The 1153433-nt window shown below is 37.5% G+C and overlaps 8 protein-coding genes, 2 long non-coding RNA genes, 1 other non-coding gene and 6 pseudogenes across 21 annotated transcripts; 10 read left to right on the top strand and 7 right to left on the bottom strand.

Annotated features, from left to right (window-relative positions):
- Positions 1-176132: 176132 nt before the first annotated feature.
- Positions 176133-183476, bottom strand: LOC114199975 (uncharacterized). Its single transcript, XR_003607377.2, has 4 exons — positions 183356-183476; positions 179869-180126; positions 177202-177340; positions 176133-176703 (listed from the first exon to the last, which is right to left on the bottom strand). It is a non-coding gene; the product is annotated as an uncharacterized LOC114199975 (long non-coding RNA).
- A 94-nt stretch (positions 183477-183570) lies between these two features.
- Positions 183571-196290, top strand: ARRDC3 (arrestin domain containing 3). 3 transcript variants are annotated; one of them, XM_028091929.2, is made up of 8 exons: positions 183573-184088; positions 187991-188072; positions 189764-189911; positions 190874-190976; positions 191314-191570; positions 191885-192047; positions 192323-192477; positions 194484-196290. In XM_028091929.2, the coding sequence occupies exons 1-8, from the start codon at positions 183809-183811 to the stop codon at positions 194538-194540; spliced, it is 1245 nt and encodes a 414-aa protein (XP_027947730.1). In that variant the 5' UTR covers positions 183573-183808; the 3' UTR covers positions 194541-196290. The 3 variants fall into 3 exon arrangements, with proteins under 3 accessions (XP_087879513.1, XP_027947730.1, XP_087879514.1); XM_088023387.1 differs by lacking the exon at positions 194484-196290 and having other exon boundaries at positions 183571-184088; positions 192285-192445; XM_088023388.1 differs by lacking the exons at positions 183573-184088; positions 189764-189911 and having other exon boundaries at positions 187989-188072.
- On the bottom strand, positions 192172-213595 carry LOC114199969 (uncharacterized). The gene is made up of 3 exons (XR_003607376.2): positions 213443-213595; positions 198383-198560; positions 192172-192516 (listed from the first exon to the last, which is right to left on the bottom strand). It is a non-coding gene; the product is annotated as an uncharacterized LOC114199969 (long non-coding RNA).
- A 22796-nt stretch (positions 213596-236391) lies between these two features.
- On the top strand, positions 236392-342623 carry LOC148164369 (uncharacterized). Of its 6 annotated transcripts, none has more exons than XR_015768191.1 (15): positions 236396-236508; positions 236781-236863; positions 237293-237348; positions 237770-246030; positions 250008-250177; positions 251105-251254; positions 251865-251950; positions 255453-255547; positions 256057-256123; positions 257404-257548; positions 260076-260151; positions 263703-263820; positions 265748-265913; positions 266717-266809; positions 279430-279708. XR_015768191.1 is itself a non-coding variant. In XM_088023386.1 (4 exons), exons 1-4 carry the CDS (start codon positions 236445-236447, stop codon positions 256870-256872), a joined length of 273 nt encoding a protein of 90 aa, XP_087879512.1. In that variant the 5' UTR covers positions 236395-236444; the 3' UTR covers positions 256873-257203. The 6 variants fall into 6 exon arrangements, 1 of the variants encoding a protein (XP_087879512.1); XR_015768190.1 differs by having other exon boundaries at positions 236401-236508; positions 239459-246030; XR_015768192.1 differs by having other exon boundaries at positions 236392-236863; positions 237770-239814.
- On the bottom strand, positions 242417-242972 carry LOC114199968 (prefoldin subunit 6 pseudogene; annotated as a pseudogene).
- LOC114199983 (U6 spliceosomal RNA) lies at positions 284250-284352 on the top strand. Its single transcript, XR_003607379.1, has one exon. It is a non-coding gene; the product is annotated as a U6 spliceosomal RNA (small nuclear RNA).
- Positions 342624-363028: 20405 nt separating the features above from the next.
- On the bottom strand, positions 363029-865039 carry ADGRV1 (adhesion G protein-coupled receptor V1). Its single transcript, XM_028091942.2, has 90 exons — positions 864970-865039; positions 854135-854319; positions 852036-852185; positions 850814-850909; positions 848090-848194; positions 845874-845987; positions 843042-843607; positions 842424-842694; positions 841707-842036; positions 834755-834931; positions 832401-832624; positions 827954-828080; positions 827670-827855; positions 826728-826908; positions 825848-826011; positions 824652-824775; positions 822800-823066; positions 818292-818418; positions 816873-817090; positions 815497-816240; positions 812829-813202; positions 802889-803065; positions 798203-798383; positions 797100-797302; positions 795682-795811; positions 792288-792368; positions 790771-790910; positions 788451-789060; positions 783867-784082; positions 782181-782396; positions 781274-781518; positions 779846-780027; positions 778226-779037; positions 775348-775557; positions 769617-769747; positions 768513-768612; positions 767635-767814; positions 766696-766859; positions 761745-761838; positions 759776-759854; positions 759535-759673; positions 758755-758896; positions 756966-757228; positions 754693-754868; positions 753772-753896; positions 750720-750877; positions 750483-750629; positions 750040-750147; positions 746970-747234; positions 746097-746219; positions 740250-740472; positions 739722-739926; positions 726638-726784; positions 724098-724353; positions 722353-722555; positions 721018-721194; positions 720338-720520; positions 717867-718046; positions 711846-712010; positions 711148-711265; positions 709004-709127; positions 707868-708006; positions 707513-707698; positions 706926-707158; positions 704180-704328; positions 701853-702054; positions 701114-701333; positions 698684-698923; positions 697051-697200; positions 695523-695996; positions 692933-693076; positions 690346-690520; positions 689536-689671; positions 686620-687725; positions 684270-684387; positions 683184-683355; positions 675203-675445; positions 669818-670225; positions 665100-665284; positions 660134-660383; positions 659467-659606; positions 657773-657933; positions 647750-647850; positions 552022-552138; positions 535677-535855; positions 457140-457297; positions 430022-430143; positions 376650-376841; positions 374085-374262; positions 363029-363466 (listed from the first exon to the last, which is right to left on the bottom strand). Exons 1-90 carry the CDS (start codon positions 865037-865039, stop codon positions 363348-363350), a joined length of 18975 nt encoding a protein of 6324 aa, XP_027947743.2. The 3' UTR covers positions 363029-363347.
- On the bottom strand, positions 481472-482306 carry LOC114199978 (tubulin polyglutamylase complex subunit 2). Its single transcript, XM_028091943.2, has one exon. It carries the CDS (start codon positions 482213-482215, stop codon positions 481472-481474), a length of 744 nt encoding a protein of 247 aa, XP_027947744.1. The 5' UTR covers positions 482216-482306.
- LOC114199982 (U4 spliceosomal RNA) lies at positions 552351-552482 on the top strand (annotated as a pseudogene).
- On the top strand, positions 618217-619176 carry LOC114199980 (calponin-3 pseudogene; annotated as a pseudogene).
- On the top strand, positions 705515-705989 carry LOC114199979 (small ribosomal subunit protein uS17 pseudogene; annotated as a pseudogene).
- On the top strand, positions 798644-800090 carry LOC114199970 (small ribosomal subunit protein uS12 pseudogene; annotated as a pseudogene).
- A 58450-nt stretch (positions 865040-923489) lies between the features above and the next one.
- On the top strand, positions 923490-936526 carry LYSMD3 (LysM domain containing 3). Its single transcript, XM_028091938.2, has 3 exons — positions 923490-923621; positions 927379-927641; positions 932966-936526. Exons 2-3 carry the CDS (start codon positions 927387-927389, stop codon positions 933626-933628), a joined length of 918 nt encoding a protein of 305 aa, XP_027947739.1. The 5' UTR covers positions 923490-923621; positions 927379-927386; the 3' UTR covers positions 933629-936526.
- Positions 936527-937626: 1100 nt separating this feature from the next.
- Positions 937627-979959, bottom strand: POLR3G (RNA polymerase III subunit G). 3 transcript variants are annotated; one of them, XM_028091939.1, is made up of 8 exons: positions 979828-979959; positions 971599-971747; positions 968991-969120; positions 961637-961693; positions 958992-959042; positions 949357-949439; positions 945262-945405; positions 937627-939990 (listed from the first exon to the last, which is right to left on the bottom strand). In XM_028091939.1, the coding sequence occupies exons 2-8, from the start codon at positions 971713-971715 to the stop codon at positions 939904-939906; spliced, it is 669 nt and encodes a 222-aa protein (XP_027947740.1). In that variant the 5' UTR covers positions 971716-971747; positions 979828-979959; the 3' UTR covers positions 937627-939903. The 3 variants fall into 3 exon arrangements, with proteins under 3 accessions (XP_027947740.1, XP_027947742.1, XP_027947741.1); XM_028091941.1 differs by having other exon boundaries at positions 949357-949436; XM_028091940.1 differs by having other exon boundaries at positions 971599-971725.
- A 150-nt stretch (positions 979960-980109) lies between these two features.
- Positions 980110-990647, top strand: MBLAC2 (metallo-beta-lactamase domain containing 2). The gene is made up of 2 exons (XM_028091935.2): positions 980110-981014; positions 989764-990647. The coding sequence occupies exons 1-2, from the start codon at positions 980561-980563 to the stop codon at positions 990147-990149; spliced, it is 840 nt and encodes a 279-aa protein (XP_027947736.1). The 5' UTR covers positions 980110-980560; the 3' UTR covers positions 990150-990647.
- A 45535-nt stretch (positions 990648-1036182) lies between these two features.
- Positions 1036183-1036285, bottom strand: LOC114199984 (U6atac minor spliceosomal RNA; annotated as a pseudogene).
- Positions 1036286-1036701: 416 nt separating this feature from the next.
- On the top strand, positions 1036702-1054004 carry CETN3 (centrin 3). Of its 2 annotated transcripts, none has more exons than XM_028091937.2 (5): positions 1036702-1036834; positions 1038657-1038792; positions 1040392-1040506; positions 1046443-1046634; positions 1053763-1054004. In XM_028091937.2, the coding sequence occupies exons 1-5, from the start codon at positions 1036818-1036820 to the stop codon at positions 1053804-1053806; spliced, it is 504 nt and encodes a 167-aa protein (XP_027947738.1). In that variant the 5' UTR covers positions 1036702-1036817; the 3' UTR covers positions 1053807-1054004. The 2 variants fall into 2 exon arrangements, with proteins under 2 accessions (XP_027947738.1, XP_087879511.1); XM_088023385.1 differs by lacking the exon at positions 1053763-1054004 and adding an exon at positions 1048598-1051376.
- Positions 1054005-1153433: the final 99429 nt, after the last annotated feature.

Genomic DNA, 1153433 nt, shown 5'->3' with positions numbered 1-1153433 from the left:
TATAACTGGCAGTGATTTTTTTTTCCTTAGTGGTATAAAAAATGATACATCTTACGCTCAAAGGCACCCTACACTTGGTGACAGAAGGTTGCTGTCACTTCGAGAAAATTTAGCTGTTTTAATCATTCCTAAATCACAGTGTTGGACTCTCTTTTCCATTGATTAACATGTTTGACATCTGTAATTAATAAACCAAGCTCCTGGTCTACACAGTTATTCTAATCTCTCCTAAACTCTTTGTTATGCTCCTGCTGCAGTCACATTTCCCCCCATAATTGTGTGGCTCCCTCACCAATGTGATTGTTTCCTGATTACAGATAGAAACAACTACATATGATGTTTTATAAACAAACATATGCTTAAAAGAAAAACAAAACATCCATAATTTTCTACTTACTAAAATCCATAAAATTTAAGCATAACTTAGTTTGTTCATCCTTCTCATATTTTACCTGATTTTACATTAATTGCATAGCCATCTAACCTTTTATTCCTAAATATGAATGGATAATAATATACCATTTCAGAAAAACTGACAGCAAAAAAGAGAAAGATCAAGTTGAACAAATGAAAAAAAAAAAGAAAATGACCCATGGTTGAAGAGAGATAACTCTGGAAGAGAAGACACATAACAAAAATTATAATTGGTTTTATCAGAAGATTTGAGGTAGTTACTGTATCCACAAAGCAAGAATAAGCTGGTGTGGGCAAAAGGAGCAATCAAAGAGCAAGAATCCTTATAAACTAAAAGATAAAAATGAAGATAAAATGAATTAAAAAAGAAGAAAATACAATTGATGAAATGAGAAATTGAATAAAATGGTTAAGTAATAGGAAACCTTGAAAAGCAAATGAATGATCTGGAAGAAAAACTCAAAGAAAGTCTTTGAATATAGAAATAAAAAGCAAAAATAGAAAATATGAGAGAAAAGTTGAGATAGAATAAAAGCATAAAATCCAATCTCCATCATAAGAATCTGAGAGAGAAACCAAAAAATCATAGGATAAAGATATTCTCAAGAAGATATATTTGAGCTGAGGAAAGAAATGAATCTTTAGGCTGATAGACCCTGACAGGCTGAATTTAAAATTTATATATAAATAAAATATAAAAACTTCATTCAGGCATATGTCAGAGAAATTTCAGAACTTTAAGAAAAAAAACAAAGTTAAAGTTTTTCAAAGAAAAAAAAGTTACCTAAAGCAAAACCAATATTGGAGTTGCACTGTATTACTTTTTGGTTCTGAAAGCTAGGCTAGATGAAAAAAAAAAAAAAGCTCTAAGATTCTGAGGGGAAAACAATGGTTTGAACCTCAACTCCTTTACAAAACTAATCAAACAACTATGAAAATAGAGAGGAGACTTTTTCAGACTTGAAAGGAATCAAAAGATTAACTTCACATGCAGCCTCCTTAAAGAAACTGCTTAAAAGATTAGCAAATACCGTGAGATATACTGATCCACCATCCATTCTTTCTTTATTAACAGTTATCTATTTTGAGGGTGTCAATGCTGTAGCTAAAATTTAACACACTCATAGATAGAGGTCCAATGAAATGTTAACAGAGACATCAGGTGACACTCCTGAGAAAGTTCCTTAAAGATGGAGAGGCTTAGCTAGCTATAAAGAGCCTTTTTGCCCCTCCCTCCTGTGACTTTGCCTGATCTAAAATATGGACAGTATGGTGCTTCAGTAACATCTTAGGGAGGAGACCTTGACAGCAAAAACCATGCCTTATGGATGGTGGAATATAAAATTAGAATCTCTTTGTGTTCCTAATTATGATGGAGCTACCATATCAGAAATAATCTGCCTACATCTAATATTCATCTTTTAATTGTGAAATATATAGATAAGAAAATGTATGTAAAGTATATGCACAGTTTAATGAATAATAATGAAATGGAAATCCATGTGCCTACTCACCATCCAGTTTAAGAATTAGAAAGTTACCATTGGGAATATCTGTATGATGCTCTCTGATCACAACATATTTTTTCCTTCACAGAAATATTCATCATTCTGAATTTATGTCAATTATTTACTTTTCCCTATGTCTTTATCACTTATATGTATCCTTAAAATATATTATCTAGTCTTGTCTTTTTTCACATCATATAGTATACATTCTCTTATGACTTACTTTCAATTGATTGAAATATGCTTGAGACTCATTCATGTTGATACATGCAGGCTGCAGGTAATTTATTTTTCACTACTTTATAGAATTCCATTGTATAAATATATTCCATTTTACCCATTTTCCTATTGATATAGACTTGGGTTGTGTCCAGTTATTTTGTTATCATTGTTGTTGTTGCTGCCTGTTTTGCTATTATAAACGATAGTGCTTTGAATATTCTTGCACATTTATTCTGAAGCTGATTTGTAAGATCTCCTTAAATATACTTACAGGTGGAACTACTGAGTCATAGGAAATGCACATACTCCTATTAATAATGCTCTTTTCCAAACTGATTGTACTCATTTATACCCACATCAGCAATATATGAGAGTACTTAGTGCTCCACATCCTCTTCAAAACTTGTATTCTCCAATTTTAATTTCCTTGTCTAGTGATTATAAAGTCATACTTCATTCTAGTTTTACTTTACCTTTCCTTGATTTTTGTTAAATATTTCATATTTTCATGGTTTATTTCTCTTTTTGCTCCCTGTGCAAATACATACTCATGTGTTTTGTCCATTTTTAATTAGGTTATCTGTTTTTTATTCTCCTACATTCTGAAAACTACTTTTGTTAGCTACATAGGTTTCAAATACCTTCTCACAATTTGTAGCCTCTCTTTTGACTCTATAATGTCTTTTGATGATGAAGTAATCTTACTAATATAATTGAATATAGCAACTCCAAGAAGTCAAGTAATCTTAAAATTAAATTTTGTCTTGCAGGTAATTTTGGGGGGGTAATCATTAAAGTGTGAGAATGGAATGTATTTTTAGCTTAATAATTTTTAAATATTTAGAAATACTACACATGGTCCTCAGTTCAAACTCTCACCTTAGGCCCCGCACATGATAGGAGTGTTTGCCTTCTAAGATGGACCTTTGTGCTCTCCCACCCTGCCTTGAGATTCTACCTCTTTTCCTCCTCAACCAGTCTTAGTAGCTGACAAAGCCATCATGTGGCTGGAAAATCTTAAAAAGGAGAGTTTCATATAGAATAGCTCCAGTATGAACCTGAGATTGTCTACTTTTCCAGAGTTTGCATTTACCCTCTGTGAGGTGCTTTCCATGTCAAGATTTCCAACCACTGTACAAAAGTAGACACACAGCAGCCAAACCAATTCTCTTAAACATAAGAGATGATGGAAATCTCCTGCTGAAAACTTTCCAATGGCTTCCTGTCATACCATACAAATCAAAAGTTCTCTCCCTGGCCTCTAAACCCCACTTGGTTTATCCCCTGATCACATTTCTGGTATTTCACTTGAAATCCTACTATTCTCCCCTGTACTCATTCCACTCCCGGATGCTGGCCTTTGTGAAATCCCCCAAAAATACTGTTTCTGCTGAAGGAACTTTGACTTGACAGTTCCTCTGCCTGGAATGCTTTTCCTCCTGAAGGCTCAGTTACCAGTTTCATTTTGGTTTCTTTTCAAATTTATCTTTCTGATAAAGGCCTTCCCTGACACTCTAAAATACATCTTGCCGCATATTGTATTTTTATTGAATTTATTGGTATTTCACTTTTTCTTATATATTTCTTCTTGTTTAATGACAATATGCCCTATTAAAATGTAAGCTATATGAGCACAGGTACTTTGATTAGTTCATATTTGTATGTCCTACACCTAGAACATGCCTTTCTAAGGCTTCACGTAACAGGTGTTCTATAAATATTTGTTGAATGAACATTTTATCCACTCACTTCTTAGACACAGATGTGCCCTCAGAGAAGGAAGATCTGGGTAACCCTTTGTTATCTGCATCCATTACCATGGGCACATCTCCAGCTATGATTGTCAGGACCCAGGAACATTCTATTGAAAAATCCCAGTATAAGGCGGAGGGTCAAATACCTTGACATCATAAGGCCCTATTGTTAGAGAATAGAGAATCTCTCTTGATTTAATCAAATTCAACTTCAATAAAATAAAAGGAATTCACTTCTGGAGTTGGGATTGAGGGGGTAAAAAAAACACTTTAAAAAGTACCTCTTAGAATAAGATTAATTATGGCCATAGGGGCAGTTCAGAGGATGGTACCATTATGGACTATTTCAATTATTTCATCCATGTATATAAATCAACACTGAAATTTAAAAAATAAAGTTTACCATAAGGTAAAATGTTTTTAATAAACTCTGGGGAAAAATGCATATCAAACTTGCTAAAACCTACTCCTGTGCCCTGAGTTCCCTCTTATGTGTAAAAGTAGTATCTTGTATCTTTGCCAAAAGGGTTCTAACTTCCCAGAAATACCAGGGTTCATTTTTAGTTCACTAAATCTCCCAAGAAAGTTAAAGATTTCTTGTTATGTATCTTTCTTTCTTCTCACTGCAAAATCAAATGCTATATATTTATGTACCTGCCTCTACTTTCAGACTATGCCTTCATAGATTATCTAATCAGAAAGTGTAAATATATCTTCCATTGTTAGCTACAATGAGAAAAATTTGAACTAATAATATCTTCCAAGCATCTGACATCTGATACCATGGAACATAAGATTACAAGATTTACCATTAATGAAGGGCTGCTACAAATTCACACTAGGTAATTAACCCAAAAGAAAACAGAATGAATTAATAATGATTATGAAAATAAACATCTCTTCATGTGAGATTATTCATCCTAATATTTCTAATAAATTTAATTTTTTAAAAATACTTTATCCCATTTTTGCAAAAAAAGAAATATACGCATGTGTGTGTTTACATGCAAATGAAGAGAAAGGATAGAAACAATGCTCATAAAATTGTTGACAGTGTTCTCCCTCAGGAGGAAAATGGAGGTAAGGGGAATAATAAAAGGAATTTTCTACATCTTCCTGACTACAGTAGTATATAGAGTTTTTAACAATGAGACGTATTTATATTTTGTGGTGTGTGTGTGTATGAAACCAATGACTAGTATTTTTAGAGGGTCTTAGAATCATTAAAATTAAAATTTCAAAAAAAAGTAAAAAATTATTTCGAGGCATTGAGAGCTTGGTATTTAAACAAATACCATGGAAAATATATTCAATATTTTAAAATGAAACATTTTGGGGTACCTGGGTGGCTCAGTCAAGCATCTACCTTCGGCTCAGGTCATGATCCCAGTGTTCTGGGATCAAGTCCGCATCAGGCTCCGTGCTCAGCAGGAAGCCTGCTTCTCCCTCTCCCTCTACCTGCTGCTTGTGTTCCCTCTCTTGCTGTCTCTCTCTGTCAAATAAATAAATAAAATCTTTAAAAAAAATAAAAATAAAAAATGAAATATTTCTTAAAATGAATTAACAATGGCATTGAGGAGGGCACGTGATATGATGAGCACTGGATATTATACACAACTGATGAATCATTGAACACTACATCTGAAACTAATGATGTAATACATGTTGGCTAATTGAATTTAAATTTTAAAAAAATGAATTAACAATCTTCTAATTTTTGTCTTTATGCCTATATTTCTATATTGATATAGGCTATCCTTAAAGTGTGGTACACCCCTATTCCATTATAAAAACGAACATAGTAAAACAAATCTGACTTCTGTAATCTTATGGTATTACAATTCTTAATCTATACTCACTCAAGGAAGTGTGTGGGTGTAGGAAGAGGTAAATAAATGTATGTACTTTTCACCTATTTCTAACATATTCCTTTTTTAGGAAAAAGGGGTATTAATTATCTCTTTTACCTTTTTAAATGGTGGAGAACTTTAAGGAAAATGATAAAAGTGCGTGATTGGTTGCTTTCTTCCAAATCCATGACCTACTTCCTGAAACCCTGCTGATGGGCTCTCATGTGAAACATTTCCCATCAGCAGTTTAAATTACCTTTCAGAACCTCCAACATGTTTCAGAATCTTAGGATGAATAATTAATGCAACTGCACTCACAGACCTTTGTAATGAGCACATATTTTATAAGTAAATAACTAATGTCCGATACCAAATGAATACCAATGGAATAGAGATTTCTGAGAAGCAGGTTGGGTGTTTTGTGTGAAACCTAAAATTGACACTGATAGGCCAATATTCACAGACTTCCACTTCTATTAGTTGGTTTTTAGACCCATTTACTCAGTATGTCAGCTTAATTCTCATATTGGCAAATGAATGTTGTTTGTGGCTCATGAAAGAGAATGGAATTAGCTAGATCATTTAACCACAGGAAGCCACAAATAATGTTAACTGATCAGCTGGCCATAAATTTATTCTTTTTAACTGTTGAATTATGCATTCAATTCTCTGCACCTGAAAGCAGTTTTCTTCTCCTTTCCTGTATTTCTGTCACTCTTTTCTACTTTGTGAATCATCTCCACATTCATAGATTATATTATGTGAATCAAAATCTTGCATATATATATAATAGTTCAGCCTCATATGCCTGTATGACTTTGAAATATTTTTCCATTTAATATTTTCTTAAAAGCCAGACTTTATAAAATCTAATTTAAAAGCCCTGCATTGCATTAGAGCACAGAACTAAAAGGGTATTTGTGGAATTGATCATTTTCCTGATAAATAACAAAAAACTATACTTCCCGAATTACATCTATTTTTACAAGTTTAGTTTTCCTGAATCCATAACTTTTTTCAAGCAAAACTACTTCAAATGATTGTGAGGGGGTTAAATTTTTTTCTGGTCACTTAGGACAGTTATGTCTCATTTTCTGTTTGCTTTGAGAGAGTCTCAAGTGAAAAGAGGGAATTCTGACTTGTGTGATAATATTCTATAGTATTTTTATAGAAAATATTCATGAGGTATATTGGCCTAAGGTGAAGGAAGGCTATTGATTAATGTGGAAATTCTACCAGAAGGGCTAAAGTACCTAAAAGTAGCATGTTGGGGCCAGCCAGGTCTGAGCTCATCCCTACACAGTTACTGGGACAGCATGGAGAAATAACTTGACTTCTCTGTAAGGCTTTTTCATGTGTAATGGGAATAATTATTCTCACTCTTAACAGCTGTTCTCAAAACTAAACAATGCATTTCAAGTGCATGACAGTAAGGCTCAATAAACATCAGCTCCCTCTCCATGCCCTTGCCCTCTCCCTTGTCCAGTTACAACTATAACATCTAAAATTCCCAGGTACCATCTCTCAGAAAGGATTGGGATGAATTCTAGGGTACAAAATCTGATTATGAAGGCAACCATGTTCCGGTCACCATGTTTTCATATCTGTCTCCTCTGCTAAGCTGTGACTCCATGAGGACCATGACCAACTGTCTTCCCTCACTGCAACCTCAGAACCAAAGCACAGGTACTAGTGTTTAATGTGTACTCACTGAATGAATGAAGGCCCTAGTCTTTTTCTCCAACAACAACTGCCTTATACCTGAATCACAGATGGCCACTCCAGGCACATTTCATCATGGAAAACAATGAAAAATAAAATCTCCAAGACAATAAAAATCCCACATGAATTTTTACCAATACATAAAGTTGAACGTTTCCATATATTCCAGATAGAATGTGTTTGCAATGGCTTATTGCATTACAAAATATTGTTGGTCACTTCTCAGAAATATACTGATTCTACTTCAGTTATTCTATAGCTACTCATGTGTGTAGATTTTGCTGAAAAGATCAATTGGCAATGATCTTTCTGTAAGAAGAACAAAAACATCACTCCTTAATTTGCTGCCACAGCAGTAATCTGCAGAGCCAAAAGCTGCTTAAGACTTTACTTTAAACTCAAGTTTTACCTGAAACTTTACTTTAAAAAAGGGGATAAAACTTGCTTTCCATTCTGTGAGTTGTCTGTCACAGCCATAACCTAAATTAAACCAATTTTAATCCATTAAAAATAAATTATTTCAAAAATGATTAAGATTTTCTAAAAAAGAAAAAAAAGAAAAAACAGGAAACAAGTAAACAAATTTCACAGGGCCCACAGCAATGTGCATTTTATTTTTAATGCATTTTAAGCGAAAATTCTAAAACTGTGAAAGAAACCTTATACTGAGTTAGGTAAGGACCAAATGGCTTGGCAGACTTTGGATACACAGAAAGGAATGACATGGAAAGATGTTTGCTGGAATAGCAATGATGAAAACGCTTCAGTAAAGGCAATTCACAGCAGCGAGGCTCGCCAGAACTAGAAAGGATGTGAACACTCGTGATTGGTTTAATCTTAAATATTACTTAAAGTCTTTTATTTATTAGGTATTTACATTGTGTCAGATACTTTGTTAAGCACTTTACTTTTTTTCATTCTGTAATATATGAATAATTATGCTTATTCCGTAGGTCAAGAAATGGAGACCCTGTTAACAAGTAAAATACCTGGAACCTTAAATGCATCTCCTTCCAAAATTTCTGGCTCTTAATCATTATGCTATGCTGACTATACAATCCTATGGGTTGAACAACCCCAAAATGAAAAGCATTTCAATGGGAAAACAATTGCAAAAGTACAAGTTCAAAAACTTCTGCTTATAAATCAAGCAAATCTGTAATTTAAAAACTCAGCACAGGGAATCTGGCAATCTTAGCAAATCACCCTGACACCTACTTTCTATGGTCTTACCGGGGTAACTCAATAACCCCTGCAAGTATGCTGGTAGAGACTAAGAGAGGTCTCTAGGTCCCAAGTTCTACTGGATCTCCAAGGAGACTATGACCAGGGCTTCTTTCTCCTAGAGGCAGATGAAAGCCAAAGGGAAAAAAATCACAAAGATAAAGAACGGCTTCTCTTCAAGGCTCAAGACAGAAGCTGAAATTTATTTTGGCTTTCCAAAGGGTTACAGTTAGCAAATGTAAATAGAGTCTATTGATTATTGAGCAGTAAGAGAGTTTCTCCTGGGCACTTGCTACATGGAATCCTTGGGCCAGCAGCACAATCCCACTTACCCCAATTATCTGGAAGATATCTAGCTACATGAAGAAACTCAATGGCTAGCAGTCTCTGTAACAAGAAGACTGTTCTTGTGCCTTAAAAAATCTCAGAACAGAGGCGGAGCCTTGCTGGCACAGTCCGTTGAGCAACCGACTCTTCATTTCAGCTCAGGTCATGATCTCGGGGTTGTGGGATTGAGTCCTGTGCTGGGTTCCACACTCTGCAGCAAGTCTGCTTGAGATCCTCTCTCCCTCTCCCTCTGCCCCTCCTGCTTATTCTCTCTCTCTAAAATAAATAAATATATCTTTAAAAAATATCTTAGAGAATCTTCTTCCTAGTAAATCAGATGACTGAGCATTGGCCAATCCATTCATTAATAGCTCAGAAGAGTGGAAATTGCTCCTACAGAATGCTAAAAGATAAAGAGCCAACATCAAACTGGGAGAACTTAGGGAGCACATCCGAACTGTGAACAAATAAAATAGTATGTGCTTTCACCAATATTCAGGGAAATTAAAATTAAAACAAACATAAGATGCCAAATATTCCTAAAATCAGAAATCCCACTATGGGAACTATATTTGACAGTAATAAAAGCATTAGAAAAAAAATTAAATCACTTTCAGTTTCATTCACAGGAAGATGATTAAACATACTATAGTACGTTCATCCTATGCAATATACACCATCCAGTGAGAAGAATGTTTTTCAATAATCTGGAGGTCTATTTTAAAAAAGCAAATTCTAAAACATGTACAGTAATATTTTCTTATTCAAAAACCTGTTTCTGTGTATACATGTTTGATATCTTTATATGAACATGAAGAAAGGTAGAGAATGTCATGCCCTGTACTATAAAAGTGGTTGATTTCAGGAAAGTGAAAATTGTCATAAGAGAATCATTCACTTTTCCTTTCCACATCTTTATATTGTTACATCTGTACCACTAAGATACTGTTTTAGAAATTTTTTTAAAAACCAGAAGGAAAAAAGCATTACATAAAATTACTGTCAATATAGCAAAGATCTGACCTTATGTGAATTCAAATAATTGTTCAATGCTATATACCCAAAATGACTGAATTCATAAATACTGCATGCACCACTATATTTATTTCAGGATGATAAAAGATAATAATCATGCCCATAGAAACATAATTTCTAGCCACATACTTTATTAAATAAATGCCAGTGTTTAACTCTATTTTTTCATTGCCATTTTTAATCATCTCCACTTTAAAAAGAAAAAGTTCAATAGTTAAAAGCCAACTAAACAAACAGAAAATAAACCTATGTTAAAACCAGATGTTTGTCTCCTCTAAATTCTCTTACATTAAGTTTTTCCTATCTTTAGGGGAAATTGAATTAACTATGAAAATAAAGTATCCCCGCACTCCCTTTTTTACGAAAAGATTTTCTATTTTCTCCTGAACACTCTCTCTAAGAAAAAGCACAGGGCTTCAATTGTTGGAAAGAATTTTTGGATCAATGCTAAGCTTTTGGAGATAATACTGTTTTGAGTTCTTTTGAAAAAGCTGAAATAGGAGAGAAATCCTGGAGTATCAGACCAGACACCAGGGTGGACCCTGAAGTTGGAGAACAGTAAGCTCTCTGCATCATGCAACAATTGTGCTTTCATGTATGCAAGTTTCCTGGGTCAGGGGACCTCAGAATATGTGCAAACACATATAAGGGGATCATATCCAATCACCCCCAGTAAGTCTAGAAAAATAAGAAGAGAAACATTCAACATATCTAAGGCTTCACTCATTCTACCCTCCCACCAGCTTCAATTTACTTTAGCCTACTGACCCATTTTTCTTTATTTTAGTAAGTTATCTTTTTTTAAGATTTTATTTATTTATTTGACAGAGAGAGACACAGTGAGAGAGGGAACACAAGCAGACGGAGTAGGAGAGGGAGAAGCAGGTTTCCCATGGAGCAAGGAGCCAGATGCGGGGCTTGATCCCAAGACCCTGGGACCATGACCTGAGCCAAAGGCAGATGCTTAATGACGGAGCCACCCTGGTGCCCCTATTAAGTTATCTTAATTCCAGTACAGTTAATAGTGTTACATTAGTTTCAGGTGTACAATTTAGTGATTCAGCACTTCTATACATTATTCTATACTCATCATAATTGTACTCTTTAATCCCATCACCTATTTCACCCATTCCCCCACCCACCTTCCCTTTAGAAACCACCTGTTTGTTCTCTGTAGTTGAGTTGGTTTCTTCATTTGTCTCTCATTTTTTCCATTAGCTTCTTTGTTTTGTTTCTTAAATTCCACATATGGTAGGTCTTTCTCTGACTGACTTATTTCCCTTAGCATTATACTCTCTAGCTCTATCCAGGTCATTGCAAAAGGCAAGATTTCATTCTTTTTATGACTGAATAATATTCCATTGTGTGTTTGTGTGTGTGTGTATACACACATATATATATACATATATATGTGTGTGTGTGTATATATGTATATATATATATATATATATATATATATCACCTCTTTATCCATTCACCTATCCACAGACACTTAGGTTGCTTCCATAATTTGGCTATTGTAGATAATGTTGTAATAAACATAAGGGTGCATAAAGCCCTTCAAATTATTATTTCTATATTCTTTGAGTAAATACCCAGTAGTGCAATTACTGGATCATAGGGCAGTTCTATTTTTAATTTTTTAAGGGATCTCCATCTTGTTTTCAACAGTGGCTGCACAAGTTTGCATTCCCACCAACAGTGCCTGAGGGTTCCTTTTTCTCCACATCCTCACCAACATTTGTGTTTCCTGTGTCTTTTTTTTTTTTTAATTTTAGCCCTTCTGTCAGGTGTGAAGTGATATCTCATTGTAGTTTTGATTTGCATGTCCCTGATGATGAGTAATGTTGAGCATCTTTTCCTGTGTCTGTTGGCGAATTTGGATGTCTTCTTTGGAGAAGTGTCTGTTCATGTCTTCTGCCCATTTTTAATTGGATTATTTGGTTTTTCAGTGTCATGTTGTAGTGGTTCCTTACATATTTTGGATACCAATCCTTTATCAGATATATCATTTGCAAATATATTCTCCCATTCAGTAAGTTGTTTTTTAGTTTCATTGACCACTGACCCATTCTAAACAAAGTCTACCCCTTTCACTGTCAGGAAATTATTCCAAATTAGGCTTTAAAAAAATTATTTGTTCTCTGCAGAACAGATTTAAAAAAAAAAAGCTTCATTTTTCTCCACTCCTAATTACATCTCTCCACCTATCAACTTAATGTTTGGTTCTTGATTTTGTTTTTCTAATAACAACTCCTCCATTCCCAATTGCCTCAGCACCTGTTTTGACACACTTTAACACTGATTCAGAAGCTGCACTCTATGTTGAAATACCAAAGTACAATGCCTCAGTATATTGCAGATTTTCACACTATTTTACATCATAATATACATATAATTCTATAATATTTCCTCACTTATATATGGTCCATTAGGGTAATCCTTCTTAACAAGGTAAATATTATTTCTTTGATATTATAAGATCTTGGAGGGAAAAAATAGTATTTACAGCATAATTCCCCAAATCTACCTGTACATAAATAAATCTGATGAGGTGTACACACACACACACATATTACCTTTTCTTTAAGATTTTATTTTACTTATTTATTTGAAAGAGAGACATAGAGCATGGGAGTAGGGGCAGGGGAAGGGCAGTGGAAGAGAAGAGAGAAAACCCCAAGCAGACTCCTCACTGAGCACGGAGCCCAAGGCAGGCCCTATCCCATGACCTGAGCCAAAATTGAGAGTCAGACACTTAACCTAGTGAGCCACCCAGGCACCCCTACATTACATTTTTAAGAATAAAAATACTACCACTATGTTATAATTGTTGCTATTTCCATACTTTTGGTTTATTAAAACTTAATGATGCCAGAATATCTATACTCTTAAGAAAGCCCTGTACTAAGCAGCATGTTTAGCCAAAAGAGAGTAAATCAACTTCTTAATAATCATCTCAAGAAGGTACTATGCATGGTTAGGAGGTCCTTTTTAAAAAGAAATTTGGACAACAGCAAACAGTTTTAATCTATCATTACTGTATATAAGCAGTTACATATGGCCTTTTCTCTGCAATCAAACCAATTATGAGTTCAAATGTCTACTCTAGAGAACAGAGGAAATTGCTGGTAAACCTCTCTCACCATTAGCTGTGTGATTTCTGAAAGTTTCTCACTATGCTTTAAAGAGTACAGGACTCAATTTTCTCCTTCATAAAACAGAGCTAATAATAATACCTGGTCCAAAGAATTATTATAATAATTAAGATTTCAGCAATACCATTATCAGTGTCTGGCACCTAGTAAGTGTTCAATAAATGTTAGCTGTGTTATTATTTCAGTGCTCTTGTCTTAAGGATTTCCTAGTACATAAAATGGTAAGAGAATGGAGGAAATAGAGAAGAAAATTCCTTGTCAGGGAACATTTTATTTTATTTTATTATGTTGTTAGTCACCATTAAAAGTCACATCATTAGCTTTTGATGTAGTGATCCACGATTCATTGTTTTTGTATAACACCCAGTGCTCCATACAGTACATGCCCTCCTTAATACCCATCACCAGGCTAACCCATCCACCTACCCCCCTCCCCTCTAAAACCCTCAGTTTGTTTCTCAGAGTCCATAGTCACTCATGGTTCATCTCTCCCTCCGATTTCCTCCCCTTCATTTTTCCCTTCCTGCCCCTAATGCCCTCCATGCTATTCCTTATGTTCCAGAAATAAGTGAAACCATATGATAATTGACTTTCTCTGCTTATTTCACTTAGCATCATCTCCTCCAGTCCCATCCATGTTGATGTAAAAGTTGGGTATTTATCCTTTCTGATGGCTGAGTAATAGTCCATTGTATAAATGGGGCACATCTTCTTTATCCATTCATCTGTTGAAGGGCATCTCAGCTCTTTCCACAGTTTGGCTATTGCAGACATTGCTGCTATGAACACTGGGGTTCATATGGCTCTTCTTTTCACTACATCTGTGTCTTTGGGGTAAATACCCAGGAGTGTAATTGCTGGGTCATAGGATAGCTCTATATTTAATTTTTTGAGGCACCTCCACACTGTTTTCCAAAATGGCTGTACCAACTTGCATTCCCACCAACAGTGTAAGAGGGTTCCCCTTTCTCCGCAACCTCTCCAACATTTGCTGTTTCTTGCCTTGTCAATTTTTGCCATTCTAACTGGTGTAAGGTGGTATCTCAGTGTGGTTTTGATTTGAATTTCCCTGATGGCTAATGATGATGAACATTTTTTCATGTGTCTGTTAGCCATTTGTATATCTTCTTTGGAGAAGTGTCTGTTCATGTCTTCTGCCCATTCTTTGACTTGATTATTTGTTTTTTGGGTGTTGAGTCTGAGAAATTCTTTATAGATCTTGGATACCAGCCCTTTATCTGTAGTGTCATTTGCAAATATCTTCCCCCATCCTGTGGGTTGCCTCTTTGTTTTGTTGACTGTTTCCTTTGCTGTGCAGAAGCTCTTTATCTTGATGAAGTCGCAAAAGTTCATTTGTGCTTTTGTTTCACTAGACTTTGGAGATGTATCTTGAAAGAACTTGCTGTGGCCAATGTCAAAGAGGTTATCGCCTATGTTTTCCTCTAGGATTTTGATGGATTCCTGTCTCACATTGAGGTCTTTCATCCATTCTGAGTTCATCTTTATATATGGTGTTAGAGAATGGTCAAGTTTCATTCTTCTGCATGTGGCTGTCCAATTTTCCCAGCACTATTTATTGAAGAGACTTTTTTTCCATTGCATATTTTTTCCTGCTTTGTTGAAGATTATTTGACCATAGAGTTGAGGGCCCATATCTGGGCTCTCTATTCTGTTCCATTGGTCTATATGTCTGTTTTTGTGCCAATACCATGCTGTCTTGGTGATCACAGCTTTGTAATATAGCTTGAAATCAGGCAACGTGATGCCCTCAACTTTTTCTTTTTCAACATTTCCTTGGTGATTTGGGGTCTTTTCTTATTCCATACAAATTTTATGATCGTTTGTTCCAGCACTTTGAAAAGTGTCATTGGAATTTTGATCGGGATGGTGTTAAAGGTACAGATTGCTCTGGGTAGCATAGACATTTTAACAATGTTTATTCTTCTGATCCATGAGCATGGAATGCTTTTCCATCTTTTTGTGTCTTCTTCAATTTCTTTCATGAGTGGTCTATAATTCCTAGAGTATAGATCCTTTACCTCTTTGGTTAGGTTTATTCCGAGGTATCATATAGTTTTTGGTGCTATTGTAAATGGAATCGTTTCTCTAATTTCTCTTTCTACAGTTGTGTTGTTAGTGTATAAGAAAGCAACTGATTTCTGTGCATTGACTTTTTACCCTGACACGTTACTGAATTGTTATATGATTTCTGGTAATTTGGGGGTAGAGTCTTTTGGGTTTTCCACATAAAGTATCATATCATCTGTGAAGAGAGAGAGTTTGACTTCTTCTTTGCCAATTTGAATACCTTTTCTTTTTGTTGTCTGATTGCTGTTCCACGGACTTCTAGTACTATGTTGAACAATAGTGGTGAGAGTGGGCATCCTTGACATGTTCCTGATTTTAAGGGAAAGGCTCTCAGCTTTTCCCCATTGAGGATGATATTTGCTGCAGGTTTTTCATAGATGGATTTTATGAACTTGAGGAATGTTCCCTCTATCCCTATACTCTGAAGAGTTTGAATCAGGAAAGGATGCTGTATTTTGCCAAATGCTTTTTCTGCATCAATTGAGAGGTCCATATGTTTCCTCTCTCTCCTCTTATTAATGCATTCTATCACATTGATTGATTTGCGAATGTTGAACCACCCTTGCATTCCAGGGATAAATCCCACTTGGTCGTAGTGGATGATCCTTTTAATGTATTGTTGGATCCTATTAGCTAGGATTTTGTTGAGGATTTTGGAATCCATATTCATCAGGGATATCAGTCTGAAATTTTCCTTTTAATGGGGTCTTTGCCTGGTTTGGGGATTAAGGTAATGCTGGCCTCATAGAATGAGTCTGGAAGCTTTCCTTCTGTTTCTATTTTTTGAAACAGCTTCAGGAGGATAGGTATTATTTCTTCTTTGAATGTTTGGTAGAATTCCCCAGGGAATCCATCAGGCCCTGGACTCTTGTTTTTTGGGAGGTTTTTGATCACTGCTTCAATCTCGTTACTGGTTATTGGCCTATTCGGGTTGTCAATTTCTTCCTGTTTCAGTCTTGCCAGTTTATAGGTTTCCAGGAAGCCCTCCATTTCATCCAGATTGCTCAGTTTACTGGCATATAGTTGTTGATAATAATTTCTAATAATTGTTTCTATTTCCTTGGTGTTAGTCATGATCTCTCCTTTCATTCATAATTTTATTAATTTGGGTCCCTTCTCTTTTCTTTTAGATAAGTCTGGCCAGTGGTTTATCGATCTTATTAATTCTTTCAAAGAACCAGGTTCTAGTTTTGTTATACAGGGTCAGAAAGGAACATAGTGAAACTTGGTGTAAAAGAAAAATAGATAGTTGAATTTAACATATCAAATTTGCAGTCTTGAGAAAGAAAACATTATTGCCTTTTATTCCTATGCTGCTAAGAGAGCCATGTCAATTTACAAAATTAGTTATCTTTATAACTCTGGCCATAGACAGTTCCTGGTACATAGTCACCTAAAATTATTGATGCATGAACTGACAAATGTATATATGTATGAACATAGAGCTCTTAAAAGTTTTTAAATATCATGTAGATACAATGAGATTTGCATTTTAAAAGGATAACATGGTTGGCTTGTTGAAAATGGGCATTAACAAGAGGAAACTGGAATAAGAATAGCAAAATCATCATTAACTCCGGTGAGAAGTAATGAAGACCTAAATCAAGGCAATACCAGTGGGCACAGAAATAAAAGAATAATGTGAAGGAGGCCCAGAAAGTGGTAATCCTTTAATGTGGGTGATGAGAAAGAAGGAAGATCAACAATGATCTCCAAGTTTCTAGGCTATGGAATATGCGGAGATTCTAGTAATTAAAATAGCAAAGGAGAGACAGCACATTTGGAAGAGATAAATATAGGAAGCAGAAATTGAACTTGGACTTATTGAGGTGTTGGGAAATAAACTTTGACACCATAAGCAACTAAGTGAGGGATGAAGTTATGGAAGTGAATGGGATTATCCAAGAAGAACACAAAGATTATGAATAAAGGAAAGACCCAATAAGGTAAGACTAAGTTGATGATAAAGAAGGTGGTATCAGAAATGTACAAGTTCTACAAAAGAATGGACATGGAAAACCATACAAGCAAAGAATATTTTTTAAAAGGCAGGGTATGGGGTAGAGGGAGAAGGTCAACATTGTTAGATGCACAGATGTCAAAGAAAGGAGACAGAAAAATTGTCCATTGGCCAGAACAGTAAATGCATAGGTAGTCTGCACAGGGTTTGACACTTTCACATTCCTTCCAGCAATTTATAAGAATTCTGTCTTCCCCACAAACTTATCAACAGAATGATACTGTCAAGCTTTTGCATTTTTGCAATCTTATGTGTGAGGAAAATGGCATCTAATTATAGTTTTTATACTTAGTATGAATGAAGTTGAGTATTTTCATATATAAAGTCACTGCTATACTTTTTTATAAATTGTTCGGGTATTTTTGCCAATTTTTTCTATAAGACGTTTTAGTCCTTCATGACTTTTCAAATTCTTTAGGTTTTAGAAATATTAAAATTTTGACTTTGCTTAGTGTTATTTTTGACACAAAATTTTTAATTTTTTATCAAATTTATCCATTTTTTTTTAATTCTTCTGGATTTGGAATCATATTTAGAAATGCCTTCCCTGAACCCAGATTTTAGTAGGATTCACTGGTTTTCTTCTAGGTCTTATATGAGTTCATTCTTTTAGATTTACAATCCATTTTAAGTTTATTTTTGTTTACAGGTGCAATAATTGTCTTTTTCCAGATAACTATTCAGTTGTCTCAACAACATTTACTAAATAATCCATCCTTTCTCCAGTGATATGACTTTTTTTTTTATTTTTTTAGTAATCTTTACACCCAACATGGGCCTTGAACTCATGACCCCAAGATCGAGAGCTGCACTCTCTTCCAACTGAGCCAGCCAGGTGCCCCTCAAAAACTTTTTCATATACTAAAATTCCACATGTGCTTGGGACTATTTCTAGAATTTTTAATCCACCCACTGCTGTCATGCGCCAAACCTACCCTATTTTAATTAGATTTTATAGGGTGTTTTAAAATATGATAGCACCACCCTCTTCACAGCTTCTGTCTTGTCAGTGTTGTTCCAGCTATTTTTGCATGTTATTTTCTATATGAAATTTGCTATCAACAAGCACAAAAGGAAAATTGCTGGTATATTTATTAGGATCAAATTAAATCTATACATCAACTTAGGGAGCACTGACTTTTTTTTTATTTTTTTTATTGTTATGTTAATCACCATATATTACATCAGTAGTTTTTGGTGCAGTGCTCCATGATTCATTGTTTGTTCATAACACCCAGGGAGCACTGACATTTGATAAGGTTGAAACATCCTATCCAAGAGGGAGGGATGGCTTTCAATTTGATTCAGTCAGGAATGTTATGCTGTTCCCTTCATGTAGATCTGGCACAATGATTATTGGACTTAATCCTAAGTAGTTTCCTTTTTTTTGTTGACGGAGTTTCTTCTAAATGAAAATGTCTAATTTTTAAGTTTTTAGCAGAAATGGAGTTTCTGCCCAATGGAGTTCTCATTTTATCTTCTAGCAGATTATTATTTGTGTATGTTAGGGTCTCTCAACATTGGCACTGCACTAATGACATTTGAGATGTCTTTTTTTTTTTTTTTTTTTTTGGCTAGAGAGCCTATCTCATACATTTTAAGATATTTAGCAGATCTCTGATGTCTACCCACTAGCCACTAGATGCTGGTATCACTACCATCCCCAATCATGAAAACCCACAATGTCTCTAGACATTGTCATATGTCACATGGGGGAGGGGGACAGCTCAGTTAAGAAACACTGCTGTATATGAAGACTGTTAATTTTTGCATGCAAATCATGTATCTCACAATCTCACTGAATTATTGCACTATATGCCTGTGTCCTGAAATATTTTGGAAATAAGGCAAGAATAAGGCTGGAGTCCAAAATATCATCTTTACTATTAGTAAAATTATTATGAGACAATGTGGCTCCTATTTACAGACCTGTGGGGCTTTCTAATGTTAAACCTTCAAATTAGACATAGACTGCTTCCCATGTCCCACCATGTCACAGGTAGTGTGACATGGCTTGCCATGGCTTGCCACAGGCTTGCCCAGGTAAGAGAGATCCTCTCCCTGCCTGACAGAGAGAAAAGCAGGATCTGTGCTGCTTGCAGCCAGTTTCTTTCCAAAGATAAAGGGGAGAGGGAGATGTTGGGCATGAATACCCAGTTTTTCCTTTAAAACTCTTCTTACAGATTAAGGGGGAAGAGACGGGGGGGGGAAATCAAGAGTAGGGAATAAATGTGCTCTTGAACATAATGACATTGCTCAAAATCTTCCCCAGCAATGTCTAAGAATCACTGAAAGTATCTTGTAGGTTCAGGAACAAGTCAATTCATTTCTGAGCCACCATCTCTGAAACCCACGCTCTCCTTAAGAATGCTCCTCTGTAGCGGCGCCTGGGTGGCTCAGTCATTAAGTGTCTGCCTTTGGCTCAGGTCATGATCTCAGGGTCCTGGGATTGAGTCCCACATTGGGCTCCCTGCTTGGTGGGGAGTCTGCTTCTCCCTCCCCCACTCCCCCTGCTTGTGTTCCCTCTTTCACTGTCTCTCTGTCAAATAAATAAAAATCTTAAAAAAAAAAAAAAAAGAAAAGAAAAGAATGCTCCTCTGTGGAGAAGAGCGGTCACAGTCATGGCAGCCCAGACCCTGTACTAACTTGCAGTCTAGAGCTCAAAAGTGTGTGGCACCTTGTTTCCTGGGCTCCAAATCAGCCTAACTTTTTCCCAAAGTATCATCACATCTTCATAACATTGTTTCTCTTCCACTTCCCTCCTTGGGACTCAAACCAGTTCCATAGACCAGAGAAACAGGCTTCATTCCATCACCTCCATTGTCCTCATCAACTTGGTCTCTTCTTAACAAGAATGCATGAACAGTAACACTTCTTTGTTGTCCTTTAATTACAAATCCTACCTCCAAAAGCCGTATTAATTTTGCAAATAAATGACCCAAAGAATTATTATACCAATTCCACAGCCAGATTCTGAATCTTGTTTTTACTACTTATGAAACACAATTACTTTCAAAATTGTGCACTATTTAAAATCTGTCCCTAGTAATTCAACAGTAGTTATGAAGCATTTACTACATGCAGGCATTACGCCAGAGCACTGATGACAAGACTTCCACTGACTTGCATTCCAGAGTGAAAGCCACTCTCTTGTTTATGCCATAGCATACAGAAATGGTATGTTTTAGAATTCGTGTATCAAACCATGTGCTTACACACAATCCTAGAACGTGATATCGGTAGGTCAGGCCACTTGGCAATTCAGACTCCTTTTTATAGGTTCTACCTCTGGGAAATTTTGAACTTAAATATCTCACTTGCTCAGTTTCAAGCAGACCAAATCACAGAAATAACAAGCAGAATTCTGGATAGTGCCCTATCATCAACTGCCTGAAGAATTAAGCCAAGATGCCACTTTGAGTTCTGCCCGTGGATACCTTTAGGGATGATGACCTTCTCTTTCCAAATCCATCACTTTTAGAAATTATTAGCCAGAGAGCACTCACCAGAAGCTCTATTTGGTAACTTATAAATGATTTTAATACCATTTCCTTAAAACATATGCCATGTCCATGTTTGTTAAATAATGTGAAACACACAAATATTTGGCTAATAATGAAATATAAACATGAATTCACGCAAAAGGAGAAGAGAATCCACCTTACTGCCATTTTAGGCCCTGAGTTTCCTGGCAGTCGCGGAAATAAAAGGAAAGATGATGAATCACTTATCTCTTACTAACCTTGAGGAATTTTCCTGTAAATATTTATGTTAAGAACATTCAATTACATTAAGAATGTACTCAGTCAGAGCTCTGCGGCAGCATTGCGCCAGGGAGCAAGGAGCAGCGGCGGCCGTGGGGGGCGGCTGGAGAGGGGAAAAAAAACCAAAATGTGCTCAAGAAATAGTTCTTACAAAAGATGCAGAAATGTTCTTTATAATGCCATTGCTTTAAATGATAAAAGTTAAAGTCTTTATTATTGTGTGTGTTTGATGTAGTCTTATTTTTAATTAATAATAGTGATTAGAGAACCAGAGAAAACAACAATTTAAATAGTCCTGTCTTTTTGAAGTATCCATCATTTCCCCCAGGCTTTTGGCAGGAGTTTGACGGTGATCATTTCAAGGCAGGGCTTTCAGCTTAATGCCCAATGAACAGATGTTCTAATTTAAATTAAAAATTATTACTACGGGTGGAAGTGTATTGGTGTGTCTGGGTGTGTGAGAGATAGTGTGTGATGGAGACACATAAGACTAGATAGAGATACCGGATATAAAATAGTCCCCTCGGATGGGAGACAGAGACGGGGTACTCTTTCTGAAATTAATGAGCCTGACTTGTGCTCTCATCTGGGCAGACGGGTTAAAATTTCTGTGAAAGTGGGCCTAAAGGGTATCTGTAAAAAGAGTTAAGGACCTTGAGGTAAGGAGATTATCTTGTATTATCCAGGTGGATCCAAAGTATTCACAAGGGGTCCTTTAGAATCAAAGAAAGAGCTGTGACCACGGAATCAGAAGGCGAATGATAGAATCACTGGCTTTAAAGATGGAGGGAGAGGCCATGGCTGACAGCCTCAAGAAGCTGGAAAAGCCAAAGGATTCTCCCCTGGAACTTCCAAAAGGAATGTAATCCCACATAACTTAATTTTAGCCCCATGAAACCTATTTGGACTTCTGACTTCTAGATTACAAGATAATAAATTTGTCGGGCTTTTTAACCAAGTTTGTGATGATTTGTTTGCAAGAGCCGTAGGACACTAATCTAGAATTAAATGGAAAAATACATGTGAGATATTAGTACAATTGTGGACACATTGAAATACTCAGTAAATGTTGTTAGCATCATAATGGAGGACAATAATGTCTATTTTTGTTCTGATAGTAATTTCCAGAAATTTTGACTATTAGGTTGAATTGTGTGAAACTGCCAATATTTGGTCACTTCTGACCTATAAAAATGATTGTTTCATATGGTCTAACCTAACATTTTTAAGCCTACTACTGATTCATAGGAATAAAAAAAAAGCCTTAAAAAATACAATGCTTATCTCCTCATTAATTCCCTCTTCAATTACAGCAGCCTTGTGAGATTGTTATAAAGATTAAATGAAATAATGTATGTAAAGTAGTAACAAGAGTACTAACAGTAAACCTAAATACACAGTAGACATTATTATGCTTTTTAAGCTCAGTTCCAAGAGAGCAGGGACTTTCTTTTATTCACTGCCATAACTTGGGCTCACACAAGTGTATTTTTATATAAACTATCTATTAAAAAACTTTTTGCAGTTTCTTGTAGTACCTGTCCATTATGCCTTTTTTGGGATTAAAAACTTTTTTAATCCCAAAACTTTTTAATCCCTTTGTGGGATTAAAAACTATTGCTTGGGTCTCACATGGTCTAGTATTCTGTCTCTCTTGTGTATAACCATGTTTCTCCTCCTGCACCTTACACTTCATTTGTATTTTTTCATAGTGCCTAACCATAGCAGTTTAAGAAAAATTGTTTTCACTGTGTGACTGATACAAGTAACAATGTATTTAACAAAGTGGTCTTCTTTCTGCCTCCCTCCTAGATAAATAAAATAGAGTAACCCTTATCAGCTTCATTCCTGCCAAGCAGTGTGGAACTGAACCAGAAATTTAAAGGTACAAAAATATGGCAGGCATATTATTACCCACCAGTATACAAGTGCTCCCTCACACTTCCCTGCCTCCCTGTTATTACATAAAGTCACCTGACTTATGGTTATAGCCCATGGTCTATGGAAGGAAATGGTATAGGCACCTCCTGGACTAAAGCTTTCCCAAGTCCACATGGGACCCTTCAAACTCTTAACCTTTGTCAAAGAAGCCCCATGTTTCAGATAGTGCAACTACAAGAAGCAGAGCCTCCTTTAGCCTATGATCCTTTGTGACTGTTAGGAGCAAAGCCCCATACACCCACGTTAGACTAGTAGCATAAGCGAGAAATAAGTTTCGTGTGTGGTAACCCACTGAGATTTTAAAATTGTTTCTTACCATGGCTCAGCCACTCTTACCTGAATCTTTTTATATCTTTTTATATGTATATATTTAATAATGGCATGATCCTGATTATAATAAATTAGTAATTAGGCATCCTTAACCTTAGAAAAATAATTATTTTTTAAAATAACTTTAAAGAAAGAAATTTGGAAAGAAGATTGAGGACATACTGAAAGAGCAGGAAACAAAGCAGCATTGGATAGGATAAGTGAAATAACATCCAATCAAGATAAAGTCATACAAAAATAGAAATTTATGCCACTGGTTCATAATGCACATAGAAAAGCAATATTCTAGGTTTCATAATACCAGAGAACATACACCCTTGTTCCACATTAATGGCTACTGTGTATTATTATGTACTATTATAGTTTGTATTAGAATTCTAGACAGATGTTCACCAGCTGACAACATAACTTTTAAGAATGTCAAATAGAGAGAGACCATCAGATATTAGGCTGTGAAAATGACAGTCTTTATCAGCTGTTCTCAAACTTGAATGTGAGTAGGAATCACCTAGGGATTTGGTGAAAAAATACAGATTCCTGAACCCTGCCTCCAGCTATTTGTATACACTATGTTTAGAGAAATTCCACCCAAATGGCAATTTTAGCCAAAAATCCCAGGTGACTCTGATGTAAGCGGTCCATGTACCATAACTCTGAAAAGTATCCTTTACTAGGAGCCCATCAGTAACTGGCTCCAACAAATGTAAAACATATGCTCCACACATACTCCAATGTTTGCCCTTCCATTTAAATTTGTTTTATCAGAGTTAATTTTAATATTGGAGATTTTTCACTCTTTTTACATGTTAGTATGTTTTCTTACACTTAAATTAGCACCTACATAATTCTTCCAGTAACTTGAATATTTATTTGATTGAAACAAAAATATTTTTCTAACAAGTATATATTTCTATGAGGATGGGTTTTCATTTTTACTATTAGTGACAGCATATTTTAAAGAGTTTTATTATCGTTCAATGACAACAATCGATGAGGATTATTATAAGGATTAAATGAGATATCGTATTTAAAATAATTAGAAGTATGTTTAGAAAATCCCAAGCCTGAAGCCTGAATAATACTAGATATTATTATTCACTAGAATATAAGTCTCGTGAGAGTAGAAACTTCCTATGCTTTATCCATTTCTTTAACTTCTGCTCCAAGACATAGAGGATACTTGATAAGTATCTGTTGGGTGGATGGATGGAGGGACGGATGAACAGGACTATAAAATTGTTATTATTATCACCTACTTGGGTGGACACCATTCAAAAGTTCAAGCATTAAAACCTCACACCTGGTGATAGTTTTAGGTTGTTTCACCATCTGTCTTCCCTTCCTGGCCCTCCTCACCCTCATCCTCACATTTTCACCACCCCAGCCAAGACACATAGTACTTTTTGTCCACAGTTCTCACAGGATGGCTTTTCAGAGTTGCCCCCATCTAGACCTCCCTGAAATGGAAAGACTGTTGCTCGAACCCAAGACATCGCTCAGCATTGCAGGATCCACACACATGAGGTTAAGAACTAGGGGGGCCAATTCTGCAGCCTCAGGCATGCTGGGAATCCGTGAGGTTGTCCAGCCCCTGCTTGGAATTAAACAGTCTCTGGTAGTGGACACACAATTGTAAACTTGTAAGTTGGGACACACAGGATGCTCCTTTGACCATGATCGCACAGCAACCTGGCAGAATGATGGGCTGCCACAGCTAAACCCAACATCAGAGAGGGTCAACATTATCTCTGTGCTGGTGAGGGAATAACAAAGTTGTGCAGAAGAGAAAACATTAGCTTAAATCTCTTCCAATCTTCTATAGATGCCAGGCAGCTGGATTAAAAGAGATTTTGATTTTAAAAAATGTATAAGCCCTTCCAAAAAAACCATATCAAATGCTTACTATCAAACACTGCAACACATCATCTAAAGAAATTCTGACTTGCAGCACAAGTTACAACACATCTGCTAGTAATTATTACAATGCTTTTATTCCCTAATTTTGAATAATGGCTGTGTTCCTACCTTTTAAACCACACAGATATACATTGTACATGACATTAATGTTACATTTGTTTCTCATTATACGTGTTTCTCATTAACAACTAATTAGTCTTGATTTTTCCCCTTAAATTATGTAGTATTAAAAGAAATAGACCTTAAAAAATGTCAACAGCAGTCAGAGTTAAGTCAATATTAAAGAAACAAACAGTGCTGACCTATAGTTAACCTTGCAAGCAAGAGTAAAAATTGACCAAATTGCATGTTTAAATTAACCAAAAAAGAGTGTGAAAAAAAAGAAAAACATGTTTCACACTACATTTTCCTTTGTGGAGGAAAAAAAAGATTAAATCTGCTACATTTGGGATGAAGCTGGATTATATTAAATTTGAACCACCAAAATGTTTTTATCCCTCTTTCCTGACTTTAAGATCTGAACTGTTTCTTTAAGAAACAGTGTATGTTTCTTAAAAACAGTAAAAATAAATTGCTTTCAATAAATTATGCCACATTAAAAAAAATTTAATACATAGTATGTTATCTTTTTAATTCAAGTATAACTGTTTTATATTAGTTTCATGTGTATAATATAATGATTCCATAATTCTGTGCATTACTCTTTATGTTATGTCTTTAAAATGTTACTTTTTTAAAGATGTTATTTGAGAGAGAGAGCACGATATGGGAAGGGGCAGAGGGAAAGGGAGAAGCACACTCCCCCACTGAGCAGGGAGCCCAACATGGGGCTCCATTCCAGGATCCTGAGATCATGACCTGAGCCGAAGGCAGATGCTTAACCAACTGAGCCACCCAGGTGCCCCAGAAATGTTATTTTTAAACTCTAAAATATCGACTGCCAAACTAAAACATCCTAATCAAGTTACACAATTCTAAATAACATGTTGGTATGATAAAACTGGAGAAAATTTTTTTTCTATTTTTCTGTTACAAATTCTAAAATGTTATGTGTCACCTGTTAAAAATAAAAGTTGTAATATTCATCCCTTTAACCCCTACGTCTAACTACACTAAATTTAAAAATATCAGGCGAGCCCAATGATACCATGTCTAGCCCACTAATAATTTTAAATAAATTTTAAAATTGTCCTAATTTTTGACTAGAAGCAGAATAGTTCTAATTACTTACCCAGCCAACAACATGGCATCATGGGAAGCGATGTCTATAGTTATATGGCTTCCTGCAGTGTGAGAAGGTACAAGTTCCACACGTCCCAGATTTACCCTCCCCATCAAGGGTTTATAGTAAAATAGTCCTGACATTGACGTCTCAAAGACCCAACAGCTGAAACCACATTAACAAGGTATTAACGCTACAACATGCTCCATAAACTGTTACCAGCTGGAACAGGGGGTGAGCGAGGTGAGGTCTAGGAGACTAAAAAAGAAGAAAGAAGTCATTTCACAGGTGGAAGGGACAAGAAACACAATAAGAACTTAAAGAATATCGATTTAGTGGGGGGGGGGGAGTTGTATCATTGTTTTATTTGGAGAACAAAGTCTTATACAGAACGATGTTCAAGTAATATATTAGCTACTCAAACCACTTGGAGCTATTTTATATTTTCCCTTTCGATGAATCTCAATCAGGAGTTGGGAAAAGTTAAAGTTGTGCTCTTTGTTGTTGTTGTCTCAAACAATTTTTGAGACTTCTTTCTTTAACAATATCCTCCCAAATGTTTTATGAAAATAAAGAAAAAGGAGGAGGAGGAGAAGGTGGAGGAAGAGGAGAAAGAGGAGGAGGGACTCCAGCATTCAAAATTTGAAGCAACTGAATGAAACAGATAAAGTAGTCTTAATTCTAACTATGACCTACACCAGTGTTTCTCAAACCGTAATGCGCAGGAGAAACACCTGGAGGTCTTGCCGAACTGCAACTTCTGATTTAGTAGGTCTAGAATGGGGTCTGAGGGCCTCTCTATTTCTCAAAGGGACCCCAGTGACCCTGAGGCTGCTGTTCTGTGGGCCACACTTTGAGCAACAATGACCTAGATTTCCCTGCATGTTGGCAGGAGTCTCTACCAGATGGATTCATTCAAACAAAAACGGGAATTGGTTTGTTTTGCTCTAAGGCATCTAAAGAAGACTTAATAACTGACTTCACTTAGTGCCTTTTTAATTATTTCTCTTTAGTATACTTTTGGTCATATCCTTCATGATTCCTAGCTGCATTCCACAGAACCATGGAGTATTTGATTATTGCTTTCTTTATGTCCCGTATACTCTACATATTGGTTATTTGATTATTGATAAAACATTCAAAACCTATTGCCTACTGTAGAAGGAAGAAGGCAGTCTCAGGCTGAGTGACAGATAATCAGGTAGCAGGCTCACTAACAAGCCAGCACTGGCCACACCTGAGAAAAGCAGGATGCCAGGCCAGATGAGTTCTCCAGGACGGAGACAATGTATCCTTATTGGCAGCAATCAGATTTGGGGTGCTGATTCTTGTTCCTGCTAAATTACTCCACAGTAAAAATACTGACAGCAACCAAATGCCAACATTCATTTACTGTGTCCTTAATAAAGAGAAGTTGCATAATTCATATGTGTCATCTCATTAGAACTTTTGTATATAGAATATATGGAGGAAAGATTTTCAATGTAGCCTTTCTGCACAAAGTGAAGTTTTCAAAAAAGAGGAAAGGAATTAACCTATATCTAGAGCTCGGGTATATTGATTTCCTCCTCTATCTGCTTGCACAATAGAAAATGCTATTTAATAATAGACTTGAAAAACAACCTTGAGTGGCAGCTAGGTGGCTCCGTGGGTTAAGTGGCCAACTCTTGGTTTTGCCTCAGGTCGTGATCTCAGGGTCCTGGGATCCAGCCCCGTGTAGGGCTCCAAGCTCAGTGTGGAATCTGCCTCATATTCTCTCTCTCCCTCTCCCTCTGACCCTCCCCCTACTCTCTTGTTCTCTCTAAAAAATGAATAAAATAAATCTTTTTTTTTTATTTTATCTATTTATTTGTCAGAGAGAGAGAGCACACAAGCAGGGGGAGTGGCAGGTAGAGGCAGAGGGAGAGGCAGGCTTCCCGCTGAGCAGGGAGCTTGATGTGGGGCTCGATCCCAGGATGCTGGGATCACGACCTGAGCCGAAGGCAGATGCTTAACTGACTGAGCCATCCAGGCGTCAGAAGTCCTATTCTCATGTCTTTGTATAATCCCAAAGATTCAGAACTGTAAGGTAGAAACTCCCCTAAAAGCAGTAGGAAATAGCTGGATGAAACTAGTGGGTAGTAACAAGGAAAAATTGGGAAACTGTGGAAAAATTCCAATTCCACATGAATCTAAATATCCAGGCTTTTCACTGGGAATAAGTATCAATCCAACTAAGTGTTTGATCAGAAGTTATAAAAACTAGCAACTGGTCATCTCCATTAATTTGTCAGCCAGTTATTTTGGGGTCACATAATCACAAACATGACATGAAAGCTAAATGGAGGAAATAAACTTACTATTTTTATCAGTTCTTTATTGTCATCAAAGGTTAATGAAAGATGCTATGAAAGAAAACTGCTAAGAAAAGGATAAGACTACATGACAAACTAAATTTAGAAGAGTGAATAAGGAAAAGGAAGCGCTCACATTAGTGAGCATGGTGAGCCATGAACATAGACGGGAGGCCATTGTGATGGAATTGTTCAGCTAGATGGTCAGAGAGGTGAAGAGCAAAGAATTGCAGGCTAAGGAAGGAAGGAGAGAGCAGATTCATATGCCTAAGCAGGGATGAAACATCATAAAACCACTAACATGTAGGAAATGATGGCAGAAAATATTAACATTCTGAAATATTAAAAAGTGAAATCAGAAATCCAAAATATTGAATATTTTACCCTAAACAAAATCTATGTATTAATGCAAGGACTACAACAGGGGAGGGGAAAAAAGGAAGTTGTATTCCTTTTGAAAAATCATCATCACGTAATTTAGGCAAGGAAATTCTGTGAAATTTAACAAAGCAAAATACCTTTAAGTAAAATGGCATTCATAAAGGTAGCTCAGCTACCTTCTGTTAAATTCACTGAGACTGTAGAATCAAAAGAACATCTCACCAACACCTTATCACTGAAGATATACTGTTTTCATAAATGTGGATAGCAGTAGTCACAGGACACTGTCTAACGTCTGCTTTCTTTTTATTAAAACCACAATTTAAAATACCATCACAATGGACAACCCAAAGTCTAGGTCTAAAACTACAATCCTACTTTTGGGTGAATGAATACATTTTCAAACCAAAATTAATTTAAAATTTTAGCCCTAAGTAGGTACATACCAGGAGTTACTTTACTTTTCTGTGATATAATGTTCTCAAAAAGTAATGTGGTAGAATAAAATATATATTTAGGATAAATCGTTCACTTTTTTAACAGCCCCCCCTTTAAATGTATCCCTTCTTAATACATTTTAATCCACTTATTCACTGAAAAATAAATGGGTGGAGGGTGCAGCAGGGGAGCGCCAAGTCATTTAATTTTAGTCTTACAGTGACATCTAGTGGTCAACACTAGCTAATCTAGTCCAATTAAGTGTAAAAATAGAAATTGCTGTGTTGAAAATGAGAGGTTATTTCAATGAGTATTTCCCATTTCTGTGTAAAGGCACAAAGCCCTTACCTGACTCTGTTTCTACCACCCTGTGTGTTCTTTAAGAGACTTAATTTTGTACTGTGTTTAGCAGCTGATTACTGGCTCATCTCTCTTGCCTACATGAGACCAAAGAAATACAAGCTTAAGCCTCGTGTTTGCTCTATTCATGTCCTTTACCCATACCCTATGTTATGAATGTACAACGAGGGTGATTCAAAATAAATATTCATTGTGTGGGCAAATTTTTTAAAACACACATGCACCAAACCTGCCTAATGGCAGTCTCTTTTTGCTTTCTCCCTCCTCGTGAGCAACTGAGCAAACCTAAAGACAGATTCCTTAGCCTGTCTCGACCCAGCCTTCCTATCCTTGACTTCACCACATTGCAAAAGTTGAGAGCATGAAAATCGAAGTCAAGTAGCTCTGCATTTTATTCCTAGGTCTTAAATATTATCTGTGTGATCAGGAAATATTGCTTAACCTCTACAAATTTCAGCTTCTTCATTGAAGAAATGAGCTAGTCCCTACTGCACCGGGATTAAATTAAATGATATATGAAAAGCACCATAAAGTTTGGTTCATAGAAAGTGTTTAATATGTTTGGTAATTTGCTTTGCTAACTTTCTTCCACTAGATTCACAACCAGTCAAATGTCCTACCAGTCCCCAAACATTCTGTGTATATTCCAAGCTGTGTAACTTTACTCATGCTGTTCTCTTTGCCTGGAATCCTCTTTCAAGAGCTAACTCAAGTGTATCAACCCTCATGAAGACTCCCTCAGTACTGTCTCTTCTGCTCTAATTTCTCCTTTCCCTGGTTCAGAGCAGTGATTGAGTTCTTGACATGACTCACCTAGTTTCACAAATACCCCCTCCCCACTGGATTTTAAGATACTTTAGGAGAAGGCTCCATATCAGAGTAAAACACTGAACCATTTTGTATAATAGGCACTCAGTAGCCACTAGGCTTTTATAACCTTCACAATAGTTGGGAAGTGGATAACTTCAGATGTGTAGCGTTTCTGGAAGCAAGAGTATAAACGCCAACCTTTACTCCAGAGTCAACCCACAGACCCAATTTTATTTGATGAAAATAGGATTTTCAAATGTTGTAAGTAAGTGAAGAATAGGTGCTTTCAAGTCATTATTAGTGGAAACTTTTCTCCCTGACTCCTTCTTGTTTTCAGGCAGAGACCTCTGGTAGCCTGCCTCACCTCTTGCCCCATTTTCTTTCCACAAATCAGGGAGTAACTGACCTGCTTGGTGGGTGGTGTTAATTTATGAAGTTCTATAAAGAATGAAGACCAAGGATTTTTCTTTCCTGATGCCCTGAACCAATGCAAACCAGGGATCCAGGCAAATGGAAATCCTCTAACCACCACAACTTCCCACACTTGAAGTGTGCTATCCCAAAGGTTATAATCCAATGGGAGAGGGGCAGATGTGGAAAAGTATCAATAAATCATTTCTAAACCACTTTCCCCAAAAGCTTCATCAGGGGGAAAAAAAGCAATGTTTTTAAATCTGTATCTACTTAACCAATGTTGAGCTCTCAACTAAATTCAGAAAGAGGAAAAGAGTATCAAATTAGCCTTTTTAAACCCTAACAAGTTGCATCTAGGAATTTTACATCTTCTATTTCCTCCTTGCCCCAGAGATTTTGAACAAAGTACCAAAATTTTAAATGAAGACAGGATCTGACCCTGTACTCACATGACCCTGCCTTGCTCTCCTTATCCTAATCCCAGCCTTTCTGAATTAGAAGCCTTCTTCTCAGGGTGCTTCCTAATAATATGTAAGTGAAAGGCTCAAGAGGCATGGGCCAGAACTGCCCAATTATAGTGCCCCATCACTCTGGCAAGAGAAGGGTTTTTTATGCCAGCATTTAAGCACAGGATGTAAGGAAGACCAGAGTCCTTTTTTAGAGCTGGGCTGGCAGAGAGGGGTAGTTACTAAGCTGGGATTGTTAAATCTGGAAGGTAGGACTCGGGCAGCCAACAAGCATCTTCTCCATGATTTGGAAAGGTCCTGTGTGTAGAACAAAGCCTACCAGAGACAGCAGAGATAAAAGCTCGCTTGAAAAAGAGAGTTCAGAGATACTAAGCCCCCTTCCAGGATATGAGGTTCTAGTTCTTTTAGCAATTCCTTCTGGCATATGAGCTATTCCAGCTGTAAGAGCCACATCACATTTCCTTTCTGCTCAAGGTAATTTGAATTGAACTTTTTTCACATGTCCAAAAGAATCTTGATCAATTTTAGGATTTCATCATTAAAGGTTCTTTGAGGGGCGCCTGGGTGGCTCAGTAGGTTAAGTGTCTGCCTTCAGCTCAGGTCATGATCCCAGGGTCCTGCGAGGAGTCTGCTTCTCGCTCTTTTTCTCCTTCTCCTTCTCCCTCTGCCCCTTCCCCCACTCGTACTCTCTCTCTTTCAAAAAATAAATAAAATCTTTGGGGCGCCTGGGTGGCTCAGTCGTTAAGCGGCTGCCTTCAGCTCAGGTCATGATCCCAGGGTCCTGGGATCGAGCCCCGCACCGGGCTCCCTGCTCCGGGAAGCCTGCTTCTCCCTCTCCCACTCTCCCTGCTTGTGTTCCCTCTCTCGCTGTGTCTCTCTATGTCAAATAAATAAATAAAATCTTAAATAAATAAATAAATAAATAAATAAATAAATAAATAAATAAATAAAATCTTTAAAAAAATTAAGGTTCTTTAAGGTGTATTATCACCAAAAAAAAAAACCTTTTTCCTGAATTCTTTTAGCTGGTCTAATGCCTAGAACATTCAGTTCCAGGATGGAAGATGCTCCTACATAGAGAGCTAACTATCTTCCCATGACAAATGGGAAAATATTTAATAGCCTGATATATATGTGATCCAAGACACCTGAGGAAGTCCTATATACTGTCACAAGTTTCCATATAAAAAGAGCACCAAGTGAAGTTAGGAACAAGATGAAGTTTGTCATTAATGTCCTAAAACTTCTTTCCAAATTCCTCTATGTACTTTCAACCAAGCCCCACAGACACTGTGTCTCCAAACATTCCTTAATAAGCCTGGTTTTAGGAGAAGCTGTGGAATAATAAAATGACTACAAGGCATCTAGAATTCTTCCCCCAAAGTGTCCAGGAAGCTGAATAAAGCCAGTAGGGTAGAAATCCTACTTTGTGTGAACCCTATCAAGAAAATTTGTCTTCATAAAATGTCAGACACCTACTTTCTTCAGGGAAACTAGAACTCAGAGATAATGGGGTTATAAAGAAACTCTTCTCCAAGGGTTCTTGGCCATGACTGGGTTCTCTTAGTAGCTGATTCTGTAGACCTACACAGATAATGGGGCACTCAGCCTGGATGCATCACAGAAGATGAAGCCTCATTTTTTTTAATTACCATAAAGTAAGATTGCTTGTAATGACTTCTACTTTTTTAAAAAGTGAGAGAGAGAGAGAGAGAGAGCACAGTGGGGAGGGGCTAAGGAAGAGGGAGAAAGAAACCCAAGCAGACTCCCCACGGGGCTTGATCTTAAGAAAGTGAGATCAGACCTGAGCCAAAACCAAAAGTGGGAGGGACACTTAACTGACTGCACCACCCAGGCACCCCCCAACTTTGTACTATAAGAGTATCTCACACATGACTTGATCAAAATATGTTATTCTTTCTGTAAGTAATTTTGAAGTTTGGAGAATTTCATGTCACCTAAAAAGTGTTCTAATAATAAAAAGTGTTCTAATCTCTTTGGAAATATTCCACTCCTGATTAGCCTGAAAATTTGAGACTCAAATAGTTAATTAACATTTTAGTCATTCATTGAACCAATATTTAGTGAGCACTTACAATACACGAGGTTCCATGCTAGTTGCTGCATGAGATTAAAGGGACATAAAATATCTTCTCCATAACCATTTAGAAAATGTTGCTTATAATGATTCTGCCATCTTACATAGCTAGAAATCTGTAAATTTTTATTTAAAAATGCTTAAATTTTGTTTAAAGAGAGGATGTAGTTTTGCATTGCCACCCATAGATCTCAGCAGAACAGGGTCCAGAGGGTTTACTCTGTGCTCGTTGCTAGAGTAGGCCCTAGGGAACTTCATAAGACACAGGTCTCCCTTTGGTAGCTCCAAGTATGGCACAAATAAAGGTTTAAGGGCTTTTAAAGGCTGAAAACATGGGACTTAGTCTATAGAAACTGCAAGTGATGAAGGAGGACTGCTGTGTATAGGTTGTGCCCGGGTAAGGTGGTGCTGAAATCTGTCCTTTAATTTGTAACCAACCTGGTGTCCTGGCACCACTTTCTAATTGTCCAACCCAGTGGAGGATCCCTTTCGCAATTTGTCCGGGAAAAAAATAGGATATACTAGAGGACGCCCTAGAAAATGACAGACCTGACAACACAAGCAAAGTTGCAGATGGAAGTCATTTACTCATCAGCTGACCCTAGAATAGGTAGAGTCTGCTGGACTATCATAAATATCCCAGGCGCCTGGGTGGCTCAGTTGGTTAAGCGACTGCCTTCGGCTCAGGTCATGATCCTGGAGTCCCGGGATCAAGTCCCGTATCGGGTTCCCTACTCAGCAGGGAGTCTGCTTCTCCCTCCGACCCTCTTCCCTCTCGTGCTCTCTGTCTCTCATTCTCTCTCTCTCAAATAAATAAAATCTTTAAAAAAACAAAAACAAAGATCCTTTCAGAAAAGCCCTGGTGAAAAAGAATCCTATAGTTAAAAAGGCGAGGGGAAAAGAGGGAAATAACTTAGATAAGTATAATTAAGGTCATTAAAAACTTACATGTAGAAAATCCCAATTGTCATGACATTTTTAATAAAAAGAAATTAGAAAAACATATGTATTTTCTAACTTGTAAAAACTTCATAGGCATGTGCCAGTTTTTAAAGGTTTTTTCCTGTGTTTAAAATTATATATATACATATATATTATATATATAATTATGTATGATATATATATTAAATCTTACCATATATTAGCATATATATGTATATATCTCAAATCTTGACGTATATTAGCCAATTTCTATGGTTAAGAAAAATGGCAAACTTATAAATTGTTTTGTTTTTACTGTTTATAAAGGACTAGCATATATTGAATGAAGCACAAAATATATGCTGAACCTGAGTAGTAGAAATCTAAGGTATATGACCTGAACTTATAGAACTGTATGGATATTTTTCCACACATATAACCACTAATGTCTTCAATAAGGCTTATAGATTTAGTGAAAACACTGACACCATTATACTACATTATGCTTAGCCTCTTCTAACACATTTTGTGTGGGGGAGAGCTTAGTCTGTCAACTGTGTCACAGTAGTATAATGTCGACACATTCCTACCTATCCTGAAGTGATTACAGTAATGCATTGAGGGCTCTGAATTCATTCAGAACAGTTGCTTCCTCCGCCCTTCCCCAGCCCAGCCCTGGCTTGCTATACTATGATGAAAACAATATTCCTATACCCATCTCAGGCCCTTACTTCAGAGAAAGACACCATGGTAGAGGAGACTAAAAGACTGAAATCATTAAAGATGGGAGGGGGACCTCGGTGGCTCAGTCCGTTAGGTGTCTGACTCTTGGTTTCAGCTTAGGTCATAATCACGTGAGAATGAGCCCTGCATTGGGCTTACTGCTCAGCGGGGAATCTACTTGAAGAGTCTCTCCCTCTGCCCCTCCCCCCACTCACACTCTCTCTTTTTCTCTCTCTCTTAAATAAATAAATCTCTTTAAAAAAATCATTAAAAATGGGAGTGTACAATGATAGCAAAGTATCATTTCCTTTCACTTAGGAAAATGTTTATAAAACTAAACATGTACCTTTGCTATGACCAGCCATTCCACTCTAAAGTATATATGCAAAAGAAATGAAAACATATAGCCACACAAACACTTGTAGTGATTTAATTCATGATGGTCAAAAGCTAGAAACAGGTGTCCATCAACAAAGGACAAATTATAGTCATTACATTTGAGGTAGTACTCAACAATGAAAATACATGAGCTACTGATACAACAATATGGTATCATGCTCAAAAACATGCTTAGTGAAAATCTTACAAAGAGTGTAGATATGAATGATGCCATTTATAGGAAATTCTAGAAGAGTGCAGCTAATCCTGAAAAAAATCGGAACAGTGGGGGTGCAAGTAGGGATTGACTGGGAAGGGGTACAAAGGAAATTTCTGGGTGATGGGAGGTGTTCTGGGTTACACAGGACTATGCATTTGCCAAAATCATTAACTTGAAAACTTCAGAAAAGAATTTCACTGTCTATAATTTTACCTCAAAAAATCAAATACTAAATTCTAGTGTCCATTTTGTTAAAGTGCTTAGTAGGTGAGGGGTGCTGATTGGTATCTGTACCAGAAAATTTATTTTTAAATGCATCAAAAAATATAGGATGGAATGATGGATGGATACAGCCTCAATTTTTAAAAAGCAACAATTAATGGCTATCAAACAACCACAATGAAGTGACCAATCAAAGGAGCAATTTTTAGTTAGAATTTCAGTATTCACCAGTCCTATTTGCCCTTGTACTGCTGATTGTTAGAACTGTGGCAGGTCTCAAATCACAGCCCACCTCTTATGTGGATACCAACAACCACCCACAGAGCTTTATGCCACATGTAAATCAGTCCCCCAACACTCAAGAATCACCCCAGGTCAAGGAGGATGAAAACTTTCTAGAGGGGAGGGTTGTGGGGGGATGGGTTAGCCTGGTGATGTGTATTAAAGAGGGCACGCATTGAATGGAGCACTGGGTGTTATACGCAAACAATGAATCATGGAACACTACATCAAAAACTAATGATGTAATATATGGTGATTAACATAACATAATAAAATTTTTTTAAAAATTTACTCAGCTAATGCAGAATGAGAATTTATCAAACTAGAAAGAACCATTTTCAAATTCCAAACTTCTTTTAAGTTAGGATAAGATAGTCCCCTGAGTCCTTTAGAACTGATTCTTAAAACAAAGGTCTTGCTCGTCAAAAATTATGAAGATATTAAGATGATCTTATTTATCTCCTTGGGAGAGCTTAGGACTTCCCTCACAAATGCTAGCCATCCTGAGTACTGGGAGGACATTTTAAGATCTCCCTTAGCATATACATCTCAACATTTGAAATTTTTTTTGTACTCAGCACATGATCCTAGTTATAGGATCTTCATCTAACCTTTTTTTTTCTTTATTTCATTTCACACAAATAAGGACTGCAAACTTTTATGACTTTGCCTTCTTTAGGATTTATTTTATTCCAGAATTTAGAGAATGACTACTGTATCATAGAGAAGCCAAACAACCCCATCTGGTACAATGAGTAAAATAATTTTATGAATGATTAGAATTTGCCCTTGCACATGCCCTCTACCTGAAATATTTCCCACTTCTCCGAGGTAGAGCAGTACGGAAATTGCTGGGGTTTTCTCTTTCCAAAACCCAACTCCTTAATAATGTCTCATGAATCATCACAATTCTCAGCAGTCCTTCTGGAGGAAATAGAGACTACAAAATCTTCTTGTCAAAAGGAACCCAATCCTCCAATATAGACCACAATTCAGAATTTGTCCAAAACTAAGGATCTATTTTTATAACTCCTAAGATGAACCCAAGATGAAGATTAGAAATAGAATTATTTCTTTGCTATATGCTATTTTGAAGAATTATTTATTCTGGCTCTGAAGGACTTATCTCAAGGGCAAATAAAACTGAAAGTTAAAATAAAGTAGCACAGTGAAATACCACCTTACATCAGTCAGAATGGCTAAAATTAGCAACTTAGGAAACAACAGATTTTGGCAAGGATGGAGAGAAGGGGGAACCCTCTCATATTGTTGGTGGGAATGCAAGCTGGTGCAGCCACTCTGGAAAACAGTATAGAGGTTCTTCAAAAATTTGAAAATAGGGCTACCCTATGACCCAGCAATTGCACTACTAGGTATTTATCCAAAGGACATAAAAATAGTGATTTGAAGGGGCACATGCACCCCAATGTTCATAGCAGCAATGTCCACAATAGCCAAAATGTGGAAAGAGCCCAGAATTCCATCGACAGATGAATGGATAAAGAAGGTGAGACACACAAATGGTAAACAACTCAGAAGCACAGAGACTCACAAAAGGAAAGCAATTAGTAGACTCCGTCGGGTTGCCAAAACCACTACATGCAAAAGCCAACTGCCGAAAGAAGAGCAAAGTCACGTGAGAGCAGTAGCTGGAGCAGTAGCTATTATGGAAGCTGAAATAGAAAGTAGTGGAGCCATTAGGAAATTAAAACTTTACATACACACACACACACACACACACACACACAAACACACAATGGAATATTACTCAGCCATAAAAATAATGAAATCCTGCCATTTGCAGCGACATGGGTGGAACTAGAGGGAAATATGTGAAGCAAAATAAGTCAGAGAAAGACAAATACTGTATGATTCCACTTATTTGTGGAATTTAAGAAACAAAACAGATGAACATAAGGGAAGGGAAGGAAAAATAAAATAAAATAAAAATAGAGGGTGGTAAACCATAAGAGACTCTTGAGTATAGAGAACAAACTGAGGGTTCCTGGAGGGGAGGAGAGTGGGGGGATGGGGTAACTGTGTGATGATCATTAAGGAGGGCACTTGATGTAATGAGCACTGGGTGTTGCATGCAATTGATGAATCACTAAATTCTACCCCTGAAACTAAAAATACACTATATGTGTATAGTATTCAATTAGCTAAATTGAATGTAAATAAAAAATTTTAAGAACAGCAACAACAAAGTGGCAGATATACTTTTGATAGTTCTTACTGTTCTTTCAGAAGTGGCTAAAATTGAAGAAAGGTCCCTGAATTCAACTAGTTGTTCTCCTTCTATAAAACAGCCTGTTCAACAGATATGTAACATTTCCCAGAGACTTCTTTTAAGATTTGATTTATTCAAAATACACTTTAGCCTTTGATATTCAAGAAAATGACACTGATACTGAAAGCTCCACGTAAATTATCAGAGGGTCAGAGAACCTAGCTTCACACTAACCTTCCTTATCCTTGAATCAGAAAATGTTCCAAACACAAAACCTTTTTCACTTTTCATCCATGAATCTAAGAAAATGTGCAGGCTGAACTGTAAATTAGGTAGATGCTGTCAGTGCCCCATTGACCATGCAATTTTGAACCCCAAATGCTAGCCTTGTGCAATGAATTTTCCAGGGCCAATTTTGATGTTATGATATAAAACCTCTTTATCAGCTTACAAGGCTAATAACTCCTTTATTTGAGCACAAGTATGAGTGTTATGTGTGGTGTACAGAAGAGAAAGTGTTAACAAAATAGATTAGGGAGAGTCAAATAAAAGTCTTACTTTTTTTTTTTTTTACCATATCCTTTAACTGTTTAGAACGAACCAACTCTGCAAGCAAATCTAAACAATCAAGTGGCATAAGACTTAGCTGACTCACTATTCAAAAAGCATTTATTGAGGTCCTGCTTTGTACCAGGGCCAGAAGAAACAACTACCGAAGATACGTTTGTAGCCCTAAGAAGTAATGATCACAGATCAGCTGTTAGAGCACAGCAAGGGACTTTGATATTTACCCTCTCTTGCACTGAAATTCTTCATGGTAAAAGTAAACAGAAAAACATTTTGGTCAGACATCTCTAAATTCTCTTGTAGAGCTGAAATTGTGTGGCCTTATAAATTCATTATATTTTCTCAACTGTGTTAGAATTTTTTGAAGTTGGAGGAAGAGTGAGAAGCCCAGTTTAACATAGTTGAAGTTAGTTTGCTGTATGAATTGAAGAATAACAAAAAAATAATCTCAACACCTTTATGGTAGCAACCCAGCCCACTCTTAGTCTTCTGAAATGTCAAGTTTTAATTTCCTAATGGCTCCACTATTTTCTATTTCAGCTTCCATAATAGCTACTGCTCCAGCTACTGCTCTCACGTGACTTTGCTCTTCTTTCAACAGTTGGATTTTGCATGTAGTGGCTTTGGCAACCCTATGGAGTCTACTAATTGCTTTCCTTTTGTGAGTCTCTGTGCTTCTTAGTCGTTTACCATTTGTGTGTCTCACCTTTGAATGCTTTAAGGAGATCTAACCAGGTCCAGTCTCCTCTCTCTGTTGCAGAACATCCTGTTTCCTGAGGTTCTCACGCCATGACATGTCACCCACAGATCACTGGCCAGGGCAGTGCTGCCTTTCTCTGATGTAGGTGCTAATCCTCGGTCCAGTCACCTGCGCTCCCAAACAAGGTCTCCCCTATGGCCAGGGTAAGAAACCACTATGCCTGTGTCCTTCGGAAACAAAACATGGAGGTAGGTGGCATTAAAACAATTACCTAATATACCTGGACACCATAAGTTTTCTCAGACTATACCTAGACCATCAGCAACTTAAATCACATCTAGTACATCCATAAGGATAAAATTCAGAAAACTGGGGTGGGCCATCTCTATTGCAATGGCAAAATAAGGAAGTCTTTATCTCTAAGTTAGAATACTACCTCGAAAATGTTACGTGTAAAAGCAGAAGTTAAAAGAAAAATAAATTTTTAAGTCACATATTACCTTTTTAAATTATAAGCTCAAAGTTATTAAGATAATAAAAATATAGACAGAGTTTCTAATGATAAATCTAAATGTTAAAAAAAATCTAGCCACAAAGATCAGAAACATTTATCAGAGGGGCTTATGTTTCTGATAAATATTTAAGTGTGTAAGGCAGAACCACTGAGAACAATAAATACTTTATAGCTGGCACTTTGTCAAACCTATAAGTGGCTCTGCCTTAGAATTTTACATCATCGCTGAATTTACAGTCATTTGATAAGTGGAACAGGACAAGAATTACTTCTTTCTAAATCTAAACCAGGTAATAAATCTAACATCAGGATTCTTCTTATTGTCTGTTATCATCTGATGACAATGCCTTTTACCTTCATTGTCTTGGCAGAAATATGCTATGTAAAATTATAATGTCATATCACTCATAGTGATTTAACACTATCCAGCCCATACCATTTTAATCAATCAAAATTGTCACTTTTTAGTGTAATGATTTTGTGGTGAATTCCCTGTGTTTAATATGATATATGGTCCTATCACCCATTGATTTACTATTCTCTTCCAAAGTCTAACAGCTCAGGAAGCTGTTCTTGCTTTTGGACATCTTTGGAATTAGCAAACAAGAATAATTTGTGGTAAGAAAAATGCTAATTTCCAGGACACAATGAAAGCTGAAAAAAATATCTTAAGTGATGGTAGCTGCACCTACTTTTAAGTGCAAATAAAGGATGGTTGGGTGAATTAAAATCAAAGAAGACCTAGAGATTTCCCTTCTGTATCTACATATGATCAAGGCATCTGTAATACTACAACCACATACCTCAGTACTTGATTTTGCCTTTTTTTAATTTTTTATTGTTATGTTAATCACCATATATTACATCATTAGTTTTTGATGTAGTGTTCCATGATTCATTGTTTGTGCATAACACCCAGTGCTCCATGCAGAATGTGCCCTCTTTAATACCCATCACCAGGCTAACCCATCCCCCTACCCTCCTCCCCTCTAGAACCCTCAGTTTGTTTTTCAGAGTCCATCGTCTCTCATGGTTCATCTCCCCCTCTGACTTACTACCCTTCATTCTTCCCCTCCTGCTATCTTCTTCTTTTTCTTTTTTCTTAACATATGTTGCATTATTTATTTCAGAAGTACAGATCTGTGATTCAACAGTCTTGCACAATTCACAGCGCTCACCATAGCACATACCCTCCCCAATGTCTATCACCCAGCCACCCCATCCCTCCCACCCCCCACCACTCCAGAAACACTCAGTTTGTTTCCTGAGATTAAGGATTCCTCATATCAGTGAGGTCATATGATACATGTCTTTCTCTGATTGACTTATTTCACTCAGCATAACACCCTCCAGTTCCAACCACGTCATTGCAAATGGCAAGATCTCATTCCTTTTGATGGCTGCAGAATATTCCATTGTGTATATATACCACATCTTCTTTATCCATTCATCTGTCCATGGACATCTTGGCTCTTCCACAGTTTGGCTATTGTGGACATTGCTGCTATAAACATTGGGGTGCACGTACCCCTTCGGATCCCTACATTTGTGTCTTTGGGGTAAATACCCAGTAGTGCAATTGCTGGATCCTATGGTACCTCTATGTTCAACTGTTTGAGGAACCTCCATACTGTTTTCCAGACTGGTTGCACCAGCTTGCATTCCCACCAACAGTGTAGGAGGGTTCCCCTTTCTCCACATTCCCGCCAACATCTGTCGTTTCCTGACTTGTTAATTTTAGCCATTCTGACGGGTGTGAGGTGGTATCTCATTGAGGTTTTGATTTGGATTTCCCTGATGCCAAGCGATGTTGAGCACTTTTTCATGTGTCTGTTGGCCATTTGGATGTCTTCTTTGGAAAAATGTCTGTTCATGTCTTCTGCCCATTTCTTGATTGGATTATTTGTTCTTTGGGTGTTGAGTTTGATAAGTTCTTTATAGATTTTGGATACTAGCCCTTTATCTGATATGTCATTTGCAAATATTTTCTCCCATTCTGTCGGTTGTCTTTTGGTTTTGTGGACTGTTTCTTTTGCTGTGCAAAAGCTTTTTATCTTGATGAAGTCCCAATAGTTAATTTTTGCCCTGGCTTCCCTTGCCTTTGGCGATGTTTCTAGGAAGAAGTTGCTGTGGCTGAGGTCGAAAAGGTTGCTGCCTGTGTTCTCCTTTAGGATTTTGATGGACTCCTGTTTCACGTTTAGGTCTTTCAACCATTTGGAGTCTATTTTTGTGTGTGGTGTAAGGAAATGGTCCAGTTTCATTCTTCTGCATGTGGCTGTCCAATTTTCCCAAAACCATGTGTTGAAGAGACTGTCTTTTTGCCATTGGACATTCTTTCCTGCTTTGTCAAAGATGAGTTGACCATAGAGTTGAGGGTCCATTTCTGGGCTCTCGATTCTGTTCCATTGATCTATGTGTCTGTTTTTGTGCCAGTACCATACTGTCTTGATGATGACAGCTTTGTAATAGAGCTGGAAGTCCAGAATTGTGATGCCGCCAGCTTTGCTTTTCTTTTTCAAGATTCGTCTGGCTATTCGGGGTCTCTTCTGGTTCCATACAATTTTAGGATTATTTGTTCCATTTCTTTGAAAAAGGTGGATGGTATTTTGATGGGGATTGCATTGAATTTGTAGATTGCTCTAGGTAGCACTGACAACTTCACAATGTTTGTTCTTCCAATCCATGAGCACAGAAGGTTTTTCCATTTCTTTGTGTCTTCCTCAATTTCTTTCATGAGTATTTTATAGTTTTCTGAGTACAGATCCTTTGCCTCTTTAGTTAAATTTATTCCTAGGTATCTTATGGTTTTGGGTGCAATTGTAAATGGGATTGACTCCTTGATTTGTCTCTCTTCTGTCTTGGTGGTGGTGTATAGGAATGCCACTGATTTCTGTGCATTGATTTTATATCCTGCTACTTGACTGAATTCCTGTATGAGTTCTAGCAGTTTTGGGGTGGAGTCTTTTGGGTTTTCCACATAAAGTATCATATCATCTGCAAAGAGTGAGAGTTTGACTTCCTCTTTGCCGATTTGGATGCCTTTGATTTCTTTTTGTTGTCTGATTGCTGTGGCTAGCCTTCTAATACTATGTTGAATAGCAGTGGTGAGAGTGGACATCCCTGCTGTTCCTGATCTTAGGGGAAAAGCTCTCAGCTTTTTTTTCCCCATTGAGAATGATATTCGCTGTAGGTTTTTCATAGATGGCTTTTATGATATTGAGGTATGTACCCTCTATCCCTATACTCTGAAGAGTTTTGATCAAGAAAGGATGCTGTGCTTTGTCAAATGCTTTTTCTGCATCTATTGAGAGGATCCTATGATTCTTGTTCTTTCTTTTGTTAATGTATTGTATCATGTTGATTGATTTGCGGATGTTGAACCATCCTTGAGGCCAGGGATAAATCCCACTTGGTCGTGGTGAATAATCCTTTTAATGTACTGTTGGATCCTATTGGCTAGTATTTTGGTGAGAATTTTTGCATCCATGTTCATCAAGGATATTGGTCTGTAATTCTCCTTTTTGATGGGGTCTTTGTCTGGTTTTGGGATCAAGGTAATGCTGGCCTCATAAAATGAGTTTGGAAGTTTTCCTTCCATTTCTATTTTTTGGAACAGTTTCAGGAGAATAGTATTAATTCTTCTTTAAATGTCTGATAGAATTCCCCTGGGAAGCCATCTGTCCCTGGGCTTTTGTTTCTTGGGAGATTTTTGATGACTGCTTCAATTTCCTTAGTGGCTATAGGTCTGTTCAGGTTTTCTATTTCTTCCTGGTTCAATTTTGGTAGTTGATACATCTCTAGGAATGCACCCATTTCTTCCAGGTTATCTAATTTGCTGGCATAGAGTTGCTCATAATATGTTCTTATAATTGTTTGTATTTCTTTGGTGTTGGTTGTGATCTCTCCTCTTTCATTCATGATTTTGTTGATTTGGGTCATTTCTCTTTTCTTTTGGATAAGTCTGGCCAGGGGTTTATCAATCTTGTTAATTCTTTCAAAGAACCAGCTCCTAGTTTCGTTGATCTGTTCTACTGTTCTTTTGGTTTCCAGTTCATTGATTTCTGCTCTGATCTTTATTATTTTTCTTCTCCTGCTGGGTTTAGGCTTTATTTGCTGTTCTTTCTCCAGCTCCTTTAGGTGTACGGTTAGGTTGTGTATTTGAGACCTTTCTTGTTTCTTGAGAAAGGCTTGTATTGCTATATACTTTCCTCTCAGGACTGCCTTTGCTGTATCCCAAAGATTTTGAACAGTTGTGTTTTCATTTTCATTGGTTTCCATGAATTTTTTTAATTCTTCTTTAATTTCCTGGTTGACCCATTCATTCTTTAGTAGGATGCTCTTTAGCCTCCATGTATTTGAGTTCTTTCCGACTTTCCTCTTATGTTTGAGTTCTAGTTTCAAAGCAGTGTGGTCTGAAAATATGCAGGGAATGATCCCAATCTTTTGGTACCAGTTGAGACCTGATTTGTGACCTAGGATGTGATCTATTCTGGAGAATGTTCCATGGGCACTAGAGAAGAATGTGTATTCTGTTGCTTTGGGATGGAACGTTCTGAATATGTCTGTGAAGTCCATTTGGTCCAGTGTGTCATTTAAAGTCTTTATTTCCTTGTTGATCTTTTGCTTCGATGATCTGTCCATTTCAGTTAGGGGGGGTATTAAAGTCCCCCACTATTATTGTATTGTTGTCAATGTGTTTCTTCGCTTTTGTTACTAATTACCTTATATAATTGGCTGCTCCCACGTTAGGGGCATAGATATTTACAATTGTTAGATCTTCTTGGTGGATAGACCCTTTTAGTAGGATATAGTGTCCTTCCTCATCTCTTATTATAGTCTTTGGTTTAAAATCTAATTTGTCTGATATAAGGATTGCCACCCCAGCTTTCTTTTGGTGTCCATTAGCATGGTAAATGGTTTTCCACCCCCTCACTTCCCTCACTTTCAATGTGGGGGTGTCTTGGGTCTAAAATGAGTCTCTTGCAGACAGCATATTGATGCGTCTTGTTTTTTAATCCAATCTGATAGCCTGTGCCTTTTGATTGGGGCATTTAGCCCTTTTACATTCAGGGTAACTATTGAAAGGTATGAATTTAGTGCCATTGTATTGCCTGTAAGGTGACTGTTACTGTATATTGTCTGTGTTCCTTTCTGGTCTATGCTGCTTTTAGGCTCTCTCTTTGCTTAGAGGACCCCTTTCAATATTTCTTGGAGGGCTGGTTATGTGTTTGCAAATTCCTTTAGTTTTTGTTTGTCCTGGAAGCTTTTTATCTCTCCTTCAATTTTCAATGACAGCCTAGCTGGATATAGTATTCTTGGCTGCATATTTTTCTAGTTTAGTGCTCTGAAGATATCTTGCCAGTCCTTTCTGGCCTGCCAGGGCTCTGTGGATAGGTCTGTTGCCAAACTAATGTTTCTAACATTGTCGTTTACATATCTCTTCTCCCGAGCTGCTTTCAGGATTTTCTCTTTGTCTCTGAGACTCGTAAGTTTTACTATTAGATGTCGGGGTGTTGACCTATTATTATTGATTTTGAGAGGGGTTCTCTGTGCCTCCTGGATTTTGATGCCTGTTTCCTTCCCCACATTAGGGAAGTTCTCTGCTATAATTTGCTCCAGTATACCTTCTGCCCCTCTCTCTCTTTCTTCTTCTTCTGAGATCCCAATTATTCTAATGTTGTTTCATCTTATCATATCGCTTATCTCTCGAATTCTGCCCTCGTGATCCTGTACTTGTTTATCTCTTTTTCTCAGCCTATTTATTTTCCATCATTTGGTCTTCTATATCACTGATTCTCTCTTCTGCCTCCTTTATCCTAGCAGTTAGTGCCCCCATTTTTGATTGCACCTCATCAATAGCCTTTTTGATTTCGACTTGGTTAGATTTTAGTTCTTTTATTTCTCCAGAAAGGGTTTCTCTAATAACTTCCACGCTTTTTTCAAGCCCAGCTAGTATCTTTAAAGTCATGATTCTGAACTCTAGCTCCGACATCATACTAATGTCCATATTGAGTAGGTCTCTGGCTGACGGTACAACCTCTTGTTCTTTTTGCTGAGGTGATTTTTTTCGTGTTGTCAATTTGTCCAGAGGAGAATAGATGAATGAGAGAACAGAATGCTAACAGGTTAACAACGTTCCCAGCAAATATACTGTATATAAATCAGAAAAGACCTGAAACCAGGGGAAAAGAAAGGGAAGGAAAGAAAAAAGAAAAAGAAAAAAAAAGATAAAAACAAAAACAGAACAAAAGCAGAATATGATCAAATATGATCAGGCTAGTGCATAGATCAGTGCCACACACTAGATTTTGGGCGTATTTTGGTCTGTTAGAAAAAAGTGCCTCCTAAAATTTTAAAGGAAGAAAGACATATATGTACAAAATAAGGGTTGATACAATGAAGGGATGGAAGATGACTGTAAAGATGAAAATTATAAAAGATTTTATAAAAGAAATTGATAAGATAAGTTGTTGAAAAAAGAAAGAAGATTTAAAAAAAAAAAAAGAAAAAAGGGAGAGAATGTGATCAGGCAGGAGACTAGAACAAAGCCATACACTAGTGATTTAGGGTATATTTTGATCTGTTAGAAGAGACTGTATCTCAAAATGTTAAAGAGAGAACAACTTATATATATATGCCAAAAATAAGGGTAACTACTATGAAGGGATAAAATATGACTCTAAAAATGAAAAATAAAAAATGTTTTTTTTAAAAAAGGGATTGATAAGATGTTGGTTGAAAAAGGGAAAAAGAAAAATTTTTTAAAAAGTTAAAAAAATTAACTTTGATGAACTAATGAATCATGGTAAAAAAAAGCCATGAATTCTATGTGCAGTATTCCCCTAGCGCTGCAGTTCTCCCGTTCTCCTTGATCGGTAAACTTGGTCTTGGCTTGCTGGCTGTTCGTGCTGATCTTCTGGGGGAGGGGCCTGTTGCCGTGGTTTCCAAATGTCTTTGCCGGAGGCTGAATTGCCCCGCACTTGTCGGTCTGGGCTAAGCAAGCTGCTCAGGTTTGCTCTCAGGAGCTTTTGTTCCCTGCAAGCTCTCGGTACAGCTTTGGAGGACCAGGGCGAAAATGGTGGTCTCCCAATCTCCACCCGGAGGAGCTGAGAACTCGGGACCCCACTCCTCAGTGCGCCCCCAGAGAAAAGCAGTCACTCCCGTCTCCCCGGTCTCCGGCCGCACTCCGTGCTCACCCGGCCTGTGACCGAGCGTTTGTATCTCTGGCACCCGACCCCGTGTGGAGTCTCCAAACCCAGCAGATCCCTGCGGTGCGTTCCCGCGCCGCTCCTCCCGGGGGAGAAAGGGGAGTCTCCCCGGCTCTGCCGCTTGTTGGGTCCCTGCTGGAGAAGCAGTGGCCCAAATGGGCCACAGATCACAGTTTATGGCAACCCCGAGCTGAGAGCCCGCGCCTCGGCTCCGTCTCTGCAGCCGGCTTCCCCGCTCCAATACCTGGGAGCTCTGCCGCACTCAGGCACCCCCGGTCTTTCTGTGACCCCGAGGGTCCTGAGACCACACTGTCCCAGGAGGATTCCACCCCCGCTTAGCCACTGGAGTGACGTCCCTCAGCGGAGCCGGCTTCTAAGAGTTCCGATTTTGTGCTCCACGGCTCTATCACTTGCCAGAAGTGGCCGATGGAGGCCCCCTCCCTCGCCATCTATCCTCCCGAATATCGCCTCGGGTTCACTTCTCCGCACGTCCTACCTTCCAGTAAGTGGTCGCTTCTCTGTTCAGAGAGTTGTTGCTACTCTCCTCTTTCATCTCCTGTTGAGTTCATAGGTGTTCAGAATGGTTTGATCCCTATTCAGCTGAATTCCTGAGACCAGACAAAATCTAGGTCTCCTACTCCACTGCCATCTTGCCCAGATACTGATTTTTCCTTTATACTACCAAGAAAAAGGAACACACCAAGTATTCCCATTTATTAAATGCAGGCATACGTTGCACAAATTTCTTTGTTCTTCCAAAAAATTGCAAGATAGTTTAAAGTGATTTTATTAATATTTATAAATCTTTTCAACTACAGATAAGCTAATAAAAATCAACCCCAGTTCCTATTCCTCAACTATATTATGCATTTAGGATTGGCTACAATGCAGTAACAATCAACCACCAAACCTCAGTGGCCAAAACTATAATTTCTGGCTCATGCTATGTACCCCAAACAGATCCACAGACAGTCATTTAGGGACTCAGTGGCTCAGGGACCCATGCTACAGACTCCACATAGGTCACCAGAGAGTCACTGAGGGAGCCCAGTTTATGGAGGCTCTACCATCTTATGTCTGCACCATCTGGAGAATGTAGCCTTCTGAGACACCATAGAAGGGGAAGAGAGAGCTGCAGGTCCCAAGCCAGTGATTACATGACTAAATTACAAGTCTCTTGTGCTCATAGCCCATTGGCCAGAACTAGTTACATGGCTCTTCCCAACCGCAAGGTTGAGAGAAAACATAATCCTTTTGTGTGCCTGGAAGGAGAAAATAGGATAGGGATGAGCTTAAGAAATCGAAAACTTACATATTTTTAAAGAATGAAAAATTTCCAAGTTTATTATAGGCAACTCTCCTTGATTCTCCTTGTAGAATCTTGAATATCATGTACTTCCTCTGGAATTTATAATGTTATGCATTTACAGAGAAAGTTACCTGTATGACAATAAATAAATGAACAACTGATTCCACTATTTAAGCTGTCATATATATTTAAAAGAGAAAGCAAATATTCTGCCTATAGTTTAAGCTAATGAAAGTGCTTATCTTTAAATTGTATAAACCTTACTCCAATTGGCAAAGCAATTAAAATAATTTGAAATAAAATTTTTCAATCTGATGCCCAGTCATTCCAATTCTGGCTTGTTGAAGCATAAACACAGATTTTAAGCACAAAAATATTAATAAGAGATCTAAGATTCCAACATATTTAATTTAATAGCAGCAGAGTGAGTTGAGCTTTTTCAAACTTGTTAAAGCTCCCTACTGTTACTGCTTCCCCCAGCCAGGCCAGGTGCTGTTGCTGCAGGTCCCAGTGGGCAGAATCAAGAGCTCCTGGGTTGAGCTGGTTTTCTGAGGCCCACCCTATGCTGATGGGGAGAAGAATATGAGTTTATTCATTCATTCAACAAAAAAATTATTGAATACCTATGATGCACCAGGTATCTGACATACTCTGAGAATACAGCAATAATTGAAATAAACCATACCCCCCCCCAAAAAAAACAATTCTTCTTTCTTGGACTTCACATACTAGTGAGAGAGGAGGACAAACAAGATTAAGGGGAGCCATAGAATAAAAAAGCAAATAAATGAGGAGGAAAATTCCAAGTAATGATAAATGCTATAAAATAAAGTCAATGGAAAGGATAAAGACAGGAGGGGAATTTGAAGCTACTTTGGAGTGGATGGCCAGAAAAGATCTCGGAGGATCTGACATTTGAGCTGAGAGAAGGAGGGTATGAAGGAGCCAGGACAGAGAACTTTGGATTGGAAAAAACCTAAAGGCAAAGGTCCTAAGGCAAGAAAAAAGCTTGGCATAAGACAAGAAAACTATCAGGGCCACAGGGGTAGGAAATGAAGAAAATTGGTAGATGGATCAAATCAAGACAGAATCAGAGAAAAATAAGAAAACAATCCCCAGATTTTTCAAACCATTAATGTGGTGTATAACAGAAAATTTCATGTGATGATTAATAGTTGTTACTAAACAAGTTCAGTAGGACTGCTAGGACAACAGAGAACATAAAAACTCATCCTCCAACTCCAAAAAGCATTCTATAAGAGGTTTAGGTAGTTAAAATGACTGAGTGATCAGAATAAACTGAAGGGCTGTGAGGGGAGGAATAAGAGATTGAGTCTGTCTTGAGAAATCTACAAGACAATCTGCAAAAAGCAGAGGATATGTCACTTGAGAATGAATCAAGGACTTACAAAAAAATTTTAACTATGAATTAACATGAGACAAATTATATCTCAAGTACAAAGGAAAGAGAGAAACAAGTGAAATACTCAGGAAAAAGAGAGTGAATTTTAGAGTTTTCAAGTAGAGGCCAGATGTAAGATTTGCTTCTGGAATGCTAGAAAAGTATCAAGCAAGGCATTCCATGTGGAGGGAAAGAAGTGTGCTAAGTGTGCAAAAATGACTCGTGTTTTGCTACATAACAAACCGTCATAAAATCTAGTGGCTTAAGGCAATTTATTGTACTCCCTCACAGTTCTAAGGATTGACTGAGCTCTGCTGGGTGGTGCTTACTTGGGTTCTCCAATGCAGTTGGAGTAAGACAATGGCTAAGTTTCAGCTGAGCTGCTTATCCAAGATGGCAAGTGATGCTGGGTGTTGGAGGGAGCTCAGTTGGGAGTGTTCACCTGGAGTGCCTACGAGTGCCCTTTCCATGTTGCCTGGCTTCTCATAGCAGCAGCTCATTTCTAAGACAGGATGTCTCTTAAGGAAGCATTACAATAGAACAAAGCAGAAGCAGTAAAGCTTATCACCTAGCCTCAGAAGTCCCATATAATCATTTTCACTGCATTCTATTAGTCAAGCAAGTCACTAAGATCAGCCCAGATTCAAAGGGAAGGAAATTAAACTCTATCCTTTGACATGAGTAGGAGCATGTATACTTGTGTAAAGGGGAACAGAATTCAGAAGGGCCATTTTTTATTACCTATTACAGTCTACTCTTGGGCCACCAAAATTCATGCCTCTCCCACTCACTTTCTCAACACTCCCAACATTTTTGTCCCACTATATCATTGAGCTCAGCCTCCAAGATCTTATCATTTCAGTCAGGTCCAGGTGCAGATGTGCTGTGTTTCCTTGGGTTTAGTTGCTCAAGTATGGTTTCTACCAATCTGAAGACTGCTAACTAAAGAGACAAATTATCTACCAGATACACACCCCACACACTGATGAGAAAACTCCGAATAACTGAAATAGATACTGCCTTTCCCAAAAAAAAAAAAAAAATGGGAAGCACACAGCAGGTCCACAGCAGTTCCAAAATCCATTTGGGTGTGTGTTGCCAGTTTCTTGATAACGGCATAATCGTGCTTCCTGGGAATGACTCACTGGAACTTTGGCTGCTCCTTCTAAGATGTTGGTTCTCCTTCTGAGTCATCTTTTTCCCATGAGAAAGAACAGACATCCTTGTAATAAGTACTTTTGTTCAGCCTGCCTCCTCCAGGTTAAGGGAACAAAATCTTTTCATTTTATACTATCCTATCTTTTGCATACCAAGCTTACATAATTGCTTTAAAAGTTCTGTGTGCTTCCCGTGTGCCAAATCATAATCCACTCCATTCAACAAAAGTTATACCTCTATTTTTTTTCCAAAAAAATACTTGGCCTAAGCACCAAGGTTCCATGGGACAGTGACCTGAAGATAGGCTGAAGCCTTGGGCGCCTGGGTGGCTCAGTCGGTTAAGTGTCCAACTCTTGATTTCGGCTCAGGTCATGATCTCAGGGTTGTGAGATCAAGACCCACATCGGGCTCCACGCTGGGTGTGGAGCCTGATTAAGATTCTCTCTCTCTCTCTCTCTCTCTCCCCTTGCCCCTCTCCACCTCTAAAAAAATATATATATTTTGAAGCCTTGTGTCATTGAAAATATCTCTCCACCTCTAAAAAAATATATATTTTGAAGCCTTGTCTCATTGAAAATATCTAAGAGTCATACACTGAAGGTTGATCTTAAGTAAGATCATAGGGTAAGATCCTTCAGGGTCTTTATTTTCTAGCAGAGAAAGCATACCAGAATATTCTTAGAAGACCTGGTAAGCACACTGTTAAGTTTTCCTTCAGGTCACAACAAAGGGTCTCACAGGCATACTCTAGAAATCTGCATTTGTTACCATCATAGATTTGATCTTTGCTCAGATGTCACCACTGACTAAGAATCTTGTTGGGAGACACTGAAGGTGAGAAACTATTTTTTTTTTAATACAGAAAACCATGACTACTGTTTATTTCCCCTAATTTTCCTTAAAAACCATTTCTTAAGTCTCTACAGTCTATTCAAAACAATTTCTTTAGTTCTTATCTCTCTTCTCATTTTGTTTTATCACCAGCAAACACAAACACAAACACACACACACACACACACACACACACAAAAGCCTATTAGGCCATATCTAAATCTATTGAGCCAGATTCCTAAGTTCATTAGGTACATATATCAGAACATAATATCTGCTGCTTCATTTTTGCCCCCAAATCTCATTTACATTTCTCTTTTTGGCAACTTTAACCCAAAACCTCACAGGGAAAAGAACAGTGGGAAAGAAACCAAGCTTAGTTGACACAGTACAAAACCATAATAGTTACAGAAGTACAAACATTATTTTCCTCCTTTTGTTATAAGCTTGTCCCTCTTTTTCCACAAACACTGTGAATATTAAGACTTCATATTCCATAACCAATTCTGATTTTTTTAACATGTCAATAATTTTAAGGAAGAAAAATCTATGAACATTTGCTGCAATATGTAGTCACTTAGTATCTTCCTGTGCACCTGTAAGACCCTTCCATTTCCCTCTTCTTATTTCTCAGGTCTGACTGGTCTCCAGTCAGAAATCCTTCAGTAGTTTTTGATCTGCTTATGTAATTATAAATGTTCTTTGTAAATGAATTTTAATCAATATAGAAAAGCAAAATGAAGCAAAAATCATTAGAAATTCCACAACACTTCAACATCCACTATTAATACTTTAGTGCCCATTGCCCATAGTTCTTTTAATGCACACCCCCCCACACACACACACACTTTTACATCTTTCAGGGTAATTTTTATTGTGAACTTTTATTAACTCCTTCTTTCTTTACTTATGTGTTTTTCTTGCCTTCCCTCTACCTTTCTATAAATCATCATATCTCCATCAAGGTAATCAACATTAGAAACCTAGAATATAGTTTTCTGTGGCTTTCACTGTGTGTGTGTGGTGGGGGGGGGCGGTCTACCATGATTTATCTTTACTTCTTGAAAATCTCTCCAACTCAGTTCCTCAAAAAGTTAAAAATAGAACTACCCTATGATCTAGCAATCACACTACTAGGTATTTACCCAAAAAATACAAAAATACTAATTCAAAGGGATACATGCACCCCAATGTTTACAGCCACAATATCTACTATAGCCAAATTAAATAAATAACCCAAGTGTCTATAGACTGATGAATAAAGAAGATGTGATATATTTATACAATGGAATATTACTCAGCCATAAAAAAGAATGAAATCTTGCCATTTGCAATGACATGGATGGAGCTAGAAAGTATTATGCTAAGTGAAATAAGTCAGTCAGAGAAAGACAAATACCATAAGATTTCATTCATATGTGGAATTTAAGAAACAAAACAAAGGAGAAAAGGGGGGAAAAAAGAGAGGGAGGCAAACCAAGAAACAGACTCTTAACTATAGAGAACAAACTGAGGGTTACCAGAGGGGAAGTGCATGGGGGGGATGAGTGAAATAGGTGATGGGGACTAAGGAAGGCACTTGTTGTGATGAGCACAAGATGATGTATGGAAATGTTGAATCACTATATCGAAACTAATATTATACTGTATGTTAACTGGAATTTAAATAAAAACTTGAAAGAAAGAAGAAAAGGAAGGGAAAGAGAGAAAAGGAAGGAAGGGAAGAAGGAAGGAAGGAAAGGAAGGAAGGAAGGAAGGAAGGAAGGAAGGAAGGAAGGAAGGAAGGAAGGAAGGAAGGAAGGAAGGAAGAAAATAAGTAAGTCTCTCCAACTCAACGGGTAGAAGGTAGAGAGTTAACTTATTTCAATGAATTCATAATATATAAATCTTTATTCCTACTCAGTTTTGTATCTTGTATATGATAAAAGGAATAAAGAGCTCATTTTTACTTTCTTCCAAATGAATAGCCAATTGTATTCACACTGCTCATTACATAAAAAACTTGTTCCCATAAAATTTCCATATATTAAATCCCTTGTATACTAACTTGAACTTTCTATTTTATTTTTCCAGTATATATTTCTGATACTATACCAATACCAGATTGTTTGTTAATAATAGATTAATATTTTAATATCTATTAAGACCTATTTATTCCGACTGTTCATTTTTTCCTAACTTTTTTGGCTACCCTTGTTGATCATTCTTTTATATTCAAATAGTATCATTTTGTCCAAAGTGTTTTAAAAATATTGAGATTCTAGTTGGAGTTGTAGTAAATATATGTATGAATCTGGTATTATTGACATTTTATATTATTGAGTCTTCCCAGCGAAAAGCATGGTATCTTTCAGATTGGTTAATGAACTTCAGTAGATTTTATAGTTTTCTTCATATAGGTATAGTTTCCTTCTTCATAAGTTTATCTCTAACATTTCATAGTTTTCCTACTTAATGTGGTAGAGGAGAGCAAACAAGCTTAAGTCGTAAACTTCATTTTTTAACTCTTGGATAACCAGTATGAGCCATGACCAAGTTCTTAACCAGAATTATATTAAAGACCTGAGCTAGTGCCATCCTTGCATTAACAAAGACAAGATAATTGTCCCAGTTGTTGACCAGTTACAACACCAGGCCAGCAAAAATTATGAGTGAACCATAGCAAATCCATGGTCACTAATAGATACACACACACAAAAAGAGCACAGTATTTACCCCATTAATTTGATTGGAACATTTTACAAGGAGCCATTTTATTTTAAAAATACATATTACTTTCATGGTTAAATGGTTTAAAATAAAATGCTGATGGAGGCAAGGGCAGAAAAACCCAATCTGCAAATTTACAGATTTACATTTCACAAAAACTGTCTCTTCAGCAAACTGCCTCTGTCTTAATTAGAAATCAAAAGTAACATTAGTAATGAAAGAAAATGTTGGTTCTCTATCTTGGATATCAAGTTCATAATTTTTAAAAATCTCATTCTGAAAAGTCAAAAATGCAATCATTTTCATTTGGAAGACTCTATAATCAAGGACTAACACTAATCTTTTGAGAAACAGTACAAATAGGAAGAACAGTGTATGAATTTTACTGCCTTTTCTTTCTGGTAATTAGTCTGTAGCTACAACCATTGTGTCCTAACTTCAAGACACATACGAAAAACTGATCAATTGGTTAGCTGAATAGTTTCAATCAAGATGTTTTTGTGTACCCCTGAATACCAACTTATCTTTTGATATTTTATTATAGTATTCTAGGGTTGGGATGAACTTAAGTGTCCTGAATCCTAGATATTTAAGCTCCACTTGATTTTATTATATATCTTTCCAATAAAAACATGCCATCCAACCAAAGTTGTATTAAGGGGCAGATAGGCTGGACAGCCAGAATGCCAGGTTGTAATGGACACAAAAATTCTTTAAATAAATTGAAAACATGACACTAGTCAATAGAAGTTTTATATATGACTCCTTACATAACTAACTGTCAAATTATAAGTGAATCCTTCCATTTAGTTCCTGGTTTTAAACATATATTTTTTTTCTGGAATATATATATTCAAAATATTGTTTCTGTATACATCAATTCAGAAAAATATATACATTATTCATAATCCCTACTGCCTTTTATGGAGAATGGAGCCTTTCAATTGACAGAACTTTCAGTAGCTCTGTTAAAAAAAAAAAAAAAGCTCACTCATTATAATGACCTCTGACACACTTGAGGAAAATCTTACATGGCAGACAGAGGCCATGGTGAAATTCAAAATATTTACTAACCAGTATAGCAAAGATACCAGCTAACCAATGCATCTTTCTCAGAAAAAAAAAAAGTGTAAAGAGGACTAACACATCTATCTATGCCTTTCTCTCTCTAGACTAAACATTCTTATGACTTTCAGAACTGACTTCGTTATCATGGTTTCAAATCCTCTCCCAATGCTCATTATTCTCTCCCTCTCCCCAAAGACACAGCCCTGACTAGTGAAGACAATCATCCATATGTGCCCCCACCAACAGGAAATATAGTAGTACCACAACCTCTCCTTTCTTTATACCATGATTTTTAAATAGTTAAAAATTATACTTCTTTTGGCAGCCTCATCATCCTGTGCCTTATGAGTTATCTTTCTACAAATAATCTTTTAATATTCTTATTACATTCAAAGTTTGTGTCAAAATACTTAATTAGAAAAACAGACACCTATTTGATGACTCGAAGAGGGAACCTGCCAAAGTCATTTGTCCTCTATCCCAAAATACATGAATCAGAATACCCTTATATGTAATATATTTATTCTAACTGCTTAAATTAAAAATTGCTCAAAAGAAGTGTTTTTATACTTGCCAATTTAATTAACATTTCTGTGACTGTGAGAAGCATCTTTTATACCAATGTTTAATTCACAGATCAGTAAGCACTAATGATAAGTGTATTACCATATCAACTTCTAGCAGTTAGGTATGTCAGTGACAGGCATCATAAAATTAAATAGATAAGTAATACTCAAAGACTGCAATAAAAAAATATTGTGGTAATTACCAAAGTTGAAAGTGAAGAGTTTTAATCAAATCATTTTCTTAGGTGACCATATTTTCAGTAAAATATGACTTTGAGAAATCACAGAGATGGTTGCTGCTTTCAACACCAAATGCAAGTCTAATTAGTGCCTTTTTACTGCAATTAATAACTATTATATTCAGCATTCTTTAAATCAGCATAAATAAGTTCTCTCTGGCTTTTCTCTCTCCATCTCACTCTTTCCCCATTATGTTTCTCACTAAAGTTTGGTAACAGAGAAGAGTATTGATTTCACTTGAAAAAATAATTACCATTCCTACTGTCCCAGAGATTTCCTCATGACTAGGCAGAGTAGATATTTTGAAGAGACTTGCAATCTCTCGATAGCTTATGTTGTGGCTTTTAACAATTTCTGAAAGATGCCATCAGTTTTATATGATAGTATCTCCTAGTATAAGCTCATCAAAATCTTGCTTTCCATCAGTGCTCTGTTTATTTGAAAATATAAATTTCTTTTTGTCCTCCTATTGAAATTGGATTTTCAGAAACAGTTCTCTTTAAATAGTACTTCATAATTTTCTGTCTACATTTATATCCTCTGGTATTTGCGAAAGGTGGTAGTTATGTGCGTTAAATCAACATGTACTAATTCATTGACTTAACCAAGATGATAAAGAAGAACTTTACTCATGTCCTGATACCATAAAATAGTATAATAAAAAGTATAATAGTAAAATAAAATAGTAATGGACTGGAAATTAGAAGACTTGAACTGGAATCTTGATGCCCCCACTTATTTTACTAGCTGTGGGATCATGTACACATTACTTAAACTCTCTAAGCCTCCTTTTCATTATTTACAAAATGGTAGTGAGTGTTAGAAAAACTGGATGTAGCATGTGAGAGAAAACGGGAGGTCAAGGATGATTAAGCAAATTAAAGGATGATTTTGCTATTTACTGAGATAGGGAAGATGGTAGGAAAATAAGGGAAAAAATGGAGTTATTTTGATGTGTTCAATTTCAAATATCTATAATATATTCAAGCCAAGATAGCAAGTAGGCAGTTGAATATACAAGTCTAGAGTTCAAGGAAAATATCTGAATTGAAGATACAAACATTACTAAGATATTAATAATAATTACTTCCACCCAATATGCACCAAACAATGCAATGGATACTGGAGGTAAGTTATTTATTCCTCAAGACAAACTTTTGAGTTCATAATGAGTATTATTATCATTATTATTATTTTCTAACACTTAACACAGAGTCTGGTTATGTAAGCTACCAAAACTTTTGAGTGAATTTTCAGCTTAGAAACAAAGAAGTCAAGACTCAGAAAAGAAGCTTAAACACATCTAGTAAGTAGTAGAACCAGAATTCAAAATTAAATTTGTCTTGGAGTGCCTGGGTGGCTCTGTCCGTTGAGCGTCTGCCTTCAGCTCATGTCATGATCTGAAGGTCCTAGGATCAAGCCCCACATCAGGCTCCCTGCTCATCAGGGAGTCTGCTTCCCCCTCTCCCTCTGCCTCTCTCCTCAGCTTCTAACCTCTCTCTTGCTCTCAAATAAATAAATAAAATCTTTAAATAAATAAATAAATAAATTTGTCTTGAGTAGAGAATGGGATGGCCAGCTTGCAAGCAGGCACCTTCATTTCACCCACGATGAAAGAATGACTTAAAAATGGGTGATGTTGAGAAGGCAAGAAGATTTTTGTTCAGAAATGTGCCCAGTGCCATACCGTGGAAAAGGGAAATAAACACAAGACTGGGCCAATTCTCCATGGTTTATTTAGACAAAAGACAGGTCAGACCCCTGGATTTTCTTACACGGATGCCAACAAGAAAAAAGCATTACCTGGAGAGAGGAGACATGAATGGAGTATTTGGAGAATCCCAAGAAGTACATCCTTGGAACAAAAGTGATCTTTTGTTCACTTAAGGCAGGGGAGAGGGGAGACCTGAGAGCTTATCTCAAATAAGCTAGGACCATAGAGGAAGGGAGGGAAAAATAAAATAAGCTGAAATCAGAGAATGAGACAAACTATAAGAGACTCTTAACTACAGGAAATAAACTGAGAGTTGCTGGAGAGGAGGTGGGTGGGGGGATGGGGTAACTGAGTGGTGTAATGAGAATTGGGTGTTATATGCAACTAATGAATCACTAAACTCTATCTCTGAAACTAATAATATACTACATCTTAATTGAATTTAAATAAAATTGAATTTTTAAAAAAGAGCTACTAAGGAGCTAAGGTTGGCCACTGCCTTATTTATTACAAAACAAAAATATCTCATTACTTCTTTTGTGTGTACCATATTTAAATTGCTTTCATACACCAGAATTCAGACCATGAATGGCTGATAGACTATTTCTTTTGGACAGTCCTGATTTAAATAATATTGGCTTGTGGTGAAATGAATATGATCAGCTTTTGGAACTCTGAAAGTAATTCTGGATCAGCAAGTGCTGCCACTGTTTTCCCTTTCAAAAGACATGACTGGAATTGATTAGTAATGTTCAGCTTTTCACAGAAATGGCAAATGCCAGCTCTAAACCTGGAGGAGATTGGTTTTATATTTAAATTTATATATAACTTGTTATATCAATATATTTAAATACTGAGGAAATCCTTTCACTGTCCACAGAACTGCAAGACTCAGCTGTGTTTCAAGCCATGTTCGTTAGCCTGTTAAAGGCAAGGACTGATGATAAGCTGGCAATGTCCACTTTATCTTTTTGGTCTTAACTATGCGCATTTAATTAAAATGCCTTGCATCTAAAATATTGCCTTTTGGGTGCCTGGGTGGCTCAGTTGGTTAAGCGACTGCCTTTGGCTCAGGTCATGATCCTGGAGTCCCGGATCGAGTCCCACATCGGGCTCCCTGCTCAGCAGGGAGTCTGCTTCTCCCTCTGACCCTCTTCCCTCTCGTGCTATCTCTCATTCTCTCTCTCTCTCAAATAAATAAATAAAATCTTTAAAAAAATAAATAAAAATAAAATAAAATATTGCCTTTTGCTTAATGAAAGGCATTTTAGTTTGGTTTATGTATAATATTAAATAAAGAATATTTAACACTTCTCACATTTTATAGATGATCTATAAGGTCAGATGCTTTTAAAATTCAGTATGACAAGATATAGTAGCAAACTTAGTTTATGAATTCTTTACTAAGTCAGACTAAGTTATAATTCAGGATTGTCTTCTAAACAGCTATTCAAAAATACAACTGTAGAATTATCATATGTGTATGATTGGTAATGGTGCTTTTGCCAACTCATTAGAAGGATTAAAGTAGAAGAGATATATCATCAGCACAAATTTGTAAATTATGTGATAAGGTTTAAGATAATTAAAAACAAAATCACAGATCATTAAAAAAAATTTGATTTGAATTCCAAATGATTATTCTTACCTTTAGTGCAGAGGTCACATCAGCTACAAAGCAATTTCATGTTCATTAGTTTATTTAATCTACACAATAACCATCTCAGGTAGGAGCAGATGAGAGACTAACACTTAGAGAAGCTGAGTGGTTTGACATCATTATGCCATCTGTTCACTATGCCAGGACTCTCTATCATTCATAGCTAAAGATGATCACATGAGCTAACCATGCAAAACCTTCTCAAGTAAAGATACTTTCATACACTAACTATAGAAAACCTTCTACACTGGACCTTTTTGAAGACTGGTTTTGCAGCTTTCCTGGACTATTGTCAATCAGACTTCAGAACATTTTTATTATGCATAATGTAGCAAGATAATCTATTACAATTATCATTTGTGTTTTCTTCTTGCTTCTTTGAAGACCCAAAAGAATGAGAGAGATGTTGTTCTCTTCCACCTACTAGACAGCAAATGTACCTTGTACTCCTAGAGGTCTGGAGACTCTTGCCAAAGGGGAAGGTTAACAGGGCTCCATTTAGAAATGCTTCTGCTTACAGAGGCCATAGACTCTGGTGAGGGGCCTAGGGCTGACGGCCCTATCTGAGAGCAAGAGGATAACTTCTCTGAGCCTTGAGAAATAAAAGGTATTTGAGATGTATGAGGGGTAGAGACTGCTTTCTTGTACACAGTGCCCTGGATGAGGAGGAAGGTTTTGGAGTGGGCTTTGGGACGTAAGTTAGTGGCTCTTCACTCTGCCTAGAATGTTCTTCCCCCAAATATTCACATGGCTGGTTCCACATTTCATCCAAGACTCTAATCTCATGTCATGAGCTTCTGAAAGCCTTCCAATCACTCAAAAATATCTACTTCTTACACCCCACCATCACCTTCTCTCTTCTTACTTTGTCTTTTATTACTTTCCAATTCTGATCTCAACCTGAAATTGTATAACATATATATTGTACCTATCTATTTATATATTTATTTATGTAGAGGTTTAGCATTCTTCTCCTCCACCAAAATTTACTCCCTTTGAAGGCAGGGATTTGGGTTTTTTCAACATTACATAACTAATACACAGTAAGGAGACAATAAATATTTGTTATGTGATAAGTTTCCCATATTGCTTGAAAGGACATGAAACATACAAATGGAATTTAGGGACCCCCAAAATTTAACTTTTTGGAATTTTCAAATTTTTGTTAAATATTGTGTGTATGTGTATGTGTGTGTGTATATATAACACAATATAGTTATCTAGTGTTTTGCTGTAGGATGTTCAAGTTGTCCCCAATTTTTTTTTGTTATTACAGACAACAGGGCTATGAAATGCTTGTACATATCTCCCAACACACATGTTCAAGAGTTGCTCTAATCTATATGCCATAGAGATGAATTTGGGGGTCATAGGGAGTTTGTATATTGAACTTCATAAGACAACACCAAATTATTTTCCAAAGTGGGTGTATGCAGAGCTGGTACACACAGGTATAGATTTACCAGTTCAGCTGGTACACACAGGTATAGATTTACCAGTTCAGCTGGTACACACAGGTATAGATTTACCAGTTTTTAAAATATTGAAATAATTCCACATTTAAGATATAGTGCTCCCCTGAGTCCCTTGAGGATCCCCATATATTTTCTATGGCCCTAGGATGACTAAACCATCCTGGTTTGCCTGGAGTTAAGAGAGTTTCTGGGACAAAGGATATTCAGTTTTAAACCAAAAAAGTTCCCAGCAAATAGGGACAAGTTGGTCACTCTACCCCACAGCCTCCTAGCCATCAAAGACCTTCCCGCAATTCAGAGTAATATCAGACACTGATTAAATATGACTATTGTTCATTGTTGCACCTACTTATACTCCCAGTGACAGATTATGTGTTTCATTTATCCCTCTCTTCACTATCACTTGTTATAGTCCTAATATTTCATTTTTATTATCCAGGGGTATAAAATGTATTTTCATTATAATATTTTCATTTTTCTCATGTGATTTATCATGTTTTCATAGGATAATTGGCTATTTATGTGTCTTTATGAAAGTGTTTCACCATGCCAGAGAGGGGCAGATATGACCAGGCTAAGTAAAATGGTTCCAGGCTGTTCAAAAATTTCATTTTCCAATAGTCTTTTAAAAACCAAAGCTTTGGAAAAATTCTCTGTTCCAGCTTTACTTAGACTGAGTGGAGCTCTGCACCTCCAAATTGGCCATCAAAGTTTATACCATGAGCATCAATCACAATGGCAAAAAAAGTAAACATAACCAATAGCCCTTTCCTACTTTTTTCAGATTGTGTAGGCCACCTGAGCATCCTGTACCATGGCAAACAAGAAGACAGTGACAAATGAATTATGACTAATATTGCATATCTAGCCAAACTAAGGTGGATAATTAATACACGGATTTTATTTTACTGAGAAACATATAGCAATATGATACTGTTGCACTTTCATCTTGTGGCCCATTTATACTCCCTGTGCTAGACTCCTCTGACCACCAAACTGAACACAGTATAATTTGCTCTAAATGTGTAATCCATACAAATTATTATATGTCTAAAATCAGGGTGATAATTAGTACAGCCTTGAAATAAAAAGCAAATCTAAAGGTAGTCAGAAACTGAAAATGAAGTGCCATAGTTGGTCTTCTTGTCTTTTAAAGTGTTTTAATTATATTGGGGGAAAAGAAGTAGGCTCAATGAAGGTAACTGAGAAAGGCTTCATATATTAATTGCTGCAACCCATGTATGATCTCTAAAAACAGTGACATTTTCTGGTTCAAAAAGTTTTTGCCCAAGTTCCTTGGCTGAGAGGAATAAAGCATAATTTTAACCTTGCTAAATAATCTTTCTGTGGCTTTCATATTCAAATCATACATTCATGATCTTCTACAACATTAGTGTATGATAACAAGTTTTTTGCTTGCTTCCATGATGTTATGTGTGAAAGAGAAAGAATTTCTTTAGCAATGTGTATGGTGCATTATTCACAGTACCGTGGTATGCAGATAGTGAGGGTGACGGCAGCAGCAGAGCTGGAGTAAGAGAATAAGTGGCTCACAAAACTACTGAGAATAAGCTTACTCTTGAGGAACATAATTTAAGAGGTTTGGAAAAGAACCATCCAAACCCAAAATACCTCCGAACTCCTTGTTTCAATGCTCAGAATTCCATCATCTGACCCTCATTATTCGGCCTTGAAATTTCTCAACAAGAGCACCCTACGTATTTCTTTTTAAAGGCAACTATTTTCAGATTATGTGACTCAAAAATAACATAGTGGCTGAGAAGGAAATGGCAGCAAAAACTGCATCAACCAACACAGAAGTAAAGTTCTTATAATTCCTATAAATATTCCATATGCCCCTCCTCAACTGACTGAAGAAGCATGAAGGAAACAAAGGCAAGGCTTATCTTCTTTATAGCCCACCCTGATCAATACTACTGATGAGTCATTTCCCCCCCAGCCCCTTTGCCACTTGTCATAGCCAAGTGATGATCTATTCTTCACTCCTGCATCTTTAAAGATCCCCAGTGGAGCCCAACCAGCATCTGACCGTTCATTCACCAAGCCATGAGGATGAAATATCTGGCCTGTTTGTTCTAGTTGGTAGGAAATCTTACACAGTTTCATTTACTAAATACAACTAATGGGTTTTTTTAAACATATTATTATTATTAAAATATAAATAATCTATCCACAAAAATGAAATATAAAGAAATAGTTAAGAATTAGAAAACTACTTTTTTGTTAAAACCTGAATTACTATTCATGCTGAACATCTAAGGAATTTTAATGACTACTATGTAGATCATGTATTATTCTGTCATTTTCATATGCCATATCTTTTCATTTAAAGAGCTAAATCCAAAGTCACTTGGAACAATAAGAAAAATACAACAAATCTCTACCAACATGGAAACATGTAAACCTATTCCTGGAAATGAAACTCCTTTTCTCTTTAGATGGGCTGATATTTGGAGGTGGGGACTTTGGGAGGTAATTAAGTTTAGATGAGGTCATGAGGGTAGTGCTCTCATAATAGAATTAATGCTCATAGAAGAAGAAGAAGTCCCTCTGTGTGTCTTTCCATTTCCACCAAGGAAAGGCCACGTAAGGACATTATCAGAAGACAGTCATCTGTACACAGGAAAGAGGACTCTTACCAAACACCACACATCAGCTGGCACCTTGATCTTGGAATTCTCAGCCTCTAGAACTGTGAGAAATAATGCTTGTCTTTTCAGTCATCCAGTCTATGATATCCTGTTACAGCAGCCCAAGGTGCCTAAGACATCATGTTATACAAAGGCAGGAAAAATGTGCAGTTACTAATATATATGGTTATACACACAGAGACACCTACACACACATAGGAAAATAAACATCCCCACTATTTGAAAGGAAGAGATAAGTCAAGCATTTTATATTTTTTAAAATTGAAAGAATCAACAAAATCCCATACATAGGATGAACACTGGGGAAAAAAAATAAAGGATTTCACATAAATCTAATTAGTCATATCAGCAGAGGGAGGTACAGGTTGGTCTTAGTAAACACAGGGTGGTTTTTGAGTGCAAAGTAAATAAGTGCACTGAGGTACAGTACTAATCACATTTGTTCTAACATTGACCTTACAATAATTAAAAATTGATGCTTGCAACATAATACAGCTGTGCAATCATATTTAAACCTAATCATTTCATAGAGAGAGGAAAGTTGTACAAAAAGGTCAAAAACACTTTAATTTCATGACAGTAAATTTACTCTTTATTCCCAAAGTGATAATGTCTAATTTCTAAAAGAGCAAACCAATAATTACTTATTATAAAGCTATTTTAGTCAATACTTAATTTCTCTATATTGATTAGTGTTTAGACATTTAAAATGTACCCTACAGCAAGAATATGTGTTTACAGTACTATTCTCTCTACTGATGTTTGTAAGTATTACAGGTATCGATTTAAGACATCTCAAAAATGCCAAACTTAATAGAATCATATGAAACAGGGGTTGACTCTTTTAAAACTGGAATTTAGTTTTTAAATGTTTGAATAATAGTGTCCTTAAAGGTCTCTGTATCATGATCACTATTTCTGCCATTACATATTTTAATGATGAGTGCTCGATTAAACTGTGCATTATAAATTCCGCCCCTCTCCCAAAAGTAATAGAGAAAGAAAATATAAAAATGATCAACTCTAGCACTCACAACTGGAACAAAATGTTTTCTCTTTATTTTATGTACTTCTGATTATTATTCCCCCCTTAACTTGCATTCTGTGTAACTTAGAGCTCTTTGCAATAAAACAAAATGATGCTTCATCTGGATGTTACTGGGAGTACCAAGGCAATTTACAAACTTTATATCATTAAGTATGAGAACATCACTGTGAGGCAGGTATTAATATAACACTTCTCTCTTGAGGAGTTCAATGCACTTTACATAATTTTACTTTATTAACTCTTCCTTGAGCTGAGCAAAAAGGCTAAGTAAGATACCTCGCCAATGTACCTCATATCCAATGATTGCCTAAAAATAGAAAAGACCCTATCCAGCCACAAACTTTAAGTTCGTTTTTACTTCTAATCTGAAGTTATGACTAAAGACAAGGTCTCACTCCATATATTTGGCTTTTGTTAATACTGATTTTTTTAACAGGTTTCAATTTCATAAATGTGAAGTCAGAATTAAACACTAAAAGAGTATTAATCCTATTAATTCTTTTTTAGGTGTTTTATTCTTTTTTCTTTTTTAAATTTTATTTTATTATGTTATGTTAATCACCATACATTACATCATTAGTTTTTGATGTGGTGTTCCATGATTCATTGTTTGCATATAACACCCAGTGTTCCATTCAGTACGTGCCTTCTTTAATACCCATCACCAGGCTAACCCAACCCCCCACGCTCCTCCACTCTAGAACCCTCAGTTTGTTTCTCAGAGTCCATAGTCTCTCATGGGGTTTGTCTCCCCCTCCAATTTCCCCCTCTTCATTTTTCCTTTCCTACTATCTTCTTTTTTTTTTAACATATAATGTATTATTTGTTTCAGGGGTACAGGTCTGTGATTCAACAGTCTTACACAGTTCACAGCGCTCACATAAGCACATTAATTCTTAAGCAGTAATTGTTTCTGAAGATGGAAGAAATTCAAGGGTAACAATCAACTTTTCTCTCTATTAAAATATATTAGAAATTATGAAAGCAGAATACAATCCTGTGGACAGGAATCACAACGTCTTTAAGTAAATCTATGCCTTTCTTAGCAAAAGTGCGACAATGCACTAATGGATAGAGCCAGATGAGAGATACAAAGTGAAGGGCATAGAAACACGAATAACATGTAACAGTGCTTACCAAGTGTCAGCCACTACTTTAAGCAACCCACATGTATTAACTCATTGCATCCTCATAACAACTCCCTAACACAGGTAATATTTTCCCCACTTGATAGATAAGGAACTGAGGCTCAGAGAGCTGAGCCTGCCCCAGGTCACAAAGCTACTAAGTAGCAGAGCTGGGCTACAACCCAGAAAATATGATTCCAGAGCCCAGATTCTTAGCCAATTTTCTAGAAAGGAGGAAAGCTGTTCCCAGAGGCCTCAATCCATGATATACCCTATCCTAGAGTTCCAAGTCCATAAGCTCTCTCCATCCAATTGCAACATTTCCTGCCTGGCAGTCAACCTCGCAATCAACAGAGAACAACTGTTCAAGTTTGTGTATTGTGATTTCAACACATGACACCAGTATTTAGAAGAGGGTCACAAGGAGGCAGTATAGTATAATCAGGAGTACGCTACTTTAACAGGCTGCCATTAGGCAAGTTACTTCCATCCAAGCCTCATAAGATAGAGATAATGGAACTTACTTCCTGATGCTGTAGTCAGAATTAAACTGCTTAATATTGTTTAACACAGGGGCTCACGTGTAGTAAGCACTCAAGAAGTGGTTGCTATTAAGTTAATATAAAATTATGTGTGCCATTCTCAAAACTCTGAAATTCAGAATTAACAGTGAATTTAGCATATCACAATACTGGTGATAAACTAAATTTAAATGATTCTTTTACCAAATATATGTTCTAGGCATTATGCATGATTTTATTTAATCCTCAGAATAAACCTAGAATTGAAGTGTGGTTATGCCTACTTTTAGATAGGAAAATAAGCTTAGAGACTTTACTTGCCCACTATTTTGTCAATAGCAAAAGCATGTGATCAATTAACTAGATGTTTCACACAAAGCAGGATGAAAACCAGTAAGCAGGGAGATTATTTGAAAAATTCTTCTCTCTCAAAATATAATGAACCTGAAAAAGTTTCTGGACTAAAGTTCACCCTGTTTAGCTTTGCTATAATTAGAATAAAGCTGTACCCAGAGAGTAGTTAGAACAGAGATGCCAAAGAGGAAAAATATTGCCCCGAAATATATCCCCCATGCCCAGCACATACCAGGTGCTTCTGCTCCTTCCATCAGAGCCACAAAGGAAAAGAGCAGGAGCCAACATTAGGTAGGAACTTTCTGAGGGGACAGTGTTAGAGGGAGGCAGGCAAAAGCTCTGCACTCGGGGGCTGAAGCCCCAGCCAAAGGGAAGTAAGACTGCGATACTGTAAAGCAGATTTGCCTCAAATCAGCCTCACCTGCACCCAGACATCCTGTAGGGGTCTGTTTTTGGTCTATTCATAGAAATCTGCAGAAAAAGAGAAAATACATTACATTAGTCTTTCTCTGACCTCCCTGAACCTTGACCTACTCCTATTCCCTAAATTGGAAATGTCTTAGTTATGCAAAACAAAAATACCTCCTGCTGAATTGGGACACTATTTCCTCTTTCTCTCTTAATGCAAATAAAAAGGTTTTGTCACTTCCATAATGTCTACTGTATATAGAAAGAAAATTACCTATCATTCTCCTTTAAAGAATATGATACAGGACTGATTATAATATATACTTTATTTCTACAATGACTGAAAAAAAAGCTTTAAGTGAAAGAATGGAATTTCACCTTTCACTAGCTAACATACAAGCCAATACGGAGGATGAGGCAGATATAAAGTAATTATATATAAAAAGAATCACAAGCACAATGATACAGAGTTCTCTCACACAGGTGTGGAAAAAAAAGTGAAAAACGATCAACCCATATGTAAGCAAGAAATAGAATTGAAAATGTATCCATATTATCTCAAGAACTCTAAGAGCTTGTGTTCCATTATCCATTATCAGGCAGCATGCAACCTAACCATTTCTTCCATGTTTAGAATATATGACCTCTCTTGATAACTCATTCAAACTTTTAATAATCGTCATATGAAAGTAAACCTTTTCTTACCTAACTCCAATCATTCATATGACATGACTGAAACACCTAGCATGATGCTGATCACATACAAGGTACTCCATAAACCCTTGTTGATGGTATGGTGATTTCAGTGTATTTCCCTTTTCTCTGACCTCAGTGGAGACAGGAGAAAAGCTTAGACAGAAACATTGGCAAATGGTTAGATGTAAGAGGAAGTTGATGAGGGACAAATGCAGAGTAGAAGTGACAAAACAATGTGGAATGACTCACTGTGCTCTAGTACAGTATGATCTATTTTGGAAGACAGAGCCAGCTACCAACAAAATATGCACTGCAAAACAAAACTTGCTAAAGCATACACTCAGAAAATCAACTGCTTCACTGCTTTCCCACTCGATTCCATGGAAATAATTCCCAAATTATCAATCCCTTTCTAACCCTGACCTCTCCCAGAATTCCTGTTCCACTGGGGTGGTAAGATGGGATATTCTTTCTCCATGATTCACTCTGTCTTTCCTCCATGGCTTTGCTGCTAATATGGAAGGCGTCTTTGGTGAGACAGTGAAGAGAACCACTGTGGGTTGCCATAGTGACCCACTGACATTTTAGTAGGAGTAGTAATCAAAATTAACAAGGAAAAATGTTTACTTGTCTTACAGTTTCTTCAGTCTCTTGAATCTAACAACGTATAGAAAGGACCTGACAACACTTATGCTAGAAGTTAGAGAATCCTGAGGGAGGGGGTAGAGGGATCACTGGAAAAAGTAAAGTAGGCAATTGGTTAACAGTAGGACTCTGGTAATGGAGTGGACTTGGCTGCAATAAAAGATCCAACAAAGGGATTAAATTTGGATACCCTGGAAGCACCTCAAACTTAAAATTTCTAAAATTAAACTTCCCCAAGAACCAGTTTCTGCTGACTTCCTTGTTTGTTAAGGGTACACTTGTTCTCTCAGGCTCCAAACATGAGTCATCCTGTCTCATTCCTCACTCACCCCCACCATATCTAATTAAACACCAACTTGGGTATGTTTTTCTCCTCAGCACTTTTTTGCAACTTTCTGCTGCTTTCTTTTCCCATTGCTTCATCTCGTTGGTTTTGACCTCACACCTGGCTCCCTGACACTCTTGTTTTGGTGTCAGCTCAGATGTCCTCCATTCCTGTAAGTCTTACTTTGCCTCCTCAGATTCTCCCATCAGAAGTTTTTCCTGCTATTCTAGAGCCTTCAGTTGCCTTCATTTTACAGCAAAACATATTGCTTCTTATCATACTTATTATTTTTATTCAAGGATCTTACTTTCCCCACTGGGCTTTCTGCCCTTGCGAGAAAGAACCATGTCTTACTTATCTTCTTATATCTCTCAGCGCATGGCATGCTGCCCCTCACATACTGAGCGTTCAGGAGATATTTTATGTGAACAAATGCAGGAAAAAATGACTCTTCCAGATATTGTTTTCAAACAGTGCTTTTCAAGCTTTAGAGTGCTACAGAAATACCTGTGATGTTTATTCAGATATTCTGATTCAAATTCTCTGATCTGAGAACCAAGAATGTATATTTTAAGTGATTCTTTTTTTAAAGATTTTATTTATTTATTTGACAGAGAGAAAGACACAGCGAGAGAGGGAACACAACCAGGGGGAGTGGGAGAGGGAGAAGCAGGCCTCCTGCTGAGCAGGGAGCCTGATGTGGGGCTCGATCCCAGGACCCTGGGATCATGACCTGAGCTGAAGGCAGACGCCCAGTGACTGAGCCACCCAGGCGCCCCTATTTTAAGTTATTTTTAAACTAAAATTCCATTAGTTTCCATGGAAAAAAAGGTGCTACCTATGCAATTCATAGTCTGAGATGTTGAGATAGAGCCCACAATATTATTCTAAAAAAAAAAAGCTTTAAAAAACTGCACACCTCAAATTAGCAAAATACACAGATATCATTTAGAGTTAATTTATTTATTTTAAGGATCATTTACTAGGTCAAATAAATCAAGCAAGATAATATTTCAGTTGATAGTTTCTACTGAAAAAATTCCCATTCCAAGCAAAAAATTGTTCTCAAATAGTTCCTATAATGCACTATCGACAAGTGCACAAAAATAACAATCTCTTTCTTTATAGAAAGGGTTTTGGTTTGTGACAGAAATTTTGTTGTTTCCCCAAAATTAAAAAAAAAAGTGACTTTAAGATTGTACAATGGTAGAGGCGCCTGGGTGGCTCAGTCAGTTAAGCATCTGCCTTTGACTCAGGTTATGATCCCAGGGTCCTGGGATCGAGCCCCACGTTTGGGCTCCCTGTTCAGTGGGGAGCCTGTTTCTTCCTCTCATCCCTGTTCATCCTCTCTCTCTCACTATTTCTCTCTCTCTTTCTCAAATAAATAAATAATATCTTTAAAAAAAAGATTGTACAATGGTAAATGGTAGAAAGTAAAAAAAAATTTATTTTCCCTCTCTTTATAATAGAACAGAATTTCTACTTTGTCTATCCATAGTCTGGCCTCATCTTGCCTTTTTGCAACCATTTCCCATCTGTGTCAAGTTTGCTTGCACCTTGGAACCCCACCACAGAGTCTGTGTCCTTTAGCGTAGTTTGAGTTCTTAGAGAATTCACAGGTTCTTAGGGAAGACACTGTCCATGCAAGGAGAGAAAGTAAACATAGGGGAAAATGGAATTTTTCCTTAAGAAGTCCATGAATTCAGAGAAAACTATCTTTCCTATAGAATTTAGAGATGGACAATATAAATTATATCTAATTATAAATTCTAACAATTTACATTTTATTACAAAAATATTTTTACAACTAATATAAAAAAAGAATATTTTGTCTCTAAAGCATTAACTCTAGTCCTAAAAAGATTGCCAGGGGGTGCCTGCTTGTCAGTCGGGTGTCTGCCTTGGGCTCAGGTCATGATCTTGGGGTCCTGGGATCAAGCCCCATGGGGCCAGGCTCCCTGCTCAGCAGGGAGTTGGCTTCCCCCTCTCCCTCTGCCTATCCCTCCCCCAACCTCTCTGTCAAATAAATAAAATCTTTAAAATACACTTATAGAGAAGGAGAGAACCAAAATAAATAATCTTGCATATGAAAAAAATTGTGTATAAGATTTAGTTATGTTATTTTTAACAGCAAAGTAACTATAAACTAAGTGTCCAAAAGTAAGACTGATTAAACATACTATAATTTATTAATAAATTGACATAGCATATAATCACTAAAATGCTGTATAGATCTGTTCAATAAAATAATATTTAAAAATTTTAAGAACCTGATTACAAAGAACTATACAAAATATTATAACATTTTACAAGACACATCAAAGCATAGAAAATAAACACTAGAAAGACATTCACCGAAATGTCAGTCATGGTTGTTTCTGGCTTTGGGGGTTACTGTTTTTTTATTCTGTTCTTAACACTTTATTTATTTTATACATTATAATAAATGTAATATTTTTGTAACCAATACACAATGAAGGAAAAGTCTGGATTTTAGTGATACCTGGGTCACCTTGAGCAAATTGCTTAAGTTCACTCAACCAGTTAGTTACTTCATCTAAAAAAGTGGGCCAATAATTGTACCAACTTTACAGAGTTGGGCAATAATTAAAATAAATGTAATAATTAAAATAAATGATATAGGGGCACCTGGATGGCTCATTTGGTTAAGTGTTTGCCTGTGGCTCAGGTCATGATCCTGGGGTCCTGAGATCGAACCCGGTGTTGGACTCCCTCTCCCTTTGACCCTCCCCTGCTCATGCTCTCTTCCTCTCCCTCAAATAAATAAAATCTTTTAAAAATATATAAAATAAAATAAAGGATATAATACATGTAAAATACTTAGCACTGGTACATGAATAAATAGGAGTTTGAAAAGACCAGCTAAAGGGGTTGTATTGGAATTTCAAGTTTCCCCTCTTTTTTATTCTTAATCATTTTAACCATCAAGCCAGTCTACCCTTGAGTTCAAACTCTTCTAAATCAAATAAATGTTTCACTAACATGTGGGGGTTTGTTGATTCAAAGAACGTAACTATGGCTGTGACCCAAGTTGATATTTTCCACTAGCTGCACTGCACATTGGTGGTTTCAATAAATGGCCATAATAGCCAACAGGGGAAAGAAAAGAATTATCTTTTGAATCCATGCTCTTCAGGAATTCTATGAAGGAAACACATAATTGCTAGAATTTGGCTGGTGTATTGAACCTGGTGCATTAAGAAAAGTCATGGGACTTCTAATGGTAGAAAATGGTCCAGACCTCAGGTTTGTATGTCATCAAATAAAAATAAATCCTTTAAGCAAAGTACTCTAATGAAGCCATGTTTTACTTCCGGGTACACTTTAGTCATTTTAACTGGAAAAAATATATTGTTATTTGGTATAATTATTATACTTTCATTTTTCTTGGGTGTATGTATCACTGTTAATCACGTAATAATATGACTGAAAACATTCACAAGTTCAGGGATATACTCCTTCCTTCCTTCATTCATTCACCCAACAAATTTTTATTGGATACTTAGTATGTGCTATTCACAATGTAGACACTAAGGACACAAAGAAGTTCTCTTCTCATGGAGCAGAACATAGTGGGAAAAGATTAAGCAAATAATCCCATGAAAAATATGTAATAATAATGTAACTGATGCTACAAAGGAGGGGCAATACAGTACCAGGTGAAGAGTACAGGGTGTGGAATTGGAAGCATCAAGCTGTTAAGATTCTGAGAATTCTCTACCATGTAAAGAGGTTTCTCTTTCACCCCTCCCCTCCAACCCCACCTCTCACTCACTCTATGTGTGTGTGCATAGGCGTTGCGTCCTGAATGTCCATCTTGGACTATCTGCACCCATGCTTTAACTCTGTAAGGTGAAAGTGTTAGGGGTGCATATTAGTTTGCTAGGGCTGTCATAGCAAAATACCACAGACTGGGCACCTTAAACAACGCATTTTGTTTTCACAGTTCCAGAATGCTGAAAGTCTAAGATCAAGATCAAGGTGCCAGCAGGATTGGTTTCCTCTGAGGGTTCTCTCCTCGGCTTGCAGATGGCCAGTCTCTTGCTGCCTCTTCACATGGTTTTCCCTCTGTGCTTGCCATCCCTCATGTCACTGCCACCCTTTATGGGGACACTGGTCAGGTTAGATTAGGGCCCTACCCAAACAGCCTCCTTTTAACTTGATTGCCTCTTTAGAAACCTTGTTTCTAAATACCATTATATTCTGAGGTACTAGGAGTTGGGATGTCAAAATATGAATTTTGCAGGGACATGATTCAGCCCATAGCAGGGTATTAGGGGACAGAGGTGCCACATACAGTAATGCCAGTTACACAATGCACAACTCCAGGATGTGTCATCCACATCACAATTATCAACTTTTCTCAATTTTTAAGGAAAGTTTTCTTGCAGAAAGTTTTTAAATTAAAAACTTCCTGGAGAAAGATTTACCTTTTTCTGGCTTTCACAAAGGACCTCTTGGGCTAGCACTGTTGCTCTGTGGTAGGAAACCCTGCCCGGACCCCATTTGCTCCTCCCTCCACTCCTTCCTTGAAGAGTGATTTATTTTGGATGATTGATACAGAAGGAGCACCATGAAGGTCCTATGTCTACACTCCCATAATAAGGGCAATGTGGGATAGGATTAAAAAGGCAACTTCTAGAATAACATGACCTAGGCTTCAACTCCAGTCCTACCACCGTGTGACTAAGCCTTATTTAATGCATGTGTGCCTAAGAATCCTCATGCATAAAATAAAAGTGATATATGTACCTACTTTTTAGGGTTAGTGTAAGAATCCAATAAGATTACACCTACTTATAAAATGCTTTGTTTAAGTAAACATGCAATAAAAGCTGATGATGATCTGAATGTAGTTTCAAGAGGGCTGCAACTACACTCCAGTACATACCAAATACCTGACAGAACTGGCATGGAGAAGATATTCCAGACTCATTAAATGAATGAGCTTCCTAAAGGAATCAAGGTCAGACTGCAGAATTCCTATCTACAATGGAGAGTGGGGCTCTCCTCTCATGAGTCCATACATCCTCTAAACTGCCTAGTATGGGATCTTGTGTCCAAGAGGTTCCAAAATGTTTGCTAGGTTGTCACCAGGTTAAACAAACAGAAAATAGGGACACCTGGGTGGCTCAGTTGGTTAAGCGTCTGCCTTTGGCTCAGGTCATGATCCCACGGTCCTGGGATCGAGCCCCACATCAAGCCCCACATCGGGCTCCCTGCTCGGCAGGAAGTCTGTTTCTCCCTCTCCCACTCCCCCTGCTTGTGTTCCCTCTCACTGTGTCTTTCTGTCAAATAAATAAATAAAATCTTTTTTTAATTTTTTTTAAGATTTTATTTATTTATCAGAGAGAGAGAGAGAGAGCACAAGCAGGGGGAGTGGCAGAGGCAGAGGGAGAAGCAGACGCCCCACAGAGCAGAGAGCCCAATGCGGGGCTTGATCCCAGGATCCTGGGATCATGACCAGAGCCGAAGGCAGCCACTTAACCAACTGAGCCACACAGGCACCCCAATAAAATCTTTTTAAAAAATAAAAAAAGAAAATATATTAATATAATTTTTACCATTGGTCTTATTCTGGGTGATTTTCCCTTACAAGACAAAGAGCTCCTTGATTTATGAGAAGAGCTACGTGATTACAAATGGCTGTGTTGGAGTTCTGGTAGCACAACAGTGTGACTAGTTAATGCCCCTGAACTGGACCCTTCAAAACCGGCCTGAATGTAACTTTTATGTTATGTATATTTTACCACTACTTTTTTTTAACGTCCACTGTGATTGCATGATGAGAAAAAAGGGAAATTTTTCTACTGAAATATAAAGTTGTTTTGAGAACCAAGTAAGATACCACAGTGCCCAGCTCATGGCAGAAGCTTGATAAAAGTTAGTTCGCCTTAACTATAGGAAACAAACTGAGGGCTGCTGGAGGGGAGGGGGGCGGGGGGAGGGGGTAACTGGGGGATGGGCATTAAGGAGGGCACGTGATGTGATGAGCACTGGGTGTTATATGCAACTGATGAATTGTTGAACGCTACATCCGACACCACTGATGTACTCTATGTTGGCTAATTGACTTTAAATTTTTAAAAAAATTTTGTTCCCCTTTCCATTAGTTCTAGATCACAACTGCCCTCGATGGTGACAGTCACCCAGAATGCCCACTGTAGTTCCTATTGCCAGATAAAAAGTCTCTTCTGAGGGGAAAAAAAATCTCCAACCCTTGTAATGTTTCATGTCTTGATACTGTCGATGGTGGCAACTACCCCTCTGGAAGAAACCCTGCAGCTTGGTCTTTGTTACAGTCAACTTTAATACCATAAATTATAAAGTATCATAGGAAGTGCTTGACACTATTAAAAGAAGACATGCCATTTACTGTCCATTTTGGATAGGCATTTGTAACATTTGTTTCAAAGTAACAGATTTTTTTCAATTACAGTTCTAGTGAATTTATGTGCCTCTTTCTAAAGTAATTCTGTAGGAGTTGAGGGATTAAAAAGTAGAGTCATTAACTCTTTCTTCAGAGAAAAACCACAAGAACCTACAAAGAAGGAATGAAAGATATAAATAAGAATTTCCTATTTAATACACAGCCAACAGCTTATTTTAAAAGATATATTCCTATTCACCTACTAATCATTCTCCTTGAATTTGACTATTTTGTTAAAAAAAATCAACATATTCTTTCACAGACCTATACCTCTGAAACAAATAATACATTATATGTTTAAAAAAAAAAGAAGATAGCAGGAGGGGAAGAATGAAGGGGGGAAATCGGAGGGGGAGACAAACCATGAGAGACTATAGAAGTACTTTCTGGGCAGAAATGAGGGGGTCTAGAGGGGAGGGGGTTGGGGGGTGGGTTAGCCTGGTGAGGGTATTAAAGAGGGCACATACTGAATGGAGCACTGGGTGTTATATGCAAACAGTGAATCATGAATCACTACATCAAAAACTAATGATGTCATCTATGGTGATTAACATAACATAATAAAAAATAAAATTAAATAAATAAATAAATAAAAATGAAATGAAATAAAAAATTAAAAAAATTAAAAATCAACATATTCTTGATTGCCTGAGTTTAAATAAATCATGGCATGATCCTAAGAACTTGGCAAGAACATCAATGATTTTACATCTGGCATCACACACCAGCTGCATGTTGAGGGAATGAAAAGCTTTTCTATTTCTTTACCTTGCTTCATTAGTGAATATGTGGTGATGCATGCATTACCGCGTGTGTTGCAGGCTCAGCTCCCCATATGGAGAGGCATCCAGCAATGTCACAAAACTCATGCATCATTTGCTATGAATCTGAATTTTTGAAAATAATAAGATGATATTTTTACCGAAATCTTTTTATCTATGAATGGACATATGTTTTTTATTGATAAGGCTATATATTTAATGTATATTGATAGAACCTGTTGCAAAAATCTCTAATGGAGAAATAACTTTAGCTGTCACAGTTGAACATATGTACAGTATGGTACCCATCTTCAAATCATCATACCGTAAAAAACAATAATTTCCTTGCCAAATCTATGTCCAACACATTTTCTACTTAGTTCTTGACAACTATACTTCTTACTGGAAAAATATCTGCACTGTGAGCTTTGTGGTTATCTAATTAAAGAAATCTTTATCTGTCCTCATTCTCATCACAGTTACTTGCCTTATGTTTGCATATTATAAGTTTAACAAACACCTCTTCTTATTAGTTATCTATTGCTGGGCAACAAATTACCTCAAAATTTAATGGCTTAAAACAACAATTTATTGTCTTGAGCTTTCTTTGGGTCGGGAAGTTAAGAGTGGCTTGGCTGGGCACTTATGGCTCAGAATTTCTCATGAGGTTACCGTTTAGGTGCCAGAGCTGCATTTGTCTTAAGACTGTGGCTGAAGGATCCACCTCCAAGATGGCTCACTCAGGTGACTGGCAAGTTGTCGCTGACTCTTGTGGCAAGAGACTATCTGTGTCCCTTTAATGTAGAACTCTCTAGAAAGCTCCTTAAATGTCCTTATTACATGACATCTGAATTTGTCCAGAGTGACTGATCCAAGAGAACAAGGCAGAAGAGGCACCGTCCTTTACAACCATGCCATGAAAGTCATGTGCTGGCACTGCCACCACAGTCTATTATTGGTCACACTACCAACTGGCACAATATAGAAGGGGACTGCATAAGTTCCTAAAGATCACAGGTAAAAATCTTTGAGGGCCATCATGAAGGCTGGCTAAATAGTTTTTTTTTTTCAAATTTATAAGTTTTCACTGTACATACACTTCTATTTGGTTGAAATTTGATTTTGCACACATTCCACTTTTCTGTCTTGGCAGAACATTAAAACATCAGCATGGAAGTAAAAATAGAGGTTCTCAACAATAATAAGTTAATCAATCTAAAAATTATAAGCCCATCCATATTTAAATAAAGAAAAACTTTTCTGATCTAACAGCAAAGCTATTTGTAATCCACTGAAAGCACTTACCTAATAATAAAACAAAAATCACTTTAAATCATTGGTTAAAATTATATAGATCAGGAAACTAATTATTGGAAGAGATTTCGCTGTTTCATCTTATTCAATATTCTGAGGTAATACCAATCATTAATCTCAAACTACTTTTTTTAAATAAAATAAAACTTCTGCATATGTCTGATCTTCTGAAAGCCTTTAATTAATACCTTAAAAAAAGAAAATTATTTTTACGGGTTTTTAAAGCAATGAAAAGGAAATATTCATGCAGAACTTATCACTAAGTGATAAGTTTTTTGAATTTATTGATTCAACAAATATATCTGAGCACCTTGTGTTTTGAGATACTCTGGGGATATATCAAAATCTAAGCCAAGGCCATTGCCCTCAAGGAGTTACACCTTGTTAGGCTGACAAGACAGGTTAACACATACTTTAATGCTAAACATTGTACACTAAGTTTCATAAGAGAAAGAAAAAGCGCACTATGAGTTAGAAGAGGGAGAAATCAATTTTAATTGGCAAACCCAGCAAAGCATATGGAAAATAGTCATTTGAGGCAACTCTTGAAGAATGAGTAGTAGAGTGGTTACTACAATGAAAGGAGCAGCAAAATCAAACTGTAGGTGGAGGAAATCATGAAGTCACGAATATACACCACGCCTTCCCTATTGTAGGCACATTCTCCAAATATTCTCCTATTCCACATTCCCACATTCTCCATATTTCAAGGTGAGAGTCAAAGTAGATTCTGCTGCTCTGATGACTATGTCTTACTCCTCTTCCATCCTTCATCCAGTGCAACACTGTCATTACCTTCTACTGGCTTTTTGGATCACATTTTCGGAGTCTGGTTTTCCTGACATTCCATCCATACTGTAATTCACATGCTATACTTTCAGTAAGTTCTTTTTTTTTTTTTTTTGCTGTAATTAACCAGTGAGGGTTTCTATATAAGATTTAAAATTTTAACTATTCTGATACAGCAAACTGTGTCAGATTGCATTTTCCAAAATGACCACAAAAATAGCCTGAGCTGAGGTCTTAGCCCTAGCCACCTTCTGACTGCCACCACAAGACTGATCTCTAGTGAGAACTGCCTAGTTGAGCCCAGTCCGCCCCAGAACCATCAGAGGTAATAATGAATGGATTGGTGTTTTTTTAAGCCATAATGCCTTAGAGTGATTTGTTTCAGAACAGTAAATACTGAGGAGAGATTTTGATACCCAGAAGTGGGGCACTGCCATAACACAATCCTACCACATGTTGCATTACCTATAGGACCAGGTTGCAAGCAGAAAGTGGGATGACATTAAGGAGATTGTTAGTAGAAACCTAAAGAGCCTCCATGAAAGTATCATGAAAGTCTAGAGTGCTTCAAGGGGGCTGTCAGCGAGGGCTCAGGCAAAATAAGGAAAATATCATTGGAAGCAATAGGAAAGAGCTCCCTTGTTATGTAGAGGGGAAAGTATGGCAGCACTGTTGTCTGTGGTCATGTGGAAAATAGGAAATGTACATAATGAACTCCAAGATCTAGCTAATGGAGCTTTTCAGGCAGAACACTGAAATTGCCACCCGGCTTCTTCTCAATGCCTATGATAAAATGCAAAAGACAGAGATAAGCTATAGAATGAACTGTTAAACAGAGGAGCCAAGACTTGCTGGCTTGAAAATAAAACTATTTCATATTCTCAGCCTCTCTAAACGGCAAATGATTCTAAAATTAGAAGTACTTTCTGGGCAGAGATGAAATCCAGTACACTATTAGGAAAACAGGGTCAAAAAATGAAACTGAGGCCTTGGTGGTAAGTTCTTTATTTAGATTTTTAGAAAGATCTAAGATGGTACCTCGCAGAACATTCCAATCAGACCAAAACCTTTTCAAGGACTGTGGGAGTGTTCTCTGCACATCTTCTCAGTAAAATATTGGGCCTTTAAGAATCTTAAAGGATATTGTCCCACAGCAGTGTCATCCTGAGCCCAAGGTAAAGAAGTCCTTAGCTTGAAGAAATGGAATTGTAAAGTGATATATTTAAACACACACAAACACACGTTTTTAAGAGAATTATTCTGGTGGAACCACAGCCACACTGGACTAGCATCACATTAAATATTAAGTAAAAAGAGGACTTTGAACCTGTACTATTTAGCAGGCAAGAAGCAGGCTGAGAAGGCTATTGCATTGCAAACTCAGGATTTCTTACCGGGAAAAAGAAAAGGACCACTTTGAGGGCAGAACCAAAGGCCCAGAGGGTAGGACCAATAGCCATGACTAATACCTACCAGGCAAGTGGATAGAGCCCTAATCCAAGCTCTGTAAACAGGCTGGTAATCAGTGACTGCTTTACATCTCCTGTTTTATCCTCAAGAAACTCTCCCACAGTTGTATGTTGGGGTGTGGGAGGAAGATAGGTCTCTTTAGCTCATAGGAGTTCAAATTGAGAAGAATGGGACACAAGAAGGTGTACCCCAACAACCACATTTAAGAAGCCTCACTTGCCCCTGGGCCTGATTTTGATGACAAGATCCTGGACTTTGAGCAAATACCATAATGGAATGAGACTCAATGGAAGGGGAAGGGATAGACCCTCAGATACCATTCGTCTGAGAGAATATATGTCTCCTGCTCCTTGAATGTGGGCAGGCCTATGGTTGCGGCAGAAGTGATGTGACTTCAAAAGATAAGTTATAAGAGGTAATACATTTTCCACCGGAGCCCCTCGGGACACTTCCTTTTGGAACCAGTCACCATATCCCAAGAAAGAGGGAAGACCTCATTGAGAACCACGTGAAGGTGTTCTAGCCAACAGCCCCAGCTGAGGTCACAGCCGAGAGCCAGCATCAACCTCCAGACAGGTGAACGAGTGAGCCTGGGGATGATCCAGCCCCAGCCACTATCTGATTATACCACTGAATATTTATCCCAGGTACAAACTACCTAGCTGAATCCAAGTAACCGCAGAATCATAAGAAAAAAATATAAAATAAGTCCTGTTGCTGTAAGCCACTAAGTTTTAGGACAATTCATTATGTAGTAATAGATAATTAGAACAGTTATCTATTAAAGAAATTATTTACTTTAATCCTTAACAATGCCAAAAGGATTAGCACTATTATAAACTAGGTTTTCTTTCTACAAGTATTTTTTAATAATTTTTATTGTTATGTTAATCACCATACATTACATCATTAGTTTTTGATGTAGTGTTCCATGATTCATTGTTTGTGCATAACACCCAGTGCTCCACACAGAATGTGCCCTCTTTAATACCCATCACCAGGCTAACCCATCCACCCACCCCCCTCCCCTCTAGAACCCTCAGTTTGTTTTTCAGAGTCCATCATCTCTAATGGTTCGTCTCCCCCTCCGACTTACTCCCCTTCATTCTTCCCCTCCTGCTATCTTCTTCTTTTTTTCCTTAAATATATTGCATTATTTGTTTCAGAAGTACAGATCCGTGATTCATCAGTCTTGTACAATTCACAGCTCTCACCATAGCACATACACTCCCCAATGTCTATCACCCAGCCACCCAATCCTTCCCACCCCCCACCACTCCAGAAACACTCAGTTTGTTTCCTGAGATTAAGAATTCCTCATATCAGTGAGGTCATATGATACATGTCTTTCTCTGATTGACTTATTTCACTCAGCATAACACCCTCCAGTTCCATCCACGTCGTTGCAAATGGCAAGATCTCATTCCTTTTGATGGCTGCAGAATATTCCATTGTGTATATATACCACATCTTCTTTATCCATTCATCTGTCCATGGACATCTTGGCTCTTCCACAGTTTGGCTATTGTGGACATTGCTGCTATAAACATTGGGGTGCACGTACCCCTTCGGATCCCTACATTTGTGTCTTTGGGGTAAATACCCAGTAGTGCAATTGCTGGATCCTATGGTACCTCTATGTTCAACTGTTTGAGGAACCTCCATACTGTTTTCCAGACTGGTTGCACCAGCTTGCATTCCCACCAACAGTGTAGGAGGGTTCCCCTTTCTCCACATCCCTGCCAACATCTGTCGTTTCCTGACTTGTTAATTTTAGCCATTCTGACGGGTGTGAGGTGGTATCTCATTGAGGTTTTGATTTGGATTTCCCTGATGCCAAGCGATGTTGAGCACTTTTTCATGTGTCTGTTGGCCATTTGGATGTCTTCTTTGGAAAAATGTCTGTTCATGTCTTCTGCCCATTTCTTGATTGGATTATTTGTTCTTTGGGTGTTGAGTTTGATAAGTTCTTTATAGATTTTGGATACTAGCCCTTTATCTGATATGTCATTTGCAAATATTTTCTCCCATTCTGTCGGTTGTCTTTTGGTTTTGTGGACTGTTTCTTTTGCTGTGCAAAAGCTTTTTATCTTGATGAAGTCCCAATAGTTCATTTTTGCCCTGGCTTCCCTTGCCTTTGGCGATGTTTCTAGGAAGAAGTTGCTGTGGCTGAGGTCGAAGAGGTTGCTGCCTGTGTTCTCCTTTAGGATTTTGATGGACTCCTGTTTCACGTTTAGGTCTTTCAACCATTTGGAGTCTATTTTTGTGTGTGGTGTAAGGAAATGGTCCAGTTTCATTCTTCTGCATGTGGCTGTCCAATTTTCCCAAAACCATGTGTTGAAGAGACTGTCTTTTTGCCATTGGACATTTTTTCCTGCTTTGTCAAAGATGAGTTGACCATAGAGTTGAGGGTCCATTTCTGGGCTCTCGATTCTGTTCCATTGATCTATGTGTCTGTTTTTGTGCCAGTACCATACTGTCTTGATGATGACAGCTTTGTAATAGAGCTGGAAGTCCAGAATTGTGATGCCGCCAGCTTTGCTTTTCTTTTTCAAGATTCGTCTGGCTATTCGGGGTCTCTTCTGGTTCCATACAATTTTAGGATTATTTGTTCCATTTCTTTGAAAAAGGTGGATGGTATTTTGATGGGGATTGCATTGAATTTGTAGATTGCTCTAGGTAGCACTGACAACTTCACAATGTTTGTTCTTCCAATCCATGAGCACGGGAGGTTTTTCCATTTCTTTGTGTCTTCCTCAATTTCTTTCATGAGTATTTTATAGTTTTCTGAGTACAGATCCTTTGCCTCTTTAGTTAAATTTATTCCTAGGTATCTTATGGTTTTGGGTGCAATTGTAAATGGGATTGACTCCTTGATTTGTCTCTCTTCTGTCTTGGTGGTGGTGTATAGGAATGCCACTGATTTCTGTGCATTGATTTTATATCCTGCTACTTGACTGAATTCCTGTATGAGTTCTAGCAGTTTTGGGGTGGAGTCTTTTGGGTTTTCCACATAAAGTATCATATCATCTGCAAAGAGTGAGAGTTTGACTTCCTCTTTGCCGATTTGGATGCCTTTGATTTCTTTTTGTTGTCTGATTGCTGTGGCTAGCCTTCTAATACTATGTTGAATAGCAGTGGTGAGAGTGGACATCCCTGCCGTTCCTGATCTTAGGGGAAAAGCTCTCAGCTTTTTTTTCCCCATTGAGAATGATATTCGCTGTAGGTTTTTCATAGATGGCTTTTATGATATTGAGGTATGTACCCTCTATCCCTATACTCTGAAGAGTTTTGATCAAGAAAGGATGCTGTGCTTTGTCAAATGCTTTTTCTGCATCTATTGAGAGGATCCTATGATTCTTGTTCTTTCTTTTGTTAATGTATTGTATCATGTTGATTGATTTGCGGATGTTGAACCATCCTTGAGGCCAGGGATAAATCCCACTTGGTCGTGGTGAATAATCCTTTTAATGTACTGTTGGATCCTATTGGCTAGTATTTTGGTGAGAATTTTTGCATCCATGTTCATCAAGGATATTGGTCTGTAATTCTCCTTTTTGATGGGGTCTTTGTCTGGTTTTGGGATCAAGGTAATGCTGGCCTCATAAAATGAGTTTGGAAGTTTTCCTTCCATTTCTATTTTTTGGAACAGTTTCAGGAGAATAGTATTAATTCTTCTTTAAATGTCTGATAGAATTCCCCTGGGAAGCCATCTGTCCCTGGGCTTTTGTTTCTTGGGAGATTTTTGATGACTGCTTCAATTTCCTTAGTGGCTATAGGTCTGTTCAGGTTTTCTATTTCTTCCTGGTTCAATTTTGGTAGTTGATACATCTCTAGGAATGCACCCATTTCTTCCAGGTTATCTAATTTGCTGGCATAGAGTTGCTCATAATATGTTCTTATAATTGTTTGTATTTCTTTGGTGTTGGTTGTGATCTCTCCTCTTTCATTCATGATTTTGTTGATTTGGGTCATTTCTCTTTTCTTTTGGATAAGTCTGGCCAGGGGTTTATCAATCTTGTTAATTCTTTCAAAGAACCAGCTCCTAGTTTCGTTGATCTGTTCTACTGTTCTTTTGGTTTCCAGTTCATTGATTTCTGCTCTGATCTTTATTATTTCTCTTCTCCTGCTGGGTTTAGGCTTTATTTGCTGTTCTTTCTCCAGCTCCTTTAGGTGTACGGTTAGGTTGTGTATTTGAGACCTTTCTTGTTTCTTGAGAAAGGCTTGTATTGCTATATACTTTCCTCTCAGGACTGCCTTTGCTGTATCCCAAAGATTTTGAACAGTTGTGTTTTCATTTTCATTGGTTTCCATGAATTTTTTTAATTCTTCTTTAATTTCCTGGTTGACCCATTCATTCTTTAGTAGGATGCTCTTTAGCCTCCATGTATTTGAGTTCTTTCCGACTTTCCTCTTATGTTTGAGTTCTAGTTTCAAAGCAGTGTGGTCTGAAAATATGCAGGGAATGATCCCAATCTTTTGGTACCAGTTGAGACCTGATTTGTGACCTAGGATGTGATCTATTCTGGAGAATGTTCCATGGGCACTAGAGAAGAATGTGTATTCTGTTGCTTTGGGATGGAACGTTCTGAATATGTCTGTGAAGTCCATTTGGTCCAGTGTGTCATTTAAAGTCTTTATTTCCTTGTTGATCTTTTGCTTCGATGATCTGTCCATTTCAGTTAGGGGGGGTATTAAAGTCCCCCACTATTATTGTATTGTTGTCAATGTGTTTCTTCGCTTTTGTTACTAATTACCTTATATAATTGGCTGCTCCCACGTTAGGGGCATAGATATTTACAATTGTTAGATCTTCTTGGTGGATAGACCCTTTTAGTAGGATATAGTGTCCTTCCTCATCTCTTATTATAGTCTTTGGTTTAAAATCTAATTTGTCTGATATAAGGATTGCCACCCCAGCTTTCTTTTGGTGTCCATTAGCATGGTAAATGGTTTTCCACCCCCTCACTTCCCTCACTTTCAATGTGGGGGTGTCTTGGGTCTAAAATGAGTCTCTTGCAGACAGCATATTGATGCGTCTTGTTTTTTAATCCAATCTGATAGCCTGTGCCTTTTGATTGGGGCATTTAGCCCTTTTACATTCAGGGTAACTATTGAAAGGTATGAATTTAGTGCCATTGTATTGCCTGTAAGGTGACTGTTACTGTATATTGTCTGTGTTCCTTTCTGGTCTATGCTGCTTTTAGGCTCTCTCTTTGCTTAGAGGACCCCTTTCAATATTTCTTGGAGGGCTGGTTATGTGTTTGCAAATTCCTTTAGTTTTTGTTTGTCCTGGAAGCTTTTTATCTCTCCTTCAATTTTCAATGACAGCCTAGCTGGATATAGTATTCTTGGCTGCATATTTTTCTAGTTTAGTGCTCTGAAGATATCTTGCCAGTCCTTTCTGGCCTGCCAGGGCTCTGTGGATAGGTCTGTTGCCAAACTAATGTTTCTAACATTGTCGTTTACATATCTCTTCTCCCGAGCTGCTTTCAGGATTTTCTCTTTGTCTCTGAGACTCGTAAGTTTTACTATTAGATGTCGGGGTGTTGACCTATTATTATTGATTTTGAGAGGGGTTCTCTGTGCCTCCTGGATTTTGATGCCTGTTTCCTTCCCCACATTAGGGAAGTTCTCTGCTATAATTTGCTCCAGTATACCTTCTGCCCCTCTCTCTCTTTCTTCTTCTTCTGAGATCCCAATTATTCTAATGTTGTTTCATCTTATCATATCGCTTATCTCTCGAATTCTGCCCTCGTGATCCTGTAGTTGTTTATCTCTTTTTCTCAGCCTATTTATTTTCCATCATTTGGTCTTCTATATCACTGATTCTCTCTTCTGCCTCCTTTATCCTAGCAGTTAGTGCCCCCATTTTTGATTGCACCTCATCAATAGCCTTTTTGATTTCGACTTGGTTAGATTTTAGTTCTTTTATTTCTCCAGAAAGGGTTTCTCTAATAACTTCCACGCTTTTTTCAAGCCCAGCTAGTATCTTTAAAGTCATGATTCTGAACTCTAGCTCCGACATCATACTAATGTCCATATTGAGTAGGTCTCTGGCTGACGGTACAACCTCTTGTTCTTTTTGCTGAGGTGATTTTTTTCGTGTTGTCAATTTGTCCAGAGGAGAATAGATGAATGAGAGAACAGAATGCTAACAGGTTAACAACGTTCCCAGCAAATATACTGTATATAAATCAGAAAAGACCTGAAACCAGGGGAAAAGAAAGGGAAGGAAATAAAAAAGAAAAAGAAAAAAAAGATAAAAACAAAAACAGAACAAAAGCAGAATATGATCAAATATGATCAGGCTAGTGCATAGATCAGTGCCACACACTAGATTTTGGGCGTATTTTGGTCTGTTAGAAAAAAGTGCCTCCTAAAATTTTAAAGGAAGAAAGACATATATGTACAAAATAAGGGTTGATACAATGAAGGGATGGAAGATGACTGTAAAGATGAAAATTATAAAAGATTTTATAAAAGAAATTGATAAGATAAGTTGTTGAAAAAAGAAAGAAGATTTAAAAAAAAAAAAGAAAAAAGGGAGAGAATGTGATCAGGCAGGAGACTAGAACAAAGCCATACACTAGTGATTTAGGGTATATTTTGATCTGTTAGAAGAGACTGTATCTCAAAATGTTAAAGAGAGAACAACTTATATATATATGCCAAAAATAAGGGTAACTACTATGAAGGGATAAAATATGACTCTAAAAATGAAAAATAAAAAATGTTTTTTTTAAAAAAGGGATTGATAAGATGTTGGTTGAAAAAGGGAAAAAGAAAAATTTTTTAAAAAGTTAAAAAAATTAACTTTGATGAACTAATGAATCATGGTAAAAAAAAGCCATGAATTCTATGTGCAGTATTCCCCTAGCGCTGCAGTTCTCCCGTTCTCCTTGATCGGTAAACTTGGTCTTGGCTTGCTGGCTGTTCGTGCTGATCTTCTGGGGGAGGGGCCTGTTGCCGTGGTTTCCAAATGTCTTTGCCGGAGGCTGAATTGCCCCGCACTTGTCGGTCTGGGCTAAGCAAGCTGCTCAGGTTTGCTCTCAGGAGCTTTTGTTCCCTGCAAGCTCTCGGTACAGCTTTGGAGGACCAGGGCGAAAATGGTGGTCTCCCAATCTCCACCCGGAGGAGCTGAGAACTCGGGACCCCACTCCTCAGTGCGCCCCCAGAGAAAAGCAGTCACTCCCGTCTCCCCGGTCTCCGGCCGCACTCCGTGCTCACCTGGCCTGTGACCGAGCGTTTGTATCTCTGGCACCCGACCCCGTGTGGAGTCTCCAAACCCAGCAGATCCCTGCGGTGCGTTCCCGCGCCGCTCCTCCCGGGGGAGAAAGGGGAGTCTCCCCGGCTCTGCCACTTGTTGGGTCCCTGCTGGAGAAGCAGTGGCCCAAATGGGCCACAGATCACAGTTTATGGCAACCCCAAGCTGAGAGCCCGCGCCTCGGCTCCGTCTCTGCAGCCGGCTTCCCCGCTCCAATACCTGGGAGCTCTGCCGCACTCAGGCACCCCCGGTCTTTCTGTGACCCCGAGGGTCCTGAGACCACACTGTCCCAGGAGGATTCCACCCCCGCTTAGCCACTGGAGTGACGTCCCTCAGCGGAGCCGGCTTCTAAGAGTTCCGATTTTGTGCTCCACGGCTCTATCACTTGCCAGAAGTGGCCGATGGAGGCCCCCTCCCTCGCCATCTATCCTCCCGAATATCGCCTCGGGTTCACTTCTCCGCACGTCCTACCTTCCAGTAAGTGGTCGCTTCTCTGTTCAGAGAGTTGTTGCTACTCTCCTCTTTCATCTCCTGTTGAGTTCATAGGTGTTCAGAATGGTTTGATCCCTATTCAGCTGAATTCCTGAGACCAGACAAAATCTAGGTCTCCTACTCCACTGCCATCTTGCCCAGATACTGATTTTTCCTTTATACTACCAAGAAAAAGGAACACACCAAGTATTCCCATTTATTAAATGCAGGCATACGTTGCACAAATTTCTTTGTTCTTCCAAAAAATTGCAAGATAGTTTAAAGTGATTTTATTAATATTTATAAATCTTTTCAACTACAGATAAGCTAATAAAAATCAACCCCAGTTCCTATTCCTCAACTATATTATGCATTTAGGATTGGCTACAATGCAGTAACAATCAACCACCAAACCTCAGTGGCCAAAACTATAATTTCTGGCTCATGCTATGTACCCCAAACAGATCCACAGACAGTCATTTAGGGACTCAGTGGCTCAGGGACCCATGCTACAGACTCCACATAGGTCACCAGAGAGTCACTGAGGGAGCCCAGTTTATGGAGGCTCTACCATCTTATGTCTGCACCATCTGGAGAATGTAGCCTTCTGAGACACCATAGAAGGGGAAGAGAGAGCTGCAGGTCCCAAGCCAGTGATTACATGACTAAATTACAAGTCTCTTGTGCTCATAGCCCATTGGCCAGAACTAGTTACATGGCTCTTCCCAACCGCAAGGTTGAGAGAAAACATAATCCTTTTGTGTGCCTGGAAGGAGAAAATAGGATAGGGATGAGCTTAAGAAATCGAAAACTTACATATTTTTAAAGAATGAAAAATTTCCAAGTTTATTATAGGCAACTCTCCTTGATTCTCCTTGTAGAATCTTGAATATCATGTACTTCCTCTGGAATTTATAATGTTATGCATTTACAGAGAAAGTTACCTGTATGACAATAAATAAATGAACAACTGATTCCACTATTTAAGCTGTCATATATATTTAAAAGAGAAAGCAAATATTCTGCCTATAGTTTAAGCTAATGAAAGTGCTTATCTTTAAATTGTATAAACCTTACTCCAATTGGCAAAGCAATTAAAATAATTTGAAATAAAATTTTTCAATCTGATGCCCAGTCATTCCAATTCTGGCTTGTTGAAGCATAAACACAGATTTTAAGCACAAAAATATTAATAAGAGATCTAAGATTCCAACATATTTAATTTAATAGCAGCAGAGTGAGTTGAGCTTTTTCAAACTTGTTAAAGCTCCCTACTGTTACTGCTTCCCCCAGCCAGGCCAGGTGCTGTTGCTGCAGGTCCCAGTGGGCAGAATCAAGAGCTCCTGGGTTGAGCTGGTTTTCTGAGGCCCACCCTATGCTGATGGGGAGAAGAATATGAGTTTATTCATTCATTCAACAAAAAAATTATTGAATACCTATGATGCACCAGGTATCTGACATACTCTGAGAATACAGCAATAATTGAAATAAACCATACCCCCCCCAAAAAAAAACAATTCTTCTTTCTTGGACTTCACATACTAGTGAGAGAGGAGGACAAACAAGATTAAGGGGAGCCATAGAATAAAAAAGCAAATAAATGAGGAGGAAAATTCCAAGTAATGATAAATGCTATAAAATAAAGTCAATGGAAAGGATAAAGACAGGAGGGGAATTTGAAGCTACTTTGGAGTGGATGGCCAGAAAAGATCTCGGAGGATCTGACATTTGAGCTGAGAGAAGGAGGGTATGAAGGAGCCAGGACAGAGAACTTTGGATTGGAAAAAACCTAAAGGCAAAGGTCCTAAGGCAAGAAAAAAGCTTGGCATAAGACAAGAAAACTATCAGGGCCACAGGGGTAGGAAATGAAGAAAATTGGTAGATGGATCAAATCAAGACAGAATCAGAGAAAAATAAGAAAACAATCCCCAGATTTTTCAAACCATTAATGTGGTGTATAACAGAAAATTTCATGTGATGATTAATAGTTGTTACTAAACAAGTTCAGTAGGACTGCTAGGACAACAGAGAACATAAAAACTCATCCTCCAACTCCAAAAAGCATTCTATAAGAGGTTTAGGTAGTTAAAATGACTGAGTGATCAGAATAAACTGAAGGGCTGTGAGGGGAGGAATAAGAGATTGAGTCTGTCTTGAGAAATCTACAAGACAATCTGCAAAAAGCAGAGGATATGTCACTTGAGAATGAATCAAGGACTTACAAAAAAATTTTAACTATGAATTAACATGAGACAAATTATATCTCAAGTACAAAGGAAAGAGAGAAACAAGTGAAATACTCAGGAAAAAGAGAGTGAATTTTAGAGTTTTCAAGTAGAGGCCAGATGTAAGATTTGCTTCTGGAATGCTAGAAAAGTATCAAGCAAGGCATTCCATGTGGAGGGAAAGAAGTGTGCTAAGTGTGCAAAAATGACTCGTGTTTTGCTACATAACAAACCGTCATAAAATCTAGTGGCTTAAGGCAATTTATTGTACTCCCTCACAGTTCTAAGGATTGACTGAGCTCTGCTGGGTGGTGCTTACTTGGGTTCTCCAATGCAGTTGGAGTAAGACAATGGCTAAGTTTCAGCTGAGCTGCTTATCCAAGATGGCAAGTGATGCTGGGTGTTGGAGGGAGCTCAGTTGGGAGTGTTCACCTGGAGTGCCTACGAGTGCCCTTTCCATGTTGCCTGGCTTCTCATAGCAGCAGCTCATTTCTAAGACAGGATGTCTCTTAAGGAAGCATTACAATAGAACAAAGCAGAAGCAGTAAAGCTTATCACCTAGCCTCAGAAGTCCCATATAATCATTTTCACTGCATTCTATTAGTCAAGCAAGTCACTAAGATCAGCCCAGATTCAAAGGGAAGGAAATTAAACTCTATCCTTTGACATGAGTAGGAGCATGTATACTTGTGTAAAGGGGAACAGAATTCAGAAGGGCCATTTTTTATTACCTATTACAGTCTACTCTTGGGCCACCAAAATTCATGCCTCTCCCACTCACTTTCTCAACACTCCCAACATTTTTGTCCCACTATATCATTGAGCTCAGCCTCCAAGATCTTATCATTTCAGTCAGGTCCAGGTGCAGATGTGCTGTGTTTCCTTGGGTTTAGTTGCTCAAGTATGGTTTCTACCAATCTGAAGACTGCTAACTAAAGAGACAAATTATCTACCAGATACACACCCCACACACTGATGAGAAAACTCCGAATAACTGAAATAGATACTGCCTTTCCCAAAAAAAAAAAAAAAATGGGAAGCACACAGCAGGTCCACAGCAGTTCCAAAATCCATTTGGGTGTGTGTTGCCAGTTTCTTGATAACGGCATAATCGTGCTTCCTGGGAATGACTCACTGGAACTTTGGCTGCTCCTTCTAAGATGTTGGTTCTCCTTCTGAGTCATCTTTTTCCCATGAGAAAGAACAGACATCCTTGTAATAAGTACTTTTGTTCAGCCTGCCTCCTCCAGGTTAAGGGAACAAAATCTTTTCATTTTATACTATCCTATCTTTTGCATACCAAGCTTACATAATTGCTTTAAAAGTTCTGTGTGCTTCCCGTGTGCCAAATCATAATCCACTCCATTCAACAAAAGTTATACCTCTATTTTTTTTCCAAAAAAATACTTGGCCTAAGCACCAAGGTTCCATGGGACAGTGACCTGAAGATAGGCTGAAGCCTTGGGCGCCTGGGTGGCTCAGTCGGTTAAGTGTCCAACTCTTGATTTCGGCTCAGGTCATGATCTCAGGGTTGTGAGATCAAGACCCACATCGGGCTCCACGCTGGGTGTGGAGCCTGATTAAGATTCTCTCTCTCTCTCTCTCTCTCTCCCCTTGCCCCTCTCCACCTCTAAAAAAATATATATATTTTGAAGCCTTGTGTCATTGAAAATATCTCTCCATCTCTAAAAAAATATATATTTTGAAGCCTTGTCTCATTGAAAATATCTAAGAGTCATACACTGAAGGTTGATCTTAAGTAAGATCATAGGGTAAGATCCTTCAGGGTCTTTATTTTCTAGCAGAGAAAGCATACCAGAATATTCTTAGAAGACCTGGTAAGCACACTGTTAAGTTTTCCTTCAGGTCACAACAAAGGGTCTCACAGGCATACTCTAGAAATCTGCATTTGTTACCATCATAGATTTGATCTTTGCTCAGATGTCACCACTGACTAAGAATCTTGTTGGGAGACACTGAAGGTGAGAAACTATTTTTTTTTTAATACAGAAAACCATGACTACTGTTTATTTCCCCTAATTTTCCTTAAAAACCATTTCTTAAGTCTCTACAGTCTATTCAAAACAATTTCTTTAGTTCTTATCTCTCTTCTCATTTTGTTTTATCACCAGCAAACACAAACACAAACACACACACACACACACACACACACACACAAAAGCCTATTAGGCCATATCTAAATCTATTGAGCCAGATTCCTAAGTTCATTAGGTACATATATCAGAACATAATATCTGCTGCTTCATTTTTGCCCCCAAATCTCATTTACATTTCTCTTTTTGGCAACTTTAACCCAAAACCTCACAGGGAAAAGAACAGTGGGAAAGAAACCAAGCTTAGTTGACACAGTACAAAACCATAATAGTTACAGAAGTACAAACATTATTTTCCTCCTTTTGTTATAAGCTTGTCCCTCTTTTTCCACAAACACTGTGAATATTAAGACTTCATATTCCATAACCAATTCTGATTTTTTTAACATGTCAATAATTTTAAGGAAGAAAAATCTATGAACATTTGCTGCAATATGTAGTCACTTAGTATCTTCCTGTGCACCTGTAAGACCCTTCCATTTCCCTCTTCTTATTTCTCAGGTCTGACTGGTCTCCAGTCAGAAATCCTTCAGTAGTTTTTGATCTGCTTATGTAATTATAAATGTTCTTTGTAAATGAATTTTAATCAATATAGAAAAGCAAAATGAAGCAAAAATCATTAGAAATTCCACAACACTTCAACATCCACTATTAATACTTTAGTGCCCATTGCCCATAGTTCTTTTAATGCACACCCCCCCCCCACACACACACACTTTTACATCTTTCAGGGTAATTTTTATTGTGAACTTTTATTAACTCCTTCTTTCTTTACTTATGTGTTTTTCTTGCCTTCCCTCTACCTTTCTATAAATCATCATATCTCCATCAAGGTAATCAACATTAGAAACCTAGAATATAGTTTTCTGTGGCTTTCACTGTGTGTGTGTGGTGGGGGGGGGGCGGTCTACCATGATTTATCTTTACTTCTTGAAAATCTCTCCAACTCAGTTCCTCAAAAAGTTAAAAATAGAACTACCCTATGATCTAGCAATCACACTACTAGGTATTTACCCAAAAAATACAAAAATACTAATTCAAAGGGATACATGCACCCCAATGTTTACAGCCACAATATCTACTATAGCCAAATTAAATAAATAACCCAAGTGTCTATAGACTGATGAATAAAGAAGATGTGATATATTTATACAATGGAATATTACTCAGCCATAAAAAAGAATGAAATCTTGCCATTTGCAATGACATGGATGGAGCTAGAAAGTATTATGCTAAGTGAAATAAGTCAGTCAGAGAAAGACAAATACCATAAGATTTCATTCATATGTGGAATTTAAGAAACAAAACAAAGGAGAAAAGGGGGGAAAAAAGAGAGGGAGGCAAACCAAGAAACAGACTCTTAACTATAGAGAACAAACTGAGGGTTACCAGAGGGGAAGTGCATGGGGGGGATGAGTGAAATAGGTGATGGGGACTAAGGAAGGCACTTGTTGTGATGAGCACAAGATGATGTATGGAAATGTTGAATCACTATATCGAAACTAATATTATACTGTATGTTAACTGGAATTTAAATAAAAACTTGAAAGAAAGAAGAAAAGGAAGGGAAAGAGAGAAAAGGAAGGAAGGAAGGAAGGAAGGAAGGAAGGAAGGAAGGAAGGAAGGAAGGAAGGAAGGAAGGAAGGAAGGAAGGAAGGAAGGAAGGAAGAAAATAAGTAAGTCTCTCCAACTCAACGGGTAGAAGGTAGAGAGTTAACTTATTTCAATGAATTCATAATATATAAATCTTTATTCCTACTCAGTTTTGTATCTTGTATATGATAAAAGGAATAAAGAGCTCATTTTTACTTTCTTCCAAATGAATAGCCAATTGTATTCACACTGCTCATTACATAAAAAACTTGTTCCCATAAAATTTCCATATATTAAATCCCTTGTATACTAACTTGAACTTTCTATTTTATTTTTCCAGTATATATTTCTGATACTATACCAATACCAGATTGTTTGTTAATAATAGATTAATATTTTAATATCTATTAAGACCTATTTATTCCGACTGTTCATTTTTTCCTAACTTTTTTGGCTACCCTTGTTGATCATTCTTTTATATTCAAATAGTATCATTTTGTCCAAAGTGTTTTAAAAATATTGAGATTCTAGTTGGAGTTGTAGTAAATATATGTATGAATCTGGTATTATTGACATTTTATATTATTGAGTCTTCCCAGCGAAAAGCATGGTATCTTTCAGATTGGTTAATGAACTTCAGTAGATTTTATAGTTTTCTTCATATAGGTATAGTTTCCTTCTTCATAAGTTTATCTCTAACATTTCATAGTTTTCCTACTTAATGTGGTAGAGGAGAGCAAACAAGCTTAAGTCGTAAACTTCATTTTTTAACTCTTGGATAACCAGTATGAGCCATGACCAAGTTCTTAACCAGAATTATATTAAAGACCTGAGCTAGTGCCATCCTTGCATTAACAAAGACAAGATAATTGTCCCAGTTGTTGACCAGTTACAACACCAGGCCAGCAAAAATTATGAGTGAACCATAGCAAATCCATGGTCACTAATAGATACACACACACAAAAAGAGCACAGTATTTACCCCATTAATTTGATTGGAACATTTTACAAGGAGCCATTTTATTTTAAAAATACATATTACTTTCATGGTTAAATGGTTTAAAATAAAATGCTGATGGAGGCAAGGGCAGAAAAACCCAATCTGCAAATTTACAGATTTACATTTCACAAAAACTGTCTCTTCAGCAAACTGCCTCTGTCTTAATTAGAAATCAAAAGTAACATTAGTAATGAAAGAAAATGTTGGTTCTCTATCTTGGATATCAAGTTCATAATTTTTAAAAATCTCATTCTGAAAAGTCAAAAATGCAATCATTTTCATTTGGAAGACTCTATAATCAAGGACTAACACTAATCTTTTGAGAAACAGTACAAATAGGAAGAACAGTGTATGAATTTTACTGCCTTTTCTTTCTGGTAATTAGTCTGTAGCTACAACCATTGTGTCCTAACTTCAAGACACATACGAAAAACTGATCAATTGGTTAGCTGAATAGTTTCAATCAAGATGTTTTTGTGTACCCCTGAATACCAACTTATCTTTTGATATTTTATTATAGTATTCTAGGGTTGGGATGAACTTAAGTGTCCTGAATCCTAGATATTTAAGCTCCACTTGATTTTATTATATATCTTTCCAATAAAAACATGCCATCCAACCAAAGTTGTATTAAGGGGCAGATAGGCTGGACAGCCAGAATGCCAGGTTGTAATGGACACAAAAATTCTTTAAATAAATTGAAAACATGACACTAGTCAATAGAAGTTTTATATATGACTCCTTACATAACTAACTGTCAAATTATAAGTGAATCCTTCCATTTAGTTCCTGGTTTTAAACATATATTTTTTTTCTGGAATATATATATTCAAAATATTGTTTCTGTATACATCAATTCAGAAAAATATATACATTATTCATAATCCCTACTGCCTTTTATGGAGAATGGAGCCTTTCAATTGACAGAACTTTCAGTAGCTCTGTTAAAAAAAAAAAAAAGCTCACTCATTATAATGACCTCTGACACACTTGAGGAAAATCTTACATGGCAGACAGAGGCCATGGTGAAATTCAAAATATTTACTAACCAGTATAGCAAAGATACCAGCTAACCAATGCATCTTTCTCAGAAAAAAAAAAAGTGTAAAGAGGACTAACACATCTATCTATGCCTTTCTCTCTCTAGACTAAACATTCTTATGACTTTCAGAACTGACTTCGTTATCATGGTTTCAAATCCTCTCCCAATGCTCATTATTCTCTCCCTCTCCCCAAAGACACAGCCCTGACTAGTGAAGACAATCATCCATATGTGCCCCCACCAACAGGAAATACAGTAGTACCACAACCTCTCCTTTCTTTATACCATGATTTTTAAATAGTTAAAAATTATACTTCTTTTGGCAGCCTCATCATCCTGTGCCTTATGAGTTATCTTTCTACAAATAATCTTTTAATATTCTTATTACATTCAAAGTTTGTGTCAAAATACTTAATTAGAAAAACAGACACCTATTTGATGACTCGAAGAGGGAACCTGCCAAAGTCATTTGTCCTCTATCCCAAAATACATGAATCAGAATACCCTTATATGTAATATATTTATTCTAACTGCTTAAATTAAAAATTGCTCAAAAGAAGTGTTTTTATACTTGCCAATTTAATTAACATTTCTGTGACTGTGAGAAGCATCTTTTATACCAATGTTTAATTCACAGATCAGTAAGCACTAATGATAAGTGTATTACCATATCAACTTCTAGCAGTTAGGTATGTCAGTGACAGGCATCATAAAATTAAATAGATAAGTAATACTCAAAGACTGCAATAAAAAAATATTGTGGTAATTACCAAAGTTGAAAGTGAAGAGTTTTAATCAAATCATTTTCTTAGGTGACCATATTTTCAGTAAAATATGACTTTGAGAAATCACAGAGATGGTTGCTGCTTTCAACACCAAATGCAAGTCTAATTAGTGCCTTTTTACTGCAATTAATAACTATTATATTCAGCATTCTTTAAATCAGCATAAATAAGTTCTCTCTGGCTTTTCTCTCTCCATCTCACTCTTTCCCCATTATGTTTCTCACTAAAGTTTGGTAACAGAGAAGAGTATTGATTTCACTTGAAAAAATAATTACCATTCCTACTGTCCCAGAGATTTCCTCATGACTAGGCAGAGTAGATATTTTGAAGAGACTTGCAATCTCTCGATAGCTTATGTTGTGGCTTTTAACAATTTCTGAAAGATGCCATCAGTTTTATATGATAGTATCTCCTAGTATAAGCTCATCAAAATCTTGCTTTCCATCAGTGCTCTGTTTATTTGAAAATATAAATTTCTTTTTGTCCTCCTATTGAAATTGGATTTTCAGAAACAGTTCTCTTTAAATAGTACTTCATAATTTTCTGTCTACATTTATATCCTCTGGTATTTGCGAAAGGTGGTAGTTATGTGCGTTAAATCAACATGTACTAATTCATTGACTTAACCAAGATGATAAAGAAGAACTTTACTCATGTCCTGATACCATAAAATAGTATAATAAAAAGTATAATAGTAAAATAAAATAGTAATGGACTGGAAATTAGAAGACTTGAACTGGAATCTTGATGCCCCCACTTATTTTACTAGCTGTGGGATCATGTACACATTACTTAAACTCTCTAAGCCTCCTTTTCATTATTTACAAAATGGTAGTGAGTGTTAGAAAAACTGGATGTAGCATGTGAGAGAAAACGGGAGGTCAAGGATGATTAAGCAAATTAAAGGATGATTTTGCTATTTACTGAGATAGGGAAGATGGTAGGAAAATAAGGGAAAAAATGGAGTTATTTTGATGTGTTCAATTTCAAATATCTATAATATATTCAAGCCAAGATAGCAAGTAGGCAGTTGAATATACAAGTCTAGAGTTCAAGGAAAATATCTGAATTGAAGATACAAGCATTACTAAGATATTAATAATAATTACTTCCACCCAATATGCACCAAACAATGCAATGGATACTGGAGGTAAGTTATTTATTCCTCAAGACAAACTTTTGAGTTCATAATGAGTATTATTATCATTATTATTATTTTCTAACACTTAACACAGAGTCTGGTTATGTAAGCTACCAAAACTTTTGAGTGAATTTTCAGCTTAGAAACAAAGAAGTCAAGACTCAGAAAAGAAGCTTAAACACATCTAGTAAGTAGTAGAACCAGAATTCAAAATTAAATTTGTCTTGGAGTGCCTGGGTGGCTCTGTCCGTTGAGCGTCTGCCTTCAGCTCATGTCATGATCTGAAGGTCCTAGGATCAAGCCCCACATCAGGCTCCCTGCTCATCAGGGAGTCTGCTTCCCCCTCTCCCTCTGCCTCTCTCCTCAGCTTCTAACCTCTCTCTTGCTCTCAAATAAATAAATAAAATCTTTAAATAAATAAATAAATAAATTTGTCTTGAGTAGAGAATGGGATGGCCAGCTTGCAAGCAGGCACCTTCATTTCACCCACGATGAAAGAATGACTTAAAAATGGGTGATGTTGAGAAGGCAAGAAGATTTTTGTTCAGAAATGTGCCCAGTGCCATACCGTGGAAAAGGGAAATAAACACAAGACTGGGCCAATTCTCCATGGTTTATTTAGACAAAAGACAGGTCAGACCCCTGGATTTTCTTACACGGATGCCAACAAGAAAAAAGCATTACCTGGAGAGAGGAGACATGAATGGAGTATTTGGAGAATCCCAAGAAGTACATCCTTGGAACAAAAGTGATCTTTTGTTCACTTAAGGCAGGGGAGAGGGGAGACCTGAGAGCTTATCTCAAATAAGCTAGGACCATAGAGGAAGGGAGGGAAAAATAAAATAAGCTGAAATCAGAGAATGAGACAAACTATAAGAGACTCTTAACTACAGGAAATAAACTGAGAGTTGCTGGAGAGGAGGTGGGTGGGGGGATGGGGTAACTGAGTGGTGTAATGAGAATTGGGTGTTATATGCAACTAATGAATCACTAAACTCTATCTCTGAAACTAATAATATACTACATCTTAATTGAATTTAAATAAAATTGAATTTTTAAAAAAGAGCTACTAAGGAGCTAAGGTTGGCCACTGCCTTATTTATTACAAAACAAAAATATCTCATTACTTCTTTTGTGTGTACCATATTTAAATTGCTTTCATACACCAGAATTCAGACCATGAATGGCTGATAGACTATTTCTTTTGGACAGTCCTGATTTAAATAATATTGGCTTGTGGTGAAATGAATATGATCAGCTTTTGGAACTCTGAAAGTAATTCTGGATCAGCAAGTGCTGCCACTGTTTTCCCTTTCAAAAGACATGACTGGAATTGATTAGTAATGTTCAGCTTTTCACAGAAATGGCAAATGCCAGCTCTAAACCTGGAGGAGATTGGTTTTATATTTAAATTTATATATAACTTGTTATATCAATATATTTAAATACTGAGGAAATCCTTTCACTGTCCACAGAACTGCAAGACTCAGCTGTGTTTCAAGCCATGTTCGTTAGCCTGTTAAAGGCAAGGACTGATGATAAGCTGGCAATGTCCACTTTATCTTTTTGGTCTTAACTATGCGCATTTAATTAAAATGCCTTGCATCTAAAATATTGCCTTTTGGGTGCCTGGGTGGCTCAGTTGGTTAAGCGACTGCCTTTGGCTCAGGTCATGATCCTGGAGTCCCGGATCGAGTCCCACATCGGGCTCCCTGCTCAGCAGGGAGTCTGCTTCTCCCTCTGACCCTCTTCCCTCTCGTGCTATCTCTCATTCTCTCTCTCTCTCAGATAAATAAATAAAATCTTTAAAAAAATAAATAAAAATAAAATAAAATATTGCCTTTTGCTTAATGAAAGGCATTTTAGTTTGGTTTATGTATAATATTAAATAAAGAATATTTAACACTTCTCACATTTTATAGATGATCTATAAGGTCAGATGCTTTTAAAATTCAGTATGACAAGATATAGTAGCAAACTTAGTTTATGAATTCTTTACTAAGTCAGACTAAGTTATAATTCAGGATTGTCTTCTAAACAGCTATTCAAAAATACAACTGTAGAATTATCATATGTGTATGATTGGTAATGGTGCTTTTGCCAACTCATTAGAAGGATTAAAGTAGAAGAGATATATCATCAGCACAAATTTGTAAATTATGTGATAAGGTTTAAGATAATTAAAAACAAAATCACAGATCATTAAAAAAAATTTGATTTGAATTCCAAATGATTATTCTTACCTTTAGTGCAGAGGTCACATCAGCTACAAAGCAATTTCATGTTCATTAGTTTATTTAATCTACACAATAACCATCTCAGGTAGGAGCAGATGAGAGACTAACACTTAGAGAAGCTGAGTGGTTTGACATCATTATGCCATCTGTTCACTATGCCAGGACTCTCTATCATTCATAGCTAAAGATGATCACATGAGCTAACCATGCAAAACCTTCTCAAGTAAAGATACTTTCATACACTAACTATAGAAAACCTTCTACACTGGACCTTTTTGAAGACTGGTTTTGCAGCTTTCCTGGACTATTGTCAATCAGACTTCAGAACATTTTTATTATGCATAATGTAGCAAGATAATCTATTACAATTATCATTTGTGTTTTCTTCTTGCTTCTTTGAAGACCCAAAAGAATGAGAGAGATGTTGTTCTCTTCCACCTACTAGACAGCAAATGTACCTTGTACTCCTAGAGGTCTGGAGACTCTTGCCAAAGGGGAAGGTTAACAGGGCTCCATTTAGAAATGCTTCTGCTTACAGAGGCCATAGACTCTGGTGAGGGGCCTAGGGCTGACGGCCCTATCTGAGAGCAAGAGGATAACTTCTCTGAGCCTTGAGAAATAAAAGGTATTTGAGATGTATGAGGGGTAGAGACTGCTTTCTTGTACACAGTGCCCTGGATGAGGAGGAAGGTTTTGGAGTGGGCTTTGGGACGTAAGTTAGTGGCTCTTCACTCTGCCTAGAATGTTCTTCCCCCAAATATTCACATGGCTGGTTCCACATTTCATCCAAGACTCTAATCTCATGTCATGAGCTTCTGAAAGCCTTCCAATCACTCAAAAATATCTACTTCTTACACCCCACCATCACCTTCTCTCTTCTTACTTTGTCTTTTATTACTTTCCAATTCTGATCTCAACCTGAAATTGTATAACATATATATTGTACCTATCTATTTATATATTTATTTATGTAGAGGTTTAGCGTTCTTCTCCTCCACCAAAATTTACTCCCTTTGAAGGCAGGGATTTGGGTTTTTTCAACATTACATAACTAATACACAGTAAGGAGACAATAAATATTTGTTATGTGATAAGTTTCCCATATTGCTTGAAAGGACATGAAACATACAAATGGAATTTAGGGACCCCCAAAATTTAACTTTTTGGAATTTTCAAATTTTTGTTAAATATTGTGTGTATGTGTATGTGTGTGTGTATATATAACACAATATAGTTATCTAGTGTTTTGCTGTAGGATGTTCAAGTTGTCCCCAATTTTTTTTTGTTATTACAGACAACAGGGCTATGAAATGCTTGTACATATCTCCCAACACACATGTTCAAGAGTTGCTCTAATCTATATGCCATAGAGATGAATTTGGGGGTCATAGGGAGTTTGTATATTGAACTTCATAAGACAACACCAAATTATTTTCCAAAGTGGGTGTATGCAGAGCTGGTACACACAGGTATAGATTTACCAGTTCAGCTGGTACACACAGGTATAGATTTACCAGTTCAGCTGGTACACACAGGTATAGATTTACCAGTTTTTAAAATATTGAAATAATTCCACATTTAAGATATAGTGCTCCCCTGAGTCCCTTGAGGATCCCCATATATTTTCTATGGCCCTAGGATGACTAAACCATCCTGGTTTGCCCGGAGTTAAGAGAGTTTCTGGGACAAAGGATATTCAGTTTTAAACCAAAAAAGTTCCCAGCAAATAGGGACAAGTTGGTCACTCTACCCCACAGCCTCCTAGCCATCAAAGACCTTCCCGCAATTCAGAGTAATATCAGACACTGATTAAATATGACTATTGTTCATTGTTGCACCTACTTATACTCCCAGTGACAGATTATGTGTTTCATTTATCCCTCTCTTCACTATCACTTGTTATAGTCCTAATATTTCATTTTTATTATCCAGGGGTATAAAATGTATTTTCATTATAATATTTTCATTTTTCTCATGTGATTTATCATGTTTTCATAGGATAATTGGCTATTTATGTGTCTTTATGAAAGTGTTTCACCATGCCAGAGAGGGGCAGATATGACCAGGCTAAGTAAAATGGTTCCAGGCTGTTCAAAAATTTCATTTTCCAATAGTCTTTTAAAAACCAAAGCTTTGGAAAAATTCTCTGTTCCAGCTTTACTTAGACTGAGTGGAGCTCTGCACCTCCAAATTGGCCATCAAAGTTTATACCATGAGCATCAATCACAATGGCAAAAAAAGTAAACATAACCAATAGCCCTTTCCTACTTTTTTCAGATTGTGTAGGCCACCTGAGCATCCTGTACCATGGCAAACAAGAAGACAGTGACAAATGAATTATGACTAATATTGCATATCTAGCCAAACTAAGGTGGATAATTAATACACGGATTTTATTTTACTGAGAAACATATAGCAATATGATACTGTTGCACTTTCATCTTGTGGCCCATTTATACTCCCTGTGCTAGACTCCTCTGACCACCAAACTGAACACAGTATAATTTGCTCTAAATGTGTAATCCATACAAATTATTATATGTCTAAAATCAGGGTGATAATTAGTACAGCCTTGAAATAAAAAGCAAATCTAAAGGTAGTCAGAAACTGAAAATGAAGTGCCATAGTTGGTCTTCTTGTCTTTTAAAGTGTTTTAATTATATTGGGGGAAAAGAAGTAGGCTCAATGAAGGTAACTGAGAAAGGCTTCATATATTAATTGCTGCAACCCATGTATGATCTCTAAAAACAGTGACATTTTCTGGTTCAAAAAGTTTTTGCCCAAGTTCCTTGGCTGAGAGGAATAAAGCATAATTTTAACCTTGCTAAATAATCTTTCTGTGGCTTTCATATTCAAATCATACATTCATGATCTTCTACAACATTAGTGTATGATAACAAGTTTTTTGCTTGCTTCCATGATGTTATGTGTGAAAGAGAAAGAATTTCTTTAGCAATGTGTATGGTGCATTATTCACAGTACCGTGGTATGCAGATAGTGAGGGTGACGGCAGCAGCAGAGCTGGAGTAAGAGAATAAGTGGCTCACAAAACTACTGAGAATAAGCTTACTCTTGAGGAACATAATTTAAGAGGTTTGGAAAAGAACCATCCAAACCCAAAATACCTCCGAACTCCTTGTTTCAATGCTCAGAATTCCATCATCTGACCCTCATTATTCGGCCTTGAAATTTCTCAACAAGAGCACCCTACGTATTTCTTTTTAAAGGCAACTATTTTCAGATTATGTGACTCAAAAATAACATAGTGGCTGAGAAGGAAATGGCAGCAAAAACTGCATCAACCAACACAGAAGTAAAGTTCTTATAATTCCTATAAATATTCCATATGCCCCTCCTCAACTGACTGAAGAAGAATGAAGGAAACAAAGGCAAGGCTTATCTTCTTTATAGCCCACCCTGATCAATACTACTGATGAGTCATTTCCCCCCCAGCCCCTTTGCCACTTGTCATAGCCAAGTGATGATCTATTCTTCACTCCTGCATCTTTAAAGATCCCCAGTGGAGCCCAACCAGCATCTGACCGTTCATTCACCAAGCCATGAGGATGAAATATCTGGCCTGTTTGTTCTAGTTGGTAGGAAATCTTACACAGTTTCATTTACTAAATACAACTAATGGGTTTTTTTAAACATATTATTATTATTAAAATATAAATAATCTATCCACAAAAATGAAATATAAAGAAATAGTTAAGAATTAGAAAACTACTTTTTTGTTAAAACCTGAATTACTATTCATGCTGAACATCTAAGGAATTTTAATGACTACTATGTAGATCATGTATTATTCTGTCATTTTCATATGCCATATCTTTTCATTTAAAGAGCTAAATCCAAAGTCACTTGGAACAATAAGAAAAATACAACAAATCTCTACCAACATGGAAACATGTAAACCTATTCCTGGAAATGAAACTCCTTTTCTCTTTAGATGGGCTGATATTTGGAGGTGGGGACTTTGGGAGGTAATTAAGTTTAGATGAGGTCATGAGGGTAGTGCTCTCATAATAGAATTAATGCTCATAGAAGAAGAAGAAGTCCCTCTGTGTGTCTTTCCATTTCCACCAAGGAAAGGCCACGTAAGGACATTATCAGAAGACAGTCATCTGTACACAGGAAAGAGGACTCTTACCAAACACCACACATCAGCTGGCACCTTGATCTTGGAATTCTCAGCCTCTAGAACTGTGAGAAATAATGCTTGTCTTTTCAGTCATCCAGTCTATGATATCCTGTTACAGCAGCCCAAGGTGCCTAAGACATCATGTTATACAAAGGCAGGAAAAATGTGCAGTTACTAATATATATGGTTATACACACAGAGACACCTACACACACATAGGAAAATAAACATCCCCACTATTTGAAAGGAAGAGATAAGTCAAGCATTTTATATTTTTTAAAATTGAAAGAATCAACAAAATCCCATACATAGGATGAACACTGGGGAAAAAAAATAAAGGATTTCACATAAATCTAATTAGTCATATCAGCAGAGGGAGGTACAGGTTGGTCTTAGTAAACACAGGGTGGTTTTTGAGTGCAAAGTAAATAAGTGCACTGAGGTACAGTACTAATCACATTTGTTCTAACATTGACCTTACAATAATTAAAAATTGATGCTTGCAACATAATACAGCTGTGCAATCATATTTAAACCTAATCATTTCATAGAGAGAGGAAAGTTGTACAAAAAGGTCAAAAACACTTTAATTTCATGACAGTAAATTTACTCTTTATTCCCAAAGTGATAATGTCTAATTTCTAAAAGAGCAAACCAATAATTACTTATTATAAAGCTATTTTAGTCAATACTTAATTTCTCTATATTGATTAGTGTTTAGACATTTAAAATGTACCCTACAGCAAGAATATGTGTTTACAGTACTATTCTCTCTACTGATGTTTGTAAGTATTACAGGTATCGATTTAAGACATCTCAAAAATGCCAAACTTAATAGAATCATATGAAACAGGGGTTGACTCTTTTAAAACTGGAATTTAGTTTTTAAATGTTTGAATAATAGTGTCCTTAAAGGTCTCTGTATCATGATCACTATTTCTGCCATTACATATTTTAATGATGAGTGCTCGATTAAACTGTGCATTATAAATTCCGCCCCTCTCCCAAAAGTAATAGAGAAAGAAAATATAAAAATGATCAACTCTAGCACTCACAACTGGAACAAAATGTTTTCTCTTTATTTTATGTACTTCTGATTATTATTCCCCCCTTAACTTGCATTCTGTGTAACTTAGAGCTCTTTGCAATAAAACAAAATGATGCTTCATCTGGATGTTACTGGGAGTACCAAGGCAATTTACAAACTTTATATCATTAAGTATGAGAACATCACTGTGAGGCAGGTATTAATATAACACTTCTCTCTTGAGGAGTTCAATGCACTTTACATAATTTTACTTTATTAACTCTTCCTTGAGCTGAGCAAAAAGGCTAAGTAAGATACCTCGCCAATGTACCTCATATCCAATGATTGCCTAAAAATAGAAAAGACCCTATCCAGCCACAAACTTTAAGTTCGTTTTTACTTCTAATCTGAAGTTATGACTAAAGACAAGGTCTCACTCCATATATTTGGCTTTTGTTAATACTGATTTTTTTAACAGGTTTCAATTTCATAAATGTGAAGTCAGAATTAAACACTAAAAGAGTATTAATCCTATTAATTCTTTTTTAGGTGTTTTATTCTTTTTTCTTTTTTAAATTTTATTTTATTATGTTATGTTAATCACCATACATTACATCATTAGTTTTTGATGTGGTGTTCCATGATTCATTGTTTGCATATAACACCCAGTGTTCCATTCAGTACGTGCCTTCTTTAATACCCATCACCAGGCTAACCCAACCCCCCACGCTCCTCCACTCTAGAACCCTCAGTTTGTTTCTCAGAGTCCATAGTCTCTCATGGGGTTTGTCTCCCCCTCCAATTTCCCCCTCTTCATTTTTCCTTTCCTACTATCTTCTTTTTTTTTTAACATATAATGTATTATTTGTTTCAGGGGTACAGGTCTGTGATTCAACAGTCTTACACAGTTCACAGCGCTCACATAAGCACATTAATTCTTAAGCAGTAATTGTTTCTGAAGATGGAAGAAATTCAAGGGTAACAATCAACTTTTCTCTCTATTAAAATATATTAGAAATTATGAAAGCAGAATACAATCCTGTGGACAGGAATCACAACGTCTTTAAGTAAATCTATGCCTTTCTTAGCAAAAGTGCGACAATGCACTAATGGATAGAGCCAGATGAGAGATACAAAGTGAAGGGCATAGAAACACGAATAACATGTAACAGTGCTTACCAAGTGTCAGCCACTACTTTAAGCAACCCACATGTATTAACTCATTGCATCCTCATAACAACTCCCTAACACAGGTAATATTTTCCCCACTTGATAGATAAGGAACTGAGGCTCAGAGAGCTGAGCCTGCCCCAGGTCACAAAGCTACTAAGTAGCAGAGCTGGGCTACAACCCAGAAAATATGATTCCAGAGCCCAGATTCTTAGCCAATTTTCTAGAAAGGAGGAAAGCTGTTCCCAGAGGCCTCAATCCATGATATACCCTATCCTAGAGTTCCAAGTCCATAAGCTCTCTCCATCCAATTGCAACATTTCCTGCCTGGCAGTCAACCTCGCAATCAACAGAGAACAACTGTTCAAGTTTGTGTATTGTGATTTCAACACATGACACCAGTATTTAGAAGAGGGTCACAAGGAGCAGTATAGTATAATCAGGAGTACGCTACTTTAACAGGCTGCCATTAGGCAAGTTACTTCCATCCAAGCCTCATAAGATAGAGATAATGGAACTTACTTCCTGATGCTGTAGTCAGAATTAAACTGCTTAATATTGTTTAACACAGGGGCTCACGTGTAGTAAGCACTCAAGAAGTGGTTGCTATTAAGTTAATATAAAATTATGTGTGCCATTCTCAAAACTCTGAAATTCAGAATTAACAGTGAATTTAGCATATCACAATACTGGTGATAAACTAAATTTAAATGATTCTTTTACCAAATATATGTTCTAGGCATTATGCATGATTTTATTTAATCTTCAGAATAAACCTAGAATTGAAGTGTGGTTATGCCTACTTTTAGATAGGAAAATAAGCTTAGAGACTTTACTTGCCCACTATTTTGTCAATAGCAAAAGCATGTGATCAATTAACTAGATGTTTCACACAAAGCAGGATGAAAACCAGTAAGCAGGGAGATTATTTGAAAAATTCTTCTCTCTCAAAATATAATGAACCTGAAAAAGTTTCTGGACTAAAGTTCACCCTGTTTAGCTTTGCTATAATTAGAATAAAGCTGTACCCAGAGAGTAGTTAGAACAGAGATGCCAAAGAGGAAAAATATTGCCCCGAAATATATCCCCCATGCCCAGCACATACCAGGTGCTTCTGCTCCTTCCATCAGAGCCACAAAGGAAAAGAGCAGGAGCCAACATTAGGTAGGAACTTTCTGAGGGGACAGTGTTAGAGGGAGGCAGGCAAGAGCTCTGCACTCGGGGGCTGAAGCCCCAGCCAAAGGGAAGTAAGACTGCGATACTGTAAAGCAGATTTGCCTCAAATCAGCCTCACCTGCACCCAGACATCCTGTAGGGGTCTGTTTTTGGTCTATTCATAGAAATCTGCAGAAAAAGAGAAAATACATTACATTAGTCTTTCTCTGACCTCCCTGAACCTTGACCTACTCCTATTCCCTAAATTGGAAATGTCTTAGTTATGCAAAACAAAAATACCTCCTGCTGAATTGGGACACTATTTCCTCTTTCTCTCTTAATGCAAATAAAAAGGTTTTGTCACTTCCATAATGTCTACTGTATATAGAAAGAAAATTACCTATCATTCTCCTTTAAAGAATATGATACAGGACTGATTATAATATATACTTTATTTCTACAATGACTGAAAAAAAAGCTTTAAGTGAAAGAATGGAATTTCACCTTTCACTAGCTAACATACAAGCCAATACGGAGGATGAGGCAGATATAAAGTAATTATATATAAAAAGAATCACAAGCACAATGATACAGAGTTCTCTCACACAGGTGTGGAAAAAAAAGTGAAAAACGATCAACCCATATGTAAGCAAGAAATAGAATTGAAAATGTATCCATATTATCTCAAGAACTCTAAGAGCTTGTGTTCCATTATCCATTATCAGGCAGCATGCAACCTAACCATTTCTTCCATGTTTAGAATATATGACCTCTCTTGATAACTCATTCAAACTTTTAATAATCGTCATATGAAAGTAAACCTTTTCTTACCTAACTCCAATCATTCATATGACATGACTGAAACACCTAGCATGATGCTGATCACATACAAGGTACTCCATAAACCCTTGTTGATGGTATGGTGATTTCAGTGTATTTCCCTTTTCTCTGACCTCAGTGGAGACAGGAGAAAAGCTTAGACAGAAACATTGGCAAATGGTTAGATGTAAGAGGAAGTTGATGAGGGACAAATGCAGAGAAGTGACAAAACAATGTGGAATGACTCACTGTGCTCTAGTACAGTATGATCTATTTTGGAAGACAGAGCCAGCTACCAACAAAATATGCACTGCAAAACAAAACTTGCTAAAGCATACACTCAGAAAATCAACTGCTTCACTGCTTTCCCACTCGATTCCATGGAAATAATTCCCAAATTATCAATCCCTTTCTAACCCTGACCTCTCCCAGAATTCCTGTTCCACTGGGGTGGTAAGATGGGATATTCTTTCTCCATGATTCACTCTGTCTTTCCTCCATGGCTTTGCTGCTAATATGGAAGGTGTCTTTGGTGAGACAGTGAAGAGAACCACTGTGGGTTGCCATAGTGACCCACTGACATTTTAGTAGGAGTAGTAATCAAAATTAACAAGGAAAAATGTTTACTTGTCTTAGTTTCTTCAGTCTCTTGAATCTAACAACGTATAGAAAGGACCTGACAGCACTTATGCTAGAAGTTAGAGAATCCTGAGGGAGGGGGTAGAGGGATCACTGGAAAAAGTAAAGTAGGCAATTGGTTAACAGTAGGACTCTGGTAATGGAGTGGACTTGGCTGCAATAAAAGATCCAACAAAGGGATTAAATTTGGATACCCTGGAAGCACCTCAAACTTAAAATTTCTAAAATTAAACTTCCCCAAGAACCAGTTTCTGCTGACTTCCTTGTTTGTTAAGGGTACACTTGTTCTCTCAGGCTCCAAACATGAGTCATCCTGTCTCATTCCTCACTCACCCCCACCATATCTAATTAAACACCAACTTGGGTATGTTTTTCTCCTCAGCACTTTTTTGCAACTTTCTGCTGCTTTCTTTTCCCATTGCTTCATCTCGTTGGTTTTGACCTCACACCTGGCTCCCTGACACTCTTGTTTTGGTGTCAGCTCAGATGTCCTCCATTCCTGTAAGTCTTACTTTGCCTCCTCAGATTCTCCCATCAGAAGTTTTTCCTGCTATTCTAGAGCCTTCAGTTGCCTTCATTTTACAGCAAAACATATTGCTTCTTATCATACTTATTATTTTTATTCAAGGATCTTACTTTCCCCACTGGGCTTTCTGCCCTTGCGAGAAAGAACCATGTCTTACTTATCTTCTTATATCTCTCAGCGCATGGCATGCTGCCCCTCACATACTGAGCGTTCAGGAGATATTTTATGTGAACAAATGCAGGAAAAAATGACTCTTCCAGATATTGTTTTCAAACAGTGCTTTTCAAGCTTTAGAGTGCTACAGAAATACCTGTGATGTTTATTCAGATATTCTGATTCAAATTCTCTGATCTGAGAACCAAGAATGTATATTTTAAGTGATTCTTTTTTTAAAGATTTTATTTATTTATTTGACAGAGAGAAAGACACAGCGAGAGAGGGAACACAACCAGGGGGAGTGGGAGAGGGAGAAGCAGGCCTCCTGCTGAGCAGGGAGCCTGATGTGGGGCTCGATCCCAGGACCCTGGGATCATGACCTGAGCTGAAGGCAGACGCCCAGTGACTGAGCCACCCAGGCGCCCCTATTTTAAGTTATTTTTAAACTAAAATTCCATTAGTTTCCATGGAAAAAAAGGTGCTACCTATGCAATTCATAGTCTGAGATGTTGAGATAGAGCCCACAATATTATTCTAAAAAAAAAAAGCTTTAAAAAACTGCACACCTCAAATTAGCAAAATACACAGATATCATTTAGAGTTAATTTATTTATTTTAAGGATCATTTACTAGGTCAAATAAATCAAGCAAGATAATATTTCAGTTGATAGTTTCTACTGAAAAAATTCCCATTCCAAGCAAAAAATTGTTCTCAAATAGTTCCTATAATGCACTATCGACAAGTGCACAAAAATAACAATCTCTTTCTTTACAGAAAGGGTTTTGGTTTGTGACAGAAATTTTGTTGTTTCCCCAAAATTAAAAAAAAAAGTGACTTTAAGATTGTACAATGGTAGAGGCGCCTGGGTGGCTCAGTCAGTTAAGCATCTGCCTTTGACTCAGGTTATGATCCCAGGGTCCTGGGATCGAGCCCCACGTTTGGGCTCCCTGTTCAGTGGGGAGCCTGTTTCTTCCTCTCATCCCTGTTCATCCTCTCTCTCTCACTATTTCTCTCTCTCTTTCTCAAATAAATAAATAATATCTTTAAAAAAAAGATTGTACAATGGTAAATGGTAGAAAGTAAAAAAAAATTTATTTTCCCTCTCTTTATAATAGAACAGAATTTCTACTTTGTCTATCCATAGTCTGGCCTCATCTTGCCTTTTTGCAACCATTTCCCATCTGTGTCAAGTTTGCTTGCACCTTGGAACCCCACCACAGAGTCTGTGTCCTTTAGCGTAGTTTGAGTTCTTAGAGAATTCACAGGTTCTTAGGGAAGACACTGTCCATGCAAGGAGAGAAAGTAAACATAGGGGAAAATGGAATTTTTCCTTAAGAAGTCCATGAATTCAGAGAAAACTATCTTTCCTATAGAATTTAGAGATGGACAATATAAATTATATCTAATTATAAATTCTAACAATTTACATTTTATTACAAAAATATTTTTACAACTAATATAAAAAAAGAATATTTTGTCTCTAAAGCATTAACTCTAGTCCTAAAAAGATTGCCAGGGGGTGCCTGCTTGTCAGTCGGGTGTCTGCCTTGGGCTCAGGTCATGATCTTGGGGTCCTGGGATCAAGCCCCATGGGGCCAGGCTCCCTGCTCAGCAGGGAGTTGGCTTCCCCCTCTCCCTCTGCCTATCCCTCCCCCAACCTCTCTGTCAAATAAATAAAATCTTTAAAATACACTTATAGAGAAGGAGAGAACCAAAATAAATAATCTTGCATATGAAAAAAATTGTGTATAAGATTTAGTTATGTTATTTTTAACAGCAAAGTAACTATAAACTAAGTGTCCAAAAGTAAGACTGATTAAACATACTATAATTTATTAATAAATTGACATAGCATATAATCACTAAAATGCTGTATAGATCTGTTCAATAAAATAATATTTAAAAATTTTAAGAACCTGATTACAAAGAACTATACAAAATATTATAACATTTTACAAGACACATCAAAGCATAGAAAATAAACACTAGAAAGACATTCACCGAAATGTCAGTCATGGTTGTTTCTGGCTTTGGGGGTTACTGTTTTTTTATTCTGTTCTTAACACTTTATTTATTTTATACATTATAATAAATGTAATATTTTTGTAACCAATACACAATGAAGGAAAAGTCTGGATTTTAGTGATACCTGGGTCACCTTGAGCAAATTGCTTAAGTTCACTCAACCAGTTAGTTACTTCATCTAAAAAAGTGGGCCAATAATTGTACCAACTTTACAGAGTTGGGCAATAATTAAAATAAATGTAATAATTAAAATAAATGATATAGGGGCACCTGGATGGCTCATTTGGTTAAGTGTTTGCCTGTGGCTCAGGTCATGATCCTGGGGTCCTGAGATCGAACCCGGTGTTGGACTCCCTCTCCCTTTGACCCTCCCCTGCTCATGCTCTCTTCCTCTCCCTCAAATAAATAAAATCTTTTAAAAATATATAAAATAAAATAAAGGATATAATACATGTAAAATACTTAGCACTGGTACATGAATAAATAGGAGTTTGAAAAGACCAGCTAAAGGGGTTGTATTGGAATTTCAAGTTTCCCCTCTTTTTTATTCTTAATCATTTTAACCATCAAGCCAGTCTACCCTTGAGTTCAAACTCTTCTAAATCAAATAAATGTTTCACTAACATGTGGGGGTTTGTTGATTCAAAGAACGTAACTATGGCTGTGACCCAAGTTGATATTTTCCACTAGCTGCACTGCACATTGGTGGTTTCAATAAATGGCCATAATAGCCAACAGGGGAAAGAAAAGAATTATCTTTTGAATCCATGCTCTTCAGGAATTCTATGAAGGAAACACATAATTGCTAGAATTTGGCTGGTGTATTGAACCTGGTGCATTAAGAAAAGTCATGGGACTTCTAATGGTAGAAAATGGTCCAGACCTCAGGTTTGTATGTCATCAAATAAAAATAAATCCTTTAAGCAAAGTACTCTAATGAAGCCATGTTTTACTTCCGGGTACACTTTAGTCATTTTAACTGGAAAAAATATATTGTTATTTGGTATAATTATTATACTTTCATTTTTCTTGGGTGTATGTATCACTGTTAATCACGTAATAATATGACTGAAAACATTCACAAGTTCAGGGATATACTCCTTCCTTCCTTCATTCATTCACCCAACAAATTTTTATTGGATACTTAGTATGTGCTATTCACAATGTAGACACTAAGGACACAAAGAAGTTCTCTTCTCATGGAGCAGAACATAGTGGGAAAAGATTAAGCAAATAATCCCATGAAAAATATGTAATAATAATGTAACTGATGCTACAAAGGAGGGGCAATACAGTACCAGGTGAAGAGTACAGGGTGTGGAATTGGAAGCATCAAGCTGTTAAGATTCTGAGAATTCTCTACCATGTAAAGAGGTTTCTCTTTCACCCCTCCCCTCCAACCCCACCTCTCACTCACTCTATGTGTGTGTGCGTAGGCGTTGCGTCCTGAATGTCCATCTTGGACTATCTGCACCCATGCTTTAACTCTGTAAGGTGAAAGTGTTAGGGGTGCATATTAGTTTGCTAGGGCTGTCATAGCAAAATACCACAGACTGGGCACCTTAAACAACGCATTTTGTTTTCACAGTTCCAGAATGCTGAAAGTCTAAGATCAAGATCAAGGTGCCAGCAGGATTGGTTTCCTCTGAGGGTTCTCTCCTCGGCTTGCAGATGGCCAGTCTCTTGCTGCCTCTTCACATGGTTTTCCCTCTGTGCTTGCCATCCCTCATGTCACTGCCACCCTTTATGGGGACACTGGTCAGGTTAGATTAGGGCCCTACCCAAACAGCCTCCTTTTAACTTGATTGCCTCTTTAGAAACCTTGTTTCTAAATACCATTATATTCTGAGGTACTAGGAGTTGGGATGTCAAAATATGAATTTTGCAGGGACATGATTCAGCCCATAGCAGGGTATTAGGGGACAGAGGTGCCACATACAGTAATGCCAGTTACACAATGCACAACTCCAGGATGTGTCATCCACATCACAATTATCAACTTTTCTCAATTTTTAAGGAAAGTTTTCTTGCAGAAAGTTTTTAAATTAAAAACTTCCTGGAGAAAGATTTACCTTTTTCTGGCTTTCACAAAGGACCTCTTGGGCTAGCACTGTTGCTCTGTGGTAGGAAACCCTGCCCAGACCCCATTTGCTCCTCCCTCCACTCCTTCCTTGAAGAGTGATTTATTTTGGATGATTGATACAGAAGGAGCACCATGAAGGTCCTATGTCTACACTCCCATAATAAGGGCAATGTGGGATAGGATTAAAAAGGCAACTTCTAGAATAACATGACCTAGGCTTCAACTCCAGTCCTACCACCGTGTGACTAAGCCTTATTTAATGCATGTGTGCCTAAGAATCCTCATGCATAAAATAAAAGTGATATATGTACCTACTTTTTAGGGTTAGTGTAAGAATCCAATAAGATTACACCTACTTATAAAATGCTTTGTTTAAGTAAACATGCAATAAAAGCTGATGATGATCTGAATGTAGTTTCAAGAGGGCTGCAACTACACTCCAGTACATACCAAATACCTGACAGAACTGGCATGGAGAAGATATTCCAGACTCATTAAATGAATGAGCTTCCTAAAGGAATCAAGGTCAGACTGCAGAATTCCTATCTACAATGGAGAGTGGGGCTCTCCTCTCATGAGTCCATACATCCTCTAAACTGCCTAGTATGGGATCTTGTGTCCAAGAGATTCCAAAATGTTTGCTAGGTTGTCACCAGGTTAAACAAACAGAAAATAGGGACACCTGGGTGGCTCAGTTGGTTAAGCGTCTGCCTTTGGCTCAGGTCATGATCCCACGGTCCTGGGATCGAGCCCCACATCAAGCCCCACATCGGGCTCCCTGCTCGGCAGGAAGTCTGTTTCTCCCTCTCCCACTCCCCCTGCTTGTGTTCCCTCTCACTGTGTCTTTCTGTCAAATAAATAAATAAAATCTTTTTTTAATTTTTTTTAAGATTTTATTTATTTATCAGAGAGAGAGAGAGAGAGCACAAGCAGGGGGAGTGGCAGAGGCAGAGGGAGAAGCAGACGCCCCACAGAGCAGAGAGCCCAATGCGGGGCTTGATCCCAGGATCCTGGGATCATGACCAGAGCCGAAGGCAGCCACTTAACCAACTGAGCCACACAGGCACCCCAATAAAATCTTTTTAAAAAATAAAAAAAGAAAATATATTAATATAATTTTTACCATTGGTCTTATTCTGGGTGATTTTCCCTTACAAGACAAAGAGCTCCTTGATTTATGAGAAGAGCTACGTGATTACAAATGGCTGTGTTGGAGTTCTGGTAGCACAACAGTGTGACTAGTTAATGCCCCTGAACTGGACCCTTCAAAACCGGCCTGAATGTAACTTTTATGTTATGTATATTTTACCACTACTTTTTTTTAACGTCCACTGTGATTGCATGATGAGAAAAAAGGGAAATTTTTCTACTGAAATATAAAGTTGTTTTGAGAACCAAGTAAGATACCACAGTGCCCAGCTCATGGCAGAAGCTTGATAAAAGTTAGTTCGCCTTAACTATAGGAAACAAACTGAGGGCTGCTGGAGGGGAGGGGGGCGGGGGGAGGGGGTAACTGGGGGATGGGCATTAAGGAGGGCACGTGATGTGATGAGCACTGGGTGTTATATGCAACTGATGAATTGTTGAACGCTACATCCGACACCACTGATGTACTCTATGTTGGCTAATTGACTTTAAATTTTTAAAAAAATTTTGTTCCCCTTTCCATTAGTTCTAGATCACAACTGCCCTCGATGGTGACAGTCACCCAGAATGCCCACTGTAGTTCCTATTGCCAGATAAAAAGTCTCTTCTGAGGGGAAAAAAAATCTCCAACCCTTGTAATGTTTCATGTCTTGATACTGTAGATGGTGGCAACTACCCCTCTGGAAGAAACCCTGCAGCTTGGTCTTTGTTACAGTCAACTTTAATACCATAAATTATAAAGTATCATAGGAAGTGCTTGACACTATTAAAAGAAGACATGCCATTTACTGTCCATTTTGGATAGGCATTTGTAACATTTGTTTCAAAGTAACAGATTTTTTTCAATTACAGTTCTAGTGAATTTATGTGCCTCTTTCTAAAGTAATTCTGTAGGAGTTGAGGGATTAAAAAGTAGAGTCATTAACTCTTTCTTCAGAGAAAAACCACAAGAACCTACAAAGAAGGAATGAAAGATATAAATAAGAATTTCCTATTTAATACACAGCCAACAGCTTATTTTAAAAGATATATTCCTATTCACCTACTAATCATTCTCCTTGAATTTGACTATTTTGTTAAAAAAAATCAACATATTCTTTCACAGACCTATACCTCTGAAACAAATAATACATTATATGTTTAAAAAAAAAAGAAGATAGCAGGAGGGGAAGAATGAAGGGGGGAAATCGGAGGGGGAGACAAACCATGAGAGACTATAGAAGTACTTTCTGGGCAGAAATGAGGGGGTCTAGAGGGGAGGGGGTTGGGGGGTGGGTTAGCCTGGTGAGGGTATTAAAGAGGGCACATACTGAATGGAGCACTGGGTGTTATATGCAAACAGTGAATCATGAATCACTACATCAAAAACTAATGATGTCATCTATGGTGATTAACATAACATAATAAAAAATAAAATTAAATAAATAAATAAATAAAAATGAAATGAAATAAAAAATTAAAAAAATTAAAAATCAACATATTCTTGATTGCCTGAGTTTAAATAAATCATGGCATGATCCTAAGAACTTGGCAAGAACATCAATGATTTTACATCTGGCATCACACACCAGCTGCATGTTGAGGGAATGAAAAGCTTTTCTATTTCTTTACCTTGCTTCATTAGTGAATATGTGGTGATGCATGCATTACCGCGTGTGTTGCAGGCTCAGCTCCCCATATGGAGAGGCATCCAGCAATGTCACAAAACTCATGCATCATTTGCTATGAATCTGAATTTTTGAAAATAATAAGATGATATTTTTACCGAAATCTTTTTATCTATGAATGGACATATGTTTTTTATTGATAAGGCTATATATTTAATGTATATTGATAGAACCTGTTGCAAAAATCTCTAATGGAGAAATAACTTTAGCTGTCACAGTTGAACATATGTACAGTATGGTACCCATCTTCAAATCATCATACCGTAAAAAACAATAATTTCCTTGCCAAATCTATGTCCAACACATTTTCTACTTAGTTCTTGACAACTATACTTCTTACTGGAAAAATATCTGCACTGTGAGCTTTGTGGTTATCTAATTAAAGAAATCTTTATCTGTCCTCATTCTCATCACAGTTACTTGCCTTATGTTTGCATATTATAAGTTTAACAAACACCTCTTCTTATTAGTTATCTATTGCTGGGCAACAAATTACCTCAAAATTTAATGGCTTAAAACAACAATTTATTGTCTTGAGCTTTCTTTGGGTCGGGAAGTTAAGAGTGGCTTGGCTGGGCACTTATGGCTCAGAATTTCTCATGAGGTTACCGTTTAGGTGCCAGAGCTGCATTTGTCTTAAGACTGTGGCTGAAGGATCCACCTCCAAGATGGCTCACTCAGGTGACTGGCAAGTTGTCGCTGACTCTTGTGGCAAGAGACTATCTGTGTCCCTTTAATGTAGAACTCTCTAGAAAGCTCCTTAAATGTCCTTATTACATGACATCTGAATTTGTCCAGAGTGACTGATCCAAGAGAACAAGGCAGAAGAGGCACCGTCCTTTACAACCATGCCATGAAAGTCATGTGCTGGCACTGCCACCACAGTCTATTATTGGTCACACTACCAACTGGCACAATATAGAAGGGGACTGCATAAGTTCCTAAAGATCACAGGTAAAAATCTTTGAGGGCCATCATGAAGGCTGGCTAAATAGTTTTTTTTTTTCAAATTTATAAGTTTTCACTGTACATACACTTCTATTTGGTTGAAATTTGATTTTGCACACATTCCACTTTTCTGTCTTGGCAGAACATTAAAACATCAGCATGGAAGTAAAAATAGAGGTTCTCAACAATAATAAGTTAATCAATCTAAAAATTATAAGCCCATCCATATTTAAATAAAGAAAAACTTTTCTGATCTAACAGCAAAGCTATTTGTAATCCACTGAAAGCACTTACCTAATAATAAAACAAAAATCACTTTAAATCATTGGTTAAAATTATATAGATCAGGAAACTAATTATTGGAAGAGATTTCGCTGTTTCATCTTATTCAATATTCTGAGGTAATACCAATCATTAATCTCAAACTACTTTTTTTAAATAAAATAAAACTTCTGCATATGTCTGATCTTCTGAAAGCCTTTAATTAATACCTTAAAAAAAGAAAATTATTTTTACGGGTTTTTAAAGCAATGAAAAGGAAATATTCATGCAGAACTTATCACTAAGTGATAAGTTTTTTGAATTTATTGATTCAACAAATATATCTGAGCACCTTGTGTTTTGAGATACTCTGGGGATATATCAAAATCTAAGCCAAGGCCATTGCCCTCAAGGAGTTACACCTTGTTAGGCTGACAAGACAGGTTAACACATACTTTAATGCTAAACATTGTACACTAAGTTTCATAAGAGAAAGAAAAAGCGCACTATGAGTTAGAAGAGGGAGAAATCAATTTTAATTGGCAAACCCAGCAAAGCATATGGAAAATAGTCATTTGAGGCAACTCTTGAAGAATGAGTAGTAGAGTGGTTACTACAATGAAAGGAGCAGCAAAATCAAACTGTAGGTGGAGGAAATCATGAAGTCACGAATATACACCACGCCTTCCCTATTGTAGGCACATTCTCCAAATATTCTCCTATTCCACATTCCCACATTCTCCATATTTCAAGGTGAGAGTCAAAGTAGATTCTGCTGCTCTGATGACTATGTCTTACTCCTCTTCCATCCTTCATCCAGTGCAACACTGTCATTACCTTCTACTGGCTTTTTGGATCACATTTTCGGAGTCTGGTTTTCCTGACATTCCATCCATACTGTAATTCACATGCTATACTTTCAGTAAGTTCTTTTTTTTTTTTTTGCTGTAATTAACCAGTGAGGGTTTCTATATAAGATTTAAAATTTTAACTATTCTGATACAGCAAACTGTGTCAGATTGCATTTTCCAAAATGACCACAAAAATAGCCTGAGCTGAGGTCTTAGCCCTAGCCACCTTCTGACTGCCACCACAAGACTGATCTCTAGTGAGAACTGCCTAGTTGAGCCCAGTCCGCCCCAGAACCATCAGAGGTAATAATGAATGGATTGGTGTTTTTTTAAGCCATAATGCCTTAGAGTGATTTGTTTCAGAACAGTAAATACTGAGGAGAGATTTTGATACCCAGAAGTGGAGCACTGCCATAACACAATCCTACCACATGTTGCATTACCTATAGGACCAGGTTGCAAGCAGAAAGTGGGATGACATTAAGGAGATTGTTAGTAGAAACCTAAAGAGCCTCCATGAAAGTATCATGAAAGTCTAGAGTGCTTCAAGGGGGCTGTCAGCGAGGGCTCAGGCAAAATAAGGAAAATATCATTGGAAGCAATAGGAAAGAGCTCCCTTGTTATGTAGAGGGGAAAGTATGGCAGCACTGTTGTCTGTGGTCATGTGGAAAATAGGAAATGTACCTAATGAACTCCAAGATCTAGCTAATGGAGCTTTTCAGGCAGAACACTGAAATTGCCACCCGGCTTCTTCTCAATGCCTATGATAAAATGCAAAAGACAGAGATAAGCTATAGAATGAACTGTTAAACAGAGGAGCCAAGACTTGCTGGCTTGAAAATAAAACTATTTCATATTCTCAGCCTCTCTAAACGGCAAATGATTCTAAAATTAGAAGTACTTTCTGGGCAGAGATGAAATCCAGTACACTATTAGGAAAACAGGGTCAAAAAATGAAACTGAGGCCTTGGTGGTAAGTTCTTTATTTAGATTTTTAGAAAGATCTAAGATGGTACCTCGCAGAACATTCCAATCAGACCAAAACCTTTTCAAGGACTGTGGGAGTGTTCTCTGCACATCTTCTCAGTAAAATATTGGGCCTTTAAGAATCTTAAAGGATATTGTCCCACAGCAGTGTCATCCTGAGCCCAAGGTAAAGAAGTCCTTAGCTTGAAGAAATGGAATTGTAAAGTGATATATTTAAACACACACAAACACACGTTTTTAAGAGAATTATTCTGGTGGAACCACAGCCACACTGGACTAGCATCACACTAAATATTAAGTAAAAAGAGGACTTTGAACCTGTACTATTTAGCAGGCAAGAAGCAGGCTGAGAAGGCTATTGCATTGCAAACTCAGGATTTCTTACCGGGAAAAAGAAAAGGACCACTTTGAGGGCAGAACCAAAGGCCCAGAGGGTAGGACCAATAGCCATGACTAATACCTACCAGGCAAGTGGATAGAGCCCTAATCCAAGCTCTGTAAACAGGCTGGTAATCAGTGACTGCTTTACATCTCCTGTTTTATCCTCAAGAAACTCTCCCACAGTTGTATGTTGGGGTGTGGGAGGAAGATAGGTCTCTTTAGCTCATAGGAGTTCAAATTGAGAAGAATGGGACACAAGAAGGTGTACCCCAACAACCACATTTAAGAAGCCTCACTTGCCCCTGGGCCTGATTTTGATGACAAGATCCTGGACTTTGAGCAAATACCATAATGGAATGAGACTCAATGGAAGGGGAAGGGATAGACCCTCAGATACCATTCGTCTGAGAGAATATATGTCTCCTGCTCCTTGAATGTGGGCAGGCCTATGGTTGCGGCAGAAGTGATGTGACTTCAAAAGATAAGTTATAAGAGGTAATACATTTTCCACCGGAGCCCCTCGGGACACTTCCTTTTGGAACCAGTCACCATATCCCAAGAAAGAGGGAAGACCTCATTGAGAACCACGTGAAGGTGTTCTAGCCAACAGCCCCAGCTGAGGTCACAGCCGAGAGCCAGCATCAACCTCCAGACAGGTGAACGAGTGAGCCTGGGGATGATCCAGCCCCAGCCACTATCTGATTATACCACTGAATATTTATCCCAGGTACAAACTACCTAGCTGAATCCAAGTAACCGCAGAATCATAAGAAAAAAATATAAAATAAGTCCTGTTGCTGTAAGCCACTAAGTTTTAGGACAATTCATTATGTAGTAATAGATAATTAGAACAGTTATCTATTAAAGAAATTATTTACTTTAATCCTTAACAATGCCAAAAGGATTAGCACTATTATAAACTAGGTTTTCTTTCTACAAGTATTTTTTAATAATTTTTATTGTTATGTTAATCACCATACATTACATCATTAGTTTTTGATGTAGTGTTCCATGATTCATTGTTTGTGCATAACACCCAGTGCTCCACACAGAATGTGCCCTCTTTAATACCCATCACCAGGCTAACCCATCCACCCACCCCCCTCCCCTCTAGAACCCTCAGTTTGTTTTTCAGAGTCCATCATCTCTAATGGTTCGTCTCCCCCTCCGACTTACTCCCCTTCATTCTTCCCCTCCTGCTATCTTCTTCTTTTTTTCCTTAAATATATTGCATTATTTGTTTCAGAAGTACAGATCCGTGATTCATCAGTCTTGTACAATTCACAGCTCTCACCATAGCACATACACTCCCCAATGTCTATCACCCAGCCACCCAATCCTTCCCACCCCCCACCACTCCAGAAACACTCAGTTTGTTTCCTGAGATTAAGAATTCCTCATATCAGTGAGGTCATATGATACATGTCTTTCTTTGATTGACTTATTTCACTCAGCATAACACCCTCCAGTTCCATCCACGTCGTTGCAAATGGCAAGATCTCATTCCTTTTGATGGCTGCAGAATATTCCATTGTGTATATATACCACATCTTCTTTATCCATTCATCTGTCCATGGACATCTTGGCTCTTCCACAGTTTGGCTATTGTGGACATTGCTGCTATAAACATTGGGGTGCACGTACCCCTTCGGATCCCTACATTTGTGTCTTTGGGGTAAATACCCAGTAGTGCAATTGCTGGATCCTATGGTACCTCTATGTTCAACTGTTTGAGGAACCTCCATACTGTTTTCCAGAGTGGTTGCACCAGCTTGCATTCCCACCAACAGTGTAGGAGGGTTCCCCTTTCTCCACATCCCCGCCAACATCTGTCGTTTCCTGACTTGTTAATTTTAGCCATTCTGACGGGTGTGAGGTGGTATCTCATTGAGGTTTTGATTTGGATTTCCCTGATGCCAAGCGATGTTGAGCACTTTTTCATGTGTCTGTTGGCCATTTGGATGTCTTCTTTGGAAAAATGTCTGTTCATGTCTTCTGCCCATTTCTTGATTGGATTATTTGTTCTTTGGGTGTTGAGTTTGATAAGTTCTTTATAGATTTTGGATACTAGCCCTTTATCTGATATGTCATTTGCAAATATGTTCTCCCATTCTGTCGGTTGTCTTTTGGTTTTGTGGACTGTTTCTTTTGCTGTGCAAAAGCTTTTTATCTTGATGAAGTCCCAATAGTTCATTTTTGCCCTGGCTTCCCTTGCCTTTGGCGATGTTTCTAGGAAGAAGTTGCTGTGGCTGAGGTCGAAGAGGTTGCTGCCTGTGTTCTCCTTTAGGATTTTGATGGACTCCTGTTTCACGTTTAGGTCTTTCAACCATTTGGAGTCTATTTTTGTGTGTGGTGTAAGGAAATGGTCCAGTTTCATTCTTCTGCATGTGGCTGTCCAATTTTCCCAAAACCATGTGTTGAAGAGACTGTCTTTTTGCCATTGGACATTTTTTCCTGCTTTGTCAAAGATGAGTTGACCATAGAGTTGAGGGTCCATTTCTGGGCTCTCGATTCTGTTCCATTGATCTATGTGTCTGTTTTTGTGCCAGTACCATACTGTCTTGATGATGACAGCTTTGTAATAGAGCTGGAAGTCCAGAATTGTGATGCCGCCAGCTTTGCTTTTCTTTTTCAAGATTCGTCTGGCTATTCGGGGTCTCTTCTGGTTCCATACAATTTTAGGATTATTTGTTCCATTTCTTTGAAAAAGGTGGATGGTATTTTGATGGGGATTGCATTGAATTTGTAGATTGCTCTAGGTAGCACTGACAACTTCACAATGTTTGTTCTTCCAATCCATGAGCACGGGAGGTTTTTCCATTTCTTTGTGTCTTCCTCAATTTCTTTCATGAGTATTTTATAGTTTTCTGAGTACAGATCCTTTGCCTCTTTAGTTAAATTTATTCCTAGGTATCTTATGGTTTTGGGTGCAATTGTAAATGGGATTGACTCCTTGATTTGTCTCTCTTCTGTCTTGGTGGTGGTGTATAGGAATGCCACTGATTTCTGTGCATTGATTTTATATCCTGCTACTTGACTGAATTCCTGTATGAGTTCTAGCAGTTTTGGGGTGGAGTCTTTTGGGTTTTCCACATAAAGTATCATATCATCTGCAAAGAGTGAGAGTTTGACTTCCTCTTTGCCGATTTGGATGCCTTTGATTTCTTTTTGTTGTCTGATTGCTGTGGCTAGCCTTCTAATACTATGTTGAATAGCAGTGGTGAGAGTGGACATCCCTGCCGTTCCTGATCTTAGGGGAAAAGCTCTCAGCTTTTTTTTCCCCATTGAGAATGATATTCGCTGTAGGTTTTTCATAGATGGCTTTTATGATATTGAGGTATGTACCCTCTATCCCTATACTCTGAAGAGTTTTGATCAAGAAAGGATGCTGTGCTTTGTCAAATGCTTTTTCTGCATCTATTGAGAGGATCCTATGATTCTTGTTCTTTCTTTTGTTAATGTATTGTATCATGTTGATTGATTTGCGGATGTTGAACCATCCTTGAGGCCAGGGATAAATCCCACTTGGTCGTGGTGAATAATCCTTTTAATGTACTGTTGGATCCTATTGGCTAGTATTTTGGTGAGAATTTTTGCATCCATGTTCATCAAGGATATTGGTCTGTAATTCTCCTTTTTGATGGGGTCTTTGTCTGGTTTTGGGATCAAGGTAATGCTGGCCTCATAAAATGAGTTTGGAAGTTTTCCTTCCATTTCTATTTTTTGGAACAGTTTCAGGAGAATAGTATTAATTCTTCTTTAAATGTCTGATAGAATTCCCCTGGGAAGCCATCTGTCCCTGGGCTTTTGTTTCTTGGGAGATTTTTGATGACTGCTTCAATTTCCTTAGTGGCTATAGGTCTGTTCAGGTTTTCTATTTCTTCCTGGTTCAATTTTGGTAGTTGATACATCTCTAGGAATGCACCCATTTCTTCCAGGTTATCTAATTTGCTGGCATAGAGTTGCTCATAATATGTTCTTATAATTGTTTGTATTTCTTTGGTGTTGGTTGTGATCTCTCCTCTTTCATTCATGATTTTGTTGATTTGGGTCATTTCTCTTTTCTTTTGGATAAGTCTGGCCAGGGGTTTATCAATCTTGTTAATTCTTTCAAAGAACCAGCTCCTAGTTTCGTTGATCTGTTCTACTGTTCTTTTGGTTTCCAGTTCATTGATTTCTGCTCTGATCTTTATTATTTCTCTTCTCCTGCTGGGTTTAGGCTTTATTTGCTGTTCTTTCTCCAGCTCCTTTAGGTGTACGGTTAGGTTGTGTATTTGAGACCTTTCTTGTTTCTTGAGAAAGGCTTGTATTGCTATATACTTTCCTCTCAGGACTGCCTTTGCTGTATCCCAAAGATTTTGAACAGTTGTGTTTTCATTTTCATTGGTTTCCATGAATTTTTTTAATTCTTCTTTAATTTCCTGGTTGACCCACTCATTCTTTAGTAGGATGCTCTTTAGCCTCCATGTATTTGAGTTCTTTCCTCTTATATTTGAGTTCTAGTTTCAAAGCAGTGTGGTCTGAAAATATGCAGGGAATGATCCCAATCTTTTGGTACCAGTTGAGACCTGATTTGTGACCTAGGATGTGATCTATTCTGGAGAATGTTCCATGGGCACTAGAGAAGAATGTGTATTCTGTTGCTTTGGGATGGAACGTTCTGAATATGTCTGTGAAGTCCATTTGGTCCAGTGTGTCATTTAAAGTCTTTATTTCCTTGTTGATCTTTTGCTTCGATGATCTGTCCATTTCAGTTAGGGGGGTGTTAAAGTCCCCCACTATTATTGTATTGTTGTCAATGTGTTTCTTCGCTTTTGTTATTAATTGCCTCATATAATTGGCTGCTCCCACGTTAGGGGCATAGATATTTACAATTGTTAGATCTTCTTGGTGGATAGACCCTTTAAGTAGGATATAGTGTCCTTCCTCATCTCTTATTACAGTCTTTGTTTTAAAATCTAATTTGTCTGACATAAGGATTGCCAGCCCAGCTTTCTTTTGGTGTCCATTAGCATGGTAAATGGTTTTCCACCCCCTCACTTCCCTCACTTTCAATGTGGGGGTGTCTTGGGTCTAAAATGAGTCTCTTGCAGACAGCATATTGATGTGTCTTGTTTTTTAATCCAATCTGATAGCCTGTGTCTTTTGATTGGGGCATTTAGCCCTTTTACATTCAGGGTAACTATTGAAAGGTATGAATTTAGTGCCATTGTATTGCCTGTAAGGTGACTGTTACTGTATATTGTCTGTGTTCCTTTCTGGTCTATGCTGCTTTTAGGCTCTCTTTTTGCTTAGAGGACCTCTTTCAATAGTTCTTTGAGGGCTGGTTTTGTGTTTGCAAATTCCTTTAGTTTTTGTTTGTCCTGGAAGCTTTTTATCTCTCCTTCGATTTTCAAGGACAGCCTAGCTGGATATAGTATTCTTGGCTGCATATTTTTCTCGTTTAGTGCTCTGAAGATATCATGCCAGTCCTTTCTGGCCTGCCAGGTCTCTGTGGATAGGTCTGTTGCCAATCAAATGTTTCTACCATTGTAGGTTACATATCCATTCTCCCGAGCTGCTTTCAGGATTTTCTCTTTGTCTCTGAGACTCGTAAGTTTTACTATTAGATGTCGGGGTGTTGACCTATTATTATTGATTTTGAGAGGGGTTCTCTGTGCCTCCTGGATTTTGATGCCTGTTTCCTTCCCCACATTAGAGAAGTTCTCTGCTATTATTTGCTCCAATGTACCTGCTGCCCCTCTCTCTCTTTCTTCTTCTTCGGAGATCCCAATTATTCTAATGTTGTTTCATCTTATCATATCGCTTATCTCTCGAATTCTGCCCTCGTGATCCTGTAGTTGTTTATCTCTCTTTTTCTCAGCCTATTTATTTTCCATCATTTGGTCTTCTATATCGCTGATTCTTTCTTCTGCCTCATTTATCCTAGCAGCTAGTGCCCCCATTTTTTATTGCACCTCATTAATAGCCTTTTTGATTTCGACTTGGTTAGATTTTAGTTCTTTTATTTCTCCAGAAAGCGTTTCTCTAATAACTTCCACACTTTTTTCAAGCCCAGCTAGTATCTTTAAAGTCATGATTCTGAACTCTAGGTCTGACATCGTACTAATGTCCGTATTGAGTAGGTCCCTGGCAGACGGTACTACCTCTTGTTCTTTTTGCTGAGGTGATTTTTTTCGTCTTGTCATTTTGTCCAGAGGAGAACAGATGAATGAGAGAACAGAATGCTAACAGGTTAACAATGTCTCCAGCAAATATACTCTATACAAATCAGAAAAGACCTGAAACCAGGGGACAAGAAAGGGAAAGAAAGAAGAGAGGGAAAAAAAGGAAAAAGAAAAAGATAAAAACAAACAAAAACAGAACAAAACAAAAAAAAACAGAATATGATCAAATACGATCAGGCTAGTGCATAGATCAGTGCCACACACTAGCTTTTGGGCATATTTTGGTCTGTTAGAAGAAAGTGCCTGCTAAATTTTAAAGGAAGAAAGACTTATATATGTACAAAATAAGGGTTGATACAATGAAGGGATGGCAGATGACTGTAAAGATGAAAATTATAAAAGATTTTATAAAAGGAATTGATAAAATAAGAAGTTGTTTTTTAAAAAGAAAGAAGAAGATTTAAAAAGAAAAAGAAAAAAGAAAAAAAAAGGGAGAGAATGTGATCAGGCAGGAGAATAGAACAAAGCCATACACTAGTGATTTAGGGTATATTTTGATCTGTTAGAAGAAATTGTATCTCAAAATTTTAAAGAGAGAACAACTTATATATGTAAGCCAAAAATAAGGGTAACTACTATGAAGGGATAAAAATATGACTCTAAAAATGAAAAATAAAAAAAATTTTTTTTTGAAAAAGGGATTGATAAGATGTTGGTTGAAAAAGGGAAAAAGAAAAATTCAAAAAAAAAAACAGTTAAAAAATTAACTTTGAAAAACTAATTAATTATGGTAAAAAAGCCATGAATTCTATGTGCAGTATTCCCCTAGCGCTGGAGTTCTCCCGTTCTCCTTGATCGGTAAACTTGGTCTTGGCTTGCTGGCTGTTCGTGCTGATCTTCTGGGGTAGGGGCCTATTGCCGTGGTTCCCAAATGTCTTTGCTGGAGGCAGAATTGCCCCGCCCTTGTGAGTCCGGGCTAAGCCAGCTGCTCCAGTTTGCTCTCAGGAGCTTTTGTTCCCTGCAAGCTCTCGGTACAGCTTTGGAGGACCAGGGTGAAAATGGTGGCCTCCCAATCTCCGCCTGGAGGAGCCGAGAACTCGGGGCCCCGCTCCTCAGTGTACCCCCAGAGAAAAGCAGTCACTCCCGTCTCCCCAGTCTCCGGCCACACTCTGCGCTCACCGGCCTGTGATCAAGCGTTTCTATGTCTGGCACCCGACCATGTGTGGAGTCTCCAAACCCAGCAGATCCCTGCGGTGCGCTCCCGCGCCGCTCCTCCCGGGGGAGGAAGGGGAGTCTCCCCGGCTCTGCTGCTTGTTGGGTCCCTGCTGGAGGAGCAGTAGCCTGACTGGGCCGCGGACCACAGTTTATGGCCACCCCAAGCTGAGAGCCCGCGCCTCAGCTCCATCTCTGCAGCCGGCTTCCCCGCTCCAATACCTGAGAGCTCTGCCACACTCAGGCACCCCCGGTCTTTCTGTGACCCCGAGGGTCCTGGGACCACACTGTCCCGCGAGGTTTCCACCCCCGCTTAGCCACTGGAGCAACCTCCCTCAGCGGAGCCGACTTCTAAAAGTTCCAATTTTGTGCTCCGCGGCTCCACCACTTGCCAGAAGCAGCCGACGGAGTCCCCCTCCCCCGCCGTCTATCCTCCCGAATATCACCTCGGATTCACTTCTCCGCACGTCCTACCTTCCAGAAAGTGGTCGCTTTTCTGTTCAGAGTGTTGTTACTATTCTTATCTTCGATCTCCTGTTGAGTTCGTAGGTGTTCAGAATGGTTTGATCCCTATTCAGCTGAATTCCTGAGACCAGACGAAATCCAGGTCTCCTACTCCTCTGCCATCTTGCTCTGCCCCCCTACAAGTATTTTTTAAAGTAATGTTTTTTTCTTAAATAAAAGTTTCTTTTAAGGTGATGTCTTTCTTCTTTTATATAAAAGTATGTGAAGTCTCGGGGGCACTTGGGTGGCTGTCAGTTAAGCGTCCACCTCTGGTTCAGGTCATGATCCCGGGGTCCTGGGATCTAGTCCCACATCAGGCTCCCTGCCCAGCAAGGAGTCTACTTCTCTCTCTACCCCTCCCCCCTGCTCTCTCTCTCTCTCTCAAATAAATAAATAAAATCTTTTAAAAAAAGAACAGCCTCTTAAAAAAAAAAAAAGTATGTGAAGTCTCTCATAGTCATTGTATGTTACTCTTTGCAAACCCTATCCTCTAGTTCAGATTGGTCCACAAGTGGTACCCATTATTCAGGGAGTACCATTTGGCCCACCATAGTGAGACAATCTATCCATAGAATGAACTAGTAAGGTATAAGGTAAATTGCTGTAACAGAGACTCTCCAAAATATAGTTAGAGAAGCTAAGACGATTAGTCACTCTCATTTAACAGTCCAGAAGTGAGCATTTCAGGGCCAGCAAAGGGGCTCTGCTTACAAGTTTACCCAGGGAGGCGGTCTTTTCATGCTGTTCATCTTCCAGAGACCTCCTAGGGTTATTTATCTTCATCTGCAGGGTCAACACCACTCCCTAGCACCACATTTACATTGCCATTTGCAGTAAGGAGGAGACAGAGCAGAATGGATGACAAAAAACTTATTTATTAAAATAGATTCCAGAAATTCCACCCAGATTATTACTGCTGTCCTCCCATTGGCCAAAACTTAGAGCCACCCTTAGCTATAAGGAAGGCTAGGAAATATAAACTGTAGTTGAGCAGCTATCTACTTAGTTTTGGTACAAAGGTTCTATAAAACGCCCTATGATCCCTGCTTCGTGGTATTCACACCCTTGTATAATCCCTTCCCCTCGAGTGTGAATGGGACCTGTGACTTGCTTCTAACCAGTAGAATATGGTAAAGGTAATGGGATGGACATGATTACATTACTTAAGACTGTAGTGTCCATTTTGATAGGAGATGCTTTCCCTTGCTGCCTTCCAAGATGCAAGCTGCCATGTTGTAGGTCACATACAGAGAAGGCCACACAACAAGAAAGTGAGGGCAGTGCCTGGTCCAACAACCAGCATGGAAGTGAATGCTACCAAAGACCACAAAATCTAATAGGTCAGAAGATAGAGAGTGGTTCCACCCTTCAACAAGAGAGCAACAACAACACTGGTGCCAGAGGGCAAACTTAAGGCATTTAGTGAGAGAAAACAATGACAGGGAACCAACCACTCAGTCAGCCTGGTCAGCCCAAGTCATACAAGTCAAATTACAATTAGCAGGTGCACCTGCAATCAATATAAAAAAGTTATAGTATGAATCAGATGCTAAAGAATGCCACAGTAACTTACCGTAATGTGACTATTGCCCAGTAGGGACAGACAAATCCACAAATCTGACTCCCCAGAACAATGACTGGATGAACAATGTTAACATTTTTTTCCAGTGAATCTCTCCTATTTGTGGACTAAGCTGACCAACCCCTTTTGATTGACACATTCTTTTCTGTATGTTCTTGCAATCTGAATGTGCCAGGTAAGGCCACAATGCAATTATACAGATTGTATGGATTATACAGTGTAGAGTGACTACATATAACTTGACAACACTGACTTTCATGTGGATTTCATATATTTGTATATTTATTATGAAATTTATCTGACCAGATGGAAGTCATGTGTTTTGAGGAAAGGGTGCCTTTTGTAGTAATTCCATAGAACTCTACAGATGGTTTGAGCAGTTGACTGAGGAGAACGTTTTCTAAAATGCATTCAAAATTTACTAAATAGACATATTCTATCTGACAAAAAGAAAAGCAAAAAAAAAAGTGTACTTATGACATTAAGAGAGGGGAGTGAAGAAATGCCTTTTGGGAGGTGTCCCACTTGGATATTATCTTATTTTCTTTCAATCATTTACTTTCTCATCAGCCCTCAGCCTCAACTTAGGACCCCACTCTGGTCAAATCCCCTCCTGAAGATTTTCCACCTATCCCCAAATATGAGAAGTCCCATACCACTGTCTTTTTCCTGTGTCTTGTGAACTTTGATGCCTACAGTTTCAGCCTGATTTTAATGCTTTTTTCCTCTGCTCCAGCTTCTGCCTTCTCTGAAAAAGAAGAGTGGTGGACTTTGATCCCATGAGCACAAGGAAGAAAGTAGGTGCCACAATTCCATATCAATCTTTCTACAAATAATGGCTGCAATACATTTCCTCCTGAATTATCTAATGCAAACACACCACCTCCAACGCCAAGTGTATTAGTTCCCTAGGGTTTCCATGACAAATTACCACAAACTTGGATGGCTTAAAACAACAGAAATTTATTGTCTCACCTTTCTGGAGGCTAAAAGAAATTAAAATGTCAGCACAACCATGCTCCCTCTGAAAGTTCTAGGGGAGGATCCTTCCTTGCCTCTTCCTAGAGCTCACTCCAATTTCTGCCTCCATAATCACATGGCATTCTTTTGAGTCTGTGTTCTAGTTCTCTACTTGTCATAAGGACTTTGATCATTTGATTAGGGCCCACTCTGAGTAGTCTGCCCATAGGTGTTTATTTAGAGGATCAATAGTGCTATAGATTATAGAGTGCACAGCAACCAGCATATAGTAAGTACTCGATAGCTGAAGCAGTAATAGAGAGAAGGTTCATTTGAGGCCTCATCCAAATCTGAGATTCTGTAATTTTAGAAGGGGTCTATTTAGAAGGTAGTCATTTAGTAGTCCTAACATTTTAGGACCTTAGTATTTTTATTAATAATATTATTACTACTTGGGATGCCTGGCTGGCTCAGTCAGTTAAGTGGCTGCCTTCGGCTCAGGTCCTGATCCCAGAGTCCTGGGATCAAGTCCCACATCGGTAGAAAAAAAAAATCTTAAAAAAATAATAATAATACTATTACTACCAACAATAATAGCTGCCAACCAATTGAAAACTAGTATTTCTAAGGTTTTATACTAAGTGCCTTACTGTTGTCTCAAGTAAATACCTCCATGAGGTAACTATTATCATTCCCAATTTACAAGTGAGGAAACGGAAGGCTCAGCCAGGTTACTTGATATATGCAAGGTCATACAGCTAATAAAATACAAAACCAAGATTCAATCCAAATCTGTCTGGCTCTAAAGTCGTATTTACCACTCATTACATTATTTCAAAATAGATGATGACACTTCAGAGACATAATACCAGATGGATAATAATTTTCAAGTAAGGTAGAGACACAGATGTCCTCAAGGATAGATATTTACATTTTTCACTTAAATCAAGGAGATACTATTGCTCTTCCTTGATGAGGTCTCATGAAAGAAAGACACCACATGGTTAGATCAGAAGGGTATTTGACCTTTGCTGAGCTCCATCCATGGGAACAAAACCCAAGAAATAACTGCACTGAGGCTTCCAGCCACCACTTTAAAGAGAATTTGAAACTATGGACTAGAGATAACTGCTAGGAGAATTTGTAAACTTTGGAACTCTCTCCAGTATATTTATCTCATTAAACTCTTTTTTTTTTTTTTTTCCAAAATGATTACCTGAAACTCATAAAGAGAAAAGGACTTGGGTGCTTATCTTCAGGTATAATAAAGAAAAGAAAGCTACTTTTTTTTTTTTTAACCAACCACGCCACATGGAGAAAATAAACAGACCTTTCATGACACAGCAGTGGGAAGGTCTAAAAGACAGAAAAGCCCAAGTTAAGTGGCTAAGCTTTGTAGCAAAATAGAAATAATTTGGAAGACCTGGAGCTGGTTGGAGCCTGTTTCAGCAAACAGAACATTTCACTGTCTCCCCTGGGACACAAAGATGACTGATGAAGGGACAGGCATTCAGAGTTGCACGGTAGGAGTGGTTCTCAAAATGTGGCTCCCAGGCCAAAACTTTACCATCACCTGGGAACTCATGTGATACGCAAATGGTGCAGCCCCATTCCTGACCTACTGAATCAAAACCTCTGGGGATGAGGCCCAACCATCTGTATTTTAACAAGCCTCCAGATGATTCTATAGACGCTAAAGTTTGTAAGCCATTGCGCCAGGGAAGAAGATTTGGCTCATTATAGAATTCCACCTCAGGAGGTACTGTTCTCCTGATGCAAGGTAAAAACAAAAACAAGTTGATTAGAAAGTAGCTGTGCTGTGAAAGCTAGAGAAAATGATTCATTTCTTCAATATTCACCAATAGAAAGTATCACCAAAGAAGCAAGGCAAATAATCCATTGAATGATCATGAATCATCACTCTCCATAGCATCTATCCTCCATGAATATTGCTACACAATCCATGTTTGTTTGCTGACAATTTTACTTGCTAACCAAAACCAAGAAGTTACTATAAATGATATAAAAATAGGACTTAAAATTAGTGAAACTTACCATATCAGTTAGCAATGAATTTGGCTGAAAACAACATATGCCTAAGATAAACACATATTATTCATTCCAGTCAGGCACATTAAAGAGAAAAAAATGAAAATTAAAAAAAAATCCAGATTCTAGTTATCATTGGGAAAATCAGGCACTGATGTCCTAAAAGGAAAGGTTCATTATTCATATATACTCATGAACTTGTTTAAAATGTGACAAATCCTACTGCTCAATACACTGGGAAATGTTTGTACATTCTAATGGGTTGGAAAAATGAAGAAAAAACAGTACACAAGATCACACCCAAACCCATCTGAAACCATGACGTTTTGCTTCCCAGATTTCAATATATGAATTTTTAGATTTACATTTCTCATAACAAATAACCAATGTCCTTAGCATTATATCATATAGAACCCATTTTCAAACTTTTTCTTCAGAGATTGAGTACATCAAAAAAGGAAGAAATATTTTAAAATAAACCTTTTTATTGAAGAAAAAGAAATGCAAGGCCTCTTACCATGAAGATAAATCCCATGAGGCTGCATAAAGAAAGGTAGCTAAGCCATAGATAAAAGCAAACTCCCAGCTGCAAAACATTACACAAATGTCAATGATGCTGGACTGATGCCAAAACCCCTCAGTGAGAGGAACTGAGAACAGGAGTCACATAGGTTTCCGCAGTGAGGGAAGGGGAAGCCATCCAGGAATTCTATCTGCCGTAACTATAGAGGTGACAGCAGACAGTCCTTATCTTCAAGTGCTTAAAATTTTTCTTTACTCCAACAATGATAACCCAGAGAAGATACTGATGTTGATGGGGAAGGCGGGAGACAACACGAGAGCAGCAATTTTTTTCAGTTTAATTCATACAGTTCTCCTTCCAACTTTGCTGTATTCAGAGACACCTAATTAAATTACCATATGTTTTGAAAAGAACATTTTTTCACTGCATCTAAAACAAACATATGGCGAAATATTTTTTTCAGTGTTATCTTTTAAATAAAGTGAAGAAGAATTGACATAGTATATAATACTTCTAATATATAAGAAGTTTGAAGACCTTTGAGATCTAACATCAGAATAGATGGATTAATAATTTTCTTGACATATTTTTGCATGTTTGATTAATTAATTGGTGTCTTGAGACTATGTCATTTTATATCAAGATTTGAATGTACATGGGTTAATTTAGTAATGGATATCATTTTAATTGGATTCAAAATTGGGGTATATGTCTCTGAGGATCTTAACTGGTCAGGGTAGTCAAAAGTATTAATTAATGCACTTCAGAATATTAACTTATTTTCTGAATGCCTTATGGTCCTCCTGAGTTCATAAAGTTTTCCTCTCAATACAAACTCATGCCCATACATTTGGGTGTTATAAAAGATTAGTCAAATGTAAAATTACAAAAGAAAAGCAAAAAAAAAATTATCGTAGGCCTTCTGTTACTGATTTTTAAATTAGTTTACTAAAAATGCACTTGCAGTATCTAGAAAAAATTCCACTGTATGTTTCTTGGATGCCTACATCTACTTTCTATCAAATAGCAATGCATCAGCCAGTGTTATCAAATTAAGCTGTTGAAACAATGACTTGTGTCAATCTTTTTGGAAATATATGTGTCACAATAAAATGGCAAGTAATTTGGTGGTCAGAAAACATGAGATTAGTTGTGGCTCTTTCAATCACTATTTTTGCAACACTGACCGAGTTACCTTGTCTTTCTGTATCCAGTGCCCTTCTTTGTAAAATGCTGCTCACTCTCACACTGCCGTGGCTCATTAGAGTCTGGGTCTGTGAAGCCTGCAGAGAGAAGAGATTGGACCTATTTGCTAACGCTGTCATACTCACTGCCCACCAATCACTTACGGACACCAAATGCAAGGTGTTGCATGTCCCACCATTTGCAAATGTGAGATTTAGAGAAACTTAGTATTAAAATTCCACCCAAAATAGCAATTTTTTTAGATGAAGAAAGAAAAGCTTGAAAACAATATTTACAGTTCTGTTTCTGTCCCCAAATTCTTTGCATGTTCTTACATGATTATGGGAATAATATTTTAAAAGATCAAAAAGGATGCAAACCAAATTCTAACCATGCCTGCCATTCAAGGGGAGAATGGGATGGAAAAAGTTAGAGGGGGGAAAATGTGAAGAGAGATGTTGACTTTTTCCTCTGAATAGTTGTGTATATTGTTAAATTTTTACAATGGGCATATATTCATATATCATGTGCAAGTGTTTTACAAGATAAGGTTTACTAGTTTTTAATACACAGAACACTAACTTGCTGAATGTCAGAAATCTAAGAAACAACAACTCTCACACACAAAGGATTTCCTTAAGCAATTGTATGGTCTTATCTAAAACACAATCTCCCCAACCACACCCACACCCACCCCCAAAAAAACTTCAAGCACTATGATAATTTGTTTTTAAAAAGTCACTAAAATAAAGTAATAAAAGATATAACACAAAATAATTCCTATTTTAAGTTTTACTCTTGGTTTGCTTGACTTGCTGTCGCCTCTGGCTGGGCCTCTCCTGGAACTACAGTATCAAACAATAGCTATTTCGAGTGATAGATCAAGGATTATGAATTCTCTAAGAACAAAAGAGAGGCTATAATTTGCCAAAGCAAAAAATGATGTTTGTCTCCTGAAGTGAGGGCATATTAGCACCAAGTGCTACGGGGTATACCCCCTAGACATATAGCATGCAAAAATACATATGTATATTAATACAATTTGCACAAGATGATAACCTGACACCTTGGCATCAATACAAATGTTCTAAACTAGGTAAGAATATTTAGCTACCATTGATTGAAGTCTATGCTGGCCACTTAAATACATTGTCATTTACCTTAAAACTTAGTAGGTAGGTATTATGGCCTGAACTATAATCTCCCCAAATTTATATGTTGAAGTCCCAGCCCCCAGTACCTCAGAATGTGACTCTATTTGAATCTAGGGTCTAAAGTGGTAATTAAGGTAAAAGTGAGTGGGTGGTCCCTAATCCAATGTGACTAATGTCCTTATAAAGAGAGGAGATTTAGGACACAGACATGTAGAAGCAACAGCTTGTGAAGAGTTTGGAGGACAATCATCTATAAGCCAAGGAGAAAACCTTAACTTGGATTTCCAAACTCTAGAATTGTTAGGAAAATCAATTCCTGTTCTTTAAGCACCCAGTCTATGATAGTTTGTTATGGCAGCTTTAGCAAACTAATATAGTAGGTTAGTTAGTTTATCCTACTACCTGATTCTTTTGAGATTTATTCAAGTCCAGGTAGTGTGCCCCAAAGAACTTGTAATGGATATCTGTTTTGGTAACAGTACCCTATTCTTTCTAAGGGTTTCTATTCCATGGAGTTCTGATGGGTCTACAACAAAGGGTGAGCATATGATCAAGACTATGACATCCTAAGATTCCTTCCCACTGCAACTGGCCCAGGTGCAACTTCTGGCCCAAGTTTTCAATCAGCCTTTGTCTCTCAGGATCTAAAACTTGAGTAGAGTCACACAGGATAGAAGGAATTTTAGGCATAGTACCCTAAACAGACTCTCCGTAAGTTTTTACCATATAGATCCCTGGGGCCACCTTGGTTGTTGACCTTCCCAAGGCCTTACATTTTCAACCCTTTCTCTGGGGCTGAGTCAATTCATTTCTTTTGCCCTAAGCTCACTAGAGATAGTCTTTGTTCCTTGAAGCTAAAAACACCTTAGTGATACACATATTATTTTGTACAACTGAGTCTCTCACATGATAGTCTCTTAATAAATGAGTTAATTGTATAGTCCTGGGTCCCTTAAGGAAAAAGTGTTTGAAAATGTCTTGCAAAATAGAACTCTTCATCACACCTATCTATCCAATGTGGGTAGGTGGCAATGCCATTTCACGTATGAAAAGGGTCAAAAAACAGTAACATACAAACAGACCTTTGCAACATATCAAACAGAACTTACTAAAAAATTAAGGGCAAGAAGAAAGAGTACACAGAATTTTGCATTGAACTGCAGAAGTATAGAATTTGCTCAACAACCAGGTTGGAATTTGTACCTGCAGCACACTATGACACAGCTAACCAGGAGCTGGAGAGTGAATGAGTGCCAGAGTTTTGCAGTGGTAACTTTGCCCTACTGAACCCTCACCCACAAAAACCTGATGGTTTCCACAGAGAATCTACTTCATTACTAATGTGACTTAATATCATGATTTGGTAATACAATTTTAAAATCACTTTCAGTAGTTGTGTGTCCTGATATCCCTACACAAGTGATATGCAAAAAAAATTCTATTTGCCAAAATAGTGATTTACCGCAGTGGAAACTCCTTATTCTGCACTTTTTATATCATTTGCATTTTGTTGGCATAAAGTTGATAAAAAAATATATACTCTCCCAATCCCCTATCATTTATAATTTTAAAATTGCCTAGATCCAGATAATACAATTAAATCCCTGAATTAACATAACCCTTTTCTGCTTAAATTTTAAAACATCAATATAGCTTTCACTTACCTTTCCATCCTCCTTCAATATTAGAAATTAAATTTCATTAACTGGCTTTTTTTAAAATACCTGGGAGATTTTTACTTGAGGTCTCTGCTTTTCCTTACCCAAAGAACTACTGCAATAGTTTTCAAAAGCTTTATAAGCCACGATTTAAACTGATTTGATCATTCATGAAACTGGTATCATGCGCACTGCCAGCTCGCTACCTTAATTAGTAAGTATTAGGATGACCTTTTACATTCCAGTGAAGTAAATCACCTCCTGAGGTAGGTTAACGAATGGAATCAGCAGTAGTCTTATCATATCCTACATCTAAGGAATTTTGCAGGTGTCCCCACTAGTAGCCACAGAGCTAATGTTTATTTGCCCAACTACAAATCTACAAATCAAAATCTCTCCTTTCCTCTCCCTTCCTGCATCCTTCCCCCCTCTCTCCCTTCTCATAACCTCTCCCCTGCTTTAGTTTCTGAATGTTTCATTTCAATATTCTGGACCAGTCAATCCCAATTTAGCTTCCAAAGAGAGACAAACACAGGAAGAGAAGACAGTTATGACTTACGAGGTGCTAAAAGCTTCCACGGTGCTTTTTCCTTTATGTAACAGTTAACATCATCCCCAAATTCCCACACTAATAACCACAGGAGAAGTTCAAGGCCTGGTATCTCCAGATCAATGCTGTTAAAATATACACAACTGCAGTGCTAAGTTAGCACATGAATAGCCATTAACATGGTAGGGGGTCATGTGCTAGGGAAGAATACCCAAACAGTAAGTAGTAATAGACCCAGACATTTAAGCCCTGACATGATCCAGTCAGCAGAAGAACCACAGATTTAAAGACAGGAGTTGGGGTGCCACTGTGGCTCAGTTATTTAAGCGTCTGCCTTCGGATCCGGTCATGATCCCAGAGTCCTGGGGATGGAGCATGGGGACTCCCGATTCAGCAGGGAGTCTGCTTCTTCCTCTCCCTCAACCCCTCCCCCTCTTCTTGTGCTCTCTCTCCCCCCTCCCCTCGCTTCTCATGTACTCTCACTCTCTCTCTCTCAAATAAATAAAATCTTCAAAAAAAAAAAAAGGAATGAAGAAATAAAATGGTATGATCTGTAAGGAGATAAGGAAGTCAGCACACTATAGTAAACTGTCTCAATGAGATTGATAGGGGCAGATTCACATTTGTGTGGTCTATGGAGTTACAAATTTTTTAAAAATAGAACAAAAGTGAGTATTTAGAATGAGAGAAGGAATAACAATTTACTCAGTTTTAAAAGCTGACAAATATGACAGACTTTTAATACTGTTTTTCAACATTTTTAACCTGCATACTCATTGACCACTTCTTCAAATGACAACAGTTAGGTCATATTTTCTATCAGGAGAATAGAAAAGTAATTCAATCTTCTAGTATGGCTGGTAGATTTTTCTTTTTTTTTAATTAATTGATAGATTCTAAAAATTTCTTTTAATTTCACAATGCCTGCTTCTTTTCAAATTCAACAAAGCCTCTCATTAAGTCTTTTTCATATATGATTAGTTTCTGGTTCTATACATTTCAAACATTGTTTCTCACCACTGCCTACATACTTTCAGTGCCAAGAACACGTTCACATGTCAACATGCTCCCGGATCTTGCAGCTTCAGATACAGATGCCACTGTCAGAAGCAAGTTTCTACAAGGGGACAGTAGCTTTGTTTATGAACCCACACTTTCAACGTAGAAAACACATCAACAGACTTTCTTGTTACAAAATTTCTATGCAACCAAGTCATGAGATACGGAAGCATTTAGAGTATCAGGCAAATCTACATCCACTTTTAATTGTATGTTAAATGTAGTAAATCACATGAATTTGCCGATAATTTCCTCCTCACCAGAGCAGTTGCTTCTTGTGTGATCTGGCTTTCTTCCAGCCTTTTTAGATAGCAATGCTGACCAAATTATCCTGTTATTCAGAAAACTCAATGAAACATTAGATCATATTTATTTTCAATAATTAAATTCATACCCAGCTGCTGAACAAGAAAAGCATTCTTTCTAATGCAAACCAAAATCAGTTTTAAAAAGACATTGCTCACAAAGAGTGCATGTAATGAACCAGAATATCCTAAATTTACAGCTACACATAGCCATGTAGACAACTATAGATGCATTAATTTGCAGGCAGTAAGGGGAAGTCCTATTCACATTATTTCATTCTTATAAAATGCAATGTTCTACCATAAACTAAACAGTTTACTAAAGATTTGATAATCATTCCCAAAATGCCTAATATAAAAGCTAGAAACAGTATTTCCATAGATTTAATTGAAAGCATCTATTCACACTATTCTTTTTTTTTTAAAGATTTTATTTATTTAATTGACAGAGAGAGAGGGAACACAAGCAGGGGGAGTGGGAGAGGGAGAAGCAGGCTTCCCGCTGAGCAGGGACCCCGATGCGGGGCTCGATCCCAGGACCCTGGGATCATGACCTGAGCCGAAGGCAGTCGCTTAACCAGCTGAGCCACCCAGGCGCCCCTATTCACACTATTCTTAGGATGGCTGTGAAATTTCTGATTTGTGTCACAATGACTTTATAAAATTAAAAAGCTATACAGTTTTTTTACTCTGAATTTACTAATTTGCTAACACATGGAAATCTAACAAAACTTTCTTATCACTCATTTGGTCCTCTAGGAAATTCCCACAGAAAATAAGGTAAGAAGTCCAAGACAAAATAAATAGGTTTTAAAACTTGCTTTAATTATTAACAACAGTAAAATGTTATTTAAAGGCAGCTGTTGTCAATCATGGATGCATATTAGAATCATCTGGGGAGCTTTTAAAACTCCTACTGTCCAGATCACACCCCAGATAAATTAATTAGAAATTTCTGTATATAAGACGCAGGCAGCAGTAGTTTTAAAAGGGCCAAGTGATTCTGGTGTGTATTATAAGTTAAGAACAATTGCTTTATAGTATATTCATAATCAGCTGGCAGGCAAGAATAGACAAGAACACATTTAAGGATATTTGCTATGATTTATTTCAAGCTGTACAAAGTACCAAAGTCATTTGGTACCCAGGCTTTCCAGATGGCAAGTGATCCTCAAAGCAGGAATAAGAAGGGTAAAGATTACTTCAATGTGACTATAAGGCTTTTTGTTAAGACTTCAGAAAAATTACCCCTGTCCACTAGACAAGCAACCTTCCAGGACTAATATGTGCTTTGTCTCACACACCTTGAAAGACAGCCAGACAGATAGAGTGCACTGTCTTGCAGAGATTTGTGGGTGTGGCTTTTACCTAATGGAGTGAACCCCAAAAAGATTTACAGAAACGTTTAGGAAAATTGTACTAACAAAAGCCCCACTGGCTTAAACGAAAGGGGACAAAGCAGAAGAGGCCCTAGTGCCACCACTCTTCTACAGAGGGTAGGAAGATGGCTTAATCTGGCCACTGCCACTGGGGACATGGACGAGGAGGGATGACACAGAGGACAGAACCAGAGAGCTTGTGCCCAGATAGAGTTCAGAATTGCTATTGGTCAGAGGACTTGTCCGACTACCAGTCAGAGGACTCATTTCCTAGCTACCATGAAAAATTACCACAAATTTGGTGAATAAACACAAATTTATAATCTTACAGTTCTCTAGATCAGAAACCTAGTATGAGCTTTACCAAAAAAAACAAAAAACAAGGTTTTGGCCAGGCTTGAAGAGAGAAACTGCTTCCTGCTCATTCTGGTTATTGGCAGAATTCAGTACCCTAAGATTATAAGAACAAGTTCCCTATTTTCTTGCTGGTTGTAAATGGAAGGCAGTTTCCAACTTCTAAAGATCATCATATTCCTTGGCTCATGACCTCATAATCCATCTCCAAAGCCAGCAGCAGCCTCTGTCTGGCTTACTTTCTGCCTTCCTCTTCCACTTTTAAGGACTCAGGTGACTAGATTAGGCCCACCTGGACAATCCAGAACAATCTTCCCATCTCAAGGCCTTAACCTTAACACATCTGCAGAGTCCCTTTTGCCATGTAAAGTAACATGCTCACACATTCTGGTATTTAGGATGGGATCTTTGGGCATCCTTTTTTCTGCATACATTGATCACCAAGTGCTATAAGCCTTCTGTTCTGCTTTTTTTGTTTGTTGGTTGGTTGGTTGGTTGGTTGGTTGGTTTTGTTCTCCTGCTTTTTAATGGAAATGTCTACTTTGGTGATCCTATCTCTATCCTACCAGTGTACACGTTAAGGGTGAAGGCAGGGAGGGCTGACAGCAGCAAAGAGGGACAGATAACCACTCTTTTTAATGCACAAGTCTTCAGAGCAACTGGATCTGAACTCCAGGAGCGGTACCTAAGCAGCCACACATGAGGAACCTCAGCCACATCTGGATCTGATTCAGATGAAGAGCTCTTTGATTTTGAGCTGATGCTGTAGCAAAATGACATGGTGTAGGACCTTGGAACATTTTGCATGGGAGAGGTATATAAATAATGTGCAACCAGAAGGCAGTCTGTGGTAGACTGAAGACGACATGCTACCGCTCCATCGAGAGGAGGAGGCTGCATCCCCTCCCCTTGAATCTTGTGACGGCTTTGACCAACAGAGTATGACAGAAGTGATGCAGTATGACTTCCTCAGCCCATTATTGTGCCTGTCAATAAAAATTCTCAAAAAACATGTGTCGAGTGAGTGGATAAATAAAAAGCCTACCCTTTGTAGAAGTCAGGGAAGAAGATTCCCTTAAATACTAACAATTGTGTATAGTCACATAACCACCTATTGGAGACTTACTATGTGCCAGGCAGTATGCTATGTGCTTTAATCCATGTATTATAATTGTATTATCTGCACTTTATAGATGAGAGTGGAGAGATTAAGCAATATGAATATAATCATATGGTTAGGAAATGATGTCACAGATTTCACACCTGGGTCCCTCTAATGCCAGTAGCCTTCTTCCTTTCTTTCTTCCTTCTTTATTTTCTTTTTAAGTTTCTTTTAAGTTATTCACATAAATGGCAAAAACAATACCACAAACAGTGCAGAAGAGTGTATAGTTGAAAATATGTCTCCCTCTCACCACTGATCCTAGTCTCTGTTCCCCTCCACAAAGAAAAGCACCACTACTAGTTTCCTGTGTATCATCCTAAATATATCCTAGGCATTTTTTTTACACAAATAGTAGTATTTTAAACATAGTGATTCAACATTTTTTCATATAACCATGTCTCCAAAGTCCTTAAACTACATACTGCACACACACACACACACACACACACACACACACACACACACAAACACACATACAAAAACTGGGAAATCTCAAAGTAATTTGAGGCAGTCTATTTGTTTAAACTATAAAATAGTTATTTGACCCAAACAAATATTTTATTCCTCCAGTTTTTTTTTCAATTAAATCTCTTAAATATCTATTCCATACTTTATAATAGTTTAGGGGCATCAACTATTATGTTCATTAAGCAAATGAAAAAATGTGATGTAATTAAAATAGTAATATTAAAATTTTATTCAAGATATAGACACCTATAGAATCCTGAACAAAGGAAAAATGGAAGAGGTTTAGGTCTGACACTACTGATTTTTACTAACTACTAGGGAAATAATATGAGACATATACAAGGAAAACATACGGGCATTTTCCACAGAGTTATGAAATATTTATTCTTAAACATTCTGAACCTATAGCTAATTATCATATGGAAAAAAATTCTCTTGGCTACCTCTTATGCTATGTTTGTTTCCATCTATTATTGATGCAAAATAAAATTTGAGTGGAAGTTTTCTAAAGACATAGCAAAAAAGTTTTATTAGTAAAAAAAAGAAAATATAAATTTCACAAAGGAGGAAAGGAAAATTTTATAATATGAAAAATTAATTCAATACTTCAAGAATAACTCTCCTGGAATAGGCATTTATGTTAAAAAATATGAGAAAGTTATCAAACTGCATCTTTCAGGATAAATTTGGCCAATAAATGTCACACAGAATAAAACTATCAATTAATAAAACCGGTCTTTCCTTTAGTAGTAAGAAAAAAAAATGGCCCAAATGTTTGGTTATAAGTTTTTCATCACACCTGGGTAGCTTATACATCAAAGTGACACCCTACATAATATATATACACAAATAATTCACATTTGTCTCAGTATGGATATCCCCCAGAAGCATACTCTGCAACAAGGATTCTGGTACAAGTAGCTCATTTGAGAGGAGGTCCCAGGAAAAACTGGTGGGGTGGGAAGTCAGAGAGGGGTGTTTTGTCAAGACAGTTAGCACTATGGGCAACCAGACTTGATATCTCATTAAAAAAAAATCTGTTGGCCTTGAACATGCCTAATCTATGGGTATTTATCTACTATCACTGGTTGAGGGCTGTTGATTTGTGGACAACTTTGACCTGCTGAGAACACAGGCAAGGGTGCTCAGACACAGAGAAAGCCCTCAGACAGTGACAAGGCATTTGCAATACAGGGGTGGAACCTGAGGGAATATGGGCAGTCTTGGCTATATATTTTAAACCAGGGGTAGGCAAATGTTTTCTGTAAAGGGCCAGAAAGTAAATATTTCAGGCTTTGCAGGCCATTTGCAGCTGCTCGACTGTGCAGCTGTAGCACAAAAGCAACCATAGGTAACACACAAATGAAGGAGCCCGGCTGTGTCTCAATAAAACTTGATTTATAAGCACTGAAATATTAATTTCATATCATTTTCACATGTTACAAAATGTCATTTTTTAAATTTTTTTCAACCACTTAAAAATACAAAAACTATTCTTAGTTTGCAGCCATACAAAACAGGTGGTAGGCTATATTTGGCCCACTGGCCATAGTTTGCCAACTCCTGTTTCAGACTATAAAGATATTTACTAAACATTTATAAAATCCCAGGGGAGATAACATTCAATTTGCAAGAATATTATAAAATAATATTTAATAACCAACCTAATACAAAAACTGCCCTAATGTTTTGAAAATAGTTTATTTCCATTTTAGTTTACTGATCTATGCTGAAGTTACTAATGAGTTATTAAATAAAGTGAACATGTACGTGAAAATCCAAGTGACTTAAATTATCTTTGATTTATTAAAAAGCTGATAGTTTAATCTCATTCTTTTAAGTCAGAATAATCTTATATCTGATGACTGCAAATATATATATATATGAACTACTAGATCACAGAGTTTTTCATCAGTCTTAAGTGCACTGTGCTAATCTGCATATTTAAATTAACTGTGAAGTATACATAACATAATCCAAGTAAGCAAGTACAGAATGTCATTTTATAGAAGGAACTTGGGTGAACTGCTTGGAAGGCAAGGCTAGTCTTGGGCTATGTTTGTATGCAAAGCATGTCACTTTTCTTTAGGTCATAAATTTATTTGGGATTAATTTATAGGATAGAAGGAAGAAATAGTGTAGATTACAGAAGGGTATAAAATCTCCTCCTGAAAGGGGCCCTTTATGTCAACACTACAGCAGGCAAAAGAGTCAGAAAACCTAAGTGCAAACCTTCCACATAAGACATATGTCCTTGAGGAACCCATCTGACCTCTCTGATCATCACTTATTTTGAAAATAGTCATTAAACACCAACTACAATGCAAAAAGCACCTTGCTTGATGCTGGAGTTGGTCAGCAAAGGTATGATAAGGAATCAGACTGAGAGACATATCTGGGTTAAAGTTGGCTGGACTTCACTTATTAGATGTGGGATGAAACAGAGCAATAGTCTGTGAGATCTCAAATTGCTAGCAGATTTGGTGGACTAGGTGAATTGTGTTGACACTGATCTAGATATATTATACAGAAAGAAAAGAAATTTGTGGAGGAAAATCACAGTTTGGCTTTGAGAAAAGTGTTTCAGTTGTCTGCATTATGCCCAGAATACTCACAGTAATCGAAGCCTAAAATTAAAAGACATGTCTGAGCAAAAGGGTTAGATTTAGGAGTCTCTAATCCATGGAGAGCTGAAAGAGAAAATAGAAGAGGCTGAAGACAAAATTCTGATAGACACAAAAAAGTTCTTGTTGGTAAAATGGATATAATTATGGGTCTCAGAACAAGCATTCTGAAGGCACAGGTATACTTTAAGAGGTTCTGCTGAACATTATTTGTGGACTCAGCCAGTATCTATATCTTCTAGGTACCAAGCCCAGTGCCCAGTCATCGCAGATTTGCAGCAAAGAACCAGACAGACAAATTCTATGAGTCATGGAACTTAGTCTATGTGAAGACACATTTAACAAGTACACAAAGAAGTAAAATAAGTCCAGACTGTTCCAAGTAGTAGGAAGAAAATGAACAGAATACTCTGATACAGAGAAGAACAAGGAACCTACTTAGAATTTTTTTTTTAATTATGGTTTGTTAAGACCAAATTTCTCTGAGGAGGTTTCATTTAAGCTGAGACCTGAGAGAAACAATGGAGTAAGCATTCTAGAAAGATGGTATCAAGTACAAAATCCTTTTGTAAGAGAGAGTTTGATCTGTTCTCAAAACTGCCAGAATGCCTGCATGACTAGCAAATGGGAAGGAAGATAGATAGAGATGGAGACAGGGCATGGGTCTTATAAGGTCAGGTAAAGCATGAGGCTACGATTTGAGAGTTAAAAAATAAAACAAAGAAAGGAGTTAAGGATGACTCCCAGTTTTCTGATTTTATTAGCTATATGGATAGTTGTGTAATTTTCAGAGAAAATAAAGACCCAGAAAAAGACACATTTGGGGCTAAAATCTAGAATTTTATTTGTACATATTAGGTTGAAGTATGTACAGGCTGCCAAGTGGGAATGTCAAAAAGGCATGTGGGTATAAAAGTCTAGAGTTCAGAGGAGAGGTTTTGACTGAAGAAATACTTTGGAGCTATGTGTGATATTGTAAGGTATGAGAAGAGATGAGATTCTCTGAGAAGAGTGATACATCAATTAGTAAATGTTTGCTAAATGAGTGACTGAATAAACCATTTAAATATAAGTCTTTAAGACAGACAGATACAGATTTAAATCTTGACTGTGCCACTTGTGAGTTGTGTGACATTGGATAAAAAATTTAACCACGCTGAACACAATTTTCTCATCTGTAAAGATGGAAACAATAATAAAGGGCTCACTTGATAGTCTTTAGGACTAATGAAGTTACAGGTGTAACGTGCCTAACAATGCATGTCATATAGCAAATTCTGATAAATGTTAACTCTCCACCATCCCACTTCTCCAACACTCCATAGGTAGGTGAAATTTACTCTATCTTTACCAAAGCTTTTTATGTGCCAAGCAGCAAATTATCTCTTGTCCCTTCCCACCTTCTTCCTTTTTTCCTTCCTTCCTCCCTCTCTCTTTCTGTACCCTTTTTTCTCTTTTCTTTCTTTCTTTTAAAACCCACTGAGTGCTTACTGATATTTAGTGCTTCATTTGGTTACTGAAGAGACAGCAATGAACAAAAGTGTAGTAGGAAAGAACACAACTCTGTGTCTTTCATCATCCCCAAAATAGAATTAAATCAAATACCTAAAATTCTAACAATGATAAAAACCAGTCACTACAAAAGAAAAAGACTGGAAAAAACCTGTTAAAACAGTTTTCTGGGATAGCTGAATAAATGAGCAATTGCAATCATTCTATTAAAAAAAACTTGATTTTCTCACAAAACATTCATATTTGTGTCCTTAACCTCTTAGACTTAATTCTTTAACAGTAAAATTGAGTTCACACTACCTAATATGAAGGGTGGTTGTGGGGCTAAGGGAGACCATCTACTTAAAAGATCCTGCACAATACTGAGTACAAAGCAGACAATTAACAAAGTTATTTCTAGCTCCCTTCCCCTTCTTCTTGCATTTAAAAAATAATTTCTAATATTAAACACACATACATGCACACCCCTACCTCAATCTTTCCTAGAAATATGAAAAATTAAGTTAAATTTTAATGAACATAGACAAATCTGACTTTTTTGGAAATCATCTTTTATATTAAGAAAAAAGTGGCAGTTTTAACTGTTGTAAGGCTATCAAAAATAAATCAAGTATAAATATAAGACACTCAGGATTGAAACTCTGTCATATAACTATAGTTTATACTGTCCAGAAATATGTCTTTGTTCTTAAAAGTTATTGAAATTGGCATTTGAAATGTTTTTACTTATTAGAAGGTGTAAAGTAATTCACAGTACTTCTTGAAAAAAAAAGGTCACAAAACGGAATCTGAAAAGCTGGTATTTGGCCAGCAGATGGCACCAGGATCCCAAATATCTTTGTGCTAGGCAAACAAAAGAACATTCAAAACTTAATTTAGGCTGTAAGGTTAGTCAATTGCTTCTGTTGTGCTTTTCTGGTATATGCACAACCATCTTGAAGAATCACGGGAAATTATTTCCTATGGATCAAGACTCCTTTAGGGGATCCTATCAGATTCCTGCTTTAGCTGTTCAAATTTTAATCTGTACAGTTTTCAAGTACAGATCTTTACCACATAAACTCAGTGAAGAATTTATTCATTTAATGTTAGGCCATGAATGAAGAAAAAATAGTAAGTAAAATTACTTACAGATATCAAATTTTAGTTATTTTAAATCCAAAGTAACATGGTAGAAACTAATTCAAATCAGCTTTCTCAAGATCATTAAGATTTATAATAGGAGGTAGAATTTCAGATGTATTAATGAAACTTGGAAATTCCATTCTTGAGGACTACATAGCTGCTTCTCTTCAAAGGAGTTTAACCTTCCTACGTGTTTTAGTTTTCAACTTGCCAATTTCAATATTAGGTGTGTTTTTCAAATCTGTCCTACATGTTTCTGCATGTTGCTATGAGCCTTTGAGTCTTTATTGTTGGTCTCACTAAAAAGATTCAGGTTTGATTTTTAATTCCACTATAATTAACATACAGTGTTATATTCACTTCAGGTGTACAATATAGTAATTGAACAACTCTATATATTATTCATTGCTCACCAAGATAAGTGTACTCTTAATCCCCTTTACCTATTTCACCCATCTCCCCCCACCTCCCTTCTAGTAACCAACTGTTTGTTCTCTACAGTTGGGAATCTGTCTTTTTGGTCTGCCTTTTTTTTTTCTTTGTCCATTTGTTTTGTTTCTTAAATTCCACATATGAATGAAATCATACAGTATTTGTCTTTCTTACTTTGCTTAGCATTATACTCTCTAGTTCCATCTATGTTGTTGCAAATGGCAAGATTCCATTCTTTTTATGACTGCATAATACTCCATTGCTACACACACACACACACACACACACACACCACCTCTTCTTTATCCATTCATCTATCAATGGACAGTTGGCTGCTTCCATAATTTGGCTAATGTAAATAATGCTTCAATTAAGGGATGCATGTATCCCTTTGAATTAGTATTTTTGTATTCTTTGGGTAAATACCCAGTGGAGCAATTCCTGGATCATAGGGTAGCTCTATTTTTAATTTTTTGAGGAACCTCCATACTGTTTTCCACAGTAGCTGCACCAATTTGCATTCCCACCAACAGAGCACAAAAGTTCCTATTTCTCCACATCCTTGCCAACACTTGTTTCTTGTGTTTTTGATTTTATACATTCTGACACGTGTGAGGTGATATCTCATTGTAGCTTTGATTTGCATTTCCCTGATGATGAGTGATGTTGAGCATCTTTTCACGTGTCTGTTGGCCATCTGGATTTCTTCTTTGGAAAAATGTCTGTTCGTATTTTCTGCCCATTTTCTGATTGTATTTTTTTTGGGGGGGGTGTTGAGTTGTATAAGTTTCTTTATATATTTTGGATACTAACTCTTTATCAGATAGGTAATTTGCAAATATCTTCTCACATTCAGTAGGTTTTTTAGTCTTGTTGCTTGTTTACTTTGCTGTGCAGAAGGTTTTCATTTTGATGTAATCCCAACAGTTTATTTTTGCTTTTGTTTCCCTTGACTCAGGAGACATATCTAGAAAGATACTGTTATGGCTGATGTCAGAGAAATAACTGTCTGTGCTCTCCTCTAGGTTTTTAATGGTTTCGGATCTCACATTTAGATCTTTAATCCATTTTGAGTTCATTTTTGTGTATGGTGTAAGAAAGTGGTCCAAATTCATTCTTTTACATGTAGCTGTCCAGTTTTCCCAACACTATTTGTTGAAGAGACTGCCATTTTCCCATCACAGATTCTTGCCTCCTTTATCGAAGATTAACTGACTATATAATTGTGGGTTTGTTTCTGGGCTTTCTATTATGTTCCATTGATCTTTGTGTCTATTTTTGTGCCAGTATCATACTGCTTTGATTACTATATCTTGAAATCTGGGATTGTGATACCTCCAGTTTAGTTCTTCTTCTTTAATATTGCTTTGGCTACTCAGGGTCTTTCATGGTTCCACAGAAATTTTAGAATTGTTCTAGTTCTGTGAAAAATGCTATAGGGATTGGCCAAAACCAGTCACATGCATGTACCTAACACCAGGAGATCTGGAAAGCAGAAAGCTGGAAATGTATAGTGAAGAGTCACTATAATTCATAAATATTCAATCATTATATCCATATATATAACATATTCAGGATTACTATAAAATAAAACACTATATACGAATTTTATATCCTTACCACCAAATTCTCTATTAAGGAAACGCAAAAAGTTCTTTCTTTTACAGGCATTAAGATGAGCTAGAGAGAAAAAAAAACATATTTGAAAAACAAAATTCTTATGCAACTAATGCCGGAGGTTTTAACAAATATTCTCCTTAGTGCAAAGGAAGATGGGTAAGGAGGTACAGGTGTTAGATAAAGAAGACTGACTAAAAGAGAGGAGATTTTATCTTGGCATTACAGGAAATGTAGAATTTGTACTAAAGTAGCAGGAGGACATTACACACAACAGGAATGACTATGAGAAAAGACAGAGAAGTGGGGGAAAATATGATTGTTGAGTATGAATTATGTAAAACAACTGAAATCATTAAGTTTTCCTGACCTTCAAAAATGTTGAGAGAGAGAGAGAGAGAGAGAGAGAGAGTGTGTGTGTGTGTGTGTGTGTGTGTTTCTACAGTGGGGAGAAGTGGGAGGGGTAGGGAAGTAGGAAGAAGGCAGCCATAAAAGTTACCAACTTGAACTTTTCCCAAGAAAAATCTTTTTTAAAATTCTACCATCAACTATCATTATTTTATGAAGAAAAAAAATTATCACGAAAAATATGCTAATTGAATTTAAATTTAAAAAAAAACAGAAAAAGCAGGAAAAAATCTAAAAAGTTTACATTTGAATAATTTTAGCTGTATACAGTTCTAACCACATTACCCATATTTTTATCATTTTACTGTGGGCTGATGAAAACTCTGTCACAAACCAGATTCTGTGAATACTGGCCTAAAAAATGGAGAGTCCAAATTGAGATTAATGAGAAAGTCAGAAGACCTTCAAAATAAAACGGAGTAATTTCATCTGGTTGGCAAAACTAAAAGGCAGCCTATAGAAAGGGAGGAGATATTCACAGAAGGGTTAGTATCCAAAATTTATCAAACTCAATATCCAAAACAAATAATCCAGTTAAGAAATGGGCAGAAGATTACATCAAAAATTAATGATGTAATGTATGGTGATTAACATAACATAATAATAAAAAAAATCTGGAAAAAAAAAAGAAATGGGCAGAAGACATGAATAAACATTTTTCCAAAGAAGACATCCAAATGGCTAACAGGCTATAAAAAGATGCTCTACATCACTCATCATCAAGGAAAGACAAATCAAAACCACAATGAGATACTACCTCACACCTGTCCGAATGGATAAAATTAACAACACAGGAAACAACAGATGTTGGTGAGGGTGAGGAGAAAGGGGGCACTGCTACACTGTTGGTGGGAATGCAAACTGGTGCAGCCACTCTGGAAAACAGGAGGGAGGTTCCTCAGAAAGTTAAAAATAGAACTACCCTATGATCCAGCAATTGCACTACTATTTACCCCAAAAATACAAAAATACAGATTTGGGAGGGGGGTACATATACCCTGATGTGTATAGCAGCATTATCAACAATAGCCAAACTGTGGAAAGAGCCCACATGTCCATCAAATGATGAATGGATAAAGAAGATATGGAATATATATACAATGGAATATTACTCAGCCATAAAAAAGAATGAAATCTTGCCATTTGCAATGACATGGATGGAACTAGAGGGTATTATGCTAAGTGAAATAAGTCAGTCAGAGAAAGACAAATACCATATGATTTCACTCATATGTGGAATTCAAGAAACAAAACCGATGACATAAGGGAAGAAAAAAAAAGAGAGAGGGAAGCAAACTAAGAGACTCTTAATGATAGAGAACAAACTGAGGGTTGATGGAGGGAGGTGGGTAAAGGATGGGCTGAGTGGGTGGTGGGTATTAAGGGGGGACACTTATTATGACGGTCACGGGTGTTATATGTAAGTGATGAATCACTAAATTCTACTCCTGAAACCAAAATTACACTATATGTTAACTAACTAGAATTTAAATAAAATTTTTTAAAAAATTTCATCTGGTTGGCAAACAAAAACTACTATTTGTCTTTAAGTAGAGCACCAACTAAAATTGAGGGGTGGAGTTGGAAAGGGGAGCCTAGAAGACAGAACTTCCAAAATGATCTGCAGTATCCCATAAAGTTACAGGGACCTGGATTAGGATGCAAACAAGGGAAAAGAAGAGGCAATGTTGGGGCGCCTGGGTGGCTAGTCGTTAAGCATCTGCCTTCAGCTCAGGTCATGATCCCAGGATCCTGGGATCGAGCCCCACATCGGGCTCCCTGCTCAGCAGGAAGCTTGATTCTCCCTCTCCCACTCCCCCTACTTGTGTTCCCTCTCTCGCTGTCTCTCTTTCTCTGTCAAATAAATAAAATCTTAAAAAAAAAAAAAAGAAGAGGCAATGTAAATGAGAAACCAAGAAAAAAATCCTAAAAACAAGCTTATTTCCCCTAAACTGCCACACCCAGAGAAGTTTCATTTTGGGTTTTTTTTTTTAATGATTTGTGTAACAGAGTCAAATGTCTAATATGTCAAAATGTTCCATAGATCTTTAAAAAAAATGCTATATAAACAAAACAATAACCATGAGAAAGAAGAGTATTTCAACATCCTCCACTGGTGGCGCCTATCACTTAAACCTTCATCTAGCAAACAGTCCCAAGGGAATGCAGCCAACTAATCATGTTTATGTAATGCTCCTCTCACTTTGTTTTTACTTTCATTGTGAACAATTCAACCACACGGTTATATGAAATGATATTACTTAAACACTAAATGATTAGTTATTTGTACTTGTCTAACTCAGAAGAAAGAAAACATTAGATTAGACTACAAGTATTTATCAAAAGTTATTGAAACTGAAAGCACATTTTTGTCTTCAAGTAGTTTTAACCTAAGTCTAAATCACAGTGTTTTCCTTTGAAGTAAAATAATACTTCATTATTTTTTGGGCGGCGGGGGGGGCTTTTTTGTGTTAACTTTTTTTTTTAAGATTTATTTATTTGAGAGAGAGAGAGCAGGGGGAGGGGCAGAGGGAAAGGGAGAAAGAATCCTCAAGCTGACTCCCCACTGAGCCCAAGGCTTGATCCCAGGACCCTGAAATCACAACCTGAACCAAAATCAAGAGTCAGATGCCCAACCGACTGAGCCACCTAGGCTGCCCCTTGCATTAACTTTTAAAAACATATTTCTTTATACAGGGCATTCTTCTCCACTCAAATATATTAAAAGATGGCTTAATTTTGTTATTTTGTTTTTATTGGAGTATAGTTGACATACAATGTTACATTAGTTTTAGGTGTGCAACATAGTGGTTAGGCATTTCTATACATTATGCAATGCTTACCACAATAACAGATGGCTTAATTTTTTAAGATGAATAAAAATCCAACATCCAATCAAATTCATTATAAAACTTGGAAATTATATATATAATTTCCTATATATAAAATATATTACAGTATGAAATTTGGGGAAATGCCTACCGTCACATGTTTTTTAAAAATAACAATATTTGGGGCATCTGGGTGGTCAGTCAGTTGAGCATTAGACTCTTGATTTTGGCTCAGGTCATGGTCTCAGGGTCATGGGACTGAGCATTATGTGCGGCTCCACGCTCAGTGCAGAGTCAGCTTGTCCCTCTCCCTCCCCCCTCCCTTGTGCTCTCTCTCTCTCTAAAATAAATAAAACCTTGTAAAAAAATAAATAACAATAGTGTGGGGCACCTAACTGGCTCAGTCAGTGATGCATGCAACTTTTTTTTTTTTAAGATTTTATGTATTTATTTGACAGAGAGTGAGCATAAGTAGAGGGAGCAGCAGAGGGAGAAGGAGAAGCAGGCTCCCCGTTGAGGAGGGAGCCCGATGTAGGGCTCGAATCCAGGACCCTGAGGTCATGACCTGAGCCAAAGGCAGACAATCAACTGACTGAGCCACCCAGGCGCCGCTGGTACATGCAACTCTTGATCTTGGGGTTGTGGGTTCGAGCCCCAAACTGGATATAGAGATTACTTAAAAACTAAAATCTTAAAAAAAAAAAACAGTAAATTTTTTGTTTTAATTGTAGAATATTTCAGGCCTATTAAAACATACAGAAAGTAACAGCAGAAATATCTAAGTATCCCCCTCCATGAGCTTAAAACATAAGACAAAATTTGCTGTGTACCTCCACACGTGTTAATTCCATCCTTTTTCCCATCCCGGAAATAAACACTATCTCAATTTGATGTTTCTCATTATACTACACAGTTGCTTTATCTCTATTACATATGTAAGCATCTACAAGTACAATGTTCTTTAGTACATTTAAAAACTTTTGTTTTTAAAGATTTTATTTATTTTTTTATTTGACAGCGAGAGAGCACACAAGCAGGGGGAGTAGCAGAGGGAAAGGGAGAAGCAGGCTCCCTGAGGAGCCGACTGAGCCACCCAGGTGCCCCCATTTAAAAACTTTATACACATGGTATTTTTTTTTTAAAGATTTTATTTATTCATTTGCGAGAGAGACAGAGAGAGAACAAGCAGGGGGAGAGGCAGAGGGAGAGGGAGAAGTAGACTCCCTGCTAAGCAAGGAGCCCGATGCGGGACTCAATCCCAAGACCCTGGGATCATGACCTGAGCTGAAGGCAGACACCCAACCATCTGAGCCACCCAGGTGCCCCACATGGTATTCTATTGTACATATCCTTCATATCTTTCCCCATTTTGTTACTCAGATTCATGTTGGGATTCAGCCACAGGTTGAAACAAATAACTCTAGGTCATTCATATTCTCCACCGCATACTGTTTGTTTGTCCATTCTGTTGTTGGACAATTAGATATTTTTCCATATTTCTATTATGAACAATGCTGCCAACAGCCTTCTTTCCCCAATCCCCTCGCATACATATGACCTTCTCTAACCTCCACATCTTGATGTACACCCTCTGACCAGTAATAGTTCTTTTACCTTCTCCCCCTCACCAAAACTTTTTATGAAATTTTCTGATTTATGCCAATCTGATGGATGTGAAATGGTGTTGCACTGAGGTTTTATTTTCCTTTTTCCTAATTACAAATGAGATTAAGCATCTTTTTGTGTTACTGGACATCCAGTTTTTCTCATGTGTGAAATGCCTCATCGGAGCTTTGCCTGTTTCTCTACTAGGTTTGTTGATCTCTTTACTATCGATTGTGTAAGATTCTTTGTATATTTGGAATACCATTTGAAAGTCAGTAATAAGCATTACAAATATCTTTTCAATTTATAGCTCATATTTTTACTTTTTAATGTTTTTTTCTAATGCACATAAATATTAGGAATATCTACCATTCAGTTTCATCTTTTTTGCTTTATGGTTGTGTTTTTTATATCTTGTTTTGTTATATCTTTTGTTTGTTGTGTTTTTTATATCTTGCGTCTTGTTTAAAATAACAATCACTAGGGGCACCTGCGTGGCTCAGCCATTAAGCGTTTGCCTTCAGCTCTGGTCATGATCCCAGGGTCCTGGGATCGAGCCCCACATCGGGCTCCCTGCTTGGTGGGAAGCCTGCTTCTCCCTCTCCCATTCCCCTTGCTTGTGTTCCTTCTCTCACTGTCTCTCTTGTCAAATAAATAAATAAAAATCTTAAAAAAATAAATAAATGAAATAACAATCACTATTCTGATGGCATAAAGATATTTCTTTATGTTTTCTTTTAGAAATTTTAAAGACTTTAATGCATCTAAAATATATTTTCAAATATGATGTTAGTCACGAATCTAATTTTATTTTTCCACATGAGTAAAGAATTGCTTTGGCATTATTTATTGAATAGTGTATCCTTTTCTCCTTGATTTTTTAAATATCTCTGTCATATATTAAGTTTCTATATATGTAATGATCTGTTTCTGAGCTTTCTATTATTTTTAAGCAGCAGGGAACTTTCAAAGAGCAAAGCTTTATCTAATTCCTATCACCTACTATCTGAATTTTTTTCCATAGGTGAATACAAATTATAAGACACTTTACAACTACGTCTTCAAACAGGTTGAGAAATCAACTTTATAAAAGAAGTCTATATCTTCACAAACTTAGCAGCACAAATTTTAATATAAGACTGATTCTCTAAGAAATATTTCACATTGTTATAATCATTTCAAGTCAAAACAATCAAGATTTTCCCTTTCCCCTTTCACCTGGGTGGCAGTCAACACAATCAACCACTGTCAACAATGGTACAATTTGCTGAGAAAGAGAGAGAGAAGAAAGGAGGAAAGGAGAGAGAAAATGAGGGAGAGGTTGGGGAGGAAAAGCTCTCACACACACACACCACAGTTCAGTGCTCACCTTGTTTCTTCTTTCTCTGGTTCATCTGTTGTTTATTTAGACTCTTTCCCACATGTCTTCTCAAATACAATATCCCATTTGAGACTTAACTAGTGTGATGATAAAATGTGGTGCCTCTGTAGCCAGACCACTTTTGCTGAGTCCTGGCTCTGTCACTTTCTAGATATGAGACCTTGGGCTTATGATTTAACTTCTGTGTATCCCAGTTTCCTCACTGGTAAAATGTAGATAAAAATGATTCCTACCTTATAGGGTTGTTGTGAAGAATAAAGGCATATAATTAATATTTCTAAGTCACTTAAGAAGTATCATAAGTACCATTTTTCCTCCTTGTAGGATTTGTTCTTTCTGCCTAAACTCTTCCACAATTTTCTATTAATGATTAGAGTTCAGGGACTTTATCATGACATTCTAACATTCTAACTATGTTTTCTCTCATCTCCCAAACCTAGAACTTGGTGAGATCTCAGAATCTGCAAGCTAATTTCTTTCTTCAGTGAATAGAAAGTAACTTCCATATTTGTTTAATTACTGCCTGACTTCCTTTTCCTTCTTCTAGAACTACCATTACTCACATGTTAGATCTCTAGACATAGTTCCTAAGTATCTAACTTCTTCCCCCAGATTCCCATGTCTTTATATTTTCACTCTATCTTTAAAATATGTCTCGGTGCTGATTTCTAGTTGACTACTGCAGATTTCAACAGTGAGCATCCTCTTTCCAAATTCCCCTAACAAATTATTTATTTGAACTTTTTTTGGCCACAGAAAGCCTTTTTCATGGTGCGTTTTTATTTCCTTGGGTGCTCTTCTTATTTTTGAGTTCAGGATTTCCTTTTACTTCTCCTAAAAGCTCTATGGCACTGATTATTCTGCCTGATCGTTCCCTCTCTGGTTTCTGGCCCCCTTTACATAAGAGGTTATTTTTCTTTTGGCCTAAAGGGACTCAATTCTACTTGTTAGAGAACGCTGCATGGCAACATCCTGCAGGGTGAAAGGCTAGGTTCTCTCCTAGGCCGAGATGGCAGTGCCCTACTTGAGACACCTCAAGGAAGCTTCCCTGTTATTTGTCCCTGCCAAATCAGCTAGCCTCAAGGTCAGGGAACACCCAGTTAGCCCATAAAACTCCTTGACTTTTTGGAAGCCAAGGAAACTGAGTTTCTTCCTGCTGAACCTGTGATGACCCTGTCCCCATGGGTCCAAAATCTCCTCTGAATTCACTGCTTTCTGTTCTTACGCTGCCTGTTCTTCCACTGGGCCTCACTCCTTACCTGCACTCCTCTCTCTGAATCTGGTTGAGAAGCCCATAGACGGGAATTGAGAGTGGAAGTGAAAGAAAAGGTGTTCTGGTCACCATCTTCTTATGCAATTTATAAAAACTAAAAGGAAAAAGGCTAGAAAAAAACACAAATCACAAAAGTATGCAGGATACAGTTTTTATGGATTGGCATATTATTTCTATAATTTCCAAATATTGTAAAACAAATATTTGTCATTTAATAAGAAAGTCTTATTCATTTTAAAGCCAACTACTGGCCACTCTTATGCCATTTTAGAAGTCTAAGCTTATTATTGACCAAAATGTGTCACATGCTTTAAATGATAAATAAGTTACTATTATGATTTATTTTCACTTAGAGTATATTTCTTTTTTTTAATTTTTTGTTTATTTGTTTATTTTTATTATGTTCAGTTAGCCACTGTATAGTACCATCATTAATCTTTGATGTAGTGTTCAATGATTCATTAGTTGCATATAACACACAGTGCTTATCACAACATGCACCCTCTAATCCAAATTACTGAATTAAAGACTAGAATTACAATGAGATCCAACAAATATTTCACAATATGATCCCATAAATTATTACATATCATGACTGACTACATACAACTTTATACAGATGTCACTGTTCAGTCATATATATTAAAATTGCTAAGGATCATTGTTAGCAATAGCTTACTTTCTTTTCTTTTTTTAAATTTTTATTTAAATTCCAGTTAGGGGGCACCTGGCTGGCTCAGTCAGCAGAGTATGTGACTCTTGTTCTCAGGGTTGTAAGTTCAAGCCCCACACTGAGGTCACTAAAAAAATAAATAATAATAGTAATAATAAAATAATAACAAATTCTAGCTAGTTAACACAGTGTAATATTAGTTTCAGGAATACAATAGAGTGATTCAACACTTTCATATATCACCCAGTGCTCATCACAACAAGTGCCCTTCTTAATCCCCATCACCTATTTCAACCATCCCTCTACTCATCTCTCCTCTGGAAACCATCAGTTTGTTCTCTATAATTAAGAGTGTGCTTCTCGATTTGTCTCTCTTTTTACCTTTGCTCATTTGTTTCTTAAATTCCACATATGAGTGAGATCATGTGGTATTTTCTCTGACTGACTTATTTCACTTAGCATAATACCCTCTAGGTCCATCCATGTCATTGCAAATGGCAAGATCTCATGCTTTTTTGTGGCTGAATAATATTCCATAAAGTTGTGTGTGTGTGTGTGTGTGTGTGTGTGTGTGTGTGTGTGTGTGTATCTCACATCTTCTTTATCCATCTATTGATGGACACTTAGGCTGGTTCCATAATTTGGCTACTGTAAGCAATGGCTAACTTTCATAATTTGCCAATGAAAATTTTCTATTTCAATAGGTGAAATAATATATTGAAAAAAAAGTCCAACCAAAGAGATATTAACTTCCATATATCCTTAACTGTGAATTTGTTCTTTTCAATTAAAAACTCCAGATGCATGATTGAAAAATTTAAACAGTACAAAAAGACACACAGTGAAAATTAGACTCATGTCACACCCAGAAGCTCCCATCTCCCTCCCAAGTATTAACAGTTTGAGTGTCACTCCCAAAAAATGTATATACTGATATATGCACTTAAATATCCTTTTAAAAAAGGCAAATGTACAGTACACATGGTCCTGCACCTTATTTTTTTTCAAGCAACAATATATCTTGGAGATCATTCCATATTTTTGATTTTCCATACCATGTCTCATTTCTACATAATCATTAAATGGGTTTTGCATGTCGTTGATCACCCATAAAGATAACTGTTTTTTTAAATAACAAGAGTTAAGAGGCACCTGGGTGGCACAGTCAGTTAAGCATCCAACTCTTGGTTTCAGCCCAGGCCATGATCTCAGGGTTGTGAGATCAAGCCCCACACTGGGCATAGAGACTGCTTTAGATTTTCTCACCCTCTCCCTCTGCCTTTACCCCATTCCCTCTCTAAAAAAAATAATAAAAAATAAAAAAATAACAAGAGTTAATACTTGTATAACACTATCAAACACCTTCTATAAAATATGGATTATTATCTCCATTTATTAGGAACTGGGGTTCAAGTTTCACAGAGGGAAGAGTCAGGATTCAGAAAAGATTTTATATATTAAAATTTTCAATTTTATACTTCAAAATGCATTTTTTTAAAGATTTATTTATTTTAGAGAGAGTGCACACAAGCAGGGGGAGGGGCAGAGAGAGAGAGAGAGAGGGAGAGAAGCAGACTCCCGGCTGAGCATACAGCCCAACACATGGCTCCATCCCACCACCCTGAGATCATGACCTGAGCCAAAATCAAAAATCAGATGCTCAACCAACTGAGCTACCCAGGTGATAAATATATTTAATCATTATTATGCTCCTGTGCAGAAAAAAATACCACAAAATTGTTCTTTCTATTTCACCAACTACTACTATTTCTGGCATGATTTAGATTCCCAATGCAGAACTCTCTTCCAATTGCACATGTCCTATCTTGCCTGATCTGTAATCAGCAGGGCACCGGTACTGCCCAGCAGAGGGCTGGACTGTGGAAGCTAAGCCTCATAGTCTTCCATCTCCCACGCCATCTCCTCACATGAAATCTTCATTTCCTTTTCTCCAGCTCCAGAAACTCTTTTCCATCTCTTTCCTTTTAACATAAGGTTAAAACACGAAGGTCTTCTTACAGGATAGTGGGTACTAAATGAAGTTATTTGACTATAGGTCAAAGCAGATTTGAGTGGCCCGCATCTCTAGGTCCTGTTTTCATTGTGTTCTGCAGCTGCCTTGAGGAGGGAGCAGCAGAGCTAGTTCCAGTTGGGGGCCTGATAGTGGCTCTAGGGCCAGTGTAGCCTCAGGCAAAACGAAAGCCACCACTCCTTGATCCGCTTCCCAAAGCATATATCACTCATTGATCCCTGCACTTGATGCTGCTGAGACCTATTCAGGATTCACCATCTTTCTCAATACAGCGTTCTAGGCAGCAGAGTCTGACCATGGCAACAGTGGAAAGAGCTGGGCTTTGGAATTAATCACTGCTCAGTGTCTTACTAGCTAAGACAAGTTATTAATCCTTAAGTACTTCAGTTTCCTCATCTGTAAGATGGAACTAATATCCCCGAACTTGCAAGGATGAGGTCATAAAGATTAGAAATAGGTTAAAAAAAACTTAAGACAAAAATTTATCAGTTACTTATGAAGTTGTCGTTTCTGATGTCTTTGTTAGAAATGAAGCTGCAAAGACAGTATTTCACAGGCCTGCCTCTGAGAAGTGGCCCCAGCGTTAATTAGCAAGACGTCTATAGAGAATGGCAGCTCTCCTCTCCAGTTTGGATCCCTGACTCAGGCTCTCAGTCCCAGAAATTGGGTTGTTCCTTCCATGGAGAGACAGGACTCCCCAGATGCTGACCCTTGGAATGTATACACCAAATATTTCTTTCCATTCTATCCCCCATGTGTCCACTAAGGCTTCCCTGCTGCTCCAGCACCTTCAAGTGCAAATGCTGTCTCTGTACTTTATTCTCCTTGTAGCTTTTTCACTACTGAGATTTCATTCTAAGCATCTAAGCTAAATTGCTCATTATTTGACCCTGCCATTAAAAATACAACTTCCACGAGGGAAGGCAATTTGTCTCTTTTTTCTTACCACTAGATCCTAGATCCTTACCACTAGTGCCTAAAACAGTGGTTGGAACATACAGTGAAGTCAATAAATATGTGTGAAATGAATAAATTATTTAAATAATATTCACTCTGTACAGCTGAACATAAAACTCAGCTCTGATTCAAAAACTACTAAATAATTCACTCACAAAAAAATATTATTGGGCAATGGTGATTTTACTGAAGATTTTGTAAGGGAAATGAAGAAAGGATTTACATTGGCACTCTTCATTAAAATTGCTCAACCTGCCTCATAATAACAACAACAAAAATGCAAATTAAAACTTCACCAAGAAGCCTGACTTGTTAGAGCCTATGAAGAGTAAAGAGAACTTCTATAGGAAATGGAGGGAGGGAGGAGGGAAAAGGCAGGTATCTGGCACAAAGCCCAAGAAGACTGAGGAAAGTATTAATGTGGGAGAGGGGCAGTGAAGGGAGATGTGTTACATATAGGGGGAATCATTAAATAAGTAAATATTTAAGGATAATGTGAAATAAGTTTCTCACTGTCACAGAAGGGAATTAAAAAATATGGAAAGGGAGATAACTAAAATGAATCATGTGGTATTAGATAAGAATTGAAGTTAGAGTATCAACCCATAGTTTTTAATAGAGAGAAAGAGAAAAAGGAAGGAAGGGAGGGAGGGAGGGAGGGAGGGAGGAAGAAAAAAGCATTTGTTTATTAAGACAGTCCAGGAACAGAGACACCCCAATAGCAAGGAACATACCTAGCATCCATATCTTCGCTTCTAAATATCACACTCCACTAAAAGTTTCCTTGAAGAAATGGATGACTCCAGGTCTAGGACAAGCAAAGTACAACATAAGCCTGGAACATTTCTCTGGATCATAAAGCAAGGAAGTACTCACAGATGATAGAGATAAGTCAAAAGGACAGAGGAGCCAGCTTGAAGGAACGCCCTCTGATCACATCTAGGACAATTTGACCATGAAAATAAATAATGATAGTAACAGATTATGACCTATTAAATATAATAGAAACCATGAGTCCACAGTGATATTACTAAAGGAAACAAACTGATACACTGAAATCTTAACACTGAAGCTATATACATAATTTCAAAGTATTTTATAAAACACTTAATAATTACAAAAGGAAAAGACTACATTTACAGTGGACAATTTTGGCAGCCAACAATTTAATGAAATGATCAGAATAAACATCATCAGTAATACAACAAATCAAAATTGTGAGTCACCTGATAGGTTGCAACAAGAACACATTATTTCTGCCATATTCCTGCCAAATATGTATAATCTGAATTGAGTCCCAAAACAATGTCAGACAAACCCAAATTAAGAAACATTTTACATAATATCTGGCCTATAATCTTCAAAAGTATCCAGATTATAAAAGTAAAAGAAGGAGGAACCATTTCAAATCGATTTCAATCGCTAAAGAGGCCCAGCAGCTAAGCACAATACATGATTCTTGATATACTTGATATACTTTTGCTGTAAAGGACATACTAGGGATAATGGGCAAAACATGAATGGAATCTGAGAATTAGATGATATTAACATATCAAAATTAATGCTCTGATATCGATGGTTTTATATTGGTTATGCAGAAGAATGTCCTTGCTTGTAACATATACACCCTACAGTATTAGGGGTATACGGACATGATGTTGCCAACTTATTCTTAAGTAGTTCAGGGAAGAAAACATTCTCTATACTTGCAACTTTTCCCTACATTTGAGATAGTCTGTATATTTTTTAAAAATTGAATTTAAACAACAACAAAAACTAGAGACCAAGATGCCATTTGTCTCCTCTCAGGTTTGTGGAAATGTAAAAGTTTGACAAAACACTGTGTGGGCAAAGCTTTGAGAAAAGGGGTACTTCTCTCTGTTGGGAGTATAAAATAGTACAACTACTTAGGAGGGAAATGTAGTAATGTTTATCAAAATAACAACTGTATATATCTTGTCCAACAATACCACTACTGGGAATTTATTCTGTGAGTATGCATACACTAATGCAAAATAAGGTCTGTATGAGTTTACTTGTTGCAATATTATTGTAAATGCAAACAATCAGAAATAACCCAATGTCCATGGATAGGTTAAATTAATTATTGTCCTATACCTTAATTTTTTTTTCTCTGTACTACATATTTTGGATATCTTTCCTATGACTACATGGGGAGCTTTCTAAATCTTTTTCATTGTTCCACCGTATTCCATTTTATCTATGTACCATAATTAACTTAACATATTTATGGACATTGGGCCCCACAGAATAAGTTCTCAGTAATGATATTGTTGGATAAGATACATGCAGTTGTAAAAAAAAAAAAAAAAAAAAAAAGATACGTGCAGTTGTAATACTTTTTTTCTCTTTTTTTTAAAAAAAGATTTTATTTATTTATTTGAGAAAGAGCTAGCATGCAAATAGGTGCAAGGGGCAAAGTGGGGAGGGGCAGAGGGAGAGGGAGAAGTAGACTCCCCATTGATCAGGAAGCCGAGATGTGGGGCTCAATTTCAAGACCCTGAATCATGGCTTGAGCTAAAGGCAGACACTTAACCAACTGATCTGCCCAGGTGCCCCTCTTTTCTTCCTTTTTTTAAGTTTTATTTTAATTCCATTTTGTTAACATACAGTGTTGTATTAGTTTCAGGTGTACAATATAGTAATTAAATATTTCCATACATCACCATGTGCTTATCACAACAAGTGCATTTATTACTCTCTTATTTTTTTCCCTTTGCTCATTTGTTTCTCAAATTCCACGTATGAGTGAGATCATGTGGTATTTGTTTTTCTCTGATCTATTTCACTTAGCATTATACTCTCTAGCTCCATGTATATCATTGCAAATGGCAAGATTTAATTCTTTTTATGGCTGAATATATATATATTATATATATATAATATATACATATATATATCTTCTTTAATCATCAAATGATAGATACTTGGGCTGCTTCCATATCTTGGCTATTGTAAATAATGCTACTGCAAACATAGGGGTTCATGTACCCCTATGAATTAAGAGTTGTTGTATTCTTTGGGTAAATACCCAATAATGTAATCACTGGATCATAGGGCAGTTCTATTTTTAACTTTCTGAGGAATCTCCATACTGTTTTCCAGAGTGGCTGCACCAGTTTGCATTCCCACTAACAGTGTAAGATAGATCCTTTTTCTCCACATCCTTGCCAACACCTGTTGTTTCTTGTGTTGTTGATTTTAGCCATTCTGACAGGTGTGATGTGATACCTCACTGTAGTTTTGATTTGCATTTCCCTGATGGTAAGTGATGATGAAGCATCTTTTCATGTGTCTGCTGGCCATATGGATTTTTTTTTGGATATGCAACTGTAATTTTGATAAACGTTCCTACATTTCCCTCCTAAGGAGTTGTATCAATTTATACTCCAAACAGAAATAAATGAAAGTCCTTATTTTCTCAAAGCTTTACCAACATAGTGTATTGTCAAACTACCCCCAAGTAGTTTATCAAAGTATCTTTTCTACATATATACATTCTTTGCCCAAGAGGAACTCTGATGAATGGGATTACTTCCACCTCATGAGGTACTCATTTACTTATTAGTGGTGCCCCTCTGTTCACACACGTACCGTTTTCTACCCTTGTGACCTTCTCCTGCTCTTTATTTTGGTGGGTCCTGATATGCATGGGCCTCCATCCATCTTACCTAGTGCTGAACTAAGCAGCATCTATCTCTAAATAGGCAAAAGACTTTACCCAAATTTGGAGAAACATTTAAAACTAGTCAAAACTGAGGATTTTTGGCTCAAAGTCAAGATGAGAAAAATAAACAAACCCTGCCCAAATGGAATCTAGTTCTGATATATTTTCCTGCCTTTCTAATTAAAGCCAAATGTTCAAGTATTTCCTAAATTACCTCTGAAATCCACTGCATTATTTTGCCTTTTAAAAGCAGACAAACTTATATTTACATTGTTAATAGATTTATTTTAACACATGCTCATTTTTCAGTTTGTCATGGGGTATCATGAATCTCCACTGTGGCCAGCCTGATGAGCTCTATTCTTCGATGGACTGATTGATAAATCTGCTGCCTGGGCCACACATTTACCAAAGAATTATGGGAGCCACAAGTGGTCAGAATACCCTCTCACACAACTTTTTGCCATTATTTTGCTCCCTGACAATGATACAAGGGAGCCAGGGAAAAGGATCCAGGATATTCATCATCAGTTAACATCAAGAGTACAAAAAGTGCAATCTTCTGAATTGACCATATTTCAAAATAATACAATCCCAAACATTTCAGTAGTGTATTTCAGAATCCACTATAGGTATTATTCCATTTGATTTCTACAATTTGAGATGAATATAACTATTCCCATTCTTTAAGTCAGGAAATGAAAACTCAGAGATAATAACTGAATTTCCCCAGATCACACAGCTAGGAAGAAACAAGCCTATAAGGTACCTGAATGAGTCTAATCTTCAATGATCTCAGAGTAAATCTCCGTGATTATTAAGTTTAATAATTCTATCAGTAATGGATATTTCTAAATTCAAATGAGTTTAAAATTTTATGAGGCTATCTAATGCCTCGAGAACAGTGTCTACGAAGGTTGGGAATTCCAGAAAATAGGAGCTAAAAAGGTTAATTTATTCTGACAGAAGGATGATTAATACAAGGTAAGATTACCTATCTCTAATTAACCTAGTCCATTATTGAGTTCTTAACAAGAAGGATATGGATAGCAGAAATGTCACTCAGAAAGAATTCAGCTGAGAAAGTTTGAAGACAGTACCGCTCTGGGAATGATAATCATTATTATTTGTTTGCCATTGGGAATGCTTAAAATCATCTTCATATTTAAGCCAGAACCTAAAATACTTCTATATTCAAACCTCTGTTAAGGGGACTATGAGGCATAAGATTAACAAGTACATTTTAACATCTATTTAAATTTTTAAAAAATCTTTCAAAGGTTTTCTTAAAGGGAAATATGTTTATTGTTTTTAAATCAATGCCAATCCTGCTTATTATATTCAAAGCCTACTAATAAAAACAGTTAAACATTATTACTGAGTTATATTCTTGACTGACCAATGATTTAATAATAGGCCTAACGCCTCTCCCTCACTCTGACACCCATCTTATACCTGCCATATTCCAACAGGAAATCAGACAAAACAACTATAATATTATTCACTAATAGTACTTTTGATGACCTTGGAAAATCAGTGCTGCTCTAAACATACCTAACTTAAAATCTTTAGGCACTAAAAAAATTTCGTTTGCCAGATCCTGTGGGTTACTTTGTATTTTTTTTTCTTTTCATTATATAAGGCAAAGTCAAGTAAGAATGAATGGTATCATTTACTTTAGTTTTGTGCTCTAATAATAGAATGTTGAATGGGATTTCTCTTTTTGTCTTAGAATTGGTTATTCTGGGGGCACCTGGGTGGCTCAGTTGGTTAAGCGTCTGCCTTTGGCTCAGGTCATGATCCCGGAGTCCCGGGATCGAGTCCCGCATCAGGCTCCCCGCTCGGCAGGAAGTCTGCTTCTCCTTCTGACCCTCCCCCCTCTCATGCTCTATTTCATTCTCTCTCTCAAATAAATAAATTTAAAAAAAAAATCTTTATAAAAAAAGAATTGGTTATTCTGGCTGAAAAATGATGATAAAATAGTATAAGGATTCCATACTTTTAAAGGTCTCTCTAGCGCCTGGGTGGCTCAGTCGGTTAAGCATCTGCCTTAGGCTCAGGTCATGATCCCAGGGTGCTGGATCAGGCTTCCTGCTCAGTGGGGAGCCTGCTTCTCCCCCTCCCTCTGCCTGCCGTTCCCCCCTGTTTGTGCTTGCTCATGCTGTCAAATAAATAAATAAAATCTTAAAAAAAATAATAATAAATACAGGCCTCTCCAACCACTGGGGCCAAAAGCCTTCCTGGGGACTTATTCAGAGGCAAAGGAACCACCTGTCCTATTCCCAACCAACATGTCAGCCCTAAGTGGACAGAAAAGTACATCCCCTCAACCCACCTGAAGCCAAGTGAAGAGGGAGTTCCAGTGAAATACAGAATTGAGTACTGGCAAGGCAGAAAGATTGACAGCCTACTACTTAGCTAAATATTTATAGTCAGGGACCAAGAGACCAGTTTGAAGCTGCCTTCAAAGTGCAGGGAGCCCCATGAGGGAATCTGACAGAGAACCTGACCTATGTCTTTTCTGGAGATTTTGAAGAGAAGGACATGCTGGCTGAGCCCAGGAGAGAGGGACAAAATGAGACCATGTTATAGGGAATTTAAGAAAAACGTGGAGGAAACTTCCAACTTGTTCCCAGTTTCCTGATCTATCAGAAGGTGCAGCGGAGGACCTCCGTGTTTGACGCAATACAAAGGAATATAGAGGAGAGAAGGGAAAGTCCAAGCCCTAGGGTTACCTGAAAGCTTGCTTCCTATGGGAGGTGGAATGTGGACCAAAGGCAGGACTAAAGGAAGACATGGGTGCCTCCTCTGCCATATCCTCAGAGAGGTGCCATGTCCTCCACGGTGAAGCTACACAGTACTAAAAACTGCAGAAAGTTATGAGGAGACTACCACATCTCAGTGACCACCAGCAGCAACAGAGTCATGCACTTTCTTGTGGGCAACAGTACTTCCTCCTCTCCAATAAGCAACCCCTGCCATTTCTCATATTCTTCCTCCCCAACAAAGGAGTTACATGCTAGTAGAGGGAACTGAAAGGATTGCATTTCAATCAGATTTGAGACTGGATTTTTACAATGGAGTGAAATTAGTTTGGTTTTGCTTTGTTCATTTATTTATTTTTTAACAACTGAAAGTGATGAGAAAGACGTGGAATATGCCCAAGAAATTGTCTTGGGAGATTTCTACAAAGCACTACTGGGAATTGTGACTGGAGAAAAATAAAAACATTATTGGGTTAATATTTACCAAGTAGAGTCTACTCAATAAAACTGTTTACACTAAAATGCTGACTTTCTAAAGCAGGCTGGGAGGGGTTCGGGGGGGATAAAAGGGGCCACACATCGCCTCAAAAATAGTGGACAATGAAAAGAACAACAGTAACAAAAAAACAAGCCAATTCTTAAATGTAGGAATTAAAGGAAATTTTAAAAAACTAAAAAAAATTCATATTTGATTTTATTATATAAGTTGAAGACACATACTTACCTATGTCTTTGTTAAAAGGAGACATTTTTAGGGGTACCTGGGTGGCTCAGTCAGTTGAGCATCTGACTCTTGGTTTCAGCTTGGGTCGTGATCTCAGGGTCATGATCTTGGGATTGTGGGATCGAGCCCAAGGTGCAACTGTGCTTGGTGTGAAGTGTGCTTGAGATTCTTTCCCTGTTCCCTCTCCTTCTGCTCCTCCCTCCCACCCCCCACCCCCTGTAAATAAATACATAAATAAAATCCTTAAAAAAGAGAGCCATTTTTAGTAAGACAAATCTTGGATTTGTATTAAGAGCTTCAAGTATTCAATATACTGTTTTGAATTTTACCTTACAAGCAAAAGACCAAACTCTCTTTATTCACTTTCATATCCACAGTGTACATGACAGATCTGAACCATAGAAAATGTTCGTATCATGACTTTCACATCATTCTGATTAAGGATAGTTGGAAGAAAGACAGGCAAGGACAAGGGCCCAGCCCTAAGAGGAAGCCACCCTTAAGAGGATTTTAAACCCACCCTGGAAGGAGCCCTCTACCCTTTCCCACCTGATAGATGGATGACAAAAACCTGATTGGATGACAGGCTCCTGGAGAGTTAATCAGATTAAAACAGCCCACCAACCAGCCCATAAAAACCCCTAGACTTAGAAATTCCAGTGGCAACCCTCTCAGACCCCTCCCTCTTAAGGAGATTTTTGTGCTATCACTTTACTATCCTTCAAGAAAAGAAATATTGTAACAATTCTATCACCCACCCACTTCTCCCTTTTGCTGTCTTATTATCACATTCATTAAAGATATGGGGGAGGGGAATAGTTTTAATTATTTTTACAAGGTGCATGAATTATTTTTATAAAAAAAATAAAAGTAAAAAAATGATTAGCATTCTATTCACCTTTCTCTCCCTATGAAATTAAGCTTTATCCTACATAAATTTTATACCATACATGCAATCTACCAATGTTGAACATCTCCTGTTTTTGGCACCAAAAGCATCCATTCTCCTTCTCTTAACAGCACTTTTGTTTTCCTTTAGGCATTACTTCTATCCCATTTCATGCCTTCTTGGTAGAACCCTAATCTTCTGGCCAAGGAGGTGAACACAAGACTCAAGCCATTTAAACTAAGTTTTTTTCTTGGTTTCTGAATCCTGAGCAGTAACACAAGAACAGATAATAGTAGAGCTGGAGCTGATTCATTCCAGTACTGGTCACCTGAAGAGGTTTCCTAATACCTACAACATCAAAGCCACATGCTTCCTGCATTTCTAAGACATGATTGTTCAGCCTGACTTAATTCTGTGAGCTACTCAATATACTCATAACAAATCCTTCCCCTCCATACCCCTATACAAATACCCTTAAGTTAGAGTGGGTTTCTGATTGCTTGGGACCAAGTCACACAAGGACTTCGAGATAGGCCATTGAGCCACCTACTCTCTTTCTTCCAGACCCCTCCTCTCTTCCTTTCTTTTCTTAATAACTATTCATTTTGGGCGCCTGGGTGGCTCAGTCATTAAGCGTCTGCCTTCAGCTCAGGTCATGGTCCCAGGGTCCTGGGATCCAGCCCCACATCGGGCTCCCCGCTCAGCGGGAAGCCTGCTTCTCCCTCTCCCAGTCCCCCTGCTTGTGTTCCTGCTCTCACTATCTCTCTGTGTCAAACAAATAAAATCGTTAAAACAAAAATAGTAACTATTCATTTCAACATTTCAATATTCAACATTCATTTCCTTCGCATAAACCTCTCTCTACCCAGTATCTTCAGCTTACTTGTGCCATTTAACTGCCTGATAGAAACTGCCTTTTCCACTCCTAGCACTGGTGCTTGCTGGAGAAAACACCGCAACCATTCAGGTGAGAGTCTCAACTCATTTTCAGTTTCAATTCTCAGATCTTCCATAATACTCAGAAATTTGTGTTTGTTTTGTTTTTGCTCATTTCACTTTCTCATTCTCTACAGTGATTCAAAACCCTCTCTACTTTCCTCAAACCTCCAACTAAATCACTCCTCAGCAATCTCTGCACAGAGAAACTAAAAGCCATAAGATAGAGAGTCATTCCTCTTCCATCCAGGAAATTCTCAAACTAACCTGTATTGAAGCCATTCTTTCCTCCCATTCTATTGAAGTGGGAACTTGGTCTTTTCTCACACTTAAAATTAATCCTCTAACTTCCATATCTTTAAATTTGCCTTCAGATTGGCATCTGATCAAAAACATGTCTTTCCTGAATGAGTGACCTTTTAGCTACCACCCTTTTTTTTCATTCACAACTAAACTGAAATAATCGCATATCTGCCCTGTTTGTGGAAGGAGTTAGAAGTGGGGAGCCCACCTGATACTGCCTGGGTAGAAATGTCTCCACACAAAGGTCAGTACAGTGTAGAGTGGCCAAGCCAGAGTAGGGTGAGGATTTGTTCACACAGAAGAGCAGTCTCGTATGGATGAGAGCCTGCACAGGGCGATAGTGCACCTACAGAGGAGAGAGGATAGCAGTGGAAAGGAGAGGTTGATTACACACAGAAGGACTTGGAAAATAAGTAATCTATTAGGCCAATGGGAACCAGGTTTCTCAGCAGCAAGGAAGGGGGCTACTTATATGGAAAGGGAGAAAATTAGAATAAACCCTGAGGTGCCAGATTAAAACTAATGCTATCAGTATACATTCATGGTTTAATAGATGGATAGATGAAATGCAAATGTCTGGACATTCATATATACAGGCATATATATCTTAGCTCTCTCCACTGAAAAACTTCGAAGCACCACACTCCAAAAGCAAAAAACATACCTAGCGCCCAGACTTTGTCTTCTAAATGTTATTCTCCATTTAATGTTATTCAGGGCCAAAATGGCTAATTCCAGGGCTAGGGTAGAGAAAGTACAAGATGACCTTGTTCATATCTTATGCCAGAAAGAAAGAAGTAAAAAAGTAATGGGGGGCACCTGAGTGGCTAAGTGGGTTATGCATCTGCCTTCGGCTCGGGTCATGATCCCAGGGTCCTAGAATCGGGCCCCATATCGGGATCTCAGCGGGGAGCCTGCTTCTCCCTGCTCCCCCTGCTTGTGCTCTCTCTCTGTCAAATAAATAAATAAAATCTTTAAAAAAAAAAGTAATGGAGACATGTCAAGAGAAAACATAAACCATCTGCAAAGGTCTTCCCACTAGCTAAATTGGGAACAATCTGAATACCAAGATAAATGACAGTAAAGAATTAAGACCCATATTAATCATTATTACTATAAATAAATAAATAAATTGAAAGTTTAATGAGAAATGGGCTATTTGCAAAGTCTTAGAGAACTTCCCTACAAAATACTTACTAATTACCAACAGAGAACAAAAAAACTAAATAGTTGAGAATCCTAAGAGACACATCCTTAATCAAGTGAGCATTAGCAATGGGACAAATCAAAACTGTGTCCATCTGATAGGATTCAATGAGGAGAAAACAGCATCACTTTTGAGGTATTCTTCTCAAAATCTATTAATTCAGTCTTTTTCAAATGAACAAAAGAACACAGTGACCATTTTTGCAACTCTCTCAAGAATAGTACATAATTAAAACCATTCCAGGTGTATTGAAAGAAGTTAATTTTTTCATACAACAGATGCCCTAAGATGTTAAGAGTCTAACTCTGTAGTTGGAAAAGGCCCAGAGGTACATTCTAGAAAATAACTGGTCTGTAATCTTCAAAATGTTAAGGTCACTGAAGACTGGAAAAGATTTTATTGCTGCTCCCTACTGAAAGAGACTAAAGAGGTATTACAACTATATGCAACAAGTGACTCTTAACTATATCATTCTGTTTTAAAGGACAGGGTTGAGGTAAGTGGCAAACTTGATTGGGATTTGAGGATGAGATGGAAGTAATGTATAACATCAATGACTTGATTTTTATGGTTGTATTATAGTTAAGTAGGCAAAATGTCCCTATTGATAGGAAATACATAGTAAAGTATTTGGAAGTGGTGGAGCATCATACTGGCAAGTTACTTTCAAATGGTTTGGGGGAAAAAATGGTCTGTGTACTGTGCCTGCAAATTTTCTATACGTTTTTTATTGTTTCAAAATTTTAAAAATCAATAAAATTAAAAATGAACAAATATAAAACTGAACAAAAGTAAATTCATCATCATCCTCACTCCTCCCCCTATTCTTCATCTCAGTGAACGGCTCCACCATTTACTCAAGTTGTTAATCCAGAAATCCAGTGTCGTCCTTGACTTCCCTTCCCTCCACTACAATATACATCCAATTAATATGTCTCCCTCTGTACACATATCCAATTACACACCAAGTTCTAATGATTCTACATCCTAAATATCACTTGAACTTAAGGCATTTCCCTTTGGTCTAATACTAACCAATTCTGGCCACCATCATCACTATCCTGTGTTACTGAAACAGCCTCCTTAAATAATCTACAGGTTTCCTCCAACCATTTTCCACTATCAGTCTCAGTATTCCAAAACATAAATCTGTTCACGTTATTCCTTATAAAAATCCTTCAGTGTTCTTGAAGGCTTCTAGAATGAAGACCAAACTCCTTATACTGCCACACATTCTGGTTTGCCCAGGATGGTTGTTTATTTCTGTTGTACAAACATGGTTATTATTGGCCTCCCTTTCAGGCTCAGTAGTGCCCCAACTAGGACAATGAATCTTATGTTCTGTTTACTTCACTAGATTGATCCTGACTTCACTCTCATTTCTAGTCAATCTCAACTCTTCTGAGAAGGCTCTGCCTGAGCACTGGATCAGGATTCAATACCTTTGCTAGATGCTTCCTAATACTATGCTAGTCCTATTAGTAACATATATCTATTGCACACATGTCTTCATTGTAACTATTTGCTTATATTCCCCCTTAAACAGTAAACTCTGTAAAGGTAACTTTGCCACTTGGGGTGTGACCTTGAGAAAGCTATAAGACCTAAGCTTCAGTTTCCCCATCTTAAGAGAAGATAATTACTTTATTGTTATGATCAAATGATATAAAGCAGGTAAAGGCTTAGCCCACCATATTCATCATTTTCTGTTTTAAGAATTTTGTAAATAGTTGAAAGCATTTTTTTCCTCTAGAGCTCCTTAAAATTTTCTTTTTATAGCCAATCTTCTGATTTTTTTTATGTACCCTACTTATCAGAGATAAAGACTGTCTCTTCTTTTTTTTTTAATTTTTTTATTGTTATGTTAATCACCATATATTACATTAGTTTTTGATGTAGTGTTCCATGATTCATTGTTTGTGCATAACACCCAGTGCTCCATGCAGAATGTGCCCTCTTTAATACCCATCACCAGGCTAACCCATCCCCCTACCCTCCTCCCCTCTAGAACCCTCAGTTTGTTTTTCAGAGTCCATCGTCTCCCCTGGTTCGTCTCCCCCTCTGACTTACTCCCCTTCATCCTTCCCCTCCTGCTATCTTCTTCTTTTTCTTTTTTCTTAACATATGTTGCATTATTTGTTTCAGAAGTACAGATCTGTGATTCAACAGTCTTGCACAATTCACAGAGCTCACCATAGCACATACCCTCCCCAATGTCTATCACCCAGCCACCCCATCCCTCCCACCCCCCACCACTCCAGCAACCCTCAGTTTGTTTCCTGAGATTAAGAATTCCTCATATCAGTGAGAAGACTGTCTCTTCTTAACACAAATATAACAAGTCTCTTCACAATAGTTGTTTTTCATTTTATTTATTTGCTTTAAAAAAAAAAACATACGTTCTAACAGAAAGTTATCTTCTGAGAAATGAGATAATACCAGAAACTACTAGTACTGCTCAGGTATGGAATATTTCTTTCCTCTCTGTCCTAGTGAGTAAACACGTATCAGTCCCCACAGCAAATTCTACACATACACTGTATGATAATATAGTATATTTATAAGAAAATACGCTTTTAAAATACTATAAAACAATGAGGGCCAAATACATAAATTTGTGGAAAACAATGTTTCTATCATTTAAATAGTTGTTTATTAATAACTAAACATTGCTTGGGGGAAAAAACCCTATTGTAAAAAAGAAAAACAATTTAACTAATTAATGGGCCCCACAATGACAGATTGGACACTATATACAATACACTTAAAAATCCTTCAGTGTTCTTGAAGGCTTCTAGAATGAAGACCAAACTCCTTGTTTGGAGTTTGGTCTTTTGAGCCCCATAATTGTGAGGAAACATATGTGGGTATTTTCTAGCTCTCTTAAATTGTCTTTCTTTTCTAAATTTTAAACTAAAAATTCTGGCTGCCAGACGTAAAAATTTAGAATTACATGATTGTACATTTCTACTCACTGACCACACTCTTTCTCTAAATTTAACTATATTTTACCTTTGTTAATTGTACTATTTTATCATTGAGCTCCTTTATTTAGTAAAATATCTAAGATAATACATTAAATACATCCCTAGAAGGAAAATTAGTTTACCAGTTCAGAAGTTAAATTTATACAAACAAATTTAATCCACAGCAATTTAAGAAATAAAACAAACAAGCAAAGGAGAAAAAAGAGAGAGAGAGACAAACCAAGAAACAGACTCTGAACTATAGAGAACAAACTGAGGGTTACCAGAGGGAAGGTGGGGGGATGGGTGAGATAGGTGACGGGGACTAAGGAGTGCACTTCTCATGAGGAGCACCCAGTGATGTATGGAAGTGATGAATCGCTATACTGTACATCTGAAACAAATATAACCCTGTATGTTAACTAACTGGAATTTAAATAAAAACTTTAAAAAAATGTAATCCACAGCTTTCTGCTTTCTTGCAAGAATCCAGAACATTTTATCACATTTTCATTCATAAATCCACAAAATTTTGTTTCTCCACAGCAAATATTATAGTATTTTCCATCTAATTATTTGTTTTTAAAAACAAAAGTATATTTGAAAATATATCCAAATCATTTTTAAATAATATAGATTTTTAGTGACCAGGTTTTCACATACCCAACTGTCAAATTTACCAAATTTATGAATGAAAAAGTGTTTGTCTTCAGAAATACTTTTAGTGATTTTAATTTCTTTTTTTTTATTTTTTTTAAAGATTTTATTTATTTATTTGACAGAGAGAGACACAGCAAGAGAGGGAACACAAGCGGGGGAGTGGGAGAGGGAGAAGCAGCCTTCCCACCAAGCAGGGAGCCCGATGCAGGGCTCCATCCCAGGACCCTGGGATCATGACCTGAGCTGAAGGCAGACGCTTAATAACTCAGACACCCAGGCACCCCTAGTGACTTTAATTTCTAAGACAGACATCACCTACATACAATCTCCACATATATACAGCAAATAAAATATTACAAAATCAAGATCTTTGAAAGAAACCTCTCTATGACCTACTTGCAAATCTGTTCAGAATAATTTTATTAAATGTCAGCTGTGTTGGGGCGCCTGGGTGGCTCAGTTGGATCGAGCCCCGCATCCAGAAGGGAGCCTGCTTCTCCCTCTCCCTCTGCCACTCCCCCTGCTTGTGCTCTCTCTGTCAAATAAATAAATAAAATCTTAAAAATAAATAAATAAATGTCAGCTGTGAAACTATGTTAAAAATATAGAAAGCAATATTGCAAGTTTCATTTAACTTCCCCAAATTCTTACAGTCAGGTATTTTGCTCTCTGCTATGGCATACAATAGCGTTTTTCCTAAGCAATCAAAATTCGCTCATTAGTTGTAAATAATGTACCAAGTACAAAAATGCTGAAAGGTGATATATGTATTTTTAATACAATTATTACCTTAAAACCATAAAACTTTACTTTAGCAAATGCAGTAATCTCTATTTATTTCAACGGCGATTGGACAATACATCATGATGATGACATTGAGGCAATTAGCACACATTTATAAAATGATGGTTTGAACTTACAGTTTATTTTTAATTCATCAGTCTCATGTGCTTTCATGTGGGTATCTGGAAAAATTTCCCGTAAGATTCTACAATCTTATAATGGAAAATTGTTTAAAGATCACATTCCTTTATCAATTCATCACCTATCAATAAACATTTACTGAGTGTGTATTATGTGCCAGGCACTATGCTAAATATTAGAGATATAACAATTATTAACACTTGAGCCCTAGACAAGACATAAAGAGTACCCCTGAGAGGTTTGGAATATTATGGGAGAGACAGTAAAACAAACCAAATAACATATTGTTAAGAAATAGGGTTTTCAAAAGGTGCTGTGAACAAGGAAGAGAAGCATATAATCCAAACTAGGGGAGGGAAGCATGGTTACAGAAGCCTTCTTGGAGGCTTATTGATAAATAAGCCTACTGCCTTGCTTTCAGCATGGCCTACTGATTAAGAGCATAGGTTCAAATCCCAGTATCATCTGTTACTAGCTGTATGAGTTTGGGCAAGTTACTTCATCATTCCAAGCTTGTTTCCTTGTTTATAAGATGGATATGATAGTATTTACCTCACAGTGCTGTGAAGAGGACCAAATAAGATAATGAGTAGAAAGCACAATGGCTGCCATAAAATATGCTAGTATTCTGGTTGTTAGAAATATGACCTCTTTCTCTCTCTCTCTCTCTCTCACACACACACACACACACACACACACACACACACACACACACACACCCCACTTAGCATACAAGCTGGAGGTTTCTGGACTTCTTGGCCAATGTATGTATGTCCTATATACCTGTAAAAGAAAAACCTTCTTCATCCAACCAACCCTGCCCCCTCCATTTTCTGTTATCAGCCAGGCTTTCTGATCCCCTGAAAAGTGTCCTTGACTAGCTTTTCATTATCAGACATGCCTGTGCCATGTCCACTCTCTCAATGTGAGCCTGACCACTGGGAAATCTCTGGACTGTCTACCATAACTCTCCTGTCATCCTTCTCTGTCCCCATATCCATCAGGAGACAGAGCTCTTGCCCTTCACCCTCACCCCGCTCTCTGATGGGTCTTTCTTACCAATGTTTTGGTGATTTTTCCATAGTTCACTTAACCAGCTTTTTGTCCTCTAATGACTGGCCACCACTGTCTCCAACCCAGCAGCCAAAACTTCCTTTCATTTCATTTCCTTTGGAGTGAACATCATTGCAGAGACAGACTGAAAAAAACAATGTGATTAGAACACAAAATCATTGAGGTTCATGAAGATGAGAAAGGGTAGTACTAGAAACAAAGAGTACGGTCTTTTGTTCTTTCCTACATTATCCTCTTTAGGATCATGACTCTATTTTACAATCATTCTTTCCCTTCAGCAATCTCCCACTGGCCAATTGTCTATCAAGTGACTCTCTCTAAAAGGTTCTTCTCTCCTTCCTCTTCATTTGCAGAAAGACCTAAGAGAGGGGGCCAGGCTCAGTTCAATTTCTTCTTATACATTCACCTTTCTGAGGACTTCTACCAGGTTTCACCAAAACAGATCCAAATGAGAGCAAAAGATGAGAATAAATGTAAAATTAAAGTTAAAAGGATTCTCCCTATTCAAGGGGGGGCTCTCTGGTAGAAATAAGGTGTTCCTTTGTATAAGAGCATAAAAGTTTTGATTTGAATATTAAAATTGTTACATAAAATGCAATCTACTCTGGCTTCCAAATTTTGCCTCTAACCCATACCTTACAAAATTATTTTGGTTTTATCAAAGCATTACTCCTACTTTCTAAAGACCAAGGCAGACTATATTATTTCAATTTGTAAATTATTCATGATTTAATTCTGTTCCTCACTTCAGACACTTGGCTTTGTGCATCTTTATAACAGCATGTGTACCTCATGTCTACAAAACGCTTCATATGTTTCAAGTCCAAAATATTAAAGCAGTCATACTCTCCACAGCGAAATAATTTCAAATTCATACATGACTACAAAAATCAATTATCAATGGATTATATCAGTTACATATTAATTTGGGGCAGAAAATTTCAGTTGCCTCATGTTTCCACTGAAATGTATTGATTTAAGTAGTTTATGCATGAACTAAAAAGAAACGTTCATGTTGCAAAAACAAAAAATATAAAACCAATTGTGGATTAGCCACATGTGAATTTACTAAATCACAGATTAAATGTGTGATTTCAAAGTTTAGCTATCATCTAACCTGTTTCCTGACCCTGAAATAAAAGGTCATTTGAAACTCAGAATTCTGGAGGCAGTGAGTCTCCAGCAAAATTTTAAACTTAAATTGCCCCTCCTCCTTGCAGATTTTCCCAACAAACCCTTCCCTCATCATAGCTACTTCTTCTAAGCGGTAGCAAGTAAAATTCCTCAACAACAGGAAAAATAGTAACATGAAAACTGAGCTGCTTCAGATGAATGATAAGCAATAATTCTCTCTTACAGTTTTTAAGTTATGATAGCATGAGTATAATAATTAACAACAATAAATAAAACTAACTTTACAAAGCAGACCCTTGGAAAATGCTTCCATTAAACAGTACTGAAAAAATAGTGACAGTAAACAACAAGTTTTGGGGGTTTTTTTGTTTGTTTTTGAGAGAGAGAGAAGTGGGGCAGATGGGCAGAGAGAGCGAGACAGAGAATCTTAAACAGGCTCCACACCCAGCACGGAGCCAGATGCCGGGCTCAAACTCACAACCCTCAGATCATGACCTTAGCCAAAATCAAGAGTCAGACACTTGACCGACTGAGCCACCCAGGCACCCCAAGTTTTGGGTTTTAAAAATCACCAATAATAATCATCCTCTTCATCAACAGGAAAAATGTAGATGACTAGAAAAGCAACATTCTCTAAGATATCAAATATGAAATTCCAGTTAGCAAAATATGAATATGAGGTAAAAAAAAAAAAAACAGAACTGATTGCAATTATACTTTGCCACTAAAACTCAATATCCATCAGAAAATGTCTGTTATTACAATTAGAATTTTTTTTTTTACCCTCATTAAGTTGTGCTTGTTCAGAAGTCATAAATAGTTCAGAAAAGAAACTTAGCATTGGGGAGCCTGGGTGGCTCAGTCAGTTAAACATCTGCCTTCAGCTTAGGTCATGATCCCAAAATCCTGGGATCAAGCCCCACATCGGGCTCCCTGCTCAGTGGGGAGTCTGCTTCTCCCACTGTCCCTCCCTGCTGCTTGTGTGCTCTCTCACTCTCTAATAAATAAATAAAATCTTTAAAAAAAAGAAAAAAAAGGAACTTAGTATTTCCGATCCTTCCCATAGACCCAATGCCACTCAGTGCGGGATGAATAAACTTTATCAAGTTATCTAACTTAGCAGGATCTACGTGTTACAAATTCATTCAAGAAATTTTCCCTTGAAGCCACTAATCAAATCTGTTGTCAAAAATGTTCTAATGATATGAAGCGTTGTCTTTGCTTCACAGGCAATGCTTTTCTTTATTAGTTGTACACCAAATGGAAATGTAATAAAATGTTAACAGTGGTATCTCTGGGTGGATAGAATTATGGATGACTTCATTTTAATCAAGAAATCAAATATAAAAGATTAACCGGTGTTCACATAATGCATATCATGCTATACCTTAATGTGGGAGAACAGAAACAGAAATTTGGCATTGAATTTTATGATGAAATTCACATTTAAATATCCATTAAGTGTAAAAAATACAACAAACAGCATAAAATTATCAAATATAAAAAAACCTCACTCACTTTACTAGTAATATAGCAAATCTTGCTTCCAGTCTCCACACTGAAGTCATTGTTGCATTTTGAAGATATTAGAGTTAAGTCAGGAGTGCCTGAGTGGCTCAGTCAGTTAAGCGTCTATCTTCGGCTTGGGTCATGATCACCAAGTCCTGAGATCAGGCCCCACGTTGGGCTCCTCACTCAGTGGGGAGTCTGCTTCTCCCTCTCCCTCTCCCCCTGCTCGTGTTCTCTCTCTCTCTCAAATAAATTAAAAAAAAAAATCTGAAAGAAAAGAAAGCATTAAGTCAGTTACAAAATCTTGAAATACAAAATTAAGACCAAAAAAACCAAAAACAATGCCCCTAGTTCTACAGTATTTAAGCCTATCAAGTGTTAGCTGAAATTAAGATTAACCATGGATTTCATATTTTTTTTTAAAAGACTGCTGGTATGGTTTTTCTTACAACCATACACCAAAACTTTCAGTTGAGATGGCTTGCCTTTTTCTTCTCAATAATAATATTGAGCATTTTGATATGTGAAAAACTCCAGACTTGGCAGTAATTTTTACATACCACATCAATATTAAATATCTTGATAGTGATTATCATTTGTCAGTTTTAGACAGAGTTCTTGAGATTGAGTTTAATCCTTTGTACAATAAGGTGCAACAGCCATTGAATATAAAATCCAAGAAACAAATACCGTAAAGACAGATTTCTATTTGAGCTCTGACAAAGATATAAAAAGGGAAGGGGGTGCTAGTTACTCTGTCTACTTGGAATTTTATTCAGTTGTGCCAGCTGAGTGTAGTAGAGGGGTTAGGAAAAGGGAAAGGAGATAACAGCAGTGGGATGTTGTTCTGGGCACAAAAAGCAGCATGTAACTTCACATTGGCAACAGCGAGACAGGCTAACAAAGGGGACAGAAGATGTACTTGACAGGAGTATAGAGAGTTAGCAGATGAGTAGGAGGAGATGGCATATGAGACGTAGGCTAGGGTGCAGTAGGAAAGAGCCTCGGTGGTAAAGATGAATAGCTTAAACCTAATGCAAAATACAATAAGGGCCTAGTGAGACAAGTTCAGAAGACCAAGATAGCAGCTACAGTACATTTCAACTTATCTAAAAGACAGATTTTTAGACATGGAGTTTTGAAAAGGGGAGGTTAAAAAAGTCAGGTGAGAGAAAATATTTAGTCCAAAATTTAGTCCAAGTGGTTTTTTTGTTTGGTTGGTTTTTGTTTTTTCTTTTAGACAGGAAAGCATAGGGGCACCTGGCTGGCTCAGTCAGAAGGGCATGTGACTCTTGATCTCAGGATTGTGAATTTAAACCCCACGTTGGGTGTAGAGATTACTTAAATAAACTTAAAAAAAAATAAAACATAAACAGGAATTTAAAGGTGCCAGAGTTGTTTGTTCATTGTTTGTTGTTTCTGGTGTTTCCATAGTTGGAATAAATAGGAGGTAAACAAAATGAAGCAAGTAAACTCAAGTTTAGACACTTAAAAAATAGTTATGTGACTAAAACCAAAGTGAAGAAAGGTGATAATTAGGATAAGTGAGTATGATCTTAAGTAAAAATGACAGGGGATAAAAATTTCCTGGCAACTTGTCAGTTACCAAAGTGTTTAGGAAGACAGAGCAAAAAGAAAATAAAGAGAAATAGCAAAGTAAATAATAAAGGCAATAACTTATAATATCCTTAAAGCTTCAAAGAGAAGGAATAATGCACTATAAGCACAGGAATGAATTATTTAATATGGTAAAACAACTTTCCAAACTACAAGTAAATCTCTTAGGGTTCTTTCTGGTTAAATGCAATTCTAGTTTATTTAAACAGCTGATTCTTAATTTTTCACAAATGTTATGTTCCAACTAGAAAAATTTTACTAAAAATTCTCAAGAATTCAGCTATCGTTCACTAGGCCTTAAGAATTTAAAACAAATTTATTAATGAACACCTAATTGTCTACTGCACTTTTATATCCATTTCTTGTCCAATGTCATTTGAATACTTAATAAATAATCAACCTTAAGACTGAGACGAGGACATTTTAGCAAATTCACCATTTTACCACTAGGTGGCGAAAATACCCAAGCAGTATCTGTTACCAAAGCTAGTACAAGATCCCAAGCACTTGAACAACAAGAATTTCCACCAGGTGTCAACCAAGAGGAGGAAAAAAAAAACAAAAAAAAAAAGACTACTTTTCCCACTCAAATACATAAATTCAGTTTTAAACATAACCGTCTAAACTCTGTTAAATGGCCTGCCCATTAACTTTCCAAATAGTTCGAATATTTATATATAATGCTGAGTCCAAGATAATTGCCTTGTCAACTAAAATCCAACTAAATAAAATTATTTCTTCCCCCAAAAGCAAGAAAACAGTAAGACCAATGAGTACAGTCAAAAAATTGTCCAAAGTGTATTTGTTTATGAATATATAGTTCCAGATTCATATTTTTCCTTCTACATTTCCCTCTTAGAAACAGTTCTGTTGATTGCAAAAATCTAGATTTTTTTGCCATTTGTTACCAAAATGTTCACAATAAAGAGATAAATGTACTTGTCTTTAAGATGTATTATGAGAATTACTATGTTGAACAGTCTCAGGCTATTGGCCTTGTAAAAATATTAGAACTTTACAAAACATAGCTCTATTATATACATAGCTCTTATATTTAAAAAAAAATACCATCTTAGAGGCTTCACTAATTTCTAACAAAGATTTTTCTATTATGTTGTGAACATGATGTCAACTAAAACACTGTGTCATGCTGCTTCTTTTAAGGTGGTACTTTTTTAGGCCGAACTCCATTTTTAATCCTCTGGACACAGGAGTTGTAATCATGTCATACACTGCACATCTAGCTGTAGGTGGTGTCTTTAAAAAGTCTCTTTTCTTCCTTCTAGGAAGTGGTCAGGCCTTTTTCCCCCTGGTGTCATCATGCAAACAACTTGGTTGCTTTTCGTTGCTATTTAATTAAGAAATGGAAGAAAAAAACAATTGAAAAAGCAAACCCTACTGATTTAAAAAAAAAAAACCTATATAGTTGCTTCTCTTTTTTGCTCCTTATAGTATTCTCTCGTCAGCTTCCTTTGGCCTCGCCTGAGTTCATTTCCACACTGCCTACAACGCACTGGTCTTTTTAAAAAATCCAAGTCAAGAATGCTCTTGTCTATGAACATTATTTCTTGTCTGGTTTTTATTACATTTTCTTTTGAAATTCGGTAGATTATGCTCAGCAACCCGTCGCTTGCCCAACCGGTTTCTTTCTCCCCTTCCCCCATCTCTCTTCACACATCACTTATTCCACCTTCCCATCCAAGCAGTGGGCAAAACCCTGCAGTGCCGTTAACTAACGCACGCTTTGGCCGGTCACTCAGCAGTTTATCCTTACTTGGCTTTGCAAACACCTTCCCAACCCACTCTTTCATTATCTATTAGAGTGTGCTCGGTAAGGGGCACCAGATAGCACGTCGAGGGTTTACGGTAGCCTTCCTACCAATAGGAGCCCACAATGAAGAGAAGTCAGGTTCAGCCTCCCGACAGCCCCACTGTCTTCTTCCCTTAGCTGTACACCTACTGTACCCGCGAGCGAGCGAGGGAGCGAGCGGGGCGCGAGAGGGGACGCGCAGAGAGGGCGGACAGCAGCCGCGGCGTGCGCATGCGCACTGGGGTTGTTTTTCACAAAGCTGCTCTTAAAGTGAGCTGGCAGCCTCCAACCGCCCGTCTTTGTAAGGAGACCACTGAGACTAGCAGGGTTGTGGAGCAGCAGCCTCTCTGCTGCCCTGACTTTTTAAGAAATCTCAATGAACTATTTGTAAAGAATCACTGATCTTGCCTGCAAGCTTTTTGCACGGCAAAGACATCGATCAGTGTTAGGGGAAGATCACATTTTATATGTGATCTTGACTTTTTTGTCTTACATTATATTTTTATAGATTTTGTTATAAACATGGTGCTGGGAAAGGTGAAGAGTTTGACAATAAGCTTTGACTGTCTTAATGACAGCAATGTCCCTGTGTATTCTAGTGGGGATACAGTCTCAGGAAGGGTGAATTTAGAAGTTACTGGGGAAATCAGAGTAAAATCTCTTAAAATTCATGCAAGAGGACATGCGAAAGTACGCTGGACCGAATCAAGAAACGCCGGCTCCAATACTGCCTATACACAGAATTACACTGAAGAAGTAGAATATTTCAACCATAAAGACATCTTAATTGGACACGAAAGAGGTAAGTTTTTATATATTATTCAGAAGTCATTAGACCTGTTTTTTCTTTGGGAAAGTACATTTTCAATTTGTCTGAATTAATATAATTCTACTCCTGGCATAACACATAGCAGTTAGATAAAGATTAGCAAAGTTGGAAGATTTGGCTTCTCCTTGACATTCATCGTGTGTTAAGCCGTAATGCATGCAGGCATCTGCAAAGTGACTGCAAACTGCACTTATTCAACTACCTCTATACCCGGCTTGGTCTGTGCCATACGCACTTGCAATACCTTTGTACCTTACTTGGAAATTCTACTTAAATCCCATTCAGTGATTTTTACTAATAAGTTTTCAAATGAATTGCCAAAATCTGCAGTCCAGTATTCGATTTTTTTCCTTGCACTTTGCAACCCTAGATCTTAAAAACTAAGCTTCAGTGAAGAAATGGAGTAACATTTTTAAGTAGGTTAATAGGTGGTTTTCATTTTTAATATTGACACGCAAAATACCTTAAGGAATTCATCATTGTTCTTTGATAAAGGATTTCTGTGGCTTATTTTGACATATGGTATCGACACCCCACGTGTTTTTTCCCTATTCTCTCCAGATCCTTTATAAATTTACATCAAGCGTTCTCTCTCTTAAAGGACAGTATCTATCATTATGATAGGTTTCAAATCAGTTTTAGAAACCATTTCGGGTCAGTCATCTTCTTTTCCGAGTATGATGCCTAACTTTGGAACGTGCATTCAATGAAACCCGTGCCAGTCAAATGGAATTGAAAAGTATTCGGCACATTGGATTTGATTTTTTGGTTAGAAAAGGGAGATAAAGGGTTGTCAAGGGGAGAAGGGGTCCTGAGATTTCCAATCTATTGTTTAAATGGTTACATTGTGGAAATATAGGAGACTCTAAGCTTGTTTTTCCAAGTTTCCACCCTTTGTTAGAAGCGGTTCAATCCTGTTTCGGACCAGTTCTGGGGGGTGGTGAGGAGGGGCGCTTGTTCTGCTCTCAGCAGATTGGTTACACGCGTCAGGTGGTGGCGATGACTTAATTCCTAGCCCAAGAAGAATATAATGTTAAAACTGGTTATGTAATTTTATGCTTCTCCTTTTTAATGCAGTATTTAGTTCAAATGTTGACGATTTTTCAGTTAGTACAGCACATCTTTGTTCTTTTTTATATTAAAAAATACACATCCCTGATGAAGTGCTAATTGAACTAAGACAAGTGTCGAAATGAAGGATGCTTTGAGTTACGGCATGTAATTCCTTTTTTAAAAATATTAAGATGAAATCAGTTCTTTAGTTGGCTTTTCACAATTACACATAGGTAATCTGCATCCTGAAATTTTTAGTTAATCTTTCCAGGCAGTAACACTGATAAGAAATGCAAATGCTGAATGACAGCCTTGGTATTTGTTGAATGGCAAACACATAGGAGGTTTGTGTTTGAGCCTTTCTGGACATTGCAGGGTTTTTTTTATAAAACGGATAAGAAACAAAGGTTTTGAGGGAGTTCAGGCTTGCAGTGGGATAAAAGAATAACGACTTACGGTGACAAACACAATTTCATTAGTTGCTCCATGATTTCATGGTAAAGAAAAACTATGTACCCCGTACCCCCACGAGATGCCCCTCAACCCCTGCAAAGCGTGGACGAGCTCTTCGCTGGAATAGTTTCAATGACTTAAAAGTGGGACCTCTCAAACTAGCCTGGTAACTGAGACCCCGCCCCGGGCGCCCGGCGATAGGCGGAGCCGCGTTTGTTAGCCTGTTGCTAAGGCGATGCCAGGCTCTGATTGGATTGGGCGCGGGCGGGTGGGGAGAGTGGGCTCGCGCCGGTTGGGGCGAGGCTTGGAACCGGCGTGCGCCGGTAAAGGTCCCTCCAGAGCGGCTGCCCCCGCCCCTACTCGCGTCCCTCCCGGAGCTTCTGGGGGCGCCGTGGCTCGTGTCACAGAATGTTGTCGCCCCTCACCGCGGCCTGCTTTGGGGGCCCCGGAAAGAAGCGATCTCGGGTTTCAGTGGGGAGAAGCTCCTGCTGGCCTTACAGGTGCCGAACGGCCCCTGGGCGTAACTTTAGCTGACAAACCTGTCCAGAAGGAACTTGGGTAGGCAGGGTTAGCAGGACCCCCTTTTCCTGTTTTTCGGCTGGAAGATGTCAGGTGGTTTCTGTAAACGCTCATTTCCTCTTAGCTGAAACAAAGCGTGTTCCCCGACCTATGCAGTCACCAGACCGGCTACCTTGATTGACCTGAGGGGACAGACTACACGTAAAGGCTGTCCAGGAGGGGAAGGAAAAGTGATACATCGAAAGCTGGGTGGGGGCCTCGGGGAGTATCCTCTGACCCCCTCCGCATTGTTTCCCAGAGACCGTGCAGTCCTGCCCCCCCCCCCCCGCCCCAGTTTCCCTCACCGCCACTGTAAAGGTGTCGGGGTGGCCCGAGCCAGATCGAACCGGTCACCGGCTGGGGCGTGTATAGCGGAAGCGCCGCAGCGCCGTCGCCCCGCCCCCAGCCCAGCAGGCTAGGTTGCGCGAGCGCGAGCGCGAGCGCCGCGCGACGTATGCCGTATGTATAGCGGAGCGCGCGGGCGCCGGCGGCGCGCGGGCGGGCCGGCTGGGATCTGCTCGCGCCGGTTTAGGCCGGTCCTCTCCTGCTCCGGTCTAGTTCTTGATTGACAGCCCGGCACTTGTTTACCACGGCGCGGCCGCCGCCACTCGCCTCAATGAGACTGCTGAGCTGGCACAAAAAGGGAGCGAGAAGGGAAGAAAAGGAGAGGGAGGCAAACTTTGGGCGCCTTCGAGGGGAGCGAATTTAAATGGCCCCCAACTCACCAGTCAGTTTTCGGTGCTGAATTTCGTTCAGAGGTTTTGCACAAGGGAAGAGGAAAATAGTACTGAGATAGAAGAGAATCATTGTGATTTCTGAATAAAAGTACCCGCATATAGACGCTTTTTCTCCCTTTTCTCTTTTGATGTGAGGGAAGCATCGCGTTCTGTAGCTTCGGTACTTTAGTGAGGAAAAGTTAAATGATAATACCAATTTCATCTACTCTCATGGTTAATGTTGGCTTCTACGCTGAAAAACTACATCACTAAGACATTTACGTAATTATAGTATCTACTCAGAAGGCTAAAAAAGAATCCAGAATCCCCTCCCACATTTTCGTTAAATACATATTTTTGGAGAAATTTTAAAAAATATTTGGCCTAAAGAAAATTGGTTGTAAAATGAAAGCAGTTGGGAACAATTAGTGTTCATTTTTCAAGGATGTGGAACAGTGTTGTTTCCCCGTAAGCAGGCACCTTTTAAATCTAGAGATATATTTTTTTATATATGCAAATTTCTAGCTGTTGCTAGGACAGACTTAGTGTGATCATTTTAGGTTCAATAAAGAATTTTTATTTTTAGCTCTGAAACTGACATTAAAATCACTGTTCCTTTTTTCTTTTTAACTTCAACGTTTGACGAAGTTTTCTAATGGTTTTAGAATGGTAACATTCATGTCATCTGCGTCAAAACTGACAGACCTTAAAGGTTTGCACAATTTTTATTTTATATATAGTCTTAGGATAAATAAGTTAACCATTGGAGACAAAGATAACGCGTTAGTGAGAGGTTTGAGCTCTGACTCTTGTTGAACATATATTGTGTTAGATACAGATGCTTTACAGTTTGAGTCATTTACCATTAAAAAACTGACTTTAAGGGCATTGATTATCCCCATCTTACAGATGAGGCAACAGAAGAGTTGGGATTTGTAGTTCACCCAGAGGAAGTGACTAAAGTTAGAATTAAGATCTCTGAGACTCCAAAGCTTGTGGCCTTAATTATTATAGGAGTACCTTTAAGTATTGCCACCAGGAAGAGTGTGTAAAGGTTTAATATCAAGTCTTTTGTTTTCTTTTTCTGTTTGTTAGATGATGATAATTCAGAAGAAGGCTTCAACACTATTCATTCAGGAAGGCATGAATATGCATTCAGCTTCGAGCTTCCACAGACGTAAGTATTACGAGTAACAGGCATTTTTCATAAACCTCCATTCTTTTAAAGTTAAAATTATTCTAAATTTAAATATTTTTAGTTTAAAAAAAAACCCTTTTCATCACTGAATGTTGCTAGAGGAAAACAATACACTAACAAAAGAAGCTGCTTTTTAATGTAGCCTGGCAAAATTATAGAAAGCAAAGCTCAATTCTTAGTACTCTGTCTCCAAATTTATGAGGTCTTTAAAACTGAAGTAGTATTTCATGTATCTTGAGTGAATTGGAAGGTGCTAGTCTGAATGTAAGCACTTTCTATTTTATTGTCAGTTGAAATTAGCAGAAGCATAGAACTTATCAAGTCTCTTATTCAGTAATTTATAAAAATCCAGTGTTTTTTCTGTTAATGCTAACCAACAGCAGTAAGGTAAAAGGATAAACATAATTAGGAATATCCTAACTTTGATACAAATTCAGTAGCTTCTGTGAAAAGAGCTATTGAAAAAGTCACGAGTGATACTATGACCTGGACTTAAAAGGAAACACCCATCAGATAACTGAATATAAGGCATGGAATAGAGTATGGAAAAAGGAAAGTGGTTTATTCTTAATGTAAAAATAGATCATCAGAAGAGATTATCCCCCCCAAATTTTCTTAATAATCTTTGTTAATTCTAGTACTTGAGTTGTTATATGCGGATAGAACTCATAAATGGTATTTTTCAGAGTATTCTATTTACCATATTACTTAACATCTTTCTAAATGTAATGCCCTAATCTACTTTTAAGAGAAATACTGTCTGTGAATATAATGCTAATATTGGGTCTGAATAATTTATCTATAAACCAAAGTCATCTAAAGTAGACTCTGGAAGACTAACATAAATACTGCATTTTACTTTTCTGTGCTATACACGTTAATGTAGGAGTCCAAAATGCAAAAAAAAAAATCTGTAAAAACCACTACTTCTCATGTTAATCTAAGTTAGTAAATAACTGAACACTGGGCATTTTTCTAATGAAATTATGAAAAAGAGACTAAACTCACTGAAATAAAACCTTCCACAATTAATAAAATCTGGGAGAGTTGAAAACCAGTTCTGATTCTCTTGATACAGATTAATAGAAATGTTTCTTTCTCTTATTAAGCCTATAAAGTTAGAAAACATGGCCAAAAAGAGTTAGAACACGAGAAAACTAGGAAATGGAAAAGCAGCTTTTTAGATTTTCGGTAGACTTTATAAAAGGTGAAATTCTGAAATTAATAACAGCTGTTCTAGGCATTTTCTAGACCTTCTTAGTTACTATAAAAAGAGAGAAAATTCCTAGCCAGTGTGTAGAATTTCTCAGTAGAAATACTAAAACCACTCTTAACTTTGTTTTTAAATTTTCAATCTTTCAAGAATTGATTTCCAAACTTTTATAATTTTGCCACCAGCTTTAAAAGTAGCCTCTTCTTAGTTTAAAGGGATTGTATTCTTCTGGCTTTTTAAAGCAAAATTTCTTTAATACTTTAGTGTTAGCTATTGTTTTTTGGAAAACAGGTTTTTTTTTTCCCCAATGACTTATCCCTTTGGAAATTAAAAAAATTCTGTTTGATACCTCATTGATACATAAACAGTGCAAATAGTAACACTTCTATGGTGAGCTACTGTATAATTATTAAAAAGAGGTATAAAATTAATATATTGAACTTTATATTCTGCACAGACCACTTGCTACCTCATTCGAAGGCCGACATGGCAGTGTGCGCTATTGGGTGAAAGCCGAATTGCACAGGCCTTGGCTTCTACCAGTAAAATTAAAGAAGGAATTTACAGTCTTTGAGCATATAGATATCAACACTCCTTCATTACTGGTAAGAATTGACTGAATTCTTCATTCTTTGTTTTTGGCATATAAATACTAAAGAATAATCACCTAAAACTATGCAATCTGTATAATTTTAAAATAGTGATTTTAAATTCCATAAATACTAATTTATTTTTAAAAATACAGTCAAGAGCACACAAATTAATGAAGAATATGCTCATATTTTCTGACACTGTAATAACTTTAAGAAAATTTTAAAAGTAAAGACAGCATATGGTATGAGATAACTCTCACTCGGAAGTTAAAAGAATAACAAAAAAATAGATCTATTCCCTGGATAATTTTAGTAGAGGAGGAACGGCAGTATCAATTATTATAAGACAATATCACTTACTATGAAAATATCATAATCTAAAATTTGAACTGCATTGATATTCCAATACAGGGATAGTTGTCAAATGATGGGGAGATTGTCACTTTCACGAAAAAAAAGAATTATATTTTAAAAGAAATCCTTTTTAATTGCATTTTTTTCATGAGATTCAAATTTATCTTAAAAATGAGAGTTTTCCTTTTTTCACATAACTAATTTTTACATTCTCAAAGAAAAATGTTAACATTTGGGATTATAACCAAGTTGCTTTTCAAGCTGCCTTTTTTTTTTTTAAGGCAGTTGAAGTGGAATGTGGAAAGGGTTTTTTTGTTTGATAGGTTGTTTTTAATTACTGTATATGTAAATAATGTGAGCTAAAACTATGTTTATGGAATATGATGTTAAGCCCTGTACCCCTTTTTTTAATTGGATGGAGATTTATATAAAGACAAAAATAATTGTATAATTCAGAAGCCATTGGTTAGTTTTTTAAAAAAGTATATTTGAATACACTTGGAAAAAAGCTACACTGCTTGTAATTTTAATTCTCCAAGAATTTAGGGTTTTATTTTAAAACATTGTTACACTGTCCTAATTTGTGCGTTGACCTTTTTCTCTAAATTTATTTCTTACAGTCACCCCAAGCAGGCACAAAAGAAAAGACTCTCTGTTGCTGGTTCTGTACCTCAGGCCCAATATCCTTAAGTGCCAAAATTGAAAGGAAGGGCTATACCCCAGGTATGTATGAGATGGATTCCCAATGAAAACGATCTTTCTTCACTTAGCTTTTGTGTATAAATGTATAGTATTTTTACTAAATGCAAACATAATACAGTATTCTTTGGTAAAACAACCCAGTTTTCTTTCATAAATGGGAATGTAGTGTCCATTTTTAAATAGCTACTAGAAATGAGTAGTTCATTTTTATAATTCTAAGTTACTTGCCACTTTTGGGACTGTTTTTCATCCATGTAGTCCATTGAACTTTCAGACTTTGGCTTAACAATCTACATTTCTGGAGTTTTAGTTGTTTTTGTTTTTGTTTAACAGCAGATTCATATTTTTTTCCCTCTAGGTGAATCAATTCAGATATTTGCTGAGATTGAGAACTGCTCTTCCCGAATGGTAGTGCCAAAGGCAGCCATTTACCAAACACAGGCCTTCTATGCCAAAGGGAAAATGAAGGAAGTAAAACAGCTTGTGGCTAACTTGCGTGGGGAATCCTTATCATCTGGAAAGACAGATACATGGAATGGAAAGTTGCTGAAAATTCCACCAGTTTCTCCCTCTATCCTCGACTGTAGCATAATTCGTGTGGAATATTCACTAATGGTAGGTATAGATTTAAGGATTTGCTGTTTAGTATTAAAGTCATGAGGATATCATTTTTTCTTACTCTAGGATTTGGTTTTTATATTCTATATCTCATATATACAAGTATATGTAAATCTGTGAGTTACAATTACTAATTTTATGTCACATGTAAACGTGCCACACAGTATTATACGTAGTGGAGGAATTTTTCTTGTATATTCTATGTATATGTAAGTAAATGAAGGTCTGAGATAACATTAAAATTGGGTTATTAGTTTTTAAAAAAAATAATGCTTGTAATTCTAAGCCTACTGTTTCCTTTCAATGTTTAGGTATATGTGGATATTCCTGGAGCTATGGATTTATTTCTTAATTTGCCCCTTGTCATTGGTACCATTCCTCTACACCCATTTGGTAGCAGAACCTCAAGTGTAAGCAGTCAGTGTAGCATGAATATGAACTGGCTTGGTTTATCCCTACGTGAAAGACCTGAAGGTAATTTGATAATGCATGTTTAAGCCTAATCTGTTATTACTATTTTCAAGAACATAATTTTGCTAATAATATTTTATGACTAGGTAAACTCTTGTCTGTATCTGTAGGAAGTAGATGCGTCCCTAATGTTAGATTTAAAACCTATATCCCTCTAGTTTTAATCACAAAACAATTATTATTTTTATCTTGACATTCCTTTTTAATATCTACTATTCTGTGTATTTTGACATGCATAAGAACATGCTGTTCGAATTGCGTGTATCTTTTTCCTTCAGCACCACCCAGCTATGCAGAAGTGGTAACAGAGGAACAAAGGCGGAACAATCTTGCACCAGTGAGTGCTTGTGATGACTTTGAGAGAGCACTTCAAGGACCACTGTTTGCATATATCCAGGAGTTTCGGTTCTTGCCTCCACCTCTTTATTCAGAAGTAAGCACAGCTCCTCAAGTCTGAAATGGGCTGACTCTCCTGGAAAAGAGCATTACAGACTTTTTAAAAAATACATTTAGATTTTGATTAATATCATATTTAATAGAGAAACATAAATTAGAACAACAGGATTAAACATTAGATTAAATTTAATAAGTAGGATTCTTATATTATTGGGGAAATAGGGAATAATTTTAATGTATCAGTAGGAGTGGCATTTTGCAATCATGAACTAATTAAGTAGGTAGAATTTATCTTTTCCAATTTAATTCTTGCACATTTTTACATTCCCAGTCATAGGGGAAAATAACATATTTGCAAAAATGTTAGACAAATATTTCTACACTGTTTATTTTTATACATCTCATATTGATGACCACTAAGCATTTACATGAGTAAAACGTGGCTCTTAACTTGGGAGAAGCTCACAGACTGATGAGAACAAATTTAGAAGCAAAATATTCCATAACAGTGGGATAGGAATACACACAGTTCATTTGAAGAGCAGTTCATTAGGCCTTGGAAATCAGGAAGGCTTCCCTGGGAAGGTGATTGTTAAGTCGAATCTTGAGAATACATCTTAATATATATTGTGCCGGGCTTTAAAGTTGGCCTTGATACCAATATAATACCAAGTAATTTTGTAAATCACTAGAATCAACTTTATCCTTTTGGTTATCACAGTTTAGCTATTTAACAATGAAATATTACTCCCAAATAAAACCTGAGTGGGATTGCTGCACTCTGCAAGAAATTGCTGCTTTCCCCCCTTAATAATCTGACTAGAAGAGTCCATTTTCCTCCAGATGTGGTTAATAGAAGATCCACTTTATTCATTGATTATAGGATATTTAGAATTTGTTCTTGCAAATTATTCATTAGCCATATTTTTCTATCCCACAATTCCATTTCACACAATTTTCCCTTACATGCTAAAAATGTTCTCCCACTTACTATAGATTTCATTACTACATTTTTATGCCAATGTTGCTATCTTAAGTCCATAATTGCTGATTTGATCTGAGACTTTCTGGCTGTACAACAGGCATTTTAAAAGAATGGCAATCTCAGTATCCACTTTTAAGCAATTTGTGGCAAAATTCTACTACCTTTTAAAGTGAACTAAAAATAAGAGAATTAAAAACTTTTAAAATCCTAAATTGGTTCAGAATGTGATTCAGTTAATAGTTACATAGAAAGGGGGAAGTTCCAGATTGTATTAAAGTGTTTTTCTCTTGTCATTAAAAGTTACTTGCTTTTTTTCCTTCAAAACATGTTTTACCTAAAGTTTTGTGAGTCACTTTAGATTGTGCCACATTTAAATGCAAATAAAAAATGGGTCTTGTCCAAAAGATGTTTCAGTAAAAGAAATGTATTAAAGCCAACTAGTTGCCTTCCTGTGCCCATTCTCTCTCTACCTGAGAAGCAACTGAAATATAGTCATTTTGCTTAAATGTATGTGCATATGAAAGTCTCTCTAGTCATAGAGAAGGTGGGCAGACTCTAGAGCATTTTGGGTTCAGCATGGCTATTTCTTGATACAGTTTTCCTAGGCCCTCTCTGGTGTTTTACATCCACAGGTTATTACTTCAAATAAGCTCCAAGAACATTGTTTACACAACGGCATTCTTCCCAAAGCCTAGAAAAGAGATGAGTTGACTTTTGTAAAAGGATGAAAGGGATACTTTACAAAAGGAGATCATTACTATGAAAATGTTCTCCATTGTGTATTTGAATCTTAAGTACTACTAAATGCTGAGTAAAACACCATTCCCTGGTAAAATTTTACCATTAGCTTTTGGGAAGGAAAACTATTTGGGCATATATTAATCTAGTAATTAAATATCAGACACTTTATAGATAATACTAGTATCCTTTTCTCCCTTCCCCTACATGCTGTGTATGTTCTTTCTGATTCCTCAGTAATACTTACAATGTTAGTCATTGCTGCATTTTTACTAGACTTTATCAAGTCACTTTGTAATTTTTTTTCACTTTTTTTTTAGATTGATCCAAATCCTGATCAGTCAGCAGATGATAGACCATCCTGCCCCTCTCGTTGAAGGAACACTTGGTTAAATCAAGTTGATGTGGGTTCTGGACTGTATCTCTTCCCAGCTGAGGACAGAGAAGTATCTTGGAGACACGTTTTCAGAGGAAGTGGAATTGCTTTTGCCCAGAAAAATGGCAAACACATGAAACAGCCAGTGATCATGCTTTAGAAGCCTACAGCAACATTCTGGGACTGCTCCAACATGCTTGAAGATCTAAGCTTTTCTCCTTTAAAACAGGCACATACTAAGAGCAGTCTTCTTAGCCTATGGTCATACGTGTCAAGACACCACGTTGTAAAGAGGGATGATTTCCTTCTTTTGATTTGAAAATTTGCACATGCTCAATGCTTACATTGTGCAGTTCCGATGTCACTACAGCTTTTTTTTTTTTTCCATTTATGCCAGACTCTTGATACTCTTTAAAAACTTGTTTGTGGTCAGCACAACAAGGAACAAAAGAAAGCTTTGAAAAAACTTAAACATGAAAAAAACGCACTGACTTTTTTTTTTATTTAATATAGCCTGGACTTTACCTGCGTATGCACATGCTCAGAAATGTCCTACTAGGCTGACCATGTATCACCTCTTCAGCTTGGATCCTATTGTGGATTTATTTACAAACATCAAATGCCTTCAAGCCAATCCTTCTTGCTGTATGTTTTGCAGCCTACTGTAGTAGATACGCAACAGATATGTGGGAAAAGAGATAAGAGGAGGAAGCTAATAGACTTTGTCAAGATTGTATACCTTCTTGGTTTCTTTTAAGAATTTGTTGCCTTTCTACTATTACAGCAAAGCAGCATTTTGTTACTGACTGCCTAAAATCACTTAATCTCAGGTGAACGCATCACTTGCCAAACTGTTGGAATGCTATTTGTGTTTTGTTGCACTGTTATTTTGTTTGGTTGGTTGGTTGGCTTTTTGGAGAGGGAAATTTGGAAAAGGGACATACACAAAAGTGATACCCCACCCACATTCCCTTTTTATCATTACATAAAAGAAGAAACTAGCAGAGCTAAGAATGGAGTAAAGATAGGCAGTATGGCAGGCACCAGCAAAGAGGTAAGGGCTTGTTGCTCTTAAAAATTATTGTTATTTTTATTAAGAGTATGGAAATTTTCCAGTCACTGGAGAGGAGGAGAAAGTGCATTTATTTTTATAACAGAGTTACTTAATTACCTCCAAAACACATATGTTGGAAATCATTTTTGCTGGTGCAGAGTGTTTTAATGAGCAGGAATATATATATATTCAGGTTACGATTAGAGAGCTTAATTTATACATTTCCTATCCTGCTAAAGCTTCTCAGAGCTTGAAAACCCAAGTTTATTCTAAAAGTGTATAACTTCAAAATTATAAATACTAGAACGTGTGCTGGAATGAGAACTGTTTTCTATTTTTGTGGTTTTTCTAGTGAAAGTATTTTTTCCATTACCTAAAGAACATTTTGTTAAACATGAGAAACCACTCACTTTGAGTATATATAGATAAGAAGAGCAACCACATCAGTAAATTATAGTTTATATTAAAGATAATTTACAGTTGGCTCATAACAAATATACCAGCATTCATGATGACACTTAAAAACCATTTTCCAAGGTACCAAGTGTACTGATGGTCTTATTTTAGAAGGAATTCAGCTCTGATGTTTTTAATGAAAATCAGCATCTGTGATGTTGCAACATACGTGTGAAATGGGTGTTACATCTATCCTGCCATTTAACCCCACAGTTAATAAAGTGGCTGAAAATAACAGTAACTCTGGCTTGGTGCTTGACTTGGTTAAATACTGTCTTAAAGCTTCATACAAAACAAATAGGCTTTTCCATAAGTGGCCTTTAAGAAAACATGGAAGACAATTCATGTTTGAAAATGCTGACAGGGTGAAGAAAGCCCAGCGTAAAAATGAATCGCGTTTTAAGTGATTCAGTAAAGGGTTTGGGCTCCCGTAGCAAACTAATACTAGATAATAAGGAAATGGGGGTGAAATATTTTTTTATTGTTGTTAAATCATTTTGTGAATGTCCCCCTCAAAAGAAGCTAATGGAATATTTGGCATAAAGGGCATTTGGTGGTTTTATTTTTGTTTGGGGGGGGATTGTCTGAAAATCCCTTTTCTTTTCTCTCTTATGTCTAACTGACTAGGGAACAATTGTTGATATGCATAGCATTGGAATACTTATCACCATATACTCTTATAAATAACACATGAAGCAAGAATGACCAATATTCTGATAATTGGCACTGGGTCACAAAATGAAATGTGATTAAATTTTAAATATATAAAACTTTATCAAATAAAGTTTTATTTACCCCATTGAAGTATTTCTTTACTTTCTTGTTTAGAGGCATTACTTTACTCTTTTCTAAATATTGGTCAATTCCTGACATAAGATGTGAGGTTCACAGTTGTATTCCAGTATTCAAGATAGATTCCTGATTTTGCAATTAGGAAAAGTAAAATCCAAAACATTAGCAAAACAAAGTGCAATATTAAATGTTTGCTTTATAGATTATATTCTATGGCTGTTTGTAATTTCTCTTTTTTTCCTGTTTTATTTGGTGCTGAATATGTCCTTGTAGGCTCTGTTTTAAGAAAACAATATGTGGGAAATGATTTAATTTTTCCTATTGCTCTTCCTTGTGGAAAATAAAGTGTTTTGTTTTTTTCTTTTTTGTAAAATTGTTTGGAGAGTTATTTGAATCTTGATCATGTCAGTAACTCATCATACATGCAAACACTATTAGGACTACAATTAAACTCTATTTTAAGCCAGTCTGGATAAGAATTGCTTCAAGCCACCAAAGAGAACTACTGAAGCCTTAAAGGAATTTTTAATACTAATTTATCAGTGGCTTAATAATTCATCAAATTATGGATGCTTTTTTTGATAAAACCTATAAATTCATTATATAAATTCCAGTCCTATCTATGAACCAGGTAAAATAGTTTCACTTTCAGGTACAAATTCCCTCTTGCTGTGATACGTCCAAGTTTCTAGTACTTCAAGAGCACATAAATTTAAAAGGTATATTAACTAATCTTACAAAAATATTTTTTCTGAATTTTTAAACAACAGTGAGTACTTTTTCTCAATGTGTGGATTTGACAGTGATTTGTAACAAGTACTTTTGGATCACATTTAGAAAATAACTATTTCAGTGTTTATATATTTATAGATCAGCTATCAAGTTGTACATGTGCCTTACTATATGAATCTCCCATATTCTGAAATGTGTATACACATATAAAGTGTGTTACAAAGAAATGTTTAGACAATATAATCAATTCTATGGAAATAAGAGCTAGCAATCTACCCAATGTCTTTATACAATAAGGAATAAATGACTCGGGAAAGAATTAGAGCATGGGAAGCGGAGACATAGGTTTTGGGTTCTGTAACTTTAGATGTAGCCTTAAACAAGATGTGTCAATTTTGATGTCTTCATCTACAAAGTGGAAAAGTAGGTATCCAAAGTCCCCTTCATCAAGGCAGAAGATTGTAATACATCTTTAGGTAAATAATTCTCTAAGTCAATTATAACATTGGGAATGAACCACATTGCTTCTAAATTTGTATTAGAATACTTTTAGGTCAGTACATATTTCAAGTTATATACGACTCTATACTTACCAAAATCTTTATCACCAGTTAGGATTTAATGAATGGCCAAACTCAGTATATTTTTCAGGATTATAATGTAACAGAGGGAGAAACTCAAGACTAGCTTAAGTAAAAAACTGTATTAACCAGTAATTCCAAGGATGAATTATATTAAGTACATTCAGATCCAGAAATCCAAATAATGCTCTGAGGACACACTCTTGTCTCTCATCTCTGTTCACTTACCTTTTTTCATATTAGCCTTATTCTTTGATATTAGATGGGCCAGGAAAGATAACCCCAACTTTTACAGCTTCTGGAAGAAAAGCCATCTTGACTCCAAATCACTTGTTAGGGGAGATTCTGATTGGCCAATATCTAGGTCATGTCTCATGCCACATAGAATGGGTTTCCCAATAGAAATCTGTTTCCAGAAGAAGGGAGAAAAAAGGTTACTATATATTCTTGCTATTTCAAATGTTGTCCAAACCAGCAGCAATGGCATCAGTTAAGAAGTGCATTAGAAAAGCAGAATATCAAGGTCTATCCCAGAATACTGTTTACATGATTCCCAGGTAATGTATAAGTACAGTAAAATTTAAGAAGCTCTGTAGCACACCAAAGAAAATTAAGAGATGAAGACACAACAGGCAACTTTATTTTCATGAGTCCCAAACTAACTGAGCTGAGGATTTGGGGTACTTAATAAGTGAAAAATAATCATGCCATTTTATTTTTTTTAAGATTTTATTATTCATTTGAGAGAGAGCGTGTGTGCACGCGCAGGAGCAGGGGGGAGGGGCAGAGGGAGACGGAGAAGCAGGCCCTCCACTGGGAGCCCTACACAGGACCGGATCCCAAGACGCAGGGATCATGACCTGAGCCAAAGGCAGCCACTTAACCGACTAAGCTCCCCCAGGTGCCCCAATAATGCCACTTTAAATCCCAAAGCCTGTTTATGGCTTGATATTTTTGAGATACAACTTTGTAACTACTATAATAATAAATATTATACCTTCAGAATTCCTATAACAACAATCAGCATTTCTCAAAACATGCATGACTGAATGATGAAATATTTTGCCTTTTTATTTCTTGATTTCAAAATCAATAGGAGATGCATTTTTCAATTCATGTGAGAAAAATTTATTGATATAAGAAAATTAATTTGACTTTTGAGGAATATAGTCTGCAATTTTTTTTAGAAAAAATTTAGGAAAATGTGGGAAATACATGAATATGGAAATCTAATACATGAATATGTCAAGTTCAAGACAACCAGTAGTTTAAAAATCCAAATGCACAAGCCCAACTGGAAATAGAACCGGTATCACTGTCTTTGTTGAACAGCACGAAGTTAAACATATAAGTAAAAAAACATATTTTTTCAAACCAGCTATACAGACACCAACTTAGGTAAATGAAGTCACGATATTATAGAGCCAAAAAAAACAAAAAGTTGCTTTAGAATAGGTCTAGTATTTATATGTATATAAATGTTTATATGTGCATAAAAGAGTATATAGCCTAATGTGATTAAAGAAAACAAGTGTTTATGACATTAGGAATTTCTGATACATTATAGTTAATTCTAACTGGAAATGGATATTTGCTACTTCTAAATTGAAGACTTACATAAGTTCTCAACATCAATTTCCAATCTAAACAAAAGGATTACTACCTCTGGCCTGGTAGCTCTCTGGGAACATTAATAAAGTTAAAATAGTGAGTTAAAACATCTTTGTATAATTTAGAGATCTATTTACTAGTTACACAAAACAGTCTTACCAGTGAACAGAAGGATGTGAAAGATTATATAAACATATTGTCCTAACATAAGTCTGACAGTGTCGATACAATGGTTGAAAGCAAATTATTGCACTTTAGATGACATGAATTTTTGCCAAAAGGAGAAGCCATCTGATCCTTACTGAATATAGGAATTTTTACTTATTAGATAATTTTTCTCTAATGAATTAATAGTTTAAATAATGATAGAAATGCAAAAAAAAAAAAACTGCTAGAATAAGCAGCCAGTTTCTGCTTTGCTTTTTTTAAGGAAATCAACATTTCTACCTTCAAACGTAAGACACACTTTTATAATCTACACCTCTTGACAGATCTGAATCCCAAAATGTAGTACTCAAGATGTTTAGGACAACAGGAAAATAACAGGAAACTAAGATACAGCACACGCATCATGTAAACAAGGATGCTGGCAGCCTATAAAGGCATACCTGGAACCCAAACAACAAAATCACACACACATTCTCTTCCAAAACTGTTAATTCCCAAATTACAAAAGCAAAGGAGAAAATACCCTCTCCCCTTACTCTTCCTCCTTCTATTTGCAGAGTCAACTTTAGGAAACCCCTGTGAAGAAAGAGACATAGGAGTGCATGCTGTGTAAGGGAAGCAGTGGACAAATGCCTCAGGCTGGTGAGTTTTTTTGAGTGCCTTGAGCAGACTGATCAGGAAAAGCCCAATAAATTCCCTCATTACATTGTCCTTGGTATCAGTTTCCTACTGGCTGCCTCAACAAAATACTTCAAACCAGGAGACTTAAAACAACTGAGATTTATTCTCTCACAGTTCTGGGGGCTAGAAGTACAAAATCATGGCATGTTCCTTCTGAAGTCTGTAGAAGCTGACATTTCCTTGCCTCTTCTTGCTTCTGGTGGTGGCTGGCAAACTTCGGCAGTGCTTGACTTGTGCATCACTGGAATCTCTCCCTTGTTTATCTAATGGCCATCTTCTCCCAGTATTATCCGTCTCTTCCTATGGATTTTTCCTGAGTCTCTCCTCATCTTCTACAGACATAGTCATGCTGGATTAAGGGCCCACCCTACTCCAGGATGACTTTATATTAACTAATTACATCTGCAATGACCCTGTTCCAAATAAAGTCATATTCTGAGATACTGCGGATTAGAGTTTCAATCTATCTTTTTAGGAGACACAATTCAACCCATAACAACTTCTTTTCCTCCAAAAAACTAAACAGGGTAACAATGTAATGCCTATAAGAAAAAGCTATCTATTTAGAGGAAATACAGTTAGCTATTCCTCACTTTATAGAGCAGATTTAGTCCTGAACTGTAAAATCACTATAGATCAAAGGAAATATTCCCTTCCCACCACCCTTTTTTTTCCTGATGAGATACTGTGGGAGGTGAGCACTCATCTGGGAGGTAAGAAACCTAAGTTCTGGTCCACAGACACTAAGTGGCTGAATGAACTTGAACAAGTCATCTGACTTTTCTGATGTTCCATTTCCTGCTTCCTTTTTTTAAATTTAAATTCAATTAATTAACATATAATGTATTACTAGTTTCAGAGATAGAGGTCAGTGATTTATCAGTCTTATATAATACCCAGTGCTCATTACATCACGTGCCCTCCTTAATGTCCATCACCCAGTTACCCCATCCCCCCACCTCCCTCCCCTCCAGCAACCCTCAGTTTGTTTCCTGTGATTAAGAGTCTCTTATAGTTTTTCTCCCTGATCTCATCTCGTTTTATTTTTTCCTCTCCTCCCCTGTGATCCTCCATTTGATTTCTTAAATTCCACATATCAGTGAGATCATATGATAATTGTCTTTCTCTGATTGACCTATTTTTCTTAGCATAATACCCTCTAGTTCCATCCACATGATTGCAAATGACAAGATTTCATTTTTTGATGGCTGAGTAGTATTCCATTGTGTATATATATATATATATATATATATATATATATATATATATATATACCACATCTTCTTTATCCATTCATCTGTTGGTGGACATCTGTGCTCTTTCCATATTTTAGCTATTGTGGATGTTGCTGCTATGAACATTGAGTGCAAGTGCCCCTTCAAGTCACTATTTTTATATCCTTTGGATAAATACTTAGCAGTGCAATTGCTGGGTCATAGGGTAGCTCTATTTTTAATTTTTTGAGGAACCTCCGTACTGTTTTCCAGAGTGGCTGCACCAGCTTGCATTCCCACCAACAGTGTAAGAGTTCCCCTTTCTCTGAATCCTCATCAACATCTGTTTTCTCCTAAGTTGTTAATTTTAGCCATTTCTGACTGGTGTGAGGTGGTATCTCATTGTGGTTTTGATTTGCATTTTCCTGATGCCGAGTGATGTTGAGGACTTTTTCATGTGTCTGTTGGCCATTTGGATTCCTTCTTTGGAGAAATGTCTGTTCATGTCTTCTGTCCATTTCTTGACTGGATTATTTGGTTTTGGGGTGTTGAGTTTGATAAATTCTTATAGATTTTGGATACTAGCCCTTTATCTGATAACATTGGCCAATATCTTCTCCCATTCTGTCAGTTCTCTTTTGGTGTTGTTGACTGTTTTTTGTCTTGTTTTGTTTTTCTGTTGCAAAAGCCTTTTATCTTGATGAAGTCCCAATAGTTCATTTTTGCCTTTGTTTCCCTTGCCTTGGAGATGTGTCTAGAAATGAGTTGCTGTGGCCAAGGTCACAGAGGTTGCTGCCTATGTTCTCCTCTAGGATTTTGATGGATTCCTGTCTTACATTTAGGTCTTTCATCCATTCTGAGTCTATTTTTGTGTATGGTGTAAGGAAATGGTCCAGTTTCATTCCTCTGGATGTGGCTGTCCAATTTTCCCAACACCATTTTTTGAAGACACTGTCTTTTTTCCATTGGATATTCTTTCCTGCTTTGTCGAAGATTAGTTGACCATAGAGTTGTGGGTCCATTTCTGGATTCTCTGTTCCATTGATCTGTGTGTCTGTTTTTGTGCCAGTACCATACTATCTTGATGATTACAGCTTTGTAATCCAGCTTCAAGTCCAGAAATGTGATGCCACTGGTTTTGCCTTTCTTTTTCAACATTCCTCTGGCTATTCAGGGTCTTTTCTGGTTCCATACAAATATTAGGATTATTTGTTCCAGCTCTGTGAAAAAAGTGGATGGTATTTTGATAGGGATTGCACTGAATGTGTGGATTGCTCTAGGTAGCATAGACATTTTAACAATATTTGTTCTTCCAATCCATGAGCATGGAACGTTTTTCCATTTCTTTGTGTCTCCCTCAATTTCTTTCATGAGTGTTCTACAGTTTTCTGAGTACAGATCCTTTGCCTCTTTAGTTAGGTTTATTCCGAGGTATCTTATGGTTTTTGGTGCAATTGTAAATGGGATCGACTCCTTAATTTCTCTTTCGTCTGATTGTTAGTGTATAGAAATGCAACTGATTTCTGTGCGTTGATTTTATATCCTGCTATGTTGCTGAATTCCTATATGAGTTCTAGCAATTTTGGGGTGGAGTCTTTTGGGTTTTCCACATAAAGTATCATGTCATCTGTGAAGAGTGAGTTTGACCTCTTTGCTGATTCGGATGCCTTTTATTTCTTTTTGTTGTCTGATTGCTGAGGCTAGGACTTCTAGTACTATGTCGAACAACAGTGGTGATAGTGGACATCCCTGTCGTGTTCCTGACCTTAGAGGAAAAGCTCTCAGTTTTTCCCCATTGAGAATAATATTCACTGTGGGCTTTTCATAGATGGCTTTTATGATATTGAGGTATGTACCCTCTATCCCTACACTGTGAAGAATTTTAATCAAGAAAGGATGCTTACTTTGTCAAATGCTTTTTCAGCATCAATTGAGAGGATCATATTGTTCTTGTTCTTTCTTTTATTAATGTAGTGTATCACATTGATTGATTTGCAGATGTTGAACCACCCCTGCAGACCAGGAATAAGTTCCACTTGATCATAGTAAATGATCCTTTTAATGTACTGTTAGATCTTATTGACTAGTACCTTGGTAAGAATTTTTTTACATCCATGTTCATCAGGGATATCGGTCTGTAATTCTCCTTTTTGGTGGGGTCTTTGTCTGGTTTTGGGATCAAGGTAATGCTGGCCTCATAGAAAGAGTTTGGGAGTTTTCTTTCCATTTCTATTTTTTGAAACAGCTTCAGAAGAACAGATATTAATTCTTCTTTAAATGTTTGGTAGAATTCCCCTGGGAAGCCATCTGGCCCTGAGCCCTTGTTTGTTGGGAGATTTTTGATTACTGCTTCAATTTCCTTCCTGGTTATGAGTCTGTTCAGGTTTTCTATTTCTTCCTATTTCAGTTTTGGTAGTTTATACATCTCTAGGAATGTATCCATTTCTTCCAGATTGCCTAATTTACTGGTATATAGTTGCTCATAATATCTTCTTATAATTGTTTGTATTTCTTTGGTGTTGGTTGTGATCTCTTCTCTTTCATTCTAGTTTTTATTTATTTGGGTCCTTTCTCTTTTCTTTTTGTTAAGTCTGGCCAGGGGTTTATCAATCTTATTCTTTCAAAGAACCAGCTCCTAGTTTCGTCAATCTGTTCTACTGTTCTTTTGGTTTCTATTTCATTGATTTCTGCTCTGATCTTTATTATTTTTCCTCTCCTGCTGGGTTTAGGCTTTATTTGCTGTTCTTTCTCCAGGTCCTTTATGTGTAAGGTTAGGTCGTGTATTTGACACCCTTCTTGTTTATTGAGAAAGGCTCGAATTGCTATATGCTTTCCTCTTAGGCCTGCCTTTGCTGCATCCCAAAGGTTTTGAACAGTTTTCATTTTCATTTATTTCCATGAATTTTTTAAATTCTTCTTTAATTTCCTGGTTGACCCATTCATTCTTTAGTAGGATGCTCTTTAGTCTCAATGTATTTGAGTTCTTTCCAAATTTCCTCTTGTGATTGAGTTCCAGTTTCAAAGCATTGTGGTCTGAAAATATGCAGGGAATGATCCCAATCATTTGCTACCAGATGAGACCTGATTTGTGACCCAGTATGTGGTCTATTCTGGAGACTGTTCCATGTGCACGTGGAGAAGAATGTGTATTCTGTTGCTCATTTCCTGCTTCCTAATCTACGAGACCCTTGGGGCACCTGGCTGGTCAGTAGGTGGGGCATGTGACTCTTGACCTCGGGGTTGTGAGTTCAAGCCCCACATTGGGTGTAGTAATTACTTATAAAAAAGTAAAAACTTTAAAAAAAAAATGAAACTCCTCTTCCAGCAATACCTTTCTATTCAGAGTAGCAGATATAATTGAATTAAAATACCATAGCCTTGTTTCAGGCTCTGGACTTCAAGATTTTATATTGTTGTAAAATTTATAATTTCCCTATACTTAAACCAGTACTATAGCCTAAAACTTACACAATTGAATTTCACTCTAGAAAATAGTATATAGGTCCTATGTAGGCCACTACTTTATTTGAAAACAGTAAAAGCTCACCATGGTCTTCTATTTTTTTAAATTTTTTTCATCATGTTCTTTTAAAGCTAGCCATGATATCATCCAATAACCATGATGTTTTAGAAAGCACACTGTGTCAGGAATCAAGAATCCTTGATCCCAGTCTTCCTCTAGCTAGGTGGTCCCAGTGTAACTACTAGTGAACTCTCCAGACCTCAGTTTCTTCATTCTTAATCAAGAAAAATGAGACTTTCCCACAACTTCTGTAATTTCTTCCAGACAAATAGTCAACCACCCCACCTCTTATTCAACAGGGATGAAATTCAGGTGAGACCTTGCTTTCAGAATGCCACATAATCAAGCTATAGGAATACCTTGGAGATCCTACAAGTCCAGTTACAGACCATTTCAATAAGGTGAATATTGCAATAAAGCTAGTCAAATAAATGTTGTGGTATCCTAATGCATATAAAAGTTATGTTTACACTATACTGTAATCTATAAGTGTGCATTGTGTCTAAAAAAACAATGTGTATACCTTTTTTTTTTTAAGACTTAATTATTTTAGGGCGCCTGGGTGGCTCAGTTGGTTAAGCAACTGCCTTCGGCTCAGGTCATGATCCTGGAGTCCCAGGATCGAGTCCCGCATCAGGCTCCCTGCTCAGTGGGGAGTCTGCTTCTCGCTCTGACCCTCTCTCCTCTCATGCTCTCTCTCTCTCACTCTCTCTCTAATAAATAAATAAAATATTAAAAAAAAAAGACTTAATTATTTTAGAGAGAGAAAGCCTGAGCAGCAGGGCTGGAGGTGGGGGGCAGAGGGAGAGAGACAGAATCTTAAAAGGCTCCATGCCCAGCACAGAGACTGACAAGGGGGCTAGATCTCACAAACCTGAGATTATAAGTCAGACGTGCAATTGACTGGGCCACCCAGCCACCCCAACAACACGTATATCTTAATGAAACAATACTTTATTGCCAGAAAACGTTAACCATCATGTGAGCTTTCAGCAAGTTGTACTCTTTTGGCTGGTGGGGGGCTGATGGCTGCTGATCTGGGTGGTGGTTGCTGAGGATTGGGGTGGTTGTTGTAATTTCTTTTTTTTTCCTTTTAATGTAAACTCTCTGTCCAAAGTGGGGCTCAAACTCACAACCCCAAGATCAAGAGTCACATGCTCTACCAACTGAGCAGCCAGGCACCCTTGGTTGTGGCAATTTCTTAAAATAAGACAACAATGAAGTTTGCCACATCAATTGACTCTTCCTTTCACAAATGATTTCTCTGTAGCATGTGAGGCTGTCTGATAGCATTTTATCTATGGTAGAACTATCAAAATTGAAATCAATCCTCTCAAACCCTGCTGCTATCTTATAAACTAAGTCACATGATATTCTAAAACTCTTATTGTCATTTCAGCAGTCTTCACAGCATCTTCACCAGGAGCAGATTGTATCTCAAGAAACTACTTTCTTTGCTCATCCATAAGAAGCAACTCTTCATCTGTTCAAGTTCTATCATGAGGTTGCAGCAATTCAGTTACATCTTCAGGCTCCACTTCTAATTCTAGTTCTCTTGCTCTTTCCACCACATCTGCAGTTCCTTCCTCCACTGGAGTTTAAACCCCTCAGTGTCATCCATGAGGGATGGAGTAACTTCTTCCAAACTCCTATTCATGTTGATACTTTTACCTCTTTTCATGAATCACAGATGTTCTTAATGGCATCTAAAATGATGAATTCTTTCCAGAAGGTTTTCAACTGACTGCCCAGATCCATCAGAGGAATCACTATCTATGGCAGCTACAGTGTTACAAAATATATTTCTTCCTGGCTTTGTTATTCCATTTATAGAGCACAGGCAGAATAGATTTAGCATAACTGTTTGGGTCCCTGGGATTTTCAGGATGGTAAATGAGCATTGGTGTCAATTTAAAGTCACCAGCTGTATTAGCCCCTAATAAGAGAGTCAGCCTATGCTGTGAAGCTCTGAGGCTTGACTTCTCCTCTCCATCTATGAAAGTCCTAGAAGGCCTCTTCTTCCAGTATAAAACTGTTTCATCTACAATGAAAATCTGTTGTTTAGTGTAGCCACTTCCATTAAGTATCTTAGCTAAACCTTCTAGATAACATGCTGCCACTTCTCCATCACCACTTGCTGCTACACCTTGCACTTTTACTGTTATGGAGACGGCTTCTTTCCCTAAACCTCATGCACCAAACTCTGCTAGCTTCAAACTTTTCTTCTGTAGTTTCCTTACCTCTCTCAGACTTCATAGAATTAAAGGATTAGGTTTTGACTTAAGGGAATGTTGTGGCTAATTTGGTCTTATCTTTAACCACTAAAATTTTCTCCATATCAACAATAGGCTATTTTACTTTCTTATCATTCACATGTTCACTGGAATGGCACTTTTAATTTCCCTCCAGAACCTTTTCTTTGCATTCATAACTTGGACAACTGTTTAGCACAAGAGGCCAATCTTTTGGCCTATCTCAGCTTTTGAGGTGCCTTCCTCACTAAGCTTTATTTATTTCTAGCTTTTGATTTAAAGTGAGAGACATGTGACTCTTCCTTGAACACTAAGAGGGCATTGCAGAGTTATTAATTGGCCTCCTTTCAATACTGTTGTGTCTCAGGGAATAGGGAGGCCCAAGGAGAGAGGGAGGGAGATGGGGAATGGCCCATCAGTGAAGCAGTCGGAACACACACATTTATCACTTAAATTCATGGTCTTACAGGGGTGTGGTTCATGCTGTCTCAAAACAATTTTAACAGCAACATCAAAAATCACTGATCAGAGATCACCATAACAAATATAATAATGAAAAAGTTTGAAATATGGGGAGAATTACCAAAATGTGACACAGGGACACAAAGTGAGCAAATGCTGTTGGAAAAATGGCCCAGAAAGACTTGCTTGACACAAGATTGCCACCAGACTTCAATCTGTAAAAAAACCAAAGTATCCACAAAGTGCAAAAAAGCACAGTGCAATAAAATGAGGTGTGCCTAGATGCAATTTGGGATTGATTTGGTTATTTAGGTAAAAGTCTCTTTCTTGCTCAAGGTAATTAGAATCTTCCCAATTCTAGGGGCTCCTGGGTGGCTCAGTCGTTAAGCCTCTGCCTTAGGCTCAGGTCATGATCCCGGGGTCCTGGGATCGAGCCCCACATTGACCCCCACATCGGGCTCCCTGCTCAGCGGGAGGCCTGCTCCTCCCTCTCCCACCCCCACTGCTTGTGTTCCCTCTCTCGCTGTCAAATTGGGTAAATAAAATCTTAAAAAAAAAAAAGAATCTTCCCAATTCTAGCATGAAGATGTGTATTTTCACCTATAGCATTGAACAATTTTAATATATACTCCTAATGCTAAGATATAGATCTAAAACATTTCAGGATGTGACTAGTAAATAAGGAATATATTTGGTTTCTTAAAGTTAGGACAACAAACATTAATTCATAGAGTAGCTGAGCCTTGGTTGGTTGGAGTCAGAAGAGAATAAAACTTCTAAAAAGATCTGGCTCTTACTCAAGAGCAGCTGCGAAGTCACCTGCCTGCTTATTTATGGGAAAGATACCACTGACTCTGGCTTACATAAACGGAGGGAGGAAGATGATAGGCAAGTCAAAATGTTCCTTCGAAGGGAAGCTGAATATTTCTCTGTTCGCCTTAATGTTGTTTACTTTAAAGATAATCTCCAATTTAGTGTTAACACTAGATTCTCTCAAGAGTAAAAAGTGAACCCGGGATATTTCCATTTGGGACAACGCTACTAAGGTACACAATAGAAAAACCTGGAGAAAAACACAGTACAAAGTTCAGGCTACAATCCCCTCTTATTTCACAGTGAAATTTCTTTCCGAAATACCTTTGGCTCAGTTCTAACGGAATACAACATAATGGAGTTTTGTTACCTTAGGGTATTATCTCCACCATTCTATGCTTCTTTGACAGCTTTCTTGATTCAATAGAGGAGAAGAAAATTGCTCCAGTTTAAGGAAAGTCTATTAACTTGTTTAGTTCTCTAAGGTACGATTCTTCAGTACATTGAAGCACTAGCTAACAAAATAACATCATAGAAATCGAAAAGCTCTGACCAGGTAGAACCTGGAGTATATATTCCCTACCTTAGGGGAAAGATTGTATGTCTGTCTGCCTTAATCTTCTTCCTCATAAGCCCATGCAGGGTGATTTGTGAAGTGGAGAAATGGCACACGTGTATTTTGCTTTGGCCTGTCACACAAAATACCATCCTATGAAGCTCCTGCGATATGCCAGGTACTGTGCAAGGTCTCTTTATGTTCATCTACCTTGTTTATCCTTACAGCCACTTTCAAAGACAGATGTCACACTTACCTTTAGTTGGGGAAACTGTTTTCAAGAAGGGTGAGCAGCTGTCCCAAATGACACACATGTCAAATTAAAGCCTAATGATTTACATCCAAGACTGTCTGGATTTAAAGTCCTAGAATTTTATTATAACACTGCACATATTATTTATTAGCTCCTCATCTGAACCGAGGCTTTGTCTTCAGAAAGCCCCAAGGTAGCATAAAATTCATTCTTCCACACCAGGACTCCACAAGAACTAGACACTAGATTGGCAAATACTGCTAGAAGAGAAGATGTTCGAGGATCTAAAATATTGGGTTCAGTTTGGAGCAGCTCTGAGCTCCAAAGGGAGGAGTAGGAAATTCAAAGAAAGACCACTCCACATCGTCTGCACAAAGGTGAACCCGGTCATTAGCAGCAGCGGCTCGTATGGGGAGAAAGGCCCATGAGAGCAGAACTGCAAAGGGAAGGCAGAGGTAGGCCCAGGAGAAAGGACCTGCTAACAAGGGGGAAAACTAGGTCCCAGCACAGTGCTCTTCCAGGATCCCCGCCCACTGGGAGTGCCTCAGTGAATATACTTGGACTAGTATGACAGTCGGATGACGCCTCTGAACACCGAGCTAATTAACCCCTTCGTGGGTTGGGAGAAACATTTTAGCTCATCCATAAGTCATAAATAATGTAAGTCATAAATAATGATCACAACAATCAATTAAATGGAAGTGGGGAAGCTACCTGATCTTAAAACAGCTCTGGTGCACAGTAGGCATTTTGGATTTTCAACTTCTAACATTCATCTATTCAGTCATCAAACCGACAAACAAATGTTCCTTTTACATAACACTAAGTGCTGTGTATACCCTGAGAAAATCAGAAATAAATCCATTAAATTTTCAATAGTCGTACACCATTACACCATGTGCTATTGCTAGATCCTTCAGGGTCATGATGATTATTAGCTCTTTTCTTTCCATACATCTCTCTACATACTTGCTCAAATAGATCACTCATTTCCTTAGCTTCAACTAGCAACCCTATGATAATGATTCGAATATCTATCATCTCCAGTCCTACTTTTTCTCATCTCCTTGCCCTTATGCTCAATGACATCACAGATATTTTACTTAGTAAATTCTCCAGCTTTTAAAAGCTGTTATTTCTAAAAAGAACTCCTCATCTTTCCCCATGCACCTCACCCCACTCCCCATACCTTCCTTCCTTCTGGAATTTCTGATCTCTGTTGAAAGAACCACTCTCCTCACCCATTCACTCCTTGCCTCAGTTATGAAGTCCTCTCCATGCCAGTCAGTTAGAAAGTTTTCTCGCTCTGTTTTGTAAGACCTCTCTGGTACCTGACCCTTTCCCTCCATCCCCATTGCTACCCTCCTAGTCTGGATTTTTATCCTGTCACATAGTTCTTATTTTCTTTCACTGACTCCAAATACTAGCTTAGGCCTCAACTCCTCCATAAAGCTTTGAGCCATTCTACTCTTCATTGATCCCTGCCACTCTGGAGTTCCCTCAGCATTTCTTCTATCTCACAGCGTCTGTTCTAGTTTATGATTGCCTTCTCAGTGAGTATTTCATCCCATCCCACCACACTCCCAATGATCACAATGCCTGGTCCAGCCTGAGTACAGAACAGATGCTCAAAAAATACTTGGGCAATGGTTAACATTTGGGCACTGCTATATACTCAGGCTGTCCCCCCTCTAATTAATATGGTGAAGCCCTAATGCCCAATGCGACTTTCCAAAGACAGGATCTTTAGAAGTGAATTTAGGGTAAATGAAGTCAAAAGGGTAGTGCCCTAATCTGGTAGGATTAGGACCTTAGAAGAAGAGGATGAGAGAGTTCTCCCTCTGTCTCTCTCTTTCTCTCTCTCTCTGCCATGTGAGGACACAGCAAAAAGGTGGCCGTCTGCAAGCCACCAGAACCCAACCGCTGGCATGCTACTCTTGGGCTTGCCAGCCCCCAGAACTGTGAGAAAATAAGTATCTATTGTTCAAGCTTCCCCGTCTACAGCATTTTGCTGTGGCAGCCTGTCAGTATAACCAGTACTTATCCTTTTATGATCAATGTTTCATCCTCATGAAAGAAAAGAAGGGCTACCATACAAAGTATTTTTTTTCTATATGTGAGGTAGCAACTGAGAGGATGGTCATAATTAATGAAGCTTCTTCCTGGCTGTATAACTTCTAAAGAAGGTGTCTCTGTCCAGCTTTCTGGACACTGGACTAGTTTTCCCTACCCCACCCATTCAGCCATGCAGTATGGATGAGCTAATAAAGAGTAAGCCCTGGTTAGCTCTGACTGGTCATGTTGGCTACCCTGAATCATTCAAGGATGGGCAAATGGCCCAGTGCTGACGAGGGATGGATATAAGATTTTTGTGAGGATTTCTGGGAAATTTCCTTGTTCTTAGCAACAAGGTAGCTACTTATTTACTATATAGGATGCAAGTCTAAAAATGAAGCAGATACTGAGAGGGGCAGAGCTGACAGACTCAAAAGAGAAGTAGAACTGGAGCCTTGATCTGATTATGCTGCACTTTTTGACTCTGTGAGCCAGTAAATTTCCTTCGTTGCCAATTTGAATCTGGTCTTCAATTACACACAACCAGAAACATCTTTCTTATAGAAGGGAGCACTAAGCTAAACCCATTACAATGAGGAAATGATTATTCACAGGAGGGAATTCAGAACTTTTCATTCTGTGTGTCTCACTCTGACCCAATTCATACCCCAAATGCTTTCTAAGGACATTTGTAACTACTCTCCAATACTGCATCCCTGTCAAGGCTGGTCCATTCCACAGCCTGAGGCCCTCTGAGTATACTAAATTGATATTACATTAATTTGTCCTCTCAGAACAACAAACTAGTCTCTGATCAAATAAATAAAACGATGGGATGAACATCTGAAGAGGCAAGGCAATGGCACATATTTAGGAAGACCAAAACCCCATTAAGAAGAATTGAGGAATAATCATAAGACAATGGCAAAAAGTCTGGGTCCCACTTTCTTAGAAGCAGAATCGGAGTCAGCAGTATAAAAACCGAGGAAGACAATTAAGCAGCAGGAGATCCAGAGCCATATATTTTTGTCATGGTTGAGATGATAACACTTTTACTAAATTCTGTTGCTGGTGCAGAGCCTTTTTTTTTTTTTTTTTTAATCATTCTCAGTAGGAAAGTCCAAAGAAGATCTAATGACCACAGATTAAGATCCATGAAGAAAGATTTAAAATCAGGATAATATATCGCAGGGATCACAAAATTGAGTGCTCTCAGTGAGCAGGCAAGTACTGTGTATGAGCAGACTGTGCGGGGGAGAGGCGAGGACTGAGGTTCAGTGCTCTGCCCACAGGGCATGGACTGTACCCAGCTCCAGCTGATTGCTGCCCTATAGAAATGTTAGCCTCGTGTTGTCAGATTTTCCAGTTTTTTTCAAGAGAAACTGGAAATGTGTGCGTATAGAGTATGTGTGTGTAAAATCAGCTAATCAGAAAAAAAAAAAAAAAATCACCGTTCAGTCCCAAAAAAGGAAAAGAAGAAAAAGGAAAGACAGGGAGCCATTTCTCTGAGTTACTCTGTAGGGAAGTCAACTTAAAGGAACCTGGGGAGCAGATCATTTGAGCATCATTTTCCAACTACATTCACTTCTCCTCTTCCCCCACATTTTGAGAATACTCTGTGCAGGGCACGTGTAATTAGGCAGAACACAGCCAGCATTAGAGCAGGGCTTCTTTACCTTCAGCGAATATACAAGAAATACCTGGGTCTCTTGTTACAACACAGATTCCCAGGCAGCAGGTCCTAGGGTGGAGCCGGAGTGTACATTTCTAAGGGGCTCCCAGAGGTTGTGATGCTGCTTAGTCACTCTTCAAGTAGCAAGATTTTATAGTAGGTTTTTCTAGCTTTTTCTGACCACAACCTAAAATTAAAAATACATTTTACTTGGCAACCTGGAACAAATACACAAAATGAACATATAATTGAAATGGAGACAAAAGTTACTATAAGGGGTATGCTTGATATTTTTTATTTGATTCCATTGCTTTATCTTATCCTATTGTATTATATTTTATCTTTTTAAATGCTGGTTGTGACTCATTAAATAGACTTTATGACCCACTAATAGGCTATGACAGAAAGTTTGAAGTGTTTTTCAAACACTTCTATTCCATTTTTATTCAAACCCCTTCTATACATTTTTAAAAATGTATCTTTCCGTCTCTTCAAAGAACAAAACAAGAAGACAAAAATCTGTAAATGTTGCCTAAGGAACATAGGTCAGCACAGATGACGGTCATAGCTCACAGGGGTTGAACACTACTATTTACCAGGAGCGTGGTTAAGCCCATGTACTCTGGACCACAAAGCAGGATTCTAATCCCAGCATAGCCACCTACAAGCTGTGAAACCTTAGGCAAGTTACTTAACCACTCTGTGCCCAGTTTCTGCATATGTAAAAAGGAGGTAACAATTACACAAATGACTCATGAGGCTTTTGTGATGATTACTGTATATTTACAGCTGTCCATGGGTAGGACAATGTAGTGCACACAGCAAGTATCATAGAAGTATTTGCCATTGCGATATTATTACTAAGTACTTCACAGAAGTTCTATCACGTAGCTTTCCAATAATCCTAAGGAAGAGTATAACAGAACTGTTCAGTGGGTCAGCGTACAGCCATTCCCACGTACTTCTCTGTTGACAGAATTCCTCTTTATTCAGGGCATCCATCCCTCACAGGTGACTAAGGAGGGAATCCTAGTTGGTAAGTGATGACAGTAAACCCTCTCCACTTGCCAGTGATGGGTTAAGAAAGATCATGTGAATTAATTCTAGCCAATGAACGACAAGGCATCTGGGAAATATTTCCTCTCCCTTAAAGGAAAACAGAAGGAAAAAACATCCTATCTTCTTCCACTGAATGTTGTTATGTCTAGAAGTGATGCCAGAAACGGCAGCATGCATTCAGCAATGACAAGGGTGGCCAGCAGAGGACAAAGTGAAAGGAATGCTCATGTATACAAGTGAGCATGGTTACCACCCCCATTGTGGATGGGGAAGGTGAGGGATAAAACAGGGATAGGAAGTTCTCAAAAATCACACTCAGCAAGTCACCAATTCTTTACCCACTATGCTACAATAGCCCCATTTTAAAGAACATAATTATTTTTTTAAACGCCCTGATGACATGACTTGATAGATATCCAAAGTATTTCCAGAATCAGCCGTCCATCTCAAGACCTTTAAGGTTGGTTAACATGGTCATTTGCTGGGGTTAGGTAGGTTATGATCCTGGTAACATGTACAGCATTGATATATTTCTTTTATGCCATACTCTGCCACTTTGTACATGTTTATCACTTTGCAACTATTCTCTTCTCATTACATGTCTATAGATTAGTTTCTAAGTAGGCTGTCAATTCCAAAATTATTCTGATAAACAACCTTAAGCCAAGGTGTTATTGACTAATAATAGATTAACACACCCCTTCTTCTATACTGTCTATGTTTTTAACAAGCATCTTCCCTAAAAGAATTTAAATACTCTGGAATTTCAGAGACTCTGGCAGGGATGTAAGATATAGTAAGGAGGAAAGGTGACCACTTTGACCTCTAAAAATAACACCCCTTAAGGAGCTGCCTTGGCCTCTGAGTCTGATGGTGTTCTTCGAAAACCTAGCAGACATAATATTCTCCATGGCAACCTCTCTTATTATCCCAGTGGACACAGGAATACCGAAATTAACAAGTCTTACATAAGCATGATGTTTAAAATGTACTAAGTCATTTTACAAAGTCACAACAACCTCATCTGTTTTTGTGAATCAATACTTTGATTCTAAGAAACACACTTTTATTTCACATTTTAACATCTCTGAACTGGTTAGTATCTTGCTATCCTTGTTGGCCAGGCAGGAATCACAATGCACTTGCCATTGTTGATGTACAAACTTGTAGTTATTTCTGGTGGCAACATTGAAAACTCTAAACCCATGGCATTTCAGGACCAGTTGAGTTGCAGCTCTTGTCCAGAAGCCTTCTGATGACACCTTTTGATAAGATTAAAAAAAAAAAAAAAAGCCACAGCATCAAGACTTGTAAATAGTGTTAGAAGCTTGGGGTGGGGGGAAATGCATAATAATTATAGTAAAGCTGTCTATTTTGAAAATGCTGCATTAACATCCAATATCCAAACACATTGATAAATAGGATTCAAAAGTAAATCTGAAAAGCTGGACTCCAAGGAAAATTTCAGAATACCTTAACTGATTATTTGGTTTCTATTTTCCTTTTTCTATATACAAGAGTAAAATACTGGGGTGCCTGGGTGGTGCAGTCAAGCATCTGACTCTTGGTTTCAGCTCAGGTCATGATGTCAGGGTCATCAGATCAAGCCCCGTGTGGGGCTCCACGCTGAGCACAGAGTCTGCTTGAGTTTCTCTCTTCCTCTCCCTCTGCCCCTTCTAACCCCCTTTCTCTCTCTCTTTCTCTCTAAAATAAAAAGAAAATTTTAAAAAGAATAAAGTATGACAAAAATTTGTATCTAAGTCTAAAAGAACTTTTTCAAATATTAAAAGTAGATCTTGGGGTCATGAGTTTAAGTCCCATGTTGGGCATAGAGCTTACTTAATTAAAAAAAAAAGCTAACTTAAAAAAACCACAAATATCAAAAGTAAGCAATAATTCTAAGTGATAAAAAGAATTATGTCATACTTTAATTGGCATCATTTTTTCTTTTTTTTCTTTTTGAGGTAAGGGTCATGTTTCTTTTTTCCATGTAGATATCCACATATTCCAAGACCATTTATTTAAAAAAAGAAAAAGGCTATCCTATATTGAATTGCCTTCATGTCTTTGTAAACAAACAACCAAAAAAATCAATTGATGTTTTGAATGTGGGTCTATTTCTGGACCCTTAATCTTGTCCATTGATCTAGATGTCTACACCTGTTTTTTTTTTTAAGTTTTTACTTTAATCACCCAGTGCTTATCACAAGTGCACTCCTTAATCCCCATTGCCTATTTCACCCATCCCCTCACCATTTTTCTTTCTTAATGATACCTAAAATAATGGTGCATCTTCAAGTCAAAGACATCTTGAAGTGTATGAATATGATATTATTCACGGAAAAGCTAACAGGATCAGAAAGGCGAAATGACATATTATGCACACACGCACGTGGACACACACAATTTCCACAGGACTAGAAGACAGGTCTTTTCTACGCACTGCAATATTCTGCCTCTCTTTTGATGAGTATCTGGGCATGAACCAGTTTCCTAAGGCTCCCTCTAATCCAAAAATTCAATTTGGGGACAGTATTTGCCACCCATAGCCTGCTATGTATATTGTTTTTCTAAGACATAGGGTATATGAAATGGAAAATGACACGGCAGGGGTACTGTTTTCTCTTAAGATAAATCACTGTGAGGGAAGAACTTGATTGTCCAGATTGTAGGCCGGGACTACGATCTGTGAGACACAGATTGTCTATGTTAGAGAAAAAGCCACATTGTGCACACGTGCTCGGTCTACTGTGACACGTATGCTCCATCGGGGCCTCTCAGCCCTTGCAGAAAGTTGTGTGCTTTTGCTAGGCTGACGTGCAAAACACACAGTGCAAAACGTTCTGATGATCTGACGATTATGTTTCAGAGTTTAGCTTCAGTGATCAATTGTGTAAAAGAAAGATCAAAATCTTCCAAGATTTTAAAACGTGAAAGTGCCTAAAGGGAATTCTAGTGTGATCCCACAGTGTTTGTTAGCTCAGATTCTTATAAGCTCCTGCTGGACTTGCAAGTGAACATTTCTCTGAAAGAAAAAATATCCTGGGGGAAAAGCTGGAAACAATATTAAGGGCTCCTGGACTATGTGATGGTGCTGAAGTGCTTGGAGTTTAAGAAATGAGCCTAGCAAAGATTATATTTTGTAGTCTACATTCAGAATGCAATGCTTTAAATTAAAAACAATAAATCTTTCTACACTCCAGTTTTCTGCCAATAATGATTTGGAAACTGAAGCACAGATCACTCAGTTGAACAGATCTATGAAAGGGTAAAGACAAACAAAATCCAAGGGAATTTTTCGTGCCATGAAGACTTTGACAGCAGTCTGCCTAAAGGACAGTTTATGGTTATCCTGACTTAGGGAAGCGGGGAGGTCTTGAGGAAGTGGGGGCAGGGACAAGGGAAAGCCTTATGTACTACCAAAAGACTAACAGATCCACTCTCAATCAGACCGGTAACATTAAAACCCTTATTCTAATTTGACTTTACCTTCTTTAAAGCAAGTTATGAACTATTTAACAAACTTATTTAGGGCTAATTTTTGTCCACCTGTGAGCATCAACAGCTAGTTAAATTTAGGGATTTTTTTTTTTAAGATTTTATTTTTAAGTAATCTCTACACTTGATATGGGGCTCAAACCCACAACCCCAAGATCAAGAGTCACATGCTTCACTGACTGAGTCAGCCAGGCAACCCAAATTTAGAGATATTTAGATGGTACTTTACTCAACACAATTTTTTGTCTGTCCTCAATTATAAAGCATTTAGTGGAATTTCTAATAGCCTTAAACATGAATTATTTTTTGTGTGAATCTAAAATATCCAGGCTCTGTACCAAAACATCAACTCAAGTTCTTTCATTTGTTCTCTTCCTTCAAATCAAGTAATTTGGTAACTTCCTCAAAATAAATAAAATTTTAAAACAATAAAATAAAATAATTCAAGCCCTATGTTCAAGAAGAGGAAAAAAGAATCATCAGTCAAAATGCTTCTAAGTTATTGTCAGTATTTGCTTGCAATCTGCCTCCTTCCTCTTAAGGAAAGGTTGTGTAAATAATCAGGAGCATATCTCACTTGTTCTGGGAGATTGTGTCAGAGTTAAAAGAAGAAAACCTTGAGAAATGTCTTTTTAAAAAGTTTAGGCAAAAAAGATTTTCTGGGGGGCACCTGGCTGTACAGCATGCTATTCTGGACCTCAGAGTTGTGGGCTCAAGCCCCATGTTAGGTGTAGAGATGACTTAAAAAGAAGATCTTTTTAAGAAAAAGGGGGGGGGTTGTTGTATTTTTCTTTCCTATAGTGATAGAAGGTTTTTAGAAAACTTAGTTTAAAATAATGAAACATTTGGTAATAGACAAAACCCCTTTTCCAAATCAGTGTCTTTTTTTCCTCATTATCCACAAAACTTGAAATTTCAATGGTCCAAAAACATTCAGTTTTGTTGTGCTTTGCATCTCAATTATTTTCAGAGAAGCCAGTCTGGAAATTTTAAACATTCCTCAGATAATTTCAAACAAATGAATATCTATGTTTCATATAGACCAGTTTTCAACAGGGGTGATTTTGCATCTCGCCTACCTTTGCCAAACTCCAGGGGACATTTGGTAATGTCTGGACACAGTTTTGGTTGTCATAACCCAGGAAGAGGGGAAGGTGCTATGGGCATCTAGTGGGTAGAGGTCAGGGAGGCTGAGCCTCCTATAGGATTATAGCCATCCTATAATACACAGGACAGCCCCTCTAACAAAGAATGGTCCCATCCAAAATGTTCATAGCGCTGAGGCTGAGCAACCTGGAAATAGATATATCTTTGCTTCTCTTTATTTGAAGAATAGGATGTGCCACAGGTCCTGTGGGGTGAAATGTAGCACATAGAGAGAGAGAACAATTTGACACACACTCTTCCTGCCATGTGCACTGCTGGCCCCCTAGACTATTCCACCATAAATTCTTGCTTGGATTTCTCCAACAGCTTCCTTGCTGGCCTCCTGTTTCTACTTCTGCTCTATTCCCTTCCCTCCTGGAGCAGCCAGGGTGGCTTAAGTGACAGGTATTTTCCCTTGCTATAGACCACATTAAGGTCAATATTATCTGAGACCCTGCAGGTCCACCTTCTGCCTCGCTCTCCTGCCTAAGCCACACTGGTCTCTTAGTTGTTCATTTTGCTCCCATTATTCCTTCCTATCATTCAGATCTAATCTCAGTTCCAGGAAGCCTTCTTTATCCATCTGCACTAGATGAGCTCAATCTGCTAGAAACCCTCACAGCTCCCTATACTTTTCTCTTAATACTCTTCTTAATTTGCAGTATATGTTTGGGTAAATTTTTTTTAAATATCATCTATCTATGTCAGTTGACCCTAAGTTTGCGAGTGCAAAGTCACTACCTAATTTGCTTTTTGTTACCTCAACAAGGCCCAGCCCAGTACCTGATATAGAGCTCAATTAATGTTATTGAATGAATAAACCCCAGGTTTTGCCTTCTAGAATAGTTGGTGGACACAACTGATGGGGTTGGAATGAATGTCTCCTATGTTTACCAATATACCAATATAATGCTTGCTAAGGAAGGGGAAACACTGAAAGACATAGTTTACAAGGCAAAAGTTAAGCTCGAGTTTAAACTGCTTTGCAAGGCAAAAGAAGAATTCACAAGGCTTGGAGACACGGATGACTTAGGAGAGAAGAGAACTGTGGTGTCAAAAATATAACTAGAAGCAATATGCTCAGGAGACATAGAAACTCTCTATGATAGGAATTAACTGCTAGATTGTAGGAGAGTGACAGTAAGGATTTTGAAGTTGTTTCCTGTACTGTGCAGCTCTGTAACCCTTTACTGTTAATACAAATTCCAATTCTAATAGAGCCTTTGTGCACTTGACCTTGTATCAGTGATGCTTCGTGAAATGGGAGTAAACCAGGCTGCGTCCAATGCTGGGAATAGGATCGAAAAAAAGACATCAGAGAGGGGCAGAGCCTGAGATCTCAAGAGAGAATGGCAAATTGGTAAAGAATGAAGAGAAATGTAAGTAAGCCCCTCAAGGATGAAGATATTGAGATCGATGCTGAGTTTCCCCCATATTTATAAAAAGGGCTTCAGTTGATCTTCTGTCAATATGAAAGGTCTAGTTGCTCCTGAGCAGGCGACACCTGGACACTGTCATCTGGGTTACATAACAATGTGGAATGAAGAAAGACTGGGTTAAACTAGATGATATCTAAGGTCTCTTTTTTGAACATTTCCCCTCTTTATTCTAACATAATTAAAGGCTGAAGCATAAATCTGAGAATAATTGCTTTTAATGTTAATATGTGAATATGTGTGTGTTTCCTCTGGCATGTCCCAAGTATTATTTCTTTTGTCCCTCTAACACTCATCTGACAAACAGGCAAAAGAAAATCATACTTAACCTTTATTCTGAAGTTCCCAGAAAGGTTTACAACTTCCTAACTAAAAGTCACCATGACTCATTATGGCAAGAAATGGGAAAAAGAGTCAAAACTTCTTCACATCTAGCATTTAAATAATACTGTTAGCCAACACATACACGCCTGATTCTGTTTTTCAGTGCTTTCATATATGAATTCACTACATCATATCAACTCTACAAGGTATCCCCATTTCACAGAAAAAAAGAATTTTTTGACACAGAGAAGTTAAGTAACTTACTCAAAGTCACACAGCTACTAAGTGGAGAGTCAAGATTAGAACCTAGGCAGTCAACCTCTGGAGGCTACACACTTAACCAATGTGTACTATGCCTCAGTGTGATTAATTTCATACTGATTGGCTTTTTTTTTTTTTTAAAGATTTATTTATTTGTCAGAAAAAGAGAGAGAGAAAGAAATAGTGAACGCACACAAGCAGGGGGAGCAGCAGGAGAGGGAGAAACAGGGTCCCCGCTGAGCAGGGAGCCTGATGTGGGGCTCGATTCCAGGACCCTGAGATCATGACCTGAGCCAAAGGCAGACGCTTAACTGATTGAGCCACCCAGGTGTCCCCTGATTGGCTTTTGAAAGTGGCACAGTGCTAGGTGAAACACAGGATGACATCTCAGTTAATGCCACCTCTGTCCTTCATTTCCTCAATCCAGAGACACATCCTTGAATTCTTTCTTACATCCCACATCTAATTTATTAGGAAACTTCCATGGCTCTGCCTTCAGAATATATCCAGACTGCAACTGCTTCTCATGCTCTTCACTGCTACTGACTGCCATGGTCTACCTAAACTTCGGGACCTTCTCGCTATATTACTGTGCTGACCTCCCAAACATTTTCTCTGCTTCCAGCCTTGCCCTCTAGTAAGCTACTCTCAACACGACAGCTAGAATGATCTTTCAAAAACAAAAGTGAGATCGAATCAGTTCTCTGCTCAAGCCCAGTTAATGGTTCCCTATTTCATTCATAGTGAAAGCCAAAATTGTTACAGTGGTGTATAAGGCTCCTTACTCTCAGAACCTCCTCCATCATGGTGACTTCCTTCTCCCCAACCAGAGCCATCTGGCTGCACTTCATTGATCACTTGCTCTTCCTCTCCTTGAACATTCCATGTAGGCTCTCTGCCTTCAGGCTTCTGCCCTTGCCAGTCCCTCTGCCTGGAATTCTACATGGTCGTTTGCCCCATTTTCTGAAAGTCTTCATCCAAAGGACAGGCCTACTGTGAAACCCTATGTAAAATTATAAATAGCTACTGCCCTGGGCCTGAGGAATCCTATCTCTCACTCTGCATATTTTCCCATGTATGTTTTCCCATGGGACTTAACACTTTCTGATATAATACATAATGTACTCTTTATTTATTGTACTTGCTGTTTGTCTGTCTTCTCTACTGGAATGTAAGCTTATCGGCATTAAATGTACCTTAAGTGCCATACAGATTTGTCAATGAAACAAATTTGATGATGAATGAATGAAAAGGTGGTCATAGTTAGTAACCCCAAGGAATGAGTGCACCTACTTTTTCACCTCAGGAAGTTGTCCATGGAAGTATATGAAAAGTATTACGATTGGGCACATCTGTTTTTTGGCATGTAAATATAAGTGTTTAAAATTTTAGGAAGCTAAATTTGCCTTCCCATGAATCACCAGCATTAAAACATAAATTGGAGAGCAATGAATAATACCACTTTTATTGCGGAATTCTCATGCCAGCACAATACCCACACATCATCTCTCTTTTGGCCTTCGAGGCCCCCAAAAGGAACAGGAACAGTTATAGAAAAATTATATACAGGCAAATTTTGTTTTCAGAACACTTCATCCTCCCTGTCTGCTCAGCACATCCTTGAAAATTTTCTTCTCCCAGAGGATCACTCCACCGAAGCCTTGTATCCTTGGTATAATGCAGAGAAATGTATTCAGGTGAGTGGTAGGAAGAACTCTTCCACGGGGGCTGCGCACACCATCAGCACCTAAACTGTTGTCCAGGACACCTGCATCAGGATTCCTGGGACTCTAGCCATTCCTACTCAGTTAGAATCCCTGGGTGTTTGTATTTTAGTTTGTTTCTGGTATGTTTCTTAAATCGCTCTGATTTAAGAACCACTGTTTTAGTGTAGACTTTTCCTGATCTTTCTCCCAGGTTCAAATTTGCCCTTCCCAATTCTCACTTCCTTGTGCCTGATGCTCTGCCAAGGCTAATCTTCTGAGAGATGTTTAGGCAATAATTATGGATAGTATTTTAATGTGTTAACTCCCAAGATCCCCTGTCCATAATTGCATTCAAAACCTTTCCACAAATGTGAAAACTCGCTAACTTGGTAGCCAACTCGAGGGACTGTCTGTCCTCCAGGAGCCCAATAAGGGAGAGGATTTGGGAAAGATCTCTCCTACTCAAGGCAATTCTTGTTCTTTAATGTACTGCTCTGGGTGTGAGGCTGAGGGGAAGGATGCTTCTCTCTGTGAGAAATAGTTCTTCTTTCCAGTGTCTTCTCATTTAAGTCATGTATTTAGAAATAAAAAACATGTTCTTGTATATCCTGTTCATATTTTATTTTACCACCTTCCAGTTTGATTGACACAAAACCAGGAGAACCTTAGTTAGAGTGGCATAAATTAAATTTGACCTTGATCCTTAATATTTGCTGGGTTACATCATATACTGACATAGGTAGGTACTTCTGGTATTTATTAGAATAAAGTGATTCTGAGAATTCCAATAGTCTTGTTTATGTAGCATTCCACTAAATAGCAGGTGTTTTTAAAGCAAGTCTCCAATATAAATACAGTCGATTCTCATTATTCAGGGTAGCTTTGTTCTAGAAAGTTGCCATGAACACTGAATTAGTGAACAGTGAAGCATTGCTTCTAGGGAAAATACAAAGTTAGGTTCCTGCAAGCCTTTGGTCACAGTGTTTTTGTCAACTGATCAATATATTACTTTATTTACGTATTTTTCTGTTTAAAGACAACTTATTCAATAATGTCATGGCCGCCCACACTATAATTCATGCCACCTTGATATATAACACAGAAGATACATCACAGCCTTCCTGCACTTGGGACCAGAACTTGAGGACTATGCTTGGGGGCCGTTTTAAACAGTGAAATAAAAAAAAAAAGGCACAAAAATGAGAAAAACATGGCACTAAATAGACCACGAAAAGGGCATTTTACACTATGAGAACTAAAATAAGAAGGCATAGTGTCACCTTGTTTAACGGCAGTTAGAAATGTGCCCTTCAGATAACTCAATTTTTCACTGCTCTGGGCATTACCCATGTCTGCAAATGACTGTGGAAGTGCCACAGGTATTGATTTTAGGATCATAAATATATTGTAAGAGTAGGCAAATTCGTAAATGTGGAATCCATGAGTAGTAAGAACTGACTGTATTTCAAGAATAACACATTAATAATAATAATATAGCTACCACTCATTAAGGGCTTATGTTGTGCCAAAGACACTTATTAACTTACTCAATTCTTAAAACAACCCAAATTTACAGCTATAGAAATTGGAATTTAGTGAGATCATTAATTTTCTCAAGATCACCGCACTCTAAATATCAAAGCGGAATTCAAGAATTCAAGATTTAATTTAAAACCAGGCACCCCGCTGGCTTAGTAGGGAGAGCATGCAAACTCTTGATCTCAGAGTTGTGCATTTGAGCCCTGCACTGGATGTAGAGATTACTTAAAAAATAAATAAAAATTTTATTTTTTTTTAATTTTAAAAGATTTTATTTATTTATTTGTCAGAGAGAGAGAGAGAGAGCAAGCAGGGGGAGCAGCAAGCAGAGGAAGAAGCAGACTCCCCGCTGAGCAAGAAGCCCAATGCGGGACTTGATCCCAGGACCCTGGGCTCATGACCTGAGCCAAAGGCAGACAACTGAGCCACCCAGGCATCCCTAAATAAAAATTTTAAAGATAATAATAAAACAAAGAAATAAATATTTTTTTAAAAAAGATTTACTTTAAGACAACTTAAATATTCCAAGACATGAAATTATAAAAGAGAAAGAAAGAAAGAAAGAAAGAAAGAAAGAAAGAAAGAAAGAAAGAAAGAAAGAAAGAAAGAAAGAAAGAAAAGATTCCAAAACATACAAAGATTTGTTTGGTCTTTCTTTTCACATTAAAACCTTAATTCAAACATTATTAGTCTGAAGTTAATAGAAGGAATTTTTCTGATACCACTTTACATCAGTGGGAAAATCAAAGCACAAAGACACTGAATTACTAACCAGTTTCACAAATTCAATTTGAAAGAACAGGAATTTCAACATCCAGTGACATAGGCCATGCATAATGACTATCATCTCTGTATATACAAACAAATAGAACTTCTACTAATTAAGTGGCAGGGTACTTGGGTGGCTCAGTCAGTTGGGCACCTGACTCCTGATTTTGGCTCAGGTCATGATCTTGGGGTCCTGGAGTGGGCACCATACTCAGTGGGGAGTTTGCTTGAGGATTCCCTCTCCCTCTCCCTGTGCCCCTCTTGCTGCTCACATGTGCTCTCTCTCTCTTAAATAAATAAATATGATTTAAATTTGAATTTGCCAAACTATCCTAACATCTTATTAGAGTGGTAACACTTTTCTGAGGATATTTGAAGGATCATTATAATCATAGCAGAACATAAGCTTTATAATTTAGTACTTTTACTATATCAAAATATTAGATAACATATATTGTCAGTGAAATAGCAAATTAAAAGTTTCACTAATTCCTCTCTGTCACTCCCATAGCACTTTGCACCAACCTCCATTTTACCATATACTACGTGGAACCATAATTATATGCTCACATGTCCTATTGTCCCACCACAATAGGAGTGCCTCAATGGCTAGGACCCCATGGTACTCACTTTTGCATTGTCTAGTACAGTGCCTGACTCATAGGAGGTGCTCAGTGCAAGTTGAATGGATTTGTAAATGAATGGCTAGATAAATGGATTAATGACTGAATGAGGTTTGTCTACCATTTTATATATATATATATATATATATATATATATATATATATGAGGTCTTGAAGAGTGAGAGTGGGTTGAATGTTTCTTATTTGTACTCTGTTTGTATATTTAATACATATCTCTTGAGCACTGCTCTGAGCCAGCCACTGCACTAGGCAGACGAGGTAACACAGTGCAAAAAATTTTTAAAAAGTACCTGTCATGGGGCACCTGTGTGGCTCAGTAGTTAAGCATCTGCCTTCGGCTCAGGTCATGATCCCAGGGTCCTGGGATCGAGCCCCGCATCAGGCTCCCTGCTCTGCGGGAAGCCTGCTTCTCCCTCTCCCTCTCCCCCTGCTTGTGTTCCCTCTCTCGCTGTGTCTCTCTCTGTCAAATAAATAAATAAAATCTTTAAAAAAAGAAAAGTACCTATCATGTGAAAATTAGTATTTTAATATCTTCAGTGGAGGAGAGGACACTAAATAAACACATAAATGACTTCAAACACTAAATAGTGTAATGGAGGAAAAAAACCCAACAAGGTCATGTGGGCAGTGTGACTGGGCTGGGGTGAGGGGGCTCCCTGAGTGGGTGACATTCGAACCAAGACCTGAATCGTGATAGAGAATCTGTCTTGCAAAAATCAGAAGGCTCATCGCCTCAGGCCAGAACTAACAGATCTCACTTATGCTCACATTTCACGGCTAGTACTGGACACATGGCTTCAACTGACTACAAACGTGCTAGGTAGTAGTAGAGTCTCCTTTATGCCCAAGAACAAAGGGAAGTCAGATCACGGTGAATCAGCAATGTCTACCCAGTGGCTCAAAGCAAAGGGAATGGCTAAACAATGGCTTTACTGTCGGAAAAGACAATCAATATTGAGTATTTAGTATGGCTAAAGGAACATTGGTCTAAGCAGAGGGATCGGCAAGTGGTTGCACGTTAAAGGGACAGAAAAGGCTGGTGCATGGCTGGGATATGATGTCTGAAATGCAGTTCGGTAGGGCATGAGGAGCTACGGGGCAAAAAGCACAATGTGGGCCAAGCCAGGGAGTACGGATTTTACTCTAAATGCAGTGGGATGCTTTTATGAGGTTTTAAGAAGGGGAGACAGGTAATCTGATTAAAATTTTTAAAGTATCTCTTTGGCCATTGTGTGCAGAATAGATTTTTTTTTAAGATTTTATTTATTTATTTGAGAGAGAGAGAGAATGAGAGATAGAGAGCACGAGAGGGAAGAGGGTCAGAGGGAGAAGCAGACTCCCCGCCAAGCAGGGAGCCCGATGCGGGACTCGATCCTGGGACTCCAGAATCATGACCTGAGCCGAAGGCAGTCGCTTAACCAACTCAGCCACCCAGGCGCCCCTGCTTTAAGGGAGAGAAGCATAAAGGTGGGAAGACAGTCAGGGGGTTCTGCACAAGGCTAGATGACAGAGGCTGGTCACTAGGCCTAGGGGAGGGCATCAAAGAGGATGAAAGATAGTTAGCTAATGTGGAACAGATAGAACTTTGTGGTGAACTGGATATGAGCGGTGAGATTATAGATAGTGCTCATTCATAGATGGAGCTGGCCCCTTGCTTTTCTTCCCATTCTTATTTTCATTGATAAAGATGTCAGAATATATGCAATACTATGCTCTTCATGGCAAAAGTTTTATGAATTGTATGAAATAAAGTAGATGAGACATGATGAGGCAGTAGCAAACAATTTTAAGCTTGAAAGTGAAATAGTTTGCTAGTCCTGGCCAAGCCAACTGTTATCTTTAAAAAATACAGCATATTCTTGAGTTGGGGTTTAAAAATATACCTTATGATTCAGGGTACACAACTGCAGAGCATGAGTTGGTACTGAAAGTTTTCTAGAAATTAGTTTATGATCGCCTGATGTAGTCCAAGTATTAGAGTAGCAATTAAATTTTACAAATCTCTGCATTCATTGTCAATGCCAATTACATGCTACAAATGCAATTTCCTCGTTCACTACAATCACCGGTGGCTTTGTAATTACATTTTAAGAGCAACGTTCTTAACCTTATTTTTAGAAATGTTAACCACAGTCTTCTATCCTTTTACATTTTGTACAGAAACATCGAGGTTATTTTTACATAACATATTTTAAATGTTCAAAGCTTTTAGTGAATGGAGATGTTGGCAAAAATGAAATGTAAGCATTGGCATTTGAGATATAACGAGGTTTGCGTTTGTGTTACGTTCTAGGCAAGAATGAGGTGCAACAGAACTGGCTATTTGGCATATGAGCCACAAATACATGAGCCTAGACTGAAGTAGAGCTACTGAAATATCTATTTTGTTGTACAATGTGACTGGACATGTTTAATGCACAAAAGCAGCTGAGTCACGTCTTCCATGAGGTCGAGCACCAGGGCAAAGCAGCTGTATGGTGTGATCACAAGGCTCACAATAAGTGGCAGCTTGTGATATTTCATCTATTTTTCCATATTTTATTTTATTTTTTTAAAGATTTTATTTATTTATTCATGAGAGACAGAGAGAGAGAGAGAGGCAGAGGGAGAAGCAGCCCAAGGAGCAGGGAGCCCAATGCGGGATTCGATCCCAGGACCCTGGGATCACGACCTGAGCCGAAGGCAGACACTTAACCATCTGAGCCACCCAGGCGCCCTATTTTTCCATACTTTAAACAAGAATTCCTCCAGTTCTAGATCTTTCTGTATACATTTTCCTGATGCATATGATGCACAATTTGCAGAAACCACTCCAGGAACATAGAGATGGTCCCAGACTGATCCAGAGACCCACTAACCTGTCTTGCTCTTTGCTTGTGAGACCTGGCTGATTCTTCAAGTGAGCAGGAATCATTCCAGTAAAGGGACATGTTACTGCCCTAGCTGCCTCGCTGGTACTGGTAAGCCTAGGCTGCTTTCAGTAACACTGCCAGTGGGAGAAAAAAATTTTTTTGGCGGGGGGGGGCGGGGGATATAGTGAGGATCTAAAGGGATTTACCAAGATAAAAGATACAGTGGCTAGAGAAATGGAATGCCAACAATGAAGAGGAAAAGAAAATTAGGGAAAGGGGACATTCCAAGTTCGGAGGATTTTGTCTTGGTTCTTTTGAGAAATGATTTTGCAGCTTTGAGGGGGGCGGGATTTTATATCTTGCTCTTTTTTAGATTTGGAATATGTCTCTCTGTGAGGTAAGGACTTACTGTAAATGCATACATCGACTTCTCCTCTTTTTGCTAAGAAAATTGCCATTAAACATGCTGTTGCTGGTCCCTTATTTTGCGCCAAGTAAATGTTTAAATATTTTTTAAATAAACATGTTTCAGCTGACTGCTGGGTGAGATTCATTACAGCCAGGAGGAACTCAGTGGAACTGTTCAAGGAGATCTGGTTAATATCCCCATGATTTATGCCTGCGGTGGAAATTGCACTATTTACACGAAGGGCATGGTTTGGGGGGCAATAGCAAGGCCCGACTTAAGTGGGAATTTGCACAGTCAATGCCCACTAATGAAAATAGCTACAGTTCAGTGCCCTTTCCAATAGCATAATTAGGCCCTTTAAATGACATGTTATTTTCACATTTTTACTCTTAAACTGCAAACTTTTTCTTTCCATCCAATGTCTGCATTATTACTTTGTAAAAATAATTAAGCAACATAATACTAAGCTACTAGGTAACTTCTAAAATCGTATCTTGGTTTTTCTTTTGTAAGCTTTACCAATTGGGGAAAATCACATTTTCTTGATAGTTATATATATATATATATTTTTTTTTCAAATGGTCTGTGAGTTATCTGTATAGTGTCTGAGTAACATTGTAGAACCGCCATTTCTTGGTATTCTAAACACTTGAATGACTTCCATGTGGATAGAGGAGAAAGGACAGACCAAAAATTACACTGAAAATACAGCGGTTCGAAGGTCCTTGGGGGTGTCCTCATCTAAGTGATGAGTGATCCAGTGGGAAATCTCTGACACTGGGTTTGCTAGGTTTCTACTTGTTCTTTGTTCTTGCTCTCCAAGTTCAAAAGTTTTCTAATTTGTTTGGGAAGCAGAACATCCTGGAAATCAAGGTACTCTTCATGTCACATGATAAAACACAGATATATTTATTCCAGTCCAAAAAACTGATTTCGCACGAATAGACTTATGTATCTGTATCTAGATACAGATAACCAAATAGATATATGAATATTTATGTGTTGATTTTATGTATTTTTCAAGAATATTCAGTGTTGGTGTTGTAAGTCACACTCCCTGGATCTTTTATTTATAAATAAAACAAAGCTGCTTCCTGGTTTCCAGTTAGGGCTGTTTCCATCTCTTCCTGTTAGTATTTGTTTGCTACTTGTTTGCTCACTTCTGTCCTAGCAGATAAAATGCAAATGCTGATGTTTTAAGAGAAAGTCATGAGAGAAAAATCCAAAATTTCAAAGATTCCATCTACTTATTTGGGATTTTTCTGAGAGCTGAGAAAATTCCATTATTTGATTTTAGCAGTGAAGACACTGGTCCAGCTCAGAGTCCAGCAAAAATAGATCGGAGCATAGCTTGAGAACTGTTCTCCTAATTTGATGTTGAAAACCCACTACAATATCTAACTGCTGCTCAGAAGATGGAGGGTATTATCACAGGCCATGGTTAACTGGAAGGCAGCTTCCTTTTTCAAAAAATCTTTGTGAGCTCTAACTATGTACCAGGCACTGATTGAAGCCCTTTGCTCGTATTTTTAATCTTCAAAACTCTAAGAAGCAGATAATATCATTTATTCATTTATTAATACTTTTATACCAGGCACTATACTATGCCCTGGGGATAGAACATGAACAAAACAAAGTCCCTGCTCTTGTACCAAGGTACGATTCTTTTTTTTTTTTTTTTAAGATTTTATTTATTTATTCGTCAGAGAGAGAGAGCACAAGCTGGGGAGTGGCAGGCAGAGTGAGAAGCAGGCTCCCTGCTGACAGGGGTACAATTCTATGTTTAAATCTCTGCTCACACTTTTACAAGTTCTGTGACCTTGGGCAGATTATATAACTTCTGTGCCTCAGCCTCTTTATCTGTAAAGTGCAGATGATAACAGTTCCTACTTTAGGAGGTTGATATGAAGTGATACGATATGAAACTAATGACTTATTAGTTGTAAAGCTCTTACAACAGTGCCTGGCAGATAGTAAGCATGATGTCATGCATGTTCATTGTCAGGATCATTGTCGTTGCAAAGTGCTTCTTCTGTGTCAGTCACTTTTTAAAACATGCAACACATACATGTAATGGTAATAAATGATATGAAGAAAAACTAGGTAAGAGAAATAGAGAAAGACTAAAAACATTTTTTATGGGTGGATGGAAGAAGCCTCATGGTGACAGTGACATTTGAACAGATACCTGACAGAAGTGAGAGACTAGATCATGGGGACCATGGAGGGAAGGAGTGGTCTGGGTGCAGGGAACTGCATGCACAAAGGACAGAGGTGGGAGTGTGTATCATGCGTTCAAAGAACAGCAAGGAAGGAGCGCCTGGGTGGCTCAGTCGGTTAAGCATCTGCCTTCAGCTCAGGTCAAGATCTCAGGGTCCTGGGATCGAGCCCCGCATTGGGCTCCCTGCTCAGCAGGGAGTCTGCTTCCACCACCCCACCCCCCGCCCCACCTTATCCACCTTCCACCCTGCTCTTTCTCTCTCTCAAATAAATAAATAAGGAAAATCTTAAAAAAAAAAAAAAAAAAAACTAGCAAAGAAGCCAACAAAAGGGAGAAAAAAAGAGTGTGATGAGAGATGAGGACAGAAAGAGAAAGGATCATATTGTCACCAGCAAGACCCTCTACAGGCAGGTCTTACTATCAGTTTTATTTCTCAGAAACTAATGAATTTCTGGAACAGGAAAAGAAACAAACTCCACCTGGCCTAGACAAATTAGAGCTTGACCACCAGGGCGATGCTTGAGAAGCTGAGCCATAAAGTGCCGACAGTTGCCTCAACTTCATTATAATGTTAAGATCCCTGCCCTGGGAGAGGCGTGAGCTTGATTTACATAACATACAGTGTGTGCATAGCCAGGTTGTCTAGGTGCACCTGTGCAAACCTCTGCCCGCCTTTTACATGCAATGACAAAACTTTCCCTCTGAATATTTATCACAAACCCCAAATAAAAGGAACCCCTTTATCCCTGCTCAGGGAACCACGGCTTTGGAAATTACTCCCCATGATCTCCTTATTTGCTGTAAATAAAGTTGCCTTTGTGTAACAGCTCCATCTGGTGTAGTCCATATCTGCGGCTAAAAAGCAAGCTCACATTAGCTTCGTCCCAGTATCAGGAACAGCCCTGTATGAGACCTTTCTGTTTTAATCAGAACTTGACTCTGAATCAAGCTACAAGCCTCGGAACAGACCCCCCAATAACTTGTACCCATCTTCCTGACCAGGTTTTTAATAACGGTGAAATAAAGCAAGACATTTTTATCTGTTTTTCCCTTTCTCCCTCTCTCATGAATCCCGAGCAGTAGAAAAGTATCAGGAATAGAGCATTCCTCAAAACACATGTAATGAATGAATAAAGGAAGAAATTCTGTTCTAAAGTAAAGACAGAAGCCAACACACCAGCTTTATTATCTATTGAGGCAGTTGTTAGATGCTGCTCTGGGTTCTTCAGCCCAGTGGACTAGCTAATGTTGAACCCCAGGAGCAGGCAGACAGAAGCAGTGATCAGTGCATCTATTGGCAGGGCCAAGGCAGCCTGAGGAAGACGGACATGACGGCAGAACAGGAGAGAGCGCCTGCGTTCTGTCGGCTGTCACTCCCAGGGGGTGAAGGGACGCACCTGGTATTCTGTCCCACACTTATCAACCGGAGAAGTCAATCCGTCTTCCCAGGAGCAGAGTATCTAGAGACAGAGAGAAGCTCGGAATGTATTTAGGAATCACTCCCTCCATACGGAAACCAAGAGGAGAAAAAGTCTAGCCCACTAATGAATGAGACAGGCATACATTCCAGGATCTGGAGGGGGTAGGACATTCTCTGATTTACATTTTTAAAGGATTCCTTTGATTTGCCCCTCCAGATCCGCTCTTTACCCTCCTCTGGCTCAGTGCTCCGAGTGAACAGGACTGGACAGAAAGGAGGGCATCAAAGAGCTCACGTGGGGTGAGGTCTGGACATCCCCCTTTCTGGACTCTGGTAACTACTTCTCTACTCTGAGACAGCACATCATTTCTTTTTGATTTCCCTCAAGCCTGTCCTTACCTTTGCAACTTGCTCCTTTATTAAACTCTTCCAATTACCTACTTTGTGTACGCCCTCTGTTTCCTGCCTTGGTTCTGTTATAGAAATACTGTTGCCCTGGCCGTTCTGGGGGAAAGGTCTTATGGGGTACAGGGTTGGAGTGAGAGGAGGAGGAAAGTTTAAAAGCAGACCAGGAAGGAGTCGGCTCTTTTCACAGGTAGTTGGTGGTACTGTGCGCCCTGGTGCCGACAACAGAGGTAGTGAGAGGTGGCTGGAGTCAGGATTCAATGTGAAGGTAGAGCCAACAGGACTTGCTGATGCACTGGGTTTGGGCTCTAAGAGAAAAAAGTGTCAGAAAAGACTTCTTATTTTACAACTGCGGAGCAAAATGGTGCTGTTTAGAGGCCTGACAGAGAGAGAATTGGCTGCGATGTTTTCAGAGGTGGGAGGATATGCTCCAAGAATTTGCAAGACTGCATTAGCAAGTTTTTTCCTATTCGTATTTTCATCTCAAAACTGTGAATGCTAGAGCCTGTCCTGTGGCCTTCTGTGGCTTCTCCAATGATCTCTAGCCCATTGCAGATTTTTCCGCCATAGGGTATGAATTTTTACCCACTTTAATGAAAAAATCAAACCTGTATATGCGCCATGCAGCCTTTTTAAGAAAAAGAGGGAAAGGAAATATTTTAAACCAAATTGCCAGTGGTTGTTGCAATTGCAAAACTCTTGATAACTACTGGCCCACAGAATAAAACCCTAAGTTTCTGAGCACTGAATCTTCTCACTGGACCCACTGGTCATGCAAATTTCTGACTACTAGTGTCTTCTATGCTGAGCAAATATGTACAGTGTACTCAGCAATATCTTAATACATAGGTGCATGTGCATGCTTATGTGTGCGTGTGATGAAACCAAAACTGAAAGGATAGGAACCAAATTGCTAGAACTTGAGGTAACTTTTTATTTTCTCTTTGTACTTGTCCACATTCAGAGTTTTCTAAAATAATCAAGTATTAGTTTAAGAAACATTTTCTACTTTGATATTGAATCTTTAGACCGGGCATTACCTGACCATCTGTCTAAACAGTTAACTCCACCCTACTTTCACACACAAATGCGTTCACACACTGCTTTACTCTTCTTCACAGCATATATCCCAGTCTGAAATGATATTAATGATATTATCTGCTTGTTGTTCAATTCCATCAAAAAATTTAAGCTGAGAAGGTCTTCGCCTACCTCGTTTACTCTTTCAGTACCCAGATCAGTGCATGGCACTTAGGGCAATGATCAATAAATGTTTGTTAATTAACAGACAGACACACACACATATGTTTATTTTAAAGGTGTTTTGCAGCAGAGATTGTCATGGTGATTCTAAAAAAACAATCTGTACCACTTGTAGGAGTATAAATTGATACAAATTTTCTGAGGAAAATTTTACCACACATTAAAAAAAAAGAAACCTAAGAAAAATCATGACCTTGATTCAGAAACTCGACTTGTAGGGCTTAACAGGAGATTCAGACAAATATTTATTTACAAAAGTGTCTTTGGAGCATTTGCATAACAGTGAGAAAAATAAGGAAGCTTAAATATATCATGAAAAAACCATAAAATAATAAATCATTATAGCAATTAAACTGCTGTAGAAAGAGGTACATCAACTATTACTCAATTGTGAAAATAGGTAACAAAGTAACATATTCGAAATTCCTTAGAGGTGGAAAAGCTTGGGGAACTCTCAAGTATTAATTGTGGTTATTTCTGGGTTGGGAGACTGTAGATGTTGCAGAGTTTCTTCTGTGTGCTTATCTATACATTTTGAAACATCTATAATAAACTTATGAAATGTTTTATTTCATTTTTCAATAATGTTAAAAATCATAAGCAATCCAAAATGGATTTCCTAAGGACTCATAACTACAGCATAGCTCAAAGTGGAAAAAGTAAAATTTTTAAGTGAATTAGAATCACAGATATTTCTGAATATTTCCTCTCTTTGTTACCCATTTATCTCAAGTAGAACAACATTTCTCTGGGCTCAAAAGGGGACTTCAAGAGTTACCACCGTCTGCCAACAGAAATTATTATTGTGAATAATAATTAGGTTGACAATGAAAACGCTGGGGGGTAAATACAAAGCCACAATTCTCCATTATTCTTGAGTACAATCTACAGAGGATGGAAGCAAGTGGTGAGGTCCTCTTTCAAATTCAAATTGAATGAATAGTAGTAAGCACCACTACCTGTCCTGGGCCAACTGAACTAAGTTCTGAGGAAACAGAATGTGTGACCACGTCACTCACCAGGAACTGTATGTACTGATGCAGCTGAGAGAATTCTCACTGGACAAGCTGTCTGGAGTGCGGGCGTAAGGTGGCATTAAAGGTAAAGAGTGGCGGTGTGGACGGTGTGGGTTACTTCCTTCATCTGAGCAGTGGGTTGCAAAAATGGGATCTGAAGTTTGATATCGGTCCCGCAGACATGTAAACACTTAGAGTGCTTAAGAATAAAAGTTTAAAATCTTACTTTGTTCTTTTTAGGCAGAACACTTTGCAGCTGGTCCAATTCACAATTTCATTCACGGGCTCCTGCAATTTTTGATCCGTGTATCTGAGGTATCCGTGGATCCCTACTTGAAAGGTGATCAGCATTTGTCAAACAAAAAATCCAGAGAACACTGCTAGTTCATGAGCAATATACCGTTAAATTTTAATAATGGTAACTTCCCGAAATTCTCAGGAAATAGGCACTAGATAGGATTTCCTCCTAGGCCTCTTTCTTAAAGCTTTGTCCTGTTGCCGCATATCTGCCGGGGATGAAAACAAAGAAACAAAAAGTAGCAAAGAAACAAAAAGTAGCAAGCCCGTGTTAAGGGAAAACAAGAAACAAAGCACAGTTAGAGTCAATGGTGCCAGGAGAGCAGGTGTAGATCAGTTTCTGCAGGACTTCAGCTGCCAGAATATCAAAATTTGACTTTATCCTGATGACAATCAGAAGTCCTTGATGGAGAGATAGAATAAAAATTTAAAAGCAGCCTCTAAATTTCAGAAACACAATCCACTGATAAGAGTCCATTTTAAAGAGGAATCTCCAGGCTTGGGCATGAGATCATGCCTGTCAAACCATTTCTGTCTCCAGATTAGTGATGGGTGACTTGGCACCCTGGCTGATGAGCTGGCAAGACAGGAGCTATCGTGGGTCATATCAGAGACCGCCACAGACACCCAGGGCAATATGATTTGTCACTGAAAAGGAGGAGACAGCCTGAGAGCGCCCCATCCTCTGGCTGCTGAGTCATCTTACTCCGGTAGTTATTTAAACAGAAGCCTCCAGCACACACGCGATCAACACTCCACTCAGACAATGGCCAGACCTCCAGAAGTCATGTCTAGCTTGGACTGCCCACAAGTGCAATTTTCAAAAAACGGTTTCTGTCTTCTTTTCTCCATATTCTCACACTGGGGTTCTGACTTCTGGCTCTTTTCCTCAAAACTGGCCTATCCAGCCAGTCCTCCTATGAGACCTCAGCCCCAGAGGCCATCAACTCCTGTTGAAGTTCTCCCGTGGTCCTTCCGATTGGACTTTCTTGTATTTCTTTTACGTCAACAAACACTGGTTGAGCATCTGTTATGGGTTAGGGACTGTGCTACAGGTAAGGGTTGGTTCAAAAACAAATAAGACACATTGCTTGCCTTTTAGAAGCTCCCAGTCCAGGGGAAGAGACAGTCAGGAAACCAGGAAACCTGGCAACCACCATATACAAAGTGATGACTCTAAGGCAGGTGAGTACAAAATGATCTTTCGGACCTTAATTCTGGGGGTGGGGTGGTACCACCCCTCTTCTCTAAAAGCCATCACCCTCTCCGTATGGCTCTGCGGGAGGAATTGAAGGGATGTGGACGGATGGATGTTTTAGAAGGGCGTTTCAAATCCACCGTGTATTCGCATTTCCACCTGTCTACCAGCCTGTTTGACCCGGGCCCGGCAGCTGCTCTGTCTGGCTGTGAGTGCTGCCCACGGTTCTTTTTCCTGCCCATTCTCTAGGTGCTCTCTTCCATGTGTCAGATGAGGACTCCCTTCACATTTGGCTGTCATCTATCAGCCACAACTGTCCTGTCCAGAAGAGCTGGCTTTGGCTTTAAAGCCTGCTTCCTGGCTGGGCTACTCTACTGTTCCATTAAGGATACCATTTGATATGACATACGTTGCAGGTGCTGTTGATGAAAGTGCTGAAGGAGCTGGATGGGACTGACGTCTTTGGGGAAGGGTAAGATTCAGCGTGCGCATGCAGCTGTTCTGTCCAAACGCTCTTCTGACCTCCCAGTGGAAAGGTATTGTAAATAAAGAGAAAGGGCACTAGCTTATTTTAAACGCCAAATATGAGCTAGGAGCTGTTCTCGGCACTAGGTAAAAGCTTTATTTAGTTCTCACAGTAATATTGTTCTTATGCTAGAGTCCTATTTTATAGACGAAGGAAATTATGGCTCGGAGAGGTTAAGAGACTTACCTAAGGTCACAGAGCTGTGCAATTTTTTGTTGAGTTTGAATCTGAACATAGATCTATGTGATTTTGAATGCTGTATTCTTCAAACCACTGGAATAGTTCACAGAAGCAGCTGCAGAATACTAACATGGCAATAACGTTTCCTTTTTTTTTTTTAAGATTTTATTTTATTTATTTATTTTAGAGAGACAGAGAGCGTGTGGGTGCACACGAGCTGAGTAGAGGAAGCGGGAGAGAGAAAGAATCCCAAACAGACTCTGCGCAGAATGCAGAGTGCAGAGCCCAATGCAGGGCTTGATCTCACGAACCTGAGATCATAACCTGAGTCGGAACCAAGTGGGTTGCTTAACCAACGGCGCCACCCAGGAGCCCCCATGGCAGTAAGATTTTTGATTTCAGTCTGATTATCAGTCTTCCAAGAGTGATATAAATACAGGACATACAGCATGAGTTTCTGAATCTTTGTCTTGAGACACGCAGCCAATCAGAAGGAACTGGGGTAGAAGGAAGCAACAAAGATATAATAAAACCAAGTTTATCGTTTGAAAGTATGGATAAAAATGTTTACATTCCCAAAACTATAAATATTGAAAAATTAAAGACACACTGAGAAAATATTTCTGTTTTTATGACTTGTTGATATCCAGGGGGTTTTTCCTTAAGCCTCCAAACAATTTACAGCATTGCCAGCAGCATTCAGTACATTCAGAACAGGATCATTTCACCCACAGCTGAACGAGGGCCATGCTTGGGACAGCACCAGGGGGGCCTTTCAGCAGACAGGCCAGGGAGGAAGCCAGGGTCAGTGAGGGAAGAGCAGAGCAGAGCCATTTAAAGCAACACGGTTTATGTAAGTGTGATCTAATTGCTTCCACTGGAAATGGGTCAGATTCCAGTTGAGAGAACCAGGGGCCTTGATGACCCCGGTGAAATCAGATTGTGGCTTTTCTTTCAATCTCCTCGGAGAATATGGTCCTCTGGTGAAAGACTGATGCTTGAATTCATTTCCATCTGCTGTGTTTCCCAGTCTCTTCTTGCCTCCTCGTAGTTGATTTGCATTTTTTTTCTTTTCTGGTGAAACACGTTAAACTAAACAGGATATGTCATATGACAGACTGTGATAAATTTACTATTGGGAATAGGGAAAAAGTATGGGATAAAGAAATAGGTCTTTTTTGTCTCTCACGACCATGATTCAGTTCTGACTCAAAAGGAAGTGTGCCACCTACTGAATCACGGAAACCACTTCCTGTAGCTGTTTGGTTTATTCTGGAGGGGCATTAGGCCAAGTCCTGCCCTGCCCTGACCCCGACTGGCTCTTCAGAGCCAAAGCGTTCACAACTTGAGGTGGTTTGGCCTCGTACTCTGAGAACATTACATATTAAATTACAAGTGTTTCGTTTCCTAGCAAAGAGTCTTAAGCAACATGAAAACGAACATGTGTTATTTGCAAACGGAGTGTCTCATTACTCAACCTGAACTTCCGTACTTTTTCATAAGGTATATATCCCAGATAACCATTCTCAGGATCGGAATTCACGCTGCTTCTGTTTTTCCTGAGGGCAGTTTGGGCAGTCTGTAGGGTGGCATTAACCAGATGAGGTTTCAGGTGTACCCTTTCATTAGTGAAGCAATACTAGCCTTTTATTCATTCATGCAACGTATTTTTTGAGCACATGCTTACTGCCACGTCCTGTGCAAGGTGGGGCTAGAGGATACAGTGCCAAATGAGACATACAGCTCCTGACCTCATGATGCTTATGATCCACACTGAATGGAAATTAGGTTCTCCTCTCCAGAGGAGAAGATTGTGTTTGCACACAATTAAAAGGAATATCAACTAAAGGAAAACTTGTTTCCTCTTTGCCCACAGGATATTTCTGACACCAGATGCTTGGGTTTCTCCACACCAAGGAATTCTCCAATTCTCAGCAGCCACTATCCTGTAATTTAACTAAATTCTGACAGTAATTGGCCAGAATTAGCACATGCCCTCAGTTTAAGGGCTCAGTCCCACAAGATTGCACTTCAGACGTCGATCCTAAGACCCAGGTTGTCATCTGCACTTCTGATCAATGGGATATAAATTGAGCTTTTCCACCATCTCTTCTTTGGGTTTGATAATTAGCCAGAAGGGCTCAAAGAATTCAGAAAAATACTTCATTGACATTTACCGGTTTATTATAAAGGCTAGAACTCAGGAACAGCCAGAGGGAAGAGATACTTAAGGTAAGGTGTGGGTGGAGGGGGGTGTGCAGCTCCCATCCCCATCCCTGGATGTGCCACCCTCCCAGCACCTGGATGTGTTCACTGATGTGGAAGCTCTTAGAACTCCATAACTTAGAGGTTTTATGATGATTCGATTGACATGATTGATTAAATCCTTGGCCATTGGTGATTAAGTCATTCTCCAGCCCCTCTCCTCCCTGGAGGTCAAAGGGTGGGACTGAAATGACCTGATTGGGTCCTCTGGCAACCAGCCTTCGCCTTCCAAGAGTCATCTCATTACCATAAACCCAAGTATGGTTGAAAGGGGCTTGTTATGAATAACAAAAGATGCCCCTGACCCCGGTATTACTCAAGGAACTCCAAGGGTCTTCTGTGCCAGGAACCATGGAGGAAGACCAAAATATATATTTCTTATTATACCACAATCATGCAGCCCCAGCCTCTAGCATTGGGCCTTGCAGAAAGGAACCCCTCAATACTTGTTTGAGTAGCTACGTGAAAGAAAGAACAAAAGACAAAAAGACAAAGAAGAAAGGAAAGAAGGGAGGAGATAGGAAAGGGAGGGAGGAAAAGAAGTCACCTCACAATCATTTCTTACTGCATTTGCAAGGGAAGACGAAAATATCCAGCTATTTGTTTTCTTTCGTAGTGTCAATTCCAAATGGACTAAAGGTTTGTGGCCCTAGGTGCAGCTGGAGTCTCTAGTGCTTCAGGATACATATGAGCTCTTCATCAGGGAAGTTCAAGAAACAAGGAGGCCCATTCTGATGCCAGGTCAACATTAGAAGTCTTGAACACCCTCTCTGAGAGTAAAAGCCTCTTTATTGTCCACCACAGAATAGGCCAGAATCCTTAATGATAGATAATATTTTATTTCCCTGGTGGTCCCTGCCCAAAAGATATGTCAAAGAATGGCTACAAATCTGTGTAACCCTGAGCAAGTAATTTACCCACCTCATAGAACAGTAGTGAGAATTCAATCAGACAAGGGGGACCTGGGTCTTGATGACAGCTCAGGTGTTGATCTCAGGGTTGTGAGTTCTAGCCCCACGTTGGACTCCACGATGGACGTGGAGCCTACTTAAAAGAAAAAAAAAAAAACAAAACAGAATTCAGTGAGACAATGTCTAGAATGGTCCTTGGCACACAGGAGGCTCCTTGTAAATAGAAGCTTTCAGTGCTAACTTCTATTTTTTTTTTTAAAGATTTTATTTATTTATTTGAGAGAGAGAGAATGAGAGATAGAGAGCACGAGAGGGAAGAGGGTCAGAGGGAGAAGCAGACTCCCCGCTGAGCAGGGAGCCCGATGCGGGACTCGATCCCGGGACTCCAGGATCATGACCTGAGCCGAAGGCAGTTGCTTAACCAACTCAGCCACCCAGGCGCCCCCAGTGCTAACTTCTCTTAATCTCATTACCATTACTATTTAGACTACTGTTACTTAGGTTATATCCCGTAAGGCCAGCAGTGTTTCCAGGATCTGACCAGTGGCTTTATGTTTAATAATGGAATTCTACAGTTCGGTGTCACAGCCTCTCTAAACCCATGCTCTCCTTTTGACAATCTTAAACATTTTATATTGACCTCCAGTTGAAACTCCCTGTCAAGAAGAGATTGTCTAGGGGCGCCTGGGTGGCTCAGTTGTTAAGCGTCTGCCTTCGGCTCGGGTCATGATCCCAGGGTCCTGGGATCGAGCCCCGCATCGGGCTCCCTGCTCCGCAGGAAGCCTGCTTTTCCTTCTCCCACTCCCCCTGCTTGTGTTCCCTCTCTTGCTGTGTGTCTCTCTGTCAAATAAATAAATAAAATCTTAAAAAAAAGGAAGAGATTGTCTAGATTACTTACTTATGTCTAATTTATGAGAGCAATATTTTTCCCCAAATGTAAGGTTATATAATGTAGAATGCTTTAAAAAATCATATGTAACCCAAATATAACTAGTGTTATAAGATAAATAGAGGCATATTACAAATTCTAAGAGTTTATTTGAGCAACAATTGCACCAAATTGGGCAGCGCCAGACCAGAAGTGGTCAGGAGTGCTCCACCAACAGGAGCTAAGAGAAAGACTTCTAGAAACGAGGCGGAAGCAAAGCAAGAGAACTATTTGATTGTCAATAGCTTAAGTGCTTGCCTTGTTTGGGGAAAGCCTAACTGACTGTGACTGGTTGTCCTTTGTTTCAATTTTAACCTTGAGGAATTAGAGGCTTAGGTTTGGGTTTGCTTATGTAGGCTGCTAAGGCATTAGAACCACCTCAGTCTAATGGCCTCCATTCTTTAATTTGACCCTAGGTATTTTTGCCCCTGACCTAAGGCTATTCTCCAGACATTTGACTTACAAGAGGAAGAAGCAAAAAAAAAAAAAAAAAAAAAAAAAAGAGAAAAAGAGGAAGAGAAGTAGGAAGAGACACAAAGAAGGGAAAAATCCCCAACAGAAATACTGAAGAGAGATGGAGTTTTATTGAAGTTTCCTTAAGTACTGCTGAGGTGTTTGTACGGTACCCCACACCACAAAGATAAGCAATATGTCGTTCAAACCTTTTTTGAACGTGTTCAAAAGGTGTTTTCACATTTTATTAGCTACAGTATAGACCGTAGAGCTGCCTCATTCCCTCCCCTCCCCTTCCCCCCACCACGGGGTCAGGCCTTCCCAGAAGCCCCTGCCTTGGCTGCCTGCACCCGCTGGAACTCCTGCTGCAGCTGAGCCAGGGTCTCCCTCTGTTGCTCTGACTGCCGTTCGAGGTCCCGGAGCTGGGATTCATATCGCTTAATTTCAGCTGTGATATAGTCCAGCCTCTTCCCCACGGTGGCCCGAGCCTCTCCCAGCTCCTGTTTGACCAGCACAGGACCCAGAAGTTTAAAGACCACGTTGGACCCGTCTAGCAGGGCCAGCTCCTCCTTCACGATATTATTTTCTGTTAGTTGGGCCTCAAGCTTCTGCCGCCCTGACATGGATTTACTCAAGTCCTTCTGTAGCTGCTGATATTTCTCCACTTCTCCCTGTAGCTTCTTCTGGATTAGATCGGCCATGGCGGGGACGAAGGCCTGCGGGGAGCGGGAGAGGGGCGCTGGATGGTACCCGAACTCCCCTCTCTGGCCTGGCCTGCCGAAATGACAGCACTCTTGAGAGGCAGCCTCCCGGGGCGTTGCAGCCTCACCCCGTCCACCCAGTTTCCCTCATTGTTTCCCTTCATTTAGAAACCCAACATCTCCCTTCACAATAGCTTCTTCTTTACTCAGATGACACTTTTCTTCTCTGTTTCCTCCATATTATCCCAGAGTCTGCTCCCTGTTTGACCTCCTCTGAGCTTCCCTAGTTTCCTCCCCTATCATATCATTTGGCTCAACAAAGAATGGGAAGTTAGACCCTAACTGAAGTTTTCAAAATAAAGGCATTATAAAAAGCTCTTTAGCCAAGAATCATGATAACAATTACAGCAAACAAATAAATTAGCTCACAAGTCTCAAGCCCAACAATATTTTAAACCCTCATCTCTACATACAGTTTTGTTCCCATTTTTGGTCTGTTCATTGATACATCCCAAGTGGTTGTAACAGTACCTGGCAAAAATATTTATTGAATAAATAAATTAGCTTAAGAATTAACATTCCAAATAAAACAAAATGCCATTAGATTATCCTTTCTGCTTTTTCCTCTTAAATATTCTGTGTGAAACCAATAGTCACACATGCATCCATATGAAAGAATACAATTTTGTCATTAATTTTTTTATTATGTCACTTAAGGTCAAATGTCACAAAAAATTATATTGAACTCTTGACCAATCTATCTATTTTTTCCATTGGAATATTGGCCCAACTAAGAAATAACATCAAGGAAAAATTATTTGTTGGCAGAAAAATATCCTCTCTAAATTCTTGTGTGTTTTGTTTTGATTTTTCCTTAGTGACTAGAGGTCAGTTTCAATCCACTGAAGCACAGATTCCAAATTTTCAATCTGGTTTTCTTGAGTACTGACAGAGTGCCAAGAATGAGGCAATGACACAAAATCACTACCAAGACACACACACACACACACACACACACACACAGTCTAGGGCACGTTCTGGTGACTTGCAAGCTTCTTCCCCTCTAAAATGTATTCTCAAATTCTTATGAATTTTTTTTTAATCTAATACACTGGTCAGGGTATTCCAGATCCTAAAAGATATAACAGAATCATCTACTGACCAAAGATTATGTGTCCTCTACTTATCCTTCCTTGTTTCTTTTTTTATTTTTAAAGATTTTATTTATTTGAGAGAGAGAGAGGGAGAGTGAGAGAGAGATCACGAGCAGGGGAGAAGTGTAGAGGGAGAAGCAGACTCCCCACCCAGCAGGGAGCCCGACGCGGGACTCTATCCCAGGACCCTGGGATCATGACCCGAGCCGAAGGCAGCCGCTTAACCGGCTGAGCCACCCAGGCACCCACCTTGTTTCCTTTTAAAATTTGAATTTTAGGGGCGCCTGGGTGGATCAGTCGGTTGGGTGTCTGCCTTCAGCCCCCTGCATCGGGCTCCCTGCTCAGTGGGGAACATGCTTCTCCCTCTCCCTCTGCTGCTCTCTCTCTCTCAAATAAATGAATAAAATCTTTTTTAAAAATGTGAATTTTAATATGCTTAGGGATGGGTCAATGACTATAAATGTAATTACTGAAAAAGCAATAATTTTGTGTTAGCCTAGTAATAACGGAAACTACATGTTATTTGACAGCCTTAAAGGAATCACATGTTTGATGTAGTACAGGGACAGTGCCCTAAAAGGGTGGCATGCTGGACTGCCAAGAGAACAAACGTCCACTACAAGTAATATGAGCACCGGGTTTGGATGCAATCCATCTCTGTATGTGACTGGCTGCAGTTCACTCCATCTGAGCCCGTTTTTTTCAGCTATGACTAGAGATATCAACACCTATCTCCTTATTTCATGAATCTCTTTACTAAAATTAACCATAATCTGTTGTTCTGTGATTCTATAAGTCTCAGAATAATCTTTCCCTGTTATAGCTAACTTCTCAATCATGGTCAGAGATATTCACCTGGTTATTTTGGCTTCTCTAATCCTGCTGGAGAAAACACCTCCAAGGGAGCTTTTGGTCAGGAGCTGACAATGGCATTTAAGGTCACTTGTCTTTTGATAAAGAAGGAGAATTTGAAAGGAGACCAATAATATATATATACATATATATATATATATTTTTTTTTACTTAGATCTAGTAACTTCCCTGATAAGGATATGTAATTCATACTTGTTACATCCTAATTAATGCCAACCCCTTTTTATGCATTATGTCATTTAATTCTCACAGGAATCCTTTGAGATAGGTTATCAGCTAGGGTGTTTGACTGTAAGTTACAGGGGAAAAAAAATCTCTAACTGACTAAAACGATACAGGCACTTGTTGGCTCACCTAACTGGTAGTCTAGGGAGAGAGCAGCTTCAGGATTGGCTGATGAATCTAGGGGCCTCATACTGTCACCAGGTTTCTAGGTCCTATTGCTGTCCTTATATCCAGCACTGGTTTCCTCCTAACACCAGTTTTCCTTTGTAGCATGGCCATCAGTAGAAAACCTGCTTCTTTACAGAGATCTAGCAAAGGTGAGAGACTACTCCACCAACACTGAAAAAAGTGAAACAACTGCCTTCTCCTTAGGATCCACCTTTAGTCTGATGCTTGTCTCTTAAATAGTAGCTATTGGGGGTAGAGTTGGGGGGAGGAGAAATACTATGGTATGATTAACTCATCTCGTGATCCAGAGGATTATGATTATCTTGACTGATTTGGATGAATTATAATTTACTCCTGGTGCTGGGGCAATTCTCTGCACCACAATGACTACTACATAGTGAAAAAAGAATAGATCAAATTTGGGAGAGCCAACTGTAATGTGTACTACAGGTAAATATTGCTAATTCCCAATTTACAGATGAGAAAACTGACACACAGGGGAAAAGGTTAAGTTAATTTGCTCACGATGATAACTGAGCCTGGATGGTTTAGTTCCATTCTAATAGCAATTATCTCCTGCATGAATTTCTTTCTTTTTTTTTTTTTTAAGATTTTATTTTTAAGTAACCTCTACACCCAAGCTGGGGCTCAAATTCACAGCCCTGAGATCAAGAGTCATATGCTCCACCAACTGAGCCAGTCAGGTGCCCCTCCTGCATGCATTTCGTAAAGCTTATGATATATACAAGGAATTCCAAGATAAAGAGAAGGTGTGTAAAGGAAAGACCACAGTACTAGGCATCAAGGGATGAGGTTCCAGTCTTGTCGCTCCCACTTACTAGCTGTGTGACTTCTGTGAAAATGAGAATAATAAAACCTACTTACTGGAATAGTAGCAAATACTCAAACAGGAACCCTGCAGAAGAGTGGCATCATTTGGGAACTTGCTTGAAATGGAAATTCTTCACCTCACCCCAGACTCATTCAGAAGGGGGGGGGGGCAGCAATAAATTTAATAAGCATTCCAACTATTTCTGATGCTTGCTAAAATCTGAGAACCGCTGGCCTCACACATCGCCTGGTGCACAAACTTAGGTTTGTTCTTATGTTCTAAAGACAATGAGCATGTTGACTTCTATCTCCAAGAGCTCACAAGCTAGGGAAACAAAAAGTTCCATATTAAATTCTTTAATACAGGACCATACTGAGTGATAAATTATCAAATACAAGCTGAATGTGCTTTGAAAGCTTATTAAGGGGTTGAATTTATTTCTAACAAGGCGAATCTCAGAAGGCTTTATAGATAAAAATAGGGGTAAAATAGCTATAAACTGTAAAGTAACACAGATAATCAAACTTCCAGGGGTTACTGCAAAGTTGTACCTAGAAAGTTAACTTAATATATATCAGTACAGGGGCGCCTGGGTGGCTCAGTCGGTTAAGCATTGGACTCTTGACCTCAGCTCAGGTCTTGATCTCAGGATCATGAGTTCAAGTCCCAAGTTAAAAAATAATAATAATTATATACATTATGTATGTGTGTATATACAAATTAACAGATTAGATAACTCATATTATATGTGAATAAAAACCCATCGAAGTCAGAAGAGGAAAATTTTAGTCCTGATAATTACATTTACCAGCTGTCCCTCAATGTCCTATTTCATAAAAAAAGAGGTTGGTCTGGAACCCTGGTTCTTAATCAAGGGAAAATAAGGTAGGCCCAAGGCATGTGCAGACTTAAAGCTTCCACAGGGGAGTGTAGGCACAGCCTGGTTAAAAAGCACTGTACTAAATTATCTAATCTCTGGAGATTATCAAATGTAAAGTTAAAGCATTAAGGAAGTATGTAAACATTTAAAATCTGTAAGCCAACCTCTGCTTTTTCTTTCTTTTTTCTTTTTCTTTGCTTAACATCTCTGAAAGTGCTCCAATACCTGAACACCCAATTAATCAAAGGGAAACATCTGTAATATGTAGCAACTAAAATATCACCTTCACTGTGTGGATCACAAAGTCCTTGGCAATGACTTCCATACCAGACTAGTGAGTGTTGTTGTTCTCATTTTCCAGATGGATAAACAGAGGATAAAGGCCTTGTTCAGTGTCACACATTTCTGTCACCAACTGAGAGACAATGGATGTCAGTCTTCTCTTTCCTTCAACGATAAAAGCTTTCAAGCTCTTACAGTCAACAAGAACTTTTGGAAAGATTACACTGGCTGAAAGGCATATACATGGATGACATCGACAAATAGGAGGAAATTAACTTGAAGCTGAGTGTCTAACTTATTCACTGACTCTCAGTGGTAGAGACAAAAGAAAAGTAAAGTTTTAGCAAAGAAGGGTCTGAAAAGAAAATAAATATAGCTAATTATCGAGTACTGTTTTTATACAGTAAAATAAGTGAAAATTACTCTTCTTTAGGTGGTAATTCCTATCTCTTAACTTGAGTCATCCATTCATTCAATAAATACTTATTATTGCCTTTTATGTGCCAAGTCCTCATTTCTGTACTGGAAATGTAACAATGAGCAGAGCAGATAATAATAGTAATAACAATAGCTATTGTCGCAGGGACCAATAATATATTAATAAATAATAACTGTTGAATAAAATGTCAAAACCCAGTGTGCACTAGCATTCTCTTTGGGGCTGTACCCACTGACTATAACACAGCTAATCTACTTTGAAATTCTCCAGCTTTCAGGCTCTCTATCAAAAAAGCTATTGTTGAACCTGCTTGTGCACTCTCTGTCTCAAAATGAATAAATAAATAAATAAATAAATAAATAAACAACAAATTTGAACTCTCAAATTACTTGGCTTTAAAAAATGCCATCTTCATACTGTTTTAACACAAAACAAGTGTTCCTTTCAGTTTTGCTTGCAATGAAAACAAGCATATTTGAGATGAATTTTCAGTGGTCAATTCATTGCATATATGATCTGTAAGAGTAAATGCTTTGGGGGGGCTCTAAAAAACATCTCTTCGTCTTTTTAAATGTCAGTGTACTCACAGTGATGGTGCTCTCAGTTGTTAGGAAATTTTTTGAGACAAGTGGGAGGGGAGTGTGGAGGGGGGAAGGGGTAGAGTGATGCAATATTTCTGAGTGTCATGTGATTTCACAATTTGTTTTTCAATCTGTTTGGTTGGACTTCCAAAAAGAAACTCTCATATATCAACAAGCATATAAACTGAAGCTTCAAACACTAAAAACAAAACCACAGAGTTTCAAATATACAACATGTATATATTCCTATTATTTGATGGGATGTTCCTGAGAAATGTGAATTTTTCTCTGACAGATTTACTAACTTGCTTCATCTGAACACAAGAACCATAAACAATACCCAATGAGAAAACTTTCTGTGTTCTCCAAGGTCAAAGTTGGAAGAAGTGTAGGGAATTCAGTTTTCCTTACTCGACAGTATTCATCATTCTTGTACTCAGTATGCTCATGAAAAATGCAAGCCTCTTATAGTTAGCACAAAGACGCAGCAAACTTTCAGGGATAAAATATAAACTGATGAAACTGGGAGGATGTAAAAATATAGCTATTAACCTCTTACAGTCCCAGATTTAAAGTTGAAACTCTATGCCCTTCATTGTGAAGAAAAAGTCAGTCAATGTAACTGTAAACAAGAAAACCAATCCTTGTTTTCCTGTTCCACTACTTTGAGCACCTGTGAGAACTTTTGCTGTTACTTAGCCATTAACCTACGCAGGCCTTCCAAGTTTCTGTGTGTTGTGTTTTTCAGTGTTTTTCCACTTTCTGTTGAGCGTTTCTGGTACAGTATAGATTGCTCAGTGATAATAGGTACATGAGGAGGAAAAAACAAAATTCAAGTTCCAAAATGGGATTAAGAATAGCAGCAATAAAACATAATTGTCTGGAAAGGACAGTCTTGGAGGCAGGTGGGTCAAATAAAATACACACTTGGTTTGGATCTGGAAATGTTTCAAATTTGTCTCTATTAAGCATTTATTTGGCAAATAATAAGCCAGTTAACTTTTCCGTGATTCTTGATTTTTTAAAAAGGTTAAAAACAAATGAAGACATAAGTTTTTTGTTTACTTGTTTATTTATTTTTGTAATTTCTACACCCAACATGGGACTTATACCCATGAGCACGCTCATCCGACTGAGCCAGCCCGGTGCCCCGACATGAGTTTATTTTTTAAAGGAAATTTGACAATTAAATATAAAGTGGCATGACTAGATTATATGGCAGTAAAATGTAAATTGTTTTGTTGCCAGATCCAGAAGCCTGAGACAATCTTCACTGTCATAACTGTAGAGTGTCTCACTATGTATTCTTCCAATATTCTCAGATTTTTTTCTCACCTTTACTATACCACATTTTATTCATGGGTACCACAAACATGTTTATTTCATTCAAGTCCTAGTCAACTTTTCCATATAGATTAAGAATTATTCTCCCATAGAGCTGTGGCCTTCTCATAGCATCTTAAGTCCTATGCATTTAACACTCCTGTGTAGAAAAAGAACACACCACACTAGAATTCTGATGATGATATGATGAATCACATGTCAGCAGCAAGTTATTATATAAAGTTCGAAGCTTGTTAGAGCAGAAATGGTACTAAAAATAAAATCCCCCCACCCAAAAAACTCTTCTAAGTCCCAGGGCCATCATTTTTAAATAAATCTTGCATGTATTTCTTCCATATCTTGCCAGTGTAAGAGTATTAATATTTACAAAGTGTGCAATTCATTACCAGGTAGTAACTCAAGCAAAGGAAGAAATCTGGCTGGATCAGTGATTTGTCAGCAAGACCTGAATCACGGGAGGTTGGTCTCTGGTGTATCCTCCTGGTCCAAAAAGTAGGAGGTGGTGGTCCACCGAGCCAGGAATTGCCTGGCAGGAGCAACACCCTGGCTGTTGCGCAGGGTAGGTTGCATTTTTTGGCTTTTGCTCCTGAACCAAAAGTTCAAGTGTGAAAACCGGGACTGAAGCCTCTTCTCGGCTGGAACCAAGACACCCCCAGTTCAGCCAGAAGTTAGTTTGAGGGTGTAGTAGCCCAGCATTCCAGGAGTGGCACACGGCAGCAGGAGGGGTGCCAGGGCTAGGCCCCAGCTGCAGAGCAGGGCTGGCCGCACATCCTTCACTTCATGAACATCCTGGACGCCTGGGCAGAGACACTGTTGGGACAGAATCAATATGTGACTTCCGTGCCGAGTCTATTATCTCCACTGGGATAGGCATGGATTTGAGAAGAGTCAGACTGTGGCCTGCGGATTGCAGACCTCCTTCTCCACAGTGCAGTGGATCCTTTCTCCTTTATGCGTTGTTTCATCTTTCTTATGAGTAAAGAGCTCACGTTTCTCCCTTGCTCTGTTTGCATAACCAAACGCTTCTCCAGCAGTGGTTTCCAAAGCTGACTGCATCAGAAGGAAGAAGCACCTTCAGATGGGTGCTTCTGACAGAACCTGTCCCCTCAGAAGGCTAGCTTTGAGGTTTACCTCCATGCAAATCACATTTTTAAAATTACAATGTAGACGATACTTAAGGGGAAAAAACCCCAGGACAGGACAGAGTTGCATAAATTTAAGGTAGAAGTCCACCTCATCACCCTCTGCTAACCCCACTCTCTGAAGGTAATTTCTGTTCACAATCCGATGTGCTTTGGTGGTCCTTTCTCTAAACACACGCAAACATATATGCATGTACGTGTTTCCAAGAGTTTGTGCTTTTTGGGTTTTGTTTTGTTTTTACAAAAATGGTCTCTCGATATTCTCTTTATTCATTAAAAATGTGTGTGCACATGGCAGTCGGAGGGGCTGTAAATGAAACATGCCTTTCTCTTCTCCCTCCCAGCCTCACTCAATGAGCTGACTCTGTGTGATCTTATGACGGGAGAGAGCTTTCTGGTGTGGCATCCAGGACCTGGCCCATGCTGCAGAGGCGTTGGCCACTGACACACACAACATCTGGTTTTCAGATAGAAGTCATGCAGCCAAGACTCAGGTACTTGTGTTTCGGAGCCTAACACAGTCCAGGGTCAGACTGATTTTAACCAGCTAGGAGGAAATATGTGAATGAGTTTGTGATACGTGATTTAGCTGAAAATGTCAGTGATTTGAATGCAATGAAATTGGTATGAAACTTGCCAGTGGCTAAAATTTTGTGGTTTGCTTCTGCACTGCTTTTAGCACAAAAAACAATTATGATATATGTGCAAAATGGCAGCCTGACCAGTTGTGCATGCACGTGCACGCGCACGCGCGCACACACACACACACACACACACACACACACACAAGATATAGTGCTTTTCACACATCTTAATTGCTTCTCTGTTAAGGAAATTGTAACTGCAAATCCTCAAAGTGTAGTATCCCCTTACGTGATAGTTCCATTTCATTATCAGGTAATATATATAATGAATACTGTTGAGAAGTGACTAAGACACCTATTTATAGGGAAAGTTAAGGTTAAGACACCACTTTCATGGACGACAATTACAAAGACTTACAGTCATACTCCTATATCTCTGTACAGAAATGAGTTACTATTTTAAGATGATGACTGATGTTTTTCTTTCTTGCATTTCTCGTTTGCCCACATCAACCTGTAGGTTAGAGGAAGGGAATGCCTCTGAGTAGGAAGACTACAGAGTAAAGAAGTAAACTGAAGTACTCAATAACTTTTCAGAAGGCTAAGGTAGGTGGAATTGTCTTGAAAGCCAATACTACAAGAGAAGAAAGGCTGTTTTAAATTTCTTAAGACTTAGAGCCTGAAGGAACCAGAGGATCAGAAAGTTTCTATTTTAAGCCACAGAGTGGGTAAAATGACTAGTGTTTCTCCAGCCTGAAGAAGGGAGAGATTCAAAGGGAGACCTGGTCAGGGCATACGTGCTGTCCCTGAGTGAGAGTAAGAGAAACCTCATAAAACTTAGCAAGACTGGAGGTGGAGACTGTGAGGAGTTCTGCCTCTATTCTCAGGGGATAGCCTGACGAGACTCTAAGCCTGTCAGAGGTTGCATGCAGTACAGCAGACCAAGGAGGAGCTGGGTGCCTGGACCTGAGGGGAGCCTTCCCCCATGGAGGGAAGGAGGGTTCCCACTGTTCTGATCCCACAGTTCTCAAGAGGAGCAGTGGGGTAGCTGAGAATAGCCAGGGGGTGCAAAGGAGCCTGGGGTAGGATGAGGAGGATAAAGAGTGTTTGAGCATGACATCTACAGATTGTGAACTGCGGGCAGCAGCAGCAGCAGGGGCCAGCAGAGTGGGTTCTAGTTCGAGGCTAACAAGGATAGAGGCTGACAGAAGGCCAAGTGTACCATTCCCCCCGGATGTCAGGGTGAGACATAGGCCCCACTCTCCTCCTTTGGTCAGCTCATCGCTAAAAGAGAGGAGGAGGGGAGAAGACAGAGAAAGAGCAATCCTGTGTTAAGTGAGAATTACTAAAAAATAAAATGAGTTTTGAATTAGCAAAATGCAGTTTTCCATGGGCAGTGGAAACAGGGCTCTTGAGACGGGCTAAGATCAGAGATAGAGAAACAAAGCTACATATGTGCATATCTGAGTCCGTGTCTGTAATTTTCATGCCCACTTATCTATACACAAGGACATACAGGCACGACTAAACAAGTATTTGTGTCTTTTTTTATAATATCATAGACCCTGGAGGCAAACAGACCTGGGCTTGAATCTCGTATTATCCACTTAATAGCTGGATGACTTTGAACAAATTCCTTGATCCAAGATTTTGCTTCAGGAAACTAGGAATAATAGTGTCTTATAGGTTTGTTTTAAGGATTAAATGAGATACAAAGGTTACCCTAAGACCTGGCATATGGTAAGCCCTTAATAAATGCTATTTACCATGATCATAACAATAATTATTATGCATGTGCTCATTTTGACTATAAATCTGAGCTTTTGCTTGGCAAGATTTAATTACCTGTTGTATATACAAAGCATAGCACATCCAGCTACTGATACTATAAATGCTTAGAGGCTAAGGGGACATTCATGAACAGGTCTTTAATGGCAGTATTTAAGGTTAACCCCCTTTTATAGGTTTATTTCTGTTTATTTAATTTTGACTTTGTTCTCAGGGAAGGAGATATGTCTCTAGATTTGAGGAAATCTGAAGTAAAATTCTTTTTTTTTAAAGATTTTATTTATTTATTTGAGAGAGAGAGAACGAGAGACAGAGAACACAAGAGGGAAGAGGGTGAGAGGGAGAAGCAGACTCCCCGCTGAGCAGGGAGCCCGATGTGGGACTCGATCCCAGGACTCCAGGATCATGACCTGAGCCGAAGGCAGTTGCTTAACCAACTGAGCCACCCAGGCGCCCTGAAGTAAAATTCTTTTCAAGCAGAGATAGAAGTCTAAGGCCCCCCACCCCTCTCCCCCTTCACTCTGGTGGAAGTACGGTGGCCCAAAGGTTCAACATATGTGAGGTGGTAGCAGTATCTTCAGCACCATCTCTGGGGCTTCCTTCTGATCTGAGAGATTTCACTAGACAAAGCATCCAAGATGCCTCACCACACCTCTGGCCTAAGCATCCCTACACCTCTTATTCATGGGCGAGTGGGTAATCCTAATTCTACCCAGTAAAACTATCAAAGTGCAAAGCCCCGCAGAAAACCCTGTCCCCAGTAATAAAGCAACACACGTAATAAAGAGCACAGCCGTATAGGGGCTAGCAGCCTGTGCTGTGTTTGGCAGAAGAGGCATAATAAAGTCTTTGCTTGTTTTTTGGGTGGCCTCAAATAAAGCATCTAATCTCTTGACTCCGTTAACTTATCTTTAAGAGGGACATAATGATATTGTGCCAGTTCGCCTCAAAGGGGTATTATCTAAAGCTAAAGCCTGCACTGGTGCAGAACCAAGTACTATGCAAATGCTGTGATTATCAGGAAACAGCACTGCTTTTATTCATACGGTGAACCCGTTTGTTTACTGTCACCATGATCTGCATTAATACAAACAGTGGATAACAGCATTTTCACTGTGGGCCTCTAGATTTTAAGACAGACCTATCATCCATTCACTTTGGTTCCCGAGTCTTTGTCCTAGATCCTGAAACAAACCTTTTCCATTAGAGAGGAGGTTCTATCCTACCAAGTGTGTAGTTTAGAGGCACAGGCTTGGCCAGGTAAAAGCAGGCAAATACAAGTTGGCCAGACATCAGCTGAATTTTGGGGCCTCCCCCCACCCACAGATGTTTTACTTCATCTAATTTTATTGTGGAAGAGTCGTATGTATATCAACATTTGGCAAACACTTCATTAGCAGAACTGTGGTTTCTTCTTATTATTAATAAGAATAAATGTCCCTGGGCATATGCACACATTATCAAAGTATCCAGAAATTCCTGTATTCTTCGGAGCTCAACTAGAAATGTTGATGACTCATTCTCCAGTCACACTTAGAAAAACATGCGTTGTGTACGTGTGGAATAAACACATACAGAGTTGCAAATTGTCACTTTTAACTCTAAAGGCAACTCACTGACATCTGAAGAGACAGGAAAGATTGTTTTTTGCTTATTCCTCAAGTTTCCTCGGGTTCCATGGAATTGCCGAGGAGACTTCAAAGCAAGCCCTCATCTACTGGGACAAGGGCCAGCTTCTGGCTCTGGTCTGGCTGTGGAAAATCCCAGAGTAGATCTAGGAATATCCTGGTTTGGGAAGGGTGTTGAGATCATCACCATCGTCATCCTTCTGTGTAGATCCTGCCTTTCATTGTTGTTCTTCTCTCACTGAGGACTCTTGGGAAGGCCTTCATCATGTTAATGCTGGCCTCACCGACTTCAGACCTGGGAGATAAGAAGGCTGAGTGGGGTCCACGTGTGGCCTCAGAGCGCACCCAGCAATATCATTTCATGGGGAGTATACAAGGGACAGAGGATAGTCAAGGATAGTCAAAGTAAGCCCTAGAATTCCTCTCCTGACTTTGTGTCCTAAAGTACATTGCAAACTCCTTCAAGTGGGGGTCCATGGCTATTCCCTTATGTATTTTGTGGGCTATGCCTTTAGAGATTCTCCTTGCCTGAAGAAAAGCGGGTTGGCTCTGGGATGATTCAAATCACAATATGAATTCAGGCAGGGTGTCATGTTAATTTTTTGGAACTAGAAATGAAGTGAACTGTCATTTTTCCATGTTGTCAGTCTGATTAAGAAGGAATATACTTTATATTCTTTTACTTTTCTCAGTAAACTGCCTACAAAGACTGGTTCGTATAGTCTTAACAACTGCCACCTCTCATACCCAGGTGTATTTCCACGATTGTTACTGGAATCTTTATCAGGTACTTGCCCTCCCCCACTTTTTTTTTTTTTTTTTTTGCCATTTGATTGTGAAACTAATTGTGGTCTCCTAAACTGTAGGTTATTGGTCTGAAATATTGACAGAGTTCAGGACACTCTATCCCAAAATAGGACACTGAGGCATCTTGAATTTCAGAAACAGCACAGATAGGAAGGACTCTCTGACCTTCCCCTAAGGCAGGTCATAAAACCCTTATGTGAGGGATGACCTCCTCATCCCCAGAGGAAAGATGCATCCTTATCTCCAAGATGCTGAGAGGAATCCAAATGAACAGGTCTTGCTGTTTCCCCCAATTCACCACACAAAGCTCATACCCCCTTTTGTCCTTTCCCATTTTCCCATGACCTTCCACCCTTTGTCAAACCTAACCTAAAATCACCCAGGTCTAACATATTCAGGTCTTCACTTCCTTAGGAAGGCTCCCAAGTCACATGAAACTTACAATAAATAAATGAGTATGATTTTCTCTTCATCACTCTTTTGTTACAGGGACCCCAGTCAAGAATTTAGAAGTGTAGAAGAAAGAGCTATTTTTCCTCCTTACATCAACAAAGTGGTAAGCAGGTAATAAGCTGTCAAGAGTAGCCAAGAATGGGGTAATTTAGAGGAGTAAATGTAAGAGTAAAAATAGAGTAGATAGAGTAAAATAAAGGAGAACAGTAGTCACTCTGGGTTAAGTATTAATTGTCAAGGAGAAAAAGAGTTCGTAGCAGAGAGAGGAGCGGTCCTACTCTCAGAAGTAACCTCTCCCATCTCAGAAGTTTCTCAGCAGTTGCTATTATGCATCAGAATTGGCCCCATGGTGTTTTTTGTTTCTCCTGGGTACGCAAGACCAATATATGTGGAGGTTTTAGAGCACTGTAGCTAGAAAGTTTTTAGTAACCACTGAGTAATAAATAAGCTTTAATGAAGCCTTGTATGGGGCGCCTGGGTGGCTCAGTCGTTAAGCATCTGACTTCGGCTCACGTCATGATTCCAGGGTCCTGGGATTGAGCCCCACATCAGGCTCCCTGCTCAGCAGGAAGCCTGCCTCTCCCTCTCCCGCTCCCCCTGCTTGTGTTCCCTCTCTCGCTGTGTGTCTCTCTCTGTCAAAAACATAAGTAAAATCTTAAAAAAAAAAAAAAATGAAGCCTTGTATCATCACACTAAACACAATGGCAGAGGTTTTCATTTTCTTGTTAGGTTTAATCTTTCTGTATTCCACTTTTAAAGATGCCTTTTTTTTTTTTTTACAGGAAAATTTTTCAAGGTCTGTTACTCTGTGGACTATCATACATCTCTCTAAATCAGAGAACTATCTATTAGGAAATGTTCTCTCTCTCCCCACATTCATGGGTAATCTCGTGCTAATTGTTGGCATGGTAAAATAAGGAAGCCATCTGTGGTGTATATGTTGTTGCTGTTGTTGTTTTAGAGATAAGTTGACATATAGTGTTATATTAGTTTCAGGTGTACAGCATAATGATTCTATATTTGTTGGTACCTGCCTTTTCACTGACTTCTGCTTAGTACTGACGAAGCACTGGGGCGCCCGGGGGGGCTCAGTCGTTAAGCATCTGCCTTCGGCTCAGGTCATGATCCCGGGGTCCTGGGATCGAGCCCCGCATCGGGCTCCCCGCTTAGCGGGGAGCCCGCTTCTCCCTCTCCCACTCCCCTTGCTTGTGTTCCCTCTCTCACTGTGTCTCTCTCTGTCAAATAAATAAATAAAATCTTAAAAAAAAAAAAACTGATGAAGCACAGACGTACTTTTGCAAAACCTTTCTAAACAAGAAGATAAACTCATTTCCTTTATTCAGCAAACACAACTGACTATATTCATTACTGAATTCTTTCCAGTACAAGTATACTCGTTGAAATACGCTAGAACAACCCCATCCTGAATATTCTTTGACTAAAAAGGCACCTACAGCATATCATAAGGAAAAGAGCTGGTGTTGGAATCCAGACCTACCTCTACCAATTCCTAGACATCAAGTTCTGGGTAAAATACCTAACTTTTCTCACTCAAGGCCTCTGTACAAATGAAGGGTGTAGAAACATAGCAGAATAGCGATGTGATTAAGATCTCAGGCTTTGCAGTAGAACAGGCCTACATTCCAATCCAATTCTATTCTGCTGCTTGTTAGTTGAGTACCCTTGGGCAAGTTACTTAAACTTCTTATATCTTAGTTTCCTTATCTATGAAAAAAGGAATAACACTACCTCACCTCATGAAGTTGTTGTTACAAAAATTAAATAAAAGGATATCAACAGTGCTTACTTAGTTCAGTATCTGGTTCTTAACAATATTCAGTAACTCTGGTTTTAAAAAGAAATCCTACAAGAACTTTTGGGATCATGAGACATAAACCTCTTCATTTTCACATGAGAAATGGAGACCCAGACATTAAGGATCTTGTCCAAGATCACTGAACCCATATGTGTGTGATGCATATTCCCAGAGCTTTTATGAGTTCTGTGATCTGGTCAGAGTACTATCTCTTTGTGACCTAATCTCCTATTTACTATATATATGGACTATTAAACTAGGTGATCAAGTTACTATCCATGTAAAAACGCCAGTAATTACACTGCTGTTTGTCGAGGCCCTTCTATGTTCGGGGCATGCTGCCAGATAGTGTGAGTGTTACAATGGGCATATGAGAATCTGTCTCTGGCCTCAAAAGGGTTTACAGTTGAGCTGGAGAGACATTTATGAGACATGTAAACTATTGGGATAGCCACATGACATGGCCAAGGTTGAAGTGTTCTAAGAATCAGACATGGGCCATGAATGTATGTTGCAAGGTCCTATAGAAAGTGAGCTCCATTTGACCTGGCTGTCGGTGGTGGCTTCCCAGCGAAAATGGGACTTTTCCTGTGCATTAAGATTAAACTGGATTAGAATACACAGAGAGGAGAGGGAAGGACATTATACGTTCCTTGCAACAGCCTGTATAAAAGTACAGAGGTAGAAAAGAACACCATTAAGTGTGGGACATTCAGCGAAAAGCGCTCAATCATTTCTTATATTGACCTTAGTCCTCTCAGCATGTTCTATTTTCACAAGGGGCAGTGGGTGTTTTCACAAGTGTGTGTGTGTGTGTGTGTGTGTGTGTGTGTACATATGTTCACACATGAGTCTGAACTCCTGACTTTAAATACTGGCCAGGAAAGCACCGAGTGCTTATGACTCCCCAAAGTTCAAGACCCAGAAAAGTAGAGGTCATCTTTGAGCTCACTGGCTCTTGACTCTCACTCTAATCTAGCAGCTCATTCTGGCTCTTCTACCTCCAGCGTATTTCTCAGATTCCTCCCCTTCTCTTTCTTTCCACTGCTAGTTACCTGTCCCAACATCAGCCTACATCACCCATTGTTGTACCTACGCTACAGGCACCCCCATTCCAGTCCTGTCCCCTGCGAGGCACTCCCCACGCAGCAATCTTCTAGCAATGCTAATCTTATCATGGAACCCCTGCTGAAAACCTTTCAATGACTGCCAATTTTACTAAGCATATAATCCAAACTGTTTGTTACGGCTTTCAAGGCTCAGCAGGATGTGCCTTCCTTACCTGTCCGACCTCACATCATGTTACCCATCCCCTCCCTTGCTTGCTGTTCTTTGAACCAACCAAGGTGCTTCCCAACTTCAGCTCTCTGTGCTTGATGTGCCCTCTGCTTGAAACATTACTCCCCCCGCTTTGTGCAACCCGCTTACCTTTCAAACTTCAGCTTAAATGTTACCTACTCGAGAGAGGCTTTCTTTGATCTAACTATATAAACAAATTCCCTCTGCTATTCTCTAAGATTGCACCTTATGAATTTTCCTTTCTAGCACTTATCAATTTCTTTAGAATTGTTGATACTTAGTGAAATTTGTTCATTGCTTAACTCTTTAAACATTTGTTTTCCCTACCAGAACATAACCTTTATGATCAGGCCTTGTCTGCCTGGTTCATTTTTCAGTTTCCAGAATCTAGTACTGAAAATTTCAGAGATTAGTGAATGGATTTATAAAAGGAAATAAATGGAAAGCCATTATAGCAAATAAGTCTCATAGAAGGCAGCTGCTTTAGTGATGGCATTCACCCTTGATTTTGTAAAGAGGAGACTGCAGGTGTTTACAAAGCAGTTACTGTATTTGGGGGGTAATTCTAAAAGAAATACTTATTATTATTGCAAGAGACTGTTACCTCTTAAGAGTAGGGGACTCAGAGCTGCTTGGAGAGGCTGATGGGAGACTAGTCACTAACCTCCATTAGTAGCTAAGCTCGTTGGCTTTACATCTGGAAAGAAACAAATTTCTGTCTCCAAAAACTAACGCATTACTACATGGCAAGGGAATTGTTCTATAATTTAAAGGACAAATGTTATATTCTGTCTAGTGACTGCTATCCTCTTGTCAAGTTGCTCTCTCTGAGGACAGAAGAAAAGGGCTCTTGCCTGGCTACTTTACATCACTTACCACTTATCTGGCCAACTGATTATAGGCATTCCCTCGATTTCAACTTCCCTTATTTCTCTTCCAGCTTTCCTCTCATAATCAAAGGCCATTATATACTTGCCCAGAAGTTTTTACGGTCTTACCCAAGGATCTTGCCCAAGGTCAGTGAACCAATGTGTCTGTAATATTTATTCTCAAAGCTTTTATTAGTGCTGTGATCTGGACAAAATACTATATCCTTGTGACCTAATCAATCAATCAAGTTCAATAACAGTGACAACAGGATACAAGATTTCATTTACTGAGGGATTTTTTTCAAATGTGCCTGGCATTATGCTAAACCTTTTATAGGCATCATCTCTTCTAATCCTGCCTCCAAGCCCATGAAATAGTAATTATAATCTCCTTTTCACAGAGGAGGAAACTGAGGCCTAGTGAGGCTAAGAAACTAGCCCAAGTTCACACTGTTGTAAAGTAACTTGGGTTTCAAACTCAACTTTAAACCTGTTAAGTGCCAAAGCAGTATCAATATGGATCAGCTAATAAAGCGAATCAGAATCAAGCACATTTTTTTCAATATCAAATGATGCATACACTTAGTTAAGCTTTTAAATATTTTATACAGGAATAATTTGACATGTCCTTTTTTTAAAGGGTTGTACAGAAGTATGCACATTAAGTATGTTTCTGGTTATCAACCATTCGAGTATATTAGATTCCATTTCTGGTCCATATAAATTTTCCTTTTCTGGCCTCTCAGCATCTATTTTCATGTTTCCTTATTTTATTTGATTGGTAGCTTTTCCCTTCTTATAAAAAATTGGGCAGCCATGCTTCTCTGTAACCTTGGTGGGTCAGTGTAACCTCTAAGTACTTCACTCTCCTCCTCTGCAAGAAAAGCTGTCAAAATACAAGAACTCTCGAATGTCTTGCATCATCTCAAACACACACAGGGATGAAGAGGGCTAGAATTCTCCTGAAGAAGCAGAACAACTGGCAACAGTTGGCACGACAACTTCTAAAGACCCCATCTGACTCTGTCTTAAAAATCAGTCAGCCTCAAAATCAGAATTACCCCGCCCATACCAGGACTATCTCACTAGCTAGGCTTCATGACATAATACCTGCTATCACCTTTCAGCAAAGATGTGATCCTTACCATTCATATTTTGTAAGACCAACAAAGCATCCTTTGTACCTCAGGACAACTGGGTATTAGTTAAGGTACAAGGCCCACAAAGACATGGCTCCCCTGTTCTTTGGTAACCCACACCACATGATTATCAAACACGTTTCCAGTCTTTAGAATAATTATAGTTATTAGAAAAGTTATTAGAAAACTATTAGAAAATAATTAGAAAAGGTGATAGGACACAACAGCAAAAATCTGGAGGTTTGTTTTGTATTGTTACCAACAACAGGCAATCAGAACAGAGTTAATACGTCTCTCCCCCCCGTTACCCAGCATTCAAAGCTACAACTGGAGCCACATTATAATAACTTTAGACCCCAAAGCAGTGTGACGATTTGATGCATAATTTTCAACACATGTTTTATTAATCCACTCTTCCTGTGCTTCATTTAAAATACTGGAAACTATAAAAAGATCCGCGTGTCACTCCCCTGCCAGGAAAAAAAAAAAAAAAGAAAAAGAAAGAAAGAGAGAGAAAGAGAGAAAAGAAAAGCCTAACAAATACGAAAAAAAAAAAAAAAAAGCCAGAGCAACTGGAATCTCAGTTTTGAGGAAACACATGGGATTGAAGCATCCGCCGCAACCCTGTAACCGACTGCCACATGTGACCCTCCCCTCCCCCCTCCGCGGAATCCTGGATGTCACCAGGCTGGGCCGAGGACGCCGTGCTCGCAGGCAAGTGTGCGGCGGCGGGGGCCCTGCGGGGCGGGGGAGCGGACGCAGCTCTCGGCGCGGGGAGGGCCTTCCAGGAAGCCGCGAGCTCGGCTGAGGACGCGGCTGCGGGTCGGTGCCGGGGCCGCGCCGCCTGGGCCGGCACGTAGCGCCCAGCGTGACTCAGCGCTGACTCACCGCGCTCGCTGCCAGTGGATTTCCCCGTCAGCGGCTGCCGCTCGCGGGTCCTCGCCGCCGCCTGCTCCGCGAGCCCTTTCCTGCACGCCAGACCAGTACCGGCGCTTTCAGCAGAGCGGGGCCGACTTTACAGCCTTTGAATCCCGACCAAAGCGGGGAAGTGACTGGCTTTGTTTTCTTTGACTTGAAGAGCTCGATAGCCCACTAATCAAATTCTTTCATCAAAGGCTTGTTGGAACAAATCCCTAACATCGTCCTTCCACGGTGACTTGTAGGTGACCTCCGCTCAGAGTTTGCTTCTGTCGTCCTAGGCCTGCATCTTATTTTTATCCCGCATTTTCTTAGGTTATCTTTTCAATATGTTTGGTAACTAGTCTTGGCACAAACCCACAAGGGCAGTGACGCAAATCAGGTTGGAACTTGGCATGATGTGCGGGCTTGGGTGACTTACTGTAAAAACGCTTCATAAAGACGTTACTATCTGCCATCTCGGTTGCTGATTAGATGCCCTGCTCATTTTCAGTCTGTCACTACCCTCTGAAAGGTCCCGGGACAGATTGTTAAAATGCAGATTCTTGAGCAGTCATACTTACTTCTTCGTCTCCAGGATTCTACATGGAGAGCAATAGTACAGCAAGGTTTCTCCAACTGCAGCTCCCGGACCATTCACTGCATGGAGAGTGGCTGGGGGGATGTGGCCACAGTGCAGGTTCTTAGACCCCGCTCCAAACCAGAGACGCAGAATGTCTTGCGGTGGGACCTGGAAATCCATCTTTTTTTTTTTTTTTTTGGAAGATTTTATTTATTTGTCAGAGGGAGAGAGAGTGTGTGCGCACAAGCAGGGGTAGGGGCAGAGGGAAAGGGAGAAGCAGGCTCCCCACTGAGCAAGGAGCCTGATGTGGGACTCGATCCCAAGACCCTAGGATCATGACCTGAGCAGAAGGCTGTCGTTTAACCAACTGAACCACCCAGGCATCCCTGGAAATCCATCTTAATGAACAGCCCATCAGAGATGCCTATGTACACTAAAGTTGGAAAACTACTAGCCAGAGGATGACGGTGTGAGACATTATTCTGTGAAGACACTAGGAAACATTCTCACAATGGAGAACACTTTGTTCTAAAATTGATTTTGAAGTTCTGATACCAGGCAACCCGATTTCTAAAACTGGTTATATATACAATTTTGCTTAACTGTATATTAATATAGACACATTCTTTTTCTTTTTAATTAGACATTCTGCTATGAAGTAAAATGTAGTACCTATAGAGTAAATTTTACTTCAGACCGTTATTTCCTAAGCATGACTTTGCATCAGATTTAGCTACAGAGCTTTTTAACACTAATTCCTGGACCAGATCTCCCGCCTAAAGAAACATTATCTCTGAAGATGAAACCTAAGAACAGGCAATTCGAAAAGCTCTGAGAGTTAGTCTCTGGACCTTTGCAAATGATCACTCTTCCCAAGTACAAGAGAAACTTCACTAACTTCAAGGTAGTTGGCTTGTAGCGTTCTATTATGGTGCCCACTCATCTCTGCATGGTTTCCTTTTGAAATTACAATTGAAAAAATAAAGTGACCACATAAGATACCAACTTAGTATTATACTGATAAATGTATGTCTTTAGAAGGCAAATTTGAAATCCTTTTTTTTTTTTTTTTTTTTTAGGGGAGTTACTGGGAGAGGTTGGGAGATTGGAGAATAATCTTGGAGTCTATTTTGAAATTTTCTCTATTCTTCCCTGGGATATTTTATTTGTTTACTCATTTTCTTTTCATCTTGCTGGGTAAGTTTCCCCCACTTTATCCCTGTTAGCATTGTGGCAAAAAGCCTAGATCTGACACATATCTGACAAGAGAGCTCTCCTTGCTGGCTCTTCTCCAAGTGTGGTCTTTGGACCAGCAGCATGGACATCACCTGGAAATCTGTACGAAATGCAGACTCTCTGGCTCGACCAGAACTAGCATATGAGAATCAACGCTTTAGCAAGATTTCCAGGTGATTTGTGTGTATAATAAAATATTGGAAGTACTGGTTTGTAGTAATGGTGACAATCTAAGGCCGATGGAATAAAAAAAGAGGAAATACGAGGCGGGTGTGAATTAGTTTCCTGGGGCTGCCATAGCAGAGTACCACAAACTGGGTGACTTAAAACAATAGCAATTTATTCTTCCACAGTTCCGGAGACTAGTAGTCCAAAATCAAGGTATCAGCAGGGACTTGTTCTATCTATGGTATTGGAGAAGACAAAATTCTACCACAAAATTAGTTTGACCATAAAAGTAAGCCCTAAAATAAAGAAAAAAAATAATTATAGCTAAAACTATAACCACATTGAGAGGCAAACGGAAAATATCTTAGGATCAGGGCAAGAAAATGAAGGGAATCCTTATAACAGCCAGAAAAGACAAGAGCAGGACCAGAGAGGCAGCTCCAAGATAGTAATGTCTCTTTAAAAGCTCTTGACCGTTTGTAGTAGGCATCTGTTTCTGTTGGCCCAGCACTGGTTCTCCGTCTTTCCTCTAATTAAGAAAACTCTCATCATCCTAACATTTCAGTGCAGGACGTCAACCAGTTTCCCTACCCCCTTCCTCCCAAGGGTGAAACACATGACTCTTTAATTTCTGTCCTGCACATCTAAATCTGGGTGAGTCCCAAAAATGCAGTGAGTGGCAAAGCAGAGTCATTTCGGTTGTCATGCTGGAAGACACTAACCAGATGTGTCAGTCTGTCCACTGAGAACACCACAGTAACCCTAGCCACTGTCCTCCCCAAGTGCCAGTTGTTTAACTTCTTTTGTTCTAAGCTACACAAGTGTCTTTCCAAATGTTTTTCATTTGTTTTAAGTCTAACATGTTTAATGTTTATTTTTAACTTATTATTTTAGACTATTTATTATTTTATTATAATTTATCGTTAATTATTTTAATAGGGCCAGGAGTTTGCCCCAGTTGGTTTCTATTGCTTACAACAAATGAACCTAACTGTTAACGAAATTATTGGTGGGGAGAACACATATTGCCCACAGCCACCCCACTAAAACAACCTGACTGTAGTCTCCATCCATGACAAATAGGACTCTTGAAATATAAGAAAGATCTTCTCAGTTTTGTTTTTTTTTTTTTTTCAACTGATTTTACCAGCTATCATTACTGCCCTGTATTTCAAGCTGAGTCATTCTTCCCTTCTGAGCCACCCAAATTGCCAGGGGGCACAAAAGAGCGACTCACTCTTGTTACGCTGCTTGTAGACACCAATAATCTTCTTTATGTTGCCTCCAGTTTCTCATTGTGGTTTTCATGATATTTGCAATATTAAGGGGATTAAAGAAAAGTACTCCAAAGTTTCTAATTAGAACTATTTTCAAAGAGAATCCCTATTGTGCCAGACTAAATGTGATCTTTTCAAGCAAAGATTAGCCTAAAGACTTCATCCTGGCCAACACTAAAATGTGTGTCTTTTGAACTCTACTGATAAAATTTAATTTGATCAAGGTCTATCAGCTTCTCCAAATCCATACTCCTTATTCTCCTCAATCTCCCTTCACATTAATTTCCTTAATTTTATCTTCTGACATATAAGGAAGAGTAAACCCAAAACTGTAGCTGTTTTGAAATTATAGTGAATCATGAATGTCATAGTGAGGACTTACTTAATGTAATTCATAGTGAGGACTTTGTACTTACATGTAATTCTTTTTTTTTTTTTTTAAGATTTACTTATTTATTTGAGAGAGAAAGAGCGGACCTGCTCAAGCAGACTCCTGGCTGAATGCAGAACGAGAAGGGGGGCTCCATCCCATGACCATGAGATCATGACCTGAGCCGAAATCAAGAGTCAGACACTTAACTGACTGAGACACCCAGGCGCCCCTTAAATGTACTTGTTTAATGTTCTTTTTAAAGATTTATCTGAGAGAGAGAACTTTGCCCACTTGAGCACAGGGAGGGGATTGTGGGAAGGGGCAGAAGGAGAGGCAGATAAAAGTCTTACGTAGACTCCATGCTGAGCTCGAGCCTTACTCAGGACTCAATCTCATGAGCCTGAGATCAGAACCTGAGCCAAAACCAAGAGTCCAACGCTCCACCAACTGCACCACCCAGGTGCCCCTCTTTAATGTTTCTGATCAAGATAAAGAAGTGACATTTATCAATTGCATATTACATGCCTGGAACTATATTTATTATCCATTGATTTCCTGCTTATGATCGGTGAAGATTTAGCTCTCTTAAATCCACCTATGACTTCTAATATTTAAGCCTCAGAAGATTTTTTTAAGATCAGTGACAGTATGTATATCTACTTTGTTAAAAGGGGATATATGCTCCTTCCCATTCTCCTCACTTTCTTTCTCTTTGTAGCTGTTAAATTCTGTCATAGGAATGTTTCCCTTTTTACCTTACTGGGATTGGTAACATTTTTATATATATCTCAACTGTTCAGGGGTTTGTCTAAAGGTTTAACACTGAAATAAAAACAACAACAACAATGGTATTGCTAAGACTATGTGAATAGTCTTCATGGCAGCAAATGTAGTATAGTTGTGATTATATGTCTTTTTCTACACTCTGTTTTTCATAAAGTTTTTAATGGTCTTTCTCTTTTTTTTCCCCATTATCTCCCATAATTTCTTCCAACATTTTCAAACATACTACCTGGTCCATGGAAACTTCTTTTTCTAGATCCCCAGTCCCTGCTGCCTCCAGCCTCCGAACCGACCACACTGCAGGCCTGGAGCACAACTATCACAGAGACTGCTCACCTTGCACCCCCAGGTCAGAGACCGTTTTCCAAATCTCCTTGTTCCTAACATTCTCCCTCCACTCTCCAGTATCTTTTAAAGAGAGGGGACCTGGGAAATAAATGGACTAATTCTTACGTTCCTGAAAATGTTTTTATTCCGCTTTTACATTTAACTGATATTTAAGCTGGGTATAGAATTCTTGGTTGAAAATCACTTTCTTGCAAAGGTTTGACAGCGTTCCTCCATTGTCTTCTCCCGGTACTGCAGATGAAAAATCAGATAAAAGCCTGAGTCTTAATCCTTTATTTCCTTTTCATCCACCTTAAATTTCTTCTCTCTATTCTAAGCTTTCTGTACTTTCAGTGTTGTTTCTAGTTGTAGGCATTTTTTTCATTTGTTCTATCTATCACTTAGCAGAAACTTTCCATCTGAGAACTCAAGGCTTCCTTTAGCTCTCTAAATATTTCCTTTCTCCATTTTCTCTGACCTCTCCTTCTGGAAGTGCTATTAATTAGATCCTGGATTTCTAGGACAACTCTTTTTCTGATAGCTCTTCTTCTATCTTGTTTTCTTGATTCTTTGCACTATATTTTCAGCAATTTCCTTAATTTTATCTTCTTATCCTTCTATTTATATTTTCATATTGGGAAGTATGTATTCAGTTTCCCAGGATTCTTACTTAGTGTCTGATTATTCTTTTATTACAACATCTTATCTGCTTCAATTTCTCTGATAAACTTATTAGGACTTTTTGTTTGTTTAAGAATTCTTTGTTCCCTAAATTATTTGTATTTCCTTATGCCATGCTTATATGTATTTCCTGCTACATTTATTTTATTTTGCAGGCTTTCTTCAAATGTCTAGGGATCTTGGTTGTGTTTTTATATTTAGAAAGAGGCATCAGAAAGGCATCAGTTTAGGAGACATAAGCTTCTGAGTCCTTAAATTCCAGAATAATTTTGTGTTAGGGCATCAGTAACCCGCTGTGCTACTAGGTTGCCAATGTTTCCCCCAGGCAGTGTTTTCAGTGCCTCTGGATAAATATCTTGTTTGTGCTTTTGTTTTGGATTGGGATAAAAGCCTAATTGTCAGATGTTTTGAACTAGGGGGCCAGAAGGGGGGAAAGGGGAAACATGGCCCACTGTGGCTTGGTATTCTCTGGAGGACCTGGATGTCTTAGCTCCACTTCTCACATTACCCTTCCTTAATCTCTCAGTTTTGAGAACAGATGTTATCTAGGTACTGTAATTAGGCAGCTTTCTGCATTTTCCTAGGAAGCTGTCAAAAAATACAGATCCCTGGGGTACCTGGGGGACTCAGTCATTAAGCATCTGCCTTTGGCTCAGGTCACGATCCCACAGTCCTGGGATGGACCCCCGTGTTGGGCTCCCTGCTCAGCGGGGAGACTGCTTCCCCCTCTGCCTCTCACCCCGCTTGTGCTCTCTCTCTCAAATAAATAAAATCTTTAAAAAAAAATTATTTATAAAAAAAAAAGTACAGATCCCTGGATTCTACTTAGGGATTCTGATTCAGCACCTCTAGACTGGGCCTAGGTATCTATATTTCTTTTTCTAATACCTTCCTGGCTTATGTACACAACCAGTTTGGAGCACCACCAAGTTACTAGTGACTTGGGGAAGAGGTAACTTTATAAGACAAGCAGAGGTAGGAGCCTCATGACCTGGCAAATGCCTGTGCGTGGGGAGAAGGAAGAAGACGGAGTGAAAAACAACAACCAGGTTTTAACCCTGAGTGACTCCAAAAGTGATAGTGAAATTAGCGTAAATAGGAAAGTGAAAAGGAGTACTTCCTTCTTGATTTCTTCTTCCAGATACTGTACCAAATGCCACCCCTATGAATATTACCAAAGAGCTCCTTATGTAGAAAAATTACTAATAAGAATGTTAGATTACAATAAAATAATGAATAAAGAGATGTGTGAATATATTCTCAGGCTGGAGAACTAGTATATATGCACAAGCTAAACAATCCACTTTTGACCATTTATGAAGTTGTATTAGAAAAATACGCATAGAGCATTCCAAAACTGAACGTGAATAATCTACTAGTAGAGAATTCCTGGTTTTCTTTCAATCAAGTGTCTTAATTTCTCAAATGTAAAAGAGCAAAATTCAAATATACAATACCTCTTACGCTTAATATACCTGAACACAAAAGTGCAAAAAAACTCACAATATCTACAACTCTTCATAAGGCTTATATTCTTACTAAAATATTGCTGTTCACACAGTTCAATTTCTATTAACAGTACAGCCTGATGACTCATTTTGTACATTTATAGTCTAATGAGGATTTTTAGATCTGCAATACCTGTAATGACAAATAGCTCCTTCACATTAAAACACCTATTTTGGGGGGAAACAGTTCTATAACAATATTGAATTTTTTATTTTTTAAAATTAAGGTATAATTTGGGGTGCCTGGGTGGCTCAGTCATTAAGTGTCTGCCTTCTGCTCAGGTCATGACCCAGGGTCCTGGGATCAAGCCCTGCATTGGGCTCCCTGCTCAGCCAGAAGTCTGCTTCTCCCTCTCCCACTCCGCCTGCTTGTGTTCCCTCTCCTGCTGTGTCTCTCTCTCTGTCAAATAAATAAATCTTTAAAAATAAATAAATAAAATTAAGGTATAATTTATATGCGGTAATTTTTAGTCTTCTCAGTGCAAAATTCTGTAAATTTTGACAAACATATAGTCATATAACCACAAGCAAATAAAAGAAATTTCATCACTCCTCAAGTTCCCCACAAACTCATTTGAAGTCAGATCCTAATCTCCCCCAAATCTCTGGCAACGACTGATCTCTTTCCTCTCTATTTTTCCCCTCTCCAGATTGCCATATAAATCAGGGAGGACAGCATTTTGAATTTGGCTTCTTTCATTTAAATGGCTTAATGCATATAAGATTCATCCATTTTCTTGCATCTTATGAGTTTGTTCCTTTTCATTGCTCATAATATTCTATTATATGGATGTACCACAGTTAATTTATCCAAATATTGATATTTAACCATTTACCAATAACTTTATTTGAAGAAGATGGTTTCATGACTATTAAATTATTCTATTTATCAAAAAGGGAAAAATTATATAAATTCCCTTTTGCCTTGAATTCTTTAGTATTTGACTATATATTAGGTATAGTTAGTACAAAAACTATATTTTTTATATAACTGAAAAAAGTAGATATCTATTCTCTCTTTAATTGTGGGTATACATTTGAAGCAGACATTATAATTTGAAGGGTTTTCTTTATCTAGAATGGGAATAACAACATATACTATTATTTTTGCTGATAACACCAGATAATGTTTTGTTTAAACTTCTGAAGGTAAATGCTATATGAAGGCCTTAATCAACCCAGATCTCTGAAATGGCTCACTTCCCATTGCAACCCTGTTAATCTTTTAGCCCATGGAGGCAACAGGTGGGTTAGCAAATAGCTAACAGAAGGACAACTGTTGTCCTTCAGGATCAGTGCCAATGGAAAAAAGTGCCCTGAAATACAGATCTCAGGCCTGACATGATGAAAATCTAATGCCACAGCTGTTGTCTCTCACAAACTGTCACTCATCATGGTTTTTTTTTTTTAATGTTTTTTAATTGAAGTACAATTGACATATACACCATTGTATTAATTTCAGGGGCATAGCATAATGGTTCAATATTTGTATATATTATAAAATGATCACTACAATAGGTCTAGTTATCATCTGTCACCATAGTTACATGTTTTTTCTTATGATGAGAACCTTCTAGATTTATTCAGCAACTTTCAAGTATGCAATACATTACCGACTATAGTCACAATGCTGTACATTACATCCTCGTGACTTATTTATCAACTAGAAGTTGGTACCTCATGATCCCCTTACCCAATTCGCTCATACCCGTCCCAATCTATGAAGTTTGTTTTTTTTGCTTTATTATGTTCCACATATAAGTGAAATCATATGGTACTGGTCTTTCTCTGACTTATTTCACCTGACATGATACACTCAGGGTCCATCCATGTTGTCACAAATGGCAGAATTTCATTCTTCTTTACGACAGGGTAGTATTCCACTATATATATGTGCACCACATCTTTTTATCCATTCATCCATTGACAGACACTTGGGTTGTTTCTAAATATTGACTATTGCAAATAATGCTACAATGAACAAAGGGGTGCACATATTTTATTGAATTGGTGTTTTTGTTTTTATTTTTGGATAAATACCCAGAAGTGGAATTACTTGATCATATGGTAGTTCTATTTTTAGTATTTCAAGGAACCTCCATATTGTATTCTATAGCAGCTGCAACACTTTACATTTCCATCAAGAGTGCACAAGGGTTCTCTTTTCTCTACATCCTTGCCAACACTTGTTATTTCTTGTCTTTTTAATAATAGCCATTTTGACAGGTGTAATGTGTATCTCATTATGGTTCTGATTTGCATTTCTCTGATCAAGAGTGATGTTAAGCATCTTTTCATATGCTTGTCAGCCATCTTCTTCTTTGGAAAAATGTCTACTCAGATCCTCTACCCATTTTTTAATCAGTCTGTTTGTTTTTTGGTAAGGATATTAACCCTGTATCGGATATGTAATTTGCAAATATCTTCTCTCACTTAGTAGGTAGCCTTTTCATTTTGTTGATAGTTCCCTTTGCTGTGCAGAGGCTTTCTAGTTTGATGTAGTGCCATTTGTTTATTTTTGCTTTTGTTTCTTTTGCCTTTGGAGTCAGGTCCCAAAAATCATCACCAAGACCAATGTCAAGAACTTACCCCCTATATTTCTTCTAGGAGTCTCATGGTTTCAGGTCTCACATTTTAGTCTTTGATCTATTTTGAGTTAATTTTTGTGTATGGTGTTAGTGATATAGTTTTATTCTTTTGCATGTGGTTGTCCAGTTTTCCCAACACCATTTATTGAAGAAACTGCCCTTTCCCATGGAACATTCTTGCCTCCTTTGTTATAAATTAATTGACCACATATGCATGGGTTTATTTTGGGGCTCTTTATTCTGTTCCAATGATTCATGTGTCTGTTTTTATGCCAATACCATGCTGTTTTGATTACTACAGCTTTATAACATAATTTGAAATCAGGGTGCATGATGCCTCTTTGTTATTTTTGTCACAATTGCTTTGGCTATTTTCAATACTTTGTGTTTCCATACACATTTTAGAATTTAGGATTTTTTGTTCTAGTTCTGTGAAAAATGTTGGTATTTTGATAGGGATTTTGTTTAAACTGCAGATTGCTTTGAGTAATATGGGCATTTTAACAATATTAATTCTTCTAATCCATGAGCATGGAGTATGTTTCTGTTTATTTGTCTTTTTTAATTTCTTTCATCAATGTCTTAGTATTCAGTGTACAGGTCTTTCACCTCTTTGATTAAATTTATTCCTAGGTATTTTATTCTTTTTTAATGCAATTATAAATGGGATTATTTTCTTAGCTTCTCTTTTTTAAAAACTTCTTTATTTTTATTTAAATTCAATTAACATATGATGAATTATTGGTTTCAGAGGTAGAGGTCAGTGATCCATCAGTCCTTATATAACACCCAATGCTTATTACATCACACGCCCTCCTTAATGCCCATCACCCAGTTACCCCAACCCTCCACCCCTCTCCCCTCCAGCAACCCTCAGTTTGTTTCCTATGCTTAAGAGTCTCTTATGGGGGATGCCTGGGTGGCTCTGTCAGTTAAGCATCTGCCTTTGGCTCAGGTCATGATCCCAGGGTCCTGGTATCGAGTCCCGCATCAGGCTCCCTGCTCCACGGGAAGCCTGCTTCTCCCTCTCCCTCTGCCTGCTGCTCCCCCTGCTTGTGCTCTCTCTCTCTCCCTGACAAATAAAAATCTTAAAAAAAAAAAAAAAGTCTCTTATGGTTTGTCTCCCTCTCTGGTTTCATCGTTTTATTTTTTCCTCTCTTCCCCTATGATCCTCTGTTTTGTTTCTGAAATCCCACATATCAACAAGACTTAATTTCTCTGATAGTTTGTTAGTATATAAAAATGCAACAGGTTTTGTATATTGATTTTGTACCCTGAACTTAACTGAATTGATTTATTACTTTTAACCAGAGTTTTGGTGGAGTCTGTAAGGTTTTCAATAAAATCGTGTTGTTCATGAATAGTGACAGTTTTACTTTTTCCTTTCCAATTTGGATGTCTTTTATTTCTTTTCCTGCTTAACTGCTCTGGTTAGGACTTCCAGTACTATGTTGCGTATCCCTGTCTTGTTCTTTTTTTTTTTTTTTTTTAAAGATTTTATTTATTTATTCATGAGAGACAGAGGGGGAGAGAGAGAGAGAGAGAGAGAGAGAGAGAAGCAGAGGGAGAAGCAGGCTCCCGAGGAGCAGGGAGCCCGATGCGGGACTCGATCCCAGGACCCTGGGATCATGACCTGAGCCGAAGGCAGACGCTTAACCATCTGAGCCACCCAGGGGCCCCCCTGTCTTGTTCTGATCTTAAAAGCTTTTAGGGATGCCTTGGTGGCTCAGTTGGTTAAGCTTCTGACTCTTGACTTTGGCTCAGGTCGTGATCTTGGGGTCCTGGGATTGAGCCCCACATTGAGCTCCGCAGTGAGCGCAGAGTCTGCTTGTCCTCCCTCCCCCAACTTGTGCTCTAAAGTAAATAAATAAAATCTTAAAAGAAAAGCTTTTAGCTTTCCACTACTGAGCGTTAGCTGTGGTCTCCTCATATAGGGCCTCTACTGTGCTGAGGTATGCTCCATCTATACCTTTGTGAAGTTTTTTTTTTTTTTAATCTAAAAGTATGAATTTTGTCAACTACTTTTTCTGCATCTGAGATCATTTTTATTCCTTCACATTTTTAATGTGGTGTATCACAGTTACTGATGTGCAGATTGTGAACCATTCTAGCATCCCTGGAATAAATCACACTCAATCGTGGTGAATGATTCTTTCAATGTAATGTTGAATTCAGTTTGCTTGTATTTTGTTGAAGATTTTTTCATCTATGTTCATCAAGAACACTGGTCTGTAGTTTTCTTTTCTGTAGTGTCTTTGACGGGTTTTGGCATGAGCGTAATGCTGGCCTTGTAAAGTAGAAGAATTGGTATTAAAATTTTGGAATGTTTGGTGTCATGAGTGAAGCTGTCTCTTCCTGGACTTCAGTTTGTTGGGAGGTTTTTAATTACTGATTCAATCTTGTGGCTGTTTTGTAATTCTTCTTTGTTCCTTTCTTCCCTTATGCCTTGATGACTTTATGTAATATTATACTCGGATTCCTTTATCTTTTATGTGTCTACTGTAGGTTTTCTCTTTGTGGCATCATGAAGCTCACATATAACAGCCTATTTGTATAACCATCTATTTTAAGATGATACAAGTTAAGTCTGAACACATTTTAAAACTCTGCATTTTTACTGCCCCCACCCCCAATTTTGTGTTTGATGTCACATTTTACATCTTTTTATTCTGTATATCCCTTAAGTATTTATTGTAGTTATAGTTTTTACTATTTTAGCCTTCATACTAGCTTTTTAAATGATTAATCCACTATCTTTTCTATATATTTACATTTATCAGTGAGATTTTTACTTTCATATGTCTTCTTATTGCAAATTAGTGCCCTTTCCTTCCAGCTTAAACAATTCCCTTTAACATTTGTTGTAAGGCTGGCTTAGTGGTGACGAACTCCTTTAGCTTTTTCTTGTCTGGGAAACTCTATCTCTCCTTCAGTTCTGAATGATAACCTTGCTGGGTAAAGTATTCTTGGTTGGAATTTTTTCCTTTCAGCACCTAAATATATCATGCCACTCCCTTTGGACCTTAAAAAGTTTCTGCTAAGAAATTTGCTGACAGCCTTATGGGGAAGGAAGAGGTTCCCTTGTATATAACAAGTTGTTTTTCTCTTGCTGCTTTTAATCACTCATCATGTTTTAATTTCATAGTTTTGATTTAATCTTTTCTAAATACAGCACTGGATAAATACAGAACCAGATAACAAGAGTCCCCAGCAAAGGAGCCAGACTGGTATTAGCATCACCCCCTTTCACCACCTCCCCAGTCCTCTGAGTTTTATTTTTTGGGGATGATGGCATCTCTAGGACACTACTTTATGTTCATGAGGGCCAGAGCTTCTGCACTAGCTCATAAGCTTTACAGAAATCACAGAGTTTTGATTTCATGGTGACTTCTTAATCTTTCTTATCATACTAACCAGGATGCTTTTACCAGACATTTTGAGTTGTAACACATAGTGGAGTTGGGTCTAAAGAAAACCATCAGATTTTTCAATGGTGTGCCCTAAGATTTCACCCTTCTCTAAGATTTTTAATTTAAAAAAACTATTTTCAGGCATGGGTTACATTCTTTTTCTTAAGAAGCCACCTTTTAAAAAACTCTAGGGGTGCCTGGGTGGCTCAGTTGGTTGAGTGTCCTACTTTTGGTTTCAACTCAGGTAATGATCTCAGGATCATGGGATCGAACCCCACATCAGGCTCGGCACAGAGTCTGCTTGATATTCTCTCCCTCTCCCTCTGCCCCTTCCTTTGCTTGTGCTCTCTAAAATAAATAAATAAAATCTTTGAAAAATGCTATATTGAATTATAGCTTTATATATAATAAAATGTACCCATTCTAAGTGTACAATCTTAACAAATGTATATACTTAGTGAATATCCCAACACCTTCCCCCGAACCAAAGCCTCCCTAATGCCCTTTTTTAGTCAGTTCTCCCTCTACTCCCAAACTCAGGCAACTGTTCTTTCTATCATGATAGATTAGTTTTACTTTTCCAAGAATATTCTGTAAACAGTATATATTCTTTTGGGGTCTGGCTTTTTTATTTAGTGTAAACCTTTTGAGGTTCATCAATGTTGTTGTATGTATCTATAACTAGTTCTTTCTTTCCTCCTGAGTAGTATTCCATTTTATGGATATAACACCACTTGTTGATCCATTTGCCTATTGATGGACATTTGGATAGTATCCATACAGGGGCTGTTATGAGTAAAGCTGCCATGGATATTTCTGAATAAATTTCTGTGCAGTATTCATTTCTCCTAGGAAAATATCTAAAAGCAAATGCCTGGGTTGTATGATAAAGTATGTGTTTAGCTTTTAAGAAACTACAAGCTACTTTCCAGAATGGTTGTATCATTTTGAATTCCCACCAGTAATACAGCTGACCCTTGAACAATGTGGGCTTAAAGGCCCCAACCCTAAATGGAGTTGAAAATCTGAGTATAACTTTGACCCCCCCCCCCCGCCGAAAAACTTAACTACTAATAGCCTATGGTTGACCAGATTCCTTACCAATAACATAAAGAGTCAACTAATACATATTTTATATGGGTTACATACTATATTCTTTTAATAGAGAAAAGATTAAGAAAATCATAAGAGAAAATATATTTATAGTACTACATTATACTTACAAAAAAAAATCCATGTATGAGTGGACTCACATAGTTCAAACCCATGTTGTTCAATGGTCAACTGTATAATATATTCATTGAACATAAGTGCTATCGAGAAAAGTAATAAAAAAAAATAAAAAGGCAAGTAGGTTTTGCTATTTACAGAAGATGGTAAGAAAAGGTTTCCTAAAAAGAAGACATTTGAGCCAAAGCCTGAAGGAAGTAAAGGAGAATGACATGAAAATATCTGGGAGAACAACATTCAGAAGGCAAAAAGAACAGCACATGCAAAAGGGTATTCATTCCTTGGTGAGTTTGAGGAATTTCAAAGAGGCCAAGGGATCTGCAATAGAATGAGAGAGAGGGAAAACAGGAGAAGGGCTCGGAAAGGTAGGGAGTTCAGCTCACGTAGGGCCTTATAGGCCAATGAACTTTGGAAGGAATGAAATGGGAAGTCACTGGAGGATTTTGAGCATTAAAGGGACACAATTTATCTTATTATTTTAGAAGAATCACTTTCATGTGGGAAACAGACTATAGGAAGCAAGCATGAAAGTAGGCAGACCAGTTAGAACATTATTATAATTGCCCAGATAGAAGACTAGACCAGTATGGTGGCAGTGAAGCTGAGCTGGCAATGTGGCCAATGGACGAAAGAGTCCTGGTGAAAGAGGAGTCAAACCTAATTAGGTCAAGCTAATTACAAATCCATACTTCCTTTAAGCACAAGAAAAAGAAGAAAAAGGGAGAAAAAAAGAATACAGTTTGTGTGGTTAAAAACTGGCAAGAAACTAAGTTGAAACTCATGGTCACTGGCAAAGCCAAACTGTTTTAATCACCCAAAATAGCCTCAATCTAAATAGCTCAATGTGTCTGCCTGAAATAAATTTAATGTTATGGAAAAAAATGTAATATACCGATTATAATGCCAATTATGAACACTTCAGAATTTGGGGCATATAAAAATACTTCTCTCAAGGTTTGGAAAATAACAGTAAAGTAAAACAAGAACCACAGCAATCCTATGAAATGAGATGAACAACTATTAATCCTACTATTCCATAGTTTATAAATTTTAAGTCCAGATAAAGATATGGCCCCTTTGGGCCAAATCGAATGCACTGGGGACTAGGATCAGTCTGCTGATTCTACGTCTGGCCCAGATACACTCTTTGATCAATTGCTGATGCTTACTCAGGACTGTCAATCTTTTCTGCCTATTTTAATTGAAGATATCAAATACCAATACCTTTAATACTCAAGATATACATCCTAAAACACCTGTAGACGACTCTAAGATATCCTACAAGGCGTTAGCAGTTTTCATAGGCCCACCAAATGATAGCTCAACAAAGCAGAAAGAACTTAGAAGAACCACTTTCTAAGAAAACTTGATGATATTTATTGGCTACCCTAAATATTTTGAAATATCTCATGCTGCTTTAACTGTGTGGACTTCCTTTCCCTGTATTTTTCTTTTTTATTTTTTTTCCCAAAGATTTTATTTATCCATTTCATAGAGAGAGACAGTGAGAGAGGGAACACAAGCAGGGGGAGTGGCAGAGGGAGAAGCAGATTTCCCGCTGAGCTGGGAGCCCCACGCAGGGCTCGATCCCAGGACCCCAGGATCACAACCTGAGCCAAAGGCAGAGGCTTAACAACTGAGCCACCCAGGTGCCCCCCCCCCATGTATTTATCAATAGCAAAATCTGTTCAAATGTACGTGTGTGTTGCAGGTACGGGGTTGAAAGGGATGGTTTCCAAATTCACAAAGAAAGAATATCTGTAAACACATTTAAACAAAGCAGGTTTAGGAACTGTAATTTTTACTTCTCTGATGCTGACCATATGATAATTACATTTCCCCTAAAATAAAAAAATAAAAATAAAAGAGAGGGCTATAGAATTTAACTCTACCAAACATTTGGGTTCTGTGGATTCTTTTATTACACTGTAACTATTTCGCATATGTCTGGAGCAAGCACCAGTAATTAGGCCATAATGGTAACTTGTCACTCTTAAACACAACAGCTGTGTGTATTTGGAAAGATTAAAAACTAGATTGTTCAGTAATTCTGGGAGCCTTGTTTACCAAGCTAAGATGGCTAGCAAGACTCTTACTGTTTACTTGATATGATGTACTTGTTATTTTATTAAATATTTAAGACTGCATAGTTTAAAATTTTATATAGAAAGCTTTTTACCTAATTTTGAAGAGAATTAAAGGAGTATTTCTAAGGCTCTAATTTTAATTTAATTCTTTATAGTGCCCAATAACATGCCACATACAATTTGGTGCGTGATTTCTTTTTGTCATCAATCATGACCCATTACATCTATACACACACATATTTTAGTATTAAAATTTATTTTCTTGGTTATTCCCTGTAATTGTTCAGGAAGTAGTATTTCTGTTTTATAGACAAAGGTATAAATATTCAAGTATGCTACACAAGCTAAAAATCACATGAGAGTAGAATGAGTAGCAGAACATGATTAATTTTGTATTTACACATCAGTGAGCCTCAAACATCTTCGTTTCTGGGCTGTTTTTCTGGTGAGATGTTTGCTGTGTTTCCTGATGGAGAGACTCCAAATGCACATTTTATACTAATATAAGTTGAGAGCAGAATAAATTCTTAGTGAGAATGATCACCTCTTCCAAATAAAATCCAGGATTCAAAAACAAACATAACTGAGATTCATTTAATTCTGGAACATCAGGAGTAAACTGATAAAATAATAAACAAAATAAAGTTTGTTAGTGACTTTTCTGATTTTTCTGGTTCACTGTACATCATATTCATTTTGCTAAACAACTTTGGAAAACTTACTAACCAGCAGAAATGTAAAGTACAGATCGTACTCATTGAAGTAACATAAATTAACATTACCCAGATAGTAAATTTTAATAAAACCCATTTTAAATTGGAACAGATAAGCCCATTTGGAAGCTGCTGTCAATTACTCAACCAGCAAGGGCACTGAACATCTATTTTATGTTCATCAGTGGTCTAGGCTGATGAAGAGATATGAGAGAGAAAATGAAATGTTCTTTGCTTTCAAAGGATTTATAATCTAGTTCTTAGTGACAATTTTGTTTCGCGATGGTGGATAAAAGCTTTAGATGTTCCTTGATATCCTTCTTAAGAGAACCAAAATCTGTCAGAATCACATGACTTTTTGTGAAATACCATGTATACACTGAAAATATTTGCTGTAAACAGAATCCTTATTGTATTGTATTCAGCGAGTGAACATTCCATATACCTGTTTGAAACACCTCAGTGTGGAAGAAGCCTTGACCAACTATGTGAGAACTTCTTCATCCTCAGAAAAGAAAAATAATATTGGTTCTGCCTCCTGGTGCTGGCAAGGAACACAAGATAATGAATATGCAAGTGCACACCGAAGATTTCCAGGTCACTTCTGAACAGATTTCCAAACCATCAAAGAGCCAAGCATTTAAATGAAGCAATTAAGCTTTAGGAAAACAACATAAAAATAAAATTTGACTAAAAAAATAAAATTTGAGTAACTATTCAACCTTATTGGGCATTCTGCCCAATCATCTTCCTATTTTCTACCCAGTCTAAACTGCTTTCTCTTGATGTTTTGGTTTTATTTTTTTAAGATTTTATTTTTAAGTAATCTCTACACCCAATGAGCCAAAGGCAGATGCTTAACCGACTAAGGCACCCCAGACGTCCCTTAGCAGAGATAATTTCATAAATTCTATAAAACTGAATTTATATTGTTGTGATGTACTTGAAAGTTGCACTTTTGAATTAGTAATTATCAAGGTAAATAAACTAATATTTTTATCATTAAAAACAGGATACGATCTGTAAGGAAAATACAGTGTTTAGAGCTTGCTCGTTGTTTATATGCCATGAAAAGCAATTTACTAAACACAGAGAAAAAGATTTTGGTGAAAAGAGATATAAAAATAGAGTAGCCTACATTAGTGAAACAATCTTCTATTGAATTCAAAATATGGAGAAATTATGTGCAGAATAATCCAGTTTTAGGACCTAGAAAGTAGGAGAGCTTTTTCTGAATCAGTTTAAAAACTGCATAAACTGCTATTAAAGTTAATAACAGATGAGTAAAATAATGAGGGCCAAACAGGAGTTTCCGTGGTTTGCCTAAATCTGCTCAATCTTAACCATTTTAAAAGATCTCTATCTTGGGCGCCTGGGTGGCTCAGTTGGTTAAGCAACTGCCTTCGGCTCAGGTCATGATCCTGGAGTCCCAGGATCCAGTCCCGCATCAGGCTCCCTGCTCAGCACGGAGTCTGCTTCTCCCTCTGACCCTCTTCCCTCTCATGCTCTCTCTCTACCATTCTCTCTCTCTCTCTCTCAATAAATAAATAAAAATCTTAAAAAAACTATAAAAAATAAATAAAAGATCTCTATCTTCAGATATTTCATATAAACCTTACTATAGCTTTAGAGTACTTGCTGTAATAGCTAAAATAATGACAAATGAAGATTAGACTTCTAGGTAAAATTAGAGGTCAAGGGATGCCTGGGTGGCTCAGTGGGTTAAGTGTCTGCCTTTGGCTCAGGTCATGATCCCAGGGACCTGGGATCTAGTCCTGCATCCGGCTCCTTGCTCAGCAGGAAGCCTGCTTCTCCCTCTGCCCCTCCCCCAGCTTGTGCTCTCTCTCGCTCTCTCTCTCTCTCTCTCTCTAATAAATCTTCAAAAAAAATTTTTTTTAAAAAGGCCAAAATACTTGTACTCGTGTTTGCTTCCTTTCTATAATCTTATCAAAATGAGAGAAAAGTGATTTTAAAAGAATTCATAAGAACAAAGAGGGCAGAAGAGAAGACAATACAAGAAAATTTTAGAAAGTGAAAAGCAGACACAGGAGTATTAACTACCTATTAAAACTTTAGAAAGCAGCTGTGGGAAAAGTCAAGAAACTAATTTACATTTCAGATTTCCTAAAGCTTCCAAATTGCTGGCAATGGGTACTTTTGAACTGTGAGGCCATCAGCAGAAGAATGAGGGAAAAGTGTTTATAGAGTGACACCTCCCCACCCCAGAGCTCTTCCCCTACTCTGTATGATGGATCTGTTGTGCAGGTAGATAGATAATGGCAGGTTTATTCTAGAGAGGAGCTTCATAACCAAGGACACTAGGCAAAATCAAAACTTGGCATGCCATGCTAAAAACAGTGGAGTTCAGTGAACTTGAACATACGGAACTCTAAGAGCAGCTGTCTTGTCTTTCTGCACTTGGTTCCTATAATGCCTGCTTCTAGCCTCTACCTCCTAGGCCTAGGAATGCTGAAGTCCTCTCTGGGGAGTCTGATCCAAGAAAACCTAAAAATCCTGATATTAGGCTTCCTTTGATGAAACAGACCACCCAAATCACCAACCAAGGGCAAAGCCCTCAATCAACATACTACACCTACACCTAGATGTACCCAGAGCTTCCCATAGATGTCTAATCCCCCCACTCTTAGAAAACCAAGGTCATTGGGTATCTGAGGAGAGCCTCTGTGTGAAAGACAAAGATGGAAACAAGCAGATAGAAGCAACGCTGAAGAGATGAACATGGCGGGGGGAGAAAATGGAAACACTACCTTTGATATCCCAAAGAGACTACAGAGTATACTGTACCCATAGCATTAGAACAGCATGATTATCTATCATCTATCTAAAGAGAATAAAAAAAGAGCTCCTAAAAATTTAAAATATGAGAGTAGAAATTTTTTGAAAAAATAATAAAGGGCAGAAAAATAAATAGCTAAGTTAAGGGGTGCCTGGGTAGGTCAGGTGGTTAAGCGCCCGACTCTTGGTTTCAGCTGGAGCAGCATCAGACTCCATGCTAAGCATGGAGTCTGCTAAAGATTCTGTCTCCCACTCCCTTTGCCTCTGCCCTGCCCCCCTTCTGTGCGTGCATGCTCTCTCTCTAGAATAAATAAACCCATCTTTAAAAAAATAGTTAAGCTGAGGAAATCTGTCTGAAAGTAGAGCAAAAAGACAATGAGAGGATAACAAGACAGAAAAGATTTAAAAATCAGAGGACTAGAGGAACAGTCCAGGAGGCTCCACATCTGAGTAATTGTAGAAAGGGAGATAAGAGGAAATGGAAAGAAAAAAATAATCAAATAAGTAAATCAAGAACATTTGCATTAAAAGATATGCGTTTCAGGGCACCTGGGTGGCTCAGTCATTAAGCACCTGCCTTCAGCTCAGGTCATGATCTCAGGGTTCTGCGATCGAGCCCTGCATCGGGCTCCCTGCTCGGCGGGAAGCCTGCTTCTCCCTCTCCCACTCCCCCTGCTTGTGTTCCCTTTCTCACTGTGTCTCTCTCTCTCTCAAATAAATAAAATCTTAAAAAAAAAACAAAACAAGGTAAGAGTTTCTACATTAAAAGGGTCTGCCAAGTGCCCAGAGCAAAGCTTTCTAAATATTTCAGTGTTTTTTTTGGGGGGGGCTGGATGGAAGGATAATTTCGGGCCACATTTTTGGATAATATATTGCTGCTTTTTGAGTTTGCAGAATTAGGCATTATCTACTGACTTCCGAACATGGCAGATGTAGATTTAGTACTGCTTCACCATTACCCCTTCATATCTATCACTCTTCTCATCCTCACATCCACCTTGTATAATTATATTGCAATTTTGGTTAAATCAATATTCAATATTTACATTGTTATGACAATGTAAAAACTATTCACAGTTGAACCATGTAATATTTTATAATTTTTTCTCTTTCCTGCATAACCTTTTGTTTTCCTTAATCTTTCTTTACTTGCAAAATTGCGAAGTTCATGAAAGAGAGATTCAGTCATTAAGAAACAGTCCCCTCCTCTGATCTGCTGTCCTTGCTTCTGAGTTACCCTCATTCTCAGCCAAGCATCCGGAGCAAGCAGGCTCTAAGCAGCTCTACCTCAAACTAGCAATGTAGAAAAACCTCAGCAGATAAAGGGAATCTTTTTCGCAACGGCTGCAGTAAGAGAATCAATCTCTTACTCAAGAGGATGTGCTACCTTCTCTGTTCTCCTGAGTCATCACTTTAGCTAGGGGTGGAGTCAAGTTTTATCCGAGCCTCAAGGCTTGAGATTAAGGCAAAGAGTCTCAGCAAACAAAGAAAACAGGCTGAGAAAAATTTTAATGTATTTTACCTTTACATCTGTAACGAAAGCATAGTTCAAACTCAAGTCCTAGAATTTTACAGGCTAGAAAGAACAAGAATAAGTGATGCCTCTGGGTTGAGGAAACATTATATAAACCAACTTTTCAAAGTTTAAAACTGTCCAGGGGATAATAGCATTATGATTTTAGAGCTAGTTGAGGGATTTTATACTGATACTCAAAAAGCAGAAATGAATATATTAATCAAAATTAAGACAAAATGAATTTATGGCATCTTTTAATATCACAAACATGTTTTATTTTTGTTTTTAAGTAGGCTCCATGCCCAGTGTGGAGCCCAATGCAGGGCCTGAACCGACGACCCTGAGATCAAGAGTCGGATCTAAGCGACTCTGAGCCATCCAGGTGCCCCACAAACATGTTTTTATTCCGTTCAGCTGATCTTTTAAATGTTGCATTTAATATTATTTTTGATGAGTATTGTGACCTACACAACCTATTAAGTGAGGCAACCAGTGACTTTATGTATTAGTACTTAAGCTACTCTACCACTGTGTGAGACTTTAGCCAAACAATTTTGGTCAATCTCTCTCTCTCTTTTTTTCTTTTAGGGGCAGAGGGAAACAGAGAGAGAGAATCTTAAGCAGGCTACAGGCCCAGTGCAGAGCCTGACCTGGGCTCACTCTCACAACGCTGAGAGCATGACCTGAGCCAAAATCAAAGAGTTGGACGCTCAACCGACTGAGCCATCCAGGTGCCCCACAAACAATTTTGGTTTCTAAGGAGGCAAGGCCGTCTTCATTTTTCCTTTTTTTTGGGGGGGGGGGTAATATGTATCTTTTAGCAAATTAAAAGTCCTTAGCTGTACATCAAATTCTTTGCACTATAATAGGATCAAGAGTGTTAACTGAAAAAAAAAAAAAGTACCAGCAGAATTTCAAAAGTAATGAACAGGAGCTTGCTTCAGCAGCAGATACTAAAATTGGAACAATACAGAGAAGATTAGCATGGCCCCTGCACAAGGATGATACACAAATTCATGAAATGTTCTCCATATAAATAAAAATATATATAAATAAAATGAACAGATCCATAGTTCAGATATCCTCTTAGTAGTGCTTTCGACCAATCCTTAGTGTTGCCATATTTATATTTGTTTTATGATTCTCTCTGCAGTGTGGCTATATTTACATCTAAGCTTACAACTAAAAATGTTCATTATGCATTTATTTATCAGTGTTAAGAGGACTATGATGGCCACTTTTAGGTTATGACAATATGACCTTGCCATTTGCAAATAATGATAATGACAATAGTTAACAGTAATTCTCACAAAAGGTCTACGAGTTAGACACTATCATTATTCCCAGTGTACTGATGAGGACACTGAAAAAGAAGACAGAAACTTACTCAAGGCAATACTACTAGATGGTAAGAGGCCAGCTGGTCTGAATCCAAAGCCTACACAAGGTAGTAAACTCTAAGACAGCATCTATGGGGATGTGATAGCCCACCTACTTCTAATAATACCTGAAAAAGAAAGACACCACGATGCATTTGGTAGAGCATACGTAACAGGTCAAGAGGTCTATAACTTGACAAAAAAGGTCACGTCACGTTGTGCTGGTTTGTAAGTGGAAGAGACGACTCCTTGAGTCCATCTGCTTAGTACTGTGAGTATAAAAATGGTAAAATAAGTTGGTAGGGATAAGAGCCCCCCTGGGGAGAATACTTCTTACAAATCTGGAGGAAGAGAATGTTCTATTAGTGTGCTGTCACTCATTCTCTTCTGCCGTACTACGTTCCCTCCCAACCAACATTTACTCTTTAAAAAGTCTTCTTAAAATATTTTATCATAATATGCATGAAGTACACAAAAGGCACAGAGAATAACAGAACATGCATGTACCCATCGTTCAACTCCTAAGTTCTAACATTTTGCCCTACTGGCTACTTTTTTGGGTTGTTTAAATTCTGTGATAGGTTAGAGTTTAAATAGTATATAGAACATACCTGTATGGCTTAAAGAATAAAATGCATACTTAGATAATCTCCAGCAAACCTGAAAAATAAAGCATTACTCCTACCTTAACAGGCCCTCTGTGTCTGCCTCTCTAATGTCGATAGTTTGACTGAATACAGAGTTCTAAGTTGAAATAACTTTACCACAGAATTTTGAAGGCACTGTTCCATCCCTGTTTCGCGTCTAGGATTGCTGCTCAGACATCTGATGCCATTCTGCTTCTCTAGCCTTTGTGTGTTAACCTGCTTTTCAACCCTCTATGGAAGCTCTTTGCCCCTGGTGTTTTGAAATTTTACAATGATGCATCTTGTTGTGGGTTTATTTTTATCCGTGTGTTGAGCACTCTGTGAGCCTTTCCAATCTGGAAATTCCTGAACTTCTGCTCTATGAAATACTATTATATTACTTTTTTTGCTGTTCATCTACATTCCCTACTTGAATTTTGGATATGATGGGATGGTGTCTTAACTTTCTTTTATTTTCTATTTTTTTATCTCTTCGCCCTTTTGCTCTACTTTCTGGGAGATTTTCTTAACTCTGCCTTTAAGTCTCTCTAATATATGTCATGTTTATAATTTTCAGTGGCTCCTGTGAGATAATACATTGGTCTCTGCTTCTGGTTCCTGGCACAGAAGTGCTTAGGAAACTTAGAAGAGCACCAGGAGCATCTTTTGTTCTAATGAGGTGACTCTAGGGAGGTTGCTGGATGGGGGTTGGTAGCCAGAGAGACCAAGCCATTAGAAGCTTGGAATTTTCAGCCCCACCACTTTCCTAGAGACGGGAGGGAAGCTGGAAATGGAATTAATAATTGATCATGCCTACAAGAGGAAGCCTCCATAAAATCCCAATAATATGGGGGTTCAGAGCACTTCCCCGTTGGTGAATACATCCACACTAGGAGAGTGGCATACCCCAAAATTACACAGGGACAGAAGCTCTTGCCCTCAAAACCCTCCCAGAACTCCTCCTACGTATCTCTTCATCTATATCCTTTATCATATCCTTTAATAAACTGGTAAACGTAGTAAGTATTTCCCTGAGTTCCAGAAGCTGCTCTAGCAAATTAATCAAACTTGAGGGGAAATCATGGGAACCTCTGATTTGTAGCCAAATCTGACCAAAATTGTGGGTAACTTGGGGACGCCTATTTGTGATTAGCATCTGAAGTGGGGGTCAGTCTTGTGGGACTGAGACTGTATCCTGTTGGATCTGATACTATCTCCAGGTAGATAGTGTCAGAATGGAGTTAAATTGCAGAACACCCAACTGGTGTCATGGAGAATTGTTCGGTTTGGGGGAAATTCGGCACCCATCTAGTGACCAGAAGTCTCAGAAGTGACACAGAGAAGTGCTCTGTGTGAGTAGTATAGGAGAAGGCTCAGGAGGAGAAAACTGGTGGTTTTTCTTACACAGCTCCTTTTTCCTGTCCTTTTAATAAAGCATCTTATTTTTTTACAGCTGCACTATGTTCTTTATCACTCTGAATATATAAAATAACTTAAACACATATTTTTCTCTTCTTCGTGTGGTCTGTTTTCTTAAGAATGCTTTTTTCTGTTTCTTTGTTTAAGGTCTGTTTCTGATATTCCTCAATACCTCATAGTGATCCCTGGCTGCTAGCTCTCATTTAAGAGGTGTTAGCGGTGTTAAAAAAAAAACAAAAAACAAAAAACAAAAAACGTTTGGAGCTCCATGTCCATGCAGGGGGCTTACTGACCACAAGTTTACTTCAAGGTGTTTTGGTTAAACCATTTCACTGGGGGAACCGCTGGTATCTGTGCGTATGGATGCTTGTGAGAAACTGGAAAATCCCCCAGGACAGATTCTTCCTTTCTCCTTCCCTGCCAGTCAAACCTGATTGCTAATGTTTCAGAGCCAACAGGCTGGTAGAGGAATGGTGGTATCTGCATAGCTACTATGTAAACATTTCATTTAATTGGTTAGGTTTTCATTGCTCAGCTATGCCCAGAGACCTCTAGTCAAGAAACTCTGTGTTCTGTCCTCTGGAGGATACACCTCCAGTGCTCTGCTGAAGAAGAAAAACGGCAATCCCCTGGCTATATGAGTTACAAGGCTTTGGGTATCTTACTAATTCTTCAACATTGAGTCAATCCTCCTTTTTTAGGCCCAACTTTATTCCAACTTCCAAAATTATCAGATACTGCCAGTGCCGGGCTGTTTGTGGGTTCTGAGGTATATCCTGGGTTGCTTTTTCTACTTTCTCTACTGTCATTTTAAAGTAGGAAGCTTCCTGAGTTCTGCTAAGTCCATCTAGTTTCAGATTCCTAGTCAGACTTCTCATTCTTTTTGTTCTTGTTAAAAAAAAAAAACCTTTATTTTTGTTCTTGATGTTCTGCAGTTTAACTATGACAAGTTTAGGGATGGATTTCACTTATCTTGCTTGGAGATCCTTATGTACCTCAGTGTGAAGATTTGTATCTTTTACAGTACTAGCATACTTTCAGCTACACTTAAATATATTTATATCTTCTACTAGCAGTTTTAATGTACATATCACTGTGCAGAATTCTGGACAATTTTTTTAATCATCTAGCTTACTTATTCACTCTTCAGCTGTGTCTATAAACTGCTTTTAAATTGTATGTAGAGTTTCTTTCTTTTTTTTTTTTAAGGATTTATTTATTTGACAGAGAGAGAGATAGCGAGAGCAAGAACACAAGCAGGGGAGCAGGAGAGGGAGAGGCAGGCTTCCCGTGGAGCAGGGAGCCCGATGTGGGGCTTGATCCCAGGACCCTGGGATCATGACCTGAGCCGAAGGCAGACCCTTACCATCTGAGCCACCCAGGCGCCCCGTATGTAGAGTTTCTAATTTTAATTATTATATATCTATTTCTAGAATTTCTGTTTAGTTCTTTAAAAAGAATTTCTTTTAAACATATTAAACATGCTTGTTATCATATACTCCATAGCCTATAATTTCAACATCTATGACCTTTCATTTTTGTTGTGGTGATGATACTCCGTTTTCTTGTTTTTGTTTCTCCTACTTGTAGTGGCTTGTTTTGTACTATGTTCTGAGATTTTTCATTCTGTACTCCTGTTTCTTGGAAATGTATTTGTGAGAACTCTTTGAGACTTGGATTTAAAACATCTGCATTCTTCCATCCATTCTACCCAGGACACTGCCAATCCAGGACCACATTAATGTAAATTTTTACTTTGGGCATTTTGAGCCATATACAGAGTATCAATTCTGACCCTAAACTCGGGTTGACAGCTACCCTGAGATTAAATATCATCAGGACTTCCTACCCTCATCCAGAGTTAGTGCAAAGGGAGCCAAGTTTCTTGACTATTTCCTTTTTTCTTAAGTTATCCCACTGAAAGATTTTTGCTGTTGTTGAGGAAGGGTGTTAAGTAAGAATTTCTATACCAAATGGGTCCTCAAGTTTATCCGTTATCACTTATATTAAGCCATTAAATCTGAAGCTGTAGACCCTCTAGAATTAGATCATAGTCGGCCATGCACTTCCCCCCCCCCGAGTGGAGGAAATTAACCAACACCTTGTTCTGCAACATGGCCCTCTTCCATAGTTCACATTATCGTGAATCAGATCACATGAGTTGTAAGTAAACCAGGGACTCTCTCTAACCTTAACAAGCTTTATCTCAAAAAGACATATAAAACATCTAAACACCCACAAAAATACACAAAAAATTACATTTAAATTTAAATGTATGAATACTTATTAAGCATAAAGGAGAGAAAGATTGAGCTGACTGGTGGGAAAGGAATCCTATAGCATGAGGTGAACATACACAGGCAACTACGGCAGTGTACCCAGCCTGGCTGTCCTCATTTACCCCTCAGCTGCACGCTGACAAAACATTCACTTCCCGTTTGGCAGCTGGAACATTTTTAGCAGCCGTGGAGTCCAGACATGCACACATTTAGCTCCTCAATGCTGCTCCTGATTGACAGTCCCTAAAATGGAATCTCTGGAAATTTGGTCATTTAGAGTCTAAAGCAAAGTGTATTGTTCCCTTTTTCAGCCAATGTTATTCAGCTGCATTCCTCTACCATACAGCCTTAAAATTGCATGGTGCTAAGCATGGATTTTTCCACCTAGTGAGAAAATCCTGACTCTAATGTTAATCTCTTTCTCAATGACCCCAAGTGGTAGGGAACAGGATCACCATCTTTGGAGACATAGCACTGTAGTTAGCTGCTACAGAAAACCACCTTACAGAGAAGTTGAGCTTATTACAGAAAAAGAGGGGCATCAGTTTTTTGTTTTTCTTCCCTTTGCCTGCTGCAAGTTAGCAGAGAAACACAAATTTGTAGGTGTGGATCTCTTGGCCACTGTGCTTGACACATACCCCACAAAATCACCCAAACTCTCTTCCTGTTCTCCTTCCCTAGCACACTTTTCTACCTCCCATTCCAATTCTACTGTGTTTGTGTGTACAATTTGAAAAGGTATCATTTACATGAAAATGCAAAAGGCCATTGTAAGACATGGAGAAAAGGTAAGAGTTCTACTAGAAATCAAATACAATGTAAGAAGTGGGAACTTACAAAACATCAATATTTATGAAGATAAAAAGAGAACATTAATGGACATTTCATATTATATGCTAAATTTGGGGAAAGGCTCTAGAAAATAGGATATGAAATATATGCGGTTTTCCAGTTAGTGCTTACAAAATGCTTTGAATTTATAGTGTAAAAAAAAAAACTGCATTTCAGTTCTAACTAGTCACATGTTCCAAGGTTACTTTCTTTCCCTGTGTAAAATGGGGATAATTCTAATAATCCTAGAATCACTAAACATCTTTAAAATGAAAGGTATCATTATTACTATTAAGCTCAGATCCTTTGAGGTAAGACCAATAAGAGTTCTAAACTAGTGACTTTGATGAAAAATTCTGGGTAATTTGTGAGAAAATCATCTAAAAATTTTGGGGGTGATGGGCCAATATAATTAAATGAAGAACTTTTTTCTATTTTTCAGATAATTTTACAGGGGATGTATAGATGGAAATAACATATTAAAGCCTGCCTAAAAATGTGATGGAACACTACAGATATTGGGTTTTGGTCTACCTCTGATTCATAGTTCAAATAATTAATAGTTTAAATGAAAATATCTTGTATATTTCTGGTAAGGGTGATAATGGCTTAACAAATGTTTTCTGAATAGTTTCTTCATTGCCAGCTCAGCATATGCGACATGCTGCTATCAGCGATGCTTACTCAAAGCCCACACTCAAGCATTTCTTCTCTCTCACGCATGTACAGGGGCCACAAATTGAAGGTCATGCATACCTGTGCAATGACAAAAAATTGTGTGATTTCATGTGTAATTTACAAGCATGAAATGGAAATTTAATGTATTATGTAATATTTTGGAAGTTTAAAATGTTAGTATTTCTGTGAACACTTGTTACTGGTGATTTTGTATTTAATTTCAAAATAGCTCAGTTTGAGTTATCCTCAAGACAAACACACTTTGTCCTTCAACAATGAAAACAACTAATGTCATTATAATTAAATAATGCTATGTTTATAATACTTTTTATGTTAATCATGTGCTGGCCAGCTGATCGTCAACTGGCCAGTATATCTGTGCAGGGATGCCAAGAACAAAATTCATAAAGCCTTTACCTCTCAGTGAAAAATAATAGGGTTTTTGTTTGTTTGTTTGTTTTATCAATTAAGAATGGATGGGGGAGTAGAATTTAAACATCAGGACTCTTTAATTCAAATAAGTCTTTAGTTCTTTCCTTTGAGGTATAAAATTATCATTAATAACCATTACTGTTGATACTAAGGAAGACTACATCTTGGCAGTTGTCTTGTTTATAAACTAGATTCCAGATTCACATATCTTATGTCCAATATTCTCAACTATAACCCAAAAAGCTGCCTGAAACAGTTAAACAAAAGAGTTTTAATAGGTCAAATTCTATGTGCCTTCCAGTGGATACAGAGGTGTGTTTTGTCAGTGGATGCTAGAGAGCTGGCACAACCTGACTCATGAGAACCAACCATGAGCATGTCTTCGTAACTCCACTTTCAATGATGTCATATTGATAGTTCAAAATCAGCTATGGTAGGAGTACTTATACCACAGAAATGGGAATACACTGTAAATTGGGTCTTTTTACCCAGAAGAGCCAGTTATTAAACCTTTTCCAGAATATCACTATTCAGGGCCAAGGGCGGGGGGTGGAGGAAACACGGATGGTAGAAAGGCAATGGAATTTGGAAATGGAGTTCAGAGTTTGCTAGTCAAATTTAGAATTGGAAAATATTATTCAAAGTGTCATGTATTTGAAGAGTATTTTCATCTTTTGTGAGATCAATTAGTTCGGGAAATTTGGAAGCAGCCTACTAGGAATTTTAAGTTACAGAAGTTCTGAGGAATCTAGTGTATTTATAAAAGGGATATGTAATATAATCAAATGAGTATCTAATCAAGTACCCTGGTTCCAGTCGGCTCCAGGTTATCCTAATTTGAAACAAAAAGAGTCTTCCCTAGAACCTCAGCCAAACTTGACATGAAGGGTCAAAAGACCTTCAAATGTAGGATGTGAGTTGGAAAGTAAATGCATATACACAGGCAAGGACCCGGTTATTATATTCTCTACTTTGTAGAGCCAATTTAAGCCAGTTTCCACTACAGAGCAATGGAAACAAAGTTCTAAGATGTTATAATTTGACCCAGTTGAGTTCCACAGTGGAACTTTACAAAGAAAAACTCATTGTTATTATAGCTCATCTTCAATATGTAATTTGATTGATGATAGACAAAATATAGAACCGGTTATTTTGAATATTATATGAACCCATAGGGCATCCTACCTATTACAATTATTTACAAGAAATAAACAGATATATATTCAAATATGTGAAGCCACTATGATATCCAGATGATAAGGGGGCCTATTCTTACAACTACCATTTTGTTATTAATCAATATGCCATGTATCACCTTCCTTGGGTTATTTTTTCTCCATGTACTCTATGTCACATGATGTATTTCTCTCGCTGTTCTTATACATCTATATCCATCCACTGCACATCCCGCGATGTGCAGGCCTATGAGGGCAAGGGCCATCCTGTTTGTTCATGACTTTATCTCCACTGCTACGGCCTATCTCTGACCTGCACATGAAAGATTATGAATATTTGCTGAATAAATGAATGAACTGATTGGGAGAGAAGGTCCAATGATTGAAAGTTTTCAGGATTCACTTGAGATTTTACAGTAACCATTAAAATCGTTAACAGAGACAATGCACATACAAACCGGGCATTAAAAAAAAAGTGTACCTCATTTAATAAGCATTAAAAGTGTTTCAGATGTTATAACTTAATATAAATAATTAAGAAAATATCTTGCTAGCGGTTTAGCTAATAAGAAATGGTAACTTCCCTCAGAGTCAAATGAGGTTGCCATTAATGAACCTGATTTTAAGGAGTAAACTCAGTCATGCCTAAAAGTCCCAGAGAAGATAACTTTCAACAGTGCAATGAATTAAGATGGTTTTCCTTCCCTGTTCTGGAGATCCACATTTTTATTGAGAATTTCTTTTAAAATATTTAAAAGTGGTCACAGGGAATTTATATTCCCATATAGGTATACTTTTATGTTGAACAGCTTTTCATGTTTATTTATTTTTATGGTTACTATATTATAAAAGGAATGTAAGAAATCATTTTATTTTTTTAATTTATTTTAAAGATTTATTTATTTGAGAGAGCGGGAGAGTGCAAGCTGGGGGACAGGGAGAGGAAGAGAGAGAATCCCAAGCAGACTCCCTGCTGAGTGCAAAGCCCAACGTGGGGCTCAATCCCAGGACCCTAAGATCATGACCTGAACCCAAATCAAGAGTTTGACGCCCAATGACTGAGCCACCCAGGCGCCCCAAGAGATCATTTTAGATCCACTGTAGAAACAGCTTAAAGAGAAAATCGGTACCTATTTAGCAGATATGGGCTGGACAGTAGGAAGATAGCCAACTCAGATGAAGTAAATAATCCAGATTGACAGTATACAGTATTAAAAGTCATTAGAAAATAGTCTAGGTTTTTTCATTTGGCTTTGATTATATAAAGACAGTAGTAAATAAAGCTATACTTTTCTTTCTTATATGATATTTTAAAAATTTAGTTATCTTGGGGGAGTGGTAAATTGCTTTATTATTAACAAAAAGTCTCTATCTGATAGCCTGATAGTGAGTTCCTGCGAGGGCAATGGCTTTGTCATCCGTAACATCTAGCATGAATCTGAGATCATAATCAGTTCTCAATAAATATTTATGGAATGAACATTGCATAACTGATTTAATAATGAAACGTCTTTGCAACTAAGGCTATAAGCTTTGAATTCAGAGTAGACTAGATATTTTGGTCCCTAAAATTCATTTTCTTCATTGATCTCCCTTTATTCTTTGTTAGCTGTGAGAGAAATTCAGTATCTGGAGCTAACAAAGGAAATATAAATGTACAAAATAGTATTTTTAATACATGAGTCCATGTGACCTTTAAGAAGAGTCCAAACTCAATTGGCTGAAAAGTTTTCTGTGGGCAAAGCATTTTCCCAAGGTCAGAAGAGTTCAAAGAACATAGCAAACTTTAAGGAACATACCAGTGAATTTTGTGAAAGTTGTTTTTGTGTGTGTGCAAAGACACAAGGTTTGGCTGGTCATTCTGGTCTCCAGATGGTCACAGGATGCAGCCAGTAATGACCATGGAACATCCAGAAACAGATTGTTAGTTTAATCGAACAACATAGTCTCATCTGTCTGCTAGTTAGAATTGGTTAAAAATGTTGACTGTTCTCTATCATTCCTATTACCATCCCAGGCTAAGTGACTATTGTTTTTCAGCTGAATTACTGTAATGACTTTCTAACTAGCTGCCTCTTTAATAATCTTGCTTCCCTAAAATCTATTTTATACTACAGCCTTAGAGATGACTTTAAAACCTAATTTGGATCTTGCCACTTCCAGCCTTAGAGAAATTCTTGGCTTCCCATGGTAGTTAGGATACAATGCAAACATTTTTACCATAGCCCTCAAGGCCCTGCCCGATTAAGACTTCACCTTCTTCAGTTGTTTTTTATGCCACCATCCCTATCACTTAGTGCTCCGCTACAATGAGCCCTCGTGGTCCCTTAAAAGCCCCATGTTCCTTCTTATCTTGGGGCTTTCTTCCCCTGTGTTCTTCCCTCTCCCTGCAACATGCTTCTTCACAATTCAGTACTACACGTACTATCCTAGACATCTCTTTAAGTGTTAGGAGGCAGCCCTCAGTGGTCATGTTTTCTAGGCCAGGCTGGTAATGTCTCACAACAGAGGCAATTCTCAAATTTGAAGATGGGTAAGTATTCCCAGGCAGACAAGTACGACAAAAGTGTAATCTCAAAAGAGGAAAGACAATAGATAAAAAGAGGCAAGAAACCATTTGGCATAGAAACAGCAGTTGACATTTGTTAAAATAAGGAAAAAGAGACTGGGGATGAAGTTTTGAGAGAAGGGATCTCTGCTCAGGACATGTTGAGCTTGCTTGATCTGCGGCAGCAGGATGGAGAGCATGAAGAGGCAACTGGCTATGTGGTGAAGAATACGGGTACATATATAAGGGAATGGGCCTAGGTGTTCCAATAGGAAAATATTGGAGAGTAATAAAAAAAATAAATACCAGCATTTAAATAGTAGGCACCCGTAAAGAAGATAAAGAAAGAGTGGTCAGAGAAATTTTCTGGCAACAAGGGAGGTGACGGTGAAGACGGAAGTGTCCATGGCAGAAGCACAACAGATAATTTAAGTAAGGTGAGAACTAAAAAGACCAAGGGATTTGGAAATAGGAAAGTCTTTGATAAGTTTTACCAGAGAAGTGTGAGAAACTGAGCTAAAAGGAAACAAGAGAAAATGGGATATAAAGAAAAATAACCAGAGATTGAAGCCCATTCCTTCATGGAGCTCAGCTAGGAACAAGAGGGAGGGTAGAGAAACAGGGCAGCCAGCTGAGAAGGGAGTGTGGAGTTGAGGAAAAGTATTTTAACTGTATTTTTTATAGTAGTGAGATAAAATGTGTTTTATAGGGGGAAGAAAGGTTACACTGAAAGATAGTTTTCTTTCTTTTTTTTTTAAAGATTTTATTTATTTATTTGAGAGAGAGAATGAGATAAAGAGCATGAGAGGGGGGAGGGTCAGAGGGAGAAGCAGACTCCCTGCTGAGCAGGGAGCCCGATGTGGGACTCGATCCTGGGACTCCAGGATCATGACCTGAGCCGAAGGCAGTCGCTTAACCAACTGAGCCACCCAGGCACCCTGATAGTTTTCTAAGGAAACAATCGATGACACAAAATATTACTGGAGAGAATAGGGGACCTACTTTTGAACCAAAGAATATAACTTTCAGTGAAGGGGCAAACTCTTGAGATAAGAAAAATGAACCATGAGCTGGTTAAACACCTATTTACTGCAATTATCTGTGAGGTAGGAGACATGGTCACTGCTAAGAGGCCAGGGGATGTGAAAAGCAACAACTTAATCTCAGTCACTTTACTGATGTATCTGATGGTACGAAACCATAGTGGTTTTATATGTCAAGGGTTCCTAGTTAGGAGGACTTGCTCCACACATAAAATACTGTGACATTTCTGCAGTTAAGTGCACGTGGCCCGGTCTAGTCTCTCCTGGGCCAGAAATAGGGCTGCAAGACTAGAGGAGGAGGTTTGAAAATCAAGGATGTGAAAGGAGCTGGGACAGCAGGTGAAATCGTCTCTGACATGAGAGGCCCTCATAGTGATGGGTTCTTTTTTGATGTAGGCCTTGACACTGCCTTCTTTTTGCCAGTAGAGTGCATTTTAGGAATCACTAGAATTCTAGGCACTATCTGGTAATGCTTGACTGGACCTCACATTTGAACTTTTAAGCATTTTCAAGTAACTGTTTAATTTCGAAAAGAGAACTTTTAGGGGAGTGGTGATATACAGAATTTAATATCATTAAACAGCCATGCCATCCCTATAGTTCTCACTGGGAAATAACAGTTCCAAGTTTTAAAAAAATATATTTATCCAGTATATTTAGCATACATTTGATAGACACATCTGTTTTAAATCAATACATTATAGCTGTACATGATTCCCTACCCACGTATCTGTAAACCTACGCTTATCTCCTACTTTCAGTGGTATGCAAACTTTCTTCAATGTAATAAAATTTCTTAAACCTCACTTTTTGTTATTGTGCCTTTTTTTCCCCTTGCCTCTGCCTTTGCCTGTGTTATCTGGCTGAGTTAAGTGTTCTGGACACAAAGTCAGCACTGGATAAATACGTGCTGATTGACCCAAATCCCAAAGCAAGAGGCTTCAGTCATGGGGTCAAATCAGGAAAATGACATTGCCAATTTAAACCTGTCTTCCTGGTTGCTTGAAGCCACCCAACTCTTGGCTAAACTGTGTGTGTGAGCAAAAGGCCTCACAGCATTGCTCAGAGCAGCTACGCTATCGCTGGGAGGGGTGTAGAAGGAAGAATTTACTAAAGTACAGAAATCTCCAGCTGCGGTTTGCTTTGTCTCCAGCTGCTTATCTTAATTACACTGTCAACCTAAAGGCATTATAGATGCACACCATTTCTTTACTTTACAAATGCTGCATTACAGCAACAAAAATTCCTGGGACGCGGCCAAAGGGTTAAAGCTAACGACAGGATAAGTTGGTCAAGGCAACTATATTTAAACATCTATTTTTTTTTTTGTAGTCCATTAAGAAGAGTTTTTTAGGTGTTTCTATCATAAATAGTAAGCTGAGGGCTTTCCCTTTCTATGTATTTCTGGCAAAGTCATGCTATGTATTACTCAGCAGTGTTGTATTTTTAGCAAACCATTTGACTTTAAATGTTACTGATTTTTCCTAGACGGTTATTTCATTTAGTATATAGTTTTTAAAACTTTGCCTGTTGTTTCATGTGCAAACTTTTTTTTTTTCCCCCAAACTGTACTGGCCTTTTTAAAACAACGTTTGGGGGATGCCTGGTTAGTTCAGTTGGTTTAGCGTCTGCCTTTGGCTCAGGTCATGATCCCAGGGTCCTGGGATCAAGCCCCGCATCGGACTCCCTGCTCAGCGGGGAATCTGCTTCTCCCTCTGCCCCTTCCCCTGGCTCCTGCTCTCTCTCACCTACTCTCTCTCTGACATAAATAAAATCTTAAAAAAAAAAAGGAAGACTAGACTTTTCAATAAGAACGTGTCTAGAACACAATGGTAAACAAGACAAACTATATTCTTTTTATTTTATTTTATTTTATTTATTTGACAGAGAGAGACACAGTGAGAGAGGGAATGCAAGCAGGGGGAGTGGGAGAGGAAGAAGCAGGCTTCCCGCGGAGCAGGGAGCCCGATGCCGGGCTCGATCCTGACCCTGGGATCATGACCTGAGCTGAAGGCAGACAATTAACCAACTGAGCCACCCAGGTGCCCTGGGTGGGGGGGGGGGAGATATTTTAGAAAAACAAGTAAAATAATACGTAATTTTCGGTGGGGATAAGCATTATGAAGAAAGCTGTGTGAGGATAATGTGATGGAGCATGAGTGGGAGGTACCGAGAGGGTGCTAGAGATCAGAATGAAGCAAGGCACTGGGCCATGAGGCCTGGGGAAGCTGACTTGAGCAGAGGGAAAACAAGTGCACAGCCCTTGAAATGGGAAGGCACTGTGCACAGCAAGTTTACAGAACACCAAGAGAGCCAGGGTACCTGGTGCTAAGCGAGTGCGGGAGAAGCTGGTGGTAGGCAAGTTAGGACAAGTTTGGGCTTTTGAAGTAATAGTGCGAATTGCAATTTGTTCTACATGTCTAAGTGGGGAACTGTATTAGTCAGCTCAGGCTCCCCTAACAAAATACTACAGACCATGTGGCTTCAACAACAGAAATATAGTTTCTCACAGTTCTGAAGGCTGGCAGTTCCAAGTCAGGGTGCTGGCATGGCCATCTTCTGGGGAGGACCCTCTTCCAGGCTTGCAGACAGCTACCTTCTCACTACGTCGTCACAGAGCTTGCCATCAGTTTGTGCTTACAAACAGGGCAGAGCAAGAGAGCAGGCAAGTACCGGTACCTTTTTTTTTTTTCCCAGCTTTAAGAATATAATGGACATATGATACTGTGTGAGTTTAAGGTATACAACATGATTTGATATACTTACATACTGCAAAATTATTACCAAAATAGGGTTAATTACCACCTCCATTACTTCACATAATTACCACTTACATGTGTGTGGTGAGAACATTTAAGATCTACTCCTGTAGTAATTCTGAAATATGTAATAGTGTTGTTACCTATAGTCTCTGTGCTATACATTAGATCCCCAGAACTTATTCACCTTCTAACTAGTAGTTTGTACCCTTTGACTGACATCTTCCCATTCTTCACACACCCCAGCCCCTGGAAACTACCATTCTACTCTCTGGTTCTATGCATTCAGTTTTTTTAGATTCCACATAGAAATGAGATCACACAGTATTTGTCTTTCTCTGTCTAGTTTATCTCACTTAGCATAATGCCCTCAAGATCCATCCACGTTGTCGCAAACAGCAGGATTTCCTTCCTTCCTGTGGCTGAATAATATTCCGTAGTGCATATGTGTCTGTGTCTGTCCGCGTGTGTGCACAACCATACCACATCTTTGTCCAATCATCCACAGACGGACACTTAGGTTGTTCCTGTATCTTGGCTAATGTGAATAATGCTGCAGTGAACATGGGGTTGCAGACATCTCTTTGAGATCCTATTTTCATATCCTCTGGATATATACTCAGAAGTGGAATTATTGGATCACATGATAGTTCTATTTTTAATCTTTTGAGCAACCTCCATACTGTTTTCCAGTGGCTGTACCAATTTACATTCCCACCAACAGTGTAGAAGGGTTCCTTTTTCTCTACAACCTCACCAATCCTTGTTATTTCTTTTTAACAACAGCCATTCTAAAGGTGTGAGGCAATATCTCATTGTTTTTGATTTGCATTTCCCTGATGATCAGTGATGTTGGATACTTTTTCATATACCTCTTGGCCATTTGTATGTCTTCTTTAGAAAAACATCTATTCAGATCCTCTATTCATTTTTTATTTGGATTGTTTTGTTTTTGGTTTTTTGGTGTTTTTGCTGTTGCATTATATGAGTTCCTTATATTCTTTGGATATTAACCCCTTATCAAATTTATGATTTACAAGTATTTTCTCCCATTCTGTAGGTTGCCTTTTCACTTCATGATTTCTTTTGCTGTGCAGAAGCTTTTTAGTTTGATGTAGTCCCACTTGTTGATTTTTGCTTTTGTTGCTTGTGCTTTTGGTATCATACCCAAAAAATCATTGCCAAGACAATGTAAAGCAGCTTTTTCCCTGGGTGCCTGGCTGGCTCAGTTGGTTAAGCATCTGCCTTCACCTCAGGTCATGATTCCAGGGTCCTGGGATCAAGCCCCGCATCTGGCTCCCTGCTCAGCAGGGAGTCTTCTTCTCCCTCTCCCTCTGCCCCTCCCCCTGCTTGTGCTCTCTCAAATAAACAAATAAATAAGATCTTAAAAGAAAAAAAAAAGGGCGCCTGGGTGGCTCAGTTGGTTAAGCGACTGCCTTCGGCTCAGGTCATGATCCTGGAGTCCCGGGATCAAGTCCCGCATCGGGCTCCCTGCTCAGCAGGGAGTCTTCTTCTCCCTCTGACCCTCCCCCTCTCATGTGCTCTCTCTCTCTCTCATTCTCACTCTCTCAAAATAAATAATAAATAAATCTTAAAAAAAAAAAAAAGAAAAAAGATGCCTTTTCCATGTTTTTTTTTTTTTCTATGAGTTTTCAGTTTCAGGTCTTATAGTTAAGTCTTTAATGCATTTTAAGATAATTTTTGTGATTGATGTAACATGAGGTTTTATTTCATTCTTTCAAAGTGATTATCCAGTTTTCCAAACACCAGTTTATTGAAGAGACTATCTTCTCCCCATTAAGTATTCTTGGTTCCCTTGTCAAATATTTGTTGACTATATATGCAAGGGTTTATTTCTTGGTTCTTGATCCTGTTACATTGGTCTGTGTATCTGTTTTTATGACAGTACCATATTGTTTTGATTACTATAGCTTTCTAATATACTTTGGGATCAGAAAGTATGATGTCTCCAGCTTTGTTCTTTTGCAGGATTGCTTTGGCTATTTTGGGCCTTCTGTGGTTCCCTACGGATTTCAGAATTTTCTATTTGTGTGAAAAATGCCACTGGAATTTTGATAGGGATTGCATTAAATCTATAGGTGGCTTTAGGTAGTATGGACATTTTAACAATATTGTTTCACTTCATGAACACAGGATAGCTTTTCATTTGTGTCCTCTTCAATTTCTTCCATTAAAATCTTAAAGAGTTTTTAGTGTACAGATCTTTCACCCCCTAGGTTAAACATTTTCCTAATTATTTTATTATTTTTGATGCTATTTTAAATGGGATTGTTTTCTCTTTTAGGTATTTTGTTGTTAACGGTATCTTTTTTTATAAAAATACTAATCACATCAGATCATGGAGCTTCCCATCTTGAAGCTTCATTTAAACTTAATTACTCCTCAGAGGCCCATCTTCAGATATAGCCATATGGGATTTTAAAACTTCAACACAGAAATTTTGGGGTGGGGGGGCGGGGAGAACACAAACATTCAGTCCATAACAGGAATGGTATGGTCTGACTTAAATTTTTTAAACATCACTTTGGCAGCTGTGTGCTGAATAGACCACATGGGGGAAGAGTGAAAAACAGAGAAACTAGTTGTAAGTCTAAGGCAGTGGTCCGGATAAGAGATGATGAAGGCTCTGATGAGGTGGAAATTGGGGTGATATGTGGACTCAGATCAAATTTTGAGAGCAAGGCTGGAAGGAAGGACTTGCTAGATGTGGGTCTATAAATGATAAGAGAAAGTAAGGAAGCGAAAACCATGGTTTTGGGTCTGAGCAACAGGGAGCATGGTGGCATCATAAACTAACAAAGACGGGGAAGAAAGGTGGAAAATCGAGTTATATTTTGGACATGTTAAGAGTCAGATGCCTATCAGATAGCTATTTGGTGCTTTGGAGTAAGCAATTAGATGAATATTCAATTTGTGGAATGTTGATTCATAACCACCTTACATAAAAGCATCTATTTCATGGTTACTTATTACTTAGTTACAAGCACTTAAAATACTGCTAATTGAATTGGACAGTACATAGCATATAGGGTAAGTCATTGAATCATTGGGAGAGCTGAAGAACCAGAATTCAGCTCTGGGAAGGAAATCTTCCCAAAACACCCAAACCAGAACTGGCTCTGAGAAACAAAACAAAACAACAACACTAAATACATTTTAGGACGATATTGCCCCCCGCTAGTCTTGAACCAGCAACATTTCAATTTCCATACTGTCTGGAGACCAGTCAGCCTCCTGGTGGCCTATTGATTATATTGGACTCCTTCTATAATGGAGAGTACAATTATTTGGGGATAATATTATTAATTATTAATTATTCTGTATGTGTGTTTGCCCACCATGCTTCTGCCAAAATCACCATTCGTAGATCTACTAAATATATTCTCTATATGAAGTATGACATGATATAACTTTTTCTAAAGATTTATTTGTTTATTTATTTGAGGTCGAGAAAGAACATGCAGGATGGGGAAAGAGGCAGAGGGAGAGGGTCTCAAGCAGACTCTGTGCTGAGTGCAGAGACGGAAGTGAGGCTCAATCTCACGACCTTGAGATCATGACCTGAGCCAAACTAGGAGTCAGACACTTAACTGACTGCACCACCCAGGTGACCCAACACAATATACCTTCTGATCAAGAAACTTTTTTGTGGTGGAAGAAGAAAATGGATTAATGTTTGTGGAATCACTGGCTTTACCATACATTCCCATGATCCAGCAGCAGTTGACCTTACAAAATTTTGGAATGTCAGTTTGGAGACAACAGTCCGTGAAGTTGGGGTGCTAATCTAAGATATGGTGTGTGCTCTGAACCACCACAGTTCTGTCACCATTTATGGTACTGACAATTCCACAGCCAGAATGTGCGAGTCTGGTAAGCAAGGGGCAGAACTGGGAGTGATACTTCAAACAAATTCAACTGATGCCTCACTTACAATAATGTCGCATCCTATTCCAGTCCTTTCAGGCTTCACTGGTATGGGGGCTCTACTTGATCCACAGGGCATCAAAACTGGTTTAATTGAACTGAAAGTTGAGACTGCCACTTCTTCATTTCCAATTCTGAAGCCACAGATCAGCAGTCAAAAAGAGTTTATGGTATGACAGGAATGACTGATGCTAGCTATAACTGGAAAATACTGTTGCTATTACACAATGAGATTAAAAAAGTGTTAATGGAAGTCCAGTGGTCTTCTGAGGTACTCTAACTACTGCCATTTCCAGTGTTAAAAGTTAAAGGAAATCCACAACCACACAATACAGGAAATATGGGCAAGGGGTCAGCTTTCTCAGGGATGAAGGTATAGGTAAACCTCGGCTGAGGGCAAAAGAAAGGTGAAATTGATGGAGGAAGCAAGTCAACAACACAAACAGAACACAAAGATGAGCTGCAAAAGTATGAACTGTAGCACCTATCCATATTTTCTTTCACATGTGTATTTATATATTCTATCAAGTTTTCCTGTATTCTCCTCCATTACTCCAAGGATTTATGTAGGGTATTTTAGTGGTGGTTAACTTTTAAATATTAGTGCATAGTTCACAGAATATTGAGACAAGACCATGGAACAACTCCAGGAGAACTGGACATCTTCCAGAAAGCCTGGACTGCAATCTGGAAGACTTCGGCTCATTCCCTTTATATGCGGAAGAAAAGTTACTTTAGGTTAAGAGCAAGCATTGTTTTTCTGGAACTTTAAGTATGAAGAGAAGCTTGTAAGTTGATGTTGATCTGCCAAAGGCTTGGCTTATAGCGGACATCTGTGATTCATTCTGGCTACATAGCAACCAAGCCCCTTTCTATATTTGGGAAATTCTCCACTTAGAAGTCTTGATGTGGGGCGGAGAGCCTATTGTTACAGAGACTGAAAACACTAGGTACTTAGCAGCTTCCCTGGAAGGTAGAACAATTTCATCAGACTTACGTTCAGAGCTAGACTTTTGACCAAGGAGTTAGTGATGAAGAAACTAAGAAAAGGAGTCGTGTGTGTGTGTGTGTGTGTGTGTGTGTGTGTGTGTGTGTGTGTGTGAGTGAGAGAGTGAGTGAGAGAGAGAGAGAGAGAGAGAGAGAGAGAGACCAACTGTCCATGACAGTGACAGCAATTAGTTTCTTGTGAAAACCAAGGCTAAGACTTAGTCTGGAGCTTTTCCTTTGGATTCTTAGCCTGAAACTGGGCTCTCCAGCCCTCCCAGTGTGTCTGTAAATTATCCAATATCCTTTTAATAAACTCCCTTTCTCTTTAACTCTAGCTAGGGTTGTTAGAAAGTCAAGAATCCCACCTAATACAGCATCTTTTGAGCTAGTTCCTGATATTTTGCCAATGTTGTAAATCTTTTTTAAAAAATACTTTTCAAACAATCCCCTTTTAAAAAACTCTATTTTTAAAAGCCAGTCATGGACCTCTATTAACTACATAACTATTATGTATATATAAGATATATATTAACTACATGTAACTATTAAATTATTTTATTAAGCAAATATTAAGCAAAATGTAATTAAGTCTGTACAACTTTAACTCAGGTGAAGTTATACTATTCATTAATTTTAAAACACTGAAAATAATACATGCCTTCATCAATAGTTTGAGGAGCTCCAGGTTGAAGCTCACCAAGTTGAGATAAAGTCTACATTGTGGAACAATACCTCTGAATTCAATAAAAGGTACAGCAAAGAGAATATAGTCAATGGTATTGTAATAGTGTTGCATGGTGACAGATGGTAGCTACACTTGTGGTGAGCATAGGGTAAGGTATAGCCTTGTCAAATCACTATGTTGTACACCTGAAACTAATGTAACATTGTGTGTCAACTACACTTCAATTAAAAAAGCCTCATCAATTCATATGAAATAGGAAAAACAACTGTCTAAATCAATGTAAAATACAATTTTTAAAGCAATGAGGTTTTATAATTTCCAAGTATGTATAGTAAGTAACTGTATCTAAACAAAGCATTACTAGAAATGCTAGGAAACTACTAGAAATTACTAGAAATTTGCCAAGCTAGATTTATGGAGTACATGATCATGCACTCAAGTTTTATTGGAACAGACCTATATCATTCAGGATTCTTTCTGTTTCAAATAACAGAAACTCAATTCAACTGGCTTAAATTTTAAAAGAGAATGTGCTGGCACACAGAACTGAAAAACGCAGTTAGTCTGGCTTTAGCCATTACTAGATGTAGGGGCCCAAAAACCACCAGGACCTAATCTCCCTTTCCCCATTCTTGGCTCTATTTTCCCCTGCACTGGTTCCATTCTCAGGCAAGCCCTCCCCTACTGCTGGCAAGATGGCTGCCACAAGTTCTGGGCCATCCTTCAGCAATCCTGTCAAAAAAAGAATTGTTCCCAACAGTTTCTAAAAAACTATTAGGACTGGGGGCGCCTGAATGGTTCAGTCGGTTAAGTGTCTGACTCTTGATCTCAGCTCAGGTCTTGATCTCAGGGTCATGAGTTCAAGCCCCATGTTGGGCTCCATGCTGGGTGTGGAGCCTACTTTAAAAAACAAAACACAAACAAACAAACAAAAAACCCTATTGGGACTGATTAAGATTTGCCTAGCAGGACCCATGTGACATTTCTTGGCCAAAAACATGAAAGACACTGAATGTCTATATCAGAACTACATTCTCCTTGACAGAGCCTGAGGACGACATTAGCGATATCAAACTTCAAACCTCAGAGGTGGAAAAGAAGCAGTTCAACAAAGAACGTTGGCAGGCTGTTACCAAAATGAGGAATGGGAAGCTGGCCAGGGAGAAATAACAGCTACTTCACCAGAGGACCCTGCATTCAGGTCCTCTCCAACCCCACTGACCTACCCAACTTTGACTTGCACACTGCTCGTGTCAATATGTTTCCTTTCTCATCTGGCAATCTATTCTCTGCCAGTAAGCGTTCAAATTCTTCCTTGAATTAAAATTTGCTTCCTTGGATTTTAGAAAACATGAATCTGTCTATGCTCTGCTCTCTGGAGTATAGCATTTGCCCTCTCCTACTTAAAAATGATGCTCTTTCAAGTATTTGGGGTCCGATATCATGCAAATCATGCTTCCCATCCAGTATTCTGGTTTCCTCAGCCATCTGTCAAATGACACGTTTTCCACGACCTTCACTGTCTTGGACGCTTCCTTAAGACATTTTCTCACTCATCTTTGTTTTGCATTTTTGGTTTTTTTTTACTAGCGTATCATAAAAACATGCTTCTATAAAAGAATATTTGGGGGGAGTAAATAAACAAGGAAACACGATTATACCATGTAATATAGCCTATCATTTTGTTAACTGTGACCATCTTTAAAAAAAAAAATTATTTACTCATTTGAGAGAACGTGCGCACAAGTGGGGAGCCTGACACATGATTCAATCCCACGACCCTGAGATCACAAGCCAAGCTGAAACCAAGAGTTGGACACTTAAGCGACTGAGCCACCCAGGTGCCCCAATCCTTCTTTCTATAAGCAGTTAGAATCTATAAGATTGGTTAGAATACCAATCTTTGGATAGGGAGGTAACTGGATGCAATAAGCCACTTTATATTATGTCCTGAACCGAGTGACCACAGACTGCATTGCCCAGGATAGTCCCAAATTATATGCCTTTTGGGCTAGTGTAATTATTAATAATGTCCCTTTTCACTTTCAAAATCTCATTTGGTCACTCTAGTCTTGAACCACTACCTATGGTACGGGTGTGCTAAGCTGTGAACTACTTGAGAGACTATGTTTTATTTGACTTGGTATTCTGAGAACTTAACTCAGTTCCAGGTACATAGTGGATATTTAACACACACTTACTGAATAAGGGGATGAATAAATCCAATCATTTTGTTCTAAGCTTAAACACAAAACTTTGCATTTGTCATCAGAAAGTACACCTATAACTGGCAGATGCATGCTTTCAAACAAGTGATGTTTAAGTGCTTAAAATAGCTCTCTATGGGGCGCCTGGGTAGCTCAGTCTAAGCGTCAAACTCTTGACTTTGGCTCAGGTCATGATCTCAGGATCGAGAGAGCAAGCTACACGTCGGGATCTGCGCTGGGTGTCTAGCCTGCTTAAGATTCTCTCTCTCCCTCTCCCTCTGCCTCTCCCCACCCTCCTCGCCCTGTGTATTTTCCAAAATAGTCCTAATATTTCATAGATAACGCCACAGTGAAGAGCTAAATAAATGAAATGTAACTATAAAACTTTAACAGAGCATCCACATGGATACACAGTTTTATATGTGGTAAATATTAAATAAATATTGGTAGAATGAAGACTTAAAAATATTTCTCAATGTAGAGATTATGATGATAGCATCATACTGAATAAAGTAAATTCTACAGATTTGGTCTTAGGTATTAATGAGCTTAGCTTAATACAGACAATGCAAGTATATAATCAGCAAAATGTTGGTTAAATAAAATGCTTAGAGGAAGTAGCAATCTAAAATCACAGAACTGCCACTCAAAAGGATGACAGAGACTGCTTAGCTCAATCCACTCTTTTTTTTGCAAAGCAGAAAACCTGGATCAGGAGAGACTTTGTTCAAGGCTGCAGGGTTGGGTACTAGCAGAAAGAGCTATGAACACAGGTCTTAAAGCAGAAAGTGCAGTGACTTTTGTTTAATAGGATTTTCTATGTTTACGGAGTTAATCAGAAAAACACGTTAACATTCTTATTTTGCTTTTAGAGAAGAAAGGTTGATCAACTGATTGGTATCTCAATGACTTTATTTTCCTAAACAGCTATAGGAGGGCTCTAAATATAAAGGGATCTCATTCCAATCCTGAGGTTTCCCTTTAGTAGTTTAGAGGGAGCTCTATGTAGGGTGGCCAGATGATTTCTCACCCAACCTGAAACATTTTTGAGAAAGAGGGTTCTCTTAATAATTATGCTGGAGGGGCGCCTGGGTGGCTCAGTCGTTAAGCATCTACCTTCGGCTCAGGTCATGGTCCCAGGGTCCTGGGATCAGGCTCCCTGCTCAGTGGGAAGGCTGCTTCTCCCTCTCCCACTCCCCCTGCTTGTGTTCCCTCTCTCGCTGTGTCTCTCTCTGTCAAGTAAATAAATCAAATCTTAAAAAATAATAATAATAATTATGCTGGAACAATAGGAGGAAACCAGGATTGTTCTGGGCAAACCAGGATTTATTGTCACCCTAGACAACTGTGTACCTGTTTTGTAGTTTAATTGTGTTCTATTAGGAAACTGTGGACAAGCATCCTAATAATGGAAGTTGAGGGCAGGGGCTTTGTTGTATTTGCTGTATTCAGGATGTACCTTAAATAATAAATGAGTTACAGGATTTGGGTTTAGTCCAAACAAACTGCACATCTAGAATTAACACATACAAAAATTATACATAAGCTATATCATTCAGGGGCATCAGGGTTAGTAACTGTAACATGAATCAGGTCTCAAATAGGTTGGGAAAAGTACAAGTTGTTTTGAGACACCTCAAATCCTCCCCAATCCCATTACTAATCATGAAAGCAATGCAAATGTTTTTGTTTTCTTCTTGACTGGGGTCACATTCCATTGTGGGATGATGTAAGAGTTTTAACCAAGCATAGAATAGTAATGAGCAATTTGGGAGATCCAGTTCTAAAACCTTGCCTTTGGTCACACATAACTAGCACTTAGAATCTAAGAACACAGAACCATTTGATTTGCAAAGTTAATTGTACACCTGTTTACTTTTGGCATATTTTCTAAGAGGTTACACTGGAAAAGTAAAGAGTAGGTTATGGCCCACTTGTCCATGAAAAGGTCTACAGGCCAAGAGTCTTCTAGTATTTTTCCTATTACGCTGCAATATGGAAGCTTGGCCACCACAGCTGTCCCCTGCAAACAGCTGATGCCTCTTGACTTTTGCATGTAGCCAGTAGTTTTCAGCTCGGCAACACATTAGAATTACTTGGAAGGTTTTTTAGAAATCCGATGCATAGGCCATACCTCAGATCAATTTAATTATCACTGTCTGGTGGTGGAACCCAGGTGTCAGTATTTTTGACACTACAAAGATAATCCCGATGTGCAGGTAGCATTGAGAACCACTCGTATAGACTCCGCTCCATCCCCAGCTCTGTTATCATCTATGGGCTGACAAGAGGAATACTAGTCCAGTGCTCAGAGGAGTCAAAATCAAGTTACAAAGCTAGAATGACTTACTAGTTCCAGTAACTGACCTTCTAGACTTGTAGACCAAAGTTAAGAAAAAGAATTAGTTTTGGACTTAGGTAGGGTTTGTTTTAAGTAGACTCAATACCCAGTGTGGAGCCCCACACGGGGCTTGAACTCATGACCCCGAGATCAAGATCTGAGCTGAGATCAACAGTCTGCTGCTTAAGTGACTGAGCCACCCAGGCAGCCCAGGTAGGGTTTATTTTTAAACCCGGACTGGGGACTACAGTGGCTCTATGACCTTGGGCATTTTATTCTCACTATGCCTCATCTTGTTCACCGTAAAATGGACCAACAACACGTGTTGCTGAGCTGCTACTATTGCGTGCTTTGTTAATGAAACCGAACCTTCTCTCCCATGTACCCTAGCTTTGGAAGCTTCTATTTTTAGAAATATCTAAAGTCCTATCTTTGATAACCTTATATTCTAGAGCTTGGCCTCTGTGCTATATTCATGTGGATGCCTTCTCAATGACAATAATCTTGCCTCGACACCAGCCCAATGTAGGTGTTCTGCTACCCGCTGATAGACTGCCCCGATCTTATTTTTCTCTGCACATATACTGTGTGCTGCCCCTTGTAGATTTGTTTCTTGGCCTCTGCCACCTGACCGTTGGCACGCTCCAGAACTTCTTCCCGCACATCACTGATAGCTGTCGCCTCTAAGTACACGTATTGGGCACCAAGTTCCATCGACCTAACTTCCTCTTAGTACCTCTAAATGGGCTATCACCCCAAATTCCATCTCAAGCCTAAGGAATGTACTGGGTTTATTCATTAGACCAATATCTGTGAGGCATTTATCAAATCCAAGCACTTTGACTCTGCACCTGCAGGCTTTCTAAAGAATAATGGGGGAAGACTGACAACAAAAGGTCTAAGAAAAGGGACAATTCTAGGCCTTGACCATCCCTATATCCTCTTTTCTCATTAGAGCCAAACACTGTTAAATTTATTTTTGTCATAAAACAGGGTCACTGTTAAAATTTTTTGATTTGGGGGGAGGGGATGGTGAGGAAAATGGTTATTGGCTATATAAGTTATGTTGGACTCTCATGTTTTGCTCTACATATTGGATTTGGATTATTAATTTGTTTTCCTAATTTTTCAAAGTTCATTTCCTATGCCTTGGCATAGTGCAAGCACACACTCAGTTCTAGTTTAGGATCATCTCTGTGAATCTAAAGTGAACTCCACACTTAGAAACAATTAATTTAGTATGTTGTATGGATAAGGTATCCTCTGACTCTCTTAAAAACTAATCTGGCTTCATCTGTCAATTTCTATGAAGACCTTACGCGTATGTGAGCAAACAAGTCTCAAAGAGAGAAGAAATTTGGTGGCCTTTCTAGCAATCTACCTTATGGAGCCATCAGTGAGGATGTTATCTAAAACTGCCCTCATGACTGCTGATCGGTCCTGATTCCCCTCTGTGCCTTTCTAACCATCTTTATGTTTTCTGTGGCTTCCAGCAACTTCCTGTTACCTACAAGAGGAATGAAAGCGACCGATTCTACCAGAGGCAATTGAGAAGTTACATACGGCCCACAGGAGTAGCGATGATGAGGATGATGACTGTTGCTGTTTCAGCACTTTACAGAATCCAGAATTTGCTGCCCCCGACCAGTCTACTTATGACCAGCGAACCTTGAAGTTGTCTGATTTGCTCTGTGGTGATCAGGGCTACCCTAGAAAAATTATGAGAGAGAAAAAGGTTAGTTTTAATAAATCTGTCTCCACTATTACGTATCTAGTCTCCTTGTGCTGGTTTCCTAGGGTGCCCTCTGCTGGGCTCCAACCAGGCCTGCTGATTCTGGGCAAGAGCCCATGAAACCCATGCCTCAACTCTCATTAAAAACGTACCATTTTATGTCATTATGTCAATAGAATCCTAGTACTTGTTTTCCAAGCTGACAATTAATCCAGGTAAATTAACCTACGTCAATGAGTAAATGCATCTTCTTGTATAAATGGGGGGAAAATGCCCCTCCCAGATCACTTAAGTGTACATTTTCACAGTGACTTCACAGAGAGAACTGTTCTATTTAGTGTCTAATTCATGGGTGACAAATGGTGGGAATGGAGGCCGGGCATATGGGGAAGGCTATATTCTGAGAAATCAAAGGGGAAAGTATTTTCCAACAGTCAGAACCTTATGGCCTCCCTCAAATTAAACTGTGTGGGCAGCTGTCTCCTCTACCTATCTGTATGGTCAACCCCACAGAGGTAATTTTCATTCTGCCAGCAGGAAAAGAATGAACATTGTTTACTTTTAAGTTTTTATGAAGAATGCCTTGTGCTCTTTGGAGGGTATTATCTAAATCCTGGTAACAAGTATGTGGCATTGTTTAGTGGATTAGTCTGTTCATAAAGATGTGGACAGGGTATACATTCACTGGCATGACCTCTATTGCCCTATGTACTTTCTTGTCTACTGAAATCAGTTGGGCAATCCCTGTCTGTAAGCAAATTTCCCAAGAACTGGTTACAGCCAGTCTTCATAAGAGGAACCTATTATGAAACCAGCTCCAGAGGATATTTACTTTGTTCAAGTTCTACTGAAAGATACACTTACTTGAAAATGAAAATGCTTTCTTTTGCCTCCCACCTAGCCCCCTTGAAAACCAGAGACCCTTGGGGTTCAGTAAGAATTAGAGAGGGGAGAGATGACAGTTGGGACTGATCTGCATTTTTCTGTAAGCTTTCTCACTGTTTAAGCTGGTATTTTCATAGCTGTTGAATGTATGTGTTTCAAGATCGGCTAAATTAATAAAATACTATCAAGGTAAATATGTGCCCCCAATTTTTTGAAGGCTCACCTTTGTTCTTAAAATTTAACCTGATTTTTTTTTATCTTTCTCTGTAACATACCCATGTTTAAGACAAAAATAATATTTTAGTTTGTTTTCCAGTCAAGTTATTAAATCTTCAGTTAAATAAATGTTTCAGTAAGGAACATTATCTTATGGCTTCTGATCTAAAATGGTGTATCTCCAGGGATAAACATATTCAAATTTGAAAAACACAAGTTCACAGGAACAGGGAGGGAGAGGATCTAGTCTAAGAAGAATGTGTATTAATGATCAGTCAGTTGGTAAGAAGGATTAGCCCAGGTTTTGTCGTGGATGACTTTCACAGGGGAACAGTGGCATTCGATGAACAGATCTACTGCATAGTTGTAATGAGATAGGGATGTTAGGAGTATCTGGATAGCACTGGAGCTGAAGAGAAAATAAGCTCAAAATACAGAGTCATCAAGATGGATGTGGAAGAGGAAGAGATGTGATTGAGCTAATGCAGATTTCCTGGGTTCCTTAAAGACCTACTGTTAGGTGGATGCACTTAGTAAACAGTATGGCAAATAAAGAAGAAAATTCTGCATATTAATTTTCATATGACAGTATCTTCTTCCTTTCTGAAATTTTAAAGTGAATATCCTTTAAATGTTCAAAGTGGTATATATTTTTTATCACTAGTGTTTTACATTTATTATTTGTAGTATACTTATTCCAGAAGTTAATGTGTCTACGTATTATTTGAAATACATAGCATGTTTTACAAGAGAAAGCGTCTTATTAGCAGTGAGTTTTTCCTTCCCACTTCCAAAGTATATTTGACACACAGGTTATCTGGAATGGGAAAGGGATAAGGGGTATGAGCCTGACTATCTGCATTTTTTTTTTTTTTTTTGTTAACACATTTGACGCAAATGATCCAAACAATACTGTGAGAAATTCTATCACAAGAGGTTGAAGACTCTTGTGATTAGGCCAAGAGACTGAGGACACTGGCTGAAAGCTCAGGACCAGGTTGCAAGGGGGTATATACATATATTAAGCTGGCTGTCTAGCCCACAATTCTCCCTCTCTACCCTGGTAGCTCATCACACAGCCAACGAGAGTAGTTACTTCCGCAATTATGCCCAAACTGATGGAACCATGGAAGGACACTTGACCTAAGCTAGGCTAACCAGATATTTAACTTGGGAGTTTGCAACTGGGGACAGAGGGGATTATCTGAAATGAAGAGATTTTCAGGGGCTCCGGAGAACGAGTCATGTCAAGAAAATGTGCAAGCAGAGGGCCCGCATGCACAGAAAAAGAATGAAGAACCCAGAGAGAAGAGATAAGGAACTATGTACTGGGGTTAGGGAGGGAGAGCCAGGAAAAGTAAGAGGGAGAGAGAGGTAGCAAAACAAGACAACCAGGGGATAGAATTGTCCTTGGAGCCTGTCAATTTGCTACTGGAGATGCTGGTCCTTCCTGTGATCTCAAATATTTTTTGTGTTCTTCCAATAAATTCCTGTTTTTCACTGAAGCTAATTTGAATGTGGTTCTAAGTGAGAAGACAACCAAGATTTGGGGGAAAGGAAAGACATGATGAGATGTATCTTATCCTCTCTGCAGCCTCCTGCTTCTCATCTCCATCCATTCTCCCCTTCCTCTTTCTCCAACTCCTTGATCCTTTAGATGCTTTTCTTTTTTTAAATTTTAACATATTTTTGTCTTCCCTTCTAAAGAGGAAAAGGACTCCCCTTCCTTTTCCCACCTCTGTTCCTTTCCAAGTCTTGATGATTTCTGCCCCTAAGTAGAGATGCCCGGCAGCACGCTGAGGCAGAGCAAAGGGCATTCCTTGGGCGCAGACAGGAAAGTAATTACTGATACTAAATACAATACATAGAGTTTATTTATTTAAAGTGGCCCATTTGTTAAACACACTAAATTTTAAGCAGCAGCTTCAAGCTGGCGGGACAGTATTTACATGTAACATAAAAATGCTTATTACGCTCTTTGAAATTTAATCTTATGTAATATTTGACTTGATGAAACACTTCTGTGGTGCGATCAGCTTCAGTTGCACTGTAACTTGGCCTTGAAAAATTAGATGCTATTCACTGAACTGAGAAAGCACTGCAGATGGGGAATAAAGGTCTAGCTTTGTTATGAACTTAAAATAACCGACCATACATAAGAGTTACGACTTTCTATCATCAAAGTCCTCACTACACTATGAGGGCTGAGCGAAAAATGCTCCTACTTAGGTTGGGGTTATTTTTATGAAGCCGTGGGCTGAGTCCTTGTAAGCTCACCTGACCAAGGCAGACGCCGTATTTGCCTTAAAAGGAAGTTGGCAGGTTTCCCCTCCCTGCTACTGTATGAGAACAGGAGAGACGTAGCTTTATATGAACTGACAGAGAAAACAAGCTTTGATTCTACCTCTGCTCTGCTGCTCACTGGCTAGCTAGAGGAATCTGAGTAGTCACCCTTTTCTCACATTTAGAAAATGCGAAAGCCTTTCTTCAAACAAAGCCACAAAAAGGAGAAGACTTTTAAGTACACTTCTGGCCTAAGTGCTCTAAAAACAAAAACAGTAGTGGAGTGTAATAAATATCCTTTAGAATCCATAGCCCATTTCATAGGAAAATAAGAGAAATTTCCAGGATTCAGAAGGAAGCTGTGAGTCCATCACTGTTTTCTATGGCCCCTGCATGCCCCCCATCCACCATCGTTCACTATGGACCAGTGTAAAAGGGCTTGTCTCCCCAGCAACTTGCCCCTCCAAACCATTCTTCCAGATACAAACAGCTTGGGCAAAGATTTTAAAACACAAGCACAATCAATCAACTTCCACACTTAAATCCCTTCTATGATCAGCCATTCCTATTAGGATAAAAGCCCTTAATCTTATCATGGACCCTGCCTACCTCTCATAGCCTGTTTCCAACTTTACCAGTTTTACCTGGGTCTCTGAACAAAGAAATTCCTCTGCTGGACACATACCTCACTTTGCTCCCCACCCCAGACCCAACTTTCTCTTAGCTAATTCCAACTCATCCTTTAGAGCACTGCTCAATGGCACTTCATTGAAAGATGTTCCCTGATGCCCCCAAACCAAGACAGTCTCCCTTGATTGTACTCTTTTATCAGTTTTCTGTACTTCTTCCTAGCATTTGTCACAATTCCAACTACACAAGGACCTAGTTGTTTCATATAGGTCTCTCCTGCTACAATTTAAGCTCCATGAAGGGAGGGACTGTATCTACCTTGTTCTCTCTGATATAAATAACATTCTATAAATATCCTGCATTATAGTCAATATAACATAATATAGTCCCTGTACCAAGTATGCTACCTTCCATAGGTGATTGAAAATATATTGAGTGAATGATCTATGTGTACATGAGGCTAGAATTGATATTAATTTCTCTCCATCTCACCCTTTATATTCTGCCCACTACTTTATTATAAGGTAAGAATTTCTTTAAACATTTTAAGAGTAACACTAGCCTGTTACAAGCTTTTTTTTTTTTTGTCTTTCTTATGATACATATATAAAGAAGTTTTACACCATACTCCCTCACAAACTTTTATCCCTCTTCTGCAATCTGAAGTAAATATCCAGGGCAATATACTTCATATACTTCCAACTGTTGCAAAGGACCTATTATTTTAAACTCTTATTGTAAAATATTATGACTATCAGTTGAAATATATAAGTAAATTTAATTATTTAGGTTTTTCTCTGGCCAGTGGCTGTGGTTGATAAAAGTGACTTTACCTTATACCTGAAGTGTTTGGTTATAATTGAAATATTTAATTTTTGCATTATTAGCAAATCACATGTTTGTGAACGGCTCCCCAATCTAGCACAGCCTGATTTACTAAGGATTTTCCTTGCCTATAATCCTCTTATTTTATCAATTCAGATATAAGATTTGAGATCTTTAACAGAAGAAATTTCTTAATGTGTGTAAAGTTAGCTTAGGACAAAGTAAGTCATTCCCATGTTTAGCAATTCTAATTAATGCAAAATATATTATTCAACATATAAATAACCCATTTTCTCAACATAATAGTTTTATCTTTTCTTTATGAAAGTAGAATCAAGTCATCTGTGTTGTGTAAAGTATGTATGCTACACCATGTTCTTGAGGTTGTTCAAAAGTTTAGTATTCATGGGGATTATTTGTTTCATGATAAACCATTTGCCCACAAAGTAGCATTGGCAACTAGATGAATGCAGAATTTTTTAATGCACAAAAAATAATCTTAGGTGTATAAAACAGTCAACAAGGGCCAGGCCCTGGCTAAAAGCTTTTTTATCAATTATCTCATCTTACTCTCAAACTAACCATTTGCAACCCAATGGGTCATTTCATTTTATTATCCTCATTTCCGAAAGCTTAGAGAGATCAAGTAACTTTCCCGATATCACACATTCAGTATGTCAGGGTCACAAAACAAACTCAAGTTCATCTGATTCCGCAGCCCCACTTTTAACCACTCTGCTCTCCTGCTCAATATAAAATTCCTGCATCGCCTCATCTTCAGGTACACAGGATATATAACCATGATACTTTTAGATTTAGTTTTATGTTTGTTAGGATGACACTGCTTGGGTCAGGACTGGGAGGACCCAGGTGTCCTGATTCGCATCCCAATGTTGTTCCCAGTACCCTCCATACTATGTTACTTCCAATTACACAGCTTATTCACATACATTTTACTTGTAACATAAACTAAAGCGGGATTACTGGGCTCTACGTTTAAAGAAGGAAATACATACCAGAAATTTCAAAAAATAATTTCTGAGTTAAAGCTCAAGATCTTTCTCTTATATATTTAATTGTCGTTAACATGGGGCTGATTTTTTAAAGTGCTTCTTTCTAAAACCCTGACCATCACCTTAAAAAAAGACATTTTCTGGGACTAAAACTTCTCAGACTCTCAGACCAACCAAGATATCAAGCATTCTTTTCATTTTTTTTTTCTCTAACTCTAGCCTGAGAGAGAACTGCTAGCAAGAATCACATGGAAAGTCCACCCTAGTTCATTATGCCAAACTTCTCATCTTTTATTGCACACCGTAAAAGTAATCATTATATAGCATCATGAGGGTAAGTTCCTATTTCAGATTTTATTTTTCAACCTGAAAAGTTAACTTTTTTCTACAATTAAAACAAAATAAAGATAAATATCTCCCCACCTGGCATTTCCAAAGATCCAAAAACAAGGTGCTTCTTAAGATTTCCATATCATGGGGCACCTGGGTGGAACAGTCCGGTAAACATCCGACTCTTGGTTTTGCCTCAGGTCACGATTTCAGGGTTTGTGAAATTGAGCCCCACATTGGGCTCCAAGCCCTGCACTCAGCGCAGTCTCCTTAGGACCCTCTCTCCCTCTCCCTCTGGCCCCCCCAAATAAATATATAAATCTTTTTAAAAAATAGATTTACAGGGGCACCTGGGTGGCTCAGTCATTAAGCGTCTGCCTTCGGCTCAGGTCATGATCCCAGGGTCCTGGGATAGAGCCCCACATCGGGCTCCCTGCTCCGCGGGGAGCCTGCTTCTCCCTCTGCCACTCACCGCCCCCCCCACCCCGCCTGTGTTCCCTCTCTCGCTGTGTCTCTCGCTGTCAAATAAATAAATATTCTTTTAAAAAAAACAGATTTACATATCACAAGTAAGTGATGTTACTTTAGCAATATCATTTAGCAAATTTCATACAACCTACAAATTTTTAAAAAAATCACTATAGGCACGGTTTCTCGTTAGGAACCCTAGTTATACATACCCCCCCAAACCCTTTAGTAACCAACCAACAAAGCTTGGTGGTAGAATAAGCATAATATCTGAAGTACTTTTATTAGACTTTGGTAACTTATAAAAGTATTATGAATTTTTTTCTTAGGCTCTTTTATTTCATTAAGAACAATCCAGCACTTTTCCATTGTTCCACAGAGACCTCATTTCCAATTCCTTAAGAATCTCTTGTGGTCTTGTGAATCTCTCTAGATTCCCTAGGGGCTATTTTATGGATTATTGGAATAGTCTGCTCAAATGCTGAGAATTTTAAGATCTATTATCTTTCATTTACACATTCATTCAACAATGACGGGTCAGGACTATGATCAGCACTGGGGATAGATCAAAAGCAGTGTCCAGCTCTAGCAGAGACTAGATGATGGCTCACCAAGTCATTTGTTCTTCTTCCTAGGCACACAGCTTGAATACTTTTCCCAGCCTCTGTTTAGGAGTGGCCATGTGTCTGAACCCAATGGCTTATGGGCGTTAGTCTGGTGTGACAGTAGCAGGCCCGGCCCACAATACTTCCTTCCCCTTTTTCAAAGTAAATTATGTATTGAAACTGGCTGAGCCACCAGACAGAACTTGAGACCCCAACACATACTCAGGGCGGAGTCACCTGACAATTAGAAAGTCTCTTCTGGACTTCTGTGGGGCAAAAAATAAATCTCTACTGCATTTAGCTACTTAGATGTAGGAGTTTATCAACTACAATAGCTAGTAGTGCCCTAATTAATACACTGCCGTAAAAATCAAACAGAAACTATATTTACTATTTTTTTGTGGGGGTGGGTGGTGTGAGTGGAAGCAGACCCAGACAAGGAGTTCAGGGGAGGGGGAGGTGGGGGCTGGACGGCCTCAGAGTTCCTAGGCGTTCCCAGAGGTCTCGGAGAAACTTCAATGTCCCCCTGGAACAGCATGGCCCTGGCCTCCACCCAGCTGCCACCCAGTCTGTTCTCATCCCTTCCGGCTGCCCTGGCTCCCCCTGTCCCCCCAGACTGCTCTCTGCAACTACTCCTCTTCCAAAATGCCCACCTCTTCCGCAGCCACGACAGCACCTCCCGCCCTGGAGCTGCTGGGCCTGGCAAGAGGCATGGTGTGCCCCCCTCCCCACACCATCTTGGCAGGAACCAGTAAGGGACTGAGCTCCCCGTGCTGCCCAGAGCCTCCCAAGCGTGCCCCTTCCACCTGCCCTTCCCTCACCCACAGCGCCCCCTAACGCCCTGGGGGAGGTGACCAAGGAGAGTGGCCCCTCACCATTTCCCAGGAAGATAAGGGACAGAGGCGTCCTGTCAAGGAAGGGATTGCTAGAAAAAAGGCTCTGGAAGACACTGGAATTTATATCCCAGATCTGTCAAATCTCGAAAGGGTTACAAAACACACACCCCCAGTCCTCTCTTCATATTCCTGTCCCTCAGTATTACCCCTTCCTTTCCCCAACCCCAGTCCCAGAGTCCTCTCCTTTTGGGTACATTGTTGCCACCACTCATTTGGAATTTAGATTGGACCACCTCCCAGTGCTCTGATAGTGGTAAAATATGCTATCATCCAAACTCAGAGGATGGCTTGGCAGCCAGGCATAGAGGAGGTGACACATGAACTGAATTCTGAAGACTAAGTGTCAGGCAAACTAAGCAGGGAAAGAGTATTCAAGGCACAATTGCATGTACAGGGATGCCTGGGTGGCTCAGTCAAGTGTCTGCCTGCAGCTCAGGTCAGGATCCCTGGGATCGAGTCCTGCATCGGGCTTCTTGCTCAGCAGGGAGCCTGCTTCTCCCTCTGCCTGCCGCTCCCCCTGCTTGTGCTCTCTCTTTCGGTCTCTGACAAATAAATAAAATCTTAAAAAAAAAAAAAAAGAAAGAAGAAAGAATTGCATGTACAAAAGCCAACAAGCAGGAAAGAGTAACCTCAAAGGATTAGAAGAAGTTTGGGAAGGGCTCACTTTAAAGAGAATGTTGGAGACACGAGCCTACAGAGACAGAGCGGAGCGAATTAATGAGGAATAGACATCTGACAGGCAAAGAACAGGTGGGCAGAACGCATTCTGGGCAGGAAAATAGAATGTGCAAAGCACAGAGTTATTAAAGAGCATAGTGATCTCTGGAAGTTAAAACCAAATCAGCAGAAAAATAAGATAAGTGGGAAGATGAGAAAGGAGTAGAAGGTAAGATCCTTGTTTTCCTTAACCTTGGGTCTGAAGACAATATAGCACTAAGGAGTCTTAAGCAGGGAAGTAATGGAACATATTTTCACTTTACAAATATTCCTCTGGCCAGAAGACATGTGGGAAACAGATTAGGTTTTATGTAGTCTTTTTTATTTAATTTTTATTTTTAAATTTAAATTCAACTAATTAACATATAATGTATTATTGGGTTCAGAGGTAGAGGTCAGTGATTCATCAGTCTTATAGAATACCCAATGCTCAGGCGCCTGGGTGGCTCAGTTGGTTGGGCGACTGCCTTCGGCTCGGGTCATGATCCTGGAGTCTGGGGATCGAGTCCCACATTGGGCTCCCTGCTCAGCGGAGAGTCTGCTTCTCCCTCTGACCCTCTTCCCTCTCGTGCTCTCTATCTCTCATTCTCTCTCTCTCTCAAATAAATAAATAAAATCTTTAAAAAAAAGAATTAAGAAAAAAAGAATACCCAATGCTCATTACATCATGTGCCTTTCTTAATGTCCATCACCCAGTTACCCCCATCCCCTCACCCCCTTCCCTGTTTTATGTAGTCTTCTAATCCAACAGTATTAGGGGTTTTTTTTCCTACCAAAAATGTTACTGCAATGAGTTTTCCCATTGCATTCTACCTTAAAATTTGATGAGAGATAATAGTTTTAATGCTTATGGGTCATCATAAGGATGTACTGGATTAGGAAGGATTGGAAGCAGGGGGACACATTAGGAGGCTCTCAGTTGTCCAGGACACTGATGATGAGAGTCTGAGCTAGCATGGAGTCAGAGAAGAGAAAGAAGGGGCAAGAATTTGAGAAACAGATTAAATAACTTAAAGAGGGGCCTTAAGTAGAAGCAAAGAGATGACTTATCTTGGGTGAACAGGGAAATGATAACAGTAGTCACCCAAGAGGGGCAAGACATAGAAGAAAAATTGGGACAAAGGAAAAATTTGGTTTTGGGAATGCCGATCCTGAGGTGACCAAGGCACATCCAAGTGGAAATGGTGAGCCTTCATTTGGAAAGAAATACAGGCTCTGGCTGGCAAAGACCAGAAAAGTGGGAATAAATTGCCGGGCATCATCAGTATATAGAGGTCCCAGTAGAAGCTTGAATGAAAGCAACAGAGACTGGGGCACTGGGGTGGTGCAGTTGGTTAAGCGTCTGACTCTTGATTTTAGCTCCGGTCATGATCTCAGGGTCTCAGGGTCGTGGGATCCAGCCCCACACACCCAGCTCCAAGCTCAGCACAGAGTCTGCTTAGCCCTCTTCCTCTGATCCCCCATCCCCAGCTCATGAACGCTCTCTCTTCTCAAATATTTTTTTTAAGAAAAGGAAAGTAACAGACTGCAGGGTGAGCAGAGAGGAGGGCCAGGTATGGAAGCTTAGGGGCCATTTACATTTCAGCACCCAACCAACTGAATGGGGTGCCTGGGTGGCACAGTTGATTGACCATCCATCCAACTCTTGGTTTCAGTTCCGGTCATGATCTCAAGGTCTCGAGATCGAGCCCCACATCAGGCTCTGAGATCAGCACAGAGTCCGCTTGAGACTCTCTCTCTCTCTCTCTCCCCCCCCCCCCCTTCGGCCCTCTCCACCATGCTCTCACTCTCTAAAACAGAAACTCCTAAAACAAAAATAAAAGTTAAAAAAAAAAGACTGAAGGAGTAGGAGGAAAGCACTTCTGAGCAAGACCCCAAGTCCAGAACGGTACAATCAGCACACAACCAAACGTGTTAAATGCTACAGAAGTAAGGCCCAGAGGCTTCCATACTTGCTGATACACAAGTCTCTGGAGACCGCTTAAGGAAAAGTTTAGCGGAATGGAGGCAAGAATGAAAGCCAGATTATGGTGAAGAAGAGGAAAGCATAGATGCAAAACCATCAAATGTCACTTTCCTTTTTAGAATTTTTGCCAAATGGCTGGAGACTGAAAGAAATGTAGGATAGAGCAAAGATTCTCTTGGGGCGAAGATTTGAAAATGTCCATAAGGATTAGGGATGGTTCCAACAAAGGGAAAGTCACTGAAGATGAAAAAGTCTAGGGAGAATAATAGCTCTGCTGGTGGTGAGCATGGTGTGGTCCGGATACAGGTCAAATCACGATGTTGTATGCCTGAAACTCATGGAACACCACGTATCAACTATACTTCAAAAGAAACTCAATCCTGGGGTGGGAGGGAGCCCAGGGATGAGGGGCAAACTCTTATATGAGTGATGAGGTACATGGGAGGCCTCTTTTTCCATTGTTCAGAATCATTGCGGCAGCTTCTAGTACTTTGGCTCTGAAATGAAACCATTTCTAACTAAGGGTTCCACAAAGAAAGTCCCTTCTGCACTAACTTCTGTGATCTTCAGAACCAATAGGATCCCTAGTATAAAAAGAGGGGAAACACCAGAAAGAGAGATGTAAACACAACAGAGGTATTAAGCACTGATTTACTGGGTACATCTGACTCATCGGAAAACCAGCACAATTTTAGACCATCTGTGGATACATGTTATTTTGGTCCGACTTCCCAACCAGTTCTCTTAAGAACTTCGTTATAATTCATAATTTAAATGAAATATTTTGTATTTCAATGCCACTAACTTTGTGTCATTTCAGTCAATTAAAAAAAAAACTTCTATTTTCTCTACTTGTCTATGTTTAAAATAGGTTATCTGCTTTGCTCAAGTAGACACTTTATAGGATGGCATTCGTCTAGTTTTGAGCATTTCCTAGAACAAGAATGACAAGGGATCTAGAGTCAGAAAATACTAGTTGGAGTCCCTGCTTTATCTTACAGTAAATGTAAGAGGTTCACTATTTGCATCATAAGAATAATAAATGTCTTTATTGGACTATTTTAAGATACCTGTGGAAAAAGCTCTCTACAAATACAGACTTTCACGTTCTAAAGAAAAGTGATGTGATAATACCCTTAATGAACGAAGTAACCTCATTTCTAGAGATAATATATATTTCATTTAGTAAACCACAAAAATCAACCAGCTGAGTTAAGTGAGTTTCAAAAAAAACTTTGAAGTTCTTCAAGGGCATTACTGATTTCTGAGAACATATAAGAAAAGTATGATTTGGACAATTAGCCTCTATCCATCAGAGTGAAATACTGACAATAAGGACTTAAAGCATAAAGATTAAGAAATGGACACATTACTCCAAAGAAATTAAGCATCTTTGTGGCTTGGCATCTTATATATTTTTTTTGCATAAAGAAAAATTAAGCTTCCAGATTGCCTTTATTCCTTATTTTAGTGCCCATGTAAACCTGACACTTGACTCTATGATACCCACTGCCCTAGCGCTCATTTAAGCTTTGATCTTTAAACAGCATATATGCTTATAATCTCATTTATTATCTCATTATCTGTTTCTTCTTTCACTGTCTGGAATCTGCTTTTATTTTCTCATATAGCAAGGCAACATCTGTGTCCTAAGTAGTTTCATATGTATTATAGATCCCTAACAAACACTTTTTGATCAATTTTATTTGCTCTGTTAGAAATGTTCACATTTACGACTCAAATAATGATTCTGATTATTATTATATAAAACTAGAACAGTACATAGGGCATCTCTCCAGGTTTCTATCTTTAGGGACAATCTTTCCTTAAACTTACATGAGCTCATACTGACACACACTTCCAATATCAGGCTTTCCTACACTTATTCTAGGATGTATTTATTCTTTTTTTTCTTAAAGATTTTATTTATTTGACAGAGAGAGGCACAGCGAGAGAGGGAACACAAGCAGGGGGAGTGGGAGAGGGAGAAGCAGGCTTCCCGCTGAGCAGGGAGCCCGATGCGGGGCTTGATCCCAGGGCCCTGGGATCATGACCTGAGCTGAAGGCAGATGCTTGATGACTGAGCCACGCAGGCACCCCTCTTTTTTCTTTTTAAACATAGATCTTTACCTATTCTAAAAATTTGCTCAAGTTTCCCAGGAAGATATGTTATTTTTATTAAAGCAATAATTAGTGTACATCATCTTTTCTAATCCACATTATACACTATAGTCATATTCATCTTCTTTAATTGGCCTGTTACTTTTTCCAAAAGGGTTCCTCATAGAGTTATTTTTTTTTCCAATTCACTGTTAGTATTTTGCTCTTCTTGATTTGCCCTTATTACATGCTGTATGCTGTTTGTATGTTATTATCTTTGAGAAGTTGTGGCATAAAGTAAGGATTTTTAAAATTTGTTTTTAGTAATCTCCATACCCAATGTGGGGCTCAAACTTACAACCCTGAGGTCAAGAGTTGCATGCTCTTCCAACTAAACTATCCAGGTGCCCCTAAAATAAGGATTTTTGTTGAGAGGGTAGGCTCTTGATTTTTAAAAGAATTATAATCCATTTCTAAGGTTGATGATATATGGAGACAATGAGCCCTGTGTTTATCACCTTTGAGGTGTTAGCACCCTATATGAGCAGATCCCAAGACAAAAATTTTCTTTAGAATCTCTTAACCATTTACTGTTTTTGTTTTCTTTTTTATTCAAGGCTATGCCTTTGACTACACCTAAAGATTCTTCAGGTAAGTCCAGCCCACTCTTGTCTTCCTATGTTTTGAATTCTTTCTAAGAACCACTGTTATTTAACAGTTTCACCTACTAACCATTCACCCTTGACTCTCACAAATCCCCTTTAAATGTCACCTGTACTTTTTTGGCGTTCCCCATCATTTTCAGCCCACTGCTCTGTATGTATAGTCAATAAAAAATAATGCATTTAACTGCAAGCATTTAACTGAGTTTTCCTGCCCATTAGTCCTAGCCTGAACATTACTAGTACTTGAATATGCTCAGACTACTACTTGATCAGTTTGGCCCAACGCCAAGGTACAAAGTCTGAATACCAATTCGAGGCAGCAAGACAACAGCTTACAGCAGCCAGGATCACCAAATGCTGCTAAGTACGTCACACAAACTCCAAAAACCTTGGTGCTTTAATATAACAAAGATCCATATTTCTCCCTTACGTTCTGGTCTGATACAGACCTGGTAGTTTCTCCCATCTTGTCGTTATACAATTGTATATGCTTCCAACAAGGAAAGCAGAGGAGAGCTGGAGAGGTGGGGTTTCTTAAGGAGGCAGGCCTGGAAGTGACCAAATTCCTCTGTCCTCACCCTATGTGCAGAGCTAATCATATGGCCCAGATGTGTCACGGAGGCTGGGAAATGTGCAAAGTATACAGACATTTGTTAAGCACTATTGTCTCTGGTCATCTAGTCTAAACCTCACCTTTGGTTTTAAATATAATTGAGAAAAACTTTAGCGCCTTTCTCACTGTCATTCCTTTAAGGCTGAGCAGCCTTCAGAAAGTTCCCTTGCCATCTTAGTGGGTTCCTTGAGCAAACAGTGTGGGAAGTAACAAGAGATACAGTAATGTGGGGGTACAATCTTGACTTCATGACAGTGTGGATTGCACGCGGGGCCCTGCATTTTAGGGCTCCTTCGGGTTTTGTGGAGATTTCATGAGGAAAGCAAAGGTGGGAGCAGAATCCTGTATTTGGGGCTACTTGTCAGCTTCTCAGCTATCCCCAAACATGATCCCCAGGGTCAGGTGCCAAGAAATATATGCTGCAGGTTTGATAATTTCTCACTCTCTGGGTCAAAAAAGCTGCTTGGACTCAGCCCTGGGAAAGTAATGAGAAATTGGGTGTGATTCACTTAATATGGCAGAGGTAGGGCGCTTTTCTTCAGTGATCCAGGGTGAGAAATAAAACCAGACGGGTTCAAACATCCAACACAAAAATGAGGTTTTTTTTCAGGCCTCTGCATTCCTCGGAAGCAAAAACAGACACTGAACACACTGCTGTGAAACAGGTATCCTAAAATAGTCTGGAATAGTAACCTATCTGTGCCTCACTGTAGCCTCATTGCAGCCTATTCCCCAAAGTATGGATGCTCAGAAAACTAAACAGGACAAATCAGCCTACTTGCAATTTTACTTCATTGGGACACTTAAATAATTTAAAGTTAACTGATTTGATTTTCAGTTTGATTTAGACCCACTGTGTTACACAGTCCAGCACAGGGACAGGCAGCGGGCACCTGTCTGTGCGATCCATCCCTCTCCAGAAAGTAGTAATTGTCAAAGTGTTACCTTTCACTCACAGCAGGTATCTCTGAGGAGCGTCAGCACCAGAATTCTGTTTGACGGGTAGAAATATAGCCCTTTCATGTGCTCAATGCAGTGAGAAACAATTGCAAAATAACCCTGATGGTGGGTGAGCATTTTACAACACTGCGCTATGGCTGCAGTGGCATAGCATTGGCTATCACTCATCAATAGATTTTTCTGGCGTGGAGTGGTCCTTTTTAAGGTTTTATTTATTTGCCAGAGAGAGAGAGAAAGAGAGCACACACAGGGGGAGTGGCAGGCAGAGGGAGAGGCAGAGGGAGAAGCAGGCTCACCGCTAAGCAGGGAGCCCGATGCAGGGCTCGATCCCAGGACCCTGGGATCATGACCTGAGCCCAAAGCAGACGCTTAACCGGCCGAACCACTCAGGCTAGGAATGATTTAATAAATAGTGGCAGATGGAGTTGTGAGTGTCCTTGGAGAACCGACTAATCCTACAATCTGTGAACGTGCTCTATTTACATTGATGGCTTGGCCTTTGTCGGAGACAGAAAATGAATACGATAAGGAAACTGGCAGAAGGGTAACAAGCTGCCAGAATTTAGAAGCTGTTCTCCTATCTGCACCGTTCCAGAGTTGAGTCTTAGTCAAAGCCATAGTAATTCCTTGCTCTTGCCTGGCAAACTCACTACTTTTGTTCAGAACCCTGACCAGATTAGCTAGCTAAGCAAGGGATCGGCCCTACCAGCCTCCACAGATCATTTTTTGCTTTCTGACTCTATGAGCCTCCTCAGGTTGCCATAACAAATTACCACAGACTGGTCGGAGTAGAAAGCATGAATTTATTTTCTCGCAGTTCTAGAGGCTGGAAGTCTGAGATCAGATTGCCAGTATGATCAGGTTTTTGGTGAGGACCCTGTTCCCGGCTTGTAGATGGCTGTGTTCGGGCTGTGTCCTCACATAACAGAGAGAGACAAAGAGCAAACTCTCTGGTGTTCATTCTTGAAAGGGCACTAAATCCTAATTCTTTTAAGTGCCCCACCCTCACGATCTCATCTGAACCTAATTATTCCACAAACTCCCTTCTCCAAAGTGCATCACAATGGGGGCTAGGGCTTCACCATAGGAATTTTGGGTAGGACATAATTTAGCCCATAACACTAAAATATGAAGAAGATTCTAGTAGTTTCTTGATGGATCTCCCTGTTCCTCACCATATGATCTAGTCTCAACAGAAGTTTTTGAAAAAGAGAAATCAGATAATGTCCCTCCCTGTTCAAAATCCCCTAATGACCTCCCATCACACTTAAAAGAAACTATTCCATGGACTCTACTGCTCCATATGATTCAGACTCCTATTTCCTTCTTTGTTGACTTCACTCCTGCCATACCAAGTCTCTCAATATTCCTCAGGCATATCACACTCACTTCTCCTTCAGGGACTTTGCAGTTGCTGTCTCCTTGGTTGGGAGCACACTCTTCCAGATCTTTAAATGGCTTGTTCTCAGTCTTCATGTTCACCTCCTTAACTGTCACCTTATTGGGGCACTCCACTTCCTCCAATTCTCTCAAACTATATGTTCTGGTTAATGTAAGTACCGTATCTTCTTCAAAGGACTTCATATATGAAACTTCACCTTGTTTCTCTTTATAGTCTCAGTGACTAGAGCAGTGCCTGGCATATAGTAGGCAGTAAATTAAAATTTATCACAAAAAATAATCACGACACACAAGCCAACAACTTCCACATATATACTGTCATCCTAATCAGCGCCACATACCTAACTGCCTCCTTGGTGTCCCACCTTGACAATTTCAGAGACATCTCAGAAGTTTTCAAAACTGATTAATCTACCCACTGAAACCTATGTATTCTACCATGTTCCTCTTCACATAGTGATTCCTGCAAAAGCTAGGAGTCATCTTTAATGTTTCCCTCCTCTCCTCCTTATATCCAGCCAATAACCGATCCTATTATTTTATCTCTAAAACACATCACAACTCTTGTCGTCTTTGCTCCATCTCTACCACTGCCACTCTTGTTCAAAATGCTACCATCTCTCGCTGGGAGCACAGCAACTTCCAACGGGTCTTCCCACTTTCATTCTTGGCACCCCTCTTCCCTTATTTTCTAAGGAGCAGCTAGAGTGATGCTGGGTATTTATTTTAATAGCAATAGTTTGGGGCACCTGGGTGGCTCAGTCGAGCAACCAACTCTTGATTTTGGCTCAGGTCATGATCTCGGGGCTGTGGAATCCAGCCCCGCGTCAGATTCCGCACCAAACATGAAGCCTGCTTGGGATTCTCCCTCTCCCTCAGCCCCCCACCCCCACTCAAGACTCACTCTCTCTCTCCAAAAAAAACCCCAGTAAGAATAGTTAGTATTCTACTATGTGCTAGTCTGTTGGCATTTGAAGACAAAACCAAACATGAGTTTTGGCCCTCCTAAAGATTAAAAAATGCAAACCTGTTCACGTAACTACTCTATATAAAAAAAACTTAAAAATCTGTTCATTGACCTCAGAATAAAGGCCAGTGTCCTCACGTGGTCACGAGTACCTGTGTGACCTGGCCCTGTCTGCTCTGCCCTCGGCTTGTGCGGCGCTCAACTTCTCTCAGTTCTGGCTGCAGTGGTCTCACTGCCCTCTGAAGCTGTCCCCTGCTTTTCCCCTTCAGAATTTTCATACCTGATCTTCCCCACTCTTGTCCTGAGTAACCTCTGCTTCTTGCAGGCCTCAACTGAAATGTCTCCCCTCAATGATGCCTCCAGTGAAACACCGAATCAAAACAGAGTCCCTCCTGTGAAATTTTCTTCACAGCTCTTACACTTGGTTTTAACATAGTTGGTAATTACAGATTGATCTGTAACTGCCCAACAGCTGCTTCTGCCATTAGATTGGGAATTCCAGGAGTTCAGAAGTCATGGTCTGTTTTCTGAACTGCAACATCTTCAAAGGCTGAGCTTAAGGCCAGGTATGCAGTAAGGATTTACTATTTATTATTGTCGCCAAAAGAAGTGGGACACTCTCTCCCACCCCAAAAAGTACCCAATGACCTTTTATCTCTGGCCCCTTGAGTGGCCTAAAACAAAATGCACCAACAGGTTACTACACCGTACGACATGCCAAGTAACTGAGAAAAAGAAGTAGTGTCTTCACATGGCTTTCATCGAAATTGTTCAGTTTTCTGTTCAAGAACAAAAGTTTTCTATAAGTAGTACAAAAGAATCATGCAATCATGTTTCTTCTTGTAAGGAACTTACTTATATTTGGTAATTATTTGTCTCCAATTGTTTTTTTAAGGCATACCTTTAAATCTATTTTTTATGATCAACTGCCAATTTACGAATCAAAGTGTTGGGATTTCATTATCCAAGTGAAATTCTGCTACACAAAAAAGTGTGAAGACACGTGTTCTATCCAGTGATTCGGTTCTTCTTAGCTAAAATTACTTTGCCGTATTTAACATAGAGCTTGACATAGATTTTTTTTTTCTCAAGTTTTATTTAAGTAATCTCTACACCCAACATGAGGTTCTAACTCACAACCCCGAGATCAAGAGTCACATGCTCTTGTGAGTGACCGAGCAAGGGGCCTCATCCACGTAGATTTTTAAAGCCCCAAATATTATTTTGTTTTCACAATAACATTATTATTAACAACCACAAAAGGCCTCCTCTCTAAATCCAGGTGTTTTTAATGAAAATACAAAGAATGAAGTAGCCAATCATAATAGAAGATTATTTTGGGATCAGCCTGAAGCAATTGGTTATACTGATTAAATCAGGTTTGAGGGCCAAAACCAAGATATCTCCATCAAGGCTGGCAATCTAGACAGGGCCCATGGACTAAGAAAGACTTTACGTATTTAAATGGTTCAAAAGTAACCAATAGAAAATATTTCATGAAGTCTAAAAACTGAATTAAATACAAAGTTCACACAACCAGGCTTACTCCCTTACATCGTGTCTGTCTAGGTCTACTTTCACACCGGGATGGCAGAGTTTGGTAGTTGTAAAAGAGACTTCTCACTTTTTTTTTTTTACTGTAATCTCAGTAATCTATTTTACATTGAGAGCTGTATATCTACACAGATACAGAGCCAAAAAGTTTCACAAAACAATATTCACACAATGACAATGTGTTCTACTGTGTTCTATTCAATTCTATTTCATTTAAACCACACTTACAATGTTATTTCTGATTCTGACCCACCAATGATTGCTACTCACAGTTTGAAAAAATTAATTTGGATGGGTTTTCTCCTGGTTACATAATAAATCACTTAGGAAGCTCTTGAAAAAACACTAGGCTCCACGCCAGACCAGTCAAATCAACATCTCTGGGCACCTGGGTATTACTCTTCAAAAACAGCAAGCAAACAAATGGCCACTCCTGGTGATCTTATTGAAGAGCCTGGCCCAAGAACGAATCCTCTTGCTTTTTAGAGCAGGGGTCTTCACTTGGGAGTCTGTTAGAAATGTAGAATCTCAGGCCCCAACCCAGAACCACTGAATCAGATTCTGCTATTTAACAAAGACGACTGGGAAATTCACATGCCTGTTAAAGTATGAGAAGCACGGATCTAAACCAAGAAAACAGTTCGATTCAGCACCGCAGCATTGGGTTATGCTCTCTTCTTCGGGAAAGGAAAATTAACATATTTGCCCCCGGTTAGTATTGAATTTGGACCTGCAAGGGCAAAATGTGAAATGGCAAAAATAAAGCACATCCAAAGAGAAAAGCTATTTCCTGTGTGGGAGTTTCTACCTGTAGGAGGCATCCCACTCCAAAAAAGGGGAGTGGAGGTGGAATCCAAGACCACAGCATGAGTGACTTTGATGTGCCAAACCCAACTAGACATCTAAGCAGGGTCCCACCTGATTGCAACCCTGCCCTCCCCCTCTCCTGTGGCTGCAGTCAGACCCATGACACAGCTTTCTCTCACCCAACCTCTTGCACCTGGGCCAGAACCAGACCGGCTTCTAGGAACCGGAGTATAGGCTCTGCTACTGTCCATCTGATCAGAAACATCCGTGTTTCAGAAACCAAAGCTCTCTGGTGCATTTCATCCCAGTGAGATCAAAGGCAGAGTTTCTGAGTTTCCTCCGGCTGCTGAATCTGAGGCTTCCCAGGGACACAGTGAGTCACAGAGGAGCCACGGAGGGGTGAGGTCTCCAGCAACCTACACAAACTCCTTGGCAACTGGAACCTTGGACGGAAAGTTTTCCCTCTCTAATTTCCTCAGGCCTCTTCTACAGTTTAAACTATTTGTGTTCTCACAGCATTTCCAAATACTGGTTTTACCCTTCACTGACCTGAGCAACTCTATTTGGCACTATTAACTTTTTAAGTGCTGGTAAGATACCGCAACATTTAGTTTAGATTTTGCTCTGTTCTGGTTTTGGTGGAGAGGACGTAAAGCGGAGGTACTAGATTTAGAAGCATGTATCGATAAAAATTTAATCAAATAACACAAGGTCTAGACATGAGTTTCAGAAGCCATCTCTCTTTCTTCACAGCTCCCTTCCAAAACAAACAGTAAGAAAACAAACCAAAACAGACCTCATTTAAGTTGACCACATATTCACCTCTCTAGAGAAGCTTTCACAACTTCTCTTGGATGTTACTGCTCTCAGTCCCTTGTGAGAGAGAACTCTTCCTAGGGTACTGGTTCTCAAAGTGTGGTACCAGGAGAATCCACTTCACTTAATAGAAATGCATATTCTTGGGCCTCACCCCCAACCAAACCTAGTAAATCAAAAGCTCTGGGGCTGGGGCCTAGTCCTCCACGTGGTTCTGAGGCATGCTAAAATTTGAGGACCTCTGTTCGAGGTAATAACTAAATTCACAGCAGCTATAATTTAAACTGGTCTCAAAGACATACTGACCATGTTTCAGAAAACAGCTAGTTCTAACCCATATCTTTAAAAAAAGTTGAGTTTATGAAATAGGATTCTGAGCATAGATAAAGATCGACTTTTCATGGCCACCACAGCACTTTTCCAGTAAGTGCTTAAAAAGCTGTATAAACATTACCAAGCCTCGTTAGTCCTCAGTTACCTTATGGGTGGGTCATCTTTTGTTGACCGTGTACTCCAATGGACATGAATCTGTCAGAAGGAAGAGAACACATTGCTCTCGTTTTGCCATTCAGTTAGAACTTCCAGTCAATAAACTAGATAAATTAATGTCTACATGGAAAGAATTAAAATACCTCCAAACAAAGCAAAGTTGACTTACCACGATTCTCTTAGCAAGAACAAACCTCTGTTCCCACAACTAGGTGCTTTAAAAGTTAAAAGGTAAGTTAACATGCATACAAATATAAAGACACATGCAGTGTCTTAAGATGTTTGCCCAATGAACCATAAACTATGGTTTACCAGGGATTTATGAACAAAGTGCAAACTGAAAGTCACTGCCCAATCCTCTCGGATAGCTGTAGTGTCTAGAGGAGCTCAAGCCCAACATCTATAAAGGCTCGAAGTAGAAATATCTTGAAATCACACTCATGGATATTAAAAGATTGCTAAATAACAACAAAGGGTTAGAGGCAAATGATTTTTCATTTACAAAGTTAAAAAGGAAAAAGGGTAAATTTGGGGTAATATTTTAAAACAACCCACATGGTCTATTGGAAAGGCAGAAAAAGAAAATTCCAGGTAGAAAGAATTTCTTTCTGCTTGAAATTTACATATCATGCATTTATTCATTCATTAGTCTGTTACCTGGTCTTCCTTCTCTCCTCTTCACACTTTGAGCTCTCCTTGCCTAAGGGATCGAAAGTCATCCATTGGTGATGAGTATTCTGACTTATAATTACTGATCACCAAGAAAACACAGAAGTTTTGGTTAAGTACAAGCTGTGTGATTTTGAGCAAATTATTTAAGCTCTCAAGGGCGTGTTATTTCTGCAACAAAATTGTAATACTTTTTATACTGTTCTTGATAGGAGATATCCTATACATTCTACCAATACGATTCCCTCTTAATAAGGCGGAACATAGTGGAGAAACACAGCAGATATTAATTTGGGTATTTCATTTTGCTTTGTGAACTAAGTATCAACATGCCAAATTTATCTTAGATGTCCTTTCACCTCAAAATGTCCAAAGAGAATTTACTCCCCCAGGCAACAAAGTCTCTTTTTTAATCAGTGTTTACCAGCCATATTATTCCTATTAATCAAGCTAATCACATCTATTACCTTCTTTATAATCTGACAAATCCAAAGAACATCACAGAACTACCGTCTCTTCCTTTGTAACATCTCCCTAACCCTCCCTTTCCCCTTGCCTCATCCTCTTGCGTCTGGACTATTACTATAATAAGTTATGTAGTTTTCCGGCTTGCAGTGTCTTTTTCTAGTCAGTCTTAGGAACATAGTGGATGATTAGACAACCCTCAGTACTATACTGCATGGGTTTGATTCCTAGCTCCACCCTTTCATAGTTATATGGACTCAGGCAACTTATTTCAACACAAATAGCTCCCATTTTTTTCACCTGGAGAATGGAGATCATAAAATTATCTTACTTTTTTGAAAATTAAGTGATACAATCAATATAAAATACAGTACTCCGTTCGGAGTAAGCACTATATAAATGTTAGCTTATTCTTTTATTCATTGACCAATTACTCTTACTAAATCAGATTTGATCATGTCATTGCCCGCTCAGAAAAAATCCAGAATCACTTCCCAATGCCAGTAAATTAGATTCTAGGAGTGCCTGTCACAGTCAGTAGAACATGTCTTGGGATTTTAAGTTCAAGCCCCACGTTGGGTGTAGGGACTACTTAAAATTTTTAAAAAAAAGTTAGATACTAGAGCAGAATATTCATAAATGACTGATAATTTTCTTGGAGAACAAATATTCTACATATTCCTTAAAGTAATGCCCTTTCCTCAAGCAACCATGTCAACTAACACAGAAAGGAAAGCTAGTATTTGGATGCTAACATAGGGGATGATTTGCCTATTTCACTGGTAACACCTCATAATCCAATTTGGAGGACCCATGTGCAAGATAGCCTCTCCATTTCTGATAGGTGCTGTGTCATCTTTTCCCCTAATCCTCTATTGTTTCAACTTCTGAATGTCTCAGTTCTAAATACCCTAGTTTATTCCCCCATCACAACCTTATAGGTGGTTCGTTGTACTTCATGTAGTTCCAAAGAATCTGAGAACACTTAGAAAAATGTTTACAGGGGGGAGGGGAGTGTTTACAGTAGGAGAAAAAAATACATAATACCCTGTTAAATAAAATTTAAATTTTATTTTTTTTTAAGATTTTATTTATTTATTTGAGAGAGAGAGAATGAGAGATAGAGAGCACGAGAGGGAAGAGGGTCAGAGGGAGAAGCAGACTCCCTGCTGAGCAGGGAGCCCAACACGGGACTCGATCCCAGGACTCCAGGATCATCCAGGCGCCCTAAAATTTAAATTTTAAAATGCAGCCAAATGACCCTTCTTAAGACCTGGAGTATTCAAACCAATTTTCCCCATAAGTGTTTGAGTTAGGCCCAATAAAATGCATCTATCTACCTAACTACATTATATGTCTCTTTACTTCTACATCTATTTATCTGTAAATTAGGCAGGCAACTGACACATCGGGTGGAGGCTGGAGTTGTTTGTTCATGACATCTGATAATGAACAGTAAATTGATGATATGTTCAGGTACTCAAAGTTCTTCTAAAAGGCGAATCCATTGCACGACTAAAAATTGAAGAATTGGGGGAGAAAAGCTGACACTTTACCTGCAAAATAAACTTTGAGGTTATTCAAAATAAAACTAAATGTCTTAGAGTAAATGTTGAAATAGTGGGAAAGACTGCAGCTATTTTAAAACAATCTCCAGGGGGGAGGGGGAGTGGTTCAGAGAAATGTAGGGATGTGGAAAACCTACATCTCAGTTCTACAGAAATAAAATACAGGATGAGGCTCAAAACAGAATAGCCGAGACTTAGAATGCAGGATTATTTTTCCACAAAGTGGAACAAATTTACTCCTCAGTGTAAAAAAGAAAGTGAACAATATCCTTGCCACACTCTGATGTAATGAAAATATTATGAGGAACAGAGAAAAACTGTTTCAAATGTTCACTGTTTTGCACTGGGCAGCCCAAGTTTATTCTCTGTTGCCCTGGTGCGATTGTCAGTAGCGCCCCCTTTAGCTCTTAAAAGTGTCTTGGTTTAGGTAAGTTTTAGGTTCACCCTATATGTATAAAATTAGATGAACATTTTACATGTTGACTGATTAAAATGCTTATTTGCCTGATTTGCAAAAGTAGAGCTCTAACTCCAAATACCTGCTTCAGAAGGAAACAAACCAATGTAACTTTCTAAACAGGTGTTGCTTCTAGAATGTGAGGGCTTCCCAATTTCGTTTTACATATTATGGCAATAATTCTTGTGTGATTTGTAAATTCTAGTGTCTGGTAGGAATTACCATTTAGTTCTTTCTATTTGATAAGCCACCTGTACAAGGCCTCTGGGAAGGGCGTGGACTGCTGTGAACATGAAGCTAGACACAAGTCCCCCTGAGGTAGGGATTAAGGGGAGTGTATTAATCTCATACAAGGTCCCTTTACAAATCCTAGAAAGATCAATATATTCATAGGTCGCATGAGAAGTGTAAAGATTAAACCCTTAGGTTAATTTTTCTGATCCAATTCCCCAATTTTCCACAAAAATGTCTTTCTAAGTCCTTGTAACTTTAAGATCTTTCCCATTCATGACTTGTCTAGAAAAGCAGAAGATACTTCTAGGTTACAGGGAGAGGTCTTACAGGGAGAGCCAAAGGAGTCTAATATTTCACTGGAAAATTGCTGGTTTGCATATACTGAAGGAACCTACCCATGGCTTTTTAGACAGATGTCTCTAGAGATAGCTCTAGTTTGTGCCAAGTCCTTTCTGTTTCATGAAATCCCATTAGAAAACCATTAAAGTGGACAATAAAGATAGGATTTTTTTAAACCACGGTCTCAAGCTAATTTAGGGAAACACCATCCTCCCCTTCTCTCAAACTTCACACACCCTCTAATGAATAATGTGCTTGATTACAGGAGATGACATGTGAGAACATTCTCTGTAAAGAAGTTGTACAAATGGAAGGCATTATAATGGTTAAAATTTCACATGTCTAAATCCTCCAGATTTCTTAGGGTGCTTGGCCCCACAATTGTACAGTGCTGAGAGCTGAACTGAAACTAGATCAGTCGGGGTGCCGGGGCGGCTCAGTCGTTGGGCGTCTGCCTTCAGCTAGGGTCGTGATCCCAGGACCCTGGGATCGAGTCCCACATCCTCTCCCACTCCTCCTGCTTGCGTTCCCTCTCTCCATGTCTCTTTGTCAAATAAATAAAATCTTAAAAAAAAAAAAGAAACTAGATCAGTAGAGGTGATGTTTGCCATCCTGTTCTCCTTGTAAGTGGGTAGGAGGTGTGGCAAATGTTGCTGCAAGGCTAGCGTGTTTACTTCTCCCTCCTCAAACTTGTTTTGGCAGTCGGCTGAGCTAGCCAACTTCTTCTGAAGACGGTACGGTGGGGGAAGGGTTTGGTTAGGAGTAAATACTTGTCCTATTGACCTGGCTTTTTCCCCTCTTTGCACAGCTATTTCACATTGACTAGGGGGTGTACTTGTCTTTTCTTATGTGAGTGCAACATATACGCTTCAAAGTTTCTGAACTTCTGGCTTCTGAAGCCCAGAGAGGCAAATGAAAGGGAAATCAAAAAGAGAAAAACAAAGAGAAAAAGAGAGAGAGAAATGAAGGTGGAACAGAAAGAAAGCTAGAAAAGCAAAAGAATAGAGAAGAAGAGATTGAGGTGGAAATTTCTATTGGGTAAAGACCCTCTTTGTTCTGGGTTTCAGTTTCCTCTTCTGTAACAGGGATAATCAATACCTTTTAGGTAACTTGGGAGGATCCTGTCAGGTAAAGTATATCAAGGACATGAAGCAGTGCCTGGCATATTGCTGGCGACCAAGAATTATTATTGTGTTAGTATAACAAGAGATTGGTAGTGTAAGGAGTAATTTGTAAAAGTCACATTTGCATCAATGTATCTTTAGCCAAAGATGATTTTTTTTTTTTTTTTTTTTAGAAACGGTAATCCCTCCCCTTCCTGAAATGTATGGTAGATCTGATCCTTGCCTCTGGTCACCATTCTTGGTGCCCATGACCCAAGTATGCAGGGACTATGTACAGATCTGCTTCCTCTGTACCCTAATTATAAACCTATGATTCTTGTGTGTGTGGCCATAATTCTTTTAACACCCTTGGTTTACGTTTCAATAAAAATGACATGATTCATCAAATAACTCAGGGCCTTTTGCAATGGAAATAATTAGAAAGTAGTCAGAGATGCCTCATGGATTGCGCCTGAGCTCACTGAAGAGTCATGCCCTGAGTCCCAAGGGTTATTTGGTGCCAAGCCTGAACAGCGGCCACCTGGGTTCTGGAGTCAGCTGGTTTGACTTTGGATGGTGTAAGAGGCAACAGAAAAAGATAGATCATAAAAGGCCTTCAGAAATTCTTTTCAATTATAGGTGTGGTGTTTTCAACATTACCCTGTTTTCAGTGAGCTCAGCTCCACCCAGAGGAGAGAAGTCTATGTAGCCAGCCAAAGAGAAATGACTTTGTTAAAGCTCTGTATATAAAAATACAGAAGGAAGGTGGGGAAGGAAGCTGAGGCCTCTATCTTTACCCTCCGGTGTCATGTTATATGAAGCAGGAATCATCTAGTTACAAGCTCAGCCAGCAAACTCCAAGAAAGGTATCTACGGTATACCGGGTCCTGCGTTATGGCCGACCTCTGAGACATCTTCTGTGGTCTCTTGAATTCCTGCTCTTATCCCAGCTGAGAGAAATTCTATGCCTCATTTAGTTATAATCTTAGTCATAATCTAGCAACTGAAATAGATTCAAGCGGTATTCAGGGCATTCTGCTGAAGCAAAGAATTAGCAATTGAGAATATCATTTTCATATAGCCAAATATCTAAAAACACACTATGTGCAGGAGGTCGAGAAACACCTCATCTTTTTTGTACTGTCTTTTGGAAGTCCGTGGGTACTCTATAGGTCCATGCTTGCACAGGTCTTGCATGAGGGAACGGCTGTAATGCCACAAGACTATTCATACAGAGAGAATAAATCACAGAAACCTGGAACTGAAAACGACATCCACAATTATCTAGTTCAGTGGTTCTTGTTGCCAGCCGTACATTAGAATCACCTGAGGAATTATGCGCACTACCAATACCAAGCCCTACCCTCCAAGAAATTCTGGTTTAATTGTCCTGGGTTGAGATCTAGGCTTAAAAAATCTGGTTATCAAACAAAAGGATAAATGTATTAATAAATGCATAATTAATTAAAACCCTGTATTAATTAATGCATTAATAAGCAATAAACATAAACACTTTTCTAGAAAAGCTGGAAACAAAAGCAAATATTTGGAGGTAGGTTCTGGATTTGCTCCTTTTGGTGTTCCCAGCACACGGTTTCTGACGTGTTGTTGGGCGTTCTTCACACCACCAATTATCTGAGGACACCAGTCGGGTGTCTTACAAATCAACTCAGTTCTGACACTGTGCCCACAAGTAGGGCTGGATTCCACTGATCGAGGATTCAGTTTCACAGGCCCAGGTCCTTCTCCAACCCCACTTCCAACACCAGTAGCAAGCCCAGGTAGTTACCTGTACTTCTGACCGACCAGCTGTAAAGCAGAAGTTCCCACAACCCTCTTCTTCCTTGGGTTCAGTTCATTGGTCAGAGCGGCTCACAGAACTTAGAGAAAAGTTTTACTTACTGTAATAGGATACATCTCAGCAAATGCCATATAGAAGAGATACAGCATGGCAGGAGGAAAGGGAGGAGAGCTCCCATGCCCCCTCCAGGGGTGCAACTTTCCCCGACTCTCCACCTGTTCACCGACCCGAAAGCTCTCTGAACCGCGTCTTTTTCGGGATTTCTACAGGGACTTCTACATAGATGGGATGGACTAAATCACAGGCCTCTGGCCTCTCACTCAGTCCCCAGGCCCTCTCTCTTCCCGGGAGGTTCAGGGGAGGGACCGAAAATGCCGACCCTCGCGTCACGTGATTCCTTCTCCTCGCAACCAGCCCCCATTTTTAGGTGTGGTCAAAAAGTCACCTCATTACCATAACAAGAGACGCCTTTGTCGCTTTTATCACTCAGGAAATTCCACGGGTTTTAGGAGCTCTGTGCCAGAAACAGGAAGACCGAATGTATGTTTCTGATTAAAAATCACAACATCACACTTCTATACCTCACTTTGGTGAATCGTGCATGCAATAAAAAGAAGTAAAAATTAAGTACTGGCTCAAAGGTAAAATCTGAAGATACCATTAAAAAAAATTAATGGTGGTTTTAGAAATATATCCCCCGAGGGGCCTGGCTAGCTCAGTCAGCAGAGCATGCGACTCTAGATATCGGGGTTGTAAATTCATGGCCCATGTTGGGTGTAGAGATTACTTAAAAATAAAACCTTTAAAAAATAAATAAAAATTAAAATATGTTCCCCAATTTTTTTATATTCTTACCTTCAAGAAGTAGAGATTTCTGCCGCGGCAGGATCGCAGCCAATGAGGTTTATGCGAGACACAATTATTGCTAAATGAGGTAGAGCCTAATTTCCCTCCCCTTGAGTGTGGGCTGGATTTAGTGACTTGTTTCTAACCAATAAAACGAAGCAGAAGTTGTTGTGTGACTTCAGAGACTACGTCGTAAAAAGGCACTGTTGCCCTTTCTCTCTCATCACTTGCTCTAGGGAAAACAGCTGACGTACCAAGAGGACTCTGAGCGGCCCTGTGAGGCCCACATGGTGATGAACCACGGCCTCCTGCCACGAGCAATCTCCGCGAGCCATCTAGGAAGTGGATCCTCTAGCTCTGGTCAAGCAATCAGATGACTTCTCTTGAGGTTGCAGCCCCGGCTGACGGCTGGCGGCTTGACTGCAACCTCCTGAAATCGGAGGTAACCTGCCTCCTAAATTCCCGAACCTCAGAAACTGTGTGAGGTAATGTGTGTTGTTTCAAGACAGGAAGCTTTTGTACAATACAGCAATAGAGAACTAATACAGTAATACATGATCCTTGGCTACCACAAGTGTGCATCCAGCTGAAGAACTAGGTTACAGCTCTGAAAACAGAATTCACTATGAAAGGCCTTCGAGGTTCTACCATGTAAAGAGGATTGCTGTGTAGTGGAACTCCAAAGGAAGATAACCACATTATGGTCTTTGTGAATTGAATGCACTGAAGCTTAGCAATTCGGAGCCTGTGTGCCAGTATACGTTAGGTAGATAGGTATGGAGATAGGGAGATAGACTGACAGATGGGCAGAATATTATGCTTTGGGAATCCTCCTCAGAGCTGTGAGATGTCTGAGGAAGACAGTGATGGAACTAGTACATCAACCTTGACCTTTAAGTAGCCTATTGAGATTGCACCTAACATGCTACCAAAGCATACAGATTAATAAGAAAATTTCAAGTAAGATAGTTGACTAATCATTGCGCCCCCTTACTTTTCCGGGTGTTAATTCTAACTCTGTTCTTGCCATTGTTGATTGCTATATCTTGTATTTTTCTTAAACTGCCAGCATTGTGCCTTTAATCTCCATATCTATGAAATGACTCGGCTCCTGACAAAGTTGATTGGATTAGAGGTTGACAACCTGATTCAAACCGGAACCTGAGATACATTTGCAAGAATTAAGAACTGAGACTTGGTTGAGGTACTCACTTACATGGAGGATACGTTGGTATCCACTGTCACCCAGGAAGCGTGGAAACCTAGTCTGGAGAGAAAGAGAAACAGAAATAGAGAAGAGAGTTCTCTAGCATAACCTGTAATTTTATAATAATTATCAATTACCCCTTATCACTGAAACTGGTTACAACTGGAGCTTTCCTGCAACCAAAAGACTGCAGCTCTCACACTATTCATATTCTACAGTTTAGACTATTAACATTAAAAATAATTTGAACTTTGTCTATTGCATATTGTAATAAGGTCCCAAAGGCAAGGCATCTTCTTTCTTTTGCACTTTAAATGATTTTCTTTTTTCTAAATTGAAAAACTTCCCAGAGAAATGGTACAAGTAAAAGAATTTATAAACAACATCTGTCTAGCTCATGTTATTGGTTATTTGTGTAAAAATTTGACTTATTACTCACACAAGGTTTTTCTTTCCCTCCCCCCCCCCCACTTTGGAAAAGAATAATCTATGATTTCCTGTAAGTAGAAGAGCCAGGGATTTTTTTTTTAATTCTGATCTAAGTTGTTTCTTCACTTTTAATTATAACACCTACTATGGCCCCATTCAGCCAAGAAAAATCTGACCTGGTGTGAAGCTTTAGAATACTTTTGATTTAAAAAAAAAGTTTCAGGGGCGCCTGGGTGGCTCAGTCAGTTAAGCATCTGCCTTCGGCTCAGGTCATGATCCCAGCGTCCTGGGATCGAGCCCCGCATCGGACTCTCTGCTCCGCGGGGAGCCTGCTTCTCCGAACTCTGCCTGCCTGTCTGCCTACTTGTGATCTCTCCCTCTGTCAAATAAATAAATAAAATCTTTAAAAAAAAATAAGTTTCAATAGCAACAATAGGTCAATTTAAGTCAAAAGGACAATCATGCTCCCATAAATCACTGAAGAGATACAAAGAAAAAAAAAGTTTGCAAAACATAACATGCCCCTTAGAAAAAAAGTATCGGGGTGCCTGGGTGGCTCAGTCGTTAAGTGTCTGCCTTTGGCTCAGGTATGGTCCCAGGGTCCTGGAATCGAGCCCCGCATTGGGCGCCCTGCTCAGCAGGGAGTCTGCTTCTCCCTCTCCCACTCCCCCTGCTTGTGTTCCCTCTCTCGCTGTGTCTCTCTCCGTCAAATAAATAAAATCTTTAAATAAAAAATAAAAAAGTATCATTATTATCATAATTCAGTCAAATAGGAACATTTTTATTTTACTGTATATGATTAATGAGATGGATAACAAAGACTAAGAAATGCAGCAATACCTCCCTCTATTTCTTTTTCCAACAGTATTTGGATGATTTTTGAATTCCAGAAGAGCAGTGAGGTCTTTTCATCATGGGCTTTTTTTCTTGTTTCTGGGGAGGAAAAATATCTGGTTTAGTAGTGACGTCTAGTGTAAGAGATTGTTTTTCAGAATATTTCAACTCTTCTTTGGGGCATTGACCTCAGGTCTGAAAATTGCAAGATGTTTCCTCAGGCAGCTTGTTCTCTGGAGGACTCTTTCATAACTCTGGTATCTACCCCGAGGTTATCTGTTCTGGCACGGAAGATTTATCTTTTTATCTCAGGGAATTTTTAAGGATTGTAAACATGTATGAGAGTATCAAAATTTCTGTGTTAGTTTTCTGAAAAACTGTAAGTTCTTATTTCAGCTTCTATTTTTTCCAGAATTCTCATGATAGCCATTTTTACTGGTTCTTACACTTGGTACTGATGCTTCCTTATGGTAGCTGGTGTTGACTCTGTTCGCTTATTTCTCCCTCATTTTTTAGTCCTTATATATGTTGAAGGAACCAACAAAATCTGAAGCAAGAATATTAGCTCTGGAAGTGTTTGATTCCTACCTGGAACCTGAGGTAGAGTGTGGTAAGTGTTGGCATGAAGTAATGTACTGGGATTGTGGGAGGAATAGTTGTGGGTGAGTTAAAATGATAATGCTGGAAAGGTAAAACAGAAAGGGCAACAGGGTGGCTTGGATGGGAAGAGTGGTATGTGCATGACAACCTGCCCTAGGTAAGGTGTGACTGTGGAACCACTACTCTCCATGTGGTGGAGGCTATTGCCGTCCACCTGTATCTGCTCCTTCATGGTGCATAGCTCGACACATTGCCTAGGTAGGGCCCCCTGACTGAGTCCTGGCTAATGAACTTCTAGTTCTAATCACACTGTGTTCCATGATAGCGTCTGCTCTCTCTTTCCCAGGCCACCTGCTAAGAATGAAGGATTCTGAGGGTCTAAAAGATGATGCTACCACAAGACAGAAGGAGCTAGGACTCCTGAGTCATTGCTTGGAGGAGAGTTATATTGGACTTTGCATCACAAGAAATAAAACTATGTTAAGCCACTGAAAGTTGCTGTTTGTTTATTACAGTAGCTGGTACTAATTATCCTTGTATAAGATCTCTTTGGTTCTGAGGTTGGGTTTGATATTGTCACAGTAAGAGAATAAAGAAAAGAATAAATAGGCAGGAAAATATTACTCAGAGAAGGACGTTGGGTTGGGGAGCGGTGAAGGGCAGGAGAAAATGGATGACATTGGCCCTAAAGGGCCTCCTGAGATAGAAAACATTTCGTAGATGTACTGATCTAATTTTAGAACTGAGCAGATCACCTCTAAACGGGCTTCCATTTGTGTAAAAGTAAATGGACATATTCTGACAACTACGTTTTAAAGAATATATATATTATGTGACTGTAAATGAAGCACAATAAATTAAGTTTACTTGAAAATATTAAGTAGGAAAAATCAGAGATCAAATATCAAGTTCTTTAAATATAAAAAAAAAAAGATTTTCAAAATGAGGTAGGCTACATGTATTTCAAAATGCCAGGGGGAGAGATAGAGAGGCCGAAAGCCCTGAGCTTGCTGAGTGGAGGGTGCTGTGAGGAAGGGCATGAGTGGGGAGAATGTTTGGACTGTCTGCAATTAAATATGAAGCCTGCTGGGCCCAGGAGTCAGAGAAAGTGGCAAGAAAGAACGAGTTTTCGCTTTGCTTTTTAGTACTTAAATATAGTGGTTTAAAAGTCAGTTTCTATGCAACAAAAGAAATATTTAGTGATCAGATCTAGAACAGCTATTTGAAATTTCCAAACATCTGAAGGGTAAAAATTTAAAGCTAACATTTCCTTTGCAATATAGCATAGTTTGGGGGCTTTTTCTGAAACATGGAATAAATCCAAAAGTCTGAAATAACACCCCTAATAGTCATTCTTCAGTGAATAATTCATTTTGACCATCAAATATGTTATTATCTTTAAAAATATGCTAACATTGTGGTACCCATTGATTGGGATAAAAGCACTCCTTTGTTCCTTCTATAAACTGCCAGTGACAGACCTTTCCTAGGACTTAGGGCTTCCTTTCTTCCCCCTTCTTTTCCAAGCCCAAATTAGAGATTTCCTTAGGCTGGGAGGGAAGTCTAAGAGTTTATGGATAGAGATCCCACAGGCATTAGCACCCACAGCTCCAGTGGTCCAGAGGTTCACGGTGGCCACTGTGAGTCAAACACTGTTGTCACCTAATATCATCTGTGAGGCAGATTATAAAAGCACATCAAAGAGCATCGGGCACTTCCACCAGAAACAGAGTGCCTGAGGTTCTCAGACTGAGAATCTCACCAGCCAGGGGAAGGGGAAAGATAATCAGGCAGAGCACAAAGGATTTTTAGGGCAGTGAGAATACTCTGTATGATTTTATAATGATGGATTATGTCATTATAGATTTGTCCAAACCCATAGAATTTACAACACCGAGAGTGAACCCTAAGGTAACTTTGAATGTTGGGTTATTATGAGGTGTCAATGTAGGTTCATCAATTGTAAAAAATGTACCATTCTGGTGAGTGATGGTGATAATAGTGATGTTAATAATAATAATAAGGCTATGTGTGTGTGGAGGCAGAGGGTATGTGGGAAATCTCTACCTTGCTCTCAGTTTTGTTGTAAAACTAAAATTGCTTTAAAAAATATGTTGTAAAAAAATTCTCAACAGCTATAATTGTTTCACTAGAAGTTGACTGAACAACAACAACAAAAAATAGGTGTCTTAAACACCACCTGTGTTAAATGCAGGGCTTAAATAATTTCCACTGAAGTATTTTTTTCTGATTTCAAAGATTACACATGTTCTTTGTAGAAAACTTGAAAAATACAGAAAAGCCAAAGAAAAAATTGAGAACCTCTAAACACTATTAATGATTTGTTATGTACGTGTATGTGTGTGTGTGATGCATATTTGTGTGAAGATAAGTGTGTATAAATATATGTTTATATAATAAATATAATGGATATGCTATATATTTATACACACACAGTATACAAATATATGCTTTTTGAATTTATATTGCATATGTACATATATATAAATACGTAGCATTTTATTATACATACTTTTGTTAGCTATAAACTTTGGGTGTATTATAAAAGTTGTTTTGGGGCGCCTGGGTGGCTCAGTTGGTTAAGTGTCTGCCTTCAGCTCAGGTCATGGTCTCCGGGTCCTGGCATGGGCCTGTGTCAGGCTCCCTCCTTGGAGGGGGCCTGCCTCTCCCTTTGCCTCTCCCCTCCATGCTCTCTCTTTCTCTCTCTCAAATAAAGAAATAAAATCTTTTTTTAAAAAAGTCTCATTTATTCATTAATATTTTTTTAAGTAGGTCCCACACTCAGTGTGGGGCTTGAACTCACGACCCCGAGATCAAGAGTCACATGTTCTACTGACTGAGCCAGTCAGGCGCCCCTATTCATTAATATTTTTAACACACTCTAAAAATAGTCTCTCTCAAATGACTTCACAAGAACTTTCTTCCTACACTTATTTAATTCTTCAAAAAATGTGTACCATAGAAGAGCATGTATACTGTGTAAACCTCTACTGTTACCTTTTTTTTAAAGTAGGTCCCACACCCAACATGGGACTTGAACTCATGACCCCAGGATCAAGAGGCCCATGCTATACCAACTGAGCTAGGCAGGCACCCCATGTTTTTCTTAAAAACAAATATACTCTCATCTTTGAAATGAAGCTTTAGAGTTGTTAGGTGGATCTGTGAACTATAACTCAGCAGCATCATCCAAGGGAGGCTTATTAAGGCTTTTTTCATGTGTATTTTTGCAGGTCATGAGCACACATACTGTCACGTGGGTGTCATTGCAGAAGCTACATTTTTAAGTCTACCTATCTGGTAATGACTTTAAGAGTTTGGGCCATCATCTATAATTCCTTTACAGTCAGGAAGGCTCAGTTATTGCCTTAGGGGAATCAGTGGTCTCTGTTTTTCCCACAATGAAAATGATAAACCATTTTAATGGTTTCCTATTTCATTGGAAACCTTGGCACCCTCAAAATCTATTTATAAAGAAGGTTCTCATAAGTCACTTGTAAGTATGTGATGACATGCTGAGATTAATTTTTACTTTGCCTTGAAGCAGGCAGAGTGTGAGCAAGTCCCCTTTCTGCTCTGTTATGGTTTAGTCCTAAAACAGAAAGCAACTATTGTTTATTTCAAGAGCCATACAGAGCCTTGGGTTCTGCCAATTATTCCACATGACAACCGAAATCAAGCTGATGAAACGCATGAAATTTATTATATTTCCAAAGGGCACTTTCTACTCCAAAGGTCTAAGTCTTCAGCATCCAGGCTTAGGAGAAGGTGTAGATGCAAAAGAGAAGTACAAATCACTGAAGTTAAAAGGCTTGTCATCTTTACAGAGTTTCTAATTTGTGGCTGCAGAGTTATTTATTACAATCTAAATCCTGTGAAGAATGTTCTCCAAGAAGAACACAACTTTTCAAATAGTTTAAATTCTGTAAAGTGAAGGAATCTTATAATTCCAAATGGATAACCTTGTATTCTAGAGATAGTATTTGAGCAAAATACAAAATCCACTGAACTTTGCCTATAGATTTCTATTAATTAGATGAGATAGAAGCCTTTATAATCTCAAGTATAGTACCAATAAACCAAGAAAAGTACGTAGTGGCAGGTGTTAATAGAAAATATAAGCTACTCACCTTGTGGCAATGAAGCAGCATTTGAGTTTACTTAAATGGAAGCATAGGATGCTAAATCGAATGGAGTTTTAGAAAATGTTGGATTTTTGCAAAGGAAGTTTTCCAGAGTAATAATTCAGTGAATAACTCTGATTCTTAGTAAGATCTGCTTTAAGTAAAATAAGCCCTGACTCTAGATTTTATTTTTCAAATCTCTTAGTGAATCTTTTGTGTTCCAAATTTCTCAAGTACTTTAAAGTGCTTGTGTCCTTTACTCCTTGACTTAGATACTTGTATTACAAAAGAAATCCAATTCATCTGTTTTTTTTGGGGGGTGCAGAGGGAGAGGGAGAATATTAGGCTCCACCTCCAGCAGGGAGCCCAAGGGGGGCTCTATCTCACAATCTGGAGATCACTACCTGAGCCAAAATCGAGTCAGATGCTTAACAGACTGAGCCACCCAGGCGCCCCCAATTCATCTGTTTTTAAGGTGTATCAATTCCTACTTTATTTCAAAAAACTCCGTCTACTTGTGACCCTTCAAAAAATAATTACTCCACCTGACTGGAATTCTTTTTTTTTTTTTTTTTAAGAGAGAGAGAGCGAGCAGGGAGGGGTATGGGCAGAGGGAAAGGAAGAGAGAATTTTAAGCAGGCTCCACGTCTGACGTGGGGCTTGATCTCACAACCCTGAGGTCATGACCTGAGCAAAAATCAAGAATCACTTAATTGACTCAGCCACCCAGTCGCCCATAGAATTCATTCATTTTATTTGCTCTTAATATTAAGCCTATTATGAAAATCCTGTGTATGTTCTATACACTTTTCTTTAGTTGTAGAGTCCAGAATTGGTCATATTTATTTGTGTAAGTTCCTTTGTTTTATATCCGGGAAAGTAATTTCCTTTATAGGGTTTCCTAGCTATCAGCAGGCAGAGTCTGAATGTCAAAGGGAACTGATCACTGTGCAAATAAAATAAATTATCCTGGAATCTACCAGGGATAATTGTTTGAACTTGTTAAGTTGTTAACCCCTAACAACTACTTCAGGCTACTTACAGTTTTTAGGTTTTTTGTTTATTCCAAAGAGGGAGAGGAAGTAGGGGAGCGAGAGGGAGAGGGAGAGAGTGAAACATAAAATCCTTCTCAGTTGAGGAGAGAGGAAAAAGGTTCATTCCATCTTGCTTCCGGCCCTTATCTTATATCGAGATAATTCACCCACCTACAGAACAAACTTTTCCCTGCCTTTGCCACAGATACAAACTGCATTGAGAAACTTGAGTGACGAGTGCCCTTCTGCCTCCTCCATGTAGAAATGTATTTACGTTGTCCGTGAAAATCCTCGAAGGCAGAAAATACAACTGCTCCCTACTTCCTCTGAAGGCATAAACAGAGCTGGTATTTATTCAATGATTGTCTGAAAATCAAGTATTGAATATATAACCAAAGGAGACAGGTGGGAATCGTGTGAGGAAAAAATTATGTAGTATTTTCAGCTACAAAGTGGAAAGAATGTAAAAAACACCTCCGTAAGGTGAGAAGACTAGCCGGCTGTTTTGGTACTTCACTGAAGTTCCGACCAGGATCAGCACCCACAAGCAGGGCTTCCCCTGCTCCGGAATATCCCCAAGCGCTGGATGCACAGGGGCAGGGACAGCCTAGATGCGGGCCTGAAGGTGGCACAGAACAGATTCTCCTTCCCCGAGAGATCCTCCCACACCCCGTTCGCTGGGGACCGAGGACCTTAGTCTCCAGGAATAATTTAGTGTGACTGAATACTCTTAACAGCCCCTCCACTCCGGTGGCTATTCCAATCTCCGTGTCAACACTTCTGGGGTAAGGAGTAACTAAAACATTTTAGAGCTGCTATCAATCTTAAACAAACTCTGGTAATAAGATAAAAACACAAAAAGGAACACATTTTTCATCGCTCTGCTTGCCCCGGCTGGCTCTGTGTAGCCTCTAATCCATGCCTTTGCACGTCAGTCTACACATCCATCTCCAGCAGCTAAATCATTATCAGGTGATGACTTAGGCCCCGAGGAGAACTGACAAAACAGCCATCTTTATTTTTTCGATGGCGCTTTTTTCCTTTTGATGAGCAGACAGATGCACTTTTCTCTTATAAGCTAATCTTTTATAAGCATTCCTTATTTGTAATCAGATTTTCTCACAGAGTTAAAAAAAAGTGATCTGCTTTCTTTAAACATGATTTTCATGTGATTCTAAAAGAAATTCTTTCTTATATAAAATAAGTATGCCTTGTATGAGGAAAAGGGGGAAGGGTAAACAGGAAGACTAAGGGTAAAGATCCAAAACATTCTGTATTATGTGAGCAGCCTTACATAGTAAGACAAAAAGAGATTTTGTAGGATTAAGCAAATATGTTTTTTCTTTCTTTCAAAATAGTCTATACTATTCTAGTTTATAGCATTTTAAAATACCTGGACCAAACATAAATTCAAATAAAATCTGTTCATCTTTTTGTTCATTTTCCATTAGCAATTCTGTTGTGTATGCTATAGTGTGTACACTGGCAAATTGTGATTTGGAGCAATTTATCAATTTTTTTTTTTTGCTGACTTTAAAATGTTTATCCCTTAAAAAGTGTTACTTTCTCAGACGTATTTTTTTTGTCCTTTACCAGAAAAAAGTCTACTTTCCACAGTTAAGTCTTTATCTTGGAAATTGCTTGGAAAAGCAATGACTTTTGATTCATAGTCCTTTGGGCTGTCTTGAGAAATCACATTGTAGCTGGAAATGAAGTCTTGACTCTTATCAATAATTAGTTCCTAACAGCATGGAATAGAGGCGTTGCTCTGTTATGAAGATGATAGTGTGTTCTTTGGAATCTTGGACACTTACAATTAACCTGGTAGACATTGAATTCTTAGCTTCAGAGTACAATTAGTCTTATTCTCTTGGCTCACCAAGATTAGAAATTACATGTTATCGATGTTTGAGTGTTACAATGTAGACTGTTATTTCAAATGTATTTAGTACAGGCATAATGAATCAACCATGAGTGACATAATAATGCACTTCTTTGACTTCCTACTGTGGAACCAGATAAGTATGAGAGAGATTTCAGATTATAACCCTTTGGTTACAAAATATTCGTGCATATCTAATTCTCCACACAAAACCCTTATGACTAACAGGTCATGGATAATAATGAGATATGAAGAGTAAATATTGCCTCTTGTCTATTTACTTGGTTTGGCCTCCCCTCTGCCCCACCAAGGAATGAAAAAACTATCCTACTTTGAAACCTATTAAATAGGATACTGCCAAATGAAATTAGGTTTTCCAGAAGACTTCAGTGGTTTTCAAGACTCCTTGGATAACTAGGCAGCAGAATGAATTAGTTACAATTCAGCAAATTACAGCTTTGAAAATGAAAGCTGTTTGGTAACAGGAAGATGATACGGCATCTAATTTGTTCAATAATTGCTATCCATTTGGATTTTTTTAAAAGATTTTATATTTGACACACAGAGAGCGAGCACAAGTAGACAGAGTGTCAGGCAGAGAGAGGGAGAGGGAGAAGCAGACTCTCCGCAGAGCAGGGAGCCCAATGCAGGGCTCGATCCTAGGACCCTGGGATCGTGACCTGAGCCAAAGGCAGTTGCTTAACCAACTAAGCCACCCATGCGCCCCTCCATTTGGATTTTTAAAGACAAAACATCTGTAACTAAATATGCAAAAGATCAAGAAAAATTATGCTCTCATTTAGTTATTGGGATAAAAGTGATTTTTTTTTTTTTTTTAGTTCAACGTGTATTTATTGGGCATCAATTTTGTTCCAGGCATTGGGCTAGGTGCTTAAGACACCAAAATAAATAAGGTGGAGGTCTCACTCTGCATGAGCTTATAATTTACTGTGGGTTTCTCAATTAGGGTTCTGTGGATGTCATTAGGGATTCTGTGAGGGGTTATTGAGAGTTCCAGAAGGGATTAAAAATCTTTTAAAAAATTGTTTGAACTTCCTTCTCTATGCAATGCCAGCACAGTGATTAAGCAGCCCTGTTAGCAAATTAAAAAAACAACAACAAAAAAAACACACCTTTTATTTTATTGTGGTAAGAACACCCAGATCTACCCTCTCAACTAAATTTTAGGTGTACTGTAAAGTATGGTTGACTATAGGTACAATATTTTACAGTTCTCTAGAGCTTATTCACCTTGTTTAATTAAAATTTATGCCAATTGGTTAGTAACTCCCCATTTTGCCCTTCCCTCAGCCCCAGGAAACCACCATTCTATTCTTTGATTCTATGAATTTGACTATTTTAGATGGCTTATATAAGTTGAATCATGTAGTATTTGTCTTTCTGGCACTGGCTTATTTCACTTATCAAAAGAATGAAAAGGCAACCTACAGAATGGAAGAAAATATTTACAAACCATATATTTGAGAAGAGGTCAATCTCCAAAATATAACGAACTCCTACAACTCAATAGCAAAAAAACCCTAATGATGCAATTAACAAACGGGCAGGAATAGGCATTTCTCCAAAGAAGACATACAAATGGCCAACAGGCATATGAAAATATGCTCAACGTCACTAGTCCCCAGAAAAACTGCCAATCAAAATCACAAGATACCACCTCACACCTGTCGGGATGGCTATTATAAAACAACAACAACAATAACAAAAGACCAGTGTTGGTGAGGATGTGAAGAAATTGGAAACTCTGCACACTGTTGGTGTGAATAGAAAACAGCATAGCCACAGTGGCAAACAGTATGGAGATTCCTCAAAAAAATTAAAAATAGAACTCTCATATGATCCAGCAATCTCTCTTCTTGGTGTTTCTCCAAAAGAACTGAGGTCAGTATCTTGAAGACATTCCATGTTCATTGCAGTATTATTCACAATAGCCAAGATATGGAAACAATCCAAATGTCCATCTATAGATGAACGGCTGAAGAACATGTGGTATATACATACAATGGAATACTATCCAGACTTTTAAAAAAGAAGGAAATTCTGCAATATGTGACCATACGGATGAACCTGGAGGATAAAGATCATCTTTTAAAAGAAGGAACAAACCATTACATAATACCTGTGCATTATTTGATGGAATATTCCAGAAAGGAACCACAGTGCTCGTGATAGCTCTTGAGCACTTTTCTAATCTGTTTTCGTGTTCTCATCTACTCTTTCCTGTATTTTTTTTTTTTTTTTTTTTTTACTACTTCCAGGGCACCTGGGTGGCTCAGTTGGTTAAGGGTCTCTTGATTTCGGCTCAGGTCATGATCTCAGGGTGGTGAGATCAAGTCCTGGCATCAGGCTCCATGCTGAGTGTGGAGTCTGCTTAAGATTCTCTTGCTCACTCTCTCTGCCCCTCTCCCCACCCCACCCTGCTTGCACACTCTCTCTCTAAAATAATAAATAAATAAAAAAATAAATGATTACTACATCCCCCCTGTAATGTGGCAAAAATCTCCAAAATGATTTTGATGGATGTACAGAGTAAGGATATATGCTATGGGGCAGGATGATGGACAGTTTCATGCACTTCATTAATCAGCTTTTTAAAATCTTTTAAAATCATGCCTTGTAAACTGTAATGGAAATTGTTATCATGACTTCCTTGCTTTTCTTGCTCTGATTTCCCAGAATTCTTTCTTTCAATCTCTTTCTCTCTCACATATGCACATATACATATATATATATATTCACCTTTAAAATAACTATAATCATACTCATAATCAAATCCAAAATAAGTGATGTTGAAATGATTTGCCTTGTCTCTTCATTAATGTTATGAAACAAATGTGGTTTGCTCATTCCTATATTTTTTAAAAAGTCAAATTTGTGATTTTGCTCATACATTTCTAAAGGCAAAAAGTATGGTTTTACCCTGCTTAAGTTAGAATCTTTTAATTTTAATTTTATTTAGTTATTAGAGAGAGAGAATGAGAGAGAATGCATGAGCAGGGAGAGGGAGAAGCAGAATCCCCGCTAAGTAGGAGCCCAGTGCCAGGCTCGGTCCCAGGACCGTGGGATCATGATCTGAGCTGAAGGCAGCTGCTTAGCTGACTGAGCCACCCAGGCAATCCTCCTTAAACTCTTTTATCTTCATTATAGTAAATTCCTAATTAAGGGGGTTGCCATACTTTTCAAAGTGATTTGAATAGTTACAGATGGAAGTAAAAATGAATGTTTATTTTTTCTCCTCAGGAATATTGTGCATATATTCATTATATGTGCCAGCTAGCATGTGTTATAATTTAATAAAGCATCTGGAGTTTCCTAGATTTTTGTAAAGATAAGTTAGTTTTTTACTATAGTGTTGAAATTATTTTTATGAGATAAAAATGTGGGTAGCTGAGAGGCACCTGGCTGGCTCAGTTGGAAGCGCATGTAACCCTTGATCTCGGGGTCATGAGTTTGAACCTCAGGTTGGTTGTAGAGATAACATAGAAATAAATAAACCTAAAAAATTTTTGGGTAAGTGAGATGTATTGGATAAGAATAACATCAGTGTACCAACTACATCTTATCAGTAAGAATATCACTCATCTGTCATACTTATTTTATTAGTCAAGAAGACTAGAAGAGATTGAAGAGAATAGCAGAGTTCCTAGATTTAGTCATTTGGTTCATTTTTTTTTAAAGATTTTATTTATTTATTTGAGAGAGAGAGAATGAGAGATAGAGAACACGAGAGGGAAGAGGGTCAGAGGGAGAAGCAGACTCCCCGCCGAGCAGGGAGCCCGATGCGGGACTCGATCCCGGGACTCCAGAATCATGACCTGAGCCGAAGGCAGTCGCTTAACCAACTGAGCCACCCAGGTGTCCTGGTTCATTCTTTATATTCCACGTATCGACAATGTGGTTCTTTCACTTACATCCTGCCAGAGAAGCACTGGGGAGACTACATCCATGCCATCAACGATTAAAAGGCCGTATGAAACATATGAATGCCCTAATGTTTTCTCTGTTCCTGCCAAGATCAGGCTGTCTAGAGGAAATCCACGCTGGCGTCCAGCTGCTCTGAGAAGGCCCACACCACTTACCTGATGGAGACCTACCCTCAAACAGATCTATCCAGAGGCCTTAAGGCTAAACTCAAGGAGCATCTTAAGTGCTGGTAAACCCAAGGTGAAACTGCTGGGGAACTATGTTCTTAAATAGCATTTTCTTTTTCCAGTCTTACTCCAGTTATGTGTTTCAACTTCTCTGATCAGATTTGGGAGACATGGCAAAATTGATTAAACCCTAAGACACCATGGGGCCACTTGGCTGGCTCAGTCAGTGGAGCATGTGACTCTTGATCTTGGGGTAGTGAATCTGAGCCCCATGTTGGGTGTAGAGATTATGTAAAAAAAATAAAATCTTAAAAAAAAAACAAAAACCCTGACACCTCAAGAAATTGAACACCAACTCAAAGCTAAAGTTCCAGAATGAGGGTTCCTGGGTGGCTCAGGTGGTTAAGCGTCTGCCTTCAGCTCAGGTCATGATCCCAGCGTCCTGGGATCGAGCCCCGTGTCAGGCTCCCTGCTCAGCGGGGAGCCTGCTTCTCCCTCTCCCTCTGCTGCTCCCCTTGCGTGTGCTCTCTCGCTCTCTCTCTCTCTCTGTCAAATAAATAATATATTAAAAAAAGAAAAGGAAAAAACCTAAAACAAAAAATAAAAATTAGTTTAAAAGTCACAAAAATGCAGAAGCAGAGATATTTCCCAAGGAAATGTTAGCTGTCTATTGAAAGGACAGAAAATATTATGGAGATGAGAAATACGGAGTTTCTGTCTGGGGTGGTGAAAAATGTTTTAAAAATAAAGGGGATGGTTGCATAGCATTGTAAATGTAATTAAGGCCACTGAATATAAAAATCACATTTAAAAATGGTTAAAATGGCAAATTTTGTGTTACATGTATTTTATAATTAAAAAACCCCAATAATCTAATACACCAAATACTACTGAATGGCACACTTTAAGTGGGTGAGTTCTATGGAATGTGAATCATATCTTGATAAAGCTCCTTTAAAAATGTCATGAAGAGAAAGAGGATCAAACGCCCTGAAAAAAAAAGACCACAATATGTAATAGTCCCAGCCTTTTAGTTTTCATTTTTAGGAATTTGATTTGATTTGCTTCTTCCTACATAGTACTATACTTCCCTGGCAAGTGTCCCATTTTAATCTACATTGGGAGGAAACAGGATGACAAAATATTGCTGCTGTTGGAATATGAAGCTTATTTATTTTAGCACTGTGGCTTCTGGAAATCTTGTTTTTTTCCTTCCAATATTTAAAAAGGTCACGCTGAACACTAGCAGGTGGTCCTTTTGATTCCTTTATCAAGATGGCATTTTGGACAGCAATAGAAATCCAGTCATCTGATGAAAAAAGGTATTCCTGATTTGTCATGTTTTGGGTCAGATTTTCCCTAAATTCTGAAAACATGTAAAATTGAAAGTAGATATTGGCAATTGCCTTTGTTAGAGAATTCCTCATTGGTGAAGTCATAGTCTTTTTAGGAACTTTAAAAATGGTGGTCATAAGGGGGCGGAGCAAGATGGCGGAGGAGTAGGAGACCTGGATTTCTTCTGGTCTCAGGAATTCAGCGGGATAGGGATCAAACCATTCTGAACACCTACGAACTCAACAGGAGATCGAAGAAAATAGCAACAACTATCTGAACAGAAAAGCCACCACTTTCTGGAAGGTAGGACGTGGGGAGAAGTGAATCCGAGGCGATATTCAGGAGGATAAACGGCGGGGGAGGGGGCCTCCGTCGGCCGCTTTTGGCAAGTGCTAGAGCCGCAGAGCACAAAATCGGAACTTTTAGAAGTCGGCTCCGCTGAGGGACGTTGCTCCAGTGGCTAAGCAAGAGGTGGAACCCTCACGGGATAGTGTGGTCTCAGGACCCTCGGGGTCACAGAAAGACTGGGGGTGCCTGAGTGCAGCAGAGCTCCCAGGTAGCAGAGCGGGGAAGCCAGCTGCTGAGATGGAGCCAAGGCACGGGCTCTCAGCTCGGGGTGGCCATAAACTGTGATCCACGGCCCAGTCGGGCCACTGCTCCTGCAGCAGGGACCCAACAAGCGGCAGAGCCGGGGAGACTCCCCTTCCTCCCCCGGGAGGAGCAGCACGGGAGCGCACCGGAGGGATCTGCTGGGTTTGGAGACTCCACACGGGGTCGGGTGCCAGAGATAGAAGCGCTCGGTCACAGGCCGGGTGAGCACGGAGTGCGGCCGGAGACTGGGGACACGGGAGTGACTGCTTTTCTCTGGGGGCGCACTGAGGAGTGGGGCCCCGAGGCCTCGGCTCCTCCGGGCGGAGATTGGGAGGCCGCCATTTTCACTGTCGTCCTCCAAAGCTGTACCGAGAGCTTGCAGGGAACAAAAGCTCCTGAGAGCAAATCCGAGCAGATTACTTAGCCCGGACCCGGCAAAGGCAGGGCAATTCCGCCTCCGGCAAAGACATTTGGGAACCACGGCAATGGGCCCCTCCCCCAGAAGATCAGCATGAACAGCCAGCAAGCCAAGACCAAGTTTACTGATCAAGGAGAATGGGAGAACTCCAGTGCTAGGGGAATACTGCACATAGAATTCATGGCTTTTTTACCATGATTCATTAGTCTTTCAAAGTTAATTTTTTTAACTGTTTTTTTTTCGAATTTTTCTTTTTCCCTTTTTCAACCAACATCTTATCAATCCCCTTTTTTAAAAAACATTTTTGTTTTTCATTTTTAGAGTCATATTCTATCCCTTCATAGTAGTTACCCTTATTTTTGGCACATATATATATATATATAAGTTGTTCTCTTTTTAAAATTTTGAGATAGTTTCTTCTAACAGATCAAAATATACCCTAAATCTCTAGTGTATGGCTTTGTTCTAGTCTGCTGCCTGATCACATTCTCTCCCCTTTTTTTTCTTTCTTTCTTTCCTTTTTTTAATCCTCTTCTTTCTTTTTTCAAACATCTTATCAATTCCTTTTTTAAAATTTTTTATCATTTTCATCTTTACAGTCATGTTCCATCCCTTCATTGTATCAACCCTTATTTTGTACATATATAAGTCTTTCTTTCTTTAAAATTTTAGGAGACACTTTCTTCTAACAGACCAAAATACACCCAAAATCTAGTGTGTGGCACTGATCTATGCACCAGCCTGATCATATTTGGTCATATTCTGTTTTTTTTGTTTGGTTCTGTTTTGTTTGTTTTTAACTTTTTCTTTTTTTTTTTTTTTTTCTCTTTCTTTCCCTTTCTTTTCCCCTGGTTTCAGGTCCTTTCTGATTTGATATAGTATATGGAGTATATTTTCTGGGGATGTCGTTAACCTTTTAGCATTTTGTTCTCTCATTCATCTATTCTCCTCTGGACAAAATGACAAGACGAAAAAAATCACCTCAACAAAAAGAACAAGAGGTAGTACCGTCTGCCAGGGACCTACTCAATACGGACATTAGTGCGATGTCGGACATAGAGTTCAGAATCATGACTTTAAAGATACTAGCTGGGCTTGAAAAAAGCATGGAAGTTATTAGAGAAATGCTTTCTCGAGAAATAAAAGAACTAAAATCTAACCAAGTCGAAATCGAAAGGCTATTAAGGAGGTGCAATAAAAAATGGAGGCACTAACTCCTAGGATAAATGAGGCAGAAGAGAGAATCAGCGATATAGAAGACCCAATGATGGAAAATAAAGAAACTGAGAAAAAGAGAGATAAACAACTACTGGATCACGAGGGCAGAATTCGAGAGATAAGCAATACCATAAGATGAAACAACATTAGAATAATTGGGATCCCAGAAGAAGAAAGAGACAGAGGGGCAGAAGGTATATTGGAGCAAATTATAGCAGAGAACTTCCCTAATGTGGGGAAGGAAACAGGCATCAAAATCCAGGAGGCACAGAGAACCCCTCTCAAAATCAATAAAAATAGGTCAACACCCCGACATCTAATAGTAAAACTTACGAGTCTCAGAGACAAAGAGAAAATCCTGAAAGCAGCTCGGGAGAAGAGAGATGTAACCTATAATGGTAGAAACATTAGATTGGCAACAGACCTATCCACAGAGATCTGGCAGGCCAGAAAGGACTGGCATGATATCTTCAGAGCACTAAACGAGAAAAATATGCAGCCAAGAATACTATATGCAGCTAAGCTGTCATTGAAAATAGAAAGAGAGATCAAAATCTTCCAGGACAAACAAAAACTAAAGGAATTTGCAAACACGAGACCAGCCCTACAAGAAATATTGAAAGGGGTCCTCTAAGCAAAGAGAGAGCTTAAAGCAGCATAGACCAGAAAGGAATACAGACAATATACAGTAACAGTTACCTTACAGGCAATACAATGGCACTAAATTCATATCTTTCAATAGTTACCCTGAATGTAAATGGGCTAAATGCCTCAATCAAAAGACGCAGGCTATCAGACTGGATTAAAAAACAAGACCCATCGATATGCTGTCTGCAAGAGACTCATTTTAGACCCAAAGACACCCCCACATTGAAAGTGAAGGGGTGGAAAACCATTTACCATGCTAATGGACACCAAAAGAAAGCTGGGGTGGCAATCCTCATATCAGACAAATTAGATTTTAAAACAAAGACTGTAATAAGAGATGAGGAAGGACACTATATCCTACTTAAAGGGTCTATCCAACAAGAAGATCTAACAATTGTAAATATCTATGCCCCTAACATGGGAGGAGCCAATTATATAAGGCAATTAATAACAAAAGCAAAGAAACACATTGAAAACAATACAATAATAGTGGAGGACTTTAACACCCCCCAGACTGAAATGGACAGATCTACTAAGCAAAAGATCAACAAGGAACTAAAGACTTTAAGTGACACACTGGACCAAATGGACTTCACAGACATATTCAGAACATTCCATCCCAAAGCAACGGAATACACATTCTTCTCTAGTGCCCATGGAACATTCTCCAGAATTGATCACATCCTAGGTCACAAATCAGGTCTCAACCAGTACCAAAAGATTGGGATTATTCCCTGCATATTTTCAGACCACAGTGCTTTGAAACTAGAACTTAATCACAAGAGGAAAGTCAGAAAGAACTCAAATACATGGAGGCTAAAGAGCATCCTACTAAAGAATGAATGGGTCAACCAGGAAATTAAAGAAGAATTAAAAAAATTCATGGAAACCAATGAAAATGAAAACACAACTGTTCAAAATCTTTGGGATGCAGCAAAGGCAGTCCTGAAAGTATCTAGCAATACAAGCCTTTCTCAAGAAACAAGAAAGGTCTCAAATATACAACCTAACCCTACACCTAAAGGAGCTAGAGAAAAAACAGCAAATAAAGCCTAAACCCAGCAGGAGAAGAGAAATAATAAAGATCAGAGCAGAAATCAATGAAATAGAAAAAAAAAGAACAGTAGAACAGATCAACGAAACTAGGAGCTGGTTCTTTGAAAGAATTAACAAGATGGATAAACCCATGGCCAGATTTATCAAAAAGAAAAGAGAAATGACCCAAATCAACAAAATCATGAATGAAAGAGGAGAGATCACAACCAACACCAAAGAAATACAAACAATTATAAGAACATATTATGAGCAACTCTATGCCAGCAAATTAGATAACCTGGAAGAAATGGATGCATTCCTAGCGATGTATCAACTACCAAAACTGAACCAGGAAGAAATGGAAAACCTGAATAGACCTATAACCACTAAGGAAATTGAAGCAGTCATCAAAAATCTCCCAACAAACAAAAGCCCAGGGCCAGATGGCTTCCCAAGGGAATTCTACCAAACATTTAAAGAAGAATTAATACCTATTCTCCTGAAACTGTTCCAAAAAATAGAAATGGAAGGAAAACTTCCAAACTCATTTTATGAGGCCACCATTACCTTGATCCCCAAACCAGACAAAACCCCATCAAAAAGAGAATTACAGACCAATATCCTTGATGAACATGGATGCAAAAATTCTCACCAAAATACTAGCCAATAGGATCCAACAGTACATTAAAAGGATTATTCACCACGACCAAGTGGGATTTATCCCTGGGCTGCAAGTTTGGTTCAACATCTGCAAATCAATCAATGTGATACAATACATTAACAAAAGAAAGAACAAGAATCATAGGATCCTCTCAATAGATGCAGAAAAAGCATTTGACAAAGTACAGCATCCTTTCTTGAGCAAAACTCTTCAGAGTATAGGGATAGAGGGTACATACCTCAATATCATAAAAGCCATTTATGAAAAACCTATAGCGAATATCATTCTCAATGGGGAAAAACTGAGAGTTTTCCCCCTAAGGTCAGGAACGCAGCAGGGATGTCCACTATCACCACCACTATTCAACATAGTATTAGAAGTCCTAGCCACAGCAATCAGACAACAAAAAGAAATCAAAGGCATCCAAATCAGCAAGGAGGAAGTCAAACTCTCACTCTTTGCAGATGATATGATACTTTATATGGAAAACCCAAAAGATTCCACCCCCAAACTGCTAGAACTCATACAGGAATTCAGTAAAGTGGCAGGATATAAAATCAATGCACAGAAATCAGTGGCATTCCTATACACCAACAACAAGACAGAAGAGAAACAAATTAAGGAGTCGATCCCATTTACAATTGTACCCAAAACCATAAGATACCTAGGAATAAATTTAACCAAAGAGGCAAAGGATCTGTACTCAGAAAACTATAAAATACTCATGAAAGAAATTGAGGAAGACACAAAGAAATGGAAAAACGTTCCATGCTCATGGATTGGAAGAACAAACATTGTGAAGATGTCAATGCTACCTAGAGCAATCTACACATTCATGCAATCCCCATCAAAATACCACACACTTTTTTCAAAGAAATGAAACAAATAATCCTAAAATTTTTATGGAACCAGAAAAGACCCCAAATAGCCAGAGGAATGTTGAAAAAGAAAAGCAAAGCTGGGGGCATCACAATTCCGGACTTATGGCTCTATTACAAAGCTGTCATCATCAAGACAGTATAGTACTGGCACAAAAACAGACACATAGATCAGTGGAACAGAATAGAGAGCCCAGAAATGGACCCTCAACTCTATGGTCAACTAATCTTTGACAAAGCAGGAAAGAATGTACAATGTAAAAAAGACAGTCTCCTCAACAAATGGTGTTGGGAAAATTGGACAGCCACATGCAGAAAAATGAAACTGTATCATTTCCTTACACCACACACAAAAATAGACTCCAAATGGTTGAAAGACCTAAGTGTGAGACAGGAGTCCATCAAAATCCTAAAGGAGAACACAGGCAGCAACCTCTCCAACCTCAGCCGCAGCAATTTCTTCCTAGAAACATCGCCAAAGGCAAGGGAAGCAAGGGCAAAAATGAACTATTGGGATTTCATCAAGATAACCTTTTGCACAGCAAAAGAAACTCCACAAAACCAAAAGACAACCGATAGAATGGGAGAAAATATTTGCAAATGACATATCAGATAAAGGGCTAGTATCCAAAATCTATAAAGAACTTATCAAACTCAACACCCAAAGAACAAATAATCCAATCAAGAAATGGGCAGAAGATATGAACAGACATTTTTCCAAAGAAGACATCCAAATGGCAACAGACACATGAAAAAGTGCTCAACATCGCTCGGCATCAGGGAAATCCAAATCAAAACCTCAATGAGATACTACCTCACACCCGTCAGAATGGCTAAAATTAACAAGTCAGGAAATGACAAATGTTGGCGGGGATGTGGAGAGAGGGGAACCCTCCTACACTGTTGGTGGGAATGCAAGCTGGTGCAGCCACTCTGGAAAACAGTATGGAAATTCCTCAAAAAGTTGAAAATAGAGCTACCATATGATCCAGCAATTGCACCACTGGGTATTTACCACAAAGATACAAATGTAGGGATCCGAAGGGGTACGTGCAACCCAATGTTTATAGCAGCAATATCCACAATAGCCAAACTGTGGAAAGAGCGAAGATGTCCATCGACAGATGAATGGATAATGAAGATGTGGTATATATAAACAATGGAATATTATGCAGCCGTCAAAAGGAATGAGATCTTGCCATTTGCGACGACGTGGATGGAACTGGAGGGTGTTATGCTGAGTGAAATAAGTTAATCAGAGAAAGACATGTATAATATGACCTCACTGCTATGAGGAATTCTTAATCTCAGGAAACAAACTGAGGGTTGCTGGAGCGGCGCGGGGTGGGAGGGAGGGGCTGGCTGGGTGATAGATTTGGGGAGGGTATGTGCTATGGTGCACTCTGTGAATTGTGCAATACTGTTGAATCACAGATCTGTACCTCTGAAACAAATAATACAATATGTTAAGAAAAAAAAAGAAGATTGCAGGAGGGGAAGAATGAGGGGGGGGAATGAGAGGGGGAGACGAACCATGAGAGATGATGGACTCTGAAAAACAAACTGAAGGTTCTTGAGGGGAGGGGGTTGGGGGGATGGGTTAGCCTGGTGATGGGTATTAAAGAGGGCACGTTCTGCATGGAGCACTGGGTATTATGCACAAACAATGAATCATGGAACACTACATCAAAAACTAATGATGTATGTTGATTAACATAAAAATAAAAAATTTAAAGATAAAAAAATGGTGGTCATAAGACTGAATTTACCTTAGGTGACAAATAAGAATCTAGTTATGTGGGGAAAAGATGACTCATGGATTCTACACAATGACATCTCACATTTCTATGATCATTACCTAAGTCCCCAATTCATTAAAATCTATTTAACAATTTTAATATGTTTACCGATTTTAAAATTTTCCTTGTAAATGTTATATATTATAACCAATTTCCTCAGTTCCTTCTACCTATCATGAAACAGACTGCATACAGAGCAATGCTGTCGGGTGAGACAACTAACTTATTTGTCACTTAAGGTAAATGCAATCTTTTTGCCACCATTTCTAAAGTTCATAAAAAGGATTAAAACTCCACCAAGGATGGAGCTTTGTTTGTCACGCTGTTTGATTTTGCTGTGCAGCTTTTGTTTTCTACCTACAATGACAATCCACCCATGAACACTCAATATAAGAGAGAGGAGACAGGAGTCGGGGAGGACTAACAGGAAGAGAAGAGTCATTTAATAATTTATCGAGATAAATAATGCTGCTCAGGTTTTGTAAAGAATAAAGCCAGGCTTAACAGTGAGTACAGGGCACTTGAATGTTTTAATTATGGCTCTAAAGGAAACTATTAACAGAAAAAAATTTTGCCTTAGATAATTATTTTTTATTTAATTTTTTTCTTGAGATGTTACTTTCTCGAAAATACTGAGGAATTCAAAAACAGAAGGTCACAAAGTGTTCCCTAAGACAAAAGTGTTCTGTTCCTAATGATTCTTCTGGAACCATAGTCAATAAAATCATCCCGAACACAACAGTGTTCGTTCTGGAATAGACTTCGAATGCCCCTCTCCTCAGCTGTGCTCAAGTGCTTGATGTAGTGGTTATTTTTAACTTGGAACAGAACATTTATTTTGGAAAATGTTCAGATCCCTAATTTCATAATGAGCAGAAATACATACTTCAGATGAAAGACTATGGAACTGCAGTATCCCCATCAACACATAGGTGCAGAATCTTCAACAGACAATAAATTGTATAGTTTTTAGGAATGAAAGTCCTCTAGAAGCTTGTGAGGTCTTAAATCTGGATGAACTGTATCCATACTGGAAGAAACAGGGCGCTTGATCTCATTGAGATAATAGTGTGTTTCTTTGCTCATACACAACATTTCCTTGTAAATAATAAGCTTGCGTGATGTCAAATGGATTCTATTGTTTTTATTGATTATTACTTTTATTAAACAATGTTAGCCATGTCAGATGATTAAAAAACAACTACTATTCTTGGAATATGTGCATCCTATATAACTGATATAAACAGATCCAGTCTTTCATTACCGCAGTGAATTTTCAGGTTGCAGAAAGATAAGTAGTTCAAATTCCAAACACAACAATCACTTCTGGGTTAATCATCCAGCACAAATCATAGGTTCCTATTATATAGCTGTGTGTATAAAACTTACAGAGTTTAGCACAAAGCCAATACAAACAGTAAAGTATCATTCTAATTGTTACTGAAGTGCTACAGGTGGGTGTCGGCGATGGGTATCCTCCTGAGTTCTACGATCTGGGAGTCAGTTAAGGTGCCTCCCTCCTGGCTGCCTTGACCAGATTCATTATCACTGACACTGAGACCAGCACCTGTAATAGAAAAAGAATAAACACAAAACTCCCAACCATTAGTGCAGTGAATTAAGGGTCAAGTTACATCAAGCTGACACGTGTTTATTTCTATTATATTGGTGAATAGTGAGCTATACATTTTGAAAAAATATCATCATTATTTTTTTTAAGTGGGCTCCACACCCAAAGAGGGGCTTGAACTCACCATCCTGAGATCAATAGTTGCATGCTCTACGGACTGAGCCAGGCGGGTGCCCCTTGACTAAATATTATTAATACCTAACAATTATAAGCCTGTGTTTAAATTCCCTTTGGTAGTTTCTGAAGTGAAAAGTAATTTCTAAAGACACAAGTTTGGGTTCTCAACCTTTTCTGTTTCTACCTGGTTGACATGTGTAACGTACTCCCAAGAACAGCATTTCTCAATTGGGAGCTTATTAAAGTAAAAAAGATCAGGCAGGTTATGAGAATATTTCAGCAGGAGGGTAGCGTTTGCTGTTAGAAACCTGAGTCTCCAACCCCACGTGTACTGAACCTAGTAGGTCCTTCAGCTAAGACTCCCTGTGGGCAGCGATCTGAGAAGAAAGAGATGCACTGACAACACATGCTGTCGTATCAGTGCCCAGAAGACCCCGGCTCGAACGACTCCGATCTGATCCCGAGATAAAAATAATGGTGTAACACAGTACCACAACAGATCCATACACAAATCCCACAAGCCTGGCTGTTAATTACAGACAGCGCCCAGAATCTCTGTTTTGAGGAAGCTCCACTATTCACTACTCTTTTTACAGCTCAGAATAATTCAGAGAATTTAACACTGTAACAGAGTAATACCTCATTTTCTTCTCTAATGCGCAGAGGACCACAGACTCTCATGTTCTCTCTCTCTCTCTCTCTCTCTCTCTCTCACACACACACACACACACACACACACACACACACACACAAACGGGGATGTGGTCACAGGGTGTGCTGCTGGGTTGAATCACCAGAGATTACCCTCCCACTCCTCCCCCTCTATGGGGCACTAGACTCTGCAAACAAGAAGGCAAATGAAAAACCAGTTGCTGGGTGGCTGAGATTTCCCTTTCTGTTTGAGAAAGGCAGGGCTGCAGAGTCGGTAGCTGTGGAAAGATGGCAAATTAGACTCTTCTTAACCTATTTGGGGATGGCAGCAGGAGCCCACTACTGCCTTCTTCCAGCCAAGCCCTCCCTCTTCTGGGTCCCTCTTTCCCAACCTCTCTGTGAAAGGCTGCTGTTGAAACCCCATCTCCACCCTTTGCTTCTGAGACACTGCACTTGCCCATCTCATCCTCTGATCTGCTGGCTTTTTCCAGAGAACTCTCGTGCTTCCTCCTGAATCTCTTCCTCCCAGGTCACCACTGGAGGCCTTGTCTTCAGCCCTGCTTCCAGGCCCACACCATCCGCCTGACCCCCGCTTGCTCTCTGGCATGATGTCTCGCTATTTCCACCTTTGCCTGATATGCTCATCTTACCCCCCGCCTCCTTAATCTGGTCACCCCCATTCTTCCTGTCAATATCACCTCAGCTGTTACCTCTGCTACCCAAAGAAACATGACGATTCTCTTTGGAAACATCTGACTCCCTCATTGCATTATGTCCCTCATATCTTTACATCATCTAGCTCATAGGACAGTGCTCAGCACACTGTGGGTGTTCAGTAAATGTTTGCTGAGTGTATTAATAAACTATGCTCTGCATTCTAGCTCTTACCAAAGTCTCCTCCAAGCCTTACTGCCTGTTCTGTTCCTCGGATCCATTCTGCATTCCACGTCCTCTTCCTGCTCAAGAACAAACAGGTCCCCTATGGCCAACTGCATCAGGTCTGAAACCCTCTGCACTGGCTTTCAGCACACTTCCTAATCTGGTTCTGCCTCACCAAATAGACAGACTTCAACCCGGGCCTGTTGGAGAGCTTCCTCCAAGTGGTCAGCTCTCTTGTCTGGTCCTGCATGTGCCACATTAATTCCAGCCTGAGTGTCTTCCTGCCCATCCCTTGAGGCCCATTTTCACACCCTTCCATAGATCGTTCTTGCACCTTCCTTCAAAACAGGTAGGTGGGGGACACAGTATGTGAAAAGAAAAAGTCCTAGTTTATACCTGAAAAACATGTGAATCACATCCCCTTTATTCTCTTTTTTTTAAAAGATTTTATTTAATTGACAGAGAGAGACAGAGACAGAGAGAGAGACAGAGAGAGGGAACACAAGCAGGGGGAGTGGGAGAGGGAGAAGCAGGCTTCCCGCCGAGCAGGGAGCCCGATGCGGGGCTCGATCCCAGGACCCTGGGATCATGACCTGAGCCGAAGGCAGTCGCTTAACCAACTGAGCCACCCAGGCGCCCCCCCCGCCTTTATTCTCTTAAACTGCCCTGGTTTGGATGATAAATTATATGGTATCTCCCCAGATAATGTATACGTGTCACGGAGCAAAATGTGTGACAAACACCCATGGGCTCTTTCCTTAGGTTAAGAACTAGAATATTGCCAATGACAATATTTTTAAAAATTTAGTTAGTTGCCAAAATTAAGACATTTAATATAAAAAAAATCAGATTTTTGGTTTCTCTTGAAAAAGCAGAGGGCAACACTAGGCCTGCATTTTCTGGATTGCAAAAAAAAAAAAAAAGCCAAAAACATGGAACTGGCACTACCCTCTGTTTGCTCCTGTTTTCATCCAGCCCTCTTGAGTCACTCATGGTATTTGCTTGGCCCCTGAAGGTAACTATGTCTCAGAAGGACAAAAGGCCCATGCTTCTCTGTCCCAGGAACAGGGGAACTGTCCCACTTGGAAGAACCTCAGTGGATTGGAAAGACACTGGCCACTCTCTAAGGAGAAGGTAACTGGGGCCCTGAGGCCAGCAGCAGCTTAATCCAGCTGAGGAGGAACAAAAGGGCTACATAACAAAGTTGCCCAATATGGAATCAACTACAGAGAAGCAGGGAGGACAGCACCATTACCATCAGGGCAGAGTGGGCTTAATGAGTGAACGAGCATCATCAGCTCCCACTGACTTCGTGTCTGCCTGCTCCAAATCTCATTAGGAAGACAGACGGATTTGCCCGCCATCTTGACAAAGCATGCGGGAAAGAAGTTCTGTGCTGGAAGCCTGCTGAGCAGACAGCGAGGGACAGACTGAACTGGGCTGGAAGGTTTAACATGGGGTGCAGCTTTACAAGTAAGGGGTGTCACCAGCTTGTTTAGTAGCCTAGAGCCCTGTGAAATGTCAGGAAGTGCTAGATACAGCCTCCCCTGGAATTACCACATCTACACGACCCAGCTCCTCTTCCTTCTGTTTCTGCCCAGCTGAAATAAATGCATATTACTCAAATGTTAATCCCTCACTGAGACTCAGAAAAGGCCCATATTAAACATGGTAGTAACACGACAGACTGGGAGCATAGCCCCAGGTTTCTTGCTCTTGGTTTTTTTTGTTTGTTTGTTTTGGTGTTTTGGGGGGGGGGTTATTGTTGTATTTTAAAGATTTTATTTATTTATTTGAGAGAGAGAGCAAGAACGTGTGCGAGAGAGCACAAGCGGTGGAGAGGGAGAAGTAGGCTGCCTGTCGAGTAGGGAGCCTGACGCAGGGCTCGATAACAGGACCCTGAGATCATGACCCGAGCCCAAGGCAGACACTTAACTGACTGAGCCACCCAGGCACCCCTCTCGTCTCTCTGTAATGCATAAATGGTCTGGGAGGGTGTTCTGCAGTAAGTATCCTGATTTTTTTTAAAGGTATTTTTTCTGCTTAAATTTTAAGCCAAAAATTCAAGAAAAATCCAGTAACTGTAGTAATAGTTACTTTTCCCTATAACAGACAGAAAGGTAACAGCAAAGGAACCAGAAGTGATATTTTACATTCGTCTAGTGCCTCTCCTTTCTTCAACATTTTAACACGCTTTAGTTAGGAAAGGGATGATTATTAGTCTTGTTTTACAGATGCAGGGATTGCCTGGGAATCAGACGTGTTCACTGAGTTGCTAGGTCTCACAGCACGGAAGTCACAGAATGCAGATATCCAATGGTCTTCTGACCCCAAATGTAAGGTGTTTTCTTCTACACCATACTGCCTCTTGTGGCAGTTCTAATTGTGTTACTTCCTTGTGCCCTAGTCTTTGAGTATTCAACTTTGTCTGTAGAATACATTGCAAACCTTCTTGGCTCATATTCCAGCCCCTACACCCCACCCCCATTTCTACTTCACTTACTAGTCATGGTGCAATGAACACCAGGTGTTTCAGAATACATTACGAACATTTAAAATAGTTTTTAAGTTGGGTGCCTGGGTGGCTCAGTTGGTTAAGAGTCTGCCTTTGGCTCAGGTCATGATCTCCGCGTCCTGGGATCAAGTCCTGCATTGGGCTCCCTGCTCAGTGGGGAGTCTGCTTCTCCCTTTACCCTTCCCTGCCCCGCCCCGCCCCCGGCTTGTGATCTCTCTCTCTCAAATAAATAAATAGAATCTTTAAAAAAAATAGTTTTTAAGCATAACAATAAGCTGAACCCAACAAATAATATATACAATGAGCTACTGAACTTCAACTCTGCCAGATACTGATAGTTTCTTTACATTAACAATCTCTAAACTCCATGAAAATGTTCAATCTTTTTTAAAGATTTTATTTATTTATTTGAGAGAGTGAGTGAGAGAAAGAGAGAGAACACAAGCTGGGGGTGAGGCAGAGGGAGAAGCAGATTATGGATTATGACCCAAGCTGAAGGCAGACACTTAGCTGACTGAGGCACCCAGGCACTCCTAATTATAATAACTCTTATTTGCTAAATGAGGAAACTGAAACCTTGAGTCCCTTGCTGAAAATCACACAGATAGTAGACTGCAGACCTAGGATGTCAACACAGGGCTCTCTGATCCCACGGCCCATTCCTATTATTTTTTCCAATGTGATAGTGATACAAAGATCATTCTCCTTCAATCTTTTTCGGAAGGAAAAAAAAAGCTTTCCAAATTTTGCTCTTCCACTTTGATGCCCATTTAATTTTGTTTAGCATACTGGTCTCTAGAAGTTTTTGAAGTTAAATAAGTCATTGTGGTTTTATGTGATCTATCTGAAAGAGAAATTTATTAATGGGTTCTTAGAGGAGTTTGAGTATTTGGGCCTTGATTCCGAATGTTTTCATTTCTATTCAAGGACTTGTCATTTATTTTCTTCTGACTGAAAAAGAAATCATTTGAAGTTTCTGATAAAGAAATGTTTGCATTGGCATTTGTGTCCTTGGCCTGAGGTAAAACCAGGAAGCTAAGGGATGACAGGGAATCAGATTAGTCTTTCTGGGAGAAGGCTTCTGTGAAGAAAATCCTGTTTCTAAGCCCAATATGCTCCAACCTTGACATATTCTAGAATCTTGTCAGCTTTTGATCAATGTAAAAATCTAGCCACTCAGCTGGCCATCCCACCTCATAATCTAATACTACACAATGCTCCAGGTCAGTGCCTCTGAACTCTTTTATAAAGCATCTGAAGCAATGGGATTCCTTTAACTTCTGGTACATGAAGGTTTTCAAAGGGTCCAGGGTGGTATGAGAACAACTTTAAGAAAATGTATTCCTAGATCTTTAACTTCTATGTGTGTTTTTTAAAAAAAAATTTATTTATTTAAGTCATCTCTACACCCGGGCGCCTGGGTGGCTCAGTTGGTTAAGCGACTGCCTTTGGCTCAGGTCATGATCCTGGAGTCCCGGGATTGAGTCCCGCATCGGGCTCCCTGCTCAGCAGGGAGTCTGCTTCTCCCTCTGACCCTCTTCCCTCTCGTGCTCTCTGTCTCTCATTCTCTCTCTCTCAAATAAATAAATAAACTCTTTAAAAAAAAAAAAAGTCATCTCTACACCCAGCATGGGGGTTGAACTCATGACCTCAAGATCAAGAGTCACATGCTCCTCTGGCTGAGCCAGACAAGCGCTCGCATGTGTACTCTTCTGGTGAGTTTTTGATAATTACTTAGCAAAACATTTAATGTTTTATTATTTTTTTTAAAGATTTATTTATTTTAGAGAGAGAGCATGCAAGAACACTCAGGGTTGGGTGGGGTAGGAGAGACAGAAGGAAAGGGAGAGAGAGAGAGAGAGAGAAAATCTCAAGCAGACTCCCCACTGAGTGTGGAGCCCCGTATAGGGCTTGATCTCATGACCTGAGCAGAAATCAAGAGTCGGATGCTCAACTGACTGAGCCACCCAGGAGCTCCTCAAAACATTTAATATTTTAAAAATTAATGTTGATTTATTCAATTGTAGACTAATAATTATAATGATAATTATAAAAAAAGAAAATTTCAACACTTTATATATAGCCTTATGGTCACAGGGAAACTTTAAGTTTCAATTTATATACATGTTTGTTGGAGAGAAGTTGTTTGGAGTGAGTGAAGACTGAATGAATTTCAAGCATAAAATATATTACATTAGGATAAAATTCTGTGGTGGAGTGGAATGGAAATATAAGTTCAAGGAGAAAAGACAATGATGTAAAATTTCCAGTTGTAAGAGAAAAGTCTGCTCCATATGTATTTTAAAAGTGAAATGAATATGGGGCGCCTGGGTGGCTCAGTTGGTTGGGCGTCTGACTCTTGATTTCGGCTCAGGTCATCATCTCAAGGTTGTGGGATCTAGCCCCGAGTCAGGCTCCGTGCTGAGCTCAGAGTCTGCTAGAAATTCTCTCTCTTTCTCTCCCTCTCCCTCTGCTGCTTCCCCTGCTCTCTCTCTCAAATAAATAAATAAAATCTAAAAAAAAGAGATGAATAATAATGGATATCAAATTGCTATGATATTTAGACTCCTTTGAATTAGTTTAAAAGAATAATGTAAAATTTTCATTTTTAAACACTAAAATTTATAATACAGTAGAAGTTACATTATTTGATACTATTTCAACTTATGATGAAAATCTTTAGATGTTTATTAAATATATGCAAAAGGTTACACAGCTTTCCAAAGTTGTCTAAGGGTTTAAATGAAAAGACTTAGAAGACCCACTGTTCCCAGTACCAGACTTGAAGTGGCCAATGGTTAAAATGGACCTGTGATATATCAAGGTTTGCAAACCCGAATGTCACGGAGACCAGGTCAGCTAGCATAGACCAGCGACACAGGTCTGGGGAGCACTGGACAAATCAAAGAGCTCGTGCTCTGTCCAGAGGGGTAGACATTACTCAACTCCAATCAAGGAGATTTTAAGATTGTGCTAGATTTTTTTTTTTTAAGAAATTCTGGGTTTTGGGTGCCTGGGTGGCTCAGTCATTAAGCCTCTGCCTTCGGCTCAGGTCATGATCCCAGAGTCCTAGCATCAAGCCCCACATCAGGCTCCCTGCTTGGCGGAAAGCCTGCTTCTCCCTCTCCTGCTCCCCCTGCTTGCGTTCTTGCTCTCGCTATCTCTTTCTCTGTCAAACAAATAAATAAAGTCTTAAAAAAAAAAAAAAAGAAATTCTGGGTTTTTATGGGATAGCTCTAAAATTTTTTTAAGTTTTTTTTGTTTTGTTTTGTCTTGTTTTTAAGTAATCTGTACACCCAATGTAGGGCTGTAACTCACAAGCCTGAGATCAAGTGTCACATGCTCTACTACTGAGACTGTGAGTGCCCTGGGATATCTCTGAAATTTGGGCTTAAAAAACATTAAAATGCTATGAGAATCAAACATAATCCTCTGTTGGGCCAAATCTGGGCCTATGTGTCAACTGTAAATTCAGCTGTAGATGGAATGGCATGTGAACTGCTCCTTTGATTTGACCATATTCTATGATGAAGTGTCTTGGGGGTGGTGCTTGATTATTATAGTACCTTTTCTAAAAATAGAGGGAACCAATGTTAGAGACTGTTATTTCGGTCTTTTTAAGTATTTATTTCCTAACGAGTTTAGTGAGCTCCAAGGAATGCTAAACTCCTCTATAAGTAAGCAAGTCATTCCATACATTCCTGAACCAAATGCATTTAATACTTGTTACATATATAGGACCCACATCTAATTTAATTATGCTGCAAGAATTCATTTTATGTTTCCAGTGTCCCAACATCAACAACTGGCCACTTTGTAGTGCTGGGGACATAATCTTCCCTGAGAATCACTAGTAATCTGAAAGCCCCGTTTTAGTCCTAACACTAGTGAGCATTTTAGGAAATTGTTCATTTCCTCCTTCATGAAACCTCCTCTCTCTTTATTCTTTCTCACCATGCTGCAGTTTCCTCCATGGGACCCTCTTCTATTCACTCTTTAAATATATTTATTTATTTATTTATTTATTTATTTATTTATTTATTTTCCAGGGGTGGGGGGAGAGAGAGCAAGCATGGAGAGTGGGGTAGAGGAAGGGCCAGAGGGAGAGGGAAAGGGAGCATCTCAAGCAGACTCTGCGCTGAGTGTGGAGCCCAACACTGGGCTCAATCGCAAAACCCTGAGATCATGACCTGAGCCGAAATCAAGAGTTGGACGCTTAGCCAACTGAGCCACCCAGGCGCCCCTATTCACTCTTTAAAGGAGATATTATCCAGGATGCTCTTCTTGTTGCCCTTCCTCCATCTCCCCTCCCTTCCTCACCTCTTTTCTTCTTTTTCTCTTTTCTTCTTTTCTCTCTCCTTCACTCTCCCAAGATCAAACTCATCCATCCCCACAGCTTTGAATAGAGTCTCTGCCTTGATGCATGTCAAACCAATACCTCCAACCCTGAACCCTTAGCTAAGATCCTTCAACCCTGAATATTTAAGAGCCCCCAGGCCTAACAACCAATACTTCCAAATCTGAACTCATCAGTTTCCCCCTGAAACACAGGAATGAACAAATGCTCTTGATACAATTCCTCAGCCACCGAAGTGAGAAGCAGGAGCCTTTGCTGACTGTCCTCTTAGTGCTCCTTCAGCTTTCCTCTTGTGTTCATCTCTCTTTCTTATTTCTGCTCCCCGAATCTGAGGCCCGAACCTCATTCTCTTGGACAATTGTAATAATCTCCCAGCCTTTCTGGTTTTGCTTCTAAATTTATTCTTCATGCTTTTGTAAGAGTTATTTTGTCTCAAAAACCAGTGGGAACATGCCATTCCTCTCCTCAAATCCTCCATGGCTCACTAGGTTCTATAAAAATCCCACTCCTTAGCATGGCTTCTGAATAGCATTTTAATGTTATGTAAAATACCAGCAAGTGTTCTGTTCCCACAAAATGAATCTATTACTAAATGTGTTCCGGAAACACCAGGTTAAATTAAGTGAAGTGGGTTTCTTTACTCTAGGACTTTTTAGAGCTGCTAAATGCTAATGTGAATTGTGAATCTTTGCAGTTTCCCAAATATACTCAGTCAGAAGATCCTCCCATTGAGGATGACTATAAATATCACAAGGAGGTTGTTCACTGAAACCCAGTTGGGGAACTACAGTAAATTATTAACAATGCAGGTAAATTACCTTGCAGGCCTTTCTCCAGCTGCCTGGCTCACACTCCCCATCTACCCAGCCACACTGCAGTGCGGCTTCTCTCCAAGTACCTATAAGCCATGCACCTGTAAGCCCAGGACTTCGGCTGATTCTACTCCCTCAGTCTGTAATGCCTTTCCTCCACTCTTTAACTATTTAAAACCACATATTTTTCAAGAATCAACTGAGAGGGTTCAAAAAAATTTCCTTGATCTCTTCAATAACTCTTTTCATTACTTACTTACTCTTTCTTATGTCATGTTTGTGTGAATGTCTATTCCTCCAAGTAAACTCTAAGTTTCATTATTCATTCATTCATTCATTCAATTTTCCAACAATATCTACAAGTTTTACCAAGTGCCAACCACTATTCTTAATATAGGTATATACAGTAAAATGCATTTTGAATAATTATCTTAATAGGTTCATCTGAGTATGGACATATCTTCTTGCTTGCTTGTACATCGAGGAACGAAAAGTTTACTAAAAGTTTTACAACAGTGGCAGTTTGAGATTTTTCTGAGGAAAAAAATAAAAGAAAAAAAAACTGCAGGGGCGCCTGGCTGGCTCAGTTAGTAGAGCATGTGACTTTTGATCTCAGTGTTGTAAGTTCGAGCCCACATTGGAGCGTAGAGTTTACTTAATTAAAAAAAAAAATTAAGAGGAAAGAAAAGAAAAAACCTCTGCATACTTGATTTGAAAACAACCATCCATTGGGGTCACAGGTTGAGTGGGGTTGAACATGTAGGAGAAGCCAGTAAAATACGATATATGATGGTGCTTGGAAAACGGTAGAACTACATGTGGCCCATTATTTTGCCTTTGATATTTTTTGCTTCAGTGCCAGGTCTCTTTGGCAGGTCAGAGACGAAACTCTCTGAGAGATCCCTACTAGATCGTCTTACAATACTGAACTCGTCTCGATGGTATCTTGATGTTATATCAAGATCCCAGGACAGAGATATTTACATTTAGTTAGAGTAGGCCTTTCTCTTAAGAGCAAATTGTAAATTATTTTTAGGTTGTGTTATATTTGGTGCCAAGAACAAAATATCCTAAAGTTTGGCTGGGATTAGGAATGGGTCATGAGAATCAGGATGTGCTAAGGAGGACTGACTGTACTTCTTTTGCAACTTCATGGGAAGAAGATATAAGTTGCTGCATAGCAAGAGTGCCTAGTTCTAATGTGGTTTGTGGGTTCACACATACCAGTTTTTAATGCAAATATCAAGTCATCAAACTCCTGGGACTCTTCGTCGGCTATTAGTGACCCCTGGCCATATCCTCCGGAGGAAGGGAACGTGGCGCCATTCTGAGGACTTGGCTTCAAGTCAGGGCTGGCCTGACTGGCTTGTTGGAAGGATGCTCTCTCCCAGTCAGCTGGCACCTTTTTGGGGTAGGGTGGGGAGCAATGGAAACAATAATATCAATACATACATCTTTACTCTGATATCTACTTTATCACCACATTCTCATTACACAGAACACGTGAAGGTACTGTTGAACTGTTTAGAATTAAGACCTTTAATTTTACCCTTGGTCCTCAGAGACAACTCAGTCTGGTGATTCTAAACAATTTCTCTATTAGAATTACTCGTAGACTTCGATACTATCATGTGTGGGGAAGGAAAATTATTTTTTTTAACCCAAACAATGCTTTTTTTTTTTTTTTTGTAGGTTGTATGTAAAGAAATTTGTTAAGAATTTAAGAACCAGAGGGGAGGAAGGTGGGGTGGTGGATAAAATAGGGTAGGGGAAGTAAAACTTCCAGTTATAAAATAAAGATTCACATAATCATTGGATTAAATGATTTAAAAGATGGTTCTAACCTGAAATAATTAAATATATTCATGTCCTTCTTGGTCACTGATAACCAGTCCCTTAGTCCTTCCTTTCCTCATGCCTTCCCTTCTCTGCAGGGTTTCCTAGAATGTCTCTGATAGTCCCTCATCAACAGACAGCTGGATCAAGGCCAATTCCAAGCCTCTGAGGAATGCAGAGCACACTTAAGGGTACGCCATTGTGCAACACCCCACATGAACATTCAAGGAGTGGCTCAGGCCCAGCTGCTCCCTCCCAACACAAGGTTTTCTGGGAGACTGCAGGGATGCCTTGTACTGAGAAAAGTGACCTGAGGACTGTGGAGATCATTTGAGGGAAGATTAAACCTTAAAATATTTCATTAAGAAGTTGAATATCTCGAATTATGGCAGCTACCGATATCACAGGTAGCTATTGAGCACCTGAATGTGGCCAGGGTGAGTGATGAACTGAATTTTAAATGTTATTTAATTTTACTTAGTTTGAATGCAAATAACCACACATGGCTAATGCCTATCATATAGCTCAGATCTAGACAAATGCTAGATTGGGTAAACAATCAAAAAGACAGAAAAATTTTTTTAAGATTCACTCCTGAATTGCTAGTTCTAAAACTAACCATTTCTATCGGTATCAATGATGATGTGAAAGTAATTCTGTTTTAAGAACTTTGGGGATACAGAAATGGTATTAGATTTCTAAACATTTAGGGATACTAAAATTCTTAAAATTCTTAAATGTTGTACTTGACTTGTGATCACCTACTTAACCTTAATTTTAACCTGACATGAATAAAATTCCTTTCTACATTAACATGGGGGACAAAAAAAATCACTGAGCAGATAAGATTATCTCTCTACCTACCTATTTACCTATTTAACTATCTATAAACCATTACCTTTTTAGACAGATGCACTTTGATTTCCTGACATTTTTCAAGATGCAAACACAAATGCTGTTCCCCTTGGCTCTTTATTTTTTTTATTTCTTATTTTTTTTGGAGGGTGGGGGAAGGGGCAGAGGGAGAGAAAGAATCTTAAGCAGGCTCCATGCTCAGCAGGGAGCCCTATGCAGGGCCAGATCTCACAACCCTGAGATCATGACCTGAGTGGAAATCAAGAGTCAGAAGCTTAACCCACTGAGCCACCCTGGCACTCCTCCCCTTGGCTCTTTAATACAGAGAGGGCAATAGGAGCTATGTAAGGAATGGTAAGCAAGCACACCTCAGGCAGTACAGAACTGGTCAGGGACCTGCATACCATCTCTTCCTGGACAAATGTTTTCAGGTAGTTTTAAAAAATCTAAGCCGTGGTCCCAATACTATGGGTAGCATTACCGACAGGTTGGTGGCACTGTGATTTAGACACAGGAAAGCGAAACGACGGGGAATGGGAGGTGGATCTCACAGAGGACATCCTAGATAGATTTTCTAGTAGTGCTGCTGAAGCCCTCTTCCAAGCTTCTGTCCTAAAATATTTTCGGGTATTTAAATTAAAAAGAGTTTTAGCGTATTTTCTTTTCACTGAGTGTTTGTTGGGATTGAAGTAATGAATTGGGATGGGTGAAGAAAGAGAGCTGAGGAAGTATTTTTAGGAAGAGCACAGTATTAAAAAAAACCATTTCTGAAGCAGATTCAGTCACTGCCACGTTAAATTCGGATGATTCTGAAGAAAGCGGTGACAAATTATGCACTGACTTCCCAGTACAAACTTCTGGTTAGTACAGCTCACAGCACAGGGAAGAAAAGGAATTAGATAACAGGCAGGATACCACAGTAAGCCAATCAAATACCACAGATCAGAGGCTGTTGGTAGGAAAGGGATTTAAAAGTCACATGGTACCTTTTAACTTTCACTTTTTCTTGAGGGGGGTGGGGAAGGAGGGAGAGGGCAGGGGAGGGGGGGGAAGAGCTTGAGCAAGTGCAAGAGCAAGGGCAAGGGCAAGGGCAGGCACCTCCTCCATAGCACTGATAAGATTCTGCGTGGACTTGCTGATTTCCCCTCCAGCAGAAGGCATGCCACTCCCTGGTGTGAAGAAGGCTGTGCTGGGTCCTGGGTGTCCATTCATTTCCACTGTGTAGCTGGCCTTCATAGGGCAACACGTCTGGTTGTGTAGAACGAAATAAACCACAAAAACATAAAGTCCCTGCAAAAGAAAATAACACTAGCTTGTTAAAGGAAGTCTGGCTACCGCAGCTGAAAAATAAACGTGGTTGTAAGCACAGCCGATTTTCTACAAGCTGTCTCTAAATTCTACCTGAAGCAGGGAAATACAGAACACGTTACAAGTCTAGCAAGAGGCCACCGTTAATTTCTGAATGTCACAAAAAAAGTTATTCAACGTTATTTGGGAAAACTGCCCTCTCACTAAAAAATCATTTTTTTCTTGATTAAAACCCAAGTGACTCTGAAATCTAGCCCCACTAATCCATGAAACAGAACTTCAGAGGTATATCTGATTAGCCGTGTACTTTTTAGAAAGCAAACGTCTTGCCTTCCAAAAAACTACTCTTTTCCCATTGATCTCACTTACTCTCATTTTGTAGCAAAATGGTTAAGTGAGGTACTAAATGCTCCACCCACCTTGTGGACTCCCAGAAGGGCAGCCCTAATTGAGCCTTCCGATTTTGTTTATCTGGCTCACTATTTCATTTGAAAACACAATCACTGGGTAGGGACTCGGGGGAATTCTGTGGATTGCTTAATATTTAGCGTGCCTTGCTTCTCAGTGAATGTTACAGGAGACAACAAAGCTGTCTTGTAAGTTCTTAAAAGATCTGCTGGCCCTTTAAATTCTTTCGCAACCCAGTCCAACTCTTGACAATTGCTCTGCTTCGGTCACAGAAAGCAACTCGAATTTTGTATTTGTGTTCCAGACATTGCCTACACTGGCTGTCCTTCATGATTTCTACAAGGGTTCTACTGTATACTTCTAATGGTGCTTCTATAATGCTTGGTAATTTTGACCTTTATACTCAGCCAATAAAATATGTTAAATTGTGGCTTTTGTGTCTATTAATCCTGGTGTTTAAGTTTTGGAAGCAAGTAAGAATCTCCTTAGTTATTAAAATTCTTAAACGAATCCACAAAAATGAAAGCAAGACATTCAGCTTATTAAAGAAGAAAAGGAGTTAATGTTAACATTTTTCATAAGACACAAATAACTATCTTCATTTGGTGACGTTTGCATTCTCCCACGGTTCGTGACATTTCTAGGAGTATGGAAGCAATAAAGCAAATAATATGCTCGTGGACTTGAAACTTTTATCTGCTGGTATAAATAGCAAAAAACCTACTAGAAAATATTCAAGGCATAAGAATTACAACAGATTTTTAATGTAAAATGAAATTTAAGAACAGTCTGCAAGATGGGCATGCTAGTATGTGAGCTCCGTTGCCATTTCTAGAATACTGCCATAAATTAGGTCTTTCTTCCCTTTCTGTTAGAATGAGCCCTTCCAGAGTTGGCATCCAATCTATATAACTAACAAATATGTTTTAAAATCAGTGGTTTTTCTGCTAAAAATATTGCTAAATATAATTACTCTAACCACAATATAAAACAATAGAAACATTTGTTTCCTTTTGAATTAGGGTGTTTTGTTTTTTACTCAACATTAATATTTTAAATTATGTAGGGTAAGTGAATTAGTTTCACATGCAAAGGATGATGTGAACATTAGCAGAAACAAATCTTCCTGAAAACACACATACACATCCAAAATTTTTATTGTACAAGTAATTTTTCACATGCGTATGACCTAATTACATTGGCCACAGCAATAGACAAAACAGGAAAAAAATTAAACTGTCAGCCTTAAAACTGTGAGAATGTCACGGATTTATTTCAGGATTTCTCTAAGTGTTACAAAGTGATAGGGTAAAAGCTAGATCAGGAAACAAAACCGTGCCTTAAAATTCATCTCTAAGGACCCATTTGTTAAAACAGCACATTCTCTCTTGTTTGTTTTTATATCTAGCCTTTTGTGCTGCAGGAAAGGAACTGCCTGCTGAAAATAACTTGCATGTGAAAACTACTTGTGGGTTTTTTTTTCTTAAAAGGATATTTACATATACAGTAGATACTTGGAATCTTTCAGATGTACCCCAGGAAACATAAACACTGTTAAAATGGAAAGAAAAGAATGTTTAAATGCAGATAATGTGACATTTGCTTGAGTCCAGCCCAGGCTGGGCAAATATAGAAAAGGGACCCTCATTATCCAAAGTACTGAGCTGTGGAGATTTCTGATCTCAGAGTAAAAACAAGTTCCTTTTCCAAACACTGCATGTTAAATATCAGGCTCTCCCTTGTATGCTGGTCTGTGAAATAATTTAAGAGAGAATCTGGAATCTCAAGTGTTCAATCCAATATGCTGACCACCCACTCTGTGCATGGCCAGGCACCGAAATGCAAAGAGAAAACATCTGATTCCTACTCTCAAGCTGCTCACAAAGACAACAATCTCTTATAAAATAATGGGTTAACTCTTTTAGAGGCAGGACCTATAAAATCCACCTGTTGTTCCTATTCTTTACTTAGGGAAGGCTGACTGAAGGAAATTCTTTCTGTGCACTGCTGTTTTGATTATTTTGTTGGATCTTCTACTACAAAGATGAAAAATGCTTTCAAAGTCTTTAGTTAGATTATAACTGGATGAACCATACCCACCATGGCCAATTTTTAATTTTTTGATTCAGGAATTTAAACTTATTGGCAAACATCAGTGAGATACAAATGAGATCATAATGTCTAAAGGAGTTAATAGATGCCCTTAACATCATCAAAGAGCAAAATAAGTATAGGAGATTTTGGCTGCTTATCTAATTTTTTTTTTTTTTAAGATTTATTTCTTTACTACAGAGAGAGTGCGCGTGCACGCATGTGAGCTGGAGGAGGAGCAAAGGGGAAGAATCTCAAGCAGACTCCTTGGGGAGCTCCAGTGGAGGCGGGGCTTGATCTCAGGACCCTGAGGTTCTGACCTGAGCGGAAATCACTGGTCCGTCTCTTGACAGACTGAGCCACCCAGGCACTCCTCAATAATTTCTATCAGTTTCATGTGGGGTGGGAAAGAATCAACACTGCCATTAGACAGATTTGACAGAGGAGAACTAGGTAAAACCGGAAGTTGATTAAGCAGCCTGCCCCTGAAGGAAGTGAAGTCTTGGGGCTTCACACTGATTTGGAAAACTCATCTATGCTCTGAGAGTGTCTCCCTCTGAGGACCATGATACAGCCCTCAAACAGGAGCAGTTAGCCTTTGCAGGACTTGTAAAAAAGATCTCAGAAGAGGGCAGAATCCAGGTATTCAAACTATAACTGCACACAAGCTGTTATAGTAAGCAATCCTCTTTGCTCTGCTTCTCCCATCCCATAATTCTTTCAGGTTACAAAAAAAGTGGTTAACATATTAAATGCATTCAATGAACCCATTTAACAGCTGCCGAGGCCCATTCCTTTAATTTTAAATTTGTCTCTAATTAAAGTGAAACATCTTTCCCACGTTCTGAACGCTATCCTGCACTCACAGCGAATTGAAGCTCGTGTGACAGACTTCACACTGCATCCCCCACCAGTGAGCATTAGCAGACCCACCCAACAAGAGCTCTCAGCAATCCTGAGCTAAATGTGTTGAGCAATCTGACATACTGACTCTGCATGACTTCTGTATCTAATATTTATTTCAGTTTCGGCAAAGAGTTTTGGCCAATCATACATGATAAAAGTATTCAGGTGATAATGCCTAGCCTGCCATTAAAACACAAGGAATTAAATCAGTCTAGATACTGTGATGTAAAGTGTATAGTGGGGCCAGCACTTAAACATTTGAGGGATAAAAAGCTAGAGTCCTATAGGCAATGAGGAATTGGTCTTACAGACCCCTACACATCTCACTGTATGGCACAAAAGTTGAACCACTGTGCTGTCAGTAGCTGGAAGTAACTATGGATGAGGTATATCATGATTCAGAGAACTTGAAAATAAAAGAGATTTTGCTAATATAAAATTCCAGTGAATTAAGATGAAAAAGACAGAGATTAAAGAAATTAAAGAAGCTGACAGGTAAAAAAAACTCAAGAATTGTTCATTGCTATCTTTGAAATAAGGAATCCAATGAATGTAACTGAAGATGAATAAAAAACCATATTGTTAATAATAAGAACAGTTTCCTGAAAAATAAAAAAAACACAACTGAATCTGCAGCTTGAAAGTATAATACCATGTACCAGGGAAATTCTGGTATAGATTCCTTAATACCAAATTGTAGCCTTACTAAGTTTTAAACTTTAGGATATTCAAGTAGAAAAAAAAGCCAATCTCTCAATAAGTGGTAAATTTTAGTCTAGCTTCAGACTTCTTTACATTGACTACTAGTGTTAAAAGACAATGGAATAATATCTATTAAGTTCTGAGGGAAAAAATGGTCCAAGAATATTATACCCAGCCAATATAGCATTTGACATCACCAAACATAAAAAAAAAAATTCAGGCAATGCAGCATCCATGTATCTTCTTGGGTGGGGGAAACCCAAGCTATATGACAATAAAATATGACCAATAAAGAGATGAATTGCCCATACCGAGGAAAAAACAGAATTCAATACAAAGGTGGCAAAAGAATCATGTAAAAAAACCTGTATCTATACATTTAGATATAAAACCATTATTGAAAAAAATTATGAGAATTACAGAGGGTCAAATGAAAGTTAAATCTAGACAACTTAAAAAGCATAATATTAACTAAAAAAATTCCTAAGTTTGAGAGAGAGGAGATGGGAGATCTGAGTGTTGATGGTTCTATCATTTTTTATAGCAGATAGTCAATCAATACTATAAAATTGAAATACTTAGGTAATAAAAAACAGTGATTCTAATCCTTTAGTGTGTTCATATTTTCTTTTCTTTTTTTTTTAACTATGCTCTATGCCCAACGTGGGGCTTGAACTCACAAACCCTAGATTAAGAGTCACATGCTCTTCCAACTGAGCCAGTCAGGTGCCCCCAGAATATCTTTTGTGGTGTAGAATAATTTTTTGCAATTTAACAATTATTCCTCTTCCATTTTAATTTTTCTTGTGACAAATTCAAGTAAATTGAAATTAGGTTTTGTACATTATAGCAACTCTAATATGGTCACATATTTAAAATGTATTTATAACTAGATATCCAATATTTAGTTTGCCTAGAAAGGTGTCTAGAATGATGTTCACTTGATGTTACTTTTATTTTTAAACAGCCAATGGTATTTAAAGAGACTTAATTATATAGCTATGTATATAATAGGAATGATTTTTAAAATGATCCTTTGTATTTAATGCCTTATTTGCTCTTTCTGGTGTTCTTGATTCCTTTCTATGGAAGTGGATTTTTCTTATATCACTTCCTTTTCCCTTCAGCCTGCAGAACTTCTTTTTAGCATTTCTTGTAGTTCAGTTTTGTTAGTATTGGGATTTCATCAAGATAAAAAGCTTTTGCACAGCAAAAGAAACAGTCCACAAAACCAAAAGACAACCAACAGAATGGGAGAAAATATTTGCAAATGACATATCAGATAAAGGGCTAGTATCCAAAATCTATAAAGAACTTATCAAACTCAACACCCAAAGAACAAATAAGCCAATCAAGAAATGGGCAGAAGACATGAACAGACATTTCTCCAAAGAAGACATCCAAATGGCCAACAGGCACATGAGAAAGTGCTCAACATCGCTCGGCATCAGGGAAATCCAAATCAAAACCTCAATGAGATACCACCTCACACCCGTCAGAATGGCTAAAATTAACAAGTCAGGGAATGACAGATGTTGGCGGGGATGTGGAGAAAGGGGAACCCTCCTACACTGTTGGTGGGAATGCAAGCTGGTGCAACCCCTCTGGAAAACAGTATGGAGGTTCCTCAAACAGTTGAAATTAGAGCTACCGTTCGATCCAGCAATTGCACTACTGGGTATTTACCACAAAGATACAAATGTAGGGACCCGAAGGGGTACGTGTACCCCAATGTTTATAGCAGCAATGTCCACAATAGCCAAACTGTGGAAAGAGCCAAGATGCCCATCGACAGATGAATGGATAAAGAAGATGTGGTATATATACACAATGGAATATTATGCAGCCATCAAAAGGAATGAGATCTTGCCATTTGCAATGACGTGGATGGAACTGGAGGGTGTCATGCTGAGTGAAATAAGTCAATCAGAGAAAGACATGTATCACATGACCTCACTGATATGAGGAATTCTTAATCTCAGGAAACAAACTGAGTGTTACTGGAGTGGTTGGGGGTGGGAGGGATGGGGTGGTTGGGTGATAGACATTGAGGAGGGTATGTGCTACGGTGAGCGCTGTGAATTGTGCAAGACTGTTGAATCATAGATCTGTACTTCTGAAACAAATAATGCAACATATTTTAAGAAAAAAGAAAAAGAAGAAGATAACAGGAGAGGAAGAAAAGGGGAGTATGTCAGAGGGGGAGACGAACCATGAGAGATGATGGACTCTGAAAAACAAACTGAGGGTTCTAGGGGGGAGGGGGGTGGGGGATGGGTGAGCCTGGTGATGGGTATTGAGGAGGGCACGTTCTGCATGGAGCACTGGGTGTTATGAACAAACAATGAATCATGGAACACTGCATCAAAAACTAATGATGTAATATACGGTGATTAACATAACAATAAAAAAATAAAAAAAAAAGAAATAAATTCTTTCAAGTTTTCATCTGCCTGAAAATGTCTTTATTCAGTCTTCATTTTAGAAAGATATTTTCACCAGATACAGAATTCTAGGTTAGCAGGTTTTCTGTTTGTTTGTTGTTTGTCTGGGGACTTTAAAGATATTACATTTTTTTTCTTTTTTTTTTTTAAGATTTTATTTTTAAGTAATCTCTACACACACACAGCTTGAACTCACAACACAGAGATCAAGAGTCAATGCTCTTCTGACTGAGCCTGCCAGGAGCCCCAAGATATCATTATATTGTCTTCTGGTTTCCAAACTTTCTAATGAGAATAGTGTTTTTATCTTATTTTCTTGTATGCAGTGTTCCATTCACTTCCTCAAGGTGCCCCCATGATTTCCTATTTAGATTTTCAAGAGTCTGACTATGATATACGTAGGTATAATTTTCTTTGATGAGGGTTCTCTAAGCTTTTTGGATCTGTGGTTTTTGCTATCGAATTTGGAAAATTCCTGCCCATCATTGTTTCCATTACAGTCACCTAATGTTAATTAGGATTATTTATGGGTGAAGTTTGAAGTGATTTTAAAAGTTTTTAACCTTGGAGCGCCTGGGTGGCACAGTCAATAGAACATATGACTCTTGAAATTGGGGTCATGAATTTGAGCCCCATGTTTGGTGTTGAGATTACTTCAAAAAAAAGTTTTTAGTCTTTATATTTTTATTCTTTTTTCAATTCTTTGTAATAAATATTTTTTTTAAAGATTTTATTTATTTATTTGAGAGAGAGAGAGAATGAGAGATAGAAAACACCAGAGGGAAGAGGGTCAGAGGGAGAAGCAGACTCCCTGCTGAGCAGGAAGCCCGATGTGGGACTCGATCCTGGGACTCCAGGATCATGACCTGAGCCGAAGGCAGTCGCTTAACCAACTGAGCCACCCAGGCGCCCCTTTGTAATAAATATTTATCCTTTTTTCCAAGTAGTGATTTTTTTTTAAACTACAAGCAAATTTGTCAGTATATTAAATAATGATCAATTCTATATAATGGGAAGATGGGACATGTGGACCATTTGTTTTTCTTTTCCATATTTTTAAAACTTTGAAACAAAAAGATATTAAAATAATAGGGATAATATTTTTGGAGCCATAGGGAAAATGTGCAATTTCAAAATCTCCAGATAAATGTTAATTCTGTTCTAAAAAACAGTTAAGAAATAGTGGAATCATGCAAACAGCCCAAACAAAACCACCTTTTAGAGAGTCTAAGAAAGTGCACAGAACAATGCAGGATAAGGAAAACAGAGAAATGAAGTCTTCAATTAAAATTCATTTCTTTTTTTTTTAAGATTTTATTTATTTATTTGAGAGAGAGAGAATGAGAGATAGAGAGCACGAGAGGGAAGAGGGTCAGAGGGAGAAGCAGACTCCCCGCCGAGCAGGGAGCCCGATGTGGGACTCGATCCCGCGACTCCAGGATCATGACCTGAGCCGAAGGCAGTCACCCAACCAACTGAGCCACCAGGCGCCATTTCTTTTCCAACTCGAAAAAAAAAAAAAAAAAAATCACAAATTTGGGATGAAAAAAAGAGTATCTTCCATTAAGCTGTACCATCCTAGAAAGCAAGAGGCTATGTCCAGTTCACCGTTGTATTTTAAAATTTGTAGCATGGCCCTGGCACACAAAAGGAGCTTAAGAAATATTTGTGAAATAAGAGGTTGTGGTTTTTAAATTTCAGCAGTGGGAGAGTAGGATGGGGGTTGGAGACAGAAGTGGGCCTGAGGCATGTGTTACTTCTAGCCCTCTGTTTCTCTCACCATAGTTAGGTGGTCCCGTAGTTGCTCAATAAAAGTTTGTTTTGGTTTGGTCTTTCCATGTCACATGTTTCACTGCCAAGCCTGTCTCATGGGAGAACCAAGCATCTGCTCCGAGCTGGTCTCTGCTTTTCCGGGGTGGCGCGCCGCTGGTGGTAGGCTTGTGTGGCACTGAGCCCGCTCCCCCCCCGCAACGTGACCTCCTGGCTGTCTCCGGCTTCTCTGCGGGACTTGGTTTGTGTGTTGCTGCTGCTTCTTGTGGCTGCTTCTCAGGAGTTTCACAGCTTCCTGCTTTTACTTGATCCTTGGCGGACAACCCTGAGAAGTCTCCGTGATCTTCTGTTTCTGGCTTTGCATGCTCTTGGGCTGCTGACCTACTGCGGTTTTGTATCACTAGTGACTTAGCCGCAAAGACAATGGATTTCATGCCAATGACAAAACTGAAAAGAGAAATCCAGTATTTGTGCGTTTGTATATTTTTTCAGGTGTGACATAGGTAGGAATTTCATCGTTTCTTTGCTTCTTATTTAACTCTTCTTAGCTTTCAGTTTCAGTCACTTTTGTTGATGTTCTTACTTATAATAAGAATCTACAATCCCGGGGCACCTGGGTGGCTCAGTTGGTTAAGCGTCTGCCTTCGGCTCAGGTCATGTTCCCAGGGTCCAGGGATCGAGCCCTGCATCGGGCTCCCTGCTCCCGGGAAGCCTGCTTCTCCCTCTGACCCTCCCCCCACACCATGTACTCTCTCTCTCTCTCATTCTCGCTCTCTCAAATAAATAATAAATAAGCCTTAAAAAAAAAAAAGAATCCACAATCTAATGTATGTATTAAATATACCACAGAGGAAATGAGAGAGTTTATCTTGATGGCTGTTGGTTAGTCAGCATAACTGAAATACTTAGAAATCTATGCGAACAATTATTACCTGAATGTTTTTACAGATTATTTGGATAGGATAGGCAATTACCCAGTGTTCACCATGGGTATGTCAGGTTCTTCTAAAATTTCTTACTGTTTTAAGGGACACTATTCAGAACTACTAGTCAATAAAGTTTCAGTTGGCTTAGTGTGCTGAGTTCACACATGTCTAGGACTAAAATAACGGTTAGCAGGCCTTTACTTTCAAGGTTTGGGCCTAGAAGGATGTTTGTTCTAAATTTTGTAATCAGTAGGAATGATAATTTTATGTTTTTATCACATATATCTAGAGTATAGAGAAGATTTTTTTTTTCATACGAAGTTTCTATCTGCAATTTAAGGACATATTTCCCTGCATGTCACTTATGGACACAAGAAACATTTGGTCAGTCTTCTTTATGCTAAATATTCATGAAACAAAAGACACTTATTAGGTCATGCATCAGCAATCTCATCTCCAGATATGATCCCTGTTCCTTCAGCCTTTTCTCTTGAACATTATGTAGAGGTCTACAGAAGAAGGTTCATCTCTGACACTCTCATTTTTCATCATGCTTCTATTAAGTTTCAAAGCATGGAACACTAATCAGTTATGATATTACTTATCAGGAGCCAGACTATTTCTGCCAAGACAGAAGGAACTGAAAATTACATTGTGTGTGTGTTTTTTTTAATGTTATAAGAACATAAATCCCTGATCCCACCAACCCCCTGCTTTGAGAGTCCCTACATTAGAAAAATTTCAGAAGTATAAATTGAATTGGGTGGTAGGATTGAGGGACAGAGAAGACGGGAGGTGGTCATAATAGTAGTGAGATGGAACTAAATAAATAGAAGAAGTTGGAATCCGAGAATAATTTTTTCTGGTTTTAATAAGCAGTGAAGAGAATCGAGTTGGAATAAGCTTCGAATGTGAAACATATTTTTTAATTAAAATTATAAAAGTACCAAACTGTATCATGATTATTTATTTAAATCTTGTTATATCTCTAAGTATTTCTTAAAAATATAATTTGAAACCATTTTTGGTTTATTCTGGGAAACCTCTGCCACAGGCACTGGACATACCCAAAGTTTGTACACTGAAGTAATATTCATAATAGTAGTAACAACAACAGTAACAAACAGGTTAAATTGTCTTCATGTTCTCTGGTTGGTTTTCCATGCAGAAAAGATTATTCAAAAGTTTGCTTTTAGTTTTGTCTAACAGTAAAAAGTTTACAAGGTGTCCAGCAGACTATGGCCATGAGTCAAACTGGCCCACTGCTGATGTGGATACTTATATCAAATCACCACGATATACATTTGAAATATCTTATAATTTTATCTGTCAATTATACCTCAATAAAGCTGGAAAAAAAACCCATAACAACCAAAAGAACCAGCTACTGCTGCACATAACAACAAAAAGAACCAGCTACTGCTGCACATAACAACAAAAAGAACCAGCTACTGATACACATAACAACATCAGTGAATCCCAAAATCAATACGCTGGATAAAAAACACCAGACACAAAGAGTACTTACTGTATGAATCTATTGACACAAAATTCTAGAACATACAAATTCATATATACAGAGACAGAAAACGGACCAGTGGTTGCCTGGTTCTGGGAGCGGAGGGAGAGAAGTTCTACAGGGGAGCCTGGGAATTTTGGGGGTGATGGAAATTATTGTGGTTTCATGGCTGTGTAACCATCTTGTTTTTTTTTTTTAAAGATTTTATTTATTTATTTGAGAGAGACAGAGAGAAAGTATAAGCGGAGAGAGGGAGAAGCAGACTCCCTACGGAGCAGGGAGCCCGACGTGGGGCTCCATCCCAGGACCCTGAGATCGTGACCTGAGCCCAAGGCAGACACTTAACTGACTGAGCCACCCGGGTGCCCCAACCATCTTGTTTTTTAAAAGCTTGAGGACAAACTAGAGTTTTGAATTTGTTGTTTTAACACATTGGACAGTAATCTTTTAAACCAGGGGTGAGCAAAATTTTTGGAAAGGGTCACATAGTAAACATTTTAGACTTAGCAGAACATAATGGTCTTTGTTGAACTATCCTGAAATTTTAATTTCATACAATTTTCACATGTCACAAAATATTACTCTCCTTTCTATTTCCCCCCAATATTTATAAATGCAAAAACCATTCTTAACTCTACTAGTACTTTTAAACACTGTTCCTGTCAACATTCTTTAAAATGCCTTTTTGAAAACCATGCCTTAAAACTTTAGCATTCAGAGATCTGTTAACCACTCCATGGATGAAGCTCAATTGTTTGGACAACGGTAAGCGACCAAAGAACAGTGCTGATGCCGATGAAAAGGGGAAAACTAGATGACCAAGTGCCAATAAAAACAGGAGAAAGAATCACTTCTCTGTGGAAACCAAATTAAAGATCATACATGCAGAAGTGAAAACATGGCAGATTATTTTAAGTACTAGCCTGGAGACCAGGAGAGAAGGGAAGGTTAGAGGCTAAGTGTGGAAATGGCTGTGCAGTGGTAAAAACAGAAGCCACATTATATACGATTATTTTAAGGAAGACACGACGAAGAGAAACAGGCTGAGTTCTCTGGATTAAATACAGCTGGAGGACATGAACAGGAAGAGGAACCCTTGGAGTAAACACGGAACAAGTGACCAGTCGGGCAGGTCAGAGAGGGGGTTCAGCCACAACTAACTATACCAGGGGAAGCCCAAAGAAGATTCCGTTCCAGAAGAATGAGGTAGTCCACATTGTCAAAAACACCATGACAAAACAAGAGTAGAGAGAATAGACTGAAATATATAATATACAGTGCTGTCCAGAAAAAGGTGCCCTGAGGTGAGGGAATCACTTGATTCAAAGGAGATCGGCTAGTTCCATAACTATGTGTTAACACCGGATGGGAGTGTTTTCTTCCTTCCACTGCACCTACTTCACTCATTAGTATTCTTATTCAGAGCAAAAGACTAAATAGCACAGAGTTCAATTCCTTTAAATTGCAAACTGAATCAGGTGTTCCATGTGAAGATACTAAACAGATGTTGAATCCTTCATATTTTCTACAGTGATGGATTCATGTGGGTGTGCCTTCCTGTCAACATCCTCCCCAACACCAAGGTCCCTTCTGGAGATGCCCACTTTTTGTGTTCCTGACTTATTCTTGTCCCACAAGTTGCTGAAAGCAGACAGTTAGCCAGGCACATAACTGCTGGGCTTCTAAATCTTTTATATTGCCTTTTTTTTTTCCTCTACAAAAACCTTTTTTCCATTTGGTCCACAGCTTGGGCAAGGGTTCCAAGGTGGTTAAAAAGCTGCCTGGTGGCTGCAGGGAGAGGCTCAGGCAGAAGCCCTGGCATCAGGGGGTGGCGAGTGGGTCCCTCAAAGGCTGCTGGGCTCTGGAGGCTCCTGTTATATTGCTTTTAAGGGGGGGGGAAACACCCTAGTAAACTTTTAAGAAATTCTTCATCACAACGTGGTTAATCAAACATCAAAGATAATCTAAATGGCCTTGTTTTAGAAACATTCTCAGGTGAGTAAATTTCAAAATAATGACATAGTTTGTGTCGACTTTTATAGAAATGTGGAACTCAATATCCTATGTTTTGGCTTTACTGAAACACGCAGGTATAAATCATGTCCTGAGGAGGCAGGAATAGGTTTCTCATTATAATTGGCAAAATTGGCAAATTCTGCAATATCTCATCAGCAGATAAAAATTCTTTGAGATGTCACACTTCTAGAAATCTTTGCATTCATATATTTAAGATAATATAGCATCTCAACAGAAATCAGTAATAATTCCAGATATTAAGAACCAGAATATATATTGTCAATTTTTCTTTTACTATTTTCAAATACTCTCTTCTGCTGATTAATGAGCTACTTAGTAGGGACAAATCATTTAATATCTTTTTGTTAGTAATTTTATTTTTTTTAAAGTAGGCTCCATGCCCAGCATGGACCCCAGTGCGGGGCTTGAATTCACAACCCTGAGATCAAGACCTAAGGGGAGAGGGGCACCTGGGTGGCTCAGTCGTTAAGCGTCTGCCTTTGGCTCAGGTCATGATCCCAGTATGCGGGATCGAGCCCCACATTGGGCTCCCTGCTCCGCAGGAAGCCTGCTTTTCCTTCTCCCACTCCCCCTGCTTGTGTTCCTTCTCTCGCTGCGTCTCTCTCTGTCAAATAAATAAATAAAATCTTAAAAAAAAAAAAGACCTGAGAGGAGATCAAAAGTCAAAAGCTTAACCGACTGAGCCACCCAGGTGCCCCTCTGTTGTAATTTTTCTAATCAGAGAAACAAGGACACTAAAATCTCTCTGGGAATGCTCCATGAAATACTTGATTTACTAACAAAACTCTAAAAAAAAAACCTAAGGATATTTTAATTTTAAAAGGCAAAAATATAAAGCAGTCCTAGTTCATTAATATTTATTGCAGAGGAGAAAAAAAAGAAAGAAAAAAACACAGAAGCCAAAAAAACCTCCAAAATTTACACCAAATCTTAGAATCACACCAAATCTCAGAAATAACCACTTTATCTTGGATACGAACTTTCTTAAAACTACAGTTTCTAGAGAGGGTTTATTTTCTCCAACCCGTTAATTATGTAAGGACACATTTTCATATGTAAGCACTTTTTTGGAAAAAGAGCTGAAGACTGGATTTATAGCTGGGCAACTGCTAGGGTAACCTCAGATCCTGGTTTGCTGGGACAATCCTGGTTTGCTTGGGATTTCTTGGTTTAGCCTGTTGTCTCAGCATTTTTATTAACATCAGCATTTTAGCAACAATATTAACATTTTTATTAACATTAACATAATAATAAAAGTAATGTTAATAAAGTTGACATCACTCGTGTCAATGACTGTGCATTACAAGGCAGTTTAGTAAGGTTCGCTAGGGCTCAGCATTGTGAAGGCTATCCTGTGTGACACAGCAGAGCTATTGGGTATACCCTGACAAAAACTCAGATTCCAATCAGCCTTCTTGATATGAGGATGGTCTGCGATTTAAATTCTCTCTTGAACATCTTTGGTTCATTCACTGAGTTAATACAGAAGAGCTGAGTGTCCACTTAGTAGTGTCCTGTAGGTTCCCGTGTAGGCAGTGAACACAAGGGCTCAGTTCTCTCTCCATGAGTACTTCACTTCCACTCATGCAGTTCAATGCTTGGAGCTCCCCGAATTTCAGATCACTGACTCAAGGGGAAATGAGTCAAGGGGAAGATGGGTCCAGTGACTGGCCTTATTGAAAGCTGGGAATGCTCTTCCAAATATTTTATCTTTCTTCAACACAATAATGTTGTATAGCATGCTTTTTTGACTATCCAATGCATGGGGAATTCTGTGATTCATATAAATAATGTAAAAGATGTAGTACCTGCTTCAAAAAACTTACACTAGAGTTAAAAATATGAGGTGTGTAAATAAAATTAAGTCCTGTAGCCTAAAATGCCTGCCACCGTGTAGGTCCACACTCTCCAACTTGTTTCTCAACAGAATTTTTCAACTTTGCAGTACTGCAGTGTGGATGTGTAACTCTCTTGTGAGGAAACTTTAAGGGAAAAAAAGATTTTGTTTCATGTATTTATCCCATAGCCAATTCTTCAGAACACAAATTTTATACATATTATACTAGTAATGAAAGATAAATTTTCTAGTAGTGCTTCTTTTAATTACCATGATCTCAAGTCAATAAATTATTTTCCTATGTGCTATGGTGAGCGCTGTGAATTGTGTAAGACTGTTGAATCACAGATCTGTACTTCTGAAACAAATAACGCAACATATTTTAAGAAAAAAGAAAAAGAAGAAGATAGAGGAGAGGAAGAATGAAGGGGAGTAAGTCAGAGGGGGAGACGAACCAGGAGAGATGATGGACTCTGAAAAACAAACTGAGGTTTCTGGAGGGGAGGAGAGTGGGGGGATGGGTTAGCCTGGTGATGGGTATTGAGGAGGGCACATTCTGCATGGAGCACTGGGTGTTATGAGCAAACAATGAATCATGGAACACTACACCAAAACAAATTATGTAATATATGGTGATTAACATAACAATAAAAAAATTGAAAAAAAAAAGAATATTTTAAATAGAATATTTCTTTTCCTTAGACCAAAACAAACACAAAAATTAGCAAACAGGTATTATATTGTTTTATATTTGGGGTCCCAAGGACATTATTCATTATCTTCTACTCTTTGAGGAAGTAGAGTGTTTAATTCTTGTGATTAATAATTTAACAAAAAAAATCTAACCAAGGATTTTGGTATATTCCTAAATTTAATTTTCTTTACTGCTTATGAGCCATCTCTTTTAGGGATTTAGGAGGACCTGGATGGCTCAGTTGATTAAGCCTCCAACTCTTGATTTCAGGTTGTAATCTCAGGGTTATGAGATGAGGTTCCATGCTCAGTGGGGAGTCTGCTTGAGATTCTCTCTCTCCCTCTCTCTACCCCTCCCCCCTCTCACGTGCCCACATGACCATGAGCACTCTCTCTCTCAAATAAATAAATAAATAAATATCTTAAAAAAAAAGAATGGGATTTAAAGTCAGATATCTAGGGACTGAATCTCTAATAAGTAGTATTAATATAGTAAGTATAATTATATAATAATTAGTATAATAAGTAGTTGTGCTCCTTGCTAAATACTGTTATATTGAGCTATACTTTATTTATATAAACCTTAGTTTTTCATCTGTAAAATGGGAATATCAACATCAGTTACCTAAATGATTATGAAGCTCAAATAAAATAATATAAAAAATATATTTTTAAGCTGTAAATCTGCTTTTTAAAGATAAGGTGATACTATTTTTATTGCCAAAAGGATTTTCCCAAAGTTAGTCTCATCCTTAACCTGGTTGATTTATTTCTTTGTATAGTACATTCCTACGTTTGAGGTGGCTCACCACAAGGTTGTGTTCAGAGAAATAATGTAACATTGTAAGGCCAGGCAGGATCTTCGTGGTTGAATATTTTACATGGGTAAGAACCACTTCTTCTTTTTTTTTTTTTTTCCAAAGATTTTGTTTATTTATTTGGCAGAGAGATACAGAGAGAGAACAAGTAGGCAGAGAGGCAGGCAGAGGGCAAGGGAGAAGCAGGCTCCCTGCCGAGTAGGGAGCCCGATGCGGGGCTCGATCCCAGGACCCTGGAATTATGACCTGAGCCGAAGGCAGCCGTTTAACCAACTGAGCCACCCAGGTGCCCTGGGTAAGAACCACTTCTTTCCCAGAACTGGTAAAGAATACAAACCAAGGTGCTATTCTGCCTTAAGTGTGATTATAAATACAATTCTTGACTATCTTTCTTAAGGCATGGGTATCAGTTTCTTCACTGTAATAACTTATTCCTTTATTGAGTCATTTCACCAAGTGGGGAGGGAGGGAGGTGCTAATACTTCAGTGGTTCCCAAGACCTTCAGAGTAGAGCATACAATTTCGTAACTTGGCTAATAAAGTCTTATGTGTTTTGAGCCTTGCCTGTCACCACTCCCTGCCTGAGACTCCACACTCCAGGCATACTGAACCACCAGGCACTTTCAGTTCCTCCAAATGTGCTATGCTTTCTCTCAGGTTTGCCTTGTTTTTCCCTCTGTCACTCTTCCTTCCCTAGCCTGGCTAGCTCTCCTCATGAGTTAAGTACCGGCTTCCTCCAGGACACGGAGATTCTTCTTTGGTCATCCCACCAGCCCATTGGGTAACCCAACACTATCCTTGCACCCTGTGCAACTGCTTTACAGCACCCTGTTATGCTCTATCCTGCTGGTTTTCTAGCTGGTTTCCTACGTCACACTGCAGCCTGCAAACTTCTGAAAGCAAGACAATGGGATTTTTCACTGCTGTGAGCCCAGTACAGCACCCTACAAAGAGCAAGTTCTTTATAAATATTTATTGAGCAGATGAGTGAATATATGAAGTCCAAAAAACCCTGGGGCCTAGAAAAATAAGGACAAGAAAAATCAGGATACCTTTATGAACAGCTTCTACACCAAAGGGCTTACTCTTACCTAAGAAATGAGTGAAATTGTACTATCTATGTCATTTCCTCAACACATCTTCCCAGAGATTCTGGAAGACTTAAATTGGGGTGCTCTCTTTGGCAGCTGCTCCATGACTCATCCTGCATAAATAAATGTATGAGGGTATGTAATCACAAATTTTTTATACGCTAAGTTGGAACAACCACCACCTATAGTGGGAGGGGATGAAAGGCATGTTATGGGAAAGACAATAAAAGCTGAACTCTGTGTGTGTGTTTAAAGCTTTTGGGAGTATATGTAAAAGCATGACACATTTTACTATTGTATTGGTTTAAAAATAGTTTTAATTTAAGTATATTAGTCAATAGCTATATCTAAAAGGAAAATTTGCTAAAATTAAGGAACTAAACCCCAAACCCTAAATTTTGGTTTCCTTTATGTAGTTTTGCACATAGTGGTTTGTACTTTCCCTTTAAATTTTACCACCCTTATAAGAGAATACATATTTTACAACATTATTCTAACCAAGGCTGTAATTTTTGTAACAAATAAAAATGTAGGATTTATAAGACAAAGAAACAAAATCACATATTCTCTGCAAAAATAATCTTAAAAATATAAGGAAACATTCTAGATTTGTACAAGGAAATGTTTGTACAGTTAATAAAAACAACCTAGTAATATTAATTTACATGTTATTGGTGAAAAACAGTGAATCTGTGTATTCTACCACATGGCAAAAGGATGATTGTGATCCTTTATATGATTTGTCAATAATTACAAAGTCTAAACCCAGAAACAGCAGGTCATTCCTTTAAGATATGTTGTGTAGGGTACAACAGTTTAAGTATGCTTGCCTACTTTTTTCCCTGAAGAATTATGGACACTTATCTCTATAGTTCATATATTGTTTCCTCTTTCCTACATATTTTATGTCTATGTGTGAAATTAATAGGCTTGAGATATTGGTAGTTGGATCTTCTTCATTTTATTAAATCTTTAATATACAAAGTTGAAGTCAGTGGCATGGTGAGCATTTACCTTTCTTTTTTAATAGTTGCTACATTTTAGGAAAGGGGTACCCTCTCTGTCCTACAAACAGAGGGACTGCCTGTGATATTGTGAATTATAATAAGAAATATAGATTTGGTTTTCCCTGGGTTTGACACAAAACTCCTAAAACCCTTGGAATTTCGTTTATTGAGGAGAGCAATAAAGGTGTCTTTTGTTATGTTAATGAGGCAACTCGGGCAAAGTACCTAAGGATGGGGACCAGTTGCCAGTGGATCCAACCAGGTGATTTTACATGGTTGAACTTGCAGTTTCAGAACTTGCAGTCTAATCCCTGACCTCTGGGGACATGTGAGGGGCCAGAAGTTGAGGTGATCTCCAGTAGCCAATGATTTAATCAATCACGCATATGTAATGAAGCCTTCATAAAAACTCAAAAGGATGGGGTTTAGAGAGGCTCTAAGTTGCTGAACACATGGAGATTTGGGCAGAGTGGAGCGCCTGGAGAGAGCATAGAAGCTCTGTGCCGTCTCCCCTGCCTGGCCCAGGGTAGCTCTTCTGTCTGGCTGTTCCTGAGTTATATCCTTTCATAATACACCAGTCATCTAGTAAGTAAAATGTTTCTCTGAGTTCTGTGAGCTGCTCTAGCAAATTAACTGAATCCAAGGAAGGGGTCTTGGGAACTTCTGGTTTATAGCCAGTCTGTCACAAGTACAGGTAACCACCTGGGCTTACGACTGATACCTGCACTGGGGTTTGGGGAGGGGGACGACAGTCTTGTAGGACTGAACCTTTAACTTGTGGAATCTGATGTTATCTAGAGCAGATAGTGCTAGAATTGAGTTCACTGGCAGGGCCCCCAGCTGGTGTCCTGAGAATTGCTTGTTGGTGGTATGAAGAACCCCCCCCCCCACACACACACATTTGGAATCTGGCCTCAGAATACCATTTACTGCTGAATTGACAATAAGTACGTATCTTTAATAAGTTGTATGATGGGGTTAACCTCTGTACAAAAAGCTGGTAAAATAAGTACTATATTAAAAACATACTAATTTTGGGGTACATGGCTGGCTTCGTTGGTAGAGCATGCAACTCTTGATCTTGGGATCATAAATTCATCCCCTCTTGGGCATAGGGCTTGCTTAAAAAAATAATAAACATACTCATTTATTGTAGTAGCAAATCAGACAAAGTTAGTGGGATTCACAGAAATAGAAGATGCAAAAATCAGCACACAAAAAAGGAAAGGTAATTTCTTTTCTTTCTTTCTTTTTTTTTAAGATTTATTTATTTGTCAGAGAGAGAGAGCACGAACAGGGGGGAGTGGCAGGCAGAGGGAGAAGCAGGCTCCCTGCTGAGCAAGGAGCCTGATGCGGAGCTTGATTCCAGGACCCTGAGGTCATGACCTGAGCCAAAGGCAGATGCTTAACCAACTGAGACACCCAGGCACCCCAGAAAAGTAATTTCTATCTCACTGCACTTCTCTACATGCCAGGCACATATTAGGGGCTTTGAAAACATGGTGGTTCAAACCTTTCAATAATCCCATGAAGTATGTATTATCATCCTTTATCCTATGTGCCTTTCTTCAGAGAGGTTCAGTAACTTCCTCAAGTACATGGTTCTCCTTAGCAGGCTTAGAAATGTGGGTGTGAAGGGGCTGGCAGTGCCGGGCTTTGTGCTTCCCTTACAGTGGAGCAGGGAAGTAGTTCAGTGCAATGGCAAAGTCCAGGTGGGACCAGGGGGTGTTAGTGAAGATGGAGAGCACCAAAAGCTGTGAAGGGTGGGTCATCAACACATACTGTTATTACGAAGATGGCACGGGACACATGGGATGACACCTTCTCTCTCCTCCTCCCCACCCTGTACTCCAATCCACCCCAAGTCTAGGCAGTTTTACCTCCAAAATATCTCTTGAACCTTGGACTTCTCTCCAAATCCACTGCTAAAATACTAGTCAGTCACCATGACCTCACACCTTCACCAAGGCAAGAATCTCTGTATCAATTCGCTTCTACTCTCTTGCCCTCCCCTCCTGCAATAATTCTCTGTAACAATAATTCTCTGTAACAGGGGCGCCTGGGTGGCTTAGTCAGTTAAGCATCTGCCTTAGGCTCAGGTCATGATCCCGGGGTCCTGGGACTGAGCCCCACATGGGGCTCCCTGCTCAGGGGGGAGTCCGCTTCTCCCTCTCTCTTTCCCTCTGCCGCTCCCCCTGCTTGTGCGCACTCTCTCTTTCTCTGCCAAATAATAGATAAATAAAATCTTTAAAAAAAATTAATTCTCTGTAACAGAAGATGCCACTTCCCTGCTTATAACCCTTTAATGCTTGCTCCTCTCCTAAGGTAAAGGCCCCAATCCTAAAATGTCTCATAAGCCTCTACAAGACCTGGATTCTACCTACTTTTCCAAGCTCTTCGCTGCCACCCCACCTGCATTTTCCACATCCAGCTACACTAGTCTAATTTCAAGTCCTCCACCACAAGGGCTTTGCGTATTCATTTTCCCAGTTATTCCAGGACTGTGTATTATACAGGTAGGATGGCCAGGCGCAGTCCTAAGGGCCGCTCCCTCACACGCGGCTCTCGCTGGCTGGAGAACGCATAACTTCCTTTGGGACTGGCACCACTTAGCCTTCTGAACTCACTTCATCAGGAATTCCCCAAATTAGATGACTTTCTCCTATTTATGCTTTCATTGCACCCTATACTGTTCTCTTGTAGAACTTATCATAGTTTTTAGCAATGTTTGTGTGATTATTTTATTAAAATTTGCCTCCCACAGTAGAAGCAGCTTCTGTGATTTTGTGAGCTCTGTTTGGGACCATTCCTGTTTTGTTCTCATTTTACTCTCCGAACCTGATGTGGTGACTGACTTAATAAATACTTTTGAATGAATAAGTGATGAGAGAGGCTATGTGTTGAAATCTTTGCAGAAATAACCTAAAATAGGATTTGTAAATATATTACTGATGAAAGTAATAACAAAACTCAAATTTATTGGAAAATCCAAAGGCACTTCTAATTAAAGACACCTTGATTTACAATGTAAATAGTTAAAATAAACCTAACAATTTGTTGTATAAAGACAACACATTCAGGAAACTAATGACAAATGATCATTTAGGTAGTGAGTGAGAGTCAAAAATCTGTCAGAGATTCTTCATTATGAACCAGTGACCCTGATGCTTTATTTCTTGGTGTCCTTTTCCATTTTTATTTTATTTTTATTATTATTATTTTTTAGAATTAAAAAAATTCATTTATTTGAGAGAGTGAGAGAAAGAGAACGAGAGAGAAAGTATGAATGGAGAGAGGGGGTGGGAGAAGAAGACTCCCCACTAAGCAGGGAGCCTAATGCAGGCTCGATCCCAGGACACCCAGATCATGACCTGAGTGGAAGGCAGATGCTTAAGTGACTGAGCCACCCAAGCACCTCTCCTCTTCCATTTATAAATTTAGAAAGTTACAAGTGTCCTCCAACTAAAGCACAGATAAAGGTGCTTTATCACATAAGCTTCATAAAAATTTTCCTTTTAAGCATTTTTTCCTGTTTAATTTTATAGTCACTTAAGAATTTGGGCCATTTTTTTAAGATTTTATTTTTTGGGGGCGCCTGGGTGACTCAGTTAGTTAAATGTCGCATTCTTGATCTCAGCTCAGGTCTTGATCTCAGGGTTGTGAAGTCAAGCCTTGTGTTGAGCTCCATGGAGTCTACTTAAAAAATTTTTTTTTCATTTTATTTATTTATTTTAAAGATTTTTAAATTTATTTTGGAGAGAGAGAGAGAACAAGCAGGAGGAGCAGAGGGAGAGGGAGAGAGAATCTCAAGCAGACTCCACGCAGAGCATGGAGGCTGATGCTGGGCTTGATCTCACAACCCTGAGATCACAATCTGAGCCACTACCAAGTCAGAGGCTTAACTGACTGTCACCCAGCATCCCAAGACTTTATTTTTTTAAGTAATTTCTACACCCAATGTGGGGCTTGAACTTATAACCCCGAGACCAGAAGTTGGCATGTTCTACCAACTGAACAAGTCAGGCGCCCCTGGATCATTTTTAGTTTCAACTTCTGACTACCCATCCCACTCCAAAATCAGGGAGGCAGCGGGGGTTGTGAGAAGTACACAGATCTCTATCTGGGAATCTTGGGTTCTAGTCTCAGCTCTGTCATTAAATAGCTGTGAAAACCCAGGGTCCCAATTTCTTATCTGCAAAATCAAGGCTGCAGATTGGATTATATGAGTCTTTCTAGAATTAAAGTTTAATTTTTTAAATTGTTGCAGAACACAACATAGTTGCAAATATTTTGTCTCCTCTTGGGGCTTATCACAAAGAAGGTTAAAGTTATTAATTTACTGGGTTGCCTGGGTGGCTCAGTCGCCTAAGCATCTGCCTTTGGCTCAGGTCATGATCTCAGGGTCCTGGGATGGAACCCTGCGTCGGGCTCCTGCTCCGCGGGGAGTCTGCTTCTCCCTCTGCCTCTGCCCCTCCCTGCTGCTCATGCTCATGTTCTGTCTCTCTCAAATAAATAAATAAAAATCTTTAAAAAAATATATGAATTTACTGTCTATAGACAACTGGTCCATTTCCCCAGCCACACACAAATCTCATTGTAAATTAATACATCATGAATACTTGAGTAGTGAGTCAGCTTTTGGAACCTTGTCAAATTCAAGTTTTTGAGCCTGCAAAGTCAAGGATCAAACTTGATCTGTGGCGTCCCCAAAGATAAAGACAGACTCTAAAATATACTTGAGAGAAAACAAACAATACCACATCCCCTACAACATTAAAATACTGGTGTATCCAATCATAAGAAGTGATTATAGAATTCATAGGAAGGGGAAAATTCTACCTTCTTTCTACCAAAGTGCTTTCTAAGTTAGCCTGGATCATGGGCTACATGACTGAGAATGGTAGTAAGGAAATTTAAAAAATAGATCTTTAATAGTGATTTTTGCTCTTCTTGCTACACAGATCACAATTATATGTGGTAGGGAAGAAAGAGTGCCTCTAGTAAATGTCAACCATCTTTGTTTATAAAGAAAGGAAATGAGTTTCGGAGCTAGTTCTAGCCCATAAATACAATAGCAAAACATTCTACATATATCTGTCTAAATAATTTTGATCTTAAAACACCCACAACAGTCTGCATCAATTTCTTAGTTCAGAGAAAATTAAATATTTGAAACCCAGGCTTTTCCCATTTTAAGCTGATTACTGCTTTTTCTCATCTATACTATAGCTTTTGGTTTTAATTACAGAAGTCTTGTTTTATTTTTTCCAACATGAAAGAATCTTTGTCTCACTGTTTTTATAATAATCCTCTAGGAACTTAAGGGAACATTTATTTCCCAGTGAATCCTGTCCTTTCAGATTTGCCTAGGACTGAACAATGATGATGATTCAAATGCTAAGTACTGGCAACCAGAGATAGACCATTCTGGAAGTAGTGTGGTCATTATCAGTTTACTGCAAATACGGCAGATTGGGCCTTCATGTCTTTACTATTTTTGCCCCAGTATGTGTGCATGTGGAGGGGGACAGTGGTGGTCAAGAGTCATTTAAATTTAAGATACACCAATATAAGTAAACATATTGGAGAAGCACAATAAACCTTTCATTAATCTTGGCATTCATTCAACTATTTATTCATTCATGGGTTCATTCATTCATTCAACCTTCCTGAGCATAAGAATGCTGTGATAAGGAAAAAAAATAATTTTGCAGGAGATCCAAGGGAATACACAGAAAAGTGGTTGGGACTAAGCAGAGAAGACCCCTTGCAAGATTTGACTTCTAAGTGAGTTTTACAAAGACATATAGGAGACCAGCTAGCAGGGAAGAAGCAGCAGGAAAGGGTAGCATGTAGAAGAAAGCTTTCAAGAAGACCAGACATGTCCCTGCTCGAGTAACCAGAGGAGAAGAGCAGGGAAGCTTCTGATATCAGCCTGAATAAAATCTTCATGTAGCATGTTATTTTCAGCGTACAACTAAAGGGAATCACAGATGTTTACTTAAATGGGCCATATGGTTCCCAATGAGTACATCACAAACCCAAAATGAATCCTGTTGATTGTTCAAAATTATAATACTGAGAAGTGTGATAAGATTTTATACTATATTGTAGAATGTTGCTTTAGGGGGCATGAAGAACTCTGAAGAACTGTAAAGCTGGTATACTTCTAGTGAGTTCTAACATCAGAGTGACTTTATTTTATTTAAGATTTTATTTGCGAGAGAGAGAGAAAGAGAGAGAACATGTACAAGCAGAGGGAGGGGTGGAGGGGCAGAGGGAGAGGGAGAAGCAGATTCCCCGCTGAGCAGGGAGCCGGATGCAGGGCTTGATTTCAGGACCCAGGGATCATGACCGGAGCCAAAGGCATACGCTTAAATAACTGAGCCACCCAGGTGCCCCAGAGTGACTTCATTTAAAAAAGGGTTAACAAAGTTGTTGAGGTTGTGAATCAATAGCATGTCAGTCTGTTGATTTCAAAGGCAACCCAGATTTGTATTATGAAAACAGAAAAGACTTAAAATGGTTCAGGCTAAGTACTGGTGTCACCTCTGAAGTTCGCTTCCTAATTTCTTACCCAGGATTATAGCTGTCAATAAGATCTTGCTTTTGCTTTGTCTACTGTGTGATTACATGGACTATTTATCCAGCTGAAGAGATATTTTTCTATGACATTAACTTTTTTTTTTTTTAAGATTTTATTTATGAGAGAGAGGGAGAGAGAGTGCATGCAGGGGGAGAGGGGGAGAGAAAGGGAGAGAGAGAATCCCAAGCCAAATCTGTGCTGAGTGCAGAGCCCTACTCGGGGCTTGAACCCATGACCCATGAGATCACGACCTGAGCCAAAACCAACAGTCTGATGCTCGACCGATGGAGCCACCCAGGTGCCCCGACATGAACTCTTTAGTAGTTCCTTTAGTAATAACTCAAATCTCTAATAAGATTACTATTAGTTGGGGCACCTGGGTGGCTCAGTCGGTTAAGTGACCAACTCTGCTTGGGACTCTTTCTCCCTTTCCCTCTGCCCCTCCCCTCCTGCTCTCCATCTCTCTCTAGAATAAATAAATAAATCTTTTATCTTATTTATATATTTTTAAAAGATTTTATTTATTTGCCAGAGAGAGAGAGAGAGAGAGAGAGCGCACAAGCAGGGAGAGCGGCAGGCAGAGGGAGATGGAGAGGCAGGCTCCCTGCTGAGCAAGGAGCCCTATGCGGGACTTGATCCCAGGACTCTGGGATCATGATCTGAGCCGAAGACAGACGCCCAACCAACCTACCACCCAGGTGTCCTTAACTAAATCTTTTAAAAAAAAGATTACTGTTAGTTAACAAGCATAAATTCTCAAATGCTTTATAGGATGTCTGCAGAGTAAATTCAAGGGTTAATAACAGATAGCCCCAACTGGTGATAGGCTTCTCTACTAGTAATGGCTAATTCATCTCTGACCTGAGGGAGTTGATACAAAGAGTCAAACCACAGCACCTACGGGAAAGCACAAAGGTGTTCTTTGTGCAGGTTATGGGAAAGTCCACTGAGGTGATCTTACGTACTACCTGGTTGCTGTAATTCTGGAAACAAGTGTCTATGATCTACAAGACGGATACCTCCTGTTCTGCAAGGGTGGATGCAGGCTGTCAGATGTTAGAAAATCAAGAACTTTTTGAGTATGTTGCTTGTTGGCATTCAAACGCCAGGCATTTCTCCTGTTGCTTCCACACACCCTCCCTACAGAAGTGGCCCATAAATGACAAAGCCAACTCACAGAACAGATCCTGTCTCTAGTTCAATGTTGCAAACATAGATTAAGTCATATCTTGGAATTCTTCCATCGAGAAAACTTACAAGAAGCAAAGCAACTTTTCAAAGCATAACAAAATAAACATTTACTCCATGACTTACTGAACTTGGCACATGGAAAATATGCACTTCCAGTAAAGTTAGTGAGTTAATGAAGACACCAACTTCACCTTCCTGGTTGCCCAAGGCCACCAGACTGCTCTGGGAGGCTAACCTTGCTTGTATTCCTAAACGCACCACTAAATCTATTATTAGAGGCAAAGTGTATAACCTTTAGCGCTTCAGCAGGACAATGCTGCTGGCTATCACATTTCTTAGGATAAATATTTGATAATTAAATATGCCCTTTTAATATAAACACTGTTTTGATAGTACACACTGGAAAACTATGAAGCATGTAAATAATTTGAAAATGTCAGTTTGGGATGAGGTGTGAAAATTTGTGAGTCATTTCAAGAGATTTCCCTAAATTGAGGAGATTTGTGGGAGGGGACTGTGGGCATTGGAAATTTCAAATAAGAGATTTAATTCAACAGGAATTTACTGAGGACCTGGTGCCAGCCCTGTAATTAAACTTTCCCAGCAGTACTAAAAGAGCAGGAGCTTGGGTCTTCAGGGAAATGGTTGGGGAACAGCCCCAGGTGGCGTAGGATGTGCCAAATAAGTGAAAATACAGAATACAATGTGGGGGCTGGCCTCAGAAGGGATTCTGCTAAACTAGGGAGGCACAGAAGGTTTTCAGGAAGTGGAACATTTAAAGCTGGATCCTTAAGAGAGGTAAGATCTGGGAAAATTTTAAAGAGGAGAACAGAATTACACATGAACATAAAAGCACGGTCTAAGGCAAGAAGATGGGAATGCAATAAGATCCCTCTGTATCGTGTCTGACCATAATCACAGCATTTGTTCATTCCAGCCAATATGCCCTCGCAATAGTACTTTCCATGCTCTGCTGATCTGGTTACCACAAAAGGCTCTAGCACAAAAAGCATTTATTCAAAATAAATATGGAGACTTATTTAAGGCCATGCAGCTTTTCTCTACCTCTCTCTCTCTCTCTTTCTCTCTTTTTAAAGTCGTAAACCTACCCTTTACTGAGTATTTCCTTATATGCCAAGCAATGGAGCTAAGCACTTTATCTGTGTTATTTCATTTAATGGGACTTGGGCATGGCACTTTACCTAGAATTCGAACTTAAGCCTGTCTGATTCCAGGCCCTTCACTCTGTGCTGTCATTTACCAAGACTCATGTTGCCTGGACTCTCTTTGGGGTTTTCAAAGCATTCTTATGGGTCCAGTGATTCACCCTGATGATTCTGAGATGTGATGTTTCAGAGGACAGCTTTCACTGTATCTTCTAACTGCATTCCCGATCTGTTCAGAGAAGCATCATTTGGGCAAATTATATTACATGGCCTACTCAGAGTGAACAATTTAAAGACCAGTGTTTACATATCATGTCAGCAGCACGTAGTTGAAAGGATTATCTCGACAAGTTGAGGGAGCATCAGTGGTTGTAATGTTCCTCTACTTTCATAAATTTAGGGGAAGTAAGACCTGAGGGCTGAGAACACCTGACAGGCGAGGTAGAGCAAAAAGTAGCATGTGACCTTCCCTCTGGCCACTCTGTTGCTTTTATTCTAGATAGTTCTGTTGCCTGGGACCAAGCCTGGCCTCTCTGAGGTTGGCACTGGCCCCTGACAAAGCTGCTGAGATCGCAAGTGTCAGAGGGGCTGCCTCTAGCTCTCCCTCTTTCTCTGTCTCTTCCAAACGTAGACTATACAGTTCTAGAGACTTTTAAACCTCAGTTTTAGTATTAAAAAATTAATATTGATCTTTAGAAATTAATTATAAAAACACACAAACTCAAACATAAGACAGCATTATGGAAAACCTTAGAGTCACACATTTTCAGGTGATTTTCTGAACTAAGTCAATCTGAAGTTTTCTTCCTGACTCTAAAATGAAAACACTGAGGTCTATTATGAACAGATTTTTTTAAAGAAAAGTACATTTTACCATGATTGCTTTGTCCCACTTGTCATCTTTTCAACCCTTCATTATGTTAACTTCAGGGGTTGGCACTAGGACTCAAGTTTTCCCCACAGCCATGTTAAAGTCACCACTGCAACTCTTCAATCTCCAGATAAAGTATTTTTTGTCCTAGTTTTGCTCCCATTACACCTGCTTTGGTATGTGATGTTAAGCAAGTAAGTTTTAACTTCCGTTTGATGCAGCAATACTAGATGAGCCTAAAGTGAAAATGGAACCTTACATAATGAACCTAATACTAACCACATTTAACTGTGAGAGAAAAACAAGACAAACATTTTTAAAAATTAATTCTGAGGTGCTTTTGGGTCTATGAGTTCAAAATATACTGGAAACTAAATGCAATAGGAAATTTTAGGATAAAAGCCAAAAACCCTAGTCTAATAGACATTCACTTTGTGAAACTAATAATGTAATGGAACTCACTGATGGCTACTCAGAAATAATAACAAACAAAAAAGTCTATTCAGGAAAAAAATTTAAAATAAATATGTGAATCAGAGAAGCAACCGAAAATGGACTCTTGGATCTTCCCTTGTTGCCTTCTTCTTCTTTTTTTTTTAGAGAGAGAGAGAGAGAGAGAGAGTGTGGGGGTACAGAGAGAGAATCTCAAGCAGACTCCATGCTCAGCGTGGAGCCTAATGCAGGGCTGGATCTCACGACCCTGAGATCATGACCCGAGCCGAAATTGCGAGTCAGACGCTTAACTGATGGAGCCCTCCAGGTGCCCCGATATCGGCATTTTTAAAAGGGACTTCCATTCAGTAGGTGGCCTCTTCATTTTGTGGTTTCCTTTGGTTGTGTCAATATAACATTGTATGTCAACTATACTTCAATATTAAAAATTTTAAATTCAAAAAAAAGGGGGGCTCCCAGTCTCTCTCTTGTTTCTCCTACTCCTGGAGAGAAAGTAGATGTGGTAAAACCCATTTGCCTTAGTAATCCACTTTCTCAGGGTCATGAGATCCAGCCCTGAGTTGGGCTCCACGCTGAGTGTGGAGCCTGCTTTAGAGTCTCTCTCTGCCCCTCCCACACCCCATTCACTCTCACTCTCTCTGCTTCTCCACCCGCTCGAGTGCTCTCTCGCTCTCAAAATAAATAAATATTTTTTTAAAAAGCCAGTATCGTGGCAAGAGGCACACCTGAAACTAGCACTGTGGGACTGTCGACAGGGGGTTAATGGACGGTAAGCCACGCTCAGCAAAAGAGCACAGATTAGAGGGTAGTGGGCAGGGGGCAAGAGAAGGAAAAAGACTTGGGAAGCTGAGTGGGGAGCTACAAAAAGACCCATTTTTATGTTAACTACATGGAATTTTTTTTAAAAAGATGAACATTTGCATATTTTGAATATGTCACTAGTATGTGTTCTGTCAGTGACAGCAAACATTTCCTGACCTGCATTTTGCCAGACTACTCTCAGCCTTTGCAACAGGATTTGAAGACGCAGTCCAAGGGGCCGGGGTGGTTCAGTCGGTTAAGCGTCTGCCTTCGGCTCAGGTCATGATCCCAGGGTGCTGGGATCGAGCCCCATGTCAGGCTCCCTGCTCTGCGGGGAGCCTGCTTCTCCTCTCTCTCTGCCCCTCCTTGTGTGCTCTTTCTCTCTCAGATAAATAAAATCTTAAAAAAAAAAAAGACACAATTCAATACAAGTCTATGGTTTTGCACTGTTAAATAGTGCTGTTTCATTATTTTTACTTTTTTTTCCCCCAAAAAGGGATATGAGGTAGTAGTGCCTCATGACCAGATCAAATGGTGGTAATACATAACAGTGGTTATTTGGAAATAACCTAGAACAAAGAGTGCTTTCTCCTTTTCTAGCCATGCATGTGTGTGTGTGTGTGTGTGTGTGTGTGTGTGTGTGTGTGGTTGTTCATCATTGCTTTTAAAAAGGAGACAATTTCTCTGAGAAGCAAGTCCCTGCTTACCATTAGTAAATGTCACTCTAAAACGTATTTACCAAAAGAATTTTATTTCCCCAGCTATATTCTGTTCAAGAACATCAAAGGGCAGAAAGCATAAGGAAAAAATTATGACACCCCATCCATGCAACGGAAGATATATTCCACATATATGTATATACAGACTAATTATAAATAACTTCTGCCATCTAACTCGTTTTCTCCTTTTTGTTTTTCACTGAAAGGCCCAGAAAGAAGAGGAAAGTAACACAAAGTCATTAACTTTATTGCAATCTAGTCTTTCTTGTTTCAGAGTCACCACAACATTTTTAGATTTAATTTTACTGGTAAATAAAACACTTCTAAAGTTCAATAACAAGTTAATGGTCCAAGTTTGGTTTCTCCCCCCCTTTCTCTTTAAGCCATATTGACCTTTATAGAAGCAAAAGAACAACATTTGACATTTTACGGAAAATAAAGAAACATAATTTAGCAATTTTTAACCAATCGCCTCACGTTACAGCTTTAGAGTTGCTCAACTCTTTCCAGACACAAATGTCTCACAAGTATGCTTCATATTCTTTTAAAATCACAAGTAAATAAACAAAATTTTAATTAGATGAGCCTGTATCGCATATTTGGCTGACGTCATCCTCTCCTCTCTGGGAAAAAAAAATCCATTGAAACAAAAGAAAGAAACACAAGATGCAGATGACACTGGGCATGAAAAGCCTTGCTTTTTTCTCAGATCCCGTGCTGCATTTCTGACCCGCAGCTCGAGAAAGCCCAAACTGCAGGTCCTGACTTGGTGAGACAGATTTCTGGCCCAATCTCACACCATGAGGAAGAAACACACCCATGAGCTTGGGGGCTGACATTTCTTTTGACCTGCCCTATGTTTTCATCTGCCTACGTGGCCTATTCCTCCACTTGGAATAAAAATAGTCTGTTGCCTCCATCTCAGCCATTGGCACCACTTCTATTTTGGGCAAAGATTTCCAATAGCTGGGTAGATGGCTGGGCATGTTCAAGGAGCAAGTCAGGAAGGAGCGCTGAGCATTCCCATGGTCTAGTTCTTCAGCTCTTCTACTTCTGCTTTTGATGGCTTGTTCTTACTTACAGTTGAGGAATAGGAACACATTGCCCCATACCCCCCCTTTCCATGCTTCCTTTGTCTCGTCTGTCTCCCATAGCATCTCATTCCCTTCAGCACAGACATACCGCAGCTTGCCAAGCACAGCAGAGGAGTCTCTGGCCCATCTGACGCCCACCATGTCCCTTTTCCCCACCTATCAAGAGTAACTGGATTTGTGTCTGCTCTGGGGCTACAGAGCTGAGCCAGGGGGACTATGGTGCTTTGCACTCATCCAGAACAGGCTCAGAATGGCCAGCATCTCCCTCTCCTCCTCTCGGAGCAGCCATGGACTGGAGGTCACTTGAGGGGATGGATCACCCTGAGGCCACCCTGGAAGCTGGGGTCTGTTCCAGATTATGTTCAGAAAAGAGGTCCAATAATTCTTAAAACAACTCTGATTTTTAAAAAATGTTCGGTAGAAAGAATTCATAAAAGACATGGCCGGAAACGTTTCTCTTCTCTGATCGCCATGGACGATGAGGGAGGGCTCTAGCTCATGATGAAACCTTCAGGGTGTGCCTACTAGGTAAGCCAGAGGTCCAACGCCGGCAGCCCCAGCGCTGCTGCTGACAGGTTTTGACTGGCCCGCGCAGTATTTAGAGGTTGTCTTTAAATTGTTGCCAACATTAACAAATTAGGAGCTTTCACATAAAAATCTGGTTTCTGGCTTCTCCAGAAAATCAGAAGATCTGGCTGACATTGGATCTGCTTCCTGTCTAGCAAATGCTTAAATGAAGCCAGGTAGCTGCTGCCTCTTTAGGCAAGGCATTCTGGCTCTTGACCACGGGGGCCAGCCTGGTCTGCGTTCAGCCCCCTGGCAACATGGAAGTGGACACCTTCTGGTGTAAGCATTCTAAGGACCTAAGTGAGAACCTGGTATAAGTAGGATGTTCTTTGCATAGATATTTGGCAGGATCGGCTTATGCTCTTCTCTCACCGTTTTCCAACCCCTTTCTACTTGCCTCTGAGCTGCCCCTGTGCTGCAGAGACACGGGTGGGCCAAGCAAAGGCAAAATGCCACCACTCTCTGATGTCCTTGTGTCTGGGACTTCAGTTGCTGCTTTGGCTGGAAAAGACTTGTTAGTGAGGAAGATCTATAACTCACATCATTGAGCCAACTCTATGTCCATAAAAAGATATAGTTATGCCAAGGGAGAGAGTTTCTAAGGGCCAGAGGAGGAGTGTGCACGATTTTATTTTATTTCTTAACACGGGCCCAAAATTGGGCTGCAGAGTTGATAAACAGAAGGCATGATGTCTGAAGTCAAGATAACGAGAGCTCTAAAACATTTCTTTGTTTCAGCCTGAAACTACGGAGCTTATGATTCGACTGCACATTCAGGACGGTTGCCAGCTCTCTGCTAGCTGTTGGTGACCGGCAGCAGGAAAAGCGCTGCAGGGCTAGGTGCGAAGTTGGTAACGGAGACAAAAGACAACGAAGGGGCGGTTTTCAAAGTGCTCCAGGGCCTCCAGCTTCGAGGCACCTGTGGACTGCACAGCGGTGGTGCGGCTCTGAAAACACAGGCAATCCACTCTTGGCTGGCTTCAGGAATCCAGCTGCCCATCTGGGATTCCTCCCAGCACCTGCCATTATTCACTGCTACTGGGAATGTGCACTGGCTTTCTGAAACAGCACAGGTCTGGACGTTGCATTATTTCTTTTCACCCTTTCTGAATTGGGAAATTCACCATGACTCCTAACACAGAAAAAGCCACCGCCAAACAGTATTAGGTGGGTTTTTTGGTTTTGTTTGTTGTTTTCAGTGCAGAGCTGGGTCCTGGTGTGGGGAAGGCTTGCTCTCTCAGGGGATAAACCATAGCTAGTCAGTTTTAGGATTACTGACAAAGCCCGGAATCTCTGAAAATGATCAAGAAGAACAATGAGGAGAACAACAGGAGACAATAGGAAACAGATGTTGAACAGGAAAGAAGGACGATAAGCCATTACAGCTGATGAAAGAGAGATGGTGATGGAAAGGGAAAGAAGGGAACTGCCAGGGATTTCGGAGGGGTCCAAACAGTGCTGGGTTCAGGGCTCCCTCCGAGGTACCTCCTCCAGTCCCTTAGGATTAGATAAGCTTCTTCTGCTTCAGTGTGCAGCGTCCTAAACCCCAGAGTGCCTGGAATTCAACTCAGTAGGCCGTCCACGCGGAAAGAGAGGCTACTACGTGGTGTGCGTGGGAGGGTCATGTCGGGGCCCCTGGTCTCAAGAAGACTACACTCTGGATTACAATTTTATTCAGTACATTTATGGTCAATTCCTTTCAGGCTGCTCGGGGCTCAGTGTCAGCCAGTGACAGTGGGCGGGGCAGGAGCACCCATGATTAGGTTCTTGTTCCAGCAAAAGAAACTCCCTGGTGGCTGTCTTTGAACTTGTCTTTATGGATGGAACACAAGAGGCCAGGAGTCAAATTTGTGATGGTTATGGTATCTACAACAGGATGATTTTTTGAAGAAGTTTTTTAAAAAGTTCTTTAAATTGTTTTAATAGATCCCATAATAATGTGGTACAAAGGCTTTGCTCCTGTCACCTCTCCCCAACCCCACCCTTACCCCAGGGCCTTCTCAGTTCTGTTTCCTTTTATTCTCCCACATAAACTTCATTCTAGCTAGACAAAGGTAACCATGCTCTCTCCCATCTTGTTCCTCTGCCCATCCTTTTATCTGAAGAATCTGAAAAGATTTCCCTGGCCTCCAAACTCATCCAAATTTGGTATATTCTGCAGCCCAGCTCTAGGACCACATCTTTCACAAGGCCATCTCTGGCTTTTCTAGACCTTTCTATGCACTTCTTCAATCATTATTATTATTGCAAGAATTATTGCAAATAATACTAGACAACAACCACCACCATCACAGTAAGAGCAGCTAATATTTTCTGAGCATTTTTTCAGCTCCACACACTTGGCCATGCTTCACGTATATTATGTTATTCATTTTACTCAATCCTCCCAGGAGTGCTAAAGTAGGTATTACTTTTATCCACATTTTTCAGAAAGAGAGAACCTGAGGCTTGAGAGAAATTAAGTAAGTTTCCCAATGATATCCGGTAAGTGATAGGGAATTCTTGTTAGTATTGTCAATTTATTTATTTATTTTTAAATATTTTATTTATTTGTTTGAGAGAGAGAGAGACAGAGAGAGAGGGGGAGAGAGAAGGGGGGAGGGGCAGAGGGAGAAGAAGAGGAAGACTCCCCACCAAGCTGGGAGCCAGACACGGGACTAAATCCCAGGACTCTGGGATCATGATCTGAGCCGAAGGCAGTTAACTGACTGAGCCACCCAGGCGCCCCAGTATCATCAATATGGCATGTAATTATGAAGTAATCATTTATGTCCTTTGCTATTTATTGCACAGTTATTCAAATATTTTAAATGTACTGATTAGGAAAGGGGTTTTAGTAAAAAGCAAAATTAGAGTTTCAATTATAAAAAAAAGAATGTGTTCTTCAGTTAATCCTGTGATTGCTCTTTCAGGGTCTGACAAACTCCTGAGATATCTGAGATGGAACAGAGAGAAGCTTGGCATGCACCTATCAATAAAGAAAGAAGAGTGATGTCCCAGAAGACCACTGGGGTATTACCTGGGACCAGTGGTTGTTTGTTGGAAATCCAGGTTTAGTTCCCTTAAGGGCCTGTTACTCTAGAGCTGGTCTCACTCTCTCAGGCCACCCTTTTCAATTCGAAACAGAAGTACAGCAGAATAGGACACGTGTACTGGTAAAAGCTATAAAAAGAATGAATGGCAAAATCCATGTCTCTTAAACCTTTCTGGTTTCTCTACATAGAGCATTATTCAGTTTTATAAAGCTTTGTAATAGAATCATAAATTTCCAGAGTTAGGCAAGACGCTGTCTGACTCCATTCATTTATAGATGAAGAAATTCCATCCTCCTGATTTGGTCAAAGTCACACAATTATTTAGTGACATTTTTGTGCTTCCTAATTCCTAGTTCAAAGCTTTGTTTATGGGTCATCATGACCCAAATATACAACTCATTTCACAGGCAAATCCATACATGTCTGTTTATATCTGGGCTATAGAGTCATAAACTTCTAGTTTATTTCTTTTTTGTGATGGTGATCTTCAAAGACAGTCTTATCCCAAATGAAAAGAAAAAGGAAAAATAGAAAAATTCGTCACTCAGCCAGTCAACTGCTCAACCCTAGATTCCTTCTCCGATAAGACGAAGTAGTTGATTCAAGGTCACTAAGTCAGCGAGAATGTGATAGTATGATAAAAATACTTTCAGTGCCCATGAATTACCCAAGTTGTAGGGAAAGGGGCAAAAAAGGCATCATGGAAGACAGTGATCCAGAGGAGCAGGAAACAAAGAAGGTTAGGCAGGGGCTGGTGAGTGTTATGAATGGAAGAAGGGAATTATAAGCAGTATACCTGGGTACCAGTAGAGAGAAATACAGGATCTCTCAGAATTCTGGATGTCGAGAATGAGAGACCCTTTCCCTAGGTCTTCAGAAGAAGTTATATGTAAAAGAAAGAACAGAATTGGAATGAGTCCTATGGATGGGAGGGGTAGTAGTAGCAGCCAGGGTGGATTCTTGGAAAATTCAGAGGGATGAGCGTAGTAGTAAGTATAGAGTGACAGTACTAGCCTCTTTCTCTGAGGTCCACAAAGGGAGATAGGAGATAAGAGTGTTAGTGAGCATTAAGATCAGGGATATATACATGATTTTGCTAATTTACACTGATTAATGAACCCATTTTGTGATTCATATAGAGCCAGATTTCAACTAGATTTTATACTTGGTTTCTATTCACTTTTGCATTAAAACGTGTGTTCTGTGTTGGAGGAGAAGAGCACAGATGAAATTAAGTATCAAAGACTAGAGAAATGTGGTTTTGTTTGGTAGAGATGACCTTTCTGTTTCTCTGACTCTACTTTTCCTAATAAAATATTTGATTTACATGGTTTAGAGGCATTAAAAAAAAAACCATGTGGACTCTGTCCAAAGAATAAAGTACTAAATTACAGTGTACTCAGAGAAACCCACCAGTTGCAAAACACTGTGGCTTTTATCATTTATATATAAGTAACAACATATTGAAGCACTGGAAAAAAAGATAAAATGAGGATTTTACAAGCACATCTTGTAAAACACATAAAAATTTGGTGATAAATACAGCAAGTCCAGAAAATTTGCAGCAAGGAGGCATCCATTCTTCAAGATATCTCTTGTACTTGCAGATCACATCTACATTATGCTCTTCTAACATTTTTCTGATTATTTATTTAATAATTTATTTTTGAAGTGGAGCTCATGGAGCTCATGGAGCTCATGGGTAAAGAACAGAATGGAGAAGGGGTTCTAGTAGATAATCCACAGTCAACTATTACAGTCAACAGGAACTTGTCAATATTCATTTACTTGTAGCATATTACTGAAGACTGCATACATATAAAATCATATTGGCACTTATGAGAGACATCCAAATTGGCACTTAAGAGAGACACCCAAACGCTTTATCTTAGGCCAGTATGTTTTTGGAAATAAAACATAATTCTCAAAAGTATCTCATAGGAATACAATATGATACTGAAAACTTCCATAGGGATGACTACTTAAATTTGTTTCAAGCATAAACATTTCTAAAAGATGCTGAGAAATGTAAGCATATTATTGTTAAGATTACAAAAATTATTATGAATTAACTTATTACTAATGCAGTACTGTTACAATAGAATAACAAAGAAGCAGATTACTCATGGGCTCTGCAATGCCAGACCAAATTTTCATACTTGGGATGAGCACTGAAAAGAGAGGTATCCCTGTACAACCCCCCTTTTATTTTTACAGCGATTCTTCATGAAAGTGGATAACTTAAAAACACATCATCTGTAATTCAGTAACATTTACAACTCTTATAAAATTTATTTAGTTAGATTATAGCCCCTCCAACTCATTGTAATAGCTTGGGTTACCCCCTGAACTGTTCTTCTCCTAGGCTTTGAAGGGGAAAAGTATTTGAGGGCTTTTTTAAAAAAAATTTTTATTGTTATGTTAATCACCATACATTACATCATTAGTTTTGGATGTAGTGCTCCAGCTGAGGGCTTTTTGATGAAAAATCATAGGTATATTTACTCAATAATCTACCTATGAATATTCATTCAAAAAAGAAAAAAATTCCTTTGAAAAACTTCCTTTTAGCAAATGACCAGGTCACTAATGCAGCTGTAGTAATCAGATGATGCGGTTCCAAGTAAGCTTTTTTCCTGCACTATACCACTGGAGATTCTCTAACTCTTGCTAGTGCTATAGATGGAGGTGGATAATCAAGGATAAAATAACAAATCTTCATTACAAAATGCTGCAACCACATCAACCAACAAGAGGTGGCAAATATACTCGAAAAGGACAGAAAGCAGAGAAGCAAAAGGGAAAATAATGACTTCTCAAGCACCGATGTCTTTACTTCATTTTAGGAGACCCGGGCACATTTGGGACAATTCCTGGATTGCACATAGCCAATGAATCCAAAGTTCCTGTTCTCTCTCTCTCTTTTTTTTTTTTTGCAATTCCATTATTTCCGATGGCCTATCTAGCCCCAGTTAGTGCTAAGTTTATTATGTTTTTGTCTTCACACAGGAACAATCAATTAAGTGGAGAAAAATAAAGCTAGAGACTCCAAGTGTTTTCCTAGAAAAATGTCAGGTGTACTGTGCGCTTGCTGCCGCATTTGCACTCAGCTGATATTCCCTGAAAGGTAATGTATGTTACAGACTTCAGCGAACGGTGCAGTTCACAGGTGAGAGTATTACCAGAGGCTTGGGAGACTCACTCTATCTGGCCTATTCAGCTCAATGCATATGGCTTCTGGGCCTCCTGGAACAGGAATCCTCCTGGATGCTTAGAGGCTGCACCATGCAATCCAGTGCTTAATTTCTGCCAGCCCTGTCTTAGTCTCTAAGTGTGTCTCCTACATAAGTTTTCTTCTGTCCAAAGAGGTCTCTACAATATTTAAAAAGACAGACTAGGCAACTGATCTAGGTGGAAGGCAGGTCAGTTACAGCAGGAGTTGAAAGCGTGGGCTGTGGAGGAGATAGTGAGTGGCAGGAAGAGAAGGCAAGGAGGCTGGATATAAGGGAGACAGACACAACACAAACTCTACACTTTTTTTTTTTTTTTTTTAGAGCTTTTCCTGCCTTTGGGGGTAGGAGTCATGTTTTTTATTTCCATTTCTGTTGTCTCCGTGCTTACAAATGTCCTCAGGAAGTAACAGGAACCTAACTGGCTAACTTGACTTGATGCTTAAAGTCACTTCTATTAACACTGGCCTAATTAGAGCACTAGGGAAATGAAGGATATAAGAACCTTGCGGGGGGAATAGTCACTGTGGAATCCTTGGTCTCATCTGGACCCTGCTGTGTGATGCTGCTGCCCTCCAGCTCCCTCAATAAAGACCTTCAATTAAGCCGAAGAGAGACTGTTCTCTGGGAGAACGCAACTTTATAATGGCCCTCTATGCTAAAGTAGATGAACATTTACTGAAATGCCTTAATTTTTATAAGTGAAAGAAAACCAAACAAGAATTCCTGTTAATTATGTTTATTTATGCATTTTAATTCATTTTGCTTTATGATGCATTTTAATTTTGCAAAATTTTTAATTCAATAAGCATTTGTTGAATAGGTACTTATATAAAACAGCCTTCTGCTAAGGTACTCTGGGATAAGTAAACAATAAGAGGGTCTATGGTCTTCCAGCATTGCAAAGCCCAGTGGGGGAACTGATCATAGTACACAGAATCCCAGCTCATGAATTACTGGGTGTGTGATCTTGCCTAAGTCACTTAATTTCTCTAAGCCTCCATTTCTCCATATGAAAAATGGTAAGAATAATAGTCCCTACTTTGCAGGATTGTTGTAAAAATTCAATGATATAAGTACAACTCCACATAATAAGCACTTAATAAATACCAGTTGTTATTGTTGGGATTTTTATTAAAATATATATTGAGCATAAAGGCATGGGGATGTGTGGTTTAACATATACATATATGAATATATTTTAGATAGGTAAATGCTTTTCAATGAATGAAGACAAGATTTCCAGTGTTATGCTACTGGTTCAAACAATAAGGTAAAAAATATATGTAATCTACCATATCACCACTTGATGATAAGAGTTCCCAAGACTGGCAAAGAGCCTGAAGTATTGCCCCCAAATGTTCCAAAATGTTATAGAAAAAAGGACAAAACATAACGAATAGATTTTATGTGTACATCATACTTATATAATATCTCTACACTACGGGCTTGCAGCCAAATAAAGATCATTGAGATGGTAGCTCAGTGAGTGTGGCCTGTGACACTGTCAGGGTTCTAAACTGACTAAATGATCAGCAGTTAGAGCAACACTGCTAAACTGATTTCAGACACATGTTATGAAGATCTGGAGCTCAGGGTTTCTGTTTGTGGGAAAATAATCTTCAACTAAATGCATATGCAATTATGGTGTCACATTAGGGACAGGAGAAAAGCAGCTAACGTCACTAAACACCTATTACATGCTAGAAACTTAAAATATATTTTGGTTGATTTCCACAGATGCCGTAGTATAAAGTACTATATAAAGTAAGCCATAGTACCCCCTTTTCAGAGAAATTAAAGAACTTGCCTAAAATCTCAAAACTAAGAATTTGTATTCCAAAGTATTTTAAACTATTTTATGTAATTTCTGAAGCTGAAGAAAATGCTATTTAAAACATGTGCAGAGGAAAACAGTGACAGAGAACTGATTTATTCGGAAGGATAAAGAGAGAACTTCCCGGATCCATCTATTTAAAAACATCTTTTTTTTTTTTTTTTAAAGATTTTATTTATTTATTTGACAGAGAGAGACACAGCGAGAGAAGAAACACAAGCAGGGGGAGTGGGAGAGGGAGAAGCAGGCTTCCCGCCGAGCAGGGAGGACGATGCGGGGCTCGATCCCAGGACCCTGAAATCATGACCTGAGCCGAAGACAGACGCTTAACGACTGAGCCACCCCGGAACCCTAAAAACATCTTTTTAAAAATTTCTATTTATATTTGAATTCATGCCATTTAAAACTTTTTTCATTATGATTTTAGTCGGCCTTTTTTAAATCCACATTTTGAGAAGGTAGACCTATTTCCTAGAGCAGTAACCTTTTGGAACATGCAAACTTTAGTTGCTCTTTGGTGTGGATTATCTGTTTTCCTCATTGGTTTATTTCAGTTTTGTGAAATAGGTATGAAGATCTTACTTGTGTGTGTGTGTGTGTGTGTGTGTGTGTGTGAGAGAGAGAGAGAGAGAGAGAGAGAGAGAGAGAGAGATACAAGACATAAAGTGCACCTCATCAGTTGACCTTAAGAAGTTCCAGGCACAGGGGTACCTGGCTGGCTCACTTGATGGGCATGTAACTCTTGATCTCAGGGTCCTGAAATCTAGCCCCACGTTGGATATAGAAATTACTAAAAAAAACAAAAAAACAAAAAGTTCCAGGCACAGACTTCCTCATCAATGTTCCCAGGAGCACGAGCACGGTGCATATGTCTTAAGTTATCTACTCCATATCTGATGACTTGCAGTAACTCTAAATATCTTCATTTATCAACATGCATTCAGATTGTGATAAACATTTATTAGATATTTGTTGAAACAAATTTATTGAGACTTTTGCTCCTGGCTCTGATGGAATTTATATCAGATTAACCCTCACTGAGTGCAATTCTGCAAGCAGGAGACACACACAGACAATAAGAAAATGACACAAGCAGTAACAAAATAGCAGATGAAAGCCATCCAAACAGCCAGTACTTGAGGGGCCAAGATCCTGTACGTAAGCAAAACCCATCAAGCAGGGAGCACTATATTCACTACCTTTTTTTTTTTTCCTCTCTAAGGAATTTTCCAATTCAAAGTGAAGTGCCTTGAGGCAGAACAGAAAGTTGCAGCCTGGGAGTTGCAGCAATCTGACTAGGCTGGGGACACAAAAAAATAGGATTCAAATCGTCTAAGGCAACCAGGACTTGAGGGGCCAAGATTCTGAAGCAAAAGGGAACTATAAAGGTAACTGCCACTTCCAAAGCTGCCTATGTATGGGTTGAAAGGCTAAGAAGCTACTGGAATACAGCTGCTCCTGAGTCTAAAAAGCTAAGCAGAGAATGCAGCAGTCTTATAGCAGTGGATAATGAAGAAACAGAGTCCAAAGACTACCCCAGAGGAGGACTTCCAGTTAACACAGGAGATTTTCAGTCGGGTGACTTGGATCCCCTAAGTAAACTTTTGCTTTGCCTCAAGAGAGGGGGCAAACCATAAATAGACTGACCATCACAGAGCCTGAAAGCCAGGTTCTACTGTATCCAGGGGAGTTTCCCCTGGAAAAGCTTTTGTTTGGCCCACCCGTTTGTTTTTTTCATTTACATGCTTTTAGGAGGGTCTGTACTTCCCAGTTCTGTCGTCCCCACCAAACCCTACAGTCTCACGGGAAGCTTACATCACCCACAAAGGTACCTGCTTGAACCTGAAGGCATTTGGTACACACTTAAAAGCAGATGAGTGACTACAGTGGATCCACTGTTGTAACCTAAACGTTGTGATGGTAGACACGGGGGAGCTATGGCACCTGCAGGAAGGGAATACCTAGGTGTGAGTGGATGAGATCTTTCACGGGACGATCAGTGGCTTAAGAGAGGATTTAAAGGCTCAGTTTACAGATCTCCTCTCTTTGGCCTCTCATTTGTCTTTATATAATTCCTGAGATAACCATTTCTTTTTTGTCCATTTATTCTTTTACAGTATTTTGTATTTATAAAACATTATGTAGTTTACAAATTATATACATATTTCTTTCTTTTTTTGAGAGAGAGAGAGAGCATGAAAGCAGGGAGGGGTAGAGCAAGAGAGAGAGAGAAAGAGAGAGACTCTCAAGCTGCCTCCACGCTGGGTGGATCTCAGGGCCTGGATATCAGCACCCTGAGATCTTGACTTGAGCCGAAGCCAAGAGTTGGAGACTTAACTGACTGAGCCACCTGGGTGCTCCACAGATTATATTTTCATACATACATTTTTACATAATCCTTAGGACAAAATTTAGGGCATTTTTGGATTTTACCTTTATTTGGAAAGTAGGTAACTAAAACTCAGAGGTGTCAAGTCATTTGGTAGAACAGAGGTTTCGTGACACTTAATTGCATGCTCATGCCACTGCATCCAGAAGCTCAACATTGAATTTTACCATAAAATATACATATAAAATGTATTTACAAAAAAATGTATTGTTCCCACCCCAATATTTCAGTAATATAAGAGATAAGAATAAAATTTTAGACCCTGGAAAAATTATGAATTAACACTAAGGCAAAGAATCCAGGGTGCCTGGGTGGCTCAGTTGGTTAAGTGACTACCTTTGGCTCAGGTCATGATCCCAGGGTCCTGGGGTTGAGCCTCGCATAGAGCCCGCATGGGGCTCCCTGCTCAGCGGGGAGCGTGCTTCTCCCTCGCTCTCTGCCTGCAGCTCCCCTTGCTTGCGCTCTCTCTCTCTGTCAAATAAAGTCTTAAAAAATGGCCCCAAATGTTAACTGTTTGCTTTGTTTTCCCAAAACTCTTTTAACAAAAGGAGGTATATGGCTTGTTTACTCTAATTCTTGTGTGATTGCTATTTCAAGGACCGGAGAGTGCTAGATCTTTTCCCAGATAAGGTAAGGTCCCAGAGAGTCCAGGAAGGCATGCTACATGGTTGAAATGCAACAACAACAACAACAACAAAAAAATGGGGGCACAGAGAAAACTCTGAAATAGAAGCATTAGGGCAGGAGAAATGGAGGCACCTATTGCTTGGCAAGGATAAAGCCAGGTGTCAAAAGGTAGGCTATACAATCCCTTCCTAACAAAAACTGTATTCATGGAAGACAACCCCTGGCTGATCAGACCCCGACACTTTTATTTACAGAATCTAGTACAAACAAAGGTAAAAATCCTGCAGTCTGTCCAAAGAGTCCTGCCTGGCCAATCAATGGGGTAATGAGGAGGCAATGTTAGACACGGTCACTCATTGTCAAATAGAGTCAAGAAGTTTACTACAGGAAAACACAGAGATGTTTCATAAGCCCAGATGTTACTGAACATTAGACAGTGGCATGACCTAATCAAGACAATTTAAATACACCTCCTTGTCTTAGCTTCTGTATATTTATTTGTAAAGTTATAGAAATGTTCTGGGATGTTTTGAAGAGCACACCAGGCATTCATTAGTCTCTGCAGTTCACACTACGAAATGAGTGTAGCCATTTTTTTTTTTCCCCTCACTGAACTTGACATGGCTCTGGGACAAATCAATGAGAGTTCCAACCTCCCCTGGCTTCATCATGTTTATTCCAGGGTTTTCTGGGAAGATTGCTTTTCCACTCTTCATGAATAGTTCATGTGCTTGTCTCCAATGGAAACAAAGTGACATTTCTTATTACTGTTGGCTGTTGGAAAGCAATTGCAAAGGGAGTGCCTTGAAACAATTAGTCCTCTGTAACTGATTATTTAACAATGTGTATTTCCCAAGAGCTGTTTATCCTCAAAAGGAAGCAGCCAAGACTAAATATGTACTGTATCTAAGCAGACACCTGCACTGAACCCCTCTGTATGCTAAATAGGAATTCTCACAGAACATTAAAGGAGGATTATTAATTTTCTATTCCAATTGCAATGAACTTTGTATGTTTTTGTGAGCAAAGAAACATGTCCCATCTCTTATGGTAACTCAAGAACTATTTTCATTTGGGAAAATTTCTGCATTAAAGAAGGCTGTAGTTTCAGGACGCCTGGGTGGCTCAGTTGGTTAAGTGTCTGACTTTGGCTCAGGTCATGATCTTAGGGTTTTGGGATTGAGCCCGCATGGAGCTCAGCATTGGGCTCTACACTCAGCATGGAGTCTGTTTATCCCTCTCATTCTCTGTCTGCCCCTCCCTCCACTTGTATTCTCTCTCTCAGATAAATAAATCAAATCTTTTAAAAAAGGCTTTAGTTTTAAAACTGAAATTCAACATATAAAACAAGAGATAAATGGAAAGCAAGGAAGGAAGAAAGGAAAGAAGAAGGAAAGAGGGAGGGAAAGAAAGAGGGGGAAGAAAAGAAACACTTTTTCTGCATTAAAAGATGTGTTATGTGTTCAAAGCACTCTAGTGGCCACCAAAAAACAATAAAAGTGTAGAAGAAACTGTTTCCACCTTTGAGTTACTTACTTCCCAGCCACTTAGTTGTTTGAAGACATGGGGTAGGAATAAAAATGATTTTAACCAGCTGATCTTAAATTTGAACACAGGCTATATATTTTTAGCTACAGATTCCATGTTGTGACTCCCTTCTCTGAAATAGCAAGTGGTTCAAAAACTGCCAGGAAACATCTCAGGAACATCTCGAGACCAGATGCTTGTATAAACGAACATGTAAAAGCCAGTTACAGAGAGACAGTCAAACAGGACTCCGAACAATGTGGTCTCATAACTCACATACTGAGAAGTGTCATATCTCAATACTATGTAAAGTTCTGCTCCCTTGCCAGCTTATGCATTCCAAGAATGCATTTCAGTTTTTGGAAAGGTTCTTCTATGTCTATGAATCTTCTCCAAAAACTTGTTTTCCAGCATCTTTAAGAAGCTCATTCCTGATATTGCTGGCTACCCTTTATTATCCTATATGGGATTCCCTACACATGTGAAAAAATTGTTAGTCAGTGAGAAAGCCCTAGAAGAAAATCTGCAATAAATGCTGTATTTAAGTCTGAATCTGACTCGTTCAGGTTAAAAATGGAAAATACTTTAGAACGTAATTAAGCTATGCGTGATACGCAAGATGTTTAATGAGTGTGGCACAGACACTGACCAATTAGAATGGCTGCAGGTCTAGAGCTGGAGTTAGGTTCCTGGAGGCTCCCTGTCTGGCCAAGCATTAGTCTTTCAGCTGCTGGAAGTCTGGGGATGCGCCTAGCTTAAGTGGCTAGAAGCTGGACACATGCACAGAGTTAAAACACTAGCTGTTTCAATACTTTCACAACTGATAGGGTTGGAGCAGTGCCTATCAGCTGATAATCAAGCCTGGTGATTACTCCCATTATCGTTACACAGTTAGGATATATCTTGGACTGAACAGTCTAAGAAAGCTGTGAGGTATAAACATTAGCACAAATCTTAGAAATAACAAACTCGGGGCGCCTAGGTGGCTCAATTGTTAAGCATCTGCCTTCGGCTCAGGTCATGATCCCCGGATCCTGGGATCGAGCCCCACGTCGAGCTCCCTGCTTGGCAGGAAGCGTGCTTCTCCCTCTCCCACTCCCCCTGCTTGTGTTCCCTCTCTTGCTGTGTCTCTCTCTGACAAATAAATAAATAAAAATCTTTAAAAAAAAAAAGAAACTCAATTCACTTTTTTAAAAATAAAGGATATTGGATTAATGGATCAGGGAATTAGAAAAATATTAAACATATTAAGTGTGGTTCCTTATGAATTTCTTGTAGAATATACAGAGATATTTGGTTAGATAATAGATACCAAGGATATTGATAATAAACTGAGGCTACACAGATGAAGTATCCCAGTGTTTTGACAACAGCTGTCTTTGGCCTTGCCCAAACTTACATGAATGAACAAGAAAATTTAGAAAATATATATAGTGGATGTCTGTTACATTAGCCTACCTACCACTGTTGCACCCCTTTTATGGATAAAAGCATCCTTTCCTCCCCTGGGAATTCCACTCTATGTGGTTTTTGTGAGCTCAGATCAATTCAACTCTTTCTACCAATGGAGTCTGCTCATGACCCAGGCCTGGCCAGAGTAACTGTCACCATGTGACCAGTTTCTGCATTGTCTGTGATACAACATTAGGGTAATTTAAGTACTACGTAGGATTTTCCTGTTGGGGAATAAGCTCCTTCAGTGCTAGGGCTAGAAGGCTGGTAGGAGGTGAGTCTTGCTCTGGTGGTGGCCACCATGGTCAGTAAGATTATTAAAGTGATAAAAATAATAGCAGACATATTTAGAAAGATAATTTTTCTAATCTCACTTTGTATTTGTATCCATCAAGCATTATAAAGTACTACATATACATTTTCTTAAATGCTCAAATGTTTTAGATGCTTGGTAGCTCAAATTTGAAACTTCAGAGAGTGATAAGAAATTCCTGAAAATATTTCAAGTGATTAGGATTCTCTTTTTTAAAGTAAAAATAAATTACTGGGACTAAATATAAAGAAAGAGCTTTTGCATAGCGAAGGAAACCATCAACAAAACAAAACAAAACAAAACAAAATCTACTGAATGGGAGAAGATATTTGCAAATGATATATCAAATAAGAGGTTAATACTCAAAATATATAAAGAACTTACACAACTCAACACCCCCCCTCCCAAAAACCACAATCTGATTAAAAAATGGGCAGAGCAAGATGTCCTTCAACAGATGAATGGATAAAGATGTGGTTCATATATACAATGGAATATCACTCAGCCATCAGAAAGGATGAACACCTGCCATTTGCATCGACATGGATGGAACTGGAGGGGATTATGCTAAGTGAAATAAATCAAGCAGAGAAAGACAACTATCATACGGTTTCACTCATATATGGAATGTAAGGAATAGTGAAGAGGACTATAGGTGAAGGGAGGGAAAACTGAATGGGAAGAAATCAGAGAGGGAGACAAACCATGAGAGACTCTGGACTCTGGGAAACAGAGGGTTACAGAAGGGAGGGGGGAGGATAGGGTAACCAGGTGATGGGTATTAAGGAGAGCACGTGATGTGATGAGCACTGGGTGTTATGCACAACTAATGAATCATTGAACACTATATCAAAAACTAATGATGTACTATATGTTGGCTAATTGAACTTAATTTAAAAAAATGGGCAGAGGACTTGGATAGATATTTTTTCAAAGAAGACATACAGATGACCAATAAACATATGAGAAGATATGTAACATCACTAATCATCAGGAAAATATAAATCAAAACCATGGTAAGATATCACCTTCTACCCATCAGAATGCCTGCAATCAAAAAGGCAAGAAATAACAACTGTTGGAAAAGATGTGTAGAAAAAGGAACCATCATATGCTGTTGGTGGGATGTAAACTGGTAAAGACACTGTGGCAAACACTAAGGAGGTTCCTCAAAAAATTAAAAATAGAAATAACAGGGGCGCCTGGGTGGCTCAGTCATTAAGCATCTGCCTTCACTCAGGTCATGATCCCAGGGTCCTGGGATCGAGCCCCGTATCGGGCTCCCTGCTCGGCGGGAGGCCTGCTTCTCCCTCTCCCACTCCCCCTGCTTGTGTTCCTGCTCTCGCTGTGTCTCTCTCTCTGTCAAATAAATAAAATATTTAAAAAAAATAGAAATAACATATGACCCAATAAATCCACTTTGGGTATTTACCCAAAGAAAACAAAAACACTAATTTGAAAGATATATGCACCCCTATGTTTATCGCAGCATTACTTACAATAGCCAAGACATGGAAGACCCACGTGCCCACTGATGGACAAATGGATAATGAAGGTGTAGTATCTATATACAGTGAAATATTTTGCAGCCTTAAAAAAGGATGAGATTATGCCATGTGTGACAACATGGATGGACCTAGACAGTATTATGCAAAGTGAAATAAGGCAGATTATGAAAGACAAATGCCATATGATTTCACTTAAATGTGGAATCTAAAAAAACAAATGAATAAACAAAAAGCAGAATCAGACATATGAATAGAGAGAACAAGTGATGGTTGCCAGAGGGGAGGGAGCAGGAGGATGGACAAAATGGGTTAAAGGAAGTGGGAGATACAGGCTTGCAGTTATAGAATGAAGAAGGCACAGCACAGAGAACACAGTCAATGATACTGTAACAGCATTGTATGGTGATAAGAGCTGCACTTGTGAGCACAGCATAATGTATAGAGATGGTGAATCACTATGGTGGACACCTGAAACTAATGTAACGTTGTGTGTCAACTATACTCAAGTAAAAAAAAAAAAAGAAAAACCATTTAAAAAAGATTCCCTTTTTGCGGTACCTGGCTGGCTTAATTACTAAAATATATGACTCTTGAACTCAGGTCATGAGTTTGAGCCTCACATTGTGGGTAGAGTTTACTTGAAAAAAAAAAAAAAGGATTCCTTTAACAAACTGAGGGTTCTAGAGGGAAGGGGGTGGGGGGATGGGTTAGCCTGGTGATGGGTATTAAAGAGGGCACGTTCTGCATGGAGCGCTGGGTGTTATTCGCAAACAATGAATCATGGAACACTACATCAAAAACTAATGATGTAATGTATGGGGGTTAACATAATAAAAAATTGCATTAAAATATTTAAAAATTCAGAATATTATAAAAAGATACCTTTTATCTATTAGTCTTTGAGCATCTATCACATATTAATAATCTGGGTGAACAAAAGAGGCAGTAATCTCCTTTGGGTAAAATACAGTAGCCAAGCATAAGATGTATACTTTTGGGGTTGCAGATATTGATAAAAGCCAGTTAAAAAAATACAAAGGCCAGTAAAAAAAAAAAAAAAAAGATAATAACCATTAAGGCTTCATGGAACATACTTGGAAGATCTTACTACTATATAGTCATATTCCATGAAAATGTCCAAGTTGAAGACATGAGGCAGTTTATAAACCAAATGAACCCCAATAAATGCTAGTGAAATCATATTTTTAAGTGTTTCCTAACAGGCGTTCTTTTTAAGAATGATTCACGGAGCACTGGTACCAGGAATGTACTAATGTGCCAGAGTGATACAGAAATTCATCGCTTCAGTAGTGCCACATAGATAGAATGAAGCTCATTATATATGGGCTTGAAATGTTTTTAGTTTTTGTACTTAGCTTTAAGTTCCTCTAAGAAACAGACCAGAACGATTTCTTTTATATCTCCCCACGAAATATTGTTTAATGCCCAACAGTTTCTCTCTTTTTTTAAGATTTTATTTGTCAGAGAGAGAAAGAGAGAGAGCACAAGCAGGGGGAGTGGCAGGCAGAGGGAGAAGCAGGATCCCGCTGAGCAGGGAGTCTAATGCAGGGCTCGATCCCAGGACCCTGGAATCATGACCTGAGCTAAAGGCAGACGCTTAACCGACTGAGTCACCTAGGTGTACCGCAACAGTTCTCTTTTACTAATAAATCTCCATAAGAGCTCAACAGACTTTTTTTGTGTGTACGTGGTTGGATAGGTTACACTGGCTACCATTTTAACCTTAAGGTTTACATTTCTTTAATTGCTGCTGAGAGGTTCAGTCACTGATTTCAGGTGTCTAATCTCCACTGAATCCCACGGATTTCTCTTTAAGCAGTCCGTTTCTTGACCATCTTCCAACCTACCATAGTTTGCTATTTACTTTCTGCCTAGAAATTGCTGCATACCTTTTACTGTTTTTAGCTCAAGCTTTCAAACCATGTTTCTCAGCAAATGTCTTTGCTTCCTGAATTTCAGAGAAAAGAGAGGGCATTAAATACAAATTCCAACTTTCCATACTTCCAGCTTTAAAATGGTTTTTCCATGTTTACCTTTTCTTCCCTCCTTCCCTAGCCTCAGAGAGAGAAACATCTCTCCTCACCTTCTATCACTTCTGTTCTTCCTGCCCTGTCTGTGATCTGGCCACAGCAGAGTCTTTCCTCCTTCTTTGTTGGTTCTTTTCACAAGTAAAGACAACAAAACAAAACAAAATCTCCTTCGAACCAACCAAACGTCCTTCCTAAGCTATTCCTTTCTCTCTATTCTCCATTAAATTCTTGCATAAAAATAACTATTCCTTACACGTGTGAAGTACTGTACAATTGCTTTATATTTGTTATGCCACTTAATTAAATCACACCATAATCCTAAGTGGCATTTATTCCCATTTTGCAGATGAAGTAGAAAGTAGAAAAAAATTTGTATTCATGACTCAGCTGAAGTCAACCAGATAAGATGGGTTGGTGGAGTTAGGATTATGCTCTACTACACCAGCAATTCTCAAACTGTGGTCCCTAGACTGGCTGAATCAGCATCATCTGGGCACTTGTTAGAAAAGCAAACTCTCAGGTCTGCACAGATCTACTGTATCAGAAAGTCTGTGTTTCCGTCCACGTGATTCTGATGCAAACCACAGACGGGGAGCACTGTACTAAACCACACTGCCCTCAGCTCTCATGCTATTTATCTTTGCTACCCTTGACAGAGTTAGTATTGTTTCTTTTTGAAACTTTCTTTTCTACCAGCAACTCCAAACTGTTCTAAACTGGTTCCCTTTCATTAATAACCTCTTTCACTTGCCCTCTCCCAATACCTAGTTACTAAAATACTGGTAGCCTCTTCTTTTCAAGATTTTATTTATTTATTTGACAGAGAGAGAGACAGCGAGAGAGGGAACACAAGCAGAGGGAGAGGGATAGGGAGAAGCAGCCTTCCCGCGGGGCAGGGCGCCCGATGTGGGGCTCGATCCCAGGATCCTGGAATCATGACCTGAGCCAAAGGCAGATGCTTAACCAACTGAGCCGCCCAGGTGCCCCTAAAATATTGGTAGCTTTACTAATGTCTCCCACATCTTACCAACTCACTGACCTTACTGCATTATTTCCTAGAGCCCTGTGCTGAATGTGATCTTCATGTTGACTAAAGGTGTGGGTGCCCAGCCATTTGCCTGAGCCAGGCATTTGTTTGTTGTTTCTTTTCTTTTCTTTCTTTCTTTCTGATTTTATTTATTTATTTATTTATTTATTTATTTATTTGAGAAAGAGAGAGGGAGGGGGAGGGAGAATGCGTGAGCAGAGGTGGAACGGGGGGGAAGGGGGGTAATTTCAAGCGGACTCTGGGCTCAGCATAGAGCCCAATCCCATGACTCTGAGATCCTGACCTGAGCCAAAATCAAAAGCCGGACGCTTAACCGACTGAGCCACCCAGGCACCCCGAGCCAGGCATTTCTAAATGATGTTGTTCTTTCATACTCCCATTCCTACATTTTATTGGCTAACCAAATTTCATTCATAGTTACCTTTACAATTCTCAAACCTGTTACCTACTCTCTATTCCCAGGTATGCTGCCAGAGCATTATAGGCTGGAATGTGATAGTAGCCCACCTAACTGGAGCTGTTCCACATTTCAGTACCCTCCTGTTTCCAGTTATCCTTCTAAAAAGTAGTACAAGCATGTCATTCCTAATCAAAATCAAAAAAATTTAAAAACTCACAAAATATAAAAAACAAATCAGAACAAAACAAACAAAAACTCCAACTTTGATGGCTTCCCACTGCTTAAAAGCTGAAGTTTAACATCCCATCCCAAGCATGGTAGCATGGCATGGAGGCCAACCTAGCCCTGTCTGCCTCTGCTCCCAGCGTTACCTTCCTAACTGCAAAGCTTTTCTTCTTCCCACCCCCACCCCGGCTCTTTGCTAAATCTCGGCAAGATGGACCATTTTCCTTTGCACTGCCCTGGCTAACACTATTTCTCTGCCTGAAATACCCATCTCTAACCTTACGCTCTTCACTTAGTTAATCAACATTAAAGGTGTCACAAACTCACAGGCAGGTGAAATGAATGAAGTCTATCACGTGTAATAAGGTCACATGCCCCATCTAAAGGGGGCAGCATCTACTTAGGACTGGAGAATTGCTGCCAAGCAGGTACTGCCATTAAAGAAAAGCCAGAAGTTCAAGTTTTTATGTGCAATTTCTCAATTTTAAACTTTTGCAGCAAATTAAACCATTTGTCTACTGTTGTATATCCACCAAATAAAATACATCTGCAGGCTGTCAGTGTGGACCTTGGTGCTAGTTCCACTAGGTCCTGGGGATTCAAAGGTGACCAGACAGGGCCTCTGACCTGAATGGCTCACTTCTGGGGCTCATCTCAAATGCCAGCACAGGCAGGAGTAAACAGGCCCTTCACTCAGCTCTTACAACATTTTGTTTGCACGGCACCTGCCACAGTGTACTCTCACCAGTGATTGTTTACTCTCTTGAATCATCACATTCTCCAGGAGCAGGCCTGTCACCTTCATTCTGGTACTGGTAACACTAACACAATGTGCTGGCAGTAGGCACTTGATTCTCACTATGGCTGTAAAGAGATGTCTAAGTATCTACTTGTATCAACTTGATGCCAAACTTTCAAGTTACTTTGTATTTTTGCTCTTCCTAAATCCATATTATGATTTGATTAGGCACCCTGCTGGAAGATAAGGTGTCACTAAATAAATCATCTCCTTAAAATTAAACCGAAATATGCTTTGAGTCTTGTTTTAGTTGTATGCTATCATCCTAATAGGTTTTTCTACACATGTTCCTTGCACGATGGTGGTCAAAATAAGGACTGTTTAGAGATATCTTTGGTAAATTCAAGAAATTATTTTGGTCCAGGACAGACCTTTTCACTTTAGAAAATAAGGCAAATGAGTTCATTTGTTCCATTTTTTAATTTCAGGGTGCAACTTTTTCCATTTTAACAAAAGCACTAAAAAAGTCAGCTTTAATTTTTGCTACAGTTATATAATTTCTAGTTATGCTATCCAAGCACGCTCACAAAACTAATTTAAGCTGGGTATTGCCAGACTTAGAGGACGTCAATCATTTTTTAGTGAACCAAAACACTCTCATTTTCTAAGCACCAGACTTAAGAGTGGACTGCTTGAACACTGGTATCTATTTCATTCCTCAGTTGATCTAACATCTAGATACAGCCATTGTCCAAATATATGCATATGTTCATGGCTACCATCTGCAAAATTTATAAACATCAATCCTGCTGAAAAAGAAATATGTTTTTGTAGTTACTTAGATTTCTCTAAATAAAGGAGGGTAAATATTTTATGTCTTCCCTATCTGTATAATCAGCAAGTTAGAAGCCCAACCATATTTCATTTATTAAAGATTTAGCCCCCCATCATTTTATTCTACAACTCTGTATGATGTCGTGTTTAAGAATTCATCTGAGTTGACACTTGATTCCTTGACGTTGAGACTCCATGCCCTGTGTTCACTAGGACACGTGTGCCATCAATAACGAAATAGTAAACTTACCTGCAGACTGTTGAAAATGACAAAGAGGACCAACATCCAGAAGTGTCTGTAAGCCACGTGCAGGCCTCCCCAAAGCCATGTCACAGAAATCAGGCCAAAGAGATATAAAACCAGTGGAATTTCTAGAAATAAAAAAAAAATTTTTTTGAGCTTTGGTATACTGCATAGTCACACATACACACAGACGCATATTAGCTCTCTTCTTGTGATACTCTGTATGCCGAAGTACCCATTTTGGAAGAACAATCTTGGAAATCCCATTCTTATGCCAGAGAAGAGAAGGCACATTGCTGAGTCTACATTCTTTCTGTTTTGCTTGTAGGCAAGGGGGTGGGGAAGAATAACTGTTCCTCTCCTAGACTACCACCTGCTGGACTGTTTGGGAAGTGCCATGAACTACAGAGATGCAATCACATTTCAACCCCAGGTATATAATCCCCTTGAAGAGCTCGCCACCAAAAAACGGCAGGCAGTGGTGTGCTCCCGAAATTAGTGTAGTCTAACCTGACATTTTATTTATTTATTTTAAAGATTTTATTTATTTACTTGACGGAGAGAGAGAGCGCGTGCGGGAGCTCAAGTAGGCAGAGTGGCAGGCAGAAAGAGGGAGAAGCAGGCTCCCTGCTCAGCAGGGAGCCCGATGCGGCCCTCGATCCCAGGACCCAGGGATCATGACCAGAGCTGAAAGCAGACGCTTAACGACTGAGCCACCCAGGTGCCCCTAACCCGACATTTTAAAACAGAAATGCTACCAATACTAGTTTGTGTATCATAGAAAAGGATATACTCATCTCCTTTTTTCTAACAGAAAAGACACCAAACTTTATAGCTAACATGAGAACAAAGATGAAGTGATGGGTTTGCTATTGTCAACACTAAGTTTACTCTATCCTTGTTTCTCATGTAATTTATTTCAGTAGTTTTTGGGACAGATTTCTTCAGGGCCCAGGACTTCATTACCCTTTTCATTTGTCTTTGATATGTGCATTATAGAATAATAACCTTAAAAAGGGGATTTTAACATTGAAATGACAAGCTACATAAGATTTGGAAAGTGAATCAGATCATAGTAGCTGCAAATAAGCACATTTCAAGCTGCTGAAAGACATCAGGATGGACCACACCACTGACAACTCTTAGGACAGACCTCAAGGTCCATATATACCCACCATTATCACTTACTGCCTGGAATCTACATGCACTCTGGAAATCGGAAGAATTAAATAATCCAACTTTAGCAATTTAAAAATTTTATTTTGAAACATTCTTGAACTTACAGAAGAGCTACCAGTACAGTCTGACAACAAAGGTTTTTTTTCTTACTGAACCACTTAAAAGTTGCCAACTGAATCCTGTATCACCCTCTGAATGCTATGTTTTTAAATATATTTTTAAAGTAACATTTTTAAGTTTATTATTTTTTTCTTAATCTCTACACCCAATATGGGGCTTGAACCCAGATCAAGAGTCACATGCTTTTCTGACTGAGTCAGCCAGGTGCCCCCATACTTTACTTTTCTTTTTTGTTTGTTTTTTCCTATCCAAATACTTAAAAAAAAAAGATTTATTTATTTATTTGAGAGAGGAAGGGAGGGGCAAAGGGAGAGGGAGAGAAACTCAAGCGGACTCTGCACTGAGCCTGGAGCCCAACGTGGGGCTCAATCTCATGACCCTGAGATTGTGACTGATGTCAAAACCAAGAGTCAGGTGCTTAACTTACTGAGCCACCCAAGCGCCCCTCCTCTCTGAATACACTAATGTATATTTTCTATAAAGATATTCTCCTACATAAACACCATGGGACCATCAAATCAGGAAATTAATGCTGATCTATTACTGCCATCCTCAGATCCCATTCAAGATTTGTCCATTGTTCCCATTATCCCCTTTGTAGCAGAAAGGTGCGGTTGACATGCTTCTGCAATCTCCTTTAATCCCCAACACTAAATCTGTGTGGACTTGGCTTTTAAGACTGACACTTTTGAAGATTACCAGCCAGTTTTTCCTGTAGAGTGTCCTTAAATTTGAGTTCATCTGATGTTTTCCTGTGATTCAGATTATAAAGTCTGGCAGAAATCACAGAAGGGAGGCTGGGCTCTTTTTATAGCATTCTGTTGGGTAGCACAAAAATTCAATTTGTCCCATTACTTAGGCTGCTCATTCAGGTCACTTGATTAAAGTTAGTGGCTGCATACGTTCTCCACTGTGAAGTTTGTTTTCCTTTGTGATTACTAAATATTTGTGTGGGATTACCTTGAAACTGGATAAACACCCTTTCCCTTATCAAGTGTTTGATTTACTCATTTATTTTTAAAATATGGACTCATAGATTCTCAATTTATTTAATGGGTTATTGTCCATTATTTTCGTGTTGATGCCCCAAATTATCCTAAATTTTGCAAGATGGCTTCTGTGCCTTTTGTTATGTCCTCATCATTCTGTAAGCACTTTCTTGGTTTTTGGCCCAACAAGATGTTTCAAACTCATCTTGTACTTTCCCTGATCCAGTTCTGGTTTGGGGGGGGAAGAATGGCACTTAGAAACAAAAATTGGGTACTAGGTATGCTCACGATTATTGGGGTGTTTCTACCCCTAAGCCCTCTCAGTAGACAGAGCTAGAGAATATATGGAGGTACACATATGAACACACACACACATTTACATCTGGATCACTGGATCTATCTCTATATAATGAACATCATTAGGTCACACCAATACTTCTAATTTTAATCCAACACCACAGGGTTAATTCTAATTTTCTTCCTTTTAATTTTTGTAAATCTCTTCTCTGTTGTTAAGAAATCTATTTCTCATTGTTCTTAATATATTTACCTATTTGATCAACTGCCCTATTTGATTGTAACCAGTCTCCCGATGCTGTCATCCCTTCCCCTGCACACGTGGGTTCTGACACCTCATGTGGGGCTGTACCCCACCCCTCACACAGATGCCCCTCCTCACAATGAACAGGGCTCCCACACTCCATACTTTAACATCTTTCTCTGTATGGTAACTGTGAGGACGGTGTTAGGATGAGATTCTTGGGCAAGGGAAGAGAAAGGAAAAACACTAGAAGAGAAAGGAAAAACACTAGAAGAGAAAGGAAGGAAAGGGAATGGGGGAGGGGAGAAGGAATAGGGAACCTGAGCAGTCCTTTTTTTGAGGAGAAAGGCACTATGCTGGTATCTTCCCAAATAGACCCTTCATAAGAAATATAAAATTGTCTGAGTTATTATTATAACTTCACAGAGAAAATAAGAATAATGTAAAACATAGTTTGGGGTGCGTGGGTGGCTCAGTCGGTTAAGTGTCTCAGGTCATGATCCTGGGATTGAGCCCTGCATCTGGCTCCCTGCTCCATGGGGAACCTGCTTCTCCCTCTCCCTCTGCCTGCCACTCCCCCTGCCTGTGCTTGCTCTCCCTCTCTGTCAAATAAATAAATAAAATCTTAAAAAAAAAAGACACAGTTTATACAGATGAATAATTCCTTTGTCATTAATGCCATATAGCAGGCCAGGAGAAAATGTATTAAGATTTATTTAAATTTTATAAGAATTTATTTTTGTTTAATGAAATCATACAATTTGATAAAGGGCCAGGGGCTCATTTTGACTTATGACAAGATACCCTAATATTTAGGAAACTTCCTATGCTATGCTCATTAAATTTTTTAAGATTAGATATCAAGTCTGGCAATTGCATTCTTTGTTCCCACTGTGTAAGTACAAAATTCTATTTATGGCTCTGTGCAGAGTACAAAAGGACATGCATATTTTGCATGAACAACTAGGAACCCAATTTTCAAAATTTGGCCTGCATGTTCCTCTAAAGTGCCTAGAGCCAAACAAGAGCTGTGTGCTGACAAAGCTCAGTGGGAGAGCCAAGAGAGCATACTGGGATTGACTAGAAACACCCATGGCCTAGGTCTCTCTGGAACTCCGCAGAAAAGTGTGGTAGCTTGGCACCCCAGACCAGAAACTCTGCAAGGAAGAAAGCCAGTCATAAATAACTCAGTGTATTGAATAATAGACCCAGGATGGTTTTCCAGCAGTACAACAATGAGCAAACGATTTCAGATGGAAGAAACATATCCAGAGGCACATCCAGATTTTGTGGGCCTGAAGTTATAAAACGTGCAGAGGCTTCTTTAAAAAATAAGAACTGCCAAAGCAAAAATAGGTATCAAATCCTGGAAGGGACCTATGCAAGGGAGGGGTCCTAAAACTTAAACTTCATCAGCTTTATGGTTAATCCATCTCTAAGCAGGTACCTTCATCCTCTTTGGGGCGTAGAGTAACTGACCGCAGAAGGGCTGTTGGGAGTGGGTGGTAGTGATGAAGGGGGAGGGGCGTGTTGTTGTTTAATAGCTGCTGTGAATTCCATTTGGCAAACTGAACATTAATGCTGCACTTAATGAAAATTATATCAGTTTCTTATTTCACAAGCTGATATTTCACATTTGGTGAACCACTAGTAACTTTTTTGTTGTCTGTGTAAGTCAATGCTTATGGAAGCAGGCATTTATAACTGGCAACATTAGAAACTTATATTTAGGGGTGAATTAGGAAACAGCATTTCAGTGGTTCTAGGTACTTTCACCATAAACATCTTTGCTGCAAGCATTTTTGGGGCAAACATTTTAGACACATAACTGACTGGCCATAAAGCAATTTTGCCATACAAAAATAAAAGAGATACCTGGTTGACGGTTTGGTTCATTTCTCCATTCACACAGTACTCCCATTTTATACAAATCTTAGCCCTCAGAATGGTCTATACACTGGCACAGAGTTTTGAACCCACATTTCCCACAGAACTTTGGAACATCTGTCAACGAACATGTGACAATATGCCAAGAACAACCAACAGTGTAGGTTTTCATAATGCACTTCAAAGCTCAGTTACAAATATGTATGCATCCCAGTATTTAGAAACCGATAACTCTGTTAATGAAGGAAGAAATTTTAGTGAAACAAGAAGTGTGATGCTGAACAAGGAGATGAATCAACAAACAAACCAACAAAAGCCTAATACTATGAATTAAAGACTTGGAAGACAAATGCTTAGGTGCAATTCACAAAATAAAACCAGTTATCTGTGCAGTGAATCTACACACATTTAAATGTATTCAGGGGCGCCTGGCTGGCTCAGTCAGTATAGCATGTACCTCCTGATGTAGGGGTCGTAAGTTCAAGCCCCACGTTGGGCATGGAGCCTACTTTAAAATAAATAAGTAAATAAATAAATAAAATGTATCCAAATATTGTATATTTTACAATAAAGTCTTTTTAATTTTGTCACTCATTGTTCATATTTCAGTATGTTCTTTTTAATGAATTCCCTCTTTTATTTTTCGTGACTTTATCTCTTATGACCAAATTGCCTTTTGGCCTATTAGTCATGCGGTGAAAATGTTTGCAGTGAAAATGCTTGCTATTGTATACACCTATGATGGAATATTACTCAGCCTCAAAAAGGAATGAAATGCTGACATGTACTGCAACATGGATGAATGCTGAAAACATTATGTTAGATAAAATGAGCCAGACACAAAAGGACAAGTATTGTATGATTCCACTTTTATGAGGTGCCTCGAGTAGGTAAATTCATCTAGACAGAAAGTAGAAGAGAGGTCAGCAGGGGCTAGGAGAAATGGGGACTTGGAAGTTCTGTTTATTAGGCACAGAATTTACTTCTGGCAATGGACAGTGGTGATGGTTGCACAACGTTGTGAGTGTAATTTTTGCCACTGGATTGTAAACTTGAAAATGGTTAAAATGGTAAATTTTGTGTTACGTATATTTTACTACAAATTTTTTTTTAAAGGCCATGCTAAAAAAGGCGGGCTTATGTTAAGATGAAGTTCTATGACAGTGAGAAAAAAAAATCAAATCCTCAAAGTACTTAATTTAAATACTTAAATTAGCAATGAGTCATTTATGTGAAAAACAAAGTAGTCTGAAAAGGGTTTAGTAAAAGAAATTACTTGTGGAAAGGAAAAAAAAATCAGAAAGTGGATGTGTCATTTAGTACTACTATCATTAAGAAAGTCTACTTATGGGCTTTTGTAGATTCCATTGAGGATACATAAAATCTCTTTATGTTTTAATGGAAAATATTATTTCAATGAATTTAATTGCCATTTTTGAAGAAAGTGTGGTGCTATATTATTTCTTCTCTTCGTAATTGCAGCCCTGGCTTTATTGCTAGGCACCAGTGACAACAATCATGGCTTTATTATGGAAATCACACCTCATTTACATGAGGCTGAAATTTATTCTGTGTTTACAATCTTCTAAAGTACTTGTTTTAATTTTACCTCACTGACCTTCTGATTCTAACAATTTGGATGTGCTACTAAAACAAACTCATCAATGTAAAACAAGGAACACAGCTGTGAAATAATGTGTAGATTTAAGATATTTATGGGGCTATTTCCAACAACAGGCATGCATTATTTTTAGATGAGAAAAAAAAGTAATTGAGAAAAAGGTATCAAAAGGCCTTATTTCTAAATTATGGGCCTTTATCCTGAAATTAACAGATACTTGGAGGCAAAGAGGTTTCACGGATCTGACCCACTTCCTGGTGAGAACCTATTAACCGTGTTCTTAAGCTTCCTTAACAAGGGTTAACACTAACTCCATGATGCATAGTCACCCACTACTGTTCTTAGCGAATACACCTAAAGTCACAGAAGAACACAACAGGGACACAGATTTCACAGAACTGCCAAATCAGCATTAGGATACTATGGTGAAGAGATAACGAATCTACAAACATTTACAAATGTATCTGGAGGTAGGAGCCACAGGACTCAGAATAGTTTCCCTGTTCTCCAGATGGGCTTTAAGAGCTCCCTTCTGCTCTCCACTATGTCCAGGTTCTTCACCTTATTTCGCCATCCTTACTAAATTTATCATCTCCATAGTCACTTTCTTTCAATGAGCAGTTTAGGGACAATAATTTCCAAAGGTGCACCTCCATCTCTCCTGAGCTCTAGAACTCCAGGCCTGGAGAACCCCAAAGCATCCCAAAGCTCAGTTCATCCAAAGCTGAATTTACTATCCTTCCTCTTAAACTTTCACTTCCGAGTCCTACTAGTACCACCATTCCCATAGATTGACTCCATGCCTGCTTGCTGCACCACATGGGGAGAGAAACCATACACAGAAAGCAGTTGGCACAGAGCCTGGCACAAAGCACGTGCTCAATAAGCTTTACCACTATCATCTTCATTCTCATCACCATCATAACTTTAGTCAAGTTCAGGAAATAGTGCATGGCTATACAGAGTGCCTTCTTGCATATTTGGAGAGCCCAACAATCACGCAATAAAAAAACACGTTGAACGTTTTTTGTACCTGAACTTCCCAAACCCATTTAGCTATAGGACCCTTCTGTTTACCTGACGGAGTCTGAACATCACTCTTGGAGGAGAGTTGCTTTCAGACTGCAGACTGTAAATTCCACCACATCCAAACCATCACTGAAATCTTCCTGACCAGCATATTTAAACTGGACCTCTCAAGTGTCTTCTATCCACCCCCCTCCTCCCCCACCTCCCTTCCTCCCCTACTTTTCTATTCTATTCTAACCCATCCCATCCCACTTAAAAAAAATGCTGGCAATGAGTCTCCCCAATGGGTTGTGACTCACAACTGTAAACTTCTACTCTGAAAGGTAATTTAAGTAGCCCAAAGGACTTCTGAGACATAAAGTGGGTACAGTAAACATCACCAATAGTGGAGGCCTACTGCTACCACCTTCTGGCATGGATTTACCCTGACCCTTACTGAGATAAGAAGGAAGCAAGTCTAATTTGGAAGGATCTGCACAGGTGAAAACTCAGATCTGCAGGCAAGAGAAGAGAGCCACTCAATATTGGCCTAGAGTATATTTTCCAAGGGTAAAGAAGAGGAATGTGAGCAAATTTTCAGAGGAGTGTCAAGGTCTGCTGAGAACCTAAACAGCGGCACTCTGTCAACAGCTGACTTAGGGCTTTCCTGGATGCTAAAGGACAGTCCAGTGTCAGGCCTGCTTTGAGTGTGATTTATTGGGGATGAAAAAAAAATAGTACAAGCCTAGAGTTATGGTCTCGCCTTGCAAAAGCTATATATAATTTTCAATTTGCAGACTATAATTTTGAATCTAAGGAGAATAATCAAGTTAGATGAGACATACCCACATGGACCTTGCACAAACTGTTATTAGAGTAATTCCATTTGAACCATGTACTTCAAAGTTGCTAGATAATATCCTACTGAGGGGAGTCAAATAGGTCTGTGATACTTAAGGAAAAGGTTAAACGGCCTGTTTTCTTCTTGTGAGGAAAATGTCTTGGAACTATGGGAAGAATTATCATTTGGGTTCACAGCCAACATGGTAATTTTTAACACACTTCATAAATATTTCACAAAATGACATTATGACAAAAGTTTTTAGGAGATCTTAAACAAGCATGAGGCCAGCCAGCTAACAACTGAGGACTGGCTTAACCTAGTTTTCTAACTACATTACCAGTTACTCAGCTGTTAAAGAGTTCAAAACACTCATCTTCAGGCATGCTCAGGCACCTAACAGCAATTTCCAACACACTTAGCTTTTATAATACTATGAAAATATACAATGCGTCTTTCAACCTACCTACGTCTATATTTTGAATCTTACTATATCGCCTCATAATTTTTGGAAATTAGGTTACAATGTATTTGGCCATGAATAGCCAGTTATGTTTTATAGATGGTTTGATAGGACATCACATGGCAGTCATTAAGATTTAACAGGCTCAAATTCAACACTGAAGTCTTGAGTCAATTCTGACACAACGTCTCATAAAAATTAATACTAAAGATGTGTTCAAGAAAATATTTTTACAGTGTGTTAAATATGTCAGTTCTAGAACTGTTTTCTGGTAGACCCTCAATCTGGATAAATGCCAGCTGACCTCACACTTATTTCCTTTAATTTGGTTCTCTGGCTATCATATTGCAAAACTGGAACACAAATTTAAAATTTTATTTTATTTTTATTTCTTTTGGCATGTCGCTATTCCAAAAAGTCTACTTGAGTTAAATCCTTTGGATCTTCTCTGTCAACGTGATTAATTGCCTCCTTTCTCCCTATAGCTATAAGATTATCAGGGCATTGTCTGGTCTTAGAAATAATGTAATATATTTCACAAAAGCTTTGGGGATATTATTTACTCTGTTGTTAAAGAGCTATAACTGTAAACCGAGAAAACTAATACCAAACCCACATAAAGAGCTGTTTTCAGGAATACACAATAATAACAGACCATAAAGTGGTATGATATCTGTGTTGTATAGAGGCTTATCATTGTTCACTTAAGCAATGGCACAGTACCCACAGGTGTGGCTGGGAGTTTTATCCATATGGAAGTAAACTAATATCTTATTGCTCATTCTTACTAAATAGCCTTGGACCAAGCCCTTACAGAGAAAAAAAGAGGAACTATTGTGTTAAGAAAGAAAGGCAATTCCCAGATTAAATGCCATGTGTATCAGGCTGTCCAAAAGAAGGAGGCTGTCCAAAAAAAAAGTAACATCTATACTGACAATATTTATATATTAGTGATCAAAGTAATTTGAGCAAAGTGATTTGAACCCAATGATATACCATTAAAATCTCTGTATATTTGTCTGTCAATGTCACATGTAGACCTTAAAATCTGTGAGATCTTAATTCCAGCTTTTTTTCTCTTTTTCTCTTTCATCTGGAATTCAAATTGTTAATGGTTAGATTGGTTCACAGGTGTCTGATATTAGTAGTTAGATACTACCACTTAATTTCGTCCCAGGCTTAAAACTATATGTTTCCACTTCTTTTTCGAAGAGTGAGATCATTGGATAAAGAAGATGTGGGGTGTGTATATATACTCGCACACATACATACACACAATGGAATATTACACAGCCATAAAAGGGTGAGATCTTGCCATTTGCAACAACACAGATGGACCTAGAGGGTAGTATGTTAAGTGAAATAAGTCAGGCTGAGAAAGACATATGATTTAATTTATATGTGGAATCTAAAAACAAATACAATGAGTAAGCATACAAACAAAAGCCGAATCAGACCTATAGATACTGAGAACTGATGGTTGCCAGAGGGGACAGGGGTGGGAGGATGGGCAGAATGGGTGAAGGGAAGTGGGAGGTACAGGCTTTCAGTTATGGGATGAGTAAACCATGGGAATCAAAGGGACAGTGTAGAGAATATAGTCAACGATACTGTAATAGCGTTGAATGGCAGCTGTGCTTGTGGTGAGCACAGCAGAATGTATAGAGATGCCGAATCACTATGTTGTGCACCTGCAACTAATGTAACTTTGTGTGTCAACTATACTCAAATAAAAAATTTTAAAAAATTAAATTTATCTTCCTCAGGGGAAAAAGAAGAGTGAGAGCATTGGAATTTTATTTAACTTTAGGTACCACAGTTTTGGCATTAAGAGATCAGACTAATGAGCAGCCATACCGTTTTTTTAGGTCACTGTGCTTCCCAAGCCCCCAGAAGGAGCCATTTTTACTATTTGATTCCATCTTTCTAAAAAAATTTGTTTGATTCCATCTTTAATAGGCTAGACAGATCCTTCTACATTTTTTATTTGTTTCTATCCTTTTTTTTTTTAAACCAGGTGGAGTTTATCCTGTGAAGCACATTTGTAAAAAACAATTTTTTTCCTGGTTGGTAAAGCAGCTTTTTTTTTTTTTTAAGATTTTATTTATTTATTTGACAGAGAGATACAGTGAGAGAGGGAACACAAGCAGGGGGAGTGGGAGAGGGAGAAGCAGGCTTCCCGCTGAGCCGGGAGCCCGATGGGGGGCTAATCCCAGGACCCTGGGACTATGACCTGAGCCAAAGGCAGACGCTTAACGACGGAGCCACCCAGGCGCCCCAAAGCAGCTTTAATATAACCACAGATTGAATGTTTATTTGCAAATACTTTGACATTAGGGAGGAAACTGATGAAGAGAGAAACCACCACACTTCTTAAAAATTGTATAATTAAATGAGTGTAAGGATCAAAATTGTTCATTTCTATTACTTGTTGATTTATAACCACATTGACTTACACTAATTTTATAGAACTGTACAATAGGGCTCTTCAACACCCTTGGTCTTTCCCAAAATCCAATTTCGACTTCTTTCTGGAGGTTGATGCATCCTAGTTATAAATCACATCATTTGCTTTCCTGAAGGTTATAATTTGCTTCTGTCAAACTCAATTAAAAGCAAAAGATCTGTTTTGAATATGGGCCTTTGGCAAATCACTTTTTTTTTTTTTTTAAAGCATGCCCTGAGGTTGACTGAGTGGGATTTATTCATACAAACAAGGCAGACTTGCAGCTCCGAGCATGGACTCTGGAGTCAGACTACTTGAAGGCCACTTCCTAGCTGTGTGACCTTGGTAAGTTACATCACTGCTCTGAGACACAAGTTCCTCATCTGTAAAATGACAGTCATATTAGCACCTCCCAAATGAGGTTCTGTGTATCCGGTGAGGATTTAATGGTTGAAATGCAGAACACTTAGAATAGTTTTATGTGATTTTGGCTATTGCTTGTTATTCAAGAATTATGTTTTAGCAAGCATCAAAAATGTACGAGATAAAATGTGACAGGTAGGAGGACGAATTACATCTGGATATTCTTTCAAATACTATAGACACACACACACACCCTATAATAAAAGGGAGAAAGAGAGACAAAGTTAAGTAAAAACTCAGGGAAAGGAGCAGTTACCCCTTTGATAGCATCACCGAAGCCTTTGAGAGGGAGAAGGAATTTCAGCTGGGACTTGAAGCTGAGCTCTATTTGAGCATGTAAATATTGAGATTAAGGTAGTGGGTGTAGCCAAAGGGGAGGTAAAAAAAGGCAAATGCATAAATTAGTGTAAATGAATCTTTTTGATTGGAATTAAAGGTCCATGAAGGTGCTTAATGAAAAGAATGTTTGTAGCACTAGGTCATAATGGCATCGTGTGGGTTAGATTCAGCAAAACAGTTGTGTTATAGGAAATGAAAGCCATTTAAAATTTCTGAGAAAGAGGTGTGGCCTTATCAACACCAAGCTTCATCTCCTAGGAAAGTAAACAGATTGGCGGAGAGGCTACCACCAAGGGCACGGGTTTGGCCACTACCGCTATGGTCAGGGTGGGAGATAAGGAGGGCCTGAGGCAAGGGAAGGGCAGATAAGAGCACCCCCAAGGGCAGAATGGGACACACACAAAATACTACAGACATAGAATATACAGTCATACCCCTCAATCAAAAAACAATGAGAAACCTCAAAATTATACAGATATTAGGACTTGATCACTGAAGACTCTAAGTCTGCAGGGAGACTCATTAAACCATGATTTTTTTTTTTAAAGATTCATTTATTTGAGAGAGAGAGAGAGAGGGGGGAGGGGAGGGAAGGGCAGAGGGAGGGAATTTCCAGCAGACTCCCCGCTGGGCATGGAACCCGATGTGGGGTTCAATTCCATGACCTGGAGATCATGACTTGAGCCAAAATCAGGGGTCGGACGCTCAACTGACTGAGCCACCCCGGCGCCCCTCATTAAGCCATAATTTTTGTCTGATTTTTTTTTTTTTTAAGTTGGCCTATCGCCAGTGAGGGGCTCGAACTCACAATCCCAAGCTCAAGAGGCACAAGCTCTACCGACTGAGCCAGCCAGGCGCCTCTCTGAGAGCCTGATTTTGGATGATCAGTCAGATTTGACAACTACTGACAAAAGTCTATGACTGTGGAGTTAAAGAAATTACACCAGCTTCAGTTTAGGAAAATCAGAAGAGAATTAAAAGGAAGAAGAAAAGGAAGGAGGAGAAAGAATAACAGAGAGATCAGAGGCGTTGGGGCAGGCAGAGGAGCAAAGCTGATGAAAATGTTTGTACCTCTTGAGGACAAGATATCATTTTCAGAGAGAGGACAGGCAGGGAAGAAATCGGAAAGAGAAGTTGGGCTCAAGCTGATAGATTTGAAAATTACCACTATCATCATGAAAAAGGCAAGGGCAATCCCTGGAAAACACATATACTCCAGAGTTCTGAGTCACAAGAAGAATGAAGCATGGCCCGGGATTTACCAGGAAAAAAGAAAAACGAGAGTATCCTAAAAACCAAGGGAGATGGCACTATTTAGTGAAGGGTAGTCATCAGTACTATCTATGCAGAAGAGTGTAAGGGTAAGGACATTAGAAGAGAGGTCAGTAGACTTGGTGTCCAAGGTTAAAGGTGATGAATGAAAGAGAATAAGCAAGAGACTATTGAGGCTTAGCAGTGAACAGAAGGTGAAATGGACAGGCAGTACTCTTCAAGAAGTTGGTCAGTGGGGTGCCTGGATGGCTCAGTCAGGTAGGTGTCTGACTCTCAATTTTGTCTCAGGTCATGATCTCAGGGTCGTGAGATCGAGTTGTGCGTCTGCTCCACACTGGGTGTCAAGGAGCCTGCTCGAGATTCTCTGCCCCTTCCCGCCTCTAAAAAAAAAAAAAAAAAAGTTGGTTGGTAAAGGAGAGAGGCAGGGAAGTAACTTGATAAGGCATTATGAGTAAGCTCTTTTAAGACAGTGAAAAGTAATGCTTGTTTTTAGATGAAGAGGAAAGACCCAGAGGAGAGAGAGAGAGAGAGAGTTAAGACATAAGGCCAATTGTGGAAAATTTAATGAAGCAAGTTCCAAGAAAAGGGAAAACAGATGAAGATGCAATTGGGATGGTTGCCTTTGGTGAAAGTGAGTTATTCACTGTCTTATCTAAAGTAGGAAAGTAGGGGCTCTTGGGTGGCTCAGTCGGTTGAATGTCTGCTTTTGGCTCGGGGCGTGGTCCTGGGGTCCTGGGATTGAGCCCCGCATCAGGCTCCCTGTTCAGCGGGGAACCTGCTTCTCCCTCTCCCTCTGCTGCTCTGCCTGCTTGTGCTCTGTCGAATAAATAAATAAAATCTTAAAAAAAAAATGGCAGGAAAGTGGCAAAGAAGGGAGACAACAAAGATAAATGATCAGGTGAAAAATAAGGACAGGTAAGTGAGACAATATCGTGTTGTTTTCATACTTTGAAGAGAGAGTGAGACTAGAAGGTAATAAGTGCAAAATTTAAGGGCAGTGAAATCTGTTTCAAAGATTACCTAAGAATCACTGAAAGATAATCCAAAGGATTTTTGAGAAGCAGATGTGGCTCAGTTAAGGTTACTTAGAATAAACTAGTATCCATTACAGTATAGCACTAATTTGTTAATAAAAGGAAGAGAATTGTGTGGAACACTCTAAACTGGTGATTGGCAAAGTCGCTTAAGGAGGGAGCCAAGTTGGTGAAGAAATCAAAAGAGCTAGTGAAAATATTCTTGGACTGTCCCATCACAGGGTCAAGGGAAAGGAGGTCAGAGTGAGAATAAAGAACAAGGAGTGAGGAACTGGGAGAGAGGGACAGAGATTGTGTTCAGAAAGAGATGTGGAGAGGGAAACTGATCTAGGAAGGGCGGCTAGCCTGAGAAATGGGAACCACAGGAACGTGAATAGGGAAAGGGTGGTGTAAGCAAGAAGCACAGATTTAAAAATAGGAAAAATCGTTACCCAGGGACATAGTAACCTTACGGAAGGGAGCACAAATATTTTTGAAATCCTAAAAGGAGTGGCCTCTTGGAACTGGTTGTAAGGAAAGTGATCTTTTAATGAGGCAGGCCATTTCACTTATGATAAGGTAACTGGAAGAAGACTTTTGTGAAAGGATCAGACCAAGTTGGTTACTGCCTTCTGGTCCAGTGAAACTCAAATTTCACTTTTGATATGGTGATGGTATACTTTTCTTCAGAAAGGAAACAACTTATAAAGATGTCATTTTCAACTTCCTGAGTTTTATAATATGTAAACTATTAAGTATGGCATTATGATCCAGACATTGTGCCAATTATACATTTTTAAAGAAATTTATGATCATTTCCTAATTCCCCAGATTACCCATCACCACTTCCTATTTCCTTAATTCTAGCAACCCTATTTTCCTTTATTTCTGCATCTTCTCTTTAATATTGTAGCAGTTGATTAATGTGTGATCAAGGAATTACTTTGTAACTATATATATTTTAAAGAACTGTGTAGGTACTGAATCATAAATTGGAACACTCTCTAAATAATGAGAATGGCAACAAATCATACATGGAAAAGTTGCAAATCAAGAATGGAATTTATACCAAAGAATTTGGGATTTGGTTGACTAGAGAGACTCATGGTGTATTACAAGATCACCACAATGACACTAAATGGGGTGGCTTATAGAGCATAAGGTTTTCGATGCCATAAATATTCCAAGATAAAACAGCCTTGAGAAACTGATTTTTATACTCTCTAGTAGAGTTTGGCAAAGGTGTGGATACAAATTTGAGAGAGACACATTAAAAAAAATCAGAAATTTTATTTTCATCAGCCAACAGTTGACTTCAGTCATCCATTTAAAAAAGAAATGAGGGCTCCTGGGTGGCTCAGTTGTTAAGCGTCTGCCTTCAGCTCAGGTCATGATCCCAGGGTAGTGGGATCGAGCCCTGCATCGGGCTCCCTGCTCGGTGGGGAGCCTGCTTCTCCCTCTCCCACTCCCCCTGCTTGTGTTCCCTCTCTCGCTGTGTCTCTCTCTGTCAAATAAATAAATAAAATCTTAAAATAAAATAAAATAAAAAATAAAAAATAAATGAATGTGCTCTTAGATCAAAGCAATAAACATGAATAACTGTTTTATGTAGCTTTCAAAGGGGAAGGAAGAAATGCCTCATTGGTAATTTTTCCAGGATAAATAAAGAAGGATGAGGGGCAGGAAGAGTGTCCTTTAAAAGAATGGAGAATGCCAGGAAAATTAAAATTTAAACTTTTTATTACTTTGCAGAAAACTGCCAAGGAAATATATGGGAAATTCAGCCTATGTACAAAAATTATAAACAATTGGGACAGTTTCATTGATTCTCTGGGTCAGACTGAGGCATGGCAATGGTACATACACGTCAGATGCATGTACACAAAGAGTGCACAACACACCTAAGCAACAATGCCACTGTGATGCTTTTAGACACTGACCATATGTATACCACACTGAGCGTATCTTCCACTGACACCCAACTGACACCTATTCATGATGTGTATCAAGATGGAAATTAATTTTCATTCCTTTCCCTCTCCTCCCTGACTGCCGTAATTGATGAACTCAGCAAGTGAGCGTGAACTCAGTTGTGTTGTTTAAGTCCAGATTTACAGAAATCACAGCACTTTTAGGCAACAACACAAGTACATTATGGCTGCAATACATAGAGAGTTTCTGTGGGTAAGTAGTGGCATTTTCCTTTCATCCTACAGTCTAGAGATTGCTATTGAATGATTTTAATGATGTGATCAGTTTCACTTTTTAGGTGGTTCAGTGTGGAATGGAGACAGACAAGTATTCAGAATATCAGTCTCAAGACAGTTGCAATTGTCTAGGTCTAAGATGATGGGGGATATGACCAGGCACTATGGACTGAATTGTGTCCCTCCAAAAGTCGTATGTTGAAGCCCTAGCCCTCAATGTAATAGTATTTGGAGATAGGGACTTAAAGGGTAATTAAGTCATGAGGGTGGAACCCTTGTGATGGGATTAGTGCGCTTATAAAAGAGACAGGAGAGAACTCTTTCCCTGTGAGGACACAGCAAGAACATGGCCATAGCAAACTAGGAAGAGTGCTTTTTGTCAGGAGCTGAACTGGCCAGCACCCAGACTGTGGGACTTTTCAGACTCTCGAACTATGAGGAATAAATTTCCATTGTTTAAGCCATCCAATCTATGGTATTTTTTTAAGGCAGCCCAAGCTGACTAATGTATCAGGCATAATCACAAAATAAAAAAAAAAAAAAGGAAGGCATATTTGAGAGATACTTAGGAAACATACAGGACAAAGGAGTTACATATCTGACTATATTCCATAACAATTACATATTGAAAGAGTTGTTATGCTAATAAAAATACCAACACACTGAGTGCTCAGTATGTTTCAGAGAGTGTACTAAAGACTTTATATGAATTAACACTGAATCCTTCTAAAAGTTCTATAAAGTTTATTATTATGTCTGCACTACATGAGAATAGTGAAGACAACTAGGTATATTTTAGTACCAGACAGAGGGGGCAGTTTTTCTTGGAAGTTGGAAATTGAAGGAATAATTTACCAGACCAGATCACTTCAAATTCTGGGAAATGGAGTCTAATAATGACTTTTTTTTTTCAAGATTTTATTTATGTATTTGGCAGAGACACAGTGAGAGAGGGAACACAAGCAGGGGGGAGTGGGAGAGGGAGAAGCAGGCTCCCCACTGAGCAGGGAGCCCGACGTGGGGCTCAATCCCAGGACCCTGAGATAGGACCCGAGCTGAAGGCAGACGCTTAACAACTGAGCCACCCAGGTGCCCCTCTAATAATTACTTTTATGGAATTTGTGTTTTCTAGGTTTGATTCAATGTTTACATGTTACTTTTCTCAATGAATTTTTTTTAAAGATTTTATTTATTTGATAGAGCACAAGCAGAGGGAGAGGGAGAAGCAGGCTCCCCACTGAGCAGGGAGCCCGATGAGAGACTCTATCCCAGAACCCTGAGATCATGACCTGAGCCAAAGGCAGCTGCTTAACTGACTGAGCCACACAGGCATCCTGATTTTTTTTTTTTTTAAGATTTTATTTATTGATTTGAGAGAGAGAACACGAAAGAGAGTGAGCGAGTAAGCACAAGCGGGGGCGGGGGTGGTGAGAGCAGAAGGGGGAGAAGCAGGCTCCCCGCTGAGCAGGGAGCACCATGCGGAGCTCGATCCCAGGACCTCAGGATCATGACCTGAGCCAAAAGCAGACCCGTAACTAACTGAGCCACCCAGGTGCCCCTCAGTGAAACTTTTTTTAGAAGTAATCTCTACACCCAATTTGTGGCTCAAACCCACGACCCCAAGATCAAGGGTCACATGCTCTACCAACTGAGCCAGCCAGGCACCCCTCAATGAAACTTTTGATAACAAAATGGGAAAGGAGGGACACCTGGGTGGCTCAGTTGGTTAAGCGTCGGCCTTTGGCAGAGTCCTGGGATTGAGTCCCACATGGGGTTCCTTGCTCAGCAGGGAGGCTTCTCCCTCTGCCTGCCGCCCTCCCCATGATTGTTCCCTCTCTCGGACAAATAAATAAGATCTTAAAAAAAAAAAAACAAAACAGCAAAGTGGGAAGGGGTGAAGTCCTGGTGTTAGCAGTAATGGCAGCTCTGGAGAGCTTGAGACTCACCTGTGGCTCTAATCCCAGCTGCTCAATTTAATAGCCTCTCACTTCCTTGATTCTGTTGTCTGATTACCAGAATAATGATACCTGCTTCAGAGGATTCTTGTAAAAACTGAGATAATGTATACAAAACGCCTAGCACAGTGGCTAGCGTATGGTGAGCCTTAACTGTCAGTGGTGCTGAGGATCATGACTATGACCACCAGCACATAGTTCACACCTGCCACTTACATGCCCTTTACTCTTTCCTGCAACCGTATGTTATCCATACTCATTGCTGTCTGCCCACCTACAAAGCAAATGTAAATTGAATTTAACAGTTTCATACTGAAATAGCCTCAATAGAGAACTACCCTTGTCCTCATCAGTATCCAACGAGACTAGGTAAAAGACGGGTCAGTGAGGTAAAGATATTCAGCAAACTTGAATTCTAGAAAGACTCCACTTTGCTACAAATGATCAGTCCCTTTTCTTCTTTGGTTATATGTATAAATCAGGAGTTGAAACAGAAATTTAAGCTTTCTCTCAATTCTATTATTTTTTTCTTTTTATTTGGATGTCCTAGGCTTTAGGAAACTGACTCCTGATGTTATTGTTCTAAGTTTTTAAATGCTGCAGAAAGCAAACATTCAGGGACTACACATCATCTTTCAGGTTCAAAGATTTCTAATTCGAATCTTTGAAGACTGAGGTCCTAGATAAAAATCTAAGCCGAGGATGAGCATCTATAAAGTTTCTTTAAATGTTCTGGATTTTCCCTACCACCACTGGCAAAATGTGGGAAGACTGAACTGTGTTCACAAAGCTTTTTCAAGCTCAAGTGGAAGAGATTGTTCATTGTCTAGGGAGAAGCTCTGGGGTTTTCCTTAGGTCCCTAGGCATTGTTTTTTTATTTTCTTTTCAGCAATGGAACTGGGAGTAGACTGCAAACAAGCAGCTTACTGCCAAGGACATGTGAAACCTGTTATATTGGTCATTCTGGATCCTATTCAAGCACATACTGTCACTAGGTAAGATCACTTTTACTCTGCTTTAGTGGCAATGTCTACTTTGCTTTAGGAAACAAAAATCCTAAATGTTTTCCCCATTTTTATTTATAAACCATGTCTGTTTCTGCAGGCAATAAAATTTGAAGTGACAATGACATACTTAGAATTCTGATGTGAGAATAATAAGGATTCTAGAACCAGAGTGTTTCAGCTATTGATTGCTACATAATAAACCACTACAAAACCTAGTGGCTTAAGATAATTTATGACTTCTCGCAGTCCTACAGTGTGGGCTGGGCAGTTTTTTTGCTCTGTGTGGTGTCTCCTCAGGCTGTAACCTACAAAAAGGCTTCTTCACTCACATGTCTGGAATCAGAGCTGGGATGCCTGAAACAACTTGCCAAGCATGTCTATTCACATGGCCACTCCGCACGACTAGCTTGGGGTTCCTAACACCATGGTGGTCTCAGAGTAATTGGACTTCTGGTGGCTGACTTCCAAGAGAAAGGAAGCTGAAAGTGCTAGTCCTCTTAAAGGCTAGGCCCATTATGGGACAGCCTCACTCCGATCACATTATACGCGTCTGAGCAAGTCCAAAGCCAGCCCAGATTTCAAGGGAGGGGAAAAAAGACTCCACCACTTTCTATGAGAAGAAGCACACATGCAAAGGGAGGGGCCATTTCTGGAGAACACAGCACAGAGTGTACTGCATTTGCTAGGAGCTCGCTCTTTTTCCTCTCTTTTTCCTTTGGATTTCACCAAGTTTCTTGAAACTCTTTTTGAAATTTTCCAAAATGTCCAGAGAGTAAAAAGTCACTCAACTTTAGGGTGTAAGGGATGATACATTATATATTCATTATAACAAGTTTTCAATGATTTTCATAATTTTGATGCAATCTTTATTTATTTTACTATTGTTGTTCACTCTAAATATGAGGAAATGGAGCCTCAGAAAAAAATGGAAGCATTCATCCTCAAATATGCTCCCAAGTAGAGAAGTGGTCATTATAGTACCAGAGATTCCACACACCTCAGATTAATGCTATCCATATAAGTAGCTGGATCAAGCCACCATCACCTTTTTATATAACATATTGAAACATATGTGTGGGATTTTATAAGAAAGGGATTTATAATCAGCTACTTCCTCTTTTTATTCAAATTAATTTTCCTTCCCTGATCCATGAATCATTCCTCACATAGGAATTGGATGATGATTCAGAAAGAACCAGTAAATTCTAATGAGCCTAAAAGGAGAGACAAGCTTATCATTGCCAGAGATCAAAACCAACCCCCCAAATTATAGGCTTTGTTTAAAATGCTGTTTCAGACATTGAAATCTAGTTCAGAGAACATACCTTTTTCCTGACTCATCCTCACGGCACACTCACCCCACTGAAGGGAGGAGGCGGCCAGTGAGTATCATTAGGAGCCACTGACCTTCGAAAATGTGGTTCACAGCAGTCTGGCAGCTAAAGGGCCACGGAATGCCAAGCTGTAGTCACTGTCCCAGACCACAGTCAGAACAGGAAGGGATTGACAGTGGCCATCTTTGGGAGACCACAGCATAAGAGTGTATTTTATTTACTGTCAGCTCCTTCCTTGTCTCCCTCTTTCCCTTAGATTTCATTGAGTTGATCTGAACTCCGAAACTAAAGGCTGTAGGACCAAAAAAGTCACTCAAAATAGAGGGTTAAGGGACTGGTACTTAGAAGTCATCACCAAACACAGCAGTGTTGATATAAAATTGCTCCTGTTGTCAGGCACATCTAATCTGTATAAGAGTGATTTGTCTAGAGAACAGTTCTAGAGAAATATGGAAGATTTCGGGCCTAACAAAATGATTGATGCAAGCTCTTTCGTTATTCAAAGAGGTCTGATCCTGGAGTTGACTAATCACATCTGTTTACCAAACCTAAAACTGAAAGGTAAATAAATAATCATAATCATCCCAGTTACCTAAACACAAAACCCAGCTTGGCTATAAGGAAACTACGAATTGACCTTTCCTTCTTTTTTTAAAAAGATTTTTATTTATTTATTTGACAGAGAGAGACACAGCAAGAGAGGGAACACAAGCAGGGGGAGTGGGAGAGGGAGAAGCAGGCTTCCTGCTGAGCAGAGAGCCCAATGCGGGGCTAGATCCCAGGACCCTGGGATCATGATCTGAGCCGAAGGCAGACACTTAACAACTGAGCCACCCAGGCGCCCCTGACCTTTCCTTCTCAGAATGCACCTGACTCATTGTGAAAAGTGATTTATAAACAAACAAAAAATGGTTGGCTATGTATGACCCCAAATACTCAAAATTTAAGCATCGTTTGTAAAACTAGGAAGCTGTGCTTTTATAAGAAAAGGAAACTTACTTTCAGCTCTTGATTTATTACTTGAGAATCTATATCTCATGATACTATCTATCTTAAGATGCTCTTCCAGTTAAAAAAAATGCAGGGCAAAATACAACTAAATTATAAACCATCTAAGTTGCCTTAGGAAAAAAAGGCTGCTTTTGTATATGCTTGGAACTGCAGAACCAAGTGGGAGAAACTAATTAGAACCACCTTCTTTCTCGGGTATTAAATGTACATGGGGTGGGAAAAAGACAGATTTCTCAGAGGAAAGCAGAAAAGAGCCTGGGCACCAGTCTGCATGTTGCCTTTGAAGCTGAGTTTTGCAGAGAGCTTGGTGGCATGCACTTACATCATGGCATCTGAACTCCGGAGTGAGGCTGGTGCCACTTCCAACAATATAGAATATTAGAAGCAAAGAAAAGGTGCTCATTCTCCAGTTTTTCCAAAAATACAGACATAGGAACTTTCAAAATGTACTTTATATTTTGCTAATACACTGGACTTTTCAGCATTCTCTTACCCCCTTTTTATAATGTAGATATTTATTTTATTGTAATTGTGTTAATTTTTTTTCAATTCTGAGAAATTCTCAACCATTACCTTTTCAAATCTTCTTTTTCTCCATTCCTTATATTTTTTTCTTTTGGCCATCTGTTCTCATACCTCCTAGCTTAGTTTTCATATTTTCTCTTTTTTGTATGTTATCTTGGTGAATTCCTTAGTACTAGCATCAGATTCTAATTCATTCCTCGTCTCTGCTTCTCACCTGGGGTTTATCTCAAATATTAAGATATTTCAAAATTTCAAAGAGTATATTTGTCAGTGCCAAGATTTCTGAAATTATTTCATTTTCATATTTGCCTGTTTTTATATTGTTTATATCTATTTTTGTTTTTTATGTTTCAATGTTTTTAGTGGATAAATATTTCTTTCTATCGGGGTCAGTTGTTAAACTTTTTCTGTAAATGGCCAGATATTAAATACGTTCAGTGGTGTAGGCCACATGGTCCTAGTTGCAACAACATAGACTTAACTCTGCATTGTAAGAGCAGCCATAGAATATATGTAAGCAAATGGGTGTGGCTCAGTTCCAAGAAAAATTTACTTACAAAAACAGGTCACTGCAACCACTTTGGAAAACAGTGTGGTAGTGCCTCAAAATATTAAACACAGAGCTGCCATATGACCCAGCAATTCCACTTCTAGGTATATACCCAAGAGTAATGAAAACCTATGTTAATACAAAAACTTGTATACGAATGTCCATAGCAGTGTTCTTCACAATACCCAAAAGGTGAAAGGACCCAAATGTCCATCAACTGATGAATAGAAAGCAAAATGTAGTGTGTGTATACAGTGGAATATTATTTGTCAGTTAAAACAACAACAACGAAGTGCTGATACCTGCTATAATACACACAAACTTTGAAAATATTATGCTAAGTGAAGGAAGCCAGACACAAAAGACCACATATTCTATGATCCAATTATAGGAAATGTCCAGAATAGACATATCTATAGAGATAGAAATTTAATTGTTACCTAGGGCCTAGGGAAGTGTAGGATGGGGAGTGCCTGCTAATAGGGGTGGGGTTTCTTTTTGAGGTGATGAAAATGTTCTCAATTAGCTTATGGTGACAGTCACGCGATTATATAAATATACTAAAGACCACTGACTGCACAATTTAAGCAGATGACCTTTGCATGTAAATTACATCTCAAGGAAGCTATTAACGAAGAGATGAAATGGGCAAACAGGTAAGGGGCCAGGAGGGCCACAGTCTGAGGATTCCTGCTCCATATTTTCAAGGATCCTAACATACTTATCAAAGTTATTCATAGTTTGTTCTCTTTTTAAAATTTTTTCTGGCTTAAATTCATCTTTTTGATTGTTGATTTTAAGGGCTATCTGTTGGTTTTCCTCCAACGTTTGAAACTTCTAAACAGCAGCTAATCTTGAGTAGAAAGCATTTGTCTCGCCGCTTGTTCTCTTTGTCTGCCTACCCTTTTCTGTCTAATGGTATTATGGGCACCTCCACTCAGCTCTCCTGTTCCAAAGGAACTAGTTCAATGTCTTGGGCTTCCTGTCCCCATGGTGACATGTAGATATGATAGCTATTCAGTCTGCAAACTCTAGAGAACTGGGCCCAGGTATTTGATGGGATGCTTTGTCTGCCTTCTCCTTGGACTTGAGAAGTCCTATAGGCCAAAGCACAGGCTACTGTAGCAGGGCTTTTTCAGGCTCCCTTCATGCAGATGCTATTGCCCCAGTCCATCTGCCTTGGGTCAATCTTTTAGGTCCTAATTCACCCCCATAGCAGTTGAGCCACTCCTGCATCCACTGGCTTATGGATGCAGAAAACATTGGGTCCATGGTTTTGGTCCAGTTTACTACTTTGTGTTCCTGCTCTATTTCTGAGCCACAGAAATGTTCACTTTAAAAAACATTTTCTCTTGTTATATCCTGCCTTTAACTCCTATGTAAGGGCTCCTATGGAGCAGGGCAGAGGGCAATCCACGAATTTACAGTGCCATTGTGACTGGACACTTTTCAATGCAATGGAATTTTAGCAAAAATTTTCAAAAAGCATATCAAATGCTCCTTGGTAGACATTTTTTTTCTTCTTCTAGAAATCTTGAATTTGAAATAAGTGGAGCATATTCAAATGGAAGTGTGTTATAGTGGTTGCAAATAAAATATAAAAGATTAGGCCAGCAGTCAGAGCTGAACACATATTTTTGGGAATCACAGAAGTCAAGAAAACAATTATAGCCCCAATGATAACAATGTTCAAAAGGATACCTACAAACAGATCAATGAGATAAATCCTCTAATTTTTACTTTTGATGATATAACAGATTATTCTTCTTTTTAATGCTATATTTAGCTTAAGGATCCGAACCTATAAGACTTTATGGTGCATTTATGATTATTATATTAACTATTAACAATAGTCAATTAATATTAACAAATATTAACTATGCTCCTGCTATCCACTGAGCACTCTTGAAGGCCATGTGATACAGAGATGAATCATAAATGGTCCTTGCCCTCCAAGAATTGCTAATTTATTAAGGAGATTAACCACATATACGGAAAGAAGTCACCGTTTCATTCTAAGATAAGTGCTATAATGGTTGTAATGACAAAGTGCCTCAAAGGCATAGATGAGGAAATGAGCAATTCTTACCTGGTGTAGTTCTGTGAAGAGGCAATTGCAATTCAGAGAAGAGGTAGCATGTTGGGAACTTCCAGAATTTCTATAAAAGACTGAGTAGTACCTTGTTGGAAAGGGGAATTAACTTCTGCTTATCCAGCAAGCCATTTTTACTTAGATTATGGGTTTATTTTGGACAGCTGTGGAGAGTGAATGAAGATTATGGAAAGGTAATAAACCCCATTCCACCTCTCTCTCATCCACATTACTTAACTAAACACATGGGTTTTATCAACTAGTGATGAAGAGTTCACAGTAGAGGTCTCCTTAGACGAGCAAAGATGACGGGATCAGGTAATTTTAGGAAAGAGTAAATCAATACGTGGCATGGTCAGAACGCAGGATAAATAGTAACTGACTTGGGGATGAAAAGATGGCTTGGGGGTGGGCGGACTGTAGGGACTCCTGTGTTGTAGGCCAAAGAAACTGGATTTTTCTCAGGCAACGAGAGAGAACCTGAATGGCTATAATGCTGGAGTGAGGGAATCCACTTTACATTGGTGAAATGTAGACATCTGAGAAAATGAGATGGAGAAGAAAAAGACCAGAACTAGTGACCACTCAGGAAAATACTGTAAGAGTCCAAGTGTGAAATAATGACTATTAGACCAAATTGTCATGGCAATAGGGGAATTAGAAATATAATAATTTTTTTATTTGAAAAGCTACAATAGAACAATGCTCCTATTAATATTTCATGGCAAGAGGTTTCCCTCATTGAGAAACAACTGCTGAAGCTTTTAGCATTATGTTTAATGCTTGAGGGCTATGTTTTTCAGATAATTGGAGTATTATTATCTACTATATCTATGATGGAGTATATCCAAAAGGTGATTTAGCCATGAGGAAGAATTAACTCATTAGGTTAGGCCCTTATGTTATCACTTCTGAAAACATGCAAACACTGGCACTTTTATATCATACAGAAAACAGAGGAAATCTTATCATTTGGGGAAAGACACAAACCTTCTGTTTAAAAAAGAATATGTATTTTAGTAAAATGAATCCCAAGTTGAATAAAAGCACAGCTTTTATAAATTCTATGTCCCATAAAAAAGTAGGATTTCTACAGTGAACATTGCTTCTTTTATTGAAGAATCTAAGATTAATTGTAGCCTTAAATAATATTTCTGCCCACACAATGACTGCATGCTTAAATGGGAAAGAAGAGAGCAGAGCTGGCTAGACACAGCTATCCTAACAGACTAATAGCAAAAAGTCCCTTCTCTTTACATCAGGACGAAAATCTTTTCAAAGATTTTCAAAGAAAATCTGTTCCCTGATCCACTTCAGGAAATAGAAGGCTCTTCATACATTAGAGGGTCTACTTTTCTTACCCTGTGATAGTATCTACTGAGCTGCTAATAATGTATTAGACACTATTCAAGGGACTTCATATATGGTATCTTGCTTAAACTTTGAAAAGCTCTTAAAATGTGAAAATTCCTCTCACACATTTGGCTTTAGAAAAGAGACTTCTTCATTGGCCCAAGAAGGATCCCCCAACCCCAGCTCACAAGATTCTAATGTCCCCATCACTCACACCATTTTAGAGGGAATTTTCTCTATGTAGGTGTGTGGTTATTGTTCCTAGTTAAGAAAATTCCTAAGAGACTCTAATCTAACAACAACAACAAAAAAGAATCAGCTCATAAAAACCTGTGTTAAGTATGATTCAAAGGGAAAAAATGAGCTGCAGTGAAAGCCAATTTGAGCTGGAAAGACTTGCACTCTTAAGTAACCAGACATGTGTAGCCAGTTATGAAGCTGTCCGATCACATATGTTTTTAAACATCTGTCAGCACAATCAGAACTCCACATGCAAACCATGGCACTCATGAGCGTTAGGGAAGGATCTCTGTGATGAAGTCTCCGAAGCTGAGAGAAACGAATAGATTTCACAGGCTGAACACAGGTTGTTATTGCTTCACTTGAAGAAAGCCTGGGGAAGCAGCTCCCAAGGTTGTGAGGCATTTGCTTGAACATTAATATCTTAAGGACAAAATCGGAACTGGCAATAAAACCTATCGAGCCCTGAAGAAAGAGACGTGTCACGAAGTGCCAAGAAGCAGGAGAAACTAGGGAGCCATAGCTTAACTTAGGGCTTCAGAGTTTCAGAGCTGGAAGCTGAGTCTAACTTCTCTCCTTCCTTTCCTTCCCCTCCTCCCTCCCTCCTTTTCTTCCTTCCTTCTTTCTTTTTGTAAAAATTATTCAGTGACATTTTACCACCATTAAAAAGTTCCCATCTCCAAAGTACAAATAGGGTTCCTTCCAAACCTGCAGCATTTGTTCTTCCTCTGAAGACATCGTCATATGCTTTCCACTGTGGCTTCACCTGGTAGGCATGGATGAACACCACAAACACCACCACAAGGCACATTAAAGGAACAAGGGCTGCTGTGAACAGAGCCGCATAGATGTTTGGGATGAAACATCTGGAAGAGAGAAGAGGTGATGAGATAACTCAGACAACTTCGATATAAACGTTTCTATATTTGGAATGTGTGACGTCATCACTTTATACTAGCGCTTTGTATTGAAATGTTGGCAAAAGCAAATTTTTGGTTTGCCAGATTGAAGCTTTGTTTGAGTAGAGGCTACACAATTAAATCTAACCCACTGCTTCACAAAGTCGGTTCCAATGGAACATGCACATCCTGAGGTGCTCAGAAAACTTTAACAGAGGTTATGGCAAAATAAATTTGAGAAGTGCATGTTCATTTTTCTAGCTCCATCTTGTTGGCCTACTAGACCAAGGTCCCAATGAGCACTGCATAAAAGGTGGCATTGTTTAAAGGCAAATTTGAGGATTCCTAGGGCTCATTCTGTCATTTCCACAAACTTGTTTTTTGAGTGAAAGGCAGTTTCGTCATTTCTAAGTTATACATCTTCTTTTTAATTTTTTCATTAAGATTTTATTTATTTGAGAGATAGAGAGAAGGAACAGGAGAAGGGGCAGAGGGAGAGGGAGAAGCAGACTCCCCACTGAGCAGGGAGCCCAACTCGGGGCCCGATCCCAGGACTCCGGGATCATGACCCAAGCTGAAGGCAGACGCCCAACCGACCGAGCCACCCAGGTGCCCCTAAGTTATACATTTTCCCAAGACCCATTAATTCTCTTGAAAATGATAACTTTCCCTTTGGAAGTTCTATTACACAACTGTATCTATGATTACTGGAGTTTATTTAGATCAGTGAGGTCCAAGGTAAACTCACATTATTTATTTTGGTAACACTGAAATTCAATGGAAAATGGTTTCAGCGATGTAACTGGAAATTTTTACTCATTGGCCATAAAATCCTCTTGTTCTTTACATAAGAAATGTAAAAAAATGTCAAAATGGAGGACTGTTAAATAGGCTCTCACTATCTAAAACTGTGCTTTTGAAGTATCATAAAGAACACACCTCCTACAACTTATGACACTATAATACTTTTAATTACAAGAAATCTTCGTAGGGAGTGACTTCTTTCAAATATATTTTTCTGACTTTTCCATTTTTAATATCTATAAACCTAGATTACAATATAGCCAAAAATAATGGATTTCTGAAGAAAACTCAAGGAAAAAGTATAAACTATTTAGAAGGAAACCTCAAAATCCAAAATATAGGTAATCAGGAGAAACAGCCATTCCAGCAACTGGGAAAAACAGTGCCTCGATTTCATATTTAAAAAGAGATACATTATTAAAGACCTTACTCAGGTATTACTTCTAATTAACATGACCTAGTAAATGTATTCCTCAAGTAAACAAGACACATTTCAAGAGATATTTCAATACACATTCTGCATCTGCAAAGAGATGTCAGAATGATGAATATCCTGGCTTTTAGAATTTAATTTGGACAGCACAAAGCCTGAATCATTCCCTGTACGCTCATCTGTATGCCAGGAGACCTGTATCTTCCAGGTAAAAGGCATATGATTAAATAAAACAGGGAAACATTAATGGCTTTGATCTTGAATATATTTCTGCACTAAAAATAGTAGTCACGTTGGCTACTCATTTTCTGCACACCAGCTTTAAACAATTGTTTACATCTGAATTATGGATTCACTGCCCGAGACTGGACAAAAGTTGCTTAGACCAAGACGGACACTGACAAAGGAACCCACATGCAGGCTTCGGTGCTTAATTTTTACCTGAAAGTGTCATCACAATTCAACTTCAGTCTGTAAAATGGGGTTACTGAATCTGTTGTGACCTGCTCGGGGAGTAGTAAACATTTCGCACCGAGTGCTGTGACACAGGTTTGACCCGTCAATATCTACATTTTCCAGGGGCTGACCACATTTGGGTCTCATGTCTCTATTTGAAGTGCTTTCCTAAAAACTTTCCTTTAGAAGATAATCTTCGAAAGCAGAACCCCAACCAATGGCACACTATCCTGGTTAAAAAAAATAAAAGAGGCAAAGTGAACCCCCAGGACGTGAAAAGTGACCAGTGGCTCTTGGGAAGAGAAGGGAATCCTCTAAATGCTACAGCTCTTAAAAAATCTCCTTTGCAATTCTCCCTGCTTGTACGATGACTTGGTCATGCTGGCCCATTCTTTCAGAGAAGGGTAAGGAAAATTATCCAATTCGGAGGTGACCCACTTTCTCCTGTTTCTTCAGAGCTGCACAAGTCATGGCCTCTCACAAGTACTGGGCTGCTGAGAGTGCCCAAAGTTTGTCCTCCACATGGTCAACCTGGGGCCAGATCACTGATGAGGAGGGGTTTGGCTCCACAGCCTGCCTGGTCCTGGTAGCAGTACCTCCTGCCTTCTTGGCCACTTCAGCACTGCTGTCCCGTGCGGCACTGCCCGCGCCCACTTCTGTGTAGCTGAGACTCCACGCCAGTCTTCCTCCAACAAAAAGCAATCTGCCTTACGTATATAGGTACTACCTCTCTTAGGGACTACGGAGCCAGACAACTCTTCTACACCACTATCAAATGAGGCAGTTGCAAATGAGACAGGGCTAAAAGGGTAACCCACCAGAGCAGATAGCAGTCAGGGCCCCACACTCCCATGACCCCATCCATGGAAAGCAGGTGGAGAGGCTATGTCATTCCACATCCTCAAATTCTATTTCCTATAGGAACACCTTCTTCTAAATTCTCCTCATTTAACTTTTCCTTTAAAGCTAATAGGTATTGAATTTTCTGGTCAGTATTTTCTGAATGGTATTTCTACTGGTACAGAATAAAACTTCTGACATAGGTTTAAAAGTGCCCAAGATAAATGAAGTATATTCTATCCTTAAAAGAAAAAAAACAAAGAACAACAATGACGACGACAACAACAAAAGAAAACAAGCCGCACCAACCAGAATTTCTTTCAGTCCAATCGAATAAGATATATAGTACATCCAGGTAGTCTGAGGATTAGATCATATGAATGTGATGTGTGGAGTTAGGAAATTGTGAATATCACGTTAGAAATGGTTTCTGAAAAAAAGGTTGGGAACAAATTCTCACAAAAACTGAATGTAATGTAAGAATTGAGGAGACTGAATGCTCTGCACACACAAGAGCTGTGGCAGGTTTTGCTTCAAGAACAGATCTGGCAGTCACCAGGGAAATGAGACAAAGGCCACGTGGATTTGCTTTCTTAAAAAACGGTGAGGAAAATGTGTTCCTTGTAATTACCAGCTCACCCAGCTTCAAAGTATTCTGGTGACCCTTCTCTCTTTTGGTGTTGAGTACTCTTCTGGATTCTTGCAATCCCATGACTAACTTTTGCTGTTCCCTTTTAAACTTTCATGGGTAAATTTCCTTTCTTATTATAACCCACGGACAATCTAATTTATTTCAAAATCTTGTCAGGACTTCATCCTTTTCTCTGTTTTCGGCTAGATGATACAAGAAGATGCTGTTTCATTATTTTCCGTGTTCCCCCTTCAGTCTACTCTTAGAGCATTCACAATGCTTTATGTCACTTTCTAATTTAGTAAGATTATTACCTCCCCTAGGTAGCACTTTATACTTACTGAAGTGTTTTCACTTGCATTACCTAAACTTGGTGTTAAAAAAAAAAAAATTATGTGGGTGGCATTTCAGTTTCTTTTTCCCTGTATGAAGTCAGCATAAGAAGGAACTCAGGAGCAAAGGTATCCAAGAGAGACATAAGATCCACTTACAACTGCTGAAAATACTGGGAGGGATGCTGGGAACTCCTTGTATGTGAGACTGTGATCTGAGTCCATCTAAATTATATTTTAAAGAACAAGTTGACCCTGGTAAACTGGAGGACTTGAAGAAATCCAGGGTCACATCCGGATTACATAGCTTTCGAAAAAAGAACTAGCTAATGAAAAAATAATACAGATGACCCTTGAGCAATGCAGAGGTTAAAGGCGCTCACCCCCTGTTCTAGTAAAAAATCCACATCTGGGGACGCCTGGCTGGCTCAATCAGTAGTGCCCGTGGCTCTTGATGTCAAGGTCGTGAGTTTAAGCCCCATTTTAGGTGCGGAGCCTACTTGATTAAAAATTGTTTAAAAAAAAAATCCACGTATAACTTCTGGTTCCTCCAAAATTTAACTACTGATAGCCTATTGGAAGCCTTACTGATAAACATAAATGGTTGATTAATGTATTTTGTATGTGATATGTATTCTACACTCTACAGTTAGAATAAAGTAAGCTAAAGAAAAGAAAACGTTACTAAGAAAATCATAAGGAAGAGAAAATACATTTACCGTATGTACTGTTATTTATTAAAAAAAAAAGGCCATATATAAGGGGACCCACACATTTCAAACCGTGTGGTTCAAGGGTCAACCGTAAACGTTTGTTTCCAAGGTCTTCTTGGTAAGTACTTCTCCTCAATAAGACAAAATTAACAGTTATGACTTCCAGGCTCATGTGCCAACCTCCCACAAGGTAAGTCTCCTTAAGATTTCTTGAATGAGGGGCGGCTGGGTGGCTCAGTCGTTAAGCGTCTGCCTTCGGCTCAGGTCATCATCCCAGGGTCCTGGGATCGAGCCCCGCATTGGGCTCCCTGCTCCACAGGAGGCCTGCTTCTCCCTCCCCCACTCCCCCTGCTTGTGTTCCTTCTCTCACTGTGTCTCTCTCTGTCAAATAAATAAATAAAATCTTAAAAAAAAAAAGATTTCTTGAATGATGGCACCTACATCAACAGCTACATTTGTTGCTTCAACCAACTTTTTCTTTCTAGAAACTCCTGGTGATATGCTACTTTATCTGGGGATAAAGGAGAGGGTCTGTCAGTTTTATTCTAGAAATTTATTTAATGTACGATAAAGCAAAAATTGTTCATTTATTGCAAATTGGTTTCTACTTTGTGTGGAAAGTACAGGGGCGCCTAGGTGGCGCAGTCAGTTAAGCGTCCAACTCTTGGCATCCGCTCAGGTCATGATCTTAGGGTCGTGAGATAGAGTCCAGTGTCGATGTCAGGCTCCAAGCTTGGCATGGAGTCTGCTTGAGATTCTTTCTCTCCCTCTCCCTCTTCCCCAACCCCGTTCATTCTCTCTCTCTCTCTCAAATAAATAAATAAATCTTAAAAAAAGTACAATATATCTGTTTATTGGCCCTAGTTGAAGAATACAGATGTTATTCATTATGTAGATGTTTATCATTTATAAGTAAAATCTAAGCCAATACTTGTGATTTCAATATTCCTTTCTGTGCATGTCCAATTTACTTTCTCTCCAAAGATGATATTATTATTTAGCACATATTTCTTATTCACCTGTGAATGTGTGTGTGTGTGTGTGTGTGTGTGTGTGTGTGTATGAATGTATTTGTGTATATGTATTTCCTGTCTCATCCAACATGGTTAGAGGGGTTTAGAGAAACACTTCAAGCACATTAATTTTTCCTACTGAATATATTTATGATGACATCAGAGAGATGAACTCACAACCCTGAGATCAATACCTGAGCTGAGATCAAGAGTCCAATGCTTAACCGACTGAGCCACCCAGACGCCCCTTGACTGAATTCTTAAATTGCATGTTCCTTGAAGTTTAAACTTTAAACAAAAATAATATTAAGATTAAATTGCAGATAAGCCCTACAAAATAATGTATGGACTTAGAGAGAAAGGGGGAGGAACAAAGTGTTTTCCTAGAGTGAATTAGGTGGATGATGAAAACTATCTTAAATATTACTGCTACTATTCCTAATTCTACCACCACTACTCATAGTACCGGCAGTGATCATTTATATGTGCCAGGCATTTATTATATGCATTATCACACATAAACATCCCAACAATGTCACCAGCCTCATTGTATATATGGAAAAATGACATCTAAATAACAGAAGGTCAAACTGCTAGCAGCATAAACAGGCTCATTTTTCCTCACTGCTACCCCTAGAATTCTAAAATTATTTCCACAATTCCAGTAAAGACATATTAGAGTTAGTGGTAAACATGCCAGTGTCCTACTTGAGGACAGGAACTGTAATATTTTCTTTATATTCCTCCTTAAGAAATGTTTATTGCATAATTAGACCCTTAAGAAATGTTTATTGATGTAACTGATTTTTAGCACTTTTAAAAAATCACTCAAAAAAAAAAAAGTAGGCACAGAAAATCCTGCATTTCATGTGCACCTAGTTCAATAATAACCCAAGTAACGTATGAATATCTATCACATACTAGGTACAGTGTTGGATGTGGAAGAGCATATAAAGATGCCTGGGGATGGTGCTTCCCATCCAGAAGATTACATTTGTAAGTGCACAGCACTTCGGAATCTAGTCTTCTACTCAAAGTATTGTTCTTTTCTCAGCATCAGCTGCAGCACGAACCAGGAGCTTGTTAAAAATGCAGAATCTCACACCCCCATGACAGAGCTCCTGAAACTGCATTTTAACAAGATCCCCAGGTGTTTCATGTGCACATTGAAAGTTTGAGAAACACTCCTCTAGTGCATTTGTGGGACATAAAGTAGCTTAATGTAATTAACAAATTAATCTTTACAACTCTTTGGCATTGAAGCAAAGGGGACTGTGGAATCCCCAGGAGAATCAGACCCAGAGAGTTCATAGCACATGGTGCTCACAGTAGCCTGAAGAACCAGACAGAAAGAAAAGTGGCAGGAAGCTAAAGAAAGAAAGAAAGAAAGAAAGAAAGAAAGAAAGAAAGAAAGAAAGAAAGAAAGAAAGAAAGAAAGAAAGAAAGAAAGAAAGAAAGAAAAAAGAAAGAAAGAAAGAACCTGGGATTAGCAACCTAAACTTTCTGATCATAGGGCAGGAGAGAGCTAGCAAATCATATGAGAATGGACACAACAGGTCTGCAGGCAGGTAGAGTGAAAGGAGAAGGGCAGTGCTGGGGCTGTGGTGGGTGTGGATGGGAGGTAAATATTCAGTCCTGCTGCATCTGAAAAACCCATGAAGGAAGAAGTTTCTGTGAGTGTGAGTGCAACAGATATGCTCCTCGACCGCCCACGCTACTCAAGTTTTCCGGAAAAGGTGATCCCATGTGCCATGTACCTCTATCCCCACACCCTGGCCGCAGATGACTACCTTTGAGATAGATACCTGACCCAAAGACAGCCATTCTTCTGGCTTGCCCCTGACGAATAACTTGGTGCTTCTGCTGTAAAAGTGGAGCTGAGCCAATCAACTTTCTGCTCTGAAGAATCAGAAGTGGATAGTTGCCAGTTACTGGTGGGCACTAGAGCCGACATACATTCAAGGCAAACATCCATACTGTAGTAAATACATAATGAATATACAGAAGAAATAGGTAGACAAAGGGAGGAGAGAAGGAAGGGTTGGAGGAGCAGTCAGATACTCTCAACCTGAAGCAAGAGACTCTGTGGTCCCTGAAAGATGAAGAGCATGGTCTTGGTTTTCAAGGTATTCTAGTTCCAGATTTCTCTGAGGTCCAACTATACCTCATTATCGGCTTTTGAAATTCTATGAGAATGCCTGAGACTGTCTATAACTCCACTCTCTTTACTTTAAGTAGCTTTAGTGGGTTTTTACATGCCACTGTAATGGCCACAATTAAAACACACCTAGTGAGTGAGGGATAGAGAAAGAGGGGGTGAGTGCACACTATTGTTTAAAGCAATGTGGCTTTTTTTTTTTTTAAAGGCTTTATTTATTTATTTGACAGAGAGAGAGAGAGACTGAGAGACACAAGCAGGGCTCCGGAGCAGTAGACAGAGGGAGAGGGAGAAGCAGGCTCCCTGCTGAGCAGACAGACCGATGTGGGGCTTGATCTGGGACCTGAGCCGAAGGCTGATGCTTAAGTGACTGAGCCACCAGGCGCCCCAAAGCATGGTTGCTCCTGTAGATATAGGTAGGAGATCACTGCCATGTCTACCAGTTTTAGAGCTTATGCTACACCATGCTTAGAGTTGCTTTCTAACTTGATATATTGACTACCTCCTTTGAAGAAGCCAAAGGACCAAAGAATAAGAATCAGTCTCACCTTTCCCTACTTAAAACGTATCTCTCTGCTTATATTACCTGGAAAGATTGAGCAAAGAACAACATGGACATCTCAGAGCAATACTGTTTCGTATACTTCAAAAAGAGCAGATATTTAAACTCATCAAGTATTAAACTAAAATTTCCAGTCAGATATATACACCCAAAAATAGCCTTTTATTATATACAATTAGCTCTTGCTGAATGAGACAGTTGCCCACATCCCTAGCTCATTAAAACGGTAAAATATATTTACACATAAATTCCACAGATGAATAGTGGACTCCAAGTTATCAACAAAGGTTAGAGATGACTGGTGAAAAACATTCTGAAAAATCATGATTCTGCAAATGACCCTGTCTTTTTTCTTTTTCCAAGAAACTCAAGTCCGAGCAGTCTGTTCCCTGAACAACTTGGTGATACTGTTTGAAATCTGCCTACTGGCCAGTGCTTCCTAACTTTGCTCCAGGTATTTTCCAGTGAATCAAGCCCTTTCAGAATTTAATCAGAATGGGGTCAGGCTGACTTGTTATTGTTTGCATGTACTAATGCTCTGTTCTCATAAAATTGTTTGGTACTGGAAAATGTCATTGTCCTAGTGCATTCGAAGGTGTCCTGCCCTTACCTATTACTCACCAAGCCTCTGAATGGATGGCTAAAAAGGTTTTTTTTCTGACTAATCACATCCTTCTAATCACATCTGACTATCACAAGATAGTAAAATTGTAAGTTTTTCTACATTTATTAAAAAATAGATCTATAGAGGTGAACATGGGGATACAAGATTAATGTCCAAAAATTTTTTGTGTTTTTGTGCCCCCCAACCTCCATTTTACTTCATGCTTGCTCCGTGGACAGAGAGCCTTAGAGTATAAGCTTTAGCAGGAAAGCAGTTTCAGGTGAAGCTGGTCCCTCATCACAGGCAGGAAGCAGTACTTTCCATCTTAGGTTAATATTGCAAATGCAGTTTTTAGTTTTCTGCACTTTAAATCTGAGATTTCAATAAACTCAACACAGTAATAGCTTAGAAGAGATTAGGGGGTCGTGTGTCATGTTATCATAAGTATTACTTTCTTTTCCTGATGAAGACTTTGTTGGCCTTCATGTGCTCCTTCCCCAAATACTCTTACAAAACACCTGTATATGTTTCATTAGAGCCCATGAAAAATATGAGAAAGGTAGAAATGTAGGCCTATGTTGGCAAGAGTGTAGCTACTCTAGCAACTCTAGCGATGATACATATATTTTAAGGGTTAACAAATTCTGACAACAATGGTGATGGTTTCTCCAAAAGGCAAAAATCACTTGGTAGAAGGCTAGCCCAACTTTTATTTTATTTTTTAAAAAGATTTTATTTATTTATTTTAGAGAAGGAGAGAGAGTGGGGTGCCTGGGTGGCTCAGTCATTAAGTGTCTGCCTTTGGCTCGCGTCATGGTCCCAGGGTCCTGGGATCGAGCCAGCGGGGAGTCTGCTTCTCCCTCTCCCTCTCCCGCTCCCCCTGCTGTGTTCCTGCTCTTGCTATCTTGTTTGCATAACTAATAATAAATAAATAAATTATATAAATAAATAACAAATAAATAAAATCTTTAAAAAAAAAAGAAAGGAGAGAGAGTGTGTGTGGGTCTGAGAGTATGAGTGTGGTGTTGGGGGGGGAGGCGCACAGAAGAAGAGAGAGAAGCAGACTCCCCGCTGAGTGCAGACCCTGATTTCATGACCCGAGCGCAAATCAGGAGTTGGATGCCCAACCGACTGAGCCACCCAGGTGCCCCAATAATCCGACTTTTAGTCAATCACATTTTACTGATCCGGAGCCACATTTCATTGTCCCGGAAATGAGGTCCGCAGATTCCTCCAACTTTATGTGAAAGTTGCAAATTCTCCAAGAGAAAACTTCTAGAGCATTCCCTGCAGACATGAGTGCTAAATCCTACCTATACCTTGTATTAATTATAGTCACATCAACATTTACAGCACACTGCAATAAGAGATGTTCCTAAATGCAGACATCAAATCATTAAGACACTGTTAAGTGAATTCAGTCATACTGTTGAAAATATACTATACACTTCCTTGTGCTATCAGTAAAATTTTAATCTTAAAATCCTGAAAATAGCAGGGGTAACTTTTAACTATTGAGAAAACAGGGAAACGTGACTAGTTGAGGTGATATGCCAAGCATTTTAAGGTCATTATCTCAGGTTGTACATAACATAGTTATGTCTTATCTCCAACACTCAGCTCTCTTGCTGACCCCATTTCAATTCTGATATCCTGAATTTTTTACTGAACAAATATTTATGGATGTCGATCTTCAAAGTAATGGGTTATCACATCAAAGATGTGTTTTAGAAATCTAACCCATAATATGTTCATACCAGGTGGTTGCTAGAGCTAATCTATGACATTAGTATTTGTTGAGTGTTTTTGTATGTCCTGCAATGTGACAGTTATAGCTGGAAATATAAGAAGTATAAAAGGCATAACTCATTTCCCAAAGGATCTTGGAGCAAGAAAAAGAAAATGTAACAATAAGAAATTATTATAAAATCCCATAATGCACTACCAACATGTGAGGGATACCTAATAAATGTTTAAAAGGGTAAGAAATACGGGCCACAATACCTGGGGAAAATGAGATAGAGTTCAGGGACTAATTTCAGAAGAGGAAAGTAAAACTGGACGTAAAGGATATGGAGGCCAAAATTCCATGTACTCTATATGGGAAATCCCCGGTTTTGACAGGGAAATGACACATTTCACTTTCCTTGAATCTTTGATATCTGAAGGATTAGATTACACAGCTGTAAAAGAACATTGAAAAGTCCCAAGTTGGAAAGTTCTGAACTTGACACCAGATGGATATAAAGTGATCTCCTTTATGAATTATGTAAAGAAGTTTTTTCTCAAAAGACAATAAATGATGTTGCTATTGAAGGTCTAAGTGTGGGAGGAAGAAGAGAGTAGGTAGAAACCTCTTATTGGATTACGGTAATACTGCCTACAAAAAAAAGAGTGTACTTTTGGGGGGGCTCTGGAAAGCCCAAAAAGAAGGCTCTGGAATTAGACTATGTGAGTCAATCCTAGGTACACCTTTTATTGACTGTGACTTGGGTCAATATTGAGCTGTTTCTTACTTCAGTTTCCTAACAAGTAAAATGGAGAGAACTACAGCAACTTCTTCATAGGAAGAACTCACTCAATGAGTTACTACGTGTAAATACCTTGGATCAAACCCTGGCATGCTGTAAGGTGCACAATAAAATATATTTCTCATTATTATTATTATTATCATCATTTATTACTAAGCCCCAAATCCTTAGATGTATATACACACACACAAGACTTAACCTGCACTTGAAGAAAAAGAAGATTTCAAATAGTAGAGAGGTAAGTGTAACATCTATCACCTTTATGTGTTGGGGAAAAGTGCTGAACACTACGAGTTCAATGTTAGGAACATCTTTTACTGGGATAGTCAGGGAAGACTTCATGAAAGAGGTGGGATTTGATCAGTTATTTCCCTTTCTAATTCCTTACCAATCAGCAGATATTTGGTGATTCAGTTATGCAAACAAGAAGAGCTGCCTGTGTCCACCATGGCCTCCACCATGTCCTCCTCTGCAAGAGGAGAAGGAGGAAAACTTTCCCTTTGCAGCTTTCCCCCATGACTCATGTGTGTTCCTGCAAGACCAGTTGTTGAAACTTGGTTCTAACTTGAAAAGTCAAGGTAATGAGGGGTCATTCAAAAAGAGGCAGGTAATAGAGAGGGCCATCCCACATAATGTGACGGCACCACCACAGGCTGACAAGTGGGCCTGGCCCAGAAGTGCCTGCAGAAGCAGAGAGAGCTGATGATTCAGGGATTGGAACTCCTGCCTTCTTCCCTGCTGTATTCTTGTCGCTCCAAGCCTTCAAGGAGAAGGCAAAGGATGTGGGAAGGGAAAAGCCAATTAGCTGATGGTTTTCTAGAGGAGAGAGAATTTCTAGCCTCTTGGAAGCCTGCACTCTGGATAAGGTGGCTGCTGGAGGATTCTCAATGTTAACTGTTAGAAAGCATGAATTGTGAATGTCCCCATCAACCTGGATGGCTCACCAGATGGATAAAACTACCCTTCCTCCTTTCATTTAAGAAAGTGTGTCTTCACAGAATCCTAGAACTAGAAGGGATAGTAAAGGCCACCTGTACTCCCTCCAGCTTTATGGGTGAAGAAACCAAGGTGCAAGAACTTCTGAGGCTTGCCCAGCACTTGACTGAACTCCTAAGTCAGTGCCTTATTATTATTTTTTAAGATTTATTTATTTGAGAGAGAGTGTGTGCGTGTGAGAGAGTGTGAGCACTGTGAGAGGGGCAGAGGGAGAGAATCTCAAGCATACCCCCCAGTGAGCACGGGCCTACATGCCTGCACCCGATTTCACGACCAGTGAGTTCATGACCTGAGCTGAAACCAAGAGTCAGATATTTAACCAACTGAGTCACCCAGGAACCCACTAAGTCAGTGCTTTAAGTGAGGCATAAGTGGGACTCTAGAGAAAAACAGCCTAAAATGTTTGCAAGGGTCACATTCTGCTAAAAATCTAAAAATCCCTTTCTTAGGAAGTGTCTTCAGTGTTTTATTTTACTTTGCATATGAAGTCCCAGGAGCTAGGGGATTACTGAATAAATCATAGAATAAAATGATAAGCATGCATATTTCTGAATATAAACTCAATAGTCATGAGCCAGGTAACTTGGACAATACTTACTGCTCCCATGAAAGTTTTTTTTTTTCTTCCATGAAAGTTTTTAATGACACCACATATTAAAATTTTTGCAAAATATAAAAATTCATACAAAAGAATAAATCCCACTTAGTTGGAGATATAACAAAGATATGAGGGAAGGGCAATGAATCCAAAATCGTAATCTGTCATTCATAAGCCCCTCTCCCACTGAGGTCCTTCCATCCCCTATAAAACAAACAAAAAACAAAAAACAAAACAAAACAAAACGAAACAAACAAAACAAAACAAAAACCTGGCTTCAGTTGAACTAGTATTTTATCATAAGGAATTTATTTTTGACAACAGGATGTTCCTGTTATTTTCATGTCTTGCAATTTCAACAACAGGCTTTCAGGGCAGTGAAATGAAATGGGAACAGCAGAGTGATATTAATTTCTGAGCATAATCATGAATGTGTGAGAAAAATCCAAATAGCCTAAAACCTGCCTTAAAAAATATAAGACTATCTCCTTCATGAGCTTTCTGAATTTCTTTTAACTAAAAAAAAGTCATGATCTAAAATGCATTAAAGATTTCTGGCTGAGGTTCTTAACTTTTTAATGGTAGCAAAACTTCTTAATTGTAGAGCTGGGCCATAAAAACTTCCTTTTGATGGTTTGTTTATTTTTTTCCTCTCTTTAAATAAAAGTTCCATGTGCCATGAAATGGAAACAATTTTTTTAAAGATTTTATTTATTTATTTAACAGAGAGCACAAGCAGGGGGAGTGCAGGCAGAGGGAGAGGGAGAAGCAGGCTCCCCGCTGAGCAGGGAGTCCAATGCGGGCTCGATCCCAGGATTCTGGGATCATGACCTGAGCTGAAGGCAGACACTTAAATGACTGAGTCACCCAGGCATCCCTGGAAATAATTTTTAAAATACGCTTATAACTCAAGAGTGTGATATATATACCATCTGGGGTGGTATCATGTACTTTTAAATGATAAAATCTTATCGAATATCAAGTCTGTTCTTCATAACTCATTTGGTAGCCTATTACTCAGGTGTGTGGAAGGGAGTTAGGAGATATCACCTCTTCTAAATCACTCACCTGAAGATTCTGCTGCCTGCTATCACCAAAAACAGAGACTAACCTAACTGGGGTTGATTATGAGTGAAAATGTATCAAAACCTACTACTATCTGGGACATTCTAAATTGGAACAGGAAGAATAGGGTAATTTCACAAAACAGAGTGAGAGAGCCAAGTGCTTATCCATGTGGACTCTGAACAGATAGGTCTGGCTTTGAACCTTGGCACTGCTATTTAATAGCTGTGTGACTATGGGTGAGTGAAATTATCTCTGAGCCTCAGAATCTTCACTTGCAAAATATGAATAAAATCTATTTTTTAAATAAATGTGCTGTGAGAATTAATGAGATTAATTTGATTAAGGTGCTTAAGCACAGGACCTAGCAGGTGGTAAGAACTCAATAAAGGCTGGCCCTTATTATTTACTTTAGCATAAAGATTGACAACATTGTCCATTATAAGACATAGTAACCATGTCAGGCCAAAGAATGGCCTCATTCTTTGCTGGAACAGTTATGCTGACTCATGTATAGAAATTATAAGTGGCATTTAACTGTATTTATATAATCCATTTCATACGATACCCAAATATTTGGTTAATGCCACTGATTTTTTTGCAAAAGCAAGTTTATCCAAAAAATCATCAACACCTCTAACATAGCGTCTGACACCATTTCTCAGAAGAGCAGGTACTTCCTTTTTTTTTTTTAAGATTTTATTTATTTATTTGACAGAAAGAGAGGTAGTGAGAGCAGGAACACAAGCAGGGGGAGTGGGAGAGGGAGAAGCAGGCTTCCCGTGGAGCAGGGAGCCCGATGCGGGGCTCGATCCCAAGACCCTGGGATCATGACCTGAGCTGAAGGCAGACGCTTAACGACTGAGCCACCCAGATGCCCTAGGAGGTACTTCCTTGAACACCCGCAGCAATGACTAAAACGTGAGAGCTCTGGGTCGATGTTCAGTCATTCAAAAGCAAGAAGGACGTACAATCTTTAAAATATATGTTTAAATCTCCATTTGGTTCTGCCAAGATAACCCAAAATTGTGCATGCAAAATCCTAGGTTTAAAATCACAGAAAGGTGAGGTGGGATTAAATCTTTATGTTGGGATGGAGATTACTGAACTACTCAGGGAATCTCTACAGTTGCTGTTTTGAAGGGCAAGGGAGCACACACCATCACAGTGGCCTCCCCTACTTAGACTAAGCTGTTATTTTCACAGCGATGTTACTATACTTGGAAGATATTTTCTTTGTCAGTTGAGGCAGCTTTGTTAAAGGTTCCTTTCATGTAATTTCAATATCTGAGTAACAGCAAAGATCATCCTCATGATGTTTCTTCCCCCTACATTCCCTCTCAGCAAAGATGTACCAGACCTTTCTTATGCTTCTTTATTATTTCTATAAAATACTCAAGTTTAGCTAATGTTCCTAAAAGGGTTTTATTTTTTAAAGATTTATTTATTGGGGCGCCTGGGTGGCTCAGTTGGTTAAGTGTCTGCCTTTGGCTCAGGTCATGATCCTGGAGTCCCAGAATCAAGCCCCACATTGGGCTCTGCCCCTCACCCTGCTCGTGCTCTCTCAAATAAATAAATAAAATCTTTTAATTACTTATTTTAGAGAGAGAGAGAGAGGGAGAGAGCGCACACTCGAGGGGAGGGGCAGAGAGAGAGAATCTTCAGGCAGACTCCCTGCTGAGCGCGGAGCCTGCCGCAAGGCTCCATCTCACAACCCTGAGATCATGACCCGAGCCAAAACCAAGAGTTGGACACTTAACTGACTGAGCCACCCAGGTGCCCCAATAAAAGGGTTTTAAGTAGCTTATACAATATACTCTATATAAGCTAAAACAAAAATGAGAGAAATGAGGCAAATAAAAAATAAACTAAGATTAAATCAGGAATGGGATATCAAAGTGCCATTTACTATAAATGGGCTCTACATTTATTTCAGTGTGCTCTCTAGTAGGTGTTTCAGAGGCGCATGTACATGCATGCACACACGTGCACACACACCATAGTTCAAGAGAACACAACTGTTTCCAATATGGAGGAACATGGTTATTATGTCTTATAATGGACAATGTTGTCCATCTTAATCATGGAAAATCCAGTATTGACTTTTACATGACTGCTATTCATTCATTCATTCATTCATTCATTCATTCTTTAAGCAACAGTTATATGCATTACTATTTGCTAAGCTCTCTGCATATAGTGATGACTAATACATGCCTCCTGACCTGGAGAAGATCAGAATCTAGCATGGAGGAGAGGTTCATGCCAAATCTTAATGCAGTGTGTTAAGTATGATAGCACAGCCACCTGGAGCATGGCAGGAGCTCAAAGGAAGGAGTGAGTTACTGTGTACAGGGGAGCTGGATGGTGAAATCATATTTGCCAAGAAAGAAACGAGAATTGAGAAGGACATTTGTTACTTAAATGACCTGAGAAAAAAATCATTTAGACAGTCTTGGGAAAGCCATGCTCTCTTTTTCAGACAATGGCAAAGAAAAGGCAATGCTCAAAGATTTCTCAGCTTTACTTCCTGTTGGTTCAGGAATCATCTGGGCTCTTAAAAAAGGGAAGCATGGCTTGAGATTTTCAGGAAGATAACATAATTATGATTAATCTTTGTTCCTCTGGGGCTATAAAACTTTCAAGGCTAAGGATTTGTGTACATGCCCTGATTTTGGGGGGCAGGGACCTGAATTAAGAACCGCATAAAATTAAAACACAGGCTTGACTGGTCCAAAGATACACGGACTACGTATCTTACTAATTTTAGAAAAAAAGGCCTGTAGTGAGAGGGAGACACATCACTTCACAAACCCTCTAATACAGTCTGTGTAAAAGGATAATTATGGAGGAAAGCTCAAGAGAGCTGCCATGTAGGAATTTCAAAAGTGCCTCAAACAATCCAGAAATCACAGCTGCATCAGGAAGGAAGCGGTTAATGAACCAAATGCTCTCTTCTCAGGACCCTCCAACCCAGGGAAAATGTCAAGGTATGACCAGGATGATCAAAGCTGAGTGGAGGGGCTTGGGAAGCGGAGTAGAGGTAGAATTCAGTGCCCCTCGCAAATTTCCACTCTCCTTTAGTGGCCTGAAGCTAATCAAAACTTAACAGCTGAAGAGGGTATTCATACTGGATAAGAGCAAACTGATGAACACTGAAGCAGCAATATTTCTGAAGAGAAAAGAGGGCTCTTGATATTGATACTGCTTTTCTTTCTTTCTCTTAAATGTAAATTTGTCCTTTACTGATAAATAAAAATTTTCCTAAACTGTAACTGGAATCTGACACAGACATCTTTAACTAGACATAAGTTATTTAAAACGCCAAGTCTAAAGCTAGACTCTCCTGAGAGCCCACTAGCAGGACGGCTGTCAGCACGGAGATACCTTGCAAAGAAACACAGCAGAGCTGAGCTTCTCCTGTATTTCAAAGCTATCAAGAAAACGAGTACAAAACACTACAATCTATCACATAAATGCCACACTATGCAATTTTGTAAAGTTAGATCCTCAGAGGCATCTTTTTCAGGAGAAAATTTCAAGAAAATAGAGAGCCTATCAGGCTATCCCACATGCTAAAATCAGATGTCTTATTCTTTGTAATTCCCTTTCTTTAATCCTCATTAAAAACTCACTGCAAGGACCCTGATGTTAACATTTGCCTTTGCTTCAAGTTCCAAGTGGAACACTATCTCTGGTCTTTCTTGAGATTTATTTAAAAAAAGAAAAGGAATGCCAGAAAGTTCATTTTATAGTTTAAGTGTAGTTATTATTACCAAATAAATAGCACCAAGATACTGATCAAATAAAGTCACTGGCAATTCTCAGTCAATGGTTAGGCAAAATGATTAGGATATTCTTCCATCTTTTATATGAAAGGTTTTATAAGCCAAACATAAGGCCAACTGCCAATGAAATCATGATGAAGTTACTCATCGTCAAAAAAAAAACCGCTCATTATGAAAACAAGGATGCTGAATATAATTTACAAAAGTCAAATATATTTAAAACACGCATTTAATCAGTATCTCCCAGGTCACGAATTGAAGTTCATACATTTAAAAGTCAGGTTTGGCATTTCTGGGTGCCATATGGGCCCCTTTAGGGTTTTTGAATTCCATATCCCATACTAGTGTTATGCTAGGTACTTTTACGCACAATCTTTAGTTTAATTCTCATGACAGATCCATAAGACAAGCACTGTTATCTCCATTCTTTCATTTATTGAATGTTTACTGAGTGAGCCCTTATTAGATCTGTGACTGTTCTAGGCTCCAGGGTTAGAGCAAGGACTAATCACCACAACAAAAAGTCCTTGCCCTCCTGGAGATTACACTCTAGAGGATATTGCTGCTTCTCCTTTTTTTTTTTTTTTTAAGATTTTATTTATTTATTTGGACAGATTGAGAGAGAGAGAGAATCTCAGGCAGGCTTCATGTTTAATGTGGAACCAGACATGGCGCGATCTCACAACCCTGAGATTGCGACCTGAACTGAAACCAAGAGTCAGACAGACATGCTTAACCAACTGAGCCACCCAGGTGCCCTGATACTGCTTCTTCTTAATTCTTTTAAATCCAACGTTGTCCTGAGTTAAGTTATCAGAAAGAAATTTAAAAGTAAAAACCTTCCCTTAGACCACAGCTGGAATCTGACATAGATACCTGAGAGACAGAAAAATATGAAAAAAAACACACAATAAATACACTACATCTGATGGTGATAAAGCCATGACAGAAGATGAAATAGGATAAGGTCACTACAAAGTGACCTTCATTGGGGTGCCTGGGTGGCTCAGTAGATTGAGCCACCTGCCTTCAGCTCAGGTCATGATCCCAGGGTCCTGGGATTGAGTCTTGCATTGGGGTCCTTGCTCATTGGGGAGCCTGCTTCTCCCTCTGCCTCTCCCCCTGCTCGTGTGCTCTCTCTCATTCTTTCTCTCAAATAAACAAAATCTTTTAAAAAAGTGACTTTTATTGCTAATTGCTAATAATATTGCTAATATTATGTGAGAGGGTCAGAGAGAGAGTCTCCCAATAAGAAGCAAAACTGAGATATGAGAGTTTTCTATGACCAAATCAGTGAACTAGATCACAGATGTCTCCATCCAAAGAAAAGGAATAGATAGTAATATTCCAGGGGTATTATCAGCATGCTATTGTCCCCAACAAATTAATGCTAGTCTTGAAATGGTAGGATATCAGTGACTGTTTCACTTCATTGGGAAAAAGTCCTATCACCTTATTACTAAAACATAAAAATCCTCATTGTCACCATATGTACCCAAATAAGTAAGTTTATTTTTCTAATTCTTTATTAGCAGGATCTGGAGGAGGACATTGAGAATTTTATTTTTGATCAAAAGACTCCTAGCTAAATATGAGTAGAAATATACTGTGTTTTTTTTAAGAGTTAAATACTGTACTTGCTAACTTACTAAAACCCTTGCCTCGTGTTCATTGAAAAACTTGAATGCACAGGTATAGGGATCCAGTTGGAGAGGGTGATAATTACATTTATAAGGTATTAATAAACTAGTAAAATATGTTTCAGCCATTGGATGATCCTGGATTCAAACGGTTTGCTCTGGCCTTTCAGCCATGTTAATTTGCTCATACTTATCTTTGCTCAGGCCAGCCTGAAATTCACCCTTGGAATGTTCTCCCCTCCTTCCAAACTACCTAGTAAAATGCTTTTCATCCTTTAATGCCTGGCTCAAACATCACCCTCTCCTCAAGTTTTCTTTGATCATATCTACTCACAATGATCTTTCCTTCACTTGAATTTCCATATTACTAATGATTTACTGATCTGTACCGATCTCTTATTGTTTTTGTATCTTATTGTTCCAAATAGACGATAAGCTTTTCAAAAAACAGAGCTATGGTTTGCTTTCTGTATCCCACTCAATGCTGAACATAATGGCACATGATAAAGGTTCGAGAAACAAAAATATTCATTCTTCTATGTTTATGGCCCTGCCAGTCTGTACTTAAATAAGATTTCAAAAAGCAAAGTCAATTTATTTTTTATTTGAAAATACTGAAATAACAATATCAAAGCAAGCGCAATTCTGGTGTGGGTTAGGAGGTCTTTGATTTTTCTGACATCTCCATTTTTACTTAACCTGCTTAGATTAAAGAGCCTTTGGCTATTTTACCCCAAGATGCGTTCCAAAGCAAAGCAGCCTTAACAACAATTCTTTGTTGACTAGTTCAAAATTGAAAATGAGAAAGTACTTTCAATAGTAACACTGAAAAAAAATGTATACTAAGTGATTATTACTTTAAAAACTCTTTCTTTACCAGGGATAGAAAGCATTGCTATCTTTGTGTGTGAGGAGATGTGTTAAATCTTTAAGTTTGTACCATTTTCTTTTTGTTTCAAATGTATGTTAAACTTCATATATCATGAAAACAAAACTGGCTTTGAGAAGTCAAACTGAAAGATCAGGCTTATGCTGTAAATTATTACAGGCACTCTTCAGTGTTGGGTTTGAGCACACATAATTGTTATTTACTAAGTCCTAGGCACTCTTCTGGGGTAGCTAGAATGAGTGGAATAACTCATTTAACCCTCACAATAATTTTAAGAGGGAATTACTAGTATTATGATCCCCATTTTACAAATAGGGGAATCGAAGCACAAAGAGGTTATATAAGTTGTTCAAGGCTGAACTCAAGGAGGAAGCAGAACAACCAGATTTTGAACCCAAGCAATCAGTCTGGCTCCAGATTCCCTTCTCTAACCACCATACCACACTGTGTCTCTAAACAAGGAAGGTCTTAGGACTGGGCACTGAGCAGTGTCTCTTTACAAAACATGTAGCAAAATGGCTCAGTCGGTAGAGCATGTGACTTGATCTCAGGGTCACAAGTTCAAGCCCCATGTTGAATGTGGAGCCTACTTAAAAAAAAAAAAAAAAGCTAGAAAAAAACCACAAAACTTGTGGCAAAAACTTCTAGAGCTCCAAAGAGTACCTCCATCAAGACATCTTTAAAAAAAAGATTTATCAGTTTGAACCTATATATATATTATGTATATTGTATGTATATGTGAATGTATATGTATACTATATATTATGTATATAGTATATATAATATATATAAAATGTATAAATGATGATATATACTATATATATATATAAATAATATAATACTAATAGGACTATATCTGGCATAGACATTCCTCTGGAAGGAAAATAAACACAGATGGATTTGTGTCCAGGCTTTAGACAGCTCTACTGTATTATAGCCAAGAACATACCATAGGTTTCGTTCTTTGATTACATCTGAAATAATGAAGTAGAGATGGAATTTTGGTGCTTCCTCTCAAAAAAAATTACATGTGCTTTTCCCACATGCTGAACAGGAGACTGCCAATACACACCGGACTGCGGATAAAGCAACCACACAACGCTCTGGCTCTTGCTGAGCACACATTAATAAAAAATGCTTGGCGTTACTACTGGCTCAAACTATAGCTTGTTCTCTTGGGAAGGAAAAAAAAGCCAGAAATCAGGTTTTGAGGATTTCAATAAAGAGTTGGAGCAAACAGTGAACCCTTTCAGTACTTGAAATCACATGTGACACCATCATGGAGACTGCTTCCTAGGGTACCTCCCATTTATGGGTTTACAAGCACATGTTTGTTAAAGCCCTGACATACATAACTTTAGAACTGCATAAAGGCAACAGGACAGAGATTGTCTGCTAATGTGTAGAATGTTATTTTTTAAAGACTGCCGTATTTTCTAATACTGAAATTTTATACAGATTAAATTATCCTGATTTAGTAAAGATGGCTCTCTGTGATGTGATTGGCTAAAAACCAAAATGTATGATGCTGCAGCACTGAAACATTTATTTTAATATTCAAGGAGGAAGCCATGTCTTGTGAGGTCCAAATGGACAGCTCTGGCCCAAATGTGAATGAAATAAAACAGTTTACTTTGTGGCTGTAAGAAATGTGCCTCTGTGTGTGTGTGTGTGTGTGTGTGTGTGTGTGTGTGTGTACAACTGTCCTGTGATACTTATTATAATTCATTATCATTTATGGTGACTCCCAACAGTATGACTACTGGATTTTTTAACTATTGAAAAAAAACCTAGCAAAGCTCAACTTCTTCATAATGCATTAATTACTCAACTGATTCCAGAGAAGTTTAGGCAGAACTTGGAGAGCATCTCTGAACTGAGTGAACATGTCTTCCTGGACCAGTGGTGTATGGACTAGAGTAATTAGATCTTAGGTAAATCAGTAGAACCAAACAACGAGCCTCAAGCTTCAAACCTCTGTGAAGCAGTTAAATAACTTCCTGATTTCTTCATCCTGAAAACTATTTCTCGATGGAAAGCTAATTTTAATTATACCACCTAAGTTCTCCTCAAATCAAGATGCTCCCTAGGGTGTTCCTTATATATAAGGAAAGGGAAAACAAACATAATAAGCATGTGTTTAGCTGCACGTCTTAAACGTGTTTTCAGAGCATCAATGAAAAAACTGCAAGTCAGTGAAGTCTCCTGATAATATTAAGGTATTAAGAGATTATACTAACCAACTAAAATTAAAATTTCTATTAAGTTATGCCTCTGAAAACTTTCCTCTGACTTCAGGAAATTTCTGCATTTTAAGTGATTCGAGTACAGGTTCTGCCCTAAAGAGGTTATTTGAGATTGGGCAAGTCACTCAACTTAGCGGGGCCTTAATCTCATCATCACTTAAATAATGAGATTTCAAAGGAAGGAGAGGTGCAGTAGAAGATAGGCCTTCAGTTTCTTTACTAAACCTAAATTCTATCACTCAAATCCATTTTGACATGGATTCAATATTGAATCTATTCATCAAGGTGCAATGACCATGTGTTTTTTATTCAGTATAACCCATGATGTTAATAAACTCCATCCTTCATAATTAGTGCCAAAATACACTCTTAGTTGATGATAATATATGGAGACAATGGACCAGGTGATCCAAAATTGAAGATAATTGTAAATTATATCAGTATGACATTGTCATTAATCTTTTACTTGGATTAATAGCAAATCTCACTTCTATTCACCAAAAACACAGTAGCTAGACACTTGGCAGTCAGGAGTCTGCTATGCGTGATGACAACACCAGCATAACTATAATATTTGTTTGGGAGAATCACAAAACAGATTCCATATGCAGATAATTAAGAATTGAGTGTATATACAAATCAGCATCAACACACATTGACTCAGCAAACACTTTAGAGTCTATTATGCTCTTGCTCCTAAGATGCAAATTTGCATAACATGTGATTCCTGCCCTCATGCAGCCAATACTCCTTGAACTCTTGCTCTGACTCTGAGCAGCACGGGGCCTCCACCAATCTAACAGGCGAGAAGGGACCCTATTTTAAAAGATTCCAGAGAAGACTCCTAATTCATACGAACACTTAATGACTTCCAGTTAAAAATGTCCCTATTTCTCTAATCTAAATGTTTTACGCTTCTGCTGAAACTTCTTTTATTCTGTTTTATCGTGAGTACAGATGCAGAGAGAAAAATGGCCATTTTTAAATGAATTGGAACATATATACAAAAGTATTACATTTTTCTCTTACTATGACAATAATTTCACATCTTTTATCCTCCTTGAAAGGCCTTAGTTTGCATAGACAAAGCACTACATACCGACTTACTGGGTTTTTTTTTTTTTTTTGGAAACAACAAACTTTATAGGAAACTGAAAAGGACCAGTGAGAATTAATGAAAAATAAAAAGAACATACACAATTGTACCTTCAAGAATTTCCATGGAACATTATGACCCATCAAATTAAGGTATCCACATTCTCTAACAAAAATGAACTGATCTGAGTAAGGACAGCATGAAAATATTCTAATGCAGTGCTGCCCAACAGAACTTTCTGTGATGATGGAAATGTTCCATTATCTCTGTTGTTGAATACAGAAGCTACTAGCCACATGAATACTCACAATGTGGCTAATGCAACTGACAAACTGAGTTTTTTTATTTATACAGCCACCTTTGGCTAGTGATTACCAACTGAACAGCACAGTTCTAATGCCTCATGGGTCAAAATCAGTGGTTTCTTCAGGGGATTTCTCTAATCCCTGCTGAGGGGTGTAGATGGTTGGGGGTGGAAAGAGAGGAAAGCTCTTAGCAGCTCTATTTAACTACTTAAACAAGTTCTGAAACTCTCCACAGCTTTCAGAGGCAAGGGCTGAGGAAAGGACTCTGGGGGAGACCTGAGTATGCCCTTGAACTCCTGGCTAATGCCAACGGAAGTAAAAGGCATAGGACTTGGCTCACGCAGATGGGAAAAGGCCTATGGTGCCACTCACAGAATCTGAGGCTTGGGCCATCTGTGCATGGAAATCGTTGCTGTAGGGCTGGCAGGGAAGTTGGGGTGCTCATTTCCGGACAGGGTTTCCAGGGCTAGAAGAGGATTTAGAGGTGGAGGGAGGACCCGGGGGCCCTTTCTGGCCACCTGCAGGCTGGACTGGCCCTTTCTTTTTGGGAATTAAGGTCTTGTTCTTGCTCTTGAACACTTTGCTGGGATCCAGCTTGTTCACGAAGCAGTTGGTCTCTTCTGCAAGTAGGTCTGTGTTGTAGGTGATGGGTTTATACATGTTGAACCACTGCTTGGCCTGTGGGCTAATGCCATAGCTGGTGAAGGCGTACTGCCACTGTGGCAGGCCCAGGTGCGTGATGAGCAGGCGATAGTAAGCAGTGAAGGAATCGGTGAGAAAATGCCAGTATAACGCTCTGTCCAGGAACCAGATCTCAGCGTCTTGCGCTAATGCTGGTTTCCCTCTTTTGTAGACAAGGCAAACCTTCCCATTCCCATTGCAAGGATCCAGCTCAAATATCACACTGCGAGAATCAAAGTGAGGCTTCTCTGGCTGGTTCTCACTGGCTTCAAGTGCATCATCCTCCAGGTCTGCCAGAGTTGGTGCATTTGGGAGTGAATACATGGAAGACTGGTTGAGTTGAGTCAGTTTTGCGATGCTGTTAATTGCCATGCTGCCCAATGGAATGGTGTGCTCATCCAGCTTCACACTCCATGTCATGTGGAAGCCATTGGTCATCAGGTAAAAATTCTTCACATCCTCAGGTAGCACACAGTTATTTTTTTGTTCCCATGAAGAAATCATATGACGTTCAGCAGGTGGTTTCTCTATGATAGTCACCTCAGTCACACCTGGGGAAGATTCTAGGATGCGGGTGATCCCCAGAGTCGGCTTCTTCAGGTGCGGCTTGCTTCAGCCCGGGGGCGGCGTCTCCTCCTTGGCTCGCGTCCCCGCTCCGCGGGCGGCGGGGGCAGCGGCGGGGGCAGCAGCGGGGACGGACTACTTACTGGTTTTTAAATATCCTTTTCTACCTAGTACTCATCTTTGTAGAACGCTTCTGAATCCTTTTCAATTTGTCTTCAGTCTTTTTTTATTTTTTTTCCTAGTTGAAGAGCCCCAGCTTAGAGACAAGCATCTGATTTAAGGGTGGTAAAATAGTAAAACTGAATCATTCCCCTACTCTGTACATAGTTTTTAATGTATCTTTCTGTTTCTTGCTTTCAAAACTTGGGCACCTACTGATTCACAAGCAACACACTATACAGTCTTTTCATCTTCTATTGTATTACCGCACCATTGCCTCTTCTTTATTCACCTCTATGTACCTTGTTTTCATCTTTCAGGGCGATTCTGTATCTGCCCTTATTGAAATCATTCTGTGATGATTCAGCACTTTCCCAGTTTCCCTAACTGAAATGGGTATCTGTTGTTTGTTAGTTTCTGTGCCCTGGCATCATCCTTTCCCCATGTTGTGGGATCATATCCCCTTCTTCTTACAGATAACAGATGACATACAGTTCTGGTTAAACTAGCCAAAGCAAACAGGTGACCCTCGTTGGGTAGTCATTGCTTCATCCTCAGGCCATACTGATTGGTTAAGAGATGGGAAATGACGCCAACAGTGTCTTCCCAGTTTTCATGGTGGAAAAGCATATAGCTTTTCCAGAAGGATCACGTAGGCCAAGAGCGGCCAGTGGCCTCTTTTCCTGCCTCATAGAGAAAAACTGTCAATAATGAACGTAACAAAGGAACCCACAGGTGAGTCATGGAGTGAGACAATGCTAATGACATCTTCTGTATGCAGAGCGGCCTGAATCCTACCCTGCTCTGAAGGTTTTTACATACATGAGCTATGCGTTTTCCTAAAATAGTTTGAGTTAGATTTTTGTCAAATGCATTTTTAAATACTCCAAGAAGATGCATTTAGGACTTCCTAAATCCCCCCAAATAACTTGCACATTGTGAACATCAGGCTTAATACATACCTGATATGGTTACATATCTCCTATATATTCAGAATGTCCATGGGCAGTAAGACTATATGAGAAAATGAACACATTGGGAATTCAGGGAGAGTTAATGATGGCATTATACACTAACTTGAATTGTGCTATCTGGAAGGGATCATACTGGCAGGAAAATTTGAGGTGTAAGTTGTTCTTTTTTTTAAAGATTTTATTTATTTATTTGACAGAGAGAGACCCAGCAAGAGAGGGAACACAGGCAGGGGGAGTGGGAGAGGGAGAAGCAGGCTTCCCACCAACAGGGAGCCTGATGCCATGCAGGGCTCGATCCCAGCACCCTGGGATCATGACCTGAGCTGAAGGCAGACGACTGAGCCACCCAGACGCCCCCCCCTTTTTTAACCAACTGATAACCCAGGCACCCCCCCTCTTTTTTTAACTAACTGATAACATAAGGGTATTCTTTCTTCAATGAATTCAAGCAAAACAGAGTTCTATAATGAGGTTAGGAGTTATATGTGACATCTCAATCCCCTACAGCTAGTCTTTCATCTGTACCAGAGTTCATTCTTAGAGCTTTGGAGAGAATCAGGTTCCTACGTGTATACATCTAAAATGCTCGCTGTCACTGAAATAGAAGTGAATTTATGCAATTAATCCCCAAGAGGCTAGTTAATTCTCTCTAGGCACTCTGCCTGTGCAGTTGCCCATGCCAGAAATCTGAGAATTGTCCATGACTCTTTCTCCCTCTAAATCAAATCAATCACCCAGGACTGACAACAATATTTTATAAGTATTTTTCAATCCATTCATTTCTTTTCATCTACAATGCCACTATCTATACACAGGTCACTAGCACCTCTTGTCTGGCTTATGTAAACAAGCTTTCAACTCCACCGTCTGTATTCATTGATTTCCCTACAACCTGTTCCTCATCAACAATATGGTGGTGGTAGGAGAGGCTTTTACAATGCAAATATAATAAGGGTGTGTTCTCTCTCTTAACCTTGCAGTGACTGCATTGTTATCTGTCCAAAATCCAATCTGGCCTCTGCTTATTTTATTCTGATCTAATAATCCTGGCCTTTGAGTAGTTCCTCCAGTAATCCAGGCTTCCTCCAGTAGGATATTCCTTCTACTCTTAACCCGAGGATTGCTACTACTCTGATGGCCTTGTTTTCAAATGTTATTTCTCAGGGACACTCCTTTGACATCATCAACTAGATCAAGTCCCCCCAATGTACAATTTCATAAATCCATTTTTAATTTCCTCTGGCGGAACTTCTCTAAATGGCAAAAACTTTTTTAAAAAAATTCAATTAGCCAACATATAGTATGTCATTAGTTTTTGATGTAAATGGCAAAAACTTTTAAGGCTTATTTGTTTAAAGCCTGTAAGCTTCCCAAAAGCAATCACTACGTATACCTTGTCCCTTTCATATTCCTATTACTGTGAAGAGATCATTGATTATCTATCCATTTATCTAACTTTACTCCCCCTCCCCCAACTAAAATATGACAATATCTTTTCCCTGACCCATGGTAGGACACATGTTGGGACACACTTCTGTTTCTGCATGACTTACAAGCAGAAGCCCTGACAGCCTTTTTTCTGGACTATCTTTTCAAGAATGTAGGGATAGCCTTGGAAAATAGAGTAGTACTTTCCTCTGGAGCAGAGAGCAGACTTATTTGCTGTCTAGTATAATAAAGATGTGTCCTTCCAGGGTAAAGATCAGACAGATTTGCCTGCAGCCCATGGTCAAAACTGGGGGTTTCCTAGGCTTGAGAATCCTCAGGTGTGATGCAAGTCCACTACGTGTACAGCATCCACCTGGGCTGCCTTACACTGCCCCCTGCGTCTTGCGGGGGTAACGGGACCTGACGTGAACATGAGCAGTCTGCTTGCTGTGTCATGAATTGCTTTATCTCTGACCCAGAATTCTCATTTCTGACAGTATTCATGCACTGTGGAAGGCTAATTTGTTAGATAGCAAGGAGGGTAAAATTTCAGATATATCAGAGTTCCTAAGTCCAAGTGGGTCATCTATATCTTGTAATTCTTAACATTAAAAACAGTTAAAAAAAAACCCTTTTTTTGCATCTGATTTCCTACCAGAGACTTTTTACAAAAGATTTATTTATTTACCTGAGAGAGAGAGAGAGAGAAAGAAAGAACAAGCGGGGGGGGGGGGATGGGCAGAGGGAGAGCGAGAAGCAGGCTCCCCACTGAGCAGAGAGCCCCACATGGGGCTCGATCCCAGGACCCCGAGATCATGACCTGAGCCTAACCTACTGGGCCACGCAGGCACCCCCCTACCAGAGACTCTTAAGCCATGAATTCTTAACCTGGGGTATCAGCATGGGCTTCATGGGAACTATGAGTCCAATATATAAGCACTATTGTTTTAACAGAGTTTTTGAAACAAAAAAATTGCTTTTATCAGATTTTCTAAGGAGCCAGAAAAAAATATTAAAAAAAAAATGTAAGGGTGAATGCCTTACCTCCTTATGAATATTTTAGATTTATTTGGCATATATTAGAATTAAGTTGAAAGATAGTAATTTCTTGAGTATATTTTAAATGTCAGATATCTGTGACACTTAATCTAAAATCTCTAATCTGTCAGCCTCCTTCTTTATGTCATACTTTTGTTCTTAAGTCCTTGAGATAATATATGTGGTGTGAGTACGTAAATCTTAACTAGCCAGGTGCAGGCATTGTACTAAGAGCTTTGCATGTATTAACTCAATTATTATTTGTAACATCTATATGAAGTAGGCATTATTATTAATATTATTATTAAATGTTACAGAGGAGAAAATTGAAGAGCGGAAAGGTTAAGTCACTTGTTCAAGGTCACACAGATAGTAAGTGATGCAAGAAGATGAGAAACTAGACAGGTAGGTGTACGAATTTATCTATGATCTTGACGCCTAAGCTGTACTGGCTTTTCACTTTGATTAAAAATCCAAGATCTTTTGGTTTTCCTTTTGTGTTATATATTGGCCTACATGTACTCCTTGATTTGAGCTCACTAAATTGGGCTAGTTAATAACATAAATACAAAATAGTAATAGTTTACCAACCACATTCTTGAAAATTATGTTCTTAAAATTTTTTGTATTTAAAAAAATCAGAATTAGTAAAAACATTTCAGAAAATTGGGGTTAAGCAAAAGTTGTAAAATGGATCTGAAACATGTTGGGGAAGAAAAATATATTACTTCAAAATCTAATAAACAGAATTCTTCTTAGGGATACAATATTGTTAGCAAAACTCCTTAAAAAGCCATTGGGAGATAAATGCATGGGCCTCAAGAGAAAGGAAAGGTGAGATCAAGGAAAAGTTGACTTGCTCTTCAAAAAAAAGTGAGAAAATATGGTTCCTTTCCAGGGGCAGCCCAAGAGGGAGGCAGTGAGAGTTGAGGACATAAGAGGGGGTAGAGGACAGAGAACACAGGACAGACTGCATGATGGAAGGGCAGGGCTGGAATAAGAAATAGTCACTGAGGAAGTCTCTAAGTTGCAGATGACAGGAGAATCTTTTAAAAATAAGGATGCCAAGCAAAATGCTTACTATTCTGTTTTGTCTTCTCTTTACCCTCACTTGCACTTGTAGAATTTGGCAAGACACAAAAAAGCAAAAAGATTCTGTTTCACGTCTGTGTTGATTACAGGCAGAGAAGAAAACTGTAGAAAAAGCTAGTTGAAGAAATCCAAAACACAAGTGTTCATGGAGAAATGGGTGAAGACACTATACTCCTCACCTTTCCCGTGATAGGGAATCAGGTCAGGCTCTCAAAACCATTATATGGAAGGGTGACCCGCAAAGACAGAGTACTTGATAAACAAAAGTTCTAGAAGGATCCTTTTTCTAAAACCAAACTGATTAATTGATGTTACTAATCTACCATGTCATGTCACCCTTCTTGAATCTCTTTTCAAATGTTTAGAAACCCTTGTTACAACGCTGTCACGACTGAGGCAGATTCTTCCGTAAGTTTTCTGTTATTCAGATTTTAACCCGCTCAAAAAGTTTACAGACCAGATCTCACCGGATTGAAATATAATGTGTTTTGTATTTAGACTGACTCTGACTGTTTTTCACAAGCCTCAGAAAAATGTTTGGGTAACCTCCTGGCCTATCTTGGACTTGGTCTTCTAGCTTCTTTTGGAAGATTTAGAGAAAGCAATTACTGTTTGTATGTTCACAGGCATACTAAACCAAATGTTAAAAATAGCTTAAGAATTTCTTAATTTTGGTATTCATATATAAAATAAAGTTATCACAAAACTGCAGTTGGTTAAGAATTTCTACACACTAAACTTTATGACTCTTATATAAAGGAATTGAAATATTTGGTGATCCCAAACAAGAAAAACAGGAATTTTAAATAATCACTGTCTTTGAATAAGGCAGCATCAGAAATATAAAACAATATTACTAAGATTTTGAATATTAGTTTAAAGTAAAAATGTAGAAGGCGTGCCTGGGTGGCTCCATCAGTTAAGCATCTGCTTTTGGCTCAGGTCATGATCTCAGAGTCCTTGGGATGGAGCCCCATGTTGGGCTCTCTGCTCCACAGGGAGCCTACTCTTCCCTCTCCCTCTGCCCCTCCCCACTGCTGCTCATGCACTCTTTCTCTCTCAAATAAATAAAATCTTAAAAAAAATAAAGTAAAAATGTGGAAAATAGACTTCAAGTCAATATGGTTGACCGTACTGACATGTAAGAACATCCGTCCGCTCCAAACAAATAAATTGCTTAAAAAATAAATAAGAGGGGCACCTGGCTGGCTCAGTTGGCAGAGCATGTGACTTTTGATCTCACTGGACACAGAACTCACTTAAAACAAACAAAAACCCCCCACAAGAATAATAAAAATTTAAATATATAGTCTAATTCAACAAATAAAACCATAAATCCTCATGTGTCTAAAATAAAGTCACACATTTGTCAATGTGGGGTACAGTCCTATGGCTTGCAGAGCAAATCAGAACCAGGGAAGCCTAGGTTTAATGCCTGTGTGGAGGTGGCAGGACCCTGAAAGAGTTAATGCAGAATTCTAGAGGCCATGAATGGCTGGTAAGATCATGAAAGAGGAACCAGAAAAGCCTTTGCTGACTGTCATGAGGAGGTGGAAAATAGTTGTTAGCCAAAGACTTGAACTCCAATTCTTGGCCCCATGTAGATGTTGCATTCAAATTTACATGGTTCATATAGATAAGGAACATCGAGCTGAGAAATTAAGATAAAACCAGTCTGGAACCTGTGAATTGTGCATGATCCCATTAAAGGGCACATATATTCCTATATAAAATTACCCTTGTCTAGATGGACTTCCTTTGTTTTCCTTTTTAATATTTTATTTATTTATTTTGACAGAGAGAGAGAGCACAAGCAGGGGGAAGCAGGAGAGGGAGAAGCAGGCTCCCTGCTGAGCAGGGTGCCCAGTATGGGGCCCCATGCCAGGACCCTGGGATCATGACCTGAGCCAAAGGCAGACACTTAACTGATTGAGCCACCCAGGCACCCCTAGCTGGACTTTCAACAACAACAACAAAAATTATAAATCTCACAAGGAAAAAATGTTCTTGTATCATTCCAGAAAATTAACTTTAAAATTTCTGCTAAGTATATATATTTTAGTTTAAAAACCATATAAGCTTGAGGATACAAAATCAATATACAGAAATGTATTGCATTTCTATGCACTAATGATGAAGTAGCAGAAAGAGAAATTAAAGAAACAGTCCTAGGAGCACCTGGGTGGCTCAGTTGGTTAAACATTCTCTCTCTCTCTCTCAAAACAAACAAACAATCTTGTTTAGAGTTGCACCAAAAATAATAAAATACCTAGGAATAAACTTAATAAAAGAAGTGAAAGACCTGTCCTCTGAAAACTATAAAATACTGATGACAGAAATTGAAGATGACACAAACAAATGGAGATATTCCATGCTCATGGATTGGGAGAACAAATATTGTTAAAATGTCCATACTACTCAAAGCTATCTACAGACTTAATACAGTCCCTATTAAAATACCAACACAATTTTTTACAAAACTAGAACAAATAATCCTAAAATTTGTATGGAACCACAAAAGACCCCCAATAGCTAAAGCAATCTTGAAGATTTCTTCAAAGCTCAAAGCAATTCCAGATTTCAAGATAAACTACAGAGCTGTAGTAATCAAAACAATATGTACTGGCACAAAAACAGACAAGGGAATAGAATACAGAGCCCAGAAATAAACCCATAATTACATGGTCAATTAATCTACAACAAAGGAGACAAGAATATACAATGGGAAAAAGACAGTCTCTTTAATAAATGGTGTTGGGAAAACTGGACAAGCTACATGCAAAAGAATGAACCTGAACTACTTTTTTATATCACACACAAAAATAAACTAAAAAAGGATTAAAGACCTAAGTATGATACCTGAAACCATAAAATACCTAGAAGAAAACATAGGCAATAATCTCTTTGACATCAGCCTAGAAACACTTTTCTAGTTATGTCTCCTTTGGCAAGGGAAACAAAAGCAAAATTAAACTAGTGGGACTACACCAAAATAAAAAGCTTTGCATAGCAAAAGAAACTATTAACAAAACAAAAAGATAACCCACCAGATAAGAGAAGATATTTGCAAATCATGCATCCAATAAGGAGTTAATATCCAAAATACATGAAGAATTTATACAACTCAATAACAAAACCCCCAAACAATCCAATTAGAAAAAGGGCAGAAGACATGAATAGACATTTTTCCTAAAGACAACATACATATGGACAACAGATATGAAAAGGTGCTCAATAACTCTAATTAGCAGGGCAATGCAAATCAAAACCACAGTGAAATATCACCTTACACCTGTTGGAATGGTGGGAATGCAAGCTGGTGGAGCCACTATGGAAAACAGTATGGAGGTTCCTCAAAAAAAATTAAAAATAGAATTAGCATATGATCCAGTAATTCCACTACTGGGTATTTGCCCAAAGAAGATGAAAACACTGATTCAAAAAGATATATGCACCTGATGTTTATTGCAGCATTATTTACAATAGCCAAGTTACATAAGCAACCCAAGTGTCCATCCGCAGATGAACTGGTAAAGAAAGGGTGTGTGTGTGTGTGTGTGTGTTGTGTCACGTACAGTGGAATATTAGCCATAAAAAGGAATGAAATATTGCCATTTACAACAACATGGAAGGATCTAGATGGTATGATGCTAAGTGAAATAAGTCAGTCCAAGAAAAACAAATACATATGATTTCACTCATGTGGAATTTAAAAAACAAAACAAGCAAGGGGTGCCTGGGTGGCTCAGTCAGTTAAGTGTCTGACTCTTGATTTCAGCTCAGGTCATGATCTCAGTCAGGGTCATGAGATCAAGCCCTGTGGCAGCCTCCATACTCAGTGGAGAATCTGCTTAAGATTCTCTTGGTTTCCCTCTCCCTCTGCCCCCCCCCAAGTAAACAAATATTAAACAAAATAAAACAAGTGAAAACTAAGAAAAAAAGGGATATCCAAAAAAAACAGATTTTTAAATACAGAGAACAAACTAGTGGTTGCCAGAGGGGTGGTGGATGGGGACATGAGTGAAATAGGTGACAGGGATTAAGAGTATACTTATCATGATGAGCACCAAGTAATGTATAGAATTGTTGAATCATATTGTACACCTGAAACTAACCTAACACTGCATGTTACTTATACTTGAATAATAATAAAAAAAAACTACACAAACTTCTAAACAAAAAGTGGGTTGTTTAAACAAACCAAAGAAAGGACAGCAGAGGTGCCTGGGTGGCTCAGTTGGTTAAGCATCTGCCTTTGGCTCAGGTCATGATCCCGGGGTCCTGGGATCGAGCCCTGCATTGGGCTCCCTGCTCAGCAAGAAGCCTGCTTCTCCCTCTGCCTCTCCCCCTGCTTGTACTCTGTCTCTCACTGTCTCTCCTGCTCTCTGTCAAATAAATAAATAAATTCTTAAAAGAAAAAAAAAGGACAGCAAAAGAAAGCTACCAAAAAACTTGATTTATAGAAAATATATAATGAGTTAGTAGAAATAACTCAAAGCTTACCAACAATTGCAATAAATAAAAATGTATTAACCCCACTAGCTAATAGGGCTGTAGATCTGATTTACACAAATCCAGATATATGCCATAGGAGACTTACCTAAAAATAATGACCCAGAGAGTTTAAAGTAAAGGGTTAGGAAATGCCACAGCAAAACAGAAGACTGGGATAGCAGTACTAATACAAAACCAAGTATAAGGCAAGGCTTATAAGCATTCACAGAGACAAAAATATATATTACTTAGTGATAAAAGAACAGTTTTATCTGGAAGATATAATATTATATTATATACTATTATATCTGGAAGATATAATAATGTGGAACCTACATGTACCTAATAAGATAGTCTCAAAATACATTAATGCAAACCCCGATATAAGATAAAATCAACATGTTCACAATCATATTGTAAGATCTCATTTCTTTCAGAAACTGATAGATCAAGTTGACAAAAACAAAAAATGAGAAAAACAACAAAAGAATAAACCATATAATTAAGAGGTCTGGCCAAATTCTCATTTAATTATAATTAATTGAACAAAATAGATAAGAAAAGATGGTTAATCATTCAACTAAATAAACTAATGTAACACTGTGTGTCAATTATGCTTCAGTTAAAAAAAAAAGGAAGTAGAAGGAAGACAATAATAAAGAGAAAAGCCAACACGGGTGAAACAGAAACAAGCACAACCAGCCCAGATAGATGATGCCAGCATCACCGCTGCCTCTCCAGTGCTACATACGACCTTGGGCCACGTGACCAGTATCTCTTGCTACCATTCCTGAAGTAGCCTCCTAACTTCTCTACCCTGCTTCCATTTACATTTCAAACTGTAACTTGGATCATATCTTTCCTCCCACAGCCCTCCCAGTGTAAGCAAGCCCAGAGGGATTACACTTACCTATTTCCCTATATTCTCCTTTCCTCTGACTCTCACTCACTCTACTTGGGCCATACTGGCCCCCTTGCAATCCTCAGGCATCTCAGGCATGCTTCTGCTTTAGGACCTTTGCACTGGCTACTTCCTCTGCCAGAAATATTCCTTCCCAGATACCCACGTGGCTAACTTCCTTGCCTCCTTTAAATCTTTGCTCAAATATCGCCTTCTCAATGACACCTCTCCTGTCCTTAAAAACCTCCTTTAAAATTGCAGCTCACATGTCCTCTCAGCACTTCTGACCCTGCTCACTTTGTCCCATTTTTCCCATAGCATTTCTTGTCTTAGAGTATCCCATATAATTAATTATATTGGATGTTTTGTTTCTGTTTTTGTCTCTGCCTCACAAACTCCACAAGAGCAGGGATCTAGGATCTATTTATTTTTCACTGTTTTCTCCCCCCACCTCCATCACTTAGAGCAGCGTATGACATACAGCAGTTACTCAATGAAGTTTATTGATCACATGAATGAAGTAATAGTTTAAAAAGCTACTTCTTTGAAAAGATACTGTCATTGGCATAATTGATCATTAAAAAGAAATGAGGCACAAAAACAATGTTAAGGATAAAAAGAGGGATATAACTTTAGATATAAGAAAATAATATGAAACATTTTATATGTAATATGTTTAAATTTATATATAGATTTATATAAAAATCTTGAAATTTAGATGAAATCAATGATTTTCTAGAAAAATAATTCAAAAGTGACTCAACATAAATAGAAAACATGAATAGGCCAAAAACTATTAAAGAAATTAGAGTCAAAACTCACCCCATATCTTTAGGTCAATAAGGGTTTACAGGTGAGTGTTAACCTTTACAAAAAAGATAACTCCATCTTATACAAATTGTATCATAAAATAGAAAGTTCCCAACCTCATTTGTGATGATATCATTATTTGGATACCAAAAGACCAGAAATGTCTGAAAAGAATCATTATAAACCAATCTTGCTTATGCATATGCATGGAAAGAAAATGAAATTAAATATTAGTAATTTGAATTCAAGAGTGGACTAAAACAAAGTATGGTTTATCCAAGTATTTCAAAGATGGCTTTACATAAGGATATCTATCAATAGAATCTCATCATTAATAGCTTAAAGGAGAAATATAGCAATTAAACGAGTATGGTCTTAGCATAGGGATTAGCAAATGGAAAAGAAGAAAAAGCCTACCCACGTGTGAATGGGAATTTTAGTATATGACACATAGATAGGGGAAGAATAAATTACTCAACAGATGGTATTGAAACAATTGGTTATCACTAAAAAAAAAAAAAAAGATCTCTTCTTGACACTGAACTCACAAAAATACATTTCAGATGAACAAAATCTAAACAGAAAAAGTAAAACTTCAAATATTTTAGAAGACCAGGTAAGAGATTATGATTTGGGGACAGATTTTTTTTCCTCAGGCAAGGTACAAAAATGTCAGTGTGAGAGGAAAATATTGGTTAATATAACTACAGCAACTTGAATACTTCATTTGATATACAGAATTCAAAAGACAAGACAGACTAGAAGCTTATATCTGCAACACATTTAACTAACAAATTGTCACTATCATGAAAAAAGTTATGTAAAACTCCTAAAATCAATAAGAAAAAGACAATCTATTAGAACAATGGGCAATAATCTGCAAGGACAAGACACCAAGTGTTGGTGGCCACTGGGATATGCTCCTACACAGTCTGGTGGAGTATAAATTGTTGCAACCACTTTCAAGAGCAGTTTGTCAATATCTGCTGTTTAAGATGTACCTACATGAAGTCCAGCAATTTCACTTCCAGTTATATGTTCGAGAGAAATTTCTGTTCACATGCACATGCAAATACCTTCACTGAACTACTGTTTATAACAAGAAGAATTAGGGAAAATCTACATGTCTGTCTATTGATAGCTAATAAATTAGAGAAATAAATTATATTACATTCATACCTGTGCATACAGAAAAACAGTTTAAATAGGTGAGTTAAAGGTATGTGTATCAAGTTGGGATAACCTCTAAAACATGTTGATTAAACAAATTGCAGAAGGAAAGGTACATTTACAGAAATTAATACTCTATGTAGTCTATGAAGGGTATAAAAACATGGGTGGAAAGGATATGCACTAACCTTCATCATATGAAAGAGTAGAAAGGGCAGTTGCACTGTGCCTATGGTATATTTCTTTTAAAATAAGGAAAAAATATCTAATGTTTTCACTTGTTGGACTTTGGCTCAGTCATGTGTGGTGACATGGTTTAAGTCTGGAACAGGTTGTGCTTAAAGAAGCTGGTCCTTGATGACAGAGAGGTCTTAACACTGGGGCAAGGCAAGACATCACCAGATGATTAGGATCCATCTCATGTGTTAGGTAAGTCTGGGCATGTATACAGAGGCCGTATTATTAGGAGGATAAGCTTAGGGTCAGGATGTGGACTGGGTCAGACGAACAAAGTGAAAAATTAAAGCATACCAAAACCAACTTTCAGGATATCGAAGTCAACTTAAAATCTTTGGGAAATATAGCCACAAGTCAATAAGCAATCAATCAAGAAGGGATGGTGAAGCAGATCTCAGTAAATACATATTCTTGCACAACCAGGGCTGTATGCAGGCCAGGCTTGGCTCTGCTTAGAACTCTAGGTTCTACGGGGTAGATCCTTTATCTAAGTATCTGTAGATAACTAGCTACGTGGTAGAGGAGGAACAGTGGGGTTCATAGTTTCAAGGACTGGGGTAGGAATTCTTTCCCACACCAAAATGCAGACAGCCTCAAAACAGATTCAGACGCACGGATGTATAATTCTGTTCTTTACTCATAAATCTTTCTACTTCTTTTCACAAGAAACAAAAGCAGAGAAAAGTTGAAATGCAGCCATTTGCTGGCTTAGAGAATTCAAAACAAAACAAACTAAAACAGAACAAAACACTGGACCTGAGTAGCAAGTGGGTCTCTCATGTCTTCCAGCACACAGACTGTTATTTAAGAAATTCTGATTGGTGGGGAGCCTGGGTTGCTCAGTCGGTTAAGCGTCTGACTCTTGGTTTCAGCTCCGGTTATGATCTTGGTTGGGGTCATGAGACCGAGCCCCAGGTCGGGATCTGGGATCTGCGCTAGGCATGGAGCCTGTTTAAGATTCTCTCTCCCTCTCCCTCTGCCCCTCCCCACCCCTCTAAAAAAAAAAAAAAAAACCAAAAACAAAACCCTGCTTTAGAAAACAAATTCCATTAATGACAAAAGAAACTCTGCTGCCCTGGTAGAAACCAGCAGGCTCTTTGAAAAGCTCATTGTAAGATTCAGTATTTACCATAGCAACAATATTGTCAATAAATTAGACTTACTATTGTATAATAGAGGAAAAAGCAGTGTTCCTTGTTTATCTTTGGCTGCTGTTTACTTTTAGCTCTGCTGTGGGAAAGAGAACCCAAACAATGCTAAGCTTTTCCTTAATGAGATCCTGATTAAAGGTCTGCACCAATGCATAAAGCACAGTATACTAGAACAGGAGAGCAAAATTAAAATCTTTGTGCCCCCTCTCCTGCAAGTCACTCCATCTGTCCTCAGCACACAGAGCAGAGCCTTCTCACTTCAACGACCTCCCTCTTTCCACCGAGTGCCAATAACTTTCCTGACCCCCTTTCTCATGGTGGTTCCATATCTTTCCGTATTCTGTGCTGGCCTTGCCTTGCTCCCGAACAAGCAAATACACCCACCGTATCTCAACTTCCCAGAATTACAAATTAACAGAATCACCAAAGGAGGCACTGTAAAGAATGTGAGATTTAATCTATGTTTTAAAACCTAGGTTCTAAGATGAGGCTCAAGAACTTCACTTAATTTATGCCCGCACATTTCTCGAGAGAGTGAGCTCTGAGCTTTTATTAGATTATCAAAGAGGTTAGCAACCATTACTTAGTCCATTAATTATTTTATGGATTGGAAAATGAAGAACTGAGAGATTGTTCCTTTCCTCTAGTTAGCTCATTAATGGCAGAGAGAGGAATGGTTTCTAGTCCATGGACTTTTGGTTCTACCCTTAGACTAGAAGAGCTGAGGTTAACTTGTCTTTATGAAAACATTTATAGATAGATTAGGCATTTTAACTGAGGCCTTCAGTGTTCCCACGTCCGGCCCCCGCCCCCCCCATCCCCACCTACCAGGTGTGTCTGGCATGCTCCAAAAATCCACTCCCAGCACAGATGGCTGTGCTGCCTCTGAGGTCAGGAATGTTCACGTTCAAAGTGCTATTAAACCTCCCTAAGAGCTTCATTCCCTCTATTAACTGAAATCCAAGGAGGCACCAATCCAAAGTGTATACTTTATACTAAGAGTGTATACTTATTTCCTTCTACTTCTCAATATCAAGCACAGAGGTTTAATCTTGAATTTTTCCATTTTCCAGGACTTGTGTTGGATTACAGGAAAAGGGAGTTATACCAAGAGAGAAAGCAAAATTATTTAATAATTAAATTACAGAATTTAAAAATAGTAGTTTGGTTAATATTTACAAAGCACCCAAGTAGTCAAATGATCTCTGAATGCTTTATATTTTTAAAGGGCACTGTTTTATGCTCTGCTCCAATAAATTACAATTCATTTCATTTGCTGGTATCATACCTACTCTGCTGTAAAGCATTTGCAAACATTTGATCTTGTTTGTAAGGCACGGAAGTTTCCTGAAGGTTAAGCCGAACTGGCCGTCTGCTCGCTGTGTGACTCATACAAGTTTTATGTAGGTACTCTGTGCCTGCCTCTGCTTTGTCATTTCTGAAATGGGGATGATAACAGTACTGTGTACTTCAGAGCAGCACTCTGTAGTAGGCACGTGATAATTCTTATTATTAGATGGCATTTCTTTAGTTACTATCTCATTAGTACACCGTGCCCAATTCTTCAAGTTCGTCACCTCTGCCTTGTTGAGAATTGAGTTGCTTTTGTGCTGAAGCTAGCCTGCCAAGCTTTTTTATGTCCTATGCCTTATTTTTTAACAGTACATCCAGAGTTCCTGTACCAATCGCAGTGGAACACCACCACTAAACCAGTTTTGTTTCAAGTCCCTGCCTGGGCGATCAGTGGAGATTACTGGAATATTTGCAATGACCCATCATGGAAATGAGAATTTGGGATTTATGTGCTTGCTGACTGGTGGGGGCTCTGGTTTGCAGGCTGCCAATCTGAATGTGTAGCTGAAAGGTGGGGGAAAGAGTGCACGACTGGCTTTCTTCTGCCCATGGCAGTCTGTTAGACATTAGCTAAAACAAACCATCTTACTTGAGAGCCCACCTTTCCTTGATGTCTCTTTTTTTTTTTAAAGATTTTATTTATTTATTCATGAGAGAGGGAGGCAGAGGTAGAGAGAGAAGCAGGCTCCCCGCGGAGCAGGGAGCCCGATGTGGGACTTGATTCCAGGACCCTGGGATCATGGCCTGAGCTGAAGGCAGACACTTAACTGATGGAGCCACCCAGGTGCGCTCCTTGATGTCTCTTGCAACAGAAGAAAGATTGTACATGTTCAAAAGTAATCATATCCGCTGTTCCAAATATATGTCCACAAAGGTTATACACTAAATCAATTATACTACATTTTAAATTCTAACTCAATCCCAAGTTCTTTTAAAGGTATTTATGTACCCCTTTTGATAACTGGTATTAAAATGCTTAATTATTGACTAGGGTAAGACATGGCCTCAAAATCATCCTTGTGCCCCCAGGCAACTCTGTTTTTGTAATATGCTGGCTCCTGATTTTGTCCCTGACTGTGATTTTTAAGCAAGTTAGTTAAAGTCTGCATGGGGGAGGAGGTGAGGAACTGTGCACAGGAGAAGAAGCAAATGGAAAAACAGGACAGCAAGGGAATGCTAGAGAGAAGAGAGGGAGAATGACGCAGAATAAAAGGGATACTATAATTGAATGCGTAGCAGGTCTTCTACTCTGACGGATCAGGAATGGTCTCAAGTTTGCCAGGGCTGGTCAGAAGCGCTTGCTAGAGGCAATCACCTTTCCTAGTCTCATAAGAGCTCAAAAAGCTGCAGTTTATAGTTCAGAAGCAGCAATGGAAACTTTAAAGCCATTTATCTTGGCACAATTCCCAGGGAAGTCGTGAAGACCCACCGGCTATGCACACCATTCTGTGCAATTGACGCTTTTCATTTGGGAGAATTTTGTTGCCAAGGCTACTGCATCAAGTTTTTGAAATTTTAGTGGATGTAAATTGTCTCATCTGTCACTTAGCCTGGCAAGAAATTTAAAGGGCATGGTTTCTGTTGAAAAGACTCAACCTCTTTAGCCCGTTATGCAATAAGTAGCAATCTAAACACCACAGAAATGCTCATGCTGTAGTTTGTGTCTTTGAGAAGAAACTGACTTTTTTTTTTTAACCAACAAGGAAAAGTTTTAGTGGAACCTAGTTCCTCTCATCATGAAATACACACACATTCAGAGGCATTTTCTAGGGATTAAGAATTTTATTTTCTTTTTGTCATTTTGCATAGTTGTTCAGGTTTTTGTAAAAATTTGTGTGTAACTGAGCACTGCTTTTTGTTAAATCTCAGGAGGGAAACAAATCAATGCCTATTTATAAAGGAGGTAAGCAAAATAATGTTCTCAAACTCTAAGTGTTGGCATAGTAAGGACAGTAGTTAATAGGGCATTAGCTTAAGGTTTAATAATCTCACTAAAATAATTCAGGGAATACAGAGATTGCTTCCCTTTCTAAAATAGGATATTATTAACATGAACTTCCTTTCTTCAACTAGACTGAAAATGCTCAAACCTTCAGTTTCATTGCCATTTCTCTGTCTCAAAATCATCACACACTAGACAAGGCTAATAGTACAATGGAAGAAATGGCTAAGATCACCAAGAGACTAAACAGCTAAGAGAAAGCGATACTACAGGCTTAAGTGTCTAGAGAAGAGGAATTCTCTGGCTGCACATTAGAATCAGCTGGGGAGATTTTAGAACCTACTTGTGCCTGGGCCCTCGGTCCTAGGTGCGGAAACTAGTTTAGGATTGGGCCTACGCATCGGTACTGCAGTCCACCCTTATCCCCGTGGCCCAAGACCCCAGTGGGTGCCTGAAACCATGGACAGTAGCGAACCCTATGTAGACTCTGTTTGCTCCTACACATACATATCTAGGACAAAGCTAATTTACAAATTTGGGACAGTGAAAGATTAACAACAATAACTAAGAACAAAATAGAACAATTATAACAATATACTGTAATAAAAGTTATGTGAATGTGATCGCTCTCTTTCTCAAAATCTCCTATTGTACTCGACTCATCCTTCTCGTGGTGATGTGAGATGATGAAATGCCTACATCTGACATGGAGTGAGGTCAGTGATGGAGGTATTGTGATCTAGGGTTAGGCTACTACTGATCTGATGATATGTCAGAGGGAGGATACTGTGCTTCTGGACCAGGGTGGACCATGGTGGACTGAAACCATAGAAAAGGAAACTGTGCGGTGAGGGGTGGGGGGGTGAGGGGGGTGGGAACTGTACTAGTTTTAAAAAGGTTTCCATTGGTATATGTGCTTGCCTGAGGGGCCAGCAGGGTGAAGTTACCCTCTGCAGAATTATGATTGAATGCCTCTAATTCCGAATCCTTCCTAGGCAGCAGGATAGCAAAGCCCTTGGTTGGCCTCATATAGCAGGTCCCCCACCAGCCTCACTATTGAACAAGGGTCCAGTGTGGAGACCTCTCATCTCAGGAAACAGGACACAGCTGGAAAGGGGGCTGCCACCTTGCCCACAATACAAAGCACATTTGTGGAGAACCTGGTGCTAAATCTTTTGATGACCTGCTTCTGGGTCGGGAATTTGTACCTAAAAGAATAGTTCCCTCACTGCAATCTACTGAAAGTCAGTGTTCAAAAAACAAACAAACAAACAAAAAGTCAGTGCTCAACATATAGAGTTAAACAAAATAAACAAAAAATAAAGTGAATAATAGAAAAATAAAAATAAAAAGCTTTCCAGGAGATTCTAATGTGTAGTCAAGGCTGAGAGCTACTGGCCTATAACATCAAGGTATAAGCTTTAATTTGCAAAGTTCTATTATGGGTAGTTACTAGCTTCTGTATATTATTACATTTAGGTTCCAAAAATAAACAAAAATAATTTTTTAAAGCATTTTAGAAATACTCTTTTTTTTTAAAATCCCATTTTCATCAGTATAAAAAACTTACATTTTGAAAAAAGATGTAGCTCTTAAAATTAGTCTCGCTCAGGGCTGCAGGGGGAATCATTGCTAGGACTCTGGGTCTCCTGCCCACCAAGCCACTCTTGGAGCTTGGGGGGTGGCTCGGGATCTTTTTGGGATTAAGAGGTAGAAATCATGGGTAGGAATATGATTTGTATTTCTAAATCCAATGCCAGAAAGCATTTCCAAGTATCATTCACTTACTATTCTGGCAACTAAACCTGAACCAGTCCAGAAAAATGAACCCTAACTCAGAAAGATAAGGAGAAGAAACATATTTAAACACTGGCTTATTAACTGCAAAACTGTAACAGGTAAGTCAGCTTATAAATAAGGGTTTCTGTTTAAGCATCAGTCCAATCCCCCTCTAAAATCCCTAGGTCTTAAGTTTATCTGCAGGATGTTCAATAGGGAAAAAGAAATCATTTCTATTTTAATTCACACAAAAAGGAAATAAGACCTGAGACAACAGGGAGTTTAAAAATTACAGAAATATCCATAGGATCCTAAATTTCCTTTCAAAAGTCCTAGGATTCCACACCTAAATTTAGTAATTTTTAGCTCTTTTGTCTCCTTTAAATGTAACACCTTAGAATAACAACACAGAAAGCTGCCTGCTCAACCTATAGCTTGTAAACCTGTGGGAACAAGTTCAGTCTTCACATTAAGGGAAACTGAATTACTATATTCACCTACCCCCAAAATTCTCCCTACAAGTAATCAAGCTTATCTGTGATCCCATTCTAGTTACTCAGAAGTGGGGTGGGGTTCCATAAACCCACACAGTGGAAACACTTGAAGGATTTATGAGCCTATAAATGGATGTTAGCCATTTCAAGAAAACACAGGCCAAGCCAAACTCTTAGCTATCTGTATTTAGCCATGATTATAGGGGTTACACAAATAAAAACCCAAATGTATCCAGGACTTAGAAAATTGTTAGAGGCTTTCCTTTCCCTAAATGTGAAAGTACAGGGGTACTCTCTATTGAGCCTATCCTGAATCAAATCTTTCAGTCAAAATTTCTTTCTGTCCTATTTTCAATGGAAAGAGAGAAAAAGAGAGAGAGAGAAGAAAGTTCTTAGGAGCCATTGAAATTTTTTGTAGCTCAACTATTCCACTCTCCCAGATGGTAATTTTAGTAGTTCTTTCCACCTGGGCTCCCTGGACATTATATAAGCAGCTGAAAGTACCTAAGCCTAAGTCTAGTTTTATAGAAATATTATGCTTAACTTGGCTGTAAGTTCTACTCATAAAGATCTGTTATTGGAGAGTCTAGACTGCATGATATATACAACAGATAGCATCTGCCTTGGTTGAATCAGGCAGATAAGGCTAGAAGAAAGATGATTATACCATTTTAACTAGTTCAAAATGGAATTGTTCTGAGGGTTGTGATTACTGTATGAACCATGCCATTTTTTTTTTTTTTTGGCCAATTTCAAAATATTTTGAATTGCAAGCTGTATCAAATGCTTGCATGATTTTAGAATACTTATCACAATATTCCTACCTTCAGTTGCCATCTTTGCTGACTGAGGAGTACACTAATCATGGTGCTGACCTGCCCCACTCTCATGAGTAGGCAATCATTTGAAAAATAACCTTCACTGGCTTTTCCCTGGATATACGGTGTCTTTGATCACATGAAGCATCTAGATTTGAATTCCCAGTGTTTGAGCTGCCCCAGGTGCAGACGATAACATGCCTTCTACCAAACACTACCCTTCTTTTAAATGTAAATTCAGAAGTGCCTTGGGCTTTTCCAAAATGCCAGGACAAGGGTGACCATGAATCTGTGCCACACAGATGTAATGATCTGGGGGTGCAACCGCACTATATTTACTTGCTGCCATCCTTCGAGGAGAGCCATGTGATTTAATGCTTTCCCCTGTTTTGCATTTCCTTTGTAAAAATTCATATGAAAGCTGATGAGATAGGACTATTTCATATATGAAATGTGGAGGATAAGCAGTCTCTGACCTGGTTATCTTGTGAGCTTAATTAGGTCTCTCTTTCACGGGCACAGAAATTGTTAATCTTAGCTTTGATTTCCCCACCTAATATAAATAAAGCTGAGTTCATTAAACCATCTGATCTGCTTCTAAACACTCCAATTGGATTTTATGTACTTAACTTTGTAAATACAACATGGTGAGGAAACTGAGAGCAAAATAATACCACCAAGAGAAAGACAGAAGACTTCAGTTAGAATTCAAGTCATATCTTATGTACTGATGAATGAAACTGACAAACTTATGCCATTTTGCATGATAGCCCTTCAAAAATATCAGTTGTGACAGTTGTAATTGACATTCTTAAAACAAGACAAAAATTACATTAGATAAAATATTTTCCTTTTGCAATTCAAAGTCCCAACAACAATTAAAGGACTTCAAATAATTGCCTTTAGGGATCCAAACCATTGATTCCTGTCTCTTTCTGTAGGGAAACATTTGCTTTAAATTTACATTACAACTTTGAAAATATACAAAAAGCACTTAAATGATAAAGCAAATTCTCGTTTACATGCTAGGAAACTGAAGATAAATAAGCTTGAAAAAATTCAAAGTTAAGTATTATGTATTTCAAATTAAGTGACATTTAGTGAAAAGATTTCTTTCATTTGAATTGTGATGCAGGTAGTACAAGAACTAACTGGTCCCCAAAGTCAGTGGGTCTTAAATAATATCTCAGAGATTTAGATGTCTGGGCAATAGGACTCAGTAGGTTTAAGTGTCCTTTAAAATATCTCCTACTGGTTCATTCTTCTTCCCTGGTATCTTCTCAGTGTCTCAATTCCTGTCAAGCCCCTATGCCTTCCAACTGAAATGCCTGCACATTCCTCAGCCCTTCAGCCTTCCTGAGTGACATGCACAGTGGCAATCGGTCTTTCACACATGCCTAGCTCTGTCTCGCAGTCTGCAAATGCCAGAATGGGTTCCAGGCAATGGCATGATGGAAAGAACACAGACTCAGTCCAGAGTCAAAGCCCTGACTCTCATTTTCTAATTATGTAACTTGGCAGAGGTCATTAACGGTCTTTAAGCTCTAGCCTTTACCTGAAAACTTGGGATACTGATACCTCATCTATTTGAGAATCAAGTGGGATAACGTATACGAAAGTAGTTACCAAAATGGAAAGTCACATACAAATGGAAGGTATCGAGCAAGTTCTTTTCTCTGTGGCCAGCTGATTAGGTCATGCAGGCCAGTAAATATGTCAGTACTAAGAAAGTCACATAGTTGAGAGGGTTGAGAATGGAACTGGACACATGTTGGATTCCTAGTCCCAATCCTTGGGATCGAGGCCAGCTTACAAAAGCGCACACCCATGGCAGCCTGACAAGAATGATTACTGGAACCTGCCAAGGAATAACATAAACCAGCTAACATTACACAGATAGTAGCATCATATGCAATCCAGGGGGAAGAAATCAGCCATCCTGCCGTAACTGTAAGCCATAAAATAATTATAGTTAGAAACTAGCATATTTTCTCTCAGTTTTTCTTAAACATGACCTATTTTGATCACCATGGCTTAGTTAGCTGGGCCCAATTATTGAAGAGAATTTTAAAGTTCCACCTGCTCAAATGGTAAATTCTGACAGAGAAGAATTAGATTTCTTTCCATACGTATTTAAATAGGCAAATCGGAAGAGTTAAAATGCCAAGAACTAAAAACATTTACCTTTTAAAGGCCATGTGCTCGGATGACAGCATTTTCACTCAACAACCATTTTATTTGGGTGACATCTACCACTGAGAATCCCAGGAGTTTTACAATTAAAAAAATAAAGAAGTTTCCTAATCATCAGATTCCTATGCAGAAAGTGGGAACCTAATGGCATACTTTAATCTCCCTCCAGAGAAAGAGAAATAACCCAACTAGATTAATGGCACACCAATGCTCAAGCCTCCATATCTATTACCATTAGCCACGGGTACAAAAGAGCCATCTTAAAGTTGGTTTCATTTTGCACTAAAGTGTGACATATTTATCAAAGAGTTTAAGGCAAGAAGAGATGATTAAAAGTGTTCTAGCTAAGAATGTTCATCTATTCTTGACCAGATCAAAGTCGACAGCAATCATAAGGGTGGATGTCAAAATATCTCTACTACTTCCATTTCCTAATCCTAGGGCTGCATTCATGTCGATTTTTACATACTACTTACTTATTATGATGAACCTATGTTAATAAAATAGATGCTAGTTGCCTGTCGAGCTTCTATTCCTTCTTCATCTGGAAGCAGCACTTCAGAATTTCTTTTGAGATCCACGTGATCTGGCCATAGCTGACCTCGCTCTTCACTGCTCTAAGGATGGGCCCATGATCTGGGCAATCAATGCTATCTGCTCCATCCATGCTAATAAGCTCAGGGCTGTCCCATTGACTCCCTGAAGCCAATGAGACTCTCATTTAGGATTTTTTGGGGTACTCTTGAAAAGAGAAAATTGTTTTCATCTGGATTGCTAGGCTGAAAGGATGACAGCCTGAAGCCATGAGCCATCATGTTGCCACCCTGTAGGAAGCACCTTGCAGTGGTGCAATGATTAAAAGACAATTGCTGTGACACCGGCTCCATCCCTAGATAGTGAAAGTCAGTGTGCTGTGATATCTTGAACCCCTGGATCCAGCAGTGCCTTAAGCCACTCATTCACTGACAATTACATTACATTATCTTTAAGGCTCATGCCATGCCAGTTTGCATTGGGGTTCTGCCATTTGTATCGGCATGAATTCTGAGTAATATAATTTTGCTTCATAAAATGTGGGGATTTTTACTGAATTGGTATCAGTGTGCTTTAGGACACAGTTTTTGAAAGGAATCTCAATGTGACTATTTCATAAAAGGATTTAAAACTCACTTCTTAATTTATTTGTGTGAATGTACAGTACATCTTTTCTTTTAGATGATTTAAAGCAAATATAAGAGTGCTTGCTACTTTTTAGAAGGGCAATTCACACCTACAAACCCAAAGCAAATATTAGTTGAGGTCAAGATATTGAGTAACATAAATCTCAGCTTTTCTTTCAACACCTCTCTTGTAGAGACTCTGCGAAAAACTTCATCCTGCTATGCTGCTATGTAAATCTCCCATATCCAGTTTACTGATGGCACCTCCCATGGAATCTCTGTCCAGGTCCCGGGACAGCAAAGGGAACTGTTCGAGAAACTGCGCTGGCTACCCCAGCTGTCTGGAGCTCCAATTAGCAAGTATTTAAGGACAGGAAGACCTGGCAGAGTATGAAATTGCATCCCAGGAAGCCCACCTGGGACTTCCTACAGGACATCAGGCTCTTAAAACAGACAAGGTCAGAAGGCAAAGGAGACAGTCCTGCAGAAAAGGCTTTCCTTTCCCTTCAGGACCAGGTTCTTTACTGGGTTTCCATATGTTGCTTTCTTTTTCTTAGTAAATATGGAAAACCCAGGACGTATCTGGTAAAAACTGGGTAGAGCTGACTACGAATATTTGAATAGAATAAATTTGTTTTACACTGTCGCTCAGTGTATGATATATATTTCATACTTCTGAACATGTAATCGTTATAGTTTTATTTCTATTAACAATTTAGTTATATTGACTGATAGGAAGAGATTCTTTTCCTTCTAAGTTCATAGCTTTCACACTTCAATTTGCATTAGAATTCTCCAAGGACTTGTTCAGAGTGCTGACCTTCATGCCTCACCCCAGACCCTGGAGGAGTCAGAATCTCCGTAAGCAGAGCCTAGGAATCAGAATTTTCAGGTGAAGCAAATCGTCTGAGACTGAGAGACATTTTCCTTGGGGTAAAGTAACATCCAAGGGCAAACATTGATTTGTACCTTGTAAATCTAATTGCCAGCAATTCACATCACTGCTGCCATGTCCACAACTTGATGCTTTTATCATAAAATCCTACTTATCAAGAGCCACTGAGTTAAAAGGAATATGTAATATTGCTCTGACTGGTTATTTTTTTTTTTTCTGACTGGTTATTTTGTCTGCGATCACCCCCTGTATCTTTGCCACAGGAGGATAAAGTGTTCCTGACTCATTGCTAAAGTGGCAGCACAATATAAACAGCTTCAGTTTTCCTACAGGTGACAAAGCAAAGCTCACAGATCCGCATGGATCCACCAATACATTTTAACTTAAAGAGTTAATATAGTTTTCGTGCTCATTTTCTACTCTAATTTTTACCACAGAATTACGGGAAGAACGTGATGTAATACACTTTCTTCACACTAGAACACATTTTGCCAATTGTGGTCTAAATTTAGTTCACATGGTTTGGTAGCTGGTCAACATCGCATGAGAGAACATCTCTTATGAAAAACATATATAGACAAAATTAAAAGTTTGGCAACAGTATGTAGAAAGAGGCTCCTCCTGAGTCTCTTTTTGAAAGTCAAGCTTATCATAAGTCATGCTGGAAATACGTATTAATTCTTACAGACTGCTGGGTAGCACTGAATGTAATGGGAAAACGGTTTCATAAATGGTTCTCCCATTGGAACTCCTCAAACTATATCCTAGACACTCCTAGGTTTTACAATCATATGACAGTCTCAGGGGTGCCTGGCTGGCTCAGTCAGTAGGGCATGTGACTCTTGATGTCAGGGTCATGAGTTCAAGCCCCACATAGAGTTTACTTAAAAAAAAATCTCTTCTTTAAAAAATAAAAAAAGATAAAAACATATGACAGTCTTGATTAACATCGAAGTCCTCTTCTCTGCTCCTCCCTGTTTATCCTTCCCTTTCCAACTCTGTACCTTCTCTCTCTTTTACTATCACTGGGAATAATGTCACAGGCTATTTTTATTACTATACTTCCAATAACTCCTAAAGTGGTTTGGCACATAAAAGATGTTTAATGAATACTTATTGAATGAATGAACAAACGAATGAATAAATGAATCAAACAGCTTTCTCTGCTTTTGTCACATTATCTTTCATCCCACTGAGCTTTACTCAGTCTATCCACTCAAGCTGGAGTGGGTGAGAGTAATCGCTCATTCTCACCATTGGCCACAGGATATCTAAAGTTCATCCACCTGGCCCTTTGGCATGCTTACGGGATTGATGTCTGCTTCCTCAACTGATGATTCTGGAGAACAGAGAATGGTTTTTATAAAATATTGGTCAGCATCTCCCCTCCCCACAAAGTCCTGAAGTTTTCTCTTCTTTAATCAATAATAAGCTTAAAGAGGGGCACTTGGGTGGCTCAGTCAGTTAAGCGTCTTACTTTTGATTTTGGCTCAGGTAATGATCTCAGGGTCCTGGGATGGAGCTCCCTGTCAGGCTCTCCGCTCAGTGGGGAGTCTGCTTGTCTCCCTCTCTCTCTGCCCCTCCCTCTGCTCAAGCTTTTTCTAATAAATAAATCTTAAAAAAATAATAATAATAGGCAGGGCACCTGGCTGGCTCAGTTGGTTAAGCATCTGCCTCTGGCTCAGATCATGATCCCAGGATCCTGGGATCAAGCCCTGTGTCAGCCTCCCTGCTTCTCCCTCTCCCTCTGCCCACACGCTCCCTGCCCCCCACCCGATCCCCTTGCCCCACCCAGCTTGTGCTCTCTCTCTCTCACTCTGCTCTCTCTCTCAAACAAATAAATAACATCTTAGAAATAATAATAATGGGCTTAAAGAAATTCAGATAGAAAAAGAGGCCAAGAAAGAGGCCTGGGTCACAAGTCTGGATCCATGTATGGGGGAATTTGTCTCTGCATTTTTGTGTATATGTGTGTGTGAGAAGTGTGCAGGGGTGGTTCCTAGACTGGAACAAAGTGTGCAGGTGGTGGCTGTAAGAGGGAGTACCCTCCAGGGTCTGGTAATTTCTTTTTTCTTTTTTTTTTTTTTTAAGATTTTATCTTTAAATAATCTTTACACCCAACATGGGGCTCAAATTTAACAACCCTGAGATCGAGTCGTATGCTCTACCAACTAAGCCGGCCAGGCACCCCCAGGATCTGTAATTTCTGAAGAACTTCCCACCATTCAGTGTCTAGAACCAAACAGACGAGTCTCTGTTGAATGAATAAAAGATCTTCTGTTGTTGTTGTAAAGGCAAAGTATGGGTCGAATCAGTCAATTAAAGGGTGGACTAGAAATTACAAAGAGATGTATATTTGAGCCATCTCAATTTTATTTTTATTTTATTTTTTTAAGATTTTATTTGACAGAGAGAGACAGCGACAGAGGGAACGAACACAAACACAGAGGGAATGAACACAAGCAGGAGTGGGAGAGGGAGAAGCAGGCTTCCCGCAAAGCAGGGAGCCCGATGCAGGGCTCGATCCCAGGACCCTGGGATCATGACCTGAGCTGAAGGCACACGCCCAACGACTGAGCCACCCAGGCGCCCCTTGAGCCATCTCAATTTTAAACATTTATGAATCCACTTTATCACTGATCCTGTCTCAGGCGGGAAAGAACTGCTTCTTGTTTTCCATTATTCCTACAGCATCTGCTCAAGACTTGACACACAGTAGGTGAGTAAAGTAATAGGGAGAGTAAGCTACATAAATGATACAAGGAATTCTGTAGGTGCCATCAGAGTGTTTAAATAAATAGAAAGCTATTCATAGAAAAGTGAGCCTGCCTATAATGAAAATGAAGCAAGGCTTCTAGAAGGTCATGGAATTAAACTCCAAGGTGTATGTAAAATTTTAACTGACAGAGAGGTAGGAAAGGAAGACTGAGGGCAATTTATTAAAACAAATGGCATAAGCAAATGGTTAGAGAAAGGAAGGAATAAGTTGTTGCAAGGGGAATAATAGCGAGCATTCCAACCAGACTGGAACAAATGAAATGTCTCACAGTTACAGACCAAGCTGAAAAGGTGTCCAGGGACAATGAAAGTTAGGCTAAGGGAAATCAGATTTTATTTAGGAATAAGTAGGAAACTGGTCACCAGGAGAATAGCAACAGAGGAAGGCAGACCAACCTGGCCCCAATTAGAGAAAAGCTGGGGAGCCAGCAAGGTATTGCACTTGCTTTTATTTCAGTATTTTAGGTCGTAGATTGAAGTGCCGGTAGTGGGAATGGAAAGAAAAGGTTAAATGTGAGATGTGCTTGAAAGAAAGAACCAAAAAGAAGGGGGCATTTTATTACATGTGAAGAGTGGAGGGTGGGGAATAGAGTCAAGGTAAGTTCAGATAGCTGGGAAAACTCAGAATTGAAGGAGATTATGGCTCATTTCCCAGGGAGGAAAGTGTTTTCATTTGAATGGATAGATCAGTTCACTGCTACTACTATCAACAGAATGAGACTTGAAGCTAATAAAGTAGCTTTATTAAGTGCGAAACCATGTCTATAGCAGCACTTTTTTATTCCTTGCCTTACCAAGTTTTGATAGGAAAAGCCTTTGTGGAAGGAAAACATAAGCCATGTCGTCGAGACAAACTGATAATAATGAGTGCAGTGAGAAATTTAACATTCATCATCCTCTAGTTAGATGGGGAATGCTGGATACATACACAAGTCACTAATATACTAATACATGTAACGAGTTCACAAAAGTAAAAATTCTAACCATAACAGTGTTTTAAAGGAATGAGGAAAAATGTGGAGTGAACTCTCCTAGGATCTGGGCAGCTGTGTTTTTTTGCCACTCATTCCAGTGCTCATGACTAACCAAGGAAACTATGGAAGAAAGGGAAGTGGATACAGAACCACGAAGAGAAGTCTAATCCAAGAAATCAGAAAAGAACCAGAAATGACATGTTGTTTATTACAAAAATGTTCAAGTTTTTCTTCCTTTGAAAATGAAATAAATGGTAACAAAATTTAGAGAAGACTTCAACAGACATGTATCAAGGAGTTAGATATTTGCCAAGTTTTCCCATCTATAAAGCTTTCAGGTGCCACATGTTTTTGGCCTTAAACATTTTTATTATTAAAGTAGTGAAGCAAGTTTGTGATAAACACAATCAGAAGAATCCAAAGCAGAAAGTAAAGGGCTTCTGATACCCCCTCCCCATTCCATTCCCTAGAGAAACACATTGTTAGTGGTTTGATGTATATTATTATGTATTTGTTCTATGTACATTAACATTGGTAATATGAATTGAATTTAATAAAATATGTTGCTATCTCTAAGAAATCATTGATTTATCAAATATGGAGTAATTTGGGTACTATGCTGAAAATCCAAAGTCAAATAATGCCTGGATTTTCTTTTCAGGGAATTTAGTCTAGTGGGAAAGAGAGAGAAGTATGTCAACTGTTACAATACAGAACTTAGTACTATGAGAATCATTACTTTGTCTAATACTTATTAAATATTTCAGAAGTTTCAGAAAATACTCAGAAATTAAGATTAATATATTTCAGTTGAATAAAAGGTGATTTTTAGGATACAAATATAGACTGATTGATAGAAGATTTTTACGTTTCTAATGCAAGTAGTACAACAGTTAGCCAGGAATTTTCAGATGTCAGACAAAGTCTCTTTATATTAATGGAGTGACCATCACTTAAAGTGTTCATTTTCCAGTGGTTTTAATATCTGAAAATATCTTTGACCAAAACTCTATTTTGTTTTTGACCCATCAAAAATCTATGAGCAGGGGTGCCTGGCTGGATCAGTCGGTAGAGCATGTGACTCTTGATCTCGGGGTCATGAGTTCGAGCCCCACATTGGGCTTAGAGCTCACTAAAACAAAACTATCTGAACAAATGTGAATGCTGATTTTTCTATTTCCAAATACTTTGTGACTCAGAGAAAAACTAAACTTGACTTACAATCTTTAACTATGTCCGGCCAGGGCAAACAAGAGTCAATGAAAAGTACATCAAAGGTCATCTGATCTCTGAGAACAAGGCTGGTGTTTTAACACAGTCTTTGTGTTCACTCAAGAATTTCCCCTTCTTTTAGAAGATGGACAGATGTGTGCTCATATTTAGGTGGTTCTTTTGATCTGCCCTAGGAACTGTGTATGAAATTACTGCTTCTCAGAAATGCCAAGTGAGATCATTTTTCAATACACATCCACATTCATTTTCTTCCTCTACTAACGTCTATTTCTTAACCCAGCTATTTTCCAGTAACTCACATGTAAAGACTATTTTGTTTGTGACCCACCACAGACACATTTTTATGAATGAGATGTCAAGATGATGACAGTATTACTAGGGTGACCCTGATCAAGTCAATCCCTTCATTTCTGTAATGCCTTAATGGAACTCAAAATATGAAGCAACTTGCAGTGTTTTAGAAACACATGGAATATATAATTATATATCATTTAGTGCCATAGGCACTATCACACAACTTAATACACTTGGTATATAACTTTCTTTCATGACATGACTGACTTGCCTCTCTTCTGCCAAAACAGAAAAAGAAAACTTACGTGGGATTCTTTTATTAAAATCATATTTAAAAGCTACAAATTTACCAAAAAAAGTTTTAATTATTTCCCAATTTTGGACTCTAATTAGCCGTCACAGATAGGTATTTATTGTATGACTAAACAAATATCAGAGGGCTGAACATTTGGAATAAAAAATAAAATTCATTCTGAAATCTACCAGGAATATCTTATTTCACATCAAGGAAAGTTGGCAGTAAGTCATTCTTGGGACATGCCAGAACTATCTGATTCACCTTGTCTCACTGCAGTTCTCTCCAACAGGACCAGCAGGTACAATCCAAGGACCTGTGGCCTGATGGCAACAATGTGCTAGCAAAAACCTTATGAGAGGAAGTACTACTGACAGTTCTGGGTACCATATTTGCTCCCTTCATCATTTCCTTGATGAAGGATCATTTTGCAGAGATTCTAAGAGCAGAAGGTATTCTGCTTCCTTTCACCTCATATCTGTCTGAGAGAAAAAGTTACACTTGGAGGGAACTTAGGAAAAATGGTCAATAGTCTTTGTGGTACCCTGTGATTTGCCCCTATGGGCAACATATTTTGAAGATTCTTTTTTTTTTAATAATTTTTATTGTTATGTTAATCACCATACATTACATCATTAGTTTTTGATGTAGTGTTCCATGATTGTTTGTGCATAACACCCAGTGCTCCACGCAGATGTGCTCTCTTTAATACCCATCACCAGGTTAACCCATCCCCCCACCCCCCTCCCCTCTGAAATCTTAGTTTGTTTTTCAGAGTCCATCGTCTCTCATGGTTCATCTTATTTTGAAGATTCTTATGAAATGAAGTCACCCACAAACTCAATAGATTATCTGAAGATAACATCAGTATCAACTGAGGGAAGTATTTGTGTTCCTACTCTACTACCAAGACAAATTATTTTTTCTAGAATCCTTTGAAAATGATTGTTAGGATTTGTTAATCTTTACTTCTAAGGAGGCACAAACTGTGCTGTGCTGAGCCTGCCTTGTATAAGAGCTCATGAGAATTAACTGTTAAATTTTTAAGAATTTTATGAACCAGTTGTTAAATACAGCCATTATTAGTATATGTGCTGCTGAAGCGAGCACTAAATACAGCCATTATTAAAAATGAAACACTTGTAATTAAGTTAATTCCATTAAAAGCAAAGTTAATACTTAAAACTCACCACTTCCTTATTACTTGAAATTACCCATCCATCTATTGTACCTATGTGGTGGAAATGTCCTATAATGGTGTGCTATGATGCATCTCCTTCCACCTCTATCTTGGCGATGTCCCACTTGTAGCTGGAAACCAGCCATGGCAACTAACCCAAAGCTACAAATCAGTTGTCCCCTGCCCACATAGGCCACTTGTTAAACATTTACCAGAAGAAGACTGGTGCGGTAGGTTCCAGGATTACAAAGAAGAATAAGACTTTGCCTTCATATGAATTATGACCTAATTGGGAGGTAGGTAAATACTTAACTGTAAGACATCTTATCATTGATAACAGGGGTTCAAGGTATTACAGTAAAACAAAGATGTAATTTTGTTTAAGGTGTTCTGAGAAGGTCTCATAAAATAAATCACCTTTGATTAGACCTTAAAAGTTGAGTAAAAATTCATTTAGCAGAGAAGATGGCAAATTGTCTTCCAAAAAAGAAGAGTGAAGTATGAAAGGCCTTGGCATGTTCAAGAAAGGGCTAATAATTGAATATGTCTAGAGCAGTGTTCCTTAGACTTTCCCACTTAGAACTATTAATGGCAAAGAATGAACGGATAATTCTGGTGATCTTAAGTTGTAGCTTGAAAAGGGCCCACTGGTAAGAGGAATTTCTTTAGTTTTAATCTACTTCACTTAAAAATTTGTGGAGATTTTCCATTGTCCCTCCTACCTATTTTCACTTGGATAGGGTTCCGTCCTCCTCACCTTCTTTTTCTCATCTTAAACTTTCCACTGAGGGGAGGGGGTGGAAAGATCTTTGAGCACATTGAAATATTTAAAGATATGAGGGGAAATCAGTATTATCAAGGAAAATGTTAGTATTTCTCACGTATGCTCTGATCTGAGGATGTCAGGACCCACCAATAAGCTCCCAGCATGGAGAGGAATGAGCAGAGATGCAGGAGAAGGAGGCAGAAGGCCCAAGGGGATAGCAAAGAAAACAGAGAAATTAAGGCAAGAAACTTCTTGGAATGACTCTAAGCACTGAAAGCCACACCATGGGCATAACTTTTCTACTATTCCGTAGGCTCCAAATATATTTAATGATCAGGTATCAGTAGAATATGCTTGGTCTTTCTTATATTGAACTCGAGAAGGATATATCATGAAGCTAATGAGGCTTATGTTTCAGGGCTACTCATTGGCACAGGCCATTCTGAGGCCCAGGGAGAGACCTTAGCATTATATTCTCCTGGTCACGAGTTTCTGCAAAGTTTACAAAACTGAGATATTTGAACTGCAATTAGTTAAGACCACTGTCTTTTCAATCCCACCTTCCATCTCTCATCACTGCCTCTTGTGTTGGGTGGTACTGGAATGACTGCTAATTTGGGATGTGGCTAAGGGGAAGAACAGAGGGGGACAAATTTTGCTGAAGTGTTTGGAATAGAATATATCCCAAGAGTCACATCCATTTATCACAAAGTTATTGGTAGCCAGCACCCATTGTACCACCTCCCTCGGTATCAGTGAAAAGGACATGTAGGGTCAGAGGTTACATAGAAACGTGAAAATACCTGGCTGAGTCTATTAGCCACAGAAGAACATGGAGGACAAATAAGGTTTAGAATGCATATACTCAGAAACTGGTCTGTGGAAAATGTTTCCAATTATTATTAGACCCCTATTTTCCTTCTGTCAGAAATATATGCAATGCATAAAATTATAAATGCTCCATATCTTTATTTATTTTTTACTAAGACTATATTTTTAGGGAAGTTTTATGTTTGCAGCAAAATTGAGGGGATGGTATAGAGATCTCCCATATACTCCCTGACCCCATACATGCATAGCCTCCTGCATTTTCAACACGTCCCCATCAGAAAGGTACACTTGTTATAATTGATAAACCTACACGGACACATCATAATCATCCAAAGTCTATAGTTTACATTACAGTTCACTCTTGGTGTTGTGCATTCTATACATACATCTCATATACATACACATACATCTGATTTCACTGTCTTAAAAATCCTCTGTGCTCCACCTATTCATCCCTCCCTTCCCCCAATCTCTGGTAACCAGCTATATTTTACTCTGCCTGTAGTTTGCCTAGAACCTAGATCTACCCCTATAAGGTCCTGTTCATGTATTCCCACTCATATTCCAAAGGACATAATATTATGGGTCTAGTACAAAAATAATATTTTAATATATTTACCAGCTAAACTACCTTTATTTAAATAAAGTTAAACTTTAGGAAGATAAGCCATGTCTATCCTGAGGCTTTATGACTCTGGGGTACTGTTATAAGTACCTTAGTTTGAAACTTGGTACTTACTTATTCTGTAAGTACCTTAGATCCAGGGCTGAGCATGCATGAGCTTCTGTGAAGGGCTGGAAAAATACAGGCTGGGGCCAGAGCAGCAAGGGCATTGCCTGCTGTGTATAGAAGTTTAGATTTTTTTTTTTTTCCCCAGAGAATTCCTGAAGGGTTTTAAGAAGATCTTGTTTTAGAATGAACTTCGGTGATGGTATAGGAGAAGGATTAAAATGAGGAGTAAATAATATGATTACTGACTTTGAGACTATTGCAATAGACTTGGTTCAAGATCACAAGGACTTGAATTAGGCCTATGAAATAGAAAAGGACAGGAGGGAACAGGTTTTAAGTGTTATCAAAAGGATCAATAGCCCTGTGACTAATAGCATGTGGAAAGTGAAAATGCCAAAAATGACTCCAAAATTAATAGTTTGAGTACCTAGCTGATGATACAGTTGGAGAATGCAGCATAAGCAGATTTTTCACAACATAAATAGTAACAGCAAACAAATTATAATTGTTGGCTTAAATTTTTTTGATACATTTTAAAAATATATTTCAAAATACTGTTAAATTTTTTCTTGTGTGAATATCTTGGGATGTCTTTTTCCCTTAGGAGAAGCCAATTTTTGGGTTATCAGTTAAACTCTAGGTGATATTATATAGCAACAACTAGAATCTTAGAGCAAATTGGTCAACCAAATTTATTTACTGAATATTTATTGAGCACTTACACTAAAACATAGATAAGCTATAAAGTTTAAAATGAATTCTAAAAAGTTATACAAAATGCACTTCTTTAGTAGTGTAGGACTGAATGTAGTATGCTATTTTTAAAAGCAATTTAAAAAAATCAATATTTCAGATTTATAAAAGAGAATCAAATTATAAAACATTGAGGGGAAAGGAAATTTAGAGGTCATTTAATTAGGTCATTTAATTAACTTCTAATCAATGTTGATTCTCCCGGTTGACTCTTCTGGTCTCTGTTTTTGCTCTCAGTTCTTCACACATTTGAAGAAAGCTGCGTTCTGTTCTGTGTTCTAGAGACAAGGCCCTACTTCTACCCATGAACCTATGGATAGGTTCCATGAACCATCTATGTGATGTCATGTGACATCCTCCTAACCATCATGGTCATTCTCCTCCTGACATGCCATTGTTTCCCAGCAATTTCTCTTTACCTTTAGAATTCAAAATGAATTAGTAAATCAATCAATACTCTTTAAGTATACTTATTTAAACAAGCATAAAACAACTGAACTATATCCAGTCTACAGTTTACCATTGTGTCATTAAGAAAACTATGGAAAAATATGCCACAGATTACAATGCCTATAGCATTCTCCTGATTATATTGGTATGCCCCTTATAAAGGAAATTGGTCCAACACTACATGTTATCTTTTATTTTTAATTTTTAAAGATTTTATCTATTTGAGAGAGAGAGAGCATGAGCAGGGGAGAAGGGCAGAGAGAGAGAAGCAGACTCCCCACTGAGCAGGGAGCCCAATATGGCGCTCCATCCCAGGACCCTGAGATCACAACCCCAGCTGAAGGCAGATGTCCAACCGACTGAGCCACCCAGGTATCCCTGCATGTTTTAATGTATCTTCAAGAGAACATTTATCTTTTAATTTATCACCACTTTTTTTCCCTAAGTGTTCTTAAGGAATCAATTTAATAAGATATTGGGAGTTTTTTTCAGGACCAGGCAGATTGAGAATCCAAATTATGAAACTGGAGACAATATTTGCTTATTTTCCATTTGTTTTCTATTACCAAACTGTCCTTCATTCCACATTCCTCAATGTTTGTTCATCAAATTCTCTCATATTTGAATACTATCATTCACGCAGGAAGACAAATGTAAAGTGATTTAGAACACCTAGGTACTTTCATAATTAGCTCACTTCTCTGAGAGTTCAAGTCTTTTACTGGTAGCCCTTTTCTTCCCCCTCTTGAGATTCTTTCTACCTGACAGAGATAATGAAAGCAAAATGTAATTTAATCATTTTTTTCTTTTCCTAATATTAAATGCCTCCCTATAGAAGTTCTCTCCACTGTTGAGTGTATTTTTAATCTGAACAAAAACTTTCAATGACCTCTCTTTTCCTCCCAGTTGTTGTTTTATCATTTTTAACAAGTCTCACTTCATTTAACTTTCCCTTTTCCTACATTAGCCATTCTTTTTCTCTATGATACATTCATACGTTCTTTCATTATACCTCCCTTGTTCATCTGAGCCCCCCACCAAAACGAGAATACACACACCCATATTTATTCTGATGATTGACTTCCCATTTTTCCCCTCTTTAAAATTATTTTCAATCATTCCATTTCAAGTTCATTCCTTAAAACTTTCATTCTTCTGCTACTTCCAGAGTCTCTGGTCACAAAAAGTTCTCCAATTTTATCTGTTTCAAAACTGATTTTCCTAAATTTTAGTGCCCACACATATCTAATTATGTTCAGGATTTCCCTCCCTGTTTATCAAGCGCTCCATTTGGCAAGGGTTGTTTTCTGCTGGATCTTATCATTTCTATTCCTAGAATTAAAAAGAATTATGTAAAGCTGTTTGCCTTACTGCTTCCTCTACCTTCTGAAGAACTGTCAGATATTCAAATAAAATCTATCACTTACTCTGTTTCCAGCAGAATAGGATTCCCGGTATGTGTGTGTGGGAGTAGCCCTGGATCTACAGAGAAATCAGACACAGTGGGTTGACCTCTGGCTGTGCTACCTATAATTGTTCTGGATTTGCCCCTCTTTGCACCTGAACCTTCCAGTGAAGAAATGTTACCTAGTGGTTTACATGGGATTCATTCAGCTATAAAGGGCTAGGAGCTTTATCAACTAGGAAGCTGGGCAGCTCGCAGGAATTTCTTGGTGAGACAGCCAGAGTTCCTTTCCTTCTGCCAGCACGGCCCCCTCCAACTGATACTAATGATCTTTATCCGTTATTTCCAAGGCTGCAGTTCACCAAATCCACAGGAGCAGTAGGAGTAAAGGGGACTGTGTGAGGCCAGGGCACTCTAGGAGGTATGGTTCTTGGGAAAGACCCATTACAGAGGCAAAGAGACAGGAAAAACCTGGCAGCAATGTCTTTCGGGGGCTCACATTTTTTATGTATTAAGAAGTGTCAGACAACTAGGTTATGTGGGTAGATGAAAACAGCCCTTCCATCCTATAGACCTACAGCAGATGCATGTTATTAATTATTGTTAACTGCCCTATGTACATAGACCAATGTACATTACTATGTACATGAACCTTAAATCAACCTTGATATTTAAAGAAATTCCAACTAAGAACAAAGGTGAGCCAAACCAAAAATCAAGTATCGCGTATCGAACAACACAAGGCTCCATGGAGATCTCATTCTAGAATGAGTAAATGATTTAAAAAAATAATCAACACGGGATACATGAAAAGAAAAGTTGAAACCCCCAAATTTCAGAAAAAAAATGATTTGAAAATGATTACGGGGACCAGAAAAAAATTTAGAAAATGGCTTAGGATTCTAAATATAATACAAAAAGACAAAGTCTAAGGAAAGAAGTAAATTAAGGTAAGGCCCAGATGAAAGTAATCGGAGGGAGGTATCAAGGGGGCAAAAGGGACAGGGAAGTACGCAGTAACAATAAAAAGCAATCAATCGGATGCAATGATGAACAGCCTGACAATGCAGAAACTCAACTGACTGGCTTGGGCAGACAAACCCAAGCAGCTGTGGCAGGACACATGGGAAAAAGCCAAAGACTTGAAAAATGATCCAAAAAAGAAAGAAAAAAGGTGTGATTATTATAATAATAGAAGATAAAGTATAGTGGTAAGTGCTCAAAATACTTTCGTAGCTCTGATTTTAGAACAATGGGAAAATAGCAAATAAAATGTCTAAGACTAGAAAACTCAATTGGGCAGAATACAACATGTTGTGGACTTAAGGGGCCAGCAAGTACCAGACAAATTTAAAGAAAATATAGCTACATCTATATGTTCCAACCAACCTTTTACATTATAGAAATAAAATTTTAAAGATCTATAAGCATCCAAGAAGGTGAAGAATAAATTTACCTAAATGGAAAAATAATTTCAAGCTACTCTCTGAATACAAACTGCCAGACCATAATAATATAATATTCCCTGAACTCTGATGTGAAAAATAACATCAAGCACAAATAATAAGTTATTTAAGGGCATAAGGAATAAAATAAATACTTCTTACAACTGAATTAGCACAATGTAGGAAATGTTTGAGAGACAAAAACACAAAGAGGAAAGAAATTAGGGAGAATATAATGTACATGCGAAAGATACAAAGATTCAGTAAGTTAATTGGTGTTCAGGAAACAAAGAACTGCCCCAAATGGAAAGGAATAAAGAGGCCTTTAAAGATGTAAATTAAAGAAAAATTTTCTGAAACTAAGGCCAAAAAAAAATCTTTGTATTGAAAGAACACAAGACTTTTCTAAGTATACAAATAATATATAAGAAAAATGTAGGAAAAGATGGATAGATTTTACTACAATTAAAAAATGTAAATCACAAATTGTGGCAAATATTTAATCAACTACTACAAAGGAAGATATCTTTAATAGAAACAAAGTTCTCATAAATCAATAATAAAAACAGAAAAACAAAGAATACAGACTACTTATTTATTAAAAAGATTCTACTTCTTTATTTGAAAGAGAGAGAGCGAGCACAAGCAGGGGGAAGGGAGAGGGAGAGGGAGAAGCAGACTCCCTGATGAGCAAGGAGCTCAACCCGGGGCTCAATCCCAGGACCCTGAGATCATGACTTGAGACGAAGGCAGATGCTTAACTGACTGAGCCACCCAGGTGTCCTAGAATACAAACAATTTAAAAGAGAGGTACAAACAGCCAATAAACATACAAAACTGTATTCCAACTCCCTGGTTTCATTAAAGAAATAGCAACAAAAATAATATTTCATTGCATATGTTGGCTATACGTCAACTTGGCTGGGCCATGGGATACCCAGATATTCAGTCAAACATTATTCTGGATGTGTCTGTGAAGGTGCTTTTGAATGAAGCTAACACATCAGTAGATAACCTGAGTAGAGCAGACTGCTCTCCTTAATGTGGGTGGGCCTCATCCAATCAGTTGAAGGCCTGAATAGAACCAAAAGACCTGATGCTCCCCTGAATAAAAGGAAATTCTTCCTACCTGATGGTCTTTGAACTGGACACTGGCTTTATTCCTGCCTGAGACACCAACTGAAACAGTGGCTGTTCCTGGGTATCAAGCCTGCTGGCCTTTGACTGGAACTACACTTACCTGTTCTCTTATCCAGTCTGCTGACTTTCCTTGTAGACTGTGGTAATTGCTGGCCTCCACTGTCTCATAAACCAACTCCTTATCATAAATTTCTATCTATCTATTTGTCTATCTATCCATCTATCTCTCATCTATCTATACCTATTGGTTCTATTTCTCTGAAAAACCCTAATATATCATGTTTACCTATCAAAATCATAAAGCTCACAATCAAGACTATCACTGGTGTTGGGAGACTGGTACTCTCAAGAAATATCATTAAGACTGTATTTTCAACCTTTCCGGATGATGGTTTTGTAATTTCAATGTTTCTAAAAACTTCTTTAGTAATTTCATTTCAAGGAATCTGTGATGTAGAAATGTGATATAACACATTTGATGCAGATTTTTAAATATTAAAAATGGTGACAGGGAAGAACTTAAATGTTCAATGCTGGGGAACGGTAAACACATTATGATAAATTTTATCATGAGAAAGATACTGTGATGCCAGTAAAAAAATGGTGAGGTACACTTAATGCTATGGGAAATTCTAATGATATAACTAAGTGAAATGGGGAGATAAAACTGTGTAATCCTAATTTTGTATTATAAAAGCAAGAAATATATAAATCAGGACATTAAACAGAAACTATCAACAATTAGAAGAGCTAATATTGGAAAGATGGACATATATCTGATTTTTATTTTTTGTTAAAACTTATATTTCTAAGTTTTCCATATTTCTAAAACATTGATTAATTTTATAATAAGAAAAGAAAATTACATTAAGAAAAAGAAATAGCAGGCAGAATATCCTTCCTCTGAGAAGTTATGAAGTAAAAAATACAACCCAAAAATCAACTGTCAGAAAATACTTTTAAGCCAGGCACAGCTTTCTTAAGTTGTACTAAGGATCTGTTTGACACACTGTTTATGTTTGTGGGCATTTCCTTTTTCATTAGAATTATCTTCAACAGAACTTCCTCTATAAATAACTAATTTGTTTCCTGAACTAATACAAACTTGACCGTTTGTGGTTGTATAAGCTTTTTCAGTTTTTCAAACGAGAATTTTTGGAGATATTGCAAAATACCCTATATAAAGAACATCTGAAAATGAAGCTGACCAACTTTTGCATTTGATCCCTAAAATTTTTAAAGTAAATAAGCAAGATAAAATGCAATTTCACAAGCATCTCTATCAGTATTATTCCACCTCCTACAGTTTTACAATTACTTCTTTACTAATGCTTTATTTGGCTTGATATTTCAAATATATATACATATATATATATTAATGTATAGGTGAACCTATACATTAAAAATACCAGTGCTAAGTTCTTAACATTCTGCATTAAAAAGTAATCATTAGTCTTCCTGATTCTGCCTCTAGTTAATAAATTAAGATGAATACAGACTGAGGTTCTCATGGCAACACATTTTTACCATTTTGACCCTGTGTAAATCACTTTAAATGTTCTCAACACGTTAACTGTACTATTATTATACTTGGAAAATTTAATTAGCACACAAAATACTTAAAATAATTCCCTGAAATGATCTGATATCACACAAACCCATCTCATACATTAAAATGTAAAATTTCCTTGAAAATGGATAGGAGAATGATGTGTTAATAGAGAAATAAAAATTCAAGGGAGACAAAAGTAATAGCCCTAATATAGCCAACCTCACCTTTAAAAAAAGAAAAAGAGAAACAAACACTCTTCAAATTATTAGAAAACATGAACAAACAATCAGAAAAATTAATGCAGAGAGATGAACAAGCAACTGACAAAAGAAAAATGCTAAATAAAGCTATGCGAAGATAATATAAATGAGACCATGTACTTAGTATAATGTCTAGTACAGAATAAATGAAGCTATTAAAACATACTAATTATTACAGAAATGAAAATTAAAAAAATATTTTTTATAAAATCTCACATTGGCAAACACTGAAAAAAAACTTATGATGCCTGGAATTGGCAAGAATGTGGGGGAACAGGTTATTACACTTTGGTAATATATTGTAAAGTAAAAAATTATAAATGTATCCTTTAAATGAGCCATTCCTTTGCTCAAAATTCATCCTATGGAAAATATTAACACAAATAAAACAAACATACCTTTACAGGGATATTCATTACAAGATTGTTATTAAAAAAAACAAAAAAACTAGACATAGCCCAGAAGTCTGCCAATAGAGGGTTGGTGAAATAAACATAATAGAACATTACAGGACAGAATGTGATTATATAGATTAATATAGAAAACTGTCTCATAAATAAAAAGTAAATTGCAAAATAGTACATATAGTATTCTGCTTTTGTTGTGAATGTGTGTGCATATGTGTATGAGTGTATGCATATGCAGGGAAAAAAGGCAAAAAAAAATATACCAAATTATCTCTGGGCTGAAGTTATAGGTGAACCTATACATTAAAATACCATTGTTATTATAGTAAGTATTAAGACTTGGAAAGATCTATTACTGATACAAATGAAGTCATCATAAAAAAATATTTATATGACACAGCTCTCTGAGAATAATTTTAGAATAAACCTGGTTGTTTCTGGATATAGAAGCTTATCTTTTAACAAAAATGAGACTAAAGTTCTACCATTTTTCACAACTTGTAGCCTCAACAAAAATGACTCCTTGGAACTAAATGGACACTTAATCATTTACTTCAGATTATATTCACATTTAGATAAACTATAAAAATACCTGCCATGGAATGAATGTTCTGTCTGCCATAAAATTCACATCTAAAACCCTAACTCTCAATGTGATGTATTTGGAGGTGGAGCCTTTGAGAAGGAATTATTGTAGATTAGGTCAGGAGGGCGGGGCCTCATGATACGATCAATGCTCTGATAAAAATAGGAAACATAGGATCCCTCTTTCTGTGCATGCCCCCAGGAAGGCCATGAAAGGACATGATCAGTGAGAGGGCTCTCACTAAGAACCTGACCATGCTGGCTCTCAGATCTGGACCCCCAGCTTCCAGAACTATGAAAAATAAATGTTTGTTGTTAAAGTCACCCAGTGTATGGTATTCCGTTACATCAGTCAAAACTAAATGAGAGAGTATCATAAAAGATGGAAAGCTTTAGAGGTATTTTTTTCCCCTCATTTATCACAAAAACAAAAAACTTCAAAGTTAGGCTGATAAAAGCTTCTGAGTTTCAAAAATATTAAAAAGTGTACTGTTTGCAATCTTAATGTAAAAAAAAAAGGATAGAAATTATTTAAATAGGGCGCCTGGGTGTCTCAGTTGGTTAAGCGACTGCCTTTGGCTCAGGTCATGATCCCAGAGTCCTGGGATCGAGTCCCACATCAGGCTCCCAGCTCAGTGGGGAGCCTGCTTCTCCCTCTAACTCTCTCCCCTCTCATGCTGTTTCTCTCTCGCTCACTCTCTAATAAATAAATAAAATCTTTAAAAAAAAAGAAATAATTTAAATAATAAAAATCAGAATACCTGGAGGTAATAAAATGATAAGCAATTCTTTAAGAATTTATAGGGTCAATAATATTTAGGCAGGCTTATCTGATAGGTTACATGTAATTACTTACTTTGTATGAGCCACACATTCCCAGAGTGGTAAATGAGGCTTTCATGAACTGACCCTTCCGGTGTGCCAGGCACTGCCCACGCACATTGCTGTTTTACACATGCATCATCTCAGTCCACACCACAGTTCTAGGACACAGGTTTTATTATTCCTACTCCACAGATGGGGAACTTTAAACTCTCAGAGGGTAACTTGTGCAGGGTCACAGAAAAAGAATATGGCAAAGCCAATATTTGACTCCTTGTCTGTCTACTTCCAAAGCTTCTGTTCTTTCCACTGCACTCTAATAGAAGAAAATCTTACGGCCACATCTCCAGACATATTGAGTATAGAGAGTTTGTTAAACTATACCTTTTTTAGGTCCCTGCATTTTAGTACCTGGCTGTTCTAGAGTCAAGCATATCTACTTAATAGCTGAATGCTTGTGTACTAGAATCAAGACTCAAAAGCTGATTCTTAGTAAGAGCAGCAAGCGTCAAGGCAGTTTAACACGTTCTAGTTTCATATCCTGGTCTCTAGTTTCTTGTAGCCTTGAAAAATAACAGCTCACATGCCCAGCACAATCTGGTAGCCACTAGGGAAGAAACTTGAGTGGGAAGAAGAAGGCAGCTGTAGTTCTCTCAAAGCTTCATTTCTAATGAAAGCCCCAACTTGTAAGGACCTCGGTATTTGACCTGTCTCAGAGTCCAGTCAGTGCAGAAATTCTGCTCCTTGGTTAGGTGGTAAGAATTAGGGGGTGAAGGGAGGGGATTGTTTATTAAAAACAATGTAAGGTGAGTGATTTAACTTCAAGGCTGCTTGAGTTAATGGATAACAACAACTGGGGCAAGCAGACAAACCAAAAAACTTTTAAGAAAAGCTGGGGTGGTGCGCAGTCAGTTGGGTGCTTGACTCTTGGTTTTGGCTCAGGTCATGATCTCAGTATCATGGGATCGAGCCCTGTGTTGGGCTCCATGCTCAGTCTGGTGTCTGCTTGGGACTCTTTCTCTCTCCAATAAATAAATAAACAAACAAATCTTTAGGGGGGAAAAAAAGAAATAAGAAAGAGAACCTGGGGTATGAGATGCCCACAGCGGTTTTGAGAAGCTCTAATATGCTCCTGAGAATTTAGAAATCCACATGCATACCTAGATCTGTGCTTATGCTCAGGAAAGACCTGAGAAGGCCCTAGGCTATCTTATCACTGGTTGACCTTGAATGTTTACACAAGCGGAAGTGAAGGCTAAGTTGTCAACTGCCTGGTGGAGTGCTGAAGTCATGTTCTAACATGCACACAGAGCCCCTTGGCAAAGAGTGGGAGATTTCTTGGTTGTGGGCATTTAAGGAAATATCTGTCAATCATTAACTAACCACTAAGTTAACAGAACATAGATCAGTGGTCACATATCACAAAGAATATTTATAGAATTTAGTTTTACACATTTATAGAATCAGTTCATAAAACTCAATAAATGAACTACTACTACTGTAATGAGCAAAACAACAAACCCTGAAGAAAAGGAAGAATATAATTTTTAGATTTTCCACATTATAATATTTAGAATTTCCAGTTTTATATAAAAATTACAAGACATGCAAAGAAACAAGAAAGTATGGCCCATACACAGGAAAACAAAAGCAAGCAATAGTTATTATCACTAAGGAAAACCAGATGTTAAACTTCCTGGATAAAGACTTTAAATCAGCTATTTAAGATATGTTCAAAATAATAAAGGAAACCATGTCTAAAATGTATAAGAATGATGTTTCACCAAGGAGAATGCCAAAAAAGAGAAAGAAATTGCTAAAAAAAAAAAACCGACAGAAATTCTAGAGTTAAAAAGTATAATAACTGATATATAAAAATTTCACTACAAGGACTCAACAGCAGTTTTGAGCAGGTAGAAGAAAGAATCAGTAAATAGGAAGATAGGTCAGTTGAGATTATCACGTTTGAGAAACAGAAAGAAAAACAATGAAGAAAAATCAACAGAATCTCAGAGCCCTTGGGACACCGGCAAGCTTATCAACAAATGCATATTAAGGGTCCCCAAAAAGGAGAGAAAGAGGCAGAAAGAATATCTGGAGAAATAATGAATGGCCAAAAACTTCTCAAATCTGATGAAAAACACTAATCTACACATCCAAGAACCTCAACCTCTAATTAGGATAAGCCAGAGAGAACCGTAACTAGTCATGTCATAATTAAACTGCTTAAAGACAAAGACAAAGAGAGAATTTTGAAAGCAGCAAGTTAAATCATATGACCCAACAATTCCACTCTTAGGTATATATCCGAGAGAACTGAAAACATGTTGACACACAAAAAAAAACTTTTACTTTTATGTTGTGTGACATGTTTGCAAAAAATGCCTAACTTCTAATCATGGGAAAAGATTAAATAAAACCAAATTTGGAGACATTCATAAAATAACTGACCAGTATTCATGAAAAGTAAAAAACAAGGGAAGACATAGGAACTACCAGATTGGAGGAGACAATGAGGCACAATGACATGTGGAATCCTGCATTAGATTTTGGAACAGAAAAAGGACACTGCAGAGAAAACTGAAATCTGAGCAAGGTCTGTCATTTAGTTAATGCTTCTTTATCACAGTTACTCTCCTGGTTTTGATCATTGCATTATGGCTATGTAAATATGTATGTGTGTACCCAGGGTGAAGGGTATATGTGAATGCTGATGATTTCTGCAACTTTTCTGTGTTTAAAATTTAAAAAATAAAATGTAAGAAGAAAAAAAGATTGATATCAATAGAACAAGTTGAGGAGAACTACTAAGACAAAAGATGCAAAAATATGCCATATGAGGACATATTTGAACAACTCAGAAATGTTTACCTTGGGGGAAAAAAAAAGAACTGTGACAAACTGGAGGCTTATCAAGTTGAAAATAGGAGGTTACTTTTTGTTTCTTGTTTGTTTTTTGGTATGAACTCAGCAACTAAACATGGAGCCAGAATCTACAAGATCTCTACTGTATGTGAAAAAGCCCTGGGAGGAAATAAATTATTTCCCACAGATGAGTTCAACCGTAAAGTAAATGAACATTTGTCTGCAATGATGTAAAGATTACTCCAGGAGTGCATGGGGACTGGCTTCAATGCTTTATAAAGTTCTCCTTTTGTCCAGGTTCTGCCTTGCCTGAAAAGAGAAGGATCTAGGGACTGGAAGCCATGAGGGATGTAACTCAATGCACCAGATAGAATTTTTCTCAGAGAGATAAAGCAGTAGTCACAAAAGCTAAGATTGTTACTAGGAGAGATAAAGCTAACACAAGATAAGAGAATGAGATAAGATAACTGAAATGAGTTGTTAATCAGTACCCACTAAAAAGTCAAATAAACTGAATATTTGGAATAAGAAGTTCAAGATACTTTTTTTTTTATTTGACAGAGAGAGCACAAGTAGGCAGAGTGGCAGGCAGAGGGAGAGGGAAGAAGTAGGCTTCTCACTGAGCAGAGAGCCCGATGTGGGGCTCAATCCCAGGACCCTGGGATCATGACCCAAGCCAAAGGCAGACGCTTAACGACGGGAGCCACCCAGACACCCCAGAAGTTCAAGATACTTTGAACAGCATTTGAATCATGATGTTTTTGAGGACTTTATTAAGGCAAGCTAGATATTTTCCAGCCCTTCCCCTTCGATACTGTTATTCTAAGACCCTGAAGGAAAGCATACTTACAATACCTCTTTATTTTGGAGCTCTGAATGAATGGAAAATGCTAGTCTAAAGCTACTATCTCTATGTTCATATATATATATATACACATACTGTGTGTGTGTGTACAACTATGTACAATAATACACCCCACACCTGCGCAAATCTATGAATAGATCTTGACAATACTCCTCCTCCATAGATTTATGGCAATTTTCTCTAATCCTCAGATAGTATGTAAACAGTCTCCCTATATTTATTAACATTTTTTCATGATTCTCCTTTTAAGTAATTTAATAAAAATAAAGACTCTCACATGCTATACTTTCCATAGAGTGCTATCACTTCTACTTAGTTCTAATTTAGAAAACACAGATTTTTCCTCTATATTAACAACATTTCTCCTAATACAGCTAGCAAAATTAGATTGTTTTCAGAGGATTGAGTAATTTATAAAATGGGTAATTGAGTTGAGGATCAGGATAATCAGAAAAGGTTATAATTAAGATTTGTTAAAACTATCAAGAGTAAAACATGATGCTAAAATACTAAAACTGAAATACTACAATATTTAAAAACTGTAATCACTACTGAAATTAAGTTATTGATTTTTTTCATTATGAGTTAACAAATTCTTAGCTTAAAAAGAAGAGAATTCACTTAGGTCTTTGCCCATAATAGTTTTTCTATAAGTATAAGCTGATTTTTTTAAGTTTGTCTTCATATTAATTAGCAAGAAAGAGAAAAAATCAAGTATTTTATTTTATTTATTTATTTTTTATTAACTTATAATGTACTATTGGTTTCAGAGGAATGGGTCTGTTATTCATCAGTACAGGTCTGTGATTCATCATCCAGTGCTCATTACATCACATGCCCTCCATAATGTTCATCACCCAGTTACTCACCCCTCCACCCCCCTCCCCTCCAGCAACCAAAAGCAAGTATTTTAGAAGTACAAACCAACCTATCATCATTATTATGTCAGTTTTACTGTTACTGACATTTATTAATGTATCAGGGTTTTGCAGCTGAAAGGAGGGAATATTGAGAGAAGTAAAATCTTCACTGTCCTCTCCTGTGTATGTCATGACTCTGACACTCATTCTCAATCACTCTATCCTTCCATAGCCACAGAGTTATGGGCCCAAATTAATGGCTTTTCATCTCTTTAGGGACAATTCTTGGGGCTACATTCCTTTTGCTTCCACCCTAGCTCTTGACTCAGTTCTATATTCTCTTCCCTCGGCACTTTGCATGACCAGACTAGGGATTTCTCTTTAGCTTGTTTCTTTTTCCTAAAGTAGCCAAGAAGCGAATCCAAGAAAAATAGATGATTAATTCCAAAGAGACTCTATAAACTACTCAGTAGAAACTAACCCTGGGTATTCTCAATAGAATTATTTCTGGAAACCAATGGAAATCAATCAAGGCCAGATTTCCTTTACTTTGACTTTATTTTAGTTAAGCACTGTTCAATTAAGATAAAAAGAAAGTTGGAAGAATTTCTAGAATTAATTTCAGAAAGTGATCAAAATTTCATTAAGAACACATTAAAGGTATAAGAAGACTTCTTTTGTTAACTCTGAGTATAGTATGATTCCTCATACAATCATAAGATCATCTGGCTCAGTGAGAAGCAGTAACAAGTCTACACTGGATTTTCTACTTTACAGACAAAAGCAAATTTTAAATTTTATAATTTCTGTAGGACTTTTCTCCAGATCATGTCGTGGGACTTAAATCTAGATTAAAAAATCCATTAGTTAAGGCAAATTAGAATTTGATCTTTCATGTATATATAAGAAAAAAAATGTTTTCTTATGAGGTATGACAGTCCTCATGCAGTATCTAGAGTGTTGAGATATTCAGTATTATTTGGTGACTTCCAAGTATTTTAGATACACTTTGATAATCATATTATCATGTAAAATTATAATATAAATATGTTACTGCATAGAGAAAGCATGAAAGTTATTTCTAATCCCTCACTTTTATATACTTCCTTGGGTTGTTAAGGCTTTCCTTTTTCCAGTTCAGATATTTACATTAAAGAGTACATTAAGCTCTGCACCCTTCGAAAATTTAGTAACTTTTACCGTATGTTACCAGTTACTAATCACTGATCTCCAGTCTGAATTTCAATCAATATAGCTGACATAATCATCAAATATTCATAATATTTGTGAATATTTCAAATATTCACAATATAGTATGATTGGTACAATTACAGGATTTCTGAAAGGTTCTGAGTCTAATGAGGCTATATATGAGGTAGTATTTAATCTGAAACTAGATACTCCACAGAGTTGATATTTAAGCTGATGTTTAGAGGAAGAAAATAGGTATTTTCTAGGCAGACAAAAGGAAAGAAAACCATTTGAGACATAAAAGATATATTCAAAGGTATAGGCACGAGAAACCATGGGAAATATCAAATGATTCAGTTACAAAGGGTAACTGGGGAGGATGGTGTGAGAGATGTTCAACAGGTTAGTGTCAACTATGGATGACCTAACAATCCAGGATCTTGAAGGTAATGAAAAGCAACTGTTGGATTTTAAGCATCAGAGTGATATGATCATTTCCATGTTTCAGAATTTAGTAGATGGATTGAAAAAGAAAGAAATTAGAGATAAGAACACAAGTCAGGAAGCAACCCAACAGACCAGATAAAGATGACAAAAATGAACTGAAGAGACAATGATGAAATGAGAGATGAAGATGAAAACAAGAAAGTGAATTAGGAAGACATTTAGGAGTTAGGTGATTAATAGCATGTGAAGTATAAGAAAAAAGAAGTAGAAAAACAAGTTCACAGTGTGGGTACCTGGGTGGATGGTGTATCTTTCCTAGGAAATGTAGGTCAAAGCACACATTTAGAAGATCAATTTTAAAGAGGTTAAATATAAGATAGCTGTGTGTCATTCTGGTAAAGATGTTTATTGGAATTCTGCATATATAAGTCCCTAAACAAACTCAACTTTTCCAAAACACATTACAATAAAAGTATGAAAATTCAAAGACAAAGAGAATCTTAAAAGCAGAGACAGGAAATAAGCTTGTAACTTACAAGGGAAGCCCCCTAATGCTATCAGTGGATTTCTCAGCTTAAACCTTGCAGGCCAGGAAAGAGTGGGATGATATATTCAACATGCTGAAAGGAAAAAAAATGTGTGGATCAAGAATACCCTATCAGGCAAAATTATTCTTCAGAAATGAAGGAGAAATAAAGATTTCCCCACAAAAATAAAAGCCGAAGGACTTCATCACCACTAGACCTGCCTTATGAAAAAAGGTGAGAGGAGTTCTTCAGGCTGAAATGAAAGGATGCTAATTGGTTACCTGAAAATATATGAAAATATACAGTATACTGGTAAAGGTAACTATATGGTCAAATTCAGAATTCTCAATACTGTATTATCATGGTATATTTATCATATAACTCTAGCATAAAGGCTGAAGAAAAAAAGGACTGAAAATAACTACAACCTCACGAATTTTTAAATGAATACTCAATGTAAAAAGAGGCAAGTTGCAAAAGGAGGGGTAAAATGATAGGGTAGACTTTGTGCATGTGATTAAAGTTGAGTTTTAGTTAGCATAAAATAGTTACATCTAGATTTTTTTTTTTTTTAAAGATTTTATTTATTTATTCGACAGAGAGAGATACAGCGAGAGAGGGAACACAAGCAGGGGGAGTGGGAGAGGGAGAAGCAGGCTTCCCGCCGAGCAGGGAACCCGATGTGGGTCTTGATCCCAGGACCCTGGGATCAGGGCCTGAGCCAAAGGCAGACACTTAACGACTGAGCCACCCGGGCACCCTAGATGTTGTTTTATGTAAGCCTCATGGTAACCACAAAACAAAAACCTACAGTAGACACACAAAAGATAAAAAGAAGGGAGTCAAAATATACCGCTAAGGAAAACCATCAATTAATAAAAGAAGACAGCAAGGAAAGTAGAAAGGAATATGAAAACTACAAAAGTCAGAAGACAATAAGATGGAATTAGTAAGTTTTTACATATCAATATATACTCTAAATATAAATGAACTCTGTTCTCCAATTAAAAGGCAGAGTGGCTGAATGGATTAAAAAAAAAAGATCTAATTACATGCGGCCTATAAGAGAGTCACTTCAGCTTCAGGGACATACATGGGCTCAAAGTAAAAAAGTGAAAAAGATATTCCATTAAGTGGAAACCAGAAGTTAGTGGGGGGATGGTTATACTTATATCAGACAAAATAAACTTCAACTCAAAAGGTGTAACAAGTGATAAAGAAAGCCACGATATAATAATGATAAAGGGTCCATTCTCAAGTGGGTATATAACAATCATAAATACATCTGTACCCAGTGTCAGAGCACTCAAATATATTAAGGGAATACTAACAGATTGAAGGGAGAAATAAACAGTAAAATAATAGTAGGGAACTTCAATATTCCATTTTTAACAATGGATTTATCATCCAGTAAGAAAATTGATATGAAAATGTTGGACTTGAACTATAGTTAGATTAAATGGACCTACAGATATATACAGAACATTCAATCCAATAGTAGCAGGGTATACATTCTTCTAATGTGCACACAGAACATTCTCCAGAACAGATCATGTATTAGGCTACAAGGCAAGTCTTAACAAATTTAAGAAGATTGAAATCATACCAAATATCTTTCCCAACCACAATGGTATGAAACTAGAAATCAGTAACAGGAAGAAAACTAAAAAGTTCACAAACATGTGGAAATTAAGCAATATACTCCTGAATAACTAATGGGTAAAAGAAGAAATCAAAAGGGAAATAAAAAAGTATCCTGAAACAAACAAAAATGGAGACACAAATACCAAAACATGGGATGCAGAAAAAACAGTTCTAAGATGACATTTATAGCGATAAATGCTTACATTAGAAAAAAAGAAAGATGTCAAATTAACAACTTAACAACTTAACAAATTAACAACGCCTCAAGGAACTAGAAAAAAAGAACAAACTCAGCCCACAGTTAGCAGAAGAAAGGAAATAATAAAGATCACAGAATGTTGGTGGGAACGCAAACTGGCACAGCCACTAGAGAAAACAGTATGGAGGTTCCTAAAAACTTAAAAATAGAACTATCAGATGATCCAGAGATCTTACCTCTTCCTATATATCAAAAGGAAATGAAATCAGGATCTTTTATTTTTTAAGATTTACTTAATTATTTGAGAGAGAGAGAGAGAGAGTGAGAGAGTGCACACTCACGCAAGCACACAAGAGCCCTGCTCCGAGGAGTCGGACGCTTAAAGGACTGAGCCACCCAGGCACCACGAGCATGCAACTCTTAATCCTGGGGTCATGAGTTCAAGCCCCATGTTGGGCACAGAGCTTACTTAAAAAAAAAATACTAAGGAAGAAATAACACCAAACTTGAAAACCTTTCCAGCTAATAGGAGAAGAGAGATCACTTCCTACCTGTTGTCATGAAATTATCATAATCTTGATTCCAAAATTTCACAAAAACATTTTTAAAAAAGCAATTTCTACATATCGATGCATTAGAGATCTATTTAGAGATAATTCTTAACTCAAAAGAAATTGTTTATTACTATGAAGTAACCACTGCACAACAAACGAGCTGCTTTTTCACACCATCACAAATCCTATCATTACTCTGAGAGAAAAGGTATGTTTTTAAATGATCTAGGTATACAAGATTTTACATAAATAATATAGTAATTTGCATCCTTATATTGAGATTAAAGTGATAGTAAAAATACAGATTTAAAAATCTTTTTAAAAACTATAATAAATTTACATAGAGATGATTTAGGAATTCTATGTGAATGGAGGACACAAGTAACCTGTAATACTTACAAAACTCAGTCACTTTTGGTCTAATCCCTCTCATATTAAAACCAGGTAGAGGTTAATGTATTTTGCATTTCACTTATTATAATTGAGCTGATAATAAAGAAAACTTTTTCCAAAAGCCTCAGAAGGCAAATATTTTAATAGTCAGTCAATTTGGACATTCTTGTATAATAATTTCCCTCCTTAAAAATCCCTTTACAAGCACCAAAAGAGTTCCTTTTGTTTTTTTAAGATTTTATTTATTTATTTGAGAGAGAGAATGAGAGAGAGAGAGCAAAGGTGGGGGGAGCGGGAGAAGGAAAAGGAGAAGCAGAGCCCCCGCCTAGCAGCCCGATGCAGGGCTCAATCCCAGGACTCCAGGTTCAGGACCCGAGCCGAAGGCAGTTGCCCAACCAACGGAGCCACCCAGGCGCCCAAAAGAGTTCCTTTTAATTAATATCACTTTCATCAGGTCCCATTTATCAAGGCTGGGTGGGTACACATGCTAAAACTGCTGCCAGATAAGTCTTGTCTTGCCAGGAAGCTCTTGAAAGGGATGGGCAGCTGGCCACCAGGGTTTGTCTCATGGTTATTTGGTATGTGACAAAGAATGATGTCAAACTTTCTGAAATTAATCCTGGGCTGCCCAAGATTTAAGTAACAAAATGTCATAATTTTTAAAATAATTTAATAAACAATAATTCCCTTCTAGAAGATTAGGCTTTTAGAATTTTATATGCACAAAATACATTACAATGCTATAATCAGTATGAGGGAATCTTAATGAATCTCAATAAAAATTTACTATATATGGCATCTCAGTGGGTGTGTGCATATTACATAGCTAGTTTCCTTGGTTGAACGTAGTGTGGGATATGTGTGTGTGATTGCCCATTTGTGGAAATACATTTGCATACATCAATAACATTTATTAAGTAATAATGGACAATTATAACTGATCAGAAGCAATAATGAAATTGAAATGACTTCTGCTTATATAGAACTTTTACTTTCAAAGATTTTTCACATCAATTAACTAATTTTTATCTTCACAATAACCTGTGAGATAATTAGGTGATATTGTCATCATAAGATTGTGAATAGGTTATTCTTTCTTATTTAGAAATGTTGCTTTCCCCCTCTAATCCTCATTACACCAAGGGAGATGATTAAACTTTATTATTATAAAGGTTTTTTTCTTCCTCTGCATGTGGAATCAATAAAAGGGGTTGAGTAGTCCTCAAAGCTGTAAGATACCAGATTCAGGATTAAGACATGTATATATGTGTGTGTATAAAGATTTGTTACATTTTAAGACTATTAGTGTACTTCAGTAAGAACATATAAGAAGGTCTTAGTTGACCCTGTCTCCTTCCTCCTTCCTGTGTCCTTTTGCAGACACTCTCCATTCCCTCTGGTACAGTCTTTTGGTATTTAAGGATGTTATGGATGACAGGGACTGCCATCCTCTCCTCCCACCCTCCCCCAAAATATCAGACTCCTTAGATAATATGCCACACTCCATATTTTTCACTGATTCTGTTCTTTATCAAAACTTTTATAGTTCCCTGATTTTACTAGGTATTTTTGTCTTAATCTAATAAACTTAATAATGTTAAGGTACAAATTACTGTGAATTATCTAATACATCAACTCACCTGAGAAAATTGTATCCAACAGAGGAACTAGAAAGGCAACGGTTTCTTACTCAAAGGGATAATTAGAGGAAGTAGAGATTCAGTCAGTCTGGTGGGAAAGCAGAGGTCGGCCTAGTGTTTCTTGTTCGGTCATACTGCTTAGTCAACTGCTTCACCATCTACTAACAAAGCTATCTGGGTACACGAAGGCTAAGGAGGCAATGAGTTCTGCCTGGATGTACTTACAGGTCACCGTGGATGAGTCCATAGATCTGTGGCATGCTCTGATGATAGATTCCTCTCAAAATAACTATGAGGAGAATTACCACAAAGGCCGGAATTCCCCAACTCAGAAGGAAAAACAGCAGATATCTCCTCTCTGTGTGTTCATCGTTCATCACCAGTACATACCAGAAATTCACAGACTAAGGAAGGAAACAGAACATAAAATGAACAAGTTCTGGTCTAATGGCACAGGACACAAACTCATCTGGCTTGGGCATATAGCGTTACAGACCAACAAAGGGCTAGCATTTACTTAATAATTGTTTTTGGTTTTTGTTTGTTTTTTAGTTCACATATTCATTCTTTCATACACCCAAGAAATTCAGGATGCCTCAAAAAACTTGAAACACTGAAAAATATTTATTGTGCTTTTTATTTTCCTTAGTTTCCTTTGGTTTATTTTCAGCCATAGTCATCTGTGATTGTTCTGTGCATGTTGAAGAAACATACACTGATATTCAAACCTACTTCCCATGTGAACAGCTTCAGGATGATAATGAAGTGAACAGCCCTTTGTTCCAGACTTTTTGACAACTATTTTTTTTTGAAAGATTTTATTTATTTATTTGACAGAGAGAGACACAGCGAGAGAGGAAACACAAGCAGGGGGAATGGGAGAGGGAGAAGCAGGCTTCCTGCTGAGCAGGGAGCCCGATGTGGGGCTCGATCCCAGGACCCCATGACCTGAACCGAAGGCAGATGCTTAACGACTGAACCACCCAGGCGCCCTTGACAACTTTTTAAAAGGTTTTTATTTGTATTTTTTAGAGAGCGAGAGAGAGCACATCAGGGGGAAGGGGCAGAGGGAAAGGGAGAAAGAGAATCTCAAGCCGACTCCCGAGTGAGCACGGAGCTCGACGCGGGTTTCAATCTCATTCTGAGATCATGACTTGAGCTGAAATCAAGAGTCGTTCGCTTAACTGACTGAGCCAGCCGGGCTCCCATGACAATTTTTCTTTTCTTTTTTTTTTTTAAAGATTTTTTTTTTCATTTTTATTATTCATGAGAGACAGACAGAGAGAGGCAGAGGGAGAAGCAGGTTCCCAAGGAGCAGGGAGTCCGATGTGGGACTCGATCCCAGGACCCTGGGATCATGACCTGAGCCGAAGGCAGACACCTAACCATCTGAGCCACCGAGGCGCCCGACAATTTTTCTTAAGGCCTTATCATATGACAGGGGTAGACACTTTTTCAGGCAATGGGTATATAATTGTGAAGATATCCCCATGCCAGTTCCCAGCAGGAGACATATATGAGTAAACAGATAATGACTTCACAGAGAAAAAAAAATACTGTGAAGGGGTAGGCTTTGTACCTGTGCTCTTTTTTTCATTCATTTACCTGACAATTATTTATTGAGTGCTTACTAAATTTCAGGGACCAGTCCAAGCATGGGGGATATAGAAGTGAAAGAGATAGGGGAGGTATTTGCTTTCCTTTAGTTTCCAAACAAGTGGGAAAGAAATCATTAAGGAAAATATTTATTTTATATTTATAGCATATTTAATATCCATTATTTATTGTTAAAATAAAAAATATAAAAAGGAGGGGCGCCTGGGTGGCTCAGTCGGTTAAGCGTCTGCCTTCGGCTCAGGTCACGATCCCACGGTCTTGGGATCCAGCCCCGCATCGGGCTCCCCACTCGGAGGGGAGTCTGCTTTCCCCTCTCCCTTCGCCCACCACTCTGCCTACTTGTGCCCTCTCTCTCTTTCTCAAATAAATAAATAAAATCTTTAAAAATATATAAAAAGGATAGTATATAGAGGGGGATGAGAGGACACATTAGATAAACAGAATTAGAAAACAAAATGTTCTTATTGGCCCCAAATCCTGCACTTAACTCCTACACTAAGCCAAATCTAGAACTTATATATATTGCCTTCTTGTGTTCTTTTTCCATCAGAGCCCTTACATTTAATTATCATTTGGTACAGAAACAACACTGAATGTCATATGTATTTCACACAAAGATACTTCTTCACTAGATAAAACCCCCCTTCTCAGTTTCTTATGGTGGAAAAAGTGTGAGTATAGATAAATTACATATATACACATACATACATATATATGTATTCATATATACATCAGAGGGATAATCAGTAGCAAGCAACAATCCCATAGCTTCAGTTTCCTCATGTATACAATGAGGTTACTATAAAGATTAAATGAGATATCATGTATAAAGTGCTGAGCACTTCTTAGAACTTCACCATTGGGAAAGGTTGCCACCTCCCTTAAATCTCCTATTGGGAAGTCAGACAGTGTGAAAGACAAAAGATAAATAGTTTAAGACCAAAAGTAAGCTGTGATACAATGGAAGCTCTTTCTATGTGATAAATAAACATGCCTTATGTTCATGGGAAGGCTTTCAGGTGCTGTTTATGGAGGCTTCTAAGTTAAGACTCTATCTGAACCAAATCAGCCTTGAGGGATCAGTATTGATTGGGCTAAACCAGGAAAAAATAAAAATGTTTGGTTACTTGGAGATTTTTGTCTCTGAATTTTATTTCCTGTCAGCGCTCCATATCTTTATGTACATCTGCATATATCTGTAATTATGAAGCATGTTTTGAGTTGTTGCTTATGTAAATTTGTTCTAACTTCTTTTTCAAATCATTAAATCCAACAGGGTTTTCCCCCTTCTTTCCATAATTAGTACAGGGACATGCACCCAAGTAAGTGGGACTGTATCAAGTATCTGACACTGAGGTGATCAAACTGCCTGTTAGAGAATGAAAATTCAGGCAAAGGAAAGATGATGAGCCCATCTCCAAAATAAAAATGCTAATTATTTATTTTAAATAGATGTTTGTGTGTATCCACATAAGATGGTAACTCAGGAGTGTTGTTGGTGGAAGAATCAGAAAGGAGAGCATGGTAAATGACTTCTAAGTTGATTCATCGTGATAGAGATTGGGATACTTCCAAAATGTCTGCTTTTACGAAAATGGACATTAGTTCCATCAGTTAGAATCACCCAACCTTTCAGCAATTGTCTAACCTTTACCAGAGACTCAGATAATACTGAGACAAGTGTAACTGTTAGATTTGTACACGCATAGCTTCTGCTCCAAAGAGCTCAAGGCGCAGTGTTGCTGAACAATTAGGCAAAACAAGTTCCTATAGTCACAAGCTTTTGTTAACTTAAAAAAAAAAAAATCCCTTTTCTTCCCAAAAGAATCCAACCACTGAGGTGTACCCTAAGGACAATATTTCCCATTGTATAGGGTTTTTTTTCTTTTTTTTTTCCTTTCTGCTATAGAATTACTATGTAATTAAATGATGTTTAATTATTTTAGAAATATCATATGGCCCAAACTAAGATTTGTTTTGACTAGCTAACTTCAAGTTTTACTTGAATTTTAAGATATTTTAATATAGTGTGGTAGGTACTTTTTGGGATATGCCTAGGTCACGAGTTCACCTGCTTAGAACCCTATCTCATCCCACCCCAACATATGCAGAGTGGGTTCATGACCCTGCTCCTCCATCCATAGCTGATTTGATCTGGGGGAGAAGACGGTCCCAGGCTGGGCTAATCATGAATCACTGAATTCCTTGAAATTCAGTGACAGTCTAAGCTGGTCAGCTGGAGAAAGAGGACATACGCACTTTAGTGGTGGGGACAGGCAAAAGCACAGTGGAGAGAAGTGTGTTTTTATAGAAGAATAGATAAAAGTTCTGAGGGTTCTTGGGTTCAGTAAGTTATCCTATATGCTTATTATTCCTTTTATGATTTAAATGTTTGCTTAAATTAGCTCAATTTAGTTTTTCTTTGTTGTTAAAAGAAAAAAAGAAATTGAGGTATATATTGCTATTCAAAAGTCGTGGAATTAAAACCCCCAGTTACTACCATTCTCTAAACAGAGAAAACAGTGGAGCATTGACTACATTCTTTTCCTTGTAATCATGGTTCCTCTTTTGTAATTTAAGAGTATTTAAAGACCATTATGTTTGCGTAATAATTTTATGTTGATAGACACATAGCATATGTGATCTGTGTGCCTTGGTGTCTGGGTGATTATTCAGTGTTGAAACTAATGAAATTTTGAAAACTCAATACAAGTTAAAGGGTGTCACTCTCACCCAAACATGATTCAAGTGGACTGGGCATGGCTTACTATTCACTGCCCATAAGATGGTTTTCCTGCTAAACACTAGTTTAGTGTTTAGCAGGAAACACAGTTCACCAACTGTGAACTGAAAATGTTAATAGTTAGGTCTCTATTTACATTTCTATCTCTAAGCTTTAAAAATTTTGTTAGAACCATCTTATGGGCCATCTCAAGACATCATCACTATGTAGTCATGTTACATTTTTAGCCAGAATATTATCCCCGGGTTGCGTGGGTGGCTCAGTCAGTTAAGCATCTGACTCTTGATTTTAGCTCAGGTTGTGGCCTCAGGCTTGTGGGATCCAGCCCTATGGCTGGGCTCTGTGTTGGGCATGGAGTCTGCTTACGGTTCTCTCTGCCCCTCCCCACTCTACCCCTCTCTCCCTCTCTAAAAACAAACAAACAAAAAAACCCAAAAGCCCCCAACCCCCCCAAAAAAGTTATCCCCCAGTTTAACCAACTACATTAATCCAACCTGACTATACTTCATACACACAGCATATATATTCCTAGCATTAACGTAATGAAGGCTGAAGGCAAGCCCTAAAAGATTCAAAATATTTTCAGCTTTAGTAACCAAATTAGACACTTCAAAAGAGACAACTATTCAGTTTTGCAGTGTTTAAAATTTGATGATGTTACCACAGTCACATCTTTAATGTCACTTCTAAACACTGGTCCATTTGAATTATCACCTACTTATTTCTGTCAATGCTCACCAGTGAAGGACGATGTATTTTATTTGCACACTTATCACAATTACCAGCATTTCAAGATTCCGTAAGTGAAAAGAGGCAAGGATCTGTACTCAGAAAACTACAGAACACTCATGAAAGAAATTGAGGAAGACACAAAGAAATGGAAAAATGTTCCATGCTCATGGATTGGAAGAACAAATGTTGTTAAAATATCTATGCCACCTAGAGCAATCTATACATTCAATGCAATCCCTATGAAAATACCATCAACTTTTTTCACAGAGCTGGAACAAATAATCCTCAAATTTGTACAGAACCAGAAAAAACCCCAAATAGCCAAAGGAATATTGAAAAAGAAAACCAAAGTTGTCGGCATCACCATGCCAGACTTCAAGCTATATTACAAAGCTGTCACCATCAAGACAGTATGGTACTGGCACAAAAACAGACACATGGATCAAGGAAACAGAACAGAGAACCCAGAAATGGACCCTCAACTCTATGGTCAACTAATCTTCAACAAAATAGGAAAGAATATCCAATGGGAAAAAGATAGTCTCTTCAACAAAAGGTGTTGGGAAGATTGGATAGCTACATGCAGAAGAATGAAACTGGACCATTTCCTTACACCATACACAAAAACAGACTCAAAATGGATGAAAGACCTAAATGTGAGACAGGAATCCATCAAAATCCTAGAGGAGAATACAAGCAGCAACCTGTTTGATTTTAGCCGCAGCAACTTCTTGGTAGACACATCTTCAAAGGCAAGAGAAACAAGGGCAAAATGAACTATTGGGACTTCACCAAGATAAAAAGCTTTTGCACAGCAAAGAAAACCATCAACAAAACCAAATGACAAACTGACATTTGCAAATGTCTTATCAGATAAAGGGCTAGTATCCAAAAATCTTACAAAGATTCAACTCCCAAAGAACAAAAACTCCCAAAAAACTCAACACCCAAAGAACAAATAATCCAATCAAGAAATGGGCAGAAGACATGAACAGACATTTCTCCAAAGAAGACATATAAATGGCCAAAAGACACATGAAAAAGTGCTCAACATCACTCGGCATCAGGGAAATCCAAATCAAAACCACAATGAGATACCACCTCACACCAGTCAGAATGGCTAGAATTAACAAGTCAGGAAATGACAGATCTTGTGAGGATGTGGAGAAAGGAGAACCCTCTTACACTGTTGGTGGGAATGCAAGCTGGTGCAGCCACTCTGGAAAACAGTATGGAGGTTCCTCAAAAAGTTGAAAATAGAGTTACTCTATGACACAGCAATTGCACTACTGGGTATTTACCCCAAAAATACAAATGCAGTGATCAGAAGGGGCACCTGCACCCCAATGTTTATAGCAGCAATGTCCACAATAGCCAAACTATGGAAAGAGCCCAGATGTTCATCGACAGATGAATAGATAAAGATGTGATACAGGGGCGCCTGGGTGGCTCAGTTGGTTAAGCATCTGCCTTTGGCTCTGGTCATGATCCCAGAGTCTTGGGTTTGAGCCCCACATCTGATTCCCTGTTCAGGAGGGAGTCTGCTTCTCCCTCTCCCTCTGCCCCTCCCCACCCCACTGCTCATGCTCTGTCTCTCACTCTCGCTCTCAAATAAATAAAACTTAAAAAAAAAAAGATGTGATGTGTATATATATACATATGGAATATTGCTCAGGTATCAAAAAAGGAAATCTTGCTATTTTTGCAATGACATGGATGGAACTAGAGGGTATTATGCTAAGTGAAATAAGTCAATCAGCAAAAGACAATTATATGATCTCACTCATGTGGAATTTAAGAAACAAAACAGAGGATCATAGGGGAAGAGAGGAAAAAATAAAACAAGACAAAATCAGAGAGGGAGACAAACCATAAGAGACTCTGAATCATAGGAAACAAACTGAGAGCTGCTGGAGGGGAAGAGGGTGGGGGATGGGGAAACTAGGTGATGGACATTAAGGAGGGCACATGATGCAATGAGCACCGCATATTAAATAAGACTGGTGAAGCACTGACCTCTACCTCTGAAACTAATAATACACTATATGTTAATTAATTGATTTTAAATTAAAAAAATGAAAAAAAGATTACTTAGGTAACTGTAACTTGCGAGAATAACTAAAAGCCCCCCATAACTAAAAGCCTATTTCAACAAATTTATTTATTTATTTATTTTTTACAGATTTATTTATTTATTTGAGAGAGAAAGAGAGAGAAAGTGAGCCTGTGCATGAGTAGGGGGTGAGGCAGAGGGAGAGAGAGAATCAAGCAGACTCCATGCTCAGCATGGAGCCCAACGTGGGACTTGATCCCAGGACCCAGAGATCACGACATGAGCCAAAACCAAGAGTTGGATGCTTAATCAATGGAGCCACTCCAGAGCCCCCCATTTTAACAAATTTAAAGAAAACTACTTAATGATATTTGTAAAAATTTCCTGTCATAAATACAATCTATAGAAATACAGGAAAGGAGAACTTGGAGAGGTACACACACACTCAAAAGAAACTTTCAGGCAAATAATGAATACTATAAATGATTTAAAAAAACTTGAAAAGACATGGTTATTAGTGACTTGATATAGGTTTTGACATGGTTCTAAATGGATAAGCTGTATGTTTTTGGCCAATATTATTTGGTTCCTCTGGGTTTCAATTTCTTCCTCTAGTAAAGGGGCAGGTTAAACTATAAGTTATTTATTTTTAAAGATTTTATTAATTTATTTGACAGAGAGAGAGACAGCAAGAGAGGGAACACAAGCAGGGGCAAAGGGGGAGGGAGAAGCAGGCTTCCTGCTGAGCAGGGAGCCCGATGCGGGGCTCGATCCCAGGACTCTGGGATCATGACCTGAGCCGAAGGCAGCCGCTTAACGACTGAGCCACCCAGGCGCTCCTAAACTATAAGTTATTAACAATTTCCTGACTTATAGTTTGTGACTGAATCATTATATACAATTTATTTGAGGAATTATACAATTCCTCAAATAAAAACACTAATGATATGGATGCACAGACTATGAATTTTAGAAGTAATACCGACCTGACAGATCATCTGACCACATAAGCCCTCTCATTTAGAGATGAGGAAACAGATACAATCAGAGACAAGCAAAGTTTTTTCATATTTTGCTTGGCTATAGAACTCAGAACACAAGTCCAAAGCTCCTGTGAAGACTGATTAAGATTTATTTCCATAGAGACTCACACAAATATTGAGAATATTATTCACATGAGTTATTTCTTCCTGCTCTCATTTCCCCCCCAACACACACTTTATATGTCAGTGGAGATGCATTTTTTTTTTTATAAAAGTATGGAGATCACCATTTCTCTTTTCCTCTCCATTTTTTTGCTAGCACTAAATGAGAATTTATAAAGGTTTATCAGAATATAAATCACTCAAACATGACTGTGGCCTGTGGTAGATTAATTTTTGTAAACCTCGTATTACCCAGTAAAATGTTTTGCATATCATATTTATTAAGAAATAACAAACAAATGAAGATTTATACAATTTGAGTTAATAATTTTTGTTGAATGTAACAACAATTTCATAATTTGGTTTAGTTACTCAGTTTACTCAGTTATATACTATCTTGCCAGAAAAGATTTTTGGGAGACTCAGCCATTTTGATTGAACTCCTAGTGAAGAAGGTCAAAGTTAATTGGTGCAAATTTAATTTATTTTTATTTTTTAAAAGATTTTATTTATTTATTTGCCAGAGATAGAGTGAGAGCGAGAGCAAGAGAGAGAGAGAGCGTGCACAAGCAGTGGGAGCGGCAGGTAGAGGGAGAAGCAGGCTCCCTGCTGAGCAAGGAGCCCAATGCTGGACTGGATACCAGGACCCTGGGATCATGACCTGAGATGAAGGCAGATGCTTACCTGACTGAGCCACCCAGGTGTCCCATTTGGTGCAAATTTTAAAATGTTAAATGGAATAGTTTATGAGAGGAAGAATGGAACCAATATTTACTAATTTGGTAGTAAATGTAGACCCCATATTAAACTCTATCTCATTTAATCAAGACAACTGTTTTCTTAACTTTCATCATAGTTTTTTTTTTCCTTACACACAAGAGGAAGCTGAGGATGGAAGTATATTTCCCAAAACTAGTAACTGAAGCTGTTAGAATTTAAACCGATTCTGATTAAGATGAAATCCAACCAAAATGCCCATATACGAGCTAGGTCAAATATAGATAGTAATAAACTAAAAGAATGTGTGTTTGTATACATGTTTACTTACATTCTTTTTTTTAAAATTTTATTTATTTCAGAGAGAGTGTGCACGAGCACGAGTGGGGGGAGGGGCAGAGGGAGAAGCAGACTCCCCACTGAGCCGGATCCCAGGAGGGACCCTGGGATCCTGACCTGAGCTGAAGGCAAATGCTTAACCAACTGAGTCACCCAGATGCCCCTGCTTACATTCTTACATAGACATGTCTATTTATTTTTACAAAACATTTTCAGTGACTACTGCTACTATTTTCCAATGTCCACATGGGAAAAAATGAAGACTTACCTTGTTAATTAATTATCATAGGTCATAATTATGCTTTCATATGCTCCATAAACACAAATTCATTAGTTTACTCATATCATAATATAATGTATATTAGTATATTTAGAAAATATAAGGATGAAATGCTTTTTTTTTAAGTTAAAAACAAGCTGCTTGGACCCCATAATTTTTATGCTGTATGGGTAAGATTGGTATCTAGCCTGTTATTTAATATTTGGTTATTAATCGTGTCACCCAAAACCTTGGATTGATTTATAGTATTAAGTTAGTCAGAGATCATGGATGCTATTAATCCTGTCATTATCATACATTCTTAGTCATTTATTTCAGAGAAGAGAATAAGAAATGTTACCATGTCCTTGCTCTAGTTATGCTCTCTGTCTTAGCAATTTTTGCATGAAATAAATTGCAAGGCCTTTTGAGGATTGGAGAATTCTGTATTTCCTGGATATGTCATTTTTTTCTTGGTAATTACCAGTCTGTTGTCCTTAATACCTTTGATGTCTCGCCCTGCACTCCCCCCAACCCCAGCTGCCCAATTGAATCAGTGACAAGAAAAACATGGCTAGTTTTAGCATTTCCCTTCTTGTTGCTATGCCTGGCACTAAGGAGCCTTTCTGCCATGGAATCAAATGTATATTTGCCTCTTCATAACCTGATCTCAGAGAAAAATTAAGGCACAAGATATAAATGGTCAAGTATAATTGTAGAATGATTTCTAACTTTATTCCACCATTTAAAAAATATGTTCGTCAAGTAAGCTATAGTTTCAAAATAAAACATTATACTGTTTCCCTAAGCATGAAATCAACAAACTGCTGGAGCAATCTAAGGTTTGGGTATTGTTCGTAATTGAAGCAGACTGCTATACGATTTAGTGACAGGAAATGATTATAAAACTGGGCCAAATGAATATACAGAAAAATTAAGTTTCTAATTACCTATATAATATACTGATACCTCAAATAATTTACTTGTGATTTATCCCTTCATAGGTTAACTCATGGTCTCGCAGTCCATCTCATAGTGTATTTCATGTAAATGTTAATAGTAAAGGCATAAATTCTAGGAATTTATTCTAAGACTACTCCATAAGTAAATAAATATTCAGAATGCAAGGATGTTCAAGGAAACATTGTTTATAATAGCAAAAATAACTGGAAGTAACTAGCATTTCATTAATAAGAGAATAGAAAAATAAACTATTGAATAACCATATTATGGAATGGAAAAAAGTATATCTGTACTTGGTAAATGTATATATATACAAAAACTTATATGCACTATATATAAATAAATATGTATATATATACACACACACTATACACACACACAAGAACATATACATATGTGCTTTTTATATATTTATAAACATTTGTATATTTGTGGAATATTTCTGGAAAGATACACTGAAAACCATTAACAGTGTTTACCTTTGGGAGTAGGGTTGAGGGTAAAGCAGAGAGTGGAGAGTGTGTGAAATAGGGAGAAACAGATGTATTTTTCATTTTATATTACTCTTCAGTGTTTGATTATGTTTTGTACCATTAGCACATGCTATTTCTAAGATGAAAGCAAAGCAAAACAGAAAAAGGAAATGAAAATAGAACAATAAAAACTAGGAAAATAGAGTAAACATATTATAAGAGTTTCAATTCGCACTGTCAATCTTTCTCAAAGTAGAAGAGACCTGCTGTTTTAAGGAAGTGGGAAATTATTTCAGTAATTTCACAGAATGATTTTACATGATGAACAAACAGAAGGATAAGTCAAGTTCCATGGCCTCAAAGGGAATTTGTGAGCTGTTTGCTTAAAAAAAATAAGCAAAATAATTTGTTACTATATTCCCATCATTGGTGGTGTAACTTCCCTGTCAGAAAAAAGGGGAGGCCTCAGGGTGCCTGGGTGGCTCAGTCATTAAGCCTCTGCCTTCGGCTCAGGTGGTGGTCCTGGGGTCCTGGGATCGAGCCCCGCATTGAGCTCCCTGCTCAGTGAGGAGTCTGCTTCTCCCTCTCACACTCACCTTGCTTGTGTTCCCTTTCTGTCAAATAAAAAAAATAAAATCTTTTAAAAAATAAAAGAAAAAGGGGGAGGCCAAAAGAAACAGAGTGAAGGCCACCAGCTATAGATCTTGCGATGAGCCACGCATGGACTTTAGTAAGAGGTTAGAGGTTATTTAAATAGCTTGCTGAAGCTTTATAGCTAGTTGGTATCTGCCTCACTCTAAGTCTCTCCCACTATGATCAAGTAAATTCTCTTTTGGAAAAAAAAGAGTTTTGGAAAAGCAGAGTTTTCAACATGTTTCAAAATCTATGAAATATTGGCCACACTGTTTAGCCAGTAACATTGGGTAAATCTGTATGGAGTGCACGGTCTGTGCCAGGTACAATTCCAAGCTCTTTTCATGTCCAAATTCATTTTGTCTCTCCACAGTCCTCAAAGACAGGTACTGTTATTAAAAATCTGATTATTCAGATAAAAATCTAGGCTCAGAAAACTTAACAACCAGTTTACCAATAGAATCTTTCTTTAGCTACTCTAAAGTATAATCCAATTTTACTCTAATGTATTAAAAGTATATGACAGAGAAGTAAAAGTTCAAGATAAAGTCATTGAAATGAATTTTTTTCTAAGATTGAAGATATGATGCAGATCAAATTAACAGGAATTCTGATAGGCTAAACCCAATGATTAAAAAGTTAATGGTTAACTTTTTGTCATAAGCTATGCACACACATACATTTATCAAATTCTCTCCTATACTGTTAAAAATATGAAGTAGAGGGGCACCTGAGTGGCTCAGTCGGTTGAGCATCTGCCTTTGGCTCAGGTCATGATCCCAGGGTCCTGGGATTGAGCCCCACATCGGGGGGGGGGGGTCCCTGCGCAGCGGGGAGTCCGCTTCTTCTTCTCCTCTGCCCCTCCCTCCCAGCCAATGATCTCTCTCACCTCTGTCAAATAAATAAAATCTTTAAAAAAATATGAAGTAGGATTACTAAAATGTTAATTTTTTTTCAAAAATTTTTAACCCTAATTGACTAGCAGGATTAGATTAACAGGAGACTGATCTTTTACACAAGTTTTAAAAATGGATTCTAGTTTTTTTAAAAAAAGATTTAGTAGATAGTATTTTACAAATAGGAAAACACAGGTTGGTAAAGGGACAACCTCTTCCCACAAAATAACTCATTAGAAGTAACCTATCTAGAATCAAAAGTTATTGAATTTTTCCCTTGTGGTCACACCACAAACCATGAAAAATGTGTGGTGTACCATCTGAAATACATTAAACTTCACTGGTACTTTAAATAGTTTTCCTAACCATCAGCCATAAAGAAATCTAATTAGCTTACTAAATGTTCATCAGCCACAATTTTATTTACTTAAGACTGGAAAAAGGATATAGAAAACACCAGTATCTATTAAGTTGGGTGAAATCTTATATGCGATCCCATCTAATGCTCCCCCAAAGCAGGAAAACATTTTGAAAGTTGGGTCATTTCCCCGTTTGAACACACTTCACCGACTGGATGCTTTCTGCTTGAAGGAACAGCCTCTTCAAATTTGACAGTTTTACTGGCTATCAAAGTTCTTAACTGAATCAAAATTTGCTTCTCTAATTTTTGACCCATTTGTTCCATCCTTCCAAATGGACCTGCAGTCCATTCTTTCTCTCCTGTAGCAACCCTTCCAGTGTTTATAGATAGCCATCACATCACTCTCAATTCTTTGCAGGTTAGCTATCTCCAGCTGACTCAAAGTTTCTTACAAGACTATTTCCAACTTCTCATTGGCTGGTTAATGCTCTTGGTGAAACATGATTCATGAACGTGGTTACAGGGTCCCAAGCTTGTCTTGAACATTTGTAGATTACAATGTAACCACAATGCCCTCACCTGCCTCTATGCTGTTACTAATGTAACCTAGGTCTCTGTTGTTTTTTTAGTGTTTTAAGCAATCTGGTCACACATCTGATTGCTACTAAGTTTGTGTTAAATTAAATATTTCAAGTTCTTTACCTTAACCCCCATCCAATTATGTCTCTCTCACTCTAGTTTTCAATCTGTCACAGCACTTTCTCTATATTGATTCTAACCCAGGCAGCTTGCTGTTTTAGCTGTCTTTTCAGCTCCGTATCATCTGCATACCTGATAAGACAGTTTCCTGTGTCTTCATCCAAGTCATTCATCAAAAACTGAGTAGGTCAGGGACATGGACAAAGACCTTCTGCACAACACTGGGGACCTCAGTCCAAGCAGACAAATAACAACATACACATGATGCACATAGAAAGTTCAGCTTTGATAAACTCCTAAAAAAATTTTGCAATCAGAGAATCTAGCAAGTATTATTTTAATTTCAGCAAATATTAAGTTTTATGTTATATGCTTTAGATTTAGCTTTACTTTTTTATTTTGGGGGGATTTTGAGAACACCATAAACTTTCCATAATTAGAGCTGCTTAAGACCTATGGAATAATAATTCTATAAGGAAGGAATTATTACCTTCACATGCAGATTTAGAAACAAAACTTGGGAAGAGTCAATAACTTGATTAAGGTTACAAAAATAGTGGCAAAACCAGAATTCAAACCCAGATTCAGGGCTCTAATTATTGCAACTAGTTCTATTAACTAAATAATTCAGTTCAGTTCTTCCTACAGCTATAGTATTGTACCTGGGAAAATATCCCTTCCATGAGTCTGTATGGTATTCTTACATGCTTTCATTCCTGCAGTACAGTGGAAACCCCACATCCTTTTATTCAACAAGAAAAAAGAATATGCAAATGACTGAATGCATCTGTTTACATAAAATAGTTCACAAGCATATTAAAAAATACATATGAAACTATTTCTATCATACGAAAGATATAACAATACTATTATGCAGAAAGCATTACCAAAGGCAACATTTCATTTATTTTTTTTTAAAGATTTTATTTATTTATTTGAGAGAGAGAGAATGAGAGATAGAGAGCACGAGAGGGAAGAGGGTCAGAGGGAGAAGCAGACTCCCTGCTGAGCAGGGAGCCTGATGTGGGACTCGATCCCGCGACTCCAGGATCATGACCTGAGCTGAAGGCAGTCGCCTAACCAACTGAGCCACCCAGGCACCCGGCAACATTTCATTTAGTTGAGCCATTTAATTGATGACATTAATACTACTGGATTGGATCCAACTTTCATATCTGCCTCTTTATCAAGTAAATCAGCATAAGATAATAAAGGGAATTTGGGATTTTAGTCAGAAAAGGAAGAGTTCAAGTCTCTCCCCAACATTTACTAGTTCCTCAGAAGAGTATACTAGGACTCTTTGGGTCTCACCCCCATACTTTCTCCCAAAGTGATCTCTTCCAAAGCAAAGGATTCATTTTCCAACTGTAAGTCAACAATTTTCTAAAGTATTTATATAGCATGGGTCTCTGTTCTGAGATTTAGTCCTGTGTCTCCTCCTCTCAAAGTCCCCATTGGAGGTCTCACACTGGAGGAACTTCACGCTCCATATATCCTAAAATTCGCATCAGCCTTCCTGCAATTTCCAGGGGTAAGTTCAAGGTACCACCATCCATCCAGCCACTCACACCAGAAACTTGGGAAACATCTTTGGTTCCACCTTCTGCATTCTTCTTAACCAATCTCTACATTCTATTGTTAAAAGAAAAGAAAGAAAAGAAAAGAAAAGAAAAGAAAAGAAAAGAAAAGAAAAGAAAAGAAAAGAAAAGAAAAGAAAGGAAAGGAAAGGAAAGGAAAGGAAAGGAAAGGAAAGGAAAGGAAAGGAAAGGAAAGGAAAGGAAAGGAAAGGAAAAAGGAAAGGAAAGGAAAGGAAAGGAAAAGAAAAGAAAAGAAAAGAAAAGAAAAGAAAGAAAGAAAGAAAGAAAGAAAGAAAGAAAGAAAGAAAGAAAGAAAGAAAGAAAGAAAGAAAGAAAGAAGGAAGGAAGGAAGGAAGGAAGGAAGGAAGGAAGGAAGGAAGGAAGAGGAAAAGGAAGAGGAAAAGGAAAAGAAAAGAAAGAAAAAGAAATCTCAGAAGCTGTCCTATTCCCCTGGCTGCTTCTGCCACTCCCAGGTTCACACTGCCTTGTTCTCTCACCTGGATACAGCTAACGGTACTTGATTAGCGCCCATGTCAACTCTTCTGTCACCAATTCACTACAAACAGGGAGATATTTCTAAAATACAAATGTTACCATGTCACTTGTTTATTTTTTATTTTTTATTTATTTTTTATTTTTTTAAAGATTTTATTTATTTATTTGACAGAGAGAGACACAGCGAGAGAGGGAACACAAGCAGGGGGAGTGGGAGAGGGAGAAGCTTTCCGTGGAGCAGGGAGCCCGATACGGAGCTCGATCCCAGGACCCTGGGATCATGACCTGAGCCGAAGGCAGATGCTTAACGACTGAGCCACTCAGGCGCCCCCCATGTCACTTGTTTAATTCTATGATCTCCCCTAGAAAAAAGTTCAAATTTCTTACTGTGCTTTATAGGTCCCACATCACAAGCTTCATCTCCTCCCACTCCCTAATTTCTACCACTATTATGTTTCTTCTCATTTCCCCAAATTCACTATACTTTCTAATGTTATACTGCTTATAAAGTTTTCTTTCTGGGGCGCCTGGGTGGCTCAGTTGGTTGGGTGTCTGCCTTCGGCTTGGGTCACAGTCCCAGTGCCCTGGGATCCAGCCCCGCATCAGGCTCCCTGCTCAGCGGGAAGCCCGCTTCTGCCTCTCCCTCTGCCTGTCGCTCTGCCTACTTGTGCTCTCTTTCTCTCTGTCAAATAAATAAATAAAATCTTTTTTTAAAAAAAGTTTTCTTTCCATTGATCTCCCGGGAATGTGGTAATGGATATATGGAATTATTTCCATTTCAGTATAAAGAATAGCAGATAGGAAGAACAACTCCATGCAGATTCATTGGAAGGTATAAGGGAGTGGGAGGAGGAAATGAGGTACCAACCTGGATGAGCATCCAGCTGAACTGGCAAAGATACAGATAATGTGTGATGATAGCCACAGCCGAACAGCTCTCATCTGTGAGTTGGGGACTTGCATATGCAGACACCAGAAACACAATCTGTAAGAAACAATACCTGTATTTTTAAATCATGCTAAAATTAATCAAGAATATTAAGAAAACAAACTGTTTTCTCATCAGAATCTAGGATTCAATGACTCAAAGAGACAATAAGTTGATTTGTTGCTCAAACTGAGATGACAGTCATTCTAAAAATGCCAAAACAGATTTTTATGTTTATTCCATTTATTTATTTGAATATAGTGACACACAGCTTTGCGCAGTGGCAGTATCATAGCCAATGAGGTTTATCCAAGGCATGATTATCGCTAATTGAATATAGTTGACACAATGTTACATTAGTTTCAGGTGTACAACTTAGTGATTTGACAAGTTTATGCATTATGCTGTGCTCACCACAAGTGTCGCTCCCATCTGTCCCGTTACATCACTACTACAATAGCATCAACTATTTTCCTTATGCTGTGTCTTTTCTGGATTTTTACATTTCTAAGATACAATGAATTATATGAAATTATGCTACATATTGCTCTGGCGTGTCAAGAAAGAAGTTATTTTCAAAGTAAACCCTGTTCTTATCGTGAATGGACAAGAATCCCATGAAATACATTTATTTTGACTAAGTAGTAAAAAGAAAATAGACATTCATTTAAGTCAAAGCTAGTAAGAGGGAAAAGAAAGAAAAGCAAAAACTGATTTTACCATCATCTGCATCTTTTTGTTGTGAAGTAACATACGTAACAAAAGACTTCAATTTAAAATTTCAAATCTTAGGATAACCTTACTCCTTGGATTTTTTTCTTTTTTCAACTGTCCCCAAGACTTTGGGTCAAGAGAACGCTTCACAATGAGGCCTTTCTTGACCACACTGTTTAAAATTATACCTTCCTTTCTTCTCTCCTTCCCACACACATGATACCCCTACCCTTATCTCTTTATTTTTAATTTTTTTAACACTTATCACCTTCTAACATGCTCTGTAATTTGTTTATTTACTATGTTTCTTGGTTATTGTTCATGTCATCTACTAGAATGTCATCCTTATGAAGGTAGGATCATTGAATGCTTTAGTCACTGATGTATCCCAATCACACAGCCCAGTGTCTGGCACATAGTAGATATTCAATAAATACTTGTTGAATAAATAAATGAAGTGAAACACTCTTGTGGGTTCTATTTTGTATTTTCTACAATATATGATTACTGTGTTAAATTTTGTAATGACAAGTACGGATGGCAAAGGGAAAATTTGGAGCAATGATAGTATGCCATAACTTCTCAAGGAATAACCTCCCTTTTTAGGACAGTGACCAAGTCTTTTGATTTTATATTTTAATAAGCTACCACTCTGTCTGGAATATACAAATGTTCAATAAATGATTGTTTAAAGAAAGAATGATTGATTCTAAAAAGACGGGTGTTACAAGGAGAAAACTAACTGACTTATGCCTCAAAACCCAACTTCTAAGAAGGAAATATAAATACCTTTAAGTCTGTTTGAATTTTTAAGAAGAGTAATGTGCTCAAAAACATATTAAAACAATGGGACCAAGTACTGTTTTTATTTTCAAATGAAATATATGACTCCCAATCCTTTTGTTCTAAAGGTTGTGTCCATTAAATCTCCTTAAAAATTTCTACCCAGTGGTGGTCCTAGGGTAGCATCACTTGGGTGAATTTGTCAGGATCTGGAGTGAGGCCTTACATGCTCTCAATATCTCCACTTTGCAAGGCAAGACTCACTGTAACCAGCCTAGTCAATTAAAGAAGAACTGAAATGCTAATTAATAAATTTACAATAATATGTAAATCTCATGCCATGCTGAAGTGACTCTTCCCTCTTGGAAATTATTGAGTACTTCCTGTACCAAGTATAGAAGAAGAAAAAAACATTTTTCTTTTCTTTTCTTTTTTTTTTTTTAAGCTATAGACACAACTCTGTCAGAAAAGAAGGAAGGAAGGAAGGAAGGAAGGAAGGAAGGAAGGAAGGAAGGAAAGAAGGGAGGGAGGGAGGGAGGGAGGGAGGAAGGGAGGGAGGGAGGGAGGGAGGGAGGGAGGAAGGGAGGAAGGGAGGAAGGGAGGAAGGGAGGAAGGGAGGAAGGGAGAATTTTAACCTTTTATATTCTTTCTTTTTACAAAGTGGCATCTATTTCCATAAAGATTTTATAAGCATACCTAAAATAAATTTGAGCCTCTCTAATTCATATTTTATAATATGGATTTTGTTGAAGTTTATTTGATAGTTTTGTTCTAATCAACCTGAACAGTTTGCTATGTGAAACAATGGTGTAATCCAAATTGTAATTGAATATGCTTAGTTTTAAGCATTCTATGAGACTATTTATAAATGGTATGCTAATTTGAATAATTCTTTTTCTCTTAAAAATTTCTTTTCTTTGAAACAAATTAGTACAGGTTATTGTTTAAACTGCATTTACTTTCAGAATACAGTTTTTTTTTAAGATTTATTTATTTGATGAGAGAGAGAGAGAGAGCAAGGACAAGCAGGGGGAGTGGCAGGCAGAGGCAGAGGGAGAAGCAGGCTTCCCACTGAGCAGGGAGCCCGATGTGGGACTCCATCCCAGGACCCCGGGATCATGACCTGAGCCAAAGGCAGTCACCTAACCAACTGAGCCACCCAGGCGCCCCACAGAATACAGCTTTAACACCCAAAATTCTCTTCTTAAGATATGACTTCTTCATATTTTATTATGTTTTAATCTTTTCTAAGTCATAAAAATAGCAGTTACAAATCTACTTTTGTAAATTATGAACATTCTTCCAGAATGATCTTTAAATTACGAGAAATACTTCCATCTGTATGGGAGGAGATTAGTCAGCAAGAGAAGGCTGACCTGTCACAATGCACATTGCTACAACAGGGATGGGCTAAGAATACTTCGGAGAACCAGCTATTACATGTAACCAGGCCTATCTAAAATTAAATTAAATTGAGTTAAAATACAAATTAAATGGTAAAGTAAAATAAAATGCCACCTCCTAGCATATTTAGCACACATATTTTTAAGGCACATAACGTAAGAAGAAATGAACTTTTACCATTGTTCTTTGACTCAAACACACAGAGATGACCAGGAAAAAGATTATTTTCACAGTCAGTTCTCTGGATGCATCAAACACCAAAACAGAAAAAAAATTTTTTTATCAAAGGTTCTCAGTCACTCATGTATTGCTTCATTCAGTACGTAGGTGAGTACCTACTATTTCCAAAGCCTTATGCTATCTATGTGAGATGGACAATGTGGTGGCAGCAGCAAGGTGCTACATGTCTTCCCTTGTTTTCTTGTGTAACCCACATATTAATGATATGAAGTCATTACTATTTTTATACCAACTTAATAAATGATGAAAGAGGATCTAATATGGGAATTAACTTTTTAGAAGTCATTAAACATATTCTAAAGTTAAAGTGGGATTAAAATCCTGGTGTTCTGCTTTATATAGTGTCCTTTGCAAACACCATGTTGCAACCTACAGAGCTAAATCAAGCACAAATCCCGCCTCAAAGTGCTGAAATTCTAGTTCACTCTTTCTCAATTTTTTGTTTTTAAAGATTTTATTTATTTATTTATTTATTTGAGAGAGAGAGAGCGCGTGCATATGTGGAGGGAGGGGCAGAGAGAGAGAGACAGAGAGAGAGAGAGAAAATATCTCAAGCAGCCTCCACGCTGAGCGCAGAGCCTGACACAGGGCTCCATTTCACGACCCTGAGATCATGACCTGAGCTGAAATCAAGAGTTGGACACTTAACAGACTGAGCCCCTCAGGTGCCCCTCTCAATCCTTTTTAACCAATGGTGCATAACCCACCAAAGACTCATAATGACAACAGAATACAATGCCAATAGCAAATATACTACTACTCTTAATTCTATATTTATATAACATATATATATATCTTAACTAAAGAGAAAAGAAAAATACATTTCTGCAGACAGAGTATCTGATATATTCTGTTAGTAACATAAAATTCTTTGCTTCTTGCGGTTGATGAGAGCTCTTCTGTACCCATGCATTGTTTTCACATTAAATATGGAGCATGTCTCTCTTTGCTTGGGCTAAATAACAACCAGTAATAAAAGTTGGTTTTCCTGTAAACACCAATTCTCAGTACTCCTTATATACCCCTACCCCTGTTTACTATGGATATTTTCACTCTGCTCTATGAAATGCCCTTCTCTCTACTCCCCATCTCATCCAAAATCTACTCAGTTTTTCCAAGACCAGTTCAAATTTCACCTGCCTACTGAGATCATGATAAGCTCCTAGAATTTTCTATTTTTTAATGTGGGAAAGCACTTGTTACTGAGCATTTACAACGAGCCAAATGTCATCCTTTCTAATAGGAGAGTGCCTAAGGGTAAAGCCACACACAAGATGCAATAAAATATGACAGGTGTTATCATAGGGTATGGAGTAAAATACCAGGGAAACACAGTCAAGATTGATTAGTTCCACCTGTGGGAGTCAAAGAACTATTTATTTTTTTTTAAACTTTATTTATTTATTTATTCATGAGAGACAGAGAGAGAGAGAGAGAGAGGCAGAGGGAGAAGCAGGCTCCCAAGGAGCAGGGAGCCCGATGCGGGACTCGATCCCAGGACCCTGGGATCATGACCTGAGCCGAAGGCAGATGCTTAACCATCTGAGCCACCCAGGCGCCCCAAAGAACTATTTAAAGAGGAAACAGAATTGTCTTGGTTTGGCATCTAAGTCCCATCTGCTCCACCTACTCTTCCTAAGCTTATCCTCCTCAAGACCTTTCCGAACATTCTACTTTAACTGTATTGATAGCTCTTCTTAAAACATGTTCCATCATCTCTCAACTCTTTGCCTTTGTTCTTCCTCTTCCTCCTAACTAGAATTTCTATTTCCCATCTTCCTCTGCCGAAATCATTCTATTTTTCAAGGTATCGTGGAAATGTCAACTCTATCATGAATATACGGCTTTCTTTCAACCATAAACAAACTTTTCCTCCTCTGAACTTCTAAAATAGGATTCTATTAATATAAGTGTTGGTTTTCCTATAAACCTCAATTCTCCCAATTCTTAGATAAAAATCAGCCTTAATCTCTCAGAAAACCATCAACTCCTGAAAGGCAACAATTTGATTTTATTCTCTATTATAATTATTTTGAAGTACATTTTTTAAAAAAGAAACATAGCAAGTATTCATTATCCGGTACAGATCCTATCATGGGTTTGAGCATATTGTTTGTTAACAGCTTTATTAAAATATGATTGACAACAAATGGTACATGTTTAAAGTGTGTATAATTTAACAAGTTTTAACATATATCCACCTGTGAAACCATCTTCACAATCAAGATAATTAACATATACATTCTTCCCAAAAGTTTCCTCATGACCTTCATAATACCTCCCTAGTAGTATTTTAATTATGTATTCTTTCACCTATTGATAGATATTTGGGTTGTTTCCAGTTTTGATTTTTACAAATAAAGCAGCTATGAATGTATGAGTCTTTGTATGGACATATGCTTTCTATTTATCTTGAATAAATATCTAAGAGGGGAATAGCTGGATCATATGACAACTGTGCATTTAATATTCTTAAAATTTGAGATATTATTTTCCGAAGTGCTTATAACATTTCCCACTCTCACCAGCAATGTATTAGTGTCCAGCTGCTCCATAGTCTCACCAAAACTTGATTAGTCAAAAAAAATTTTTTAGCCTTTCTTATCTAATAGGTACGTGTAGTTCCTCATTGTGGTTTAAATTTGCATTTTCCTAATCAGTAATGACGATAATTTTTTCATGTGCCTAACTGCAATTCATACCTCTCCTTTGAAGAAATGCCTGTTAAGCTTTTTTGCCTACTTTTAAACTTGGATTGTTTTCTAACTATTGAGTTTTATGAGTTCTTTTATATTCATGATACAAGTCTTTCATCAGATATTTGATTTGCAAATATTTCCTTCTACTGTGGCTTGTTTTTCCAAAATTCTCTTAACAGTGTCATTGGAAGAACAAAGTTTTTAACATTGGTGAAGCCCGATTATGGATTGAATCATACTTTTTTTGACCTTTTATAGATTATACTTCTGATGTTATATCTAAGAAAACTTTGCCTAATGCAAATTCATGTAGGTCTTCCCATATATTTTTCTAGAAGTTTTATAGTTCTAGGTTTTAAAATTAGGTCTTTGATCAATTTTGAATTATTTTGAATATAAGGCACAGTACGGTCTAAAGCTTTTTGTTTTGCATGTGGATATCCAATTTTCCAGTATAATTTTTTTTGAAAGACTATCCTTTCTTTACTGAATTACCTTTGCATTTTTGCCCATATATGTGGGAGTCTGCTTCAGGACTCTCCAATCTGTCCCACCAATTTGTCTCTGTTTACACCAATACCACATCAACTTGATGACTGTCACTATAATTCTTGAAAACAGGTAGTGTTAGGTTCTAATTTGTTCTTCTTTGTCAAAGTAATTCTGCTTATTCCAAGTCATCTGCATTTCCATATGAATTTTAGAACCAGAGAGTAGATTTTTACAAAAAGTAAAGCCCGCTGAGGTTTCGATTTGAAGTGTGTTAAATCTGAGGAGAACTGACATTATTAACAGTATTGGCTCTTCTGTCTCGTGAACACAGGGGACCTTTCCCCATATTTAGGTCTTCTCTAATTTCTCTCAGGAGTGTTTTGTAATTGTCCATGTACAGGTCCTTCACACAATTTTTAAAAGATTTATTATCTCTAAGTATTTTATATTTTGCCATTATCATAACTGATAGTTCATTAAATTTCAATTTCTGATATTCACTGCTAGCATAAAGAAATACAACTGACTTTTGTATATTGATCTTCCATCCTGCAAACTTACAGAACATATTTACCAGTTTGAATAGCTCTTTTGTAGAAAATATTGTATTTTCTACATGAAGGATTATGTCATCTCTGCATAAATGGAATTTTACTTATGTTCTAATCGGAATGGTTTTAATTTCTTTTCCTTACCCAACGGTACTTATTGGCAATAGATATAAAGTATGCACACACACATACAATATTGAAAAGAGGTGGCAAAAATGAACACCCTTCTTTTGTTTCTGATGTTAGGGTAAAAACACTGGGTTTTTCACCATTATTTCTATATGCTGAATTGTGTCCCCCCAAATTCATACATTGAAGTCCTAACCTCCAGTTACTCAGAATATAACTGTATATGAAAATAAGGTCATTAAAGAGGTAATTAAATTAAAATGGTGGGCCTTTATACAATATGACTAGTTTCCTTATAATAAAAGGAAATTTTGGATACACACAAGCACATGTACAGAGGAAAAACCATGTGTATACAAAGGGAGAAGACAGACATCTATACAGAAAGGAGAGAGGACTCAATATGAAATCCACCCTGTCACCACCTAGATCTCAGACTTCTAGCTTTTAGAACTGTGAGAAAATAAATGTCTTATTTAAGCCATCCAGTCTTAAATAAGACTGCTATTTTGGTATTTTAATATGGCCACCCTAGCAATTTAATACATGTATGAGGCTAGTTACATAATTATTTTTTGTAGATGCCATTATCAAGTTGAGAAAACTCCCCTCTATTCCTCCTTTGTTGGGAGTTCTTACCAGGAATGTATATTGAATTTTGGCAAACGCTATTTCTCTACTGAGGTTACAAAAAAATGTTATTCCAGTTTTGCTTGCTAATATGATGCATTATTTTGATTGATACTTAAATATTAAACCAATTTTACATTACTGGGATACTTATCACTTTGTTGTGATGTATTGTTCTTTTGATTTGCTAAGACTATATTAAGAATGTATGCATCGATGCTCATGAGGAACAGTAGTTGGTAGTTTTCTTGTAATGTCTTTGTCTCATTTTGGTATCAGGGTAATGCTGGTTTCAGTGAGTTGGGAAATATTTCCACCTTTTCAGTTTTCTGGAAGAATGTGTACAGAATTCACATTCTTAAGTGTTTGATAAAATTCATCAATAAAACCCATATTAGGACTACAGTTTTCTTAGTGGCACAATTTTTAAACATAAATTCAATTTCTTTAATACATAACAGAACTATTCAGATAACCTAATTCTCCCTGAATGAGTTTTGGTAATATGTGTCTTTTTAAGGAATTTGTCTATTTAACCAAAATTGGGAAATCTGTTGGTATAAAGTTATATATAATATTCCCTTATTATTCTTTTAAGATCTTTAGAATCTGTAGTGATGCCATTTCTCTCTTCCTTCATATTGGTAATTCAGATCTCTTCTCCTTTTTTTTCTTGATCATCTGGCTCAAGGTTGATCATGTTATTATCTTAAAGAACTGACTCTTGGTTTCACTGATTTTCTCGTTTTACTGTTTCCTATTTCAGTGATTTCTGTTCTGTTCTTTATTATTTATTTCTTCTACTTATTTTTAATTAAAAAAATTGTTTTTCTTTCTTTGTGGTCATGCTTTTGAAAGCTTACTTCTTTTTCTAATATAAGCATTTAGTTCTATAAACTTTCTCCTAATATTGCTTTAGCGGGATCCCTCAAATGTTGATATATTGTTTCATTTTCATTCAGTTCAAAATACCTTGAAATTTCCTGAGGCGTGTGAGTGGCTCAGTTGTTAAGCGTCTGCCTTCGGCTCAGGTCATGATCCCAGGGTCCTGGGATCGATCCCCACATTGGGCTCCCTGCTCAGCGGGAGGCCTGCTTCTCCCTCTCCCACTCCCCCTGCTTGTGTTCCTTCTCTCGCTTTGTCTCTCTCTGTCAAATAAATAAATAAAATCTTTAAAAAAAAAAGAAATTTCCCTACTAATTTCTTTTCTGACCTATGGATTATTTATAAGTGTGCCAATTAGTTACCAAATATTTGAGGATATTCCAGTGATCCTTCTGTTGATTTCTAATCTAATTCCATTGTGGTTAGAGGACATACTCTTTCTCTTTATGACTTTAATCATTTTGAATTTATCAGTCTATGTTCTGTGTGTACTTGATAAAAATGTGTATTCTACTATTGTTGGTTTGAGTGCTTTATAAATCTCAGTAGGTCAGGGAAGCGCATGGGTGGCTCAGTCATTAAGCGTCTGCCTTCAGCTCAGGTCATGATCCCAGGGTCCTGGGATCGAGCCCCACATCGGGCTCCCTGCTCCGCGGGGAGTCTGCTTCTCCCTCACCCACTCCCCCTGCTTGTGTTCCTGCTGTCGCTATCTCTCTCTGTGTCAAATAAATAAATAAAATCTTAAAAAAAAAAAAAATCTCAGTAGGTCAGGTTGGATGATAATTATTTTAAAATATTCTATATTCTAAAAAAAAACACCCCCCAAATGTATGTTGTTGTAACTTTTCTGTTCTTTTTAAAAATTTCCATCAATTATTGAAAGAGAGGTCCTTAAATTCCCAACTATAATTGTGGATTTGTCAAGTTTTCCTTGTAGTTCAATAAATTTTTGCATTTTATATATATGTATATATATTATAAAAAAGTATTTTATAAAAAAGTATATTTTAAAGTAGGCATGGAGCCCCAATGCAGGGCTTGAACTCACAGCCCTGAGATCAAGACCTGAGCTTAGATCAAGGATCAGATGCTTCACCGACTGAGCCACCCAGGTGGCCCTGCATGGCATATTTGGAAGCTTGGTTATTAAGTACCTGAATATTTAGGTTAATTATATCCTCTCAGTAAACTGACCCCTTTATCGTTATGGAATGATCTTCTTTTTTTCTGGTATTACCTTGCTCTAAAATCTACTTTGATGTTAATATAGTCAATCCAATTTTTTCCCATCTTTTTACTTTCAACCTATAGCTGTCTTTATACTTGAAGTGTGTTTCTTGTAGGCAGTGTATAAATTGCGTCTTGCTTTTTTATTTAATTTGAAAATCTCCTTCTAAATGGTATAGACTATATGCATTTAATCTGATTTTGTGTGAAGTTTAAGTCCAGCATCTTGCTGTTTAATTTTTATTTGTTACATCTGTGAGGATTATCTGGTGATAATTTCTTTCAGCTACTGTACATTTGAAGACATCCTATTCAACCTTTATTCCTTTCTTTTTAGAGACTTATTTATTTATTCTAGAGTAAGGGAAGGGCAGACGGACAGGAAGAGCGAGAATCTCAAGCAGACTCTCCGCTGAGCACAGAGTCTGACTCAGGACTCCATCTCAAGACCTTGAGATCATGACCTGAGCCGAAACCAACAGTAGGACACTCAACCGACTGAGCCACCCAGGTGCCCCAACCTTTATTTTGAAAAATACTTTGGTTGACAGGTTTTTCTCTCCTTCAGTACTTAAACATGTTGCTCTACTACCTCCTCATTTATTTTATTTCCAACAAGAAATTTGCTGTAATGCTTATGTTTCTTCCTTTGTACAGAACTCTTTAATTTCTGTTGCTTAAAAGACTTTTCTTTTTATGTTTCTTTTGCTCAACTGGATTATGATATGCTTTTGTATAGTTTCTTCATGTTCCTTCTGTTTGGGGTTTATTAAGCTTCTTGAATATGTGTTTATAGTTTTTAAGAAATTTAGAAATTTTTAATTATTACTTTTCACAATGCTTTTTCCCAACCACTAAGTGCTCTTTCACCTCTCTTTCTGGCACCCCAAGTATACATATGAGATGCTTAATTTCCCCCCCACAGCTCACTGGTGCCCTGTTGACTTATTCTGACTCCCTTATCTCTTTTTTTCATTTTAGAATAATTGATACTGCTGTTTTCAGATTTACTTATTTTTTTCTTCCGCTATTTCTAATCTGCTACTAATCCCAACCAGGGTACTTTTCATCTCACGCATTGCAGTTTTCATTTCTAAAAGTTTCATTTAGTTCAATTTTAATATCTCCCATTTCTCTGCTTAACCTTTTGAATGCACAGAGTCAGCCATAATAAATGTATTGGTGTCCTAGTCTGTCAATTCTAACATCTGCAAAACTTCTGTATTAGTTGATTTATTGACTTAATCTCTTAATTATGTGTCATATTTTCTTGCCTTTTATCATGTATTATAGTTTTTTTTATTGAGTATCAAACATTGCAATTTCACCTCTTTGGGTATGGGATATTTGTATTCCTATTTTTTGGAACTTTGGATGCACGAGGAAGCAGTTTGGTCTTTTCAGTTCTTGCTGTTAAGGTATTTTGGGCAGGGCCTGGTGCTCAGGCCAATCATTCCACAAGGCTAAGGCAAGACCCTTCAGTGTACTCTACCCAAGCGTTTGTGGATCTTGAGGTTTTTTAGTTTAATAGTGGGAAAAGACACTATTCATGGCTCTGTGTAAGTACCTCCCATTATTCACTTTTGCCTTTTGGGAGACTCTTTCTCTAGCCTTGGACAGTTTCTTCACATACATGGGCTAGTCAGCACTCAGCTGAACACTAAGAACTCTGCAAATCTCCAGGGTTCTTTCCCTTCCAACACTTTGACCTGCAAACTTCAGGTCAAACTTCACCTTGGTTTTCTCAGACTCTCATCTTGTCTCCTTAGTCCTGTGACTCTGCAGACTCCACTTGGGTTCCTCCTCTTTGTGGCAAAGCCTAGAAAATTTTATAAGGCAGTATTCCAGGGCAACTATTAATCTCACCCTGTTTGTTTCTTACACTTCCGGGACCCTTATCCTTCACTGCCTGAGGTTTAGCCTATTGAAATTGTTTCGTACATTGTTCCATTTTTTCATCTGTTTCAGATCTGAGGGTAAATCTGGTCCTTATTATTTCATCTTGGCATGAAACAAAATCTTGCCGGTATTAATACCTTTTAGATCCTGCTATTAATTTCCTTTTCTCCTGAAATTAAAATATTTACTATTATTTTGGTGCTCTGTCTTGAGCTTAAACTAAGTAGCACTTGAATCTAAATTATCCACTCTATTTTGTGAATATTTATAGCTCACATTTTCTAATCCACTTAGCATCTCCTGATCAAAAATGTTTTTACTCTCTTCTTCCCAAGTTAATTGATGAGTAAGCTATTTTAAAAAATCATTTCAATGACAAAAGATATTTTAAGTTAAAAAAATCACAAAATGCTGAGCTCTAAATTATTTCTGCTACTTGTAAGTCATTTCTGTCTGCAAAATCCCTTTCATTAGAAAATTGTATGTAACATTAATACGATGCTGAAGACAAAGAGAACTTTGCATGCTGCTGATGCATTGGCAAAGTGTGTAACATTAATCTGATGCTAAAGACAAAGAGACCTATGCATGCTGCTGATGCATTGGCTGTTGCCAATGTGGCAATGCCAATGATAATGGAATTCACAAAGTATAATAACATTTTCATGACTAATGCATTCTGTGGTGGCAGCTTCTCCTTGTTTAACTTTTAATCAACATTATCTGTGTAACTTTTAAAATTATTTGAAGAAATATTTAAAATTATTTGAAAAACTTTAACAAAGTATTAAACATAAAACATCAATAGAACTTAGTGATAATAGTTAATTCCTTATGCAATAAGGTAGACACCAGAAACGGAAAAGTAACACTAAGGAAAGGTTATCAATTTTTTTTTAATTGGTATGCTCAATAGAGACTGTCTGTGGCATGTCCCTATAAACAAAGCACTTGGAATAATGCCATATTTAATTTCTTTTTTCATTACCTTGCGATCACATAGTATGTTTATTATTACCCACACCCCCCCACCCCACCCTGGGCTGACATCTTTTTCATTGATATTTCTACTTCAACCTTTAAGGGAATGTTTAAATATCAGAAATATTCTGTCAATACCAAATCTGAATTTTCACTGTTATTAAAAGTATTATACTTAACATTATAACTATTTTCACTGATTTCACACAGCTATTCCTTTTTTTCCACATTGACTAGAACACTTTAAATATTTTTGGATGCCCTTCCTATGGTCTTTGTGTCGCAGAACATAAAATCTATTATGCTCACATTCACAGCTGTCTTCCTTTCTTTTTCCTTCCTTCCTTCCTCCCTCCCTCTCTTCTCATACAAATCCCAACTCTCTATATTTTATACTTACTTTGTTATATAAATGTATGGAATCAAAGACCCTTGAATACTAAATTAAATATGCCTCTGAATGTCTTGGGTGTGTCAGGGAGATGTTTTATGCAATGCAATAGTTTCTGGCAACTCCTGAATGTCAGAAACCGGTCTGAACAGGTTTTTATAATTATTACTTTTTTTATAGTTGCCATAGTGAAAATACAGTACCAAAATCAATCAACATTTACAGTTTTCTAATGGCACATTTTGTATATGCCCTGTCTTTAGTATATCCTTGTGCCTGCTGCTGGAAATAACATAGGACTGGCAGACCATGAAGCATATTGTTTTCTTATCACATCTAATAATCAAAATATACAAACACATACCTTCAAGTAAATCAGTATCTATTACTCAGAGTCTGAGTAGATGGAGATTGGGAGTGTACACTTAGACTGTATATGCACATAGATTAAGTTATTTGTTTTACTATAAGACTTATGTCAGTCAATCAAATGTTGGCAATTATCACTAAAAAAACCCAAGCCTTATACACATCACAATTTTTGTCATAGCTCATTTTTGGTAAAGTAGACTGCTTAGGATATCTGTCCTCACAGATAAAGACACTTTAAAAGGCTGTTCTGCAAGAAACAATGGTAGAATTTGCCAAAAACAAACAAAACAAGACAAACAAAAAAAAACCAACTCAGCCCCCATTTCAGAATTTTTTAGAGGTATTTTATTGTGCTTTTATTTCTTCTCTTTTCTTCAAAAAGTAATTTTCCTTCTGAGAAGGAGAACTTTATGAGTGATGCATTACCACAAAGACTAGTCTTTTTCATGTGGTATAGAGCCAAAAAAAGCACTAACTTATTTATATCAGTAATAATAACAATAATAATAATAATTACCATTTAATGAATGGTTATTATGTGCCAGGTACTATAGTAAATGCCTTACAAGACATTATTTCATCTTATCCCTAAATAACCCATGCAATTTAGAGATCACTGCCTCCTTTTTATAGAGGAGGAAACTGAAGCTTAATAAAAGTAAAAAAAAAAAAAAAAGGCTTAGAAAAGAAGTCCTGTATTTTCCATAGGGTTTTTACACAACACGTGGATATCTAATATATTCCATTATCATTAAAAATCAACTTTGGCTTAACATTTAGTTACCTCAATATTTGTTTAAATATAAGACATACTTTTAATTACTATTGATAATTATTTGATCAGTGCATTGACATAGCTAAAATTAAATAAGCATAGCAGAAACTTGATTCACAATTAGACAAACCAAACACATTTCTGGAGGCCTTTAAACTTTTTTTCTCTAGGTTTTATTTATTTATTTGTGTGAGAAAGAGAGAGAGAGAGAGAGAGAGAGAACACAAGCAGGGAGAGAGAGCATAAGCGACAGGCAGAGGGAGAAGCAGGTTCCCCACTGAGCAGGGAGCCCAATGCGGGGCTGGATCCCAGGACTCTAGGACCATGACCTGAGCTGAAGGTAGATGCTTAACCAACTGAGCCACGCAGGTGCCCCTAAATTTTTGTTTTAATTCTAGTATAATTAACATACAGTGTTATATTAGTTTCAGGTATACAATATAATGATTCAACAATTTTATACAATACCTGGTGCTCATCACAGTAACTGTACTCTTTATCCTCATCAACTATTTCACCCATTTCCCCATCCATCTCCCCTCTAGCAACCAGCAGTTGTCTTGGTTTGTCTTTTTTTTCCGTTGTTTGTTTATTTTGTTTCTTAAATTCCACATATGAGTGAAATCATACAGTATTTGTCTTTCTCTGATTCACTTAGATCCATCCATCTTGTTGCAAAGGGCAGGGCTCATGTCTTGTTTACTGAGGTATGCCTAACAGTACATTGGCTAAGATCTAGTGAGAGTCTAATAAATATTTGTTAAATATTAATTATTGAACTTAAAGAAATACCATTAAATTAATAATTTATTACTTATGAATAATAAATTTATAAATATTATTACTTAGCTTAAATAAATATTTTGAATTTATTACTTGCAGGATACCGACTCATTTGGAAATGTTCACAGATCTGGGATTTAGAAACTAAATTTGAATTGGAGAACTTTTCATTTTATTGCTTGCACCATTAAAAGTTACTTTTTTTTATAGTTATGTGTCAGATACAACCGTGGTTTCTAATAAAACAAATTACATTAACTTAAGCAAAATGCTCCTTCTTATGAGTAAATAGTGGCAAAAATAATATTTGTTACTAGGCTCTATTTGAGATAAGTAATGATCAGATGATATTAAATTTAAAACTGAGGTATAACCATCCCCTCCAAGACTCTACATGGAAATTTGCTCCTCTCCACCAAAAGTACTTCCAGTGTTCTCTGTTCAGTAACCTATCCAGTTACTCAAGTCCTTAACTTCTTTTTTTTTCATCCTGTGCAATTAGTTCTCAAATTCTATCAGCTATGCTTTTAAACACCTCTTGAATATGTCAATCCTTCCTCCCTTTCTACGATTCTCTCTCACCTGGACTACTACTTCTCCACAGAGAACAGTATGGTGTGATTACCTTAATACGTGGCAATACACATTTCCCACTGAAGTGACTACCACACTTCAACGAAAATATTCTCCAACATTCACGTACAAACATTCAATTGTTAAGATGCTGATAGCAATCATGGATCAACCATTGTACAAAGTTTGTATTTAACAATGTTTTATTCTGGAAATGGTTAATCAAACATGAATAAAAGAATCTCTTCTTAGTCCAGGAAAGTCCATCAGAGCACCATGTACTCTACGAAGTAACTTCCAAATAGTCAATGGAACAGAATCCATTTTAAAATCAGAGGGTAGGGCTGGGTGAAAGCTAATGTACCTTACTATACTGCTCTAAAATACAATGACTTTTCAGCTTCCTTCTGACTTATCATGCAAAATCATCTCAGAATACTTGGGTGGGACTCTAAACCAAGTCCAACCATTATGTGCAAGGGTACCCTATCATGCAGAGAGCCTCCAGAGTTTCCCAGTGACAGCGAAAGCCATGTCCCCTATCTTTTCTTCCCCTGTGCTCATGATCAAAGTCCTCTTTTATTGGTTGGGAAGATGGGAAATAAAAGGGCATGACTGACACCTGGCTCCTCTCCTGCCATTTTCCCAGTTATTGGGGGTTCAATTTTCCTCTCTTCCTACTACAGTGATAGTTTAGAATACTAAAAAAGAAAAGAAAAAAGATAGATTTGTCTTTGGAACAGGAGAAAATTCAGTTCATTGGCCAGGAAGTGCCTTGTACTATTTTGCTTTTTATCTTCAGCATATACACAGGGCCTGGACTAAATGTATCTATTGAATTGAACTGAAGTCATCTGATTTATTTTTATTTTTTAAGGTTTTATTTATTTATCTGACAGAGAGAGAGAGAGAGAGAGAACACTAGCGGGGCGAGAGAGGGACAGGGAAAGGGAGAAGCAGGCTCCCCACTGAGCAGGGAGCCCAACTTGGAGCTCGATCCCAGTACCCTGGGATCATGAAGTCATTTGATTTTTAAAAAAAAGTTTTAACTTAAGTATAGTTGACATATGATTTTGACACCAAAACTATGACTATTTTGGTGATATTTCTAGCAAAATAAAAAATACTTACGAACAGCTTTTTTATTCACTAATAGCAACAGCCTAAAAAATATAGTCAGTTATTTACCATTTTTATCACAAAGTTATGTTCCTTTTTAATTGTAAGTGCTCAGGAATTTTACAACTGCGTTTTTTTAGAACGGCATTTTTTAAAAATAAACATTTTAAAAGTTAATGCAAACAAAATCATGTTTTAATTTTTTTAAAAAGCCCATTTTTTTCAGTAGTAGAATTAAATGGATTTTTTTCCTGATGGAATTTGAAGTTCCCAAACAGTATGTTTCAGCAACACTAAAGTGTTAAGTGTTAAGACTGATGACTAATTTCCAATTGTCCAGTTAAATAATTCAAACTGATAAATTAACTTCCATGAGAAACAATTATCCACATCTTTTTAAATTAAAAATAAATGAATTATATTATATTCCTATGAAATAAAATTGTTTGAAGTTTAAAAAGGTCTTTTGCAGCATCAATCACTCTGAAGGTAAAAGTGAACACTGCTTGAAGTACATTTAGATTTCGGGTCAGATTTCGGGTCTAGTTTTCATAATATCCAGTGTATTTATGATATAACCCAGAATTAATGTTCCGTACACTTAAGACACAGAGTATCAAATTTGGTTGTCCCTTTTATAATTCTCTAATATCAGGCAAACAACTTGTTATTTCAGGGTCATGTGTTTATTTTTTTCCTTCCCCTTCAAGTAGAACCCTAAATAAAAGACATACTGCAATCATAATTTTTAAAGAATCTCGTGTAAGCAAATGCCTACTGCACTGATGTGCGGACCAAACTGGTGTCACTCAGCATCTAGAGAAAGGCCAGAATCACATATTATTTGCACTGTGAAATACCTCAAGGACCAGCAGTTCCAACCTCATCTTTTTACCAATGGAGAAAATTTGCCCCCAGGGAAAAAGGTTATTTAATTCACTGAATAAATATTTATGATTTGCTTTTATTTTTTTTTAAGTTTTTATTTTATTTTATTTTTTTTGAGAGAGAGTGAGAGAGAGCCCAAGAGGGGGCAGGGTCAGGGGGAGAAGCAGACTCCCCGCCGAGCAGGGAGCCCGATGCGGGACTTGATCCCGGGACTCCAGGATCATGACCTGAGCCGAAGGCAGTCGCTTAACCAACTGAGCCACCCAGGCGCCCTATGATTTGCTTTTAGATATCAATAATGACCCAGGCACAAACAGTAGGTAGAAACAAATAAAACAGACTTGAAGCCTGCCCTTATGGCACTTCCATGTCAGGAAGATAAACCAACAAATGAACATATAACTACAAATATGGTCAGTACAATGGAGGAGAGAGTCAAACAGGGGTCTTGTAATGGTTTGAATAGTGTCACCCCAAAATTCATGTCCACCTGGAACCTCGGAAGTTGACCTATTTGGAAACAGGGTCTTTGTAGGTGTCATCGGTTTAGATGAGGTCACACCAGCTTAGGGTGGGCCCTGAATCCCATGACTGGTGTTCTTGTAAGAATTCCACAAAGACACAAACACACACACAAGGCCAGAGGCCATGGTGATGACAGAGGCAGAGACTGGAGTAATGCAGCTGCCATCCAAGGAATACCATGGACTGCTGACACCCACCAAAAACTATGAAGGAGCAAGGAAGGACTCTCCTCTAGAGCCTGTAGAGGGAGCATGGCTCCACTGACATCTTGATTTCAGACATCTAGCTTCTAGAACCATGAGAGAATAGATTTCTGTTGTTTTAAGTGTGGTACTTTGTTACACCAGGCCTAGGCTTCATTTAGAGGGGAAGATCATAGGAAGCCTCTCTGAAAAAGTGACATTTTAGCTGTCATCTTAAGGACAAGGAAGTGACAGTCAGTAAATGGGAGAAAAAAAGTTTTGCAGGCCAAAGGAATATAGCATGTGCCATGGCCCCAGAATGGGAAAGAGTTTACCAGGTTCAAGAAGCTGTATGATTTGTCCAACGTCCTAAGGCTGGGGAGTAGCAGAATGGTTCCAGATCTTCTAACTTGAAAACAAGGGATTAAACCACATCTAGATCTCAGGAGATCCTCACAACAACCAACCAACCAACCAACCAACCAACCAACCAACCAACCAACTCACCCCCCACCCATCTCTCACTGTTCTTGGCGATTAAAAGTGAAGCATGGCTACAGGCAGGCCGTGCAGATACTGCTGACAAAGGACATTTTTATGAGTGGCAGGAGAAGGCCAGTTCTGAAGAGCTACTCTACAATTTTCCCTCCTACCCCAAGCACCCTAAAGAAGCATGTGAGGACCAGCTTAGTCAGTCTCCATGCCTTGGGGACTATTTATAGTTCCTAGTTGGAGAAGGTGCAAAAAAGGCTTCCTTGATGTTGTAGCTATTGCCAATTCAAAATCACCTATGGGCAACAAGTGTGACAACCTTCCTAAAATATTCATCATATCTGCGGCCTGACAAACAGGCTGCAAGGCTCACTATTTTCCTACACAAATGTGGCTACTGTGTGCAGCCTCCAGATAGGTTTTGTTACATCTGATTACTTAAAAATCCAGATATGTCACACAATACTTCATGTATTTGATTTTTCTTAAAAAGATGTCCTTGTGATAGGGAATGACTAGTCAGAGTTGGATAGTGGCTTCTACTTAGAAAGGACACAGATTTAAGTTACCTGGCAGTCCCCTGAACCTCACTTAAATAGCTTGTCTGGCCTCTTGGGGCATTTGGGTTTGTGAGCCTTGATCTATAAGGAATAGCTTTACAATCTCTAACCCGACCCCACTTTATCTGTACACTTAAACCTTTCACTAGTCTCAAACTCAGAACCTACCATTACCTCTGAAAAACTCCTCAATCTTCTGTAAATATCTCACGTTCATTTCCCCTCACATCTCTCTTACTCAGTTCTACCAGTCCTACAGAGAACAACCCAAGTTACGGCCCTTTCTCCAAATACACCTGGCTCTCTATTTTTCCAGAACTAACTCCTTATTGTGTTTGCTACTCAGACTTTTCTTAATTGAATGCTGCCTCACCTTGTTACAGTTAATTGTCGAGTACATATGTTTAGCCAAAGATTATAGTACTGTCAGGAACTTCTTTGCTATCATCTTACCACTTAGAGCTACAATACACAAGGTTGGCTTTCGTAATGTGTTTCATAACATAATAAGTGAATGCGATCAATGAGTCATCACCAAAGAAAGGGTGGCTAGTTCATAATTCTAATTATTTTCTTTGGGATTAGCTTAGCTAGCCTTTTTGCTACACCCTGTTATTCTGAGAGTTCCTTACTCAATATGTACCAAAGAGGAAGATAATAAAGAAAGGTATGCTTTTCTTGTAAATTGCTCTTATATAAGGCTTTGTGAAAAGAAAGATTGAAATCAATGGCTAAAATAAGATTATTAGATTACCCAGGCTTTCTGTGATCACAATCACCATGGAAAATTTAAAATCAACCACATCATCATATTTTGACTTCCAAAATCATTAAATATTTATGAGTTAAAACCTAGATGGTTTCTATAAATGAAATGTCAAAATACAATATTAAGTTAGCTATGGGTTTTATTTCATATGCATTTCAATTTAGACTGTCTCTATTCTGCATAAGAGTCTGCTCTGAAGTTGAATCTTTAAATTCCTTAGGATACCTGTATGGCTGTAGGAGACTCTGGGTTAGACAGTTCTCCCAGTTCTGTCTCCAACCCCTGTATTTTCAGTTGGGGGACAGGGTTGGCAGTGACTCTTACAGTGGAAACCATCTAGCAAGTTTTAAATGATTTTGGATTGCTGCCCAGTAGTAGTAAAACCCAAAATTAATGAGACAGAACTGATTTGAGAATCATGAGTTTGAAACATACCAGAAGCCCCACATCCACCCTCCTGCCCATTCAATTTAACTCATCCCTCAACCTCATTCTTATTTTTTTAATCGCTATTTGCATTATAAATTTTCAAAAGGCTGATCATTTAATATTAACAAATTTCATTTCCTTTTACCTAAGAAAATCTTTAGTGACTTTAATCCTCACAAGGGTTATAAGTGATTTCCACTGATTTAGAGCAAACATACGTCCCTAATGCATATTGTACAATATTGTAATTAGACATCATTTTGAGGTATAGTTTTATTTGCTTTTCATGGTGATATCTGCTTACAATATTTAAAAGAAGTTCTTTTATTTGGCATGAATTTATTAGGAATTTTCTAGAAACAGGTTTTGTTTATACTTTGTTTTTATTTTTTTCTTAAGAAATGTTCAAAACGAAGAATGCTATTTTACCAGGATTCACATTCTTCTCTGAAAAGGAGGGGGGTGGGAAAAAGCCAAATCCCAGGAGAAAACAATGAGAAAGCTCTGTTGTAGTACAAACAGCTATTTCTGTGTTTCCTTCACAGAAGAATAAGAAGTTTGTGAGAACATTATGCCCATAACCACGCATTCAAATGAGAGTCTCTAAACAGCCTTACAGTGAACCTCTGAAATGAGGAGTTGGCTGAACATAATTCCCCTTCCCGGTGCTCCTCTCTGCCGGTCCCACCTCTCCTCTCCGGTCCTTTCTAACTAGCGCCAGTTCAAACTGGCTGGCTCCAGTGTTTACAGCATCCTTCCTCTCTTTCTCTAGGCTTTTGTTCCAGTTACAACAGAGCATGGCTTTTTGCTTCCACGTAGCTTGTCCAATTAACCCACAGACTGAAAAACATCACGGCGTATCATTCAATAACCTATTAATGATGTAATTGTCTGAAAAGATCCTATTAACCTGAAGCAAATATAATTGCATGTGTACTATTTATCATCATTTGTATTTGTATTTCGCTTACTCTCCTGGTTCTGTTAGTTCAATAGCTTTTATCCATTGGTTCATCATAAGTCATTCTGTACAATTGTTCTGTTTGCTCTTTATGAAGTCCTACAGAAATATTTAAATAAAGAATTTGAAAAGAATCCAAGGAAAGTTCATTCAAATATCCTAACTTTTTCTATTTTCCCACTGGACAGACAGGAAGAGTAAACAGAAAGTCCTGAGTCACCCACCAAAGGGAAAACCGGAAAATCTCTGATGCGGTGGCATTATTTTAAGCAATGCACTGCTTTTAGAATCAATTATTTTAAGTACTGAATATATCCCTTCTGTAACAGTACCTTTCAGAAGGAAAACTATTCCAAAGCAACTTTTGTTTTCAGAATAAGGATATGTCATTACCAAAATTCAAAGGAAATAAAAGTAACTGAAAGCATAGAAATATTATATATTCTGATGAAATAAAAATGAACATTACTTAGTTACACCAAACAGCTACCACACCCCATATTATGTAGTTTCCCTGCTTGGGTTGAAGACTAATATAGCAACCTGTTCTGAGTGGAGTGTTGGCCTCAGGATTCCATATTTCCAGGCCTGTGCATGACCAGGTGTGTGTGCATGCATGCATGTACGTGTGCTGTGGGGGGAGTAAGAATAACAGAGAAAAGATGAGGCCAAGCGGGTAGGGTCAGTGACGCTTTGACTCTTTCACTCAAGGCTTTAGAGCCCCCTTAGATGCTAACATACGCTTGACAAATCTAATGTGACCCACCAAACTAGACCAGCCAAGAGAACTGAAGTTGGCCTAACAGCAGGCATCACACACTGAACTTTTGTCTGCACATGTGTTTTCTTTGGCCAGTTCAGTGCTTTTGATAATTTGAATGAGAAAGCCCCTAGGCAGGTCATGTACCCCTTATGTCCCATCTGTCACCATTCCACATTGCTTTATACTTGTTTTCATTCATACATTTCGGTGTGACTGGCCCGTGAGGACCTTTGAGTTTGTGATGTAACCTCTGAAGCTGAGTACTAAAACTTGACATCTCCACTGGCCATCTTCTAAAGCCTGCCTCCAAGCTCTCGACGCAGGCTGCCCTCTCTGTCTTAGGAATTCTGACTCGGAAGCACATTCACTGTGGCAACAGACTTGGCAGAGTATACACATCCCAGTCTGTCTGTCCCCAGAGTATATGTTTACAATTAAACAGAGCATTGTACTAAAGTTCAGCCAACTCACCTGAGTATCATCCCTTTGCCACTAATGGACAAACTTGGAATAAGAAGGAATATCATCAAAATCATGCATGACTCGTAAATTCAGAGTAAATGCCAAATACACTGTGCCTTTTGAGAAAACTAAAAAACGACACAGATGATGTATCTTCCTTTTGTGATATATCACATACAGATACACACACACACACACACACACTGAGTGTGTTCCTAAAGCAACTCATATTTTGGAGAAGACAGAATCAAATTTACACCCAAGTCCTTAAAAGACAGTCAGTGGAGAGTGGAAGATTTTGATCCTATTCACATTGCCTCTGTGAAATAAATGCAGATCTTTTGCTTTTCTGCTAGTCTGCAGTAACTGCTACGAGCTAGTTACAGGAACAGTTCTTAAGGAGAAAAGAAGTCAATAATGCCATTTTGAAGGCCTAAAGTAAATAAAAATACTAAGCTGTATGTTTGGGAAACACGTTATTTCTGATCTGTATGAAGGGGTGAAGTTAGGTAAGAATGACAGGATCTCTTGTCTGCATGCGGAACTCTAAAACAGCATCAGTGTTGAAGGGTAAAATAAATATGTTCAATCTCTCTTAAGCTCTCTGAGAAAATATGATTTTCTGCTTTTCATGAGGCCACACAGAAATGGTCTAACTTACTGGGCTTTTGTAAGGATCACATGAGATTCCAACGAGAAAGTGCTTTAAAAACCTGGAAATCACTATTCGAATGTTAGATATGATATTTTAAAACCAAGTGAAAAGAAATGCTATTCTGCAGAGCACAGGATCTAAATTTCTAAGGAGAAGTTGCTTATCAATTCTAAGTATTATTACCAGGTGAAATAGATTTTCTTTTCTCTAAGTTATTGTCGTTTTCCTCCACATGTACTTTCATAGTACTTTATATCCTTTAGATATAAAGGATATATATATATTTCCTTTAGAGCATTTTATTCACAATAACATTAATCCACAATATCTCCACAAGGCAGGAAGAAATTCAAATTGCATGGAAAGTAAGCAGTGAGCCTAGAATGGAATTCACATTTGCTGACCTTCTATTTAGTGTTCCATTCATTAGGCCCAGGTATGTGAATAATGTACTCAAACTAACCTAATCATCATTGCTCAAAAATTCATTAATCACAGCAGCAAATCAGAACAAAATAAGTCAATGAAAACTAATACCCTAAAACTGCTTTTAAGTCTCATTCTTCACACAGCTAGTAATTAATGAAACTCTGATCCACATCTTGTACCTCATTAAAAATGGGCCTGTTCTTTGACTACTGTGTTTTAAAACATAATTCCAAGGCTTACCCTGACAATATGTTTCTTTTATTATCTTAGTTTAACTTTGTTTTCCAAGCTGGAAGATTAGAATTTGATTTTCTAGAAATGGCACATTTGATTTACAGACAAATAAAATAAATTATCAATCTTCTAGATTAATTTTAAATCCATAAGCTATGTCATTAGAGTTACTGATAGTCCTCTACTAGTATAGATTTACTCACAAAAAATATAGAGGCACACACACACAGATTTGGGGAGTGTTTCTTGTATCAGTGTCCCAGGTATGTGCCACGAAGAATAAAGGTGAGTTCCTCTAGATACAGTTACTGAGTAGAAAGATATATTATGAATCTAAGAATCATCAACTATACTTCTACCAGAGGCACATAACCAATCAGAATTGTAACTTTACCCAGTGTTTAGTGATTAGTAAAAGCCCTGCTTGATCATAGCTATTATTAACAATAAACTAGAATGTAGGCTCGAGGAAGGTAGAAGTGTTAGATGACTTCTCTGCTGTTGTATACCCACAGAAGAGTGCCTGGCATATAATAGATGCTCAATAAAATATTTGTTGAGTGAAAGGGACTGGAGAATTAAGCAGAGGCTCTGCATGGTGGAACAGAGTCTTATGATTCAGAGTAGATTGCAGAAAGCCCTAACAGAAGCATTCAGTAGGGAAGCTTCTCACAAAATGATATCTCTTTTGATATTCAAACATTATCAGCCTCACTGTTATCCTTTGTTTCCAAAAAGCATATTCTTCAATACTTATGGTAGTGTGTTAAATCAGGCAACAAAATGCAAGTCAAAACCAAGCAATTCAAAACTGAGGAAATATAGATAAGAGTAGCTTCAAGTTAATAAAAATGGATTTTTCAGAGCAATAAGTACTACACCTGGAATAAAAACCAGTAAATGCTTTTGTCCTAATTGACATTAAACATTACTGAATGACAACTCCAATAAAATTATTTTTTATTTCTCCCTCTTTCTCAAACAGGCTGTTTGGGACTTCCAGTTCAAGACATACAATGGCTTCATAAAAGGAAAGTCCATTCTAAACACAGACTGATGATGGAGTTAAAACAAACAAAGTGGAAGGAGTAAAATTTACAGTACAGACAGGGTAAAATACTATCAAATATTTTTGTGAATCAGAAATGGAAGTGACTTTGTTGGGCTATGAGTTTGGAAGTATGCTGAGACATCAGATATTTTGGCTCCTGCAGGGTAAAAAAAAAAAAAAGTTTCAGAGGAAATGGGAAACTGCAGGTGGCATGTCATGTTTTGGTACTTTCTTACCTAAACTTCCTGAAGAAAGACCAGAACTATTTCTGCCAGTTGTTGCCCACATTAGTGTCTTATGGAGCTGTAGGACTGGGTAAAACACCAATATAGTCTCCTGATGAGAAAATGAGCTATGTCATCATTTGGCTCCAAGACTAGATTAACCATATATCCAGTATTATTTCATTACTGTAAGTCTGAATTCCAGAATGGGGGCTCTAAGTTTTAGGTGGAAGCTACTGCAATACTAGTAGACATGAAGACATGATGAAGAAAAGAAAGAAGAGGAGAAGGGAGAAAACAAAACAAAACAAAAAGTCTGCCACTCAAAAGTGAGTCTGCCAAGCAATATTTCAGAACATAAGAATAAATCAAATGCAAATGAAAGATAATCAATAAAATCAACAATTTGTACATAAATGCACTCCAGATGAAATTAATTTCATAAAACAATCTGACAAAGACCTTAAAAGAGTATGTTAACAATGACCAGAAATTAATGAAGACAAAGATATCAGTAAAAATAGCAAGAGGCTATAAAATATACAAAGTCAGAAATGAGATAAGAATAGGTAAATTCTTATACAATCCTTGAAATTAAAAAAATAGTTATTGAAATTAAATAGATGCAATAAATGTGATAACTTTAGACTGGGAACAAGAATGAATTAATGAAAATGTAGTGAATACTGAAGAACTCATCCAGAATACAGCACAGAAAGACATGGCTAAACATTATGAAAGAATATTTAAGGTATAGGAAGGTATCCTAACATATCCTCCAGAAAAAGAGAACAGAGGAAATTGTAAAGAAATATATGAGGCAATTGATGAAAAATTTTTCAGAATTGGGGCATCTGGGTGGCTCAGTCGGTTAGGTGTCTGACTTTGGCTCAGGTCATGATTTCAGGGTCCTGGGATGGAGCCCCACATTGGGCTCTGGGCTCAGCAGGGCGTCTGCTTCCCCCTCTCTATGTCCCCTGCCCCACTCCCCTGCTCCTGCTCTCTCTATCTCTTTCTCTCAAATAAATAAAATCTTTAAAAATTTTTTTCAGAATTATGGAAAAACATGTTATTAGTTGAATTGTACCCCAAGTACTCTATAAATAAATATAAATCTAGACCTAAGTATACTGTAATAAAACTGCAGAGCTTCAGAAACTACCGGAGGAGGGGGGGAATACAAATTATCTACATTAGAATGACAGATAGGCTGACAATAAACTTCTCACTGGCTACAACAGATGACAAGAAAGAATGAGGTGATATTTTCAAGATGACAAAGAAATACAGCTCTTAACCTAGAGTTGTATACCTGACTAAACTATTATTCAAGACTGAACGCAAAATAAAGATATTTAGATATGAAAAGACTAAGATACTTGGCACCAGTATACTTGCCAAAAGACTCATTAAAGAAAATTAAACTCACCAGGAAGGTGTAATATACAAGAAACAACAGTACACACAGCAAGTAACATATGCATCAAAACTTTTATGTTTACGAAAAGAATGATAAATGATAATTTTTGTTGAAAAATCTGCAAACAAAAATTGACAAGATTCTTCTTACAGTTAGAAAGACGACAAAAAAAACTATAAGCATTGCTACATTTTTACAATTAAATATGTAAAATTATAAGTAACCAATACAATCCACAATTTCCAAATTACCAGAAATATAAAAGGCTAAAGAAAACATTATTGATTAAACAGAAAATAGGGAAGGAGAAAACTGAAAGAGAAAAAAAGATGATAAGCAGAAAACAAGAAATAATGTAGAATTCCATCCAATATATCAGTAATCACAATAAACAGACATGGATTAAACTCATTTATTAAGAAAGACAGACTACCTGATTTAATAAAAAAAAATCAAGCTATTAACTGCTTACAAGAAATTATATCTAAAATAAAAACACAGAAGAGGCTGAAAATAAAGTATGAAAAAGATATACCATATAAATATACTAAAAACAGCAAGAGGATATCTTAGCACTAAAAAAATCAGACAAAATATGATTTAAAAGAAAAACACATTAAAGGATATAAAAGGATACCTATAATAGCAAATGAAGCTGTCAAAAATATATGAAAAGTATAATGTAATCGTAAAACATATCTGGCAAAATCTGACAGAATTAAAAGGGGTTAATGAGGGGCGCCTGGGTGGCTCAGTAGTTACGTGTCTGCCTTTGGCTCAGGTCATGATCCCCGAGTCCTGGGATCGAGCCTCACATCAGGCTCCCTGCTCCATGGGAAGCCTGCTTCTCCCTCTCCCACTCCCCCTGCTTGTGTTCCCTCTCTCACTGTGTCTGTCAAATAAATAAATAAAAACTTTAAAAAAATAAAGAAAAAATAAAAGGGGATAATGAGAAATACCCAATGAAAATAAAAGATTTAAGGGGAGCCTGGCTGGCTCAGTCAGGAGGGCATGAGACTTCTGACCTCAGGGTCTTGAGTTTGAGCCCCACATTGGGCGTAGAAATTACTTAAATAAATACAGTTTAAAAAAAAGATTTAAAACACTTCTATCAGATACTGATAAATCACACAGATAAAAAATAGTAAGGATAAAAAAAAGTTTAAACAAACAAAAATTCTAACAAGGTAAGAGGAAATATTTACAGAAATTGACTAGGTAATAGATTCCTCCTAAAATTTCAACATTTTAAAAATGGTGTCATATATAGTACATTTTGACCCAATATTATTAAATTAGAAATCAGCAATAAAAAACTAGTAAAAAAAATAAAACCATATTAAAAAATTTTTAAATGTGCTCCCAGATTAATTCAATAAATTAAAATGGAGATCACAAAATGTTTAGAAATGACAACAAAAGTACCAAACTTTATTGGAAAGCTGCTACAATGATACTTAAGGGTAATTTATAGATTTAATTTTATCTACTTACAAAACAAAACTAAAAAGTCACTAATTCAAAAGCTAAATAACGAAAAAAGTAAATTAGATAGAAGAAAATAAATAATAAAGAAGAGGTAAACTGCTGGAAAAAATAGAGACAGTAAGCAAAACCATAAGCTTGTTCTTTGCAAATGTCAATAAAATAGATAAACCTTGAGAAATCAAGAAAAGAGGCACAAATAAACAACACTGGGTATGGAAAAAGGAAGATTTTTACAGGTACATCTGATGTCACTTTAAAACATCACGGAGATACAAAATATTCATATTAATAAATTTGAAAGTTATAGAAGTAGGTATAGGTTTACATACAGATAGAATGAGCGTGTGCATGTGAGAAAGAACACTGAGACTAACGCTAGAAATAAACAGAAATTTTAAAAAATTAATAATCCAGTAATAATTAACTAAATTTGATCCATAATCTAAAATATCTAAGCCTAGAAGAACTCAAAAAGGTTGTTTGGGAGAACACTGCAGAACAGGGTCATTGTCTTTTTCCACTACTTAGAGTGATGATTCACAAAATCTAGGGTATAAAAGAAACATCCTGGAAATTATTACAAATGCCAACTATCAACCTTCATCATAGGAGATTCTAATGCAAAATTTTAGAATAACTTATTTTTTTAAGATTTTATTTACTTGTTTATTTGACAGAGAGCTAGAGAGAGCCAGAGAGCACAAGCAGAGGGAATGGCAGAAGGAGAGAGAGAAGCAGGCTCCCCACAGAGCCCCCCCCGATGCGGGACTTGATCCCACCTGGGATCATGACTTGACTTAACCATCTGAGCCACCCAGGCGCCCCTAGAATAACTTATTTTTAACAGGCATTCCAGATAACTCTGATAGAGTTGGTTCTCAAGCCACATTCTCAGAAATACTGCTTCAAGACACAAGACATTTGAATATCTACGTATAAAAGCTCAATACATCTTCCTAACTGTGGTGAACACATACCTTATGTGTGTGTATGAGGGTAAAGGTACAGATTCTGTGGTACCCACAGAGTTAACAGCTAAAACCAACAACAAAAGAATTACTAGAAAATCACATGCCTTTTTTCCAGACTTTTTTTTCCTGTTGAACATATAGACTATGAATTTCCATAAGTTTCAAGAGCATAATCAATTTCTTGTCTCTCTATTAGAGAGCAAAACTTGCCCAAACATGTTAGAGCTATTCTGTTCACTCCACTGCTACCAGTCAGAGCCCAAGGAGTACACACATTGGAGTGAGTACTGTAGGGAGACACAAAGCCCCAGAATCCTGAGTAAAACTACTCACTCTCAGGGAGCAGAAGTGAAGACCTTAGTCCTTCCTCTGGAGCAGCGGACTGGCCGACATCCCGGGGATGCCAGTCTGAGTGGAACTGCCAATGAATGATCACAGAGGACTAGATTGAGGATGCCCTTGCCTTCTTCCCTCAGATGGCTTATTATTATAAAAGTCTTCAAGAACCTAAGTACAGCCACAGGAAAAGGCCAAGGGAGCCCAGAATTGCAGATTAAGTTTCCACCACCCAGCAGAATGAGGCCCAGTTCAGCTAGGATCAAATGGAGTTATGTTCCTCAGGTATCTGGGCGGGTGGACTGAGATTAATACCCTTGACATCCCAGGCAGGAAACCTAAAGAAAGCAAAAGAGAATTGGAGAGCAAGGCATTTACAGGAAATGGTGAGCAGTCTGATGCTGCATACGTAGGTGGATGAAGCTCAATACCGAAGGCTTTCAAACACTAAATCCAGATGTTCTGACTTTAAGCTAAAGTTACAGGGAACCATCACAGTTTTGTGAATTGGGGGTGGGGTATATAGTCAAAGAAACATATTTGTGTTGAGAAAAACAATGTGAAAAATGTATTTGACAGAGAAGACAAAAGACTGGGAGAACACTAAGTAGACTGACTCTTGAAATAATCAAAGGTACGATTTTGATTGTGTGTGTTTGTGTGTGCATAAAACCCTAAGGATGTTCTTCTGAATGAATCAGCTCTCCACAACGTCTTGGCTAAATGGACCCCGGAGGTTCTATCATTTAATCCTCCAAACAAGTTGATACACAGGTTTCATTATCCCCACATTAACATGAGGAAACACCCTCAACAAAGTTAAGGAACTTCCTGAAGTTCATGCAGACCCATCATCTCTCGCTTAGACAACTGCAAAATGACTTAAGTATTCCTACTTTCATCCCAGCCGCATGTATAGTCTAGATTCGCCTCAGAACTTAGTGACCGTCTGAAAAGTTAGTCAGGTGAGTCTACCCTTCTGCATAAAACCCGCCAGTGGCTTCCCATGCCCTTTGGAAGAAGACTCTACTAGGCCCTCTCACATCTCCCTGACTTCTTCTGGGACCACTCCCCCCTACATTCCATGCTTTTATTAACTGTTCCTCATATAAACCTCAGCACAGCCTTGCTTTTTGCTTTTCCTTTCATCTGGAATGCTTTTCCCCAGTTACATGCATGGCTTCCATCCTCATTTCCATCAGATCTCTGCTCAAATGATACCTTCTCAGAAAGCCCCCCTTCCTTGACCTCTCGATATAAAGTAGTTCTGCTTCTACTACTCTCAGTCCTTTTGCAGCTGCTTTATCCTTTTTCATTGTACTTCATCCCAACCTGGTATGCACCCTTGCCCCCTGCCACCACTACCAACTATAAACACCACAAGTAAAGGAATTTTGTATGTTTGCGGCTCTAAACAAAGTTAGGAACAGGACCTGACAGAGTATGCACTCAGTAAATGAATCAGTCAATGGAGCCAGGTCTCTAATCTTGATATAACAAATTTGAAAAATCATGCTTTTTAAGTACACCAACTGATTTAATAGGAAGTACATTTTAAATGTTCACTTATAATCTCTGGTAACAGAAATTTTAAACTACCTAAATATTTAATAGCTGTATTAGTTACTACCTCTGAAATGCAAGGTGTGATTATTTCTGACATGACTAAAAACTCCCGTTTAATTTTATGTAATCATTATTCCAACTGTGTACATCAGTTGTATAACCAGCAATGACGAGACCGACTTTCATGTGTCACTATGAAAATGTTCTCTATAGTCTGGTCATTCTCATCTGTATGTATGTATATGTATATACACCACACACCAATCTTACAGTCTGATTATTTTTTCTGAATCTGAAAGTTCTTCCCAACACAAATCACTATTTACTTTTTGTACCATTGCATTCTATTGTGACTTAATATCCTTAACAGCTCATAACTAAGATACACTTAGGGATCTCTATGTTTCTACCTAAGAGAAAAAAATATTGATGAGAGAATCACTACTTTAAAGGTATCATTAAAAGTTTTAAGAAATATTTGATATCTTAGAGATTGTGTTTCTCTAACAAATTAAATAGCTCTCTCCACAAAACAGGACCTAGAAAAATAGGTACTAATCAAAACATTTGGAAGTGCTTTTTTTCTTTATTTTTTAACAACCAAGAAAGCCCATCTCCACTAGCAAAAAGAGACTGAGTGCAAAAAGCTTTGGCTTAGAAACATAACCAGAAAAGATGAATAAATAACCAGAGCTTATTGGAGAAACTTCTTCTGGGCGCTCTGAAAACGAGTTTGGAAAGAGTGCCTCCTAGTGGGTCGACATACTCATTGTAGGAGTGATGAGACGGAAAAGTACCTTTTACGTAAAAATGAAATGGGATTATTTGGGAAATCATACCCCTAACGACAAAAAATTCACAGCCTTGCAAACTCATTTCCTAGCAAGTCACCACTTCCTTGAATTCTCTCACCTGCTAAAATGATTACATACAGATTTGTTCACGAGGAAAATAAACTAAACTGGCCAGCAAAGCTTGAGAAATCCTTTCTAGCAAGTGGAAAATTTGTAATAATTTACATGGGGAAGGAAAAGAAAACAAAGTGAGTAAAGTAGAAACAAGCCAAAGTTCATGGTTCTCCTTGCTGTTCCAACTTTGTCCCTCTATTCCTATGGATCATTTATTTTATGACCACTAAATATTCAATTACATTTTAAGATACCAGGTGTCCACACTTGGATCAAAAATAAATTGCCAATGATTTTCTCTGAGTCAATATATGATAGAGAATTTTCAATGAAAGCATATGCTTGTCCCAAAATTGTTATTTCATATCTGTCCATTAACTAGGAAACATACCTAATTGTGAACTATCAAAGAAAGTTGGAATGGACAATTATTAATATATTTCCCTTAAGAAATTGTGTTGTTAATGTAATTGCATGTTTGTTGAATCATATTCTAATTTCTATACTTGAATTTAATCATTTATATAAAGTTTAGCACAAAAGCATTCATAACAGCAAAAAGTTATTTTTTCTTATATTTTGGGATTTTTAAAAGATTTACTAATTAGAATTGTATTACTCTTAGGAAAGCAGGCATTTTTGGTCTAGTGAAATTTATCCGTTGGGGCAGCAATACAAAACCTGAACCAAGAATTTGTTTTATGGAAGCTACTTAAGTGAGCTGGATGCATTCTTGAATGAAGAACTAATTGATCCCTTTCATATCGTTCTCTACTCTCAATCTTCACTATCTTTTCATCAGAGGTAAAATTACAAGCTTCTCTGACACCTGACCTTGGATGATTAGCTCTTGCTTACCAGTCCAGCCTCAGCTTGCACTTCTGCCCTATTTTGCTTTACACTCCAGTCACCCTAAACTGCTGTTTGATCCTTTCTCCATCAACACATGACACTCTGGCAGCATTACCTGTTTTTACCAGTGCCACTCGTTCTACCTGGACACATTCCAGGAAGCATCCCTCCCACTCCCCCTCCTTTGCTTCATCTATCAAAAGTCTACTAATCTTTCAGTACTCACCTTGGATGTCATCTACCAAGTCATCTTGCGATGAGCAAAGTGGCCCCTTCTTGGAACTCTCATGGTGCACATTCATAAGTCTCATCTTAGCACTGACACCCTGTACTAAAATGATCTGTTTCTCCTTCTCGAGGTGCCTGGGTGGCTCAGTCAGTTAAGCGTCTCACTTTGGCTCAGGTCATGATCCCAGGGTCCTGGGATGGAGCTCCGTGTCAGGCTCCCTCCTCAGTGGAAGGCCTGCTGGTCCCTCCCCTCCCAGCTTGTGCTCTCTCTCTCTCAAATAAATAAAATCCTTAAAAAAAGTTTCTCCTTTGCAAAGTCAGGCACTGTTCATCCCTAGTCCCTACCACCATGCACCACCCATAGTGGACACTCTGCAAGTGTTCACTGAGTTGAATAGTCTACATTATATAGGTTCTTACATTGTGAGAGAGAGATTTTCTTTGACACCCGGGTAAAATTAGTAGACTTGAAATCCCAGTATTTCCTCATTTTCATTAAATGGAGTAATTTATAAAACTGGAAGAACAAGTTGATTAGGGCAGTAAAAAACTTTTCATGTAAGCAAAGAAGAATTATAGTTTCCACTCAGAAATGCGGATTCATGTAAATCTAGAAATAATCCTCTAATATTTAAAAAGTAAGAGTTCGGCTAACACCAACTTTTGGCCACTTTTTATTTGGTTAAAAAAAACATAAACACTCACACAACAAAACGATACTATAACATTTACACAAACTCATATACATTAAATACTGGGTTATAACAATGTATGCACAAAACCACCAGAACAATGAAAGGATATTACCACTTGGTCATTATAAATTTGGAAGATTGTGTAGAAAGTTTCCTCGACAATGAAGTCCACAATAAAAACAATTTTTTATAAAGTTGGCCTTCTCATTCACTGTATCTGTTTGTTTTTTATTCATAGTTTGCCAAAGGACTTATCACCTGCCTCTAGCAACATATTCATTGTGTTAGACCAACACTGAGAGTAAATATTGGCATCAATGTTTCTAATGAGAAAGTTGTTCATCTGACCCCGCAGCTCAGGAAGCTATTGCATCAAGAATCACACCATGATCTCTCCTTAAAATAGTACTGATAAGAAACGTGTTTCTTTGCCAAAGAGTTTTAAACAAACCATATTAAAGAGAAAAGAAAAACAAACAACAAAAAGCATATGCATATATATATAGACTCATATATATATATATATTTAGAGTCATATATGACTTTAAATCCTGTGCACCAGCAGTATCAGATCGCATGCGAGCTAGTTACAAATGCACACGCTGGTTCAGTAGATCAGGCTGGGCCAGATACTCTGCATTTCTAACAAGTTTCCAAATGATATCAGTGCTATTGGTCTGAAGATCTTATTCGGAGTAGTGAAGGTTTAAATACTTGGCAACACAGGTAAAGGAGCAATGAACTCCGCTTCAGGGGAAGGTTATCTCTAGGAAAGCCACTGGTAGGTGATGACAATTGTACAGAATAAAGGGACAAAGAGCTCTAGTCACAGGAAATTTCAAAAATAAAGATAATACAGCTATGAAAATACATAACATGATTAAGTCAAAGTAAGCCAGCACAAGCATTAAAAGTATGGAATATGTGGAAAGTGTATCAAGAGACAAGGTCAGAGAGATAACCTGAGGCCAGGTTGTGACTGTTGTATATATCTGTCAAGCATCATGGAGTTCATTCCATATGTGCTGAAGAGACCCTGTAGGGATACTGGACTTTAAACAGATTGTTTTAATTGAATATATTTGATATATATTCTCTCTCTATATATATGTATTTTGATATATAACACAGTATAAATTTAAGGTGTATAGCATAATAATATGATACATTTATATATTATATGATTGCTATTGTAGAGATTTTTAGCACTTTTACCATATTATATAATTATCCTTTCTTTTTAGTAATAGGGATAAGTTTTAGCCTCTTAGAAATTTTGGTGATTGTAGTATACTGTTGTCTACACTCATTATATTATGCATTAGCTCTTTTTATTTTCCTGAAGAAAAACAACAGAATGCCAATATTTTAGAAAAAGAATTTTGACGTTAGCATGGGGGATGGATTGGAAGAAATAAACACGACCAGGCAAAAGTTACTTGAAATAGTTTAAGCAAGAAATGTTGAAGCTTTGGACTATAGCAGTGGCATTTAAATGAGGTGAGAAAGGAAAGCCTCTGAAAGACATGCTATGAATCTATGTGTGGCACAGATATGAGACCGCCCACCGCAATCCATTCTCCCATGTTTTCATGGTATATAGTTGTGGCCAGGGGGTGGCTGCCCACTTAAGAGAACAAGAGAACCCTTGTAGCCAGCAGAATGTGAATGAAAGTGATGTGAACTTAGGCCTTGCTTAAGAGTCAATTGTTGACCCTAGTCTTCCTCTATCCCCTCTCCTACTAGCTAGAACAATAACCCTGGAGGTCATATGTTAATGACAGAAGACCAGCTGTAGTCAGTCTCTGAAGGGTTACGTGGATGTGAGCTGCCCATTGACTTGGGCACCCATCTCAGACCATTGTATAAGGAAAAAACAACATAAAGCAATGCTCACTGGCTTAAGTCTTAGTTATTATGTATATGTATTATTATTCTGTGTCTTGTTCTAGCAGCTTAGTGTTTGCTTTCTACCTCTAGAGGATTTAGCGAAGAATAAAGAATACTAGGGGTTTCAGAATATCTAAATGTAACAGTACACATTGCAGAGCTGATAGTGTGACCTTATTCAAATTAAAGAAAAGCAGAAGGAATTGCAGGTCTAGGGAAAAAATGAACTCACTTTTTGAAGATGAAAGTGAGGGTACTTGCAGGATATCCTGTTGCAGATATCCAGCAGGTTTTCAGAAAAACAGGCTTAGATCTCAGGAGAATACAAGAGCTTTGAAGAAGCCAAGTAAGGCAGGGAATGCAAAGGTAAACGCTGGGCGGTTAGAAGAGAAGGCTGTCGGTTACAGGACCCTGGGAACAAAACCGATCAAGGAGTAGGGACCAACCAAAGCAGATGAGGAGGGCAAATCTGGGTGAGAGCAAATAGAAAGTAGTGTCACAGATTTTTTTTTTTTTTAAGGACAAATCGCAAAAAACAATGTCAAGTGAAAAATAAAAAAACAAGTGCTAAAGAGAAACACACACACTATATTATTTATTTAAAGGTTAAAAGCATACCAAAATATGACACGACATATTGTCTAGGAGTACACACATCTATAGTAAAAGTATAAAAAACACAGGAGAATGTTCTATATCAAATTATGGATAATGGTTATACTTCTGTTTGGGCAGGGAGGAAATTACAAGCAGGGAGGAACACACAGGGAGGTTGAATCATTGATAATGTTTTATTTATTACACTGGGAGGAAGCATATGAGTGCTCACATTTTTAATAGTTTATATATGTTTCATAATAAAATTCTGAAACTAATTAAAATGTTAAAAAGAGGTGCACAAAGTAGGATGTGGTAAATAATATCAAAAGAAGATGAGAAATGAAAAACAACAATTACATTTGGTAATGATGTTTACTACAAGAGGGATTTTTCTAAGTACAGAGAAACTTGGGTTTGATTTCTAAAACTTAAAGAAATAAATTCCATGTTTACATTTTAAATATTAACTACACCATTTCTGTTGAGTTATTCACTTTATAAGAAACTTATAACTGCTTCTACATGTTTTATAATGAGAAAAAATAGTTTTCTGCAATAGAGGAAAAGATACTAATGAGATTATAACTTCTCCAATTCATCTAACAAAACATAAATTTCTTTTTTTTAAAAAAGATTTTATTTATTTGACGGAGAGAGACACAGCGAGAGAGGGAACACAAGCAGGGAGAGTGGGAGAGGGAGAAGCAGGCTTCCCACTGAGCAGGGAGGCCCGATGTGGGGCTCGATCCCAGGACCCTGAGATCGTGACCTGAGCCGAAGGCAGACACTTAACGACTGAGCCACCCAGGTGCCCCAAAACATAAGTTTCTTGATTAGCTTAGCTCATTATAGAAATAAACTATAAAATGTTCATCAATCCTCATTAACATATTAAAAATAAGTCATATCTGGTAAAATTATGTAAATTCTAGGGAGCAGTTGAATTTAGAATGATAGAAAGTAAAAACTGACTCTGAAAGGAAAAAGGATTTTTTAAGATTTATTTATTCATTTTAGGGAGAGAGGGAGAGAAGCAGATTCTCGGCTGAGTATGGATCGCAACCTGGGGCTCAATCTCGGCTCAATCTCACCACCCCGAGATCATGACCTGAGCTGAAATCAAGAGTCTGAGGTTTACCCAACTAAGCCACCCAGGGGCCCTAAAAAGTATCTTTCTTTTTTTTTTTTTTTTCGATTTTATTTATTTATTTGAGAGAGAGAGTGGGAGAGAGAGAGAGAGCACAAGCAGGGGGACGGGGAGAAGCAAGCTCCCCACCGAGCAGGGAGCCCGTTGTGAGACTCAATTCCAGGACCCCAGGATCATGACTTGAGCCGAAGGCAGATGCTTAACCAACTGAGCCACCCAGGTGCCCCTAAAAAGGATCTTTTTATTCAAGAAGCCAATAAACTATTTTCAAAAGATACAAAAAAATATTCTTTCAAAATATTTTTTTCTATTTGTTCTAGCAAGTTAGAGTCTCTATTTCCTTTAAGGTAACTACACTCAAACCTTAAACTAAACCTCGCCTGAATCACATAAATACATTAAATATTTGCAGTACATTATGGCAAGGAAGAAGATTACTTTGAGGAAGAACTTTCATTTTTCAAACTCCAGTTGTTTTCCTCATTTAATCTTCGTAACAATACTGCAAACTTGTTACTGTTGTATACATTTTAAGGACCAAAAATTCCAGGCACAGAGACATTAAGTAACTTAGCTGCCCAAAGTTACAAAAATAGTAAGCAGTGGGGCTGGATTTCAAACTCAGATACAGTTGCATTCAAAACAGACAGGCTTTCCACTAATCTTTATACCTACCTCTCAAATAAATTTAGTGACTCATGGACATGTAAGATGCAAAAGATAAAATCATTAAAGTAGCCCGAAGATTAAAACCTAGTGATACGGATGTCAATAAAAGAGAACCTGCCTCTGGGAAAGAGAGGTTTAGATTATTCTCTCTGGGCCTTCGTTCAGTCTAGTAGATGTCTCCTGTCATAAAACCACTACAGGCATCCTGAAAGTCAAAAAAGCCTTCGGGAAGATCGTAAGAGGCAGAGTTGATTCAAAACTCTGGGACTATGTCCTACAAAAATTAGCACCTTCCACAACCATGGGACTGGGCTGATCCAGCACCCAAACCACAGCATCTATGAGAGCCAAATAGCCTCAGAAAGTCCACTTAGATGTTTGATTGCAAAGGCTGGAAGGACAGACACTGGGATTTGCTCTACCTCAGTCAAGTTTCAGCTTCTGCTCTCCCTGGTCGTACAACCTTGAATTGAGTATTTTCCCCTCCCAGTTCAGCATCCTCGTCTGAAAAATGGAGCAGGAAAACACATCTCTCTAAAAGCTATGATAAAGATTGAATAAAAAAAGAAAAAGTACTACTCAGCATAGTAGCTTCTTTACAAATGCTCCTTTTACAAAATGATGATGATGATAAAAGGAAAGAGGGTGAGGAAGATGAGGAGGAGCCCAACTCAAAAGTTCAGAGATATTCTCTGAATACCTGCATTTCTAGGTAATTGTTAGCCAATAGCCTACCTTCTGCTTGAAAGCAAGCTTCTTATAGCCAAGGGGGTAATAAACAACATAAGATGAGACTCTCTGGCTGATTTATTCTTCTAATGAAAAAAGTTTGTTCTCTTTTTTTTAAGATTTTTATTTATTTATTTAACAGAGATAGAGAGAGAGCACAAGTAGGCAGAGCGGCAGACAGAGGGAGAGGGAGAAGCAGGCTCTCCGCCGAGCAGGGAGCCCGATCTGGGGCTCGGCCATGACCTGAGCCAAAGGCAGCTGCCCAACCAACTGAGCCACCCAGGTGCCCCAAGAAGTTTGTTCTCTTAATTACAGAGATTATCAGGTTTGAAATCTATTTCCTCAGCAGTGTGTCAGATTTGGTGCACGGTATAAACCTTAACTATGTGAAACAGGTTACACCTGTTCATTCTGTTTTGATTCACCACAGTCTTGTTTACTTATTTTGAATTTTCCGACTACTAACACATGGTTGGCCTAAGTCGTGGTAGTTAATTTTTATTCATTCTTGGTTATTGTAGGTAATTGGCATTTTATAAATTTTTTGTCGATGATGATTTAGAAAGTCACTTTTAAATGTGAGTAACCTACTGGTATCTATTTGATTATGGACACGGCATTATTTATATCTCCCTACTTCCAGGGAATTACCCATGGCTTTATTTATAAATGTAGCTGTTTGTGGTATTTTCCCTTCCCATTTCTGGAGCTGTGAAAATGATGGGGATTTAAAATGTGTTCGGTAAATGATAATTCCAATTCCAGGAAAGTGGTGGTGAAAGGAGCAGTCACTGCTGATAGTATTGTGATTGCCACATCCCTTATGAAAGCAACGTGGTAACAATGAATGACAAGGTTTGTTCATTCTCTTTGATTTGGTGAGAAAATGATTCAATAAAAACTAAATGATAATGCACCATTGTCTTCTACTGACTTACAAATACGTTATAAGAATGATTCAAAAAACTATGATACACAAATATATTCTAATGAAAAATTTAAAGATTATGAAGGAGCACTGAAAGTATCTGATATAACATTAAGTAAAATAGAATGTATAAACAGAATATAAAATAACATATACACTGTGGTTGAAACTATATCAAACATTCATTCTTCACCTGGGGTACACACAAGGTCGCCTGCAGAGTTTCCCAAAAATTCAAATGGCCAGGCTCCACCACAAAGAGACCTAATCAATTTATCTATTAGTGGTGGGATGGTTGAAAATTTACATTTCCTCTAGGTTTTATTTAGTGTAATGATGTTATCAATTTCAAAATACCTTCTTTTTTAAAAAAAAGATTTATTTATTTGAGAGAGAGAGCTTGCAAGCAGGGTGAGGGACAGAGGAGAGGGCAGAGACTCAAGCCGACTCCCCACTGAGTGTGAAGTCCCAGGTGGGGCTCAATCCCACGACCCTGAGATCATGACCCAAGCCAAAACCAAGAGTGGGATGATCAACCAACTGTGCCACCCAGGTACCCTGAAAACACCTTCATATTTTTAATGTTATTAAATGACATAGTTATTAAAGTACCACAGCAAATGAAATGAAAAATTATTACATTAAATTCATGTTTTTTAAAATTGTCCTTGCCTTGTTAAATGTAAACCTTACTTTCAATTAACTCACTGGAGTGGGCTTCTAAAAGAAATCCCATAAAAATATAATAAAGTGGCTACACTGAATACTCATTGGGAGGCCAAAGGTACAAACTGCATCCAAACACCCCCTGCACATCTCCAACTCTCCAAGCCCTGGTGCTGATCCACACCCTAAGAAAATATCTTGGAAATGCTATGAAGAGGTCAAAAGTCTCTGCCCATACCCATCTAAACCACAACCTGTCACCCCAAATATAAGAGGATCAAAAATGTTTAAGGGCTTGAAAATATCAACAAATAATGCTAAGTATGGCCAAAAGCCTTATCATTACAGTCTAAATGTTTACACATATGAATTATGAAATTCTGAACTATTAGTTATGTGTGTAATTATGGTAAAATAAACTGATCTGCTCTTTTTTTGGAAGTTAATTTTGGTGGTTTTTCTAAGGATGAAGCATAACCATGTAGTACATTATATAAGGGCAAAGCCTGTGACCAGGAGGCTGGGATCCTCCTCCTCAGGGCATCTCAGTGGAGGTGGCGGAGAGTCCTTCCAACCACAGGACAGCCAGCAGCCCCCGTGGGCAGCGCATTGATCACAGTGGCTAATTTTAGAACTCCATGTGTATTTTTTTACTTTGTTCCCACCCCCTTCTCTACCAATCTCACAGTCAACGTTCATTTTTGCAGAGTGCTTTCCCGTTCCTAAAAGAGTTTAGCCTTCAGACACAATGGAAAAACAAACAAACAAGGTCATGGACCTCATCATGCCCAGTTCATGTGGTTCTTCCCCAGATTTCAGAGCAAAGGCCACAGAGATTAATATGCAATACCAAAGTCAGGGGAACTAAACAACCTCTGAATTCTTAAGCCAAACTCCATAGTCACTCAATACAACAAACTTCAAAGTAATTATTTTAACATCAAGGTGCTTTTAAATCAGAATACTGATTATTTTTTTTTTGTTTTAAAATGATAAAACCCTATAACAAATAATAAAAATAAGCTTAAACTACATCTGAATATATTACCTTTTCTAAGATTACTTTAAGAGTGCTGTCTTGATAAGTTAGTATTTTCTAGGTAATAATTCCCACAAATTAATAATAATGATTAAAAAGAATTATGTTTAATTATGTTTAAGTTTCTCAAAGTTAAAGAAAAAGAAAAAAATTTAATTATGTTTACATTTCTCAAAGTTAAAAAAAAAAGAAAACAATTACAAACATTACAACTTATCCAGTTTTGAGGAAAGCACAGAGGCAGAGACCGTAATAAAATCTCTTTCTTCTCAAATGTTCCAATAGTCACTTAGAGAATTTGTCTCTTACGAGATTTTAAAGGTAATTAAAACATCGTAATCACATGACTACTGTTAATTAGAAAAGGTTTCTTGAGAAACAGGCTGTTTTTGTTTTTGCTATCGTTAATAAATAAACTTAGATGGTAGATTTTAAAGGTCTGTTTAAAGATTATTAACCACTTGACCTATAAACTTAATGAAAAGGATCTGGTAGGAGCTGGTAAGTGAAAATCAATGAGAAACAGGAGAAATACCTCTTTTATTAAAGGTTAATTATTAGATAAAGTAATCATATTTACAAAATTTTTATTTATATAATTTTTAGTAATATACTTGTAATAATTATACTTCACTGAGCATAATAGCCACATTCTTTCATCCAGAATTAAGGTCAAGCAATTTATCACCACTTAATATTTGGTGATCTTAGACAAGCTAAATAAACTCTCTGAGCCTCAGGTTTATCATTTTTAAAACAGGGACAGTAAGAGGAGCTCACTAACAGATCTGTTGTGAGGATTAAATGAGACAGTCTTCATGAAGGTTTAGCACAGTGGCTGGCACCAAGTAAAGCCTCATTTAAGGTTAGTGTTATTCAACTAAACCTGGATCCATTAAAATAGTCCCATCCTCTACTGCACATATTGAACAAAGGATTAGATTTTCACTGTTAAAGTAATCATGCTAAATCTTCAAAATTCATGCCACAGTGACAAAATACTCTAGCATGATATTCAGCTATCAAGATTCATGATGTTGAGGCATGACAAAAATATTATGTATCTATGAACCACTGGTTTTAAATATCTTCAGATAAAATGAATACATGTATCCTGAAAGTGCCTTTTGGTTGTTTGGTTTTTCTCTGGACACTTACATGGAACTCATTTCAGAATGAGGTTTATAGAAAGGAAGCTCTCTCTTCGTGATTATATTTAGAAAACTCCTCTGCCACAGGAAGAGATGCATGAATTGCAATAAATGTGGCTTAGAAGGCACAGAGGTAAACAACTCTGAATGGAGGATATCTAGGTTTCCTCATCAAATTTCAATTTCCTGCAATCGAGGAAAAATAAAATTTGAAGACATTTCTTAAGATTTTATTATAATCAATGCTACTGAGGGCATTTTACAATTTCATGTGTATACAAATCACTCTCTCTAAAATTATTTTTACACTACCACTTTCCAAGGTCAAACTTCTATTAGACCTAAGTGCTTGGATAACTTCCACCAAGTCATAAAAATAAGAATTCTAAGAAAATGGTAAATATTGATATGACAGGATAATGTAGTAAAAAAAGTCTACAAATTTAGGTTTATGCTTTGGGCTAGGAGTGAAATTCACAAGAGCACTGATTCTCTGATTCCTGGTGTAATTGCTGCTTCTGTGACCTGAATAAATCCAGAGGTTGCTGCTTCAGTAATAACTGATTACTGAGAAGGCACTGGCCCCTCATTTCTGCGGTCTATAATGCACATACCTTGCCTGGGGCCCAATCACCTACGTGAAAACACAAACTCCTGGTTAAATGTGGCACAGCATTTGACACTAAGCCTTCTAATCACCAGAAATACATGCGGAACACAGAATTAACACAGAATGGGGTTAAGACTGTGAACAGGACACAAGTTTAGGCATGAGCTCTGGAGCAGAACTAGCTACCTGCTAAGTGGTTTAATAGATGTTTGACCTCAGGAAAGTTACATTCTTGGTGCCTCAAGGTCTTCCTCTGTAAAATGGCAATAACAACTTACTCAGAGGGTCATTGTGAGGATTAAACTCTTAATATGTGTTTCTAACAATATATGTGAATATTCCAATTCTCTTCACCAAGTATAGGGATGGCCTTCTTTCAGTGTTAGGGTTTGCTCTGAACAATTTCTCTCATTTCATTCAATACAGAAAGTAGTTTCTTCAAGACTTACTATATTTGTCTAGTCTTGTTTTTCATATAGTATAATCCTGAAAGGTTATGGGGAATGAAAATATGTTTCAAATGGAAACATCAAAGTCCCAAATTTCTACTATATAAAAACAAATGTGGACAATATAGGTCTGAGAACTGGACTTAATTAACCTCGAGCAGCAGACAATGTTGGCTGCTGGTCAAGAGAAATGCTTGGTACTGTGACTTAATATCATAAAGGCCACTCAGGCCTCAAGTTGACTCAGATCCTCCTATTCAGCTGCTTCCCTTCTTCTTTCCCTCCCCCTTCCCTCATTATAAAAGGACCTGGTATCAGCACTACCTACAACAGGATCGCTGCTTTTTACCAATAGTCTTGAGAGGTTAATTATCTCTTTAAACACGCCTGTTCCACAAGGTTCTCTCTTCTCCATAATCATAATGACAAAATAATAGTTTTTATTTATGAAGTACTTACCATGTTTCAGGCACCTCATTAGGGCATTTATATGCTTTTTTTGCATTTTATGCTCGTAACAACTCCCTGAGACTGGCTCAGTGCATCAACTACTGCCATCATGGAGCTCAGAATTGACAGAGCCAAGATGTGAAGCTGGGCAGGTATGAAGCACTGAAGACTCAGCATTCCGACCATGATGGGATCAATCAACAGGACGCTTTGAACTGTCCTCTTCTGCACAGGGGTTCTCAACCTAAGCTACCAGAAGACACTTTTTGGGGGAGATTTGGAAAAGTTTCCATTTTAATTAACTTCCTGATAAGACAAGGGGAAAAAAAATCTATGACATTGTTTCTGATTCCAAAAAATGTATACTCTTCTGGATCCAAGCTAAGAAGACCGAGGCCAAAATAAATACATAAATAAAGGGGGTAGGCATTATATATTTAGTGTGTAATATCAAAATCACTAATATAACATATGACAAGTTTCAAAGTCAGCTTTTGAGTGATTCATTTTATATTGTTTATAATAATAAAAATTACCATAAGCTAAAATAAACGTTATTCTCCCAGGTAAACCGTATGTAAAATGATGTGGTTGACCAATTTTTTAGTTTCTATGGAAATATTAAGAAAATGAATCCAAATCATACCTTTTAATAGATTTTGAGTAAACAAAGTTAACTGATCATGGATTCAGCACATGAGTCCTGGGATGGGAATGTTTGGATCAAGAGACAAACTGGTGCTTCCTAATGTTTACAGAATACGAAAGAGTTCAAAAGTTAAATGCCTAGCTGTCACTAAAAGAGTCACACCGTTGTCAATACATGAAAGAACTGATATAAATTAAAAATAGAATTCTCATTATGCTACCTACCCCTTTTCCTGAAGAACTTAACTTAAAAATAAAGCCACTCTAATTTTATAGAATTTTACTTTCCTCGGTAAACCCACAGAATGTGTTTAAGATGTTATAGTTCTCTATTACAAATCCTTTATCAGGTTTATTTGTAGAATGGACAGAAAACACATAAAACAGAACTTTATTTTTCAATATTAAATAATATATGGCCAGTTCTGACCTTGGCTGCAACAACTCTGACCTTGGCTGCAACAACTTTTTGCTAGACACATCTCCAAAGGCAACGGAAACAAAAGCAAAAATGAACTATCAGGACTTCATCAGGATAAAGAGCTTTTGCACAGCAAAGGAAACAATCCACAAAACCAAAAGACAACCTGTGGAATGGGAGAAGATGTTAGCAAATGACATATCAGATATAGGGCTAGTATCCAAAATCTATAAAGAACTTATCAAACTCAATACCCAAAAAACAAAAAATCCAGTCAAGAAATGGGCAAAAAGACATCAACAGACATTTCTCCAAAGAAGATATACAAAGGGCCAACAGACACAAAAAAATGCTCAAAATCACTAGGCATCAGGGAAATACAAATCAAAACCACAATGAGATACAACCTCACACTGGTCAGAATGGTTAAAATTAACAACTCAGGAAACAACAGAAGTTGGTGAGGATGTGGAGAAAGGGGAACCTTCTTACATTGTTGGTGGGAATGCAAGCTGGTGTAGCCACTCTGGAAAAGAATATGGAGCTTCCTCAAAAAGTTAAAAATAGAACTACCCTATGATCCAGCAATTGCACTAGTAGGTATTTATCCAAAGTATACAAAAATAGTGATTCAAAGGGGCACATAAATACCCCAGTGTTTATAGCAGCAATGTCTACAATAGCCAAACCATGGAAAGAGCCCAAATGTCCATCAACAAATGAATGAATAAAGATGAGGTATATATATATACACAATGGAATATTACTCAGCCACCACAAAGAATTAAGTTTTGCCACTTGCAACAACATGGATGGAACCAGCAGGTATTATGCTAAGTGAAATAAGTCAGAGAAAGACAATACCATGTGATTTCACTCACATGTGGAATTTAAGAAACAAAACAGAGATGAACATCGGGAAGAAAAGGAAAAATAAAATAAGATAAAAACAGAGAGGGACACAAACCATAAGAGACTCTTAACTATAGGAAACAAACTGAGGGTTGCTGGAGGGGAGGTGGCCGGAGGATGGGGTAATTGGGTGATGAGCATTAAGGAGAGAACTTGTTGTAGTGAGCACTGGGTCTTATATACAACTGATGAATCACTAAATTCTACCCCTGAAACTAGTAATACACTATATGTCAACAAAATTGAATTTAAATTAAAAAAAATTTTTAAGGTAATAGTACAAAGATAATCATTAGAATAAAGATAGAAATCTCCCTCAATGCCCAAAGAAACAATAGTAAAGGCAATAGAGTACAGTTGAAAACGTGCACTGAATGTAGCATATACAATAAATATAATAAGAACAAGCATAGAGTCAAATTAATAAAGGACTCAACTCATCTATTTAAAAAAAGTTCAAAAATGAGCAAAAGGAAAAAAAGAGAGGCAAGCCAAGAAAATATTTTTTTTTTTTAAGTAGGCTCCACACCCAGCATGGAGCCCAACATGAGGCTTGAACTCATGACCTTGAAATCAGGACCCGACCTGAGATCAAGAATCAGACCCTTGGGGCACCTGGGTGGCTCAGTTGTTAAGCTTCTGCCTTCAGCTCAGGTTCATGATCCCAGGGTCCTGGGATTGAGCCCCGCATCGGGCGCCCTGCTCCATGGGAAGCCTGCTTCTCCTTCTCCCGCTCCCCATGCTTATGTTCCCTCTCTCACTGTCAAATAAATAAATAAAAAATCTTTAAAAAAAAAAAAAGGACCCTTAACCGACTAAGCCACCTAGGTGTCCCAAGAAATAGACTCTTTAACTATAGAGAACAAACTGATGGTTAGCAGAGGGGAGGTGGGTAGGGCAATGGGTGAAAAAAAGCGATGGGGATTAAGGAGTGCACTTGTGATGAGCACAGGGTGTTGTATGGAAGTGTTGAATCACTGTACTGTACACCTGAAATGAATATTACACTGTATGTTAACTAACTGGAATTTAAATAAAAACTTTAAAAAAGATATGGCTAGTACTCAGTTAATATAAGGACCATCTCATACTAGGTTAACGTCATTCTATTTCTTACGAGTTGTCAACCTCAAATACCTGACAAGAATTGTAATAGGACTGACAAAAGAACTTGCCATCACTTTGCTATCAAAAGATATATTCCCAGGGCTCTTGGGTGGCTCAGTTGATTAAGTGTTGGTTAATCAAACTCTTGATTTTGGCTCAGGTCATGATCTCAGGGTTGTGAGATGGAGCCCTGTGTTGGGTGCTGTGCTGGGCATGGAACCTGCTTGGTATTGTGTTTCTCCCTCTGCCCCATCCCTGCTCTCTCCCTCTCTCTAAAAAAAAAAAAATATATATATATATATATATATATGTACACACACATATTTAAATATATTAAATTATTTTAATTAAATTATTTAAAATTAAAATTAAATTATTTTAAAATTAAAATATTTTAAATATATATATATTCCCATAAAAATTAGATTTTTGGTCAAAAGTCAGTTTCTTGATATTAAATATAAAAACTGAAAAGTATGTGTGTGTGTGTCTCTGGGTATATATAAACACACACAGACACATATATATAAATATACAAGTTTCTCCTGCTATCAAAAAGTAGAGGATTTCTAGTAAACCTTTCATAAGCTAAAATGGTATAAAGCAAAGAGGCAGTTACCATTTTATAAAAGCGAAATCCTCTTCAGATTTCTTTCAGTTAGTGCAAACAGCTACTAATGTAGGTCTTTTGTAAAAGCAACGTGGCATTAAGTAAATTTTCAGACAGCAAGGAAAACATGTATACATACATCTTTAAAAAGATTCTTGCCAAGAACTTGCAGATTGAAAGTACCCCTCATGGGGGAAAATCGGAGGGGGAGATGAACCATGAGAGACGATGGACTCTGAAAAACAAACTGAGGGTTCTAGCGGGGAGGCGGGTGGGAGGATGGGTTGGCCTGGTGATGGGTATTAAAGAGGGCACATTCTGCATGGAGCACTGGGTGTTATACGCAAACAATGAATCATGGAACACTACATCAAAAACTAATGATGTATGGTGATTAACATAACAATAAAAAAGACTGGGAAAAAAAAGTACCCCTCATGATACAATCACATGTCAATGTGATAGTCTGAATACAAACTTTTTCTTAACTACACTTAGAGCAAAATTCAGTGGTGTATATATGTATAAGTGTCTGTGTGTATATACATATATATCTCCTCTTTCTCAAAAATTAGTTTATATACACCTATGCAGAGTATTCAGGGAAATGGTACACAACCTAATTTCCCAACAGAAGTGAATTCTTTCCTAAAAATTTCTTTTGGGTTATGATTTCAAACGAGAACCTAATGATTTAATAAATTAGGTTAATAATAATAATAAATTAGTATTCCATATTCAACCTCTTTAGAATAAACTTCAGAAATGTCTAAATTCATCTAATCACTCCCACATTGAAACCAGCCCCCACTGGGAATACCTGTAATTTCCAAACATTTTCAATCAGATGAGCACTGAACAACCCAATCACCAAAAAAATTTTTGATCATGTACTCAAAATACGAATATTATTTATGTGTAAAATATATACATCTATTCTCAGAATTAAATATATATAACTAAACATGAGCAAAAATGGAAATTTTAAAGGTTAAGTATAAAAGTGAAATAAACACTATTTTAAATAATACCATGCTCACTGTGTTTATTATCTCAAAGTAGAATATACACATAGGGTGAGGTTCTTCATCAAAGATATTTGCAGGTATCTGCCTTTCAAATAGTCTTTTTGGAAATTACCAATATTTGTTGCTGGAATTTCTGTTATAACTGATCAAAATCCTACTGATTTTTGCTCTAAGTGTAGTTAAAGTTAGAGTTTGTATTAGGAGTATAGGTCTTGTGTTCCTAGCTCTTAGATGCATAAGATCTGTACATGTGGTTGTATCATGTGCAGTAACTTCAATCTGTAGGCTCTTTTTTAAGGCACTTGATCACTTTTTGAGCGCTGTTCTGGTTAAAGCTAAAAACACAATCTGTAAATCCAGGCACACAAAAATGCAATTCCTCAAATATGCTGAAAGTGAATAAACAGGTAAGGTCCCCACTGTCAACTCTTACAAGACGTGGAGTTCAGACACCTCCTTCCAGAAACCTGTTCCACACTTGATATGTGAGCATTCTGGTATACAGAGTAACTTGGGTCAATCTATAATTTAAATATTTGTATAATTTATTTATTTTTATTTTAAATATTTATATTTTTCATTTATTTTGTATTTTAAATAACTGTAATTCTTTTTAAAATTTAAGATAAAAACTAGTCATTAAAATAATTTCTTTTCACACTCCAGTGGATCACCCTGTGTATTTTTGAAGTGCAAAGCCCCCGTTTCAAAAACCGCTGACATAGAGTATGAAATAAAAACTTCAACCTATCTAGGAAATCCCTTCACAGATTTATCCTATTTTTTCAGTATTCCCATAAATGAATCACTCATGGCAAGTGAGCTGATTGTTATGATAGAACAAGATGCACGGCAGGAAACGGAGACTACAATATTTTCTAGTTGGAAATGCAGTCTATGCAAATAGACAGTAAGCCAACTATACTAAAAACTAGAGGGTCAGCAACGAAAGAGATGGTAAGCCAGCTACACTAACAAGCAAAGATCTGAGTGAGAATAGCAAGTCAGGAACCTCAGCTAGGCAGAAATCAGAACATACAAGTCCACAGGAGCTCAGACACCAAAAGTAAAAAAAAAAAAAAAAAAAAAAAATCAAGCAGGCAGATGAGAACCCCAAGGCACAATGGCAAAGCTTCTGGAATGGTAACAAGGTCAAGAAGGCAGGAATCAGGAGATCCACTTTAACCAGCATAGGGGTTGGTGAAAGGACAAGGAAACAGATGTGAGGCCCAAGCAACAAAGCAATCCAATACTGAAGCAATTTTCTGTCATGGCCAGGAAGTTTCTTGCATGTTTCCTACTGGATCCTTTCCCAGAACTTGGCTAGTGTGATCTTGTGCATAGCAGCAGGCAAACTGAAGTGTCTGGAGAAAAGGTAAAGTAAGGAAGGGTGATCAAGGAAATATTCTCCAGAGCCTGTACTTCGGCTATGGTACCCCCAAATTCCTACAGTATTCTGCCCCCCATTTATCCTTAAAATCACACTCATATGCTACCTCCTTCCTTAATCCTTCTTTATCCATCTCAACACATTACTCTCTGAATTCTATAGCAATTATTTTATCCTCTGAGCATTTTAACACAACTGTGTATAGCCCTGCATTTTTTTTCTCATTTCATTCATCAGCTTCCCCAAAGAGATTCCAAAAACCCAAAGAGCTATGGATTCATGTTATACTTTGATTTTTAGTAGAATATTTCTTAAATGTTTCTGAGAACTTCTTGAATACTGTGATATCACTCTTTACCCAAACAAATGCACAGAAGGGCAAATGCACACAATATTTATTATATAATTGTGTGAGATCAAGTAACTTATCTAAGATAATTATAATAAGATTCTGCCACTGAATTCAAGGTAAAGGTAAGCAAATAAAAATATGGTTCATGTACCAAAATATAATAGGTCTAGATTTACTCACTTGTGTGAAATATGAAGAACCAGAATAGAAAACACTGGATACTAGTCATTAAAGCGTTGATTAGTATCCACCTGTGGATGGATTACTAAAGCATTCGTTCATTAACTTACTGACAAAATCCATAAACATATTCAATATCGCTGCTATCAAATATTTAGCAGACATTTGGGCAGGTACTAAATGAAGAGAGGGATACAGAAATGAAAAAGCATCATCTCAGCCTTAGAAAAACCCAGAGAATATAAAATATTTCAGGGCCACCTAGTCGAGCCCAGAAAAACTGCCCAGCCATTTGATGTTGGGCATGGAGAATGAGTAGTAATTCACCAGGCAAAGAAAGAGAAGAAGTTGCAGGTGGCAGCAGAATCCACAGCGGTAAAGACATGAGACCACTGGGATATGGGTGAGGGGTAGGGGGGAGATTGGAGAAAGAGAAGGGACAGAAGGGGAGACTGAGCATGGCTTGCTGTTGAAGCATATGCTGTGCTAAGGAGTTTAGACGTCATCTTGGAAACACTGAGGAGCCATGGCCAATTTTTCAGTAGTAAATTAGTAGGTTTTTATCAGGTTTGGTGGAAAAAAGTAATATTTTTAATTTAGATGATTATTTAATTGCAGACTGTTACTAAGATAATATGCAAATCCAGTTTACCTGATACATAACATTCAGGCTTATTCTTTTGTTTCTCAAGTTAGTTTGTTTTTTTTAAGCCAGCTGATTTTCAAACTATCTTTGAGAATAATTCCAAACACACAGACCATTAGGATGAAAGAGAAATGTCCACAGTAGCCCCACTTCATGTACTAAATAATGACATACCTAATAACTAATTTGCTGATTGATTGAATTTACACTATTTCCTAGTTATATTTTCTAGATGGATCTTAGTTAAGTTTGAACAAATAAAGTCCTGGCTGGACACCATGTGGGAATCACGGACAGACCACCCAGCAATAGTCACTAGTTGAGGTTTGGCAGCTCTGCATGTGCATCTCTATACTCTCTGAGAATACGGACTACCACTTTATTGAGTTATCCACATCCCAGTGGATCATTAGTCTATCAATTCCACCTTTTTTATATTAAAAAACAGAAAGCCAAAAAAGAAAACAAACCCTGATCTGCTTCCCTCTTGGTTTAGGGTACATTCTAATTTCTTTGTAAAGTATATCAGACAAATGACACATAGTCCACTCTGTGTTCCAAATAAAATAGTACTATTCCAAAATTATAGTGCAAGTTACTCAAGTACAAGAAAATACTGTTTTTATTTAAACTTGTAGAGAGCTAGTATGATTGTCTCATTTGAAAGAGATAAATATTGCTCAATATTTAAAAAAAAATAAACTTTGGTGTGTATTGTAAAACAAACATAAGAAATTTATCTTTATCTGAAATCATGCACGATATAATTTCATGGAAATATTTTGGGGGTAATGACTTTCAAATGGATACAGGAAGAATGTTATTAAAAAGAACAAAGATTAGGAAATATACTGTAGCACATAATCCTGCAGTGGGGAAGGGAACAGTCTCTTATGATCTAATAGGATTTTTCCATTCTTAACTTGGTTAATCTTAGACACAAAGCAAATAAATCATTCTTGGTTTCTAAAGTCCATGGTGATACTCAAAGGAAATTAATTCCCGTTGCTAAACATGGTTCATAAAAACATATTATTAAAGTCAGCTCAATGAAAATTCTAGATTTATTACCAGTAAATGGGATGTCACTTTTCCCCTAAAATAAAGGATTTTCCCATCCCTTTCCAAAGAGTTTCTAACACAAAAGAGGCTTTCCAATATTGGGAAATAGATGTCACATGTGGTAGAATGACAAAGGTATGATATTGGCATAATGGAGAGCTTGGTGAACTCAGTGTGGTTTACTGAGTTTTCAAAGGCCAGTCCTTGAAAACCGAAAGCAGAGTGCTGCCTTCAGAAAAATCCAGGTACGCCATCACTTTAAAATGTGAGGAGAAAAGAGCCTGATTACTAGTCAAAGTGTGATTAAAATTCTTACCAAACAAGCCACTAGCTACTACATTGGAACTGAAATGTTCTCATCACTTAAAAAATATTTATTTAGAAACGAGTTGTATCCCTCTAAGTGTTCAAAATCAAAGACAGGCACTTACATGAATGCACATATATTAAAACATGGGATTAAACATGCAGGGCAAATACATAAATGGAAAATGAGGCATTAGTATTTCTCAGTTAAAAGGTAGAGCTCTGTAGCCAGAATGCCACATATGTACCTGGACTGAGGACAGAACAGCTATGGAAACTCTTCCTCCCAACTGAATAAACTATGTGGAAAGAGTGTGGTCTTTGGTCAATCAGAAGAGTTTGATGAAAGATCAAGGATTTCAAAATCTGTTAGAAAGTTCACAAAACAGGTATAATCTGTAAGTTTCCAGAGGTGGGTGGTTAGAGAAGAGATGAGAAGCAAGGAATGGAGTAGGGCTCAAAGTTGGTTTCTGGAAAGAAGGAATGACTTGGATAACCGGTGTGTTGAAGGGAAGGGATCAGTAAAGACTGAGTGACTCAAACCAGGGTTCTGCCTAGACTCCTCTTTTTCTCTCACAGGAAACATCCAGCCCAGCAGCAAATCCTGTTGGCTTTACCTTCAAGATATAGCACAAACCTGAAACCTCTTCTCCCCACTGCTAATCCCTTAGTTGAAGCCATCCATATCTTTCCCCTGGACTCTTGCACAGGCATCTTCACTGTTCTCTTTGTTTTCACTGTTCCCCACCATCTACTTTTCACCACAGTCCATCCTCCACCCAGCAGCCAAAACTTTATAATGACTTCTTATCACACTTAGGATGAAACAAAAACTGTTTATCATAAGCAATTGGACATTACATTATCAGACCCCTACTTCTCCCTCCGTCCCCTCTGTTCCCCCATCTGGCTAAACTGAACTTCCTGCTGGTTTTCAAAGCAAAATCCCAGTCACCTGCTAGTTCATGCAACACTGAAATTGGGCTATGTACAGACACTGTTTACTCTTGTGTCCTCTCTTAGGGGAATTTGCTCTTAAAATTGAATTACAGAAATGTATATTTGGGAATAACAACAGCAGTGATTTACCCGATTACAGACAAACAAAGGAGTCTGATACAGTGATTCACCTGATTATAGACAAACAAAGAAGTCTAATTTAGGCATTTTCAAATTCATCTTTAAGATAAAAACAATAAGCATTTGCTACAGAAAGACAAACAGAAATGGCCTATTGCTGTAAGTGAATATACTCCTTCTGAAGTAGGAGATATGTTCACCAATATTGCTCTCGTGGGAATGAACAGAAGGGAAATGGTAAAAAAAAAAAAAGAGAGAGAGAGAGAGAGAAATAGGGTTGCAGGTGACAAAATGTGCCAAATATACCTAATGGAGCTGGGAAAAGTGGAGGAGAGAGGGCTCTAGCCTGAGGCGCAAGGTGTGAACAACAAGAACACAAGAGTCTGCAGGCATCTATCGGCACAAATGACTGTCACATACACCACCCTCAGGGTTTGTGGCTAAGTAAGAAAGTTGGATTCCTAGCATCCTTTCCCAATATGTGTATCACAAAGTGTATTTTCCCACAGAAACCATGCTATAACATGGTGAGGCTTCCTGAATAGACCACAGAATTCTATCTAATCCATGATATTGCTGGGATAATGCATATTTTTAATAAGGAAGATACTGACATCAACTAAACACTAATTAAATATCAAAGTGTTGAGCTCTATAATTTATCTCATTGAAAAATTTATTTTATAACCTTATTATACATTTATTTGTATATCACAGCTATACTATGGATTAAATTATTTCTTGGGAGAAAGCAAAAGAGTCTAAATCCTAATTTAAAAAATTATTTGCATCCTAAACCCCTGAGTACGGTCAAACTGCTAAAATGCACAGCAGCTGCAAATCAGAAGTTGATAATTATGTAAGTAGTCTGAGCAAAAGTCAAATGGGTTCACACTCATTCCCAAGGGGAGAGCTCTTTGGTACAAAGGTTTGAAGGCAATGGAGGTGTGGCTAGAAATATCACACCACATGAGAAAGGCAGCTGGATTTCTCAACTTTGGTCTAGATGAATACTTGACTGTATTCCCTTACTTGCTTTGGCCTGAAGCTGGCCAGAATCTGAAAAATATACCTTCCTAAACGGGTAAGGTCAGAACTAAGATGAATCTAACTGCCTTGAAATGTTCCACATTTATGAATACTCACAAATTAACCTGTTAAAAGTACTTAATAACTGTGCCTTTGTCCTATTTAAACCACTATGAAATCAACTGACAACCATGTTTTCTACTTGGGCTCAGTGGTCAAAAAGAATCCTTAACCAGGAACCAGTAAAGTCCCCGATTTGGAGAAAGCCTAACACCCTAGTCACAAAGTGACTAGACTTTGCAAACCTGAAATAATTATATCTCCCGAGGAAAAATGTAGCAAAATCGTTAAGAATGGGGGAAGCTCGCTGAGGGAGAAATTAACTCCTGCACAACCTAATAAAATTCTATAGTGGGAAATCCTTGAAAGCAAATTTCCCAAAACTTAACAATAACTTATTCTGGGTGGTGGTAATACAAGACTGTTATTTTATTCTTCGTAACTTTTTTGTATGTTTTAATTTTCCAAAAGAAAATGTTGCTATGTAAAAATCTATGCCTTATTCTCTTTGGTTCCAACCATTCTTCTCCTTTTAGGACAAAGATCACAAATGCAAATGCCTATAAGGCCCAACAGCTAATATAAGTGAGGGAGACCTGCAGGACAGGAATTATGTCAAACCAACAAGCACATACCCATGTCAAGAGGCAGCTGTTCCTTGGAGCCAGCTCATAGTTGCTGCAAGTAGTGGTGCTGTCAGATTTAAAGTTTTTTTGAACTAAAAATCTGTATTTCTGCTGAAATTTCCTGATTTTTAAATCTTGGTAAATGATTTAAATTAAAAAAAAATTCAGCTGAAGGGCCAAACAAAAGGGATTTTCAAAGGTGATTTTGCCCATAAAGTTCAAGGTATGCATTGGTCTGTTTTGTATACAAACCCATATTCACATTAATGTCTGTGAAGCATGGTTTTAGATTAAAGAAAAGAATGGCAGTAGTCTGTGTGCAGGAGTCTGGGCAACCAAGCAAAGCCTTTCAGAGAACTATTAAATACTCATCTAAATGGACACATCCCTATATATAGCAGGTATTTCTAAAGTATTACTTTCTGCTAGTAAAATTTATTCCATTCTATTTATCATTAACTCTCCACCCCCATGTTAATAGATTAAACACGATTAGTGAAGTGACATCTAAAACAGGGGCCAGGTGATATAACTTTACTCAAATAGTAAATAAAAGAAGTATGTGTGTTTTTCTTATATTGTCTATCCGAGGGAAACCAGAGGGATCAATTGACACAAAGTCATACTCTCTTCCTTTTTTTTTTTTTTTTTTTAAGTAGGCTCCACACCCAGCATGGAGCACAACGTGGGGCTCGAACTTACAACCCTGATATCAAGACCTAAGCTGAGATCAAGACCTGAGCTAAAATCAAGAGTCTGATGCTTAACCAACTGAGCCACCCAGGCGCCTCAGCCATACTCTCTTTTAAAGAACTGATGGCATCTCTCCAGGCAGACAGAGAGGTTGGTGAGGTCCATTAGATGATGGGCAAGGTTAGCTTGCCAAAACTCCAACAGGCTAAGATGCAAGAAGCTCACTCTTGAGACCAGACTGCTCAGTGAGGTAGATTAAGATTGGGGAAGTGGCAGGGTGAGGGGAAGGAATGGAGAGTGAAAGTCTGGAAGGTGCAGGAGGTGAGCACACCATACCTGGAGAAACCTAAAAGTACAGTCAAAGAAAGGAGAAAAACCAAAAGTATCTGCAGTGTAAAAATTAGGGTGCAAAGAAAGAGAATGAAATGAGGCAGAGAGAAGAAAGCCAAATTCTTATGTTAGAGAGGTGCTGAGGTCACAGCCAGCAGAGAACAGCACCCAAAGTCAGACCCTGGGAAAAAGGCAAGAACGTAGGCTTTTGGTATGGGAAGAGGCAGACTAATAACAGGTTTCCAGATGCAGCTAAATTTTCTCAACTTTGTTGCTTTTGGCCACGTAGGGGAGGTTTACCTATTGAGGGCCAGATAGAATAGAGAACATAGCCTCAGATAGGTATGGAGAGTGATCTGTTCCTTAAGTAAACTCAAGGCCAGAAACAGCATCTTGGGACTGACCTTGGACAGAGCAGCGTATCTTCAACTGAAGGTGAGAAATACTGTGATTCATCTGCCAGTAAGTTTGCTATCTGATATATTTCTGCTAAAACCCAGCATCCAGGAAGTTCAACCGTTTCATTTACTTTGCAAAAAGGGTACGATCAGGAAACTATTTAAAGAAAGAGTTAAAAAAAAGTTTGCAGAAGCTAAACACTTTTTTTCTATGTCATGTGTGACCCTTGAACTTTATGTTTACATAAAAAAGACAGGCAGCAGCTTAACCCTAACTGATTTCCAAGAATCTGTGATACCATCCCCAATTCCTTTAGTTCAGTTACTTTTAACCAGTTACCAGCATTTAAACTTACTCAAGCATCCTAAAAATCAGACACAATGAAAATGCTAACCTACATGAAGTTGTGAAACTTTTGATTTGGAGGAAAGTGTTTCAGCAAATCCCAAATCCCAGTGATGACATCTGCTGTGAAGGTGAGAATACAGTAATGACTCAACACTGACTAAGGGAATTAAACTGTGGAACCTGCTGGCTTACCAGGCTTTAAAAACAAATTTCTATGACCAACTTGAAAAGTAGGAGGTAAATTAAAAAATGTTAAGCACATAAGGCAATGAAATGACCACTGAGGACCCAACAAAAGTGAATCACTGAGATCCTCCACTTGTTGGCCCAAGCATGGTGATTAAAGTCATTGGAGGCTCTTAAGTTCTGGTTCTAGACAAATGTGTTATCCATTCTCTTTGCCTGCAAAGGATCTTCAGCATCAAATAGTCACACATGACAGAAGGAAATCAAGTTGAAATTCACATTAATGCTTTGAAGTGTTTTCAGGGATTAAGGCATATAAATGTACCTACGTGACAATGGAACTGGACGCACTTGCAAAAGTAATGCTGCACCCACTTACACAAGAACATTTCTTAGGGTACTTGCCAAGCACTTGTGTTCACCTGGAATTCTCTGCTTTACTTTTAAGATCCTACTGGGCCTGGAGGGAACTGGATAAAGGCAAAGGCAATCATCTCCAGGAAAGTCAGATTCAGATCAGCAGGGGCTGGGTGGACAGGGCATGCCACCCTCTGACCTCATCCATCACTATTGTTACGGCCTTTAGTAAGTCACACCAAGTCCCTAAAGCTGTGCTTCCCTCTCCTATGGTGTTAAGCTACATGAGCACCCCATCCCATCTATACATTCTCTAAAGGAAAGGCAAGTTGGAAAAATGTTTCTTACCCTCTCACTAAGCAAACACAAGCCAAAGAAAGCCTCAGAGACAAAATAATAGCCCTCAAAGAAGGAATATCTGTGTGTTCAGATGAATAAAGCCAGTAAATGGAGAGGCATATAAGTTCTCATCATCTGGGATCTCCTAAAAAAGGAAAATAAATATATTTCTCTCCTCACCCCACTTCTTTCTCTTTTCCTGATTGCTAACCACACATAGGTAAAAAGTTATTTTCGAGGTAATTCAGTCCCAATATAATATTAAGATACTAGAATGCAAAATGTCCAAGTACCTTTCAGGGGTACAAAAAAGGGAAAACCTGGCTGTTAAGGAGAGCTAATAATATATCGAGCGCTGATGTTTTGTGAGGCACTGTGCTAAGCCTGCAGTACTTCATGGACACCTCACATAATGAATTTAATTCTAGTGAATTATATACACATATATGTACATCCACACTTTACTATTCCAAACACTTAACAGTATATTATGCACATTTAATAGCTGATCAAACAGGCACAAAATTAACAAATAACAAGTAAGAGTATAAGATCCAGATCTCCTGAATTCCGTAACAATACTGACAGTGAATCATATTTATACGCTGTCTTTCCTTCTACAGCCTAATTTTCATTTGTCTGAACTAAATTAATTTACAAAATTAAATTTAAATTTATATTATAAATGTTTATATTTATAGAAAATATATATTAAATGTGCTAAACTTTGTGTTGGCTCAGTGGCATTTTGGATTCAATACTATATCTCTAAGGTAAGACATTTTCCTCTCTAAAACACATGTACAAACAACAAAACAGGAGGGAGTCTTAATGAGAAGTAGCTTTTTTGGAAGCAAATACATATAAAAGAAAACATTCTGTAAAGGCAAGACTCAAATTTCATAATTTGTCCAAACTTGAGGTCTGTGCTTCTTGGGCCTTCATGGTGTACACCTTGTGTTGGTCAGCTTGCCAACAAGACTGTACCATAAGGGACGCTTCAGCTAGCCCTGGCAGTCCTCTCCTTTAAAGTGAGTCTTTAACACTGTTTTGTGCTGGTGTGGTAACAAGAAGTTCATGACAAAGTTTCTATTTTAGTTTTTTTTTTCTTGGGAAATCACAGTGCTTATTTTTTCACTCACATGGGATATTTATTTTACTATGTTAGTTTCACTTCTAATACATATATATTGAAACCATAAAGATAAAAACACAGCAGTCAAGAACCAAATACATTGAGTGGTTGTCTTGTCTCAATTCTGAAGAATGAGCCCCAATGCTTAGACACTGAGTAGCAGCTAGTAATTCACTGTAACATCAGATTTATTTGTTTTTAAATTTGATCATTTTGGGTGAAATTTGTAAGTCCAAGAAACATAAAGAGATAAATTTCTTTCCTTAAGACTTTGAAATATCTCAGAAAGAAATGTCAGATCTACTGCATTTAAACTAATTTATGATAGTTTTAAAAAGTAGATAGTCCTTGGGGCACCTGGGTGGCTCAGTTGGTTAAGTGTCTGCCTTCGGCTTAGGTCATGATCCCGGGGGTTCTGGGAGAGCGGGGAGCCTGCTTCTCACTCTCCCTCTTCCCCCCCCCACTCATGTGCACATTCTCTCTCTCACTTTCTCTCTCATCTCTCTCAAAAACAAATAAAATCTTTTAAAAAAAAAAGTATATAGTCCAACAATTTACATTTTCAACCACAGTAAATCCACTTAGTTTGACTATCTGATAGTCAACCATATCAGAAGCTGGGGTTCAAGGACTTATCTGCACTCCTATTAGCACACCTCATTCTAGTGAAGGGCACAAATCTATAGACAAAACAACTTCTAATTCAACTATGTGCACAAAATTAATAGATAAATGCAGTATTCAATTAAGGCAAAGTGTGGATACTATCCTCTCGATGTGCTACTCCTAACTGCTTGCTTACATATGTCTTACATGATCTTGGCTGTAAGCTCCATGTTACTTATACATCTCCCAAACTGGAGACATCATCAGCAAATTAAGTTATTTCAAAATTAAGTAGCCAAAATAATGACATTCTCATCAGCTAGTCCTTAAACTTGAAATTTACTCTGTTACGAAGAGGCAGATGGTCTATGTATTTTACTAAACTGAGAAAAAAGAAAATAAATTTAAAATGTTAAAGACACGCTATGCTATGCCAAGTCCCTGCCCACCTCTTGACCCCATTTTCTAAGACTTCCTGTCTTGTGCACTAAGTGATAGCTTCCCGTCCTTACTGCTGCTCAAGCATGCCAAGCTTGTTCTAGCCTCTGGGCCTTCCTTCACTCTTGCTATTTTCTCTGCCTCAAATGTTCCTGCCTCAATTTTTGCATTTCCTCTCAGTTCACATGTCATCTCCACAGTGATGCCTTCTCTGACAGCATATCACTCCAACTGATTTTGACCATAACACTCACCACTACCTGAAGTGTGTTTATTTACCCCTTTATGTCAGTCTCAAATGTTAAGGTATTTGTGCCCAGAGTAGAAGCCCTGCCCCTTTTTGTTCACCACTGTGAACATGGTTGCTTGGCCTTTATTAGAAACTCAATAAATATTGATTAATGTAATGAATGCTTAAAATTAATCTAATGAAAGCACTCTGATTAAAGGACCAAATTTAGGAAACAAGACCTTGCTTCTTAGTACCGATATTCCTAATTTAATGAAAATTTATCTTGAAGAAATTCAAGGTAAATAATAAATTAGGTTCCACATTCATTCTTGGGAATAGATACCCATGCTATGCCCATGCCTGCGTGCTATGCCAGTTACACTCAGAGAGCCCGATGGAGTCTGAGAAGCCAATGTGCCTTGCACCATCAGTGACTGATGCACTCTTAACAAAGTCATGAAATATTGGGGAAATAAAGAGTTATCTTGGAAACGGAACAGTCAAAGCTTATTAGTCTACTCAGTTTTGTCAGCCAGCCAACATACAGTGCCCCCCACTACCCTCAGTAAGTCTTCAACTCACTAAGCAAAGCAAGCTAGTTCACCTACTCACTTTATATCCTGCTGTGTTTGGGGTGCAGTTAAAATTGTATCAACTTGTGCAGGTATTCCTGATGTTTTATAAAGTGATCAGCAAGAGCAGATGGGGCAGGCAGGAGTATGAAAAGAATAATGAAATTGAATACAGATCTGGGATTTTGAAGGAGGTCTGAGAATGATGAGAACCTTTGCCAAACCTTAAGCTTTAGAACGTACTGCTTCTTCCTTGAGAACAGCATGTGCTACAGGGTGGGGCAAAGTGATTTTACTGCCAGATTTTTGATGCTGTGCTCAATTTAGTTTTCATTGTTTGCACTGGGGGCTTATTTTGGTATCACTGGTAATATAGGAGAATATCTATTAATATTTTGAGTCTTTATTAGAGTTTAAGTATAAGCTATAATCTAGCTTTAGATAATCTTTTAAAAGTATGCTGAATTTCTAAGTGGGATTTATTTTTACATTCAGATCCTTCTCTTTATGTCTCCCCATACCAGTTTTCAAAGCAACACTGGTGAAGAATTTTTAAAACGTATCTACACCTAAAATATTGGAAATGCATTGAAAAGTGTGAATAACACAATCACAATCTTCATATGAACAACTTTTTGTTACAGTAGAACTTGTGAAAAATAAATATTGAATTAGCAAATCTTTCTTAATTTAATGCTTATTCTTTCTTTTTTTTTTAGAGACCACATGCATGCACATGAGCAAAGGGGCGGGGCAGAGGGAGAGATAGAATATTAAGCAGGCTCCATGCCCAGTGCTGAGCCCAACTGGGGCTCGATCCCTGAGATCATGTTCTGAGTCGAAATCAAGGGTCGGATGCCTAACCAACCGAGCCACCCAGGCACCCCTTATTATTAATTCTTGAGAATAAAACTATATATAATGGATTTAGATTCTTTTATAACATGCTGAAAATTTAACTGATACAGATGGTTCTCTTTTGTTCTGAAACTCTCACACTTTTATACTAAAAAAACAGAGGTAGATATCATCTACCAGATTTAACAAAAAGTTCTTAAAATATAGAGAATATTTATTTATCAAAGATTTTATTTTTAAGTAATCTTTACCCCCAACATGGAGCTCAAACCCACCACCCCAAGATCAAGAGGCACATGCTTTACCGACTGAGTCAGCCAGGCACCCCAACACAGAGGACATTTAAAAGAAATGCAGTATTGTTACTTTCAAAGGCTGGTAATAAAGTGTTAACTAAATATGTGCTTTTAAAATTATTTTAATATAATTATATTAATTTATATAAATTGTAAGACTGTTATGGTAATCAGCCCATAAATTATAGGCAAACGGAAATGGCTAATGTGGGTTTATGGACTGATTACATCAGTCTTAAAATTTGTTGAACAGTTTGATTTTAAATAGCCTAAACATATTGTGGTACCTAGCCTTCAAGATGGCCTCAATGACATCCAGTTCCTACAGTGAATCAAGTGTGTAGTCCCCTCCTATAGTGAACCAGGGTTGTTCTGAGTGACCAGTAGAATATGGGAGAAGAGATGGTATATGACTTCCAACATAATTCAGCTTTCATTTTGGTCATGCTCATTCTCTCTCTTGTAACATTCTCTCTGTAGGAAGCCCAATATTATGTTGAACAATCCTATAAAAAGGCCAGAATATAAGGGTCTGATGCCTTCTAACTGCAGGAGTAGGCAGTGAGGAATTTGGCCTTTGGCCAATGAGCAGATGAGTAAGCCATCTTGGGAAGAGAATTTCTAGTGAAGTCAAGCATTTGGATAACTGCAGCCCTCACCAATAGTGTGACAGCAACATCATGAAACAGCCTGGGCCAAAATCACCCAACAAAGCTACTCCTGGATTTCTGACCTTCAGAATTAAATGTCCGTCATTTAAACTGCTAAGTTTTGGTATAATTTGTTATGCAGCAATAGGTAACTAATATACACGTCCTCTTGCAACTTATCTGCTTTCTTATCCACCTTAGCCAAAAGCCAAAATCAACTGGATAAGTTTTGACTGAAAATTATAGTTAGAAATAAGCTGTATTTTAGACATTTCTTAAGGAATTAATGAGTATGTAAAAATTATTTATAAAAGTATCTAATACTTTTATATCCTGGTTTGAAATTTACCTGTGCAGTATTTTTTTCTTTAAAGATTTTATTTATTTATTTGCGAGAGAGAGAGAGAGAGAGAGCACAAGCAGGGGGAGCAGCAGAGGGAGAGGGAGAAACAGGCTCCCTGCTGAGCAAATGCAGGGCTCAATCCCAGGACCCTTAGATCATGACCTGAGCCAAAGGCAGACGCTTAACCAACTGAGCCACCCAGGTGCCCCTTACCTGTGCAGTATTAATGAATAGTGTTAACACACAAAAAAATATATGTAAAAGTCTAGAAAATACAAACTCATCTTTTGTGACAGGAAATAGATCAGTGGTTGGCTGGAAATGAGAGAGTGGGGTGAAGGATTACCAAGAGGTCAGAGGAAATTTTGGGGGGTGATGGGTATGTCACAATCTTGACTGTATTCACAATCTTGACTGTATTGATGATTTTATATATATATATGTATATATATATATACACATATGTATATACATATATATCAAAACTTAACAAATTATACACTTTAAATGTGTATACTCCATTTTCCAAAAATGTTCAATATAGCTGTTTTTCCTTTTTTTAATTTTTAAAATTTTTGTAAAGATTTATTTATTTATTTATTTATTTAAGACAGTGGTGGGGGAGGGGCACAGGGAGAGAATCTTCAAGCAAACGCCCCATTGAGTGTGGAGGCTCTCTCATAACCCATGAGATCATGACTTGAGCCAAAACCAAGAGTTAGACACTTAACAGATTGAGCCACCCAGGCGCCCTAATACATTTATAAATACCTGACTACTATATCCACAATTTACCTAATTTTCAAATTTCCAGGTCTGAATGTTATTAGACTTTGTTACTTTGGGATCTTGAAAATTAAGAGATTGATAGTTTTATTATATATGATTCTATCCTCATAACACCGAAGCGTTTCATAAGCTATTATAATCTGTGATGGAAAATCTGATTCAGAGTACTAGTATAATCAAATCAGAATATCTTCTTAAAATAATAAAAATTCACTATGGGAAACATGTTGAAAAATATGAAGAAGGATAGGTGATTTCATGTTCACATGTAGTCTTGTAGTATTGAGAATAGTGGGAACTTTCAAAGCACAGGAATTGAACACATCTATAATGATTTTTTAAGGCCACAAAAGATTACCTGATACTTTCCTCAAAAACTCATTTAGAGTTCTAGTCAACACTGTCCAGGAAAATTGACCCTTTAGCCTTTAAATCCTAATGGGTAAAATTTAAGTTGCATTTTTTGCTCTGAACTCATAACTTTTCAACATAGATAAAAAAAACTCTCAAGGTGATGTAATCATATATGTCATTTGCCCATGTTAAAAATCAAAGTTTCCACATTAATTAAATTAAGTAATTATTACAAAGATAGCACTGCATGCCAAATTAAATATATATATACATAGATAAACAATGATAGCAGATGGGTTTATGTCATTTGCCTCCTTACATTGACAATAACATCACATTTAACCTATTTTAATGATATCTAAAACAGAAATCATTCTGGGGCTCCTGGGTGGCTCAGTCAGTTGAGCATCTGCCTTTGGCTTAGGTCATGATCCCGGGGTCCTGGGATAGGCCCAGCATTGGGCTCTCTGCTCAGCGGGGAGCCTGCTTCTCCCTCTCCCTCTGCCTGCCGCTCCCCCTGCTTGTGCTCTGTCAAATAAATAAAATCTTAAAAAAAAGAAAAACAACAGAAATCACTCTAAGATTAAGAAAAATGGTACTTTCATACAATATCTAAGTAAAAAAATTTTTTTAAAGACTTTATTTATTTATTTGACAGAGAGAGACAGTGAGAGCAGGAACACAAGCAGGGGGAGTGGGAGAGGGAGAAGCAGGCTTCCCGCGGAGCAGGGAGCCCGATGTGGGACTTGATCCCAGGACCCTGGGATCATGACCTGAGCCGAAGGCAGACGCTTAACAACTGAGCCACCCAGGCGCCCTCTAAGTAAAATTTTATGGACATCATTAATTTTGGTAACATATTCAGTAAAACATTTAAAATACAATATTCTGTAGGGTATTTTATTATTTTATCATGCCACAATCATCCTCTATTGTCAGGAAGCTGGAGAATTTTTTCTCCAAATATACTTTCCATATCTTTTTCAAAATATTTTTTATTAAATATTTTTTTACTTGAGAGAGAGAGAGAGAGAGAGAGCACAAGCAGGAGGAGGGACAGAGGGAGAGGGAGAAAGCAGGTTCTCCGCTGAGCAGGGAGCCTGACGCAGGGCTCAATCCCTGCACCCAGGGATCATAACCTGAGCCAAAGGCAGATGCTTAACAGGCTGAGCCACCTAGGCTCCCCTATTTTCTATACTTTTAAAATAAATGGAATGCTATCATTATTTTAATTCTACTATTTACACTTTTAACATTAAAATGTTACTGAAAGTATTTGGTTTTCTTTTAGTAACACATACATAATTTTCTTAATCAATGATATTTAAAATATTGCTATCACTTTTTAATTGCTGAATTCCAAACACGATTCCCTGGCTTGATAATGAAACCCAAATTGATTTCTTTTAATTATGAAATATTGAAAACATTATGAAAATGACCAAAATATAAATTATCACCAGCTCCTCATCACCCAGATATAATAAACATTTTTCCAATTTTCTTCAAATTTTTGGTGTTTAAAGAAATAAAATATTACAGGTCAGAGCATCCCCTGTGCTGCCCAGGGGAGTGAGCTCCGGGCATTTTGCGGTACGGCCACTCCTCAGGGCCAAGAGTGGGGAAGCCGAGTTAGAGAAACCCCCAGACCTGAGTGCAGCCTCTTCCCACCATCTGAACCACTATAACCCTCTTTAACAAGGGCCTTTATTACAGACTCTCAGCGGAGGTCAAGAACAAGATCGCTTCCAAGTATGATCATCAGGCAGGGGAAGATCTTCAAAATTAGACAGAAGAGGTGACAAGCATGCGCATTGGCATCAACTTTCTGCTGGGCTTCAAAGATGGCATCATCTTCTGCAAGCTCATAAGCTACAGCCAGGGCTCAGGGAAGGTTAATGAGTTCTCATTAAACTGGCCTCAGTTGGAGAATATTGGCAACTTTATTAATGCTATTCAGGCTTATGGCATGAAGCCATAGGACATATTTGAAGCAAATGATCTTTTTGAGAATGGAAACACGACCCAGGTTCAGACTACACTGTTCGCTCTGGCAGGTCTGGCTAAAACAAAAGGATTCCATACGACATTGGGGTTAAGTATGCCGAAAAACAAACAAGAACGTTTTGATGAAGGAAAATTAAAAGCTGGCCAATGTGTAATTGGTTTGCAACAAATGCGCCAGCCAGGCAGGTAGGACAGTATGGGACCAGGAGGCAGCTTTATGATCCCCAAATGCAAACTGACAAATCTTTAGAGCAGACCACAATTAGTCTGCATCTGGACACCAACAAAGGAACCAGCCAGGCGGAGATGTTAGCACCAGGTTCCAGAAGAGATATCTATGATCGGAAGCTAACCTTACAACCAGCAGACAATTCAACAATTTCTCTACAGATGGGAACCAACAAAGTTGCTTCCCAGAAAGGAATGAGTGTGTTTGGGCTTTGGGGGGCAAGGATATGATCCCAAATACTGCGCCGCTCCCACAGAACCTCTCATTCACAAGGGAAGCCAAGGAAAAGGAGCAAATGGGTCTGAAATTAGTGATAGTGATTATCAGGCAGAACATCCAGATGAATATCACAGAGAGTACCAAGATGACTACCCGAGAGATTATCAATAGGGCGACCAAGGCATTGGTTATTAGACTGACACAGAGGAGCTCAGTATATAGCCCATTGTTTTTATTCAGTGAGAACCAAGCTAGCCTTGAGTAAGTTTTATCTTGTCTTCCTAAAACACTATTATGCTTTTTGTACCTAAAGGAAATACTGCCTTTCATACATTCCCTTTTCCTTTTTCTGCCTCTTCCCTAAACAGTTGCCTTTTAGTGCTGTAAGAGTTCAATCCTACAGCAGAAGCAATAACTCGCATATGAAGTAAAAAGGAATACTGTGGAAGGCGAGTACTCTTGGACAGCCAATTCTCTTATTAAAGACCTATGCATTTTTACGATCTACTTAATAAACTGAGATTTTCAAACAGTAGGAAGTTTTTTTTTTACAGTTTAGTATCTTGTTTCTCCGTGGAGGACTAAACTCATGCTTATAGCTAAATGTGGTCTTCAGCTAACTAAATTTAAGATGCAGCATCTTAGAAATTTACATATCAATGTTTCTGCATTATTGTTCACTAATGTTTAAATAAAATCCGGATCAGTGTGAAAAAAAAATAAAGAAAATGTTACAGATGCAGCTAAGTCCTATTCTTCCACCCCTTCCTCCTAGAGGTAAAAAGTGGGTTTCCTTATATTTTAATTTCATATGCTTGAATACAGTATTATATATTTTGTTTTAAGCAAAGAAAATTAATGGCAATTCCCAGAAAGGCCAATTAGAAAAGATTTTCAACTTTACTCTTTATCAGGGAATGCAAACTAAAATAACAGAGAGCTACTCTGTCACGTGTCAGACTGAAAAAAATTAGAAGTCTGACAACAGACTTGAAGTAGAGAGTAAAAAGGAATTTATGCACCACAGGTATAAGTTGGTACAATGTTTTTAGAGAAATATTTAACAATTTTTTAGTAAAATTGAAGATATTCCATTGCTATGGCCCAGAAATTGCCCTTCTAGGTATCTACCCAAGAGAAAGTGTCACACTTAAACACTTCAGGAGGCATGTAGAAGGACTGTGTTAATACATGTAACAGCTAACACTTGCACCATGCTTCCTATGCATCAGGCACTGTTGCGAGTCCTTCCTGTGCTTTTACCCTATTATGCTCATAACATACGTGCCCCATAGAAAATGTACTGCATTTTACAGATGAGTAAACTGAGGCACAGCAGTTCATAACTTGCCAAGTCACATAACTCGGTGGACCCAAAAACACAAGCAATCTAGTTCTGAGTCTGTTAACCACTACACTGTAGGGGTCACAGAAATACTGTGCGGAAGAACAAACGAGTGGAAATCATCCAAGAGTCCACCAAGAAAGGAAGGGACAAACAGGCAACAGTCCATTCAAGCACAGCAGAACAGCACAGCCAGTAAGATGCATAAGCCAGACCGCACACAGGAGCTTGCGTACATTTCAAAAACCTAACATAGGGAGAACAGGCAAGGTGCAAGATGATTTGTACTGTATGATACCTAAAGCCATCTTTATGATTTATTTCAAAGAGCTATGATGTAATGTATGGTGATTAACATAACATAATAAAAAAATAGCTAAAATAGCTAAAGCAATCTTAGGCTCTATTAATGAAATTAAAGAATCAAGAGCAAAAAAAAAATGGGGACACTTTTTTCCCCTTGGGGTTAAGAATCTTGAAAAATGTGTCAGTTCCAGGAATCATAAGATTGATCAACTAGACTGGATTTTGAAGTAAGCAGCCAGAATGATGAAGGATTTTGCAGCGGTTTAGAGTATGCATGCAAAGTCTCTCAAATGAGGGAATACGGTTGCTTATGTGCAAGAAAGGACAATAATTTCTATCATCCCCTCTTTCCTCACAGGCTTCCCATCAAATGTGTGGGTATGCACTTATGACAGGACTTATCTTTTTGACTTAGGACAATTCTCTTCATACAAAAACATTAATAAATACTACAACTCCGCTTAACTTTATATACATTAGATAGGGTTTTCTCAAATACACAGAAGGATGTTAAATCCCAAGTTGTGCACAAAAAATAGTCACAGAAAACTACATAATAGTAAAAAAATATGGCTACTTTTACACAAACAGAAAAGGTTAACAAATGACAAAAAAATACATTTTAATTCTTTTTATATTGTAAAGTCTTAGAAAACAGGTCTACCAAGGAATTTCCCCCTCCTACTGAAATAGACTATCAACAAAAAAGTACTCTTAGGAGGACATATACTTACTTAGGAGGAGATTTTAGCACTGAAAGCAATGATCTGTACAAGGTCATAGAATTAAGCTTTTTTTCCTCACTACCCAAATGAGCCTCCTCTGCATAATAAACAATGGAGGCCTGTAAAGAGCCCACAATGTTGACATCAGTTCATCTAGACCATCAGCCTCCACAGAGCAGGATTACTCTTTATAGAAAAGCAGTCAATCTAAAACAAAGATCTCTGCTGAGAAAAGACCATTCTAATAAAAACAAATCTTTGAAAGATAAAGAAGTTAAAATGAGTGCTGACACACATGGCTAAAATGTTAATTTTCATGGAAACTTAATGGACATATAAGTGGGGGTATATTAAATGTTAATTACTCTTAATCTTAGCTGTTGAAAAAAATGCTTTAGGTTTGGGTGTGGCAACTCCTTTTGAAAAACTTGTTGGCACCCCAGTGTAGACCTTGCTATGATTTCTTTCCAACATTGGACACACCTTGTTCAAAAGACAAATGACTCATAAGAGGCCACAATCCAAAATGTGATATTCAGCATTTAACTTGCTAATGATACCCCAGAAGTAGCCACAGCTCCTGCTGTGAGAAAAATAGCAGACAGGGGATTAAAAATGATGGCTTCTCTATTTCACTAGAATCAGTTGTGCAAGAACAGTAAAAATACAGTTTAAAGAGTGTCAGATAAGGTAATGAGGAGAAAGGCCACAGGCGGGTTGTGAAAGTGTGCCAACGTCAATACATGTTACTCAATATTTGCACCACTTAACAAAAATAAGCCAAGCATAGAAGGTGAAAATGGTTAGATGAGAAAGGAGAAAACACACCTGAAACGAGTGTAACACTGTGCGTCAACTACACTTCAATTAGAAAGAAAGACAGACAGAAAGAAAGAAAGAAAGAAAGAAAGAAAAAGAAAGAAAGAAAAAGAAAGAAAGAAAGAAAGAGAAAGAAAGAAAGAAAGGAAGGAAGAACACAAAGGACCTAATGTAATAACTGGAAAGCAAATTTGTACTACAATGATTAAAACACCAAGTGTGACACTTGGTATCCAGTATCAAACACCTATGCATTATCAATGAAAAAAGGCCAGCGAGGATTTATTTCTTCCTCCAAAGTCCATAAGCATATTTATGCATGTTTTAACATCATTTCAATTGCTGTACAGAATTTTTTATTTGCAGCCACAAAAAGTTGCTAATATATATTTGGTTTACCTATTCATTCTTTCAATACAATTTTGTGAATTCTATGATGTGATGTCCTAATGATGGACTCCTTTTTTGCTTTTATGAGCTCACAGCATAGTAATGGGCATAAACCTACATAAATATTTCTGTTTAACAATAAAATTATGCTATCATAGAGTTATATGGGGATCAGTTTTCTCTTAAAGCTCACTCTTACTCCTAGAAGAACAAAATGATTTTATTGCTATCCAGTTCTACTAGGATAAAAGTGATGCACTAGTTGAACTCTGATAATGTAATGACCCTTTCATGTACATATGATTTTAACAGAACCCCAAGGAGAAGACAATATTCAAAATGGTGAAATTTCAGGAACAACAATCAAGAGTTAATGAATACCTTTTAGTTGTTTTTGCTTTTATAACCTCCCTCAAGTCAGAGTGTGTAGGCAAATGGCCATTTTACACCTGTATCTAAGGTCAACCTTGTGTTTGTTCTTTTTCCACATAAATTTCTGGAATGCTTAATTTTTAAAAATCGTGGTACAAAATCTCACTGTGAATTACACAAGTAAAGGAAGTTAAGGGTTGGCTAGTTAATGTTGTTAAATATTTATGTTAAACCATATAAAAGGATGACAGATGAAATACTGGCTAGAGTTGAATTATTACAACTCCAAGTTAGGTTTTAGTTTGTAGGTTTCCACTTTCAATATGAAATCGGTTATTATTAAAAGTCTCACCCCATCTAACATTTATTGGCCCTACATTAAGGACAAACTAAATCTAAACCTTAATTAATTCATTTAATAAATATGCATTGAGTGTTTTTTTACTGGCTCAGCACTGTTCTAGATGATGAGTATACAGTAGGGATGAAAGCAGCCATGGTTCTCACCCTCCCGTAGCATACAGTCTCATGAGGAAAACAGCAATGAATGAATAAATAACCACAACATGCCAAGTACTATAGAGGAAAGGAAAAATGAACTGGGAGAATACTGTGTGCTGAGGATGAGGGAGGTCTGAATAAAGTAAATGATGAGGAAGGTCTCCCTAAGAACATGACACTTAACATGATCCCTGACTTGAGTGAAGGGATCTGCAATGTGGGGAGCCAAGGACCAGGGAAAAAAGTATTCTAGGAAGAGGCCACTGTACCCACAAATGTTTCAAGACAGGGGACCCTCAGGGAACCAAGGCAAAGTCATTGTGGCTGGAGCATAGTGAATGAAGGGCCGAGTGCTGGGAGCGGGGGCAGACTGATGAGGCCCACCACACAGGCCACACACTGTTATAGAAGCCACACTAACATGTGTGAACTGAATTTAAAGAGGAGTGGAAAGCCATTAAAGGGTTTCAACAGAGGACATACATGACATTTTTAAAAGATGACACCGATTTCTCAATATAGAGAGTAAGTTGGAAGCAAACTAAAGGTGAAACAGGGAGACCAATTAGAAGCCAATTTCAGTAGTCACATAAGGCACATGGTGGGCTAGAAAAAAGGTAGTGGATGGGTTTGGAAAAAAAGTATTATGAAGCCATGGCATAATCTGGAGGTAGGATCAACAGAACTTGCTGATAGGTTGGATACTGTGGGTAATGTGCAGGAAGGAATGAATAATGCTGAAGAAACTCTGGGAAAGATGGTCCCAATTATTGAGATATGGAAAAATGTGGGAGGAACAGGTTCTGAGGGAATATTAAACATTTTGTTTGGACATGTTAAATTGGAGATACCTATGAAACATCCAAGAGGGGAAATGAGGGGCAACAAAGTATATAAGACCAGAGCTTCAAAGAGTGGTTTGTAGTGGAGATATAAATTTGCAAGTAATGAAACAAACAAATGGTACTTAAAGCTATAGCTGATGATGAGATCACTGCTGGGGAGTGGGGGGTAGTACATCCACAATTTCAGCATGCAGAAAAATTTCCTGAGGCAATTCTGATTCAGTAGCTTAGGGGTGGGGACTTTGATTCTGCATTTGTATTAAACTCTGTAAGTGGGTCTCATCCTGCTACCATTCTGTTAAATACTGTCATAGAAACAGAAAGTAAGTGAGCCCAGCAGTGAACTAAGACACTCCAGCAATTGGTATCTGGCCAGAAGAAGAGTTTGAGGACCTAAAGCCATAGACCACCTAGGAGAGAGTGGTCCATGCAATCTATACCATCTTCAAAGGGAAACTGAAAGGTATCTGTCTATTAGGTACTACTAGCAAGACTCTGGTCAGAGTTCCCTAAAACAGTGCCAAAAACAGGCCTCCAGAACAATAGGTTGGCTCAAGTGCTCAGTAAATTTGTGCTTTGTCACTGTAAGAAGAAAACACAGACAATATCAGCAACTGGATTGCGGATGCCTTCTAAGTATGACTAACTGCTATCCTAAAATCAGGAGAGGGCATCATGGGATTGGTATTGGCCATGCTGGAGTTAATAATGAGCCCTTGGACAACCCAATTCAATATTACCAAGGGTAGGGAATAAGTAACACTACACTATCTTTTCTTCTTTTCTTTTCTGTAGCATGCTACTAGCCTAAAGTCCCTAGTATTTATTAACTTCTTAAAACAACAGGTTAAGACAAGTAGGCCCAGACAAATTATGGGGCAGATTCATTTCTTTTTCTCAATTTATATTCTGTTAGCCAATCCCTTCCTAGCACTCCGCATCTCCATACTGCTTCTGTTTGGAACTGTCACAACCAAGTCCTTACCTGTGTCAGACAAACCAACTTCATAACCCTTCCTTTGATCACTTCTCAAAGCTCGTCGCATTTCATGTAGGCTTGTGTAATAGTGAGTTGATCGTACAATTTTTATATGCTGATGAGTTTGCTCTCACCCACAAATTTGCATTTTAACAGGAGATTTGTGGATACGAACTTTAATTTGAAGGAATTGAGCTAGTATTGGAATATTCCTATATCATTATGGAGGAGATGTACTAAGTATGGAGAAGATAATTTTTTTTAAAGATTTTATTTATTTATTTGACAGAGAAAGAGATAGCGAGAGCAGGAACACAAGCAGGGGGAGTGGGAGAGGGAGAAACAGGCTTCCTGCCGAGCAGGGAGCCCGATGTGGGGCTCGATCCCAGGACCCTGGTATCATGACCTGAGCCAAAGGCAGACGCTTAATGACTGAGCCACCCAGGCGCCCCTGGAGAAGATAATTTTAATAATCCTTAATCAACATCACACAGATTGCTATTTCACCTGTAAAGTCTCCACAGTTAAAGAAGTCTTTGAGTTAATCACCTGGGAGCAAGCAACCATTTTGAAAGCAATGCCAAGAGATTGTAAATTACTTCATAAAGCTGATTTCTTGTTATGGGATAGCTGAAAGAAATCCTTTTTTTTTTAAGATTTTATTTATTTATTTATTTATTTATTTAGTAGCACGCAAGTCGGGGGGGGGGGGCAGAGAGAGAGGGAGAGAGAATCTCCAGCAGACTCCACACTGAGCTGAGCCCGAGATCATGACCTGAGTGGAAATCAAGAGTTCGATGCTCAGCTGACTGAATCACCCAGGTGCCCCTTGAAAGAGACCTTGAACAACAAATATATCTATGAATTCGTCTTATGAAAAAATCTACAGAAAACCAAAGATTTTCTTTACCAAATAATAAAGTGGGAAGCAGTCCTTAAATGAAGGGTTGCAAATCAAAGACCATCAGGTACAAGGCAATCAACACAAATGTGTAGAGGAACCAGATATAAAATAACATGGGGCCAGGAGGTCCATGGAAAACATTCAAACTCAGTTTTTGGAAAACACTGTGAGACTACACATACCACATCTATGGGCCCACCTCATTCCCAGGACCTCAGTGTTCCTGCACTAAATTCCCCATTCCACTGTACAACAGAAATTAAAGTAGGGCTAAGATGCTCTGGTTGCAAGGGAAATAAAAGGAATATCAAATAGGATTTGAACTATCCTGGATTTCTCACGACTGAAGGGTTTACCAGAATGCAGAGCTTTCAGTGCTAACACCAGGACAGTCAAAAGGCTTGCTCCATGTTTTGGGGCTATGGGAACAAAACAATGATAATGTGGGGTCTACTTTCCACAAAAAGTTGAAACTGGTAGCTTGGTTTGAAAAAAATTGTCAGGTAGCACATCAGAAGGCAGAGTAATCATCAAGATACTCTTCAAACAGTAGCTAGACTGATAAGGCAATCAACTATCAGAGGCACCCAGTATATGTGTCACTGACATTATCTTTTCCCTATCTCACACAAAAACAAACAACGCTATGAACCTGTATTAGCAGCTCTCAAAGAGACCATGATATGAAACAAAAAGAATCAGAGGCAATGAAATGCCCAGTAGTGTCGAAACCAACATGCTGAAGTCAAATGAGATCATTGTTCTGTAATTTAAGAACAACGTTTCATAGAACGTGTAGAAAGAAATGATGAAAGGAATTAGACTAGTTGTCTAGGGTTAGTGACCCTCAAATGGGGGTGATTCTGGCCCCCAGGAAGCATATGATTACACCTGAAGACATTTTTTGATGTAACAACTAGGGAAATGGGTGCTACTGGCCTTTAGTGAGTAGGGGCCAGGGATGGTGCTAAACATCCTACAGAACAGTCTCTCACAACAAATTTTCTGCCCCAAAATGTCAATTGTGCTAAGACTGAGAAATCCTACTTATGGCTGTAAAACTTGTAAGAAAAAAAAAGAACACTTGCTTAATGTCAATAAGGTTAAAGTACATGAGAAGTGCTTTTATTTTATGAGTGTGATCTCTCAGTTGACGAGGGACAAAAACAAGAGAGAAGGAGAAAAGCAACGAGGAATAAGTGATGCTAAGGATGACGAATTAAATAGGAGCCACACAAGGAAGAGAAGGGGTCTCATGTACCACACCACACCCATTCGGTTCATTATGACTCCCCCTCCTGCAAATCAACACCAACAGAACCTATCACTCTTTCCCCTCAAGAGTGTGCAGTGCTAGTTACTAAAACTTACCTCTTCGTGTCACAGTTCTGTTAATAAAAGGATGAAGAACATGTGGGCACATTTGACAGTCACCAAGGGCAGGGTAAGAATGATGGCCTTAAGGGGGTGAGTTAGGAAAAGGGGGTGTGAGAAGGTGAAATGCCAAAGAAGTAAAAAAACTAGAGAAGTGGCAGTTAGAAAGAGGTATATTCTGCACATATGCAAATAAATTTCCAGCTGGGGGAGCAAGCTGGCATTGTACCAATATTGCTTCCAGTTAAATATGGAAGCTGAGACCGGAAACCATGTATCACAAGAGTGACCAGTTCATGATTTAAAATAAAAACGTTCCAAGTACTAAGTAGGGATCTGAAGATCAGCACTTCAACATCAGATTTTATATCTATTGAAATAATAGAAAAAGAGAAAAAAAACAGGTAAGTGTTTAGGAATGAATATATAATTGCTGCCTCTCTAGTTAGTACGGCATCCTCTTCAAGGCCTGAAATACCATGTAGCTATTCTAGAAGACAGAAGCAAGATATGGCCTTCCCTCTGCTTACCAAAGATGAACATGTAATTTTTAGTATAGTATCTCTATCACTACAGATCTGTTTAGGGTTTATCTGAAAATATTTTAGAAAGAATCACAATTCTTCACAATCATATCTTTGGACAAACAAAATCAATTCAGAGATAACTGATGCTAGCAATTTTAGGCATAGACCTACTAAGATTATGTTCAAAGCCTGAACTTTCAAGGTAGAGACAGAATTGTTTTTCCCTACTGAACTGCCACTTTGATGAAAATATTACTGTCAGAAACGTCTACCTTCATTTAAAGATCTTGAGTTATTAATAGCATAATATATAATATGGTCACAGACATTTTTTAAAGTGAGGATTTTTAATTTAACATGCTTTTGAGGACATTTATTGATATAATTTTTAAAGTTTTGAAAACACAATTTGATTCATGTTAAAAATCATTTATAAATACTTAATTCTGTACTTATTCATTGATTAAAAACATCTGTGTACTTTTAGATATTGTTGCTCATCTTCCATGAAAGATATGATCACTATATGCTACTGATCACCATATGATCCAGTCATTCCCCTACTGGATATTTACCCAAAGAAAACAAAAACACTATATCGAAAAGATATATGCACCCCTATGTTTATTGCAGCATTACTTACAATAGGCAAGATATGGAAGCAACCCAAGTGTTCATAGATAGATGAATGGATCAAGAAGATGTGGTATACGTACACACACACACACACACACACACACACACACACACACACACACACGAATATTACTCAGCCATAAAAAAGAATGAGATCTTGCCATTTGCAACAACATGAATAGACCTAGAGGATACAATGCTCAGTGAAGCAAGTCAGACAGAGAAAGACAAATACCATATGATTTCACTCAAGTGGAATTTCAGAAACAAAACAAACAAACAAAGAAAAAAAGAGACAAACAAAAAAAAAAAGACTCTTAAATACAGAGAACAAAATTGGTGGCTGCCAGAGGGGAGGTAGGTGGGGGATGGGTGAAATAGGTAAAAGGGATTGAGAGCACACTTAGCACTGAGTAATGTATAGAACTGTTGAAATCTTATATCGTAAACCTGAAGCTAATATAACACTGTATATTAATTACATTTCAATAAGATTTTTTTTAAAGGTGTTCATTTTCTATATGTAAAATGCCAACACAGAGAGCAATTTATCATGTCTAAGCAGGTAAGCAGTGAGTGCATCCAAAGGCCTGTCTGGGCACAGGTGGAGCTTTCTCAGGCAGAACAAAGCTTTCTTGAAAATTTTAAATGGAAAATATCACAGAGAGGAGTTTTTAAAAGTTTGTTACGAAAAATATGTGTAGTAAAAAAAAAAAAAACTGTAATATAAGTTCTAAGAAGTTTTATTTACAACTTCATCAGTTACTAGGCAAGAGACCAGGGGTAAGTTCATTTGTCTCCATATCTGTAAAATGGAGATTTAAAAAAGGTACATATGTGATTCTCAACAGAGTATTCAGTACTGTTATTTCCTATCGGCCCCTCTAAAATGAGTGAGAAAGACACACAAAGAAGCATTGCAGAGCTTTGTAAAACTGGTTTCAGAAATGAGAAAAATCTTTGTTTTAAAATAATTATACTTAATCAAAATACCAAATTAAAATTAAAAAAAGATTAAATTAAAATTTAAAATCTAGAAATAGCTTTCTATGTGGAGGCAAACATATTAATGGAAAAGGTCACTGCTCTAAAACCTTTGAGAAAATCTGTAATTTTCTCCCATATATGAATCTTAGAACTTCTTCCAATGGCTTAATCCTTAGTAAAAGTTAGCTTATATTCAAAAGTTAAATATGTTTGCCCCATATTTTATTCTTCATGCCTCTTTTTTCCAATCTCTATAATTTTCCAGATTTGTTTTCCACAATTTGCAGCAATACTATAAAAACAGCAAAGAAATATTACAAATTCTGAGCATCACTCACACACCCAATCTTCTTTCTTTACTGTGAACCACTGGCCAAAGTCCACCTCTCTTCAGTTATCCAATGAGATGAATTTTATGGAAAAATACAAGATTAAAAAAAAACACCTTTCTAAGACTTTTAATGAAGGTTTGTGATCAGACAAGTCTATTAAATGGTAGCACATTTAATGAGTACTTAAATTATATTGTTAACAGCCCAATAATTAGACCGTTGGACACACACACACACACACACACACACACACACACGTCAAAGTAACAGGGGCATAACTTCCAGCAACACTGGTTACAGGGGCTCTGGTCTTAGCTACTTTTTGTTCTTTCCCATTAATTTGATTAAGCCAGAAATAATGAGCAAATGTGAACCCTTCCTGGAGTGAATCATTTAATTTCTTTTCAAAAATTGCACAGGTGAAATCCAGCAGTTTCTTGGCAATGTACTAAGTAGAATCCAAGAAATATAAAATATTCCATCAATTATCAACTAAGGATGGGTGCATAACAAAGTATGTACATGTGATATACATACACATATGCACATTTACAGACATTTGTGGGTAGTTTCGTGGTAAAAGATTCAGACACATACATGGGTTCAAACCTTAGTCCTCTTCACAGTTATGGTTTTTTTGGGCAGATTTAATTATATTCTGTGAGTGTCAGATTACAGAGCTATAAAATGAAGACAATGGCCACTGAAGCACTATTGTGAAAATAAAATGAAGGAGCATATTTAAAGTCTCTGGATCACACCAGAAGCTCAAAGAGATTATTATTTATTTATTTATTTTTTAGGGAGAGGAAATGGGGGAGGGGCAGAGAGAGACTCTTAAGTAGACTCCACACCCAGCGCAGAGCCTGATGTGGGGCTCAATCTCATGACCCTGAGATCATAACCTGAGCTAAATCAAGAGTCGGATGCTCAACTGACTGAGCCACCCAGGTGCCCCTCAAAGAGAGTATTATTAACAATACTATTACTCTCTAAGAATTATATAAATAAAATGAAAAAGAAAACCCACCTGAAAATGCCTTCTTAAAATAATTTAGTTTAATTGAATTAAAACTTAAAATTAAATATATGCTACTTCCATTTGGGAAAATGAAGGGAAAAAATCAAATCAAAGAAGTACAATTAAAAAAAATTAAATTTCAAGAAACAAGGTTAAATCTTGTTTAGGAGTGGGAGAAAAGCCATTCTTCCTTTGATGAGGGGAATCAGTGCTTCCATAATCAAAATAACTATATGTCACACACTTTAAAAGTAAAAAAATTTTTTTTAAACTTTAACAAAATATCTTAACTGTATTACTCTCATGCCATGCCTTACTTATTTTTCTAAATGAAAATTGCTTTTTCTTTTCTTTTCAAATCTCCTTTCAAATTTATAGCCGATTTTATTTACTGATACTTTTTTTGTTTTCAAAATGTGCACACAGACTGCTCTTCAAATGCATGTTAAGTGGGTTTACTTCTGAATATAAGGGTCTATCTTTTCTGTGGATCTCAAAACAATTTTTGGAAAGACAGTGGGGGTGGGAATCTTAGGTTCTACTGCTAGAAGTGAGGTTGGAGTCCTCACCCTGTTTTTGCTGCTGGTGGATACTTCCCTTCCTTCTGCAAATCTGCTTGCCCTCTGGGAGAACAGGAATAAAAACCTTGTTTCAAACATGTCTGAGTCTGTGACCTTCGTTCTACAACACCTTCCCCAAGCCATTCTCCACTTAAAAGCTAAAGTGGGCTTATCCTGGGGAAAGAATTACTCACACGCAGCTGGTCAATGGTTTCTTTCCCATTTGTTCCAGTTTGTCCACAGAAGGAGATCTAACAAACAAGTGTGGTTAGAGTCCTTACCCTCAAGTAAATTATAATCTGTAAGTGGGAAAAAGTGTAAATGTGCAACAAAAAATGGGTGACAAGTCTACCACATATTTGTAGCCAATTTCAAACTCTTGTTTTCTCTTGTTTCACATACCTGTAAATATACCCAGCTCTCCTTAATTATAATCTTCTGGAGAATACGACTGTGACGACTTTGGGGTTTGTTAGTCAGATTATTTGTCTCATCTCACACAGAATTTATACACGACTGTAAACATAAGAGGTATTTATTAAAAGTATGTCTTTGGCTTTTCATAATTACCTCCAAGGAAGGGGTAAGAAGGTGCCCTTCAGAATGAGATCCTAATTAACATTTAGGACTAGATGTTCAGTAACTCTCAGAATCACTGTGTCTTTTAAATGTATACAAAACAGCATTCCAGTGGTGTTCTAAACCACTTACTTCAGCCGTCTAATTCCATGTTAAACTCAAGTGGTAAACAATCTTTTCCTCAAGTTGTTTCCTCTCTCATGGCCACCACTGACGCAGACATCAGCTGGAAGAGAGGCCTCCAAGGATTAGGCAGCCTGCGTGATACGTAACTTGGCAGCCACTTGTAAACTCGAAAGAGAGTAAACCAAGTATCAGTGACCGATTGCAAAGCTGAATTGCTTCCTCTTTTCTAGTTTCTCACACAACTGTTTGAATTCAGCTTCCCCTCTCCCTAACATCAGCCACTTCTGACGGAAGTCTATTCTCCCAGACTTGCTTCTATTTAGGAGAAATTGCTTATATTGTTGTTCTCAGGCCTATTAATAACTTAGAAAAGAGGTACACATGCTGAACTTTCAACAGTGACACAAATATTTTCCTGTGGCATTTTCACTGTATTTCTCTATGTTCCGAATTCTATCTTTACCTTAAAAACATGAATTCAATAGTAGATTCACAAAAGGTAATATTATGGAAAATATGCACAGGATATATTTCCTACAGTTAAACATTGGAGTTACCACAACTCGTGTTTTTCGGAAATTTGTCCTTGGGGCTTATGTAAAAGCCATGCAAAATATAGTGTTGTATTAATATTTTTATGCAAGTTTAAATACTGTAATACATAAAACTATATTAAATTATACTTGTATGGGCCTTTAACATGACCGCAGTAGACTGCATTTGAAGTAACATTGAAAACCACACTTTATACTCGATTAGCTTTTTCCTGTTTCTTCGCTTGAACTAATAACAAAGAGCTCACTGGAGTTGTTTGGAGGAATTGTTCTTTAAAATATGAAACAGCTTTTTATCTTATGCGTGATGAATGCTTCACTTTTAAAGAGGTATTACCTTGTGCATTATTAAAAGACAAAAACCCTACAGAACCCGACACCTTACAGAACAGAGACTTCTGATTTTTTTTTTTTTTTTTTTTTTTTTTTTTTTTGAGCAGTAGTATAGAACTGGATACGGTGGCCTTTTCAGATTAGACTATTTAACACATTTCTAAGAAAACTGCTCATGAGACATGAAAATGTATCTGTGGTACCCAAATTCTTATCCTTGAAAAACCTATAAGAAATTCTGATTTCCACCTGGGTGGCTGAGTTAAGCATCTGCCTTTGGCTCAGGTCATGATCCCAGGGTCCTGGTATCGAGGCCCACACCAGGTTCCTTGCTCAGTGTGGAGCCTGCTTCTCCCTCTCCCTCTGACTGCCACTCCCCCTTTTTGTGCTCTCTCTCTCTCACTATCTCTCTCTCTCTGTCAAATAAATAAATAAAATCTTAAAAAAGAATAAAAAAGAAATTCTCATTTCCTCAAATATCAGTTCAGCTCAGGTCTGGAGACTACTCCCCATCTCTTCCAAATCTGCCAGGGAAGTAATTCTCCCTTCCTCCCCAGCAGCCCTTAACCAGTTGAACCATCCCTGAAACCTTGCAAAATAAACAGAATATATTCCAATATAGAGCAATCCCTTTTGCATCACTAATCCCACCAGACACAGCCCATTCCTCTGCCTTTACTAATGTCTGTATTTTATTTTATTTTATTTTTTTTTTAAAGATTTTATTTATTTATTTGAGAGAGAGAGAATGAGGGAGAGAGAGAGAGTACATGAGAGGGGGTAAGGTCAGAGGGAGAAGCAGACTCCCTGCTGAGCAGGGAGCCCGATGCGGGACTCGATCCCGGGACTCCAGGATCATGACCTGAGCTGAAGGCAGTCGCTTAACCAACTGAGCCACTCAGGCGCCCTAATGTCTGTATTTTAATTATATGCAGATTCTACCTGGTAAAGATTTCTTATCTTTCAAGACAGTTTAAGCATTCTCATCTCTATGAAAGATTTTTCTGACCCCACCCCTCACCCTGGATAGAATTAATAACTCCCTTTTTTCTTCTTTTTTTTTTTGTTCCCACTGTATGCTATACAGGCTGCCATTATAGGCCGCTAACAGTTTATTGCATTCATTTATTTACATGTTTATTCCGTTCCTAGTAGACTATAAATTGCTTGAGGATACATCTTATTTATCTGTATGTCTGTGGTTCCTAGCAAAAAACCTGACATATTACATATAAAACTAAATATTTGTGGAATGGGAACAATGAATAGCTGTTACATACAAAGAGATAAATTTAAATTGGGCTTCTACAAAAATTTCAGAAAAGATTCTCTTCTTTTTGTTATCTAGAGAATAAATAGATTTTTCTGCCTCTCTGATTAAGACTCAAACAGGAGATAGACAGACTTGCTTGCCCTCATCTGACTTTTCTATATTCACACAAGAGTCTTCAATAATCAACCCTAACAAACACTTTCAAAAGAATAGTCCCAAACTTAAGAGTGAAACGTTGTTCACGTGTGGACTGTTTGTATAATATAGGTCATTTTTATGTGGTCTCACAAGCATGTAATAAATAAACAGTAATGATGACCATAACCTGAGTTAAAACAGTGGCAATCCAGCTATCCTGACTTCCTGAGGTTAATCTCTTAGATTCCTCTGGCCTTTGTACCTCTGTGGAGTGAAGAAACAATGTAAGCAATACCCACAAGCCTCTGTTTATATAATTTAACATGCTTACATTGCCCTACTAAAACAAATATTTATTGAACACTTCTCTACAGATTCAAGAAAGCAAAGAAAATTAACTAACTCACTTTTTATCTGAAGGTTTCCAAGGTATAAAACCACATTCCTTAGTGCAAAGACTTCAACTTTTAAAAAATATTTTTTGGGGTAGAGAACAAGGTTTTATGATTATTATGTCGCATCAGCTCATTTGTTTGCAAAACACCAAGCATTATAACAAATGATCTCAGCTACTCATAGGTTAAAAGGCTTTGAGAGTGTGGTATCCAAGAGAATAAACTCAGAAACGCACAGTAGTTTCATCATAATTATAAACATGACCTAAACACGGCAGGATTGTTCATTATGTCTAGACATATTACAGTATGTTGGGATATTTCATCTCAGCCCTAATTCCAACATACTATCAACATGATAACTTTGTTACTTAAGTCCTTATTTTAATGGCCCACATTATCTACTTTGGCACTATAGACATTTACGAGTTAATTATTTATTAAAATTAGCTATTACAGTTAGTTATTATCTATCCTGAGTATCTACACTCAATCTTTTTTTTTTATTATGTTCAGTTAGCCAGCGTATAGTACATCATGAGTTTTTGTTGTAGCGCTCAACGATTCGTTAGTTGTGTATAACACCCAGTGCTCACTCAATCGAACACAAAACGTTATTCTTATGGAATACAGAGAGATCTTATTTAAGAAAATTCTTCTGTATACTCCAATGGTTGTTCTCTCATCTTTAACTCTGTTTCTCAATAAGTTTAAAAAAGCTGCTTTAAGAGTTAAATCCCTGTCCCCGTACTATTGTCCACAAGATTCAGAAACCTTCACATCTGCCATCCAAGGCACTTGCAGAAACATCTCCCTGAACCAAGGAAGCAAGTTTCCAGAAGTCTGCCTCTCACTTCTAACTCGCCATCACCTGCCTCCAATTCCCCTTCCGAGGCTGGGCCTCTGTGGTCTGCTTCTTCGGGCTTCTGAAGAAAGGACAGGCTGTCGGAGTAGTAAGGGTTTTCTTGAAGTTCCCAATCAGACATCAGAATGTGTTTTAACATGAAGAAAAATTACTAAGTACAATTAGGATCCATAATAGCCGGATTAAGAGTTGAATAGGCTTGGGTGGCTGGCTTGGGATCTTAACTTCTCATTATAACTATTTTTCTGGAAAAACTAATTCTGAATTGAGTGCACTTAAATTATAAACCAAGAGTTATAATGCACTTTGTAAGTTGTAGACCCTGCAACATTACAGTTCTTTAGTGATATGAATAATCTTTTTAATCCTGATTTTTCTTTAAGGAATTGAGCTTATTTTCATGAGAAAATGGTGATAACTTAGTTTTAAATTGCTGAAGAATTTTTTTTTAAAGAAGCAGCCTACAATTTCCTTGCACCTGATTATTTTTCTCATTATAAACTAGTTCTTACTGAAAATCTAGTATGTGCCAAAAAGCTTTTTGTGGGTGCTGGAAACATAGCAATGAACAAGATAGGCAATTCCTGACTGAATGGAATTTCTATTCTAGGAGGTGAGAAGTAGGAAGTGAAGAAGGGGACAGAAGATAATAAATAAACAAGAGAGCCCAGATACTGATTTATGATATAAAATAAACAGTGATGTGATATTGTGGGGGCAGGGGGCTACTCCGGGAGGCTGTTCTAAGGTGATAAAAGTAAGAGCTGAGTGTGAAGGATTGACAGATGAATAAATTTATGAATAAGTAAACACTGGTGCAGAACTTTCCAGGCTTGGGGGTTAACTGGAACCCAGAACCCAGGACAAGAAGGAAGTGGTATGTTTAAGAAACTGAAATGTGTCCACTGTGGCTGGTGTTGGGTGAACAGGTAGAGACTGTAGGAGGTGAGATCAGAGTAGGCAGGAATGATCCTCAAGGGTCTTCTAGACAAAAGACAAATTTCCTCTTTTTATAGGAAGTGACTGAGGGATTTTAGGTGGGAGAATAACTTGGGTGGATTAAGTCTTTGAAAGGACTACTCTGGCCCCGAGAAGAGAACAGATTATAAAGACCAGGGCCAGATAAAACCGTGGGGGATAGTTTCAAGGCTACTGTAGAAGACAGATGGTTTACAGGAACATGATAACAATTGGGATAAACTCTGGAAGCATCGAGATAAAATACCTTTAATTCCCAAATACAGTTAACTCTATGCATATTTTTTTAAAAGGGAAATCCATACTGAAAAAAATTTTTAAATATAAAAATTTGAGAATATGAACTCAGAGTATCACACTTTCATTTAACTTTGATTTCTGTATTCCTAAAGGGGCGAGGGCATAAAACGAATTGGAGTGGGGCTTAGAGGTGAGGTCTGGGGTTGCTATGGAATTTCTCCGTTTCCACACCTAGTTCCATAAGACCACTTACACATGCCATCTTCTGCAGATGAAATTTGGCCATGAAATGCACTTGGCTGTTGATATGTAACATGTAAATGTTTCAGTTTGGCAATAACATTCACCCTTACAACCAAAACATAGTGCCTGAAACCAGGTTCCTCCCGTCCCTTGCGTACTTGGGAGATTAGATCCAAATGGAGCTTTGCTAGAAAGGTGGTTCTAGACTCCACACAACTAACAAGGCTATAGGAAAAGGGGCTTTACTTTCATAACTGTTGTCATTTTGGCCCTCTTGTTTATCATGGGGTATAGCATATGATATTAAAAAAAAGAAGAGTCTTTTTGCTCAGGACCTTAAAGCTTAGCTAGGCAGACTGGCAACCCAATGTAAGACACTCTGTCGGTAGAGCAAGCTGCTAAAGCTCCAAGACTTGACTTCCTAGGACTCACAGCTATATTTGTAAATTTAAGAACCAATTTTGTAAGGGCCCATCATTGAAAAGATTTACAAAAGGAAGCAAGATGTCAGAGAACTAAAAACGAGACTTAAGAGAGACCCACTAACATAATTTGTATAGTAGTAAATGTTAGCTATACCTCAATAAAGCTAGAAAAAATAAATAAAATTGGTGGTGATGGATGCATAACTCTGCATGCATACTAAAAGTCAATGAATTATACACTTTAAATGGGTGAACTGTACAGTCTATGAACTGTATCTCAACGAAGCTGTTTTAAAAAGCGTCTCCAAGAGACCATGCTGTTCTGTTCCATGGAAGGGGAGGAAAAGGCACCCTGGAGGAGTTCTCTGGTGTCCTTCGCAGTGGGGTGGGGAGGGAGAGCAGGGCTTTGGAGCTGACAGACCTAGCTGATGTGGGGTGGAGGAAGGGGACAAATAACGTAATCTTTTGGGGTCTCCTTTTTCTCATGTGTAGTGCAGAGATAATAAAAATAATACTGACTACCTCTCAGTGTTGTAAGGATTACATGGAATTTATGCATATCAGTGTTTATAGCAGGTAGTACTTAGCAGTACACCGAGTGTTTCATCACAGAGTATTTCTGTGTTTTTGAAATATAAGCCTATTTCAATTTCTAAAAGTATACACACACACAAAGCTTACATGACACACACTGTATATGTAAATATATATATGTATTTTGTTTTTCATATATAAAGGCATATTTTTAAAATGACATTTATATGCCTATTTAAATATATATATATAAAAGCATACATATATATATAAGAAAGACATATATCTCCAGTTCTTAAGGTTTCAACAACTCTACATAAGCAATAAAGACACAAGCACTTAGAAAATACTCAAGATTGAGGGGGGAAATCTCTCATTTTAAAAATACGAACAAAGCAAGGGTGCCTAGGTGGCTCAGTCAGTTAAACGTTTGACTCTTGATTTCAGCTCAGGTCATGATCTCAAGGTCATGGGATCAAGTGCCGTGTGGAGCCCCAAGTCCAACTCCAGCTGCTCCCCAAGGCAGCAGGAGTCTGCCTGAGATTCTCTCTCCCTCTTCCTCTGCCCCTCCCCACTGCTCATGCACTTGCTCTTTCTCTCTCTCTAAAATAATTAAGTAAATCTTTAAAAATATATATACAAACAAAGCAAGATTATTACAGTGTCTACAGATAATGCAGACCAATGGAAAAGCCTTTCTGGGACAGTACAATGAGAAGGGTGGCAACAGGCAAGATAAAGCTGACTGTTTTAAAAGGTGGGGCTGAACAAAACTGTCACCTCCCTTGCAGTTGATTTAAGAAAACCTCAAGAACACAAAACCAGGCTCAGGGCTCCAGAAGTCATCAGGAAGTGTTTGACTCAGCAGAACCCAAAGGGCCTCTTCAGTGCTGTGTGGCAGCAGGACTCGACCTCACTTTCCTCCTCTGCTCCCTTGTTGTCCAGGTCTTGTTTCAAGTTTTTTGAACACCATCTATTATCCTTTTAACAACTCCGCAAGGCAGGCATTATTTTTCCAAAGACTTTTCTGATATGGCTTAGGGATATTACTCCCTTCGTCCTTTTAATTCCAGAACTGGGGCTCTTCCTCCTACACTCCATATTTGTTACTTAGAGTTCTTTAGAGCTATCATTAAATATTCATAAAAACAATTTTTCTCAGAGGTTGATTTTCCTTAGTTAGGAACATCAAAAGTAGTCTTTTAAAAGTCAAGGATAGTTTATGCTTCTGAGGCTGTAATAGAAGATTCCAAACTGGTATTTTCTGGTAAAGTCTGGATTTGCCTCACAAATTTTCCTAGTAACAAAAGCCATGTTGCAAACATGATAATGTCACTGTAGCCTCATTCAGAATATTACTCACTCTTTCTGTTGCTTTGCTACTTCAGCACTTGGGAAAGTTTGAATTTCCCAGTAGTGTGACCATGATACTATTTTTGTAACTTCAGCGTCCACTTATTTTCAATTTAGTGAGAACAGTTTATGGTTGAGCTAAATTTTGAAAGCATGCTGAAAAAAAGCTGGATTTCTCTATTAAAATATTTAATAATGAAAAATTTGGTATATAAAGGAAATGTGTACTCAAGAAGAAAGCAAAAATAAAATACATTATTTCTTCTGAAATTCAATACTTGGATTAATATTCAAGTTTCAGTCTATCTGAATACCAATATCATTTTAACCTCTCAAAGCACATACTTGTGAATAACATAATATTAATATTTTTGGCTGCGGAAAAGACTATAAAATTATTTGATAATCACTAGTTACAAATTTACTTCATAACTGACTGCAGATTCACATATAAACTCATCAAAGAAATTTGGATTCAAGAAATGGGGGAGGGGGAGCTCAAACTATAGCTCTAATCTTCTAGATGTAACAAGATTAGGCTAGGCATGCTAGCAGAGTGTCACTTGCCTGCATAAAACATTTCCATGCAATCAAAAAGTATAAATAAAAACAGGAACCAAAGAGAAATGCACTAAATCTTATTACCCTTTCATCAGTTTTCTATAAAAAGCTCTCTTTCAAAAGAGGAAAATACCAATGAGGAGGGGATGGGGGGAGATGGGGAAACCTGCCCTTTTGGCTGCTGGTAGCTGGTAGCCCCAGGGTCCACCTTCCCTTCAGCAAGCTTTTTATGATCAGAGACACCTGAGTTGCTCCCCTTCCCAGGCCGATCCCGGGCCAACTTCACTGCCAAACTTCTCTCAGGTGCAGTCTGAATCAGCTTCTCCCACGTCTTCCTTACCCCTTTCCTCCCTAACCTTTTATGTCTCATTTTCATCATCTCTCTCCAAGTTTCCAGTGACCTTGTCCTTGCCAAATTTGAGGACTAATCTCCCACTGATGCTCAGTCCTTCCGTTAGAAACCCTTTTCCCCTCCTTGGCTTCAGAAACCTTAACTGTGCTTTAATTATCTGCACCTAATGATCCTTCTCATTCCACATGGCACAGTGTTTTAAACACACAGGTTTTAGAGCCAGACTGCCTCAGTTTGAATCTTTCTTCCAGCTGCCACATTCTACTAGTGAAGGTTAAGACAGGTAATGGAACTTCGTCCCATTTTTCCATCTGTAAAATAGGAAAGATGGCAGGTCCCGGCTCATCTGGTTGTTGTAACACAATAAGGCAATACATGTAAATCACTGAGTTCAGTACCACAAATGACATTAGCTATGTGCATTCTATAATCACGGGTTCACTACACAGCCTGTCTTAAAGAACCTATTTCACAGTGTCAAGATCTCCATGTTTATGTAGGTAACATCTAAACCACTAGCTTACATATGCTATGGAAACTTTAAACCCCTAAGGCTGCAGACTATTAAATCTTTCTGCGTTTTCTATTTGAATCAAATGAAACCACCAGTTTCACAGGCACCTGAGAATCATCGACCTCCTTTGGTGATAGAGTAAATCTCATTAATTCCTGATTTATGCGGCAGTATGCATAGTGGTTAAAGGCAAGGAAGGACTGGAGCCTGACTGCTTATGCTCAGTAACTGCTTCTGTCGCTTACAACTGTGTGACCTCGGGCAAGGAACTTGCATTCTTTGTGCCCTGACTACTTCCTCCGTAAAACAGGGGTGATATCAGTACCTATACAATACTTAGTAAGTATTATATTAGCATTTATTATATTAGCATTTATTAAATAAAATGTGCAATGTGGTCTTTTTATTGGTTTAAAGACAGAAGTGAAATTCCAAAGCTTTCATAAAGCAAAACAGGCGGGTTTTTTTTATTTGTTCTTATTTCTTCCTTTGGATTCTCATTACCCCTACCATTGTCCAAGCTCACAACCCATCCTAACCAGATAAGGGTTAGGATGCCCTAACCCAGCTTCTCCAAACTCATCTCCCTAAATTCCAGCCTCTCATCTACTTTAATCCATTTTTCATTTAATCCCTAATTGCTAGAATAATCCTTAAAAACACCCCTTTCATACTGCACCTTTTTGGACTGACTCCATCAGTGTCTCCCCACGGTTCTCTGGCAATATGAAACTGCCTCATCTGTGGTCGGCAGATCTATTTCTTCATGCACAGGGGCAGGCCTCACAGAAATGGAATTCCCCAGGTCCATCATAGCCCCCATGCCTTGATTTTTGCTGTTTTCCCTTCCCAGAATGTGTCACATTCTAAGTCCTCACATCTTATACATCCTTCAACAACCGGGTCAATTCCATTTGCTCCGTGGAGACCTTCCAGCCGAGTCTCCCCCACCCCAAGTCCACAGCTTATGGAGTACTATAGAGTATACAAGAGAAGAGATCCACGTACATACTTGGTTCTTACAGTGAGGTTACTGTTTTAGACTGTTATGTACATACTTTCTGTGTGCATATCTTGCCTGGAATTTCCCATTGCACAATCTCAAAACTGTGCATATGGAAGATGAGTTCAAAGTGGTTGAGTTTATGGATAAATGATGATCCTCACCTGGGATAAGCAGGGTTTGCTGAGATTTTTGTTTTAATTTCACTACTGGACAACTTAATGGGCACCAGTCATGAATGTAATATTATTTTGGCCATTAAGACTCAAATAGATTAATCAATTCTACTTAAGTGTATATTTGTATCTGTGTGCAGAATGCTCTTCATTCATGTTCACCAAATTAATCCCTACATGAAGAAAAGGCACAATCAAATACAGAATTTTTTTGTATGAGAAATGAAAATAGAAGCCTTACATACTGAATACCATTTAAGTGGGGGCACTTTCAAGCTCTTTAGAGGAAAGAAGGAATTGGGAGGGGCTGGCTACACTTTCTAGTGGTTTATTTTATGTCCAAAAACAACATTGAGCAGCTCTGCCAAGTATGAAATGCTATGAGAAAGACCAAAATAAAAGCCTAGACTGTACTCTGAGTCGTCTATTAGTTTGCTTGTCTAAGTACCTTTCCTTTTCTTAGTAAACCAGGGTTGGGGGACGGGAGGGAGGATGAAGTCTTTCCTTCAAGAAAGAAAGACAGGTGTTTGTAAGTAGTTTCAAAGGCAGTGACACTTTAAATGAAAGTAAAAATTTGATTAATGGCATTTCTGAAATAATTTTTCATAGTAAGGAAAATAGGTTGACAGTGTGGGTTTAGTAATAATAACAGCAGCCGCAGGATTGGCAGCAACAGCAACAACCAGATGTCCTTAGGTCATAACACGGTTAACCTAACCTCCTCACAAGCCCCGTCCAGAAACCCGCCCCAGACTTACTGGTTGTGTCCGAATTTTACTAAGATGCCGACACAAAGTGTAAGAAACACTTTTCTAACCTACTTATGTTTGCACTAACAAATAATCATAAATGTTCTACTGAATGATGACCCTTTGTGTTTCTCAAGTACCCAACTGTCAACGCAAGATCCAATTTTGATCGTTGTACTTAAATTCTTAAACACTTTCCTTTTGTAACGAAAGCAGAAATAACATAGGATACCCTGGTTACCAAGTGATGAACCAAAACTTCCAACCAATGTTCTGATTAGCTGACACTTGACAATTTCTGTCACACTCTGCTTCAACTGATAAAAATACACTTGTTAGATACATGTTTTCAGACTCTACACACACAGTGGCTTTCCTGAGCTGGTGGTCTCAACAAAATAGTGCCAAGCTGCAGGGAGAGAACCCAGGCCCTGCGGTAGCCAGAAGGAGCCTGTATTTGAAAGGTTACACATGGCTTCTGGCTGCATTCACATGTAGTCAATGATTCTCAGAGTCTCAAAGATGCTAGAGATTCAAAGCTAACACGACACAGGCTGTAGATTAAAGCAGAATCTGCTGGCAGGAATATCTGAGCAGCATTCTACCTGGGAAACAAAATGACACGGCAAAATGACACCCCAAATGTTGCAGAATGAGAATATTGGACAAACAATTGAGAGCCCAACCTCAGCTAACGACCAGAGAACAATCCTCTGAATTTTAAGGCAATTCCCTTGCCCTTTATTGAGGAGAAGGCCTGTGTAGTTAAAACCCCTGCACCTCCAATGGTCACCAAAAACTTAAATTTAAGTATTTAAAATTATCAGATATTTAGTGTCATCTGAATTCAGATAATGTATAGACTGGCTGGTATATTTAATCATTTTTACATATATTTTTTTCTAGACAAATTTATTCTTCAGTTTCAAAATATGTGCTTAAGCCATATAAACAAACAAAAAACAGAGGGAAAAAGCCCCAAATATTTCCCTCTGTTAAGTTTACCAGCCAGAGTAAATGCACTTCTATCTTATCATCATGTTCTCTATGAGAAAATTTCTGTTCTTTTTTTAGATTTGGAGAATTGCTTTTCCTGACAGAGCCCCCAGAACTAAGAACCCTGAACTGCAAACTTGTCCTTTGTCCTAGTTGTTTACCAGCCTTATCAGGGCACACATGGGTTGGCAATGCGATTCTAAGATAAAAATTCCAAAGATATAATTAGATGTTTTTCTGAGAAATATCACCCAATACCATGAAAATTTGTTTGCTGCTTTTCACTTCATACTTGAAGTGAATGGTCTCACAATTTCTTGCCATTTAGTAATTTTCTTCTAGGTAAGTTAGAAATATTAACTTGGCACTGAAGAAAAATGCATACTTTTAAAAATAAACAATACTGAAAAGACAGATCTTATCTCAAAAACTTCTACCTGTGACATTTCAATGAACACATATTTCAGTATAAATAACACACTTGTTAAAAGTTATTCACAGCAAAAATACAATGATGAAAACAATATTATGCCCCTGAAATTAAATACAAGTGATAAAGCACAGAAAGATACATTCTAAGCTAGTGATGTACAAGCTTTCTTATAGCACCCTACATGTTTATTTAGTATAATTCCGAACAAAATGGATAAAAAAAATGATAAGAAGCTACAAATGTACATTTACTATGTTGCAGAAGAATACTCTCTAGCCCAGTCCAAGAAGTGTTATCTATAAAAACATTTCTCAAGTTTTTCTACTGAACTCCATTTTTGCCTGAGACTGAAAAACCATTTAAAAAAATCTTCTACTGCCACCTCCTGGTAATTTATAGTCAATGATTCTCAGAGATGCTAGAATGACAAACTACAGATTAAAGCAGAATCTTTTGACTTTTAAAACAGCAATAATCTTTAGATTCTTGTTTACCTTCCTCCCATTCATAGATTATATATAATACATTTTATAATAAATTATGAATATATAAGTATACATTTTTACATATGTTTCTAGTAGAGAAGTAGAGCCAGAATCACATTTTCTTGACTCCTGACTGCCTTGCTCATTGATGACCCCCAGTGCTCTGAAAGGAAGCCAGAGATTATCACATTTCCATTCTTCCCTTTCCCACAAACGCCATTCAACCTAGTAAAGGTAAGCAATAAAGATTTAAAACTGAATGCTTTTGGCTGACCTGCATTTGCAACTCAAACACTCCAGGCCAGCTAGAGAAGTTTCATTCTTGGAGCCAAAGAAGGACAAGCCAAAAGTCTATTTCTGAAGGCTCCTCAAGAGGAAGCTCAGACTCTAAGGATGTCAACATAATGTTGATGGAGGATTTTAAATGAGAGATCCGAGGTTGGAACTGGAATACCCCCACTGGCAAGATTCCGTAACTGGAGATATAAACACAATTTTAAAATTCAGAAAGGGCGGGCCCAAGTTCCTGTAGTCAGCTTCATTTCTTTTTTTGGAGAGTCTGAGAATTTTAAAAAGCCTTTGCTAAAAGATTTTCAGGGAAACAACTATTCTCTTTCATTTAGAGGGTATTTTAAAAAATCAAAGTAGATAGGTAAACCATTTTGAGGAAACAGTACTTTCTCTATCAACAATATACCAATTCTTCCTACCAAAATAAACTCTGGAAATGATTTTTTTAGTCATTTCATGTCACAAGCCACACATTATAGAATACTTCATGCCACATGGCTTCATCTATTCTAAAAATAAACTGAAAAACGTGGATTTGACTAACCTTCTTCTCTAAAATTGATGGTAAGTACAATGTGAATCAGAAGGCAATGTCCTAACATACAAATCCTGGGTCCTTCTTTCACATCCTTAGACATGAGCAAATTTGTCTGCTAGGACACTGAAGAGTTGTCTGTAATTCTACAGTGCTATAATTAAGACTTGTACAAATTCTGCTGCCAAAAAATCACCAGAGTGGGTGGTGAATGCAGCCAAGTAAACTCTAATTATGGAAGGCGGGTTTTCTAAGATCTTACATACAAGAAGCAGAGACAAGATCAGACAGCTAAGATGGGTTACCAAGGCAATATAAATAGCTTCGTCAAATTCAATGCAAGCCCCCTTTTGGTAACAGCTGTTACCTCCCATAGCTCCTAGGTACTTTAAAAAACGCAACCTGGAATCCTCTGCTTGGAATCCGGCACTTAATTGCTCCCCCCAAAATAAAGTTATGAAATTTACACGTTGCCATTTTCACTCCTGGGACAAAAAAAAAGTCAGCAGAAATTATCTCAGATAATTTCCCATTTTATATTTCAGCTCCTCCACTAGTATTATTTTAAAAACTTCTGTTCAGAGTTCAATGAAATGCTTTCAGCATTCTGAAAGACAGTATGCAAATCCTAAGTGTACAGCACAATAAATTTACAGAAATTGAACATATGCATATAACCAGCAGCACCCAATCAAGAAATAGTACTTTTTGTACTCCAGAAGGGTCCCAACTACCTAGAAAAGGGGAAATTTTACTTTATAAAATAAATACAAAGTTCTCTCAATAATAATATTGTATAATGTATTCTTATTGTCTGGATCTGTAATTAACAGCCTTTAAGTAGAAGTGATTATGCTATTTCCCCTTTCCTTATATAAACATCTGTGCCCACCTTTCCCCTTATCAACACTGCATGAAATTCTCATTCAAGTCCTAGCTCAGACATCACCTCCTCTATGAAACCTCCTGGACCTTCAAAGAAAAATAAATTAAGTCATCATCTACATTTACAGAATGGTTTGCAAATAGTCTGTGTTCACAATCATACACACACACACACACACACACACACACACACACATATACTGTCCATGTACCTCATAGACAGAAAAGGCATCCAATTTCATCTTTTGATCTGTCCTGTTTTTAAACTGTGCTTTAAACTTCATGCTAATGAATGACTACATGTTTCTCATGTTATTATCTTATGCAATTGACACCCAAGTAATTTTTCAGAAAAGAATGTTCCACCAAACTGTATTCTTAAATATTAAACAAAACAAAATACAGGCGACTCTTGAACATGGGTTTGAACTGTGCAGATCCACTTACATGTGGATTTTTTTCGATAAGTACAGAAGAGTACTGTAAATGTCTTTTCCTTATGATTTTTAAGATATTTTCTTTTCTCTAGCTTGCTTTAGCATAAGAATGTGGCATTTAATATATATAACATACAAAATATATGATAACCAACTGTTTATATGATCTGTAAGGCTCAACAGTAGACTATTAGTAGTTACGTTTTGGGGGAGTCAAAAGTTATATGCAGATTTTTGACTGTATGGGGAGTGAGTGCCCCAACTCCCGTGGTTCAAGGGTCAACTGCATATTATCCAGATATTTTAAATATATATCATCTTAATGCCCTCCATATAAAAGGATTTGTAACAGAGCATATTTTATTCAAACAAATTAAAAACTATGCTAATTTTAATACATATACACTTTAGTCATATATTTAGCATATATAAGTTGAGAATATAATGCTTTGTGATAAGAAGCAGCTATTTTCTTGTAAGGGATGATATTACAGTACTTTTCTGGAGAAAAATATTCACAAAAGACTTTTTTCTTTTCTTACCATGCTCCTTCTCCATCCTTTGCTACAAAACTAAACAAGCTTACTTCAACTAAGTTGAAATTAAACTCTACTTATACATTCAGTTCAAGGACCATAGAAGAAATATGAACATCTCATGAAAGGTAGAAATTCCCGAGTTCAGGATCCTACCTGTGTACCTAAGCTGGCTGCCATCATGTGAGTCAGAAGTTTAGCTGCAAACATGGAGTACCTGGCACAGAAGATATGGGAAAGAACAGCCAGGCAAAGACCTGTAGGAACAAAAAAGTCCACGTGTGGTTTTACAGTCCATTAACACACAGTTGTACAGCAAAAATCTTTGGAAGGCCTGTAGCCTGCCTATGCTGCATAGCATGGTATCTCTGGCAACGATGATATTGCAATTTTAATCTACTCTATTTTACATGACATAAAATCTGCACACTTATCAACTAAGGCCAAGGACAACTTTAATTTTCAAATAGCCACATGTTCACTTCCTTAGTCAAAAGACTGCACAAATATAGCAGATTAATAATTTCATTAAACTTGGTTTTCTATGTTTCCGTTAGACAAGTTTTACCGTTTGAGAAAAGGATCAAATTCTAATCTAATTTTCTAAGAATAGGTGGCTTGGATAAATAGAGATATTTAGGGAGGTGAAGAAGATTTTTTAGGCATAAAACTGTAAATGGTACAACCAAAACTCAGGCTCAGTAATTACTCCCTTTTTATCTAGTAGGAATAGTTATGTAATTACGACAGTGGTAATTATGAATTTTAAGAGTTACCTTACACTACTGGGTGCCAAAACCAGGAACAAAATGTGTTTTTCCCCCTGAGATTACTTTTAACCTAAACATCCACATTTTTAAGTGGAGTAAACTATTCTTATTTTCTTTAAGAAAGAATTCACCTCTTTATACTACTTCAAGGCGATGATTAGAAACTCAGCACTAACACACAAATCTTTTATCTTGCAATTCGTATAAATTTCTTTTAATAACATGTTTTAAGTACAGAGTATATACATATATATTTTTTTAAGATCTATTTATTTGAGAGAGAGAGAGAGCAGGAGAGGGAGAGAGAATCTCAAGCAGACTCTGCACTGAGGGCAGAGCCCAAAGCAGGGATTGAACCCACCACCCTGAGATCATGACCTGAGCTGAAACCAAGAGTGGGCCACTAAACTGACTATGCCACCCAGGGGCCCCGAGTATATACATATTTTTCAAGTATTTCCTGTTCTAAAATTTAAATGTGCTGCAAATGGCAATCCATTTGCTTTTTCACGTAAGCCTTTAATCCCTCTCTTCCTTAATAGCCTTATTTTGTCTAAGAATTATCAAAATATAACAATTGGCATGTATATGCTGCTTTGCTATGTACTTTGCATGTATTATCTCATTTATCAATGCCTCCCTGACAAGGAGACACTGCATTTATTCAACATTTGCTCTCTCATTAGCTTCTCTGAAGCTATGGACCTAACTGCCTATTGACATAAGTGGATTGGGCATCTGCAAAGTGCCCACATGGGGTCTATCCCTAATATTCCTTACAGCAATGCCTCTCATAACTCCTTCTGGGAAAGGCTTTCCATATGTTTAGATTTTAATAAGTCAGACAAAGTTCCACACAGGAAGTGAGTCTTTGCATTAGTCAAGGCTTTTGGCCCAGAAATCTAAAGTAATCCATTTTTAGGATGGCTGTTCTAGGGTGATCTGGGACAGGTGTGTAGGTTTTGGGGCTGCCTCCAAAATCCACCCACACAGGTACACAGTATATCCAGAAACTGCAGAGTCATGCCTGACTTTGCACCTTTACTTAGGTAGTCTATAAACTCCTAAAGCTGATGCTCTGAACTCACCAAGGTACACTTTGAATTTCCTGTGATGATCAAAGCTAGTTTAAACTCAAGGTTTGGCTGGGGGGAGAGGGGGTATGTGTATAATATACTGATTCAAAAGCAAGGCCTTGCAAATTTTTGTCAGTATAGGCCACATGATCACAAATATGTGCTTAACTCTACATTTACTGTGGTAGATGGTAACAATGTGAGGCAAAGGGATTAGTGCTGGACAAAGGAGAAATATACATGACTCAACCGGTTTTTTTTCCTAGTTCACAAGAAGAGCTTATTCAAAGCCTTTTCCCTTAACTTGGTAATTCTCCATTATACTCACATTTCATGAGATAAATTTAGTACAGTTAAACTTGACCAGCTCAATAATATTTAATTAAGTATCTAAGCTTCAATTAAAATGCTAGCATGACACCTAGTGGTGGTCCTGGATTCAAAGCCAGTGGTGGGAAAATGGGCTAGATTCTATCAGCCTGTAACTATAATGCATGATAGTGATCTGGATGCATTTTTTTATTTAGGGGAGCAGGTGCTAAAAAACTCAAGCAGGCTGTTCCCTAGCCTCAGCTGGCCTTGGGAAAGATCCTGAATACCTTAGATTTAAGAAATAAATACTTCAGTTTCCAAGTTCTTAAAGCATTATATGCTAAGTACTTCCGTTTTATTTTCTTACCTGATAGCGAATAGCTGCATTTAGCATACATGATTTAAATCTACAAGTCCGTTTTTTTAAGTTGTAATAATTTTTTGATTTAAATTCCTTTAATATAAATATGTAAATCACAGTGTACAAAATGTTGTTAACTATAAATAGAATTTTTTTTAAAAAAAAATAAAGTATAACAATTCTAGGTATTACTTAAAGGTATACTCTCAAGTTTTTAAAAAATTGACCCCATAATTTGACAATTATGTAGAAACAACAAGCAGCTGGGTGCCTGGGTGGCTCAGTCGTTAAGCGTCTGCCTTCAGCTCAGGTCATGATCCCAGGGTCCTGGGACTGAGTCCTGCATTGGGCTCCCTGCTCAGCCGGGAGCCTGCTTCTCACTTCTGCCTGCCGCTCCCTCTGCTTGTGCTCTCTCTCTCAAATAAATAAAATCTTTTTTTTAAAAGATTTTATTTATTTACTTGTCAGAAAGAGATAGCAAGAGCAGGAACACAGCAGGGGGAGTGGCAGAGGGAGAAGCAGACTCCCACTGAGCAGGGAGCCCGATGTAGGGCTTGATCCCAGGACCCTGGGATCATGACCTGAGCCAAAGGCAGATGCTTAACGACTGAGCCACCCAGGTGCCCCTCAAATAAATAAAATCTTTGAAAAAAAGAAAAGAAAAGAAACAACAAGCAGCCAACTGAATAATTTTCCTTTCCTTTTAAAGTAGGTTCCACACCCAGTGTGGAGCCCGATGTGGAGCCCAAACTCATGACTCTGAGATCAAGACCCGAGCCGAGATCAAGAGTCAGATGCTGACCCAACTGAGCCACCCAGGTGCCCCCCTTTATTTTTTTTTCCTAGCACAGTGTAGGTTATATACTCAGTTGGAAAAGAACAATTAATAAGTTCACTAACACAAATGACTTTTCTATATCATTAGAAAGTGAGGGGTAAGATAAACCACGCTTAACAAAACAACATTGGCAATCTTTGATTTAGATAAAAAACTCTAAAGAACTGCTAGATTCCTCTGCTATCATCAAACTGGATCATCAAAGATCTTACCTATCCACACAATATTTAAATGTGTGTATGTGTATCAACATACGTAATGTTTATATATGAATATGCATACCCAGCAAAATTATCTATTGACATCCCTTAAGAACAGGATATACTTTCCAAATTATTGCTTTGTCCACTAGCCAAATATTAATACTTTTTGCCATGAAATCTCTGAAAAATGTTCATAACTTTTGTATCTGTCTCTGTCTTCTCTACAGATAAATCTCAACAAAACCAAATGTTCACTACACATTAATTAAATCAGTTATTATGTTAAGCTTTCTTTTTTTCTATTTTCCCATCTAATGCTAGCTGTAACTGTTACTTTTTTTTTTTTTTTTTTACTTTTTGTTGTTCATCCTTATTGATTCCCACATTGCTGTCCCTCTCCTCTCAGCATGGTGCCTCCTGGTTACTGCTACTAATAAGCTAAAGGCAGGAAAACAAAATTGTCAAGCCTTAAAAGTTTTCTCTGTTGAACAAAAGTCAATATGAATCACCTTACAGAACACAAGGTCTGTGTACTGGGGGAAAGGATTTCTTCCAGAGGGATGCGGTTGCCAGGAGACCAGCCTCCAGAAAATCAGAGTGTTAACCCTGAGAGGTTCAATAGCCACACGTGGCTATCTACATTTTATTTAATTAAAATTAAATAGAATGAAAAATTCAGCTCCTCACTTGTTCCAGTCCTATTTCAGAGGCTCAATAACCAGATGTGGCTAGTGGCTACCATACTGGACAGGGCAGAACATTTCGATCATTACAGCAAGATCTATTGGAGAGTGCTGTGTTAAACTGTCCTGAGTCAAAGCAAAAAAAGAGTATGCTGTATTTCAGAATAATTTTTATTAGAAATGCTAAAATGAGATGGTTTAGGAGCTCAAAGTACGATGTTGACTTACATAGTCATAAGAACACCTAATTATTGGAGGATGTCAGATCAACAATGTACATTCATTTATTTATTAATGTAACAACTAGTTATTGAGAAACCACCATACATCAGTGGCTGTGTTGAGCAATGGAGACACAATGTTCAAAAAGGTAGTTACTTGCTACCCTACTGCCCTTGTGTCTATATTTCTAGCTGTATATTCTCCCAGACACAGACTGGTTTATGAAAGGTCAGAGGACATAATTCTGGGCAAAGAGATGTGCAGGAAAACATTCTAGGTGGTTTTCAGGAAACTGTTCATTGCTCTTAAAACATGATCCAAATAAGTGCCTTTCCTTTGGCAAGTCTAGATGTTGTGTGATGCAGTGAGCTGCAGCTAGCTCAAGACCATGTAGGGGCAAGACTAAGAAAACAAAATCTTCAAGGAGAGCAAGACAGAAAAATGAGAAGGGGGTGGGGTCCTGAGGACACCACTGAGGTAACAAATTCATCAACCTTGAACTAAATTTAAGAAATGTGAGCTGTCTTCTGTTACTTGCAGCCCGCTTCATCCTAAATAATACACCTATATGTACAGAGAAACCCAACATTTTTATGCCATGTCAGAATTAAAACTAAGCTCTCTGACTTACAACCTGCAGTTATCTCTTCAATTGGCTTTAAAAAAATTCTTATACATTTTTTTCCTATTCTTCATGTTAATAACTACTCTCCCATTTGATAGAATGAAGCTGTTTTGATATACCTTCCCCCATAATCATAATGGTTATTTTAGGACAATGATTACAGTGAATATAAACTTGATATTTTTGGAAGAAGGTGACACAAAATTTTAGAAGAATTTCTTACTTTAAAAAATAATTTGAAATGAATAGGTGACATCTGGTAAAAGTATTTTTTTTTCCTGGAAAAACTATCAGAATCTCAGCTTGTAAAACATAAAAGGCATAACTAGAATAGTCTTGCAGTTTAATAAACCTTGGACAAAAGAATAAGCACCCCTCAGAGGACTTTGGATTATACTGATTTATTTATCCCGTAAGTCTTACTATTTAGCAATTTATGGGCAATTATTTTCTGTTACTTAACTGTAAAACTGACATTGTGTTGACATGTATACACTTAGTAATCCGTCAAGTAAATAAAGCCATTAGCCATTTATAAAAGGGAAAGCTTTAGTTTGACTAATGTGTTAAATGACTTCTCTACCGTGAAAGAACAAAAAAAGGACAAATGACATAAATGTGAGATCAGATCTCTGGTCCATCTCTAATCTCAGCTAAAAAGCCCTCCAAACAAGGAGACTCAGCCGCAAGTGCATCACATAAGACCTAGTTCACATATTGATATTAAAACTGAGATGGATTATGGAATGCTACATGGTCTTGTTCAGATCACAAGACCACAGGAATTGTATTTAAAGTCAAAATTGCAGTGATTCCAGTCCAATAGTCTCTATTAGTACAGCATCAACAGTTACAGGAAGCAAGGTAGGCTTCTTTGACATTATCCTCCAGATAGTCCCGTCTACCTCAAACCATGCTCGGTTCCTTAATAATTACACTATAAAATTATGGCATTATGGCACTATCATCAAAGGTTATTTTAAGTTGTATTTCTTCCAAATCACCTCTGAAAGTGAGTTTCACAGTGTTACACCAAGTGCACAGTTATGGTTCACTTGTCCTCTCTATCTTTTTAGCTTCAAAAGATAACCTTTGCTTAATTTCTTGGAATTTGGTAAGCCGGTTTACAATTTTAAAAGGCACAGGTATATACCTTCATCTTTCATTTTTCTAGGCTGAGAATTACTAAACTCTTTGGCCTGTGTGCCCATTTCACCCACTTTGATCATTTTCGTTGTTCCGCTTTAGTATAATAACCAGACCTGTAAACTAGAACTGTAACAGATACACACTGTGATCTATCCTGATTTAAATAAAAAGGTTTACGCTTTTTCACAACGGGTTTGCCGCCAGAACACAGGTGTCGTGAAAACCACCACTCAACCTAAACCAAAATGGGAAAGGAAAAGACTCACATCAACATCGTCGTCATTGGACATGTAGATTCAGGCAAGTCTACCACTACTGGTCATCTGATCTACAAATGTGGTGGGATTGACAAAAGAACTAGCGAAAAATTTGAGAAGGAGGCTGCTGAGATGGGAAAGGGCTCCTTCAAGTATGCCTGGGTCTTGGATAAACTGAAAGCTGAACGTGAAGGTGGTATCACCATTGATATCTCCCTGTGGAAATTCAAGACCAGCAAGTATTACATGACCATCATTGATGCCCCAGGACACAGAGACTTTATCAAAAACATGATTACAGGCACATCTCAGGCTGACTGTGCTGTCCTGATTGTTGCTGTTGGTGTTGGTGAATTTGAAGACAGTATCTCCAAGAATGGGCAGACCCGTGAGCATGCCCTTCTGGCTTACACACTGGGTGTAAAACAACTAATTGTTGGTGTTAACAAGATGGATTCCACTGAGCCACCTTACAGCCAGAAGAGATACGAGGGAATCGTTAAGGAAGTCAGCACCTACATTAAGAAAATTGGCTACAACCCTGACACAGTAGCATTTGTGCCAATTTCTGGTTGGAACGGTGACAACATGCTGGAGCCAAGTGCTAACATGCCTTGGTTCAAGGGATGGAAAGTCATCCGTAAAGATGGGAATGCCAGTGGAACCACATCGCTTGAAGCTCTGGATTGCATCCTGCCACCAACTCGTCCAACTGACAAGCCCTTGTGTCTGCCTCTCCAGGACGTCTACAAAATTGGTGGTATTGGTACTGTCCCTGTAGACCGAGTCGAGACTGGTGTTCTTAAACCTGGGATGGGGGTCACCTTTGCTCCAGTCAATGTTACAACTGAAGTAAAGTCTGTTGAAATGCACCATGAAGCTTTGAGTGAGGCTCTTCCTGGGGACCATGTGGGCTTCAGTGTCAAGAAAGTATCTGTCAAAGATGTTCGTCGTGGCAATGTGGCTGGTGACAGCAAAAATCACCCACCAATGGAAGCAGCTGGCTTCACGGCTCAGGTGATTATCCTGAACCATCCAGGCCAAATCAGTGCTGGATATGCACCTGTGCTGGACTGTCACACAGCTCACACTGCTTGCAAGTTTGCTGAGCTGAAGGAGAAGATAGATCGTCGATCTGGAAAAAAGCTGGAAGATGGTCCGAGGTTTTTGAAATCTGGTGATGCTGCCATTGTTGTTATGGCAAGCCTATGTGTGTTGAGAGCTTCTCTGACTCTCCTCCTCTAGGCCGTTTTGCTGTTCGTGACATGAGACAGACAGTTGCTGTAGGTGTCATCAAAGCAGTGGACAAGAAGGCAGCTGGAGCTGGCAAGGTCACCAAGTCTGCCCAGAAAGCTTAGAAGGCTAAATGAGTATTATCCCCAATACCTGCCACCCCAGTCTTAATCAGTGGTGGAAGAATGGTCTCAGAACTGTTTGTGTCAATTGGCCATTTAAGTTTCATAGTAAAAGACTGGTTAATGATAACAATGCATCGTAAAACCTTCAGAAGGAAAGGAGAATGTTTTGTGGACCATGGTTATTTTTGTGTGTGTGTGGCAGTTTTAAGTTATTAGTTTTTAAAATCAGTACTTTTTAATGGAAACAACTTGACCAAAAATCTGTCACAGAATTTTGAGACCCATTAAAACAAAAGTTTAATAAGAAAAAAATAAATAAATAAATAAAAAGGTTTACTTCCTAATTATGTTGCCACGTTTCATAAAAAAAAGCTGGTCAGATTGCTTCCAAATTCAGATGGATATCTGGTGTGATCTGACATAAATTATAAAATGTGTATGTAAGGGGCACCTGGCTGGCTCAGTCAGTAAAGGATGCAGCTCTTGGTCTCAGGGTCATGAGCTCAAGCCCCACACTGAAATAAAGAAATATATAAAAAATAAATAAAATGAAACATGTATATAAGATACATAAAATTCTCATCCCTAGTTCCTGGGGCCCATCAGAGGCATGGACAATCATCCTCCATGACAGTGGAAACAGAGATCCTAACACAGGACTTTATGTCTCCTACTAATCTACAGAACATGCAATATACACTACAATATGCCATGGACAGAGAGGAATAAACCTAATAATTTCAAATATGACTCTAAGTTAAAAGAATAAAAGCAGATACTGATATTTAGGTGTTGATTTTGCAAAAAAAAAGAGATATATTAATTAGCAATTCTTCCAGGAAATATGTTACAGTCCTGCTAGTTTTCTATAGAATCAGGATAACATTCTCTCTTTAGTTTTCAAAACTCTGTACTGATGTATTTAGAACAAGCAAGGGATTTTTGTGGGTCACAGCAGCACTTGGTTTTATGTCTCCATGGAAATATATAAAATTACATCTAGATTTTACTGTAGCATTTTACCTTTTGGCTTTATTTTATATCTATGAAATTTTTGTAAATATATTAGCAATGAAATAAAATAGGATTTGAGAACTATGTGGACCTAGAAGAATCTATCAAGCAAGAAATGTTACCTTATAAAAGATGTTATTAAGAATACAAAATTATTAACTTTTGCTATTGAATCTGTTAGGTTTAAAATTAAGATAAATTAAGGGAAATGTATAATCTTATAAAATGAAATTATACTGGAAAGATTATAAATAACCAGGACAAAGAATAATAATTAATTACTTATGCCTACCTCCACAAAAGTTTCATAATAAAGATTATTAGAGGGATTGTTTGCACATCAAATAGAAAAGATACAAATGCAGTGATAATCACATTTACAGACAAAACATTATTAAAGTAGGATATCAAAATGTCTGAGTTAGTAGGTTTACCATCCTTTTATAGTAATACAATTTAAAATCATTTATTATGGGTGGAGAAACTGAGGTATAGAGAAACTAAGTAATTTGCCCCAGGTCCCACACCTAGCCACTGGCAGAATAAGGATTTGAACCCAGGCAATCTGGCTCCAGAGTCGCCCTATACGCAGTTCTCTGTATAGGGCATTGTTCATAGAAGCAGCAAGGGGCTGTCAAGGATGACCTAGAGCATGGAATGAGTGAGTGTAGGGAATAGAAATATAGTTGAAGGAATTCTCAGACTCCCGTGTACATAATCAATAGAGCAAATGAGAATAGTCCTATAGTTCTCAAAAATTACGGTGTAGGTAAATAATCTGACAGACGTTAATACAATTGAGGTTCCTATTCTTGCCAAAAATGGGGTCTAGATGTAAAAGATGAAAGACAATTTATTTTTTAACACAGTGGTTGAGTATATTTAGAGCTCCTAGGCTGTATGTTTGGTTTTTTAAATGAAAATACAAAATGCTTTGTATGTATTATCTCAGACAATCCTGACACTATATTGGAGAACCTGCCCTCTATCTCACCACACTAAGAATTCTATCCTTCCCTGTTATCTAGCTTCCATCTCACACTATATTTTATATTCATTATGAGTTGGAACTGTCTTGTTCTTTATTATACCTTATTATAGAATTATATTGTATCCTTTATTATATCCTCATTACTCATTATATCAGTACACAGTTGGCCTTCTATAAACATCCATTGTATGAAGTAATGAATAAGACAAGGTTAAAGTTTACTTTCTCCTAGTACAGATGAATTACAGTATGTTTGCATCTTGCAAACATGGGAAAACAGACTTTCATTCTTATAAAGAGTCAAAATTACTACAACTAACCTGAGACACATATAAATCCAGAAGAGAAAAAAGCTTCATTGTATGAAGACAAGTTGTCGGTCTGGGCGTAGACTGCATACACGGACATGTATGAACAGGCACATTCCACGTGGTCTGAAGTGTCCTCGACCACTTTGCAAAACTGACTGTCAGACAACCAGCTAGGGCGAGAACATAATGGTCACTACTGCTCTTTTATCAACACTTAAGGTATTTGAGATGGCTTTTCAAGTAGAAATAACTTAGTGAACTTAAGTGTTCTTTACTCAAGCATTAAGCAGACCAATTTTCAAGAAAAGACACTGGAGGGAACATCTCATCCTAGACATGATACAACAGGTCGCACAAGATGCCTTAAAAAGCAGCCTCAATACTCACTAAACCTGCAAACACATTCCTGATACCTGAGAAGCTGGTCCTCTCAACAGAGCAGTGCTCGTGCCTAATCTGAAGCAAACGCACCCCAGGCTTTCATCAGAAGGCATGCCTCGCTCTCACTGGAAAACCCCAGGAGAGGGACAGAGACACTGCATGTGCACTCTTCACCCTTCCTCATTTCACAGTTCCTTCTATTTCGAACCGCGTAAGTTCCTTAAAAGATTTTCCACGTTTCTTTCTCCATCTTTTTTTTTTTTCTCCTTTGCAGCCAGTTATGTTACCTAAATGTTGCCCAGGTTCTTTCAAATGTTTCTGCTATAAGATCTGGCTTTTAACACAAACCTTTGTCATGATTACAGCAAATGTAGTGTTCCGTGCCAAGCCTTCTGAGCACTCCTCATGGACCACTGCTTGGGGCCTCCTCCCTTTTAGTGCCTCTTGAAACCTTTACTTTTCTAAGGACATAAAACTTAACCCCGACCGCAGATGCAATTTTGAAACATTCATTAGGAGTTATGTATTAAGGATGGCACAGTACCTATGTATTAAGTTTAAGATCTTTCACCAGGCATTTGAAATTTCAACTGAAAATTATTTATTCACAAAGAAAAAGACTAACCAGAATTTTGCTGTTTGGAGGACAGGTGGTTATCCAACAAAGCTGTTAAATGTATTTATAATTTTAGTCTGTGCAGCTAAAAGTCAGAAATAAAGAGAACCAAGTGACCGATTTGGACCCTAAACCATCTGGGCCAGCAAAGTCTGACTCTCCAGCATTGACTGAGCTCTGGGTAATAGAACAGCTCAGAAACTTGAGGCCAGCTTAAGCCAAGGAGATTCTACAGAAGAATCATTCTCTTCTTCCCATTCCTGTATATGGTTTAATTCCAAAAGGTACTCCAAGCCATAGGTGGACTAGAATTATAAATCCCTGCTAATCCCTCTAAACACAGAGCATCAGATCCAGAACCATAAACCAGATGGAAGGGGCAAAGAAAATTTCCTTTCCTGCCCAGTAAATTAACCAATAACCACAGAAAGGTCATGTGGAATTAAGCAGAAGTCACACTAGGTCCAATGGAAGCAGTAATAAAGAAGTAAATAGTGTGCTAAACACATATTTAGTTGTTGCACTGCACCTGCTACCTGCACAATACTAGACCATTTCCTACGCTGCTTTGTTGTTTTTATGGAAGAGATTTTTCTCTACTCCGAAGTCTCACCTGAGGCCACCCTCTACATTCACTACAAAACTGGGCTCCATGGCAGAAGAAAGGGGAAGGACTGAATTTTGATTTTAAAGCATTATTAAATACCTTGCAGCAGCCTGATTCCAAAGGAGACACAGAGACGTCTGGGGAATAATCCTAGGCTCAGCAGCATAAATCCTGTAGAGAATCTCATTGTTTTCCGTCAGGGGTTGTGAACTCTGACCTTTCACACTCAAAGACAGTACCTGCAGTGCCACAAATAACAGAGAAATGGATGATATTTTAAAATCAATGTCATGACTGAATTCTGAACTTCGATTCATTTTCCTAGTTACTCTAGTCGCTTGGTTAATGCCACTATTTAAATAATTTGCTGACTTATGAATGTGGGGAATCTGACTGGTTTTTCATGCAAACATTCTACCTCCCCTTCAGTTCCTGAGCAGTCTTCAGCTGACAATGCTCACTTTAACTGTCCAACTTCATCAGGAGTGGAGAATATAATATGATATAATATTAGTGAAGGCTACATTTTTCACTTTCCCCACTGTATATATTTTACTCAATAAAACATGAAGGCAATATTTCCTATTCTATTTGAGACTACACATTCTACAAATAGTTCATAAAGATGGGACATGGGACATGTTTCATAATTAGCTCACCATGTGTAGTCCTTACCACAAATCTGATCAAATGAATGCATTCTGAGGAGTGTGTCTGCTAAGGAAAAATCTGATTCCAACCACATAATCTTTAAATGATAGATTACCTTATTTTTCAGGGCATGAACATTGTTTCCAGTTATAAACCACTGCTGGCTGCTATATTCTGTAAACTGGACTAATTCACATGTATTTTCTCCAGCCATTATTTCTGTATCTGGAACCTCCAATAACCTCTCTGGAACTCGGATATAATCACCTTCTTTTCCTTCAAACTTGTGCCCATTGATTTGCTGAGGATACCAGTGAAGAGCCAGTATGGACAAATATGGGCAACTGTCAAGGATGGTTTTGCTTCTGTAACAGAAAAGCAAAGGCTATGCTAAAATGGCATGCATTTATATACACATATCCACTTATATTTGTTAAAATGCATAACACAGGGGCTCTGTTCTTTATGCAAAACCATGACATTACCAGCCCAGAGGTAGCAAAGCTCTTTTGTGGTTAATTGTCATGATTTTTTGCACAGTACTTTCTGCATCCTTTTGCCTGATTCCCCCATGTAATCTAAAACATGGGTTTTCCATCTTATATACCTAGAGCATGTTTTCATCAAGAGTTTACCTCCATCAGAGCATTTCGAATCTAACCATGTGATTTGTAAGAGAAACAGCCTAGAGCTGGGATCTTCACCTTTTCGACAGCTCTGTTTCAAACACTGTAGGCATAAGATCCTGTGCTCAGTGAAAGTGCTTCCAAACCTCAGTGTGTATTGAAATCACTTGGAAGTGTGTTTAAAAATACAGATTTCTAGATCACACCCCAGACTTACTAAATCAGAATCCTTGGCTGGAGAGAAGGCTAGGGGTTCTACAAGTCTTATTTTTTAACCAGTCCCCCAAGGAATCTGATAAATCTTGTCTTGAACCCATCATGTTTATGAACAATGAAGAGATACAAAGATAAATCAGATCTGAAACATGCCTGAAAAAGTTTGGAGAATATTAGGATGTTAGGATAAAAATCATGCATTAAATGTTAAAAGTTATATAGGCTACAACAGACAGGGAGTATTATAATTAAATCATGAATCTAAATGATACCTTTGCCAAAATCCCTAACCTGGGAAATGGAGCAGAGAATTTTAAATGGAAAATCTGAGAAAGAAAAGGAAAGGGGAAGGGCTTTTTTCCTCTAGTTAAATCCTCTCTCTCTAAAAAAAAAAAAAAAAAAAATCTTCCATGGGGCACCTGGGTGGCTCAGTCAGTTGAGGTTCTGACTCTTGGTTTGGGCTCAGGTCATGATCTCAGGGTTGTGAGATTGAGCAGCGGGTCAGGCTCCCACTCAGCATGGAGTCGACTTGAGATTCCTTCCCCCTTCCCTCTCCTTCTCCCTCTGTTCCTTCCCCCACTCACTCTCTCTCCCTCTCTCTTTCTCAAACAAATATTTTTTAAAAATCTTCCATAACTTTACCACATTTGAATCAGTGCCTTCAAATATCTATCATTCATCCAGCCATTCGCCCAGGCTCTAGACCCTTGTTGTCCAAGACTCTTCCTAACACCTCAATCCGTAGAAGCCACCCACATCTTCACAATAGCTCACCAAAAACTCATCTCTTAATCTCCCCGTCCAGCCTTCCACATCTTCACTGGTGACTCTAAGGTCAAAGCTGCCCCTCCAGCACACCCTGACTAGGCAGAATGTGAGTGAGACCAGTGAAGCTCAGCCACATTGCTGCATACCCTTCTCCGCACTCTCCCTGGAATCTACTGAGACTTAGCCCATCAGTGCCATCCTGGACTCCAGTATCTTGGCAGACTGAGACCAATGCATGGTGACTCCATCCAGCCTTGACACTAGTGGGCCAAATTTCCGGCCCCTCTCACTGGCAAATGACTACACTCTCCCTGACACTGTAACCCCCTATGTATCCACCATGCCCTTCCACCACACTCACTTTGATCGATCCCACAATGTGTTTTACATCCTGGTTGAAGTGAGGGGGAGAACCCCACATGAATATGTAGACTGGTATCACTACAGATCCAGTGACCGACTATGGCTGTGCCCTCAGTGCCACTTGACATGACACTGTTTTTACTTGGCTTCCAAGTAATCGTTCTAGATGTCATCATTCTCAACATCCCTGCTCAATTCCCAAATCTTTCACTCTCAGCAGCTGCCCCTGAATACTGCTTAAGATAATATAAAAATAACACATATCAGAATGGCCACCAACTTTAGAGTTTTCCAAGTTAAAAAAAAAACTGTTGATCGCTCTCTTATTTTCTATGTTTGTCTCCTATATGATAATTCTACCACTTACTTGTTTTCAAGCTACCATCCTCCCCAAGTTCATGCCTCAGTTTCAGCCCTCATGTTACCTGAACAATTATTCCCTGTGTAGTCTCCCTATTTCTTGATTTATTCTATTCTTTAACCTTTAACACTGTCCTCAACATGATGCCTCTAAAATCCTGAGTCTCTCTCTCTCACACATATGAATCCTACCTGGCTTATTCTATGTTCAATCTTTAAAGGCTGATGATCTCCCCAAACACACCATACTATTCTTGGCTGACTGCCATTGCACGTGCTGTTTCCTTTCCCTGGACAACTCAGAAGGAAAGGTAAGTCTATGGAGAAGAAACACATGGCAGAAACATATTGATCCATTTACTTATTTTATTCACTCATTATACCATAACCACTGAGAATCTACCACATACCAGATACCATTCTAGGACAGGGAATATATTAGGCAACAAGGCAGAAAAGGTAACTCCTTTTGTGCATCTTATACTCTTCTGAGTTCTCACTATGCCTTTGAGGGCACAAATATGGAAATCAACATTCACAGCAGGGTAGGTGGTTCACATCTAAAACAACCTCAATATTCTAGTGATATTGTACAAATATGGAAAAACAAAAGGAAAGGATTGGGACTATGGGGAATTATAAAGCTATGAACTATTTGACTTCACTAGACAACATAACTGAACACAGTCCAAGAGAGAAAAACAATAAAGGATATTTTTTAACCACACACACACACACACACACATTGCGGACTCATTACAAACTTACTTGAAGTAAAGAAATTATACATTTCAGAGGTTTTGAAGACACTGGAGACACATATAAAAGGCACTAAGTAGCCAAACTACTGGTCACGGGTCTCAGAGAGACATTTAGGGCTGGAAGTGGAGATTTTGTTATAAAGCAAATGGTTACAGTCTCTTCTGACCACAAATCCTGGTGGTCAGCAGGGGCTGTGGAGTCAGGCTGGCCTGGGATTGAATCTTACCACAACTAATCATGTGACCCTGGACAAAAGCTATATCTGTATCTGCAGATGGGGATAGTAAAAGCTCCAGCCCCACCTTTAACCAGCTGCTTAAAATGATCTTTCATAAGACTAAAGTATGTATAATTTTTAGTAAGGATTATGTTGAACCATATGAAATTTCCAGTATATCATATACTATTTTACCCACAAAAAAGGCAACTTCATATTGTTCAATCTAATACAAATCAGGACTAGAGCAGAGGTACAGTTAATATCAGTTCTTCTTATTTTGTTCCTTGAGCTCTCTTATAAGTCTTTTATATCTGGATTGACTATCTCTCTTTGAACTTCATGTGTCTTGTGATCTAAGAACTAAAGTTAAAAGTTTTACATATTCAACAGATATTTTAATTAACCTGTCAAAGTTCATAAATGGCCCTAAATGGGTGACTTAAATTATTATACCAGATTTTTATTTATTTTTTTTATTTTTTTCTCTTATACCAGATTTTTAAAACATAGTCTTCAAAATATCCTTGAATTTCAATGTGACTTAAAAATGCTGATGACAGCCTTCATCAGCAAATAAATAATAAATGTTATAAAGAATTATATAAGCACTTTTAATCAGACATGTCCCATTAAATAATAGTCATTGCTTTTTAAAGATTTATTTACTTATTTTAGAGAGAGAGAGTGGGAGAGAGAGCACATGTGTGCATGGGGGTGAGAGGGGTAAAGGGAGAGAATCTCAAGCAGGCTCCTTCCTCCGTGGGGGCTGAGGAAGGGCTCAATGTCAGGACCCATGAGATCATGACCTGAGCCCAAACCAAGTCAGTTGCTTAACTGACTGAGCCACCCAGGTGCCCCAAGAGTCACTGCTTTTTAAATAACCTGTATTACTCTGTGAGAATTGGAAGGAAATCTCAATTTCTAACCAACTTCTATTATCTGCCATTTTTATGTTAACTCAAATAGAAATTAAAAATATTTAGGTCTTTGTACTACAGTGATTCAATTTACCTTCTGAATGCAATTTAAAACACCATGCTTCTGAAGAATATTAACATAGTTACAAAATTGATTATAGAGTTGATAATGAACACAAGCCACATTTTATTTTTTCCTTTTTCTCTTGCTTGCTTTCTGCTATGAAACTCCAACCATGAAACAACTACTCTGAAGTTCAACACTGGGAGAGCTGCTTCCAAATGGATGAAACTGTACCGGAATTCCACTGCAACAGCACATCAAAACATGTCTAAAAGTTGGAATCATCTTCCTTTATTTCTATTCAGAATGTATCTTCTACTATCATAAGAGTAAGCAATAAGCCATTTTTTAAATTCCTAACGGACCCTTCAAAACAAGAGGAATGTGTTGTTGACAGAATAATTTCCTTTTTCTTGACATAGTTACTGTGTTTTCTTCAAATAACTTCATTTGCCCATTAGATACAATGCATTGGGGCGCATAAGTGGCTCAGTCAGTTGGGCATCTGACTCTTGGTTTGGCTCAGGTCCTGATTTCAGGGTCTTAGGATCCAGCCTTGCATGGGTCTCTGCATGGGGAGCAGTCTGCTAACTCCCTCCCACTCCGCCCCTCCCTTCTCTCTCTCTCTCACACGAATGAATAAATAAAATCTTTAAAAGAAAAAAGATTCAATGCATTGACTATATAATCCTTAGTTACAACATCTAAATGTCAATTTGCATTGCAGATTACTTTGTAAACTGTGAGGGAATACACATAAGGTATTATTATTAAAAAATACTTACTTTTCACCCGGAGAGCCACAGGTAACATCAGTCAGCAGAGAAAAGGCAAAATTCTCAGTCACTTCAGTGAAGTGACTGAATCCCCTAGTGTCTTTGCGCTTTGGGTTAATAAGAGCACAGAGAATCTCATAAAAAAGATTTCGATTTTCAATACTGAATGCTTGGCTTTTTCCTTCAACAGTTATCTAGAAAAAAAATTCCAGTATGAAAAAATATCTTCAAAAATAAAACTGCTTTAATGATATGTATGGTACAATATATGTTCTTTATTAAGTTATTAAAATTAGCAAAATAAGGAAGAATCTATGAAGAATTTAAGAAAAATTGGTATCAAAATTATATTTCAAATATACTTGCACTTTAAAAAAGCATAATCATTTATAAAGAAGAGTCATGATAAGCAAAATATTTTTTATTTAATAACTAGATAAAGCCCCAAATGGCTGCATGGGTCACTTATTTTTAACTACAATAACTAACATCATGAATTAGAAGTAATCTCACTTTTATATCTACCCCAAGAATTCCTTTTCTCTTTTCAGCAACTGAGGAAATAAATATAAGAATATTTGCCAACAATAGAAGCAAGATTATTCTTGATTACCTGTCTTTCCATGAACAGAAGCCACAATCTACCACTAAATTTCTAAAACATCAAATTAAAAAATCCTTTTCTAATCAAGAGTAGTCAGCAACTCCTGGCACTCTTGCCTTTATCAGGAAGTATGAACCTTCCTTCCTTAAAGAACTAGGTTATTTTTTGTTTGAGGGACAAGGAGAGTAAGAGGAAAATCACCTTCATGATTTATTTTGTTTTTCCTTGCCAGAATGACAGGGACCACATCTTTATTGTCTGACCAAGCATGGGTGCAAAGCCATTGATTTGTTATTCCACTATTCTTCTATATCTGAGAAGTCCCTATAAATCCTTCAAAATCCAAATTAGTCATCACTTTCTCTGTGATTTACACTGTGCTCACTTGCCAATATACATAATCACTCCCTTTGTAACTTGCACATACCTTTATTAATGAATCTTTGACAACACTGAAATGATTTGTCTGTTGCTCCTACCAGTTGAGCTCATTGAGGAAGTTGCCTATGCTCCCCATATTATTTTTAAAGCTTTGCAATTTACACAGTGCCAAGCTGATAGCTGAACTCAAGATCTAAGTTCATAAGAATATCCATCTCAAAGATAATAAGGAAGAATGGAGAATACTCCACAAAGAAAAGATGACAAAAGATACAAAGTAAATCTATTTACCTATCTGGCAATGAAACAAAGTAAAAATTTAACAAAGTAAAAATTGAGCAAATAAAAATTGCAATGAAGGAAGCGAACAACCCACTGACTCCTGAAACAATCAAACTGAGTATGTTAAATGGAAAAAGAGCTCAGGAAATGCTCCCAGAACTCAGAGAAAATATAACAGATAAATAAAACAAATCTATAAGTTACAACAAGCATATAAAAGGGCTTCTTATGAACATAAATAAGTAGTCATTTCTGATGAGTATAATAACAATATCTAAGATTTATTGAGTTCGTCATATAAAAAATGTATACATAGTAGAGAGATTTTATTTTTAAGAAGTTAGAATCTGGGGGAAAATAAAACTTACAAATATGAAACAATTTCACTCAAAATACAAGACCTAATAGAATGAAGTTCAATCTAGTACTTGGAAGTCTTACTCTATACTCTTGAATTTGAGGATACCTTAGAGATATATATGGATTAAGTACATATGGGAAATAAAAATGCTTGCCAGGTAAAGCACAGGTGACTCTATTTGAATATCAGATAAACAACCAATAATTGTTTGAGACAAGTATATCCTAAATACTTCATGCAAATATTTATTTTGTCATTTGTGATATACTGCAAAATGTATTGTTTACCTGAAATTCAAAGTTTAACAGGGCATCCTGTGTTTTAATGTTGAAATTTCAACCTCACTATATGTGATTATCTACATTTTCAGGGCTTGTTTCATTACTGTCTTATTTGCATTACTATAAATGTCTAAAATATAATTTCTTTCTTACTTTTTTTTTTTGGTATGTTAGGAATACATAAGGTCCCTCTTAATGGCTATTATTTTTTCCAACTTTTGTTATTGTAATTTGAAATAAACATTCTATTACACATGTATTTGCACAAGTGTTTCCCACATCTGTTAGTTGTCTTTTTTCTTACTCCCCCTCACCACCCAAGTTTTATTGAGATATAATTGACATAGAACATTAGTTGTCTTTTGACTTTCCTTGTGGTATATGCAGAATGAAATTTTGTTTAAATGTTATATAGTCAAGTTTCATAAACTTATTTCCTTTATGGCTTCTGGGTTTTGTTTTATGCTTTAGAATGAACTTCCCCACATCAAACTTACATATTAAAAACAATTCATCCATGTTTTCTGCTAAAACTTTTATGGTTTCAGTTTTACAATCTCTGATCTGTCAGAGATTTATTTTGGAGTAGGGTTTAGGATACAGACCCAGCTCTGTTTTACTTTCAAATGATTAAGTCACCTGTGTCAATAACATTTACAAAATAAGAATTTTTGACCCATTAATCTGAAATGTCACTTTTAACAGGTATGAGATTTTCATATGTTCTTGCATTTATTTCTGCACTTTCTGTTCTATTCCATTCATGTCAATGTCTATGCCCATACCAGCATCACCCGTTTTAACCACTGTAAGTTCATAATATATTTTTCATATTTGGTGAGGTCCCTACCATTTTTCTTCTTTTTCATAAAATTTCTGCCCATTCTCACATGTATATTCTTCCAGGTAAATAATGGCATCATTTTGTCCAGGTTAAAAAAAAATAACTTACTGATACTTTGATAGGGATTATGTTGCCTCTATAGGGTAATTTACAGAAAACAGTTGTCTTTATGATACTGAGTTGTCCTCTTGTGGGACAAGGCATAGATTTCTATTTATTCAAGTGTTTCATATTACTCAGCAGAATTTTTCAGTTTTCTTTATATATTATTACATAGAATATTATATAAAATATATTATAAAATGTATTATTGAATAAGTCAGTTACTCAAATCACAGGAATTCAGTAATGACATACATGTAAAAATTGAATTTGAGAAAACAATATACCACAACATTAAAAAAATTTTAGTAACAATAATATGATTTAAAAATAATCATGTTTGTGGGGCGCCTGTGTGGCTCAGTCAGTTAAGCTGCCTTCGGCTCAGGTCATGATCCCAGGGTCCTGGGATTGAGCCCCATGTCAGGCTCCCTGCTGGGTGGGAAGCCTGCTTCTCCCTCTCCCACTCCCCCTGCTTGTGTTCCCTCTGTCACCGTCTCTTTCTGTCAAATAAATAAATAAAATCTTAAAAAAATAAGTAAATAAAAATAATGTTTGCTAATGGTTACTCAAAAAAATTAATTACACTTTTCTGTAGGAGTTTCTTTCATAATTCAGTTTCATTATTCATGACAGATCTAATGAAAACCAATCAAGATATACTACTTGACAACACTAAAGAGATGCTGATTCTAGACCAGTAATATGTATGTATTTTACGTAGCTCTCTTATATAACTCATTGAGAAAAAAAAAAGGAGTGGAATGTCCTTATCGTCTCTAAATCATATGAAAAAAAGGTTCTCTTTTCTAAAATGTAGCCACTGTGCATTCTTTCCCTCCTCTTGGCCAAAATCAACTTGTTACTGTCCTATGCCATTTCATCATTAGTAAGTTTAAATAACAGTATGTCCCATAGTGAATTCTTATCTCCAGAACTTCTCTGCATGAAATAGCAGTCACTCTCTTTGTTTTACAAGTTATTTGGCAGGGCTTCCTCTTCTTGACTGTGTGCTTTATAATTTTCTTTTCTACCTTTCAGGCATTGTATTTTAAGAGACACCATGAGAAGTAAAATAGGCATGATAGTCTAAAACTCCATTGTTAGCATTTTAAGTATTTAAAGGGTCACCTTGTAAAAATACAGTATTTATAAATTCACATATGTGTATTCAAGGTTTTTCATGCTTGTATATAAATATATTGATAAGAAATATCTTAAGAAAGCCCCAAATAAATCCCCATAAGAGTCTTTTCCTTTAATAATAATTCTTTTCAGATCTCTTCTTTTATTTACATTTTTAGGTTACATCTCCATTTAATTTCATCATTTGCGGAAGTGTAAATAAATAAATGGGTTAAAAAGAAAACCAGGTTGATCTAAGGCCACACCATTTGAATGCCTGAAATCATCTGGTCATTTCTTATTTCTCCTTCTCTGAGGGAGTGTTCAGGGCCCAGGAGGAGCAGAGCACAAGCAGAGGGCAAGAGCTCCTGTTCCATGAAAGAACTATGTAATTTCTCTTTTTATGGACTCAAAAAACTGAGATGCAGTCTCAAAAGAGATTTATCCAGTTTCTAAAGAATCAGAAAGAGCTTTTAGCTTCTGCCATCTGATGCCCCCTTTCAGACACTGGGCTGTCCTTACTGCTGCAGTAGATTACTGATCATTCTCCAGGTTTAAGACAGATTTCCAGACAGACATTAGTCACATCCAAACACAAGTACAGTGTCAGTTATGATGAATTCCACTCTTATGTTCAGAAACTTAACCCTATCATAATTTCATGATGACTGACATGATAATAGTTTTATTTTTTTAATTTATGAAGTTTTACTAACCCAACTGCTACTGCTTACGAGGGCTTCTTACCTTATCTATTAAATGCATCACGGCGCTGAGCTGCTCATCTGTGCTCTCCGTGGCCACTTTCATGCTGATGCTGTGGAGTACTCTGTTGAGAATGTCACCATCCAGGGGCTGCTGTAACTGATCCGCAAGTCCCCAGAAGGACTGCGAATCCGCATCAGAGACGAGAGTGATGTTAGCAGTCCCATACATTTGATCAATTCTGGCCCCACCTTTTGGGTCGAAAAGCACGATCTGGAAGCGTTTAGGAAATGGATTTAAAGAACCTGTCTCTGGCGTTAGGATGACATCCAATATGGTGTTTCTCTGGCCCGGTTCAAAGACCAGAGTGCCTTCAGTTCTCACAAAATCCTTCCCAGAAAGAGCTGGAGATATGAGAGTACGGCCAACTGTTTCAGCACTCCTCAACTCCTAGAAATTAAGCACCATCATTGAAGTGAAACCATAACACTTCTGATTTTGTCCTGAACAAATTCTTACTTCAAACACATCCTATTTCTCTTAAACAAACTGATGGGCCATAACACCATGAATACTAAAACATGGGGCTTTATCCTTCTTCTAATCTCCTAAGATAAATTAGAGAGATAAATACACATCACAGTGATGATGTCAGGAAAGACGGATGCCCTAGCATAGACCGAGGACGAGGGTTAGAAAAGAAATGGCATTACTGCCTCACGGAGGTTCTGCACCTGCTGAAAACTGTGCTCTAAAGAACACAGGCTGCATAACGGCAGGGAATACGGAGGGAGAGAAGGGAGTATTTATGTTTTCATTCTCACCTACAAAGTTTGGGAAGATGGAGTTTGGAGGAGTAAAAAGAAGGAAGAAGAGAAGCAGGAGGAAGCAGAAGAAATTGGTCTCCTGTTGGTTATACTTTAGTTGTGAAAATATCCTAAAGAATAAGGTCCTGGCCATATAGACTAAATTTGCTCCAACCATGGTTATTAAAGGTTTTTTTTTTTTTTTAAGTGATGCATGGGAATTAAGTCAAGAAAGAACAAAAGAGGGGCTCCTGGGTGGCCAAATGGAGCATCTGACTCTTGGTTTCAGCCCAGGTTGTGATCTTGGGGTGGTGGGATCGAGCCCTGTGACAGGCTCTACACGCAGGCCACAGTCTGCTTGGGACTCTCTCTCCCTCTCCCTCCAGCCCTCCCACCAAGTGTGCATGTGTGTTCTCTCTCTAAAATAAATAAATCTTTTTTAAAAAAGAACAAAAGTAATGTACATTTATTTACTACTGAGCCTACAGATATTAAACTTCTCATATGTGCCAGGTGGAATACTGTGGCTGTAGATCTGAACACCAGAATACCTGCATTCATGGAACCTATTCTAGAAGAAGATATAGGCAGTGCAAAAGTTATAGACTTAACAATGTAATTTTACATGAAGATGAATTTTTGAAGAAAAATAAGACTACATAAGGTGATACAGGGTGATGGTAAAGGTACTATTTTAATACTGCTGGTCATAGAAGCTCCTGATGTGATATTTGAGCAGAGACCTTAGTGGTGGAAACAGACCATATAGGATCTGGAGAGAAATATACTAGGCAGAAGGAATAGCAATTACAGAAACCCTGAGATGGGAACCATTCTAGAATGTTAGAGGAAGAACCAGATGGCCAGTGTGATTAGAAGAAGAATGAAAATATCAGAAGCTGATATCAGAGAGGTAGGCAGGGCCAGACCATATACATCCATTATATAAAGAGAGGCAGGAAGACACTGGAGAATTCCAGCAGGAGAATGACACATTTTATTTCAGATCTTCGTGAGCACTCTGGCTCTTGTGCACAGGCTAGAGCAGGGGATGAGCATGGAGGCAGGGAGAAGAGATAGGACATTTCTGCGTTACTTCATGCAAAACACAATGGTAGCCTGGAATAAGGTTGTATGAGTGGAGGAAGTGAGAGGTGCTCCAAGCGGAAATATATTATGAATGTAGAGTCAGTAGAACTTTCTGGTTAATTCAATGCTGGGTGGAGAGGAAGAGAATAGGGATAGCTGTTTGCCTAAATGAATAATGGGAAACGGGGAAACACTCTTACAGGAGAAATCAAGAGTTCTTTATTATACACAGTAAGCCTGGGATGCCTTTTAGACATTCAAATGAAGATGTGACGTATAAGCAATCAGATGTAAGTCCAGATCAGGGGTGGTGAACAGGCTAGAAATAAAAACTGCAGGAGTTCTCATTTTATAGACCATATTTAAAGAAAACAGGTTTGGGTGGCCTAGCCTGCAGAATGAGTCTTGGTGGCCCCCAATGTTTACTGATCAGGAAGACTAACACAGGCTACAGGAAGGAGCTGCCAGGGAGGGAAGGGTTAAGAGTAGGAAAAAGTGGTATTCCAGAAGCCCAAAGGAGAAGAGCATGCTTCTGGAAGGAAGTGACCATTTTTGTCAAAAAATGAAAAGTGCAAAACAAATTATGTAATGTATGGTGATTAACATAACAATAAAAAAATAAAAAAAAATGAAAAGTGGGTAGAAATAAGTGTTTTCAAGAGCATCTGCAGCACAGTGGTAGGTAAATAAAACAAAACAAAACAAAATAAAACTTCCCTGAAAGAAACAACACAAAAGCCTATGAACTTCAGAATGAATACAGTATCCACTGGAAAGCCATATAACAGAAAAAGTGAAAGAGCTACACACATCAACATGGGTATTGCTCAAAAACATGGTGAGCAAAAGAAGCACACCATAAAACAACACATTGGAAGAATCTCATTTGCACAGTTTCCTAAAGAGGTAAACCTGAACGGCACACGGTAGATGATAAAACTAAAAATAAAAGCAAGGGAATAATTCAATATGAAATTCAGGGTGGAGGTTATCTTCAAGAAGCAGAGAGGTTATCTTACAAGAGAAAAGCAGAATGGCATCAGAGAAGGGTTTCACACCATGGCTAGTTCTAGGATTCTGGTAAAGTTGGATTTCTTAAACAGGATGATGGTGATCTTACGACTATAAACTGCATATAAACATTCTGTCCAGTTTTCTCGTAGAATTTATTTCACAATTCAGACTTTTAAAGGAAATGGAACAATGAAAATGTTCTTATGTTCATAAAATACATATAATAAACACAAACAAGAAGCATTATGCGATTTAAAAACAATGACGAAAATCAAGATGGCGATATCCTTTGATGAGCACAGGCAATGGGAGAAGAAGCAGAAAAGTCATGCTCTTTCTTGAACTTGTGTGCTTTGGGCTATAGTACATGCATATAGAAATAAAAGTATTTGGAACTGGCTTTCAAATATGGCTTATCTATAGGCTAATTTAAAGATAACTGGAATCAGTGATATTTTTACCATCTCAAATCTTTATATCCCTTAACTTTATGTCACAAATAGGTAGATATAAGGGAACTTATGTTAAGACTATGGTATTTATGTACTGGGAACACTGACCCGCCAAACGGTATGTATGCTACAGTTCCTGTTTTAACTATATTATTATAATCTATTTAGAGCAAAATGAAAATTGATATCTTTGTAACAGAATAGTAACTTAGTCCATAATTATTTTCTCTTTCCCGCCAGCTACTAGAAAAGAGAATTATATGTCTTTGTCTTCTAGTAATGTGCCCAGGATTCAGAGAGAGAAAATGCACTGGTAATGAAGGAACAGGAAAATAATACCAGAGAGGTAAGACTTTTATTTCTATTTTTTTAATTTTTTTAAACTTTGAGATAATTATAGATTCACATGCAGTTATAAGACCTAATAGAGAGTGATCTCCTGCACCCTTTATTCAATATCAGTCCTTGGTAACATCTTACAGAACTAGAATACATCCTAACCGGGATATTGACATTGATAGAGTCAATACAGAACACTTTCATCACCACAGGGATCCTTCATGTTGATTCTTAGAGTGTTATAAAAATGCTATGAGTTACATGCTAGTGACAGCATGTGTTTTTCAAGGAATCATTTATGACGAATCTAGAAAGAATATAAGTGAATCTGAGAGAGATACAGGTATTCAGATTCTTATTTTGGCAACTTCAATCTCACTCTCATTTGAGTGCATGAACTAGTTTATAATGTGCCTCAAATCTCTTTATCATCTGTTCTTCATTTCCAGTACCCCTTCTTCCACTCTACAAAATATATATGATGATATATATTTCACAGGAAAAGAAGAATGAAGCACATACTTTATCCCATTTCTCTTCCTATCTTCAGTGCTTGAAAGAAAAAATACTAAAATCTCCCCACTATGAATCAAATACCTCTATGTTCATACCACTCACTTCAAGGCTATTTAGAATGGAGTTTATCTCTAGAGTCTCATATGTTTTCTTATTTGCCAAGCTGTGGACTGTCACAAAGACCAGTTTTTCTGTCCGGCAAGCTTCCAGACAGCTCACTACACACAGTTCTGGTTCGAATCTCTCATCCTTGACTCACTGCAATTGCTACAGAAACTGGCTGCACATAAGTTGTACTTTATGCACAGCATGTTCTACATGTTTGACACAACCAAGTACATACTATGTAGCACTTTGGAAACAACAACACAACAGCAACCACATCTGAAACCTTGAGGCCTAAAGACTCACCAGGTTTAGAATCTTTAAAGAGGGGAAACGGCAGCATTGACCAGAATGGTGGTTTCCAAACTGTGGATTTCTTTGAGTTAGATGAGTCAAGGAAAAAAAAGGAGGGGGAGAACTAAGGTGGGCAAGCTCTAATCCCCACAAATGTGCTTCAAGCAGAGTAGATACATACTTTTGTGTTAATATGTTAGAGTTTGGCTGTTAGAACAAAGTTTAAAGAATAATGCTCGAAAGGTCTACGGTGCTCTTTGGACCAATTCCAGGGTCTGGTCACTTAGTGTTACATAGCATTGCCTTTCTGAGTCCCTGGTTACCCACCTACTCCCTCCCTTCCTCCTGAGATCACCTAACAGGAGGGATGTGAAAAGTGGCAGGGAGACCTCATGAACTCAGGGATTTAAAGAAACCTAAAAATCAATTAGCATGTGATGTTCTGGAGAAGGAGATTTTTCAATTAGTTCAGATACAGAACACAACAAAGACTCTTACTTTTTGTTTCTGGTCTCTTACAATTACATCCTGGAAAAATTTTATCTCCCTAGAGATTTTATAGAACTGATTTATGTAAAACACTTTGCATTGTATTATCACCTTTTCTCAAAAAATAAAAAAGAAATATAAGACTATCACTTTAAAACATGACCTAAGTGAAACAACTGAACAAAGCTTAATGTAATAAACATAGGGTGAATTATGACGGGTATCATGAGAAAATAGTGTTGCCAACTACTCTTTTTCATTACCTAAGCTACAGGTAAAGAAGAAAACCCTAATATGGGTTAATCTATATATTCCATGCTCACCTGGGTACTGAAGTTAACAGACATCATCAGTCCTGTCCCAGAATCTCTGGCCACCTGCAAACTGATGAAAGTGGCCTTCTTATGAGCCACTGGCAGCCGAGAACCCACAGAAAAGTACACAAGGCTGTGAGGTTCGTCAGTCTGTAAGAACGTAATCGGTGCAAATCTGGCACTATTGTTTATCGCTGCTCCAGCACTTACTTCATACAGTTCCACAAAGAAAGGCATTTCAACGTGAGGTATCTGACAATTAGAAAATGAACAAAAAAGGATGATTACCAATATGTTTCTATTTTTAGCTAATTCTGGCATTAAGAAATAGTTTTATTTATATACACAATTATAAAAATAAATACATATCTGGAGATACATTCCGTATAATCTCAGGATTAAGTGCTTAGGTTAGATTACCACAGGGCTTATTTTTTCGGGTTTTCTTTAAGAAACACCTTTACTCTCTCTGGGTGAGCTCCTTACTAGAAAATCGGTGTCAGGAGACAAGCTTTGTGTACTTCAATATGCAAAAGGATAAATAAAACATTCATACAATGAAATGCTGTTTAGTCGTTAAAAGGAATGAACCGTTTCAATGTTTTTCACCATGGATGGATCTGAAAACATGTTAATGAGTAAAAAGAATCAAGTTGCATAATGATGTATATAGCACAATACAATAAATGTAAAGTTTAAAATTAGATAAAGCTTACTACATAAAGCTTACTACATAATGAATAACTTATGGGATTAAAAGGCATAGCACAGGGAATACAGTCAATGGTATCGTGATAGTGTTGTGTGGTAACAGATGGTAGCTACACTTGTGAGCACTGTAAAATGTACGGAAACGTTGAATCACTATGTTGTACACCTGAAATTAATGTAACATTGTGTGTCAACTATACTCAAATAAAAAAAATTAAAATAAATAAAACAACAATTGACAAAAATACTTATATATCAAATAAAAAATAACCTCCCAGGGACACCTGGGGGGCTCAGTCGTTAAGCGTCTGCCTTCAGCTCAGTTCGCGATCCCGGGGTCCTGGGATCAAGCCCCGCATTGGGCTCCCTGCTGGGCGGGAAGCCTGCTTCTCCCTCTCCCACTCCCCCTGCTTGTGCTCCCTCTCTCGCTGTGTCTCTCTCTGTCAAATAAATAAATAAAGTCTTAAAAAAAAATACCCTCCCAAAATATCACTGTGATATAGCAGTTGGTTCAGGTGGAGGGTTGCCTTGGGGATAGGGCAGTGTGCAGAGTTGGACACTAGGAATAGGGGAGAAAGAGAGCTCCAACTTTGTCTGTAAGGTTTTATTTTTAAAAGATTATACAGAAATATGAACAAATACTGATAACAGTAAATTCTGTAATTTTATGTATTTTTCAAAATTTCCGCAAATTCAGTATCAAATAAGTCTAAATTCAGTCTGCTGGTTATAGTTTGTCATGTTTCATCTCAGTTCTTTCTTAACAATCTCAAAAAATTAGAATTCTCTAAAGCCCGAATTCAATTTGTAACATACTGTTACCTGTTTTTTACTTATTCACTCTTACACAACAATCTAAAAATCTTAGCAGTACTGTTAGCTTTCTGGAATAACTCAAAGAAGCTAAGCTGATATGTTTTTCAACTGCATGTGTCATAGTCTAATTTGATATAATGCATTATTTTTACCTATTAGGGGCCTTATTCGTTATTTGTTTTGTGATCATTTTAAGGAGAATCATTATGTCATGAAACAATACAACAAACTTTAATAAAATCCAAGAGTAAGTCAAATCTTAGTCACACAGTAAACAAACTTAATCTCATTTTATTATCTAAAGAAATATATTTAGCTTCCCCATGGAACATATCATTCTTTACTTTTCCTGATCAACTGTCAGCAATATTGAAATGTGGAGATAATAGTACTCTTCAATAGTAATATTGAAATGTGAAAGATAGTACACTTCCCAAACCAAATTTGGCAAATACAATAAACTAAAGCACTAAGAAAATATGGGTAACTCATTCAAGAATTATTATTCCCTAATAAGCTTGAATTCACAATTTCATGTAACTAAGGATGTCAGCCACAGTACATTCCAACACAGACTCTGGCCTTTTTTTTCCCAGTGAAATATTTCTTTGCTTTGTGATGATGATTAGAACGTTACTTATAAAAACTTAGAGTCAAAAGAATATGTTATAATCAAAGTAAAGAACTATTGAAAACTGAATAGCATACAGATGGGTGCCAACACATAATTGGACTAGAGACAAATGAATCTTCCAGTCTTATAACAAAGTATTCAAACAAGATGCCTGAATTATTTTGGGAAACCAAAACTCACAGATCATATCTGCACCTCCCTAAACTTAAACATGACTTGGAGACCTCATAAGAATCCATTTCATGTGTAACTGCCGTAAGTTCCTTTCCTGGTTAGGTCAGAAGCATTCCAGGGTGAGCTTTTGCTCAACTAGTACAAAATTATTTTTCATGGGCCCAGATCTGCTCAGAAGCAGACAAAGAAAGTAATAATAAAATAATATCTTACTTATTTTTTAAAATATTTGCAACAAATGTTTAAATAATCTGTTTAAACAGATTTTATGGGTTAAGAGATGCCTCCTAAGTTAATTCACGATCACCTTTACACATTTTGCTAATACAGAACCAATCAATAAAGCAGCAGGGAAAGGAGAAATGGTCTGGAATTCAAAAGACAAGTTCTAATCTTGGCCAAGTAACTTACTAGGGAAAGTTACCTAAATTCTTCGTAACTTCAAAATGAAAATAGTGAATAACTGTAGAACTGATGATTAGAGATATGACAGAGTAGAAAAACTTCATGTTGAGGGTTGGGAGACTGGACTAAAAGTAGAAGAAACCACCATTAATCAGTGATGTCATTCTATGGATGAAGGTGTCGTATCTGCTGTGTTGTAATAACTCCCTAACCACCAGTGTTAACGTAGCTACTACGTTCACTACTCAAGCCACTGAATTGTCTTGGGCTTCATTCCCATCCACTCTAAATAATAGTAATACAACCCTCTCTTATGAAGGGGCAACTCCCTCCAAGAACTGTGCAAGGAACTTCTCTCATTCATTACCTCATTTAATCTAACAATGCTATCATTAACTCCATCAAACATGGGAGGATCAGGGAGGCTAAGCAACTTGTCCCATGTCACTCAGCTCATTAGCAGAAGAGCTAAGATTTGATTACCACTTTCCTGAATAAGTTCGGTATCCTTGAAGCCCTTCCTTTATGCAAACATGTAGAGATGGTTCTTAGGTCTGCTGGGACCTCCAAATAATCTCTCAAAGCCTACTATGGAAGAACATGGCCACTGAACCAGTCTCATTTACATCTCTAAGTATCAGTTAATTAGACATAAAAAGAAGAAGATAAAGTCATGTTTCCTTCTGGTCACAAAATGTGAGATGTTAAAATACATATTAGAAGCTCACAGTACATTTTTGAAAAATATTTTTTCATTCTTCTAAGAATATAACCTTCTTCCTTCTTTTTAAATTTCCCTCTTACTGTAACTGGAATGTGAATTACCCTTAACTATACTTTGCCTTTTAACAACTGGGAAGACGGAGCAAAATGCTTTGAAAATTAGCTGCTTCTCAGGATGCAGAAGAAAACTCAACTCTATGATCTGACATTATATTAGGAAGAGAAATAAGAGGTGAAAATGAATTCTTTCTCTTACGTATCTGAAAATACTTAGATACAGGTTTAGTAGCACTTCCCTAGTTAGGAAAAAGGATATACACAGTTTGCATCCTATGTACTGCACACAACATTCTCTTAATCCATAATTATAATATCTTAAGTATCTAGGGCTTCCCTTGATATCTCCTACAGTAGGGCAAACTCAGAGGAAGCAATCTCTTCTTCCACCTACAGCTCTACGCAGCCTATTTCCCTTCCTTTCAGCTTCTCCAAGACTACCGCTGTTTATCTCTTCTTTTCCCCCTTCTTTCCTGCAGGTAGAGACCCCCTTCAAATAAGAGTAAAGCACACCGTCTCTATCTCTCAGGATCTTTACCTACTGTACCTGCCTGCTGTCACCAATAAGGTATTTGAACTCCATGAAAATCATTTTTACCTCTAAATACAAACCAGTCACACTTTATAAGAACCAAGTCGGCAAAAGACTGATAAAGACATTTATCTAAACAGCATTATAGGATTGAACTGACTTTGATCTCAAAAGTTTTTTTCTTACAATTATAAGGTTGACATCTGTGTATGAAATAGATGTTTTGAATCTAGTGAGATCCAACTAAGATTCTAATTCATCAAAAATCCTATTTGAGATAAAATAGATAGATAAAATAGCACAATAGAATTGTCAATAACTCCTATATGCAACACTTATTTACAGAGGATGATGGGAGGAATGTAAAGATGAATAAAACCATGTTCTAATTTTCAAGCAGGTGAGAGTCTAACAGTCAAGATAAAATATGCGTAATAAGTTTTAACTCTACATATAACTGGTAACTTCCATAAAAAAGATACAAAGTCTTTGTAAATTTAGACAAAGAAGAATTCTAAATGAGGGGAGCCTGAGTGGCTCAGTCGGTTAAGCGTTTGACTCTCGATTTTGGCTCAGGTCATGCTCTCAGGGTCCAGAGATCAAGCCCCGCATCAGGCTCTATGCTGAGCATGGATCCTGCTTAAGATTTGCTCTCTCCCTCTGCCTCTCCCCCTGCTCAGGTTCTCTCTCTCTCTCTCTCAAAAAAAAAAAAAAAAAAAGACTTCTAACTGGAGATATCAGGGGAAGCATCATGAAGGAAGTGGCATTTTGATTAGTCCATAAGGGAGAGTTAGGAAACATGAGGTTGTAGGGGTTGAAGTCACAAAATTATTTGAAAATACCTAGAAAAGGACTTAAATGTTTTCAAGTAGAATAACATCATCAAATGTTTTAAATATTGAAATTTCAGTGCAAGAGAAAGTATTAGCAGCTAATGAAATTCCTTCTCAAGAAAAGTAAAATATGATAAAATGGTATGTTAAATTAGAAAAAATCAGTGGGAATTTAATATTTTACAAATTTATTTCCTAACTCTATCACTACCAAGGTGACCCACAGCAGCAGCACCTTTGCCAACCATCAATTCCCGTGCATATCTAGAAGATATATTTAGATTTCTAAAACTCTTTCTGGTGAAAGAAATCAATTCCTTGGACAGCAGCTGATTGGATGTCTTAGATCAGGAAAAATCAGGATGGCTATGGAACATATGTTATTGCTATAAAGCAAAAATACTTCCAGAGAGTTTTAAAGTAATATGAAACGACAAAAGATCACCTTAATAGGGCTTTTAGTGGCCATGCCATGGCTATTTGAGTAGCAAAAGAAAGCCATTCAATAAGTAATTAAAATTAATTGATAGAACTAGAGGGTATTATGCTAAGAGAAATAAGTCAGACAGAGAAAGACAAATATCATATGATTTCGTCACTTGTATGTGGAATCTAAAAAACAAAACAAATGAACAAACAAAAAAACAGAAACAGACCCAAAAATACAGAGAACAACCCAGTGGTTGCCAGAGAGGGAGGGGGATGGGCAAAATTGGTGAAGGGGAGTGGGAGATACGGGCTTCTGCTTATGGAATGAATAAGTCACAGGGATGAATGATTCAGCATAAGGAATATAGTCAGTGATACTGTAATAGCATTATATAATGACTAATGGTAGTTATACTTGCAGTGAGCATAGTATAACATATAGACTTACTGAATCACTATGTTGTACTTGAAACTAATGCAGAATTGTGTGTCAATTAAAAAAATAAAAGTTTTTAATTGAAAAAAATTAGTTGAATTTGAGCCTTAGTGTACTTAAAGGAGAAAAGTTACTGTAGTATATAAAAAAGTGGTTATAATGGAAAATAAGTGTGAATATAATAGTATGTACTTAATATTTTCTTAGTTTCAATTTGAAGAAGAGTGTTAACATACCTGGAATTTATATCTTTGATTAAGTATGTATTCATTTATTAAAGAATGATAAACATTCTTTCTATGTAAGTAGGAAGGAGTTGACAAAAAATTGTGAATAAAATAATCCTTCCTAGAAAAAGTAAGAATTGTACCAAGAATAGCAGTAAAGTATTAGGACCTATGAAACACATATAAATGAAGAAGAAAACAAGTCAGAAGTGAAAGAATGCTGGTAGTTGCACACAAGTTCAGAGATTACACAACTGTGTGTTTCATTGTCACAGAAGAGATGAGCTAAAAGAGATGTACTAAGAACACAGATTCGTTATTCCATCTCTTAGGAGATTAAAGCCTCTAGGTTGCCCTCCTAAATATAACAAGATACTAACAAGGCAGGCATATATTTCTAACATCTCTAATTGACCAGCTCCATATTCAAGAGCAATAGGGCAGGGGCGCCTGGGTGACTAAGTCAGTTAAGCAGCTGCATTAGGATCAGGTCATGATCCCAGGGTCCTGGGATGGAATCCTGTGGCTGCTGAGTGGGGAGTCTGCTTCTCCATCTCCTTCTGCTCCTCCAACCCCCGCTAGTGCTCTCTCTCTCAAATAAATAAATAAATAAAGTCTTTAAAAAAAAGAGAGTGATAGGGCAATAGTTAATGTAAAGCTGATGCTGCGAATTTCAAAGAACAAATCACTCTGGAGAAAACACATGGTGTTAAGAAAAATCAACCTGTAAGGCATGAACTTAAAAATATATATATAATGAACTAACAAGTGAAGTCCTAAAATAGATCCCAACCAGATGACCAGCAATCCTCATTTGAAACAACTTTAGATAAGAACCAGGACCCATAATCCCAACAAAGAACAAAGCGATGATAACCAAGAATATGTAACCTTCTGAAGTAAGTATTATATCTTTTTTGGAACCAGTAAAATTATTACAATTCCAGGAAGGGATGAAAATAAGTATTACTGTAACCTTAGAGAAGATCAATATAATTGGTACAGTAATCCTCAGAAAGTGAAAAAACAAGTAGAAAAAATGAAAAAAAACTACAATATTGTTATTTAGAATGGACTTAAGCATAGTTACATGTTTTGAAACAATTGTATTTATGCATGGTTTTTCTGCAGTTTAAAGTGTTTGGCATGGACAAAGAAACCACGATACTTTTGAATATTCACAATGTTATTTCTAGTTTTTGTATTAAATATTTGAGTTAATAAACTAAGTAGTAGACAAAGAAAAAACACTATTGAGTGCTTCTTAGGCATTAAATTATCACATTAAAAAAAAAAGGTCACACACATTTACTAAATGACTTAAGCTCTGGTAAATCGGCAGTGACTAATACCATATGAATAATGCAGATTCCTATGGAAAGACAAGGGCATGCTTGTCTCCTAAGTGCTGTGTGCAACGTGAATGCATAGAAATATATCCAAATGCTCATCAAGCATGGCCTCAGTGCTTCTTTAGTAGATCAAAACTGAACTCTCTATATACGAATAAAGAATGAGAAAACTTTCATTCTATGGATGAAATCTATGGATATAATATGATTTGGCCAAAACTACAAGTATGATAAGAGCATAACATTAAACATTCAGAGTAATCAGAGATTTTTTTTTTCCAGAGAGATTAATCTGACTGAAAATGACTCAAGGGCTCATTCACACAATGAGCACTTGGTTCAGGAAGAATCTTGGAAATGATAAAAAACAGAAATGGAGAAAACTGATGAGCTTTTTAAATTATTGAGATATTATTGACATATAACATTGTATTAGTTTTAGGTGCACAATTGATAAGCTTACTAAAAAATTCATAATGTAATAATTTGTAAGTCCTAAGTCTATTATCCAGAAAAGAGATTTAGATATTATGGCTAGGCGAGACACAAAAGGATCTCTACATAACCAATGTGTAAGTTTCAATAAAGTGACTTTAAAATTACTAATTCTAAAGAAATGTAATTAGAAGTTGAAAATACAGCTCTCCTCATCATTTTTTACCTTCCCTGGTTTGAGCTCAATGGTGATCATGCACTTTGTTTGACCCGGTGTACAGGTCGTGGTCCCTGACACAGAGAGAAGTTCATCCATCAGGTTCACACCATCTTTCTTGAGCGTGGCGGCTGTTTTGTTAAGTGTGACTCTCCAAAAGACCTTGACATCTTCAAAGGCCCTAGGAACAAAGCAAAACCTATGCAAATGTGTCTAATGCAGAACATGTCATCACCGTGCTTAAGTGTATCTCTTCACCCAAAGCACAGCACTTCCCTGACCACTGATAATGCTGAAAATAACTAGTTCTCCTCATTACAGTTAAGAAATTAAGGTCAGAGTTTATGTGGCATTCTTCCACCATACTCTATTCAATATTGAGTAAGTATTTCTTAAACTACTGTGTACCAAGAATGTGGAAACAAATAATACTTTTCTGCCTACTCTGCCTATTGTGTACCAGAAATGTGAGAATAAAAATTAGAGTACTCCTGCCGTCAAGTAAATTGTTCTTCATTTGTCAAGAATTCTTCTAAAGGAAACACACTACTGTTAAAAATGGTTGTTACTATAAAAATAAAGGGCAAAAGATGACCTACATTTCCAGAGAATTTACGCCCAAAATGGAAAAGGTCATTTATATCCATGTATGTGGGTGCATACTACGTGCACGTCTGTAATGAGCATTTGGAAGTTGGGTACTGTAGAGTATTAAGTTGCAAGCAAAATTTTGGTACTCCAGGTTTCCCTAACATTAAACGGTTGTCAAATTACATAGAGCAATCAGAGAATAGTAGATATGCTGAAATGATGACTTACATAAGCTGACATCTGTATGGTATTTTATGAAGTACAAAATATTTAAGGTGGCCCTAAGTTATACTCATTAACCAAGTATGTTAAATCATAAATTAAGAACGAGAGCAAAAAAAACCCCCAAAACCAAAAAAAGACGAGAGCATCTGAACACTGACATACCAAATTCCACACTACCTTCTATTAGCACTTCATTCTGTCTTTACCATTTTATGAATCCAAACTAGATACTGTATAGACACATAGGATGTTACATCTTCTAAATGTATATCAACATACCTGTTTGGTTGCCTTGTGACAGTAAGATGCAGTCTGCTCTTATCAGCCCCTTCACCCAGCTCCAGTCCACTCTGGGACTCCTCACTGAATCCTACAATGCCATTGTGAAGATCACTCCCTGAGAAGAAAAATGGAGGGTTGTAATATACTTCAGACTTTAAAAGATCTCCAGTGCTTCACTCATCTTTCCAGCTCAGATGGTATAAAAGTGGGAAATTACAAGTGAGTAGGGGGAGTTACAATTTTTAAAGATCTTTACTAAAAATAGAGAATAGAAATTATAATATCAAGGTAGCTAACACTTTGAGAACATTACACTAGAAGAAAGAAAACATCAAATCCTATTTGCCCGCACTGACATACATGCTCATCTCTCTCTGATGAGACTATTTTATATTTGATAGCCCTTTACATTTTACATATGTTGACTGTTTAAAGTTCCTATATCCTAATGGAGTAGCAATGTTTTTATTTACTGCTGTATCCTCACTATCAAGAGCAGTGCCCAGCATATTTTAAATGTTTAAAGAATATTTACTGAATAATGAACTCCATTTAACTGATTTATCTTCCTATAAGAGCATTTATGTTATGCATTATGTGCTAATGATCAAACCCAAAACTAAATAAACTATTTTCTCCTGATACTATTTTGAAAGTTTGTTCTAAAATCTAAATGTGAAAAGACTATGAAGATTAGCTAAAGAGGAATAGGAAAAATTAATGATGTGGTTAAAAGGGAAATACTATGTTAAAAAGCCAGGAGAGGAGAAGACAAATAAGGAAATGTGGGGTATATGACCATGCAAATGTACTGTAGACGTTGTCAGGTAAATTACATCACATGACAGTAAGAAGTAGGTATGGAGTTGATTATTTGTCATCTGTGTGTCATCAACATACCTTATGTAGGGAAGGTAAGCATTTAGAGTACCTACCTCATCAAGGTTCAACTGAGTGACTGCCTGGAGAGTTAGACTGGGATATCCTTGGCATAGCAAGGAGCCTCCGGTAACCATTTTGACAGGTCTGTGCCTCTGCCAAACTAGCGGCTAAACATTTTGACTGTCATTCCAATAACTATAATTAAATATCTATGTCATGGAATGGGGGAGGAGGTTGTCAAGTGTCAAAATAATTTTAATAGAAAAATACAGATGGCATTAAGCTAATGTGAATCAAAATCAGTAAATAATTTGGTGAATAGATTAGAATTTACAATACTCAATAAACTGGAGGAATAGGAATAAATAACAATTCTGACTGGTGTATATTTGTTGAGTAACATAAATGGGATGGTGCTGGGTATAAAAGGAAGTTATGCAATTGCAAATTATGACTAAATTATTACTGAATGGCTAACATACAATAAAAATTCTAGGAGGAAGCATCAAATCCTAAAAGTGGACCATAAAGATGTTTATTCTAAAATTTTCCTTTTATAAAAGAGAAACATAAAGAGTAGATACTAAACGATTTCATTGGGTCTCCCAATTGATGTTTGATCTGGGCCATAAATATAGGCTTCATGACATTTAGTTTTCTTTCCACTACATTATTTTATCATGGTGTCATCTGAAACTGTAAAGCACTATATATAATTCATAAATGCTTATAAAAAAGAGCAGAGTAGGTAAGAATCATAAAATGGCCTTGTCAATACTCTAATTAGTGTAAGATACTGACAAGCTGAGCTAAACCACGTTAAGAAATACAGTATGATTTCAAACGAAAACTACAAACTATCACTGAAATCTTTTGTGAGATGTATGAGGAACTCTTTAAAAAAATCTTTGAATTTTTAAGCTATTGTAATATATACACCCAATGGTAAAAAAAAAAAAAGTTATATAAACTACATTGGTTCAACAGGAGAACAAAAGAAAATAGTTTCAATCTATTTCCCAACATAAAGGAAGAACTTCCTAATAATGAGACTTAGATTTTGGGGATGGATTATTGAAAGTGGTTTGGAAATTCAGAATGAGTTTTCACAACAGGATAGGCAATCGTGTGTTTGGATAATTAAATTAAATATTTTCCAGAGGAAGAACATGGATTTACGCATTTTTAAAGGTTTTCCCTATATTGTAAAAATATAAATTTTATAGATCGTTTAACTGGCTCAGAGCTAAGTGACATTTACAGTCCATTAAATTCTAGCTTGGCGCCTCAGAACAACATCATGAGTTCATGTTATGGGTCCATGCCACAAGAAAACAATGTTTTAATGAATAACTATGAGTGATTCAAGTAATTCACCCTCTCAAATTAAATTTAAGACAGAATAATATTATTATAAACTCTGTAGCACAAGCACATTTTTATGTCCATTACTCCAGAGATATACCTGTAATAATGATCCTGGCAAAAGCTGCAAATCCACTGTCATCCTTCCCCTTCACGAGCTGTGCTCCCCCTTGAGGGTCTGTGAGAAACACGTAGAAGAATTCTTGCCCCTCAGGCTCATCATCATCCAAAATCTGAACCAATACTTTACGTTCTCTTTCTCCATCTACAAATGTAAGGATAAGAGTTTGTTCTTCAAAATCTTCTTCTTCAGTGGCCCACATTAGGTTGGAAATCCCATAGATATCATGAAAGGGCAATGCATTTTGTTCCTTCTGAGCAGATCTTTCACCGAAAGTTTTAACTGTTATAGTGACATTGCCAGTAGACCCACCAGTTCTTCGAATAAGAATTTCTGCAGCATTAAATGTGCCATTTCCCACCTCTTCTTCAACATAAACAATAGGTGGCCCAAGACTAAATATTCCATGGACGGAAACATTTGCAGTCACGGTGGCCACATCAGGCTTCTTAGACAAGGTGGATGTATCAGGAACGGTGACAAGTTTCTCAGGGATGGCAGATGCACCAGCCGCCTCAGTAATGGCAACAATTTTGGTGGGCTGTGGAACAGCCGTTATCTTGGTTGTGTCAGGGTATGTGGCTGAGAAGTCAGTTTCCACAGGAATGAAAGCTGTGTCAACTGCTACAGCCACAGTTGTCTTAGGGAAAGAAACATCCATTCCTGCTGGGCCATCATTATCTAATATTGTGATCAATGCCATGCTAAAATCTAGATTCAGGCGTGGTCTCCAATTGGCATCAAACTTTTGTAATCCTTTCATTTCTACTGAAGTTAGATTAACGTAAAAAATTTCTTCTTCCTCAGGAAGCTGATCATTAATGATGATTATTTCAAAATCCACCTCAGGTTGGAATTTTTGAAAAAGCAGTTCCCCATTCTGAACAGGCTCAAAGTCTTCCACAGGCTTTGCACTTCCTGCAGCTGTCTGATAGGAAACTTTAACAAGATCACCATGGAACCCAAACAGTCTTTGGACATATAATCTGATCATCTGTGTATCCTCTGACACCATGACATTTCTAGAACTAGGGGAAAATTGAAAGACTCCCATTGGTTCAATTTCAGCAAAGGTGAAACCTGATCTGGAAAAAAAACCATGAAAGAACTGATAAAAAGGTAGGAATACCATTGTAGAGATTCATTTTTCAAATATTTAAGGTGCTTCTCATGAGGACATCTTAAGGATCGCATGCCCTTTCAAATTCCCTTAAACCCTACTTACTTATTGATGAATATACCAGAACACACGAAATCTAAGAACAGAAGCTGCAATCATGGGGGGACAAGCCTGACAAGTTGGAGCCCAGTGAAGAGCTTATAGGTCTCTGGTCTGTTTCTCCAGTTTATCCCAGAGAAGCTCTCTGAAGAATCTGAAATATCAGGCTCTCTCTTATGATCAGTACACAAGCAGCCAAAAACTCAAGATCTTGGGATGTCAGCCAGATTTCTTATCTACCAAATAGAAATAGTTGTCTCTATTAGATGCAAAATCCTTGCTTCTTCCAGGTGGCCAGTAATGGAACTACTCTCTCACACAATTGTTGCTAAGATTTTACATACAAATTTGAAGAAACATCCATGACTGAGTGATTTATCCTTAGCTTTTCCCTGTGGAGTTTTGTTGGGAGTTAATAGCTTTACCAGAGCTAACACAGGTGGCCCACCAACAGAATTCAGGACACAGACATATTTTCTTTCACAGTTTTTTTTTAATGTTTTAATCAGTTTTTTTAATCCTTTAGGAAGTCCATCACTCACTAGTGTCAAGCACGCATTACTCAACACATAGCATAGTGGTTAAGAGCTCAGACAGTAGAAGGTAACCTGGGTTCAAATCATGGTCCCAACCTTATTAGCTGTGTGATGCTGGGTCTGTTACATTTCTGTGAGTCCTTTCTCCATCTAAAGGGACTAATAATTGTATCCATGTCATATGGCTGTTGTGAAGAGTAATAGTAAACATATATATATATATACATATAAAATATATATAACACATTTATTATATATATGTACATAAGAATTATATATATATGTGTGTATGTATATATATAAAATATTTTAAAGCAATGCCTGGTCTAGGGTAAGCTCTATAAAACTGCTAACTATTGCTGTTGTTAAAGGCACTTAAATTTGTTACCCAGCAATACGTTCTGTGGCCATTTTCTAAATGACATATGTATAATCTAAAACCATATTTGATTTTGCCAACCAATATCTCCTACACCTAAACATGTATACAAACATACATGGTGTTGCCTACACTTTTCCCCCATTTTCCAAGTAAGTAAACAAAGAACAGAAAGATCAAGTAACATTCCCAAAGTCATACAGCAAGTAAGTGGCAGAGCCAGGACTAAATCCATGAATCTATCTCTAAGGTCTGCCCTCTGCTGTTTTGATCAAGCCCATCCCAGATATGAGAAAAGTAAATTGCTTTTGGTTGGGACATATCTATCTGCAAATATACTGATTTAAATCAAACTTAAAAGAGCCACTGGTACAAGTCACATTATAGCCCTGCTATAACGCCGATTCTTATTCTTAATCCCTTAGGAAAATGAGGTATGTTTCAGCAGATACTCAGAAGACAGACTTCTTTAATAATAGTTGACTTTGCCATCACGGTTATTGGAGATGTTACTCCGGACCAACACTACTGAGTGAGAGCTCAGAGAGAATGCTCTTCAAAGCAAGCAGTGGGGGGTGGCTCTATGAAAGTCGGCCTCCCTCCGTGGCATCTTTGGCACGCACGCCATGTGTGGCTCTACACTGAATCCATTTCCACATCTGCTCCAGGGAAAGCTATCCTTGTGTCTTCTTCTGTTTCAACTGATAAATTCCAGATTATTCCTCAGAGACTGTGCTGGGTGAGAATCAAGCTGATCTTACCGAAGCTGAGCCCCACCAGGGGCACTGCTCTGTACTCCTGAGAGGTGAAGAACAAAGGCCTCCGGCCGACCAGGACTGGCAAATGTCCACAGCAAGACTCCTTTCCTTTGTTCTCCATGGGAAAATGAAAGGCTCCCTGAACGGGAATAGGAGAAGGGAAGCAGGGTATTATTTCTGAGTTCTTACACTGGGATTCAACTCTTAAAAGTGTAGTAAAATAGAGTCTTTTCCAGAATTCTATGACCGTCTACAAGAGGTCATACACTAAAAAAGTTGGGGAGAGGGGTACGTGAACTGAAAGAAAGGTCCCTACACCAAAATTTTGCCCTCATTCCCTGTCTATTCTGCAGAGTAGAGGTCAGGTCATCTAATGTGTACATCTAACTGACCCTCCCAGAGCTAACGGGAGAATAAAAACACAAAGGAGATGAAGCCACAGCTGCTCTATTATCAGAAATATTCCAGTGAACATGTAAATGAATACAAAGGCGTGCCTTTTTTTTTAATTGTTACTGTACAAGCCACATTAGGTTTTTAGAACTACTTTTAACAAACTCCTAATATATCAACAGAGTCGTCTGCTTAGTGACCATTTCCTGGTGCCATATGAAGTTTTTAATTTGACTGAATAAAGTTTCTTGTTTTTACCAAGTAGACTGGGCAACTCTGATCACTAAAATATGGGAGCACTGTATTAGAAAACAAATAGTTCATTATCCAGAGTAAGGAAATGAGCCAAGAAAATTAGTGGCCAATCACACATCGATCTCTATGTTCTACAGGGCAGATCTTAGCAAAGCGACAACTCACCTAGTTTTGGGGTCATGTTGCCAACAACAATGAATTCGGGGATTTCTACCCCAGGAGCATATCCAGCCACCCAGGCAACCATGAGCGAGCCATATGTGCCTGTCCTAGAAATCACAACTTGGCTGGTTCCCGCAGTGATGTCCATGAGCGGAAAAGAGGTTGATTCAAATCCAACCTGAGGAAAAACATGCTTAGAATATTTTATTTCTTCCTAAAGGTTCCCATTTTCTGAAGAATGGGTTAAAAGTCAACTTTCTCTTTGTTTACACAACATATTTTCTTGTTTTAAAATATACTCAATTAAAGAGTAATGTTTAAGAAATGACATCTGAGACTTGGAAATTTATTCTCTTTTATAATTCTGATTATAGTTTATACCTTTATTTTTTTATCAAAATGGAATCCTATGAATTTATAATATCCCAGAAAGATAAATGTAATTATGGTTATATGAAAGCAAAAGATTAAAAATGGCATTTTAATATGACTTGTTTGTGGGTTTTTATAGAACCTGGTTTATCTAGAACTGAAATCAGACATCTTTCTAAGATATAACAAAATCTTTATTTATAAAATGAGCACCATGAACTAGGTTTTCTATTAAGGTTCTTCTCAGCTCCTTGATTCAATTTAATTTTTTTTTTTTTGAGGATCAGAAACATCCAAAGATTTTTTAAAAATAATCATCTTTTTCATCCATATCAAGTAAGATTTTGTTTTAAGGGTAAACTTCTCAGGGAACCCTGGGGTTTAAGAGTGACTTATAGATGAAATAAGTTCTAGTCAATCAGTAAAAATAAAACTAGATTCCTGGCTTCACATTGTGATTTGGATAACTCAGTTTACCTTTTTTGGTCCTAAAATCTATAAATCGGGATACCATACGATTGACAGTTCTATATTAAGACTCATTCTCCCCATTTTTTTAAACTTTTTTTTTTTTTTGAGAGGCAGAGAAGAGAAAGAGAGAGGGGAGGGAAGAAGGAGAGAGAGAATCTTAAGCAGGCTCTATGCTCAGCACAGAGCCCGACGTGGAGTTAGATCCCACGACCTGGAGATCATGACCTGAGCTGAAATCAAGAGTTGGATGCTTAACCGACCCAGGCGCCCCTTATGCTCCCCATTTTAAATTGGAATGGAAAGTAACAGAAAAGTATGAGACGGTACCCCAGGATAGCTTCTGGGGTAGAAAGAAAAAGAAAATAAAAACAAAAATGAAACTTCAACCTGACACCAGCCTAGATTCCCTGTTACAGTGAGGCTTTTGCTTAGGAATTGTCAAAACCTTTGGTATATCTAAGATAATGCATGCTACGTGGCTAGGGCTGTTTGAAAGTGTCCTAGCGCGCGCACGTGCATACACACACACACACACACACACACACACACACACACACACACACACACACTGGTAAGGAGTACAGAGGATACACCAAGGACAGGAATACATCCTGACTGGCCCTAATCTTGCCCTTCGAAGTGGTAAATGTTGTAACCACTGTGCGTGAACAAGTAGGAAATATTTTGCTATGCCAAATGAATGGTTCATGTTGAAAGGAATCCTTTTTTATAACAACCTGTGAGCAAAAAGAAGACAACTATTCAAAGTATTATTAAGTTCTATTCCTCCATTCTCTCATGAACAGATGAGGTGCAGGAGAAAGAAAACTCACTCTTCTTCTCATTTTTAATGCTGATGGATTCCATTTAGGGAACAAAGCAAATTCATTCTCTATGGAGAGGAAGCCCAGGAGGGAGTTCCTGAAGAGCATGCCCTTAATGGTCAGAGACTCTGTTACACAAGCTTCTGGCAAGACCGGGCCATCATTTGTGTAGACTACATGTCCACATACTGGACTAGGCCTGCCTTAACCAAGCTGAAGGACCTCCCATCTGAAGGAACAGAATGCAATGTTATTTCATCATGGTCTCAAAAATACACACATTACCATGAGCCAAAGACAACAGCCCTGTCTTGCTCCTATACTGACAGAACCAGCCTACATAGAAAGTAAAGCCCTCAAGATATTCTTTGTTCTCCTGTAAACTTATGAATTGATCAGGAAACAATCTTTCCATATTGAACTCCGGTGGAAGATTTAAATATTTAGGGGAAACCCTGTCACAGGATCTCATGATTAGTATTTATCTCCATCAGCACAAACTTGTCATGATAAAAAGAGCTCCAAAAATGAAAGACAAATAATCACAATGTTAGTAAATGAAAAAGTCTGGAATATTAGCTGATGTTTTATTCTAATTTTAATTATTTAGCATAAAATACCTCAATATTAAATATTCTATTAAAAACAACCTTAAAAAACCTGGAAATTTTGATTCCAAGTGACCATAATTAAAAAAAAATTTTATATTCAAATTCTATGGGACACAAACTTTCTAAATATCCAAAAAGGAAAATGTTAAAACTTGGCAAATTATTTTCATATAATGTATCCATGTCTACTTTGATACTGATTTAAGAAAATAGTAATTTTGAGAAATTTTATGTCTAAGAATCTTTTTAGTCCTTCCTATTAATGCTGCCCTCTAGTGGTTCATGGATGGTTCCACACCCAGGACCAATTACCTGAGAATTGGCGGCTTTCTCAGGGACAGGAAGGATAACGGATTTCGCCTCCTGGAGAATTTTTGGCATGCCATAGAAACGTCCACTGACAAGCACTGCCGTCACCAGTTGCAAGGTGAAATTAGAGCCCAGCGATAGGAAGACCTATAAACAAACAAGATCAATGACGTTTTTTAGTAGTAAAAAATAATTTTCAGAGAAAAATACTGACATTTGACATGAGTCATTAGCACACTGCCACAGGGTCCTTTTGTACAGTTTCATCAATATATGCCTTTCCCCCCAGGTTATAAAACAAACCACCAGTATGAAGACCGTAGGTGATGAGTGATAAGAGTATAAAAAACACAAATTTGCAAATTCTCCATGTGTGCCCAAATGGTCTCAAGAATGATGAGAATCACAGAAGTAGTGTTAGTAATAGAATGAATCATGTACCACAGGAAAGAAAGAGCTCACTGGGCAACAGAATCAGCTCCTAAAAGCAGCAAAACTCTCTTTCTTCCTCTTCATTAAGGGATAAAAATACTCCAGTGAAATTTACTCAAAATGGATAATGATTTAGGTATACTGATTACTTGAATATTTTGGATAAATAAAAATTACTAATGAAATGTATTAGATTACCAATTTTTAAAGTTTTCAAACCTAGGGGTGCCTGGGTGGCTCAGTCAATTAAGCATCTGCTTTTGGCTCAGGTCACGATCCCACGGTCCTGGGATCGAGTCCTGCATCATGCTCCTTGCTCAGTGTGAAGCCTGCTTCTCCCTCTCCCTCTGCTCCTTCCTCCCATTCCTTCTTTCTCGTAAAAAAAAAAAAGTTTTCAAATCTAATAAGGGAAACTGAATTTAAAAATGTTACCCTAAATTTTTTTTTGAAATTTACAAAACATTTTCCCAAGAGAAATATTTTTATTGATAATGGATAAGCCCCCAAGTTATCCCATTACCTAGAATATTATTAAAAACTCTGTACATCTTTATTGAACATAAATATAACTACTTTTGTGGAGTCTGTTCTTCTTTTAAATATAACTTATTTAATCATACACCACAGCCCTCCAAATATACACAATATGTACCCTAGTAGTTTCAATGTTATGTAACTTGAGGATAACAGATGTTTCATTCATTCAATCAATCTTCATTTTTTCAAAGTGACATTCACTGAACATGACTCACAGATCAAGTGCTAAGGAAACAGAAATAAATCAGTGTCCTTACTTTAAGCCTGTGCCTCCCACCTCTCCTCTAGGGGTGTTCCCTTCCCCCACACAGTTCACTGGCTGGGCTACTAAGGTGTGACATGTGCATAAATCAAGGGTAGGATTTTTTCAGTAGTTCCCTTTCCCCCTCATGCTCTGGATATAATGCATTGTTCTTTGAAGACTGGGATATTAGTTAGTAGGAGAAAACATGCATACAACTTTTGTGTCCCCCAAAACTTAACTACTAATAGCCTACTGTTGACCAGAAGCCTTACTGATAACATGCACAGTCGATTAACACATATTTTATAAGTTTTTATATATTATTATTGTATTCTTGCAATAAAGTAAGTCAGAGAAAAGACAGCGTTATTAAGAAAATCATAAGGAAAGGAAAAGACATTTACAGTGCTGTACTGCATTTGCTGACACAAATCCCCGTATAAGTGAATCTGCACAGTTCAACCCTTGTTGCTCAAAGGTCAACTGTATACCATTCAGCTTTTGCAGGGAAATGAAGAGGACTAACATCCCTCAAAATGTACCAAGTACCACCCACTACAAGACACAATCTATGAGTTAGGCAGATCAAGGGTTTTAGTCCATGTAATATACATCACATATTTTGGTTTTCCTACACGTAGTGTGAGAATAGTTTTATACTATCCACATTGCTTAGTAAAATAACAGAATAATCAGATCTTCACTGTAGCATGTCTTACTGTCAAATGAAATCTCACTATAGAATAATACAAACCTCTTCCTAGAAAAGCTAAGGAATGTCCTCTGGTGTTTATTAACAGAGATTAAAACTTGAATGCTACAGAAGGTAATGTTACATGGATATGTATGGGAAAGGTAATGTTACATAGATATGTATGGGAAAATGTTTCAAGGTAGATAATTCAAGCACACTATTTTTTTAAAAACTCTTCTAATTTGTAAATGAGACTTGATACAATCAAGTATCAAGTCTTGATAGTAACTTGATAGTAACCCATATTCTGGTTAAGTTAATCTACCTCTCATTTCCCCAGTTTTGCAGTCTTTATTCCAGTCTTGAAAATTTTCGGAAATAGTAAATGGAGGTTAGAAATTAATCAACAGGGTCAGGGCACTGAGTCAATTTCCCAAAGAATACAGGGATGTAAGAGTAAGTCCTACATAAGTGCCTGCTACTGTTTAGACAAAAATATGTTATCTCAAATGGGAATATACTTAATTTATTTATAATCTGCAAATGTATCATCCAATAATTATTACGCATTTCTATGATTACATATAAATATCTCAGTAAGATTGTAAGCTGATCATGAGATAAGCCAGTGCTCTCCTGAAGGAGTTACCTTGGAATGATCGGGAAACTGAAGAAATGTTACAAACCTGACTCCTCACTGGTACCATGTCCACTTTATATCTGGCACCATCTTTGACCACCAGTTGCCTCTCTACATTTTCAGTAACAACTGGCCGCTCCTTTTGGTCAGATGAGATGCGAAATCCAACAGCAACATCTCCAAATGTTCCCGCAAGCCGGGTTACATTAATTTGGATGAATCTACTAAGGTTCTGCCCAATAAAGAGTGACTGATAATCCGAATACAGAGCAAATACTCCATGTGGGTCATCATTTGCAGAAACAGAGAACCGTGTGATGCATTTTTCTGGATCCAGTTCTGCTCCTCCCTCTACAGAAACAAGCTGGATCACATAATCTTCTTCTATCTCAGGTATATCATCTGGGAGCAAATGAATATCAAAGCTCACTTCACTCTCTCCATCAGCAATAGTGAAAAATCCTTTTGTAGAAAGAAAGTCTCCTGTAATATCAAACCCGCTGCTTATTTCCCAGTAAACCTAAAAGGAAAAAATCCAACAAAGTCACATAATTCAGTATATTGAATCAAAATCCTTTATGTTTTCCTCTATAATATATAAAAAATAAATTTTAATTGTGCATCATTATATTCAAAGCCAGATGCCCCAAAGAGTCAGTTTAGAAAGTATGGAGAAATGATACTAGCACTGTGAAAGTATATGAACTCTTTTGGGCTAATGTATGCAATTTGCAGCACAAAGTTACAAAATCTCATTTCACCTACTTCTAAAATAATAACACGATTTGAAGAGATAAAGCAAAGCAAAGTTAACTTGAGAATGGCAGTCCCACAAATACATTCAAAAGGTCTGAATATATATTTAACAGGCATTTGAACCACAGACAACACTTGAAGGTAAAAAGTGAGTAGTATGTTGCTTTATATTGGAATTTGTTTTTGTTTGCTTTTAACAAGATTTCAAGAATTAAAAATTATTTTCCTAGGATTTTTGGACTCCTAACCATAAAGCTTCCACTGAAGAAGTACCAGTTAATTTCCAATACAGGAAAAGAGTTAAATCCATAAAGACAATTTTCAAGGTATGTTCTGCTAGCAAACAAATAACCTTGGTCTGTTAGATAGATATCACAATGATTTACAAGAATATCCCCAAACATTCTATGTCAATATACACACAAATTCAATCTCTTAAAAATCAGTTGATAAATGAAAAAACTATATGGAGAGATAAAGCCCTGAAGAATATATCAAGCAATTTACAAAAATCATTGAGGGACTTAAGTAGAAGAAGTTAAATGTTATAGCAAACAAGAAAATACAAAATAGTTCAGTCATACTCTTCATGAGTAAGTGTGAGGAAGATCGTTTCACTCTAAGCTGGATTTAGAAAGACAGCTAGAGAGGTTCATGTTGACTACAGAACCCAAAGGTGCTAAATGAACCTTCTCAGTTTCTCTGAAACTCATGTCACTTCCAAAACTTATACCAGAACACATAGTTTCTCTATTCTTCACAACCACATTTGTTAGGCAAATTGTTACATTACTTAAAAATCAAATGAAAAATGATACCATAATTTCTCCAAAAATGCCCTTGACTCTTCTGACAAAGAAAGTAATGATCAGGGGCCCTTCCAGAGCCAATGGCTCTGAATAGGTCTTCTCAGATAAAGACTCAGGAGCAAATTGAACAACCCCATTTGGATCACCAAACTTCTGTATCTAAAAATAGAAAGAGACAACAGAGTGAACGCCATATTTAACAACTATAGATAAAATTACAGTATCCAACATATCAGTATACAGATAAGCTGAAAAAATGAAAGAAAAACAGGAATAATACTTGAATATAATCTGCCTAGCTACCTGATTTTTCAAAAGCTTCTTTAGTATATTGTCATCTGAACAAGTAGGTTCTTATTCTCCAAGGACAATGGAAGTGTCTGGAAAACTAATTTGTAGGGTCTCAAAAGGATATTACTTCAGTGCCTGAATTTGGCTGGATTTGCCTCATGTTTGCTTTACTTAACCAGGCCTAATTGTTTGGCAGACACTAGTCTACATGTTGTTGTAGACTGTAAATGTCTACATGTATTTTGTAGATGTAATTACTATTTACAATCAGTCGACTTTAAGTCAAAGAGCTTACCCTTGATATTGTGAGTGGGCCTCATCCAATCAGTTGGAAGCCTTAAGAGCAAACAATAAGGTTTCCCAGAGAAAAAGGAATTCTGCCTCAAGACTGCAATTTAGGAATCCTGCTTGAGTTTCCAGGCTCCCAGCCTATTCCACAAAATTCAAACTCATGATCACAACCACAAGTCTTTCCTGAGCTTCCTGCCTACTAGCCTGCTCTATGGATTTTGGACTTGTCAACCTTCACAAACACGTGAGCCAATTTTTTAAAATCAAACTTTCAGGGGGGTGGGGGGATGGGTTAGCCTGGTGATGGGTATTAAAGAGGGCACGTTCTGCATGGAGCACTGGGTGTTATGCACAAACAATGAGTCATGGAACACTACATCAAAAACTAATGATGTAATGTATGGTGATTAACATAACAATAAAAAATTTAAAAAAATCAAATCAAACTTTCTTTCTCTTTCTCTCCCTCTCACTCTGTTTTTCTGGAGAATCTAACTGAGACCCCAGACTAGAATATTTTCCAAACTTAAAAAAAAGAGCACCTCTCTACATTGTTTTCATAGCCCTGGTTCTTAGCATTTTTTACCCTTGATGGACTGAATGGTTCATTTATATCAAATATGCTCAACTCAGATTTGATCCAACACATCATTATGCTAATTAAACAAATACCATTCTTCCTTCCAACAATCTGACTGGTGACTGAGTTAATAACTTTTATATACTTTCATGGTAAAGATATCCAACGTTTAGGATGGTATACCAAATAGCTTCTGTCTGAAAGTGCAAAAATATTCCCAAAACACCAAATTTTCTCAGAGCAGAAAATAAGTATTTATCACTATATGAGAGCCCTTTAAAAAGTAATTACCAATAATCAAGCTATATAATAAATTAGTATAATAACCAGAAAGTCTGGCCCATAGGAATTATTATGACTTCCTTTGGTTTTATAACTTTCAATTCATTATAAGCCCATGGAGTTTCAACAAACGTAAAATGCATTTTCTGATAAATCCATTACTCCAAAATTTTGTGGGAAAAATAAAGTTAGACTTACTGTTAATATAATATCTTTAGCTCTGGAGTCTAATTTAGCTTCTCCTTTCACAAGTTCAAGTTTAATAATGAAAATCTCTTCAACTTCAATGTCTTCATGAGGATAGACTGTCAGAGTGATGGTTCTCACACCACCTTCTCCCTCTCCAAAATAGAAGGATCCACTCACTGGGTCTGCAATGTCTCTGTTCTGTGGTGGTAAGGCTTCCTGAGAATTGGGTCCTAATATCACCCAGTTTACCTGCAGGGTGTTTGTATTTTTAATGGAGATGATCAATTTTATTTTATTTTTATCGATCTATTTATTTAATATTTTTTTAAAAATAATCTCAACACCCAACATTGGGGTCAAATGCACAACCCCAAGATCAAGAGTTGCATGCTTTACTGACTAAGCCAGCCGGGTGCCCCAGAGATAATCAATTTTAAACAAAGAATTACTTTGTAAGATATGTAGTATTAGGAAAAAATATATATATACATATGAAAATTATTCTAGGATATCTCCAGGGAATTCCTCATGTCTTTTTAAAAATACTAATATTTGCAAATATAAACTACATACTTACAGAATATCAGTTTTCATGGATAATAAGTAAAGAAAAATATGAATACCTGGTCATTTGTCATCACCATAGGAAAATAAAAATGTAAAAGCACACATTTTAAATATACGTATGTTAGAGAAATATAAACTTAAAAAAATGAGTACAACACTGTCTTACTGTAGGTATAGGCTTTGTCAATCAAAACCTATTTGAGTAAGACAATAACACCACATGAGAAATCCGCTGGGTGTGCAATTTCTTCTAAATATACTTAAATAAATTCCTAGTGTAAAATGAACATAAGTTTTCATAAATTGTTATAAGAAAAAATTGTATAATAAATGCATTTTTCAATATTTCTAGAATATAAAATTATATACTTTTTGTATCTACAAGGAAAGAAAATTGGGACTTCCTCTTTGCTTCTTTTATCTTTTGTCAGCACCAGGCATAGCTGATCACTTCCTCTTTCTTGAAACACAGCATCCTGTCTTTCATGGCCTCCATGATACATACATTCCCTTTTGCCTTTACATCTCAATTTTCTTTGCTGGCTCTCCTTCCTCAGATAGTTCGATGCTGGCAGCCCGGACTTCTGGCTGTATCCTTCACATCCCTATCTGCACTCCTTTGGCCATATGGTTTCAAATGCCTCCACGTGTATCAGCAGCCTCTGACCTCCCCAGAGCCCATACTCACACATCCCCCTGCCTGCCCAACCCTCCAGGAGAAGGGCCAGTAGCAATCTCAAATGAACAAGACCAAAACAGAACTCTTGATTCCCCACCCACACAAGCTTCTGCATATTTCAGTAAACAACACTGCAAATTAAACTAGTTGCTCAACTAAAATTTTAGCAGTTATTCTTGATTCCTCTTTGCCTCACCCTCCACTGCCTGGCAAATTTTTCCTCTAAAAGATGCTCAATGTTTATTCACTTCTCACCATCCCATCTGCACCTGTCTGAGTCATGGTCAGCTCTGCCCTGGACGACAGAGGACAAAAGCTTCCTAACTGCCCTCTCTGGTTCTGCTCTGGCTTCTTGACATTCCATCGCCCCACATCCCTGAAGTCATTGGGAGCTACTTAAAATGGCAAACTGGGGACATCAACATCATTCCCCTGCTTCAGACTCCCTAATGGCATCCTGTTGCACTGAGAATGCCCTTTAATCTGGCTTAGGAGGGTCTCAGTGATCAAACACCTTCTGACCTCTCTGATGGATCTTGTGCTGCCACCCACTCCCCTCCAAGTCCTCTACCGCATGCAACCCTCCAGGCCTCAAACATGCCAGGCTTGTAGATACACACTGGCTATTCCTTCTGCCAAGAGGCTCAGTCCTCTAACAATTACATGACCATCTCTCAGTATCTAGCTTTCAGCTTAAATATCACCTGGAGTAGTCACCAGGTCACAATGTCACCACCCAGAGTAGTCAACAGGTCACTCACAATTGTGTTTCTCAATTTGACATCCATGCAGAGCACTTCAGTGTTATCACATATTTTTTTTTATTTATCTGCTTATTGTTCTGAAAACTCTAAGAGAACAGAGACAAGGTCTGTCTCGTTCACCAGTGCATTCTCAGTGCCCAGAAGAGGGTCTGGCACATGCAAAGCACACAACAAATACTTGAACTAATGCATTTTATCAGAAGTCTTCATTTCCTCTCTAACTTGCTCTCAGGAGTTCCTGATGACAGCTATGTCTCATATATTTTTATGTAATTCATAGGACTTGGAAGCCACTTTATACCCAGTGGGTAATTAATAAATATTGTTGATTGTGAATAAATAAATGGATATATTTGAAGAATAAGAAAATCCAACTCCAAACGCAGGCTATCAAAATTATTTTTAAAACCATGGGAAGAACAACTCTACCTGAATCTCTCCTAAGAGTCCTCCAGTCCGCTCCAGCAGCAAGGATAAAATCATTGTGGAATTGGGATTAGGAACAGAAATTTTGCTTCGATTAAGAAACCTTACAACGCCAAAGGGAGAGTCACTCTTGGCAATTGTGATTCTGCTCACTAGGTGGCGCCCAAGGACCGCTCCGCCAGTAGCTCCAACAAGCAAAATTTCAATGGGCTCTGCAAATTCACTGCATAGCAAGAAGGAGCAATTCTGTGAGTCTAAACATATTAAAATGCTTCTAAGATCCAAATAACTAGTCATTTTCCAAATTGGTCATACATATTCAAGGCACAGCATTCATACACCAAGTGGTAAGAAGAGGGTGCTCAGCTAAAAGCATGAATGATCAACTTCAATACTATATAACCTGCAATAGTTATTAGGCTTTCTTCCTTTCTTTTGAATTGCTTAATGCATTAAGCAAGTGAATTGCAGGATGTTTCTACATTCTGATTAGACTTTTCAAATATAAAGGAGCAAAAATTATTATTTCCCTCTATATGAAAAAGTGACACAAAAAATCCCAGTGGTCTCCCAATCCCTTCTTTCCTACCCCAGAACCCTCAAAAGTTTCTCACTTGTTTCTCAATGGGCATATGTATAATGTAAAATTCTATTATCAGTGCAAATATAAGTAAGGACTGGAACACAGTAATTATGCTTTACATATGCCTATAGTATTTCCAACATTACTAAATAGTATTACCTTTCACTGTCATCAATGATGGAGACATTTATAAAACTTAAGTTCTGCCCATGCTGAAAGGTGATTGAGCTGCCATGCAGCATATAATCAACACCACCAGGAACTGCAGAGGAGCTCTGAGAGATGAAATCAGCAGTCACACGGCCGTAAGTTCCATGCAGCCTCACCACTGGAATCATGATCATTCCAACATCTTCCTCCACTGTGGCAGGAATGTGCATTTAATTGGTACGACAGACAAAGTAACTAGCTTTTATAAGATTCAGTCAAATTAATAGCAATTAAATGTAACAGTACAATGCAAGCTCTCATTTTTTCCATAGTTCATTTATCACTTTAAAAAATATTAGGGGGTGCCTGGGTGGCTCAGTTAGTTAAGCGTCTGACTCCTGATTTTGACTCAGGTCATGATCTCAGAGTGGTGAGACTGATCCCTGTGTCAGGCTCCCTGCTCAGTGGGGAGTGTGCTTGAGATTCCCTCTCTCTCCCCCTAGGGCACACAGACTCTCTCTCTCTCACTCTCTCTCAAATAAATAATCTTTTTAAAAATTAGTGAAAATTTAAACTTATTTTTTATGAGAAACATTGTCATAAGTTGAAAATTATAGTGAACAGTATAAGTTAGAACTGAAATAACCTATTATTTTTTTTATTAACATATACTGTATTATTTGTTTCAGGTGTACAGGTCTGTGATTCATCAGTCTTACACAATTCACAGCACTCACTATAGCACATTGAAATAACCTAATTAATCATTAGCATAGGTATTCTTCCTCTGTGTGTTACATAGAAATAAATGATCCATGCTTTCCACGGCAATGCTAGACATACATGAAAAATATTTAAAATATGTGTAGTCAAAGGAAAGTATTTTGGATTGCTTCTACATTTAGTGGTAACATACACAGTAGAAATAATTGAAGTTCATGTTAATCATATCATGAATGTTTTTTGAAAGTCCAGATAAAAATATAATTTTATTACATTTTCAGTTCCTATGAAATCTATTTGAGAATCTGAAAATGTATCCTCAATGTTTAATTTCAACTTAAAAATTCTTTTCAAAAATTTATTTTGCTATTAAGCTATGTTAACCTCTGTAAATTAAAATATCATTTAATAGAATTTAATTAGCTATGCTTATATTAGCCAACAGTTCATATTAGCTATGGCTAAATAATACTGAATTTACATTATAATTATAAATATGCATTGCTCCAAATCCCCCCAAAGACAATGAAATCAAACAGAAATCAATGAACAGAAAAAAAATTCTAAGTCCTTTATTTATTACTTGGAATAAAAAATGCAGCATGACTTTTACTAGCTGTAGAATGAGGTTCACAAAATGGTGTCTTCCATGACTTTACCCATAAAGTCAATATTAATCAATTCCAAAGTGATTTCTTTGCTTTTAAAGATTTTATTTATTTATTTGAGAGGGAGAGAGAGTGAGCAAGATAGAGCACACGAGCAGGGGCAGAGGGAGAGGGAAAAGCAGACTCTCCAGCTGAGCAGGGAGCCCAATGTGGGGCTCGATCTCAGGGCCCTGAGCTGAAGGCAGACGCTTAACCAACTGAGCCACCCAGGTGCCCCTCCAAAGTGATTTCTGATGAACTTTAAAAATGGCTAGATAAACAATGAATTTGATAGCAGAAATGAGGTCAATAAATTAGCTGCAGCAAGAAGATAACATGTTCATTTTGAAAGGCATATGCTTTTGTATAAAATCCAAAAAGCAGCCACCTCTTTTTCCCCAGGAGGGACTACGGGCACAGATTCTGCATTCTGCTTCTACAGGAGGGGAGAACAAAGAAGAGGGGGTAGCTGCTATTAGGGACTGTCACAGAAAGTCTGAGTAGCTGCCCAGACACCCCTTGCATCCGCAGCCCAGTAAAAGACTAATTTCGGAGGTGATTTATTCATTACAAAGTGAATATTCACTGATTTCTAGTCACAAAGGAAATTATTTCATAAATTAGAGATTCATAAAGATGTCTGAAATACAAACATTTCAATAATCCTAAGGTTAAACAGTTTTTCTAAAGCCTTGTTCCTTACCATTCAGCTTTGCCATACACAAATGGGATTCAATACTGCTCAAAGGTAACTCAAAATAGATTTAAAAATATATATAAAGGCATATGTAAATACATATGAAGGTGTACATGCATGTGCATACACATGCATACATGCACACACATGGGTGCACACACAGAGCAAACTGAGAACATTTACACGTGGAAATTCAAACTGACAGTGTCATGTTCGGGTACTCTGTAACTCAGAAAGTAGTAGTAAATTTGTAAGATTGCTGAACTTACCTTCAAAGGCAGTATACCTTGGATCAAATTCAATGACTCCATCTGCATTATCATTTTTCATTATTATGATTCGGACAATGGAGATGTTTCCTATTTCAGGAGGTTGATCTAACTGAAGACCATTTTCTCGGATGATAAAATCATAACCTCTTACAAAGTCATGAAAAAATAATAATAAAAGAAAAGAAAATGAGTATATTAATTGGTCAGCATGAGCTGAAGGGTCCTTTTACTCCTATAACTTAGTCCTATTAAGCATTTTAATACTTTTAAAGATCCCCAACACTAAAATACTTTTTTTTTTCTGAAATGATGTCTGAAATAGACTTCTGTGCTGCTCCCAATTATCACTGCCTGCATGAAACCAAAACCAATATAAAGTTATTAAACTTGGGCAATGGGAAGATAATACGACTATCAGGAGATTGGGGAAAAGTTGTAAAATGAATCTCTGGGCTGCAGATAAACTCATCTGACGGTGACAGGCTGAGGCAGGGGATGCACGTGGAACTGCCGTGCACACAGGGACAGGCTGAAAGGGTTACTTTGAAGAAAAAAACAGGTGTCATGTCACTACTGATATTTCAAGCTACAAGAAAATATTTCTGTGGACACCGATTACAATCAATGCTTCTATTGTTTAATATAGATGGTGGTGTACTTGGCTAATGACATCTTTCTGCTAAAGAAGTCACTTTTTTATCGATATTTTATCATTTTGTCTTCCACAGTTTCATATCACTTTAATTCCTGAAGCTAAAAAACGGCAGTAAACCATTTTAATCTTTTTTTCAATTCTCAAATTCTATTTACCTGGTATTTTTATGCTACATAGTTTCAAAAGGTTGAAAACTAGTTAATCAGTTTATATGTAAGGCAAAATTAGAAAACTGGGGATTAAAATATTAAATGATAAGAGTAAATGTTAACGGTTGTCTGAGATGGACTGTAGATTAGCTGATTACCTTAACACACAAGCAGTGAATTTCCTAGCAACTAGGCAAATCAAAGGAAACCTAGAAATCTACCTAGAAGGAAACCTTCTACCTTTCCTTTTTCAAATCAAAGGAAAAGAAATTTACCTAGAAGGAAAACCTTGTTCTCTCAGAATTAAACTTCTGTAGGAATTGCTTTTTTTTTTTAAGGGTAGCACAGAGGGCAAAATATCCAAGTCCTAGTTAGTCAATAACACAGATGTTATCTCACACTTAATGGGCTAATAACTAAATTTCACTTCATTAAAATAGTCAATGACCACCTCAAATTTTAACACACCTAATATAAGTTCAAATTCATTCCCATTGCCAGTTTTCCTTTTCCCAGGTAGTTGGGAAGATGGCAGACATTCAGACTGAGTGAGCCTACCAAAAACGGCCAACCACCTTTCAAAATAAGAAGAGTGTCCTGCTTGGAGAAGCTGGAAGAAGATGCTCTGTGATACTACAAAAACATCAGTCTGGGCTTCAAGATGCCCAAGGAGGCCACTGAGGGCATCTCTATCTACAAGAAATGCCCCTTCACTAGTAATGTCTCCATCTGAGGGTGGATTCCGTCTGGTGTGGTGATCAAGAGGAAGATGCAGAGGACCACCATCATCCACTAAGACTGCTTCCACTACATCCAAAAGTACAACTGCTTTGAGAAACGGCACAAGAACATGTCTGTGCACCTGTCCCCCTGCTTCAGGGATGTCCAAATGAGTGACATTGTCAGAGTGGGTGAGTGCTGGCCCCTGAGCAAGACCGTGAGCTTCAATGCGCTCAAAGCCATGAAGGCCGCTGGCCCCAACAAGCAATTCCAGAAGTTCTGAGATTAGTTAGACATCTGCCCACACTCCTGAAGAAAATAGTTATCTTCCCAGTAAAAAAAAAAAAAAAAAAATCATTTCAATCGCCAGAAACGGAATCATTTTCTGAGAAATTTAAAAGATTTGAAGTGTACACAAATTCACAGTATTTTTTCCATGTGGAATGATATATATTCTACCTAAGTCACTCAGTGAAATATTTTAGTTAGAAAAAGCTTTAAAAGCATGACATTCACATAACAGATGCAAAACCATTTTCATGCACAAGAAAAATTATTTTAAGACTTATATAAATGCAAACATCATTCTAGTTGAGGGTTTTGTGTCATCTGTCAGAGCAGAGGGGCTCCTTGGGCTACTCAATTTGTGGGTATTTCAGCATGCTTCAGGTGTTTCCCATCCTTGTTAATCAAGTCTACTCCCACTAAATCAAGTAATGGAACAGCCTCAATATGGTTAATTCTTGTTCTTCAATAAAAACATGGTGCACGGTAACAACTATCTTTGACTCATATTTTTCCCCACTTGAAAACTCCATCTCATTCCCCCACAGAAGACAATATCGCCTTCAGAGATACCAAGGAAAGAAATTTCTCACTCAGCCCTCAGGTATAGAGATAGAGGGAAGGGAAAGTAAATTCCATCACACCAGCTGACCTTTGACCTCCGTTTCCTTACCTATTATGAGCCCATACCATGTTCAATTCTCTGACTACCCAGAGTGAATTCTCACAATAAAAACAACATACTTTGAACTTTCAGGAAAAACTGATATTTTAGAACGTTGCATAATTAACAGTTGGTCTTTGTCATAATTTCCCTACTATGCCCTGTCCCACTCTCACATAAATCTGAAAAAGAGCAAGTTCAGTATTAATTCCTATACAACATATTCTCTCTCTCTATTTTATTTTGCCTAATTTTCTTTTTTAACTTTACCTTCCCAGGAGTTCCACCTTTGTAATTACTAGAGAAAATTCCTCTGGGCCTTCAGGAAGACCATCATCAAGTATTTCAATGTGCACACTTTTCGCCATCTCCCCTGCTTCAAAGAGGAGCTCCCCCGCCGCAGGGATAAAATCCAAGCCTGCCTCTGCTGTCCCACTCACGGTCTCATACCAGAGTCTCACAGGGCCAAATGATCCACCTGAACGGATGACTGTGATGTTCACCTATGCAAGAAGCAGTTTTTATCTGATTTGGATGTTTAATCTACCAGCTCATACTTAGTTTTTATGGTTTCTGACTAAAGATTCTATGTTTACCAGGGTTATGTTTATGTAGAAATCTATAAAATTTTATAAAGTATATGTTAAAATAATGATATTAGTAGCAAATTAATCAATTTGTGAAAACTCTGGAATATGAACAAGGAAATTGAAACACTTTTTAAAGATCACTCACAATATATCTTGCTACATTAAGTCTTAATATTTAAATTAAAGCTTCATCCAACTTTCAAAAAAAGCACTCACAAAATAAAAACTAAAAATGATATTTAGGATTTTAAGCATTTTACACTGTACCCTTTGGGCTTCTTCCGACACTCGAAGTTGCTCCTGTGAAAAGGAGAAGTGGCCGTAGGGAAAGTCACTGGCCACCAGGGTGATGTTGGCAGTGCTGCTGGGTCCACTCAGGGCACCCCCCTCACTGATTCCAGTAAGCTGAAACTCATAGGATCTCTTCTCCTCAGGAATGTCATCATTCAAAGCCTAGAGAAGGACAAAAAGAGCCATCAACAGTAGGATCTATACCATTTAAAGAAAAATATCTATCATGTCCACAACAACAACAAACTCAGGGGTACCAACCACCTCTGACAACCCCCCCACATTCCCCCACACATACAAGGGCCATAATGGAAACCAGTCATATTGATACCTGTATTACTACAACTGCTGCAGACTGTCCATCTCGCATCATCAGTTTTCCTGATATTTCAGCAAATTCTCCCACAGAAGGAGGGAATATCCTCCAGGACACCATGACCTCCCCCCAGATTGCTGGGCCACGAATGAGGCTACAATACACAAATGTATAATCAGTACATTTTTGTTGAAGTAATTTTTCCTAAATATTTTCTATGTCTTTCAACAATAGTTTTCATTTTTTTCAAAATTATGCATTATATAGCCTTATCGATCAACTATAAACCAAAAAAAAGTTTTATGACTCCAGAATAGTAACACTCAAAGTCCTGACCATATGTAAATTTGCTTGACAATAGTGGCAAAACCTACACGTTAAAAGGGGAAGGTTTAAAGGGATTTAAAAGAAAGTATTTATAGACTTTTCACTTAATACACAAGGTGCAAAATATGAATAGCCTAACACAGTTCTCTAAAAAACAGCACTTCATACATGCAACACTAAAAGAAAACTACCAAAAAGATAAAATATTAACTCAAATTCAGGTACTTCACTGGCAGTTGTCCCACTCCTCCTGAGAAAATTTGTATTAAACAAAATTGCCTATGATCATACAACGTAGTTATACAGTAGTCCCTAAGTTTAGAACACTTAGAATCATAAAATGTTTGACCCAGAGGATTTTCAAAGGAATGATTCTGTAGCTATGACACAAGCTTACAGAGGTGAAGCAACTCTCTTATTTTACATAGTTAGTGACAGAACGGAGCCAAAAGCATCAGCTCTCCTGGCGTTAACTCAAGGTGTTTTTCTCATCATGGGTTGTGCAAATCACCCAAGAAGCAGTCATGATCTAACGTCAAGAGAGGTCAAGACAGAACTGTATGACCAACATGTTTTTGTTGAAGGAAATTTTCCAAAATATTCTTCATGATTTAACTTCAAGACAGGTCAGGATATGGCTTCAATTGTTGCCAACAATTTTTTCTACTTTTCACAGGATGTTACTAATACATAAAATGACAATGCTTGAAAAATATGTATGTAATGAGAACTATGCACTTACAGCATAAAATGCTAGTGATTTAAATAAAACTTCAAAATCTCCACCTAAGCAAAAAAAAAAAAAAAAATCACGAAGCCCTTACCTGATGATAGCAGTACCATTATACTTTCCTGAGGGTTCTCCAATGAGGACATGCCTAGATGATGGAGCTATCCCAACTTCTCCTGATGTTCCCTTAGCTCCCCGAATGATTACTGATGCGCTACCTAAGTTGAAGTTGATATATAACATGTATGTAGCAAACACATGTATTCACTTAATATATGTGTGACAAAATTCTCATCACTTCACGTATTCTAATCTTATGTGTTAAATGCCATGACAATCATGTAAATTAGGTACTAACATTATCTTCATTTTACCAATGAAATTATTTAAGCATACTGAGGCAGCCAAGACATTGAGGCAAATAACTTGCCCAAGATCATATTTTAATGAAAGGGGTCAGGACAAAGTGGGTAATAATTCCACTTTTGCTCCCATGATAAGTGAGTACTCTTCTACCATCTGCATTAATTCACTTCTGCAATAACAATTCTGTATGCAGTTCACTGCAACTGGCTATGTGGCAAAAGCAAGAATTCCTGGGTACTTTTTAATTTTCTGACTCCACTATTACTTATAAGCATTTATAAAAAATGTGCCAAATATTAATGGAAAGAAAAACCATACCAAGTAATGTGAGTATTCACATTAAAATTTAGCAGTAACTTAAAGAAAACTGTTTCCAGAAGCTCATATTAGGGTTTCATGAAACAAGGGATTGAAATTACCATACTCTCACTTTCTTTGGCAATGGATTAATAAAACCAAGAGTGGTTTGTCATGTCTAAGTATGTCACAGTTTGAAATATATTATGAATTTTTTATATTAATATATGATTCACCCTGAACCACTGGTATATTCCTATTCTTATGTCTAGTTAGTCTGTATGTCATCAATCCTGACATTTAATGGGGTGTTGATAATTGAGTTTTAAGATGTATAGAAGAATATGGTACAATCATATGATTCCCTCACAGGTTTGTTGGAAAGTACTCTATACAAAAATGCAAAAAAATAACTACCTTAGGTATGTACAGTGATATTCTCTACAATTTTGACAATCTTTTTGGCCATGGAATTCTGCTTTTTTGGCCACAGACTCTCACATAGGATGGAGTCCTTGATGGTGAAGAGGAGCATGTAACAGTCACTAAGCTATCATATCAAAGTTGCCGGGCCATTTTTTGTGGTTATTATTACGTGTACCACAATGCAACCACTTTAGAAACATTAATCCTTTCTCTCCAGACCTAAGAAACAAATTTTCATATGGACCATAGGCAAATGAGAATTACAATGCCTATTTCTGAAATGTCAAAACATTGAAGTAATCACTTTCAGATGAAAATAGACATAGTAGGCTGAAAGAGATATAATATGCTAGGTTTTAAAATAATATCTTATTGGGGTGCCTGGGTGGGTCAGTCATTAAGCATCTGCCATCAGCTCAGGTCATGATCCTAGGGTCCTGGGACAGAGCCCCACATCAGGCTCCTTGCTCAGCAGGGAGCCTGCTTCTCCCTCTCCTTCTGCCTGTCGCTCTGCCTACTTGTGCTCTCTCTCTGTCAAATAAATAAATAATCTTTAAAAAATAAAAAATAAATAAAATAATATTTTATTGTAAAAGTAGTATGTGACCATTATAAATATGTGTAGAAAATACAGGTAATTAAAACCCACTATCAACATTTCAAGTAAATAATTCCAAACACATTTATAACATGCACATGACAAAAATGGGATAACTTTGAACACGTTATAAAGTCTGCTTTAACACAATAGTTACCCATATAATTAAGTGTCTTTAAGTTTTAATGTAATTAAGGCTTTTTCTGCTATATCCTTTTGAATACTTACATGGTATTCTGTCATATTTAACAGGTCTCCTATTGATAGACCATTTAGGAAGCTTCCATATTTTATTTTATAAACATAATAATCTTTTTAAAAAATCACACAGCTAAGTATTATGAAATCTTTGACATATGACTTTACCAATATCAGGTATCAGAATTTTAGTTTTAAAAATTCTTTGGCTATAGTACAGGTGTGAAATGACATCTTCATGTTTTAGCAAACATTTTAGGAATTATAAAACCTAACTTTGTAAGTATTGATTATTTGGTTATATTTTTCCGAGTATCTACTTTTTAAGTTCCAAAAATGTGAATTTCTCTTACCTTTCATTGGAGATATTTCTACCTCATCAATTGATATTAACTGAATGGTGAAATGCCTGTCCTCCTCCGACACGGTATCATGAAGTGTGTGCAATACAATAGTCTTCTGAGACTCTGTCTACATCAAATGAGAGGAATAATAAATTTTCCAGATTGAGCCAAATTTTGGGTGTTCTCATTACTGGAATAATGTTTACGTCCATAAGCATTTTTAAAGTGTGCCCTTTTTGTGCCTTAGAATTACGAGCTGCTTCTAGAGCAAATTACTATATAAAAATTAGTTCTGACCATAAATCCCATTTAAGTTTTTAATAGGAAAGAGGGGGAAATTAACATAACCTCTAAATTGTCTGAAATTTGACCAGACCTAGTGATCAAATACATGCAAGTGTTACAGAGTAGGTGGAAACGGGATGACACCCAGATGTCCAGCTTGGTTGACTGGTTTTGTCCTCAATCAGGAGAGGAAATGTTGAGAGAAGAATATTTCTCATGGTGAGATGGAGGCAATGTCTGAATTAAATTTGATTTCAGACATCTAGGTGTGTGTGTGTATGTGTGACTGTCCTCCAAATTGCATATGATTTTAAAAAAATCCAGATACATATGAATTCCTATGAATTCATAAGCAATACTATGGGGGAAAAAAACAAACACAAGTTCGAGTAAAACTACAGGAGTCCAGATGCTGACTATACCTCATCAAAAAGAAGCGTCCCATTCAAGGGTCTGAGATCATCTTTAGCTGTCTCATCTATGGTCCACTGAAGTCGAACAGCTCCTTTTCCTCCTGGGGACCGGACAACTGTCAATGTCACATATGATTCACGGTCATCAGACAAAAGAGATTCATCAACCATTACCTAAAAGAAAGACAATCCAGTTAAGTGGGAAAGAAAGGAGCAGGAAAAACAACCTTCTTACTATTTACAAGGACCAACTTTTCAGTTTAGAACTCTGTTCATGGTACAATCATGTGACAGAAAGAAATGTTTCACCAAACCCTATTTCCTTTTTGTCCTAGACACTCTGTTACTTGGCATTTCTTGGGCTCTCTTGCAATTAGGTGGAGCATGTGACAGAATTCTGGCCAACAGAGCATATGGGAAACGTAAGTAGGCTCCTCACAGTCTGGCCATCAACTTCCAACAAAACATGTAACATTCCTTTTTTCCCATTTGCTGGGTGACTAATGAGGACTCCAGGACCTAGAGAAGGACAGAACCGGAAAAGGAAAGAGTCTGGTACCTGGGACACCAGTTGGAGAAGAGGAACCAGGAACACAGATGTAGGACTCTTGCATGAAGGAGAAAGAAGCTCTTATTATGTTAAGGAAGCAGGATTTAGGTGTTCTTTGTTAATGGTAGTCAGGCTTACCACATAATACAGACCAAAAGTGCCCTCCTAATTATCTACACTTGGCCAATAAATCCAAATTTAAAAGAGGTTTTATTAACCTGACATAAACAGAGAAGGAAATTCAATACGTTGATTTACCTGTACCATTTATTTTTTTTTCAACAGTCTTACACAATTCACAGCGCTCACCGTAGCACATATCTTCCCCAATGTCCATCACCCAGCCACCCCATCCCTCCCACCCCCGACCCCTCCAGCAACCCTCAGTCTGTTCCTGAGATTAAGAATTCCTCATAGCAGTGAGGTCATATGATACATGTCTTTCTCTGATTGACTTATTTCACTCAGCATAACACCCTCCAGTTCCATCCACGTCGTTGCAAATGGCAAGATCTCATTCCTTTTGATGGCTGCATAATATTCCATTGTGTATATATACAACATCTTCTTTATCCATTCATCTGTCGATGGACATCTTGGCTCTTTCCACAGTTTGGCTATTGTGGACATTGCTGCTATAAACATTGGGGTGCACGTACCCCTTCGGGTCCCTACATTTGTATCTTTGGGGTAAATACCCAGAAGTGCAATTGCTGGATTGAAAGGTAGCTCTAATTTCAACTGTTTGAGGAACCTCCATACTGTTTTCCAGAGGGGTTGCACCAGCTTGCATTCCCACCAACAGTGTAGGAGGGTTCCCCTTTCTCCACATCCCCGCCAACATCTGTCGTTCCCTGACTTGTTAATTTTAGCCATTCTGACGGGTGTGAGGTGGTATCTCATTGAGGTTTTGATTTGGATTTCCCTGATGCCGAGCGATGTTGAGCACTTTTTCATGTGCCTGTTGGCCATTTGGATGTCTTCTTTGGAAAAATGTCTGTTCATGTCTTCTGACCATTTCTTGATTGGATTATTTGTTCTTTGGGTGTTGAGTTTGATAAGTTCTTTATAGATTTTGGATACTAGCCCTTTATCTGATATGTCATTTGCAGATATCTTCTCCCATTCTGTCGGTTGTCTTTTGGTTTTGTGGACTGTTTCTTTTGCTGTGCAAAAGCTTTTTATCTTGATGAAATCCCAATAGTTCATTTTTGCCCTGGCTTCCTGTGCCTTTGGTGATGTTTCTAGGAAGAAGTTGCTGAGGCTGAGGTCGAAGAGGTTGCTGCCTGTGTTCTCCTTTAGGATTTGGATGGACTCCTGTCTCACGTTTAGGTCTTTCAACCATTTGGAGTCTATTTTTGTGTGTGGTGTAAGGAAATGGTCCAGTTTCATTCTTCTGCATGTGGCTGTCCAATTTTCCCAACACCATTTGTTGAAGAGACTGTCTTTTTTCCACTGGACATTCTTTCCTGCTTTGTCAAAGATTAGTTGACCATAGAGTTGAGGGTCCATTTCTGGGCTCTCGATTCTGTTCCATTGATCTATGTGTCTGTTTTTGCGCCAGTACCATACTGTCTTGATGATGACAGCTTTGTAATAGAGCTGGAAGTCCGGAATTGTGATGCCGCCAGCTTTGCTTTTCTTTTTCAATATTCCTCTGGCTATTCGGGGTCTCTTCTGGTTCCATACAAATTTTAGGATTATTTGTTCCATTTCTTTGAAAAAAGTGGATGGTATTTTGATGGGGATTGCATTGAATGTGTAGATTGCTCTAGGTAGCATTGACATCTTCACAATGTTGGTTCTTCCAATCCATGAGCATGGAACGTTTTTCCATTTCTTTGTGTCTTCTTCAATTTCTTTCCTGAGTATTTTATAGTTTTCTGAGTACAGATCCTTTGCCTCTTTGGTTAAATTTATTCCTAGGTATCTTATGGTTTTGGGTGCAATTGTGAATGGGATCGACTCCTTGATTTGTCTCTCTTCTGTCTTGTTGTTGGTGTATAGGAATGCCACTGATTTCTGTGCATTGATTTTTATACCCTGCTACTTGACTGAATTCCTGTATGAGTTCTAGCAGTTTTGGGGTGGAGTCTTTTGGGTTTTCCACATAAAGTATCATATCATCTGCAAAGAGTGAGAGTTTGACTTCCTCTTTGCCGATTTGGATGCCTTTGATTTCTTTTTGTTGTCTGATTGCTGTGGCTAGGACTTCTAATACTATGTTGAATAGCAGTGGTGAGAGTGGACATCCCTGCCTCGTTCCTGACCTTAGGGGAAAAGCTCTCAGCTTTTCCCCATTGAGAATGATATTCGCTGTAGGTTTTTCGTAGATGGCTTTTATGATATTGAGGTATGTACCCTCTATCCCTATACTCTGAAGAGTTTTGATCAAGAAAGGATGCTGTACTTTGTCAAATGCTTTTTCTGCATCTATTGAGAGGATCATATGATTCTTGTTCTTTCTTTTGTTAATGTATTGTATCACGTTGATTGATTTGCGGATGTTGAACCAGCCTTGCAGCCCAGGGATAAATCCCACTTGGTCATGGTGAATAATCCTTTTAATGTACTGTTGGATCCTATTGGCTAGTATTTTGGTGAGAATTTTTGCATCCATGTTCATCAAGGATATTGGTCTGTAATTCTCCTTTTTGATGGGATCTTTGTCTGGTTTTGGGATCAATGTACCATTTATTTTTTTACACGTGAACCTTATTAAGAGACTTGGTTCAACTGAATTGCATATACTGACTCTGTGAAGCAAAGTCCAAACTGAGCCTATAATATCTGCCTGTTATGTAAATATAAAAATATAACACAATGCTTTCCATTTTTAAGACAGACAGACAGACACTTAAATGTCTAATACAATGGGTTTTTTCATAAGATTTTGTACTGGTGCCTAGGGCAGAGATTTAGAGCCAACTAATATTTATTGAGCTTCTATTATATGTCAGTTCTGGCATAATCTCTATCTCACTTAAGCCTCACAGAAACTCTAAGAAATCTGGGAGCTAGATCTATGCACATATTTGGAGAAGAGGAGCCTCCTCTGTGCTTCCAATGTTCTGACTCCACATCCAGTAGTATTCATACCACTCCTCAGAGAAGAAAAATAGTAAATAAGAAGCAAACCAAGTGAGAAAGGAAAAACCCCCACTATAAACTTGTAATCTGTAGATAAGTCCTTTTTGCTTCCAAAGATAACATTTGAGTTGAGGTGTTACAAGCAGATTTCTTGAGCCTCTGCTACGGCCAGTACTTTGGTAGACTTACCATATTGCCCTTGGGAGCAGCTTATTCGTTTGACAGATTTACACTAACAATCTTTCCTCGATATTCTTCAGTTCTAAATCTAACATTTCATCAGATAATGCTAACAAAATATTCACTGTATGCACAATACTGTGTATCTCAGATACATGTTAAAAGACAAATTCTGTGTTATCAAGAGCCTTTGGCTGTAAGAAACATAGAATATAAAAGAAGGAGCCACACTGGGCTGGGCAACAAGCTGCTCCTGATACTACAATGATTAAAAATAGCGACGGACGGGCGCCTGGGTGGCTCAGTTGGTTAAGCGACTGCCTTCGGCTCAGGTCATGATCCTGGAGTCCCGGGATCGAGTCCCACATCGGGCTCCCTGCTCGGCGGGGAGTCTGCTTCTCCCTCTGACCCTCTTCCCTCTCGTGCTCTCTCTCATTCTCTCTCTAATAAATAAATAAAATCTTTAAAAAAAAATAGCGACAGACACCTTGAGTGTACAGCTCAGTTATAAGTGCTTTACGTACAGCAACTCATTTCCTCGTCACGAGGCTTATGAGAAATAACACAGGGATTGGGTGGCCTCGTCCTTACTTTGGCATTGCAAGACAAATTGGAAATTTGAAGTTATTACAAGAAGATATCAGTTCCCAGACCAAGAATGCACTAAAATTGATGACAGCAGTTCAGATAAAATGAATAAACAAAAATTATTTATGAATAGAAATGTAACTCTTCATTTTCCCTGACAGCAAAGGAAGCTTGTAAACATACAGTCTAATGCCTGAGTCCAAAAGCATGATCAAGTTAAAAGTAACAACATTAGTTTAAGGTTTTCCCACTGAAGATTTGACTGAAACCCTGAACTTTATCTAACCTCAGAAGCTAATAGAGACATGTTATAAAAATTAAATTACATATTTATATGGATTAAAATACTTTTCACATATGCAAAGAAAAAAGCATTGTTGGAAATACAACAAAATATTAATGATGTCCATATCTCAGGTTAATAATGTCATGGATACTTTTTACTCTCTTCTTTACATTAATAGTTTTATGTTTCCCAGACTTTCCATTTTGCTGAACAAACATTCACAGCCACTCTCTTGTGAATCTACCACTCCTTACAAACACTTCTGCTTATTCCTTCCCCAAGAGAGTCTCACTAGGCTATAGCAGAAGTGTGTCCTGTCCCTCTTATGGTTCCCATTCTCTTAGGAAACTGAAATTTCAATAATCAAGTCATTAGGCAATTATTAGTGCTTATTTTAATTCTGGAGCATCTGGGAAGCCCAGCCCTAATGGGCAAGCTGTAGGTCTAGCCTGGTATCCACAGAACAATAAAGACAATGAGCATTAGAGCAAACTGTTTATTATTTAAAATGATCTATGATGAATTACTGATTCCCTGTAAGTGATCAAATACAGAGAATGGTGACCTACAGAGCCAGAAAAGTTGTGTATATTGGAATTATCTGCATATATTTATGATTATTTCATCTTGGAATTTCCTTTGAGAGATAAAGTCTTAAAAATTATAAGATCATCATGTATAATTATGATATAGTTTTAAGAACTCATTCTATATTTAAGATGTAGAGGTCATTTAGTACTAACCACCAAATCTGGCTGCATAAATGATTTGTTAAGATTTTTTTCTTCCTCTGCAGTTGAAGTGATAATAATAATTGGTTTCTCTCTTGCAAGTCTTGGAAGGAGACAGCCAGTGGGGAGTAAGAGGGAAGAAAGAAGAAATACAAACACTTAACGCTGGAGTGACTGTGGTGTTTTGTTCAATATAAGTCAAAAGAGAGTACCAGAGGGTGGGCAAAATAAATTCGGCCCCCCTCGCCCCCAGCTAAATGTATCCTAGTGTGTAACACTTAGATCCATGACAGAATCTTCCCTTGTGACCAGGATAGGGGTCTGGCAGCAAGGCAGGCTGAGAACAGAACATATGGACAAAAAGCAGATCTGGTCTATATTACCCAATAAAAAAGAATTTGTTCCCCCTTGTAAATACCTGATGTAAGAGTACTCATTACTGTCAAACACAGATGAGAGGACCAGCACTTAATTCTAAGTACTCTTGAGCAGAGAATCGTGAGGGGTAATAGTTTTTTTAAAAAATGAAAGGCATCTTTCTTCTAAAAATTACAAAAAAATTTAGCCTGGGGGAAGGCACCCTCCCCCCCATATATATAACTTACAGTCTTTTCTTCAAATCCAAATACTCCAAATGGAGAATCATTTTGCGGAATAATAACAGTTAGCACATCATCATCACCAAGCCTGCCACCTCCAGCCACCCTGATTAAGGAAATATTGAATGTCTCCATGAGTTCAAGTTCAGCATCATCAATTATGGTAATTTCTATCATTGCAGTAACCTACAAAAGAAAGAAGGAAGAAAGAAGGAAAAAAGGGAGAGAGAGAAGAAGGGAGGGAGGGAGGGTAAGAGGCAAGGAGGATATAATGTAATAGCAATTTTCGATCATATATAAATAAACTTTTGGTGACAGAACATAGTACAAAAAAGTATTTTTTGTCCTATTATGTTTAAAATACTATTTTAAGGTTATATATATTATAGAGTATTTTGAAGTCAGAAATTTATAGTCTATTATTTTCAAGATAAAGGAAATTACATATGTAATAAAATATAGTGTTATTTATGTATACAAAAAGCAGCAAAGCCTGATTCTTGAACAAAAATATTTAAAATGCCATACAGGCTGTAATAACCATTGCACAAACATAAACCATAGAAATTATCATTGTTTTTGGCAGTTAGAATAAATCCCTTTGGTTTCAAATATCACTCTTATAATGTAAAAACAAGGTAGGAAGAAAACCCAAATCTGCTCTGCTTACATGTTTATGATCAGAATGTCATTCATTTGTCTGGTCCATATTAAACATTTTTATAACTTATAAATAAGTAAAACTTGGTCCAGCTTGTGATTTCACTATTGGTCATAAAAATATTCCAGTTGTGGGTCGCCTGGTAGGTCAGTCGGTTGAGCTCTGCTTTCAGGTCAGGTCATGATCTCAGTGTCCTGGGATCGAGCTCCGCATCAGGCTCCCTGCTCAGTGTAGAGTCAGCTTGTCTCCCTCTTTCTCTGCCCCTCTCCTGCTTGTGCTCGCTCACATCTCTCTCTCTCTCAATTAAATAAATAAATCTTTAAAAAAATATTCCAGTTGTATCTCCACATTTAAAATCTTTTCTATATCTTGGAGGGAAATTCCAGTATTTTGACAAAGATGTTTACCAGAAAATGAAGTTTTTCTACCTAAATCTACCTAAAACTTTTAATAAAAGAGCAAAGTGAGAAATCTGGATTTACACTCAAGGGCAGAAACCTGAACAAAATCAAATGTTGAAATGGAAGCTTATTAAAATGTCTGCACCTCAACTCTGTACTGTAAAAAACAGAATACCTACCCTAGAGAATGTTAACTTTAAGAATGATGATGATCTTAAGACACTGTTAAATAACAGGACTTCAACCTCATACACAAAATAAAATGCTGGTAATATAAGTAAAGGTGGAAGGCTATTTCAATGAAAAATCAATGTATTTGTTTCTACTTTGAGTGTAAAAATCTGTATTTCCCCTCCTTTTAGTAAGAAATGTTTTAAAGTTCTAAATTTGTTAAAAATTCATGATTTCAAATATTAACAACAAAGACCATTTTGCATAGGAAAGTCTAGATCTATATGTTTATTTTTCAGCAGCAACTAATAAGTTGATGCGTACTATACAAATTTGTCTCAACAAAATCAGACTTTGTGTGGGTGGATACTGCCATTTGAAGCTATTAACATTTTCATGGTTGTTCACACACTTTTTCCATTTATTGATTTAAAATTTTATGAAAAGGTTTATACTTACATATTACAAAATGCTCAATTTGCAAAACATAACTCTTAGAAAATACTTTGGCTCAAATCTAAAACAATGTTGTTCAATTTTTAATTGAATAGTTTTAATTATTTTGTCTCTTTTCTATCATTTTAAAAAGTCTGTTTTATTATAACAAAAAATTGGAGCTATTAAAAGTAATAAATGTGCACACCTGTAGTGCAAAACCAAGTAAATAAATATCTATACTGATAAGAAATAAATAGATAGGGACGCCTGGGTGGCTCAGTCAGTTAAGTGTCTGCCTTTGGCTCAGGTTATGATCCCAAAGTCATGGGATCGAGTCCAGCATCGGGATCCTTGCTCAGTGGGGAGTCTGCTTCTCCCCCTGCCTGCTGCTCCTCCTGCTTGTGCTCTCCTCTCTCTCCCACTCTCTCACAAATAAAATCTTTTATAAAAAAAAATAAATAAATAGAATGTATTAACCTAAAATTCATAGGAATAGTGAAGTTCACCAGGCACTTTTTTTAAAATTCATTCTTAGGCACTTCTAAGTCATTTATTACCCTCCTTTAACTTCTGCTTAAAATAGAATCAGGTGGGGGAGTTCAGAAAAGGGTAAGATTCTTGCCTCTTCATATTCTCTTCCCATGTCTGTTAATAAATTATAACATGTTAACTCATAATAATTCTGTTTGGCTTGATATACAAAGTATAATACATTTAGCAGTCACTAATGCACATTCATTTGGTGGATATCTATAAAATGTTTGAAGTACAACCAAAAATTGCTAATATGTTTGTGATTAGCATACTTGTTTATCTGCAAATTCAAGAATCCCATGAGATGGCTTAAAGTCTTCCAGGCCAGCAGTGTCCACTGTTGCTTTCCAATAAACATTGACAGCCCCAAAGCTTCCAGCCAGCCGGACTACAGGAACTTGAAGAACATTCAGGGGTGGAGGCACCTCATAGGCAGTAATAACTCCACTGATATCCTTTAGGTAAAGAATATAAGTTAAAATACCAGACAAATTAACTTCTTATATGTCATCACTTTTTAAATTTATTATTTCTTCTTCTATTTCACCCTTCAAAGTAGAAATCAATAATCAGATATAAATGCGTGTAATTGGTGTTCAAAATTCTTACATTTCTTAAAAGTTTTTAAACTTATTTATTCATTTAAGCAATCTCTACACCCAACATGGGGCTTGAACTCACAACCTGGAGATCAAGAATCGCCTGCTCTTCTGACTAAGCCAGCCAGGCGCCTCTAGAACTCTTAGGCTTCAATTTAATGAAAATAAACTTGCTTAATCCTTTGGTCTAACACAAAGAGAACTAAGAATTAGTCTATAAGACAAATTTTAAGACAGGTATTTAATAAATATCTAGAAGCAAAGCCAATTACTTTGCAGAAAATATATGACATTGGCCAAATCAGCAGGTAGAAGCTTCTGTACTACTATAAATATATTAAAGTTTATCTTACTCTGGTAACATGAAACTTAAAAATTCCTCTGGGATCATCATTTTCTTCAATCATTATCTCAACTATTTCTATTCCAGGCCTCCGCACACTTGGCTGTCCTGCAGAGAAGTCAGAATTCACCAGGTACACATCAGTGATGTTGACAATAAATCCTTCCTCCAACTCGGGAGCATTATCCTGGGGTGGGGGGTGGGGGGAGAACAGGAGAGAGATTATGTTCTATTTTCAAAAATACACTGAATTTGCCTTGGAAACCTGATATTTTTCAGTGAGAAATAAATGACGGCCCACAGGAATGGGTAGCTCTTTCACACATATAGAAAAGATTCCTTTTTATATTTTAATACATTCCCACTGACAACTTCAGAATCTTAGGGGATATTCAATCTTCTCAGTGAGTTTTTAATTGAAGCCTAATACTCATTAGCAAGTAAAATAATTTTTAAAAATCCATCACACAATTTTGACCATATCCTATCCAATATGTTTTATGTATATAATAGTGCCCCCCAAATTTAGAAGAAATGGCAAATGCTACATACATCTTAAAAATGAAAGCTCTAGACTTATAAATCTAGGCATTATCTAATATTTTAATTAACTTTTTAAAAACTGTTACTTTATTTCTTGATAGGTAACAAAAAATCTCAAAAGTAAAAAGAATACATAGTGAAGAGGAAAAGAAACTTCTATTTTGTCCCGTCCCTTAAGTCTTTTCTGGAATGTCCTTTCCGGAAGCCACTATTATCTACTATCACTAATACTGCTATTAGCAACACTAATGTTACTATGCAACATTATTTTAATAATATATATTTGTTTTTAATATTGTTATATACAGTATTGTAATATATACAATATTAGTTATTATGTAATATTATAAATAACACTATTAACTACTCTCAGTTTCTTGTGAATCATTACAGATACACACTTTTCTCTTTACATACATGAGAGAGCACTAAAACCAGATCTAAACCCTCTGAAGAATAATCTTGGGTTTGAGTAATTGTATCATGACATGAAAATACTGCCCTATCAAACCAATAATAAAAAAATCAGATTAATTTGGGCATTTTATTCATTTGCTCATTAGTTTAAAACTAACCAACCAAGAAAATAGTGGATCCAGACATATAACTAAATTCAATTCAATGCTTCAAAGGTCATTCAAACAATATTCCAGTTAGAGTACTCACAATTTTACACGAAAAGCAATCTTTTCAAAGATTTTTGTCTTTAAGAGCATCACATTTTTCTTTTTTTTAAATCACATTTTTATCTTTAAGAGCATTTCCCTTATTTTACATCGTATTCATTGCAGCCTAAACTTACCGGCAAAATGGCAACTTTGATGTAAATTTCTCTTATGTTTTCTTTCATTATTGTTATTGTTTCTTGTAGTACATAATCTTCATTCTCAGTAGCTTGATTATCGATGTGCAATAAGAAATTGGGTTTAGCTATCAAATGAATGGCAATGGCCCCAAACAGTCCTTTATTTCGAACAATCGGTAACTGAAGAATGGTGATATTCTCTGTGAGAAAGATATGCCTCAAGTAAACGAGATTTCTATTTGTAGTCGATACCACCACTTCAGGTGGAATATTCTGCACTATCCTAATGAATACCCCCCCAAGGAGTATATTGTGCTTTTGCGCCCCCTGCCCCCAAAGTTGTGCTGACAATCATTATACATTATATCCCAGTTCTAAACCCTCACGTCAGGTTCTCTAATGCACCCTCCTATGTTGCACATGAGCTTTAGCACAAATTGCTGAAAATCTTAAGAAAGTACTTATGTGCAGATTGACAGCTAATTACAACTGCTAAGAAGATTTCAAAAATGAAAAATTATGGGGTGCCTGGGTAGCTCAGTGGGTTAAGCATCTGGCTCTGGGTTTCAGCACAGGTCATGATCTCAGGGTTGTGGGATCAAGCCCCGCATCCAGCTCTGCGCTCACTACCAGGCTTGTCCCTCTGCCCCGCCCCCTCTCTCTCAAATAAATGCATAAAATCTGTAAAAAATGAAAAATTAAATACACAAAGTCATCACTTAATAACTTAATCATTAGAAGAAGAAGAATTTTGTTCTTATAGTGAGGTGTCTGTCACAAGGTCAAAGTATTTCACAGCATCAATTTTTTTATTTCATTTTTTAGATTTTTAAAATTAAATTTGCTATATAAATGGACAAAAAAATGCTTGTCAGTCTTCCCCACTGGTCTGTGAGGTTCTAATAACCTAAGACTGTGTCTTTGGTTCCAGAACACACAGCACAATTTGTGGCACTTACTAGGTGCTTCAAAATGTTTGCTGAATGAATAAATGAACATATTTTAAGTCAACTGCTCCTGTTCCCATATATACAGACATAGAAAGGCTCAGGTGCATAATTATATGTCATTTCTTCCATCAACTATTTAAATGAAAGGCCTTTGAAAGATGTCCATGTTTCTGTCTGAAACTTTTACAGGCTTCACATTGCATATTCTAAATAAATAATATATGTTGAAATATATTTGTTCAAATAAGTCAAATGGTCTTTATCTACAAAAGTCTGTTGATCCTACAGCTGGTATGAATAGTTATTTAGGCAAAGATCTCAGCACTAAGCTTAAAGGAAATAGGGACTAATTACTTACACTTCACAGAAAAATTATTCTAATTACAGCTTTGGGTTTAACAATTAATACCCTGAGTACCAAATGCATCTCACCGTGTTGCTTATTGTTCCCTATAACTACATAAAGGAATCTGAGAAGGGAAAGAGAACAGATAAATGATGAAGAAGAGAAAGTAAAATAAAAACCTGTCACCTTTACTGCAATGACTTACTAAAATATTAATACTTCTATTATGACAGTAACACCTCAAAAGAGTACAAGCATTTCTTATAGCACTATTGCTGCGGGTGTACATGATCATAAAATTTAATAAACAAAAAGTAAAAAGGATTGACTACGATCTGTCAAACTAAAAAAAAATATATAAAAGGGATTTATATTCCTAGTAAACATTACAATTAAATTACCCAATAAAACTTATTAGAACCTGAAAAATATTTAATAACATTTACCTTTAGGCTCTGCTATTCTAACGAAGAGAAACTCAGAGTGCCAACCCACCAAGCCATGAGGTGAGTCATTGGTCAGAGTTGTTATCACAGATTTGTTTCTTTTCTGATCAATGGTAGCACCTTTTGATGGGTCCTCTACCCCTTCTGTGGTAATCCGAATGAGTGTTATGCTCACAATCTCTGATAGCTCTGGTACATCATCAGCAAGAACAGTCAGAGTGATTGTAGACAGTGCCTGGCCTTCAGAAAATGAAATCTGAAATTTTAAAGAAAGAAGATTTTTATTTATTTTGTAATTGTCACTGTGCAATAAGAATATCAAAAGATTAAATTTTCTTTCAATACTGACCACAACTTAAGTAACAAGAGGGATTTAAGCAACACAATATAATTCTACAAATCAACGAACTGTTTCTCATGTTAAAACTGGAAGATTGTTAGGAAAAAAGAAAAAAAGTAAACCATTACAGAAACTTAACCTGATTAAAACATGTAGCCAAATTGTCACATCCTAAAGCCTACATTCTATTAAAATATAGAGTACATAGTCTCTCTGGGAGTCTAAGTCCTGGATACCATATTTTTAAAAATCTATAAAGATAAAAGAAGGTAGCATACTAGTTTAAACATTTTTCTCTACAAAAATTTTGCCAGGATTGTTATTTCCTTTGGTTAAACGCAGAACAGATGTAAAATTTAAGAATGAATCAATCAAAATAGAGGTAGAGAGAGAAAGATAAAAAAGAGATACAAATCAAAGCATCTCTCTCCTCCTGTTGTGCCTCTATTGTCTAGAGTAAAATCCACATTTGCTAAAAGGCATCTGAAAGTCTTTCTGATAGGGCTTCTGTCTGCTCCTTGAATGTCACTTCCAATTGCTTTCCGCCTTATACCCTATCCTCTAGCAACATGACTACAAACTACAATCATTCAAACTAGCATCCCAGGCCCATTTTGTTGACATTCATCTCTACACCTAAAGAAGGCACTTGAGGATATAAACTTAAGAGGTTTATTAATCAAATCAGGGGTCAGAAAATCTTTTTCATCAAGTTTTACTGGAATACATCCCAGTTCATTCGATTATATACTGTCCAACACCTTATTGTGCTACAAAGGCAAAGTTCAGTATCTAGGAAAGAGTCGTAAGAGTGGACAAGTCTAAAATATTCACTATCTGGCTATTTACAGAAAAAGTTTACTGACTCTTGAATAACATAATTAAATCTTCCAAATATAGTCTACACTTAAAATACTATTATGCATTTAAATAGAAATCATTTTAATGTTTATATAAGAATATTAATTGGGAAAATATAATTCAGAACATACAGAACCTGATAGATACAACTTACATAGTTGAATAGATAGTTTTGGTAACTTTGTAAAGTAAATATTCAATGCAATAAAATTTGCCATAACATTTTTAAGACACCAAAGCTCTAATCTCCTTTCAAACGATACAGAAACCTAGAAATGGTGGACTATAACATTCATCTGTCTTTTTTTGAGATAATTTCATGAGAGGTCTTTTAAGGAACTCTTCAGAGAAGCATTTGGGGAAAATACATGGATAAATCTATAAAACCCGAGGTAAGTCTAGAAGACCACCCATCTTCCAATTAGAAACTAAAGGTTCTTTAAACTCTCTCCTTGTGAGTCATTTACTTCTCTGACTCGGTCTGATTCCACTCTTCAACCTGTGTCCCAATTTTACACTATCTTCCAATAGTAGATAAAGTGATCCTTTGCCCAGATCCCTTCTTGGGACTGATGCACCCATCCACCAGCTGGTGGGAATAACAGTTTTTATGTTTCTCACTGGGAACTGCCTTCAGCTGCAGTAAACTTTCACTCAAGGTTAGGCCCCACTCAGAAGGTGGTATGAGGTCCAGGATGGCTAAAATGGGGATGCAAAATCTAAGCCTCCTTGCTCCAACTGGAAACAACTCCAAAGGACTAGCTCAGTTCCAGAACTTCCTCACAGACTCAATCCCAGGCATAACTACCCACGGATCAATGTCCCCCTCTGCACATTCCTACCTTCCTTGTTCCCTTATAGGTGTGTCTCCCCAGGAATCCACCCACAACTCTCAATCTCAGAGTCTGTCTACAGGAAACTCAACCTACATCACTCAACAATTCAGATCTGCTTTTTCATAGGTATCACTATCCTACATAGATTTGTTCCCTACTTACTGCTTCCATTTTACCCAAATCTTGAAACCACATTTCCATCTCCAGTTTGATTGGTTTTACCTTTCTGACAATGTAATACATTCATAATTTGGCCAACTGATGTACTGAACCTAAAAAGGGATTTTTTTTTAGAGATAATCTTGGAATTAAAGGAAAAAAGAACAATAATCACAACATTACAACTAATCTTAAATTGTTTCCCTCTCTATGGTGATTAGTAGGAATCCAGTGCTGACATGGTCAAACTCAAACACTTCATCCATAAGGCAGGGTTTGGTCCCATGCATCAATAGTAACCATAATTTAAAAGTGACTCTCCTATAATTTTCTAAATTACATACCACTCCTGAGGTAGGAAATATATCACTAATACTTCCATCAGCTTCCCACACTACAGTTATACGACCATATGTTCCTTTTAAGCGCTCAACATTGAAGGTTACAAGGCTATCTTGTTCCATTTCTTCTACTTGCTTATATAATGAATTCTGAAAAACACACAGGAAGTCACAAGGGATTAGCTGAAATTACCTAAGTAGACTTTTATTCATGCTGTTGTGCATGTGCAAACTTCACAGTACTAAGCAACATGATACAACATGAAAACAACATATGAGTGACAAACATAGTTTAAAAAACAGCAATATATGATGACCACGATTTTAACTTGAAAATACACGTTTGAATAACTAGTTTGTTTTAAGATTTTATTCATTTATTTGACACAGAGAGAGAGAGAGAGGGAGAGAGTGCAAGCAGGGGGAGTAGCAGAGGGGGAGGGAAAAGCAGGCCTCTCCACTGAGCAGGGAGCCCGATGCGGGGCTCAATCCCAGGACCCTGGGATCATGACCTGAGCCAAAGGCAGATGCTTAACTGACTGACCCACCCAGGCACCTCATGTTTGAATAACTAAAAGACTAAGTTAAAGTAAATTAAAATGTTAATCATTATAGGATTATTTTTACTTTGTCTTCTTGCTTCTATAAATTTCAAATTTCTTTAATGAACATCTTATTTCCACATTCAGAAAGCATACACTTTTTGGAAAGCTTTACACATAGTATGTCAAGTTTGTAGAAATAAAGGACATAGAATCAGGAGATGGGGGATGTCTTCTTCCCCGACATAACTTCTGGCAACCCCTCTATGTCTTGTTTCCTACTTGTAAAATAAGTTTTTGGTCTACATGGCCTCTAGAGTCCCACTCAAATGTAAAGACATGATCAGAATGAGGGCACTCTTCCTGATCACTTATAAATGTCTCTTATCCTTAAATTCATATCCTCTGAAATGTTCTGCAGGCTGTGTGGTTTTCATGATGGTGTTTCATCCTTAGCTCCTGGTCCTTACAACTATTTTTCTTGCCAAAAATATCCCCTGCCCCTCTTTTCACCTAGACTCCGTGGACTTTTTCCTCTGTTCCAGACTGATTTCCACCTCCGTGTAACTGAACTCCTCCTCTAACAGTTGCAGCATCTGTTGAGAGCCGCTGAATGAACTTTTGTCAAAATTAATACTCCAAAGAATTCCTTCTTACAAGACCCCTAGTTTATCCATAAGCAATAAAGACAGACTATGGAGTATAAAGATTTTTAAAAATCTTCCCAGTAATAGTTTTCTTTTTCTTGTCTTTTTACTGTGGTAATCTGAAAAGAAATTCCTCCATGAATTTCTTACAGCTTCTAAAAGCTTCTATTTAGAATGCGAATTTGAGTAGATAGCTTATCCTATGGCAGTGTTTTATATTACATATTAACATATTGTTACAAATGTTACATAGTAATAAAATCTTGCTCAAAGCATTCAAATATTCCTACAGAAAATATCTTGATTTAAAAATATGCATATGAGCACCTGACTGGCTCAGTCAGTAGAGATACGACTCAACCTTGGGTGTAAAATCACACCCCACATTGGGTATAGAGACTTCTTAAAAATAAAAACTTTAAGGAAATAAAATAAAATATTGATGGGGGTGGAGCAAGATGGCAGAGGAATAGGAGACCTGGATTTCCTCTGGTCTCAGGAAATCAGCTGGATAGGGATCAAACCATTCTGAAGACCTACAAACTCAACAGGAGATCGAAGAAAAGAATAGCAACAACTCTCTGAACAGAAAAGCCACCACTTTCTAGAAGGTAGGATGTACGGAGAAGTGAATCCGAGGCGATATTCGGCAGGATAAACGGCGGGGGAGGGGGCCTTCTTGGCGGCTTCTGGCAAGTGATAGAGCAGCGGAGCACAAAATTGGAACTCTTAGAACTCAGCTCCACTGAGGGACATTGCTCCAGTGGCTAAGCAGGGGGTGGAACCCTTGCGGGACAGTGGGGTCTCAGGACCCTCGGGGTCACAGAAAGACCAGGGGTGCCTGAGTGCAGAAGAGCTCCCAGGTATCGGAGTGGGGAAGCCAGCTGCAGAGACGGAGCCGAGGCGCGGGCTCTCAGCTCGGGGTTGCCATAAACTGTGATCCGCAGCACAGTCGGACCACTGCTCCTCCAGCAGGGATGCGGCAAGGGGCAGATGCAGGGAGACTCCCCTTCCTCCCCTGGGAGGAGCAGCCCGGGAGTGCCCGCAGGGATCTGCTGGGTTTGGAGACTCCACACCGAGTCGTGCCAGAGATAGAAACGCTTGGTCACAGGACCGGTGAGCACTGAGTGCGGCCGGAGACCCGGGAGTTGGGAGTGATTGACTGCTTTTCTCTGGGGGCGCACTGAGGAGCGGCGCCCGAGTTCTCGGCTCCTTTGAGCGGAGATTGGGAGGCTGCCATTTTCACTCTCTTCCTCCAAAGCTGTACAGAAAGCTTGCAGGGAACAAATCTCCCGAGAGCAAACCTGAGCAGATTACTTAACCCAGAATGACAAGGGTGGGGCAATTCCGCCTCCGGCAAAGACATCTGGGAACCACGGCAACAGGCCCCTCGCCCCAGAAGATCAGCAAGAACAGCCAGCCAAGACCAAGTTTACTGATCAATGAGAATGGCAGAACTCCAGCGCTAGGGGAATACTGCACATAGAATTCATGGCTTTTTTACCATGATTCTTTAGTCTTTCAAAGTTAATTTTTTTAACTGTATTTTTTTTTAATTTTTCTTTTTCCCTTTTTCAACCAACATCTTATCAATCCCTTTTTTAGAAAAACATTTTTATTTTTCATTTTTAGAGTCATATTCTATCCCTTTATACTAGTTACCCTTATTTTTGGCATATATATATAAGTTGTTCTCATTTAAAATTTTGAGATAACGTTTCTCTAACAGATCAAAATATACCCTAAATCTCTAGTGTATGGCTTTGTACTAGTCTCCTGCCTGATCACATTCTCTCCCCCTTTTTTTTCTTTTTTTTTAAATCCTCTTCTTTCTTTTTTCAAAGAATTTCTTATCAATTCCTTTTATAAAATTTTTTTATAACTTTCATTTTTACAGTCATATACCATCCCTTCATCGTATCAATCCTTATTTTGTACATACATAAGTCTTTCTTTCTTTAAAATTTTGGGAGGCACTATCTTCTAACAGACCAAAATACACCCAAAATCTAGTGTGTGGCACTGATCTATGTACCAGCCTGATCATATTTGATCATATTCTGTTTTTTTGCTTTGTTTTGTTCTGTTGTTGTTTGTTTTTATCTTTTTCTTTTTCTTTTTCTTTTTTTTTTCTCTTTCTCTTTTCTTTCTTTCGCTTTCTTTTCCCCTGGTTTCAGGTCTTTTCTGATTTGATTAGAGTATATTTTCTGGGGACACTGTTACCCTGTTAGCATTTTGCTCTCTCATTCATTTATTCCCCTCTGGACAAAATGACAAGATGGAAAAAAATCACCTCAACAAAAAAAACAAGAGGCAGTACCATCTGCCAGGGACCTACTCAATACGGACATTAGTACAATGTCGGACCCAGAGTTCAGAATCATGATTTTAAAGATACTGGCTGGGCTTGAAAAAAGCATGGACGTTATTAGGGAAACCCTTTCTGGAGAAATAAAAGAACTAAAATCTAACCAAGTTGAAATCAAAAAGGCTATTAATGAGGTGCAATAAAAAATGGAGGCACTAACTGCTAGGATAAATGAGGCAGAAGAGAATCAGCGATATAGAAGACCAAATGATGGAAAATAAAGAAAATGAGAAAAAGAGATAAACAACTACTGGATCACAGGGGCAGAATTCAAGAGATAAGCGATATCAGAAGATGAAACAACATTAGAATAATTGGGATCCCAGAAGAAGAAAGAGAGAGAGGGGCAGAAGGTATACTGGAGCAAATTATAACAGAGAACTTCCCTAATGTGTGGAAGGAAACAGGCATCAAAATCCAGGAGGCACACAGAACCCCTCTCAAAATCAATAAAAATAGGTCAACACCCTGACATCTAATAGTAAAACTTATGAGTCTCAGAGACAAAGAGAAAATCCTGAAAGCAGCTCGGGAGAAGAGATATGCAACCTATAATGGTAGAAACATTAGATTGGCAACAGACTATCCACAGAGACCTGGTAGACCAGAAAGGACTGGCATGATATATTCAGAGCACTAAACGAGAAAAATATGCAGCCAAGAATACTATATCCAGCTAGGCTGTCACTGAAAATAGAAGGAGAGATCAAAATCTTCCAGGACAAACAAAAACTAAAGGAATTTGCAAACATGAAACCAGCCCTCCAAGAAATATTGAAAGGGGTCCTCTAAGCAAAGAGAGAGCCTAAAAGCAGCATAGACCAGAAAGGAACACAGACAATATACAGTAACAGTCACCTTACAGGCAATACAATGGCACTAAGTTCATATCTTTCAATAATTACCCTGAATGTAAATGGGCTAAATGCCCCAATCAAAAGACACAGGCTATCAGACTGTATTGAAAAACAAGACCCATCGATAATGCTTTCTGCAAGAGACTCATTTTAGACCCAAAGGCACCCCCAGATTGAAAGTGAGGGGGTGGAAAACCATTTACCACGCTAATGGACACCAAAAGAAAGCTGGGGTGGCAATCCTTACATCAGACAAATTAGATTTTAAACCAAAGACTGTAATAAGAGATGAAGAAGGACACTATATCCTACTTAAAGGGTCTATTCAACAAGAAGATCTAACAATTGTAAATATCTATGCCCCTAACATGGGAGCAGCCAATTATATAAGGCAATTAATAACAAAAGCAAAGAAACACATTGACAACAATACAATAATAGTGGGGGACTTTAACACCCCACTCACTGAAATGGACAGATCATCAAAGCAAAAGATCAACAAGGAAATAAAGACTTTAAATGACACACTGGACCAAATGGACTTCACAGACATATTCAGAACATTCCATCCCAAAGCAACAGAATACACATTCTTTTCTAGTGCCCATGGAACATTCTCCAGAATAGATCACATCCTAGGTCACAAATCAGGTCTCAACCGGTACCAAAAGATTGGGATTATTCCCTGCATATTTTCAGACCACAATGCTTTGAAACTAGAACTCAATCACAAGAGGAAAGTCGGAAAGAACTCAAATACATGGAGGCTAAAGAGCATCCTACTAAAGAATGAATGGGTCAACCAGGAAATTAAAGAAGAATTTTAAAAATTCATGGAAACCAATGAAAATGAAAACACAACTATTCAAAATCTTTGGGATGCAGCAAAGGCACTCCTAAGAGGAAAGTATATAGCAATACAAGCCTTTCTCAAGAAAGAAGAAAGGTCTCAAATACATAACCTAACCCTACACCTAAAGGAGCTAGAGAAAAAACAGCAAATAAAGCCTAAACCCAGCAGGAGAAGAGAAATAATAAAGATCAGAGCAGAAATCAATGAAATAGAAGCCAAAAGAACAGGAGAACAGATCAACGAAACTAGGAGCTGGTTCTTTGAAAGAATTAACAAGATTGATAAACCCCTGGCCAGACTTATCAAAAAGAAAAGAGAAATGACTCAAATCAACAAAATCATGACTGAAAGAGGAGAGATCACAATCAACACCAAAGAAATACAAACAATTATAAGAACATATTATGAGCAACTATATGCCAGCAATTTAAATAACCTGGAAGAAATGGATGCATTCCTAGAGATGTATCAACTACCAAAACTGAACCAGGAAGAAAGAGAAAACCTGAACAGACCTATAACCACTAAGGAAATTGAAGCAGTCATCAAAAATCTCCCAACAAACAGGGCACCTGGGTGGCTCAGATGGTTGGGCGTCTGCCTTCAGCTCAGGTCATAATCCCAGGGTCCTGGGATCGAGTCCTGTGTCACGCTCCATGCTCCTTGGGAGCCTGCTTCTCCCTCTGCCTCTCTCTCTCTCTTCCATGAATGGATAAATAAAATCTTAAAAAAAAAAAAAAATCTCCCAACAAACAAAAGCCCAGGGCCAGATGGCTTCCCAAGGGAATTCTACCAAACATTTAAAGAATTAATACCTATTCTCCTGAAACTGTTCCAAAAAATAGAAATGGAAGGAAAACTTCCAAACTCATTTTATGAGGCCACCACTACCTTAATTCCCAAACCAGACAAAGACCCCATCAAAAAGGAGAATTACAGACCAATATCCTTGATGAACATGGATGCAAAAATTCTCACCAAAATACTAGCCAATAGGATCCAACAGTACATTAAAAGGATTATTCACCAAGACCAAGTGGGATTTATCCCTGGGCTGCAAGGCTGTATCAATCAACATGATACAATACATTAACAAAAGAAAGAACAAGAATCATAGGATCCTCTCAATAGATGCAGAAAAGGCATTTGACAAAGTACAGCATCCTTTCTTGATCAAAACTCTTCAGAGTATAGGGATGGAGGGTACATACCTCAATATCATAAAAGCCATTTATGAAAAACCTACAGTGAATATCATTCTCAATGCAGAAAAACTGAGAGCTTTCCCCCTAAGGTCAGAAACGCGGCAGGGATGTCCACTATCAACACTGCTATTCAACATAGTATTAGAAGTCCTAGCCACAGCAATCAGACAACAAAAAGAAATCAAAGGCATCCAAATCGGCAAGGAAGAAGTCAAACTCTGTTTGCAGATAATATGATAGTTTATGTGGAAAACCCAAAGACTCCACCCCAAAACTACTAGAACTCATACAGGAATTGAGTAAAGTGGCAGGATATAAAATCAATGCACAGAAATCAGTGGCATTCCTATACACCAACAAGACAGAAGAGAGACAAATTAAGGAGTCGATCCCATTTACAACTGCACCCAAAACCGTAAGATACCTAGGAATAAATCTAACCAAAGAGGCAAAGGATCTGTACTCAGAAAACCATAAAATACTCATGAAAGAAATTGAGGAAGACACAAAGAAATGGAAAAATGTTCCACGCTCATGGATTGGAAGAACCAACATTGTGAAGATGTCAATGCTACCTAGAGCAATCTACACATTCATGCAATCCCCATCAAAATACCATCCACTTTTTTCAAAGAAATGGAACAAATAATCCTAAATTGTATGGAACCAGAAAAGACCCCAAATAGCCAGAGGAATGTTGAAAAAGAAAAGCAAAGCTGGAGGCATCACAATTCCAGACTTCCAGCACTATTACAAAGCTGTCATCATCAAGACGTATGGTACTGGCACAAAAACAGACACATAGATCAATGGAACAGAATCGAGAGCCCAGAAATGGACCCTCAACTCTATGGTCAACTAATCTTTGACAAAGCAGGAAAGAATGTCCAGTGGAAAAAAGACAGTCTCTTCAACAAATGGTGTTGGGAAAATTGGACAGCCACATGCAGAAGAATCAAACTGGACCAATTTCTTACACCACACACAAAAACAGACTCAAAATGGTTGAAAGACCTAAATGTGAGACAGGAGTCCATCAAAATCCTAGAGGAGAACACAGGCAGCAACCTCTTCAACTTCAGCCGCAGCAACTTCCTCCTAGAAACATCGCCAAGGGCAAGGGAAGCAAGGGCAAAAATGAACTATTGGGACCTCATCAAGATAAAAAGCTTTTGCACAGCAAAAGAAATAGTCCACAAAACCAAAAGACAACCGACAGAATGGGAGAAGATATCTGCAAATAACATATCAGATAAAGGGCTAGTATCCAAAATCTATAAAGAACTTATCAAACTCAACACCCAAAGAACAAATAATCCAATCAAGAAATGGGCAGAAGACATGAAGAGACATTTCTCCAGAGAAGACATCCAAATGGCCAAAAGACGCATGAAAAAGTGCTCAACATCGCTCGGCATCAGGAAAATCCAAATCAAAACCTCAATGAGATACCACCTCACACAAATGGCCAAAAGACGCATGAAAAAGTGCTCAACATCGCTCGGCATCAGGAAAATCCAAATCAAAACCTCAATGAGATACCACCTCACACAAATGGCCAACAGACGCATGAAAAAGTGCTCAACATCGCTCGGCATCAGGGAAATCCAAATCAAAACCTCAATGAGATACCACCTCACACCCGTCAGAATGGCTAAAATTAACAAGTCAGGGAACGACAGATGTTGGCGGGGATGTGGAGAAAGGGGAACCCTCCTACACTGTTGGTGGGAATGCAAGCTGGTGCAGGCACTCTGGAAAACAGTATGGAGGTTCCTCAGAAAGTTGAAAATAGAGCTACCATACGATCCAGCAATTGCATTACTGGGTATTTACCCCAAAGATACAAAGATACAAATGAAGGGGTACATGCACCCCGATGTTTATAGCAGCAATGTCCACAATAGCCAAACTGTGGAAAGAGCCAAGATGTCCATCGACCGATGAATGGATAAAGAAGATGTTGTATATATACACAATGGAATATTATGCAGCCATCAAAAGGAATGAGATCTTGCCATTTGCAATGATGTGGATGGAACTGGAGGGTGTTATGCTGAGTGAGATAAGTCAATCAGAGAAAGACATGTATCATATGACCTCACTGCTATGAGGAATTCTTAATCTCAGGAAACAAACTGAGGGTTGGTGGAGTGGGGGTGGGGTGGGAGGGATGGGGTGGCTTGGTGATAGACATTGGGGAGGGTATGTGCTATGGTGAGCGCTGTGAATTGTGCAAGACTGTTGAATCACACATCTGTACTTCTGAAACAAATAACGCAATATATATTAAGGAAAAAAAAAGAAGAAGATAGCAGGAGGGGAAGAATGAAGGGGGGAAATTGGAGGGGGAGACGAACCATGAGAGACGATGGACTCTGAAAAACAAACTGAAGGTTCTAGAGGGGAGGGCGGTGGGGGGATGGGTTAGCCTGGTGATGGGTATTAAAGAGGGCACATTCTGCGTGGAGCACTGCGTGTTACGCACAAACAATGAATCATGGAACACTACATCAAAAGCTAATGATGTAATGTATGGCGATTAACATAACAATAAAAAAATTTAAAGAAAAAAAAGTCAGACACTTAACCAACCGAGCCACCCAGACTCTCCAAACAACACATCATTTTTTAATATAAGTGTGTCCCATGCAATATTCGGGACATTTGTAGAGTAAAATTTATTTGTTGCATATCCAAAAAAATAAAAAATAAAATAAAATATTCATATAATTTATTCACAAACAACAATGCCTTTTCAAAGAGAAACCTCTCTGGCTCTATGTCCTCTATTGATAAGGGTTATTAAAATAAGAATTTAATACAGCCAGAAAATTGTCAAGAAACTCTCTTTATATGGGCGCCTGGGTGGCTCAGTCGTTAAGTGTCTGCCTCCGGCTCAGGTCATGATCCCAGGGTCCTGGGATCGAGTCCCCCATCGGGCTCCCAGCTCGGCGGGAAGCCTGCTTCCCACTCCCCCTGCTTGTGTTCCCTCTCTCTCCATCTCTCTCTGTCAAATAAATAAAATCTTTAAAAAAAAAAATTCTCTTTATCTACTAAATCTTATCTTAGCACAAGGATGTCTAAACACAAGAGGCCCATATTGAGGAATTCTACTGAATGGACTCAAAGAACCCAGGATACTATCTATTGGGAAGGATTAAACCACAGTACTTTAATGTTTCGAAAGTAATCTTAGACCAAGCTTCAGAAGGAGAAATCTATCATAGAATGTGCCCCCAACTGCAGCAAGGCTTGTGAGAGGATGAGACCATGTAGCAGGGCGCGTTGGTTCTTGTCTGAGACATCCCAGCTCTGCCGTATGTATTTGTACAACCCCACGGAAGCCCTGAGTGTTCTGTTCCCCGCCCCCCACAAGAATAATGACAGGGTCACACTAAGCACTTCCTGTGTGCCAGGCACTTTTCTGGAATAAAGCTGTGAACAAAGCAGTATCTCAGTTGTCACAGCCTTGCATTCTGGTAAAAGAAAGTGACAGTAGACAAGGCCATTATAAGTTACATAAAGAAGAACAAGGCAGGATAAAAAGGTACAGAATGATGGTGGGGAGCTACAATTTTCAGTCAGAGGAGGCCTTTCTGGTAAGGTGTCATTTGAAGAAAGTGAGGAAACAAGTCATGTCAGTACGTGGTGGGGACAGAGATGGTCTTCCTTCTTCCTAATCTTCCCCACCATAGCTCATGCCTTAGAGCTGCACTTACACAGTAGCCACTGGCCCACACGTGGCTACTGAGCACCTGAAATGTGACTGGTCTCTAAGTGTAAAATGCACACTGCAGTTTGAGGACAAAGTATGAAAGAAAGGATATAAAAAAGGATACAAAATATTTCATCAATCATTTTTATGTTGGTTCATTGGGTTAAACAAAATAAAATATTAAAAATAATTTCACCTGTTTCTATTTTTTTTATGTGACTGAAAAACTTAAAGTTATATACATGGCTCACATTCTAACTCTACTGGGCAGAGCTGTTTCAGAGGAAGCCGACCTGCCTTTTTCTCCGGAGATGGGCCAGACTGGATAACAGGGTGATCCTACAACACTTGCAAGCAATTGGCTCAGGACATTATCACGTCCAAAACTCATCCCAGCCCTCAAACCTGCTTCTTTTACAGTCATCCATGTCTCATGAAAGGCAAATGCCTGCTTCCTGTAGCTCTGTGGTTTATTGCTGAACTACCACACTAGTTTCCTGTCTATTTCTGTCCTCGCCTTCTTACTAGCTAGTCTATTCTATGGCCAGAATAGTTATTTTCAAATGTGGGTCAGATCAAGTTGCTCTTCCACTCCAATCCTTTCCCTCGGGGACGAACTTCATGATGGTACCCTGGGGCTCGTGCAGCCATGAATTCACATAGTAGCCTCCCTGCTAGGCTTGGAAGGTCTGCTCCAAAGTTGGCCCTCACCTGATGTCTGGGACGTTGGGTTCTGGGAAGATTCCCACCATTCCCGGAACTCACACTGGCTCCCTGTGCCTGAACTGTGCACACAGTGTGGTTTATACTGAACACCTATTTTCATTCTGACAGTCTGGAATTTTGGCATGTGTCAGGCTGAGAGTGCCCACATCATCAGTCGCCAGTTAAGACCCCAGGCCCTGAGTCTCTAAGGAGCTTCCCTGGTTGGCAACACCTCTCACATGCTGTCAGAATTCAGCTCAGTGCTGGGGGAATTAAGTGTGTACTACGTGGCTCCCCTGGGAGAGAGCTCTTGGAAACTTGCCATGGTTTCCTCTGCACCTCTACTCCACATGCCTTCTCCCTTGATGATTTTGCTTTGTATCCCCTTCACTGTAATAAATCATAGTATGAGTATGACTAAACCTTGAGTCCTTTGAGTCCTCCTAGCAAGTCATAAACCTGTGGGCACTGCTGAGGAAGCCAGAAACAGAGCCCTGGCCCTTCACATCTTTCCCTCATACACTGACTTCAGCCACAGTGGCCTCCTTGCTGCACCAGATGGGTGAGGCCTCACTTCAGGGCCTTTCCTCTTGATGGTTCCCCCTGCCTTGAATGTTCTTCCCCTGTCTCCTCCAGGCCTTCGTCCTCAGGCCACTTTCTCAGTGCCACCCTCCCTGATAGCCTATGTTTTATTTCCCTGCACACAACCCCACCCCCGCCCTCACAATCTCCATCTATCCTCCATAACGTTCCTCCAGGGCACTTATTACCATCACACAGAGTACAGATGTCTCGCATGGTTTGTCTACTGTCTGTCTCCCTTAGCCTCCTCCACGATTCAGAGAAATGAGGATATGAGATTTTTTACTATTTTATTTCTTGATATATCTCTAGCATCTGGAAACAGTATCTGGTACACAGTAGGTGTTTGTTAAATAACTGCTACATGAATGAATAAATTAATGAACAGATGAATGAATGGCTTTGTTAGTTCTGGCCAATGAGACATAAGAAGAGTTTTCTAGAGGCTTTTGGGAAATCTCTTCCTTACCCCAAGTGCCACATTTCTTTCTCCCCAATGGGACATAAACAAGAAAGCAGTGGCCCTAACAATAACATCAGCTTTCAAACAACCAAATAAGGAATCAACTTTATATTGGCAAAGTGGAGAAATGGAAAGAATCTGAGCCATGGTGACACAGTAAAGTATCCAACCGTGAAGCCCAGCTTCTCTGTGGACATGTTTTTGGTGTCTAAACCACTTTTAGCTGAGTTTTCCTCACTTGCAGAATATTTCAGAGAACAACGCATGATAGCTGCAGCTAGAACTCTAGTTAAGAAATCAAGAAAGAGTTGGCAAATTGGGCTAAATGATGCAATATAGATGGGTGTCCTTTTGCTAAGGAATATGAAGTCCGAGCATGGAAGTCAACCTGGTAAGATCTGCATAGTTCTCTTTCCTCAGGAGAAAGCACCTCCATGCGTACAATGCATGTACAGTTACAAACATAACCCCTACTCTCTCTCTCTCTCTCTTTCTCCTTCAATACACAAAGGACAGTAATACATTTGTAGGTGATGCATGTGACAAAACACAGTATATAGTCTATTTGGAATCTGCTTCATCATTACCCCCTAGAGATAAGGCTAACACTGGAGCCAAACTCCAGGACTAAGGCCAACTAGTAACATTTTAAATTCAATCCTGTAAGAGGAATCACTACAACAAAAAGTTTAGGACATGTCAATTCAGAGGTTTCAATGTGTAGGAATAGAAATTATAAGACATCAGTAAAGTTCACGATAAAATGCAGAGTGGGGCAGAGGGTGAAATGGAGAAAGAGAAAGGAGAAAGGCTGAAGATATTCAAAGTAGGACAGAGTGCTGACAACATCTAATATATAAATACAATGAATAGGGGCATCTGGGTGGCTCAGTTGGTTAAGTGTCTGGCTCTTGATTTCGGCTCAGGTCATGATCTCAGGGTCAAGAGATCGAACCCCGCATCAGGCTCTGTGCTTGGCACAGAGAGAGTCTGCCTGAGATTCTCTCCCCTCCTCCCTCTCTCTGCCCTTCCCATCTCCATGCTCTCCCTCCCTCTCTACATAAATAAATAAATAAATAAATGCTTTAAAATAAATAAATAAATACAAAGAATAAATCATTTTGATTTCTAAGTGTGGGATCTTTACCTGAGCGAATCCAACGACTCCATAGGCATCATCATTAGACAGAATAGTTATTTTTACATAACTGTTAATACCAATCTCTGCTCCTCCTTTGGGATTTTTAAGCTGAACTCTAAAGGATTCTTCTTCTTCTGGAATTGTATCATCAAGGATGTTTACTGCTATTACAGCTTCTCTGTCACCAGGTTCAAATATCAGTTCACCTGAACTAGCATAAGAAGTATATCAAGTAAATCAGCTGCAACAAATCTCAGGCATATACATATACAAACCCATAAAACTCTCGAAACACTGATTAATATTAAACATTTGGAAAAATCATATTTCATAAATAAAATAATATAAAATGTTCATAATACTGATTAACTTCATAAAATAGATATAAGAACTATGGAATATAACCAAATTTCTAGATTATAAATTACTCTTATATTTTGTATATTTCCAATCATTAAATAAACACTTAGAAATTAGGTGCCATATAAAACTATGGTGAACATAAAGAGATTTTGCATAAAATGCTGAACCTACCTAGGAATAAAGTCAGACTGACTCGAGATGAAGGCCAGCTCATATATGTGTGAGTGGACAGCTCCCGTTAGAGCAATTAAACTCTTGCTTGAATTAAAGGACTTTACTGTAACAGAAGCTGCATCATGAGCAGAAGGGGCTTCCAGAATAAAAGAGAATTGATTCAGCTCTGAATTCCAGCAGTAAAGAGCAGATGTAGCTTGCCCAATAAAAAGGATGTGGACTGTGGGAAGGAAAGAAAAGGCAACTACAGTGAAACGTGAATGTCACCGCACACCCTCCCCATCAGGGTACCAAAGCAAAACTTTTCTACACTCAAAGTTCCATTTTGATTTCTGGATTAACTAAATATGACCTGATTTCTGAAAATCAAAATATTATTTAAAATAACTGAATGTAAATAGTAATTTTTTAAATGCTCTGGAGTGACCAAACCAGCCTAACAGTAAACCCACAATCCACTTAATAAATAAGAAACCACTGGATAGTAAAGCCCAAATGGATTGTGGACTCTTTTATTCATCTCGGTATTTATTTGTTGGATAGCATGGTAGGATATTTTTAAAAGTGAAAAATATGCATAATCCCACAACTAAATGTTTCATTTTTTTATTTTCCATTCCAGTCACCATCCATAAGAATTCATGATGAGCACAATTATAAACAGACTAAATACAAAAAAATTCTTAATTGAAACGCTTAATCCTGTATTTATATGGCACTTCTTAGGTGTTGCTACAAAGCATTCAAATTTATGATTTTAATGCATAATCTATAGAGTTGATCTTTAAAATATACTTAATTTCTCTACACTGTTTATTTTTTTTATTTTTCAATATTAACTAGAGACAGTTATTAATTCTTTTCACTTGATAAATTCCTTTTTTTTTTTTTTAAGTAGGCTCCACACCTAGCATGGAGCCCAGTGTGGCGCTTGAACTCACAACCCTGAGATCAAGACCTGAGCTGAGATCAAGAGTCAGACGCTTAACTGACTGAGCCACCCAGGTGCCCCTTCACTTTATAAATTCTTAAAGGTGGTAATTAGACCAAAGCATCTGAACAAATTTATGATCTCAGAGTATATGCTGCCAACGCTTTTTGAAATGTTGGTAGGAAAATGTGCTCTTGATTCAACGCAACGGCAAATATTAGTGAATATGGAGGGGAAAGGAGCTTAGTACATTGTATAGAAGGGGAAATTTGGAGTCAGGGAGCTTACTACATTGTACATGCCACTAAGTAACCTTCAGACTTAAAACTAAGGAGAAGCATGAGAAACCAACCAGAAACATGCACAAATTCCAGTACCTGAAGAAACATATCAGAACATAAAGATATCAACCAAGATGGATTTGGTTATTAAAACAGCACATAGAACTAGAAACCATGAAAATTTTAGCCTATAAGGTTACATAGGTTAAATACCAAGAATTACTCATTATGTTTATTTATGGTAATTATTTAAGTACTATTGCAGGTTAGTAAATGTTGCATAAAAGGTAAAAATTAAGAAAAATGTTATTAATGAACTTGCTTTTTAAAAATGATCATATATTTTTCATACAGCTCTGTAAAGCTGAAGATATTCAGTAAAGAGCAAATTCTTCAGAGGGATCTCAACATCTCCTAAGTTTAAATGATTCTACAGTCTCAGTCAATCAATCAATCTACAGGCTCAACCAAAATCATAAAGTGTTCTGAGCATCACTGATTATGTATCTTAATCCTCGGAGGTATACCCTATTCACTTCCTCCCAATCTAATAAGTATGAGAAGGCAGCAAATAGATAATGAGACATTCAGAGTAGGAAATGTACGGGGCTCAAATCTGCATTTTTGTATGCAGAGAGCGTTTTCTCAGAAAATAGCCATTTGTACTGTTCAAAGAACTGGGTCAGGAGTTTATAAGGATAAAAAACCCTTAAGTCTCTACTCTGGGGAACAGAATTTTAACTGGTACTGATTACAGAATTCCCTTCCAGTTAGCAAAACTAAAAACAAACAAAAGTATCCCAAAGGAAGGCAACTGGCTGAGATTATTTAAGGAGTCAGTGAACACAGAGAAGTCCCAGGACGGAGTGCGAGAGTGAGCATTCCTAGCACTTAAGAGATCTGGGAGAAGAAACCAGTAACACATAGGACAGCCAGAGAGGGCTGCGTGGGAAGCAGCGTCCTCAGGACAGGGTGGGATTCCAGTTCAAGGACATGAGGGACATTCTGAGGAGAAAAGTTCCAGAGCGTAACTGTTCTGGGGGACACTGTGGAAGGGTTTGGGGAGTTGGGGGAGGAAAGAGTTGAGTCCCTAGTCTAGAAATTAGGGCTCATATGGTCCAGAGCATGCACAGATCAGATGGGATGAGTCACTTTCTCCCAAGGGGGCCTGGGCTTCTTATGGTGACTACACAGGGATGGAGAGAGTGATGAATTCATCCAAATGATTTCCACAGATGATGATTTCAAAGGTGATCGTTTTGGTGAAGAGGAGAGTGTTGGGAAAAGAAGGAGAAGGGTAGAGGTGAGTGTCTTTCCAGCAGATTTATTAATGGCTCTTCCTTACAGAAGCTTTCTAAGCATCCCTTAGACCTGGTCAAGTTTTCTCCATTTTGTGGTAGTAGAGCACTTTATCCTCTGATAGCAGTTATCTGTTTGTAGTTAGAAACTTATTTGTGTTATTATACATCGTGTCTCCCTTCCCTATTGCATTAAGAAGTTAAAACTTCTTCAGAGCAGGGGGTATAAAAGATTTTGTTTACCCTTGTTTCCTCAGGGCCTACCACTATGCCTGGTACATAGGTGGCATTTTAAAAATCTATTAAATGACAAAGGAGAGAAGGAAGAAGGGAAAGATAAGTTTGTATGTCCTTGCAGCCTTTGTCATATTCATTCTTCCTTTTCCATTTAAAGAATTCAGTTTCTACCCAATAATCTCTGTCAAGTCATTAAGCAGAATAAATATGTAATCCTCACAGTCATGGCTCCAATCTAATATTTGACATATTCAAAATAAGAAAGTCCTTGAATATTATTTAATGCATAATTTCAGCTTTCAGGGGATCTATAATAAGCCATTCTAAATAATTACTTATAATCTTTTCATACTTCTACAACCTCAAGTCACAGAAACAAAAGAAATAAAAAGACCTCACAATGGGTCCCTTAACAAGCCTCTGGCAGAATTTTTCATAAATTCTTTTAGAAAGTGTGCCTATTCTATTTCTTTAAAAATCTTTAAAGGGAATTCTATAACTTCAATTAACAGCCCATTCAGGCAGCACTTGTCATCCTTAAAAACATTCATTAGGAAACTATTTTGAATTATAATAAGTGACTCAAGTAGATACAGTTAGTCCACTTGAAAACTTGAGGTACAAGAAAAGCAGAAATAATAAAGCCACAGAATTAAAGAACAAGTAGACACAAACTAAACAAATACATGATGAAAGATAACATAATTTATTGTAGTAAATCAATTGTTGAGTAAATGTTAAGAAAGCCCCAGAGCTGTATTTCACAGGATAACATCACAAATTCACGGCCTGTCAGAGTCTGACAAATAAAGAGAAGTTATTTACGGAGAGGATGTTCAGAACAGAGGCAGACACAGGACTCTGACAGCAGAGTGGAGGGCAGACAATGATGTAACAGTCCAGATGCATGGACACCAGAGTCCGGGAGAACATGGTGTGGACACAGGGCTGAGGAGGGGTAGGGCATATGGAAAGAAAGCACAGTGAGATAGATAACCCATAAAAGGTGAGAGATAAATAAGATCTGAGTCCTGGTTAGCAGTACAGGCGACTGCAGGAGACAGTGGCTAAGGATTACAGTGCCTGATACAGAAAGCTACAGCCAGGCACCTAGGAGAAAAACAACAAGAGCAGACTCGTGAATTTGTGCTAAATCCTCTAGTCTTCTCAATATCATTTACTTTATAGATATTAGCTTTTATGAGTCCAACTACCCGAACGTATCGATGTCTCCAAAATCTAAATCTCTAACCGATTTCTTCAAGTGCCACATCTCTAACCACCCACAGTGGCTTCTATATCAACTCTTGCCCGGGCAGTTGCAAACTATTGCATCCAGCATATTCTGCACACCAAAGCTAGGTGGAGTTATAAAACATGCCTTTGATCATCACTTGCCTTTGAAATGCCTTCAGGGATTTCTCTACCCCAATAATGCTCAGAGCATAGTGCCTGAACCCATCATGGTCACTGAGACACTTCAGGAGCATCTGTGAAGTCAAAACTATTTTTGTAGTAATACTAAGATGTCATTTGTCTACAATATTCTCATTCTTTCATGAGCATATGTGGGATTTTCTAGAGGCATATGACGGATAATATTATAGTAAGTAGAATACAGACTCAGACATGAGAATCCAGATAAAACATGCTGTTTTCATTCACATGTAATGAGTTCACAGCTATCATTCTCAACTGAATTAATAAGTATCTTTAAAATTTCTCCTCTTTAATTTCTAATACAATAAATATCAGTAGATAGAATCCACATGAAATCTTTAAATTTTTAAGAGGGTGAAAAGTTCCTAAGACAAAAATATTTGGGAACCACTGAACCATCCAAACACAGATCAAATCCTGAGCCTGACAGGCCAGACCTTCTTGTATAGACGATAGCATATGTTTCCAACCTTACCACCACTACATTCTGAGTCAAATCCTCTATCCCCAGCACTCTAGTCTGCTCATTGTGCCCGCAACGTCATATATACTTCTACCTTTCTCTTTTGCTCACCCCTTTCCCTCTACCCACAGCATTTCCTACCAGCCTATCCAGGCCTAGTTCAAGCTCCCCTCTGAGACCTCTTACCCCTTCAATTCTACCATTCACAGAGCAAATGGGACTGGAATTCTATCTTGGATTATTGTCTTAATATTTTTCTTGCTTCTCCAACCAGACATTAAACTTCTGAAGGCAAGGAATTCTTCATAACTTTAAACAATGACTTACATATAATGTCTAATCAATAAATGGTGCTGTTTAATTCATACAAAATTGCTATGTCTCAGTTTAAAAGCGGGACTTTGATTCATCCAGACTCACAGGCTGAGTCACTTGGTTTGGCTGCCAAGTTCCTCCGGGCACCTCAACAGGAAACATGCTGACTCACTGAGCATGTCCCCTGCATTCTTCACCCCTGCTCTGGAAGGCAGCCCCACAGGCTCACCATGCCAACTACTGTTGCCTTCTGAGCCTTGTTACCATGGGCCCATCCACCTGATTCTTCACCAACTCTGAAATGGTCCTGTGGCCTCGCAGCAAATTCAGCCCTTGGTTTCTCACTAACAGACTTTGTTTTGGAAATCACTCCGAATAAAATTATTGCTTATGTTTCCGATTAAAAACATGTGGATTAAAGAACAGAAAACCAAGAAAGGATCAGACTGGAAGAAGGATGGGAGAGTGAACAAGGACTGCAGAGATCTGACAATCATTTTCTGACTTTTAAAAAAATACTTCAATGCAGATACCTGTTATCCTCTTATATTTTCATATTTGAAACATATTACTATATGTAATGCCACTCTTCATTTTTCTCTAGACAGAATATATTATCTTACTATATCTTTAACTAATATTTTCTGCCATATTTCAGTAATTCTGATTCTTCTCAAGCACAATGCCCATTTTAAAAGTAGTAGTCCTTTTGAATTTCTAGGATTTCCAGAAATATTTCTGTTAAGATCTTGATTTTTACATCCTTATTAAAATACCTAGTGTCTGGGAATGTGATACTATCTCTAATTCAATACAATTAAAATTATTTTAGCTTTCCACACTGCATTTGAGATTAGTTAGCAGTTTAAAAACCCTTACCTATTCCTGAAGCTGGTGTAAAGGAGTAGATCCTATTAACAGTAGCAAAATCCAGGGATTGAAAATATCTGAAAGAGGGCTGTCCTGTCTCCCAGATGAAAATATCAATTGAATTCTCATTTCCTGCAATAATGGAATAAAAGTCAAATCTGAAGGCAAAAGTTACAGGAAAAAAATGACAAAATTACACAGTAAAAAAATAATAAAAATATCAAATTTAATTTAAAAAACAAATTTAGTGGCTATTCCTCCAAATTAGTTTAGTTAAACAAAAATACAGCCTAATAGGAAACACTTCAAAAGTCTTTTTACATTTACCACATGAAGTACACAAATGGCTGTCCACTGATTAATCATGATCTGATATTAAAGAAAGAACAGTGACACATTTTCTGTTTTTTAGGAATGTTGAAATTTTACCCATGAAAGTTCCACTAAGCAGAAGAGAACATATTTATATTCAGAGAATATTTTCAAATAGTCTTATCAAAAGTTGCTGAGCACTAATTATTACTGCTATAAATTACCCATGGCTCCTCAAGTATAGTCATATAAAACATCACTGCACTTTGGAAATAAGATCTTCAGATATCTTTTCATAGATCTTTCCACTTTACATGCCCATCCCCAATTTTATTTTAATATAACTTTAAAGCAGTAGCTCATAATCTACAGATTATACACATATCGCTTAAAATATGGTCTTTTTTTCCCAAAATCCACTTGCAGCTGACAGTCGATACACCATCCATCAAGAAGTGGATTAGCAAAAAATTATTCCAAGAGCTACATATTTTCATACAGAACATATTACATGAATGCTAGATAATTTTGACAACTACATATGCATTACAAACACTATTATCTTCTCACCTAGAAAGACAGTTTTGGCAAAAATTAAATAAATATCATCGCCTGAAGTCAAGGCTTCAACTTGTGTTGTCCCATTGATTGGCACTTCTTGAAAGTTAATAAACTCACTGCCAGACCATCTGAGTAAAAGGGAATTTGGCCTGGCATTAATCTGGGAAATGGCTAAGAACACAGAGCCTCCTCTGGTGAACAAGGCTATGCTCTGCACACCTCGGACAGGGAGTGTCTGATGTAATGTGAAGCTTCCTCCGCTCCATCTGAAGACCTGTGGGAAATGTTCAAATACAAAACCCTTCATGACTAGGAATTTAGCATTTGTGTGAATTTAAGCAATATCATATATTCAGTCTCCTAGCTCCCCCCTTTATTTAGTTAGGAGGATACTTTCATAAATGAGAAAATATCAGGACTTATCAGTCTTTCTTTCACTGCTCTCTTTTTTTTATCTGTGTGTGTTTGTGTGTGTATAAGCACACACAGAGAAATAAGTGAAAAAGAAGTTATGTGAAAATAAATCAATTTCAAATATGTATCTGGGTAAGAGTTGGTCACAGCAAGAGAAAGGGGAAGCCAAAAATAGGAGAAAAGTCATATTAAATATGAAAAATTCAGATCTGGATAAGAAATTTTCTGATGCTATAATATTCCTTACCTACTGTTTAAGCAATAGAATATAAAAAGAAACACCAAAACTCTTTGGTCCTGAAGGTGGCAATGTACACAAGGTTTTAAGGTGAGTGCTCATATATTTAAAATTAAAAGAAAATCCTGAATCCACTGGTTTCTTACACAATCTGGTCAATTGCACGAAGAATTATATTTATTCAGTCAACAATTGGGAAACTATGTGAGCCTGGCATTATGCTAAGAGTTATGGACAGAGTGGCCTCTCCCCTTATGGATCTTACTAACTGATAGGAAAAGGCCAATGATACACAAACAATGAATCATGGAACACTATATCAAGAACTAATGATGTAATGTATGGTGATTAACATAACAATAAAAAAATTTTTAAAAGGCCAATGATAAATACTTCAATGATTAAATAAATGTATGATTATTCAATTGTGACAAATGTTGAAAATAACAATTGGGATATGATAAAGAATTATGGGTGTTACTAGGGAAATAAAGTTACAAAGAATGACATGACAAAGTTTCTAAGGCAGAAAATGTTTGTCATAAGCTGAATGAAGACCAGTCCAACTAGAAGGAAGTTGATTGTCCTGAGGGAATGGAGACAGTAAGACTGGAGAGGTAAGGTCATGAGATATCTTTTGTCAGGATGACCATATAATGTATCATGGGGATCCTTTACAGAGCAAAAGGGACAATACTGACAATTACCTCAGGACAACAGACAATCCAATCCTGTGCTGGGTAGATAAAGAACAAAGGTTATGCTATTTATAGTCCATGTTAAATAACTTAGAATTTATTCTATGTATAATTGGAAATCATTGAATAGTTTTTAAATGAGGAATAACATGAAATAATTAATTTTTAAAAGACTACTCCAGCTCCTTGATGGAGAATGGATGTGAGGAGTCAGGGAAGAAGTTCAGAGACCAGCTAGGCAGCAACTCCAACAGCGTGGGCAAGAAATGATGGAAGCTGGACTACGGAGAGAGAAAGAGAGGTGGAAAGAAATCTCTGTCTTCAAAACATTACTGGGAGATATAATCAAAAACAGTAATAAATTAGATGTGAATGAATAAAAATGAATAATCAAGAGAGATGTGTGCCAGCATTTTGTCTTGTGCAATTGCATTTATGAGGCTGCCATTTCCTGAGATGAAAGCAAGCACTACAATAAGTTTCACAGAGAAAATCAAAGTTCAGTTTGGGCTATGTTAAATTTTAGATACTTAAAACATATGTATGTGGAGATGCCAATAGGAAGTTAGATATGTAAGTCTAGAAAGAGAGAAAAGGCTACCAAGAAAAGTGGAAGACAGCCTACAGCTGATACCTAAAGACAGAGGATTGATAGAAGTACCTGGAGTGACTGAAAGAAATTTGAACTAAAACTAAACCTGGACAACTCCAAGACATCTGAGTTCAGAAAAGGGAAGAGGAAGTAGCAGTGGAGACTGGGAAGGGCGGCACAGAGACAGGAGGAGAACATGTGGTATCATAGAAATGAAGAGAAGTGGCTGAAATTTGAGGATGAGGTGACTGTCACATGCTAACAGGAAGCAGCCTAAGACAAAGACAGAAAAACATCCAGTGAATTTGTGACCCAGTTGTCATCAGTGACCATGAGGTAAGACAAAGCAGGCAGACAATTCCTTCAAGGTTTCTTACCACAGAGGGGAGGAAAGGAAGAAAACAAAGTAGAAGGGGGTGAAATGAGGAGAGAAATTCCTTTTGAAGCTTGGAGATGCGCATTTATGCAGACTATTATAATCCAATAGAGATGTTAGTGATGCCACACACAGAGGGAGCAACTAAACCTTCTGATGGCCAGAGGAGCCTGGCTTTTATAGAAGGAAAGCTTCCTCCATAACAGGATGGAGGAATAAAACTAACTATGTTGCAAGAAGGTTTCTGAATTTGGTCTTGGCAAGATGACTAAACTCCTTCCAGAAAGAAGCTTTCTTAGTCTTCAAAGTCATTAGTAAAAATGAGGAGATGAGAAGCAGGTACAGGAGTCTGAGGAGTGAGAAAACTATCAAATAAGCATTATTAGGATGGTGAGATGTCGTTTACTTGAGAAATGTGGAATTTCTGGGGTGATGTTAAGTGCCCATCTGGCAATGTTAATCATGAAGTTTTAGTTATACCACCTATCCAGTTATGTGATTTTTCTCCATAACATTTTTCAATGCCATTAAATTCTAATTAAATGTTCATGCTTATTACTACACTTGCTCTGGCTCTTGAAAACAATATTTATAATTCTACTGTTTAAAAATTAACTGTGACTAATTAACATCTACATTCTACTTTGCTACTTTACCACAACCAAATTATGGAGTTTTTTTAATACTAAACTTACAGACTACATCTTTGATGAGTTTCAAATATAGCATTTTTTTAAAAATTCACTTTAAAACAATCAAACCTGAGTTAACTCAGAATCATCTCTTTGACTTGCGACAATTAAATAATCTTGATTGTCTGAACCAAAATATTTTACTTGAGAAGTTTCCGAAATAATGACTGTTTGTACCTGCAAGGAAGACAAAACCATGGGAATAAATATTTAAAGGAGAATTTTACTAGGAAAGGCTCTGAATACCATAATAGTATGAGTTAGTATTTAAAGTTCAAAACTTAAAAAATCATTCTGAGCACTAGGTATGCCTACCTATGTATCATTTCAAGACAAACAAAAATATCCCTGGATTAAGACACTCTGCTAAAATGTGTATCAACTTGCAAAAAAAAAAAAAAAAAAACTTCACATTAATATAGAACATATATTATCTTCCATTTAGATCAATCTTACAATCTGATTTTTCCTTTAAATAAAGCAATCTACAGAAAATGAAGATATTTTTTTACCAAGAATAATTTGAATCCAGATGTGAATGTATACACACTGTTAACAGAAGGCTTTTTGTCACTTCTTTCTTCATGAGTAATCACAAAGTAAGGGGAAAGACCAATATTAAAGGCCTCACATGTTTTAGGATTTTCTATATTTAAATCCTAGGAAATAAGAAATAACAGTAATTCATGAGACAACCAAAATTCACGTGTACATTTTATTTTATGTACTATAAAATGACTGATGTTTACCTCAAGTGGAATAAAAATCCCTTGCCATCGATAAATAGTAGAAGACAATTTTCTTAACATTACACCATATATTGAATCTTCCAAAGTAAAGAAACACCAACCAGAAGCCGATGCCTCCAAAAAACTCTGAACTATGGAAAACACAACATCCATTCCTCCTGAAATACGTAAATCATGATTTGTTAATGTACAAAACCTTCAAAACTTTATCTATGCCGAGTTTATTGCTTAAACAGCAAGACCAGTGAGTTTGTTACCAGAAATAAAGATCCTTCTATGATGTGTGCGTGCCTGTCAGACAGAGAAAATATAAGCTAGAGAACTCAAAAGTAACTAAAAGTAACAATTTTTTAACAAACTGTTAAAACTCTACTCTGAACCCATGTAGATTTTTCCAAAGTGTATTTAAAATACTAAATGTGGGATGGCTGGGTGGCTCAGTCAGTTAAGCCTCTGCCTTTACCTCAGGTCATGATCCCAGGGTCCTGGGATAAAGTCCAGTATTGGGCTCCTTGCTCAGCAGGGAGCCTTCTTCTCCCTCTCCCTCCCCCTGCTCATTCTCTCTCTCTTCTCTCTCTCTTTCTGACAAATAAATAAATAAAATCTTTAAAAAAATAAATAAGTAAAATAAAATACTAAATGTATATTTTAAAGGGAAATATGCTCAAAATTTTTATTAACTTTCATAAAGATGAAAATATAATTGAGAAATGTTTAAAATAATATACAGTTTTATAGAAACATGCTAAATGTGGGGTTTTAAAAACTTACACTATTAATTTGAAACTATGCCCATCCAATGATTCCTCACTTTACATGTTATATATTTAAGAATGCCAAAGCAGACTCATCTGTTTTAAATGGCTGTCAAGTTTTTAATCAACATGCTATCACAGGTACATGTCCTAAAATTTTGTACTACATTTAAACAGAGAAAAACAAAAAATCCCTATCTCATGAAGAATAATTTTTAAAAAGCTCTATGTTTTATTATAGCAATTTCCCAAAGAAAGTTCTTTTAAAACTTTAGCTAATGGTGTGAACAGCAAGAACAAATGTCAAGGTTGAAATCTAGGCCCCTTATAAATTACTGATCATTTTCAGATTACCAGTTCAAGCAATCATGTCAATGCCTCATATGTACTACCTACTAGTGATTTCCTTTCCTAGAAAACCGTATTTTTCATTCCTATCTTGTCATCTTTTAAAGGTACACCGCAGTTTTTGCATTGACTCTGAAGGTTTGACATTAAGTCCTGACTATCTGGCCAGATGCTTCCCTACCATAATTCAGGAAGATGGTGAATGAAAAATAAACAATGCTGACATTTAAGAATCTCCAACATATACTCTTACAAGTACTTCCAAAAATGCATGCAGATCCCACACAATAATGAGATAATTCTGAAGTAGAAATCATAATCTTTCTTTTTTGGATTCCACCTCCTCCTGCCTTTTAGACAATCATACGGCTATTAACTATCCCTTTCTGTTCTAAATATTTGATCTCTCTCTATTTAATAGGCCTTTTCCATCAACATGTAAATATGCTTAGGTCTCTCCCAACTAAACAAATGAACAAAGAAACCCCCTTGAATCCTACACCACATCACCACCTTTGCTTGGTCCCACCTTCTCAGTCAAACCTCCTGAAAAGCTGCATACATTGGAGGGCTCCATTCCCTTACCTCCACTCAAAATGTTATTCAGTTCCTATCCCTCTATACAAACAGCTCTTGCTATTTTATTCCTTCTCTATTGCTAACTACAAGGGATATATTTTTGGTTGTCATCTTACTGGGGGCTTCTACACCAGCAACTGACACAGTTACCACTCCCTTTTTTGAACACTCTTGTGCGGCTGCCTGCAGTCCCACATTCCCTGGGTTTCTTGCCAGGTCTACTCCATCTTCTTTAGTAACATCCTCCTCTCTTTAGTAACTCAGTTTGAGCCTACTAAGCTCAGTCTGGGTCCTCTTCCCTTCTCTACCTACAGTCCCTCTTTCCAGGTTTTTACATCAATTTCCATGACTTTAAATACAATATACATGCTGAAGATTTCCAAATCTCTGCAAGAGAGACTTTCCTTTGAGTCTGGAGAAACGTCTTCTCAAAAGTATCTCAAATTCAAAATGTGTTAAATCACACATATTTTACTCTCCCTCACCAAAGTAATACCTAGTCCTCATTCAGTACTCCCTTTCTTATTGAAGAGCATGACTCTCCATCTAACTATAGAAGCTGGAAATCTAGGAATCATCTCTGGTATCTCCTTCATACCCAGTCAAGAGATGCTAGTCTTAGCTAGCATGTGGGCTGACCTTTTGTTTGCCTCCCTTTATCCTCTCTTTTCTTCTGTGCCAATTCATTCTTTGAATGGTACCAAGAACAGTATCTCTGAAATACAAATGTGATCCTACCACCCCACAAATATACACGGCAACCCTCCTGCTGGCCTAAATCACGTTAACCCTAGAATAAAGACTAACGTGCATAACATATTCTTCAAGCTCTCGAACTATCGGGTCTTACCTAGCTCTCCAACCTCAACACTTCCCCTTATTTCTAACTCCAATGTCCACTTGGCGGTTCTTCACTTATAGGCTCTTTCATGCCTCTAGACTTGTGTGCCTGAATAGCTTCTCACTTTCCCTCCAGTGACCCTACAACTCAGGTCTTTGTAGAATCAATCCCTATACATCATTCAGTCCTAGTTCAAACACTGATACTCCTAGGAAGCAGTCACTTATGTTCTCATAACACTTAGAATTACTCCTTTAAAACATTTTTTCTAATTTTAAACTACACACTGGTTTTAACTTAATTTGGTTTATTTCTGTCTCCTCCTATATTCTAAACACCATAAGTTCAATATCATGCCTGGCACATGATAGGCTCTTAATAAATATTTGTGGCTGCGATAAAAGAATTAGATATCTGTTCTCCATTTTCAACAGATCCATAAGATACATGGGATGGGGGGGAATGTACATCTGATACATGCAATCTTTCTTGGTTACAGAATTTTGTTCTTGCAAGAAACCAAACGTACTCATGCCAAAGGCTGTTTCAGATATTGTCTCCCATTCCACACTCACAGCTAAATCAATGCCATTAGCACGTGTCACGTTTAAATACACAGTCCTGTTGGCTTCTTCAATGTCTACAGAGGTGGCTCTAAAAAAAATGGATTGCAGAAAGCAGAAAAAGAATATAATTTCTACATATTAAATATAAATATCACATTGCTAGCATATATTTAATATACTTCTAAACTTACATAAGCCAAGGTGAGATCCATCCACAAACATCACATGACTGGAAAATTAGACTCTACAGCTCAAAATATTCATTTATGAGGATTAAAAAAGCACTACAATCTTATACTATGATCTTAAGAACATACTCAGAGTCAGTAACATCATACTATATATTCTAAAAAATAAATAAAGCTTTGTCACTCCTAAGTTTCTTCTCATATAAACTAAAAACATATCACAAGGAAGAAAATGAATCCAGAAATTCTTAGCTTATTACTAAAACTAGATCTACTGGAGTATTTCTAAGAAATAAAAAAACAAATATGTGGTCGCTTCCAGAGGAATTTTCAAACTACAATCATGTTAATATATGCTTGAAGAGTCATTCATTTGGTTTAAACAGCTAAGTATTTTTATATTATTTCTTGCTTTTTACTATTATTGAAAATACAAAATTGTGCAAGCCTTTACCTGAAAGTGTGAATTCTGAAGAAATAAGAATTCTAATAATACCATTATACAGGACATGATTAGGTTTTTAATGCTCCTTGTTACAGGAGGGCATAACGCCTCTCGGATCCATCTGCCAGAGCTCATTTTAAAAGTCTTCTTTAAAAGAGTCAGAGATCAATTTCCCTCTCCATTTTCTTTACGTCAAAAGATATCTCCTACCTAGCTTCAGAAGTGACAATTTCCTTATGAATAAACTGTACCTATTTGCAACTGCAGAGATACTGAATAAACCCAGAGGGGCCTGATTTTGCAAAACTGTTATCAGGGTTTGAACATGTGCCCCAAGTCTAGCACCTCCAGTCGGATTAAACAAGGTACAAACAAAATGCTCATCCATCTCTGGTTCGGTGTCCAATATGGCGGAAATGCGTAGGGCCTGAAAACAAAATCAAAAGATAAAGTTACTAGACTACAGTATTTCTGTAACATACATACAAAGAGATCTGCTAAACCTTTTTTGACAGCAAAATAATATGTTTTGGAAAACATCACTTCTTTTTTATTTTAATACTGATCCCCATAATATGTAATAGTCACAACTGTTTCAAGTTAACACTTTTAAGATTTTCAACACCGTGATATATTGCACTGAGTGTCTAAAAATAAATTTTATGTCATTTAAAAATAACATTAAGATTAAAAAAACAAATTTAGGTCTTGATTTTTGCTAACTCTTAATCCTGCACTAGCTACATAACTGCATTAATCTCATTCTGGTATAGGATTCACTGTAAAAAAGCAGTTATAGCCATAGTAAGTACAAATTAGAAACAACTCACATGTTTATCGACAGAAAAATGGATAAACAAATAGTGGTCTATTCAATGCAGTGCTACTCAGCAATAAAGAAGATCCAACTACTGATGTGTACAACCAAATAGATCTCAAAAATTATGGTGACCAAAAAAATCCAGACACAAAAGAGTACACACTATATGATTTTATTTATATGAAGTTCAAGAATCAGCAAAATGAGTCTTCAGTGACAGAAACCAGAAAGTAGTTTCCTCTAGCAAGGGCAAGAGACAAGAAGGAAACTTCTGGGAGAGGTAATGCTCAATATACTAATCTGAGTGGTGGTGGTCACATCAGGGTATATATTTTTTTAAGGTCATTGACCCATGCATTTGAGATTTTTGGCATTTACCATTTATATCTCAAAATAAAAACATGGGGAAAAAGACTGTTATGTAGATGAAAGAAAAATCTATTTAATCTAATTTGCTCTAATATTTAATTTGCCTAATGAACAGGAAGATCTTTAAACACACTGTGAAAAAAGTCTTTTAAGAAAGAAAGCATAATAAAATTATAATAAAAATTAAAATATACAAAAATTAAATAAATAAAATTTAAAACATTTTTAGAAAGAAGAAAAAGCTTGAGAATGTAAAGCAGTGGAAAATTCATCACTTTATTTTTTTTTTTTAAGATTTATTTATTTGACAGAGAGATAGAGAGAGCACAAGTAAGCAGAGTGGCAGGCAGAGGGAGAGGGAGAAGCAGGCCCCCCGCTGAGCAGGGAGCCTGACATGGGACTCAATCCCAGGACCCTGGGGTCATAACCTGAGCCGAAGGCAGATGCTTACCAACTGAGCCACCCAGGCACCCCCATCAAATACTTTAAATTTGAATTCTTTTATATCTATACCAAGATGTAAATATTCTTAAATCAAAGGTTCAAATTTCCTAAAACATGAACAAATTGGACATGAAAATAAATATGAATTCAGAATGTGTTGAGGTGTATACAAACTGATCACAAAGAAGGTTAATTACTGGGTAGACTGTTTTTAGATGAAATAATTTTAAATATATTACTTTACAATTATTATACTTTATATGTCAGGCTTGAAAAATATCTTAAGCTAATGCAATTAGCTACTTTAAACTTCAACTGTGTTTTAAAAAATAAGATTTAGTTGCAGGAATGGAAAATTACCAATATACAAAAAAAGGAGTTTCAGAAGGTAAACTTCTATAAGTATAAATCACTTATAATTAAACCTAAATCCAGCATTTTTTCTCCAATAAGCTATTCCCATTCACCTAGGATATTTGCCTCTCACATAAGCAGGCTAAAGTAAGCAATTATATTTTGTTAACTGAAAATGTGGCCAAAAGAATGACTGGCTAGGGTGGTGACTACATTAAATGGCTTGGAGTTTCCTTTAGTTTATGTTTTAAGAATAATATAAAGTGAAGCATGCTACCTAAATAGTTAACATTCAGGACAGCACTATGTACACTTTCCTTATTATTTGCAGATTCCACTACCTTATTAACAGAGCAAATTTCTCTAGCAGTGCTCTATGCAGACTAGATAGCACTGTTAACACTTTCACACAGTAATCTAATCATCTTGTCATCTAAGCTGGGAGTACATATTTTTTTCTTTCTAGGACCTAGGGTGCTCCTCTAAGAAAAATTATTCATAAACATTATTCATTCTCATTAAAGCTTCATACTATACCTTGAAGCGAACACCTTCTTCTAAAACAATGTAGCCTTTGGAAGGGGTCAGATCTTTAGACTCCATTGAGGAATTTATTTCTGTCACAATGAACTGAACTGTCACAGTTCCAAACAGTCCTTGTGCAGGCTCCCGAACAATGTATAATACTGCAACACTCTCCTGGACATAGAAAGCTGTTGGTTCTCTCAGGAAAAAGTGCTCACTGTTGTTAAATGATAAGACTCCTGGGCCATCATCATTAGCAAGGATAGTAATTAAGGCTGGCGAAATAAAAATATTAAAGCAATAAATGAAAATAGAGTGGGTTATAAGTTAAAAGTAAATGTTTCATTATAAACTAGGCCAACTCTTCTCTCGACTACCTTCAAAACAAGGGAAATTCTAAAAGGCATTTAATAAAATTCCATATTTATTCATGATATAAAAATAACCAGTCATCTTGGAATAAAAGGCAGCTTGCTCCTCAACCTCGGAAGCCAGTAACAAATACCTAACTTAATGTTGAAACATCAGAAGGGTCACCACTAATAACAGAAACAAGACAATAATGCCTGCCATTACTGCTACTATTCAGCATTGTCCTGGAGCTATGAACCAGGTAACAGGTACAAAAGCAATGAAAAGAAAGAGTCAGAACTAACACTATTTTCTAGACAATATGACTATCTTCTTAGAAAACCAAGAGAAAAAAAATTATTAAACTATTGTAAGAGTTCAAAATATAAGCTCTTACTCAACAGATGATCTTGATTGCTAACATATACAAAGATTTACATATAAGAATATTTATTGAAATTTTATGGAAGTTTGGAGATAGTCTGAAGGCTGATTAATGGGGCATAGTTTAAAGTTAAAACCCACTGTCAAAGCACATACTCTTTGAATTTGAAACAATGGCCACAGACTCAAGAAAGGTTCTAAAGACTTAGAAATATCAGTTTGTTTCATTAATATGGCAATAAAAATGAAAACTAGTTTTTGAGTTATTCAAGATTCTTTTTTTTTTTACTATAAACTACAAAGTTTTTCACTATTGCAGATTTTTTTCACATAAAGGCCAATAATTTAGGAATACAAAGGTTAATTAGATTAAGGGAATCCCAAAGAACTATCAGCCACTAGCTAAAATAAGAGGTTGAAGAGTCAGTCAACCCCTGGTCTTCTAAATCCACCTGATTTATGTATCACCAGAGGAACTAAATTAAGTGACTTTTAAAGAGCCCTTCCAATCCTGTAGTTATGGATTTCCATGAAGTCTCCTCTCTTTTTTAACCTTCTCTAAGCAGTCAGTATGATATTTAACAAGCAGTAAACTAGGATGAGTTTTCATAACAACGTCAAACTGTTCCAACCAAAGAATTATGGCTCCCATAATGTCTTAGGTATCAATATACTTCAACTCTATGTGGAAATACTACAGCAATGAGATGACATTAAAGCCTTGTCAATCCCTCTATTGTTAAATAGGAAACCAGAGCAGAAATCAAATTCCAAATGAAAGATATTCATTTAAAAATTAAATAAAACCTATAATAGCTGCAGAAATGATTTAATATTATCCTTTCTACCAACCTACTTTTTTGTTTTACACACACACACACACACACACACAACCACAGACTGGAAGCGCTGTTATACTGACACAGGAATTCTAAAATGTCTAGCTTAAAATATTTTTAATTCTAAGCACAGAAAACCATCAAGACTCTCTAATCCCTTTACATCTGCCTCCATATCAGGAAAACCGCATGAGTGAGAGTGAACTATATAAGAAATTATCAAATACCTGTTGTTTTTTCTCCCAGCTCGAGTCCAGGAGAAGGATTTGTTAAAATCAGCTGAAATGTTTCATCTCCTTCTGAAACGTCATCATCAAGAATCATGATGTCAATATTTTTATATCTTTCTCCATCAACAAAATGAAGAATCTGGTCAAGAAAGTAAAAGTAGACAGTATTATATTTAAATACACGGTTGAGTTTTTATAGAATATTTGGCAAGAAATACAATATGGCTGGCAATGTGAAATTAAGCTATTTTAATAAAAATAAGGGATTTTCCCTTATTTTTGATCTTTTTATTTAAATTGACAACGTTAAGTTTAAAAAGTAAAATTTGTGAAGAAGAGAAGTAAACATTTGACTAAGGAATAAAAGGCATCAAGAGACAAAAAGCATTTGAAAACACTAATGATGTTTCAGTAAATTAAAACAAAGAATTAAAAGACTTAAAATTTTCAAGAAACACTCTGGAATGCTCTGATATAAATATAATGACAAAAATTCTTTGACACAATAACTTGTGGTCTCCATTATCAAGTATTGCAATAAGGTAGTGAATAAAATAGTATCAAATATTAAAACAAAATGAATGAATAAAATAAAATATAGAATAATCTTTAGAACTAAAAATTCAATTTACATATTTTACTAAAATAATGAAGGAAGCTGTTCCACAATGAGGAAGTCTTCTGCCCTAATTTATTATGGAATATATAATAGTTTATTACTTTAAGATTAATTTACTTATACAACACCCAAATCACTATAATTCTCAAGGATTTCACCATTGGGGGGAAGCTGTAATCCAGCCCCAGCTGTGCTTCCAAATTCTGGGCATACACAAACAAGGAAACGCGGCCAAGGGTCCTTTTGCTCCTCTGGGCTACCAATGTTAAACTTCCTTTGGTTTCATTGACTTCGAACCTAAAATAAACAGAATACATTAGTCTTTTCCTTATAAGCTTTTATTCAGTAGATAAAGAATCTGAAACTCAGAAAAGGACCCTCACACAGCCTTGGTCTTACCTGCTATGTTGCCATTCAATTATGCCTCGAGCACCATCATTGGCATCAATAATAATTTGTGCAGTCAAGCCCTCCGAATCTGAAAAAACACAGAAGTATATTTTTAAATTAAAAAAATGATTAAGAAGAGAATTATTTGACATAGAGGTTACATAATTTCTAATATAGAGATATTGTCAACATTACTCAAAAGATGTTTAAGAAAGTAAAGATATAAATGTTTATGATATTTGATTAAGGAAACTTTTTGCTAACAAGAGTACTGACTTATAGAAATCTAATGAACTGAGAACAGTATAAAATAAGCACCTGAGATGATGGTTTTACTTCTATAATTTTAATAGAAAGAGGAAAGGAAAATAGAGACCACTGGAAGGAGTAGAAAGAGGAAGAAAAGAGAAAGAAATGGGAAGAGACAAGCAGAAAGTGCTGCAGAGAAAAATACAGGTGTAAGAAGGAGATGCAGGGAGAGACAGGGATACAAGTTGAGACAGGAGGGAGAAAGATGGGGAAAAGGTTAAGGGGGACAGAGGTTGAGACTAAAGTAAATTTCTCTAATCCCTTTTTATCTTGTACTCTGTCTACCAACATTCATTATTCAGTCTTGAAATATTAACCAACCCTGTTCCTGTTTGGTTTTTTAATATTTTTGTCCTTTCCCTTTTAAAATCCAGATGCTCTACCTTACTCTTAGGATACTTATGGCAGCTGCCTAGGCAGGGAAAGGATAGGGAGAGTGTAATTCTCTGAGTGAAGACAGCATTGTCAAAAAAAAAAAAAAAGAATACAAAATCAAAATCTGTGCCCATCAGACTAGATACTACAAAGCACAAGCCCAGCTCCAGCATCTCCTAGCTGTGTGACTCTGGGCACATAATTAAGCTTCTTGAAGCCTCAGCTCCGTCATATGTAAAATGTGAAAGTAGAAAGAATGATGGTACTAACATATAAAGCACTTGAAACAAGGGCATTAGAAAGCACTAAACCAAAGTTAAACTATTTAAATTACCTCTAATATGAGTTTAAAGAAATATGAAGTATCTGTTAGCTTTCTTAGCATAAATATCTTGTAATAAATGCCTGATATCAACAGCCTAGTCCCAGGAGTCATGTATTTTTTTTGCAAAAATATTGAAACTTTTCAAATAATAATAATATGTTAAAAATTGATTATTCCCTTCCTTTATTTTCAAAGTTGTCCAACTGAGCCTCAAAAATGAATGAAGAACCCCTATTCCTTAGCTCACTCCTCTTGGCCATGCTTCTCCTCCTTTAACCCAGACTAATTTCCCGCCCTGTCCAGACCACCTTCGAACCAAGGTATGGGGAAGAGGCTACCACAGTGCTATTCACCACCACCACCTCCTGGGCTATCATACCTACAAATTTCACATAAAATCCCCAATATTAAATGTCTAAACTGCAAAAAGAGTTTGCATTTTAAAATAAGAATACATCTTTTTAATCTACATAAATTTAAACTGAGGTTCAAGTTTTACCTTTCAGTCTGTAATGAATTAACTGAGTCTTTTCTAAAGCATGAAAAGAAAGAGGTAAAGGTCAAAAAAGAAGCAGAGAACACAACAAACAAACAAAAGTTCTGCTTAACCTAAAGGAAAATAAAATCATCTGATAGTTTAGAGATCTAATGAAAACAGCAAATGAAACTTTAAAAGGAAAAATGCCTCCCTAAGAACTAATTCTATTTTGAAGATTACAAATTTGGTTATAAATAGCTGTAAAATTTAAAAAGCATCATACAATAAATAACTCATAAATGTGATTACAATCTCCAATATATAAAACTGCCATAGATGACAGTCTCTAAATTAAAATAAATCTAAAAGCTCACCAGATTTTCTTCTATAGTGAGATTAACAAGTATTACAGTTATCACTTTTGATTAAGAAATGAATAACTTTACTTTGTTTGAAGTAAATAAACAAAAGCAAACAAACAAATATCATACCTAGTCTAGGAGGAAATGAAGTTAAAGGAGCCATGATAAGGTCAACATAAGTTAAATTCACAAGGAAATATTCTTCTAGCTCTGGTATGTCATCCTGTAAAAATTATATCCATTAAATCTCCTATTGTTATGCTCTCAAAGTAATGACCTCTCATAAGCAGTTTTTTAAAATTATCTGATAAATATATATGCTTAAATAGTATATAGCAAGTATAAAAATGCAAACCTAGAATAAAAAGATTTAAAATTTAAAAAATAAACATGTCTTGACTATGATTTTTTTTTTCAGATTTGACACCAAAAGCAAAAGCAACAAAAGCAAAATTAGTTTTGGAACGCCTGGGTGGCTCGGTTCGTTAAGCAACTGCCTTCAGCTCAGGTCATGATCCTGGAGTCCCGGGATCGAGTCCCACATCAGGCTTCCTGCTCAGCGGGGTGTCTGCTTCTCCCTCTGACCCTCTCCTCTCTCATGTTCTCTCTCTCTCATTCTCTCTCTCCCTCAAATAAAAAAATAAAAATCTTTTAAAAAAAGGCAAAAATAAACAAGTGGGACTATCTCAAACTAAAAAGCTTCTGCAAAGGAAAACATCAACAAAATGAAAAGGCAACCAATGGAATCAATAAAGTATTTGCAAATGACATATCTGATAAAGCGTTAATGTCCAAAACACATAAAGAATTCATACAACTCTGCAGCAAAAAAAAAAGCACCACAAATAATCTGATTTAAAAATGTACAAAGAACTGGGGCGCCTGGGTGGCTCAGTCGGTTGGGCGACTGCCTTCGGCTCAGGTCATGATCCTGGAGTCCCGGGATCGAGTCCCGCGTCGGGCTCCCTGCTCAGCGGGGAGTCTGCTTCTCCCTCTGACCCTCCTCCCTCTCATGCTCTCTGTCTCTCATTCTCTCTCTGTCTCTCAAATGAATAAATAAAATCTTTAAAAAAAATAAAATAAAAAATAAAAATGTACAAAGAACTGAATAGACATTTTTCCAAGGAAGATGTATACAAGTGGCCAATACATACATGAAAAGTCCTCAACATCATTGATCATGAGGGAAATGCAAATCAAAACCAGAATGAGACATCACCTCACACCTGTCAGAATGACTATTATCAAAAAGACAAGAGATAAGTATTGGTGAGAATGTGGAGAAAAGGGAACTTTCGTACACTCTGGGTGGGAAGGCAAACTGGGGCAGTCACTATGCAAAACAATATGGAGGTTCCTCCAAAAATTAAAAACAGAACTACCATATAATCCGGCAATCCCACACCATATTTGCAGAATTATTCACAATAGCCAAGATATGGAAACAACTTAAGTGTCCATCAATGAGTGAATAGATGAAGATGTGGTATATATAAACACAATGGAATATTATGCAGCCACGTGGAAGATGGAAATCCTGCCATTTGCAACAACATGGATCAACTTAGAGGACATTATACTAAGTGAAGTAAGTCAGACAGAGAAAGACAAATACTGCATGGTATCATGCACTATCAGTGGAGTTTGAGAAAAGAACAAAAGGAAGGAAGGAAGGAAGGAAGGAAGGAAGGAAGGAAGGAAGGAAGGAAGGAGAAAGAAAGAAAGAAAGAAAGAAAGAAAGAAAGAAAGAAAGAAAGAAAGAAAGAAAGAAAGAAAGAAAGAAAGAAAGAAAGAAAGAAGGAAGGAAGGAAAGAAAGAAAGAAAGAAAGAAAGAAAGAAAGAAAGGAAAGAAAGAAAGAAAGAAAGAAAGAAAGAAAGAAAGAAAGAAAGAAAGAAAGAAAGAAAGAAGGAAAAGAAAGAAAGAAAGAAAGAGAAAGAAAGAAAAACTAAGTTAGTTAAAACTCATAGAAACAGAGAGTAGAAAACTGGTGGCCAGGGCCAGGGACTGGGGGAAGGGGGAAGAAGGAAAATTGGTAAAAGAGTACAAATTCAGCTATAAGATAAGTAAGGTCTGAGGATCTCATGTAAAACATAGTGACAAGAGTTGACAACACTGTATTATATAACTGAAATTTGCTAGGAGAATAGAACTTAAATATTTTCACACACACAAAAAGATACAGATGTGAGGTGATGAATGTGTCAATTAAACAGATGGGGGAATCCCTTTCACAATGTATACATATATCATATCACCACCACAATATACATTTTAAATATCTTACCATTTTATGTATTTTTTAGATTCTACATATAAGTGATACCATGCAGTACTTGTTAATTATACTTCAATAAATCTGACATTAAAAGTATAAATTTATACCTGGCTCTGTGATAAGTTATTAGGTTCAACCACATAAAACTGCTAATATATCATTTTTTCCTAGACTAACACAGTATGTAAACCAATCACATAAATGTACTAATCTATTTTAAATATAAAGGGAGCAAAAGATTTTAAATTACCTTACTATCCAGTGATTGGAATGTGGAATAGAATACCATGAAAAAAATACAGGCTTCACAGTCAAGGAGACCCAACACCAAATTTTGTAACTTTAAGTGAGTTACTTCAACTTAAAGGCCTCACTTCCCCCATCTTTATAATGGAGGAAATAATATCTACTTTGGGAATAATAATAATGATTAAAAATAATAAGTATGCAGCGCCTGGCCTAGAAAGAGTCCTTAAAAAGTGATAGCTAGGGGCGCCTGGGTGGCTCAGTTGGTGGAGCGTCTGCCTTCAGGTCAGTCATGATCTCAGGGTCCTGGGATCGAGCCCTGTGGCAGGCTTCCCACTCAGCAGGGGAAGCTGCTTATCCCTCTCCCTCTGCCCTTCCCCCTGATTGTTCTCTCTCTCTCTCATTCTCTCTCTCTCTCAAATAAATAAATAAAATCTTTTAAAAAAAGTGATAGCTATTTGTGATGGTTAATTTTAATACACAATTACTATTAATCACTAGGGCCCATAACAGCACTGAAAATAAGGCAGGTGTTCAAAACTTGAGGACAAGCAAAACCCATGTCAATTGTGACCAGACAGCCAACAATACTTACATAAAAACCCAATGTGTGTGTGTATATGAGTGTGTGTATAATGTCAGTACATACATTTTATTTTATTTTTTAAAGATTTTATTTCTTTATTTGAAGAGAGAGAGAGAGAACAAGGAGGGGGAGTGGGAGTGTGAGAAGCAGGCTTCCCGCCGAGCAGGGAGCCTGACTCAGGGCTCGATCCCAGGACCCTGAGATCATGACCTGAGCCAAAGGCAGACGCTTAACCAACTGAGCCACCCAGGTGCCCCTTTATTCATTTTATTTAATGTAGATATATTTCCATGTGAAAAAATAGGAAACAGTCTCTAAACTGTCTTCTATAATATATACACCAAAGGAAGTTACAGAATCAGGGATGTAAAAGGGACAGTCCCCCATCCATCCCTAATGCTCCTCACTCTCATGCAACAACCCTCCATCACTGACCACCGCCCCCCCCCCGCCAACCCAAGCCTCGCTGATTTCTGTACATATAGGCCTGCAGTCTCTTAATCTCATGCTACTCAAGGAACAGAAGAGGCTACAAAGACCTAAGGAGAAAAAAAGGGAAAGTGGAAACCCTATGTTCATAAAACTAGACTCTGCAAAGAAAAGAAGGGTTGGCTACATAGTTTCTGTTTTAAAAACTATCATATGTAAGAAATAATCCATTTATTTATATTCAGTTATATTAATAGATTATATATTTGAAAGAAGACTTGGTTGAAAGTTTTATTTATCAAATCGTGTGTTCTATGTCATATGCTAAATATTATCTCTTATAGGCTCTAGAGTTCTCATACTATTGTATTAGGTCATCATCCAATGGTAATCAAAAAAATAAGAGTTACTTATATGGTTGATGGTTTGCACTACTTATAATTTTGTAAAAGTAAAAAGCCTCTGAGAAAATAAAACCTTTTCAAAAATAGAACCCCCAAAATACATAGTAATTGAACATTTTTCTAAAGCAATATTTATTCTTTTCCCTCCCACCCACCACACATACCATCTCCTACCCTCTCCATACATACCATTTTCATAAACCTCTTGGAAGCATATTCAGGTAGCTGAAACACTGAGTCCCGAAACAGCATGAGGTTTCACAATATGAAAAATCATTTAAAATGCAATTTCAGCCACCAGTGATAACTTTTAAGTTTGGCCATAATCACATTTTATACCAACAGCCTCTAGTGAGTTTCTCACTGTCTCTAATTTAACCAGTCCTAACAACTAAAATGCTGACCTACATGGATTTGCTGGCCCAATGAATTCTTTGGAATAATCAAAATGCTCCCCTGGAATCTCTCAGGCCAATGCCTATCTTAAAGGGGACTGCCCTAAGGAAATTCTCTTTATCATAAGATGTTTCTTTTTTTTTAATTTTATTATGTTATGTTAGTCACCATACAATACATCATTAGTTTTTGATGTGGTGATCCATGATCCATTGTTTTCATATAACACCCAGTGCTCCATGCAGTACGTGCCCTCCTTAATACCTATCACCGGGCTAACCAATACCCCCTCCCTCCTTCCCTCTAAAACCCTGTTTGTTTCTCAGAGTCCATAGTCTCTCATGGTTCATCTCTCCCTCTGATTCCCCCCCTTCATTTTTCCCTTCCTTCTCCTAATGTCCTCCATGCTATTTCGTATGTTCCACAAATAAGTGAAACCATATAACTGACTTTCTCTGCTTGACTTATTTCACTTAAGCATAATCTCCTCCAGTCCCATCCATGTGGATGTAAAAGTTGGGTATTCATCCTTTCTGATGGCTGAGTAATATTCCATTGTTTCTTTAATAAAATACACAGCAGCAGACCAGCCTATTCAGACAAGAACAGAAACCCCTGTGTGGTTTTAAAAAAATCACAAAAAGAAATAAGCTGATTTAAAGGCACCAGAATATTCCATCAATTTCCACTTTCTTTGTGGCTATTCAGGTTTAATATAATAATAGCAAAATAAAGAGTTTTACCTCAAGTATAGTAATGTTGATGGCAGCTGCTGTTTCCCCTTCTTCTAAAATCAGAAACCCAACTACCGAGACAAAGTCAACACCTGGCTCAGCTAGGTTTCCTTCTGTTTGGTTCTGTAGACTCAGCATTCCAGGAACTGTGCTATATGTGACATTAATGGCTCCTAATTGAATTGGATGATAAAAGATTTTATAATTATTTAAACTTTTAAAATAATATCATAGCATTAGCCTTTTTACTTTCCTAACTCCTACAGTAGCTTTGTACTGTTGGCCCCAATTCCTTACTTCTTTCCTATATCCTTGGCCTTTACCATGTAGTGGCTCAGTGATGTCCCACTGTGGGCAAGGTATACTGCACTGCCTCTTGACTTGGGAGTGTGACTGTGACTTGTTTTGGCTGTGAGTACAAAGTAAAAGAGATTGTGTGTTAGTTCTAAGCCTAGACCTCAAGAGGCCTGGCATGCTTTTGCTCACTTTCTTTGGCCTCCAATAATCCCAGGAGAAGAATGAGAGACATCTGGAGAAGGGCCACCCTTGGCCAAACCCAACATATGGTAGCAGACCCAGAGCCAGCCTATTATTATACACTGCTGAAATTTTATGATTATTACACAGCATTTCTGTGGTGATAGATAATTACTTGAATCTTTCAGAAATAAAGAAGTTAGGGGTGCCTAGCTGGCTCTGTCAGAAGAGCTTGGGATTCTTGATCTTGGGATTGTGGGTTTGGGCCTCACACTGGGTGTAGAGATTACTAAAAGAAATAAATAAATAAACTTCAAAAATAAAGAAGTTATAAAGTCCTGTTCCAAATTAACAAATACTAAATTTTTTTTCCTGTCTCTGATTTGTGTTAGCAATGGCTTTCATTCACACAAGTAGAATATTAAAAAAGAACCTGCCTAGAAACTCCATTCACTCTAGAGTAACACAAACCTAGAGATCCGAATTCTCTGTTGATGAAAAGCTGAATTGTTATGTTAGCCTCTTGCAGCAAAACAAATCTCGACGAAAGAGCAAAACTTAAAACTCCATGTGGCTCATCACTGGCTTCCACAGTCAGGACAGCTGCATATCCTTGAGCATCAAGCAGAGCAATTCCTGCTGGTGGGACTCCTAAAAACACCAGGGATCACAAGAAATCTAACAGCGATTTGGCATTAACTTCTAGATACTTAAAATATAGCCCCACTCTCTGAAACATACTGAAGTACCCATACAGTGTTCTATTTCATTCACTCTAACAGAAATCTTCAGGTTGACAAACAGAACCTACATTTTAGTTTTCTTTTTCTAGATAGTAAATTATAATATTTTTCACTTGAGGTATTATCTTTATTATTTACTATAATGGTCTTCTGAATTGTAGATATTGAGGAGACACTGAAGAAAATACCCAGATAATTTGCTCAAAGTGATTAGATTTGAATTATCTATATAAATGGTCCAAATCCAAATTGGTCTGCTAATATAAATAATTTATAATTAAATATATAGTAATATTTATAATTATTATTAATTAATAATAAAAATTCTTCCTTTGGAAATGTATTTTATTCCCTAAGAAAATATTTAGTAAAATTTTTAAAGGTTTTTCCTGAGTCCACAAAGAGAAGTGTTCCCATTTGGAGCTGATTTTTTTTAGATCTAACATTTTTATGGGAAGACAATATTTAAAGTTACACTTTAAAAAAAAGCAAAGTGATACTTTTTAACTAGTATGCATCTAGTTGTTAAATATAGAGATGGCAAGAATTATTTTTTCTAAAAAGAATAATACACTAGAAAAAAATATAAATTGAATTTTGAATTACCTTGTGTCCTGACATCATACAGAATGACTTGGTATACTTCTTTCTCCTCCGGAATGTTGTCATCCAACAAATGCACAAATACTGTCTTATTCAATGACCCCTATGAGAAACAGAAAGAAATTCATCCTTCTATTGTCACCGAACACAAAATACTTCCTGCTTTTATTAGATTTATAAATTGTGCATCCAAATACATTTACATTTAAGCAAGCATCCTGTGGCTTAAAAAATAAAAAATAAAAACACTGACTCATGGGAAACTAGGCATAAAGCAGACAGGGGCTAATTGTGGAGGATCTTGAATGCTGAGCTAATGAATGTAGATCTTACCCAATATATGATGTAGCACTATTGAAATTTTAAGACAAAGCAATACATTGGGGGGATTTCTACGGCAGTGGTGAAAAAGAAGGCCATGTTGCAGAAAAGCAGGTACTAGGAGGCCATGTAGTTACTCAAGGCAGAAAGTTATGGGGGTTAGCTTAATATTAACGGAGTGGAAATGATAAGGAAAAAGAATATGGAATTCATTATCAAACAAGAATTCATATTGAGTGAGTGTGGAAAGGAGACGAAGATGGATTAAATGGTGATTTCCTAACCAAGAAATGCTTTCATAAAGTTATTTCCCACCAATTGCCTTCTTTCAAACTATCAGAAAGAGCTTCTAAATGGCACCTCAAAAATACAGTGTGAACAGGACATAAAAAGATATTTGTTTTTAGAGCTATATTTGCTATACTCTTGCATGTAAAGTTTCAAGACAGTGAGGAGTTAAGAGAGAAGGACAAGCACTACCCATCATGTTTGGAACGACACAGTGGACACCAAAAATGGGAGGCCAGGAGAGCAGCAAGAGAACTTGGCTCAAATACAAAGTTGATATCTGCTGTTTCCTTCAAGAAGATCTGCCATGTACATAGGAAAAAAAAAACCACTTTTTAAGTCTTAGAACTTCTCTGAGTAATGTTCTTCCTCTAGCTTTCTAGCAAGCTCTCCCATCAATCTCTGTTAAATGTTGTTTTACACAGAGTTTTCCCATTTTCTTCAAAACATACTGTCTTCTCTACATATTTGTGTTAAATCTTTTCTTTGTGGTATTACCTCAGGAAAAAAGAGTTGTCCAGTAGAGTTAGCAAAATTGAGTTCTAGATTTTGCCCAATAATTTTCCAGCTAACAGAAACATTTCCTCGACCAGGGGGTGTTCTTACCACATGGAATTGCAAAATTTCTCCTGCAAATGAAATGTACAGATTGATAAATGTTTAATGGAAAATAAACAACATTTGAACTCAACAAAACCCAAATCCCAAACATGCAACTATTACAGCACCTTTTCCAAGAACATTACAAGGCTGTTCTGTTTTGGACTTTCCAGAAGCTTTATACATGCTTATTGTTTATTAACACAGGGATCCCACTTTTAAATACTTTCATTTAGTAGAATTTCAGGAAGTTCAATATGTAAAAATTACCAAAAGCACATGCTAAAATGGGAAACACAAACTTTTATACACTCCAAAACATGCATCAGAACATAAATGTTCTGTAAATTAAAGAAAATAATAAAGTCCTTATGGTCAAAACTAGTAATAACACAAGTAAATTCTTCTTCCACTTCTCAAAAGGACACAAATTCCTTACACTGATATGCAATGTGATTTTACACAATGCATGCATAAAAATGCTTGCAAATACCTGAAAATCACATTTCTTTAAATTGTAACTTACATATACCATCAATGATTTTGTTTTATAAAAAGAAATACAAAGGAAAGTTGTCAAATTTGTACATGAGCCTCTGTAACTTCACCAAAGTTACAGTTTTCCTTCCTGGGTAATTGAGGTATTCTAGACACTTTACACTTTCCATTCCTGGTTTTTCTCCTCACATAATACTTTGTAAAATTGAAGAAAATCATGACAATCATTTCTTTTAAACCACTGAAAGTGGAAAGTAAGTTCCTAGGGAGTATTGCTGATGGCCACATAGCTTGCTGAAAATACGCTCAATTCAAAAGTCTTACACGATGCCAAGTAGTGCCAACACACTAAAATTTTCATACTAAATTTAAGCACACGTAACTTTAGTGCAATGAATTATTTTGGGAGTGGGAAACATAAGAAAGCAAAGCATCAGAAAGACTTTTAAATAATATTTCCTCAGACACTTCAATGTATGCATTTTTAAGTGTTTCATTACAAAAAAAAATTAATCACCATTACAGTTGTAGACTATGTCTTGGATTTTTTTTTAAACATATAGGTACTGCTAGTTAGGAATCAGATTGTCTCAGGGTAACTAAAAGCCTGTACAATCAGCCATAATTGCCAAAATTTGTGTTACTTGTATAATTCATATGAACAAACAGAGGCATGACTATGAAATCCTAGAGTTCCTCTATTGCACACCTTGCAGAATTTCTCATAGGGCAGCTTTGTATTAAACAAAGAGTTTATTCCTGAGAGACATAAAGAGAGCCTTGGAGTAATTAAGCACTTTCACCTAAGTGTGGTCTGGTGACACAGGTTTAAAAAGGTTTAAAGAGTCACAGGTTTCATTTTTTTTTAAGTCACAAAACTTAGTAATACTTCAAGAAGAAAATTACAGAAGTTTGATCAAGTGCTAAAAATGCATTATGAACGCAAGTGGCCAGAAAACAAATTGTAGGTCAATAAAGATCCATGTTGAAGGGGAACCTATAACCATAATAATAAAAAATGGTTGCAAGATTGTACATGGAGATTTGGGAATAATATACCATTAAAAGGTGAAAATAAAAATGAAATGCTAAGGAGAGAAAAGTAAAATCCTCCTACAAACTTACTACATTTAAAATCCTCAAAGTCTAATACCTCAAAGTCAATATCATCTTTAAAAATTTAGCAAGTAACCTGCAAGAAAATATTGCAAGAAACACAATTTGAAACAGGACATACACACACACACAAGTGTACACATAAATAAAAGGTAAAGAAAGTATTCCTTAAATACAATCTTGTAAGCCAAGCCTACTGCAAATCATGTGAAAAAAGCATGAACAGTGTGAAAATTTTCCTAATAAATAACCAAAATGGAGGTAGTGACTTTCCTTGTTAAGGCAGACTCTCAGGAACCAGGTCCATTTAAAATGTCTCCTGGGAAAAATTACCAGAAAGTTACCTGGATAAGGAGTCAAAAAACAGTTGTAGAAAAGGAGAAACTGAGAAAAAGGAAAAAGGAAAACTGAGAAACAAGTGCTTAGTCTTTTAAATATAAAGGAAAGGATAAAAGGAACGTCCTACAGAGAGTAGGTTATAATTTTCATATAAATATTTTACTAGGTGCTACACTATCTTCTTGTGTTCGCCCACGATGAAAGCCTAAATAGGGCCCTTACCTACAGAAGAGTCTGACAACATACCCGGAAGACCATCTTCATATAAAATCCAGAGTCCACCAAAAGTTGGACTTTTACTCTAAAACAGATGATCTATCATATAGCATCTAGGCCTAGCCTAATGCAGATTAAGAAATATAAACATAAAATGTATTTTAATAACCCTGAGTATTTTGTCTACTTGTTCCCAAAACAAACCAAGAGTTTTTCTAAAAGACAAACATTAACTACACTGTGTGTAATAATAATGGAAAATTAAAATACAGGAAATATATTTTAATAGATACATGTATACACGCTATACATGGGCTATCCAAATTAACTGCCCTCTACAATAGACAGAAATGATTTAAACTAATTATAGGGATATGAATAGTGTGCCACACAAACTATCAATATAAACCATTAAGAAAAAAGTTGAGTGTTTCTAATATAGCAGCTCTGTATTTTTAAAGAGAAATGCATTTCTTGTTCAAGTTTTTGCCTAAAAAGGATTCAAATTGTCTCTGTTAAAAGGGCAAATTTTAAATCCATTGACTATGATATGATGATTATGATGTTGCTGAGATGGATGACTGAGTGAAACATCTAATATGGATTTATAAAGGGCACATTTATACATAGTTTTCAAACACAGTAAAAATCTACTGTTCCATATTTTTAAATTTTCCCATTCCATCTGAAAGAAAGTAATATTTTACCACTGGGCATCTGTCCAATTGTTTTAGCACAAAAAACAGAAATAGAATTCTACAGAATTCAGTACATTGTTAAACACTAAGAAAATTCCTCCCCATGAACTGAAAATGTATTCTAGAGCCAGAAGTTCAGCATTGTCCACATTTTAAACCTAACCACATAAATGAAACTCTAACACTAGGCCAAAAACAGTGTTAACATTGTTTAAGACTACCTGGCATGATTTTTTTTTTACCCTGTTTGTTTAACAGTTATCTTGAAGAATCACCATGAAGTTTTCATTAATTCACTTTAGTAAACAAATATGCTTGGTACACATTTCTCTGTGCAAGCTTGTGGTAACATAAAAAATACACACAAAATTCTGAATCATTGAGGTTCAACATAATGTTTTTGAAAAAAGAAAATTCAGATTCTAGGAAAAAACTTAGGAATAAAGGTACAGGAAAGTAAGAAAAGGAATAAAAATTCACCCCAATTTTTATTTAGAAAATATGAAAAATCTAGGGAGCACACATGCAAGCAATAAAAGCAAGTCAGTGTTTTATTTCTGGTACCAAACCCATGTTCATAGAGTAATAAGATAATGCACATTTTTTTACCAATAACACATTTAGGCCATTTACTTTAATTACTAAACTTTTTCCTCTTTGCAAAAAAAAAACAAACATACAAATTATAAGCCCATAAACAATGCTTCTGAATATCAGCAAAATAAAAATGTTATAAAAGTTTCTAGAAAGGCTTATTTGAACTTCTAAACTTATCTTGCCACAAATCGGTAGCAAACACTCTGTGGATGGGCAATGATTTGAGGACCCTACTTTGAGGAGCACCGCCCAAAGACCTCTACATTCTTAGATATTTGCTTCCCATCCCAAATTCTTTAAAATCCTCTATAGTTACCACTGTCTCCTCCAGCCCATTTGGGAATCTAATCTCACTGGTTGCCCATGTTAGCATGAGACACAGTGATTACCTTCTTTCTGATAATTAATGAAAACACACTCTTATCTTTGTCTCTTCCCACCTCTGGCAGAGCCTTCTCTCTCTCCAAAAAGGTCTTTTTCCTTTCTCAGCACCTTAGCCTTATGTTCCACACAGCTCCATCTTTGACACCTTGCTTTTCTTCCTCTATCCACAAAGATCCTATTAATTCTCCTGAGTTCAACTATTATCTCTAAAAACCTAATTTCCACCTCTAACATGAGATAGAGTCAGGTTTTCTCATTAGTTTGCTTCTCTCACACAAACATTGTTACTCAAAGTCATTATTTTTCCAACTCAAGTCACTTGAAATATTTGCCAAAAGTTCCTGCAATGTCGAGTTCTACAGCAGATTAAGTTCAAGCAAAACATAATTTCTTCTCACAAATTTCCTTATATTATGGACTTTGGACATAGTGGGCTTTGGTTAAGCTCCACTATGAATAACTGTGTGCTACTTAATTTCTCAGAAATTCACTCTCCTTATGAGAATATGAGATGTATGCCATTATACCCACTTTATAGGACTGTTGTTCAAATTAAGTGCAATAATGGATGTGAAATGTCTGGCATACAGAAAACACTCAATAAATGTTATTGTTGTTGTCATTATTTTTGACATTAACTTCTACAGTGACTTTTACTTATATTACAAATAATTTTTTTAAAGTTGCTGATCTGTCTTTAGATTGGACTTAGAGCAATGTGTTAGTCATTTTTATTCACTACTGCTGTGACAACATGAGATTCTGAACCACTGATAAAAAGAAAGAGTGTTGGAAAATAGTTCAGACATTTGCATTGGTAAGTTAAATAAACTCACAAGTTGGGAGTACAGTGAAGTACAAGGTAATGCACACTAAAACATATTTAGCTTCAAGCACAGCAAACAATGAGCTGGATCACCTTGTCAAGTCACCTAATCTCTCTGTGTATAGAATTCTATAGAATTCTATTTCTCTTTTTTGTGCTAAACACAGTTTTCTCATCTATGAAATAGAAGTCCAAATACATGATCTATATCCTTGTTGTTTCTTCTCTTTCTGAGGTATGGTTATTTATTCTTATTTCTAAACACAGACTATAGTGAAACACAGGCTACTAAATACCAGTTTTATCACAAATAGACTTATTCAAAGACAAAACAACATTGCTAAAATGTTTGAAGCAAAAATTAACCTGTACATGCAAAATCCTACATATGATGTAAAATGTTAAGAATCAAGAAAATTTTTATTTTTTAAGAAAAAATAGACATTTTCTAATTTTTTTCTAGTTTGGCACTTCATTCATAAAACATATCCACACAATATAAAATCCAGGGTAAAATATTCTCTAACTACAAACTACTACTTGTTTTGAACAAGGAGCCAATGTTCCACTGTTTAATATCAACAACTACCACTACCATATAAACTTGCTAGGAAATGTGATAAGCACTTTACATTCATTAACTCATTTAATCCTAAGAAATCTATGAAGTAAGTAATATTGCTTGTCATTTAATAAATGAGAAAGCTGAGCATCCCAAGTTTGACTAAGTTCCTAAAACCACACCAGTGGGGGAAGCAAGCAAAAATCTCAAGGGTCCTGAGTACTTAAACAGTTCATGACAGACCCCTCTCCCAGCTAAGTTCCAGGCATACTAACATCCACAGCTCTACACAATAATAAAAGTATAAAAAAAAATGGAAACTTTAAAAGAATAAGCAAAAAATGACCTCTACAGAAAAGAGAATGAATATGCTGAACAAAAAAAGGAACCCACCTTCGTGACCTATGACAGATCTGGAAGCTGTCTGAAAGCTAACAATTCCCGCCACGTTGTCATTGGCCAAAATGTTCACTCTAACAGTGTCGGAGCTGGGCAAAATTCTACTTCCCCCTTCAGTGTACACCAAACTAACTATGATGCTTTCATCATCCTCTGGCTCAGAATCATCCAAAATGGCTAAGATGACTGTCTTTTTGGTTTCACCTATAAAAAAAATTAATGGAATAAAAACCAAAGTAACAAAATCACCAACATAGAGAATCCACAAAGGCCCAAAATTACTTCCACTTTAAAAAGTTAAGTAAAGGGGCGCCTGGGTGGCTCAATCGTTAAGGGTCTGCCTTCGGCTCAGGTCATGATCCCAGGGTCCTGGGATCGAGCCCCGCATCAGGCTCCCTGCTCAGCGGAAAGCCTGTTTCTCCCTCTCCCAATCCTCCTGCTTTGTGTTCCTTCTCTCACTGTGTCTCTCTCTGTCAAATAAATAAATAAAACCTTAAAAAAAATAAAAAGTTAAGTAAAAATATGTAAATGAATATCATGAGGAATATTAGTGTAACTACAAGCAAATGCTATATGTTAATCTGTATATCCCTTCACATATAAAACACTAAATTTTATTAATATGGACAGATTGTGAAGAAGGCATTTTGAATTATGGAAAAATTTAAAGGGTAGAATTATTGAAAAGAATCATAGTTTTATTCCTGGTCTTTAGCCTAGAAAAATGACACAGCTAGGGAAAAGACTTCTAAGGTACGTTCAGTTGAGAAACAGCTCTCTCTCGGTGAATGGAGTCTCATTCTCATTCTGGCATTCCTGTGAATAATTTTTTTTCAGGTAATCAAGCCAATACGTCCCTGAAAGACCAGGAACACTTAGGGGATGGTGGTCAAAATGGCAAACAGGAAAGGGATGGCAAAATCTGAGTGAAAGAACTGGCCTGAATGAGATGAGTCTTTGGAAAACTAAATGAATCAAATACCAGGTTCCAGGATGTGGGAAAATGAAGGAAGGAGGCAGAAGAGGAATTCAAAGGGATGAGTGACAGTGACAAGGCTCAAGCATTCTACTTTTTAATTTGGTCTAGGACCCCACTAGTACATACAGCAGCCGTGAACACCCCTAAACCCAACAGGGCTTCTGCAGTTCAGCCTATTAGCCTCCACCTAATTCTTTGCCACTTTTTGGAAAGAGGACAAAAGGGTGAGATGAGAAAAAGTGGGAAAAAGAAGAAAGGGGACATGAATGTATGTTCTCTCATGACCCTGCTGCATTTCATCAATTCACAGTATCAAGACTGTCTCAAGAGACTATAGATTATCTAAGAATCTAGGTTAGCTATTAAATATATTCTATTTTTGTGATGCTAAAGTTACAATTTAAGGTAATACTAATTTTTATAATGGTATTACTTTATATGAAAACTTTCTTTGTAGTTACTAAAGCTGCAGGAAAATCTAACTTTAAATTTTCATCTCCAGTCATCCTCATTAAATTTTCATTATTTCCTTTGAAATAAGGAGAAATGTTACTAAATACCAAACTGTACCGCCAGCTGCACCGAGGATATCATATTCCATCATTACCAAAATAATTTACTAGGAAATAACCATTATAGAAATGTGATATACTATTTTTAAAATTTACTCTAAAACATAATGCTTATTAGATATTTCAAAAAGTATACTACACACGAATCATGATCATGACCCCCAATTACTGTTTCCCAAAATAGTATACGCTAAAAAAGTTGAACAAAAAAAGATGCAATGATTTGCTCTATGACACAGAATTGTGAATAACACTCACTTCCTTCATTTTTTGGGATATCATGAGGTTTTTATAAGTATACATTTTTTTAATAAGAAAAACACTATGCTAAAAACCATATGGAATCCGTAATTGCCCAAATCAGGATTTGAGCAATGATCTTAATAAAGATACCTTTCCCCCACCCAAAGATAATTATTTTAAACAAATGAACTTTCCAAACTTCCAAATATTAGATGATTCAACCAGTCCTGAAAAAGAATCAGTGAATGTGACCCTAATTTTAATCTGTGGGCCAAGTTATCTATGACTATATTATTCATGAAAATTTACAGTAGTTATCCCACTCAAGCCCAAGAACATTATTATAAATTGATCTATCCCTAGATTTAACTTAATATGAATGAAATCATCAAAGTTCATACTATTTATACTTACATATTATTTTTATTGAAGATTCTCGTGGGTAAGACATATCAGTAGCTAGGAAACTGAGTATTAACTGGGAAGCTTTTTTACATATACTAGACAAATCAGGATAAATCTTCAATGAAAATAATTTGTTAGTATAAATAGTATGAACTTGGGTAATTTCCCTTACAAAATTAAAACTTGCCTTGAGTTGACTTTGTTTCCTTATAGGCATTGCCAACACTATAAAGGAATAAAACCCACACATTCCCTGGAAACCTTCTCTTTTTAATAAACTAAAAAAGATACACATCAGCCTATGTATGTCAAGGGTCAACCATTAACAAGCTAACTAACTTCTTTTTTAAACCATACCGCACTTGTATATATTAGCAAGAATCTAGGGGCGCCTGGGTGGCTCAGTAGGCTAAGCGTCTGCCTTCAGCTCAGGTCATGATCCCAGGGTCCTGGGATTGAGCCCCGCATTGGGCTCCCTGCTCAGCGGGAAGCCAGCTTCTCCCTCTCCCACTCCCCCTGCTTGTGTTCCCTCTCGCTGTGTCTCTCTCCATCAAATAAATAAATATTAAAAAAAGGAATCTACACAGTAAGAATTCTTACGAACATTATCATAAAAATTAACTACAATGACTTTGCCAGGGGATACTAAAATCCATTTAGAACCATCACTTACCTTCAGCAAAAGTCAGAATATCTCCAGCACCTATAAAATCTAAACCTTCAGTAGCAGTTCCACCAACAACACGCCATTCGACTGTCACCTGACCTAAGCTGCCCCCTGTCCTGTGGATCATCAGCTCCACTCTGGTTTGGGGCTGCTCCTGAACTTCAAAATATAAGCCATCTTCAGAGGTATTGGGACTAACACTGTAGATCATGAACACTCCAAAGGCATCACCATTTAATGCTATGACAACTGTAGACGTATTTGGCTGTCCTATGGTTGGTTGGTTTTTAAAACTGGCTGTGATGTTCATGAGGTGAACTTCAAGGAGAGAAATTAGAAAACTCTCATCCATCTCTGGGAAATCATCGGGAAGAATAGAAACTGTGAGATTTGCAAATTCATCACCCTCCAGCATTATGGCCCATTGCCTTATCACAGGCTCATAGTCACTCTCAGCCACAGCCTGACCACTAAACAGAGATGCTACCCTGGTCATGTTTTTCCTATAGGTCCAGGAGTCCGAGTTGTTAACCACTGGACTGATCCATGATGTCATCCAAAAACACTGAGGGCCCTCAGAAGCACTGAAAAAAGAGAACGCTGAGCACGCATGTTCTTTGAGACACAAAGTGGCACAGGTATACTGGGGTTCCTTCATGGCAGAGACATTCACCCAAGTTCTCCACAGCGGGTCAGGCACCCCTTGAATTGGCGATTCATAGTAGGACAGTAAATCTTGACCTTCCTCGACTGCAAGAGCCACTGCATCAATATCAGAAGTACTGTAGAACAACAACAGCCGACCAAAGTGCCCTCCGCTAAAACGTGGAGTGACAATTAAAAGACAGGTTAAGCACTCAAAGCAATCTGTGGGTTACACAGAAAAGGAAAATACTGACTGCAGTTTTCACTTTTTTTTTTAAGTATGTAAAGTAAGAGTACAAACACAACCATGTTTCTTAATTACATTTGTCTTTCAACATTTTATTTTCTCATGCAAGGGAATCTTGCTAGTTTTCAATTAAGCAATAGTTATTCTTAACAAAGCTATAAAGATACCCTGCAAGATATGCAAATTATATCCATTTCAGAATTATCAAACCGAATTAGAAAATGAATTTTCATTACCAGATTTCACTGAAACAAGGTAATAATGATAATAGCATGCGTGCATTTTAAGAAAATGTAATTCTTGCCACAAATTCCCAAGACCCCTTATTTTCTATTTCTGAAGGAGTTTGGTGAACTTTACACTGCCTCACGCACTCACGGAGAAAAAACAACCTGAAAACCACCCACTTCATACAGCGTCTGAATATTCTTTAATTTGGAAGCTAGTTGTATTTAAGTTCTAATTCAAATAAATCATAGACTAAAGCAATAATTTTCTGTGGTTAGAAAGCCCGATGATGTATAATCTATTATCTATTTCACTAGTAAGAGGTATGATAAATATATTGGGCTCTTCATATTAATAGGCATAATTCAATTAACAAATTACCAAACCTATAAAAGAATTTACATTATATAACCACCACCAAACCTAAATTATTTAATTGCACAAGAGGTCATTTCCCACTACACAATACCCATCCCCCCACAGATGCAAGCCATTATTTCATATACCTTCGCCTAACAGTTATGTTAGCACAGGAACTTCGCTCCAGAGGCTCTTGAACACGATAAACCGACTGAACAAAGGCTACGGTACCATAAGGATTATCATTGGCAGGAATAACAATATTTGCCACTCGATCTAACCCAATAGTACCTCCACCAGAGGCATCAGTTAGCTGTACTTGGATAACCTAAAAATACAGTGAAAATATCCTTAACAAAATCCCAGTTCTGAAATTAAAATAACAATGATGCAGGTGGGGGACAATCAAACATATAATCCATACAAGGACAAGGACCAAATATAATGTAATATGAATGGACTCAAAGGAACTCCCCCCATTTACAAATCCAACATGTAACAGAATAATACATTACTGACTTTTAATAGTGATGCACAATTATACATAACAAACAGGCCATTTAAATTCCTTAATATTTAGGTATATAATCTTATAAATCAATTTTAAGATCCTTGTTTATAGTTACCATTTCAATGATACATTTTTATGTCGATTCTATACATTTTTTTATTTAGGGAAAATATTGCATGTATGTTTCATAAGTAGCTAATCTATTATGCTTTATTTCCCACATTATCTTAAATGGAAATTCTCTGACAAAATTTAAAACAAAAGACATCAGATCATAATGCCACCTAAATTTAAAGAGAAGGAAAAGAGAAATGTTTTATATATATTAACTAATATCTAATATTTTAGAACTGAAAAACACAATTAACATTCAAATGAAATGTTATGGACTTCCCTTCTATGAAAATCTGATATTATTAAAGAATAAATGCTATTAAAAGTAACTTAATGACACCTAGGTTTTCATAATACTTGAATTTCATAATATAAAATTGTCTTCAGTTAATATATGTTAGTAATGAATCAACTTTCCTGTTGAGACTATTTTTATTTGCCACCTAGCTTCTTCATCATGAAAAATAAGTATCAGGCAGATATGTCTAGCATGGTATTTGTCATATAGTAAATTTTCAAAACTATTGAAGAATAAATAAGTGAATAAGTAGAAAATCAAAATCTAAATTTAATTATGATCGACTGGCCCACATTCAAGCTAAGAGGGAGTCTGGATACAAACAAATGAAGAGTTTATATGGAAAAATGTATAAATATACATGTTAAATATCTAAAGATATAGATTTAATCATTTAACGAAAATGTGGGAAAATACAATGTAACTATACAAAAAATTAACACTCGTGTACTGCGATATGGACCAGACCTTTTTCTAGAATATTGTTTTTATCTATAAAAATCACTTTTATACTACCATATTTTGAAAATTCTTGCAGAAATAATTAACTTGACATTCTCTATAAATGCCACAACAACAGCCATCTGTTCTAGTCACTATAAGACAAGGTATGATTTACAGTGTCATTCTATACTAGGCCATTCCTCTCACCTCTTCAATCTCCGGAACGTCGTCAGCCAGGACCTCTAACAACAAGGTTTGAATGGTTTCCCCAGGGGCAAAGGTCACATTACCTGAGACAACTCGCAGGTCACCAGTAGCAAGCTGTCCATTAATGTTGGCGACCCACTGAACAGTAACATTGCCGAGTGTCCCAGAATTTCGAATTATTGGCAGGTTTACCTTCACTGAGTTAAGCTCAGGTTCCTCTACAATAAGTTTAGTAATCTGAAAACCTGAAGGGCAGAACAAAGTTAATTTCAAATACAAAATAGCTGATTGTTTTTTCCCTTACGCAGTCTAAATATAAATAGCTAAGACCTCCAAAATCAGAGTAACATGCTGTGATAATTGGTCAGGACTGCCAAAATTTCCACATTATTATTCATTATGACAGAAGCAGAAATCACAAACAGAATCTCACAGCGGTCAGGCATGTAGCAGTCATGGGGGAAGTAGGTCTACTGAGTTCTGTAGCTAACTGCACAGTGCAAGCCTGGTCCAAAGAGGCCGCTGCTATTTTGCTCCCACGACTGATGCTATGGAGATTCAATGTTCCCAGATTTCCTGCTAATCAAGAAAGCCCAGAAATCCAGATTTTTGTGTAAATTGATGTAAACTAATTTTTGAAAGAATTGTCTAAGATCCACAAAACACATCTAGAAGCCAGATCTGACTTACAAGCCTAAAAGTTTGTCCCTTCCGTATTTATGCTAAGACGTTTTCTTTTTTTAATAACCACTAACCACTGCTATGGAGGATGCATAGATATCCCATATATCGGTAACAGCTGGTTAAAAAGGGAAACATGATCAAATTAATTCTAAATCTCTAAAAATGAAGAAATGTATGATCTATATCGACAAGTGAAAAGAAAGCCACAAACTAGTTTGGTTACCAAATAATCCATAGGGGTCATCAGAGGCCTCAATAATGATGATCGCCTCTGTTAATGCCCCTAGTTGGGCTCCTCCCGTTGTTTCATTCAGCAACTGCACAAGAAAAGATTCTTCCAGTTCAGGGTAGATGTCATTAATGATATATATTGGCACAGATTTACTGGTTTCCCCTTCTAGCAAGACCACATCTGATGAGGCTATGCTATAATCTTCACCTATAAAGATAAAAATCAAAATGCTAAAACTTATTCCCACATATGGTAAGAACCATGCCATACACTAGTAAAATATTATGACCTATCAAATTCCATAGATATACTTGTAAAACTTTTGCGAGGACACTAACTACATATATTCTAAACAAAAAGATTTTACCTCTCTTCTCAGAAAAAATAGGTTTGAGATCATAAAATAATGAAAAAGACCTCCAAAGGGTGTTCAAGTTTATCCTTTCATTTTTAGAAAGATGTATACATAATATCTTCTATTTGTCATATACAGACATGGATGATAGAGCTATAATACAGATATGGACATACACAAAAATATATAGAGTCATCCATTACCACAAGATAACCCCTTATCTACAAAAGAGAAAGAAAATGTGCACAATCTTTTAAAACAAAGAACAGAACTAAAATTCTGACCTCACTAGAAAGATACATTATACTGTTGTACAGATACAGGCATGTTGGCATCAGCAATGTTATTGCTGGAAACTATGGGCTTTCCTAAAAATTTGGATTAAAAGCTGCTACTGCATACCGCTCAGGTTGGCAGCAGCTTTGTTTCTGGTCAAACAGTGGGAAGGGAAAGGAGAGAGTCTTCTTATGAAGCCTAAGGGCTAATTTCTGAGAACACTGATTCATCCCCACTGTTAGGCAATGTGCAGGGCCCCCTACAGACAGTCAGACATTCCTCTAAGCTACCCATCCTGCATGCGTGCACGCACACACGTACACCAACCCCCCCCCCCGCCAACGAAGGGAATAGGTGAGCCTGGTTTATTATCTTTTCAAACAAATATCATTTATTTCAAAATATCAAGCGTGTTATCCTATCCATTCACACTCATGTTCCTTCGAGTGCATGCTAGAAAGATTCTAATTGAATAGCTTTCGGGCAGATCTCCCTCTAGATGCTGTAACTGCACCAATAAAAAAGGCAGTCTCCTAATGTTTGCATTTGGCAGTGAAATCATTTTGCTTACATTGAATAGTTAATGCTAGCCATTGCCTCTTCCACATTCTTCATAAATAAATAAACAAGCACGATAAATGGGTTGAGAGGCAAGACTGTTGCCAAGCACTGCGACCATGTGGCTGCACATTTTATCCTGCATTCCTCAGGATCATTTACACATGAATCCCCTTCAAATAACTAAAAAGTACACACAGAGAAAGCCTAACAATACTTTCCCTAGTTTACTTTCCATTGGTTTGTGCATATTTTGGTCATTTTAACTTTAAAATTCATATACAGTTTTGCTAACATTTTTCAAAAATTCTACAAAATCAGTGTCATAAATACACGATAAAAGCTCTACATTTATGCCTTTTAAAAGATGCAAGAGAATTATTGCTTTCTGGTAGATATTTCTAGCTACATCTGTAAGTGGCTTTTGTTAATTAAGGATGTAATTTCCCTCCAAAACACTTCACTGCCCTTTGGATGTCTCTTCTCACCCGCAACTGCAGTTATTGGCACGGCTTTAAACTTCACAGAAACATCTGCGAATGCTCCTCCTGCTCTAGTCACATTGATAATGGGTCCGACATGATTTTCTGCTACTTGAACAATTGATGCTGAGAGCTGAAGAGTTCCAAATGCATCATCATTGGCAATGATGATTAGGTGAGCAATAGTTTCTACCTTAGGCCCAAGGCGTGGAGAATTTGGAACTGAAAGACAAGAAAAGCTAATGTATCAAAATTCTACCAACCGGCCAAAAGTCATCAGGAAACCTCAGCAAGATTCCATCAGCCAAATGGAATCCTCACATTTGATGTTTTTTTCTACTATCTCTATCAAAAAACATGTACTGACTACTATGAACCAGCACTAATCTAGACACAGAGGAAACAAAAACAAATTAAACAGGAAGTCCCTACTTTCTTGTAACTTTACATTCTAGAGAGATTGTTATTATAGAATCTTTAGCAAAGGAATAGTCATCCTACAGGAATATTTTAATAAGTATTGGAAATTTGTTAAAAGGCAAAAAATGATTACAGTGTAACTAATCATCACTTTACATAATATTACACAGATAATGATGACACCTACAGGATTATGCTCTTCTAATTAGTTACCAGCATGACATAAAATTTTTAAAAAACAGCATTTCAGTTACAAAATTCAGTAGGAAAGTCATTAAGCTTTGTGTCCTCAAAGACCAGCAGCAAATCATTATACTGTAATTAAATTACTGCCTCTTTGTTTCCCTGTCCTTGCTCACAAACCCATTCCTTTCTCCCATCTTAGTTAACAGTCATTCGACTGCCTTATCCAGAATGTAAAGCCAGCCTCAATGTTACCCCAATGCTGATACACTTAACCAACTGAGCCACCCAGGCACTCCATCCCCAATGCTGATACAATAAAGTGTGCTCAATACTTTCAAGGCTCTCTTCTCACTTTCCACTGATTTTAGAGACAGCAAAGCTTGTTTTGAAGGCATTTAGGACCTTCCACAAACTCTCCCTAAATTATTTTCTAGGTTCAATTCCAACCAGCACCCTTGTGAAAACAACATAAAAAGTGACCTTTTTTTAAATTATGTTAATCACCATACATTACATCATTAGTTTTTGATGTAGTGTTCCATGATTCATTGTTTGCGTATAACACCCAGTGCTCCATTCAGTAGTGCCCTCTTTAATACCCATCACCAGGCTAACCCATTCCCCCATCCCCTCCCCTCTAGAACCCTCAGTGTTTCTCAGAGTCCATAGTCTCTCATTGTTCGTCTCCCCCTCCAATTACCACCCCCTTCATTTTTCCCTTCCTGCTATCTTCTTCTTCTTCCTTTTTTTTAAACATATAATGTATGATTTGTTTCAGAGGTACAGGTCTGTGATTCAACAGTCTTACACAATTCACAGCGCTCACCATAGCACATACCCTTCTCAATGTCCATCACCCAGCCACCCCATCCCTCCCACCCCCCACCACTCCAGCAACCCTCAGTTTGTTTCCTGAGATTAAGTATTCCTCATATCAGTGAGGTCATATGATACATGTCTTTCTCTGACCGACTTATTTCGCTCAGCATAATACCCTCCAGTTCCATCCACGTCGTTGCAAATGGCAAGATTTCATTCCTTTTGATGGCTGTGTAATATTCCAGTGTGTGTGTGTGTGTGTGTGTGTGTGTGTGTGTGTATACACACATATCTTCTTTATCCATTCATCTGTTGATGGACATCTTGGCTCTTTCCATAGTTTGGCTATTGTGACATTGCTTCTATAAACATCGGGGTGCACATACCCCTTCAGATCCCTACATTTGTATCTTTGGGGTAAATACCTAGTGACCTTTTAACACAGATGAAGCATCAACAAACTCTTATTAGCAGTAAACAATTTTGAGTTGATATTTAGAATATCTCTAACAATTGCTGTATTTGGAAATATGTGATAATAAAATTTAACATTTTCTGACAATTTAATCTAAAAACAATAACACCATTTAATTTCAATGATAGAGACCCACAGACTATGCTAAATTAAATCAGTTAAAATAAAAAAAATTATAAATCAATATGATATAATTAAATTCAACTAGATTAGAAAAGAATTTGCCAGGCATTATTCTAAGTACTTTTCTTGTATCAGGTCATTTAATCCCTATACCATCTCTATTGGGCAGGTAACATTGTCCACATTTTACCAATGACTAATCAGAGGCACAAAGATGGTCAGGAAGTCACATGAGGTATCATGCTAGTACCTGGTAGACATATCAAGAGGCATCCTGTAAGAGTTTGTCTAATCTCTTGCTCCCTACATACAATTGCTCATCAAACCAGGTATAAAACCTTCAATTATCCAAACCGTTCATTCTGTGCTATGCTCTTACCCAGGTGCTGATCACCAGTCTTCTCATACTGCTTTCCTCAGTTAATGATTATACTCGGAGTACAGTAACAGAGACCTTATCAGGTCCTACACTGATTTTACCTATTAAAATTTAGTCAGTATCACACAGATTTGCCCTTAATTGTTCTTTAGGGGTGCCTGGGTGGCTCAGATGGTTAAGCATCTGCCTTTAGCTCAGGTCATGATCCTGGGGTCCTGGGATTGAGTCCCGTGTCGGGCTCCCTGCTCAGCGGGGAGCCTGCTTCTCCCTCTCCCTCTGCCTGCCGCTCCCCGTGCTTGTGCTCTGTCTCTCTGTCAAATAAATAAATAAAATCTTTTAAAAAAATTGTTCTTTGATTATTTCACATTATACCTTATGCCTATTACGAACTGCTCCAAGTGTGCTGCATGGTTCCAGGAACATAACAAGCATAAAATACATGTCAATTGTTTCTCCTATCCCATAGCACATTGATATTCTGCATATGCCATGTTATTAACAATAATTGTTCGTATTTACTGAATGCTTACCATATGCCAGATACTGCATTAATTTTCACATATATTATTATATTTAAGCCCCATGATATTTCTGTATAATAAATAAGGAAATTGAGGCCAAAAAAGATTATATTCAATACTTTATTACTATATATTGGAACATAAGTTATCTTACACCATAACCCACAGCTCCTAGCTACTGCTGTTTGTGATAATCCCTTCTGGTTTTATTTCTATCTCACTCAATAAACTGTGAGTTCCTTGAAAACTAGTCTTTATTTTACAATTCTTACTCAATAAGACTAATTACTGGATTTTGTTACAATTCATTTGCTACTAAAATTAATCCTAAATCTTGTTAAGAAAAAAAAGGATGGGTATTGTGTGCGAATTTTAACCTTGACTGTAATCTGAATTTAATATTAGCAGCAGTGGTCCTTTAAAGTAAATTTCCTTTGGGCGCCTGGGTGGCTCAGTTGGTTAAGCGACTGCCTTCGGCTCAGGTCATGATCCTGGAGTCCCGGGATCGAGTCCCACATCGGGCTTCCTGCTCAGCAGGGAGTCTGCTTCTCCCTCTGACCCTCTTCCCTCTCGTGCTTTCTATCTCTCATTCTCTCTCTCTCAAATAAATAAATAAAATCTTTAAAAAAAAAATAAAGTAAATTTCCTTCTATAATCCTGAACCATAATTACTTACGTTGTGGACAAGAATGTTGCTCACAATATAGTATATCCATCCAGGTATTATGGTAACGTGAATAAATTTATTTATGAGAAACCTTATTCTATATGTCAAAACAGAGTCAACATGTAGCTCTTAGAATCTTACTTTTGGAATATGTAATTCCAGTTTCCTTAAGAAGATTTTATTTGTTTTCTTATAAATATTGCCCTAAAACTGATGTTAAATTGATACCAAATTAATATCACTAATCTTTCTTCCTTTACTTGTTCCCTTATTCCAGGAAATCTAGATTCTTCCTTTTATTTGTCCTCTTGGAGAGGAACAAGCTGTAACACAATAACTGCTCTCAGCTCCTCAAGCACAAGGCGTGCTCTCTATGAGGAGCCACCCAACTCTCTACAAAGCCCCTGAGCCACAACTCCAGGGCAAGTGGCTGCTACTTTTCAAAAGAAGTTGCTGCACCAGATAGTCTGCCCAACGTGGGTCACTCCTCATTCTTATCCCCAGCCAGTCCTTCTCAACTCTCAATAATTCACAAATTTACAGGATTTCTTACTGCTACACACTCCTGTCCCCTCATGCAGTTGCTCGACCCACATGCTCATCGCCAAAGAGGCTCTATGGATCAGGGAATCTTCCAGAGTGGATCAAGGTGAGAGAGGCTCAGGATCCTGCTACCAGGACTATCCCTGGAATCCCCAGGTTGAATTCAGAATGATTTGGAAGCTACAGTATATAATACAATAGTACTAGAGGTCAATTGTACTGGATTACACAGAAGCTTTTAACAATTTAGTTTGGAAACATAAGGGACTTTTAAAACAAAATTTTGTGTTTTCAAGTGTCCCACTTCCATTTGTCTTATAGATAAACTTCTGTAAGGTGATGCTTTCAAAGTTAGAGCTCGCTAATTTATAGAATTTTCTACTATACCCAATTCTTAATTTATTTTTTTAGGATTCTTACCTCCCATAATAATAATAACACACTAAGGGTTACTTACTTGGGCGACTCTGTACTTTCTCTATTAGAGTAGAGTTGAGTAGCTCAATAAACACAGACTCTGATCTTTCTGGTTCATCATCATCCAAAATTGAAATAGTTATGGTTGCCTCACTCTGATTGGCTCTGAAAAGAGCAAATCCAGAAGCTGGTATATAGTCTCTTCCTTGAGTTGCTCTGGCTATACTAGGTGGAAAATAAGGTGGTTTTTCCATATCATCCAGTGTTGCATATGTGACTAGGACTTTTCCCATGAGGCCTTTTAACCTTATCACTGACAGCGTGATATTCTGGGTTGCTTCCTCAACTTTGATAGGTCTATTTTTCTCAGAAAAGATGAAAACCCCACAAGGATCGTCACTAGCCAAAACTGTTAATGTGGCATTAGTATGAACTCCCAAGGAGCCACTGGAGACACTGAGGATTGACACAGAGAAGGCCTTATCCAGTTCTGGATCTTCATCTGGAAGTATTTCCACTGTGATATTGGCACTCTTCTGCCCAATCTCAAATGTGACATTGCCAGAGGTGAAGGCAAGATCACCATCAGGATCGGAGGCTATGCTCCAAAGCAAAGTCACTTGAGACAGAGCTCCATGGCTTCTCATAATCTGTAAAATATTTAATAGCAAAATGTATTGAGAGGGATTAAAATCATTAATTTAGAGGTTTGTAAATATAGAATGATAGCAGGATATTAAATTTTTATTTTATTTTCTACAAGTTTTTCTCAAGAATATACGATTCTTTTTTTTAATAATTTTTTATTGTTATGTTAATCACCATACATTACATCATTAGTTTTTGATGTAGTGTTCCATGATTCATTGTTTGTGCATAACACCCAGTGCTCCACGCAGAATGTGCCCTCTTTAATACCCATCACCAGGCTAGCCCATCCCCCCAACCCCTCCCCTCTAGAACCCGTCTTTGAAGACCCTCACAGTACTTAAAAAGTGATTGTTGCATGAAGCTACACATTGAACATTTTTAGCTTCTAACTAAACTATAACTGTATCTTTTCTGCAATCATATATTAGTAATGAAGCAAATAAAATTAATAATTTCTTTTAGATGCTCATGAAAATTTCTGCTTTTACTACAAAGATGGTATTTACTTCATTGTAAGGAAGAAATGAGTGATATTTTCTGAAAAGTTAGCCATAAAACTCATTTTTGAAAAAAATTATATTTCCTTTAACATGTTTCTCCCACAGTTGGATAAAATATACTTAAGAAGAAATACTTTTGCCAAAAATATATTAAGAATAAATAGCTTTAAATATTAATGTTAACTCAAAATAACATTCAAGACAAGAATTTTATAAAGCTTAATCTTTTCCCTTAATTCTTTTCTTTTTTTGAATAATTAGTTATCCTTTCTAAAGTTGTTCAGATTACTCCACAAAAATTTACTGAAGATCTACCATTGAGTGATCTTTCTTCATTATTTATATAAAATCTGAGGGAGCTGAGCAAGCTTCTAGCTCCTCCCAGTTGTTTAACAATAGAATCAACTTAATTCCTAACTGGAAAAAGCAAAGGAAGAAGTAGACACACACACACACACACACACACACACACACACACACACACACACACACACACACACACACACACACACACACACACCCATATAGAGTTTCATTATTAATGCTGTTCACAAATGTTTTGGATTTTCTTTCCTTTTGGGAGAGAGGTGAGATAAGATTGCATTTTTCTACCCATTAGTGTTATGCATGGCCATGTGACTTGCTTTGACCAAAAAAGAATAAGTGGAAATGTTACAAATCCCTTCCAGAAAGAAACTATAAGAGCCAGGATGCAGTTCTCCACATCTACATTTTCCCCTCCGTGAAGACAGAAGCACCTGCCAAGATGTTGCCACTGTGATCCTTGATCCCTTGATAACTGGTGACAGCCAGTTAAGTTAACAAGCCAGCAAGTTAAGCTGGAGATACACCATGAGTGGAAAAACAAATCCTTGTCATATTAAGCCTCTGAGCTTTAAGAGATGTTTGTTCCCACAGCCTAAGTGAATTAATACAAAACCTATATAAAATAATACTTGTATGGCTCTACTATATTCCTGAGTCAGGATTCCTCAAAATCATAAGACAAACTTAGACGCAAAACTACATACAAAGACAAACGTCAAATCACTATTCAATTATCAGTTTGTATTGCGTGTACCACTAGGCTCGTTCCCCTGTATCCAAAAAGGAAAAAAAAAAAAATAACATAAAGGACACCTTCATAATACAATAAACAGTTTTAAAAGAACAGAAAGTGTTTAAGAGTGGAGGGAAAACTGTACTCACATTTAATGGAACAATGCTGTACCCATCTTCCGGTTCAGTTCCGCTGACAAAGAGTGACTCGGGGCTAAATTCAAATATACCATGAGCATGGTCAGAGGCTGCAATTGTCACCAGAATTTGCGAGGCCACTCCTAGACTGGCTGCATGAATAAGTTCCAAGAAATAGCAAGAAAATGTTAATAAGTAATTTACAAACCAAAGGAAAAGCCAAGGAACAACTTTTTGAAAAGAGTTGTACCATTCATTGAGTACGTTCTAATTTGTTTTAGAAAGAAAGGCAGACACAAATGGTTGCCACACATATTCATGCTTTTATGACCTTTCTCTATTTTGGCACCAATGTGATATACAAGTGCTGTATAAGCACTTGGAGATGAATAAGGAAAACTTGTTTTTCTTTTTCTGCCCTATGAAAGAGAACATTCTTCCACACAGAGTATATGAGGAAAGTCTCCCACGACCTTTGCTGACCTCAGAAGAACATGAGCCAAAATGACTCTTACCTTTATGAAACAGTTTTCCTATGATTTTCATCAACCTGACTGAACAGATTCTTGGTTTTTAATGTGCATTAGTTCTAGGCCTGTTTTTTCATCACATTATGATATTATAGATCTACCTTCCCTGGACTGAAACACTCCAATCTTGTAACTAAATAGGTGCCAATATCTACAGAAGTACTGAATTTTTTCCTAAGAAGTATGTTTAACTTTTTGTTGTATTAATATATGCAGACAAGAAAATGAACAATTCCAAAAGTAACTGAGTAATTAAATACAGTGGTTACATAAGGCATTGATGAAAGTTAGGAATGAGAGGAGTAGGAACATGAGCTCTAACCTTAAAACATAAAACCTGAAATTGTGATAAAGGAACATTTGAGGATTAGAAAAATTTCTCCCTTGAGAAATAATTTTCTCTCAATACAAAAATAAAGTATTTAAGGTAAAAAGCTGAATCATGCTTGCATAGGAATCTACTTCAAATGCATTCTCTTTTCAGTATTCTCTCCCACTGACTGGCAACTTATTCTCCCCATTGTCTTTTCAATTTCTTTTTTCCCATCTGCTTTGCTTAAATGCTACATATAAAGACTGCTGGCTCCTTTTATAAATAAAATAAGCATGATGGATTTAACAGAAAAATATAAATGTTCTATTTCTCTTTTTTTAGATATTCAAAGCTATATAAAATATTTTTCAAAAATCATTTTATGAATGATATTCAAGCAAAATTTCTATTACAACTAGAATCAGGAAACTGTATTGAGTTCATACAGAGGAAAGTCTGGGCTTTGGAGGCAGGCAAAGACTTGATTCTGGCTTGATCACTTCCTAGCTGGGTAACTGTACCACAGAGCAAATAATACTTTATAAAGTTGCTGCTATGGTTACTGAGGTAAATATGTGAAGAACCTGCACATAGTAGGTGTAAATAATTGGTTAGTATTGTTGTCTCTAAAAAGAAAAGTTAAAATAAAATGCAGACTAGTAAAGGGCCTTGGAACAGCTGCTTACCATGCTTGTGAATAGTTGGAAGGAAGAATTCCATGTCCCCGTCACCACTACCACTGCCATCAACCCTAAAGAATTCAGTCACTTCACAAGGAGACACAGAGACACACCCACACAATACACATTGACACAATGAGAAAATGGAGAGCTCTTAAAACATATCCAGAAAAGAGGAAAATGTAGTAATAGTCACCCAATGACATGCATTCTTCCATAGAAAATAAATTATTTGAAGTGGTAAAAGTATAACATTCATCAAGCTACCAATTTATTAAAAATTCATCCATAGCTTTAGGAAATACTCCATGTAAGTTGTAATTGGTATCTCCCATTTCTGTCAACTTAACCAGTGTCTTTTTAAATCACTTATTTAAAATAAATGTAAATTGTTTCTAACATTTTAAATATTTTTAAAATATTTGTGCTTGTGTACAACCACACAGTTAGGCCTGTATGATTATGACTATGGCAGAGTCACCTTACTGCTCACCACAATCAACTCAAAAATTAGGGAAATGCACCTAACATTTCCCTCCAGCCATATGTTCAAATTCCTACTTTATTTACCATTCTCAGACTTGATCACCCTTTTGCCACTGACATGGTAGTAAGAAACCTAGACAGGCAGTCTACAACAATCTGTTTCAGGCCTGGTTGTGAAAGATACCCACTATAAAATCTTCAGCAAGTCATTAAAACTCTTGGTACCTCAGTTTCCTTGCCTAAAAAATGTGCTGCCTTCTACAGAACTGCTCTAAAGACCAAATAAATAATGTAAAAAATAAAGTACTTGGCAATGTATAAGAACTATGATAAAGAGAAAGTGGTTTACCTTCACTTCCAGTACATCTTAAACCCTGCCCATTAATTTACCAAAAGTTTGCAAAGATGACAAGAAGCATAGTGATGGCAGCAATGGAGAAGAAGAAGAGTAAGAGAAGCAAGTCTACATCCAGCCCTATGTGCTTCTACTAGTGTCCCTGATTGACATGCTAGTTTAAGATCTGCCCTGCTCTTCTGTTCTTCCCCACAACAGGACTGGGATACACCAGACATGAGAATTTATGGCACCCCAAATCTGAAATCACCTTAGAGACTTAAGATGCAAAATGAATTTTAAGGAATATCCAGTGCATCCCCCATATTATCTACAAATCATGAGAGAGGATAGTTCAACACCGATGCATTCTGGCTAACATAAAACATCTATGCAGGTGGCTATCTCATGTAGAGTAGGTTTTAGAGATAAAACAATATGGAATAACAGTTGCTCCCTTGCCCCTCATAAGAATTTAGCTCCTCACAATACGGCACTTCTTAGACAGTCCTTAGCTATGACTTGGGGAATAGAAGCCAGTGTCTAGATTCCTTTACCTCCAATCCCAACTCACTGAGGGGAAAAGGAGATTCTCTGCCACTAACTATTGCTTACTCAGAGTCTGCAAGATTGGTTTTCAGCTGAATACTCATGCACAATTAATACCTAATAATGCATATTCTACAGATAAGGGAAGAAGTTTCTATATAAAATACCAAGTATCACTATGATCAGAAATATTACTTCTGAAGAATACTTAATGTTCCTTATTAATCAATAATGATCGCTAACATTTTCTCTATTATGTAAGTATTGTTAACTACAAGTGATACAAAGAACAGCTTTTCAAATGTTTTATAGTGACCCCTAATTAATGAAGTTGTGTCATGAAAATATGATTTGGAGATGTGACGACTTGTCTCTGGAGGACAAACAAAGCTGGTAGTTTTACATGCCATCCTCCAAACAGGCCATCCAGAATATTTTTACTGCTTTATGCAGTCAACCAAGCTGTGGCGCTGTTTAATCATTTCCCTGGTTTGACCTCTTTTGCTTTCACTTGGGCTCTGGGAACACAGGGAAGGGAAATTTGTGGAAATTTTCCATACTTACTCCAAAGTCTCACGTAGTAAAAGACAATTTTAATATTTCTGTTTTACTCAATCTCTCCCTTTGGATGGCTTATATAGTATTATAACCTTCTTCATTAAAACATGAAGATAATAATAAGACAATAATACCAGGTTTTGGAAGGAAGAGACTGTCCTGCTGATACCATAGCAACTCTCAGTATCTTACATTTATATAAAGGGACTATGGTACATACCACATGCATTCTATAACACCCCCAGCAGCACCTAGAAATCAAACACATTAATACTTCTGCAAAGAAACATATATAAATAGTTCATCCAAATGGGATAAATACTATAAGTAGCATCTCTTCAGTGCAGATGAGTTTTGCCATGAAATGAATTCTGACTCCAAAAATCTTTGAAAATTGGAGATTTTCTTGGTTACCTATTCATCAAAAAAAGTAGTCAAGGCAAATGAGAAATCTGAACAAGTGATGTCCACAATTCTGATATTTTGAATATCAGAATTGAGGATAAAATACCATTGACCTGTTTTATTGACTCATAATAAATTATCTAAAATGGCTAGTTTTCACCTGGACTACACCTGGAGACAGCGAAAGGAGCTACCATGAAAACTGAAAGAGGAAGAAAGGAAAGACATGATTTTAGGGGCACTTACTATGAATGACAAATATAATTTGGTGATTCAGGGGGTGCCTGGGTGGCTCAGTCAGTTGGGCATCCAACTCTTGATTTCGGCTCAGGTAGTGATCTCAGGGTCATGGGACTGGGCCCACATGGGGCTCTGGGCTCAGCAGGGAATTTGCTTGGGATTCTCTCCTTCTCCTCTCCCTCTGTCCTTCCCCTTGCTCACACAACCTCACTCTCGCTCTCTCTCTCTCAATAAATAAATAAATCTTAAAGTTTTAAAAAATAATAATTTAGTGCTTCAGAACAATTATACTATTTCATTCTAAAAACACATCTACTTCTGGGGTTCTTTTATATGTATGTAAAGCAATATTTTGTGCTACATAGAAACATAATAATAAATATATTTCTAAATTAAAAAAATAAAATAAAAGCACTCTATTTGGAAAAGACCAATGGGTAGTAAAAGGGGAAAAAAACAGCACAGTAGGTGGTGTCCTTATAATAAACATTAGAAATATTAACTTAGAATTAATGAAACCTCACAGCAAAAGTCTATGTAAATAAAACTGAGTTGAATATTAATTTCTAAAACTAATATTCTAAATTTATGTAGAGAGATGGAAATCTTTTTACCAAGAAAAAAGTGACTATCCATCAAAAACTTTCTACCATATATATCTTAAGTAATTATTAACCTTCGGGGTGCTTTTTCCAAATTCTGGTAATTCACTCATTTAAAAAAAAATGGTTAACATTGTTTCAAAGGATCATATTTCCTTAATAGAATCAACTATCCTCAAGATGGATGAACAAGCAAATATTCGATACTTCTGAGTCACCAGCTTACCTCCTCCCTCCAAGTTCAATAACTCAACTTTAAAAGATTTTTCCAATTCAGGGACAGAATTATCAGTGATGTTAACAGAAATGTATTTGTATCTTTCTCCTGGTTGAAATTCTAAGGTACCAGCAACACTCTGAAATACAAATAAAAGATCTGTCCATTAGATTATAATTATTCTGTATATTAATGTGCAAGATGAGAATGTCTTCTATGTCCCAAATTATTATAAATACTGAAACAGAAGAACATAAGTAAAATATAAACCTGAAAACACTTAAGTGGATATGAATAGTGTTTGATATAAATTCTAAATAAATATTCTCCAACTAAGTAAAGCAGGTGGATTTTTACCTCTTGCTTACCTATTCATAAAAAAAAGTAGTCAAGGCAAATGAGAAATCTGAACAAGTGATGTCCACAAATTCTTAAATTAATTCAGTGAGATACACAAAACTCTTGCCCACATATATTTAGAACTGTTCAAAATTGTATCACTGAATAATGTAAATACTCAGTGCATAACAATGGCATTTTCATATTTTCATTCTGAGGATTTCTCCAAACAATAATAAATATCAGTCTACTGAGCATTAACGTTTTCTTGATTATACTTGCAACTGCAATTCATAATATAGATCTCTCAACAGAAAGATTCACACACTAGAGGAAAAACAAAAAGTTATTTAAATTCAAAGTTTTAAGATCTTTTTTTCTCCCAACCTCATTATCTCTTACATAAACTTTGTCCCCTCAAGTCATGAGAACATATTTTAAAGTTGTTTAAATTTTTCTAGGTTAGCTTGTGTGGACAAACTATATTTCATTCTCAGGAGCTATTAATGATCTTAGAGCTAAATTGAGAAACCCAAGTACCAATTTACCTAATCACTCATTTATTTATTTTTTTAATATTTATCAAATGTACATCATGTACATGGTACCATTTTAGATGTCTGGGATTCAAAAACAGCCAAGACAAATCTCTAGCTAGCTGGAGACCATTCTATAAGGAGTGTTAACCATGTAATGTAATAATTTGAATAGAATAACAACTGCTGTAAAGGGCATATAGTAAGCTCAAGAAGGAAGTAATTAACTTTGGCTAGAGGACAATCATCAATGGAGTAATTCTACAAGTCTTAACAACAGAAATAATATTTGACTATCTTAGGAAACCATCTTAACTTGACCTTAGCAATATCCTATACAATGAGCCATTTCCTCCTCCAGAAATATATTCTTCTCTGGTATTCCATGATATCACACTCTCCATTTTTCATTACCTTTCTAGCTCAACCTTTTTAGTGTTCTTTATTGATTTTAACAGTCTCCTTACAACCTCTAGAAACTACTGTTCATCAGACTCCCTCTAGACTCTTTGACAAGCGCACACACCATTTCCAAAGGATTAAGGGATTAACCTGGTAGTCCTCAGGACTGAATGCCGTCAGTGGCACCGTTCTAAATTCCGCCAGAACCCTCCCTAGGTGTCCTTGTGCCCGGACAACCAATAATCTCACTTCTCCATCTTCCTCCTTCACAGTGATGTGTGGAATACTATTTGCAGGAAGGGTCATCGTGTCCTCGGGCTGAGGGGGCAGCCCTGTGGAGAACTGAAGCAAGCCTGCAGGACACAAACAGAGGCAGGGCATTCTGGCCCCAATTATCCATGGAAGAACTTCTTATTCGTTTGAAACAATCTTGCACAATGATTTTGATCGCCAGAATAAAATTCTGGGGGCTTTCATTGAGAAAAGACTTTAGTGAAGATTTCATTTACATGCTTTTGACACAGACTATGTCAGTAAGTTTTCAAAATGTTAAAAGTTAAAATGATAATTCTCCTTGTCTCTACCCAAAGAATCTCATATTTGAATCTCTAGAATTCATTCTTGGACTTAGAGCAGAACATGATTAATGCCACCTTAAAGGATTTGCAATACATTTAAGAAAAATTTAACTAAGAAAATTAGAGTTGAAGAGCCTCTCAGGTTTCCTACACAGACCTTTAAATAGTTGCTCTTGCTTTATTCCTACAAAAGAACTATTAATTTTCAATGTAGAGAAACAGTCTCTACTAGGACAGACATCTGTAATAATTCCCCAATTAAGAAAATTATCACTTTGCAGCTCAGACAAAAAGAAATTAATATAAACAGACAGTGATAACTCCACTTCTTGAAGCTTAATAAAATATGTTAGAAAGTACTTCAGTTAGTTAGAGGGTAACATATCACAACAGGATAATTTTTTAAATAAAAAAAAACTTTGAAAGCCATGAACAGAAATACTTTTTTCATTTTAAATAATCCTGTATGTAATTTTAAAAATATATTTTTAAACTTCAGAAATTGATCTTTATATTTTCTTTTATAAACAATATCCCTCACAACGGCAGCTTAGAATTTCAAGAGCTTAGAAAAAGTTCTATTTCAATCATTTGCAAAAGTCCCTTAAGAAGTTCTTAACTAGACCAAGTACACCCAGAGAAGAGAGGATTATTTTTGCAAAAGGGCTTAGTTACCGTATGGATGATCACTAGCTTTGATTGTGATATCTGTTGTTTCCTTTTCGGGATCTATGCTTGCACCACTGGTAGGGGTTGAACCTAGCTTCCCATCCCCAGGAACTGCAGAAACCAGCGTCACACGGAAATACTCATTAAGCTCAGGAATATCATCATCAAGAACATATATATTCAGGACCTATAAACATAAAAATCCAGAGGCATGAAGCAATGAGGCATATAGAAATTACTTACCACTTACCAGAAGAAAATAAAATAGCCAATTAAGTTATATTTAATTGAAGTTACTATTTAACATGATCCATTTCTTAAACATTAAAACACACAGAGAGAGAGAGAGACAAAGACCAAAGAAATTAATTATTTAAATAATGGGCACTGAGCAGTAACATTTTCAGTCTATAAAAATCATATTCATTTATTAACATCATACCATATATGATATATTGGTGCATCAATGTAATATCATATATTGCTTGTACCAAAGACAGTGGTATTACCAACCTCAGGGTATAGAGTTCCTAAATAAGGAACAGCATGTTATCTGATGGGATGTGGTGGGGCAGTAGGAAAGGGCAACATATACATGTCTAGTTCCTGCCTAGGGAATGCCTAACATACTCAGTAATAGCATTTTAGAAAACAGATTCACAATGGACCTTTAAAGTCTGGCACAAGCAATCCTTCCAAAAATTAGCAATAACTCAGCCATGCTCCACAAAATTTAGGTCAAAATTTGAAGTAAAAAAACAATTCCCCCTTCCTTTATTAACTGAATAAGCATTTTTTGACACCTACAATGTGTCAGGGTTAGAAATGGCTCCAGTCCCTAAGAGGCTCACAGTCTACTGTAGGAGAGAGATCTATGAAGAAAACATTTAAAATGCAATGTAAAATGCTAGTTAGTAGGTTTGTTGTCTAGTTCTGAATCACAAAATACAGTTATTATAGTGTTTAAATAATATATTGCACATATTAAAAATGTTATAAGATTTCAAATAAATAAATAAATAGATGGAAAATGTCATGACAGTTATGTACAAAATAAACAGACAAAAAAAAAACAACTCTACCTACAAAAGATTTTACAACAGACACGTTTTAAGCAAGTCTTAATGTATTAGTTGCAATTGTACATAATAATGGGAGGGGCATTCCAATTAAAAGAAACAACACTTCTAAAGGCACAGTGCATGAAAGAATAAGGCATACAGGGAACTGCAATTAGACTGCCACGTTGGAGCAGGAGATAAGGCTATATGGATAATCAGGAGTCAGGTCACAGGGACCGTTTATGCTATCATTAAAAAAAAAAAAAATTGACTCTTGCTCAGGCCCATGGTGCCAGCAGGATCGGCAAGTGTTGCAATCTTTATACAGCCAAGAAATTCTATAGCCACTGACGAGATCAGAAGTGTCATGATAAACAGTACAAGAAAGCCCATTTGGGCATAGTCCTGAATGCTTTTAGAGGTGCTTCCCATGCAAAGGAAATTATGCTGGAAAAAAGGGTGGAAGCCAAAACAGCCAAATTGTGCCATCAGGAATCGTGTCAGGGTCCAGCTGATCAAGAATGGCACAAAATTCACAGCCTTTGTCCCCAGTGATGTTTGTTTGAATTTTATTGGTGTGTTTTAGTCTATTGTAGTTTCTGTTCATGAAAGAGTTTCTCCCAGTTTTTTATATGATGAACAGGTATTTTTAGTGATTTCCGCTGACACTAGAAATAAACTGTTGATTTTATTCCAGAAAAATGATGGAGTTCTGACTGCTGTATTTGGTCACAAAGATTATGCTGTTGGTGGCATTCCTGGAGTTTGTCAAAGTAGTCAATGTCTCTCTTTTGGCCTTATACAAAGGCAAGAAGGAAAGACCACAATCATAAATTTTGATGGTGAAAACATAACAGTCATAAATTTTCATATGCCAAAAAATTGGACTTTATTCCATAGGCAGTGGGGCAAAACTGAAGAATCATAAGCAGGAAATTGACAAAATGAGAATAAATACCATGGCAGAATGTAAACAGAGTGGACAGGGCAAGAAAGAATGCTAGAAGTTGAGCTAGGAGGTGAATGACCAGAAATAATGAGATTCTGAACTAACACAGTGACAGTGGAGATGAAGAAAAAGAGATGGATTTAAGATTTGTTCTGGAGATAGAAGACCCAGACCCTGATGACTCAGTTAGTATAGCAAGCGAGAGACAGAAAGGAATGAAGGGTGACTTCCGGTTTCTCCCAGAAACGAGAGTGACAACAAACTCTAACTCCAAATGCAATCTCCAAAGTACTAGTCATTGGGCCTAAAAGCATTTGGAGAACTTTTTTTTTAATGAAGTTTTTCTAGAGTTTGATTAAGTAGGTCTGAGGTAGAATCTGAATTTAGTTTTAATGTTCATTTTTATCAAGATTTTAAATAAGAAAGTAATATATGGCACAGCCAATATACTCAGAGGGGAAGTGCAAAAATGACACCTACTACCCAAATCATGTCATCATTCTTGAACAAAAGGGAACAACATTTATTCTGAAGATTTAAAATGTCTTGTGCCTAGAAAGCAAGCTAATAAATGTTGCTTTGAAAAGTAACACCAAAACATCAAGATGTACATTAAAAATAAAGCAGTAAATATTCTTAAAGGGTTGAAGCATACCAAAGTACTCATTCATTTTAGTGAAATGAAAACCCTATCAAGGTATAAGTAAATGTATTTTACCTGGTAACTCAGTAAACAACAAAAAAATATTTACCTTTACTTTATGTTACTATATGTTATATGCTCTGCTATTTTCTATTCTATTTTTAAACTCTTCATCATAACTTGCTTAATTGATTGCATAACAGGCCATTTAAAGTAAACTTGAGAAACACATTTCCAATGTTCTTTTCTCTACTTTAGAGAAACACACACACACACACACACACACACACACACACACACACACTTTCCAGACTCCCTTGCAGCTAGGTTTTCAGATACGACTTAAGTATATTCAGTTAGTTGTACTCCCCAGATATCTGGAAGGCAGCAGCAAAGCGGAGGCTACCTTATTGCTGTGTGTGCTAGAAAGCACAATCATGGAGCACTAGTGACACTTCAGCACCCTGTCACTGGCTTGGTAAGACGGAGAGGCTGGTGTAGATCTAGCAGATGTGGTGTTACAAGCCAACCCCACTGTTCAATGTTATTATTTTGCTTTCAAAGTCAATTATTTTTTAAAGAAACTAAAGATAAAATGATAGAAGGAAATATTTTAAATAAATCTTGACAAGAGTATCTATAACTATTTTCCTGACCAAAATGTGATTCTTATCTCTTTCAAAATGTATATGAATCTACTTTATAAAACAATGGTTTCAAGTTATATTTTCATTTCATAGTTGGTAAATTTCCCAAGGGAAAATTTGTGGGATCAGCCCTGTTTTCTAAATAGAAACAATAAAGGGGACCACATACTATCATTATAACTTGATTTAAAAAAAAGAAAAGAAAAAGAACACTTTAAATCCAGAAGAGCAGTAAAAAAGAAAGCATCAGATTAAAATACAGTCCTTTAAATTTAATAATTTTAGCCTTATGAAAACTTGCTAGTTGTCCTAATTTTCCTTATTTTACCAAAGACCAGTAAAATATTTATCATGGATCTGCAGCCTGCTATTGGAGAAATTTTGTTATAAACTTTTTAGTCTCCTTCTTCCCGCAAATTTTAGAGATTTGATCATTCTTCTTTTCTATTAACTCTTCAAATCTGTCTTCTCTCAATTTTATCTTTTTCATCCAATGAACTCCTAAATCCCTTAGAAATTTTCTCAAAGATTATATTTGTATGCATTAAGCTATTTTACTAATTATCACTGATGACATATAAGCTATTTATATTTTTAATGAAAAATTATACTGATGTGAATACTCCAATATGATAGACTAAAAGAATGTTTAAAAAGATTCTGATAGAGGACACAGTCTCATCCCAATTTCACTTTCAAGAAGTGCCACTTATTTCTGGAGCACCTATTCAGAAATGGGATGATGGTTCACAGAAAGTTTTGATAAAATTGGAGATCACTTGTACTTTCAAAACAAAGAAAAATTACTTCATTTTTCCACATTTAAAAATAAAGTTGAGATTACAGTTACAAGAATTTCTCAGTGGCTGATTAGAAAGCAGAGTACCATTAAGAATTCTGCAGTTTCCCATTGTATCAGTAATAACAAAAACCCAAAATGACAAACCTTCAAGCCATACCATTTTTATTATATTGGGATTAAAGAACAGATAAAACTGTAACACAAATCATTCAAAAATCCTGCTTTCTTTTTTACATAAATAAATACAAAAACAGTGGCACCTGGGTGGCTCTGGTCAAGCATCTACCTTCGGCTCAGGTCATGATCTTGGGGTCCTGGAATCAAGCCCCACATCAGGCTTCTTGCTCAGGTGGGGAGTCTGCTTCTCCCTCTCCTTCTGTCCCTACCCACCATCCCTAGCATGCTCTCTCTCTCTAAAATATATAAAATCTTTAATAAATACAAAAACATTTTAAACCATGGTATTTACCTAATGATCTAATTACTTTAAATTGCTTAAATAGCAAGATTCTGCAAACAAATTACAGAACCATGAGGTAAAGAAAAGCCTTCTAGGAGACTTTCAAGGAAACAAAGAAGGTAGCGTTTACCTCAGATCTCTGCCAAGGAAGGAATGTGATAGTTCCACTGGCATTAGCAAAATCGTCAACAAGGTAATTAATGCCGTCAGATTCGATCTGTGAGATGGTGTAAAACACATGCACATAATCCAGAGCTCCTCTGGTTCGCTCCACCACACATGAAATTGTGGATCCTTCGTCTGCAATCTGAAATTGAACATAAATTATTTATAAGTATATACCAATTCAAATCAGTGATAAAATTGTAATGCTTTCATGGAGTCCTTTTACCATAAACTTAATTCTGTAACTTTCTAACACTCTAAGCAGACCTCTGCATTCTTGTCTCTTATAGATTTTACAAAAATACAAAATACAGAAATTATGCAAGTAATTATTATAATCAGTTCACTGTACATGTAGTTCATTCATTGAATTCATCCAGTCATAGTGCTGGACACTATGATACAAAAGATTACCCAAAAAAGCACAGTCCATCCTCTGGATAAATCTAAAGAGGAAGATAAACTCCAAGTTTTATGATAAGTTGAGCAGAGACAAACCAAATGGGGGGCAGAAGTGAGGGGTAGAGGTTAGAACATGACATCAGGGAGAACATTCTAGGCATGGTTAAAAAGTAATAGAGTGGATTTCATGAAACAATTTTGAGGACAGCATAAAGTGACAAGTGGCTAGAGCCTTAAGAAATGTCTGGTAGGGAGACAAGAGTCAGGTCAGTGAGGGCATTTATGTTATGCTTAATATTTTTTGATAGTTTTGTCATACATACATATGTATATACATGTCTATAGGTATTTTTCACATGGAAAATATTTTTATCTGAACACTTAACACTTAAAAATTATATGAAGCAAGAAGTTGGAAGAGCTTGTATTTATTTATTTATTTAGAGAGCATATGAGCAGGGGAGGGGCAGAGGAAGAGACAATTCCAAGCAGGCTCCACTCCCATACAGAGCTCAACATGGGATTCAGTCTCATGACCCTGAGATCATGACCTGAGCCGAAATCAAGAGTCAGACGCCTAAACAACTGAGCCACCCAGGTGCTCTGAAAGGTCCTTTAGGATAGTCTTCATACTCTTAAATTCTCAGTCTTTTAATGCAATTTTATTTTTATGTTGGTATTCATATATGTAATTCATAGAAAAACGAACTGAAACTGAGTGAGTAGAGCTCAAAATACAAATCCTAACTTAGATAATGTCATTCTATTTTTCATATCAATCATAAGCACCTCTGTCAGCATTAGATAGAGCCATTTTGGAGTCAACATTGGTACTGGAAAGAACAGATTTGAAATTTATCCACAAATAGGCAATAGTCAAAACAGTTAACAATGAGCATGGAGGCACCAGATGTTCCAGTAAATGCAGAGTTTCACCAACCGTCAACACCCCTACTTCAAAGAGTAATAGCAAACTTAGGTGCCCCATAGTAAACAAGACCAAACACTCCTGGGACAATACTGTAACTCTTTTATTTGCCTGCAGGTCCTGGCATGAGAAGCCCAAAATGACAGGTGGTTGTTCGGAAGAGGCCCCAGTGTGTCTCCTGGTAGACACCCCTTGACCCAGACAGAATCAGAACTTCTAATCCAGTGAGAGTGGGAAACACAAATTCTGGCAGTTGGTCATTAAGAGTGATGGAGATAGGGTCACTCTTACTTCTACCTCTTGCCTCCTGAGCCCAGGTAGCCTAGGTACTGGGAACACTGAACAGGTATCAGCCACCGGATACATACCGGATCATGGCAGACAATATCCCCACCCTACAAGATGTGGTCCCTGAGCTGGCACCTTAGCTGAGTCATTAACAGGCCATCCCATTATGGTAGTAAGCCAGCTGCTTCAGGTGATGTGGTATAGAGGAAGGGCAGGCAATCCTAGGACTGTGTGCCCGTTGTTACACCTCCTTCACATAAAATAAGCCCCTTTGAGGCAGGCTTCCCAGTGGACACAGCAGGCATTCTTTTAGCCTTCAGATGATGGTCTGGCAGACTACTAAGAACACAAACTCATTAGATAAAGTAAGTATTAATTCCAATAATAATGAGTTTCTGCCCTCTCTGGAGTAAAACAGTCCCACACTTAGTGCCCACTTCCATCCACCTGTTCACGTGACTCTTCCCCAAACTTCCTTGTCTCTAGTCCTGGTGGTCCCAAGCCCCTGCCAGACCATGATGTCATTAGCACTGCTCAAACTGTATCTTCATAACTTCAGACTATTTCTCCCCTCACATAAGATGAATGGCCGAGTGGGCTGTTCATTGCTCTGCTCTCATCCTTAAGAGTCACTCCTGAATGGAGCAGTAGAGTGGTGGTGGCCCACTTTCAGCAAGCACCAATACATCAAGTCAAGTCAGGCTGGGGTGAAGCAGGCTGAATTTTTCCTCCTCCATCAGTTAGTTACAGGTTTTAGGGTAAAGGTGAAAGAGTTGACTTTTAAATATGTCCAGTATGAAATGTCTACTAAATATCTAAGAGATGTGTCAAGTGGGCAGCTAGAGAAATGAGTGTGGAACTTTGGAGAGAGACCATGATTGACATGATAAATTTGGGAGGCATCAATATACAAATGATATTTAAGGCCACATACAAATGGTACATAAATATATCGTTATATAAATACTATTTAAAGACTGGATGAGATGACAAGAGAAGTAACTATAGATGGAAAAAAATGGACCAAGTATAATCAGTTATGCCATAACACTGGTTTGAAATCATAAAATTGTCCCAATGTAACTGATATATCTGAGAGCATAACAAGGATAACCCATAATCCATAATCTATAATGTGGATTTCACATTTGTTTATGTGATTTCATCTACAAGAAACATGGTGAACACAGAAAACTGCACCAACCTGAAGCAAGCTACAAGGGAACACACAAACACACCTGAAATATCTACCAGCTACCTCTGTGCAACACGTATGTTGCTAGCCACACTTCACTCCATCTAAAGTGACAATCTTCCCTCTGATGTCAGATAACCCTCTTCTCATCATTTCACAAGAATATACAACGTGCAATTCCTCTGACACATGCTTTGTAAGCAAACTTAAGTTTTTTCCCCCCTAGGTATACAGCATATTTCTTGTAGTATATGAGTATTAAACATTTATTATGTAAATCTGCTTATTAGGTCCCTATCTTTCTTTTTACATGTCACTGAGCAAGTTTTTGAGTAGTGGTCTCCTAACCCATTTTCCCCTTATGTTCTGTTTCCTTTATCTAATTTGGCATAGTGTAGTGATCTTTAGGAGCCCCTCTATCACATGATGGCAGAACTGAGTGCTCTGAAGTTGGGGCCCTCCAACCCTGAGGCTGCAGAGAAGGCGAAGCAGCACAGAAAGCCAAGGACTTAATAAGCATGTAATTGAATTCCCACTTTCTACCTAGGCGTCTACATCAGCATTTTCATCACAGCTGCCAGTACATAAAAGCGTGATGGAAAGAGCATGGCTTTTAGCTTAAACCAGTCCTGAGTTTCTTCGCTCTACCACTTATCACGTGATTTCTTCTTAAAATGAAGATCATGTCTCATGGATTTGGGTGGAGATAAAACAAGTATCTTATATGGTACCTACAGTAATATATTAAGTACTGAAAAATTTTTATATTTCTTCTCCTTAACAAACATACAGACACATACACAATTGCAAAAAATAATGCTACATTCCCTCATTTTATCAAGAAATATATATGCTCACATATTGAAAAAAAACAAATTCCCAACCATTTTGTTCCCTATCACAATGGGAACACATTTGCCCCATTATCCCACCCCCAGTTTTAACCAGAATGAACATTTTTAATGAGTTATTAATAAACTATTAATCCCAGTATGTGACTATTCAGCCTTTCCCTTTTTAGCAAGAGGTATGGATGAAACAGATCCAAAGATATATTCAGGAGTCTTTATGTCTCCTTACAACTTCTTACCAAGTCAATGAGCATTACCATGCAGCACCCAAGACTAAGAAAAGAACTTTTTACTTGCAGGAATCACACGGGGAAAAGCTATTTAACCATGCTTTCATTTAATAAAGCCCTCATCAAAATGTATCAGCTACTATTTTCAACTTTAAAAAAAAAACAAAGGCTATCTATATCCAATACAACTGTGTATAAATATGTGCTTATATAAAAGTTTCACAGATTTAATGAACTAATAATTTAAATAATAAAGGAAATTACAAATCGGCGATCAGGAAGAAGATTCAAATGTCAAAGGTCCATAAAAATCCACTTTTCATACTTAAGAATTTACAGAGAAATGACATAGTGTCTGAGATTTGCTTTAAAAATTACTTCAGCCAAAAAAAAGAAAGAGAGAAAATTGGCAAAAGGCTGATAAGTGTTGAAGCTTAGCTGGCGGGTCACTGGGGTTCATTATTCTATTTTCTCTAGTTTTATATAAACATATATGAAATTTTCCACTTAAAAAAGATTTTTTTTTAATTCAGCTTTTTGATTGCCATCTCATCGCCCTGACAGAGATTCTGATTCAGAAATGGAGTCCTCAATAAGGAATGGTGTTCTGGAATATACATGAGCTATTTCTGATTAAGATCATCATGCACAATACTTTGGGAAATACTAAACCAGATGATGGAATTATTAATACTACAAGATAATTAAGACAGAAAATAAAGAGTTAAAATATTTTTGTCTGTTAAAATATACATCTAATTGCCTTTGGAATCATGATACAAGCAAAGGTTTAGGCCAGTATATGAGAAGCATAACATCAAGAAATAATCATCAAAACCACCATCATTCAGTTTTTCACAAGAAACAACAATAGCCGCTGCTGTTTTCTTTTGAGTCAAAAATTCCCTCAATCTTCAGATCTGCAGGAGAGTAATTATGAAGTTTAACCATCAGAAAAGTTTCTGAAACATATTTTCCCAGAAAAAATAATGCACTGAGCCATAAATTGGCTTTCTGTATTAGAAGAGAAGATTAAAGCTAATGCCTAATAATTACACACCAAATTAATTTTTTATTTTGTTTCACACTTGGATAAAGATCTGTGATATCAGATTATATCAATATCACTTATATCTAAAGGAATCTATTCACATAACATATGGCAGGCACTTAAAAACAAATACAGTCCAAGCTAAATAATATTCTCATTTTGATAAAGATCCTCTCAAAATGTCTCTAAATTATTCTTAAGCTGTGAGTTTATATACATAAAATGCAATCCAAGTATTACTTATAAAAAAATGAGACTAGCAAGTTCTATGAATCATTATGAAAAGCAATCTCATTACTTTATAATTACTTGGTATACAAGACTGTAGAAACAGTGCTAAAATAAGGTGGAGAGAAAGTAACATTAAAGATTACACAGAAAAACAAAATATGGGAGGAAAACATGAGAATGTGGTTGCTATGCTACAGAGCCAACAAAACTCAGTCATCTGTTCAATATAGATACCACCTGGAATCCAGAGGCCTCGTTGGCACAGCCCCATCAGGGCTCTCAACTACATACAGGTTTATTCATTCTTTCAATTATAATTTATTAAGCACCTGCTATTTAGAAGAATATGGTGTACCTGGTTAAGATAGAACAAATCACAAAATAATTATCAATTCTTTCAATATGGCATATTCCGCATATTCTCATTATTTAAGGTGTGATTGTGCTTTCATTTTAACCTTCATATTATTTTAGTTCATGAATCTAGGAAAATGTAAAAGTATAACCTGACTCAGAGAGAAGTCTTTAAATATCTCTATTACCTTCAGCATTTTTGAAGGGATAAGAAAAAAAACTGTTCACTGTCACTACAACAAGACAATGAAGAATCTATGGAAACGATAGTGGTTTTTATTTCTAAAAATCAAGCAAGTAACTATAAAATTTAAGCCCTGCAGACAATTCCAAACATAGAGTAAACCAGCAATTCTCACATACGTTAGTTTCAGGACCCCTAAACACTCATAAAAATTATTAAGAACCCCAAGGAGGTTTTTGCTTATGTTGGTGAAATCTGATATTTATCATTTTACTAAAGAAAATTGAAAAGAATTTAAATATTGATACATTAACTCATTCAGTAATAAACTCATTACATGCTAACATAAGCAACATGTTTTATGTGAATAACTGTATTTTCTAAAAAAAATTAGTGACAAAGGGGCATTGTTTTACATTTTTTTAGATCTCTTTTAATGTCTAGCTTAATAGAAGACAGCTAGATTCTCCTATCTCCTTTCACAATCAAGTTCTCTGCTGCTACTTTTTATCTTGGTTGAAATATATTAAAAATATGCAGCCTCACAGAGATATGTAACTGGAAAAGGAGGATTTAAATAGTCTTGGCAGATAGTTATGGATATTCTTCCTCCACATTATACCCATTTGACAAGTAATAGTTTCTTAGAATTTAGTTGCAATGTGAAATCAGACTCTAATACATTAAAACCCATTGGTCTATCTCGCACTTCAAATCACTTCAGTAAGCAATCAATAAATATTATTGATGATGATAATAGAAATATTTCATATTAATATCACTCCTGTCTTCAAATCACACCAAGATGAAAGTAAGAGTTCTATACTTATACTCTTAATATTTTCAGGAATGAAAATTCTAAAATATTCCTGACAAATTCCAATGGTGGATCTTTAGGCTCAACAACACTTTCTTATATTAACTGTCTAAATTTTACTCTTTCCAATATAGATATATTCTATTTCCCTCTCATTTGGGCTTGAAGAATAACCAGTCGTGTTTTCTCTTCCTTTCCAGCAGTTCTAATAGTACAGGTGTTGTGGCCTAAATAGCAAAGATCTCTCTTCTACCATTAAAGACTTGACTGGTCCTGTTAAAATTCCAAGATTTCTGGAAACAGGCAAAGCTACATACCTGCATGGAGGTAAACCAACACCAACACAATCTATCAGTGGAACTTGTGAGGCAAGCCAGCATTGAAAACTCACTATAATGGCCCACAAAGCCAGAGAAACACTCAAAAATTATTCCTCATTTGGGGCAAGGTTTTAACATTTATAGTTTTGGGGTTTTTTTTTTTTCAGTTTAGTTGTTTATGCAGCTAACTGAATCTAAATGTGTTTGTGGTTTCAACTAGGAGCCTTCTCATGTCTTACTATTAGAATACATTCATAAGTTCAACTAAGGTTTATTGAATACCTATTATGCTCCATTCTAGGTGTTGGAGATACAATAATAAACAATAAGTCCTTCTTACACTCAGAGTTCTTTTATCTCTGTGGTTGGAAGGGATAGCCAATAAATAAGCAGACTTATAAATAACAAAGGGAATTTAAGAGTATAATCAATGCTACAGAAGAAAGTAAAACTCAGTGAAGGGATGGAGAACAACTAGTTGGGAGAAGGGAGGAGGGGATTACTTAAAACAAGCAAGTCTTCACTGAGGAGATGTCTTTAGAACTGAGACTTGAATGACTGATTCTGAGATTGACAGTGTTCCAAATAGAGAGGCTAGGAAGCCCTGATGCCCTGAGACTGGAACTGAAACATGCAAGTCTGACTGAAACATACTGACCAAAGAGGAGTCTGACCAACAGGAAGCCAGAGCCATTGGCAGATGCCAGGTCATAAAGGGAATTAAAGGGAAGCTGATTTTACATGGCACCCTAATGGTTCTCACAACTTGATGGAAGACACCTGTCTTTAAAAATAGACATGATGAGGGGCGCCTGGGTGCCTCAGATGGTTAAGCATCTGCCTTCGGCTCAGGTCATGATCTCAGGGTCCTAGGATCGAGTCCCACATGGACCCTGCTTCTCCCCCTGCCTGCCAATCCCCCTGCTTGTACTCTCCCTCTCTCTCTCTCTCTGGCAAATAAATAAAATCTTTAAAAAAATAAAATAAAATAAAATAAAAATAGAGCTGATGATACTAAAACTATAGGGGGAAAGACAAAATTAGAAGTCACAAGAAATAGGTTCAAATTCCAGTTCTTCCCACTGTACCTTAGGAGAAAAAAAGTAAAATTAATATTTATTTAGTGCTGATAACTGCCAAGCTTTGAATCAGGCATTTGATCCAGTCTTATTTAATTCAACTTGGGTTATTTTTTCAGGTCTCTAAGCTTCTAACCTTATTAAGTGGAGAGAATCATAAGTAATATTTGTTGCAGCTGTATTATGGATTGTCAGGTATATAAAAAATTGACCATGTAAAATTCTTTAACGACTAAATATTTAAAAGTATTATTATAGATAAACATATTTCTTTTTTAATCAACCTTAAATTTTATTATGTTAATCACCATACATTACATCATTAGCTTTTGATGTAGTGTTCCATGATTCATTGTTTGTTCATAACACCCAGTGCTCCATGCAGAACGTGCCCCCTTGAATACCCATCACCAGGCTAACCCATCCCCCCACCCTCCTCCCCTCTAGAACCCTGTTTGTTTTTCAGAGTCCATCATCTCTCATGGTTCGTCTCCCCCTCTGACTTACTCCCCCTCATTCTTCCCCTCCTGCTATCTTCTTCTTTTTCTTTTTTCTTAACATATGTTGCATTATTTGTTGCAGAAGTACAGATCTGCGACTCAACAGTCTTGCACAATTCACAGCGCTCACCATAGCACATACCCTCCCCAATGTCTATCACCCAGCCACCCCATCCCTCCCACCCCCCACCACTCCAGCAACACTCAGTTTGTTTCCTGAGATTAAGAATTCCTCATATCAGTGAGGTCATATGATACATGTCTTTCTCTGACTGACTTATTTCACTCAGCATATTTCTTTTTTAAGTTATCGATTTGTATGACATTTGTCCTCCCTAGTGTAGGATATTCTAGTATTTCTGGTATAGAAAAAGCCAATTATTTGAAGATCTCTTAGGATTATCACCAAACCAAAGAGCTAAGAAGGGCAATAAGACATTCCAGAGAGCGAGCTCCCCAATTTGAGCTAGGTTAGGCCTATGACCAAGATACTTTTTTTCACCCTCTACTAATTCATGGTTTTCTTAATTGTTTCAATTTACAAAAATGCCCTTCTACATCTACAAGAATCAACTTGCAAAGGGAAGGACTCTTGTTTCCTGGCATCCTTTCATGGAGATGTTGTCACACTCAACACCTGGGAAGTGGTGTCATGAGATCTCACATTACTGGACAGGAAACCAAGATGATTACGAATCTTTGAAAACCTGGAAAGAACTGATAAGGACAGTAAAAGAGCCTAATGAATGAAGCTGGCCAAGAAAGGTGATAAGGAAGGCATTACACCCAAGACATGCAACATGGAAGAATGTTGTAACTACTTAAGTACGTTTCACACACACACACACACAAAAAAAACCCTCAAAAAATTGCATTTCAATAGTTTCAATTACTATTATCCATAGAAGCTTTCAACATATACTATTTCATTTACTTATGCAGTATCCAAAGAGTAGCCAAAGTAAATGACACACGGAATATTCTGTGCATTCTGTGAAGTGCATTAACTTTAAAAATAACTGTCGAGGGGCGCATGGGTGGATCAGATGGTTAAGCGTCTGCCTTTGGCTCAGGTCATGATCCCAGGGTCCTGGGATCGAGCCCTGCATTGGGGTCCCTGCTCCTTGGGGAGCCTGCTTCTCCCTCTCCCTCTGCCTGTCGCACCCCCTGCTTGTACGCTCTTTCTCCATCAAATAAATAAATAAAATCTTTAAAAAAAAATAACTGCCAAAGTTTCATTTGCTAACTCCTTATTACTTCTATCAGTTGATTAAGACTCTGATTCAAACTGTGAACTTATAAGAGGAAAGACCTTTTAATTTACTTTTGCAACCACTGGCTCTAGCATACTTCTGGGCTTAGAGCAGATACTTAAGCATGTTTCCCAAATGAAAGAAAGCCCACTCCCAAACTTCCAAACAAATCCACCTACAATGAATTTTTTAACTCCAAAATTCCCCCAGCTCACTACTTACCTCTGGTATACAAGTTCCTGTGAAACCAAACAAGCCATTGGCATTGTCACTTTTTTGTATTATTAATCTTGCTGTAGTATTCTCTTCAGAAATGCGAGCTCCTCCACATATAGAGACCAGTTTAAGAATAAATAATTCTTCTCCCTCCTCTTCATTATCATCTCTTGCAGAAATAATGAATGATTTGTTAGTTTCTCCCTGTCTGAATTCCAGATATCCAGACACAGGGTGTAAATCACTCTTTGCTGGCATAGCATGAAGTTCATAAATTTCTTCCAGGGTCAGTTTCCGCTCATAGGACCTCACATCCTGCATCAAGCCTGTAAATCTGTCATTGCCATTCAATCCTGCCCCAATTCTCAGTGTTCCAGGACCTGAAATTAGAAATGGGTTTAATTGCTACAATATCCAAAAGTATTCTGTCCCACATTACAAGTGTGATTCAGAAAGTGAAGCAATTTTGTTGAGAGCTTTTATTAGATAAGTAAAACACATAACAAGAATACAATCAAATAAAGGCTATTTTCAGTTATGAAAAATGAATCTGTAATTGCTGGGATTTAAGATATTTTGTACTGAAGGTTATTTTGTACATGTGTATATATGTGTGTATATGTATACATGTATGTATGAGTGTATATTTAGATAGACATTTCTTCCAGGAAATTTTAAAATTTCCTTGTGCATCTAAGAATGGAATGATTCAATTCAGTCACAAACTGAACTCTTGTATTACTATTTTTCCAGAACGTCAAGGCTTAATCTGTTAGAAATGCATCTTGAGTTAAATAAAGCTGTGAGAATTCAACAAACGTTTTCATGGACCAAATATAACTCTTTACCCAAACAGTTAATGCAATGGATGTAGAAAAAGTATTCCTCCCCGGGAACAGTACCGTAGGCAAGTCTTACAGACTTTTTCATAGTAATCACAACATACAACCCAATTATATTACTCTTTATCAGTAACAACCCTTTTCAAAAATTTACCAATTCTTATTTCTTTACTTATTCCCTCTCCAATAACTCAAGCAAGAAATTTACATAAGATGAGAGTTTGGCAGTGCTTTGGGAAAAAAGTACAAGCAATATTTTTATCAAAATCATCCACCAAAGCAGCGCTTACAAGTCACTACCCACTACCCAGGTGGTTCTTTCAGGGTAGTCAGAAGTATCCTGCACATTATTATCACAGTGGCCCCCACGCATTCTCCAGTGGTTCTGGGCTGACTATTTAGTAGTAAGAGGAATATACCTACAACAGGCAAAAATATGGATAAATATTATCAACAGTACTGAGCAAAAGAGGCCAGGCACTCAAATATACACACTGCTCAGTTCTATTTACACAAAGTAAAAAACAGGAGAAACTAATCTTATGCTCTTAGAAATGGCAATAGGAGGTGGGCAGGGTGGTGAGTCAGTGACTGGAGAAGAGCCAGGGGGATTCTGGAATGCTGTTTCATGATCTGGGGCTAGCTACCCAGGTGCTGAAACTGATGAATTTAAAGTTTTAAAAACTGATCTACCTGTATACCTGCGATCTACCAGTATACTTGTGATATGTACACTTCCATATATTTTACACTATATATTTCATCAATAAATTTTAAATATATATATACTTTAAATTTTTTCTTTCCAAGGTACAAATTACAAAAACAATCTAAGTTCCTTGCAGTAAGCTAAACAGAGAAAAGAAACACCCAGCTCTCACTTTCCCCAATCTTTCCCACTCTCATCCTACCAACATGCCATCACCAAACGAATCAACGTAGTCACACAATCAAAAGGTGATTAATTTAATGCTACAGAGTGCTATAAACATATATTGAAATCAGTAGTGTGTGCATGTTGTTTCCTTTGCCCATCTTTTTTTTCTACTAGGAACAAAAAATACAACCAGACATCCAGTGCAGGAGGTTCAGAAGAAAAATATTCTATTAAGCTATAACCATAAAAGCTGTGCTCTACTTTCTTACTAAGCAAAAATAATCACGTCCTAGGATGGAGGGGCTGGGAAGGAATTGGTGATTATAACAGAGATAACCAAATTCTGTGTTTAAATATGCACAAAGATGTATTTCTCAAAGAAACAGCATGTAATCCAGCTTAAAGACAGCAAAGATTATTTCTTCAAAGCTCTCCATAGGATTCACCACTTTACCTACTGATACTATAAACCCATGTACTTGCTGGGCTTTTAAGAGTAATTTTTCTTTTTTAATTCCTTTTAACCTTATGCCCAACCCTTCACCTCCAACAAGACCTCCCAAGCATCAGTTCCCCAAATACAATATGCTCTTTCACATTTCTACATCTCTGCTCTTTTTTCTACATGGAATTATCATGCCCCATCCCTCCTCCTACCAGTGGAAGGATAAACATTCCTCCTTCTTAGTCTTTTTCTTTCTTCCTACAACACACTGAAGTGATCTCTTTGCATATCTCTCTCCCAGAACCTATTTTAGGTACCTCAAGGGCAGACACTGCCTGATTCATTTCTGCAACACTCAGTACAGAACTATTGTCTTGGTAGGCATAAGTTTTATTTAAAGAAATTAAACCAATACACAAGCAGATTTTTAATACCTGTTAGCCTTTTTAAGAAATCAAAATTTTTAAAAAATTCGAAATTCAGTATCCTATTTATAAAGATAACACTCACCATCAGTTATGGCTTCTCCTTTCAGACTCTTGATTCCTCTGGGCATTGCATTTCCATCAAGGTAGAATTCAATTATACCATCATCCAGGATAATTAGGAGATGAAGCCAAACATTTTCTTCTAAATACTTCGTGACTGTTGTCTTGGCAATATATGTAGCATTGGAACCCAAAGTTTTGTAATGAAGAGAAAGTGTCACATGGGATTCATTTGTCTGAATTTTTACTCCATAGTAGATGCTTCCATTACCATCATCCTTTGCTATAACAAATCCATTTGTATTGGCATTGGGCATTACCCAAGCTGAAAATGTAAAGTTGGCAACTGAGTTGTTCCTGGAAGGATGGTATTTTGGATTAACAGTTCCAAATGCGCCCTCTAGTCCACTGAAATACAAAGCATCTGTTCCACTGTGGTGATGCCGCATGTGCGGTTGTAAATGCACAGTGCTAGGGAAAATTCCAACCAGCAAAAAATCTGTCATTGGAGGCAAACCATCAGTGAAGTCACTGGACAGTATTTCCCAGCCTACTCGTACATCACCAAACATACCCTGCTGCCTCAAAATGGTAAAGTTTGTAATATAAGACATATCATCTTCTGAGAGGACATCTTCTGCAACTTCTCTCTCTAAGCACTCTGGATCCAAGATGAACACTCCAAAGGGATCATCATTGAATGGAATCATTAGTGTCACCTGGAGGTTGGTTCCTGCTAGTTGGCCCCCAGGACCTGGGGATCCACCTGTAGTAAGATGATTTATAATGAATAAGAAATCAGAATTTGAAGTACTTTATCGTATAAGGTGAAGACAAAAGGAATTTGACTAGCAAACTTCTGGTTAAATAATATATTCATTGGTCAGTGGAACAACTGTTTTGCCATATGGTTTTCACCATATCTTCAGGGGTATTTTAATTCAGAATAATTTCATTAATAACCAATCAAGCCTGAAAAGAGGATATTAACTAGAGAGTTTTATTTCCTGTGCTTCAAACTAAAAGTGATGGGAAAATTGATTGTTTAAATTGTTTAAATGGCACAAAGACCAAGCTTTCAGCTTTCAGCTTTCATGAATCTGTACTTTCTAACTTCCATTAATATTTTGTTGGAGATACTCTACTTGGTGTGGAGAAAAATCTATTTACAAGTTTGAGGATGAATGTAAGTCTCCATCCATAAAACTTAACCAAGCTAAAGCCACAAAATGAATGTTAAAAATAACACTTCTATCAAAAAGGGCATTTTTGACATTTAAAGTTGGACAATCAAGATATACTTACTTCATTAATTGCATTTTCTATACAGCTCTAATTATTTACTTGTGAAACATTAAATCTCAGTAGTGAAACAAAAAAGATGGAAAAACACAGCACCTGATATGTTTACAAGCTTTAAAATATAAAATTCATTGAATTCAGGAATTTTATCTGGAAAAGCACGGAGAATTATTGGTTTGGCTTCTTCTCCATCCATAAAGTTAACAATCCCTGAAGTTTCATAGAACTCTTGTCCAGGCTGCAAAGCAGAATCATTCTGAAATAGTTGCCAAGCCACAGAAACATTGCCAAAGTGTCCTCGATGCCTCAAAATCCTACATAACAATTTAAAGAAAATTAATTTTTATGAAAAATGTATAAGAAGTGAATTTTACTCTAATGACAGCTTTCAGTGTTACCTCAGAAATATTCTTTTACTATTTATTGTCTTTAATATAAACCAGCCAGCCAGTCCTTATTCAGCAACCACGATGAATCTCATGGTAAGAGAATGAGGCAGAACTTTAAATAACAAAGAGAAGCAGTCTTAAAAGTCCCAACTGAAGGGTAAATTCCAAACCCAACTGAAAAATATTTAGATGAGAACTGGCAAAAGTTTTTCAAAAGCAAAGGACAGGTTGAGGGTATTCACATATCATTTGAAATAAGAGTTATAGAAGACCTCAGATAACTCAAGTCTCTCCGTCCTGGCAGATGACAGAATTTGGAGTGAGGAGAACAGGAATGATAATTTCTGTTTACCAGCTAAAGTGGTTGTTGTTTTTTTTTAATTTTATTTATTTATTTGAGAGAGAGCAAGAGAGAGCATAAGCGGGTGAAGGGCAGAGGGAGAAGCAGACTCCCTGCTGAGTAGGGAGCCTGATGCGGGACTCCATCCTGGGACTCTGGGATCATGACCTGAGTGGAAGGCAGAAGCCCAACTGACTGAGCCACCCAGACGCCCCTAAAGTGTTTTTTTAAACAAGTGGCAACAGCATAAACAAAGTTTACTGTTCATTTGTACTACCAACTTTGAAATTACTCAATTCTTTTTTTATTATGTTAATCACCATACATTACATCATTAGTTTTTGATGTAGTGTTCCATGATTCATTGTTTGCGTATAACACCCAGTGCTCCATGCAGTACGTGCCCTCTTTAATACCCATCACTGGGCTAACCCATCCCCCCACGCCCCTCCCCTCTAGAACCCTCAGTTTGTTTCCCAGAGTCCATAGTCTCTCATGGTTCATCTCCCCCTCTGATTTCTCCCCCTTCATTCTTCCCTTCCTGCTATCTTCTTTTTTCTTTTTTAACATATAATGTATTATTTGTTTCAGAGGCACAGGTCTGTGAGTCAATGGTCTTACACAATTCACAGTGCTCACCACAGCACATACCCTCACCAATGAAATTACTCAATTCTTAACCAATTTTAAATTTTTGAAATATTAATAATATTTCAAATTTGTGCATACTGAAGGTTTTATTTTATTTTATCCAATTTTGAATTTACCTTATCCAAATACACTTACCAAAAAGCATTAGTCTTTCCTTCTTCTACTGCTTTGTCTATGGGCTCCAAAGAAAAAATGCCATTTGGGTCATCATTAGCTTCAATGATCACTGTAGCTATTCTGTATTGATATACTACTGTGTCACCTAAATTAAAAAGTCAAAATAAGAAAGAATAGTTAGGTTGCTGTTAAATTCATATTTTAAATTAAGAAAAAGTTTATAATGAAGTTCAAATTTCAGCAAGCATTTCCTCACTGAAGGCATAAATAAAAGAGAGAGAAGCCTAAATAAGTTTAATGTGACTTGTCTTTGTGGAAATGTTTAATTATAGAGAACATACTTCATTGAAAAACATACATGATACTTTTCTTCACAATAGGAATATTGCTTCAACAATTTAATTAGAAATCAAAAACATAGTTTTACCTAATTTCAAAGTTTTGAGATAGATTCATTTCATAAAAATAATGAAAGGATTATCCTATAACATAAAAACACTCCTGTTCATATTAATTGGAATGACTGGCTTGACCATTTCCCTTTAAATCTCTGTCTTCAGGCAGCAGTTTGATCCAGTCATGCACAGAACAAAGCAATCTTTATGGTGCTGAAATTGATTCCTCTACTTGAATTCCAACCAGAGTGTTACTACCAAAACATCAGGTCTCTTCTCATCACTTCCCTGAGGTCCACAGCTCTTCCTCTTTGCTCCTCCTTTTCCCTATGCAAGCAAAATTCCTCCTCATCTTTACTCAATATTTGTTAGTCCTCAGAACCAGCTCAAGCAACATATCTCCCTGGAATTCTTCCTTGAATTCCAAAGTTAAGGTAAGAACATCTCCACTGCATTCCTATAGCACTTCCCACTTTGTCAGTCTATCATAAAATTATCCCACATTAATTTAGTACACACACACACACACACACACACACACACACACACACACACTCTCTTTACTGTAAGGTCCTTGGACAAATCCTTCTTAATCAATTCTATGCCCTAGCAGAGTAGAGCTCCATAATTGGTACGCAAAAGTTATTTATGAATGTTAGCTGAACTGAAAGAAATAAAACTTTCAAAATTAGATGAGGGCAACACCTAAAACTAAAATTATAGAATCAGAAATTATATGTAGCAAACCAGCGTATTAAAAATAATTTATGTATATATACAACAATGTACTCAAACTTACTTGATAATTAGCCAATGAAAAGGGGGGGAACATACAAAATGGACAGTAAATCATTGTGTAGAAAATGCTGACAATATAGAGTAATAAAAAACTGAAAATATATCATAAAATCAAAGAAAAACAAAAATAACAAAATCTAATTTTGTCAGGGTTCTCCTATCATGTGCATTTGTCATGCAACATATCACAGGTGGTACTAAAAACTCATTCTGTCTCTCCACAGGGAGATTGGACAATATTTAACAAGGGCTCTGAGGATGGCCACATCTTTTGATCCAGTAATTCAATCCAGGACATGCACTGTGGACAGTAACTATCAGGCACAGATATCCACTGCCAGCACGAGGTCATGTTGGAGATGTTGCCCGTCCAGCCCTCCCACCATTGATCCCCTCAAGCCCTCAATGTGCTGACATCATGAAAGAGGAGAGAAAAGTGAAAGAGAAAGAACAAAGAAGGGATGCACAAATTGTGTCATCCAAGTCTTCATAGCTAGTTATTAGATCCTCAGATGTCACATCTGGAAAAATACTGAAGACAAATGCAGTGGCAGTATACCTCAGGCCAGCCATCCAGTGACACCTCTCTCTCCATCCCTCTCTCTTCCAATATCAAATACAAATTCCCCAATGATGCATTTTACACAATAAATGCCAACCTTCTCCTTGCACTGTGATTTTCCATTCTCTTTATAAGAGATTTGGATGTTCCGATCCACTATTTTAATCATAGTGACATTTTGTTCCTGATACAAGTTAAGCCCAGTGACATTTTGACCTCATAGATGTTTGGGACACAATAATTATCCCCAGAATGACATCAAAGTAATAAATGGAATCAAGAACTTATTCCTACAGTAAATTGTACTAAGACAATGGCATTTCTTCATCCACTTTCTATACATGACAGAAAAACTTTTTGTTTTTCACTTTTACATCACCAAAACTATTTTTACCTGTAGTAATTTCTTTCATTTAAATTTTAGGACAATGACTAAATTCATCAAAATGTTTTTCATCTAAGTAAGGCCTGACAAAGTTAAATTTACTTTATTATACAAAGTTAAATTTTTCCTCATAAGATAATAGTTTTCAGTTTTTACTTTTTTAATTTTCTTACTAAGTCTTGTGAGAAAGGAGAAAGAGAAGAAGGAAATAGGAAGAGAGAGACAACTGAAGAGAGATAAAGATAGGGAAAATGGTGGAGAAACACAGCACAAACAAAAATTAAGTGATCTCTTACTTTTCCTCTTCCTCTTTCTGAATATTTCAGTCCACAAGGTACAAGGTAAAGTACAAGGCAGGCATTCATAGTGAGGGTGGACTGCTGTGGCACGACAGTGACCCAGCACAAGGTGGGGAAAGGAGGGCATCTCCACAAGAGAAAACCTTAGCGTAGGATGTTGGAGTCCAAGTGGATTGGGAAGGCATCCACATGGAGGTGGGGAGATCCTAAAGCAGGAAGCCAGAACCCTAGTGGGGTAAGAAAGGCAACTTCATTGTGGAAGGAGGGTAAAAGATGCAATGGGAAAATGGGTCCAGGGGGAATCAATCAAAGAAGTAAATATATTAAAATAAGAGGGGCTGAATTTCACACACTTCGAGAACAGAGGGACAAACATGGAAAAAAAGAAAACTAGAATAATCCCTGTAATAACAGGCAGAAATGGAAATACTGTTGTGAACTAAGGGTTTTCAATATATATATATATAGTTGGAGACAGAACTGCAGATGTAAAAGTGTACATGTATATATATGGAAATACATACCTGCATAAAAATATTCCCAATATCTGTATATTAAAAAGGCCTAGAAGGAGCATAAACTCAGAAACAATAAGCCCACCTAGTGCCCAGATTCTGGTTTCTAAATAACATTCTTCACTAAAAGGAACCAGGGCTTCTTGGGAAAATGACTACTTTCAGGGTTGTGACAGGAGAAGTATGAGTTTGGAACAGCTTGCTGTGCCAGAAGAAAGAAAATGCTCACAGAATAATAGGGACATGTCAAAAAGATAGAAAAGTCATCTCAAAAAGGCTACCACTAGCCAAATCTGGGAAAATTTGACTACCAAAACCAATGATGATAGTGAAATACAACCCCCTGCATTAAATAGAAACCACAAGTCCATACTGATAAAGGGTGAAAGTTTGATGAGTTACAGGATATTTACATAATGCATCTCCCCCACAAAATATTTATTCGTTTCAAAGAAAAAAAGTATAGTGGAAAAGGCTGGCAATCACCACCTAAATTGTGGTCAAAGTAAACATTGCTGTAAAGGGACAAAACAAAATCACGTGTCAACTGAAGAGATGGTAAGAACAGAAAATTGCTTTTATGAAATTCCCGTCAACAATGCAAAACCTGAAACTAATAATAACAGGGAAATATCAAAGAGACCCAAAATGGGGGATGTTCTACAAAATAACTAGCCTGTGATTTCTGTATTGTTATAAAGGTCGTAAGGAAAGACTGGGGAACTACTCCAAACTGAAGAGATTAAAGAGACAACTAAATCCAAGCATGATTTTGCTAGAAAAGACATTATTGGCACAACAAGAGCAATCTGAAGGGGGGTCTCAAGCAGTGACTATATTAATGTTAACTTCCTGATATTAACAATTATACTGTGGTTATGTAAGAGAATGTCTCTGTAGGGAAAAGGCACTAACGTATTCAGAAGTGATGGGGTACTCTGTCTTCAACTTATTCTCAAAAGGTTCAGAAAAAAATAGCTCCTTGTACACTTAAGAGAATAAATATAAAAACAAGTTAAGCCCCCCCCCAATTTGCTAAAAGTTGGGTCAAAATAGTCTCAGAACCCAAATACTGGGATCCAAACATCCTGCTTCATTTATAGTACAGAGAAGAAGGAAGAGCCTATTTTTCCTCCTTGCAAATTATCATGCATCATGGCTACGGCTCCGGAGAATTATCAAACAGCCGGCTGTGTTCAGCCATTTCCAGAATGCAGCTTCCCAGCCAGTATGCCCAGTACCACGCTAGAAGAGTAAGGGCTTACAAAATACTGATACCCTAAGCTCTTGAATTACTAAACAAGGCTCAGGGTAGCTTTAGCTATAAGATTTCTATTCCTTATATAATATCATACTTTTCTCCGTGTGCTACATTGTGAAAAAAAGATTAAAAATAATGCCAGATTATACCAGGTACATGAAGATTGAACATACATATTCTTCACTCTCCCTCAAGAAAGCAATAAAATAAGCAATTCTGCTCTTGAACAGTCATCGATGACAGTTAAACACTTAAGGTCATCTTGATAAAAGCACTGAAACAAGTCTGCCATAAAAATATAATTTATTTACCTGTTGAATTAAAGAGGATTATATAAAAAGGCTCATCTGCTTCTGGGATATCATCTTCATTAATGAATACAGATATCCTCTGCTTTCGACTTCCAACTGCAAAAACAAGTGCTTCTCCTTTTTCAATGGGAACAAAGTCTCCATCTCTTGCGGTAGCCTTCCCGTCCATGGTAGCATATTGGACGGTGCAGGCAACATCAACAGATCCATTTCTGAGAACTGTGAAGTTAGCAGTCTCACCTTCCTGAACTCTCACCACATGAGGTTCTGAAATATTGATGAAGAAAAGAAGGAACATGTGAGCTTTTCTGATTCCATCTACATATTTTCACACCACTTTATGTTTCTCCCTGCCCACACAAGAAATACCCTCCATTGTGTCTTTGTTTAAAGATTCAGCTCTGCTGCCAACTCCTACATGAAGACTCCTCTGATGATTTCTAGTCAATAACCTTCCCCTTGTCTTAATTCCTACAGAATCCATTGTCTTCAACTCCTAATATGTCAGTAAATTAGATGCTATCTGAAATCCTTGGTCTACTGTTTCATAGACCTCATTTCCAAATTTAGATTGTAACTTCCTTGAGAATAAGCCCAGATACCTTATATTTTATTTTTGCCACAGCAGTTAGAAGGCTGAACACAGGACTAATTCATTACATATATGTTAACTGAAGGTTGAGACTATGAATCTGTAAAATTCAAGAGCTTTAAAAGATCCCTGCAATTGTAAAATGAACAGCTTGTAAAAGGGCTTAAGAAAGAATTAGACACTGGGGCACCTGGGTGGCTCAGTCAGTTAAACATCTACCCTCAGCTCAAGTCATGATCCCAGGGTCCTGGGATCAAGCCGCTCATTGGGCTTCCTGCTCCCCCCTGCTTGTGTTCACTCTCTCTCACTCTCTGTCAAATAAAAAAGTAAATAAAATCTTAAAAAAAAAGAAAGAATTAGATACCAATTAAGCTCACAAAAAATGTCACCTAGAGAGAACAAACATGGTAGCAGAGGGGAAGTGAGGGAAGGGGGATGGGTGAAATAGGTAAGGGTATTAAGGAGTGCACCGGGTGATATATGGAAGTGTTGAATCATTAAATGGTACACCAGAAACTAATATAACACTATATGCTAACTATAGTGGAATTAAAAAGAAGTAAAAACTAAGAAATGTCTCAGGTCGCAAAAGGGAGTTCTAAAGAAAGAATTAAAATGCAGAAATGGGGAAGCCTTAATTTACATGTTCAATAAAGATGAGTTATTAAGTTAATGAGCATCCATTAGGTATGATACCCAGACTCTGAACTGGCTACGTCGTGTACTGGAAGAAATTTTGTGGAAGCGTATCCATTCTTGCACAAACACAAAAGAAATACCTTGGAATTTGAAGGCAGAGGGAGAACAAAGCTAGCAAAACAGTACTTGTTTTATTTTCTTTTTCCTTCAGAAGACCTTTGGAAACTTTTTTTCTTTTTTCTTTTTTAAAGATTTTATTCATTCATTTGACAGACAGAGACAAAGCGAGAGAGGGAACACAAGCAGGGGGAGTGGGAGAGGGAGAAGCAGGCCCCCCGCAGACCAGGGAGCCCGATGCGGGGCTCAATCCCAGGACCCTGGGATCATGACCTGAGCCGAAGGCAGACGCCCAACAACTGAGCCACCCAGGCGCTCCCTTTGGAAACATTTCTTAAAACATCAAACAGATTGAATAATGATTGTTCAAACAAATCATGAAATCATATTTAAACAAGCTTCAATGTGCTTTATTGAAAATGTTCAGTTATAAAAGTTATTGAAAACATACCTATCTACTGTTTAAAAAGATGTAAACTCACTCAAAAAAGATAGGAATACCACCTGCAAAATAAATGGGGTCATCATTTCTTCTAATTCTCAGAGTTGCAGTAGTTTTATTTCCTAGTTTAACTCCTCCAGTGGCATTAAGCAGAGTAATGGTAAATTCCTCCATTTCCTCTGGAATCTTTTGGAAAATGTGACACATGTTTTATGTTAGGTGATTTGTACAAATAATTCCATTAGATATACCTAAATTATTTTTTATCTTTTTAAAAAGTAGCTCTATTAATGACAGGACTAATGTTCATCACCATTTCTGATTCAAGTAGGACTCAGACCCCAAAAAACATTATAATGTGCATGTCATCCAAAAAGCCACTTCATTCTGACTCATAAAATTTAATGAAAATAGAGATATTTTGCCTTATATAAGCTAAAAATATAAATACTACATAGGTCACATTATTTTTGTAAGAAGATGGGCTATATGTTGTTTACAAGAAAAAAAAAACAGAAAAATAACTTTTCGATCCATTTAGACCAGAGGTCATAATAGTAACAAAAGCTCAGCTAGCTCTCAAAGGCCTCTTAAAACCCTTACCAAAGGTTTCACCCATAAAGACCTCAATCCCATGTCCTACCAAAATGAGATTCCCCACCATCTCTGAGCCTCTATAAATCTCTAGGTGGACATTGTTTCTCTTTCATTCCATCCATGTAAGCTGGTATTCTCCATATCCTAAAATGGAAGAGTGTTGGAATTTTGTGTCTCAAGGAACAAGCCCAAGGGAAAGGAGACAGGCTTCCGGGACCATTTAAACACAGCTCCTCTCAGAAAGGTCCACTCCCATTGTTCCTAGTTCTTTCTCTTCATCACCAATAAGATGAGCACCACCCTTGATCCATGATCTATCTGGTGATTGTCCTAATTCTGAGAATGCACCAATAGCATACTTGGTAGATGGTACCATTGGCTTCAAAGGGCCAAATTTCTAGCTGAGGACTTAACCTCAACTTGAATCCCTGATACTTAACACCTACGCAGTGTCACTGGCAACTGTTAGTTCTAAGAGTTGGAAATGGCTCCAGGGAAACCAAAAATATTTCTCTCTTGGCTTATATTCAAACATTATCATACCTGCATTCTTTATCACATATTTTCATGACAAAATATACTGCCAGATGTTTAATTATTAAATAAAAAAAGTTATTAAGCAATAACAACAAATAAAGAGAGTTATATATGCAACATTTACCTCATCTGGAAGGGAGTAAATGGTGATATTTTTTGAAAATTCCTGATCTCCAAAGAAAATAGTCCCTTGGACAGGAAATACATCTTGTGTAAAGTCTGGACTAACCACCCATGATACACTAACATCACCAAAGGTGCCTCGATTTCTTATTACATCATAAATAGCTGTGAAATACAAATGTGTATAATATGTATGAATATACATTTAACAATTTTAAAACGATGAGTAAAGAAACTGCTCAAAAAACGAAAGTAAAAATAAGACCTCTTTTTAATAAAAGTCAATCATTTGCTTAGATGGCCTCAAGGTACATATCTAAATGTAATCTAGTGTTCTTTCTGTAGGTATAAAATTTATAAAATAAATGGACCTGATCTTTTCTATCAGTTTGGGGTTTTAAAAATCATTCCGCAGAGGGAACAGAATGGTGATTAATTAGACACACTTATGACAAAGTTCTACAAGGATATTTGCAGCTAGAGGAAGTTGTACACTCAAAAGTAATTTTCTTACCTAGACAGACACTGTGCTAAAAATAAGCTCCTTCTCATTTCAGGCCACTGCAATAGCTCCCTAGCAGTAATTCTCATTTTTTAGGTCTTTCCTATTTGACTCACCTCATTCTTCAGTGTTTGAATTCTACCACATATGGTTAATTGAAATCAAAATATAACTGAAATTATCAGTTATCATCAATGCTGATATAAGAAATAAAAATAGCAATCAAATATGATTTTTTAAATACTAGTATCTGTACTATATGTAATTTTTAAGGCAGATGGACAACTAAAAATAACAATTTGCTAAAGAAATAAACTAAAAAATGATTAATTTCCTCTTCAGTAAACAGTACTAGAATATAAGAAGCAGAATAAATTACCACTATAGGTATCGTCTCCTTTACTTTCATTTATCATAACAATTAGATCATCAGAGACAAATTCTATAATCCCATGAGGATCATCATTTTTTAGAATCGTTATGTTGACAACCGTAGCACTTCCCAACTTGCTTTCCCGTTCACCATGGCTGCTGAGGACCACCCAATAGTGTTCATCCAACTAAAATGAACATGTCAAATTAGGAAAAATATAAAGTTGAAATTTCAAAGCAAATAAAAATATACCTATTGAAGAATATTAATACTATTTTTCAGAAACATCCCACTCACTGAAAAAAACAAAAGAGCTGATTTTATTCCTAAAAAAAAGTTGTTTAACACTCTCCTACCAATTAAGGGAGACATCATATATGAAAGTATACATTATCCAAAAAAGGAAAAGATAAATCATGATACTATACTAACAGAGCAAGAAGACTGGACCTTATCACTGATGATCTAGCCATTTAAACTAATAAGAGTAAATAAAATAAAATTAATTGAAAAGCTACCTATGTATTGGTGTGCAAACACAATGGAAAATATGTGGTTCCACTAATACAAAACTTTATTTTTTTTAAAAAGTGATTTTACAGAAAAACTTCAGTTCAAACCCATATCATTAAATGTTCAAACAGGTGACATAAAATAAAGTTAAACATAAACAAAGCTTAAAGAAGGTGAAAACTGATCACACACATTTCAGATAGTTTGGCATTTCTTTCTGTGGGACAAACATACGTAATTCAAAGTTGAATGAATCTTACTTTGTTTTTTAAGCTTGTGTTTTTTTTCTTTTGCAAACATAAGTAGTCTCTCAGTCCTTTCTTGCTCACTTCTGCTCCTGTATCTCCTTGTCAATGTTCAAAATATCTGTATTCATAATATACTAGATACTATCAGCTTTCCACAAAAGCACAAGAAAGAAAGAAAATCCCATACCTCTGGTATCCCATCCAATCTTGTTAGCAACGTGATTACAATCTCCCGTTCCCCAGGTTTAAATTCTAGCACCCCTGTGTTTCCGTAGAACTCATTGCTATCTCTCGGCTCTACCCAGTAGTGTAGAAACTGCTTCACCAGAGCGCCCCTGGATCGAGTGATGTGGAGCTCTACAGAGTCCCCTTCCTTAAAAAAAAAAAAAAATCGATGAAAGTTCAAATTCGTCAAGATTGTTCTTCTGAAGTTGTGCGTACAGAATAGATTGAAGTTTCTTTCATACTTACTTTTATAACATAGGGTCCTCTGGATGTAGGAGAAAATTCAAAAATTCCCCCAGGATCATCATTTTCCAAAATAATTAGGTCACGGCTAGTATATCCAGATTTTAGCACTTGATTTTCCACATTGACCCTGGAGAAGTCAGAAAGAAGAAAAGGGACCTGCCACCTATAATCTTAACACTGAATTTTGCAGCCTTATTTACAATATTTACAACACTTCCAGATAGTGAATATGAAGGTTATTATCAGTTAAAACTTAAACTGAATTTAAGTGTACTAAAATTATTTAAGATCAAAATATTTTTACTCATAATATTTATGGAAGAACTTCTATTTCTGAATTCATTATATCTTTCATATTTGACTGAAATTAAATATTGCCTAAGTACTCCAAAAATACATCAAAAATATTGTCTAAGTACACCATAAAATCTACAGATTTGTTTACAGTTTTAGGAAAATTTAATTTTAACATATAGTTAGAAAATATATTTAAATAAATTTGTTTTACTTTTATGTGCACTTGAATTAAAAAAAATCATGACATAAGATTATACTAACTAAATAAAAGTTGGATAACTACATGGACTAAAACAAGCCACAGTGATCAAAAATAAATGAAATTATGATTAGATTTTAGAAATATTTTGTGACCTTCATATGATTCTATTCACCTCAGTTTTAATTTATTTTCTTTTATGTTAAAAGAAAATATAGAACATACACAAAAAATCATGGAACAGAATGGATCTGAGACCCATGACTTGTTAAGCAATTTCTATACATCTCTCAAAAGAACATATTTAAAACAAGATTTTTTTTATATTTCTGGTTTTTATGCTCAGTGTATAATTAGAATGATGAAAGGGCCTGGGACACAGGGCTCTGGGAGTTTAAAAGCCAGCATTCTCTTTGAGAATTCTCAATCCTGCAATCTGCTCTAAACCTTCCCAAATGCGACTTTCTGTTGAACCAAACAGTATTCATGATCAGACCTCAAAATTACAGTGAAGCCACAATTAATATGTAGAAAAGACAGCTCATTTCCTATATAATAGAAAATCAGAATTATCATCCTTCTCTAGCTTTTGGAAATCTGACAACCAAAATCTAGCATTCTTGTGTCTGCAGAAGAGACAACCCAAATAATAGGACAGTTATTTGTGATACTGTTAATGCAGTCATGTGATTTTCATAGTAAATATATCCATATTTCATACACGCCTCCCTTACCATTAGAAAATGAAACTACACACAAAGCATGCACAGCTATCAAGCAAAATTTCTCAAGACCTGTGGTCATGCAGCCCTGTCCAAAACAACAGCTTGGAAAGCAAAGGGTTGAACAACCAAAAATAAGGCATTATTTTGTACACTTACCCAAAATACACGACAAACCTTTTGGTTTCTACCCTGTCAACACAGAAAGAAGTGTGGGAGGGGGGAAAAGGAGACAGAGACACCATTTGCCAAAATCTCACTCATACTGCTAGAAATTTGAACGACAGAGTAAAAATAAAGCTAAAGAAAGCTTTTCGTTCCCCCACCCCCACCAACTAGTAATGTTCACTTCTGCACTGGATTCTCTGCTATTGACGAATGCTAGCAAGAGGTTCAGCAGTTCCCACTTAGGGAAGATGACCCCATGGCCAGCCAGCATGTCAACACCCATTGAAGACATTCCTTTCCAGGCCTGCTCCAAGGAGCCGGGGCCTGCCAAGCACTGTGCAGGCTCACAAGCCACAGCAGCTGAGCAAATCTCAGGCAGCTTGAGTTTTAATTACTTAGTAGCTTTAATGAGGTTTTTAATAAAACAAAAATCTTCATCCTCAGATCTAATGCCAGTTATTCTTTGAAAAAATAAAAAACTTTAGAAGCAAAGAAATACATACCTTTCATCATTTGCATAGAAATATAATCAAGAAGCCATAAGATAGCATTTTATCTTTTAACTTTGACAAATATTACTTACATAGAACTTCATAACAGGAAATCTAAATACTTTCCCAAATCCCTAATGTAATGTATTTTCAAACAGTCTTGAAAAACACATGTCAACATGCACGACCCTAGGGCTTCATTTTTTTTTCATTTTATTATGTCATGTTAATCACCATACATTACATCATTAGTTTTTGATGTAGTGTTCCATGATTCATTGTTTGCATATAACACACAGTGCTCCATGCAGAACGTGCCCTCTTTAATACCCATCACCGGGCTAACCCATCCCCCCACCTCCCTCCCCTCTAGAACCCTCAGTTTGTTTCCCAGAGTCCATAGTCTCTCATGGTTGGTCTCCCCCTCCGATTTCCCCCCCTTCATTTTTCCCTTCCTACTATCTTCTTCTTTTTTTAACATACGAGGTATGATTTGTTTCAGAGGTACGGGTCTGTGATTCAACAGTCTTACACAATTCACAGCGCTCACCATAAGGCTTCATTTTTAAGGTCAAATGACACTATAAATATGGGGTTATATACCACATATATGAATTTTTCTGAAATAAACTGGCATAGTGAATTTTTTCTGATTTGGGGAAAACTAAACAGTAAAATATTTTTAACTGGTATGATACTGAAAGCATCATAAACTGTTTAACTCTAGAGCAACTCTTGTCTGTACTAAATATAGAGAATTTCAATTTGAATTTGACTTTAGAGAAACTATAATCTACCACAATAAGATGTTAATTATTTTTGTTGCATTATATCATAACATTGTAATAACACTTATTACCATTCATTCTTTCATTTTAGTTTTGTTAAAAATTTGCAAAATCAAGAGGTTTAGATAAAATATGTAATTTTAAATTGTAGATGTTATTCTCATATTTATTTAATTAAATATGTCTTAGAACACTCAAATGTTATTTGCTCATTCTTACTCATGCACAATTGAGATAATATAAGTAAACACTATTACTAATTGAATTAGATATAAATATAACATAAATATAAAATTGAATGAATTTCCTGTATTTGAAAAGAGTAACCAATAATTTTTGAAATACTCTAGCCCATGATTTGTACTTCCTTGTGTACTGTTTTTGCCCATAGGAGAGAGAAATAAATACTTAAAAATTATATTTAATTAATTTAAAAGTTTATATGATCAAGTTAAAAAATGACTGTTCTGAAAGAATATAAAAAATATTTGTTGTAAACTTTCAAAGGTGAAATTTAAGCCACTCTTTAAACACTTAGCCAAAGCAGAAACTCAGCTAAGAGTTTCTATGAATTGCTTTATCTTTGGTTTATAAATGTTGTTCATTTTCTTTCCTTCTTTTTTTTTTTTTGAAGACTGCCCATTGATTTAATAAGTACTCAAACCTAACTAAAAGAAAAAAGGACATAAGTGAAAAAAATGATAATTTTCAATTTTCATTTACATTACATTTCACTGACTTTTTAAAATAATTTGAAATACCTTTCCTTAAGATTTAATGTGAAATACATATTAAAAGCATAAGTCATTTTTTCCCTACATTCTGTATTTTTCTTTGACATAAAAATAAAGAACAGCTACTCATCAGGTTTACAGAAGGTGTTTATACAAAATACCTACAAAGAAAAACCTAATGGTAAAATATAGAGAGGATAAGGGGTTCCATAAAATAATTATTACTATTTCAGTCCTGATTAATATGGTATAATATAATGCCAATTGAATTGATCTATGATTTTTATTATTTATAAAATATGAATTTTGCAAAGCCCCACAGTCACACTAACCTTCTCTAATATGTATCAATTTTAATATGGAAAATTGTAGCAGATAAGCTTGGTTTTGATTTTTTTTTTAATTAACTGATATCAGTTAAACAAAGAACCTTTTTTCACTTTTGGTGATTTTCTGAATTACTGAAAAAAATATCTGAGAGACTGTAATATTTTCCTAGTATAAATTATCCACTGAGAAACGTTAAATAAATCCTTATTATTACTGAAAAAGACCTCTTAGTGTTTTTGATTCTCTGAAAAATATGTATTATTTAGTGTTCAAATTCTATGTTAAAAAGAGAATTCATTATATGAAGATTAATGCTTTTTTTTACTCACTCAAAAAAAGCTCTAATCCTCTCCCCTGTTGAAAATGAAGCAGGCAGAGTTGTTTGCTTAACTTAACATTTTAGATTTGTTGCTGCCTACTTTTTTAATATAGCAATTTATTAGCTATGCTTAATGTTATATCTGATACCTTCCAATAATTCTCTGTGTAATGTTTCCTCATAAAGAATAGCAGGGTAAAATTTCACTATGTCACAATATTCAGTCTAACCAGAGCTATCAACAAAAAACAGAAAAGTCAGAAGCCCAGCAAAATGTTATCTAGTTTTTTCTCTTTACTTTATATGGAGGAAAGAATTAAAACAAAAAACAAAATTATTTCAGAGAACTCGAACATATATAAATGCTACTAAATAAACATAACCTAAACGGGTTATTACCTGTCTAGAGAAAGTGTTACTGTCTCATTCATTTCCGGTGTGTCATCAGCTTTGACTGTAATGTTGATTGTTGTGTCACTTTGCCCAGATAAAAACACAACAGAGCCATTAAAGGGACCTATATCGTCCAGGGTCACTGATTTCGAATTAAAGCCAGAGGGCTTCAAACTCCAATAGACAGTAGCCTGGCCATCGGTTCCATCCCGATGTAAGGGAATGTATACCTTATAAAAAAAAAAAAACAACAAAACAATTTCTCCTGAAATATATGCTAACAAATTATGTAAGCTTTTCAGTTAGTGGATTCACATGTTATTATATGAATATATATATTCTGCATAGAGAAGCCAACTATTAAATGACATTAAAACAGAAGACTGAACATGTCTTCCCATTAAGCATAAAAATAATTTTAGATATAACTATTTTTATTAGTTTTTGCTAATCAAATTTATCTGCAAAACTGTTCCCACTCCAAAATATCCCTAACCTATGATTTGTCTTAATAAAAGGATATTTTAAAAGCCAAAGAATAGTGAAAAACACAGAACGTGTTGGCTAAATACTAAATTTCCATCAGAGTTTCTCCAAAAAAAAAGAATTAATGAAATATCACAATATAAACTGAAAGATAAACTTTTATAATTAAAACTAGAAAATTACAAAAAATTCATCCTAAAGTGATGGAGGCAAAAATAAGAAAATAATAATATAAATAAGAACAAGAAATGTTTCTAACCAATACGATATATGCAGTAGAAATAAAATGAGATACTCAAATCATAGTTCTGGGTGACCTTGGGCAAGTTACTTAACCTCTCTGACCTCAATTTCCTCAAGTGAAATGAAGCTAGGGCTTCCATATTTTGCAAGTTTATGGAGAGGATTAGTGTCTCTCCATTGTATGAGCTAAATAAATGGCTGCTATTATAATAATCCTGAAACAAATTATATTTGGTAGTTTTATGTAAGTGCAGTACATTTCAAATATAGAAAATAAAAGGATCATTATAGATAATGATAAAGTTTTTTTCAAATAAAGAATATAAATGAATACTTAATGGTAGATATGCTGTTTTTTTTAAGCCCCTAAAAAGGTATTTTCTTTGTTCTTTGCTTTTTAACAAAACCCATCTTGAAAAATGGAAGATATTTTCCTTACTAACCATTCTGCTAATTTGACTAGCACTGGTCAGGGTTGAAAACTAGTGAGCAAAATAGGACACTTAAGGAAGACAAAAAAATGAAGAGTCACCCTGAGGGAGTGGGTGTAGTCTGGACTATGGATGGGACAAAGAGAAAGAGAGCTGAGGGAAATTTCCACCCTTTCTGTTTCCCAGAGGGAAAGAATGCAAGTTCAGAGCCCAAAACTTTCCCTCAAAACTAATTTCCCTCAAGGGAAAAATATGAAATGGTAAATTGACAGCAGATAATGAATAAAAGCAATCCACTCTCTAAATGTTTTTAGTTTTTCAGTTTTTAGAAGGAAACAGTGTACTAATAAAAAATACAAAAAATCAGAACCATCTTGAAAAATGAGCTGCTCTGCCAATTTATAGAATCAAATATACAAACAAAAGAAGTTGCGAATACCATATTTTGACATGAGACTTCGATAACAAAAACAATTCTCCACTTTTCTGATCTGAACCCCAACCCACTTTAAATCAAATCTAAGTTATGAGAGTCTTGGAGAAGGTTTCAGGGATAGACCAGAACCCAGGTAATGGTAAAGCTGAAAGTCAGAGCCATCCCTAGATAGATGGTAGGAAAATTCAATCAGGGTAGGGGTCAGGTAGGGGTGCTATACATGTGAGTGTGCTTGTGTGTGTGTGTGTGTCTGTGTGTCTGTGCCCACAAAAATGTACCCATATATATAACATAAAACTCCTCAGATTTGGCATTCCACAACTTTACCACCACCAACTGGAATGGTGATCCAAGTGGATCACTTCCACCGCCAAGCACAGAACCCAAGGCAGCCACCCTAGTCCTTCCCAAGACAAGCATGAGGAACGCTAATAATGGAATAGGTCAAGGATACCTGTATTACATGTGACTTAGCCAATAAAAAAAGAAAAATTATGTTTGGCTATCACTCTGTCAAATGTCATAGCACTATCTAAAAGCATCCACATCAAAATATCCAGTTCTGGCCATGAGCAATTAATTCTAATTTTATTCTAACAAATATAGCAAAAGATGATGGAAAAATCACATATTAATCAGTTACTTAAATGACATATTGAAGACTTGCTGTAAATGGTGAAGCTTTTCAAGATCTGTTAATTCTGTGTCTATGTCTTATTATCTCAGACTTATTAGGCCCCATCAATAAGAAAAAGCCTACTTACCACTTCAGCAGCAGAATCTTCAGGTTCATGTAAAATGATTGGAAGATTGCTAATGAAGCCAATTTCTCCATTTGCAATGTCTGGAGTAACCACTAAAGAAATATTCTGGATTTTCCCAAATCTAGGACTTATGGGTGGGATTGGGGGAACTATGTTCACCAGCTCCACAGTTTCCAACTATAATAAACAAACAAACACAATGAAAAATTTAAAAGAACAGAAATTTTTAAATAAAAAAATGTCTTAATAGCATGCAGCAACAAAGTAAATATGTAAAGCTCACAAACTTGGCAACTTTATCTCCTCTTACAGTCACCATCTTATTTCAACCTCCTGCACTGGTTTCTTGAGCTTTTTTTTTTTTTTTTTTTTTTTTTTTTTTTTTTTTGCTCTTCAGTTATAATTCCCCAGGGTTCTTTCTAAACCCTTTATCTTATTATGTCATACCCTCTCCCTAATAATCTCTGGATCTCTCCTTCGAATTCCAAATCTTTGTAACCAACTGCCCACGGACATCATAAAAATGTCACACAGACATCTTACAGTTAGAATGTCCAAAATAGAAATCATTATCTCTGTTCCATGTCCCCTCACTACTACCATCACCAGCACTACCATCTGCTTTTCCTCCTTATCACCTGTACCCAACTACCTTGACCTTAAAGCTAAACAGAGAGTTGCCCACATCTCATTCTTCTCTTTCACTGACCCTTGCCTCTAATCAATCACCCACTCCCCTTCTATGCCAGAGAAAATTCACTATCAGAACATCATTCAAAACTCCAATGTAACCTGTCTCTCCATTTAAAGAAAAACAGCATATGTATAACACACAATATCCCTGTGCTTAATGAACATGACCACTAGAGTAACTTCCATAGTGCTCTCATCTAGAATGGCCTCCCTTATCTCACAAGCCCAAAATGTATCCATTCTTTTTTTTTAAGGATTTTATTTATTTATTTGACAGAGACACAGCAAGAGAGGGAACACAAGCAGCAGGACTGGGAGAGGGAGAAGCAGGCTTCCCGTGGAGCAGAGAGCCCGATGCAGGGCTCGATCCCAGGACCCTGGGATCATGACTTGAGCCGAAGGAAGACGCTTAATGACTGAGCCACCCAGGTGCCCCAAAATGTACCCATTCTTAAAGTCCAGTTAAATCTCCCTCTTTCATGAAGATTTCCTGGTATCTCCAGCCCTTTTTATTCTATCTTTCTGAATTTCTGTAACTACCCTCCCTAAACTTAGAACTTTATCATAAATTTCACATGTTGATTGCTTATCATCATTTTGTGTATTCCAGATTTTTACTTCCTAACAAAGCCTTTATGCATCTGTGTTCTTCTCAGCATTTTCCCGGCCATGACACAGACCCAAAACTGCAGCTGAGACACAGTAAATGTTTGTCAACTCATCCCTCCAACACAAAATGAGCTCTATAGGAATCCTGGTATATCACAAACCTTCAACATCTTAATATTCTAACTTTCCAAAATTCAACTGATCAATCCATACAGTGTTCAGTTGAGGAGTATAGGAATAGATAATCATTACAGGACTGCAAAAACAATAAATATTTTAAGATGAAAAGCAATTCTGAACTTAATAAGACATTATGGATCTCCCATTCTTTAGAGCCCTCTGTTAGGCTTTGTAATGTGGAAACAATGCCAATAAGTAACCACCAGAAAAGACTTGTGATTTAATTTGATTTTCCACAAATGGACAGGAGTAGTTCTGATCCCACACACAATGTCACACTTCATGATAAACGATATATATTTTAAAGGCAAAAGTAAATGCCCTTTTAAAATGTCACACATTTTGCTTTAAAAATCACATACAGGAGGGGCAACTGGGTGGTTCAGTTAGTTAAGAGTCTGACTCCTGGGCGCCTGGGTGGCTCAGTTGGTTGAGCGACTGCCTTCGGCTCAGGTCATGATCCTGGAGTCCCTGGATCAAGTCCCGCATCGGGCTCCCTGCTCAGCAGGGAGTCTGCTTCTCCCTCTGACCCTCCCCCCCCTCATGTGCTTTCTCTCTCTCTCATTCTCTCTCTCAAATAAATAAATAAAATCTTAAAATAAAAAGAGTCTGACTCCTGATTTCAGCTCAGGTCATGATCTCAGGGTTATGAGATCGGGCTCTGTGCTGGGGATGGAACCTGCTTAAGATTCTCTGTCTCCCTCCCTCTACCCCTCATCACCCCAGTCTTTCACGCCTCTTTAATAAATAAATAAATAAATAGATAAATAAATATTTTTTAAATTTTTTTAAATCTAAAAATCACATACAGGAGAAAGATAGGAAAAACTCCATATTTGTTAAATAGTCATTTGAGTAAAAGAAAAAAAAAGAAATTAGACTGAAACATTTTGCCAAATATGGTATGTAGACCAAGTAAAATAAAACGTGTAATTCTTTAGTATACTGCATTTACTTTATAAAATAAATACAATGTAAAGATAAATAGTAAAAACCACATACCTGTCATTCTTTCTAGATAAAAGAAATATATATACTTGTAAATTTCTACTTATCTTAAAAAATATTACAAAGAATAAACAAATACAATGTATATAAATGTATATAAATATATATATATTTAATTTATATATATACTTAAATGCATATATAAAATGTATATAAATATAAGGTGTACCTTGTTTGGAGGCAGAGATGTTTCTAAAATACTTGGTCATGCATGAGTAAGCATGTGTTTGTGAATGAACACTCCCATTCCCATACATTTGCAAAGAGCTAAACTGATAATACTATTTAAAACATCAATATATTTTTACTTCAAAACTTTCTAAAACAAAAGGAGGAAAATAAGTCGTATCTTACATTTATCAAAAAAAGCTATAGAATTAATTCTAAATACAGGATTTTTGAAAAATACAAAGAAAGAAGATATAGAAGGCTATCAAATGAAGGGATCAAAAGGAAAATGCTAATTTTCCATGGCTTATTTCCTAGTCTCTAAGCCTTTTTGTCTGGGTTCCTTAAGCATCTGCTAAATCAAACTGCCCCATTCATAAAGAGTCGTTCTTTGCTTTCAGACAGTTTGCAACTGGGACAGCACATTAGCAAACCCCAAGCCTGCCAAAAGTTGCATCTCAGACTAATGTATTTAGTGGAGAGGGTTAGTGAAGAATGAGGAGTTTATGTCTCAGATTCTCCTTTCTTCAGTTTCATTCAACTTTCCATGCAGAATCTGATGCCTCCTATTCTTGAGTTGCTCATCCATTACATTCTATACAAACTACACAACCTTCTAATTTCAAGGAGCTTTCCAGAACCTACAGCTGTTTTGAACCTCAAGGAATTGTGTCAGTGACTAATAATGTCTTTTTTTTTCTAAACTGTTAAATTAACTATCTGCACTGGAAGACCTTTTGTTTTTTAACTGAATACAGAGAGATAAAGAATCAAGTCTGGAATTAGTGGTACAAACACATTTCTAAACCGGCATCACCAAAATTCAGACACTACACACTTTTCAAGTTTTCCCTTACTTTTTAGTAGCATCAAGAATAAATTCTGTCATGTTCATATACAATGCTGAAAATAGCTCGGATAATATCTGATCCATAGATGGTCCTTAATAAGGTTTTGTTTACAAAGGGATTCTCTGCAGCTACTTGGATAGAGATACAAAATATTTTCAAAAGACTAAAAGCTTAATAGAAAGGTTACTAATATTGGCACAGATACAGGAGGGTCTGTATCTACAGTAAAAACTGGTCTTGAGGCAGCATGAGAAAAGAAATCAGAAAGCTAAGATGGGAACAGAAAAGTTCTCCACAACTCAGAATCAACATACTGCATAATCAGTCCTTAAACTCACCTCACATCACTACAACGACTACAAGAATTCCAGGATGCCCAGGCCTCCACGAAAGCAAAAACAGCTGTGTAAAATCTTTGCTTTATTTCACTTGGGTTAATAATTTGGTTCTCATATCACTTGTGCCCTATGCAAGGGAGAACTGAAAACTGACATACCTTAAACATACGTTATGAATTTAAATGTTTGTGCTCCCCCATAATTCACCTACTGAAAACCTAATCCCCAGGGTGATGGCATGTGGAAATTGGACCTTTGGGAGATAATTGGGTCATGAGGGGGGACCCCCATATGAGATTAGTGCCTTATATGAAGAGATGCCAAAGAGCTTGTTTCCTGTCTCTCTCCACTATGTGAGGACACAGCAGTAAGACATCAGTCTGCAAACCAGGAAGAGGGCTCTCACCAGTCACTCTCCAAGCCAGCACCCTGATCTTGGACTTCCCAGCCTCTGGCACTGTGAGAAATAAATGTCCATTGTTTAAGCCACCAGTCTATGGCATTCTTTACAGCAGCCGGAACTAAGGCAATGTATATTAATTAGAGTGCTCTGAATGCAGAGGATACTGACAGCAGAAAAGGCAAAGGACAGAGCTGACACCAAAAATAAAAACAAAAACTCCATCAAATTCTGAAACTCCTCTTGACAAGTTACTATCTCCCAGGGACTCTTAAAAACTGCTAAGTTTGGGAAATGCTACCCTAAGTGCAAACTGATGAAATTAGTTATGCACTTTCGTGTATTATTAGGACCAATCTTAAAATGTTGTGACATATTTTTTATAAGGCCAAATGTATAGCTTTTCAAAAATTTCTAAATATATCTCCAAATGTGTTCCGGGAGCAGCCTTCCAGTCCCTTTAACTTCTTGTTCAACATGGCCAAGGCCAGGGACTCCACCACATGCTCAATTCCACTTCACAGATGCAGATGCCCCATCTGGCCACTCATGTCACAAGAGCATCCCACAAGCCACAGGGGAAGCAGACACAACTGTGTACAAAGCCATGTTCTCTTCACCCATCACTTCAAGAGAAATTCAGGGGTCCTCCAAGAATGGGTTATCCTCATAGACAGAAGTATGCATCACATCATAAGTTCCCAATTTTGAGGGGACACAAAATACCAATAACAATAATAACAAAAGAGGAAGAGCAGAATCTCCCACCACTAGTGGCAAAACCTTTGGAAATAAAACGGCAAAAGTTCTCCCTCTGGGTACATGAATTACAAAAAGGCATCCTCTACATACTGATAAATCATATATCCCCAGAACAAGTCACTGAGTAGACCCCTCCACCAGGACTCCTCAAGAAATACACAAATGGTACAAGCGTGAGCAGTGGCTCAGCTGAAAACAAACAAACAAACAAACAAAAAAAGACAAGAGCTTTCAGAATAAAAGGGCCTACCCTATCAAATGCTAAGCAAAGAGGGACACAGTCCTGTGGAATTCAGAACACCAAGATTTTAGAAAAAGCTTTAGAGTTAACAAACAAGTTACCTAAAAAAGTAAATAATGTCTTTCCCCTCAATTTCTCATCAGCAACTGTGCTATAAGATGATACCTTCCAAGTTCTGAAGAAAAAACTATTTTTTTTTTAATTTTTATTTTTAGAGAGGGGGAGAGAGACAGAGAGAGAGAGAAGGAGGGAGGAGCAGAGGGAAAGGGAGAGAGAGAATCTCAAGCAGACTCCACACCCAGTGCGGAGCCCAATGCAGGGCTCAGTCTCATGATCCTGAGATCATGACCTCAGCTGAAATCGAGAGTCGGATGTTTAACCAACTGAGCCATCCAGGCACCCTGAAAAAATCATTTTAATCTAAAAACTTCTACCAAGCCAAACTATCAGTGTGAGTTTGAAGTTTTGTTTTTAGCTTCTCAAAGACTCAAAAAGTTTACTTTGCATATTCCTTTTCTGCACATGTATTTGAGGAAGATATACCACAACAAAACCCAAACACGATCCAAGAAGGAAAAAGCAAGAGATCAAGAAAATTCAGGAGCTCAGTAAAAACCATCCCAAGTAGCAGGTGTGAAGCAAGCATAGAAAGCAGTTAGTACAGCTAAACTCCCCATCCCACATATATAAGACAACCGGAAGCTATAATGTGGTGAAGATGGTATATATAAAGGGAGCAGTTAGAAGTACTAAAGAAAGGAGCAATAAACCATAAAACAAAGTCTAGGCAAAAATATGAGACCAACTTAAATGTGCATGCTTCAAAAAAATTAATGGAATATGAAACTTCATTTGATATATATCTCGGTTAGCAAAGTATATAGTGATACAGGGTTATAAACTCTTTATCAACCCATTCATACTATTTGAATCTCTATTAAATTTATTAACATAACCAAAATTTGATAAGCATCCTTTATTGCTTTCTAATTTTCAGAATCAACCAATGCCAAATGCATACCACACTATCAAAAGTGAGTGCAGACTTTTTTTAATTTTGGCAATAAAAATAATGTTTTCTTTAATAAAAGTTAAGAAATAAAAAAAGACAAAGTGGAAGAATATGTTATGGGTCCCTAACTTCTTTAAGTAGATGAGAATCCAGAGATTCTAACTATAGTTAACAAAGAAACAGATTTTTTTAGTATGTTAATTAAAAATATCTATACAATTTTTCTCATATTGCTTTTTATTTCTGAAACACCTCCCCTGCAGTATCCATCATGAAAAACTGTATTTATCCTACAAGTCCCATTCCTATGTCATATTTTCCCAAATCAACTCAAAAGAATGGCAGATCTCTTTCTCCTTCTCTCTCTCAATCTCCCCCCTCCCCGCCCTCCTCCATTAACAATTTGTGTGACTCCATTACATCATCCATTATTTTCTGACCTGCATTTCAAGTTGGTATACTTTTATTATCACCTGATTAGAATATTAACTTTAGTAGGACCCTTGTTTTATTCTTCCTTCTATGGCTTAAAAGCAGACACATTCTCTCCTTGGACTCACTCAACAAATTGTAGTAACCAGTGGTAGCATCCAAACCATCAATGTGGGCAAGATAATGGTTAGTTAACTCTCTCACGCAAATACATATGCAGTTGAACCAAAGTTGAAACTGTTCTAATCACTACAGTACCTTTACTAGAAAGTGGGCCCCATTTTGAAGGAATGCATCATTTCTTATTGGTAGTTTTGTGGTGACTTGGATTTTTTGTTCTGGAAAAATGAGGTTATTTCTCCTGGACATATTTAAGATGCCGTCTTTTGCTTGCAAAGGGTCTACAGCTCCAGTAGGAATATAGAGAGCAGAATAAAACATCTTCACATCTCCTTTAGTTCCCCCTAGTCTTGTAAAACTCAGGGATAAATATCGTTCACGTGGACTGCTTTCAATCTTCTGGTTTTCCATAGGAAAAAATGTTATTAGGCCATAAACATCATCACTATCCTGAATGTAGAACAAAAGCTGCAGATAAAGAAATAAAATATTAAAGTGTAGAATTTTCACATCTGAGAATAGCAAACTGTTGATTTTCTAGGCTATTCCGATTTTTAATATTTATTTACATATCATATCTAAAGATGATCACTTTTTATATGTACCAGAGTAAAAGATGAATTAAAAACAGATTTGGCAAGTTTCTTAATTTATTGTTTGTGGAATTTTTTTGAAGAGTAAATTTTTTATTTACAGAACAGACCACCTTGAGCAACGGAAACATATATCATTTCTAAAACCAGTGTTCTTCCTGTTGCATCCAACTAGACATAAAAGTGATTTGTGTGATCAAATTCTTTGGCTCTTTTGTAACACGGAAATATTCACACAAGTAAATCATAACAAATGATCTACCTCTGCTGGTTCGCTCACTTCTGCACCTCCTCGTACTGTATGAGGCAGAATCCAAAGTAAATAAGCTTCTGCCTCTTCTGGAAGATCATCATTAACAATAGTAAGAGGAACTGATGCCAACATCTGCCCTTGTGCAAAATGGAGAACTCCAGAACTTGGTCTGATATCTGCTGTTACTGGTGAAGGATCACTGCTATTCCGTGTCAATTCCCAGTTCACAGAAATATTCCCGTGGGTGCCACCATTTCTAACCACTGTAATTTCTTCAAATCTAGAATTTTAAAAGAAGTATATATGGTCACATATTATACTGTGTTTCCCTTAGCTGGGCTTTTTCAATGTCAAACTGGCCATGAGATTTTGGTAAAAGCAGAATCCATATCATAGAGAACGAATGGCTGTTCTTAATATGAAGGGGGAGTTATGTAGATGTGTCCTGGGAAACTATCATAAATGAATTCACTTGCATATTTAAATCACTCTGAAAATAAGAAAGAAAACAGCAAAACCATGGTGGAAGAAGTGACACAGTTCGACACTATGTCCAACAGCACAAATACTAAATCTCGGAATAATATATTAAAATAACCACAGTAACAGGTTTAAAATAAACCATACCTTGATGTTGTATCTTCATCAATTACAACTGTCCTTTCAAACAAGATACTGTTGAATGACAGGACTCCATAAGGTTTGTCATTTGGCTTAATGGTGATCTGCACAACAGAAGGGGCTAATAGCACAGCATCTCCCTGCAAGGTATCTTTTAGTAATACAACATGAAATGATTCCGCAATCTCTGGAATGGTATCATCAACTATCTGAAATTTTAGGTGTGACTCATGAATAAAAGGTGGAAAAACAATAGTTGGGGTTGGCTGATGATCAATGAAGTCTAAATTTTGCTGGGCATGTGCTGTTGAATTCCCAGTTATAATAACATAACCGATTGAAACTTCACATTCATCTGATCCAATTAGATGCCCATTGTCATCTTTTCCACGGACAACTGGAATTAGGAGTATGTGGTCTTCCTCAGGAACCAAATAAACATTCTGAATGAATCTCACGGGACTATCATTTTTTTTAATGATTATCTCAACTGAGCTCCTAGAGGTGTTGATCTCAGCTCCTCCTTCAACATTTTTCAGTTGAATCAAAAATATTTCATCATTTTCTGGTACCTGTCAAATAAATACAAACAGTAGCAAAAATACCAATAGCCAAAACATCTGCAAAGAAACCAAAGTATATAGTTGCCATGTTTCAGTACAAAGAAACAAAAAAATTTTAACTGAAGGGAGTAGAGAGGCTTAATATCTACATATTAAAATATTTTCCAAAGCTACATAATATATTTTAGATAGGGAAGGAAAAGTTCATAAAGCAATGGTATGGACAGGTATTAAAGTATAGGTATAATGTCTTTCAACCTTGATCAATCTTTAGGTAACGCTAATGATTTGACAGTAAAACTGGGCATAAAATTTTACTACTTCTATCAGAAGTAGCATGATAGTAATCTAATGATAAAATATAAGAATATCTAAAAATCTGGAATAATATTATCATAGATATAGAATATCTAAGAATCTGGAAAACTAACACATTACACATCACATGCAAATTATTAGTTTTCAACATGTGAATTATTCTTGCTTTTCTCTAAATGATTTCTAATTCGAGAGGTAAACATATACCAATCATATGATTTCCAAAATACACATCATGCCTCTAGAGAACAAGCTATAAGAGTCACTATCAGGCAAATATTGACATTGTTAGAGTGAAATTTTTTTTTTTTGCAACTACACAGAAATCCTAGGGATAATCTTCACTATGCTGTTTAAATAAATTCTGTTTTATGAATGAAAGGGAAAAAACAAATCTTTTTACCTCTATCAACAGCAATATAAAAGGTAAGGCTATTTATCTAAAAAAAAATGCTGTGATTTGATTGATCTTTTTATTGCCCAATTTTACTGAGGAATAATTGACAAATATAATTGTAATATATTTTAAATGTACACATGATGGTTTGATGTACATATACATTTTGGAATAACTGCAGAGATCCAGAGAATTAACACACTCATCACCTCACACAGTTGATTCTTTTTGTGTGAGTGACTCAACACTTATAATCTACTCTCAGCAACTTTCAAGTATACAACACTGTATCATTAACTGCAGGCACCATGCTGTACATTAGATCCTCAGAGGATGATCTTCTAAGTTTCTAGTTAAAATGTATAATTAATCGTTGCCCCAAATTATAACCTTCTCAAGGATCTAAAAACAAAAGGCTTTTACTAGCTTAAAGAACCAGATGAACTAGTTATCAATGTTACCTAATATTTCATTTTTTTCAAGAGAAACAATTTCTAATAATGTCTTCTAAATTGTTTGTTTCTCTTCTCTTGGGATTTGTTGTGATTTGATTTCATGATTTTTTTGTAGTAAGGTCGAGGGATGGTTAAAAATTCCCAGCTATTTTATTCTCTTTTTTTCTGACAATATTAAGATTATTTTATTAAAAGTTATGTTTTCTCTAATTTCTCTCATTATCTCATTCACAAGAGATACCCTTGCACATTATTGTTCAAATCCATTCCCTTCTTAGTTAAGTTAGCTGTGTCATCTCAATCCTTGGTAACTTCAATGTGAAGTGTAAAAATAACTAAAGCCTTCCCTTGAATGTGAACATTTAAAATATCCAAACAAAAGAATATCAATTACAATAGAATTTTCTTTGCTTTCATAGTAAAATACTTATGCTGAGTAGGTAGTACTATATACCTGCTCAAAATGGAAATCACTAAAAAAATCAATCAGCAGGGTTTACAAAATGCTTAAGTTTTTATACTACGTGTGGCTGCCAGTTATATTCAGGTTCATCAGCTTTTAGATATATAATTTTATGTAATAGCAGGAAGGGAAGAATGAAGGGGGGAAATCAGATGGGGAGACGAACCATGAGAGACTATGGACTCTGAGAAACAAATTGAGGGTTCTAGAGGGGAGGGAGGTAGGGGGATGGGTTAGCCTGGTGAAGGGTATTAAGGAGCGCAGGTTCTGCATGGAGCACTGGGTGTTATATGCAAACAATGAATCATGGAACATTACATCAAAAACTAATGATGTAATGTATGGTGACTAACATAACATAATAATAATAAAAAAATTTTTTTGAAAAAAATAAAAATAAAGTCAGTATCTCCTTTTATGTGAAATAAATTAGGTAAATATTAATCAGATATATTCCAAAATGACTCTTTATAGCTAAAATATACAATAACTAGTTAGTACAGTAAACTAACCTTACATAGGACTATGTTCTTGAATAATTTCAAATATTGTTCACAGTTTCATGCTTGACATAATGTTCTCCAACATGTCTGTACTACAGGCAGTGTCCCTGTCCCATTGAAGCATTTACCATTATCTTACCTCATCATCAAGTACTGTCAAGTTGTAAACTACTGCTGCTCTGCCAGGGGGAAAGGTAATATTTCCTTGAACTGGGCTCAAATCTTCCTCAGGTGGATTTGGGCCACCCTCTACCTGCAAAGAAACACACAGTGCCATCAATAAACACAAAATATTTCACAAGAGTAAGAAAGCATTACTGTGATTTTGACTGACAAAAATCTGAAATTCACTTAAAAATGTTTTGAGAGAAGAATTAAAGAAAACTGTACATAAGTCTGCCCTTCTAATTAATAGTCAAGGCCTATAATATAGCTATAGATCTTGACTATAATCACATTAAACTACATGGTTTCTAAGCGCTTTCTCTTTTTTCCTCAGCCATTATATTAAATCTGAGAAAAAAACATATTTTCTTGAGAGGAAGGTATTCTAAATTGGTAAATTCTCTCAAGTAACGGAATCAAATGGCGGTACCACCACTGACTGTAACGTTGGGCAAGACATTAAACAACCCCAAGGGACGCCTGGGTGGCTCAGTCGGTTAAGCGTCTTTGGCTCAGGTCATGATCCCAGGGTCCTTGGATTGAGTCCCGCGGCAGGCTCCTTGCTCAGCGGGGAGTCTGCTTCTCCCTCTCCCTCTGCCTGCCGCTCCCCCTGCTCGTGTTCTCTCTCTCTCACAAATAAAATAAAATCTTTTTTAAAAAATAAATAAACAATCCCAAGGAACACTTTCCTCATCTTTAAAATAGGCATAATAATATCCAGTTGACAGGCTAGGTGTGAAGACGTAATAAGATCACTCCTTTTAAAAAGTACTTATTAAGTACTCTGTGCCTGATCTCTTTTCCATGTTAAGGATATAGTGGTGAACAGGCAAACTCCCTACCCATAATGACCTTACATTTAATGAAAGGGGAAAATGACAAATGTGTATTTTTCAGATGATGACAAGTATTATGGAGAAGAAAATAAGAAGGGCACGAGGGAGACAAAATTCTGGGAAGAGATGCTGGTTTTTATATGCAGTGAGAATCGGTGTAAAGCACTTAGAATAGTAAATGGCATAATTAAGTGCTCAGCAAATGTTAGTTGTGATTATTTCAACAAAACAAAGGCTTAAGACTCAAGAAAGTAACTTCAGACATCCAGAAAGTAACATTCAAAATTTGCAATTTTGCCTTATCTTTCCCCAGCCAATTTTTCCCCAGTTTTCCCCACATTTGTTATTAGATACATTTTCAAAAATGTACTATCTAAGCACATATTCTTAAGTACATGAAACATTCTTTAAGGCTTCCTGTGTAGAACTTGCAAGACTACAGCATATTTAAGTACTGTTACTATGTTTTTCATGCATTATTCTCTTACACCATTTTATTTTTTTATGCAGTTAACATAATCATCATATGATGTAGGGCTCCATGAGCACAAGAAGAACTCTTCTATGCTTCAGAATTATGTTATATAAATCCAACTATCCATTTGATTGATATTGCTATTAATAATTAAGATAGAAACTGGTAAGATAGAAATTAATGCTCCAATATTTGAAAACACCATATGAACATGTTCTAGATATTATAAAACACAAAAATTAGTTGAAGATTTGAATATGTATCTCATAAAATAGCAATATGGTGGCACATTGGTGTGCATGTGGTTGTTAAGCAATCAAATGGAATGGTGACAGCTAGCACCCTAAGAAATGCGCCTCACCCACAGCCTGTCTTATTCATGTCAAATGCTGTAACACATATGGACCTCCATGGTGGAGTGTGACTGCTCTTAACAGCATCCATTAAGACTGTTTTTTTTTAATGGGGAATGTAAATGAGAGAAGACTAGATATCAAATAATTTTAAATAAGCCTAAGTAACCCATGGACATTTTAAAAATTTATATCCTTGAAAAGGTTTATCATAAAGGTTTGATGGATTTTATAGAATTAACATTATTATTATTTTATTTTGTGGTTTATTATTACCACCCCTGTATATAAAATGATACATTGTGTTTCATGATAGCATAGTATATGCAAGCAGCAAGAAAAACATTTTTTATTAACTATGAAATTTATCAGAAATAAATGAAATAAAAATAAAAGTATTGACTTTTATTTCATTTTTATTAAGGGTCATGCTTCTTATACAAAGGACTTTGATTTTTTTAAGTTACAGCCACCTGATGTGAACTCTGAATTGTTACCATTTAAAGTGATTTCAGAGTAAACTTACCTCAAAAGTCACAGTAACCATTCCATAAGTTCCTTTTTCTCTGATGAGAGTAAGAGGCACAGATTCATTTCTGCCCCTGGGCTCACTCACTGCGACTGAAAAAGGCTATTGGGAACAGCAAAGACAATCAGGCACTCATCAGCCAGAGGTAGAGGTGGTACAAACTGTTACCTTGAAATACTAAATTTACATAGACAAATTAATCCACATCATACCCTAAGAATGTGGTACGTCCTAGCATTAATTAGCAGTAGCTAATAAAAAGGCTTGAAAGGTTAAAAATAATAGTGTAAAGGGAACATAAAACTTAGGCAAAAGATGCAAGTTCTTGTCCTGATTCTACCATCAACTAGCTATTCTGCTGAAGGATTTTAAAGGTTATCTAGTTGAAAGATGAGAAACTCAAATGCTCACAGGGACCTGGGATGTCACAAAATCAAGCTGTATCTCCACACCAGAGAAACTCATTGGGACCAGCCACTGGGAGCTCCAACGGGCCTTTCTCCCAACCACTATGCCCTTCTCATTGGTCAGCCTGCCAATGAAAAGCAGAGAACTGCCAACGATTTTTCAGGACATGATCACTGGGGGAAAGAAGCCAGGGCTTCAAATGCTGAAACATGCTGGCTTGGCTGCCTGAAACCAGGCCTAGAAGAGGAGGAAGAGGGAAACAGCCAGGTGCATGCTAGCTAGCGCGGAAGTGCCCATCTCTCCTGGTGACCCCAAGCCTCAGTGTCCCTATCCATAAATGGGGATCAGAATACCTTTCCCAAAGACATCAAAAATCATCGGTGCTATCTTCATCATCAACATAACCATCTTCCAGGCCAGGAACCGAAGTCAGCCTATTTAGCAACTACTGTGAGCTCAACAGTTAACTTTGTTTCATTTTAACCACATGGGCAGGTGCCCAGTCAGGGGCTGCCTGGCCACACTTCAACCACAACAGTCAAGAACCTGGGACCAATGCTAGAGACTATAGGATTCATTCCCAGAGGCTAAGAGGTACTATGTCAGAAAAAGGGAAAGGAGAGAGGGGAGGGGAGGGAGGGGGGAGGGGAGGGGAGGGGAGAGGAAAAGGAAAGGAGAGGAGAGGAGAGGAGAGGAGAGGAGAGGAGAGGAGAGGAGAGGAGAGGAGAGGAAAGGAAAGGAAAGGAAAGGAAAGGAAAGGAAAGGAAGGAGGGTGGAGGGAGGGAGGGAGGGAGGAAAGGAAGGAAGGAAGGAAGGAAGGAAACTTTAAACAAGTCAGTATGAAGTTAGGGGTGATAAGATGGAAGTGAATATAGAAGAAAGACAGTAAGGAGAAAAATTAAGCAATTAAGAGAGCCTGCTTTATAATTAACTAGTAATTCCCTATCATTTAAATAGAATTGACTGATTCATTAATAAATTTTGTAAATGACAATATAATGGAGGTCACAAAATGTCTACTATATTGACATTATCCACATCTTTTTAATAAAGATACTGCAATTAAAAGATCGTATTTATCTATAGCCTGTCTTGTTTCAGAGATAATTTAAGGTAAGAAAATGACATACAATACACCAATTGTAGCAGCAATCTAAACTGGAAAATAAATAAAAAGCTGGGGAGTATCACATCATCTTTTAGTAATGATAATTAGTAACATGATTCAAAAAGACTCAGTATCAGGAAGGTCATTATAGTTTAAAACTTAGTGGCAAAATCCAATTGTATCCAAGATAAATTTTGTTTTAAGAGCTGGAAACAATTTCTCTCAAGGGGGAACCTGTCTTGTGTATTTGTTTCTGAAGATAAAACTCTCTGAACATAGGACTTGCCAGGGACACAGGAATTCGGTGATCAGGGGGAAAAAATGAACTGCTGAGCAAAACTGAGGGGGATGACAAGGAGTTTTAACCTTTAAGAAATATGAATAAGTGGGAGAATCTCAGGGTAGGGATTGACTACAGAATTTTTAAGAACTGTAATGTCTTCATTCCATTCAATTTTGAGTTTACTATAGGTTTTTCCAGTACTCTTCCAATAAGTTTTTCTCATCTCCCAACTTCCCAAGCAGGCTGACAAACAGTATTTTAAGTGGCAACTGAGGAAATCGAGCAAAAGGAACTAGACTACAACATCTGCTACAGACTGAATGTTTGTTCTATTCCCAAAGTCATGTTCAAATCCTGGGAGGTGGGGCCTTTCCGGAGGTGACCAGGTAATGAGGGCAAAGCTCTCATGAATGGGATTAGTGCCTTTATCAGAGAGACCTCAGACAGCTCCTTTGCCCCTCCTGACCTATGAAAGCACAAGAAGACGTCCGGGAAGCGGGCCTTTACCAGACACCAAGTCTGGGGCACCTTGACCTTGGACTTCTCAGCCTCCAGAACTGTGAGAAATACGTTTCTGTTGTTTTTAAGACACCAGTCTACAGAATTCTGTTACAGCAGATGGAACAGACTTAGACAACATCCAAGTTAGAGACCAGCAAAGGAGGTAACAAATGAGTCAGGTGGAATATCAGCAGGAGATTAGGACAAGAGATGGCCACGATCACATAGGCCTCCTGAAGCTGAAGAAATCTTAGGTAGAACAAATGAACAGTCTACAAAATGTGGGACATGGATGAAGTTTGAGTGAATTTTATTTAAATATCAAGTGGCAGGATGATGCCAGGTAACATCATGAAAAATAACAAAAAAATTTAATAACTATTACCCAGCAACCACAAGATTAATCAAATTGCAACCATACCATATTAAATGAAATAATTCCAAATGCATTGTCATTTGATAATATTGTCACAGTCACAGTCCTTGGCCATCCAAGCTTCACATTTGCTGAAGGTTTCTAAATAAAAGCCATAAGTTAATAAAATTAATAAGTTAATAAAATTAAAAATAAGAGAAACAGAATCATTTTAATAGTTTGTCTTTATGTAATTGTTCAGAATATGAATAAAAATACAAGTATACTTTTAATGCTGATTAAGAAAATATATTCAAACTAAGTCAACATGGTAAAGAAGTGCCAAATAAAAACTTTTAAAAAGTTTAAAAAACCATTAATCACTGGCTATTAAAATATAAATTAATATAATGATAAGTATCACTGGCTAGTAATGCTATATTATAATTACTCTAATGTCATTACTAATGTAACAGAGAATTAAGTAAGCAGTATGAAATTCTATTCAAATATGATTTCTTACACTACAGAAGGTGCCAAAGCTTAAGAATTATTTATTCTATAAATCACAGAGCCAAATTAAAGATAAAATATTAAAACATCTTTTCTAATCAATAAGGGAAGAGTGTTCTACAACATTTCTATTGATATTCAACAGCAGCATAAAGGAATATGCAAAAAAGTAATATACAAAAGCAAAACAAGACGATTTCAAGTATCATTTTCACAAAAATTTTACTCATACTGACCTAATCATTCTAAAAAAAATTCTTAATGCCCTTCAGAAAAATTAACTAGAACAGTGTTAGCAGTTATTACCTCAACCTAACAGATCAAGCCATAAAGGATAATTAAACCTTGGGCTATTCAAGCATTTTTCCCAGAGGCAGTCCAAAATGATTCTAAGGCACAGGGACCTCCCACTTCCACGCCTGCTTTTTGTATCCCTCTCCTTTGAACTCAGAAGTCTCGGTCATTCTTTGTGCATCTGGTAGCAGGGGAGGGATAAAAGAGAAAGGGGCCAAATGGAAGACAGGTTTTCTTGAGCATCTGTCATGGCAATTCCTAAATAAGCTGAATGGATCCAAAAACCAACTGTAGAATCTTCTAAACAAGATTGTCTGAGGAATAATAACCAGACCGTGGAATTGCCAAAAAGGCTGTCAGTTCTGAGTTCTAGGAAAACCACCTCCAGTCTCTAGATGGGCTTATCTCTAGAGAAACAGATTTTTAAGCACTGTAAGGTTTCTCTGGGTTTAGGTGGGCGGCAGGGTCAAGAAGGACTTACCTGTAATGTTAAGTGAAAAATAAAAGTTTCATCAGGCTCTGGTAGGTCATCATCACATACGGCTATGTACACTGTCCGATTTGTTTCTCCAACAGGTATAAACGCTGCAGCATATGTGTCAAAAAAGTCACCGGTGTCATCTCCATAGAGCTATCAAATGCAAAATATAGATGGTTCTTACAACACTGTTAGGACAAGCAAAACTGACGCTAATTGGAGCAATCAACAGAAAAAACAGGAATCATCAACTCACACTGCTGTTTATAGACAGGATGTACAAAAACAAAGTATTTAACAACCGACAAAAATCACCTTCAAAAACATTATTAAAAATTATTCTAAACAAAAACATTTGTTTATGCTCTGGAAGGTAAAGGAATCATTACACAGAAAAGTAATAATTATATAGGAAAGTAAGGATGTGAATTTTTTTTTTCTCTGCCTCTTAAGTGATCTGAAGTGGATTACAGCAAACCTGATAAGAAAACTAACTGTAGCTAAAACTCTCCCAAAGAAGAGGTGGAAATAGCCTGCCAAAATGTATCAGGAAAATCAGTTATTTACCCTATGGGTTTCAAAGAAATGCTTTTTCCAAAAATTTCAACTGAAGTTTTATTTATATTCTCCCCCACAACTCCAATAAAGACCCAATTCCTTTAGCATTCCAAATTATTAGTCATCGTAAACTTTTCCTTAATTGTTTAAGACTTCATTCTGTAACATCAGCATTGCTAATAAGATTTTAAAGGGAGCAGTAATTATGAAATTATAAACGGCAACTTCTTATGCAAAGATAATGAGATTTCTTTTGCCAAAGATCTCACAATGAACAACTTAGCTACTGGAAAAACTATGATTTAGTACAAATAAAAAATGAAGAACATGTATAGGAAAATTATAGTCAATTTCTAGTTTTCTTTTATAAAAATAAAGTTTAAATACTTGAGACACCCAATTAAGTTGTTAAGGGTATTAAAAAACTTGTACTTCTTAACATAAAAAGTGGCACAGTCTTTTAGAAAGCATTAGCTATCAAGAGCCACTGAAACAAAGAGAAAAACACAGTATCCAGCCCCCCCAAAATCACTTAACAACCCAGAATATGTAAAAATTGATACATATGTAAACATTTTCATCAAAGCAGCATTTATAGCAGCAAAAATTAGAAGCAACCTCAATGACAAACAAGTGAAAAATGATTGAGAAATGATGATGCCACCATCATGAGAAGCTGTGAAAATGACAGGGCAATCCCAAAACCTCTCTATGATACAATCGAAATTATGCATCAAAGATTACCAAGTATAATGTATACTCAAGTTCACGTGAATTCAGTAAATATATTCACACGTCATAAATTAAAAACTCAAAGCAATGCACAAAATTATAAAACTGGATTTCTTTCGTAGGTAGTCTTTCTTCTTTATGTCTTTTTACAATGTTTCACAATGTGGTAATTTAACCTCCTGCTTCAAAACTTTTTCTTGAAAAAAAATTTCAAGTACTTTGGGCCTCAAATATAGCAATATCCTTAGTGGTCATATGACATTACTTTCTGGTTAAACATAGACACAAATATATGCACACATAATCCATCCAATAACTAAACTGTGTGCAAGATAGCTTGATAGTTAAACAAATCCTGCCTAACTTCTACTTAAGTTAATGTACTTCATTTCTCCCAAGCTCTCTGACAAAATTCATTTTTAATTTGCCATTTTTCTGCTTTCAAATATTTTATGTATTTTCCCTAAACCACATGAAATAAATAATCTGAGCAGAGATAATGTGGATCCAAATTACTCAAAGTAAAATTTTCTTTTACTTAGAAATACTTATTCATGTCTTTGGTTTTTATTTGTTTTAAAATAAATATATGAACATTTTAAAATAATCAGTCTATACTGTTACAATACTATTATTGTTGAGTGCATATGCTACCTTGGAGCACTATATAAACTATAAGAAATATGAATGGAATAATGTAATTCTATATAATGAAACTACTCAGAATCTCAAACAGTTAAAAAAAGTTTTGTCACTAAAACTAAGACATTTCATATCATCTATTTCAGTAATAGAACCACATCATTTCTTACCGATACAATTGCAGTGACATTTGCCGGCTCTCCTATTCTTTCGATGACAAGACGAATAACTGTTGTACTTGTTTCATTAACTACAAATTTTGTTTGTCCGGCAAACCTTATTTCTGTTCCTCCAAACACAAAAGTGATGAATAAAGCTGAGAGGAGATTTACTAGTAAAGATGCAGAGGGCATCCCTATAAGAAAAAAAAAAAAGCTTTGTTCACAAAATATATCAAATGTATTCAGAGCGTGGAGAGCTAGACAATAAGCAACTAAGACAAAAATACATCAAATATTAAGCACCCAACTTAAGTATGTGATCAAAGAAGCAAGTTAAAACTCACAATCTCTTCTGTGGTTCTCTTTTACAATTCATAACTACTTTTTGTTCTTTAACTTATATATCAAGATCATAGTTATTAGTAGCCTTAAACTTATTTATTAAATTAGGATTTTTAAAATTTTTGACCTTAAAATTTATTCTAAGAAAAACACAAAACAGTTCCTTGGAAATGGGATTAAAGCCCATATTCTCCCACAAATTAAACTGTAAAATGCAAGCTAAAGCTAAAAAATTATCAAATGGATCAATAATCTTAATGGGGCTTCTTCATCTTTTTATTTGATGATCACACAAATATGAGAGAATGCTTAAAAGTGGTATGTAAAAGCAGTTGAAGCGAAAACTTTATTATAAATTGATTTCTTGGTTGTGTCTACCTTTTCCTGAAATTTATCTCACTTGAGAATGTTTTAAAAAGAATTTTTAGTTACTGCAAGGAAATGCTAATGCTTTCAACATAAATTTTCAGGGCTTAAACTGCTTCCATTTTACTAGCAAAATCCTAATATCATTTCTTAGAAAATGTCTATGTTGCTTTAAAAACAAGCAACATAGACAAAATTTGACAAAGTGTGTATTTCCTTCTTTTCCATAAATTCTATTGTTTTTTTCTTAGTAGAATGTGTGTGTTTATGAGTCATCAGTAGTGTTCCTGCTTTCAGCACTGTGTGATTCAAGTGTTTTCAAAAGCACAACAGTGCAGTGGCCTCTTGAAAACACTGTTGTTTTGTAATGTAGATGTACCTCTAAAAATGTGAACAATTGATCTCACGGATCATTAAGATTCCAATGGATTACGTGATCAGTCACATGAACAAAACAAGTTCATGTGTTTTAAAGGAGAGTTGCATTATGCACTCTATGAGCCAAAATGCTTCCTATTAATCTTTACCTTGGTCAAGAAGTAATAAAACTTTCATGTATGTGGTATTTCCACATGGCTATACATGGCTTTGTATTTAGAAACCACCAAACACCCAAGTTCTTGATATATTTTAATTTAAATGCAATTTTCTCAGTCAAGCATATTCAAACAAAGCAATGTGAGATGGCTTACTGATGTCTCACATATTTATGGCTGCAAAATCCACAGACGAGGATGCAGAGGTCAGACGGAGTCCAGGAAGGAGACACGGGCCAACAGGGACAGAGATTCCGGAGGACTAAGGCAATTTGTACACCTGTGCCTTCTCTCTAAGAATGTTCACCTGTCATGGGGATAAGGGACTTGGGAGAAGAAATAAAACAGCTCTCTCTTCCCTGACTTCTAAGGCAGAAACCTTAACCAAAAGAAAGTTAATTTAAAAAATGAGAGAAAGAGAAGGAAAAAGGCAAAGCCTGGGTGAGGCAGGAGAATAGGAGCAGCTCTGGGGCCACCAAAGACAACTGAAGATCTTCTGTGGAATTCTAAAGCCAGAATGATTTCACACCTCACTTATGACAAATAGTGGGAAAGAAACGAACTAGGAATGAGAAAAAGAATACAGAATGGAGGGGTGAGGCGGCAGTGAGCTTGGCTTTGGATGTGTAAGAAAAAGATCAAGTTTGGTCTATTGTGATTTTGGAAGAAAAAATTCCTTGAATGTGAGATGTGACAGAACTTTGAGCTGAGAGAAATAAGAAGACACCTGAAGTTCTAAGTGAGAAAGAGTGAAAGTGAATTATAGCATGACAAAGGCGAATTGTGAATGGCTGAGGAACTAAGTTCTCAAAATTTGTTCTGCATCAGAATCAACTCAAATGTTTGTTAAAAATGTTAACTCACACACTAAAATTTCTGATCCAGGGAATTTAGGTTGAGGCCCAGGAATCTACATTCAACAGGCAGCCCTATTGATTCTAATGTAACTGATCCTTGAGATACACTTGACATACACTGTCCTAGAGTGTGAGGAAGAGTGTGAGTGTGTTCTGGAGTGGACGTACAGTAGACCACATTTGCAGCTTTGAGTTAATTATTGAATTTTTCAGTGCAATATGCTTGAACTTACTGCAGACTTCCTTATATATGTTTTTCTATATCTTACTATATTATATTCTAAGATTCCATATATCCTGAGGAAAAACTGCAAAGACCTATAGAAAATGATCAGAACAGCTAATGTTTATGTACTGTTGTTGCAGAAACTTTATATAATAATAACACAATGAACCTTCACAACATCCCTGTGAAGAAGGTACTAGTAGCATTAATCCCATTTATAGCTGAGGAAACTGAGGCACAGAGAAGTTAGTTAACACATGCGGTGCTACTAAACTAAGTAAGTGACCAGGCAGGATTTGAACCCAGCAGTCCACTTGCAGACTTTACCCCATAACCATACTATATTGCCTCTTACATTCTATTCCTACAAATCCCATGTCTCCATCTTGAAAAATTTGGTAGATTGCTTATGCTACCTGTTTCCAAACATTCAAATATTTTAAACTCATGCACAAATAACCAAAACTTCCATAAAGCTGTATAATTACAAGTCCCCTAAAAGTGTACACATTATTATTCTAATAAACATTACATTTATTTAACAGACACTTCAGTTCTCCTAACTACTTTAAATATTTAATAGCATCTTTTAATGTCAGGACCAATGAGCTCAAGTGGTACATTCTTGCTATTTCCCAGGCAATTAGAGCTCCAAGATCTTGTGGTTAAGTCAGCAAATTCATTTTAAATTGGTGCACATCAGTGAATTTTGAGATTATGTGAAATGAACAAAACAAGCATGATTGGAAATGCCTCAAATTCTGTGACATCATTGATAATTGACTCTCCCCTGCTTTCATCTTTTCAACTTGTAAGAAAAGTTGTTGAGGCAAAGTTGGCATTCAATAGAAACTAAAAGATGAAGAAAAAGCTTTGAAAATGAAGTTCCCATTAAAAGACAGACATAATTACACAAATACTGAAGTTTCTTTTTTAGAGTAACTAGGTACATTTTCCTCTATCATACTAAAAATCTAGTCTTTGGAACTCCCTTTATTAAACTCAGAAGACGAGGCATTAGCAACTGACACAACACATAAGTATTATATATATTTCAGATAACTTTTCTCTTACTAGATCTAAGAAAAGTTTTACATGACCCATCAGACCACCTATTTTAAACTTCTCTGTAAAATGAATTCCAAACAACATGTGCTTAAAGATGTCCTTAATTTATATTCTGTCACAACTGTAAAAGAATAATTTTAGCATTCTTAAGGCATTCCTCTGCTCTGCAGTGGTATGATGTTCCAATATTCAAATCCTCTCCTTTTCAACTATCATCATGTTCTCCCCACACCTTGCTCAGTATGATTCAAAGGAAATGAAAGCTGTTCCTGTCAATAGATCTCTTATCTCTGAATAGATTTCTAATCATGTTAAAACAATATGAGATTTATGTCACTTTCTTGCTTCTTATTTCCTGAATTTTACTATGAAGCTTTGACAGAGTCCTGATAACATATAGCACAAAGTGATCGGTTTTTAGATTCCAGTAATCACATTCAACCTATACAAAAAGCCATCTAATTCTGCAAAAAATATTTCAGAATTAAAAACCAGGAACATATTAAAATAGTCCCTACAATGCAAATTGGTTGCTTTCAGAAAAGCAGATTAAAACATGGTTTATATCGGGCACCTGCTCCTGCACATTGTGCAGCATCCTGAGCTCGTCACCGAGGATATAAACATCCATAACATACAGTTCTTGGCTCCATGATTCTCGCGGCAACGGGCAAATGACTCAAATCAGGCCAACCCAAACCAAAAGGACAATTCTGAGATTCCTGCTTAAGCATAAAGATGCAGATTCCCTCTACTGCTGGATTTGGGATCATTTTGATTGGGGACAGTTTCCTCCAAAGCCTGGAAATGAAGCCAAAACATTTTGCCAGAGACAGAGCCAAGAGGTGGAGAGGAGCCAAATCTTGATAATCAAGCTCAGCCTCCTGAATCCAGCTTTACCCTGGCCTTTTCAGTTACTGAGGCAATAAATTAAATTTTTTTTTGACAGCCAGCTTAGGCTGGAATTTCTGTCACTTTTCAACATCAATATTTATCTGTTAATGTCCAATCTGTGACACTATGAACCCATGTCAGGATATACCACGTGGAAGATTTCTCCTCTTTCACTCCAACATTCAATGGTCTTAGTCTTTCTAAACTTCTGTGAAAGAATACCACACTAGCTATTCTTCCTGTTCCCATGCAGTTATTACCACCATCTATAATATTTTCTCCTTCCACCTCAAAACTGACAATGACTAGTAAAGAAATTAAGGGCATGCAGACAAACCAAAGATGCCTTCACAATAAAACAAAGTGGGACAGGAGTATACCACATTGACTCAGTGTTCTGGAAAAGCTGATGCATTCTGATTGTCCCAAGGAACCCCAATATTATGCTTCTTTAAATCAGCATAGCATTAATTCCTTTCTCTTGCTTTTTTCCTGAATCCCTGGCTCTTCTTCCTCTTTGGAAAACCTACTGGTATTCTAACTTTATTTTCTACTTGGATTACTTAGCACACAACATATTAAACATCATTATAAAATAATATTCTCCAACACAATATGTCATACTAACCACAAAATTCTAAATCCTGCTTATCTTCCTCCTATCTCACCTCTTATTACCAGTACCTTAGGAAAGATAGGAAGTAGAGTATATCCTGAGTAAATGGGAATAGCCTTCTGTTTGAAGTTTCAGTAAGTTTGTAGGAACAGAATAGAATAAAATAACAAATGAGAATCAGCACCCAATAGATGACAACATAAAGAAAAACATATATAAAAAACTGATTTTGCTGAGTTTGCAGTAATCAGCTTTCATACAAAACCTTTGGTCCCTTCAAAAGTTAACTTTGTCGGGGCACCTGGGTGGCCAGGTGGGTTAGGCCTCTGACTCTCGATTTGGGCTCAGGCCAAGATCTCAGGGTTGTGAGATGGAGCCCCGCCTTGGGCCCTGCGCTGGGGGTGGAGCCTGCTTAAGATTCTCTCTCTCTCCCCCCCGCCCTGCTCCTCCATCCCCCACCCACTTTAAAATAAATAAATAAAAGATAAAAGTTAACTTTGTCTTTTTAAGTTTCAGAATAAACAACTGTACAACCCATGTGAGTGACTGGACACGGTGAAATGACAAACATTATTAGTACAGAATTGAAGGGATGCATTGACCTTTTGTTTCAGCTGTTGCCTTGTCAGTGCTGTAGCAAGTATCTTCCCACAGTGTGACCACCAAGTAACTGATACTGAAAATATGATCCTAATGGAGAAAGGTTTTCTAGTTTAGAATTACTTCAACTCTATTACATTTACTAATGGGCATTCTAAAGCTATAGAGTTACTCCTACGGAACAAGAGAAGTTTCATCACTCATATCATAAATTATTCAGCCTCTAAGAATTCTTAACCTGTGTTATTTATATTTGGGTGAGTACTACAAAAAACTGATGTTTTCCTTCTTCCATACCAAAACAGAATTTAAATTTGCAACTTTCAATAAAAAGTAAGCTGATGATACAAATAGAGGAAAAGCTAGATATTTTTAGATTAAAAAAGGGGGTAGTCTCTTATAGTTATCTGGACTATACCTAAAGTTTATTACCTTTGTTTTTTAATTTATTTAAAATGTTTAAGGAATGTATTTTATTTTATTCATCTTTAAATAAAATACATATACACTGGCACAATAGTAACAAGTAAGTCTCCCTCACACCAGCCCCCACCAGCCATATGCCCCTCCTACCCAGAGTCAGTTACAATTATCAACTTTATCTGCCTCTCACAAGAGAGAATCTATGTACATATTGAGATGTCCATCTATAGGAGAAAATTTCTGTGACAGATTTTGTTTTCTGCTGCATACAGACTTCAGGAATCAGCACATCTTCTCAAGATGGTAGTTGATAGAGAAATAGATACGAAGGTTTGATGTTGACATTCATGATGGGAACACATATAATTGTCTCAACTATACTCCACCACCATTGTAGATCTCATCGATTAAATGATTGTGTCCACGGACTTTCACTACACCCGTCAAATCACCCTCTAGGGAAAGAGACACAAATCTGGCAACTTGCACTTTCCTAGACCACATATTGTCAAGCCTACATTCACTGGGACTTCTTGACCTCTACACGTGGAACACAAGAATGATCCTGGGATTCCCTTTGATTCTTTCTCTTTGATCTGTTTGCTGATTCCATGTTTTCTTCTTTCTTGGTTTACTTGGTTTATTCCTTTGTTTTGAAGGAGAACATCCTCCAGTAACTTCCTAAGAAAGGGTGTGTAGAAATAAACCTTTTAAATCTTGCATGTTAGGAATTATTGTGTATTAATCTTCCACTTAACATTTTCATTGGGTATAGAATTTCACGTGAAAATAATTTTCATTATTTTGAAAGCCCCGTTCCATTATTTTCAAACTTCCAGTGTTGCTGTTAAGAAATCCAAAATCACTTTGATTATGAAATATTGTATGTTTATTTGCTTTGTTCTCCCTCTGGAAGGTTCTTCTCTTTGTCCACAGTGTTATAAAATTTTACAGGATTTTTCTTGGAATGGGTTTATTTTTGTTCATTTGAGCACTCAGTCAGCCCCCTTCAGTCTAACACTCAACCTTCAAATCTGGAAAATTTTATTTTACACTGATTTCCCCCCCTTCCATTTTCATACTGTTTTTCATCCTAAAACTTTTATTATTTGATCTTGGTATTCTGGAATTGATCCTCTCATTTTCTTATCCTTTATTCTAATTTCCAAATCTTTGATCTTTGCCTGAGAATTTAACTCATCATTAAATTTCAATTCTCCAACTATTTTTTTTAATTTATGCTATTGTGTTTTCAATTTCCAAGAATTTATGGTATCCTGTTCTTTTTTCATTAATCAAATACCTCTTTTATCTCTCAGAAAGTACTAATTTTTTTAAAGTTTTCTCTTTATAGTCTTTGTTACCTCTAAGTTGCTTTGTTATTTAATCTGGGATCTATCTTCTACATAAGATTTCTTCAAACATCTGGTAATTCTTGATTATCTGTATATGCTTAAAAGTAAGAGACTAAAAGGATGCTTGCATGTGCTGAATATATGGATCTGTTTATCTGAATATGATTAAGAATCAGAGACCAAAATGAAAAATTTGAAGTTTTGAACATACGTGAGTGTAGCTTGTCAACATTGGGTGAAATGAGTTAACTTTTTATTAGGAAGTCTCAATTTTAGTACCTTTAGAAAAGACTTTACCCTCAGGTTGGTCAGGTTCCCCAAAGAAGAATTTTCCATTCTACTATCTAGAAGATACAGATATAACTATGAAGACTTCAGGGACCAAGGGCAGGAAAGTGACTAGAACCTCAGCAATCAATAATCATATGGTCATCTAATCTCCTGTTTTCTTTAGGGATTTTCACCCTTCAAATATGCTTCAGATCCCCAATCAAGAAACTACGTTTAACGGTATCCAGAGAAAAACAGTAGAGCTGCAGGGAGGAGGGGTCAGCAACAGTATAGAACAGATGCTAATTGTAGCAATACAATGACTCCTGGGACAGCTTTAATCCCATGTAGTTGTTTACCCAGCCCACCCACCCCCATAGTTACAGAGGTACTTGGCACTACCACTCTTATATTTTTTTGAGAATTCTGTGCAAATTTAGCTATTCCTTGGCCTGCTAGCTTATAGAGTTAAGCTGCTGTCAGTCTGCTAAGCCAATTATTACTCATCTGTCTGCCTTCTGGCTCAAAAACCACATTGCTATTGTCTCTTCTCCTCTTCTATCCTCTCCTCTCTTCTTCTATCCTTGTGAGTTTATACAAATCTTTTTAAAAACCCTTTACCATAAAGTTTTAGGTGGTTTAGGAAGACCCAATATTAAAACTGTATATCTAAAGTTCCTATATTCTCCAATTTTCTTAAATATTCAAGTATAATTTTAAATCCTGTCACGGCTCTAACAAAACATTTTGGCATCTCCCATTAACTGCTTCCAACAGATTATTTTCATCACCTTCATATTTTGAACTAGTTGATTTTTTTTTTTTTTTTTTTTTTTTTTTGCCTTTCACCTACTTCTGTATTAATCATGCATTGGGAGCCAAAATGCCTAGGATCTAGTTCCAAAATGGGTGATGGGTTCATGGAGATTCACTATTTCTTCTACTTTTGTGAATGTTTAAAATTTTCCATAATAAAAAGGCCTTTATAAGAAAAATCTTTGAAAGCTCCTAACTGTATTTAAAGTACAGACTCCTTACCATGGACTACAAGACCCAGTATAAACAGACCCTATCTATTGGGTCTTGTATCAAGTACCACTCCCCCCCTCACTCACAGCTACACTGGTGGTGTTCCAGATCCTTGGATGAGTCAAGCCCTTTCTCACTTCTGTGCCATAGCTGGTTGCTCCCCAGGCTAGGACTCTCTTCCTTCCCACCTTTCCGATGACCCTTTCTCATCTTTTATGTTTTTGCTTAAATGTCATCTTCTCAGAGTGACCTTTCTATTCTCTGTATGTAAAGACATTTGTCCTCTGATAGTCTCCTCTCAGCTTTTTGTTTCTTTCATTAATCACAATTTGCACTTATTCTGTCTCTCCCCTTAGAAGAAAAGCACCATCAGGACAATGATCTCGCCCATCTTGGATACCTTTTGCATTCTCAACACCTAGCATGAGTACAGAGGTGAGGCTCAATGATATTGATAATTTTTAAGAAAAAGTATCCAAAACTTGGATATAAAGCAAAAAGCATGTGGTATGTAATTTCAATATCAGATAGGGCACAGACCCATCCAAGATTTAAAGAAATGCACTTTGTTCAACTCAATGACTCTTTACTATTGATAAAAGATTTCAGACTTAGTGAAGTTACATGTAAATTTTGGAAATTTTCATGCAGTAAAGGTGCAAATAATTTTTGTCCAGTGAAACAGATAATCCAGAGGTCACAGCTTCATTGCTTGGAGGACAATAACCAGTTTTATAGCTAACCTAGGAATCTTATCTCAACATTCCTTTATTAATTTTCTTATATGTACTTAGTTCCTCAAAAGCTCTTTGAAGCAGTATTAACACTCTCTTGGTTTCCTCCCTAATGGGTTGAATAATATCTTTGACATGTGCTCATCTTACATTTTTATAAGAGTCATATTTACCAATTTTTGCAAAGTGTGCTTTAACACAATCTCGTTTTCTTTCTTTTTCTCTTCTTTTTTTTTTTCAGAGGAGTAACCATGATAGAACAAATCACCCTGGCACATGCATACGACTCTGGTTCCACAAAACCATTTCAGTAAACAACTGTACAGTTTGAACCAAAACTTAGAAGAAAAGTAACACGTTACTAAACACAAATGAGGTAAGTAAATGCTTGAGACATAAAATCTTTTAAATGACGTATGTGCACTTCAGATTTCTATCGTATTTCCAAAATACTTAAGCTTAACATTTCCCATGAAATCATACAGTCCCAAACGCTTGAGTCATCAACTAGATCACAAAAGCCATTCAAGCTGCTCATATTTGAATTACAAATGCTCACCAAGAAAACAGGAAGAACAATGTGCAGAAGCTTCAACTCTAGAGTATGTGGGACACTAGAAGATTATGGATTTCAACTGCACTCTCTCTATCCCACTTTGGCAAAGCACAAAATGAAGGATTCACGACACTAAATTCTTTGAGGCAAATTTAGATGCAATAAAGTCAGTCAAGATGTGTGCAGAGATTCCAAGTATGAGTGTGCTAAAGGTATCTCTTGTTAAGGAGAAGTAAGACACACTTGCCTTTTTGCTCCTTTGAAATATAAGGATCATGTGTTTAAACAAAGATTTCTTGAACCACCTAGGTGGCACCCCTCCATCTCACTGAACACTGCTATAATTAGTTCTAATCCTTCCTCTGAGATTCAGTATTACCTTTAAAAAAAGTTCTCTTAGCCACTTTTTCTGAGTTTCTTTCTGTTTTGTACCTATTTATAGAATATCATTTGTTTTCAATGAAGAATCTAGGCACTGTCATTTCTAAAGGAATTATATGCACTCATGGCAGGTAAGGGAAAGAACAAAGTTGAGTTTCATGTTTCATGTTGAAACTGGAGGTTTCGCCCCGAGAGGTCTAGAGACATGTTTTTTTAGGCCAAACTGTGTCTACAAAATAATACTAAAAGAATTTTTCCAAGATTTAAAATTTGAGGACGTCACATTTTAAAAAATGGATTTCTAGGTTATTTTGAAAAAACGGAGTCCACATTTCTACATGACATCAGTTGGCCCCAGCTGAATAGCAGCTGTTAATTATAAAGAGAACTTGAATTCCAGGACCACACCAATGTCTCCTCTAACCGGGATCAAAGAAGAAAGTAAAATACTTCTTATATTCATGCCATTCAAAGGTAGAAAAACATGTACAAGTGTATGTCCACACATACCCCTGCACACACATACCCCCCTGTAGGGTCCCAGGAATTTGATTTTACAGGGCAAAGGAGAGTAGTCCTAGTAGTACCTACTTGGGGATCCTGCAATAGAAGCTATGAAGCCTCTAGCTGGACACTGCCAATACCCCTGGGGATGCTGCATCCCCGGTCACCTCTAGTCTCTGCCATCTTTCCATCTTTGCCATCAATAGACAAGTTAAGCCACTTCTCTGGGCCCCAGGTTCCCTCAACTGTTAAAGGGAGAAAAAAAGAACAGCTACAGCACTAGGGTATTTGTGAGGCACTTAGAAATTCATTCCAGTACACCAGGAAGTACCAGATTCCAGGCTCTGGACCTTCAATGTCCAGTGGCCAAGAAACCAAAGGAAGTAAGACTAGGCATCCTAGACTCTCCTGTGTGAGGCTCTCTTTCCACCCACCTCCCATATAATGTAGCAACATTAGAATGAAAGGAGGATGTCTGAGGTAAGATGGAAACATCCAGAACCTAGGAAAGTTTGCAAAGCACAATGAAAAACCAAGATGCCACTGCAAGGTCTGAAGGGAATGAACTGCGACACTGTATTTGAAGAACAAAATGGTGAGACTCCTGATGTTCCTGGAATGCTTGCAAAACTCAAACCAGAGAATCAGCTACCTCTACACACTGTAACTGGCGTGGAAAGCACAGGTATAAGAGAGATCTGGGAACTTTGGAAATGCCTACCTACCTGGTCACACCTATCACTCCAGAAAGGGAGGACAGTCTCAGAGTTAGAAAAATAAGTCTGTATTCTACGTATAATAACTTGAGGTTCCTCCTGAGGAACAAAAGAGTACAAAAGATAGACCAAGAGGGCCTGAAGTTATTTTGAAGTCAAAACTACTGTCACAATCGTGCTGTAGCCAAGGATCATCTTCAGGCTTTAACAAAACAAACCTTTTATTTATTTTTTCCATTGAAGTATACTTGACATATTAGTTTCAGGCATACAACATAGTGATTCCACAGCTACATACATTATGAAATGCTCACCACGATAAGCATAGTCACTATCTGTCACCACAAAGTTATCACAATATTATTGATTATATTCCTTATGCTATACTTTCACTCCCTGTGACTTATTTATTTTATAACTGAAGTCTGTACCTCGTTATCCCCTTCACTTAGTCTGCCTATCTTGCCACCCTTCTCCCCTTTGACAACCACTAGTTTGGCCTATATCCATGAGTCTGTTTCTCTTTATTTGTTTGTTCATTTGTTTTATTCCAGCTAAGTACAATCATATGGTATTTATCTTTATCTGATTTGTCTAACTTAGCATAATACCCTCTAGGTCCATCCATGTTGTTGTGAATAGCAAGACTCATTCTTTTTCATAGCTAAGTAATATTCCATTGCATATATATACACCACATCTTCATTTTCCATTCATCTAATGGATTCTTAGGTTGCTTCCCTACCTTGGTTATTGTAATAATGCTGCAATAAACATAAGGGCGTATATATCTTTTCGAGTGTTTTTGTTTTCCTTGGGTAAATACCCATTAATTAAATTACTGGATCATATGGTACTTCTATGTTTTTTAGTTTCTTGAGGACCATCCTATACTGTTTTCCATGGTGGCTATACCTCCATTTCCACCAACAGTGCATGAGGGTTCCCTTTTCTCCACACCCTCACCAACACTTGTTACTTCCTGTCTTTTTGATATTAACCATTCTGACTGGTGTGAGGTAATAGTTCATGGTGGTTTTGATATGCATTTCCCTGATGAATAGTGATATTGAACACCTTTTCATATGTCTGTTGGCCATCTGTGTGTCCTCCCTGGAAAAATGTCTACTCATTTAATTGAATAATTTTTATTTTTTCAATTTTTTAAAAGATTTTATTTATCTGAGAGAGAGCACAAGCCATGTAGGAGGGGCAGAGGGAGAAGCAGACCCCACTGAACAGGGAGACCGATACGGGGCTCAATCCCAGGACCCCAGGATCATGACCTGAGCTGAAAGCATATGCTTAACTGACTGAGCCACCCAGACACCCCAAATTTGTTTTTTTTCCTTTAGGAGTTTTATGGTTTCACATCTTACATGAAGGTCTTAATCTATTTTGAGTTTATTTTTGTGTATGGTGTAAGCAACTGGTCTATTTTAATTCTTTTGCATGTAGCGACCCAATTTTGCCAACACGATTTATTGAAGATACTATCTTTTCCCCCATTAAATATTCTTGCCTTCTTTGTCACAGATTGACCATACAAACATGGATTTTTTCTGGGCTCTCTATTCCATTCAGTTGATCCATGTGTCTATTTCTGTGCCAGTACCATATTGTTTTGATTACTACAACTTTGCAGTAGGTCTTGAAATCTGAGATTTCAAGTTTTGTTTCTCCAGCTTTATTCTTTCTCAAGATTGCTTTGGCTATTCAGCGTCTTTTGTAGTTCAATACAAATTTCAGGATTTTCTGTTCTAGTTCTGTGAAAAATACTACTGGTATTTTGATAGGGATTACACTAAATATGTAGATTGCTTTGGATAGTATGGACATTATTTATTCTTCTAATCCATGAGCATGGTACATCTTTCCATTTATTTGTGCCATCTTTGATTTATTTCCTCAATGTCTTACAGTTTTCAGAGTTTAGGTCATTCACCTCTTTGGTTAAATTTATTCGTAAGTATTTTATTCTTTTTGATGCAATTGTAAATGAGATTTTTTTTTTATTTCTCTTTCTGGTATTTCATTAGTAGCATACAGAAATACAAAATTTCTGTATATTGACTTTGTATCCTGCAATTTTACTGAATTCATGTATTCTAATAGATTTTTTGGTGGAATCTTTAGGGTTTTCTATCTATAGTATCATGTCAACTACAAATAGTGAGTTTTACTATAGTATCATGTCAACTGCAAATAATGAGTTTTACTTCTTCCTTACCAGTTTGGAGGACTTTTACATCTTTTTCTTATGTGACTGTTATCACTAGAATTTCCAGTACTATGTTAAATAAAAGTAGTGAGAGTGGGCTTGTCTTGTTCCTGATCTTAGCAGAAAAGTTTTCAGCTTTCCACCATTGAATGCAATGTTATCTGTGGGTTTATCATATACAGCCTTTAGTATGTTGAGGTATGTTCTCCCTATAACCACTTTGTTGAGAGTTTTTAATCATGAATAAATGTTGAATTTCATCAAATGCTTTTTCTACATCTATTGAGATCATGATTTTTATTTTTCATTCTGTTAATGTGACATATCACGTTGATTAATTTGTAGATATTAAACCATCCTTGCATGAATAATCCTTTCAATGTATTGTTGAATTCAGTTTGCTAATATTTTGTTGAGGAGTTTTGCATCTATGTTCATCAGAAATACTGGTCTGTAATGTTCTTTTTTTGTAGTGTCTTTTCAGGCCTCAGCATCATGGTAATGCTGGTCTCATAGAATGAATCTGGAAACATTCCTTTCTCTAGAACTTTTTGGAATAGTTTGAAAAGGATAGGTATTAACTGTTCTTTAAATGCTTGGAAGAATTCACCTGTGAAGCCATCTGGTCCTGTACTTTTGTTTCTTGGAGGTTTTTTGATTACCAATTCAATTTTTTTACTAGTTATTAGTCCATTCACATATTCTATTTCTTCCTGATTCAGTCTGGGAAAATCATGTGGTGGTGTTTTTTTTAAAAAAACTCATTTCTTTATTTTAGAGAGACAGAAAGCACGAATGGGAAGGACAAATGGAGAGGGACAGAGAACCTCAAGCAGACTCTGCCAAGCATGGAGCCCAACTTGAGGCTCAGTCTCATGACCCTGAGATCACAACCTGAGCCAAAACCAAGAGTCTCATGTTCAATCTACTGCACCACCCAGGTGCCCCTGGGAAGATCATATGTTTATTCATTTCTTCTAGGATGTCCAATTTGTTGGCATATAATTTTATTGTAATAATCTCCTAATTTTTTGTATTTCTGTAGTGTCAGTTGTAACTTCTCCTCCTTCATTTCTGATTTTGAGTCCTCTCTCTTATATTTTGATTAGTCTGGCTAAAGGTTTATCATTTTTGTTTATCTTTTCAAAGAACCAGCTCTTAGTCTCATTGATCTTTTCTATTGTTTATTTTTTATTTTTTTAAAGATTTTATTTATTTGAGAGAGAGAGTGAGAGAGAAAGAGCACAAGCAGGGTGAGGGGCAGATGGAGAAGTAGACTCCCCACTGAGCAGGGGGCCCAATACAGGGCTCGATCCCAGGACTCTAGGAACATGACCTGAGCTGAAGGCTGACGTTCAGCTGACTGAGCCACCCAGGAGCCCCCTTTCTATTGTTTTTTAGTCTCTATTTTATTTCCACTCTGATCTTTATCATTCCCTTCTTTGTACTAAATTTGGGCTTTGTTCTTTTCCTAAATCTTTTAGGTGTACACAAACCTTTTAACATCCAGGTTCTACTGAGGCACCACTATGATTTTATACCATGATTTTTTTAAAAATAAATGATTATTTTCACAGTGAAATGAGAAAACCATGTAACACAGTTTGGCTAATTAAAGTCAAAATATTATTCAGATTTTCTTACTTTTTACCTAATGTCCTTTTTCTGTTCCAGGACTTCATCCAGGATACCACATTCCATTTAGTTTTCATGTTTTCTTAGGCTCCTCGTGGCTGTGACAGTTTCTCAGATTTTTCTTATTCTTGATAACCTTATCAGTTTTGAAGAGTTCTAGCCAGGTCTTTGCAGAATGTTCCTCAACTGAGATTTGTCTGATGATTTGTCTCACAATTAGACTGGTAATGGGTTTTGCAGGAAGGCCACAGAGGTAGAGTGACATTCTCATTACATCACATAAAGGTACATGCTATCAACACGATTTATTACACCTGGCTAAGACAGTATTTGTTAGGGTTCTCCCCTGCAAAGTTACTTTCTTCTCCCCACCCCTTTCCATACCATACTCTTTAGAGGCAAGTCACTATGTGCAGCCCACCCCCACATTTTTTTAAATAATCATATTGATTTCCTTTAAATCAAATAGGCTCAACTTCCTTCCATCTGTCCACTTACTAAAAACTGTACCAACTACCGAAGAATTATGTACATTTTGTATTATAAATCTATATAACGTAGCAGTGGAACCTCATCAAAAGATGCAGGGGATACTTATGGCAGTCTAATAGAATTAATGGAATATTGAGTCATTGCACCATGAGTTTATGAAGAAGTGTTGCCAAACAGTAATCAATTTCAGATTCTGCTTCTCAATTTCGCTGAAGTCATATGTACATAAGCGCATGATTTCTTCTGTTAATAAAACTCTTGGTTTTATTGTCCCAGGTTGTAATGCTTATGTGCCCTTCTTATAGGCTCCAGCAATCTCCAAGTGACAGCTGATTTTACCATATTTATTCAACTACTTACTTGAAGCAATTGTAACATCTCCAGCAATATCACTTGTAAGCCACTTTCTAGCCACTTAAGGTCTACACTGTTCACCAGAATTCAGACTAATGGACCAATTAGTTAATGCCAATCTTCATACTAAAGAAAATGCATTGGGGCCTATCAGCTGTGTCTTTAGAGTACTCTGCCACTTACTAGCTGGGCACCTTTAGGCAGTCATTTAACCTTGTGAGTTTACTTCCTAATCTGTAAAATGAAGTAATAAGACTGCTGATTTTGGCTATTTGACCTTGGATTTATTTACCAAGTCCATAAATTTTCTGTTTTCTAATTCACCTATTTCTTCTTTAATCTTTATCAATTTCTCTAAGCTGATTGGTTTATTATAGTATTTTTTTTTAAGATTCATAAATTGAAAATTGGTTTTCATTATTCCTGCCCCAAAGCTATGTGTAACTTTGGCTGTATCTCATAGCTTTTGCTCCAACTGTAGCTTTGGCTCTATCTCATAGGGTTTGATGAGCTGAGTTCTTGCTGTTATATTCTAAAAAGTTTGTTACTGCAGATATTAGTAACACAAAGATTACTTAGAAGTGTTGGGGTTTCCCTTGTTTCCAAGTACAAAGGAGATTTTTTTAAGTTATTCGTTTGAATAAAAAATAAGTTTCCACTTAATTTTGTTCATAACATTCTGTATTCTGGTGAACACTTTCACTTACTTTGACACAAAATAGAATTATGTGAGCTTAACAATGATACATGAAAAAAAATTGTTGTTCTTTGGTCTTACCTGAATTTTATTAAGGTAAAGTAGTTCTTAAAGCAACCACACTGGTGGGGCACCTGGGTGGCTCAGTAGGTTAAATGTCTGACTCTTAATTTCAGCTCAGAGCATGATCTCAGGGTCATGAGATCAAACCCTGCATCAGGCTCCATACTGGGCATGGAGCCTGCTTAAGATTTTCTCTCTCCCTTTCCCTCTGCCCCTAACTGCCCCCCACTCATGCTCTCTCCCTCAAAAAAAAAAAAAAAAGTGACCACACTGGCTAAAGAGATGATGTTCACATGAATTAGGTAAAGTGCTATACAATCATTTCTGGTCCAGCTAAGTATTTTCCCTTTCCATATTTGTAAAGTACTTATGTGTCATATAATCTATTATCACTGCAAGGAGCTATTTTCCTAATTTTTTAAAAAAATGCCTGTTATTCTTTTATTTATTTAAATATTTATTTAAGTAATCTTATTTAAGTAACCCCAATGTGGGTTTGAACTCACAGTCCCAAATCAGGAGTCACATGCTCTTCCAACTAAGCCAGCCAGATGCCACTAAACAAAATACTTTTTAGATACTCAATCCCTTTATTGAACAATTTTCAAATTTTCCACAGGGCCTTAAAAACTGTACAAAATTCTAATATTAAAATAAAAGCCTTAATTTGAAGCCAAAATATCTGAACACCCACTACTTTTCCCCCAACGTCTATAATACTCAATGACTTTGAAACCTATAAAACCTAAGCATGGATTATAAACATTTCCATCCCAGGAAGCTGGAAGCCAATGACTTTACAATATTAATTTATTTCTCTACTTGCCTCATATACACTGAACTTGCGAGAAAGATTTTTAATGCTATATCAGTATACTACAATATTTTGTCAATATACTTGTACCCCTAAGGAAAATCACTGAGATTGAGCTTCTCTTTCTGTCCAATTACATAAGGAGTTTAGAGATAAAAATCAAGAAAAAGCCTAAAATCCATTTTTTTATAAATCTCTACAATGCTTGGTAAGATTACAAAAGTACTTCTACCAAGCAGGTCAAAATTTCCAAACACTAAAACACTCTTCATTGAATCCATTAAAAACTGTTAAGTGCCCTCTGAAAGTGCCACTAACTCCATAGTAAATTCATTTCAGGCTGTTTTTTTTAACTGATAAAAATGTTAAAAACATCTATTAGAACATTCAAAAATTCTAAGTCAAAGTTTAAAATCTTTCCAGTTCAGGGAAAACCTAGGAGTTTATCAGTAACAAATCATTGGAACGGGTCTGAGCTGTATAAAACATTTTGCAAGATCTTCTGATTTTTCATTTTATTTTTTCTTCTGATTTTTCATTTTAAATAAGGTATTTGTTAAGTTTGATTTAAATTCATCTCTACAGAGAAGCAAATGCCTAATAATATATTGACTGTACTCTTTCTTACTTTCTCGAACAAGTTTTGTAACTATATCTGCGCTTTTCTCAAGCCATTCATTCTAGGGGCGCCTGGGTGGCTTGATCAGTTAAGCTTTCGACTCTTGGTTTTGGCTCAGGTCATGGTCTCAAGTCGTGAGATCAAGTCCATTGCTCAGCACCAAGTCTGCTTGAAATTCTTTCCCTCTCCCTCCCCCTGAGCCCCTCCATCTGCTAGAGCGCTTTTTCTCTCTCTCTAAAATAAATAAATAAAATCTTTTTTTTAAGATTTTATTTATTTATTTCGACAGAGAGCAGGAACACAAGCAGGGAGAGTGGGGAGCCTGATGAGGAGGGAGTCTGATGTGGGGCTCGATCCCAGGACCCTAGGACCATGACCTGAGCCAAAGGCAGAAGCTTAACAAATGAACCACCCAGGCACCCCAATAAATAAATAAAATCTTAAAGAAAAAAACATTCACTCTAAATCATCTCCTTTTTTTTTAATTTCTTACCTTAAATTTCCATTCTTTTGGGTCTTTCATGGTCATGATCTACCACCTACACATATTAAAAACTTAAATGTTTTTCTTCTTCCTTTTAAAAGATATAGTGCTTATTTCCGTTGTTTTAAATGTAGCCCAAACTCTGTTTCACTACTATGCTGGGGGATGACAGGATTAAATTTGATTAGAATTTTCTTACAGCTGTGATGTAATTAAAAATATTAATTCCTTGGAATCATTAATATATAACAAGTATGAACTAGTCCATTAACACTCATGGTACAAATATGTCACCATGACATTATTTCTCCAAATTAAATTAAATCCTACTCCAAACACCATGAGTCATGCTGGAAGGAAAACCAGCTTTACCTCTTGGAAGTCCCTTACTTGTTTCTCCAAGTATTCCAGTGGCATTATGCACTCCTAAAGGATGCATGGTGTCTCCCCGTCTACAGTGATCCAGCTGCCACTGAGCCTCAGGACCCACTGCCCTGTCTGAACCTGGTCCTTTTCCATCCACTTAGGCTTGCTGTTTTAGTCTGTGGCCCTCATGACACACTGGCCCCAGCTCCTGGAATAGGTTAGCACTATCTTTCAGAGAAGGGCCACACAACTGCCTATACCACTTCTTTAGTACTATCTTCAGTCCACACTATTCCTAACCAGTTCCCTCCACCTATTGTTTAGTGCAAAGTCCTTCAGGAGCTTAGTCTTTTCGTTCATGCACACAACTTTTAAAGAGCCTAAAGGAGGGGTACCTGGGTGGCTCAGTGGTTAAGTGGCTGCCTTTGGCTTGGGTCACGATCCCAGAGTCCTGGGATCAAGCCCTCATGGGGCTCCCTGCTCAGTGAGGAGCCTGTTTCCTCCCCCTTCCTCTGCTGCTCCCCCCACCGCTTGGGCTTTCTCTCACTCTCTCCCAAATAAACAAATAAATAAAATCTAAAAAAAAAAAAAAAGAGCTTAATGGAATGTGGACGCTACTGATGGTCTTAGCTGTGGCTCTATCTAACATTCATTCATCATTTGGCAACATCCAAAAAATACCCAGAGTCTCTACAATGTGCCAGGGATTGTCTAAGGCCTGGTATGCAGCAGTAAATACGAGCAAAATCAAGACATGAAAATAGAATTTCATCTTGAATAAGTTTTTTCCTAGGGAAAAAAAATAAATAAAAAAAAGGCAAATCCTCTCTAGATCAGTTTTTATCTCCCAACTGCACCCTCCACAATGATATGTGAAGAGTTATTGGGAAATTGTACACCTTTATACATTAGAAATTAGAGTAATGTTTATTCTTCTTTGCTTTCATTGCTGTATCAGAATCCCCATCAATATTAACTGCCTACCTCTGAACATTTATATTTCAGAACTTCCCTTCCCTCAGAATTCTCTCTTCCTCCACCTCCACAGACTGTCTCCAAAAATGCAACACCCATACTCTCCTAAGAATAATCCACCATCCATACTCCTGACCCCATTCTTTCATGTTTAAGATTTTACTCCTATTAATCTCTCTACCTCTTCTCTTTCTCTTCTCCCTCCACCCCAGTCCTCCCTGTCTCCCAAATGCAGTCTTCCTACCTACAAACAATCCCCCATCCTCAGCCTTGCTTCTTCTTCAAGCTTCCATCTCAACTCTATCCATCCCTGCAATATCAAATTTAAACTTTCCCTCTGAGACATCTCAGCTTTTCCTAATCCCTATAAAAGACTTTAAATTCCAACTTTTAAATGTTCACATAAGTTCTCAGAAATGTGTTCCCCAAAGTGTGTTCTATGCAATGCTATGCCCAATTTTGGCCAAACTAAAGAATTCTTTTGTGAACTATGTTTAGGAAGTAAATTTGTATGGATACTATACATACCTTCTTAAACGTTTAAAATACTTAAAGCATAAAACAAACACCAAAAAGGCCTAAACACAGACTTAACTTTATTTAACCTATCATTTCTCAAATTTATAATGACCACAGAACAAGTTTCCCCTGTTGATACCTATTTACATCCTACAGAACTAGACTCATATTGTCAACTCCCTAGACATTTCCAAGTAGCTACCCCACAGTATCTAGCAAGCGATTTTGACTATAGTAGGCAATTATACTTGTTAAATAAAGCCCCAATCCTACATGTTGACCTCAAGACACTTTTGCCTAACTGCTAGGTATGTCCATACACATGTCCTACCAGTCCCTCAAACATGTCTCAAACCAAAACAAAATGCTACAGACCTCCCAACACACCCTCTTCCTCTATTCCTTAACTCTACATCCTTGTAGTTGAGTACCTCTCTCTTATAAATGACTTATAATATCATTTCTTGACTTACAACTGCATCCATCATCCAGTATACTTTGGTCTCCTTAAGAAGGGATGTTATACTTTATCTATCTTTGCATCCTCCTCTGCACCAAGCCTAGTCTTAGTCCAAATCATTAAGACTTTTTTTTAATTTTAAAAGAGAATCTGTATTATAGGAAATTATAAACACTTGTTTTGGGGTCACACTGCTAGGTCAAATCCACGCCCTGTCCCTACCATCTGTGTTAGGTTGGCAAGTGGCTTAGTGTCTCTAAAACTCAGATGTATCTATAAACCTCAGATTTCTCATGAAAATGTGGGTTTAAATCATCTACCTCAAAGGGAAGTCATGAGGATTAGAAGAAGTGAAATATGTGGCACTCTTAGCACACTGCCTAACATACAGCAACCACTCATAACTCACCCAATTCATATTAACAAAACCGAAGTTTCCACAAGCATATATCAAGAAGTAAGATTCCAGGTTGAAATTATTTTTAGCAGCTTGCTCCAGCAATGCTTGCCCCAGAAGAAGCCAACCACAATGTAGGACATCTGACTACTTTGAGACCACCATGCTTTGAGGAAGTCCAAGCGGGCCACATGGAGAACCTGCATGGAAAGAGAGACACCTGGACAACTTCTAGTTGTCCATACATGTTATGTCCAGACGTGATATCACAACACAGACTTGAGAGTGATTAGGTGTCAGATGATTTCATGTTCAGTGACTCTCTGGCTCTAATTCTATGGTGGACTCCAAGCAAGAAGCGTCCAGAGAAGCCCTTTAAACCCCGGAGCTATGAGAGATCATCATAAATTAATTTCAGCCACTAAATTTTGGGGTGGTTTATTGATACAGCAAATAGAAAACTTGAACATTTCTGTTCACTATTCTGCCATTTTAAAATACATTATTTTCCCAAATCAAATATAATGTGTCACTTTAATTATTACATATTTAAAATAATGAAGAACATATAAATTATGGATATAAACCCTCAGAGCTTAATTAAAACCTAACGATTACAATCTTCAAATTATATGAATATAGTCTCAATCCATTATCAAAACAGGGAACTTCTGATATGTTTAGTACCCAGGTGTTTTTATAAAGTGAAAAAGCAGGAATATTAATCAAAACAAAAATATAGACAAATCTCTCATCTTTTGCTTTTCCTAAGCTGATTTCCTCCTTATCTTCCATTCCTCAATTTCTTCTTTCAGCTGCAATGCATTCCTTGAAGAGAGAACACATTCTCCATCCACCCATCCACCCATACACGTATTCACATCCTTCTAAGAAATTCTCTATACCTAAAACTTACCTTTGAAGAAAATTCACAAGTGAAAAGGAAGCCTTTAATGGAATTCATTGTGTGCATCACTACAATATCTTTCATCTCTTGACTTTGCCTTAGGTGATCTGGTGTCATAAATTGAAATAAGGGAGTCTTTTTCTAATAATGCAGTGACTCCCCCAGACTTGCCTCTTTCATTATTTTGCTTTTAATGAATATGTCCAGGGCACAAAATACTTTGAAGTTATACCACCCACTGTGTCCTCACCTTCTATCAGAGTAATTGTCCCTTCCTCCAATCATAAAATCTAGGCTAATCAACTGGCTTTAAAAAAAGATACCTATATCATTTTACTCTATATTTTTTTACAGTTCATGAAAGACAATTTTTTTGTTTGTTCTTATTCCTCCAACTTTAAATTTTAACTTAATCCTATTTTAAATCCAGAGTTCCATTTAAGTTTAGCAAAGTCAACTGTGAGGGTTGAGGGTATCAGAAGGTAGGCAGACTAAGAGTGAAAATTTTACAAGAACTTGCTTACTTGAATGACTCTTCTAAGTTGGACTTGCTTTCCCATTATCAGAGCACATTCTCTCCCACCCTAAATATCTCCCATTTCCCCAACTCCCGCTGTGTCCTATAACTTTAAATATTCACTTGGGGTTTAGGATATACTAGAAGGATGGTAATAGGAAAAATGACTGAAAGGACAGATGGTCACTTCCTTCTTAGGTCACTTTCTCATGAGGCTTCCTGATGCCACATCCATCTGGTTTTCCTTCTAAATCTTTCAGCCTCCTTTGCTCGATCCTTGTCTTCTTCCCGACCTCTGCATGATAAACTATTCTAGTTCTCAGACCCAGACCTCTTCTCCATCCACACTCACTCTCACTGTGATCTCATTCACCTTACTACTATAAACATAATCTTCCAAATTTACATCTCCGGCCAAACTTCTTCCCCAAATTCTAGATTCACACATCCAACAGACTGTTTCACATCTCCTGGTGTTGACAATTTTTTAACCTAATTTTTATTTTGGAATAAATAACACATTTACATAAATCCAAACTTAAGCCTATATAACAAGGTATATTCAGAGAATTCTCACTTCCATCCACCTAGTCCTTTCCTTCCCCTATAGATAACCATTTTTACTAGCCCTTGAATTATGTTGCCAATGTTTCTTTGCAAAAATAACTATATATAGATAAACTGAAATAAATAAAGCAACTGTATATCAAGTGATGTTCTAATCACACAGACAAAATAATTATATCTAGTGACTTTAGAAAACAGTATTTTGACTGACCACAGAACAAATTCTAATGACAAATACAGCTGCAAAGAAAGCTTATATACTTCATTCAATATCCTTATTGTCAGTAGTCAGTATTATTGTGTTTAAATTATATTTTTATATTGTAGGATATACATTTTGGAACATTTTATATGTTGTAGAATATATATTTTGAAACTACACATGTTTATAAGAAAGGGCAAATAATAAGTCATTACATAAGAGAAAATAGAAATGACAATAAAACCGAAGAAATTATATAAAGTATCTGGAAAGTTAAATTTAAATTGGAAACACCAGTTATCACCTCATGCCTTTTATTGTTTGTAAACTACATATTTCTGACTTTGTCTATTAAAAAGGCTTAGAAGTAATGACAACTCAGTAAGAATAAGCATCACTAGTGCTCAGATTTTTGTCTCTAAACACCATTCCCCAGTAAAACCAGGGTTTCTTATAGAAATAACTGATGTCTGGGGAGGGAAATATGCAAAATGAACCTGAGTATCTTGTACCACCAAGGAAGCTATTAAAGATTAGTAAGGTTACATCGATGGGGTAGAGGAACATGAAAGGGCTCCCATTAGCCAAAGACTAAAATTTTTGCGCATCTAAAGGGTAATGATTGCAATTCTTTCAATCACACTGAATATATAAATCTTTATGTTCATAAGTATACTAAAATAAACGAATAAATAAATCTCACTAGTCACTCCTGAAAGTAACTGGAGCATCAATGTCTTACTCTGAAATTAACATTTAAGAGGGAAGAATTAAATATTTATCTGTCTATTCTGGGTAAACTCCTTTTCAGAATAACCAAATAGCCTAGCCATTAAGGAAAAGTTCTTCCTTAAAGAATTCCAGCTAATGTGTCAAGGACAGAGTTAACAAAGCACATGTTTGTAACTCCTAATAAAATAACTGTAAAGTGATCATTTATGGATGAAACAATCAGATAAAAATCAATTCAAACTGAATTAAAGGCTTGAACATAAGACTTGAAGCCATAAAACTCCTAGAAGAAATTATAGGGTGTAGGGTCCTTGACATCAGTCTTGGCAATTATTTTTTTAATTTGACACCAAAAGCAAAAGGAACAAAAGCAAAAACAAGAGAAACTACATCAAACTAAAAAAACTTCTGCAACACAAAGGAAACCACAACAAAATTAAAAGGTAGCCTGCAAAATGAGAAAAACTACTTGCAAATCCTATAGTGATAAGGAGTTAATATCCAAAATACATAAAGAACTCGTACAACTCATACCCAAAAAACAAACAATCTGATTAAAAAATGGGTAAAGGACATTTCCAGAAGGTATACAAATGGCTAACAGGTACATAAAAAGGTACTCAACATGATTAATCAGTCATCAGAAGAATGCAAATCAAAGCCACAATAAAATATCACTTTATTCTTATTGGAACGGCTATAATCAAAAAGACAAGAGATAACTGTGCTCATAAAGCCCTTGCAAGTTGTAGATTTATGAACAAAGTAAGTAGTTATTTTAAGTTATTAAGTTTTAGAGTGGTTAGTTATGACTGAAGCATATATAAATTTGGGGTTCCTCTTCAAGTAAGAGTGTACAAAATTAAATACAAAATTGTTAGAGGTATTATCTCTCTTTGCATTCTCTTGCTTTCAAATCTTTCTAAGTCCTTTTGCCTAATGTGTGTCCCTTGTAAACAACATGTAATTGATTTCTATAATGTTTGGTCTTCTCTGATAATCTCTGTGCTCTTACTGAGGAGTTTAATTTATAGTCATTTACTACAATCAGTCTTACAATTAGATCCTTTTCTGTTATTTGTGCTTTTTGCCCTGCTCTTATGCAGTTTTATTTTTTCTTCTCTTGCTTCCTTTCACTGTGCTTGTGGATTGATAAGTTTGTTCTTTGAGAGATATCATTTTTGTCCTGTAAATTTTTAAAAGTTTAAAGTTAAATATCTTCACCTACAATAAAAGGATCTTAGAATATTCAAAACCAATCCTCTGTCACACAAACCCTACTAACATGCTAATTTTATGATATAAGCTCTATCTTATTTTGCTTAACTCTCAATGTGTAGCAATAGAATTATAAAATTTAATCGTTGATATTCTTTGTTTATCCAAATGTTTATTCTTTTTTTTTTACAGCTTTTTTTTTATTTTTTTATTTTTTATTTATTTTTTTTTAATTTTTTATTGTTATGTTAATCACCATATATTACATCATTAGTTTTTGGTGCAGTGTTCCATGATTCATTGTTTGTTCATAACACCCAGTGCTCCATGCAGAACGTGCCCTCCTCAATGCCCATCACCAGGCTAACCCATCCCCCTACCCCCCTCCCCTCTAGAACCCTCAGTTTGTTTTTCAGAGTCCATCATCTCTCATGGTTCGTCTCCCCCTCTGACATACTCCCCTTTTCTTCCTCTCCTGTTATCTTCTTCTTTTTCTTTTTTCTCAAAATATGTTGCATTATTTGTTTCAGAAGTACAGATCTGTGATTCAACAGTCTTGCACAATTCACAGCGCTCACCGTAGCACATACCCTCCCCAATATCTATCACCCAGCCACCCCATCCCTCCCACCCCCAACCACTCCAGTAACACTCAGTTTCTTTCCTGAGATTAAGAATTCCTCATATCAGTGAGGTCATGTGATACATGTCTTTCTCTGATTGACTTATTTCACTCAGCATAACACCCTCCAGTTCCATCCACGTCGTTGCAAATGGCAAGATCTCATTCCTTTTGATGGCTGCATAATATTCCATTGTGTATATATACCACCTCTTCTTTATCCATTCATCTGTCGATGGGCATCTTGGCTCTTTCCACAGTTTGGCTATGGTGGACATTGCTGCTATAAACATTGGGGTACACGTACCCCTTCGGGTCCCTACATTTGTATCTTTGTGGTAAATACCCAGTAGTGCAATTGCTGGATCGAACGGTAGCTCTAATTTCAACTGTTTGAGGAACCTCCATACTGTTTTCCAGAGGGGTTGCACCAGCTTGCATTCCCACCAACAGTGTAGGAGGGTTCCCCTTTCTCCACATCCCCGCCAACATCTGTCATTCCCTGACTTGTTAATTTTAGCCATTCTGACGGGTGTGAGGTGGTATCTCATTGAGGTTTTGATTTGGATTTCCCTGATGCCAAGCGATGTTGAGCACTTTTTCATGTGCCTGTTGGCCATTTGGATGTCTTCTTTGGAGAAATGTCTGTTCATGTCTTCTGCCCATTTCTTGATTGGATTATTTGTTCTTTGGGTGTTGAGTTTGATAAGTTCTTTATAGATTTTGGATACTAGCCCTTTATCTGATATGTCATTTGCAAATATTTTCTCCCATTCTGTCAGTTGTCTTTTGGTTTTGTGGACTGTTTCTTTTGCTGTGCAGAAGCTTTTTATCTTGATGAAATCCCAATAGTTCATTTTTGCCCTGGCTTCCCGTGCCTTTGGCGATGTTTCTAGGAAGAAGTTGCTGCGGCTAAGGTCGAAAAGGTTGCTACCTGTGTTCTCCTTTAGGATTTGGATGGACTCCTGTCTCACGTTTAGGTCTTTCAACCATTTGGAGTCTATTTTTGTGTGTGGTGTAAGGAAATGGTCCAGTTTCATTCTTCTGCATGTGGCTGTCCAATTTTCCCAATACCATTTGTTGAAGAGACTGTCTTTTTGCCATTGGACATTCTTTCCTGCTTTGTCAAAAATAAGTTGACCATAGAGTTGAGGGTCCATTTCTGGGCTCTCAATTCTGTTCCATTGATCTATGTGTCTGTTTTTGTGCCAGTACCATACTGTCTTCATGATGACAGCTTTGTAATAGAGCTGGAAGTCCGGAATTGTGATGCCGCCAGCTTTGCTTTTCTTTTTCAGTATTCCTCTGGCTATTCTGGGTCTCTTCTGGTTCCATACAAATTTTAGGATTATTTGTTCCATTTCTTTGAAAAAAGTGGATGGTATTTTGATGGGGATTGCATTGAATGTGTAGATTGCTCTAGGTAGCATTGACATCTTCACAATGTTGATTCTCCCAATCCATGAGCATGGAACGTTTTTCCATTTCTTTGTGTCTTCTTCAATTTCTTTCCTGAGTATTTTATAGTTTTCTGAGTACAGATCCTTTGCCTCTTTGGTTAGATTTATTCCTAGGTATCTAATGGTTTTGGGTGCAATTGTAAATGGGATCGACTCCTTGATTTGTCTCTCTTCTGTCTTGTTGTTGGTGTATAGGAATGCCACTGATTTCTGTGCATTGATTTTATATCCTGCTACTTGACTGAATTCCTGTATGAGTTCTAGCAGTTTTGGGGTGGAGTCTTTTGGGTTTTCCACATACAGTATCATATCATCTGCAAAGAGTGAGAGTTTGACTTCCTCTTTGCCGATTTGGATGCCTTTGATTTCTTTTTGTTGTCTGATTGCTGTGGCTAGGACTTCTAATACTATGTTGAATAGCAGTGGTGAGAGTGGACATCCCTGCCGCGTTCCTGACCTTAGGGGAAAAGCTCTCAGCCTTTCCCCATTGAGAATGATATTCGCTGTAGGTTTTTCGTAGATGGCTTTTATGATATTGAGGTATGTACCCTCTATCCCTATACTCTGAAGAGTTTTGATCAAGAAAGGATGTTGTACTTTGTCAAATGCTTTTTCTGCATCTATTGAGAGGATCATATGATTCTTGTTCTTTCTTTTGTTAATGTATTGTATCGCGTTGATTGATTTGCGGATGTTGAACCAGCCTTGCAGCCCAGGGATAAATCCCACTTGGTCGTGGTGAATAATCCTTTTAATGTACTGTTGGATCCTATTGGCTAGTATTTTGGTGAGAATTTTTGCATCCATGTTCATCAAGGATATTGGTCTGTAATTCTCTTTTTTGATGGGGTCTTTGTCTGGTTTTGGGATCAAGGTAATGCTGGCCTCATAAAATGAGTTTGGAAGTTTCCCTTCCATTTCTATTTTTTGGAACAGTTTCAGGAGAATAGGTATTAATTCTTCTTGAAATGTCTGATAGAATTCCCCTGGGAAGCCATCTGGCCCTGGGCTTTTGTTTCTTGGGAGATTTTTGATGACTGTTTCAATTTCCTTAGTGGTTATAGGTCTGTTCAGGTTTTCTATTTCTTCCTGGTTCAATTTTGGTAGTTGATACATCTCTAGGAATGCACCCATTTCTTCCAGGTTATCTAATTTGCTGGCATAGAGTTGCTCATAATATGTTCTTATAATTGTTTGTATTTCTTTGGTGTTGCTTGTGATCTCTCCTCTTTCATTCATGATTTTGTTGATTTGGGTCATTTCTCTTTTCTTTTTGATCAGTCTGGCCAGGGGTTTATCAATCTTGTTAATTCTTTCAAAGAACCAGCTCCTAGTTTCGTGGATCTGTTCTACTGTTCTTTTGGTTTCTAGTTCATTGATTTCTGCTCTGATCTTTATGATTTCTCTTCTCCTGCTGGGTTTAGGCTTTCTTTGCTGTTCTTTCTCCAGCTCCTTTAGGTGTAGGATTAGGTTGTGTATTTGAGACCTTTCTTGTTTCTTGAGAAAGGCTTGTATTGCTATATACTTTCCTCTCAGGACTGCCTTTGCTGTATCCCAAAGATTTTGAACAGTTGTGTTTTCATTTTCATTGGTTTCCATGAATTTTTTTAATTCTTCTTTAATTTCTTGGTTGACCCATTCATTCTTTAGTAGGATGCTCTTTAGCCTCCATGTATTTGAGTTCTTTCCGACTTTCCTCTTGTGGTTGAGTTCTAGTTTCAAAGCATTGTGGTCTGAAAATATGCAGGGAATGATCCCAATCTTTTGGTACCGATTGAGACCTGATTTGTGACCTAGGATGTGATCAATTCTGGAGAATGTTCCATGGGCACTAGAGAAGAATGTGTATTCCGTTGCTTTGGGATGGAATGTTCTGAATATGTCTGTGAAGTCCATTTGGTCCAGTGTGTCATTTAAAGTCTTTATTTCCTTGTTGATCTTTTGCTTAGATGATCTGTCCATTTCAGTCAGGGGGGTGTTAAAGTCCCCCACTATTATTGTATTGTTGTCAATGTGTTTCTTTGCTTTTGTTATTAATTGCCTTATATAATTGGCTGCTCCCATGTTCGGGGCATAGATATTTACAATTGTTAGATCTTCTTGTTGGATAGACCCTTTAAGTAGGATATAGTGTCCTTCCTCATCTCTTATTACAGTCTTTGTTTTAAAATCTAGTTTGTCTGATATAAGGATTGCCACCCCAGCTTTCTTTTGGTGTCCATTAGCATGGTAAATGGTTTTCCACCCCCTCACTTTCAATCTGGGGGTGTCTTTGGGTGTAAAATGAGTCTCTTGCAGACAGCATATTGATGGGTCTTGTTTTTTAATCCAATCTGATAGCCTGTGTCTTTTGATTGGGGCATTTAGCCCATTTACATTCAGGGTAACTATTGAAAGGTATGAATTTAGTGCCATTGTATTACCTGTAAGGTGACTGTTAACTGTCTGTTGTCTGTGTTCGTTTCTGCTCTTTGCTGCTTTTAGGTTCTCTCTTTGCTTAGAGGACCCCTCTCAATATTTCTTGGAGGGCTGGTTTCGTGTTTGCAAATTCCTTTAGTTTTTGTTTGTTCTGGAAGCTTTTGATCTCTCCTTCTATTTTCAATGATAGCCTAGCTGGATATAGTATTCTTGGCTGCATATTTTTCTCGTTTAGTGCTCTGAAGATATCTTGCCAGTCCTTTCTGGCCTGCCAGGTCTCTGTGGATAGGTCTGTTGCCAATCTAATGTTTCTACCATTGTAGGTTACATATCTCTTCTCCCGAGCTGCTTTCAGGATTTTCTCTTTGTCTCTGAGACTCGTAAGTTTTACTATTAGATGTCGGGGTGTTGACCTATTTTTATTGATTTTGAGAGGGGTTCTCTGTGCCTCCTGGATTTTAATGCCTGTTTCCTTCCTCACATTAGGGAAATTCTCTGCTATAATTTGCTCCAATATACCTTCTGCCCCTCTCTCTCTCTCTCTTCTTCTTCTGGGATCCCAATTATTCTAATGTTGTTTCGTCTTATCGTATCACTTATCTCTCGAATTCTGCCCTCGTGATCCTGTAGTTGTTTCTCTCTCTTTTTCTCAGCCTCTTTATTTTCTATCATTTGGTCTTCTATATCGCTGATTCTCTCTTCTGCCTCATTTATCCTAGCATTTAGTGCCCCCATTTTTGATTGCACCTCATCAATAGCCTTTTTGATTTCGATTTGGTTAGATTTTAGTTCTTTTATTTCTCCAGAAAGGGTTTCTCTAATAACTTCCACGCTTTTTTCAAGCCCAGCTAGTATCTTTAAAGTCATGATTCTGAACTCTAGGTCCGACATCGTACTAATGTCCGTACTGAGTAGGTCCCTGGCTGACGGTACTACCTCTTGTTCTTTTTGCTGAGGTGATTTCTTTCGTCTTGTCATTTTGTCCAGAGGAGAATAGATGAATGAGAGAACAAAAGGCTAACAGGTTTACAACGTCCCCAGCGAATATACTGTATACAAATCAGAAAAGACCTGAAACCAGGGGAAAAGAAAGGGAAAGAAAGAAAAAAGAAAGAGAAAAAGAAAAAAAAAAAAGAAAAAAAAAGATAAAAACAAAAACAAAACAATTCAAAAAAGGCAGAATATGATCAAATATGATCAGGCTAGTGCATAGATCAGTGCCACACACTAGATTTTGGGCGTATTTTGGTCTGTTAGAAAAAAGTGCCTCCTAAAATTTTAAAGGAAGAAAGACATATATGTACAAAATAAGGGTTGATACAATGAAGGGATGGAAGATGACTGTAAAGATGAAAATTATAAAAGATTTTATAAAAGGACTTGGTAAGATAAGTTGTTTGAAAAAAGAAAGGAGATTTAAGGAAAAAAAAAAAAGGAAAATGGGAGAGAATGTGATCAGGCAGGAGACTAGAACAAAGCCATACACTAGTGGTTTAGGGTATATTTTGATCTGTTAGAAGAAACTGTACCTCAAAATTTTAAAGAGAGAACAACTTATATATATATGCCAAAAACAAGGATAACTACTATGAAGGGATAAAATATGACTCTAAAAATGAAAAAAAAATAAAAAATGTTTTTTTTTTTAAAAAAGGGATTTATAAGATGTTGGTTGAAAAAGGGAAAAAGAAAAATAAAAAAAAGTCAACAAAAATTAACTTTGATGAAATAATGAATCATGGTAAAAAAAAAAAAGAAGCCATGAATCTATGTGCAGTATTCCCCTAGCGCTGGAGTTCTCCTATTCTCCTTGATCGATCAACTTGGTCTTGGCTTGCTGGCTGTTTGTGTTGATCTTCTGGGGGAGGGGCCTGTTGCTGTGGTTTCCAAATGTCTTTGCCGGAGGCGGAATTGCCCCGCCCTTGTCGGTCCGGGCTAAGGAAGCTGCTCCAGTTTGCTCTCAGGAGCTTTTGTTCCCTGCAAGCTCTCGGTACAGCTTTGGAGGACCAGGGCGAAAATGGCGGCCTCCCAGTCTCCGCCCGGAGGAGCCGAGAACTCGGGGCCCCACTCCTCAGTGCGCCCCCAGAGAAAAGCAGTCACTCCCGTGTCCCCGGTCTCTGGCCGCACTCCGTGCTCACCCGGCCTGTGATCGAGCGTTGCTATCTCTGGCACCCGACCCCGCTCGGAGTCTCCAAACCCAGCAGATCCCTGCAGTGCGCTCCCGCACCGCTCCTCCCCGGGAAGGAAGGGGAGTCTCCCCGGATCTGCTGCTTGTTGGGTCCTTGCTGGGGGAGCCGTGCCCCGACTGGGCCGCAGATCACAGTTTATGGCAACCCCGAGCTGAGAGCCCGCGACTCTGCTCCGTAGCTGCAGCCGGCTTCCCCGCCCCGACACCTGGGAGCTCTGCCGCACTCAGGCACCCCCGGTCTCTCTGTGACCCCAAGGGTCCTGAGACCACACTGTCTCGGGAGGATTCCACCCCCCGCTTAGCCACTGCAGCGACGTCCCTCCGCCGAGCCAACTTTTAAAAGGTCCGATTTTGTGCTCCGCGGCTCTAGCACTTGCCAGAAGCGGCCGGCGGAGGCCCCTCCCCCGCCGTCTATCCTCCCGAATATTGCCTCGGATTCACTTCTCCGCACGTCCTACCTTCCAGTAAGTGGTCGCTTCTCTGTTCAGAGAGTTGTTGCTACTCTCCTGTTCGATCTCCTGTTGAGTTCGTAGGTGTTCAGAATGGTTTGATCCCTATTCAGTTGAATTCCTGAGACCAGACAAAATCTAGGTCTCCTACTCCTCCGCCACCTTGCTCTGCCCCCCCCCAAATGTTTATTCTTGACTTCAGTCAACATTCCTTACATCTTAGACCTTTCTGGGATCATTTCCTTCTTTCTGAAGTTCATGAGATAACAGGTAAATCCTACTGAAATGTTATTGGTGTCTGTGACAGACAAAATAGACTTCAAGGCAAAAAGCATATAAAGACAGTCACTATATAATAACAAAAATATCAACTTACCGGGAGATAAGCTAAAACAGAGCTTCAAAATATATGTAAAAAAACCCTGCTAGAACACCAAAGAGAAGTGAGGGATTTTAATATTCTCTCTCTCTCCTTTTCTATATTTAATATATCAAGTACATAAAAATTAGGAAGGATATGGAAGGTATGAACCACAGAGTTATTAAGCTTGATCTGAGGGGCATACAGAATATACCCCCAACAATCAGAGAATACAATGTTATTTTGAACACAGAAGAAAGGTTTATAAAAATTGACAACAAATTCCAAAAATTGGGTAGCATCTAGGGCTTGTGTTCTGATTACAATAAAATTCATTTATAAATTAACAATACCAAAAAACCAAAATAAAGCAGCATCAATTGGAAATTTTTTAAAAGGCCCTAGACAGAGAGACACCTGGGTGGCTCAGTTGGTTAAGCATCCAACTCTTGGTTTTGGCTCACGTCATGATCTCAGGATTCTGAGATCAAGCCCCGAATCAGGCTCTGCCCTTAGCATGGAGTCCGCTTGTCTCTCTCCCTTCCCCCACTTGCTCTGATTCTCTCTCTCAAATAAATAAATAAAATCTTTTTAAAAATAAATAAAATAAAAGGCCCTAGAAAGACTCATCAGTCAAAAGAGCAATTATCCTAGAAATCAGAACCTGAATGATGTAAAACCTAATTGGAGGGTTTAGGAAGACCTCCTTAAGGAAGTACCTATATTAGAAAATGAAAAGGCCACAAGATTAATGTGCTAAGGATCCAAAAGAAGTCTATAAAAGTAAGAAAGGAAAAGAAATGTTAGGGGCTGATGCTTGAGCTCTAGCAGCTTCAAGGTAAATTTAAATCCTCTTCAGGAATCTAGAGGAGGCCAAAGGAGCAAAGGAAGAGTGTATCCTTCATGCACCCTAACCATCAAAAACTTGGGTTTCACTTGTGACAATATTAGCTAATAGCAGCTAAAATCTAGGCTATTGTAATGCCTTTACATGTGTTAACTTCTTTGATCCTCATAGCAACCATTTAAAATATAAGTACTATTATTATACTTATTTTCTGATGAGGAACCTGACATATAGATTAAATATATTTGTCAAGATTAGACCTCAGAAATCCAAAGCCAAGATACAAACCTAAGCTCTCAAGGTCCAGATCCTATGTTTTTAACTAAATATTAGATTAATATTCTCTATTAAGAAAGGAATCTTGCTAGGAAAGATCTTGTAGGAAAGATAATTTTAAAAGCCACTGTATCTATATGTCCTATCATATAAAAACGTCATTAAATGAAAAATGCACATCTTTATTTTCTTCTATAATCAAACCTAGCCTCTTATTGGCAGCATAGCCTACTCACCAGCACAGTCTACTGAAGAGACCAGCCCTATACCTAATCCTTAATGATGTAACAAGAACGGTCATATTATGTAGAATTTCACACTCACAGTGATTTTCCATTTGCAAGGTAATTAATTGTCGGCATAGATTCTATTTGTGGATAACACGATACTTTAATAAGAGCAGAGGCAATGAAAGAAGGCAAATAGGCAGCCCTAATTCTCTCCATGCTTACATTCATCTCCTGGGGAGGGAGGGAAAAGGAGTTAGCTGTCTCGAAGAGTAGGGTTAAGATTTCTAAACACAGTGCCAATGAAATCATTAGGATTTTAAAATGTTAAAAATCACTATAAAATCTGAATTTTGAGGTCAGTAGCTACAATAAAATGTAAAACTAGAACTCACCCACTCAGCATGTTTTTCAAGTCCATGGTAGAGTGCTTCAGTAAACACTGAATGAATGAATGGCCAACCCTCAATATAACAGCACTCATGAATATCAGTGAGAAATAAAAGGAAGATGAAGTAAAATCCCCTAAGCCAAAACAGCTTCTGGAAATTCTATTAATTATATTATGTCAAGTTCTCAGGTAGTAGGTTTAGCACTGACTTATAAAAACTAGGGCCTTCTAATCACCTAAAAACAAGAACAATTTCCTGAGTTTGCTGACTTTCTCCAAGAAAGGTACTTAAATATTATGTAAAACTGCCACTCAGGATCAAATTGCTTTGTAATGGTATTCAAAGATTATTTCTAATTATTTATAATTTTGGTAACAAATGTTCAAGAGAAGTGAAGTCCTGATTGAAGTTTGGAAATATTTTTATTATAGTGAGATTTTCAATGTAATGCTACCTGGTGAAACAGATCTACTTATATTAGGAAATTTAAGATAAGAAGTCAATTCATTTTAAAATTAATAGAAATGTTTTTTGTGAGACACCAAAAAATAATAGAGTATGATCATTACTGTGATCATTAAGGAGTGGACAACTTCTGGACATTAAATTGAAGACCTGAGTTTGTTGCTGTTTTTAATTCTGTTGACTTTTATAAATCTTCATTTCATCTATAAAGTAAAACAGTTAATAACTTTCAATCATGTGGTTAAGGTTACATGAATTAATTCATGTGAACCTATGTTGTAAGTCACAAAGTACCAAGCAAATATATTTTTTAGGTTTTTTTCAAAAACCTTAAAATATTTTGCCTCCACCAAAATTGGACAAATTTGTTGAAATTTATTTGTTCAAATTTGTTCATCTTATAAAGTACATCAGACCCTTTCGGGAAATTAGTTAAGGTTTCAGATAAACAAACGCATAAATGCACACACACACAAACACACACAGTTCATTAGTGAACTGGACTTGTCTTTCACCTAAAGCCCAATTCTCAATCAAGTGATTTATTGAATTGCCCTCCTTATCGAAACATTTTAAACCTTCTGTAATTTGTCTTAGAAGCAAAAATATTGTTTTTCTCATTTTGGTAGTTCAACCCATATCATTTAGGTGAATCCCTACTGAAAACACAGAAGTCATTAGAGAACTGAATTCAGTGTGCATCAAATAACATCCAATCACATTTCTGACGTTAGCATATCCTAGACAGGTCAATTATTGTCCCAGCCTGCACCATACTTCTTTCTTAAAAAAAAACCACAGCCAGTGGTGAGGGAGAAGTCATTGGCTCCAAGTTCTTCCTTTATGTTGTTTTCTCACAATTTGGCCCTGTCTCAAATGTCTTAGTTAATTGGCAGAAGTCTATGCAAGGAAAGTTCCAAGCGACGAACCTTCAAGCCACACCTGATACATCTGCCCCATAACGTGACCCTGAGCTTAAAAGAAGGTATAAAAGAAAAGGGATACATTTCTCCTGAATGCATCCTGGCTATTTTATCTACCCTCCCAAGTGACCCAGCAATTCTACTCCTAGATATATAACCAACAGAACTGAAAACATATGTTCACACAAAAACTTATATACAAATGTCCATAATATAATAGTCAAAAAGTAGAAACAACCCAAATGTCCCTCAATTGATGAATGGATAAAGGCACTATATTCATGTAAACATACAAAGAAATATTGTTCAGCTATAAAAAAAAGAATAAAGTAGTGATTCATGCTACAGCACGATAACTTTGAAAACAGTACCGTGAGTAACAGAAGGCAGACACATAAGGCCACATACTATAAGATTCCAGTCACATGAAATGTCCAGAAAAGCCACATCTATAAGACACAGATTGGCCGCCAGGGACTTGGGGGTGGGAGAGGATGGGGTGGGAAAGCTAATGGGTACCGAATTTCTTTTTGAGGTGATAGAAATGTTCTGGAACAGACAGTGGTGACAGTTGTCCAACTCTGTAAATATATTAAAAGCCACTGAATTACTTTTTTAAAAAAATCCAACCAACCCTGCACTTCCAACCATCTCTTTCTCTTCTTTCAACAGCGGCAGTCAAGTTGATCTAATGTGTATCTGGGACAAGACACCTGGATCACTCCTCCCTCTGCACCCCTGATCCAGGCTATTCCCTGGGCCCTTCTCTCTACCTCTCTCCACTCCCTCTTCTTCTCCACCACTCTGCAAAGTCCAGATCAGGTCCCACTTTTTCCACAACACTTTCCATCCCTAGCTGACTAGTCTGCCAAAGGACAGGTAAGCCTTCTTTATTTCATGCCTGCTCACCAACACTGCTGAATTTAGTTGAATAATATACAAATGACTCTAATTATAGGTACAGATAGGGCTTTCTCTTTATATCAGAGGTTGGAAATATAAAAGATAGTGCATTCTTTCACATACGTTCTCAAATTTTATTGATCACTTGCCAGGCTTATATCTGAAACATTTCTCTTATGCCTTTTCAGTGAAACATTATTTGAAAAATGAGAAATGTGTTATTTTATTTCCAAATAATTACATAAGTACAACTTTGCAAAAACAGTGTTGCATAAAAAGATGAGCTAAATTGAATTACTGCCCCATGACACGGATTAAAGGATAGTTTCATTCCAATTATCTTAACAAAAGGATTATCAAAACATACAGTGGTACCTTAAGAAGAATATGATATGTGCATGAAGTATATTAATACTACATAATTATCAGAATTCATGACTAAAGAAGCTAACAAAATCTTATCTTCAATTAGCACACAAATACAAACCCTTGAATTATGTCCACAGTATGCTTCAGAGCACTTTCTCACTTGTTATAATGCTTAAAAAAATTCTTTTCTCTTTTACACATATTCCCCAAAGAATTCTTTCTTGTGGAAAGAGTGCAAAGTCAATATAAATAATTAAGAATTGCTTCTTGTTAATTTTGAGTCATCTCACTTAATTCCCTCTATATAACATACATACCTTCTGTTCACTGTGCCCAATGCATGCAGAAATAAACTATTAAGAGTGCCACACAATGCCTTTTTTGAAGTTGTATTTTGAAGCTATTCTATTTGAAGCTATTCTGTATCTTTCAACCTGTGCCACATTTCAATAATGACTATTTAATAATTACAATCATCGCCTTATTAGCGTGGCATTTCATTTTCCTTGCCTTATGGCACCCCACAGTTGAAGGCAAGGAAAACTCTCTGTTGATTAGTTATTTAAGAGCAGCAACAATAACTATGCTGGAGAGAAGGCTACTTGGAAAGGATTACATGGGAGCTGGAGCTCAACTGCCTCAGACAGAGAGCAGCAAATTATAAGCCCAAGTACTTCATTGCATGTAACCAAATTGGCTAGTTGAAATGCTAATTGCCTTTCAGCAAAACTAAAGACAGACAGGGGACCTTGTGCTTCAGAGAATGAAATGCATTTTTCCGCCACTTCTGCACTATTGTCTTGCTGAGAATCATTTGAAATCTATTCATAAAGGTAGCTCTTTCCCTAACCTTTAAAATGTGGGAAATTTATTTAGCCCCTACCAGCACCTCCAAAGCACTGATGTGCCAAGATGTGAACAGATGGTTGGATTTAAGCCACGTTAAGCCCCTAATAAAGTAAGGCATGAAAGAATTCTATGTTCAAATATATAGCAGAAATCAAGAAAATGTGCCTAGGAAAAGGGAGTTTTGAATAACAAATACATTTATGAATTAAAGTAATCAAATAACATCTTTAAAACATTAATATTTTCAATGTAATTATATTCAAATGCATATGGAAAGAGCTATCATTGCCTATCTCATAGAGACCCCCAGTCTCCCTTTATACCTGATAATTTTGTATTAGTTCAAAACTCATTTATGGAGAATTATTCCAACAGCCAGTTTTCCCCCTTTATATGAAAAAGAGTCCATTCGGGGTTTTCAGAATCCTGAATAAATGAATGAGAAATGCCCTATCAGCATCCTGCCCTCATTCTGAGGTATAGCCAGCCTTACGCCTGACTGCACCAGAAAGGGCCCCATGACCACCTGCCCAGCAGCTGGGGGAGGGACTTGGTCTGGTACATTTTAAAGTGTATAGTGTGTCACAGTAGAATCAGAAAACACGGCCTTTGTATTACCACAGCCTCCTGTGTCCCAGCTCCACCCTTCTCCTCCTCTTCCACACTTCCATCGGGGCAACAGAGCTCGGGTGCTGTGGCCTCTTGTGTGGCCTGACATCCTGACACATTGGGGAACCCTCCATACATGCAAAGATGCCTCCTGTCCACCCCCCATCCTGCTTTGTGAAGGGAGAAAAACGGGCATGCATGCATGGAGAAATCAACTTTCTGTACTACTTCATTCTGTATGAGAATTTTTATTTTCATTTCTCAACAAGTATCATTATTTATATAAAGTTTGAGCTGCCTGAGAGTGATAGAAAGTACTAAGACTAAGTAGAGCTTTAAATTGTAAACAGTTCCAATAAGTCATTCAGCTCTCACCCTGATTCACAAGGGGTTATGGGAAAAAAAGACATCTCTCTGGCTATATTTTCACCAAAATCTTTGGACAGTGGAGTTCCGGGTGATTTTTCTTTCTGCTGTACTGTCTGAATTTCCTACATGGTTTTGTATTATCTTTATAATCAGAAAAAAAGTTACTTCCAAGTCAAAGAGAGAGAGAGATGTACACTCAACTGCATGAAATATTAAGCTGTTTTACTTTTCCCACAAAATCAGGGAAATGCCCATCCAAATCTCTCCCTGGTCACACTACATTTTATAATCAAATTAAGCAATCATCATCTAAGGAGTTCAATATGCTTTAAAAGCATCCATAAATTATCTGGTTGCCCTCTATGTGAAGTAAAAGTAATGACAGCACAGTGCTTGCATGGTACAGATTTTTGGACCCAGTGCATAAAATGACTTATCAGAGGTAAGTACAAAGCCTATAACAAATTCAATATATTAACAACTTTGCTCAACTCTAGAGATACTAGAGAAACATATAGTCCCTGGCCTCAAAGATTTAGTATCCTAATTGGGCAACCTAGAAATTTGCAGTAACAGGACAGAAATATTAAAAAAGAGCACGAGGCAGTGCTTGGTTGAGTGTCAAAAATCAAACATGTAATGACCAAGTTAATCAGTTATCATGCTTCTCACTTATTAGTTTATGGAAATATCCAGGTGACTCAAGTCATAAATGCAAAAAGAGAACCTGTGACTTTAAATCTCTCAAATTTTCTATGTTTCAGTTTCCCCAAGTAGTTTCAAAATAAAGGGGTTGATCCAGTTTGGCTCCAAATTTCCTCCCAGTGCTTAAGGAGTGCAACGGTGTATTCACAGCCTACGACTTTCTGAACATTAAAGGATCACACACCCAATCTAAGGCAAAATGTATTTTCTTTGTGGGTCCTCCCAGGTCACAGATCTTTCTGCCTCAGTTTTTTTTTTTATCTGCAAATCAGAATATTAGTATTTGATGATAAATACAAAGTTACTCTTTTTAAAGGGCCTAGAATTCCTAACATAAAATGGGCATTCAGTAAATGTAGTATACTATTATCATTCACTGTTGGGGCATGAACAAAAGGGTTTAGTCACAGCTAATTCTGTTGTGAACACTCTTTTTCTTTGGGTAGAACATGGGCAAGGACACCTGCAAGTATAAAGATCTATGAAATACTTTGCCTCACACTAGCCTCTGCCTTACTGTATTGTTTCTAATCGTTATTTTTATTACCATCAAAGTATTTGTGTTCTAAATATGTCTCACATTATCCTTTTCCAACAATGAATACAATTGGCATTCAATATTTGTTATGTGTACAGCATAAAACTATAACTGCTGTTATTAAAATATAATACATGTTGACTGACACATGATTTCTATTTCTGATATCAAGACTCAATGTTGTTCCATAATCTACCTGTACCTCATTATGTACTTACATTTTAGTCTAAGATTATTTTTAGTTGATGTTTATAGGTAGTTTCAGCTTTTAATCATCACATTCAGTATAGGGTAGAGCTTAGAGCACTCAGGAAAGACCCTTGATCAGCTTTTACTAACTGGGGAACTTTTGCAAGGAGCTTAAACTTTCCATGCCTCAATACCATTATCTGTAAATTGGGATAATACTAATCTATGGTCTTGTGGTAAGTGTTAAATAATCTATATAAAGGGCTTCTCAGAATTCATTACATAAGAGACATTCAGTATAGGGTGGCGGCTATTGTGACTCATCATGGAAAAAACATGGAGATAGGATTTGATCATACTTATTTTTAGTGTACACATGTTGGCTACTTCTTTTAAAAAGTTATAAAGAAGCTTACCATTTCTACCTGAAATAGGCCTTTTCAGTCACCTGGTTCCATCCCTTTATTTTGTAAATGAGGAAAAATCAGGTGCAGAAGGATGGAGGAATGTCCAAAGTCAGAGTAAGTTAACGGCAAGCCAAGACATATCTAATTGCAGATATTTAAAAGATTTTATTATATCACAGTTCACACTGTATCTGGCACCCCCTATAGTAAATCACCCCCCCAAAAAAAATTGTTGGTGTTCCTTTGTATCTTGACTAGAACATCTTTTTTAATGACTTTTTTTTTGTTCTATCTAGCCGTTTTGATAAATGACACGCAAAGGGTAGAAAAAAGCACTTTAGTAATGTAAGGTAATAACTTCAGAATTTTTAAATAATGCTGTATTAGCTAAGGTATATTTTTTTAGCTTCATCCTAATGGTTGGTAATTATGCATTCTCATGATTTGATATGAGTAATTTCTAAAAGAGTCCACAGCTTACATATAAACACATTACACACATTTTTAAAGGTTGTGGATTTCATGAAATGTTAAAAGTCGGTTTAAAATAAAAGTTACGAGTAAGTTAGTATTGCACCTTAAAATGAGTTTCTTCCCCCCATGAACACTAGCATAGTTTCTTAGTTTTAATTTTAAGAAAAAAAATCTATTTTAAAATAGCTGAAGACGTTAAAAATGTCTAAGCTTTTTAAAAAAATATATTATTCTGCGGCTCCAGGCTAATCCCAAACTCCCTGAGAGCAACATATTTCACTGAAAATTCTTTGACACAGCGGTTATTTGTGAACATAAGACTCCTTAAGTTTATTTCAACGTTCCCGTTATTAATTATTACCTGTGGCGCGCCGTTCTTGGTCGGTTATTTTCCAAGCAGACTTTTTGAAATTAAAGCTAGGGTTCGGGTTTCAAACAGGCAGAAAGAGAGGAAAAGAAAGTTTTCCCTCTGCTCATTCCCACTTCGCACCTTCCCAGAGATCAAGCTGCTTTTGAAGGGGCGGCGGGCAGGAACCGAGCTCAGCCCTGGGCAGAGTGGACGCTGACAGCTCCGCGGGATTAGCTGCAGCCGGCGGCGCGGGGCGCACGCCCTGCCTCCGGCGCCCACGCCTCCACCTCCAGCAACAGGTGCGGGAGCAGCCCCCGCCCCCCAACCCCCAGGCGCGCGGCGCGTGCGGTGCAGCTCCCTTGTAGCACTGGGATGCTCGCAGCACCATCCCCCAGCCATGGCCTACCTAGCCCTGGGGACACCGACATCCGCGCGCGCCCTGCGGTCCCCGCCGGTCCCTTTCGCACACCGTCGTTCTGCCTCCCGCTCGCGTCCCCAGGCTTCGCCGGGGCTGCTGGTCCTCTCTCCCCCTGTCGGGTCAAGAAGGTGGCTCCATTCTCCTCCCCTCTCTCTCCTCCCCCTCCATCCTCCGTCTGCTCCAATAGGACTCGCGGCTCCCCGGGCTGCGCTCACCTGACCAGTGGAGCGGGGGTGGCTGCCCAAGGCAGCGCGCCCCCGTCTGCGCAGCGGGCAGCCAGGTCTGCGCTCTGGCGTCGGGAACACCCTGCAGTGGCCATCCCTAATGGACTATTCCGGCAGCGAGGCGCCTAAGCTGACCCGCCTGCGCGCCGGAACCTCGGATCTGAACTCGGCTCGCACAGCACGGGCGAAGTATGCGCTTTGCGCTTTCAAGTGATGTACTCTTTGACTAAACTTTCTAGTTTGTCCCTTTAGGCACAGGGACACCACCCACCCCCCTCCGCCCCCCAACTGGCGGGCACTCCGCCCTGGGTACTCCACTGTAAGCAATTACCGGTGTTCTTTCTGAGGAGAAAAGCCGTTTACTGATTCTTGTTCCTTTCCGAAGGACATTTATTTGAACTTTGACTGAAGCACCCACCCCACCCCCCGAGATGTTCACAATGAGAATGTGCGCACAGATTGATGGAATATTAGAAATGAGGACCCTACTTCTACATGTACTTATAAACGGAGACTAAGGTCAACTTATAGGTGAATTATGTCTCCTTTATAAACGAGGGTTAATTCTTACATCATACGGGTTGTTAGAAGGATTAGATGAATGAGATCGTGTGTGAATTGCAACGCTACATCTGACACGTGGTAAACCCCAACAGATGTTGGCAATTATTCCCAGGGCTTAAAAAAAGTAAAGCCCCCGAGGTCAGATCATATCATCCGCAACGTGCAAATGCCCATCTGCGCTAGAGAAAACCACATGCAGCATTCTTGGAAGTTTCAAACCGGGGAGGACGTTAAAGATTAGCAATTGGCAGTCCAACACCATCTCACTGCTGATCTTATGGACGAAAAAATTAAAATAAATGCTGATTGAATGGCTTATAGTCAGAAACAAGAGTAGATCTTATGTCTCCTAATTCCAAACACAGGGAATAGGGTATCCTTTTGTAATGAATCTCAATTGGAATAACTAGAAAGATAGTTACTTTGAGTTGCAACAGATAGTTACTTTGAGTTGCAAACTGCTTTCAAGCAGTACTAATTTAGCATTATTTTGGGCTATTGCTGAACATCTCATCTCACAGCTGCAACAGTCAACAAACAGCTGGGCACTTCAGGGAAAAGGGTTCTGGTACAGAAACTGCGTAGGAATGCAAATGCTGCACTTTAAAGCATAAGAACAGGTAATGAGAAGAACAACCTAAATGATCAAGGACATTGAATAGCTTTCCTGTGATGCTCAACTACAAAGGCGGACCTGGGTCTAGAAACTGTAAATCCATGTGGCATAGTGAGAGTAGACACAGATGTGCTTACTATAACCTACACTAAGGAAACTGAAACATGGAGACAATTTATAGTCAAGACAGTGAATCAATTATTCATGCAGTGATAACGTGAAACAGAAAAATATAATATTAGAAAAATGTTTTGTTCACATTGCTATAAACATGTGTTCACTGTTAATATGCCCCATAGATTAACAGCTTTAGATTAATCAATATTCTATATTCAACCCATGGTTTTATTATATTATTTGTAAAAAAGGCTTTATTTGCAGCTAAATATTACTTTAGTTTATTCAGACCCTGACAAGGTCAGTGTCTATCAAACTGTTCTGGCTTAATCATTGTTTCACCAAGTCCTGTGATTAAAAACATTCTCCACAACTGGACTTTCTCAGCGTGCATTTTCACTCTGGGTAGGATACCACCTTAGGCACTGTGATGAATTGAAATGAAACCTTAAACCCACTCTCCTTCTTAAAGCTACTTCAGGGAACTAAGTAATTCATTAACAGTTTCTCCTGAGCGTTTAGGAAGAAGACACTGGAAGGCACTGTGTGAAAAACAGTGATCCCTAAAACACAATCCCAAGTGCACCAAGCTTGCACTCTCTAGGGTGAAAGTTTAATGAGCTGCAAAAGCCGAAGATGACAAGCAAAAAATGAGCATCCCAGAGGGGGCTAGAGATGTCCCAAGAGGAAGAAATTATGTGGAATGGTGAAAACCTCTCCAGAGAGCTGATGACCTTTGCCTTGAAAAATAAAACACCAGGAAACAGAAAAGCTGGTACTTTTAGCCCAAGTATGTGACAGTGTGGTGTAGATGCTATCAAATGCTGAAAGTATTCACTGGATGCCCAACACACTTAAATTCTAACTCTTTACATGGACTAAAAGGACCACATAATTCTGCCCCCACTTTCCTCTCTAGCCTCATCTTATAGCATTCTCCCTCTTTTCACTGTATTCCTATCACACTGATCTTCTTTCTGTGGCTCAAACACATCAAAATCATTCCTGCCTCAAAACCTATGCACAAACCTTCCCCTCTGCATGGCACACTGTTGACGGAAATCTTCATATGGCTGGCTTCTCTATCTCCTTCATTTAAGGGGTAGCTCAACTATCCCTTCCTCACAGGCATCTGCCCTGATAACTTCCACAGGCACTCTTAACCATTACCTTGTTGTATTTTCTTTATATCATTTATCCTAATAAATACCTTATTTGCTTATTTAGGTGTTTTTGTCTACCCGTAAGAATAAAAGCTCCATGAGGGGTAGGTCCTATGTCTCTCATTCACTACTCCATACCTAGTAGCTAGAATGGGCTCTAGGATATGGTAGTAGAAATTCAACACATCTGGAGGAGAAGGAGGGAGGGCAGGCAGGCCTATATAATAGAATAGGGTTCTGTGAAGAACCTGGAAGGCTATCATATAAAAATGATTCCCAAAGCCTATGTCCTGGTGCTTCACAGTTCAGCATTAGAAAACATGACTTGATCCCATAATAAAATACAAATACACCTGAAACAGATATTCTAAACTTCTTTCATCACTTACAGCACCATGAGATTTTGTTCTTCAAGTCATGCTTTGATAAGGAAAACAGAAAGGAAGTGGATTCCTGGGCATGTGGATGTTGAAAGGAAAGTTAAAATTTGAGAAGACAAAGGTGGCCAAATTCCTAATTCTGCCTCAATGAGGCACTGATGGAGTCTAAGTCTTTTTTCCTATAGTAATCATCAAATCACTTTTTGGTAACTAAATTTCACACAGTCAAAAGTAATTCATTTGCTTAAACGCTGTAAGAAAAGTACTGATGTCATACAATTTTTCTTCCTTCTTCAATTTAGTTAGCCTTGCATACTAAGTAACACTTATAAATTTTCTCCAAAGATTTTTGTAGTTCCTTGAAAAAGCTATTTCTCATATTTGACACTCTGAGTTCAGATATCTAAGTGTAGGCACACATACGGGAATTTTATCCAAGGAACAAAACCAAGTTTAGGCAGTCTCCACTTTGCCTAACCTCCTACAAGCAGGATGTTACTTCAAGGGGGTCCAAATCTGGGGCACCTGGGTGGCTCAGTTGGTTAGATGTCTGCCATGGGCTCAGGCCATGATCCCAGGGTCCTGGGATCAAGCCCCACCTCAGGATCTCTCTCTCTCTGTCAAATAAATAAAATCTTAAAACCAAAAAAAGAGTGTCCAAATCTGTCTGCCAGAGGCTTCTTCCATTTAAGCCCTAAGTCCCAGATAGGAAATAAATTTAGACTTGTCAGGAGCTTGCCAGACTTGGACTCCTCTTTCTCTCCACACTCTCATCAGACCCACCAGGCTACTAGTCCCCCATCTCTCCTCCCTTGCACACCAATATGTAGTAAAGTTCTCAATAACATGTAGCGTTTATCATCTTAGCCCTCCATAATGGAAAAACAGAGCTTAAACCCGCTTTCTCAAAAAGCCTGGGGACATAGTAGTAGCTCATTAAATATTTGTTGGATGAATGATGTCACTAGACAGATAAGTAAGGAGGAAGCCCCACTGTCAGACCCAGAATTAGAATTTGTGAGCCAAAGGGAATTATTCCTGCCACAAAGGGATCAGAGAATCCATTTAATAACTGAGCATACTTGAAGCAGAGATTCTGTTCCCAGATCAGAAAAAAACAAGTATTCTTTGGAAATAAAAAGCCTCAAAAAATCTGAGCGATTCCTTGAACAGTCAGTCCCTCACACAGAGCTAATTCTTGGTGTTACCAATTACATGAACACTACTCCACACAGATTTTCATTTAACTGTATCTCTTGCTTGCTAATACATAAAAGCATACAGCCTCTGAGCTGCCAGACCTTGCTTTTCCTCTTTTTCAGATGCTACCATAATCCTGCTAGCTGCAACTCGTATTTTAAATGAGTACCTATTTAACCAGAAGTATTGCTAGACACTCCCAATATGAACGTGGACAAAATGCAGTCTTTGCCCTCCTGTAGCCTGCTTTGAGTGGGGGAAAGAAGATACAAAATTGTGATCATTCGAAGTACAATGTGACCATTGCTGTCAGAGAGATACAAAAATGGTTCAAAGAAGGGAGAGATGAAATTACTGGATTGCATCAAGATACCTTTGCTCTTATCTCTGACAGATCTGTCACCCCGCCCTGCTTTGGTTCCCAGGACTTGCTGTTATCTTGCCTCACAGAACAGACAGGTGCTCGCAATTACCTCTGGACCTGAGTGAGCCATGCTGTGATTAAATCACGCTGAACAGAACGTATACAAAAATAGTTTTAAACCTCTATGGCAGGGGTCAGAAAACTTTTTCACTAAAGGGCCAGACAGTAAATATTTTAGACTTGCGAGCCATGCAGTCTCTGTCACAACTGTTCAAGTCTGTTGCTGTAGTGTGAAAGCACCCAAGGCCAATATGTAAACAGATGGGCATGGCTCTGTTCCAATAAAACTGATTCACAAAAGCAGGCAATGGCGAGAAATGTGGGAAGGGCCACAGTTTGCTGACCCCTGCTCTATGCAGAAGCAAAAGTTACTTCAGTTATCAGGTTCTGTTTTGATACTTGTATTTCAAATTGATTAATTCACTCAATAATAATTTATTGAGCACCAGTGATATATGATGGTTTGCACATGTAAAGATGAATTGGCATATGGTCCCAGTCCTCAAGAAGCTTTCTTAGCTGAATTTGCTGTCCTGTTCCACAAGGACATATTTTATATATTCTAGTCCTGATTCTTTGCAAGAAATCTGGAATATTCCCTGTCCTAGGTCCTCATTTTTGTAATCTGCTGTTTCTTTTTTCTCTCTGCCTAATTTCTGATCAATATTTTCTTTTTCTTTTCTTTTTTTTAAAGATTTTATTTATTTATTTGACAGAGAGGGACAGCAAGAGAGGGAACACAAGCAGGGGGAGTGGGAGAGGGAGAAGCAGGCTTCCCACTGAGCAGGGAGCCCGATGCGGGGCTCAATCCCAGGGTCCTGGGATCATGACCTGAGCCGAAGGCAGATGCTTAACGACTGAGCCACCTAGGCGCCCCTCTGATCAGTATTTTCATCTGAGCTTCATAACATCTATATATTCAGATTCTCGCTGAACTCTTGCTTGCTCTAATCTAAAATTCTTACCCTTAACTGTCTTGCCTAGAGTTCTTCATTCTTGCCCTCTTTGAAAACAACAACAGCAACAGCAAAAAGGAAAGAAAAGAAAAAAAAGAAACAAAAGGAAGCAGCTAACAGGTGTTATCACCATATGTACCAACTGGGGCTTCCTGTTCACTTGCTGTGAACATTGTACAGTATTATAAGTCAATGTACTGAATAGGCTATTTTCATCTCCCCTAGAACAGGGGATTTAGCCCAAGCTGGGACCAAAGAAACAAGCGCCCAACTTCTAAAGAAAGCTACCAAATGCTGAGACCAGATTCTGCTTCCAGCGCTTTTTAAGAGGTAAAATGACAATATAGAACAATCACCTATCTCCTCACCCCAGGGGAAAGAATTAGCCATGAGGGGAGGGAGGATCTGGCTTTTTTCTCTCCTCCTCTCTGGAAAGGAAGGACTGGCCAACTTCTCCTGCTATTGATTACTAGCTCAGGCCAATAGATTTGTTGATCTGTCCGGCCACTAAAAGGAAAGAGACCTGGGAAAGAAAGACGGTAGGAGAGAGAGAAAGAGTGCAAGTCAGCAGATCCACTCTCATCTTTGTACAAGAACGTGTAGATCTCCTGTAGATTGTGATAGTGCAGAAGCTGCGGTATGGCATAATCTGGCCAACACCTGACCCTACAGGATGGATAGCCTCCGCAGTGAAAGGATCCCAGGTACAAGAGGCTATGTACTTCCAGGGACTAGCTGAAGAAGATGCTTAAGAGAGAACCTACTTCAAGGAACCATGCAAAGGTTAGGGCTCACAGAATGCACCGAACTTATCTGTATGCCTTTGAGAAAATCAGCATGCCAGTCACACAGGGTTTAGCTCCTCGGTGTTTTCTGGAGAACAGCCAGATCCATAAAAAAGGGCACTATGCCCATAAGCAGTCAAAGAGATAGTTATCCTCCTAGTCTCCCTCTCAACTCTCAGTATTAGAAGAGTTAAACCTTGAGAGAGTGCCAAATCCTAACCACTAGACAACCAGGGAGGCTCAGAAGAGTGAAGCCTTGAAATGGAATAGGTAGAAAAGAGAGATAATTCTAAAATCAGAATCAACGCACACATATGCTCTATACATGTTAATAACTCACCATGCTTCGATCCCATTTCAGGTAATGAGTAGGAGGAAACTTTGGATATGATCTGAGATGGCCATGTAATGAAGTTGTGGAATATCCTCCAAGAGAGTAGAAAAGAATTACTTGACATGGAAGAGATAGAAAAGAGACTGGAGACAATAATACTTTCATGTTCATGTTTGAAGTTCATGTTTGACCCATGCTGAATTAAAACTCCCCGGTGAACTAGTTAGGTAGGCATTACTGAAAGTGTGTACTGTGAATTTCAGTTCCCCAAGCTTGCAAAGGGCAAAAGCCTCAGTAATTAAATCACAAATGTGGGAAACATCGTTAGAAAATCATGAAGCATGATAAAATCGTAAAAGATCCGAGTATTATCATAAATAAACCAATTTAAATTTGTTTAACTTACTATTTTATTTGATCGCAGAACTTTCTTTTTTCCATGTGATTTCCATTAATATTCCTCAAAATTCATTTTTGGTAATTCGGTTCTAAAGAAGAATGAAAGCCTGGCTGGCTATGGATGCAAAATCAAAATCAAATAAATGCCAACTGGGCAGTTAGTGGAAAGGAACTTGTTTCTTTGGAGTTTGGGATCCCTTTGGTTTGGAGCCATGCCTGTCTGTGTCATTCCCTCCAGGGCTGCAGGAGTTGTGCATTTCTTGAGATGCCCCCGGAGTTGTTCCCACCAATGAGGACCCCGTGAAAAAACACGTACATTATTAAGGGATTGAAAAGCAGAAGGTCTTGGAAAATTGAGAGGAGTAAGTTCTTCTAGCAGGTATAAGTCTTGCATCAGAAGGAAGCTTAAATTTGGAAGCATGGAAGAGCTGGGAGGTTTCAATCCCATGGCTCCTGAGAAGCATTTTTTTCACATCTTTCCTATCCTATGCAAGACTTCCAGGATCAAACTTCTGCGGACTAAAAATGAAACAAAAATGATACCAAAGGTGATGTATGTACAGTTGTGTGAGGGGGGAAGCCAGGACAAAGGAGAATGGCAGAAAAGGCTCACACACAGCTCCAGTGGGAGATGGCTCCACATCTTCCCAAGGAAAGAGGAATGTTTCAAGCCCTGGTTGGTTCTGGTGTGGCAAGTAGGGTCCGCTGACCGCAGCTGTCCAGAAGACTCTACACTAAGCCAACTGGAAGAGGTTGAACAGCTCACAGGAGTCATGGTCTCCATATTTTACTGTCTTGCCAAAGCCTTTGATTACCCTGGATCTTTTCTAGACTACCTTATGGGTGACCTAAAGGTGACCAATTTGTCATGACAGATCATGATTGTTTTGAAATCTCTAATCTTCTGTGTCACAGGTTTCTCTGTAAAGCATTTGGTCTTTACATAGATGGAGTGTAAAAAGAGTAGTTCCTGCTTAAGACTGAGGTTTTGACAAGGTAGCAGTCAACCCAGACCATCACAGACAACAGAAGTTGAGGTGGCATTTTAGAATTTTAAACCAGATATATGATGACAAAAAAAAGCCCCAAAACAACATCAAATCCTTTTTATCTCTTGCTTTTTGTATTTCACATAAAAATATTAATTTTTTGGTTCTTATTTATGTCCCCCTTTTTAAAATTTCTATACTCTCAATATTTAATTTTTCTAATATTAATAAGTAAAAAGTAAAGGATGAATTAAGTATGATTTTTATAATCTATTACAAAGTTTTTAAATCTTCATATTCCTAGGTTAAAAAATGTTTTTCCTCAAGAAGTCTATTTAGAGAACATACCTGAGACTTTATAAAATCAGGAGTACAGTTTCTATTTCTAAAGACACAGAAGATCAAAAATGAAAGCATTTTCTCATGGTTAGGCCCAGATGATGCAAAGAGATAATATAGTATAGATAAATTGAACAAACTTAGTTAAATTTATTATTCTTTCACACTTTAGTTTCTTTATCTGCAAAATGAAAATTCTTAGAAACCTACTACACAGAATTGTGTATAGGTTGAATGAGATAGTGAAGTCTGGTATATAGTAAGATTTCAATAACTGGCTGAAAAACATTGAAATAAAATAAAAACAATTATTTCCCTCAGCTGTATTACAGATGCAGTTGAGAAAGTTTTTCTTCTGAGTTAACCAATCCAGTACACCACAGTGGTAATTGTATATAAATAAATTTTCAAATTCATAATTATGTATTTTAAAGCATTTTCCCATTAAAATTTTTAAAGTTTCTTTTCATTGCTATAATGTGATTATATCTGTCTTTAACTGGATATCTTTTATACTAATAAGGAAGCAAATATATATGTAATTGCTAATGGCTCCACCAAATGAATATTAAGATCAAGTAAAAGCCAAGTGTACATATTGCTTTGTAACAAATAGTCTCATCTCTTTACAAATTTTAAGCATATACAGTAGCATTTGATTACAGGTATGTATTTTATTTATATTATGGACATATGCAATACTTTATTACATTATTTAGCAAAGAATAAATTAAGTACTATTTTATGTCCTGTGGAAAATACTTTAATTCTTTATCTTCCCTAGTTAAAAATATTTTTTCCTCAAGAAATTTATTTATAAAACATTCAAGAAAATGCTGAGACTTTTTTAGATTAATAATGGTTTCTATGTCTGAACAAGAAACATGTCTCAGAACAGCTTTTCTCATATTTTAAGAGGAATTTCCCCATAAATTAGATATGAATGTATATGGAATCTTTATCCTTTAAGAACAGCTAATTAAATCTTTTTTCCCCTAGTTGCTTCTGGTATAGGCCCGCTGTGTGTGGTACTTCCCATGGTTTGTCATTTTGTTTTACTGGCAGGGGGAGGAAACCAGCAAAGCTCAGTAACCACACTGCATATCAAAATGTCACCATGGCAGCATTTGTCCACTTGTCAGAGTCCTTCTGAAATGACTCAGCCATTCATTTTGTTGAATCAATATTGAAGCTTTTGAGATTTATTACTTGAGGTTTGGGAGTAGGCGAAGCAAACAAATCCTTCATTCCTAACACTGAGTTCTAGTTGGGCTGAGATTATTTCTGTCTGCACTTTATTTATGAAGACAGATTATAAGGTTTCCACCCCTTGCAAAATTATCTTGTAAAAAGCTTGTATTTACATGCTTGATAGTACAGTGGAAAAGAATTTAAAGTTTCCAAAAACATTCTGTGGGCTGTGGTAAACTTACCAAATGCTGGATTCTGATAGCTAATTCCCTGGGAGGTGTCAGGGAGGAGAGATGTAATGCCTTTGATATAAAATCTTTAAATCTTTGATTAAGATTCTTTAAATTCCATTTTTATATATCCCATCTTTCTTTTTCTTTTTCTTTTTGAGAGAGAGAGTGCGGGCAGGGGGGAGAAGCAGAGGAAGAGGAGGAGAGGGAAAAGAGCAGAGAGAGAGGGAGAGGGAAAGGAGCAGAGGGAAAGGAGCAGAGGCCAACTCGGGGCTCGATCCCAGCATCCCAGGATCCCAGGATCACGACCTGAGCTGAAGGCAGACACTTAACCAACTGAGCCACCCAGGGGCCCCTATATATCCCATCTTGAAGCAAAATGAACAAGAACCAGGATAAGCATATTATCTATTAAATCTTTCTATTTAATAATGCCCACTTACTGATACTTTCCCCATTCAACAAATATAAAATTCTAAAACTATTTAAAAAGACTGAGATTTCTTCAAAGATAGTTTTATAATTACATAGGTTTCTAGTGGATTGGGTCACAAAATGAATCTGATTTGTCAGTTAAAGAAAGCACTCACTGTATGTATTTTCAGTTATCACTGAACTAAATTCAGTGCAGAGGTCAGTGTCCATAGATGAAATTATGAGAAATTATGAGAACTTTTCAGAAGTCTGACAAGATCCTGCAGGGTCATTAACGCTTCATTGACATATCAGGCCAAGCGAAAGTGAGACTGGGCAAGCTTCTCATCAGAATTCCTCCTTTAGATCTCTTCCCAGAGCTGAGGAGTCTTTCCTTTAACATCCCGTGACCCAGACTGGTCCTATTGGGATTGGCACAGGATGCCGCAATGCAATTATCCTCAATGGGGTGAGTCAAAACCAGATAACATGATGAAGTAATCTGTGTTGGGTTATAGAATCTTCTCTCCCAGGACCCCCAAATTCTACCAAGGACTTGTACAATCTGAGGTAGTGTTTATTTTACCAATGGCTACAAGCAAACAAAGCCACTGCAAACAAAGCTCCCACTGTCTATTTCCCACATGGGTGAGAAAATCAAGCCCAGTGGGAAGACAGGCTTGATTGATGGTATGTTTGGGCATCATGTAGGGCCTTGCAAACTTTATATAGGTAGGGGTGCCTGGTCCACTTAATGCAGACATCTCTGCCAGCAGCATAAGACTTAAATTTGGAGTGTTCTACCTTTCAAATGTCCGGTAAGCTTTACTTAACTTAAACAATTCCAAGCAACCATAGGAATTTCAACTCATATTGAAAGAGTACATTCCATAGCTTCCGTTTACAGTGATGAAAATGTTTTGGAAGTAAGTCATGGTTGTACAACACTCTGAATGTAATAAGGGCTACTGAACTGTACAATTAAAATGGTTAAAAAAATGGGGTGCCCGGGTGGCTCAGTCGTTAAGCGTCTGCCTTCAGCTCAGGTCATAATCCCAGGGTCCTGGGATAGAACCCCGCATCAGGCTCCCTGCTCAGTGGGGAGCCTGCTTCTCCCTCTCCCACTCCCCCTGCTTGTGTTCCCTCTCTCGCTGTCTCTCTCTCTGTCAAATAAATAAATAAAATCTTTAAAAAAATAAAATGGTTAAAATGGCAAATTTTATGTTATGTTTATTTTACCACAATTTATTAAAAAATTCATTTTGTTAAATATAAAAAAAACAAACGGCACATTTCAAATGAGTGAATCATGTGCTATGCAGATTAAGTCTCAAGAAAGTAGCTAAAAAGAAAAAAAGAGTATTCTGCAGAAAGCTTTAATGCTTTTCCTGTAGCATTTCCTGTAGTATGTAAGTCAGTTCATATGAGAAAACTTACACTGGAATTGTCTCACCTTTCAGAAAATCAAAATTCTTTTTGAGTTTTCTTCTTTGTAGGGTTCTGAGAAAGTAAAAAGATTTTTAAGACTGTGCTTGAAAGAGTACCATGCAGACAAATACATCTTTAGCATTCCATTAGAGCAATCCTACATGGAATACTCCCAAACAAAATGGAGTTCTCTAATGCTTTTTAGTTTTTTTCTTTTCTGTATTCTTTTCTCTCTTTTTTTTCTTCAAAAAGCAAGGAAATGAATTGTGAATATTTCCTACAAGAAATGCTGAGCTGGTTAATTTCCGATAATTATAAAATCACGGGTGGTCAGCAGTTCAAAGAAAATCTTTCCCCAACAAAACCAATTATGAGCAGAGACTTTTAACTGTGTGCCTTTATCCACTGCCAAAATGCAGTATCAATAGAGCAGAATGTGAAAGCTTCAGCTTTGATATGAAAGGTACTGAAAGTATTCATCTTTTGGTAGTTGTTCTGCCACCATATGGAATGGAATAAAAGGAAAAAGAATTATGCAGCATCAACTTGAATTAGTCAATCAGAGAAAAGGAAAAGCAAATCATAACCAGATGCGTCAATGCATACATTTTATTATAAAAATTTTCTTTGATATCACCAGGCACTCAATGCACTCTACTGGTGGTATGAAGTAATTGAAAATAATATAAAAAAAGGACTTGGACTAACATATATTATCATTCAAATAGAAAAGCATTTACAGCAGAGAACTAGTATCAAAGATATTTTTAAAACATCAATATTAGACTGAAACACATGAAACTGATATTTTCTTATATTAAAATGGTCAAACAAGGGCAAAATGGTTGAAAAACAGCAATTTCATGTGATTCAACCTAATACATCATTTTCCTCCTAATTTAATTTATTTATTTAATTAATTTATTTAATTTATTTAATTTATTTTTTAATATTTATTTATTTATTTATTTTTAATTTAATTTATTTATTTAATTTTTATTCGGTTTCAGGTAGTTTAATTTTGTTTTTAGCCACCTCATATGGAATGAATCCATAAACACAAGTCAATTAATGTTCCTTTTCTCCCCTTAATTAAGAAATTATTTTAAGTTGGATATACCAAAATTTCTCACTCATCAGTCTTTTGGGGCCTACTGTCAGCATCAGGAGGCACATCAAGGGAAGCCCTCAGATGATGATAAGAGGAGGATGCTTTCCCCCACCCTAACTCTGCTTCTATATCCTTTGTACAAGCTAAATGCCAGGCCTCCTGCCTCTGGGTACCTTGAAGTTCCCAGGGACAGGCACCATGGGAATGTTGAGATATTGAAGGATCTGAGAGGGAAGTCTAAGGCTGATGGAGTGGAATTGAGTGAAGATTGATACTAATGAAACTTGAGGCCAGTGGCAAATCCTACTTGTGGATGATCATCCTATCTACAATCAGAAACACTGAGTCTCCTGCAGGGTCTAAAGAGAAAGCCTCCTGCTGGAAATAGAAGGTAGGCCAAAAAAGATTAGAAGCTAGTCCATCTTGGGCCAGTGTTGAAAGAAGAGGAGAAGAGAGGGAGGCCGAATAGGACTGAGCTGAAAGAGAAAAAGAACTATGCCACTCAGAACTATGCCTGTACAATCTAAATTAAATATATAGCACAGGAGGGGCGCCCGGGTGGCTCAGTCAGTTAAGCGTCTGCCTTCGGCTCAGGTCATGATCCCGGGGTGCTGGGATCGAGCCCCACCTCGGGCTCCCTGCTCAGCGGGGAGCCTGTCTCTCCCTCTCCTGCTGCCCCTCCCCCCTGCTTGTGCTCTCTCCCTCTCTCTCTTTCCCTCTTTCTCTCTCTTAAATAAATAAAATCTTTAAAAAAAAGAAATTTGTCAAATGGTAAATGATGCCACTGATCTCACTAAATGTTTTTGTTTTGGGAAATACAGTTTTCATAAAAATATATTATTGATGTTAACCTGAAATGGGTTTACTTTTAATTAAATTAATAAATCCATATTTTGAATCATTCTTAGTTTTAATTGTTAGTATTGCAAATACTGGTGGCCATTACTACCATAATTAAAAGTTTGAGTCCTCAATTTTTAAGAGATTAAAGGAGTCCTGACTTTTCAAACTTCTAGAGAACCACTAAGCTGGGCTGTAAGGTAAAGCTTCAAAGTTATTTAAGCCAATTTACTGCGTGAGTTTTAAGGTACAAAGATTTTCTAATATAAGTCAATTGTGAATCTAAATGTTACACATTAAAGCATAACTTGAAAAAATATCCTTCTGATGATATTAGTTACTACAGTGTAGAGTAGAAGTTTGGAAACTGTCTTATTAGTGGGAGACATGGTTTGAAAGAAGGAATGGAGAAGTTAAAGAAAGACAGGTATTGGGGGTTGGGAAAGGTGAGCGGCCGGTGAAGAGGGTGTTAGGAAACTCATGATTCAGTACATTAACTCAATTTGACAAATGTATAATAATTTTAAATGAGATTTTTCCTTTTGTCTAGGTATCTGTGCTAATAATCCATACTTTATACTTACAGAATTGTTTATTATGTGCCAGGTATTGTTCTAAGAGATTTATTATGTGTATGATTTTTATTTTTATTTGCAAGACAATATTCTAAGGATAATTTGAGAATAAGTTACAGAAGTCGTGACACTTCACCCCTAAATACCTCAGCATTTGTCTCATAAGCACAAAGACATTCTTCTACAAAACCACAACATAACGATCACTCAAGTGTAATACTGATAAAATCTTATTCTCTAATGTTCAGTCTATATTTAAATATCCAAGATTGCCCTGACTGTGTTCTTTATCTGGTTTTCTTTTTGTGTTTACTTACTTATTTTAAAATGAGATCCATAATTTTTTTAAAGATTTTATTTATTTATTTGAGAGAGAGAGCAACAGCATGAGAGGGGAGAGGGTCAGAGGGAGAAGCAGGCTCCCCACTGAGCTGGGAGCCCAATGTGGGACTCAATCCCAGGACTCCGGGATCATGACCTGAGCCGAAGGCAGTTGCTTAACCAACTGAGCCACCCAGGTGCCCAAGATCCAGAATTTAATTACAGTTTGTGGATTGCATTTAGTTGTCATGCCTCTTTAGTTTCTTTTATTCCAGGAAGTTCCCAAGTTCCCCTCCCCCATTGTACTTTTTTGGTCTTACATGATTGATATTTTTGAAAAATCTAGACTGCATTGCTCTGCATATAGTGTACCTCAATTTGGATTTGTTTGATCATTTCCTCATGATTACATTCAGGTTAAATGTTTTTTTTGGCAAGAATCCTACATTGGTGATGTTGGGTACTTCTCAGCACATCAGATCAAAAGGCACACTTGTCAGTTTACTTCATTACTGGTGACCAGGCACCTAAGTACTTAATGTATTTACTTTTAAAACAACCTAGGCTGATCAAAAGGAATGAGATCTTGCCATTTGCAATGACATGGATGGAACTGGAAGGTGTTATGCTGAGTGAAATTAGTCAATCAGAGAAAGACATGTATCATATGACCTCACTGATATGAGGAATTCTCAATCTCAGGAACAAACTGAGGGCTGCTGGAGTGGTGGGGGGTGGGAGGGATGGGGTGGCTGGGTGATAGACATTGGGGAGTGTATGTGCTACGGTGAGCGCCGTGAATTGTGTAAGACTGTTGAATCACAGATCTGTACTTCTGAAACAAATAATGCAACATATTTTAAGAAAAAAGAAAAAGAAGAAGATAGCAGGAGAGGAAGAATGAAGGGGAGTAAGTCAGAGGGGGAGACGAACCAGGAGAGATGATGGACTCTGAAAAACAAACTGAGGTTTCTAGAGGGGAGGAGGGTAGGGGGATGGGTTAGCCTGGTGATGGGTATTGAGGAGGGCACGTTCTGCATGGAGCACTGGGTGTTATGAACAAACAATGAATCATGGAACACTACACCCAAACAAATGATGTAATATATGGTGATTAACATAACAATAAAAAATTTTTAAAAAATTAAGTAAATAAAATATGTCATAAAAAAAAAACAACCTAGGCTGTAGCTATGGCTTTTATTCCTTATAGATTTCAATACTTTGTGCATAAGGACACTGAAACATTAAGCATCTTGCCTAAGGTCACATAGCTGGCAATAGTGGAGCAGAGTTCTGAACTCAGATAGTTGTTCCAGAATCTGCAAGATTAACCACACTACTCACTACATTGTAAAGAGACTGATAACCAACTCTGAGACTCTTAATTCATCACCTACCTTCAGGGTAGATAAGTGGAGGCTAGGAGATTGGTCTTGAGGTCTGTAGTGAGAATTTTTTTGAAGAGATCTGTCATTGTGTTGTGCTTTCTATCTCTACCACCTTTAGGCAAAAAGTGGTAGAGAAGCAGAGAATCACTTGGAGAGCTTGACCTGGAGTTTAAGGGACAGAGGAACTGGTACCTGACTCATCCTGAAAAAGTCAAAAGGTGAGTTTGACACTGCCCTGCAGTCAGCGCAGTGGCTGGGGAAAGATGTGGTGTTCTGAGGGTCAGTTGTGGACACAATAGAAGGGTCTTAGTTGTCTAAAGAGACCACACTAAGAGACCTATCTGGAAGGATGAAGTGACCCCATGTGACTACCGGAAGGTAGAGACTGGAAGGTTAATTACAAGTGGGCTGCCCAGGGAAACATAACCCATGTCAGGTATCCCCATAGATGAGAGTTTCCCAAAGAACTCATTTAGGAAAGAAACTTTTTTTTTTTTTTTTTTTTTTTTTTTACCTCTGTATATCTCCTTCTCTGCTTCTCAACACTGATTGAACCATTAAAGAGCATTTGTGAAAAGTAGAGGAGCTGGGAGGGATAGAGAAAAATGAGTGATCGTGTCCTCCTTCCTCACTGCAGGCTTTGTAACCTGGTGCGGGCCCAAGCATGAGAAGAACTTATAAAACTTAAATGGGAAGTTAAGCTTTGCTTCCCACTCTCTGAGAATGAGACTCTTTGTTAATAATTGAAAATGAATGTGAAACATGGGGCCCACCCACGATGTCATCCTGGAGACAGAAAAGAATTTTGAACAGTGCAGGTTTTTGTTTTTGCTTTTTTAAAGATTTATTTATCTATTTGAGGGAGAGAGAGAAACAGAGCATGCACATGCGCAGGAGGCAGGGGCAGAGGGAGAGAGAGAATCCCACGCAGACTCTCCACTGAGCAAGGAGCCCCATGTGGGACTCTTTGTGGGCTTGATATGGGGCTTGATCTCACAACTCTGAGATCATGACCTGAGCCGAAGGCAGACGCTTAACCGACTGAGCCACCCAGGCGCCCCATGTGTATTTTTTTTTTTATAATTGTGGTAACATACCTAACATAAAATTTACCATTTTTACCATTTTAAAGTATGCAATTCAGTGGCATTTAGTATGTTCACAGTGTTATGCAGTCCTCACCACCACCAGAACATTTTCAGTACTCCAATAGGAAAACCTGGAGCCCTTAAGCAGTCACTTCCTATTCCTCCCTTCCCCTGGCCCCTGGCAAAAACTAACCTGCTTTCTGTCTCTCTGGATTTGCCTATTCTGGATATTACATATAAATGGAATCATACGGTATGTGGCCTTTCATGTCTGCTTTCTTTCACTTAGCATAATGTTTTCAAGGTTCATCCATGTTGTAGCATATAGCAGTAGTTCTTTTCTTCTTGTGGCTGAGTAATATTAAATTTTATATATATGCCACATCCTGTTTGAAGTGTAGGTACAACACATTTTGTTTGGTATGAAGTGGCACTTCATTATGGTTTTGATTTGCATTTCCCTGATGACTAATCCTGTTGAACATCTTTTCTTATGTTTGTTGACCATTTGTACATCTTCTTTGGAGGAATATCTATTTAAGTCCTTGGCCAATTTTTCTTTGAGTGATTGTCTTTTTGTTACCGAGTTATGAGTTCTTCATATATTCTGTATACTAGACAAGATGTGTGATTTATAAGTATTTTCTCCTATTCTGTGGGGTTATCTTTTCATTCTCTTCATAGTGTTCTTGATGCCCCCAAATTTTTAGTTTTAGTGAAGTCCAATGTATCTATTTTTCTTTTGTTGATTGTGCTTTTGTGTCGTATCTTTAGAAACCATTGCTAAGGGACGCCTGGGTGGCTCAGTCGTTGGGCATCTGCCTTCGGCTCAGGTCATGGTTCCAGGGTCCTGGGATTGAGCCCTGCACCGGGCTCCTTGCTTGGAAGGAAGCCTGCTTCTCCCTCTCCCACTCCCCCTGCTTGTGTTTCTGCTCTCGCTATCTCTCTCTCTGTCAAATAAATAAATAAAATCTTTAAAAAAAAAAAAAAAACAAAGAAAAAGAAAGCATTGCCAAGTCGCAGATCATTAAGGTTTATTATGCCTATGCCTTTTTCTAAGGTTTTTATAGTTTTAGCTCTTTTCAAAAAATATTTATTTATTTGACAGAGAGAGAGAGAGAGAGCACCAGCAGGGAGACTGGGAGAGGGAGAAGCAGACTTCCCACTGAGCAGGGAGCTCAATGTGGGACTCGATTCCAGGACTCTGGGATCATGACCTGAGCCAAAGGCAGATGCTTAACTGACTGAGCCACCCAGGAGCCCCAGTTTTAGCTCTTTTATTAGGTCTTTGATCCATTTTGTGTGTGTGTGGTGTGAGGTAGTGATCCAACTCCAGTCTTTTGTGTATGGATAGCCAGTTGTCCTATCACCGTTTGCTGAAGACATTCTTTCTCCATAGAATGGTCTTGGCACCTTTGTCAAAAATCAACAGAGGTATAGATTTATTTCTAAGCTCTCATTTCTATTCAATTGACATAGGTCTTTCCTCATGCCAGTACCACACCATTTTGATTAGTGCAGTTTTGGAGTAAGTTTTGAAATAGGGAAGTGTGAACTCTCCAACTTTGCTTCTCTTTTTCAAGGTTATTTTGACTAGTTGGAAACCTTTGCCCTTTGTTACATATTTTAGGATCAGCTTTTCCATTTTCTACAAAAAAGTCTGTTAGGATTTTCACAGGGATTGCATTGAAACTATAAAGTGCTTTGGAGAGTACTGTTATCTTAACAGTATTAAATCTAATCCATGAACACAGGATGTCTTTCCATTTATTGATATTCTTTCATTTCTTTCAGCATCATTTTGTAGTTTTCTGTGAGCAAGTTTTGCGTCTTCTTGGTTAAATATATTCTTAAGAATTTATTCTTTTTTGGTGCTATTGTAAATGGAATTATTTTCTAAATTTTATTTTCAGGTGTTCATTTCTAGTGTTTAGAAATATCAGAGATTTTTATGTGTTGATCTTGTATCCTGTAACTTAGTATCCTGCACTTATTAACTACAATGACAGGTGGATTCTTTTTTTTTTTTTAAGATTTTATTTATTTATTTGAGAGAGAGAGAATGAGAGATAGAAAGCACGAGAGGGGGGAGGGTCAGAGGAAGAAGCAGACTCCCCGCCGAGCAGGGAGCCCGACATGGGACTCGATCGCAAGACTCCAGGATCATGACCCGAGCCGAGGGCAGTCGCCCAACCAGCTGAGCCACCCAGGCGCCCGACAGGTGGATTCTTATATTTGCTTTGCATTCAATGTGTTTCTATATATCATTTTGGTTGAAGTAATTAAAAAAATTCAGACCCTCATAAGTATTTTGTTAAGATACGGAGAAGGATTTTCAATGGTTTTTCAGATAATTGTGACTATTCATCCTTGATACTATAAGTGATAGTTTCTTAAAGTTTCATTGCAATGTCGCATCTGAATCACATCAAACATTTTTTACTCAGTCACGTTAAAATCCTTTGGCCTTACACTTCGAATGGGATTTTTTTCTGTGCATGATTTTATAACACTGTACATTGGGAAAATATTTGGTTCTCTGAGTAATGCAGATTTTCCAAGTGTTGACACTTTTCATTTGATGATATTTGAAAAACCACTTTGTTATCACCATCAATTTTATCACACAATTCTTTCAGTTTTAGGGAGCCTATAGAGAGAGTAGTTTTCTAAAATCTAATTTTTGCTTTATCAATGATAGCAAATTCTGTCTTGTTTTCCTTGAAGTAACTAACTTACTCTGTTCATTTTCAAGAAAATGGCTGCCATATATCTAAGTTTTATTGACCATAGTTTTTCTGCCAGTCATTCTTTCTATTAAAAGTTGTGCCCTATGATAAAAATGGATTGTTCAGTTCCCAAATCAAACAAGGGCACAATAGTTTTTCCTCCAAACAATTGTTGTATTTTAATATGCAGTAAAAGAGCTTTATGCATATTTCCCATTTCATCAGAAGGCATAATAAAATAAATGTAGTCAAGGGTTGAGATTTAATAATCAACAAACATTCTCAAGAAAACTTTTTTTTTTTAAATGAGAATATAGCATTGGGCAATACAATGACTACTGATACATTTTGGTGCTTCTGCCTTGATTTATGCTACAGATCCAGTATGAGTGCAAATAATAACAGAGTGAACAAATAACTTCTTAGAATTAGCGCAAAAATACTTTTAACCTTCAGGACTCTTTGAAAGACTCTCAGGAATTGGCAAGACCACAGTTGGACAACAGCTGGTAAAGCTATTGAAATGTTTTACAGACTGCCTCAACTTCAGAAATGTTGAAAGAAGGAGATGTTACTATTCTTATCATAATCTCCTTGATGAAATTTTTCAGTCCCTTAGCAATGCATTTGGATGCTCTCATTACACACACCCAACCAGGAACAGCAGTCCCTATGTTCAGTTCTTATGAAACTAGGATTTTAATGGCTAAAGGGCAGATACTTAGAGGAAGGTGGATATAGTTCATGGAAGGTAGGATGAGGCAGGAAGAAAAAAGAATTTACTGTAAACCTTTTTGTGTATTCACATCACATTCACCTCCAAACTCTATCCCATCCAGTTGCTAAGACCAAATAAAGTAGAAGGGCTAGCATATCTATTTTACAAGACTAGTTTATGTAACAGTTTTATGGATTTTGCCTTATAAGTAACCATATTATTTTTACATGAAGAATCATTCCTTCTCAAGCTAATACCTTCTTTTGTGTCAGCATTAATTATAAGGCCTATATAAATTGTTTTTCACAAAGCCAAGAATAACACACAAGGAATTTTCTTTTGAGGACTGGTGTAGTAAAATATTTGTCTTTCAATGAAATGAGTGAACAATAAGATTGAGAAATCTGTACAAGCCAAGTATTCATTTACATTATGTTATGCTATAGATAACCACATCTCTAATACAACTTTAAGGACAAAGTAACGAAAGGGAAGTTAATCTAGTCCCTGTTAATACAGATTGAGTCTCCTACAAAATAACAGATTAGATTTAGAATTGAAAAGTACTCTGAAGGAAAATAAGTCCTTTTCAAAACAGCACATAAAAAATGTTTCAATGTGTTTCTTCTTAACAGACTACTCACTGATCAGCATATATCACTGCCAAACACACTATTCTGCATAGAAAGGAAGAATGATTTCACTACTCTTGCTCTATACCCCACCAAGTAAATCCAAGTGTGAAATACTCTTTGAAGTCAGCAGGCACTTTTTGCTTCAAATAATTCAGAAGGGATTTAGAAGCCAGACAAGATTAAAGTTTGGAAAAAAAAGGGGTGGGGGAACAACCTTAACTGTAAATAAAGGAAAACATAGTGAGGAGGGAGAAGGAAAATTTTACTTAGATCCAGCGATTGCTGAGGTGGTAAATCTGGCTTATTCAGAATTAATGGGGGAAAAGACAGACTCACTAATCAAAGTATACAAGAAACCAGTGAAAAATATCTTTAAAGCCAAAATTGTGCAACCTCATAAATTTAGGTTCTTTGAAAAAATATTTTTAAACCAAGTATTTTTTAATCCAAATCAGTTGGACGAATTAGACATTCTCTCTGATTCAAGGCAACCTCCCTCTTGCCTGAGTTACTGCAGTAGCTTACTCATCTCCCTGCTTCCACCCTAGCCGTCCTAAGTGATCCTTTTCAAAGGTAGATAATGTTCTCCTCTGCTCAAAACCCTCCCATGCATGGTTTCCCATCTTGTTCGGACTAAAACTGAGTCCTGGTAATGGCCTACATAGTCTCATCCAGTTTAGCTCCTTTTAACTTCATCTCCTGCTGCTCTCCCACATTGAGCAATCCGCGTGAGCCCTGCTCGTCTTCTTGCTATTTCTCCAATAAACTAGGCACACTTCCTCTCAGGGACCTGGCACTTGGTTGTTCCTTCTGCCTAGCAAGTTCTCCCAGGTCTCAACATGGCTCATATACTTTCTTCAGGCCTGTGTCAGTCTATCACCTTTTCAATCAGGCCTCTTATTTATTTATCTTTTTAAGATTTTTATTTATTTGGAGAGGGAGAGAGAGAGAGAGAGTGAGCACAAGCAGGCAGAGGGTCAGAGGAAGAGGGAGAAAGAGACTCACTGCTGAGCAGGGAGCCCGATGCGGGGCTCAATCCCAGGACCCTGGGATCATGACCTGAGCTGAAGGCAGACACTTAACCAACTGAGCCACCCAGGCGCCCCCAACCAGGTCTTTTCTTACCCACCTTATCACAAATGCGAATCCCCCCACCCCAAATACTCCAACCTCCTTCCGTACTTAATTTTTCTCCATTCATTTATCACCATCTAGCATACTAATGTTTCATTTATTCATTTTATTTTCTCTCTCTTCCACCATAAGAATGTAAGCTCCATGAGAGCATGATATGGGCCTGTTTGTTTGGGCACATATCCCCAGTGCTAAAAACAGGGCCTTAAACACAGTCGTGTTTAATTAATTATTTGTCAATTGAATAGATGTAATTTCTGTCTATACTTTCTCCGATAAGCACTACTTTAGTTTAGGCACATACAGCTCGCTGTTCTATGATTCTTCATATGGGCATAGAAGTTTTGCTTTTGAACTTCTAGCTTGGTTTTTCAGATACTGTTGGTTAAGCTGAGGATTATCACAGAAGTGGTCTCTAACCACTGGGAGAGACACAGGCTAGAATGAAAAGACATTGTTACCTCTTCCATTCTCCCTTTATGCTTCCCCACCCCCTAGTCTACCTGACTCCATGAGCACAGTATTTATTTATTTTTTATTAAGATTTTATTTATTTATCAGAGAGAGAGAGAGACAGAGGCAGGCAGAGGGAGAAGCGGGCTCCTTGTGAGACTTGATCCCAGGACTCTGGGATCATGACCTGAGCCGAAGGCAGACGTTTAACCAACTGAGCCACCCAGGCGTCCCTCCATGACCACACTGTTGAACACCTAAAAAAATCTAACAGATGTCCACTATCTGGACTCTATTTTGACTTACTCTCCACTTGCAGATAATCACCTTCTGCTCACACCCAATTCTATAGACTGGGTCATTCTTTTAATGTTATCTTTTGGTGAATTGAATTCTGTTTGACCATTCAGGTCTTTGGAGGAGAAGGCACAATAACAAGCAGGTTATAGGTTCTCGGGCATTCACCTGCACCAATTTACTTAAGTGACCACAGTGATGGTAAAGATTATGGTAAACAAAGCATTTAAGTTACAGTCTACTTAATCCTAAACATATAACTATTCATTTTTGTATGTACCAACTACCTAGCTAATGAATTTGGGAACAGTATTTGTGAGACTACTTTTTATCTAGCAATGTCTGTATGGATGGAGGCATTGGAGTGCTTATTCTCAAATCATATTTAATATCCCTGAATTATTTACTAGCATTTATAAGCAATTCTGGACTCTTAAAGTACCCTTGGTTCTTCTTTTATCCACATTATGGCAGAGCTGTGATTATGATAATCCCTGTGTTTTAAAATCACAGGGTGAACGGCAACTAGGGAGGTCATCTGGTTCATCTCCAGGAGAACATATCTAAATCATGCAATCTTTTTTTTCCCTCCAGGACTTTTAGAGAAGAGACACAATAATTTTCTCTCTATATAGATTCTCTCTATATAGGTTCAATCATGAAGATGACAGAAGAGGGGAGGTTTTTTTGGTTTCACCCCATAATACAATTTTAAATTCATTTGAGTTGAAGTATTTCCTTAGTGTACAACAGTCTTTTCCAGTTGTGCTTCTAGAAAGTAGAATTAGAAAGCAAGGTCGATAAAAGGATATAGGAAGGAGCAAAGAGTAAAAGATCAGGGATGAAAGAAATCTAGCGGAGGGAAATCAAGAAAAAATGTAAAAAGAATTCAGTGTTCTGTTACCCTTTCATTTTTGATTTCCAAGGGACTTGATCTGGTTCTTTTCTCCAGGTACTCACTACTTGAATATAAAAGTACAGACTCATGAGTGATTAAGAAGAGATGGATGGTTGACTATTGGTTAAATGTAGATAAAACAAGTCCAGTTACTTAATAATGAAATGTGTTCAGTCTTAATATTGTTTAATAAAATAAAATCATGTGGTAATAAAAATTCAACCTATATAGAGAGGTCTAAGAAGAAAAGGCAGTCTTCTGCTTATTTCCCTGATACATCTCATACTTTTCAACCACTGTTCAAAATTCCTTTAGTAATATTCCCAAAAGAAAAATTAAATGTATCTCCCTGCATAGATACATGAATGTGTAGGAGTGGGGATAGGGGATATACATTTAAAATTTTATTTCAAAGGAATAACATCATACCTCTTATATGTAACTTGCTATTTTTTCTTTAAAATACACTTTGGAGATTTTTCCATGTGACTAGTCATGGATGCTCTATGAGGAAGCTCTTTTTAAGCACTGTATCCCCAACGCTTTGAATAAAGGTCTTGCATATACTTTTCCTCTAAAGAAAATTTGTTAGATAAATGAATAAATAAATCAGAAAACATAGACTAACTTCATTCTTTTGAAGTTAAACATTAAAAACCTAACATTACATTATTTAACGTACAAGAAGTATCTAGTCTGCTACTGATGAACATTTAGAATATTTTCAGATTTTTGGCTATTACTGTAGGAATGCTTACATTCCTGAACACATCAAATTTTATACATATGTAGCTCTAAGTGAATCCAAGGTAATTACTTAACCATTTAATAGTTCAACTGCATTTTTAACTTTGATAGATATTGCCAAGTAACACTCCTAGCCAGTTGCATCAATTTATACTTTCATTACAAAACTGTTTTTATTCTGGAGCAAATCACAAAACCTGAAAGTCAGTGACAGAAACACACATTCCTAGAAACTACATATTCTCTCATCTACGGCCTTTAAATGAAAACTGTGTCAGATGTGATCTCAAAAAACTGAAAATCCTTTTGGCTTTGCTGAGCTCTGGGGACATCCTTTTTCTCAAAGGCAAAGTACTTGTTCCTATTGGCCTGCTTTTTGGAACTTGGCCAAAATTCATGGCTAACTGATTCCTTTGTATATTTTAATAATAAAATATAGTTCTGTTATTGTCTTTTTATAAAAAGTTCAATAACTGCAACTTGTTAAACATAAATAATTCAAGAACATGCAGATATCACTGAAAGAAATATTTATAGAAAGGAACCAGGTAGCAGTCTTGTAGAAGTGCTTGAAATTCTATCACTCAGGCTCTCACATGGATTCCACTGCCTACTGACATTAAAATAAGAAAAGTAACCTACATGCAGAAAGAAGGTTGTATTCACATTAACATTCATGAAGGCTGAGCAGCTGAAGCCCTACATATCAATAGGGAATATATCTTTTGTCTACTGATGAGAAAATGTCTCAGTGATAAATGGTTACAGACGGGTGTCACAAGGGCAACAGCACACAGAACAGCGACAACAAACTTAAAAAAAAAGTCTTCTGCAGTTCTTTTTGTAGTATTGTGGACTGCAGTGCCTATCTCCTTAAATAAAAGAAAAAAATTCGGTGCAGAATTCCTAACCTTTACTGAAGGCACTTCCCAGCAAACAAAAACACACTCTCTGAAAGTAATTTAAAACAGAGCTTCAGGGTCTTCATGATGCATAAATATTCAGATATTCTGAAAAGTGCTCTGCACTCTGCATCTCAGCTGTTTGGGTCCAACATGTATATCATCATAAGACAGCACAGTCATCAAACTGCGAAGTCTGTAACGTCAACACCAGGGAAACATTAAGCACATCACTAAAACACTTTACATCATTTACATAAATTCAAACACATTATCAACCTCATTTAGTAAATTTGAGTAAAATAATATATGAAGTCATGAGTTTGTTATCTAACAAACTTATCTCACAGACCCTAACAGTGACTACCAGTGACTTTCAGTTAATTTTCAAAACCGTGAGTTAGTGCAGCGTTGGTGGTATAGTGGTGAGCATAGCCGCCTTCCAAAACCAAGTGAATTAACAATTTGTAGACAGCCTTGTCTCCTTGGGAATAGGAAGCCTGAGAACCAAAGCCCGAGGGCAAAAATTTCCCAGGGCCTTACTCTAGGTGGCTCACTTTCCTCACCTATAAACAGAAAGACAAGCAACCGTACCCCGCCAGCCAAGGACTTCTTTCCAGTATTTTGCCTCTTCTGCAAGTCTAGAAGCTTCAGCAGGAAAACTAATAAGCACAGTACAATTTGCTAAAACATGGATGTCAACACTGAGCTTCTGGGCGTCCTTCTCCACCCTACAGAAACCTCCAGATGCAAAGCAAGAAGAAATGTACAACAGCCCCCGTGAAATCCTTAAGAACCTCCCTCCTCCCGACCCCCCACCGCCGTGTATTTTCTAGATAGTCGGCCAACACTGTGTGGACGAAGGACAAAGGTGCAACCCGCCAGGCGCTCTGGAGCGCGGGGTTAGACCCCGAACCTCGTCCTCCGAACTATTCCCCCGGGGATGAAGGAGCGGGGCAGAGGGGGAGGAGACAGGGGTGGGGCTGGAACTCGGACCCCCGCCAGCGGGCCCTGACGGCATCCCTGCGCCTGCGCTCCTGGCGTGGGCCAGTGGTTGGGAAGCTCCCGGGTCTGGTCTCCACCTCGCGTTCCCGCCCTCTGCCTCCTTCCCCGCCCCTTCCCACCTCCGCCCTCCTCTTCCTCCCCCACTCCTTCCCACCTCCGCCCACTTGACGCGATGACGCACGGTAGGTTTGCGGACGTGGCGGCGGCGCACGGCCCAGAAGGCGGAGACGTTGGCGGCGGTGGCGGGGGCGGTGGCGGTGCCGGCGGAGGAGGGGGACTGCCAAAATCGGAGCGTTGGCCATGAATTTGCCTGGGACAGGAGCCGCGGCGGCGGACCTGGCAGCCGGCTTCTTGTTGCGTCCTCGCTGCTGACAGAACAGGTAAAGATGGCGGCGAGAGATGGGGGGGTGTCCCCGTCCCGGCCGGCGGGATCGGGCCCTAGCTCTGCCCTCGCTGGAGATGGCGGGGAGCCATCGGCCGCAGGTGTAGCCGGGGCTGCCGGGCAGGGCTCGGATCCCGGCCTGCATGGAGACCCCGAGGCAGGGGAGACCTTCGCGACCAAGCCCACTGAAGCCCCTCGTTACAATCTCGGGGAAACTGAGGCTTAGAGGAAGGACTCCTACCTGCCACATTCCCAGATCAACGCATTTACAACCTAAGCACTATATTTTCCCCACAACTTACTGTGTTGAGTAAATGCTGACGGCTTCTCGTCAGCACTGTCCACCATGTGATGGTGTAACATAAAAATCCGAGATCATTGCAGGGAATAAACAGGGAAATGAAAAAAAACTAGGTGTGTGGAATGGAGAGGGAGGGAATTTTTAAGTTTTTAAAACCTGAATTGGCCCTGGCGGATACAGTCCCTGTGAGATTGTCTTAGTGCTGAACTAGCTTGTGCCCTATGGCCCTTTTATTGCTCTTGCTTAAGGAAAGGCAAAGCGAAACACCCAACAACAGTTTCTACAAATTATGAAGGTGTTTGGGAAACCATTTTCAGTTACAGAGTGAGCTGATGAACGCCTTAACAACGTATCCATTGGTAATTTTTGCGACTCTGTAATCTAGATATGCAAGCTTTTTTCAATTTTCTTAAGAGGGTATTCGTGCTTTTTCCCTACTCTAAGAATTAAGACAGGTTGAAGAAAATGAGCCAGATGACTTGAATACAATGTACTTTCTAATCTGTATGGTTGGCTTAGATAATTATCTGCTTGAGTCTAGCTTTCCACTTCGACTGGAGGCACAACCAATTCTTGATTATTCAAAAACAATATCCAGTTTGTGGTATTCTTCTGCCTCCATTTCATTACACAGGAGAGTGAAAAGATAGTGAGATGAAGTTCTACTCTTTAAGTGTTATTTAGCAATGTACCATGGAGAAGGTTTGACATAAATATGTGAAATGGCTTTGGGCATTGTTCCGTGAATTTCAGCTGTTCTAAGCCAGTTTGGGATTCTAAGAACAAGTTATTAGGGGAAAAAAGTCTAAATGGGTAAGTATAGCCACATGTAAATTGCTGTATATTAAGTGGTTCTTAACTTTTTAAAACCTGGACCCCTTCTGAGAACAGGAAAACAAATACCCCCCCAGAAAAATGTACATAAGTATAAAATTTTGCCCACAACTCCACAGGATTCACAGACATTTCCTACACTAAAAATACAAGATAGAAAAGACTTGGTTAAATAAGTGGAAATAAAACTGTTATCTATTTAAGTTGAAGGTGAGATACTTTTTCAACTTTTTGAGAATTAAAAATAAAGCATCCTTAATTTATTATGGTATTAAAACAAGATTAACCTTTAAACTTCTTAGAGTTGTCACTTGGTTAGAACTCCATGAAGGAATAGGTGTGCCCAGGACTTCAAAACTGCTTTAGAGATAAAAAATGTGAAGGGGCCCCAGGGTGGTTCAGTCGGTTAAGCGTCTGCCTTCGGCTCAGGTCATGATCTCAGGGTCCTGGGATTGAGCCCCGCATCGGGCTCTGTGCTCAGCAGGGAGCCTGCTTCTCCCTCTCCCTCTGCGGGACTGCCTACTTGTGATCTCGCTCTCTGTCAAATAAATTAAAAAAATCTTTAGAGATGAAAAATGTGGATAGCTTTCTTTAGTTTGGTGGCTGTGAATTGAGGAATCACAGTTCATGGTAATAAATAGTAGCACCCTAAGGGGTGGGGATGGGTGAAATAGTTTGCTTAATAAATAGTTATTAGTTATCTATGTTATCCTAATAGAAAAACCCTTGAGTTTTTAAAGCATTGCAAGTGTTGCTGTAGAGCAGGGTCAGAAACTGGTTTTCAGGGGTTGGATTCAATGATATGAAATAGTTCATAAATGTAAATGATACGTATGTGCCTACACGCAGAACGTAATCTGTTGTCATCCATATTACAAATTCAGACTTTTTGGGGGGGTTTATGTTTGTTTTCTCTTTTTCACTTGGTATTTGTAGCATTTACAACTGAACTAAGTCCTTCTTTAAGACAGCATTTGAGGGATGCCTGGGTGGGTGGTTCAGTCAGTTAAGCAGACTGCCTTCGGCTCAGGTCATGATCACAGGGTCCTGGGATCGAGTCCTGCATCGGGCTCCTTGTTCAGTGGAGAACTTGCTTCTCCCTCTGCCTGCCGCTCCCCCTGCTTGTGCTCTCTCTCTCTGACAAATAAAATCTTTAAAAAAACGATGCCATTTGGGTTTGTCTTCCATGACACAGTGTTTTGATGGTTTCTTCCTCTTCTGTATATCTCTTTCTAGCTTCTTTGCAGGCTGATTTTCCTTCACTGATACCAAATGTAGCAGTTCTTCAAGGCTCAGTCTTGGCCCCTTATGCTATATTTTCTTTAGGTAATCTCATCTATACCAACACAGTTTGTTTCTATCTATGCACGTGAGCTGTGAAATTATATTTCTAACCCTTTCTGAATTTGCCTAGTTATATAGGCAAATGGGTTATACCATTTGGCTATTTGACATTCTTTGGGGCTCTCTTAGAGGAATTTATAATCATAGTCCAGCACCCCTCCCCCCGCTTTTCTTCCAGTGTTCCATATTTTAGAGAACGGCATCACCATTTACTCAAGTGATGCAAATCAGAAATCTTGACATGATCCTTAACTTCCTTCCTCTCTTCGTATCTCAGTCACAGTATGAAGTCTTAAATATTTTATCTCCAAAATGCCTTTTAGTACTTGTCTACTTCTTTCCATCTTTCTCAATAACTGAAAGGGATCTACTATCCTTTCTTATGTAAACAATTAATATGAAGCTAGCACTGGGAATGTGGAATTAGTTTTTATATGTTTTTGTTTTGTTTTTAAAGAGAACAGGTCAACTTGAAGGTGAATGGAGAGGGCATATGCAAGTAAACAAAAAGTATTCATTGATGTATGCTTTTAACTTAAGTCAGTGTTCAGTCTTAGAGTGTCTTTTCTGAAGTAGAAATGAATGTAGTGACCTAAAATCTCTTAAGTCTTTATGGACCATAAATTGAGTTGGACGAGGACTTTGATAAAGATTGGTGAAAAGCTTCTAAGGAATAAGAATCCCTGGTTTAGGGCAAAATTATGACCTATATAGAAGCCACATACTGTACTAAATATAAATACTGAGGTAAAAAAAATAATGAAGTCATTGTGATGGAGGGAGGTAGAGAGGTAGTACAAAAGATATTTTAATACCACATGCACTTAAAATGCAGAACAAGCCAGAATATTTAGATTCATTAAAGTGTTGTGTTTGTACATATAAAACATACTTTGAGTCCATCAGAACTATAAATTATACATATACAATCACAGGTTTTTAATACATAATACAAAAAATATTTCCTAATTTTATTCATATACTCAGAATAAGTGGAGCTTAGTTTTTTGACCTTAAAAAAATAGCAATTTACTTTTTTGAAAATGTTTATCACCCCCACGTTTTGTGATACATGGCCTATAAGAATGGATTAGCTCTTCCTCCTGTCCCGTTGCCTCTGCCGCTGATACGTTAATTGCACTTTAACATCTGTAAAACTTCAACCTAAATTTTTAAATAACTAAAATCATTTTTTTTAAGTGTCCTGAATATAAGATTCATGTAACTCGGGTAAGTGGATCAGGTACATTCCAAAGTTTTCTTCTTTCCTCCTCAGATTTTGACATGGCAGGGAGACATCAGAATCGTAGTTTTCCTCTTCCAGGAGTTCATTCAAGTGGTCAAGTACATGTATTTGGAAATTGTACAGACAGTGATGTGTTGGAGGAGGATACTGAAGTGTATGAGCTTCGATCCAGAGGAAAAGAGAAAATCCGAAGAAGTACATCAAGAGATAGACTTGATGACATTATAGTATTAACAAAAGATATACAGGAAGGAGATACTTTAAATGCGATAGCCCTTCAGTACTGTTGTACGGTAAGTTTTCATTTGATTTTGCATAATGCTGTCCAAAATAATTTGTTCATTAGCACAAACTGAAATAAGTTCTGTGCTCTTTTTCTCTTCTTTTTCCCTTTCTTTCCATAGAAATCTGTATTATGTTGGTAGCTGTTAACTTTTTACACTTTTAAGTGAATACTTGAATTTCTGTTTATTTCTAAATCCATGATTCTGTTTTTAGTATTGAAAACACCCAAATGTGTTATCTTTTCTGCTTACTCAAGTTGTAAAAGAATATAGAAATATATAAAGAAAAATTTTTCTCTGCCTCAACTTCCTGAAATAACACACTTTGGTGTGTTTTTTTCCATACCTTTTTTGTGCTTATAAAAACACTGTACATATGGGGTGCCTGGGGGGCTCAGTCAGTTAAGCATCTGCCTTTGGCTTTGGTCATGATCTCAGAGTCCTGGGATTGGGACTCCCCTGCAACAGGCTCCCTGCTCGGGGGAGTCTGCTTCTCCCTCTTCCTCTCCCTCTGCCTGTCTCCCTGCCTGTGCTCTCTCACATGCTGTCTCTCTCTGTCAAATAAATGAAATCTTAAAAAAAATATATACACATATATGTGATACATAAATATATATTATACATAAAATACTTGGGGTGTTAGTGATTTTGTGTTCCTGTTTTTTAAAAGCTTTTATTTTTATTTGCGAGAGAGACAGAGCATGAGCAGGGGGCAGGAGGCAGAGGGAGAACCGACTGAGCCACCCAGGCACCCTTGGTGATTTTGTTTTTAAAAATTGGTTTAGGGGCTCCTGGGTGGCTCAGGTGATTGAGCGTCTGCCTTCGGCTCAGGTCATGATCTCCACATCCTGGGATCGAGCCGAGCCGCATCGGGCTCCCTGCTCAGCGGGGGAGTCTGCTTCTCCCTCTCCCTCTGCCCCTCCCCCTGATTGTGCGCACGCTCTCTCTCTCTCTCAAATGAATAGTCTTTAAAAAAAATGAAAATAAAAAAAATAAAAATTTGTTTATACTATGCCTGTTATGCTTCAAGTTGCCTTTTTCATTTTCTTAGTATATCATCCCTCATTGTCTTACAGATCTAACTCATTTTATATAGCTATCTAGTATTGCATAGTAGGGATGTGCCGTAATTATTAAGCCGTTCTCCTATCACATAGTCAGGATTTTCTCCCATGTGTTGAATTGTGTCGTGAATATCATCACAACTATATCTTTAAACGGTGGTACCTTTATTTCTGTGGAAGATTCCCAGAAGCAGGATTGATAGATAGAAGGAAAGGTATATTTTTTATTTTAATAATATTAAACTCTGCTTAAACCGGTTTTATATCTGTATCACTATGTCCATCTTGCCTCCTTAGCATGGAATCTTTTCATGTGAACACATTGATCCAGCAACCGTTAGAACATTTTTCAAACTTTTTGTTCTCATACTCCCAGTAGAATTTTGAAATGTATGTATTGTGTATCTCCTTGCACATTTTAAAGTGAGCTTAAATACTTGCTAATGACTTAAAGGATATAATTTCCAGAACGTTGTCAATATTGATATTTAAAAATATGACTGTTAGAATACTCTTTATATGCACTAAAAAAAAATATATTTATTTTAGAGTGCACAAGTGGGGGGGAGGGGCAGAGGAAGAGGAAGAGGGAGAACCTTCAGACTTGCCCCTGAATGGAGCCCAGAGCCTGAAGCCGGACATGGGGCTCTATCTCATGACCCATGAGATCATGACCAGCACCAAAAGCAGGAGTCAGATGTTCAACTGACTGAGCCACCCAGACGCCCCATATGTGCTTTTTTAAGAGTGAAATTTTTATCTTTCCTTTTTCTCTTTGATTAATGTTTTCATCCTCCCCCACAGTCTTTTATGTTTTTGTACTTGAAAGCCTTTTATTGGTTACCTATTATAGTTCTCTGCAATAGAAACATACATATTTATAAATTTATTTATACAAATATGTGTAAATTTAAATTGAATTTTAAAAAAATTTCCTATGACCATGAAGTTCTGTGTATTATTTTTCTCTGAATAATTACTGCACTTCAGTTGATCAAAACAGATATGACAAATTTTTATTTGAAAATTTAATAAAGTATTTTATTGAAACACATTTCTTGATGAGGTAAGAAGAGCTGGATTTGGGTTTTTTTTTTTTTTTGCAACTTGCTCAAGTATGGCAACACTATTTATTATTAGGTCATAATAGTTGTGTGATAGCCATGTGTGTAAATAACCACGTGAGTACATGTTTGTAGAGACGTTACAGAATGTGCTTTAGAAAGTAGAGAAGTAAGTTACAGAATGTGCTTTAGAAAGTTGACAGAAAGTAATCAAGATTAAAAATTAGGGGGAAAGCTAAAATTATCAAGGTGGAGGTCCAGAAGAAGAGTGTGGTCAGGTAGTTTTGTTAGAGAAAGACATGGGTTTTCCTTAAAGAACCTGATACATTGTCTTAGAAAAAGAGAAATTTGAAATGCCATCTGAATGATTAAAAATAGGTCATATTTCCAATGAGGTGAAAAGGAAAAAGTATATGACTGTATGAGTATATGAGGAGAAAGGTATACGACAGTGATGTGGAAGGAGAAGATAAGGGGAACAACAGACGAAATTTAATAGGTGTTCCACAAATGAGTGGCATAGACTAATGGGAAGAAGCACATTGAGATAACTGAGAAGTTTGATCTATGTAGTAAGAACACCATTCTAAGGTTTTAAGGAGTGCTGCAAAATGGTAGGGAAACCTGCCTGGTGAGTTGGAGGGGACCCAGTGAGGACGTTAGTGGAATAATTCAAGTGAAGATCAGGGTTTAGACTAAAATATGTGTAGTAAGGCTAGAGAAGTTTACAGAAAATCATTGGGGGGTATTCACAAGATGTGTCAGCTGATACCTCATTTTAAAATGAAGAATGATGAAAGAGCAGTTAGCTAACATTAGAGGAAAGAAGGCATTGTCCACAGTAGGGAAAATTGATATAATAGATTTAGGGAGTTAAGCAATGTTCCCTTTTGCCAGGAGCTCAACCAGCAAAAAGGATGATCCTTACAACAGGATTTATCACTTTAAAAATTGAGTACTTAGTGCTGTATTCCTCTTATAAATACTTAGTTTTAAAAATTACTAAAAATACGCCTGTCATAAAACAGTGACAAGAGGACAAAGTCCAAGGTTGGAATCCTAAATGCAACCAACGAAGTTAGTATAAAAGAAAATACAGGGATATTCAGAGTGAGAACCAAGGTAGACTACTAAAACTTGGAAGCCTGGTTCAGAAAGAGTATGGAGTAGTTATTAGTCAGAATAGACAATACCAAACAAATGAACATTTAAAGAGAATAGGGTCAGACTTTGGGGTTTGTCAATGAATCTTCATTTGCCTTAAGAAAAAAAGTCTTGAGGTTGTAAAACTTGAAAGCACCCTTTTCTTTACTGTCTCATCTAGTTACTCCTTAGCCCTCTCACCATCCTCCTCCCACACATACACTTCCAGGGAACTGATTTTTCCAGGAATTCTCATTCTTCAGTGGACTTGATCAGAAATCTGCAGTTTATCAGTTCACTACTCCTAAAAACCCTCTTTGTTTGACCTCCTTGATTTTGCATCTTTCTGATTTTTCTATTAATATTATACCAAATATATTAAATATAAATATTAAATGTTATAGTTTTTATAACACACTATATATCGCTATTCTAAATGCTCATGTGTTTTAATTTATTAATCTTTGCAAAACCCTATATGGTAGGTCGTGTTACTACTGTCATTTTACATATGTAGAAATTGAATTGCAGAGAGATTAAACAACTTGCCCCAAATCATATAGCTTGAAAATTGTCAGAGCTGTCCTTCAAACCCAGATAGTCCATATTTTTAACCACCATCATGTATTGCTTTCTTGGCCACTCTTTTTTTCTTTTTCTTTTTCCTTTTTAAATTTTATTTTAAAGTAATCTCTGTACCCAACATGGGGCTCAAACTCACAACCCTGAGATGAAGGGTCATACACTTTCCTTTTTAAACCAGCCAGGCGCCCCTTAGCCACTCTTTCTTAATCTCCTTTGTAGATTTTCCTATTCAATATATCCCTCAAATGTTGGCATTTCTCAGAGATCTTTCATATGTCACCTTTTTCTCCCAGCCTTTTTTAGAGAATCTGTCTACTCTTGTGACTTCAATTACCATTTTTGCTGGTAATCCACAAATCTGTATTTCTACCTGAGATCATTCCTCCAAATTTCAGACATATCTATTAACTGTCTGTTGGATAGCTTCTACTTAAAAATTTCAGTCACCTCAAAGTCAACATGTATAAAATCTGTGTTTATTTTCTTTTCTCCCTCTAGCGTGTTCCGTATCTTAGGAAATGATATCATTTTCCATTGAGTTGACCAAGCCAGAAAAGTTTTATCCTAGACCCACTTTGCCTCTCTGACATCAATCAGGTGATAAATGATCAGGGCTTAGGTTAAAGCACTGATAGAAATCATGAATGGGATTGATCACTTAAAGATGGTGGGAAAGCCTATCATTATAATTGGTAATCTGAGGAACACTCCCATGCTCTCCCTCTTGACAGTGGCAGATGGATAGGATATGCAGACAGTTTGAGAACCATATAATCTATAGGGAAAGCTTATAAATAATGACTGATCTTGGGGGTCATTGAACAATGAATGAACACAGAAGTTTGGAAAAAATGTCATCAGAAGACAAGTGAGGGAGATAAATTATGTTACCAATTCTAAGGTGCATGTTTTTTTTCACACATTTTAACATCTTTGAAATTGGAATGGTGGTATTCTCAGTATTTGGTTTTTTCCGGGGTTTTTTTTTTCCTTAATGATATGTAAAATAATGGCACATCTTAGAGTTGATGGCATCTGAATTTTGATAAAATACGGTAGTTTTAGTTGGGTAAGTTGACATTTGCCTACACTTTAATTGCCAGACTGGAAGAAAGAAATATTTGTAATCATTCCTTCCCAAATTGTCTACAAACAACAGAAAGCGTGATATTTGTGTATGATGTACAAAGAGAAATATCAAAGGATCCCAGAATCTACCTAAATACCTAATATTAGTGTTAATAATACATGGGTGATAGTAAAAAGTAATTAGTGATTTCCCAAGACTGGTAGATCAAAAGTGATGTAGAACTGTCATCCACAAAATAAAATCTCTCTGGGTGTGATAACTTAATACTGCTAATAATTAAGCTCAACTTTTTTTTTTCCCCCTTCCAAAAGTAACTGGGATGAATGACTATTACCTCTTTTGATGGAGAATTCAGTTGAATGTTGCTTTTTTCTTTTTTTTTAACAGGTAGCAGATATCAAGAGGGTTAACAATCTCATCAGTGACCAAGACTTTTTTGCCCTTAGGTCTATCAAAATTCCAGTTAAAAAGTTTAGTTCATTGACTGAAACACTTTATCCTCCAAAAGGAAGACAGGCTTCACGTCCTTCATCTATCCAGTATGTTCCAGAACAACAGGAAATTTTGCCAGCTAACGATTCTCTTTCTTCCACTGAGTCAGCTGATAACTTTTTAAAAGAAGTAGATCGAGACATAGAAGAAATAGTAAAATGTACAGACACCAAAAGAGAGAACCTTAATGAGGTGGTATCTGCTTTAACAGCACAACAAATACGTTTTGAACCTGATAACAAAAACATTCAACGTAAGGATCCTTATTATGGAGCAGACTGGGGAATAGGGTGGTGGACAGCTGTAGTGATAATGTTGATAGTAGGTATAATAACGCCAGTATTTTATTTGCTGTATTATGAAATTTTAGCTAAAGTGGATGTTAGTCACCATTCAACAATGGATTCTTCACATTTGCATTCAGGAGTGACACCCCCGTCACAACAGAGAGAAGTGGAAAATGGAATTGGTCCAACTAAAGGAATACCCTTTGGCCAACATGATCATAAACTACATCATCAAGATTCTCAGTCACCTGCTGCTCAACACAAAACATAGCAGTTAGCTCATAATTACGGTGTTAATGATCATGTGTATCTGGAGTGTGGTGAATCAATTACCTTCAATAACCACTTTAAAGGCAGAAGTTAGGGAGACTGAAGATGCTCTTGTTTTTCACCCTTCTTTTTGGAGCCAGTTGCAAATAGATTGAGTATAAATTCCTACAGTTGCTAGTTGTTGATATTGAGAGTTGTAAATCTATATCTTGTATCAGTGCTTAAAGCAAAAATGAATTTAAATATGGGTCTAGGAAGTTCTTAACTTGGAAAATGCATCATTTTTCTTATTCAAGCCTGGTTATGTTTAAATTTTATTTTTCAAGTAATTATTTTTTGGTTTAAGGTTATTGTTAAATATATTAAGCAAAATAAAATTTATAAGCCCCCAAAATAATGTGTTATGGTTAGGAAGTTGCCAATTGGTCACTAGAACACTGGATTAGGTCAAGACCTAAAAGTAATCTTTGTCTCTTAAAGCTCGCTGCCTCTGCTTCTGTTTTTTAAGTGATTATATTTGCCTCTGTTATTTGAAAGCACTTTTGTAATTCTTTAATGAAAAGTGTTATATGAATTAGCATTATTTAGGAAATAAATCCTTACATACTGTGATAATTTGTTGCTGTGTTACATGCAGTAACATGCCTTAATTACATTTAATGCCTTATAATATTACTTTAAGCTAATACAATTTTTAGAATTCAAGTTAAGGATTATTTCAGATGGTCCAATTTATGTGGCCTATGAAAGATTCAGGCCATATAAATTCGTCTCCACCTTCACTATCAAGTGAAACTTCATAGGGTTAAAACAGATTTGTGGCTGCCTCAGGTCTTCAGGAGAAAGTGGTTCTTTAAGCAAAAGCAAAGGTACAAGAGACCTTTTGTATTAACAATAACAGACAAATTATTTATTGATCTGTTAACCTATATTTTTCAAAGAGAAAATGTCCAACTTAGACCTTTTTTTCCCTCTGAACTATAGCATCAAATTGGGGAACAGAGGCCACAGGTGTGTGGATCAGCTGAAAGGGCTTGATAGTGCTACTTCCTAAGATTTGCTGGGGATCAGACAGTCTGGCTAAATAAGCATCATTTGCATACTGATTTCCATCATTTAATTTCTTCGAGTATGTGTTTTAAAAATGTAACCAAATGATTCATTAGAAGAAAGATTTGGTGGAGTCTGGATTGCCTGTTTGTGTGTAATAAAGTATGTACCTTAAGTTATACAATACCACCTCATTTTCTGGGCATTATTTCCTAATTTTTAATGTTTCGGGTTTTGATAAGTCATTTTGTATTTCCAACTCCAATACTGATTTAATAAAAAGGGGGGGATGAATAAGTACATATGGTAAATGAGGTTTCGTGTATACTTTCAGGAGCAAAGTATCATAAGAAACAGGACAAAGAAGTCAAACATTAAAGCCCTTGCATGTATCTGAGGACCTTAGACAATTAATGAAAAGTGTTAATATGGAAGTTGTAGCAAAATCATTTTTTGAGTAAATCTTTTAGTTTGGAATTTTAAAAACTGTCTTAATGTGCCTTGGCATGTTGGAAAAAAGGTATGATCTTTCTAATTTACACTCAGTGTTAACTTTGTCAGTTTACATTGTATTTATTATGCCTGCTGAAAAATCAAGTTTTAGGGAAGGAAAATGATTGGATTATTTTAGGGTAGAATGAAGAACTTTGTTTACATCAAATTGATGAAGTAACAGTCAGTGATTCCTTTTTGCTAGTGCTACTTTGAAATTGTGATAGGTCTGAGTTCCAAAATAAGTACCTTAAAGTAGTGAAGTGTACTATGTATTTGATTAAAAACCATTTTTGTCTTGCAGTGTGTCCTCTTTCGCAAAGGAAATATAAAATCCTTATGACACAATCAGGCAGTTTCCTTTTTCTATATATTTGAATTCTATATATGTCATATATAGAATTTTAGATTCTAATTTATAATGGTCATTTAGAAAAAAATTTCCTAAGCATTTAATAGATCTAGAATAATTTTACCTTTTAAAAAGTACTAATATACATCAAAATTTGTAGCAAATAATTACTTTGTAAAACTTAATGAGTTATTATTTGATATTGTGCATTTTAATTGTGTTGAAATCCTTATTTGAATTTACTTGGATGCTTTATATTAGAAGGTATATGTTATATATATGCTAACAATTGTGAATCATAGCATTTGGTTCACTTAAAAACTTGGGAGTTGTAAGTGAAGAAAAATTTGCTATTTTTAGGGCAGATTATCTTTTTTAAGGATGGGTACAAATGGTTAAGGTTGTTTTGAACTATTGAATGACATTTAAAGCTTTTGCCATCCTACTCCTAGAAAATTATGGGATTCATCTCTTCAAAAGATAGGTTAAAATGGATTATATAGTCTGCTGACCACATTAGAATTAGAAAGAAGACTAATGTTAAATGAACTTTTCCAAAGGACTTTGTGTTTTTTAAAGCTTTTCTTTTTCTGAACTCTACTTGCTTGTTCAGCAAAAATTCTTTAAATGAACCACTACTTACTAATTAGTTCTTTTTAAGGTATCTATTTCTAAAATTACCTAGTTGGGAATATGAAGGATGTTTCAGAAATATCATGAAGCAAGGATCCAGTCAAAGCGTTACAGGGTAAAGGTGGAGTTTTTAGAAGTCTGTTTTGAAATGGTGCATTATGATCGGTATCATTCTTATTTTGAATTACAACAACGTTGCTCAGGAAATCAGTATTTTTCTTCCAAGTATGTGCATATTGCACTGTTAGATCATAGAAATATCTGAATGCTTTATTTAATTCTTTTTATGTATGCAGATACTATAAATCTTTTAATGTATTTTATACAAAGGCAAAATGGAATTGTAGAACAATGTTAGCATGTACATCTGTAAAACTGGTTTTTAAAACTTTGTCCTTATTTTTCATATTTTAAAAGATATGCAAAATGTAATAAAGTTTCTATTTTATTATTCAGTCTAAAATGGAAGCTGAATTTAATTGAATAAAAGCAAAACTTTTTCCTCTTTTAAACTATTTGATGTAGAGATAACTATGTAAGGTAGATAGAATTGCCAAAGGTTTACCAATTCATATTTCCCCCTTGTTATACAGAAAATCCACTGGATTATTTATAGGAGATAAATGAAAACAAATTTCAGATGGGTGTTCTTTGGATGTTCTTCGGTATCAGGGAAGACGACTTTAAAAGGCATGGTCCATGGCTGCTTAGCAAGTTGTCGGTCACATATTTAGCAAAATGCTCTATATGTAAATTTTATCATGAAACAAACTTTCCACTTCAAAGATATTTTTCAAAATTACCGGCAGCAAAAAGAACTGAAAAAGTTTTTGAAGTTTTTATTTATTTAATGGAGGAATTGTGATATAATTATTTTTTTTCCTTAAAATTGTATTTAAACTCATTTTTTAATAAGTTGTGTTTTTTAAAAGATTTTATTTATTTGAGAGAGAGCAAGAGAGGGAACACAAGCAGGGGGAGAGGGAGAAGGAGAAGCAGGCTTCCCGATGAGCAGGGAGTCCCATGCGGGGCTTGATCCCAGGATCCCGGGATCATGAACTGAGCCACCCAGGCGCCCTTAATAATAAGTTTTTACTAACTCCAGAGCCTTTAAGCATATGGAGGCAAAGCCATGACACTGTACATCTGAATGTGGTAGGGATGGAAAGGTTAACAGGATCTTCCAAATTTCTTATCATTCTCTTGTATCCACTGTTAAGTCAGTCCCCGATACCAGTGATCATACTAATATTACACTGTCTGCCAAATCTCTTAATTTGTTAACATGACTTTAATCATCTAGAGTTTTCTTTTGTGGGTGGTTTATTGAAGAATATTTGGTAACTGTCATACTTGCTCAATAAATAACAGTTACTTTACTATGTAAAATCTGTATTAACAAATCTGTTTTCTCAAACATATTTAAGTAGGTTCAAAATAAACCATGTTTATATAAAACAAAAGGACACAACTTTGTTTTGTAAGAATTTAATGTGTAAACAGGAAAATAAGCATTATAGCAACAAAACAGTTTGGCCTGTTAATACAGCAATTGTAAAGACACTTCACCAACAAGTACTTTTTTATGTACAGGAGGCTATCTCTGCATTAAAGTTTTCCTTCTTATGGAATAACTAACTTCACAGTGTCTGAGATTTTAAGCCAGAAAGACAAGATTCATGCTGGTAAAGCAACCGGTAAATACTCCCTGTCTTCAACAGTTAGTCTACTTTAAACTTATAAAAAGATCTTCCAAAGGGGGAAGACTGCGCTTAAGGCAGATGGCTGGGGCCTCCTGAAGCAAATCCCTGCCCAAAGGGGCTATCTTACCATCTGCTGGACTAAAACTGGAGGCAAAATTGAAAGCTAGGAAAATAAATACCTGTATCTTCAGTGCATCTGACCAATTCACAGGGTTATCTGCAGATTTATACCGAAGCAAGTAAATAGAACCATTGAGATCAGATTTCTGTAAATTAATTGGTATTTGGCTAAGGTACTAAGGAGGTGAGAATAAAACATCAAGTGTTTTATTTAACAATCCCAAGTGACTTTATTTGACCATTAAAATTAGAAACTTTATGTGAGTTTCTACTTTAAGTCCAGTAGATTGTTGTTTTAATGTGGACTTTTTTTGTTTTCCATTTAGAATTTAAAATTTCCCAGAAGCTAATTTCAACAAATAATTTACATATGATCGACACACTGAACTAACAATGGTCTTCACACCCACCTTGAATAATCTGAGGAGGTATTGAAAGTGATGTTTTTCCTGAGAAAGTCATGTTACAAAATGGCACAAGACATAAATTTTCTCCAATCCTTCCCTCCAGAATACAAGATGGGAAAATCAGGTTATAATATAGTTTGTGAGGAAAACATGCTTGTTTTTCAGAACTTTTGTTTTCAACCACTTAATGAAGCTACCATTTTTTAGAGGGTGAGAACCAAATTTAAATTAAGTGATCATTTCTATAAGGTATGAATGAATATGCATGGCAAATTTTGGTTGGTGTGTAAGCAATGTTTATAGACAATAGTTTACAGGTGAAGACACTAAGGCACAGAAAACCAAGCTCATTTTCAAGGTTGAGTCTATAGTAAAGGTAGAAACAAAATCTAGGGCTTTGATTCTCAAGGTTAGAAGGTAATGGGTAATGTCTTCTCCAAAGGGAACAATTATCGTCTTTATTCTTTTTGGTAGGGAATATTAAATCATTTAAAAATATACAATATGAATTCCCTTGAAAATCTTTGGCATTTGTGTGTCTTTGGAGCCTGGGGGTTTTAGGTATTTTCCCTGCCAAAATATAAAAAGGCAGGGGAGCTAGTTTTTAATCAAAACAAAAAAGATTAATCTTAATTTTAAAATGACCTGAGTTTTATTCTCCATTGTTATATAAATCAATTGGATGACTATGAGTCCTGTGAAATTTAACAACGGCCACTACACCGCACAGATTTCGTACACATGCATTCTGCAGTGAGATTTATGACTAGAACTTTCTTTACACTTTAGGTATCTAATTTTTCATAAACTATTCAAAGATATCAAACAACTACAGTGAGATGATTATATGTTAAGTGGTATTGAGTTGGCTCCAAGTTCAAGTATTTTTAGTATTCATCCCAGGTTTTTGTGCAGGCTGAGATGTGAGTTGGGAAATTCATACAGTTCAGAATGGGGCATTTTTCCCTGGATGTTTTTGATCACAAAACTTCCAATCTCATAAAATATGCAATTCTAAGAGCTCAGGTAGGTTTTTGCAGTCATTTATAATGCAGCACAGAACATACCATGCGAAAGTAAAAGATAAAATTATTTTCAAGTTTGTTTCTAAAGTGCTCTTTGTGCAGTATTATTATATCAACTTTCAGATTACAGAAATCCACTATAATGACTAGTAATAGTTTTACAACAGATCGAGTTCAACAAGAGTAATTTGTTCAAGTATGAATACATAGATTAAAAAATGCAAAAACTCTAGGCACATTGAAATCCAAATGATACAAGAAAAATCCACTTGAATACATAAGACAGATGACAGGGGTGTTGAAAAGGAATGTCAGAGTATCAGAGACTGATTGGAAAGGTAACTAGTATGTAAACTCAAAGTGGTCTTGAATATTTTGACAGCAAGTATTTGTCCAACAAAAGAACAAAAATATAATATTCCTTATCAGAATAGAAAACAAGTCCAAATGTTCAGAAGTGGTATCATAAAGATATTTTGGGAGAAATTTCATAGCTAATAGGTTGCTTCATCCATGTTGTCGTCACTGTCTGCACCAAAATCATCTCCATCTTCAAAGTATGAATTAATGTAGTCATTTTCCTAAGTGAAATGATATATTCCTCAGTAAACATTAAAACGAATGAGTAGTAAGATTATTAAAAAATATGTAGGCTGTCCCTTTAAAGGTATAAATATCAAGTAATAAGAAAACATAGCAGGCTTTTGAAAAGTCTCTATTTCATCTGCTTAGAAAATACATTAGTTTTCATTTTCATCTACCTGTGCTGCTTTCCACAAGGCCATCACCTCCTACTATTTTCAGGCACCCACTTGTTAAGAGAAAAAGAAGCAATGTCCATGACACATTAGTAGAATGATCCATCAAATTCATTACACCTTAGTAGGATGATCCATGGTCTAGTCAGCTAAACCACTAAACACTTACTCCAAACAAATGTACAGACACTCAAGAAACAAAGCCAATTTACAATAACATTCATTAAACTACACCAGAACTGAGGTTTTCAGTCACTATGTGTAACTGAGCAGAAGTAGAGGGATTTTTGCTTCCTGTCAAAAAACAGGCCTCAAGATACCAAATCTCCTTGAGGTTAAGAGGAATTAAGCTCCTGGGAACATTTCAATTATCAAGACTGGGGAAGATATATCCATGTAAATAATTCCTGATATTTCTGTGCTTTCTATCAAAAATTAAAAAATCCATTTTGGATACGGAATAAAGGAATTTATGTGCGTTATTAACTAATTGCAGTGTATGGGCTGTATCTGAATTTTGACTGGAATGAACAATAAAACTTTGAGAATTAAAAATATTTGAATATTGGCTTAATATTAGGAATTATATTTCATTATGTTAGGTGTAATAATAATATTGTGATGTTAAAGAGCCCTTATTTTTTAGTACATACTGAAATATTTATGTATGAAATGATACAACGCCTGGGGTTTGCTTTATAATAATCCAAGGCAGATGGGAAATGGAAGTGGGGGGATAGGAATGGATTGGGTAAATAAATGAGTGGTTGAAAGATTGGCTATAAATTGATGATTGTTAAAACTGGGTGATAAGGGGCACCTGGGTGGCTCAGTTGGTTAAGCGACTGCCTTCGGCTCAGGTCATGATCCTGGAGTCCCAGGATCGAGTCCCGCTTTGGGCTCCCTGCTCGGCAAGGAGTCTGCTTCTCCCTCTGACCCTCTTCTCTCTCATGCTATCTCTCATTCTCTCTCTCTCAAATAAATAAATAAAATCTTTAAAAAAAAAAACTGGGTGATGAGTTCATGGGTGTTTATTTTACTTGTCACTAGATTTTTGTATTTCATTGAAATCCACCATAAAAAAATTAATCTCTACATCTCCACTCTCTATAGCAGGAGTTATGACAGAGTAAGAAGTAGAGACTGTTCTCAAAAGAAGGTCACCTGGATATCAACTTTTTTAGTATCTTAATGGCGGGATTTTTTTTACATATAAATTTATATAAATAATGCAAGATAACTTGTATTATTCAGATATTTATTTCCTTACTTTATCTTCCCTAACACTGTTAAGTTTTTGTATCCCGTAAGTTTCCAGAGCATCCCCAGGAAGATGGCCTGGTTTCTCTGGTGCCAAGAAATCCAATAACGTCTGGAAGCCTGGCTGAAGCCTTGCGGCTAGTGTACAGGGGAGGGGTGCATGGATGAGAGTTCAAATGAGACCACCTTGTAAATGAGTTGGAAGGGATACTTCACTATTTTAAATCGAGCATCTGCAACTTATGCTTTGCTTTAGACACGAACACTTCCAAGTACATTCAGTGATTCACCTTAGGTAATTTTGTGATGTTAATAATCTTGATACGAGTACAAAGTGAGAACTTGTTGAAATTGATGGCTTAAATGGTTCTTGGCTTTCACTTGTTTTTTCTTTAATTACAATATTCAAAAGAGGGAAGGAAGAAAAATTCTGCATTTCTTTAATTTTACAAAGAGGTGTTACCTAGATAATTTGCTCCATTTACTCTTCAAAAATAATGCTTATCAAATCCTCAATATGTCAAGTTAATTAACAGGATTTTTTTCATTAATTAATTGCTAAAAAGAGCTAAGAGTATGACTTGAAATCTAGAAAGTCTTTAACTGAGCTCCCCTCTTCATCCCTCACCCAGACTATACTCAAACATGTATCCTTTCTCTACTAAAGTGGAAAGTTTTTTGTTTTTTTTTACTGTACTTATATAAACTGTGTTTAGTACTCTGCTAAAGCCTCACACAGAATTCTGAAATTATTAGAATCCTGATGTTTGTTATTCTTATTAGGGATGATCGTAATTTCAGCAGAGCTCACCTCGAGCAGATTTTATAAAGAGAGCATTCCAAAAGCTGATCTTGTCTAGAAAACAGGCCACTACCCACTCAAAGATAATAGCACGCCACAATCCCCAAGACCAGTTGTGACAACCAAAAATGTCTCCAGATATTAGCAAATATAACTTGGAGGGCAAAATCACCACTGGTTGAGAATGACTGGTTCATAGCAACAAGCTTTCAAACGTGATTTAACCATGGTTCCTTCTAATCCAAGGAACTGAGCTTTCTAAAATACAAATATGTTAAAACTACTCCACTGCTTTAACCCTTCAAAGGCTACCTGCAGCACTCAGGAAAAAGTAGTATTGCTCAGCCTGGTATTTAAGACCCTATATATTTGTCTCTTCAGCTTCATCTCTCCACGGACCACCGCCCTACACTCTGAGTCAGCCATATTGACTTATCTGGTCAATTACACTATCAGGCTACCCTCTCATCATGTGCAAGCCTTCTCCACCCTCTTTCCTCTATCTGCAAGTCCCCTCCAGTCCACTGCTCATCTTGATCTGATTAAGTCTTCAGATTGTCTTCTTTGAGATATCTTCTTTCATATCACTCAAATGGAGTTTGGTGCCCCTCTTACATACCAACTATGGCATTCTGTACTATATTATACCATAGCATTATTCAGTGTATTGTAACTGTCTCCCCTCTTGTGTGTTTCCCCACTACACCAATATCCTTGATGAGAGAACTGCATCTTATCTTGATATTCCCCTTGCCTAGTACAATTCCAAGCATATGCGTGGTGTACAATTACTATACAGTGAATGAAAAAAATAAGGAGTAATAGGTATTTATAGGGCAACTACAATTTTGGATAGGGATGTAATCAGGGAGATTGTAGAGAGAAAAGGAAATCCAAGGGAAGAAGTCTGAAGAACACCGACATTTAAAGATTAGAAAGAAGAGAAGAACTCAAAAGAGACCATGAAAAGCTATCAGAAATAGGAGAAACACAAGAAGGGTTGTGTCACAAAAACCAAGAAAAGCAACATTTGCCTATGTCCTGGCATATAGTTGATGCCATAATTGCCTTAAATTGTTGAATTTAAATAAAGGAAATATTTTAATAATGAAGTTGTGAGCAGTGTTAAATGTTGCAGAAAAGTGAAATAAGGCCTCAAATTAATCTATTGGTGAACTTGGTGGCAATAGTTTCAATCGCACATAGGTGGCAATCAGATGAAAAGAACTAAAGGGCGGAGGGTGGGGGGGGGAGGGCGTGAAGCAAAGCCAGCTAAACAGCTTTCCAGGAGACAGCGGGACACTTCGAAGGGATGTGGGGAGCATACTTTACAATGAGAGATGAGCATGTTTTAATGCATGAGTGGAAGAGAAGAGTAGGAAAAGAGATTGAAAATACGAAAAGGGAAAGGACATAAGGATTACGGACCCCCAAGAAGCAGGACAATTAGCCCCAAACACAATGAAGGCTATTTCTTCCACTGGGAGGAAAAAAAAAAAAAAGAGGAGGAGGAAAGACATTTCGTTTGAAGGCAGAGGACATGAAATTAAGGGAGTTTCTTCTTGATGCTTCATTTTCTGTATGAAGGGGTTAGCATCTGCTAAGAGTAAAAGGAAAGGAGTCAAGGAGAGGGGCTAAGAAGAAAAGAGATGACCCAAAATAACTGCTGTGGACAGATGACTTGACAAAAAACACAGAGACCATGTGAGCCAGCAAAAAGAGGCTAATGAATGTTGCTTCAGTGGCATCAATTTCTGAAAAGCTCAACAGGTGGCCTGGAGGGAAAAGGGGAGATAGTGGAAATGATCGAGGGTTACCTTGATCTCAAGTGTGTGCTGGGACGACAAGGGACAAGGGCAATGGCAAGAAAGCAGTTAAAGGGCAAGCAAGGGTCGAGGCCCCTCAGGGAAGCAAATTAAGACAGGGAACCAGTAAAGGAGAAATAGAGAATCAGGGGTCCAGCAGTCTCAATCACGTCAGAGTGCAGGAATAAAAAAAGTGAATGATCTGGAAAGAAAGCTGGACACAATGTATATTTTTAATTTTAAAATGTTTAAAAGTTATCTGGAAGAATAAAGAATACTCAGGAAAATCCTTCCCTAGAAATAACAAATAATCCGAAGCTTCTATTAACGGGAACAGCAGAGTGATGGTTCAAAACCAGGTCCCAGAAATACATCTAAGTAGAAGTGGAAATCTAAAAGCTGATACAGGGGAATTGCAAATCAATGAAGAAAGCAAATTATTTAATAAATGAGGTTAGCAGCTGGCTAACCATTTGGAAATAGACAAAAATGGATCCATACCTCTCTCTTTACACCAATATAAATTCCAAAACAATCCAAAATTTAATGTAAACGAGTTAAAGCATATAATAAAACTTCATTGTTATAGCAGTTTCAGGTAAAGAAAAGATTCAGCGTCATGTGGGAAGCTGAAATGGAGTGAAGACAAAGTTCACTGCTATGGCAAAGAAACTCCCAGCATAGGGTTACTGCATGAGGTGTATACTAAGTCCCAAAAATGCTGTGACCAACAAAGTTACCCTGCTCAAAAACACCCTGATTGGCTCTAGCTTATTTTGAAATGCACCATGTTTCTAGAAGTTAGAAATCCCAGATCCAAACCACTAAGTCCTAACTCAGTCAGATACTGGAGATTAGATCATCACTGTTCTCTGGCAGTGTCCACGTGCACTTTGGGATTTGAAACATGATGGTATGGCAGGGATTGCCTCTTCAGACCCTAAATGACTAAGTCCTTAATTACAGTAATGGCAGATCAAAAATTTTAGGTAATCTGATCGATTTGCTTCACTTGTGGACTTCCACTTACAAAGTTGTCTATCAAGTTACTCTTACCTCCTAGATTCATTTTGGTATCATTTCAATGCTCTAGTAATCCTCCTGACACTAAGGAACTGATACCAGTGATAATGATATATCCCAACTGGGTTTTGGTTTGTTATTTTAATTATATAGCATAGATCTGGTTCCTTATTAGATAACCCTTCAACTTAGTAACGTCATTACCTCTTCTTGCTCTTCTTCATCATATTCCTCTTGTTCTGCGGCGTCGTCGTCCTCCTCGTCGCCTTCTTGACTTTTCTCCTTGCCTCCTTCTTTCTCTTCATTTTCCTCATCTGATTTTTCACCATCACCTCTCTTTTCCAATTCCTGGCATAAATGAACTTCATTAATTTAAATGGAAACCATTAGACTTTGACTCCCCGCTTAGCCTCAAGAAAACACAGTTACCCATCACCTCATTCTAATCCTCCAGGCCACTACCTGGGAAGCTGTGAGTTCATGCAACAGAGGAGGACCTCTCTGTCCTGTCACTATACTAGTATTTTCATTGAGTTTGTTACTTTATAACTGGGTCTCAGGGATGGCTTGGTATCAGCTCTAAGCACAACGCTTTATTTTTATGGTTTGTATCCTACCTCCTTCTAAAATACTGAATTGATTCAGTTCATAGACAGAAACTTTCAGAATGCCATTTTGTTATCTCTCCAACATGAAAGGAGAAAAGAGAATGTAATGGTAACATTTCAAAAATGTCTATGTTGTATTTATTTATTTATTGTTTAAAGTAAGTTCTATACCCAATATGGGACTTGAACTCACCACCCTGACATCAAGAGTTGCATGCTCTACCAACTGAGCCAGCAAGGTGCCCCTATGTTAATACTCATAATTAAAGCACAGGATCACTTTAGCTAAGATATGATTATTCTTAAACAATAATCAGAACATTAATTCATATGGCTGCAAATGCTCCATCGTATTATTTTTGCTTTGTAGATTACATATAGAGAGAAAACACATTTTGTATTTGGAGTGACTACAATTTAGCTATTCCTTTACTGGCTCTTAAGTATTTATTTTTATTTATTTTTCCCCATTTTTTTCTATTATGCTATGTTAATCACCATACATTACATCATTAGTTTTGGATGTAGTGTTCCATGATTCATTGTTTGCGTATAACACCCAGTGCTCCATTCAGTACGTGCCCTCTTTAATACCCATCACCAGGCTAACCCAACCCCCCACCGCCTTCCCCTCTAGAACCTTCAGTTTGTTTATCAGAGTCCATAGTCTCTCATGGTTCGTCTCCCCCTCCGATTAAAATCCCTTTAATTATATTCAAGTTTGAATTTAAGGAAATCAAAGGCAATAAAAACACTACATCAGCCAGATTCAATTTCTAATCAAAATTCAAATTCTGGGGCGCCTGGGTGGCTCAGTCAGTTAAGCCTCTGCCTTTGGCTCAGGTCATGATCCCAGGGTCCTGGGACTGAGCCCCCCATCAGGCTCCTTGCTCAGCGGGAAGCCTGCTTCTCCCTCTCCCTTGGCAGCTCTCCCTGCTTGTGCTTTCTCTCTTTCTGTCAAATAAACAAATAAAATCTTAAAAAAATTTCAAATTCCACCTTTTTTTACCTCATCCCACTGAGGCAGAACAAATAAAACCAAGGTAATAGACATATGATGATTTATCTTCACACTGACCCATGTTGCCTTATATGAGTTATTACTATAATATAATGAGTGCAATTTTTCCAATTGACAATCCCTTTGGAAAATTGCAAGTAAACAAAATAGTGTTTATAGATCTTCTGAAGTGTCTATAAATACACACACACACACATACCCACATATAATGATGCTATGTTGACATTAACATACGGAGTTTTTTCTTTTCTATTTTAATCAAATTGCAGTAAAGAGGGCTACAACCTATAAATTTTGTGTCGTTAAAAGGGAAATGCAGTGCTATACTTACTAAACTCTGTGCAAGGTATATACTATATCTGAAAAATCCTGCTATTAGCTATTACTTCATAATTAGCAATAAACATATTTAAACCAACTATGGAACATGTTTTTAAAATATAAAAAAACATTTACTGCTCTGTAGGAGTAGGAAAGTCTTTATTTCCATTACTGTAAACCTTGAATATTTTTTAAAAAGTAACAACTTTATTTGTATCACATAGACCTAAATCAAACCCATAAAATACTTAAATTGGTTACCTATACTAGATTTATGCAATTAAAAAAAATGATCGCAGAGCCACACACATTGTCTCATTACATTTTCTTTTTGTGCTAAGCTACTAGTTTTGGTTTGTCTACTTATTAGTCTCCATTTTCTCCTCTGTGAGATTTAACTATTTACTACTACCTTACAGATTTGTTTTAAGAATAATGTGATTAACACGATATGAAAACACTTTGCAAACAGTTAACTTATAGAGAGGGAATAGTTCTTCTAGTTTAAATAATATGCAGCTAACCTATACAGAGAGCTTCCTGTAAGTCAAGCAGACATAGGCTCAAATATTAGTTTACTGCTGTCTGATTATTCACACATTAATCATGAGATTTGACTGTTTGTTACTTCCTCTCCATCCACAGAAGTTTTATTATAATAAAACTTACAACTACTTTTGGTGAAAAAATGAACAATAATAGAGTCATCCAGAAGCTAATTTTGCTCTTTAACTGAGAGATAATAAAGCAAACTCATTTAGAGTTCCGGATTTAAAACTTCAATTTTAACAATGTGCAAAATGAAAAAGGTGTTTAAATGTAGAAAATCAGGAAACACAATTTGTTCTGATGAGAATCCATATTCTGATCAATCTTCCTTATAGCATATGTCATCTTAGCAACTTCTTTCCAGGAAGCTTTAAGAAGAGTCAGAATCTGTGTTCAATCAATACAAGTTGGCTAGTTCTGCAACCCCATCCATCATCCCACCACAGTTAAACCTGACAGTTACTGCTATTGCTTCAATATCCTCCTGGCCTTATTTTCAGATACGTTATTTCCAGCTCAAGTACTGGCCAAAAAATAAAATAACAAAAATACGAGTTTCTGTTATCACATGGCAATGCCAACTTGACCAGGCAAGTAAAAATTTTAAAGCCTTGACCTCCTTATCTGTAAGTAAGGAAAAATATTACCCAACTCTCTTTGTTGTTATGAAGTCTTCAGGACATAATGCATGTAAACAGCTTTCATCAAAGAGCCTGGTACATAATAAATTCTCAATAAGTGCTAGCTGTTATCATTATCATCATCATCATTACCATCAAGGCAAGGTAACATATGCATGGACAGTGGGAATAAATTGGCATAACTTCCGTGGAGAGTGATCTGTCAGTATTTATCCATATTATCTAATACACATAACTGACCCAAGAAATCCACTTCAAGAAATCTACTCTATAGATGTAAAATGGTATACTTCATATGAATTCACTCCAGCACTGTTTATAATAGCAAAATTCTAAATGAAACATTATGTCCATCAATAGGGTACTGGTTAAATAAATTATGGTTCATTCTTAAAGTGCAGCCAAAAAAGGAAAAAAAGAAAAAAAAGAATGAGGCAAACTCTATAGACTTAGAGCCATCTCCATTGATTATAAATGATAAAATGAAAGTGCAGAAGAATGTAATATACTAGCTTTTGTCATTAAGAAAAAACCTGTTATTTGTTATGCATAAAATATTTCTGAAAGATCTAGCTATAAGAAACTGGTAATACTGGTTGTCTACAAGAGGGAAACTGGATGGTGAGGGAGAGGGATGGGAGGGCAAATTTTTAGTTTATTAACATTTTGGATTTTTTATCTTTCTAGTTTTGAAATATTAAAAACAATGAAGGTATAAAAGTAGTTCCATAAGATGTGCTTTTTTCTCAATAGAATCTTCTACACTTACCATGAGACAGAAAAAAAAGGACTAAAAAGCACATGTATAATAACAGGAAAAAAATGAGAGGTTTTTTTAAAAGAAATACATTTTTGGTATGTAACTCTTTCGTGTTTCTTTCCCATACATAATTCCAGTGTAAGGGGAAAGTAGCGATACACGGAAAAGGAAGTAGGTGACAGAGGGTAAGGTAAGGTGACAGGTAAGTGGTGAAGGCCAGGATGGAGGTTCTTTATCTCCCAGCCAACAGTGTTCAGATCTGTCCAGGTACCCTGTGTGCTGGGCTTGGTTCTGCCAAATCCACATATTATTACAAGAGAGAAGGCGGAAAGACTGAAGAAGGTGAAAGGAGGCGTGACGCTTCTTCAGCTTGCTCGTACAGCAAGAGGAAAACCTTACCTCGATTTTTTTCAACACATCTGCAGTATTAGTGAGTGAAGCACCTTTGCCCGTATCTTTCACCTTTTCGGATTTGGGGCCTGCTGAAATAAAACCACTGTTAACACATATTTCTGTAACAGCAACTGTGTATTACATCTTTGCCTTTTCATATGCTGTCTAGGTCGTAGCGGGCACTCACATAATTTGCAGACCGAATTGATTTTCTTAAAGAATAACAAAATAAGTCAGTACACCGCACCAATTTTCCATGATGAGGAGTAAAGGATAATCACTTAATAGGATGTTTTCTAACACTGTAACCAGATATCTTACCAATACTGAAAATCTGTACTGGAAAGTAATGTTATTAAGGCCTAAACTACTAAAATGTTACTTCAGGTAGAAGCATCAGAGGACCAGTGGAAGACTCTCACAAATACATCATCTGCATGGCTTCCTGTTCACTGATCAGTGTACTTTATTTTAACTAGGGCAATTTGACCAGGTTTGGAAAATAAAAAACAACTGCAGAATAAATATGCATTTGTCACTGGTTAAAGAAATGATAAAGGAATTATACTTCTGCAAGATAAGCCTCATCTTTGGAATGAAGATTAAAATGGTTAAACTAATCACACCCATTATACGAATCTGAAAACTCAAAGCAATATAAATAAAATGTTTTAATGGCTTTGGGATTTTTTTTTTAAGCCATATATAAAATAATGCATTTGAGGCTATTCTACAACTGCAGGGAACGGAGAATTATAAATTCTCACATATAGATCCAGCCAGTCAGTTACCAAGGCATTATAATATGCTACAAAATTGCCCCATTGTGATCAAAAAGTACAATAGTCCTTTCCCAAAATCAAACTAAATACCTAGAAATTACTTGGTAACAGAGGAAAATATGACTCAGAAAGATGTAATTTTGTTAAAGATTAACATTTAAACTATAGAAGAGGAAATTTCTAGATTGTGGTGGATGACCCATAACTGACAGAATTACAATTTACTGTGTTATACCAAATTGCCCCCCAGGGAGTCACTGAGCTCAGAACCCCAACATATATATTTGTGAAGTTTTGCTCAGAAAAAAAGTAACAGATTTAATAATGGGTAACTTTCTCTGTTCCCCTTGAGGATAAAGACTGTTTAATTTGAACTGTAGCACATAAAATGTAGTATCATACATTAACTAGATCTCAATATATATTATAATATGGATGCCAGAAAACATTAGCTAAGAATGTAATTTACTCACACATGAAGTCTTTTTCTCTAAGGATCTTTTGTTGAATTATTTAAGTTTCCTAACACATAAGTCTGTTAAATGGGTATTATAGAACATGGTCAGGTAAATTTATTAGAAACTACTGATCTCTTGGGGTGCCTGGCTGGCTCATTCGGTTGAGCAGCTAACTTGATTTCAGCTCAGGTCATGATCTCAGGGTCCTGGGATTGAGCCCCATGTCAGACTCCACACTCAGCAGGAAGTTGGCTTCAGGATTCTCTCTTTTCCTCTGCCCCTCACCCCAGCTTGCTCTCTCTCTCTCTCTCTCTCTCTTAAATAAATAATCTTAAAAAAAAATAATGGGGCGGGGCACCTGGGTGGCTCAGTCAGTTAAGCGTCTGCCTTCAGCTCAGGTCATGATCCCAGGATCCTGGGATCGAGCCCCACATCGGGCTCCCTGCTTAGTAGGGAGCCTGCTTCTCCCTCTCTTCTCTGCTTGTGCTCCCTTTCACTATCTCTGTCTCTCTCAAATAAATAAATAAAATCTTTAAAAAAAATAATAATAATGGGGCACCTGGGTGGCTCAGTCAGTTAAATGTCTGCCTTCGGCTCAGGTCACGATCATAGGGTCCTGGGATCAAGCCCCGCGTTGGGCTCCCTGCTCCGCAGGAAGCCTGCTTCTCCCTCTCCTACTCCCCCTGCTTGTGTTCCCTCTCTCACTGTGTCTCTCTCTGTCAAATAAATAAATAAAATCTTTAAAAAATTAAAAAAATAAAAATAAAAAGCTACTGATCTTTTAACTAAGAAAGTCAGTTGCCAAAAGGCCCCTAAGCATCTTTTGCAACTTATCAATCTGGTTTTATATAATCACAAATTCTATTACGTATAACTAGGAGACAAGTGTCAAATTACCAGAATTTGTTGGAATGCTTGGGTAGCTCAGTGGGTTGAGTGTCCGACTCTTGGTTTTGACCTGGTTGTGAGACAGAGCCCAGAGTTGGGTTCCATGCTCAGCGGGGAATCTGCTTAAAATGCTCTCCCTTTCCTTCTCCATCTGTCTCTCCCCCCACTCACCAGGTCTCTTACTCTCTCTCTAAAATAAATAAATCTTAAAAAAAAATTACCAAAATTTGTTAAAAGACTGTTTTAACCCCAAAACATGCATTATCTTCCCCATCTTTGGCCAAATACATACACATATTTAAAAATTTTTTTGGTTTTTTTCAATACCTGCCAATAGCTGGTTCTTCAAAAAGCAAACTTTTTCAGCCTTTGGCTCTTTGGGTACTGTTTACTTTCATGTAAATCAGTGGAGATCATTTTAATAAAAGAGAGAGTATAAGTTTATCAGGAATAAAACATGAAAATCAAACAATATGCAAAAAAAAAAAAAAAAGCTCAGCGTGGAAACAGAAAGTTTTGTGGTGGTTGTTTTATTTTTTAACAAATGGAAATTCTGACACATTGGGCGTTCTTACTAATAATCAATGTATATATAAAGTTCCAGGGATAAGCAGTCAGTGGGATGTATTTGAAAATAATAATTTTTCCAAATCAGATACATTCTTTTTGGCCTTTTAAAGTCTGGTACAAATTTGTGATCCACCAGGACATGACCAGTATCACTAATGCACGTTATTATACTGTAAAAATAATATATTTGCCTGATAAAAGCCAAAGGTATAAAGACAGCAGATAAACTATTATATCTCAACATACAATATTTTGGGCTTTTTAAAATATAATATTTTGTACTCAAGCAAGCTAACTATTCTTATAAATTGTAGTTCTGAGATGAAACAAAATAAAAATATTAGTTTATATATATATGTTAGAACTTACCATATAACATATAAATATACATGTTAGAACTTACCAAATTATATATTTCAAATATGTGCACTTTATTATATGTCAAAGATAACTCAATAAAGCTATTAAAAAGGGGAGGGGGAGCTCTTTCAGAAAACAGGAGAAGAAGCAATACTTCCTAACTCATTCTACGAGGCCAATATTACCCTCACCAAAACCCGACAAATATTACAAGAAAGGAAACAGAAAACCAGTATCTCTCGTGATCATATAAGCAAAAATCTTCAACAAAGTATTTCCAAATCCAATCCCACAATGTATACAAAGAATAATAAATACATCACGACTAAGTAGGACTTAGCACAGGTATGTAAGGATGGTTCAACCTTCCAAAATCAAACACCCATTCATGACTAAAAACTCTTAGTAAATAGGAGCAGAGGGGAATTTCCTAAACTTGATACAAGAATAGCTATAAAAAAAACCCCCAAAGCTACATCATACTTAACGGTGAAAAGTTTGACACTAAGATTAGGAACAAGGCAAGAAAGTTCTCTCTTACCACTGCTTTCAACAGATTGGGAAGGAAGAAATAAAACTGTCTTCATTCACAGATGACATGATCATCTATGCAGAAAATCTGAAAGAATGAGCCAAAAATTCTGGAAACTAATAAGCGATTATAAAAGGGTTGCAGGATACAAGGTTAATACACAAAGGTCAATTTTTGGCTGAAAGAATGAGCCAAAAACCCTGGAAGCTAATAAGTGATTATAGAAGGGTTGAGGATACAAGGTTAATACACAAAAGTCAATATATATTTCTTATATGCCAAAAATGTAGAATTTGAAATTAAAAATCTAATACTATTTACATTAGCACCTCAATAATGAAATACTTAGATATGAATCTAACAAAGTATGTATACAGTCTATATGAAGAAAACCACAAAACTGAAGAATGAAGTCAAAGGACTAAATAAATGGAGAGATATTCCATGTTCATGGATAGTAAGACTCAGTATTGTCAAGATGATAGTTTTTCCCAACTTCATCTATGGATTCAATGCAATCTCAATCAAAATCCTAGTAAGTTCTTTTTCAGTATCAACAAACTGTTTCTAATGTTTGTTTGGAGAAGCAAAAGATCCAGAAGAGCCAACACAATATTGAAGGGAAGAACAAAATTGGAGCACTGACAATACTGGACTTTAAAAACATACTCTAAAGCTATAGTAATCAAGACTGTGTGATAAAGGGGAAAGAATAAACACAGGTCAGTGGAACAGAAAAGAGAGCCCAGAAATAGACCCACATAAATATAGAAAAAGAAGCAAAGGCAGTACAATGGAGAAAAGATAGTCTTTTCAACAAATGGTGATGGAACAACTAAACTTCCACATGCATAAAATGAATCTAGGTAGACCTTACACCCTTCACCAAAATTAACTCAAAATGGATCACATTTTGAGTTATGCAAAACATAAAACTAAAAACTATAAAACTCTTAAAACATAACATATGAGAAAATCTAGATTACCTCGAGTTTGGTGATGACTTCTTAGATTCAACACCAAAGCTATGATCTATGAAAGACATAACGAATAAGTCAGACTCCATTAAAATTTAAAAATTCTGCCTTGTAAAAGATAATGTCAAGAGACTGAGAAAACAAACCACAGACCTGTAGAAAATATTTGCAAAAGATATATCTGATAAAGGACTGTGTGAAATAATGGAAAAAAATATATATTGGTCTCAGTTTCTCGTTCCTGGCACAGAACTCCTAAAACTCTTATAATGTCCTAAGTAATAAGAACACTAGGAGGATGTTTTGTTCTAATATTTAGTCTTTGAAGCTGGTTCCTGACAGAGTTCCTAATCACTTGGAATTTACTGGGTGATAGAAGTGTCTTTTGCTCTAGGGAGGCAACTCTTGGTGGGCTCCTGGATAGCTTCAAGATGGAGGGTGGTCACAAGACAGAACAAACCATGATTAAAAGACTGGAATTTTCAGCTCCATTCCCCAATCCCTGGGAAAGGCGAGAGGGACTGGAGATTGAGTTAATGAGTGATCATACCTATGTGATGAAGTCTCTATAAAAATTCCCAAAGTATGGGGATTTGAGGAGTTTCCAGGTTGGTAAGCACATCCACATACTGGGAAGGTGGTGCACCCCAGGTCCACAGGGACAGAAGTTCCTGTGCTGGGAACCCTTCTAGACTTTGCCCTATCTATCTCTTCATCTGATTGGAACATACACATACACAAAAAAACATTAAAAAGTGGCCCAAAGACCTTAACAGACATCTTGCCAAACAAGATACACAAATGGCAAGTAAGCATTTACAAAGATGCTTCACATCATATGTCACCACGGAAATGCAAATTAAAACAGTAGTGAGATACTACCACACACCTATTAGAATGGCCAAAATCCAGAACACTGACAATACCAAATGCTAGCCAGGATGTGTAAAAACAGGGACTCTCGGGGCGCCTGGGTGGCTCAGTCATTAAGTGTCTGCCTTCGGCTCAGGTCATGATCCCAGAGTCCTGGGATCGAGCCCCGCATCGGGCTCCCTGCTCGGTGGGGAGCCTGCTTCTCCCTCTCCCACTCCCCCTGCTTGTGTTCCCTCTCTTGCTGTGTCTCTCTCTGTCAAATAAATAAAATCTTAAAAAAAAAAAACTAAATAAATAAAATAAAAACAGGGACTCTCATTGGTTGTTAGTGAGAATGCAAAATGGTGGAGGAACTTTGGAAGACAGTCTGGTGGTTTCTTACAAAACTAAACATATTCTTACCATATAGTCCAGCCATCATCCTCCTTGGTATTTACTCAAAGGAGCTGAAAACTTAAGTCCACACAACAATGGATGTTTATAGCAACTTTATTCATAACTGCCAAATCTTGGAAGCAATCAAGATGACCTTCAGTAGGTAAATAGATAAATAAACTGTGGCACAACCAGACAATGGAATATTATTTAGCGCTAACAAAAAATGAGCTGTCAAGCCATGAAAAGTCATGGAGGAAACCAAAATGCATATAACTAAGTAAAAGAAGCCAATCTGAAAAGGCTACATACTGTATGCTTCCAACTATATGGCATTTTGGAAAAGGCAAAGCTATGGAAATAGTAAAAAGATCAGTGGTTGCCAGGGGTAAGGAGGAGGAAGGGATGATAAGGCAGAGCACACAGAATTTTTAAAGCCGTAAAAGTACTCTCTATGATAATACAATGGTCATGTTCATTTGCCAAAACCCATAGAATGTATAATAAGAAGAGTGAATCCTAAAGTAAACTATGGACTCTGTGTAATAGTGATATGTCAAGGTAGGATCACTGATTGTAACAAATGTACCACTCTGGTAGGGGATGTTAATAATGGGGGAGACTATGCATGTGTAGTAGCAGAGAGCATATGGGAAATCTGTACTTATCTGCTCAATTTTCCTGTGACTCTAAAACTGCTCTAAAAATGAAGTCTATTAAAAAGCAAAATGCAAAATACCCGTCCCAATAAAAAGAGAGGGGCAATGGGTGGGGGAATTTCTTCTCTTCCCTTTGTTTCTAACCTCATTGTTATTAACCTCTCTAGCTACTTCCTTTTTTTAATTTAAGTAATTAATTAATTTATTTATTTTACAGAGATTACAAGCAGGGGGAGTGGCAGAGGGAGAAGGAGAAGCAGGCTCCCCAGTGAGCAGGGAGCCTGATGCAGGGCTGGATAACAGGACCCTGGAATCATGACCTGAGATGAAGACAGATGCCCAACCGACTGAGCCACCCAGGCGCCTCTGGCTACTTCCCTTTTTCTCTCTTTATTCTTTATATCCAAATTCCCCAAACACTCATTTATGCTAGCTGTCCCCTTTTCTGAAATTCTCATTTACTGTTTAACCTATTCCAATCTGAATTCCACCCTTACAAATCCTTTAGAAAGCTCTCGCTGAGGGGTGACTGGGTGGCTCAGTCAGTTAAGCATCCGACTTTTGATTTTGGCTCAAGTCATGATCTCAGGGATGTGAGATTGAGCCCTACATCAGCTCAGGGTCTGCTTGAGTTTCGCTTTCTCCCTCTCCCCCTGCCCCCCGCCACATGCTCTAAATAAATAAATAAATGAAATCTTTAAAAAAAGAAAAAAGCTCTCACTGAGGTCAATGATGATCAACATGTCAAAAATTAGTTTGTATATTTTCCAATCTTTATCTTACTTGACCTCACAGCAACTTTGTTTAACCTCCTTTAACACTGTTGCCCACCTTTTGAAATAGTCTCTACTTCTTTTTTGTTCTTAAAATTTTATTTACTTATTTGACAGAGAGAGAGAGAGAGAGAGAGAGAAAGCACAAGCAGGAGGAGGAGCAGAAGAAGATGGAGAAGCAGACTCCCCACTGAGCAGGGAGCCTGACATGGCCTTGATCCCAAGACCCCAGGATCATGACCTGAGCCCAAGGCAAACACTTAACTGACTAAGCCACCCGGCTGCGTGGAAATAGTCTCTACTTCTTGCATACTCTCACTTCTGTAACTCTACCCCATTGGGTTCTCCTCCCTCCCCTCTTTCTTTCCATCTCCTTTCTTTGCTGATTAAATCTCCTCTACCAGCCTATTAAATTTTGGCATTCCTCCAAGCTTAGGCTTAGGCCTTCATTTTTTCTAATTCTCTAATTTCTCCCTAGACAATCTCATCCTTCCTTCCTCACAGTTTCAATTATACTGTCTATGCTGATCACTATCTTCTCCATTTTGAGGTCCACCTCCCTGTATGCAACAACATGCTTAACATTTCTACTGGTATATTTCAAAGGAACCTTAAAGACCACCTTTTTAAATTGAATTTATGACTTTCCCCTCACAAACCTGGTCTTTCTCCAATGTTCTTCCCCTGACCACATCTTAGTAAACTCCTACTCATCTTGCAATATTGACTTCCAATTCCATGTCCTCAAAGGAACTCCCCTGACCTCCCAATGAGGTCACTGTGCTTTTGTTTAATGTTTTTACTCCATTTGACTGCAAGCCCCATTAGGGCAAGGATTATTCCCACTTTGCTCACTGTTTTATTCCTTTTAGCACAGTGTCTGGCAATAGCAGATGCTCAACAACTTTTTACTCAGTGGAATTATGAAAGAACACATTGGAAACTTTCACTTTGGTATTTTATGTACAACATAAAGTTCTAATTTAACAGTTCCCAAATTTTACCAGTTCCAAATGTTTTAGTTAAAAACTTAAAATATATGCACAGCAAAGAGTCGACAAAGCCAAAAGACAACCAAGAGAATGGGAGAAGATATTTGCAAATGACATATCAGATAAAGGGCTAGTATCCAAAATTTACAAAGAACTTATCAAACTCAACACCAGAAGAACAAATAATCCAATCAAAGAAATGGGCAGAAGTCATGAACAGACATTTTTCCAAAGAAGACATCCAAATGGCCAACAGACACATGAAAAAGTGCTCAGCATCACTCGGCATCAGGGAAATCCAAACCAAAACCTCAGTGAGATATCACCTCACACCAGTCAGAATGGCTAAAATTAACAAGTCAGGAAACGACAGATGTTGGCAGAGATGCGGAGAAAGGGGAACCCTCTTACACTGTTGGTGGGAATGCAAGCTGGTGCAGCCACTCTGGAAAACAGTATGGAGGTTCCTCAAAAAGTTGAAGATAGAGCTACCCTATGACCCAGCCATTGCACTACTGGGTATTTACCCCAAAGATACAAATGTAGTGATCCAAAGGGGCACCTGCACACCTATGTTTATAGCAGCAATGTCCACAGTAGCCAAATTATGGAAAGAGCCCAGATGTCCATTGACAGATGAATGGACACACACACACACACACACACACACAGACACACACACACACACAATGGAATATTACGCAGCCATCAAAAAATGAACGGTTGCCATTTGCAACAACATGGATGGAACTAGAAGGTATAATGCTAAGCGAAATAAGTCAATCAGAAAAAAGCAATTATCATGTGGTCTCACTGGTACGTGGAATTTAAGAAACAAAACAGAGGATCATAGTGGAAGAGGAAAGATAAAACAAGATGAAATCAGAGAGGGAGACAAACCATAAGAGACTCTTAATCTCAGGAAACAAACTGAGGGTTGCTGGAGGGGAGGAGGTTGGGGGATGGGGTAACTGGATGACAGACATTAAGGAGGGCACATTATGTAATGAGCACTGGGTATTATGTAAGACTGATGAATCACTGACCTCTACCTCTGAAACTAATAATATATGTTAATTAATTGAAAAAAATTAAAATATAGATAGTATAACCATTAAAAAAGTTTCAGATGTGCTAAATTTCAAATTAAAAAAAATGTCTATATACTTAAGAAGTCTTTCTTGGCACATCAAAATTCCATAATTAAAGAAAAGAAAAACAATAAGCAAACAAAAACAAAACAAAGATCAACAACAAAACGTTTTAACGAAATAACCAAATGCCAAACACATCTTAAGAAAAAGCATTCAGAACACTGAATCTAACTTCAGATTGATAATTTCATAATTAGAATTTGATCAATAACCTTTTTTAACCTGGATTATTACATTAGTCAATGTACCTTTTTTGCACTTTTTCCTTGGCATCATTTCTCTTGGAAGTCTTCTCCAATCTGTGTGTACAAAAGAGAAAAAAAATACAAAAATTGAAATTTCCTCTAGGGATTAGTGGCACTCAACATGACTATTTAAAGAACATGACAGGGGGCGCCTGGGTGGCTCAGTCAGTGAAGCATCTGACTTCAGTCATGATGTCAGGGTTCTGGGATAGAACCCTGAGTTGGGCTCCCTGCTCAGTGGGCAGTCTGCTTGTCCCTCTCCCTCTGCTCCTCCCCTTACTCATATTCTCTCTCTCTCTCAAATAAATAAATAAAATCTTGAAAAAAAATAAAGGACATGAGAGGGGCACCTGGGTGGCGCAGTAGGTTAAATATCCAACTCTTGGTTTCAGCTTATGTCATGATCTGAGGGTCATGAGATTGAGCCCCAGATCAGGGCTTAAGATTCTCTCTTCCTCTCCCTCTATCCACACCCTCTCAAATAAAAAAAGTAAATCTTTAAAAAAAATAAATAAAGGACATCACAATTGCTTCTGTAATGAAAATAATTTCTTAATATCTAACTGTACAGAAATATAATTGTAGTATGTTTTCTCCTACAAAAAAGAGAAAGTTCATTAAAAAAACTTTGGGAGCGTCTGGCTGGCTCAGTCAGTAGAACATGTGACGCTGATCTCAGGGTTGTGAGTTCGAGCCCCACATTGAATGCAGAGATTATTAAAAAAAATAAACTTAAAAAAAAACCTTTGAAGTAGTGCTATAAAATTTCTACAACATTCTTTCAACAGCTACACAGTATTTATCTAATCAATTTTAAATACAGAAATTTTCATCACAAGAAAAATAATGTAAGAAAATTTTTATGAAGTTATTCATGATATAGTTTGATAAAAAAGTTTCTAAAATAATATGTATAGAATCCCATTAAAAATAAACCTAATATATAAATATCTTTATATATTTAATATTTGTACAGAGAAACCTCTAGGTTGGGAACAAAATATTATAATAATTATTTGTGGGTTTTAGGATTAAGTTTTCTATAGTTGATATTTTTCAAAAGTTAAAATATGTGACCACAATCCCAACACATGCAAAATTAAATAAACAATTCTAATAACTATCCAAAAACTTTATAATTAAAAATATAAATAGCTAAGGAAAAGTAAATTCTCTTTGATAAATAATTTTTCCTGGGGGCATGTGGGTGGCTCAGTCACGTGAGTCTCAGACTCTTGGTTTTGGCTCAGGTCATGATCCCAGAGTTGTGAGATAGAGCCCTGTGGGGAGTCTGCTTGAGATTCTCTCTCTCCTTCTCCCCCGGCCCCACCCCCTGCACTCTCTCTCAAATAAGTAAGTAAATCTTTTAAAAAAATATTTGCCTTAGTTGAACAATTCCTCTAATTTGCCACTTTCTTTTAATTTTCTTAAAGAATTATTTATTTATTTTAGAGAGAGAGAGTACATGAGCGGAAGGGATTCCTCGCTGAGTGTGGAGCCCTGTGCAGGGCTCGATCCCACCCCTGAGATCATGACCTCAGTCAAAACTAAGAGTCGGATGCTCAACTGACTGAGCCACCCAGGGATCCCACTTTCTTTTCTTTTTAAGCACAGAATTAATCAGAAAAATGAAGCAACATGAGAATGGATTAAAAAATACTGCGCTAATAAAAACTCAGTATATTTTGTAGAAAGCATTTGTATCTCAAGCTATTTTACCTGAACTAATAAATTTGGCTTTGACTATATTTCTGCTTTTACAAGTGATTCATAGATGATCATGAAAAAGTATGTAAAGAGAATCATTCAGGAGATAAATATTTATGATGTGGCAGATATGAAAGATCTGAGATAGGAGAGTGTTGAAAGAGAATCCAACTTTATCAATGATCCACACTGAAAAGGCCACTATAACCCATTGAAGCAATAATGCTATAAATGCCATTTATGCTCTTACATAAAGGCAGTTTCCATGAAACACCATGAAACAGAGAAGTCAAAGGGAAGTGAGTTAAAATGAGAAGACCTAGGTTCTAGTAGTACTGTCCAAGTCATCCTGATAAATCACTCCATTTCTATGGCAACATTTCTTTATCTGCAAAATGAAAGAGCTGGATGAAATCTCTCTAGCCTCTTCCATCTTGCCTCTGTCTAAGGAAAATTTGTGAATGTTGAAAAAAATTCTCTTAGATATGTTTCTATTGAAAAGGCATCTTAACAAATAAAAGTAGTCTATGTCTGCTTGAAAGAAAGGAAGATCCATGATTTTGGTATCCTTTAACTAGACTTGTATTCTCCTCAAAAGCTGTAAAATCACTCACAAACATGGAAGTATTATTGGTACTGTAGATTAAAATTGTGATTGTGGCAAATGGAAATGAAAACCCAAATGGGCTTGGCAAGTCCTATTTTATAAAAAAGTATTTTAAGAACTTCAAAAATACTTTAACTGTTCCTTGTTACAGTATAAAAGTCTTTTTATCCTAGTTTTCAAAGGATATACATTACTAATTAATTATAGGAAAGGAGCCAGACTATTTTCCTACAGTGAAAATTCCTATGGTGAAAATAGAAAATTTTCCCTAAAAAATATGGGGTAGGGAGATAAACTTTAAAAATTATTTTAATATTTTCAGTTTTATAATTACCTGGTATCCACTCCTCTTTGTACACCTTCATGTATCTTTTACTATATCTTTCAATATCTAGAAAAAAAAGAAGTTATCATTAGAGAAGTCAACAATAAGCCTGAACATAAGCCATTCCTTAAGCCATAACTGAAAACAGCAGATAACATCTTTTATTTCAGGGCGCCTGGGTGGCTCAGTTGGTCAAGTGTCTGCCTTCGGCTCAGGTCATGATCCCAGGGTCCTGGGATCGAGCGCCACGTCGGGCTCCTTGCTCAGTGGGAGTCTGCTTCTCCCTCTTCCACTCCCCCTGATTGTGTTCTGTCAAATAAAGAAATAACATCTTTAAAAACAAAACAAAACAACCCCCCCAAACATCTTTTATTTCACACGTAGGAAATTTCCTATATTTGTACATAATGTGTTCCTGAACACCTATTGAAAAGTTCAATAAATATTACAAGTTTAAGGAAGTTGCAAGAAGCAACTGGGTATGAATGGCTGGGGGTGAGCAGAGACCTAAACCCTAATCATGGTTTTTAGAATCAGACAACCTGACTCATCTCTGAGAATATTCACTAAAGCCCAAAGCCAGGTCAGGAAGCCACTTACATATACGGGCAAGAAAGCCTTTTTCTGACACTAGCCTCCAGCTCCCATACTTTAAATCTTACATAACTGGGATGTATTAACTACCTAAGTGGAGATGGAGAGCTGTATGCTCACCTCCAGTGCTTGTTACACACATTAATACACAGGCTTCTCAGTGAGCTACTCTTCACAACCCATCAAGGAGGAGAATGGGGAAAAGGGAGGAGTAGCTAGGTTTGGACTTGATGGGGTATGAATGAGCAAGCTGCAAGTCTTCCACACCAACTACTGACAACTCTCCAGGGACCTTCTGTGCTTGCCCAAAATGGGAGTGGCTCTTACTTCTCCTTTGCCCACTTTGCCACAAGAAACTCCCTTAATAAGGGCCCAAACCCTTTCCTAGCAACTTAAGTTAGCAAGGAACACCATCATGCCATAGCGTGAAACCATGGTTCCACAACATGTGGTTTAGGAGTATAGCCATGAAATAGGGAAGTTAATACAAAAGATGCAAACATAAAAAACAACATGTGGTTTAGGAGTATAGCCATGAAATAGGGAAGTTAATACAAAAGATGCAAACATAAAAAAAAAAAAGACCCAAATATGTACTGATTTCTCTTCTATGTTAAGAACATGATTCCAAATAATACTAAGACCATAGTGTTAAACAAAAATAACTAAAATAAAGAGTAGATCAGCGAGACCAAGAAATCAAGCTTTTCTAGGTATTTAACTGTTTTGATTTCAATCTTGCTCTCAAGCTTTTTATCTGTAAAGAGAAGTCAACACAGATGACAGATTTGCATTTAAAAATTTTCTCCACAACGGATCGCATATTTTGGAAAAATTTAACCTTGAGTACTAAACTTTAGAAGAATAAGCAATATTGAAAACTACTGAGATTCAGTTAAAAAGAAACAAAGGATTTGAATAGACATTTCTCCAAAGAAGATATGCATGAAAAAAAGCACATAAGATGTTCAACATCATAGTTATTCTGGAAACTCAAATCAAAACCACAATGAGACACCACTTGATACCCAATAGGATGGCTGTAACCAAAAAGGCAAGGGTGTGGAGAAACTATAACCAACAAGTTTTGGGAAGGGTGTGGAAAAACTAGAGCCCTCATATATTTTTGGTAATGTAAAATGGTGCAAGCACTTTGGAAAACAGTTTGGCAGTTCCTCAAAATGTTAAATATAGAGTTACCATATGATCCTAGATAAATACCCAATAGAAATACCATATGTCCACTCAAAAACATGTACATAAACGTTCAAAGCAGCATTACTCATGATAGCTCCAAAGTGGAATTGACCCAAATGTCCATCAACTGGTGAATGGATAAACAAAATGTGGCATACACAAATGTGGCATATACAAACACCAGAATATTATTCAGCCAGTTGTACCATCAGTGAACCCTGAAAACATTATGCTAAGTTAAAGAAGCCAGTCATAAAAGGACACATTTTATGATTCCCTTTTTTACAAGATTTCATTTTTAAGTAATCTCTACACCCAACACTGGGCTTGAACTTACAACCCCGAGATCTGAGCCAGCCAAGCATCCCTATGATTCTACTTACATGAAATGTCCAGAAGAGACAAATCACTACAGACAAAGCAGATTAGTGGTTGCCATGGCTAAAGACAGGGGAGACTGAGGGGTGATACTAATAGGTATAGGGTTTCTTTTCAGGTTGACGTTAAGGTTCCAAACATCAGAGAGTAGTGTTCGTTGCACACTCTGTAACTACATCAAAAGCCACTGAATTGTATACTTTAAGAAGTATATTTTAGGGGCACCTGGGTGGCTCAGTTGGTTAAGTGACTGCCTTCGGCTCAGGTCATGATCCTGGAGTCCCGGGATTGAGTCCCGCATCAGGCTCCTCTGACTCTCCCCCCTCTCATGCTCTCTCTCTCAAAAAAAAAAAAAAAAAAGAAGTATATTTTATATATGTGAATTTTATCTCAATAAAGCTATTATTTAAAAAGAAAGTTATTAGAAATTATAATAAGAACTTAAGTATATTAAACTCAAATTTATGTTCCATTATTTCCTGGTTTTGAATGTCTGTTTACCCAAAATGGGCAATGCCTTTTGAATGCAGTTAACTGTGCATCAACTGTGCATTCTAGGAATGCATGTACAGTTGTCATGCACAAACTCTGAATATATACATTTCATATATCCTGATTCCAGATTTCAAATATACCTTTATTAATAAATTCTAACTTGTTACTTCTGGTTCTTCTCACACTTGCACCATCAAAATGACTCTAGATTAGAAATACATTGCTCATGGGTGGGGGGATGGGTTAGCCTGGTGATGGGTGTTGAGGAGGGCACGTTCTGCATGGAGCACTGGGTGTTATGAACAAACAATGAATCATGGAACACTGCACCAAAAACTAATGATGTAATATATGGTGATTAACATAACAATAAAAAAATTAAAAAAAAAAAAAAGAAATACATTGCTCATAGGTTCCAGTTTATCATTATTTCCAATTCTTCGTCTTATACTCGCATTGTCAAAATGTAATACTTTAAAAAGCTCTGATGTGACGCCTCGCTGGCTCAGTCAGTTAAGCATCCGCTTTTGGCTCAGGTCCATGATCCCAGAGTCCTGGGCCCAGCATCGGGCTCCCTGCTCAACGAAGAGCCTGCTTCTCCCTCTCCCTCTGCCACTCCCCCTGCTTGTACACGCATGCTCTCTCTCTCAGACAAATAAATAAATAAAATCTTTAAAAAAAAAAAAAAAACTTTGATGGCTCACATTTGTGTTGAAGTGAGGATGGCCCAGCCATCTTCTTTGGTCTACAATTGTAAAACATTTTCATTATTAAATTTATAATTACCAATTAACATGATCAATCCAACAAAGTGTTTCGTTTCTACATAACCAATTTCCTTTTGATCATCTTTGTTCTTGCCTTTAGCATTTGTCCAGTTACAAACTACATCAAATAACTTTTGGTACATAAACACCATTAAAAAAATATATGGTCACATGTCATTTCAACAAACAGGATGTTCCCAGTTCTTATCACAAAATATTATGAGACGAGGTGCTTTTCAAGGACTAATTGTATGAGAGTACTGTATTTCCTTTTTATTCTTAGAGATATATTGTTTACCCATTGACTCTTGAGTTTGAGAAAATTCATCTAGAATACTCTCATCTGAAGACTCAGAGATTTCACTTATACAATCAATTTCACAATCATTGTTAGTGCCCAAAGAGCTGCTGCATCTGCATTCATCTTCTGATCTGTCTAGTGTAACACTTTCCTCTGTCAGTTTTCTTCTCTTTGCCATTATGGGCTGAAAATGAACAATTCTGGATTCTCAATTGTACTCTATGAAAACAAAACCAAAACCAAAACAAAACAACTATAAGGACAAGAGTCTCTCTAGACTTCTTTTATAGCTTTCTAAAAATTAAGGTAATACTTTGGGCAACACAAAAGAAACACTAAAGGATAATGTAATAGTGATTTATTTCAATACTGCACCATCCTTCAAGGCAACTTCATCATTCTTCCTTTTTTTTTTTTTTAATTATTTCAGTCTTTTATTTTCCAGAATGGGGGGGATAATTCACAAGTAATGATAAAATAGTATCTATGCTGATGAAATAGCAAGATGTTTAAAGATGAAGGAAAAATAAGATCACTAAGATTCCAGAATGTTTTAGATTTATAAAAGGATACAACAGGCCGATATGGTAATGCTAAGATAAAATGAGTTTTCTTTCTTTATTTTTTCATTTAAAAAAGAAATTCTTTAAAGGATTTTATTTATTTATTGAACAGGGGGAGGGGTAGAAAGAAAGGGAGAGAGAGAATCTCAAGCAGACTCCAGGTTGAGTGCAGAGCCCATGTGGGGCTGGATCTCACGACCCTGAGATCATGAGCCTAAATCAAGAGTCAGATGCTTAACTGAATGAGCCACCCAGGTGCCCCCTTTCTATTTTTAAAATAAATTCTCTTTGTTCTTTGGAAGATCTCTGTTAAAAAAGAAAAGTTATGAATATCAATCACTGCTCAAAAAGAATCTCAAAAATCAAAATCGGGTCTCATGGACCCTGATGGTACATTGACAGTTAATAAAAACCAAATTCCATTTATTCAATAACAGATCTTGTGGCCATACTGCAGGTAAATGTATAATTCCTATTAAGCTTTTGAAATTCTAAAAATGGCTTACAGAACCATCACAACTATCACACCTGTTTCTACCTCATTGGACCCTAGTGGTTCAGGAAACTGAGCTGGGAACCATTGGATCAGACAATCCAATGCTCTCTATGGAGAGACCCTTGCAGCTATAATCCATTAAAGTAATAATATTCATTGGTGTTTTTCTTTTATTACAGAGATAACAAATTTTATATAAAGAAATACCAATCATTTCTATAATTCTATCCAAGAACATTATAAACAAATTGTGAAGATATCACAACAAGAAATATTCTCATTCTATGCCCTCAGTTCTTTGTGATCTCAATACCCTGAGACACTAGCCACTTAATTATCAGGAAGCCTTGACACCTCGTACCCTTATTTATTTACATGAGTCCCTAAGTCTCTCTTTTCTAAAGCATATAGGTGGTGAGGGATAGGAGAAGTCTGCTGAAGGTACAGTGATATAACATTACCCAGAATACAGCTCCCTCTGACAGTTGCATACTTCTGTTCAGCCTGGCCAATTCTTTCTCATTCATGGTGTGCATAGTACATAAACACTTTATATATAAGAATACACACACACACATATATAAGCATATATATATATATAGTAAATACTATATTAACCTATATACATGAGTATGTATGTGTATTTTCTTTTTAAAAAACTGCATTTTCAACCATAGTTTTCTAAAAACACATTACATCAGAAAAGAAAGTAAACATGAAGATTTTGAAGGAGAATGTACTTGTATCAATTTGGAAAATTTTATATAAGCATTTTCTCCAGAAAGAAAAAGAAACAAAGATTCCTTGTATTTTTAAATACTTTGTGCAATTATCAAAGATAAAGAACCTCTTAATCCAGGTACAAGCCAACCACTCCCAGAAACCAGCAACAAAATTATGTTCCTAATGTCCCTATTTAAAAGATTCACAGATATGCTTTAATAAAATGATATACTTGTAAATTAGACATGTACTTTAATAACGACCACATTTAGTTAAGTAAATCTGTTTCATGGTCTAGAGAAAACACTAATTTTAAAAAGATTAAAGTATACCCTAAATTATTATTTTTTCTAAGAATGAATGTTTATTAGTTCATTTAATCTCTTTTTTAAATCTTTAAAATGAGAGCTTTAATTTCATTTTTAATCAAATAGATAAAAGCATGCAACATAATCATGAAAGTAAAAAAAATTCAGTATTTTTGAGATAAAAATGTCTTATGAAACCATTACATCAACTTCAAGCAGCTATGTTTGAAAAATTCAATGAACTTGTCTAAAATGCTTCTTATAATTATAAGCACATATATTACTATATAAGACTTTTTTTTAAACATTTATTTTTTTTATTTTTTAAAGATTTTATTTATTTATTTCGCAGAGAAAGACAAAGTGAGAGAAGGAACACAAGCAGGGGGAGTGGGAGAGGGAGAAGCAGGCTTCCCGCTGAGCAGGGAGCCCGAGATGCAGGGCTTGATCCTAGGACCCTGAGATCATGACCTGAGCTGAAGGCAGACGCTTAATGACTGAGCCACCCAGCCACCCCTATAAGACTTTCTTTTTGACTCTTAGCCAGTTCTAAGTCTTTTACAGAGAGTGAAAATGGAATGCATTTTTAATACTAATGGAATGAGATGATACTATATGAATTTCTCATGCTTTAATGATGTTGTTTTGGGAACTCAAGGATGATATCGATCTCTCTAATTTCAACATTCAAGGGCAGAAACTGAAAATCAATATAGATCTACTGTGCTAAATAACTACTCAGGAATGGGTTCTCTTCCTCTAAAACCACTTCCCACTCCCTGAGACTGTCAAGCTTCTCCAACTGTAATTTCTCCTCTCTGTCCTTGGCATAATCAATGAGTACATGCTTTATGCTTCCTATTATGTCTGATATACAAATAATAAGCCAAAATATAGTTAAGGCTTTTAAAAGTTTTAACCAAAATATTAAATAATCAGAGACTTACATAAGGATTTATGTATAAGGATAGTAATCATTGCATTATATACATATATGAGCAAAAAAACACTTTAAATCTAACAGCAGGCAACTACTCACAATAAATAATGTTATATACACACAATGAAATACCACATAGTCATTAAAAAATCATATTTTCCAAGAATACTAAGGATATGTGAAAAGGCTCATAACATGCTCTTGGGTAAAAAAGGAAGATACGAAGACTATGAATCCAATTTTATAAAAAGAATACACACATAAAAGAAAAAAATCCAGAATATGCAACAAAATATTAACAGATCTCTAGACATAAGCATTATAGCTGACTTTTACTTTTTAATATTTTTCTGTTTTTCATAATTTTCACCAAACACATAAAACTTCTCTTGAAAGATAATTTTAGAAATAAAATATCAAAAAGTTTAAAATACAATTTTCTGTTAAATCATATTAAGTATGCTTTTTCAAGGTAGTGGATAATTTCTGATTGAACTAAATCAATCAATCATTAAGTACATTAAATAACTATGTATCTTATGTAGAAACACTGTTTCATCTGTATACATTCAGCCACATAATCAAAGATTCCATTACCCACCTTGTTTTTCTTCAGGTGTTTCTATGTAATAAGGCATTCTTTTCATAGTTTCTCTCAACTCCTGTTTCAAGGCCAGCATATAATCTTCACCCTCTCCTGCTTTCAGTGGCACTGGTTTATAATCTGTATCCTTTTTAAGAGACAATTTTTTTAATAAGTTTCTAAATATCCCTTTTGTCTATAATCTAGAAAATGTCAGTTTTATTGAAAAACTACATTTTACAGATACTGTTTTACAATCAACTGAAAAGATGTTGAGCTTTTGTAATCTATTAAACCTTTTAGCCCATTTCCTACTTTGCTCTTATTTTAGAGGTAGGAAAGAAAGATGCTTAATTTTCCTACTGACCACACCCACAATTATTTTGTTACATAGTCTGTTGACCGTGATTACATAATTTAGAAGTCATGGCACCCAAATGAGAGCAACTGCTTTGGTTTCTTATTAACCTCAGTTAGTAGTGGTGGTATTAGTGGGAGCAGTAGCTTAAAAAAAAAAAAACAAACGAATAGAAGTAGCAGCTATTATTTAGCAAGTGGTTACTCTGACCCAGATATCCTCAATATTCAACATCCATGATCCCATTTAAAGTATCATCAATATTTTCCCTTTGACAGTAAATAAATTGACAAGTGAACAATCTATAAGCTCACACGACATGTAAATGACAAAGCAGGAGTTTGAATCTGCATCTTCAATTTTTTTTTTTTTTTTTTTTTTAAGACAGAGAGCGAGCATGCATGTGCATGTGCATGTGTGGGGGTGGGGGACGGGCACAGAGGGAAAAGGAGAGAGAATCCCAAGCAGGCTCTACACTCAGCGCCAAGCCTGACCCAGCGCTTGATCCCAAGAGCCTGAGATCATGGCCTGAGCCGAAATCAAGAGTTGAATGCCCAGCCAACTGAGCCACTCAGGTGCCTCTTGACGTCTTCAATTTTAACAAACTACACACATGCACACATATGTATGTATATTCATAAAATATATATCATTTATTAAAAAGTGGGACCTCAGGGTATGTAGTAGAGACATTTCTTAAAAAAAAGACATTTCTCGTGTCAGAGCAAAGTATAGGGTACATTTTCAAAATTTCATTCTGAATTTGTTCATTCATTCTACAACTATTTATTAAGTGCTTACTATAAGCCAGACATGGTTAGACAACAAGAGACACCATGATGAACTAATCAAACTTCCTGCCCTTACGGAACTTACATTTTAGGGGAGAAAAACACAAGATGTAAGTAAACAATGAGGAAATACACAATTTCAGGTAGTGGTAAGTGGCATGAAAACGAAGCTGGGTAGAGGAAAGAGTGACAGACAGAGTATATGCAGGCTGGAGGTATTGGTCTAGATAAGGGTGAGTGCACGTGACCTCTCAGGAAGTCACATTTGAGCAGAGCTCTGGATAAAACTAGGAAGCCATCATGGGAAGACTTGAAAACAGATGGCTCCAGCCAGGGAAACCAACACAGGAAAACGTCCGCGAGAACAAGGCCATGATGGCTAAGGAGAGAGAAGGTCAGTGACAGAAAACGTTAGACAGACATCAGCAAGGCCGTATCAAACAGAGCCAGTTTGCCAGCAGTAAGGAATTTCAATTTTATTCCTAGTATAAAACAACATGTCCTAATATTCCCAGTGTTTAGAAGTATCCTCACACATGGAGAAGAGCTTGTTTTAAAAGAAATCAATGTATAAAGTGACATTATGCCTATACATGAGATGTTTATTGTTGTTTCAGGCTATTTACTAAATATCAAAAAGGCAAAATACCAAGAGCAAAAAGTAGAGACTCCCTGTGGAAGACACCTAGATCCCTAAACACATTTGTTCAGGGTCCTCTACTTACATAAATCTTTTGACAAGGGACTTTTCCCTTTTGAAATAGGGGAAAGATTCCTGGACGGAGGGGTATGTGGTCATTTACAATTTTTTCATTTTTTTTATCCTGTAGCACATACACGCCTGGAAATGTAAGCTTAGATTTTAAACTAAATGTAAAGTGAAAGCATTAAATATTATGCCAGTTGAGTTTACAGCATACTCCTTAAATTTAAAAGCAACACTAAATGGAGTAGGAACACTTAGATGTTGAGAAACAGCAACAAAATTCAAATCGACTTTTAAAAAATAGAGAAATAAGGAAAAAAAAAAGTTGAGTAGGGACGAAAAGACCAAATGGTATACTAGGGAGCAAAATCAAATCCTACAGATACAAGATGAGAGGACGATCATTAAGTGAAAGTCTGGTAGAGTGAGGACCATTGGGGACCACTGTAAAATCTGACCTGACTTGCCAAAAATATTATTTTGATGTTGGACTACAACAAAAACACAACAGAAGATGCAGGAATTGAAAAAAAAATTCTTTCTTAGTTCACATAGTACTGAGTATATTCAAGGCCAGGTGACTACAGTTTCTTCCGTGTTTTAGGAAAGCAGTGTTAAAAATCAGAAAGAGGTTCAGGGAAGCACACAGCGGCGCTTCCCTACATTTAAGATTTTATAATGACACCCTCTATTCAGTCCTATATAGAACTTTAATTTTCTTTGAAACATGAAAAAAACCAACCATGAGAAACCTGCTTTCAGTGTACTTACAGGGAACAGTGGCGGGGGTTTCAGTACTACATCAGGTAACTTTTCGCCTCTGCCAAACCCGACTGCCTCAATGTTAAAGGTGTAGGCTGCACGTCCACGTCCCTGACTCCCAGCCATCGGATTGGTTCTGCCAGAAAAGTGGGCAAATTCTGAAAGACATCATGTAAAAAAGGAAACCAACATAATTTTCAAGCAAAATGTAATACTCTGCCCGTGAAGCGGCATGGCCGATTTAAAATACTTCTGGAAAGTCCGACTTGTAAAGAAGGAACTACATGATAACTACACGGACCCCTCACACCTAGTCATGCCTGGGGGGTGACAAGAGGATGGCCTCAACCCATCTCATCTCGGCCCTGGACGAACAGCCGACCCTGGGTCTCCTCGAAGATGCCACCCGGACCACTGCACAGCCAGCTGACGCTCTTCTCTCCACCCCGCTGTGATCTGGCCTCAAGATCTCGGACGTTTGTGAAAAGTGTGGACAGGGAAAGGTCTGGCTGAGGAAGACAGGCTGCCTTGCTTTTTCATTCAACTTGAAGACTATCGTTAGTCACGTACACTTTCATTAGTCATATACACTTGAGACTTTTAAATGATTTATTTATCCTAGAATTTGAGTGTTGGAAAGAATCCTTGATATCTAATTCAATGTCCTTTTAGAAATGGGAACGGGCTCAGTAAGACTCTGAAGTGTGTCCAAGCAAAAACAAAACTGCTAAAGTTCAGAGAAAAACATCTGAAATAGTTAAAGGTATGATAAACCTGTCCTTTTTTCAACTTTGGGGACAACAGTGATGTCACCTACTCAAGTTCTGCACTGAATCTCTGAATTGTCCGAAACATGATTATACTACAGTGTGAGAACTGAGCTGGCAGAATATTAACAGGGATCCCTACACCAAGGCTCTTTCATTACAAGTCTGCATTTGACTGTCGTGATGATTATGACACACATCCTCTAATTCTCTTTTCCCACTGATAATACGGTGTATCCTTCAATCCTGCAAGCCCAACAAAGCAGTAATATATCCTCCCATACCACTCAACAGTTCCCCTTTCTTTCTTTCCTTACCATTATTTGTTTGAAAACAGGAGGTCATTTCCTGGACAACGCTTCTCCAAATTTAAGGCACATGAGAATTACTAGGAATCTTGTTAAAATGCAGTCTTTCATTTGGCCGAGAATCTGCATTTCTAACAAGCTCTCTGGGGATATCAATGCAGCTGGTGTGCAGTCCACAGTTTGAAAGTAGCAAGGCTGTACATTCTCCCATTTCTGAATCTGAGGAACTGAATCCATGAGAATGTGGTTTAATACATTCCTCTAGTCCGTGTATTTTCTAAATAGAGGTGTATTCAAATTTGAGTTAAACTTTTTGCAAAAACACTTAAAAGAGATGCTCTGTTCTTCCTACTGCATCACATGAGGATGCACATGAAGTCTCTCTCTCTCGGTGATGTTCTCTGGTCAGTGGGTCAGGTGCTATCCGTCCGTTTCATCTAGTATAAACTTCCCCATCAGTTTCTACCTAATGATTTTAGCAGCCATTGATGATTGTAGTCTAGATTCATTATTCCATTATGGACTGTAATTCTATCTACTAATTGGAATTCTATGAGGAATCAATTCCCCTCATTCACTATTTAGTTACAATGAAGCACAAGTTATATAGGAAAGGTACTTATTTTAATAATCAAGCTCATTTCATCTGTCCACCATAAAAGAGAGAGAGAATATCCAAATGGCTGTGTTTCATTTGCCGAGTCACTCAAGCATATGCTTGCACACAAAGCAAGTTTCCCAAGTATGAAAACTGCTGAGCAGAAAGACACACCTTCACTCTAAGAAATGAATTGTGGGAGCCCAGTAGGCATGGTTGAGACCACTGGGCTTAGTTCTAATCTGGGATTTGCTACTAAATAAAATTAAGAACAATTCCGGGTAACATTTCCCAAAATGCCTGATCATGAGAATTACCTGGAAAACTAGTTAAATATACCAAATCTCAAGTGATCCTCAAGTATTCAAACCGACACCAGAATCTTTGGAGGTGGGCTCTAAGAAACAGTTGGGAAAACTCACCCTAGAGAGTATATCAGCTACCATTGCTTGATGGAATATCCCTTGAGAAATATCAAACTCTGCTGCCTCTAAACTTCTGTATTTACCAAGCACCTCTGGGTGTATAAATTGATATGATTAGTGAATATACTGCCCTTGGCAGAAAAATCAATCCTAGCTCTTGAGCCACCCTTAATGATTATATGGCATTCCGGTCTATAGATTCATCTCTTTTTAGTTTGGCTATTATGAGTCAGTTGTCCCATACCTAGAGAAATTGACAAATTCATTTTCTTCTCTTGCAGAGCTGAGAAGTATTTCTTGGACTCCAGTAACTGTCTCATAGGGAAAATGGCTCACAAGTGAGGCCTAAGCCTCAGTCTTTGGAATTCTTTGAGTCAACCACTGCCTTGGTCTTTTTTCACCCTCCCAAACTTCTTGAATGACAGGCTTTTTTTTTTTTTTAAGATTTTATTTATTTATTTGACAGAGAGAGAGAGAGAGAGAGAGAGACAGCGAGAGAGGGAACACAAGCAGGGGGAATGGGAGAAGCAGGCTTCCCATGGAGCAGAGAGCCCAATGAGGGGCTCGATGCCAGGACCCTGAGATCATGACCTAAACCGAAGGCAGCCGCTTAGCAACTGAGCCACCCAGGCACCCGTGACAGGCTTTTTTTAAACCAACATTCCCTATTTTCTCATTATCCAAATCTTCCTCTACTTCATATAGACCAATTTCACTGAGTCATTCATTCAACCAATATTGAGCATTCCAGGCACTGTAGCAGGACCCAGAAAGCTTTGAATAAAACCTTGTCCCTGTCCTAAGAGCTTGTATTTCAGCAGCTGAACACAAACACATAAACAAATAAGTGTGTAACATAATGTATGTATTCTTGTTGTGGGTTGAATTATGCCCCCACCCCCACCCCACCACCAAATATGCTGGAACTCCTAACCCCCAGTATCTGTGAATGTGACCTTCCTTATTTGGAAATAAAGTCTTTGCAGATGCAATCACATTAAGATGAGGTCACAGCAGATCAGGGTAAGCCCTCTTCCAATGACAGGTGTCCTTCTAAAAGGGAAATTCGAGAAGAGAGACACGCACAGAGGAAAAACACCATGTGAAGATGAAGGCAGAGATTGGAATGCTGCAGTTACAAGCCAGGAATGCCAGACAGTGCCAGGATGCACTAAGGCTAGGAGAGGCAGGGAGCAAATTTTTCCTTAGAGCCTCCAGAAAGAACAAACCCTGCCCACACCTTGATTTCAGACTTCGGGCCTCCAGAACTGTGAGAGAATAAATTTCTGTTGTTGTAAGCCGCCCAATTTGTGGTAAAATGTGATAGCAGCCCTAGAAAATCATCAATATAGTTCTGAAGAAAAAGAAATCATGGTAAGGGGATAGAGAATAACAAAGGGGTATAGTAGTGGCTTTTCATATAAGGAAGGCCTTTCTGTGGAAGATAAATCTGAGCAGCATGCTGGAGAAGGCCCATGAGCCACAAGAAGGCGGGACAAGGCAGAGATGGCTACAGAGAGAAGGAGAGCAAGTGCAGAGGAAGAAGTCACATGCTGGGAGTGTCCGAGGAACAAGAAAGCCATGTTGTTGGTGAGGAGTGAGGAGCAAGGCGAGGCGGGTGGAGGCCAGGTTTTGTGGAAACCTGTGTGAGCTGTGGTAAGGGGTTTGGCTTTTACCTCACTTGTGATGGGGACTACACTCACAAAGATGCTGAAGTGCAAAGGCCCCAGTGGTCTCCAATGGTAAAATCCACTGGCCTTTTGTCATGCTCTTGGCCTTCCAAAGCACACAGCTCACTGTTGCCTCCTCCCTTTTGGAACTCTCTCTTTTCCAGGCTTTATTAAAACTCCAGGTTTTGGGGCGCCTGGGTGGCTCAGTCGGTTAAGCATCTGACTCTTGATCTCAGCACAGTTCTTGATCTCAGGGTCATGGGTTCAAGCCTAGTGATGGGCTCCATGCTGGGTGTGGAGCCTACTCAAAAACAACAACAACAATAAAAACACCTCAAAATAAAAACAACAAACAACAAAAAGCCCTCCAGGCTTTTCTACCCCACTGACTTTTTTTTTTTTTTTTTTTGTCTACTTCTCTTCTTAAACTTCCTAAGTATGGATTTCCTTAAGGTCCAGTCTTTGGCCTTCTGCTCTTTATGGTCCTGGTCTTCAGAAAACACATCCGTACTCAGTGTTAGGTGAACTGTCCCATACTATTATCTACAGCACTGACTTTTGTCTTGAGTTTCAGCCCATGTTCTCACTATCAAAAGAATATCTGGAAAGCACTTTAAACAAAATACTGAGATCATCTTCCCCCTACACCAACTAGCTTGCCTTTCAGGTATTACGTCTCTATTTCTATCCATGGTATGTTATTTTCCCAGTCATCGACATTTGATGTGAAAGACATCAGTATTGATTACTCACTCTGTTCCACCCTTCCTATCAAATCAATCAGCTAATTCTTCCTTCAAAACATCCCTTCCTTTTCATCTCCTCTACCATAATCCCATGTAGCCCCTTTCTACCTCACTTTGGACTGACTGCAAGTTTTGTGGTATCCCTTGTTCTTCCCATTTAATTTATTCTTCTACATAATTCACCCTTAGGCATAGTTCTGATTATGCTACTCTTCTCATTTCCCTCTTGGCTATAGAATTAAATCCAAACTCCCTACCCAAGTGCTCAGGGCCCTTTTAAGATGGCTGCACCTATCCTCCTGACTCCTTCTATCATCATGTCTTGTTTACCATTCTCTCCACTGTAATCTACTCCCTCCTTCCCCTGCCTGACTGGGTCCCCTTTCACCTGAAGATCCAGTTTAAGTCCCTCAAAATCCACAACAGTCATATCACCCCACCTTGCTCTTAGGGAGAGCCTCCTGTTAAAATAAACGGATTTTTTAAAATTGAGGTGTTACATATTGCTGCTCCTTAATTCTGGAAGAAATAGAGACAATGCCCTTTTTAGGAAATGGGCCTTTTCCAAAGGGAAGAAGTTTCACTTATGTTTCCATTTATTTCTTCGGCTGTAGTAACAGTAGAGATTTTACATCCCTCACTGTCTAGCATGGTGCTCTCTACACAGCAACAGTTCCACAATTAATGTTAAGCTCCTTCTTTCTTTCCTTCTCTCTCTCTTTCTTTCTGTCATATGATTTCATGAGCAAATCTACCCAAATCAGTCAGGCTACCATTAACATTGTTGTTGTTTTTAAACTTCCAGAACTTTAAAGTTGGGAGACCTGGATATACACCGGAATCATCAGAATTTAAAAACAAACAGAACAAAACAAAACTCAGGCTTCCCCCCAGAACAACGAAATCACAATTTCCGGAGATGGGATAGGCCTTAGGACTTTTTAAAGCCTTCCTAGAGATTACAATGTGTAGCCCAAATTAAGAACCACTGCTTCAGATTAAATTTCACATTTTGTAAAAGAGGAATGCGAAGCCCTGAGAGGTTAGCTGACTGCCTGAAGACACACAGTTAATTCCTAACAAAGACAACTGGGTTAGAGCCTCAGGTACCTTTCCATTGTCCATTCATCTACATTATGCTACCTGAAACATACTTCCAGGCTAGTTGAAGACTTCTTTAATCCCACAGATGTCTTTAATCTTTACAAAGAAGTGAATTAGTAATGGTGAAACTGAATTTAAAAGTGTAAAATCAGAAGCATCATCTTCCATTTTGGAATGACTCCTGAAAATTCCTATTCCAAACTGTTCTGAGATACTTTGATGGGTATAGTCCAAGCATCCAAGAGTTGAAATGCAAAACCCATTCTAATCAATTATAAAGACAACCTTGCAGCAGAGGCTGAGCTAATCTCTAAAATTCCTCGTAGCACTAACATTTTATGAGTTACGTTGTGGCCCAAATGTATTGTTGTCCACATCTCACACTGTCCCTTGCACATATTAGCTAGGTGAATAAATGTACAAACAGATGTAAGCAGGCATGGAAGCTGGGGGGAGACATTGAAAGCCAGGTCACAGTATCTTTCCTGACAAATGACACCTAAATTGCCCCAGTCAGAACCCGATAGGCATACTGATCTCTTCTCCATCTCCATCAATCCCCTCATCAATAGAAGAATGTCAGCTGTATCCTCTCTTACATGTTGACCTCCCTTCACCTCTGCTTTTGTTCAGGCCTTTACCATCAATCACCTGGACCCCTGCATAGAACAAATAAATTCCCATGGCCAGAATCCCCCTTTCAATTCACTCTCCAGTCTTCTTTCTAGAACATAAACCTTGATGTGTCACTCTCCTTAACTAACAAAGCTTTGAGTCTAACTTTCTGCCTCTTGCCCCCTGCATGCCCCCTCTAGCCACTCTCAACTCTACTACACCAACTCTTGCATGTAGCATTCCTTCTGCCTGGAGTGCCTTCCTCCCACATCTACCTGAGCAAGCCCCAGCAACATTAAAGATACTGTGTAAATGATAGTTTTTCTCCACCCAACACGGAGGTAGGTCTCTCCCTTCTGTTTCCCAAGTACTACACTGCTTTTATTACCCTTTTAAAAATCGTGTTCTAATTGTCAGTTCTTGTCTGTCTTTCCAGTAAGCTCTTCAATTATCCATTCATCAAATATTTATCAAGCACCCTCTGTGTCAGACCACTTCTCCGTACTGGGAGTATAGTAGAGAACAAAACAAAGCTTCTGCTCTCACGGTGCTCATAGTCTAGCACAGGAAATGGGAAAGGCCAACTAAGAAAGGACAGACATCCAGGGGAAAGTGTGATGCAAGCAGAAGGATCTGTAATAATGAAGGCCTCCTTGAAGACTTATTCACATTTTCATGCTCTGCCACTAATCCGAACCTAGCAAAAGTCCAATAAACACTGGGTGAATTATTGCTGAGCTCACTGCCTAGTAAGGATATCCCTCCATTTCCCCTACAGTAGTTTCCCTCTGCCTAAAGGAAAAATACCCAAACTACAGAAAGCTCTGTACTTCCCATGCTCTCCTAACAAACAGTGGTCTTTTAAGTCCTTCTCATATACCATTGTTCAACAATCCTTTCCATTTGTATCCTTATAGCACCTAGTTTTTACTTCCTGTGGTATATATCCCATATTGCTTTACATTGCAAACATTTGTGCATAGATATTATCTTCCCTCAAATTCTTGAGAACCCAGATCACGATTTTTTTTCTACCCAGTTCTATTCTCATACATCATCTAGCTCAAGACCTTGCATGTAAAGATAGCCCTGAACAGAGTGACTGGATAGATTCTAACTAGATTAGGAAAATACTGAGAAAAGCTGCATCCTCAGCAAAAGCTTTAGGAGTGGAGGGGAAGACAGTACATCTCTTCTATGAAGGCTTATTAGTAGCTGCCACAGTAAGGGTTTTCATAATTATTTTTTATAATGCTATCTCATGGGTATCTTTATAATTTTTCCTGGCTGAGTAGGGAGGTTAGTCAAGTTCTCAAGGAATTTTTGAAGCCTAACGATGTTTCAATAGCTGGGAGGTGCTAGGTGGGAACAGGGACCTGGTGCTAATAGTAGGGGTAATTTATGTGGCTGGCTGGGCCACACCCAGGCACTATCCACGTTTCTTGTTCTTACAAGGTGCGATTGCCTCCACCTTTACTTAGTTGAGCCTATCAACTTTCTTAGCTCTCTTCCAAGAGCGGACAAACTAACCAAAAAAAAAAGAAAAAAGAAAAAAAAAATGGAGAGTAGGGGAAGGAATACAGAATTTCATTTTTCAGAAGATCAGAAAAATCCTCTCCCCCACGATACAGGGTAAAGTGCCAAGAGTTAGGAAGACATACAGTCGGTCCTTAAGCAGCAAGTCTGCGGCAATGACTCGTGCCTGAGCCAATCACATAGTCACCAGATTTGAAAATCTACCATCAGTTAGGGAGCATAAATCCCCTTCTAACTCACTGCAAACAGTCCCAGGAAGTGGAGACTAGGTAAAATCTGGAAGGGACGGTTTTTCAAAGATTTTGAAGGGTTTAGGAGAAGAAAAGGTAAAGCTATCTCCCAACGCCCCTCAATCCAGAAGCGCTTTAGTGAACCCCCACCCCTGACTTCCCCCACCTTCTCCCTGTGTCCCTTTAACTTCTCTCTACCCTCTCCATCTCCTCCCAGCCCCTCAATTGCTCCCTGTTACCTGCTCACTAAGTCTCGAGGCTTGGGTAAAACTGTGCAGCCGAAGTGCCGGCCGGCAAGGAAGGGGTGCAGACAGAAGGCGCGGGCGCTCGGATACGCGTTCCACCTCTGGAGAACCGCGCTCCGCCCTCCACGCGGCCTCAGAGCCTTGTTCCGATCCCAACCAGTTGGACCCACCCACTCCCTAGCTAGGCCCCGCCCGCTGGGCCAAGAGCTTTTTAGCCCTTGGCAGGCGCCGTACTCCTCCATCCGGCTTGGCCTGACTCTTTCGGCGCCGGCTGGAAGTGCGCTTCGCAGCGCGAAGTGGGTGGGAGGACCCGGCACCTCCTCTGCCTTGCTTCTTGCCTCTGCAGTCAGATCCCCGGGGTGTAGAAAGTGTCTCCTTCTGGGTTTCCAGTGTGCTGCGGTGCCCCTGCGTTAACGCCCCCTTGTGCTGCAGCTACTGAAAGCCGCGACTACTCCAGCGCCTAGGTGCGGGCAGAGCAACCTCTGCTCTTTGCGGACCTGGCTGGAGGGTGCGGCCAGACTCTTCAGGCCGCGTCTCGGCGCGTCCTTCCTCCTAGTTCTCCCCCCACGCCCTCGCGTCTCCCGGATCCCCCGCCCTCTCCTCGCTCTGCGCCTCCTCCCTGGCTGCGGGCTCACCGCTCCACACCGCCGCAGCGCCTAGTGTGTGGACAGCCTGCCGGAGGCACACACGCCTACACCCACTCCGCTCGACCGCACCCCTGCCCAGCATGTCCGCGCTCGAGTGGTACGCCCACAAGTCCCTGGGCGACGGCATCTTCTGGATTCAGGAACGCTTCTATGAGTCGGGCAACCGCGCCAACATATGGCTGGTGCGCGGTTCCGAGCAAGATGTGGTGATCGATACGGGCCTGGGGCTGCGCAGCCTCCCAGAGTACCTGTACTCCTCCGGTCTCTTGCAGGATCACGGGGCCAAAGAGGACGCGGCGTGCCGGCCACTGCTGGCGGTGGCCACCCACGTGCACTTCGACCACTCTGGAGGCCTCTACCAGTTCGACCGGGTGGCCGTGCATCATGCTGAGGCCGAGGCACTGGCTCGCGGGGACAACTTTGAGACCGTGACCTGGCTGTCTGACAGCGAGGTGGTGCGGGCGCCCAGCCCCGGCTGGAGGGCCAGGCAGTTCCGAGTGCAGGCGGTACAGCCCACCCTCATCCTGCAGGATGGTAATGGGCCCTCACGGGCGCGCGCTCTGTCATTAAGGGAGGGGATTGGGAAAAACTGTTCGAGGGATGCATGTTGCAGACGTGCGTGGCTATAAGCTGGCCTGTTTTGTCACATCGCAGAAACACCACTACTGTTTTTCCCTTCCCTGAGTAGAAGCCCACTCGGTCGGAGCCAAGGCCAGTTCTGGCGCCGTGTGGCAACGCCAAGTACTGGATAAAGCCGGCCCCACCCCCTAGTCAGTTTCCTGTGTAAGATACAGTAGTAACACTACAGAGGCTTGCGACTAGGGATTCCCCCATTCTTTTCCCGAACACCTGTCTGATTTCCAGACGCTTTTCTAGCGAAAAGACTTTTAAGGAATGACTCCTCACAGAGAGTTCATGACATGCTCCGTGCTTTTGAGGCTGGCTGACTTCATCCGCTATGTCAGTGGTCACTGCTGGGTATGAGCAGTTCCCACCTGTAGGTTTAGAAAGCCATTAGAGAGCAGGGGTTCCAGTCTGCTCTTGCATCCTAATCTCCAGATAGGTTTCTGTTCTTGATGTAGCCTCATTAGAGAAAAGCTTGATGGCGAACATAAAAAGTAGAGTAATGTCTTACATTATGACAATATACGGTCTGGTTTAAAGCAAGGCCTGAAAAAAATTAAGGAGGTTATTTCTGGTGATGGTGAAGTACATGGACTAATGCATGGACAGCCTTAGGCCTGTGCCTCTGTAAAAGACAGGATGGGGATCAGAGAGAAACTAATGGAATAAAATAAAATAGACTTGGGCCCCAGCCCTCGCAACCCCAGCAGGCACTTAAATAATTGAGCTAATTAGCCACAATAGCAATATTTGTATATTAATTTCCTTTTCTTTTTTTTAGAATACTTTTGTTGATTTCATTTTATCTTCACAACACGTTTGAAGTGAGGTGGCTGACCACAAAGCAAGATAATGACAAAAGCTAGGATTTGAACCAAGACAAAACAGATCAAAGCATGCAGATCATAAATCCTACCCCATAAATATATTATGGTAATTCTGAGTAGGATATGAAACCCCCTTCTCATATTTTTATCTTGAAACCATTTTAATTGCCAATTTTATTTATTAAAACGTTACTCCAAGAGGTAGAAAAATCCTGTTGCACAATAAGGCTACTTTATGACTGACCAATATGACAAATAATGAAATATTTCACAATAATCAGTTTATCATACAGATGAGATCTTGATCACTTGAAATAGAAAAAAATAGAAAGCAAGATTCTGTACCTCACACCTCACTGAAAAAGTCTTTTCATTAAAATTTTAAATCTAAAAATTAAAAAAAAAAGACTGGTTAGGTGGGAGTCATTGTTTGACAATAAAAGTACATTTACAGTATTTCTTGTATTTCTTGGTAAAATTGATACTTTTTAGAGGTAGGATTTCCATGCAGTTGATGGGTATTGAGTAAATTAATTGTAGCACTGAGACCAAAAAATGTTTACATTAGTATTTAAAATGTATTAATTTGTCTGAATGAATAAATTACTTCTGATTTATTTACTTTTGCTTCTGTGCCAGCAATAGGAAATCAATGGTGAAAGAATGATAAGAATTACTGTTTTATAGGTGAGGAGTCCCAGCAGGCCTGAATATCATGCCTGAGGTCACATATCCTGTTTGGAAAAGAGCTAGGACTAGAATCCAGGTTTCCTAAATCCCAGTTGATGGTAGTAACATTATAGCATTTTGGAACTGCAGGGTGCCTGTAAACCTTTGAAAGTGTGGGGAAAACAGCTTAATATTTACCAAACACTTAAAGCTGAGAATAGGGTGTTAAATTAAAAGGTGTTTTTCAGTAGGAGCAGAATGCCTCACCTCTCAAGTAGTACCTAATTTCCTTTTTTCTCAGGAATATTAATTTCCTTTCTCTTCTGAATGGTGTGGCCTGCTAACTTGCTGTTACCATAATCCAGATGCCTGGAAGGAGATACAAAATATTTATATGAAAAATTCATACACAGTTACACACACAGGAACAGCACATATCCAGAGAGCATGAAGTTGTTGTTTTAGTTAGAGCATAAGGAGACTGAAGTCATTAGTTTATTACATTTCATTTAGTGAACTGATGATCACTTGTCATGAGGAAGCATAAATCTGGGCACGGGATAACCAACCCAAAAGCTGACTTGTAAATGAGGGACAAAGGAGAGATCATCATCCAGTGTACCATCTTAGATGGAAAAACAACTCCCCCTACTAATAGTGACATAGTATCCTCCTATAAAAAGATAGATAAACCTTAGGTTAATATAGTACCTTCTTGATGGGGCATACATCTGTCTGTTTTTCACAAATGATATGAAGTGCAGGCATTTTGTCCCCTGTTATATATGTTTAAACAATTTGCCTAGAGTCACCAAAATAATCACAGTTATGACAAGTAGACTTAAATCATTTGGGGAGGTTAAAAACAAAAAATAGAACCCAGAAAGGTAGCAGGTTGAAAAACACATCTAACTTGACTCCATCCCAAACCTAAGACTACTATAAAGGGACGGTGGTTTGTCTGTTTAATTGTAAATCCATATTGAACTATTTCGGATGCTGCAGAGTAAATGTGATGACTGAGTCAGCAGTTTTATCTTCTGGCAGCAATGGGAAATCAAGAGCCAATCCAGTCTGCACTGCAGGAACCTTAAAAGGCTCAGGAATTAGCAGTAGCTGGTACCTTAGTGGGGGCAAAGGAAAGAATACTAAAATAAGTAGAATTGGTTGAAAGCCGTTTAAGAGGTTATTGAAACTCTGGAATGCCCATCTGGTTAGTGTGTCCTCTGGGGGTGGGTAAAGCAGAAGAGTTTCTTGATTGAAAGATGCTAAGTACTCTTGAGCTCAGGATTCAGTATGGAAAATAGAGTGTGTGTGTGTGTGTGTGTGTGTGTGTGTGAGAGAGAGAGAGAGAGAGTGTATGTTCCCTACAAGTTTCCAAGAAGGATAGACCCAGGTCTTTACCACCCAAGTAGCAAATTGGAAGAATCTTACCTGGGAAATGCATCCAGCCCTGAAGGAAAGACTAAGATGCTGATCCCTAATCAATCTTCAGCTTGATCTCTCCACAGTGAAGCCTTGGTCATTAGTCCCATGCATGTGCTTCAAGCAGCCTTTTCACCCCCCATTCTTAAATGGGCAACCAAGCATTATGAAAAATCTGAGAAAATCATCTAACATGAGATCAAATACTAAAACAAATAACATAAGGCAATTTGAGGGTTGAAGATTATCATTAATAGTATCAGGGGATGACAGAAGCTATTGCATTCAAGATATCCAAGAGACAATAGGATGCTTTAAAAATAAGCAACAGAACAGTATATGCGCATGTGTGCGCACGCGCGCGCGCACACACACAAGAGAGTCTTGGAATTTAAAACGGCATTTTTTTTTTTTTAAGATTTATTTATTTCAGAGAGAGAGCGTGTGTGCAACAGAGGGAGGTGCAGAGGGGGAGGGAAAGAGAGAGAGAAGCAGACACATGCCTGCCCCATATGGTGGTCAACGTGGGGTTCAACATGGGGCTTGACCCCATGACCCTTAGAAGATGACCTGAGCTAAAATAGTCGCTTAACTGACTGAGCCACACAGGCGCCCCTAAAATGGTAGAAGTTTCTTAGTAGAACTGGAAGATAAAGTTGAAAAACTTAAAAGAAAGAGCAGATAGGCAAAATGAAAACTAGGAGAGAACCAATAGAATCAGTTTGGAAAATTCAACATTGGAATAAAAGAAGCACAGATAGAATAAAGTGGAGGAAAAGAAATCATAATAGAGATAATTCATGAAAATACCCCATAATTAAGGGATGTAAATTTTTAGACTGAGAGAGCCCACAGAGTTCCTAGCATGAATAAAAACCCACCCAACCAAAGGCACATTATCGTAAAATTTCAGAATATTAGAATCAAGCTTCCAGAAATTTAAATTAAAAAGTCATCTATACAGGGGCACCTGCGTGGCTCTGTTAGTCAAGCGTCTGACTCTTGGTTTCAGCTCAGGTCATGATCTCAGGGTCCTGGGATCAGCTCTAGGTAGGGCTCTGAGCTCAGCGGGGAGTCTGCTTGGGGATTCTCTCTCCCTTTCTCTCTCTGCCATTCCTCCCTACCCCCGTCTCAAATAAATCAATAAATCTTTTTTAAAAAGTCATCTATACAGATCATAATGGCTTTGGAGCCAGAAAAGAACTATGTCTTATTTGAATACAATTCATTTCCAATTTAGAATTCTACATCCATTTCTCTAACAGTGAAGTTCCCAAAAAGATTATTTCCCAGGGCGCCTGGGTGGCTCAGTCGTTGGGCGTCTGCCTTCGGCTCAGGTCATGATCCCAGGGTCCTGGGATTGAGCCCCGCATCGGGCTCCCTGCTCCATGGGTAGCCTGCTTCTCCCTCTCCCACTCCCCCTGCTTGTGTTCCCTCTTTCGCTGTATCTCTCTCTGTCAAAAAAAAAAAAAAAAAAAAAAAGATTATTTCCCACATGCTGTTACTTAGAAACTTACTAAGATACAATTTTATCCTGTTTACTCCCTTCAAAATAAGGAAGTAAAGCAAGAAGAAGACATGGAATAGAGGAAACATGAGATACAAGAAAAGGTTGAAAGGAAGCATCAGGATGATGGCAAAGATGGTACTCCAACAATGATATTATGCCAGGTGTAAAGAGCTCCACACTGATGTAGTTAAATCATTAATCTTTTGGAGGATGAGAGGATGAGAAATATATACATGTGTAGTGCCAGTAGGAGAAGAATGAAGAGTAAAGAGAGCTAAAAATTCTTATATTTCGTCGTGGAAGTTGACCAGTATCATCTAAAATTTAAAAACCAAGAAATGGTAATACATGAATGAAATCAGTACAGTATATCTAATTTGTAAATCAAGAAATGAAATATAAAAATTATTTAGAGATGGGTATCTCTAGTAGAGGCAGCTACCAGAAGAAAAATTGTTTAAAGTGGTTGATTCTTGGGAGCAGGATTGGAGATAGAGTCAGAATGGGGTAAATAACTTTTTCTTACATTTTAAGCCCTTTTGGAATATTTTATTTGAAATATATATATATTTCTTTGATGAAAAATTTGAGAAGCCAAGAGAAGTTTAGTGTGGCTGGAATCTGATGACAAGTGGGTCAGGGTGAGGGCTTGTAAGGATATTGTGGGTAAGTGTGTGTGTGATTATATATTTATATATATGATATTTTTATATATGGATACATTTCATAGGCAATTCTGATTCTTGTAAGAGAAGTTTTGATGAAATTATATATGAGAGCATTATAAGCATATGGAAGGCACATATAAAGCCACAGGGTAATGGCAGACCTAATGATATTTAGCCATATGGCCTTATCAACTGCTTACCATTGGTATCTATTTGATAGGTGGGCACTTTTGACTTATCTGTTGCTAAATATTTTGAATATCCGTCTCTGACAGCTCCATTATTACACCAACCTAACTATAATTTCTTTACCTTACCTGCCAACCATACATAAATGACATAAATGGGGTTTGTGATACCCAGAGGCACTTTAAATCTGGAACAGTTATCTTGTAAAGGAGTCTGGCCCCTTATGACTATCCTTGGTAGATACCTAGGAATGGAATCCCTGGATCTTACGGTAAGTGGAGGTTAATTTTTTAAGAAAGTGCCTGTTTTCCGAGGTAGTTATACCGTTTTACACTCCTATATGCAATGGGTAAGAGTTCCAGTTTCTCCACATCTTTGTCAACACTTGTTTTTGTCCATCTCTTTTTATTTTAGCCATTCTCATGAGTGTGTAGTGGTATTTCATTGTGGTTTTATTTGCATCTCCCTAATAACTAATGATGTTGAGCATATTTTCAGGTATTTATTTGCTATTCAAGTATCTTGTTAAAGGGTCTATTAAAATCTCTCCTCCTTTCTAAAAATTTTAATTTTTATTTTCTTATTATTGAGTTGTAAGTATTCTTTATATATTCTGAATTTACATTTCTGGGACAAACCTCATTTGGTCATTATCCTATTTATAAATTGCTGTATTTAATTTGCCAATATTTTGATAATGATTTTGAGACAACTATCATTAGGATTATTGGTTTGTAGTTTTCTTTTTTTACATTGTCTTTGTCTACAATTAAATTTGAAAGCTTTCCCTCCTCATCTATATTCTGAAAGTCTAGGTTCTTTCCCTATCTTGAGTGACTGACAGAATTGACCAATGAAGCCGTCTTTGAGCCTGAACTTTTCTTTGTGGAGAGATTTAAATTATTAACCAATTTCTTTGCTTGATATAGGTCTATTTAGATTTTCTATTTCTTCTTCAATCACTTTAGGTAATTTGTCTCTTCCTAAGAATTTGTCTTTTTCAACTAAGTTGTCAAATTTGTTTACTTAAAGTTATTCATAATATTCCCTTATACTCCTTTTAATTTCCTTAGGGTCTGTAGTGATACCCCTTCTTTCATTCCTGATTTTTGCAATTTGTGTTTTCTCTAACTTTTTTCTTTGTCTAGCCATTGGTATATCAGTTTTGTTGCTCTTTTCAATGAACTAACTATTGGTTTCTTTGATTTTTTTCTAATGATATTTGTTTCTTATTTATTCCTGTGCTGGCCTTTATTATTTATTCCTTAACACTTACTTATATTTGATTTGCTCCTTTTCCTAACTTCTTAAGATCAAAACTTTGGTTAGAAACTTTGATTTTAAACAATTAACCCTTTATAAATAAGCATTTAAAGCAATAAATTTTTTTCTAAGCACTGCATGAGCTGCATCCCATAGATTTTGGTATATTTTATTTTTATTTTCATTCAGTTCAAGAGATTTTCTAGTCTCCTTTGTGATTTCATCTTTGATCCATAAGTTCTGTAGAACTGTGATGCTTACTTTGTGTATATTTGGATATTTCCCATATTTATTTTTATGATTTCTAATTTAATTATGTTGTAGTCAAGGAACATATTTTTATGATTTTATTCCTTTCACATTTACTGAGACTTGCTTTATGTATAGCCTGATGGATATTCCAAGTGCAATTAAAAAGAATGTATGCTGTTTTAAGATAAAGCATATTATATATGTCACTTAGGTCAAACTGGTTGATAGTATTGTTCACATCTTCTGTATTCTTACTGATTTTCTATCTACTTGTTTTATGAATTATTCAGAGAGGAATATTTAAATCTCTAAGCATAATTGTTGAACTGTTTATTCTTTTTTAAAAAATATTTGTTTGAGAGAAAGCATGAATGAGCATAGGGGGAGGGGCAGAGGGAGAGGGAAAGAGAGTCTTAAGCAGACTCCATGCTGAGGATGGAGCCTGTCATGGGGCTCAATCCCACGACCCTGAGATCATGACCTGAGCCGATATCAAGAGTCCAGCACTTAACCAGCTGTGCCAACCAGGCGCCCCTGAACTGTTTATTCTTATTTCAGTTCTGTCATTTTTTACTTCATGAATTTTTAGTCTCTTTTTTAGGTACAAACACATTTATAATTTTTTAGTGTGTTGACTTAAGGTATATCCTAATGAAATGTACCTCTTTTCCCTTCACCAGTAGTCCTTATTTTGTCTAATATTAATATAGCTACTCTAGTTCTCTTATTAATCTCTATATGGTATAACTTTTTCAACCTCTTTTTGTCTTTGACCTTATAGTTCCTCTCTGATAGACTGCATATATATCTTGCTTTTTATTATTATTATTATTTTTAAAGAGGTTATTTATTTGAGGGAAAGAACATGCATGCACGAGTTGCAGGAGGAAAAGGGGAAGGAGATGGAGCATCAGACTCCCCACTGAGTAGGGAGCCTGACACAGGGTTTGATCCCAGGATCCTGAGATCATGACCTGAGCTGAATTCAGACACTTAACCAACTGAGCTACCCAGGCATCCCTGTACCTTGCTTTTTAAATGTATTTTGACAATCTCTGCCTTTGATTAGAATGTTTATCCCATTAACATTTAATGTAATTATTGATATAGTTGAATTTAGGTCTGCCATTTTGTTATTTGTTTCTATGTCTCTTTCTTATTTATCCCTCTTTTCTGCTTTCATTGTCTTTTAGGTTTAACAAATTATGATTATTACACTGTTTTAATTCCCCTATTAACTTTTTAACTATATGTCTAATTTTTCTCTTTAGTGTTTTCACCAAAGATAACAATATGGGACTTTTAAATTATGATGATTTACTTAAGTTAGTACTGATTTAAATCCAGTGAAACAGCAATTTTGCACTCATACCTCAAAGAGCAGCATTCATGAATTGTGTCATCGTACCATGGATGTACTGAAAAATAAAAGTTTTGTGGTCAAATAAGTTTGAGAAATGGTACAACCATATCTCCCTTGTGTATATATACAGTGTAGATTAGCATAGTAAAAAGCTCTCAGAAGCCCTGTAGAAAAAAAGCTGCTTCATTTTCTTTGAAGAAAGGGTTTCCAATACTATTTGACTACAGAATCTTCCTTTTCTTTTATGTATCACAACAACCTACAGAAATAGTGTTCCACATAACTCACTTTGACAAACACTGGTCAAGCAAACAATAGAAATGAAATACAGGCAACTTATTTTTAATTCATCAAGAAGTATTGTGTTTTTGAAATAAAATTGAAAGAAGTGTCATCCTTCCAGACCTCTTTAAAACCAACTAATGTTCTTTTATTCTTTAAATGATTAAAGTCAAGTATACAACATGTTTGTAAGCTCTGTTTCCATTTGTAGGGGATGTGATCAACCTTGGTGACAGACAGCTCACTGTTATGCACATGCCTGGTCACTCCAGAGGCAGTATTTGCTTACATGACAAAGACCGGAAGATTCTCTTCAGTGGAGATGTCGTGTATGATGGATCACTGATTGACTGGCTCCCATACAGCAGGATAAGTGACTATGTTGGAACCTGTGAACGTCTGATAGAATTAGTGGACAGAGGTCTGGTAGAGAAGGTGCTTCCTGGGCACTTCAATACCTTTGGTGCTGAAAGGCTTTTTCGATTGGCTTCTAACTATATTTCAAAAGCTGGGATATGTCACAAAGTTTCCACTTTTGCCATGCGATCTCTTGCGAGTTTAGCCTTACGTGTAACAAATTCTAGGACCTCACCCTAGTATCTATACTGATAACCTATTATGATTAGTTCTATAAATTAATCCAATTCATTTTGTGTTGTTTAAAGTGATTAATAGTGAGCATTTCAAGAAGTGCTTTATTAGAGAAAAAAAGATTGAGAGTAAGCCAAAAAAGGAGGTTCTTTCTTTAAATTTTTTCTTTCTTCCAAATAAGAAATCAATAAAATAAGCTTATAATTTGCCAAGCTGTCATCTTATAATATTTGTCACCTTGTAATATCCAGAAATGACATAGAACTATACGCGAAAGCAAGGAGGCATTTTGCAGTAACAGAAAGAACTGTCCCTGCCTCCCATTTGTCTTATTTTATTTCCTAGATGACCTAGAAAAAGAGGCATAAAGTTTTATGTTTATACTCCAAACTTGATATTTTTAGTATATTATTTAAAGGTAAAGGTTCTCGAGTTTAAAATACATTAGTAGTCAATACAAACATATAAATTAACATTTAAAATGACAGCTAAAACAGTCCATGTTATGGCACAGAATTTTTATGCTTCATTTATTTATTCTTAATGTAATTATAGCATACATTATATGTTGTGTAATTTTACTTACAAAGAGTACAATGAATTTTGTTTATTGCAAAGCTTTAAATATAACTTGCAGAGTGCTTCAGTAAAAAGCTACTAATAGCATTGTCTGTTATGTGCGTGTAATATTTTCAATCATAAAAGTGAAATTCAAATGTCTGTAATCTAATTACAAATTGTCAGATTTCTCAAAAGGACACTGTCAGGCAAATTTGAAAATATACACATTGAAAATAATTTTTTATTATATCCTATTTTAATATTAACAGCTATTATAAACAAAACTTTTCTTGTTAAATAGCAGCTTCAGTATGTGTCATATTTTATAGTATCAGAACAACTACAGAGATCTAGGAATCCTGATAGGAATCATTCTTTTACTTACCATAACATACGTATGTACCACAGAAGGCTTTTCAGATTAATTGCAAAATATGCATTAGATATTGACTTAGAGTGAATTGCCTTTTTTTATCCTGATTCACAACACCTATTCCTGTTCAGTATTCTTTGTCTTGAATGAAAAAAAGTCTACATTTATAAAGTTATAGGAAAGGTTTGCCCACTATTTTTAGTAAAACATTTTGGTTTGGTGCTCTTTATAATTTATTAAAAAGCCTTTTAGAATATTTCATAAAGGTTTTTTAAACAGTTTTTTCACTGCCTTTTTATTACTGACATCCAAAACCAAACTGAGATAGCTTTGGAGACCAGATTTTTTTTTTTTTTAGTATTAAAAAGGTTTAGCAACTTTGATTTCTGAAAAATTGTGAAATGTTCCCACCCTCCACCCACCCAGGTTCTTTAGTCTTTTATTTATTCAACACATGCACACCCACACATCCACATGGATACACACAGTCACATACATATATACATGCACAGTATTGTGCTAAACACTGTGGAAGCCTAAAAAGTCAAAGAGACTACATCTTAGCTGGAAGTAGAAGGCAAAACATGAATAACAATATATGCAGGTTGAAGCTAATACAAATTACACAATAGTATCAGGGACATAAGTGGAGGGATGTGGAATTTGGTTAGGAAAAGATTCCTGAAGGAGGGCTTTTTCAGTCAGATCAGAAAGACGATTTGTTAGGTGGTCAGGATAGGGGACAAAAGATCCAAGAACAGGGATGGAAGCATTGCTGTCTACAGTAGGCTATTCCTTGGGACAATTTAAATTTAATTTTCAGGGATCTTAGATCTTCCAAACACCAAGTATTTAGCATGAGAAAGGTGGGTTTGTGATTGTGTATATAAGAATCATCCTCAATGACAGACAAGCTATACTGCCACATGCCACCAAACAAATCTTCTCATTCAAGGCAGTTGGTCTGTTTCAATTGATAGTACAACATCAAGAATATAGATTCGGTTCAGGGCAACTACAATCACTTAATGAGCCTTAAATATAGCCATTATTTTTATATCAGTAGCATAATAAAAGAGAAAAAACAAAACCAAAAGTCCTTAATCATTGACCATTTTACCATACTTTAGGACTTAAAAAAAAAAATCAGGGTATAGTAGGCACTAAGTTTTATTGAGAAATATTTAAACCTGATGAAGGCTTTCTTTATTTCTTAAAAGTATAATTTTTCAAAACATGTTAATTTTATTTTTAAATTTCCAAATTTTTTTTCAGTTTTTCAAGTTGTACAAAAACATAAGACTGTGATATTTTGCTTTTGTTTCGGTGTGACTAAATTGGGGAAAGGATCTATCATCCATTTAGTGCCCATGCTATGCATTTTAAAATACGCATTATTTAGTTTAATCCTGGCCCCAGTGCCAAGAAGTAATTGACCAGCCTCATACAACATAACTTTGAACAAAGCTGGTAATTGAACACAGGTCTGTCTGCCTCCCAAACTGTGCTCTTTCTCTTGTACCTGCACAATAACATAAAATTGGCAAAATGTATTTTTACTTTCCCAGATGCCACATGTGCCAAGAATAAATCAAGTGATGTTAAGCCTAATAATAGCATATTTTAAAAGAAGCTTTAAAAAAATATATTTTCACCCTGACAGTGACCCGTGTTATAATTTATGGTTTTTGGAACTAAGAGTATGTAAGTGCTATTCAATATTGTCAAAATGTAAGACATTTAGAAATAATTTTTATTTGTATTGTTAATATCTTAATCTTTGGAAATTCATTTTCCTTATTTGGTGTTTCCTTTTAACTAAGAAGTCTAAAACAAACAAAAACCCTGTGTGTTATCCTAATATAGTTGAATAAATGATTATGTGTAGTTCTTATATGAATAGTAATGATTGTGACATGCACAAATTGTCTTCTTATAATTTTCAGATAAGTGTAAGTAAACAATTGTGTGATAAATATTAAAGTGAACATTTTATTTCAATCTTTAGTTGGTATTTTTTCTAATATTAGCAAATTCCCATTTAATTTCTTAGGAGGATATTTCTTAGTGAAGTGCAGTTTCAAAAATGTGTAATAAGTAAGATACCAAATCTTTGGGAAAGAATAGGGAATCCAGAAACTGAAAATGCCCATATAAACTTTTAGTAGTTAATAAATATGGCATTTTAAATCAGTGGGTAAAAGATGAACTATTCAGTATGTATCCCAATTGTTGATGTTGGAAAAAAGGCCCTTGACAACAAAAATAAATTACCAAATGGATTAAAGACCTAAATTTGAAAAATGGAACTACATGTGTATTAAAGAAAATTTAAATCATATTTAAGACATTAGGATAGGGAAGATCTTTATATAGAAACAAAAAGCAAGATTATATCAAAATTTAAAATGTCCTAGAACTCAGATGTCAGAAAGTGAGAAAAATAAATTAGAAGAAAATATTCACAAATTGTATAACAGCAATTTTTGTTTTAACAAGAATGCCTACAAATCAGTGAAAAAAAAAGGTCAGCTACTGTAAGGGAGGAAAGACCTTTCCTCTACCCTCAGGTTCTGTGGCTGGACCCAAGGATTAAACTTAAAAAAACTTTAAAAAGACAAATTAACAGGAGCAAAGCATACAACTTTTATTTGATGTTAATATTTTTATGTGTATGGTGAGGCTTTTATATATAAGAAATGAAAACCCAAAGAAGTGGACAGGATTGAGAGTTTACATACCATTTTAACAAAGAACAATAAATTATGGAGACTGACGAGACAGGAAAAGAAGGTTTGGACTAGGGAAAATGACTAGGAAATAGATGAGGGAAACTAATGAAAGACAAAGGTTTTTCTAGAAGGTTTGTTGATATAGATTAATCTTGGTGTCAACTCCCTGTCTCCAGTGATAAGAATGTTCTCTTCTTCCTGATATCAGGGAGGGCACCTTCCTCATGGGAAATTGAATGCGCTGTTTTAGGTAGAAAGGGAAAGGTCAAAGAGCCCTTCCTGTATCTGTTTTCTCTCACTTGCCTTCAGGGCAGTCAATATGCCAAAGTGGCATATTTTGGGGTGGCATGTTCTTTTCCCCTTTACAACCTATTACAAAAATGGGTAAATGATATGAACAGGTCATTCACAGAAGAGGCAACACAATGGCCAATAAACATACAGAATTATGCTGAACCTCAGCAGTAAACAGGGAAATGCAAATTTAAATAATAAGAAAGTTTAACCAGATTGGGAAATTTTGAGAATATGGAGTATTGGCAAAGGTAAGGGTAAGTGGATATTTTCATGCTGTGCTGCTAAAAGTGTAAAATGCTTCCAGCCATTTGGGGAGGGGGCAATTTGGGAGCATGATTTGGCACATTCTGATTTTGGGTTGAGAATTGTAGATTGAGCATATACCTTTACCTCTGCTCCTTTTGGAAACAGTAAAATGACAGGAAAATCATTTTTTTATTGACCAAAACTCAAGAACATCAAGAATAGTACAGGAGATAACCACATCAACATTCTGACACTGAGAAGCTGATAGATGAATGAAAACTAATTTGGTAAACCCAAGAAAGCAGAAAACAAGAATAAGGAAAGCCAAGAAATGATCTTATTACAACACAACCCCCACCTTGCCTCTGCAAAAGGCTTAGAAATGGATAGTACCAGGTGCCTCTAAGAGTTGTGGTAAAGGTCTTTTTAATTTAAATTTTGTTTGCATCTTAGACCACCAAATCCCTCCCTAACTACACTACTAAGCAATTTCCTCTCCCCTACCTCAGAGAAAATTGGAGGTTATTTTAGATTTACCCTGAAGTTAAGTAATCTGTAGCTTTAGTGCCTAGCACTTGCATGGGCCCTTGCCATGGTCCTGGGAGGGGCCCAAGAAATGTGTTCAGATGGTCATTTTTTTGTTTGTTTTAATTTGCAAAGTCAAATTATTTTTTATTCTTTCTCTCAAAGCCCCCAAATTGCATGTTTCAGATCCCACAAAACTGTAATTTGCTCCTGACTATAGGATTATTATGTGGAGAAGGTAAAGCAGGATCTCTATTGAGAGGAAAATGGATCTTGTTGAACTGGCGTCCTATATTGAAGAGAGAGGGATTTAGCAAAGGTTTATGTACAGTGAAAGTTTGTATACTTAAAGTTCACAGTCCCAGACAGTTTTCCAAACTAGCTCAAAGAATGTTGGCAGCTATTGGTGACAATTCTGTCCTCCAGGCAAGAGACTGAAAGATCCTTTTCTTAGAAATTTGACACCTAAAAGACCTAATAATACTGAATCTGGGGTCCCTGGTGAAATCTCCTTACAATGTTGTGCACAACTGCAGGGCCTCCCTTCCTTGCCTCTCCTACACAGAGACCTCTAAAGTGTTCTACTCTTTTTCATTTTTTATTTCTTTAATTTTTTAAAAGATTTTATTTATTTATTTATTTGAGATAAGCAGGGTGCCCGACGCAGGGCTCGATTCCCGGACCCTGAGATCATGCTGAAGGCAGACGCTTAACCGACTGAGCCACCCAAGCGCCCCTAAAGTGTTCTACTCTACACCAAAGCCAGCATCTTGTGGAAAAACCAAAAGAATAAATGGAAAAAACACTTAAAGCAGTAGGAGAATTTAACAAAATAGCAGTACACAAAATTAACACTAAAAACCTATAGTCTTCATCAAAGAAGACATACAGATGGCAACTAAGCAACTAAGCTGTTCTTCAATAGGTGATTGGATATTTGTGGTGCATCTAGACGATGGAATGAGCTATCAAGTCATGAAAAGATATGGAGGAAACATAAATGCCTATTACTAAGTTAAAAATACCAATCTGTAAAGACTACATGCTATATGATTCTAATTATAGGACATTCTGGAAAAGGCAAACATTAGAGATAGTAAAAAGACCTGTGGTGGGGGGCCCGAGTAGCTCAACCGCTTAAGCTTCTGACTCTTGATTTTGGCTCAGGTCACCATGTCAGGGTCTTGAGATCAAGCCCAGAGTCAGGCTCCATGCTCAGCAGGGAGTCTGCTTGGGATTCTCTCTCTCTCTCTCTCTCTCCCTCTCCCCCACTGCACTTCAGTGTGTGCACGCTCTCTCTAAAATAATAAATACAGTAAATCTTATAGAAAAAAAAAAGACCTGTGGTTGCTGGGTGCTGGGGTTGGGGGAAGGGATGAATAGGTAGAATACATAATGATGGTTGCAAGTCATTATACATTTGTGGAGCCCATAGAGTGTACACCAAGAGTAAACCCTAAGGTAGACTGTGAACTTTGGATGATTATGATGTGTCAAGGTAGACATACCACTTGTAACAAATGTTCTATTCTTAATGGGGAAGTTGATGATGAAGGAGGCTATCCATGTGGGGGCAGGGAGCCTATGGGAAATCCCTACCCCCTGCTCAATTTTGAACATAAAACTGCTCTAAAAGAATAAAATCTTTAAAAAATCTATAGTCTGGGGGCACCTGGGTGGCTCAGTTGATTAAGCATCTGCCTTCGGTTTAGGTCATGATCTCAGGGTCCTGGGATTGAGCCCCACATTGGGCTCCCTGCTCAGCCAGGGAGTCTGCTTCTCCCTCCCTCCACTCATGCTCTCTCTCTTTCTCTCTGTCTCTCTCAAATAAATACAATCTTAAAAAAAATCTATAGTCTTTATACAAACAAAAATGAGTTCAAAGATATATAATAATAATATGTACTTAGAATAATTTTTAAATACCTAGGCATACATCTAAAATATGTAAGGAAACATTTATAAACTTAAATAAGAAATATATAAGAACACTTATATTTGAATTTATATATGTTCAAAACATAGAGAAGGAAAACTATGTTTTAAAAAATACTATGTACTTGGATAGAAACAGTGGGAAACAATTCTCCATAGGTCTCTCATGCTTCTCCATAGGTCTTCTCATGACAGAGGCACTGACTGCCTTAGCTCCATACTATCTTTTTAAAAAAAGTTTATTATTAAGATAAAATTTACATACCATAAAATTCACCCTGTTAAAGTATACAATTCAGTGGTTTTAAGTATATTCATTAAAATGTGCAACCAACCCACACTCTAATTCCAGAATATTTTTATCACCCCAAAAAGAAACTCTGTACCTATTGGCAATCTCTGCATTTTCTCTCCCTGCCAGGCCCAGGTAACCACTAATCTACTTTTTGTCTTTAGGGATTTGCCTATTCCAGACATTTCAGATAAATGGAATGACACAGCATGTGTCTTTTGAGTCTGACTTCTTTCATTCAGCATAATGTTTTCAGGGCTCACTCATGTTGTAGCATGTATCACTATTTCATTTATTTTCATTGCCAAATAATATTTGATCATATAATATATACAACATTTTGATTACTCATTTATTCATTGATAGACATTCGGGTTGTTTCTACTTTTTGACTATTATGAAAAATGCTGCTATGAACTCAAGAAATATTTGTTATGTGGTTGGGGACATGAGAGACTAAATGGAACAGAGGGTAGCCAAGGCGGCAGAGCCAGGCTCAGGCTCATTTGATATGTTACTTGTGATGAGTTGCATGAGAAGAGTTGTCCAATCAGAAAAGATACTTTGCTTTCCCGAGGTTAAGTTTTTTTTTTAAGATTTTATTTATTTATTTGAGAGAGAGCACGAGCACAAGCAGGGGGAGCAGCAGGCAGAGGGAGAAGCAGGCTCCCCGCTGAGCAGGGAGCCCAATGCGGGGCTCGATCAGAGGACCCGGAGATCATGACCTGAGCCGAAGGCAGACGCATAACCGACTGAGCCACCCAGGCGCCCCATTGAGGTTAAATTTTTATATACTTCGTGGGATGTTCCTGGGATTTGCCATTGCCTCGTTTCCCATTATGAGTTTTAACTTTAGACACTGATCAAATGATTAAAATAGAATTCTGTTAACTTTTTCTGTATTTGTGAGGGGCCTGGCTGTATGCTGCCCTAGTGAAAGAAGGTAACACTATATTATTAGTCATAATTTCAGTAATGTTTTTAAATGCTTCTTGCCAAAATCTTACTTTATAATTTGAATCTAGTTATCATAGGGCCAGTTGTTTCAACCTGGTATGTATATGAGACTTATCCATGGAGTTTTATATAAATAAATATAGATGTCCAGGACCTATACCAGACATACTGAATCCAGTCACTTAATATTCTTGGTATATTTTTGGTATACTATGTATATTATTTCTCAGGATTATATGTTATAGTTCAGTATTTTTTTCCCTTTCAAAACTATGATCATCTATTTTTTATGGATCAGGTGAAACACTCAGACTTTTTTTTTTTTTAAGATTTTATTTATTTATCAGAGAGAGGGCACCATAGAGAAAGCATGAGCTGGGTGGAGGGGCAGAAGGAGAGGGAGAAGCAGACGCCCCGCTGAGAAGGGAGACTGATGCAGGGCTTGATCTCATGACCTGAGCCGAAGGCAGATGCTTAACCAACTGAGCAGCCCACGTGCCCCTCACTGACCTCTTTGAAAAAAGGCTTAATTATTGTCCTTAAAGACATTTTGTCTTTTTTTTTTTTTGAAATGGCTTTATTTGGTTTACATGCCATAAAAACAACCAATTTCTTTGTCAGTTACATTAATCTTATTATGAACTCTCATTAGACCTTTTAAATTTGAAAATTATTAGTAATAAATTAGTCATAGCCATTTTAAGTCTCTCTCATCTATGGGCAGTTTTCTTTTATTCTTGTGCTTGCCTGAAGCAATCTACAATCAGCTACAGGTCTGAGTGTGGGTATTTAACAAAAAAGAATCATTTCAGGGCCCAGTGGAAAAGGAATGTGCCAGCTACTTCAAACTATTGACACTTCAAAGAACAGGCTCTTGGGTATAGGCTTTTCATGATATCACTTAGACAACTTTCAGAGCATACTGGGGGCTGGAGTCAGGATTCTAGAACCCTTTAGTTGAGAAGCAGATGGCTTCACAAGACTGCCATCTCAAGATCTAGTGAAAAAGAATTTCTTACATAGTACTGAATAAACTGATAAGGGGAATTTTTATTGTGGTTATTTGTTTAAAATATTGTTGATATTGTCTTTTTTTAAAGTACTTTTTTGGGTCCTTTTATTTATTTATTTATTTGTTTGTTTGTTTATTTAGTTTTAAGATTTTATTTACTTACTTGTCAGAGAGAGAGAGAGCACAAGCAGGGGGAGTGGCAGGCAGAGGGAGAAACAGGCTCAAGGAGCCTGATGTGGGACTGGATCCCAGGACCCTGGGATCATGACCTGAGCCAAAGGCAGACACTTAACCAAACGAGCCACCCAGGCATCCCATTGATATTGTCTTAATGTTCTATTTTCTAGATATATAAAGAAGCCCTTGCCTTTCCTTCTTAAGCTATCTGTAGTCCACAGCAATTTACTAAACTTTTTGTAAACTGAAAACATTTAAAAAAGGTGTCAGCTTCTCATTGACCAGCCCCAGCCCCAACATTCAGACACTTTTAATGATATACTTATTTTGCAAGGTACTAAAGTTATTTGCATGGTTTCAGTGAGAATCTGTCCCCCTTTATGCTAGGCTATAATTGGAAAAATCATTAATAGAAGCAACGCTGTGCCTACAATGTCATATTTAAGAATGGTACTCATTTAACCAGATATTATAGGCTACTTTTCGGGAAATAAAACTGATCTTACTTATGCACCCACTGCCTACTGAGTCCATTCTGGAAAGCTGGCCATTGTCTGACTTACAGAGTCTCTGCTATAGACTGAACTTTGGGTCCCCCAAAATTTATACGTTGAAACGTAATCCCTAACATGCTGGTATTTGGAGATGGAAACCTGGGGAGGTGATTAGGTCATGAGGGCAGAATCTATATGAATGGGATTAATGCCCATACAAAAGAGGTCCCAGAGAGTTCCCTCATCCCTTCTGCCATGCAAGGATGCAGTGAGAAGGCAATTGTCTATGAATCAGGAAGCAGGTCTTCACCAGACATGGAATCTGTCTTGATCTTGGACTTCACAGCCTCCAGAATTGTAATACATTTCTGCTGTTTATAAGCCACCTAGTCTATGGTATTTTTGTAACAGTAGCCTGGAGGGACCAAGACAGTTCCAGACTTACAAGTGGGAAGAAGTTTGCTTCCTGGCAGACCAGAAACATTAGGATATTTTGGATACTCCAAGAATGAGGGATTTTCCCAAATTAATAGGTACTGTTTATTGAAACACCATTCAGAGAGTTTCCTGGGTTTGGTTTCCTAACCTTGGAAGAGTAAATAACAATGCATGAAATTCTTGTCTATAGACATGCAAATAAATTCTTTCTGGTAGAAGGAGAATAAGGACACTTTCATGCCAAAAAGCAAGTTTTATGTCCCTCTACATATTCATTTCAATATTTTTGGTCTACAGATATCTTTGTTCTTTGACTTTTCCTTTTAACCAGTTGTGACATTTTCCTGGTTCTCTTATTAAGAATAAGTTAAATAGGGGTGCTTGGCTGGCTTAGTTAGAAGAGCATGCAACTCTTGATCTCATGGTCAGGAGTTCGAGCCCCACATTGGGTGTAGAGATTACTTTAATAAATAAACTTAAAAAAAAAGAATAAGTTAAATAGAATCTTTGACACATCTTCATTTTATATCTATATCAGAGCTATGATTTCTTTTTTTTTAAAGATTTTATTTATTTGAGAGAGAGAGAATGAGAGAGAGCACGAGAGGGAAGAGGGTCAGAGGGAGAAGCAGACTCCCTGCAGAGCAGGGAGCCCAATGTGGGACTCGATCCCAGGACTCCAGGATCATGACCTGAGCCAAAGGCAGTCACTTAACCAACTGAGCCACCCAGGTGCCCTCAGAGTCATGATTTCTAACCATCTCTGAAAAATCATACTTTAATATGACTTATTCTCGTATTGGCCTGCTTTACAACACTTTTTATATGCCTAACACTGTTTTGTTTCACTTACATTATTTGCTCCTCACAACAACATACTATAAAGCAGGTACAATTAATAGTTTGTCTCCCTCCACACCTTTCTCAGCAGATATCTATAAACAGAGTTTATAGATAAATGAACTAGGATTAAAATCTAGGCAGTTTGGTTCCAAAATCCACACTCTTAACCATTATTGTATACTCCCCCAAAACAGAGAGAACTTTCACTTTGATGACTAATTTTGAGTCTCAGTTACAGAGATTTCTCAAGATAAATCTATAAATTTATTTCTAATTTTCATTTGGCTTCCCTTGGAGCTTGAAAATTAGGAAAAATGTGCTAGTTTTCATAACACCAATATTTCCAGTGATATTGAAAAATGCGGGAGAGTCATAATTACAAATTTGGAATTCTTGCACCATCTTTCCCCACCAATAAACATCTTATAAGTTTAATCCTGTGTGATCACAGCTCTGGGACATGTTAAAAACAAGACAACAGGTTGAAAATAGAGTCACTTATGCTAAGCCCCATGTCAACAAACTGAGACTTAACCTAATTACAGTTTTGGTTTTCCCAGAAATGTTACTTAAATCAGTCAATCAGGAATTGCCTGATCAGTACTAGTTAGGTAATTTCCCTGAGACCACTGCCATCGACTAAAGAAAAGTAACTTTGGAATAACGAATCTGTTTTTTTGCCTAGTATAACTTCCTTGTTCCCACACCCTTCTGGTTATAAAAGTGTTTCATTTTGTATGGCTCCTCAAAGCTCCTTTCTATCTACTAGATTGGATGCTGCTTTACTGGAATTGATTTTTGCTCAAATAAATGCTTAAAAATTTTAATATGCCTCACTTTATCTTTTAACAGCCATGAGTAGAATAAGTCTGGGCCCTCAAATTAGAAAGTCAAGTTCTATTGACCTTGGATAATCTACCTCACTTCACCATTTCCAGTTTCCACTACAATTTCTTGATGGATTACTCTATAATAGTTGATAATGATAAAGACTCTATATTATCAAGAAAAGATTAAATTATATTCAAGAAATTTCTTAGAAAAACAGCAAATATATAACACAATTTACAACTATTTATATCCCAAATGGTTAAAGTAGGTTTTGAAGCTTAAAGGAAAGATCATCCAGTTATCCAGAAAGCTGCCCAGAATGCTTTTATTTCCCAGGGTGTCCAGTTAGCTGAACTTTTATTGCATCAATTCGTGGCTTTCCCTGCACTGCAGGAAAGTCCATTCACCGTTATTAAATAAAGTCCTGCTGCTATTCACCCTGGAGCATGCTATGCTGCATAAGCCTTCTTTAAAATCATGTGAATCAGGGGTGCTGCATGGCTTAGTCAGTTAAGCCTCTGCCTTTGACTGGGGCCTGATCTCAGGGTCCTGGGATCCAGCCCCACATCGGGCTCCCTGCTCAGAGGGGAGTCTGCTTCTCCCTCTGCCTCTCACCCCTGCTTGTGTTCTCTCTCTCAAATAAATAAATAAATAAGTAAATAAATAAATAAAATCTTAAAAAAGAAAAATAAAAATAAAACCATGTGAATCAGCTCAACGCATACTCATTTCTGCAGTTGTTCTGCAAGTGACTGCCTATCTTTCTTAGGTAATCCCAGGACTCACCAAAAGTGAATTACAAGTCTGCCATTAACTCTAAAGTTTAAGTCAGACGACCCCAGACCTAACATCCAACTTCAAAACAAAACAAAACAAAACAAAACAACAAACAATAAAAAATAATCCAGAGGTATTTGGGTGGTAGGAAAAAAAGTAGATCGATATTTTAATTTCTTTATATAGAAGAGAGAGAAATAACAATTCTCAGCCTTGACTGAACATCTGAATCACGTAGGAGTTTTTAAAAATATGAATGCCTGGGATGTACATAAACCAATTAAACAGTATATCTGGGGATCTATAATTTTAAAAGCCTGGTTATCTCAGTGCTTAAAAGTTTCATCGGTTAATGTGATGCTTGGAGGATGGATTAAGAACTACTGCTAGAAATATTATTATATTTATATTTTGAGTGTCAACTTAGGTAACTTTAAGTAATACATTTGTTAACCCATATTATTTCCTCCACCCTTTCCAAGATAATCAGAGTCTTTTGGATTGGAGTAATCAACGTATTTTAAATTAAAAAAATCCAGTTGCAACAAATGATAAGTTGGTCAGTCTCTCCTCTTCCATTTTTTTCTTAAAGATTTAATTAATTAATTAATTTATTAATTTATTATTTATTTTAAATAGAGAGAGAGAAAGAACACACAAATTGGGGGGGTCCAGGCCAGAGAGAGAGGGAGGAGAGAAGCAGACTCCCCACTGAGTGCAGAGCCCAATCTCACCACCCTGAGATCCTGACCTCAGCGGAAATCAAGAGTCGGATGCTTAACCCACCAAGCCACCAGGTGCCCCACTCCTCTTCTGTACTTAGACATAGTCCAAACCAGTTCTCCAACTGCACTTCATAACTGCTAGGGGCAGTCACTTTGGCTGGTTTAGAGGACGAAGAGCTGCCTATGTTTGATTGATGTAAGGGTAGCTGATGAATGCAACTAGAACAGCCAGCTGCATCCCTGATGATAATATCTCTCAAGATCCTCTATTTCTTTCTTTCTTTTTTTCAATTCTTATCTGCCACCAGCCTCTTTGTCTTACTACCCAAGTTCTTTTTTAACTTTATTTCTTGCTGTCATCCAACCACCATAGACAGAATAGTCTCAGGACTTGGAATTTCACTTAAGGGCCTTTTCTGACAAGCAAGGGAGTTGAATTTCTTTCTTTTGAATTACAGTAAATACAGTGAATACAGTAAAGCAGTATTATTCTAGATTCCATCAAGTCACAATATGTGGTTATTTAGGTACCTGTACGGCTTATGTGGAATAATTCTGTATGTTATGTTAAATGTATGTTATTTTATGGGAACTAAGACTTTTCGTGGGAGCTAAAACTTTCAATTTTATCAACTCACTCCTGATTCCAGGACCATTCACTCCATTTTATCATGGCTTCGTTTTCTCCAGCAGACAAAGTACAATGTGAAGACTGATCTAAGGTTCCAAGTCAAATAAAAATCAAATAAAAAGCTTGTTCACAGAACCACCTATATAATTTGTGGGGCTTCCTGTTCAGAAATTATGAAGAATTGCAAGATGGCAATGTCAGAGCATTAAACCAAGTGTAGAGCTCTTTTAAATGTGGGCCTTCTACATGCGTGTGTGTGGTGCATATGAATGTAGACACACACATACACATATGCTTTTAGGTATCAAATTGGATTTTTAAGAAAAAAATCTCAAAAATATATGCTTTTATACACACATACACACATACAGCTATTCTCTCTTAAAAATCTTGCCCCCTCTTAAAACTCACGCTGTTACTTCTAGGAAGATGATTGCACTTGTATTTCTACCGTGTTTACTCAACAAACACTCATTGCATGCAAGAATTCTGCTAAAGGCATTTAAAATGGATACAATGACTGCAGGCCCCCAAACCATCTTGTACCATAGATGGAACTTGGGAACTGAAAAACACATGGTGGAGCAACAAGACAGAAGGATCCTGGGTATTGACACTATGGGACCATCATGCCAACTCTGGATTGTCTATATCAGGCTTTTATGTGTTTATGTTATTTAAGCCACTGGTGGTTTGGATTTTTCTATTACTTTTACTGAATCCAATCCTATCTAATAACATAGACATCTCAAATTCAAAATATCCAAAAATGAACTCTGGATTTTTTTCTCTCAAACCTCAATAATTGCATCTATGTCCTTCCAGTCGCACAGACTGAAATCTTTTGAAAAGTGGTCCTTATCTTTGGATTAATGAAGGTTCAAGGGATCAAGGAGTCTATCAACTTGAATGGGAAAATTTTATCTATCATGCCACTAATGTGTAACTGATATCATTTCCTTGATTATTGTTACAGACAATAAAACACAACAGTGTTAGTAGTATCTGTTACTTTGTCACCAACAAAAATCACAGATATTTTTATGTTACATTATAGTTGTTGCAGAGATCTCAAAATATCTTTAATATTTATCACTGCTTTGAGTTACAGGAACAACTGTAAAGAAGCACATATATTTATCACCAATATTTTATTATTTTGATAATGATATTTCAATACAATTGATTTCCTTTTTAATCTTATTATTTCACTTCATACACTTAAAACCGTTCTGAGGGGGCAGGTCATAAGCTTCATTGGAGAGCTAAAGGGGCCCTGGCATAGAAAGGATTAAAGTCTTTTCCTTCTGGTCAACCTTGACCTTTCAATTTATCTCATATCCATATGGCAGAGGGTGCTAGTTGGCAACAGTATCCATTCTTCCTATTTTCCTTAGTAACAGAACAGCAGGGTTTTTGGGGGGCAGTAATAATGTTCTGACCTGAAAGACTACATTTCCCATACATTCCTTGTAGGGAAGTGTGGCCTTGTGACTAAATTCTAGCTAAAAAGTTTTAAGTCAAAATGTTGTGTAGTACTTCTGGAAAGGTTGCTTAAAAGGTTCAGCTTAGCTGAGAAGAAGACATTTTTGGCTTCTCCTCCTTTCTCTTTTCTCCAGTCATGAAAAAGGACCTAATGAATGGACTTCTCAGTCACCTATGCCCTTGAAAAAGAAAACTATGGTGTAACAATGGTAAAGCAGAAAATGAGAAGGAACTTGAGTTCCTGATAACTGTAGAGAGCTACCATTTCATCACGGCATGACCTACTTCTGGAATGATTTTACATTAAAAAATAAACACTTTAGGTATATTTCTGTCCTTAATTACCAAACACAATTCCTAACTGATATATGCCACTTATAACATGTCCTATTAGTTCTGCCTTCAAAAATCCAATTCAAATTCACAATTTGAGTATTTCTCACTATCTCCACTACTATTACCCTGGCCCCAGCTCTTATCAAATGTCACCTGAATTACTGCAATAACCAAATTCTTATTGGTCTCTCTTCTCCTCCCTTAGCTCCCCACAGTGTATTCTCAACAAGGATCCCAAGTGACCTTTTAATATTCATAAGGTGGATCATATCACTCCTCTGCCCAAAACCTTCAACAATTTTCTTCCCCTCATCCCAAATAAAAGTTAAATCCTAATGATGACCTATATCGTTTTATAAGATGTTACCAATCTACCCACTTACCGCTCCAATCTCTTTTACCACTCTACCCCAGTTCACTCAATTCCTGTTCCTTTGCTCCCTTGTTGCTCTTTGGATATGACAAATATGTTCAAGGTAGGCTCTCAGTAATATAGCAAATGAATAACTGAGGAATCCAACAGAAGGCTATTTCAGGCCAATCTTTGGGTAGGCTAGAATTATTCAAGGTGGTAAGCCTAATTATTCCAAATGATTGGATTCTTATGTGTACTGTTGATATTAATAACCAATCCTAAGCACTACCATTAGAATAATTTCCCTAAAACACTGATTTCAATAGTACTTTCCAGCTCAATATCATTTAATACTTATATATTTTACTGATAGTTAAAACTAATGTCCAGTGAAGCTTGTTACTAGAGGTAGAGAAGTTGAAGAGTTTATTTGTTCTTATTACTGTACACAGCAAAATAATATAATATATATAATATATAATAATATAATGAAATTTAGTCATGTATAACATAATTGTCCACATAGTTGGTATAGTTAGATATAATTATAAAGCTACTTGCTAGTAAAAGACTTGAAAAAATGTTATAAAAAACTGTTTTAGGGGTGTCCAGCTGGCTCAGTTGGAAGAGTATATGACTCTGGATCTCAGGGTGACGAGTTTAAACCCCACATGAGGTGTAGATATTACTTAAATAAATAAAACTTAGAAAAAAACTGTTTTAGGCTTATGTATGCATCCTTTATCATTTATTTTAATTCTTATTTATTTAATACCTACAAGATACCTCATACAAAGCTAAACACTGTGAGAATAAATGAATGAATACACAAATAAAAATATTGGAAATGTGTTCTATATTATCAAGTCAGAGAGTTATTATGGTAAGCTATTGTAAAAAAAAATGAGATACAATGAGGAAAAGAAAAAAAAGTAACTGAATCATTGGTCAAGGAATCAAGAAGAACACATTTATATTGAGGTGATTTGTTTCCATTGAGCTATATAGGCTATATAAAGCTTTTGAAATGCCTGACTATTAAATAGACAATAAAATGGACTAATTTTTAAAAAATAAAATGATGTTTCTTATAGCTAAAACTGTAAAAATTACAACCTTGAAATGTAGGCCTAGCAGTCACCAAGAGTTTGATATTTTTAATAGAAATACATGTATGTTGAGAGAATTACATAGGACATGTCAGTGCCATGGAAAACTCAATTTAACTCTGAGGTTCTATTTCATTTCTTTTTAGCAACATTTTAATTTAACCTTCAGAGTTGTGGATAAAAAGCACTGGGGTATCTGCTGTGAGAATCACCATGGAGACCACACTATGTTCTCAGGTCACATTAACAAGGTCTCTCCAGTCTGCCAAGGACAAGTTTCCTGCATCTGGTGGTACCACAACTAGTAGACAGAGATTATGAATTGTGTGGTTGTAGCAAATACACACTCAAATAGCATCAATAAAGACTGGATTATCTAAAGGAGAAAACTGGCCATTTCAAAAACCCAAATTTTCTTTTCATCTGGCTTCTGCTTCTCTCTGTGCTTCTGGGTTGACTTGTGGCATCTCTGCTCCCCCATAAATTACCTTGTGCTTAGCTTTGATTTGCTGTTCTTTATAGGTCTTTCCCTGACCTTTCAGTTAAGTATTTAGCATCTTCTCACCCACTGGCTCAGTATCTGTATTCAAAAGTCTCAAGAAAAATAATCTGATTGGTTCAGTTTAGGTCAGGTGTCTCCAGGTGGACCAATAGGCTATGGTGGTGGTGGAGACCTAGTATAAGTTCTTACAGAGGTCGTGGCCAGTTAAAATATACATTATTGGGGCTCCTGGATGGCTCAGTCATTAAGCATCTGCCTTCGGCTCAGGTCATGATCCCAGGGTCCTGAGATTGAGCCCCGCATTGGGCTCCCTGCTCAGCGGGAGGCCTGCTTCTCCCTCTTCCACTCTCCCTGCTTGTATTCCCTCTCTTGCTGTCAAATAAATAAATAAAATCTTGAAAAAAAAATACACATTATTTACAGTTTTGTGACATCCTTAGGGGATAAAGGAGTAAAGCAGGCTATGGTGATAATATATCCCCAGTTCCATTCTGGAATCTACTAAAAATTCATTCACACCTTCCCTTCCCCACTGATTTTAAGGAATTAAGACAGTGTACATACACACACACACACACACACACACACACACAGAATCTGAGTTACAAAAAAAGTTGAAAAAAATTAATGTTGTTATATTGATCCTTCCACTCTGAATGACAACTCACAAATATTTATAGATTCCGTTCAGTGAACTCAGCACTGCAGCACTGGGGCTGGAAGAAGTGATATAACTGATCTTTGATGCTCAAGTTTTTCCTAAGTTATGAAAAGTCCAAGCCCCCAAAGGAACCCATTTCCATTGTCTCCCAGTTGGCTCACAGGTATGCAGTTTACACATATTTATTGTTTACCTGCATATCACTGCAGTTCAATTCTTGCCACTACTTCTCCAATCACACTCTTACTTCTCAGTACTTGCCCCTTCAACAGACTTCAAATGGGAGAGAGATTCTAGAAAATTCTCTTAGGGAAAGTTTTTGGGGGGAGGAAGAAAAAACACATCATGTTTATTTATGTATGAGTGTATTTGTTTACTTATATATTTGTGGGTTAAGTAGTCAGCATCAAAAAAACCCAGGAGAATCCATATAATAATTTGGTTTTCTTGTTTCTCTTCAAAAAGCTGAAAATCTGCCTTTTGGGATTTGTGTTTCCATATAGCACCGATTATTGGACCCCAATTGTAGTCTCTCTTTAGATGGTGCACGAGCTTCCCAATCTGTCATAGTTCCCCTATTGTTGGCTGTTTTATAACCCCCTCCACTTTACTCATTTCTATCTGCCTTGTCCTTATAGGCATTTGTGTTTGCAAACCTAATCTTTTTTACTTTGTTCATTAGATGTACTGTATTCTCTTACTTTTTTCCAAATCTAATCTCTGGAGGAATTGGGACACATTTCCACATTTGAGAATATTTTGTGGCACCACATCACACTTAAAATAGTGAGCCAAGTCAGAAATAAGTCATTTGTGTTCTCCTTTAATTTAGGAACAATTCTTTGCTCTCTTCCTCTGACATCTACTTCTAGAATTAAGGAAATCCATTGTCTGCTAATGGGTTTATTCCAAATCTTAATGACAGCATTCCTGATTTAATCATTGGTCCTTGTAACCATTTGTGCAGGAAATCTAGTGCCAAAAAAAAAAAAAAGCCTCCTTGTGGTTTGCCCTAATATTTCAGCACATGGAATATTATGGCTCTTTATATTGCTCATCCCACAACACAACTATTTTAAAAAATGGTAATGTTAGGAAAAATTGTTGATTACTTGGAAAGGAACAGAAGAGATTACTGAGTTTTGTAGATCTGGAGATTATCTGATTATATAAAGTTTTGTATCTTTGATCATTTTCTACTGATGAGGCTATTTTACATTTCAATATAGTAGAAATTCACTTATACAAAACTAATAGTAATGCAGGTAATTCTTGCAAATGGCAATGCAAATAAATAAATTTATTTTGTCTTATAAATATAAAATGTATTTCTTCTTGTAGAGAAGATTACAAGTATTAAATTTTATTGCCCTATAGCTTATTAACCAGTTTCTTTCTCTCTAAAATAAATAAATAAATCTTAAAAAAATCTTTCACATGTGTTGATTTTATATTTACATGGACTAAAAAGTATTTGTTTCTTTTTGAACATTACACCTTAGCAGTTAAATACCCAACACTTTATTTTATTTCAATAGTTCCAAATAAAAAAGAAACTCAGACAGGTTATTAAATATGTAAACTTAATTTACAGAGAAATTAGTGGTAATAATCTTGAGATAAAAAGAATATTTTGAATATAATGACTATAGTTTTTCATGCAGTATGTAAAATTATCTCTGGTAAAGGAATCTCTCCCAGAAGGCTTATCTGCCTCACATCCTTCCTTCCACCCTTGGCTGTGTTTTTTAATACACAAAGAGGAAGAAGATTTTAGAGATGGTGAAAGTAGGTGAGAAATGAAAAAAAAGTAGTGGAAAGTAATGAAAATAGATTCGAGTGTGCTGTTTCAGTGGTGTCTTTCTGTACCCGGTCTCCTTACAAGCCTAGAATCTTGAAAGTTCATTGGCTCCAAAGTGAAGCCGATCCTTTCCCACCTGAGTGACTCAGGGACTTCTCTGGTTATTAGGGAAGGATGTTAATTAACTATAACCCAAACACAATAAAGTACTCTTTAACTGGACTGGGGTTTTCTCCTCTGTAGTTTTCTTTCTTTAAAATTTAGGAACAGAGAGGCGCCTGGGTGGCTCAGTCGTTAAACGTCTGCCTTCAGCTCAGGTCATGATCCCAGGGTCCTGGGTTCAAGCCTCGCATCGGGCTCCCTACTCAGTGGGAAACCTGCTTCTCCCTCTCCCACTCCCCCTGCTTGTGTTCCCTCTCTCGCTGTCTCTGTCAAATAAATAAATAAATAAATAAAATCTTAAAAAAAAAATAAAATTTAGGACCAGCAATTTGGTAGCTGAGGTCAGACCTTTAAAACATACGCTAGTGTTTTCTTCAAGAACCCTGTCTAGGGGAATCACAAAGAAACAAAGATATTGCCATCTAGTGGCTTAACTGAAGAAATTCAGTAAAACAATTTTTTCTCATAAAGTTTCCACTAATACTTTATGCGGCGCTAAATAAAAAAGCATTCATTTTCAGAAAGCAATTATTAATACATTTTTTCAAATTAAGGTTTAGGACTTGGCCACTCTTTTTTTCTTTTCAGGTTATATTCCCTATTTATTAAGCTCAGTAGGATATGAATTAGAACAGGCAAAGATGTCATAATTGGAGAAAATATATGTAAAAGACAACGTTTCACTGAAGAAATTGTTAAACAGCCTAAACCAAATCAAAAATCAAGTGATCACATTAATAGTTCATATCAAATTTTTTTAAAGTACAACATAAAATAAATGGGTATATATTACACATGGTCTAAAGCTAGGATCCTATACCAAAATCCTTTGCTTTTATTAAATAGCTCCACTACAGCAAAACTGGTTTTGAAAAAAGTCCATTAAATAAAATATTATTTTATCATTGACTTTGATTATAAAATAAGAAATGTATTTCTATAAAACTCTAATCCAAAAAACTTTTACATTTAAATGTGTAACAATTATACTTAAAAATCCATCAGAATTTTATTCACAGTATAGATAAAGAGAAAATCCACAGATATTATCTATTTTCTGTATTGGTATATTTTTACAGTCTGTAAAACAGGATTGCTGTCCTGTATTATAGAACTATTTCATTTCTAATAACAGCATGAGAGACTATAGTTCACAAAGATATTCTGACTTCACCTGGCTGTGATAGGGATTCTCCCAGGTTCCCCTTGGATTTTCAAATCATCATGTACCCAGGTATCATCAAAAACAAACTTTAAAAAGATTCTGAGTATTCTGACTCCACTTTTTGCACTCTGAGGACCATAATGGCTTATGCTGAATTTAGCAGAGTAGCGCTCCTTTCTTATCGTTGGTCAAGAGAGTGACATGATGGAATCCATCCCAGCCTGGGACAAATAAGATAAAGGATGTCTTTTCATGGCATCTTTTGGGGTAGATATAAAAGTCGAGAGGGGAGGCAATAAACAAGACAGAGGGACAGATAGACTCAGTTTATGATCCCTGTATTAAATGATAAATCTTCTATTCTGAAAATGGTTCCATGGCTATGATCACCATGCCACTCCTGGGCAGTGTACAAGAGGTAAGGAGAAGGAAGATGTATTACTGTGCATACTCATCCTCATCCTAAAGCACCCTCTCCCCCAGTTGTTATCATGGGTTCAGGTTACAAAAGATCCTGCTGTGGTTGTTATGGAAAATAAGAATAGATTCAAAGTTTAGAGTAAGACTTGATTTTGTCATCTAGTAATAAGGTTGTGCACCGGAAGAGTGTCATGTGGGCACACATGAGCCAAACTGTATGATTACACTCCAAATTCCTTGGCTAACTTTGATAAGTTTGCAATCTATCTTTATATCTACCAAGAGCAAAAGAAGAAAAGTAGACATTGGATTTCCTTTTAAGTACATTAAGTTACTGGACAAGCCAATCAAGGCAAAATACAGCAATGCTAAACTTCAAGAGCTATTTGTAAAGTGTGCTGGTAATTTCTTTCAAAACAGACCATAGTATTTCTTTAGAGGAAATAAAACATAAGTGTCTACCAGTTTGTAGAAATGTCAACCTTTTCTATATTTATAGAATATGTAGATCTATTTTTTTAAAAGATTTTATTTATTTATTTGACAGAAAGAGATACAACGAGAGAGGGAACACAAGCAGGGGGAGCGGGAGAAGAAGCAGGCTTCCCGTGGAGCAGGGAGCCCGATGCGGGGCTTGAACCCAGGACCCTGGGATCATGACCTGAGCCGAAGGCAGACGCTTAACGACTGAGCCACCCAGGCACCCTGTAGATCTATTTTTTATAGAGGTAATTTTCTCTCTAAGATCTTATTAAAAATAGAGACCCTTGCCTTTCCTCTCTTAAATACTGAATTAGAATCTATGCAATTGGGGTTCAGTCATCTCTATTTTTAACAAGCTCTCCAGGTCTTTCCAGTATATTTAAGTTTGAGAACCATTCTTCTAGACTCGTTAACAAAACCAATAAGACTAAATACTTCTCACAGAAAAGGTTTAAAGGCCATCAAGGGTGAAAAAAATAGAACAACTGTCAGATTTAATAGTCACTTAGCTGGAGGACTGGCAGATCACCAAGGAGATTTCCAATTTCCAATACCATTGGCACAGGGAATAATTTTTAAATGAGTCTTATTACCATAGGTGGCAACCTGATAAAATCTCTGTGAAAGGGTAGAAATACTCAAAACTTAAACACTTGTATTAATTCAAGAGTTACTTACTGAGGGACACCTGGGCGGCTCAGTCGGTTAAGTGTCTGGTTAGGCTCAGGTCATGATCCCAGGGTCCTGGAATTGAGTCCTTGCATCGGGCTCCTTGCTCTCCCTTACTGAGCATGGTAGTTGTGTATTGAACCACGCTTGCATTCCAGGAATAAATTCCACTTGATCATGGTGAATGATTTTTTTTTAAAAGATTTTATTTATTTGGGAGAGAGAGAATGAGAGATAGAGAGCACATGAGAGGGGAGAGGGTCAGAGGGAGAAGCAGATTCCCCGCTGAGCAGGAAGCCCGATGCAGGACTCGATCCCAGGACTCCAGGATCATGACCTGAGCCGAAGGCAGTCGCTTAACCAACTGAGCCACCCAGGCGCCCTTTAAAATATATTGTTACATGCAGTTGGTTTTTTGTTGAGGATCTTTGCATCTGTGTTCATCAGAGATACTGGTTTGTAGTTTTCTTTTTTGTAGTGACTTTATCTGCTTTTGGTATCAGGGTAATGCTGGCCTCATAGAGCCTGCTTCTCCCTCTGCCAGCCTCTCTCTCTCTCTTTCTGACAGATAAATAAAATCTTAAAAAAAAAGTTACTTACTGAATACCAACTACATGCTAGGTGCTATGTCAGACACTAGAATTACAGAGAAAAAGGTTTTCCCCTTAGGAAGCTCTTACTATAATAAAATGATTTTTAGATTTCAGTGGGAACATTAATTACCTTGGGTACTTGTTAAGAACACAGATGGCCAAGGAGCACCTGGGTTGCTCAGTCGTTAAGCGTCTGTCTGCCTTCGGCTCAGGTCATGATCCCTGGGTCCTGGGATTGAGCCCCCAGCTCCCTGCAGTGGGAAGCCTGCTTCTCCCTTTCCCAATCCTCCTGCTTGTGTTCCCACTCTCACTGTCTCTCTGTCAAATAAATAAATAAAATCTTTATTAAAAAAAAGAATGCAGATGGTCAGCATCTGATTATCAAGAATACTAGTCTCATCTGTAAGACAGAAAGCAAATATATAATTTATGCATTTATAATGCAAATGGTAAGTTTTTGTTTTTGTTTTTAGAGAGAGAGAGAGAGTGTGTGTGTATTGAGGGGGAGGGGCAGAGGGAGGGGGAGGGGCAGAGGGAGAGAGAATCTTAAGTAAGCTCCACATCCAGCTCAGACTCACACGGGGCTCGATTCAGGGCTCCACCTCATGACCCTGAGATAATGACCTGAGTAGAAATCAAAAGTTGGATGCTTAACCAACTGAGCCACCCAGGTGCCCCACAAGTGCTAAGGTTTTTTTTTTTTTTAGAGTTTATTTATTTTATTTTATTTTATTTTTTTAAGATTTTATTTATTTATTTGAGAAAGAGAGAGGATGAGAGATAGAAAGCACGAGAGGGAAGAGGGTCAGAGGGAGAAGCAGACTCCCTGCCGAGCAGGGAGCCCGATGTGGGACTCGATCCCAGGACTCCAGGATCACGACCTGAGCCGAAGGCAGTTGCTCAACCAACTGAGCCACCCAGGCGCCCCTATTTATTTATTTTAGAGAGAGAGGGAGAGAAAGAGGAAGACAGAGAGTGAGCAGGTAGAGGTGCAGAGAGAGAGAGGGAGGGGGAGATGAACTCCAGCAGACTCTGTGCTGAAGTGCAGAGCCCGAGGTGGGGCTCAATCCCATGACTCTGAGATCATGACCTGAGCTAAAATCAAGAGTTGGATGCTTAACTGACTGAGCCACCCAGGCACCCCACAAGTGGTAAGTTTTAAGAGATATACAGATACGTTATTTGATCACTGATGTGAACCAATAGTGAAAGGTAAATATCTTTGAATTCCTGAATGAAAACTAGTAATTCTAGATAATGAAAGGTAGGGAAGAGCATGGAAAATGGCACTGAACAGTGAGAAAGTGTGGTATATATGAGGCACCAAAGAAAGTTTCTTATATCTGGAGTTGAGAGTGAGGCAGATATAGGGATTGAGAAGTAAACAGGGCTAGATCATGAAGAATCTTTAATTTTAATTTTACCCAGAAATAAATGGCGAATCATTGAAGTATTTGAAGTAGTGAAGTAAGGGATGATTGCATCACAGTTGGGTTTTAGAAAAAGCATTCTGAGAGTACCTAATGAATGGGTTGAGTGGAAGTCAGGGTGAAACAAGAAAGTAAGACTGGCAGGAAGGCCAGTTAGGAGACTGCCATGATAATTCAAGCAAGAAATGTGAAATGCCTCCTTTCAGGTAGTGTGGAGAAGAGAGAAGGAAAAGATGGTTAACGTAATTAAATTGATGAGATAGGGAGAAAAGGTGGGGGATGGGAGGAAGAGGGTAATGTGAAAGATGACTCCAGGTTTCTGATTTGATTCTACTCATCTCATCTCCTTGGAAATACTGTTTCTTCTTTTTAACTGGGAAGACTTTTCTTTTGCTACTATGACAAACACATTATCTGACTATAGATGCTGCTGCTAATGCCATGCCCATACTCCCTCAGCGCCCCCCAGAAATCACCTAGAGCCAGAGGTAGTCTGTCAAGCTCTTTTAGACAACATTGAGACCATTATTTTCAGATTCCAATCTTTATTATTATAAAGGCTGAGCCTGAGACTTGCCTGCCAGAACATGTTTCCTCTCCCTTACTGAGCATGGTAGTTGTGTATAATTTAGAAGTTGGGCAGATCACTCTTGAATGAGATCAAATGTAATGACAAAAGGGCAGTGACAAAAGGACAAAAAAAAGAGTACTTTTTTTTAAAGATTTTGTTTTGGGGGCACCTGGGTGGCTCAGTCTGTTGAGCGTCCAACTCTTGATTTCAGCTCAGGTCATGATCTCAGGGTTGTGGGATTGAGCCCCAAGTTGGGCTCTGTGCTCAGCAGAGAGTCTGCTTGAAATTCTCTCCCTCTGCCCCTTCCCCTGCTAATTCTCTCTCTCAAACAAATTTAAAAAAAAAAGATAAGAAAAGAGAGAGAGAAAGAAAGAAAGAAAAAGAAAGAAAAGAAAGAAAGAAAGAAAAAAGAAAGAATGAAAGAAAGAACGAAAGAAAGAAAGAAAGAAAGAAAGAAAGAAAGAAAGAAAGAAAAGAAAGAGAGAGAGGGAGGGAGGGAGGGAGGGAGGGAGGAAGGAAGGAAGGAAGGAAGGAAGGAAGGAAGGAAGGAAGGAAGAAAGGAAGGAAGGAAAATGATTCGGGGTGCCTGGGTGGCTCAGTCTGTTAAGTGTCTGACTCTTGATTTTAGCTCAGGTCATGGTCTCAGGGTGGTGGGATCGAGCGCTGCATGGGGCTCTGCACTCAGTGAGGAGTCTCCTTGAGATTCTCTCCCCTCTCCCTTTCCCTAGGCCCCTACCCCCCACTTGCACTCTCTCTCTAAAATAAATAAATGAATCTTAAATAAAAGAAAAAAGATTTTATTTTTAAGTAATCTCTACACCCAATGTGAGGCTCAAACTTACAACTTGAGACCAAGAGTCACCAACTACCAACTCCACCCACTGAGCCAGCTGGGTGCCCCTAGATCAACTACTCTTAACCCTTTGCTCTACTTGTCAGGTTCTCTGAGCACTTTCATGGGTTTAATTCCTGGCTGAGAATTTGAAGTGTGAGTGAGTGATGAAAGGAAAAGGGAAACTGCCACTTGAGGTCATTAAAATAATATATCCAGAACTCAGCTGCAGCTCATATTTTCCTCTCCTTCCCTATAATGTAAATAACCCATATTGAAGGGAAACATGAAGGAAGAACATTAGAAATCAGAAGATCTAGTCTCAATTCCTTCACCAATTAGTTATGTGCCATTAAGCAAATCACCCAACTTCTCAAAACCTCGGTTGTTTTCTATGAGAAAAAGGGTTTCAAGTAATTTGATCTGCAAGTTCTTTTCTAGTTTTAGCATTTCTGTGATTCTATGTAGTCCTGAGTTAGAGTTTCTTAGATGAAGGAGTGTAAGCTTCACATATACTAGGCTGCTTTCCCACTCCTTGCACATATTTTGTACTTTCCTCAGTTCATGCCTTTTTCCTTTGATGTTTTTCTCATCTGGAATGATTTTTCTTCTCTTATAAAATTTTGACCCAACTTTTAAAAGATTCTTTGTCTTAATGACTGCAGAAATGATTGTGCCCTCCTCTGAATTCCTGAGCATTTATTATCACACCACTCATTCATATGGCACTTAGCACTTACAGCACAAGAAAACTCTGCACGAGACATTACAATAGGCATAGAATATAGAATTAATTGCCACAGAAGTGGTTTGGACCATAGTTCTCAACATGTGGTGGACAAATCACATGGAGTTCTATGACTAGGCCTTTCTCTCTCATTGATCAGACCCACACTAGTGTGTCATAACACTCCAGGTTGAATATAATTAGTATATGGATGAACTCAAATACTTATATAGGCCATAATTCACAAAATGAAGCAGTGCATTTGCAATAAAATAATAAGTCTCTTTGAAGAGGACTCTGGCAAAAACAAGAGCTCAAGTCTCACAGAAAGGGGGCAGCAATGCCTTTGTTGCGAAGGGGTGCAGCATCTGTGATGCTAAATGTTGGCTTCTTTAAGGAAAGCAAAAATCAAAAGTTTTTGTTCTTTGTTCATGGTTTTTAAATCTTAGTAACAAAATTAAACATTTAAGTATACCTCCTGTAGGTCTTATTTAGCTGGTAGGAGGTCTCTGGCCATCTCTTTCTCAGCCCACTGCAGGCTGGCTTTTTCAGTGAGATTATTCTCCCAAAAGGTTCCCATTATCAGCTTTGCGACCCATGACAAGTAACAACTTGTTCCAGAACCAGTTTTTTTTGGCCTATGATTCTCACCTCACAGAATGTATGAACAGTAAATGAGAAAACACCTATAAGACCTAGCACACAGAAATAGGCACAAGAACTTCACGCCTGTTTGTTCCTGCTCTGCTCGAACCACACTGCAATCCGGCTTGCTCCACCAGTAATGGTACAGTTTTAAACTTGTAAGAACTATCCTAGTTTTCTCTCCACATTTAAAAATATTTTTGTTCTAGAAAATTTCCATCATATACAATAAAGAATACTGGGTACTCATCCATCCTTAGCAATTTTCAATTCATCCACACCCTCACCAAATCCCTGCCCTCCCACCACTACACAAACAGTGGATTATTTTAAGTCAACTATCGATGTAACATCATCTCATTTGTAAATACTTCAATGTTTATACAGTTTTGTAAGGAATGTGCAGGAAACAGAATGGCCTTGTGGAAAGATTCTTAAGGATGATGGGGGAAGGGAAGGGTTAGCAGGTTGGGACAGACAAGAAGTATATATTCCTAAAAGATAGGAACACTTTTCTTTTCTAGTAGAAAACCTGTATGAGCCAACACTAAGCAGATGAACAAAATACATTTATGGGCAAAATCTGGTCGTAAGGCCATAACTTTGCAACCTTTGCTACAAATAATAACTGTGGAGAAAGGCAAGCAGGAAGGGTTGAACTCAAAATAGAGTCAAGTTAAAGGAAGACATTCTTTCTCTAATTACCAGGTAAACCTGTGAGTTCAAGGAGTCTTCTACCTTATAGTTCTCATAATTAGAAGAAAATTTCAAAATGCATTTTGCATAAATCTTGATTGGCAAAGGAATAATTAAATTAATCCAATCTGGCTCTTGACATCAACATCCCATTAAATGTGCTCTTGTGGAAGTTATCAATTTTGCGAAGTCCAACTCAGTTGACCACTTCCTCCTACTTGGTTTCCAGCACAGCATTTTCTCCTGGTTTTCCTTCTACCACACTGACGATACCATTTCACATGCCCAAGATTGGGTCTTGAACTTTTGTTTACATGCACATACTTTTTCTAGGTGATTGTATCTGGTTAAGTGGCTTTAACTGCCATTTAAATACTGATGACTCTTAAACTTATTCCTAGACTTCACTTTTCTTTGAGGCTCTGTATACCCATATACATATTTATACATACAAACATTTTAGAATAAATATTACTAATATAAAGGATATGTTGCACAAACCTGTAAATAATAATATAGACGATATTCCTTACTGTAAATTCCACATAGAATATCAGTTCTTACAGAATTCTTTCATTGATTTTTGCCAAACTTTTGAATCTGTATTCAACCTATGGTTTCAACTATTGAGTAAGCATGCATCCATTATGAATCTTGGCTAATTCTTTTCATTATGACAATAAGTAAGATGATAGCTCCAGTACTCCATTGATTCTAGAATTCTCTGTTCCTAGATTATGTCAATCCTGTTCCTATTTCAGATCTTTTGCATTTACTCTTCCTCTTCTCTCCTTCAGTTCTGCACAAGACTGGCTTCTGATTCCAGCTCAAGTGTCAGAGGTTTTTTCTGATCACCCTAACCAACTAGCTTTACTTACTTCAGCTACCTTCTATCCCTTTGTTCTTTATTTTCTTCATAGGGATTTTGCAACTATCAGTTCTGAAAAAGCAAAGTACGTATCTCTGTATGTATTTACTTGTTTGAATGGATGATTCCCACTTACGGCAAAAAAAATTGAAACAGTGCAAAAATATATCCAGGGGATTTCCACTTTCAGCAAGATGGAGTAGATAGATGTACTTTTCCAGTTTATATCTAAGGACATCAGGCTCCAATAAACAACATGGTGATGAGTTCCCTGGGTTTTCTTTTTGCTGAACATGTACCAGATGCGGGCTGGAGAAGCCAGCAGGCCTGGAAATACCAATGGGCACCTATAGAAAAAGGTCCAGCAAAAGCTGCTTCTTTGAGCCAAAGCACCAGGAAAAGGGAAGTCTAGTAAGACAGAAAACTTTTAGAAAATAACCAATTTACCTTAGAAGAAACTATGGCCCCACCCCACCCCCCCATGCCAGCAAAGACCAGGTGGGGAACCTAGATTTCATGTAATTATAGCTTTATCTTCCTATAGGCTGCCCTCCCTATAGATAAAGTTTGTTAAGATTTCCAATCATATAATTGCCCCCACTTCCTTGGGCCCCTCAAAAATCACCCAACCAAAGCGAAGTCCTTTCTCACACTCTCTTTCTAAGAGAGTTCTCTCATGATGTTTGAAGATGGCGGGAAATCCCAAAATAAAAAACTCAACTTGTTCAACTATAGGTATTTCTGGTAGTTTTTGGCCGAAGAGGATAGACATTGTGAAGTGGCTATAATATCTCTTTATTATTATTATTTTAAACTCAAATTGATAGTATGTTATCTATACTGGTCTGAAATTTCTTTTATCTCATTTAATGAAATATTCTAAAAATATTACATATTAGTATCCACAGATCTATCTTATTCTTTTTAACAGGTTTATAATAATTCCATGCAATGGATGTAAATTAGTATATTTAACGTGCCTTCTGTTCATGGATAGTTAGTATTTTTCCAATCTTTTTCTTTTCTTTCTTTCTTTCTTTTTTTTTTGAAAGAGAACTTTTTATTACTTTTATGTACAGAAAATTCAACAGCATTCACTTAGCCCAGGTTGGTGGCCTGTTCTTTTTTTTTTTTTTAAAGATTTTTTTTGTTTGACAAACAGAGAGAGACAGCGAGAGGGGGAACACAAGCAGGGGGAGTGGGAGAGGGAGAAGCAGGCTTCCCGTGGAGCAGGGTGCCCGACATGAGGCTCGATCCCAGGACCGCGGGATCATGCCCTGAGCCAAAGGCAGATGCTTAACGACTGAGCCATCCAGGCGCCTCTGGTGGCCTGTTCTTTAGCCTTTGCCTCCTCCAACTTGGCAATGCAAGCCACCGACTTTGGACCCAGGATGCTGCCTCCCCAGTGATGATGGATCTCATTATATCTGTCATTGGAATTGGTTCTGATAGCTTCCACCATCTTAGCCAGAGCTCTTTGTCTTCTGAGTTAACCTGTGTGAAGGTGATAGTGGTGCAGGTCTTGTTGTGGACCAGACGCCCCAGCCTGGCCTTCCCCTTGATAATGAAGTTGGGAATCCCCATCTTATAACACAGGGCAGGCAGGAAGACAACCAACTCAATGGGATACACATCATGTGCAATTACTACCAGCTGAGCTTTCTTGCTTTCCACCAAGGTGGTGACAGCATTAACCCCTAGAACACACAACCAGTTTGCATGAGCACTCTGTGAGGGCTGCTCAGTTCACAAAAGCAGCTCTACTATGGGTCAGCTGTGATTGAGGGTTACAAAGTTCAAATTTTACTTTTCACAGTGATTCCATGTGAACCAATCTTTTTCTTTCATAAGCTGTAATGAATAGCTTTGCACATACTTTATGTACAAGTATATCTACAGAATAATTTCTGGGAAGTATAAGTGCTGGTTCAAAGTATATTTTAAATTTTGATACATCTGATCTCCAAGGCTCTCCAAAAAGGTTGCCCTAAATTACCTAACTAGAAACAATGTTTAAGGAAGACTTTTCCTGCTAATTCTCCATAGTAGGTTTGTAATTTCAAACTTAGATCTTTGCAAATCCAGCAAGTGAAGACTGGTATCTCACTAAAGTTTATTTTAGTATTTTCCTTATTTTTTAAAGAAGTTGAATAAGTCATATGTTTACAAACTATTTGTAGATCTTTTTATGTGAGCTGTTTTCTCATATACAGTTGATGCTTGAACAACACGGGAGTTAGAGGCAGTGCCATCCTTCCCACAGCTGTGCAGCTGAAAATCAACATAGAACTTTTGACTCCCGCAAAACTTTACTAATAGTTAAGTTGACCTTCTGTTGACCCAAAGCCTTACTAACATAAACAATCTATTAACACATATTTTATATGTTATATGTATTATATACTGTATTCTTACAATAAAGTAAGCTAGAGAAAAGAAAATGTTATTAAAAAACCATAAGGAAGAGAAAATACATTTATGGTATTTATTTATTTTTTTTTAATTTTTTTATTGTTATGTTAATCACCATATATTACATCATTAGTTTTTGGTGCAGTGTTCCATGATTCATTGTTTGTTCATAGCACCCAGTGCTCCATGCAGAACGTGCCCTCCTCAATACCCATCACCAGGCTAACCCAGCCCCTACCCCCCTCCCCTCTAGAACCCTCAGTTTGTTTTTCAGAGTCCATCATCTCTCATGGTTCGTCTCCCCCTCTGACATACTCCCCTTTTCTTCCTCTCCTGTTATCTTCTTCTTTTTCTTTTTTCTTAAAATATGTTGCGTTATTTGTTTCAGAAGTACAGAACTGTGATTCAACAGTCTTGCACAATTCACAGCGCTCACCGTAGCACATACCCTCCCCAATGTCTATCACCCAGCCACCCCATCCCTCCCACCCCCAACCACTCCAGTAACACTCAGTTTGTTTCCTGAGATTAAGAATTCCTCATATCAGTGAGGTCATGTGATACATAAAACTCACATATAAGTGGACCTCCATGGTTCAAACCTGTGTTATTCAAGGGTAAACTGTATTTTAGGTTCTGTTATAATACAGAAACATATTATACATTATATATTATAATATGTAACATATAATACATCAATATTACAATATATAACATAATATATAACATGTAATCTTTAACTTTCTTATTGTACATAGTATTTTATATTCTATCAAATTTTCACTTGAAGTTTATTATATAATTTAGAAATAAGCAGCTCTTTCCTCACTCTATCCTATAAAAGCTACTGTTGTGATTCTTAGTTTATTTACATTCACAAAGTTTACCTTTACTTTAACGTTCAGATATTGACTGGGTTAAGCCCTAAATATAACTTTTTCAGTGTTCCCTTTCTCTTCTAGTCAGCAGTTCCCACATTTTGCTTTTTAGTCAAAATACTTTTTTTCTTTTTGTTTAATAGCCTAATTTATTCTCCTTCCCTCCCAGTCTCCTTCCCCCCCCCTCTTTTTTCTCCTCTTTTTCTCTTCATATCTAAGCTGTTGCCACAGTAATCACTTTATATAATTAGATGCCCCAATTTTGGGAGGAAGGAGAATTTTTCAGGAACATTATGATTTATTAAACTAAAAGAACCATAATTTCCCCCTTGCTCTTGATGTTGTCTGCCTATAGTATGTAGATGGTGGCTAAAAATAACCCTATTAATTTTCACCTCGATATTGTGTTCAGGAGGATGTTTAGTGCTGCATTACTGATGAGAATTCATCAAAAAAATATAAAATCCTTTGTTTTTGACTGTTGTGATAAGAACACCATTTGGATTCAAAGACATCCTATGAATCTATAAACATGAATATCTAAATACAACTTCTTTGGTTTTAAGAAATGTAAAGCCAGACAAAGAGATTATGAAATTTCATCTTTAACCAAAGCTCACAAAAGCTGGTTACCAGACCATGGCTGGTTACTAAATATTTTGATTCGAAGAATAGATCTGGGATTAATAAATCATTTTCAGTTTTATGCAATGCTTCATAGGAAAGCTTTCAATCCATCAAAATAATTCAAATGCTAAATGGCTTATTAAGTGGAAAGCAGCCTCTTAACAAGGACTTGTAGATTCTACTTCATTTTCATTACATTTTTCAGCATATTTTTATCTTGAATATTTTGCTCTTTCCAGTCAACAGTATTGCAGTCTACCTGTATTCACTGCTGAAAGCAGGAAGTGTGCATAACCTTACACCTAAATGTGACTCACTATAAGGTCCTTAGTTCTGGGCACAAGAGGCCTCTGCTGAGAGCCCCATGCTTTGGAACCCATGCTGGCCCTTCTATGCTGCATTCCACATGAGGTGAAGAGTCCCAGGCACCTCAGGAGATATATCTACCTGAAGGGTAGCAAAATATTCTACCTCAAAATATGACTCCTTGAAATAAAAAGTATTTTGAGCTGAATGCAAGGACAATGCCATTGGAGAGCACAGCCCAAGCATAATGGTGGCCAAATGGCTGCTACTTGCTGAAGGTGAGAATGGAGTTTGGATTTTCAGGCTGGAATATCCACCCACATACACTGGAGGCCTCTCCTAGTGCGGGACAGAGTTGGAAGAAGAAAGAAAAGGCCGACTTTGTCTGGCTCTTCCCACATTACCAGGATTCAGTGTGGAACACCAAGGAATCAGAATTCTAATTTTAAACCTAGACTTCAGGTCATGATGAAGCTGTATTTGTCATAGTAGGAGGATAGAACGTATTTTATTTAAGAGCTTATTAGCTTGATGTATAGCTTTAAAATATTTATACATAAGGCATATGAAGCCTCATTTGCACTAGGCCCCACAGACGTTAAGGAAGTGCCTAGGTTCCTTATCCTCCACTGGGTCTTTTATTCTGACTCCAGACTATTCTATTTTCCAAGCTATTTGTGTAGGGTAATTTTCAGCAACCTAGTCACTTTTAAAGGGGAAATAGCATTCATCAATTGTCTTATGTGAATACTGTATATACGTTAGCTTATTTATTCTTCATAGTAACTCTGTGAATGGAATCCCCATCACAGGGATGAGGAAACTCAAGAAGTAATGTAAGTTGCCCAGATTTCAAAGCTAATGAAACAGTTAATTGGCTTCATCAAGCCCTCTATTCTACCTCCTGTCATCCTTTCCCCCCAGCTTCTGACTTTTAGTAGATATCCCTACTTTATATTTCCTTTTTTTTTTAAAGATTTTATTTATTTATTTGAGAGAGAGAATGAGAGAGAGAGAGTACATGAGAGAGGGGAAGGTCAGAGGGAGAAGCAGACTCCCCGCTGAGCAGGGAGCCTGAGGTGGGACTCGATCCTGGAACTCCAGGATCATGACCTGAGCTGAAGGCAGTCGCTTAACCAACTGAGCCACCCAGGCGCCCCATTTTCCTAAGGAGATGGAGACAAGGTCTGTGAAAATCCTTAAATTATCTTCTATTTTACAGTCCTTTAGTTTTTTCACCCTACTTGTTTTTCTCTGCTTTATCTTCCTTCTCCTTACTTAGATAATTACCGATATTTTACTCCAAGATGTCTAGTCTTATCAACTTTCTCTTCTCCTCCCTCACTCCCATCTTCAAACTGTACCTCTCCACTGGCTTCTTCTCCCCTAATAAAGCATTCCCTATTCTAAAAGAATTTTAAAAACAACCTTCTTTTACTTGTTGATAACTTTATTAATTCCTTAATTTTATGCTTCTCCTCACAAATTTCTTCAAAGTGAAATTAAATCTCACTGCTTCATCATCCCTTAACCTTTTACAATCTAGACTATTTTCCTTAACACTGCAAAAATTGCAAACAAAGGCCTTGTGAGAAACTAATATTTTTGATGGATAACCTACCTAGTAAAATGCATAAAGTGCATTAATTTTAAGTACACAGTTAGATGATTTTTACGTGTCCATACACCCTTGAAACCACCATGCAGATCAAGATATAGAGCATTTCTAACACCCTCTAAAGTTCTTTTATGTTCCTTTTCAGTATAAACCACCACTGCTACCCCATCCCTGCCTACCCAGAGGTAACCCCTATTCTGAAAACTATAAACATTGATTAGATCCGCCAATTGTTGAATTTTATATAAATGGAATCATGTACAACATACTCATTTGCACGTACTCTTTTGTCTCTGACTTATTTCACTAAAAACAGTATCCATGAATATCAATCTTATTGTTGATGTTACCATTAGTTTTGTGTGGTTTTTTTCTTTATCACTGGTAGTATTCTTTTATACGAGTACATCTCTGTTTGTCCTTTTACATGTTAATGGAAATTTGGGGTGTTTCCAGTATGGGGTTATTATGAATAAAGTTGCAACAGACATTCTTGTGAAAAATTTTCTGGGGGAACATACCACTACTCTTGGATATATACCTAGGAGTGAAATTGCTGTGTCATAAGGTAAGTGAATGTTTTAACATTAGTATAGACAGACAATCTTACAAAGTGGATCTATTATTTTACATTCCACTATCAGCAATCCTTGAGAGTTGGTCCACATCCTTCGTCACAATTTGATATTATTAGTCTTTAAAAAACTTTTAAATTTATTTTAATATTAGCCAATTTGGTGTGTTTGTGATAATACTCACTGTGGTTTTAACTTGTATTTTCCTGATAACTAATGATGTTGAACATCTTTTCATATGCTTATTAGCCTTTAGATATCCACTTTTGCAAATTGCTTATTCAAATCTTTTATCCAATGTTCTTATTGGGCTTTAAGTCTTTTTATAATTGATTTGTAATGTTTTATCAGATATACATATTGTAAATGTTTTCTTCCACTCCATGGCTTGTCTTTTTACTTTTCGAATGGTGTCTTTGATGAACAGAAATTTTTAATTTTGAGGATGTCAATATATCCATTTTTATTTTTGTGATTAATGCTTTTTAAGTCCTGCTTAAGAAATCTCATCTGCCTCAAAGTCATGGAGATATTATACTACATTTTCTTTTAGAACCTTTGTAAGTTTTTCTTTCACATAGAAGTCTATTATCCATCTCAAGTTAATTTTTGTGTTGGTGAGAGATAAGAATCATGTACATTTCTTTTTTGTGTGATGTCTGATTGCTACAGCACCATTTATTGCAAGGTCTTTTTCCATTGACTTGTATTGGTGTTTTTATAATGAATTTCCTGACTGTAGGAGTAGGTCTACTCTACTGATATATTTTTCTATCCTTTCTCCAATGTCATACTATCTTAATTATTGTGATTTACTAAGTTTGAAAACCAGAAGCCTTTTCTCAAACCTTACTCCTGCTCATTTTCTGTGCACTACTTGAATTTGCCTACCATTTACATTTTCATAGGGAACAGGCATAGGAATCAGGCAGATTTGTCTTTCAAAGATAGATCCACTGGGGCGCCTGGGTGGGTCAGTTGTTAAGTGTCTGCCTTCGGCTCAGGTCATGATCCCAGGGTCCTGGGATCGAGCCCCGCATTGGGCTCCCTGCTCTGCAGGAAGCCTGATTCTCCCTCTCCCACTCCCCCTGTTTGTGTTCCCTCTCTCATTGTGTCTCTCTCTGTCAAATAAATAAATAAAATCTTAAAAAAAAAAAAAAAGATAGTTCCATCACCACATGATGGTGATGTGGGATCATATAAAAGTTTAAGAAAAACTATCCAGAACTTGGAAATAATGCCAAAGGATGGCTGTATGTTATTCTGGAATATTGCTTAATAGTTCTACCCAATAAGAATTTAATTCTCTAGGAGGTTTACCTTTGTTTGTTAGTTGCTACTGATTAGAGCGAAGACTGTAAAATGTTAACTTGTAGATTTTTGCCCTCTAGAGATACAAAACCTTTTTGTCTGGTAGAGAATGCAACTCCAAAGACTACAGTTTATTTTGACTTGTAGGACATTAACTTGTATGAGATTGTAATTTAGCCAACTTATTTCAGCATGCTTCTTGTGACTGCCTAGGTATACTGAGTTTTTCTATTTTTTCTGTGAATTAGCTTTATCATATTGCTGGTTTCCTCATTAAAAAGTTAAATAGATCTTAGGGGTGCTTGGGTGGCTGAGTCAGTTAAGTGCCCAACTCTTTTTTTTTTTAAGATTTTATTTATTTGACAGAGACAGAGAGAGAGAGAGCAAAGCAGGGGGAGAAGGAGAGGGAGAAGCAGGCTCCCTGCTGATCAGGGAGCCTGATGTGGGGCTAGATCCCAGGACCCTGGGACATGTCCTGAGCCAAAGGCAGACGCTTAACCTACTGAGCCACCCAGGTGCCCCACGTGCCCAACTCTTGATTTCGGCTCAGGTCATGATCTCAAGATGTTAGATCAAGGCCCATGTTGGGCTATGTGCTGGGCATGAAGCCTGCTTAAGATTCTCTCTGTCCCTCTGCCTCTCACCCCACCTCACTTCCTCTCAAAAAAAAATGTTAAATAGATTATAAAAACATATTCATTCTATATTTGCGTAACAGTCATATATTTAAATTTTGAAAATTATGCTTTGACAATAATGAGTTTAATATTATTCCAAGGAGTTACACAAACTGGGTGACTGGTGATGCCATTATCTAGGATGGAGAATACATAAGTATTTTAGAAGAAGATAATTATTTTTGTTTTGATATATTCTTTTCCATTATGATGGAAATGCATGATATCAGTGAAAATTTAGGTTTGAAGACTGCGAGTAGAGGGTTAGCGGAAAAAATTTTGAGCAATTTTGGAGTTACCACTATATAGGTAATTGTTGAAATTTAGGAGGTGAGAGTGCTTAGGAATAGTATGAAGCTATTAAGAACATCATTCTGAAAACATACAAACAATTGGGGAGTGGATAAAGAAAAGCCATTGAAGGAAACTATGAAGGAGTAGTAAAAAACAGCCATGAGAGCAATTTTAAGGCATGGTCAACACACAGATGCAACCCAAGGGACAACAGGATGAGAGCCGAAGAGAAGCAATTGAACTGAGAATTAAGAAGTCTTTGGTGACCTAGTAAAAGCACTTCCAGTAGAAAGGTGAATGTAAGTCAGATTTGCTGTGGGTTGAAAGAAAATTAGATATGAGGAAATGGATGCTGTGAATATAGATTGTTTCAGGAAGTTTGGCTCTAAAACCTAAATCAGATCACAATAATTCACTGCTTAAAACCCGCTGATGGATTTCCATTATACTTGAAATAAAATTTGTCCCTCATCATGAACTCCTAGACTCTATATAACTAGGACTCTACTTATCAATCCGACTTCTTGGACCATTCTGCCACTCTCAATATACTTCAAACTTATTCTTTCTTTTCCTTGATTATGCCAACCTTGTTCCTAACTCAGGGACTTTGCCTTTGTCATTTCCTCTTTTTGGTATGCTCTCCCTTCAGATTTTTGCAAGGCTTGTGCAACAATAACGAAGGTATACTGGTCAGATCTCCCTCTGTGAGGAGTATAGTTAATGCCTTTCAGCTGCCATATTTTCAGATCTACTCACGCTGAGGCCACTTTTAACCTGGGCTGAGTCTAGCTGACGACTGAGTACAGAACAGATACCAGAGCTTGGCTATTCCTGCCTAATGCAGGACTCCTCACAACAGGGCCATTTTTGCTCTGGGTCTCCTCACTGGCCTAAGATTTTCTCACAGCTGCATTGTACTCTGAAGCTCTTCCTACCCAGTCCTCCTTCCTTTCCTTTCCTAGATGTCAGGACAGTATTGTAGTTTGAAGACTCACCTGTCTTATGCTTACTACACCTTTATCCTTCACAGATGTTTCCTAGGCTCCAATGCAGAGGACCTAAACTGACATAGTTGCAGTCATTTAATATCACAGCTCAAAAGTCACTTTATCATAGACCTTCTCAATGCTATAGTACTCAACCCATGGTCAGCTGCTATCTCATTGCCCTGTCTTCTTTTCTACATAGAATTTATCATTGTACCTTTTAAGTTTTTAAACTGATTTTTATATGCTGACTAAAGTAAATTATAGGCATTTTGAACATTTCACCTCAAACACTTCAGTTTGCATCTCTAAAAAGGGATGCAATTTTCATAAATGGACATAATGTTATTAAAATGCCTGATGAAATAGTCATTTCTTTGTAACATCTAATTCCCTGTCCATATTCAAATCTCCTCAATTTGAATGGAGACATTCAAATTGTTACTGTTTCTGTAATGCCTTTTATAGCTACTTTGTCCAAACCATGCCTTAATCCAGGACAAGGCATTCTATCTGGGTGTAATGTCTTTTAAGTCCCTTTTAATCCAGGTCATTCCCTTTTCTCATGCACTGACTTGTTAAAGAGAATGGCTAGTTGTCCTATAGAATGCATTACTTTCTGGATTTGTCTAATTGTTTCTCCATAGTGTCTTTTTCAAATTTTTTTTTGAAAGTGGTTTCCCTATCTCCTACATTTCCTATACATGAGAAATTAGATATTAAGATTTAATTAAATTCAAGTTAAACATTCTTGGCTAAAAGATCTAAGAGGTTCAATTGAGTACTTCAAATTGAATTACATAAGCAGACATATACTACCTGGTAATACTCCAATTGGTGATGATAACTTAGACCATTAGATTAGACTGGTGACACCCTGTGGCAAAATTACATTTTCTCCCTTGGGATCAGATAATGTGTGCTTTGTGGTATTACTTCGGAAATATATGGAAGATAGATTTCTCCATCACAATCAATGATTCTACCATTTTTAATACTGTTATCTTAACTCAAACTCCATGCTTTTGTTTGCATATTTACTTTGCTTAATGTAGTCTTTTGCCATAGAGAAATGTTTCACTGCCATACAGTAGAATCTGTCAATCTTTACTTATTGTATTAGTCTTCTAGGGCTGCCATAACAAAATACCATAGACTTGGTGGGTAAACAACAGGAATTCGTTTTCTCAGTTTTGGAGGCTGGAAGTTCAAAAACAAGGTGCCACCTGGGTTTCTCTAGAGGCCTCTCCTTGGTTTGGGGATAGCTGCCTTCTTCCTCTGTCCTCATATAGCCTTTATTCTGTGGGTGCACATCGTTTGGTGTTTCTACTTCTTATAAAGACATCACTCCTGTTGGATTAGAGCCCCACTCTTACAATTTCATTTAACCTTAACTATTTTTTTTAAGATTTTACTCATTTATTTGAGAGAGAGAGAGAAAGAGAGAAGAGAGAGCATGAGTGCAGGGAGGGACAGAGGCAGAAGGAGAAACAGACTTCCCACTGACTTTGCGGGGAGCAGGCTTGGGGCTCCATCCCAGGACCCTGAGATCATGACCTGAGCCAAAGTCAGAAGCTTAACCGACTGAGCCATCCAGGTGCCCCAAGATTGGACATTTTAATACCAGAAAGAAAATCATAATTATAGAAATGGGACTTATTCCTATAATCAACATGAAAGAAATCATGAAAATGACTGAAAAGAAAGCTGTAAGATATCCTAAACATAAAGCAACAGGAAAGAGAAATCTGATAAAATATACTTGAAAGCAGTGACTTGAGAAAAAGGAATGAGCTTCTTTCCATTTGGAACAGGTCAAGGTTTGACTGCACAATAAACAGGTTTGTTATATTATGAAAAATAATAATCCCTTGTCTTCCAAGCATTTTGCAAATATTTTTCCTACTTCATATTTGCCTTCATTTATTTTTTTAAAAGATTTATTTATTTGGGGGGGCAGGCAGAGGGAGAGAATCTCAAGCCAACTCCCTGCTGAGCCCAGAGCCTGATGCAGGGCTCAATCCCACAACCCTAAGATCATGACTTGAAATGAAATCAAGAGTCAGATGCTCAAATGACTGAGCCACCCAGTTGCCCCTGCCTTTATTTATTTTTTAGCTTTGACATTTTTGTTCTTCATTGGTTTTATTATCATATTTGTTCTCATTGTGAGGGTTTTTCTTCATTGTGGTAAATATATGTATACATCATACTCTTAAAATTATATATATATATATATAATTATCTATTATGCTCTATATAATCCTATATTTTTATATTATACTTATTTATATAAAAATAAGAGTAAAATACAATATTGGAGCACCCCTGGATTATGCAATCTGGAGGACAACTCTCAAAGTATATACAATGACTGAACTTTCTGAAATCCTTATTATGTTCTCACACTTGGTTTTTGTCTTGAAAAGGAATGGAATTCTAAGTTCAAATTAATGTCCCCTTACAATTTTGAAGTTATTATCTTCTGGAGTCTAATATTTTTGATGAGAAATCTGATGCTAGTTCAATTATTATTCTTTTATAGGAGAGCAGATTGTCCCTGGAAGCTAACACTTTTATTTTTGATGTTCTGAAATGTCTTATTGGTATGTGGTTCCTTTTACCATTTTAGTTTGCTCAGTACTAGGTATATCCTATCAATCTGAGAACTTGTACTGATATTTAGTTCCCTGAAATTTTTCTTCATTTATGTATTTGATATTTCTCTGCCTTTCCTCCATTTGTTGCTATCTGTTTCTGGAATTCCTATTAGTCATATGATGGATCTATTGGTTTAATCCTCCATGTTTTTTCAATTTTTCCATGTTTTTGTCTGAATGCTCTAAGTTCTGGAGTATTTCAATTAAATCATCTCATCATTTTTTAATTTATCATATGTTTATTTTCAACAGTCTTTCGTTATTCTCAGAATGTTACTCTTTCAGAGTCTGCTGTGCTCTTAAACAGTTTTTTTTTTTTACTACCTCTTAGGAAGCTTAATATTATTAGTTTATTATGAGTTTGTTTTGCTTCCTAAGCTGACTCTGAGTCTTCCTAGATAGTTGTTTTCCTTAGTTTATCATTTATGCTGTTGATTTTCTTCTTATCTGACAGTTTTTGATTCTTCATTCATTTTTAAGAATGGGGTTCTAGATAGATGTGAAGAGAAACAATATTGGGGAGGGGAATCTGGAAAAATTCAAGTGCAGTGGTTTCCTAAAGAGTTTTTAAATTTTGTATTCAGCCTTCTTCTCATTTCTACCCTCTACTGTGCCAGACAACTCTAAGCCTACGGTCTCTCTGGGACTCTGTCAGTCAGATCAACTCTCTCTGAAGCCTTAGTCACCTGCAAATTCTAAGGACACTTTTTTTTTTTAAAGATTTTTTAATTTATTTTTGTGTGAGAGAGAGAGAGAGCATGAGTAGGGGAAGGGGCAGATTGAGAAACAGACTCTACGCTGAGCAGGGAGCCTGATGTGGGACTCGATCTCAGGACCCAGGGATCACATGGGATCATGACCTGAGCCGAAGGCAGATGCTTCACCAACTGAGCCACCCAGGTGTCCCAAGGAGTTGACACTTTCATGATCTGTCTCATTTGTCAACAGGCTTCCATGTCTCTTTTGATCTTTCAGATATTTTTTTTAAATACCTCTCTGTTTACAGCTTTCCAAATCACTTTAGTATTAGAAATTATTTCTCAACTATTGTTTTATTAAGGATTCAGGAGGAAGACTAAACAAATACTAATACTACTATCTTCTTAAACCACAAGTTCTATCTACTTTTGGCTCTAGCTCTGGATTTACTATTTTGATTACAATAGTAGCAAATACATTTTAATCTCCTATAGAGCAATTTTTATATTACTATTCTTTTTCACCACTTTGTACCTTATTTTATGCAATTATTCTTAAAATGATAGTTAGAACAATTTTTATTACATTCAAGAAAAAAATGGGGGATGCCTGGGTGCTCAGGCTGTTAAACGTCTGCCTTCAGCTTAGGTCATTATCTCAAAATCCTAGGATCAAGCCCTGAGTTGGGCTCCCTGCCTAGAGGGGAGTGTGCTTCTCCCTTTCCCTCTGCCCTCATCCCTACCACTCATATACACATGCTTGCTCTCTCAAATAAAATCTTAAAAAATTTTTTTAAAAAAGGAGAATTTTCATTTTGATATTAAATTTACAGATAAATCTAGGGTATAGTCAGCATTTTTACAATACTGAATCTTCCCATCTAGGAGAATAGCTTGTCAATTTATTCAAATATCATGTCCTTTAGTAAAATGTTGTGATTTTCTACCTTCTGATCCTATACATTTCCTTTTAAGTTTACTTGTAGGAATTTCATATTGCTGTTATTATTTTAGCTTATAATTGCTTGTTGATTTTGCAAATTTTTCTGAAAATCAGCTACTTTACTGAATTCTTTTTTCAGTTCTAATAGTCTGATACTCGGATTTTTCCAGGTAATCATATTATCCACACATGTTAATTTTATGTATCACCTCTTTTTCTTGTTTTAGTACATCATTGATTAGAATTTCAGAGACAGTGTTGATAACTATTTTAATGGTGTTTGTGGCAGAGCTGCAAATCCCCTATCTTATCTTTAGTAATAGATGATCTGACCCCAAGTTTTAGCGGGGCACAGTTTTTCAGCTAGAGATTTCTTTTTCCAGCCTCCCTCGTAGCAAGGAGTGGATAAGTCACTAATTTTCACTACTATGCAGAAGTGATACACACACTTTCCTGTCATTCCTTTAGCAGGATATCCTGCTGAAAGCATTTTAAACATTTAAAAATCTATTCTACCCAAATTATTTGCCCACCAAACCCATTCTTCAAGAAATGACCATAAACATCCACAAAATTCTAGTGTTGCAGGTACCAGGTTTAAGAAATACTAGCACTTTTTTCTTTTTTTTTATGGAGGTTTCTTTTTTCTTTTCTTTTTTAAAGATTTTTTTTTTTTATTTATTTGACAGACAGACAGACACAGAGAGAGCACAAGCAGGGGGAGCAGCAGAGGGAGTGGGAGAAGCAGGCTCTCCACTCGTCAGGGAGCCCAATGCGGGGCTTGATCTCAGGACCCTGGGATCACGACCTGAGCAGAAGGCAGACATTTAATGACTGAGCCACCCAGGCACCCCAACACTAGCATTTTTCAAATATGCTGTTCAAGTTAAAAATGTACCTTCTACATCTGGTTTATTAATATACACTTTATTAGAAATGGACTTTGAATATTTTCCAGTGCCTTTTCAGATACTGAGCTTATCTCCTTAACCCAGAATTATGATTAATACAGATTTGTATTCTGAACTATCTTTGGATTTTAAACATAAACTCTATTTGGTTATACTGAAATGTTCAAGACAATACCAAATTGATTTTGCAAACATCTAAAATGTTTGCACATATATTCACTAATGAACATAAAATACGAGCCAGGCACATAGAAGGGTGAGCAACATGCACACTCTCCTCATGGAGCATACAGTGATTTTAAATGTTTTTTTTAGGATTTTAAATGCTTTTAATGTTTTCTGTGCTAGCTTTACATTAGCTAGAACGTTTAAAAAGTTCTCCATCATGCTTTGAGTTTAAAGGACAAGAATTAGCTCCTCAGGAATTTTTATGAATTCAAAGTTGTTTTTTTTTTCTTTTAGTAATCTCCACAGCCAACGTGGGGCTTGAACCCATGACCCCAAGATCAAGAGTTGCCTGCTCCTCATGAATTTTTAACTCACCCGTAACTCTGAGTGGGCTGGATGACTTTTTATTTTATGGCATGGAATTCTGGCATCATCCTACTGTTCAGTCCTATCTATAGTTATCGACCTAATTCAGTTTTCTATCTTTTTTCAGTCATCTGTTTCCTTTGGAAAGTGATTATTTCATTTTGATATTACTATTTATTAGCAGCATGAAGTTGTATGAAGTGTTTTAGTAATTTTTAAAGCTTTTTGTACTTTTTAAAATTAAGTTCTATGCCCAATATGGGGCTTGAACTCATAACCTAGAGATCAAGAGTTGCATGCTCTACAGACTGAGCCAGCCAGACACCCCAACCTCTCTTTTAAACTACCAACAACCTTATTAGTGGCAATATTCCCTTTTCCTTTTTGACTTAAAAGTGATTTATAAAAGTACTTTAAAAGGGTAAGTTTTCTAATTTTGTTTTTTGGGGGGCTATCCTTGGACTTCTCTAATTTTTAGACTTACACCATCATACGTTTTACTTGTCCAAATTTTGCTCATCCTTCTAAGCCTAACATATAGGCCAAATGCTTTAAGAAGATTTTCTTCTGTCCTATTGTGTTTTATCCCTTCCTTAAACTTATTGTGTGTGTGTGTGTGTATGCATCTCCCTTATACATATACAATAGTGTTTATTTATCTTCCCCCTTTCCCTGCCCGACACCCACATTCAGGCTATTTTATTCCTTTATAAGGTTTACAGCTTAGTTCAGTGCTTTGTGGGTTTTCACAGCAAGATTCCATTCAATGCAACAAATATTTATTGAGCACCTATGCATCAGGCATTGTATTAGGCACTAGGAACATTGTTAAATGAAAGATATAATCCTGCACCTCAAGAAAGCCTAGTAGGAATGATGAACAAGTAAACAAATTAATTACCCAAATAAACTTCAAGAACTTAGTTTGCAACTTCAGATAACATAATGTATGTAAGCAGCTCACAACACTAGAAAATAAAGGACATAAGAGAACAAATCCATTCAAGGAGGAAGAGGTGAGATAAAGGACGGTTAAGTACCGCTTCACCGTAAATAGCTTAATAATTCAACCCCCTAATTATACAAATATAATCTACATCCCCTGCCTTAGAATCACCGGGACAGTTTGTAAGGAAAAAAAGAATGCAGATTCATACCTACTAAAATCAAAATGGGAGAAAGATACATTTAAATCTGCGTTTTAAACAAACACCCTATGTACTCAGGCCATCCAAGGTTTTAGAACATAGCGAAGAAGGTGGCATGCCTTAACCGTAAGAGTGTTGACACGCCCGAGGGCCTCTTCCATCCTTGTCAAGGGGAGTGCTAACCTTCTCTCCTTTCATACAACATAGCGAAGCCAAATTTGGCAGGCCTCATTCCCCAGCTACTCCCTCCTTCTAGCTGAGGAGGCTAACCCCGCGACCCGTGCCTCTTCTCCCTTCCTTCCTTTCCCTCGGAGTTGTCCGTCTTGTCTCCGGTCATTCTCCACAGGCTACAGGCCTCCTTGCGTGAGGCGAGATGCAGCCACCTACCGCCCAGTCTATCACGCAAATACCCAGACCCTCGCTCCGCAAAGGATTCGGGGAAACCGCAACAGGCCAATCTAAAGGGCAGGAGGAGGGGCAGCAGAAGAACCGGGAAGAGCGGTTTCTTTGATTGACGCGAAATACGCCCAATGAGAGCAGAGGACTAGTGACGCTTCCGTCTCAATGGCCAGGACGTTAGCAATGTTAACCAATCCGGCTCAGAAGTGTCTACCTTGTGGGAGGTCCTTGAGGCTGCGGAGGTCGCGAGTGTCTGTTGAACGGCTTGTGGAAGTCGTGCTGCCTTGGGTAGGGCGTTAAAGTCGTTCTTGAGAGGAACGTCTCTGTCCGAAGAGAAAATGAGTTTAGCTCTGAGGTCGGTAATGAGGAGGCCGCAATGCTCTCCACACCCCGCAGCGGGCCCCAGGGCGGGTGTGTATGGAAGGGAGGTAGTTGGGGCCGAGGCGAGGAAGGGGATGTAGTTTGGGACGAGGGAGAGGAGCCTCGGCCAGCCTTCCCGGGCCCAGACCCCTCACCCTGGGGGCCGAGGTGTCTCGCAGGTGATGAGTCCCGTGCATTTCTGCTGAGGTAGTTACGTTTAGCAGCGCGTCGGGCTTTGCACCACCAAAAAGAGGGGTTAATTTAGATGCGAGGAGGGAGTGAAATATCGCGATGTTTCTTCTCGCGGTGTTTCTGCGAGAAATTAGGCCAAGGAGCCTCCATCCCTTCATTCAGCTCCGCCTTCCTGGTCCACAGCCCCACCTCAGCTGCTCTAATGCCATCATACTTAACTATAAATTTTGCAAATAACGTAAAACCCCTCCTTGATCTTATCCTGGGTCCTTGTTTTAAGGTGTAACCTAAATGACTTTAACTGGTAATCTCTCTCTAAGGTTTTTCAAGTTTTTTGAGTTTCTTTACCTTTAATTCAATACCAGTCTCTAACTCCCTGTCTCTTGCCCTAGCGCCATGTAGACGTTTCACCTTAAAAATAAGTAGTTACACCTCTCCAAACAGCTGCATCGTTTGGCTGAGAGATTGCTTGCCTGGAATCAGTTGTAGGTCTGTGGTGGACTTCGCCGTCCAGAGAAAATGACCCCGGGAATGTCCAAGCTTGTGTGAAGTCAGGTTTCTTGTGAAAGAAAGATTTTCCTCAGCTTTATTTATTATACCTTTTCTGATCACTCTCTAATCATCTCTTGCCTTTGTTGTAGATTTTTAGAGAGCAAAACACGAGCAAATAGATAACGTTTTATTAAAATCAACCAAGCTTTACATTTTAAAGTTTTATGAAATTGTTTGTTTCAAAACGGAGTGTTTTTATACAGATGTTGCAGCCCCATTTGAAATTTTGGAACACTAAGATCAGTATCTCTTAAGACATTTCTGGCTTTGTAAATAAAATTTCCTTAAAAAAAAATACCCAGGGTTTATGAGAAACAATCTAAATTTACAGGTGAGATTTACAAAACCATTGACTCTTCACTTTATATTATAGAAAATTAGCACAAATATACTTTCTTGGCATTTAATCTTTATGGTTTAGTCTATATTTAGACTTCAGTATTTTGGCTGATTTGTTAATATCAGTGGAAGAAATTATAAATAAAGTGCCAAACTTAGAAATATGTAATCTAAATCACTTTTAACTTACAATGCCAAAAACTTTGTAAGTTGTTAAATGATATGCTTTTTTGGGTAGTAATTTTGATAACTTATAAATGCTATCAAAAGTAAACCAAATATATAGTGATCATCAATTATGAATTTTCCTCTGATTTTTTTTAATACTATGTTGTAGAGTAATGTGAATAGTTATATGAGTGCTTTGGTTTTTAGTTGGGATTTCTATCATGAAAGTAATGTTTTTTTATTCACAGTTCTTATTTCTTCCACATTAATATCATTGAGAATAAATACGAAGTCAGAAGGAAAGAAAGTTAGGTCCTCATTTCTTTTAATAACCTGTAACACTTTTCAGTTTTGGAAAGTGCAAATTTATAGCGGCTTAGACTATGGAGTGATCAAAGCTTTGATTCATGTAAGGAAAATTCATTTTTCTCCCAAGTACTTCCTTTGTAGAAATTTTAAAAAGTATTCATTGGTTAATTTTTTTTGTTGCATTTTGGAATCTTAATCATCTGGATGCATTGGAGAATAGGATTAAAGTAGACTGAATAGACTTTTTCTTTTCATAGAAATGAGCTTGTAGTAGACAAAACAAAGAGGAAAAAAAGAAGAGAACTCTCTGAAGAACAGAAACAAGAAATTAAAGATGCTTTTGAACTATTTGACACAGACAAAGATGAAGCAATAGATTATCATGAATTAAAGGTAATAGGGTACTTCAAAATGTCTATTTTTCTGTTAAAATTATTTGCATTTTTGATAGTTGGTTACAATACATTTCTAAAGTATTTTAACTAAACTGCTTGTGGAAATATGAAACCATATTAGATGTTCGCAGTTAAATGCTATAATAAAATTGAATAATACTCTTAATATCTTTTTACTTTCCTTTCACATTGTAAAGTGAATAGTATTTTAAATATAAAAATACATTACTGTGGAGGGCCTTATTTTTCATTCACATAAAAGTAACTCATATTATAGGATTTAAACAGTTCTTACTGTATTCTTCTTCCCACTGTTGGGGTTTTTTGTTTTTGGGTTTTTTTTTTGGTGACTCTCTTTTCACATTGTGAGAGTGTTATTTCTCTTTTAATTTGGACATGTTAGTAATACATTCTTTACATACCTTCTCTGGTGCAAACAATGTAAGTGATGTCTGATGTCGACACATGCTAATGGGGGAAAACTGTCAACCCTAGGGCCTAGAATTATTTATAAAGTTGCAAGAGTTTGTTTAGGGTAGTACAGATCTCACACTCAGCACAATAAGAAAGGCAACATTTTGGTAGCTCTTTAGCTCTCTTTTTCCACTGCCTTTTTTTTTTTTTCCAGTTATCCAGTTTTGATCAGTTCTTCCTTTATAATGTCTCTTCCATTTGTTAACCATTGTTATTATCTTGGTTTAGGATCTTATTTCATACCTGGATCTTCCTAAATGGTTTCTCCATTTCTAGTTCACTCTATATACTACCGTTAGGTTCATCTTTCTGAGATTCTTTCCTCATATTGTTCATTGTTCATAAACCTTTAGTGGCTCCTCATTGTACACTGCATAAAGTTCAGATTCCTTTTTTTTGATTGCTCCCCACACTTTTACTACTACGTACTTTTCTCATTTGCTAACTGCTTGTTTCCATCTGAGCTCTTCCTATTCAGGTAAGGTAAGCTGCTCTGTTCACTGTCCTTAAGCCTATATATTATGGTATCTGTTTTAAAGCCAGTCATCATTTTCTCAATGCTCTTCTACTTTATTTTGTCCATACATCAGAGAACAAATGGAACCTTTCCAAGTAAGACTTCTTTAATCAGTATCATGTCTCTCTTGTTAATAGTAACAAGATCTCTTCTTTCTTTAAACTCAGGGGCCTGGACTATTTATACTTAATAACTAATCATGTAGAGTCTCAGGATAACTCTTATTTTAATTCTTTTAATCTCTTCTGTTGTATAAATTTTTAGTATTTATACTATGCCTTTTTTTTCATTTTGGTGGTTAATCGTTTGAGAACAAATAACTTGTTAAAATGATCTGTATAGTAAGTCAATCCATTGTATATTGTATTTTATAAATAATTGGTTTGTCCTATAAAAAAGGATATATAAATGAAAAAATTGCTGTTTAATTTCAGTAGTAGAGAAAAACTATCACTTTGATTTTTTTAGAGACATTAAACATGCAAAATAATTAAATGTTTTATTAATGTGCTGACATCCCTAAGTTGTAAAAATTTATTTAAGAATTGGAAGTCACTTCTTTCGAAAGAGTGGTTTATAATTTGCTTTTCCCTTTTAATCCAAAAGGTGGCAATGAGAGCTTTGGGGTTTGATGTTAAAAAAGCTGATGTACTGAAGATTCTTAAAGATTATGACAGAGAAGCCACAGGGAAAATCACCTTTGAAGATTTTAATGAAGTTGGTGTGTATTTTAATAAAGGTCTTTGTAATTAGCATTTGTTAGGAAATTATCCGTTAATATTAGTATTTTTTTAATTCTCTGGAATTTTGTTATTGAACATTGCTGTATAAGGTATATATTATATGGGGGTTTGGGGGCACTCTTTTTACTTATTTTAAAGAAAAAAAATAAGATTTACAGCTTCATTATGGGATTTATCATTTTGTCTTTTGTCCTGAAGATTCTAATCAAGGAACTATTATGTAGCTTTTTGTGGAAAGATGTCTTCCTAAGTAACCTGTATTTATATTATGTGATAAAACTAAACGGGTGATCAAAAAACTATTTTCTCAGAGTAAAACAAAATGCGGTATCCTTTTGTTTGGAAAATATTTCCTAAGACCATTCTGCTGTGTGATTTTTGTTGGCAGAGTGGGAGAAGAGAAAACCTGTAGCATTTGGTATCTTTGACTGTAGATGAAGTGCATGCCTTTAGGTTGACAAAGCTTATGAGGGGCTACATATTCTGTATGACTTGATCTCAGTTAATAAAGTCATCTGTTTAAAGTTGAGGGTCGGGAGAGGATTGTAGTAAAGGAGGCATTTGGCAAACTCAAGCAGGAGAAAACATTTTAGAACAACAGACTAAGCATACTGTGTCATGAGCTTAATATTGAATTTTCATATAGTTGATTATAGTGAATTAGTTACAGCGTATATCAGGCTTTTTTAGAATAGAAGATTCTGGAAGGCAAGGACTTTGCTATTATGATTTAAATATATCGCATAGAATATCATACACAGAATGTACATATATTCATAACGTGCTTTTTAAGATGAAATTTTCTAAAGCAGTAATACCACCTTATATACGTCATGATATAAGCATATCATAGAGTTACTTTTAGTATTTAAAAAATTTGGGGACAAATCCAGTTACACAAAACCTTTGTGTGAATATTCAGAAAGAAGCAATATAGAAAGCAAAAAGAAAGGGCAGTTTGGAAAAGATACATTCATATCATTAAATCATTGGTTTTATTTTTTTAATCAGAAAACTCAAAAGGTGAGGAAGAGGGAAATTAAAGGATAAACCTAAAAGAGAAAGAAAGCATGACACAGAAGATCCCCACCTTGTAAACTAGGAAATAACTGTTTAGAAAGGCAGCTCATCCCTTTGGGGAGAATATTGTGTTGTTTTCTTCTAATCTGTAGATTTATTTACTTGAGGAGAGGGAGGGAGCCATCTTTATTTTTTTAGTTTTTCAGTATTGAAGCTCTTCTATAGTTTATGATAAGTTGGACTAATCCAAGTTCTTATTTAGATTAATGGGTGTTAAGGATATAGTGGCAATGATACTGTTAGGAAAGAGCTACAATTCAGGCACATTTGGTACAATGTAGTGGTTTAGCATGGACATTTTGGAACCAGATTGCCTGGGTTCATATCTTGGTTTTGCCACTTACTAGCTGTTTAACTTGGTCATTTTGCTTGTCTGTGTCTCATTTGCAGATATAAAATGGGGATAGTTGTACTGTCTTGTGGGTTCTTGGGAGGAATAAATAAGTTAATATGTAAAATGCTTACTAGAAGGGGGCCTGGCTATAGAAAGTACTATTAGGTATTTGTTATTATTACTTTAAAAAATTGTCTTTGTTTCACTTTGTTTTAATGCCTAGTAATGATTGTGTATGCATCACTGGAACATAAAAAGTACGGTTTTCTGATTACTTTTTTTTCATAGTTGCAGGCTATTTTAGGCATTATATCATCATTAATAATTTTATGCAACACATTATTTCATCTTAAGTAAATACAATTTTAAAATTGTGATTTTACTAGCAGTTGAAGCCAGAGTTCCATGCCATCTTCACCTTTTCCTGATCCTCCATCTTTTCTGTGTTATTAACAGAGCACTTATACTGGATTCTTTCCAGAATAAATGGCCATGACTAAACTGCTCTGACTTTCAAAGATCAAACCTTTGACCAGCTTAGATACTTTAGCTATCCTCAGTACCAGTAGTCAAAAATGTATTACTGTTTAGAAATCAGTCAAGAACTATGTATTCTTTCCATTTGTTAATTATTTTTCAATAATAACTGAGCACAGATGAATGTATATTTTATACTTTGGAACAAATAACTCCAAACCAGAACATTTGAGTCTTAGTTTTATGTATTATCTGTTACTACTGAAGGATATTTTTCTGCAGATATTTCTGGATGTAGTCTAACACTGAACCAGAGGTTTTCCAATGTTAGAAAAAAATATTAAAATATCTTTCATGTAAGTTAAGAATCTAGACAGCTTGAGGTTAGTCAGTAGTAACAAAGATGTTTTAGGAATTGCTCCTTTAAGACCAAGATAAGTCACATGTTTGTACTCCCTCTTTTATTGGCACAAATGAATTATTCCATTGCCTATTTAGAATAGAATATTCTATTACTGTTTTTGCTTTGCTTATTTAACAAATATTTGCTGAATTTTTTGGCATTAGGTACTTTGCGTTGAGGGAGGGGAATTAAAAGTTACTAAAAGGTTCTTTCAAGGAGCTTACCATTTAAGTGTAGGTAATAACAAGCTATAGTGTTCTGTGGTAAATTATAATTTTGTTTAGAGCAGAAGTTGGCAAACTACAGCCCTTAGGCCAAATTCAGCTGTTGCTTCCACACTGCCTCATCTTTCATGCTGCCTTTGTGCTGTCATGGCAGAGGAAGTAGTTTAGTCAGAGACCTTATACCCTCCACAAAGCCAAAAATATTTGCTGTCTGGCCTTTAACAAAAACAAAGAGAATTGTCAATTGCTGGTCTAGAGCAATTGAAGAAGACTTTGCAGAGGGGATTTTTAATTTAGACCTTTGGGGATGTGAATAGGATTTCCTCCTAAAGAGAAAATTGTGGGAACGAGTAGAGAAAGACATTGCAGGCAGAGAAAACAGCAACAACAAAGAGTGATATAGTAGAAGTATAGTATGTTTGGGAAACCAGGTAGTCTCCTGTTGTCGAGGTTAGGGAAATGCAAAAATAGGTTTGGGCCAAATGCGTAGTCTTGCATCATGTATAGTGCTTGGACTTTAGTTAGCAGGTGATCATTTTCAGTTTCTGAGGAGGAGAAGATATATTTTAGAAAGGTTACTTTATTGAGAGTATTAAAGATGGGTTGGAGGGAAGAGAGACTGCAGACAGGAAAAAAACAGACTTCTATTATGCTGAGGGTGGTGAGAATGAAAAGAGATATATTTAAGAGTGAAAAAGGTAGTGTCCTCAGTACTCTGGGAATTAATCACTGGTTAGGTTTATAGGATTGAAAATGTTCAGACTTCAAATATGGGAGATTATCTGTTAATGGTGCTGTTATCTTTTTTGAGGTGGGGCATCAGCAACTATCTTAGGAGTTTGGGTTCCAAAATGTTGAGTTTAAAGTAACTTTTTTTTTTTAAAGATTTTATTTATTTATTTATTTGAGAGAGAGAGAAGAGGAACAGCATGAGAGGGGAGAGGGTCAGAGGGAGAAGCAGGCTCCCTGCTGAGCTGGGAGCCCGATGTGGGACTCGATCCCAGGACTCCGGGATCATGACCTGAGCCGAAGGCAGTTGCTTAACCAACTGAGCCACCCAGGCTCCCTAAAGTAACTTTTATTTTTGGATAGAAACCCCCAAAAGACAATGAGAAATACAGTTGAAGCTATATTTCTAACAGTACTTTTAATGATTTTTGATAAACTTTTAATGTGATGTTTTTTAATGTGCTGTGTTCTTAACTGATTTTTATAATGTGTAAGGTCTAACTATTTTGAGGAAGTATATTTCTGGTAGTATGATTTTTTGAAAATATAATTACATGGACAGAAATTTGTGAGTTAGATTGAACCCACCTTAACTGTCTGTATGTTAGTTGACTTATTTTCATTGGGAAAAAAGTATATTTCTTATAATTCTACTTTGTGGAATAGGAATAGAGCATGAAGGCATGGAGGAGAGTCACCATAAAGTTACAAAGCTGTAGTTGTCCAAAATGATGGGTATTTATAATTCTCAAGAAAAGTTGTATTCTAAGGCAAAGTATTGATAAAAGATTATATATACACATAAGTCTGAAGTAACTAACACAATTAAAGCACTAGTGGGACTAGTGCTTTAAGAATTTATACATCTTGGAGCCCCATCTGTTCCCCACATCACCCTGTTGCTTCTTTAAGTACATTAATACTTTCAGCAAGCTGCTTTTTTGGTTCACCTGTCATGTAAATTATTTAATTGGTGAAGAAAATTTCTTAACACTTTTTTTTTTCCTTGTCCTGCTTTTTTGTTGGGACTAAATTCAAAATAAGTTGAGTATGAGCCATAGAGTTAAGCATGGTATTTTATTTTGGTGTTATGGCTGTATATATGCCAACTCCTTTTGATTGAATATTTATGAGCTTTGGTGATTTGCATACTTATAGTAATATACTTCAATTAGTTACTTGAAAGACTTTTTGGGTACGATTAATGGATAATAGAAAACTACTAAATATGTATGTAGATGTTTTAATATTAGCTTAAATAGGTGCTTATCCTAAAAGCTTACTCAAACCAAAAATGATGACATTACAGCACAACAATAATAATTTTTTGTGGGCTTGAATTGTATTTCTCTTTTTGGGTGCATTGAACATTCCAGTACTTTCCATCTACAAACATTTGCGCAAGTTTTTAATGATTCTGTAAACCTCACCAGGACTGAGTTATTTTTAATGGCACAGTGAAGTCATAAATAATTTTTTGTAGTGGTAGACTAGCATGTGGAATTACTTCAGAGATGTTTACTTAGATATTTTCAGAATTTGATCTAGTAACTTAAAAAAATTTATACCACAGATTTTTACTTTAATTTATGTTATTGTGGCTATTGAATAAAGACTGCAAATATTGAAAATACTGTTTACTATTGTTATATATTATTACATTTAGCCTATTAAAATATATAATTTATATTGAGGTCTGATATTTCTCACTTTTAATTTTAGTTGTCTGAGAGTTAGTATCTTGCTGAACAAAGTGGGCATGACTTTAGAGAGATCTTTCCAGAACTTTTCTTTTTTTTGGTGGGGGGTATGGAAGCTTTCTTACTGTAATCATGTTCAGTCCTTTTGGTAACTGCTTTTCATATTTTGGAAAACCAAGAGTTCCCTCAAATCATGAAGATACCAGCAGAATTTTCATGTCTGACATTGTGTCTTTAACAATGATGGCAGTGCATTTTATTAATTTGTCATGATTTTTATGTCTTTAAACTAGATTTAATTTGAGGAACAATAATGTCACTATTAAGTTTAGACATCAGACATCTTTTATCTAATTAGTCTTTTTTTTTTAAAGATTTTATTTATTTATTTGAGAGAGAATGAGAGAGAGAAAGCACGAGAGGGAAGAGGGTCAGAGGGAGAAGCAGACTCCCCGCTGAGCAGGGACCCCGATGTGGGACTCGATCCCGGGACTCCAGGATCATGACCTGAGCCGAAGGCAGTCGCTCAACTAACTGAGCCACCCAGGCACCCTCTAATTAGTCTTAATTGTTTTGTTGGTATATCATATCTACAACTAAGTTACAAACTCCTAGACTTTTGTGTTTGCTGTCAGTGGAGCCTAGTACAATTCTTGACAATAGTAGACCTTAAATAAATATGGTATATAATCCTTTTTATTTTGCCTCTGTGTGAGATAGTTTTGCATACTCTTACAATGGGGTGAATTGTTGATAACAAAGATTAAATTTTAAAATATTGATTTGATTTTTGTAATTCCAGGTTTATCATTTGGGTTTTGGGGCTCTGATTTGGCAGTTTATTATCAAACTAAATGTTGAAAGATTCACAACTTTAATTCTCATCTAACACTTGTTGATTTCACAGATGGATGCATTTGTGATTGTAAAGTGTTTTTAAAAATTTTTAACTTTCTTTTAACTATAGTGACAGACTGGATATTGGAAAGAGATCCACATGAAGAAATATTAAAGGCATTTAAACTATTTGATGATGATGATTCAGGTAAAATAAGCTTGAGGAATTTGCGACGTGTTGCCAGAGAATTGGGTGAAAACATGAGTGATGAAGAACTTCGGGCTATGATAGAAGAATTTGATAAAGATGGTGATGGAGAAAGTAAGTTTTGAGTAAAACACATATTCCAGGTATTAGTCCTAATGTGTGCATACAGTAAATTTTTCTAAAATCAAATGATTTTCAAGACCCTTTGCAGACTCTCTCTCTTTGGTATAATTGTTCATCCTGTCACGGGCTTTTTGCATAAACATTTCACATAATTTAATTCAGAATGATGCAGACCTTTAAAACCAACTATACTGTTTGTAACGTGACGTTCCACACTTCCAAGAAGGTACTTTACTTTTCTTTGAGGATGAAGAATCACCAAAATTTCAGCTACTCAGTAAAATATCAGCTTTTATTGCTTTCTTCCTTAACCTACGTGTACTTCTAAACTGTAACTAAGTTCTATTGGTTCTACCCTTTAAATGTTTTGAATCTTTTTTTTATATCTTTATTTACGGCTGCTGCCCTAGTTCAGGCCCTAATTTCTTTGTAGGAATGTTATCATAGCCTCATTCATTATTTCCTTGAATGCCTGCTGGATACCGTGCCTTGTGTGCTAACTGGTGCTACACAATGAAGAAGGCAGATGTGGTCTCTTTAGCTTCCTAATTGCCCTCTATGCCTGTGAGCCTCTACCCTCTAATTTAGTCTGTTGACAACATTCTTTTCCTAAAAGTACAAGTTTTATGATGTCATTCCCCTCTTCAAATGCTGAATGATTCTTCGGTGCCTACAGAATAAATATCAAAGCTTTCTAAGATATGTTCTGCCCTAACTATCTAGTTTAGGTCTTCCACTTTTCTGCTTTAACCTTCACCTCCCATACATACATACCTTGTCCAAATACACTATCCTGAAAACACTTTTTTATGCTGTGCCTTTTTCATCATGCCATTCCTTAAAGTCCTAGAATGTTCTAATTGCCAGTTTCTGTCTAATATGTTAGTCTTTCTCTCTGGTACATTTTTTTTTTTTTAAGATTTTATTTATTTGTGAGAGAATGAGAGCAGAAGCAGGGAGGGGGCAAAGGGAGAAGCAGACTCCCCTGCTGAGCAGGGAGCCTGATGCGGGGCTCAATCCCAGGACCACAGGATCATAACTTGAGCTGAAGGCAGATGCTTATCTGATCGAGGCACCCCTGTGCCCCTCTCTGGTACATTTTAAACTCCATCTTTTTCTCAGAAGCCTTCCCTAGTGGTCTCTGATGAATTATGAGACTTCCATTTAGAGGAACAAAATATTTTGACATTTTTATACAATGCCTTCTGTTAGTTACATACATGTGTATCTCTCCAGTATATTGTAAGTGCCTTAAGAGCAGTATGGAATCATAGTGTGAAAGGCCTAAGGCTTTGGAATCATACAGATCTGGATTCGAATTGAATCTCTACCACTTACGTAGTTGCTGTGTAATCTTGTGCAAGTTTTCAATGTTTTCTGAGTCTTGGTTTCCCATTTATTAAAATGAGAAGGGAGATACCTTCCAGGATGGTTGTAAGTATTAAAGGAAGATATTTGAAGGTGCTTAGCATTAAATGGAAACTTGTGTTCCTTTTTTTGTATCTTTACTTATCTTTATATTCCCCTGCATTTTCTTGAACATGAGTGATCTGATGTTTATTGACTTAAAGCCCTAAGCAGGAGTGTGTGTTACAGTAGATATATGTTGATACAGTATCAACTATACATATGTACATAAATACATACATAATATATATATTACTGGAAATACTGGCATGCTTTAATAAGGAGGTAAGACAGTAGCAACTAGCTGTTAAGGTTTGTAGATTGTCCTTTAGAATTGTGCATTATTATACTTTCTCATATTTATGTAAATATTATTTGAACATTATGAAACTTTTTAATACTAGTTCTTTGAAGGGATTTATTTATATTTTAAAACAAAGATCATTAAAACTTGAGGAAATTTAAATGATTTCTTGAGCTCTCACTCTGATATTTGGATTTAGTATCTACTGCCTTCATATTTTAAAAATTTTTGTGTCTTCCCCAGCTGTTGGCTGTTACCCCAGACTAGCTTTAAAGCAGCTCCGTTCTGTAAGGGTACTATCTTCAATGGCATAGAGAATCTTGATATGTCTATTTCTTAAGTCTTTAGTAATGGCTACTACATGTGTCAAAAGATAGTTATTTTCTTTCCTGTACTAGGCACATACAAGTTAGATTTTCGTTATTAGCTTCATTTGACACTAGAAGAAAATGTCAATTAGGAAGCTGCCTCTTAAATTCAAACTTGATGTAAAACTTTGCCTAGAAAATGCGTCCATTTCTTACATCCCCTGTTAGTCTCCTCTGTTTGCTGCTTTTTAATCTCAGAGTTCATACCTGTGCTCCATTGCTTGAAGATTTTAGTGCATCCTTAAAACATTTCTTTGGTTCTCAATGCTTGTTTTATTTTAAGTCACCATACAACTGTTGCTTGAGCATTCTTCTGTCATTTATTCAAATGACTAATTAGGTAAGTAACATTTTTTCTATTTTTTCCAAGTGATTGATTACAAATAAAATACAGTGATACATAGTCTTTTATTGTTAAGATTTGTCTTTTTTTGTTGGGGGGAAGGGTATGTTCTTATTAAATTCACCTAATCTGGTAGTTTCCAATTTGGGATGTGAGTTTCTGGGGGTGGGGGACCTTCTGAAGTATTGCATGCAGTCTGGGTATATGCATCAAATATTGTCTATAGACATATGAATAATAGTATTGCACATGCATACATATACTGCTCTTACTTATATCTGTAAATGCTCTTGTGATTGATAAAAATACTTATTATCCAGAATTCATAGTAGCTCTTTGACATTATCTATTTCTCAAACAAGGCATGCTAAGTATAACTCCTACTATGCGAAGTCCAGGAAATTATTGTTGAAAAGCATTTTTCATATGCGGAAACAGTGAGAACTGTAATCCATTTAGTCTGGCTTTGGGTACTGTGTTTACTTATATGGGTCTCTGCAGCTGTATGAAAAACTGCCCATTTTTGAGAAAATACAAGTTACATTTTATAATAACTTGTTTATTTGAATTCTTTTGGCTGCAGTTTTGTTTGATATAACCTGTTTTCTTTGTATATGTTAAACTAGTAAAGATCATAGTACTTGCTGGTTTTTTTTGTGGACTTTAGTAATTCTGTTCTTTATGAATTTTTCACACTTTAATATTTAGGAGCAATGAAAAAAAATTTTTTTTAAAGATTTTATTTGTCAGAGAGAGAGAGTGCACAAGCAGGGGGATCAGAAGGCAGAGGGAGAAGCAGACTCCCCACTGAGCAAGGAGCCTGATGCGGAACTCAATCCCAGGACCCTGGGATCATGACATGAGCTGAAGGCAGTCGCCCAGCTGACTGAGCCACCCAGGCATCCCTGAAAAAAAATGTTTTTTAATTGTGTATATAGAATAATAAATATGGTAAAGGAGGAGTTAAAGAAAAAAGATAATAATGCATAATATAACTAGAGCTGTAGTAATGATATCAAAAGAATCCCTTCCCCATTATTGCTCCCAAGATATATACAACACAGTAAATCTTTTTAGAAAAATAAAAGCAACATTTAAAAACCCAAGTGTAAATAAAATCTTTTAAAAAGGTTGGGGGGGGTCTCCTGGGTGGCTCAGTCAGTTAAGCATCTGCCTTTAGCTCAGGTCATGATGCCGGGGTCCTGGGATTGAGCCCTGCAATGGGCTCCCTGGGAGTCTACTGCTCCCTCTCCCTCTGCCCCCAACCACCTGTGTGTGCCCACACATGCACACTCTCTCTCTCTAGCAAATAAAGCTTTAAAAAAAATAAAAACCCAAAGGGGAACATCTTTAAATAATGATGAGTATTAACACTTTTTAGTAGTTATAGTAGTTAATATGTTAGATTCTGTGTTTAGCATGTTACATTGTATAATTTTTCATAATTGCTTTTATGAAGTAAAACAATATTATCTCTATTAATGCACAGAATAGATGCATCTATATAAGTGAGGAAACTAAAGCTCAGAGATTAATAACCTGTCCCAACTTTTATCCCACTGTATTGCCTTTTAGGCTAAAAAGTAAAATACTAATTAGGTTTCTATGTTTATGGAGTTTTAAAAATTACATGCTATTATAATATAAAATAGTCAATACTCAGTATTCAATAAAATAGTCAACTGTCTCTTCAGATGCTAAAATTTGTGTCCCCCCCAAAGCCAGATGGTCTCTAAGGTACTTAATCTACCTAATTTCTCTACATTCTTATTTTTTCCCTTAATTTTATTTATTTATTTGGCGAGGCATGAGTGGTGGGGAGGGGCAGAGGGAGAGGGAGAAGCAGACTCCCCCTGAGCAGGGAGCCTGACTCGGGACTTAATCCCAGGACCCTGAGATATGACCTGAGCCTAAGGCAGATGCTTAACCAGCTGAGCCACCCAGGCGCCTCAATTTCTCTAAATTCTTTATTTAAAAGACATAATAAAATTTACCCTATGAAATGATTGATTTATGAAAATTTTGTTTAAAAAGGCAGTGTAGAGGAAAATGAAATGTTGTATTTCTTTGATTCAATGAATATTTTATCAGATGCTTATTTAAAGGTAGGCATTGTGCTACATTTATTAGGTATAGGAACTTGATATAAGATATTGATAGAGAAGGAAATGTACAATGGCATCGGATTTTCTTAATTTTCTGAAAGGCTCACTGGTACTAGAGGAGCTAATTTACTTTCCTTAGCCACTTTCTTCCCTTCAGCTTTCCACTTTTTTGGATTTAAGTATTCTGTTTTTAGGCTATGGAAATTATGGAATAGTTTAAAATATATTTAAATGCTATAATACTTTAAAGTGTTCATATGTAAATATAACAAAAATTAACTCTTGTGGTTTTGAAACTATATATGAAACTTAATTTTGAAATTTGAGTGTTGAAATTTTACAGATTGAGAGAAAAAATTTCTAGGTCTTTAAGGAACAAATCATACAAACCATATTTTCCAGATTTTGAGTAATTTAATCATAGCTCTATTCTATTAAAATAATTTATAGTCAAATTATTCTAAGGTTGCTTTCATTATGTTGTTTTTCTCAAAAATGTACTCTTATTTCTTGTTTTGGTCTAGACATCTCAGTTTAGATTGATTGAGTCAGAGGTTCTTAAATATAAGTGTATAATGATGAAATTGTTTAGATTTATATATTTTTTCTTTTTTAAACTGGGAGAGAGAGGGGTCATAGCACTCGTAACACGTTGAAACATGTTTTTACGTGCAAGAATTAAAGATCACTACTACAATTTGTAAGATTTCAAGTAATACAGGCTATATATTCTGTTCTACACTGTCAGTGTCTTGTAGATGTTTAATATTGAAATGCGTGGATTCATGGTTCATTATCAGCTCTGGACATCTCATTCTTCTTAACTCCTTAGAGCTTATTTTCACACTTTTTTTTTTAACTGTATTGCTGATGGTCTCCTACCTTAACTTTCTTTCCACCTCTTGTTAAACCAAATCCTATGTTTTTACTTTAAAGCCCAAGTCAAGATTTATTCTTACCTAAATTTTTCTCAGAAGTAAGGATTTTTCCCATTAAGATAGAATGTTTTTCAACACAGATAGGTGGTTTTATTTTAATAATAGATAATTTTTTGTGTTATACAGCAGTTATTCTCTGTTTCATTTACGAAATATGACTTACATAATTTATTAAAACTGGTTTTCTGTGTGGTTTCAGAAACCAGTATACTTTTTTCATTCCTGATGTACATATTTTATCTCAATGTTTTTTAATTGGTTAATTTTTGTCTAACTTTTCATTATGAATCTTCTCATAGAGGAGAAATGTTAGTACAGTGAACACCTTTATACCTTCTACCTAGATTCAGTAATTAACATTTTACTTTTTGCTTTGTCTATAGTGTATATTTTTATTCTGGATCATTTGAAAAATATATCATGAACATGACTTCCCTAACGTTTTTGTATGCATCTGCTAAGAATAAGGATATTATCTTTCATAATTGTGATACTATTGTCAATGCTAAGAAAACTAAAGATAATTTCATAATATCACCTAATATCTTCACTTTAGTTTCAAGATACTATAGAATAGGAACCCTGGTGTCTTGTTTATTGCCAGGTAGAAGCAAACTAAAAGATCATATCGTAGTTCAGTATTTTCAGATGAAGAAATTGAGACACAGAACTGTTCTTTACCAGAATGATGACTGGAATCCAGGTCTCTTTTTTCCTCATTACAGTGTTCTTGTTTTCATTATCAAAATGATCATTCATAACTTGTGCATTGAGTTTTGGAGCCCATAAAGTGACCTGTTTTACAAAGAGGAAGCATTTTTTTCTGAACATTTCTATTGATAATTTGTGTGTATTTGTTTATATTGATTTTAAAAATTATATTTAGTAAGATTATTACCTATTTATTTTTAGGTTGCTTTCTTAAAAATTGTATTTTATAAACTGGAAGTTCTTACTGAATTTTATTTATGGTTTTGGTGAACTAACAATTTGTCTTTATGAGTAATTCTTTCTACATTTACATCTATATATTATAACTCCTGTATTACCTTGTTAATTAAGATTAAATTTGAATCTTTTAAAATTATTTCTCTAGATATTTTTGAGGTCTAGTAACCTGGTTTCAACTTTTTTTTTTTAGTAGGCTTTTAAATGTATAAAAGTTCAAAAAACAATTTGACTTTTTAAAGAATTCTAGTGTATTTTCCTTTAGAATCCTAATATACATGCATGATAGATTTAATAAGTTTATTTATAAAGGAATGGTTTACCAAATGAACTAGGAGAATAAAGATTATAAAGAGGATTTAACCATTTAAGAAATTAAAAATGTCAAGCTTTAAAACTATTTGTGCAAGTGTATATAAATATTATGATTATGATGGATTTTTTGGAACTTAATGTCTTTCCCAGTAATTAATATTCTAGAATACTAATTTCTGTTGTTTATCACATGTTATGTATTTTTGTATTCATGAGGTTCTACTTAATAAACATGATCAACTTCCTATCAAAAAAGTAAGAGAAAAACACTATGTCTTGGTTTATTAACGATTTTGTATAATATAAAATTTAAAGATACTTAGTATAAAATACTAGTATTGTTCTGTGAAAAAATTTGTATTTCTGACTTACATTTTCTTTCTTACCACAGTAAATCAAGAGGAGTTCATTGCTATTATGACTGGTGACATTTAAAGAATTACAAGGATAAACACTAAGAATGTTGCAGTTATCATCTTATATTCTATTTTTGTGCCTGGAGCCATGTTAAAAAAAAAAAAAACAAACTTAGTTCTTTTTTTCCAAAAGGACCAAAAATAAGTGTCTTATGTATTCGTATTTTACTGCTGTCAAGTTTCTTTGTATAAACAGTATTGTTAGCACTCTAATAGTTTAGCTTTGTATTTATAATATAGCTTTTATATATATATATAAAGTTTAAAAAATTAAATCATGTGGTACACATTCTCTGAAAGTTTTTTATTTGGCATCAGTAGTCACTTTTGTTTTGATGCACATGTTATAGATATGCACATGTCATTAATGTTTATTTTAGTAGTATTTTAAAATATGGTAAATTTTCTGTTTTATAATTCCAAATATCTGTAAACACTCAATGGTCTTTTTCTTAAATCTTTTCTTTTTATACTACTAGTTTCAGAAACAAAAATTGAAATACAAATAGCAATAGAATAGCACATTTTTCCCTTACAAGTTTGACATTTTATGTTTCAGTACAAGATGATGACTCAATACAGGCATAATTCCTTTTTTAGGAGTCATGTCTTTCAGTTTGGAAGGAAAAAGTGTTGTGCATATAGACCCATTTATCCTCATGTATTATGTTCTATAGCATTTTTGGTGTCTTAACGTAAGTTATGACAGTTAAATTTGGATATTTCCCTCTTAAACTAATTGAGTACAGTTTGAATCATCTGATTTCTTGACAAAGTTAAAGATTTAAATTTTGGGATTTTGATCTGTTATGATAATTGCCACTCAATTAAACGTCACAATGATGAAAATAGAAAACTAAGCCACAGAAATCATTTAAGATTGTTTTACCTATATAAAGGAACATTCTGTGATTTGCTAGGAAACAGTAGAGACCGACTTTCCAGGTATTTGGTGGGCTCTTCTGCCTTATAGCAATGTATGTTAGTGGGGAGACAAGTGGTTTTGTGAGATAGATTATAGAGAATTGGTACCTATGCTGATCCTTCACCAATAATCTGGTTCCTGGTGGTATGGGCTCTCTGGAAGAAAGTTGTCTATTTCAGTGATCTTTCTTTAGATTTCTTGTTTTAAATTTAAAGTACAGTAATAATTTGAGGCACTTGAAGTGTTGTGAGCTTCTAGAGTATCACATAAATAGTTACTAGCAATATAACGAACAAATCAATAGGGAATAATAGAACAGTGGTGACATTTCAAAAATGTTTTTGAAAGTAGAAAGTAGAAAGTAAAAGTAAATTGCTCATCATACTAAAATTTAATTTTTTTAAATTTTATTTTATTACGTTAATCTAAAATTTAATTTTGAATATAAAATCAGTGCTCACAGTAGTAATAATATCCAGGGCAACAAATATTCTTTGAAATTAAAAAATTTTTTTCACCCTTACTGATGAATTGCCTTCTATGTCTTGATCACAAAATATGTTGATTTCCAGGAAATTAAAGAATAAAGTGAAGAATAAAACAGATAAAAGTAAATCTAGGCTTCCTTGTCTTCTGCCACTTTATTGGAATAAATAATCCAAGCTACTTTTGTCACTTAACAGTGATAACTTCTTTTTATTCTTAATATAAATACTTACTCTTTGGGATACCAGCAATTTTGTTTCTTCTCTTCTACTGTGGGCTGAGGGAAGAGTGCTCAACTCATTTCTTCATATTTATGGAAGCTTTTGCCTGCAGAAGGGTATGAATAATTTTTTTCAGTGTTAATAATCAGTATATGTAGAGTTGAAAAGTCAATAAAATAGCTAGTAGTGGTGGCATTAAGAAAAGAGCGAATGTGCTTTAACAGAAGGAAGTCGAGGTGGGTATCAGTCTTATTTATCATTAGAGTCACTCTTCATGCAATGGCATTTCATGATATAAGAAAAATATTTTTTGCTAAAATTGCCTAGTTTATTGCTGTTCTGGTGTCCTGGTGTCCTGGTAAGTTTTGATAGTTTGGGATTTGTCAGCTAACATCTTTTCCTTTGTTAAAGTCAACAAAGCCTACTTTCTAAAGAACCTATGTGCCTATTATGGAAGACTTTTAAATTGAGCTGATGTGCCCATGTTAATGGCCTTACATTAGCAAACATCATAAATAGATTATCCAATTGAGTGGCAAATGGCCTCAACTTCATAAGCCATCTCTCTGTTGCTAGTCCCTGGAAGTAAATTTTCTTGGGGATTTACTAGTGATGTGTTCTTGACAAAGATTATTTATCGTGTTCTGAATACCGTTGTGAAGAAGGCAAAATAATTTTTTAAACCACTTTAAATAAATTTAAATTGAATAAGTAATACATAAAGACCTTATATAAAATAAAGGCCAAAACATTTTTTTTAACTCCTATCCTTTTGCCACCCCTCTCTGAGTAATATCAGTGTCAGACTTCAGACAGGAGGAGGAGTACAACTAGATGTTTTAATAGGTTAATCTGATACTGGAGAACAAAAAATTCAGAAAGGGAACACTGAGACAGTTAACTATAGGAAGCAAGTACCACACCTAGAGCTGAGGGAACAGAAGATAGAGGTTACCAGAAATTAAAAGCTTTGAAGGAAGGTCCTTTAGAGCAGGGACTTGGGGACATTTGAGGAGAGGGTCCTGCTAGCTAGTATTGGTGGAGAATGATAAGCTGGAGACTGGAACCAAGTGCTGCCTGTGGAATGAAGAACTTTTGCCCTGGGGGAGTTGACTGGAACATTAAGCAAGCAGGAAATAGCAAGATTCCTCTTCTGCCTTTGTTTGACTTTTCTAGTCCTCCCATTAGTGGACCCTAACAAAAATTCAGCTAACAAGGAGAAATGTAGTTTACACAGTTCTAACCCCCATATTACGCAGTTGAGTATAGACTAGTGGTTAAGAGTTACGGGAAAAAAGCTTAATCACTAGCACAGTTGGCCATATATCATTGGAACAGGTTATTGAAGAGTTAAGGGGGTTGGAGGAGACTATTAATGTTGGAACAACAGGTGTTCAGAACTGTCCTAGGCAAAGTAGGAGATACGGTTACCTGATCTCAGAATAGGTAAACATTGTTATTTTAAAGATTATTTCTACCTGTTTTTCCTTTGCACTTAGATGAAGTAGAAAGATTTTTTTTTCACATAAATATTGTATGCTGTATAGCTAAGTTTTATAAAGGAAATGTCTTTTTAAAAACTTAGTAACATTAAGTGCTGCTGTGTTCCAGGTGCACACATAGGTATATACATATATTATAAATTTTAATCTTAATAACCTGGAGTGGATACTGTTGGATTGACTTTTTTTTTTTTTTTTTTTTACACACAAGAAAACCAAAAGCTTAGAGGGTTTAGGTTACTTGTTCCAGTTAACAGGAATTGGAATTGGCATTTGATCCTAAGCTTTCTGACTCCAGAGCCTACTCCTAACCACTACATTATACTGTTTCCTCACAGTGACTATTTTTATAGACGATCTCAAGGTGTAAAGGATCAGACCTTTAAAAGATAAAATCTGGAATTCAGAAGCTCAGCAGCAAAAGCATTGATTAAACATTTATGCTTAATCTAGCATGGCATTCATGTGTTATTCCACGTGAGTTAGTGTTTGGTGCCAGACCTCTGGAAGCTAATAATCTTAGATAGTCTATAGTTACGGGGGCAGCATGTTGAAAAAACTAGATGTTTGGGGAAGAAATATATTAAATGAAAATACAATATCAAGCAAATACTGAGAAAGTACATGTTGAGTAGTGAAGACTCAAAAAATTGTTATTTTGGGAGTAAAATTTAGGAAAACATTTTTTTCCAATTTACCCTTGTGGAGAATTTTTTTTTTTTTTTTTTTTTTTTTTTTTTGCAGGGGTGGGGATTGCTTCAATGAAGAGAAAACTTAAATTTTTAGTAGGAAATGGAAGGAAGCTTGGGTTTAGAAGTGTGGTAAGAGGATGTGTGGGAGGGTCTTTGAGCTGGAGAGGAGGGTTTATGGATCTGGAACTGATATAAAGCAAAGCTCTTCTAGGTCTTTGTGGAAGTGTATTGACTAGAGAAGGTGTCAGTAAATGTTATTTTAATAGTAGAATGATGAAATTCAGGATTTGGGTTGCAAGCAGGAATTCTTGGAATGAAATATGGCAGTCATCTGGATGACAGTTTAGTTAGGTCTTAGAGATCCTGGATAGTTAAGCAGCCTAGGTTTGCCCATACTCAGTTGAAATGGGTAATTTGTTTACATTTGCTAATTCTGTGTTCAGTCATCTGTCGTCCTGTATGTAGTTAAAGCATTCATTGAAAGCTTCCTCCAAGACTGAAATATAGAACTAGTTAAGTTTATATATATGAAACTAAATATTAAACTAGTGAAATCAGATCTTTGGTTTATCTGAGATAATGTATTTATTTTAGAGTTACCTCTCTGAGGTGTACTCTAAATATTAACTGAATTATTAATATCTGTCTACAAAAATCCAAATTATCCTTTTATTCAGAACTCTGGAAACCTGGATGTCTTGTGCTAATCTGAGAATATGTAAGATATTTTTTCATTATATGATAATTTTAGGAAGATTACTGACATTTTATAGAATCAAAGATCAGCAGGGTTACTTCCATTTTATACTTAATTAAAAATATTTTCAAGTGGGTTTTTATTCTATAATGAAAGAAATAAGGATACTTAATGGAATCCCTGGAGTCCGACATTTCTACTTTTAATATGCTTGTAACATTTGTCCAACACACCACTGTGTTCTCTGAAAAGAGCGATCATTTTCACTGTATGGCATTACGATAGGCTGTATATCCCCAAGGTCTTCCAAAAGGTCCATGTAAGCCTGACAGCTAGAAAACGTGTACTGTTGTAGAACATAAATTCTGGCGACTTACTGACGCAGGCCTACCCCTGATGGATGGCTCTTTAGAGTAAAAATCACTCAACATACTCAGCTAAATGCTACGTGATAATATTTCCAATTCATATTTCCTATCATTGAGGACCTCCTTAAATTTAACAGCAGGTTAAAGATTTGGGGTTGGTCTATTGAGGAGCAATCTTTCATTAGAAAATATGCATTTGCTTGTCTTGAAAGTTCATGCATTTAAAGTCCCTGCCAAGCAGGTAGACTTAGCCATACTGTAAGCAAGATCTACATTTACCTTTTTCATTTTCCATTAAGATAAAAATGTTCAATTAAATTTGAAATAGCTGGCCCCAAACTAAACTTTCCAGGGGGCCTTTTCTATACCGGTCTTGCTGAGAGAGAATTTTTGTTAATCTAAGTCCTAAGGGATGGTGGGACATTATTCAACATTAGCAATAAAAACAAAATAACTCCCTCAAAGGAAAAAAAGCAAGATTTGGGTTCTAAAATTTTTCTTTATGAAAGAAAACTTCAAAGAAAACAACCAAATTGGTTGGTTTCACTGCTATCACAAAGATTAAAAGATAAAAACTAGGAAAGATGTAAAGAAATTAGAAAATTTAGGGGCACCTGGGTGGCTCAGTCATTAAGCATCTGCCTTCGGCTCAGGTCATGATCCCAGGGTCCTGGGATCAAGCCCCTGCATGGGGCTCCCTGCTCAGCGGGAAGCCTGCTTCTCCCACTCCCCCTGTTTTTGTTCCCTCTCTCTGTCTCTCTCTGTCAAATAAAATCTTAAAAAAAAAATTAGAAAATTTAGTATACTATTTATTTGGTTTTGGGAAAAAATAGATTATACATGTGAAAATGTTTTTTGAATTGCAAAATTAAAATATAAATTGTTATAATCAGGCTTGTCTTATAGTTGGAATTATTGGTCTGTTGGCCCAAGTGATCTGTAGTTCTGTAATCTTACCCTGGAAATTCTGTAATCTGCAAGTCTTCTCAGGGACTCTTGGGTATACCCAGACCCAAGTAGCTAGGATATGCTTGGGAGTAAATTCTAAACCCACATTAGTTTCTGGAGTATTCATAAGCAGATAAGCAAGCCAAGTCTGTTTGAAGGAAATAACATGCTTAGAGAACGTGGGGTATCTCAAAGTGGAGAATTAGATAAGTCATATACTGTTAACATTGGGTCAAAATAATACTTAGCTATTTCTATTTGGTCAACATAAGCTTAAAAACCATTTCTATTTCTACTAAGTTATTACAGTCAAAAGATTTTTTTTAAATTATCTTAAAACTAATCTTGATTTTTATCAACTATTAGGGTCTTCACTTCTAAGAAGCTAATTTATGTGAAAAAGAGACAGAAAAGGCAAATCTTTTCTGAAGAGTTCTTTGTTTATATTATTCAAAATTTGTATCTCATCTTTTTCCAAAGAAGGATCTATAGCAAACTTCCTTAGACAAATACAATAAGATTATTAAGTTAGAAACTGTAGATCACAAACCAGATGGAAGGAAGAAGAGACAAATTAGAGTCAATTTCAGTTATTTGGGGTTAATTTGAACCCTGAAATTAACTGGCTAATACATAGAGACCTTGGACAAGACTTATATTTCCATCACAAATTGCTGTCTTTACCACTTTTGCTCTCCCCTTCTTCCCTTGTCTCCCTGGGATTAGAGAAGTGCTGCGTTAACTGAGAAGTATCTCTCCTTGAAGTGGGGGTCAAAACCTATGGCAGCCCCTCCTCATTCTTCAGCCCCTCCCAACCCCCCACCATAAGGAAGGGGAAATGCTAGTCCCTTGCTATGCCTTGGTGTTGTTAATCTAGTTAAACTGTTCCTACGTAATCAAGAAACTTGTCTCAGGAATCCGGACTGAGGTTAAAGATGAGTGAGGGCTGAAAGGTAAAAGAGCTTGACTGAGAATATGACTTATGGCATCGATGTAGAAGTTTCTGAAATGTCAGTTCACATACTCATTATTTGCCTAATGACATACTCCATATTCTGTTTTCTAAAGAATACCTAGAAACATGAAATTAAAGGAAACTAGAATTGCTATAATGTGTGACCTTGTATTTTAAAACGTGGCTTAGGATTCTAATGAATTAAGCATCGGGGAATACACTACATCAATAACTGCTTAGTGGTTCCTAGGCTTCAAGGAAGCCAGAAATGTAGGGGTGCTGTGGGAGAACTGGGCAAGAGTCGGAATGTTGAGTGGCAGGGAGACACTGATGGCAAAGACTACTGATTAGTTATCAGTTTGTGTGTTCAAGTGATTTATAGATTTACAATCTGATCTTGGATGTTCTGGGGTCTCCAGGACCTTTAGGGTGTGGGGAACAGCTAAAGAAATTATCCTCTAAATTTCAGTTTTTGCCCTGGTACTGACTCTACTTGACCTCAGTTTTCAAAAAGGCACAGAATGAAATCAGAGTTCCATACTGTCCTAAGGTGATTGTGGGTGGCATCTACTGATGGAATTGAATGGGAACACTTTAGTTCTAGTGTCGTTTCAAGACCTGTTTCATTCCTGCATCTGATTGTGCTTTAGAGCCTAAGGACCCATTTGCCTTGTATGCATTAATAGATATAGGCCAATAAGAGGAATCATTAACTAGATTTGTGTAATCTATGAATCTAATTTTTTTTAAAGATTTATTTATTCATTTTAGAAAGAGAGTGCAAGTGGCGGGGAGAGGGAGAGAATCCCAAGCAGACTCCCCACTGAGGGCGACCCCTGCACCGGGCTCAATTTCACAACCCTGAGGTCAAGACCTGAACGGAAACCAAGAGTCATATGCTTAACCGACTGAGCCACCCAGGCGCTCCTCTATGAATCTAATTTTTTAAAGCATTATGGTGTTGCATATTCAGTTTTGTTAATCTATTAACTAAATCTTTGTTTTGAGGGTGTTCTCTTTCAGGGGAGGGGTTTTGATTCTGGTAATTATGAATATATTAACATTTACATGTAGAACAGGTAACAGTCAAACCGGAGGCCCTCTAACCTCCATCTTTAATCAGCCAATTCTTCTCTTAAACCTTTCCCTATGCATTTTTTTCAAGGAAGAATGTACTTAATCTGTTCAAATTATGATAGTGATTTGGAGAGAGAAATAGGACAAACTACATTTTCAATCTCCACCAGGGGGACCTATTGCGCAACTAAAAAATTAAATCTGAGGAAGAACATACATTTCACATGCCAGTTACATGAAAGTAATTTTTATTTTTTTAGAAGTATACATACATTTGAAAAAATGCTATTTTACATAATGGTATTTCACATGTTATACTTTTTTTACATTATATATAAAAATTAAAATATAAAAACAGATATAAGACATGGGTTTTTTTTGTTAACCTTTTTTAGTAGACTATAAAATGAAAATATAAACTCAGTCTTTGAGAATAATTTATTTAAAATATCTATATGATAACCTACATAAAAGCAGAAAAAATCTTTTTCACAAAACACATTTCTAAATTTTGCCAATTCAGTTTATTTTATTCTCTACTCCACTGGCTTTTGTCTTGGACTTAAGGGCTTACAGTTTTTATGAAATGTTTTCATTTATATAGTATATGAATACTATAAGATTCATAATTACAAAATTGGTTAGTTTTATAGTCACAAAATCGGGAAATCCGTATTTTTGCTTCACTTCTAAGAATGAGGACATTATATTTTGTGCTTTCAGATTATACATGTTTTCTTAGCATCAGTTACTATCCTATTTATTCATACCAGTATTTCTTAATACCCCTTAAGATTTTTTATGGTTTAAGTAGTTCCATTTCTGGGCACCTGGGTGGCTCAGTTGGTTAAGCGGCTGCCTTCAGCCTAGGTCATGATCCCAGGGTGCTGGGATCGAGTCCTGCATCGGGCTCCCTGCTCAGCGGAGAGCCTGCTTCTCCCTCTCCCTCTGCCTGCCTCTCTGCCTACTTGTGCTCTCTCTCTCTATCTCTGTCAAATAAATAAATAAATAAAATCTTTAAAAAAAAAGTGAATTCCATTTCTATATTCTGGGAATTTTTACCTGACTTACATTACTACCTTTTTTATTTTATTGATTAGAAGTAATTTACAATATGATTTTCAGGGATGAGTAGAGTTTACAAATTCTGTGGGGCAGATAATACTATACCCATTTTTTAGATCAGGAAATTGAGGCCAAGAGTGATTACATTACTTGAGTAATGTCTTATCCTCTGCCTTCTGATTCTCAGCTCCAGTATTCTTCCCACAATACCATAGCTGATTTTAACAATCCCAGATAATGGACTAACCATTGTTCCAAGCATATTTCCCCAACGTAAACTAGTGAACTCATAATTTGATTGAGTTAGTGTACCTTCTAACCAGACATGTTTTTCGGTAAGAGAAATACCTTGCTCTAGATAGCCCTTCGGATAATTTCCATTGTCCTTAGTAAATATCAACACATGGTATTTTAGATATAGTAAGAGATATTTTTTTGTAGTACTGTAATACTACACTTGGCTCCATAATGTTGTAATGATGCCTTTGAATTTCTGCTTAAAAACACACACACAAACACATCATTTTTCTTCCCAAAGAAAAGTTTTAACTCTACATTATGAAGAATGGAATGTAGCTTAAGCAAAATGAAATGAAAGTATGTCCTAGACATACGAAAAGTTTTACTTGTACTAAGAGAAATGCATGGTAAAGTGCACTGAAATACAATTTCATCTGTTCAGTTATTTTTGTAATAAACTCTGTTAAATGCTGGGATTTGGGGTTAGTAAATAAACCAGACATTTCCCTACAGTTGGGATTAAAAATTGGTACAACCACCACAGAGGGCAATTGATAACATTTATCAGCACTATAAATGCTAGATAGCACTTGGCTCAGCGACATGTTCTTTGAACTTTAGCCTATGGATATACTTGTACACACACAAAATTATGTTTAAGATTATTCATAGGTTTATTATAGCAAAAATTGGAAGCAAATGTCCCTTGATAGGAGGTTGACTAAATAGAATACTATACAGCTGTTAAAAAGAATGAGAAAGCTCTATACTGATATGCAGAGGGCTTCAAGCAACATTAAATGACAACTGCAAAGTACAGAATAGTCTTAAGTTACCTTTTGTGTAAAAGGGGAAGAATAGGAATATATTCATTTTTCCTTGTACATACATAAACTCTTGAAGAATATACAAAGGATTAATAAAAGTGATTACCTGCTTGGGATTGAAGGCAATAGAGGCAACTGGATAGCTGAGGAACAGGTAGAAGAGACACATTTTCTTTAGAACCATGAGAATATTTTACCTATTTTTAAAATATATGTGACAGGGTGCCTGGGTGGCTCAGTCAGTTAAGCGACTGCCTTTGGCTTGGGTCATGATCCCAGGGTCCTGGGATCAAGCCCCACATAGGGCTCCCTGCTCAGCGGGGAGTCTGCTTCTCCCTCTCCCTCTGCCACTCCCCCTGCATGTGCTCTCTCTCTCTCAAATAAATAAATAAAATATTTTAAAAAATTAAAAAAATATATGTTACAAAGAGAATATCTAAGCCAGAGATTAAGTAGACACACTTTTGTTCCCTAAAATGACAAATATTTTTTTTTTTTATAAAAAGGCCTAACACTTGCAAGGACAGAGAATGGAAGAGGAAGAAATAGCAAATTTGGGGAAGCTGGAAAGCAGGTGAATGAGTGGTACTGACTCAGCAGACCTACAAAGCCAAATTCTTTGCTGACAGTGGGAAAAGCTGAAAAGCTTTCACATTGCAGTTTCTCCAAAATGTTCAGGAATTGGTTTTACCAGGTATCTCTGGAAATGAGATTGAAGGTGGGGCTAAAAATAGGAGGATTGGTTGGCAGTCTCTTTAAGAAGCAGTTAAATTCCCAGTTGCACAGCCAGGCAAATTCTCTTCTCCAGTATTCAGGTTTAGCCTCTGGAATGGGGGGAACAACACAACAAAAAACTAAACAAAACACCCCACAAAACTCTCTGTATTGAGATGTACTGGAAGGGGAGGGGGCAGTAACTTGCTGAAAACAAAGTGATTAATTGAGCATTTGCATGCTGAATATCAAGACCCTCTCTCTTGTCTCTCTTTTCCCACTTGGTGCCCAGATTAACAATCCCGTCTAGGCTGAAAATGCTTCATTATGAAATCTGACCAGTCAGGAGAAAAGATATCTGGGGAACCCAATGAAATACCAGCCAAAACACCCTACACTAGATCTCATAGTTGACAAGTGCTAGCATGAACTAAGAGCTTTTAAACAACTTTTTAGTGCCTCCACTTTTAAATATGAAAAACCAAGGTTACTAAGGAACTGAGGAGAGTTTTAACAATGAAAGATAAAGACTATAGTGGATGCTGTGTTGCATTGCTCAGCTCTGCCCTTCAAGAACTGAGGCATTCTTTCCTCCAGCTGCTGTTAATATTGACTTGAGGGCTCAGAGCTGAGTGGCTGTATAGTGTCACTTTACCCCAGGCTTACATCTTTTCCCTAGAGCAGACTACATCCAGTCTGGTTGAGATATGGAGTTTGAGTTGTGGGCACAAAGATATGTTTCCTTTGCATCATTTAGGAGCACCTCGAAAGGGCCATCCCATCTCCAGAGCTCCCTATGGGATTGGCTGTTGCAAGTGCATCACAATTCAGTTTCTTAGTTGCTTAAAGGTATTGCTCTTGAAGGCACTCCCCAATTAACCATCTGCCCCTAAATCTCAGTCTCAGGAAACCCTGCCCACAGCAGAATCCAAATCAAATAAATAGAAAAAAGTGAGAAGAAAAAGATTAATAACTTTGGGTAGATAAGATACTAAATCCATGAGATAAAAAATGCAAGACACCATAGAAGAAACCTTGAAAGAACGTAAAAGAGCTTCTGGGAATTAAAGAAAATATATGATGGCAGACATGAAAAAAACTGAATACCTAAGTTGGAAGATTAAGTTGAGAAAATCTTTGAAAGTAGAAAAAAAAGACAAAGAGAAAAAAGATGTTTTGAAGGTCAATCTAATTATCTGGCATCTGCATAAAAGAAGTTTCAGAACAGAGAACTGGGTGTCATGAGGAGGATATAGGGAAAGCAGTCATCAGTAAAATAATCTAATAATATTTCTCAGAACTTAAGAATTCGTTTCCAGGTTGAGTGCTTGGCCCAATTATGTATATTAGGGCACCTCACAGGGAAACTTCAGAATACTGAGGGGCAAAAAGAAGATTCTATAAGCTTCCAGAGAGAATAGATAGGACACATAAAAAGTATTATGAATCAGAATGACTTTTTTTTAAAGATTTTATCTATTTATTTGCTAGAGAGAGCGTAGGTGAGAGAGAGTGAGCAAGAGTACAAGCAGGGGGAGTGGCAGGCAGAGGGAGAAGCAGGCTCCCTGCTGAGCAAGGAGCCCCATGCGGGACTCGATCCCAGGACCCTGGGGTCATGACCTGAGCTGAAGGCAGCCGCTTAACGACTGAGCCACCCAGGCACCCCTCAGAATGACTTCTTAACAACACGCTGGAAGCTTGAAGACTATATATATATATATCAATAGGATCAAACGGTGAAGAAAAATTACTTCCTAGCTAATACTTTATACCTAGCTAAACTATTAATGAAGTGTGAGGTAGAATAAAATCATTTGCAGACCTACAAGTTCTCAAAATATTTACCTCTCCGCTTGTCTTTTCTGGAAACTCCTGGAAGATATAGTTGCCTAAGAGGAGGAAGTATAATAGGAAACTTAAAGATGTGATGTCCATGAAAGAGTCATCAACACAGAAGCAAAGCAGAATCTCTTACGATGTGGGTTAAGAGCAATACTAAGATGCTAGCTGAGCTCTAAGAGTGACCAGTTCAGACTGAAGCAGGTCAGAAGGGTTCTGGCAGAAATTATTCAAGAAGATGAAATTACTAAAATACCTAATGTGAATAAAAAATTGAGAAGAGATTTAACAATTTTCAGAGAATTTGGGGTTAAATAAGCAAAAGTAAAAGCAAGACCATTATTAACTCCAGTGAAATGAAAATTGATGCAAGAAAAAAAGTAGTAATAATGTTCTTCATCACTTGACTCCAAAAAAACACATCATAAAAGGTAGACATTGAATATTGATCTAACCAAAATTTATGAAATAATATTGGAAGGATGAGGGAAGTGTGTGTTGTATACATGTGTGTCTATGCTCATGTGTGCGTGTTTGCTGGAGTTAGAAAGAGAAATAAATGTTCATCTTCTATAGATAGAACTAGTAATGTAAGCATGGAGCATACTTTAGTATTAAGAACATAAACTGAGTCCAGATTACCTAGGTTTGAATTGTAGCTTCTGTTACTTTCCAGTAGTATGATCTTGGGCAAATTACTTCTCTGTGCATCAGTGCTTATATGTAAGAGGGAGATAATAATAATAATACATATCACACAAGGTTATTGTGAGGATAATATAAATGTGAGCTTAGAACATTACCATACTGTTATATAGTAACTACTATATAAATATTTTCAATTTATGTTATCTGTTATGGACTGAACTGTGTCCCCCACAAATTCATATGTTGAAGCCCTAACCTCCTAGTACCTTACAGTGTGACTGTATGTGAAGATTTCCCGCACATGCCTTGAAAGAGATAATTATGTTAAAATGAGATTCTTAGGGTGGGCCCCAATCTAATCTGATTGGTGTCTTTATGAGAAGAGGTTAAGACATACAGAGAGAGACACAGAGATGCATGGGCACAGAAAAAAGACCATGCGTGGACACAGTATTTCCTTCTCACAGATGGCACACAGAGAAGGTAGACATCTGCAAGCCAGGGAGAAATGCTTTAGGAGAAACCAAACCTGCTGACACTTTGATTTTGGGTCTCCTAGCCTCTAGAACTGTGAGAAAATAAATGTATTACTTAAGCCACCCAGGCTATGATACTTCATTATAGCACTATTAGCAAACAAATACATTGTCCTATTATTGAAAGATTGGGTTGAATACCATAAGATTCAATTTAAAGAGCTGAGAGTGTTTGCCTCTGGGAAGCAGGATATGACAGCGGGGAAGAGAGATTGCTTTGTTGTTTTTTTAAGTGAAAACTTTGTAGAACTCATCAGCTCCTTAAACTATGTATATTTATAACTTTGATAAAAGTACAAACAAAAAAATGGAGGGCAGTGTCTGAAAAATTCAGTTACCTCTTGCCTTTTTTCATCTGAGTGATTAAGAACTCTCTGGAGTTCTCTTTCAAGCACTGTGGACATCTGGGGTTCTATCAAAGATGCCATCAAATGGGGATTAATGGCACTTTGGGCACTCTTTATTAATGCCTGCCTAATTTAGTCTAGCCTCAGTACTGTCCACGTAGCTAATTAGGACTCATTGCTCCTGGGTAGGAACCTGACTTCACCAATAACTCTTTTGTAACTGAGCCCCTTCAGAGAGATTGTGAAGTTCTCACAGCTCTTGATAAGAGATGTTATATATTTGTTATGGGGATAATATTTTTTATATTGTATTTCCATATAGTTTCCTTTATCTGGCCTCTGTTTTCTCTCCCTGTGGCCCTTCTGACAGGGAAGATATAATCAGTAATAGAAAGCCAATTAGAAATGTTTGACCATAACGAAATGTTCTCACACATAAAAAGAAATCTTGAGATGGTTGGTTAGTAGGTGGGGAGTCTAGTTCAATGGCTCAATGACATTATTAAAGACCAGGGTTTCTTATTCTTATTCTGGGCTGCAACTTGTAGCATTCTGGCTACTCTCTTCGTAGGTATAAGATAACTGACAGCAACAGTTCCAGACCTCATGTCCTCAGAAACATTATCCAAAGGCTGCATAGGAGAAGACATCCATATTCATATCCCTCTTTAAGAAAGGAACCTTTTGCCAGAAGCCCCCAGGACAGTTCTCTACATCTCAATGACCATAATTGCATAGCATGTCATTCCTAAACTAAGTAGCCAGAGTAATGGAATTACCAGGGTTCCCTTAATCCAAATAATACTCTGAAGATGGAGAGAGGCTTAGGCTCCCCTGAAACACGCCTCTGACCCATACTTGAATAAAGTCAGGATTATTTTAGCAAGGAATAAGAGAGGAGAAGGGCAAATGTCATGAAATAGGAAGAAGATATGTATGTTTTAGCAACAGTTCTGGTGTGATAGGAAGGGGAAGTAGAAAATTATTTCACTGGGAAGGGGAGAGAGAGAAAGGAAGGTGGTAGATCAGAGATGAATGTTCTGGCTCCCTACCTTGAAGTTTAAATTTAGGGAAGGGTATTATGGGCAGAAATTAAGGGTGATAGAAACACCCAGAGTCCTGGTGAAGAGACCCTTAGTCCTGGCTTCTCAAGACAGCCTAGGAAATTCATAATTTTTTAGGGAATCCTGAAACTGGGATGAAACCACAGCCAATGGGTCACTGTGTAAGAGATTAGATGGCTGAAAAATGAGGCTAGGTGAAGGGTCTGATATTGTGTATGAGCTCCATATAATCTGAAGTTTTTGCAGAAGGTGGATTTTAGGGGCACCTGGGTGGCTCAGTCGTTAAGCGTCTGCCTTCTGCTCAGGTTATGATCCCAGGATCCTGGGATCAAGCCCTGCATCAGGCTCCCTACTCGGTGGGAAGCCTGCTTCTCCCTCTCCCACTCCTCCTGCTTGTGTTCTCTCTCTCGCTGTCTCTCTCTGTCAAATAAATAAAATCTTAAAAAAAAATGGATTTTATGCCTAGAGACTTTGGTTGAAGCCAAGGTCTTTCCAGACTACATCCAAAAGAATTGACAAAACCTGCAGCACTACAAGGGAGTTCCCTTAAGCTGCAGCCTGAGAAAATGAGAGCTTCACTCTGCTTTTACTCTTCTCAGGAAGGTCAAAGGGGAAGGAAGGGGACTGAAGGAAGATGAAAAACAATCCTGACAGGGACTTTGAACTTTTCCTGGACTGAATATTCACAGCTCAAGATGCAGATAGACGGAATTACATTTAAGTGGCAAGTTGCTCTTGTCCAAAGGAAAATGGCTCCAGAATAAGAGATCAGTTATGGCGAAGAATTATCATTTTTCCTCACCTCAAAGTTATGAATTTAGGCTTTGCTATATTGTACATTTTTCAGGATTATCTTCCTTTTTTTACCTTGTGGGGAAACATTGTGGGAAAGTGGAAAATGAGAGAAAAAAATGTGAAGATGGAGATGTATAGGATCCTCTTGAGAAAGGGCTAATGCTACATTTACATGAACATTAATTAGGATTACATAACAATGATGTAAAATTATTTAGCTGGCCACTTTAAGAAGTTAATATGGTGAATCAAATATTTTTAGTGTAAGTAAACCAAATATGATTTGGCTTTTTTTTTTTAAATGCATGCATTAAAATGTTTTTTATTATGAAAAGATAACCATGATTCAGTACAGAAACAAGCAACTGGTTACTTATATTTATTTTGTTTGCATTATGTTTTCTTTTTACTACATATGTTTAACCAGGTGGAAAACAACAGAAAATTTTCATTTTTAAGAACAAATATAACCTGGTCAGGAACTGAATTTATATTCTAATTGCATTATAATAAATCAGGAATGTTTATGGTCCCATCTAGCACCTAGTTAAAACTCAACACATGTATAACAATAATAAGAAAATTTGTTGGCCAAAATCTTGTAATAGCTACTCAAAATACATGAGTAAATTTTAATATTCAGAAAAGAAATAACAGACATACAAAGTGTATTTGAGGCACATGTATCATTTGAACAAGTGCCAGAGTTATGTAGCTAAAGATTACAGTGTGATTTAGAGATATATTCCACGCCGTATGCACGTGCATCGCCTCCATTAGCATTAATAGAATTTACATGCACACAGAGGAGAGAACTGAAATTGTTGAAAGGCATAGGAGGAATGATTTTAACTCTGCCTGTAATTCTAGAAGCATGGGACTATATTATTAAAAGCTCTGTGAAAGGCCTCAATTTAGGAACTGAGATATAGAAGCTCAATATCAAACTACTACAAGTATACTTCATTTGTATTATTAGAGAAAAGTGAGGCAGGCAGGCTAAAGAATTTGTCAAAGACTGTTCTGGGATCATAGTATTTTGTGGGAAACAGTATATGCATTTTGGATGTGGAATGATTTGAGGAATATGAACAATTTCTAATCTGAGACAAAATGTAATTGATGTTATTGTAGCCATTAGCAGGTGCACACACACACACACACACACACATACTTAGTTATATTACTTATATTCACCTATAAGCACCTGTTCCCTACCCAGGCTTTAGAAAAATTTAATTCTTTCAACCTATTGAGTATATATTTTTTTCTTGCTGCAAGATTATCAAAAAATTGTTGAATCCTAAGGTAATTTGGGGGGGAATTGGAGGGAAAAGTAAATTTGTATCCTTCTCCCATGTACTGCTTACCTGGAAATGACTCTCATTAAATATACCCATTCCTTTGCTAAGTATTTGGAAGAAATAAATTCGTTAAATAATTAATCAGACCAAGATGGTGACAAGTGATAGACTTAACTTTCTGTGGGAATAATTATATTTGAAAGTACAGTTTATTTGGAAAGCCCCTTGGCAATATATTCATTCATTCATTTGGCACATTCTTAGTGAATGTCTACTATGTGCCAGTCACTTTTCTGGCTCTGCTGACCCAGAGGCAAATAAGTTAAAGTTCCTGACCTCATGGACTTTACAAGTGAGCAATATGCATTAAGGACTTTAAAAAATTTCTACACTTTTTGGTTGTTAATATATCTGTATTAATCCAATCTCATAAATACTTACAGATTTGCACAAAGATGGATGTATATGAATTCCCATTTCATCATTATTAAATGCTTCAATACTTTTGCATATGTTTTGAAATTCTCTGTAATAAGAAATGGATATTTCTATCTAGTAAAAAGGAATACTTTAATCGTCTTGATTTTTTTTCTGCCCTTTTTGAAATTTCTGAGCATACATTGCTTTTTCAATTATAAATGTTTTTAAATGCCCTTTTAGTGTAAAGATGCAAAACTGATGAACTTTGGGGATAGAAGATATTTGTAAAAAGCAAACCCTCAACGATTTCCCTGGCTTATACACATTGTCTTCCCCTGATTTTTGAAAGATTGCTACTGCTTGTGCCAGAATCCTGTAGTAGATTCTTCTGTATCATAAGAAGCTAGCTCAGAAAGGTTTGAGGTGCTGGGTATGAGTAGAAATATTTGGGCTGGAATTGAGCTTTAAGTCAGAAGAAACTGTAGAAGGAGCCTGGGTGTTTTCCTACTTCTTACTAAGAAATGTAAATTGTCAGGTGCTCAAACGCAAAATATGTCATAATGTATTCACAAGTATTCCATTCTACTCCCAGGCAATGGAAGGATTGAAATCTCACCCCCTGTGAAGTTAGGTGGACTCTGTCACATGTTTTGGCTAATGAAATCTGAGCAGAAGTGCTATGTGTCAACCAGAGGTGGGAATGGTAAGAGCCTGTCTGTACTCTATGGGGTTCCCTTGCTGTGATGATCATGAGGCTCTGTGTTAAGGTGGAGCTTCTACAGCCTGGGTTTCTTAGTGACTTAGTGTAGGATTGAAATCTCCTGTGTTTCTCCTTTGATATTTAGTGTGGAAAGAATTAAAGGGTTGTGTTAAGTTACTACATTTTAGAAGTTGTTTATTACCACATCACAGTCCAGCCCCATTGAACTAATAAAAAAGGTAAAGAAAAATTATGATATTTAGATATCTTAACAACACAGATTTCCATCCACAGATCACTCACTGAATAGTTTGTCTTTCAAATGAATCATTTGATTTTTTTTTTAACCCAAATGGTTATCATAATTTAAGTCAGGAAGAGTTGAAATCTCAGACATCAAGTCATTTATTTATACTTTTAGTATCCACCCCTTCTGGGGCAAAGAATGTCTCTAGGTTTTAACTTTAGCTTTCTCTGTGGGTCATATCAGTCACAAGCAGTTCATAAGATGGTGGGAGTTGTTCCGGCATGGCTCTAAAATAATAAAAAAAATATATATTGATCTCCACCCCCCACCCCCATGCCTGATATAGAGCTCTTGAAACAACTTGTAAATAGGGGTGCTAGGAGAATCTTTTTGTCCTAATATTTATCTTTGACCCCAGTTTCTGACACAGAGCTCTTAAGACCTTTGTAATCTCCAGAGTAATAGGAATGTCCAACACAGAGCTCCTAAATTCCTTGGAATTTCCTGGGTGATAGGAATGTCTTGTTCTAATGAGTTGACTGTAGGTGGTCTCCTGGGTGGGGCTGGACACCAAAAAGACCAAGTCATGATTAGAAGTTTGAGACTTTCAGCATCACGCTTCATTCTCTAGAGGTAGGAGAGAGGCTGGAAACAGTTAATATTCCATCATACCTATGTAATGAAGCCTCTATAAAAACCCCCAGAGGACAGGGTTCATGGAGATTCTGGATTGGCAAACACAGTTATGCTGGAAGGTGGTATGTCTTTATGGAGACTGAATCTCCTGTGCTTGGGACCTTCCCAGATCTTATCCTATGTATCTCTTTATCTGACTGTTCATCTGTATCCTTTTATCACATCCTTTATTATATTATAAACTGGTAAACCTATATGTTTCTGTCAGTTCTGTGAGCTATTCTAGCAAATGATTGAATCTGAGGAGGGGTGTCATGGGAACCTCTACTTTGTAGCTAAGTTAGAAGTTGTGGGCAACCTGGAAACCTACTACTTACAATTGGCATCTAAAATTGGGGGCAGTATTGAGGACTGACCCCTTAACCTGCGGGGTCTGCACTAATTCTAGTTAGTGTCAGAATTGAATTGAATTGTGGGACACCCAGCTGGTGTCACAGAAAACTGCTTAGTGTGAGGGAAAAAAAAAGAAACTCCACACATCTGGTGTCAGAAGTATTGTAAGTGTGGTAGCAGTGTGAGAGTAAAGGAGAAACACAGAGAAGTGAGTTTTTCCTTACAAAAGGCCCATTACCTATAATCAAATCTGCCCATAGAGGGTCAGAGAGCAGTGTGTGAGTTCTTTTGTGGCTCAGCCACAAAAGCCATCTACAAAAATAGGACCATTGCTTTAGATGTGGGTAAAGGATCTTTGAAATCTTGACCTTGGAGAATGGAGAATGCTTAGTATTTTTGTTTACTTATTTTTATTTATGTTAAACTAGAAGTTTCTAAGTATGATTCTGTGACTCACAGTTTACCTACTACTTTGTAACCATACTGTTATATTTGAAGTAAGTTGTCACAAACTGAAGGGACTTTTCTTTGTTAACTCTGCAAAGTATCTGTTATAAACAAGTAGCATGCTTTAATAAAATAGATAATTATGAAGCATCTAAGATCATACACACTTTCCTTGGTGTGTATGTTTTGTTGGTTTTCTCCGCAGATAGATTTTTTTTTCATCCAGTCACCCCAAAGTTCCCAAATTTATATCAACTCAGTTTTTACCACCAGCAGAGACAAATTAGAATGGTTTAATCCTAAATACAACTTCCTGGAAAGAGAATCTGATTGGACAAATTGAGTGTAGTATCCAAATCTGGCCCAATTAATTGTGGCCTATGGCAGTGGGTTACTGAGTTACACATTAGTTCCATGACTCATCTCTGGATGGGGTAGAATATTTGCTCTCAGGAAAGGAGAGCAAAAGGTTGTCAGAAGGAGGCTGACAACCTACAATGTGTAGGCTGCAGATAGAAGTTGAAACACAGTACAGTTGGAAATCATTGCCCTAGTGTATTAGTAGTACAATTAAATTAGTAGTATACCCTCAAAGTATTTAATGATCACAACCATTTTATAAAATTGTTCCTTTGAGCTGTTATAGCTGTTAAAATATTTCTATATGGTTTTTAGTTAAATTAATAATATAAAGAGAAAACATGTCATTTTAACAACCAAGCTGTATTTTAAAAAAATGACTTAGTATTCAATCATGATATCAATGAATATATAATAACATATGAAGATGAGAATGGATTTTGAGTAAAGTTTATAGAAAGTATATGAAATAGTGATTTGAATGATTTAAATATCACTAGAAGAGATATTTTATAAATCGAACAATATATTTCAAATTCCAAATTCAAGGAAGTAAAGAAATTGTTAAAGATTTACATTAGGGCAATGTTTTCTAAACTATTAGTTTTATTTTTATTTTTTATTTTTTTTTAAGATTTTATTTATTTGAGAGAGAGAATGAGAGAGAGAGAGCACGTGAGAGGGGGGAGGGTCAGAGGGAGAAGCAGACTCCCTGCTGAGCAGGGAGCCTGATGTGGGACTCGATCCCGGGACTCCAGGATCATGACCTGAGCTGAAGGCAGTCGCTTAACCAACTGAGCCACCCAGGCGCCCTAAACTATTAGTTTTACAAACTGCTCCTCCAAAAGGTTCTTTGCTGTATGTAGGAGAACTGCTCACTACATTCACCTCTTCAAAATTCACATTTCATATTAGTATATCAGAAGCTCTGATATGTCCCATAGGAGTGAAAGTTGATTAACTTTGTAACCCAAGATTATATGATTATGACTTTTTTTTTTCATTTAGCTAAATAAAAATGCTGCAGAATTAGTGTTATGAACTCAGCAAGTTGTCTTACTTTGAGGGCTTCATATCACTCACTACCTGTTAGTTTTTATTTACTCCTATAGTCAGTTGGAGTTACTATAGTCTAATAATACATGTTTTAGAAAAGAATGATAAGAACAAATGTCAAGCAAATGTTGGCATTTCCCAGGTTCCTCAAATCCTCTTTTGGTATTCAAATAGCCCCTAATAAGAACCATATCACTAGGAGGGCATGTTGTTGATGATTGATAATTGATGGATTATCAGTTTGTGTTGGACAATTCCACAGACCACCTAAATGAGCATATGTTGTGAAGTTAGGCTTAGTCATTTTATTTTATTTTTTTAAAAGATTTTATTTATTCACTTGTCAGAGAGAGAGAGAGAGAGAGAGAGCAAGCAAGCACAAGCATGGGGACTGGCAGGCAGAGGGAAAAGCAGGCTTCCCGCTGAGAAAGGAGCCCGATGTGGAACTCGATTCCAGGACCGTGGGATCATGACCTGAGCTGAAGGCAGACACTTAACGACTGAGTCACCCAGGCGTCCCTAGGCTTAGTCAAATTAATCTAAACTTTTATATACTGCAAGCATCTCATCTCCATGGATACCATTACAAACAGATGTTCTTAGCTGAAGTCACTTTGAAAGAATTCAAGTGATGGAAAAGATAAAAAGATAAGACTTCACTTTACTCTTTACCAAGCAAGTTATATATTTAGTCATTCGTACATTTATCCAACTAATATTTGTTGAACATTTACTATGTGCTGGGCACAATGTAGAGATAAGCAGTCCTGCCCTTTCAGAATTGACATTTTGTCATGAGAAGGAGGCTTGTCTACTACAATCTAATGCTAAAATATTATACTATAGAAAACTTCAGTTCCTGGAATGCTTGAGTTCCTCAGATCTCCGAGACCTCAGGCATCAGTGCTTCCTCCGCGACTGTTGGAGGAGCAAGATGGTAGAGGAGTAGGAGACCTAAATTTTGTCTGGTCCCAGGAATTCAGCTAGATAGGGATCAAACCATTCTGAACACCTACATACTCAAAAGGAGATCAAAGAAAAGTATAGCAGCAATCCTATGAACAGAAAAGCGACCACTTTCTGGAAGGTAGGATGTGCGGAGAAGTGAATCTGAGGCGATATTCGGGAGGATAGACGGTTGGGGAGGGGGCCTCCATTGGCCGCTTCTGGCAAGTGATAGAGCCGTGGAGCACAAAATCGGAACTTTTAGAAGTCGGCTCTGCTGAGGGACGTCGCTGCAGTGGCTAAGCGGGGGGTGGAACCCTCCCTGAGACAGTGGGGTCTCAGAACCCTCCGGGTCACAGAAAGACCAGGGGTGCCTGAGTGCGGCAGAGCTCCCAGGTATCGGTGTGGGGAAGCTGGCTGCTGAGACGGAGCCGAGGAGCGGGCTCTCAGCTCGGGGTTGCCATAAACCGTGATCCGGGGCACAGTCGGGCCACTGCTCCTCCAGCAGGGCCCAACAAGCGGCAGATCCGGGGAGACTCCCCTTCCTCCCCTAGGAGTAGTGGTGCGGGAGCGCACTGCAGGGATCTGCTGGGTTTGAAAACTCCAAACGGGGTCGGGTGCCAGAGGTAGAAACGCTCGGTCACGGGCCAGGTGAGCATGGAGTGCGGCTGCAGACCGGGGAGACGGGAGTGATTGACTGCTTTTCTCCGGGGGCGCACTGAGGAACGGGGCCCAAGTTCTTGGCTCCTCGGGGGCGGAGATTGAGAGGCCACCATTTTCACTCTCGTCCTCCAAAGCTGTACGGAAAGCTTGCAGGGAACAAAAGCTCCTGAGAGCAAACCCGAGCAGATTACTTAGCCCAGACCTGGCAAGGGCGGGGCAATTCTGCCTCCGGCAAAGACATTTGAGAACCACGGCAACAGGCCGCTCCCCCAGAAGATCAGCACGAACAGCCAGCCAAGACCAAGTTTATCAATCAAAGAGAATGGCAAAACTCCAGCGCTAGGGGACTACAGCACACAGAATTCATGGCTTTTTCCCCATGATTCTTTAGTCTTTCAAAGTTAATTTTTTAAAAATTTCTTTATTTTATCTTTTTCTGTTTTTTTTTTTAAATTTTTCTTCTTTCCTTTTTCAACCAACATCTTACCTTATCAATTCCTTTTTTAAAATATTTTTAATTTTAATTTTTACAGTCATATTCTATCCTTTCACTGCATTTAACCTTATTTTTTGTATATATGTAAGTTTTTCTTTCTTTAAAATTTTGGGGTAGTTTCTTCTAACAGACCAAAATATACCCTAAATCTAGTGTATAGCTTTCTTCTAATTTCCTGCCTGATCACATTCTCACCTTTTTTTTTTTTTAATTTTATTCTTTCTTTTTTCAACCAACTTCTTATCAATTCCTTTTTAAAAATCTTTTTTAATTTTCATCTTTACAGTCATATTCCAGCCCTTCATTGTATTTACCCTTATTTTTTGTACATATATAAGTTTTTCTTTCTTTAAAATTTTGGGAGGCAGTTTCTTCTAACAGACCAAAATACACCCAAAATCTAGTGTGTGGCTCTGTTCTACTCACCAGCCTGATCATATTCTTTTTTTTTTTTTTCTTTCTTTTCCCCCTAGTTTTGGGTCTCTTCTGATTTGTTTAGTGTATATTTTTTTGGAGTCATTGTTACTCTTTTAGTGTTTTGTTCTCTCATTCATCTGTTCTTCTCTGGACAAAATGACAAGGCAGAAAAACTCACCTCAAAAAAAAGAACAAGAGGCTGTACCAACTGCCAGGGACCTAATCAATATAGACGTTAGTAAGATGTCAGACCTAGAGTTCAGAACGACGATTATAAAGATACAAGCTGGGCTTGAAAAAAGCATAGAAGATACTAGAGAATCCCTTTCTGGAGAAATAAAAGAACTAAAATCTAACCAAGTTGAAATCGAAAAGGCTGTTAATGAGCTGCAATCAAAAATGGAGGCTCTAACTGCTAGGATAAACGAGGCAGAAGAGGGAATTAGTGATATAGACCAAATGATGGAGAATAAAAAAGCTGAGAAAAAGAGAGATAAACAACTACTGGATCATGAAGGGAGAATTTGAGAGATAAGTGATACCATAAGATGAAACAATATTAGAATAATTGGGATCCCAGAAGAAGAAAGAGAGAGAGGGCAGAAGGTATATTGGAACTAAATATAGCAGAGAACTTTCCTAATTTGGGGAAGGAAACAGGCATCAAAATCCAGGAGGGACAGAGAACCACCCTCAAAATCAATAAAAATATGTCATTTCCTGGGCATCTAATAATAAAACTAACAAGTTTCAGAGACAAAGAGAAAATCCTGAAAGCAGCTTGGGAGAATAGGTCTGTAACCTACAGTGGTAGAAATATTAGATTGACAACAGACCTATCTACAGACACCTGGCAGGCCAGAAAGGACTGGCATGATATATTCAGGGTACTAAATGAGAAAAATATGCAGCCAAGAATACTATATCCAGCTAGGCTCTCATTGAAAATAGAAGGAGAGTTAAAAAGCTTCCAGGACAAAAAAAAAATAAAAGAATTTGCAAACACCAAACCAGCCCTACAAGAAATACTGAAAGGGGTCCTCTAAGCAAAGAGAGCGTAAAAGTAACCTAGACCAGAAAGGAACAGAGACAATATACAGTAACAGTCACCTTACAGGCACTACAATGGCACTAAATTCATATCTTTCGATAGTTACTCTGAATGTAAATGGGCTAAATGCCCCAATCAAAAGACACAGGGTATCAGATTGGATAAAACAACAAGACCCATTGATATGCTGTCTGCACGAGACTCATTTTAGACCCAAAGACACCTCCAGATTTAAAGTGAGGGGGTGGAAAACCATCTACCATGCTAATGGACATCAAAAGAAAGCTGGGGTGGCAATCCTTATATCAGACAAATTAGATTTTAAACCAAAGATTATAATAAGAGATGAGGAAGGGCACTATATCCTACTTAAAGGGTCTATCCAACAAGAAGATCTAACAATTTTAAATATCTATGCCCCTAACATGGGAGCAACCAATTATATAAACCAATTAATAACAAAATCAAAGAAACACATTGACAAAAATACAATAATATTAGGGGACTTTACCACCTCCCCCTCACTAAAATGGACAGATCATCTAAGCAAAAGATCAACAAGGAAATAAAGGCTTTAAATGACACACTGGACCAGAAGGACTTCACAGATATTTTCAGAACATTCCATCCCAAAGCAACAGAATACACATTCTTCTCTAGTGCACATTGAACAGTCTCCAGAATAGATCACATCCTGGGTCACAAATCAGGTCTCAACTGGTACCAAAAGATTGGGATCATTCCCTGCATATTTTTGGACCACAATGCTTTGAAACTAGAACTCAATCACAAGAAGAAAGTTGGAAAGAACTCAAATACGTGGAAGCTAAAGAGCATCCTACTAAAGAATGAATGGGTCAACCAGGAAATTAAAGAAGAATTTAAAAAATTCATGGAAACAAATGAAAATGAAAACACAACTGTTCAAAATCTTTGGGATGCAGCAAAGGCGGTCCTAAGAAGAAAGTATATAGCAATACAAGCCTTCCTCAAGAAACAAGAAAGTATACACATCCTAACCCTATACCTAAAGGAGCTGAAGAAAGAACAGCAAATAAAGCCTAAACCCAGCAGGAGAAGAGAAATAATAAAGATCAGAGCAGAAATCAATGAAATAGAAACCAAAAAATAGTAGAACAGATCAATGAAACTAGGAGCTGGTTCTTTGAAAGATTTAATAAGACTGATAAGCTCCTGGCCAGACTTATCAAAAAGAAAAGAGAAAGAACCCAAATAAATAAAATCATGCATGAAAGAGGAGAGATCACAACCACCACCAAAGAAATACAAACAAGTATAAGAACATACTATGAGCAACTATGTGCCATTTGCAAATTAGACAATCGGAAGACATGGATGCATTCCTAGAGACGTATAAACTACCAAAACTGAGCCAGGAAGAAATAGAAAACCTGAACAGACCCATAACTATTAAGGAACTTGAAGCAGTCATCAAAAATCTCCCAACAAACAAGAGCCCAGGGCCAGATGGATTCCCAGGGGAACTCTACCAAACATTTAAAGAAGAATACATATTCTTTTGAAACTGTTCCAAAAAATAGAACTGGAAGGAAAACTTCCAAACTCATTTTATGAGGCCACCTTTACCTTGATCCCAAAACCAGACAAAGACCCCATCAAAAAGGAAAACTACAGACCAATATCCCTGATGAACATGGATGCAAAAATTCTCACCAAAATACTAGCCAAGAGGATCCAACAGTACATTAAAAGGATTATTCACCATGATCAAGTGGGATTTATTCCTGGGCTGCAAAGTTGGTTTGACATCCACAAATCAATCAATGTGATACAATACATTAATGAAAGAAAGAACAAGAACCATATGATCCTCTCAATAGATGCAGAAAAAGCATTTGACAAAAGTACAGCATCCTTTCTTGATCAAAACTCTTCAGAGTATAGGGATAGAGGGTACATACCTCAATATCATAAAAGCCGTCTATGAAAAACCCACAGTGCATATCATTCTCAATGGGGAAAAACAGAGCTTTCCCTGGCAGGGATGTCCACTATCACCACTGCTATTCAACATAGTACTAGAAGTCCTAGCCTCAGCAATCAGACAACAAAACGAAATAAAAGACATCCATATTAGCAAAGAAGAAGTGAAATTCTCACTCTTTGCAGTTGATATGATACTTTATGTGGAAAACCTAAAAAACTCCACCCCAAAACTGCTGGAACTCATACAGGAATGCAGTAATGTGGCAGGATATAAAATCAATGCACAGAAATCCGTGGCATTTCTATTCACCAATGACACAGAAGAAAGAGAAATTAAGGAGTCAATCCCATTTACAACCGCACCCAAAACCATAAGATACCTAGGAATAAAACGAAAGAGGCAAAGAATCTGTACTCAGAAAACTATAGAATACTCATGAAAGAAATTGAGGAAGACACAAAGAAATGGAAAAACATTCCATGCTCATGGATTGGAAGAACAAATATTGTGAAGAGGTCTATGCTACCTAGAGCAATCTACACATTTAATACAATCCCTATCAAAATACCATCCACTTTTTTCAAAGAAATGGAACAAATAATCCTAAAATTTATATGGAATCAGAAAAGACCCCAAATAGCAAGAGGAATGTTGAAAAAGAAAAGCAAAGCTGGTGACATCACAATTCCGGACTTCAAGCTCTATTACAAAGCTGTAATCATCAAGACAGTATGGTACTGGCACAAAAACAGACACACAGATCAATGGAATAGAATAGAGAGCCCAGAAATGGACCCTCAACTTATGGTCAACTAATCTTCGACAAAGCAGGAAAGAATGTCCAGTGGAAAAAAGTCTCTTCAACAAATGGTGTTGGGTAAATTGGACAGCTACATGCAGAAGAATGAAACTGGACCATTTTCTTACACCACACACAAAAATAGACTCAAAATGGATGACAGACCTAAATGTGAGAGAGGAATTCATCAAAATCCTAGAGGAGAACATAGGCAGCAACCTCTTCGACCTCAGCCACAGCAACTTCTTCCTAGAAACATTGCCAAAGGCAAGGGAAGCAAGGGCAAAAATGAACTATTGGGATTTCATCAAGATAAAAAGCTTTTGCACAGCAACGGAAACAGTTTACAAAGCCGAAAGACAACCGACAGAATGGGAGAAGATATTTGCAAATGACATATCAGATAAAGGGCTAGTATTCAAAATGTATAAAGAACTCATCAAACTCAACACCCAGAGAACAAACAATCCAATCAAGAAATGGGCAGAAGACACAAACAGACATTTCTGCAAAGAAGACATCCAAATGGCCAACAGACACATGAAAAAGTGCTCAACATCACTTGGCACCAGGGAAATCCAAATCAGTACCTCAATGACATATCACCTTACACCATTCAGGGTGGCTAAAATGAACAAGTCAGGAAATGACAGATGTTGGCGAGGATGCGGAGAAAGGGGAACCCTCTTACACTGTTGGTGAGAATGCAAGCTGGTGCAGCCACTCTGGAAAACAGTATGGAGGGTTCTCAAAAAGTTGAAAATAGAGCTACCCTACGACCCAGCAACTGCACTACTGGGTATTTCCCCAAAGATACAAATGTAGTGATCCATAGGGGTAGGTGCACCACATTGTTCATAGCAGCAAAGTCCACGATAGCCAAACTATGGAAAGAGTGAAGATGTCCATCAACAGATGAATGGATAAAGAAGAGGTGGTATATATATATATAAAATGGAATATTATGCAGCCATCAAAAATCCTGAAATCTTGCCATTTGCAACGATGTGGATGGAACTAAAGGGTATTATGCTAAGCGAAATAAGTCAATCAGAGAAAGACAAGTATCATATGATCTCACTGATATGAGGAATTTGAGACAGAGGATCATAGGGGAAGGGAGGGAAAAATGAAACAAGACGAAATCAGAGAAGGAGACAAACCATAAGAGACTCTTAATCTCAGGAAACAAACTGAAGGTTGCTGGAGTGGAGGGGGGTGGGAGGGATAGGGTGACTGGGTGATGGGCATTGCGGAGGGTATGTGCTATGGTGAGCTCTGTGAATTGTGTAAGACTGATGAATCACAGACCTGTACCCTTGAAACAATACATTATATGTTAATAAAAAAATATTATACTATATTCCAAGAATAAATACAGATTTCTTGGGAGGTAGGCATGGGGGCTAGTATTAAGGAGGTTTGAGGTTAACTGTTAGCCAATTACTGAAGGTTTAGCATAATGGTTCTCAAACTTTAGTGTGAGTATGCATTAGAATCATCTAGAGGGCTTGTTAAAACAGAAATTGCTGCCCCTAAACCCCAGAGTTCCTAATTCAACAAGTCTAGTGTGGAGACTGGGAATTTGCATTTCTAACCAATACCTAGGAAATGCTGATGCTGCTGGTCTTGGGACCACACTTTGATAATCACTGACATAGGGAGTGTATTAGTTAACTATTGGCTAGTATAACAAATTATCCCAAACTTGGATGACTTAAAACAATGAATATTTACTATTTTACATAGTTTTTCTGGGCCCAGGAACCTGGGAGTGCCTTAGCTGTGTGGTTTTCTCCTGAAGTCTCTCATTGGGTTGCAGTTAAGACATTGGTTAGAGGGCGACTCGGTGGCTCAGTTGTTAAGTGTCTGCCTTCAGCTCAGGTCATGATCCCAGGGTCCTGGGATTGAGCCCCACATCGGGCTCCCTGCTCGGCGGGAGGCCTACTTCTCCCTCTCCCACTCCCCCTGCTTGTGTTCCTGCTCTCGCTATCTCTCTGTGAAATAAATAAATAAAATCTTAAAAAAAAAAAAGAAGACATTGGTTAGAGCTGCAGTCATCTGAAGGCTTGACTGGGACTGGAAGATCCACTTCCTAGGTGGTGGATCCACACATGACTAACGGCAGGAGGCCCCATTTCCTCACTGGCTGTTGGCAGAAGGATTTATTTCCTTATCACAGCTAAACCTTCGTTATCTCTTCATAGGGCTGTTTAACTACCCTCAAGTCATGATAGCAGGCTTCCCCCCAGCAAGTGATCCAAGATCAAGAACAGGAGGAACCTGCAAAGACTTTTATGAACATCATACATGATTACTTCAACCACATTAAAAGTGAGTCACTAAGTCCAGGCCCACTTAAGGGGAGGGGAATTAGCATCCACCTTTTGGAGGGAGGAGTATCAAGAAACTTGTGAATGTATTTTAAAACCAGTATAGAGATTATACTCTAGTACTTCACTAATAATTAATTGTTACTTAATTATTAGTAAATTAATCAGTGACTGACTCTTCCAGGATGGTAATATGATAGAAGTAGAAATGCCGAATGGTGGGAATTCAATAGCCATAATTGATTATTACTATACTTTTACTTTCCATGACTTCAAAATATTTTGAAAACGGTATTAGTATAACAATATTACCCATATTTTGAATATTACTCATATTTTGACTATTCCTATTTTGTTTAAATAAAGAGACTAGGATGTCTCTATTTCATGTGTGTATCTGTGGATGGATGAACCTATGAAGCTCTGAGTGTAAGTTTGAACTAGTAAAGGTTAAGAACATGAGGTCTGATGTTTGAATCCTAGCTCCATCCTTTACTAGCTGTGTCATCTTAGGTAAGTTATTTAGCCTCTCCAGAATTCAGTCAGCTTCCTCATCTGTAAAATGGGTTTAATAATAATACCTACTTTATAGAATTGTTCTGAAGATTAAATGAGACACTAAATGTTAAAGAGCTTAGAAAGTACTTGAATATTTTTGTTTCATTATTTATGGATATATATGTATACATTAAAATAGAACAATTCAGAAGGGATTAAAATGAAAAATATAAGTTTAATTTAGAGCATAGCAGACTTTTTTGAATGTTTGGAGAGATAAAAAAATTTATATCTCAGTCAGACAGCTTTAAATTGTATTAAACTCTGTTTAAGGGAAAACAAACCAATTCAGCTCTTTCTTGTAACTTACACTCTAGCCCTTGCTATATGGTTCTCCACTCTTCCTCCACTCTTAAGAAACATCCCCTTCCTCAAATTTTTTGCATTTTATTATTTATTTATTTATTTATTTATTTATTTATTTATTTATTAAAGATTTTATTTATTTGACAGAGAGAGACACAGCAAGAGAGGGAACACAAGCAGGGGGAGTGGGAGAGGGAGAAGCAGGCTTCCCGTGGAGCAGGGAGCCTGATGCTGGGCTCTGTCCTAGGACGCTGGGATCATGACCTGAGCCGAAGGCAGATGCTTAACGACTGAGCCACCAAGGCGCCCCAAATTTCTTGCATTTTAATGCAGAGAAATGTAGTCCTCCCTTTCTTTTTTTTTTCTTCTCACCTGAATTTTTCTGTTCAAATGGGTCAGCAGGATGTTTTCCTATACAAATATCATTCTTTCTCTCTCTAAGAAGAATTCTAGTGCCAGCTATTTAATATATATTTTAAATTCTGCCATTATAGATTAATTCTTAAAATATCTATTAGCAACCACGGCTACTGATTATGCACTGTTTATTGTAACCATGAATAAGCTGAGCCTATGATCTACTCAAATAGAAAGATGGGAAATAGTAGGTCTGGTGCATACCAAGTGTAATGCTTGCATATATTCTTGATAAGTCCTGAGGAATGATGTATCATGAACATTGTTTTTAATAATCCCAATTGTCACTTTGTATTCCATGTCACATAATTCTGACTGATGAAAATTTTAAAACCTCAATTTACCAGAAGGCAACTAACCTCAATTTGAAGTTTTAAAATATACTTTCTTTAGAGGACAAAAGTAAAAGCCAGGGTTATTGGCTCTTAGATTCTGGCTGAGGATTCTGTGTTTTTAACATCAGAGGTGTAGAAAAAATGATTAGTGGTCAGGATGATGGCTGAGGTGTTGTCAAGTCTTGTCATCAAAAAAGGCTTTCTTATGTTGTGTATCTTTTACTTAATGCTTCTCAGTTTCATCTTAAGATTGGAATCAGAATCACCCCAGAGTTACATACATGAATACCAAACTCAAGTGGAGTCTTTTAAGGGGGAGCCCCAGCATCTGCACTGTAGCAAGTTCTCCACTAATTCTTCTGTACTACAAAATTTGCTCTGCTTAATAAAACGGTTTTAGAAAAGATGTCCAATAGCAAACTTGAATCACAAAAAGGATTTTCTCATTCATGATTAGTTAGCCAAAGATTATATTAAACAATCTAATTGTTCTTGCTAATTGAAATTTTATTATAATATGATGGGTTGATCAATACCCTTTAGTTAGACAGTCAGTGTAACAATGAATATTTCATGATTGGTTTTAATGAGAGAGCTATTAGAAGAGTGGAGAGGTATAGCATGAGAAAAAGTTAAGAACCCAGGTCTCCTTACTTCTAGTCCAGTGCTATTTGTGTTGGTTTTATCTTTCTATGGTTGTCTTTTCCCTCTCATGCTGTTTTTAGTTTTAACAAAATTAAAACTTCACTCAATTATTTTGATTTTATCTTTTTCAGGTTTCATTAGGGATTTGTGTGTGTGTGTGTGTGTGTGTGTGTGTGTGTGTGTGTGTGTGTGTGTGGTATAGTTAGAAAGATCATAGGCTTTGAAATCAAACTGAATTGTGAATTCCAGTTCTGCCACTTACAATATGAGTGACTGTGAGCAAATTTAATAAGTTCTGTGAGCCTCAGTCTGTTAATGGGATAATTCCTACATTATAAGGTTATTATAAGGATGAAGCAAATAGATGTTTACATTTGTTTCCTTTACTTTTTCCTTAAGAGAAATTCTGGCCAATATAAAAAAATTTTTAGATTAATTTAACTCGACTAATGGTATTTATCATTTTCATATTAGCAAATTATTTGTGTTTACTTTTTCCTAATAGGCAGTTTGAAGATGAGTAAGGGTGTTTTTCTGATTAATTAGTTGTTCTTTTGATTTACAGTATGTAATTGTGATCTAGCTTCTTTGTAAGGAGAGCATGTATCAAAGTTGCAAGGTACCGAGCAGTCTCTTACTCAAACTGTATCTTCTTTTTTTTTCTTCTTTTTTTAAAAGATTTATCCATTTATTTTGAGAGAGTGAGAATGAGAGAGAGAGAGAGAGCACATGAGAGGGGGGAGGGCCAGAGGGAGAAGCAGGTTCCCCGTTGAGCAGGGAGCCCGATGCAGGACTCCATCCTGGGACTCCAGGATCATGACCTGAGCCTAAGGCAGTCGCTTAACCAACTGAGCCACCCAGGCGCCCACAAACTATATCTTCTTTAAGCAAGTATCAGGATCCATGCTTTAGGAGGTGCAAAGGAGAGAATTTTAAGTTATATGTGCCCTCAGGTGTCTTGGATTCACTGATAAAGAGACACAATAAACAGATGGAAAGGTAAATAAAAATAGAAGACTTAAATAACATTTAAAGCAACTTTAGAAGAGCTGACTGACCCGGGCAGTGACTAATTGTCATAATGGGCACCATTAACATGAATACATGCAAATGCAATTCTCTGAAGAATAGTCAACTTTTACATAACATAAAAGCATCCACCTGAAGCTGATATTGGGCAACCATAATTACATTTTCAACCCTCCTATCTCCAGGACAACCCAGGGAGGGCACAAAGGAATGCTGTCCATAGTTATTTACCAATCTCTATTGTAAGTTCATGAGACATAAAACTGGACCTTACTTTTTAGTGTTAGAAATTATTCATGAGAATAACATTGAAGTATGTAGTATTTAATCTTTCTTTGTAATGATCATAACAGGCAAAGAGAAGAAGGACTAAAATGATCAAGCAGATGGAATGTTTCCTTTGTCCTGCTTATGGTATTAGAGCGCATGATATAAATAACGACTTATACTTTGATTCTAAACACCCTTTAATAAGTGAGTGGGGAAGCTGGATCTGTATACCTAGACAAAGTAAAATTAGAAAATCAAACAAAGTATAAATTAATTAATTTTAGGCACCTAATTTGAATATTTCAGGTATTTATTTTTTTCCATGCTTTCCCTTGCTATCAGCGATTTTTTTTTAGGATTTATTTTATTTATTTTTTTTAAGTTTTTTTTTTATTTATTCATTCGAGACACAGAGATACAAAGAGAGAGAGAATATGAGCAGGGGGAGAAGCAGAGGGAAGGGGAGAAGGAGGCCCCCCGCTGAGCAGGGAGCCCAATGCGGGGCTCAATTCCAGGACCCTGGGCTCATGACCTGAGCTGAAGGCAGACGCTTAACCATCTGAGCCATCCAGGTGCCCCAGGTTTTATTTTATTTTTAAGTAATCTCTACACCCAACGTGGGGCTTGAATTCACAAACCCGAGGTTAAGAGTTGTGTGCTGCACTGAGTCAACCAGGCATCCCTCACCAGTGATTTTTTTTTTTTTAATTTCATGTATTTTCCTCCTTTATTTCATTTAGGTTTTGTAGGATTTGTATATGTGTGTGAGTGTTACCTATATGAACACTTCCATATTTTCTGGTTCCATTAGATGTTCCATGCCCATACTGAATTTTTTCTGCTCTAGCCTTAGAATCAGCCATTTCTCCAAAGAGTCCTGGTTCCTTTTATTTATGTCTTTAGAAACCAAGATCTGAGGTGTGTTCATTACTACTCAGGTGTCATTGCTTCTAGACCGTATTAGTGGACATAAAAAGGAAACACATTCTCCCTCTCTCCATCTCTCTGTATATAAAAACTGTGATTCATACCAATATCTTCCAATTCTAATCCAACACCACTGGATCCATTCTAGCCTTCCCCCTTTAATTATTTGTAAAATAGATACCTGGTTTTCATTTCCAGAATATATTTATTTGTTCAGTCCTAGAATATAGTTTCAGAATAATTTATTAGTTAGGATATAGTACTTCTGTACAGTTTCTTTTGTCTTTAGACTTAAAATATATATTAAAAATATTTTTATCTGAAGTTACTTAGGTTAGTTCTTTTTTCCTTTGTCCCCTTAAATAGGGTTATGTTATTCATGTCTAATATAGTTAGGCTTATTTGTTGCTGTTTGTATTCCATTCTGGGTTTTCTCCAAGTCCTGGTTGATTTTAAAAATTTACTTGTATTTTGTGTATGTGAAATAACGTCATTGTTCTAAAAATCAGAATTGTATAAAAAGATATATTTAGAGATAATCCCACTTATCCATTCTACCTGCTCCTTTTCCTCCGTTCCTTCCATTCTGTTCCTATCCCTTGTAGCTACTCAATTTCATTCATTTCTGGTTTATCCTTTTTATGTCTTTTTGCTAAAACTAGCAGATACATGTGTATTTCCTTATATTTCCCTTTACTTTTTCTTACATGAATGGCAGAATACCATAGGTACTCTTTTGCATTTTGCTGCTTTCTCTTATCACAGAAATCACTCCGTATCAGCTTATAAAAATCTTCCTTATTCCTTTTATATAGCAGCATAATTCTGTTTGTGGATGTAGCTTGGTTTATTCATCACCATACTATTTAGGGGCATTTAGGTTGTTTCTAATATTTCAGAATTATAAATAATGCTGCAATGAATAACCCTGTACATTTGTATTTCTCTATTGTTGTAAGTGTATCTTCAGAGTAAATTCCTAGAAGTGAAATAGCTGGGTCAAAACGTAAATGCATATATAGTTTTGTTAGATATTGTCAAATTCCCCTCCAAAAGGGTTTACCAGTAATGTATGAAAGTGCATGCCTTTCCACAACCTCACAACAAAATGCCTTCTCATACTTCAAAATTTTTATTAACCTGTTTTGTGCAAACTTGAATTTTAATTCTCTTTATTTTACTGTTGATTTGGAACTAACACTTTGAGAATTACTCTTCATTTTTTAAGATCTGTCAGATGATTATTTTGAGATCCTTTCATTTTATCATTTTTTTTCCATAAGGTTTAGTCCATCCATTCAATGACTACCTATTGAAAAAAATATCTTGTGTGGCCTCTATTTCCCAGACAATATGCTAAGACACAATTCTTGCCCTCAGTTGCTTACTGACAGAGAAGAACAGGTTAGCAAATAAATGGACAATTACGAGATAGACACAGCTCTGCATGGATAACACCTTCCAGTGAGGGAAGAGAAAGCCAGATATATTCTGAAATTGTAAGTAATTTAATGCAATTGCCATATAGAATTCATGTATGTACTCCTAGATGTGGTGAAATGAGAGAGAAATATAGTTCAAGAGGCATGTTGAGAAGTTTAGATGTCATCTAGAGGACAAAGAAGACTTACTAAAAAGTTTTAAGCAGAATAGAGATATGATCGGGATTTTTATTATGGCCATGACAATGAGGGGTTTCCAAAGAACTTGAGGTTTATCCTGAAGTGTTAAACTATATTGTATACATAGAGGTAGGTATGTTAGGTCATGTAAAAGAAAGGAATAACCCCTAAGGCAAGAATTGACTGTGACCTTATAGAAGGCAATAACTTCTTTAAGAAAAAATGGATTAATTTGAATGGGGTCTGCAATGAACCAAGCAAGGTAAAGGGAGGTGTTATCTGAGAGGATGCCTTTGCCTGCTTTGGTGGTTTAAAGTGGGTCTTTTATTCAAAAAAGGAGCTGTTCTTGGTGTCTGGGGTTTTCCAGTAGAATTTGAGTAACACTAGTCATTATAGGTATTGAAAACCAAGACCATCTATACCTGGAACAGCTTATGGACTACATTAACATTACTTTACTATTCAGATGCTTCATTAAGATGACGTTATTATCCGGTCTTTTCATCAACCTGATTTTACTGTTTCAGAAAGTTCTTGCTTGGGAAGATCAAGTTGCTAATAATTTTATTGTTCATTTCAGAAAGTTCCTGAAGATCCCCCCTCCTTTTTTTTTAAAGATTTATTTATTTATTTTTAGAGAGCGAGAGAGAATGTGCACACTACCGGGGGGTGGGGGGATGGGGGGGAGGTGCAGAGGGAGAGGGAGAGAGAATCTCCAGCAGACCTTGCCCTGAGCTCAGAGCCCAAAGCGGTTCTCAATATCATGACTCTGAGGTCACGACCTGAGCAGAAACCAAGAGTCGGACCCCAGGGATGCCTGGGTGGCTCAGTCCTTAAGCGTCTGCCTTCGTCTCGGGTTGTGATCCCAGGGTCCCGGGGTCGAGCCCCGCATCGGGCTCCTTGCTCCGCAGGAAGCCTTCTTCTCTCTCTCTCACTCCCCCCCCCCCCCGCTTGTGTTCCCTCTCTTGCTGTGTCTCTGACAAATTAAAAAAAAAAAAAGAGTCGGACGCCCGACTGAACCACCCAGGTGCCCCCTGAAAATCTTTTTAAACTGATATTAGACTCCTCAAACTAAAGCAACATCAAACAGCTGTTTCTTTTTCAAGAATTGCTTTGAAACCCTTTATTTTTGAAAACCTTCTCCCTTCCATGTCTACCAATCCTAAACTACTGGATCACAGATTTGCCTAATCATAATCAAGCCCCTTTTCTCACACCAAAAGATCCATCTTAAACCAAACTTCCCAAATCTTAAACATATCTGATTTTTGCTTTTCCTCTTCCGAAACACCACCAAGATTCTTGTCAAAGTAGTGGCCTCACTTACTGTGGCAAGCAAGAAACTCAAGTTTACTTTATGAACAGGTTATTTTGGTGGTGTTTTCAGGGAATGAAGTACACGCAGGATTCATTTCTTATTCCATCTACAAATGATGTTTTTGCATAAATGGTGACCAGTAGTTTGGAACCGTGGGCCTAAATTAACAGTCCAAGAATATCTGAGTTAACTTTCTAATTCTAATGTTTTGTATTTCTTTCAACCTGGCACATGCCATTTACAGTCAGAGCAACATCAAGGAATGTCATCGTGCCTCACTCATAATTATTGTTTTTCAAATTAGTGAATTTGGAAATGTATAATAGGTTCAGGAGAAAATGAGTGACCTATGTATCCTAGCCAATCGGCCTATATCAACCAAGAAAGACTTTTGAGGGCGCCTGGGTGGCTCAATTGGTTAAGCAACTGCCTTCGGCTCAGGTCATGATCCTGGAGTCCCGGGATCGAGTCCTGCATTGGCTCCCTGCTCAGCAGGGAGTCTGCTTCTCCCTCTGACCCTCTTCCCTCTCATGCTCTCTAGCTCTCATTCTCTCTCTCAAATAAATAAATAAAATCTTTAAAAAAAAAAAAAGAAAGACTTTTGAGAAAAGAGCTGTATAGATTTTATGTAAATTTGGTATTTATGAGTACCAAACTTTTAGCACTGACATCTGCCTGAGAAGAAACTTCATTTAACAGCAGCAGCAGAAATGAAGTTCACTGTGAACTAGTTTTGGATACCATATGCTTTAACATGCCGAAGAGGAGGGGAGAAGAGGCCTTTTTAAAAACAGGTTTCTCTTGCTCTCACGGTCTATGATGTTGCGTGACAACATTGTGACATCATAACTTGGGCTATTTTATTTGCTGTTGCACCACTCCAGCCCCAAGGCGTGCAACAGCACCTCGGGGGTGTGCAGTGCTTTCCCTTCATAGAACTTCAGGCACTTCACAGGCATTTTCTTTCTAAACCTCACAACATCTCTCAAAGGTATTGCCAAACTGGAGGCAAATTTCACAGTTTAATCATGTGGAACACATTGGTAAATATAGATGTGCCTTTTAGAAAGTTGCTTCAAAGTGTATTTTGCAGCTCACGCGACGTTTCTCAGGGTGTAAACCAGTGGTGTAATGTAAAGCTTTTGGCCCTCCCCCACGGGAGCTGGGAGGAGAGGGGTTTGGCAGCGCATAGTGGTGCTGGAGGATCCTGCGGAACAGGCAGGCGGACTGTTTGGTTGCACGTCCTGCCCTTTTCTTCCTGTCTTGCCCACACAGGGGTGCCTCCTTTTGCTCCATCTCGTTCTTTTCTTTGCAGCATCAGAAAAGAAAACTGAGTTCTAAAGTTTAACTTGTAATTAAGAGTTTGGTTAGATTTTCAAGGCACAACACAAAAGTCCATTTAATTCACAAGGCCTGTTGATTATAATCTGGCAAATTTTCTTTTTCTTTCTTTCTTTCTTTCTTTCTTTCTTTCTTTCTTTCTTTCTTTCTTTCTTTCTTTCTTTCTTTCTTTCTTTCCTCTTTCTCTCTTTCTCTCTTTCTCTCTCTCTCTCTCTCTCTCTCTCTTTCTCTCTTTCTCTCTTTCTCTCTCTCTCTCTCTCTCTCTCTCTCTCTCTCTCTCTCTCTCCCTCCCTCCCTCCCTTCCTCCCTCCTCCTTCATATATGTACTGCTGAAGCAAACACTATAATCCTGGCAATCTAACCAGTACTTATAACGTAGTTTTATGGGAAAAGGAGTTCTTATGAAATGGAAATGTGGCAACATTGCAGACATATCTGTTTCTTGCTTTAATCTCTTCAAATCCAATATGAAGAGGAATGGGCTTTTTCTCAGAATATTTCTGCCTCCCAAACCACACCCTTTTCCTTCCCTCACCCTCACACCTCCTGATCCCTTAGAAAAGATCCCTTCGTGTGAAGCAGAGACCTGGACGTGAATCCTAGTTGTGTCCCGTAATAACTGTATAAACCCTGAGTTGTTAAACCTCCCTGAGCCTGTTTCCCCATTTGTAATTTTTACATACCACTAACTCACAGGAATGTTGCAAAGATTAAATAAAATAATATGTATGGAAGAGCTGAAGAGATGAAGAGCTGAAAATAATATATGGAAAAATGTGGCCAGTGAGAAACATCTTCGACCATCTGGTTTTCTGGGGATGATTTGCTCCACCCTTTTGGGTATCATCCAAGCCAGGGCATCTTCAAGAGTGGAAAAGGGAGATTCAGGACAACAACACACATAAACTGGGACTGTCCCAAGCAAACCAGGATGTGTGATCAATCTCTATAGAGAGAGTTTTCAGATGGCAAGTGCCTGTGCCTAATTGCACACATTATTGGGGATGGCGATGCCTGCAATCTATGAATGAGAATATCATTTATTGCCCACATACAAGCTGAACTTCTACCACTTCTCTCTTATTTTCAAACTCTTTGTATAGCTTGTATTTCCCCAAATGTGCTACATGGACAAAAGGTGGCACGTGAGACTATTTCAAGTGGTATACAGCAAGCATTATTTTTTTTTTAAACTGTCAAGTCGGATCTATAATTTTGGAAGTACAATTTTTTAAATAAGTCTGTTTAGACCAACATTTGAATTGATTTAAAGAAAATGATTAAGTAAATCAAACTAAAATGAGATTATAGTTATAGGAAGGTTGACCTGGAATGACTAACAGGTGGGAGGCCCTGCTTGTTTGGATGCAGCCAGTAGAACGAAAGAACAAACTACTCAGTATTTGGATAAACAGTATTATAATATACCACCTTTCATTTCAGGACAAGTGCTTTGTAAGAGTTGGAGTTAAGATAAATACCCAGTTGTAACCCAGATGAGGAGAACAGAAATGGAGCAATTGCAGTTGAAGATTAGCTTTGGATACATTTTCTGGTAAGTCTTCGGCTTCCCCACCATTTTTACACATTATTAATGTAAACTATGTATGAAGAACTGACAGCACTTGGCAAAATTTAATACATACACTGATTTAAGCTTTGTAGGGACATTTTACTCATATTTGCTTTCTGGGAGACATGATTTAGGATGGAAACTTAGTTCGTCTTGTCTTGAGAATTTCCTCGAACTGTTTGGATAGCTCATTTAATTCCCTGGTAATCAAAAGGGTCTTTCTGATTTCTGGTCCCAGTCCTTTCTACTTTAAGTGCAGTCTCCAAAGAAACAGAAACATTGGGAAGGTGTTGCCATTCTATCTCTCAATATTTGTTACAGAGACCACTGATAGCAGGGGCCTTTCTAATCCTCACCTTTGTTTCTTCTCTGTTTTCTTTTTGTTTGTGATTTCTCTCATCAGGAATGAATGCTTCTTATTCTTTCTGTTTGTTTGCTTAAAATAGAGACAATTTAGATAACATACCAAGACACTTGAGTATGAATGATTAGCAGTCAGCCCTTAGCAATTATACTTTTGCTAAAACCCATCAAAATATTTGATAGATGGTCATTCACAGATAGCAGTGTGCACTTAAGCTTAGGGTTTATAAAGGTTTACAAGTATTTATGTATGATTTTGTGTGTATTTTCAGAGTTTTTTTTTTCTTGTGGAACTTTGAAAAATGAAGAGAATTAAGTTGTTTCTAAAAAGCCAAAGCAGCCTGCCATCTCTTTTTCTTTTCTGGGCTACAGTCCAATTTGCACAGCAGTTGCAAAGAAAAAGCAAACGCATCACTAGATTCAGCGAGAAATATTGTAACAGTATGTAATCTCTGTCAAGATAAAATTGCTTTGTGATTTACATTACAATAAATCCTGACCTTTAAGTGCTGCAGACTAAGCTAATCTGTGAAGTACTTTATTCCAACACTGAATCAGCGAGTGAAGCTCAACCAAATTGACTGTATTTGTCCCACCGTGGTGTGGTTAAAGAGCCTATATATATCGAAGCAGATTACAGAGCATTGTTCTATGTGTACTATAATAAGTAGAATAATTGAAATATTCAATCTGTTTCATCATTGTGAAATAATAGAATTATTTTAACCTCCCTTCTGTTTGCCTATTATGGGAATTACAAGTAGCTTCATTTAAATATCATTAGGGCCTGATTTAGATCGATGAGAACAAGGAAATTCAGAATTAAGGCTAAAATACCACATGACATTTCAACCTTAATTCACTTCTTATGGCTGTTAATTATTTTCTTTTTCTTTCTCTTTTTTTGGTAAAATAGTTAAGACATTGTGTTGAATTTATTAGTACTAGCTTTGAATTTTTTGCTTTTTGACTCCCCAAGTCAAGTGCTAGGTTTATCAATCATTGGAGAATAGAATTTTCTCAGACATATTATGAATTTTAAAAATAAGTTGAAATTTACCAACTTTGGGAGATTTTTAGCCATATTTCTTCAAGTATCTTTCTCTCCTCTGTACTCTTGGCTTTCCTCTAGATTTTGATCACACACATATTAGACAACTTTATATTATCTCGGAAGTCAGTGGTAGGTACCCCACCGCCCCCCCCCCAAGTTTTTCAACTTCTGTCCCTTCAACTGAGCAAGACCACAGGGCTCAGCTTAGGTTTCCTTCTCTTATCCGATAACAGGAAACTGCCTTTGGGGAGTAAGTTGGAACAACAGTAGAACTCACAGTTTCCCTTTTCTTGGGGGCCACACTCCTGTGCTGCCTGTTGTTCAATGTCTGAAAACAATTCTTTCCTATATTTTTGTTATATTTTCTCATTGTGTAAGATGGGAAACTCCTGTTACTCTATCATGGCCAGAAACAGATGTCTCACATAACTAGAGTTTACAAGGTTGTTTAAGACTTTTATTTAACTGTTCATCAGTTCTTGAGACCTCAAAGTAAGTGATAAGAAGGTATTTAAAACAAATTCTGGACACAGTAAACTGTCACATTGTCAATGCTCATATCTTACTACAATGCAATATAATGATTGCAAAGGACATAGGACACCATAATCACTTTAGCAACCTAAAATTAGAATTTTTTAAATTTCTTTCCAAGGTATATACAAGAAAGCAGTGCTAGAGTGCTTCTTTCTAACAAAAGTCATCTTCCTACTAAAATGGAACTTCCTAATAAGATAGTGCTAGAGGCCTCTTCCATTGTTTCTTACGATTTACTGTTGCTGTGCTCGATTTTAAAGTTACATTGAGTTAAGGGGAGCAGTCTTCATTTTAGTAAGACAAACTTTTTCGTTATTTTGTGTTTTTTTATTTTAGATTTTTATAATAAATTTATAGGGTGCCTTGAGGGCAGCCCAATTTGCATCATAGGGGGCCACCTAAGAAACTCACCTGGGACAGACCACTCTGTTCTGCCTTGGAGCACTATTGTCTAGAACCAGAATTGTTCACGAGATACCCCACATTATAAATAGAGACACCCTCGGGGCACCATATCAATGTATACTGGAGGGTCTTCTCATGCATTTTTGAGAGGAAAATAGTTTTGATATCAGCAAGATGAGAGCAAGTATTCCTGATGCTAAAAGGATACCTGAGCACTTACCTGAAACATTAGTATTTTTAAAGGTGAATTTCATAGTTCCAAACAATTTTAAAATTAAAATATAGTGATTTTCTAGAATCATTTGCTTTAGTGTCAGAAGAGTACAAAACTAATAGTTTGAAGGAAAGATTATATAAAAAATATTGATACATTGATATAGATAATGTTATCCCTCCCCTCCACACACACAGTCTTTCAGGCTGCTATTTATTTTCTTAGCAATTAAAAAAAAAAAAAACTGCCAACGAATGCACTGGTATAACCTGATGATTTACCAATATTCAGATTTCCTGTGACCTACTCTACAGACTAGACTATATGAATCTTCTGTGATATCAATTAAATCAACATCTACCTCTAAAACAACAATTTTATTTTTGTTAGGAAAAAGCCTTAATCTTGACCTGCAACACTTTCCAGTAATTTGGGGGTTTTGCTGTCCTCAGGTCTGTCAAGACAGCCCTCTGCCTTCTCACACAGAAATGCCGACTTCACACTGATTGTGTAGTTGTTGTTTTGTTACCAACTATTTGATTTGAGCGTTCAGTAGAATATCTTATCACCTATTTTGTTTTAGATGTTGGTCTGCAAGTTTTTGGTTTTGTTGTCATAACCATTTTTATGACAGAATTTGGGGTGATTTAAAACTACCCCACTGTCATCACCCACCACCATCTTCCCAGAATTTCCCTCTACCTTGACTTCTTAAGCTTTTGTTTCTTCACCTGTTAAAGAGAATGAAATGATCTCCTAATATCCCTTCCGACTCTGAGATCTGTGACTGTATAAGATAACTCTGTTTGGACCTGAAATTGTGGAAGAAGGAGTACATGATGTATTGCCTCACTCTCATGTTTTCAGACCCCGCATGTCTAAGATTAAGTTGCTATGTGTTATATTTTGTCCTCTGAGTCAACACTTGTCCTTACATCCATCCATGTATCTATCCATCCATCCTAACAACAAGCACTGAGCCTCTGCTATGTACTAGTTTTGTTTCTCCAGGTACTTACCAGGTTTGCCGGTGCTATTGGAAGCTATAAATAGCTACGCTATAAATGTCATTTCTCAGATATATGATCACGTAAGCAGACTTGATTGTTACTTGGAGGTGAAATGTGAGTGTTACGGATTTTGTTGTTGTTGTTGTCTGGTGAGGGTAAGGGGAAAGATAAACTATTCCAGCATTTTAACATAGAGGATTTCTTGCCTGCCACCACAGTCTGGACCACTTAGCATGATCAAATCGGGGCTTGAAGTTTCTCTAGGATTTAGTAATCAAAGGAAGAAAGCCAATTGACCTCACCATTTGGTTAGTAGCCAGCGTCTATGATTTTGGATGAATTGAAAAATCTAGGCCTATGGCAGTTCATATTATTAGTTTATAGGCATGTGACAATTTAGTGTTATCAAATAGCCTTATGTAGGCATCTGCTTACTCTGCTCTGCTCTGAGGCAGGACAGTCCTGCTGAATAGTTATCAGGAGAGACTCTAGCAAATGGGGGCAGAAGATATACTCAGGGAATATACAAGAGCATAATTTCAGGCAATGCTTTATTCCTCCAGAAGAATCCTGAGCTCAGCAAATGTAGATTACTTACCTTTTACCACATTCCCTGAGGTCGTACAATTTACATAATAAATATTTGTGGAATACCTACTATACACCAGTCATTTTACTAGGTTCTTTCTTTATCTTTTATCTTAATGTAATTTTTATCATAATCTTTTTCTTTTTTTAATTTTTTAAAAGATTTTATTCATTTATTTTAAAGGGAGATAGAGAGTGTGAGCAGGGGGAGGGCAGAGGGAGAGGGAGAGAGAATCACAAGCAGACTCACTCTGAGTGTGGAGCCCAACCTGGGGTTTGATCTCATGACCCTGAAATCATGACCTGAGCGGAAATCAAGAGTCAGACACACTTGACCCCAATATTTTCTTTTTAAAGTAATACTTGCAGGGACACCTGGGTGGCTCAGTTGGTTAAACATCTGCCTTTGGCTTGGTCATGATCTCAGGGTCCTGGGATCGAGCTTCCCATCAGGTTCCCTGTTCAGCAGGGAGTCTTCTTCTCCCTCCCGCTCCCCCTACTTGTGCTCTCTCTCTCTCTGTCAAATAAATAAATAATATCTTTAAAAAACTATGTTTTATTTAAGTCAACATTTGTTTACATTGTTATGATCATATAAAATAGTGTGCATAGTGAACCATAGTGAAACATATATTATACTATATTTCATTTTCTTTCTGATATAACATGTTTTCTCTGAAATAAAAAATTTCCTTTTCTGTTTTAAATTTTCTATGCAAATATCACTAATTCATCACCAATTCTCTGACAGAACTGAAATTCTAATACTTTGGGTGTACACTGTATTCACTATATGTTAGAGATCTCTCTTCTAGAGATCTCTGTTCTGCTCAAATACATACTGGTTGCTATATAGATAGATTATTATTAGATATATCTATATGTCTGCTATATAGAGATTGTTATTATTATAGATAGATTATTGGATCTATCTATATTTATAGATAGATTTCCACTTATATGCCTATTACACCTTTTTATTGGGCCCCACTTAACTCTAATGCTTTTTCTGACTTTTCTGCTCTTTTATTCTCTTTATGTTTCAGTTGGATTGTTTTTTTTCCTAACAAATTATTTCCTAATTCATTAATCCTTTTTTTTGTTTGTCTAATCTGTTGTTATACCCATGTACTGATTTCTTAATCTGAGTTATTTAATTTTTTAATTCTAAATTTTCATTGGATTCTTTCTTTTTTTTTTTAAAGATTTTATTTATTTATTTGAGAGAGAGAGAATGAGAGCTAGAGAGCACGAGAGGGAAGAGGGTCAGAGGGAGAAGCAGACTCCCTGCCGAGCAGGGAGCCCGATGTGGGACTCGATCCCGGGACTCCAGGATCATGACCTGAGCCAAAGGCAGTCACTTAACCAACTGAGCCACCCAGGCGCACTCATTGGATTCTTTCTAACATAGTCAGTTCTGATGAAATTCTTCATCTTGCCATTTATTTTCTTGAATGTTATTATAGCTATTCTGAAGTCCATGTTGATAACTGTAATACCTAGACTACCTGTGGGTCTGTTTCTGTTTTCTTTTTTTTCCCCTTTGTTTTTAGTCATTTTTGTCTTCCTTGCATGCCTGGTGATTTTTGACTTAATACTGTACATTGTAAGTTAAAACTTATAGAGGTTCTGGATGATTTTCATCTTTTTCCATAGAGAATTTTCTCTTCTTTAAGCAGGCAGTTAGAGGAGGGATAAATCACCTTGGGGTACATTTGCAGGTAGTCTATTTCCAGTTTCTTCTTGCTCCTAAAGGATTTCTTTTTGGGGATCTTGGTTGAAAATCTGGAAGTGTTTATCAAGACCTCTTATCCTTGGTGGGCTTTGAACTCCAATTTTTGTCTTCTTGACACTGTGGTCAGTTAAAGATTTTTCTTCATTTTTAGCTTTTAACTGCAGATTTCTGCTTGGTTTCTTAGCTTCTGATCCTGCAAAATTAAAGAATCTGCAAATACCTTGAGGGAAAAAAGTTCCAAGGAATGTCAAGTTTGCTTCCTCCTGTGGTCCCCTTTTCTTTAGGATATTGGGTCCTCAAATTTTGGAAGCCTGGGTATCCCTGAACTTTAATTTGAGTCTCCCAAAACCATTGAAACTGACAAATTCTAGACCAATGCTTTTTGTTCAGTTTCAAAATCCCACAATACAAATCAACAAATGCTCTGAGGACCATCAGTGAATATAAGACCCACTTCAAGGCATTTCCCTTTCTCTGTGATCTTGGCTCTTCAAATCCTGACTGCCTTAGTTGTTTTCAATGCCTTAAAAGAACTGCTTTGGGGTACCAGGGTGACTGAGTTGGTTAAGTGTCTTACTCTTTATTTTGGCTCGGGTCGTGATCTCAGAGTTGTGAGATTGAGCCCTGCATTGGGCTCTGCACTCAGTGGGAAGTCTGCTTGAGATTCTCTCTCTCCCTCTCCCTCTGCTCCCCTGCCCTGCTCCGTCCCTCCCTCCCTCATAAATAAATAAATAAATAAATAAATAAATAAATAAATAAATAAATAAATCTTTGTTAAAAAAAAAGAACTGTTTTCACCCAGATTTTAATTTGGAAATCCTGACTTTCAGGATTTGAAATTTTTTTCGCATTAATTCTGTAATAATTTGTCTCTTTCCAGTTTAGTTTTTTTCTTTCAGCAATTCCTGATATTTTGATATTGAATCTTTTTGATGGATCCCTTAATGTTTAACTTCTTTTCTCTCACATTTCTATTTCTATATCTTTCTCCTTGGGCCAATTCAGAGAATCTTTAATCTTATGTCTTGGGGTACAGAGTAGGTATGGTTGCCTCTGTTCTGAGAGCCAAATAGAGGATGGGATTGAGGGAAAAAGTTATTGCTAATGTAAACTTCCATTCAATGCCCCTCTTTTCACCTTGATACCTTTCCTATTCCTTCAGCTGTAACTTGTCCCTGGATTCAAAACTTCCCTAGTTTGTCCTCTCCATAGAGTAAACTTCAGTTTTCAGAACAAATGGATGAGAGAGATTTGTCTATAATTTTGTTTGCAGTCCCACTGTATACCCAGCTTCCGAAATACTTGGTGCTGCTAGTTCTTGAGGCTTTCCAAGTTCTGTGGCACAATTAGATTGTAGACTTAGTTTTCAGCTTTCTCTGATATTTGAGACACTTACCTTTCATCCATTTGTTTTTCAGCTTCTAAAATTATCTTGTCATCTCTTCTCTCCTACATTCTTCTCTCTCATTTTTGTTGTCCTTACGAATTTAGACTTAAAATTACTAATACTACATTCTGGAGAAATTATTTTCTTTTTCTTTTTTAAAGATTTTATTTATTTATTTGTCAGAGAGAGAGAGAGAGAGAGCACAAGCAGGGGAAGCTGCCGGCAGAGGGAGAAGCAGGCTTCCCGCTGAGCAAGGAACTCGATGTGGGACTCAGTCCTAGGACCTTGGGATCATGACCTGAGCCAAAGGCAGACGCTTAACAGACTGAACCACCCATGTGTCCCTGGAGAAATTATTTTCTAATTGAGACTTCTCTAAATCAAGATTATTCTCCCCAATAGATTATCTCCATTTTCTTGCATAGAGAATAAAATTTCTTATGTAACTATCATGTTATGTTTTTACCTAAAGCCCTAAAATTTCTGGGAAGTTTCTTATTTTGTTTTCTTTTGGGCTATTCCAGAATTCCCTTTTGCTTCCTCTCAATATATCTTTGACCCTGGCGACCCCTAGTAAAAATTTCCCTCTGTATTCACCGCATAATTAATGATTTACTTTTTTTTTTTAATTGGAAACAAGGAAGATCTTTTTCAGAAGACTATTTAAACATTTTGTAACAAATGTAACATATACTCTTGGAGAGTTTCTGTAAGAAACGCTGCCTAAACATGCCAGCTTCACTTTCATATTCTACTAAAGAATGGAGAAGGCCCTGCCTACGGGGCAATTTCACATGAGGAAATGGGGTTCTGATGGGCTGCTATCACTTCTAAACATTTTTGTTCCATGCGAGTTATAAAGGAGCATATTTCCCTTTTGAAGTTGTCACCTACTTTCAGGCAAAACCTTTGTCTGCACTTCCTTCCCTATTTTCAAGAGGTAGGGCAGTTATATCTGCTAAACATTTGCAGGAAAAATGTCCAGATAATCAGAGAACTGAAACCAATGTGAAAGCATCTGATGTTATATAATATTATTTGAATTGAGAATAAAATGGGTCTCAAACGATTTCACTGGTCTCTGTATCTCTTGGTACTCTGAAACCTCCACTTTATTGCCTGTTTTGAAAAAATCAAAATTACTTTCTTTTGTTAAATGCCTAACAAATTTTTTAACTTATTTTTAAAAAAATTTCTACTCCCTGGGAACTCTCTTTCCCTGTTAGCTCAGAAACAGTCACTTGCTTGATATCTCCTTTGAGTGATTTGTATATTCATTTTCTTCAAATTTGCACTTCATTTTTTTTTTTTTGAGGTGATCCCTAAACTGTTCCATGATGTTTTTTTCTCTCCCAACTGGATTACAAGCTCTTATAGTTAACAAAGGAGTGCCACGCTGAGACATAAAAATATGCTCAGTAAATATGGTTCCCCTACATACAGGAAATATATGCTTGTGTTGTAATTCTGGAGTGTGTGTTCTTTAGTGAAGGAACTGATGACAGCTCTCCATTTCCACATGGGATCCTTTGCTAAGGGCAAAGAAACAACAGGTGGCTCTGACACAGGAGTCTTTTTAAACAAAGATAGTGATATTTAGGATATTCTCCTTGATATCCTACTGGCATACACAGACCAGAGGAAGATAAAAATTAAATAAGTAAAAGGAAACAGTTTTAAAGTAAAGTAGTAAAATTCTAGCTGAGTAAGTGATCAATTAGCAGTTAGAGGCAGATTGTAGGATTTTCCAAAATAAGTCAGCAAAGGGAAATCTAGAAACCACAAAAGAAAATATATCTGGATCTACTGTAAGTCATGGTGACCTCTTCTATAACAAGGGCAGTTTCCAACAGGCAGCTCTGGGTAGGAATTTAAAAACTAGTGTTAGAGCCAAGTAGAAAAAAATAAAAGCATAAGCAAGAACAGCTTAAAATGACTTTGTTTCAAAGCCTTTTAATGATAACAAAATAGTAGCAAAGAGGAATAAATCCCTGAAGGAAGAATGGTACAAGTAGGTATTAAAATTACAAATGTTAGAAAAAAAAATCACAAATTAATGATGCAATTTCCCCCCAAGAGTAGCAGAAAAAGAGATTTAAATCATTTTGAGGAACTGACTCTTTCTGATGTTGAAATTACTTTTCTCTCTCTCTTTTTTTTTAACATTTTATTTAATTATTTGAGAGAGAGAGAGTGACAGAGATAGCAAGAGAGCACAAGCGGGGAGAAGAGGAAGAAGCAGGCTCCTTGTTGAGCAGGGAGCCCCATGCAGCCTCCATCCCAGGACCCTGGGATCATGACCTGAGCCAAAGGCAGATGCTTAACCTATTGAGCCACCCAAGTGCTTTTACTTTTCTCTTTTAATACATAACCCACGCAGAAATATAGGTTCTTGGTTCAAACTTGGGTTCTCTCTGCCTTGAATTGTGTCTGTCTTCCTTGTATCCTTTTATTTGGTCTTTTAGGAAGAAAGTTTGTATGACTCTGTGCTGACATGCATGTGAGGTCTTGCTGATATTTTAGTCCAGCCTGCAGGGTAAAACATCAAAGACTATAGGGAACATAGAAAAAATTGAGGAATAGTAGCTTGTAACTCAGATGATTAGAATAAGGGATGAGAGATATGGTAGAAGCAGATTGTTACCAGTATCTCCCACATAGCAGGGTCCAATACATATTTGAAGTAAAAATGACAAAAATAAATACTGTTATTGACATTGGACAAAATTGTCTCACACCAAAACAGATAATAAAAATAGCTACAATTTACCAAATGCTTTACACATGCCATACACTGTTCTAAATATTTTTGTCTTATTTAATTTGTAAAACACCTTTAGAAGCTAAATATTATCTTCATTGTACCACTGAGGAAACCAAGGCTCAGAGATGTAAAGTGTCTAGCACAAGATCTCTTCCGCAGGAGTCATTGGAGCCAAGACTGGCTTCAAGTCCATTTAAATGTAGAGCTTGAACTCCCAGATATTGTGATGATTCCTCTTCCTGAACAAAATGGGTAAGGTCAGGATGTCCCCAGTTTTGTTTGTAAGATGAGCTAGGTTCCAATATAGCCTGGTATAGAGTTTTTGTTTTGTTTGAAACTAAAATTGCCTGGTAGACATCTTCATCTGGATGTTCTATAGGCGAGTCAACTACTAAAGGGCCTTAAATAGAACTCATTGTCTTCCATGAAAGCTTCTTCCTCCTTATTATAGTTAATGGCACTATGCTACCCAGGAACCTGTGAAGAGTTCTGCTTTTGTGGCCTCCACAGCCAGTTTAGTCACGAAGTCCTAGGCTTTCACCTTTACAATATCTGTGCAATCTGAACCCTCTTTCTATTCCACTGCTGATGCCTCTGTCAGGCCCTCATTTCTTTCTCTTGGATTATGTCAAGAAGATTTTGATTTGTTTTACTGTCTCCCATCATGGTCGTTTCCAACTCAAACTCAGAAATGCAGCTGGAGTCATGGCTCCTGGTTAAAAACTGCTGCCCTAAAAAAAGAAATCTCTTTGTTCCCATGACTGCATTCATGATCTATATGCTGATAAATCACAAATTTATATCTCTAGGCCAAATTTTACTTCATAGCATCCATACTAATGTTTCCAGTTCAATAAACAATCCATCCAGTGCCTTTCTCACTCTAATACTCAGCAGTTACAAGTTCTCACAGCTCTACTTCCTGAATAGCTTTCCTTCTTTCATTTCTCTCCAACCTAACTGGCACTATTATGGTCCAGTCTTACACTTCTGCAATAGCCTGAGTCACTGAAGCAGCCATGATAATACCCTTCTAACTAGTTGCTCTGTACCCATAGTTTCCCACTTTTAATCCATTCTTTACACATTATATTTCATTAACTGCAATACATACATTTTTTTTTTACATTTGGACTTCTTTGAAATCAGGATAAGTCTTACAATTGGTTTTGTATATGTAGTTTAATTAGTAGCATTTGTTTTTTTAAATAAGTCATATATAACATGATACATTATATATTCAGTGACATCTTAGAGTTGATGAAATATAATATTTCTGGATATGCTACTTTCTGGATATCCATCTTTCTGGATATGCTACTACCCTGTACAGGACCTTCTATGATTTCCCATTTTAGGATAAAATTAAACATTCTTCTTCTTTTTTTTTTTTTAAGATTTTATATTTTTATTTGACACACAGAGAGAGCATTCACAAGTAGGCAGAGTGGCAGGCAGAGGGAGAGGGAGAAACAGGCTTCCCCACTGTGCAGGAGCCCGATGTGGGGCTCGATCCCAGGACCCTGAGATCATGACCTGAGCCGAAGGCAGACTCTTAACCGACTGAGCCACCCAGGCACCCCTTCTTCTTCTTCTTCTTCTTTTTCTTAAGTAGGCTCCACACCCAGTGCAGAAGCCAATGTGGGGCTTGAGCCCAGGACTCTGAGATCAAGACCTAAGCCAAAATCAGGAGTCAGATGCCTAACTTACTGAGCCACCCAAGTGCCCCCGAATTAAACATTCTTAACATTTCTATGAGGTCCTGCATGTCTGGCCCTTATTTACCTCTACAGAATCATTTTGTGCTGATCTTCTCTAGTTATCTATCCTTCAACCAAATATTATTTAGCAAATATTAATTGACTGACTACTATGTGCTAGGCACTAGAATGATATATCAATGAACCAAAAAAACAACATGGCCACTGCCCATATGGTGCTGACTGTGCTTTTGAAGACTCCTGGCTTATCCTGATTTGTCATGCTATTTCTTGCCTCAGAATCCTCAGTCCCTCTCTCAGGAAGGGCCCTTCCTCCTCCCCTTACTCTTTGTCTTTCTACCTTGCTAAGCCCTACCTCTTACTCATCCTTCATGGCTTATGTTACACAGCTCTGCCCCACAGCCATCCTGTTCAGTACTCTCATGGCTCCTGCACTTCTATTCATGGCTCTCACAGCACTTGCTTTCTTGGGATCTGTCTTCCCTTCTGGACTGTTAGGTCCATGAAGGCAACGACATCATTCATCTAACTCATGGCTTTCTCCCCAGCCCTTAGTCCAGTGCCTGGGTCATAATAAGATCTCTTTAAATATTTATTGAATGAATAAGCAATGGAATTGGAAAGATGAATTCAATTTCAAACCATCCTAAGATACTCTGAATTTCTACCACTTGAATATGTTATTAAAACAAAACAACAACAAAAATAGAATCATCTACATGTGGGCTTACATGAGAACTTTTAGGCTGACAGGCAAGACAAGAAGAAAATATACTATCAGTTTCAATCTGAGAGGCACAGAAGTTGATATTAAATATCATAAATACTTTCTTCCTTAAAGTGCTATAATACTCTAGCCTCGTTATTTTCATTACACATGAATGTACTTAGAACATTTGTACAGTAGTTTTTGTGTCTTGACAGATTAGCTCATATTCTTCCTCTGCTAGTCTTAAAAGCTTTCTTCTCTTTGGTCTACTCTTTGTATTAAAGATGAGCTGCCTTTTTGCAACAGGGATTAGCTCAGTGGATTATGCTTATGAGCTAGTTGTACTTTAATTCCAAGTGGTGAATTAGCCTAACACTCTAGACATAGTCTGCTGTTTTGCAAACATGGGTCCAGTTATATTCCCAAGAAAGCAATTAAAAAAGAAGCTCACTAGTGTCATCTTACTTTTAAATGTAGTATGTTTTCATTAGTGTTCAAAGCAATTTTTAACTGCTTATCTTTTCTTTGCTTTAGATATAAATTTTTCTTCAATTACATATATTCTGGTTCATTATGTATGTTTCTTATAATTGTCTCTACATTTATATTAGCATAATCTTCCTCAGTGTTACCAAAGAAAAATTTGAAAAAAAAAAATCTTACTTTTTTATAAGAAAAAATGTTCCACAATAAGTAGAGAAAGAACCACAACTTTAGGTTTTCTAGTTATCGAATTTTAGCTCTCCTATTTTTAGCAACATCTCCCAAATCCTTGGATGAAAAGGCTATAAAATGTAAAGTATTACCATAACCTATAGCAACAAACTACCTCAACATAGGTATAATCAAAAGGAAAATTCTTATAACCACATTCATATTCAAAGATCTTGTGATATAAGCCAACCCCTGTGGGGGTATTATTTTCAAACATAACAGGTTGACATCATATAATTACACACTGCTGGATATTGAAATATCAAAAAAGGAAAAAGTGCTTATAGTAGTATTCACAGCACACTATTATGAGTATTCACATTTATCCACACATCTTTAGAAAATTATTTCTAGTTATATATTATAGACTTTAGCAAAGATTTAGTGATTTATTTAATATCAATATTAGGTTTTGACATTAATGTCTTAGCAAGCATAGGGAGGTGTGGTCCTAAGACTGACTTCCACTCAATAAAGGGGCCCCAACGTGAACCTCTTCTCTATTGTTCTGCATTCAGTTTGTTAAATAGACATTTCATATATCTATGTGTAAGTAAATATTCAAAATCCCATTCAATTATTTTTATAATTTGTACTCCCACTTTACTTAATTTTTCCCATTATTAACTTGTCCACTTTTGATGATAACATTGTTATTTTCTAAGATGAACTGATGTTTTTGGTCCCACTTTACTATCTACTTTTCCTTTATGCATACTGTAGACATGATGGGGATTTGTCCGTAGCATTTCTGATTTCTCATATTTCTTTCTCACTCTCCTCAGTGCCACCTTCCTCCCATTTAATCTCTGGATTGTAACCACCTTGTACCTTTCTCCCTTTCATATGTCAGGTTTCTAATATTTCCAGTTCTCTTCACTTAACATGAGCTTTTTGGCCTGTGTGGTGCACTGTGAAATGTAGTCTCACAAATATTTAGGCTCCAAATACTGTCATTCTTGGAACTTTACCTAGTCTCTCTCTCAAGTTGGTCAGCTTGATAGTCTTATCCCTTCTTTCTACTCTGTTATGTAGGTACAATCTATTGGTTGCTTTTGGATTTCTCTCATATCTAGTCTTCTTTTCTAAAACACGATGCATATAATTGTAGGGTGTGTAATTTCATGTTTAATATTCTTAGCTATTTTTTTTTTTCAAAAGTGACTTACAACGGAAGAGTAGGATTGGAGAAGAGAAGTGAGATAGAGAGCTAAAGCACGAGACTGAGACACAAATATAATATATTTGGAGGTAGTATTAATGCAACATACAAGAACAGTCACTACCTAAGAGTAAATACTAGTAAAGCAACAAACTAGTAATACAAATAGTAGTCTAGGGAATAGTGTATTTCCTTCCTCAGCAACAAAAATCAGCCAGTCAACCAACAATGTAATAACAGAATAGCCTGTCCCAATTAACAAACTCAGATTTAAGTGGCTACATGCTCAATAAAAGTGAACCAAGACACTTTCTGTGATTATAAGAGACCCAAAAGGGCTTTGGCCTTTACTAAGCTAGCTTCCATCACTGACTCTGTCCTCTGTCCTTACATCTCTTGCTCTTTCTTTCTATTGGTGCAAGGCAAGGATCTAGATGCTAAGATGCAAGATGAAAGTCTTTTAAATTATTCAACTCCCTACCCCTCACCCATGCAAGAGCTGAGTAATAACTACAATAGGTTTTCAGGAAACATTTATGGATAGAAATGACAACTTACAAAAGAACTTCAGTTAATCTAGTTTGCTCACTTTTAATAAATTATACCTAGAGAATCCATATTAGGGGCACCTTAAAACTTCTGTAGGTGTCATCTTGAGGTGTGCAACTAAGATCATTATCTTTCAACAGAAATAAAATTGAAAACTCTTGTTATCGCTATAAAATTAGACATAAGTATAAATAGGCATCAAATAAAAACCAAATGCAAATACTCTGGAGATAGCAGTATTACTATTCTGCTTTATCTTCCATAAAATCTGCTCTTCACACCCTTTATGGCCTCTTTGGGGTGTTGCTGTTTATGAATAAAAATATTACTTTAAAAACAAAACAAATTTCTTTGCTCTAATTAGACAAAATGAAAGCCTTCTGTTATAATTTATATTATTAAAATTTTGACATTTTCTAATGGCATAAAACAAGTTTTATTTTTAACAAAGTCTTATATTGGAAAAGTGCTTTGAGGAGATTTCCAAGTTCTAGTGAAGCTTGAGTTTTTGTAATTATTTGATCCCCAAAATTATGGTGTAATAAAATAATTTTAGTAGTTCTTTTATCCATTTTAAATAGTAATTGACCTCTAGAATTATATGCACCCAGAGTAATGTTACTAGTGATTAAAATTTAAAGAGATAATAATTATTAAAAGCTTCATACATAATAGAAATCATCATTCTGGGCAACAAAGTCTTTAGGGTAAAACAATCAAGTAGGATTTGCCTATATCAAAACTATTTGAAAGGATTCTTTAATCTGGATCTTTTTTTATGAACCCTACAAAATTGTTGAAAATGACTTAACTGTTTAACTGTATTTAAGAACAACAAACTATAAAGGACATAGAATGAGTTCTAATCCCCAAATTTAGTTCCTCTCATTAAGGAAGTGGTGATAGCTCTATACAATGTGGATAAAGGCATTTTCTCTGCTGTAAACCCAGATTTCTCTTTCTTCCATATTTTATAGTTTTTTAAAAATATATAAATATATACCTTACAGCATAAGATATATCTTTTTCTTGCATCAGGACCTTTATTAAAATTTTTGAAATATGCAATTATAGATGATCAAAATTTACTTTTAAGTCTTTTTTGGAAATTTTACTTTTTCCAAACTATTTCCTATTTAATTTTCTTTCTTTCTTTTTTTTTTTTTTAAGATTTTGTTTTTGGGGCACCTGGGTGGCTCAGTCAGTTAAGCGACTGACTCTTAGTTTCGATGCTGGTCATGATCTGAGTGTCGTGAGATCAAGCCCCGTGATGACAGCTCCATGTTCAGCAGGGAGTCTGCTTGAGATTCTCTCTCCCTCTCCCTCTCCCTCTGCCCCTCCCACCTTCAAATAAATAAATAAATCTTTTTGAAAAAAGATTTTATTTTTAAGCAATCTCTACACCAAACACAGGGCTTGAACTCAGAGCCCTGAGATCAAAAGTCTCATGCTCTACCGACTGAGCCAACCGGGGGCCCCATCCTATTTAATTCTAAAAGGAGTGGCTATTTTATGCTGCAACTCTCTGTCTTGTTCTGTGCAAAGCATCCTGGGCCTGTGTTCATTCTGCAAATATTTATTAAGCACCTGGGATGAGTAGGCATTGAGCTAGATACTATGGACATAATAGTCAATTAGATACCATCCCAGTCCCCAGTCCTAGGGGTTCTTTTTTTTTTTTTTTTAAAGATTTTATGTATTTATTTGACAGAGAGAGAGAGACAGCAAGAGAGGGAACCCAAGTAGGGGGAGCAGGAGAGGGAGAAGCAGGCTTCCCGCCAAGCAGGGAGCCCGATGCGGGGCTCGATCCCAGGACCCTGGGGTCATGACCTGAGCCGAAGGCAGACGCTAAACGACTGAGCCACCCAGGTGCCCCCAGTCCTAGGGGTTCTTACATGCTAGTGGAGAGTATGAATAAACAAATAGGTAATTGCCATATAATAGAGAGCTGGGATTGTAAATCGAGGATGCTATGGGAACATATAAGAAGGGCATTTAGTTTGGTCATCATGGGTCCAAAAGGGCTTCCCAGGAGAAGAGGCAGTGAAATTGAAACCTAACGAGTTGAGTAGGACTCAGCTAGATCAGGTAGAGAGGAAGAATGAAAAGACTTCCCTGATGAAATAGCAGGTACACTCTTAAACTGATGAGGTTTTCTTTACATAGATACATTTCGTACACCGGTCATAGGAATGTTGTTTTAAATTACTCCTAGCAGGGAAGAGTCACTGTTTGCTTTGTGTGAGTGCTAAAACAGATACCTTCATATGGAGACATATGAAACCTTTTCACTGTTGACTACCCCCTAGTGACAGCAACTAGCTGCACTACTTACTTGCATACAATACAATGAATGCAAATTTACATGTTTGACTTTGCTTGTACCTACTGAACAGGTGTACTCATTAAGAAGCTGCATGAAATAAAAGAATATATATATATATTTTTAAACATTTTATTTACTGATTTGACAGAGAGAGACACAGCGATGGAGGGAACACGAACGGGGGAGTGGGAGAGGGAGAAGCAGGCTTCCCGTGGAGCAGGGAGCCCGATGTGGGGCTCGATCTCAGGACTTTGAGATGATGACCTGAGCCAAAGGCAGATGCTTGATGACTGAGCCACCCAGGTGCCCCGAAATAAAAGAATATTTATTTATTTATTTATTTATTTATTTATTTATTTATTTATTTTTAAGATTTTATTTATTTATTCATGAGAGACAGAGAGAGAGAGAGAGAGAGGCAGAGGGAGAAGCAGGCTCCCAAGGAGCAGGGAGCCCGATGTGGGACTCGATCCCAGGACCCTGGGATCATGACCTGAGCCGAAGGCAGACGCTTAACCATCTGAGCCACCCAGGCGCCCCAATAAAAGAATATTTAAAAGGAATAGTTACAATGTGTTTGGCTGCAAGTAAACAACAACAACAAAATCCACCCTAAACTGGTTAAACAGTTAATGAAATTTATCTTATACAATTGACCAGTCAGGAGTAAGACAGGCTTTTGTCATACAGTTGCTGGTGTCAAGTCATTGAGGATCCAGGTTCTTTCTGCCTGTATGTTCTGGCATACACGGCATGAGCTTCACCTTATTCCTCTTTCTTCCTTGTTGTTACGATCAAGGCCATCAGAACTATATGATTTCTTGTTCACATTGAACAGGAGAGAGTGAGATCTGCCTCAGGTATGGAACCAAGTCATTCCCTTTAGTCTGGTGTAATTGAGGACATGTCCTACCCGGGCCCCAAAGCGGTTTTGAGAGTTAAACAATTTTTCATTTGCTCAGTGGGGAAGTACCCTTAAAGTGGGTGAGGAATCAGGATATCCTCCCCTGCGTCATGGAGAGGAGGCGTGGCTACCTAAGAATCATCTTTTCATTAGGGTGGAGGAAGGGAGAATGGATGTGGGATAGACAAACAACAGTGTGTTCAACCATGTTTCCTGTACCTTCGTATTTGTTTCATTCAAATTCGGTCTCCTGGCCAGGGAAAAAAATACTTCTATATCTTTGGGAAAAAAAGGTCATAATTCTAATGGATTCTAACTCTTTGAACCATGTGTAGTTTGGTAATTAGGGGGAGATGAAGTAAACGTTGAGTTGTGGAGACCACTGTTTTATCTTCCCTTTCCTTTGCTTCCTGAATTGTACTTTTGAATTTCTATATTGGTTTTTGTGGTCCACGTTTACCATAGAGTAGAAAGAAATTGCAGGCATTTATTTTGCTGTAAAAGTATTTTTAGATGTTTTGTGGGCTCTGTATCAATTACTGTATAACATAGAGTTAGGAAGGAATGTGCAAAATATATTTAGCAACCTTTGATAATATTTTAAGAGCATTTGATTCTGACACATGCTATATAATTTATAGAGATGCAGGTTACATCATTATAAGGTTACATATTGGGAAATCTAAAAAAAAAAAAAAAATCCTTAACAAAAATACCTTCTTGAAACAGAGACTGAGGAATGTTCCCTCAAAGGAAAAATATGCAATGATTGCTCAGGTTTTTCTTTATCATTTTTCTTAATTTTCTTTTTGAACTTCCTATGCAAGTGTAGTTTTTTTCTTCTCATCATGACAAATAGGTACCTAAACCAGAAGAAATTTATGTCAGTTGAATGATTGACCCTTATTTTTTATTCAGGATGATTCTTTGCCTCTGGCTACACAGGGTGGAGTGATGTGCTTGCCAGAGGCTGCACAAACATAAACATATTCTCCTATGGAAGGGACAGAGTACAACTACATATGCAAACACAAAAGGTTTCTTTTTGCAAGTTTGTTCAGGGCAACCTTTGATGGACAGAAGGGAGCATAAAATGAATAGTTTAACTACAAGAAAAATAATGATTTCCACCTAATATTTGCAGAGTGACATATTTTTCAGAGTGCTTTTGTCTATGTTTTCTCACATGATGGAGTAGCTCTTTGATAAGAGAAGGATGGTAATATTATAACCATTTTACAGATTAGGAAATCAATATATATGAGGGTTAAACGAATTGCCCCTGATGGCAAGTGCAAGAATGAGTTTCAGAAATTCAAACTTTTTGGTTTTTCTTTCTCAGTGTGTGTGTGTGTGTGTGTGTGTGTGTGCGCGCACGCGTGCCCGCGCGCTCTAGTAAAACATTTTACTCCCTCCCCCCCTTTTTTTAAAGAAAGGCAACAAAACAAAATACAAAGAAAACAAAAGAAAAAAGAGAGTGGAACAATGAGAAAATCTGCTATGTTAAACATTCGTAACGATTATTTCTAGAGAGTACACATTTGCTGGATTGAGAACTCTTGCAAGGTAGCAACTGTGAATTTGTGGAAGTTGAATGACTCAAGATACTTTAAAAAATACCCTTTGGAGTACAGCATCTTCATTTTTGCTTTTCATTTTCCTATCAGGCAGAGGTCTTACATATGCAGGTTAGTGTCCCTCATGTGCATGTCTTACGCTTTCACTGTGATCCTCTTATTCCGCCTCCTCCAAATCTAAACTCATCCCTCTTATGAGGCTGTTTGGACCTCAGATTATCTGTGAAGCTTCCACTCAAGGCCTGGAGACCATTAATGGGCCCTCTCACATTATAGAGAGTGTAATTGTTTAGGAAGATACATCAAGGGGAAGGATTATTGTTGGGTGTCTTTGAAATCATATATATCATATGCTGGTGACCCATTCCTGGGAATGCCCCCAGATACAATCTTAAGAAGTTGGTGATTGACACATAGTTGGCCCTCAATAAACAGCTATAGATAACTATCGAATTTGCTGCTGGAGTGACTGTGTTGTGTGATTTCATGCTTTCTGAATACAAAATAGATTTTTGACTAAGGTATGCTTTTTGACAGCTGCTGATAACATCTGAGAGACAATTTAATTCTAGTCTGCAACTAGAGCAGCAGGAAAAAAAGTCAACAGGCTACATCACTACTCCTGCTTATTTAATGAATATCAATAAATATGGATGAAACACCTGAAGGAGCACACAAATTCATAGTTAGCAAATTTGCCAAGTATGCAGACAATGGGTGTACTGCATGATTATGTTTGTTGAAAATAAAAAAGAGAGACACATAAATAGGGCTAGTGAGAACGAAGACTCAGTGGCAGCATCGCATAATGCTCTGAAAGTACCTTTCATCTTGCGTAGTTTAAAGCATTGAAAAATGTCCTCATGACACCCTTCTGGTACTAGTAGATGGTAAAGAAATATCAACTTCATTTAAATGAAAAAGGGTGCTGAAATGGGAGTTGAACAGTTAAGCGAACTGCTTAGTGTCTTGGTCTCAGAGACGGTGGCTGTATCTATCTGTGGCAAGTATATTGTCTCATTTGCCCCTAAGCAATCTTTTTCTGGCTCTGTATAAATTATCTACCTGGCAAAAAGAAGACTGAAGCTGGGAGCAAAAATATACTTCTGTGGGTGTAATTGTATTCGTGGCCAAATAGAATTTGGACTTCTTCCATTAGCAGGGATGCCTGGTGGTAGTACTAACTTTAAAACCCTGAATTGTCAACAAACAGAAGGATCCTAGTTGAACAGGATTAGAGAGGAAGAAATGAAGAGATTGGGATAAATACACAGGCACATCCAAGGATTTAACCTGAAACTTCCTTGAGGAAGATGAATTTGTGGGAGGAATCTTCTACCCTGGGGCTGGGCTCATGTCTCTCTCTCTACTTCCTTAACTATTCTTGTCCCTTTCTGCTCCTTGGTTTCCCCAGAAGTCCCGCAAGTCAGAACTGGAACAGCCAGGGTCCAGCGCGGGGTTCTTCCTGGTAAGGAGGAGTGGGGAGTGGTACTGACAATATTCCTTCATCCTGCTGAGGAAACTGAGCATTTCCCTGAAGCACCTCGCTGGGTCATAGTTTCATCTCCTCTTTTACTCCTCTCACGTCTTGCTTACACCACCTCCCACCACACTGGTCCTTGCTCTTGCTCACATAAGCCAGGCCTGCACCTGCCTCAGCTTTTGCACTTCCCGTTTCCCCCACCTGGAATATTCTTTTTAGTCAAATAATGTCTTCATAGTATGCCTCCTCTAGCCACTCACTGTAGATTTATTTATTGATTTATTTTAAAGATTTATTTATTTATTTGAGAGAGAGCGCGCGCGAGAGAGCACACACGTGTGTACTTGTGCTCGTGAGAGGGGGAGGGGCACTGTGTGAGGAAGAGAGAGAATCCCAAGCAGAATTCCTGCTGAGCGGGGAGCCCGACGTGGGGCTCTATCCCATGACCCCAATATCATGACCTGAACCTAAATCAAGAGTTGGAAGCTTAATCCACTGAGCCACCCAAGCGCCCCCACTCGCTGTAGATTTAGAGGGACAAAGTGTCCTGTTTTGCCTGAGACTGAAGATTCTTAGGACATGGGACTTCTAGTTTTAAAACCCAGTTGCATGCAAACCAGGATGTGTTGGTCACCCTGTTTAAAGTGCAACTTCTTCTACCCGGTTTTCCTTTTTTACTGTTTTTTGTAGCATCGATCACCATCTAATACACTGTAAGTTTTATCTACTTATCTTGTTTCTTATCATTTGGCTTGCTTCCTCCCCCAGTGCTATCACCGAGGGCAAGGATTTTTTTTTTTAATTTTGTTTTTTGTCACTGTTGTATCCCCAGTGTTGAGCATAGTTCAGAACAGGTACTCGGTGACTGTTTTTGAATGAATAAATAAGTGAATGAGTGAGAACTTTAGAAAGTGTTTGTCATATACAAAGAAACTGTGTTGGGGATATATTTCCTAAAGTGAATTATTTGAATCCATAAAGTCCTGGTCAAATGAGTTTGATTCTCAAAATAAATGCACTATTTCCTAATGAGTGATACATTTCTTGGGAAATTTAAACAATGTTTTTGTTCATAAATTTAGAATCAAAGAATTATTTAATTCATTTTTAAAACAAGTTTTTGTAAAAATAGACTATTAGTAGAATATAGTGTTATACTTAAATATCATATTGGTGGATCATTTTTGTTGGTCTAGGACAACTGATTTTAACCTATTGGGATGTATTGTAGTGGAAATTCAATTAGTTTTAACCCGTATAAATCTCCTATTTGCCCCCAAGAAAACTTAGGCATATGTTTGGTTAATAAACTTAATATTTCTCTTAATATCCAGTTATGATTGATTGGATGAATGGATGGATGACTTCAAAAGGCACAGAAAACCGAGTGAATTATAATCTCTCTTTGCTGGACAAGAAATTGGAAGTGATGAGCTGCCATATATGTAGGGTGGCACTCTTAGGTATCTGAATTTTATTGATCTTAGGACCTAACTGGAAAGCCTGGCCAAGTTGTCCCATTGTTCTATTATTTGCAAGCACTTGGGTTGTCACTCACATGTCCATGTCAGTGATGTGCTGTGGGGAAACATTGTGTCTGGACTCAGAAGCCCTGTGTCTTTACCCCTTCTCACTGCTTCATTTTTTATGTGGACTATCACTTAACCTCTGGGAACCTGCATCACACAATCTGGAAATGTGGATGAAAAGGCCCACCTACTTTAGTGGTTTGACATAAGCTCAAAATAGGAGTAGAGAGGCTTTGAAAATCATTAGGTGCTGTGTAACAATCAATGTAAGGTAAGATAAGGTGAGGAGAGGTGAGGTGTTTCCTGGGTGCATGTGTTACAGGTAATTGAACAGCCACTGCCAGAGGGGTCTGATTTTGGTTCTTGCTCATATCTATTTCCCACCTCACAGGTGAAGGTTCTCTCTCTCATCAGTAATATCCAGAGAGTATCAGGAATGGAGCCTGTGTTTTTTTTTTTTTCCTTCAGATCTAGAGTCACTTAGATTTTATTCTCAAAATACATGATTAAAGAACTCATCTCCTAGTGGCTTCTTACCAGTTTTAATCAAGTCATCTTTATGGAAGCAGACTACTCACTGAGAGCAGGGTTTTGTTCTCTTCTTTAAAATAGGCATCAAGAGCGCCTGTCCGGCTCAGTTAGTGGAGCATGCAACTCTTGTTCTCTGGGTTGTGAGTTCAAGCCCCACATTGGGTGTAGAGCTTACTCAACAAAACAAAACAAAACAGGTTCTCCATTTTCAAACTAGATTCTATCTTGGTAAATTGGTGAATAGCTACAAAGATGCCAAATAACATAGTGGTTAAAACAGACTTTGGAGTTGGGCTGGTTATGATCAAATCCCACTCTGCCATTTACCGGTTATTTGGCATTGAACAAGTGACGTGTTCCACATGTATCTCTCTCTCCCTTACCTCATAGAGTGTATGAGAATCAAGAGTAGATAATGGGAGGTGCTTAGAACACTTAGAACACTGATGTGTAGTAAGTGCCATGTAATTGTTATTGTGTTACTATTATGTTAATCTGACTGACCCCCACTCAAATGCTGTGACTTAGCTCCTACTCCACACCCGGTTTCTGGTATTCTTCTTTTGAGGATCTACCAAGAGCACATGATTATGCTTCATTTCACTTCCATGAGCTTTAGGGCACTTAATGCAAATTCCGTATTATCTCTAGAGAATAGTGCTCACCTGCCAGTCTCTTCTCTTCCCTGTAAATCTCCACCATGGACTTCAGGTATAATTTTTGGATTATTACAACATACAGGACAGGGCAATCACGGTTCTTACCAATTATTGCACCATCTAAGGGAGATTGCTCTGCTTGTAGGAAGACCTCTTTTCAGGGAAAACCTATATATAGTTTCTTACCTGTATCTTGCTATGATGGTATTGCCTATCTTATTTTTATGTCAAGCTTTTTGACCCAAGGAAGGACAACTGGCTCACTGCAGCTAGTCTATAGGCTGTCCAGTGAATGGCCTATGAGGTGACTTTGCATGAAAGTTCTGTTGAAACATGTATGATTATTTAGTCCAACTCAGATGTTCTATTTGGGTACATCCTACTGAAGATATATGGAGAAAGCAAGAGTTGTTTTATTAGCAGCAGTAGGGCTGAGTGAGCTGAAGTAAGCAGTTGTCACTTAGAGACTAAGCTGTGAGCAAGCAGAAATCATGCATCAGAAGCAGGAGACAAAAGACATACTACAGCACAGAGTGAGATAGTTGGCTTGGTAGTAGCTAAAGCACAAGAAGCAGAAGTTGTAAACATACATCTGTACCTATACAAGTGAGTAACAGAAGGAAATCGACAAAATCCTTCTGTTGAAGGGATGATAGGCTAACTATCTCCCATACCTGGTTTGAGTCCTTCAGTTTTTGAACTGTTCCAAATTCCAGACGTCCTTTCCATGGTTGTGTCTGGATTTTCTGGAGATTATGTGAGTGTGCTTGCTCACAGTATATATTCTTATTATTTCAAGTAATCTGAATGAGGCTCTGTTCCTTACCAGCCAAAAAACTTAAGGATCACTCCAGATACTAGTCTTTCGTTTTTTGTTTTTTTTTTTTAATAGAAGGAAATAATAATGAACTTTAAGATCCTTGATGGCAGGAAATATATTACATTCATCATTACAAGCCTCAATTCTAAAATTATATGTAATTATGCTACCTTTACTCAAGAAATGTCTTTGAATAGATAAATGAAAAATAACCATTGTTAATTTTCCTTTTTTTTTTTGTTGAGGTATATTTCTCATCCAAAAAATGTAGAATAAAATGTAAAATAAAATTTAATGTAAGTAAAATGTAAAATAAAATGTTAAGTGTTCAGTTTGATGAGTTTGATAATAGGATTCACCATGTATAAATATCGCCACAATCAGGATTAAAAGCATTCCCATTATCCCAAACAATCCCTATGCCCCCTTCTAGTCACTCTCTGAACCCTCAGGAGGTGATCACTTTCTGATATCTATCATCACAGACCACCTATTCTTGGACTTCAGATAAAAGGAATCACACAATAGATATTCTTACGTATCCTGTTTCATTTGCTCAACATAACGTTTTTGAGATTCATCTATGTTGTGTGTTTAAGAAGTCATTCTTTTTTATTACTGAAGAGTATTCCTTTGTATGAACATAACATAGTTTATTCTTTCTCTTGTTGTTGGATATGTGGATTGTTTCTCAGTTTTTGGCTATAAATATTCCTGCATAAGTCTTTTTGTGGACATTTGTTTTAATTTCTTGAGTAAGTACCTAGGAGTGAAATCATTCTATGACAGTGTAGATGTATGTTTGCTTTCATAAGTAACTGTTGACTCATTTTTCAAGGTAGTTGTACCATTTATATTCCTATGAGCAAAGTATAAGAGTTCTAGTTGCTCCATATCCTTGTCAACATTTTGCATTGTTATTTAAAAAATTTTTTGGCTATTTTAGTGTGCTTAGATTGATATTGTGTTTTTCATTTGCATTTCTCTAAAAATTAATAATGTTAAGCACTTTTTTTAAAAAACTTTTTTATTGACCATTTGCAAATCTTCTATGTAGTATTTGCATCTTTTGGCCATTTTTATTAGGTTATTTATATTCTTACTGTTTATTTACAAGAGTTTTTATATATCCTGAGTCATTTTTCGGATATATGTATTGTAAATATTTTTTTTCCTAGCCATTGCCTTACCATTTACTTAATGGTGTTTTCCTGATGAGCAGACATTTTTAATTCTCAGACTGTGAGCTTCCTCAAAAAAATTTTAGGACATTTTATTATATGAATCAGAGTAACAATTTTTAGGCATTTCTGATAAAATATTTCAGGGTATTGAAGGGAAATCAGCTTTCCTGATATATATGTTTTTCAGAAAGATCAGTAGTTTGGGATCAAGAACATGAATTGTCCATGAAATGTCTATAATTTCTGATGATTGTGAGATTAATAAGTCAGTGGTGGTTGTTCCATACTGGTGGTTATTAGAAAATTAATTGTTTTTCTTTTAAGATTTATATATTTATTTAAGAGAGAAAGAGCATGCAAGGGGGTGGGCAGATGGAGAGGGAGAGAGAAAGGGAGAGAAGTAGACTCCCCACTGAGTGCGGAGCCCTTGAGGGAGGTGGGAGGTGGGGAGGGGGGGCTCAATCTCATAACCCTGAGATCATGACCTGAGCTGAAATCAAAGAGTCAAATGCTTAACCAACTGAGGCACCCAGGCGACCTCAAAAATTAATTGGGTTTTTTATTTAAAATGTGGAGCACATCAAGTCATTGCCATCTTGAAGTAAACCATTTACTTTCTCAATTAAATGACTATCTTCCAGATTTGAATTTTTACCTGTTGGGTTGTAAAGTACCAGAATACTATTTGTTCTTAATATATATGTGCAAAGTAAAGTTTCTCTGACCTATTGGCTTGTGACTCCCTTGCAGTCACAATAACATTGCTACTTAGAAGTGGCTTTGGATATGCATCCTAAGAAACTGAAGAAGTATAGTTCTCCATTTTGGACACTTTAAAAATCAGCTTTCCTAAAGATGCCTTATTTTTTTTTTTTTCAAAAAGATTGACAGATACAGATCACACACTGGTCAAGAGCATGGAATTGGAGCAGATTGTGTTTGAATCCCAGTTCTACTGTTCATTAGCTGTGTGATCTTTTGTAAATTACTCATGCTTTCTGTGTCTCAATTTTCTTATCTTTAAACTGGGATAAGAGCACTATCTCATAGTGTTGTGAGAGATAAATGAATTAATATACATAAAGCACTTAGTACAGTGCTTGGCACATAGCAGGTACTTTGTATTAGCAGTTATTGCTGTAATTATTATTCTCCTCCACAAGAACTTACAGGGGTGCCTGAGTTTGCCTACTAGCAAACTATTCATTATTATGAATAATAATACGAGTAATAATAACACATCATGTATTATTTTGGCGGTTTTCACATTGCAGATATACTCTCTGACTCTAGCCTTCTTCTACTCCGGATGCTTTCTCTAGTCTCAGATGGATGCCCATCCTCAGGCTGCTAGAGCAGCCTTTATACCTTTTACTTGATACCATGCATGAGCACAGATGCTTCTCTTAGTATTCTACAATCTGTCAGAGACCTGGTTATTAGTTTTATCAAAATTAACTGAAGATTCCTGATAACATAAGGTAAGAACAGAAATAATAACTTGACATTTATACCAGAAGAATTCTGGGTTCTGATAAAAACAACAAACGGCCACAACAAAAAATACAACCCCACACCCTACTCCTTCAGTAAACCTAGGAGAGTTAGGAAGGTCTATAAACTCCAAACAAAATATAAGTTGGGGGAAGAAATATGAAACCAGAACAGCATGGGATACAAATGGTGTTGCAGGGTGGCAGGTGCTGTGGGAAAGAACTGGGAGTGAGATTTTTATAGCAGGAGCAGAACACAAAAAATAATGGCAAATAGTCATCCCCCACAGGAGGGAGCCCTACCTGAGTGAGAACTCCTGGGAGTGTTTGGGCTAGAAGAAGCAAGGAGAGCAAGTGTGGAAAGTTGCCCTAGAAGACATTAAAGAAAATACCTGTCACAGCAACAACACAGGGCAGGTCCCTTGAGCCAAGAAACTGGGAAAGCAACCTTTACCTCTCTTCTCCCATCCACTAGGTTCCTCTGATAATAGAGAAGCCAGGATAAAGAAACTCATTCAGTTATGAATAAAAAAGTAAAAATGCTACATCCACACAAAGATGTCATAAAGAAAGACAGAAAAGGCAGAGCTTGGCAATGGAAGAAAAACACCACCACAGTTAGATGAAAATTGCAAACAATGTTCTTATAAGGAAAAGCTGTATGTATGTAAAGCAATCACAGATATTTAAAAAAAATCACAAGATAGAAATAAAGGCCAGACAATAAGAAGATGAAAATGGGAATTGACAGGAGAGAAACTGGAGAAAAAGATATAATTATTTCAGAAATACAAATTAAATTACAAAAAGCACAAGAAACACTAAATATCTTGAAAACATAAGGGTATGGGGAAGAAAATAAGAAGAAAGAAAAAAGACAAAAATAGAAGACCAGAAAGAAAAATGATAGAGAAAACAAGGAAGATCTACAAACATATAACACATTTTTTGAGGAAGAAAAACAAAAACTGTAACATAGCAAATATTTAAAGTTACAATTCATGGGAACATCCCTAATATTATACAAAATTTGAATCTATATATTGAAAGGGCATATCATATACCTCAGAAAATTAATCCAGAATGGCTAATATTAAGACTTAAGGAAATAAACTAATAAAATTATTGGACTTTAAAGAATAAAAAATAATCCCCTGGGGGCACCTGGCTGACTCAGTTGGTGGAATGTATGACTGTTCATCTTGGGGCTATGAGTTTGAACACCATGTTGGGCAAGAGATTACCTAAAAATAAATAAATAAATAAATAAATAATAATAATAAAAAATCCTCTGGATAACGAGGCAAGAAGTCCAAGTCAAGTCAAGTTATATCAGACTTTTCAATAGCAATATTCAATGTATATTCAATGTTGAGAGAACATTGTAGAGCTTGGTATTCAAGAAAGAAAGTGGGAGCAAAGGAATATACATCTAGCCAAACTCTCTTTCACATCTAGATGTTTCAGATTAAAAAGTGTAAAACATGTAAGAACTTGCAAATGTGCTTTTCCAGCCAGGCAGCAATGGCAGTAGGACCGGTAGTAAGCAATACATAGATATAAATATAGTACCAGGAATAGAACAAACATATAGAAGGATGTGGGTAATATAATAGTGTACAAATGTTGCATGCCTTGATGATGTAAGATCTGAACACCTGAGGAAAAATGGGAGAAGGGGTATGGATAGTAGAAAGTAGAACAAGCTCAATAGTGCTCTGTAAGTCATAACTCGGAAGTAAAGCAATATCATTTTAAGGTGACAAATCAAGTAGTAGAATTGTAAGCATATATAAGATTCTGAAAATAAGCATTATGAAAAATAATCATTGACTTAAATTGGATGATGGAAGAAAGGAAGGTGTTTGGAAGAAGAGTTTAGGAGAAATAGAAAAATTAGTCAAACTCTTATCCCTTAAAATATTACTATGGCTACATGTTTTCTATGCTATTCAAGCTGTTCTAGTTTATTTATTTATTTATTTAAAGATTTTATTTATTATTTGACAGAGAGAGACACAGCGAGAGAGAGAACACAAGCAGGGGGAGTGGGAGAGGGAGAAGCAGGCTTCCCGCGGAGCAGGGAGACCCATGCGGGGCTCGATCCCAGGACCCTGGGATCATGACCTGAGCTGAAGGCAGATGCTTAATGACTGAGCCACCCAGGTGCCCCTGTTCTAATTTAAAGAAAACAGGAACGTGTCCAAATTCATTTATGAAGTATAGCGTGCATACCAAAACTCCTAAAGTTGCACAAGATAAAACACCCCACAGAACAATATTACTTCTAAATATTGATGCAACTATATTCTATAAAATATAAGCAAACAGTATTCACAAATACATTAAAAAGAACCCTTCATGACCAAATGGGGGTTTACTCCAGAAAAGTGAGGATGGCTTGATATTAGTAATTTAAAAGAATTGAGGGAAAAAATCATATGATTATGCCTATAAATGCTGACAAAAGCATTTGACAAAATTCAGTCTCCATTTCTGCTTTATAAAAAAAACAAAATGGCAATCAATAGATTAACTATATGTAGAAATGTAGAAATGTATATATGTATAGATATTTACACATATACACATATATGTGCATATTTATGTGTCATCACCAACACAACAGCTTACATGATAAGGAAGCATTGGAGGTGTTCTCAGTAGTCAGGAATAAGACAATGACACTAGTTTTCAGCACAACTATTTAAAATTTTACTGGCAATGTTAACTAGCACAATTAGATAAGAGAAGAAAATTAAAACAAGAATAGGAAAGGAAAAGGCAATCTATGAATGAAGAACTGGAAAACTGCAAGAGAATCTATTAAAAAACAATCACCATCAAAGCTCAGAAAGGTAACAGGATGTGAAATTAACATGCATGAATAAATAGCCTTAACAGACACAAAAAAATGAGTCAAAAGATATCAAAGACGAGACCCCTTTTCAAGAGCAAGAAATAAAAGACAAAATACAGTACCTAGATAAAACTTAATAAGAAATATGCAAATTTTATGTTGTTCTATATATTTATAAAAACCCAAGTTGTTTCTCAAGTTTGTAGAGAAAAATAAACAAGCAAGAAGTATCCAAAAAATCTAGCACTTCTTGTCTATTTCAGAAAAGAAGACAAATGTATTGGCATTTTTTTTGGACTTGTATTAAATTCATAAACTAATTTAGGGAGTGTTTAAATTCTTAGAAATTGAGAAGCAAAAGACCACCAGTAGAAAAATAAGCAAAGGGCATGAACAGGGACAACACAGAAAAAAAAATTCCATGTGGTCCTTAGACCTATGAGAAGATACTCAATCTTAGTCATAATTAGTGAGAGATAGGTTAAATTGACACCACGGTACATGTGTCACCTATTAGATTATCAACACATAAAAGTTTGGTGATACACTCTCTTGGTAAGCCTTTAGGAATAGGTCACTTTCTTGCACTGCTGGGGGAAGCAGGTGTAAAATGGTACAACTTCTTTGGAAGGAATTTGGCAGTATCTAACAAAAAAATAGGTAACTCTTTCCTTTTTACCCAGCAGTAGGAATCTTATGGATAATGTTAGAGTCTACCTATAGCCATGGGAAAATTTACCATATTGGCACATTTAGTCATGAGATTCATCAGTCAAAAAAGAAGGGTCCAAGATACTTTGTGTATTATATGGCACAAAAATCATTAAATGTTGTGGATCCTGCACGTGTTTCATTGCAGCATGCAGATATGTAGTAGGAAGGGAAAAATGAAGGGGGGAAATCGGAGGGGGAGATGAACCATGAGAGACTATGGACTCTGAGAAACAAACTGAGGGTTCTAGAGGGGAGGGCTGGGGGGGATGGGTTAGCCTGGTGATGGGTATTAAAGAGGGCACGTTCTGCCTGGAGCACTGGTGTTATTCGCAAACAATGAATCATGGAACACTACAACAAAAACTAATGATGTAGGGTGGGGGGATGGGTTAGCCTGGTGATGGGTATTAAAGAGGGCACATTCTGCGTGGAGCACTGGGTGTTATGCACAAACAATGAATCATGGAACACTACATCAAGAACTAATGATGTAATGTATGGTGATTAACATAACAATAAAAAATAAAAAAACTAATGATGTAATGTATGGTGATTAACATAATATAATAAAAAAAACTAAAAAAAAAACCACACACAAAAAAACATCAGGTATCTTTCCGACTGTTCTAAATCTTAGTTCCTGCTATTCTATTAGCAATAATTAGATGTATCATGCTTCCTCATCTACAAGGAAAGCAAGAGTTTGCAGGTATGCTGCAGTGAAAATGGAGATTTAAAGGGATTTTTCTTGGGGCACCTGGGTGGCTCAGTCAGTTAAATGCCTTCAGCTCAGGTCATGATCCCAGGGTCCTGGGATCGAGCCCCACATCTGGCTCCCTGCTGGGTGGGAAGCCTGCTTCTCCCTCTCCTCCCCTGTCGTGCTCGCTCTTCTCACTCATGCTCTCTGTTGCTATCTTTGTGTCTCGCTCTCTCAAATAAATAAATAAATAAATCTTTTAAAAAAAAAATAAAAAATCTTTTAAAAAAAGGGATTTTTCTTTAAGGAAAAGAATCTGCAGAGGTCAAACTGAGCCTTTTCCATGATCTCTGAATAATTCAGCTCTTTGGATTCACAGCTTCCCAAACATTGATACTTAATATTTGTATAATGAAGGGACTCATTGTGGTATTTTTTTCAAGGATGAAGGAAAAGTGGTATATGATTTTCATATCTTAGATAACATAAAGTTGCTTACAGTTTTCAAATGGCAGGTTTTCTAGCTTCAAGGTTCCAAAGAGCTTCAGGTCAGTGTGCCTCGGCCTACCCATGCACCTCTCCTCTTCCTAGCCGTCCATGGACCAACAGATAGCATACTGAGATGATGTCAGGAGCACAGCTAAGCCAACAAGAAACACCTTTCTCTGTTACACTATTAACATCTTACAACTTTGCCCAGAGTGACACGAATAGGAATAAACATTTTTAATGCTAACGATCTTTAAGAAGAGGGAAGAGGAGCAACTAATTTTGCCATTCAATTTTGTAGTTGGCAAAACAGCACAAGTTTTAAAAAAATCAAATGACTTTCTTAATGCCAAAGGAAAAGATCAAGAAAAGAATGCAGATTATTAACGAGAAATCTAATAGAATAAACCTACTAAAAAATTGAGAGTATTCTTTAAAACTTTTGGATTGCCTTGGGATGTCTGGATGGCTCAATCAGTGGAGCATGCAACTCTTGATCTTGGGATTGTAAGTTCGAGTCCCACATTGGGTGTAGAAATACCTTAAAAATAAAATATAAAATCTTTAAAATAAATAATTGTATTAAAAAATTTGGATTGCTTTATAACCTATAGTGGAAATTTTAATGAAGACCAGAGTTGCTTTGTGATACCAAGTTCTCTTTACCTACACAACATGTGACATTTTAGACCAGTTAATCTCTATATAGTGTACTTGTACCATAATTAATGTTTTCTTATATGGTTAAATGAACTCAATTATTTTTTTCTAGAAATCTACTCAGTTCAAGTTTATTTTTTTCTCTTGGGAAAAGAAGTATCTTATGTTAGAATTATTTTTATGAAAAGAATATGTTTAAAAATAATTGAAGAAATTAATTTATATCATTTTTACAATTTCAATTAAGACTTCCAAAATGTTGCATGTAGATAGACCACTGTCTCTAAACTGGCTTGTGATGTTTCTATATTAGTCCACAGATGGATTTCAAGGGGTTTATTATGTCTCATTATTAAAAATTAAAAATTCTTTTGGAATAAGTTAGCCAATTCTGTCCAAGAACTTGTGTGAAAGATTTGGGTGGGATTGTCTCAAGTCATCAGTGTACCTCTTTCTCACTGTCTCTCCTTAGTGAATTGACTTTCCCACTTATGGAAATAAGCCACTTAAGGAAAGCATTTATACCCTGATAAAGAGAGCTACAAGACCAATTAGTTAGTAAACAAAATTCTCACTCCCCCTCCCCCACCTTTCTCTTATATATTAGTTCATTCATTTGTTCACCATAGATACTATCATAACTAAGGAAGAGTACTTTGTGACTAGACTCTTCCTCTATTTGCCAAGAAGATAAAAAGTGTTGACAGAAGTGTAGCCATTTAAAAACAAACACACATGCAACTTTGGATAACATTAATAAAATTCATGTTTAAATGAATCCTATCTTCTCCAGAATATCTTATGTTATTATTACATTAGATATAGAACTGAATAGAAGACATCCAGACATAACTGGAACTGAGTAATCAATCCTACCAGAATTCTGTTTCTTCCTTTGACCACTCTTAGTAATTTCATTAGTGTTTAGGTTTTTAAAAATTTCACACTTCAAAACAGTTGAATTCCAAATTCTAAGGTCATATGTGCAGATACATTTTTTTTTTTTTTTTGGTGAAGAAATAAGTTTGTACATGATACATAGAAATGTGAAATATAATCTCTGGGTGGCAGCATGTATTCACCAGCAAAAAGTCCTTCCTAAGTAATGCCATTTTCATTTCTCTTAAGGATTGCTAAATTGATGGGTCAACAATATTCCATGGTAGAGAGTGGCTTGGTCACTTGACAATCCCTCATTATATACTTTTTGAGCAGGTGATGAGATACAGAATTAGGGATAATGCAAGTAACTGAAATTGTATATAATTGTGCAACTAAAAGCGAAGAAATTTCATTAATGTACCAATAACACTTTTTAAGACTGTCTCTAGTGAAATTTCATAGTGCTCTAGTTTCCCTATTAAGCATTTTTTTTACTGCTTTGGAAACAGTACCCATGCTTATAAAAATCACAATTAATATAAACTTTGAGGTACAGTGAATACATTGGATAACAGGATTAATACTCATTGGAAAGATGGAATAAAACCAATCAGATAAAATTTTGCAGATATTAATGTTAAGTCCTATGATTATTAAAATAATATAAATAGTCAGAAAGTATAATATTGCCAAGACCTTATTAGCATTGTGGTTAATCCTAAATGCAATATGAGACAAAGAAAATATGTTTTGACTGTTACAGCATATAATTACAGGCTGCATTAGCTGAGACATGGCATGATCCCCATCAAGAGAGAGACTTTTCCTGGGGCAGTGTTTGCTAGTTAGACCAAACTTGTGTTACATTCAGTTCTAGGTGTCACACTCTAGGAGGGTCATTGACATACTAAAATATCAGAGAAGGGGGGAAGGTAGAATGTGGAGAGTCTGGAAAGTATAAGAAAACACTTGAATGATGTGAAGGTATTTGGTTTGGCACCAAAAACAACCTGGGTACATGACAGCAATGTTTGAATATTTGAAAGCCTGCCATGTTGGAGAAAGAGAATTTTTTGTTGTTTACTTTGGAATAATTGGTATAAGGTATGGGGCTATTATTGGAACCAGGAAAGCCTTTCCAATAAGAATTAGAACTATTCAACAACAACAAAAAAAGAATTAGAACTATTCAGCAAGGAATTGTTGGCTGTTAATTTCCCAGCATTGAGAGCACTCACTCAATTATTCAGTGTGAATGATCATCTGTCAAGGATTGTTGTATTACCAAAACCTCTAAGAGCCTTCCAGTCCTCAAGAATTTTTACTTCTACTTTCAGATATTTAGTGACATATAGGCAGAATATCAAGTTGAGTGATTGCACTTGTACTTTTGCATTTGGATTTTTGTTTGTTTGTTTTGTTCACAGTATGGCATACCCATCTTGATAAACAGAGTCTTTTATGATTTTTTAAGTTGCAACTACTGATAGCCACTTGATTATAAATTTTAATGATATTAGACAAATGAAATAATGTCATCTGTGATATACTATGGTCTGGACCTTAGGAAAGATTACTGATATAAAACAAACCTCAAAATCATGTATAGAAATAAAATATCTTATAATAATAGTATGTTGAGATATGTTTCCCCTTGTTTTTCCCCAGAGTTTCCCATACATCTTATACCTCACAAACACTGAACTGAAATGACGCTGAGATTATTAACTCATATTTGTAAGAATGTTTATGCTTCTAGGGGTCATTTGGAGAGGCTTTAATCTTCCCAAGTGTATTTTCCCTGATTTGAAAAAGTGATTTCATTTTTAAATGAAAGATTTTTATGTGAATCACAATGTGGAATTATTTATCACTTTAAGAAAACATTATGCCTACATTATCCTGATTTACATTTATAATTAATATCTTATAAGTTAAATAGCAATTACAATAATGTTAGCTGGTTTATCATTTAAGTTCATTGCATTTTGAAGTGTAATATTGGCTTATTTCTCATTTATTCAACATTAAAAAGCATTGATGATTTTCTTAAACATTTTTTAAATAAGAAAAGAGTGAAATGAAGCCAACAGTAGTACTTGAATTTTTTGTTTTGTTTTGTTTTGTGTTATTATTGAGGGAGAAGGATCCATATTGCCTCGACAGAGAACCTAATACAGCTTTTATTTCCCCTACTACTATAGGTACTTATTTTCAAAACAATTGAGAAATAACATAAAATGAAGATACAACAGAAAGTTTTCAGAAATTAAGTTAAAACTTTTAACAGAGGCCTTTAGGCATTAATTCTTTGACTAGGTTGTATCTTCAACAATTTATTTTCACCAGGGACAAGGGGCAGAGTTGCCCTTTATCCCACACTTATTTTCTATGGTAATAGGGCCTTTGGGTGAGGCCATCTATGTATTCCATAAATATAACTGTTATTGACATAGTGGAGTGGGGCATATAAACTAGCATTCATTGTTGAAGATCTTATAATGTTTGTCACTCACCTAGACTTCTTGTTTACAGTCTCTGTGGACACAATTGAGGGTTTAGCATTAGTCTGACTATATGTATTTTTCTTCCTCTAAATTGTAGTCATTCCCTTGTGAATTCAGTTCTACCCCTGAGGTTACATCTTTCATTTTACATTAGCAACTCACCATTTCAAATATTTATATATTCAGGTTATCAGCTGTTGAGGGAAAAATAGTGTATTGTACGCTTAAATCCTTTTACCTGCTCCAATTATTTATTTATTTATTTTATTTTATTTTTTTTTTTTTTGAGGCAAGCAGGAGAGGCAGCATGGCCTTCCTTTTGTAGTACTTGGAAGAATATATTTTAAAAAACCACCCTAAAGAAGAAATTTGGCCTGTAATTGATTTTACATTTTAATAAAGGTTTAAAAGAAACTTCATTAAGAATATTTTTAAGAGCTATGTGATTCAAAATGAGAAACTAGGAAACACTACAGGATGAAAAGCAGCCCTCCAATTCTTATCTTTCACATGCTCAGTTCCTACTCTCCGCCAGGTAGTTACTATGAAGTTTCTAAATGTGCCCTTACAGAGTTTTGTTTATGCATATACTTGCTACAAATACAGATATTTATCATTTTTTATCATAAAACTGGCCTTATATTACACACATTATTCTGTATTTTTCTTAAAACTTAGCAGTGTAGCACTCAGGTCTTTTCATAACTGTATAGAGTACTTTTTCATTCTTTTTTATCGTTACATAGTATTCCACTGTATTGATGTGCTACATAAATGACTCAGCTGGTCCCCCTTTGGTGGATGTTTATATTTTTCCAATATTTCACTATTACAGTGCATAATGACTTACCTTATTTTTATATCTGTTTCACGCTTGTGCAATGATATCTGTAGGATAAATCCAAATGAGATTTTAATTTTTTTTTCTTTTTAAGAAACAGGTTACTAATACTTCTTAAAGATTCTAACAAAGACTGATGCCAACCCATTCTCCCTTTTGAAACTTGGGCTTGTAGAATCAAAAGTTTTCTGTCCCTTTTATAAATGCCTGGCCAAAGATTGTACACTTTTTTTCTATTTCTGCTCTAGAGAGTGTGGGCCTCTCAGCAGAACCCCTGGCTGGGCTCAACTGAGCTTCTACATTCCACAACTATGTTTCTTGTTCAGAGAAATACTTTCACAAACTGGCTCTCTGCTGCTACATGTCTCCTTGAATTACCATTTCATTGTTTAAGAACAGGTCTCTTCTAAGCATGAGAGGGGGAGTTCTTTATTCTTTTACTAAATTGGTCAGCCAAAGAACAGCTTTTGGTGAATAAAAGATATTCTCATTTTAGCAAACGAAGGGGAAGTTCTATTCCCTCCAGTCCAATGCAAAATGTTGTTATTCCTTAAAAATGTTCTAAGTGCTCAAAGTGCTGGAAACTGTTCAGAACATACCACAGAACCCAGTTCCTCCCTACATTCAAAATGTTTACATTCTAAAAATGACAAGAGAGGGAAGGTTGGGAAGGTAGCTAGATCCGGAACAGATGGGCACATATGCCCTCTCTCCTTACCAAATGCAGTCCTATGGATGGCTCAACAGTTAATGTAGATTTCTCTTTACTAACTTTTATAAGTAACTCTGCTGTGCACAGCCAAATGACTTGAAATGTGAAGATGTAATGCCTCTTTGCTGTGCCCTGCTGTTCAAATGTTCTCAGCTTTGACAATTTATCTTGCTGGAAAATGTCTTCAGAATGTCAGTCACTTTAGTTTCCATGCTTGCCATTTGCATGTTGCACACCTGCTGGTTTCTTTGGTTGTGTCCTATTGTTATTTTTCTGTGGGGATGAGGAAGGTACAATATTGCATTTTCAGACTTGGAGTTCAGTTTGTGTGCAGTTTGAATATAATTCTTATAAGCCCAGCTAGTCTTCTTAGCATCAATATCACCTATAAACAACTGTTTACTGAGTGCCTGGTGAAATTTTAGTGCTCCATTAGCCACTTGGGGAGATAATTACAGGTGAATGACAAGATAAGTTCTTTGTGCCAAAAGGATTAAGTCCCACATGAGGATATACATAGATGCATAGGCACAGGGACTCACAAAGGAGTACTCACAAACAGTATTATCTAGGCAAACATAGGTGCAGATATTACAAAAACATTTAAATCAAAATGTGTTAGTAGCGGTTGCATCTGATAAGGAGTAGAGATTGTAGGGGGAGCATGAAGAGAAATAATAACTCTGTGCCCTATATTCTTTTCTATTGTTTGTTTTCCTTTTCAGAGAGTGTGCAGTAACTTGTTTCAGTGAACATGTAATTACTTGTTTAATTAAAAATAAATAATTTTCAAAACAGCAATACAATAATTTTGTGTAACATTTAGGGTAATATAGGATATTTTTGGCTGCAAGTAATAGAAAACTCATCTTACAATTATCTGAAATAATAGAGCATTTGTTCCTTGACACAGTCAAATCACAGAGTTGAAGAGTTTCAGGGCGGGTTAATCCATGGCTCTGTGATGTCGTCCATGAATGAATTTCTTTCCCTTTCTCTGCTCTGCCATAAATAGAGTTGTCTTGTCCAGGACATAGTAATGTTCAGAAGCTGGAAACAGGAAGAAGGTGCATCCCTTCTTCTGTCAGATTTTTCCCACATCTTTAAAATCTCTCAATTTTATTTTTTTATTTTTTTTTAAATCTCTCAATTTTAGAAAATTTCAAGTATACTCCCTTTACCCAGCTTTAATAATTATTGACATTTTGCCAATCTGTTTCATTTATTTCTTTCCTCTCCCTTTTTTGTTTGAGTATATTAAAGCAAGCATCATATATTTTGCCCATAAACATTTCAGCCTGCTTTTAGCAGGTATGGACATTTTTATTTAACCATAATATCATTATCACATATAAAAGTCGTAGTAATTTCTTAAAATCATTTACACACTAATCCATTTTCAATTTTCCCCAACTATCTAGAGAAAAAAATAATTCAAATAAGGCCCATATACAGCATTTCATTGTTATATTTCTCTGAGCCTATTTCATCTTTAACCATCTCTCCATTCATTTTATTGAAGAAACTGTGTCATTTACCCTGTAGACTATCCACATTCTGGACTTGGTGGATTGCTTCCTTGCGATACATTTAACTTGAACTTCTTCCTTGTATTTCCAAACTAGGATTTAAATATAGAGACTTGAATAGATTGAGATTTACTTTTGTTTCGTTTTGCAAGAACAGTTCATAAGTGCTACTGTGTACTTCCTAAAAGTTCAAATCAGAGCACAGAGAATGTCTGGTTGTTCTACTTTTAGTGGTATTATGATTCATCAGTGAATTCAGAAGCTGTCAATAAATTCCATTCCTTATAAAATCCCACGTCAACTTTTGCATAATATTTTGGCATTTACTGATACTTGTTGCCTAGCTTCATTATCTCTTAATGGTTGCATTTATCAATTGGAATTCTTGAATAAAGAATAATTTTTCCTCATCAACTATTTGGTTACTCAAAATTCAGCAGAGAGAGAATAAATGCTTTATACTTTCTTTTCCTTATTTTTTTTTTACTTTTTCCTGTTCTTAAGAGTGATGAAATTTGCCCATCCAACCATCTTCAAAAGTTTCTCCTTACTTATTTGCCACTTGCACAACACATGCCCATTTTTTAAGTAATCATTTGCAAGGGGAATGGAGTTGCCACAATTGACTTGAACTAAACAAGCCCAGTCTTTTGAGAAGAAGATGGCTGACTTAAAATTTGAATGAATTGGGTGGTTTTTGGTAAAGAAGAGACAGAAAAATCGCTAGTGGGTAGGCAACAACAATGCACGGTTGAACACTACCGTCTGTGTGCATGTGATTATTACCTCCTTGCTTTTTGATCACTGGCAAGTTAACTGTATTTACTAAAATAAACCTCATCCTTTACCTGTGTACTCTGAGTACTTTTTAGTTTCTTTGAATCTTTATTTTTATATGTTAACCAAATCCATTGCAACTTTTTTTTTTTTAAGATTTTATTTATTCATTTGACAGAGCACAAGCAGGGGGAGCTGCAGGCAGAGGGAGAGGAAGAAGCAGGCTCCCCACTGAGCAGGGATCCCAACGTGGGGCTCAATCCCTGGACCCTGAGATCATGACCTGAGCCAAAGGCAGATGCTTAACCAACTGAGCCACCCAGGCGTCCTTCCGTTGCAACTTGTAATGGTAAATTTACCTCACTGTGTTACTTCCTTCTGCTTCAGTGGCCTGCCATTGCTTTAAGATTCCATGGCCTGAAACCTTTCCTGGGGCCGATCTCAATACCGTTGAGTTCTTGCTACCCAAGTCACCTGGTGAATATTTGAAACCTCTGTGTGAGATTGAAGCATAGAAGAACACTGAGAAGATAATTTTTAGCAGAGATGAGTCAGATTTCCCTAATACAGGATTTTATCCCAAGTTAGCTATATTCTAGCCCCAAAGAGCTGGTGGTTTCACTACCCACATTGATACCTCCTAATTACTATGATCTTTTCTATACAACACGATTGTGTCCAGTTCTTATAACATGCCTATGGATATAAACTATTTCTAAGATGAAACATATTTTCAAGTAGGAATAAATTATACTTTTATTCTTTTAAATAATTATCAGTCAAAATTTCAAAGCCTGTTATTGATAATAACATGGTTACTTTTACTCCATTTACTGAGAATCAATGATAGGCTAAGCACTTACTTAATGCTCCCAACACCCCAGTGTGCTAGGTTTTATTGCTCTGATTTTACAGACACGAAATTTGTAATTTAAAGAGTTTAAATAACTTTTCCCAAATCTTTCTGCTCAGTAGTAGCCGAATAGAACTGGAACCCTGGTCTTTGTTTTCACTTCTACCTCTCTCATGGGCAGCTTCCCCAATAGCTTTTTTTCTTGATTCTCTCTTTCTTTTTTATTTTTATTCTTTTTTTTAAAAGATTTTATTTATTTATTTGACAGAGAGAGAGAGCACAAGTAGGCAGAGAGGAAGGCAGAGGGAGAGGGAGAAGCAGGCTCTCCACTGAGCAGGGAGCCTGACGTAGGACTCGATCCCAGGACCCTGGGATCATGACCTGAGCTGAAGGCAGCCGCTTAACCGACTGAGCCACCCAGATGCCCTTCTCTCTTTATTTTTTAAAATGATTTATTTATTTATTTTAGAGACAGAGGGTGGGGGGAGGGGCAGGGGGAGGGAGGAAGAATCTCAAGCAGTCAAGCAGACTCCCCACAAAGCACAGAGCCCCACACAGGGCAGGATCTCACAGACCCTGAGATCATGACCTGAGCCGAAACCAAGAGTTGGCTGCTTTATCAACCGAGTCACCCCAGTGCCCCACTTTTGATTCTCTCTTTAATTCTTTCCCTGAATGACTCCTTAATGCCTTGTGTGTAGATTCTTTGCTTCTGCCTCTGTGTCCCGTAGTCTCATGATCTCTACTAATCTACTGAGTAAATCTTAACTTTTCCAGTGTAAGAGAAGGGGAAGCCCCAGAAGCAATGCTAGAATTTTTGGAGTAAGGCAAAGAGGCTATGAATTCTCATACATTAATATTTGTTCCATTATGTTTATGAATTTTTTCATAAATCTATTCTTTACTGTTTTAAACTGCTGACCTAATTAAACACTTACCACTATATTATATGTACCTCAGTGTCGGAGTTTTCTATTTACATTGATAACTATTTTCACTTTTTACTTCAAAGTGGTGAATAAATACATGTTTCCATTCAGTAATTCTCAACTTTTTTGTAACCTCATGAAACCTTTTGATAACAGGCCATCCTAGAACAAATCAAGTTGTCAGACATTTATTAAGTGCCTATAATAATGTGTTCACTCCTATAATAAGTATTGTGGGGAGGCAGAAGTTATAGTTGCAAGGTAGTTAGGATTATCAAATTAACCAAGGGGAAACAATAGCAAGTAGGACAGGGCAACATCTGCTGAAGTATAAGGTGGAGATTGGGAAAAGTATTAAGAATTTATAGAAGTGAGGGGTTGCTGGGGTTTGGAGTTGCCACACGGGAGAAGTGGGATTTCAGCTGGCTCTTTAAGGAGGACAGCCCTTGGACGGTGAAGAGGAGAGAAAACATTCCAGACCAAGGGAGCATGAGTACAGGCAAAGAAACAGAAATGCATGGATACCAGGGAATAAGACTGAAGTGATAAATAGAAACCTTTCTGCTTTCATGGTTGTTGGTTGACTAATTTGTGCCAACAGTTGTCTTTCTATGTCACACACATTTTAGTACTGTCAGCCACAGTACTGTTGCTTTTCAATATTTCTAACTTGCTTTGTTGTTGTATGAGCTACACTCTTTGGAGTTTATTATTTTTCTTCATGGTAATGAAATAGTGATTTTTTTTGGTTCATAAATTGTTTCACGTGTCTATCCCAGCATTTAGCACAATACCAGGCATGTGATTGGTGCCCAGTTAATGTTGTAAGTGGGATGATTGATTACATATGGTACATAAGGCTTAATTAGTTTTTTTATTTTTTTTTAAGATTTTATTTATTTATCTGAGAGAGAGAGAATGAGAGATAGAGAGCACGAGAGGGAAGAGGGTCAGAGGGAGAAGCAGACTCCCTGCTGAGCAGGGAGCCCGATGTGGGACTTGATCCCAGGACTCCAGGATCATGACCTGAGCTGAAGGCAGTTGCTTAACCAACTGAGCCACCCAGGCGCCCCTTAATTAGGTTTTTAAAAAAATTATTCTCTGAAGTCACCTCTTTTTTTATAAATCAGAGTGGTATAAGAAGGGACAGACTCAGGTATATGTCACCATCTCAGGGATTTGGAGGAGTGGATTGAAACACTTTCTTTTCTTCTGTGTCTGTGAAGAAGAGGGAAGGTGAGGGCAAGAAAAATATTGTCACTTCAGAGAAAAACACCAATAAGGCTCTAAGTGTGAGAAGCTTTCCCAGTGATGGGAGGATTGCTCGGCTTTGCTTCCCGTTTGCTAACACTGCATTGTTGTGGCAAGATCCTAGATACCATGGCAGACCTGTGGGTGGCCTCACTTGCAAGCACCTCAGAAATGTGCTCTCCTTGTGACCAAGCCATGAAATCAAATTTTGTTTGGAAACTGACTGGCTTATACTTCTCTTTGAAGTAAGCATGTCACAGGTATTTATTCCCAGCACAACAGCTTCATCGCCATAACTAATAAATTCTTTACACTGAAACCATCTTTACTAAGCACTGGCATGGATAGGAAGTGCTCCTGGAGTGAAGACGTTTCAAAGACATTTTAATACAGTGGCACCATGCGGAGGGCATTAATCTTTCTTGTGATTTCCTCTTATTGTAACAATGGAAAAAGCTTCTAATGTGCAAACCTCGTTAAATCAATCATCTTGGGACTTTAGATGCACAGTGTGATAAAGGCAACAACTTTCTCTACCTTAAGGCAATTTTCCATATGTTTTGGAAGTTGGGATTTAGGGAAAATAAGCTCTTTGATGGATTTATGATTCAGCTTCAGATGTAATATTTGAATTATTCACTTTATTAGCTAAAAGAAATAGAAAGTCCTAAAGAGCTAATAAAATGAGTTTCATTTTTGATAATATTTATTGTTTACATTGCTGCTTTGGACAATCCTTTTATATCTTTTAAACTGTAACTACACTGACAGAATATAATAGGAAATGTATTAATTTGGAACAAGGAACTATTTAACTGTTCTTTATTTATTTACAATCCTCTGCTATTTTTGTTAAGAATTTAACAGCTTTGATTTGACAAAGCAATTTTATGAAGAAGATTAAGAAGTGTGAGGAAAATGCTTAAGACAAAATGTCCTATGTTAATTATACTTCAAAAAACAAATAAAGACAAATGTCTTAAGAGATGCAGATTTTTGTCTAGGCTTCACTTCTTCCTGTTTGTATATAGAAATATACATTGAAAAGGAACATCAACTTCCATAATATTTTAAATCTGGACCTAAATGCACATGGGTTATGCCTATATAACTACAACATTAGTACTGGCAGGTGGGAGTGACAGAGTTGTAGGAGGCACTGTTTTAATGTTAGAATGAGATCGGCCAGAAGAAATGCACAATTAAAGCATTTGCTTTAAATTTCTGCTGCTATATTAGGGAAAGAAATGAATTCAAAATGTTAAGCTTGATTTGCTTTTGTTAAATGCCATCTATTATTTACCTCGCTGATGGGGTATAGCTGGACATTTCATAGCAAGACGGTTAGTGTGAGAAGGTCTAAGGGTTTACAGGAGCACATTGGCACCATTGTTTGTGCATCTGTATCTAAACCATCCTGCACTTAATTTGGTTCAAGTTTAGAGATTGCTGGATCTCTAGTGAGCTCTCTCTGAACTATGGATATTGGTTCCAGGAATACCTAGATCTATAGACCAAGTGAGAAACTCTTGCCCTGAACTCAAGAATTCCACAAATCAATATCATATTGAACCAGTTTTCTCACCTGCTTTCCTATAGTCCCGGGTTTGGTATTTTTGGAAGTTATATTAACTCTTCCGGAGACATTGATGTTATATTTGTAAGGGACAGGTATTTTCTAATTATATCATACTGTGTTATCTAGCTCTATTTCAGTTTGAATTGTACTTATTATATGGTACTAAGGTGTTAAAAACAGAGACCAAAGAATTAGCTCAAACAACTCTATTATTTAAAATTAATTCATGCTTAGTGTTAGGAAATTTATAATATCAAACAATTGCATTTCAAAAGTTATATATATATATATAAACGTATATATACATACATACATATACTATAAACATTTTGTAGAACTGAGATTATATTCTGTAGTCTCAGAAAGAGGAGTGTAGCACCATTTAAAAAATCCTAATCTGGGTGGCTCAGTTGGTTAAACGACTGCCTTCGGCTCAGGTCATGATCCTGGAGTCCCGGGATCGAGTCCCGCATCGGGCTCCCTGCTCAGCAGGGAGTCTGCTTCTCCCTCTGACCCTCCCCCCTCTCATGTGCTCTCTCTCTCTCTCTCTCTCTCATTCTTGCTCTCTCAAATGAATAAATAAAATCTTTAAAAAAAATAAAAAAATAAAAAATCCTAATTGTATTACTTTGCATCCTGAAGGATCACTGACTCTATAATCTTTAAACATTTGTTAAACCATGGTTTTCCTCAGAAAACCAAGGTTTGATTAAGCACTACAGCCTTGGAAGAGAAGTAGAACATTGCAAGTATTTATACATGGCCAAAAGCTTGCATGACATATAGGTAAACTTACACTATCTTCTAATTGACAACCTATATCTCTATGGCTCGCTCAGAGGAAAGTGACAACTGTGGGAATGAAATATGCCGTCAAGATAACTGGTTATCTAGGTTCTAACTGAGCAGTGGTCATTTTCCAAATATACTTCCTTTCATAAAGTTGATTTACATATGGGTGGCATCATGTGTATTTTCAAATAAGAACAACATTATTTTCTTCCTTCTCCTCCTCTTCGCCCCTTCCTGTCCATTACCACCTCCTCCATCTTCATACTTATCTGCCTTCCACAGGGTTTGAACCTAAAAGTACCCCCAGTAGGCTATTCAGTGGCCTTTGCTTGCCATCAACCTTTAAAAAAATTTTCCTCTGTGATGACCCATCTACCTACACAATTAAATGAAGTTGCCTACAATGCAGCCTGTCTTTCTTTGCTGTAGTTCTCTGGGCAAGCTGGAATGAGCAGGTCCCTATTCTCTATTTACCTAGCCTTTGTATACTTTTTGAGACTTGAGTATGTGAACTGATGTTTACCTGGTCGCCTTCAGGAGATTGTGCAATAGAAGTTTTGGTTCTACTGGGAAACTTTGACAGTGGATGAGATAAATGAGCAGAATATGTCCCTGAACACTGATGCTTGGATAATAATGGGGCCAGAGAAGCAAAAGGCAGCAGTACCCTCAGTGGTTAAGGGCTGGTTTCTTTTTTCATCAGGGCAAAGAGCAACCACAAAGCAAGGTCTTCACTGGGTAGAAGGGAAAGTACTCTTACAATCCAATCACAAGGAAGTATGTGAGGAACTTAGGAGCTAGCCAGAAGTGAAGGGAAGATGGTAGGTCTTTCAGTAGAAGGCTTGGAGACAAATATCATTTTTATAGTATTGGTTCTTATACTATATATATATATATAACACACATATATATATGCAGTATACTCTTTGTTATTACACTATATAATAATAAAATACTATACATTATATACTATTCATTATTAAAAAATTAACTATTTTATCCAAAAGCATGTGATAAAATACTATAAAGATACAATGGTAGTGTTATTATTGTACTCTTATGCCTTCCACCTGCTGCCAAATATGCCCAGGAAACTTTCATATATAATATAGAACATAGTTGCTACATGCCTGTAATTCTGATTTAGAATAAGAATGAATTATCTAAGAGTATGTCAATCTATAACAATGGAATTCCTGATTTATTTTGAGAGGAGCACAATTTGTTAATAATGTGGTCTTAGGGGCTCCTGGGTGGCTCAGTTGGTTAAGCTTCTGCCTTTGACTCAGATCATGATCCCAGGGTCCTGGGATCAAGCCCCGCATCCTGCTCCCTGCCCCGCATCCTGCTCCCTGCTCAGCGGGAAGCCTGCTTCTCTCTTTCCCTCTGACTGCCACTCCCCCTGTTTGTGCTCTGTCTGTCAAATAAATAAAAAATCTCAAAAAAAAACAATGTGGTCTTCTTTCCTCTTTCCCCCCCTGCTGGCAGCGCAGAGGCCTTGGCATCTGGTTCTTGGCTTAGTCAATCCTATTCATTCTACCTCTGTCATCACCCTGCATTGCTGTCACCTACAGCTCAGCTCCACCCAAGGAGAGGCTTGCCTTTACTCCCACCCTGCTCTATTTGCGCAGTCATCCCCATATACCCAGTTCTGCTCACTGCTGCTTGTTTACCCTGATACTTTTCCTAGAGACTGATTGATTCTGGCTTTCACCTTGTTTGATGAGTATTTAAAATGTTTTCCAAGGTCCTTACGAGCTCAATTTGATGTCAATAACCTTTTTTCCCCCTTTGTGCCTTTGATATTTTATACCTTTTCCGTGATTAAGTTTTTCCATCTATTTCGAACAAAACCAATTTAGCCAGCAGAACTCCAGATGGGGAGCTTAGGTTTGGAGACCACCTTATTTTTGCTGTACTTGCAAGGATGCTGCAAGTGCCATCAAGTGTTAGGGCTACTGATGGGACAATCCAGCCTGAGGGCTTTTCCAAACTCAGCTCTTGAGAAAGTGATTCTTGCCCCTAGAATGTTAAGAAGATGAGAGCCTTAATATTATTGAATGACTTTGAACTGATTAATAGGGTAGATGTCTATTGCAAAGAGGGGGTAGAGTGTTTCGCAGCTTTCTGGAGAATGGTAGAAGCTGGGAAGAACACAGAAGGAAACGTGGTAAAAGTAAACCAGGAATGGGAAAAGGATTATCAAATAGTGTTGAGGCCTGAATAAGGTTGAAAAATGTTTGGGATGGATCCCCACCCAGAAGGAGCCAAGAAGAAGGAGCACCAGGTTAGGTAGGAACTTTGAGGACAGAATACCGTTTCGTGGCTGCAATGGTATCTTTGTGTGTGGGAATCGAAGGCGACAAAGACCTATCTCAAAGAGTAAAAGGTATATTTTGCGCTGAATGTACCTTGTCAAAAAGCAAAGCCAAGTACAAATAACTACATTTCAAAACCCAGTTTACGGGCACGTGGGTGGTGGAGTCAGTTAAGCGTCCAACTCTTGGTTTTGGCTCAGGTCATGATCTCAGGGTTCCGGGGTCAAGCCCTGCCTCGGGCTCCGCACTCAGCATGGAGTTGGCTTAGGACTCTCTCTCCCTCTCCCTCTGTTCCTCCTCCCTCCCCTGCACACACTCTCTCTCTCTTTCTAAAAATAAAAATAAATAAATCTTAAAAAACAAAAAACATGAAAAAGCCCCCCAAAAACCAAAACCCAGTTTAAATCCAATAGGCCCGGCAAGAGAGGAATCTACAGAAGGAGTCAAGATTATTAACAAATAAAATCATCTTGAAGAAGCCTGGGATGGGATTAGAAAAAAGATGGGCCAGGAATGACTCCAGAGCCGACATGTGGACAGCTGCTACTGTTTATTCGGTGGTGGCAATCTTGGAAGTTAAAAGCAATTGAGGAAAAAAACGTGGTAGGAGTTTGTAGAAGCCAGTCCATATTGCTATCTGACCTCTTTTAGAAATGGTTTACAATCTCAGAGCAGAAATTAGGAATTTTAGGCTTTGGAATTGGCCAGGCAGATAATTGGAAGGATTTGAGGTGGAATGATTAAAGAGAGTAGTGGACTAAAATAAAATGAGGTTCTGACTTTCTAAGAGAGACTAATTGCTAGGGAATAATTGTCATAATTGGTTTAAATAATGTAGACTGTCATGGTATAAATTCTTAAATAAGTTCTAACAAGATACTACCTTTATCTCAAGTGTGATCAACTCTCCAAAAATCACATTCAAAGTAATTTGACCCTTCTCTCTGTTTATGTTTCAAATTTTCATTTCTTCCTTTACATTGTAAAGGAACTTTGCAGCATTAACTTTTCATTTACTCTTACAGTGTAGTGTCTCTGAGAGGTTTAAAGATGTGGTACGTGTGAGAAATGTACCTTCTACATTATTCATGTATCAATCATGAGCTAGAAGAAATCTTACATTCTTGATACACAGAGCTGTATAACTATAGCAAAAATGGTCAGTCCAGTTTGGTGCCTGCTCAGTGACATCCCAGGGGCATTGCATGAGTGAGAACCTGGAGCCTTAAATTTATCACCACCGTGGTATTAAGGTGAATCATAGCAAATCATATCTTATGGTTTCATGTTCAATTCAACCACAGCATATAGACAAGGATTATTTTAAATTTAAGTAAAGAAAATATGTGGAAAATATCTAGTCTGTGTACTCATTGTATCCAGCCCATCTATATAATTCAGAAACAAGATTTTGGACTAAACTTGCTAGAATTTGGCTCATATAAACTGAATAATTCCTTGATCTCTTCTCTTCTTATTCCTTACAATCTAAGCCACTAGTCTACACAAGGAGCATGATTATATTTGAATCACAAAGTGTGGTACTCTTTGTTTATCAGAAAGTTTTACAGTGAAATTGGGACTATGATGCTATCTCCTTGCTGTTGTCAAAGCAAGTGTGAGTCATAGATAGATGGACAAATTGCATGTATAAAATGCCATTTATTAACAAGTTTTAAAATTTACTGTCTACAGACTATATCTGAAGGACATATATTGCTTGTGAAAATAATCATTGATCTTTACAGGTATTTTCAGTCTCTACACATAGTGAAAATTAGTAAAGATGTCGACAACTTAGGATGGTCGTACGTGGCAAAGAGCAAATTTGGATTAATGTCTGTTTGTGGCTACTAAGAAACTCATGAGTTTTCTCCATCACCTACACAGGTACACAATTAGTGCCACCCAACTAAGAATGACTCCTCTTGTATAACCAGCTAAATTCCCCTGGCTACTAGGGCTATATTTTTCACTTGATGCTGATATCTGCTAGTTCCTTCCCAGGTGCTGCTCTTTGTGTTTTCTATAGATTTCATCCTCAGTGGCCACCTGGTTTATATTCCTTTTGTTTGATTCTCGCTCCCATCTTCTTTGGTTCTGAATAGTTTTGCAGAGATCAGCATATTCTATTTCTTGCTGAATGCCTCCCTTTCTGTGAGTTACATTTTGTTGTTTTTATACTCTCATTTAATCTTTTTCTTGCCTCTTTTCTAATTAACTCCATCGTTGCCTCCTTCATTATGCTAGTAATGAGGTCACAAAGGTGTTCTGAAATTTCTGCTTTTCCCCATCTGCTTCAGGGTTCCAATTAGTTTTCTTTGGAATTCTAAAGTTTTTTTTTTGCTTAGTAGAAGCTTCCAGTAAGGCTAACTCTAGGATGGCCTCTTTTCCTTCATCAGTTCATATGAAAACTTTCAAGATTATTCAGGCTCTCAATGGTGTAAAAGGCATCATTTTCTTTAGCATAGAAATGGAGTTAGAGACAACAACAGTTGAGCTACACAGAAAATTTAAATATCTTTTGAAAGAGTGTGAAGTCTGTTCTTCCAGATTGCAAGTAGATGCAGGTGAGAAATTTCAGAAAGACACTTTTATCCACACTTGGACGTGAAGGGTATGTAGCTAACACAACAAAATGAATTTTAAAGGAAATTTGCAAATAATATATTTTAAGGAAAAAGTTTCTTAACTTTAGTATCTTGCTCCTGGAGCATTATTTTCATACAGAATTTTTCAGTAGACTATTGTTTAGCCATTGCTATGGACTGAATTGTGTCTCCCTGAAATTCATATGTTGAAGCCCTAACCCTCAATGTGACTTTATTTGGAGATAGGGCCTATAAGGAGGTACTAAAGGTTTAAATAAGGTCATAATGGTGGATGCCCTAATCTGATAGGATTGGTGTACTTATAAGAAGAGCAAGAGGGACCAGATGTCTCTCTTTTCTTGCATGTGCTCTGGGGAAAGACCATTTGAGGATAAAGCAGAAAGGTGGCCCTTTGCAGACCAGTCCTAAAAGAAGGAGTTGTGGGAAAGAGAGAACAAATTCTAGGCAAAGAGGGCAGCACATCTGTCCCAAGACCAAAGCTGAGCTGGAGTGTTGTCCGTTCGAGAAACTCTAAAAGTTATCATTAAGATTGTTTGGAGTACCGTGAGTGGAGTTGTAATGAGAGGTGAAGTTGGAAGCACCAGAGGGCACAGATCATAAGAGGCCCTACATGGAGTGCTGAGAGGTTTGGATTTTATCTTGAGGCAATGGCAAACATTAGAAGGTTTTAGATCAGGAGAGTACTCAGTTACATTGGTTCTTCTCTTGGTTTTGAAGAGTCCTCCTTTAGGTTCCTTTGTTATAGTTGGTATTTACCTAGAGTTTAGCAAAGAGTAATTTGAAAGTAAAGGAGGAAAAGGCTTGGGGGTCTTCAAGTAGTCATTTAATTGCCTTTCTGTCTCCTCCTACCCTCACCTCTAACCCTGTTGAACAGGAGGTTAAAATCCTGGGTCAGAACGAGAGGGAGGCACTTGGACTGGGGTTTTGGACTGGTTGGCAGGAGCAGAGAGCTGTGACTCTTGTAGCTTCGCTCTGGAAGGGTATTACTAAAGTCCAACCTTCCTCTGAAGTGGCCAGAGACTCCAGCTAGGGTTTCCAGTCCTCTCTAGATCTTCCATCCGGTGTGTGTGGTCTCGTCTTCCCTACCCTATCAATCTCCTAGCTACCCTATTTGAGCTTTTGATATTTACAACTTGTATCTGACAGATGACTCTTAGTTACAATTTTAATTACTCTGAATATTTTATTTCACCTTGTATTTTAAATTTATGATATTTAAACCCTATGTACCACTCTCTTAGGTAATAATGACATTGTATTTTCTATATATTTTGGCCAGTATAAATAAATAACTTCTGGCTTTTAATCTTATAATCTTTACATGCAACATACCATACCAAACCAATATTATATACAACTAACCAGAGGTGGAGTCCCTAAATGCTTTCATGTGGGAAGGGAAGGATTCAGTGTGGAGAATGGATTTGAAGGAAGCTATTGCAGGGATCCTTGTGAGGGACAATGGCAGCCTCAGCTGACCTGATATAGTGGCAGAAATGAGGAAAATAATATATAAACAGTAGACATGGTAATGCCAAATGATAATAATAATAATAGAGAACACTCACAAGGTACTTTATTTTGTGCCAAGCACTGTACTATGTACTTTACCAAGATATTCTCATTTAATTTATTTAATCCCTGCAACAGATTTTGTGACTTAGAACCCCATCACTGATTCACATACATCTAACATTGACTGGCAGCGTACTTCAACTGACCTTCTCAACAGCTTTGGTCATAATAATATTGATTTCCCATCAGTTCCGTTAACATGCCTAGTTCCTTCTTACTCAGGGCCTTTGTTTATGCTGTGCTGTATCTGGAATGTTCTGCACACTCATTCCCACCCACTCCCAACTCAAAAGCAATTATCTAATTAACATCTACTTTCAGATCTAGCTCAAATGTTCCCTACTCAGAGAGGACTTCCTTATCCCCAAATCTAGGTGAGATCCAATTATTTCATTATCTTATAACACATGTATCTTTCTTTCCAGTAATAATCTCAGTTGTAAATTTATGTTTATTAGTATGTTTATTTGGCTCATTGTTGTTTCATACACTAGGTTATAAATTTACGGGGATAGGAACCATACTTAGGTTTCAGTTTTATGTGTTTATTTATTTTTGATCATCATGATCTCCCCAGTACTTAACACATTGCATGGCACATGGTAGCCATTTGATTAATATTGTTTAGACAGATTGTGAGTTTGAAGACTTTCACTTTTCCCCGTTTACTTTTGAGAATTCATCAGTTTACGATGATTCTCTCACTATACCTGTGGCATCCTTTTCTAGTACTCAGAGTGACCATGGGTACTCCAAAAACTATGGCACTAAGGATTTCTCTTGAACAATAATAGTCATCACGCTACTGTGACTTCCAGCTTCCATATGTCTCCAGGATTCATTCCTCTCCCTGTGACTAGCACTGCTCCAATGAGAACAAAGCCTTTTAATTTTGTAGATTCATGATCAAACACAGAGATGTGTGCCTGTGAGTTGACCACTATTCTAGTCAAAACCTGGAGCAGTTATTTTTGAGACAAAAGGATGGGAAATGATCAAAGGCTGTGAACTTTTAGTGTAAAAAAAGGTTGGCTCATGCATTTTAAAGACATGACATTCATAATATCAGAGTGCAAGATGAAATCGCTAATGTAGAGATTGCAGTTCAAGAAGGTAGGAAAACTTTTGGCTTCAAAGGCAGGAAAGACCAGCAACTTAATCACTTCTCTCTGCCTGCTTGAGGAAAATTTAAAAATGAGACAGAAAAAGAGACATCTCTGAATTGAGTTTTCAAAAAGTCAAGAAATTACAAAATTGAATCTACTTTAGGATTTTTATTATATAAAAATATTCTATGTATATAAAAGAGAAATGACAAGATGAAATTGTTTGAGATAAGATTATGGGTGAATTTCTTCCTTTATTTCATTTTGATTAACATTCATATCATATACAATATATAACATATTTTTCAAGGAACTCCAAATCTTCTGTAAAGTTCCAAGTTATAATTATTGTGTATTTACCATGTGCTAAGTTTCCTATTATGTTAGTTATTCCCAATGACAACCCTGAGATGATGATGTTGGAAAGGTTAAAAAAAAAAAAAGATAGAAATTTTCTTCAGGTCCTGTACCTTGTAAGAGGTGGAGCTGGAATTTGAGCCCTGGTGATCTGACTCCAAGCTTAGTTTTGATCAATTTTGGTTCCTTTTAGAGTCACTTGACACAATCTCCTCAAAGACTTTCCAAATTCCCTGATACTGTTGAAAGTATTTCTTCCTCTGCTACTTTGTTACAATTAATTATTTCAATAGATATTATTAAACATTTGCTATATGCCCCTGATTGTTCCGGTTTCTGGATGAGCAAAGATGAACATAAAGAACAAGGTCCTTACTCTAAGGCTACTCTAGTAGGAGAAAAATAATAAACTTTAAAAATAGCAAACAAGAAAACTTTGAAATCATAGTAAGTGATATATGGAGAATGAATGTTGGTTATCTGTTAGTGACTAATTATTGGACCCCAGAAGCTTGAACTAGTGTGAAGACCTCTCTGAGGAGGAAACATTGTAGCTGAGACCTGAACAACAGGGATGATACCAACAAAGGAGCAAGTTTTTACAAAGCCTCATCATGGTACATTTATGTTATGAAATGAGAAGGCCAGTGTTGTTAGAACATAAGAGATGGAGAGGCATGTGTTTGGAGAAGAAGCATGTAACTGGGTCATGTAGGGATCTGTAAGCTAGAGTAAGGGAAATGGATTTTAGTTTAACGGACATAGGAAGTCACTGGAAGGTTTCAAGTAAAAAAATATTATTCCTATTGCTGTGAGGATAATGGATGGTAGAAGAACAAGCAGAGAAACAGAGAGATGACACTGAAGGCTGTTACGATATTCCCATACACTGACATTGGAAGCTGACAGTGGTTTTGTTGGGAACAGTCGTTTGCAGGCCAGAGTGTTCATCAGAATTACCTGGAGGGCCTATTAAAACACAGATTTCTGCCCCTTCCTCTCCTTTCCTCCACCAGGTGTCTTATTCAATATTTCTGGGATGGGGCCTAAGAACTCTCCAACAAGTTTCCAGATGATACTAATGCTGACTCTCCAATGGACAAAGATGTTAATAATACAGATAAAAGGGGAACAATTCAGAATGTATTTTACAGTCGCAGTGGTAGAACTTGCCAATGAATTGAATTTAGGGAGTGGGAAAAAAGAGGACTTGACCCCTAGAATTTTGGAAAACTTGGGGAGGGCCTTTCACTGAAATAAGGGTTGTCAGGAAGGAATTTGTATGGGATAGAAGGAGGGAAGATTCAAGATTCAGTTAAATTAGGGAAAATATGAGGACATAATATGTTGTACAATTATACTGGATTATTTAAATATAACTTTGTATGATTAATTACAGTAATCTAAATCCTTTCATTGAGCTGAGAAGGTTGGTGCAGGTGGCATAGCTAGCTTGGGCAGATCCCAACTAAATGCTGGGGGTCGAAATAGAGGTTATAGCAAAAGAGGGTATAGTGAGGCTGGTGGAAGCCAGAATTATGATTCAAGCCAGGTGAAATGACTGAAAAATAATTATGTCAGGAAAAAAAAAAGAATGTCAGAAATAAATATGGTGGACTCTATATGATAGGGCTAGCTGGTGTTTTTGTCTAGGGCATATGGGCTGCAAAGTGTTTTGAACAACCAGACCAATTTAGAGGATGAGTGGCAAGATAGGAACATGTTTCTTAATAAGTACACATGATAATAGTAACTAACCTTTATTGAGTGCATACTGTTTTTTAGGCATTGCTAAGTGCTTTGCATAGATTATTTAACTCTTATAATACCCTTGCTAAAAAAACAAAAATTTAACTGACTAAATTTGAAAAGTCTAATTAGCTTTATTCAACAATTGGGTTGCATCCCATCTAGTAAGTGGAAAGGAGCTCTGAGGAGCTATAGAAAATAGAAGGCTTTTGTAAGCAGAAGCAGTAGGAACAAGGAAGTCATAAACATGAAATAGGATTTTTTCAAGCAAGATCACTTTCCTTTGGGGAAAGGGAGCAGGCAGGAGTCTATCAGGCCAGTTACCTCTCTAATATTGATCAGGAAATTCCAGACTATAGGTTTAAAGTTCCAGTCTTCGGAGAGGTTGAAACTGCAGTTAGGTTAGGTTTTAAGATCTGGTTGCTGATGTAGGGCTTAGCACAAGTGACACCATTTTGGACCTGTTGTTTCTTTTTTTTAACACCGTATAGAAGGAAAACTCCTCTATTCTCACAACAATTCTGACACCAAATGTGTGGATTTTTATAAACCAAGCAATTCTCCATTTCTTGGAGGGAACCAACCGGGTGTCCTACAATTTAACCCAAGTCTGACACTGATTGGTATTAGTGCAGACCCCACAGGTTAAAGGCTCAGTCTCAGAAGAATGCTCCTCACTTGAGATACCAGGTTGTCACCTGTCGTTCTGACTGACCTGCTATAAGTCAGGGGTTCCTGCAACCCCTTCTTTGGGTTTGATAATTTGCTAGAACAGCTCACAGAACTCCAGAAAGTGCTTTATTTACTATTTCCAGTTAATTATAAAAGATACAACTCAGGAATAGCCAAATGGCATAAGCCAATATATATGGCAAGTGGTGTGTAGCTTCTATAACTTCTCCGGGTGGGTCACCCTCCCAGCACCCTGATGGGTTCACCAACCTGGAACCTCTCTGAACCCGTTTAGTCAGGGATTTTATAGAGTCTTTATTAGATAAATATAACTGATTAAGTCATGGGCAATTAGTGATTAACTTAATGTCCATTACCCCCTCCCCCTTCTTGGGATGTTGGGGGATGGGGCTGAAAGTTCTAACCTCTAATCACATCCTTTGTTTCCCTTGGCAACAAGCCTTCCCATTCTTAGGGGCTTTCCAAAAGTCACCTCATTAACATAAACTCAGGTGTGGTTGAAAAGGTTTTATAAATTTTTGTTATAAATAACAAAATATACTCCTTTTACCTCTATCACTCTTGAGTTATGTCAGGAGCCAGGGACAAAAACCAAACATTACACCAAAGATACTCCTTTCACTTTTTTCAATTGAGAAATTGTAAGGGTTTTAGGAGCTCTGGCCAGGAACTAGGGAATGAAGACCAAAATATATATTGCTTATTTTATCACAAATTCATAACCGATGAGATAGGTATCATTATAATCCAATTTTATAGATGAGAAAACTGAGTCTGAGAGGATTGATTCAGGCAGGCCTGGTCTGGGGACTCAGAGGGGGTCCCACAGGACCAGCTAAGAGGGTCCTTGGCTTTGTGCATGAAAAAAAAAAAAAGAAAAAGAAAATCAGACTTGAGCCAAGAGGAAGTGAGAGGAGAGTTTACTGAAGATACAGAGAGTGTAGATATGGACAGAGCAACTGGGAGACTTTTGAAAGCAAAACTGAGTGAGTCTTGTCTTTGCATGGGGTCCAGGGTTTTTAGTGAGGATTGTGGTCTGGTATACATGTCCTCTCAGGCATCTAGGAACTGGTCAAAAAAAAACAAGGAGGAGAGCTCAGTGTCCTCTGTAAGTCACTTACGCCCTGGAGCCAGGGGTCTTGGTGAGTCAGCATCTTGGAAAACTCATGAGGATCTTCCCCAGTCACTCCTTAAATGTTATCTATTGTGCTGGAGGACTCCAAAGAAATTATTAACTACTTGACCTTTATAAGGAGGACATACATTATCAGTTCTATAAGGCATGTGTGTAAGGTGGAGGTGTAGGTCCTAGCAAAAATAGAACCAGGAAAAGGAGCAAAAAAATGCAGGGGGTCCCTTTAGTTTCCCTGTCTCAGTGATATAGTTCGATAATGATAGAGCTGGGATTCAAAACTGGGTGCTGTTCAATTTCAGTATAGTTTAGAAGGTTTTAATATATACAATTTTAAAACAAACATTTTACTGGGGAGATTAATTAGCTTTTTACTGCCTAGTCCATGAAATGTTTAATGTCAGGCTTTAGCCCAGGACATATCTCCCTCCACCCACTTATGTCATTACTTCTACTGAAAAATCTAATCTAGTGGCACCATGTTTTTGATAGCTCCTCTTCCAGGAATGTATTTCATTGTAAGCTTGAGGACTGTTTGCATGATTTGTGCCTGAATAGAGTGTGTTCAGCACAGAATTAGCTAGAGTTTATATCGCTGTGCTTTTTTAAGTGTTAATACATTAATTATAGTATGAAATTGTTAAATTTCCTTGAGAAGACTTTTTTTTTTTTGAACTTCCTAGAGATGGGAAAATCTTCACATACTGAAATGCCAGGCTTTTTATGTACTTCCCCTGCCTTTTCCTTGTCTGATATCTTTGCCTCGTCTTCGTTTGTCATGCCCTTCCAAAAATGCAGTTTCCTAGGGAAACAGAAAGAACAAAGGATAGCTCAAAGACACAGCCCCTTAAAGATTGTCTGCTCTTGTTCTGGATGCCTTCCTCTGCTAAGTACACTTCACTCTCCTGAACCTTGACTGCTGGTCAGTCCTTGATTGTCTCCTGCACAGACAAGAAGGAAAATTCCATAGGTTTGTTGGGGGGACCAAAGAGATAAAAAAGATATTTTCTTAACACATTAAATTTTTCTTTCTTTCTTTCTTTCTTTCTTTCTTTCTTTCTTTCTTTCTTTCTTTCTTTCTTTCTTTCTTTCTTTCTTTCTTTCTTTCTTTCTTTCTTTCTTTCTTTCTTTCTTTCTTTCTTTCTTTCTTTCTTTCTTTCTTTCTTTCTTTCTTTCTTTCTTTCTTTCTTTCTTTCTTTCTTTCTTCCTTCCTCCTTCCTTCCTTCCTTCCTTCCTTTCTTTCTTTCTTTTTTCTTTTTTCTTTTCTTTTCTTTTTTCTTTTCTTTTCTTTTCTTTTCCTTTCCTTTCCTTTCCTTTCTTTTCTTTTCTTTTCTCTTCTCTTCTCTTCTCTTCTCTTCTCTTCTCTTCTCTTCTCTTTTCTTCTCTTCTCTTCTCTTCTCTTCTCTTTTCTTTTCTTCTCTTTTCTTCTCTTCTCTTCTCTTCTCTTCTCTTCTCTTTTCTTTTCTTTTCTTTTTTCTTTTTTCTCCCAGAGAAGCTTTCTAGGGCTGTCCACTTGTTATTTTCCCAGATTTCTGAATGAGGTATTCATTTAGACAGCTTGAGAAACTGAGTAAGGGTGGAAATGCCGAGGGACCCAGCACTGAATATAGGCTCTTCAAAGGCAGGGAGATAACTTTTATAAAAGAAATAGATTACTTTGCACCACTGTATCATGCTAGGTAGTCATTTAGTAAATATTTTTTCAATTTTTTAAAAATTTCATAGAAACTGCTTTACAGACTGTGTAACAAAGAACACAGATACATAGTATGTTTAATCCATTGCTGGCTGGCCTTCATTTCTGCAGAAAGGACTTTCAAATGCACCTTATATTTGTAATTGAAGAATACTTTCAAAAATGAGACTTTCTTTATTGTATGAATTGTTGCTTTCAAACAATTATAGAATGATAAACATAAAGCAAAACATGTCTTGATTGGGTATTGATTTGAATTAAATGGAAAAGCAAGAAAATCCTCAGTTGGTCAAATACATAGACAGAAATATGATATGATTGAGGGGCTGGAAAGGTGCTTGGCAGAAGTTCGTGTTTCTAAATATTTCTCTAATAGTACAGATAGGTTCTCAATA

This window comes from Eumetopias jubatus, unplaced genomic scaffold, assembly GCF_037043125.1.
Source record: "Eumetopias jubatus isolate StellerSeaLion01/CBP00866 unplaced genomic scaffold, mEumJub1_p1.0 scaffold_5, whole genome shotgun sequence".
NCBI classification, from domain to species: Eukaryota; Metazoa; Chordata; class Mammalia; order Carnivora; family Otariidae; genus Eumetopias; species Eumetopias jubatus.
Note: the sequence above shows the minus strand (reverse complement) of the source record. Positions and strands in the feature narration are given on the sequence as shown.

Coding starts and splice junctions, on each gene's coding strand:
- ARRDC3 (XM_028091929.2), top strand. CDS start 183,809: ATGGTGCTGGGAAAGGTGAAGAGTTTGACAATAAGCTTTGACTGTCTT. Junction 189,912..190,873: donor TCAACACTCCTTCATTACTG/GTAAGAATTGAC, acceptor TATTTCTTACAG/TCACCCCAAGCAGGCACAAA. Junction 191,571..191,884: donor GTGTGGAATATTCACTAATG/GTAGGTATAGAT, acceptor TTCAATGTTTAG/GTATATGTGGATATTCCTGG.
- LOC148164369 (XM_088023386.1), top strand. CDS start 236,445: ATGGCCAGACCTCCAGAAGTCATGTCTAGCTTGGACTGCCCACAAGTG. Junction 236,509..236,780: donor AGTGCAATTTTCAAAAAACG/GTTTCTGTCTTC, acceptor CTTGCCTTTTAG/AAGCTCCCAGTCCAGGGGAA. Junction 237,349..256,802: donor ACTGACGTCTTTGGGGAAGG/GTAAGATTCAGC, acceptor TTTTTTTTACAG/GAAAATTTTTCAAGGTCTGT.
- LOC114199978 (XM_028091943.2), bottom strand. CDS start 482,215: ATGATTTCTTCATGGGAACAAAAAAATAACTGTGTGCTACCTGAGGAT.
- ADGRV1 (XM_028091942.2), bottom strand. CDS start 865,039: ATGCAGCATCCCCAGGGGTATTGGCAGTGTCCAGCTAGAGGCTTCATA. Junction 824,776..825,847: donor TTTACTCCCTTCCAGATGAG/GTAAATGTTGCA, acceptor ATTTTCCAAAAG/ATTCCAGAGGAAATGGAGGA. Junction 711,266..711,845: donor GGACGCTTCTTTTTGATGAG/GTATAGTCAGCA, acceptor CATTTGATGTAG/ACAGAGTCTCAGAAGACTAT.
- LYSMD3 (XM_028091938.2), top strand. CDS start 927,387: ATGGCAGGGAGACATCAGAATCGTAGTTTTCCTCTTCCAGGAGTTCAT. Junction 927,642..932,965: donor CCCTTCAGTACTGTTGTACG/GTAAGTTTTCAT, acceptor TTTTTTTAACAG/GTAGCAGATATCAAGAGGGT.
- POLR3G (XM_028091939.1), bottom strand. CDS start 971,715: ATGGCTGGGAGTCAGGGACGTGGACGTGCAGCCTACACCTTTAACATT. Junction 969,121..971,598: donor AACCCCCGCCACTGTTCCCT/GTAAGTACACTG, acceptor TCTCTTAAAAAG/GATACAGATTATAAACCAGT. Junction 945,406..949,356: donor ATGTGTTGAAAAAAATCGAG/GTAAGGTTTTCC, acceptor CATTTATGCCAG/GAATTGGAAAAGAGAGGTGA.
- MBLAC2 (XM_028091935.2), top strand. CDS start 980,561: ATGTCCGCGCTCGAGTGGTACGCCCACAAGTCCCTGGGCGACGGCATC. Junction 981,015..989,763: donor CACCCTCATCCTGCAGGATG/GTAATGGGCCCT, acceptor TTCCATTTGTAG/GGGATGTGATCAACCTTGGT.
- CETN3 (XM_088023385.1), top strand. Junction 1,038,793..1,040,391: donor TAGATTATCATGAATTAAAG/GTAATAGGGTAC, acceptor TTAATCCAAAAG/GTGGCAATGAGAGCTTTGGG. Junction 1,040,507..1,046,442: donor TGAAGATTTTAATGAAGTTG/GTGTGTATTTTA, acceptor TTTTAACTATAG/TGACAGACTGGATATTGGAA.